The following is a 1,078,916-nucleotide window of genomic DNA, read 5'->3' as shown; positions in this document are numbered from 1 at the left end:
ATAAGAGGGAGTGTACATACTTTTAATAGATAGTGTGTGTGTGTGTCTCTGTATGTATGAAAAAGAGAGAGGGAGGGTGGGAGAGAGAGAGACTGAGGGATAGAAATTGAGGGAGAGGGACAGGGAATATTTGGGGAAGGATATATAGATAACATTGGAGAAGGCAATGGCACCCCACTCCAGCACTCTTGCCTGGAAAATCCCATGGATGGAGGAGCCTGGTGGGCTGCAGTCCACGGGGTCGCTAAGAGTGGGACAAGACTCAGCGACTTCACTTTCACTGTTCACTTTCATGCATTGGAGAAGGAAATGGCAACCCACTCCAGTGTTCTTGCCTGGAGAGTCCCAGGGACGGGGGAGCCTGGTGGGCTGCCGTCTATGGGGTCGCACAGAGTCGGACACGACTGAAGCGACTTAGCAGCAGCAGTAGCAGCAGCATATAGATAACATAGTTAAAAATGTAGTATGAAAGTGGTGGCACTTCCCTGATGGCACACTGGTAAAGAATCCACCTGCCAATGTAGGATATGCAGGTTCGATCAATGGATTAGGAAGATTCCCTGGAGCAGAAAATGGCAACCACTCCAGTATTCTTGCTGGGAGAATCCCACGGACCAAGGAGCTTGGTGGGATACAGTTCATGCAGATGCCAGAGTTGAACACGACTTAGTGACTAAACAACAAACGCCAACAAACACGAATGTGATAGTTATTTGCCAATACTAATTTACTTGTTAAGCAAGTACTTTCAGTTTTGAAGATATTGGAATAAAGAAGGAATGGAATGTCGGGAGGTGTTTGGAGATTTCTGTGACTTTGAGAGAGTCACTTGTCTCCTGTACACAGGACAAAGCAGGAAGTTGAAATCACTTCTCACTTCCTGCTCCCTCTTCTGTTCTCATGTCAGTACTCAGCCCTTCCCCTGGCACTTCTACGCACTCGAGGTCAGAGGTTATAGTTTGAACAAGACTCAGCTATCTACTAAGTAAAATAGTTGAAAAGCCACCAGGCCATTACAATGTCACTGCAAATAATTTAGAAGTATATTCATATTATTATGGGAGGAAAGCCTAATTTTATATGAAAAAAAAAGTTAATTTTCCTAAGGAAGAAGAGTTGGGGAAGGAGTGAAAGAAAGATTTTGAGGTGGGCAAGGCCTTTCCTTGCTTTTCAGATGAACTGGTGAGGCCATTCCTGTTTTAATCTGTAGAATTAGGCTATTTGGAAGAAATGTATTCAGCAATATGATGGATTAATCTTGCCATTATTAATTTAATAAGTTCCAATGCTTAAGGCTTATTTCTATAACAGGAAAAAATACTATTCAGCTTAGCTTTGTTGCTGTTTAGTCACTAAGTCATATCCAACTCTTTTGTGACCCCACGGACTGTAGCCCACCAGACTCCTCTGTCCAGAGGATTTCCCAGGCAAGAATACTAGAGTGGGAGGCCATTTCCTTCTCCAGGGGATCTTCCCAACCCAGGGATCAAGCCTGTGTCTTCTGCATTGGCAGGTGGATTCTTTACCACTAAGCCACACTAAGGAAGCCCTCTGCTTAGCTACATATGTAAAAAATAAATAGGGTATCAGTGGCCAATTTCTAGGTTTAAAAAAAATAGACTTTTAATTTTACCTTAATACAGGTCTGTTCAAATGCAATTCTGTTAACACCCTTCAAATAACCTTTTAAAATATTACCTATGAATCTATGCACCTTGATAAAATGTTTCCTGTTTTTCTTTTCCCCAAGGCTAAAGTGACACAATTATTAGCTTTTGATAGGGTTAAACAATAACTACCCATGCTTACCTTTGTGAAAGAATGGAAAATAAATATGCCTTGAAGCACTATAACAGTTGAAAAGATTCCCATACTTTAGTTCCTTTTTACTTTTCTTTTTCCTAGAAGAACCCAGGGAAATTTAAAATGAATCTTCTAAATAATTTTTTCTCTACTTCTCATGCTAAGTAAAACTCCTGTCTCTAAATGTTAACAACACAGTACTTTTTAATGGGGACCCTCTTTAATCCTGTGTAGTAGTAGATATAATGTGCCTAGATGCTGGGGATATACCAGTAAACAAAACAGATAAAAATCCCTTCTATCACACAGTCTACGATCTAGTGGAGGCAGACAGAAAATAAACTAAGTATCAAATGTGGTAATAAATGAGAGACAGTGAAGGCAGAAGGGAATAGGAATAGTCAGTGGGGTCAGGTGGGGGTTGTGCTTTCAGATAGAGTGATCAGAGAAAGGCTCTTGAGAAGAGGACATTTAAGAAACAATGTGAAGAAAGCAGAGAAGGATGCTGTGTTTTAAAGAACGGTTGGCAGCCAAGTCCTCAGTAAGGGCAGAATAGTGAGAAATGAGAATTGAGAGAGGTCAGGTCTGCTAGTCTATTGTAAGGACATTTGGCTTTTATTACATGTCATTACAAGTAGGAAATGGGAGGCCATTACAGGTAAGTCTTCATCTTCTGCCTCTCAAGATTCATGCTTCACCCTTCTCTATCCTATTCTCTGGCTCAGGGAAGCTGAGTTGTATTTTCCTCTTTTTCCTCATGACCAATCACATTTTTCCCTTTTGGTTACTTTCCTCCTCTTTCAATTATCCAAGTGTTCCCTCTGTCAGAGAAGCAGAGTCCCCAGTTGCCTGTATTTCTCAACAGTAGCCCTAAGCTCACTGGTGCCAGTGCTGGGAACTAAAATACATATCTCCTGACCTCCTTCAAGACATTCAGTCAGTAACTCTTGGGGGTGGATGGGGGGTGGGGTGGGTGGAGTGGGAGGGGTGAGTGGGGTAGGAAGGGAATCCCTCCCCACCCTAGCAGAAGATGAGATCAGCTCTTTCTTCAGTTCAGTTCAGTTCAGTCACTCAGTCGTGTCTGACTCTTTGCAACCCCATGAATCACAGCATGCCAGGCCTCCCTGTCCATCACCAACTCCCAGAGTTCACTCAGACTCATGCCCATCGAGTCAGTGATGCCATCCAGCCATCTCATCCTCTGTCGTCCCTTCTCCTCCTGCCCCAATCCCTCCCAGCATCAGAGTCTTTTCCAATGAGTCAACTCTTCACATGAGGTGGCCAAAGTATTGGAGTTTCAGCTTCACCATCAGTCCTTCCAATGAACACCCAGGACTGATCTCCTTTACAATGGATTGGTTGGATCTCCTTGCATACTGGAGGCTTAAAAACTAGAATCCTAGATTATAGAAACATTACCTTTCTGACAGACATTTGGTTAGTCTCTCATACTCGTTTTTTTCTCAGCTCCAAAAATGAGGACTCAGAAATATTTGACTTGATTGACTATAAACTGCTAAACTTTTATTTCTGTTTTTAGTCAATGCTTACAAAATACTTCATTTTGTAAAATATTTCACCATTAAATACTGTCTATAAAAATTATTTTGCATAGTCATCAGCTTGTGTCATATGAGATTTGGTGCCCTGTTTGCAAATTTATAAGCTGTAGAAGGGTTATGTGAATTCTATATTTTTTCTATAAGAGCCTTGAGTTTATTTTTATTTGAATTGTGGGCTTCCCTGGTGGGTCAGTCAGTAAAGAATCTGCCTTCAATGTGGGAGACCTGGGTTCGATCCTTTGGTTGGGAAGATCCCTGGAGGAAGGCATGACAATGCACTCCAGTATTCTTGCCTGGAGAATCCCCAGGGACAGAGGGGCCTGATGGGCTGTAGTCCATGGGGTTGCAAAGAGTAAGACATGACTGAGTGATTAAGCACAGAAGAATTATGTGACTTCTATATTTTTTGTGTAAGAGCATTGATTTTATTTTTATTTAAATTGTAATATTTCCCATGAATCATTTTTCAATATTATATTTAATTAGAAATAAAGGTATTCAAAAGTTATTACTAAATGCTGTATAGCATGCTACATTTTATGGTCTTTGGGTTTGGAGCACTGAACTTTGAGGACTTTCTGAGTATCAGTTCAGTTTGGTTCAGTCGCTCACTTGTCTCCGACTCTTTGAGACGCCATGAATCTCAGCAAGCCAGGCCTCCTGGTCCATCACCAACTCCCAGAGTTTACCCAAACTCATGTCCATTGAGTCGGTGATTCCATCCAGCCGTTTCATCCTCTGCCGTCCCCTTCTCCTCCTGCCCCTAATCCCTCCCAGCATTAGGGTCTTTTCCAATAAGTCAACTATTCACCTGAGGTGGCCAAAGTATTGGAGTTTCAGCTTCACCATCAGTCCTTCCAATGAACACCCAGGACTGATCTCCTTTAGGATGGACTGGTTGGATCTCCTTGCAGTCCAAGGAACCCTCAAGAGTCTTCTCCAACACCACAGTTCAAAAGCATCAATTCTTTGGCGCTCAGCTTTCTTCACAGTCCAACTCTCACATCCATACATGACTACTGGAAAAACCATAGCCTTGACTAGATGGACCTTTGTTGGCAAAGTAATGTCTTTGCTTTTTAATATGCTATCTAGGTTGGTCATAACTTTCCTTCCAAGGAGTAAGTGTCTTTGAATTCCATAGCTGCAATCACCATCTGCAGTGATTTTGGAGCTGAGAAAAATAAAGTCAGCCACTGTTTCCACTGTTTCCCCATCTATTTCCCATGAAGTGATGGGACCAGATGCCATGATCTTCGTTTCTGAATGTTGAGCTTTAAGCCAACTTCTTCACTCTCCTCTTTCACCTTCATCAAGGGGCTTTTTAGTTCCTCTTCACTTTCTGCCATAAGGGTGGTGTCATCTCATATCTGAGGTTATTGATATTTCTCCCGGCAATCTTGATTCCAGCTTGTGCTTCTTCCAGCCCAGCGTTTCTCATGATGTACTCTGCATAGAAGTTAAATAAGCAGGGTGACAATATGCAGCCTTGACATACTCCTTCTCCTATTTGAAACCAGTCTGTTGTTCCATGTCCAGTTCTAACTGTTGCTTCCTGACCTGCATATAGGTTTCTCAAGAGGCAGGTCAGGTGCTCTGGTATTCCCATCTCTTGAAGAAGTTTCCACAGTTTATTGTGATCCACACAGTCAAAGGCTTGGCATAGTCAATAAAGCAGAAATAGATGCTTTTCTGGAACTCTCTTGCTTTTTCCATAATCCAGTGGATCTTGGCAATTTGATCTCTGGTTCCTCTGCCTTTTCTAAAACCAGCTCGAACATTTGGAAGTTCACGGTTCACGTACTGCTGAAGCCTGGCTTGGAGAATTTTGAGCATTGCTTTACTAGCGTGTGAGATGAGTGCAATTGTGCGGTAGTTTGAACATTCTTTGGCATTGCCTTTCTTTAGGATTGGAATGAAAACTGACCTTTTCCAGTCCTGTGACCACTGCTGAGTTTTCCATATTTGATGGCATATTGAGTGCAGCACTTTCACAGCATCGTTTTTCAGGATTTGAAATTGCTCAACTGGAATTCCATCACCTCCACTAGCTTTGTTCATAGTAATGCTTTCTAAGGCCCACTTGACTTCACATTCCAGGATGTCTGGCTCTAGGTGAGTGATCACACCATCGTGATTATCTGGGGTCATGAAGATCTTTTTTGTATAGTTCTTCTGTGTATTCTTGCCACCTCTTCTTAATATCTTCTGCTTCTGTTAGGTCCATACCATTTCTGTCCTTTATTGAGCCCATCTTTGCATGAAATATTCCCTTGATATCTCTGAATTTCTTGAAGAGATCTCTAGTCTTTCCCATTCTATTGCTTCCCTCTGCTTCTTTGCACTGATCTCTGAGGAAGGCTTTCTTATCTCTCCTTGCTATTGTTTGGAACTCTGCATTCAGATGCTTGTATCTTTCCTTTTCTCCTTTGTTTTTCGCTTCTCTTCTTTTCACTGCTATTTGTAAGGCCTCCCCAGGCAGCCATTTTGCTTTTTTGCATTTCTTTTCCATCAGGATGGTCTTGATCCCTGTCTGCTGTGCAATGTCACAAACCTTCATCCATAGTTCATCAGGCATTCTATCAGATCTAGTCCCTTAAATCTATTTCTCACTTCCACTGTATAATCATAAGGGATTTGATTTAGGTCATACCTGAATGGTCTAGTGGTTTTCCCTACTTTCTTCAATTTCAGTCTGAATTTGGCAATAAGGAGCTCATGATCTGAGCCACAGTCAGCTCCTGGTCTTGTTTTTGCTGACTGTATAGAGCCTCTCCATCTCTAGCTACAAAGAATATAATCAATCTGATTTTGGTGTTGACCATCTGGTGATGTCCATGTGTAGAGTCTTCTCTTGTGTTGTTGGAAGAGGGTTTTTGCTATGACCAGTGTGTTCTCTTGGCACAACTCTATTAGCCTTTGCCCTGCTTCTTTCCGTACTCCAAGGCCAAATTTGCCTGTTACTCCAGGTGTTTCTTGACTTCCTACTTTTGCATTCCAGTCCCCTATAATGAAAAGGACATCTTTTGGGGGTGTTAGTTCTAAAAGGTCTTGTAGGTCTTCATAGAACTGTTTAACTTCAGCTTCTTCAGCGTTACTGGTTGGGGCATAGGCTTGGATTACTGTGATATTGAATGGTTTGCCTTGGAAATGAACAAAGATTGTTCTGTTGTTTTTGAGATTGCATCCAAGTACTCCATTTGACCATGATGGCTACTCCATTTCTTCTAAGGGATTCCTGCCCACAGTAGTAGACATAATGGTCATCTGAGTTAAATTCACCCATTCCAGTCCATCTTAGTTTGCTGAGTCCTAGAATGTCAATGTTCACTCTTGCCATCTCCTGTTTGACCACTTCCAATATGCCTTGATTCACGGACCTAACATTCCAGGCTCCTATGCAATATTGCTCTTTATAGCGTCAGACCTTGCTTCTATCACCAGTCACATCTACAACTGGGTATTGTTTTTGCTTTGGCTCCATCCCTTCATTCTTTCTGGAGTTATTTCTCCACTGATCTCCAGTAGCATTTTGGGCACCTACTGACCTGGGGAGTTCCTCTTTCAGTATCCTATCATTTTGCCTTTTCATACTGTCCATGGGGTTCTCAAGGCAAGAATACTGAAGTGGTTTGCCATTCCCTTCTCCAGTGGATCACATTCTGTCAGACCTCTCCACCATGACCCGCCCATCTTGGGTGGCCCCACACGGCATGGCTTGGTTTCATTGAGTTAGACAAGGCTGTGGTCCTAGTGTGATTAGATTGACTAGTTTTCTGTGATTATGGTTTCAGTGTGTCTGCCCTCTGATGCCCTCTCACAACACCTACTGTCTTACTTGGGTTTCTCTTACCTTGGACGTGGGGTATCTCTTCACGGCTGCTCCAGCAAAGCGCTGAGGTTGCCCCTCCTGACTTTGAACGTGGAGTAGCTCCTCTCAGCTCTCTTGTGCCCCCGCAGCCGCTGCTCCTTGGACATGGGTTTGCTCCTCTCAGCCTCCACCCCTGAAATGGCCATGGGGTAGCTCCTCTCGTCCGCCACCATTGACCTCAGATGTGGGGTAGCTCCTCTCGGCTGCTGCCCCTGACCTCAGGCTTGGGAGAGCTCCTCTCAGAGTATAGGAGGGAAATAACTCTGAGACTTAGGCTATTACAGAATTTCTGATGAGGAATTCACATTACCCAGTAGCTTATGCAGCACTGTTTTCACATTACACCCAATCTTCTGTAAAGAGAGACATCGGATTGAAATTTTCCAGAGTATTTCTGTTAAAATCTCCAGAGTTCAGTACTTTTAAACAAATATTGTCCTTTCAGTTTTTTTGCACATTTCATAGGTAATTTCCCCTGTTCCAGAATTTGTTATTTCAAGATACTGAGGCAAATAAGACTGCTAGAAATAAAGAACAAGGGAGGCATTGTTATGTACCAAGTATATGATAATTAATATCTACTTAGTAGCTGAATCCAATCTTTCCAAAGAAGGCTAGTTTATTTGGTCTCTCAAAATAATTTTGAATTTTCTCCTAGCAGAGTGATGGCATTGTATTTGATTGAGGAAGCTTCACAATGCATTTAGCCAAGACCTAGGGTTAAACCTGCCTTTTAAGCTGGAGAGGATCAGATGGAGTCTTTATGGCCTACTCTGGCTGGACTGTTTTTACAGCAAATATTCACAAGCATGCATTACCTCTCAAATATTTGGATCTGCAGCTGCTGGTTAACTTCTAAATGGATGCTAAAAACTGAAGTAAGGTCCATACATTTTAAGAATATAAGAAGAAAAGCTAGTGATTTTTCAAATAATTGTATTGCATGTGATAAAATGTCTTATGAGAAAAGATTCTTGCAGAATTTCCGCTTCTCTCTGCATTTGGTTAAATGAAGTGAATCTGTTTAACAAGAATGCATTTTTCAGAAAGAAAAAGACATTTTTCACTTTTCAAAACAATTGTCATTTTTCTCTGTTAGTGAAAGGGCATATAAAAGCTCTAAATATTAAACATATTATGTGATGAATGAGGATTTATCTATAAAAAAAAGGAAGGAGAGTCATTTTATATATCTCAAAAGCCTTTGTTTACATAACTTTAGATTTTTATATCAGGATTATATAGGATTTGGGGAATCTGAAAAGGACCTTGAAAGTTACTCAGTTCAGAAACGCAAACAACCACAACAATGTTAACAATATAGCTAACCTTTGAGCACATAGCATTTGCTGGGCCCTGTTTTAAGCTTTACATATGCAATCTTAATCAATCCTCAAAATAACCCTATGATGTAAATATTATTAACTTCATTTGACAGATAAGGGAACTGAGACACAAAATGTTTAACAAATCTACCTGAGGTCATGGAGCAAACAAGTGCAAGAGTCAGTACAAAGGTTGAAGAAACACTTATAAAATTATCCAGGCCAGTTCTATCCATGGAAAGTGTATACAGCTGTTGAGAATGTGATTTGAAGGTGCCAGAAGGTCTACCTAAACACATCACCTTCAACAGTATGCAACACTGCCTCAAATTCCCACCCGCAGAGAAAGTGCTTTGTGTGAAGACAATCCCTCCAAAAAGTTATATTTTTAAAAAATATTACCTAAGAAGAATTGCCCATTAATGATAGCACAACAAAAATGACACACATTTTAGAGAGATCTGGATGGTAAAAGGAAAAAAGAAAACAAAAGAGCTGTTGACAGTAAACACCATGACAACATATGCTCTTGGTCAACCTTGGCAAAATGGGAGGGGGGTTGTGTGAAGATAATATTTATCCCATTTGACATTGGTTGAATATGGAGATAATCTATCTTAAAATGTCTTCTCACTTTGGAGATACAAACATACTTGATAGTTAAAGCTTTACCATTTGCAATGGTAAAATTTGATTAGCAACAAAAATTATCTATACATAACGTATTTTCCTCACCACTTGCCTTTTGGAATAGAAATTCTTAAGTAAGGGTCCCACATATGGACCCCAATAAATACATTAAATTTCAAATATGTACGGGAGAATGCAAAGCACCCAAAGAGTTCATCAAATTCTCACAAGTACGGTTGGTTCTCCATATCTGTAGGTTCTACATTCACAGATCAACCATGGATCAAAAATATTTGAAGAAAAAAATTTTAGAAAGTTCCAAAAAGGCAAAACTTGACTTTGTTACCATAGTAAAAACTATTTCCATAGTATTTATAGTGTATTAGGTATTAGAAGTAATCTAGAGAAGATTTAAAGTACAGGGGAAGATGTGCACAGGTTATGTGTAAATACTATTCCATTTTACATAGAGTATTTAAGCATCCATGGAGTTTGTTACTCTCGGTGGGGGTTAGGGAGCTGGAACCAATCTCCCCAAGGATAATTATGTATTCATATATGATTCATATCCCCCCAGATAGTTAAATCAACACAAATCAACCTAGCCCAGCTACACTTCCTACATATCACCTGAAATTAGTGCCTGCTGGAGGTGGTCTTTAAGAATGAAAAGAATAGAAGATACAACTGTTTTGAATTATGTGAGCACTCAGGGCTACATTCAAGCTGATGATTTAGAAAGCAAAATATAGTGTGCAAATAGTATGCAAGATAACATTACACACCCCTGATTTGTTAGAATTATCTTTCAGCTTTTCACTGTTTTTGCAACAACGAATCCAACTCTTTAGGACTGAGGTTTTAAGTAAATAATATGCAACAGGGAAGTGAAACAGGTAGGTCAATAAAAATTCTTAGGAAAGGGTTAGGCGCATCGAATGGGCAGTCAATTAATTAAAAATGCTTTTCAAAATGAACAAACTGCCCTGACTTTCTTGGTGAGCTATTACCAAGGTTCTTTTGAGTTCTTAGAGCATTTTCTTTACTCTGTTTAACAACAAACGTGGGCCAATTGCTCTGAGTTAATTGAAAAGGATTGTTTCCTAGTTGCCAAGAAACGGCGCTTTCTTACATTGTGCAGGCCATTATGTGCACAGATCAAGCTTCCTGATTTTTCTTTCAGGGTTTAAGAATATTGGCTGCTGTGATTTAGTCGTCCCTTGAGGAGAGGAGGCAAGTCAAGAAGGATTTCAGGGTGTTGTTCCATTTCAATTTACCAGGTAAGATTTGGATTTATTTGAAAGTGCTATCCTCTCCCTCATGCTTAACTTTTCCTAAATCACTTAAATGCTTTTATGAGTGAATGAGTGAATATGAAATGATGATTTTACTTGGGATCGTTTTCAAGTAAAAGCATGCTAAAATGATTTTTCTTCCAGATGAAGGTTCTGAGGAAAAAGATTTTTTTTAAGAGGTAGCCCTAATAATAGAGGTCTGTGAGACAGGCTCTAGAGTTCATTTCTCATTGATTTCCAAATAGTGGATACATGTAAATGGAGAAGTGAGTGTATTTAGGGTCGAAATTTCTAAAATAATTGTTATGAAAGCAAATATCATTATTTCTATTTGGAGAAAAGATTTCAAATCTGACTGTTTCCAGCTGAGACATGGACTTTATATTTGTGAACTTCAAAAGGAACACTTGTTGATCTTATGTATCAAGTACATAACAAGTAACTTGGTTACTTGTCTCTCTTTTTAAAAAAATCTCTATCTTATCTGTTTTCTGTTGGCTATTTTCCTTATGAGTATGTCGACAAAATAGGGGTCCTTGTACTCATTGTGAGTACATGGACCAAATGTGATACAAACAAAAAATTCACTCTTATTTCTCAGGAAGGAAAATAGCATTTCTTGATTTAAAGTTAGCTGCTCCCAGGCAATGTAACGCTTACCTTGGGTAATAATTTGGGGTAAGTGCTTGACAAGGACTCTGTATTGAGTTTGTTAGGCCAAATTACCTTCTCACTCTTAAAGAGTTCATACTTTCACAAGCCTGCAGGTTGAACTCTGCAACCCTGTGAACTTAAACTTACAGCATCACACAGTTTACATAGACTATATGTTGAAAACAAGCTTTGTCAAATTTGCAGAGGATCCTAGCTGAGTGCTGTTATTGATTCTCTCTTTCAAAGTCATGCTTTGCCTCCTCTTCTCCATGGCTCTGGGTTTCCTAGGGATATATTTCTTTTACAAGGAAGATCATCATCATGGATACAAGTCAGGTCAAATGTTTGTTGTCTCATTAAGTAAGTTTCCATTTGTTCAGAGTTTGAAGACACCTGAGTATAAAGATGACCTGTGCAATAAGGACCCTCACTGATGCTGGAAAGAAAGCAATGCAGCATGCCTTTACCTGATAATATGATTTGGGTTTTCCAGCAGTGAACCAATACTCTGGTTAGGAAACTATTATGTGAAATAATATGAATCATTATCATGAAGTGATGATTGAATATGACATGCAAACCATCCATTTATTTTTAGCTTGTCAAATTGGAATCTCCTTTCTAGAATTTCTATACTTTTTAAAGTAAAGCAATAAATCACAGTATTATCAGTTATCACAAATTCATTACACTGTATATTTTAATTTATGTAGTTGTAAAATTAAGCAGCCCATTTAGATAAGTGCATGGCTATAGTTATGTACACTTGGTGTGACTTAGTACCATTTTTGAAACAGTGTACTTCTTCCCAGGTAAGATGTAAATTTAAAATTTTCATTCTAGCTTACATTTCTTTTTTCATCTTGTTAAAAAGCTCTCTTTGGCCTGAAAATATACTTTTGATATTATTAGTACTATGGTGCTTAATGTACTTCCCCAGTGGCTCAGCGGTGAAGAGCCTGCCTGCAATGCAGGAGACAAGGTTTGATCCCTGGGTCAAGAAGATCTCCTGGAGGAAGGCATAGCAACCCACTCCACTATTCTTGCCTGAAAAATCACATGGACAGCGGAGCTTTGTGGTCTAAAGTACATGGGATCACAAAGAGTTGAACACGACTGAAGCAGCTAAGACATGGTGCTTAAAATATCTATGCTAGTAAAGTTTTTGCCTAGTCATTTTGTATTTATTGGAGCAAGGTGACAGGTGAACATGTGGAATGGGTGGAGTAGAGCAGAACTCAGACTGATACAATATCTGATAGGCAGATTTTTTTTCTCATCTAGCACACCATTTCTTCTCTGTCAGTATAACCAAATGATTGTGACATTAGTAAACTATTAAATATACTTAATAGTGTAACAATAAATCCTGTTTTTATTTGAGTGTTATTTTTTAAACTAAACAAATACTAACTGATACTGATTTGCTTCTTTGTGGATTAAGAATTTTACAAAAAGTATTCTCGAGATTAGTTGTTTGTCAGTTGCTTCATTTGCTATTATCTTCTCCCATTCTGAAGGCTGTCTTTTCACCTTGCTAATAGTTTCCTTTGATGTGCAGAAGCTTTTAAGGTTAATTAGGTCCCATTTGTTTATTTTTGCTTTTATTTCCAATATTCTGGGAGGTGGGTCATAGAGGATCCTGCTGTGATGTATGTCAGAGAGTGTTTTGCCTATGTTCTCCTCTAGGAGTTTTATGGTTTCTGGTCTTACGTTTAGATCTTTAATCCATTTTGAGTTTATTTTTGTGTATGGTGTTAGAAAGTGTTCTAGTTTCATTCTTTTACAAGTGGTTGACCAGAGTTCCCAGCACCACTTGTTAAAGAGATTGTCTTTAATCCATTGTATATTCTTGCCTCCTTTGTCAAAGATAAGGTGTCCATATGTGCGTGGATTTATCTCTGGGCTTTCTATTTTGTTCCATTGATCTATATTTCTGTCTTTGTGCCAGTACCATACTGTCTTGATAACTGTGGCTTTGTAGTAGAGCCTGAAGTCAGGTAGGTTGATTCCTCCAGTTCCATTCTTCTTTCTCAAGATCGCTTTTGCTATTCGAGGTTTTTTGTTTTTCCATACAAATTGTGAAATTATTTGTTCTAGCTCTGTGAAGAATGCTGTTGGTAGCTTGATAGGGATTGCATTGAATCTATAGATTGCTTTGGGTAGTATACTCATTTTCACTATATTGATTCTTCCAATCCACGAACATGGTATATTTCTCCATCTGTTAGTGTCCTCTTTGATTTCTTTCACCAGTGTTTTATAGTTTTCTATATATAGGTCTTTAGTTTCTTTAGGTAGATATATTCCTAAGTATTTTATTCTTTCCGTTGCAATGGTGAATGGAATTGTTTCCTTAATTTCTCTTTCTGTTTTCTCATTATTAGTGTATAGGAATGCAAGGGATTTCTGTGTGTTGATTTTATATCCTGCAACTTTACTATAGTCATTGATTAGTTCTAGTAATTTTCTGGTGGAGTCTTTAGGGTTTTCTATGTAGAGGATCATGTCATCTGCAATATACAAGCAACTCCTACAGCTCAACTCCAGAAAAATAAATGACCCAATCAAAAAATGGGCCAAAGAACTAAATAGACATTTCTCCAAAGAAGACATACAGATGGCTAACAAACACATGAAAAGATGCTCAACATCACTCATTATCAGAGAAATGCAAATCAAAACCACTATGAGGTACCATTTCACACCAGTCAGAATGGCTGTGATCCAAAAGTCTACAAGTAATAAATGCTGGAGAGGGTGTGGAGAAAAGGGAACCCTCTTACACTGTTGGTGGGAATGCAAACTAGTACAGCCACTATGGAGAACAGTGTGGAGATTCCTTAAAAAACTGGAAATAGACCTGCCTTATGATCCAGCAATTCCACTGCTGGGCATACACACTGAGGAAACCAGAAGGGAAAGAGACACGAGTACCCCAATGTTCATCGCAGCACTGTTTATAATAGCCAGGACATGGAAGCAACCTAGATGTCCATCAGCAGATGAATGGACAAGAAAGCAGTGGTACATATACACAATGGAGTATTACTCAGCCATTAAAAAGAATACATTTGAATCAGTTCTAATGAGGTGGATGAAACTGGAGCCTATTATACAGAGTGAAGTAAGCCAGAAAGAAAAACACCAATACAGTATACTAATGCATATATATGGAATTTAGAAAGATGGTAACAATAACCCTGTGTACGAGACAGCAAAAGAGACACTGATGTATAGAACAGTCTTATGGACTTGGTGGGAGAGGGAGAGGGTAGGAAGATTTGGGAGAATGGCATTGAAACATGTAAAATATCATGTATGAAATGAGTTGCCAGTCCAGGTTTGATGCACGATACTGGATGCTTGGGGCTGGTGCACTGGGACGACCCAGAGGGAGGGAATGGGGAGGGAGGAGGGAGGAGGGTTCAGAATGGGGAACACGTGTATACCTGTGGTGGATTCATTTTGATATTTGGCAAAACTAATACAGTTATGTAGTCTAAAAATAAAATTAAATTAAAAAAAAATAAAATAAAATCAAAAAAAAAAAATAAAAAAAAATAAAACTAGAAAAAAAAAAAAAAAAGAATTTTACAAAAAGTATGATGTCCTCCTAAGATGGGATGGGAATAAATCTATAAGATTTTTGTTCAACCTTAATTAAAGACAGACTGAATGGCACTGACAGTTTGCAGATCACAGTGGTTGAAATACCATAAGATGATAGACTTTGAAGGCCACTTATTGATTATTGAGTCTAATGACTTTGAACATTCATTTTGAGGAGTCCTGCTGCTGCTGCTGCTGCTAAGTCGTTTCAGTCGTGTTCGACTCTGTGCGACCCCATAGACGGCAGCCCACCAGGCTCCTAGAGATTCCCAAAAAGCATTATAACAAGGAGCCTTCTGAAGGTAGGGGGAATACTCATCTGGTGGAGTAGGGAAAACAAACTGAACTCTCAATCTGCCCATGCTTTTCAAGTCTGTCTGCAAGAACATAGATAGCCTAAGAATATTTCACAAACCCTTTGTGGAAATCAAAATTCACTGTATTTTTAGTATCACACTGATCTACAATTCAAGAAACCCAGTCAAGTAGGAGAGTAATTTGACATATACAGTGCAATCAAGGTTTTTGACAGTCAATTCTTCTATTACAGGCACTCAGTATGTCTTTGATCGTTCTAGAATCATTTCAGGGATCCTTACTAAGTAGCTTAGCAATTTTTTTACACCACCTATTTTAAATTATTTTTATAAAAATCTGGATTGTTTACTTTATGGTACAACTTTTAAAACAATTTCAAATGTTTCTAAAAACATTATTGTGCCTTTGATAATTTCCCCTACTCTTGTGATATGAAATTTACCAAATTTTAGAAATCACAATAATGTATAAAGGAATAAAGTACTTTCTTTCTCTCTTACCTAAAAATGGTCTGTAATATTAGAAGATTATTTGTCTGAATGGAGAAGACTATGCAAAATATTTTCATAATGTTAATGGTCCTATTGTTTATCTATACACAATGAGCACCAAAGTTTATCTTGCTGTGATAAGCCACAGGAGATGTTCCTTTCTTTTATTCTTAGTATAGTTTTTTAAACTGGCATTTTAAATTTCTCAGCTGCAGTGATGTGATTTTTGAATCACTCTTATAAATTCCTTTTTCCATGTTTGCTTATAAATATAAGTATTTCTAAAACCTGAGAATATTGTCTCTCTTCTTTCCTTCAGAGCAGTTGTTCTCAATTTGGCAATATCTGAAGATATTTTTTGGTTTCCCAAGAAAGGAGGTGTGGCATTCCCTACATTTAGTGGGTAGAGATCAGGGAAGCTGCTAAACATCTCATTACATACAGGACAATCCCTACTGCAAAGAAGTATCAGATTCCAAATGTCAATAATGCTGAGACTGAGAAACGTGGCTTTTCAGGCTTCACAAATCTTATCCTGGCTAAATATATGATTATGGGTTAGAGTTGTTTTCTAAAATCTGAAATCTCATGTGCCTTCATTCCTTTTATTTATAATATTGGCCTCTAGGATCATACCTAATTTTTAATTGAACTTTTTGGAAACTGCTTATTATCTGCTAATCTGCTTTTTGGAATCTGATTATTACAAAATAAATATGACAATGGTCACATTATCTTTAAACTCATGTCATGTCATATTACTAAATAGTGCTGTGTCCAAGTGACTTGTACAATATTTCCCTCGTTGTGAATGAGGGAATAAAGAATAAAGAAGACTCATTAAAGCAAGACAATAATATAATATCATCTGCTTAATTGTTGTGCTCCTGATTTCATGTCTGAAGTTACTTTTCAATAGCCATTCATTCATTCTGTAGATATTTACTGAGCACCTATCATGTTCCAAAAACACTTTTTGTTGAAAATTCAGTGGTAAGTAAGATAAAAATCATATTTTTGCTGTGATTACATTCTAGTGGAAATCAGAAGATCGAAAATCTCCCTTTCTTCAACCACGTTGCAAAAGTCTGTTCATACATTTTTTTCATGTAAACCCTCTGTTTCTTTGGAATTGCCAAGAACCTTTTTACTAATTTTTGAATTTCACTTTCTGGCAGATGTCTCTTGATGTGCATTCTAGAGAAGACTGACTTTTGAAGTAAATTTTGAATGAAGGAAAATATAGTTTGATGAGTTGAAATAATGTTAGTAAGAGAAGTCAATATGGCATTTAGGAAAAAAAGACATAAAAGTAAGGATGGAAAGTTGTGAGTGGAAAGAAGCCAACTGTGCCTGAAATTTATTTTATTCGCTATGCCAAGAAAAAAGGGAAAGGGAAATAAAAGAAAGGGAAAAGAAAAGAAGAAAAAAGTTCCAGGGTAACTGTATCCCAGAGTAATTCATTTCCTTGTGAGGATATTTTTATCCCTGAGGAATTCTTCAGAATTTCTTACCAATGTCATAGTTTATTCCTTAGTAGCCACTGATGAAATTATTGGTTTCTTCTTTAGAGAGGGAATGAGAAGTATAAATGAAGAAAGGTATTAATAATTTTAATAATCTAATCTAGATATTTCTTTTGATTTTACTTTGTAGCTTCTTTCCTTTTCAAATGCTTTTTTTCTCAGTGTATGCATAATTGTTTTCCTAGTACATATAGGAGTTAAAAGTTCTGCTAATATATTAATAAGTGAAAAAAGAGATTTGATACTCTAAAATTCTCACTTTTTAAACCTATCAATCAGTTTCAAGTAATCATTTAGCTTGTGAAGTTTCTGTTTACCAAAAGCTATGATTCTCATTTTCTTCCACTCGTCTGTTTAAAAATAAATTGAGATCATACCCAAGTCAGAGATTATTAGTGTAAAAATTCCAAAGAAACCATATAAATGCGGCTACAAAAATGTTTAACAATTATGTGAGTATGTTTTCTAGAGTTTACTGAAAATGAGAGCAATTCTAATACTATGCCTTTATCATTGGTTTTCTAGCAATGAATTTGAAAAGAATATATTTTTTAAATTTTTATGTTAAAAGTCGTAGTGGTACTGACAGATTACAGTGAAATTGCCTATGTTGTGTGAGCGAAAAAAGGAGGAATCTTTTCATCTTTGTTCAGGACCCAACTTTGTCATCGATTAAGGCACTGAATTGGGCAAGAATCTAGACTGTCTCAATATAAACTCAGTAAAAACACTTATCTTATAGTGTCATTCAGAGAAGGCAATGGCACCCCACTCCAGTACTCTTGCCTGGAAAATCCCATGGGCGGAGGAGTCTGGTAGGCTGCAGTCCATGGGGTCGCGAAGAGTCAGACACGACTGAGCGACTTCATTTTCACTTTTCACTTTCATGCATTGGAGAAGGAAATGGCAACCCACTCCAGTGTTCTTGCCTGGAGAATCCCAGGGACGGGGAAGCCTGATGGGCTGCCGTCTATGGGGTCACACAGAGTCGGATACTACTGATGCGACTTAGCAGCAGCAGCAGCATAGTGTCATTATGGAAACTAAATGAGATATTACAATTTAGTACTTATCAAAGAGAAATTAAGTGGTAATATGATGTTCCCCTTTCTTTATAACTCCTAGACTATCATAATTCATTTCATAGAAAAGATTGTAAAGGGAACTTAATGATCATCTAGTTTGTTACACATCTGATTCTTAAATTGTTTATGTTTCCCTGGTCACTAGTCTATGTTTTATTACTCTAATAAAGTAAGAGTTACCCTCTGAGACAACAGACATTTATAAATATTAATATTGAAACATTTTCACTTTTATAGGTCAAGCAGCCCAATCAAAATTGGCAAATTTCATATGTTCCAACCTAATACATATAATATAAAAAGCAAATCTTTTTTCCCAAAATACAGTTTTCTATGATAAAGTCTGACTTAAAAATGCTAGAATGTAAATATAGTTTTATAAACTGCTTTTTAAAAAAATTATTAAAAGACACTACTAAAAATATAATTCAATCCTTAAGAACTTTGAGCCAGGACTGACAGGCTAGTCCATGGGCCAAATTCAGCCTGTCCTGTGGTTTTGTGCAGCCCATGCGGTAAGAATTGTTTTTACATTTTTAAACAGTTGAAAAAAAATTCAAAGAAAGATAATACTTTGTGACATATGAAAATTAAATGAAATTCAAATGTCAGGGTCCATAAATAAAGTTTTCTTGGAACAACCCATGCTCACTCATTTACATATTGTCTTAGGCTGCTATTGTTCTGCAAAGACACAGTCGAATATTTGCAATATAGGTGTTATGGCTTAAAAAGCATCCAATATTTATTATCTGGCCCTTTACAGAAAAAAGTTAGACTATCCCTGTCTTAGAGTCCAGCTGTCTACATTCAAATTCAATTTTCACTCCTTGGCTCTGTGATTTAGATAAGTTATTTAATCTTTGTGAGCCTTGGTTTCCACATTTTAAAATAGCCATCCTTACAGCACTTACGTCATAGGATAATTACTAGTACTTAGTACATCATAAGTATTCTCAAAATGTTAGTACATTATTAATATTCTTCCAGGTGAAAAACTATAAATGATTGAGGGGAAAAAAAAAACAAACAATCTATAGAAACTTGAAAAGCACAGATAGATGACAATTGTTGCATCACTGTATCAGATATAGCTAATGTAGCCACAGAAATGATTTTAATATTTACATCTCACTCATACCACATGGACCATTTCAAGTTAAAAATATTTTAAGTTTCTAAATTTGCAAATGCTAAGCTGCAAAGTAGGGGCTGTTTTCTCCCTGGGACAATGAACATCTGCTGAAACAATTTGTCCAACAGAACATTTGCCTCTGCTGGCCTTTTTTTTTTTTTTTTTTTAAGAAATGGAAAAAGGATCATTGTTTAACTTAAATCCTTCTCAGCTTCTAGACCAAGAAACAATTTCTCTCAGGACTAGATGTTTCTAGGATTTGGAAAAGTAAAGGGGCCTCAGTTTCCCCATCCCCTCATTTTCAAATAAGGGTAAGCAGAATTTTACTTCAAGTACTATATTCATGCTTCCTTCTTGTTTAAAAGACCACAGGCTTTTCTAGATGATTTAAGATTTCTGTAGTGGATTGAGCTCCACAGCACTTTCTAGTCTGAGAGAGACTCGGGGGTGGGGTAGTGGTTATCACACAGCAGAAAAGAGGTCAAGCTTTAAATGAGAAAGGTTTTTAAGAAGTAGCTCAGATCTATTACTTTCCGTATGCACAGTTAGAGAGGTCTGAGAGAAAGATGATCCAAAATCTTGGAAATAAATAAAATGCTCCTAAAGCTAAAATCCAATAGCATCCCAGAGATAATGGATGGTTAGGTAGAACTGCTGATAAACTTCAGGTCTAAGGTGTAACAGTCAGCTTACCTCTCCAGCTTCTCTGCATTTGTTCTCCCAGGGAAGGCGGAAGAGCGGAAGCTTCAAGCACTCAGCTTTATAACGCATACTTAAGCAGGCAGTGAACAATAACTATTAGAGTTCTCTAGGTAAACCAGGTTGAATTAAAGATGCTTCTTTTGTTACTCACTTTTAAGTAGAGCTTCTGGTCCTTGGAGATTACACCAAGAGTAATGAGTCATATCTGAAATGAGGAAGGGAAAGTGTCAAATTTCACATTGATTCATAAGAGTAAGCATGAAAAGTTGTTCACAGTATTTCAATGGGGGCAGGGAGACACAGAGGGAGTCCAGAGAATCAAATATTTGAGCACTGGAGAGTTTCTATTTGCTATAAAAGATTGAGGAGCCTCGCTGTTTTCAAATAGAGGACTCTATCACATATAAATTAGTCCTGAATTTTTAAAAATTTATTGTGATATAGTTGATTTACAATGTTCTGTTAATTTTTGCTACACAGCAAAGTAATTCAGTTTTATATATATGTGTGTGTGTGTGTGTGTGCATGCGTATGTGCGTGTGAATGCGTGCTCAGTCACTTCAGTCATGTCCAAGTCTTTGTCGCCCTATGGACCGTAGCCCACCAAGCTGCTCTGTCCTTGGGATTCTCCAGGCACGGATACTAGCGTGGGTTGCCAGGCCCTCCTCCAGGGGATCTTCCTGGTCCAGGGATTGAACCTGTGTCTCCTGACTTGGTAGGCAGGTTCTTTACCTCTAGTGCCACCTGGAAAGCCTACGTATACATGTATGTATATGTATGTTCTCCGTCATATTCTTCTCCATTATAGTTTATTGTAGGATATTGAATATAGTTTCCTACTCCTGATTTTTTGTTTCCTAATTATTATGTTTGTTTATAAAATGGTCAAGTAAGTAATGAAAAAGAAAATTTTTTAGCTACCACGTCAAAAATATTTTGTCACCTGCTATATATTTTGCCAACCAGTTAAAATCTGCAGCAGTCTTTAGTACAAAGCCTTAAGATGACTGTGGGATGGGGGGAAATTTTCCTCTGTTAGAATCTTTTGGATGATAGTCAAACACTTCTGTAATTTCCTTCACCATTTTTAGCTCCTTTTGTCATCAATTTATTTCAAGCATGCCTCTGGAATGTCAAGAAAATGCCAGATATTATTTTGAATGTTGGATTTTCATATCATATTAGGCTAAACTTGTTCCTAGAGACTTCAGAAATAAAGGTAGAGTGCTTCTTTCTTACCTTTTAGCAAAATGGAAAACTTAAATTAAGACCCCATGGAGCTTTTGGTCAGTCTCCTACCCGTGAAAGTAGATTAGAAAGGAATTTTTAATCCTCTGGCAGTAACAGACATACTTTGTGGGGGGGGAGGAGGAGGAATTGAGTAGAAGGAAAACCAGAAGCTAGGCTTGTCGCTTAAGTTATCAAATGATCCAAATATTTGGTCCAAAGCCAATGACTTCACTGGAGTTACTTTACTCTGAATATTGGCATTTGAGTACTCCTCAATTAAACCTTTTAGAATAATGATTCGGCAATACTTCGGAAATGGTTGTCAGTCGAGTAAGTCTACAATTAGAAATGCTATCATTTTTGGATGCTCTGACTCCCTGATACAAGTACGTGAGGTTTGCTGTGCAGGCACCAATAGGGAAAGAATGGTAGAGCATCTACTCCATACTAAAATCATTCAAAATAGATGGTCCTTCAATCGAAGGTTTCTGAGGGATTTGTTATGTATGACTAGGCTCCTAACAGTAAAAACGGCTTGCTTGTCTTTCTGATCAAGACTTGCTTGCCTTTCTTGATTCTGATCAAGAATCACTGCAATATCAAATGAATGGTGAATTCTTTCCTAAGAGGCTTATGAGTAATTCAGGTCCCTACCAGCATTCCAAGAACAAGATTCTTTTTGGTTACCAAGATTTTAAGTGTGATTTTGACCCAAAGCCTTAAAATCAAAGCACATATGCTGTGTCTCACTTAATCTGTGGACCACTTCCCTTTTCATTCCTCTGGATTTTTTTCCCCATCTTTATTATATCAAGAAACAATAAGTATTTTTAGTAGGCTCACCTGAATTAACATTTTATAGGGCTAACATATTTGAACTAACAACCACACACACAAAAATAATTTACAGGGAAAACTCTTCCTGCTAGGTATTTTCTAGCTCTTATCCCATTATTTTTAGCTTTGTGATCTTGGGCAAGTCATTTAAATTCTCTGGATCTTAGTTTCCTCTTCTGTGTAAAATAAGAACATGAACCTAGATGACTGAAAGAGTCTGTTTTAGCTACAACAGTCTATAAGCCAATCTTTAAGCAAAACTGTGACCTTTATCATGAAGAAAGGACAGTGGGAGGGAAACGCGAGAGGAATTTTCTCTCATTTCTCCCACTCCCACAAATGCTGCAAATGGCTGATGATGGAGACTCAAAACTTTACTAGGTATGTTAATCATCTGGGTAAAGTGTGTACAAATCTTTTGAAGCTGAAGGGGTGAGAGAGTTTAAGCTACAATCTTTTATTATTCTCATTTTTGACTGACTTCAAGACTTGAAACCTGTTGTATTTTAGAATACGGAATAACATAGCAGGTGTTAATTTCTTGGGAAATAATGGCTAATTGAAAATAATAGTTAACATTAATATTGACATCTTCTTTCTAATTAGTAAAATAAAACTTTTCATTATCCTCCCATTTTTCTTTGTGATAAACGTGGTTACTCCTACAAATGCCCAATATTTCTTTTATTAGAAAGAAGGGATTTCCTTTGCTGAAATTTTCCCAAAAATTATACTCTAGGGAAAAAATATTGCTAAAAATTTACTTTTAATGATTTCATTCCATACATGCAAATAGACTCTTATAGAGTCTAACTCTTTATCTACAGCATTAAGGGTCTGAGAGGAGGAGAATATGTTATTAGTGAACCATCTATTACTCTTCTTGAGATTTCTTCAAATGGCAGAGAGAACTAAAACTATGAGAAAACTACTGGAGAGGTCTAATTATAATAATAAAACATCCAATTTTGGTTAGACAATGTAATTAACAGACTGGGGAAAGGAGCCAAAATAAAAGGACTAGTTATGTTTCATTTCCTGAATTGTTATTTCCAAAAACAGAGACATTTTGTTCACTTCCCATTTTGTGGAGCTATTGCAAAAATGTTCTGCCACCATACATCTTAGAGATAGTGACTCTTACTTAAAAGTTGTATGTGGAAAGTCTATGGTTTCATGTGAAAGATCTAGGAACATATCTTTTCTATAAGATGATGTTAGGAACCAGCCTTGGTGACAAGCTAAACCTTTCAAAGATAAAAAAACTAACTTCATTTTAACTATCACTGGTTAGTATGTCAGGCTAATTAAGGTTAGGCTAGCTCGGTGATACACTGACCATTACTAACCACTGCACATAACTGCCTGGACAGATAACAGATAACAGTGGCCAACTACAATGCTTCTGTTTGTACTTTTCTTTCACTGCTGAAAAAGTAAATAAATTTAATTTAAAATTTTCCACAGAATCTAAAAAACTTGATGTACTAAAAGTTTTTAAATTGATCCATTATCATAGAACCAAAATAGTGTAGTTTTATACCTTTTATTGGTACAATATACAACTCAGAAGAACAAACACGTGCAACTTACAACTTTAAAAAACCTTCATTTTACAGTTTTTTTTCCTGGTGTATTCTATTAGATCCTTTTTAAAAATTAAAAGTACTGTGCTACACATTGCGGTGATCTCAACAGGAGGAGAAAACAATTATTTTTCATCAGAGTTCCTGGTGGTAACAACAGAGACCGCCAGTAATTTGCTAGTATACTCATGTCTCCATGAAAATCATGAATGAAGGACATGATTTTTAAAAAATAACTCCTGAGGATAATTTGCAGGTACATAATTTAACTTCTAAATTGCTCTGTTTCAAGGATGCCTCTGCAGAGAATAGTTGAAACAATAAGAAAATAAACTTTAAAATGTTATATAAGACATTCAATGTATTTTCCTTCAAAATATATTTCACTGACTTAATAGATATTCCAGGTAGGAAAGCACTGGTTTTATACTGGAATTTAGACATTTTCATTAGTTCAGAAGTCTTCATTAAGAAAAACCTGTCTTGTTGAAGCACTGAGTCATAAGATTAAAAATGGTCCTATATTATTTTCTATTCCAGACAATATTATCTTTTGTGTTCCCAACGCTCAACTCATCCACCTAACTGGTACATCACACATGTGAAATAGCTTCTTTAGTACTCTGAACCATTAGCCGTGCGTCCAAGATAACCTATGTTCACAAATAGAGAAATACTCACATTTTTGCATAGAAACGAAGAATGAGGAAATTCAGCAGTTAGATTTATGAATAGATGATTTAAAAGATTCTCATTTAGCTATTTATACATGTACCAGCAGCATGGAGGTCCTGGTCACCCCCTTCACTCAGAGTAGCCTACAATAGTTGACTGGAAATGGCACTGCTTCTGCCCCTACCCTGGGTCTCACATATAGTGTGAAACATAATTTTCTTGGGGTTTTTCTGCTGCCACCCCGCCTGCTACCCTACTTCCCAATAGATGTGGTAAAGGTCAGGGGGTTCATCCTCCCCACTTTACTCTTTCAGTTCCTACTACTGCTGAATTATCTCTTTCACATCCTTCCTCTTCTATCCATTCTGCATCAGTTCAGTTCAGTTTAGTCGCTCAGTCATGTCCAACAATTTGCAACCCCATGGACTGCAGCACACCAGGCCTCCCTGTCCAACACCAACTCCCGGAGTTTACTCAAACTCATGTCCATTGAGTCGGTGATGCTATCCAACCATCTCATCCTCTGTCATCCCCTTCTCCTCTCATCTTCAACTGTTCCCAGCATCAGGGTCTTTTCCAATGAGTCAGCTCTTCGTATCAGGTGGCCAGGTATTGGAGTTTCAGCTTCAACATCAGTCCTTCGAATGAACACGCAGGACTGATCTCCTTTAGGATGGACGGGTTGGATCTCCTTGCAGTCCAAGGGACTCTCAAGAATCTTCTCCAACAGCACAGTTCAAAAGCATCAATTCTTTGGTGCTCAGCTTTCTTTATAGTCCAACTCTCATATCCATACATGACTACTGGAAAAACCATAGCCTTGACTAGATGGACCTTTGTTGGCAAAGTAATGTCTCTGCTTTTGAATATGCTGTCTAAGTTGGTCATAACTTCTTTCCAAGGAGTAAGCATCTTTTTATTTTATGGCTGCAATCACCATCTGCAGTGATTTTGGAGCCCAGAAAAAAAATTAGCCACTGTTTCCACCGTTTCTCCATCTATTTAACATGAAGTGATGGGACCAGATGCCATGATTTTAGTTTTCTGAATGTTGAGCTTTAAGCCAACTTTTTCACTCTCCACTTTCACTTTCATCAAGAGGCTCTTTAGTTCTTCTTCACTTTCTGCCATAAGGGTGGTGTCATCTGCATATCTGAGGTTATTGATATTTCTCCCAGCAATCTTGATTCCAGTTCGTGCTTCATTCAGCCCAGCGTTTCTCATAATGTACTCTGCATATAAGTTAAATATTAGCAGGGTGACAATATACAGCCTTGATGTACTTCTTGTCCTATTTGGAACCAGTCTGTTGTTCCATGTCCAGTTCTAACTGTCGCTTCCTGACCATCCATTCTGCACAAATGCAAATATAAAACACAAGTGTACTCATGTATTTCCCTGAAACACAATCACACCAGGCAGTTGGGTTAAATATTTGGGTGTGTATCTTGGGATGCAAGAGCACTGTATCACAGCACAGCATGGCACATACTATGAAAGTGAATATCAGATGTCTCTGTCCATTGGCAGTACTTGCTACTAGGCAGGACCTGTGTTCAGGATCTAGCCCCTGATGTCTTGCAGGGCCATCTCCCCTACCTCCTGTTATTCTTCACTGCTTTTCCTGGTCTTGGAACACTTGATTCATCCACCTCTGGCTGAAGCAAAACATTCTTCTTCATTATGCAGGCAATGTCTTCTTTGTCCACTTTTTAGCTCATTTAGACAAGCTCCAAATGCAGATCAAAGATGGTTCACTAAAATGTTTTTGCTAAATAAGACATTTTTTTTTTCCATGAGAAATTCTGTTATCTGCTCTTGAGCTGCCCACCTGTCCCCCCACCCACACACACAGACAGGTTTTTTTTTTAGCATACTCACATCTTGAAGGCCATTCAAGGCCATTCACCCTGCTTAATACCAGCAGGGTATTAAGTTTTTGAAGAGTCCTGGGAAGAGACCTAGGATACATTCCCATGTTCTCCCTATTCCCTCCCGACCATAACCAAACCCCAAGCCCTGTTAATTCTGCTGGAAACATCTCTCTTCCTTCTCGGTGTGTTAGTCACTAAGTCATGTCCAACTCTTTGTAACCCCACAGACTGTAGCCCCCCAGGTTCCTCTATCCATACGATTTCCCAGGCAACAATACTGGAGTGGGTTGCCATTTCCTTCCCCAGGGGTCTTACCAACCCAGGGATTGAACTTGGGTCTCCTGCAATAAAGGTAGATTCTTTACCATCTGAGCCACCAGGGAACCCCTCTCTTCCTTCTATTGTTACCCTAAGACAAACCACCACTGTCTTTTCACCAGCATTAGTTAAACAGCCTCCTAACCTATTGTTGGAAGGAAAAAACGTGCTCTACCAACTTATGTCCAAGTGGTTAGGGGCCTGAAAATTAATTGATGACAGACAGATTGACAGAAGAAAAGTTAATTTTCACATGCAAATGAGAATACCTCATAAGAAGTGACTCCCCAAACATCTAGGAGTAAGGGTTTGTATACAGTTTTAATGAAGAGGGGTGGGGGAGATAAGGGATTCAAAAGATGGAAGGTTCTGATGAGGCTCGTGTATAAAATTTTCTGGAATGCCCCAGCGCCCAAGGCCAGCCACCTGTCTGACTAGAGACTTCCCCAGAGACTGGGTTTGTGGCAGCTGGTTCCCATAAGGCACTGCTTTAGTCAGATAAGGGAAGTTCTGATAAGATTACTTTCTGCAGATGTTTTCAGTTTGAAGTAATCGACATTCCCTCTTGGTGGGTTGATGATCCCTATACTATCTCCCCACAATCAGTCTTGTTTCCACAAATCTGTTCACATTGCAGACAGAATGATATTTCTAAAACACCTGATCACGACACTTGCTTTCTTAAAAACATTTCTGTAAATTTTCACTGCCAAGGATTATGATTTATAATCCTAGATTTCCCACTTGCCTGCTAAAGCTTAAAGAACCAAAGAATAAAATTGTATAAATCTAGCCTACATTTTGATTTACATAGCAAGAAAGGTAAGGCAAGGTAAATTAAGATATGCAAAAAAAAAGAGTCTTTCGTGCCATGCCACATTTTGAATCTATGTTTTTCAGATTTTACTTCTAAAATTCATACTTGGGGCAGTGTTCCAGGTACCAGATTTTTTCTCTTCAATTTTAATTAACATTTCATTCCTTTAGGACCTTACTGAAACGCATGGCTAAGTAAGTTCATAATAAGCTTATTCTTATTAGTGTTAATGTTAATGTACTATGCATTTCCACATACAGCATTTCTATTTTAATAAAGTTATTCATGACTTATTCCAGAGGATGACCTATAAAAAGGCATTTCAGACCTTGAAGCAATAAACTGAGGAGAAAATGTAAGCAAATGGGCTTTGAACACCTCTTAAACCCAAGGTTCTTGCCCTGCCTGTGAATAGAACTGACCCTGAAGGGAAGAATTCTATTGCCTTTGTATAATCTGCATTCCTCAGGACAGGGTTTCATGCTGCTGTATATTCCTCTATTATGTAGCACAACCTCGGTGTACCAACAGGGATATTTTGCCATCCAGCTGTGATTCCCACATGCTTGAACTGTCCATATGCTTTTTAAATAGCTTTATTCAGATATAATTTACATGCTACAAAATTCACCCTTATTTAAAGGGTAGAGTTGAGTGAGTTTTAGTATATTTTCAGAACTGTGCAACTGTTACCACTATCTAATTTTCAAACATTCTCATCATCCTCAAAAGAACCCCCAGAAGAACTATCAGTAGTCATTCCCTGTACCCACTCCCTCTACCCCAACCCAGCACTAAGTAACAAATCATCTATTTTCTGATTCTATAGATTTGCTTATTCGGACCTTTTTGTACAAATAGAATCATACAATATGTGACCTTTTGTGAGTGGTATCCTTCATCTAAGCATAATGTTTCCAAGCTTCCTTCATGTTGTAGCATGTATCAGTACTTCATTCCTTTTTGTTGCCAAATAATATTCCATTGCACGAATGTGCCACCATTGTTTATCCATAAATGAGTTGATGGATATTTGGGTTGTTTCCACTTTGCGTCTATTGTGGATATTGCTGCTATGAACATTAGTACACATGTTGATGCGAACATATGTTTTCAATTCTCTTGCTTGTGTACCTTGTTGTAGAATTATTGGTATGGTAATTCTACATTTAACTTTTTGAGAAAAGGCCAAACTGTTTCCACAGTGGCTACACCAGTTTATATTCCCATCAGCAAGGTATGAGTATTCCGATTTCTCCACACCTTTGAAAGTGAAAGTGAAGTCGCTCAGCCATGTCCGACTCTTTGCGACCCCATGGACTGTAGCCTACCAGGCTCCTCCATCCATGGAATTTTCCAGGCAAGAGTACTGGAGTGGGGTGCCATTGCCTTCTCCAGGAGATCTTCCCAACCCAGGGACTGAACCCAGGTCTCCCACGTTGCAGGCAGACGCTTTACCGTCTGAGCCACAGGGGAAGCCTCCACACCTTTGCCAACCCTCATTACCGCCATCCTAGTGGGGGTGAAGCAGCATCTCATGATGGCTTTGACTTGCCTTTCCCTAACAACTAATGATGTTGATCATCTTTACATCTGCTTACTGGCCATTTGTATATCTTCCTTGGAAAAATGTCTATTCACATCCATTGCCCATTTTTATTGTTGTTTTTTCTAATTATTAAGTTATAAGATTTATTTATAACCCTAACCCTAACTTTCAGATCCATGATTTACAATATAGTCTCCCATTCTGTGAGTTATCTCTTCCTTTTTTTTTTTTTGGTCAATTTCTTTTGAAGTACAAAATTTTTTAATTTTGAGAAAGTCTGGTTTTTCTGTTTTTCTTTTCTTGCTTATTCCTTTGGAGTCATATCCAAGAAAATATTGCCTAAGCTACGGTCACAAAGGTTTGCTTTCATTTTTTTTCCCCTAAGAGTTTAATAATTTTAGCTCTTAAGGTCTAAGATTAAATTAACTTTTGTTTTGTATATGGTGTAAAGCAGGTATCTAACTTTATTCTGTTTCATGTGGGTATCCAGTTATCCCAACACACTTTTTTGAAACTGCATATGCTTTTAAACCATACACTGGGAAGCTGTTAAGTTAGCAGTTATGTTAGCTATCTGTTACTGAGTAACCTAGTAAGCAAATTCAACTCTGAGAGACTTTAGGTATCAGAGCTTGGTTCTGTAGATTTGTATATACTGTGTCTCTCCTCGCTTTTGAATATTTTATGACTTTTGTTCTGTTGAGTACCTCAGATGTTTGGATGCATTTCTCTTCCCCAAAGTAAATGTATAATTTAATGTATATAAGGTTATTATGGGTGGGAGCTGCTACAAGTAATTATTCTTGACCTACATTATGTCAGCAATTCATCCATTTATTTCCTCCAGAAAAATTTATTGAGTGTCTACTATATGGTTATGGATATAATGCTGAGCTTACAGTAATAAACAAAAAATACATTCTAGAGAGAAGCAGCAATAACAAAAACAAAATGCCCAGAAGTAAATGTATAATATGTGAAGTATTAATGTTGATACATATTAAGAAAAAAAAAATGAAAGCCAGAGGAAAAGAGTAGAGAGTAAGGCAGAAAGACTGAGCAATCTCTTTGGTTAAGGCAATATTTAGCCAGAAACTGGAAGTCTCCAGGGAACTATCACTGCAGATGTGCTAAGGTAGAGTGTTCCATGCAGCAGGAGAAGCAAGTGAGTGACCTGAGATGGGATATGCTTGAAGTGAAGTGACTCAGTGTCCGACTCTGTGCGACCCCAGAGACAGCAGCCCACCAGGCTCCCCTGTCCCTGAGATTCTCCAGGCAAGAACGCTGGAGTGGGTTTGCCATTACCTTCTCCAATGCATGAAAGTGAAAAGTGAAAGTGAAGTCGCTCAGTCGTGTCCGACTCTTAGCGACCCCATGGACTGAAGCCTACCAGGCTCCTCCATCCATGGGATTTTCCAGGCAAGAGTACTGGAGTGGGTTGCCACTGCCTTCTCCAGAAGTGAAGTGAATTGAAGTGAAATTCACTCAGTCATGTTTGACTCTGAGACCCCATGGACTAAATAGTCCGTAGAATTCTCAAGGCCATAATACTGGAGTGGGTAGCCTTTCCCTTCTCCAGGGGATCTTCCCAACCCAGGGATCAAACCCAGGTCTCCCACATTGCAGGTGGATTCTTTACTAGCTGAGAAGCCTGGAACTGAGTTCAAATTTTCTCCCCTCCCTCTGTAATTCTAATGCCAAGAGCATAATTTCTGTATACACCCCTATTTCAATACAGTTTCTTTTCTAAAAACATTTTTCCATAATTGATTATATATTGTACCATATCTAAGAAGATTCTGTTTGGATGTTTCAAAACTAGATAAATTTAAAACTAAGACAAAAACAACAAAACACTCCCAAACTTTTCCTATATTACATTTCACATCCGATGAAGCCCAGTTTCTAATATTGCAACTTCAATCCAGTTGAGCAAACATAAGTGAATGCCTTGGTGATGTTTCCTAAATTGTAATTTATGGACCATATTTATGGCTCAGAACTTCCAACAGGGACTTGGCAATGGTTTGAGTGATTAAAGATAGTTAGTCAGGCCTCAGTAGTTTATAACTATGCTTGTATGCTTGTGTTCTGACAATATGGAATGTAGTGAATGTCACCAGGGTGACTGAATTCCAAGGAGCTGTATGTTGAGGAAAATGGGTGGCTTATGAACAGCCTACGTTGAGCATCATAGGCTATGCCACACCGGGTGTGTATCATGGGCTCAATTTGTCATCTATGCCACATATGGCTGTGCTAATTTAATGACTCACTGGAGTTAATGTTAGCAAATCATTGTTGCCTATATGCTATGTTCCCACTGAATAACAATAACCAAAGAGAACTTATATTTGCTATGAAATTTTCAATGCAAAATTTCAATGTCTATAAAGTTATAGACATTGTTAATACTTTTCTTTAAAAGTCATCTTTTTGACAGTAATGCCCTGAAAATCAATGGCCCAACATTTCTCTATTCCCTTTTACAATGTTTGTGATTTCTGTTTTGGGTTACTTGAGGCAGTTGGCAAATCTTAAGTGGCCTGGATATGTGAAAGTAAGGTGTTTTGATATTTTCAATATTTAAACTTGGAACATTCCAGAATGCCCTAAATTAAAATGCAATTATGAGATGCCCTTTTGCCTTTTCACCAAATATATTCATTCCTACAGTGTTAGCCACTCGTCATGTCCAACTCTTTGTGATCCCATGAACTGTAGCCCACCAGGCTCCTCTATCTATGGGATTTCCCAGGCAAAAATACTGGAGTGGGTTGCCATTCCCTTCTCCAGGAGATATTCCCTACCCAGGATCAAACCCAGGAGACCTGCACTGCAGGTGGATTCTTTACCGTCTGAACCACCAGGGAAGCCCTTATTCATTCCTACCCACCACCTAAAATAATCCTTCCTTCCCTCAAACTCACATTAAAACACTTTCTTTTTGCCTAGCACTTCTTTTGCCTTATTTTCCGCACTGGGTTATACATCTGCTGAATGCCAACACCTAAGAGCATATCCTTGGGCTGGAGCGTTCTCAGAAAATATTTACTGATGAATTATTATTATGGCCTGGAAGTACAAAGGAGATAAATATCAGAATGATCCCATGGGGTTCAGTTTTGTTTGGCTTCTTAGTTTTGTTTCTTTAATTCAAAAAGCTTTGGTTAAAAAAAAAAAAGGAGAAAATAAGTGGGAAGAAAAGTTTAAAGTATGTTATCCCTTTAGGGATTTCTTTCTTCCTTTGGTTTTACCTGCCCTATGGTTAGAAACAGAATTCACCTTAAAAACAAAACAAATATTGTATTGAGACCTAATGGTTATTTCCTTTGAATGTGGCTGGAATGGTAGTCTTGAAAGGGTGTTACCAGATTACATATTTGCCAAGAAAGGAAGGTGGAGCTGTGTGGGAATGAAGCTTTGTTTAGTCAGGCTGTATAATGTTTTGCTGAGACATGTTGGGAAAATCAATCCAAAGTAATGTGGACTCACTATGAAATCAGTCTGAAGCATACCTTATAAAACTTAGAGATTTTTTTGTCATCCTCTTGGAAATTCACATACCAGAAATGTTAAGGAAAATTAACTCATACACACACACACACACACACACACACACTCACAAACAGTCCCTTTGTGTGGGACTTGAAACATTTGTGGGACTTGTAAAACAGTACACATAAAGGCCACATATAAAAACATTAATATAAAACATGGTTCAATTCAGTTCAGTTCAGTTGCTCAGTCGTGTCCAACTCTTTGCAACCCCATGAATTGCAGCACGCTAGGCCTCTGGGTCCATCACCAACTCCTGGAGTTCACTCAAACTCACGTCCATCGAGTCGGTGATGCCATCCAGCCATCTCATCTTCTGTCGTCCTCTTCTCCTCCTGCCCCCAATCCCTCCCAGCATCAGAGTCTTTTCCAATGAGTCAGTTCTTCGCATGAGGTGGCCAAAGTACTGGAGTTTCAGCTTTAGCATCATTCCTTCCAAAGAACACCTAGGACTGATCTCCTTCAGAATGGACTGGTTGGATCTCCTTGCAGTCCAAGGGACTCTCAAGAGTCTTCTCCAACACCACAGTTCAACAGCATCAATTCTTTGGCACTCAGCTTTCTTCACAGTCCAACTCTCACATCCATACATGACTACTGGAAAAACCATAGCCTTGACTAGACGGACCTTTGTTGGCAAAGTAATGTCTCTGGTTTTTAATATGCTGTCTAGGTTGGTCATAACTTTCCTTCCAAGGAGTAAGTGTCTTTTAATTTCATGGCTGCAATCACATCTGCAGTGATTTTGGAGCCTCAAAAAATAAAGTCAGCCACTGTTTCCACTGCTTCCCCATCTATTTGCCATGAAGTGATGGGACTAGATGCCATGATCTTAGTTTTCTGAATGTTGAGCTTTAAGCCAACTTTTCACTCTCCTCTTTCACTTTCATCTGCCATAAGGGTGGTGTCATCTGCATATATAAGGTTATTGGTATTTCTCCCGGCAATCTTGATTCCAGTTTGTGCTTCTTCCAGTCCAGCATTTCTCATGATGTACTCTGCATATAAGTTAAATAAGCAGTGTGACAATATACAGCCTTGACGTACTCCTTTTCCTATTTGGAACCAGTCTGTTGTTCCATGTCCAGTTATAACTGTTGCTTCCTGACTTGCATATAGGTTTCTCAAGAGGCAGGTCAGGTGGTCTGGTATGCCATCTCTTTCAGAATTTTCCACAGTGTGTTGTGATCCACACAGTCAAATGCTTTGGCATAGTCAATAAAGCAGAAATAGATGTTTTTCTGGAACTCTCTTGCTTTTTTGGATGATCCAGAGGATGTTGGCAATTTGATCTCTGGTTCCTCTGCCTTTTCTAAAACCAGCTCGAACATCTGGAAGTTCACGGTTCACATACTGCTTAAGCCTGGCTTGGAGAATTTTGAGCATTACTTTACTAGCGTGTGAGATGAGTGCAATTGTGCAGTAGTTTGAGCATTCTTTGGCATTGACTTTCTTTGGGATTGGAATGAAAACTGACCTTTTCCAGTCCTGTGGCCACTGCTGAGTGGCCATAGTTAGTATCTTCAAATAAAGTATGCTGTTTCCTCCTACCTTAAAAATAAATCTTTGCTGTGCCATGTTCACATGGACTGTAGCCCGTCAGGCTCCTCTGTCCATAGGATTCTCCTGGCAAGAATACTGGAGTGGGTTGCCATTTCCTTCACCAGGGGATCTTCCCCACCCAGGAATTGAACCCAAGTCTCCTCCATCTCCTGCACTGAAGGCAGATTCTTTATTGCTAAACACCAGGGAAGCCCCAAGTTAAAATTTAAAATTCTTTGAAGGGGCTTCCCTGGTGGTCCAGTGGCTAAGACTCCATACTTCCAATGCCGGGGGCCCGGTTCAATCTCTGTCAGGGAAGTAGATCTCACATGTCACAACTAAAAGTTCATACGTTGCACCTAAAAAGGTCCCACCTGCTGCAACTAAGACCTGGTGCAGTCAAATAAATAAATAGTTTTTAAAAACTTTCTAAAATTCTTTGATAACCTTGGAGCTTCATGTTTAAAGAGTGGAGATCCTGGAAGAGCCTGCCTAACAGCCCACAGCCCAGGGCCCCCAGCCTTCTCTTCCCATCCCCAGCTCCACCTTATAAGATGAGAGGTCTCAAGAGTAGCAGGTGGCCACATCTACTCACATATGCATATCATAGCCCCTGTAGACAGCTGCCTCTTGGGCCTCCCTCAGGCTTAGGGATGTTTCATGCAAATGGAACAACCCATGCCTGGGGACTGGGGAAGAAACTAAGCAGGCTGGGGCCTTTTGGGTGGGGTAGTCTGGAATTCCAGTAACCAGAGAAGGCCGAGAGACGTGGTTCAGTCTTTACAGGGTAGGCACCATCCCCTTTAGTTCCTGATTCTTTGTCTTGTGCCAAGGGCGGTAGTCAGAGGAAGGGCAGAGAGATTTTCTGAAATAGAAGGCCCAGAACAGATGCCCTTCTTGCTGAATCAAAGAGCAATACTGTGTGTATATATATGTGTGTGCCTGCATGCCAAGCTCTGGTGCCTATGTATCTTTTAAAATATTAAAAAAAATATTTTTATTTTTTTAAATATTTGAAAATAAATATCTGAAAACATATGTGAAATATACTCATGTATCAAGGGAGGGTATAACCGTATGGATGATCTGAAAGGATGAGCAATACAACAGATTTGTCATTAGGTGCACTCAACAATTAACTGACTGTGGACATCGAAAGACTCCGAATAATGATCTATTATAAAAGAATGAGATTGAAGCCCTTTTAGAAAGGCCTAGAAAGCTTTCTCTCATCCACCTACAGAAGGATCAATTTCATCTCACTTCTTAATGCACTGCTCTGTCTGAGGGAAAATGAGGAGGATTATTTTCTGCAGAGTCCAGCAGGAACCTCCTCTAGGCGTGGAGCCTCCTTTAGCGAGGTTCCCTGCAGCTAGGTTTTGGTATCTTCACAATCTCTTACCTTGAATGCCCTTGCTGTCTTGCATGCACTCTGGAAGAGATTTTCTTAAAATTTCACAGCCTTTAATCTCATGAGCTGCCGAATATTTTAACCAATAGAGAGAACAAAAGTGCAATCTTTAGTCTTTTGAAGGAAAAAGGCCCTAACTATATTTACTTTAGTGGAATGGTAACATGAAAGGAGATGATCAATAAAACGAAGCATGTGAATAAGATCATTTTTGTGTGTGTGAACGCGGTGTTTTACTTTTCTGAGAGATGATGTTTCAGCTAGAGTCTATTTCAGAAGTGGAAAAGTCAAAGACTTGTGTCTAGATAATAGGAGAAGCCACTAAGTTATATAAGATGCAGTTAAGTAATCCTTAGTAAAATGAATCAGATGTTTGAGCAGATATTGCAAATACACATATGTGAACCACTCAGGTTAACACTGTATTTAATCTTGGACAACTTGAACTACTGAATTTAATCTGCTATGATCTGATTTGCCAGAATTTGAAATGAGACAAGGTATTTTCCTGATATTTTAAGTGATCCACACCCTGGATCATGATCATTATGACTATCTGTAGGTTTCTTTATACATAATCATGTTCTCAAATATGTTGTTACTATGTGAAGAAGAAAGTGGGTAACTGGCCTACGTGAATAAACAGAGGAAGTGAGCAGGTGTATACGCTGCCTGAGAACAAGGACATCTCACTGGCCTGACCACCCTCTTTCCAGAATCTAGAATCTAGAGCGGCCCACGGTAGGGTCCTTAGAAGCATTTGATGGCTAACAAAAGAATAAGTGAATTAATGGAAGTAATTTAATCAAGTACTCACTATGGCCCAGAGATGAGTGTTTTATTTGATTAGTGTTTGGTATACTATATGGAATTAAGTCTTCAAAGTGAAGAAAATGAGAATCAACATGGTTATATAACCTGCCCAAGAGAATACAATTTGTGAAATGATGGACCCACCTACCAACTACACTATCATTTTATTGATATTTTTATTTCCTCATATTTATATATATATATCACAGATTTAAATATTAGCTGTGATTGGCATATAAAGAATGTAATAGTTATACATAGTAACTTCCTTTCAAGGCTACCAGTATATTTGAAAGAGGGAAGCCAGTAACCTGTGATCTAAAATGGAAAAATTATATGCACTTGTAATCCTGGCTCCTCTGCTTTAGGGAGAGGCACAATTGCTGAACAGACTTCTAACCTCCTTCTGGTGGTGATCAGTAATCAGGGACCTGTAATGGCCACACACAGCAGAAAGAACAAAGTGTCACGTGTTCTCCAGAACCTTTCTTTTCAACATGCTCTGACTTCCTGGGCTCTGGGCCTTGATTACCTGGAACCACAGCTCTAGTCAGCTGTGCCTGCCCTCATCTGGCTTCCCTGGATGCCAGCCTAAAGTACAACAATCTCGTGCCCCTCCCAGCCTTGCGTCTACCTCCCCTGGCCTTCCCGAGGCTCTCAAAGGATGGTTTCTGCCAGAACCTATCCGGCTCATTACACTCCTCTGCATGTTCACTTAGCCTACGTAACCTCACGACCACCTAAGCAGTGAACTGCGGAAAACCTTAGGAGTCCTAAAAAAACAACTGGAAAATAAGTTAGCTCTTACTTTAAACTGTCTTTTATGTTACTATATTATAGTACTTCTGTGGGTCTTCCCTTTGTTCAGATAGGCTCTAGAGGTGAATCTTTAAGAATATGAGTATCAGGTTTTCTCTCACTGCAGGTATCGCAGGTATCTGACATTTGCAAAAGGACTGTAGAGTGTCTGTGTGTGTATACTGGATCGACTTTGGGTTGTTTTGCTAAGGTACTGTTAAATGTTAGTTTGAACTGAAATGAGGGGGTCTTGTGAAAAATAAAATTAAATATAAACTGTAAATACTGATGAAAACCAAACAAGCCCACATCAGATAGTGTTCCTGCCACTGGCAATAAGCATTTTTGCCTGGGATGATGTGGTGCCTTCCACAGGCACTTTAGAAAGTGAAAGTGTTAGTTGCTCAGTTGTTTCTGAGTCTTTGTGACCCTATGGACTATATAGCCTGCCAGGCTTCTCTGTCCATGGAATCCTCCAAGCAAAAATACTGGAGTGGGTCGCCATTCCTTTCTCTTGGGGTTCTTCCAACCCAGGGATCGAACCTTTGTCTCCTGTGGCTCCTGCATTGCAGGCAGATTCTTTACCGTCTAAGCCACCAGGGAAGCCCCACTTTCATTTTCACACGTAGTTTAGAGAGCACAGTTTTAAAAAAAAAAAAAATCACACGTTATTAATGTCTTTAGGGAATTGTTTTCCTTGTCAAGGACAAAGATCAAGAGGGTGAGAGAGAGAGAGAAAATGGTAACTGGATTTCTCTAACAGGAACTTGAGCTAATGTTACCTCACTGCAAAATGACATGTATTAAAAAGATATTCATTCTTAAATATGAATTGTATTAATCATTAAAGCCATTTCAAAGTCCTCATGGAAAAGATAAAGTGTTTTCTAGTTTCTAACCTGTGAAACCTAACAACAGGCAGATAAAATATGGGAAGTGGTTCAACTGAACTAATTTGTTTTAAACACCTGATATTAAATATTTGGTTAAAATTTTCCCTACCAAGACTCAGTTTGGAATAGTAGATGTTAATTTCAGAGTGTCTCAGACACTAAAGGTACTTGCTTGCGTTGTAACTAGATTGCTTTATACAGAAAAAAAGGTATTTTTAGACTATGTCAGAGCTAAAACTGTTGGCAACAGAGAGTTTGTGAATTTACATGAAGGCAGCACGGCTTATAAAATGAGCAGAGCCCTGGGAACAAGAACTACATTTGACTTTGGTCCTAACTTTGCCAATAACCAGTCTGCTGAACTTGGACAGGCCATTCGACCTCCTTTGGCATTCAGTGTTTCTCACTGTAAATGAAGGGCTGGGCTCTGACTTATAAAGTCAATTAAAATGATGAAATCATGTGATTTTTTTTCTAGAAGTTTCTTTCAAAATACACACTGCTTTTTTAATTTATGTCTGGGCCTATCCTAAAGGTATTGGACCTTATCCAATCATAGCTTTGGCAAATAATACAGCCACTGAAAAGCTACTTGCGTCACTTGGTTTTATTTTTTCACGCTCAAACAATACCTGGCAAATAAAGAAAAGATCCTGAATTGTGATTGGCACAATGATACATGGTCAGCTGCACTGAGCATTTCAGCAAACTCTCTCTCTCTCTCTCTCTCTCTCTCTATATATATATATATATATACACATACATATGTAATCATCAGGGTGCAGAATGAAGGTGAGCACTCATCTGTAATTACCTGCATTTGCGAACCAAACCAATGTTGTAAATTGTGGGTGTGGGACAAATGCCAAAAGCCTGACTGTGTAATGCAGTTTCTTTACGTCGATATCCAGTGTTGTTATTGCAGCATAATTTCCATGCTCTCCTACTCACTGGCTTCTCCACAGGAATGCACACACAACAACTTTTTCTAGCCCTCCCCCTCCTAGATCTTCAATTGCATTTATCACCAGAGTCCATCCTTTATTCTGTGTACCCTCTCATTTCTGTGACCCTACTCAACCTTCTGGCTTGGCTCTCACTCTTCTCTCTATATCTCAAATTTGGCTTTAATACAAGATATATTCCTATACCCTGTGCCTTTTTCTCACTGGCTCTCACTCCCTTAGAGTTGTCTTGACTAACTGTCACTGCTTTAGGGATAGCTCCAAACTGACAGCTTTATTTTTGATCTCCTTTATACAGCAGCCTGGTATGCTGCAGTCCATGGGGTTGCAAAGAGTCGGACATGACTTAACGACTGAACAACAACATACAGTTTAAAAATAACTCCCTACTGGTTATATACTCTTATTCATTCATTCATTCATTCACTGGGCAGAGAACATACTATGAAAGGACTATTTTAGGTCAGTGGAATATTTGAGAAATCATTTTTAAAACATGTCATTTCTAGAAAGAAGTATTATGTGAAGTGTCTCAATATTTGCTGGACACTCAGAAAGCATTGTCAGTTTTTTATATGTCTAAATTAAATGTCCTATTTTTTTAATTAATGACATGTTTTTAATGATTTAGAAATTACTTAAGAGAAAAAGAATTTAAGAAGAAGTCTTTGGGGTTCTTAGAATATATTCATTTCAGCGCAAAGAATCTTGCATGTGACATGTAAGATGCATTTGTACTGCCTTTCATGAAACAGCCTGTAGCTGAATTACTCATCCCTCTTCTTGTCTCCTGTCTACCACCCTAAACAACTTCCTACACCTGCTGCCAGAATCAGCTTTCTCCATCTCTGTTTACAGCATCCTTTGTTTGGTCACCCAGTTTTATTAATACAACAGAGAAACCCCTTGCTCTTCCTGTTCCCTCTTTTCCTGCATTCCTTTCTCCTCTCAGATAGTACGTGGATTCTTGCCTCACATTCTTTTTCAAAAGTAACCCTCTGACTTTTCTCTGCCCCTCCCCAAGTGAAAACATCCTGCATTTGCAATATTGCAACTATCTGTTCACTTACAGTCTCAATTCTCTAACAAGTTCCCCCTGAAACCTGCCAGCTGAATCTCCGTAAAGCATTTTATACCATGCTTCTGTATCATAAGTAGTTTTTCAAGGAATACAGGATGAAGTCTAAACCCTGCACATTCAAGACCCACCACAACTCTCTGATCCCATCAATAAAAGTTAAATTGCTGTGTTTTGAAATAGAAAAGGGACAGTTTAGAACTGAGAATTTTAATGTAAGGAGAGTTTTGATTCTTAACAGGGTTTGTTTAATCTCATATCTATAGATCTGTTGGGAGATCATCTTTTTCTGCAAACAGGAATAAGAATAAACAACTGTGGAAACAGATTTTTAGAAAAAATACATTAACAAAGGGAATAAAAAGGGCAGAAAGCAGAGGGATTTGGCCTCCTGTCTGAGTGAGGCTGGGGCCTCCCAGACACACTAGGATACTCTGGAAGCCTAAGGAGGTAATATCTCACAGGAGAGCATTTAATATCAAGGTCAGATAGAAATGAAGCAAGAATTTGATGTGTTTATGTATTAAAGCCTATGAGAAAAGACTTAGAGTTAACGCAAGAAACTGTAAATATTCAATATTTGATACTGCTCCTTAAATTGGAATAACATACCTTAAAAACGTGTTTTAAGAAGGACTTGTCCTTATTACAATCTTTTTTCAATCTATACAATTTACTTTAAGTATACTTTAAATAGAAAGCCTTGTGAGATGTGTGCATGCCAAGTTGCTTCAGTAGTATCCAACTCTTTGCAACCCTGTAGAGCGTTGCCTGCCAGGATCCTCTGTCCTGAGATCCTTCAGGCAAGAATACTGGAGTGGGTTGCTGTGCCCTTCTGCACAGGATCTTCCCAACCCAGGGATCGAATCTGTGGCTCCTGCATTGCAGGATTCTTTACTGCTGAGCCACCGGGGATGCTCTGTGGGATGTCTGAGACTTCCTAAAAGCTGAAAATACATGAAGATAAAGATCCTCAAATACAATATCTGTATGATATCCAGTAGAAGTGGCAACTCAAACCAATTAACTGAACCACACTGTAGAATTTTAATGTAAAGGGAAATACAGTACAGAACTTATAAGTGCTCCGGAGTCAGACCGCCCAGGTTCAAATCCTGGTTATGCCTTTATTAGCCAGGTATTTGTGGGTAAGTTACTTAATTTTTCTATGTTTCAGTTTTGTTAACTATAGAAGATAAATAATAAAACTACGTCCCTCACAGAGTTGTGCTGGGGAATAAATGGGATAAGGCAAGCAAAGTGCTTAAAAAAATGGCAGCAAGTATGTATTTGAAAGCTTATTAAGAATGCTGCAAAGTAGACAGTATTATATCTGTTTTACAGATTATGAAATCAAGCCATAGAGAGATTGCAATTTGCCTAAAGTAACACTAAGATCCACAGCCTCAACAAACTCCAAAATCTTAGCTCTTTCTCCATGCTGCCTCCTTGCTTTTGTGTTACTAGAGACAAGCTAATGGAGCAGACATTGTCATCAGGGTTAACTATTAAAAGAGAGACAAACACACAATGAATGGACAGTTCTGCACAGTGCTGCAGGAGCACGGGTAAAAGGATGCTGAACTCATCTGGAAGGACTGGGGATGGCATCTACAGCAGTTGACAGCTAAATCGGGCCTTGACGTGTGGACAGGAATTAGATCGCGGGCTTCGGGGGGTTGGAGAGCGTCCTAAGCAGAGGCAACGGCAGACAACGGAGCGGAGAGGATGCTCGGCACGAGAAGGTACCACAAGGCTATGAGAGAAGACACAAACATTCAGGATTTACAACAGATCAGCTCATCTGGAATGTGGAGTTTGGGGTAGGGTTGGGGCATGGTTTTAAGGGGAAGAAGTTGAAGTGGTTCTTTTCTACTAGTCACGAAAATACGAAAATACGTGTCACGAAGAGGCAGCGCAAATGCTTGTATGCGATGCACAGGCCCCATTCAGTACCCTTAGATGGACAGGTTAGTACTCATTCATTTTGAGGCGTAAGTCAAAATACTTTTAAATATAATGTATGCCTCGGGCCTGGGGAGGGCAGATCTGTCTACAGGTAGTGTATATTTTACAGGGAAAATGACCTCATGAATGACTGAGAGAAATTGCCACTTCCCTCTTCTAGGTATTCTTCCCTGAGGAAACTTATCTGCATTAGAATTATATGTTACAATTTCTTTGTTTCTAAAGGAAAAACATCTTCCTGATTTCTTGTGTGAAGCAAATATACTAATTTTGGTGTTTCAATCTAACCATTCTTAAAGCAGTACATCATCTCTAGAGCATCTTTGTTCCTACAGATGGGCTACAGAGAAGTGTTGGCTTAGGGCCTCTTTAATCTTTACTCCTAACAGTCTTTGTTGTTTAATCACTAGGTCAGGTCCACCTCTTTTACAACCCCATGGACTTTAGCCAGAGGACAGGCTCCTCTGTCCATGGGATTTCCCAGGCAAGAATCCTGGAGTGAGTTGCCATTTTCTTCTCTGTTACTCCCAACAGTAGACTATCTCAAAATAATAGTGGGTCCTAATAGCGCAAGTTTACTATTGAAACCATTTATTAAGAAGTGATTAAAATCTAAGGTACTTGGGCACTTTAGGAAATTTTAACACAGTACCTTCCTTGCTCTGAAAGACAACTTTGTCCATCTAATGACTCCCCGGATAGTCTGTAGAAAAGTGATTTGCATGGTGCCAGCAAATTGAGAAATCATCCATCTTCACATTGTTAATATTGTTAATATCAGTGACAGCAGAACTCCTGTGGTGTAGTCTTGAATTCAATTTAAGCAATAAAATGTGACTGAGTGCCCAACTCTGTGTTAAGCACTAGGAATGTCTATGTGCACAAATATAAAATATCTATGATGTAATATGATAAGTACTAATATAGAAGTATGCATCAAATTCATATCTGCTTGAGAATCTAAAGAGAACATTCCCAAACCTGGAGCAAACAATTAAATAATTCATTAATTTTTCACTAGTAACTAGATGTGGGAGAGCTGAATCATTTTATATAGGTCAGAAAAACATCTGATTAGCACTAACTTGTCTAGTGTTTGATCTTAATTCAAATGAGTGATGATGTTACTGGAATTGTTAGTTCCCTTATCTTTTGAAACACTCTTGTCTCCCCTTATACGCTCTAAAAATGCAAATTATGTAATATCCACCTGCTTAACTGGAAATGTTTCCTTAGATTATGTAATATTATTACAAGATATTTTTACAGTCATAACTCTCTAAATTGTGATAGTTATTCCTAAGAACACTTAATGTGGTATCATAATTTATGCAATTAAGATTCTTTTGAGACTCTGAAAACACCGAAACATGTTTCTCTAAAACTCTGAAGCAATTTTTTGGTTGTCTTTGAAGCAGAAACATTTTAATGTAATAAATCTGTGAGTCATCTGTCACTGCAATCTGGATATTTCAGTGTATTGAATGTGTGTTAGTCGCTCAATTGTGTCTGACTCTTGTGACTATAGCCCACCAGGCTCCTCTGTCCATGGAATTCTCCAGGCAAGAATACTTAAGTGGGCTGCCATTTCCTTTTCTAGGGAATCTTCCTGACCCAGGGGTTGAACTGGGTCTTCTAGCATTGCAGGCAGAGTCTACCATGTGAGTCACCAGGGGACCCCTCTTCAATCCATAATAAATTGTCCTCAATCTATTATGGATAATTTATTATGGATAAATCACAATTTTTAATCTAAACATTCTTTACATTAAAATAATTTAAAGGAGTATCTTTGTCTAGCTAGGTCAGAATTTATATTTCCCACTTTACATGGAGAACTTCAGATTCAATATTTTCTCTACTTTTCCATATGACAGTGACATCAGCTTCCCTTGGCAACAGTGCTGATACTGTAACTTCTTTAGCTCATTTCTTTTTTTCCTAATTTCGTCATACCGAATAATCATATGTCAATGATACTAATTTTATATTATATTAATGAGACTGCTGCTGCTGCTACTGCTGCTAAGTCGCTTCAATCGTGTCCGACTCTGTGCGACCCCATAAACGGCAGCCCACCAGGCTTCCCCATCCCTGGAATTCTCCAGGCAAGAACACTGGAGTGGGTTGCCATTTCCTTCTCCAATGCATGAAAGTGAAAAGTGAAAGTGAAGACGCTCAGTCGTATCCGACTCTTAGCGACCCCATGGACTGCAGCCCACCAGGCTCCTCCGTCCATGGGATTTTCCAGGCAAGAGTACTGGAGTGGGGTGCCATTGCCTTCTCCAATTAATGAGACTATATTTCATTAAAAAAAATCAGTACCTTAGTTTTTAGGTGTAGAAAAAAAGAAATACTGCTGGTTCCATGTATTTGAAATACAAAGTCCAAAAATGCCAAATTAGTTTCAAATATAATTCCTATTTATAATAGAATTAACCATAATAGAGGATCATAAATAATACATATTTCCAAATCTTCCCAAGTGTTAGAAACATGAAATAATTCTCGCTGACTATACTATTAGAAAAGGTGTCCTGATATGTTTACAGCTAGATGGGCTTTCCTGGTGGTTCATACCTCTAGCATATCACATAATTACCATTTATGTGGTAAGTACATTTAGTTCAGTTCAGTTCAGTTGCTCAGTTGTGTCAGACTCTTTGCGACCCCATGAATTGCAGCACGCCAGGCCTCCCTGTCCATCACCAACTCCCAGAGTTCACTCAAACTCACGTCCATTGAGTCAGTGATGCCATCCAGCCATCTCATCCTCTGTCATCCCCTTCTCCTTCTGCCCCCAATCCCTCCCAGCATCAGAGTCTTTTTCAATGAGTCAACTCTTCACATGAGGTGGTCAAAATACTGGAGTTTCAACTTTAGCATTATTCCTTCCAAAGAAATCCCAGGGCTCATCTCCTTCAGAATGGACTGGTTGGATCTCCTTGCAGTCCAAGGGACTCCCAAGAGTCTTCTCCAACACCACAGTACATTTAAGATCTACTCAATTAGCAAGTATATAAAACAGTATTATTAACTATAATTACCATATTATACATTAGGTCCCCAGGACTTACTTATCTTAAACTAGACATTTGTACACTTTGATCAATACTTTTAGTGTTTAAAGTCCTTCCCCATGGGTTTGTTTGATCCTCACAAATTTCAATATATTTAATAATATATAATACATATTAAATATAGGGGGGTTCAATCATCTTTGTTAAACAGAGAAAATATAAAATGTTTATATGTCCTATAACAGTGGTCAGTGGACTATGGCCCAAAGGCCAAATCTGACCCACCACTTGCTTTTGAAAATATGGTTTTATTGGAAGGCAGCCCTGCTCAGTCACTTACATACTGCGTATGGCTCCTTTTGTGGTGCAGTGGCAGGACTGACTAGTGACAAGAGACCATTAGGCTCATAAATTTCTAAAACATTTACTATCTGGCCTCTCAATGAAAAAAAATTTTTTTTTCAGATCCTGTTCTATAGCAATTTTTCCTTAAGAGCCATATTTAAATAGCCAAATTAAAACTTTTGATTATTGTCAAAATTAATAATGTCTGAACATTATATGTACATTTTCTGTGAGGAATTTGCATACCACAAGAAGTAAAATATGGAATTTCACAGCACTTAATGCTATTACTTTATAATATAGGAAGCAGCATACCGAGATAGGCATGTTGACAATAAAATAACTATGGGAATTTTGATTTACTGATATTGCTGTGGCTAGCCTGAACCAGAGAAGTTCAAAAAATGTTTCCTCTTAAAGTGAAACTAATACAGTTGTAATTTAGTATGACACGTAAGTCCTTTCCTATCAATATTTTAGGTTAGCTGGCATGTAACTAGCTCTTAACAGAAGCAATTATCAAATAATTTTTATTTTTAAAATATGCACTAAGGCTGATTTACTTTTGGTCATCATTTCCTACCAGAGAGTTTTATACTTGAGCACAAATATCTGGCTTTTTTCTTAGAAACTTTGTCTTCAGACAAGATGCACTCTAATTCTATGATATGTGATGTAAAAATGTACCAATGATAATAGATTCTCACTAGTTAAATATAAAAATGAACTAAGTATAGAGTCTCTGGAAGGCATACATAACTTCAAATTATTGCCTGTCTTTCTACTCTTAAGATATTTAACTTTGGAGAAATAGGAAGAACCAGATTCCCATTTACTGTTGCTAGAAATTTGAGGGAAATTTATTTGGAACATAAAATAAAGAACTGATGTAGATAAATGAAACACAAATGTATAGTTAGAGATTGCTTTTAAATAAAAATGAAACTACAACATTTTAACTGTCAGAATGCTTTGCTTTGGGATTTTATTTTGATGTATTTCAGCTATTGAAAAATAATGGGATCTTTCCCTTAAAGACCCCAAACTCAACATCTTTTTACTTTCAAGTGTCTTTTCATGGTTATATTACACTTCTTATGGGCCTTATCAGTAGCAGTTATATTCACGGGTAGCATCTATTCCAAAAACGCATTTCATAATATCTCTTCTGAGCATTACCTTTATTTACCATTTCCCTTGTAACTTATAGCTTAATTAAACCAAATAAAAACATTGATGATCACTAAATTCAAGGCATGAATACATGAAAGAAAATCTTATTTAACATTTTCTATTAGTTTCTATTCTTCCCTCAAGGACTGGCCAATTGGGACAGAGTTAAATAGAGCAAGATAAGAAATCCTATTTGCTCATCTTCTATTCCTACCTCAGTGGTTTCAGTAGCTTTCTAACTGGTTCCCCTTAAGCAGAAACAAGTGTCTTAAAAGACTCAAAAGTTCAATTGCTAAGTAAGTACTCAGTGTATATTAGTTCCATTTCTTTCTTGTATCTTTACTCTTCCCTTCTCCATCGGGCTTTCCCAAGTCAAAATCATTCTCCTCACCCTCACCAGAAACTTTGTTTGTTTGTTTATAACCTATAGCTTTTAAAGCTGGTTAATATTGGTTCTACAGGAAAAGGGAAAGAAAGTATGACCAGGAATCCCTCACTGCTTCTCCAGGCAAAAATGTTCCCCTTTGATTCATTTTCAGAACTTACTTGCTTTTCAACATTTTTTTAAAGTGATAATTTAAAGTATTCGCCTATACAATTAAGCGGAGAAGGCAATGGCACCCCACTCCAGTACTCTTGCCCGGAAAATCCCATGGAAGGAGGAGCCTGGTGGGCTGCAGTCCATGGGGTCGCAAAGAGTCGGACATGACTGAGCGACTTCACTTTCACTTTTCACTTTCATGCACTGGAGTAGGAAATGGCAACCCACTCCAGTGTTCTTGCCTGGAGAATCCCAGGGACAGGGGAGCCTGGTAGGCTGCTGTTTATGGGGTCGCACAGAGTTGGACTCGACTGAAGGGACGCAGCAGCAGCAGCAGCAGCATACAATTAAGATGATAATTACCTGATACTGACGTTCCTCATTATGATTCTCAGTAGTTTGCAAGTTTCTGGGTATCAGAAACAAAATCTTAGTACTCAGTTCCTATCTGGGTGTATCTCCTTGTACAAAAAGCATGATATGACTACTTACTGAATGAATAAAAATGTACATAGACTGATTAATTTAAGTGTTTTTAAATTTTCATTTAACCTGTCAGTAATAAGGGTTATATGGTAAAAAATTAAATTTTCAGTAAGTTTTATAATTGTATTTTATTTGCAAAGTTTAACTCATTAGAAATAACTATATTTAGCAATAAATATTTCTAAAATTATATATATATATTCATATATATCAGAGAAGGCAATGGCACCCTACTCCAGTACTCTTGCCTGGAAAATCCCATGGACGGAGGAGCCTGGTGGGCTGCAGTCCATGGGGTCGCTAAGAGTCGGACACGACTGAGCGACTTCACTTTCACTTTTAACTTCCATGCATTGGAGAAGGAAATGGCAACCCACTCCAGTGTTCTAGCCTGGAGAATCCCAGGGACGGGGGAGCCTGGTGGGCTGCCGTCTATGGGGTCACACAGAGTTGGACACGACTGAAGCGACTTAGCAGCAGCAGCAGCATTCTTATATATACACACTTGGATGAGTTGGGTTTTTCATTTAGATTTTCACATTATAAATCTATTTTGTAAAATGAAAAGTTTTGGTAAAAAGATTTAGTAGTCTCAAAAGTTGTTTTGATCAAGCCAAACTGACAGCTAAAGGACTTTTATGTTGATAGTTGAATCAAGTTTATCTGATGGGGAAACCAGGAATTCTAAAAAAAAAATTACAGACATTGGCAGGCACATTTAAGTACTCTGCAGTTAAAAGCAGAGATGGTTTATTTAACAGGTTGCTCGGAATCAAATGGAACTTACTGTTTTGGTATTTTGCCTGACTTTTTTTCCATTACAAATGAATCAGTGCCCTGTAGAGACAGTTTTTTAAATACAGCCAAAATGAAATGGCCTAATTTCACCAATATATTTTATTAACTGGAATGATAGTGCTCTTCAATGGCATTTGCCTGACACTAGGTTTGTGTATTTCTTCACACATTCTGTTAAGGGAAAACACCCGCCAAAGCAAATATCTGACTGATATTTATACCAGATTGTTTCTATGTAGGAACACTGTGTTACACTGCTTGCTTCCTTGAAGGAATACAGACCATTAGACGTTGTGAATGTTGAATACACACTTTGGTTTCTTTTTTGAAATGCTACCTCAAAGTAGAATTTTCAAAATTTACTGATAATGAAAGGTATGTACAAACCAGAATCTAAATACCCCCTGAATGGTTCAAATCTTTAATCAATCCTTGATACTAACTTTTATCAAATATCAACCAATTTTTTTATAATAAAGTATCTAAAAATGTTGACTGAAAACAATAATAGAATACAAAATAGACTAGGCTTGAATCTTTCATTTGTTTTGAGTACTGCTGGCATTGTGAGACTTTGCAGTTCATAGGAATGGTCTCTGAAGATCAAGTTCATTGCTTTTAAGGTTGAGGAGACTTGCACAAGCCTGAACAAAGAAAAGAGAGCAGAGCCAAGACAAAGGTTTCTGATGTTTCTACACGGTGCCTCCAGAATTCCAAGGAGCCTCAGGAGCCACTGTGGAAGGGTCAAGCAGGCAGGACTTCACTTTCCCTCTCACACACTACATTCTTAAATAAAAATTATTCTGCTGAAACTCTTTCACATATTTGAAATTCCGGGTAAGAATGAGTGTGACAAAAAACTCTTCCTAAAAAACAAATTTGAAGACCACTGTATTACCTGTGCACCATAAGGAAGAAAGAGGGGGAATAGCAGATCCAAACTTGAAATGATATTCCTGTTAGTAGCCAGCAGGAGAAAGATTTAGAAACTACATTCCAAAATAAGGGAAAGGGATCCTGAATGTAGTTTTTCGTACAAGTAAACCCCCTCTTTTTTTTTTTTCTTTTACTTGTTGACTTAGCATTTCTAGAAATTTGATTTGTACAAAAACGAACAATGAATAAACAAAGTTTGGTACAGAAACTTCCAGTGTGTTTCAGAATGCAAGAAGGGGTGGAGCTTACAAAAAAGCATAAGAATAAACTAGCTAACAGGAATCAGAACAATCGAATATTAAATGACAGCAAGAGCAGCATATGGACTAAAACACTAAGGAAGAGTTTTTTTGAAAAGATGCACTCGAGTAAGAGTAGAAGGTAAAGGAGAATGCATTTCTGGTGGCAAGAACAAGGAAATGAAGTTGGGGGTGGGGGTGGTGGTGAGTGGGGGACCACATTTACTGAAGAGAAAGAAGATACAACCAAATGGAGAAGACTGTTTGTGTCAGTGGGATACGAGCTTGAATTGGTAAAACAGGATTGTATTGAGGAAGCACGCTGAAGGCAATTGAGGAGCATTTAAAGTAGGCATACTCCACTACTCTTACCTGGAAAATTCCATGGACGGAGGAGCCTGGTGGGCTGCAGTCCATGGGGTCACTAGGAGTCGGACACGACTGAAGCGACTTAGCAGCAGCAGCAAGGATAATAAAATGGTACTACCTTTGGTACTCAACAAAAGAAGTACTAGAGGCTTGCAGGCAGTGTGTTCTGAATATTCAAGGACATTTCTATTACTGTGTTAAATTACTGGTGGTAGAAAATATGTACATGGTTCTTTCAAAGATGCTAGATTGTTTTTAGAGATTTAAAATCACATATGCAGTAAAGAAGAGAAGCTAAAGGCAAAGAAGGAAAGGAAAGACATATCCATCTGAATGCAGAGTTCCAAAGAATAGCAAGGAGAAGTGAGAGAGCCTTCCTAAGTGATCAGTGCAAAGAAATAGAGGAAAACAACAGAATGGGAAAGACTAGAGATCTCTTGAAGAAAATTAGAGACACCAACAGAATATTTCATGCAAAGATGGGCACAATAAAGGACAGAAATGGTATGGACCTAACAGAAGCAGAAGATAATAAAAATAGGTGGCAAGAATACACAGACGCACTATACAAAAAAGATCTTCATGACCCAGATAACCACAATGGTGTGATCACTCACCTAGAGCCAGACATTCTGGAGACCAAAGTCAAGTGGGCCTTAGGAAGCATCACTAAGCTAGTGGAGGTGATGGAATTCCAGCTGAGCTATTTCAAATCCTGGAAGATGATACAGCTGTGAAAGTGTTGCACTCAATATGCCGGCAAATTTGGAAAACTCAGCAGTGACCACAGGACTGGAAAAGGTCAGTTTTCATTCTAGTCGGAAAAGGTCAGTTCTCATTCTAGTCCCAAAGAAAGGCAATGCCAAAGAATGTTCAAACTATTGCACAATTGTACACATCTCAGACGCTAGCAAAGTAATGCTCAAAATTCTCCAAGCCAGGCTTCAACAGTATGTGAACCAAGAACTTCCAGACGTTCACACTGGGTTTAGAAAAGATAGAGGAGCCAGACATAATATTGCCAGTATCTGCTGGATCATAGAAAAAGCAAGAGAGCTCCATAAAAACATCTATTTCTGCTTCATTGACTACGCTAAAGCCTTTGACTGTGGATCACAACAAACTGTGGAAAATTCTTAAAGACCACCTTACCTGCCTCCTGAGAAACCTGTATGCAGGTCAAGAAGCAATAGCTAGAACTGGACATGGAACAATAAACTGGTTGCAAATCAGGAAAGGAGTACATCAAGGCTGTATATTGTCACCCTGCTTATTTAACTTAGATGCAGAGTACAATATGCAAAATGCCAGACTGGATGAAGCACAAGCTGGAATCAAGATTGCTGGGAGAAATATCAATTACCTCAGATACACAGATAACACCACCCTTATGGCAGAAAGTGAAGAAGTACTAAAGAGCCTCTTGATGAAAGTAAAAGAAGAGAGTGAAAAAGCTGGCTTAAAGCTCAACATTCAAAAAAGGAAGGTCATGGCATCTGGTCCCATCACTTCATGACAAATAGATGGGGAAACAATGGAAATAGTGACAGACTTTATTTTCTTGGTCTCCAAAATCACTGCAGATGGTGACTGCAGCCATGAAATTAAAGCTTACTCCTTGGAAGAAAAGCTATGACCAACCTAGACAGCATCTTAAAAAGCAGAGACATTACTTTGCCAACAAAGGTCCATATAGTCAAAAATATGGTTTTTCCAGTGGCCATGTATGGATGTGAGAGTTGGACTATAAAGAAAGCTGAGCACCGAAGAATTGATGCCTTTGAACTGTGGAATTGGACAAGACTCTTGAGAGTCCCTTGGACTGCAAGGAGATCCAACCAGTCTACCCTAAAGTAAATCAGTTCTGAATATTCATTGGAAGGACTGATGCTGAAGCTGAAACTTCAATACTTTGGCCACCTGATGTGAAGAGCTGACTCATTTGAAAAGACTCTGATGCTGGGAAAGATTGAGGGCAGGAGGAGAAGGGGACAACAGAGGATGAGATGGTTGGATGGCATCACTGACTCGATGGACATGGGTTTGAGCAAGCTCCAGGAGCTGGTAATGGACAGGGAGGCCTAGCATGCTGCAGTCCATGGGGTCACAAAGAGTTGGACACAACTGAGTAACTGAACTGAACTGTACTGATGCATGAAGACGACCTGAGAAAATAGCACTGACATATATACACTATCATGTGTAAAACAGATAGCTGGTGAGAAGCTGCTATATAACACGGAGAGCCCAGCCTGGCACTCTGTGATGACCTGGAGGGGTGGGATGGGATGGAGGAAGGAGACTCATGAGAGAGGGGAGATATATATATATATATATATATATATATAAAAATAGTTGTATCTTACTTGTATTGTTGTACAGCAGAAATCAACACATTTGTAAAGCAATTATCCTCCAATTAAAAAAATTTTTAAATAAAATCACATATGCAATAGTAGACCCAAATGAATACTCTATATGGCTATTTAGGAAGCATACACCATGACCTAACCCATATCTTTCATGTCATATTTATGCAATAGTTTTAAATTTTTATCATCTTTTAAAAATAATTTGGAAAATAAATTAAGAAATTTTATTTAATGGTTAGCACTATTTATCTGAGAAATGATATTTGAATTCAACTTGTACCTCTGAGAGTAGCAATACTTGGATACAGTAGAAAACTAAAGGCTATTACTAGATAATTAAAATTGAGGAAGGAAATTCCCTTAAAAATATTTCAAATAAATGACCCTGGAGAAGTGTTCTTTTCCATTGATAGTTTATATTTCTGTTTCTTCTTTATGTGAGACATGGAGACAAAATTTTACCTAGTATAAATAAATAATATAAAGAAGGAAACAGTAAGCTAGAAATATCCTTCCAAGGTCAATTCAATGAATGGTCCCTGTATTGTATGATTATTAACTTTTAGGGGGAAGCAGCGAAGCAACACATCCTGTTATATAGGTTAAAATCAATCTCAAATGAAAATTATTTTATGAAAATATTTTTAACTTCTAAATATATTTCTTCAATCTCCAGTGTTTTTGAACCAACCCACTGAATGCTAAATGTTTCTATTCTTTCTTTTTCTCCCCTCAAGTCTGTTGCAGAGGTGTGTGGCTATGCATGCATGTACCACAGTTCTTCTTTCTAAAATCCAAAATGGATAAAATTATTTTTCTAAGGAGAAAGAAAAATTCTTTCTTAGAAATTACTCGGTTTTGCTGGATATTTTGATATACTTGTTGAGGGGTGTGCATGGGAAGTCCATCCAAATGTGTGCATGAGTGGCAGCAGTGGTAAGTGGACAGTTTTCTAAAATAAATGGTGTCTGTAACTGCATTGTTTTAGTTTTTCTTAGAAGGCAAGCTTGGAAAGACAGCAGAATTACATTTAAATAGAACTGTGTAAAGAAAGGGAGGGGAGAGAGATGAGATGACTAGTTTCAGATAAGAGCATAATTTTGAAGAGTACTACTGTGCCAGATAAAAGTGTTGATTACAATCTCCTTGGTAGCCCCCCTCCATTCCCCAGGCCTGTAGATCTTGGGAAAACCGACTTCACCTGCTCTGGTATTGTGCAGCTGGATCTGCCTTGAGGATGAACATGGGGGCTAGAGCAGAGGCTTCTTGATGTAATAACCTCTGGACGGCTCACAAGCATAATTAGTGCACATATACACTCACAGACATACACACACACAGCTCTGTGTATAGGCACACATATATCACCACATAAAAAGCACCTGTCAGCTTAAGCCATCTCCAAACTGACTGAAGGAGGTCAGTTAAAGCAAAACTTTTACTGTTTATAAAACACTGTGGTTGTACTCATGGTAGAAAATAGAACTTGAAGGGCATTTACAAACTGATTTGGCCCTTTGGTAAATCTTTGGAAATGGATAGAAAATTCAGAATTTTTGGTGCTTTCAGGGTCACTTAGCCTGTGATTATAATAATTTAGAAATCTTTCGTTATTTATCTTGTTTTATTTTGCCACAAGTTATATTGTACTCTGGGATATTAAGAATCAAAACTATGTAATTACATAAAGGACTTCATTCTAATCTCTTTTCATAACTCAAGAAACTCCATGTCAGAGTTGTTGAATTACTGCTTTTCATCAAATGTTATAAATATAGCCCTGTTAACTCTTAAAATAAGTGACTACTGTCAAAAGAAGCCCTTTGTTATATAATTCCTTTTAACACTGAATACAGAGAAGGCAATGGCACCCCATTCCAGTACTCTTGCCTGGAAAATCCCATGGATGGAGGAGCCTGGTAGGCTGCAGTCCATGGGGTCACTAAGAGTCGGACACGACTGAGTGACTCAACTTTCACTTTTCACTTTCATGCATTGGAGAAGGAAATGGCAACCCACTCCAGTACTCTTGCCTGGAGAATCCCAGGGATGAGGGAGCCTTGTGGGCTGCTGTCTATGGGGTCGTACAGAGTCGGACACAACTGAAGCAACTTAGCAACAGCAGCAGCAACACTGAATAATCTTTATTGTTAGGTGCTTTACCAAGTAAGAAAATATCTGCCCATGTTTCTTTCATTTGTCCCATAATAATTAACATTTTCTGAACTAGAATAGATCTTAGAGAACATCTAATCCAGCTAAACTGTGCAGAGGGAAACGTTACATGTTATGCATTACACATAAATAATTTTTATGGAGAACTACACAAAGATGTAAAACTATACATTCAGAAAATATACCTGGGCTTCATAATGAAGAACTTTCACAAAGAACCCTTTTGACACTATTAATTAGAATTTGTAAGTTGATACTTAAGGATGAATGATATGTATTACTGACTTGCTAAATGAGAGGGCTGATAAAACTGCATTAGTTAGGATGCTTTGGGCTGTGAGTAACAGAAAATGCAACAAGAATTGGCTTAACAGTAAGGAAGATATGCCCAATATGAAAATATTCTTCCCAGGTGGTGCTAGTGGTAATGAACTCAGCTGCCAATGCAGGAGACACGGGTTCGATCCCTGTTTGGGACGTGGCAACCCACTCCAATATTCTTGCCTGGAGAATCCCATGGACAAGAGGAGGAGCTTGGTGGGCTATAGTCCATAGGGTCGCAAAGAGTTGGACACAACTGAAGCGGCTTAGCATTCATGCAGAGTTGGCTATTCAGCCACTCAATTACTTCATCCATGACTTAGGATCTATCCAACTTTCCATGTTTTCATCCTGAGAATCAACAAGTTGTCAGAATCAACAAGTTGAATTTTAGTTAAATAATGTATAGCCCATGAGATATTGTTAACTGAAATTTCAAATTTAATGGAGACCTTGCATTATTATTTCCTAAATCTGGGAAACTTATCAGAATCTTGGTTTTTCTTTGCAAGCTCTCTACTCATGGTATAAGATGGTTAATGTACCATTTAGTATTATATGTAGAAGCCAATATCCAGTGGAATAAAAAGGATTCTGTTGGTAAGGAAGAAAGTGGAGCAGTGATGGTTTGGCAGGTCACCAAGGCAAATCTGAATTTTTGTTGACTGAAACACAATTTCTTCTAATATTAGGTAGTTCGTTCTGTAACTATGTAATTTAGCCTGCCTTCTAATTCAGGGGTGGGATCTTTTTCTATAAAAATTTATTTTTTGTTTTCTGAGGCTTTTAACTTCATTAGAACAGGGAAAGCCCATATTACTGTATGTAAAATGAGTAAAAAAGTTCTAATGAGTATTCTGAAGTAATGAGAAGGAAATGGCTCATTTGCATACTTCCCCTTTTCTACATCATTCCTAGGGCATGTGTTAGAGGTTTTCCATGTACATGGTTGCTGGCTCTTTCTTCTTCCTTTATATTAGTTCACATTACCCATGGCCAAAACCTCAATTTCCTGTGTTCTCTTCCTCCTTCCACTCTCCCACCTTTTAAAACATATCCATATCCTTAGGGCCCTATTTGTACTTACATGATAATGGTTTTATATGGGCTAGATTAACTGTGCTAATATTTACTTTGTTAATGTGTTGAGCCTCTGAGGTAATTTAAGGCTTTAATCATTTCAAAAGTTCAACTCCTTTAAAAAGCTCTTCAGGAATGCTGCCAGTTTACACATCTTGGGGTAATGGCCGTTTTGGCTTTCCTGTCATACTCACAGAGGCAGGTGGCTACAAGAAAGTTTGGTTGGCCTGTATGACTCCACCGTCTGGAGTTTGTTTGTGTCGTCAGACTGCTCTCTCATCCTAGGCCACTTCTCATTCCTTCATCAAACTCACATTGTCATCTGCTGGTTTCTGCAGCCATTTTCTCCGCCCTGTTTCCTGTCTCATCTGGAGTGATTCATACGTGACTTCAGTATTTACAGAGATGCCCCACCCAACACCCTGGACTCATCATTTCTTGCCTCTATTGCCCAGGCCTTTAACTCCTTTGGACTTCAGTGATCTACTGCCAATGCTACCCCGTCTTTCCTGGAAACTCCTCACCTCTCTTTATTACATTTCACAATCATAGTATCTTAATAGTGTTCCTGCTCCTTTCAACTATCCCTCTTCTTTACTTCTAGCAAACTAACAGTTAGGCTTCATAAATAATTCAAAACCTTAAGAAAATAGCAAAGATTCACATCTTTAAATCCTTCTATGACCCTGCTTCTTCATCCCCTGCCCTACCTCTTCTATCCAATCTTCTTTCTGTGGTTTATCTCATCACCTAATCTCTCTATTGTCATCACACTTAAGCACTGAAATCCTCTCCTGGAGGAATCCAAAATTTTGTCTCTTGAAATCCCACTCCAGTGCACCTAAGCCTGCTAAAGGAAGTTACATCACTGTTACCAGCATTGTAAAGTGGTTAAAAGCACGGACTCTGGAGCCTGACCACCAAAGCTGAGTTCTTGGCTCCTCCACTTACCAGCTGGGTACCCATAGCAAAATAGCACGATCTCTGTGTGACTCCTTTTTTTCATCTGTAAGAAGGAAATAATAACTGAACACATCTCATAGAGATACTATGATGAATAAATGAGGCAGTATTTATAAGGTGCTTATAGAAGTTTCTACTTCTCTTGTAGTTTTATTCCATTGTTAATAGCAACTATTCCAAACCTTTACTCTCTTATGGCTCACACTCCATCACTTCAGCAGATGATCTGGCCATATTCTCAGAGTACACATAGGAGAGTAGGTGTGAATTCCTTTAAATTATCTTACTCTGGAAATTTAACTACACTGGTGCATTTATATCTCCTTCCCATTTAAAAGAAAGAAATCACCTTCTAAAATTAATTTTTATCCTCAAGATCTTATCCCTTCAAATACCTAACATTTTCTGTGTATAGTTAACCTTTCTGTCTACTTGTTCCTGTTTCTCACCAGTAAACATGTTTTAATTCCCATGCAGTCCTATAAAAACATAACCAAAAATCCTTCAACATTTCCTTTTAGCTATTTTCCTATCTTCATCCTTCTCTTCATCAGATGTCTGTATTTCTGTTCCTACCTTTACTTTTCTCATGACTACGCTACTGGGAAATGATAGTATAATAATTATAAGAATGTCTAATATTAAAATCAAGTGGGAATAAACTCCAAGGGATCAAAACTTTAGAACTGGCTTTTCTCCAACCTTAGCAGACATAGATATTCATGATTTGAATGCTTGTATATTTATATGTAATGGCTTTCCTGCTCTTTTGTTCTGGCATAACCAATTAATTGTTATCATTTGACTACCCCAGCTATTTCCTGTTTCCCTCTTTTAAAAGGAATTAGCCCTAGAGACTCCCACTACAATCAAGACTTCATTCTTCACCATCCCACCACAATTATTTGTCAAGGTCAGCAATAACATCTCAATTTCCAAATCCAGAGGTCAATTCTCAGTTTTCATCTTAATCAACTTCTCAGGAAGTTGGTAGAGTTTACTATTTCCTCTTCTTTAAAACCTTTTTTCTCCCAGTTGCCTTCTGAATACCACTTTCAGTTCCCTTCCTACCTTGCTAGCTGATCTTTCTTAGCCTTCTTTGATGGATGCTTCTCATTTATCTGCCTTGAAAATGTGAAGCACCCCTAGACAGTATCCTTAAATACCTCATCTTAACATTCTCCACCAATTCCCTTCTGGTGGCCCCAACTAAATTTGTAGCTTCAGATACCATTTATATGCTGATGACTCCAAAACTGAGGTTCTAGTCCAGATTTTCCCCTTGAACTCTATACTCATTTACCCAAGTGTTAAGTTAGTTGCTCGGTCATGTCCAATTCTATGACCCCACGGACTGTAGCCCACCAGGCTCCTCTGTCCATGGAATTCTCCAGGTAAGAATACTGAAGTGGGTTGCCATTCCCTTCTCCAGGGGATCTTCCCGACCCAAGGATTGAACCCGAGTCTCCTGAACTACAGGTGGATTCTCTACCATCTGGGCCACCAGGTAAACCCTCATAATACCCAAATACCTACTCAATATATCCACTTGGATGTCTAATGGGTTTTCAAACTTAACACACTGAACAAACTTTTATTTCTCCCAGAACTCCTCCATCTTTAGTCTTCTCCATTTCAGTCAGAGAGAGTATAAGAACTTAATAGTTTATACTAGTAAAAGGATGAAAGTTAGTAAAGGAGACTGGGAAGTAATAAAGTATGCAAATGTAAGATCAGGAAAGAAATGTGAGGAATAGTCAATCCTGACAAAAGCTATAAAGAAATCTAGAAAATGAGGGCTGAAAGGATCCACTAGATTTGATATGTCAGAATTCATTGATGACTACTGCCTCAGTAGGCTTGGAGTTGCTTACCCAGGAAATAGGAAGAAGGCTGATCAGAATGATATGGAAAAAAAAAAAAAAATGGCTGTCTGATATAATGATTCCAAACACACATAGACACACGTATACATAGACACACATTACACCTTTACAATCTTTTCATCCATAGTTCCAACTTTGTACTATGTTTCTAACCTTGCATCCAATATGTCCAATAATGAACTCATTTCCTTTCTTCTCTGTTCTCTTTATTCTCAAACAAATTAATTCCACAAGACTAATCATTCTAAATTCTCTGTCATGTTAAATGACACCAATACTTATCCGTTTACCTAAAGTAGAAAGCAAACTTGGAGGTCATTCTATTTCTTCCTCCCCACCCATCAGTTCAGTTCAGTCGTTCAGTTGTGGCCGACTCTTTGCGACCCCATGAATCACAGCACGTCAGGCCCCCCTGTCCATCACCAACTCCCGGAGTTCACTCAAACTCACGTCCATCGAGTCAGTGATGCCATCCAGCCATCTCATCCTCTGTCGTCCCCTTCTTCTCCTGCCCCCAATCCCTCCCAGCATCAGGGTCTTTTCCAATGAGTCAACTCTTCACATCAGGTGGCCAAAGTATTGGAGTTTCAGCTTTAGTATCAATCCTTCCAATGAACACCCAGGCCTGATCTCTTTCAAAATGGACTGGTTGGATCTCCTTGCAGTCCAAGGGACTCTCAAGAGTCTTCTCCAACACCACAGTTCAAAAGCATCAATTCTTTGGTGCTCAGCTTTCTTCATAGTCCACCTTTCACATCCATACATGACCACTGGAAAAGCTATAGCCTTAACTAGATGGACCTTTGTTGGCAAAGTAATGTCTCTGCTTTTCAATATGCTATCTAGGTTGGTCATAACTTTCCTTCTGATTCTAATATGTCAAATCTGATTGCAGCCCCATCTCCACTGTCTAACTCTAGTCTTTATAAACCTCCATCCTGCAACCCCTGCCACTAATTAGCCTCCTAACTGGTTCTCTTGCCTGAGGCTTTCTCATGCCCTATTCTTCCAACTATATAGTTATAGTTATATAGCTTTCAGTAAAACACTTCAGTTAAAAACTGAAAGCTGCTTCTAACTTCACACTGGCATTTATACACTCCCTTGGAATAGCACATCAGGGCCCTTAAAATTTAGCTCTCATCTAGCATTTCAACCTTAGTTGATGACAGTTTCCCACTTGCCTTAACATAATCAAGCTGAAGTACACTGCATGGGGTCAGGCACATACTTCCCACATTTGTATCTCTGGACTACTTAGAGCTTTTAAAGTTCAAATAAGTTTTTATCCTTAAATTGTAAACACAATTTCTAAAAGGCTGGAAAAATATTAGCCATAATATTGTCCTTTAACAGAATATCTTTGTTTACATGCCTCCTAATGTCCCTCTAAGAATGTAAATATTTGTGTAGGAAACAAACAATTTTGCATAATATTTCCTCACATATTTTCCTTAGCTAGTCCTTGTCATGTTGCAGAAAAGAAATAACAAAAATTATACAATTTATTATAAGGAAAAGAAAGAAAGATGAAAGAGAAAAAAAAGGGTGGGGACAGAATAGATCCATGAATAAGGTTTAAGATGCATACCATGATGACCTACTCATCTACCATGAGTGAGCCACACATTTGGCTTTCAATTTTCTAGCTGCCAGTGTGAAAACAGACACTTTGTCAGTTATCCAACTCCCAGTGCCTGTGAGATTAAACAAAAATGTCCTGGTAATTTTAACTCTTCTTGGAATAAATATTGTAAAAGGATATTTATCCTGAGGTTCTCCTATAAAGAATACAGGGCGATATACTTAACAAGATTCTTATTAGAGATGGCACATTTCATTCCATGTCACTGTTCAAACTGAGAATCAATATAGGCAGATGCCATTGCACAAATCATAGAGTGATTTTGTAAAAACCATCTTCTTGAAAATAATTTGATACTAGCAAGGCACCCAGCTCTTTGCTGGTCTGCTTAAGTGGCACTAGTGGTAAAGAACCTGCCTACCAATTCAAGAGAAGCGGGTTCGATCCTTGGGTTGGGAAGATCCCCTGGAGGAGGGCATGGCAACCCACTCCACTTCCTTCCTGGAAAATCCCATGGACAGAGGAGCCTGGCGGGCTACACAGTTCATAGGATCACAAAGAATTGGACACGGCTGAAGTGACTTAGCACGCATGCATGTATTTAAATCATGAGTAAATGTATTAAAATGCCCACATATCATAGGTTAGATAGTCACAGTAGTGACTGAAGTTTCTTTAGAAAATCTTTCTGAAAGTTGTTTCTCTTCATAAAAGAGTTTAAAATAGTTCTTAGGTGAAGACTTCCCTTATGGCTCAGCTGGTAAAGAATCCACCTGCAATGCAGGAGACCTGGGTTCAATCCCTGGGTTGGGAAGATCCCCTGGAGAAAGGAATGGCTACCCACTCCAATATTCTGGCCTGGAGAATTCCATGGACTGTATAGTCTATGGGGTTGCAAAGAGTCAGATATGACTGAGCGACTGTCATTAGGCGAAGTCTTAAAATGTCATGTCCTATACTGGGCAACCAAAGCTTGCTTGGAAGACCAGATTTTAGGTTGAGAAGAAAAAACCCCCTCGTTTTGATGATGAACATTGTTCCCTTTGAGAAAGTCCTCTGAGAGCAAGAAAGCGGCTAGGCCAAGGTTATTACAGTCTTGGGCTAGTCTTGGGTTAGTCTTGCATCTAATAGAGAACAGGATGTTATCCTAGAAGAAAGGACTCAAACATAAGCTGAAGAACATACTTGTTTGCAGAGATTCTCACTGTCTCCAACCTGCAGTCCTCTCCAGAAATATGGCTAGGTGGAGCTACAGATTTGGGGCCTAAAGTATCAATTTCTGTAATGTTACATGCTGCTAAGGAGCCTGGATACTCACATCTTTGTTTTTACATTCTCTGAGTTTTTCAGAAGATTGATGAGATAAAAACAATTTTTTTTTAATGTCTGCCTTTATGTTTGTAGGACTGCTAAGATACGGGTTTTTATCCGTAATTAATTCTGTCACTAAGATGGCTGACCTTAGGCAGGCAAATTTCTCAGCTCAGTTTCCTCCTTTGTAAAATTAAGGAGTGGTAGCAGGTTACTGATTTCCTCTGCCCATCAACTGTGAGTGCAAAGTGCCTTCAGTTGGATGAGAATAAATGGTTGCCGAGGTTTCTCTAACTAGACTTGGAGAATCTAAGACATCCACACACCTTGTGTAGGAACACTGGCTCTGCAGGGGGCAAGTCCTGGTTCCGCTCTGCCCCTTACTAGTATGTGGCCTGGGGCAAGCACTAACCCCTCTGAAGCTCGGTTTCCGTATCTGTAAAGTCAAAGTATTACAAACTCGCCTGTGTGCGTTAGTCGCTTAGTCATGTCCAACTCTTTGTGACCTCATGGACTGTAGCCTGCCAGGCCCCTCTGTGCAAGGAATTCTTCAGGCCAGAATACTGGAGTGGGTTGCCATTTTCTTCTCCAGGGACAAACTCGTATAGAGTTGTATTAAACCAGACACTAAATCCAGGTATAAATACAGTGTCTGAAACAAGGCAAGTGCTCAATCAAAAGTACCCATTTTTAACACTGTTATTTCCTTGGGTCTACTGAAATAAATGCTCTCTAACAGCATTTCTTCAAGTTGGTTATCCACTAGTGTAGTTACAGTGTTTAAAGGTTTTAAGGTGCCAACTTGGCCTGAGTTGTTTTTAAAAAATTGGAAAGACATAGGCTCAGGGGAATTTTAAAAAATTAAGCAAAACAACCTGTGTGTTGACCTTTACCCTGTAGTTCTTTCATTTAATAACAATCTATTAACAAACACAACTTTAAACTGTTTGATTAATACTAATGGAATCCAGGCCAAATATGCCACTGAAACAGCAGTAATGAACTTTCTTGCCTCAAAGAAATTTTAGTGGAGGTTTGCTTTATTTTTCTGTTTTGAAATAAGACTGTGAAGAAGTTCTTAGTTTGAGGTTCCCACCAATAGATATTTGGTCCTTTAACCTTTGATCATATGTAGATCATACTTCAATACAATTAAATACAATAAACTCATTCTTAGATAGGAGAGATAAGCTTTGAAGGTCATGTAAGTACTTATTTTATAACTTTAAAGCAACTGTTTAATCACAAAAGGAAAAAAATGTGGGAAACCAGAGTTCTTCACTGTATTTTAACTACAGCAGGAAATATGTGTTTGTTTATTATGACCCTCATGCTTCCATAGCCAGATTAACTTTCAAACACAGAGTTTTCATTCTGCCTAACCAATAATTGTCACCTTGACTGTGGAAACTGATAATTTGCAGGGAGTTCAAGAATACTTGCATAATTATATCCACTGCTGCTGCTGCTGCTAAGTCGCTTCAGTCGTGTCAGACTCTGTGCGACCCCATAGACGGCAGCCCACCAGGCTCCACCGTCCCTGGGATTCTCCAGGCAAGAACACTGGAGTGGGTTGCCATTTCCTTCTCCAATGTATGAAAGTGAAAAGTGAAAGTGAAGTCCCTCAGTCGTGTCCGACTCTTAGCGACCCCATGGACTGCAGCCTACCAGGCTCTTCTGCCCATGGGACTTTCCAGGCACTAGAGCCTGGCTTGTCCCCACCACTTGGGGATAGACTCTTTGTGAACAGGGACCCCTTTTAAGAGTAGGATCCTCTACAGGATGTACTAATTAGCACACAGTAATGTGCTGGGTCAACCTTTGTCAAACATGATTTTCAGGAACTATCAAATTTTACAGTGAAAGAGTTCTAAATTACCATTTTATGTTAAGGATGTCTCCTTGTGGATTCTAGGTTTTTCTTCATTTATGAGATGTGAGCTTCAGCTGATCTGTAATAGGTTGTAGAAGAGTAATCACTTGTATTTCAGCTAGAAAGCACTCTGCAGGATAAAAGGTGAGTGACATGTTTTATAGATAGATAAATAAATAAGACCTTACATTGTTGCATGAATCTTGAATACCTGCATATTAAAACCCCCAAATTTATCAAGCCATTGTATAGACTTATATTAATTCAATTTTAAAAGTTCTTAGGAACTAGATTATTATTTTCTGTCTCTATAGCTCTATTTCCTTTAATATCTTACTGTTGGATTAACTCTCATAAAACTTCTCTTACTTTAAAAGATTGCATACTGAATTTATACACAACTTTCTAAAAATTGCCTATAATCATTATTTGTCAAAATAATTTAATCAGAGAAAAGAAATTATTAAGTAAGTATGTAACTTCTGAATTCACGGGGACAAAAGGGGGTATTTAAAACTGTCACTAAATTCTCAAGGATCTACTGACCCTACCTACCAGTGCAGAGCTGGTTGAAACTGAATGTCCTAGTTTTGATGGCTTACCTGCTCGATCTTGTACATTTTGGTTAGTGATGGTAAGGAAAGTTGGTGCAACTGAATGTAAAGAATAGCCAAAAATGGTTGAGCAGAATCCTGGCTGAGTCTGGCAGAAACCCCGCTCTCTCCCCATTTTGTCCTCAAACTTGCCAAGCCTTGTTCTCTTTGGCTTTATTTTAAAAATGCATTTCTGGTGAGTGAGGAAAGGTTTTGTACTGTGTTTTCAATGACTCACCCAAAATAACTCCATTCAACTTGTAAACGGTCCTGTTCTGAATGCAGATTGTTTGTTCTGAGATGGGCATGAAGGGGCTGCAAAAGGGAGATTAGAGAGGGGAAATGTGGTAGGAGAGGCCAGTGCAGTTTATAGTTTATTCAGGTTCAGGAACACATCAGAATTACTTCTTAAAAGGACTGTATGTGTGTGTTGGGGGGGGGGGGGGGGTGTATATTTTAAAGAAGCATTTGTGAGGTCTGTACCATTTAAAGCTTTTATAGATTATCAGTATTATATAGATACATGGCTCATCTAGTTACCAACCTGTTTTTCTGATCCTCATAAAATGTGGTGGAAGGAGAGGTTACAATTATAATAAACATAATTCCAAATATATGCATAGTGAAATAATTTTTTTTAAAGTTTTAAATGCCTTTAAATAGGAAGAATCATATAGGTAATATAAGAGCTAGGAATTAATCTTAAATTAGGAAGAAAATACGTATCAGTACATTGATCACATAAAAGAACTGTGAAAACTGCAAAATGCAATAATGACGTCCTCCTGTTTTGTTGTGTACCATAGACAAATGTTTAATTCAAGTGGCAAAGACTGAGCATTTGATATCAATAAATGTACCTTTTCCAAAGCTTTCATGATTCAAAACATCTGAGTCCTTTAAAAGCAATATTTTAAGGCAGGACTGAAAAGAAAATGAAGAAAAGGACTGATCTTAAAGCTTCACAAATGAATTAAATACATTTTGGCGTTCCCATGTGTTACTATGTCCAGTTATGAGGATTTTCAAAACCTTCTTTGAGTTCCTTAATGAATTTAACAAATAAAACTTATTCTGTTATATAATCTTGCTTCATGTCATTGTTGATGAAGAATAGATGAGCCATTTTTACCTGTTGCTCAGAAACACCAGTAAATTGAGCCACTGAAAGGAAAACACGAAGACTAAAAGGTTTTACCATGGAGAGGGTAAATTTAGCACTGTGTGGCAAACTGAAGACCTTGTAACCTAGGAATGGTGAAATGAATGATAAATGACAAGTTTTTAATTTGCACAAAATTAGAAAGTATATAAATTTACTCAGATTATATAAATAATTTGTAAGGCAAAGTTCCAGTGGTATTAACACCTGTATCTTCTGATATATACTTGGGAAAATGAGGCAAATCAAAATAGAAGGTTATTTTGCTATGTTAATACTTATTTATAAGGACAGTGAACTAGTATAGTAAGAGTTTTTGCTAATGTGGAAAAAACCAGACAATAGGTAATAGGTTTAAATTATAGACCTTAAATATTCAATTTTATTACTTTAAAATATATACAATAAACAGAAATACTTTAATGGCATAATGACTTTAAAATATATAAAAAAAAAAAGTCTAAGGCAAACTAACCACCTTTCTGCATAGTTTAATTATATGATTTGTAAACAAATCTTTGAAAGTTTTTGAAGAATTCACTGGTTCAGAAACATTTTCCTTTCATCCTCTTTTATCCTATTATAAATCATTAAACTAGTATCCCTGGAAATGTTAACAGTTATATTGAGGGGGCTCAAAAGATTACATGTTGAAATGAACTTTAGAAATGCTGGGTTAAGCAAAGTTAAACAGTTTTATTAAAAAAAAAAAAAAAAACTTGAGGACTTCTCAGGTCTTTAATATTCATTGTGACTGGGTTGGGATTGGGGGAGACAAGAATAAGCAGAGTTTACCAAACTTACTTTATACAGAATTCTTTCCTCCAGATAATTCTATTATTATGACAAAGGGATCTGGAAGGTGTTAAGTAAATAGAATGGCAGATTAAATAAAAAGTGTAGCATTTTATATTTCAATTTTGTAAACTGCAACACTATACCATGTTCTGATCAGATTCTGAATTATTAGGATTTTGATGCACAAAATCAAATTTTTAATTATGTAAATACTGAAGAAACAATACCTTAACTAGAACCAAACTGCCTTAGTATGGTGCCTGATGGCTTAGTCGCTAAGTCGTGTCTGAGTCTTATGACCCCAAGGACTGTGGCTAGCTATTACATTCCTCATCTGTGAAATAGTGGTCATGATAACTGCCTGCCCAAAGGTGAAGTGAGGATTACAGGAAACAAAGTAGATGTTCAGTGAAAGTGGAAGAAAGTGAAATCGCTTAGTCGTGTCCGACTCTTTACAACCCCATGGACTGTAGCCCACCAGACTCCTCCAATCATGGGATTCTCCAGGCAAGAATACTGGAGTGTGTGGCCATTTCCTTCTCCAGGGGGATCTTCCCAACCCAGGAATTGAAGCCAGGTCTCCTGCATTGCAGGCGGATTCTTTACCAACTGAGCTACGAGCCAGTTTTCTTACTAGTAAATCTTGTTTTGTAATTTGGAGGAATATGTTAAGGCCTTGTTGTTGTTCAGTCGCTAAATCATATCTGACTGTATGCAACCCCATGAACTACAGCACACCAGGATTCCCTGTCCTTCACTATCTCCAGGAGTTTGCTCAGACTCATGTTCATTGAGTTGATGAGGCCATCCAACCATCTCATCCTCTGTCATCCCCTTCTCCTTCTGCCCTCAATCTTTCCCAGCATTAGGGTCTTTTGCAATGAGTCAGCTCTTCCCATCGGGTGGCCAAAATATTGGAGCTTCAGCTTCAGCATCAGTCCTTTCAATGAGTATTCAGGGTTGATTTCCTTTAGGATTGACTGGTTTGATCTCCTTGCAGTCCAAGGGACTCTCAAGAGTCTTCTGCAGCACCACAATTCAAAAGCATCAATTCTTAGGCACTCAGCCTTCTTTATCAGTAATGAATTATACTGAGCATAATGTTTCACTTTTGATATATGCTTTTCCATTTAAAATTGGCTAAATTAACTGGAGTTGGTTTTCTGTCCTAGCCTGACTTTATAATGTTTAAAAATTTCAGCTGCAAAAGCACGTAGATGTCATTTACTATAAGAATAAATCCCCACGTGAGATTGATTTTTGTCTTGTGCAATATGCCAATTTCAGTAGTGATACTGAACATCTGTGGGCTTCCCTGGTGGCTCAGAGGTTAAAGCATCTGCCTGTAATGGGGGAGACCTGGGTTTGATCCCTGGGTCGGAAAGATTCCCTGGAGAAGGAAATGGCAACCCACTCCAGTATTCTTGCCTGGAGAATCCCATGGATGGAGGAGCCTGGTGGGCTACAGTCCACTGGGTGGTAAAGAGTCAGACATGACTAAGCGATTTCACTTTCTTTCACTTTCACTGAACATCTACTTTGCTTCCTGTAATCCTCACTTCACCTTTGGGCAGGCAGCCTGGTGGGCTGCCGTCTGTGGGGTCGCACAGAGTCAGACACAACTGAAGCAACTTAGCAGCAGCAGCAAGCTTAGAATAACATCAGATAATAGCTTTAGTGCAACAATTCTTGAATTTCTAATCGCACAATCATGTTTTCTTCTACATGATGATTTTTAACCTAAAACACTGAGGGTACAGAAGTAATAGAGAAGGAAATCCTTGTAACAGGAGCTATTTTGAAAAGTAATGACTTTTAATTGTATTCTCAACTTTGAGATTTTACAGAATTTACCGTGTTTCATTTATGAGGAGAGTCCATCTGTTTGCTTGCTTCTTCAAGGATTTTTCTTTTTTCCAAACAACTACTATATTGTAGACCAACTGCCACTACACTTTGCAGAAGTTTTACATAAAGAATAATGTTTGAGTTACTAATCCCCATGGACTTCCCAAGTGGCACTAGTGATAAGTCCGTTCAGTCATTCAAGTGACCTCATGGACTGCATGGACCTCATGGACTGCAGCACACCAGGCCTCCCTGTCCATCACCAACTCCCAGAGTTTACTCAAACTCATATCCATTGAGTTAGTGATGCTATCCAACCATCTCATCCTCTGTCGTCCCCTTCTCCTCCCACCCTCAATCTGGGTCTTTTCAAATGAGTCAGTTCTTCCCATTGGGTGGCCAAAGTATTGGAGTTTCAGCTTCAACGTCAGTGCTTCCGATGGATATTCAGAACTGATTTCCTTTAGGATTGACTGGTTGGATCTTCTTGCAGTCCAAGGGACTCTCAAGAGTCATCTCCAACACCACAGTTCAAAAGCATCAATTCTTCGGTGCTCAGCTTTCTTCACAGTCCACCTCTCACATTCATACATGACCACTGGAAAAACCATAGCTTTGACTAGATGGACCTTTGTTGGCATAGTAATATCTCTGGTTTTTAATACGCTATCTAGGTTGGTCATAACTTTTCTTCCAAGGAACAAGCATCTTTTAACTTCATGGCTGCAATCACCATCTACAATGATTTTGGAGCCCCCCCAAATAAAATCTGTCACTGTTTCCCCATCTATTTCCCATGAAGTGATGGGACTGGATGCCATGATCTTAGTTTTCTGAATGTTGAGTCTTAAGCCAACTGTTTCACTCTCCTCTTTCACTTTCATCAAGAGGCTCTTTAGTTCTTTTTCACTTTCTACCATAAGGGTGGTGTCATCTGCATATCTGAGGTTATTGATATTTTTCCCGGCAATCTTGATTCCAGCTATGCTTCATCCAGCCCAGCGTTTCTCATGATATACTCTGCATCTAAGTTAAATAAGCAGGGTGACAATACACAGCCTTGACGTACTCCTTTCCCTATTTGGTGGTAAAGAAACTGCCTGCCAGTATGGGAGACTTAAGAGACAACAGGTTCAATCCCTAGATCAGGAAGATGCCCTGGAGGATGAAGTAGTAACCCACTCCAGTATTCTTGCCTGGAGAATCCCATGGACAGAGGAGCCTGACAGGCTACAGTCCATAGGGTCACACACAGTTGGACACAACTGAAGTGACTACTAATTCCTACAAGGTGGAGGAAGAAAAATATTTATACTAGTTGCAGATAATCCCATCCAGCATGCTATAGTGGAAACAGTAGAGTTTTTGGTGTCAGACTGAAGTTTGAAATCTGTTCCTATCTCCTTCTGTCTCTTGTATGGCCCGGGGGTAAAGCAGCTGATATCTCTAGCTATTACATTCCTCATCTGTGAAATAGTGGTCATGATAACGGCTCCCCCATCCCTGGGATTCTCCAGGCAAGAACACTGGAGTGGGCTGCCATTTCCTTCTCCAATGCATGAAGGTGAAAAGTGAAAGTGAAGTCGCTCAGTCGTGTCCAATCTGCTGGCATTTTCCCCCCTTTATTATTTGACTTGGTTGGGTTTTTTTTTTTTTTTTTTTTCTTTTTGGCCATGCCATGCATCATGTTGGATCTTAGCTCCTCAGTCAGAGGTGGAACTAGTGCCCCCTGCTTTGGAAGCGCAGAGTCTTAATCATTGGACTGCCAGGGAGGTCCTGGTGGCTGGGTTTTTAAATATAAAATGTGGTTCATTACCCTCAAAAATTCTTCGTTGTTTAAAAGTATTTAAACAACAAAACTAAAGATAATAGGCCAAAGAGATACAATATACAGTCAAGTATTTTATCCATTTGACTATCCATTCTGAGGAATGTGAAGCATAGAAAATTTACCTTTAGAATTCAATATTCCTCATGGGATAGGCACTGTGCTAAAAGTGTAAAGGATGCAAGAAGAATATAGAATAGTGTTCTTTGGTCTCTCCCTTTATAGGCTGCCTAGGAAGCCAGGCATACCCTTAGAAGCCAGTCATATTATTTACTGCACAAGTTTAGTCCCAAAATAAATGAGACAGACATTCAGTTACATACCAGAGAACTGTGGAAAAGATGTGACCAGAGGTGGTGCAAAGATGTAGTCCAGGAAAATTTCTGACTTGGCTGGATCTTGAAGATCATGGAGGTACTGGACAGAAAGAAAACGAATGAACTGAGAGGCTAGGATACAGTTAACAATAGCATGTGGCAATGACAGAGCTAAGTAAGTTGGGGTCCCTCTGGGCCCCGAATGAAACTGAAGACAGCAAGGTTTGCTCTCTGGGACTTCTGAACCAGCCCTTTCAATGCCTTCTCTCCAGGTACCATCCACACTGGCTCTCCTACTTACCTTTCCTACAGGCGCTAGACTCTGGCCTATTTTGCAGGGCAATTCAACTGTTAGATGTAGTTTGCTATAGGGCCCTTGGAAACGAAAGTTTTTGAGATTCAAAAAAAAAGATTAATAGTGAAATTTCAAGGCAGTGACGTACCAGTACCCCTGTTCTAGTTCCCCCTCATACTTTACAGTAGAAGGCCCCGAATTATACCATGATGACTCTGGAAAGCTATTCTGGATCTTGGATATGATGCTGATTAGTATTTTATAGTCTTTCTGCTAGTAGGAGTTTAAAAACAACAAAAGAAAATGCTCAAACTCATTTTTAAAATAATTCCAAACCTTGACATCATTTGTATCTGGTAGCACCCAAATTCAAATATTTCTACTTTCCCCAGCTGTTTCTCACTCTATTTTCCTTCACCTCTTTATGTCCAATTTCAACGTGGAACTTCCTGCTTAAATCATTCTTAATTCAATCTCATACATAACACAGCACGTTAAATAACGTTCTTAAGCATAAAGTAGCACTCCACGAAGTCTAGTCTTTTCCTGTTTAGACATTTTGACAAATACCAATTATGCGCCTCTTTTTCCTAGCTTTCTTCACAATTCCTTGTACACAAATCTTTGGACTCCTCTAAGAGTAACTTTCAGGGAGCCCAAGCAGACGCTTGTTTTGAGGTGAAGAAGGGCGTTCAAGGAAACTTGGCCATTCTACATTCCTTCTCTTTTAGGGTGCGAGGAGAACTTGAGAGAAAGCAAAGATTATTAACCTACAAACAGGCGCAAAAGCCGCGGCGTGGGGCGGAGGGCGGGGGTTCGGGGGCGGGTCTCCCCGCTCCAGGCTCGTCGCGCCCGCCCCGCGCGCCCCCGGCCGGAAGGGGGCGTGGAATGCCGCCGAGGGAGGGGCGCGCTGACGCGCGGCTGCCGGCCAGGCCCCTGGGCGTCAGGCGGAGGCGGGGGCGGGGGAGCCGGGAAGGGGGCTGGCAGGCGCTCGGCTCCCAGCCGCGCTCGCTCGGGCCACTCGCGCTCCCGCGCCGCGCCCGGCCGGCTTCATGTGAAGCGCTGGCCCTCCGCCCCCTCCCTCCCCTTCCTTCCCTCCCTCCCTCCCGTCCCCTCCTCCTCCTCCTCCTCCTCCCGCGCCCGCTCCCGCTCCCCGGGGCCCCCAGCCCGGCGGGGCGCTGACAGCTAGGGGCGGGGGTCCCTGCCGCCGCCGTGTCTCTCACAGGCTCCGGCCGGGGCTGCGGAGCCCCCAGTGTGGCCATGGACCGGCCCCTGGTGGCGTCGGCGGAGGCGGAGGAGGAACTCGAGTGGCAAGTGGCGAGTCGCAGGAGGAAGGCCTGGGCCAAGTGCCGCGGCTCCTGGCAGGCGTCGGAGACAGAGGACCTGTCCACAGAAGCGACGACGCAGGACGAGGACGAGGACGAGGACGAGGACGACCTCTCCGGAACGAAGCTGCCGGCGGCCGCGGGGAGAGGTCCGTGCGCCCGGCCGGGCAGCGGCGGGCGGGGAGCTCGGGGGAGTGCGGGCTGGCGGAGGAAAGTCTCGTGCGCCTTGGGCGACTGCTCTGAGTTCTGGAAGACCTCCTGGGCTCCAGGCAGGGGGAGAGGGGACACTTTCGACCTTTAAACGCGCGCGCTTGGCAAGGCGTCTCCAGCGTCAACACAGACAGCCCGGTGCCATCATTTCCCTTCAGGTGGTCACTGCGACGTGTGGCTTGGGCTACATTTTGTCCCCTGTAAGATTCTCCCTGGGAGTATCCAGGGTGACCCCGTGGACAGAGCTCCCCTGGGGTCGGTAACGAGCTGTCCCCTCGCTCTGTCCTGCAGGAAACGTGCCCAACGAGAAGATCGCGATATGGCTCAAGGACTGCCGGTGAGTCCTCGCTCATGTCCGGGGGGAGATCCGCTCAGTTGGGACGCCCGGGCGAAGTGACTCGGGCCGCCGTCCCTGTGGGTCCCGTGAACCTCATAAGCTCTGAACCGGAAAGTAAGCCGGCGGATAGCTTCCTCCTTTAAACGATTAGAAATGGAAGTGCTGTGACCGATTATTTGGTGACCATGTTGACTTTACAGTTGTTAGGACTTCAGTTCCGGAGCGTGATGTTAGCATCAGAGATCAGAAATCTAAAACAGATAATCATGCCATATTATTATGCTGGCCCGTTTTTATTTGAAAGGCATGTCACATTTCACACAGTATTTTATTTTGCATTTGTTTTGACATCTGTACATCTGGCATAGAGTCGTTTCCCTTTCAAATGTGTTTTAAATGAGTTTCATTTACTTAAGTACATTAACTGGGCTTTAACTTTATGCTGGTGCCTTAATTCTGTTTGGAGAGCTATTAAAACTAGCTAATTTCGTTCTAGTTTACACCTTGGACGTGGATTTGTCAGATGGCCCTGGAATTCACAGAAGGGAAATAGAGCTTTGAAGACATTCAGGCTACATAAATCAGTTTAATTACATGCTTTGATAGCTGGCACAGAAATGTTTGATAAAGTACAGAAGAGATTGATCATATCTTACTACAGTAAAATGTGCCTGTTTCATATTTTAATTATTTTTTCCAACTTATTTGCTACTTATAAAATCTCCTGTGAAGAATGTAGGCTTTTTAACTTTTGTTAAGGTGTTTGCTTCTGTATATATTTTTTGCCATCTCAATTTGGGCTTTTCTTCACCTTTTTGTCCAAGTACCAGAGTTTGGGAAGTCTCTTTTGGGAGAGGAGAGAGAACTGATTCTTATATATGCCAGTTTGTTTTTCTTTGCTAAAGACCCAAAATACTGGCCACTGCTCTGTTGGTATCCTGTTTTGGTGAATTGCTTGGAGCCTTGCTGAACACTCCATCATTGAACTCCTTTTATTCTGGATATCACAGATCCTTCTGAAATATGAGATATATGGACCCTCTTTGTAAAAATACACAAAAAATGTTTAAGAGCAAGAGAAGAATCATGTTTTTATGACGTGTAGGAATTAAGATTGTATAAGAGATCCCATCAAGCAGACAATAAATAAGTGCATCTTTACAGATAAATGCAATGGGCAAATGTTAACATTCACCAGGACATGTGATCTCTGAAAATTCCTGAAGTGTTGTTGCTAATCTTGATTTATATAGGCAGATTCTAAATTCTCTTGCTTCTTCCCTCATGGATTTCTTTCATCAATTTCTTTCTTGTTCCCTACTGTTGTACCTATTCTGTACAAAAGGGACATTCATTTGTACTCTGGAAAGCTAGAACAGTCTTTTACTTTGAGTTTTAATCATCACAGATTTGACTGTAGGGTATATGTGACTGTATTTTTTTTTTTTTTTTCCTATAACAATTTAGGATCCTTCCTAGAATTAGTCTACTTTGTATATTATGTACAGGTGATTTAAAGACAGCATATTCCCGCATGATAGGTTCTCAGATAATCTTTGTTTTCTTATTGCTTTCTATATCCTGAATAAAGATACCTTGCTGTTTTTTCTTAAAGGGAGTCTTTATTTTAAAAATCCACCTCCCCCCACCACAGGCTAAGTGGAAACACATTGCTTGAATATAGTAGCCTCTAAGAAGAGATAGAGTTTTTGATAAGATTTGTAAGACAGCAATTATGAGAGACTTGTTTGTGAAGGAGAATGCCAGTTATAGTCTGCTCATTTGCCATCTTCTGTTGGTGCCCAGGCCAGTAGAGATATCTGCAGGAGTAAGGCGGTGTTTTGTCCTACGCAAGAAGCCATCGTGGGAGAGGAATGACTTTTTTTGAAGGCATAAAGTTTAGCTTTTTAAAATATGTGCAAAAACTTAGAGATTTTATGGTCACTGCTTATTCTTTTAGATTTCAAAAACACTAATTTTTAAAGAATTGCCATTGCTTGTATATTTGTTTGTAGAAACTTTTAACATTGGCGTTTCAGTAATATTTTTTTTAAACTGATATTTTTATGATTGATTCCATGTCTGGTGTGAATCTATAACAGGTACAAATTGTTACTGACAAAAGACTTTTGACACAAAGTAGAACTTTTATAATAAAATAATCTGTTTCTTTAGCTTAGTTTTGAGAAAGAGATAAATATTTTGCATTTAAAAGACTTGTTTGAACAATAAGAATGTGAAAGAATTTTAGTAAAGGCTAATTCTTAAGATATATTCTCAATCCAACTTTTTAGTAATCTTTTCAGAGTTAAATGAAGAATATATGTATTTTTTCAGTTTAAAAGCATAAGATGAATTCCAAACTTCTCTACTGTATCAGAAAAGATAATAGTTGGTATAAGGGAGTTGCTGAGTGGCGCTCTAAAATGCTAGATGAGATTTAAGAAAACTGTTGAGCCTTATTTCTAACTAGACTCTGACTCTTTAATTTTATTGAGATAAGGACTTGTTTTCTTTTAATTCTGTTTCCTGTTTCTAGAGAAGAAATTGAGAGGAGCAGACATTTTCTAAATGCCTACTGTCATTCTCTTTTTTCTGTTTTTGTAAAGAAAATGCCAATTCATATCATTTGTAATTGCCATTCTTGCTCTTAATTGCTGGCAGATCAGACATGTGATTAAATCATTCCTGTTGAGCTGACTTGATGATAGGTATTTGCTTGGTAGCATATTACTTATGTAATCCACTTGCATTCCCTGTGTGTTTGGGAGAAATGTTACACTGTGATTAGAAGCTCGCTTAGCTGTAACCCTTTAAAGTGTCGGGCAGGGCAATGGCCGCTCTCCAGACAGCTTTTCAAGACTAAGGCTGATATGTTTCTGTGATTTCAGTACCCCTTTGGGAGCCTCACTGGATGAACAGAGCAGTAGTACGCTCAAGGGTAAGAGAAAGCTGCCTTTCTAAATCTGTTCTCTATGAGGGTCCTACTTTATTGTCCTGGGAGTGAAAGTGAATGTGTGTGTGTGTGTATATAAATAATAAAAGTGATGTTCATGTTTATAACATATGCAGTTCTAAGATAAAAGCCAAAAGGGAGAAACCTTGTCATGAACCATAAAAACTGTGGTGAGTTTAAACAAATTACTAAGCCTTTGCACAATGTGAAACTCGTTTTTTTTATTGTTCAGTTAGATATTGTAGAGACTAATTAAATACAGAAATGTGATATGTAAACATAGGGAAAATATATATTGAGTGAATTAGGTCATTTCTTTGCTTACATGAACTGAAATTGCCACACCTGAAATTTTACCACCTGTGCAAGGTGGAATTCTAAAGTTCAAAGTACAATAAGAATGTGCAGGTAGTGGCAAGGTATATAAAAACTATTTACAGTATCAGGAAAATCTAGCTTGAGCTCCCAACTTAATATAAGGGGGTAAAAGAAGTGACTGTACCGGAATCTGGTTTTCTGTGAAACTGTTGGGTAAGATACATTATCTAATTCAACGTCTTAAAGGCTTATTGAGTATAAAGTAGCCAGTAGATTCTAGCTTCTAGCAATTTTACCTGGTTGCAAATGATGGTTTCCTTCACAATGAAGTGAAAACGTGTGTCTTCTTCCTGAAATTATAAGGAGAGTAACTTATGAGGACATTCATGTCTGAAATCCTTTACTCTGTCTTATATTTTGCTTGGTCAGTTTGTTTAAATTAAAACAATGATTTTAACGTGTGTCTTCTTCCTGAAATTATAAGGAGAGTAACTTATGAGGACATTCATGTCTGAAATCCTTAACTCTATCTTATATTTTGCTTGGTCAGTTTGTTTAAATTAAAACAATGATTTTATGTGGGGGTCAGGAAGAACAGATGACTGGGATGAATCTTCTGATGTTTCTTTCAGGTGTGCTTGTGAGAAATGGGGGAAGTTTTGAAGATGATTTGTCATTGGGAGCTGAAGGTATGTTTGGAAGAACTGTATTTTCATATAGTTTTAAAATTTAAAAAAAAAAGAGAAAGTGACATGTTTTCAGGTTTCTGACCCTCAGAATTAAAGTTCTTGAAAGTGGCTCATACACATTTTACAGAAACTTTTATGTGTTAATCTAGTGAGAGCCTTTTGGAGACCTGTAGAAATGGCTCTGGAAAACCATTGTGAAATACTAGGTTTTCATTGGCCTTTAATGCTTTAAAGGAACTGTTTGGGGGCAAATAATGGTGATATAACTGAGGGAAGACTTGTCCCGCAAAAGGAAGCTTAACTATTTATATGTGAGAAAATTGCAGTGAAACTTATTTTAGTGTAAGATATACAACTGCAGCTTGTCTTTTTTTTTTTTGCATTCAAGTGCCGCCTGTCTTTCCTCGCTTCCTCTTTTTCCAGATTTTTAGAAGATTAAAGGAAAAGACAAATTAGAGTTACTAGAAGTTAATTAGAAATCATTATACGGATGTCTGTTCAAAGCTGCATTAGGATTTTAAAAGTGTATTGTGCTATGTTTAAATTTTCGCAGATTATCTTTTCCTGCGGATTCATAATAAAGCTTTCCACAATGTAAAGTTAAGAATTTTTTATTGTTTTATTGGTATTTTGAAATTATTGGTTGCTGTATAGCTGGGTTATTAATGAGTGCTTTTTATAAAAAAAGAATTAAGGATTTTATTAAATCTTCTTGAATTGTAAGTTGATGTATAGTGAATTTACCCACTGAATCTAATATTCTTGATCTCTTGCTGTTTGAAGCCAATCTGTGTGATAGATTACTTATTAAGAGCCCTCTAACACTGAAAACTCTATAGAATATGTGAATATGTTAGTTTTTATATTTGTTAATATCTTTTCCAGGAATAAACTCTATAAAATAAACTGTAAAGCTTAAACTTACTGCTCCCCAATCAGTATTAAAATGCATTTCCAATGTTATTGTAAATAGCACTTTTAATAACTACCTTAGTAGCCTCACAATGTGGAATTTCTTTTTAAGACTTCATTTTTATTTTTTTTTAAACAGTTCTTTTCAGAAAAAAATTGAGGGGAAAGTACAGAGGTTTCCCATATGCTTTCTGCCCTATATATGCATAGCTTCTCTGTTGTCAACATCCCCCCACTAGACTAGCACATTTGTTACAGTTGATGAACCTAGAATAAGGCATCATAATTACCCAAATCCATAGCTTACACTAAGGTTCACTCTTGGTCTTGTGCATTCTGTGGGTTTAGACAAAAGTGTAATGACATTTATCCATCACTGTGATATCATATAATGTGTTTTTCACTACCCTACAACTCTGTGCTCTGCCTGTTTATCCATACTGAATGACTTTATTGGAAGCCAGACCCAAAAAGGATGTCTCAGAGAAAAATGGAGCTATTATGCTGTTCTACTGAAAATTGCTTCAAGATTATAGTCATTCATTCAGTAAATATTTATTGAATACTATGTGTTAGACACATTTCTGTTGGATAAGAAATTGCCATGGCTCTGCAGATCAGAAATGAAAAAAGTAAAAAGTCTGGTGTGCTGAAAATAGATATACTTTTAATAATTTCATTCTTTATATTTGTCCATAAAATTTAAATACAGTAAATTTAACTTACTCTAGACTTAAACATTAATAGCATTTATTTGTTCAGAACTTGTAAGTCTAGGATAAACTTGAAAAACAACTTTTATAGGAAAACATATGTTGAAATGAGTAGAAATTTTCAAGGTAGATGCAAGAAAAATTGGCTGGAACTGGAGTGAATTATTAGCCTTAAAAAAGCCATGTTAGGAATAGATATTGCTATTAAACACTTAAATAATGCTAATTCATGTTCTTACTTATTAGGTATTCTTTATTAACAGTTTTAAAATTTACTAATTAGAACCACATACCTTCTTTCTACTTATTTCAAACTATTAAATTTAATTGGTTATTTATATGTCTTTTAATCTTAAACATTCAGTGGAAGTAGTTTGATGTTGCTAACAAACAAAACCAAAAACACCCTTCATGAGCCACTGATTCTTTTCTTACCTATCTGTATATTATCTTTAATGACAGATTTAATGTGCCAGGACAAGAGTTTGGTATATTAGACATTTAGCAATAATTGGCTAATTTGCTTTTTAAATGATTGTATCACAGTAGTTATTGTCTTGCTAATAGTTGTGCTTTCCACTTACTCTTTTTACCTTTAGCGAACCACCTTCATGAAATTGATGCTCAAATTGATAATTGGTATGTAGCTGTTTGTTTTTTTCTCCTTTCTAAACATTAGGAATATTTATGGAGGTAAAATTTATATAATATACTTTTGTTTATAGCAGTAATATTTTGGCCAAAGAGAGAAGACTACAGTTTCATCAGAAGGGGAGAAGTATGAATTCCACTGGATCTGGGAAAAGTAGTGGGACAGTCTCAAGGTACCTTATTCTGAGCTTATACTGCAATTACATTGTGTTGTAGATGACCTAATCTGATCACTTTTTTAGCCTTGGATTTAGCTTGACAGTATGAAGTCAAAAGGAATCCAGAGTGTTTCATAGATCAGCATAACTGACAGAAGTGTCTTTTTTTTTAAATTAAGTAAAAGTTAACAAATATGTTAATAATGTTGCTGGAATCCATAATGAGTATTTTGAGCCCTATGAGAGAGGAACTCCATAGTGGAATAATTTCTGCTTCCAAAATTTTCCATTCTGCTAGAGTCTTGAGTTACTCTGATATAAATATCAGAATAAATCTTTCTAATTTAAAGCTTGATATTGAAACATAGATTTATCTTCATATAAAACCAAATATCTTTAAAATATAAAAATAAGCAAATACGAATGCATAAGCAACCAGCTTATTGTCCAGATTATTGTTTTGAAATTTGAACATTTTCTCTGAAACAAATTGAAATTTCCTTCTGCTCACCTTCTGTCTCTAACATTCCTGGTTTCCCCAGTGAGTCTCAGCTTGGATTATCACCGGCATGAGAGATAAGGGTTACAGAATGTTTAATTCTCAATAGAATTAGAGCAGGAATTGACCCCTGTGTAATCCAAACTCTCCTTACTTTACTCCTCCTGCTTCCTGGGTGCAAGTGGTTAGAAAAAAGTTGAAAGTAAGCTCCTCCCTCACCTTTCTGAGATCAGTTGTTACCTGTATTGCCTCTTCTAGGACAGCGAAAGATAGCAGAAAAACTCAAGTTCTGCAGAGTGTCCCTTGATACCAAAGTTGTACCAACTTCCTAGTCCATTTTCCACTTTCATTTTTTCTTTAATCTGTTTACTCTTTATTCTCCCTCATCTGTCCTCTAATTGTTTAGCTGCTTTACTGGACATCTCTTAAAATGACAAAAAAAATAAGGTGAGGAATCAGATAGTTTCTTTTTTTTTTTTTTTTTCAGATAGTTTCTTTACTGAGGGTGTTCTTGGTGTTTTTAGGGCTTAGCTCTTTTTCTCAAAACTAACAGCTTGAAAGAACAGACTCCTTTTAAGGGTTATTTATCGCATTTGGTGCAAAATGTATAAAGATGCTGAAATAAATAATGGTTTAAAGAGTAGAAGGGGTAGAGGATCTTTTCACAAGAAAGTAGGGATGTGAATTCATTTATAATGTGATGTGGACTATAAACTTACTTTACATCTTGATTTCTTTTTTTCTTTTTTAGTGTTTCAGAATTGTTGGAACTTTATGAGGAAGACCCTGAAGAAATCCTTTATAATCTTGGATTTGGACGAGATGAACCAGATATTGCTTCCAAAATTCCTTCCAGATTTTTTAATTCATCATCATTTGCCAGAGGAATAGATATTAAAGTATTTCTGAGTGCACAAATGCAACGGATGGAAGTAGAAAATCCAAATTACGCTTTAACAAGTAAGGTTTTTAAATGTTAGCATATTATTTTCAAAATTTTTTCATCTACACAGCAAGATGGTCTTGTTTTTAAGGCCTTACTAATTTCTAAGAATAATTGTGGAAATTTAATTATTAAGGTTAATACAATAGCTGTTTGCTTATTCTAAATTTTTATTATTCTATTTATAGAAGTTAATTTACCTATCCTCCCACCCCATTCTCCGCCTAAGTGTTACATTGGAGAATGTAACTTACCTGTGGAACCTTACACATATCTCCAGATTGCTTTTGTTCCAAAAGAAAATAAATAAAGGAGAGGCCTTTTACTATTAGTTGAGGTCAGTCACTTTCAGATGCTTTTCCTATAAATCTATAAAGGTATGGCTAATTTGATGATTTTTCATGTTAAATCTTCTGCTTATTTATTTTTTTTTTTTTCTGTTGACCAGAAATTCCCAACAGTGGGAACCTCGGTGGTCCTTGGATTAGTTTTAAGAGATCTGTAAATCCAAGCCCCCTCCCATTAGGTATAAAATATAATTATATATACTTAACATTTGGAAGAGTTCAAGACCTAAAAAGAGAGTCACAGCTATAGATCAATAGCAGTCCTGTCTATTTTATTCTATGTTGTCATTATGCTTTGTCCTTCCTTGTGATTTTTTAAAACATAAATTCTAGTACTTAAGAGTGAAAAATCTTTCTCCCTCTCCACAGTAAATATAGAGGTTTTAAGTGTTAGATAAAGAAAAGAATCTGGTTTCATAATCTTTGTGATCTAAGTAGTTTAGTTATTGAAATTCTGAACCATAATAATGGTTTAATTAATAATACGTGTATATATACATATACAAACATAAATATATAAATATATATATATATAATTTATTTATCTTTTTACTTTTGTAGGCCGTTTTCGTCAAATTGAAGTGCTTACTACTGTGGCCAACGCATTTTCTTCTTTATATTCCCAAGTCTCTGGGACTCCCCTGCAGAGAATTGGAAGTATGTCCTCAGTGACCTCTAACAAGGAGACAGACTCACCTCCACCTTTAACCCGGAGTAACACTGCAAATCGCTTAATGAAAACACTATCAAAACTAAACTTATGTGTTGAAAAAACAGAGAAAGGAGAAGGCAGTACTCCTTCCCTGGCAGTTGACAAAGGAAAGATCGTAAACGTTTCAGTGATGGAAGAAAGTGGCAATAAAAATGATCAGAAGTCTCAAAAAGTTATGAAGAAGAAAGAGTCGTCTTCTATGTTGGCTACAGTTAAAGAAGAAGTATCAGGCAGTTCAGCAGCTCTTATGGAGAATTCTGACATTGATGGACTTTCTGATGAAGCAAATAGTAATTTTAACCATGAAGCTGAAAGTGGACAAAGTCAAGAAACTCAACGTCATGAGAATAAACTGGATGAGGAATCTGGTATTCTAGAAACTGATTTAGGTGGTGATTTCAACATGTCCAGTCATAGTGAGCTGGAAAATAGCGGGGAGCTGAAAAATGTCCCTTTGTGCACACCTGAAAAAGAGCCATGTGCACCACTGATGATCCCATCCATAAGAAATATAATGGCACAGCAGAAGGACTCCTTTGAAATGGAAGAGGTAGGTGGAAAATTACTGAGGACTGTTTCAACCAGTGAGTTAGGGAAAAAAGTGCCCCCACATGTCTTTAAAATGAAAGTTGGTGAATGGATGTCTACTAGAAAAAATCATCTTGATTTTGACTTTTCAGGTTTTTTGTTTCACAGACCAAGATGTCACTGGACTGTGTGGTGTCAGTATAATGGCTCCTTTGGATCTTCTGTCACCATTGTTTTTCTTTCTCAGTTTTAACAGTTTGATGCTGTGAGAATGCCCCGAGAGAGTATATTCAAACTCAGATCAATATTGCATAGTAGTTAGAGATAACAGGCTTTGAAGTCAGATGGGTGTGAGTTCTGTTTGGGCCACTGAACTGCTGTGTGCCTTTGGGCAAGCTTTTCTGAATGTTATCTCAGTGGAAGGGTAAGTGTGAAGGTTTTGAGGCTAGGTCTGGGTATGGGACTAGAAAGAACATGAAGCTATAGGGAACCTTGAGGAAGAAGGTTTGAAAGAATTTCTGCAGCCCAGGAAGACCACCAGTGAGTGTTTGGTTACTTTTTTTTAAAACATGATATTCTTTGTTGGTGGTGGTGTTCAGTCGCTAAGTCGTGTCGGACTCTGGGACCCCATGGACTGTAGCCTGCCAGGCTCCCCAGTCCTCCGCTATCTCCCAGAGTTTGCTCAAATTTATATCCATTGAGCCGGAGCCAGTGGTGGTATCTAGCCATCTGATCCTCTGTCACCTCTCTCTCCTTTTGCCTTCAATCTTTCACAGCATCAGTGACTTTTCCAGTGAGTCTGCTCTTCCCATCAGACGGCCAAAGCATTGGAGCTTCAGCTTCAGCAAAACAGTCCTTCCAGTGAATATTCAGGGTTGATTTTCTTTAGGATTGACTGACATTCTTACTAGTTTACATAAATTTCAAATTGCACGATTTGTGGCTATAAATTTTTCTTTTTAAATTTTATTACAGAATAGTGATAGTTCACAGCTGTTTTAGAATCGCTTGCCATTGTTTTAGGGAACTAGGAAGCGATAATTGATTCTGCCCATAAAATGTCCTCTTAGGTGATTGTGTATCCCTCATTCAGTTAAGACTTTTCATTTATTGCAAAATTTCAGTTGTTCATATCTTTTTTGTGGTCTTTGAATGCATCTTTTAGTACTTTAATTCCAATAAAAAGGAGGCAAGAGCAGGCCTTTGAAATATGTTACATTTTTTGGTAAGCTGCTTTATTTCTCATTATAATGAATTCAGAAGATGACAACTTTAATAGAACCTTTTTGTTCCATTTTGTTGTTCAGTTGCTCTTTTGTCTTTGTTTTGGTCTAAACTTGTCCTGGCATTCATAAAGCGTACCTTCTTGCCTTCCTTTAGGGCCCCTCTTCTATGACAGTCGAATACAGTGCAAATACTTGTTGGTTACTTGTAGACCTGATTTAGTGACTCAGATGAAAAAACACTCTTACATGTTGCTTTTTAATTTCTAGAATTCTTGAGTTCTAAGCCAAAGTTTTGTTACTGGTACCATACACAAAAGTTCTTTACAATGTTTATTAAGTGCTAGATAGACGTACTTTGGTGGCAAATGAACATTAAAACTGGGTTGTTTTTTATGGGCAGGGTTTTTTTTTTTTTTGGCTCCCTCTGCTGGCAAGAGCAGTTACTGAAGAAAGTAACTTGACATGGAAGTGTATTTTTTTGAAATCCAAGATTACAGGCATGGATGGTTTAAGAATAACTGAAGATTTCTGTTTTCCAAAAATAATACATAGTCAACCATAGCTATGTTGTAAATACAGGGAATTTTAAGGATAATCCTTATTCTTCAGATATATTTCAAATATGGATAAAAACCTCTTAGAATTGTGTTTTTAATCCCTTTGGGAACTGTAAAGAAAGCTTGTAGAACAATGGATAAAGAAAGGAAATAGTGTGTTTCTTTAATTTCCTTTTCTCCCAAGCTTGTTGAATCATACCAACAAATGAAGAGAACAATCTTATTAAAGCAAACTTTTAGATCCCATTCAAAGTAGGTTGTTACTTTTTTCTTTTGCACTCTTTTCCCTTGAGGCTTGATTCCTCTTGGGAACTTTCTTCCTTTTGTAAAAACAGCGAATAAATATAAGCTAGAGCACACACACTGTCTCTCAGTAAGCCAGTTTTCAGGTTCCTTGAATGCCAACTGCTTTAGGTAACTAGGTGGGAGAAAAAATTGCAGACATGGCTCTGTGTATGAAGCTGCGTGGGTCCCCCTGAGGCAGAAGGTAAGATCTGACAGTCACCGGGAACAGAGAGAAGAACTATTTAAATGTAAAAAGAGTTAAATAGATGACAAGACTGAGCCAGGCCTTGGAGAGTGAAAATGACTATCTCTTAAGATAAAAAAAAAAAGGGTCAGACACTATTTTCAATTAAAAATCAATTTTCCTTATAAAAACTATCTTGCAGGCTAGTTTCAGTGTATCTGAAAGTTTTAAAGACCTACTCCTGAGTTTTCTAATTCTTAATGACTTGCTTGGATTATTCTTGTGTTCTCGAAATAATTTATTTTGAATAGATACATCATGGTAACTGTCTAGAGCCACAGATTAGTAGTATGAATGATTCACAGTTAAACCAGAATGATTTTACTCTATAAGCAATTGTTCATCTTTTAGGTGTAAAGGAAAAATTTCTTATACTTTGAACGTTAAAGGAAGGAGAGTTTTTATCTCTGTATTTCTGTAAATAAGTTACCTTGTGTCTCTATAAATAAGTTTATATTTAAATTAAGATACCATCGGCTGCATATGCAATTTTTTAACCTACTGACGTTTTAGTAAATGTTTCTAATCCTGTCTTCACACTGATTACTGATTTAACTTATGCACTTCATTACCTATTTTTAGCCATTAAATTTCAGGATTCTTCTTATTACATTTACTGGCCTGAGTTAAAGTAATCCCAAACCAGTCAAATACCTGCAGTTAAGTTGTTCCATTGGTCTTTCAGAATAAGACTTGAATTTGGGTCTTTGTACAAACCTACTCCTTTTAATTATGCCATGCAATTTGTACAGTCCGCCTGGTTAATAGGGTCAGACACTGGCAAGAACTCAAGTCGTGCAATGCACAGCTTCATGCCACTTCTTTGGAAAAATAATGCTTTCCTTTGAATTTTTTGAAGCATCATTAAAAATTAGGATTGTGATTTTTGAAGCTTCAGTTTTAGTTTTTTGCTATACTAAGTTGGTTTTTGTTTTTTTTGCCTCCTAAGGCACTGTAATCATGTCCAGCTCTGTGTAACCCTATGGACTATAGTCTGCCAGGCTCCTCTGTCCATGGGATTCTCCTAGCAAAAATACTGGAGTGGGTTGCTGTGCCCTCCTCCAGGGGATCTTCCTGACCTAGGGGTTGAACCCATGTCCCTTATGTCTCCTGCGTTGGCAGGCAGGTTCTTTACCATTAGCACCACCTGGGAAGACCTTTTTGCTGTATACGTTTTTTTAAATCTTAGAGGAAGGGTTGAGTTAGAACATTCTATGTGTTTGCTGCTCTGTAAAACACAGTACAACAGTGTTGTGCCTAAGAAGATGTGTTTTAGTCAAGATAAATGTGACAGGTTTTGAAAAACCAAACTAGGTATCCGCATGGTAACAGGACATTGATTCAAAAAGAGAAATCTTTGTTTGATTAAAACATTTTTAAAATGTAGTAACTCAAATGTGTGGATTATTCTAAAGCTGTTTTCCTACAGCTTTAAATCCCCAAACACTGAGACCCAGTGATTTTTATCATTTTGAGTGTTTTTTTTTTTTAATTTTTATTATGAGAAGCTTCAAACTTACCCAGAGATTAAATAGTAGAGGGAACACCCATTATCCATCACTTAATTCAGTTATCAATATTTAGCAGTAGTTGATAAAAGATCAACTTATAGCAAAGGACCAGAATTTCACTGAGGATTTAAAACCATGAAATAGGAAAAATCTTGCCAAGTAAATCTGAAGATCTGTCTGGGTTGTAATTTCCTGTGGGGCATCGCATCTTGAATTTGAATGCTGGCCTCTGCACCACTATGACTGCTGCTGCTGCTGCTAAGTCGCTTCCGTCGTGTCCAACTCTGTGCGACCCCATAGACTAGAACTAATAATGAAACATAATAAGCTGTGAAATTCAACCATTATCGCTAGCAAGTCTTTTTCTGTCTTCCAAGTGATTGATGATTTTAAGTAAGTGGGAGGAAGGATCCTAACTGTAGTGGCTTTATTAGTAAAATATGACACTGTCGGCTCATTTTTAAGGGCCCTGTTCTTTTTTTCTTTGTTAATTATGGAATTTGTAGTGGAGGGAGAGAGGGAGGTTTTGTTTTTTTTTTTTGACAGTGGAGTAGCATCTTGAAGGATAGTTCACTGAGGATACGTATACATTAAAGTCATGTTATCTTGTGACTAATTTTATAAATCTAAAGAATAGAATGGGGAATTCCTATGGCATAGTGGTAAAGAATCTGCTTGTAATGCAAGAGACACAGTTTGATCTCTGGGTCGGAAAGACCTCCTGGAGAAGGAAATGGCTACCCTCTCTAGTATTCTTGCCTGGACAATTTCATGGACAGAGGAGCCTGGAGGGCTACAGTCCATGTGGTTGCAAAGAGTTGAACATGACTGAGCACACACACGAAGAATAGAATATGTGATAATTCTGCATTTAAAAACGAGAGATCATAATCTTTTGCCTAAGCTGAGATTCTTAGAATAAAATTAAGGAGACATTTGGGTTTTTGTTATACTTTTTCGGTCTGTTTGATATTTGGTTTACAGAAAACTCTTTGAAGTAGGCTAGGCCTGAATAGAGGCTAATAATAGACCTTCTGTTGACTATAAAAAGAAAATGTATTTTGTTTCTTTGCACACAAAACAATGGTTTTCCTGTTGAACTTATGTCTGCTGCTTTGAAGAGTATAATTTTTTGATAATAACAAAGAATAGTAGAAACTACTTTATATGTAATTTATAGGTGATGGTTTTAAATGACCAGTATGCTTTCAGTTTTCAAAAGATAGACAAACATGGATTCATGTTCAGCTATGTAGCTGCTGCTACTGCTAAGAGCAAAGCACAGATCAGAGCAGTTTTAAAACTGGATAATAAGATCTTTAACCTTTTAAGTTTTTCATGTTGGCTTTTCCACTCTCATTCCTATGGAATATTTCTTACTCTGGAATGGGATTCATAGCTCAAAAGCAGGGTTCTATCTAAAACTTGTTTGCTATTTACTTTCCAGTTTGTTCAAGGCCAAAAGCCCAAATGTTTGGCGGGTTTTCCCACTTTACTAGGATGTTATTTAGTATTTTAAGTACAAATCATTACAGAGTAAACGGTTGGGCATTAGTATTATACTCCCGCAAGTATTTGATTTTAGGATAGAGGTAAGTTGTTAGGATAGATAGAATATTGGAGGAGTGGGTATGATGAGTAAAGAATCAGGCAGTTCCTAAATTACGTAGTTGTTCAGGTAGGAAAACAAAAAGACAGCATAAAAGGACAGCTTCTGTGGGTTTGGTATCTTTTTGAACGTAATTTTCATGGAGAATTTATGGCTAAGATCTTTCACAGTTTAATCCTGTAATGAAACCTGCTTGTCCACGTACAACTTCCAAGTTGTCTTAAAAGAATATTTATGTTAAGACAAAGCCGTCTTATACATGAGTGGTTATGTGAAACCTGAAAATTTGTGGACTTTTTGTAAGATTTTGCAATGGGAGCATGATGTGCTGGTTTTCAAGATGCAAGACTTGTAATCACCTTAAGTGTGTGCCAGTGTGCTGCATTGAGTGTATTAGTGTTTCTCTGGGATTGACCTTACACTTCTAAGTTTAACATTTAGAGAAGAACTTTTTCTTATGGCTCTGTTTTTCATTTAATAGCAACTTATTTTTAATGAGGAGAAGGCAATGGCACCCCACTCCAGTACCCTAGCCTGGAAAATCCCATGGACGGAGGAGCCTGGTGGGCTGCAATCCATGGGGTCGTGAAGAGTCGGGCACGACTGAGCAACTTCATGTTCACTTTATTTTTAATGAAGTGTTATACTTTATGCATGTAGTTAGTTTTCTTTGTTAGCTATAAACTTAAAGTCCTGTTGTTAACTGAAAAATAGATCATAAAATTGAGATGTGGGACATTATAACAATTTTGAGATAGGTGGCACTTTTTAGATATATAAAGCATTGATACCTTCTTAGTTAGATTGGTTGTTAGTAAATGATTATTAAGAAGTATTCTTCTTTGCCACCGATTCTTCAGGTTTTAACTACCTAAAACTCTTCTGTAGGTCCAAAGTACAGAGGGAGAAGCTCCTCATGTTCCAACCACTTACCAGCTAGGTCTTAACAAGTCAAAAAGAGGTAAGTAAGCCTGTACTCACTGGTATCTAAGCACATTATCGAAATGTCTTTGGGTGATGTGGGAAAGGGGTTTTTTTTTATCGGTCAGTGTTTGCAGTGCTTATAAATATAAAAAGCAAATGAAGAACACAGGTGTGCATGCTTCATTATGGTTTGATTGTAGAATCTTTGGTATCTTTCTGAAGACTTTTGTGCTCATAAAGTAATTTTAATTCACTTATCTTGTAATGACCTCCTTGCACAGTTATGTGTATTCTAAATAATGTTTTAGTTCTGCACAAGGGCTAGATGGGAAGTGATAGAGCAACAAAGTCAGGCCTACTTTTTACATGCTTATGTTTGAGATATAGACTTGTATAAGCCACCTCTGGGTTTTCATTACTTAAATCTAGCTCCTAGGTACAATACATGAATGTGCCTCTGGCAGAAAACACCAGTTTCTCAGCGGTAGTTAAAGCTAGTTAAATTCAAACTAGATCAAAGATGAGTTGCTGTAGGTGCTGTTCTTCTCTTGAGTTATTAATTATTGACCAAAGACCCTTTGAATCAATTTCTTTCACTTTTAACTTGAAACAAGAAAATCATCTTCAAAGTTGTACAGCTTTGGAGATTTAGGGAGAAAGGAAAGGAGAAGAGCAGTTAAATGGCCACTGAAGGTAGGAGTATTTATTTTTAAAACTTCACACATGCTGAACCACCCTGTTTTTTTGTGTGTTTTTTTAAAGCAAAGATTCATATGTATGTTCCTAGAATAGGAAATTACATGTTCTCTTCTGATCTCTGGAGTGACTCCGTATGAAACAATCTGCATATAGTTTCTTTTTCTCTTGCAGTACAGTACTGACAAACAAGATCCCCACTCTCCCTAGGTCACCACAGTTCTGGTCAGACACAAAATGAACTTTACTGCTTAATTTTTTTCCCTTTGTGAGTCCATAAATATATGTGTTCCTGAGCTGTAAGGCAGAGTTCATAGCCATCCAGGAATCTTTGCTTTAGATAGGTAAAGGGATGCATTGGATAAAGCAGCTTGCCCTGTGTCAAAAGGGGGATGAAAACAGTATAATTACCTTAAGATCCTTGAGGAGTAAGCTTCCTGTAGCGGGAAAGATGGAATGTGGTTTGTATTCACATCTGAGTTTCTTCCTCTTGTCTTCTGTAGGAGCTCTTATTTCTGGTGTCATGACTAAAAATGGTAACTTTTTTTTGAATCACATCTTTGTAAATTAACAGTAAAATAGTTTTGTGTATATGCATGAAAGAGGGAGAAAGAACAATAGTGTGTTTTAGTCATTTTTTTGAAAGTAGCCTTCTAAATTTTGATGTGATATGCAAGTATGTTAATCCTAGTGGCAGAATTTGAATCACTGGTAATATATTCATCTCACAAGGTTAGTAAAAATGCACAGAGCGCATGTATAAAAATGCTTCCCACTTTGGTAATAGAATTTCTGAAGCTACAGTAATCTAAATCTCAGATCCAGTCCGAGGATTTACAATAGAGGTTTAGTGACGCAACTCATGTCACAAGTTAACATTCAGTAGGTATGTTAAGAACAGTCCAACAGTGTCCTTATTGCCAAAGATGTTCAATATTTTCTTTGGCCTAGCAGGGTATACAGGTGCACTGTTTCTCTGCGATACTGGATAAATAGAATTGGCACCTTTTGTTTTGTTCTCACTGTAATGTTTGCTTTAACTTCCTAGTTTTTAATTAGAAATAATGTCTTACCTCTTCAGTTAGGACAAAAGTCTGTTTCTTTTTAATTCTGCCTTTTTCTTTGGTAAACTATGCTTTTTGTGAAACTGAAATGTCTGACTAAAGAGTCTCAATCGTGATTTATAGCTTAGAAAAACGGTTTCCCCTACATTCTACTTAGTTTCTGAAGTAACACGGTAAGGTAGGAGAACTATTGTCTCATTTTCTGAGGAGAGGAGTTACTGCTTACGATGATAAAGCCAGGACTTGACCCAGGTCTCCTTGTTCTTTCCGCTGCCTGACATCTGCTCTGAAGCCTAAGCAGTCTACACTTGACCTGATGTGTGTGTGAATTCAGCCTGGGCTGACTGTGGAGGAGTGCGCTTGGCACGGGCTGTGCTGCACGGTGGCCAAACAGACTCAGGGGAGAGAACCGGAGGGAAGCTGGTCAGGGCTTCCTGGGCTCTTTGGCAGCTGCCCTTTGCCCAAGCAGATCGGGCAGTTTCACCTCTAAATCCTCTAAGCAACTCTTTAAGTCTGTTGTTGCTTTATGGAGATAACTTTATGGAGATTGATTAATTCAGCAAATACGTTTTTATTGTTGGCTTGCTCTAGTTACTTGGGATACAAACAGGAATAAATAAGGTTCCTGTTTTCAGAACACTGACAGTCTGGTTTTTCTTTTTAAAAAGATATGCATCCGAGATCAGACAAGATCGGGCGCCTTCAGGCCGATACGGCCGGAGACTACCCTGTGTACGAGACAGCAAAAGAGACACTGATGTATAGAACAGTCTTATGGACTCTGTGAGAGAGGGAGAGGGTGGGAAGATTTGGGAGAATGGCATTGAAACATGTACAATATCATGTATGAAACGAGTTGCCAGTCCAGGTTCGATGCACGATACTGGATGCTTGGGGCTGGTGCACTGGGACGACCCAGAGGGATGGAATGGGGAGGGAGGAGGGAGGAGGGTTCAGGATGGGGAAAACATGTATACCTGTGGCGGATTCATTTTGATATTTGGCAAAACTAATACAGTTATGTAAACTTTAAAAATAAAATTAAAAAAAAAAAAAAAGATATGCAAACATACAATTATGGTGATGACTCCTGTGGCATGTGAATCATTTTCTCAGATAATATACTGCATAATTAGTACCTGTGGTAACAGCTTACTCTAATTCAGTTTCACAATTATTACAATTTACCTAAACTTATCAAGATACGGATCAGTTCCTTATATTTAATTATGCAGTTTTTTTTACTTCAAAACATTACAGAATTATTTTACATTTTTAATGGGAAAAGTATTATTCCATTTCATGTTGCTCCAGGTTGAACCTAAGGTAATTAGAATATTTTTCAAAGTCAGGCAACCAATAATTAATTTTGGATTTTATTCAAACATATTGTGGAATACTTCCTGTCATTCAAATCTTAAATGAATGTGGACTTGGTAAACACAGAGTATTTAGCCTATTGCTTCTGCAGAACTTGACTGTATCATGAAATGTCATCCTCAGTAAATGTAACAGCTGTAAAGTCTCCCCCACTGTGGTGCTCACAGTGTAACTGGGCATGTGATCATGCCTACTGTGCTTAGTTGGTTTTTTTAATTACTTAAAAAAATTTTTTTTAGGTTATACTAACCAGGAATGATAAAAATTAGCAATTTTACCTTCTAGTTGAACCTATGTGATTTTCATTCAGCCAAGAAATAATTGTTCCATAACTTACAAATGTTTGCATCATTTGAAACATCAGAGACATTTAAGTTTTCTTGTATATAAATTATTAATTTCTTGGCCTTAATTGTATTTTTATTTTCTTACTGGGAAGGTAATAGGTGTTTTTTAAATACACAGAATTTTATTTATTTATTTTTGGTCATGCTGGGTCTTTGTGGCCACACACAGGCTTTCTCTAGGTGTGGCGAGCAGGGGCTGCTTTATAGCTATGATGCGTGGGCCTCTCACCCCAGTGGCCTCTCTTGTTGTGGAGCACAGGTGGTAGATGTGCAGGCTCCGGGGGTTGTGGCCCATGGGCTCTAGATCACAGACTCAGTAGTTGTGGCCCATGGGCCAAGCTGCTCCGTGGCGTGTGGGGCCCTTGTGGACCAGGTCTCACACTGTCTCCTGCATTAGCAGGTGGATTCTTTACCACTGAGCACCAGGGAAGCCCATACGTGTGTTTATACACTGCATTTAAACTTCTGATTGCACCTAAGTGTCTTTACATATTTTACATAATGAAAATGGTTTATTTGGGACTTTAATTTTTATTAGAGCCATTTTTCATTTCAGCAGGTTGTTCTCCAAGGATAAGACCAAAATACAAGATAATTAGAGCTTAATTTGCAACACTGAGAATTTCTGATGTGATTCAGTTTTATTTGAATTCAGGTCACTTCCTATGCTTTGAAGCCACAATTTGGCATAAGTAATGCATAGTTTTCTCAGAAAGAGTCACTGTTGTGTACCGTGTGTCTTTTGGAAATCATGTGATAAAGGTACTCACCAAAGTCCTATATAGCAGTTTTGTATAACTGCATTTCTTTTTTGGTAGATCAACTATTACGTACTGCAAGTCAGCACTCTGATAGCAGTGGTTTTGCTGAAGATTCGACAGACTGCCTCTCGCTTAATCATCTTCAGGTAATACTTCCTAATCTAGTAGGCGTGATCATTAACTTCTTTATATTTAGGTGATTTTTCACTGTCTATATATTTAAGATAATCTGTGCAATATTTATTTTTCAAATGATAACATCTGTATCCTAGAATTTTAGTCTTATTATCTGAACATTTGTCTATAAATGTTGTTACACTAATTATTCATCTTTCTCTGGCTGAATATTTAAAAACAACAACCAAAAAAGCTTCTTCATTTTTGAACCGCCAATAAACAGAGTATTTTAATCCTTAACCTATATTATTTTTTTTTTAAATTTTCTATCATCATTGTATTTCAGTGAAAGAAAATGAAAGTGTTAGTCACTCAGTCTTGTCTAACTCTTTGCTACCCCATGGATTTGCCAGGCTCCTCTGTCCATGGAATCTTCCAGGCAGGAATAGTTAAGTGGGTAGCCATTCTCTTTTCCAGGGGATCTTCCCTACCCAGGGCTCGAACCCAGGTGTCCAGAATTGCAGGCAGATTCTTTACAATTTGTGCCTGTATTTCAGTATTTTATAATAATTAATAACTAAAACTGTGGTTTCATAGCTTGCTCAGTATTACTTGACTTTTATGCTATAGTGTGTTAGATAATCCAGAAGACAGGCATGTCTTAAACTGTCCTCAAGAAACTTATAGTTTATGTGTGCAGTACATAATGTACATGAAAAGTGTTTAAAACATCTGTAAGGAAATTTAAAAAAAAACTGGAATAAGAGAAAAAAAGAACCTAAAAAGTACCTTAGAAACAGCATTGAAGGAGTAGACAGTGAGGAGAAGTTTCTAAGGAGACTCAGAATAATCCAGCAGGCATAAAAATTGAGAGATGGAGGACAAACTTTTATAAGGAGAGCTGTAGCCATTGGAGTGAAAAGATGAAAATTTGTTTAATTCTGAAATTGAGTACTTGAGTGAGTAGTTCTGATGCATTGAATGAGAAGTGTGATTGGAGAGTAAATCAGTGACAGAGAAGATATGAATTTTGTTCTTTTTTCAAATAAGGATGATAGCTAAGGATTACAGGTCTTTTTGTCTTTTTTATACAATAATGATTTAAGAAAGTTGTTTGGCTAAGAGAAAGAGAGCTTGATGCAGAAAAGTCTGGGATGAACCTGGAGAAATACCCTAACCTTTGAGAGGAGGTGGTCAGAGGTATAGATTGGAGGGATTCGCTTTGCAAAGAGACACAGTTTTCCTTCAGAATGGAGAGGAGGGAATGATGGGATAAGGTACAGGGAAGTTTGTAGGTATTGAGGAAGAAGTTAAGATATTTTTGTCCATTTTCTCTGAGTCAGTGTCATATGTTGGAAGGAATGGAGTGCTTATTTGCCCCGTCATGTCCGACTCTTTGCAACCTCGTGGAATGTAGTCCGCTAGGTTCCTCTGTCCGTGGAATTTTTCAGGCAAGATTACTGGAGTGGGTTTCCATTTCCTCTTCCAGGAAGGAAAGGAGATGGGTGTTGAAAGGGGGTATTTAAGGAAATTAGTAAAGATCTGGAATAATTTTTGTGAGAAAGAGTTGTTGTTGATTAAGGACACTGAGAGCAGTTTAGAGCAGTACCAGGGCCAAAACCAAGGTGGGAGACCCCGAAAGGGAAGAAGCTTCACAGCAGTTTGGTATTTTGTTAATGCTACTACTTATTTGAGTTCCCCATCCTTCTACCTGTTTTCCTTTCACAGGTTCATGAGTCCTTGCAGGCCATGGGGAGTAGCGCAGATAGCTGCGACAGTGAGACCACAGTCACATCATTTGGTGAAGACCTTGTCACACCAACAGCGCAAGACCAGCCTTATTTTAATGAATCAGAGGAGGAGTCTCTTACGTGTCCTCAGATGGAAAGAGAAAAGGCAGCAACAGTTGCTGAGAAAAGGTCAGATGGCCAGGATTCCCTCCCGTGCCAGACTGTTGAGAACATAGGACATCAGCAGTCCACCTGGAGTGCAGGGGATCACGCTACTGAAATTACTGAAAGGAAAGAGGATGTGTGTCCAGCACGGTCTGTGGAATTACTAAGGGAAGCAAGTGCTGAAAGTGATGTGGATAAAAGCAGCGAATGTGAATTTGTCCAGTATACCACCCACCATATTCTTAAATCCTTGGCTTCTATTGAAGCTAAATGTGGTGAGAAAGGGGCTGAAAATACAACGGGGTCTCCCTCTTCTGTGGACAGAGTTAATACAGCTTTACAAAGAGCGCAAATGAAGGTTTGTAGTCTGTCTAATCAAAGAGTGGGGCGTAGTTTGATAAAGTCAAAAGATCTGTTAAAACAGAGGTACCTGTTTGCAAAAGCTGGCTATCCTCTAAGGAGGTCTCAGTCTTTACCAACCACCTTGCTGAGCCCAGTAAGGGTTGTGTCATCTGTCAATGTCCGGTTGTCCCCTGGAAAAGAGACCAGATGCAGTCCACCATCCTTCACCTACAAGTATACACAGGAGGAGGAACAGAGATTAGAGAAAGAAGTGACTGAGCACGATGGTCAGTCTTCGGTCAGATCCACTATTTTCATCTCTCCGACGTCTGGGAAGAAAGAAGCCGCCACCCCGAGCGAGGTGACACGGCTGGAGGAATGCCATCAGCGGAGGACTCCGGCCTGCTTGCTGTCTGCTCCAGAGCCTGTATCTCAGTCCACCTGCTCCCTTCACTCTCTGCACTCGGAGTGGCAGGAAAGGCCCCTGTGTGAACACATGAGAACTCTGAGCACTCACAGTGTTCCCAGCGTAGCAGGCGCCGCCTGCGGTGCCTTCCCGTGCCCTCTCGGATGTCCTTACTCACACAGACATGCTGCCTCCCCTTACCGAGCGTGCTCTGTGAACCCCCCTTCTGCCATCGAGATGCAGTTGCGAAGAGTGTTGCATGATATTAGAAACTCACTGCAGAATCTTTCCCAGGTATGAAACCAAGTTTATCTTTCTTACTCTTGTTTTCTTTTATTGGTCTGAGTACCTCGTAATTCACTGGAAAGCTAGGAGCCATCAGACATGAATCACCTCAGCCTCATTTTCCTACATCCTTAAATTTATCTGTACCTGCCCCCCACCCCCCGGCCCCCCACCCCAACCTCTTCCTTCCTAGCTCAAGGGAAAAGCTGTAACTAATTCTGAACAAGGTGAATGTCTCAAGGGAAAAGCTGTAACTAATTCTGAACAAGGTGAATGTCTCTGTTCACAGTCTCCTTCCCTTCTGGAGAGGAGATTTTGTTTTTTAGGTGTCCTCCTTTCTTTAGCCTCTATCCTCCATTGTCTCCGTCTTAGTCAAGTTGTCTTTGTCATTAAAAAAGAAAACTTCTCAAGCGCTGTCTGTCCTTTTCTCTTCCATCTGACAGTGTTCACCACTTCTTTCTAAGTTTTCCTCCCTTGGCTTGTGTGGCCGTGTATTCTCCTGGTTCCACTCGTTGCTCTCTGACTAAGCTTTTCCTTCATCTGCTGACTCCTGATGCTGGTCTCCTGGTACAGAATTAGTCTGCTTCCACTGGGTTAAAAGAAGAGAAAAAAATCAGGTAAACGTGTGGATCTAGTCTATGTGTCTTGTCACTTTTAAAGTCACTGCTCTCAGATTTGTTAGTGGGATGGGAATAATTTCCAAAATAAGTTTTGAGAAAGAAGTAAATTGTCTCTTGGTTTGCCTTTCACATTTCCTTTCTAAATCTCTTCCTGAGCTACTTAGATGAGGCAGTTGAGGAATGAAGAAAATGACAGTGTAACGTAATGAACGGGGTGTTCAGCTAAGAGTCGAGAAGCCTAGAGTGTATATGATATGTTCCTTTTCATGATGATGTAGTAGACAGGAAGCCCCTTTGACAGTAAAAATGAAAGTTGGAAACCTTTCAAGTTATGTAGTAAAAAACACTTTGAAGTAGCGATTTTATCCTCATGATGATTGTCTTCTACTAATGATTTTCAGTCTAACCAGAAATTGGGTGTCTCTCTTTCCTCCTTACAAAATGTAGTTCTGTCTACAAATGAGAAATTAACCTTTCAGCTGCAGTTACAGGAAGCTGGGGATTCCCAGGGTCCTGTCCACCTACACCTTCATGTTCCACCTGCCTAGACCAGCTTGTTCTGCTCGAGATGTGGTTTTCTCTTCAGTGTTCATGAGTAACTCAGCTGATTTCCCCATCCTCACTCCACCCCACCTCAGGAGACAGGTGCTGTGTGTCTCCTGGCCTCTGCCTGTGTCTCCAGGCCCATTCCCTGTGAGCATGCTCCACATAACATGCAGGCTCCTGCCTAGGTGTGTGTCCCTAGCTGTCTGTTTTTTTTTTTTACATATGCCACATTTTTTTTTTTAATCTGGGATGGGCTGCCCTTGCCTTTCTTCACCTGACCAAGTCCTGTTTACTGTTAAGATACAGCTCACGTGTCACCACTGTCGAGAACACTTAACCTAATCTGCATTTTTCATTGTTTTCATCATAACAGTCCCCACACCAACCCCAACCAATATTATGTATATATTTCTACTTCTGTTTTCTCCTTGTTTCTTCCCCTGTGAGAATGCTTGAAGGCTGGGAATGCCTGCTCTCTTCCTTGTATCTTTTTCACTACCTAAGTGATGCATAGTAGATACTCAGATATCTGAGAGTGAGTGTGGTGATTGCTTGCTACTTTTTCAGCCAAGTCAGTCGTTTCTGTCATCTCAGAATGACATTTGCTATTGCTTCTGTATTTCTGAGTTTTGTTTTTATTTTTCTACTTTCTCAAGGCAAGAAGGAAGTCCTGTAAGACATATTAATACATTTAAACTATATGTGTTCCTTTGCCTCTTTCCTGTTCCAAATACACTGACTTATAACTAAAACAGATAGGAGTAGTAGGTGGTACTGGTGACTTATTTATCTGATTTCGGCTTATAATGTGAAGTGGTTTTAGGTTTTGTTTTATGCCCCAAAGAGAAACATATGTACTCCCCAAATTCTGCCTTTTTAACACCTTAGATGATGTGGAAGTAGTCACTTTAACATTGTTTTCTAATAAGACTTTCACTCTTTTAAAGTACCCTATGATGAGAGGACCTGATCTTGCTGCTGCTCCGTATAGTACTCAGAAATCATCTGTTCTACCTCTTTATGAAGTAAGTTGTTACTTAAATCCTTGTGTTACAGAATAATTTGTGTGATTTAGAAGTTAATGCTGTTATATTGCATTTTAGAATACTTTTCAGGAGCTCCAAGTAATGAGGCGGAGTCTGAATTTGTTTAGAACGCAAATGATGGATTTAGAATTGGCAATGCTGCGTCAGCAAACCATGGTTTATCATCATATGACTGAGGAGGAAAGGTAACAGTTCATATGTCTTAACGTTGACTTAAAATATTTTTCATTCTAAAAAGCATTTTAACTTTTTTTTTTTTGGAAGCTGAATTTTATTTACACTGCTTTGTACCCTTTATCTAGTTTGTGAACCAGTGTAAATAAAATTGGGCACAGTGTTTTGCTAAGTACACTTCTCTGTCTTCGCTGAACTGAGGAAGACAGTGGTTGGAATCTGTTTCTTATTGTCTGGAATGTTTGTGATGGAAGCTAGAGGAAGAAAAAGCAGTTATAATGGTTATACTCACTGCAGACGCTGTTGCGCTAATCTGTAGAACTTGGGGTTTCAGTAACTTCTGAAAGCTTGTGAGAGTTGTGACACTGAGTTTCCTACTAATAGGTATGAAGTTGATCAACTGCAGAGTTTGAGAAATTCAGTCCGAATGGAACTCCAGGACCTGGAACTGCAGCTGGAGGAGCGCCTGCTGGGGCTGGAGGAGCAGCTCCGCCCTGTGCACTTGCCGTCAGCCTTCCGCCCCTCGGCACTCATGGTATGCTTCCTCGGGTTGTCACGGTTTTTTCACTCAGAACTTGTTAATAGCGTTCCACACAATTTAGGACAAATGCCTTAATTTAAAAACAACGTATTTTAAAAATGGCATTAGAGACATGCCGTGTTTAAAGATCCAAATACTGTTCCCTTTACATTTTTCCTTTATTTTGGATCTTTTCCATTCTGTATGTTTTTTGAGGAATCAAATAAGATCTTTGTAAAAGCAGAAAAACATGTATACAAATGAAAATAGAGACAAACACACTCTCTCTCTATTTTGTACCACTATTCTTACTCCTAATGTTCCTTTTCATGCAATTTGAACTTCAACAATTGTATTCTTATTTTTGCCAAAATCTTTAAGTTGTAGAATATATTGTTTTGAAATGTTGAAACAGTGAACTCTTCTCTTTGTTAATTGAACATAACTGATTTTGTTAAAAACAATTGCATGAACACACACGTATATATGCACACATAGCAAGTAGAGTAAGAATGTGTGTGTGTGTGTATATGTATATGATAGCACAGACTACGCATATCTTGTCAATGAATATCTCATCAGCAGTTTTGATCTATTTGATCTCATCAACAGTTTTGATCTATTATTCTGAGAAATGTGCGTTGGTGAGATCAGAGAATCAGAACATCTTCTATGCAACCTTCAGTCACAGTAACACATTTTATAGGATCCTGTGACAGCTGAGGCTGACTTTTGTGACATAAAGGACTGCTTTAGAGCAAAAATAATTAGCTCATTTTATTATAAAGCACTTGCAATTTGAAAAAACTACACACACAAACACACACATATATCACATATATATATATATATATATATTGTTTTGCTTTTTCAGGGAATGTGTGGCAGTAGAAGCGCTGATAACTTGTCATGCCCTTCTCCATTGAATGTAATGGAACCAGTAAGCCTCTTTCCTTTTAAATCACTGGGGAAGGGAATGATATCATATTTCATAAACACACAGTTTTCCTAATGTAGATGAAAAAAAATTTAAATACACAATTTGATAAGGTAGTTAATTTGATTAGAAGTGAGTCTGGCACTTCTTGAAGTCTGTTGCCATCTTTGGCCAGTAGAAAGCCAGTTAATTGCAATAATGATTTATCTTCATGGCATAAAGGAAATAATGCATCATAAAAAGTAATTTATATTTCAGGAAATGTGCTTTCACAGTCTGATTCCAGGTTCTTTAGGTAATTGGATCTTTAAGATGACTACATTTTGAACAAAGATTAATTTTTATTGTATTTTAAATGAATTAGTTCATTTGAGGGCATTATGAGTTTTTTTTACTGGTTACTTCTCTTTGTAAGTAATTTGGACACCCATGTGGAACCAAGTAAAATTTCATCCAGCTATAGCCTAGTTAAATATTTAATGGCTTGATCTCACTGTGAATTTGAATTTTTCTTGCTGTTTTTGCAAATGAAATTGAGTAGTAACTAAATGAGTGCATTCGAATCATGTCTCTACAAGTTAAATGATTTGGGGCAGCATCGAGGATATTAATCTTCTTTTAACTACCAATATTAATTTAAAGAGAGAAGAATTACAGTTTTTCTGATCTCTAGGTCACTGAACTGATGCGGGAACAGTCATACCTAAAGTCTGAATTGGGCCTGGGCCATGGAGAAATGGGATTTGAAATTCCTCCTGGAGAAAGCTCAGAATCTGTTTTTTCCCAAGCAACATCAGAGTCATCGTCTGTGTGTTCTGGTCCCTCTCATGCCAGTAGAAGAACTGGAGTACCTCCTATTGACTCAGTGGGCAAACCCAAAGCCCATCTGGTACCAAGCAAGAAATTATTCCGAGCGTCAGTGGCCCTAACACCAACTGCTCCTTCTAGAACAGGCTCTGTACAGACACCTCCAGATGTGGAAAGTTCTGAGGAAGCTGGAGCAACTGAAGAAACCTCAGAAGCTGTAGGACGTAAATCTGAAGTGGAGGAAGAACAGGGAAAAGTCTCATTATTGCCAGCTGCTGAGGAAGTGCATAAAAATGTGGAGCAAGATGAGTTACAGCAAGTCATAAGGGAGGTGAGTAAAATCTATGCTTAATTAATTTATTTTGAATAGGTTTTATTTTAACATTATTTATAAGGTACTCCTTTGATTCGCTTGTATTCAGTAATTTTCCCATTGATCTAGCTCATGTCTATTATGTTTGTAATGCTGTTTCTGCAAATTTCATACTCCCATGTGAAATAATTGCGATTCTCTATAGTCACTCTGGTGAAGAAGATATGTGTGGGTTTCAAAATAGGTGAACATGTGACGAGGACTTTAGACCTCTGTTTCCACCTTTGTAAAATTAAGGATTATAATTTAGATCTCTTCCAAGATTAAAATCTGCCATTTTATAATGTCAGTTGAGATTTTAAGAAGTATGAAGCATTTAGTGAGTAGAGACCTATAGAAATTATGTAAGGCATTCAAAGATAGAAATATAGAATTAAAGTTTACCCTGTGTGATTAGCAGTATGCAGACCTGAAACATTTAGCAATAGTTCTAGGTTACCAAAAGGACTGCAGAAACTTAGGAAGACTAGTAATCAAAGGCAAAATATTTGAGAAATTAGTAAAATAGTTGCTTTTGACACCAGGATCAGATGGTAAGGAACAGTATGGATATCATTTAAAAAAGGAAACTGCTATAGATACATATTTATGTATGACTTTTTTTTTCCTTTTCTCAAATCACATTGTGTCTTTGGATGCAAAGTTCAGTAGAATGCATAAGATAAAAATTACATGTGTTGAATTTATTTTTTTCATTCTGTCCCTGTCTTAAGAGTAACTCTGAGGAAGAACTGTAATTATTTTTAGTTCTTTCCATAGTTCTTTCCATAGTTCTTGATCATGGATACTAAAATCCATGATAAAGAGGATCGTTCATTCTTTCCATTAGTAAAAAGAATAGCCTACTGTGTTTTTAAAAACATGGTTTACAAGTGTACCTGCTCTGTAAAGGAGAAAAGAAAAATGGATGTAAGATCATGAAATCCTTAAGCCTAAAGTCTAGTAGGAAGGTAAATAGAACTGACTCAGGGAATAGTTGAAAAATCATACAGAAAAGCATTTAGTATAGTGTATTGAGAAGTAAGGATTTAGAAATGGAAAATACTGAAATGAACCAGAGAAATAAGAGTCAGTGGCTCCTTTTTAATCTTTGTACTTCCAATAAATTCAGTAATGTGAATGTAACACATTTTTAGAATTAATTTGTGAGTAACATTGAACAAATTTTTAGTGGTTATAGGTCAAGAATGGTGGCAGCAATTTGCAGCAACATGCATGGACCTAGAGATTGTCATACTGAGTTATTATGTCAGAGAAGGAGAAATACAGGATGACATCCCTTGTATGTGGAATCTGTAAAGAAATGATACAATTGAACTTACTTACAAACAGAAAGAGACTTGCAGACTTAGAGAACTGAACTTACTGTTGGCAGGGGGAAGGGAGAGGGGGATAGTTAGGAAGTTTAGGATGGACATGGACACCTTGCTATATTTAAAATGGTAACATTGTAGCACATGGAACTCTGCTCAATGTTATGTGGCAGCCTGGATAAGAGGGGAGTTTGGTGGAAAGTGGATACGTGTATATATATGGCTGAGTCCTTTCACTCTTCATCTGAAATTATCACAACATTGCTAATGGGCTATACCCAGAACAAAATCAATTTTTTTTTTTTTTTAAAGAATGGTGGCAACATACCAAAATGTTTTTTTCCAATGAGCCATTGTTCCTCTGGGTCCAAAGATTAGTTTATGTATGAGGTGCCATCATTTACAGCTGCATGACAGTAACTTGAGAAGTACCTTGAAAATAAAGTCAGTTTTGCTTTATATGACATTAATATATGCATTCCTAAAAATCATGCTATGCAGATTTGTGTAGTAAAAACTACAGAGCTCATGGGGAAAATAGTATTAGAAGCATAACATTCAAAACTTGTCAGTGACAGATTTTTGAAAAGATGAAAACCTAATAAAAAACAGTTACACTGTTCTGTTAAGAAATAAATGCTACAATAGTGTGACACTGCCTTGAAAAAGACCTGAAATTTGCTTCTGGAATTGGATTTTGGAAGGGCTGCAAAATAAGTTACTTGTGAGTTACTGTGACGTGGTAGAGGGGGGTGATAATGAAATCCAACAGAAATTGTAATGCCAGATGCAGACAGGTGTGCTTCACAACACAGTGAATTAAGAAATCTGGTAGCTGTTTAATGTTTGTGCATGTTGGGTGCTCTGTTCCTAGGTTCAGCTGACATTCAGACAAATTAACACTTATAAAACAAGCATTCTGTCAATAGCAGAAGACACTGCATGTATGTAATTTCTTTTCATGACGTGAATTACCAACTTGAAATTTAAAAGATCTTAATTCTATAAATTTATTTGTCCTATAAATGTAATTATTTTGTAGGTTGGTTGTGTCTGGCTACTATTTAGCAGGCTCTATACATCCACCTTGCTCAGTTAGTTAGGTGTGACTGATGGTGTTTCACGTCAAAGATCAATTTTTGAGTAGAACTAAGTAATTATTTTTCTTCATAATGTATTTGTTAACTGAGGAAATCAGTTTTAAAGGTACTCCCTTGACACAAAATATGGTATTTTTGTTCCCTTTAGCTTGCTTTGGTTTGAAAAACTTCCTTGGAAACTGGACTTTATATACTCATTTGGCACAAATACTCTCTTAATGCACACTTGAGTCCTCATTTTTAATGTTTCCTTGGAAACTGGACTTTATATACTCATTTGGCACAAATACTCTCTTAATGCACACTTGAGTCCTCATTTTTAATGTTGCTAATGGATGGCCTGATATGTGCTGTAAGTGATTTCCTGATAGCTCAGTTGATAAAGAATCCACCTGCAATGCAGGAGACCCTGGTTCGATCCCTGGGTCAGGAAGATCTGCTGGAGAAGGGAATGGCTACCCACTCTAATTAATATTCTGGCCTGGAGAATTCCATGGATAGTCTGTGGGATCACAAAGAGTCAGACAAGACTGAGCGACTTTCACTTTCACTTTCAAAGCATCCCTAAACCAGAACATTGATTTTTTGGGGCTGGTAGAACTTAGCATATATAGAAAACTTGGTTGTTCCCATCATACTGTGGTGGTGCTAGAGAATTACTTAATCATTTATAAGAACCTCCCTATTAAATATGGGAGATTTTATAATTTGAAGGACTGACATGTGAGACAAATGTTTGAAGAATTTTTCAGAATTTGTTACTGTTAATTAGAAACTTCCTGATTCAGAATTTGACATAGTTTGGAGGAACTTTAGCTTAACACTGACCCTTTTAACTGTCTCCAAAGAAGAGCTTACCAAGCAAATTGTATAGTAGATGAAACAGGGCATAAGAGGAACATTGATGTCCTTAAAAAAAAAAAAAAAAACTGTTTTGAAGCACTTTAAAAGCATATGTTAATGGATAAATTAGTCTAATGTCATCTATAATTTTAAAAATCATTTGGGTTATTATCATTTTAGCTCAGTTACAATGGTGTTCTGTTAAACTTTGCAAAATATTTAAAATTCAGATTAGTCTTGATTCTGTTCATTTAAAATGGGTAATCTTTTCCCTAATGTTACTGAATTCCAGATTTTTTAAACTCTTATTGTATCAGCTACCAAGAAAAACAGAATTGTCTTCCCAGCAAATTCTGGGTCCCTAACCCCATAAACAAAGCCATTATTCAGGAAGGGAAGATTTAAGCTTGGGTTGAACAGTTTTGCAGGTGAGGATTAAGCATGTTTGGCAAACACTTTTAGGGAAGTTTTCTTATTGCTCTCATGGGTGCATGAAAACAACGATGTCTGTTAGGCCTTTGTTTCCATTATTTCACCATATGTGAAGTTTTTTAAAAGAATGCTTTCATTACTTATAATACTGATACAGTAGAATTCTTTTGAAAGAGAACACCGAAAGAAAAAGTAAGTAAAAAAGATTACTTAATAGAATAAATGAGCATGTGTCCACAGAAGCAAATTGAACAGAATTAAATGTCAGAGTATAAAGATAGATTGCTCTGTGTAGAGTTTTCTTCTTTGTTCATTGACGTTCCTAGGCTTGGTCCATGCCTCTGAGTAACTGTATTTCATCTGGCACACTTTTGTATGTATTTTGGTAACTACACAGCTTGCCTGTGTTCTTACTACAATTCTGTTAGTGATCTCTGTAATAATGGCTGCCGCACAGGAGGCACTCAGTAGAGACTAATAAATGGATGTGTTGTCCCACACTTTAGGCTTGCTGTCATCTTGTTAATATGCCAATGTGCGTTCCTTCCTTGATCTCAAGGAGTCTGTCTTCAGTGGGTATTACTTTTTGGAAGTTATAAAATGGACTTCACCATCCATTCCACTGATTTTCTCACTACTTATCCTTCCCCACCTCTGTAATGTGGGAGACTTTGGAACTAATTTCTGTGTTCATACATTTGTTACTTCAATAAATAATCAAAGGCATTTTGTCATTTTCCAGTGCTTATATGTAGTCCTTTTTTTTTCACTTTCTCTTCTTTTTTGCGTGTGATACTCTTTCACTCTCTCATTGATGGCATTTATTCAGACATTCATTGAGCACTTACTGTGTGCCAGAACACACTGATAAACTTCCATTTGAGTGCACCCCTTCCATTCTGATTCCCTTCTGCTCTCTGACTAGTGGGGACTGTCTTACCAGCTAGGCTTCTTTCTGCTCCCTCTCTTAAGGTGCTCTTGCTACTGCTTTCATCCTCACTGTTGTCTGCAGTTGGCCTTACTTTTTCATCACTATGTTAAAATTCACTATTCTCTGACAACTTTTTCCTCTTCTATCCCATACTAGTCTCTCATTTTTTATTCTGTTCTTACGTCATTAATGAGTTAACAGTTTTTCCTTTTTAATATTTTATGAAATGTTTGTTCTGAGCCCACGTAGATAATGACATCCTTGGTAGAGACTTTTTATGTTTTACTGCAGTGATGTCTGTACCCATCCCTACCCTCCAAATGTTGGCATACTTTTTTGGTTTGTAGATAATACTTTTGGGCTAGTTTGTTTTTGAATGATGAAGAATGAAAAAAAATTTTTGAGTGAAGTGTGATGAGATGTGCATTGGACAACAGGACTGAAAGACTCTGCTAAGTCATTGTCTTTTGTAAATATGGATTTACAGAGGATCTAATTTAACACACTACATTTGTACTTGTATGCTGTGGCAAAGAAATTCTGGTATCATATTTGTGTCCAATATATATTTGTTTAAAAAACGAATCTGAAGGACTATGAACTTAACAGACCTTTGATGTTTAAAGTTTAGAGACACTGGTAGAAGGTACAATGAGAAGATTTTATTTATTTAAAATATATTTCAGTATAGATAGTTGGTAGTTAAGGAGCATTTGTCTCTCTGAATATTTATGTATCAGTTCAGTTCAGTCACTCAGTCGTGTCCGACTCTTTGTGACTCCATGAATCGCAGCACGCCAGGCCTCCCTGTCCATCACCAACTCCCGGAATTCACTGAGACTCACATCCATCGAGTCAGTGATGCCATCCAGCCATCTCATCCTCTGTCGTGCCCTTCTCCTCCTGCCCCCAAATCCCTCCCAGCATCAGAGTCTTTTCCAATGAGTCAACTCTTCACATGAGGTGGCCAAAGTACTGGAGTTTCAGCTTTAGCATCATTCCTTCCAAAGAAATCCCAGGGCTGATCTCCTTCAGAATGGACTGGTTGGATCTCCTTGCAGTCCAAGGGACTCTCAAGAGTCTTCTCCAACACCACAATATATATAGTCTGTAACGTATATATTGCATGACATTATTACAGAGCCATTTTTGGAAAGACTTCCATTGAGATGTGTTCAGGATGTACTTAGGAACATTTTAGGAGAGAGATCAGGCTGGCAGGAAACTGAAAATGTAGAATTTTTAAAAGCTGGTTGAGTGCGTCTTGAGTGCTGATTCGGGAAGGCATTATCAGTTTATTTGAGGAAACACACATGTAAAGCCTTCACAAAGGGCTACTCAGAGGTAATGCACTGGGCTTCCCAGGTGGCTCAGTTAGTAAAGAATCTGTGGCCAATGCAGGACATGCAGGAGCTGTGGGTTTGATCCCTGGGTCCAGAGGATCCCTTGGAGGAGGAAATGGTAACCCACCCAAGTATTCTTGCCTGGAAAATCCCATAGATAGAAGAGATTTGTGGGCTGCATTCCATGGGGTCACAAATCAGAGAGAAAAAGATGTAGGTGTGCATGTGTAGTGTTTGGGCATCTGGAGAAGAAAATCTTGAGGGAATTGTCATTGCCTCTAGATCTGTTTGCGTTTTCTAACAATAAAATGACATGTAAATCCTCATCCAAAGCAAAATTTTCAGTCAGGTGACAAATGTACCATACAACTAAATATTGACTTATTTAGAGTTTATGGTTGTTTTGGTGGTGGTGTTCAGTCACTCAGTCGTGTCCGACTCTTTCCTACCACATGCACTGCAGCATGCCAGGCTTCCCTGTCCTTCACCATCTCCTGGAGCTTGCTCAAATTCATGTCCATTGAGTCAGTGATGCCATCCAACCGTCTCATCCTCTGTCTTCCCCTTCTCCTCCTACCTCAATCTTTCCCAGCATCAGGGTCTTTTCTAATGAGTCAGCTCTTTGCATCAGGTGGCCAAAGTATTGGAGCTTCAGCTTCAGCATCAGTCCTTCCAATGAATATTTAGGGTTGATTTCCTTTAGGATTGACTTGTTTGATCTCCTTTCTGTCCATGGGACTCCCAAGAGTCTTCTCCAACACCACAGTTCAAAAGCATCAATTCTTCCATGCTCAGCCTCCTTTATGGTCCAACTCTCACATCCATACATGACTACTGGAAAAACCATGGACCTTTGTTGGCAAAGTGATATCTCTTCTTTTTAATATGCTGTCTTAAGTTTGTTATAGCTTTTCTTCCAAGGAGCAAGCACCTTTTAATTTCATGACTACATTTACCATCTGCAGTGATTTTGGAGCCCAAGAAAATAAAGTCTGTCACTGTTTCCAATGTTTCCCCATCTATTTGCCTTGAAGTGATGGGACCAGATGCCATGATCTTAGTTTTTTGAATGTTGAGTTTTAAGCCAGCTTTTTCACTCTTTTCTTTCACTTTCATCAAGTGGCTCTTTAGTCCCTCTTTGCTTTCTGCCATTAGGTAGATAGACATTAATTTAAAAGAAAAACAACATAAAAGTGAACATAATATTTCATCAGTTCTTTCAGGTTATTTTGTGTCATAGGGTAAATTATCTATGAAGCTTTAACATTTGTTAATGCTCTCAACTTGAGAATTGTGTTATTTTGTAATGGAGTTATTTGTATTATGCTAGACAAGATCTCAGAACATGATCTGAGTTTGAGGATAGATGGATGTGATTCCCTGCTCTCTGTCTCTGTATTTCATGAAGGATTTAGACGAAGATTTAGTTTTCTCTGTAGTTTGGCTGACTGTAGAAATTAAATGTTATTTACTTGTTTTTTCTGATAACAGAATAAAATGGATTATAGTGATGCTGTTAAGTTCTCATTTTCTTCTTTTTTCCATTCTAGATTAAAGAGTCTATTGTTGGGGAAATCAGACGGGAAATTGTAAGTGGACTTCTGGCAGCAGTATCTTCAAGTAAAGCATCCAATTCTAAGCAAGATAGTCACTAATGGAATTTATAGGTAAATTTTTCTGAATTTCTTTGTTTAGCTAAATGTAACTTAGTACTTAGTTTTTAATGCTTTTTCTTAGTATATAGGTCTGTTTCCCTAGCTAAATTTTTATTTTTAGGAAGTATGTAATATGTTATTTTACAGTGTGAAAACCTTTTATAACCTCATTTGAAGTGTAAGTGATTCAAATCTCATAATCTCAAACCTCCAAGTTATATTGATATTTTATCATTTTATTGAAATTTCATTATAGTAAATAAATTCTGGAATTGGGGAAATTGGGACCTTCAAACCTGAATTTTGATAGCACTGCCCTGATTATAATATTTTCAAATGGATGAAGATTTCAAGCATGCGTGCATACCAAGATTTCAAGATTTAATCATAAATTTTTAGTGTCTTTTGTTTTTTAAAGAAACATCCCATAGGTCTCATTGTATATAGTACATTAGGTCTCATATCTAATCATGTCATAATAAATAATGGAGAATCTTTATTCTCATCCTTCCTTTTGAAGACTTTTCAGTAATAATTGAAAAATGCTTAATTTTTACTTTTCTTCCTTTTTTTAAGATTTGCGTGGGTCCTGTTAGCTGCGTGATACTGGAGTTATCAAGGATATACACTGGTGGGGGTGTCATTTGTGCTTCAGAAGATACTTGCTGCTGAGCTGGGCTACTGTATACAATGTTTATTTCTTCTGTGCATATCTTTTCAAAAAACATAGAAATATAGGCACTTTGCTGACTTTATTTCTTTTCTAAACTATCAAAACCATAGCCATTTGAAAAGCCTAATATTTATTTGTATGTCAGTATTTTCCAGTTGATTGCCTAGGTAGAATTAATTTTAAAACTTGAAAACTTCCATAATTAAGCAACTTATAAATAACATATTTCTTCAGACTAGCTTCTTAAAACACTGACCTCTATGAGGTATTTACTGTGCAATAACTGATTCATTTTTTGAGAGCTTGAAACAACCAATGATACTCCCTCCACTGCTGTTAATTAGTGTCACTTCCAAGAAGAAAAATTATCCTGTTGTAAAAACTGCTTTTAATTCTTGAGGAGGTTACTAATAGCAGTAGGATAGAATTTATGTTACCTAAAACTACTTAATGTTCTTACACTGTAAGCATTGTTATTTTACCCAAGACAATTGTAATTTTATTGTAGTTAATGTAGTTTGGGGATTTTTGTTTGTTTGTTTATTTGGAAACATGTCTTATGTTAAACACTATGTACTTTTTGCATTGTCCAGACTTCTTTATTATAAGGACATGTTTCTTCTTTTAGATTAAACAGTAGATTATTGCCAAAATAATGGGGCCTGTGACTTGAATGGATAGAAATGAATAAGCTGGTTTTGTTTTTTCATAATGGAAGTAATTTAGATTTTTGTTTTCTCATAAACAAATTTTAATTCATTCTTAACCAGTGAGAACTGTTTGTTTTATGGGGCGGGGGGGAAGGAAGGTAGTTTCCTATTTGGTTTTATATATGTTAAATAAATGTGTAAAGTAACAACCAGATGTTATTAGAATTATTCTTTAGCATTTATAATTTTCAACTCCTATTATATTTCTTTGTGTGAAATTTTAATCAAAAGTGGTTGAGAGGTTAACAGTATACTTTGAAAGAATATCTAAAAGGTTTTTTAAATGTTTGAATTATCACATCACACAAAGGCTGATTTCTAAAAAAAAATTAATAAAGTATTTATTTTGCCTAACATGTTTTTAGTGATTTATTTTCTTGAACCATAACATGAAGAATTTGGATTAGATTTGATAAGTAACAAGACCCAAAAGAATTGGAGCATATAATCTATTAGGCTAAAATTCTCTTTTCCTGAAAAGGCGTCTATGATGCTTTCAAAAATGTGGTTAATACTAGACCACCATGGAGAAAGAATGCACACTGATGCCTCTTGGTCTCATCTAGTTCTGTCGTCTTAATTATTACCATCTGAGTCAAAAATTTTCTTTAAACTGTACTGTTAAGCTACAAAGAACAGACATTAAAATATTACTTTATTCTCTGGCCAAATTCAGCAATTTGACTACCCGATTCTAATAATAGTAATGATACATATAAACCAAGCACTGATATTAATACTAATATTAATACAGATATCAATGATTTTTAACTAATCAGCTTTGTAGCCACTTACAGTTCTTTTCTGACTATGTAAGAACCCAAAATTTGATAATCAGTATTAAATAGCTTGATTCAATGGGCAAATCCCTTACAAAGTTTGCATGTAAGATAAAATGAACTTAAGCACTATCAGAGTTTCATGTTTACTCCCATGTTAAAGCTTGTGTACTCAAACATTTGAAAGCTACTGTATTCAAGCCACCCTGCTAGCTGCTGAAATGAATGAGAGGGGGTCTAAATGGAAGAACAGGGCACCTTTTTTTCCTGAATGGGTAAGTTTAGAAGTACCAAATAAAAAATATGAAAATCAAAAAGAATTTGCAGGAGGGAGCCTGGGATGGTTGGAGATGTAAGTCTTTACCAAGAAGACTTAGTTTCAGTAAAGACTTAATGGGAAATGGAAAGGATGGAGTTTAAGTAATTAAGAATATTTTAGTTCTTGTTGTTCAGTTGCTTAGTCATGTCTGACTGACTGTGACCTTATGGACTGCAACAGGCCAGGCTCACCTGTCCTTCACTATCTCCCAGAGTTTGCTCAAATTCATGTCTATTGAGTTGGTGATGCTATCCTAACCATCTCATCCTCTGCTGTCCCCTTCTCCTCCTGCCTTCAATCTTTCCCAGATCAGGGTCTTTTCTAATGAGTCAGCTCTTCCTATGAGGTAGCCAAAATATTGGAGCTTCAGCTTCAGCATCAGTCCTTGCAATGAAATATTCAGCGTTGATTTCTTTTAGGATTGACTGGTTTGATCTTGCTGTCCAAGGGATTCTTCAACGGTCCCAAAATTCGGAAGCATCAATTTTTTGGTGTTCAGTCTTCTTTATGGTTCAACTCTCACATCTGTACAGGACTACTGGAAAATCCACAACTTTGACTCTACGGACCTTTGTTGCCAAAGTGAAGTCTCTGCTTTTTAATACACTATCTAGGTTTGTTATAGCTTTCCTACCAAGGAGCAAGCATCTTCTAATTTCGTGGCTGCAGTCACTGTTCACAGTGATTTTGGACCCCAAGAAAACAAAATCTGTCACTGCTTCTACTTTTCCCCTTCTATTTGCCATAAAGTGATGGGACAAGATGCCATGATCTTAGTTTTCTGAATGTTGAGTTTTAAACCAGCTTTTTCACTCTCCTCTTTGATCCTCATCCAGAGGCTCTTTAGTTCCTCTTCACTTTCTGCCATTAGAGTGGTGTCATTGGCATATCTAAGGCTGTTATATTTCTCCTGCCAATCTTGATTCCAGCTTTTGATTCATCCAGCCAAGCATTTTGCATGATATACTCTGCATACAAGTTAAACAGAGTGACAATATACAGCCTTGACATACTCCTTTCCCAATTTTGAACCAGTCCATTGTTCCATGCTTGTTTCTAACTGTTGCTTCTTGACCTGCATACAGGTTTCTTAGGAGACAGGTAAGGTGGTCTGGTGTTCCCATCTCTAAGAATTTAACACAGTTTGTTGTGATCCACACAGTCAAAGCCTTTAGCATAGCCAATGAAGCAGAAATAGATGTTTTTCTAGAATTCCTTTCTTTTTTCTATGATCCAATGGATGTTGGCAATTTGATCTCTGGTTCCTCTGCCTTTTTCTAAACCCAGCTTGTACATCTAAAAGTTCTTGGTTCATGTACTGTTCAAGCCTAGCTTGAAGGATTTTGAGCATAACCTTGCTACTAACAGCATGTGAAATAAGCACAGTCATAAGGTAATTTGAATAGTCTTTGGTATTGCCCTTCTTTGAGACTGAAATGAAAACAGACCTTTTCCAGTCCTGTGGCCATTGCTGAGTTTTCCAAATTTGCTGGCATGAGTGCAGCACTTTAACAGCATCATCTTTTAGGATTTGAAATAGCTCATCTGGAATTCCATCACCTCCACTGGCTTTGTTCATAGTAGAGTTTCCAAAGGCCCATTTGACTTTGAAGTCCAAGATGTCTAGTTCTAGGTGACTGACTACACCTCATTGTTACCTGGGTCATTAAGACCATTTTTGTATACTTCTGTGTACTGTTGCCACCTCTTCCTAATCTCTTCTGCTTCTGTTAAGTCATGGTAGTGACTTCTGTCCTTTATCATGCCCATCCTTGTATAAAATGTTCCCTTGGTATCTCCAGTTTTCTTGAAGAGATCTCTGGTCTTTCCCATTCTATTGTTTTTCTCTATTTGCACTGTTCATTTAAGAAGGCTTTCTTATCTCTCCTTGCTATTTGAAATTCTGTATTCAGTTGGTTATATCTTTCACCTTTTTTAAATGGAAGGTGGACATTACTGAATTTCAATTTTCAACAAAGAAATTTTTTTCATCTTGAACAAAAAAAAAAAAATTTGTCATGAAATACCACTTAGAGTAATACTTCTATATTTCTCCACACATGGAAATCAAATTACCTGAGATTTTGTGGAAATGAAGATTCTGATTGTGTAGGTCCAGGTCCTACTTTCTTGGCTCCACATTCCTGCATTACTAGAAGCACTCAGGTGAAACTGATGCTTTCATTAACTGTACTTTAGTAGCAAGGATTTATATTAGTAAGTCTTACTACCTATCTGCTAGTTACTTTGGAGAGAGAAAGTTGGTAAGCAGGAAAAGGAATTTTTATATCCAAAGATATGTCAGCTTAGAGGCCATCTTCAGGGAGCTTTTCATTATAGCCCAAAGGTAGTAACTGGAAACAAATGTATACCAAAATGAAATAAGGATACTAAAGAAAATTACAGCCCATATCTTTGATGAATATAGAAAATTCATTTTGTATATTTTTGCCCTTCATTTTGCCCTTCTTTGAGACTGAAATGAAAACAGACCATTCCCAGTTCTGTGGCCAGTGTTGAATTTTCCAAATTTGCTGGCATAATGAGTGCAGCACTTTAACAACATGAAAGAAGGGCAAAAATATACAAAAATTCTCAAGAAAATATTAGCAAACCAAATCCAACAACACATCAAAGACCATGACCAGACTAGATTCATCCCAGGGCCACAAGGATGGTTTAAAATACACAAATGAATATGATACACCATATCAACAAAAGAAAAAACCCACATAATCATCCCAATAGATAGAGGAAAAGCATTGGATAAATATCAACACCATTCATGATAAAAACCTCTTACCAAATTGCATACAGAGGGAACATAGCTCAACAGAATGGAAGCTACTTATGACAGACTCTCAGCTGATACGATACTTAATGGTGTGAAAAGCTGCTGCTGCTGCTGCTGCTGCTAAGTCGCTTCAGTCATGTCCGACTCTGCGACCCCATAGACGGCAGCCCACCAGGCTCCCCCGTCCTCGGGATTCTCCAGGCAAGAACACTGGAGTGGGTTGCCATTTTCTTCTCCAGTGCATGAAAGTGAAGTCGCTCAGTTGTGTCCAACCCTCAGCGACCCCATGGACTGCAGCCTTCCAGGCTCCTCCATCCATGGGATTTTCCAGGCAAGAGTACTGGAGTGGGGTGCCATTGCCTTCTCCGGAAAAGCTGATAGTCTTCCTGATAAAATGTGGAACAAGGCAAAGATGCCCCAGTCTCACCACTGCTATTCAATAGTACAGTATTGGAAGTTCCAAAGTAATCAAGCAAGAAAAAGAAAGACAAAGTATCCAAATTGGAAGGGAAGACATAAAACTCATTATATGCTGACAGTCAAAGCTATGGTTTTTCCAGTAGTCAGGTACAGATGTGAGGGTTGGACCATAAAGAAGGCTGAGCAGCAAAAAACAATGCTTTCAAACTGTGATGTTGGAGAAGACTCTTAAGAATCCCATGGACAGCAAGGAGATCAAACCAGTCAATTCTAAAGGAAATCAATGCTGAATACATATTGGAAGGACTGATGTTGAAGCTGAAACTCCAATACTGTGGCCACCTGATGAGAAGAGCTGACTCACTGGAAAAGACCCTGATGCTGGGAAAGACAGAAAGCAGGAGAAGAAGGGAGAGACGGAAGATGAGATGGTTGGATGACATCACCAACTCAATGGACATGAATTTGAGCAAACTCCAGGAGATATTGAAGGTCAGGGAAGCCTGGTGTGCAGCAGTTCATGGGATCACAAAAAGTCAGATACGACTGAGCAACTGAACAACAACAACAATATGCAGAAAATATTACATTCTATGTAGAAAACCCTAAAGACTCTACACACAAAGTACTAGAATGGATAAAAAGATTAATCACAGTAGCACAGGATACAACATTAACATACAGAAATCTGTTGCATTTCTTTATACTAACAATGAACTATCAAAAGGATATAATAAAATAACTGCTTTTGAAATCACATCCAAAAATAACAAAAAAACAGCTTAGGAATAAACCTGACAAAAAAGGTGAAAGACAATGCTAGAAATAACCATAAAACATTAATAAAAGAAACTGAAGATGATTCAAAGAAATGGAGAGAATTCCAAGCTCTTGGATTGGAAGAATTAATGTTGTTAAAATGGCTTTAATACACAAAATGATCTATATATTTAATATGATCCCTATCAAATTATCCATGACACTTTTCACAGAACTATAATAATCCTAAATTTCATATGGAACCCATTAAAAGACCAAGAATTGCCAAAGCAATCCTGAGGAAAGAGAACAAAGTAGGTCACGTACTCCAGACAATCCTACAAAGCTACAGTAATCAAAACATCATGATACTGGCACAAAAACACACATATGGATCAATGGAACAGCATAGAACCCAGAAATAAACTTAACGCATTTATGGTCAATTAACCTTTGACAAAGGAAGCAAGAATATACAATGGGAAAAAGAGGCTCTTCATCAAGGGGGGTTGGGAAAGTTGGACAGTTCAGTTCAGTCACTAAGTCATGTCTGACTCTTTGAGATCCCACGGACTACAGCACTCCAGGCTTCCCTGTCCATATTCAAATCCTGGAGCCTGCTCAAATTCATGTCCATCGAGTCAATGATGACATCCAACCATCTCATCCTCTTCTGTCCCCTTCTCCTGCCTTCAACGTTTTCCAGCATCAGGGTCTTTTCCAATGAGTCAGTTCTTCACATTAGGTGGCCAAAATATTGCAGCTTCAGCTTCATTGTCAGTTCTTCCAACGAATATTCAGGACCGATTTCCTTTACAATTGACTGGTTTGATCTCCTGGCAGTCTAAGGGACTCAAGAGTTTTCTCCAAAACCACAGTTCAAAAGAATCAATTCTTTAGCATTGAGCTTTTTTTATGGTCCAACTTTCACATCCATACATGACCACAGAAAAAACCATAGCTTTGACCATGGTGACGTTTGTCAGCAAAGTAATGTTTCTGCTTTTTAATATGTTGTCTAGGTTGCTCATAGCTTTTCTTCCAAGGAGCAAGTGTCTTACTTTCATGGCTGCATTCACCATCTGCAGTGATTTTGCAGCCCAAGAAAATAAAGTCTGTCACTGTTTCCCCATCTATTTGCCATGAAGTGATGGGACCAGATACCATGATCTTAGTTTTCTGAATGTTGAGTTTTAAGCCAGCTTTTTCACTCTCTTCTTTCACTTCCATCAAGAGGCTCTTTAGTTCTTCTTCACTTTCTGCCATAAGGGTGGTGTCATCTTCATATGCAAGATTATTGATATTTCTCCAAGCAAACTTGTTTCCAGCTTGTGCTTCATCCAACCCAGCATTTCTCATGATGTACTTGGCATCAAGTACATCAAGACCATCCCCAAGAAAAAGAAATGCAAAAAAGCAAAATGGCTGTATGAGGAGGCCTTAAAAATAGCTGTGAAATGAAGAGAAGCAAAAAGCAAAGGAGAAAAGGAAAGATAGGCCCATCTGAATGCAGAGTGCCAAAGAATAGCAAGGAGAGATAAGAAAGCCTTCCTTAGTGATCAATGCAAAGAAATAGAGGGAAACAGTAGAATGGGAAAGACTAGACATCTCTTCAAGAAAATCAGAGATACTAAGGGAACATATCATGCAAAGAGGGGCACAATAAAGGACAGAAATGGTATGGACCTAACAGAAGCCGAAAATATTAAGAAGAGGTGGCAAGAATGTACAGAAGAACTATCCAAAAAAGATCTTAATGACCCAGGTGACCGTGATGATGTGATCACTCACCTAGAGCTAGACATCCTGGAATGTGAAGTCAAGAGGGCCTTAGGAAGCAGCACTACAAACAAAGCTAGTTGAGGTGATGGAATTCCAGTTGAGCTATTTCAGATCCTAAAAGATGATGCTGTGGAAGTGCTGCACTCAATATGCCAGCAAATTTGGAAAACTCAGCAGTGACCAAAGGACTAGAAAAGGTCAATTTTCATTCCAATCCCAAAGAAAGGCAATGCCAAAGAGTGAATATTCAAACTACTGCACAATTGCACTCATCTCACAGGCTAGCCAACTAATGCTCAAAATTCTCCAAGCCAGGCTCCAACAGTACATGAACCATGAACTTCCAGATGTTCAAGCTGGATTTAGAAAAGGCAGAGGAACCAGAGATCAAATTGCCAGCATACATTGGATCAGCAAAAAAAGCAAGAGAGTACCAGAAAAACATCTATTTCTGCTTTATTGACTATGCCAAAGCTTTTGACTGTGTGGATCACAGCAAACTGTGGAAAATTCTGAAAGAGATGGGAGTACCAGACCACCTGACCTGCCTCTTGAGAAATCTGTATGCAGATCAGGAAGCAACAGTTAGAACAGGACATGGAACAACAGACTGGTTCCAAATAGGAAAAGGAGTATATCAAGGCTGTATATAGTCACCCTGCTTATTTAACTTATATGCAGAGTACATCATGAGAAACGCTGGGCTGGAAGAAGCACAAGCTGGAATCAAGATTGCCGGGAGAAATATCAATAACCTCAGATATGTAGATGACACCACCCTTATGGCAGAAAGTGAAGAGGAACTGAAGAGCCTTTTGATGAAAGTGAAAGAGGAGAGTGAAAAAGTTGGCTTAAAACTCAACATTCAGAAAATGAAGATCATGGCATCTGGTCCCATCACTTCGAGGCAAATAGATGGGGAAACAGTGGAAACAGTGACAGACTTTATTTTGTTGGCATCCAAAATTAGTGCAAATGGTGACTGCAGCCATGAAATTAAAGATGCTTACTCCTTGTAAGAAAAGTTATGACCAACCTAGACAGCATATATTTTTAAAAATTTATTTATTTTAATTGGAGGCTAATTACTTTCCAATATTGTAGTGGCTTTGCCATACATTAACATGAATCAGCCATGGGTGTACATGTGTTCCCCATCCTGAACCCCCTTCCCACCTCCCTCCCCATCCCATACCTCTGGGTTATCCCAGTGCACCAGCCCTGAGCACCCTGTCTCATGCATCGAACCTGGACTGGTGATCTGTTTCACCTATGATAATATACATGTTTCAATGCTATTCTCTCAAATCATCCCACCCTCGCCTTCTCCCACAGAGTCCAAAAGACTGTTCTATACATCTGTGTCTCTTTTGCTATCTTGCATATAAGATTATTGTTACCATCTTTCTAAATTCCATATATATGTGTTAGTATGCTGCTAAGTCACTTCAGTCGTGTCCGACTCTGTGCCACCCCATAGACAGCAGCCCACCAGGCTTCCCCATCCCTGGGATTCTCCAGGCAAAAACACTGGAGTGGGTTGCCATTTCCTTCTCCAATGCATCAAAGTGAAAAGTGAAAGTGAAGTTGCTCAGTCGTGTCCAACTCCTAGCGACCCCATGGACTGCAGCCTTCCAGGCTCCTCCATCCATGGGATTTTCCAGGCAAGAGTACTGGAGTGGGTTGCCATTGCCTTCTCCGTGTGTTAGTATACTGTATTGGTATTTTTCTTTCTGGCTTACTTCACTTTGTATAATAGGCTCCAGTTTCATCCACCTCATTAGAACTGATTCAAATGTGTTCTTTTTAATGGCTGAGTAATACTCCATTGTGTATATGTACCACAGCTTTCTTATCCATTCATCTGCTGATGGACATCTAGCTTGCTTCCATGTCCTGGCTATTATAAACAGTGCTGGGATGAACATTGGGGTACATGTGTCTCTTTCAATTCTGGTTTCCTTGGTATGTATGCCCAGCAGTGGGATTGCTGGGTCATATAGCATTTCTATTTCCAGTTTTTTAAGAAATCTCCACACTGTTCTTCATAGTGGCTGTACTCTGCATTCCCACCAACAGTGTAAGAGGGTTCCCTTTACTCCACACCCTCTCGATCATTTATTGTTTCTAGACTTTTGGATAGCAGCCATTCTGACTGCATGAGATGGTACCTCATTGTGGTTTTGATTTGCATTTCTCTAGTAATGAGTGATGTTGAGCGTTTTTTCATGTGTTTGTTAGCCATTTGTATGTCTTCTTTGGATAAAAGTCTGTTTAGTTCTTTGGCCCATGTTTTGATTGGGTCGTTTATTTTTCTGGAATTGAGCTGCAGGAATTGCTGTATATTTTTGAGATTAATTGTCAGTTGCTTTGTTCACTATTATTTTCTCCCATTCTGAAGGTTGTCTTTTTACCTTGTTTATAGTTTCCTTCATTGTATAAAAGCTTTTAAATTTAATTAGGTCCCATTTGTTCATTTTTGCTTTTATTTCCATTACTCTGGGAGGTGGGTCATAGAGGATCCTGCTGTGATTTATGTCGGAGAGTGTTTTGCCTACATTTTCCTTTAGCAGTTTTATAGTTTCTGGTCTTCCATTTAGATCTTTAATCCATTTTGAGTTTATTTTTGTGTATGGTGTTAGAAAGTGTTCTAGTTTCATCCTTTTACAAGTGGTTAACCAATTTTCCCAGCACCACGTGTTAAAGAAATAATCTTTTCTCCATTGTATATTCTTGCCTCCTTTGTCAAAGATAAGGTGTCCATAGGTGTGTGGATTTATCTCTGGGCTTTCTATTTTGTTCTATTTATCTATATTTCTGTCTTTGTGCCAGTACCATACTGTCTTGATGACTCTGGCTTTATAATATAGCCTAAAGTCAGGCAGGTTGACTCCTCCAGTTCCATTCTTCTTTCTCAAGATTGCTTTGGGTATTCAAAGTTTTTTGTATTTCCATACAAATCGTGAAATTATTTGTTCTAGTTCTGAGAAAAATACCATTGGTAGCTTGATAGGGACTGCATTGAATCTATAGATTGCTTTGGGTAGTACACTCATTTTCACTATATTGATTCTTTCAATCCACGAACATGATATATTTCTCCATCTTTTGTGTCCTCTTTGATTTCTTTCATCAGTGTTTTATAGTTTTCTATATATAGGTCCTTAGTTTCTTTAGGTAGATACATTCCTAAGTATTTTATTCTTTTTGTTGAAATGGTGAATGGAATTGTTTCTTTAATTTCTCTTTCTGTTTTCTCATGGTTAGTGTATAGGAATGCAAGGGACTTCTGTGTGTTAATTTTATATCTTGGAACTTTACTATATTCATTGATTAGCTCTAGTAATTTTCTGGTGGAGTCTTTAGGGTTTTCTATGTAGAGGATCATGTCATCTGCAAACAGTAAGAGTTTTACTTCTTCTTTTCCAATCTGGATTCCTTTTATTTCTTTTTCTGCTCTGACTGCTGTGGCCAAAACTTCCAAAACTATGTTGAATAATAATGGTGAAAGTGGGCACCCTTGTCTTGTTCCTGACTTTAGGGGAAATGCTTTCAATTTTTCACCATTGAGGATAATGACCAAGTGAGCTTTATCCCAGGGATGCAAGGATTCTTCAGTATTTGCAAATCAATCAATGTAATACATCACATTAACAAATTGAAAGATAAATACTGTATGATTAGCTCAATAGATGCAGAGAAAGCCTTTGACAAAATACAACATCCATTTATGATAAAAACCCTCCAGAAAGCAGGAATAGAAGGAACATACCTCAACATAATAAAAGCTATATATGAAAAACCCATAGACAGCATATTTTTTAAAGCAGAGACATTACTTTGCCAACAAAGGTCCATCTAGTCAAAGCTATGGTTTTTCCAGTAGTCAGGTATGGATGTGAGAGTTGGACTATAAGGAAAGCTGAGCACAGAAGAATTGACGCTTTTGAGCTGTGGTGTTAGAGGAGACTCTTGACAGTCCCTTGGACTGTAAGGAGATCCAACCAGTCCATCCTAAACGAAATCAGTTCTGAATATTCATTGGAAGGACTGATGCTGAAGCTGAAACCAATACTTTGGCCACCTCATGCAAAAACTGACTCATTTAAAAAGGCTCTGATGCTGAGAAAGATTGAAGGCGGGAGAAGGGGACAACAGAGGATGAGATGGTTGGATGGCATCACCGAGTCAATGGACATGAGTTTGAGTAAACTCCGGGAGTTGGTGATGGACACGGAGGCCTGGAGTGCTGCGGTCCATGGGGTCACAAAGAGTCAGACACAACAGCAACTGAACTGAACTGAACTAAACTCTGCATATAAGTTAAATAAGAAGGGTGACAATATATAGACTTAATGTACTCCTTTTCCAATTTGGAAAAGTCTGTTGTTCCATGTCCAGTTCTAACTGTTGCTTCTTGACCTGCACACAGATTTCTCAAGAGACAGATAAGGTGGTCTGGTATTTCCATCTCTTTCAGAATTTTCCTCAGTTTGTTGTGATCCACACATCAAAGGCTTTGGTGTAGTCAATAAAGAAGAAGTAGATGTTATTATGGAATTCTTTTGCTTTTTCTATGATCCTATGGATGTTGGCAATTTGATTCAGCTAAATCCAGCTTGAACATCTGGGGGTTCATGGTTCATGAACTGTTGGAGCCTGGCTTGGAGAATTTTGAGCATTACTTTACTAGCATGTGAAAGAAAGTGAAGTTGCTCAGTCATGGTCCGACTCTTTGCGACTCCATGGTCTGTAGCCCATCAGGCTCCTTTGTCCATGGAATTTTCCAGGCAAGAATACTGGAGCGGGTTGCCATTTCCTTCTCCAGGGGATCTTCTTGACCCAGGGATTGAACCCAGATCTCCCACACTGCAGGCAGATGCTTTACCGTCTGAGCCACGGGGAATGACTAGCATGTGAGATGAGTGCAATTGTGCTGTTTGAATACTCTTTGGCATTGCCTTTCTTTGGGATTGGAGTGAAACTGATCTTTTCCGGTCCTGTGGCCACTGCTGAGTTTTCCAAATTTGCTGGCATATTGAGTGCAGCACTTTCACAGCATCATCTTTTAGGATTTGAAATAGCTCAATTGGAATTCCATCACCTCAACTAGCTTTGTTTGTAGTGATGCTTCCTACAGTACACTTGACTTCATATTCTAGGATGTCTGGCTCTGGGTGAGTGATCACACCATCATGGTCACCTGGGTCATTAAGATCTTTTTTGTATAGTTCTTCTGTGCATTCTTGCCACGTCTTCTTAATATCTTCGGCTTCTGTTAGGTCCATACTATTTCTGTCCTTTATTGTGCCCCTCTTTGCATGAAATGTTCCCTTGGTATCTCTGATTTTCTTGAAGAGATGTCTAGTCTTTCCCATTCTACTGTTTTCCTCTATTTCTTTGCATTGATCACCGAGGAAGGCTTTCTTATCTCTCCTTGCTATTCTTTGGCACTCTGCATTCAGATGGGTATATCTTTCCTTTTCTCCTTTGCCTTTCACTTCTCTTCTTTTCTCAGCTATTTGTAAGGCTTCCTCAGACAGCCATTTTGCCTTTTTGCGTCTCCTTTTCTTGGGGATGGTCTTGATCACTGCCTCCTGTACAATGTCATGAACCTCCATCCATAGTTATTTAAGCACTCTGTCTATAAAATTTTATCCCTTGAATCTGTTTGTCACTTCCATGTATAACTGTAAGGGATTTGATTTAGGTCATACCTGAATGGTCTAGTGGTGGTTTCCCCTACTTTCTTCAATTTAAGTCTGAATTTGGCAATAAGGAGTTCATGATCTGAGCCACAGTCAGCTCCTGGTCTTGTTTTTGTTGACTGTATAGAGCCTCTCCATCTCTAGCTACAAAGAATATAATCAATCTGATTTCGGTGTTGACCATCTGGTGATGTCCATGTGTAGAGTATTCTCTTGTGTTTTTGGAAGAGGGTGTTTGCTATGACCAGTGCGTTCTCTTGGCAAAAATCTATTAGCCTTTGCCCTGCTTTATTCCGTACTCCAAGGCCAAATTTGCCTGTTACTCCAGGTGTTTCTTGACTTCCTACTTTTGCATTCCAGTCCCCTATAATGAAAAGGACATATTTTTGGGGGTGCTAGTTCTAGAAGGTCTTGTAGGTCTTCATAGAACTGTTCAACTTCAGCTTTCTTCATAGAACTGTTCAACTTCAGCTTCTTCAGCGTTACTGATTGGGGCATAGGCTTGGATTACTGTGATATTAAATGGTTTGCCTTGGAAACAAACAGAGATCATTCTGTCGTTTTTGAGATTGCATCCAAGTACTGCATTCTGAACTCTTTTGTTGACCATGATGGCTACTCCATTTCTTCTAAGGGATTCCTGCCCACAGTAGTAGATATAATGGTCATCTGAGTTAAATTCACCCATTCCAGTCCATTGGAGTTCTCTGATTCCTAGAATGTCAATGTTCACTCTTGCCATCTCCGGTTTGACCACTTCCAATTTGCCTTGATTCATGGACCTAACATTCCAGGTTCCTATGCAATATTGCTCTTTACAGCATTGGACTTTTCTTCTATCACCAGTCACATCCACAACTGCGTGTTGTTTTTGCTCTGTCTCTTCATTCTTTCTTGAGTTATTTCTCTACTGATCTCCCGTAGCATATTGGGCACCTACCTACCTGGGGAGTTCATCTTTCAGTGTACCTTTTTACCTTTTCATACTGTTCATGGGGTTCTCAAGGCAAGAATACTAAAGTGGTTTGCCATTCCCTTCTCCAGTGGACCACATTCTGTCAGACCTCTCCACCATGACCCGTCTGTCTTGGGTGGCCCCACATGGCATGGCTTGGTTTCACTGAGTTAGATAAGGCTGTGGTCCATGTGATCAGATTGGCTAGTTTTCTGTGATTATGTCTTCAGTGTGTCTGCCCTCTGATGCCCTCTCGCAACACCTACCATCTTACCTGGTTTGCTCTTACTTTGGATGTGGGGTATCTCTTCATGGCTGTTCCAGCAAAGTGCAGCCACTGCTCCTTACCTTGGACGAGTCACCCCTCCTGACCTTGAACATGGAGTAGCTCTCCTCAGCCCTCTTGCCCCCGCGCAGCTGCTGCTCCTTGGACGTGGGGTTGCTCCACTCTGCTGCTGCCTCTGACCTCAGACATGGGGTAGCTCCTCTCAGCCATGCTTCTGAGTGGTCTGTCACGGCCTCAGGGCTTTGATTTTATTTTCAGTTCAATTCAGTTCAGTTCAGTAGCTCAGTTGTGTCTTCTCTTTGCGACCCCATGAATCGCAGCACGCCATGCCTCCCTGTCCATCACCAACTCCAGGGGTTCACCCAAACCCATGTCCATAGAGTCGGTGATGCCATCCAGCCATCTCATCCTCTGTCATCCCCTTCTCCTCCTGCCCCCAATCTTTCCCAGAATCAGGGTCTTTTCCAATGAGTCAACTCTTTGCATGAGGTGGCCAAAGTATTGGAGTTTCAGCCTCAGCATCAGTCCTTCCAATGAACACCCAGGACTGATCTCCTTTAGGATGGACTGGTTGGATCTCCTTGCAGTCCAAGGGACTCTCAAGAGTCTTCTCCAGCACCACAGTTCAAAAGCATCACTTCTTCGGAGCTCAGCTTTCTTCACAGTCCAACTCTCACATCCACACATTGGCTAAATTACCAAATTTGCCAGCATTTGGATCAACTTTCTCAAGATTCACAAAAGAGAAATTTTATTTTGGCGCATCTTCTAGTTGTTGTTGTTGTCTTTCAATTGCTGTCCAAGAAGTGAAAACCAGAACACAAATAACATCACAGATTCTGTCAGGTATAATCCTAAACTAGTTTTTGGAGTAAATGTTAATTTCCTAGGAGAGTCTTTTCTTGGTCTGTTTTGCCTGTAATGCACGTAACTGGAGAAAGCAATGGCAAGCCACTCTAGTACTCTTGCCTGGAAAATCCCATGGATGGAGGAGCCTGGTAGGCTGCAGTCCATGGGGTCGCAGAGCAGGACACGACTGAGCGGCTTCACTTTCACTTTTCACTTTCATGCGTTGGAGAAGGAAATGGCAACCCACTCCAGTGGTCTTGCCTGGAGAATCTCAGCGACGGGGGCACCTGGTGGGTGACCATCTATGGGGTTGCCCAGAGTCAGACACAACTGAAGCAACTTAGCAGCAGCATCAGGAATGCCTATAATGGCAAAGGTAAAAGAGTGAAACACCCCATCTTTTTTAAGATGTTCTACTTCTTTAGACTTTAGATATATATTTGACAGAAATTATTTATAAAAAGACATGGTTGCTGTTGCTAAGTCGCTTCAGTTGTGTCTGACTCTGTGCAATCCCATAGACAGTAGCAGTGAACAAAACTGTATCCATGATCAGAAATTATGTGATATACAGAATACAGTTGTAATTATCACTCATGGTTTTGGGGACAGTTTCCCAAAACAGGCTTAACCTTCAAAGATTTTGAATTGTGTCTATTTTATAAATAAACTAATTTTTAGAAATCCAAGTGACAGAATGCTTGGCTTCATCAGTAAAACCTGGAACCCAACATGGACCACCAATGAAACAGATAACCATTCATTTACAACATGTCTTGGTTTATGGATTAAATGAATTGTACCAAAACTGGCAGTAAACCAGGTTCTTCAAAGTGTGCTATACCTTCCAATTAGTAACAAAAATAAAAGGAACACAGGAGCCAGTTAGGACAATCAGTAATAGTATGAACTTAAACTGTTAGATAAGGAAATACTTCTATGACTGAAAAACCCAGGTACTCTAGAGCAATGAGTATTTCTTTTATAGTTTGTTCTCAATTTCAACACTTCCTTTCTCCTCTTCTTTTCTTACCTCTTGCCCTTCAAGGCCTACAAATTATTTCCTCACCAAGAGATTTCTTGAATCCTACTTTTCTGCTCTAAGAACATTGCTTCCTTTTTCAAATCTGTGCATTACCATATCTGATTATGGATTAAAATATCATAAGTGGCTTAGAATATAACATTTTATCAATAAATGTTCCTTTCAATGTCACTCTTCCTTGAACAATGAGTTTGAGACTTCAGGTATGTAAAACAAACTAGTTCTTCCTGTGACCTGGGCTACATGTTTGAATCTGTACTGAGTGTGCTAAAATAACAAGACATCTGTGTTCACATTTATTTTTACAGTATTTACAATATTTTAGTTAACGAGAAAATATTGTTAACTGAAGGGAGTGGATGAATGTAAGCATTAAGAGTCCCAATCTAGAGGCAGACAAACCTCATTTCCAGGCTTAGCTCTGCCACTTTTTTACTCAGTCTCCTGAAAATAACAATAGCACCTTCCTCTTTGGTTTACTAGAGGAGATTAATAAGGTATAATAATATAAGGGTATTTAGGATATCATCTAGCATATGACAAGAGCTCAATTAATATTAGCTATTAGCAAAACTTAGGAATAATAACAATAGAATAGAAAGCAAAAATAGACAGTACTGTATTAAATATCAAGATGATGTATTGATTATCTGAGTCAAATATGAGTGAAAATACAATTGACTTTATTCCAACTTTATGTTAAATGAACCATAATCAAAATTCTTTGATTTGTTTTGCTAAAGCTTTATTTAATTCAGGAAAAGCTCAACATTAGGTACATTTGTCAGAAGTTTATCTTTTCTATTAGTTATAATACACTTAATTGGCACCACAATAAATTATTAATTAGGGTAATTGTCAATGATGAGATGCTTTATCCTGTATCAAACCCTATTTGAAGGCTTTGGGGTTTCAGAAAACTCGAATCCTTAGTTTTGGCTATCTGCAATCATTCACCTTTTTTTTTTTTTATAAGAATGTCCTTGACAACATTCTCTTAGCATGTATGTATGTGTTAGCTGCTCAATTGTGTCCAACTCTTTGCAAGCCCACAGACTTGTAACCCACCAGGCTCCTTTGTCCATGGAGTTCTCCAGGCAAGAATACTGGAGTGGGTTGCCATTCCCTTCTCCAGAGGATCCTTCCAACTCAGGGATTGAACCCTTGTCTCTTGCATAGCAGGCAGATTCTTTACCATCTGAGCTACAGGGAAGCTCCTGTTCCTCTTAGCCTAATACTCCTGTTTCTTTTCTGTTTCTCAGTTTTAAAAAATGAATTAATGAACCACTGAGTTGAGCTTTTAAAAATCCTCTAAGCAGAGATTCTCAGTTGGCCAAAGGCAATTATGAGAATATATGCTGTATGTGTGAATATGCATGTTGTTGTTTAGTCACTAAGTTGTGCCCAACTTTTTGCAACCTCATGGACTGCAGCACACCAAGCTTTTATATCTATGTGTTTGAATTTATGCATATATGCATAGGTATGTTGTTTTTATTCAGTTTTATAATTTTATATTTGAAGAAATAATTCTTTGGCATGTAAGTCTTTTAAAACACAACCTTTCAAAATCTTCTGAACTGGTGAGGTGTGGGTTTTTTTTTTTTTTTTTTTTGAGGTGTGGGTTTTAAAAAGTTGAGAACATTGGGGTACACGTGTCTCTTTCCATTCTGGTTTCTTCAGTGTGTATGCCCAGCAGTGGGATTGCTGGATCATAAGGCAGTTCTATTTCCAGTTTTTTAAGGAATCTCCACACTGTTCTCCATAGTGGCTGTACTAGTTTGCATTCCCACCAACATGGAAGCAACCTAGATGCCCATCAGCAGATGAATGGATAAGAAAGCTGTGGTACATATACACAATGGAGTATTACTCAGCCATTAAAAAGAATACATTTGAATCAGTTCTAATGAGGTGGATGAAACTGGAGCCTATTATACAGAGTGAAGTAAGCCAGAAAGAAAAACACCAATACAGTATACTAACGCATATATATGGAATTTAGAAAGATGGTAACAATAACCCTGTGTATGAGACAGCAAAAGAGACACTGATGTATAGATCAGTCTTATGGACTCTGTGGGAGAGGGAGAGGGTCGGATGATTTGGGAGAATGGCATTGAAACATATATAATATCATGTATGAAATGAGTTGCCAGTCCAGGTTCGATGTACGATGCTGGATGCTTGGGGCTGGTGCACTGGGATGACCCAGAGGGAGTGTATGGGGAGGGAGGAGGGAGGAGGGTTCAGGATGGGGAGCACGGGTATAACTGTGGCGGATTCGTTTCGATGTTTGGCAAAACTAATACAATATTGTAAAGTTTAAAAATAAAATAAAATTAAAAACAAAAACAAACAAAAAAAAGAGACAGAAATCTCTGGTTGAAAAGTAAAAAAATAAATAAATAAAAAGTTGAGAAAAACTAATATATCAAGCCAATTTATTATCAACACTAAAATATTAGAAATAAAATATACTATAGCTGGACTATTTATTTACTTTTGAGAGGTTCTACTATTAGAATATTAGAGCTGTAATGGATATGTAACGGTCAAATTATTTTCAAGCTAATATAATTCTGAAAGACATACAACCTAAAGTTGAATATTCAACTGGCAGAAATTTCACATAATTTCAACAACAAACTTTTAAGTCAGTACCATGGAGCAGTTAGCATCTTCTCTCTAGAAGGGGGAGTTTACAGCTCTGGGTGATGAGGATTGCTAAGGGAGTGATACTTAGCTAATCATGACTTGTATATCTCAAAGACTGAAAATAAGGAAGTGTGGACATCAGTGTTTCATGACCTAATATCTAATTAGAAGCAAAAAAGAATAAGCACTTTTGAGAAGTGATGTTCACTGCCAACTTCCTGGTTTCTTCTTCAAACAAGGAAAATTTAGACCTCTCTGAAGTTTTCTGGCACGATACTAAAAAACATCCCATATGCAGCAGGTGCTGCTGCCCTGTCCATCTATTTTTACAGTTGCTGGTACAAAATGTCAGAGTTATTTCTCAAACATTATGGGACTCCTAATTAATAGTGACACTAATTCGCAAAAATAACTCTAAAAAAAACTTCCAAATATCTAAAATAAGCCCCTGGTTTAGTAGTTATGTAGTTGTTAATATATACATCAGTTTAGTTCAGTCGCTCAGTCATGTCCGACTCTTTGTGACCCCATGAATCGCAGCACGCCAGGCCTCCCTGTCCATCACCAACTCCTGGAGTTTACCTCAACTCATGTGCATTGAGTCAGTGATGCCTTCCAGCCATCTCATCCTCTGTCATCCCCTTCTCCTCCTGCCCCCAATCCCTCCCAGCATCAAAGTCTTTTCCAATGAGTCAACTCTTTGCATGAGGTGGCCAAAATACTGGAATTTCAGCTTTAGCATCATTCCTTCTGAAGAACATCCAGGGCTGATCTCCTTTAAAAAGGACTGGTTGGATCTCCTTGCAGTCCAAGGAACTCTCAAGAGTCTTCTCCAACACCATAGTTCAAAAGCATCAATTCTTGGCTTCTCTTTGAAGAGTTTGTATAAACAATTTTATATACTTGAGCCCACTTTTATAGATTATAATTATATAAATATAAATTTCTAGACTGTGCCATATGTCATGTCTTTCCATTCAAGGGAATATTACATAAAAATTATATAAAAAATATTACATAAAAATTATGTCATTTGAGGCATTAGCCATTTCACATAATTTTTTACATCTTTCCCTTGTTGAAATAGCAGAGTAAATGCCCCCAAGTTCTGGGTTTTGCTTAGCAAATATTGCCTTTTTTTTTTTTTTTTGCTAGGTATTTTGCTTCTTTACAAGTCCTGAGAGTCTAGCTCCTTCATATCTAATCATCTCCATTGCTAATATCTCAGTTAAGACCTCTTGCCTGAGTTATGGCACTATATCTCACCTAGGCCATTCTGCATTTAGTAATTCATCTACAGTCCATATTCTTCCATATTGTTTGAATATTATTCTGAATGCAAACATGATGCCATTACTTTCACACATTTGCTCAAAGCCTTACAATGACTTCCCATTGTTTTGCAGTTAAAAGTCCAAATGCATCCCTTTTTACATCTCCAAGTCTCATTTCTGGAAAGCTCTCAATGTGCAACTGTGCTTCAACCACACTCAACCATGCCACTCCATCGTTCCCTGTATTTGTACATTTCTGTTCTCTCTGCTTGGAAGTCCTTTCCTTTTTCTCCAGTACCACCCACTAGGCATATCTTTCTCCTAGAAGCCCTCTGGGATCCACCAAGTAGAGATAACTACTGTACCTCCACTTTACCTAGTGCATATCTTTATATGAGTATATAAGCTTTGCTGCTAAATCGCGTCAGTCGTGTCCGACTCTTGCGACCCAATAGACGGCAGCCCACAAGGCTCCGCCATCCCTGAGATTCTCCAGGCAAGAACACTGGAGTGGGTTGCCATTTCCTTCTCCAATATAAGCTTTATTAAAGCATAATTCACATATCATACATTTTACCTATTTAATGTGTACAAAACTACAGTTTTCAGTATATTCACAGAGTTGGGAAACCATCATCACAATTAACTTTAGAACATTTTCATTACCTCCCCAAATATCCAGTTCCCCTTAGCAGTCACTCCATTTTTTCCCATCCCACCTCCTTCCTATACAACTACTAGTCTACTTTCTGTCTCTAAAGATTTGCCTATTCTGGACATTTCAGATAAACAGAATAATACAATATGTTAACTTGTGTGACTGGCTTCTTTCATTTAACATAATGTTTCTAAAGTTCATCCATGTATATATTATGTATCAATTATTCATCCCTTTTTATTTCTGAATAATATTTCATTGTATGGATATACCACATTTTGTTTATCCATCATTTGATGGACATTTGGAGTATTTTCATTTTTTGCCTATTAATAATAACATTGTTAAGAACTTTCTTGTGCAAGTTTTTGTATAGATATATACTTTTATTTCTCTTGGATAAATATTGAGAAGTGGATTTTATTGGGAATATGGAAACTCTATGTTTAACCTTTTAAAGAACTGCCAGACTGTTTTCCAAAGTGACTAGTTAGAGTTGAAAGTGAAAGGTGCTCAGTTGTGTCTGACTCTTTGCGACCCCATGGACTATATAGCCCATGGAATTCTCCAGGCCAGAATACTGGAGTGGGTAGACTTTTCCTTCTCCATGTGATCTTCCCAACCCAGGGACTGAACCCAGGTCTCCTGCATTGCAGGTGGATTCTTTACCAGCTGAGCCACAAGGGAAGCCCATAGTTACAATTATTAAAGCTTAGACAGAGTTACCCTGCAAACCATTTTACAATTCTACTAGGAGTGTATGAAGATTACAGTTTCTCCACATTTTTGACAAAATTGTGTTTTTGTTTTTGTTTTTTAATCTCTAGCCATCCTAATAGGTGAGTGGTCATATCTCATTGTGGTTTCTATGGGTATTCCCCAGGTTCAAGCCCTGGGTCAGGAAGATCCCTTAGAGGAGGAAATGGCACTCACTCCAGTATTCTTGCCTGGAAAATTCCATGGACAGAGGAGCCTGGCAGGAGTTGTAGAGAGTCAGACACAACTGAGAGACTAACACTTTCCCTGAATGACACTGAGTCTCTTTTCACGTGCTTATCATCCATTTGTATATCTTCTTCGGAAAAATGTCTATTCTAATCTATTTACCATTAAAAAAAATCAAACTATTTCTCTTTTATTTATGTATCCTAGATATGAGTCCCTTATCATATGTATGATTTGAAAACCTTTCCTCCTATTCTGTGTGCTGTCTTTTCACTTTCTTGATAGTGTTCTTGAAGCACAAAAGTTTTTAATTTGAATGACATCCAACTGATCTATTTTTTTTTTCCATTGCTTGTGTTCTGGTGTCATAGCAAAGAAACCACTGCCTAACCCAAAGTCATGAAGATTTACTCTTATGTTGTCTCCCAAGAGTTTTATGGTTTAAGCTATTACATTTAGATCTGTATGGATACTGAAAGTTTTAATTTTTAATATATAATGTGAGGTAGGGGTCCAACTTCATTGATTTTCATGTGGATACAGTATATACTTTTAATATTTTTTTCAAGAGTATATGCCTTTAGAACTATGCAAAGAGAACAGGCCTTATTTACCACAGTATACTTGGCTCAATGCTTGGCATCTAACAGATACTCAAAATATACTTGATGGAACTTGTATTTAGTCACTCAGTCATGTCTGACTCTTTGCAACCCCATGAACTGTAGCCTGCCAGGCTCCTCTGTCCATGGGGATTCCCCAGGCAAGAATACTGGAGTGGGTTGCCATGCCCTCTTTCAGGGGATCTTCCCAACCCAGGGATTGAACCCAGGTCTCCCACATTGCAGGCAGATTCCTTACAGTCTGAGCCACCAGAAAAGCCCAAGAATACTGGAGTAGGTAGCCTATCCCTTCTCCAGGGGATCTTCCAGACCCAGGAATCAAACTGGGGTCTCCTGCATTACAGGCGGATTCTTTACCAGCTGAGCTACCAGGGAAGCCCAAATGGAACTAAACTGGATGGTAAATATAGACATTTTTTCTTATTAAAAAACAATGAATTATTTTGATCGAAGCATGCACTATTACTTGATAGCTATATTTTATGAGGATATGCCCATTTTTTAAAAAACTCAGGTCAAATTATTTATTGTATTCTGCAAGCCATGCATTTAATAAAAAAGCATATGTTATTGGTGGATGAGAAAAGGACATTAAACACTTGATAAAGGTTGTGAGTCAGAACAGGATCAAAAGTTGTTCAGGAACTTGCTACAGATGATTCCAAAGGATGCTACTGCATCAGACATGTTAATTTTACAGTCAGAACCATAGTACTTTTTACTGGGGAGGCTGAATAGTTTTGGAGGCAAGAGTGATTATTTAGATTAACATTTGGAAACTAACTTGTATTTTATTGTGTGCAAGCATGTGCGTGCTCATGACCAACTCTTCGTGACCCCTTGGACTTTAGTTTGCCAAGCTGCTCTGTCCATGGAATTTTCCAGGCAAGAATACTGGAGTGGGTTGCCATGTCCTACTTTACGGGATGTTCCTGGCCCAGGCATTGAACTCACATCTCCTGCGACTCCTGAATTGGAAACCAGAATCTTTACTACTGAGCCACCTGGGAAGCCCTCACCATTTGCTAATTGGAAGTATTCACGTATTGAAGGAACTTGTAAATATACTGTATTGAACATTATAAAAACAGCATAACTCTTCTTATTATTACCTAAACAACTCAATGCTCTTAGAAAACAATTGTATACATGTACTTCATGTGCAAAGATATGTCCATTTTAGATGGGCATAAAAAGATTCCCAAACTGGGTTAGATCTATAATCCATCTAGACAAATTTCATTTACTTTCAAAGGAACAAGAGCTATGCTATAAAGTGTTTAATTCTTCTTCATAGTTTTGGTATCAGTGATAAGAAATATACTGCCAAAATATTAACTTTTATATAATTTTTAACTTAATGTAGCAGATTCTATTTCCTAAAGATGGGCCCAAGAATATCTCCTTTCCCATGCACTCTTCTAAAACCTTGCTACCTCCCCATTAAGAGATGCAATATATATTGTTTCCCCTTGCAATTGGTTGGAACTTTATGACTACTTCAAACACTAGAGTATAGTAGAAATGTTGTTACTTTCCAGGTTAGAACACAAAAATGTTATGCATGTCATTCTGGTTCTTTCAGGATGTTTGGTTTTGGCAGCCAGCCACCACCCTGTAAGGAAGGCCAAAACATCTTGGAAGAAGAGATCTATGAGAAAAACAGAAGCTTCTGGCTGAACTGCCAGCCAATGAACAGCACCAAAGTGCCAAGTATGTGAACAAGTTATCATGAATTTGGATTCTCCAGTTGCCAGGAAAGTCATCCCAGATGATGCCATGTAGAGTTGAGACAGTTGTCCCTGCTAAATCATGCCCAAATTTCAGATTAATGAACAAAATAAATGATGGTTTTTACTTTAAGCCACTAAATTTAGGGGATAATCTGTATATCGACAGGAAACGACTACTAATTTGGGTATCTAAAAAAGGGATGTTGCCATAACAAAACCTTCTACATGTGACACTGGCTTTGGAACTGGACTGTGTGGAGAAGTTGGAATGGTGTTGAGGAGACTGTTAGTGAAACCAAAGGGGTCTTAGGGAAGCAGGTTGTGGAAGACCTACAAGGCCCTGAGGAGACTGTCAGCAAAGTCATTAAAAAGGAGAGGAAAATATTATTGGAAGGTGAAGGAATGGAAACTTCTGTGATGTCAGAGTCTGCCAACCTAGTTGTCTGTAATAATGTGGCAAAGAGAAGAATGTACCTAATAAACTAAATGACCTAGCTAAGGAGAGTTCTAGGAATAATATTCAAAATGCCACCTGGTTTTTTTTTTTATTTTCAATGTCTAAGATAAAATGTGAGGACAGAGAAGTTATCTAAAGAATAAACTACTAAATATAAAAAAGCCCAAACTTGCTGAGTTTGAAATAAAAGTATTTTTCATACCCCAAATCTGTAAAATAATTACTAAGTTTTAAAAAATGGCGCTGGGAAAGACTGAATCGAAGATGAGTCTATAAGATCTTTGTTAATACCTTAGAAGAATTTAAGACAGTTGTTCATAAAACATTTCAACAAAAGAAAGGTCCTTAAGAAACCTTAATATCTTCCTGGCCACATCATTTCTGTTAGTCAGACTTCTAAGATTCTCAAGTGTATTTTCCCACAGGAGTCTCAAAAGAAGCCTTACTATATAAGGGTTTATCTTAAGAGTTTTGTGGATATGAATTTTGTCTAATGGAGCTGGTTATAAACTGATACATAAGAAACTCGCAAATTTTAAAAAAAAATTGTATCTGCTTAGACTGAAAGAAAGATATATAATATAAAATGAAGAGGGCCTTGGATCCCCAAATCCTCCAAAAAAGAGGCAGCGCTTGTCAGTTCACACTGCCTTTGTGCTGGATCAGATTATTTATTGCCTCACTTGAGCAAAGTATTTTCTTTCATGTGTCTTAAATTTTCATGTTTCTGGTTTTGAAGGGCATTTTCTTATTTTTAATATTACTGGAATTGTAAAAACCAGAAGTCTCTAATCCATTAATTTGGTAAGTTGTGAAAGTGTTAGTTGCTCAGTCGTGTCCAACTCTTTGCGTCCCCGTGGACTGTAACCTGCCAGGCTCCTCTGTCCATGTAATTCTCCAGGCAAAAATACTGGAGTGGGTACCCATTCTCTTCTCCAGGGATCTTCCCAACCCAAGGATCAAACCCAGGCCTTCTACATTGCAGGCAGATTCTTTACCATCTGGGTAAAGATGAGCCACCAAGGAAGCCCTTAGTAAGTTTTAAAAGGTTTCAAATAAATGATCACACTGACTTTCAGATTGCAAAACACTAGATATTTTTTACTCTCAAAAATGAGATCTCCTCCTACCCACTACCCACCATCTACTTTGCTTCAATAGTTTATGAGTTCCTTTTTCTATTTTCTGAATTTGCTCTGTCTTTCTTCAAGTCTATTGGCCAGAACTACACTAAATGTTTCAGAGCAGACATATGCAGTCTTTGTCAAAGATCAGGACAAGATTTTATCTTCTATTTACTGCAATACTTTTCTTGATGATCATGGAGATGATACTTGTCTTACTAGATTTGGTGTGACTGAAAAATTTACTTAAATATCTTTAGCCATAAATCCCAGAGCAAGGAGATTACATTGCCTCCAATAGAAATGTTTCATGGATTGTGGGGAAAAAAGTAGGACAAAAATATCATATCAAATGTTGTCAGTAGAAATAGTAAATACTGGCAGAATCCCATTTGAAAAGCAACAGAGAATTATCCCACGTTTCCTTTTATTCATTCAATAATGTTAAGCTTAAGGGGGTGAACTGAAGTTACATATATGAAAAATACTTTCATTTGCATTTAGTATTTGGCGACTGGAAGTCAGTGTTACAGCATGTACATATTTGGGATTGTCTCAGATCCTGTGTGAAGTATGTCTCTCCCTGTGCAGCATGTACTGGCATTGTCAACAGTAACTAAGTAAGTACCATTTGGGCTGCATTCCTTGTAAAACAGTCCAATTATGGTGAGCCCAAAGACCTTAGCCCTGGTGCTAATTCCCAGAATGAAATGTTCACAGGATGAAATGGAAAAACATCAGCAGCTCATCCTTTTCTCTGTCATCTTTGTTTATGGAAAGCTAAAAATGTGAAGGAGCTTCCCTTGTTTGTGTTTCCCAAGTTTCGTAGAGACGTATACAGAATTTGGGCCCATGAGTTAGCATTTCTAGACAAGTTCTATACAAATGATTTTCTATTATTTGAACAACTAGTCACTTGTTCTGGATTCAAAATCATTTACTTAGAAAGAAACAAACCAACTTAGTCAAGTCATTATCTCAAGACCTAATGTTGAGCAATGGTGGAATTTCACATTTAGTTGTTTATCAGTCTAGTTTTGTATAGTTTAACAGAATCAGTGTCTGTCAGGCCTTTATTCCTGATTGTTCTGGTGGGATAATTTTTTTATATTAACATGATTATTTCCTTAGTATTCTTCTCTCTGCAATTAGAAGATACTAATCAAGGTTTATAATCCCTTATTTCAGGATTGTGAGGCAGGGCTCATTCTTCAACACTAAAAAAGAAGCAGCTACTCTCCTGGACTCCACACTTGAGAGGGCTCCACTATGGCCCTCGTCTTTTAAAAAAAATTATTTATTTTTAATTGAAGCATAATTGCTTTACAATAGTGTGTTGGTTTCTGCCATCCATCAACATGGCCCTCACCTTTTGACTGTATTGTGAGCAAATTCATCACCAGCACAAGCCAGCAACTACGATCTTTCCATGGCAGAGCATCAAGAGAAATGAAAACCAGGCACCCACAGTTCAGCTCTGATGACTTACATAGAACATGGGCTAAGAAGAAGGACTTCTGTAGAAAGAAGCCCACATACTCTTTCTTTAGGATTATTTTCAAGAACAAGAGGGACAAACTTTGTGAACTTTAAAGTTCATGTAAAACAATTTAATAGGGTTTCCTATCACTGAGTCAAAAGGAAATTAGGGACTGTATGCAACGGATGATGACTAAAAGAATTTGGAGGGTCTTAAATGTAGTTATCACTTCATGGGAAATAGATGGGGAAACAGTGGAAACAGTGTCAGATTTATTTTGGGGGGCTCCAAAATCACTGCAGATGGTGATTGCAGCCATGACATTAAAAGACGTTTACTCCTTGGAAGGAAAGTTATGACCAACCTAGATAGCATATTCAAAAGCAGAGACATTATTTTGCCAACAAGGTCCGTCTAGTCAAGGCTATGGTTTTTCCAATGGTCATGTATAGATGTGAGAGTTGGACTGTGAAGAAAGCTGAGCGCTGAAGAATTGATGCTAATGAACTGTGGTGTTGGAGAAGACTCTTGAGAGTCCCTTGGACTGCAAGGAGATCCAACCAGTCCATTCTGAAGGAGACCAGTCCTGGGTATTCATTGGAAGGACTGATGCTGAGGCTGAAACTCCAATACTTTGGCCACCTCATGCGAAGAGTTGACTCATTGGAAAAGACCCTGATGCTGGGAGGAATTGGGGGCAGGAGGAGAAGGGGATGACAGAGGATGAGATGGCTGGATGGCATCACTGACTCGATGCACAAGAGTTTGGGTGAACTCCGGGAGTTGGTGATGGACAGAGAGGCCTGGCGTGCTGCGATTCATGGGATCACAAAGAGTCAGGCACGACTGAGTGACTGACCTGAACTGAACTGAACTGAAATGTAGTTATGGCTGAATAGTATTTTGTAGTTTTCCCAATATTTTTATTATTTTTCATGTCCATTTGTTTTCGAAAAATAAACATTAGTGAAACATAAAAGTACAGATCTGTGTACTTATCTTGAGGGTCAGCTAGTAAGACTGTGTATGCCTAGTGCTTTGACATTTTTTCTTGGGAGATCAACCTAAGGAATAGTATGGGAAAAGGCTGATCTCTTTAAAATAAAAATTCCCATGCAGATAGCCAATCCTATGACTCAACTGAAGTGTTTTTAATTCATGCATTGTGAATTAAATGTTTATAAATGTAGGTTTTTATTTTAAAACTGAGCTTGCTCACCATTTGCATTTGATGCTCATCAAAACATAATATTCAAAAAAATTAAACATACAATTCTGACAAATACAAAATTAGCAAGTGTCAAAGATTAATTTAGTTAATTGCTAAAGGCTCCAGAAGAATAAACAAAACTAATTTTAAAATGTTCTGATCTGTATATTTAATGTGATCCCTGTCAAGTTACCCATGACATTTTTCATAGAACTTGGAGCTTCCCAGATGGTGCAGGTTGGTAAAGAATCCGCCGGACAATGTGGGAGATGCAAGAGTCTGTTTTGATCCCTGGGTCAGAGAGATCCCCTGGAGCAGGAAATGGTAACCCACTGCAGTACTTTTGTTTGGAAAATGCCATCAAAAGAGGAGCCTGGTGGGCTACAGTCTATGGGGTCATAAAGAATCAGACACAACTGAGCACACGTGCATGCACTGAACAAATAATCCTAAAATTCACATGGAGCCGTTAAAGACCCAGAATTGCCAAAACAATCCTGAGGAAAAATAACAAAGCAGGGGGCATATTCCAGACACTACCACAAAGCTACAGTAATCAAAACAGCATGGTGCTGGCATAAGAACAGACATATGGATTAATGGAACAGAAGAGAGAACCCGGAAATAAACCTACACAGTTATGGTCAATTAACCTTTGACAAAGGAGGCAAGAATATGCCTTACCTCCTTTGGGCAAGGGAAAAAGACAGTCTGTTTTTTTACAGGCTCTGATTTACAGCTGCATGTAAATCAATAAAGTTAGACCCTTTCACTGTACACAAAAATAAGCTCAAAATGGCTTAAAGACTTAAACGTAAGACAGCATAAAACTCATAGAGGAAAAAAATGGGCAAAATATTTTCTGACATAAATCATACCAGTGTTTCCTTAGGTCAGCCTCCCAAGGCAATAGAAATAAAGACAAACAAAAAAAACCAGAATTCTAATCAAACATATAAATTTTTTTATAGTAAAGGAAACCATAAACAAAATGAAAAGACAACCTACAGAATGGGAGAAAATATTTACAAATGAGATCAATGAGGGATTAATTTTCAAAACATAAAAACAGCTCATACAACTTAACACACACACACATACACACACACACACACCACAATTGAAAAATGGGCAGAAGACCTAAATAGACTTTTCTGCAAAGAATACAGATGGGCAACAGGCACATGAAAAGATGCTCAACATCACTAATTATTATAGAAATGCAAATCAAAATTACAATGAGGTGCCCTACCCCCTCACACCAGTCTGAATGGTCATCATTAAAAGTCTACAGAAAACAAATACTGGAGAGGTGTGAGAAAAAGGAATCCTCTGTTGTTGATGGGAATGTAAATTAGTGCAGCCACTAAAGAACACAGTGACTAGAAAACTAGAACACTGGTTTTCTTAGTCCCTCAGAAAACTAAAAGTAGAATTACCATATGATCCAGCAATCCCACTCCTAGGCAAATATCCAGACCAAACTATAATGCAAAACTTCTATGTTTATAGCAGCACTATTCACAATAGCCAAGACATAGAGATAATCCAAATATCTTCAACAGATGAATGGATAAAGAAGAGGCAGTATATATATATATATATATATATATATATATATATATACACATACATACACACACACATATACATATACATACAATGGAATACTACTTAGCCATAAAAACAAATGAAATAATGCCATTTGTATGTAGCAACATGGATGGACTTAGGGATCATCATACTAATTGAATTAAGCCAGACAAAGGAAATATCATTTGATATCACTCATATGTGGAATCTATTAAAAAAATGATACAAATGAACTTACTTGCAAAACAGAGATTCTCAGACTAGGAAATCAAACTCATGGTTGCCAAAGAGGAAAAGGGGGTGAGGAGGGATATATTTAGAGGTTGGGATCAACATATACACACTGATATATATAAAACAGATAACCACAACAACCTACTATATAGCACTGGGAACTATACACATATTGTATAATAAGGGAAAAGAATCTTAAAAGGAATATAAATATATATATTATTGGATTACTAGGGCTTCCCTGAAGGCTCAGCAGGTAAAGAATCCACCTGCAATGCAGGAGACACAGGTTCGATCCCTGAGTTGGGAAGATCCCCTAGAGAAGGGATTGGCAACCCACTCCAGTATTCTTGCCTGAAAAATCCCACAGACAGAGGAGCCTGGTGGGCTACAGTCCAAAAGGGTTCAAAAGGTCAGACACGACTGAGGAATTAAGCACAGGCACATAGAATCACTCTGCTATACACCTGAAACTAACATAATAGGCATCATAAATCAACTATACTTAAAAAAAAGAAAAAAAAAAAACACAGAAAAAAAGCTGATCTGATAAAGTTAGCATATTTATAAGGAGACACCCATATTCTCATTCTCTCTCTCTGCCACACGAGGACACAAAGAGAACTGACCACCTGCAAGCCAGGAGGAAAGTCCTCACCAGGAACTAAATTAACAGGCTTGGTAATTTAGAACTAAATTAACCTTGGACTTCCTAGCTCAGAACTATGAGAAATAAATCCCTGTTGTTTAGCTACCAAGTCTGTGGTATTTTGTTACAGCAACCCAAGCAGTCTAAGATACCACACCTAAGGAGGAGTTTTGTTACTTTTTTGTTTCTCTTTTTTGGACCCGAAAACTCCCTCCTGTCATCTCTTATATGCTTCATATTTAGAAAAATACTTTCCTCAGATTTCTGTGCTTTGTTTCTTGACATATAAAGGAGAGGTTATGAAGTTAAAAACAAAGACAAAAACTTACTCTTGCCAGCTCTGGAAATTGAAGGGGGAGGACACGTTTTCTCCAGAAATCACCAGATAACCTCTACTTTGATGTCCTCAGCCTGATCAGTCCTCCCGGAACAAATAACTGTGACTAGGGAGAGGGATTATGTTCATTAGTTGGGCTTCAGCCACTTGCTCCACTGCTAGTGTGAGATGCCCAGGGGAGGTGAAGATATCTGAATGAAAACTGGGGCAGTGACTAAGGAAAGGGAGAGTAATTTGGAGAGCTAACCACAGTATCTGCTCTATCTAAGTCCTCAGAAGACAATAAATGTCTTAAAAAGGCAGAAGAACATGCTAAGCATCTATTTATGCCAGACCCTGTGGCAGGCAATATGTTTATTTCTGACACTGTTGGGGGAATATCTGCTGCTACAGCTTTTTAGTCAGTTAAGTTGTGTCCTACTCTTTGTGATCTCATGGACTGCAAAATGCCAGGCTCCTCTGTCCATGGGATTTCCCAGGCAAAAATACTAGAATGAGTTGCCATTTCCATCTCCGGAGGATCTTTCTGAACCAGGGATCAAACTCGGGTACCCAGCTTGGCAGGTAGATTCTTTACCACTGAGTCATGTAGGCAGCCCTGGAGAGTATTGATCTAACCTATTACCTCCTTTCTTTAAGAATTTCCCTGTCCTTAGGGATGGGGTCAGATAGCCTGTTTGTTGAACAAGGATCAGTGGATCAGGAATAGATATTTAGTCTGGACCAGGCCAATTGTATTTTCTCTCTAGGAATTTTGAAGTGAGTGAGATTCAAGCTAGTCAGTTTCTGCGGCTTCTGGGAGCAAATATATAACATTGGAAGCTGTGGGATAGCTGTTTTGTTTTTTTTTTTTTGTATGTATTGATACAGAGAGAAACAAACAAAGAAAATTTGGGCAGAAAGAGGAGAATGAAATGGATTATGAACAGGAAGAAGCAGAGTTACAGTAGGTGTTTCACAACAGAGAGGGAAAGACAGAAAAGTTTCCTTGGTTCTTGACAACTTTCACATTCACTGTTCAATTACCCCTTAAACCCTTTATCTGTGGAACAGGTTGTTAAATGGAGCCCAAAGACAAAGATCAATATAATAGATTCCAAAGAATAATTTCCTTCCCTCACCCAATGATCCAGATAATGAAGTTGAAACAGGAATCTGAGTTCTTGTTCTCAGAGCTGAAGAATGAACTTAGCAAACATGCAAACACTCAAATGGCAAGCAAACAGCAAGCAAACAGGATTTACTTCAAAGCTCTCATCATAGACACTGAGAGGGGGTGACATGCCTGAAAAGGCGGGACTTAGAGCAGTTTAAACAGTTATACTAGTATTGATTTGTACCTTTTTGATTGGTTCTTACTTTTAACATATGTCATTTCTAACCAATCAGCTTAAAGGTCACAATGTTTAACTTGACATCTTTGTGGCTTCTTCTGATCTTCAGATTCTTATTTTTCTTAGACATTAAGTCAGTCATCCTGTGACCTTATCTCATGACCTCTGGCCATTTTACAATAGATCAGATGTAAGGGCTAAAGATTAATGATCACCAGTTGTTTTTCCTTCAGACATATGGAACAATTACTACCCTCTCCTGGATCTGAGTGCTGATAGTTTATCAGACCAAGGACACATTTCTCCAAGAGTCAAGAATTCGGGACAAAGGGATATAGTTTTAGGTTAATGGAGTGGGACGTTTATTGAAACAGGCCAAGGTCCCAGAGTCCCCACACTTTGAGTTCCCAACTGCCTAACAATTTCTACCTCAAAGTGAAGTGCTGTGCATGATGTTAAGGGATAACAGGATTGTTATCAGGTAGCTTGCCAGCTTGATCAGGCATCCCTGGTATAAGGACGAGGTTTGCAGAGTAGAGAGATTTCTTCGTGTGAGCCTTGTATTCTCTTCTCCATTCTCACAGAAATAGAAAGATACTTTATTTTCATCTCATGCCAATGAGCAAAGACAATGGGGAGATTCTGATATTTCTGTCCTGGAGATTGAAGGAGACAGATAATGGTGTTCAAGTTTCAGAAGTCTAAAGTCAAGGGGTGTAAGGAGACACCATTGTGATGGTATGCACTTCCACTCCAATTGGCTTGTGGGAACAAAATGAGACCGCTTCCAAAAGTGAGTTGACATGGGTCATCTTCAAAAGGAATCTCCTCCAAAAAGACAGCCTTGGTGGGTTATGATACATTAAGAAATGGTGGATTTCTAGGTGCTCAAAACAGTTATTCAGAGGAGAGCATGCAGCCATGGCCTCTTCCCTCTAGTCCCTCTTTTCCCAGGCTGACTTGAGAGAGGCCAGAATAGTGGCTTAACTGACAGAGAGGAGGCAGAAGATGAGTTTCTTCCAAAGCTAATTTTGAAGGGCACCCCTCCCCTCCTTTCCCAGACCTCCATCAATGGTTAAAGCTTGATATCATATAAAAGTTTAGATCATTTATTTCTTTATTGAACTAGCCTCCATCTTTGCAATTGTTAGACTAGATCAGAACTTTTAATGCCAAAACATGACCTAAGAGCAAGTATAAAAGCTATGGATCTACTAAAATTTGATCTTTAACAGTGAGAAAAAAACATATTTATTTTCTTTTTACCTTTTATCACTGATGGAAGTATCAGTCATCATTTAAATGACTCTGCCAGGTAGATATGATTATCTCAGTCGGAATTCTTTTCTCTGTGATTGAGAAAACTGAGGTTCAAAGAGCCTCATGAGAGGGGAGTGACTCATGACATGGACTTTGCAGGATGAGCAGGCTTCAGTAAGCAGAGCAGAAAGGACAGGCATTGTAAGAGAGAAAAGAGTGAAGACACTGAGGCTAGATAAGGTGTATTCCAGGAACTGTGGAAATCCAATTGGGGTACAATATAAGGTCTGTGTAGGGTTAGTGTAAGGTAAGTTTGGAAACATTTTGGAGTAATAGAGTGGCAGTTCTTTAACACCACTCCCCCCCCTCCCCATCCCTTCTTTACAATTGCCTCCCTCTCATTCTCTGAAGAAAAATGGAGATATCCTTTCCATTTGATCTATGTGAGAATGTACAATTCTCAAAGCAAAGATTATGTGCTGGAATCTCATAAGATATAGGGGGAAATTGCAAGAGCTTTTGAGAGGGGTACACCTAGTTTTGAATTCATTACTATTTTAAGAACACGTTTTCTCTGAAACTCTTATTTTCTTGTCTGTAGAGCAGGGAAGTAACCCTAAAGGACTACTGTGAGAGATAAATAAAATGCATTAAGACGATAATGAGGCAGAAATAGAAAATAATTGTGTGACTTTAAGTAAATCACAGGTGTTGCAGGTCTCAGTTCCTCAGTTTGCCCATCCCATTGTGTTATCAATAACATTTCCCTGAAGTACCCAATAGTCGAGACTGTTTTTTAAGGCAAAGTAAGATATTAATTTCTTGCAAAGGTCAAGTATAACTTTTTCTGTCCAAAATTAAATCTTTTGTTTTAGTTACATAAGAAAGGTCCTTTGGGGGATGGTAATAAGGACATTTAAATGGAAAGTTATGTATATTGGGCCTGAGATTTTTTTTTTAATGGACTTACGTAAAATGAATAGAAAGGTACTTAAGGAAGGTAGGAGCTGTAGGCTTTCTTTCTTAGGAAATCAATACTCATAAAATTCAAGGTTAGAATTGAGAATTGAAAACCACAGTGAGTTTATTTTAAAACATGTAGCCTGTCATCTTTCTTTTCCCTTTGGATAACACAGTGTTTATACCCTGAGGTCTATTTATGCTGCTGTAACTCTTTCCCTGACTTTGAAGTGAACTTCGTTCAGTCCTAGAATCAGAATTTTAGGGCTTAGAGATCATGTATTCCAACCCCCTCATTTAAAAAGAGTAAACTGAAGTCAGAGAGGAACATGAACTGCCCAGACATCTCCTCTGACTCCTCTGAGTTGTAAAATGGAGCCTCCTGTTGTTCTTAACAATGGGGCCCAACCCTGAAAGGGAAGGACTTGTCCTCACGCTGCTCATCTTTCACTTCAGGCCTTGATATTCCATAAATTCAGACAGTGCCTGGTGCTTAGCAGGCACTCTATCTACATTTCTTAAAAAGAAGAATTGTGTTTAACTGTGAACAGAGCATTTCATTCTCAACAGAGCCTGTCTCTGGCATTCTTGGAGTGACAGGAGAATCACCAATTGCTGGCTAAAACAAACAAAAATCCCTGCATTCTCCCAAATACATGCTCATGGAGTTTCCTGTGTGACAGTCAGTTCCAGAGCCAATCAACGCCTGCAGTTGAAAGCCTCCTACTCTTGAAACTTCTCATCTGCAGGTTCACTTAAAACCACCATTTCCTCTGCCCAGGGCACTTTGAAACATCCAGTTCCTCTCATCCAACTGGTGAGCACACAGATGTGTTTTATCACACTTCATTGTCAGATCCACAAACTGCCTAGTTCTTTGGGCTACCCCATCAGGGCTCTCCAAAGCAAATTTCATTTATGCTTATATTTTAAATCTGGCTGCCCCAAACAAAGCTCAGTATTTACGAGTAGTCTATTTCTTTTGGTGTGATTCAGATACAAACAGAGGCCTATTTTATTTAAAATAGTTATCCTTGAGGTTATGTAGATTGTAGAATGAGTCATAGACAATGAAAAGGTGAAATGAATACAACAATAGAAACCAGTGTAGAGGGTTGGTAATAGTGCAGGTTTTGTCTAAAGAGGAGACTGCGAAATCTGCACTAGATGAAGGCTTCCTGTGAGTTCTATATGCGAGACCCGCTGTTCCCCTCTTTCCTAGGGTGAGCATTATACTCATTAGTCTTAAAGGGTAGTAATAGGCACTTTTACCTGGAGTTGTAATGAAAGATACCTCCCTCCATGGAATCCCTTTCCCTTGTCTCAGGTTCCTCCGAGACCAGTTCTGCCACTCACTCCACCTCATGCATAGATGATCTAAAGCTGTTCTTCACAAGCTGAGCTGAGTTGCCCAAGAGCCCCCGGCAGTGAACTCATAGAAGCGGATGAGGGAGAACGTTAATTGTGAGGAAAGCACAACGCCGTCTGTTGGACATCACACCAACATTTTATTAGTTGTTCCGACCAAACTATTTAATAAATGAAACTCTTAGGTATTTCCTTTGCCTTAGGGGCATGGTGAAAAATATGCTGAGACATTAGGGAATCACAAACCAAGAAAACATGAGAACCTCTGAACAAACATTAAGAGACTTCAGAAAGGTCACATCTGACAAAGGAGTCAGGGGAAAAAAATCCTAAGCACTCCACCTTTCTATTTACCGTATATAGACTCCTCCATTTGGTTCTACTGCTATTAATATTTCATTGGTTATGAACCCTTTATATGTATATCTTATTGTTGTTCCGTATCTACGTGGTGTCCGACTCTTTGTGAACTCATGGACTGCAGCACTTGAGGCTTCTCTGTCCTTCACCATCTCCCAGAGTTTGCTCAAACTCATGTCCATTGAGTCAGTGATAGCATACAATCATCTCATCCTCTGTTGCCCTCTTCTCCTCTTGCCCACAATTTTTCCCATCATCAAGCTCATTTCCAATGAGTCTGATCTTCAAATTGGGTGGCCAAAGTATTGGAACTTCAACATCAGTCCTTCCAATGAATATTCAGGGTTGATTCCTTTAGGACTGATTGGTTTGATCTCCCTGTAGTCCAGCAGACTCTCAAGAGTCTGTTGTACCTGTTGCACTTCTCCAACACCACAATCTGAAAGGATCAATTCTTTGGCGCTCAGCCTTCTCTGCTCCCCTGGTGGCTCAGATGGTAAATAATCTGCCTGCAATGAGGGAGATCCAGACTCGATCCCTGGGTAGGGATGATCCTCTGGAGAAAGAAAAGGTAACCCACTCCAGTATTCTTGCCTGGAGAATTCCATGGACAGAGGTGCCTGTCGGGCTATAGTTCATGGGGTCTCAAAGAGTCAGACACGACTGAGCAACTAACACAGCCTATTTTATGGCCGAACTCTCACATCCATACATGACTACTAGAAAAACCATAGCTTTGACTATACGGACCTTTGTCAGAGAAGTGTTGTCTCTGCTTTTAATATGCAGTTTAGGTTTGTCGTAGTTTTCCTTCCAAGAAAGCAAGCATCTTTTAACTTCATGGCTGCAGTCACTGTCTGCAGTGATTTGAGAGCCCAAGAAAATAGTCTGTCACTGTTTCTACTTTTTACCCTTCTATTTGGCATGAAGTGATGGGACCAGATGCCATGATCTTAGTTTTCTGAATGCTGAGTTTTAAGCCAGCTTTTTCATTCTCCTCTTTCACCCTCATCAAGAGGCTCTTTAGTTCCTCTTCACTTTCTGCCATTAGAGCAGTATCATCTGTATATCTGAGGTCACTGACATTTCTTCCAGCAGTCTTGATTCCAACTTGTGATTTATTTAGCTCAGCATTTTGCATAATGTCCTCTGCAAAGAAGTTAAACAAGCTGGGTGATAATATACAGCCTTGACTTATTCCTTTTCTAATTTTGAACCAGTCTGCTCTATCATCCAGTTCTAACTGTTCCTTCTTGACCTGCATACAGGTTTCTCAGAAGACATGTAAGGTGGGCTGGTATTGCCATCTCTTTAAGAATTTTCCACAGATTTTTGTGATCCACACAGTTAAAGGCTTTAGTGTAGTCGATGAAGCAGAAGTAGATATTTTCTGGAATTCCTTTGCTTTCTCTATGACCCAATGAATGTTGGCAATTTGATTTCTGGTTCCTCTGCCTTTTCTAAACCAAGTTGTACATCTGTAAGTTCTTGGTTCATGTATTGCTGAAGCGTAGCTTGAAGGATTTTGAGCATTACACCTTGCTAGCATGTGAAATGAGCACAATTGTATGGTAGTTTGAACATTTTTTGGCACATATCGTCTTCGAGATTGAAATGAAAACAGATTTTCTGTAGTCCTGTGGTCACTGCTGAGTTATCCAAAGTTGCTGGCATATTGGGTACAGCACTTTAACAGCATCATCTTTTAGGATTTGAAATACCTCAGCTGTAATTCCATCACCTCCACTAGCTTTGTTCTTAGTAAGGCTTCCTAAGGTTCACTTAACTTCACACTCCACAATGTCTATCTCTAGGTGAGTGACATCATCATGGTTATCTGGGTCATTAAGACTTTTCTAGGATAGTTTTTCTGTGTATTTTTGCCACTTCTTAATCTCTCCTGCCTTTGTTAGGTCCTTGCTGTTTCTGATCTTTACCATCCCCATCCTTGCATGAAATGTTCCCTTGATATCTCCAGTTTTCTTGAAGAGATCTATAGTCTTTCCTACTCTGTTGTTTTCCTCTATTTCTTTGTATTGTTCACTTAAGAAGGCTTTTTTATCTATCCTTGCTATTCTCTCGAACTCTGCATTCAGTTGGATATATCTTTCCCTTTCTCCTGTGCCTTTCATTTGTCTTCTTTTCTCAGCTCTTTGTAAAGCCTCATCAGACAACCACTTTGTCTCCTTGTATGTCTTTTTCTTTGGGATGATTTTGGTCACTGCCTCATATACAGTTTTACAAACCTCCATCCATAGTTCTTCAGGCACTGTCTACCAAATCTAATCCTTTGAATCTATTCATCACCTCCACTGTATAATCATAAGGAATACATTCTTAGGTAGATTATATTTAACTGTATGTGTTCATGTATAGATTTTTTTTCCCTAGAGACAGCTCCTTAAAAATTACCTCTAAAAGTTAAAGATATGAGTCTCATGTTGTAGAATGTTCTAGAATTGAAGTTGTAGATTTCTTAAATCCTAATTGAAGGCCATAGGGGAGGGGTGTGTTATGGAATCAATCTCATTCTAGGTGACCTCTGTTGACTTTACAAGTTCTTTGATGACTTATCATAAAACAAAACAACAATAGATATTATAGAGGTTTTGTGTTTAAAAAATATTCTAAGATGCTCAGATAAATGGTATTACTCACAGGAAATGCCAAGTATTAAATAAATGATCCCAAGGGTTCACATCTGATCCCATTCAATGTAATGAAAACTTGTTAATTAAAACCTCTTGGTAAGAAGTTTGTTCTCATCAGCTATACCTTTTCTTTGAAATTCATTCCTTTTTACATTTTTTTTTCTTTTTTTTGCCATGCCTTATAATTTACTGGCTTTTATAAACTGCAAGGGAGTCATTGAGCAGTTACTAAGGGAGACGTGCACAAATATAATTTATTTCCCATCAGGTAAAGGTTGTGTATGGGGGGGGGATGTTTACATGTGCCTATCCACTCCCTTTCAGTATCTGTCCATCAAGGAAATAGATGTTAGGAAAATGGCTGATGGTTTAATCTTACCACTATCAACAAAACCAGTTCCATTTTGGTCTGTAATGCTCCCTTATGTTGGCATATTCTCTAAGCAATATAGGATAATTCAAAGAAATCAAAGTAAATCTCTCTACCCAATTCACACAAGCCTTCATAATTATGTGTTTCACAGCATGCCCATGCCTAGGTGACAGTCACCCACTAAGTCTCTATTTGAGGTCACTATGAATTGGAGAGAGGCTCTTACACAGCATGTTTTTCATAAACTACCCTTTTCCTGATGAAGAAAATAAAACGATCCTCAATCCTAGCAAACAGAGATAAACACAACTGAAATGTTGGCATGCTTCAGTATAGCCTTTGTTGATGCAGAGTTTCTTTTGTACACTTTTTGTTTTGATCATCTCCTTTTGTCACAGGCTCTTTTGGTAACCTTAATTACCATTCACTCCGGTTCAATCACTTAACACTTTTAGCACAAACTGTTTAAAAGGCCAATTTAAAATAATTTTAGATATAAATAAACTGAAATTATGAGGTATAGGTTTAAAATATTTTTGAAATTTCCATCTAGTATGTTAGATATTTTTATGATTATTGACTCACTAGGTAATTAACTCTAAAGCTCATACCACTCGCTGTTAATATCGGTAATCTTAACATGGATTTTGGGCCAAAATTTTTTGATCACCTATTTGAGTTGGAGTAATTAGTTCTGATCTGCTTTTCTATTGGATAACTGTGCTCTTATCCAACATGCTCTTGAAATCTCATTCAATCATGAAAGCTTATGGTTTCATCTGGGACAGGTAGTTATTGCAATGTGGGACAAGGAGTTATTTTCCCATTCTCAATCACTTCAAAATATTAAGCCCCCTAATTTATTAAATCACAACATGCATTCACACACAGAGTTAATAAATATTAGTTCAAGGCTAGTCCTAGATAAAATTCACGAAGTTAGACTGTCTTCTGCTCAAAATAGTTTCTTTTTTTGTGTCTTTTTTCTTTCTTTCCTGTGTCCAGGTGATGAAAATCTAACACTGCTCCTTGCAGCTCAAAGAAAGTTTCCCACGCCCCACTCAGGCCTCCTTTCCAGGCAAGGCTCGTGCTTTGGACCTTTTCTAAACATCATTGCTGCTGCTGCTGCTAAGTCGCTTCAGTCATGTCCGACTCTGTGCGACCCTAGACGGCAGCCCACCAGCCTCCCCCGTCCCTGGGATTCTCCAGGCAAGAACACTGGAGTGGGTTGCCATTTCCTTCTCCAATGCATGCAAGTGAAAAGTGAAAGTGAAGTCGCTCAGTCGTGTCCGACTCCTAGCGACCCCATGGACTGCAGCCCTCCAGGCTCCTCCATCCATGGGATTTTCCAGGCAAGAGTACTGGAGTGGGGTGCCATTGCCTTCTCCACTAAACATCATTCCTTGAGCCCAATCATGAGCCAGCAGTGGGTCTCCTGCTGGCTGAGGGTCCTGTCAGATGACTGCATTGCTAATCTTTTTGCATTTTGCCAAAATGTAAATCACTGATAAATATTTCACAAGATGTTGGCAGGCCAGGATGGCATAGAAAGACCCTGAGCTTATCCCCTCTCACTGACGCGCCAAAATCCGTTATATGCAAAATAATCATCAATGGAAAAGACTAGATTTTACCAGAAAATATCTTTTTCTACTAAATACATAAAGAAAAAAAATCGGTGAGATGAGTAGATGGATAAACCCACATATAATCAAATCCCAAATCCCGTTACCCCCGACCAGTGCGTAGCCCACAAACTGGAGAATAATTATATCACAGAGTTTCTTCCACCTCATGTCAGGTTCCTCAGCCTGGGATCCAGCACTGGGAAGATGAGCCCCCAGAGCATTTGGCCTTGAAGGCCAGTGGGGCTTGACTGCAGGAGCCCCACAAGATGAGTGGAAATAAGGACTTCACTCTTAAAGGGGGCACACAAAATCTCACATGCACGACGACCCAGGGCAAAAGCAGTAATTTGATAGGTGCCTGGACCAGACCTACCTGCTGGTCTTGGAGAGTCTCTTGGAGAGGTTGGGGGAGGGGCAAGACTGTGGCTCACCCTGGGGACATAAACACCAGACAGTCAGCTGCTGGAACACTCCAGGTAGCTCTTCAATGCCAAGACCATTCAAAAGTCTGCAGGCACCAGTGCTGAGGTGCCTCAGGCCAAACAACTAACTGGGCTGGGGCACAGCCCCACCAACAGAAGACAGGTTTCCTAAAGACTTCCTCAAGAGCCACAGCTGTCTCTGGACATGCCCCTAGACACGGCCAAGCCCACCACAGGGTCAAGACCTAGCTCTGCCCACCAGAGGGCAGACACCAGAAGTAGGGCCCTGCAATGTAGGCTAGATCCTCCCCTGAGACCAGCTGGGTCTTCCTCCTGCCTGTAGCAGGCCAATTCAAGCTTCAGGACACCTGGGACCCTGAATCCAACTATACCAGGAACCACACCCCCTACCAAAGATATGAACTGAGCTCTGGGATCCACAGGCTCTGCAGTCAGAGACTCCAGGAACCATCTAACCATCTCTCTCTGCAAGTGTATGTGTGTGTATGTGTGTGTGTTCAGTCATATCCAACTGTTTTGTGACTCCATGGACTGTAGCCCACTAGGCCACTCTGTCCATGTAATTTCCCAGGCAAGAATACAGAAGTGGGTTGCCATTTCCTCCTCCAGGGGATCTAGGGGATCCCAACCAGGGACCGAACCCACATCTGTTGCATCTCTTGCATTGGCAGATGGATTCTTCACCACTGTGCCACCAACTCCAGGATCTGCTTCACCTGCCAGTGGAGGCAGGGGTGGGCAACAGCCCCCGAGTCTTCGGGACCCTGACTCCATGCACCAGTGAGCCAACATTAGCCCTGGGCCCCCGAGGGCTCTGTAGGCCCATCTCCTGACCAGAACTGCTAAACAGCAACCAACAGCATCCTCACAGGCAGGGCCTGGGGATCAGCCAGGCTAGACAGGAACCAAGCTTATCAGACTGCCCACATAGCCTGCCACAACAGAAGGACCCATACAGCCCCCTTAGGAGGACTCTCTAGAGCACACAGCTCTGGCAATGAGAGAGCAATGCGCTGCTGGGGCACATGTGATGCCTCTTATTGAAGGCTTACTTCTCCAAGGTCAAGAAACACAACTTACCTACCACATACACAAAAATACAAACAGCATCTAAAACAAAATTAGGCAGCAGAGGAACAGGTTTCAATCAAAGGAACAAGATAAAACCCCAGAAAAAGAACTAAGTTAAGAGGAGATAGACAATCTACTGAGAAAGAATTTAGAGCAGTGATCGTAAAAGATGATCCAAGAACTCAGGATGAGAATGAATGCTTCATGAGTCATGCCTCCTGGATTAGTCTCCAGTTAATTAATAGAAGCCTTTTAGGACCTCAACTCCTGAAACAGACTGTGTGGGTATAATAAGGAAGGCAGTGTTAGGTATTTCGAAGCGGTATGGGGGAGAGAAAGCCACATCCGTATGATATTGGTTTTCTAATATGGTTGTTTGAGATCCAGTTCTTAGTGGATGGCCTTGACATGAGATTCTGTGGGCAAGAGATTTGTTAAGAGGCCAGTAGAGGAGTAGGAGAAACTAGATAGGCAAGGGGAAGAAGCTAAGCAATGGAGCAGTTTTAGTTCAAGTCACAGCTCTAGTCTAATCCTATAGGTAGTTGTGCAGAGAGTTTGTCTTGTCCTGGGGGAAAGGAGATGGGCTTTCACTCTCCCACACCAGTCAGCCATTAGCCACAGGCTGCCCTGTGCGGGATACAAGTGCTTCCAGCTCCATGCAGGTATAGCCGAAGGAGCTCCAGTAACCAAAGGAGAGTCTTCTGGAAATTGCAGCTGTGAGCTGCTAAAGTACAACAGAGAGAACTTGAGGGGGCTCCATAAGAAGACCCAAGGGGATGTGGGTGGAGCACCATCTGTATCCACTGTAATGACATAACCTTGAGAGGGTGCATGGTCTATGAGGCCAGGTCTTGGCAGGCTTGTAGCCTTCTTCCCAGGGGTAATCACAACACCACATCAAGATATGAAATAATACACACACCCTAGAAGTACTCCTTGTACCTCCTCCCAGTCAATAGTTCCTTTAAAAAGATAACTTGTTCTCTGATTATAGTTTTGCTTGCTTTTAGCCTCATTTAAATGATCTGTACAGTATATATTCTTCTGTGTCATACATTGTTATTGAACTTATTGTGAGATTCATCCATGTCGTATCATCTAAATGTAGTTGATTCTTTTCCATTGCTTTGTTGTTCAGTCACTAAGTCATGTCTGACTCTTTGCAACCCCATGGACTGCAGCACTTCCCTGTCCTTCACTATCTCCCAGAGTTTGCTCAAACTCACATCCAGTGAGTCAGTGAGGCCATCCAACCATCTCATCCTCTGTCGTCCCCTTCTCCTGCCCTCAATCTTTCCCAGCATCAGGGTCTTTTCCGATGAGTCAGCTCTTTGCATCAGGTGGCCAAAGTATTGGAGCTCTCATTGCTTTGGAGTATTCCATTATACAGCTGTTTCACAATTCATTTTAGCACTGATGGACAACAAATTCTTTCCAGTTTGGGGCTGTTATAAGTAACGCTGTTAAAAATTTCTTGTCAGTGTATTTTGCGACCCAAATATTTGCATTTCTGGGATACATGTTGGACAGACACCTGAGAGTAGAGTTGACTGCACAGACTATGCATGCATTAAGCTTTTGTAGACATTGCCATGTTTAGTTTCCCAGTGATTGTGCCATTTTAGCTCTCATTAGTGTGTAAGGGGCTTCCCAAGTGGTGCCGTGGTAAAGTATCCATCCATCTGCCAATGGAGGAGACGCAAGAGATGCAACTTAGATCCTTAGGTCAGATAGATCCCCTGGAGAAGGAAATGGCAACATGCTCCCTTATTTTGCTTGGAAAATTCAATGGACAGGGGAGCCTGGCAGGTTGCAGGTTGCGACCATGTGGTCGCAAAGAGTCAGACATGACTGAGCACACACCCAACCGTGTAAGAGAATGTCAGTTGCTCTATATCCTAAAAAATGCTTGGTAGCTCACTCTAACTTTTAGTGATTCTGGGCATGTAGGTTGTTTTCTAAACTTTCATTACATTGAAAATTCACAATTAAAAATTTTGCAGAAACTCTCCTTGAATCTAGTAACAACATTTTGAGAATTGCTTATATTGGTGAATAACTACTTTTTTCACACATAAAATAAGTGCTAAATATTATTATTTATTTATTCAACTGATAAACTTGTATTTTAATTTTTAAGTCATATGTATCTGAATCAAGATTTCTCTTATATTGTTCATTCCTATGTCTGTTTGAATTCTGCTCTAGATAGAGCAAATTTAACTCTATCAACTACTGAATGCACATCTTTTATAAAAAATATTTTATTTTGGCTGGTCTTCAGCCTAAAATTTTCTAGCTCCAATTTAAAATAGATGCACAAAAAGAAAAAAAAGAAAGAAAGAAAAAAAAATAGATGCACCTCGTAGAAGTATGTGGAAATATTTTGACATCTGCGTGAATTTAAAGAATTAGAAATGAGTTATTTTAGTGTCAACTGGAAAAAATACAACATATTATCAGTGAAGACACATAAGACTGTAAAAAAAGTTATATTTTCCTGTAAGCTGAAACCTTATAGCAAGCAAGAGGGAGGTGACTGTTTGACCCTAGACTATAATTTGAGAAGGTTTCAAGTAATGTGCCCTTCCTCAAATATCAGTGTCACTGTGTATCATTTTACTAGTATGACTTTATCTTTTTAAGTGTTTAGAACTTCTACAGTAGCCAATTAATTGCTCTTAATTTAGGTAATCATGCTATAGAATCAGATGCCATCATAGGTGGCGTCCCTAACCCCCATGTTGTTCACCCACGTGATCTGTATGTAGTTTTTCTCCTTACAGTTGAAGAAAAGATAATATTTTTTATTAAATGCTGCCTCAGAAAACTGTATATAATTCTATAAAGCATCTTCCCTCAGTCCTTATCACCTATTGCTTCTCTTATCAGTTAATGCCTTATCAGAAATTAGTAGAATCAGCTAGAGTATATCATTGAGAACAGGTGGTTGAAAGGGGAAAAACCAAGCATAACAGTGGAGAATTGTTTGAAGGGAAAAGAGTGCTGCTCATAAATCATAGAAAAAAGAATAATGAAAGAATAATTTCCTCACTATTTTAGGATGAGTGTAAACCACATTGTTTCTATCTGTACGATGCTATGAGATCAGTGATCTTGGTAAGGCCTATAGATTCCTGGAAGCAAATTCATGGACCCAAACAGTGATTAAACAAGAAAAGTATCTTGGCCATCCTGTAGCCATGTTTCCCAAATGGGAGAACTGGAGTTCAGAAAGGGGTCAAGAGCAACCTCAGTATCACACAAAAAATTTCTCTCTCTATCCCCTCACCAGTTTCTTTCCTTTTTTTTTTTTTCCTTCCCAGGAACAGAATAATCAGAATTCTCTCTTCCATAAGCTTTTGTGTTTTTAGATTTCTATGCCCTTGTTCATCCAGCCTCCCCACTTACAGACATCTGGGCTCACAATAGGGGATTGCCAAGACCTTAGTGCTGCAGCTGGGGGTCATGTTCCAGGGGGGAGACTTATGTAAGCAGAGAATAATTACTGCAGTGTAGAATCAATACATTCACGAAAAGTATGAACCAAAACATGCTCCAGCTCCCCTTCTGTGCCTACTGGAATTGCAGACACACGTATACATAGAAATGATAGAAAATATTTTAGTAGATAATAAATTCACTTTACCCTCTAGGTAAAGAAGATGAACTCAGAAATCAGCAATTTTGAAGGAAGTTTTGATGGTAAAGAGCAGGTATGATGATCTTGCTGGAGAAATCAGAAAAGAGAGAGTAGTAATGTAAGGGCTGCTGCTGGAGAAGGAAGGCTCTATATTGCCTTAGCATTTCCTGAAGAGGCTGGGAGAACCATTGTGCGCAGACTGAACAAGTCAAAGACAGGGAGCAGCCCCTGGGAGCAGTAAGAGCAATTAATTAAAGACTTCATTTAGATAACCTGGGCCAGCTGTCTTGCTCCTCACCCCCATCCTCCCCCTTCTGTACAAAAGCAGTTGGCAACAGCAGTACTTGCCCCAGGATGAAGCCTGAAAGACTGTTTCATATACAAAGTGAGTCACCTCCCTAGGAGAGTCCTCTGTATGAAGGATGGTACTAGAGATGAAGGGAAGCAGAACCTGAAATAACTTGGAACTTACAAATCCACAGCAAAGACAGAGAAGGAAGGAGAACCACTGATTTCCATCATTTACAGGATAAATCTGGGGCAGGGCACTCAAATGGGAGTTCTGACACAGTACTCCCAAGGTGGACAGTGAACCAGGTAACATATTCAGACCCTAAATAAAATTTATTTGTATACCTTTCAAATGTTCCCTGCCCAACCCTCCTGTCAAACATCTAAGGCATCTTCTATTTTCAGAATTTCACTTCAGTTCAGTCACTCAGTCCTGTCTGACTCTTTGTGACCCCATGGACCATAGCATGCCAGGCCTCCCTGTCCATCACCAACTCCTGGAGTTTGCCCAAACTCATGTCCATTGAAAACATGGACCACTGGAAACATCCAAGGGACTTGCAAGATTCTTCTCCAACACCACAGCTCAAAAGCATCAATGCTTTGGCACTCAGATTTCTTTATAGTCCAACTCTCACATCCATACATGACTACTGGAAAAACCATAGCTTTGACTAGATGGACCTTTGTTGGTAAAGTAATATCTCTGCTTTTTAATATGCTGTTTAGGTTGGTCATAGCTTTTCTTCCAAGGAGCAAGTGTCCCAGTTTCATGGCTGCAGTCACAATCTGCAGTGATTTTGGAGCCCCCCAAAATAAAGTCTGTCACTGTTTCCATTGTTTCCCCATCTATTGGCCATGAAGTGATGGACTCAGATGCCATGATCTTGGTTTTCTGAATGTTTTTAGTAGGATAGAAAATAATGTCTGAATAAAACCTCTGAAAGCCCAGTGGATTCTGAGGAGACATTTCAAAGGAGAGATCATTTGAACTCAGTCCTAAAGGAATAGGTATTTGTCAAGTAACAAAGGTGGGGCAGAAGGACGTTCTGAGCAAGTGTCCTCATGCACAAAGGATGCAGTGTTGGACAAAGGCTGAGTTATTCAATATAGAAGAAGAAGTTCAGTGGTGGTGGAGGGGGTGTGGCCTGAGATGTGCTTAGAAAATAAGGTTTTTAACTTTCTTCTCTAAGAGAAGAAAGGTGATGAACTATGCTGACTTTCTTATCATGCTTTCTTAATTGCCTACTCCTAATCACCTCCAATATAGAAAAGGCAGAGGAAACAGAGATCAAATGGCCCACATCTGCTGGATCATCGAAAAAGCAATAGAGTTCCAGAAAAACATCTACTTTTGCTTTATTGACTATGCCAAAACCTTTGACTGTGTGGATCACAACAAACTGTGGAAAATTCTGAAGGAGATGGGAATACCAGACCATCTGACCTGCCTCCTGAGAAATCTGCATGCAGGTCAAGAAGCAACAGTTAGAACTGGACATGGAACAACAGACTGGTTCCAAATTGGGAAAGGAGTACATCAGGGCTGTATATTGTCATCCTACTTATTTAATGTATATGCACAGTACATCATGCAATATGCCAGGCTGTAAGCTCAAGCTGGAATAAAGATTACCAGGAGAAATATCGATAACCTCAGATACACAGATGACACTGCCCATATGGCAAAAAGCAAAGAACTTAAGAACCTCTTGATGAAAATGAAAGAGGAGAGTGAAAAAGTTGGCTTGAAGTTCAACATTCAGAAAACTAAGATCATGGTATCTGGTTCTATCACTTCATGGCAAATAGATGGGGAAACAATGGAAACAGTGACAGACTTTATTTTTTTGGGCTCCAATATCACTGCAGATGGTGATTGCAGTCATGAAATTAAAAGACGCTTGCTCCTTGGATGAAAAGCTATGACCAACCTAGACAGCATATTCAAAAGCAGAGACATTACTTTGCCAACAAAGGTCTGTCTAGTCCAGGTTATGGTTTTTCCAGTGGTCATGTATGGATGTGAGAGTTGGACTATAAGGAAAGCTGAGCACTGAAGAATTGATGCTTTTAAACTGTGGTGTTGGAGAAGACTCTTGAAAGCCCCTTGGACTTCAAAGAGATCCAACCAGTCCATCCTAAAGGAGATCAACCCTGAATATTCATTGGAAGTCCTGATACTAAAGTTGATGCACCAATACTGTGGCCACTCGATGCAAAGAACTGACTCACTGGAAAAGACCCTGATGCTGGGAAAGATTGAAGGCGGGAGGAGAAGGGGACTGTAGAGGATGAGATGGTAGGATGGCATCACCGATGCGATGGACATGAGTTTGAGCAGGCTCCAGGAGTTGGTAATGAACAGGGAATCCTGCATCCTGAAGTCCATGGGGTCACAAAGGGTCAGACATGACTGAGTGACTAAACTGAACTGAACTGAATCACCTCCGAAATGGGTGCTTCCATTGTGGCGCTAGTGGTAAAAAACCTGCCTGCTAATGCAAGAGACATAAGAGATAAAGTTTCTATCCCTTGGTTGGGAAGATCCCCTAGAAGAGGGCAGAGCAACCCAGTCCAGTGTTCTTGCCTAGAGAATCCCAATGATAGAGGAATTTGTCTGGCTACAGTCCATAGGATCACACAGAGTCGGATGCGACTTAGCATGCACACAATCATCCATTTTGCTGCATGACTCATCATTTGAACTGGTAAATAGTGCTCAGAACAAGACAACCTGATGAAATTTCATCTTCTTTCTGAATTAAGAATGATTTATTTTCTTCCAAAATCATTCTGCCTCTCTTACACAAGCTGACTTTCATGTGACTTACATGTGGTGAGTCACATACCTTTACAACTAGGGGGCCAGGGAATCGCAGACCAAAAAAAAAAAAGAGTGTATAATATTTTAAACTCTCAAGAAAAACAGACTGTGGGATAGTACTGATGATCCTCATAACAGATTGCTGTGAAATAAATGTGATCAATAGGCAACTCAGACTTACAGACTAGATCAGAGTCACTACGGACCAACATGATCAAGAAACCGTGGCATACGCCCTGAGACATTCAATACAGGTTTCATGGTCTTATGAAGAGGTTTGCTTTTACTGGAAATGACTCATCTTAAGCAGCAAATTATTTTAGTTTTTAATGTTCTGTTATTTACAATTATTTGTGGATATGAATAAGCCTAAGTTGCACACAGAAACTTGGGCAAACACTCAAGAATAGATCATGCTGTTTTTCAGAGTCTACTCAGAACCAAAAGATCGCTAATTGCAACAACATGACGCTGAAAGTTGCAATCATCTCATAAAGAATCTATTTTTGCTTAAATGGAAGTTGGAACAACAAAAAATACATATAAATTACTAAATATGTAAAAACATTTTACATAGTAAGTATGCAGGTGAGCAGGAGATGAGCAGAAAAGATAAAGAGGAGTATTTGTTAAGTTCTACAATGACGATAAAAAAGGCAAAATCATGAGTGTTAAAGTGCCAACTTTAAGCATATCTTGTGGTATAAGTCAGAAGAAAAGGGATTTCTGGCAAAGCAGATCTTTTTCTGACACTGAGAGCACAGAAAATAATTGGCTTCCTTCTGGAGATGTTCTAATCAAATATATTTCTTGAAAAAGTAAAATTACATTCAATATGAATAGAGTATTCATTCATATACTATCATAGCCTCACTGACATCTATATTATAGAAAGTTTACAAATCACATGCATACCTCACTTAAAATTATATTCTGTTGGTTTTTTTAAAAAAAGATTTTGAGAAGCTTGCCAAATCACTGTGAGCACCAGCTTTCTGTTTCTGGGGACTGATGTAGACATTTGCCTCCAGTCTTCCCCGTATTTTGCCTTTTATGCAATCTCCTAAATATCAGCAGTTTACCAAAGGCAGGAAGATCTAGGGAGAAGAGATAAAACTTAAGTCAGTCTATTATGCCACCTTGGAGTATTTCTAATACAAGGTTTATACAAGTGTGCATAGAGAGAGTTTTAAGTAAAAAAAGAAAAAAATCTTTTTTTATGTAAAAAAAAGGGAAAAAATCCTTTTTTTAGGTAAGAAAAAAATCTTTTTTATAGGTTAAAAAAAACTTTTTTAAAAGGTAACCAATATCTAGAGTTGATTTATATGGTAATGTATGTCACCCTTTCCCAAGAAATCCAAGAGACAGCTGCCTAATGTTAATTAAAGTAAGATACATAATATTTCACTTGATACAACTCAGTGGTACACAGGTTTCCCCCACTACCTGAAAGATTGCTTTGATACCACTTTGCTTTTCTTCAAGACCTACATTAGTATCTGTTTTCAACAACTGAAAGAAATCAAAGAGGATCTTTCATTTTTACAAAAATAGATGAAAAGTAAAAACAGAGTTCAGCCTTCATTTTGCAGGGTAACATCACAGAAGCAGTGCACACCCTGAGCCAAGAGAATGACACCAAGCTCCTTCCATGGAACTACACTCAGCATCTCTGCCTCAAGCCTCTATAGTTTTGAACTGTGTTTGAGCATCTGTGCTTTATCTTGATTTGTTTTGTGAAACTGTTAGCAAAATATGACCCACGATGTCAGAAAAACCTAAGAGAGTTTGTATGGACGTTACGCTTAGCATAAAACTGGATGTAACAGGCATTTCAATCGTAGCGAATGATATAATGTTTTCATATGTTTCTTGGTATGATTTAGTAGGTTAGCTGGGTGGGTCAGGGAATGCTTAAAAACATTCTCATATAATTTGATGGTAACTGCTTCTTTAGGTCATTTCAGCTTACAAAGGCTTTCACAGGAACACTCTACTTTCCAATAACAGGGGAAGCAAGTATACATTTCAAATTGGATTCCATCGAGAATATTTGCAGGTAAGTAAGTTGAGCAGAAGATGCTTTTAAAACATTTCCCAAAACAACCAAACATCAAATGAAAAATCTTATCTGCTTTTTTTTACATTATTACAGAACTTAAAGTTCATTTTTGTCACAAATTGTAATTGGAAAAGACTGATCATACTCCTTGCATAAAGATTTGCTGTTCACTCTAAGATAGGATTCTTCCAGAATTAAGATAAACCTTAAGCATCTCAATCACAACCTTACACACAGTGGGGCCCTTCCTGGAACTTTTCTGGGGAACTCACATTTTCTCTTTGTGCCCCCAGGTTGTTTAGATACTATTTAAGACAGCCCAAGCATGAAGGCAATGGCACCCCACTCCAGTACTCTTGCCTGGAAAATCCCATGGACGGAGGAGCCTGGTAGGCTGCAGTCCATGGGGTCGCTAGGAGTCGGACACGACTGAGCAACTTCACTTTCACTTTTTACTTTCATGCATTGGAGAAGGAAATGGCAGCCCACTCCAGTGTTCTTGCCTGGAGAATCCCAGGGACGGGGGAGCCTTGTGGGCTGCCATCTATGGGGTCTCACAGAGTCGGACACCACTGAAGCAACTTAGCAGCAGCAGCAGCAAGCATGAAGGAGTGAGGGGGAAACAGACCAAAGCACCAGCAGAAGGTCAATGTTAGGTTGGTAGAAGCCCCTAATCTGAGAACCATGAATTAGAGTTCTCACTGTTCCCCAGGGGTCAGAATTAGGGTGAAGCTGGCTGGGATTTACCTAATAACCATCCACTAGCCATGCCTGAGTACCCTTTAAAAGGTTATACGTGTTTTAAAATAAAGTGCTTCATCATTATCATGAGTGTAGCCCTTTCTTGTCTTCTTTAATCATTTAAAACAGTCTCTCCATAAAGATAGTACACAAAAGGCTTTCCTTGATATCTGTATTATGGATGGAAGGGTTTAGGAGTCTACTGAAAAAAATTTTGACTATCACATTGTGTCTGACATCAATTATATGAGGTCACAAGGAACCAGCCTTAGGTGATTCACAAAACCCTGCTTTGAAAAATTAATCTAAAAAAAAAGGAAGTTGATTGCTCTCTATCTAGCATTTAATGACAGATTTTAAAAAAGCTAAACTACAGATGGCATATTAGCTGGAGAGTATTTGTTGCCTATTTTGTTTTCTTCAAAATGTGTTGCCTATTCAAGTTTCTTTTTTGAAAAACGTCTAAAAAAGTAAGACTGGGAGGGACTTGTTAAGAACTTGTTCCTTCAAGTATTATCTAACTGAGAAGCATCACTACAACCTACTTCACACTTTGCCTGATCACATTTTGTAGAACGTAATATCATTTATATTTCAAACCTTTCTTCGGATTAAAAGATTTTGAGATTCCTTAGAGTTTAAGAAGCTTAATTTTCTGCCCTGTTAATTCCCTCTCTTTCTCTCACGCTATTTTAATTATGTAAAAGTAAGGATATATTCTATTTGTCATCAAAGCTTAGAGAATCAATAAGTCAACCAAAAAAATAGAAATATTAAAAAGATAGAAAGAATAAAAAAATAGAAAGAATTCTTTGTTTTTCAAAGAAATTCCAAGAGAACAGATTTTCCTGATTTTTTCCAATTATTATTGTAGCATCTATGCATTATATTACATATATCAGCAAGTATATTGAAAAAATCTTTGTGTATCTGTAATCTTTCCTGTAATAGGTAAATATGAATGTTACACAGTGGTTTTTTGGCATTTAATTTAGCATTCTTATGAAAATAATGATCTCATTCAAAGAAAACTGTCTTTAATTAAAAGATAAAGCATGTTTTTTTTTTTTTTAAAAAAAAAAGCTATTTCATTTCAATTTCTCTGACTTAAGGGAGTGAAAACAATATTTGTATGTGTGAAAATTAAGACCATTTAAAAATATTACTTAGAAATTATATTGTTATTCTGGAAGATACATTTTGTTTTAATAAACTGAATACCTGCCTATTGCATAAAATAGAAAAATACAAAGATTGAAGATGTGACATATTTCCCGGAGAATATTCCTAGCAACATCTCAGGACATCTTCTTTCAAACATTTTTCTCACATTACACACAAAAATATAAGCATCGACCAGAGTGCTTACATGTACCCTCCCTGTGGCTCTGGTTTCTTGACAGGGTGGTAGCCCGTGTCTACTGGATGCATTCCCAGATGGAGGCGCAAGACAGTCCAACATCTTGTGGTCTAGACTCTACAGTCATGTATCATCATGTCCTCTGTATTCTATTGGCTACAGACTCTAGACAGTAAGAAATAACGTTTTTTGTTGTAAGACACCCAATCCCTGGTATTTGTTGTAGCAATCTGAATGGACTAAGACAAGTGACAATTTAAAAAAATGACTGTCCATAATCATTAGGTAAAAGCATTTAAACAGCTATAAAAACTATGTATCTATGGAATTTTCAGCCAATTAAGATGGTAAAGAAATATCAATAGCTTCAGATGACATCTTTCTAGATCAGAGAGTACAATAACTGTTGTTTACAGGAAGGCCACAAAGGAAAAAGAACAACTTATGATTAATATATACTCCTTTAAAAAGGTGTAAACATATGGAATATATTTTTAAGTGTCCATTAAAATACTCAAATAAAAACAAGATATAGTGCAAAGGAGTAAGTCAAAGCTGTATATTGTCTCCCTGCTTATTTAACTTATATGCAGGGTACATCATGCGAAATGCTAGGCTGGATGAAGCACAAGGTGGAATCAAGATTGCAGGGAGAAATATCAATAACCTCAGATATACAGATGACATCACTCTTAGAATAGGAACTAAAGAGCCTCTTGATGAAAGTGAAAGAGGAAAGAGAAAAAGTTGGCTTAAAACTCAACATTCAGAAAACTAAGATCATGACATTTGGTCCCATCATTTCATGGCAAATAGATGGGGAGACAGTGGAAACGGTGGCAGACTTTATTTTCTTGGGCTCCAAAATCACTGCGGATGGTGACTGCAGCCATGAAATTAAAAGATACTTGCTCCTTGGAAGAAAAGCTGTGACCAACTTGGATAGTGTATTAAAAAGCAGTGACAATACTTTGCTGACAAAGATCCGCATAGTCAAAGCTATGGTTTTTCCAGTAGTCATGTTATGAACATGAGAGTTGAACCATAAAGAAAGCTGAGCACCGAAGAATTGATGCTTTTGAACAGTGGTGTTAGAGAAGACTCTTGAGAGTCCCTTGGACTGCAAGGAGACCAAACCAGTCAATCCTATAGGAAATCAGGCCTGATGCTGAAGCTGAAGCTCCAATACTTTGGTCACCTGATGGGAAGAACTGACTCATTGGGAAGACCCTGATGCTGGGAAAGACTGAACGCAAGAGAAGAGCCCAATAGAGGATGAGATGGTTGGATGGCATCATCGACTTGATAGACATGAGTTTGAGCAAGCTCCAGGAGTTGGTGATGGACAGGGAAGTCTGGGGTGCTGCAGTCCATGGGGTCACAAAGAGTTGGACATGACTGAGTGACTGAACTGGACTGAATAGTGCTTAAAAGAATGAGCTACAGACTAGGGCAAATTCAAGTATACTGCAACACCTTGTTTCCTGACAACATGACAGACGAAGCCTAAGTAGGGTTATTTAGAAGCTAGATCCCCAACATCTTGTTGGTGGGGATTTATATTATATTCTGTTTATATTAAGAATATAATAAGACAAGATAGAAAAGGATTAGGTGTTGAGGACGGGAGTCCAAAGGAACACAAAGGAAAGTCGTGGAGAGTAACATAAAACCACATATAATTAAATACCACAAGAGGAAAAAAGGGAATGATTTCTCTTGTTTGGAGAATTTGAAGGTGACTTTTTAAGGAAGTAGAATTAGAGGATGAACCAATTTGGATAAGTGGAAAGCTTCCCAGGAAGGAAGAGGAGGCCAGAGAAAGGCTGGCTATGGGGTAAAGTGTAACTAAATGGGGGTCTTGAGGAGCTGTGAAAAATAAAGTCAGACAGATATTACAGAGTAAAATTAGGAAGGCCTAATGGTCTGTTGGCCTGATGTTTTGCCTTCTCTAATCATAGAATCTCTTATCTTGAAGAGAGACTATAGGTACTGCTTATTCTAGAAGCTTTTTAAATCTTTAATGATAGCAGCCATTACTTGAAGGAAAAGAAAAACTAACTGCCTTCTTTCAAGTCAGCTTGGTGACATAATATCAAACTCTAAATTCTCCATAATGCCACCCCACTCCAGTACTCTTGCCTGGAAAATCCCATGGATGGAGGAGCCTGGTGGGCTGCAGTCCATGGGGTCGCTAAGAGTCGGACATGACTGAGCGACTTCCCTTTCAGTTTTCACTTTCATGCATTGGAGAAGGAAATGGCAACCCACTCCAGTGTTCTTGCCTGGAGAATCCCAGGGACAGGGGAGCCTGGTGGGCTGCCGTCTATGGGGTTGCACAGAGTTGGACATGACTGAAGCGACTTAGCAGCAGCAGCATGTTGATTTATAATTTGAAATGTAAGATCATGATTACTTGTATCCTTTAATCATACTACTTTCTTTCCTTTTATTCATATGCCATGTCACCTTATGGTCTTTTACCACTGGACTCTTGTGGTTGGAACATCTAACCCCTGCAGCGATTCTGGTGCCTACTCTGGACTTCTCTGCATGCATGCTAAGTTGCTTCAATTGTGACCCTATGGACTATAGCCCGCTAGGCTCCTCTGTCCATGAGATTTCCCAGGCAAGAATACTGGAGTAGGTTGCCATTTCCTCCTCCAGGGGATCTTCAGACCCAAGGATCAAACCTTATGTCTCTTATGTCTCCTGCATTGGCAGATGGGTTCTTTATAAGCCCTTATATGAAAGTAGCCATTGTGATTAAAGCCCAGGCTTGATGCAGAATTGTCTGCATTTGAATGCTCTCTCTGCCACATATTAGCTGGATGACATTGGGCAAATTACCTAAACTCTTTGATTCTCGGTTTCTTCATTTCAAATTAGAGATGGCAAAAGTACCTAGCTCAAAGAGTTGTTATGAATAAGTTAATAATATTCAATAAGTTAATGCAGATAAAGCACTTAGAATTGTGCCTGGCACATGGTAAGTATCACTATTACTATTATCTCTAACAGGAAGAAAAAAATGTTCACCTAATATTTACCATAACTATTTAAATTTAAATTAAAAAAGTCGGACTCTTTGTGACCCCATGGAGTGTACAGTCCATGGAATTCTCTAGGCCAGAATACTGGAGTGGGTAGGCTTTCCTTTCTCCAGGGGATCTTCCCAACCCAGGGACTGAACCCAAGTCTCCCGCATTGCAGGCGGATTCCTTACCAGCTGAGCCAGCAGGGAACTATACTCCCCATATAAACATACTAAAATTTTTAGATTATTTAAAATTTAAGTTGCATTTTAAGTGGTTCTTGGAATAATAATTTAGCTTTAAAAGGACTTCAAACACCGTTAACACAATGTCTCCTTTAATGCCACAGCAAAACGCCTGGCATGGAGTAGGTTGCAGTATCTTCTCAACAAACACTTGCTGTGTGAATGAGCGGCTCTGAAAATGCTAAACAGTTAAAAGACAGACCAGCAGTTATTGTACTAAGTAGAGATATTGTGAGTGCTTTGGGAACACAGAAGAGGTGGCTCTAAAGGCAATGTGGGTAGGAGGAGGTCTATGAAAGCTACCTAGAAGCAGTAACACTCAGCTGAGGCCTGAAATGCACGGGAGTTGGCCTGATGAAGAAGCAGCTTAAAGGGCCTGCTGCTGCTGCTAAGTCACTTCAGTTGTGTCTGACTCTGTGCGACCCCATAGACAGCAGCCCTTCAGGCTCCCCCATCCCTGGGATTCTCCAGGCAAGAACACTGGAGTGGGTTGCCATTTCCTTCTCCAGTGCATGAAAGTGAAAAGTGAAAGTGAAGTCGCTCAGTCGTGTCCGACTCTTAGCGACCCCATGGACTGCAGCCTAGCAGGCTCCTCCGTCCATGGGATTTTCCAGGCAAGAGTACTGGAGTGGGGTGCCATTGCCTTCTCCCTAAAAGGGTCTAGATAGTCAATACTATTTACGGTATTATTTCTGGCCGAACTATTCAAAACAGAGAATTAGTTATTGAGAATTGTTTAGTGATGTTTATGCTGTAATGCACATGTGGTATTTCACTTTACCACCTATTGTTCTAACTGATATTAAATTATTCTAAATAGGTAGAGATCCATTGTAATCCAGATTAAAATTGTATTTTCACCTTTGAAAAATCTAGCTATTTTACTCAGTGGTTATGGTGTGCTGGCCTTGTAATGAGCTCTTGCAAATAACTCATTTTAAATAAATTCACATAATCCATCTAAACTTCACTAAAAGGAAGTTCTCTTACTGCTGAACCTTGATAAACTAAGTAGCAGAAACAGGATTTGAACTCAAGGCTACCAAATGCATCCTCTTAATTATTACACTAAATGAAGTTTTGGATTAACTACTCACTAGAAATGGTCCTATTTTCCTTACATGTAATTTGAAGAAATACACAGGAGAAATAACTCCTTTAATGATATCAATTCATATTTTAATTTGTAAACTGTTACACAAAATGTAATTTGTAAGTTTCTTCTTGAAACTATAAAGATGAACCCATCACAAGATTTCTTGCTGGTCAGCAGTGTTCTCCACCTGAAAGTGCTTACACATCCACATTTTCATTTGCTTTTTCCCCTAGAGGGTATAGAAAACTACTTGAGTAACGTGTATATCACTTTCTATCATCTTTCCACAGAACGCTGCATACTTAAATCATTAAAATGGATTCTGGGTATGGACTCAAATTTTTTTTAAAAAAGAGAAAAAACTTCATTTGTAAATATCTGGAATAATAACAAATGTCTAAATGGTGATGGACAGGGAGCCCTGGCGTGCTGTGATTCATGGGGTCACGAAGAGTCGGACACGACTGAGCGACTGAACTGAACTGAACTGAAATGTGAAAGTGAAAGTGAAGTGGCTCAGTCGTGTCCGATTCTTCACGACCCCGTGGACTGTAGCCTATCAGGGTCCTCCATCCATGGGATTTTCCAGGCAAGAGTGCTGGAGTGGATTGCCATTTCAAGTCCAAAACATATTGAAAAATCTGTGTTAAAAAATCTAGCATTCATCAAACACTATCTTTCAATAAGGAAGTAGAGAACTCAAGTTCTCTCTTCTATTAAAGCAGCATCATTTTAAGGCTTCCTTTGCAAAAGGAGTTGAATGCATGAAGACCATCTGGCTATGCTATTGTTTCCCCTTATATATTAACAGATGTGAAGAGCAGACCATTTGACCCCCTCTACCTTCACCACTAGCTAATATGACCGTAATCCTTATTATATGACTGTTATCATTCTGAAGATTTCCCCCTTTACACTTTTTTCTCCTAAGACGTTTTGTTTGCATATATCCCCATTATTAACAATGAATCACAGTGTTGGATCCCATCAGGTTTCCACTGATGTCTAGTCACTTCTGTATTCTTCCAAATCAGAGGCTATAACTGGCGCCATCGGGAAATAGAGGTCATTGAAGCAGCAGTAACTTTCAAGCAATTTGCTAAATTTAGCACTCTAATACTTTTCACTCTAATGAAAATTGTGGACTATAATTATAGAATGCTGGAACAGAACAGGAGCTTAAAGGTCATCAAGTCCAAACCCCTTGTTTTTCTGAGGAAGGTGTGGGGGCCAAGACACTGCCTCTGATTTGCTTGAGGCCACAGAACTTGTTAGAAGTAGAAATGGAACTTGAACTGAGATTTGCTCAGCCAGGAGGGTAATGTTCTCACTACACAACAGATGCTCTGTCTCTTGTGATCAGTCTTACCTAAGGAGATCTCACAGCATAAATACAGCTGATATTATTGGTTGTGGCTTACCCTCCATGGCCATTCATCAGTTTGGTAGCTGGATCTGAAATAACTAAGGTGTCTGACTGATAAGGTACTCCAAGAGAAATGAAATGACTCTATACCCAAACCCTGCCCCCAACTCTAAAAACTTCCTGCTTTATGTTCATCAATAATGAATGGCCCATCCCTGCAATACTCAGAGGGAGCTTACAATGCACTTTTGAGCAGCCGCTTAGTAATGTACAGTGGATAGAGCCTTTCTTTCAAATCCCAGGGCAGCAGGTCCTTCAAGGCTAGCATTGCATTTTTCAATTAGCTGCTGAGTGAATGCTTGGCATGTGTATATTAGTGAAGAGCCACACAATTAGCTTGTTCCTTTCTGTATTGTGCTGAGAGGATCTAAGGGATTGGTGGGGAACAGGCAAGCCAGGCATCACTGTGGATGTTGAAGAAGAGAGTTATTCAGACCTCGGCATCTTCACTTGCTCGCTCTGGAATTACAGCTATTTATTACAAAGCACTCTGTGTGGCTGGGTGGAGTGCTCCTGAGGAAACACATCCCAAACACCACCTGGGGTTCGTCTTCCTGAGTCCTTCACATCTCTGACTAATTCTCATCATTATTATGGAGCCAAACAGTCCCAAAAAGATACAATTTGCTGTGCCTTTATTCCAGAGTCAGATTGCACCCGAAGCAGCTGAGCAGGTAAGTGCAACTGGGTGGGGACCAGTTCCTATACATAAGTAATACAGACATACATTCTTGTTATTAATTAAAAGCTTCTCTACCTCTTGAATTTGCCTAACTTTGTGACTTCCCAGAATATGTGAATGAGAAATAAGTTTGCTTTCATATGCACTTGTATTTGAGTTTCAGTGAAGGAACTATTGGCTAAATGCAATATTTCATGTGATACAAAATTAGCACCCCTTAAGGAAAAATGATCACATTACCAATATAGATTTGGATCCAAAAATCTGTTTGCTTTTGCTTATTGAAATAACAGCTTCAATATTAAGAGAAACTTATACTATTTTTCAGAATTAGAAGGCTTTTATTTTTTTATTTATACAAATCAAAATATTCACCTAACAATGAAAGCATTAAATCTCAATAATTTCAGATCATGGGCTTAATATTTTATGTTTTCATTGTGTATCAAAAGCAGCAACTATAAATATATGTAATACAGGATCATAGGTATGTGTATAATTTAAAAAACATTTTATTCAGATATTAAAAATAGTATTTTAACACAACCTGGATATTTTTCCAAGTTAAATATATCTATATATTTTTATTTCTATCTCTTTCTGTCTTCATGGGAGGCTGGTTTACTGTATCACCTTTCATATTCAGATTTACTTAGACTCTTGATTCAATGCAACTAGTAAAAAGATCATTTGTAATAAAATTTTTGCCTACATAATTATTAACTTCTTAAAACTTAACTTATTCCTGAATCCTTTTACAAATATTATATACAAAGTCTTGAAAATAATTATTGAATCTGAGACTTTTATCTTCCTAGGATGTTTTGATAATCTGAAGTAGATTCACCCAAACTCAAGACAGATAGATGCAACCTTGAATCTGTATCTATGTTAAATGAACATTGGTTCTATCCTGGACAAGATATTGTTAGTAAAATTTATCCACTATTCTACTAATTTGGGAATTTACTTGCATATTTAAATAATCAAGGATACATTAGAAATTCTAATAATATGTTCCTGTAACTCTTAAAATAAGGGGAAAAAACCACCACAAACCAAATCTATTAGTTTTAAATGAATTACATACTTCTGTAAGAGCCATGTTCATTCTTTGTTAATTTGTTCTAAACAATAATCTAGAAAATAAGAAAAGTTTAAAATATTAATTGAAGTTAAGTATGTATGCTGTTAAATTTAACCTGCCGGAAATTTGAGTTTTCTAAGCTGCTCTTGGGAGAAGGCAATGGCAACCCACTTCAGTACTCTTGCCTGGAAAATCCCATGGACAGAGGTGCCTGGTGGGCTGCAGTCCATGGGGTAGCTAAGGGTCAGACATGACTGAGCGACTTCACTTTCACTTTTCACTTTCATACATTGGAGAGGGAAATGGCAACACACTCCAGTGTTCTTGCCTGGAAAATCCCAGGGATGGGGGAGCCTGGTGGGTGTCATCTGTGGGGTCGCACAGAGTTGGACACAACTGAAGGGACTTAGCAGCAGCAAGCTGCTCTTACCCTGTTTAGAAATAAGGGTAATGGATCTTGAAAGCATCATCAATGTATGAGGCTCCAAGAGAGCCACTGAAATTAGCAAGTCATCCTTGTACCTTCACTGCACTTCAGCCTTAATATTTGGTGGCATCATTTGATTACATACAACTATTTCTGTTCTGTGAAAATGTAGTTTTTGATTAAAGAAGGTGATACTAGCATCTGCCAGTTCTACTGTCTAACTTTTTTTTATTGAAAATAAAATTAGTGAGCAACCTACTGTGTGCCTCCCAGAAATTTACTCTCTATATTGGGGAAAGATGAGGATGGGATAGGCTTGCAAGCTATAGAGCAGCCTGGAGCAGCAACTGACTCTGACCTTAGCTGGTTCTTTATTGTTCCCAGATCAGGAAAAGAAGACCTACACCAGCATCACTTGTGATTCTCAATGAACATAACCCTCCAGGTAAAGACGCATGATATCTTATGTACCAAAGCAATAGAATAGAATTGTTTGAAGAACATCAAAGAGCATGCCATTGTCAAAAGATTTCAGTTCTGTTTTTCAGTTAGAAATAATCTAACAAGCTAATATAATCAAAATCAGATAGTATGAAAACTGTCTCATCTAACTGCTTTTCCTCTAGAATAACTTATTGGTGGTGATATACTATGAAATGTTTTGTTAGCATTCACATTCATGTGTTCAGGTGTTTGTATAGAACCTGGTTTAGTGCTTATTAATGAGCCTGGTGGAAAGTTGCTTAATTAGGTTTCATAGCTCAAATTACAACCCTGGAGATGCTTATATCTTTATGGAGTAGGTTTTTTAATTTATCAAAGGTTGTCACGGGGTGGGCAATGAGCCACAATTGGATACAGCTTTGATGCTGATGTCATCTCTGAATAATGCAACTGACAAGTAACCAGATCAATTTTCAGCACTGCCCATTTGAGAGCCATTCTGAAGAGTTGCATCCATTTGTTGAGGTTTTATTCTCCATTTCCCATAAAAAGTAAAGCTGCATTATTATTCCTGATAAAGGACTATGATCTGCAATACACAAACAAGCACTTATTGAATGGGGGTGATTTTAATCTCACATTTAAGGGCTGTTTCTAGAAACAAAAGACAGCAAAGCTCGCAGCATTAATTTGTAACCAATAGGACTTGTTGTTGGATATTTTGCAAGTATAAACAGTAAGGGTAGATAAAATGAGTTTGCATGAATTGTAGTGAATGATTTGTTTTAAATTATTTCACTCAGGTGAAAGTCTTTGATTTTTTTCAGATCCCTTTCTAATTAGAGAAACATATTTAAGATAAGAAAGTAAAATTTTAATAGAATATTAGCCATGGAGCTCAAATACAGAAAGCTGTTCATTTAATGGGAAATAAATTAGCAAATTTATTCCTGCTGAAAACAAAGAATTGTAATTTGATCCTGTATCTTTGAAGTGCTAAGCATTTTAAAATCATTTTTCAGCATGTTATCTCAGTAAATATTAACTTATATTTGGTTGAATAAAAGGTGCAAATGATATGTACCTATAGTTTACAGATAAATGAATAGGTAATTTTAGAGCAATTTTCTGTCACTGCCTTTGCTCTAGTGGCTGACTTCTCCTAGAACCTCTCTATGCTAACCTTGAAAAGATGGCTGGCTTCTCTACAGTGTCCTAGAACTTCTCGATGCTAACCTTGAAAAGACATAACAAGAAGAACAGAATCTTCATAATTTCATCTGTTCTAAATGTTTCTTCCCTATCGAACAGTTCTTTGTTTCAAATATTATATGAACACTCTATCAAACAAATGATAACAGCAAAAACAAAAAAAAAGTTAATTGTTAAATGAGCTTTTAAAAGCAGTTGCTGCTTGTTGTCCTCAAAAGCAATGTGTTCTTTGACAATTAAAAATCAGGTGCAGCTTTAAATTCTGGCAAATAAACAAGTCTCTTCAATGTATTGAAATTGCCCAGGACCCATATGAGTATTTTGGAATCACCTATCATTAATGCTGTTTAAAATTCAAATCTCTGAAAATATTTATTGTCAATTAATGAAGCAAAGGAAATTAAATTTTCCATTTTAGAGACTTGATTAACAGATCTTTCCAATTCATATGATAAGACTGATATATTATAATCATTATTAAATGAATTAGATATAGCTTACTTTAAGGAGTTTGCAGAAATAGTCTGTTATAAAAGAATATTTGAAAGAATGATTTAATTTTAGATTAGAAATACATATACATTCTGTTTACATTTGATAGAAAGATATTTCAACATGTAAATCCAGATTGTTTCCAAGTTCATCTTTGCTTGTGTAAACACATAGATGAGGAGAGCACCTGATTAAGATTCCAGGGGCAACAAAAAGGCACATCAGTCTCTTTCTTACCAATGGCCTAGAATTCTCAGCAGTAGAAGCACCACAGAAACAGTTGTATAACCTGTTAAGGATGTATCACCCTGGAGCATAGATTAGTTAATTTAATTCAAAGTAATGGGACACAAGACAAAAAATATTAAATTGAAGGCATCATACTTAAACAATTTAAAAGTGAAGGGTGTGTCTTTATGGTGGAGAGGGTTGGAATGACTCTGAACAGCCAATGGTAACAGAAAGATACTAGAAGCCAGAGATGTGGGGGTAGAGGCACACCATAGACAAACTTCATCTTTTTCAAATGTTTTCTAGGGTTGCCCGTTTGAGTAACCTTGTAGCCGACTGCTTATCTTTCTGAATTTTTAGTTCATTTTCTGATTAAGTGCCTATTTATGAAAACCACTCTGAGATGATAGAGTAAGTCTCATTGTCTGTTGTACTTCTTGCTATTTCTTTTTTACTCTTGTACAATATGTAGTTAACTGGCTTGATTCCTATATTTTTATTTAAATAAATATAAATCTCTATTTAGAAATAAATGGCAATGTCACTTTTTGCAATTTATTTCATCACATTTCTAGATTTAAACATCACTTGTATTTAGTAGGCTTATGAGAAGACTATATTTATTTGGCTACCAGTATCAGAAAACTGGGCTTCCCTGGCAGCTCACATGGTAAAGAATCTGCCTGCAATGCAGGAGACTCGGGTTTGATTCTTGGATTGGCAAGATCCCCTGGAGAAGGGAATGGCAACCCACTCCAGCATTCCTGCCTGGAGAATCCTGTGGACAGAGGAACTCTGTGAGGTAGCAAAGAGTCTGACAAGACTGAGTGACTAAGCACATACAATCAGAAAACTAGAAAACTATTAGGAAAGAATTTCAGAAAATATCTAATCTCACCACATATCTTTATGAAAGATATAGAAATCAACCCAAGTCCCTGACACTTGCTCCATTTTATATGTATCAGAGAAGAGTTCATAGAAACAACTAGTTTTCAATACCAAATAGTTTTAGGAATTAATATAGTTTTTTATAAAAAATTATTTATTCTAAAATAACTCATTTACTCTTATCAATAGAAATGCATTTACTCACTGTTTAAGAATTTATTTATTTATTTGGCTATGCTTCTGTGACTTGTGGGATTCTTAGTTCCCCAGGGATTTGAACTCATGGCAGTGAAGCCCAGAATCCTAACCACTAGGTCACCATGGAACTCCCTCCTCACCTTTTTAAATACACAATTCTTTATTATTTTCTTTTCTGGATTGAATATTCTCAGTACCCAATAATGATTTATATCCAAATTCTCCTTGTCCCTAGCCCTTTGGAGCCAGAGCTGGACACAGGCTTCCAGTAAAGAGCCCGATTAGAATAGGGCTTCTGAATATTAAAGTTTGTGGCATCCATTCTTTTCCAACTTACTGTTAAACAGAGACAGTACGGCTACAATTAAGTTTAATGGAACTAATGCCTATTAAACATGAGTAAGCTGTAGGAGGCCAGGAGCTTAGTAAAGATATGGGTAAGCATCCAGTAGTTTTGGCATCATTTAGAAGTTTGTTGTAGATCTCTAATAGGTGGAACTAGACATGTAATGTAAAATGGGAGATGTTTATTGAACTCCCTCTACCACAGCCAAATTTGGGGGAGACTGATTTTCTCTTCCACACTTATTGCTCCACATAGTCTTAGAAATGAGGAATAAATACAAAAGTATTTTCTCATATGCATCATGTTCCTAAAAATTACTTAATATAAGACATATGAATTCAATAGCTTAGTATCTCCTTTCAACCTTGAGGGTAAGTCTATTCGTAAAGACAACTGGGATTTCCAATTGACTGGGATGTTTGTCTCCACACACTGAAAAAAGAAGCCATAGTTCATTGTGGAAATAGCGTGTGACTTTCTAAATGAAGCTTTCATTTTAGGAATCTGACAGTAAGTTAATTAATAAGATTTTCAAGGCTCTCAATTTAAAATCCTGAGACACAGGATGACAGAGAATATTGCCGGACTTATTAGACTGAGTTGTTCAGAGAGGCTCCAAGGATTTTTGATGATGGGAGGTTTTGCAGGTCATCAAGTTAGAGTGAAGGTTTATTTGTAGTGTTAGGGCATTCATATGCTCATAATCTCTCTTCATGGAGACTCTCTGTTTAACAAAATGAATGATTTATCATCAAAAGGCAATGGGCACTTTGAGTGCAAGTTCCAGAAATCACACTGAGGACTTTCCTGGGAATATTAAGGATGAGGAAGACATCTCAGCCCCAGACCTGGGGGGTCTTGTCATTCCCAGGGACCTCCGATCAAATGTATTCAAGTAAAAGCTGTGCTGAACCCAGAGTCCATACAGTTTTGTTTCATTCTTTTTTCTCATCTTCTTTGAGAATAAGGTTGTAATACCTTCTGATCCACAATTATTGTTTATTTTCCAGCATTTATTTTGTCTTATGAATATTAATGACAGTACAGAAGAAAGAAAGGTCCAACGTTTGTAGACTATTCAAGGTTTAACTGGTATTACTTTCTAATGACTGTCAGAAAAGCCTATTTTTTTTTCTCCTCAGCAGTTATTTTTATGAGTTATTGAATGTCAAACCATGCTCAATGATTTAAACATAAGTGATGCATGTGGCTTTCAGAGGTTCATACACTGTACAATTGATTGATTTACTTTCCCATAACTGTTCGGTCTGTGCAGCCAAATGGCCCAATCAATAGGAATAATTGTGAGCCAAAGATGAGGTTCCAGTCCTTGCTGCTGCTGCTGCTGCTAAGTCGCTTCAGTTGTGTCCGACTCTGTGCAACCCCATAGACGGCATGGCCCCACCATCCCTGGGATTCTCCAGGCAAGAACACTGGAGTGGGTTGCCATTTCCTCCTCCAATGCATGAAAGTGAAAAGTGAAAGTGAATCTGCTCAGTCGTGTCCGACTCTTAGCGACCCCATGGACTGCAGCCTACCAGGCTCCTCCATCCATGGGATTTTCCAGGCAAGAGTGCTGGAGTGGGTTGCCATTGCCTTCTCCGTCCAGTCCTTAGTCATGTCAAAGTCTGCTATACTTTGTATTCAAAGGACTGGTATAATCTTTAAACTAAATGAAAGCAAAATGAAAGGAGCAAGTTATAAAACTATGAAGTAGTGCTGCTTTATATCAGCAGGATTACTACTTTTGCCCACTTTAAATAATAGTATGGGCTTCCCTGGTAGCTCACATGGTAAAGAATCCACCTGCAATGCAAGAGACACAGGTTTGATCCCTGGGTTGGGAAGATCTCCTGGAGAAGGGAATGGCTACTCCAATATTCTTGCCTAGAGAATTCCCTGGACAAAGGAGGCTGGCAGGCTACAATCCATGGGGTCACAAAGAGTTGGAGACACCTGAGCGAGTAACACTTCCACTTTCATACACTGCTGACCTATTATGTTGATTTTGATTAGAAATACCTTAGTGAAATATGACAGAATGATGATAAGTTCAATTCACTTTCTTTTTCTTGGCCTCTGTTTTCCTACCCATGGGTAATACAGAAAGTAAAATAACCCTAAGGTACTTTTGCACAATGCAGAAAGGCAGTATTCGTAGTGGGTAAAGCAATGTCTTTGGAGTAAGACTTGGGTTTGAATTCCAGCTTTGCCAGTTCTTGGTAGTGAGACATTAGGTGTGCAGCTGACCTCTGTGGGCTCAGTTTCCTCCTTTTAAAAATAGGACATTGAAGTGTAAGAAAATGCAGAGCACAGTGTCTGCAACCAAATAGATAATGAAGACATGCGATCCCCCTGCATCATCATATCCACACTGAGAAAAGCTAAGTTCTCCTAAAACCTTCATTTCTTATCAGAACATGGCCCAGCTCTTTTCCAGTCCTGACTGCATTAGGGAGTATCAGTGTTCCCATGAGGCAGTGATTCTTGATAAGAGAAAAAATGTACCATAACTCCTAATTCCTCATCAGGATAAGATACACAATTGTGAAATTGTTATGGGTCTTATACTGTGGTATTTATTCAACTGACCATGTCTGATTTACAAATATAATTTACATGAAATAGGAGTTCTTGGGAATTAAAAAAAAAACAAGAACACTACTGATGTCTATAAAGTTATGGAAATATATACTGCAAGCAAAATATCTTTGTGAAAGATTGTATCCAATCAAAAATGCAATTCATGGCAATTTCCTGGTGGTCCAGTGGTTAAGATTCCACACTTTTACTACCAAGGGTCCAGGTTTAATCTCTGGTCTGGGAGCTGAGATCCTGCAAACCACTTGGCCCCACCAAAAAAAAAAAAAAAAAAGTGCAATTCATATTTCTAATAGTGTGTGGAAAGAAATATGGAGTATAAAAAACCTTGAGCCATATTAAACTCTCATTTGATTGCTCACATTTGCTTCTACTCCATGTGTTCTCATCTCCTTCCAAACACTGTCCTTGTGCCGTATTCCGCCCAAGATTGCTTCCTTTGCTTCCTTCTTTTGGTTCCTTTGCCAACTCTTAAGACTTAGTCTAGACTGACTCATTTGTGCAAATCAGTCTCCATATTTTCCAAATAATCTTAATTAAATTGCAGCCCAAGACTTATTTAAATCTCAAAACTTTCCCATCTAATCTGATTCACTGCTTGGCTTTGTCAGTCTAATACACTCCTCTCACCTGCAACTCTTAAAGCTATTTATTGATTTATACATTCGATTCAATTAACTATTCACTGAGTCCTTATTCTGAATCCTTAAAGAACATGTAGACTAGGTAACAGAGAATAATACACCTGGGTGAACCAGGATACAACTGTAATAACAAATTCCAACTGCTCAGACCACAGTACAATTAATTCTGACCAAGACACAGAGGCATTTATCATGCTCAGTTCTCTAGGAAACAACTGTAGATTTTTTTCCATCTTTTGGCTTTAAGCTTTTAAGAACTGGCATTAGAGTAAAATTTTACTATTTATTCCAAACTAGTAGATATAGCTACTAAAATTAGTAGTGTATCCAGTAGATATTAGATGCTCATGGGCTATTAAATTTAAATGGATAAAAAACAGATTTTTCAAATCCAGTGGCAACCCATCAAACTTTTGGGGCACCTATTCTGGCTAAGGCACAGTGTTAACTGCTTTAGGGGATAAAATAGTAAGTCACCATCCCTTACCTCATCAGAAACCTACTTGAGGCATAATCTGACACATGTATATTGGTGGTAAGATCAACAGTATGTGGCAAAATTTAAGATAGATTTCAATTCAGTACAGAAATGTTTACCATAGGATATTTGGGAGAATTAGGTTATAGTGTTGTAAGATACAGTACAAATATTAGATGCTTGATAAATGGCAACTATTATTTTGGAGAGGCAGGCATGTGCCACTTAAAAGTAGAGATGCTGGGATCACTCAGGCCTGGATCTGGCTCTCAGATGGCTACTTACTGCCTGCGTTATGCCAAGAAAGTGGCTCGCCCTTTTAAAACTTGTTTTTTTCCAACACTACCAAATTTCATTAAATATAAAATATATTCATTAGAAATAAGGCTAATCTACATCCACTGAATAAACAGATGTTCATTTTTTGTTTCTACACAATAGTACACATGGAGGACATTGTAATCAGCCATTCCTGGAGCTTAAGGGGACATTTGGTATCAAACTTAAGATAGGAAAAGTTTCTAACAGCTTTCTAATTGCTCTATTTCATAGTCGCATTCAAGGAGAACAGTAAATTATCAAACCTCTAACAACAACAACAAATCTAACTAAGCTATGTAGTTAATGGAGAAAACTATTTCTGTATTTATTTTAGACTTGCTAAGGAGCAAGCTTCAAACTTTGAATATTCTATCCTTTCTCTCACCATTTTCTACTCATGACTTTGACCAAGTAGTGATCTGTTGCTGTTCCAGCAATACAAGACATAATTTGGTAGCAGAATTTACCTGGGGCTTAAGCTGACATACCCACACAGGGTCCAGACAGATGCATGCCCGGGCTCCATGTAGGATACTGTGGGTACTGTGGTCTACTTGGAGAATGCAAGCTCCATTCAAGGCTGTCAAACTACACAGATAAAACTACAAAGAAAGAAAAAAAGCACTGTAAGGGATGGAAGCACCTATGTGGTTAAGATTTTAGAGATGTTGGAAAATATCTTCCTAAATCAGTTTCCATACTACCTGAAATTTTACCTTTTGAAGTTGTTACGACGTACTGTTACTATATTCTATCTTCTGAGAAAACACCAGGACTCTGACCAGATGTAACACATTGTCTTGGCACTTGAGAAAATAGTCCACCTGGAGATCAAAAAGCCTGAGGTGGAGAGAAAGGAAGGTCCTGGTGCAAACATCCCAGCTGCCAAGACTAGGGACCTCCAAATTCATCTCTTCCCTCCCAGTCTGTTTGTTCATGTTGCCTTCTCCGTGCTTGGCCCTTCATATCTTCCTTAGTGTTTCAGAGGCCCTTAGAAAGTGTTGGGAGATGAGTCTTAAATCTATGTTAAGTTAAATAACTTAACTTATTTATTTATAATATTATATTATTATATTATAAATATATAAATATAAATATTATAAATAATTTAACTTATTTATTAACTTAACTTAACTTATAATAAGTTAACTTAAATCTAAGTTAAATCTATGAGTCTTTTCTATATTATGGACAGACGTATATCTATGAATTTAATTCAATGACTTTGTATCACTTTTAGTAATTCGATATAGTGATAATTATAGTGCTTATTAAGGCTGTTTGTGAAATAAGTTACTAAAACCTGCATTATCAAAGAGATATATCTTGACAGTCTGATTAGAATATAATGACAGTTTGACCTTGGCAAGAAAGCTGAAGAAAATGTAATGTGTGAACTAAGAAAAGCTAGGAAATTTGTAACCTTTCTGGGTTTTTGTTGTTTCATTCTCTGGATGGAGCAATTTTCCATCATTTTGGGAAACAATTTCATAATCACACTCTTTACATATAAATAAATATCTACCTGCTCATAAAAACAACTGAATACACAAAATGGAAGAATGAGAACAATAGTTATTTTGGAATTCAAGTTTTAGAATAATTTGCCTCAATGATATAACATCACTTTATGCTATTTTCCCCTGTTGAAGAATAAACTATTAGGACACACACACACACACACACAAATATTCCAATACACAAACACACGTACGTATGCACATATAAGCCAAATACCTAACTATGTGTAAAAACATCACAGGCTATTTACTCATATAGTAAACTCTACCTCCACCATAAGTGATCTGACTTTAAATAGGCTAGGAACCAAAGTATCTAGAAAAGCTTTGTGAATTCTGGTTACAAATGGAATAAAGCTAATAGTTATTAAATTTCTAACCCTTTGAAATAAATCAAAAACTAACCACATTGTTTGAAAACTCATGAATAAAAAACATTGAAATTACTAGATTACTAGATTCAAATAGTGAGATTTGTTAAAAAAATTTTTTTTAATCAGAAGAGTATCTTTTAAAATAAGTTACATTTATTAAATATTAGTTACTCTGACTATTTTCTCATTTTGGAGGTTTCTTGTGTCCATTTTCATAATTCACGAATACAGGGAGAATTATTATAATTAGATACAGAAGTGTTATAATTAGATACAGAAAGTGAGCTCCTCCTCTACCTCCTGAAAATCAATGTCTAGCTGAAATGTGTCCCCCCACATTAACATCAACATTTAAACTGTTGAACTCGACATATCTGTTAATGGTATCTTCATTCCTCCAATTGCTGAACCATACAAACTTGGAATCATCTCCAACTCCTCTCTTTCTCCCTTGCTTCTTGAAGAGCAGTGGCTCTTCTGCTGATTCTTCTGTACAGGTTGAATCGAACTCACTTCCAAAATAATATGGTAACTTCCAAACTGCTTTTCCATGGCTTTAACACTGAGAGGTGGTTTTGTGTAGAGTTAAGAGCCCTAATTTAAGTATCAATGAACATATTATGCTGTTGCTGCTGCTGCTAAGTCGCTTCAGTCGTGTCCGACTCTGTGCGACCCCATAGACGGCAGCCCACCAGGCTCCTCTGTCCCTGGGATTCTCCAGGCAAGAATACTAGAGTGGGTTGCCATTTCCTTCTCCAATGCATGCATGCATGCTAAGTCGCTTCAGTCGTGTCCAACTCTGTGCGACCGCATGGACAGAAGCCCCCCACCAGGCTCCTCTGTCCACAGGATTCTCTAGGCAAGAACACTGGAGAGGGTTGCCATTGCCTTCTCCAGAACATATTATGACTTAGAATCAAATAATGGAATGACTGAATATCTGTGTCTTAGATTCCAAGTCTATGAAGCACATCATGGCAACTCCAACACTGGTTGTGTTGCTGGAATTAAGCAAGATGATGCGAGAGCACAACTGACGGGAGATTCATTCTTTCCCCATTCTGGTTTGTGTGAAAGGGTTTTGGCAGACTTAAATGCATAATGGGTCACTTTTCAAAAGGAACTCATTATGAGCTCTAATATGTATACTATAATTTACCTGTCCTAGCTTTTTATTAGCCATGGCTAACGTGGTGCCTGGTGGGCTGCCGTCTATGGGGTTGCACAGAGTTGGACACGACTGAAGCTACTTAGTGTATATATATATATATATATATTATAGTAAATGAGAATTCACAAATGAAAGGTGATGGGGTTTGTGGTAGCAGAAATATAGGATACTTTAGAAGCACACAGCACACATAGCCCAGTCAGTAATGGCTTAACGGAGGAAGGAGATTTGTGCTGAACCTGGTGGAAAAAGCAGGAGTACTACTATTTAAGACAGAGAGGAAAACAGGGACAAAGTTTCAGAAGTAGAGCAGGGCAATGCAGATTCAAGGAAGTGAGAGGAGTCCAGAATGACACAGCTTGGAGTGGCATCAGGTAGGGGTGGCAATTAGGCAGGCACCATGTGGTGGGGGCATTGTAAGCATTTTAAAAGGAGTTATGACTAGGAGCCACTAAATGGCTTTAAGCAGGAGAGCTTACATGCTCAAATTTTATTCTAAAACGATCCCTGTGGCTGCAGATAAAGAATGGATAAGAGGGAGAAGGTCTCAGGGGGAAGTCAGTGGACTTGATTAATTGGATGGCCCAGGGGTGGGGAGGGGAATAGTAATAAAAAAGAAGTCTGAGTTAAGGCTATCGATACTGGACCCTTTCCTAAAATGGCAGTGCACATTTGGAGAGGAGTGGGGAAAGGTGATGAATTCAGAATGGAATGCATTACTTTGGATACCTTAGATAAAAAAGACAGCTCTCATTCAAATTCCAAATGAAATATTCATAACATTCCTGGAAGTAATGCCTGAATAATGGAACCACTGGTATTAAAAACCAATTTTCTAGAGCCTTTTAAGAGTAAGCACAATGTGCTTATAAAAATGAAATATTTACCGAGCAATTATTACCTTAATAATGTTTGCAATATATCTGCTCTAGGTTCAATATAATACTTGAAAAACAGTAATTGCTCTTAATCATTATAGATATCCAATTAAACACACACATCATTAGCCAAGCAATTATGATTAGGCACTTATCTGCTGAGTCAAAACTGCTGCCAGACAATCTGGGGCATGAGTGTTATCCTAGGTCTGACCACTGTTCCATACGCATGCGCTCCAAGGAATGGCTAATCCTAAACTGTATACCCTCAGTTCAACACATCTATTTAAATTCCAAGTCCAGTTGAAGCAAAATTTAAATTCTTCTTTGATGAATTGTATGTATTTCTCATTTTCGATGTTTAGCAGAATGAGCATGTGTGGCTGAATAGGTTACCTAAGTATAAATCTTGGAAGCTTTTAAGATTTATAAAGTTAAAAGCAGCAAATTGTTTCAATCTATAACTAAGTGTATTTGTTATTCACCATATAACTACATGTGTTTTCTGCCATTTCTGTTATTTATGTCATTTTTTTCAAGTCTCAAATAAATGCCTGACTACGCTATCTACTTTGTCATTCTCTTATCCTCAGTCTTTTCCACCTCAATCTTAGAAAAACTGTATTCTAGAAGTATGGTATAATCAAAAGATATAATCTTTAGAACTAGAAAGACCCAGGCCTGAATCCCAACTCTGCTATTTAGTAGTTCTGTGACTTTAAGCAAGTCACCCATCATCTATGAGCTTCAGTTTGCTCACACACAAAATGTAATTAATAGTATCAACCTCATTGAGTTGTTTTAAGGATGAAAATAATGAATGAAAATGCTTGATATTATAGCATCTCAGTATTACAGCCAATAGCAGTAATAGTTTTTCTAATAATCTGCATATGTGCATGCTAAATCGCTTCAGTCATGTCTGCCTCTTTGCGACCCTATGGACCATAGCCCGCCAGGCTCCTCTGTCCATGGAATTCTCCAGGCAAGAATACTGGAGTGGGTAGTCTTTCCCTTCTCCAGGGAATCTTCCCAAACCGGGGATCTAACCAGCATCTCTTATGTCTCCTGCATTGCCATTGGGTTCTTTACCACTAGCACCACCTGGGAAGCCCAATAATCTGCCTCGTATTTATTTATTCCCCCACAGAACACTCTCAACCTCACATACACCCTGAGGGTGTTATTTAGAGTGGGTTACAACATGGGGCCTATAGTCTCAAATCTGAGGTACCCTCTTCTGTCATTTTGTTTCTTGGGTGGGGGCACTGTCCACGCAGAACTGATGTCTGTCTGGATACTGCAGAAGGCGGGCCTAGGCACACCCATAATGGTAGACATACCCAGGAGCATTGATTGGCAGGCTAGAAGACAAATTCTTATGATAAAGGCACTTTTACCTCAGTAGGAGCCTGGGAGTTGACTGGGAATGTTGTAAGAATGGGGAGGAGTTATTTCAAGGTTTATTTGCAGGTTGCTGAGAGAAATGAAGACAGTTCACCTATATCCAGCCATCTGCAGGGTCAGTAGGGGCTGCTATATGTCTTTGCTGCAACAAGTGAAAGTGAAATTTGCTCAGTCCTGTCTGACTCTTTGCAACCCCATGGACTATACAGCCCATGGAATTCTCCAGGCCAGAATACTGGAGTGGGTAGCCTTTCTCTTCTCCAGGGATATTCCCAACCCAGGTATCAAACCCAGGTCTCCTGCACTGCAGGCAGATTCTTTACCAGCTGAGCCACAAGGGAAGCCCAAGAATACTGGAGTGGGTAGCCTATCCCTTCTCCAGGGGATCTTCCCTACCCAGGAATCGAAGCGGGGTCTCCTGCATTGCAGGCAGATTCTTTACCAACTGAGCTATCAGGGAAGGGGAAGGTAATGTAGGTATCATAATCAAAGAGTTATGCAGCGCATAAGGACAATACCCCCGCTGTGATTTTGGAGTTGTTTTGCTCTCTCGACAAGCACCACAATCCACAATGGAGGTGATCAGGTAAAGGATGATCGCTACAAGGGTTCAGAAGAAATCACTCCAAGGCTGGTTGATGATCTGTATCTTGGTGTGCAGGTCACACATGTAGACAACAAAGATAGCGGCAAAAATCATCTCTATCACCGACAAGGAGTACCCTGATGTCGAGGCACGAAAGCAGATCAGAATCACCAGGCACAATATATTCTCAGCAAACAGGAGAAATCTTTCTGGTGAGGGAGAAGTCAGTCAGCAGCCGGGGACCCAGAGGCACCCAGAGTCTGCCATGGTGTGGACCAGAGGCCCAAGAGGCACAGAGGACCTGCTCTCTTGCTTGTGGATTTGAGGACGGTGCATACTCAGCAGTCTTGCCCACCTGCCATCTAGCCAGGAAGCACATTTTGATTGACAGCATTTTTAAGGAGATACTTGTACATGTATGATACATGTACAAGTATTTATGTAGATACATGTACAAGTATTTATGTAGATACTTCTACATACATAGTTGAAGGAGACATATATATGTAGTTGAAGGAGATACTGATGACTACGTTTATAGCTAAAACATATTAACATCTTAGTTTCTTTAAACCACAGGCATCATTGAGTCAGACTAAATATTTAATTTTGTCATTGTCTCTGATAATTAACTGTAAGAATCTGAGTTTCTGATTATATGTTCAATTGTACTTCTTTTATTAACTACTTAAAAGCAGTTAGACAGCCCTTTAACTTTAATGTTGGTTAATAGGCTGGGCCCTAAAATATTAAGTTTGTGTGATTCACAGCCAAATTTCCAATTATAAAACTAAAACGTTTTAATCTCACTTTCATCCATGATCTAAAAGGAATCTTTCTTTGTCATCACAAAGAATACATGATAGTATATATAGTTTACCAATCTTTAAAGAGGTTTAGCATTCATTGAAGTCTTTGCCAAATACTTGATAGGCTAACAGATTTCATATTTTCCACTAAAGATTGATGTTCAAAGTGGACTAAGTACATCCTTAGGTTACTTATTTATTTATTCATTTAGTATGAATTTAGCCATTAATTACTTAACTGGTTAAGAAAGTTCCATTTCTGGGAGCCATTTATATATGAGTAGATATAAACATGGAGAAGGCGATGGCACCCCACTCCAGTACTCTTGCCTGGAAAATCCCATGGACGGAGGAGCCTGGTGGGCTGCAGTCCATGGGGTTGCTAAGAGTCGGACACGACTGAGTGACTTCACTTTCACTTTTCACTTTCATGCATTGGAGAAGGAAATGGCAACCCACTCCAGTGTTCCCAGGGACGGGGGAGCCTGGTGGGCTGCCATCTATGGGGTCGCACAGAGTCAGACATGACTGAAGTGACTTAGCAGCAGCAGATATAAACATACAAATATATATTTATATATACATATATAAGGGCTTCCCTGGTGGCTCAGATGGTAAAGAATCTGCCTGCAATGTGGGAGACCTGGGTTCGATACCTGGGTGAGGAAGATCCCCTGGAGGAGGGCACGGCAACCCACTCAAGTATTCTTGCCTGGAGAATCCCCATGGACAGAGGAACCTGGAAGAAGACATGGGGTTGCAAAGAGCTGGACACGACTGAGCAACTAAACATATAGCACACACATACAGATGTAAATATATGTAACCAAGATACGTCAATATACTTTAGAGTTAATATTTTATGCTTCCTGAATTAACAGAATTCCAGTCTAGGTTTGTTTCCAACTTGCTGTGGTACTTAACAGATTGATAAACTTTTCTAGGCATTTGGTTTGAAAAAATATAAAATGCTGCTGCTGCTGCTGCTAAGTCGCTTCAGTTGTGTCCGACTCTGTGCGACCCCAGAGATGGCAGCCCACCAGGCTCCCCTGTCCCTGGGATTCTCCAGGCAAGAACACTGGAGTGGGTTGCCATTTCCTTCTCCAATGCATGAAAGTGAAAAGTGAAAGTGAAGTCGGCCAGTCGTGTCCGACTCCTAGCGACCCCATGGACCACAGCCCACTAGGCTCCTCCATCCATGGGATTTTCCAGGCAAGAGTACTGGAGTGGGGTGCCATTGCCTTCTCCGATAAAATGAAGAAGTGTCATATCAATTCTTGAGGAGATGAGGCCAGTGTGGCTTTCAGAGTCAAGGCTAAGTACAAATCACAGTCTGCCAAGGGTTTTGATGCTAGGTGAGTACAAGGATGATACTGGAAGTTTGTTCAACAGAGCAGATTTGAGGTATGATCAATGTCAGAAGAGAAAGCAAAACCTTCGTGCATGTTTGGAATCAAGGATAAAACATTCATATCTGTTGTGTGCATGTAGACTTCATCACTCAATTTTAGGGGAAGTGAAGATGGAAGTGAATAAATTTTATTTGTCACTATAATAAAGCTGGGAGGAAAAAGAGAAAATAAGGAGCTTAAAAAAAAAGAAAGAAAGCTCGGGGCCTGGGTGGAGGTTTTCATAAGATTAAGGTAACCCCTAGAGTAGAAATTGCTCACTGCTTCATTGGAGCACTTCTTAATGTTGTATTTGGCAAAATACATTCATTCATCTCCATGCCTTTAACAGTAGTTTACTAAGAACACATTGTTTTCCTTGAAATTATCATACTGCAACCCCCTTTATAGTCTCAAAACAGATATGCGATACTAAAATTCTAAATTTCTGGGATGTCAACAGAGAAAGAAAAAAATGTACTCTTTGCTTTTGCAGTGTAAAACAATGGGCAACTTATGTTAATGAGTGGTCATTATTTGAAATCAATGTCAGTAAAAGAACATGGCTATAGTTTTGTGGGTTTTTTTTTTGAGAATTTATGTCCATTCAGACTAATCAATTTATTTCCATTTTATCTCTGTGATCCTATCTTTTTAAATAAAGAAAAATTGGTAACAATGTGAAAAAATGACTTAACACTATACCTTTTGGTTATAATGATCTATCCAAAAGCAAAATAAAAATACTGAGAATGTAATTACTGAGCCCAGTTTTTGTATTATGTGTGCTGAATAATGAAGACTGCAAGGATTTGATTTGTGAGCTTATAATCTAGTTTTATGAAACAAGACAAGGGAATGAGAACAGTTAAAAGACGCAAGAAAAAACAGAAAGGAATTACAGTGAAACAAGATGATTCTTTACTGAATGAATGATGTTAACAGTAAATGCTCTAAGAGTTCAGAGGAGTGAGAACTCTCAGAAGACTGATGTTTGTAGAACTGACTTTATAAAGGAGGTGGAGTTTCATTCCAGGCATAACCTGCAGAAAATCAGAAAGGGAGAAATGCGAAGATGATAGCTCAGGTCAATCGGACATGAGCTGATGGTCAACGCGTACAAGACCAGTAAGAATTCAAGTACGTGGAAGCCAGTATGTGGAGGGGCTAGGATGAGTAATTTTGAATTTATTTTGCATAAAGTGGAAATTGCTGGCATTGTATGCTCAAATAAAGTTCATGATCAAATAAAGCTCAGTCCTGCAGCATGTGGGGGTAGAATGAGGATTGGCAGGAAGGTCAGTTGGGAGACCAATCGAAGAGCCCAGAAATGAGTGAGAAGGATATAAACTGCAGGATGGCAAAGTAATGGATTACAAAAGACAAATGTAAGACATTGAGAAAAATGAATCGATTGACTGCCAAAACTGATTGCCTGAATGGATGTGAGATGATGAAGCTGAGAAATTAAAGCAGGACTTCAGGTGTGGGTAGTATAGGACTGGGAAATCTGGAGGAAGGAACTAAATTCTGTGGTCAAAATGAAGTTAGTTATAAATGTAAAAATAATGGTTATGTAGCTAGTTTATAACATGTTATACAAATTTACATAGTGCATGATGGCTCAGTGGTAAAAAATCCACCTGCCAACACAGGAGAGGCAAGAAATGTGGGTTCCATCTTTGGGTCAGGAAGATCCCCTGGAGGAAGAAATGTCAATCTACTCCCATATTCTTGCCTGGAAAAATCCCATGGACAGAGGAGCCTGTTGGGCTACAGTCCATGGGGTTGCAAAGAGTTGGACATGACTGAGCAACTGAGCACATGCAATACATACATTCAGTTCAGTTCAGTCTCTCAGTCATGTCTGACTCTTTGCAACCCCATGAATCGCAGCACACCAGGCCTCTCTGTCCAACACCAACTCCCAGAGCCCACCCAAACTCATGTCCATTGAGTCGGTGATGCCATCCAACCATCTCATCCTCTGTCATCCCCTTCTGCTCCTGCCCTCAATTTTACCCAGCATCAGGGTCTTTTCAAGTGAGTCAGCTCTTCTCATTAGGTGGCCACAGTATTGGAGTTTCAGCTTCAACATCAGACCTTCCAATGAACACCCAGGACTGATCTCCTTTAGGATGGACTGGTTAGATCTTCTTGCAGTCCAAGGGACTCTCAAGAGTCTTCTCCAATGGTACACTATTATTATATATTATAACCATATTTATGCCAGGATGGATGTGAGAGTTGGACCATAAAAAGTCTGAGCACTGAATAATTGATGCTTTCGAACTGTGGTGCTGGAGAAGACTCTTGAGAGTCCCCTGGACAGCAAGGAGATCAAAGCCATCAATCCTAAAGGAAATCAACCCTGAATATTCATTGAAAGGATGGATGTTAAAGCTGAAGCTCCAGTACTTTGGTCACCTGATACGAAGAGACAACTCAATGGAAAAGACCCCAGTGGTGGGAAAGATTGAAGGCAGGATAAGAAGAGGGGGTGACAGAGGATGAGATGGTTGGATGGCATCACCGACTCAACGGACATGAGTTTGAGCAAACTCTGGGAGATAATGAAGTAAGGGAAGCCTGGAGTGCTGCAGTCCATGGGGTCACAAAGAGTTGGGCATGACTTACCAACTGAACAACAAGATGCTTATACACAAAAGCCCAGCTTCAAAAAAAACCCCACAAATGATAGACTCTATTTAAAAATGAGGTTCCAGATTTCCCTGGTGGTACAGTGAATAAGAATCTGCCTGCCAGTGCAGGGGACCTGGATTTGATCCCGGATCCAGGAAGACTACACATGCCTCTGAGCAACTAAGCCCGTGCGTCACAATTACTGAGCCTGAGTGCCACAAAGAGTCAGACACGACTGAGTGACTTTCATGTCACATTATATCTTCATAGATGCAACTTGAATTTTCCTAGGTATTGTCAGCCTATGGGCTATAGATATGATCTCATTTATAACAATTCTTAAGTTCCCTTGTGTGGTAGCCATTACCTATTAATGTGGGTCCTCGAACCCCATGCAAAATGCTTTCCCCAATAAAATATTTTCTTGGGTTCCTTGGGTGAGGTATAACATGTGTAGCACTTCTCATTATTTTTACTGCTCCACTAGGCACAGCTGCTACTACTTTGAGTGTTTTAAACATCAGGTACATCTTTTTGCAGTCCGTAGCCACCTTCAGTCCTGATTCAATGCACCACGCTTTGTTTAGTCAACAATGTCTCTTTCTTTCCTTGATATTAACCTAATAGTGGGCCTCTAAAATACTTGGGCGGAGAAGGCAATGGCACCCCACTCCAGTACTCTTGCCTGGAAAATCCCATGGATGGAGGAGCCTGGAAGGCTGCAGTCTTTGGGGTCACTGAGGGTCGGACACGACTAAGCGACTTCACTTTCATTTTTCACTTTCATGCGTTGGAGAAGGAAAGGGCAACCGGCTCCAGTGTTCTTGCCTGGAGAATCCCAGGGACGGGGGAGCCTGGTGGGCTGCCATCTATGGGGTCGCACAGAGTTGGACACGACTGAAGTGACTTAGCAGCAAAATACTTGGGAGCAAAGTCATTATAAAGTTTGGTAATGTATCTCTTTCAGGTTTTAGGTACAGTTCCTTTCTCCATTTTTGGATGAGGAGATGCGTTCAGTGAGATTAAGCAATGGCAGATACCATATGACAAATTAAAGGCAGAACTGGGATTCAAACTCAGATCTGTCTACACACCCTGTACTCCTAATTATAACCAATCTGATTTTGGTATTGACTTGGTGATGTCCATGTATAGAGTCATCTCATATGTTATTGGAAGAGGGTGTTTGCTAAGACCACTGCATTCTCATGGCAAAACTCTGTTCACCTTTGTGCTGCTTCATTTTGTACTGCAAGGCCAAACTTGCCCATTACTCCAAGTATCTCTTGACTTCCTACTTAGCATTCCTATCCCCTGTGATGAAAACGACATCTTTTATTGGCATTAGTCCTAGAAGGTCTTGTAGGTCTGCAAATCCATTATGATTATACAGTGGAAGTGCCAAATAGATTCAAGAGATTAGATCTGATAGACAGAGTCCTGAAGAACTATGGATGGAGGGATGTAAAATAGTACAGAAGGCAGTGATCAAAACCATCCCCAAGAAAAAGAAATGCCAAAAGGCAAAATGGTTTTCTGAGAAAGTATTACAAATTGCTGAGAAAAGAATAGAAGTGAAATGCCAGTCCAGGTTCGAAGCACGATACTGGATGCTTGGGGCTGGTGCACTGGGACGACCCAGAGGGATGGAATGGGGAGGGAGGAGGGAGGAGGGTTCAGGATGGGGAACACATGTATACCTGTGGTAGATTCATTTTGATATTTGGCAAAACTAATACAGTTATGTAAAGTTTAAAAATAAAATAAAATTAAAAAAAAAAAAGAAAAAAAAAAGAAAGGCAATGGAGAAAAGGAAAGATATACCCATCTGAGTGCAGAGTTCCAAAGAATAGCAAGGAGAGATAAGAAAGGCTTCCTCAGTGATCAGTACAAAGAAGTAGAGGAAAACAATAGAATGGGAAAGACTAGAGATTTCTTCAGGAAAATTAGAGATACCAATGTAACATTTCAAGCAAAGATAGGTACAATAAAGGACAGAAACCTAACAGAAGTAGAAGCTATTAAGAAGAGGTGGCAAGAATACACAGAAGAACTATACAAAAAAGTTCTTAATCCAGATGCTGTGCTCACTCATGAAGAGCTAGACATCCTGGGTTGTGAAGTCAAGTAGGCCTTAGGAAACATTACTAAGAACAAAGCTAGTGGAGGTGATGGAATTCCAGCTGAGTTATTTCAAGTCCTAAAAGAAGATGCTGTGAAAGTGCTGCATTTAATATGCCAGCAAATTTGGGAAACTCAGCAGTGGCCACAGGACTGGAAAGGTCAGTTTTCATTTCAATCCCAAAGAAGGGCAATATCAAAGAATATTCAAACTACTGCACAATTACATTCATGTCACATGATGATAAGATAATGCTCAAAATCCTTCAAGCTAGGCTTCAACAGTATATGCAAGAACCAATAACTTCCAGATGTACAAGCTGGATTTAGAAAAGGCAGAGGAACCAGAGATCAAATTGCCAACATTTGTTGGATCACAGAAAAAGTAAGGGAATTCCAGAAAACCATCTACTTCTACTTCACTGACTACGCTAAAGCCTTTGACTGTGTGGATCATAAAACTGTGGAAACTTAAACAGATGGGAATACTAGACCACCCTATCTGTCTCCTGAGAAAGTGTAGGCAGGTCAAGAAGCAACATTTAGAATTGCACATGTAACAATGGACTGGTTCAAAATTGGGAAAGGAGTATGTCGAGGTTGCATACAGTCACCCTGCTTATTTAACTTCTATGAAGTTTCAGCTTCAACATCAGTCCTTCTAATGAACACCCAGGACTGATCTCCTTTAGGATGGACTGGTTGGATCTTCTTGCAGTCCAAGGGACTCTCAAGAATCATCTCCAGCACCACAGTTCAAAAGCATCAATTCTTCAGCACTCAGCTTTCTTTATAGTCCAACTCTCACATCCATACATGAATGACCACTGGAAAAACCATAGCCTTGACTAGACGGAACTTTGTTGGCAAAGTAATGTCTCTGCTTTTGAATATGCTATCTAGGTTGGTCATAACTTTCCTTCCAAGGAGTAAGCATCTTTTAATTTCATGACTGCAATCACCATCTGCAGTGATTTTGGAGCCCAGAAAAATAAAGTCAGCCACTGTTTCCATTGTTTCCCCATCTATTTGCCATGAAGTTATAGGACCGGGTGCCATGATCTTAGTTTTCTGAATGTTGAGCTTTACGCCAAATTTTTCACTCTCCTCTTTCATCAAGAGGCTCTTAATTCTTCTTCGCTTTCTGCCACAAAGGTGATGTCATCTGCATATCTGAGGTTATTGGTTTTTCTCCCAGCAATCTTGATTCCAGCTGGTGCTTCATCCAGCCCAGCATTTCTCATGATGTACTCTGCATAGAAGTTAAATAAGCAGGGTGACAATATATAGCCTTGACATACTCCTTTTCCTATTTGGAATCAGTCTGTTGTTCCATGTCCAGTTCTAACTGTTGCTTCCTGACCTGCATACAGGTTTCTCTAGAGGCAGGTCAGGTGGTCTGGTATTTCTATCTCTTTCAGAATTTCCCACAGTTTATTGTGATCCACACAGTCAAAGGCTTTGGCATAGTCGATAAAGTAGAAATAGATTTTTTTTGGAACTCTCTTGCTTTTTTGATGATCCAGCAGATGTTAACTTAATACTAAACATTCAAGAAACTAAGATCATGGCATCCAGCCCCATCACTTCATGGCAAATAGATGGGGGATAAATGGAAACAGTGAGAGACTTTATTTTCCTGGACTCCAAAATCATTGCAGACAGTGACTGCAGCAATGAAATTAAAAGAAGCTTGCACCTTGGAAGGAAAGTTATGACAAACCTAGACAGTGTATTAAAAAGCAGAGACATCACTTTGCCAACAAAGGTCTGTCTAGTCAAAACTATGGTTTTTCCAGTACTCATGTATGGATATGAGAACTGGACCATAAAGAAGGCTGAGCACCAAAGAATTGATGCTTTGGAACTGTAGTGCTGGGGAAGATTCTTGAGAGTCCCTTGGACAGCAAGGAAATCCAACCAGTCAATTCTAAAGTAAATCAGTCCTGAATATTCATTTGAAGGACTGATGCTGAAGCTGAAGCTCCAATATTTTGGCCGCCTGATTTGAAGAGATGACCCACTGGAAAAGACCCTGATGCTGGGAGAGATTGAAAGTATAAGGAGAAAAGGCAGCAGAGGATGAGATGGTTAGATAGCATCATCAACTCAATGGATGTGAATTTGAGCAAACTCCAGTAGATAGTGGAGGACAGGGGAGTCTGGCGTGCTGCAGTCCAAGCGTCAGACATGACTTAGTGGCTGAACAACAGCAACAACAATAAGAACATGGGTGCTTAACATGTATCTCTTCAAGGATTAAATCATATGATGCTGATGCTGACCTTTATACCCCCTGAAGGAGTTCAGGGAGGATAGAAGAAACGTGGAACTTTGTGCTCTGGAAAAAATGGTAGGACGGCTCTTCAGATAGTTAAATATTTCAGGAGCTGATTTTACAAGCCCTACTCTTGTATCTCTTCATATCTACTAAAATACTAAAACCCTTCATGCTGCTGCTGCTGCTGCTAAATCGCTTCAGTCGTGTCGGACTCTGTGTGACCCCATAGATGGCAGCCCACCAGGCTCCCCCATCCCTGGGATTCTCCAGGCAAGAACACTGGAGTGGGTTGCCATTTCCTTCTCCAATGCATGGAAGTGAAAAGTGAAAGTGAAGTCGCCCAGTTGTGTCCGACTCTTCTCGACCCCATGAACTGCAGCCCACCAGGCTCCTCCGCCCATGAGATTTTCCAGGCAAGAGTACTGGAGTTGGGTGCCATTGCCTTCTTCAATACCCTTCATGGTGAGGACTATTTCTCATGACTAGCAGAAGCTTCACAAGACTAGCAGAAACTTTCTGAAAAAAACATGCGTGATTGCATGTACTCCCCATTCATCAAAATCACTTATCCTTCCCTCCATTCTCTTTGGAGCAATTTCTCAGAGCTATCTGAGGTGCTGTCTCCCGGGCTGCAGTACTCATTTTGCCCCTAATAAAACTTAACTTGCAACTCTCACATTGTACATTTTTTAAAGTGGACATAGGTTATCAATAAGATTGTTGCTACTGCTGCTACTGCTAAGTCGCTTCAGTTGTGTCTGACTCTGTGTGACCCCATAGAAGGCAGCCCACCAGGCTCCGCCGTCCCTGGGATTCTCCAGGCAAGAACACTGGGGTGGGTTGCCATTTCCTTCTCCAATGCATGAAAGTGAAAAGTGAAAGTGAAGTTGCTCAGTCGTGTCTGACTTAGCGACCCCATGGACTGCAGCCCACCAGGCTCCTCCGTCCATGTGATTTTCCAGGCAAGAGTACTGGAGTGGGGTGCCATTGCCTTCTCCCAATAAGACTAAGGTGGCACAAAAAATATATGGTATCATTCACTAGTTACTGTACTGTACATAGATCCCCAGATCTTATTCATCTTACAACCCTGTTTGTATTCTTTGGCAACATCTTCCCTTTTCCCTACCTCTAGCCCCTGACAACCTCTCTGTTTCTTTGAGTTTTAATTTTTAAAATTTCATAGATAACTGAGATCATACAGTATTTGTCATTCTCTGATTCATTTCATTTAAACATAATCCCTAAAGTTCCATCTTTGCTGTCACAAATGGCAGAATTTCTTTCTTTTTATGGCTGAATAATAGTCCATTATATCAGATGGTCCCTAGCTTATCATAGTTCAACTTATATAATTTTTCAACATTATGATGGTGCTGCAGCAAAACTCATTTAGTAGAAACAAACTGAATTTTGATCTTTTCCTGGTCTAGTGATATTTGTCACCATACTCTGCTGATGCTGGGCAGCAGCAGCTAGCCGAACCTCCCAGTTAGCCATGTGATCAAAGCAGTAAATACAACCATTCTGGTTTTCACTTTCAGTACAGTATTTAATAAATTACAGGAGATATTCAATACTTTATTATAAAACAGTCTTTGTGTTAGATGATTATGCCCAACTCTAGGTTAATGCAAATGTTCTGAACATGTTTAAGGCAGGCGAGGCTAAACTTGATGATCAGTAGGTAGGTGTATTAAATGCATTTTCAACTTACAATATTTTCAATGTATGATGGAGTTATCAGGACATAATCCCATCATAAGTTAAGGAAGATCTGTATGTATACCACATTTTCCTAATTCAGTCATCCATTAATGGACAATTGGTTGTTTCCATATCTTGGCTGTTGTAAATAATGCTTTAATGAATATAGGTGTTTTCTTTTTCTTTGGGTAATTACCCAGATGTGGAACTTGTGGATCACAGGGTAGTTCTCTGGGTCAGGACTATCCTCTGGAGAAGGAAATGGCTACTCACTCCAATATTCTTACCTGGGAAATCCCATGGACAGAGGAACCTGGCTGGCTGCAGTCCATGGAGCTGCAAGGGCTGGACACAACTTATCAACGAAACCACCAGAGTAGCTCTATTTTTAATTTTTTTAGGAACCTCCACACTATTTTCTGTAGTGACTATTTTTTCCTTCAAACACTTTGAATATATTCTACTCTCTCCTGGACAGCAAGGTTTCTGCTGCAAAACCCATCATAGTCTCATGGGAGTTCTCCTATATGTGAGGATTTTTCTCTTGCCTCTCTAAAAATTCTCCCTTGTCCTTAATTTTAGACAGTTTTATTATATTGTGTCTTGGTAGAACATATTTTTGAGTTGAAATTTTTTGGAGATCTATAAGCTTCATGTCAGAGAAGGCAATGGCACCCCACTCCAGTACTCTTGCCTGGAAAATCCCATGGATGGAGGAGCCTGGTAGGTTGCAGTCCATGGGGTCGCTAGGAGTCAGACACGACTGGCCGACTTCACTTCCACTTTTCACTTTCATGCATTGGAGAAGGAAATGGCAACCCACTCCAGTGTTCTGGCCTGGAGAATCCCAGGGACGGGGGAGCCTGGTGGGCTGCCATCTCTGGGGTTGCACAGAGTCGGGCATGACTGAAGCGACTTAGCAGCAGCAGCAGCAGTATCTAGGAAATTATGTGGTGTGCCATGTCTTTGATGACTTGCATCGCTCTCTTCACATATGAAGAAGCATTTGCCTACTTCAATCTCTATTGACTGGCTTCAGGAGAGAAATACCTCTGTCAGCCCTGTTATGGATCCTGAGGCTAAGACTGTATACCTCCTCTAGATCCGGCAAAACCAGGCTGAATGCTGACAGTCGCCCATTCACTTTCCCTAGGGCGATGCTGAATGCCCAGGTTTGTGTGCTTTCTTTCAGTCCCATGGAGTTGAGCCAGCTTTTGTGCTTGCTCACTAGTCTACTGAAAAAGCTTGCCCCTGCTGCCCTTGAAGGCAAGTGCATGACCTAGCACAAAGTGGGAGTGTGTGTGGGTGATGTGAATGGAGTGCTGGGGGCCAGCTGGAAGGACCGATAGGCAGGTTACCCCTAGTAGCTTGTGGTGGGCTTCCTGATGGAGTCTGCAACACAGTTAGTAGGATCCACATCTCTTTAGTGCCCACTGAGAGCCTGATTGCTAGTTTGCCAGCTGCTCCCCACCTCTTAGTTATACAGCACACTTCAGTATTCTGGATAGGTTGAGACAGAAGTGGGTCTCTTTAGCAGCAACCCACACAACTGGGAAAGCTGGCTACACACTCACAGACTCTCTCTGTTCCCTGTAGGAGAAACTGTGGTCAAAGAAGATCTCTCTTGGCACTGAGTTATGCTGCCTTGGGGGAGGAGTAGTGTGGGTAAAGTGAAACTCTTCCTTTTATGCTTTTCAATGTGTACATTCTCAGATTTTCTTTTTCTGCTCCAACAGTGTGCTGGAACTGCTACACTAGACTTCTGACTTGTGAGAGTCTCAATACCAGGGTTCTTTAGGAACAGGATGATGGAAAATTTCTATTTCACCATTTTGATGTTGTAACTTTCTTTGAGTAAAAATTTACAGTAGATATTAAGTTCCTCCAATTCTAAATTTCTATGTTTTTCATTTGTCTATAATACTGAAAATTTTACTTTTCTACTTATACAAGTATTGGTCTACTTTTCTATTGTTCCTATTGAGCAGAATAAATTACTATTAGGACTGGAAACATGAGCCAGTTACTAGCCTACTTTGAAATCCTTTCTTATGTTGGTATCTTACATTATTTCATCATAATTTTCATAGTGTTTCAGAAGTGATCATCAAATTGTCCTGCTCAAATAGCCCTCTATTAGAGATTTCTCATTTCTCTTGGATTGGCTACTTCAGTCTTTCAGCAAATTAGAAGTCTTTGTCATATTTTGAAAAATTTTAGGCACATGTGCAATATTTAAGCAGTAGTATAGCAATACACTACAGATTTTTAAAAAGAAAATAGCTACTCTTTAAAGTTTTCTAAAATTTCTAAAAATAGAATATCAATCATCAACATTAGAAAAAACTTTATACAAAGCTCTTATCTTATTAAAAGATTTTCCAAATGTAGCTACCTGTAGTAAATAAAGTGGAGGAGCCAAGAAAATGTAATAAAAGTTAAAAAAAAGAAAAAAATTATAAGTAGACCAAATTATTCATATAACGTATGTTTATTCATGTGTTAATATAATTACTTTTCACCCTACAAAATTTGTTTTAATATTTGCTTCTTCCCTTTGATTGAGAACATATGATTATGTTTATTTCCATCTTTGACAGCTTCAAAGTGCTTATCATTGAATTTACAGAATATTTATCTGCATTCATTTGATATGATGTTTAATTATTTCATAGTGTTCATTTTTACAATTACTTTGTAAACTTCTGGTAGTCAAGATTAGTACCTACATTTTTCTTTTCTATACATATAATTCTCTTCATGTCAGCATACACTGTAGTTAACACAAAATATTACTTATGGTCAATTAGACTAAGTAATTATACTCACTGAAAAGGAACTGCTGAACCAGAATAACAAGCTATGACTTACTTTTTTTCCCTATAAATTTAGTTAGACCTCAATGAGAAATAGAAATGAATGTTTCTTGATCTTTGTCCTATTAAGTCCAAGTACTATTCCACATCATAGGTAAAATGCCAAATATAAGTGACTTAGTTTAGATTCTTTGGAATGAAGAATCTGAGAAAAGGGTCGGGATGGAAGTACGTTAACTAGAATGTAGTCTCAGAAAACAAGAATGAGTGAGATAAGGATGAAGGAAAAAGGAAAAGGCTCATAATCAAAGTCATTCTTGTAGAATGGAGGCTCAACTGTGTTGGGGTCTCCTGAGAGGCACCCAGACAGCCTTTCTAGTGCTGCTCACCTGAAGAATAGAAGCTGGAACTCATATACTGTCCCTTGGCAACAATAACTCCACCTGTGGTTAGTTCTCCTAGAGCTAGAGAATGGCTAGGGAGAAAGAGGAAAGATAAATGTGGCATTTCTCTTTTGAGGTGGTGACAAGAATTTCCAGACCCAGTTCCAACAGGGGTGTGTTCCTCATACCAACAAGCCAATTCTTCCCCACACCAACAAGCAATTCTCAGGACACCAGCATGGTGTCTGAGAATTCAACTCTATTCTAATTCTAAATAAAAGATAGCACCATGTTTCACAGGTTAAGGACTCGCTCCTACAAGACCATTCTCCACTTCAGATGTTAGTTCTTAGCCCAGGAAGGTACTTATGCTACTTACAAACTGGAGGTTCCAATGACTTCCTTTTTGGGTTTGATTAATTTGCTAGAATGGCTCACAGAACTCAGGAAAACTCATTTACCCATTAGATTACCAGTTTATTATAAAAGGATATTAGAGGATTTGAATCAACAGCCACATGAAGAGATATATAGGGTAATGTCCTATTCAACCTCAAGTCACTCTCCTCTTCCCTGGAAATTAGGACGTGAGACAAAGTTCCAACCCTCTAATCGCATAGTTGGCAACCAGCCCCTACCTTAAGTGGGATCCAAAGTCACCTTCCTTGAAGAACTGAGGACAAGAGTTTTTTTTAAGAACTGAGGACAAGAGTCCAAGTATTATCTCACTGCTCTTAACTCAGGAAATTCCAAATGTTTGGGAAGCTCTTATCTAGGAATTGTGGCTGAAGGCCAAATTCAGATAACCAAACATATATATTTTCCCTATAAATTACAATATCGCAGGTGGGATGCAGAGAACAAACAAATTATATTCATCGACTACAATAACACAATTATAATTTCTTGTGCCTTGACCTGGGGTCTTGTCTGGGTTTTGCACACCAGCTTTTAAGAGGGGGCACTCATAGGATGAGAAAAAACAAGATAACACGAGTTATGGAAACCAAGTCACATGGATAAGCACTGAAGGAACTGAAGGTGTTAGCTTAAAGAAAAGATAGGACAAAAAGATAGGTTTGGTCAGCTGCAGGGAAAGCTGAGCTTTTCTGCAGCTTTTTACTGCAGCTATGACTGAAGTCATGGACAGGCTGATGGGATGAGACACGGGCTATATGAAGCATCCTCTATGAGAAGTAATATTTAAGAAAATTTTAACAAGAATATTTTAAAACTTTCCTCTCAACCTTTGGAAATGCAACTCCAGTGAGGCCCCCAAAAATCAAAGAAAAACTGACTAGTAAATGGTGATGGCTAAATATTAGAAGAGCAAGAGAACACACAGATCAGCATTTTTTTTTTTCAATTCACTATTCAGAGTTATATTTAGATGAGTGCAAAATGCATTTGGTCAACCACTTCACATTCAAATTCATATGTGTGGAAATAAATTTGATCCATCTGTGTCTGAATTTTTATTTTTTAAACCACCAACATTTTCTTTTACAAGAACTGATTTCCAAGGAGTCTTATGATATCCCCAACTTACTGCCAAACCTCTCAAAAAGTCTGAAATGTGGAAGATGTACTGAACCTCCTCAAATATACTGGTTTTTAAATAAAAATAAGCAATAAACAAGTAAAATAATATCTGATTTATCTGTTACAATGGCATCTGTGTTGAAATGAAGCATAAAAGAGGAAACGAGAAAGTTCTATATAGTATCTATTTTTAGTACATATATGCTTCAGTTCAGTTCAGTTCAGTCACTCAGTTGTGTCCGATTCTTTGCGACCCCATGAATCACAGCACGCCAGGCCTCCCTGTCCATCACCAACTCCCGGAGTTAACTCAAACTCATGTCCATCAAGTCGGTGATGCCATCCAGCCATCTCATCCTCTCGTCCCCTTCTCCTCCTGCCCCCAATCCCTCCCAGCATCAGAGTCTTTTCCAATGAGTCAACTCTTCCCATGAGGTGGCCAAAATATTGGAGTTTCCACTTCAGCATCAGTCCTTCCAATGAACACCTAGGACTGATCTCCTTTAGGATGGACTGGTTGGATCTCCTTGCAGTCCAAGGGACTCTCAAGAGTCTTCTCCAACACCACAGTTCAAAAGCATCAATTCTTCAGCATTCAGATTTCTTCACAGTCCAACTCTCACATCCATACATGACTACTGGAAAAACGATAGCCTTGACTAGACAAACCTTTGTTGGCAAAGTAATGTCTCTGCTTTTCAATAAGCTATCTAGGTTGGTCATAACTTTCCTTCCAAGGAGTAAATGTCTTTTAATTTCATGGTTGTAATCACCATCTGCAGTGATTTTGGAGCCCCCAAAAATAAAGTCAGCCACTGTTTCCACTATTCCTCCATCTATTTCCCATGAAGTGATGGGACCAGATGCCATGATCTTCATTTTCTGAATGTTGAGCTTTAAGCCAACTTTTTCACTCTCCTCTTTCACTTTCATCAAGAGGCTTTTTAGCTCCTCTTCACTTTCTGCCATAAGGGTGGTGTCATCTGCATATCTGAGGTTATTGATATTTCTCCCAGAAATCTTGATTCCAGCTGGTGCTTCATCCAGCCCAGCATTTCTCATGATGTACTCTGCATAGAAGTTAAATAAGCAGGGTGACAATATACAGCCTTGACGTACTCCTTTTCCTATTTGGAATCAGTCTGTTGTTCCATGTCCAGTTCTAACTGTTGCTTCCTCACCTGCAAACAGGTTTCTTAAGAGGCAGGTCAGGTGGTCTGATATTCCCATCTCTTTCAGAATTTTCCACAGTTTATTGTGATCCACACAGTCAAAGGCTTTGGCATAGTCAAGAAAGCAGAAATAGATGTTTTTCTGGAACTCTCTCGCTTTTTCGATGATCCAGCAGATGTTGGCAATTTGATCTCTGGTTCCTCTGCCTTTTCTAAAACCAGCTTGAACTTCTGGAAGCTCATGGTTTGTGTACCACTGAAGCCTGGCTTGGAGAGTTTTGAGCATTACTTTACTAGCGTGTGAGATGAGTGCAATTGTGCGGTAGTCTGAGCATTCTTTGGCATTGCCTTTCTTTGGGATTGGAATGAAAAGTGACCTTTTCCAGTCCTGTGGCCACGGCTGAGTTTTCCAAATTTGCTGGCATATTGAGTGCAGCATTTTCACAGCATCATCTTCCAGAATTTGAAATAGCTCAACTGGAATTCCATCACCTCCACTAGCTTTGTTCATAATGATGCTTTCTAAGGCTTACTTGACTTCACATTCCAGGATGTCTGGCTCTAGGTGAGTGATCACACCATTGTGATTATCTTGGTCATGAAGCTCTTTTTTGTACAGTTCTTCTGTGTATTCCTGCCACCTCTTCTTAATATCTTCTGCTTCTGTTAGGTCCATACCATTTCTGTCCTGTATCGAGCCCATCTTTGCCTGAAATATTCCCTTGTTATCTCTAATTTTTTTTGAAGTGATCTCTAGTCTTTCCCATTCTGTTGTTTTCCTCTATTTCTTTGCATTGATCTCTGAGGAAGGCTTTCTTATCTCTTCTTGCTATTCTTTGGAACTCTGCATTCAGATGCTTATATCTTTTCTTTTCTCCTTTGCTTTTTGCTTCTCTTCTTTTCACAGCTATTTGTAAGGCCTCCCCAGACAGCCATTTTGCTTTTTTGCATTTTTTTTCCCCATGGGGAATGATCTTGATCTCTGTCTCCTGTACAATGTCACGAACCTCCATCCATAGTTCATCAGGCACTCTACCTATCAGATCTAGGCCCTTAAATCTATTTCTCACTTCCACTGTATAATCATAATGGATTTGATTAGGTCATACCTGAATGGTCTAGTGGTTTTCCCCACTTTCTTCAATTTAAGTCTGAATTTGGCAATAAGAAGTTCATGATCTGAGCCACAGTCAGCTCCTGGTCTTGTTTTGCTGACTGTATAGAGCTTCTCCTTCTTTGGCTGCAAAGAATATAATCAATCTGATTTCGGTGTTGACCATCTGGTGATGTCCATGTGTAGAGTCTTCTCTTGTGTTGTTGGAAGAGGGTGTTTGCTATGACCAGTGCGTTCTCTTGGCAAAACTCTATTAGTCTTTGCCCTGCTTCATTTCATATTCCAAGGCCAAATTTGCCTGTTACTCCAGGTGTTTCTTGACTTCCTACTTTTGCATCCCAGTCCCCTATATAACAAATAACCTACACAACAAGTCATGTATAAGCAGTTTGCATATGAACCTCTAGTTTAAATGTGGAATGGATGACCCAGGACAAATTTATGCTTACTTCTGAAGAATGACTTGAGTCATATAGGTTACCAACGAAGTTTCCCCATCTACCTCCAGGCTACTCCCTTGTCTCCTTACAGACTTCTCTGCCTCAGTCTATCCCATAACTATTGCTATTACTCAGGGGGGTTCCACCTAGATCCTTTGTTTCTTTAGTTCACCATGCTCCTGTAGGCTAATTTAATCCTATAGAATGGCATCACTGACCACTTAGATGTCAGTGACTTTCAGGCCTGTATCTTCAGCTTGGCTTTCACTTTTGAAAGACTATTCCCGACTCTTCCACTTAGTCAATAAGTATTTCAGCATTTCCATAAGTACCCATTTTATGACCCAGAAACTTTTTTTGACTTCTTTTTCCTTCTTTGTCACTCCCTTCCTACCTGCAGTGAGCCCCCAAGTCAAAACCCTTCTTTCTCTTAAGCATCTCTCTAATCTAGTTCAAATCATCATTTTCTACCACCTTAATTTCTGCAACACCTCCCTAATTGAACTAACCATACTCAGGATAGCTTCCTCCAAACCACTCTATGCATAACTGTTAAAGGCTCTTTCTACAACAGAAATCTGATCATACCTCTTTCTGGTTAAAACCACTTTTCATCACTTTTAGAATGAAGTCCAAGTTTCTCAATGTAGTTACAAAGCCCTAAATTATCTAGCTTATTAGGTTTTCAAACTCTTCTCTGAATTCACCCCTGGCATTCTACTGTCCAAATATCTGAGTTGTTTGTGTGTGTGTGTGTGTGTGTGTTATTTCTAAAAAATAGTCATGTTTTCTCACATATCCAGTGATAGATACTCCCGCACTTTCTTCTGATTAAAATTTATTCTCCTCCCCAGTCCTCTCCCATCCAACTTCCTTGTCTCATCAATTTTTCCTGTTCCACTGACAGGACCATGCCAGCTTAAACGTCCTTTCTTCCACACTGGTTCTGCCAAGGCTGTTTGATGCCCCACCCACCTTGTGCTTCCTCTCTTACAGCCCTTATTTATCACAATGTGCTATAGCTGTTTCTTTGTCACGCTCTTTCAATACAGTTTAAACTCTCTATGAGGATTAAACCCCACTTCCTAGCAGGAGTCCCAACACATATTACACATGCAATAAATTACTGTTAAATATATTTAAATACTAATATACCATTTTAGATCCATAGTAACAGCCTTACATCAGAGAAGGAAATGGCACCCCACTCCAGTACTCTTGCCTGGAAAATCCCATGGACAGAGGAGCCTGGTGGGCTGCAGTCCATGGGGTCGCTAAGAGTCGGACACAACTGAGTGACTTCACTTTCACTTTTCACTTTTATGCATTGGAGAAGGAAATGGCAACCCACTCCAGTGTTCTTGCCTGGAGAATCCCGGGGACAGGGGAACCTGGTGGGCTGCCATCTATGGGGTCACACAGAGTTGGACACGACTGAAGCGACTTAGCAGCAACAGCAGCAGCAGCAGCAATAGCCTTATATACAAAACAGACTATCATAGGTGCTAACTTCCAAACTGCATTTAAGAATGTGTTTTCATTTTCTTCTTGTATCATCATTCATAGGAAAAATGTTTTAAGACCTATACAAATATAATGCTATTTTCCCTTTTGATGTGTAACACACACATAATTTTTTTTCTGTTTTATCTGAACTTGGTGCTAAATGTATTGAGTATCTAATTACAGTACTTTGTCTTTTAATAGTTCTTTTATATACCTACTATAAATAAAGATGGAGAAGCTCTATACAGTCAGCAAAACAAGACCAGGAGCTGACTGTGGCTCAGACCATGAACTCCTTATTGCCAGATTCAGACTTAAATTGAAGAAAGTAGGGAAAACCACTAGACCATTCAGGTATGACCTAAATCAAATCCCTTATGATTATACAGTGGAAGTGAGAAATAGATTTAAGGGCCTAGATCTGATAGATAGAGTGTCTGATGAACTATGGAATGAGGTTCATGACATTGTATAGGAGACAGGGATCAAGACCATCCCCATGGAAAAGAAATGCAAAAAAGCAAAATGGCTGTCTGGGGAGGCCTTACAAATAGCTGTGAAAAGAACAGAAGCGAAAAGCAAAGGAGAAAAGGAAAGATATAAACATCTGAATGCAGAGTTCCAAAGAATAGCAAGAAGAGATAAGAAAGCCTTCCTCAGCGATCAAGGCAAAGAAATAGAGGAAAACAACAGAATGGGAAAGACTAGAGATCTCTTCAAGAAAATCAGAGATACCAAAGGAACATTTCATGCAAAGATGGGCTCAATAAAGGACAGAAATGGTATGGACCTAACAGAAGCAGAAGATATTAAGAAGATATGGCAAGAATACACAGAAGAACTATACAAAAAAGATCTTCATGACCCAGATAATCACGATGGTGTAATCACTGACCTAGAGCCAGACATTCTGGAATGTGAAGTCAAGTGGGCCTTAGAAAGCACAACTACGAACAAAGCTAGTGGAGGTGATGGAATTCCAGTTGAGCTATTTCAAATCCTGAAAGATGATGCTGTGAGAGTGCTGCACTCAACATGCCAGCAAATTTGGAAAACTCAGCAGTGGCCACAGGACTGGAAAAGGTCCATTTTCATTCCAGTCCCAAAGAAAGGCAATGCCAAAGAGTGCTCAAACTACCGCACAATTGCACTCATCTCACACGCTAGTAAAGTAATGCTCAAAATTCTCCAAGCCAGGCTTCAACAATATGTGAACCGTGAACTTCCTGATGTTCAAGCTGGTTTTAGAAAAGGCAGAGGAACCAGAGATCAAATTGCCAACATCTGCTGGATCATGGAAAAAGCAAGAGAGTTCCAGAAAAACATCTATTTCTGCTTTATTGACTATGCCAAAGCCTTTGACTGTGTGGATCACAATAAACTGTGGAAAATTCTGAAAGAGATGGGAATACCAGTCCACCTGACCTGCCTCTTGAGAAATCTGTATGCAGGTCAGGAAGCAACAGTTAGAACTGGACATGGAACAACAGACTGGTTCCAAATAGGAAAAGGAGTACGTCAAGGCTGTATATTGTCACCCTGCTTATTTAACTTCTATGCAGAGTACATCATGAGAAACGCTGGACTGGAAGAAACACAAGCTGGAATCAAGATTGCCGGGAGAAATATCAATAACCTCAGATATGCAGATGACACCACCCTTATGGCAGAAAGTGAAGAGGAACTAAAAAGCCTCTTGATGAAAGTGAAAGTGTAGAGTGAAAAAGTTGGCTTAAAGCTCAACATTCAGAAAATGAAGATCATGGCATCTGGTCCCATCACTTCATGGGAAATAGATGGGGAAACAGTGGAAACAGTGTCAGACTTTATTTTTCTGGGCTCCAAAATCATTGCAGATGGTGACTGTAGGCATGAAATTAAAAGACGCTTACTCCTTGGAAGGAAAGTTATGACCAACCTAGATAGCATATTCAAAAGCAGAGACATTACTTTGCCAACAAAGATCCATCTAGTCAAGGCTATGGTTTTTCCTGTGGTCATGTACGGATGTGAGAGTTGGACTGTGAAGAAGGCTGAGCGCTGAAGAATTGATGCTTTTGAACTGTGGTGTTGGAGAAGACTCCCGAGAGTCCCTTGGACTGCAAGGAGATCCAACTAGTCCATTCTGAAGGAGATCAGCCCTGGGATTTCTTTGGAAGGAATGATGCTAAAGCTGAAACTCCAATACTTTGGCCACCTCATGCAAAGAGTTGACTCATTGGAAAAGACTCTGATACTGGGAGGCATTGGGGGCAGGAGGAGAAGGGGACGACAGAGGATGAGATGGCTGGATGGCATCACTGACTCTATGGACGTGAGTCTGAGTGAACTCCAGGAGTTGGTGATGGACAGGGAGGCCTGGCATGCTGTGATTCATGGGGTCGCAAAGAGTCGGACACGGCTGAGCGACTGATCTGATTTGATAAATAATCATTGCTTTTTAGAGCATACTGAAAATCCTCAAGTAAATTACATTTGAGACAAGAAAACAGAGAGTGTATGAAGGTTAAGATTTTTAGGACAGATAAAATACTAAAAGTTGAATTAGAACTAGATTACAGAGATGTTTAATCTTCCATGCTTTAAAACTGAATAAAGCATCTTTTTATGGAGAAATATTGCCTAGGACATCAAAAAAATGTTTATAGATGTTCTAAGACAAAAGCTAACTTCTGTATTTTTCAAGTCTACAGTCATATGAAGTGGGATAGGATTGTAAAGATATACTTCCACTGACCTTCCTTACTGTTCCTAACAGAAACACATTTACTATTGATGACCGAATGCCTATAGTGGATTAAGCTATTAAAGTATTACCACATGTTTATAGGGACATATATTTTTAATATGGAGATACTTTGTGACTTTTAGGAATATATCTTTCATCTATAGCTAAAAAAGAGAATTTTACTTCTTATAGAGAAATCTGCTGCTGCTGCTGCTAAGTCACTTCAGTCGTGTCCGACTCTGTGCGACCCCATAGATGGCAGCCCACCAGGCTCCCCTGTCCCTGGGATTCTCCAGGCAAGAACACTGGAGTAGGTTGCCATTTCCTTCTCCAATGCATGAAAGTGAAAAGTGAAAGTGAAGTCGCTCAGTCGTGTCCGACTCTCAGCAACCCCATGGACTGCAGCCCACCAGGCTCCTCTGTCCATGAGTCTCTCCAGGCAAGAGTACTGGAGTGGGGTACCATTAGGAAACTGTTACTTTATGTCATTTTATAATAGTCTGTTCATGATAGATCTACTTAGATAAAATTATTTTGAAATTCACAGTGGTACATCTACACAATTAAAAATGCAAAAAATTTGGGAAAAAATTAAATTGTTTTTCAGTGGAGGATCTCAAATAGGAAATAAGAATTTGACTTAAGCAAGAAATCCTTTAGTTTAGCAGTTTGATTAAGTTACAGAAGCTTCAAAATTATCAAATGTCCACTTCTATTGGCTTCATAATATGTTTAAACCTAATTTTAAGTGTAGTGTTGCTTTCCAGTTTTTCTTAATGAATTGTGGCCCCCAAAACTGGTCTTCAAAAATTATGAGCTGACAATTTAAATTAGAAATACACTGATATCATATTTTCAGGTTGAACAATTATGTCAAGTATTTAAATTTATGAGCTATAAAGAAACATTAAGAAATTTACCTTTATATTCCATTACCTTTTTTAAAAATGGAAATTATTCCATTTTTTTCTGAGGAACTGGTACAAGTTGCAAATCAGATTTTAAAAAGTCCCTGTTTTAACAGCTAGTGGAAAAAAAAAAAATAGAAGGTATTCTATGAAGTGGAAAGAGTATTAAATATTCCAAATTTTAGTAAGAAGCTAAATCTGTTCTCATACCAATGCCTCTTAGACCTATCTCTAAAGTAGATTTTCTTGAAATTCCCTATCATCACCATTCAAATGATTAACCTTTTAATAATTTTCTTGCGTTCACCTTGTTTTCCTACTCTTAGTTATGGGTGATTTGGGGACTCTGCTATGAATACCTCTGTGGTATTCTATGTGATAGAATAGTGAGATTTTAGTGTTTTAAATTGGATAAAACCATGATTAATCATACTCTGTTAAAGGTATTAAGTTTATTAGGTCAAAATGACAGAGCACACTGCTGAGAAGACAATAAGTTCTTGTTAAATAATTACTTGATAGTCCAATTATCTGAAATATCTGATATTTTTTTAAATCTATAAAGTTGATATAAAAATATGACTTGCAATCAGCTTTCTAGGTAATTCGATGAAAACGAGATAGACTTTTTAAAAATCAGAATTACTGGAATGAGTGTAACTGTTTAAACAGATGTCATCCCCACCGCACCCCCCCCCCACCCCCAAAAAAAAACCCCATGCATTAAGTGAATCAATTTATTTTCTTGGAGCAAATGTGGGAAATCCAAATGCCAAACAAGAAGAAAAACTTTACCAAAGACTAAAAATTACAATTGATAAGATGATGCAACAGTTCTTTAACCCCCACATAAGCTGGTTCTGTGGTAGGATAAAAAATGTTTTGTAAGAGAAACCAAGTTTATAAAAATCAAGACTACTAATGAAAAACAGACTTCTGAGGTTTTAAACGATCTGATTTTTCTGTTCTTCTTTTACTGTGTTTGGAAATGACAGCAGAAATCATGAAATATAAGCATAAAAGTAGTTTGGAATATTTCTAACCTCTATCACAAGACAATTACTTGTTGAGAGTTCTTTCTTAATAAACCAACATGATTCATCTTGCGTTTTCCTTGTCATCTCCTTCACGATTGCAACATAGAATACTTTGTACCTGGTTCTTTTCTGCTGCCACAAAAATGAACCGTTTCGTGGGGAGCTCTGAGAGATAAAAGTCTATTTGATAATGAGGCTATATGCCTAATTTTGTCAATTAAAAGTGGAAAGCTATAAATAATATATGAAGAAAAACACAGCTGTGTGAATCTTGGCACAACAGCGTGAAGCTATCCCTACTGTTTTCTGCTTTTTCCCACATCCCCCTTTCCAATGCATATAAATTCATTGCTCTGGCGGCTTCAGTTTGGGCCCCAGTTTTGACTAAATCTAACAGCCCAAAGAAAAACACAGCTGAAACCACTGCCTGGTGGTTTAACTCACAGCCCCAAATGATAGGCCTCCAACAGAGCCCAGCAGGTTTTCAGCAAGAAGGCTCATGAATAGAGTTCATTTTGGAAAGTGAAGAGTTTGATAAAAAGTCAGAAACAGAGGCTTTACCATAGCTGTCTTAGGAGATTTTGCATAGCCCTACTAGAAAGAAACAAGGCAATATTCTAGTCCCCTACTGTAAGAAATACCTGATAGATTTCTCTGGTGCTTTAACACTGACTTATTCTATGTTAAAACGCTAAAACCACAAGGAAATGACAAATTCACATGCAAAACGAAGAGCTGAACTTTGCACAGCTATTTCATTTGTATTTGATTTATTCTCATTCAGTTCTGAAGACCTGTGGGTCAGTGATCATTCCTGAACTAGCAAACCTAAAGCCTTTATGGTAATTTTGTCCTTGAGTCTGCCCTTGTCTATGGGGTTCAACTACAGATTATCTCCTCATCAGCTGTGATCCAAGGATCTCCAAAAAATACATATATATTCAAAGGTATATAAACCGAAGATAATCAGCTGAAATGTGGTTTTATTTAGAAACACTGCTGTTTTCAGAGATCTGATGGTAAATTCCTTCTGAGACTGTCAAAGATGGCACCAATGTCATGATTAAGTCTCTAGGACACCTCAAAAAGAGGACTAAACTGTTTTTCTCTGTTGCTACTCCTCTGTGCAACAGAATTAATTTCTTCCTACAAAGTGGGGCTAGAAAAAATTAAAAAGAATGCTGAGTGAAAATATAAATATACTTAGGATAATATCTCAGTTTTCTGCCAAAGTATATAAGCCCATTTATTAAATGGAGCAGAACATATAACTAAAACATACGCTGAGCATTCTTAATGGTGTTTACGAATAAAAATACAACAAGCTTTTATCAGAAATATTATTTCAGGAACCATACTGCCATAATTACACTCAAAAGGAAATTAGAAAAATTGTAAATTTTCAATATCTTAAAATTAGAAATTGGACAAGGAGCTTTACTACTTCAGTTTTGACCAAAAGAAAGATATATATTACCAAAAAAAAAAAAAGCAAAAACTGTGTCTTAGTGTAGGCAGGATTTAATATCTCATCTTCATTGTGGAAGGGTAATTTCACTACATATAACATTCTGGGTTGATTACTTTAAATGTTTACCATCTGATTCCATCATTTTATTGTTTTGGTCTACCTTAGTGCTTTTTGAAGACTTTTTTTCTCAATTGGCTGCTTTTAAGAGTTTCTCTTTTATATTTGGCCATCGGAAGTATTGCTATCGTTAAGTCTAAACACACTTTTCCTTTTTCTCCTTTTGGTTTTCTTGTTTCTGTCTAGGGGTTTGTTAAGTGTCTTTTATCAGTGTCATCTGTTTTTTAATCCTTGATTATTATCTCTTCCAGTCTCTCCTTTTTCTACTTTTGGGACTCCAATTATCCTTATTTTACACATTTTTGACTGTATCTCAATTGTCGGTTATTCTCTGTTCTGTTTTTTCCATTCTTTTTTTTCCCCTTTGTGTACTGAGTTGTCTCCTGTTTCATTAACATATCTGTATCTTCTGCTAGATTCAACATGCCCTTAATCCATTGGATTTTAAATTGAGATCTTATCTGTTGAAATTCTGAAGCTGCTTCTTTTCATGGATTCTATTTCTATGTTAAAATTATTTATCTTTAAATCTATTTTGTCCCCTTCTATTTTCATTGAATGTATTAATCATAGTCTTAGATTGTGAACTTCAATATGTGAATCACCTATGAGTTGGCTTCTACATTTTCATATTCTCTTAGTTATTATTCTTTTTTTATCTAGTAATTTTTATTGAATAATGGACATTTGTATTTAAGAAACTTTAGAGACTCCAAGATGTTTAAAAATATTTTTGAAGTTGCCCTAGCTGTGTCATAAGAAATATTTCGGACAAAGTTACTGATTCTTTCCAGGAGCATATAGAAAAGAGAGGGCTGCCTCTCTTAGAGTCAGGATTGGGCTCAGTGGGAAAGTAGGTTTGTTCTGCTTATAGGTAAACAGGGAAAACTGACAGAGGCTACAGTCAATACATAGTACTGCAAAATCCATGAGGAGAGGTTATTTGTGCCTTAACACTGTGAGGTTCATGATGCCAACAGTTGGTCTGAGGCATTTCCCTGGTCCTCCTTCTGGATTGCTGGTGGGCAATTTGGGATTTCAGGGTAATTTTTTTATTACCTTTTTAAACCTTTGGGAGAGGGTTATCTCAGAAGGCAACTGTTTCTTTCTGTGTCTCACTTCCATCTCAGCCACTAGACTAAGTCATGGATATTGTATAAGCATTAGAAAATGATTAATTCATTCTGTTCCATGTTATTGAAATTTTAATGTGAATATTATAAGAAAACATATCTAAATTGCACCTACTTCTCTTGCAGAAATAGATGACAAGAGGGTGACTAACACACAAGCAGAAGTAAGTTTTCTTCTATTTTGTGTTAAATATATGTCCAATCCAATCAGCTAAAAACACAACCAGCTCAATTTGATTGTGATACAAAATATGATATCAATACAACTGTGCTGTATAAACCATTTAATGTGCTTTTCCTGACTGGATAAACAGTAGAATGGTGTCATTAAATTGTGACCTCTACCTTTGATTCTCCACCTACGAAATACCTGGGAAAGACCTCTAAAATAAACTACTGATTTTAGAGTCAAGATATGGTATTGATAATTTCACTTTGGTGACTGATGGTGTGTGACCATCACAGGTTGGGGCAGCCAGTGTTGGAATCCTGGAACAAGAAGGTGGAGGACAGACACCTCTTAAAGGTTCTCTGATGTGTGGAACCGAGAGCAGATCCTGAGGCCAGATGCTCCACACACACATGCAGGAGTTCAGGTTGAAAATGTGAACCAGGGGAGGCTAGGGTAGCTGCTAACAAAGGATATACAAAATACAAGAAAATGAGCAAATGTGTCCATAAATGGAATAAGTATTGAATTGGATTCATGCAGACTTAGTAATCAATGGCCACATGAGTAGGCATATAGCAATGTAGAAAGAACAAAATGCCAGAACGTGTCTCTCAAAACATTTCTAAAAATTTATTGAAATTGTAAACATGAAATGGTTTGAAAACTAAATTCCTACATAAAAATAGTTTTTATTACTTAGCAGCTGCTGCTGCTGCTAAGTCATGTCAGTCGTGTCCGACTCTGTGTGACCCCATAGACGGAAGCCCATCAGGCTCCTCCGTCCCTGGGATTCTCCAGGCAAGAACACTGGAGTGGGTTTATTACTTAGTAAACTTTACTAAACAAACCAACTTTTATGTAGAATTAATTTTCTACTTCATCTTTGAATATGCATATATGGGAATAAATAAATAATAAAACTGGAAGTGAATGCTTCTTAAAATCAACCAGATGTAACAGAATACAGTAGAGGTACAACAGCAGTCTCAGTCGTCCACACATTTATACTAATATAGAGCTGCCCTACTTGCCTCTGTGCATAATAGACGTATCAAAACACTGTATTCTGGGGAAATTTGCTTGTACCATTTGCTTTGGTTGATATGGATTCAGAAACTATTTGGTTGAATTTTTTTAGTTTTTAATAGATTGTTTTTGCATCCTCTAAATACCAACATCTTGGTGACTCCTTTGAGGGCAAGTAAGCTTCAGTACCAGAGAAGTCAATGGGACCCCACTCCAGTACTCTTGCCTAGAAAATCCCATGGATGGAGGAGCCTGGTAGGCTGCAGTCCATGGGGTCGCTAGAGTCGGACACGACTGAGCGACTTCACTTTCACTTTTCACTTTCATACATTGGAGAAGGAAATGGCAACCCACTCCAGTGTTCTTGCCTGGAGAATCCCAGGAATGGCGGAGCCTGGTGGGCTGCCATCTATGGGGTCGCACAGAGTCGGACACGACTGAAGCAACTTAGCAGCAGCAGCAGCAGCAAGCTTCAGTACATGTGAGTAAAGATACCTGGAGCTCTATTTACTGTGAAACAGTTTCTAGTATTTTTCAGCCTCTGTACATTATGTTCTTTCTAATATGGATGGAAAGCCTAGAACAGTCCTCAGAAAGTATCTTGCAATTATTTATACTCGAACTTTTCGAAGCAAAAATAAATGCTCCAGACATGAAAACTCCAGCCTTTGCCATACTGAAATATAAGTAGATACACTATTAAAAAGGAGTTTTTGATATAATCTGATTGAGGTATAGAACACATATATATAATTTATTATAATGAATAATGGTTTATACATATATACATACCTATATCTATCTATATGTCTATCTCCATCTAAACTTTAAAACTTTGACCCTGAAAAGTGTTCCAATTTGTATCATTTTTAGTGCAAAAAATTCTTCCCCAATAAATTAATTCTGACCCAAAGTGCTTAAGTAAGAGTATTAAGTATCAGTTTTGTTATGAAAGATCTTTTGAACATATGAAGGAAAAGTACCTCAACACTAATTTCAAGTAAATGGAGCTATTAGATTGAACATCTCAATTCCATAGGGTTATAGATTGGTATTACTTAACAAAGACTCTCATTAACCCTCCAGAACCATTAACAATTCTACAAACAGATATAATTATACCTTAGTCATAGTTTAGGAGTGTATTTTGTCCTGGCATTTATGTTTTTCTTTAAAATGCAAAGGATTAGTAGTAGTTTCTTTTCTCTACTTAAAATAAACTGTTAGTAGGTGTTTATTTCTCTCAAAGGGCTAATGACATTGTACTTTTTATCCAAATGTAAGACTTTTCCTTTTTTTCTTTATCCAGGCACAGAATGCAACCCCTAAGCAAAGGAAGCAGAGCGTGTACACAGCACCCACCATGAAAGGTACTGTTCAGGTACTGTTTCGGGTTCTTGTGAGTGCTGAGTTCATGACTGACAGGCATTCTGCTCTCAGGCACCTTATACCTGCTTAAAAGCTACATCTAGTCTCCCCTCTACAACTTGGTAATGTGACTTTCAGTAAGGCAATGTTATTTGAAACCTTGTTTAACCAAGAGTGAAACAGTTGAGGAAGGAATAACTAGATATGTCTCAAAATCATAGTCTGGACGTTCAGGTTTTCCAGAATAATGACCAAAGTTTCCTTTTACCCTTTCTCAAATGTTTTCCTTGCAGAGATTTTTCTAGAACCCCTAATTACTCTTGCCGATGTTTGCAGTTAATTATCTTTTTTTCTCCCTCTAGGCTTAAGCAAAGTAGTTCTTGAATTTTGGACAGATACAGTGTAAAGTGTTGCTTCACTGTCCTGTGTCAGAAGCAGCTCTAAGAAACCCAATCAGACAGCTATTAGCTGTACATATAACAGCTGCTGAAATGACAACTAAGAAGGCTAGCTCAGGTTCCAGCATTCTCCCAGAGTTTCTACCCTTCCCCTCCAAATTAGAACTGCTAAAAGCACATCTAAGTGCATCCGAATTTTGACCAACATCAATTTCAGGGAAGGCTTCTTTCATTTCTCACACAAGAGTATCCCTGACATGAGGGAGAGTCCAGCAGCTCATGTTCCAGCCTGGCTCTTGGGCTGCTGGCCCAGGGGCTCATCATGCAGTCATCCAGCTTTGTTTCAACTGCAAGAGAAGCCAGCTGAGCAGCTTACTCTGGAGTCTAGAGAGATGTCTAAATTGGGAGTGAAATTTTCCACTCTGTATTCTCTCTAGATTTGGGGCCTTTACAGAGAGGTGGGATATAAATGGACACATTAATAGCTACTTTCCATGAACTTCCTTCCTGCGCAGCTATAAAATATCATGCTTGCTTGTTCATGAGACTACAGTAAATAATGCAATCAGCATTGTAGTTCATTTCAGGGTAATTATTGAGGCTATCAGGCTTCCTTCTCTCAAGACCAGTGTAATCATTTTTGAAGATACTTTGCCTATTGTAAGCCATCTTCTACTTTTAAGACACGACAGTTTTGGCATGAATGGGCCTCAACGAAAGATATATGTTCACTCATTTAATGATTTCCTCTGTTCTATTTTGGGTTAGTTTAACTAAATAAAGACTGTTCTCATGTCCTTAGAGAATAATAGCATTAGTTTTAAAGGAAAATCTTAAAATCAAATCCCAAGGGCTCATAGTTTTCATTATATTTAGCTCTCTAATATCATAAGAATGTGGGACCCTAACATTTAAGGACATTAGTCATATTGTACATATTTTACACATATGATAATCATTTTTTTTCATGAGTTAAAGACTTGAGAAAGCACAGAAATGCCTTCATGAGGCTTTTGGGGGACAAGCCACTTAGGTCCTCATTTATTACCTGTAAATACTTAGGAGAGTCTCCTGCTTCTGATAAAAGAGAAATCAGTCCATTTGTCCCTTTAGAGACAGAAATGAATATTTCAGGACAGAATTAAGCAATAGTAACATATGGTGCATTGTGAGCACATTAAGAAACTTCAATCTTAAGAAAGATGAATTAGTAAAGGAAATGTTACTGAAATGCAAAATCAATAATACAATTGCTCTGAAATGTATAATTCTTCAAATTGCAGTGGAATATGCAATTATTGAGTGTATAAATATTTGCTGGGAGAGCAAAGTAGTACCAGGAGTGATTTATAGTTATGAAAAAAATCACTCTGACCAAATGGCCAACTAGGGTTTCGTAAATGACCCAGTGAGTAGCTAGTTAGTAAAACAAAACAAACTAGCCAGATTCCTTTCTTCTCTCATATTAGGTTCTGAGGAGTTACTGGACACAGGGGCCAAAGTGACAGGAAAGAGATGCTACATCTACCAAATGTCATTGCAATTAATGCCCAGATAGACTCATCTCCCAGCTCCTATATTCATTTATTTTTCCCTCTTTCAATTACTATGGTATTTACGGCCCCACCAGATTTCTGGAAATAGAGACATGTCCAGGTTACCTCTTATGATGAAAGTTCTATATGAAAGTTCAGAGGTGGGCAGAGGGTAAGAAATAGAGCAGAGAAAACCATTTTAAACAGGTACACTGTCAGGAATGATAGACTAATGACCTCCAAATTCATATCTGTAGGCCTAATGTATCTCCTGAACCTCAGACTTTCTAACTAGCTACCATTTTTTTTCACTTGAATGAATGACACTTATTGAAACTTCTCAAATTTAACACGTCCAAAACCAAACTCATTGGCTCTTTTTTGGATTTTCCCCATCTCAAAAAATCTTATGCAGCCATCGAAAACAAAAATCTTTGCATAATCCTTGACTACTCCCCATTACCAAACCATCATCTGCTCATGTTAGTGCTTATTTCAAAAATGACCCCTACTCTATTTTCTGTATCTTCCATTGCTATTGCCTTGTGTGACCACCATTCTTTCTTGCCTTGGCTGCTGAAGTAGCCTACCTACTACTCTCCTGTTTTTGCTCCTGACCCTATACAATCTAATCTCTACACACAAACCAGAGTAATTCCTCTAACTCACAGATGTGATCATGCGATCCCCTTGATCAAATCCTCAGAAACTTCCTGTCACATTCAGAATACAATGAAAAATCCAATCATAGCTTACAACTCCCTGAATGAGCTGCAGTGGTCTTTCTCCTTGATCTTATCTCCTTTCATACTGCCCCTGTTCACATTAGGGTTCAATGTCATGGACTTTTTCATTATTTATAAACGTCTCAAACACACTTTCATATCAGAGCATTTGTGCTTTCCACATTTTTTGCTTGAGAAACTCTTTACCCAGTGGCCTCACAGTTAGCTCAGCTACTGTTCCCTCCTCAGAAAGGTCTTTCTCTCTTGATAACTGCCCCTCCTACCATTGCTGTCTACATCCTTACAGTGCTACCTCAATTTTTTCCATGGCCCTAATCATTAGGTACCAATAATGAGGTGTCCATGATAACAGTCTTGTTCATTTGATATTCCCAGCATCTAGTACAGTTCCTGGCACAAAACAGGTGCTCAATAAAAACTTGTTGAATAACCATAATGAATTAGGGAATTCAGCCACATTGTCATCTGCTCAGGAGAGGATGTCCCTTAAACCTTGTTCTACTAATTGTCATACTTCTGACTCTGTTTCTGCTTCTCTTTGCTTTTTACTCTCTGGTTGATCCTCTTCATCCCCTTGGTAAGTTCTCCATATGCTTCTGTTTTTCTATTTTTGCTTTTCCCCACTTCCCTTCCCTCTGATCAAAGAGAAAATCTGATTTGGAAAATTAGTTACCATCAAGAATGATGCATCAATTTTCCTGGATTCTTAACAAAGGTTATCTCATGGACCACTGGAATGATTAAGTGATTGCCTCTGACTAAAACCTGATTCTTCCAATAATTAGCTTGCGGCCAAGATGGTAGCATCATATGAAACAAACTTGGCAATGTAAATAGAAGAATCTGCGCATGGTTTTCTTCCTTTAGAGATGTTTCATGATTAGATCGGAATATTGACTCTAAGAAAATAATAGCAGATTTAGCTCTTGGTCTTGCCACCTTTATAGCCACAACATTATACTCATTCTAAGTTGTCAAGCTTAAAGAGTAATTAGTACAATTATCAAATGATGTATAAAATATCACTTCCATTTTTTTCCACTGCATCTAACCTCAGAGTATTAGATTGGCTATGTTCTTTTGAAGGTTCTATTAACAATATATTAGGCTTGGGTTATAGCCAGATAATCTAAAGTTCCAGGTGATTTTGCTGTAGCAAATCTAAAAACTGACCAGACTCCAGATATTCAATCACCTATGTAACATATCTTTCTTATGTCATAGGAAGAAATCTCATGGAGATCAAATACCACGAGATCAAAATTAGCTTGTTAAAAACTACATTTTGATCTCCACAGCAAATCAATTTGTCCTTCAATATTCCCCTTCTCAGGGAGGTGCTTATTCCTGAGTTCTGGGATTCTCTACTGACTCTCCCTCTCCTTCACTCTCTTCATTAGTGGAGCACCAGGTCTCGTGAAGTGCACCCCATGAGTATCTCTCCCACCTCCCCCTCCTCTATTTTATCTCCAATGCCACAATAACAATTCAAATCACATTCATTTCTTATATATAAAAGGTTACTCTCCATACAGTCTCTTATCTCTACTTCCCAATTGTTTTCTACACTGTAACCAAAGTAAAAGATGCTTGCTTCTTAGAAGAAAAGCAATGACAAACCCAGACAGTTTATTAAAAAGCAGAGACATTACTTTGCCAACAAAGGCCTGTACAGTCAAAGCTATGGTTTTTCCAGTAGTCATGTATGGATATGAGAGCTGGATAATAAAAAAGGTTGAGTGCCGAAGAACTGATGCCTTTGAACTGTGGTGCCGGAGAAGACTCTTGAGAATCCCTTGGACTACAAGGAGATCCAACCAGTTAATCCTAAAGGAAATCAGTTCTGAATATTCATTGGAAGGACTGATGCTGAAGCTTAAGCTCCTGGCCACCTGATGCAAAAAGCCAACTCATTGGAAAGGACGCTGATGCTGGGAAAGACCAAAGGCAGGAGAAGCGGATGACAGAGGATGAGATGGTTGGATGGCATCACTGACTCAATGCACATGGATTTGAGCAAATTCTGGGAGATGATGAATAGCTTTTTCTGGCAGCCATACACGTTGGTGACAGACAGTGAACTTATCATGAATTCAAAACTTCAAAGCCTTTTTTTCATGTACTGCTTTAAAGCCATATTATTTATAATGCTTTCCTCATGTTACATCTTTTCTTAGCCAAAAAGCAAGACAGTGCTATCATATGAACTGAATTTCATTTTCTCAGAATCGGTTGTCACAGGAACATGTCATAATTCATATCATGATTCCATCACCTATTCTACTCTATTTTCTATTATCTCAATTGTTTTGTCACCCTCAGATTATATATTTTATTTTTGGTCTTTTTATCTACATCTGTAATAGACATATCAAACAGATCTGGGCAAAGAAAAGTCTGTAGCACACTTATCTCTCTCTAGTTGACACTGATCCCCCTGAAGGCCACCATTCAACAAGTTATCAAATAGACTTCTTATGTCAAGATTACATCCCTTAAAACCAGAGGATATTATGAACACTCTCATTAGATTGATATATTTCAGATATGGTGTGTTGACCATGTAAGTCATAAATTTGTAATGTATATTATGCATAAAACGACAAGCTTAAGTTTGCATAGGAAACAGACTTACTTTTCCAGTACCCTGTGTGATATAGTGCTTTATAATTGTGTAAGTAGAAAGTTCTGAAGATTATCAGAAAAATGATAGCTGACTACTGAATACCCACATGACTTCTCTGGTGTTTACATGGTGGTCAGCCCTGTAATTTACAGAACAGTCAATTAAATTATTTTTGGATAGCTTGAATCATGTTTTCAGAAAAGCAAAGTAGGTTTGAATCTTGAGGCAGGAAATGGCTGACACATTTCCACCCCCATTGTTCGTGTGTGTGTGTGTGTGTTTTACTGGAAGGCAAATGCCTTCAACTAAAGACAGCAAAGCAAGCACCATTGATTTAAAAGGAAATCTGAACATGAAACAAATCAACCGACTGAAAAACTGCTTTGTATAGTAGGTTTATTAGTATCATGTTCAGTTCAGTCACTCAGTCGTGTCCGACTCTTTGAGACCCCCCTGGGCTGCAGCACACCAGGCCTCCCTGTCCATCACCAACTTTCGGAGTTTACTCAAACTCATCTCCATTCAGTTGGTGATACCATCCAACCATCTCATCCTCTGTCGTCCCCTTCTCCTCCTGTCTTCAATCTTTCCCAGCATCAAGGTCTTTTCCAATGAGTCAGCTCTTGGCATCAGGTGGCCAAAATATTGGAGTTTCAGCTTCAGCATCAGTCCTTGCAATGAACACTCAGGACTGATTTCCTTTAGGATTCACTGGTTGGATCTCCTTGCAGTTCAAGGGACTCTCAAGAGTCTTCTCCAACACCACAGTTCAAAACCATCAATTCTTCAGTGCTCAGCCTTCTTTATAGTCCAACTCTCACATCCATATACATGACTACTGGAAAAACCATAGCCTTGACTAGACGGGCCTTTGTTGGCAAAGTAATGTCTCTGCTTTTGAATATGCTGTTTAGGTTGGTCAGGTTGATCTAGGTTGCCTAGGTTCATGAAGAGTATGAAAAGACCATTAGTAGCATAAGATTGGTGCAAATGTAATTGTAGTTTTGCATTGTTGAAATTTGCCTTTTGATACTGAACACATTCTTAAATGTGATTATGTTATACATAATTTTAATGTGTATTTCTTAATTATGTTTTTCGCTAGTGACTTGTATTACTTGCTGTTTATTTTATGTTTATTTTAGACTATAGAAATGATGTTAGACAAAAAGCAAATTTGAAAGATTTTCTTATTTGAGTTCAAAATGGGTTGTAAAGCACCAGAGACAACTCGCAACATCAATAACACATTTGGCCCAGAAACTGCTAACAAGTGTACAGTGGTGGTTCAAGAAGTTTTCCAAAGGAGATGAGAGCCTTGAAGATGAGTGTAGTGGCTGGCCATTCAGAAGGTGACAACGATCTATTGAGAGCAGTCATCAAAGCTAATCCTCTTAAAACTGTATGAGAAATTGCTGAAAAACAGAATGTTAATCATTCTATGGTCATTCTGCATTTGAAGCAAATTGGAAACGTGAAAAAGTTTGTAAGTGTGTGCCTCATGAGATGACTGCAAACCCAAAACATTTGTCATTTTAAAGTGTCTTCTCTTATTCTACGCAACAACAAGCCATTTCTCAACTGGATTGTGATGTGCAATGAAAAGTGAATTTTATACAACAACCAGCAACAACCAACTTCAGTGGTTGGACCAAGAAAAAGCTCCAAGGCACTTCCCAAAGACACACTTGCACCAAAAAGAGGTCATGGTAACTGTTTGGTGGTCTGCTGCTGATCTGATCCACTACAGCTTTCTGAATCCTAGTGAAACCATTACATCTGAGAAGTATGCTCAGTAAATTGATGAGATGCACTAAAAACTGCAATGCCTGAAACTGGCATTAGTCAACAGAAAGGGCCCACTTCTTTTCCATGACAACCCCTGACCACAAGTCACACAACCATAGCTTCAAAAGTTGGATGAATTGGGCTACGAAATTTTGCCGCATATTCACCTGACCTCTCGCCTACCTACTACCACTTCTTCAAGCATCTTGACAACTTTTTACAGGGAAAGCACTTCCACAACCAGCAGGAGGAAGAAAATGCTTTCGAAGAATTTGTCAAATCCTAAAGCATGGATTTTTATGCTACAGGAATAATCAAACTTATTTCTCATTGGCAAAAATGTGTTGAGTGTAATGACTCCTATTTTGATTAATAAAGATGTGTTATGAGCCTAGTTATAATAATTTAAAATCACGATCTAAAATTGCAATTATTTTTGTACCAACCTAACACATTACCATTTTTAACACATAAGTAAGATTTTTCATGAACTTCTGAAAGCATCTTCTTCTTCTCATTCTTCATAATTTCTTTAACGGAAAAGTTTAGCTAAAAGTTCAGTGTCCAGAGATTGTTCTTCTAATATGTCCAGTAGATCTTCTCCGAATGCTTATGGCATTGGAACTCCTTCATTTTTTTCCTCCAAGGATGGCTGTGATCTTGATACATTATCTCAATTTGATCACTGTCTTTCATAATAGAGCAATAGATGCAAATAAGGAATAGCCCATGGAAGGAAACAGATCAAACTGGCTGGAGAAAAAGGCTAACACAGTTTTGGAGGATGACAGTGACAAGGATTTTGGAGGATGTTATGTACAGTGGCAAAGATGTGCCATGTAATATTCAGTTCAGTTCTAGTTCAGTTGCTCAGTCATGTCTGACACTCTGCAACCCCATGGACTGCAGCACACCAGGCTTCCCTGTCCATCACCAACTCCCAGAGCTTGCTCAAATTCATGTCCATAGAGTCAGTGATGCCATCCAACCATCTCATCCTCTTCATTCCCTTCTCTTCCTGCCTTCAATCTTTCCCAGAATCAGGGTCTTTTCAAATGAGTCAGGTCTTTCCATCATATGGCCAATGTATTACAGTTTCAGCTTTAGCATCAGTCCTTCCAATGAATATTCAGGACTGATTTCCTCTAGGGTTGACTGGTTGGATCTCCTTGAAGTCTAAGGGGCTCTCAAGAGTCTTCTCCAACACCACAATGCAAAAGCATCAATTCTTTGCCACTCAGCTTTCTTTACAGTCCACCTCTCACATCTATACATGACTACTGGAAAAACCATAGTTTTGACTAGACTGACCTTTGTTGGCAAAGTAATGTTTCTGCTTTTTAATATGCTGTCTAGGTTGGTCATAGCTTTTCTTCCAAGGAACAAGTGTCTTAATTTCATGGCTACAGTCACCATCTGCAGTGATTTTGGAGTCCAAGAAAATAAAGTCTGTCACTGTTTCCATTGTTTCCCCATCTATTTGCCATGAAGTGATGGGACTGGAGGCCATGATCTTAGTTTTCTGAATGCTGAGTTTTAAGACAACTTTTTCACTCTCCTCTTTCACTTTCATTAAGAGGCTCTTTAGTTCTTTGCTTTCTGCCACAAGGGTGGTGTTATCTGCATATCTGAAGTTACTGATATTTCTCCTGGCATTCTTGATCCCAGCTTGGGCTTCATCCATTCGGCATTTTGTATTATGTACTCAGCATATAAGTTAAATAAGCAGGGTGACCATATACAGACTTGATATACTCCTTTCCCAATTTGGAACCAGTCTGTTGTTCCATGTCCAGTTCTAACTGTTGCTTCTTGACCTGCATACAGATTTCTCAGAAGGCAGGTCAGATGGTCTTATATTTCCATCTCTTGAAGAATTTTCCACATTTTGTTGTGTGATCCACACAGACAAAGGCTTTGGAGTAGTCAATAAAGCAGAAGTAGATTTTTGAGAACTCTCTTGTTTTTTCTATGATCCAACACATGTTGGAAATTTGATCTCTGGTCCTCTGCCTTTTCTAAATCTAGCTTGAACATCTGGGAAGTTTACAGTTCACGTACTGTTGAAGCCTTGAAGAATTCTGAGCATTATTTTGCTAGCATGTGAGATGAGTGTAATTGTGCGATAGTTTGAGGATTCTTTGGCATTACCTTTCTTTAGGATTGGAATGAAAACAGACCTTTTCCAGTCCTGTGGCCACTGCTGAGTTTTCCAAATTTGCTGGCATATTGAGTGCAGCACTTTCACAGCATCATCTTTCAGGATTTGAAATAGCTCAACTGGAATTCTATCACCTGCACTAGCTTTTTTCATAGTGTTGCTTCCTAAGGCCCATTTGACTTTGCATTCCAGGATGTCTGGATCTAGGTGAGTGATCTTACCATTGTGGTTATCTGGGTCATTAAGATTTTTTTTGTATAGTTCTTCTGTGTGTATTCTTGCCACGTCTTCTTAATATCTTCTGCTTCTATCAGGTCTATACCATTTCTGTCCTTTATTGTGCCCATCTTTGCATGAAGTGTTCCCTTGGTATCTTTAATTTTATTGAAGAAATCTCTAATCTTTCCCATTCTATTGTTTTCCTCTTTTTCTTTGCATTGTTCATTGAGGAAGGCTTTCTTCTCTCTCCTTGCTATTCTTTGGAACTCTGCATTCAAATGGGTATATCTTTCCTTTTCTCCTTTGCGTTTAGCTTCTCTTCTCAGCTGTTTGTAAGGCCTCCTCAGACAATCATTTTGCCTTTCTGCATTTCTTTTTCTTGGAAATGGTCTTGATCCCCACCTCCTGTACAATGTCACGAACCTCTGTCCATAGTTCTTCAAGCACTCTATCAGATCTAATCCCTTCAATCTATTTGTCATTTCCACTGTATAATTGTAAGGGATTCGATTTAGGTCATACCTGAATGGTCTACTGGTTTTCCTTATTTTCTTCAATTTCAGTCTGAATTTTGCAATAAGGAGTTCATGATTGGAGCCACAGTCAGCTCCTTGTCTTGTTTTTGCTGACTGTATAGAGCCATGTAATATTAAGTGCCAGTTAACCTTCAAATTGGGGATTCCTGGGTGGTTCAGTGGTAAAGGATCTGCCTGTCAATGCAAAAGATGCAAGTTTGATCCTTTGGTCAGGAAGATCCCCTGGAGAAGGAAATGGTAACCCACTCCAGTATTCTTGCTTGGGAAATCTCATGGACTCAGGGGCCTAGGGGGCTACAGTTCCTGGGGTCACAAAAGTGTTGGTCATGACTTAGTGACTAAAAAACAACAGTGTTAAGATCTATTTTGAGTAATTATTTGAGTCTTGAATTTAGAGTCAGGCGCACCCCTCCTTGTTCCCCGATTCTGCAGAATGGCAGAATGAAGCCCAGTGGTGAGACTAAGGAGGGACGAAAGGTCCTGGAGATGAATAAAACATTGCCAGAGCTGTGCTCTCTTCCCAGTAGGAACTGAAGAGTCAGGGTTAGGGGTGCCTGATCCTAGTAAGCATGTGGACAACCAAACCTTGCAACATTCACTCCACTTATATTTGTACCAATCTCAGGTAGACTTGTGGAGCTGGTCTTAGGCCTTTTACTTTGTAACAGAATTCTCCTTTGCTTCTTTTCACCAGCCTCCTCCTCTCAGACACCACATCCCTCTTTTTCCCAGCTAACTTAACAGTCCTCTCAGAGGTACTAATGTTTAAATTAAATAAATACTATATTTCAAAAAAGCATAAGAACAAAGTGATGGTTAATGGTTAATTTGGAGTGCTAAACAAGATCATGCAATAAACATTTCTAGCCAGATGGATGAGCAGAAAATTGTATAAATGCAGCCTATAATTTGGCAATGTAGGTAGGCTAACAATGATTATATAGAATTATGATCAATTCACTCTTCCTGAATTGACATCCTCTTCTAAGTGTGCTGAAAAACAAAAATTCTCAAGAGGAATAGACCAGCCATAATATCCTATTTTCATCACCCCCTTCATGTTGAAAAGTCAGGCAGAGAAGATAACAAGATCTTTTAGCTTCTCATCAGAGTATCTTCACCACATTACATTCCTTTTTTGAAACATTTCTTTTCCTCTGCAGTTGTTCTCCAGGTGTTCATCACATTTGCCTTTCTAAATCTTGGCTTTTTTGTCCACGCTGGCTCAGTTTATTTACTGCATAGGGTGGGGTTTATTTATGCAACTCAAGAAACATTTTAACAGATTTCCAGATAACACAGAACATTCTAAATATACACAAATTTTGTTTTTTTAAAAAAACCAAATCTGCTTCTATTTCTAGATCTACTTCCTTCACTTCTCTTCAGTTTATTTCACTAAGTTCTATGTTAATCTTTTCCTCATTTCTTTGAATTCAGAAGGTTGGGTCAGATTGGAGAACTGATCTGAGAATGTATCTTTCTTGGAAGTCACTAAGATGTCTTCTTTTCTGACATCAGCACCGAGAGAGAGTGAAACGAGAGGAAAATATCAGCAAGTATGAGTGCATTTAATATTTTATAGCATTGTCATAGATTATTAGGTTGAAAGACTGAAAGATTCTTGAGATAAATTAAACTGCCAGTTCGAAATTTGAGACAGGAAACTTAATCTCATGTGGTGCCAATTAAACTTTGATAAGGAAACCACTATTCATCAATATTCTTCCATTCGTGTGTCTGTATATATTTACACCTATTTTAATCTTAATCTTTTACATTTATATTCTTCTATTTAAATAACGTGCAACTTTTAAAATGGCTTCCTATCTTAGAAGTAGGGGAAGAGATGAACTTTTATATTTAGTTGGAACAGATAAACCAAGACCCAGTATCTCTACATTTTCCCCAAGTCTGAAAATGGTAAAATTCAGTTGTATAAGCAAGTAGAAATGTACTGCCACACATCACATCTGAGCCCCCAGGCATGGCCTTAAAGCTATGTGGCTGCAGAGATTCGAGGCAAAATCCACAGCTCTGAGAGACCAGTCTGGAAAAGCAACACAAATGGCCAGGTAGAGCACACCATGGTAAATCCTTGTACAGGGATTTGAGCAGTTATCAGTGGATGTGAGGAGACTCACACTAGGTCTGGGGGAACCAGAGGGGGAGGCCCTTTAGATTATAGAAGAAGAGTCTTGTTTACAAATGTCTGTGAGTTAAATGGACTGTGTCATGGAAATGTAGAACACACTGCTCCCTATTTTCATTCCTTCTGTTCACATAAACTCACAAAACATTTAAGATGATACCATAATGTAGACAGTTAAATCCTATATGGATTATCACAAATTACTTTGCTGTCATGCGGAGTCTAAAAAGGCTCCACTAATGGACTAAATAGACATCACTTTTCAATGCATTTGGAAATCCTTGTGCATTTGATTCCATCTTTAAAAGTCTGGTTCATATCTTTCCTCTCAATAACATTACTTTTAAAACACAGTAAATTCCAACTCAAATTATACTATTTTAAAAATAAACTCTGTATTTTAGAACAGTGTTAGATTTACAGGAAAACTGATAATACAGAGAGTTCCCATATATGCTATATCCAGTTTTTCCTATGATGTACATATCATATTAATATGGTACTTTTTTACAATTACCAAACCAATATTGATTTGTTATTATTAACTAAGGTCCATATTTTATTTACATTTGTTTAGCTTTTGCCTAATGTCCTTTTTCTGATATAGGAACCCATCCAGGATACCACCTTAATTTATTATCATGTTTCCTTAGGCTTTTCTTGGTTGTGACAGTGTCTCAGAATTTCCTTGTTTCTAATGACCTTGACAGTTTTGAGGAGTACTGATTAGGTATGTTCTGGAATATCCCTCTAAAGGGATTTGTCTGATGTTTTTCTCATAACCAGACTGGGGTTGTGGGTTTTGAGGAGAAAGACTGTAGATATAAAGTGACCATTTCATCACAGGATATCAAGGGTACATGCTATGAACCAGACTTATCACATCCCACTCCAGTACTCTTGCCTGGAAAAGCCCATGGATGGAGGAGCCTGGTAGGCTGCAGTCCTTGGGGTCGCGAACAGTCGGACACGATTGAGCGACTTCACTTTCACTTTTCACTTTCCTTCATTGGAGAAGGAAATGGCAACCCACTCCAGTGTTCTTGCTTGGAGAATCCCGGGGGCGGGGGAGCCTGGTGCTGTGTATGGGGTCGCACAGAGTTGGACACGACTGAAGTGACTTAGCATAGCATATCTCTGTTGATGCTGACCTTGATCAACTTGGCGGAGGTGGTTGCCCGGTGTCTCCCCACTACACCGTACTGTTTTGTTTTTGTTTTCTAATCTCTTTTCCATATTTTTTACTTTGGAAGGAAGTCACTATGTGTAGTTCACACTCAAGGAGTGGGAAGTTTTACGCCACCTCCTTGGAAAAAAGTATCTACATAAAATTATTTTGTAAATATAATTTTTAGACTAAATTACAAATAAATAACTATTTGGAATCCATTTTGCATGGAACATTTGTCACCTCCTCCATTTATTTACTTATTCAATCATTTATTTTCATCAGCATGAACTCACGGGTATTTATTTAATACTCTGGGTTACAACTCAGTACTACTTTATTTTGTTGCTCACACCATTATTACAGGGCTTCTTGTTTGTTTGTTTGTTTTAGCATATTCTTACTTTCTGATACTACAAGACACTCTAGGCTCATTTGTATATTTTCTGCCCCACTCTTAGAGAATCAGCTATTTCTTCAAGGAGCTCTCAATTTACAATTTTTATTTTTATTTGAATCACTATACTGTAAAATATATGTTTGTATCAGTACATAGTTACTAAAAATAGAGAAATCTATCTCCTGCTCTGCTGAAGTGTATGTGCATTATATCCAGTAGTGTTTTGGAGGGTTAATGCCACACTATCAGCATGCTAAGATAAACACACTCCACTGTTATCAACCCTAGTGGGGGTTCCAGGAAGAAAAAAAAAACAATGCCTATTAGTAGTGCAGGCAGATGTTGTCTGTAGGGCTTGTCTTCCTTCATTTAATACCTAATACAGTGTTGTCCCCTGATGTTTTCGGGGATGAGATTTGTACTGCTTCTTCATAGATGCAGAATTGGTAACAGGTTTGCAGCCTTCTTGGAGACTAGCTGTTTGCTTTACTTAAAGATCTTAAAGAGCAATGTATAAATACCCTATATTTTTGCAGTGCTTCAGTATACACAATGTATTTTTGTATAGTTTATTTTTTATAGGAAACCAAGTAGGATCTTTTATTTTAGAGGAAAGAGAGGCTCACAGAAGAGCAGGGTTCCCATGTTTAATGTCACTCTCCTTTACAAGGTCAATTAGTGACTCGAGCACTTTTGCTTTTCTGTTGGGTCAGTATTTTTCCCATTGACCAATAGATCCTATATGCCCTAATTAAAATCCAAAGATCCTTCAGCCTTATAACTTAATGAAGTTTTTACAGAATCTTTTATACAAAAGTTCCTACATAATTTTTATATTTAAGCTCACATTATAGACCTATATGTAATAACAATGTACTCAAACTAAATTTGCCTTAATATTCTCTCTCTCCAATCTGCCTATCCCCACCCCTGAGAGCTGACAACACAAATCTGACCCTGTGAATTTTTGTTTACAACCCTTCAAATGCGCACCCATCCCTTTAGGACAAGGCACTGGAAATAATTTGCAGGGCTGTTTATGATCTGGCCCCTTCCTGTGTAGGCCCACCTCCCACCACATCTCCTTTAATCTCAAAACGCAGCAATGCTGAGCTACATTTAATTTCCTCGAAAACAACAGTGGTTTCTGGCCTCCACGTTTGTTCTGTAGCTTCATTTGCATTAACGTTCTCTCTCTCAGCCCCCTACTTCTAAATCTTTTAATTTTTAACTTTGAGATTCAGAATGCACTATACCTACTTTTTGTGTGCATGGTACAGTAATACATTCTAGCTAGACTGAATTCCTTGGAAACAGGGCCAATGTCTTTTTGTTTTTAAGAAGTATTCTTATGGCAACCCACTCCAGTATTCTTGCCTGGAGAATCCCATGGACGGAGGAGCCTGGTAGGCTACACTCCACGGGGTCGCAAAGAGTTGGACACGACTGAGCGACTTCACTTTCACTTTATGTTTTCCATTTGCATTTCTGAGGACTCTTCAGTTCAGTTCAGTCTCTCAGTCCTGTCCGACTCTTTGTGAACCCATGAATCGCAGCACACCAGGCCTCCCTGTCCATCACCAACTCCCGGAGTTCACTCAAACTCACGTCCATTGAGTCGGTGATGCCATCCAGCCATCTCATCTTCTGTCGTCCCCTTCTCTTCCTGCCCCCCATCCCTCCCAGCATCAGGGTCTTTTCCAATGAGTCAACTCTTTGCATCAGGTGGCCAAAGTACTGGAGTTTCAGCTTTAGCATCAGTCCTTCCAAAGAACATCCAGGACTGATCTCCCTTAGATTGGAGTGGTTGGCTCTCCTTGCAGTCCAAGGGACTCTCAAGAGTCTTCTCCAACACCACAGTTCAAAAGCATCAATTCTTGGGCACTCAGCTTTCTTCACAGTCCAACTCTCACATCTATACATGACCACTGGAAAAACCATAGCCTTGACTAGATGGACCTTTGTTGGCAAAGTAATATCTCTGCTTTTTAACATGCTATCTAGGTTGGTCATAACTTTCCTTCCAAGGAGTCAGTGTCTTTTAATTTCATGGCTGCAGTCACCATCTGCATGATTTTGGAGCCCAAAAAAATAAAGTCTGACACTGTTTCCACTGTTTCCCCATCTATTTCCCATGAAGTGATGGGACCAGATGCCATGATCTTAGTTTTCTGAATGTTGAGCTTTAAGCCAACTTTTTCACTCTCCTCTTTCACTTTCATCAAGAGGCTTTTTAGTTCTTCTTCACTTTCTGCCATCAGGGTGGTGTAATCTGCATATCTGAGGTTATTGATATTTCTCCCAGCAATCTTGATTCCAGCTTGTGCTCTTCCAGCCCAGCGTTTCTCATGATGTACTCTGCATATAAATTAATTAGCAAATGCTGAATCAGTGACTGAATAATCTTTCTGGTTTAAAAGTGTCAGTTTAACAGTTTCATTTTACCTGTATTTTAAAAATTATACATTTCTGATTTGTGTTTCAGTCACTCATTTATTTACTCACTCACTCACCCTCACTCATTCTACAAACATTAATAAGATGCTTAGTATTGGTTAGGCAGGTAATGTATTGAAGTTCTTTTGGTTGCGTCTGAGCTAAACACAGTCCTTACCACAGAAAAAACATCATCAAATGGAAAAGCAAGCTATGTAAAAACAGCAATGATAATTTCTGTAAGATTGATGTGGACAATGCTATTTGAGTATGGAAGAGGAAACCACAGGAAACCCTGTCACAGATAGCAAAGACTTTGCAGAAAAAATGTACCTTCTCTGTCAGTTGAGGGATGAGTAAGATTTTCACAGAGAAGAGAAGCCCTTGGGGTGGATTCCAGGCAAAGGGTTGAGCAGTTTCAGAGGCACAGAACTTGAGAGGGCAGGTGAGCCTGGAACACTGTGACCTTGGGGATGAAGCCTGTGGAGGAGGGAACATGGAGAGATGCTGGGGACTTGGTCAAAGGTCCTGTGTGCCAGGTGCTTAGGAGCTGGGATTTTATCCTGAGAAAACAGAGTGCTTTTGGACAATTTTTAAGAGTACCTAATATGTTATCTTGTAGAGTGCTTTGAAAATATCAGGAAGAGGGAAAAGGATTAAGAAGCTGATTCACACAGTTAACTTTTAAAAATCAGTCTACACCAGATTTTATTTGCCTGAGTTCATCTGCCTGTTTCCACTGCTCTTATTTACGTAAGATGGCTAATCACTAGCACCAATCTCTTTTTCTCTTGCTTTAATGCATTTTGACTTTCTAAATAATATTTGAGCTGTGAGAAATTGAAATACTCATCAGAGTATCTTCCAAAATAAATTAATGGAAATCCAAATAGAAATGTGTTATAAAATAAAAATGTCAAAATAAATTGAAGAATTGGTTCTTAGTGGGATGAATTTAAGATAGGGTTACATTCTTACAAACTTGTGCTGGGCTATGAAACTTTTCTAAACAATCTCCCTTTTAAAACAACATATTCTTATCTGAACCTCAAAAAAAAATCTGATCACAAGATAACTTTAAGAATAGTTTCATTAATTCCTTTCTCAGTGGGTCCTCATGAGAAAGTACCCCACATTTCAGTTGTCAGAATAGGTTGCATTCTTTCTATGGAGTGTGTATTATGGGACAGTAAAGATATCAGCATTGCTGCCAATCAATATACAAATAATTATTAAACTTGAACTCTATGCAAAACTCTGAGTGGTGTGTTAAACAAATGAACTATAAAATTCTAAAACATTCTAGGTCAAATTCTGAAGAATGTTAGTTTTTTCATTAAGAGATAAAAACACCAAACAGAAGTACGAGTGTCCAAAGATTAGTTTCAGGAAATCAGTAAGCCCACACATAAAATTACAAGATAAGCACTGCATTTATGATCTGTGTTGTTCTACATCTCTTTATTTCTGGTATAATTGCCAATAGGGGCCAAGATGTTATCCTTGATAGGTAAGCCAAAGTTATCTTTCTTTTTCCTTGACAGAAACTTTATTCACTGCATTCTTGCATAACTTTGTAAGATTTATTCTCAAAACCAACCTTAAGGTGATCTTAATGACTTCCAACAGGCTATCTTATAGAAAAGTTCTTATATGCTTACCTTGATATAACAAGGCAATCTCAGCTTTAAATACAAATAGACTACAATTGATAAAGGACTCTGGGGGCTGGAATAGGCATCATTTTTTTCCCTCTGACTCCAAGGCTACTGCTTAGTCTATTATTAACTATTTAATTTTTAAAAGGATATTGGTCCTCCTAGACCCCAGCAGTCTAGAAGCAAATTAAAAAAAAAAAAAAAAAAGAAGTAAGCTATAGAAGTAATAATTAAAATGACTGCAAGAGACGTGAGCACCGGCTGTCTGAGGAGGGAAGAAGCAGAAACACTACAAATTTACACAGTTACATCACAGTGCAGGAAAAGATGACCAAAACAATGACCTGGAATCACTCAGAAAAAAATGCTGTACTATTTTTAATGTAATATGCACTTTAAAAGACAGGAAAGTGAAAGTATGTGATGCAAAATTTTAAGTCTCACTTTTTTTTTTTTTTAAGAGCTCCTACTCAGTGTGGTATGTACATACTCCACAGTGCACAAAAATACAAGTGCGAATGAATACTCTCTCATTCTCTTTCTGAAGCCTTGATGCTCACTCTTAAAATATTTTACAGTGTCTGCAGAGTTAGGGAGGGTGTGAATGACAGGTAATGGGTCTCAAGCTCAGTGGCTCATAAACGGGTGCTCTAGTCATTCAAGAACACTAGGAAGGATGTGCAAACAAACTTGGCCTATTTAACCATTTTGCCTCAGTCAACACCTTACCTTCTAACACGTAGTGGAGATTTCTTTAAAAATCTTTCTAGAGGGCTTCCCTGGTGACTCAGTGGTAAGGAATCTGCCTGCCAATGCACAAGACATGGGTTCGATCTCTGGTCTGGAAAGATCCCACATGCTGCAGAGCTACAACTTGTGCCACTCTTGTGCCACATCTTTTGAGCCTGTGCCCTAGGATGCAGAAGCTGCAACTATTGAGCTGAAACTGCTGAAGCCTGTATATGCTCCACAACAAGAGAAGCAGCTGCAGTAAGTCCACACACTGCAACTAGAGAGTAGCCCCCTGTCAACTAAAAAGATGCACAACTTGGGAGTTGTGAGTTAAGTTTCATTTGGGGCAAAATGAGGACTGCAGCCAGGGAGACAGCACCTTAGATAGCTCTGAGAGACTGCTCCAAAGAGGCGGTAGGGGAAGGAAGGTCAATATATAAGATTTTGGTGAAGGGGGAGTCCAATGCAATCAGGCACTTACGTTACAAAGTTTCTGTTAGTCAGGAGGAGCTGATGTCACCAGAAAGGGATTTTAGTGATTTTCTAGATATGAAGAGATGCAAGGATTGGGATCATGAAATCAGTTCCTGAAAATATCTAGTATCTAAAGACCTGTTCCACCAGATTGCCTGGAACACAGAGTGCCTCGCTCCACTCTGAAATCCCTCAGGGCGTGTTGAACGTCAACAGCTGCAGCAGAACAGGGTTTAATCTCTACAGAGGCAGATGGCAAATGAAATTGTTGTTGTTCAGTCGCTGGCAAATGCTCTTGAAAAGAAAGTTGAAAGTTTAGCCGCTCAGTTGTGTCCTACTCTTTGCGACCCCACGGACTATAGTCCACCAGGCTCCTCTGTCCATGGAATTCTCCAGATAAGAATACTGGAGTGGATTGCCATTTCCTTCTCCAGGGGATCTTCCTGACTCAGGGATTGAATCTGGGTCTCCTGCATTGCAAGTGGACTGTCTACCATCTAAGCCAATTTGTAGCTGACACTCTGCTCACTGCAACTAGAGAAAAGCCCACATAGCAGTGAAGACCCAGCACAGCCAAAAATAAATTTTAAAAATTATTTTTAAAAATCTTTCTCAGAAATCTAAAGACTGGCTTCTGATTTCTTCCTGTCCCTACAAAGCATTAACATTTTGTTTGGAAAATTGAAAGTATTATGCTAAAACATGAAAAAATATTGTGATTTTTCATTTTGGAGTAGTGAATCCCTGAACCAAATTGCCAAGGCCATAGTGATACCCTGTCACAAACAACCACTGTTAACTTAAAAATTTAGTCACAACTCCAGTATGCTTGCCTGGAAAATTCAATGCACAGAGGAGCCTGGTGGGCTACAGTCCATGGGGTTGCAAAGAGTGGGACACGACCGAGCAACTGAGTGCACTCACAGACACACAGAGTGCCTTCAGTTCAGTTCAGTCACTCAGTCGTGTCTGACTCTCTGTGACCCCATAAACCTCAGCACGCCCGGCCTCCCCGTCCATCATCAACTCCTAGAGTCCACCCAAACTCATGTCCATTGAGTTGGTGATGCCATCCAACGACCTTATCCTCTGTCGTCCCCTTCTCCTCCTGCCCTCAATCTTTCCCAGCATCAGGGTCTTTTCAAATGAGTCCTTTAGAATGGACTAGTTGGATCTCCTTGCAGTCCAGGCAAGCATACTGGAGTCGGTTGCTAAGGGATCCTCCCAAACCAGGGATCAAATCCAAGTCTCTTGATCCTCCTGCACTGACAGGCAGATTCTTTACCACTGTGCCACCTGGGAAGCCTGTACTAAATCTTACGCATCTTGAAAATGAAAGTGTTAGTTGCTCAGTCATGACCGACTCTTTGCAACCCCGGGAACTGTAGCCCATCAGGCTCCTCTGTCCATGGGATTCTCCAGGCCAGAATACTGGAGGGGGTTGCCATCCCCTTCTCCAGATCTTCCCCACCCAGGGATTGAACTCAGATCTTCTGGGTTGCAGGCAGATTCTTTACTGTCTGAGCCACAGGGGAAGGTCATCTTCAACACTGTGAAAAACAATAATATAATGAATTTTACTTTGGGCTTTCTTAAACAATAGTTGGCAAAGTGTCATTTGATTATTTAATTAACTTTCTATAATTACTTGGACATGCAGATGCATTCTAGAATTAATGAAAACACACAAATAAATCTAGTCTACTTTCAAAGATTCAAAGACATAAAATACGAATACATGCTTAATAAAACAAAACTAAAACTCTCCTTATATCAAAGAACCCCAAAGCATGACAAAATACACTTTAAGTTTCATATAACTTAAACACTGCTATAATAAACTATTTGTTTATTAACACTTTAAAGGTCATAAACAAATTTAAATGATTTTTTGAGGGGGTTAAGATACATTTTCTAAGAGCTGAACTAAGATAAACTGGAGAAACACCTGCATAATTGTAATGTTAATGCAAATTAATTTTAAATAACATAGGAACTCACGGAAATTACTGATGAAAAATACTCTGAAAGTCAATACCACAGGTTCCAGCTGTCAATGCCAAAGCTTTCTTTCATCTTATTGTGTTTAATTGTTGAATCACCACAGGTCCCCTGTTTTACCTGTAAGGTCAAATCAAAGAATTCTTTGCATTTATATTAGCATCCTTCATTTTCCAGACAGGCATTTTAATCCCTTCTGATCTCTAAGACAAATATATTTTTTCATGTAATTATATAATTACTTGGCAGACCAGAACAGATCCCACGGAGCCACTCCAGTTGTGTGCCGTGTGTGTGCGTGTAAATACTGTTCTGTTCTACCCATGGTAATTGGCCAATAGATCCCCCTAGGACGTTTTGATTCCTTAAATAAACACTATGTGGGCGAAGGGGGTTGTATTTTCTCATTGGCAGTGAAACCAGAAAGAAGAGCTTCACATTAGGTGCTCATTACATCCTTTTAAAAAGAACGAAGTGCTTATGACACTAGGGCTCCCTCTGCTGGTTTATGAAGTTAAAAAAGCACAAGTAGTAATAGTTTTCCCGAACTAGATGGCAACCCACTCCAGAATTCTTGCCTGGAAAATCCCACGGATGGAGGAGCCTGGTGGGCTGCAGTCCATGGGGTCGCCAAGAGTCGGACACGACCGGGCGACTTCACTTTCACTTTTCACTTTCATGCACTGGAGGAGGAAATGGCAACCCACTCCAGTGTTCTTGCCTGGAGAATCCCAGGGACGGGGGAGGCTGGTGGGCTGCCGTCTATGGGTTCGCACAGGGTCGGACACGACTGAAGCAACTTAGCAGCAGCAGCAGCAGACCCTCTTAGGAGAAAGAAGTGTAATTTTAGATACCCAATGGTGTTAAGCTAAAGAAATAAGCAAGAGAGAGAGACTTCTAATTTTTATTTTTCTTAAATTGTAAGCCACCTTCCTCACCATCTGTCTTTAATTATTTTACCATTATGTGTGTCTATACTGTTACTTTTTGCAATAAAAAAGCTTTGGAACAATGGTAATTTTTCTTAACTACAATCAAAGAAAGCTTTACGAGTCTATCAGCTCCACTTAAGTAGTTCCATCTATCCATTAGGCAGGGGGTTATTCATAACAGCCTTAGGTTACCTTTACTCCATCTATGGGAGTATAAAATAAAAGATGTAAAGAAATGAACACCTTTTTCAAACTGACCAATTAAACCCCTGTGCATCTCATCTTTATGGGATTGGTGGCCATCTTTATATGGTCTAGGCAAAAAGTAGCTGAAATAGAGGATGATAATCAAAGAAATATAGGCTTAAATCCCAGATCTGATGATTAAAAATCTGTGTGGCATTCTTCAAGTTATTTGTCCTCTCTGTTCTCTCTTGTTCACATCAGTAATTTGGTGATAAAATTCTCAGAGTCTTAGTGAGGGTTAAATAAAGAAATGTATGTATGTATAGTGTCTGGCATGTAGCAGATGCATATTAATCATAGTTAACATATTCCTGAGAAATATAGGTTTTCTGCCCCTGTGACTGAATGAATATGGAAGAAAAGTAACTTCCCTTCTAAAAATTCTGAAACTGTGGCCACAAAACATGTGTTCAATCATATAAAACATAAGTTTTATTGAAAGAAATCAATACTTATAGAATCTATGATACAAACCTACTCATTTTTTAATATAAAGATAAGAAATGTAGTTGACTACAGAATTGTGGTTCCAGAAACCTATTACATCGGCTATAAAAGAAGCTAGGTAAACAGCGTATTCTGCTGAAGAGGATTTAGATAATGAGTTATAGATGCTGTCACAGATTATTACAAATAAATGCATGTCTTTGATAGGTCTCTTTTACTCTATATACAGTAAATGTGTTTATTTTAGTATATTAGGTTTTGACAAGACAGTAAACAATGGTTTTATAATCAAATAGCTAGATAGGAAAAAGTGGTTTAAGCCTAACATGTATGTATTCTGAGCGACTGTCTGCCTCCAGGGAATACTGTGCTATCTCTAGTTCTATGTACATAGGCTAGGTTACTCTTTATTATCAGGTAATAAAAAATAATAGAGGAGTACAGGTGGTGGTTGAGTGCAAATATCTAAAGCCAGAACATCTGCGTTTGAATTCTAGCTCTACTTAGCTGTCTGAACTTGAGAGAGTACATGGGACCCCTCATCTGTGCTTCACTTTCTTCACTTATAAAACTGTGGTATAAAAGTGTACCCTTAGTGTGTTTTGTTCACTTCATTTCAGTTGAGTCGCCCAGTCGTGTCTGACTCTTTGCAACCCCATGGACTACAGCACGTCAGGCTTCCCTGTCTATCACCAACTCCCGAAGTTGGCTCACTCTTTTCCTTTAGGTTGGTGATGCCGTCCAACCATCTCATCATCCTCTGTTGTCCCCTTCTCCTCCTGCCTTCAATCTTTCCCAGCATCAGGGTCTTTTCAGATGAGTCAGTTATTTGCATCAGGTGGCCAAAGTATTGGAGTTTCAGCTTCAGCATCAGTCCTTTCAGTGAATATTCAGAACTGATTTCCTCTAGGATTGACTAGTTTGATCTCCTTGCTGTCCAAGGGACTCTCAAGAGTCTTCTCCAACACCACAGTTCAAAAGCATCAATTCTTCGGCACTCAGCTTTCTTTATAGTCCAACTCTCACATCCATACATGACTATTGGAAAAATCATAGCTTTGAATAGGCAGACCTTTTTTGGCAAAGGTCTTTAGTAGCTTTTTAATATGCTGTCTAGGTTTGTCATAGCTTTCCTTGCAAACAGCAAATGTCTTTTAATTTCATGGCTACAGTCACCATCTGCAATGATTTTGGAGCCTAAGAAAATAACTGTTTCCATTGTTTCCCTATCTACTTGCCATGAAGTGATGGGACCAGATGCCATAAGGTTAGTTTTTTGAATCTTGAGTTTTAAGCCACCTTTTTCACTCTCTTCTTTCACTTTCATCAAGAAGCTCTTTAGATTCTCTTTGCTTTCCACCATAAGGGTGGTGTCATCTGCATATCTGAGGTTATTGATATTTCTCCCTGCAACCTTGATTCCAGCTTCTGCTCCATGCAGTCTGGCATTTTGCATGATGTACTCTGCATATAAGTTAAATAAGCAGGGTGACAGTAAACAGCCTTGACATCTTCCTTTTCCAATTTGGAACCAGTCTGTTGTTCCATGACTGGTTCTAACTGATGCTTTTTGACCTGCATACAGGTTTATCAGGAGGTAGGTCAGGTGGTCTGGTATTCCCATCTCTTTCAGAATTTTCCACATTTTGTTGTGATCCACCCAGTCAAAGGCTTTAGAAAAGTCAGTGAAGCAGAAGCAGATGTTTTTCTGGAACTCTCTTGCTTTTTCTATGATTCAATGGATGTTGGCAATTTGATCTCTAGTTCCTCTGGCTTTTCTAAATACAGCTTGAACATCTGGAATTTCTCAATTCACATACTGTTGAAGCCTAGCTTGGAGGATTTTAAGCATTACTTTGCTAGCCTGTGATATAAATGCAATTGTGCGGTAGTTTGAGCATCCTTTGGCATTGCCTTTCTTTAGGACTGGAATGAAAACGGACCTTTTCCAGTTCTGTGGCCACTGTTCAGTTTTCCAAATTTGCTGGCATATTGAGTGCAGCACTTTCACAGTTATCATCTCTGAGAATTTGAAGTAGCTCAGTTGGAATTCCATCACCTCCACTAGCTTTGTTCATAGTGATGCTTCCTAAGGCCCACTTGACTTCACATTTCAGGATGTCTGGCTCTAGGTGAGTGATCACACCATCGTGGTTATCTGGGTCACAAAAATTGTTTTTGTATAGTTCTTCTGTGTGTATTCTTGCCACTTCTTAATATCGTCTGCTTCTGTTAAGTCCATACCATTTCTGCCCTTTATTGTGCCCATCTTTGCATGAAATGTTCCCTTGTTATCTCTAATTTTCTTGAAGAGATCTCTAATCTTTCCCATTCTATTGTTTTCCTCTATTTCTTTTCATTGATCCCTTAGGAAGCCTTTCTTTTTTTTCTTCTATTATGTGGGTTTATTTTATTTTTTTTCTTTTTTTTTTAATTTTATTTTATTTTTAAACTTTACAATATTGTATTAGTTTTGCCAAATATCAAAATGAATCCGCCACAGGTATACATGTGTTCCCCATCCCGAACCCTCCTCCCTCCTCCCTCCCCATTCCATCCCTCTGGGTCGTCCCAGTGCACCAGCCCCAAGCATCCAGCATCGTGCATTGAACCTGGACTGGCAACTCGTTTCATACATGATATTTTACATGTTTCAATGCCATTCTCCCAAATCTTCCCACCCTCTCCCTCTCCCACAGGGTCCATAAGACTGTTCTATACATCAGGGTCTCTTTTGCTGTCTCGTACACAGGGTTATTGTTACCATCTTTCTAAATTCCATATATATGCGTTAGTATACTGTATTGGTGTTTTTCTTTCTGGCTTACTTCACTCTGTATAATAGGCTCCAGTTTCATCCACCTCATTAGAACTGATTCAAATGTATTCTTTTTAATGGCTGAGTAATACTCCATTGTGTATATGTACCACTGCTTTCTTATCCATTCATCTGCTGATGGACATCTAGGTTGCTTCCATGTCCTGGCTATTATAAACAGTGCTGCGATGAACATTGGGGTACACGAGTCTCTTTCCCTTCTGGTTTCCTCAGTGTGTATGCCCAGCAGTGGGATTGTGGATCATAAGGCAGTTCTATTTCCAGTTTTTTCAGGAATCTCCACACTGTTCTCCATAGTGGCTGTACTAGTTTGCATTCCCACCAACAGTGTAAGAGGGTTCCCTTTTCTCCACACCCTCTCCAGCATTTATTACTTGTAGACTTTTGGATCGCAGCCATTCTGACTGGTGTGAAATGGTACCTCATAGTGGTTTTGATTTGCATTTCTCTGATAATGAGTGATGTTGAGCATCTTTTCATGTGTTTGTTAGCCATCTGTATGTCTTCTTTAGAGAAATGTCTATTTAGTTCTTTGGCCCATTTTTTGATTGGGTCATTTATTTTTCTGGAGTTGAGCTGTAGGAGTTGCTTGTATATTCTCGAGATTAGTTGTTTGTCAGTTGCTTCGTTTGCTATTATCTTCTCCCATTCTGAAGGCTGTCTTTTCACCTTGCTAATAGTTTCCTTTGATGTGCAGAAGCTTTTAAGGTTAATTAGGTCCCATTTGTTTATTTTTGCTTTTATTTCCAATATTCTGGGAGGTGGGTCATAGAGGATCCTGCTGTGATGTATGTCGGAGAGTGTTTTGCCTATGTTCTCCTCTAGGAGTTTTATAGTTTCTGGTCTTACATTGAGATCTTTAATCCATTTTGAGTTTATTTTTGTGTATGGTGTTAGAAAGTGTTCTAGTTTCATTCTTTTACAAGTGGTTGACCAGATTTCCCAGCACCACTTGTTAAAGAGATTGTCTTTAATCCATTGTATATTCTTGCCTCCTTTGTCAAAGATAAGGTGTCCATATGTGCGTGGATTTATCTCTGGGCTTTGGAAGGCTTTCTTATCTCTCCTTGCTATTCTTTGGAACTCTGCATTCAGATGGATATATTTTTCCTATTCTCCTTTGCCTTTTGCTTCTCTTCTTTTCTCAGCAATCTGTAAGGCCTCCTCAGATAACCATTTGGCCTTTTTTCATTTCTTTTTCTTGAAGATGGTTTTGATCACCACCTCCTGTACAATGTTATGAACCTCCATCCAAATTTCTTCATGTACGCTATCAGATCTAATCCCTTGAATCCTTTTGTCATTTTCACTGTATAATCATAAGGGATATGATCTGTAGGGCTGCCTTAACAAATTACCACATACTTGGAGGCTTAAAAGAGCAGAAATTTATTTTGTCATAGTTCAAAAGGCTAGAAGTCTGAAATCAAATTATCAGCAAGGCCATGTTCTCACTAAGAGCCATAGGGAAGAATCCCTCCTTTTTCTTCCTGCTTCTGGCAGCCCCAGCTGTCCCTTGGCATATGGCAGCACAACTCCAATCCCTGCCTTTGTCTTCACATGGCCTCCCTTCTGTGGCTCTGAATGTCCTCTCCTCTTCTTATGAGGACATCAGTCACTGAATTGAGAATACCTGCTACCTAATCAAGTATGATCTCATCTTAAATACATCTACAAAGACCCTGTTTTCAAATAAAGTCACATTCTGAGGTTCCAAAAGGACATGAATTTCAGGGCAACACTATTCAATCCACCACATATCATATGGGGATCATTTTGAGGGTTAAACAAGTTACTGTAATTAAACCTCTAGAATAATGCCTCTCAAGGATGTTTTAATTAGATGTCTTCTAAAATCTTATCTGTAGTTTAGGTAGTTTCACCCAAGTTGCAAATACCCAATTGTATACGCTAGATGGCTTTCCTCAATGGCCCACCATGTAAACTCAAGCTATCTAAAACTGCCTTCATTTTCACTCTCAAATGAGAATCAATGGATTCCCCCATTCTTGTAAGTGGTATCACCAACCCATTTGCCCATCTCTTGTTTCCAAAGAATCATAGCTTCAGCAACGTTTATCAGTTCAGTTCAGTTCAGTTCATTTCAGTCGCTCAGTCGCGTCTGACTCTTTGCGACCCCATGAATCACAGCACGCCAGGCCTCCCTGTCCATCACCAACTCCTGGAGTTCACTCAGACTCATGTCCATCGAGTCAGTGATGCCATCCAGCCATCTCATTTTCTGTCGTCCCCTTCTCCTCCTGCCCCCAATCCCTCCCAGCATCAGAGTCTTTTCCAATGAGTCAACTCTTCCTCCTTTTTTGTTATCTTGTCTAATCAACCACTTGGTCTTGTAGAGTTTACCCTGAGAGCAACCTGCTTGTTATATTCTCCCTTCTCCTTTTTCAGAGTTGGCCTTTTTAAACATTCACCCAGATGAGAACTAGCATAACACGGTCACACAGAAAATCGCAGTGAACACACACACACACACCTGCACATATATGAAGGCACACATACATTTCAGAGAGGCAAAAAACTTACTTTTTCTTTAATTCAGACAATAGGTTCAAATGATTTAATGAAAAGGAGGGAGTATGGTATACAATAAGGGCTTCCCAGGGTGGCACAGTAGTAAAGGATCCACCTGTCAATTAAAGAGACACAAGAGACACAGGTTCGATGCCTGGGTCTGGGAAGATCCCCTGGAGAAGGGAATGGCAACCTGCTCCAGTATTCTTGCCAGGAAAATTCCATGGACAGAGGAGCCTGGAGGGCTATGGTCCATGAAGTCACCAAGAGTCAGGCACAATTGAGCACAAATAATGAGAAACGATGAAGGTAACCTTATTTAGTAACTCTGCATATAAACTGACTATTACAGAGAAAAGAGAAGCTTTGGGGGAAAAGAGATTTTTACTATGCTTCTAATCTAGAAAAGATAAACAGATGTGGAGATATATCATGGATTCTGTCAGAGAGTTCACAACTCTGGCATTGGTTACCTTATTAGTAAAATATGACTTTAAGAATGTTATTTAAATTCTTGAATCCTCCTGATGATGCATTATCATCTGTAAATTGAGGTTATACCTACCCATAAGGTGGTCGTAAAAATTAAATAAGGAAACAATATATAAGATGCCAGTATAGCACTACATGTTCAATAAATATTAGCTATCAGATATAATTTGAGGATTGTATAGACATAAATTCTCTGCAATTCTTGCATCTATTTGTTTGAAGCCTCATTGGATAGCTTGTTTCATTTTAAATGTATGTTCCATTCTGTCGCATTTAGCAAGGCTGTGTGGTTTGGGCAGCTGCTCGGAAGAGCATGGCTTCTGAGTCCTGAGCTGCCGTCCTTAGGCAAGGGGTGTGGTCTTTCAGAGTTTAGTGCCCTCGTGTCACCTATAAGAGCTTCCCAGGTGGTGCTAGCCCTAAAGAACTATCTGCCAATGAAGAAGACACAAGAGATACAGGTTTGATCCCTGATTTGGGAAGATCCCCCAGAAGAGGAAACTGCAACCCAGTCCAGTATTCTTGCCTGGAGAACCCAATGGACAGAGAAGCCTGGCCAGCTACAGTTCCTAGGATCGCAAAGAGCTGGACATGACTGAAGTGACCTGGCATGCATACACACACATCATCTATAAAAAGGGGGTAAAATGTGTTGAGAATAGATAAATGCTGGGTATAGAATTATGTAAGTGTCTCCCACCCACACCACCTCACCCAGGTCTTAGTTTCCAGATGAGTATCAATGGGTGTTGTTAACTTCTTCTCATTCTTGTTTCAAAAAGATGATGCATTCCATTATGGTGCAGAGATTATACGAGGTATCTGGAAAGTAAGCATCAGAGCACTGTGATAGAAACTTTTGAAATTCTTACACTTCTAATGCTAGAATAATCAGCATATATTCAGCAACTATTCAACGTTGAGATTCTGAAGAGCGTTGGATCAGATAAAAGTGGTCACTCAGTAAAGCCTGAATTCTGAGACAAACTTGGAGGGTTAAAATAGAGGTGAGCTCTCATAACTTCTGAATGGCTTTCTTTAAATATATTGTGCTGTCAATAAAAATAGCACTTAGCAGCAATTATATTAACAGAGTACAATGTGTGTGGTTGAAAAGCCACTCAGAAAACTCTTTAAATATGCTTCATATCCTGTGTAAGGTCATAGCCATTTCATTATGGCTATATATCTTATTCTGCACATTACCAATATTCGCCATATTAAGTCATAGATGTCTGGGAGAGAAGCCTCATGTGCAGAAACTTTACAGATAATGGGAAAATAAATACCCCAAAGTTCTAAGTATATACACATTCTTTTAAACAAAATGTCTCCCCTCCCCAGTAGCTATTTGACAAAATAGATCTCAACATATTGAAACTTACTCAGGGTTATATATTGCCCTTTTACCTACCATTCTGTTTCCTATAAAGAGATACATACATGTTTTGTTTATAAGAAGCTTATGAGCTTGTTAGGAATTTCATATACAGGACAGATAAATGCTAAAGATACATAAATTTACAGATAAATGCATGCATGTGATGCTCGAATAATTTGCCTTTATAGTGACAGAACTTAGAAATGTGATCAGAGGTGGTACAGTTATAAAAATATTTTATAGCAAAAAATCACACCTGGTTTTTAAGGACTCAGATTATGTCTGGAAAAATAATGAAACATTGTCTCTACAGCATCTTTTTGTGTGTCTGGCATAGAAATCACTGTGGGAAAGTTGCTCTGAAGGACAAAGGCCAGATTCTGAGTTTCAGCTTGATTTGCGAAAAGTGTGAGTGAGGGTTGACTCTGGGCATACGGTCCATTCTATCACTCACATGGATTTCCTCATCTGTCTTTATTGGCCTGTATCTAAGTCTTAGAAGAATATGGGCTCAAGAAGTACTGAATATATTTGACTATACTAGCAATAGAAACATTAAAAAGACCAAGAGAAATACAAGAGAAACTAAGAGACTGAAAGAATTGTTTCAGTAAAGGCTCTGTTGGACACTGAAGACCTAATCAACTGCAACAGGAAGGGAGAAAGCACATTCTGCCCTACAAACATTTTTCTCCACTTCCTTCCATTTTGGTGTCAGGCGGACCCTAGTTGACAGCAGGTTATGGACCAAAGTTGTACCACATTGGAAGGAAACTGAAGCACCGAGTGGAATCTGGTGACACCCAGTGGGAGACTGTGGTACCTAGAGGGACAGAAGCAAGACAGCCCGACATTCCTTTGTGAACACTGCTATACATTACACCCTGACAAAGTCTTGAACACCTTGGGATGGGCCCAGGGCAGAGTGGGTTTTTAGAGGCCTTAAGTGGGTCCAAGAGTTAAAAAAGAGACTTGAAATATTACTGATTTTAAACTCTCATTAATTCCTCAGATTGCTAACTGCTGCTAAGTTACTTCAGTCGTGTCCGACTCTGTGCAATGCCATAGACGGCAGCCCACCAGGCTCCTCTGTTCCTGGGATTCTCCAGGCAAGAATACTGGAGTGGGTTGCCATTTCTTTCTCCAGTGCATGCATGCATGCTAAGTCACTTCAGTCGTGTCTGACTCTGTGTGACCCTATGGACAGCAGCCCATCAGGCTCCTCCGTCCACAGGACTCTCCAGGGAAGAATACTGGAGTGGGTTGCCATTTTCTTAGTCTAGGAAAAATCAAATTACAAAAGCAAGATGGAATTTTCATATTTTCAATTGTTTGTTTTGAGCCTTCTAATTGCAAGAGACAAGTTAGAGATAAAAATTAACTTTTTCTTATCTATTTTATTTTGCAAGCTTTCTCTTATACACACTTTCATCTCCATGCACACAAACACACACATCTCTTTTCAATAAAAATAACATACTCTTAATATTTATCCTTTAATTATAAGAAATGGGTAGCCACTAAATTGTTTCCTAAAACGTTCATTACTATTTTATGTAGCTTTACCCTCCAGCCCTACTGGAATATAAACATGAATATAGGTACCAAAGACAATACTTCTAAGAGATAATTAAATTCTGGTTTAATTCTCTTTTGAGAAAATGGGAAATGCCTTGTATTTTATTGCCTCTAGCTTCTTACATTAAAAACAATCCCTAAAGAATTTGATGTGTGGAATGTTTTTGCTGCCTAAGGCAACTGTCTGCTTTGACTGTATGACAGAATTGAGCTCAGTTATATTTGTTGAAGTTCAAATATTTGGTGTTCCTTCAATGAAAAACTACACTGCAACTTGCCTGAAGGGAAACTGTTTTAAAACAGAGAAGGTACAGATAATAAAGCTGATCACATAACATGCACATTTGGACTATTTTGCCCTCCAGTATATTTTAGTGTTTTGGTCAAATGAAGGTGTACTGATAAATACATTAAAAATAAACTCTAGGTAGATCATAGAATAAAATTCTTAAATGATAGTATAAAATAACAAGGAAACAATGTTGATACATGAATTCAATGCATACATATGAAATATTGAGTCTGGAAATATATTTACAAAACTCATCTAAGACATAAATGAAAAGTGCTCAGTCGTGTCCGACTCTTTGCGACCCCGTGGACTGTAGCCTACCAGGCTCCTCTGTCCATGGGATTCTCCAGGCAAGAGTACTGGATTGGGTTGCTATTTCATTCTCCAGGGATTGAATCCAGGTCTCCCACATTGCAGGCAGATGCTTTATTGTCTGAGCTACCAGGGAAGCTCAAATGAAAAGTTGAAAAGTTACAAAGAAAAAAAGTGATAGAACTATAGAAATAAATAAAAATATTCTGAGAGCCAAGACATTATTGAAATATAAACTGCAGACTGTAAAACATGACAGACAGAATGTTACCATCGTTATATCAAGAGCTCTCTTAATCAAGGAAAAATCATGCTGATACTTTAAAAGGAAAATAAAGATGTGAATACTTTATTTAAAAAAATTAGTTCCCCAAGCAAAGAAAAAAAAAAGCTATCTTTCATAATTGAAGAAAAATAAAACAACCTATATATTTTAAATTCCCTTTAAAATTTAATATTTGCATTTTGTGAGAGTGTGGGGAAAGAAACATTTCTACATATCACTAAAACAGTCCATTAAAAATGGTCTTTCATGATTTTACTCGTATTTTTAATGATTTTTTTGTCTTTCCCTTGGTATGCTAAATCTTGTGGTGGAGTCTCGCCATAAGATATGACACAGGATATGACACAGTTGAACACTTTCTCCTCCGCGGTGCACTTTCTCTCCTTGGTTCCTATGCACCACACCTACCAAGGTTTCCATCTACCTCAATGGTTGTTCCTTCTCTGTTTCTTTTGTTCTTTCATCCTCCTCACTCAGACCTCTCAATGGTGGTGTGACCCAGGGATTAGTCTGGGTCCTCATCTCTATTCATATATCTGCCCTCTTAGAAATTGCATCCAGCCTAACAGTTCCATATACCTTTATGTACAAATGATTTCCACATTTATAGCCTCTAAATTCCATATTCGCATTTCAAACTATCTTGGAAATATAAAGAATATTCCTTTGGGTATGAACAGACATCAATACATCCCCTACAAAAACCATGATCATCTCCTGTCCCCTACTAACTTCCTCCCAGTGAAAGATATCTCCATTCTTCTAGCTGCTTAGACCAAAAACTCCTTCTTTGACTTCAACTCTCATATTTGATGTCCAATCTCTCAGGGAATCCCTTGGTTCTACTCTCAGAAAATATTTAGCCGCCTCTCACAATCCCTCCTGTTTTGTTTGAGTCATCAGTATTCTTCACCTGGATTACTGCAATTCCCTCTTAATGGGTCTGTTTTTACTTTTGTATGCCACAGTATATTATTACATCATCATTCTGTACACTACAGTGTATATTAATACATCAACAAGAGTGATTCTTATTGTCCTGATAAGGACGTCAAGGCTCAGAATTTGGATCCCTGTTACCTCTCTGACCTTTCTACCTGCTACTCTTCCACTAGCTCATTCTGCTTGAAGCACGATGGCTTCTTATTTTGTTCCCTGCAAATGTCAGTCATCTCTCTGCCCTAGGGCCTTTGTACTTTCTGTTCCTCCTGCCTGAATACTTTCTTTCTCTAGATGTCTGCATGGCCAACTCCCTAGTTCTTTCAAGTTTTTTCTCAAAAGTGTCGGCCCCTTAAGAGGACCACTGTATTTAAATTGGAAATACCAATGGCTCAGTTGGGTATCCGCCTACAATGTCGGAAACACAGGAGATGCAGGTTCGATCCCTGGGTCAGGAAGATCCCCTGGAGAAGGAAATGGCAACCCACTCCGGTATTCTTGCCTGGGAAATCCCATGGACAGAGGAGCCTGGCAGGTTACAGTCCATGGGTTCTCAGAGTCCAACATGATTGAGCACGCATGCAATGTCAACGTATTTAAATTACAATCACTCAAACTCAACTCCTGCTCCTTTCCTCTGCTCTATATTTTCAAAAGATACTTTTATCTTCTAGAATATTTTATCACTTATTCATCAGGTTTAGTGCTATTATCTGACTTTCTCACTGAGAAGAAGCTAAAATAAGGGCAGGATTTATTTCTATTTACTTGCATATTTCATTACAGAAGAATGCCTGGCATGTGGTAGCTCTCAAGAAATATCTGTTGAATAAATTCAGTTCAGTCACTTAGTCAGATCCAATTCTTTGTGACCCCATGGACTGCAGCTCACCAGGCCTCCCTGCTGCTGCTGCTGCTAAGTCACTTCAGTCATGTCCGACTCTGTGAGACCCCATAGATGGCAGCCCACCAGGCTCCCCCGTCCCTGGGATTCTCCAGGCAAGAATACTGGAGTGGGTTGCCATTTCCTTCTCCAATGCATGAAAGTGAAAAGGCCTCCCTATCTATCACAACTCCCAGAGCTTGCTCAAACTCATGTCCATTGAGTCAGTGATGCCATCCAACCATCTCATCCTCTGTTGTCCCCTTCTCCTCCTGCCTTCAATCTTTCCTAGCATCAGGGTCTTTTCCAATGATTCAGTTCTTTGCATCATGGTCAAAGTATTGGAGTTTCAGCTTCAGCATCAGTCCTTCCAGTGAATATTCAGGACTTATTTCCTTTAGGATTGACTGGTTTGATCTCCTTGCAGTCCAAGGGACTCTCAAGAGTCTTCTCCAACACCACAGTTCAAAAGCATCAATTCTTCAGCACTCAGACTTCTTTAGAGTCCAACTCTTACATCCATACATGACTACAAGAGAAACCATAGCTTTAACTAGACAGACCTTTGTTGGCAAAGTAATATCTCTGCTTTTTAATATGCTGTCTAGGTTGGTCACAACTTTTCTTCCAAGGAGCAAGCGTCTTTTAATTTCATGGTTGCAGTCACCATCTGCAGTGATTTTGGAGCCCAAGAAAATAAAGTCTGATACTGTTTCCACTGTTTCCCCATCTATTTCCCATGAAGAGATGGGGCCAGATGCCATGATCTTAGTTTTCTGAATGTTGAGTTTTAAGCCAGCTTTTTCACTCTCCTCTTTCACCTTCATCAAGAGGCTCTTTAGTTCTTCTTTGCTTTCTGCCATAAGGGTGGTGTCATCTGCATATCTGAGGTTATTGATATTTCTCCCTGAAGTCTTGATTCCAGCTTGTGCTTCATCCAGTCCAGTGTTTCTCACGATGTACTCTGCATGTAAGTTAAATAAGCAGGGTGACAATATACAGCCTTGATGTACTCCTTTCCCAATTTGGAATCAGTCTGTTGTTTCATGTCCAGTTCTAACTGTTGCTTCTTGACCTGCATTACAGCTATAAAAAGGAACACATTTGAGTCAGTTCTAATGAGGTGGATGAAACTAGAGCCTATCATACAGAGTGAAGTAAGTCAGAAAGAGAAACACCAGTACAGTATATTAATACATATATATGGAATTTAGAAAGATGGTAACATCAACCCTATATGCAAGGCAGCAAGAGAGACACAGATGTAAAGAACAGACTTTTGGACTACGTGGGAGAAGGCAAGGGTGAGATGATTTGAGAGAATAGCACTGAAACGTGTATATTACCACATGTAAAACAGATGACCAGTACAAGTTCAGTGTATGAAGCAGGGCACTCAAAGCCGATGCTCTGGAAAACCCAGAGGGATGGGGTGGGGAGGGATGGGGAGAGGGTTCAGGATGGGGGGCCACTTGTGCACCCGTGGCTGCTTCATGTCAGTGTATGGCAAAAACCATCACAATATTGTAAAGTACTTATCCTCCAATTAAAATAAATAAATTAAAAAAAAAATACCTGTTAAGTAAATTAATGAACTCAGTAACTTTAAACTCCATGAAGCAGTGATCATGTCTATGTTGGTCACTACTGGATCCCCAGAGCCTAGTAGGCTATTTAGCACTTAGCATACTACTTGCCGAATGAATGAACGAGAATGAGAAATGGATTTATGGAATGAGAAATGCATTTATCAATCATGGCACAACCTTTGGTCACAAGCCTGTACTTTATAATAGCATATATTTTTCTTTTCTGCTCAAAATTAGAAATCCAATTTATGTGCTACACAAAGGTGATAAGTAGTCAGTGAGCATAACTATATTATGCTCACTATATCGTTATCCATAGGGCATAATGATACACTCGGAAATGGACTGATGGTAATGACCTGCTGCAGCAAAGTCTGTCATTAAAATGAACTGCTCCAAATGCCAGCACCATACTTGGGGAGCAGAGTGATCACCTGTTGGCTATCTTTTAAGTAATAACATTCTTTCTGGTAGTTCTCAGCAGTTATTTTTAACTTTTGTGCAGGTTTCCCTGCAACTTGAATGTTGAAAATTTAAAAACCAACATGCATTCTCTGATTGTGAACTGACAATGCACAGAAGATATAAAACTTTATGAACAGATCTCTCAGGCAACTGCCTTGAGCATGTTCTCCATGTAGTTTATGGGGATAACAAGTAAAGTCGCACCAACAACTTCTCACTTTCTACTTTGGGATTTTACTATGGGTAGATTCTAACATGCTTTAGACTATTAAGTACAGATCCTTCACACATGTTTGGGACTCATATACAAATTTTCTAGTCCACATGTTTCAACAGATTTCTAAACTGGAAACCAGTTTGTGAAGTTTGGAGGAGGGTTGTTGATGCTCATCCATAGCAGCCCTGGGGTGGTGTTCATCTGACTGCTTAATCAGCAGAGTTCACAGTTAGCAGTCCAGGTGATAGGAACACAGAACGAGGCTGTAACCAAGGAGCCTGTGATTTCCCTTGATTACATAGAGACTCAAAACCAGGCAAGGCTGACTCAGTGTTTGGCAGTTTTCTTATCGCTTGATTCCTCTTGTCCCAAAAGTTTCACGGATATTTCAACTACATTGATTATTTCTTTGTCTCTGCCCCTCAGTAATGTGTTCTTTCCTTAGCTCTACAAGTTTGGTTTAATGTAATCAAGACGAAGACAATTTCACTAACAGATTTTCTAGTAGCAATAAGGCGATAAACTTGTTTGACCTAAATGAGTCAGAATCATTCCTTAGAGTACACAACATTTCTTATTTAAATTCATTTACACTACTTAACAAAATCCCACTAGCACCCAGACCTCTAGGCCTTTTTAATAGAGTGAGACAATCTCAAATGCTAGAGGAAAGGAAAAATATAAGCAGTTGGAGTTTCTTCTCTCTAGACAACCTAGCCAAACCAGCCCCATGAAGGAAGAAATACCATTTATGTCTTGGTTTTGTAAACTAAATTCTGTGATTATAGTGAAAACCTAGCTCTGAACAAGAGGGTTTTTTTTTTTTTTTTTTTTTTTTTCTGAAGCATGTCCAGCTGGAGCCAGACAATTATGAAGTAGATTCCAGCTGTTTAGATTATTTCAACACAAGAACAACTAAATACTTCCACAGAAAGGACTATCAGCAGTAAATTCTGGTTTAAAGTTGTAGGTATATAGAAAGCCAAATCCTTCAAAACCACTCCCACTCATCTTAGAAAGGGTAGTAAAATGAAGAGATTAATTCTCATTTGCAATTTTAGCTGACCCTACTACTGTAAGTCCCCAGGTGTCTCAAATTGTTCCAAGTATCAGTGTCAGCATTTGCTATAAGCACATAATTGCAAGTTGGAAAAGCTAGCCCTTTTCTAAGAAATTTTTAAAAATGCCAGCTTTGGGACAAATGCTTCATGTATTTCTTCAATAACCATACTTGTGGACTGTGCGTTTTGTCTCACATTTAGCTTTTTACCTTTTTATAAATGTGTAGATATTTATTTACAGGTGTAGATATTTCTATAAAGTCTCATTTTTATCACAGAGCACAAAGCTAGTGTTTAAAGTATAAAAAGGTAGCCAAAGAGTAACATGATAACCATATGGCAATTTTCTTAAACCACAATAATCATCAGTATACTGCTAATAAATTTGGTAATATTCTTAATTATATACTCTGTAACCAGTAAAATGAATAATAGTCCATAGCAATCCTTAAAAATCAGACTGTATAACTTTATGTTTTAAGTAAATAAATCTTCTCAGTTTTACTCTATGCCCAGCATTATCTTCCAAGAGCACACATATTTTTAAGCAATTTATATAATATTCCATTTTACATGCTTATAGTATATTCTCTCTTCATACTCACACATTTGAATTATACAGTTGAATCTGGTTTTAATTTCAAAACCTGACCAAAAGCAAAACATTTCAAGTATAAATATTTAGTCTCTCAAGATGAAATGGATTCATTTTCCTTTAGTATACGTTCGTAGTATGTATGTTTTGTTTGGACATTCTTGTCTGTGGAGACTTAACAAAACTATCCAATGATATTTTGTATAAAGATAAATGCTAATTCTGATTGGGTAGCAGTTTGGGACCAAAGTGAAAATTCATTTTCTCACCTGATGCTATGTCAATTTACTGTTAAACAGGTCTCCTAAACTACAAATTTGTCTTGTGTGTGTATATATGTGTGTGTGAATCTATGTAGTTGAGTATACTTTCTGAAAATAAGGCTGCAGGAGTTAATAGGTGAAGAATGTCTTCAACCTTACACAAGTAATAAATTGAGTGACATTTGGTATTTATAACAGATGAAAAACAGATGAGAATTTTTTTCTGCCCTAACCTCTGATGAACAGATAAGCTTAGTTTCTTTAAATGCTGTGCTTAATATTTAACTGAATCTTATTTTAAAAGATAGTCCAAGATGAATTGATAAAATCATTCCAGATGCAATCTTCCAGAAATGACAATATAAACTTAGTTCTTGAAGGATAAATTTAGGCAATATGCCAGATTCTGAAAGTCAAATGCTTTCAGATGATAACTAGTAAATTTCTCATAACACCTAATGTTCAATTTTTCACACCCTAGTTCTCTATTTACACATGCCAATATTCACAGTTACATAAGAATATAAACCATTATTTTACAAAATAAAAACTTTAAAATTTGAAAATAAAAATAAGCAACCTGTTGTTTCCCAGGGCTGATTAAATAATCTAAAAGTTTTACCTTTCTTTCATAGAAACAAATACTGAAAGCAGTTAACCAAGTCCAGGGTTAAAAGAGGAAAAAAATGAGTATTTAGTTTTGGATATGTTGAGTTTCTGATGACTACTGGTGAAGGACTATTTTTCTAGCCTTAAAGAAGTAATAATTAATTTGGAGGAACACTAACATTTATCAAGGAGGTAGTAAATGCAACAAAACAGAACATGAAGGAGACGGAGAAGGAAGAGTAAACAAATGCAGCAAGGAGGTCACTGGTCAAATATCCCAGAAGCCAAGAGAAGTTGAATCCTCAAGAAAGAGTAAACATTTAACAGTGGCAAAGACTGAGGGATGGTGAAATACGATTAAAGTTTAAAAAAAAAAAAAAAAAAAGAAACACCAGTTGGATTAGGCCAATCCAAGTTGCTCTATAAGCAGTTTTGGTAAAGAAACTGAAGTGGAAGTCATATCTGAGTAAGTGGTTGAGTGGATAGGATATGAGAAAGTGGGACCAGCAGGGTAGCCAGCTCCTTTCGCAAAGAATGAGATAGAAGCAAGAAAAATAGGGATGGTTAAAGGAGCTTTTTGCTCTATTTATTTTTAGGATAGAAGATACTTGACTACATTTGAGTACATTAATAAACTGAGGGGAGGAACACAATAGAGAGAAGATAAAATGAGGTACTAGACAGAGCAGAGGCAGATCCTAATGATTCTGGAGTTGGAGATGTGCACAGAAATCCTTCCAAGACCATCAGTACAACTAACCCTACATACCCTGCTCTATTTGTCTTGTCTCTACAGCATCAACTGATTGTTTTCTATAATACTAATTCACACATTTGTTACTTTTACCATTTGTCTACTTCTCCTCAGTCTCCTTTGTGACCTCTTCATTTCCTGCTATTCCCACTTATCCATTTAAATATAAGTGTTCTCCCAGGACTTTTTAAAGTTCACAGGGGCAGAAATTTTAATCTTTTGTTCATTCATACATTTCAAGCACCTACAACATGGTGGGCCCTCAATAAATGCTTGTTCAATGAAAAGATTTTAAGAGTGTAGAATTTAAAAGGTGTTGGGGTTAGCTTGAAAAATTTTATTCTTTTATCTGCAAAGTAGGAATGATTAAGTTGCAATTTAAAAGGAAAGTAAGGTCAAGAGAGATTTCATATGTACTGAAAGCTAAACATTCCCTATATAGATCAGAGGTTATTTGTGGGAGTATGTAAGCCCCATATAAGTTCATGATTTGTCTATCCCACATAATGATTTAATTTTCTTTTTAATCAGCCACCATCATTTAAACAGACTTCCCTGTAGCTCAAATGGTAAAGAACCTACCTGCAATGCAGGAGACCAGGGTTCAATCCCTGGGTTGGGAAGTTCCTCTGGAGAAGGGAATGGCAATCCACTCCAGTATTGTTGCCTAGAGAATTCCATGGACAGAGAAGCCTGGTAGGCTACAGTCCGTGGAGTTGCAAAGAGTCAGACACCACTGAGCAACTAATACACACACATCATTTAAACATTTGATTTAATGCAGTGATTCAGAAAACTTGTCTTGGAAAACAGGAGGATGTGGCGGAGGGACATGACTCACATCTCAGCATGACTACCATCACCTGAATCTGATTTGAGGCTGTCTCCTCATCACCACCACCCAGGACATAGGTTCATAAGATGAAGTATGTGATCTTCATTTGCCGAGGTCCTCACCACTCTCTATGGTATCCTTAACCTCTAAGTCCACTGTCAATTCCAATTAATGATAAATAGCATGGTTCAATAACAGAACTTGAGCTAATGTTTTGTATAGTATGGCTGTTTCATCTTGCCTGGACTTTTCAGGCAAATGTATCTGCAATCCAAGACATTGATAATATTCAACTAACAAGTAATTTGTGTTTCAGTGGGGTTTCTCTTGTCCTTAGAAACAGATTAAACTCTTCACCATGGCTAATTAGATCCCCCAGGAGCTAGCTGCTTCAATCCTCTGGCCTCCCTTCACAACTCTCCACTTGGCTTCAAATGTACTCCTATTTTCTGTCCTCAATGGCCCTCTTCCATTTTCAAGCTGCCTCCAGCCTCTATGCCATTATATTTGCAGTTTTCTTTAGAATTTCTTTCCTTCAGATAATCAGCATGGCTGGCTCCTGATTCTGTTACACATGTAAATATTTGTTAACAAGAAGATCCTACCTTCAAAACCATACAAGTTGTTCTGAAATAATGCATCTTAGCACTCTGCTCTTTCAGGATCTTCAACAAGCAACTTGTGAGAAAGGTTTAACTCAAGGCAAAGGGGGAAATTTTCTAAGGGCAAGATTAATTCAAACTTTTAGTCTGAATCAAGTGACAAAGACCACACACAGAACAGACTGGAATTCCAAAACTTGATTCCACTTTGAAGAATGTGTACTATTAGGTTTACTCGATTCTTAAATTCTGTTCATGAAAATACAACGGTGCCCATTCAACATAGCTAGTCAGTAAACGTATCTTGAACACTACTTATATCCCTGAAGAAACATTTCTAGCATATTATATGCTAATTAAAACATTTTGGCATTGACTGGAGTTATAAATGGTGGTCTTATGTCAGTTTTCCATTCAGTTTGGCTCAGTTCAGTCCCTCAGTCATGGCCGACTCTTTGCAACTCCATGAATTGCAGCACACCAGGCCTCCCTGTCCATCACCAACTCCCCCAGTTCACTCAGACTCACATCCTTCGAGTCAGTGATGCCATCCAGCCATCTCATCCTCTGTCGTTCCCTTCTCCTCCTGCCCCCAATCCCTCCCAGCATCAGAGTCTTTTCCAATGAGTCAGCTCTTTGCATGAGGTGGCCAAAGTATTGGAGTTTCAGCTTTAGCATCAGTCCTTCCAAATAACACCCAGAACTGATTTCCTTTAGAATGGTTGGATCTTCTTGCAGCCGGTTTTCCATTAGGGTCCTTCAAATACTAACTCCCTGGAGTATTAGTCCTGATTAGCTTACTTGATATTATTAATAAACCCTCCCTAAGGGGGTGATAAAATTACCACAGATTCATTCCTGTACATGCACACACATATCACATACTCCATGAGGTGTTTTAAAGTACATCATAGGAAATATCACAAACTGGAATTTATCACTAATACATAGAACAGATAATGAGAATCCTTTCCTCTCTTCCCCCCTGCCCCCTCACCTTAAACCAATTTTGAGTGGACCAACAAGAAAATTAAACACTGGCTTACTGTGGGACTGAGGGACTGGTTCGCTGCTATATTCTTTTGGTGGAATTGATGGGAATTGAAGAAATGGCTTCTGGAACCTCCCATCGTAACTTGAAAAGTATTTGATCACAAGCGACTCCAGTCTGGATCTGGCTTAAAATGGAACTATGGCTGTAGCCCTCCTCGCCGCATACGCGGTGAATGCGGCGCACGTGACACGTGGCATGGCACGTGGCACTGTGCGGAGCTTGGAGCATGTGCCCTGCATGCTGTGCCCTGCATGCTGTACTCTGCACGCCTGCACTGACGTCTACACCTGTGTGCTCAGTCCGACCTAGAGGCTGCAGGCGGGAGGCGAGCGCTCTCTCGATATCTTCGCTGCCAAATGGCTTTGGGAGCGTGAATTCTCACAATGCTCTTTAATGGAGAATAACAGAAAACGGTGTTGGAGTAATGGGAAATGGCAGTTTTGCCCAGGAAGCTTTGGGAGTTGTGCTTTACTGTAGTTTGTCTTAAGTTAGAACAAAATTGAACAAAAAATGAGGAATTTGGTGCTTTGGAAAGTGTGAAAACTGCTAGTGAACTCTAGACTCCTCTATCAGAAGTAACTGAAATGAATGAAATTAACAGAAAGTCCAGGACTTATCAATAAATCTTGTTATGAAGACCATTGGCTGATCAAGATGACACTCAGTAACCCTGCACAACTAGATAAGTGAAGAAGCATATGAAAAAAATACATAAGATCTATTGAGGAGTGAAGACAGAACCCCTAAAATAGTTTGAAACAACTTAATCTAAGATCGTTGTCTTAAATTAATGGTGGGTAAATTTTTTAAAAGCAACTTTTAGCAAAAGAAATTACTTGCTACATATGTTACTTGTAGAAAATACCCTGTAAATTGCTAATTATTTCAGATAAACTCTATGCATCTTTTTCACAGCACTTTATAACCTTTAGGTCAGTTGGTAAAGAATTTGCCTGCAATGCAGGAGACCCTGGTTTGGTTCCTGGGTCGGGAAGATCCACTGGCGAAGGGATAGGCTACTCTCTCCAGTATTGTTGGGCTTCTCTTATGGCTCAGTTGGTAAAGAATCCTCCCATGATGTGGGAGATCTGGGTTAGATCCCTGGGTTGGGAAGATCCCTGGAGAAGGGAAAGGCTACCCACTCCAGTATTCTGTCCTGGAGAATTCCATGGACTGTAAAGAGTCAGACACGACTGAGACACTTTCTGTTAATTTATAACTTTTAGGTTAGGCTCCAATCATAATGGGCTTCCCAGGTGGCGCTGTACTGTACTTAGTCGCTCAGTCACATCTGACTCTTTGAGACCCCTTAGACTGTAGCCCACCAGGCTCCTCTGTCCATGGATTTTCTCCAGGCAAGAATACTAGAGTGGGTTGCCCTGCCCTCCTCCAGGGGATCTTCTCAACCCAGGGATAGAACCCACATCTCCAGCATTGCAGGCAGATTCTTTACCATCCTAGCCATTAGGGAAGCCTATGTAGGAGACATAAGAGACATGAGTTCAATCCCTGGGTCAGGAAGATCCCCTGGAGGAGGGCACTGGCAACCCACACCAGTGTTCTTATGTGGAGAATCCCATGGACACAGAGGAGCTTGGTGGGCTCCTGTCCATAGGGTTGCAGAGTTCAACATGACTGAAGCAACTTAACAGGCACGCACCAGTTATAATATTCAAAATTCCTGAAGTTATCTGTGGTTAAAAACTAGTTATAAAAATTCTGTAATTCAAGGATGACATTGTTTTCTTATGTCTTATATAATATTGTAACTTGCTTACAGCCACCCCTGGATTTGGGGTAAAATACCTAATGATCTTCCCATTGAAAATAACTGGCGGTGGAGAAGAGCTTTTGTTAGTTGTACAGTGTCAGATGAAGAACAATATTCTTAAATGTGCAATATACTGTGTTTACTGGTGCTGTTTTTACACAGTGAAGCATCAGCCTTGAGGCAGAATAAGGAACAGTTCAATAATAAAACATTTAAAAAAGGAACTGTTGTTTCTGGATCTTTATGGGGTAAATAGGCACTGCAGGCTTTCCTGAATAACTGTCATGAATCTCAAACTATGCTCCTCCCAATTTTCTCTTCCCACTTCTTGAACATATTTATTGCACACAGGTGTAAATAGAAATGTAGAATTTACTGGCAATTTCATCGGATAAAGAGAGGAGAGGTTTAATATCAAATACTCCACGATAAACTCTCTTAAAATCTTACCGAGTGACCTCTTTTCTTTCAAGTCTGTATTCCAGGTCCCTCCTGCCTGTCGTGGGATCCAGCATCTATCCTCCCTTCACTCCTCTCCCCTCAGGTGCTGCCTAGCTCCTCCAGATCTCAACCCTTCTTCTCTTCCAAAAGCAAACGTGTTTCTCTTCTTTATCACATGCATAATAACCAATCTTTTTTTTTTTCCTGAATCATTGATGCCAGTGATAGCACAAACCCTAGAGCCCCAGCATCCAGTATGAATGAGTTTAGCAAAATAGCTAATGTAGGTCTTCTGGAGGATTTGTATGTCTGCAGTCCTGAAAAATAAAATTTCTTGTATTTTATATCTCTCCTTATAGAAAAATATAAACATCTTACAAGCATATTTTTGAAACACAATCACTTCTCAATTTGGAGACTTCATACAAGAAATAGAAAAAAATGCTCATTAAGTTTGGTTTTTCTTCAAATATGATGGTTGTAGCTTCCTGTAATATGGTATTTGGTATGTAGCAAAAAGGTACAAGCTGTTCTGTCTCAACACGTACTAATCTACACTTATTTGTGTACAGAGTATTAACCTAAGAACAAATATCTAAAAATAACTAGGCTATCATAATAAATACCCTAAAATAACTTTGTTTATAAAAAACCTGAAAATTTTGATTCCAGTAATTGACTCTTCAACAGATGTAATCTGTCACTCTACATTCTTTTGGCAATTATGTTTTCTAGGGAAAAAAAATCAGAACTAAGGTCATTTGCAATTTTGCAATAATATTGGTCCAAGACTCAGAAGAAGTTGGAATTCCTAGGACATTTCCATAATTTATGGGAAAAGTACTTTAGAATATTTGAAATCAGTACAGTCATAGAAAAATATCTGCCTTATTCCTAAGTAGCATCAGCTCTCCAAATAGGCAGAGAACAGGCAGCTGTCTAAATATTATGATGTAAGAAGCGGTACCAAGTCCTAATTTTCTGAATCATCTCCATCTATCATTGTGTTTTTTGACACCTGGATTAAAATTGTTATTGCTTGAAGCTTTCCTGAGACTATGAGAAAAGAAGCCATATTCTTTAGGGGAATTTTTTTTGGTTAAAATGTTTATCAAAATATATTGCAAGGGAATGGAAGTAAATCTTGGGAATGAAGATAACTTCAATTAGGAATACATTATGACTAGAAGAATGAGATGTTGGCCCAACAAGAATGAGAAATTGTGTGTCATAGTGGGAAAAAAAAACCAAAGTTGACGCTTGAATAAAGAGAGTTTGAAATGCTTAGTTCCATTTACACATGGATTTTTTTTTCTAAATATGTACTACTGTTGTCAAACTCAAATTTGTGTGCCCAACACACAAAAAGGTCAAACAAACCCAAACCCTTTTGGAGTGGAGAAAGGATTATTTATTGCAGGGCCTTGCAAGGAGAAAGGGATTGCTCATGCTCAAAAGATCCAAACTCCCCATTGGGCTTCAGGGAAGAAGCTTTTACAGGCAAGATTTGGAGAGAGGTCCGCAGGCTGTGTGACTTTCTTCTGGGTTGACTGCTGGTGAGGTAACAGGGTGGTGTTTCAGGAATCGCAACCATCAGCCTTCTGGTTCCAAAGTGGGGTCCACATGATTTGCTCAGGCTGAATTTACCATCCTCCACCTGGGTGGGAGCCTTAATTCCTGTAGAAGAACTCAGAGATGTGTATCAAATAGATACACACATCCTCCCAGGAGAAACCAGGTTCAGGCCCCATGGCTGCACTGGTGTTTCTGCATTCCCTCACTCCCCTCGTGGCTCAGATAGTAAAGATGGGCCTGCAGTGCAGGATACCTGGGTTCAAACCCCTGGAGACGGGAATGGCTAACCCTCTCCAGTATTCTTGCCTGGAGAATTCCATGGACAGAGGAGGCTGGCGGGCTACAGTCTGTGGGGTTGCAGAGTTGGACATACACGACTAAGCGACTAACACTCCTAATTAGTAACTGTTTAAATCTGCCCTTTGGGGCCCAGGGAAGGTCGAGCAGGCTGAAAGCCTTTTCCTACAAACAATAAATGAGGAACATGGAAAGGCTTTTCTGGTTGGGAGATCTCACAGGGTCCAGCTCGTTTCACTAATGTACTACTCGATCTGTGGTTGGTTGAATCCACAGGTGCAGAAACACAAATATAGAGGGCTGTAAAGTCACATGAGGATTTTCCAGTGTGTGTGTGTATGTGTGTGTGTGTGTTGGGGGTGAGGTGGGAGCTGGTGCCCTTAACTTCTGTGTTGTTCAAGGGTCAACTGTAAATTCCAAACCAGGAATTTTGGGTTTTGATATTGACTTGCCAAGGCATCTTGGGCAACTCATTTAATTTTCAGCAGACACAAATTTCCAACTATGAAATGGGAATAATAGCAGAAGCCCTTTCCATGTTCCAGTGTAATGTTGAGGATAGAACGATATGATTTTTGCCCTGATAAATTAAGATATGTTGTAATTGTCGAAACCAGCTCAACAAGCAGGGTTTCCGAAAGCACGATGCGGTGAGCGAATGAGAAACGAGATGCAAGAATTCAGAGAAAAGCTAGGACCAGGGGACCAACACTGCTCCAAAGTGAAGGTGCCAAAACTGAATCCAAGCCAGCTTTATTATACTTTCAGTTGTGAATGAAAGAACATGCGGGGAGTTAAACTATAACTCATGTGGCCTTCAGGGCCAAAGAACAAAATGATCATTAACTATTGAGTAATTAGGAAACAGTAATCAATAACAAATCAGTAACTAAGACTAATATTCTTATCTATAGATTTTCCACCAGATACGTAAAACATGTGACTCTGAGACGCCAGTTAAGAAACAATCTGGGGTCGGTTTTCCAACCCCAGGATCATATCTTGTTTTCAAGACTATGAACTGTTCCCTCTGGACTTGTTCCAAGAGTCTCATGCCTTATAGCATCCAGTTTATCAATAATTATAAATTTCTTTTGCGGCCCTTGCCAGAACCTGCTTTTCTTTTATTCTTCCTGTCTCCTACAGTAATAATATTATTACTTTATTAAACAACATGATAGAATCAGGAGAATAATGGGGGCAACCAAAGAGAGTCTTACTGTAGGTTACTGTTAATTATAAATATTGGTAAGATAGAATAAAGGTGCAAAGGAAAGAAAGAGAATGAAACTTCCAAAGTGATCCTTCAGTCTGAGACAGATTGGATGCCGCATTAAGAGGTTGGGGTTAGTCATGCTTAAACTGAACCTCACTTTTATCTAGAATTAACTGTGATAATAATACAAGGATAAATTAGGTGAGAGGGGACATATAGATGAACAAGAACAACAAAATAAGAAGCATCAAGAATTACAGATTCTGCTTACTTGTACTTTCAAAACCAAATTGAAATAATGATGAGGAGGAACTCAAAAGCTAAATTGTTGGGGGAATTTTTAAAAAGGTTTTCTTTGTTATATTTTCCTAGAATCTTTAGGAAATTGCTTTTAATATGTTCTGATATCATGTGTATCAATATCTGGCATGTCTTCTCCACAATTTACTGAATAAATGTTTAATCTGAGAAAACTGACAAATTTTAAGCTCTTTAAAAGTGAGTTATGACAATTCTGGGCTGAACACTTGTTTTATAATCACTCAAATACTGTCATCTGATTATTTACAAATCCACATAGTGAAGTTGATCATAAGTGCTCAGGGCTTTATAGTAACAAAATTATCGTCTCAGGAACAAAAGAAAGTGTGAAACCAGTGTGATGATTTTTACCCCTGACCTGAAAGTCTGCTACACATTCTTCAAACAATGCCTTGCCCATGGGGAGACAATTACTGACTTTGCAAAAAATGTCCTAAATTTTCTCTATTGCTTTAGTTCCAGTCATTAGTGTAAAGTTCAGATTTAACTTGAAGTTCACTCCTGAGACATGGTGGAATATTTCCCATCTTTGTCTAGTTCTCAGCTCATCAAAAGTTGCATTCAAAGATGGAGGTATAGGGGAGAAAAAGGGAATATCCCAGTTGCCTTTCATTTTCCCTGTCTTCTTCCATCCCAGAAGGAGACTAGAGCGAAAACATTAACAAGGGAGAATAGATTATTCAGGACACTTTGGGCTTCACATTTCAAACTCCAAATCTAATTTGCTTTAGTTCCAGTCATGAGTGTAAAGTTCAAATTATACTTCAGAAGAAGAACTAAAGAGCCTCTTGATGAAACTGAAAGAGGAGAGTGAAAAAGTTGTCTTAAAACTCAACATTCATAAAACTAAGATCATGGACTCCGATCCCATCACTTCATGGCAAATAGATGGGGAAACAATGTAAACAGTGACAGATTTTATTTTCTTGGGCTCCAAAATCACTGCAGATGGTGACTGTAGCCATGAAATTAAAAGATGCTTGTTCCTTGGAAGAAAAGCTATGACCAACCTAGACAGCATATTAAAAAGCAGAAACATTACTTTGCCAACAAATGTCCATCTAGTCAAAGCTACGGTTTTTCCAGTAGTCATGTGTGGACATAAGCATTGTACTATAAAGAAATCTGAGTGCCAAAGAATTGATGCTTTTGAACTGTGGTGTTGGAGAAGACTCTTGAGAGTCCCCTGGACTGCAAGGAGATCCAACCAGTCAATCCTGAAGGAAATCAGTCTGACTATTAATTGGAAGGACTGATCTGAAGCTGAAACTTCAATACTTTGGCCACCTGATGTGAAGAACCAACTCATTGGAAAAAACCCTGATGCTGGGAGAGATTGAAGGTGGGAGGAGAAGGGGTCGACAGAGGATGAGATGGTTGGATGGCATCACCAGCTCAATTAACATGAGTTTGAGTAAGCTCTGGGAGTTGGTGATGGATAGGGAAGCCTGGCATGCTGCAGTCCATGGGGGTGGCAAAGAGTCAGACATGACTGAGGGACTGAACTGACTGAAGAGAAATTTACTGAAAGACTATTTGGCTACTTTATGAGGGAAAACAAATCACTAGGCAAGAAAGGAAAGGAAGCAGCTGAGACTCAGGAAATAAAGAGAATCAAAGGCTGCCATCTCATCCATTTTCTTTATTATAACTTCATCCTCCCTACAGTCCCCTGAAGACCAGCTGTCGCCTTAAGCAGGAAACATGAGCATCAAGAGCAAACAAGTTTAACACCATGTATCATCCATAAATTAAAGTCTCTCTTATAATGACTTGGTTTCAAACAACAAGATCATGGGAGAGGGATTATACTAGGAGCGGCATGGGTCACATATCCCTGTCCTTGGCGGAGCAGTCAGAGGATAAGATAAGAACCAGGCAGTGTTGAGTGGGGAGAAGCGTGCTTCTGAAGGAAAGTGAGTGGCAAGGATAGTCATTCCCTATAAGAAGGGAGGGTAGAGAAAAGACTAAACAATAGACACTCATTATAAAGAACAAATCAGGAGTATCTGGGGGATAATGTTACTTGTTGAGAAATAAATTTTTCTTAAAAACTTACAAAAGTATACCTCTGATTTCTATCCACTTCTAACTATATTCTGGTACTACTGTTGGCGAATTTCCAGAACAAGCAGACTCTCATTATAAAAAGGGATTGTTCTCACAAATTTGATTTGATTTCAGATCCAAATTTGCTCGCACAAATTGGATCTGAAAATACATAGAATCAATGCTATTTTTTTCAGGCCAATTTATAGAAACAGGGCCCATAATATTGCCTAAATTATCATAGTAACAGCCCATTTCAATCTAACAAAGCATCCATTACAGTATCTAACTAGAAAGTCCAGTTGCCCCATACCATGGGAGACATTTTGCCTTCTAGTGGTTTTACATGGTTATCAGGCAGCCAGGTTGTGGCTGGGTAAGAGAAGGCGGGAAGGGAACTCTGCTGGGACTCCCAGGCACCAGCTGGTTTGTCCTTTTCTGGATCTGGTTTGTCATTTTCTGGGTCTGGTTTGGTACAAAGCAGAGAATACAGAATAAAGTCTTGAAAACCTGTGTTCTAGATTCAGTGATTGCTGTCCGCTGTGGGACTTCAGAAAATAGGCATTGGTTCACATCTTAATATGATGGTGGTGGTGGTAACAGTATGTGTCTATGTGTATGAGTGTGTGTGTGTGTGTGTGTGTGTGTGTGTGTGTGTGTTAAGAGGCAGTCGGACTGCCGTTTGAACTCAAATCTACTTTTAAAGTTCTTCTGATCCTAAAAGGTCATGCTTCTGTGATTGAGAAAAAGCTCTTTTCCACAACTCTATATAGCTGCTTAAGGGAAGGCAGCTCTGTAGCCTAATAGTTTGTGGGGAGAAGACTAGAAGGGATTAGAACAGGGATGTAGGCTGCTCTTCCATGTCCATCCGTCTATATGGCTCGCTTACTAAAGAGCTTCTGGAGGTTGTCAATAAATATATCTGTTATCAATATGAGTTCATTTGGAGATAATATCAAAAGTCTAATTCGTGGCCAGCTTTGAGTAAGAAGCCCTAGCCAAATGGCCCTTCTGGTATCTTCTCTGAGAGGCCCAGCTACCTTATATTAGCAAATTGGAGACTTTCTAGTTAGTATATCAAGCCAGAAATAATAGTGCTGTTCATTCTCAACAATTTCATTTTATCCCTAAAAATCTGATAGTTACCCCATATATGTGTGTGTGTAGCTCATTCGTGTCTGACTCTTTGCGACTCCATGGACTGTAGGCCACCAGGCTTCTCTGTCCATGGACTTCTCCAGGCAAGGATATTGGAGTGGGTTGCCATTCCCTTCTCCAGAGGAACTTCCCAACCCAGGGATCGAACTCTGGTCTCCTGCATCGCAGGCAGTTTCTTTACCATTTGAGCTACAGGGAAGCCTATATATATATATATATGTTTTCTCTCTTAGTAGTGTCTATTATTTGAGTAAGAAATGAAATAAATATCTAAGGAAAGGTAAGTAGACTATAGATGCACAATAAGTTTAGGGAAAAAATTGAAATAATTTCAAGTCATTTTGGTTGTGAGAAGCCATAAACATACTTCAAGTGAATTCTCCCTCTTAATCTGTAGGTTTAAATGAAATTCAACATGAGTTTTTTCAAAAGACTTACATTAAATTTTGTTAATAATTTTAGAATTTTTCTAATACAAAGGTGATTGTAAATTAAATGCAGTGTATATATACTGAAAGTAAGATTGTTTTCCTTTTCTAGAGAAGAATTTGAAAATTCAAAAGTCATGGTTTTAGGGCAATTAATTTATAATGTCAAAGGTGAGTTTCACAGTTCTAAGTCTGGTATTGAAAAGAATTTCCCAGGTAAGAGATAATCCTGTGTTGAGAAACTGAATAAATTTGGTAGGCAAATACTTGTTTTTCCTAGTTATTACATTTTTATATCATAGGGTAGAAATAACAGAAAATTACAATTTTAAGCAAAAAAAAATTTTACTATTTTTCCTTTGTCATATAAACAATATAAATTTGCTTCTCACTAGGCCTTTTGCATCAGGTATTAATAAATCAAGATTTGAAAAGAATAAATGGTATCAGCTCATCCAAGGAGAGTTTATTAAAGATCTATGTAAAAAGAAGAGAGAGTGTGACTTTACACATGGACGACAAGTAAAACAGACCAACTGTAGGGCAGAAAATCAAAAATGAAAGTGGGTCAGTGAGTCCGATGGTGGTACGATAAACTGCTGTTATTTAAATGGATGGTCAGAGAGTACAACTGAGAACAAGAATGCCTGGGAGAACAATGGTAAATCTGAACAGAAGAAGCAGGGTCACAGCAAAAGAGTTGCAAAGCTCAGAGTGTGAACTGCAAGTCCTTGGGTCAGGCAGAGGATGAAACAGAACAATCTCATCATTCAGAAACTTCCTGGCCGCCAGCAAGCTGCATAATGAAAAGCAAACAGAGCTGAGGCCCTCCACAGAAACAGGGGAGCAAAACAGCCTCAGGACATGGAGAGAGCTGAGCTGATTTTGAAACTACAGGTAACTATCAACTCATCAGGATTAGCGCTTTCCCACAAAGAAAAAAATTAAGTAACAGGAGAATCACTGAGGAGACCAAAATATTTTATCAAGTCCATTTACATTACATATATTATGAAAGCCATGTACCCAATAGGATTCATTAACTGTGTTTGGTGATCAAAACAACTTTATATACTGAGGAAAGTACCATTTCTCCTTTTCATCTTTGAGATTTCCTGCATATTTTCTTGGATAGGTGGAATTTCAGAAACATAATTACTAAATGAGTCAAGATTGGTAATCTGAAATAGTATGGGAGACCAAGAAGAACAAAGATGTGCTTAAATGGATTGGGCAGAAGTTCATCTATCTGAAAAAAAATTGGCTAGGTTGAAAATTCTTTATACGTTGAATAGGAAATTTTTTTAAAGTGAGATAATATTAAAGTTTGTTAAATGATCAAAAATTAGTTAGATCAAAAGTTAGTCATTTCCTTATTTAAAATGCACTGAGCATCTGTAATGTTCAGGCATTGTTCTGGGCTCTGCTGATCAGTCAAGAAATAAAACCATGTTGGCTCCAATTTCATGGTGCTGATATTCTAGCGGAGGCCCACCACAAGTCCATAAACAAAGAAATATGCAACCAAGAAGTGATTAGTGCTCTAAAGGAAGGAAAAAATAAGCTAAATCACATTGAAAGTAAAAGATACATGAAATGTTTTAAATGGGACAGTCAGTGGTCTTCTCTGAAGTGACAACATCTCAACAAAGGCCTAATGAGATGAAGAAAAAAGGCATATGAGCCCCTCAGAAGAAAAGGAATCCAGTAAAGAGAATGAGGTGAACAAGCTCTGAGGTTGTGCAAGGCCTGTGTGTAAAATCCAATGTAGCCAAGCGAGTGAGGGAACGGTTGGAAGGAGGCAAGTCCAGAACGAGACAGAACTTAATCATGTAGCATCTTAATGATTATGAATTTATGGTGAGTCATTTGAATTTCATTCTTAGGATAAGGATAATGAGAAGTCATCAAAGATTTTCATTGGAGGAACGATGCAATGTTTTGAGAGATTATTCTGTAAATTGTTTGGGGAATTAACTATAGGGTGCAAGAAGAGAAAGTAGGGAAACCAGTTAGAAGGCTGTCTGAGATCCTCCAAGTAGAGATTAATGATGGATGGAACTAAGGTGGTAGTGCTGGAACTGATGAAAGCTGATTGGATTTGGAATACAATTTTGCATGTAGAGGCTTCACAATTCGCTCATGCATTGGAAAAGGAGTGTGAAAGGAACAAGATGATGCAAGGAATACACTAGACCTGAGAATATTCTGTTGACAAAGATGGGAAAGATTTGGAAAAGAGAAGGTTGGTAGGGGCTGGGTGCTTGTTTCTATTTGAAGATTCAGGATAGAATCTAGACCATGTTTTAGATATACTAAATTTGGGATGCCTATTAAACATCTAAAAGTCAGAATACAGTTAGGCTGTTGGTTATATGAATCTGAACTCAGACGTGGGACTGGGCCTGACAATATACAGTTGGAAATCATCAATTTACATATCATATTTAAAGCAGTAGTATTGGATGAGAAGTGAGTACAAATAGAGAAAACATTCAATAACCAAGTCCTGAAAGTGGCTGGCATGTAGGGTGAGAATGAAAAGGATTGTCTAGCTGGCTAGAAAGACCAAGAAGGAGTGGCAAGTGAGCTAAGTGGAAAAACAGATGTGTTTGATCATTTTGAGATTAAATTAACAGACCAATTATGTTAAATGCTGTCAAGATTTTATCTAAAATGGGTGTGAAACTGACCACTGGATTTCCCCAGATGGAGTTTGTTGGGGAAATTTGACAAGAACTATTTTAAAGGAGTGATGGATATAGAAGTCTGATTAGAGTATGTTAAGGAAAGGTTATAAAGTGAGTAACCTTTTATTATACTATAGGAGTTTTGTTCTAAAGAGAAGGGGCAGTGACTAGAGGTAGAATGGAGTCAAGAAACAGTTTCTTGAAATGGAATAAATGAAAATATGTTTTTGTGGTTATGGAAATATTTTAGTAGAATGGGAGAAATTGATGATGCCAGAGAGAGACAGTTTATAATTTTTGGAGAATTCTTTGAAAGGGTGAGATATACTGTGAAAAAGAGGGGTGGATAAAAATGAAGGGTGAGGCTTATGAGAGGAGGCAGAGATATGGGTATAGATTCAAATATATTGGTAGATTTGGCCATGCTGATGTCAATTCATTAATGGCTATTTCAGTTATTTCTGTAAAATCAACTGAGTGTGAAGAGAGTACGGGTTGTTAGAGATTTGAGGAGAGAAAAATCAGACAATCTAACAATCTCCGGTGCATTTAGACGACTGATGTTCAGTGATTATTGACACAGATGGATAAATACCATAAGGCTGACTGTCCACCTGACAATCAGTGAGCAAGAGCTTTAATCCGTGGAGGGAGGGAGCTACGTGCAGAAACAGCACAGTCAGCTCCAACAGTCATCCTGAAACTAACCATGCAGTGGTCTGATCAGTGTCATCTTGATTGTTTTAAGTACAATTAATCTTCGTTCCCATGGTTTGTTCCCATTTCTTTGAGGCCTGTTCTCAGGATTTGGGCAGTTTAAGTCATGGCTACAGTCTGGTCATCACGTAGTTAACTTCTTTCACCTTGTGGGGGTTTTCACCATCTCCAGTACAGCTCAAAAGAAGCTCAAAGGGGGTTTCAATAGCGAAAAGACGGTTCAGAATATTATCTACAACCCTTGAGGAGAAACTAGAAGTCATTGACTTTGCTTAATGACCAAATGATTATCATTTGGTCTCCTTTGTTTTCTTTTGTTTCTGCATTTTTAAACTTTTTTGATGAAATTTATTTTTTGACTAAAGTTTTTCTACAGACAAAAGGAAGGCTGAGGACTTGGGAGCCCAGGGAAAGGGCCATAGGGCCCTGCTTCGATTCAAGGGTATGGTAGCCTAGAGTGACCATTGCTTCAGTAGAAAGGCACTCTCCTTGGAAGGCAGAAACTTTGAAAATGCCAGGACAGGACATCCTTCTGTGGACACACTTAAACAAAAAATAAGCATCATTTGTTCTGTGGCTTTAAACACAACTCTCCATTCATTATTTTATTTTTAGCGCTTTCAAGGCTAACCACCGACTCCTGCTGATTGATGCATCCTTTATTTTAGATATGCTATTGTGTTCAATCAATGACAGCCAAGCCTTGCAAGAGAAGGAGTCATTCTGTCTCTTGCTATAAGTGAAATTGCCCAACACTGTTTAGCTCTATTATGTGTAGGCTTAAAAATGTAACTTTACTTCTGAGTTCATGGAATGCTTTTGCTTTGAAGAAAAAGGGAGAGCACTTGGCTGTAGAGGGCAAAAGAGACATTTGGTCTATCAAAGTGATTCTCAACCTTGGCTAAACAGCAGTATCCTTGCAAAATTAAAAAAATCATATTCTTGCCTGAATCCAACCTTAGACTTACTGATAAAGATATGAACACTTTGCATTTTGAAAAATGAGACTAGATTACTCTTCAAAGATACTCTTTGAATTCATACTTCTAATGATAGCAGGTAAGTGTACCTTGTCTCCTATCCTCTCCTCAGAATTTACTGCTAAATCTTTCATCCAGGTTTTACTCTTGGGCAACAGCTTTGGTAAAATACATGATAAGCAAAATGTACATAAATATGTAATACTTCTGAATATTTATGAGTATCAGACAAACATGCTGCCTCTATTCCTATGTATGATTAAGAAATTAGCATATTACACATTTATTCTTCTGCAGAGAAATGCTTCTCTAAGTAATGTGTAGTTAAGTGAAATGATTATGTGTGGATTTGCAATTTACATTAACTGAACAGTCATAGTATGGGAGCAGAGAACAACTGTGCTGTGTATATGAAATTACTTTAAATAACATAGAAAGGGATAGATCTAGGGTGAGTTCAGGACATATTTAGACTTTCCTGGTGGCTCAGATGGTAAAGCATCTTGCTTACAATGCGGGAGACCTGGGTTCGATCCCTGGGTCAGGAAGATACTCTGGAGAAGGAAATGGCAACCCACTCCAGTACTTTTGCCTGGAAAATTCCAATGAACGGAGGAGCCTGGTAGGCTACAGTCCATGGGGTCGCAAAGAGTCGGACACGACTGAAAGACTTCACTTTCACTTTTCAGGACATATTTGGTGTTTACCTTTGGAATGAAATGGATAGGTCATTTGATCTCTGTGACCCTAAGCATTAAATTAATAGATAGCTATTTATTATAGCTATATTATATTTAATTTATTATGTATGAATGCATTTATTATAAATGATTTATATTTATTTTAAATGAATGACAAGAAGATTAGACAAAATACATGTGAAAGCGTTTTGGGAAATGCAAAGCACATTTTCAACCTGACAAATGGTGGGCCTTTACTTCTTAGCCTTGATGTACCATATTATGGCTTAAATTATATTCCTTGAGTAAATTAACATGATTATTTTGATAAAATTTGAAGGATTGATATACAAGCAATCATCTTTTTAGAGCCATTAAACTCACTCTTTTGTGTATAGTAAGCCTTCAGAAAACTGATTGTTAAATGTATTTTTCAAATAGTTTTCTCATAAAGAAATTAGACTTGCTATTTTGCTTAAGCTAACCAGCATATTGCTTCATCAATGGCTGTCCAAATTATTATCTCTGAGTTGGACCTCTTCTTCCCCACATCAGAACTCTCCAAATGCTTTATTTCTGCAACATGCTTTCATTGAATTAATTTCTTTTATATGCACACCATCACCTCTGACCTACATTCCCATCTGATTTGTAGTTGTGTCTCTCCCCTGTTCAACACACAGAAGAACATTATTATATTGAACTCATATTGCTTCTTTTCCGATAACCCAAACATTATTTGTAACTTGGTTCTATTCTGAGAATTTTGCCAGGTTAAATTTAAATTCTACATCTTCCTGATTACAAATTCTATTAAAAAACATTAACAGCAATGATGAAAAAAAGACTGAGAAGTTAGATTTATATCTGTTATGAGTTGAAAGAATTTGATAATGAAAAGGGCCTCATGATCTTAAGTTACTACATTTTCCTTCAGGTTTTATTTGGAAAAGATCAATGACAATGGAAGATTGAGAGCTTAGTGGTCCACATGAAAAGCCCCCAGTAGAAATTAGGGGCCCAGATTTGTGTCCTAGCCCAGCGCATGATTGCTATGTGAATTTAAACAAGTCCCTTTGCCAACCGAAATTGTCCTTTCATCTTTAAAGCGAAGAGATTAGACTTGAATTCATATTCACAACTATTTGTGAGTCAGAGACCCCTCTGAGATTCTGCTGAAAACTATGAACCTTCTTCCCTGAAGAGGCACAGATATAAGTATAAATAGAATTCCAAGAGGGTCAGAGGCTCTCAAAATACACCCACAAATTCCCTAGAGGACTTTAGAATGAGTTCAAGTAACTGAAATATGTGGTTGAAAAAAAATGAATTCATTTACATTTGCTACTCCCAATGTGAATTAGTTTTAAAATGTGGATTTGGGCCATTTATGTCATTTAAAGTTAGAATTACTTTCTTGTACCTTATAGTACTCACAGCAGAGCAGATTCTGCAGTAGAAAAGAAGCTCTGCTTTGTGTATGAATAGCATATCAGGGTCCTGGAGTTTTTTTAGTCTGTCCTGCTACTCAGTGCAGGATTCCTTAACTCTCCTCTGAAACGGAAATTTCGCTTTGACTTGAACACACACAGTGATGGGGAGCTCATTCACATGCTTACTGCTGGGCAAACGTGAAGAACTTAGAAATTTTCTTCTTTATATTAAACCATGCAGATGTCCCCAACTTAATGATGGTTCAACTTGCAATAGTTCAAAAGCAATATACATTCAGAAGAAACTGTATTTCAAATTTTGAATTTTAATCTTTTTCTGGGCTAACAGTGCTGGGCAAGGCAGTGAGCACAGCTCCAGTCACCCACACCATGATGAATGGAAACAACCAATACACTCGCAACCATCCTGTACTCAGACTGCTATTTTGTTTTACACTTCCAGTATGGTATTCAATAAATTGCACGAGAGGTGCCACACTTTATTATAAAGTAGGCTTTGTGTTAGGTGATTTTGCCCAACTGTAGGCTAATATATGGGAGAAGGCAATGGCACCCCAATCCAGTACTCTTGCCTGGAAAATCCCATGGACGGAGGAGCCTGGTAGGCTGCAGTCCATGGGGTCGCTAAGAGTCGGACACGACTGAGCGACTTCACTTTCACTTTTCACTTTCATGCATTGGAGAAGGAAATGGCAACCCACTCCAGTGTTCTTGCCTGGAGAATCTCAGGGACAGGGGAGCCTGGTGGGCTGCCATCTATGGGGTCGCACAGGGTCGGACACGATTGCTGCGACTTAGCAGCAGCAGCAGCAGGCTAATATATGTGTTCTGAGCACATTTAAAGTAGTCTAGGCTAAGCTGTGATGTTCAGTAGGGTGTATTAAATGCATTTTCCACTTATGATATTTTCAGTGGTTTACCCTTTTGCAAATCAAGGACCATCTGTAATTTGCCTTTACTACATGAATGTCAGCTCTCAGTAGCTACTTAGATAAATTTTATTTCTTTTTCCAGGCTTTGAAGAAATCAATGGCAACCTCTTTTGTCCTCTTAATTTTCTTTATGCTTAACAGTCCAGTTTCATATCCAGTTCTGGAAGAGATTTCATAAAACTGCTTTCAATCCCAGTTATTTCCTTCAATGGAACTCTTGAAATGCCAAGTCCAGAACTGGGCAGCATAATCCAGAAAAGGTCTGACCAGCACACAGTTCAAGAAAAGTCTCCTCTCTTAAATTGCTGCCTCTGCTGTTAGAAGAGCTCAGTTCCTACACACAGGTGACTCTGCTGGGTCACCATGAAATTGTGGTCACTTGAACCCCTAACCATCAATCTGGGTTGTCCTCATTCTCTTTAAGTACCAAAATAACCTTCCTACAGAAAGAGCTCCCTTTGACCTATACCTTAATCACTTAGGCCATCCTTCCAGCTCTTTGGAATACTAATTTTGTCATTCATCATGTCATCTTTTCTTTGGAGTTTCATGTCATCTACCTGCCCTTTTTTTCCCCTCTGAATTAATTGATAAACATATTGGCCTGTGGTTTGCCAAATGTAAGCCTCCTTTTATGGATGAATTCTTCGTAATTCTTCACTCAGTCACTTTACAACTTCACCCACCTCACATCTGACCTCCTGATCTACAGAATGGAGAAGGGCATGAGTATAATGTTCTGGGTGGGGGTAACGTTTCTTTTCTTTTTCTTTTTACTCCATCTGCTTTCTTTTCCTCAAACTATTTTCTTCATCCCTTCATGTATTCATGTTGCACCCTTGTCTTGTCTATGGTTTCTTCTCTTGTGTGTTCATTCTTGCTATGGAGAAAAGTACCTCTGTGCATTTGGGAATCCCTCTGCTTTCCGCCCACGTGAAGCCTGGCTGTGTTTCTCTTGCTTCTGGAGGCCCTTTGCCACATGTTGGGAATCAGCACCTGTGCAGGTGAGGTGTTTTCCTATGTGCTCATTAGCATCTGGCAGAAGAGGAAGCTTTGAGAATTTCATCAACACCTCCAGACCAAGTTGCTTTCCTTCACCTCTAGAATTACTCAAATATTGAATGCGGGTTCAAAGAAAATTTAAGTATAAAGCATATGTGTGTCTGGAGATAGGAGGAGGAGCACGGGGAGAAACATTTTAGACAGTCCTCACAGACTTCACACTTCAATCTCAGCATTTATTGCATCTAAAACCAACCAAACATTGCTGGCAATGAAAAAGAGTCAAAACACAAATTAACTAACATGTTACTCAATGGAAAGATGATATTGGTGATAAATGCTTTGGGAACCAAAGAATCTGAGGTTCTGTAGAACAGTTCTGTGTTGTCACCAACTTCTGCCTCATCAACATCTTTCACCTGGAAATGGTTAATGCCACACTCGACTAAGACTGAGAAGGCACGTTTCAAGGTTTGCTGGAATCATTTTACTTTAAAGAAGGCTTTCTCATATAACTTTGTGGCCGTTACAAAATAAATAAGTAAATAGACCTATAGTCAAATATGGGGAATTGTTGATTAATGGTTTAATAAATTGGAAATTCTAATTACCATTTTTTAAGTGTTTGACCCCCTCATACAGACAAATCAATGTTGGCATTGAATTAACCCTGATTTAAAGAAAATTGTCTGAACACAACTTCATTACTCTGTAATTACCTCAAGGATAAAAGGGATGAACTCTGGAGACAGTAAAACCTTTGGGAACCTGGAGAGATGCAGACAATTTTAGCTCAGGAAAGAGTGGAAGGCAGCTGAATGATTACTGTGCTTTAATATTTCAGAGGGAATGACAAGATGGTTTGAACCAGATTAGTAGGTAATCCTACAATAAATCCTAGAGATTGATAGATTAATTTAGGTTCGCATCCAAAAAGTTAAAGGTGAAAGTGAGTTGGGTGTCTCTTGACAATGGAACTTTATACTTCATTCACTCATTCATCATTCAGTCAGTCTATACTGAGGAACTTTGATGTGTCAGAACTTCTCTTGGAACACATTATCATTGTTGTTGTTGTTCAGTCACCCAGTCATGTCCAACTCTTTGCAACCCCATGGACTGCAGCATGCCAGGCCTCCCTGTCCCTCACCATCTCCCGGAGTTAGACCAAGCTCATGTTCATTTCATCAGTGGTGCCATCCAGCCATCTCATCCTCTGACACCTTCTTTTCCTTATGCCCTCAATCTTTCCCAGCATCAGGGACTTTTCCAATGAGTCATCTGTTTGCATCAGATGACCAAAATACTGGAGCTTCAGCTTCAGCATCAGTTCTTCCAGTGAGTACTCAGGGTTGATCTCCCTTAAGACTGACTAGTTTGATCTCCTTGCTGTCCAAGGGACTTTCAGGAGTCTTCTCCAACACCACAGTTTGAAGGCATCAGTTCTTTGGTGTTCTGCCTTCTATACGGTCCAGCTCTAACAACTGTATGTGACCACTGGGAAGACCATAGCCTTGACTATACAGACCTTTGTCAGCAAAGTAATGTCTCTGCTTTTCAACACACTGTCTGGGTTTGTAATTGCTTTTCTGCCAAGAAGCAATCTTCTGATTTCATGGCTGTAGTCACCCTCCACACTGATTTTGTAGCCCAAGAAAAGGAAACCTGTCATTGCTCCCACCTTTTCCCCTTCTATTTGCCATGTAGTAATAGGGCCGGATGCCATGATCTTAATTTTTTTTTAATATTTAATCTTAAACCAGCTCTTTCTCTCTCTTCCTTCACCCTCATCAAGAGGCTCTTTAGTTCCTCTTCTCTTTCTGCCATTAGAGTGGTATCATCAGCATAACTGAGGTTATTGATGTCACTGAGGTTACTATCCTTGTAATCTTAAACAAACCATTTATCTTCCTGGAATCTAAATTTCACCATCCAGGTATTTTTCTCGTGTAGTTGTTGTGAGGTTTAGTAACTCAGGTATGTAAGACTCTAGCAGAGTGACTGATTGAATGCTCGTTAAACTCCCTTTCCTTCTCCTTAGGATTTAGACCTCTTTTTCTCCTATGTAATCTATACCAAGATGAAATAAGTTCCATTTGTTAACAACAAAGTTCTCTCTATGGTGACTGTGAGTGATCTGTGCTTGCAGATGAAATTTAAGTATTTAAATATTATTACAACCAATCAAATATATTTTGAAGATAATCCCCCAAGCCCAGGGATGTCATTCCTTGTCAAATGGTTCTCTGAGGCTTGCTGACTACAGTATATGCAAATCCACTCTCTCTCTCTCTCTTTTTTAGTTTCTTCATTTCATAGTAAACAAGAGCAGTGACATCCTTTCATTTATTAATTCTAACTATAATGTTTTCCAGTAATATTTAGAAAAATCTCATAAACCACTTTTCTGAAAAATATAATATCTATAAACTTTTCAATGTTAAGCACTATAAGCAGAGTGTCAGCTAGCATGATGTTTTAGCAGAACAGACCCAAGTGAAATGAAAGATAATTTTGTAGAGTATGGTGGTAGTAATTGCCTTCTGATTTATACCCCAAATTTGAATTAACTTTGAAAAAAACCTGAACATACATCGGTATGGAATTCCAAAGACATATATTTAAGTGTCACATCATTAGTCCCATCAGTCATTTATACAATCAGTATTAATGAACACCTCCTATTTGCCAGGCTGTGTGCCTGGGACTCCAAAGTGAAACTCCGTAATCCTGACCTCAGCAAGTTTGTTCTAGTGAGAAAGACATGTCAACAAATATAGTTCTATAAAGTAATTGATACAAAAGAAAGTGATCCCAGAGCAGAGGGAAATACTTGAAAGACCAAGGAGGTCCACTTGGAGAACTTGGGGAGCCTTCACAGAGGAGGCCAGCTGAGATCAGGATGAGTGAGAGGTTATCAGGTGGGTAGTAGGAAGAAGCTATCTGGCAGGGAGAATAGAACGAGAAAAAGATGGAGGTTTGAGGGAGCCTAGAGTGACCCGTGGGCAGCCTGGTGGCTCAGATGGTAAAGAATTCGTCTGCAATGCAGGAGACCCAGCTTCGATCCCTGGGTTGGTAAGCTCCCCTGGAGAAGAGAATGGCTGGTATGGCTAGAACACTCCAGTATTCTTGCCTGGAGAATTCCATGGACAGAGGAGCCCAGCAGTCCATGGGGTTGAAAAGAATCAGACAACTGAGCAATTAACACACATAGAGTGATCTGTAATGTTTAAGAGCAGGTTAGTATTGTTAGGGCATAAATTACTATTAGAAGGGGATGCAGGAAAGGCTGGTGGAAATGAGGCCAGATAGGTAGGGAGAAGCCAGATCATATAAGCTCACATAGCAGGCAAAGATGTGATAATGGTTTTCCTCTGTGTAGATTGTGGAGGAAGTGACTGAAGCATTTTTAATACAGAAGTTTCAGAATCGCATCCATATGTTTTTATTCCTAAAGAAGACTAACAATATTCTGATTCTTTTTTTGTTTGCAAGTTACAGAAATGGTACACACAGACCTCTTTGTTCCTGAGGTTCTAATGGTTCTCATTGTAACAGAGTTCATGGATGCCAAAAGAAATATTTGAACTAAGTGATATGTCAGAATTACAATAAGAGCCTGGGAGCAGATTTTTAGTTAACAGGTTTTTAATAGGCAGTGATGCAATTCTTAATGAAGAAGGTTTAATGACTATAAAAGATGCCTGTCTCTAATGGAAATTGGGCTGGGTGTGTTTTTATCACTCGGTGAATTAATTAAAAGGTTTATATAGGATTGATTGTTTAGATTCTTGGAGAAAACACATATATACCAATGAAAACATTCCTGTCATTTTCTTTATCTCTTGGAGCAAAGCAGTCAATCTGCCAGAAATAAATTGAGCATAATTTTTATAATTTCAGGGGTTAAGCATATGAAAGGCCAGAATGAATCAGCATTCCCTGAAGAGGAAGAAGGCGTGAACGAGAGAGTGCAGCAATGGGACCATTAATTACGGGTCTGCAATAAGAAGGCTTCTTGGGAATAACTGAACTATTAACCTTTCTGAATATCCCATGGAATGCCACTGCTTGACTTCCACCTCTGCTCTCCACACTCATACAATAGTAATACACCTCCTGGGAAGTGCCCCTTGATGGAACTTTAGAACTACCTACAGATTGTTTCATATTACGATACTTACAATTAAAGAATAAGTATTTATTTTACAGTGATTTTTCTTTTTAACAACATAGAAAATCTGCAAACATGTGCGTGTTCTAACTTTAATACTGCCCAGCTTAATCCCTGATGTCCTACTGATACAATTTACCTTCTAAGGTCAAATGTAAATAGCATCACTTTAAAGGAAAAAAATAAATATTAAATATCTTTAGACATGAATCCGTGTCTGGGTTTAATTTACAGAGGAATTTAATTAAACTTTTAAGTTAAGCTCTGCATTTATCATGTTTCTGTATACTTAATGGTACATGGTATTTATTTCAAAATGATTAAGAAATGCCAGATTTTTTGATTCAAAATATCAAAAGGTATTCATCTTTAGATATTATACATCTTTTTCTCTCCAACAACACATTAATGGTTAAAGGACCACAGAAGTCTCTCCATTTTCTAAGTTGTGAGAGATGTATTTTTTTTTTTATCATTTCCACTAGTTATTCAGAAAGAAAAATTATAACTCTAAAATAAAACATGCCAAATCTCCCCTGTTGCTCATTTTTGGCTATTACTTGAAATATGAGGTGTTTTCTATTGCATTTTAATGAATAATTAGATTTTATAAATCTATTATCATAAGAAATTTCATTAATTCATGCTTTTATTAATTCAACAACTATTTTTTATGAGTTTATCTCTAAGAAGGTACTTTGCCGGGTGTTATGAAAATAGAGGAAAGATTATTTCTCCACTACAGAACTGGCAGAGAAACATCAGTGCAAAGCAAGATTTTCCAAGACAGTATGTATTTACTGAATATCACTTTTGATAATTCGAAGTCCTGGCATCCTGAACAATATTAATTATTTATTGGATTATAATGTAAAGTATCTGTACCACATAATTTAATGGACTATAGCCCTCCAGGCTCCTCTGTCCATGGAATTCTCCAGGCAAGAATGCTGGAGTGGGTTGCCATGCCCTCTTCCTGGGGATCTTCCCAACCCAGGGATCGAATCCCCATCTCTTAAGTCTCAGTGGCATTGACAGGTAAGTTCTTTACCACTAGACCCACCTGGGAAGCCTAATGGAAGTGAAGGAATGCCCAATTTGGTTTCCACACTAATAATATTAGTGAAGTTCAAATGCTTCATTGATTACAAAAAAATGAGTTGAAAAGATTTCTCAAAAGTCAGTAAAGAGGTAAATTAAGATAGGAAGAAAAAACAAATGTGAAATCCACTGTAGGATCTTAGTATCAAGGTGCAAAGGAGTAAAACTACTGTTTTTAATTTTGACTGTGAGTTTTATAATGTACAGATTAAAAGAAATGGGAGAATCTATAAGCCAGTGCAATAGAGACAACAATCATTTTTCCTTTGGATATTTTCCCCAAGAAAATAAATGCAAAACTCATTGACAAGTAGTATCTCAAGTATGTATGAACACTTATTCCAAGTTTCCTTCTTTTTTCCTTTCTTCTTTCCTTCTTTCCTGCCTCTCATCCTTCCTTTCTTTTTTTCTCTTCTCCCTCCTTCCCCCAGCTTGTTTTGTTTTTGTGAAGCCGGTTTCACCCCAAATTTCTGGAGTTTCTAGACCACCTGCTGTGACTGTTTATTTGATTTTCTAAGTTTCTCCCTGATTAAAAGCTGATTAAGGCACATATTTAGGGGATTTTGAATTATTTGTGTTTGGAAAACATCCCGATACCCCTTGAGATTATTTGAGGTACCCTGAGGTGCTAAAAAATAAAACTGCCCTTCCCTTCTTATGAACAGACATTTTTATAAATGTTTTTTCAAAAGGATTCAGACAAACAAAAGAAACCAAAGCTTTTGCTGATTTTGTAACATCGTGGGGAAATAAACAGCATGGCTTCTGGATTCTTCTGTTTTCCATTTTTAAAAATAAAAGGACATCAAAATTAAAAGAATAAGTTTCCTTCAGAATCATTGGTTTCTTCTATTTTATTCTCTACCCCCAAAACATGGAGATCACAATTAAAAGCCCAAGTTTTCCTTTGGAAAAGTGTTGACTTTCTCAGAAATTTCAAGGTAACCAGCTGTGATAATGGTTTTTCAGGTTCCTTTTCACACAGTTACAGGTTACAGCAAAATTTTTTCACAATGACAACTTGGCTTCAGTTTGGCTGAAAGATTTTCTGACCAAAACAAAACACAGCAAAACAAAACAAAAACTTTTTCTTTCCCAGACAACATTTATAATGTGATATAATGGTTAGTAGGTGGGCTTTGAGTCAACTGACTTGGGTTCAAATTCAACCTCTACCAAGTTTTAGACTCAGTATCTCCATTTGTAAAATGAGTACAATCATACTTACTTACCCTTATTGGGTAATTGCGAAAATTAAAAGAGACGGATCTATAAAAATGTTTAGCCCAGCATAATGAGTATTTAATAACTGGTGTCTATTAGTACTGCTAGAATGAGAAAGGGCCTGAGACTGTCTATCTAAATCTTCTCTAATACATCCTCCACGATAGCACAGACAAGTGATTGCTTCTCTTACTCTTGCATAGCTCCTGCTGAATCCCAACCCAGCCAAGGAACTTTATTCTTTTGTGTGTTAATCTCTCTCTTTCTCCTGTACTTTACCTCCTTTCCTATATCACATCTGTTCAGATACCGAAGAACACTCTGGTGTCATGTCCTAAATGGTCTCCTTTCTGAGATAACACTTCATCAGTTGCTCCCAGTCCTTTCTTATCATGCTGGCCACTTGTTCTTTGATACTCTTCCACTGCATACTCTGAATCTGGGAAAGATTAAGTCAGATGGATTAGCTGAGTATTTTTTAAATTTCTCTAAACATGAGGAACAGAAGCAGAGAGTATAGAGGGGTAGAGCAGAATTCTAGGCAAGATTTACTTCTATTAAACAATAATTTTGTAACCCCCCTTTCTTCCCAGAGTTGTGCAGGGTAAGCATCTTTATAAAAAACAAAATTCTCAGACAATTTTCTGTTCTTAAAAAAGTTTTACCATTCTTTTAAATTTTAATTCAAAACAATCCATTTTAAATTGTATTTCAATTATACCAGTGCTGTCTATATTGTGGAAATGGATGATTTTAGGTTAGCCATGGACAAGTTATTTTTATATTTATAGATACTATTATATATTAGAAAAGATACTTAATCACAAATCCTTAAGCTATTGTTGCTTAGGGTGAGACAAGCTTAAAGTGTGAGTATATTTTAAATCAATATTTTTAAAAGGTGTTAAATAATCATAGTAGAAGTCATACCTCAAAATCACGAAAGTGACATACAATTGAGTGAAATTTTAGAAATACTATTATGGGGTATTGTCACAGCAAATAGCTTACGTGCAAGTATCGCAGAGTTTTCTTAGTAGCAATATGGATTTATGAATTCATAAATAAACTACTTACATTGTATTGCTTTAAAAATTGTTTATTTACCCATATCTAAAAGCAAGCGATGCAAAGTGCAAACTGATAATGGAAAAGCATGTCTAACTACACTGAAGTGTTTATGGTTACATGGAATTTTGAGTATTTGACTTTTCTGAAGGAAGATGGGAAAGAAATAGCCTTCGTTTTCTAAGTCCTTGATTCTAAAAACCAGGCTTCAAAGCTGGTAGGTATGCATGCCTGCATGTGTGCTAAGTTACTTCGGTCATGTCCGACTCTTTGCAACCCCACGGACTGTAGCCCGCCAGGCTCCTCTGTCCATGGCATTTCCCAGGCAAGAATACTGGAGTGGGTTACCATGCCCTCCTCCAGGAGATCTTCCTGACCCAGGGATCAGGATCTTCCTGACCGAGGGATTGAACCCATGTCTCCAATGTCTCCTGCATTAAAAATGTGTATGTTACTGAAATGTGAAATCTGTTGAAGAAATTAAATTATTAGTCTTCTTAACATTCTGAAGAACTAAATTTCAGAGTAAGAAGAGCTTTTGGAAAATGATGGTGAGCATCTTTGGTTTTGCAAATTGTAAATAATTATGGTGAAAAACTTTGCAAATATCCCATAGAATTCACATAGCAATGGAGGTAAAAGCGTCTACTTTACAAGGTTGTGTGAGTTAAGTGAAATAATCTACACGGATGCACAGGTGCCTGATTGCATTTTGTAGAGTCTACCATTCAACCATAAAACGGTCCATAGTGTGAAGCTCCCTTGTTCTGTGGATACAGATATTGGTGCAGGCCACTTCTCTCACTGCATTTCATACTTAATTTATGCAGATAATGGAGACTTGGTCTGTAGAGAGAAGATGAACATGAGAGTAGATTAGAGAGAAAAGGAGGTGAAGAAAGGAACTCAAAGAAGCCTGGTAACTTGAAGAAAACAATTGGAGAAAGTAGACTAAAATGGTATTGGATTTATTTTCACTTTTCTTCTCAATCTACAACTATGACTTACCAAATTTTTTCCTTTCCTCTGACTTTTTGTAAACAAGAGTATAATTTGAGGGAATGAGTACAGTGAGCCCGAGGAGAATATGGCATTATCATGCTGCTGCTAAGCTGCTAAGTCACTTCAGTCGTGTCCGACTCTGTGCGACCCCAGAGATGGCAGCCCACCAGCCTCCCCCGTCCCTGGGATTCTCCAGGCAAGAACACTGGAGTGGGTTGCCATTTCCTTCTCCAATGCATGAAAGTGAAACATGAAAGTGAAGTTGCTCAGTCGTGTCCGACTCTTAGCGACCCCATGGACTGCAGCCTACCAGGCTCCTCCATCCATGGGATTTTCCAGGCAAGAGTACTGGAGTGCTAGAATCCTAAAAATAACAGAATTCTAGAGTATGTTCAGCAAATGATTCTTCGTTATTTTTAGAACAAGCATTTGACAGCAAATAATAGAAAACCAGCAAACAATGGATAGAGGTTTATTTATATCATGCAGGAAAATATTCAGAACTGGAATTGTGGTTCTAGACACCAATGGGCATCTAGGTACTTTTCATTGTCCTTAAGATCTCAAAGAATTGATGCTTTTGAACTGTGGTGCTGGAGAAGACTTTTGAGAGTCCCTTGGACTGCAAGGAGATTCAATCAGTCAATCTTAAAGGAAATCAGTCCTGAATATTCATTGGAAGGACTGATCCTGAAGCCGAAACTCCAATACTTTGGCCACCTGATGTGAAGAACTGACTTCTTTGAAAAGACCCTGATGCTGGGACAGAATGAAGGCAGGAGAAGGGGACGACAGAGGATGAGATGGTTGGATGGCAGCCCTGACTCTTTGGAATGAGTTTGAGCAAGCTCCAGGAGTTGGTGACAGACAGGGAAGCCTGGCGTGCTGCAGTCCATGGGGTTGCAAAGAGTTGGATGTGACTGAGCAACTGAACTGGACTGAACATCTCAAAATTATAACTTTGTGGCCCTAAGAGAGAGGCTGTTTCAAGTATCTGGTCTGTCTCAAGCAGAAAGAACAGTGGGAAGAGAAAGGAAAAGGCTCTAGGTACCTTGTCACTTTTCAATTAAATTAAAATTCTCTTTGTAGGGTATGAAGTGAGTATGAGTATCTGTTGAGTGGTCAGCAGTATCTGTTTACCAAATGAACACAATTCATGGACTTTCTTCCTCCTTGGAACATGTAAAAGAAGCATAAGCTACTTATACATGTCAAAGAGTTGAAAACATTAACACTCAACAGAAATTTTTGCTGCTTAAAACGCATAAATTGGGCTAATGTTTATGACAGACCTGTAGCTAGAACAGGTCTGATATGCTTAGTTATCCTATACCATTTTTCATAGGATAATTTGGTAGTTTATAGTTTATAAAATTATACATTGGAAACAAGAAACCAATATTCTAGTTTATTATTCAATGAATGCCTATGATGTACTGGACATTAAGCATTGAGGACACAAGAATAGTTCAGGTCCTTAAATTCTTGGGTGTATATTCTAGTATTTGAAGACTGTCAATATGTATGTAAATTAATTAGTGAATTAGGTCATTTCGGACAGTGATAAATTCTGGAAGGAAATAGAAGGAGGTGATGTAGCACAGGGTGGCAATTTTTCTTTGTCTTAACTGTGTGACATTGGAAAAGTTCTTGAATTTCTCTGGGACCCAGTTTCCTAATCAGTGCAATGTGGAGAATGATGTGGGGGAGGGGTAACCAGATGAGCGTGTGAGGCTCCTTCCAACCCTAAGACCTTTGTTTCCCGCTCTGGCTCTTCCAGGCCCTCTGGCTCTTCCAGGAACTGCAGACAAGCAGCAAAGGACAGAAGAGATGGGAACAGATGGAAAGTAGCAGCGCTAAGGCAAGATGGGATCAGAAGAGAAAAGGGGTATCTTTGAATGCTTGTCTGACAGCCACCAGAACAAAATCGTTTAAGTTAGAAATACACACATACTACATGTATGTATAGTATGCATGTGTGTTAACAGCATTAGCATTGTAGCCAATTGTTTTCTCTTTTGACTTCTTAGAAAATGGTCTAAAAACTGGTGGTAAATTTTTATCTTTTAAAATTTAAAAGGAAATCTTTCCAGGAAAAATTTCCTCCCACAAATCACCAGTTGGATAATTTATCTAAGCATACAAGTTTCTTTAAATGATACATAGCAGATTTTTCCCTCTACAGAGATTTACATGACATAGTACTAAATTCTCTGGAATATTCCCCCTATGTTCTGAAGTAATAGTTATTTTCTTTTTGTCCTCCAGGTGCAAAATGGGTTGATAACAAACAGAAGCTGACTTAGTGCTGTGTTCCTACCTGTGCTTGGAAAAATACCAACGCAAAACAAATACCCATCACCACCATTACCTCCAACTCCATCATCATGTATTATTTTCTTTCTCAAGGATTGCTCTCTGAAGTACTTTCGATATTTTATACACAAACATTGACATGCTTTTCATAAATTGTTCCTCCATATATATATATATATATATATATATTTTTTTTTTTTTTTTGGCTAATCACTGATGCTCCACTATTTGCCAAGTTCTTTTTCATTTCAATTTATTTCTCTCTATAGCCAAAAGTGACATCTTGAATTTCAGTAAATTTTAAGTGATTCATTTTTAGTTTTTCTATTTCTGGAATAGGGGCTTCCCTGATAGGTCAGTTGGTAGAAAATCTGCCTGAAATGCACGAGACCCCCATTTGATTCTTGGGTCTGGAAGATCCACTGGAGAAGGGATAGGCTACCCACTCCAGTATTCTTGGGCTTCCCTTGTATCTCAGCTGATAAAGAATCCACCCGCAATTAGGGAGACCTGTGTTTGAGCCCTTGGGTTGGGATGATCCCCTGGAGAAGGAAAAGGCCCCACTCCAGTATTCTGACTTGGAGAATTCCATGGACAATATAGTCCATGGGGTCACAATAAACTTTCTCTTACAATAAGGAGGCTTTTAAATATATTTTCTTTCTTGTTTTTCAAATTCCATTATATTTATTTATTCCTTTGTTTCTTTTTCAAATGCTATTGGTTTTGATTCCATTTATTTCCACAAATATATATATACACACACACACACACACACACACACACACACACATATATATTGATAGTCTACTACATACAAACTACTGATTCAAATGTCAGAGTTATAAAAATGAGAAGGCTCCTATTTTTGCCATCCTGCTAGCAAATATATGCTCAGTTCTTTACAATTAATAAAGAGGCCTCACCTCTTTTCAGTTAATAATCACATTAAATATGTATGTATAGGATTCATTTTATAGAACAGGAAACTAGAGTCCAAAGAAAGTGGCCCTAAATGAACCAATGGTCCAACAAACTCTTCCACTATCCTATGATCTGTTTGAGAAGTTGTAATAGTTTTTAGGATGAAAAAGCCTATCCTCCTTAGGAACCATAGGTTTTTATGTTTTCTTATAGTGCTTTATAGATTGACTTAGAAGTAAGTTTTCTACATTTCCTACACAAAGCACGTGGGGATAATTTTGCTGAGACTGGCGTGGGAAGAAGAACCTGAGTTTTACTTTGATGCTTTGACATTGACTTCAAACTAAAATGACCTATGGCCAATAAAAAAGAAAATTTGAAACTCTTTTTGAAGTATTTGGCACATTTAGAAATCTTTTCTGTTTGCATGTGCACTTAGTCCCTCAGTCAGGTTGGGCTCTTTGAAACCCTTTGGACTGTAGCTCACCAGGCTCCTTTGTCCATGGAATTCTTCAAGCAAGAATACAGGAGGGGGTTGCTATTTCCTTCTCCAGGGGATCTTCCGGACCCAGGAATTGAACCTGTGTCTCCTGCACCGCAGGCAAATCTCTACCGATTGAGCCATCAGGAAAGCCCTTTCTAGGTTTGTGGTTGTTGTTCAGCCACTCAGTTGTGTCGACTCTTTGAGACCCTATGGACTGTAGCACACCAAGCTTCCCTTAAAAAATAGCCTTTAATATCTTACAAAAAAAAGGATTTGCAAAGTTTATGACAATCCTAAGTACAATCTATTCTTAGAGAAAAAAAGACATCAATCTTTCAAAGTTGTTCCTTTTTCTTAATTTCTAAGAAATTGTAAAATAAAAGTAAATTGCACAAGTTGTTATTTTTTTATTATCAAATTATTTTTCCCCATCTCTCTTCCAGGATTTGAGGAATGATAATTTTTCACATACCATCTCCCAGATTATATATTGCAGAAAACGTAAAAATAATGTCAATAATCATAATTACCTCAGACTTAAATGAGTAATTATAGAGAATATACTATAGATATTATAGTATTGAAAAAGCAACATGCTGCTTAAGGAGGAACTGAAAAGAGCATTCTAACTGCTACTCCCCTCAAACTAATTGAGGAAGGAGTTTCGCTGGAATTTAAAAATCCATTTTTCTCAAAAGTAGTGATGGGATTCAGGACACACTACTCCCAAATATGGCACCTGGGCATGCTGAACATTTTAAGTTGGAGGATTTTGAGAAAACGGACACAGGAGCCTCACTCTGACCTTCTCGCTGTCCCTCTCCACTGAAACAGGCCTAAAACCCTCACATGAACAGTGTCCTCCCTGTACCTGGGGAGGAGGATCCTTGTTTCTGAAGACAAAGGAACTCTCAGAAGAATCCAAACACACAGGCGTTAGAGGCTTCCCCGTTTCCTCTATTCACCTCACACTTCTTAACCTGTCATACTCTTCCATGGCTGTCCATTCTTCATCAATCCTAGCAAAAAAAAAACACTCAGATCTGTTTCTTTGGATCTTCATTTCCTTATAAAAATTCCTGTGTCATGCAAAATTTATATTAAATGTACATGTATACTCATTTCCTATTAATCTGTCTTTCCTCTGCAATGGTATAACTATGAATCAAAGCAGTGGACAATAAGAACTTTGCAAAAATTACTCGCAGATGCTTAAAGATCTCTTCAAGAATCATAGGAGAATATCTTCTCTCCTTTATTTACAAGAGACTAAGGACATGGCAACCCACTCCAGTGTTCTTGCCTGGAGAATCCCAGGGACGGGGGAGCCTGGTGGGCTGCCGTCTATGGGGTTGCACAGAGTCGGACACGACTGAAGCGACTTAGCAGCGGCAGCGGCAGCAGCACTTGTCAAGGCATTGCAGTAAATGGGTATTTCCCATTACATTTCCCCTGCAGCATAAATTCTGTGGATGTTTCCCTAATCGTACTGATTACATTACCAGATGTTGCTCTCATCTTTCTTCTTTTGCCCTAATGGGACATAGATTTCCTATTTGAGATTGTCACTTATTTGTTATATTTGTCTGGTGTTTTAAACATTACTGTTGCTGTTGTTTAGTCACTAAGTCATGTCTGCCTTTTTGCAACCCCATGGACTGTAGCTTGCCAGGCTCCTCTGTCCATGGGATTTTCCAGAAAAGTATACTGGAGTGGATTGCCATTTCCTTCTCCAAGGGATCTTCCCAACCCAGGGACCTAACCCGTGTCTCCTGCACTGGCAGGCAGATTCTTTACCACTGATCTGCCTGGGAAGCCCATAAAAATATGTATATGTGTACAACTGTATATGTACATAATGTAAACACACTGAAATAAAAATGGAGCTTTTTTTAAAGGGCAAAAAGAGATTTAACCCATATGCTATTAAATTAAGCACACAGAATTAAAACTTTTTTTAAAACAAATATTTCCCCAAGTTATCATTTTCAAATTATTTTCTTTTTTTTTAATTTTATTTTATTTTTAAACTTTACATAATCAAATTATTTTCTGTTAAGAGAAAGCTAGGTGGGAATGGAGAGAGAGACCCAGAATAAGCTAGACAAAACAAAGAAAGGTGCAGGACTGCGGCGCAGTGGGAGGTGGAAAGAGAAAGGAGCCAGGAAGAGAGAGAGAGCCCAAGGCAGAGGCAAGACCAGCTCCTTTTCTCTCCCCTCCCTGACCACACAACTTGATCTTAATAAGTTCCTGGCCACACCTGCCAAGTCATTTCCTTCTGATGTGTCTTCTGCACCATGGCTATTTCTAGTGGCCCTCTTGTCTCCCATGTATTGTAAGATTATGGTTTCACTGTTGACCCACTTGGCTCTTAGAAGGCATCTGACTTACCACATTTAGTGGACACAGCTGCTTTTCTCACACAATTTCCACATTATCAAAGTTCTCCTCCCTTTTTTGTTTCCACCAAAGAGAGATTTTTTAAAAAATTTTGTTAATGAGAAGTTTGCCTGCAGGGTTATTGTTTTTTTTGAGAAACTGCTATTGTTGCTTCTAAGTACACTTGGATTGTCTAATCGTGTTTTATTTAAAACTCCATTCAGAAAGTCTAAAGGTTATTGATATTTTATCTTTATGCTGATGTTTTTCAATATTTGCATTTTACAAAGTCCCTAAAATTGAATATCCACATGACATATATCAATATCGTTATCTGTCTATATAGGTCAAACTGTATTTCCATATATCTATATGTGATTTTGCTTTTCTAAAAAGCCAAGGACCTAAATGCTGACCTCTATTTTAAAACAGCTGGCCTACTCTTCACATGGAACAACCTCTCCATCATGTGGACTTTTAGGATATTGCTACTAAAGTCAAAACCATGCAACTATAAGCAATAATTAATTTTAAAGGATTGAGGTGGATCTCCTGATATTCTTATTTTTATAGTTCATACTATTTCAGCTTTGGGATATTCTCAGCACCTTAAATGGGCCATTTCATTTAATCATTCCAGTAATTCTATAAAATAGGTACTCTTACTATCTCCCATTTCATAGATGAGAAAATTGAGGCCAAGATCACAGAAACTGCAATCAACAAAGTCTGACATTGAACAAAGGGCCAAATTCAGTCTTTGGATGAGATATTTCTTGCCTCAGGTCTTCCACATACAATTCAACAAGAAATAACAACACCTAGATAAAAACAAAATAATATTAACTTCTGTTAATTTAGAACCAACAATGTGTCAAGTACAGTCTAGGTCCTTTAAATGTTCTTCACTGTTATTTTACCATTCTACCAAAGTCTCTGTGGTGAGAAGTTAGGGAATGAAAAGCTTGACAGCTACCAACTACCAAAGACATATAATGAATTGAGGCCAATGTTGCTCTGAAGCTTGTATTGTGTCCTGGATGAATCATCCAGGAAATGTGACCTTTCTCCTTGTCAAGTTGGTAAGATTAGCTATAATTCATATGTCTCTGCACCAGCGGACCCATCTCCCCAGTGGTAGACAAGAGACAGATGGGGAGACTTAAATGTTTTTCTTGTATAATCCAGGTTTACTGTTAGCAAGCTATTAAGAATTAATGCACACCGCCTCCTCTGCCATTTGTCTGTTCTGAGGTGGGGGAGGGAACACAAATGTATTCTTGGAATTATGTAGATATAAAAAGCCTGAAAAGTGAGTCTCATTTTGATTGAATTAACTAGAGATGTTATCTGAAAAAGATTAACTCAATCATATATCAGAACAAACAAAAATAAACTTTTCCTTCTTACCTTCATTTACTTATTCATATTCATTCATTTAATGAATATTTACTGAATATCTACTATGTTCAGTAAGGTTCAGTGCTTCTTTATCTTAAAATCTGGCAGCAAACACATGAAATGGAGAACTGCAAGTTCCCTGCACAGAGGGATATGAGATGTGTTCATCCAGAAAAGAAGGTCTAAGAGCTCTGACCAGAGTGATGAGAAGAGGCTTTCTGGGAGAAGAAGCTTTCTGTTCTCAGGTCCTTAGAGGAAGGAGGGACAGTGAAGGTAAAGGTGGCAAAGGGAGTAGCAAGATCCATGCAGAGGAGGCGTCATGTCTGAGGCATAGCTGAGGTCCAGGAGCAGTGAGTGGTGTAGTAAAGGCTACGGCTAAAATTACAGGCTGGGGTTAGACTGCAAAGGACTTTGAATACTATGCTAAAGTGTTTAAGCCTTGCTTATTTGTAAACCAGTGGTTCTTTAGGTGAGATCTCTAGTCCAATGGCATCAGCATCACTACCCCGGACTCATTGTATCAGACTCTCTGGGAGGTCAGTTCAGTTAAGTCCCTCATTGTTGTCCAAATCTCTGTGACCCCATGGACTGCAGCATGCCAGGCTTCCCGTCCATCACCAACTCCTGAAGTTTGCTCCAACTCATATTCACTGAGTCTGTGATGCCATCCAACCATCTCATCTTCTGTCGACACCTTTTCCTCCTGCTTTCAATCTTTCCCAGCATCAGGGTCTTTTCCAATGAGTCAGTTCTTCTCATCAGGTGGCCAAAGTATTGGAGTTTCAGCTTTAGCATCAGTCCTTCCAATGAGTATTCAGGACTGACTTCCTTTAGGATTGACTGGTTTCATCTCCTAACAGTGTGAGGGACTCTTAAGTGTTCTCCAGCACCACAGTTCAAAAGAATCAAAGCTTCGGTGCTCAGCTTTGTTTATAGTTGAACTCTCACATCCATACATGACTACTGGAAAAACCATAGCTTTGACTAGACAGACCTTTGTCGGCCAAGTAATGTCTCTGCTTTTTAATATGCTGTCTAGGTTGGTCATAGCTTTTCTTCCAAGGAGCAAGCATATTTTAATTTCATGGCTGCAGTCACCATCTGCAGTGATTTGGGAGCACAAAAAATAATGTCACTGTTTCTCCATCTATTTGCCATGAAGTGATGGGACTGGATGCAATGATCTTAGTTTTCTGAACGTTGAATTTTAAGCCAACATTTTTACTCTCCTCATTCATTTTCATCAAGATGCTCTTTAGTTCTTCTTTGCTTTCTGCCATAAGGGTGGTGTCATCTGCATATCTGAGGTTATTGATATTTTTTCCAGCAATCTTGATTCCAGCTTGTGCTTCATAACCCAGCATTTCTCATGATGTACTCTGCATATAAGTTAAATATGCAGGGTGACAATATAGAGCCTTGACGTACTTCTTTGCCGATTTGGAACCAGTCTGTTGTTCCATGTCCAGTTCTACCTGTTGCTTCTTGATGTGCATACAGATTTCTCAGGAGACAGGTAAGGTGGTCTGATATTCCCATCTCTTTCAGAATTTTCCACAGTATGTTGTGATCCACATAGTGAAAGGCTTCAGTGTAGTTAATAAAACAGAAGTAGATGTTTTTCTGGAACTCTCTTGCCTTTTCGATGATCCAACGGATGTTGGCAATTTGATCTCTGGTTCCTCTGCCTTTTTAAATCCAGCTTGAATATCTGGAAGTTCTCAGTTCACATACTGTTGAAGCCTGGCTTGGAGAATTTTGAGCATTTTTTTGCTAGTGTGTGAGATGAGTGCAATTGTGCAGTAGTTTGAGCATTCTTTGGCATTGCCTTTCTGTGGGATTGGAATGAAAACTGACCTTTTCCAGTCCTGTGGCCACTGCAGAGTTTTCCAAATTTGCTGGCATATTGAGTGCAGTACTTTCAAAGCATCATCTTTTAGGATTTGAAATAGCTCAACTGGAATTCCATCACCTCCACTAGCTTTGTTCATAGTGATACTTCCTAAGGCATACTTGAGTTCACATTCCAGGATTTCTGGCTCTAGGTGAGTGATCACACCATCGTGATTATCTGGGTCATGAAGATCTTTTTTGTATAGTTCTTCTGCGTATTCTTGCCACCTCTTAATATCTTCTGCTTCTGTTAGGTCCCTACCATTTCTGTCCTTTATTGTGCCTATCTTTGCATGAAATGTTCCCTTGGTATCTCTAATTTTCTTGAAATGTCTAGTCTTTCCCATTTTGTTGTTTTCCTCTGTTTCTTTGCACTGATCGCTGAGGAAGCCTTTCTTATCTCTCCTTGCTATTCTTTGGAACTCTGCATTCAAATGGGTACATCTGTCCTTTTCTCCTTTGCCTTTAGCTTGTCTTCTTTTCTCAGCCATTTGTAAGGCCTCTTCAGATATCCATTTTACCTTTTTGCATTTCTTTTTCTCATGGATAGTCTTGATCACTGCCTCCTGTACAATGTCACAAACCTCAGTCCATAGTTCTTCAGGCCCTCTGGGAGGTTGGGCTTAGGAATCTGCAGTTTAACAGACCTCCAGGTGATGCTGAAGCCTTCTAAGTGTTGGGAACCAGCGGTGGAGCCAGCCCTGCTAAACCACTCCCTGGGCTGTGAATGGGTAACAGGGGAAACTGGAAATAATCACCTCCCTCTTCCTTAGGGTAGTTGTGCAGGCCCTGGGGAAGCTACGTCTCTTGGGGATGACAACACTGGCATCAGCAGTATGCTGCTCTTTCTTGCTAGGGTACAAACTCTTCATCTGAAAAAGAAGCAAGTGTCAGAGGCCCACGGGCTAAATTGGCCAGGGGGCCTATTTTGATGTACCACTCCCGTCCCCCAAGTTAAGAATGGTTTTTACTTTGTTTTTATACTAGCCTTTTACATTTTTAAAGGCTTGTAAAGATATACAAGGAAGAGAAGAAAGAAAAGAGGAAGAAGAGGAAGAAAGAGGGGAGGAAAAACAGTGTTATGGGATGTGGCCTGCAAAACCTAAAATATCTACTTCCTGATTCTTAACAGAAAGGGCTTACTGACCCCTGGTATAAACAGGGATAAACTGTTTTTGAGAAGAAGAGTAGCAATTCCAAAGAATGAACTAAGGAGATTTAATATAATAATGGGCTTCCCTGGTGGCTCAGACAGTAAAGTGTCTGCCTTTAATGTGGGAGACCCAGGTTCAATCCCTGGGTTGGGAAGATCTGCTGGAGAAGGAAATGGCAACCCACTTCAGTACTGTTGCCTGGAAAAATTCCATGGACTGAGGAGCCTGGTAGGCTATGGTCCATGGGGTTGCAAAGAGTCGGATACAAATGAGCAACTTCACGCAGGTACATACGTAAGATACAAAAATCAATATAACAACAGTGTGCATTAGTATCCTGTATTGGTGTTTTTCTTTCTGGCTTACTTCACTCTGTATAATAGGCTCCAGTTTCATCCACTTCATTAGAACTGATTCAAATGTATTCTTTTTAATGGCTGAGTAATTACGGGGAGGGAGGTGGGAGGGGGGTTCAGGATGGGGAACACGTGTACACCCGTGGCGGGTTCATGTTGATGTATGGCAAAACTGATACAATATTGTAAAGTAAAAAATAAATAAATAAAATACAGGAGAAAAAAAAATCCCACATGCTACAACTAAAAAAAAAATAAAATAAAATAACAGTGTGCAGAAAAGAAAAAGTGAAAAGAGCTGGAAGTAGAGAAGCCAAATATGGAACACATGTGAGAAGGTAAAACTCTAAACCATGCAATGCTCTCTTCAGTCACTCAGTCATGTCCAACTCTTTGCGACCCCATGAATTGCAGCACGCCAGGCCTCCCTGTCCATCACCAATTCCTGGAGTTCACCCAAACTCATGTCCATTGAGTCGGTGATGCCATTCAGCCATCTCATCCTCTGTCATCCCCTTTTCCTCCTGCCCCCAATCCCTCCCAGCATCAGAGTCTTTTCCAATCAGTCAACTCTTCGCATGAAGTGGCCAAAGTACTGGAGTTTCAGCTTTAGCATCAGTCCTTCCATTAATGCTTATAGAAACAATATAACTTAACTTTTAATCAACCCAAGTGCTATGTCATAGCAAGCTTCTCAACAACTGAAGAAATCGTAACTGTGTCCAGTTTAGGAGTTTGTAGGGGTTTGGTTTGCTTTAGTTTTGAGGGAGTAGAACAGTGTTGAAAGTGTGAACTCCGGAGCTCTTTTCTAGTGTGGTGGAAAAACTGCACATCTAAATGCTTGGTAGGTATTTAGAATTATCTCCATAATATTTGATTAACATATAGAACAATGATATGTATAGAAATCAACCAGGTATCTTCTTGAAAGGCCAATTAGAGTTTAAAAGTTTTGGATGGGCCCTGAGATTCTTCGTCTCTAAGAAGTTCCCAAGTAGGGACACACTTTCAGTAGCAAAGGTCTGGACTGAATACCACTGGTTATCTGAAAAGGAAAAATTTAAGGTCACATATTAAGCATGGGAAATAATTCCTCCATCCAGAGAAATCAAAGGCACCTTTTCTGCTGTTATACATGATTTCATTGGTCACCCAACCATCCTTGCCCCTGCTGTTGGACAGTAGAAATTCTGCCCTCTCGGAGTGGTAGCTTTTAGGGACAAATACCTGGAGAGAATAAAGAGTAGGATGGAGTAAAGGTTAGAAAAGGAAGGTAATGGATAATGTGGGTGGAAAAGATAGGACTGATCCTCTCACATTGGCCAGAGACAGTCTGCCTAGTGGTTTAGGGAGTCACACCCAGACTTCAAATCCAGGGTCCTCAACTTAATAGCTGTGTGAGCTTACATAAATGATTTACCTTCTTCTGTTGTGGTTCCTCATCCAAAGATGGGGATAACACATCCTCAAAGAGCAGTTATAGGGGATAAAAGAGATAATGTAAGAGATAATATAATGCAGCAGTAAGACTATAACAAGAACTAAATAATTAACTCTTTAATTATTAGAGATAAAAAACCTATCAGCCTGAGAGGCAAAGGAAGTTCTCCAACCATCACAATTAGTAAGGAAATAACCTAGAAAATTTAATGCTACCAAAGGACAAATAGTTCCCCAAAGAGCTTTAAATATGCATGTTGGTCCATACATAGAATTTGTGTCTTAAATATTTGGAATTACCTCTGAAGAAAGGACAGGGATGTAACGTGGGGTATCATTAGGTGTTTGTTTTTTTACTCTAAAGTATATATTTTCATTACTGTTTAAAGCTTGTGCTAAATGCAGGATAAATTTTGTGATATTTAAGGAAAGCAATTAGAGGACTCAAGGCTTAATGTATCTTCCAAAGGAAAGATTTGTTTTATATTCACATTAAACAAAATTAAATTATTTTCAAAATTAAAATGTGACCTTCAAAAACTTTTTGATAGTAGGTGGAAATTTATCATGGAATCATATTTAAAGTAGAAAGTTAAGCATCATGTATCTGATGATTAGATGAATTTTTACATTTTTTCATAGAGAATGCTTTAGCATCATGAAGACACAGCCTAAGAAGTGACACATACTGAGTCAGTTCCTCTTAACTGAGTTAATTAAAACTCTCCAGGTCTTCACCTTGACACTCTTTACTTCTTTTTTTTTTTCTCTAGTGTTATTCTCTTATTCACATTATTCTTCTTCACAGAACTGTCTTTCCCTCTGTGCTTCTTCCACATCCTATATAGATGCAGTGTAAAGAAAAAGAGGTCTCTGGTGCCAGAGAGCTCTAGAACAAATTCCAGTCTGGAGACCCACATGGCCTTAGACAAGGCTCTTTCTCTGAGACATGATTTCCTTACTCATATTTATACCCACTTTACTGGATGATTGAGGATTAGAGGATAACATTTGTTAACTGCTTACCTGGAGCTTGTATATAGAAAATAGGCTGTGAATATCAGCTTTTGTTTATTATTTATTGAAATGTCAACTCATGTGCCATCCATTTTTGGAAGCCCTGAAAATAAGGGTGGTGTTTACCTCCTTTAATATCCAGAGGGGGCATTTTATTTGTACCTGATTACTTTATATGTGGCATTTCAGTTATTTATGTGTATAGATTTGCTCCTCTATAAAACAGGAAATTTCTAGAGTACTGATTCAGTTTTCCAGAATCCTATATGCACATGCATCTAGCCAGGAGCATGCAAATAACAGGTGCAATAATCCATGTTCAATGAACATTTCTTTCATAGAGTAAAAATCACTTTCTGATAGAACTCATATCAATTTTTAGGATGATGTACTTCTGGTTTTCCCTGATTTCATCAACTTTATAATGCTCTACCAAATCGAATTACATCAGGCACCAAATGGTTCACAATATTTTCCCTCCAGTAAGATTTATTTAACAATCATATATAATAGGAAAGATGGAAAATTACAGCAGAATAAAAACACAAGAATTGTAGCTTGTCATGTTAAAAATTAAATAAAAGAGATACTGCTTAAATAAAAAGGCCTATGAAATTGTTAGATATATGTTGGGTAGCTGAAGGTACAATGCTAAGCAAAACATTTAAGGCTCAGGAGTCAGATTTATCCATCCTTCTCTTCAGGATGGATTCAGCACTATGTTGGCAAGAAGGGATGGGCATCACTACCCTCCCTCTGCTGCTGCTGCTGCTGAGTCACTTCAGTTGTGTCCCACTCTGTGCGACCCCATAGACGGCAGCCCACCAGGCTCCCCCGTCCCTGGGATTCTCCAGGCAAGAACACTGGAGTGGGTTGCCATTTCCTCCTCCAATGCATGGAAGTGAAAACTGAAAGTGAAGTCGCTCAGTCGTGCCTGACTCTTAGCGACCCCATGGACTGCAGCCCACCAGGCTCCTCCGTCCATGGGATTCTCCAGGCAAGAGTACTGGAGTGGGGTGCCATCACCTTCTCCGACCCTCCCTCTACCTTCCTGCTAATTAACACAAGTCAGTGGCTGTCTTAAAGGGAGAGATGAGGGAATAAGGAAGATACAGAAGAGAGAAGTAAAGACACGAAATGGAAGGAGGGAAAGAGGAAGTGAGACAGGGAGATGAGTTTAAAAGGAATAAGTGCATCAACAGCGTGACAAGTCTTCTGAAGGGATGGAGCATGTTTTCTCGGATCCCCTGGAAGTTCTGTCACAGTGCTTTATAAGTTACATAACCTGGAAAATTAGGTTAAAACCCATATACAGAAAATAATGACTTCATTATACTCTTCTATTGTTTTAGTTACAAAGTCTACATATCTTAAAGCATTAATAGGAACAAAGCGGACATGTTTCCTATGACAGTTCAGAAGCAGTGTTTCAATTTATTTCTCTGTTGAGAGATTCTATACCTTTAATGAAAGACAACTGGCTCAAATAGGAACAATAGTAATTAGACTTCCCAGACAGTCAGGTTCTATTTTAAATGCAGAATATTTTCTAGTTTGTAAATAGCTACCTTAAAAAAGACATTAAAAGCAGTAATTGCAGTTTCTCCATAAATAGAAATAAGAAATCCATTGTTAAAGGACAAAAAGTCACCATGTTGTACATATCTATAAATTTTCCCTGCAACACATCATTATAGATCAATCTTTACTGCTTGCATTTAAAATATCAATTGCATTATAATATCTACGATACAATTCAATTATTTATCTGTGTTCTACATATGCTTCAGGTGAAACAAAAGCTAAGGACCTTATTCACACAACATTTAAAAGCATCTTATACACAGTCTATGCACAAATATATCTTAAATTAGAATAATGCATACCTAATATGCATATAGAATATGGCTTACACATGAAAAGATATCTAAGTTGTGAGTTATAAAATCCCACTACTTAGACTTAAAAGCTTCTGATTGCATCCATTTCTAAAATATTGCTTAGCATTGTGGAACCCAGGGAAGAAGCAAGTGCAACAGAAAACTCATTAGGATGGACATATCCACCTTCACTTTCTTCTTTAATTGATGACTACTCTTGATCTTTTCCATCTAATTTCTACCTTTCACAAAAACAAATTCATTTAGTCTCACAATCATTGAAGAGTTTGTACAGTGAAAATTACAACACCTACTTGGACTTGACCTTTCTTGGCAGCTAATAACAAATAAAGGTAGTTCTTCAATTTGGAACAAAGGCAAGGCTCTGCACATGCTCAGGCAAAACATGACAAGGAAGCAGTCTCCAATGGCTGCAGTTTGTTTGTTTGTAGTAGAATTATAAATCACATCAAATAATGCTCTCTGTGCAGAAGAGTGTGGGCTTCCATTTTCACAGACATTTTTGAGCACACACACACACACACACACCTTGTCCCTTATCCCTTGACCTGTAATATATTTTGTTAAATCCTGATGGGATTAACACCCCAGAAGGCAAATCCCACTCTCAGTTCTAGTGTGTGTCTCCAACAAGGGCTGGAGGTTCTTGTCATCTTGGCCATAGGTCTTGTGTGACTTGCATTGTGATGACCCCCACGTGGGTGATGCTTTCGTGCTTTGCAATAACAGTGGTGGATGCAGGCTGGTTCACTGCTTTCGGGAACAGGATTCGCTGTGGTTTCCCAGCTTGAGAGTTACAACGAAGAGTTCATCAGGTCACAGAGTCAGGGCTCTGATGCTTCATTGTTGTCTTAGGACTTCAACTACAACTTCTGAGCAGCCCCTCTTCTCACTTGGTTCCCATGTATTTAAAACAACAAGGACAATCTAAATAGCCTCAGAGCTGCAAAAATATTTTTCTGTAATTTTGTTTTTGCTTTCCTTTTACTTAGAAGCTTGAAAGTTTCGTAGTTACAGCACTCTGTGTAAAAGAAAGCAAGAAAGTAAAATTTTAAAATGCCTCATGTTCTGTACATATATTGCATAGTCACTATGTAATAATTGGGTTCAAAGTGATAAAAATGTCCAACTTTTGCCTTAAAATTTCTCTGGTTTGATTGGAGAAGGCCAAATTGTGGAGACAGAGCAATGACGGAAGCACTGGCCAAAATCTGTGATAGCAACTTTGAATGTATTTATGTGGCTAGAATTATTAGCTCAAAATTATGTTCGTCTCTTATATGAGTTCATAAAATGGCCTGTTCTGAGTGTGTGTTGAAAGAGGAGAAAAAGATTTGTGAAAAATTGAGGATTTAGAATATTTTAGTGCTGTTTTCATTATCCTGAAATAAAATCCAAATGAAAAGGAAGATCATGTTTTAGTCAAAAATAGGCATCAATTATTGTGTGGCAATTTCCTGTTGGACTTTATTGACCTCACAAAAATAAGAGATTTATCAGAAAATGATAGATATTATTTTTATATCAGTTGGAATTTCTCTTCCTATCTCTTTTGTGTGTATGTGTGTGTGTGTGTCTAAAGTTTGGATGGAGGTTATGGAGAGAAATTGTCATTAACTCATACAAGTTCAGTTCAGCTCAGTTCAGTCACTCAGTCGTGTCCGACTCTTTGCGACCCCATGAACTGCAGCATGCCAGGCCTCCCTGTCCATCACCAACTCCCGGAGCCTACCCAAATTCATGTCCATTGAGTCGGTGATGCCAACCATCTCATCCTCTGCTGTCCCCTTCTCCTCCTGCCCTCAATCTTTCCCAGCATCAGGGACTTTTCAAATGAGTCAGCTTTTCGCATCAGGTGGCCAAAGTAGTGGAGTTTCAATACAAGACAATATTTAAAAACATTTTAATATAGAGCTGGGTTTTAAAATTTCTATCCAGTTTGTGATTTGATTTCTACCCAGAATTCATACGTAAACTGTTAAGCACAGTCCCCACCTCTGGAACTGTTGCTAGGCCTAAGTATGAGATTCCATCACAGTGCCTGACACTGAGAGCGGCTATTAGTGAAACTATTCGTCTCGATTAAAGAATCTTACAACTGACTCAAGAATGCTGGGAAATGCTTCATCTTAAGAGCCAGCCACATTTTTTTCTTTTTTTTTCATAGTGCAAGCTTCTCTTTTTTGTGATGCTCAGTGGAAAACGTCTGTACAGCAGCTCACTGTAGTGAGAGCTGCAGCCACGCTAAGGCTCTTTCATTACATTAAAAAAGGAGGGGTTGGGAGTTCTGTTCATTCATTTCTGACAGCAGTGGGGACCTGAATGCAGAGCTTTTTATACATATGTAGCTTTTATGTATCTTCACGATTTCTTGTGGATTTGTTTCCTTAAAAAAAAATGCCTTCTTTGCCATAAGTAAGTCTAAATGCAGCATATATAAAACAGTTATGGCTAATCACATTTTAACTTCATCGATTTAAAGCAACATTTGAGGTGCTACTAATAACATCTCAAAGACTTGATATGGTACCTGCAGCATTTTTTCCTGCCTCTACCATCAAGCCAATAGCAAAACTCATTTTTATACTTTTTCAACAGGCATTAGCATCACTCCCAGAGCTGGTAATCTGGTAGATCAAAGGTGAGCCCTAGAAGCTGAATTTTTAAAAAGATAATCATTGATGCAATGTCCATGGATTTTAGCAAATACTGATGTTGTTTTATAATATGTACTTGCTTTGTTATTATCACCCAATGTGAGCATTCATATTTCCTACATGAAGTAGAAAAGGAAACTGGTATAAAACATTCATATTTCTTGTATGAAGTAGTAGAAGAAAACAGAATTAAACCTCCCCATAGGATATAGCTTATTATTTTTAAAGGACTAAAAGGTGTCGGTAAATATAATTTTTATTGCTGAGTAAGTCAAGAATCCTTTGAAAAGGTAAACTTAAACAGTAAATATTTAGAGCTTAGCTGTTAAAAGTTTGCCTCAGAAAATAGAGAATTAAAAGAAAAGAATCCAAAAGGACATTTAAATAAGATAACTTTGTTTCTAATGATACTCTCCAAACCATCCAATTCAGAAATAAAATTTTCATTCAAAAAATAAAATTACCTCCCATCTTTAGAATGAAAGATGTCTTTAAGGTATTTCAGACCTATGAATGTGTTTCAGCATGTTTTTCTTCGGCATTTACTAGATCTGAATTCTTATGGGGATCAGGTTCACCTGAAAAATAAGCACGCAAACAGCAAATAAACAAAAGCAAAATAGACCTGAGAGGAGAAAACCTAATTAGGTCAGGAAACTGAAGCAATCAGTAAAACTCTGAAGACTAGATTTTATAGTGGATCTGTGGCACATTTCTTCAAAAACACCAAATATTTTCTTTTCAGCCTGTGGATTGATAGAGTATACAAGTCATCTTCTGGTGGTTATACAAGTTTGTGAAGTTGAAATTTAATCTGGGGATACAGAAATGAAACAGATGAGACACGTTCAAGCATCTATTAAATCAAACATAAAAATTATGCATGTTTTTCCCAAATATTTTAAATTGAAATATATTCTTTCAAACAAACCCTCTAATGTTCATTGTCTTATATCACACATTGCTTAGTGGCTATGAATTTAAAAAAATGAGTATAAGAGAATGTAATGTTTAAGATACATCATCTGCCAAAACAAACTAATGGAATTTATAATCTTAGGATCACTCAGCTTCTATATAAACTTTGAAAAAAAAGTAGCATGGAAAATGTTCCAACATTTCTAGAGAGGCTGCAGAGAATCCATAAAAAAATAGAAACATAGAGCAAAATATACAGGTAAAAGAGAATTATTATGTGAGAAAGTTAAAAATTAGCAGAAGTTAGTTTTTGAGTCAGTTACTCAAAATACTTTGATATTTCGGAAAATAGTCATAGTCACATATGATAAAATGTTCTTTCCTTCTAAAATTTGATTGAAAATATGTTGACAATTAAACTTTGCACCAACTGATTTTGAGATTGTTTTTCCAAGATATATTGTAAGACTGCATTGTCTCAACTGCAATAGATTTTTATTGAGTTCATAAAATTAGTGAACATACAGAACTTGAGGAGTATTATCACAAAGCAGAAGTATTCTGTCCTTTACTCTCTTTATTTTTTTTTTAAATTTTATTTTATTTTTAACCTTTACATAATTGTATTAGTTTTGCCAAATATCAAAATGAATCCACTGCAGGTATACATGTGTTCCCCATCCTGAACCCTCCTCCCTCCTCCCTCCCCATTCCATCCCTCTGGGTCGTCCCAGTGCACCAGCCCCAAGCATCCAGCATCGTGCATCGAACCTGGACTGGCAACTCGTTTCATACATGATATTTTACATGTTTCAATGCCATTCTTCCAAATCTTCCCACCCCTTCCCTCTCCCACAGAGTCCATAAGACTGTTCTATACATCAGTGTCTCTTTTGCTGTCTCGTACACAGGGTTATTGTTACCATCTTTCTAAATTCCATATATATGCGTTAGTATACTGTATTGGTGTTTTTCTTTCTGGCTTACTTCACTCTGTATAATAGGCTCCAGTTTCATCCACCTCATTAGAACTGATTCAAATGTATACTTTTTAATGGCTGAGTAATAATCCATTGTGTATATGTACCACTGCTTTCTTATCCATTCATCTGCTGATGGACATCTAGGTTGCTTCCATGTCCTGGCTATTATAAACAGTGCTGCGATGAACATTGGGGTACACGTGTCTCTTTCCCTTCTGGTTTCCTCAGTGTGTATGCCCAGCAGTGGGATTGCTGGATCATAGGGCAGTTCTATTTCCAGTTTTTTAAGGAATCTCCACACTGTTCTCCATAGTGGCTGTACTAGTTTGCATTCCCACCAACAGTGTAAGTGGGTTTCCTTTTCTCCACACCCTCTCCAGCATTTATTATTTGTAGACTTTTGGATCGCAGCCATTCTGACTGGTGTGAAATGGTACCTCATAGTGGTTTTGATTTGCATTTCTCTGATAATGAGTGATGTTGAGCATCTTTTCATGTGTTTGTTAGCCATCTGGATGTCTTCTTTGGAGAAATGTCTATTTAGTTCTTTGGCCCATTTTTTGATTGGGTCATTTATTTTTCTGGAGTTGAGCTGTAGGAGTTGCTTGTATATTTTTGAGATTAGTTGTTTGTCAGTTGCTTCATTTGCTATTATTTTCTCCCATTCTGAAGGCTGTCTTTTCACGTTGCTAATAGTTTCCTTTGATGTGCAGAAGCTTTTAAGGTTAATTAGGTCCCATTTGTTTATTTTTGCTTTTATTTCCAATATTCTGGGAGGTGGGTCATAGAGGATCCTGCTGTGATGCATGTCAGAGAGGGTTTTGCCTATGTTCTCCTCTAGGAGTTTTATAGTTTCTGGTCTTACGTTTAGATCTTTAATCCATTTTGAGTTTATTTTTGTGTATGGTGTTAGAAAGTGTTATACTTAGCAGGGGAAACTTATCTTGTGTCCCAGGTTCAATCTTTTAGGTAGTATCAGGACTTTTCCAGTCATTCTTAGATAATAAAAACATCATGTGATCACATTAAATTGCCAGTGTCTTAGGTCTGCTGCTGCTGCTGCTAAGTCTCTTCAGTCGTGTCCGACTCTGTGTGACCCCATAGATGGCAGCCCAACAGGCTCCCCTGTCCCTGGGATTCTCCAGGCAAGAACACTGGAGTGGGTTGCCATTTCCTTCTCCAGTCTTAGGTCTAGTCACATACAATATACATCAACCTTAAAATAAAGAAAACTTCTTCCCAACCTTGGATTTGTTGCAGAGCCTAGAAATTGTGGTAATGGGGGGTGGGGGAGGAGAGCTTGATTGATGTTTCTTTCTTTATTCTTTTAAGCTCAAGCAGGCAGGATTTATTAAGCAAGCAACAAGCAGTGTTGTTTGTCCTCTGTCAACCTTGGACCCCTGAGCTGGGGCAAGAGAGGGAAGACTAAGACTACCACTGTAGGATGGCTTTGGATTCACTAGACCTGGCCAGTGTATAGAGCTGACTACTCTGTGAGCACATTCATGGGCTCTCCAGGGACTTCTTGCCAAGGACCATGGTTGGAGACTTCTCACAACCTTGGCATGGACACATGTTCCTTTACAATGTCCACAGCCCCTTGAAATGTATTAGTACATCTCCACATTCTGTCTCCTGAGGCCCTATCATGCTTCCAAATACAGATATGCTACATTCGGTTCACATGAAACATTCTTTAGGCCTTTATTCCTATAAATTAGTTGAGGAAAGGCTGAAATCTACATAGCTTCCTCTCCTTCAGCTTATCTGTCACCTAACCTTTTATGTCTCTCACATAAGATACAGGTTCCATTTCCAATATCCCCTTTACTTCTAGCTCTCCAAGGGTGAAACTATCTTCCTTCGATTTGAGGTGAAGAGGGAAGAATTTCTATACCTTTCCCAATATCCGAGAATGCATTAAAGAACGCTTCCTCACAAATCCTATTCTAACCATCAACAACCTGACCTTTTCAATTATTTGAATTGGGTGATGGTTATAGGCACCTTATAATTGACTTTTGGATCTTCTTTGAAATTTCTGCTTCCCAAGTTAATGTGTTTCTGACATTTATCATCTAGTCTTGTCTTAAACTATTGATTTAAATCTTGCTACTTATGACTAGATTAGAACAGAACAAAATAGAATAGAACATAAAAAATAGAACAGAACAGAGTGGAAAAAAATGTATTGAATTAAAAGAAAGAAATATAAGTAATTAAGTAATCCTCTCAAAATTTTTGAGAACCTTTTACAGTGGATAAAAGACACTGAGATTTACCAATAATCAAATGCTCTTATTTCTAGTGGATAAAGAGCTCACCAGTAATAAAAGAATGGAAGAGGAGTAAAATAACAAATGGTTAAAAACACAGCATTACAAAAATGTTACATAGACTACACCCAAAAGTAATTCCATACAAACAATTAGGAAAGTAGCAATTTAAAACTGTGACCAACCCAAGACAAGACTTTTGTAGCCCTGGGGGAAAAAATGTGTTCCTTGAAACTGTAAAATTCCAGATGTTTCCACGGGCACATACATAACATTACCAGTCAATTGAATGTCAGCCAGAATGCTTAGGAAAATACTGAATTCAGGTCTTCAGCATATTCAAATCATATTACTTTTAGTTAATAAATCTTTAGTTATAGAAGGCTTTACAACTAACTTGGATAATGCTCCTTGAAAGTGACTCTTAGGCTTTCATAAAAAGAGAAAGCCATATCATTCTGAGATATGAGATATCATTCTGTCAGAAAAGAAGAAATTATTTGCATTTTTCAATTCATCGCATTCATCAATTTTAGATAAATTCATCACATTTTAGATCATCTTCATGACCAAAGAGTGGTCTGTGTAAAAGACCTTCTAAGAAACATCCTTATAATGCAAGGTCCCACACCTTGCATTATAAGGACCTGAATCGTCCTCTCTTTTAATTTGGTGAAACCTGTGATTTCCTTAAAATAAAATTCATAAATAAATGAAATACAAAAGATTTCATTTATATTAAATATAATTATCAACATCTTCAAGTAATCCTTAAGATATGACACAGTAACATATGTGTTTCTTCACTAATTCATTAAATAACAGGGTCTAGCTGCAGGTTTATCATCTATATAATTCTGAAATAATAAGATCAAAGGATATATAAGGTTTCTTCATGAATTTAAATGCTATGAAAATATTGATGATTCTCTTGGTGACAGGCTTCACCAATGGCTCAGAAGGTAAAGAATCTTCCTGCAATACAGGAGACACGGGTTTGATCCCTGGGTCAGGAAGATCCCCTGGAGAAGGAACTGTCAACCTACTCCAGTTTACTTGCATGAAAAATCCCAAGGACAGAGGAGCCTGGGACAGTCCATGGGATTGAAAAGAATCGGATATGACTAAGTGACTAAGTACATTGGTGATAAACACAAATATCACAAATGTTACTCTGTGTATTGTTGCTTACAAATGAAGAAAATCCTAAATTTTAGTTACAGGTTAGTAAAAAAATCACTCTCCAAATGTATAGACTCCATCTATATAACCTGGGTTAAAATCTTTGACCTAGTCTAACTTCATTTCATGGGTAAGAATCAGTCCCAGAAATCAAGTGATTTCCTTCAGTGCAGACCACAAATATTAATAGATAAACTGAAGTCAAAATTATTTACTTTCAAGTCACTATTATTTCAACAAAACCCATAAAGTGATCTTGGAACTTCATTTTAGTAAAGAGATTTGCAAGTTAACATACATAGAAAGCTACACCTTAGGAATGAATGCAATGGGTTTGCTCAAAACAAGTGCATAGAAGCTCTTTTGATAGCCAGGAAAAAGTAGCGCAAGTAAGGAAACAGATAATTCTGTTCATCTCAAAGATGTCATCTAAATGTTGAAATTTGTGTCATCTAAATGTTGAAATTTGAAGAAAGTAATTTGTAAAAGGATGGAAATACGGTTTTTGCTTTATAAACATAGTCTAAAATCAATGGGGTGTAGGGAGAGGATAGTGCTCATAGGAGGGACAGACCTACCTAAATAAACAGAAATCCTCTAAATTTAGCTAATCTAAACTCAGCCTGCAATCTGAGCTCACTATTATATTAGTAACTCTAATACAATACATTAGCCTCATAGATGATAAAAACAATACTTGCAGGGAATAATGTAAGGCACATGATCAGCTGGGTATGAGAGACTCCAGCCATCCAGTTATGGTCTTGTTGAACTCTTATTTAAAAAACAATCTGCTGGGATAAATTATTATACAGTTGAAAATAGAACAATAACAACATTTTGTGAACAACTGCTAGGTGGTAGGCACTATTTTAAGTGCTTCACTCATCTTAATTCCCTGAATCTTCATGGCAAACTATAGAAAGAGATGTAGGTCAAGTCATCTGCCTCAGGTGTCAAGGCTACCTACTGGCTGAATCTCTCTGACCAAGTCAAACCAGAATCTTGCCCTCTAGCTTCACCATTTCCCAAACTACAATCATTAGCATACCACCATCACCATTCTTGCCGCATCTGTCGTTTATTCTTAGTTACTAATATGTTTTTACACACAGACTTTAAACCTACTCTCTTTTCAAAGACTGTGCTAAGTCGCTTCAGTCGTGTCTGACTCTGTGTGACCCCATAGACGGCAGCCCACCAGGCTCCCTCGTTCCTGGGATTCTCCAGGCAAGAACACTGGAGTGGGTTGCCATTTCCTTCTCCAATGCATAAAAGTGAAAAGTGAAAGTGAAGTCACTCAGTCGTGTCCGACTCTTAGTGACCCCATGGACTGCGGCCCACCAGGGTCCTCCGTCCATGGGATTTTCCAGGCAAGAGTACTGGAGTGGGGTGCCATTGCCTTCTCAGTTTTGTCCTAAATAATAATACCCAAAGAAATAACAGATTTCATGTGCTTGTTGTGTTTTCCTAATATGTAGAATCCATAATTAACAAGAAGGTAATTCCTTCTGTAGATATAAAAAACACAATAATTGATTTAATTTAATGTTTTATATCAATACTTGCTTTCACATATTTCTCTCTTGTCTGATTCAACAATCCCTACACATAGTAGTAAAACTATCAGCATAATTTCCATCTTAGAAATGAGAAAAACACAGTGGGAAGTGATAACTGACTACTCTAAGGCACCATGGCCTAGAAGGGTTTGGGAGACAATCCCCCATATTATCCCTTAAAAATACTCCAGTTAATTTTCCATATTTAGCAGCAACAACAAACAGTGCTTAAAAAATATGTGGCCAGAAATCAGTTTGTGCAATCTTTTCAACAGAAACACTAGTTCTGAGTTATACTGCATTCTCATTTTTTCATAAGAAAAATACTACCTTGGGACTTCGTGGTGGTTCACCTGGCTAAGAATCTGCCTTGCAATGCAAGGGATGTGGGTTCAACCCCTGGTCAGGGAGCTAGGATCTCACATGCTTCAGAGCAACTAAGCCCAAGCACTAAAACTAGAGAGTCTGTGTCCCCAGTGAAAGATGCCATGTAACACAACATAACACATAACACAACATCCCACTTGCTACAACTAACTCCTGACACAACCAAATAAATAAATATATTTTTAAAAAGGAAAAATACTACTTTTGCTCACATAGCAGTGTTTGCTTATGCAGGTAGACCTGTCTAGGTTGATTCAGTTCTATTTTTGGTCCATTTATATAGCTTATGTTGCCAATCACTAGAAAGGATACATGATCTAGGATTTGAAAGCTACATTCACTGGAGAAATGTAATGTGAGATAAATCAGTGCTTCTGATTCTAATCAGTGTTTCAGCATTTGTATGATACAATTTTCTTTATAGATTGGGAATAAGAAATCTTCACACCAAGAGAAACTACTCTTCATTTAAATGCCTCTTGAGAGTAAATAGTTGTATATTTTCTGCCTAAGGATAAATTTTGCTTCATGCATGAAGGTAATAGTAAACAAAGGAAGGAGTGAATGCTAAACACCAAGAGAGATGAGAAGAAAAAAAAAAGGTGAGGCTGCTGAAGAAAAATTCCACCCATTTCCAAATGTGCTAGTTACAACCCTGTAAAGTTAGAGGAAGTAACGCCTTATTTCATAAGGTGTTACGTAAGATACAAATCAAGAAATGGCTAATTATTTTTTGGTTTACTAAAGCAATACAAAACACACTGATTCACACTGGCAAATGCCAGAATGAATCCCTGTATACATGTATTAGGCACCTAAAGATGTGGTGAGTTCTACACAGAGCTGATTAGACGTGATCTGTGGAAAGTAAAGACTTCTTTCTATAATCGACTGCCTTTCAATAACATTTCACTCAACTTAGAGAGCCCAGTACCACATCAAATAGCCAGAAATCTGAAAGTTCCACTGAAACTAGAGTTAAAACAATGTAGAGAAGTAATGAACTGGCTCCTTAAAAGCGTTCAGTCTAAAACTGGGTCTACAGGATACATGTGTTTTGGTGGCATGAGAGTAGGAATATTCTCCTAACAACGGGAGTAGGGAGGTGAGATGCACAAGCCAAACACGAAAAAAGGCAGGAGACTGGAAAGAAAGAGATGTGCCAAGGAAGAAGTGAAGCCCAGTTGAGAAAACTTGACTTAGTGTTCCTACCCAATATAACTAAAGTAGTAATTTCTCCTTCAGCACCATTCTTTTAGGAGAATGCTCTAATATCTGTTGAAATACTTACTGCCAGATGGGATTTGTCTGATTGCATCACAGATCATTTTTTAAAATTTATTTATTAGAGTATAATTGCTTTACAATGTTGTGTTAGTTTCTGCTGTACAACAATGTGAATCACCTGTTGTTCAGTAGCTAAGTCGTGTCCAGCTCTTTGCTACCCCACCAACTGCAGTGCCAGGCTTCCCTGTCCATCGTCATCTTCCACAGACTTTCCTCTTGAGCCACCCCCACCATCCCACCCATCTAGGTCATCACAGATTACCAAGTTGAGCTCTCTGTATCACACAGCAGCTTCTCACTAGATATCTATTTTATACATGGTGTTAGTTGTTCAGTTGTATCTGACTCTTTGAAACCCCATGGACTGTAGCCCGTCAGGCTCCCCTGTCCATGGAATCTTCCAGGCAAGAATCCTGAAGTGGGTTGCCACTTCCTACTCCAGGGAATCTTCTGGACCCAGGGGTCGAACCTGTGTGTCTTGCATCTCCTGCATTGGTAGGTGGATTCTTTACCACTACCTCCATCTGGGAAGCCCTTTACACATAGTAGTGTATTAATATAAATGTCAGTGCAACTCTCTCAATTTGTTCCACCCTCTTCTTCCCTCCCTGTGTCAAGTCAGTTCTCTATGTCTGGGTCGCTATTTCTGCCCTGCAAAAGGTTAATCAGTACCATTTTTCTAGATTCCATATATATGTGTTTTTGTTATTCAGCCACTAAGTCATGTCCTGCTGCTGCTGCTGCTGAGTCGCTTCAGTCGTGTCCGACTCTGTGCGACCCCATAGACGGCAGCCCACCAGGCTCCTCTGTCCCTGGGATTCTCCAGGCAAGAATACTGGAGTGGGTTGCCATTTCCTTCTCCAGTGCATGAAAGTGAAAAATGAAAGTGAAATCGCTCAGTCGTGCCCGACTCTTAGCGACCCCGTGGACTGCAGCCTACCAGGCTCCTCCGTCCATGGGATTTTCCAGGCAAGAGTACTGGAGTGGGTTGCCGTTGCCTTCTCCAAGTCATGTCCAACTCTTTGCAATTCCGTGGACTGCAGCATGCCAGGCTTCCCTGTCCTTCACTATCTCCTAGAGTCTGTTCAAACTCATGTCCATTGCATCAATGATGCATTTCAACTATCTCATTAATATATGATATTTTGTTTTTCTTTTTCTGACATATTTCTACTCTGTATTACAGACTCTAGGTTCATCCACATAACCCAATTTCATTCTTTTTTATGGCTAATATTCCATGGTATATATGTATCACATCGTCTTTATCCATTCATCTATGGATGGACATCGAAATTGCTTCCATGTCCTAGTTATTATAAATAGTGCTGCAATGAACATTGGGATGGGTGTGTCTTTTTGAATTATGGTTTTGGCAGCACACTCCAGTGTTCTTGCCTGGAGAATCCCAGGGACGGCGGAGCCTGGTGGGCTGCGGTCTATGAGGTCACACAGAGTCGGACACGACTGAAGCGACTTAGCAGCAGCAGCAGCAGCAGGGTACATGTCCAGTGGTGGGAGTGCTGGTTCATATGGTAGATGTTTCCCCAGTAGTTCAGTGGTAAATAATCTGCCTGCAATGCCAGAGACGTGGCTTTGATCCCTGGGTCTGATCCCTGGGTTGGGGAGATCCCCTGGAGGAGGGCATGGCAACCCACCCCGGTAGTCCTGCCTGGAGAATCCCATGGACAGAGGAGCCTGTGGTGGGATAAAATCCATTGAGTCACAAAGAGTCAGACATGACTGTGCTAAGCACGCATGCACATGGTAGCTCTATTTTTAGAAAACAGGTTCTGGTGGCAGAGAGGTGGTGAAAGTGTAAGGGCATTTATTATCTTCGAAGGTAGGAAAGATGGAGAAAGAAGATTCAGGGTAGTGAAATGAAAATCACTCAAATCATACTTTGCTGTAAAGAGTGATGTGAACTAGTTGTGGGTATTTTAAGATTTGGCTCTTAGAACCAATTTAATGTGAAAGGCAATATGGGCCTTCTCTACTTTCTCAATCAGGGAAAATATAGGTTGAAAACTGAGTCTGAGAAGTGTGCCAAAAATTCACATTTTCTTTATTTTTTACAGATGAAGAGAGAAAAAATACATAAAAAATACTAATTTGGGGTATTCATCTGAACTAGTTTCAAAAGTTAAAAGTTGGGAAAAATTGTAAATTGATTAAAACATTTTGGCTTTGCTTTTAGTATTCTAGTTAATTGGGTTTTCTATTTGAACCTGGATTAAGGAAAAAAGAGATTTCAACTGCCTTCAGTAAAAATGTTTAATGCAAATCTACTTTTGTGCCTAAATGGAGAATACTGAACATAATTGAACTTGTTTTAATAATAGATAACCCTGCTAAAAACCCTGAGGATTATTGTTCTAAGCATAAGTCATTAATTCTCACTCCCCTATATATGCAGAATAGAGTATTATCCATGTTTACTGGCTCTAGGGAACTATTAAAAGATCAATTCTTTATTTTACTGCTTTGTCATCAATTCTACTCAATTTGAAAGTTAAACAAAAATTGGTTTAAGTTTTTACTTTCAGTGTAAGATTTTATAACATTATACTACTATAATCAGAAATTTATTTCTTAAATTATTCAATAATGTTAGAAAAACCAATGAAGCAAGCACATTGTATAATCTTCCCACTTATCCACAATCTCTGGCCTACAATATTCCATAAGGCTCTGAGCTTTGGTATTTTAAAAGGGCCCAAACATGAACAAGAGGAAGATATGATCAGATTTTAAACTCTAGGTCTTTATGTGAGTGTGTGCATTAGTTGCTCAGTCCTGTCCGACTCTTTGCAACCCCATGGACTGCAGCCTGCCAGGCTCTTAGGTCCATGGAATTCTCCAGGCAAAAATATTGCAGTTGGCTGCCATTTCCTTCTCCACTAGGTTTATACTAAACCTTTAAAAAGTATAAAATATTAATACATAAACAACTTTAAATTTCAAATCCTTATTAAAATCTATCAGAGAACTAAAATGGACTGGAATGGGTGAATTTAACTCCAATGACCATTATATCTACTACGGCGGGCAGGAATCCCTCAGAAGAAGTGGAATAGCCATCATGGTCAACAAAAGAGTCCGAAATGCAGTACTTGGATGCAATCTCAAAAACAATAGAATGATCTCTGTTCATTTCCAAGGCAAACCATTCAATATCACAGTAATCCGAGTCTATGCCCCAACCAGTAATGCTGAAGAAGCTGAAGTTGAACGGTTCTATGAAGACCTACAAGACCTTTTAGAACTAACACCCAAAAAAGATGTCCTTTTCATTATAGGGGACTGGAATGCAAAAGTAGGAAGTCAAGAAACACCTGGAGTAACAGGCAAATTTGGCCTTGGAATATGGAATGAAGCAGGGCAAAGACTAATAGAGTTTTGCCAAGAAAATGCGCTGGTCATAACAAACACCCTCTTCCAACAACACAAGAGAAGACTCTACATATGGACATCACCAGATGGTCAACACCGAAATCAGATTGATTCTATTCTTTGCAGCCAAAGATGGAGAAGCTCTATACAGTCAGCAAAAACAAGACCAGGAGCTGACTGTGGCTCAGATCATGAACTGCTTGTTACCAAATTCAGACTGAAATTGAAGAAAGTAGGGAAAACCACTAGACCATTCAGGTATGACCTAAATCAAATCCCTTATGATTATACAGTGGAAGTGAGAAATAGATTTAAGGGCCTAGATCTGATAGATAGAGTGCCTGATGAACTATGGACTGAGGTTCGTGACATTGTACAGGAGACAGGGATCAAGACCATCCCCATGGAAAAGAAATGCAAAAAAGCAAAATGGCTGTCTGGGGAGGCCTTACAAATAGCTGTGAAGAGAAGAGAAGTGAAAAGCAAAGGAGAAAAGGAAAGATATAAGCATCTGAATGCAGAGTTCCAAAGAATAGCAAGGAGCAATAAGAAAGTCTTCCTCAGTGATCAATGCAAAGAAATAGAGGAAAACAACAGAATGGGAAGGACTAGAGATGTCTTCAAGAAAATTAGAGATACCAAGGGGACATTTCATGCAAAGATGGGCTCGATAAAGGACAGAAATGGTATGGACCTAACAGAAGCAGAAGATATTAAGGAGGGATGGCAAGAATACACAGAAGAACTGTACAAAAAAGATCTTCATGACCCAGATAATCACGATGGTGTGATCACTGACCTAGAGCCAGACATCCTGGAATGTGAAGTCAAGTGTGCCTTAAAAGCATCACTACGAACAAAGGTAGTGGAGGTGATGGATTCCAGTTGAGCTATTTCAAATCCTGAAAGATGATGCCGTGAAAGTGCTGCACTCCCTATGCCAGCAAATTTGGAAAACTCAGCAGTGGCCACAGGACTGGAAAATGTCAGTTTTCATTCCAATGCCAAAGAAACGCAGTGGCAAAGAATGCTCAAACTACTGCACAATTGCACTCATCTCACGTGCTAGTAAAGTAATGCTCAAAATTCTCCAAGCCAGGCTTCAGCAATATGTGAACCATGAACTTCCTGATGTTCAAGCTGGTTTTAGAAAAGGCAGAGGAACCAGAGATCAAATTGCCAACATCCTCTGGATCATGGAAAAAGCAAGAGAGTTCCAGAAAAACATCTATTTCTGCTTTCTTGACTATGCCAAAGCCTTTGACTGTGTGGATCACAATAAACTGTGGAAAATTCTGAAAGAGATGGGAATACCAGAGCACCTGACTTGCCTCTTGAGAAACCTATATGCAGGTCAGGAAGCAACAGTTAGAACTGGACATGGAGCAACAGACTCGTTTCAAATAGGAAAAGGAGTATGTCAAGGCTGTATATTATCACCCTGCTTATTTAACTTATATGCTGAGTACATCATGAGAAACGCTGGGCTGGAAGAAACACAAGTTGGAATCAAGATTGCTGGGAGAAATATCAATCACCTCAGATATGCAGATGACACCACCCTTATGGCAGAAAGTGAAGAGGAACTAAAAAGCCTCTTGATGAAAGTGAAAGAGGAGAGTGAAGAAGCTGGCTTAAAGCTCAACATTCAGAAAACGAAGATCATGGCATCTGGTCCCATCCCTTCATGGCAAATAGATGGGGAAACAGTGGAAACAGTGTCAGACTTTATTTTTCTGGGCTCCAAAATCACTACAGATGGTGACTGAAGCCATGAAATTAAAAGACGCTTACTCCTTGGAAGGAAAGTTATGACTAACCTAGACAGCATATTCAAAAGCAGAGACATTTCTTTGCCAACAAATGTCCGTCTAGTCAAGGCTACGGTTTTTCCAGTGGTCATGTATGGATGTGAGAGTTGGACTGTGAAGAAGGCTGAGTGCCGAAGAATTGATGCTTTTGAACTGTGGTGTTGGAGAAGACTCTTGAGAGTCCCTTGGACTGCAAGGAGATCCAATCAGTCCATCCTAAAGGAGATCAGCCCTGGGATTTCTTTGGAAGGAATGATGCTGAAGCTGAAACTCCAGTACTTTGGCCAACACATGCGAAGAGTTGACTCATTGGAAAAGACTCTGATGCTGGGAGGGATTGGGGGCAGGAGGAGAAGGGGACGACGGAGGATGAGATGGCTGGATGGCATCACTGACTTGATGGACGTGAGTCTGACTGAACTCTGGGAGTTGGTGATGGACAAGGAGGCCTGGCGTGCTGTGATTCATGGGGTCGCAAAGAGTCGGACTCGACTGAACTGAACTGAACTGAACTGAAAATGTTTTTTTAACATTAATGTGCTGTTACATATTTATTTATTAAATCATAAGTGATCTGTTAGAATATAGGTTAATAAGTAACAATTGCAAAGTTTAATGCTGTTAATAATATTATTACCAGCAACAGCAAAAACTAGTTAATATTCAAAGAATAGTTACCATGTACCAACCACTATGCCCAATGCTCCTTATATTGTACCCTTTAATCCTCCCCAAAATTTCTATTGCCCAAAGTCACATACCATCTAAGGACCAAACTAAGCCTTCAATCTCAGAGTCACGTATTAAATCAAATAGTTTGGTCACACAGTAGTAACTCTCTGACCCAAAGGGGCAGGTTTCTGTTGTATCTTAAAGAGCAATAGCATTCTGTGTTGCCTGGAGAAATACAATGCAAAGACTGAAGTTGAAAAAACATGCCATTTTTAATCTTCCTGTTCTGACAAACTACTAAGATTCAAGATTCAGTTCTTCAGAGAAGAATGAGTAGTTTGATAGTAAGAAAGGTGAGCAGCATTCCCTACAAAACAAAACTTTCCTTTTACTGTTACTTCCTATAGTAACACCTGCAGGCCAGACAGGCTAAGACTCAGATCCCAAGACCTACACAAGGCCTATGCTGCTGTTGCTGCTAAGTCGCTTCAGTCGTGTCCAACTCTGTGCGACCCCATAGACGGCAGCCCACCAGGCTCCCCTGTCCCTGGGATTCTCCAGGCAAGAATACTGGAGTGGGTTGCCATTTCTTTCTCCAATGCATGAAAGTGAAAAGTGAAAGTGAAGTTGCTCAGTCGTGTCCGACTCTTAGCGACCCCATGGACTGCAGCCTAGTAGGCTCCTCCATCCATGGGATTTTCGTGGGGTGCCATTGCCTTCTCCAACACAAGGCCTATACTCAGGGGTATTTCAAAATGAAGTGCAAGAAGGACCCAAATATTGTCTTGCCATGTTCTCATACCATGGAGAAGAAATAATAGAGATTCCCTTTTTCCGGGAGTAATGAGAAGTTATTCTATTTAAAATCTAGCATAAATATATGACTAAGGTAAGTACACTGAAAAAGTCAAAAGGTATGAATGTGAAAACTCCACCATCATTTCTGTCTCAATGATTTCTGACTTCCATCCTGCAACACCATCAACTGCAGGCCTTAGCGATCACAAACTGCATATACTATTTCCCATGCATATTCATACATAGCAAGAACAATGAATAGTTTCTAAGACTGCAAACATCACAAATTATTAATTTTTTAGTGTTTATGATCCAATTCTTCAGTGGAAAGAGCACTTTTTTTGGTATGATTTTCCATCTATAGAAGACAAGAAAAGAAAGAGTTATGAATTGATTTTGTTTGTCATTTTCCCCTTGGAGACAAAAACCGCTTACAATCTTCATCAAGCTGAACACATAATTTTCAGCAAGTAGGTACTTACTACAGAAAAAAAGATTCAGAAAATATTGGGAGCCTTCTCCAAAATTCAAGGAGGCTTTAGATATACCTGATGATATTTTATTCATATTTTTTGACAAACATACACCCAAACAATTATTTTTTTCTGTCTTGTTTAGTTTTAATCACCAAATCTTAGAGGGCTTAGTTGATAAGTACATTGATTAAGGTCGAAGAGTCACCCAAAGTAGAAACCAGTCTTGAGAATCCAGCTATCTAGTCTGGAATGAGAAAGACTAATGTTCTCACAAACTGCCTTCCATGCTACTTTTTCTCTCCTACGTACATGTTCCTCCTAACTTAGGCTGGCTCTGATGAGGGGCTATTTTGAAGAAAAGTATGTAGAGTACCTTGTCTACTTAATAGTTAGTTGAAATTAGTAGTGGAATAAATCACTTCTCCTGGTCATGTATGCAATTTGTTCATATTGCATGCAGTACATTTATAATTTGTAGATCCATGCTTTAAAATAAAAGTACTTTAAGCAATTAGTCACAGAGCACTTTATTGATCTGTGACATTTAGCCAGGATTGTGGGATCTCTAAACCACAATGGCTAATGTAACAGAATTACTTTCATGATGGATGTGTATTAGCTGCTTAGATGTGTCCAACTCCTTGCGATCCCATTGACTGTAGCCAGTTAGTTTCTCTGTCCATAGAATTTTCCAATCTAGGATATTGGAATGGGTTGCCATTCCCTTCTCTAGGGGATCTTCTGGACCCAGGGATTGAACCCAGGTCTTCTGCATTGTTGGCAGATTCTTTACCACCTGAGCCACCAGGAAAGTCCAAGGAAAGTTCAGCTTTTTTTTTTTTTTTTTTTGAGAAAAAATTGTTCTTTATTTCCAGTCCCTTTGAAATATTTCCAAACCTGAATTGAACCCAGGTCTTCTGCATTGCAGGCAGAGTCTTTACTGTCTGAGCCACTAGGGAGGTTTAAAGATGGAGGTGAACTTATTTTAAGTTGTTGCTGTTGTTGTTCAGTCACTAAGTTGTGTCCGACTCTGCCACCCCATGGACTACAACACACCAGGCTTCCCTGCCCTTCACTATCATCTGGAGTTTATAGATACTCTCTTATCTCTACACTGAAGAAAACACCAAAACTATTACCTTATTTTTGTTGAACTTTTTATTTGATGAGATTTCTATTTCTTATGGATGACTCTGGGTTTTCTGTAACCAGCAGCTGTATACACGCTTAGTCCAGATAGAAGGGTGATATGGGAACACAGAACACTTCTGAAAGAATTCTATGTCCAGAGTAATGAGATATTTTTATTGTGTGGGTTCTTGTGCTGAATTTCTGTCTTCAACTTTCACAAAAGTTTCCTGATACAAATCACAAGTAGTCCAACTCTTCAAAGGTCACTCACTATAAGTTATCTTGCTACAAAATGAGCCTAGGTTGGGTTTTGAAGATGATACGGAAATAAAGTTTAAGCATCAGATTCTTGAAGGTTTTCAACATCTTCCCTAGAAGGCTTAGGTATTAAACCTCACCTGAAGATATTTATTGGATCATTTTTCTTTTCCCCTACACTTTTCATAATTTCTTCAGAGAAATTAAATATATCTGCCTCTTGAGAAACCTATATGCAGGTCAGGAAGCAACAGTTAGAACTGGACATGGAACAACGACTGGTTCCAAATAGGAAAAGGAGTACATCAAGGCTGCATATTGTCACCCTGCTTATTTAACTTATATGCCAAGTACATCATGAGAAATGCTGGGCTGGAAGAAGCACAAGCTGGAATCAAGATTGCCAGGAGAAATATCAATAACCTCAGATATGCAGATGACACCACCCTTATGGCAGAAAGTGAAGAGGAACTCAAAAGCCTCTTGATGAAAGTGAAAGAGGAGAGTGAAAAAGTTGGCTTAAAGCTCAACATTCAGAAAACTAAGATCATGGCATCTGGTCCCATCACTTCATGGGAAATAGATGGGGAAACAGTGGAAACAGTGTCAGACTTTATTTTTGGGGGCTCCAAAATCACGGCAGATGTTGATTGCAGCCATGAAATTAAAAGACGCTTACTCATAGGAAGGAAAGTTATGACCAACCTAGACAGCATATTAAAAAGCAGAGACATTACTTTGCCAACAAGGTCCATCTAGTCAAGGCTATGGTTTTTCCAGTGATCATGTATGGATGTGAGAGTTGGACTGTGAAGAAAGCTGAGCACCAAAAAGTTGATGCTTTTGAACTGTGGTGTTGGAGAAGACTCTTGAGAGGCCCTTGGACTGCAAGGAGATCCAACTAGTCCATCCTAAAGGAGATCAGTCCTGGGTGTTCATTGGAAGGACTGATGCTGAAGCTGAAACTCCAATACTTTGGCCACCTCATGAGAAGTGTTGACTGATTAGAAAAGACTCTGATGCTGGGAGGGATTGGGGGCAGGAGGAGAAGGGGACGACGGAGGATGAGATGGCTGGATGGCATCACCAACTCGATGGACATGAGTTTGGGTGAACTCCGGGAGTTGGTGATGGACAGGGAGGCCTGGTGTGCTGTGATTCATGGGGTTGCAAAGAGTCGGACATGACTGAGCGACTGAACTGACCTGAACTGAACTGAAGAAAGGTTATGCGAAATGACAGGCTGGATGAAGCACAAGCTGGAATCAAGATTGCTGGGAGAAATATCAGCAAACTCAGATATGTAGATGATATCACTCTTATGGCAGAAAGTGAAGAGGAACTAAAGAGCCTCTTGATGAAAGTGAAATAGGAGAGTGAAAAAGCTGGCTTAAAACTCAACATTCAAAAAATGAAGTTCATGGCATCCACTCCCATCACTAATGGCAAATAGATGGGGAAACAATGGAAACAGTGACAGCCTATTTTCTTGGGATACAAAATCACTGCAGAAGATGACTGCAGCCATGAAATTAAAAGATGTTTCTCCTTGGAAGAAAAGCTGTGACAAACCTAGACAGAATATTAAAAAGCAGAGATATTACTTTGCCAATAAAGGTCCATCTAGTCAAAGCTATGGTTTTTCCAGTAGTCATGTATGGATGTGAAAATTGGACCATAAAGAAAGCTGAGCACTGAAGAATTGATGCTTTTGAACTGTGGTGTTGGAGAAAACTCTTGAGTCCCTTGGACTGCAAAATTAAACCAGTCAATCTTAAAGGAATTCAGTCCTGAATATTTATTGGAAGGATTGATGCTGAAGCTGAAGCTGAAGCTGCAATAGTTTGGCCACCTGATGTGAAGAACTGACTCCCTGGAAAAGCCCCTGATGCTGGGAAAGATTGGAGGCAGTAGGAGAAGGGGATGACAGAGGATGAGATGGTTGGATGGCATCACCGACTTGATGGACATGAGTTTGAGTAAGCTCCAGGAGTTGGTGTTGGACAAGGAAACCTGGCATGCTGCAGTCCATAGGGTCACAAAGAGTTGGATACAACTGAGTGACTGAACTGACTGAAGAAAGGTAAAGACTTCAGCAATAAATCTTTTTTTTTTTTTTTGCATGACTTATGGGAATTTCCTAGATTCCCACAGTTAACAAGGCAACATTATGTTAGTCAAAGTCTGAACAACATTCCTAGAGGAAATAAACTCAGAATTGAAAAGTTTGGGCTATATATAAGGTCTAACTCTAGGCACACTTTAAGGGATAATAATTACAATGGTGAAATATTCTTTTTGGGAAAAAATGAATTGCCACAAGCCAAGTTTCCTGGATTAGCTAAAATGTCTTCTTTTTGAGAGCATTTAGGTCTGGAGAATAAATACTCTTTTTTAGAAATGTTTTCTTTTCCTAAAGGATTCTGTGCCAAGAAAAAGTAAAAGCCAGTATGTTAAGTGGCAGAATCCTGAACAGAAAGTATTTAGATAAAGGTGGAACATTTCAGCTCTACAAATTGAGTAACTTGAATAAGTCAATTCCATTCCTTCTTCACTCATGCAGAGAACTGGATGGATCTGAGAGAGATTTGCGGGATGTACTTTATGGGCTATCTTGATGGATTAACTTAAGAATCAAAGTTGATAGAAGAGTCAAGATCAATTCACTCTACAGTAATTCACTCAATTGATTAATGGAATTGATCTGTGGCACATTTTCTCGTAAGTTAACCAGAAACTCTGGAGAAGGCAATGGCACCCCACTCCAGTACTTTTGCCTGGAAAATCCCATGGATGGAGGAGCCTGGAGGGCTGTAGTCCATGGGGTCGCTAAGAGTCGGACACGACTGAGCGACTTCACTTTCACCTTTCACTTTCATGCATTGGAAAAGGAAATGGCAACCCACTCCAGTGTTCTTGCCTGGAGAATCCCAGGGATGGAGGAGCCTGGTGGGCTGCTGTCTATGGGGTTGCACAGAGTTGGACACGACTGAAGTGACTTAGCAGCAGCAGCAGTATGATTATATGCCTTATCTTTGAAATTACATCTGATGGGTAAATGATAGCTTCCCTCACTTTTTATTTTTATGAAGGTGAATCCAGAGAGTAAGAATAAATAACTTCTTTGTGAAAATACATTCTTCAGTATTAGACACCAGCCAGTCTCAGCTAATTAATTATTGGGGTGTTCCTACTAATCTAGTACCATAACCATGAAGTCAGCTGTTAGGGGATCACAGTGAAAAAGGAGTAGAAGAGTAATTTCAAAAAAAAATAAACTTTTCAGGAGGAAAGTACTTTGGCTAATCTTAAACCCAGTTATATATTGCACAAGTCATTCTCAAATCTCAAAAAATAATTAGGCTATTTTACCCCTGTCATTCACATCTACTAAAGTATAAACATTTTTTCAATGATAACTGTCCCTTAAAATTTTTATAAATCATTTATAATGGCAGAAAATTATTAAGGCATTTGGTCAGCAGAACAGAGGTTAAAATTAATATAAAATATAAATTAAGTTTATGAAAAACACATTACCTTTTTGGTGTCTTGGAAGGAAGAAATATAAGGATAAGCTTTATTGCAGAAATAACAAAATTAGTGATTAGCTGCTCAAAGAATATTTACTAACATGCTATATTATCTCAGTAAAGAAAAATGCTACAAAATGCCACTTAAGCAAATATTTGAGAACATAAAGATGCTGATATAGTCATAGCAGCTGAGCTAGGTGAACTAAGGGATTTTTAGCTGTTATTTATGTGGTTGGCAACACTAATTAAGCAATCTGCAGAAATGGATCCCCTTCCTCTCCACAGATTTCCAGGAAGTAGACTGAAACCTTCAAGTCCTTTGGTCAAATGAGAGCTGCCACCATGCATGAGGTTTTACTTAAAGATGTCTACTGACCAGGAAAGCATAACACTTCTGTGAACTAGTTTTTGCTTCTGAAAAAAAAAGGACCTTATTTTAACAATCTATAGAAATGATATAAAAAAGTTGTGAAAAGCTAAACTGTAATTAGCATTTATGACCAGTTACGTTTGTAAGAATTATTGTGGTAAAATTATCAAGATAAATATAATTGATATATTTTTTATTTTTAACATTTTTACTTTGATCCTAAAAACTTTCATGATTTTTTTTTATTTATCAGTGGTGATCCTGAAATTATTCCTTTTTTTCTAATTCAGTTTATTTTGTTCTGCATTTGAATTATTGCCTAAAATGTCTAGATTCCCAGGGCTCAATTCGAATTGATTTCAACTAAAGTAGATACTCTATGAATCTAATAAGCTGTGCTGTCATTTTTCTAAAGTGAGGTATAATTTACATATACATTTATTAGTTTATATGCTAGTTTTGGGTATGTAGCATAATAATTCAATATTTATATACATTGTAAAATAATCTCCAAAATAAGATGGATGGAGAGTTATTGCCACAAGATACATCAGCTTCAAAGACCACCTCCACTTCCAAATTGAGTAAGGACCACATCTTCCTTCTACTCATCTTCCTGCCAGCCCAGATCTCTGCTTGTTGTACTCCTACCACCCTCGGGGAAACCATTTTTTCATTATTCCTGAACCAACCAATAATCACCAGGAGAAACAAGCCTGTGACTCCTACATTCTTTCCAAGCTTTATTACCCATGCAAATACAGGTGAGGAGTTCACACACACTAGAGCAATCATGTAAGTGAAAGTTGCTCAGTCGTGTCCTATTCTTTGAGACCCCATTAACTATAGAGTTCATGGAATTCTCCAGTCCAGAATACTGGAGTGGGTAGCCTTTTTCTTCTCCAGGGGATCTTCCCAACCCAGGGATCGAACCTAGGTCTCCTGCCCTGCAGGTAGATTCTTTGTTAGCTGAGCCACAAGGCAAACCCCTAAATTCTGCAGTTGTTATAGTTCCTCCATCAATGAACAGTTCCAGTAAGCCTTCTGCTATGTAGTAGTTTGGGGCTTCCCTGATTGCTCAGTTGGTAAAGAATTTGCCTGCAATTCAGGAGACCTGGGTTTGATCCCTGGGTTGGGAAGATCCCCTGGAGAAGGGAAAGATTAGTCCATGGAGTTGCAAAGAGTTGAACACAACTGAGCAACTTTCCCTTTCACATGTAGCAGTTTGGAAAATGCAAATAAACCAACAAACAACTTTTCGAAGATGATCTAGAAACTACTCAGATCACTGGCTTTGAATGTAGACAAACTAGGCACAAATCCCAGCCTTTTCAAAGACTCTGTGAATTTAGACAAATAATTTAGGTTCACTGAGCCTCGGTTTTATTAGACTACAATTCTTCCCTTGTAGAGTTGCTATAATAAATGTTTATATAAATGACCAATGGGCAAATCAATAAATGATGCAACATTTCATATTTTTCAACATTTTAAATAAAAAATGTCTTTAAGCTATAACTTGGCCTGTTTTTTGAAAGCTCATAGGATCAGGTATGTTGGGATTGGACAGAAATAGGTTTGATAAAGCAAGTATGCGAGTCTTAAATAAGGCTTCAAAGAATTTTTTTTCCTTTTTCTGGGTTTACTCCTACCATGCTGCTATTCTCAGTGTATTATATGAAACTGTGAAAAGAAATGAAGCTTGATTCATTTATAACACATGTGCAAATCTATGGCTTATGTGGCTTAATTTACCTCCTTTAGACCTCAGTTTTCACAGTGATAAATGGTGATAATACCTAAGTCATAAGGTTGTTTGGCTGTTTAACGGATAATGACTGTGAAAGAACTCAGTATATTGCCTGGCCAGTAAATATGTACTTAGTGGAGTATAAATTTGTATTCTGTTTAGCACTAATAATAATATAATAACAAAAATCACTTATTATATATAATATACACTATTGCAATTTAAGATATTTCAAATCCAAATAACAATATGTAAGATTTAATTAGTGAACCTATTACAGTCTACTAAAATGTCATGCTAATTATAATGTAAATTTGATCTTTTAAAATTGTAATGCTCTTTCATCAAGTTTAAATGTTTCCTTTACTACTGGTGGGAAAGACTTCCAGTTTTGTTTAATTTTTCAAGCAATTATATAAGAGCTATTTTAGAAAACTTTGTTTCCTTTTGAGAAAAATCTATGAGTTTTTCTAAAATAAATGGTTTTAAGTAAACATGTTTGTCTATAATGTTATTATATATTCAATACATTTCAAATAAATTATGTTAAAAATAAGAAAGCATCCAACTTATCAGTAACTCATATGATGATTTCTAATTACAGACGTAGGTTGTAGGTATAGGGATGAAGTTTTTTTTAATGTCCTAATAAAAGTAGAAAATTAAAGCTTTTATAAGGATTTAATGAAGTTGAAAATAATAAACTAACCATGATCACACTAGAGACTTTCGAGCATGCTTAAAGAACTATAGATACTTTAGGCCAATTGTCAGGCTTTTGTTTTGTTCAATGGGTTAAATATGAGAGGCCAGAACTACATTGCTCTGTGCAACTAGGGGTTTTAGAGGCAGAGAGAAGAAAGAGAAGAGGAGAACTCTTAAGTGAAGAGAAATGAAAGATTAGAGGTTTTGGAGAGAGAACAGAGGTGAGTGGTGACAAATGATGATTTAAATTTTTGCTTTAAAGCATAATGTTAAGACAATAAAGCTTCCAATGTACTTGGAACTGAGTTAATTAGCGGAGGAGCTGAAAAAGGTCTTGAGTAAAGGACTCAGTCAAATTCTGACTATAAATTCTGATTACACTTGCTGGAAGAGAGTAGGACCTGAAAAGGAGAACTGTCTAAAGAGCTGTTCCCTACTTAATGCCCCTCCTCTTTAGACCCCTCTGCCCTCCATAATCTCTGCTCAACAGCACAGCATCTAGCCCGCACAAACTTCCCCATCACCACCTTCTCCATTCCCAAAATATCTACTGTCACTCTTCTTACCCCAGAGTTTTCAGAGGCGACAAAACTCCTGGGAACTCTTACACTTATTTATTGCAGTTCATTGTAAAGTAGAATTACAGCAAGGGACTAGGTATTGGGTGTCTGAAAATAAAAGTATAGACATTGAGCAATGGGAGAAGTTCAGGGGGAATATTCCCACATTTACTTTTTCCTTTTGCCATTTATCTGTGGATTTTAGATCTTTAAGCTAACAAAGAAAAATATGGTACCACATAATGGATAACATCATTTCATTTATATGAATTCACCAGTAAAATGAGACTTTACTAGAAAAGAGTCAACTCACCTCTACTCACACTAACAGAGCTCTTACACAGCCCTGAGCAGTAACCACTGAAGATCCAAAACTGAACATCACATGAGTTCTGCTCTCAAAAAAAACCTATAGGTATTTGTTTTCAACTTAGTAGGCCTTTGTAAATATTTTCGGAATGACCTCATCAGCAATTGTCAATATTTTATCAAGCTCTGTAGTTTTGACATGCGTAACACATTCTGACTCTAATAGCTTATAATACACAGTGGTTCTCATTGGGTGGAGGACGGCGCACACCTCCAAAGGGGAATATCAGAATTTTAAGGCATGTGTAATTGACATCATATTCTGAATCTCCTCCACTCCCACTCCTATTCCAGCACTGATACTGGTATACTCCTTTTGAATATATTTTTCTCCTCCCATTCTGGGACTTGGAAGGCAGAACATAAATATTCTAACTGCAGTAGAAATAAGTTTCAGTCCAGTTCAGTTCAGTTGCTCAGTTGTGTCTGACTCTTTGCGACCCCATGGACTGCAGCATGCCAGGCCTCTCTGTCCATCACTGACTCCCGGAGTTTACTCCCAGAGTTTACTCATGTCCATTGAGTCGGTGCCGCCATCCAACCATCTCATCCTCTGTCGTTCCCTTCTTCTACCACTTTCAAATTTTCCAGCATCAGGGTCTTCAAATGAGTCGGTTGTTTGCATCAGGTGGCCAAAATATTGGAGTTTAGCTTCAACATCAGGCCTTCCAATGAATATTCAGGGCTGATCTCCTTTAGGATGGACTGGTTGGATCTCCTTGAAGTTCAAGGGACTCTCAAGGGTCTTCTCCAACATCACAGTTCAAAAGCATCAATTCTTCAGCACTCTTCTTTCTTTATAGTCCAATTTTCACATCAATACATGACCACCAGAAAAAACATAGCCTTGACTAGATGGACCATTGTAGCAAAGTAATATCTCTGCTTTTTAATATGTTGTCTAGGTTGATAATAACTTTTCTTCCAAGAAGTAAGCATCTTTTAATTTCATGGCTGCAGTCACCATCTGCCCTGATTTTAGAGCCCAAAAAAATAAAGTCTGACACTGTTTCCCCATCTATTTGCCATGAAATGATGGGACCAGATGCCATGATCTTTCTTTTCTGAATGTTGAGCTTTAAACCAACTTTCTCACTCTCCTCTTTCACTTTCATCAAGAGGCGCTTTAGTTCTTCTTTGTTTTCTGCCATAAGGGTGGTGTCATCTGCATATCTGAGGTTATTGATAGTTCTCCCGGCAATCTTGATTCCAGCTTGTGCTTCAACAACCTCAGCATTTCTCATGATGTACTTGGCATAAAAGTTAGAAGCAGGGTGACAATATACAGCCTTGACATACTCCTTTTCCTATTTGGAACCAGTCTGTTGTTCCATGTCCAGTTCTAACTGTTGCTTCTTGACCTGCATACAGACTTCTCAAGAGGCAGGTCAGGTGTTCTGATATTTCCATCTCTTTCAGAATTTTCTACAGTTTGTGGTGATCCACACAGTCAAAGGCTTTGGCAAAGTCAATAAAGCAGAAATAGATGTTTTTCTGGAACTCTCTTGCTTTTTCGATGATCCAGCAGATGTTGACAATTTGATCCTGGTTCCTCTGTCTTTTCTAAATCCAGCTTGAACATGTGGAAGTTTACAGTTCACATACTATTGAAGCCTGGCTTGGAGAATTTTGAGCATTACTTTACTAGTGTGTGAGATTAATGCAATTGTATGGTAGATTCAGAATTCTTTGGCATTGTTTTCCTTTGGGACTGAATGAAAACTGACCTTTTCCAGTCCACTGTGACCACTGCTGAGTTTTCCAAATTTGCTGGCATATTGAGTGCAGCACTTTCATAGCATCATCTTTTAGGATTTCAAATAGCTCAACTGGAATTCCATCACCTCCACTAGCTTTGTTCGTAGTGATGCTTCCTAAGGCACACTTGACTTCCCATTCCAGGATGTCTAGCTCTAGGTGAGTACTCACTCCATCATGATTATCTGGGTCATGAAGATCTTTTTTGTATAGCTCTTCTGTGTATTCTTGCCACCTTTTCTTAGTATCTTCTGCTTCTGTTAGGTCCATACCATTTCTGTCCTTTATTGAGCCCATCTTTGCATGAAATGTTCCCCTGGTATCTTTAATTTTCTTGAAGAGATCTCTAGTCTTTCTCATTCTATTGTTTTCATTTATTTCTTTGCACTGATCACTGAGGAAGGCTTTCTTATCTCTCCATGCTATTCTTTAGAACCCTGCATTCAAATTGGTATATCTTTCCTTTTCTCCTTTCCTTTCTACTTCTCTTCTTTTCACAGCTATTTGTAAGGCCTCCTCATACAGCCATTTTGCTTTTTTGCATTTCTTTTCCATGGGGATGGTCTTAACCCCTGTCTCCTGTACAATGTCATGAACCTCCATCCATAGTTCATCAGGCACTCTGTTGATCTAATCAGATCTAATCCCTCCCTTGAATCTATTTTTCACTTCCACTGTATAAAGAATTTGATTTATGTCATACATGAATGGTCTAGTAGTTTTCCCTACTTTCTTCAATTTAAGTCTGAATTTGGCAGTAAGGAGTTCATGATCTGAGCCACGGTCAGCTCCCAGTCTTGTTTTTGCTGACTGTATAGAGCTTCTCCATCTTTGGCTGCAAAGAATATAATCAATCTGATTTCGGTATTGACCATCTGGTGATGTCCATGTGTAAAGTCTTCTCCTGTGTTGTTGAAATGACAAGTGCATTCTCTTGGCAAAACCTTGTTAGCCTTTGCCCTGCTTCATTCTGTACTCCTTGGCCAAATTTGCCTGTTACTCCAGGTGTTTCTTGACTTCCTACTTTTGCATTCCAGTCCCCTATAATGAAAAGGACATTTTTTTTTGGATGTTTGCTCTAGAAGGTCTTGTAGGTTTTCATAGAACCATTCAACTTCAGCTTTCAGCATTACTGGTCAGGACATAGGCTTGGATTACCGTGATATTGAATGGTTTGCCTTGGAAACAAACAGAGATCATTCTGTCGTTTTGAGATTCCATCCAAGTACTGCATTTTGATGGAGAAGGCAATGGCAACCCACTCCAGTACTCTTGCCTTGAAAATCCCATGGATGGAGGAGCCTGGTAGGTTGCAGTCCATGGGGTTGCAAAGAGTTGGACATAACTGAACGACTTCACTTTCACTTTTCACTTTCATGAACTGGAGAAGGAAATGGCAACCCACTCCAGTGTTCTTGTCTGGAGAAACCCAGGGACGGTGGAGCCTGGTGGGCTGCCATCTAGGGGGTCACACGGAGTCGGACACGACTGAAGCAACTTAGCAGCAGCAGCAGAACTGCATTTCGGACCCTTTTGTTGACTATGATGACTACTCCATTTCTCCTAAGGGATTCTTGCCCACAGTAGTAGACAAAATGGTCATGAATTAAATTCACCCATTTTCGTCCATCTTAGTTTGCTGATTCATAGAATATCAACATTCACTCAGGCCATCTCCTGTTTGACCACTTCCAATTTGCCTCGATTCATGGACCTAACATTCCAGGTTCCTATGCAATATTGCTCTTTACAGCATCAGACTTTTCTTCTATCATCAGTCACATCCACAACTGCATGTTATTTTTGCTTTTGCTCCATCTCTTCATTCTTTCTTATTTCTCTACTGATCTCTCGTAGCATATTGGGCACCTTACCTACCTGGGGAGTTCATCTTTCAGTGTCCTATCTTTTTGCCTTTTCATACTGTTCATGGGGTTCTCAAGGCAAGAATACTGAAGTGGTTTGCCATTCCCTTCTCCAGAGGATCACATTTTGTCAGAACTCTCCACCATGACCCATCCGTCTTCAGTGGCCCCACATGGCATGGCTCATAGTTTTATTGAGTTAGACAAGGCTGTGGTCCATGTGATCAGATTGCTTAGTTTTCTGTGATTGTGTTTTTCATCTGTCTGCCCTCTGATGGAAAAGGATAAGAGGTTTATGAAAGCTTCCTTATGGGAGAGATGGGCAGGGCCATGCTCAGTAAATCTTTAATCTAATTTTCTGTTGCTGGGTGGAGCTGTGTTCCCTCCCTGCTATTTACCTGGGGTCAAACTAGGGTGGAGGTAATGACGATAATGGCAACCTCCTTCAAAAGGTGCCATGCATGTGCTTCCTGCTACACTCAGTGCTCCCAGCCCCGCAGCAGGCCACCACTGACCCACGCCTCTCCACTAGAGACTCCTGGACACTCCTGGGAAAGTCTGGGTCAGTCTCTTGTGGGATCACTGTTCCTTTCTGCTGGGTCCTGGTGCACACAAGGTTTGTTTGAGCCCTCTGAGCATCTCTGGCAGGAATAGGGTTTGATTCTAAACATGAATGAGGTGGTTATACTTATTATGTAACAGGCTTCTTGGAGAAGGCATTTTCATGGGGTTTTGGTTGATAGGTAAGATTTTATTAAGCAAAGTGAATGAGGGGGTCCACAAAGTGCATTACATGAGGAGGAAAGAACAGGATAAAGTACAGAGAGAGTCCACTGACTTTTTCAGAGGAGAAGGCAAACGTTCCAGGATAGAGACATGTCATCCAAGGTGATATTTTACAGGACAGAATTATCAAGGTACGCACTGCTACTCCCTGGTCCAGTTTGCCCATGTGAAGCTGGCTCAGATCCTAATCAGTTCTTGGCTTGCCTTGACCATGAGCTGATCAAGTTTTCCACACTCCCCTTCATGTCCTCCATATTAATTTAAAAACACAGAAGTGTTCTATTTTTGAACTACCTCTACACTGGAGAGCCAATTGAACTTTTAAAAAACAAAGTAGTCCTGATGATGCTAATATGCTGCCAGGGTTGAAAACAACTGAGTCATGTCTTGACAATAAATGAGTGAGTGAGTGAATGAGTAACAATAAAGCACATACTCACTGTGTGAACTGTTCCTTAAGCTTTTCGAGGGTTAAGTAAGTGGCTTTTGTGAATGCCACCTCTTAGAACTTTATAATTCTGGTCTTCCAAAGGTTCCATTCTACCAAATGCATACTCTTGTTCTATTGCACTAATAATATAATGTAGAATGCTAGCTGAAGAGATTAAATTAGAAATAAGAACAATACAATAAATATATAATAGAATACATAATTTAATTTACTCACTATTTAAAATATGACTTAAAAATTACTAGCAAGATCTCATTTAGACTGGCAATTACACTTTTGAACCATAATTAGAGAGAAAATGAGAGTGAGCTCTAGTTTTTATCTCTGAAAGACTTTGCTTCTCTCTGCTTGTTTACTTGTCCCTTCTGACATATAAAAAGTATGCAATATTTTCTCAAAAATAGTTTGGAGATTCACAGTTCTGGGGGTTTAGGAGTTATAAAATATATTATGTTTTATAAAAAGATAATGGAAAGAGTAACTGAAATATTTTGTGAACAAATATTTATAAACAACCTTTTGTAAGGTTGTAATTATAAAGTATTGACTTATAAAGTAATTCAATGCAAAGTAACAAGGACATGTTTTTGTTCTTTTCAAAAAAACCTATTTTTATTCTCTCTAGGGAACAGATGTAAGCATGAGGTGCACTATTAGGGACTAATAGGGATTGCTGGCAAATAAAAAAAAAATCTAACAAAGTTTTATGAGATGTGAGTGCAGAGTGATATAGGCGTTTGGGAGTTTAAGTACTGCTGTGTCAATGGTTTGACTGAATTCAACTTCCTAAATATGTCTTAAGATTGCACTGGACCTTACTAGCAAGGAGATGATTCTCTCTCTCTTTTTCTAATTGATTTTTCTATGACCAAAAATGTCAGTTTCCCTCCAAAACAATTTTTAAAACTATTAACCCCACTGAAAAACCTCAAAGGACTTAAGCTTAATTTCATTTTGTATTACATGATTCAGTTCATCTAAAACCATTCAAATTAAAATAAAAATGAAACTTTGATATTTTTTCTTGCAAAGTAGTGCAAAACACTTGATAAATGTTAATTGAGTAATATTGTTTTAAATGAAGTCACTTTAACAATCACTTTATTTTTAATTTTGCTTCTGAAACAACTACACAAGCTGTTTGCCTTGTTGCACTGATGCTGTGAACTATTAAGTTATCTGGTTTTGTTCCCATTTACTGGTCACCAAGGTCCTTGCTAATTCAGACAAGCAGACATAGGTATTATTACTGAAGTACCCAGAAACAAGGCATATATAATCTTAGCCTTCAGACTCAAAAGCCATATCCGTGTATGGGACAAAGTTTCTTGAAAAATACTTAGTCAAGTCCTTTACTTCTCCACTCATACCTCCAGAAGATCCAGGTTTCTCATTTCATGGACATGGACTGAGGTTTTTACCAAGAATAACAAGAAAGTTAAGGGTAGCCTTCAGATTAGAGGTGGGAAAGGTTTGAGTCATTGTTCCAGTGGCAATTTTTCCCATTCCTATGGGACTGAAGGAAAAATGGGAGAGGGAAGAGAATTGAAAGATACAAGAAAGCTAGAAACTTACAGCCTCTGAGACAGGACCCTGGGTTTAGCCAGGCCTGTCACATTTGGGGTTATTTCTAAGCGGGAAAGTATGAAAGATTTAAGAAATAAAATCAGGGATCTACAAGTAAAGGAGAACTTTGTCTCCTCAGAGTGCCCATATCTGGAATTTTGCGAGGTGGAAGCAAGGTAGGTGCTCTCAGGTACAAGGCTTAGGTAGAGCTGGCTATATGCAAGTGAGAGAAAACGTCCAGAAAAGCAGTTTTCAGTCATATGTGAGGAAGAGCAGCCTGTCCTCTAGGCCTGAGAAGCATCAAAAGTAAAGAAGAAAGAGAGTGAGCCGACTGCGGACAGCAAAGTGTTGCTGGCCCATAGTGATAGAAATGAGGGATTCACGGTCAGAAGCAGGAGCTAATAGCCTGAAACAGATGGGAGGATATCGGTCAAGGATGAGAGGGAGAGTGTCCAGAAGTCAAACAAGGACTGTGCTTATCCCAAACCCATAACACTTCATTAGTCTCTGGGGACTTTGATGCCAGCTAAAGAAGAAGAAAAAGGAGGTAAAAAAAATCTTAATTTTTCCTCCCCAATATCCTACATTTACTAAGCTTGTGTGTGTGTCTGTATTAGTCGCTCAGTCGTGTCCAGCTCTTTGTGACTCCATGGTCTGTAGACCGCCAGGCTCCTCTGTTCATGGAACTCTCTGGGCAAGAATACTGGAGTGAGTTGCCATTCCCTTCTCAAGGGGATCTTCCCAACCCAGGGATCGAACCCGGACCTCCCACATTGTGGGTAGATTCTTTACACCCGAGCCACTAGGGAAGTGCTTGCCAAGCTTACTCTGATTCAATTAAAACATTTACATAAGTTTATGCACACAAGCTTTCTATAATCATGCAACAAAGGGACTTAAGCTAGAAACTATGCTTGGTCACAGAAAAAGAATGGAAGTTACATTATTTGTGCACCCACTTTGTGGACTAAGAAATAGTATAGTTGTATACTATTTATTAAATAAAAACTTAAACACTTATAGTTTTAAAAATCTGTACAGTATTTGGATATATTTTTTTTCTGCCTCATGTTGCCTGTCAGGATCCAAAAATCTTTGCTGAAATAGACAACAGCTATTTGGGTCATCTTGGGTAATTCTCACAAAATATGGCATTGAGTGGAAAACTATACATAAATGAATATAAATGACATGATTCCATTTTCACCAGGTTTTAAAATAAGCAAAACTAAGCTATGCATTGTTTAAGGTTACACAAATAGGAGTAACAGCTTTAAAAAAAAAAAAAGAGAAAAGATATAATTATCACAAATTCAGGGTAGTGATTAGATAATGGGAGGGAGAGAAGGAAAGAAATGATCAGAGCAGGACTTATAGAACTACTAATCCATGGAAATATTCTATTTCTTGGCCTAGATGGTAGGTTTTCCCTCTCCTTCCCATCTTTTTTCTTTTGCTCCTCCTTCTTCCCCTCGTTGTCCCCCTCTCTTCTGCCTCCTGTTTTTCTTTCACCATATAATTGCTTGAGTTTCAAACTTATGACAGCTACCGTTCTCACATCTTGGGATACATGAGTGATCAAGGCAAACATCCCTGTCCTCACCAACCTTATTTTTATTGGGAAAAAGACACCTGATGCAAGTACTGACTCATTGGAAAAGACCCTGATGCTGGGAAAGATTGAAGGTGGGAGGAGAGGGGGACAACAGAGGATGAGATGGTTGGATGGCATCACCAACTCAATGGACATGAGTTTGAGTAAGCTCTGGGAACTGGTGATGGTCAGACAAGCCTGGTGTGCTACAGTCCATGGGGTTGCAAAGAGTCAGACACAGCTGAGCAACTGAACTGAACTGAACTGAAAACACCCTGATAACAGCAATGATTGAGAGCAGGAGGAGAAGGGGCAACAGAGGATGAGATTGCTGGATGGCATCACTGACTCAGTAGACATGAGTTTGAGCAAACTCTGGGTGTACAAGACAGGGAAGCCTGGTGTGCTGCAGTCCATGGGGTCACAAGGAGTTGGACATGACTGAACAACAGTGACAACAAGAGAGACAATAAAAATTAAAGCTGATAAGTCAGTTATTTATAGGCTGGAGAATGATGTGTTATGGGAAAATAGTTGGTGGGGATTATCAGGGGGCAAGGGAGGAACATGGGTGGAATTTGAAGATTTTTTCCAGGGGAGGAGTAATTCATTGAGAAGATGACAACTGAAGCTGGACTTGAAAGCAGAGAGGGAGAAGGAGGGAGGGACATTTTTAACAAAGATTCTGGTGAAAGCTCTTAAAGCCGAAGGGTATCTGACAGGTAAGAAAGGAAACAAAAGAACAGTGTGGAGGTTAGCATGGCTGGAGTAAGGAAGCAAGTGAGAAGAGACGTGGAAACCGAATCAGCAAGATGAAGGAGGTGAAGGCAGATCATATAAAGCATACTGCATTAAAACCCAATTGTTACATTTTAGAAAAATTTACAAGCTATTTGTTAAACCGACTTATTCTTAAAAGTAAAATTATATAAACTTACAATTAAATAAATTGTATTCTAAACAAAGGTCTAAATAAATTGTATTCTAAACAAACCATCATGTGATAATTGTTTTGATATTATCTATATCATGAGCTTAATTATTTCTGCCATTTCTCAACTCCAAGTTTAGAGAAATTATATAGACAGCTTGAAACAGGCCATGGTGGGAATATTCACACCATGGATATCATCAAACCTTCCAGACTGGGGCTTGATTTCTTGTTTTATTCCTGTCTAAAATGGTGCAGATAATGATAAAAATAAAGATTGACTTTAAAAGCGTGTCATGTCTATAGTTGCTACATTATAAATAATACAAAATATTGAGGGAATTTCCCCCCACTCTTCAAATACTATTATCCAATTAAACAACAAAGAAGTCATTTGCATCTCTGATGAACAAGTGAAGCTGAATATGTCTTTCCTGTTTTTTTAAATTCAGACATGTATTTCTGTACATTCATCTTCCTTCTTGACATAAATAAAAAATCAGTCTGAATGACACCCATTTGTCAGTTGCAACCATAAGCTGACAACAGACACAAGAGTTTGTCAAAAATTGGTGAAAGTATTCTGAGAGAATCAATTAGCTATACAGAATTTATAAGACTATTGTATATTAGTACTTATAAATTACATGTTATACATTCTTTATAGTAATAAACTTATATAATAATAATAAACATATATGTATACATGTACATATGTGTGTATGTGTGTGTATACATACATTTTTGAGCTAATTGTTAAATTTTGCTAGCATACTATTTCATGTATGTGTATGCATGCTAAGTCACTTCAATCATATCTGACTCTTTGTGACCTTATCAACTGTAGCCTGCCAGGGTCCTCTGTCCATGGGATTCTCCAGATAAGAATACTGGAGAAGATTGCCATGACCTCCTCCAGGGGATCTTCCCCACCCAGGGATTGAATCTGGGTCTCTTGTCTCTTGCATTGGCAGGTGGGTTCTTTAGCACCACCTGGGAAGCCCACTATTGCTTATAGGCCACTATAATGATTGTCTAACCGTGAACTTCCTGATGTTCAAGCTGGTTTTAGAAAAGACAGAGGAACCAGAGATCAAATTGCCAATATCCGCTGGATCATGGAAAAAGCAAGAGAGTTCCAGAAAAACATCTATTTCTGCTTTATTGACTATGTCAAAGCCTTTGACTGTGTGGATCACAATAAATTGTGGAAAATTCTGAAAGAGATGGGAATACCAGACCACCTGACCTGCCTCTTGAGAAATATGCATGCAGGTCAGGAAGCAACAGTTAGAACTGGACATGGAACAACAGACTGGTTCCAAATAGGAAAAGGAGTACGTCAAGGCTGTATATTGTCACCCTGTTTATTTAACTTATATGCAGAGTACATCATGAGAAACGCTGGACTGGAAGAAACACAAGCTGGAATCAAGATTGCCGGGAGAAATATCAATCACCACCCTTATGGCAGAAAGTGAAGAGGAACTAAAAAGCCTCTTGATGAAGGTGAAAGTGGAGACTGAAAAAGTTGGCTTAAAGCTCAACATTCAGAAAACGAAGATCATGGCATCCGGTCCCACCACTTCATGGGAAATAGATGGGGAAACAGTGGAAAGAGTGCCAGACTTTATTTTTCTGGGCTCCAAAATCACTGCAGATGGTGACTGCAGCCATGAAATTAAAAAACGCTTACTCCTTGGAAGGAAAGTTATGACCAACCTAGATAGCATATTCAAAAGCAGAGACATTACTTTGCCAACAAAGGTTCATCTAGTCAAGGCTATGGTTTTTCCTGTGGTCATGTATGGATGTGAGAGTTGGACTGTGAAGAAGGCTGAGCGCCGAAGAATTGATGCTTTTGAACTGTGGTGTTGGAGAAGACTCTTGAGAGTCCCTTGGACTGCAAGGAGATCCAAGCAGTCCATTCTGAAGGAGATCAGCCCTGGGATTTCTTTGGAAGGAATGATACTAAAGCTGAAACTCCAGTACTTTGGCCATCTGATGCGAAGAGTTGACTCATTGGAAAAGACTCTGACGCTGGGAGGGATTGGGGACAGGAGGAGAAGGGGACGACAGAGGATGAGATGGCTGGATGGCATCACTGACTCGATGGACGTTGAGTCTGAGTGAACTCCGGGAGTTGGTGATTGACAGGGAGGACTGGCGTGCTGTGATTCATGGGGTCGCAAAGAGTCGGACATGACTGAGCGACTGATCTGATCTGATCTGATCTGATTAAAATAATGTATACTTTCTTATTAACTTATAAATACTACATATATGTTTTTATATATTCTTTTGCAATATGCTGTATCTCACAAAATCTTAAAAACCCTGAACACTAAATAACTTAAAAAATTATATGTAAACATTAAGGAAACTGAATCAGCAGATAAAAACTAACCCACAAATAAAACACTGAGCTTAATGGTATTTTAAAGGTAGTCCTACCAATTTCACTTAAAGTCAAGAATTTTCAAACTCCAACTCATAAGGCTACTGTAATCTCAGTACTAAAACTGGACAAGGTCAGTATGAGAAAGGGAAACAACAGCTAATCTCGTCCACAAATATAAATTTTATAATGCAAGCCAAAGTAACATATATATATATATATGTATCTTACAAAGGTAATACATACCAATTAAGTTGAGTTTATCCAAGAAATATAAGGTAGTTCAACATTTAAAAATCTATGAATATAATTCATTGCATGAACTAATTAAAAAGAAAAATCATGTGAATTATTTTAAAAAGCTACAGAAAAGACATTTGTTAAAACTAAATGTTTTATTTCAAATTTATTTTCTTAATATTGATGGGAATATAATTAACCTCATAAAGAGCAGATCAAAGAAATTAAGGTATATCCCACCATGCTGAAACATTAAACATCTTCCTTTAAATTCAGAGACAAGCTGAGTGCCATCATTCCTTCCATTTCAGATCATTCTAGATAAACTTGCTAGTGTAGTTGTCTCAAAAGAAACAATCATAAAAGGTATACATTTGGAGAAGAAAAAACTGTCCTTTGTAGAAGTGCCTGTGTGTGCCTGCTAAGTCGCTTCAGTCATGCCTGACTCTTTGCAACTCTATGGACTCCTCTGTCCATGGGATTCTTCAGGCAAGAACACTGGAGTGGGTTGCCATGCCCTCCTCCAGGGATTTGTAGAAGAAAAGTATTCAAAGGCAAATTGTATTTCTATACACCTGCAAGAAATACTCATTCACAAAGCAATAAAAATATAAAGTACTGATGGCAAGTCCAACAAACTATATTCAGGAATTTTAAACATAGTATTATTAATCATAAATATTAAGTGACTACATAATATATTACATGCTTAGTAGGGTACCTAACATGTAATATCACTAACAAGTATTTTCTGTCATCATTACTATTGTTATTATTACCAAAGAAAAATAAGTTTTCTGATAAACATGAAAGAAGACATAAGAATGATAAGATAGATATGAATAGGATGAATTAATATTATAAAGATGACAATTCCCCCAAATTTATATCAAAGAGAATCTAATAAAAACTCCATTATTTTCCCTTTTTTTGGTGGAGCATATGAACTACTAAGCCAAAGTAGGTTTCAAAAGTTTCAGATGAATGATATTATACTGAACACATTCTATGCCTCTAGAGCAACTATGTAGGGACTATGTCACAAAAAGAAACTAGAAAGCACTGGTACGTTTGACATTTTTAATAGATATTCTAAAATGTCACGCTTGCCTTAAGCTAGTTCTAGGTTTCCTTCTGGTTCTAAACAGCTGTGATTTGCGCACAATGCGACTCCAGGAGCGTCTCAGTTCTCACGGTGCCTCCTTTTCCACTTCTTAATCTTCTTTGTGCCTAGTGTTTTGGAGTTTGAATCAATATCAAATAAATCATAAAATTACTCAGTACCGTAAGAAACACAGTGCATTCCATTCCAGACTGACCACCCAGATTTCACCCTGGGACATAACTAGTTTTTCTCAAGTACACATTCTCTTTGAGAAGATAGGAAAGAAAACAGATCTGGGATTCATTTATGGTTTTAGTTTTAGTGGACCTAGGTCAGTTTGGAATTCTTATGTCTAAAGAGAATGACTCTCAGGTGACTTAAAAAAGCAACGCTTTTGCTTTGAGGGAGAACAGATATTTGTGTTTGCCACTTGGGGCTGTTCTAAACAAAATCTAATCTACTCCTCCATCTCAGCTTCAGACACAGGCATTGTTCATGACATAGGAAGGCAGGTCACCAGTGAAAATGAGTTACTCTTATGTGGCACTTTATAAACTATACATTTCTTTTCTGTAAAGCATTTTCTTGGTGGTTAATTGGGAGTATCTCTCACCCACTGGCCATCAAATGTACTCTTTTTTTTCTCATTTCCTTGATGCCTTGTTCTCAATGCTGCACTATAGACATTTAGAACTCTGGGGCATAAATGGAGACTGGTCAGAATTTATGGGAATGTCTGCTCCTTCATTAGGAAAGATATGATTTTCCCAATAATAATATTTATGGAGGGTAAGAAAAGTTATGTGATTTGTCTGAAAATCCATAGGTAGAAATAGAAAAGTGACTCTCTCCACCATTTCCTTCCACATGCCTCGGTAGAAAGACAGCCACATACTCTCTTAAAATCTCCTGTCTGCTCTTGAGTAGTACAGAAGAAGGCAGAGACTTCTTCTAAGATGCTTAGCATCTTCCTAAGATGCTAAGGAAGGCTGAATAGATAATGAAGGCATTTACTCACTCTAAATGGATACCTTTAACCAAAACGAGTTTGGGATGGAAGAAAGCATTTTTTTCCTTTTTGTGTTTGCCATTTAAGGACTTTACTTTTTGAAAATACCCTGTATCAAAAAAGGAATGTATAAAAATATAAAAATAGAACTACCATATGACTCTGCGAGCTCCTGGGCCTATATTCGGAGAAAAACATGATCCAAAAGGATACATGCACCCCAATGCTCACTGCAGCGCTGTTGACAATAGCGAAGACATGGGAGCAACCTGAATGTTCCCGAGGAATGGCTAAAGACGATGTGGCACATGTATGCAATGGAATACTACTCAACCATTAAAAAGAATGAAATAATGTCATTTGCCCCAACATCGATGGACCTAGAGATTGTCATACAGAGTGAAGTCAGAGAAGAAATATTGTACAACATCCCTTATATGTGGAATCTAAAAATAAATAATACAGATGCACTTACAAAAGAGAAAGAGATGCACAGACCTAGAGAATGAACTTATAGTTGCCAGAGGAAAGGACGAGGGAAGGGATAGTTAGAGAGTTTGGGATGGACATGTACACACTGTTACATTTAAAATGGATGACTAACAAGGATCTACTGATTAGCACATGGAACTCTGCTCAATGTTATGTGGCAGCCTGGATGGGAGAGGTATTGGGGGGAAATGAATACACGTATATGTATGGCTGAGTCCCTTCACTCTTCACCTGAGGCTATCACATTGTTAATCAGCTATACCTCAATACAAAATAAAAAGTCTAAAGTTTAAAATAGCTTTAAAAAAGGAATGAATTTTCATACAACATTCTTTAACAGACATTCTCAGATCCTGAATTGAAGACTTATTGAATGAAATTATTATTTTTAAAAGTGTTTTATTGATGACCCAGGAGCTACCTACCATGGAACCTAGTCATCCATACCACCCACGGCTCTAGGATTAGTGGGATGTTTTTGAGATAAGTATGAAATATAGTTTCAGAGGTAGCATGAAAGTGAAAGTGAAGTCTCTCTCATGTCCGACTCTTTGCAACCCCATGGACTGTAGCCTACCAGTCTCCTCCATCCGTCCATGGGATTTGCCAGGCAAGAGTTCCGGAATGGGTTGCCATTTCCTTCTCAAGGGGGATCTTCCTGACCCAGGGATTTAACCTGGGTCTCTCGCATTGTAGGCAGACACTTTTACCGTTTGAGCCACCAGGGAAGTCCAGAGGTAGCATAACGATTAAACATTTTCTCAGAACCCTGATGTTTAATTAATATTCCAAAGTTCTCAGCATCATATAACCTGCTTATTTTCATCTTAATGTAATTATAATAAGGAAACCTTCATCTTCAGTATATTTTAGACTAGAGATGATGGCAATGGGAAATTATAATGGCAGTATCTGATACACACTGACTTCAAAACAGATATCTGTTTTGGTTGCTGTGTTTTTGCAGCAGGTCACATTTAAAAATCTTTTATTATGAAATATTCTATTCATAAAAATGGATTATATTACATATATAAAGCATGTATGTTAGGCATAACCATAATCATCAAATGAACATCGGTGTTCATTTAGAACTCAACTAAAGAAATAAAATATTACTAACTCCTAAATAAATTCTCCATCCTTTCCCTAGAACAATGATGAATATTTTCCCCTATCATTGTTTAGTGTGTATTCTAAAATCTATTATTCAGTTTTCAGTTTTTTAAACTTTCTATAAATGGTGTCTTGCTATATTACACAGCAGCTGCATATTTTGCTTAATATTATTTGTGTCTTTCATCCCTGTTAATATTCACAATGAAGGTTTATATTAACAGCTGTGTGAACATGAATAAGAATCACAGTTTATGAATCCGTTTTGCCACTGTTTTTAGGTTTTTTGCACTCATGAACAATGCTGCCATGAATGTTTTATGTCTTCTGATGCACATGAGCAAAAGTCTCTCTAAGGTAAAAACATACAAGTGAGATTTGGGGGAAATATAGCATTGCCTCCTCAGCTTTGCTAGAGAATGCCAAAGTGTTCTGCAAAATGATTATAGAAATTTACTCATACATGGTTAACATTTAAGAAAACCGAAAACTGGCATTATTCTCGACTCTTCTCTGGATTTCAGATGGCACATCTAACCTATTAACAAATTCTCCCAGTTCTACTTTCAGAATATACCCAGAATCCAATCTCTGTGCTGCCCCTCCCCACTCATGCCTACTGGATCAGGTGGCCACAGTTTAAACATTGTCCCTCCACCGCTATTACCCGTAACGAGCCCACATCTTTGTTCTGGGTCGTGAACAGCAGCTTCTTGCCTCCTTCTCACCACTCTCATTTTTACTTAACAAACATAATAGTTTCCATTCTGTAGTCAGAGCAATCCTTTTAAAATTTCAGTTCGTATCATTTTAGTTTTCTTCTTTAAAATATATTGGGTTTCCTTTCTCGGACCCAAACCAATGATGCAGCGTCACGTTACCCACCTACCACATGCCTACATTATTCCCACTTGCCTAATTTCCCTGTTTCATTCGCCTCCTGTTATTTCTTGCATGTCAGCCAAGCTCCACCTCCCAGTGCTGGTCATTTCCTCTGTCTGAAAACTTATTTCCCAACCCCTTACACCAGACCTCCTCATGGGTCTTTCTAACCTCCTTCATGTATTTTGACATTATTACCTTCTCAGTAAAATCTTTCCTATGCACCTTATTTAAAATTGTAATCTTGCTCCTAACTTGAATTCTTTCATGAAGGTAAGTGTTTCTAGTTTTTTTGTTTTGTTTTGTTTGTTTTTTACTGTACTCCTAGTTCCTAGAACACATAGCAGAAGCACAGTAAGGAATAATTACAATAATAAAAGCCAATTCATGTAATGGCTACTATTTCAGGTACCTGTAAGAAAATTATATAAATCAACTTATTTAATTTTCCCAAAACCCATGTGGAGAGAGAGGACTTCAGTTGGCCTGCACAGAAAAGAAGCACAGCATTGGAAAACATGAACAAAAACAATTATTCCATCACACTGGAAATCAATCAAGGCAACACGACACTTTGAGAAGCATTTATTCTTGAAAAATTCCTGGAGATTCTGGTACAAACGGCAGGAATCTGGACCTTCTTGCCTGGAGCTGCTCTCAACCTCCCCCGCCAACACCAGCTTGAGAATGGAAACCAGCTTTGCTGCCACAGGTAGACGCAATTTGTGTTGGGATAAGACAGGGAAAAAAAAAAAAAAAAAAACAGTTTCTCCAATATAAAGTGGAGGATTTAGTTTAGAGCAAATCTGGAAACCCCACAGCTTTGCAAGCTTGAGATTGTGGTCCAAGTTTGGAGTAACTGCTAGACCATCAGGATTTAACAAAAAAAATTCCCAGCAATCAAATAGACCTGGAAGGTCTGATATAGCTCTCCTATGGTTATCTGAGGAACGTATCTGGCTGGCAGAGGAAGAACCTTGGAGGGGTCTTCCTGCACGAGCTTGATTTTTCAAAACAATGTTGAAAAGACGTTGTCCTCTTGAATTTCAAGATGTTTTAAATTTTAATTACTAAATATAAAGTCTATTTCTAAAACTTTTAAAAATAAAATATCAGTTAAAAATTGTTTTAAGGTTTTTCTGTTGTTTGGTGGAAAGGTAAACTTACTGGTTAACTTTTCTGTTATTTATTATTGATTATTGATTACTATTATTATTAGACTTAACATTTTCTAATTAATTATGAAAATAATAGGAATAGAGTACAAATATTTCAAACCATAAAGAAATATATTGGGATAAAAAAGAAACCTCAAGCAGTAAGAATGAAGGCCACACAAGTGGGAAAACAAAAATAGTAGATTAGGAATGTTCCTCTGAATTTAAAAAGTGGATGGATACTGAATTTTCTTGAATGTTCTTTCTGCGTCTCTTGAGGTCTTATATGTTTCTCCTTTTATCATTAATATGATGAGTGCAGTAATAGAATTTTTAAATGTAAAACCAAATTTGCACTTCTGGCATAAACCCAATGTGGTAGTAAACTCAGTCTGCAAACCCATGGCTTCAGCAAACAGATGCCCTCAGGAGAGATCCTGGCTCCAGAGTCTCTTTATTTCTCTGAATTTCTGTTTTATCTTTATTTGAACAGGTCCTATGGGTGCCAGGGCTTCCCTGGTGGCTCAGATGGTAAGGCATCTGCCTGCAGTGCTGGAGACCTGGGTTCGATTTCTGAGTCAGGAAGATCCCCTGGAGAAGGAAATGGCTACCCACTCCAGTACTCTTGCCTGGAGAATTCCACAGACAGAGGAGCCTGGTGGGCTACAGTCCATGGGTTCGCAGAGTCAGATACAGCTAACACTTTCACTTTCACCACGGGTGCCAATTTCTTTTCAGCAATATTTCATCCAGCATTGCTAGTTGTTTTTCACCATATTTCTTTAAGTTTATCTAGTTTACCATTGCATTGGAAATAGAAACCAAGTATGTAATTTTATAAATAAAATTTAACGTAAGTTTCTTCATTCAAACGAATGCTCTACATAAGTACCCTTGGAAATTATATTATTAAAATGCTCTATGATTTTAATTTGCTTAAAGCCAGACTTCCTATGTTCAAATCTTGGTTCTACATTTTATACCTGCAGGACTGAGTTATTATTACTCAATTTCAGAAATGTAAGTTGAGAACTTCATGCAAATCTAAAATTTACCTCTGTGTGCAACACAATAAAGTTTATTAGAAAGAGAGCAATTGTAGTACTTAATCCAATTCTGACACAGAGCTTCCTTTATTACAAATAGATTCTAAGTGATGGATTGATGTTTGGGGTTCACTGTTGCTTATTTTAGTTAAAACTTTCTTAGAGAAGAGTGCATTTTGGTCAATTGGATTCTTGGATTTGTTGAATATAAATATTTCAACTCATTATTTCAACTCATATTCAACTCAAATATTTCATACTTTCTTGAAAGATACGGGACAGTATAATAGCATGCAGTGGGAAAAACCTTGGGTAGAGAATCAGTTTTGACTCTAGCGCTTAGAAGCTGTATGATCTTCTATCTCCAGACTGTAAAATGAGCATAATATTTTCCACTTCAAAAGACAGTTGTAAAAGGAAATAGGATAATACATGTAAAATGCCTGGTACATAGGAGGTGTTTCAGAAATCTTGTTTCCCTCCTGTCTTCTTTCTATTTCTGAGAATATGTTCATTTGTTTTGCTTTCTGAATAAATAGACTCAAAGCGAAGTTTATTTATTCATTCTTTGATTCAAAAACACATTCAATAAATAACTTTAAAGCACCTATGATATGCCAGGGACATATTTCTTCAGTAGCAGATTACAAATGACCTTTCCAACTCATGAGTGAAATTGTCAGCCAAAGAAATAACTTAGTAAAACTGAAAAAAAAAAAAAAAAATCTCTGACACAAAGTCTTGCTTTCCTAGTGCAACACAAAATCTATTTGGAAAGCCTGAAACACAGGATTAAAAGCACCTCTAGAAATGAACAGGAGGATGCTATGCCATGTAAAACTTTATCACTCTTTCATTGTCCCAGCCTTCCTTCACATCCACTTTACTCTCACTCACGTCAATATCTCTACAGCCTACATGGCACACACAGAGCAGAATTTCTTTTTATTTAACAGACAAACCAATTTTCTTATGAATAGTCAAAGTCTTATGGATAATCAATTTTCTTATGAATAGCCAAATTATAAATACCTCTAAGAGCCTGCATATTTTGTAAAAGAGGAAATCTAGGGAGAAACCCAATCCAGCATCTCAGAGGAGGCATTAGGACAGGGAGGGATGGCAAGAAGGCCTCATAAACTGTACCTTGAGCAGCTAACTCTTTCCACCTCTCTTTGTTCTGCTGGATGATGTCCACCAGGCTGTTTTTGAAGCTCTTCAGGTCCACACTGGCAAGGGAGTAGTCGGGGGAGTAGGTTCCATCATTGGTGGTGCCTTTCATATTTGATCGTCTAAAGGAATCAGCAACGTGAGATAACATATAGGTTATTGAGCTAATAGTAACACCAAAGAAACCAGAAAATGCCAAGGGCAGAATATGGGACAAGGAAGCAAAGCCTGAAACACTTTACAAAACCAGCTGGAGAAGCAGGAAGGCAGCAGCTCAGGCCCAGTGCTGCTCACCTTCCTCCCCGCGTGGACAGGGCCAGAGCAGCAGGTCATAATCCCATAGCATGTGTTATGGGGTGGGGATGGCAGTGGGTGAGGCCTAAAGAGAGGAGCAGAATCTTGAGACAAGCTGACTTAGTGGTGAGTCCACTGGTGAACATCACAAAAGAGATACCAGCATTCTGGAGCTCAAAGTCAGATAACCATCCCTGCCCCTCCTTCCATCATTTAATCACCAGGCTAACCCGGCTCTTTCTCAGGTAGAACATTCCCTCTGTTTCTTCACTAGGGCAACACTTAAGGACCCTGTTGGTATGTTATTAGGAACAGCTATGTGTTCATATGGGCAAGAATTTAGCATAATTTTTCTGCAACTGGACGTTTTAAATAATATCTTTTAACACATTTATCAATTAAAAAAATCTAGATTGAAATGTTTTAAATTGTATATAAATGGACTTTACTATTACACATTATCCAGATCCATTGTATTCATGTCGTCTAAAAGGCTAACTTTGAAGTAGGCATCTTTCTAGATATACAAGTGGGCTGTGATTGATTTGTTAGCAACACAACACAATTCCCCTCTCCCAACTGCCTACCACGATTGGATATGTTAATATATCCAGAATATAATTCATACATATCAATAAAAATTCAAATAATATTTATTATCCTGAGTACTGAATATGATTCTGTAATACTCCTATTAAACTTGGATATTTTTTCTAGTGGACATCAAGTTCCTAATTTCAAAGGCAGATGCAATATATTATAGAGCCATTAGGTGGCAATACTACCTAGTAATTCTTCTAAGAACTTCCTGCTTAATGTAAGGAATAATAAAGATAATTATAAGTAAAAGAGAAAAGACACACAAAAAGAAAACAATCAAACCTGCTTGCTCCATAGGAAGGAGTTTTGGTTTTCGAGTCTTCCTCTATAAGAGGAATAATAATTTTCTCTGTTGAGTCTGTCAGAAGAGAAAATGTTGGTTCTACTATGAAATCAATGAAACCTACAAAAGCAAAAACATAAATATCAATAAAGTCAAGTGTTATAATTTCTTAAATTCTAAATCATAATAATTCAGATTCTAATGCTCCTGATAGCAACTTTCAACTACAATGTTGGCTTAGTTTACCCCTTGCAATTAATTTTAATCCAATAACACAATCTTTAGGAGAGTTTAACTGCTCTACAAAATCCTCTCTCAAGCAGTGAGAATGGGATACAATTTAAACTTGCTAGCTCAAGTATGTTGAGTTTCTTGTTAATATTCAGCCTCATATTATTGTTAACAATAATTTCAGACTAACCAGAGTCTATTTGTTTTTCGATGTTAATGAGAGGGATCACTCTCCTTTCTAAAAAATCTTCACTTGTTTGTTGAATTTTGTTATTGACTAACAAGAAATAATATCCAAGCTCCAAAGAAACTAAATAGTTGAACTGTTTTTTCAAGCCACAGAAAGGCAACCACTTTTTTTTTTTCCTCATACTATATTAGTCAGAGCTTTCTGCCAGTGAGATAATATTTCACATAGCTGTTTATTATTCTCAGGATATAAAATGTTAGTTCACAGAGCGTGGGTGTATTCTGTTGAATCTGTCAGGGAACAGTAACATCTCTGGGAGACAGCATTAATCCCACCACTTTGAGTTGTCAGGACTGCATAAAGACTTTTCCATTTAAAGTACTCATCGAACTAGAAAAGGACACACACAGAGAATGGGGCATGGTCCTCTAGGGAGCATTTACTACCTGTGTTTAGGTGGAGAAGAAGACAAGCTCTGTGTACATTCAACACCTGAGGGCCCAGGAGAAGTGTGGTGTTGGAAATCAAATGTTTGTTGCCTTAAACACAACTGGGAGCAAGAGACCATCATCTGAATATAAGAGAACACTGTGGGGATGCTTTTTAAATGACAGTGTCCTGGGAAATATCTACATTTCAAAAATATCCTATTCATCAGAAACTTGGATAAAGTAATGCCCATTTCAAATAACTGGATTCACCATAGTGTATATTAAGGTACATTTTTAATTCAAAAAACCTCAGTAGTTTTGTGTTTTAATTGATGACTCCAAGTTAAGTCAATGTTAATTGACCACCAGGGTGTTCTTTCAAGTTTTGCCTATGGTTTTAAATGCTTGGGATCTAGAGACTGTCGAATGAGTCACCTTTACTAACATGGCAGCAATTGCAGTACAGCAACAAGCCTCAGAAACTTGATTTTTCTCAGTCTGACCACAGAGGCCCTTAACCTGCCATGTTCACACCTTGTAAAGGATGAGAGGCACCTGTGTGATGGCAGCTAGGAAAACAGCTATTGGAACTCGGGTAGGAAGGGGGAAAGGTGAGAGCAAGAAGCTTTCTGACAGGTGATCACCACTTTGGAGGAGCTGGTGCAGGACCAACTACAGCGCTAAGGCGGTGAGTCTTTCATTTATTGGTCGTATATGCCAGAAATGAAGGTGCTAGCCCAGGGAATACCATTTTAATATATTAACAATAGCAATAATACATTTTAATCATGGGCTGGATTTGAAGTTCCCAACATAAACACAAATGAAAAGAATAAATAAGGTTGGGAGCAATATCATTTTACAAACTTCCTGTTGTTGGTTTCCCTAACATATTCATATCCTAAGAATTTTTTTCCCAAAAGACTATGAGCTAGTACATTAGGCATATTATTCAAATTTAGTGATAACAGAACGGATACATTAATATTTTCATTGGATTATTCCATATATAAAGAATTAAATTACAGAAAATAATCAGCAACAAAACAACAAAAAATGCTGTCTCTTGCACAGAAAGAAAAGAAAGCTCTGTATTTTATAAAAGGATTACAAAGAGAATAATAATTATTTATCAACCCTGCTCTGTTGATTCATTTTGTGAGAACGTTTCAAAATTCTTACCATTCACCCCCATATAGATCAGTCTAAAGATTAAATCTATCATGCATATGGAGTAGATTTTCATGAGTGAACAACATTGTGTGTCCATTTGAAAACTAACAGGCTCACACTCGCTCTCCACGACCACCAGTTGTCAGTATTACCTATTTGGGACTGGGCCACCATCGTTGACTTCCGATCGCAAAGCGGGGAAAATGGAAGCCCTAATTCAGCTTCTTTATCTCCCTACAGAAAGAAACACCCATTAGTACAGACTTGGTGTGGAGAAACTAAGATAAGAGCAGCTTAGATAAAAAGCCTTAAAAGGTTGCATATTTTATTTCTTAATTGGCTTTGTGTATTTATTATAAAACCAAAAGCTGTTATTCAAGTTCATATAACTTTACTGAGTTGGTGTCCTTTGGGGGATGTGTTGTATAAGGCACACATTGCAGAAGTAAAATAACATGAACATTTTCAGCACTTGGAGACTCTGCATTGGTATTCTAGAGAGATAAACCTTTGTTCTTTGGAATTTTCTAAAGTCACCATAAACTAGTCATCTTGGTATGTTATTTGCCATTTGACAATCCAGCTCATGAATTTTCTGCTTTTTCCCCCCAATGCCAAATAACATCAGCAGATCTTCAGTATCAATAATTCATGATTGGACTGCTTTTTAAACTAAAGAGGGACCTCCTTGGCTCAGCAGTAAAGAATCCGCCTGCAATATGCGAGACCCAGGTTCAATCCCTGGGTCAGGAAGATCCCCTGGAGTGGGGCATGAAAACCCACTCTAGTACTCTTGCCTAGAGAATCCCATGGACAGAGGAGCCTGGCAGGCTGCAGTCCATAGGGTCGCACAGAGTAGGGCGTGACTAAAGCAACTAAACAGCAGCAGCTTGGTGGTCTAGTGGCTAAGGCACCACATGCCCAAAGCAGAGGGCCTGTGTTTGATTCCTGCTCAGGGAACTGGATCCCAATACCGCATCTAAGAACTCATATGCTGCAACTAAGACCCAGTACAGTCAAATAAATAAACACTTTTTTTTTTAAAGTGTATGAGCATTTTGAAAGATCTTTCTACCTATAAACCAAGTTTTACTAAAACTACCACAGCAAGTAATGAGGAACATATTCAATATTCTTGCATTCTGTTTGCATGTGAGTAAAAATTGCTCAGTCGTGTCTGACTCTTTGTGACCCCATGGACTATACAGTCTATGGAATTCTCCAGGCCAGAATACTGTAGTGTGTAGCCTCTCCCTTCTCCAGGGGATTTTCAAAACCAAGGGATCGAACCCAGTCTCCTACATTGCAGGCAGATTCTTTACTAGCTGAGCCACAAGGGAAGCCCCAGAATACTGGAGTGGGTAGCCTATCTCCTCTCCAGCACATCTTCCTGACACAGGAATTGAACCGGGGTCTCCTGCATTGCAGGCAGATTCTTTATGAACTGAGCTACTGTTTGCATAAATCTTATTTTAATGTAGTCTTTCAGATAAAATTGAAATATCAATGATTTTTTACTATGTGATCTTATCAATTGTAAATTAATTGAGCACAAATATTGAAGAACTCCATTTTTGTTTGGGCTAAATATCACAAGAGATAATAGATTTAAAGGTGGCTACTATGGGCAAAACTTTTTTACTATGATAGCATGACCGCATGCTCAGTTGCTTAGTCATGTCAGACTCTTCATGACCCCATGGACAGTAGCCTGCCAAGCTCCTCTGGCCTTGACATTCTCCAGGCAAGAATACTGGAGTGGGTTGCTATTTCCTCTTCCAGGAGATCTTCCCAACCCAGGGACAGAACCTGCATTTCTTGTGTCTCCTGCATTGGCAGGTGGATACTTTACAACTAGTACCACCTGAAAAGCCATTAATTATGATAAGGTTTATCAAACATTGGCTCTTTGCATTCAAGGAGATTTGAAAGAGGAGAGAGGATACTCTTGAAGTGGAGGATACTCTTGAAGGGGAGAGGACAGATGGAATTCTCCAGTCAAGAATACTGGAGTAGGTTGCCATGCCCTCCTCCAGGAGATCTTCCTGACCCAAGGATTGAACCTGGGTCTCTGACATTGCAGGTGGATTCCTTATCATCTGAGCCACCAGGGAAGCCCCATAAGACCACTGTTAGGACATATGATCTAGTCCCAAGATCAGGGGACAAAAGGGAGTGGCCTACATTTAGTGGCAGAGCCCATGTTACAAGGCAACACCTGTCTGAGAACTTCAGTTTCCTTTGTCTGCTTTCTCTAACATCTCTTCATCATGATCTTTACAGTATGTCAATGTGTGGCTTTAAAGTTTTTACTGATATATTTTCTGCTGCAATTCCTCTGAACCATGCCTCTGATTATGAGGGGCAGAAAGTTTGAAATCAGACTTGCTTGGGAAGATCTAGATATGGTCACCAAAGAATTAGTAGGCCAAGTAGCTACAAACAGGAATGTTTCACTATGTCACAACTTACAGAAAATAGAGAATTTCTGTGACCTCTCCCAGCAAACTTCGTCTAATAGAGTTATCCTGAGGTTGTCTAAGATAATTTATATGAAGTTTAAGGACACTACCTAATATATAGTCAGTAGTCAGTAATATTAACTAATAAAAATCAGAGATGGTTAGATAGCATCACTGACTCAATGGTCATGAATTTAAGGAAACTTCATTAAGATACTGGAGGGCAAGGGAACCTGGGTGCTGCAGTCCATGGGGTCACAACGAGTTGGACATGACACAGCAACTGAACAACAACAACAAAAATCATAGTTGATAATAGCAAAAGCACCTGCAAATTAGAGGTATGTATGGTGTGTGATGCATATGCAGGTCAGGAAGCAACAGTTAGAAATGGACATGGAACAACAGACTGGTTCCAAATAGGAAAAGGAGTACGTCAAGACTGTATATTGTCACCCTGCTTATTTAACTTCTATGCAGAGTACATCATGAGAAACCCTGGGCTGGAAGAAGCACAAGCTGGAATCAAGATTGTTAGGAGAAATATCAATAACCTCAGATATGCAGATGACACCACTCTTATGGCAGAAAGTGAAGAAGAACTAAAAAGCCTCTTGATGAAAGTGAAAGAGGAGAGTGAAAAAGTTGGCTTAAAGCTCAACATTCAGAAAACTAAGATCATGGCATCTGGTCCCATCCCTTCATGGCAAATAGATGGGGAAACAGTGGAAACAGTGTCAGACTTTATTTTTCTGGGCTCCAAAATCATTGCAGATGGTGATTGCAGCCATGAAATTAAAAGACGGTTACTCCTTGGAAGGAAAGTTATGACCAACCTAGACAGCATATTCAAAAGCAGAGACATTACTTTGCCAACAAAGGTCTGTCTAGTCAAGGCTATGGTTTTTCCAGTGGTCATGTATGGATGCAAGAGTTGGACTATAAAGAAAGCTGAGAGCCAAAGAATTGATGGTTTTGAACTGTGGTGTTGGAGAAGACTCTTGAGAGTCCCTTGGACTGCAAGGAGATCCAATCAGTCCATCCTAAAGGAGATCAGTCCTGGGTGTTCATTGGAAGGACTGATGCTGAATCTTGAAACTCCAATATTTTGGCCACCTGATGCGAAGAGCTGACTCATTGGAAAAGACTCTGATGTTGGGAAAGATTGAGGGCAGGAGGTGAAAGGGACGACAGAGGATGAGATGGTTGGATGGCATCACCGACTCGATGGACACGAGTTTGGGTGAACTCTGGGAGTTGGTGATGGACAGGGAGGCCTGGCTGCTGTGGTTCATGGGGTCGCAAAGAATCGGACACAACTGAGCGACTGAACTGAACTGAACTGATGCATATCTTGGATGATGTTAAACTGCAAGAGAAAGGATTAGCACTTAATTTACTTCTAATGGACTGGGGCATTGGCTTTCCCTTTCTATTTCCTAGATGGAATTAACGTAACAGGAATTCTGTTTCTGAAACATTAATTTGTAGGCAGCATGGGGTGGCTTGGGATAAGTTAAAGATGAGGCTTGTGCTTCAAACCTGAATGAAAGGGAGACTTTGGGACTACAAATAGAAATAAGACAATCTGTATGAGGGCTTGATTGAAAGACTCTTATGAATTTTATTTTAACATGTTGAGAATAAAGTAAAAGAATAATATCATTAATAGCTTTTTAAATAAAATGACATTGCTACTGCTAAGTCACTTCAGTCGTGTCTGACTCTGTGCGACCCCACAGACAGCAGCCCACCAGGCTTCCCCATCCCTGGGATTCTCCAGGCAAGAACACTGGAGTGGGTTGCCATTTCCTTCTCCAAAATGACATTACTATTATTAAAATAGAAATAAAGCTACTTATACGCTTCATGGGAAATGTAATACTGTAAATTCCTAATTGACATATACACAGATGATTAATTGTTTTTATTAGTTACAGTGTTGGTGATATTTTAAAAGATGTAGATTTATACCATTTAAATTCCTTGACCTGAAAATGATCATTTGGGCCTTAAAAAAGCATTGTGATGATTTATTTTCCATGAACTAAATTTCATAAAATGCTGGATGCTAAAATTTTCATATGGGACTTAGGCATTTGACAGACATATGCAGGGTTGATCTTCCTACAGATGAAGTAGGAGATTTTATATTATACTTGCTTCTTGTACTGCACAATTGATTTAGAATATTAAACTTCCACTGCTAAGCACATTGAATGCTAAGGTGAGTTAATTATTTATTTATAAATATTTCAAAGCGTTATTTATTCTTTAGGGTGAATACAGGCCATAAGCACAAGATTGGTAGGGGGCCCTGCAGCCAGACTCTGAGGGAACCAGGAACCCTAGAGGACAAGGGAGACTCCTAAGGGAAAGAGAAAGATACGTAAAGAGAGAATCAGGATCCCTGAAGATGAGTTTGACAAACAACAATTTTCTTATTCTGTCCCTGAATAGGGAACATTTACTTTTCATTAAAGTGAATCCAGGGTCAAAAGCAAAAGACACTGTATAAATCAACTGATTTATATATTTCTGGAGGTTGTGCTTTTATTTGAGGATGCTAACCATAGAAGGCCAAAAAAATACTTTTAAAAATAAAAAAACTTACTGAATACATGTATATTCTGATGCATTGAATCAGACAAGTGACTGATGCAAAATTTTAGGTCCCTAGGCCATTAAAATCCTAAAAGATAATGCTGTTAAAGTGTTGCACTCACTATATCAGCAAATTTGGAAATATCAGCAGTGGCCAAAAGGCTGGAAAAAGTCAATTTTCATTCCAGTCCCAAAGAAGGGCAATGCTAAAGGATGTTCAAACTACTGCACAGTCGCATTCGTTTCACATGCTAGCAAGGTTATGTGCAAAATCATTCAAGCTAGGCTTCTGCAGTCCATGAACTGAGAACTTCCAGATGTACAAGCTGGGTTTAGAAAAGGCAGAAGAACTAGAGGTCGAATTGTCAACATTCGTCGGATCATGGTGAAGGCAGGGGAATTCCAGAAAAACATCTACTTCTGCTTCATTGGCTACACTAAAGTCTTTGACTGTGTGGATCACAACTGTGAAATATTCTTAAAGCGATGGGAATATGAGTCCACCTTACTTGCTTTCTGAGAAACCTGTATGTAGACCAAGAAGCAACAGTTAGAACTCGACATGGAACAATGGAGAGGCTCAAAATTGGGAAAGGAGTACAACAAGGCTGTATGTTGTCACCTTGTATATTTAACTTACATGCAGAGTGTATATGTAAGTGATCAGTCATGTCCGACTTTTTGTGACGCTATGGACTGTAGCCTGCCAGATTCCTCTGTCCATGGAATTTTCCAGCAGGAGTACTGGAGTGGGTTTCCAAGCCCTCCCCCAGGGGATCTTTCTGACAGGCAGGCAGATTCTTTACCCCGTGCTACCTGGGAAGCCCTAGGTGTGCAGAGCATATCATGCAAAATGCCAAGCTGAATGAATCACAAGCTGGAATCAAGATTTCTGGGATAAATATCAATGACCTCAGATATTCATATTATACCACCCTAATGGCAGAAAATGAAGAGGAATTAAAGAACCTCCTGATAAGGGTGAAAGAGGAGAGTGAAAAAGCTGGCTTAAAACTCAACATTCAAAAAACTAAGATCATAGCATCTGGTCCCATCACTTCATGGCAAATAGAAGGGGGAAAAGTGGAAATAGTGACCGATTTTATTTTCTTGGGCTCCAAAATTACTGCAAACAGTGACTGGAGCCATGAAATTAAAAGATGCTTCCTCCTTGGAAAGAAAATTATCACAAACCTAAGCAGCATCTTAAAAAACAGAGATATCACTTTACTGGCAAAGGTCTATATAGTCAAAGTTATCGTTTTTCTAGTAGACATGTACTGATGTAGAATTGGACCATAAAGAAGGCTGAGCACCAAAGAACTGATGCTTTTGTGTTATGGTGCTGGAGAAAACTCCTGAGAGTCCCTTGGACAGCAAGGAGATCAAACCAAACTTTCCAAAGGAAATCAGTCCCAAATATTCATTGGAAGGACTAATGCTGAAACTCCAAATTTTGGCTACCTGATGTGAAGAGCTGACTCATTGGAAAAGACCCTCATGCTGGGAAGGATGAAGGGCTGGAGGAGAAGAGGGCAGAAGAGGATGAGATGGTTAAATAGCATCACAGACTCAATGGATGTGAATTTGATCAAACTCTAGGAGCTAGTGAGGACAGGGAAGCCTGGCATGCTGTAGTCCCTGGGGTTGCAAAGAGTTGGACTTGACTTAGCGACTGAATAGAGAACAGAGACCACTAAACTCAATTATTTAGCCAACAACTTAGTTATGCCCCTGAATCAATGCATCTTTTCTTGGAGATGAGCCTGTAGGTAGAGGTTGAGAAAGTGGTTCCATCAACTTGGAAACTCAAGTAGCCCGATGTGCTCAGGCCTGATAGTTTATGTCTGTCTTAGCAATTCCCTTGGGGGTTGTTGGAATTTCTTATTTGAAAGGCATAACAAAGAACTAATACACGTACCTTGGAGATATTCTAGGTTGGGTTTCAGACCACCAAAACAAAGCAAGCACTGTAATAAAGTGAGCTATATGAGTTTTTATGTTTCCTAGCACAAAGCAAGCATTGTAATAAAGTGAGCTACGAGTTTTTTTGTTTCCTAGGGTGTATAAAAGTTATGTTTATATCATACTGTAGCCTAATGTAGTCTAATAATTGTGTACTTACATTATGCCTAAAAAAGCAATATACATAGCTTAATTTAAAAATACTTTATTGATAGAAATTTTAGCCATCATCTGAGTCTTCAGTGAATTGTAATCTTTTTGCTAGTGGAGAGTTTTGAGTACTGATGGCTGCTTACTGATCAGGGTGGTAGTTGCTAAAGGTTGGGGGTGGCTGTGCCATTTCTTAAAATAAGAACACAATGAATGTGGCACATCAGTTGACTCTTCCTTCCATGAATGGTCCCTCTGTAACATGTGGTGGTGTTTGACAGCATTTTACCCATAGCAGAATTCTTTCAAAATTGAAGTCAACCCTCTCAAACTCTGCCACTGCTTTATCAACTATTATAAACTTAATATAATATTCTAAATCCTCTGTTGTCATTTCAACAATTTTCACAGCATCTTCGCCATGAATAGTTTCCATATCAAGAAATCACTTTTTTTGCTCATCCTTCAGAAGTAACTCATGAATTAAAGTCTTATTATGATATTGCAGCAATTCAGTCACATTTTCAGGCTTCACTTCTAATTCTAACTTTCCTGTTATTTCCACATCTACAGTTACTTCCTCCACTGAAGTCTTGAACTCCTCCAAATCATCCCTGAGGGTTAGAATCAACTTTTATTAAGCTCCTGTTAATATCAATATCTTGACTTTTTATATGAATAACAAATGTTCTTAATGACATCTGGAATAGCGAATTATTTCCAGAAGGTTTTCAATTGCTTTGCTCAGATCCATCAGAGGAATCACTATCTATGGCAGATATAGTTTTATGAAATATAATTCTTACATAATAAGACTTGAAAGTGGAAATTATTCCTTGATCCATGGCTGCAGAATGGATGTTGTGTTAACAGGCACGAAAGCAACATTATCTTGTACATCTCCATCAAAGCTCTCAGATAACCGGTGCATTGCCAACAAACAGTAATAATTTAAAAGGAATCTTTTCCTGAGCAATGGGTCTCAGCAATGGCCTTAAAATATTCAGTAAAGCATATTGTCAACAGATGTGCTGTCATTCAGGCTTTATTGTTCCATTTATAGAGTACAGGTAGGACAAACTTAGCATAATTCTTAAGGGCTTCTCTGGTGGCTCAGATGGTAAAGAGTCTGCCTGCAATGTGGGAGACCCAGGTTTGATACCTAGGTTGAGAAGATCCCCTGGAAAAGGAAATGACTACCCACTCCAGTATTCTTGCCTGGAAAAATCCCATGGATGAAGGAGCCTGGCAGGTTATAGTCCATGGGGTTGCAAAGAGATAGATACGACTGAGCGACTAACACTAAGGGCCCTATGGATTTTCAGAACAGTAAGTGAGCCATGGCTTCAACTTTAAGTCACCGATTGCATTAGCCCCTAACAAGTAAGTCAGCCTTTGAAGCTTTGAAGCCAGTCATGTACTTCCTCTTTAGCTATGAAAGTCCCAGATGTCATCTTCTTCCCATAGAAAGCTGTTTCCTTACATTGAAAATCTGTTGTTTAGTGAAGCAACCTTCCTAATTGTCTTACTTAGATCTTCTGGGTGTCTTAAAGCACTTACTGCTTCACTTTACACTTTCATGTTATAGAGATGGCTTCTTTCCTTTAACCTCAGGAACCAGCCTCTGCTAGCTTCAGGCGTTTCTTCTGTAGCTTCCTCCCCTCTCTCAGGCTTCATCGATTTGAAGAGAGTTAGAGCCTTACTCTGGATTAGGCTTTGGCTTGAGGGAATGTTGTGGCTTTTTTGATCTAATTAGACCACTAAAACTTTCTCCATATCAACAATATATCATCTCCATATCAGTACTATTTTGCTTTCTCATCATTCATGTGTTCACGGCAGTAGCACTTTTAATTCTCTTCAAGAACTTTTTATTTGCATCCAGAACTTGGCTAATCTGCAAAAGAGGCCCAGCTTTCAGCTCATCTCAGCTTCTGATGTGCCTTTTCTATTAAGCTGGGCTTCCCAGATGGCTCAGATGGTAAAGAATCTTCCTGTAGTACGGGAGACCTGGGTTCAATCCCTGGGTTGGGAAGATCCCCTGGAGAAGGGAATCTCTAGTATTCTTGCCTGGAGAATTCCATGGACAAGGGAGCCTGGCAGGCTATAGTCCATGGGGGTCGCAAAGAGTCAGACACGACTGAGTGACTAACACATATATTCTATTAAGCTTAATCATTTCTAGCTTTTGATTTAAAGTGAGAGATCTGCAACTCTTCCTTTCCTGTGAACACTTTGAGGCCATTATAAGATTGTTAATTTGTCTAATTCCAATATTGTCCTGTCTCAGGGAATAGGGAAGCCCAATGAGAAGGAGAGAGACAGGGGAATGGCCAGCTAGTCAGTGAGTGGTCAGAACACAAACAACATTTATCAATTAATATCACCTTCTTACATAGAAGTGGTTTGTGGCACCCCAAAATGATTACAATAGTAACATCAAAGGTCACTGATCATATAATACATATAACAAATACATATAATAATAACACATATAGTAATAGTGAAAAATATATAACAAATACATTGTTATATTTAGCCACTGAGTTATTGTTTAGTCGCTGAGTCGTTTCTGACTCTTTTGCGACCCCATGGACTGTAGCCTGGCAGGTTCCTTCTGTCCATGAGATTTCCCAGGCAAGAATCTTGGAGTGGGTTGCCATTTCCTTCTCCAGGGGATCTTTCCAACCCAGGGATCGAGACTATCTCCTGCATTGGCAGGTGAGTTTTTTACCACTGAGCCACCAAAGAAACTTCAAAAATATATATAACAATAAAAAAATAAAAACATGAAAAACTGTGAGAATTACCAAAACCTGACACAGAGACATGAGGTAAACAAATGCTGTCAGAAAAATGTCACTGATGACTTATGCAGGATTGCCACAAACTTTCAATTTGTAAAACCTAACCAAAAAAGTAGTATCTGCAAAGCCCAATAAAATGAGGCACAATAAGTGAATTATATCTGTAATTATTTTAACTCTTCCTTAACAGAGTGAAATGGTCTGACAGCTGTCAACAAGATGTCAAACCCAGTGATTTGATGGCACATTTTTCTTGTTTCACGTCTGCATTTTCTCTGGAGCCAAAACAATTTCTATAGTTTTAAAGTAATGAAGAAGATTAAAAAAGGGTGAAGTACAGGTATCTTGAGAAACCTCTTTCACCGAAGTGCTTTTAATCTCAGAAGTGACATCCGCGGCAAGCACATAGCAAGCCCCTGACCACAGGCATGAAGGGCACTCTAAGACTGAGAGTAGAATTTGAGGGATCACCAGTTCTCTAGGGAAATTTAATTGTGAAAGGAGGGGAAGATGCACCAGTTTGGCCTTCTTAAGGGAGTTAGCTCATCTAATTACCCTCCTTTATTCCTTCGAAAAAATGGGCCCTTCTACATGCATCACAACTAGAGCCCGCACACCACTACAAAAGATTCCACACGACACAAGGGAGATCCCACATGCTGCAACGAAGACTTGGCCCAGTCAAATAAATAAATAAAAATAAAGCAATTGTGTGAGTCATGGCCAAGACCCCATAGATTGCTTCAGGATGGAGCTGGTCACCAGAGAGAATAACCACAGGATTAGAGGCCTGGAATACTGGGGCAGCCTGTTCTCCTGGTATGAAAGGAGGGCTGGAGATTGACTTCCTTTATATTGGCCAATGATTTAATCAATCATGCCTATGAAATGAACCCCCCATAAAAACTCCTGATCCCAAAGCACATGTTGGCTGGTGATCATACTATACTGGGAAGGTGGCATACCCTGTCTCTATGGGGAGAGAGCATGGAAGCTCCATGTCTGGGGCTCTCCCAAACCTTGCCCTTTATACATCTTTATTTGCTTCTGAGTTGTATTCTTTATAATAAAATTATAATTGTAAGTGTACCAAGTTCCTGAGTTACTTGACACACTATACTCTAGAACCCCAAGTGGGAGTAGAGACAGAAGAGGGACACCATAGAGGAAAAAACACGTATGCATGTTGCAGAGAACGCTGGTCATTCTCCATGTTGATGAAGTGAAAATTCACATTTCAAGGCAATACAAGGAAAAGTTAAACATAATTTCTTGCTGCCCATTTGGGCCTTTTCCCTCCCCTCAAGTGTCCATTGTACACGTGCATTATGCATTAACCAAACCTCGCCAGGGGCAGAAATACCTGCTTAATCATAAAGATGAATTTTTCTCCTTCTGGCACCAGCCATGTCCCTCCTTAGAAAATAACATAACTTTTTCAACGTCACAAGGAGTCAAGATGACCCACGGCTTGCTTTGTATGTGCAGCCGTCTTTGATGAACTTTATGTACAATGCCAATACATCATTTCCCTTAAAGGTAGTGATTGTTGCACAACAGACTGCTCAGGTGACCTGGGGAGATATGGACCATGCCTAACGGGAGTTCTTAAGTACTCACATAAACTTATTAATGTTACTAGCTCTATCATTTGTATTCTGCTGATTTTTCATGATTATTGTTTCTTGTGTTACCAAATGTGTGGCTGAGACTCAAATAAAATTAATGATTAGGCAGCTTCAAATACACAGTTCTATAGGATCAATGATTATAAAAGTGTAACTCTAGGTATTGGAAGAAGCAACAAGATGAAACCCTTTCCTGAACTATAACAGAATAGTATGACAAGTGTTCCAGAAGTGTTTGGCCACTGTTAATGAGTACAGTCCAGGAATAGTATATTGAGTGGGTTATCAATGAAACACTTGCCTGACATGGGAATGAGCATTCCTAGCTCCATGGGACAAACTGGGCATGAAGTGTCTCCTAAATCTTGGTCAAAATTAGGACCTAAAGGGAAGGGTGGAGAAGGCAATGGCACCCCACTCCAGTACTCTTGCCTGGAAAATCCCATGGATGGAGGAGCCTGGTAGGCTGCAGTCCATGGGGTCGCTGAGGGTCAGACACGACTGAGCGACTTCATTTTCACTTTTCACTTTTCATGCATTGGAGAAGGAAATGGCAACCCACTCCAGGGTTCTTGCCTGGAGAATCCCAGGGATGGGGGAGCCTGGCGGGCTGCCGTCTATGCGGTCCCACAGAGTTGGACATGACTGAAGCGACTTAGCAGCAGCAGCAGCAACAAAGGGAAGAGATTGTAAAATAAAGAATACTGCCCACCATCCAGTTCTACAAGAAGTCATTAGCCACTGCGGTTGCTGATTTATAACACACGCTGAAAGGAATTCAGAGTGAAGAGTAGAATGAGGCACTTTGTTCTAGGGAAATGGACAGAACTGGCCCTTAGACAGTTAAATATTTTCAGCAGAAATTTCTTATGAACCTGGATTCTTGTATCTTTCCATACTTAGAAAAGCATAACTAAGATGTCTGTTCCTAGTGACTAGCAGCAACTTTCTGTGGAAACGTGTACCTGATTACACGCACCCCTCTTGCCAAAATCACATATATTCTGTCCTCCCCCTTTACCTCTTCAGAACAGTTCTCAGAACTCTTTGAGAGACTTTCCTAGATTATAATTCTGTTTGACTCAAATAAAATTTTCCATCTCTTTCTTATATTGGCTATTGATTAATTTTTTGTTGACAATATCCAGGCTTGGTTTTTCACATAACAATAGCTTCTTGCAGTTAGGTACATGTTCATCCAGCTAAAAACTATATTTCTCAGCCACCCTTGCAGCTATGCATGTGTAAATAAATTCCAAACAAAAAGATGTATGCAGAAGTGTTACCCATCCTCCCTTTCCCTTTTTATGATGAAAGCTATTTTCTGTCTTTGAAAACTCTAACCCTAGCATTTTACCTTTTGATAACAACTCTAATCTGTTCATTTCCTTCTCTCTTAGCTTGGCAACTAAAATCCAAGACTTGACCCTCTTTAAAACATGTATAATACTACATAGGATTATTTAATATGTTTATCTGAGAGATTAATAAATTCTGCCTGAAGTCCCAAGAATGTGGTGTGGCCAGTTGGTAATGTCACAAGGTCTGGATTCTGTACAGATAAGATGCATGTTAATATGCACAGCCACTATTTCCAAAAGCATTTGCCCAGACAATGTGAAAGAGGCACCTGTAGGAAAAACTCCTCCATTAGGGCCATGGTCCATCGGTGGTGCAGCTTCCAGGATTTGGCTGGGTGACTGATGTCTGCTGCATGGAGAATCAGGGACATGGTTTTGGCTTTGTCAAGCCTGTCAAAACAAGGGCATACTCTAATCATCAGAACAAAATAACCAACCACAGTCTTTTCCAAGTCCAAGCCCACAGATCTTTAATATGAAAACAAAATATAACCTACCCTTCAGGTTGCTGCAAACTATTTCTTATATTTTTAATTTGCTGGAAGTGACCCGACATGTCTGTAGACAACACCATTTCAATCACTAGGTTCCGAAGATCCCTGTGGAGTCATCAAAAGCAGAAAAGTTTGGCCTTTTTTCTTTGTTCTCAAGTGAAACATTTAATATTAAGAGTCTTATGGACTCTGTTGGAGAGGGAGAGGGTGGGAAAATTTGGGAGAATGGCATTGAAATGTATAATATCATGTATGAAACAAGTTGCCAGTCCAGGTTCGATGCACGATACTGGATGCCTGGGGCTGGTGCACTGGGACGACCCAGAGGGATGGTATGGGGAGGGAGGAGGGAGGAGGGTTCAGGATGCGGAACACATGTATACCTGTGGTGGATTCATTTCGATATTTGGCAAAACTAATACAATATTGTTAAGTTTAAAAATAAAATAAAATTTAAAAAAAAGAAAAAAAAGAATTACATTTTATTTTTTCTAATGCTATGAGCAGAAAAGATGCTATATTTTTAAATATCAAAGAGCTTATAGAAGTTTGGCTTTAGGACGTTGCCAGGAGAGCAATCTGTGAATGATGCTGTGTAACATCTCCTTTTAAAGAACTGCATGCTTTCCCTCCCATATACACAACCCTTCCCCACTCATACTTTCTAAATATTACTTTTAGAAATAATTAATATCAGAAAGGATCCTAACCAATTTTAGAGAAAAACCACTCTGAAGGAAGAATTTACTATTAGTAAAGCTACCACCATTATTCAATATTTATTCAATCCAGACAGTGTTTTAAGTGCTTTCTATGTGAGGGGCACTATTATTTCCAATCCAAGAGGACTGAGTTGTTTGCCCAGTCACACAGCTAGTATACAGCAGAGATAAGACTCAACTGCAAGAGTAGTACTACCAAAGCTGGCAGTTGGACCACTGCATTGTACCAAGTTTCCATCATAAGAAGTCCAGGAAATCAAGACTATCAGTGACTGGGAATTCTCCGTTTAAGCTCTGGGGACCTTGAGCCTACATATCATAGACAGAGCTCTTGGTACTGTTGAAATTGTAACCAAGACACTGTAAATGTGGTGACCATATCACAAAGCCTATGCATGAATAAATCATTCTCACACTAAGCAGGAGATGAGTAACCCCAGCAAAGCCTTGCATGTTCTACAACTCATTGCTTGCTCAGTACAGATAGGTAAACAAGTCACTTATGCTGGAAATCATATTTTATTTTTATTCTGTGGCCAGTAGAGTTAGCTAAATTATAAGTGTATGGCAAACTTGAATTATGATCTTGTGTCAAAGATGTTTTACCTAAAGTTGGTATGATTGAATGATTTGTTTGAAAAACAACACAGATTGGAGATTCTTGCTGCAAATTACGGGTGCTCAATTCATCTGGGTTTTTAGGATGGCAGCAATGAGAAAACAATACTCTGATTACTTACTGTTCATGATATTGGATAGCCTGCTTAGAATATACTTTTACCCAAATATTAAGGGAATGGCAGATATCAAAGAAGTTAATACAGTTATTCTCAATTACATTTTTTCTTCTAAATTATGAGATATCCATGCTACAATACCAACTGTACCTAAACATTCATGTTAAGTAGGAAAAATGAGAGAAAAGTTTTGTGAAATCTGTAAGATTTAATAAATACTTTGTAGTTTGCAGATAATGTGAAAAAAGAAACAACAGACCCAAAATGCATTATTTGTGCTAAACCCACATCAAACCAAGATTTAATACCTAATTTATAGTTTTAACCTCCCCCAGGAGTGAAAACTTAAACCAATCAATTATCTGGTCAGCACTAGGGAGGAAATCTGCCTGATAGACCCCTATTATCCCCCCCAAAAGGTGATTTTGCCTGAAACAATCAGATCCTTGCTAGAATAACTTTCTTGTCTTGCCTGTTTCTACTTATAAAATTCGGCCATTTTGTACAGTTATTAGGAGCTCCTTTTTATCTGCTGGATGGGATTTTGCCCAATTCACGAATTGTTGGGTAAAGTCAGTAAGATCTTTAAAATTTACTCAGTTGAATTCTGTTTTGTAATAGTAATCAGTAAATGCTAGGTGTTATCAATAATCAACTAATAATATATCAATAAACTAGTACACAAAGGAAATGTATTCTTTATAAATTTTTCTTGCCAAAATTTAAAAATCGCTGCATTTATGGTTACTAAAGTTACTTGAAGAAATAGATATGCAAACAGAAAACCTACAAGTCTTTAAAAAGCTATCAATATTTTAATTCTTGGTGAAATAGGAGTAAGGTTATACTAGCAAATGCATTTTTATAGCTTTTGGAAACAGTGTTGGATTTATTAAATTCTACCGTATCATAAATCATATGTAAGTCAACTCATAAATCATGTGATATTGCTTCAGGGAGGAAGCCAATTCTGACTCCATGTTGGAACTGTCTCTTTGATTTGCTTTTTGTTGCTTTTGTTATTATATTCATACAGAATGGTTTGCCGCAGAGAATCTTGCTCCTCTGCCTGACAAACTAAATTGCCTTTGTTCACAACCCTGTCCACCTGTGGATGGCAGGAAGGAAGAAATGAACACATTCCCTGCCTGGGGTTTGGCATTCTAGGAGATGTTTGCAACATTAATAGCCTTTTCACTTTGATTTCTCACCTCCCCTAACCTCTAATCTATAAAAAAACCCCTGGCATCCAGACACCAATAAGATGGCTATTTTGAGGTGCTAGCCTGCCATCTTCGCTGTCTGCCTGCTCCCCGATTAAAGTCTCTTCCTTGCCTCAACACCTCGTCTCTAGGATTCACTGGCCTGTTGTGCAGCAAACAGAGCAAGCTTGGACCCAGTAACAATATTATGGTATTTGTTAAACAATTTGGGAATTTCCTGGCAGTCCAGTTGTTAGGACTTGATACGCTTATTGCCAGGGTCACAGGTTCAATCCCTTGTGGGGAATTATGATCCCATAAACTGTGTGGCGTGGCCAAGAAAAAAAAAAATGATAAAACCATTCAATTAGGATGTTTTGTACAGTAAGCTACTTGTTGTGTACAGTAAGCTACTGTACAAAAATATAAAATATTACAGGACCAAACTATTAGAATAAATAATAAAGACATGAAAGAAAAGAGTGTAATAGAAAACTATCACACTGAAACAACAACAGAATCAACTTAGAGAAGAAGAGGGTTAATTCAAAGGAATAACAAAAATTAATAATGCAAATATAACCCCTGGGAAGGATAATCACTGATGAAGAAATACATTAATATTCTAGATGGAAACAGTCAATCTCTGGGACCTTAGGAACCAACTCGGCACCTGATTCTACCCTTGCCCTTCTATTTTCCACAAACCCAACAGTGCTGCCTTTTATGATTAGATCCTTCCTAGGTTGGTGACCCAACTGGGCTATGTTTCCTGTGGAATGAAATGTAAGCCCTGAACTGGGTTCCCAAAACAAAATGCCTCTTTCTTCCCACGTTACAGTTTTTCTATGTCTGTAAAAGTGAGCCCATATTTTTTCTGGCCTTGAAAATCCAGGAAGTTTGAATATTTGAAAAAAATAACCATGGGAAATTAGGGCCTCTTTTAAACTCTAAATTAACCTCTTATTTCTTTATTTTAAGGCAGATCTTAATCCCAGGTTACTTCTTTGGACATTTCCTTTTAGCTTGATTTAAATTATAAAACAAACAAACCTTTGATGTTTGCATCTGAATTGGATTGTTTTCAGCGTGTTAACTGATTTAATGAGAGCTTTGTTAAAGATAAAGCTTTTTAAAAAATATAAGTAGGTCACAGAATACTAGGGATGTCAGTTCAGTTCAATCACTCAGTCGTGGCCAACTTTTTGCGACTCCATGGACTGCAGGAAGCCAGGCCTCCCTGTCCATCACCAACTCCCGGAGTTTACTCAAACTCATGTCCATTGAGCCGGTGATGCCATCCAACCATCTCATCCTCTGTTGTCTCCTTCTCCTTCTGCCTTCAATCTTTCCCAGCATTAGGGTCTTTTCCAATGAGTTAGCTCTTCTCATCAGGTGGCCAAAGTATTGGAGTTTCAGCTTCAGCATCAGTCCTTCCAATGAATATTCAGGACTGATCGCCTTTAGGATGGACTGGTTGGATCTCCTTGCAGTCCAAGGGACTCTCAAGAGTCTTCTCCAACACAACAGTTCAAAAGTATCAATTTTTCGGTGCTCAGCTTTCTTTATAGCCCAACTCTTACATCCATACATGACCACTGGAAAAACCATAGCCTTGACTAGACAGACCTTTGTTGGCAAAGTAGTGTCTCTGCTTTTTAATATGCTGTCTAGGTTGGTCATAACTTTTCTTCCAAGGAGCAAGCATCTTCTAATTTCATGGCTACAATCACCATTTGCAGTGATTCTGTAGCCCCTCTAATATTGTTGGAACCCAAAAAAACCAAGGTGAAGGAACAGATCAAGAGCATGGTGGAGGATCTGGAATTAGTCCTTGGCAACCTGAAGGATGTAGCCAAGGAACTTAATGAGCATGTTTACAGTCTATTGATCACAGTTTTGTGTGGAGAGGAGATAACCCATGTCCAAGATCAGGAGCGGTGGCTGCATTTCGCTGAACCAGTCATGAGGAGATACCCCACGTCCAAGGTCAGAGAAACCCCAATAAGATGGTAGGTGCTGGAGCGGCTATGAGGAGATACCCCACGTCCAAGGACAAAGGAGAAGCCCCAGCAAGACGTTAGGAAGGGGAATTCAAGTTTAGAATCAAACCCCATTCCTGCCAGAGACGCTCAGAGGGCTCAAACAAACCTTGTGTGCACCAGAACCCAGGGACCCCACAAAGACTGAGACAGAACTGTGTTTGATCATCTCCTGTGGAAACGGGTCAGCAGTGGACGCCGCAGGGACAGGGGCTCTGGGTGCAGTAGGCCTGGGTATGGCATAAGCCCTCTTAGAGGAGGTCGCCATTAGCCCCACCATAGAGCTAACTAGGGATGTACTTACACTAAAAAACCTCTATGTTTATCTGAAATGTACACTTAATTGTATGTCCTTTATTTTTATTTGATGTATCTGGCAATCCTACAGTAAATGAAGGGGACAATGATGACCAGAGGATCAAGAGGAAAAGAGGAAATGTATACTAAGTGGGAGGGGTATATCTTATTATTTTCTCCTGCATGGCAATAAGCAATACCTTTTCATGTAAATTTTTTTTTAAGAATACAGATGGTTTGGAGAAATATTTAAGATTACCCTCTGCATCTAGGTCATTGTAGCATATTTGTAGTTTTTTCCCCAAATGGTGAGTTTTTGTTTTTTAGAAAAGCTCATATCCATGTACAAAAAAGTAATATATGAAGGAATCAGACACAAAAATTCTGAATAAATGTAAGACCACATATCGGTACAATTGAGCAGAACTCCATTCCAAGGAGGGCTTTCCTGGTGGCTTAGATGGTAAAGAATCAGCCTGCAATGCAGGAGATGCAGGAGACGCAGGTTCAATCCCTGGATCAGAAAGATCCACTAAAGAAGGGAATGGCTACCCACTCCACAATTCTTGCCTGGAGAAGTCCATGGACAGAGGAGCCTGGAGGCCTATAGTTCATGTGGTCACAAAGAGTTGGACATGATTGAGTGACTAAGCACTTTAGCACCATTTCAAGGAGTATGTAATTATGTATCTTAAGGTGTTATGTGATACATGGTCTTATGGATTGGTTATGATGCATATAGACGTTAAATTGGCCTTGAAATAGTTCAGCTCCGTCTACAGAGCTTTGTTCCTGAATAGTCTTCCAGTACTAATCTTCCAGTCAAGGGGAATTTAGTTTGTTTTGTGATTAAAGGATTGCCTTTCATCTGTTTTCTTCATGTTAAATTACATAACATTTTCCCTGAAATTAAATTTCCTCTATATTTCCTCTGAAACTCACCTCCAGTCATCTTTGGATAAATTTATCAGGACATTCATTTCTTCTTCTTGCATAAGGCGATAAGCTGCACTCACATGATGATTTTCAAGGACAGAGCGATCATTATACAAAATGGCAACATCTGACCTAAGAAATAAAAACAAAATGCCTACTAGAGGATTTCTTCAGACCTCATGAGTATCTATTAACAATACTCAAGGCATAAGGCATAATAATATCAGTAAAAATCCAATAAGTGAACACCTAAATTTACAGAAGTACTTACTTTCATTTTTTTTTCCACTGTATAATAATTTTAAAAAACAGACTTTATCTTTTAGAGCAATTTTAGGTTTACAACAAAATTGAGCAGAATGTACAGAGATTTGCCATATACCCCTTGGTCCCACACATGCATAGCCTCCCCCATTATTAACATTCCCAACCACAGAGGTACATTTATTAGAACTGATGAACCTACATTAAACATTGTTATCAGAGACCATAGTTTACATTAAGGGTTTACTCTTAGTGGTGTAAATTTTATGGAATTGGACTAATGTAAAATGACATGTATCTACCATTAATGTATTATACTATTTTCACTGCCCTAGAAATCCTTTGTGATCTGCCAATTCAGACTTCCCTTCCCATCACCCTAATACCTGGCAACCACTGGTCTTTTTATTGTCTTCACCGTTTTCCCTTTTCTAGAATGTCATATGACTCTATGTAGCCTTTTCAGATTGGATTCTTGAACCTTTTAGTATGCATGTAAGTTACCTTCATATCTTTTCATGGCTTGATAGCTCAATTCTTCTGAGCACTAAATAATATTACATTATTTAGGTGTATCACAGTTTATTTATCCACTCACCTGCTAAATGGCATGTTAGTAGCTTTCAAGTTTTGGCAATTATGAATAAAGCTGCTATAAATATCCATGTGCAGGTTTTCATGTGTACATAAGTTTTCAGCTCCTTTGGGTAAATACCAAGGAGAGTAATTATCAGCTCATATGGTGAGAATATATTTAGTTTCATAAGAAACTACCAAACTGTCTTCCAGTATGGTTGTACCATTTTGCATTCCCATCAGTGACACCTGAGAGTTCCTGTTGATTCACATCTTCACTAGTGTTTGGTGCTGTCAATGTTCTGGATTTTAGCCTTTCTAATAGATGCATAGTGATATCGCATTGTTTAATTTGCATATCCCTGATGACATATAATATGGAGAATCTTTTCATACTCTAATTTGTCATCTGTGTGTCTTCTTTGGTGAAGTGTCTGTTAAGGAGCAGTTTTAAAACCAGGCTGTTTGTTTTCTTATTGTTGAGTTTTAAGTGTTTTTTATATGTTTTGTACAATAGTCTTTTTTCATATGTACCTTTTGAAAACATTTTCTCCTACTCTTTGGCTAATCTTGTAACTCTCTTGCTATACCTAAGATCGTCTAGATTTTCTCCTATGTTATTTTCTAGGAGTTTTTCATTTTACATTTAGGTCTATTATTCATCTTAAATTAATTTCTGTGAACAGTATAAGGTTTGGGTCTGGATTTTTTTTTTTTTTTTAATGTGGCTCTCTAGTTGTTCCAGCACCATTTGTTGAAGAGACTGTCTTCGCTCCATTGTATTGTATTTGTGTCTTTGTTAAAGATCAAATTTAAAAGGAAATCTATTGCGGGGAGGTAATATATGCCCTTAGCTATCTGCATATGTTATTCCACTTTTATAACAGTTCTGGAAACAAAAGAGGAAGTAACTATTCTAGTGCCTAATAGGTCATTTCCTTTTAAATTTTATTATCAATAATCATAGCTCAATATACAGAAAACTGAACTAGGAACACATATATGCAATCCTTTTGAGAGAAAATTAAATATATTTTGTGCAAGTATCTTCAGACATATTTTGTATCATACAACCTCAGATTTATCCATGGTCATTTTGTCAAGTTTATTGTATAATAGGGATCTAAGCATCACTATTTCTTCCTTTCAGCAACAAACAAAGATGTGTTTTTTAATCAGATTTAATTACAACAAAGTCTATGTGATTTTGTCTCATAAATCCAACAAGATGCTGAGAATACAGAATGGTTTTAATGTTTGAGATAATCTATGACTGCTATGGAAAGAACAAAATTCTAAGCAATACTCAGTGTCCATGGTAACATGTCGCTTAGCATTTGCTTTTCACAAAGAGGAAATTATCTCTATTTATTTACACTTTCAAGGATTTCTATGGCTTATAATGTCTGTGTTGAACTCAAATCTAACCTTGCACCATGTTTTAAATTATTTTTCAGACATTTTGCATTATCTAGTAAATAGGTTTCCATATTAAACAAGCAACTCTAAATACAAATAACAAAGAATAATACAAAATAGAAATTATTAATATCAGTAACATAAGACCAATATTGGACAATATTTGGACAAAATGTGAAGCCAACAGAGCTTCTAAAAGCACATCATATTGTTGCATCTGTGATCACTGCAACCTTTTTGTTCATAAAATGCTCAAGTTCTTGTAGAATTAATCCATTAAATAATTGATCCTAATAGAAAATTTATAAGAAAATAAATAAAATACTAGCAGACCTTTCCCTCACTTTTTATACAAAGCTTCTTAATATAAAATGGTAAAAAGTGTATTCATCTTCCTCCTCTCTCTCCTCTTTCTCCTTCTCTTCTTCCTCCTCCTTCTTTTTCACCATCTACTTTTCTTCTCTGCTGTCTAAAGTAAGTTGTGAATCTTCATCCAGTTGTAAATCAGTGATAAAAGGAGAAAGCTAGGAATGATAATTTATACTGCTGCTGGAGGCCAGTCCATTGCCTTTACTTTGCAAAGTACAAAGAGAAAGAAATGTTTTTTTGGAAGCAAATCACTTGCTCCCTTCTCTAATTCCCAAAACTGTGACCCTACTCAGGGCCCAGCTCAATAATGAGCTGTCTTTAAAATCCCACTTATGAATTTAGTGGATGTAGAAGAGCCTTTGCTAAGCAAAAATGATCTGCATAGTTTCCCTTTCCTTTGATGTTTAACACAAACGAAAACAAGACATCTCTATATGCTATAAATGTGTGGTTAGTAATATTCTTGCTGCACAAGGTCTTCCTGGTCACTTATGCTCTTTTAATCTGGGAGACTGTAGGGATAGACAGAATGCTTTCTCCAACATTTCATTGTCTGAATTCCAACCCTTCTGTCTCTGTCAAGGGGCCATAATTTTCAAGTCCATCCATTGAAGGCTATAAAAGATTATGACTGTTATATGTCTGTCTTTGGCCATGGGAGCAGAGTTACATTAAGTAGACTGGATTGAGAGCAAGTGTCCCTCATCTCAGTTTCTCAACCCTGCTACTGGCATCAAGTGACTATGTGCATATTCTTAGTTAATTTCCTCTATTGAGATCTTTGTTTTCTCTTCTTAGACTGTGAGGATTAGACCAGAGGTTATAGAATGTGGATCTCAGTCACTGTAGGATCCCTTGAAGCTATAAAATGCCAAGTATTTTAATGTTTCTATATTCCCCACATAAAAACAACAAACTCCTATAGCTAGGAAGTCAGTTTTTAAAATATTGCTGTTAAAAAACTGCACAAAAAAAGACCACACAAAAATCTGCACATGAACATTTACACAAACTCTAAAATTTAGAGGAAACCAAGATATCCTTCAGTAGTTGAATAAGTGAACTCTGGGACATCCACACACTGGAATATTATTCAGTAATAAAAAGAAATGAGCTATCAACTCATGAAAAGACATAGAGGAACCTTAAATGCATATTGTTAAGTAGAAGAAACCAGTTTGAAAAGGCTTTATACTGTATTATTTCAACTATATGACATTTTGGAGAAGGCAAAACTGGAGACCTTAACAAGATCAGGGATTGCAGTGGTTAAAGCAGGAAGGAGGGAGGCTGGAATGAAAAGATGAAGCACAGAGGACTTTTAGGGCAGTGAAACTCTTATGGATGATACTGTAATAGTATATACTTGGCATTATACATGTGTAAAGCTCATAAAATGGATAACACAAGCAGTAAACTGTAATGTAGGCTATGCATGCATGCTAAGTCACTTCAGTCGTGTCCGACTCTGTGCGACTCCATGGACAGCAGCCCATCAAGGCTCTTCTGTCCACGGGATTCTCCAGGCAAGAATACTGGAGTGAGTTGCCATTTCCTTCTCCAAATGTAGGCTATAGATTTTAGATAATAATAACGTATCAATATTGGTTCATCAGTTGTAACAACTGTACCACACCTGAGGTAGGATGTTAAAAACAGGTGAAACTGTGGGATTGGGGAAGGAGTACTTGGGAGCTCTGTACTTTCTGTTAAATTTTTATGTAAATCTAAATCTACTCTAGGAGCTAAAAATAAACAACAAAAAATAATTCAACTTAGTTTTCCCTCAACAAGAAGAGAGATCTACAGTAGTTCCAGAGTGAAATCAGTCTCTTAACTTACATCTCCATCTTAACCATCTCTGACCAGTGGAAGACATAGAAATTCAGGATCCCGTGTATACACGTGAATCAGATCCTGATGATCCTGGACCAAATTCTGCCTCTCGAGCAATGAGATCTCTTTGCAACCAGAAAGAGCTTAAAGCCCCTTTCTATTAAGGACTGAATGAGTTCCCCCAAATTATGTTTATAATCCTAACCCCAGTACCTTAGAATGTGACTGCATTTGAAGCTAAGGCCTTTAAAGACACAACGAATGTTAAAAAAGGTCATAAGGGTGGGGCCCTAATCCAACACGACTGATGTCCTTGTAAGACCAGGAAGAGACCCCAAGGTATGCTCAAGCAAGGAAAAAGGTCACTGAGGACACAGCAAGAAGTCAGCCATCTGGAAGCCTAGGGGAGAGGCCTCAGAAGAAACCAAACTTGCTTACACTTTGATTTTGCATGTTGAGTCTTTAGGACTTTGAGAAAATGTCTGTTATTTAAACCACCCAAACTGTAGTATTGTGTGACAGCCTTAACCAACTAATGCACCTCTACTCTGATATTTTGATTTGAATAACTACCATTATTACCACAATTAAAAATCCAATTTTCTAATTGTTTTAACATTGCTTATTAACCTGGAAATAAGATTTGTTTTATTTTTAGATTTTTTTTCAAAAATAAATTTTCATTCTTTCAAATACATAATGACACTGAACTGATGCCTTGACATAAAACTGACAAACTGATATCAAACAAATGATGCCAGATTTGTTCCAGTGAATAAATGTCTGCCTTGCGTGACAGTTTAACATAAGTTCTGGGCACAGAAAAACTATCTTATACATTTTTATGTTCTTTAAATTGCTAAATATGCCACAAAAAGATAAAAGATTCTTGATAAATAGAATCTTTTATCTTTTTGTGGCATATTTAGCAATTTAAAGAACATAAATAGGAACTGACTGAAGTGTTTGCAGCTGAAGGCACTTTGCTAAAATCTATTAAATTCATTTTTTTAGACATCTTCATTATTATTTTGAAATCCTCTTAAAGAATAAGTAATACTCAGAAAAACAAATGTCAAATTTTAACTTAGAAAAGTTAATCCGTTACCTTACCTTGTCTGAATGTGAAAATTGTTTGTAGTCCCTGTATGCTCATAGTCATGAATGGCAGCGGCAAAGACCATTGCTAAAATTTCCAGTTCAGTCAGCCAGTGCTATTAAATCAAGGAAAGATTCCATCACATCCAAAGTAGAGTCAATGTTGTCTTTCTATAGAAAGCTTCATTGCACACAGTATAAATCATTATATAAAATTCTTTTTATGAAGTTTAAATAATTTTCCCTTTTTCATCTCCATTAACTGTACATAGTGGATGCTTCACAAGGTTGATGATTGTTTAATGACTTGTAAGTTAAAAATCTAGACATTATAATTTTCCTTGTTGATTGGAAAAAATGATAATTTTCTATTATTTAAAAGGTGAGCTCTAAATGAATTTTGAATTTACAGCCTTACCAATTTGGGTAAAGCTAACCTCACCCAAACTCTAAATGAAATCATTTAGAGTTCAGTAATTTTTAACATATGACTCATATAATATTAAAATGTCTTTTAGCTCAACTTTTGTAGAAGAATTTACTATGAGAAACGAGTTGAAAATGTTTACTTTGGTCATTAGAGAAACTGAACTTTAAGTTTTATATTTAGAAATTTAGAAGAGTTTCCAAGAGTTTATCGTTTGCTCTTCATAATACATCTATTTTATGATGATACAGTTAAACTTAATAGCGATGAAAGAGTAAATGTTTTCACATAAAATCCAGAGCACTGCTTCAAATACATTGATATTTTGTTGTTATCAATTAGATGGTTTAACAAATTTTCTCTACTGTTATAAGTTCATTTAGGTAATTCAATAGTTTGTTCACCACTCACATGTTGTGTAACACTTTAACTGCATGGATCAATATGACAATCACACGTGACTATTTAAATTAAAAATAAGTAAAATTAAGTTCCCTGTTTCAGTCACAGTAGTCACATGTCAACTGCTCAATAGTGGCAAGTGGCTGTCTTACGGAACAGTGCAGACAGAAAACGTCTCATCACCACGGAAGTTCTATTGGAGAGCACTGTAAGTGGGTAGCACTTGATGGCAGGAATGGAAGACCCAAAATGACATGGAACTTGCTCTTAATGGTCTTATTCCATATACATGGAAAAGGCTTTGCACAAAGTAGCAGAAAAATACAATGTAAAGTACATGCATACTTGATGAAAACTCACAGAATAAAGGTGTAGATAGGACATCTATTTGGTGGCTGTGGATCTTGGACGAAGGATGGACAAATATTGGTAGTTAAATGCAAGGTTGAGAACAGAGAGATTCTGAATAGAAAGAGTAAATATGGAATGGTACTGTAGAGGCCTATATGGAAATTGCACTGCTGAGAGTACAATTGTGTTGGACAGTCAAGTGAAGGGAGACTGAAAAGAGAAGGTGGAGTATGGGAAAGAGTCGATAGATTACCTTGATGAGAGCTGATGAATTAGGACTTTGAATAAAAGTCAAGGAGAAGCCACTGTAAGGCTATGAATCAAACAGTGGAGGTGACACTGTTGAGTTTCATGGTTGCCAAAAGGCACAGTCTTATTCATCTTTGCTGCTTTCATATAACACATCATGGTATTTGGCACATAGTAGGAACTTAACATTTGTCTGCTGAATTGAATTTCACCAGTTTTAATATTAGGAGGAAGTAATAGGGAATGGTGGAAAGAGACTGCAATCAGAGAATTCTGGTCTTAAACCCGGCAAATAAGTTATTTACTCTCTCAGGCACAGTTTCCATGAAAAGAGAATTAGTGACCATCCCCCTGTGGATTTTAAAAGAAATTTAAAGTTGATATAGGTGTGGCACCTATCACAAGTCTTATCATATAGTAAATACAGAATAAATGGCATTTTACTGAACTTATTACCTTAAATGGACTTCCCCTGTGGCTCAGCTGGTAAAGACTCCGCCTGCAATGGGGGAGACCTGTGTTCAATCCCTGGGTTGGGAAGATCCTCTGGAGAAGGGAAAGGCTACCCATTCCAGTATTCTGGACTAGAGAATTCCATGGACTGTATAGACCATGGGGTCGCAAAGAGTTGGACACAACTGAGTGACTTTCATTTCCTTAAATACACTGTTTAAGGTATTGGATCTGGAAAATAATAGTGAACTAACATATCTTTACTGATTGCAATTCAAAAATAAATGCCTCACAGTTGGATAACTGAAGCAGAAATGATATTCAGAACCAAGGAGAGTTAATATAACTAGCTGCACTGTGTTTATAGGTTCATTTAATTGTGAGTCATTAAAAGGAAATGACGTAAAGGCTTATATTACAGGCTGAACTGGGACTGAGCCTCCAATGTCCCCATTGAGACTATGGAATTAAATACCATGAAATGAATAGCAATTTAAGTTAAACCAGATTTTGTAACCCCCAGAAATCCATTGCTTCATTAGAGAAAATTGTTAGAAAAAAAATCACCCATCTTCTTAAATATTTCCTATTGGTTATATTTAAGATTTACAGACTTATCTGTGATTTTTAAAAGCAACATTTTGTATCTACTATGATAACAGAGACTATAAAGCTGCAATTGTAAAAAAATTAAATTGGGAAATCAGAGATAAATTTTAATTATAGATTATCTCAAAGTATTTAAAATTGTTATCTTCCTAGCTGTCAAAATTGATTATATATATGCTTCCTGTTGTTGGTCTTATTAATCTCTGCCTCCCATAAACAGTACTTCCTTCATGAATTCATCTTGTTTATTGTCACACTATCATCTTAACAATTAAATTTAACTAGTTTGGGAAGAGAGAAACATTGAACATTCACATTTAATTGAAAAATACATCTATTTCATATTAGTGAAAGTAGAGCTGGGGGCTAATTTTTATCTCCTTGGTTGACAATTTATTTTATACTGGTGTCAAATGAGAATTCTAACTCAGAAAATGGTTGCTTAAATTCAAGGATTTTGTAAATGACTCATGAGGACAAGTCACAGAGAATAAACCTGAATCATATCACTCTTCCCAACCAGAACAGTGGTCAGTACATAACCTAAGTTCTTCTTATTCCTAATGGACAGAAATAAAGAGTTAAACTGAAGAGTCATGAGGAGTGTAGGTATTGTGCTTCATCTACACTGCATTTTGCCTAGAGAAGTGCCCAGGGAGACTTACTTGTAAAGCCCTCAAATTATACCAGAGAAAGGTACTAACTGCCATTAACACCATGTACAGTGTTGATGGAAAGAAAAGAGAAAGAGAAGGAACTAACATTAATTGGACATTTTAGGCAGACGGTTTCATTTAATTTTTATAATCACCCTATTTACCATTTACAAGGTAAATGTTTTAAATCTCATTTGGCAGATAACACAGCCAAATCCTAAAGAAGTGAATCAATCTGCAGTAGGTCACATAGCTTTCAAATGGCAGGGCAGGAATTCAAACTGAAATCTGTCTGATTCCAAAATTTCTGTTCTTTCAACAGTTCCTTCTGTGGATGACAATAGCCTTCATTATTTAAGGGAGGCAATATGTTAAATACATTCTTCTAAGGTTTCAAAAGCAGAATTTCTAGATAATTTAACTGGATACACTGATGGGTAGAGAAGCTAACAAAGCTTTAAGACTTATGATGTAATTTTCATATCTGAATTATTTTGTGTGTGTGTGTGTATACAATAGAGAATGTATGTGTGTGTGTGTGTATGTGTGTATAAGGCTGGGAGAATTTTAGGTTAGAAAGTCACATTAACCTGTTAGTTCCTGGTGTATCTAAAAAAGCATAATTAATAACCCCTTACATTACAGGTAGTTTTGAACCTTTTCTCTCTATCCCTTTGAATAGACTGAGTTAGTTTGCTATAACTAACCCAATGTGTAAAGTGAGTATATTATAATAGTATTAATACATAATACATATAAGTTAATATATAGTATAATAAATATAATATTTCTTACTAATTGCTGCTATGTTTCAGGAACTAGGTTAGGTTTCCACATATGATATCATTACTCCTCACTGTCATACTGCAAGGTGGTTGGCATTATTAAACCACATTTTAGTGACCAGGGAACAGAAGTAGACGGCAAGGAAGCTAGGTAGTGGGGAAGTTAGGTTTGAAATCAATATCTGCTTGCCTTGAAAGCCCACACTGTGTCCACTCTTCCAAACACTGTTGTATTGGAAGTCATTTATAAGAACAGAATTTCCATGTAGTTTGTAGAATAGAGACATAGTAGCATATTTTTGTAGATTGGAGAAAAACTGAGTAGTTTCAAAGTATGAGGGGCTATTTCTGGGTATCATCAGAGGACTACAAGTTCCAAAGGAATAGTTTTCAAGTACTTCTCTTCAACTCAGTATCAGAGAGAATACAATGCCAGGAGCCCTCAAATATAAGTGTTCTCTTGCCAAGGCTCTCAGATGGTTTCATATTCAAAGAGTCATTTGGAAGCGGGTTGGCAGTACATGGTGAAGCATTTGATCTCTAGCAAATAGCTCAAGCTACCACACGCCCCTGTCACCTTGCACAGAGCAACAAGTGACAAAAGGAGAGAGAGGGAAACAGAGGGTCAGCTGTCTCATCAGCTCTGCACTGCCTACTCCAGGCCTGAGAGTATCCCAATATGATGCCAACAAACTGAAGGACAACGGCTCCATCGCAATCCCGTTCAGGCAATGGTCCTGTGAACATTTTGCAGCTAACAGGCTGCACTGGTCACCTGATAGTGTTAGGGTGCTACTGGAGTGCTCCGTAAACGCCATGCTGATAAGACCATTCTGAAACAGCAGGACATTGACTAAAACACTAAGGTAAGTGACCCTGTCTTCTCCATATCAAATCTTTGGGTCTTCAGCTAAATGCATATTTCTATAAGGCTTTTTTGTTTGTTTGTTTCAAAGAACCAATACATTCATATGTGTGAAAATTAATACTCAACTTCTACCACTTTTTTTTTAATCTAAAAAGCTTATTAAAATAGCTTGCAAAAAACTGTCGAGCTGGTAGTATAACCTAGTTTTGACAAAATAGTCAATACACTGAAAATTCATTTTGCTTTTCCTCTCATCATCAATCATAAAATTTCACATTAGTTTAAATGTATTTTCCTGATCCTAGACAACACTGACAGTCTCCAACTCAACTATTTTTGTAATGGCCAAGCTAAGGGATAAGAATTGAGTCCACCAACACTTTTCTTGTTAAAGGATGAATTTAGAAATAAGTTTCTAAACCAAACCTGCTGTAGTATAGTGAAGTTATATTTATCGGTTAGTATCTCAAAAAGTGACTATGTCATCTTTACTAACAATTTAAACTTTCTAGGAGTCATGCCAGGCTGGGCCAGATTTCCCATCTCCCAGAGAAGTTGGAATAGCTTGTTAGATTCTGGAACAAGCCTTCCTTGCAAGTCTGAGGGTAAACTCACATTGTGGGTTTGATTTTCTCTATTTGCCCGCTAACATAGCATCCCTCATCTGTTTAATGTCATCGTCAGCACCGAGATTGCAAAGCTGAACTAGGAGACTTTTATTTGGTTGCCTTTACATTTGCAGTACTTAAGCAAACAACATCCTGGTTACCTACCACCCTGAAATGGCATATATCTTCTCCTCATACTTCATAATTAAAGCAGATAGTTTTATACCAAAGCAGGCAGAGCTTTTCCATTCTATTTTGTTCTGAGTTTCCATTTCAGACTAACACTTAAATATTTCATTTAACTTTTCAATGCCACAGAATTCAGAAAACAGGAAATGATAAACATGTAAAATGAAAACCACCTCGCTATCAGATTCAAGACCAAGACCTTAGAAAGGAAAAAGCAAGCAGATCTAACCAGGAAGATGTTACAGCATTTATTCCCCATGTAACAGCATGTGCAGGAGTCAGGAGGCACTCTGTTTTTCACACTGCTACTGCTAAGTCCCTTCAGTCGTGTCCGACTGTACGACCCCATAGACGGCAGCCCACCAGGCTCCCCGGTCCCTGGGATTCTCCAGGCAAGAATGGTGGAGTGGGTTGCCATTTCCTTCTCCAATGCATGAAAGTAAAACGTGAAAGTGAAGTTGCTCAGTCGTGTCCGACTCTTAGCGACCCCATGGACTGCAGCTTACCAGGCTCCTCTGTCCATGGATTCTCCAGGCAAGAACACTGGAGTGGGTTGCCATTTCCTTCTCCATTTTCACATTAATTGCCATGCATATAAAACCCAGGGAAACCAGAGTCCAAGGAACAGCTGTGACAAGGAAGTCTGATTAAACCAATGGGAGCTTTAAAAGAATCTGTGTGCATGTGTGTATGCATATGCACATATGCTGGGAAGAGAAACATATAAAGAAAGTCATACATACTACTTTTTAAAATTGTACAATATTTTAAAGCTATATCTTTGAATGTTTGTTTCTACTTATTATTGCTAACTTCTCTTTCCTCCCTTTAAGTGTCAAATGAATTATGAGTAAACTTCAACCAAGGACCAAGTCCAACCATGACTACATTTGATTTGGCTCATTGGGCACATTTATGCCTTAACTGAGTGATATCTATATTTACAACTTAAAAAGAGAATACAAAGGTATGATTACATATAATTCAGCCTTCTAGAAGGTTACAAGAGAATCTTGCTACTGCATCAGTAAAGGTTTTTGGTTTTTGCCTCCCCCAAAGCAGGCCTTAACTCCAAAGCAGTTATATTACTTGCTGATCCTGTCAATATAATGTGAATTTCTATTGAATTGGCAGTGATATTCCAAAAAATTTCTTCATTAAAAGCCCAGCTGAGCTCTCAGCTACTAGCCATCGTCAACTGCCAGCCATATGACTGAACCACTGTGGATGCCTGCCCAGTGATGTCTTCAGATATCTGTCTCCATAGTTGCTAGCTGGTCACAATCACATGAGAGACCCCAAGGGAGAACTTTCTGTTTGGGACCTTCTAACCAACAACCCTTGAGAAATACGATAAATTATTGTTATAAGCCATTGAGGTTTAGAGTAGTTTGTTTTGAAGAAACAGATAATTGAAATACCAGGCAGGAGTGGAATCTGAGCCCAAAGCATTGATAGATCTGCAATATTTAGGAGGCAAAAAAAAAAAAAAAAAGATGCAGAAGTAAAATAGATAATTTCTTTAGTCATTGTATAAGACACCTTTCGACAAATCATAGAAAAGGGATCTTATGTAGTAAATAAAACACTAGATTCTTGAGGGGAAATGTATATAACACACAGGTATACAATAAACTTGGAGAATCGTGTACCTGTTATAAGTTTTCAAGATCTTCAGGGCTCCATATTGTGTCTGTAAGGGCTTTGTGTGGCACTAGGTAAGGAATACAGTCTCTGGGGAAGAATGATGAAATATGGAGGAGTACTAGTCATGTAGCTCTGAATGCCAATGACCCACACCAATAAAAAGGACGTGATGTCTGAAATCCAAACAGGTAGGCAATGTATATTATAGAGTTTGCTAGACCATTCTACTTACATGGGTTTTATGGTACTGCTTCACGTAGGTCAACACATGAGAATTCAAAAATGTACTTAGATTTTGGGGATCTCAACAATGACTCATACCTTGGGATGAACCCCTCCCAGTTTGGAACCTTCAGAAGGAAGGACTGCCCTTCCCTTTTTATCTCTTGGAAGTCATCCTATGCTCTGAGACATTACAGGAATTCCAGGCTGTCTCAGACTTCCCATTATCTACTCATTGTTGTTCCAGGATTTGCACTGCTGAACCATTTATCCAGTCATCAACTGATCCATTCAGATGCAAAGAGGAAGACGAAGAATTTGGAAAAATCCACATGAATAATTTACAAAAATATCTATTAGGATTTGATTGTAATTAGTGATACAAGCATATAAAAGAGAAAAAGCTAGTGAGGTCAGCCTGGTTAATGAAATGAGGGAAGAGCACTACAACTAACTTTTATTCCAAAGGCTTTTTTTCTAGGTCACTTTTCTGGAGGTTGATTCCTATGGGGAAAGTGAGTGAGTGAATGTTAGTCACTCAGTCATGTCTGACCCTTTGCAACAGCATAGACAGTAGGTAGCCTGCCAGGATCCTCTGTCCATGGAATTCTCCAGGCAAGAACATTGGGGTGGGTTGTGATTCCCTTCTCCAGGGGATCTTCCCGACCCACAGATTGAATCCTGGTCTCCTGTATTGCAGGTGGATTCTTTACCATCTATCTGAGCCACAGGAATTTACAAATGAAAATGTCATATGGTCCAAATTTTGAAAAAAATTGCAGTATGTTTTCACTTGCTTCTGGAAATCTTTTTTCACTGAGTTAAAATATTTAAAAAAAATGTATATTATAGATAACTTGTTAACCCTCAAAAATCCAGAAGATACTTATAATACTTTTATGAGTATTAAAGAAACAATGAGAAGGGAATGGGATTAGAAGTTGCAAACTAACAAGCTTCAATCACAAAGACTTTCTTACCATGATACCTGTATGAAGCATTATGTAATGCACAGTTTGAGTGACATCAGCTGCATGAATCAAATTGTGGTATGGATTTTTGTACTTGCTGTAACCAACTTCTAGAGCTTCTGCAAAGGCAATTAGGCAAGAAACAGGAATCTGCAGAAAGTAATAATTAGGATTATATTTTGACCAAAAGAGTGGCACTAAGTTAACATGAGCACAAAGATGTTTGGGATGGGACACATTAGTGAGTCAGAGGTGGGCAGTAGTTTCTTAAAGTTAAATGCGGATTGTTCCAAGAAAACAGTTCATTAATCTGTCAGTTTTCAAAGCTGATGAAAATTATAACCCCCAAATGTTTAATTAAGATGGATGAAATAACAGTCTTAACCATATAGCAGTCTTTAAATTTTTATATATTCTAGAGTCAAATAAGAAGGCTAGTTTTTAAAGGTGTAAAATTTTCCAATTACAACTGGTAAAATCTAGTTTTTCTATTAGTAATTCAAGGAGTTTAAAATAAATGACCTCCAAGTAACTTCTAACTCTAAAAATATCATGACTCCATAGATACACACTGAGAAATCTTAATCAAATTTGTTGCTGAGATAGCTCTAAGTGAAGTTAATTAGAAGCCCTTTCATTTTAAGAAAAGCTGCCAGAAATAGTTCATTTCGCATTTTAGGAAACTCATATTTCTTTAAGACACAGATTCCAATGTTTACGTGAGCGTTCCATGAATAATTCAAGGTGACATTCGTATCGTGTTGCAATGATGCTATCATGACTTTATGATACCACAGTGGAAATAAAGAAATGTCAATGATTTGTGGAGAACAGCCATATCATGCTGTGAACTCATCCCCACAGTTCTGTGATCTGCCAACCCAGAAACATTTTTAGATGAATTGATTAATGAATCAACATTTTGCATTTTCACTTTCACACAGATAACTCATTCTAAGAGCATTTTACTTTTGTTCATGTTTCTGACCTTGAAACGGTTGATAAGATCATATCTGGTGAATAGTTCATAAATCATAAACTTCAGACTATGTTCTCCACTTGCTTCATTCAAGGCAAATACATCAAAAGACCATTTATCAACATCCTGTAGGAAAAAAAGTAAATATTTTATATGGCAACATCACATGGCTTTGTTTCTTTCTATGAAAAATTCTTAGAAAGATGAAGAATTACACATCCAGCAGGTCTGATTTCAATTCAGCACGTCAGACTTTACTTTCACCAGCATCTGATATGACAGGGACACAGTGTCTATGGATCTACAACAGTGAAGTCAATAATACTTAAGTTCTTCCCCTTAATCCCAAGGTTATCCAATTTGATACAATGAACTATGACTCCCTTATCCTTAGTCTCTCTCCAAATGAAAGCCATAAATCATTTTCCCAAAGTGGGCCTAATTTTATGGTAGAATTCCAGGTTATGTGGGTGATTTAACTGAGGGATAGAGGGAAGATAACCCCAATTTATCTTCCCCACCCACACACCTACAATACTGCTTGAACGTCCACCTTTTAAGACCTACTAATTTGGTTTAGACCTTTGATATTTTGAATCTTTATTTTTTTTCAAGATGGAGATACTTCCTTGGTGGCTCAGTGGTAAAGAATTTGCCTGGCAATGTGGGAGACACAGGTTCAATCCCTGGTCTGAGAAGATCCCACACGCTGCAGACCAATTAAGCCTGTGCACCGCAACTACCGAGCCTGTGCTCTAGAGGCCGGAAGCGGCAACTACGGGGCCCACGTGCCTCAACTCCTGAAGCCCGCGTGCTCAGGAGTCCGTGCTCCGCAGCGAGAGAAGACACTGCAGTAAGCCTGTGCACCACAACGGGAGAATAGACCCGGTTCTCCACAGCTAGAGAAACACCTGCTCAGCAAGGAGTAACCAGCACAGCCAAAATAAGTAAATAAATATATTTTTTTTAAATATGCAGGTGCTCTAGAGAGATAGAGTACTGTTTCTACGTACAGTAATAGTACCTTATTCCTCACTCTAACCTTGGCTGATTCATCTTTACTTTTTTACCAGGGACAGATGGTGAGATAAAGGAAGTGGGCCTCTTCACTGGGGAGGAGAATAGTGTTTTTGGCATTTCAAGCAATTCCCCAGGAAAGTGACCAGGCCTGTAGTGAAACAGATACCCTATGAAAGTGCCCCCTAATTGTGGGAAAGAGGGCAATGAGCAGGTATATCAAACCACTCCAGCCACCTAACGATATTGATTCAGGTAATTCCAGGTCAAAAACTTGCAGAGAAGTCCACAAATGGATTTGCAGCAAGTGTTATCAGTACATTAAAGATGTATTAAGATAAAGTTTGACTTTGCAATCATAAATAAATCACTGAAACTTAGAAATCTACAGAAATACAGCAGAATCAGTACTAATGATTATCAGAAATTATTAGCAAAGAAGGTCTAGTGTTTGCACACACAGAATGGATTTAGTATTGAATAGTAAGTAAGTAGATAACCTTAAAGCTGTATATTAATTTCAAATTTAAGCAGGCCCTGTATTAGAACTTTTCATTTAGTGTATTTCACAGAGACAACAATACATAATGTAATAAGCTGAAAGTCTGATAAGCAGTATTCAAGCCATCTTTTAAAACTCTTTCTTTTGACAAACAGTAACAATAACACCAAATGTAGTTTTAATCATTTGGGAACACCAAGGAAATATTTTTTGGCTTGCTTGTGTACCTTTGTTAAATTCTTTGCATTTGGCCTTAATTTGATCCCAAAATACTTGCTTGATCTGTTTGTAAATTTAAAATCTCTCAGAGTTCTGTTAGAAGTCATTTTGCCATTAATAAAGCTCAAAGGAGACAAACAAATCTCTTACTAAATTCCAAAGCTAACACAGAGGAATCAGTTCAGATGGTTACAAAGCTGCTGTTTACAGTTCCTGCCAGGGGTTTCCAACTGAGAAAAAGGTTAACTCTCCATTTGGGGGCATTTTTTTTTTTTTAATCAACAATGATAATTTATATCTGTAAACTTCTGCAGATGCGTGGCTTTTACTTTGTCAGCCTGAGAACAAACAAGGCAAGGAGGTATCTCAGGAACTGAGAATTATTAAAACAGTCTTAGTGATGATTCTCCTCAACCCGTTAGTTCATGTTTCCTGTACACTACATTTTTGAAATCTGCTTGCATTCTCTCGTACCAAAATATTCTGTTAGTTGGTTTCTATAAAAATAAAATTAAGTGACTTTCTTGCCCACAGTTGAGGAAATAATGAGGAAATAAAAATCTTTTTAAAGCTAAGGAATAATTCATATCCAATAATATGACATTTCAGTTATATACTTGCCTCTATTATAGTTTTAGAAACATGAATATAAAAAAGCTTCTGAGAAAAACAAATTGTTTTTTTAAATGAATAAGATTAAAATCTAATATGCAGCAGAGAAAAAACAAATGCAGAAAAAAAAAAACAAAGGGGATGCAAAAGGGATGCTTAAAAGTGAATAGAGGAACAAAAGAAATCAATAGAAACGTAAACTAGGAAAGGGGTTTAATATATCAAAAATAAAGTAACTTGGTATATCCTGTTGCCAGTATTCTTTAAATTTTTGGTTAATACAGGAAACCACCATAAAGCTATTAGAGGAGACAAAGTTGAATTTCCTACCCCAATTAAGCAACAGAATGAAATAGGGAATGTAGAGCGACAAGCTTACAAAATGCCTCTTTAGTAATATCGTCTAGGAACAGTGTTCACATACACACACACACACAAAGTGGGCATAAGTGAGTCCAAAACTTTTACCACATCAGATTTTCAACTCTAGTTATTTCTAACACGTGTAATACTGCAACTGGGCCTCAGACTAGGGCAACCACAGGGAAAGCCAGAGATAAAAGAGATAAATTTCTTTTTTGTTTACTTTTTAATTTTATCTTCATTTTTATACTTTCTCAGACCTAAAATTCTAAACAATTTTCTTTGATATAAGTTTTGTCCTTTAATTATATTTGACTGAAATCTTTTCATTGATAATGCATTCGTTTCATAATATATAGTAACAAAATATGTGTATTCTGACAAATGCTGGTGCCATCTCAAAGTTGAATACAAGATCCACCTAAATAAAGCATAATAAATAATTAATTAATTAATAAAGCATAAAGCATAAAAAAGACATCACACATGTATGTGTATTTATACATGTATATTACTGTTGTTAGTGATAAACATCTATATGTATTGATACACTTTGTTAGTGTAAACATTAACAAACTGATCCTCATTTAAATCAACAAGTTATGACTTGAAACACATGACATTTGTAAATGGTTAAAAAAAAATTTTTTGTATTCTGATATGTAAGCTACATCAAAGACCTATTCTCATTTTCTTCCCATCATTTTAAAGAGACTAGAAAAAGTGACTATTTGATCAACTAAGATAATTGAAATGTTTTACCTTTAATGTTACTATGACAGCTTCTGGATATGCCAAGCCAACCATGTGATAGGACTTTCTGTACATTCTGAAAAAGAAAAATAAGCGTATATATAAAAATCATTTACTCAAAGTTTTTAGCTATTTCTTAAAAACAAAGAAATAATTACCTTTGACCTGTTGACCTTGTATCATTAGATACAGATTCTCTTTCTGGCAACAATGATAATTATTGCCATCATCTATTACATGTTTACAGTGTAATAGATGCAAATAGTATTTTGTTTACTCAAAACCACATACAAAGTCAATATGGTTTTAATTTCTATGTAAAGAGATCTTTTCCTAAACTTCATCTTATTAAAGAAAAGATCGTTATTTGCATGTACAGCAACAATGCTTTTTAGCACCATCACATTCAAGACCGCAGAGCAGCCTTGCTTTGTGTCCTTTTGTATTACAAAATTTTCAGTCTGGAAGCTGAATGTCACTGAAATAGTCCTTTATAGGTTTTCTTTCTTTTTTCACAAAATGAAAATTGTAGAAGGGAATATGTAGCATCATCAGAATTTACACAGCTTACTTGTTTTGTTTTAGTTAAGAATATTGGGAGAAACCATATTGAAAAAAATTGCTTAAGTTTGTTCAAACTGTCTTTTAATATTATCCAATACAGATTATCCAGAAAGGATACTTTTTATTTTTATAATAGCAACAATAAAAATATTTTTATTAATCAGTAATTTGTTGGTCCCATTTTCCAACAGAAAACCAAGATGACTTAAATAAATATAAGAAACTCTTCCACTGATTTGTGCAAAAAATAGAATCAACATGATACCCTAATGTGTAGAAATAGCAATAGGTTTCTAACCAGGACTGAAAGAAACATGGTTCCTCCACAGAGTCCTGTGAAAAGCATGGGATAATCATGTCCCTTAATTTTTACATTGTTAGTTCACAAGCAAGTTTCATTCCTAGATTATACTGTAGTAACTTCTCCCCACAAGATGCCTGAACAAAGCCATAATTTAATGACTATATCATTATATTGGGGGTCAATATAAGAAATATAAGAATATAAGAAAATATTCTGCATCTTTTATAAAATCACTAAGGGAAATACTAACCCTTTTGACTCAATGTGTCTTATGTTAAAAATCCATAAGCCATTACTCAGTTCCTATGTAAATGCTATCTTTTTTTTAAGATAATAAAAGCCAAATAATTTTTCATGTTTTCCTTGTTAATCTTCACTTTTCAGATGCTCAGAATTAAAATATTGTATTTACTTACATAGAGATTAGGCTTTCTTGATAAAGTATCTTCCCATTTTCTGACACAGACTTTGTTAATTTATTTCCATGTTCCCATTTTAAAATTCACATTCAAAAAACTAAGATCATGGCATCTGGTTTCACAACTTCATGGCAAATAGATGGGGAAACAATGGAAACAGTGACAGACTTTATTTTCTTGGGCTCCAAAATCACTGCAGATGGCAACTGCAGCCATGAAATTAAAAAACACTTGCTCCTTGAAAGAAAAGCTATAAAAAAACCTAGACAGCATATTAAAAAGCAGAGACATTACTTTGCCAACAAAGGTCCCTACAGACAAAGCTATGGTTTTTCCAGTAGTTATGTACAGATCTGAGAGTTGGATCATGAAGAAGGCGCCAAAGAATTGATGCTTTTGAACTGTGGTTTTGGAGAAGACTCTTGAGAGTCCCTTGGACAGCAAGGAGATCAAACCAGTCAATCTTAAAGGAAATCAGTCCTGAATATTCATTGGAAGGACTGATGCTGAAACTGAAGCTCCAATACTTTGGCCACCCGATGCAACTCCTTGGAAAAGACCCTGATGCTGGGAAAGATTGAAGGCAGGAGGAGAAGGGGATGACAAAGGATGAGATGGTTGCTTGGCATCACTGACTCAATGGACATGAGTTTGAGCAAGTTCTGGGAGATGATGAAGAATAGGAAAGCCTGGCGTGCTATAGTCCATGGGGTCACAAAGAATCAGACACTACTGAGCCACTGAAAACAACAATTTAGTTTTTGTCTTAAATGACCTTAAATAATTTTTATTATAAAATAAATTTTATTATACCTGTGGCAAACAGTTATAATAAAAAATTATCCTTATCCTCTACATCAGTTGAAAGATTTCAGAGCAGCCTATCAGAAAAACACTAACATTACTTGCTCCACTAAGATAGGTATAATTATTTTAATCTTGCAGAACAAGGAAACAATTTAATCACAATATAAAAGGCCCAGGCAAAGAGGAACTAAAGAGCTTTTTGATGAAAGTGAAAGAGGAGAGTGAAAAAGCTGGCTTAAAACTCAGCATTCAAAAAAACTAAAATCATGGCATCCGGTCCCACCTCTTCATGGCAAATAGATGGGGAAACAATGGAAATAGTGAGTGACTTTTTCTTTTCTTGGGCTCCAAAATCAGTGCAGATGGCGTCTGCAATCATGCAATTAAAAGACACTTTCTCCTTGGAAAAAAAGCTCTGACCAAACTAGACAGCATGTTAAAAAGCAGAGACAATACTTTGCCAACAAATGTCCCTCTAGTCAAAGCTATGCTTTTTCCATTAGCCATACTGGACCATAAAGAAAGCTGAGTGCTGAAGAATTGATGCTTTTTTTACTGTGGTGTTGGAGAAGACTCTTAAGAGTCCCTTGGACTGCAAGGAGATCAAACCTGTCCATCCTAAAGGAAACCAGGCCTAAATATTCATTGGAAGGACTGATACTGAAGCCGAAGCTCCAATATTTCAGCCACCTGATGCAAAGAACTGACTAACTGGAAAAGACCCTGATGCTGGAAAGATTGAAGGCAGGAGAAGGGGACAACATAGGATGAGATGGTTGGATGGCATCACCAACTTGATGGACATGAGTTTGAGCAAGCTCCGGGAATTGGTGATAGACAGGGAAGACTGGTGTACTGCAGTCTATGGGGTGGCAAAGAGTCAGACACAACTGAGCTACCGAACTGAACTGAAAAGGCCCAGAAAATAATTACTTTCAGTAATGATATTTAGTTGTTGTTTTTTTTTTTTTAAGAAACAGTTTTTTCTATCTATTTTTTGAATCATTACTAAAAATTGGAGGTACAGGGATAATGGAAGTTGGATGGGCAAGGAGATAAGTGGTCAGGAATAAGAAACTTTAAAAATTAAGTAACTTTAAATCTGTGTAACTTCATGGCACAAAAGGCAGTATTATGTAGCAAAGAGAACACACAATTTGGATCTTAGATCACAGCTTAACCAATCACTAGCTGTGTGACCTCTGGAAAGCTAATGTCAATTATCTGTAGAATAAGGATAATCATACACTTTTTACAAAGAAAAATGATATAAACACCTAGTGTAACATTATTGTAAGTACTCAATATAAGAAAGCTGTTATTATTTTTTAAATGCTTGTTTATTTATTTTTGGCTGTTCTGAGTCTTCATTGCTGTGCCCAGGATTTCTCTAGTTGCAGTGACCAGGAACTACTCTTTAGCAGCTCCCGATCACTGCAACTAAAAAAGTTGCAGTGTGCCGGCTTCTCATCGTGGTGGCTTCTCTTGTTAGGGGGAATTGACTCGAGGGTGCATGGGCTCAGTAATTCTGGCCCATGGCCTTAGTTGCCACAAGGCATGTGGGATCTTTCCAGAGCAGGGATCATACCAGTGTCTTTTGCATTGCAGAAGGAGTCTCAAACACTGGAGTAGCAGGGAAGTCCCAGAAAGTCATTATCCTTAATATTAACATTACTGTTCTCATTATTCTGCAGCCAATACCATTTGCTCCAATTCTGACATTCTTCAAGGTTCTTTGGGTTCAGTGAGAACTCTAATGTTTCTTAGACTTGGAGCAGGTTTGAGAAATGAATATCCCTGTATATTTTCATTATATATAAAGAAAGAGAAGGAAGAGGATTACTCTTCTAAGGAGAAGGAGAAACCACTTCATTATCATTTTCTAACTCTATACTTGGGAATAGGGTATTAGGATGAAAACTTAGAAAATTAGTGTGGAAAAGTAGGATGGATGTGGGAGAAACCATAATATAGTGGTCTCACATATGAGTCAATAGTCAATATATTACAAGTTGCTGAAAAAGAACAATGGATTTCCTGTTCTCCTGTAAGTGGTAAAAGTTCAGCTGGAAATAGGGAAGATTATTTTTGGAAGGTTTTATATTACAGTTGCAAAATATAATTCAAAAACTTAAAAAAAAAAACTATCATATGCCAGACATTGTGGTGGACAAGAGACTATTCAGTGGAGAATAAGAAAACTATGTGCTGCTTTCACAGGGTTTATTTAGTGGTGAAGAGGGACAATAAATAAGAAATAATACATGAGTAAAAACAGCACTAAATGCTATGAGGTAAATCACTCACTGGTTGAGATAGAGAAAGTGATGAACAGTATATAGAGCAACCAGGAAAGGCCTTTGGAAAGATAGAAATGGCTAGTCAGAGTTAAGTTTGGGGAAAATCATTTCTGATAGAGGAAAGAGCAGAATTACTGGTCCCAAGGGAAGAAAGTTCAGTTCAGTCACTCAGTCATGTCTGACTTTTTGTGACCCCATGCACTGCAGCACACCAGGCTTCCCTGCCCATCACCAACTCCTGAAGCTTGCTCAAACTCATATCCATCAAGTTGGTCATGCCATCAAACCATCTCATCCTCTGTTGTCCCCTTCTCCTGCCTTCGATCTTTCCGAACATCAGGTCTTTTCCAATGAGTCAGTTCTTTGCATCAGGTGGCCAAAGTATCGGATATTCATGGAGTTGAAATCACACTAGTATGGATATTCAGTAAAGGGTGATAGTAGCATTAGATGAGTCTAGAAGGTAGGGGGCCTAGTCATGCAGGCCATGATACAGAAGCCGCCTTTAATACCAGGTGAAGTGGTACATCCAGTGAAATGGTAAAGGCAATCAGATAATTTTAAGCTTAAGAATGACAGGACTGAATTTACATTTTAAAAGTCACTGTGGAAAGTGACTTGCTTAGAGAAGGCAAGTGAGGAAGAGGGGAACCTAGTTGACAGTTATTGTCACGTTTCAGATGGCAGGTGACCAAGGCTTAGATTGCGGTTTCTGGAGAGGAGATGAGAAAGTGAATAGTTTTGGGGTACACTGGTGTAAGCAAATTACTTGGACTTCCGGAGGGGTTGATTCTTGGAAGGGGCTACTTGAAAGAAGACTCAAGAAGCCTTTCTAACTTTCAAGATTGAAGATGATCATTTTTGAAAATTCTAGATAAACATGTCCTTTTGTTTACATATTTACTAATGGAAATTCAAAAGTAATAGAAATTATTTCATTTCTGTATGTTTTAGTACTTTGATTTCTTTAAGACTACTTACTAATTTAGTTACCTTAAGTACATTTTGATATTTCTGTGTAGCAAATAAAAAAAATGAAAGTTAAACCTATCAATATATTTCATAGAAATTGTTTTGATTTTCTACTTAATGAGAATGGAAGTTTAGTTTGTTTATTTTTATAATTTTAATTTATTTTTCAGTTTGCCAAATTCTATATTTTCTTAAACAAAAAGGCAAAATATACATTTCTTCATTAAAGCAAACATATACTCTCTTATCTCTGATTCTTTCACTGAGTTTCTGAACTACTATTTAGATGTTTTCAAACTGATATTAAGCAAAATCAACTGTCATACACTTACCTAACTTGTTTTAAAAAATAGGACTATTATTATAAAAATTATTTCTCTCCAGCCCTACTTGTCTGTTTCAGATTTCAGGTCCCACTTGGGAGAGTTGGGAGCAGTTTACGCAGCAGGTGTTGGAGGTCTCATCTCACCTAACTAATCATGCTCCTTAGGCTTATTATGAAGGTTCTTCATCAAAGGCAATTAGATATGCTTAAAAAATACACAAGGTCATTTGAATAATAATAATTTGGGTAATAAACGCATAAACCAAGATCCTTGATGCTTTATTTCTTATGGTTGTAATACATCTTTAAATCACATCGAATCCTTCTTGCAATGCTTGTCATTTAGATTTTTAGAAACCCAAGAGGGCTTCTCATTGTTCCTTTAGCAGAAGATGAAAGTTTAGGAAGTTTATTAGAGGTAATGACTAGAGATGTCTGAAGATAAAAAATAATGTGGTCTCCTTTAAATTTAATTTTAAATACATTGATAAAAAATTTTTCTGTTCCTTAATTTTGCTTTGATAACATTAAAATAAACTTTTTTATTTATAACTTAATGTATAATTGTTTTTAGGTCTAAGTAAGTATAAGTCTAAGTAACTTTTAAGAACTAGTTCTCAACATTGTCAGATTCAGTTCAGTTCAGTTCAGTTCAGTCGCTCAGTTGTGTCTGACTCTTTGCAACCCCATGAATTGCAGCACGCCAGGCCTCCCTGTCCATCACCAACTCCTGGAGTTCACCCAAACTCGTCCATTGAGTCAGTGATGCCATCCAGCCATCTCATCCTCTGTCATCCCCTTTTCCACCTGCCCCCAATCCCTCCCAGCATCAGAGTCTTTTCCAATGAGTCAACTCTTCGCATGAGGTGGCCAAAGTACTGGCTATAAGATGTTTATTTCAAGTCTTTTTATAGTTTTTGTTCTGAAACATCTTATTTCCAGACAGAAAAATAAGCTATGTTATTAAGGGCTAAATAATATAAAATCTTGTCATATTAACATGTATTTCACATTAGAAACTCTAGTGATTTGACTTGCTACTTCTAAGGGCCATCAAATGACAGAAATGCTTCAGTGACAGAAAAGTTAAAAGCTCTTCAAGGAGATTGGACATGAGGGAGCTTTACTCCAAGGTCATAAGAGGATGACCTTTTCACTTAAGTGTGGAGAAAGGCCTGATTGATTTTGTTATGTAGTATAGAACTTATTTTATCAGGCGCTACATATTATTTGGGTGATGTTAGGTTTATAGCATATGAATGTATTATAATTATTTTTAACCAGTTATTCATAAAGATTCATTTAAGAATGGCCATTCAAAAGTCTATACTGTAAGTCTTTATATTAATTTAAAATAAATAAAAATAAATCCAGAACAAGATATTTTTGTTGTAGGGTAAATTCCCTCATAAAGTCCTAAATCTGCTTATTCCAGGTATACTTATGATTATAGTTTTCCTCAATAAGTAAACTATAGGACTCTCATAATATTGATTATTAAGTATATTTGCTGCCTTTTAAATTTTGTCTTAATATACCAACAAGTTCACTTACCTTTCCACAAAAATTCCAGCTTGAACAACATGCACAATGCTCCGAAATCTTGGTTTTTCCTCAGATTTCTTTTTCATCATCCCCATTTTCCGTGTAAAGGTAGAAGCCAACCAGTCCCGGACTTCTGATGGGACGGAATCCGACTGAATGTCACTGAGCTCATCATCGGTATCCAGCAGTCTCCTACAAAAAATTTATAGTGATTAAACCCATTTATGATAAAACTCCCCAGAAAGCAGGCATAGAAGAAACATACCTCAACATAATAAAAGTCATATATGACAAATCCACAGCAAACATTATCCTTAATGGTGAAAAATTTAAAGCATTTTCTCTAAAATCAGGACAAGACGAGGGTGCCCACTCTCATCACTACTATTCAACATAGTTTTGGAAGCCCTAGCCACAGCAATCAGAAGAAAAAGAAATAAGAGGAATCCAGATTGGAAAAGAAGAAGTAAAACTCTCACTGTTTGCAAATGACATGATCCTCTACATAGAAAACCCTAAAGATACCACCAGAAAATTACTAGAGCTAATCAATGAATATAGTAAAGTTGCAGGATATAAAATTAATACACAGAAATCCCTTGCATTCCTATACACTAACAATGAAAAACAGAAAGAGAAATTGAGGAAACAATCCCATTCACCATTGCAATGAAAATAATAAAATACTTAGGAATAAATTTACCTAAAAAAATACCTATATATGGAAAACTATAAAACACTGAGGAAAGAAATCAAAGATGACACAAATAGATGGAGAAATATACCATGTTCATGGATTAGAAGACTCAATATTGTGGAAATGAGTATACTACCCAAAGCAATCTATAGATTGAATGCAATCCCCATCAAGCTACCAACGGTATTTTTCACAGAACCAGAACAAATAATTTCAAAATTTGTATGGAAACACAAGAGAAACCTCAAAGAGCCAAAGCAATCTTGAGAAAGAAGAATGGAACTGGAGGAATCAACCTTCTTGACTTCAGACTATACTATAAAGCTACAGTCATCAAGACAGTATGGTACTGACACAAAGACAGAAATATAGATCAATGAAACAAAATAGAAAGTTCAGAGATAAATCCATGCACCTATGGACACCTTATCTTTGACAAAAGAAGCAAAAATATACAATGAAGAAAAGACAATCTCTGTAACAAGTGGTGCTGGGAAAACTGGTCTACCACATGTAGAAGAATGAAACTAGAACATTTTCTAATACCATACACAAAAATAAACTCAAAATTGATTAAAGATCTAAATTTAACACCAGGAACTATAACACTCTTAGAGGAAAACATAGGCAGAACACTCTCTGACATAAATCACAGAAACATCCTCTATGACCCACCTCCCAAAGTAATGGAAATAAAAACAAAAATAAACAAATGGGATCTAATTAAACTTAAAAGCTTTTGCACAATGAAGGAAAATATAAGAAAGGTGAAAAGGCATTCTGAAGAGAATGGAAGAAAATAATAGCAAATGAAACAACTGACAAATAATTAAATTCCAAAATATACAAGCAGCTCATGGACTTCAATACCAGAAAAAAGAACAACCCAATATAAAAGTGGGCCAAAGAACAAAACAGACATTTCTCCAAGAAGACATACCAATGGCTAATGAACACATGAAAAGATGCTCAACATCACTTATTATTAGAGAAATGCAAATCAAAGTCACAATGAGATATTATCTCACTCAGGTCAGAATGACTGCCCTCAAAAAGTCTTCAAACAGTAAATGCTGGAGAGGGTGTGGAGAAAAGGGAACTCTCTGACACTGTTGGTGGGAATACAAACAGTATACAGCCACTATGGAGAACAGTGTGGAGATTCCGTAAAAAACTGGAAATACAGCTGCCATATGACCCAGCAATCCCACTGCCTGGCATACACACCGAAGAAACCAGAACTGAAAGAGACACATGTACCCCAATGTTCATTGCAGCAATGTTTACAATAGCCAGGACCTGGAAGCAACCTAGACATCCATCGGCAGATGAATGGATAAGAAGAAAGCAGTGGTACATTTACACAATGGAATATTACTCAGTTATAAAAAGGAATGCATTTGAGTCAGTTCTAATGAGGTGGATGAAACTGGAGACTATTATACAAAGTGAAGTAAGTCAGAAAGAGAAACACAAAGACAGTATATTAACACATATGTATGGAATTTAGAAAGGCAGTAACGATGACCCTATACATAAGGCAACAAAAGAGAGACAGATGTAAAGAACAGAATTTTGGACTCTGTGGGAGAAGGCGAGGATGGGATGATTTGACAGAATAGCATTGAAACATGTATATTACCATATGTAAAATAGATAACCAGTGCAAGTTTGATGCATGAAACAGGGCACTCAAAGCCAATGGTCTGGGAAAACCCAGAGGATGGGTTGGGGAGGGAGGTGGGAGGGGGGTTTAGAATGGGGAGACACATGTGTACCTGTGGCTGATTCATGTCGCTGTAAGTCAAAAACAATCACAATATTGTAAAGTAATTGTCCTCCAATTAAAATTAATTAACATAAAAATGTATAGTGATTAAACTTTAGGAAAAAGTGAAAAAAAAACTAATAACAAAGCAAGCAGAGAAATAGGATTTGAAGTATAGCAAATCACTCTCTGATCATCTTTTAATATGAGCTATATCAAAAAATCACTAGGTTAATATTTGCAAAGCTCTGAGTTTCTCAAATAGGTCTTCTTTTGAGGGCAAAGACTAATGGACTTGAACAGTTGAGAAGCTTCCCAAACATTTAAGTACAGTGACATCAGTCTGGAGATACTGATTATTAATATCATCAATACATTATTCCAATAATGAACAAAACTAAGATAAAATAGGGAAGGGGCTTCCCTGGTGGCTCAGCAGCAAAGAATCTGCCTGCCAATGCAGAAAACATGGGTTTGATCCCTGATCTAGGAAGATACCCTGGAGAAGGAAATGGAACCCATTCCAGTACTCTTGTCTGGGAAATCCCATGGACAGAGGAGCCTGGCGGGCTACAATCCATAGGGTCACAAAGAGTCTGACAGTACTTAGTGACTAAACAACAAAATAAGATAGGGAAGAGAGATCATAAGCAGATGTCTATTAAAGGATATATTGGATGGAAAGAAAAAGGGGAATTGAAGTTATAAAAATTGTCTTCTATTTAATAAGTTTGTGTATACTGAGCACAGAAAGTACACACTATTTGTATAGTTCTTGAAGTTCACAGAAGTCATTCACATGTGTTATTTTATTTTATGTGTATCCCTAAATTTTAGGAAAATAATAACTTACTCTATGGATATTCATTCTGTTATCAACAGCACTGATGAGAAAGTGAAAAAAAGAAAGATGAAAACAAATGGAAAAGCTCATTTTAGGTGACCTAGCCAGTGCCAAGTGGAAAAGTTAGAGCAAATGCTGTCTTGAGGGTACAGATCTGATGGGCTTAGAACTGCTGGCTGAGAAAATCAGCTGTGCGAGGGGGAAATGACCAGGAGCTGAAAGTACTGCCCTGCCACTCTCCAGTATAAGCCCCAGATAGACAACATTGACGGCACTGGCCAGTAATAATAACTGCATTAAGGCTGGGCAGCTCCAGTGATCCAGAACTTCCTAAGAGTCTGAACTGGCAAAATAGTGTGAAAGGCTTAACACAAAATACGCAGAGACTTTAGAGAGCAATTGAACTTTGCCTCCAGGAAGAATGCAAGCTAGCTCTGTCCATTGTTTGACTGTTGTTTCCTTGTGGGTGCACCAATTTAATAACTCAGAGCTATTTTTGGCACACTTCAGCTTTGACCTTTGGGTTCCATTCGCTTTGGTAGATTTCTTTTTTTATAGAATGAGGCCTAAGGATTATGAGCCGATAGAGGGAAGGTAGCCAGAGCTGACAGCGTGTGCGAAAGCCTCCAGAACAAGCCACATATCATCTCTAGAGAGCAGGGATCAAGGAAAGGGCACAAAAGCAGGAAGTTCATCGAAAGCACCCGAAACTACCAAAAAGAGGCTCAAAAGATAATATGACTTCCTCTATGTTCCAGTGGATTTTATAAATGTTTGGATGACACTCCTTTGCCAATATTTATTCTTCAAAGTATTAAAAAAGTATGACTTCATTTATGAAATACCTTATGAAAAAATATACACAACTTCAGTGCAGGAGGTACAAAATTACATGTACACACATGAAGATAAAAAAGACATAGAAGTTAATATTAATACTTACTCTAAATCATATTTAATTCTCATTTGGCTCTTACATTTGGATGATTTTGATTTATACCTAACACATGGACATTGTAATTCAAAGCAAATTGTTTTTTTCCTCTTTTTGTTCATTTAAAATTAGATTCTTCAGTTAATCACAGCAAGACATTCCACTACATAGTTTGAAAATTTCAGGGCTTATGCCATTTCTATTATTATTGATGCCATTTCTATTATTCCTTATGCAATGATCAAATAAAGCCAAAGAACAGGACAGGTGGAATGGGAATCATTGTGTGTAATCCTATGATGTCGCCACGCTCCGAGAATTCTACTGCTACCTTGATTTTCAACTACACTGAGTAGAATGACAGACGCACAGTAATGGTTGTCAATTGGTCCTTTGCAAATCTGATGTGGAGGACTTTAGGACTATATGTCCTAAAATCATAAATTATCCATGACAGTTCATCGAACATGATCAAATCAGCTTATGAGAGTTCAAATACAGATGTGGTACCCAGGAGTCTAGCAATTCATAGTCATCATGCATGATGTCATTTATTGAGAGGGAAAAACATACAACTTCAGGGGGAAAAAGAGTAATATAGATTAATTAATTAATAGAAAAATAAAGGAACAGAGTGCATAAGGAGAAAAGCATAAAATATTCTAAAGTATAAAAAAGCAAATCTCAAAAAAGCAACAAACAGCTCTGTGACGGTTAATTTTTGATGTTCACACACCTAGCTTATGATGCTCTGTTGTTTGGTCAAACACCAGTCCAGATCTTGGAGTGAAGGTATGTTTTAGATGTGCTTTCCATTGAAATCAGTGGACTTTGAGGAAAGCAGACTACCCTCCATAATGTGAGTGGACCTGATCCAATCAAAAGCTTTAAACAATAAAAAGGAATCTTGCTTCCAACTACTGTCAGACTCAACATTTACATCTGCCAGAATTTCCAGCTAGTCTGCCTCCTTTAAAGTATAAGTCAGACCATGTGCTTATGTGCTTAGTCATGTTCTACTCTTTGTGACTCTATGGACCATAGCCATGCTCCTCTGTCCATGGAATTCTCCATACAAGAATACTGGAGTGGATTGCCATTTCCTCCTCCAGGGGATCCTCCCAACCCAGGGATCAAACCCACATCTCCTGAGTCTCCAGAGTTGAAAGGCAGATTCTTTACCACTGATTCTTTACCTGGGAAACCCAACCCAGACCATGCCAATTCATACAGCCCTATGAAGCACACCACAAGCTACATCTCTGCCTGTATCTCTTGACAATTTCTACCTTATTCATTTTGACTCGGCGGTGCTGGCCTCCTTGCTATAATCCTATCTGCCAAGCTGCATCTGCTCAGAATCTTTGCACTTGCTGTTTCCCCTGCTTAGAATCTCTTTCTCAAAATGTGTGGATCATTTCCTCACTGCATTGAGGTAGAAAGTGTTTCCTTGACCACCCACCTACTCAAATAGTAAACATCTTGATTCTCTTTATCCTGTTATAGACTTCTTAGCACTTACCACTGTTAACGTCATGCCATACTTTTACTAGTTTTTTTATTCAAAATGTTTTATCCAGTAGACTATAAAGACAGAGCAGAGAGTTGGTCTGTTCTTATGCACTGTTGTATCACTGGCATCTACAGCAGTGTATGACACAGACTGGGGGAGTCAACATCCAGAAATATCTACACGAAACTATTACAAGTGATTACCTTTAGGGAGTGGAGTGAGGATGGAGATAGTATACGAAGTTTTAGTCTTTTAAAGAGTCCCATATTCTTTGATTGATAAGCACAAAAGCAGCCTGAGGGTAGTTCACTATTATCCATCATCTCTTTATTACCTTTATGTTAATTTGCTCTTGAATGATCTCTTTACAATTTTTGAAGCAAATTATGGGGAAATATTTATTTGACTTGGGAAAAATAAGACATTTTTCTGGATTAAAGACAAGTGTAAGACTGGATACTATAAAAACTCGTAGGGAAAATTCAGGCAGAACACTTTTTGACATAAATCACAGCCATATCTTTTGGGATCCATCTACCAGAGTAGTGGAAACAAGAATAAAAATAAACTAATGGGACCTACTTAAACTTAAAAGCTTTGGCACCGCAAACGGAACCATAAATGAAATGAAGAGACAACCTACAGAATGGGAGAAGGTATTTGCAAATGATGTAACTGACAAGGGAATAGTCTCTACTATATGCAAACAGCACATTCAGCTCAATAACCTAAAGACAATCCAGTCAAAAAATGTGTAGAAGATCTAAAAAGGCATTTCTACAAAGACATACAGATGTCCAAAACACACATGAAAAGATGCTCCATATTGCTAATTATTAGAAAAATGCAAATCAAAATTACAATGAGGTATTACTTCACTCTGGTCAGCATGGCCATAATTACAAAGACTAAAAATAAATGCTGAAGAAAATGTGGAGAAAAGGGAATCCTCCTACACTGTTGGTGGGAATGTAAATTGGTGTAGCCACTTAGGATAACAGTATGGAAGTTCCTTAAAAAACTGAAAATAGAACTACAATACGATCCTTCAATCCCACTCCTGGAAGCGTATGTGGATAAATCCGTAATTTGAAAAGATACTGAGACATGCGCCCCCGTGCTCACTGTAGCACTACTGACAATGGCCGAGACATGGAAGCAATCTAAACGCCCATCAGCAGAAGAAAGGATACACAAGATGCGGTACATTTATACAATGCAGTACTACTCAACATAAGAATGAAATACTGCCATTTGCAGCAACATGCATGGACCTAGAGATTATCATACTAAGTAAGCCAGAAAGAGAAAGACAAATAGCATATGATATCACTTATATGTGGAATCTTTAAAAATGATACAAATAAATTTACATCAAAACAGAAATAGATCCACAGACATAGGGGGAAAAAAAAAAAAAAAACAACTATCATTACCAAAGGGGAAAAAATTGGCGGGAGATAAATTAGGAGTCTGGAATTAACAGATACACATTCAAGCTCATGCTCAGCCGCTCAGTTGTGTCAACCCTTTGCAATCCTCTGGAGCCGGCCAGGCTCCTCTGTTCATGGGATTTCCCAGGCAAGAATACTGAAGTGTGTTACCACGCCCTCCTCCAGAGGATCTTCTCAACCCAGGGATCAAACCACATCTCCTGCATTGGCAGACAATTCTTTACTGTGCCACCTGGGAAGCCCAGAGCATGGTAAGAAATTCCTAATAAAAACACAAATAAGTTGTGAAAGAAAGTGAAAGTGAAATCGCTCAGTCACGTCTGACTCTTCACAACCCCATGGACTGCAGCCTACCAGGCTCCTCTATCCATGGGATTTTCTAGGCAAGTACTGGAGTGGGTGAAGATAATTAAGTTTGGATAGAAGAAAGTTTAAAGGCAGGGGGATGAAACTTAAATGAATTTTAAAAATAAACAGATACACCTAATGGTGCATATTTCTCCTCTCCTCCCTTATTCATTTTTCCTTTCCCTGGCACCTGCCCTGAACACTCTTTCTTCTGAGCACAACAGCAAGACCTTCAGATTTCATTTGACCATGCTAGATAGAAGAAGAAGAAGGCAATGGCACCCCACTCCAGTACTCCTGCCTGGCAAATCTCATGTATGGAGGAGCCTGGTAGGCTACAGTCCATGGGGTCACGAAGAGTCAGACACGACTGAGCGACTTCACTTTCACTTTCCACTTTCCTGCATTGGAGAAGGAAATGGCAACCCACTCCAGTGTTCTTGCCTGGAAAATCCCAGGGACAGGGGAGCCTGCTGGGCTGCCATCTATGGGGTCTCACAAAGTTGGACATGACTGAAGACTTAGCAGCAGCAGTAGCAGCATGCTAGATAGGGCATGAATGGAAACTCCAGTATAATATCAAATAGTAATCCTGTAATCCTGGGCTGCTAGAGAGTTATCAGAAATAATTTTTTTATACATTTATCTAAGATGTGAAGATATCTAAATAAGACTATCACAGGTCAAACATTTTAGAGTAGTTTGTCCTCATTTCATTTTTGACATACATTTGTTCAAGTAGCTTGTTAAAAGAGATCTCAAATACTATAATGAGTCTTGCTTCCAAAACATCCAACCACTTGACTGCTCTTTATCCTAGGGTTGGATGGCAGGGTGAGCATAAATGTTTATTCCATGAGTGCTCTTAAAAAATGAAAACTTTGTGTTTAAGAAACTTACAACATGAAAACAAAAATCGTTGGTACATTTCCCTTAGGAATTCTTAAAATGCACTATACAGAAAAGAAGGGCCAGGAGTATACGTCCAACATGTTAGCACTGTTGACCTCTGAAAAGTGCTTCAGCTGGTGTTTGATGCAACTTTTTTTAGTCCCAGTGGGGTCAATAAAATAGAAAGTGAGGGGTCCCTAAACATAAGCTGGGGGCCAGTGAGCTGTGAAAACTGACCCTGCCTCCAATCAGCACTCTACTGATCCTTGGGAGCTATTTATACTCCAAATTTTCTCTTGAAATCTGATGACACAATTCCCCAAGGGCTTATATTTTGAACTAGAGAGTTTGTAGGAAAAGGGAATAAAGAAAGAGGCGGCCACGGAAGGAGAGGTCATGGGATTCTGACTCTTAGAATTATATCAGTGAAAACATTTCTGTCCACAGTAGACTCTTGGAAAATAGTTACACTCATGTACCCAAACAGTTATTTCCAGGCATTCAGTGCCCACGCGTATACCTATTAAGTATCAAAATTCAAGCGCCAAATGCAATTAGGGGAAACTGATTTAAATTATTCTTATAAAGGACACACTTCAACAAAAAACTAACTCATTCACCTCTTCCTCTAATATTTGCTGGGCCCACAGTAGGAGCACATATCTCTGAATATTTCACCACTAAATATTTAAAGCTATATATCAAGAGAACAAACAGTTACACTTGTTCTATTCTTCTGCCTTTTAATAAGTTTCATAAAAATCTGACAAGTTGGGTTGGAAACAAGAATTTTCAACTCCTTGTGTGACAAGGCTGCACCTGCCTGCCCGCAGCTCAGGCCCTTGCTGTATGAACAGGTAGATACTGTGGTCCCAGTACAATCTCCGTCAATCCACCCAAGCTTGAAAGCAGCTGCTTCTTGGCCTTTCTTTAAGGGTGGAGAGGTGTACACACCAGCAGTATCCTGGGCCCCCTCAGGAGAAAAGACCTAAGGAGGAAGCCCATTAAGACTTCGGAGACAGGCTAATAGACATTTGGGTAGAGAACTCTGGGGTCTCAGGGTCAGAATACAGTAGAGGGGCACACTGCACTGGGCAGGGAATTCCAAGATGTGAGTATCCAGCAGGGGAAAAGTCATGAGCTCAGTTTCTTCTTGGCCTTGGAGACCTACTAACCCATGGGAAGGAGCAGACCAAAAGATGGCCATCTGTGAACATCCTAATGTGGGGGACAGTGTCCAGGGAAGCAGTTCCACTGGCACTGAGCTAAGGGTGGTACTGGCCTCATATTTGGTGAACACCTTCCAAGTGACCCCTTCTGGGATAACTGGGAGAATTAGAAGTTGATCTTTCTACAGTATGGTTATTCTTTGGAGGTAAGTGGTTCCCTCATAAGCAAGTCTATTAGAATAATTTCTTTAGTTAACACATGCATATGTTCTGAGGTACCTGCAGCCTCTCCACACACCCCTTCTCCACCAAAAAACCCCAAGAGTAATTGTCAAGCTTCACTCAGACTTCAGAACCATCTGAGGATGGATTTAATGACAATGTCAGCTAACTTTATTGCTTACTTACTATGAACCAGGCAAGGAGCCACGCTTTACTTCATTTAATTCTCAAAACACCACCATAAGGAAGATATTACTATCAGCACTTTACTGATGAATAAATTGAGGTACAGACACCTTAAGTGATTTGCTCAAATCATACAACTAGAGGCATCCATGCCATTTTTTGAGCTCAAGTCTCTCTGATTTCAGGATCTGAGTTTTTTAACTGATGAGCTATTCTTTACCTCAAATGTGTGTTTTGTTTACTAAGTGTCCAGACTCCCTTTAAATTCAGACAAAAATATCAGCAATCATTATTCTCTATCCCATCTCTATGTTGAAATTCCAGTTTAAAAATAATTGATCTTAAAAAAATCTTAAAGGACTTTGGTTCCCGAGAATTATGATTAAAGGAAGCTTAAATTTGTTTTCCATGACTGGTGTGTTGAATAATTTTCTTAGAGAGAAATATATCTGGATGGTATTATTTCAGGGTACTTTGAAGCGTGATAAATAAATTGAATGTCAGGATGGAAAGAGGTAATACATTTGAAAAGCCTTGTTGACTTGTTAGGAACCTGTTTCCTGAGCACTAAATACATTTGAATTAATTTTTCCAGGGCACCACCCATATACATTTATTTATTTATTATTTGCCTTGTTTCAAAAGACTTAAAATGGCAGGCTCACAAATTTATTTCAACAGCTTTTTTTTTTATTTGTTTGGTTTTGGTGTTTTGGCAATTTTCTTTTTCTGTCTACCTGACTAGGCCTCTGTGCAAGTTAAGGCCCAAGGCTCTGCACCTCCTCTATACCCACCAAAGGAAGCAGAGTTCCAGGAATGGGAGGGTCATCTCCTGGGACAGGAAAGAAGAGCCAGGAAATGTTGGGGGAGGCTCTGAGAAGGGGTTAGGCTCTCAGAGAGTTAGGATCAAGACTGTATTTAGGGAATCAGTTGGGAGATGGAAATGAAGGGAACGGGTAAAGCAGAAAACTGCCCTAGGCCTCACTGATGACTCTTGGCTTCCTACCAGGAAGTCCTTTTGGCTCAAAACATCTTCAAAAATATTCCTCTAGGCTCAAAGCCTGACATTCCACTAATTACCATTTTTTTTGATTAGTAAGCATCCTCTGCAGTTAAGAGAAAGTGCCTCAGGAGTTGGAATCCTGGCTTCATCACCTATTAGCTGTGTGGTCTTAGAAACCAACAGTCCATCTTTTGAATCTCAGTTTCTTTGTCAATAAAAGAGAGATAATAATAGTGATAAGTAGTGAATTGAGAGTCACTCAGTCATGTCTGACTTTTTGTGACCCCATGACTATAGGCTGCCACACGCCTCTGTCCATGGAATTCTCCAGGCAAGAATACGGAGTGGGTAGTCGTTTCCTTCTCCAGGGGATCTTCCCAACCCCAGGGATCGAATTCAAGTTTCCCTCATTGCAGGCAGATTCTTTACCATCTGATAATAGAGCTGATAATAATAGTATGTCTAGTGGTGGGGTTGGAGGATGAAATAAGTAAACACACAGAAAGCACTTCGAATAGTGTCTGATACAAAGCAAGCCCTCAGTAACCTCCCAGCCATTTATATACCTGCATGAATTAGTCTAAGCAGATCAATTTATGATGTGCAGTAAAAGGAAGGTATCTTGTGATGGAAGTGTTTCAGACAGTAAAGGAAGAAGTTGGTCAAAGTGGACTTGCAGGAACCAAAGAAAAACTTATGCATTCTGTGGGTTGTAAGGAGGCAGTGGGAGGGATCTCCAAAAATGTTTTTTACCTACTTTAAAATTTTAATGAGTACAATAGGCAAATTAACAGAGACAGAAAGTAGAATAGAGGTTACCAGGGGCTGAGGGGAGAGGGGGACTGGGAGTTATTGTTTAATGGTACAGAATTTCTGTTTGGGATCATGAAAAGGTTTTGGAAATGGATAGTGATAATAGTTGTACAATATTGCAAATGTACTTAACTCCGCTGAATTGTACACTGAAAATGGTACATTTTACATTTTATGACAATTCTACAATATCTACCTAGCATTGATCTTCCTGTCCCACTTTTCAGAGAATGATATGTTGCCTCTTCTAATCAAGGTAATGAGACAGAGAGGAGGGTATTCCAAGGTCGCTTTGAGTAAGTGTCCTTCCATGGCTCACCAAGTTGCAGGCTGAAGAAAAAAGTTGAGGTTGTGGCCCAGAGATGAAGCCTAAGGCCACGGTTTGCCAGATCTGGGAGAGGTGATTACACTATAGACCAAAGAACAGGCCTCCTCTATGCCCCAAGAGCTGTTGCTCAAAGCACTACTTGTCTCCAATTCAGCGCCCTTTGCCTACTGCTCCTAGTGCATGATGAAATTTCCTGGTTTGGGGAGGCATTTTAGCCCCCAAGCTTCATATACAACTTGGGGCAATATTTGGGCCACACTCCTTTGATAAGGCCTCAAAATTCTAGGCATTAGATTTCTAACATTCTCTATGTCTGCACGTCTATTCAGTTGTGTCCAACTCTTTGTGATCATATGGACTGTAGCTGCCAGGTTCCTCTGTCTGTGGAATTTTCCAGCTAAGAATACTGGAGTGGGTTGCCATTTCTTCCTCCAGGGGATGTTCCTGACCAAGCGATTAAACCCATGTCTTCTGAGTCTACTGCATTGGCAGGTGGATTTTTTACCTCTGAAGCCACAAGGGAAGCCCAACATTCTCTGTATATCTTTCCTATTGTAGCCTAATTCGACATTCTCTATAAGTGTGGTCTCTGGACTGGCAGAACTGGCAGCAACTGGGAACTTGTTAAACCTGGAACTTCAAGGGCTCTAGTCCAGACTTGTTGACTTAACAAGCCCTCCAGGTGATTCTGATGAATACTTTGAGAACTGCTCTCACCCATTCATGGTGCGCCAATTAATGGAAGATCGTGGCCAAGGAAGTAAGATTTAATCTTTTTCTGCAACGTGGACTTAGCAGTACTGATTATTTCTATGCTCATTATTCCACTATGAGAGAAGTGAGTGAACAATATAGGAAGGAACTAGCAGAAGAATCTCAGTAAAAGTATCTTAATTAATAAATCTTTAAGCTCATTTTATGAACAAGAATAATCTGTATGTTACTTAACTGAAAAATAGAAGAGTCAATTTCTCAAGTTTTAGGATCTATTCTCTTAGAAACTCTTAAAATGCACTGCAGTATTATTAACTATAGTCACCATGCTATACAGAGGCACCAAATTCTCGGGGAGCAGAGAATGGATACTAAGAAGAGCTGGGATATATTTGAAGGACAGGGGTGTGAAGGAAGACAAGGAATATATTTCTTTCTAAACCTATGAAGCTGAAAGACTAAGGGCAAAGACAAGAAGGAGTTAACAATAGCCAAACAGAATAGCAAAATAATTATCAATGTATATAGTGTCCTTCATAGATAGTTGTTGAGTAAGTGAATAAATGTATAAAAATATAGGCAGAGAGTCTTTGGTCTTAGAGGCTATAGAATATTGAGATACTTACAGTAGTTAGGTGAGGAATAAAATCATTTTCAGTCAGGTTTTGCTCCATGTGTGAAAAGATATTTGTATCAAAAAAAAAAAAAAAAGATAATCTCACAATTAAATTTTTTTCTGTTACCCTGGCCATATATTTAGCCATGTCTTCATTCACTGACTTTTTATATGCAACACAGAATAACCTGGGGAGGAAAAACTCCTGTTCTTGGATTTCAAAAATCTAGTTCCCAGAGGAGGAAAGGCCCAAAGATGATGGAAGAATATGTGATGACTCAGAGTAGAGTTTCCATTCCTGTTATCATCCAAAGATGCCCTACGTTAATCAGGAAGACAGAAGAGATCTTGAGAAAGGACACTTGCGTCCAACCTGAAATTCTCCAAGTCAAACACTGAGTGGGGAAATAGCACATCCCAGTACATTTCTAGGATCCTGGAGCAGAAGGATGCTAGATGCCCTGCCCACCCACTAACTGCACCTTTTTATTTTAATAAGAAAAAACAAGTCTCTGACGTTCAGTACCTGGTACTTACCCAAGAACCACCCATGCTATTTAACTGTATCATGGGGTCAATATATTTCATCATTTGCCTTGGAAACTCAATCAACCTCTTGCCTTGTTTCATGGGAAAATATGTTCTAAATAGTTATCTTAGATATCTTAGATAACACATTTGTGTTAGGACTTATTATTAGGATAAGGTGACTGTCTACAAGGTTTGACGATTAAGAACATGGGCTTTGGAGCAAGGGAGATCTTTAAGGCTATAAGGATGCTCTCACTAGCAAGTGACATCCAACCTAACCCTAAGTGGCTTAAATAATTGGGGGACTTATTATTTTTCTTAACAGGAAAGTTGAAGATAGGAGACTCCAGTAGGGATTTTTAAAAAAATCAGTAGTCAACAGTATCATCAAGGACTCAGGTTTCCTCCATCTTTCTGTGCTGCCAACTTTAGTGTTAGGTTGAGCTCTAAGCTTGCAGCCAGATGGTTGTATCGTTTTCAGTCATCATACCCAGATACAATACCCAGAAGCAAAGGACTCCTTTTCCATGGGAGGAAATCTTTTGATGAACCCCCATTTGTCTCATTGGCCAAAATTATATCAGATGTCCATGTCCAAACTTGCTGGTTAGGGAGCTGAGGACTAATTTCTGATTTGGATCAATTAGGATATACCCATCCTAAGCCTGGGGCTAAGACTGGTCTCCCATGAATCACTGGCTTTCCAGAGAAGAGTGAATAATTGAAAAAAGAAAAAAAGAGTTCTATTACCAAGGAAGAAAAGAATAGATGTTCGTAATCTCCATCTCAGTTTGAACTTATCTCTGACACATAATACTTATATGATTCTAAGCAATTTAATTACTTTTTTATGTCTCACATTTTTAACTTTATAGTGAAAATAATATACGTATTATAGAATTTTTGAGACATGAAATCATATATGCAAATTGCATAATGCATTGCCTTGGATATAATTATCTGTCAAATAATCTTGTTATTAATATCATCATTAGAAAAGAATAACATTAAAAAGTTTATCTTTTTCAAACTCAGGAAATATTCATTTATATTTTATTGACCCAAAATATCACAACAGTAAGCTCATACCTAATACGTGGAGCTTTTTATGTCAGCCATCTCTCAAAAGATCTGGTCAGATTTTTTTCCCCCTTTCACTAGTCAGGCTGTTTTTGAAAGTTTGCAGAAAGTAACACATCACAGATGGCAAAAAACATGAAAATCAACCAAAAGTTATTGCAACTTTTTCTAAGCCTGGTTTTCACACTCCATCTACAGGGTGAGAACAGCCTACAACACAGCACTCCAAACAGCCACCCCTCCCTACAGCTCACACCATAAAAATGGAATTCATAAAAATCATAATTTGCTTTTTAATGGTTCACTGAACTCCAGCAATGTCTTAGCACATACCCTTCAAACTGATTTCCTTAGGGACACCTCCAAATGGAATGAGGATGTACAGCTTGGAAATATCACCTCTGTCTTGTTTTGCTACCCTCAAAGCATCAGAGAGAGGTCATTCCAGAGTAATCAAAACAGAAAGATTTGTCTCTTGATATCGTTTTGTTCTGATTCACCAATTCTTATAGTCAGCGCTAGTCATCAGTGTTTTGGCAACGAGAGTTTGTTTAAGGTAATTTTGTTGGCTTTTCTTTTATCTGTAATTGAAATGTTAAAGAAAGGTGTTTATTAGTCCAGCTCTTTTCTTTTCTCCATCTTCCCTATTCTGCCTCTAAATGTCTGAGGATTACACAAGAGTCAGTGCCATCATGACATGTAGGTTGTAGTGATTAATCACTCAGGGTTTGCTCTCTACTTCATATTGATCTCTGAGTTTTAGAGTCCATGGTCTGTAATTTTTGTCAAAATTATTACCACACTGTTACTCTTGCTGAGCAACTGAGTTTAAAACCAATGCTTACTAGCCTTTTTGATTTTATTGTGCTATGCATGTTTTGCTTATTTGAAGATCCTTAGATATGTGCTATAGTTAGCTCCATTTCACCTTCATTTTCTACCTATGCTTGGCTATTTGTCTCCTTTCCAAGATAACTTAAGGCTAACTTCTTTTTTACTAAAGTATAGTTGATTTACAATGTTGTGTTAATTACTACTATACACTGACTCAATGGACATGAGTTTGAGCAAGCTCTGGGAGATGGTAAAGGCCAGGGAGATGGTGAAGGACAGGGAAGACTGGCATGCTGCAGTCCATTGGGTCGCAAAGAGTCAGACACAACTGAGCAACTGGACAACAACAACAAATACAGCAGTGATTCAGTACATTTTTCTGGAGGCTTCTTTGGTGGTTCAGCAGTAAAGAATCCGCCTGCCAATGTAGGAGACATGGGTTTGATCCTTGGGTCAGGAAAATCCCCTAGAGAAAGGCATGGCAAACCACTCCAGTATTCTTTCTTGGGAAATGCTATGGATAGAGGAGACTGGTGGGCAAGAGTCCACGGGGTCGCAAAAGAGTTGGACATGACTTAGTGACTAAACAACAACAGCACACTTTTAAAATATTCTTTTTCATCATAGTTTATCATAGAATAATGAATATAGTTCTCCATGCTATGCAGTAGGACCTTCATTCTACATATAAACACTTATATCTGCTAACACAAGGGTGCCTATATCTTTTTGAATTATAGTTTTATCTGGATATATGCCCAGGGTGGGGTTACTGGATCATATAGTTATTCTATTTTTGGTTTTCTGAGGAATCTCCATTCTGTTTTTCACTGTGGCTACACCAACTTACAAAGAATAACTTCTTGACCTAATCTTTCCATAGTTACTATTTCTCTTTAATCTGAATCTCTTTTTTATCTTAAGGTTCACGGAAGGTTTCTGTTCTAAAAAAAAGCATGTAAAAAAATTCATTCCTAATAAATAGACTGTTATATAGCTGCTTTTTCCTATGGGCTAGGAAATACTTGAAAAATAATCTAAGCTTATTTCTTCTAGAGACATTCCACTTCAATTCCTCGTATTAATATAATATGACTGGTGGCTTTTTCTCTTCATGAAACTCCATTTCAGAGGCATCAGGACTCTCCTAACTGCATTCAATGGTTCTTCTGTGGCATTTTGATTTACCCTTTTTAGCAACCCTGTCTTTGCTACTCCAGATTCTCCAGATATGCTTTCTTCAGTCTGTAATTCCTGAGTGTCCTCTGAAGTTGCTCCATTCCTAACTTTAAATGGTGTGTTCCCACACAACATATTGAATTATCATAGGCATTCTGATTATAAAAAAAAAAAACAAAAAAAAAACAAAAAAAAACAAAACAAAACCTGAGACTCCTGGATTATAATCCCTAAATTCACATCTCTAACTGGCACCATATTTCTGAGCTCTAGAGTCCATATATCTAGCACATTCCAGACCCCCCCTTTTTTAAACCTTAATTCCTTCCATTAGAAGCCATGTCTTTGAGAATAGGCATAGGGAGTTTTGCTGGGGAACTGAATTTATTAATATTAAGTAATTCTAACCATACCTGGTTTGGAATCTTAACTCTACAATTTCTATCCGATTTTATATCCATGTTCGTGTTATGATTTACTGCTGCTAATTAGTGTTTCCTGTTGTAATCTTTCAGTGTGCTTGGGTTTTTCTCTCACTTCAAACATCCCTGTTTCTTGTTTATGGTATTAGTCCTCATTCCTCTATTTATCTTCCCAGTTCTTGACTCATTTTTAATGACCAGCTATCTGCACAGTTGTACTCTGGATTCTGATGAGCGATGTGTTTGGTATTCACTTCACATACTCAGTAGATATTTGTGTTATGAGTGAACATTCCTTAGTAAATTCTAGTACATGATGATTTCAAGGGACTTAGACTTGAAGGTGCCCTGGATTTCAGTCGATTTCAGAAGACTAACTTCTTCAATTACTGATTGATATCCATGCAGTCTTACTCAGATAATCTCTCAAAATTAAGGACATTTAGATGTAGTAAGACATAGGAGTCAATTAAAGATTTTTTTTAAAAAATCAAGATGGGTATCCTATTAAGGTTTGTTTCCCATCAGTTTGTACTCCATTCTCTTTTCCTGGTAACTTAAGCCCACCTGACTTCATTTCTCGGGATAAAAAATTGCTGTCAATAAATTATTTGATTTTTTAAAATAAATTACATATCTTATTGTGTTGTGTACCCAGAAGTCTCTGCACTTATTAGTACAACAAAGAGTCATTATTATTTAACTTTTAGTAGTGTAAGTCACTCAGGGGTGTCAGACTCTTTGTGACCCCATGGACTGCAGCCCGCCAGGTTCCTCTGTCCATGGGATTCTTTAGGCAAGAATACTGGAGTGGATTGCCATTCCCTTCTCCAGAGGATCTTCCCAACCCAGGGATTGAACTTGGATCTCCTGCCTTTAAGGCAGATTGTTTACCGTGTGAGCTACAGGGAAGTCCCAATTTAACTTTTATGAAGTCCCAATTTAAACTTTATAATTTAACTTTTATTCTGTCAGATATGGTGTTACACTTAATCCTCAAGGCAAAACTGTGCAATTAGCACTGTCATTATTGTTAATCTACAAACATAAAGCTAAGAAATATAGAAGTTAAGTCACTTGCTTAACTCTTAAGAAGAGAGTATTAAGTGTAGCATCCCGACTTTGAACAACCCACTCTTTCTGAATTTGGAGTCTGTAATCAAACAGTGGTAATTGTAAGACTTAGATTGATTCACATTAAGAAAATAAAGTTATAAATTGTGTTGTGTGTGTGTGCTAAGTCACTTCAGTCATGCCCGACTCTTTGCAACCATGGACGGTAACCTGCTAGGCTCCTCTGTCCATGGGATTCTCCAGGCAAGAATACTGGACTGGGTTGCCATGTCCTCCTCAAATTGTATTGCAGGGCAGTATTAATAAGCATAATTTCCATCATTTAAAGTGTATCTCCCAGCCAGCTGCCTACCCTCATGAATAGCAATTTATAAGGTCAAGGATGGTACTTTTCCTGGCAATATCCAAATCTAAATAAGGACAATCAAACAGAAGCTTTTTGTAGGTCACATGTTTCTGGATTTTAACTGTGCAGCTTTGAAAAATAAAAGCCTCTAGTGATACATCTGAAAGCAGGATCATAAAATGCTGGTATTTGCATTTGAAAGTGTTTTGTCAAAAAACCAACAGTCATATTCATTAAGGAATTGTGCTATAATTCCTGAAAGAAAGTCAGAATTTTAATTCTATAAGAAATTGTTTTTTACTCTCACTGTTTGCAGATGACATGATCCTCTACATAGAAAACCCTAAAGACTCCACCAGAAAATTACTAGAACTAATCAATGACTATAGTAAAGTTGCAGGATATAAAATCAACACACAGAAATCCCTTGCATTCCTATACACTAATAATGAGAAAACAGAAAGAAAAATTAAGGAAACAATTCCATTCACCATTGCAACGGAAAGAATAAAATACTTAGGAATATATCTACCTAAAGAAACTAAAGACCTATATATAGAAAACTATAAAACACTGGTGAAAGAAATCTAAAAGGACACTAATAGATGGAGAAATATACCATGTTCGTGGATTGGAAGAATCAATATAGTGAAAATGAATATACTACCCAAAGCAATTTATAGATTCAATGCAATCCCTATCAAGCTACCAACGGTATTCTTCACAGAGCTAGAACAAATAATTTCACAATTTGTATGGAAATACAAAAAACCTCGAATAGCCAAAGCGATCTTGAGAAAGAAGAATGGAACTGGAGGAATCAACCTGCCTGACTTCAGGCTCTACTACAAAGCCACAGTCATCAAGACAGTATGGTACTGGCACAAAGACAGAAATATAGATCAATGGAACAAAATAGAAAGCCCAGAGATAAATCCACACACCTATGGACTCCTTATCTTTGACAAAGGAGGCAAGAATATACAATGGAGAAAAGACAATCTCTTTAACAAGTGGTGCTGGGAAAACTGGTCAACCGCTTGTAAAAGAATGAAACTAGAACACTTTCTAACACCATACACAAAAATAAACTCAAAATGGATTAAAGATCTCAACGTAAGACCAGAAACTATAAAACTCCTAGAGGAGAACATAGGCAAAACACTCTCCGACATACATCACAGCAGGATCCTCTATGACCCACCTCCCAGAATATTGGAAATAAAAGCAAAAATAAACAAATGGGACCTAATTAAACTTAAAAGCTTCTGCACAACAAAGGAAACTATAAGCAAGGTGAAAAGACAGCCTTCAGAATGGGAGAAAATAATAGCAAATGAAGCAACTGACAAACAACTAATCTCAAAAATATACAAGCAACTCCTACAGCTCAACTCCAGAAAAATAAATGACCCAATCAAAAAATGAGCCAAAGAACTAAATAGGCATTTCTCCAAAGAAGACATACAGATGGCTAACAAACACATGAAAAGATGCTCAACATCACTCATTATCAGAGAAATGCAAATCAAAACCACTATGAGGTATCATTTCATGCCAGTCAGAATGGCTGCCATCCAAAAGTCTACAAGCAATAAATGCTGGAGAGGGTGTGGAGAAAAGGGAACCCTCTTACACTGTTGGTGGGAATGCAAACTAGTACAGCCACTATGGAGAACAGTGTGGAGATTCCTGAAAAAACTGGAAATAGAACTGCCTTATGATCCAGCAATCCCACTGCTGGGCATACACACTGAGGAAACCAGAAGGGAAAGAGACACGTGTACCCCAATGTTCATCGCAGCACTGTTTATAATAGCCAGGACATGGAAGCAACCTAGATGTCCATCAGCAGATGAATGGATAAGAAAGCAGTGGTACATATACACAATGGAGTATTACTCAGCCATTAAAAAGAATACATTTGAATCAGTTCTAATGAGGTGGATGAAACTGGAGCCTATTATACAGAGTGAAGTAAGCCAGAAAGAAAAACACCAATAGAGTATACTAACACATGTATATGGAATTTAGAAAGATGGTAACGATAACCCTGTATACGAGACAGCAAAAGAGACACTGATGTATAGAACAGTCTTTTGGACTCTGTGGGAGAGGGAGAGGGTGGGAAGATTTGGGAGAATGGCATTGAAACATGTAAAATATCATGTATGAAACGAGTTGTCAGTCCAGGTTCGATGCACGATACTGGATGCTTGAGGCTGGTGCACTGGGAGGACCCAGAGGGATGGTATGGGGAGGGAGGAGGGAGGAGGGTTCAGGATGGGGAACACATGTATACCTGTGGCAGATTCATTTCAATATTTGGCAAAACCAATACAATATTGTAAAGTTTAAAAATAAAATAAAATTTAAAAAAAAAGAAGTTGTTTTTTATTTTTTCTACTCATATCATATTTCAAGAGAGATTTTTGTGCTTTGATTTATCTTCTTAATTGAAATCCTGCAGTTGTTAAAGCTTAGTGGGAAAAAGTAATGTATGTATGTATGCATGTGTGTATAGGGGGGATTTAAACCAATTTATAATTTCTGTTCTATTCTGCTTTATCATGTTTTAATCTTTTCTTGTGGTTCAGCCACCTCCAAATGCCTCTCTTGAATACTTACTGAAACATTTTTTTTCTAAAAAAAGAATTTTCTAATAAAAAAATCTCAGAAGTTATCAGCATTTTTAAAGTTTAAAAGAAACTAAATGCTTATTCAATTATCTCTGTTTTACTAATATCCCTAAGGCAAATGCAGTTTTAAAAATTATATACACATGGCAACAAAAAGTATCCTCAGCTTGCTGCTGTGTCTTACTAAGTGAAAGTGAAAGTTACTCAGTTGTGTCTGACACTTTGAGACCCCATGGACTATAAGCATATGGAATTCTCCAGGCAAGAATACTGGAGTGGTTAGTCATTTTCTTCTCCAGGGGACCTTCCTAACCCAGGGATTGAACCCAGGTCTCCAACACTGCAGGAAGATTCTTTACCAGCTGCAGGTGGATTCTTTACAAGGGAAGCCCCAAAATACTGGATTGGTTAGCCTATCCTTTCTCCAGGGCATCTTCCCAACCAGGAATCAAACCAGGGTCTCCTGCAGAGCAGGCGGATTCTTTACCAACTGAGCTATCAGGGAAGGCCTGTATCTTACTAAGTCTATAGGAAATCAAGCCATATCAAGTATTTTTCCTCTAAAATTTCTTGAGCTGATATTTTAATCATCAAACTAGTCTTAGAAGATACATACAAAATAATGTTGGGTATAAGCAGTAGCATGATGACAAATAGTTAACCACATATTCACCAGGAAAAAAAAAATCCTGATTTGTATCATTTGCCAATTTTTATAGTATAAACACTCTACCTATAGGCAATTTCAAGCAAATGATGTTGAAGGCAGAGTTGAGAAAAGATGTAACCATAGTCAACAAATCAATGGGCCTGACAATCCTGACAGCTTGTGAGCTTTCATCAAAACCTCCAGGAAGTCTCTAAAATCACCCTTTTGTCAGATGTGAATAAAAGGATGCAGATGAGAATTGTGCTTAAAGCCAGTCTTTAGAGTCAGCCTGCCAAGACCTAACTCCACTCTTTAAAGTATCCTCTGTGTTATCTTGCATAAGCCATCTAACTTTCCTGCGCCTCTCTTTGCTCATATGTAAAATGGTAATAATATAAGTTTTAATCTCTATGATTATTAAATGAAATAGTGCATTAAAGTGCTTAGAAGAGTTCTTGGCATATAGCTATAATAATAGGCTATTAGTAATAAATGTTAGGGACTATTTTTATAGAATTTACAATCTAACTATCAGAATATTTTACACATTGTCATCTAAATCTTTCACAGTTCATTGAAAACCATCCTGCTTGATAACAACACTCTGAGAGGAGCCAGTTATAGAGGGAAGAGTACTAAGAAAGATGTCATACCTTACTCACTAGTCCCAGTTTTGCCGAAGTCTAGGTTTGTGGCCTTTGGCAAACCAGTTTTCTTCAGGAGCTTTGGTTCTTTCATTAGTAAAATACAGAAAGTAATGGTCACCCTGCCAACTACACAGGACTGTGGTGAGACTGCTATAAGTTAATGAAACTATGAACTCTTCTTGGAAGATGGTACATACGTGGGGTGTTATTATTAATCCAATTTAAAATTCATGATGCCATTGAGGATTAAAATAAAAGAGTGAGAAGTTTTGTGTCATTTGAGTAAACATTTGGAAATAATGTATTGTTAAGATCTAGGATGTTTTGTTGTATTGTAAAGATGAAAAACCCCACATTTGTATCCTGAAGCAGTGAACCATTTTTTTCTTCCCACAAAAGAGCAAGTTTCAAATGTTTAAATGAATTAAGGATCCTGGGGAACTAAGTTAAAAATATCTATGTGATCATAATTTTCTAGGAAAGGAAATATAAAGGAAAAATTAATAAATAAAGCACATAATATTCTGTCAAATTGGATAGTATTACATCATTACAAGATGAATACTGTAAATTTCCAAATAATTATTAAAGGCAAAATTTCATAAGTTTTATAAATAAGTATAAAAAATGAAATGTCCACGACAGATTGAAGAAATTTTAAATTAAGTTCAGTCAACTTGTAAACAAGAAAAATCACACACAAAAATGAAGGCAAGGAAATTATAGGAAAAATACTTGATTTTTTAAAAAAGTTACACATTGAATCTCTGTTCATGTATAAGAATCATATACATTTATGTACACTTAGTGAAAGTTAACTAAAAATCATTCTAAAAGTGTGCCTATGATTTTTTCTCTTAATTTATGGCTTCACACTGTGCTTTAACAGAGTTCTGTTCTAGAGAATAAGAATCTCTGTGCAGCCTGGTCTTCACCACACCCTTTTCTATCAGTTACCAGTAAAAATTCTTACGGCCTAAAATGTAAATATTGGTATATGATATGGGAAGATCAAGCTTCCTTGTTGAAGGGAAAAATCAAAATGAAAGTTATGAATAGTATGTTATCTTCTATGAAAGTCAGAGGGAAAATATGAAATAAAAATTTGTAAGAAATCACTGAAAATATTCATAAGAAATTTATGAGTTAGGGAACTTGAGTAGACTAAGAAACAGGTGGATAAAGACTTTAACAAGGTACCATTTTATATTGTTTTGAGTTGTGATTTGTGAATTTATTACCTACTAAATAGCATTATTGTGTGTGTGTGTGTGTGTGTGTGTGTGTGTAAGTCCAGTACACCTCAGTCTCACATCTGATTTAACACTTCTCACCTGCCCCGCGCTCAGGCCTGACAGGCAGAGACGCCGGCAGAGGAGACAAGTGTGATGGACTCCTCCTCCATGTCTGGTCCCCTGTCCCACTCACTACGCAGCTTCTTCTTGTTCAGCAATGTGGTGGGGAAGACAGGGGTCAAAGGGTCTTACAAGACTGGTGGGTTTGTTGTCATCTGTGTGACAAATACGCAAATGCTGGTTACCTTTTCTCTCCTGAGGAGCTTTTGTGCTTCCTTCAGAGACAACACCCTACACCAACTGGGTATCTTGTTCTTTGATATTTATGCTGAATTTTCGATTCCTACTCTGTCTTCTGTTTCAACAATCACCCCACAAAGTCTGGTTTTCACCCTCTGAAATCTGTATCTGTTGGACAATGCCTTCAAAAGACCTCTCCTCCACCTGCCTCTCGACTTTGAAAAACTCAGTACCTCTTCTGTACTAACATCTGGAAGTACATGTCTCTCTCTCAACAGGATCCCTCTACAGTTGTCCTTTAGGCCAAGGTTTCTTAACCTCTATGGTATTAACATTTGGGGCTAGAGAATTCTTTGTTGTGGGGGATTTTCCTGTGCATATTATGATGTTTAGTGGCACCCTTGGCTTCTACCTGTTATAACACTAGCTAGCCCCCATCAGCCAAACCAGGAGTCTCCAAAAATTGCCCTATGACACCTTGAAAGCAAATGGCCTGATTGAGAGCCACAGGACTAAGGTAACAATCCTCTTCAAATGAATTCCCATTTCCGAATCTCCTTTTACCACTCTGGTATTAATAATTATCAGGCTGGATGATGGAAATTATCAAATACACATGGGGAACTGCCACTCGGCAAGCCCTTATACAGTGTCTGATAGACGCCTCTCATGATAATATATGGACATGTGACACCCATTTTCTCAGAAGGAACTCAAATCTTGAGATAAGAGGGAAATTCTTACATCAGTGAAAATCACTGTAAGCCTACATCTATCTCTGACATTTAAAACTCTGGGCCTAAGGACTGTGAGAGCAGGGGGAGAGGAGACTTTAATTTGTTTATTACTTTATTGATCGACTGTTTTGTATTATTCAAGCATTTAGATTAAAATCTGTATTTTTTAAAAGAAAGAATTATAGTTCTTAACATAGCTATATCAAGAAGAACATTTTAATTTTTAATAAGATTTTGATTTGGGTTTCTTAGCCAAGATATGAAAGCAGGGTCAAGAAAGAGGGGGGAAAAGGAGACAAGCAAAAAAGTTAAAAGGGCAAGGAGGTTAAAACTTACCTTGTTTCATCAATATAAACTGCTTCCAACACAGATGCTGCATATTCAATATTCTTCTTTAAGTCGATGACGTTAACATCACCTTTTTCCAGCTGCTTCACTAAGCATCTTAGTCTATTTCAAAAAGTAGCCAAAAAAAGAAAGAGAAAGAGATTTATTATGACTATAAGGAAAAGAGTCAATACTAAATATACAAATTGGGTTAAACTTTCAACTTCTCTTTCCAGGTTATTAAATAGCAATATTTCCAGGTATATTTGAGGTATAACTAAGACCAATCTTTATCACTATACAACTATCAGAAATTATATTCACCTCTCAATAATATTCAGAGAAGGCAATGGCACCCCACTCCAGTGTTCTTGCCTGGAGAATCCCAGGGATGGGGGAGCCTGGCGGGCTGCTGTCTATGGGGTCGCACAGAGTTGGACATGACTGAAGCAACTTAGCAGTAGCAGCAGCAGTCAATAATATTAGGGCTATAGGTTGCAGGTTTATGTACCATATTTCAAGCATAGTTTTTCTGAAAATTCAAACAATATAGGTATTTTCATACAAGAATTCCTAATCCTAGAATTTATTCTATGGTTGTTGTGCTTCTTCAGAGTTGGCACTAAGAAATACTTAACAGGTACTCTTTTGACCAATATTGTATCAATTATTCACTGTTTATAGCAGTAGAAATAAAAATAAAAGGCAAAAGATTCAAGAAAATATAATTAAGAAGAGAAAAAAATATATGTATACAAGCTTAGTGTTTTTATTGCAATGATTTTTCAGTTGAGGCAAAACTACAAAATATTTTCTCATGTTTTTGCCCATAGAATCATGTATCACAACTGTTTGAGAAATTTTAAAGCATTTCTGGATTTCTGACTCAGAAATTGTGATGTAATTAATACTGTTGTTTTAAGCCACTACATTTTGTAATAATTTTTTAGGCAGAAATAGATATCTCAGGGAGTGAAATAGTACAAATTACCTCAATAATTTTCTAATACTTTTAGAAATTTCTATGCATTAACTATAAACCAAGTGTTTCTAAAGATACTTCCCTTTACTAACAACAGAAAACATGTTCTTTAGCCACTATACACTATAAATAAGAATTGCGAATACAATTCACCCATTTTCCTGTCAGCAGGCAGAATTTAATTCCTTGAGAAAAGGTATTTCAGAGAGAATGGAATACATTTACTTTTAGGCACAGCCTTAAAGATAGTGTAAGAGATTCTCTGAAAACTTACTTGAGTGATTTCCAATACCAAGGTTTAGGGTATCAAGACAAGTTAAAAATTTCAGCAATGGTATTTTACATTTCTTCATCCATAAGAAACTTTATTTCTCCACAGAAAAGAGCCACACCTAGCTTAAAACTTCTTATCCAGGCAGCTACAATTACTTTTTGTATCACATACTTTTGTATGATGAAATATTAGCAGACAACAACACTGCAAAATAAATTCCATGAGTTGATAAGTGTCTTATTTGTCCAGAGTCAGCAAAGCAGAACAAAATAAATATCAATGACTAAAACAGGTTACTGTGAAAGGGAAAATTACACCTGGCTCTGAGGTTTGTGTAAAATACTGAATATGATAATAATGGAGCAACACATAGAGTTTTAGGGGATTTTTGTAATTCTATAATCCAAACACATTACTTAGTATAATTTCCTTTTATGTAGAAAGTAAAAGTTTCATACTTTGAAACAGCTTAAAAATACAGCACTCATATATCCTTAGCACTTTAGGGATAAGAGGGAGATGCCTCACCTGCAAAAGTCTAAAAAATCTAGCTAATGTCATAAATAATGCTAAATGACTGAATGCTTTCCTTCCAAAACCAGGACCAAGGCTCTACTCTCACCACAGACATTCATAACTGCACTGGATCTTTCAGACAAAGCTACAAGGCAAGAAGAAAAGGTATTCATATTGGAAAGAAAGAAATAAAACTGTCTTTGTTCACAGAAAATGTGATTGTCTAAGTAGCAAATCTGATGAAATATACCAAAGAGTTACTAGAAGTGATAAAATAAATGATTTTAACAAGTTTACAATATAAAAAGATGCAAAAATCAATATCATGCTATACAATAATAATGAACAATCTGAAATTAAAATATAAAGCAATACTATTTACAATAGTTCTGAAAATGTAAAATCCCTAGCCATAAATGTGACAAAGTATGTGCAAGCCCTATACACCGAAAACTACAGAACATTGTTGAAAGGAAAAACCGTAGATCTAAATAAATGGAAAGATACACCATGCTTACGGATTGACTCAATATTGCTTTCATGTCATTTCTCCAAAAATTTATTTATAGATTCATTGTAACCCCAGTAAATATCCCAGCAGGCTCTCTTGTTATTGTATATATTGACAGGCTGATTCTGAAATTCACATCGAATCAAGGAGCTATTTGACTATGCTATAGTCAAATTTAACAAAAAGAACAAAGTTGGGGAATTTACAGTACTTCAAGAGATTCTAAAGCTACAGTAGTCAGTACAGTATAAAAGGCACAATACACCGCATTATTAGCACCAAGATAATACAACAGATAAATCAATAGATTTATAAAGTTTAAAATAGACCCACAGATAAATAGTTAATTTATTTTGGGTAAAGATGAAAATATAATTTAGAGGAAAAAGGATAACCTTCACAAGTTATGCTGGATAATTAGAAATATCCATGTGCAAAAGGAACTTTGTTCCATACCTGCATCACAGATCTAAATGCATATCCTAAAACTATAAACGTAGAAGAAAACATGTGAGAAAATCTTTGTGATCTTGGGTAAGCCAAATATGTCTTACATACAACTGCTGCTGCTAAGTCACTTCAGTCGTGTCCGACTCTGTGCGACCCCATAGACGGCAGCCCACCAGGCTCCCCCGTCCCTGGGATTCTCCAGGCAAGAACACTGGAGTGGGTTGCCATTTCCTTCTCCAATGCATGAAAGTGAAAAGTGAAAGTGAAGTCGCTCAGTCGCGTCCGACCCTCAGCGACCCCATGGACTGCAGCCTTCCAGGCTCCTCCGTCCATGGGATTTTCTAGGCCAGAGTACTGGAGTGGGGTGCCATTGCCTTCTCCACTTACATACAACACCTGCGATGAAATAATAAGTTGAATTTCACCAATATTAAGAACTTCCAGCCACAGACTGGGAGAAAATATTTGTACATCATATATCTGATAAAGGATTTTCAGAAAACATGTTAAGAACTTGCAAACCTCAATAATAAGATAAATGATCCAATACAAAATCTGCTAATGATTTTTTTGTACCACCAAAAATGGTATATTCATGGCAAACATGAACACATGCTCAAAATCAGTAGTCACCAGAAAAATTCAAATTAAAACAATAATGAAATATAATCAAATACTTATTAGAATGACTAAAATTAAAATAACTGATCATACCAAATACTGGCAAAGATGTGAACAATTTAAACTACCACACACAGCTTCCGGGAATGTAAATAAGTACAATCAATTTGGAAAACAATTGCCCAAAAAGTTAACATGTATCTGTCATATGACTCAACTGTTCTATTCTTTGGTGGAGAGAAGAATAAATATATGTCCTTACAAATACTTGGACATAAATGTTCATAGCAGTTTTATTTGTAATAGACCCAAACTGGAAGCAGCCCAAATGTTCATCCACAAGTAAATGGAAAACAAATTGGGCCATATCCATCCAAAGAAGCTCTGCTTAGCAATATAACGAATGAACTGTTGATACACACAATGACGTGACCAAACAAGGACTACGCTGAGTGAGATAGGATATACGCATACTGTATGATTCAATTTGTATAAAATTTTTAAATGCAATCTATTCTTATTGAGACAGGAAGCAGATCAGAGGTTGCCTGGGAATTAGGAAGTAGAGATCAAGGAAGAGAGGAAGGGAAAGATTACAAAGGAGCTGGAGGAAATTTTGATGGTAATGGAAATGTTAATTTTCTTGATTGTGGTGATGGTTTCATAGGTGCATACATATGTTCATACTTATCAAATTATAAATTATAAAATGAAATATGTAATTTGAGATAGAAGATGGATATATGCAAAATAGATGCTTCTGTTACATATCTTTACTTTTAATCATTTCCATTAAAATACTTAAAATTTTAATATATAATATCAAAGACATGGAAAAACTCTAAAGCAGCATTAAACTGTTAATGATTTTTCTTCAAAAAGAAAGGCACTGATCTTTGACAATTCATGAGACTTTTGAAATCAGCCTGAATATTATGTACTGAACAGGTTTTGATGTTCTTAGCTTTTTGGTGGGACTACTTCCTCACCTTATAAGGATCAGAACACTTAAAAAGAAGACAGCAATGAAAATAGAAACCATCTTTGAAAATAATTGATTAGATCTGTGATCCAATCAAGCAGTCACAGAAGAAAAGCAATTTCTACTTTTGAACAAAGAGTACTGAGCTGTAGAAAATGATTGAGTATTTTTATTCAAATATAGAACTGCCACTTTTCAAATGAAAAAATACACAATGTAAAATGATGTAGTTTTCAGAATCAGGTACTTCATATACTCTAAACTTAGCTTCTAAGATATTGCTATGAAACCTTATCTTGCAAAAGAACCACTTACATAATAAGGATATTATACTGAAAAATCCCATGTGTCTATGCATGTCTTCATTAATTCTAGGATAAAAATGCCCAGGATATCTCTAATGCTGTAAAGCATGAGTGATGTGTATGTTAATAATTTTAACTTAAAAGAGAATTGAAAATAATCATCCTTCTATCAATCTCCCTATATTTTACATAATTGAAATACAAAAGAGAGAAGGATACGGTTGCGAGAATGCCATACTAAGAAGCAGAAGAGGTAATGCTAAAGGAATAGCTATAGTGATATTAACATTAACATTGAAATACGGCCACACACAGGAGTGCACAAAGACATACAAATTGGGGCTGTCAGAACTAGAAGCTGCTATGTCATTTTCAGTTGCCTCTAATTCTAACATGATTAAAAAGTGATGATAAGAAGCCGTTAAATAATGAAGTTTTCTTGTCTATTCTGCAGGTCAATGCTTAGGAAATTAAATTCTAACCTTAGTCGAGAAAGCAAGGCTTATAAATTGAAAGTCTTTTTAAGATACTTTTTTTCCCACAAAGGCCAATGTTATAGTTGTAAAATCCCTTGATATCTTTATTTTATAGAATAAATAATTCCCAAAATAATTGGTATCATTGAAAAATGAGAACAATTGTGTGGCAAACATTATTGGCCTTTAAAATATATTTACATTATACATTTAAAGAAGCAAAATGACCCGACTAAAGTGGAGAACATAGAATGGAAAAATGAATTTTTAAAGGCAAAGAAAAATATAATTATTCTTCCTTTTCTTCCAAATCACATTTTGGGTTAACTATTTATCACTTTACTTCAAAAGAGTACTTTTTATTACAGAAATGGGCACTGCATAGTTCTCAACATTTTGAAGTATTCTTTTTAAGTACAGTGATACAAACACTTGAATAGTTAGAAATGCTTTCAAGATCAATTTTGTTCCTCCTTAGAGGCAAGGAACAATAAGACCATATTAACTTTAAAGGGAGAACCAATCATTTATACCTGGTTACTGTCACACCTCTGAAATACTACAGGCTATATCAACTCAAGGATTTTCTTTAAAAAAATACATACTTAAATAACTATGTATAGTAGAGACATATGCAAATAAACACATATTTAAAATATATTTAAATATTCGACTATATAAACATTTTAAATATACATTTGTAAAAATATAAAATATTTTTAAACTCCATTTTTTATAGAGTTCAGTTCAGTTCAGTTCATTCACTCAGTCGTGTCCGACTGTTTGCGACCCCATGAATCACAGCACACCAGGCCTCCAGGTCCATCACCAACTCCTGGAGTTCACTCAAACTCATGTCCATCGAGTTGGTGATGCCATCCAGCCATCTCATCCTCTGTCGTCCCCTTCTCCTCCTGCCCACAATCCCTCCCAGCATCAGGGTCTTTTAAATGAGTCAACTCTTCGCATCAGGTGGCCAAAGTATTGGAGTTTCAGCTTTAGCATCAGTCCTTCCAAAGAACACCCAGGACTGATATCCTTTAGAGTGGACTGGTTGGATCTCCTTGCAGTCCAAGGGACTCTCAAGAGTCTTCTCCAACACCACAGTTCAAAAGCATCAATTCTTCAGTGCTCAGCTTTCTTCACAGTCCAACTCTCACATCCATACACGACCACTGGAAAAACCATAGCCTTAACTAGACGGACCTTTGTTGGCAAGTAATGTCTCTGCTTTTCAATATGCTATCGGTTGGTCATAACTTTCCTTTCAAGGAGTAAACGTCTTTTAATTTCATGGCTGCAATCACCATCTGTGGTGATTTTGGAGCCCCCAAAAATAAAGTCTGACACTGTTTCCCCTGTTTCCCCATCTATTTCCCATGAAGTGATGGGACCGGATGCCATGATCTTCGTTTTCTGTGTGTTGAGCTTTAAGCCAACTTTTTCACTCTCCTCTTTCGCTTTCATCAAGAGGCTTTTTAGTTCCTCTTCACTTTCTGCCATAAGGGTGGTGTTATCTGCATATCTGAGGTTTTTGATATTTCTCCCGGCAATCTTGATTCCAGCTTGTGCTTCTTCCAGTCCAGTGTTTCTTATGATGTACTCTGCATAGAAATTAAATAAGCAGGGTGACAACATACAGCCTTGACATGCTCCTTTTTCCTATTTGGAACCAGTCTGTTGTTCCATGTCCAGTTCTAACTGTTGCTTCCTGACCTGCATATAGGTTTCTCAAGAGGCAGGTCAGGTGCTCTGGTATTCCCATCTCTTTCAGAATTTTCTGGTATTCCCATCTCTTTCAGAATTTTCCACAGTTTATTGTGATCCACACAGTAAAAGGATTTGGCATAGTCAATAAAGCAGAAATAGATGTTTTTCTGGAACTCTCTTGCTTTTTCCATGATCCAGTGGATGTTGGCAATTTGATCGCTGGTTCCTGTGTCTTTTCTAAAACCAGCTTGAACATCTGGAAGTTCACGGTTCACGTATTGCTGAAGCCTGGCTTGGAGAATTTTGAGCATTACTTTACTAGCGTATGAGATGAGTACAATTGTGTGATAGTTTGAGCATTCTTTGGCTTTGCCTTTCTTTGGGACTGGAATGAAAACTGACCTTTTCCAGTCCTGTGGCCACTGCTGAGTTTTCCAAATTTGCTGGCATATTGAGTGCAGCACTTTCACAGCATCATCTTTCATGATATGAAATAGTTCAACTGGAATTCCATCACCTCCACTATCTTTGTTCGTTGTGATGATTTCTAAGGCCCTCTTGACTTCACATTCCAGGATGTTTGGCTCTAGGTGAGTGATCACACCATCATGATTATCTTGGTCATGAAGATCTTTTTTGTACAGTTCTTCTATGTATTCTTGCCACCTCTTCTTAATATCTTCTGCTTCTGTTAGGTCCATACCATTTCTGTCCTTTATCGAGCTCATCTTTGCATGAAATGGTCCCTTGGTATCCCTAATTTTCTTGTAGAGATCTCTAGTCTTTCCCATTCTATTTCTTTGCATTGATCGCTGAGGAAGGCTTTCTTATCTCTCCTTGCTATTCTTTGGAACTCTGCATTCAAATGGGCATATCTTTCCTTTTCTCTTTTGCTTTTTGCTTCTCTTCTTTTCACAGCTATTTGTAAGGCCTCCTCAGACAGCCATTTTGCTTTTTTGCATTTCTTTTCCATGGGGATGGTCTTGATCCCTGTCTCCTGTACAATGTCATGAACCTCCATCCATAGTTCATCAGGCACTCTATCTATCAGATCTAGTCCCTTAAATCTATTTCTTACTTCTACTGTATAATCATAAGGGATTTGATTTAGGTCATACCTGAATAGTCTAGTGGTTTTCCCTACTTTCTTCAATTTCAGTCTGAATTTGGCAATAAGGAGTTCACGATCTGAGCCACAGTCAGCTCCCAGTCTTGTTTTCGCTGACTGTATAGAGCTTCTCCATCTTTGGCTGCAAAGAATAGAATCAATCTGATTTCGGTGTTGACCATCTGGTGATGTCCATGTGTAGAGTCTTCTCTTGTGTTGTTGGAAGAGGGTGTTTGCTATGACCAGTGCGTTCTCTTGGCAAAACTCTATTAGTCTTTGCCCTGCTTCATTCCGTACTCCAAGGCCAAATTTGCCTGTTAACTCCAGGTATTTCCTGACTTCCTACTTTTGCATTCCAGTCCCCTATAATGAAAAGGACATCTTTTTTGGGTGTTAGTTCTAAAAGGTCTTGTAGGTCTTCATAGAACCTTTCAACTTCAGCTTCTTCATCATTACTGGTTGGGGCATAGACTTGGATTACTGTGATATTGAATGGTTTGCCTTGGAAACGAACAGAGATCATTCTGTCGTTTTTGAGATTGCATCCAAGTACTGCATTTCGGACTCTTTTGTTGACCATGATTGGCTACTCCATTTCTTCTAAGGGATTCCTGCCTTAGAAGTTTTATACAGTAGATATATTTATATATTAAGTAGATAAATATAAGTATGTTTATATTTTATATATATATATTTAAATCTATTTGTTCTGATAAAGATAAAGTAGTTACTCTCACCTACTGATAAGAATTTATTTAAACCAGGGAAGAAAGTTTAGGGATAGGGTCCACACATACCAGACCCACTGAAGGGCAGTTTAACATTTTATGTCATTCTCTTGGACCTTGGAAAACACATGTTTAGCACTGAGCTCAGGTGGCCTCTCTGTGTTAAATGTCTTTCACTTGTCCCTGCAGATCCATCTACTGGGCTCTGCCCTGCTCCTTGCCCTGAGGGCAAGAATGCAGAGACCTCATCAGACTTTGGATCTGGTTTCAGGAAACAGGAGGAAGGGAGGCGTGAAGGCCCTGTTATTCTTCTCTCCTCCCTGGAGAGGCACCCACCAGAAAAGGTCATTTGTCAAACAACCCTCTCGAGAGTCCCCTCTCAATCTCTCTCTCTTTCTCTTTCCAAGTATAACACATCCTTGGAGCCTAATGTTATCAGCCCAGAGGCATTGCGTTATCCTGGTAGTTCCCTACATGGGTATAACAACTTTAAATATTTTCTTTATTAGTTACTCCTCAAATTACCTGTTTTTACCATGTCAATCTTTTTACCTAACTTCTACCACACTCCCTACAGCACCATCCTCTCATACCAGAGACTTTCAATATAGTCCTACTGTAGTGCTGGAAAGACTATAGGGCTTTAAAGTCAGTGCGGGCTCACTCAACTAACATTCACTTTTTCCTGGTATTTCTGGAGAGAAGCAACACCCTAAACAGAGGGCTACTTCCAGTTTTCTGTAGTGATCAGCTTTAGAATGAGCTCTGCCAGTGGAAACTGCACATAACGCTGAGGACCAGATGCTTCATAGAGGATGTAGGAGAACCGTGGGACTAAATTGCCACCCTCACACAGGAGGAGCCTGATTCTGGAAAGGAGTGTTTATGGCTGTTGGCTGATGCTAGCTGGGTCAGAGAATGTGTGATATCATTTTTTTTTTTAATTTAAAGGAAAGAAATAGACAAAAGAAGAATTGTGGTTTGCAGTGGAGCCTGATGGACTAAAAAAATGCCTTTATTACTGTTCACCCCTGAACCATCACTAACAACATAAACAGACTGAAAACATAAAAGAGGTACAAGGAGAAAGAACAGAAGATAATACAGCAAAGAAAAGCTTACAATACGGTTTCTGGAAAAATAGTGAAATATGGTAACTGACTGAGCAGATACCAAGAAAGACAAACAAAGCGAAGAGCTTTTGATGGGTGATCACTGAAGAAGCAAGATGATTAATGTCCACAAAAGCTCAGAATAGCTGAGGAAATAGGGACAGCAAAGATCTTATAATCCAAGGATCTGTCTTTATGCTCAAAATAAAATGGTGAAAATCTTTTTACAGCTTCGATTCCTTTCTTCACCCCAAGTAGCATGAGATTATCCTTACCTACTCCTGTAGCAAACCTGGAAAAGAGACAAGATTGCCAGATTGGAAACAGAGAAATTAAACAAAAATCAGCATATTGAGTGCTGATACCTCAGGTTTCTTTCTCCCACCTATTTACAGAGTGAAGATTGTGGGATTAACCACAAGAGAGACCAAAAAGCCCCAGACAAATAAAATTTTGGAAACAAAAGTTTGCCCTTGTTCTCCCTACACCTTTCAGTGAAGCCCAGAAGGTGACAAGCACCACCTATGACAAAGAAATTCTAATCACTTTTCAGACACATTCTTCAATATTAATGGCCTGTCATCAATGAGCAAGCCTTGAAGAAAAACCTCAAACATTAAAGACATTGATATATCTAAATAAAATAAAGAAAGTTAGAGGAAATGGAAATAATACTGAGATGAAAGGAAAACAAAAAAAACCACCATCAAAAACTGGCCATGTGAGATATTACTTCATACCTGTTAGAATGGCTGTTATAAAAAAGATAACAAATAATAAACATTGGCAAGAATGTGGAGAAAGAGAACCCTAGTTCACTGATGATGGGAATATAATTGGTACAGCCACTATGGAAAAGAGTATGGAGTTTTCTGGCTATTTATCTGAATAAAATGAAAACACAAATTTGAAAACATATATACACACCAATGTTTATTGTAGCATTATTTATAATAGCCAAGATATGAAATTAAGTTAAGTATCCATTAACAGATGAATGGATAAAGAAAATGTGGCTTCACACGCATACACACACGCACACACACATATATATATAATGGAATATTACTCAGCCATAGAAAGAGTGGCATTTTGTCATTTGCAACAACATGAATGAAACTGTAGGGTATTATGTTTAGTGAAATAAGTTGAACAGAGAATGACAAACACTGTTTCACTTATATGTGGAATCTAAAAAATAAATGAGTGAATATAACACAACACAAACAGACTTGTCAATAGAGAGAACTAACTATTTTATAATAACTTTAGATGGTGTATAATATATAAAATTACTGAATCACTGTGTGGTATATCTGGAACTAATATAACATTGTAAATCAACTATACTTCATTTTACAAAAACTGAGAAAAGTAAGTGAAGAGATTCATCCATGAGCGAATATGCTGTAACTTTTTAAAAATAGAATAAATAGTGATGAAAAAGCTCTTAGAATTGAAACTGATGATTTATATAAAAATGTCAACAGAAGAGGTAGAGGATCATGTCTAATAACCCATGAAGTAGACATAAAGACAGCAAAATGAATAATAGAATAATAAAGATAAAATTACAATGTTGGTTTTGAAGGTCTAATATCTAGTTAGAAAATTCTAGACACCAGGAATGGAAGAAATTCTCAAAAAAAAAAAAAGGACAATTTTCTTTTTTTTTTTTAAATGATATTCTTTATTTATTTATTTAATTTTATTTTACTTTTAAACTTTACAAAATTGTATTAGTTTTGCCAAATATCATAATGAATCCGCCACAGGTATACATGTGTTCCCCATCCTGAACCCTCCTCCCTCCTCCCTCCCCATACCATCTCTCTGGGTCGTCCCAGTGCACTAGCCCCAAGCATCCAGTATCGTGCATTGAACCTGGACTGGCAACACGTTTCATACATGATATTTTACGTGTTTCAATGCCATTCTCCCAAATCTTCCCACCCTCTCCCTCTCCCACAGAGTATACAGAGTGAAGTAAGCCAGAAAGAAAAACACCAATACAGTATACTAACGCATATATATGGAATTTAGAAAGATGGTAACAATAACCCTGTGTACGAGACAGCAAAAGAGACACTGATGTATAGGACAATTTTCTAGAACTAAAAATCTCCATTTTGTAAGGGCCCAACTAACCACTAGGGTCAGTGTCATGAGTATCCAACCTCAGAGCCATAGAGGACCTTGCAATTAGGAGAATCTCCCCCCGACCCTTGGTTTCCACTTTACTGTCACTATTCTGAAATTCTTAATCATTTTTTAACAAGAAGTCCTACATTTTCAACTTGCACTGGGCCCTATATATTATGTAGCTGGTCCTGGGGTCAACCTACAATTTTATACTCAGTAAAACTATCAATCAAGTTTGAAGAAAGAATAAAGGCATTTTCAGACATTCAATGACTGTAAAAATTTGACTTTCTATGCATTCTATTTCAGGAAGCAACTGGGTGATGCATTTGACCAAAACAAGAACACATCAAGAACTTTAATACAGTGAAGTGAAAAAGAGAAGCCTCCAAAGGAGATATGTGTGCATCCTAGGAATTAACTAGTCCAGATTGAAGTAGGAGTACAGAAGACAGGAAGTAGGAGGGACGTCTCTGGGGGTAAAAATGGAACTGATGAACAAAGAAACTGATGGGATGTTTGGAACTTTGTTCCGACAGATCAGTTGGGCATAAAATTATAAAAATACACTGCTTATGAAATCAAGGAGAAAGAAAAAAATTATACAAGATATGTCATTTGATTGACTCTATTTGATTGAGAGGTGAATAATATTTACAAACCACACTACTATAAACAGCAGTGATTTTAAAACAAAATAAGATATAATAAAAGTCTTTTGAGAAGATGAGGCTGGGGAAGTTGAAATTAATATACTATAGAAATTTCCTCTATTAACATTACAGATGTCAGTTGGTAAAGACTAAAATTGATAAATCAAAAAATAATAAAGGCATATTATTTGGAAATGTGCTAAAGGAAAAATAGCTAAAATGAACTAAATCATTGAGATTATTTAATTCTGGGAAATTGACTGCTGTTTTTTGATAATAAAAAGAGTTTTAATGAAATAATCCCCTATTAAAGTATAACATCTGATATATCATTCACAAAACAATAATTGCTCACATTTAACTTAGAAATCAAGTTCATTACTCAGTACTTTTGGAATCACTGACCATGACATATTTAAATGACTGAAAAATAGCAAGATGTCAAAATTCATCCTGAATTGCAAGCAAAGACTTTAAAAGGGTATAAAATAACAAAATAACTCAATCATGATTTGATGATTATGTTGAAGTGCAGTTGTTCTAGCCTCTTTTAGACACACAGTGAAGCCAAAGGAAAGAAAATAATACATAATAATTAAATATACACCTGTTCATCACATGTTCTAGGCTCATGGACTAAACTGACTGAAAACAGGCACATATATTTCAGATTTGAGATAGACACAGAAAAGGATATATGTGAAAAACAGAAAGGGAAATATGAGGAAATAGTATAAAATATGAGAGTAGAGTGAACTGTGATGGCTGAATTTATTACATATTTTTTGCAAAATCAGAGAAACGGGAAAAGCATAGTAAGCAGTGCTACAAAAGTCAAATGAGGATGTGGTTTAGAAAGAATTAAAGTTAGTACAACCTGATCCTGGGAAAGTTCAAGGGGAAGAGGAGAAGCAGCAAAAAAAGATGAAGTGGTTGGATGGCATCACTGACTCAATGGACATGAGTTTGAGCAAATTCTGGGAGCTAGTGAAAGGCAGGGAAGCCTCGTGTGCTGCAGTCCATGGGATCACAAAGATCTGGACACAAATTAGTAACTGAACAACAAAAAGTTAGTAGACAAGAGGTTGAGCATGGAAAGAACACGATGAATCAGCGGTGCTCCTAAAGCAATAAGAGACTGGAAACCAGCAAAGTCTACGACTATACTGGCTGTGCAAAGCAACTTTAGCATCAGTTCCACCAAAAATAACAAAGGAATGTTTAAAAGTGTGCTTAGCACTGAGGACACCAGAATTGAAAGAGACACGTGTACCCCAATGTTCATCGCAGCTGTTTATAATAGCCAGGACATGGAAGCAACCTAGATGTCCATCAGCAGATGAATGGATAAGAAAGCTGTGGTACATATACACAATGGAGTATTACTCAGCCATTAAAAAGAATACATTTGAATCAGTTCTAATGAGGTGGATGAAACTGGAGCCTATTATACAGAGTGAAGTAAGCCAGAAAGAAAAACACCAATACAGTATACTAACGCATATATATGGAATTTAGAAAGATGGTAACGATAACCCTGTAATCGAGACAGCAAAAGAGACACTGATGTATAGAACAGTCTTTTGGACTCTGTGGGACAGGGAGAGGGTGGGATGATTTGGGAGAATGGCATTGAAATATGTATAATATCATATATGAAACGAGTTGCCAGTCCAGATTTGATGCACGATACTGGATGCTTGGGGCTGGTGCACTGGGACGACCCAGAAGGATGGTACAGGGAGGGAGGAGGGAGGAGGGTTCAGGATGGGGAACACATATATGCCTGTGGCAGATTCATTTCGATATATGGCAGAACCAATACAATATTGTAAAATTTAAAAATAAAATAAAATTTAAAAAAAAAGAAAAAAAGAAAGAAAAAAAATAAGAGTGTGCTTAAGACATTTATTCCTAATTAATGCAGTACTTGTACCAAAATGCTTCAAAAATACACTACCAGAGAAGGAAAATCATATTAAAATAGATCTTTAAAGAAATATGCCTGTGAAAATGTGAAACTATAGAAAGAAAAGTCAACATGGAATTTTTCCAATTACAGTAAATCATAAACATAAGAAAACCTAAGAAGTAGAAATATTTCCATGGCAAATACAGTTAAAATCCTATCAGCAAGCAGAGAAATAGAGAAACCCTCTTGTTAATTTTATCACCCAGAGATAGGAAAATTGGGGTCAATTAAAACAGAGTGTCTTGAAAGAGCAATCCTTCATTGGGATGAAATTGGTGACATATTAATAATAAGTGACCAAACTGACTTCCAACAAACTGATTGAGAAGATGGTTTTTACTGCAAAGGTTGCTGTATGCATTAGATAAAATCATTTTATACTAATTTGAATGATTTTCTCTCCCTATCCCTCCCCAAATCCCTCCCTCTTTTCCTGTCCCTAATACTCTCACTTACTACTCTCCTTCCCTTCTCCCTGCCGATCTCACCCACCACCATATTGTATATGAACACTCTGGATTTCAAGACACTACTAAAATTGGAGGACAAGTATTCCTGTTTGATTTTGCAGAATCTTCCTTGCCTCCATAGAAATGTAACTTTCATATACACAATCTCTCAGGATCATTGGAAATAATTCTTTCCTTCTGAGATCTCAGGAACACTACATTGACATTGACAGAATCTGTTTTGAGAATGCATCATCACTAGTTTAAACTACTGAGTCCCAAATGTAGTACAGCTTAACAATAGGAACATGACCTGGTGGCCTCAGTGGTAAAGAATCTGCCTCAAATACAAGATAAGGGTTTTATCCCACAGTCGGGAAGGTCCCCTGGAGTAGGAAATGGCAACCCACTTGACTATTCTTGCTAGGAATAGAGGTTGGACAGGAAGTGATGATCAAGCCATCCCCCAAAAAAGAAATGCAAAAAGACAAGATGATTGTCTGAGGAGGCCTTACAAATATCTGAGAAAAGAAGAGAAGCGAAAGGTAGAGAAAAGGAAAAATACATCCATCTGAATGCGAAGTTCCAAACAACAGCAAGGAGAGATAAGAAAGCTTTCCTAAGTGATCAATTCAAAGAAATAGAGGAAAACAATAGGATGGGAAAGACTAGAGATCTCTTCATTAAAACGAGAGATACCAAGGGAACATTTCATGCAAAGATGGGCACAATAAAGGACAGAAACGGTATGGACCAAACAGAAGCAGCAGATATTAAGAAGAGGTGGCAAGAATGCACAGAAGAACTATACAAAAAATGACTCAGATCGCCACAGTGGTGTGATCACTCACCTAGAGCTAGATATCCTGGAGTGCAAAGTCAAGTGCGCCTTAGGAAGCATCACTACACACAAAGCTAATGGAGGTGATGGAATTCCAGTTGAACTATTTCAGATCCTAAAAGATGATGCTGTGAAAGTTCTCCATTCAATATGCCAGCAAATTTGGAAAATTCAGCAATGACCACAGGATTGGAAAAGGTCAGTTTTCATTCCAGTCCCAAAGAAAGGCAATGCCAAAGAATGCTCAAATTACTGCACAATTTCACTCATCTCACATGCTAGCAAAGTAATGCTCAAAATTCTCCCAAGCCAGGATTCAACAGCATGTGAACCGAGAACTTCCAGATGTTCAAGCTGAATTTAGAAAAGGCAGAGGAACCAGAGATCAAATTGCCAAATTTCGTTGGATCATAGAAAAAGGAAGAAAATTCCACAAAAACATCTAGTTCTGCTTCATTGAGTATACTAAAGCCTTTGACTGTGGATGAAAAGAAACTGGATACCAAACCAGCTTACCTGCCTCCTGAGAAATTGGTATATAGATTATGCTATGCTAAGTCACTTCAGTCGTGTCTGACTCTGTGTGACCCCATAGACAGCAGCCACCAGGCTCCCCCGTCCCTGGGATTCTCCAGGCAAGAACACTGGAGTGGGTTGCCATTTCCTCCAATGCATGAAAGTGAAAAGTGAAAGTGAAGTTGCTCAGTCGTGTCCGACTCTTAGCGACCCCATGGACTGCAGCCTACCAGGCTCCTCCATCCATGGGATTTTCCAGGCAAAAGTACCGGAGTGGGGTGCCATTGCCTTCTCCGGCATACAGATTAAGAAGCAACAATTCAAACTGGACATAGAACAGTGGACTGGTTCCAAATTGTAAAGAAGTACATGAAGGCTGTATATTGCACCTTGTTTATTTAACTTATATGCAGAGAACAGCATATGAACTGTAAGACTGGATGAAGCACAAACTGGAATCAAGATTGCAGGGAGAAATATCAATAACCTCAGATATGCAGATGAAACCATCCTTATGGCAGAAAGTGAAGAGGAGCTAAAGAGCCTCTTGATGAAAGTGAAAAATGAGATGAAAAAGTTGGCTTAAAATTCAACATTCAAAAAATGAAGATTATAACATCTGGTCCCATCACTTCATGTGAATAGTTGGGGAAACAATGGAAACAGTGACAGACTTTATTTTCCTGGGCTCCAAAATCACTGCAGATGGTGACTGCAACCATGAAATTAAAAGACACTTGCTCCTTGGAAGAAAAGCTAAGACACATCTAGACAGCCAGTCAAAAACAGAGACATTACCGACAAATGTCCATCTAGTCAAAGCTATGGTTTTTCCAGTAGTCATGTAGGATGTGAGAGTTGGATCATAAGAGTGTTGAGCACCAAAGAACTGATGATTTTGAACTGTGGTGTGGAGAAGACTCTTAACAGTCCCTTGGACTGCAAGGAGTCAAACCAGTCAATCCTGAAGGAAATCAGTCCTGAATATTCATTGGAAGGACTGATGCTGAAGATGAAACTCCAATACTTTGGCCACCCGATGTGAAGAACTACTCATTTGAAAAGACCATGATGCTGGGAAAGATTGAAGGCAGGAGGATAAGGGGATGACAGAGGATGAGATGGTTGGATGTCATCACCGACTTGATGGACATGAGTTTGAGCAAGCTCAGGGACATGGTGATGGACAGGGAAGCCTGGTGTGCTGCAGTCCATGGGGTCGTAAAGAGTTGGAGACAACTGAGTGACTGAACTGAACAACAGGAATAAAAGTAAAATACTCTAGAATGAATTAGTCATGTTCTACTCAGGAAACATAACAGCTGTGAACATTTAAAACTGAAAATTTAATTCTGAAAATTGATTACTGGGATGTTGGAAGATGGTAAGGCAACCAGGAAAGTAGTGTAGATCCCTCTAAATAAGCAACTACTGGAGACTTTGGAAATCAAGGGAGAGACAGTGTTTCCAGATCCCTGCTGTTTGGGGAGCTCCTGTAGAAAAAAGGAGCACAGGAGGGGGCATCTAGAATCACAGAAGATGCAACTGATGCACAGAAAACTTCCTTAAGGGCAGAAAAGGAAGGAGAAATACACGGGCTTCTCTCTTCTTCCTCAATTATCCTTCAATCTCCTCACAGTGTCTGCCTTTGGCTAAATTCAGCCAGTTACCGGTTGACAAAGGAAGTTGGGAAATTCAGCTGTGATAATACAGAGCAGAGCAGGGATAGAACAAGGAATAGATCCAAAGGCCAACAAGTCATGCATCTGAATACACAGTAACCAGAAAGTGTCAAAAATCTTTTCTGAGATTTGGAAAGAAGGCAGAAAGGTGGGTAACATGTCTTCTCTCTCAATTTGGACAAATCCAATCAAGAGTTATCTAGAAGAATGTATGTAGTTTAGCTTGCTATTGATTAAAGGATTCAGATCTAATGAAGCTATTTGTTCATTGTACTTGTAGATTTCTACTTTGTAGAAATCTATTGTAGAAGTGAACAATAGTTTTGTCCAGTGGAACAAACAACTTTACAGGTTTAAGACCTGTGTGTAGGCATTAGCCAGTTCTGCATCTACCTCAGCAATCTTATCAGAACATTGTCTATGCACACCTTATTAAATGTCTTTTGAACAAATCATAACATCTTACTGATCTCTTCATTATTGATTTAAGCAAAAATTCGGTACATATTTAATTTGTATTTGCATGACTCATGATTTTACCTTTTTGAAAAGTATATTTTAACAAAAGTATTACAAATTTTTGTACAGTTTATACCAACACCCTCAACACATAAAACAACGAAAAATGCAACTAAATCTAGACTGGAAGAAGGAACATAAAACCAGAAAATATTTCCTGTCTCCCTTCCCTTCCTTTCTCTCTGTTTCCTTTCTCTCTTTCTTTCTTAATTTCTTTCAGAACTAATAAAGACATGACTCTCATGAATTCCTATAATATAGGTGAAAAAAAAAATTTTAATGGCCCGATAAGAGATGCTCCAAAGAGCAACTATTTGGGGAAACTGCACCTTCCTGGCAGATACATACAACAGCCTTGCTACCCTCAGTTCAGTTTAGTTGCTCCATCGTGTCTGACTCTGTGACCCCATGGACTGCAGCATGCAGCCCTCCCTGTCCATCACCAAGTCCCAAAGCTTGTTCAAGCTCATGTCCATTGAGTCGGTGATGCCATCCAACCATCTCATCCTCTGTCATCCCCTTCTCCTCTTGCCTTCAATCTGAAAACCACAAGCACAGAAAACTAACCAAACTGATCACATGGATCAGTTTGTCTAACTGAATGAAACTAGGAGCCATTGTCTAGAGCCTTCCAAGATGGGCAGGTCATGGTGGAGAGGTCTGACAGAATGTGGTCCACTGGAGAAGGGAATGGCAAACCACTTCAGTATTATTGCCTTGAGAACCCCATAAACAGTTTCTATCCTCACCTGGATGCATTTTTTTGTTATTCAAAATACAGACCAAGCATTGATCCTGTTCCATACTCTTACCACACAGTCATAGACAGAATTCTCCACATATTTTTGTTTCTAAGTCCATTGCTCCTAATTGAGGCAAACAAGGCAAGTAATTCAGTAAGACAGATTTCTGATTTCAAACATGAAGTGACATGCTAAACAATAAGAAAACTGCCCTAGGCCAATTTTCCCCATGACTAATTTATAGGGAATTCTCAGTGGTCTAGATTTTCCGGCTAGAGAATTGTTAGATACTTGAGTGACACCTCACATTAGGTGCTTTTCTGCAAATTCTTCCAATTCGATTGAGGGCAGTGCACCCCCATGTGTATTAAGATGCACTCCTACAGAGTTTAAGCAAGTATTTCAGATAAAATTAAATGGTCTTCTGAGACAATAATGTGCTGTTAAGCACTATCAGAAAGCTCTTCATCTGGAATGATTCACAAAATCAATAAAGGTCTTTGTCTAACTCTTTTGAATCCCTGCCATAACTAGGTTACGGTGAGTGCCTGGCAAGTACCAGCCTTTGTTTTTGTTGTTGTTCAGTCGCTATGTTGTGTCTGACTGTTTGCAACCCAAAGGACTGTAGCCCATCAGGCTCCTCTGAATGCCACTATCTTCCCGAGTTTGCTCAAATTCAGGTCCACTGAGTCCATAATATTGTCTAACCATCTCATCCTCTGCTGCCCCCTTCTCCTTTGCCTTCAATCTTTACCAGACTCAGGTTTTTTTTCCAATGAGTGGGCCCTTTGCATCAGGTGGCCAAGTATTGGAGCTTCAGCTTCAGCAACAGTCCTTCCAATGAATATTCAGGGTTGATTTCCTTTAGGATTCATTGGTTCTTTCTCCCTGCAGGCCAAAGGAACTCTCAAGAGTCTTCTCCAGAGCCACCCCTGGAAAGTATCAATTCTTTTGTGCTCAGTCTTCTTTATGGTCCAACTCTCACACCTATACATGACTACTGGAAAAACCATAGCTTTGACCATACGGACCTTTGTTGACAAAGTGATGTCTCTGCTTCTTAATATGCTATCTAGGTTTGTCATAGCTCTCCAAGGAGCAAGTGTCTTTTAATTTCATGGCTGCAGTCACTGTCAGCAGTGATTTTGGAGCCCAAGAAAATGAAGTCTGTCACTGTTTCCATTTTTTCCCCATCTATTTGCCATGAGATAATGGGACCAGATGCAATGATCTTAGTGTTTTGAATGTTGAATTTTCAACCCTTAGTTAGTCTATTTAATGTCAATCAATCCACAGCACTAGACCTATGTCAAATCTATATTCTCTGTGTCTGAACAAGAGGACATGATGACTTCTAGATCTTGGTCTTTCTGGAAGATCAAAATTTCTTCACAAAGCATCTCTAATATGGTGATTAAACAGGTCAATTTCTTGAGAAAATATAATTCTTAGTTCTTTCCTTCAACCCCACAAAGATTCCAATTTACATCAAAACAAAGGCTAATCTGGAAATGAGCATGGTTAAAAATGTGATTAACATGCTTAAATAATTGAGTCAAGTCTCCCAGAATCCCATGATGCAGCACCCAGATTGCACCCGTGTCCTCAGAAATGAAGCGCTGCCCATCTGGAACCCTGGCCAGAAACAGCTCCTTTTCCAGCAGCAGTTTGCCCACCAGGGGAATCATGCAGCATATAGTATGGTGCATATGAATGGCAGCAGTGGTTCCAATGGGCAGATAAACATGAACTCCATGCTCATAACTGGCATGCCCATGGGTCCTGATAAGAAATATTTCTGACATCTCTATACCAGGACCTCCAAGGAAAACACTGTACAAATAACCCTGCATTAGGATTATTGGGAGTAAAGACTCATTCCTCTAGGCACCCAGCTTTGAAGAAGGGACCAATTCTGAGCTCCATCAAGGACATTTCAAGTGACGTCATTTGAGCAGGACTGGATTTTAAGCTGAAGTGTGATATCTACCTGGTTTTTTTTCCTCCTTCTCCTAAGGACCACGTGTTTAAAACAAATATTTTGGGCATTCTGCCTTCTTGGGATATGATTATGGAAATAAGATGTATTACTGATCACAAAAGTGTCTTGTGTCACTTTTTTTCTGTTTGGTGATCCACAGTCTTTGGAAAAAATGCAGATGGGCCAGAGAACATTGGAGAAATCCAGAGATTAGAACACCTGATTTCTTGATAGTTGTGGTATTGGGTGAAGACCGTGGTCCTACCCTTAAGGGTTTTTGTTATAGGTTCCGTCTTGTGGAGTTGGCATTTCCAAGTTCTCCTCTAAGGACAGTGTTGAGTTGCTACTCTTGGTTGTCCTAGATTTTTCCTAAATAGGATTTTTATCTGCCCCTAATGTTCTGCATTGCATTTCCCTGATGCTCAGTGGTAAAATATCCACCTGCCAATGCAGGGGATGTAAGAGATGCAGGCTCCATCCCTGGGTCAACAAGATCCTCTGGAAGAGGGCTTGACAACCCACTCCAGTATTCTTGCTTGGGGAATTCCATGGATAGAGGAGCCAGGAAGGCTACAATCCATAGGGCAGCAAAAAGTCGGACATGACTGAGAGACTGAACATACACATCATATCAGATTCTTGTCAAAGCTCAGAAAAAAAAAATGGACAGTATTTCATGCAGATTGAAATGTAAGAGCAGGCTTAGAAGTCAATATCTGCTTGGTTTTCCAGAGACAGTCCTCACCCTGGTAAGCTCTATCTCATTCTCTATAGTAGCTCAGCAGTGGTTAATTTGAAGGAGGGTGCATGGAGAAAAATCTGATAGAACCGACCAGCCCAAGAAGGCGTTAAGATTTTTATTTTATTTTTAATTTCAGAATATAAGGCTTAAATTCCAAGGTTCAACTTCACTTCTCTCTCCCTTTTTTTTTCCCCCAGACCCCTTATCATGGCAAATAATACACTTTCATAGTTTCTTAGAGACGTTTCATAAATTATCTTCTACTAAACAATAACTGGGGTTTAATGAAAATAAGGTATCTAGGTAGGATTCTTAAAAAGTAGACTTTCATTTTTTAACCTTGGATTTATTACATATATTATTATATAGGCAATGAATATTTATGGTTAATAGGCAGAGGATGAGCAGATTGTCAATAGCTTGTAGTAGGAGGAAAATAGCATCATCCTATAATACTTAGCAAGCACAACTGAAATCATCATAATATACAGAACCTCACAAACCACCCACCACAACAGAATCAGAAGGCTCTCTATGATATGTAATAAGCTAAAAAGGTTATTCTCTCTTTGCTTCTTTATTTATTTAAGGTCCATGCCCCTTAGGGCTTAACAGCTATACCTGTTTTTCAACTTCCAGATAATCTCATACTATATAGTAAGTGGCCTGTCTTGTGTTCTCAGAGTTAGAAAGCAGTAGCCAAATAACAAAGATCAAAGACCAATTGGCTCTCATTCTTTTTTAGGGTTGGTTTCCTGAGTAGCTGATGACCAAACAAAGCAAAGTATTGATAGTTTTGGTGGCTGGGAAGAGTAATTCTCCTTATGGATAGTACATTCATGGCCCCAACTTCTAGAATCCTGCTTTCATTTTCTTTCTATAGTGAATCAATCTTGGTTTCCTAACCTGTAGTCTTTGGGGTTTCAAATTTCTAGCATCAACTTATTATAAGGAGATTTTTGTAAGATTAAAATATGAAGGTTTTTCTTTTTTTCTTGTTTGTTGGCCTTTACTCTTAAAATATTTTTATCAAAGTAAATCGTGGTGGTTTAGTCACTAAGTTGTGTCCAACTCTTTGTGACCCCAAGGACAATAGCCTAGCAGGCTCTTCTCTCTGGGATTTTCCAGACAAGAATACTGGAGTGAGTGGCCATGCCCTTCTCCAGAGCATCCTCCCAACCCAGGGATCGAACCCAGGTCTCCTGCGTTGTGGGTGGAATCTTTACCAACTGAGCCACCAGAGAAGCCAGAGTAAATCATGCCCCAAATTAAATACATACATTTAACTTTTAAATATATAAACTAATATATTTTAAATTATTTATTGAGGGATATAATTCAATCTATATTTGAAAATTTTTCTAAAAAAATTAGCAGTTTCTTCACCCACCCAGTCTCATGCTCTGTTCACTGAAGACATCTACTTTAAAATACTATCTTGCTGTTTTTTGTGGGACTTTTCTCCTTATTTTTTAATGGTATACTTATTTTTCTATTTCTCGATTTCAATATTTGATAATCATCAACTTCCTGTTATGATAGTTGAAGACTTATGTGTTCCACATTTCTGAGTGACCATTTTTCAGTTCAGTTCAGATCAGTCACTCAGTCGTGTCCGACTGCGACCCCATGAATCGCAGCACATCAGGCCTCCCTGTCCATTACCAACTCTTGCATTTCACTCAGACTCACATCCATCAAGTCAGTGATGCCATCCAGCCATCTCATCCTCTGTCGTCCCCTTCTCCTCCTGCCCCCAATCCCTCCCAGCATCAGAGTCTTTTCCAATGAGTCAACTCTTTGCATGAGGTGGCCAAAGTACTGGAGTTTCAGCTTTAGCATCATTCATTCCAAAGAAATCCCAGGGCTGATCTCCTTCAGATGGACTGGGGCTGGATCTCCTTGCAGTCCAAGGGACTCTCTAGAGTCTTCTCCAACACCACAGTACAAAAGCATCAATTCTTCGGTGCTCAGCTTTCTTCACAGTCCAACTCTCACATCCATACATGACCACTGGAAAACCATAGCCTTGACTAGATGGACCTTTGTTGACAAAGTAATGTCTCTGCTTTTCAATATGCTATCTAGGTTGGTCATAACTTTTCTTCCAAACTTTACTCTAAATTCCTATTACTGCTCAATACAACTCATAACTTAGTCAGTGTCTACATTTTATGATTATGTATATAATGCTTGGGTTTCCCTTGTGTCTGCAATGAAGGAGACCTGGGTTTGATCCCTGGGTTGGGAAGATCCCCTGGAGGGGAGTATGGCAACCACTCAGTGTTTTTGCTTGGAGAATACCCATGACAGAGGAATCTGGTGGGCTATTGTCCATGGGGTTGCAAAGAGTCAGACATGACTGAGCAACAAAGCACAGCACATATAATGCTTGTTACATGGCCAAATAGTGTATATTGACTACATATCCATCCTTGGAATTTAAAAAAATTTCCTGAAATTATTCAGTTCAGTTCAGTTCAGTTCAGTCACTCAGTTGTGTTCGACTCTTTGCAACCCCATGAACTGCAGCATGCCAGGCCTCCCTGTCCATCAACAACACCCAGGGTCCACCCAAACCCATGTCCATTGAGTGGCTGATGCCATCCAACCATCTCATCCTCTGTCGTCCCCTTCCCCTCCTGCCCTGAATCTTTCCCAGCATCAGGGTCTTTTCAAATGAGTCAGCTCTTCATGTAAGATGGCCAAAGTACTGGAGTTTCAGCTTCAGCATCAGTCCTTTAAGTGAACACCCAGGACTGATCTCCTTTAGCATGGACTGCTTGGATCTCCTTGCAGTCCAAGGGATTCTCAAGAGTCTTCTCCAACACCACAGTTCAAAAGCATCAATTCTTCGGCACTCAGCTTTCTTTATAGTCCAACTCTCACATCCATATATGACCACTGGAAAAACTATAGCCTTGACTAGATGGACTTTGTTGACAAAGTAATGCCTTTGTTTTTTAATATACTGTCTAGTTTGGTCAAAACTTTCCTTCCAAGGAGTAACTGTCTTTTAATTTCATGGCTGCAATCACCATCTGCAGTAATTTTGGAGCCCAGAAAAATAAAGTTAGCCACTGTTTCCACTGTTTTCCCATCTATTTGCCATGAAGTGATGGGACCAGATAACATGATCTTAGTTTTTTTTTCTGAATGTTGAGCTCTAAGCCAACTTTTTCACTCTCCTCTTTCACTTTCATCAAGAGGCTCTTTAGTTCTTCTTCACTTTCTGCCATAAGGGTGGTGTCATCTGCATATCTGAGGTTATTGATATTTCTCCCAGCAATCTTGATTCCAGCTTGTGCTTCATCCAGCCCAGTGTTTCTCATGATGTACTCTGCATAGAAGTTAAATAAGCAGGGTGACAATATACAGCCTTGACATACTCCTTTTCCTATTTGGAACCAGTCTGTTGTTCCACGTCCAGTTCTAACTGTTGCTTCCTGACCTACATACAGACTTCTCAAGAGGCAGGTCAGGTGGTCTGGTATTCCCATCTCTTTCAGAATTTTCCACAGTTTATTGTGATCCACATGGTCAAAGGCTTTGGCATAGTCAATAAAGCAAAAATATATGTTTTTCTGGAACTCTCTTGCTTTTTCAATGACCCAGCAGATGTTGAGAATTTGATCTCTGATTCGTCTGCCTTTTCTAAAACCAGAAATATGGTCCAATTTGACAGAATGTGGTCCACTGAAGAAGGGAATGGCAAAGCACTTCTGTATTCTTGCCTTGAGAACCCCATGAACAGTATGAAAGGGCAAAAAGATAGGACACTGAAAGATGAACTCCCCAGGTCAGTAGATGCCCAATATGCTACTGGAGATCAGTGGAGAAATAAGTCCAGAGAAATGAAGGGATGGAGCCAAAGCAAAAACAACACCCAGTTGTGGATGGGACTGATAGAAGCAAGTCCAAGTGTGGGTGATAAAAGCAAGGTTCGATGCTGTAAAGAGCAATATTGCATAGAAACCTGAAATGTTAGATCCATGAATCAAGGCAAACTGGAAGTGGTCAAACAGGAGACGGCAAGAGTTAACGTCGACATTCTAGGAATCAGCGAACTAAGATGGACTGGAATGGGTGAATTTAACTCAGATGACCATTATATCTACTACTGTGGGCAGGAATCCTTTAAAAGAAATGGAGTAGCCATCATAGTCAACAAAAGAGTCTGAAATGCAGTACTTGGATGCAATCTCAAAAACGACAGAATGATCTTTGTCAAGGCAAACCATTCACTATCACGGTAATCCAAGCCTATGCCCCGATCAGTAATGCTGAAGAAGCTGAAGTTGAATAGTTCTATGAAGACCAAGACCTTCTAGAACTAACACCCAAAAAAGATATCCTTTTCATTATAGGGGACTGGAATGCAATAGTAGGAAGTCAAGAAACACCTGGGGTAACAGGCAAATTTGGCCTTGGAATACAGAATGAAGCAGGGCAAAGGCTAATAGAGTTCTGCCAAGTGAACGCACTGGTCATAGCAAACACCCTCTTCCAACAACACAAGAGAAGACTCTACACATGGACATCACAGGATGGTCAACACTGAAATCAGACTGATTCTATTCTTTGCAGCCAAAGATGGAGAAGCTCTATACAGTCAGCAAAAACAAGACCAGGAGCTGATTGTGGCTCAGACCATGAATTCCTTATTGCCAAATTCAGACTGAAATTGAAGAAAGTAGGGAAAACCACTAGACTATTCAGGTATGACCTAAATCAAATTCCTTATGATTATACAGTAGAAGTAAGAAATAGATTTAAGGGACTAGATCTGATAGAGTGCCTGATGAACTATGGATGGAGGTTTGTGACATTGTACAGGAGACAAGAATCAAGACCATCCCCAAGAAAAAGAAATGCAAAAAAGCAAAATGGCTGTCTGAGGAGGCCTTACAAATAGTTTTAAAAAGGAGAGAAGCAAAAAGCAAAGGAGAAAAGGAAAGATATAAGCATCTGAATGCAGAGTTCCAAAGAATAGCAAGAAGAGATAAGAAAGCCTTCCTCGGTGATCAATGCAAAGAAATAGAGGAAAACAATAGAATGGGAAAGACTAGAGATCTCTTCAAGAAAATTAGAGATACCAAGGGAACATTTCATGCAAAGATGGGCACAATAAAGGACAGAGATGGTATGGACCTAATAGAAGCAGAAGATATTAGAAGAGGTGGCAAGAATACACAGAAGAACTGTACAAAAAAGATCTTCATGATCCAGATAATCACGATGGTGTGATCACTCACATTCAGCTAGAGCCAGACATCCTGGAATGTGAAGTCAAGTGGGCCTTAGGAAGCATCACTACAAACAAAGCTAGTGGAGGTGATGGAATTCCAGTTGAGGTATTTCAAATCCTGAAAGATGATGCTGTGAAAATGCTGCACTCAATATGCCAGCAAATTTGGAAAACTCGGCAGTGGCCACAGGACTGGAAAAGGTCAGTTTTCATTCCAATCCCAAAGAAAGGCAATGCCAAAGAATGTTCAAACTACTTGAAGTAATTAAGTGCTTCATTTTTTACTATCATTGTTTTTTTATGTCTATTCTAAATTCCCCCCTAAAATCTCATTTGCATGTGCCAAATACCAGTCAGCAATTCCCCCTTTGTTTCTTGAGAACTCTGTCTTGGAGTTCTTCATCTCTTGGTTGAAATCTCCATGAGTTATTTTCCAGACCCGAACACAGCTTTCATCCTGAGGCTTCCTTTAGCCACACTGCCTAGTAGCGTAGAGCCCCTTGTTCTGGATTCTACTGTCTTTCTCGTTTCTAAATTCTCCCCAGTTTTGCAGAAAAGTGCACATTTTGCTGGTAGTTACCAAGAAAATATGCAAGTGACATAAATCTCTGAATCTCTGCTAAAAATCATTGTTCTTTCTTCTCATTTGATTGACAGCTTGACAGAGTATTCTGGATTGTTAAATATTTTCTCTCAAAATTTGAAAATTTTGCTTTGTTTTTCTGTTAAAGGGAGTAATGCCCTTGGTTACTCTGTTCTGTTCTGACAGGCCTTCTGTTTTTCATGTTTCAAAAATTCATTAAAATATCCTACTCTTTAATACCTCCTTTTTTCTTCTTTTTGGTTTTGTACATTTATGAAATTTTACTCCTGTAGTATCATTTTAGAGGAGGTCTCAAGTGGAAAAAAGATACATGTAACAAGCCACTATCTTTATTCAAAAGTAAGCATTTTCTTTTCTTGCTGCCTAACTAAATTAACAAAAATAAGATAGTAAGGTGTGGCTAAGATGAAAACTCATTTTTGATGAAGTACCTCAATAATTAAACAAAACATTAATAATGAGGTGGGAAACAGAGGGCTGGTACAAATGGACATAACCATTTGGTGTGAAAAGATTACAGAGTGGTTTTTATAAGCAGAAGAAAAACTGTCTTTTTTTCTGGGGCTGAAAAAATGACTGGAGAAACAAGAAATAAAGAATTATAGCTGAAAATTCACTTGGATAGTAGGGAGAATCAGGTTTGATATATTGATAGAAACAATATCTTGATTGGCATGCAATTCAATGGTTTTCCACTTCATTACTTCCATCCACCCCCATGGCTACGACTATAAAGGCTCAGGGAGACATATTCTGAAGGAGTCCGTGTACTCTAAAATGCATGAGTCATTTTCTTTTGTTGAATTTAGCATTAATTTTCTGTCTTCATCAGTTACTTTAGAATTTTTGCCTAAAGGTGAGATATTCTCTTAAATTCTGTAACAGAGATGCTGGTTTTCTACTGCCATTTGGTTTTAAAATGTCCCATGGAAAAAAATCATGCTGAAGAATGTTATAATGAGTGTTTTATCTTAGTGGTATTTAAAAGAACATTACTTTTCAAAGCAATTACTTAAACCAAATTTGCAAAACAGTCATGCAAGTTTAAAATGATACTGACAAAATAGAAAGCAATGTCAAGAAACCTATCTGAATGCTAACCATATGGACTAGAAGACTTGATCTGAACTCCAGTAAACAGTTGCCCATGAAAGAGCCAGATGTTGAGAAAATGCACTGCTGCTAAGGAAGGGAAACTAGCTATTCACACTCAACGTACGTTACATCCACCAAGTGCTTTTATAGCAGCAGAAAGCAGTGGTGTGTGACAAATGTCAGTATATTCAAAGAAATGAGGTTGTAAACATGTTCTTCTTTTTTTTAAACTACCTCTCTCAGTGGCTGCTCAGATTGAGGGCAGGAAGAGAAGGGGGCCACAGAGGATGAGATGGTTGGATGGCATCACAGACTTAATGGACATGAGTCTGAGCAAACTCCGGGAGACAGTGAAGGACAGGAAAGCCTGGTGTGCTCCAGTCCATGGGTTCGAAAAGAGTCGGACATGACAGTGACTGAACTACAACAAAAGACGTTTTAAAGAAATAAACCTTGAATTAAAATGTTGGAAATAAGAAACCAATACATTATCAATAAAGTTTTGTATCTTTTTTATTGACCATCTTGATTGTTCCCCCAGTACCTATGGCTTTCCATCATCGGAAACTATGTCACCCTCAATACAGTGATGTTATTTCAGACAGAATGTTAGAACTATCCAGCTTAATCTTGAAGTTGGAGTAGATCCATCCAGTTAACTCTGGTGACTCAACTCAGTAACCTCACAGAGAAGATTTTTAACCATAACCTTAACCTCTCTACTGCTCTTCACCTCACTTGTCCTCATTATCTTCTTGCTCTTGAGCTTTATCCTTTAATCATTTCCTGTTGTATATAGTAAGTCTTCCTCCATTACCAATGCTCAGCTAAGTCTTGGCTATTCCTCTCCTCTCAGAGGCAATGTTCATTGTCAAGGGAACTCACTGCATCCTTTTTCTTTTTTTTAAAAAAAAGAACACCATTACTGAGATATATTAAACATATAAATATTGTATATATGTAAAGTATGCAACTTGTTTCGATATCAATATGCACTGTGAAAAGATCAAAATTAAGCTAAATAACTTATCCATCACATGTATATAGTTATTTGTGTATGGGGGGTGAGATTTACTTTAAGATCCATCTTTTTATCAAGTTTTAAGTATACAATACAGTATTGCTGTTTACTTAATACGCATATATTTTTCATGTTGTGACCTTTCTTCTAATCTCCAAGCTTGACTTGAATTATCAATCATTTCCCTAAGAAAAATGTTCTATGTGGATGAAACTCACCCCTTTGAACTAATTAGGTTCATAGGTGTCTCTGTTACAATGATATACTATTTGCAGCAACCTTAACTCAACCATACAAAAAACTCAGCACAAAAGCATCGCTTCCATTGAAGTCCAACTCTCAGTTCCATTGCACACAGCATACCCTGGGATCCAACTACGGACATCTTCTTTTACCCATATCATATCTCATATGCTAACACTGAAGTTTTGTGTTAGTCGTGTATGTATGTGTATTAACACGAGCTTCAAAATTGGCACTATTTCCCTACATATACCAAGAATTTAATTGAATATTTTGTAATTTATAAATGATTAGTCCAATATATGAATAGTCTTCATGTAGTCTTGTTCATAATAAATCTTCTAGTCCTAAATTACCATTGGCAGTCCTGTTTATTCAAAAAACTATTTAAAATCTATCTGAAGATCATAAAATGTATTTAATTCTCACTAAAACAAGAGATGGCAAGAGTGAATGTCAACATTCTAGGAATCAGCGAACTCAAATGGACTGGAATGGGTGAATTTAACTTAGAAGACCATTATATCTACTACTGTGGGCAGGAATCCCTCAAAAGAAATGGAGTAGCCATCATGGTCAACATAAGAGTCCAAAATGCAGTACTTGGATGCAATCTCAAAAACGACAGAATGACCTCTGTTCGTTTCCAAGGCAAACCATTCAATATCACAGTAATCCAAGACTATGCCCCAACCAGTAATGCTGAAGAAGCTGAAGTTGAATGGTTCTATGAAGACCTGCAAGACCTTTTAGAACTAACACCCAAAAAAGATGTCCTTTTCATTATAGGGGACTGGAATGCAAAAGTAGGAAGTCAAGAAACACCTGGAGTAACAGGCAAATTTGGCCTTGGAATACGGAATGAAGCAGGGAAAAGTCTAATAGAGTTTTGCCAAGAAAATGCACTGGTCATAACAAACACTTTCTTCCAACAACACAAGAGAAGACTCTACACATGGACATCACCAGATGGTCAACACCGAAATCACATTGATTATATTCTTTGCAGCCAAAGATGGAGAAGCTGTATACAGTCAGCAAAAAGAAGACCAGGAGCTGACTGTGGCTCAGATCATGGACTCCTTATTGCCAAATTCAGACTGAAATTGAAGAAAGTGGGGAAAACCACTAGACCATTCAGGTATGACCTAAATCAAATCCCTTATGCTTATACAGTGGAAGTGAGAAATAGATTTAAGGGACTAGATCTGATAGATAGAGTACCTGATGAACTATGAACTGAGGTTCATGACATTGTACAGGAGACAGGGATCAAGACCATCCCCATGGAAAAGAAATGCAAAAAAGCAAAATGGCAGTCTGGGGAGGCCTTACAAATAGCTATGAAAAGAAGAGAAGCGAAAAGCAAAGGAGAAAAGGAAAGATATAAACATCTGAATGAAGAGTTCCAAAGAATAGCAAGAAGAGATAAGAAACCTTCTTCAGTGATCAATGCAAAGAAATAGAGGAAAACAACAGAACAGGAAAGACTAGAGATCTCTTGAAGAAAATTAGAGATACCAAGGGAACATTTCATGCAAAGATGGGCTTGATAAAGGACAGAAATGGTATGGACCTAACAGAAGCAGAAGATATTAAGAAGAGATGGCAAGAATACACAGAAGAACTGTACAAAAAATACCTTCACGACCCAGATAATCACAATGGTGTGATCACTGACCTAGAGCCAGACATCCTGGAATGTGAAGTCAAGTGGGCCTTAGAAAGCATCACTACGAACAAAGCTAGTGGAGGTGATGGAACTCCAGTTGAGCTATTCCAAATCCTGAAAGATGATGCTGTGAAAATGCTGCACTCAATATGCCAGCAAATTTGGAACACTCAGCAGTGGCCACAGGACTGGAAAATGTCGGTTTTCATTCCAATCCCAAAGAAAAGCAATGCCAAAGAATGCTCAAACTACCACACAATTGCACTCATCTCACACGCTAGTAAAGTAATGCTCAAAATTCTCCAAGCCAGGCTTCAGCAGTACACGAACCATGAACTTCCAGATGTTCAAGCTGGTTTTAGAAAAGGCAGAGGAACCAGAGATCAAATTGCCAACATCCGCTGGATCACGGAAAAAGCAAGAGAGTTCCAGAAAAACATCTATTTCTGCTTAATTGACTATGCCAAAACCTTTGACTGTGTGGATCACAATAAACTGGAAAATTCTGAAAGAGATGGGAATACCAGACCACCTGACCTGCCTCTTGAGAAATTTGTATGCAGGTCAGGAAGCAACAGTTAGAAGTGGACATGGAACAACAGACTGGTTCCAAATAGGAAAAGGAGTACATCAAGGCTGTATATTGTCACCCTGCTTATTTAACTTCTATGCAGAGTACATCATAAGAAACGCTGGACTGGAAGAAACACAAGCTGGAATCAAGATTGCTAGGAGAAATATCAATAACCTCAGATATACAGATGACACCACCCTTATGGCAGGAAGTGAAGAGGAACTCAAAAGCCTCTTGATGAAAGTGAAAGTGGAGAGTGAAAAAGTTGGCTTAAAGCTCAACATTCAGAAAACGAAGATCATGGCAACCGGTCCCATCACTTCATGGGAAATAGATGGGAAAACAGTGGAAACAGTGTCAGACTTTATGTTTTTGGGTTCCAAAATCACTGCAGATGGTGACTGAAGCCATGAAATTAAAAGATGCTTACTCCTTGGAAGGAAAGTTAGGACCAACCTAGATAGCATATTCAAAAGCAGAGACATTACTTTGCCAACAAAGGTCCATCTAGTCAAGGCTATGGTTTTTCCTGTGGTCATATATGGATGTGAGAGTTGGACTGTGAAGAAGGCTGAGCGCCAAAAATTGATGCTTTTGAACTGTGGTGTTGGAGAAGACTCTTGAGAGTCCCTTGGACTGCAAGGAGATCCAACCAGCCCATTCTGAAGGAGATCAGCCCTGGGATTTCTTTGGAAGGAATGATGCTAAAGCTGAAACTCCAGTACTTTGGCCACCTCATGCGAAGAGTTGACTCATTGGAAAAGACTCTGATGCTGTGAGGGATTGGGGGCAGGAGGAGAAGTGGACGACAGAGGATGAGATGGCTGGATGGCATCACTGACTCGATGGACGTGAGTCTGGGTGAACTCTGGGAGTTGGTGATGGACAGGGAGGCCTGGCGTGCTTTGATTCATGGGGTCGCAAAGAGTCGGGCACGACTGAGCGACTGAACTGAACTGAAAACCTTAATGAATTATTCTCAATTTCAAAGTTGGGACACTGAGGCTCAGAGTTTTAACTAAACTGTCCACATCTACACAATTAAACAGTGGAAGAGGCATATCTAAAACTAGCTCATTTTTCTCAAAAATTCATGCCTTTTCCTTATGTATCAAGCTAAATAAAAGACTGATTATGTTTGGCAAATACCTGAAATGTTGCCAATGTTAATAAGCAATATGAAAGAATATTTTCTTTCCAAATCTTTGCATTTTAAACTGTCTGCTTTTGATGTACTCATTCCCAAAGATTAGTAAAAGTGATAGCAAAGTAAACAGTTCTGGACATCTGCTGATTGTCCACATACATACACACAGGTAAGTCCTATACTTAGTAGTACATGGTCATGGGTATGGCATAATTACAGTGATTCTTATGGAATTTTTCAACCGCCAAATCTTTCTCAGAATAACACAACACATTGCTCAAAATAAAAGACAACACATTGCCCTTTCAGGAGTCTACCTTATCTTTAAGGAAACTTGGTTTTGGTTTGAAGGGTACCTGAGTTTCACACACACACACACACAAACACACACACATTTTATAACTCAAGTGGCAACTTTCATTAATGCTATATAATACAAACAGATTTGAGAAAATGATAAAACAATATGGGGCTCTGTGTGGGCTTTTGATTTTATTTCTGAAGCTGTGTTTTTTTTTAATCTTTTCAACTGTTAACTCAGAACAAATCATGAGTGACCATTAGTTTAACAAAGAAAGACACATATCTGAAGTTTTTCTGAAAGGAAACAAAAAACACTTCCTTGCAAAAGAAAATAAATCATTCTTAGGAACTACCGTCCTAACCCAAAACAAAAGACACAAAGGAGCATCATTATAACTTGGCATTTTTTGACACACATTTAAAAATTATAAAGTGAAAGCCAGACAAGGGAAAACGCTTTTGATTAAATTAGTGGTTAGCTAGAACTCCATGGCAACAAACCCACGCTTGTGAAAAGCATCCTGTCTTAAAAAATTGTATATGATCAAACTCCATTTTAACATCTTGTTCTAAGGATAGTGTAAAATGTCAATGATACCCGACACCTAATAGCACTTAGGATAACTGGGGCATTAGAAGCTCAAGGAGGTGGTTTTCTAAGAGTAAAAGTTGTAAAACATGAAAGTGAAAGTCACTGAGTCGTGTCCGACTCTTTGCAACCCCATGGACTGTAGCCCACCAGGCTCCTCTGTCCACAGAATCACCAGGCAAGAATACTGGAGTGGGTTGCCATTTCCTTCTCCAACTGAATTAGGTCTCAACTTTCAAGCAACTAGTGACCCGATAGCCTTAACCTGTCCTACTGCAGGAAAGCATATATGAATTTGGGAATTCAATAGGCAGTAAGGTAAGGAGATGGCTTATATAGGGATGTGCTGATGGCAAGAAGGGGTAAGGCCTCACTGAAGACCCATTATCTATGATTTTAAATTCTAGTAAGATGTCTAGACCTTACACTACATGAGTGATTTTAGGAAATGGTCATGATAAAAGCAGTTTTGATAGGACTATCTGGCTTAATTTTTAGCTGGAAAGAATCTTAAATCCAAAGTAATATTTATACTTATAGGTGACTAGCTGCATTAGAGGATTTTATCAACTGATGTATCACTAAGAGTTTAATTAGATGACTGAGAATTATAATACAAAACTAGCACATAAAATCAAATTGAATAAACTTATGAACTTTAAGAATCATTGGCTATTTTTTTATTTTCAGAAATCTTTGCTACAGAGTAATAAAAATATATTTGGAAAGGAAATGAATATAAATGGAATTTCATTATAGTGTTATTAACTATCAGATATGCAACAAACTGTTGTTGCTTTAAGGGAAGTGTTGGCTAAATTAATCAAAAGAAAATAAAAAATTTCAGATTTTCTCATTTAGGTCAACAGAAAATATAGATGAGTGGTGATTTTTCAAATAAAAACAACAGTAAATCCTCTTTTCCCTAGGTTTTTAATCACTTCTTTGTACAAGCTTTCTGTCATCAACATATAAACATGCTAAATATTTTCCCATAAAAATAATTGCTAAAACTTATTAAACATTTACATTGTGTCAGAGACTCTTTAAAGTGCTTTACACTTATCAACTCATTTGATCTTACATTAATCCTGTTAGATACTTTCATATTTATTTGATTTTATATGAGCATTCTGAGATAGTGGGAGATTAAGTAGCCTACCCAAGATCACACAAGTAGCAAGTGGTCTCTTAGATAGGTAGCCAGGCAGGCTTCGATACTGTACTAATTACCATGCTGGACCTCCATGGTGCTACAGTGGATAAGAATCCACTGCCAATGCAGGGCACAGCGGTTTAATCCCTGGCCTGGGAAGATGCCACAGGCCCCGGAGCACTGGAGCCCTCATGCTACAGCTACTGAAGCCCGCCTATTCTAGAGCTGGGGAGCCACGACTGCTGAGGCTGCGTGCTGCAACTGTTGAAGCCGTGGGCCTCTGGCCTGTGCTCCACAACAACGAGAAGTTACTGCGCACCGCAACTAGAGAGAAGCCTCCACTTGCTGCGACTAGAGAAAGCCCACAATCCGCAATGAAGACCCAGGGCAACCCAAAAAAATTACCATGCTATCCTTAGTCCTTTCTAGCTACTATTCTTATACTCTTTTGCCATCCCTTCATTACCAAACTTCCCCACAGTCACATTCTTCCTTCTGATTCACTGTTCCCTCCTCAGGGCCCACCTTTCACCTATGCCATGGCATAGTCTTGCCTATCATGATTTTTTCATGGCTACATCCAAGGATGCTCCTTGGTTCTTATGCTTCTCACACTCTACAGCACGCTTCATTTCTGAATGCTTTCTGGAATGTTCTCCTTTCTTGTTGACTCTGGCATCATCTTTATTTGATGTGCTAAAGTTTCTTCCTCAATTTTTCCTTTCTAAGAGCCTGTGCAGTACAATAGACTAAGTATAACCCTCCCCTCCTAAACATATGCTGCAATGATATTTACCTTGACCATGTTCTTTAACCAATGCAATGTGTTTCTTGAAACAAGTGGCAGTCTTGAATGTATTTGCAGTTTGCCTGCTTCTCTTGGGTTCCTGTGATCCAACAGGAGAAGAACATACCCCAAGTTGTAGCTGGCTAATGACAATGAGGAACCATGTGGAACAGACTAGAATCTAACCTACAGCCTGGAGGCCTGCTGAGCTGATCCCAGATGAGTTCAGCAGAGAAACAGCAGATATGCAGATCCATGAATAAGAAATCAAAGGTTTAAAAATCAAATGTTGTAAACGACTAGGAAGTTAAAGTTCAGCTTCACTATCAAAGTGTGAGACTGTGATAAATGGCAAATAAATTACCATAACACAATTCTAAGTGCTTTCAATTGTAAAGTCAGAGGAAAATGGTGTCTACTTTGCTTGGGTTGTTGAGGAAATGAAGCACATGAGATAATACATGTGAAGTACTTGGCACAGTGATGGAAAAACTAACATATAATACGAACCGAATTAATGCCTGCTATTATTATTCCACCAAAGAATGTTCTCCTCATCTCCAGACTCAAATATGCTACTGCAAACTACTCTGTGAGGCCACTTAAAGACCTTAAAATCTACAGGTGCTATCGTGAGCTCATTATATTGCCTCCTCCTTGGTATCTAACACTGAAAATGGCGATCCATTTTACACAGTTCACAAGCGATCAAACCAAGTGTCTCCTCTGATTTCTCCTTCATTAACCCTTTTGTCCAATCCTCAATCAATTTGTTTTTCAATTTTGCCTCCAATATATGTCATTTATTCATCTCCTTCTCTCCTTACAGCTATTACCTTAATTTACTTACTATACTGCATTAGTCCCAATTTTAAACTTCTCACTATTATAAAAGATAAAACTATAGCCTAGTAGCTTACTTCAATCACAGTTTATTTCTCATAAAGAATTCAAGCTATGAGTTTCTGTTTAGTAAATGATTTAGGACCTAAGTCCCTTCCTTCATAGGGTGCCACTATTTTCAATACTGGCTTCCCTGATCTCTGGACTCTTATGTATCAAGCCAATGGAGTGGAAAAAAAGCATAGATTGTTGCATATGGAAGGCATTAGGGTTGAGAAATCAAAGTGGTGCTCATAATTCCACTCATCTAACACCAAGCAGAAATCAGTCACATCTCACTTTAAAGGAGACTGAGAAGGGCTATCCAGTTGTGTGCCAAGGAAAGAGAGGTAAAGGGTGTGATGGATGGCCAGCCATACATTGCCCTACTTTCCTTGCTGGCCTCTGTCCTACTAGAACTGGTTCTCCTACCATTCAATTCCAGGCAGGAGCCAGAATTTTTGTTGGTTAAACAAAAATTGGATCATCTGACTCCCATGTTTAAATTTTCCAATGTCTCCCAGGAGTGCATTGACTAAAACCCAGACTCCTTACCTTGGCTTACACAGTGCTTTGTAATCTTGTCCTTGCTTTACCTTTCTGAACCTGTCTCGTGTCTATCTCTTCATCATGCACTAGGGGATACTCACACTGATTTTAGTTTGTTTCCTTGACTATCCAAACAAATTCCTTCCTGGAGTGTTCATACTGACCCTTCTCTCTTCCTAGAACACTCTTCTATAATCTTCACACGGCTGGCACCCTTCCTCCCACTAAGACTTCAGCTTAAATGATGCCTCTTCAAACAAGTCCTCACTGACAATCCCATCTACAATAGTCACCCAGTCACTTTCTAAACATCCTTCTTTGTTAATGTTCTGTATAGATCTTATGACAATTTGATATGTTGCTTTCTATCAGGAATCTACTTAGTAAGTCTATCTATCTATCTGCCTATCTATCCATGTAACTATTCACTTATCTATCTATCCTTCCCATAGTATAAGAAGGCAAAGATCATTTCATGTTTTATTCACCACTCTAGAATGCTAGCACTGTTTACTTTATGGTTGCTGCTGCTGCTGCTGCTAAGTCACTTCAGTCGTGTCCAACTCTGTGCTACACCAGAGACGGCAGCCCACCAGGCTCCCCCGTCCCTGGGATTCTCCAGGCAAGAACACTGGAGTGGGTTGCCATTTCCTTCTCCAATGCATGAAAGTGAAAAGTGAAAGTGAAGTCACTCAGTCATGTCGCACTCTTAGCAACCCCATGGACTGCAGCCTACCAGGCTCCCCTGTCCATGGGATTTTTCAAGGAAAGAGTAATGGAGTGGGGTGCCATCACTTTCTCCGTACATTATGGTTCAGTTCGATTTAGTTCAGTCACTCAGTCATGTCTGACTCTTTGCCACCCCATAAATCGCAGCACGCTAGGCCTCCCTGTCCATCACCTATGCCCGGAGTTTACACAAAGTCATGTCCATCAAGTCGGTGATGCCATCCAGCCATCTCATCCTCTGTCTTCCCCTTCTCCTCCTGCCCCCAATCCCTCCCATATCTTGGTCTTTTCCAATGAGTCAACTCTTTGTATGAGGTGGCCAAAGTATTGGAGTTTCAACTTCAACATAAGTCCTTCCAATGAACACACAGGACTGGTTGGATATCCTTGCAGTCCAAGGGACTCGTGAGAGTCTTCTCCAACAACACAATTCAAAAGCATCAATTCTTTGGTGCTCAGCTTTCTCTATAGTCCAACTCTCACATCCATACATGACTACTGGAAAAACCATAGCCTTGACTAAATGGACCTTTGTTGGCAAAGTAATGTCCCTGCTTTTTAATATGCTATCTAGGTTGGTCATAACTTTCTTTCCAAGGAGTAAGCGTCTTTTAATTTCATGGCTGCGGTCACCATCTGCAGTGATTTGGGAGCCCCCAAAAATAAAGTCTGACACTGTTTCCACGGTTTCCTCATCTATTTGCCATGAAGTGATGGGACCAGATGCCATGATCTTCATTTTCTGTGTGTTGAGCTTTAAGCCAACTTTTTCACTCTCCTCTTTCACTTTCATCAAGAGGCTTTTTAGTTCTTCTTCACTTTCTTCCATAAGGGTGATGTCATCTGCATATCTGAGGTTATTGATATTTCTCCCAGCAATCTTGATTCCAGCTTGTGCTTCTTCCAGCCCAGCGTTTCTCATGATGTACTCTGCATAGAAGTTAAATAAGCAGGGTGACAATATACAGCCTTGACGTACTCCTTTTCCTATTTGGAACCAGGCTGTTGTACCATGTCCAGTTCTAACTGTTGCTTCCTGACCTGCATACAGGTTTCTCAAGAGGCAGGTCAGGTGGTCTGGTATTCCCATCTCTTTCAGAATTTTACAGAGTTTGTGATCCACACAGAGACTTTGGCATAGTCAATAAAGCAGAAATAGATATTTTTCTGTAATTTTCTTGCTTTTTCGATGATCCAGCGGATGTTGGCAATTTGATCTGTGGTTCTTCTGCCTTTTCTAAAACCAGATTGAACATCTGGAAGTTCACAGTATACATATTGCTGAAGCCTGGCTTGGAGAATCTTGAGCATTACTTTACTAGCGTGTGAGATGAGTGCAATTGTGCAGTAGTTTGAGCATTCTTTGGCATTGCCTTTCTTTGGGATTGGAATGAAAACTGACCTTTTCCAGTCCTGAGGCCACTGCTGAGTTTCCCAAATTTGCTGACATATTGAGTGCAGCACTTTCACAGCATCATCTTCCAGGATTTGAAAGAGCTCAACTGGAATTCCATCACCTCCACTAGCTTTGTTCATAGTGATGCTTCTAAGGCCCACTTGACTTCACATTCCAGGATGTCTGGCTCTAGGTCAGTGATCACACCATCATGATTATCTGGGTTGTGAAGATCTTTTTTGTACAGTTCTTCTGTGTATTCTTGCCACCTCTTCTCAATATCTTCTGCTTCTGTTAGGTCCATACCATTTCTGTCCTTTATCGAGCCCATCTTTGCATGAAATGTTCCCTTGGTATCTCTAATTTTCTTGAAGAGATCTCTAGTCTTTCCCGTTCTGTTGTTTTCCTCTATTTCTTTGCATTGGTCACTGAGGAAGGCTTTCTAATCTCTTCTTGCAATTCTTTGGAACTCTGCATTCAGATGCTTGTATCTTTCCTTTTCTCCTTTGCTTTTCGCTTCCCTTCTTTTCACAGCTATTTGTAAGGCCTCCTCAGACAGCCATTTTGCTTTTTTGCATTTCTTTTCCATGGGGATGGTCTTGATCCCTGTCTCCTGTACAATGTCACAAACCTCCATCCATAGTTCATCAGGCACTCTATTTATCAGATCTAGTCCCTTAAATCTATTTCTCACTTCCACTGTATAATCATAAGGGATTTGATTTAGGTTATACCTGAATGGTCTAGTGGTTTTCCCTACTTTCTTCAATTTCAGTCTGAATTTGGCAATAAGGAGTTCATGATCTGAGCCACAGTCAGCTCCTGGTCTTCTTTTTGCTGACTGTATAGAGCTTCTCCATTTTTGTGTTCAGCAAATTTGACTCATTAATGAAGTTTGTTAACATTTCTATGCACTGAGCAGGCAAACTTTCATGCCCTAACCAACTCCACTGAGCTGAAAAAGGCAAAGCAGGTTTGCTTCTTAAATTAACATTACAAAAGATAGCTGTAGCTGAAAGTTAAATTTACTAGGAAACCTACTGGTCAAATTATGCAAAAGGCTTAGCTGACCAACTTTTGTCCTCTTTACTTCCCACTGTAGCTAAAAATCTGAGTGGAATGTCTGGGGATAGAAAATATAATATACTTTTCTCTATTGACTCAGGAATTTCGCCCCCTAAATAAAAATTTTACATGAAGTGAAACTATTAAATTTTAAAGTCTGGGACAAAATAGCTCAGAGAAGGCAATAGCACCCCACTCCAGTGCTTTTGCCTAGAAAATCCCATGGATGGAGGAGCCTGGTAGGCTGCAGTCCATGGGGTCCACTAGAGTCTGACACAACTGGGTGACCTCACTTTCAGTTTTCACTTTCATGCATTGGAGAAGGAAATGGCAACCCACTCCAGTGTTCTTGCCTGGAGAATCCCAGGGATGGGGAAGCCTGGTGGGCTGCCATCTATGGGGTCGCACAGAGTCCGACACAACTGAAGCAACTTAGCAGCAGCAGCAGCACAAAATAGCTTCTTCAGTTTAATGAATTAAATTATTCTTCCAGTTTACATTAGAAATCTTAGTGCAAAAGTAGAAGAAACTTATAATGTGTATTAGAAGTTAAAAAGCAGAAGAAAGTAAATTCTTGATACTTAAACCATGAAAGACATTTTTAATATTTAATAATTTTAATAATGTAATTTAGTTTGATTAAATGTGGAATTAAGATTTTTAAATTTTGTTTCCTCTCCAATAGAAAGTTTGAAGTAATAAATTTATGGCAGTTAATAATTGCTGAGAACTTCTGATGTGCCAGTCGTGTACGTGCATACTTTATAAGAACTGTATGAGTTTTCAAAACTGAAGCAAAAGAGTTTGTTACTTTCCTGAAATCAGAAAGCTATCAAGAGTGACCACTATACACAGTGCAAATATGATTTGCAAACCACAATGTTATATCCATGTCCTGAAGTGCTAAAAAAAACTGCAAACTGTGTTCTTTGCCTATCAACAATCACACTATCTAAATTTTGAATACTAGCATTTTACTAAAACATCCCTTTTATTTTGGACACTATCATTCAATACTTCCTGCCTAGATATGAGGCATAATAGATTCTGACAAATCTACTCAGAATTACTTCATGGCCAACAAGTCAATAAAAGCTACCTGTAGTGTTAGTTTCTGCATGTAAGAGACAAAAAGGGTAGGTATACCTAGCTTGCAGCAAACTTGAAATCTTGAACAAAAGCACTGATGCATTGCCAGACCCGTTATCTACAAAGGGGTTCCTACATTTTGCTTCTACAACTGCTATGAACCTTGATGCTTGCTTCCCTTTCTGACTTGACTACTTCACCACTCTCCCAAACTCATTCTGGCTTAAACAGTAGATTATTAGATCTGGAGAAGGAAATGGCTACCCACTCCAGTATTCTTGCCTAGAGAATCCTGTGGACACCGGAGCCTGGTGGGCTGACGTCTATGGAGTCGCACAGAGTCGGACACGACTGAAGCGACTTAGCATGCATGCATGCATTAGAACTGGATGCTATTAAGAGTTAAAACATCATCGTTTCAGAATTTCATATGTTGAAGGATGTTTTTACATTAATTGGGCTTAAGATCTTTCTTTTGTCAATGAAACAAATTAGCTCAGAGAGGTCTGTCATTAGGGACAGCGAGGACTGGAACTCCAGCTTCTGTTCCTGGATTGATGGTCTTTGTTACAGCACAATTTCCTCCTGTTATTGCTTCTGGTTGCTTGTAACTCCTTAGGGTTCCTGGGATCTATGTAACTTCCAAAGACATTATTTTCCTAGGTAATTCCCCAAGACCACTATGCTTGCTTCCTTCTCTGATTCTGCTACTTTATTCCTCTCCCACTACCATTACAATACCAATATTTTTCTATCCTATTACCCTTATTTTCTGTGTTCTCTATCTGCTTAGATATTAGAAAAAAGAACAAAGGCTAAAGCCTGAAATACTTCTCTTTCTTGGCAAAAATTTTATTTAAAAACATACCTTCTGAAGTCTCCAGTGATTGGGATTTGGGGAAATTAAGCAGAACAAAAAGATATTTTAGGCAGTTACTTGTCAGAGTCCCTCAAGTCACTTGGGGCATAGTGCCAGCTTCATATAGAAGGATACAGAGGCAAAAGAGCAATGGTAACATAACAGCCAGAACAAATGAAATAAACATGTGTATAAATATTTAAACTAGAGATAGCCATTGCTCCCTGTGTTTAGGTATGTCTATGTCTTCTCTAATCACAAACTATTCTTTGTTTAGTTTTCATTTCTAGTTTCAAGAGAAAGCAGATTTCAAAAGGGACCATTTTAACATTTAACAATAAGGACATACAGATGGCTAACAAACACATGAAAAGATGCTCAACATCACTCATTATCAGAGAAATGCAAATCAAAACCACTATGAGGTACCATTTCATGCCAGTCAGAATGGCTGCGATCCAAAAGTCTACAAACAATAAATGCTGAAGAGGGTGTGGAGAAAAGGGAACCCTCTTACACTGTTGGTGGGAATGCAAACTAGTACAGCCACTATGGAGAACAGTGTGGAGATTCCTTAAAAAACTGGAAATAGAACTGCCATACGACCCAGCAATCCCACTGCTGGGCACACACAGGAAGGAAACCAGAAGGGAAAGAGACACATGTACCCCAATGTTCATCGCAGCACTGTTTATAATAGCCAGGACATGGAAGCAACCTAGATGTCCATCAGCAGACAAATGGATAAGAAAGCAGTGGTACATATACACAATGGAGTATTACTCAGCCATTAAAAAGAATACATTTGTATCAGTTTTAATGAGGTGGATGAATCTGGAGCCTATTATAGAGAGTGAAGTAAGCCAGAAAGAAAAACACCAATACAGTATACTAATGCATATATATGGAATTTAGAAAGATGGTAACGACAACCCTGTATGTGAGACAGCAAAAGAGACACAGATGTACAGAACAGTCTTTCGGACTCTGTGGTGGGGGGGTATGATTTGGGAGAATGGCATTAAAACATGTATAATATCATATAAGAAATGAATCTCCAGTCCAGATTCGATGCAGGATGCAGGAAGCTTGGGGCTGGTGCACTGGGATGCCCCAGAGGGATGGTATGGGGAGGGAGGTGGGACGGGGGTTCAGGATGGGGAAGATGTGTACACCCGTGGCAGATTCATGTTGATGTCTGGCAAAACCAATACAATATTGTAAAGTAAAAATAATAATAAAAAAAACCAATAAGGACATTTTATACAGCTACTTTTTCAAATGTAACAGTTCATTCAATTTATTTTACTGGATTTCCAGACCTGAAATTTATTATTGCCTTTTGTCTACTAAAGGAAAATGTACTTAATTCTAAAATTCTCCCCTTCACCTTGAGTCTATTGTTACTTTTAATCTACATTAATGATAAAACTCTAGAGGAAAAAAGCATATAGAATATATACGTACTTGCATATTTGTGTGCATCCTATGGGTAATGTTTGTGGTTTTGTTTTTTGTTTTTTTTTTTTTTAAATAAAACAACAACAAAGTGAGTATCCAGCACATGCCACATTCAAAACAAAATAAAGTGTTTTATAATCTCTAAATCCCTAGGCGAAAAGATTAGTTTAAAGTCCACAATTAATAGAGTTCAACTGAATATTTACTTATTTCTCCAAAGCTTAAGACTGTTGCCTAGCCAGCACTAACCAGGGTTAAAATGAGAGAAACAAGGGTAGAGTGAGTAGCAACTTTGGTTTAATTTTAAAATATGGAAGAACTAATGGCAGATGCGTTTCTACCTCACATATAAAGAATAAACAGTCCAGTCTCCTGGCCTCCTTGACCCTTGTCATGCTGTCCTCTTTGAAACCCTGTATTCCCATGGCCCCTGTGACACTCCCTGACTTCTCGTTTTGCTTCATGTGGTCCTACTTTATAGCCTCTTACTAGTTCTGTGCCCATGATTCAGCTTAAATGTTAATATTGCTCAGCATCATCTACTTGCTTCTCTTCTCATTTTAGTCTACATGTCCCCAAATTCTACTGTCACCTATACGCTGGCAGCATAAATCTACATTCCCTGCCCCTCCTCAAGGTTCCAACTTACAGCACTTCCTACCTGTGTTCCTTATGTAGATGCCCCCAGTGACCTCAAGCTCCATAACTCCAGACTGAACTTAGTAACCCCAAACCTGCTCTTTCCTCTCTATACTGTATTTTATTTATTTATTTTTACACTGTATTTTAAATCATGGCACCACCACCCATCCAGTCCTGCAGGTTAGAACTGTGGTTATCAGCCTTATCTCAGACTTCACATTTAACACCAATCCATGATATTCAGTTAGCCAGCTGAAGGCCACTAAGTTTCCTTCATACCTCATGTATTTAACTATCTACAGTCGTAACTTTACTTCAAATCCTGATCATCTCCTGCTTGGACTGTCAGTTTGGTCTACTAATTGTTCTGCCCTTCTATATGCCCCCAGCCACTTGCTTTAAACAACCCTTCATTATGTTACCACCGAGATAATCTTAATAAACCACATTTTCAAGTAAGGTAAAAACTCCTTTTTTTTTTTAATTTTATTTTATTTTTAAACTTTACATAATTGTATTAGTTTTGCCAAACATCAAAATGAATCCGTCACAGGTATACATGTGTTCCCCATCCTGAACCCTCCTGCCTTCTCCCTCCCCATACCATCCCTCTGGGTTGTCCCAGTGCACCAGCCCCAAGCATCCAGTATCGTGCATCGAACCTGGACTGGCAACTCGTTTCATACATGATATTTTACATGTTTCATTGCCATTCTCCCAAATCTTCCCACCCTCTCCCTCTCCCACAGAGTCCATAAGACTGTTCTATACATCAGTGTCTCTTTTGCTGTCTCGTACACAGGGTTATTGTTACCATCTTTCTAAATTCCATATATATGCATTAGTATACTGTATTGGTGTTTTTCTTTCTGGCTTACTTCACTCTGTATAATAGGCTCCAGATTCATCCACCTCATTAGAACTGATTCAAATGTATTCTTTTTAATGGCTGAGTAACACTCCATTGTGTATATGTACCATAGCTTTCTTATCCATTCATCTGCTGATGGACATCTAGGTTGCTTCCATGTCCTGGCTATTATAAACAGTGCTGCGATGAACATTGGGGTACATGTGTCTCTTTCCCTTCTGGTTTCCTCAGTGTGTATGCCCAGCAGTGGGATTGCTGGATCATAAGGCAGTTCTATTTCCAGTTTTTTCAGGAATCTCCACACTGTTCTCCATAGTGGCTGTACTAGTTTGCATTCCCACCAACAGTGTAAGAGGGTTCCCTTTTCTCCACACCCTCTCCAGCATTTATTACTTATAGACTTTTGGATCACAGCCATTCTGACTGGCGTGAAATGGTACCTCATAGTGGTTTTGATTTGCATTTCTCTGATAATGAGTGATGTTGAGCATCTTTTCATGTGTTTGTTAGCCATCTGTATGTCTTCTTTGGAGAAATGTCTATTTAGTTCTTTGGCCCATTTTTTGATTGGGTCATTTTTTTTCTGGAGTTGAGCTGTAGGAGTTGCTTGTATATTCTCGAGATTAGTTGTTTGTCAGTTGCTTCATTTGCTATTATCTTCTCCCATTCTGAAGGCTGTCTTTTCACCTTGCTAATAGTTTCCTTTGATGTGCAGAAGCTTTTAAGGTTAATTAGGTCCCATTTGTTTATTTTTGCTTTTATTTCCAATATTCTGGGAGGTGGGTCATAGAGGATCCTGCTGTGATGTATGTCAGAGAGTGTTTTGCCTATGTTCTCCTCTAGGAGTTTTATAGTTTCTGGTCTTACGTTTAGATCTTTAATCCATTTTGAGTTTATTTTTGTGTATGGTGTTAGAAAGTGTTCTAGTTTCATTCTTTTACAAGTGGTTGACCAGATTTCCCAGCACCACTTGTTAAAGAGATTGTCTTTTCTCCACTGTATATTCTTGCCTCCTTTGTCAAAGATAAGGTGTCCATATGTGCGTGGATTTATCTCTGGGCTTTCTATTTTGTTCCATTGATCTATATTTCTGTCTTTGTGCCAGTACCATACTGTCTTGATGACTGTGGCTTTGTAGTAGAGCCTGAAGTCAGGTAGGTTGATTCCTCCAGTTCCATTCTTCTTTCTCAAGATCGCTTTGGCAATTCGAAGTTTTTTGTATTTCCATACGAATTGTGAAATTATTTGTTCTAGCTCTGTGAAGAATACTGTTGGTAGCTTGATAGGGATTGCATTGAATCTATAAATTGCTTTGGGTAGTATACTCATTTTCACTATATTGATTCTTCCAATCCATGAACATGGTATATTTCTCCATCTATTAGTGTCCTCTTTGATTTCTTTCACCAGTGTTTTATAGTTTTCTATATATAGGTCTTTAGTTTCTTTAGGTAGATATATTCCTAAGTATTTTATTCTTTCCGTTGCAATGGTGAATGGAATTGTTTCCTTAATTTCTCTTTCTGTTTTCTCATTATTAGTGTATAGGAATGCAAGGGATTTCTGGGTGTTGATTTTATATCCTGCAACTTTACTATAGTCATTGATTAGTTCTAGTAATTTTCTGGTGGAGTCTTTAGGGTTTTCTATGTAGAGGATCATGTCATCTGCAAACAGTGAGAGCTTTACTTCTTCTTTTCCAATTTGGATTCCTTTTATTTCTTTTTCTGCTCTGATTGCTGTGGCCAAAACTTCCAAAACTATGTTGAATAGGAATGGTGAAAGTGGGCACCCTTGTCTTGTTCCTGACTTTAGAGGAAATGCTTTCAATTTTTCACCATTGAGGATAATGTTTGCTGTGGGTTTGTCATATATAGCTTTTATTATGTTGAGGTATGCTACTTCTATTCCTGCTTTCTGGAGAATTTTTATCATAAATGGATGTTGAATTTTATCAAAGGCTTTCTCTGCATCTAAAACTCTTAAGGATCCCTGTTGCCTTTGGACTTCTGAAAGGAAATTCCTTAGCATATCCTGGAAGATGATATACTGCTAGTCAGCCTTCAAGAATCAGATAAAAAGCTTTCTCCTTTGTGAGATTCTTCTTGACATACTGAAACAGAATTAAATAACTCCTTCTGCTAATGTGATTGTATATGCTACATATCTCTGACTTTGTATTTACTACACTGTTGTAATGATTATATGTCTACGTGACTATCCTGGATTGTAAGCTCTTTGAGGCTTTGCATTGTGGCTATTTATCTTTGAGGAGAGTGAACAGAATTTTTAAGCATAAAAATACACCAATTTCCTCTGAGAACACTGGGAAACAAAAGAATTTTTTTAAATTGGATTATAAACCCCACAGTAACTTAGAGCATAAATTGGAATACGGAAAATATTCCAGAAAACAAGTAGAAGACTGGTTGCAACAGTAAGAGAACAGAAGAAATGAACAATTCCTAAAAAAAAAAAAACTATCCTGGGGGTCTGCAGGAAGGGTTCTGTTAAATATGGGGGAAAACTATTGTTTGTCTATTTATATAATTTAAATTCTGACATTCAGAAGATTTTTCTTAAAATTTCTTTAATCATGTTTTTGTATGAAACCTGAAGGACAAATATATTTATTATGTTCTCCCTTCTTTTCTTTCAGAAGAAAATATTCTTTTGAATTACTGCTGTCTAAAACATGTTTGGGAAACCTATGTTACTTATAAAAAGTCTGTGTTACTTCAAAAATGGCATATTTCTTGATTATTAAAAATGAGGATCACAGTGCAGTATGATCTATGAAAATGCATCATTAATTTGGAAATAAATATCTGTCCAGAAAAAGTGGGAAGTATTCTCTCTCTCTTTTTTAATTCTTAAGTTTCTGGACATACTTTGTGAAGTGACTTCACAAATGTTATCTGTATAAATTTCTGAATGACCAGAAGCTCTTTCTCTAATAATATTATCATGAAGTAATATTGCAGATATTTAGGAGAGCTCTTTCCTGGGTTATGTGTATTGACTGTACTCTATGCCTAACTTTTCAACAAATGAACATGAGGCTGTAGTGTCTATAGATCTGATAGATTTCTATGACATTTACAAAGAATTATACTACTAGTGCCTTACATTTTTTGTAAAATTTATATATTTATTATTTGTAATTAAAACAAAATTTAACATTTTTAGCCCTGATTTTTGTTTAGGTAATCTGTGCCATAATTTTTATAAGGATTTCATTTTAGAATATATATTCTTCAAAAGTAAGAATATTCAACATTCATAGTATAGCCCCATCATATTATATTCAGAGTATATTTTCATCAACAACTCTGTATTACTGAATAATAATATAAAATGTGGCATTTTATTTTTAATTTTCTTAATGCAGAAAACACAAAAAAGAAAGTAGAAATCACACATACTATGTAATTTAGAGGAATATAAAGTAAGGTAAAATTCTCTGTCTTTTTAAATTAAAAACCTGATGCTTCTCATTCCAAAATTTTCCCCATGGCTATAACAATATGTCTACCTACAAATATCAATATATATAGCAAAACTTTTTGTTATAAAAGTGAGATATAGTCTACACACTATTCTGAAATATTTTTTAAAAATTGTATTCATATTTCAGTGCCAGGTTTTCAATTCAGTATGGTATAAATATAGTTACAAATCTTTTAACATTTTGAAAAAATAAAGTACAATTTACTTACAGTGAAACACATACATGTTAAGTGTACAGTTTAACAAATTTCAACAAATGTAAGCACTAGTGTAAATGGATACTCCTCTCAAGATTTAAAACATTTCCATCACTCCAGAAAGATCTCTTGCATCACTTCCCATAGAACACTGCATCACCCACCCTCACCTCAAGCAACTACTCTTTTTATTTCTTTCATTCCAGATTGTTTTTTTTTTTTAATTTTATTTTTAAACTTTACATAACTGTATTAGTTTTAGCTTATAGAAATTTATATAAATATAATCATACAATGCCATCATTTCTCATTTCAAAAATATTAATTATTCTCATGTTAATAGAATTGATAGGTTGTTTCAAATTTTTTGTTTAAAATTACTCTCGTAAGTGTATTTAGTCTTTAGATCTTTAGTTCCTCTGAAATTTAAAATGTTATGAAATATGGCATAAATTAATTCTATTGGACACTGATTACTGGTATTTCCAAATCATCTACATTAAGTCTATATTTCCCACACTAGTTTCAAATTTCACATGTATGATATATTACAATCTCAACACACTACTTAGATACACTTTCAACCTATTTTTTCTATTATTATAATATAACATTGTCTCTTTGTTATGGTAATATTATATACATTTTATTTTCTAACAGAGCAACTATCTCTTCATTTTACCTGTCTCTAAAAAAACAAAAAGACTTCATTTATATTCCATTTACATAAATGTATAGAGTGGTGTCTGACATGTTAAACATCCAGTAAATATTGTCTACTATCATTTTATCTAAGAAATGTTCATCTTCTCTTTAAAAAAGCAGTATGTAAAAGAATATGTTCAAGAATATTTTTAGTAGAATTCAGTTAGAAATTTTTTTTTAAATCACCAATTTTTTTACTTCAATTCATATTACTAACTTTGCCCCCTTTATTTTTGTATGATTTTCAGGTTCTGCTTGTAAAATGTCATAGTAATAAATACTTCTTCTCCATAATATGAATTATGAGTGGAAACAAGTTTTCGGAACAGAATGAAGAAATTTAGGCATTCTTTAGCAAACAGAAAAGCACAAGAATGGGTATGTGGTTATTTACATCCTTAGATGTCTGTTTCCTATTTGATTTTGAAGGAATCCTTTAGAATATAAAGTAAATCTGTGCTCTCAGCAGAATATCTACCTATCCTAGTGTTTCACCATTTGACTTTCATTTAGAAAGTTACATGGATTGCTACTGAGGTATTTCAGAGCTTATGGGCTAGTCATCACATTACCCGTCCTGTTCCACTATTCATTATGTGCTGTGTGTGCGCATAGTCACTTAGTCATGCCCAACTCTTTGTGACCCCATGGACTATAGCCCACCAGGCTCCTCTGTCCATGGAATTATCCAGGCAAGAATACTGGAGTGGGTTACCATGCCCTCTTCCAGGGGATCTTCCCAATTCAGGGATCAAACCCAGGTCTTCTGCATTGCAGGTGGATTCTTTACCCTCTGAGCCACCAGGGAAGTCCTCTATTCACTATATTAATCACATATTACTTGAGAATCATCTTGGCAAATGTCACTGTGTAGGTATTCAGGGGATTATGAAGAAGTGTAAGAACTTCCCATGTACTTAAGAAATGTGCTATTTATTTGGAACAATCACACTTTTTTTGAATAGGCAAAGAATGATTATGTATTTATTCATCTACCTACCTATGTACCTACCTATCATCCTTCTATATAAATAGCTAGCTAAAGAACAAATAAGTAATGACTCAAAAGAGTGTGCACTTCTAATTATGAAATCTTAAACATATGCTTTTTCATCCTAAATCCATCCTGTGTAGCAGCCTTAATCCTCAACCTGGCCATTTGCCCCAGCTTACTCACCTCAGTGTCCATGCTGGGAAGGCAGATGGGATGCTTAATGGAAAATATGGAGAGGGTATTCCAGGCTGAGAGCACAGGTTACTCAGTTTATAAGAGTTCTTAAAATGTCAGTCTTTATCCAATATATACCACGTTTCCCCTAAATTTCAAATACTGTATTAATAATATTAATTCTAAATAGGTGGTGATTTAAAAAATGGGATAAATAAAAAGATGAGCCATACTGAGTCCCTTCCCTGTTTACCTAAAACTATTACAACATTATCCATTAGTTGGCTATACCACAATACAAAATAAAAAGTTTTTTAAAACAGATGAGCCATAGAAGATGGATACATTGGGGAATCATGTATGTAGATGTCAGCTATTAAGGACATGTAACCAGTTTCCCTGACTTGCAAGCTTCCACCATCCTCAAGGCACCTGATTACAACTTAGTCTATCATGAATGTAGAGTGTGCTGGGACACAGCGCACTAATGAATAACACAAGGCTCCACACCTCTTGATAATTATACTTGTTGGAGAGTAATAATCTACATACCTGTTATTTTTAAGTTAGCTACTCATTTGGCTTAGTGGTAAAGAATCCACCTGCAAATGCAAGAGACACAAAAGACACAAGTTCAATCCCTGGACCAGGAAGATCCCCTGGAGGAGGAAATGACAACCCACTCCAGTATTCTTGCGTGGAAAATCCCAAGGACAGAGGAGCCTGTCAGGATACAGTCCATGGAGTCACAAAGGGTCGAACATGACTGAGCTACTGAGCATCCACATACAGCTACTTTTTTTTTCTTTAAGAATTACTAATAGACATTTCTCCAAAGAAGACATACAGATGGCTAACAAACACATGAAAAGATGCTCAACATCACTCATTATCAGAGAAATGCAAATCAAAACCACTATGAGGTACCATTTCACACCAGTCAGAATGGCTGCGATCCAAAAGTCTACAAGCAATAAATGCTGGAGAGGGTGTGGAGAAAAGGGAACCCTCTTACACTCTTGGTGGGAATGCAAACTAGTACAGCCACTATGGAGAACAGTGTGGAGACTCCTTAAAAAACTGGAAATAGGACTGCCATACGACCCAGCAATCCCACTGCTGGGCACACACACTGAGGAAACCAGAATTGAAAGAGACACGTGTACCCCAATGTTCATCGCAGCACTGTTTATAATAGCCAGGACATGGAAGCAACCTAGATGTCCATCAGCAGATGAATGGATAAGAAAGCTGTGGTACATATACACAATGGAGTATTACTCAGCCATTAAAAAGAATACATTTGAATCAGTTCTAATGAGGTGGATGAAACTGGAACCTATTATACAGAATGAAGTAAGTCAGAAAGAAAAACACCAATACAGTATACTAACGCATATATATGGAATTTAGAAAGATGGTAACAATAACCCTGTGTACGAGACAGCAAAAGAGACACTGATGTATAGATCAGTCTTATGGACTCTGTGGGAGAGGGAGAGGGTGGGGAGATTTGGGAGAATGGCATTGAAACATGTATAATATCATGTATGAAACGAGTCGCCAGTCCAGGATCGATGCACGATACTGGATGCTTGGGGCTGGTGCACTGGGACGACCCAGAGGGAGGGTATGGGGAGGGAGGAGGGTTCAGGATGGGGAACACAGATATACCTGTGGCGGATTCATTTCGATATTTGGCAAAACTAATACAATATTGTAAAGTTTACAAATAAAATAAAATTAAAAAAAAAGAATTACTAATGAAGAATTAAACACTCTAGATCCTCTACAAAGCCAGTTGCATCAGATCCTTCCTCAGAGATTCAGATTTGAATGTAGGATAGAATTTGCAGGCAACAAAAAAATCTAGAGCTCTTGCATCATTAATAAATGCCTCCAAGAAAACTTTCAGGATTTATTTTGGATAAAGGAATATAAAATAAATTAGAAGAAAACAGCAGCATTTAGATTTTTTAAACATTATCAAAAGATAGTGGTTTAACAACATTAGTACTTCAAACATTTTAGTTACTTAAATATTAATGCCTTTAAAGTTTCAACCATAATACTGATGAAATATATATCAATAGCAAGCTGAAGTAAAAGTATATATGATGCACTGGAATCCATGAAATGAAGCAGAAACTACTAACTGAAAGTAAATTGCCTACGTTTGAGCTTTGGGATTGGTTCAGAATGCATGTACAGGCTCTCTGGCTGCTGTGCTCCAGTCTTCCCACTATGAAGATTTTCACTGCCTTTCTCTTAGTCTTGTTACTTCCCCTCACTATCAGATATATATAGGAAGATGATAGAGAGGTTAGGCAAACACTGTGTTAGTCACTCAGTCGTGTCCGACTCTTTGTGACCCCAGGGACTATAGCCTGCCAGGCTCCTCTGTCCATGGAGTTCTCCAGGCAAGAACACTGAAGTGGGTTGCCATTTCCTTCTGCAAGGCACACAAGTGCTCGCCTAACAACAAAGGTACACTGAAGAAAAAAGCACCTTTGGTTTTGCAAGCATGCGGATGTGTCAGTGTATGCATGGCTGCTTCTAGAACCCCCCCTGTATCTCTCTATTCTTCCCTTAAGGGTGTACAGTGGGTGGCCCAAGACCTCTTTCCCAAGAGAAATAATGCCAATGAATGAAGAGGACACTCATCTTCAAGTAAGGAATACCCGGAAAAATTGCCTTTATAGGCTCTAAAATCTAACCTGTGAGGCAGTGGGTGTGTTAAGATGTATATTCTGCTCCTGCCTTGGTTAACTATAAAGTAAAATTTGTCTATCCCTGGGTTACAAAACGGAGAAGGCAATGGCACCCCACTCCAGTACTTTGCCTGGAAAATCCCATGGACGGAGGAGCCTGGTGGGCTGCAGTCCATCGGGTCGCTAAGAGTCGGACACGGCTGTTCGACTTCACTTTCACTTTTCACTTTCATACATTGGAGAAGGAAATGGCAACCTACTCCAGTGTTCTTGCCTTGAGAATCCCAGGGACTGGGGAGCCTGGTGGGCGGCCGTCTATGGGGTCACACAGAGTCGGACACGACTGAAGCGACTTAGCAGCAGCAGCAGCAGGATTACAAAAACTATTACCTATTGCCTCAAGCTTCCACTGTCTCTTTTTGTTTGTTTTGCTCTTTTCTATTAGTGGAAAAAATCCTTACCCTCTTTTCCACTCTCCTCCTCCCACTGGCAGGAAGATATTGTCCTTGCTAATTGTCCTGAGTTCCATTTTCTGAGCTCAGAAGGGGAAAAAAACAAGAGCTGTTTTTCTTTTATCCTTGAGCTGATAACAGAGAGAAGATTTTTCTCATTAAATTTGATTGGGAGTCATTTTTACATATGCCATTCTCAAGTACAAACTAGACAATATTCTTGGAATTTTGAAATGAATGTGAAAGAAATGGCTTAGTGTAGGTTCACCACAATAGGAGTCTGAAAGCCCGTGTTCTTGTTTCCATTCTACTACATATAGACTTTGAGATGTTAGGCCAGTCACTCACACCAGGTGCTATTTATTTAGGCTTTATTCCTCTCATCCAGGCTTCCTACACTCCCAACACCAGCACCCACACATCTTTACCTGAGACTCCCTCCGGATGCCGCTGCCCACTCTGTCATGCCTGATTCTGGAAGTAGCCTTGAGGAGTGCCTGACAACCACAATGGCTGTTATAATAACTACCCACTTCCCTCATCCTTTGCATGGCATCATTCCAAGGCACATGTTCCACACTGCTTCCTAGAATTTCCCTGTAAATCCCAGTTGCTCACACTCATAACTTGCTTGCTAACACATCTTTCCATGTATCTCTTCCCTACCACTGTTTCCAGAGATCAGCTGATCAGCTTTTGGGAGGGCATAAACAAAGACAGTGTTTTTCTGTATTAAAAGAGCAGATACACAGGTTAGCGGAATTGGATAACTTGCTAGCCAGATGGCAAGAAGAATCCCACTGCTGGTTATAATTGCAATGGTGATAATCCTTGGTGTACTCCAGCATCACAGTTGCTTGCTCACTTGTGAAGAACGGGGATAAAAGGCAGACAGAAGGAGGCACTTATGCATAGCATTCAAGAGCTATGGCATCAACAGTAATTAAAGGAACTATGGAATTGAATGTTTACTAATAAGTGTCAACCAGTGCTTAAAGAAAGAAAATGACAGAGTCTACTGAGTCCATTCTCAACTCAGACAAAGGTGTGAGGGCCATAACGTACTTATGGTAGCATTTAGACACTTATCTTCCATAATGAGAGGAATATGTTGTAGATCAGCCCCAAGACCCTTTTGTGAGAAAGACTGAACACAAACTGGACAGTCCCTTACACTGCAATAAGGCCCTGTTAAGAAAGGACTGTGACCAAAAGATGTGGAGTGGATGTACTTGGTAAACAATTCTCAAATTCCCTTGAGCCCTAAGAGAGGTGTATCACTCCTTTGTTAAAGGATAACAGGCTTTTCTTCTCTGGAGTCTATGCCAATGATTCAGAAGTTGATCTTCCCTCACTTTACTTCCATACTTCCAAGCCAATCACTAGAGTCAAGTCTTAGCTTGAACTGGCTTGAGTAGTACAGTTCATTTTATAAGAGGAAAGAAATAATTCACAAAGAGCTGTATAAACTTGATATTATTAATAGCAAAAACTGAGAGCACATGCCTGAGAATTGATCTTGAGGATACTGAAATATAAGGGCTGGAATACAAGAAGTGGACTCTAAGCTTGGTATGCATGCATGCCCACACACGGACACACACACTAAGTAAGAGATCAGGTGAAGAGAAGCTTGGTTTTTGCTGCTGTAATAGAAATTTAAAATCTTTCAGCCAGTTTCCAGAACGGAACTAGTTCTAGACTCAAAACCATCAATTAGGGAAACAGGGTCCCCTCGGGGAAGTACCCTGCAAAAGCACAACAAATATAATTAGTAGAAATTCCCCAACATTCCCCCAAGTTCCCCCAAATACAGCATTGCTATGCACTGGAAAAAATGCTCATGTTTTTGAGGGGTGTTGGATATCAGGGGACCGTAAATACCATCATGGACTGACTTTTTTAGAGTTCATATATAGATGACAGGAGATAAATAGAGTCCTAGCTCATATGTATCTCATGGTGGATCCATTGTGTCCATGGATCCATCCTATGATTATTTCTTCTGAACGCAGAATCTGGACAGATGTAAACTGACAAAATCTTTGAACTGATTTCTAAATCTTTGCAGTAAGAAGCATTATGGCAGGAAAGACCATGTACAAGTCCTTAAAACCTCTTCTTTCCCTCTGGTGAGGAATGTAAATCAAATGCAATGGAGCATTCTGGGTGTAGTGGCAGATATTAGTACACCATGGAAAACAAAGATACACAGACTGTCATTTCCATCATCTCCACAATTAATTTATCTTTCTGGCTCTGCAGAAATAGGCTAGATCATGACAGATGTTGGTCAACTAACCGCAAACAATTTAAGTAATATTAATAGCTCCATTTGCAGTTTCGTGCTAAATTGTGTTATCTTTTCTGAGCAGATTAACAAAGCTTCTGACACATGATATGCAATTACTGAAGTGGTAAATGTTTTCTTTTCAATACTCCCCAGAAAGGAGGATCAGAAGGAATTTAGATTCATGGGTTAGATAGCACTACATGTTCATGATTATGCCCAGGATTGTTAGTTCTCCTGCTTTCTGACACAATACAGGGACCTTCACCATTTGGACAATCTGCAGAACATCACACTAATCTACTCTATTAATGATAGCATGTTACTCAAACTTGAGCAGCAGCAAGTGATAAGGAAACTTACACTGTGACATCTGTCTGACAGAGTGTAAGAAACAAATCCTCTAATGATCCAAGTGAAGGTTTAGGAGCCCATTTGTGGGGAACATGCCAGAACACATGCTACAAGATAAAGAGCATGTTATTGTACTTCGCACCTCCAGCAGTAAGAAAGGAACACATTTTGATGCCATTTACCTCATAACACATTTGGAAATGTTACTTATGGGATGAAGCCTAATATACTTAGTATACTGAGAAAGTAACTTTCAGGAACAGGCGGACTAGACTTCTGTGTTGCAATGACACCTGTCTCAGCTCATTCCTATGACTTCACGGGGAGTTCTGTTTGGCAAGCTGATGGAGCTAGAGAAAAATCTGTGCTTGGTTCTTTGATAACCCATTGCAGTAAATTGTTGGGAGCTGAAAACGCCACAGTACATCTCATTGACAGCCCTGAAAGACAATAGTAAGGGCAAATCCTCCCAGTAGGCAGGACTTTGAGTAGTGCATCTGGTAACCAACTGTGTGGACAAATTGGCCATGGAATTCTCCAAGCCAGGCTTCAACAGTACACGAACCATGAACTTCCAGATGTTCAAGCTGGATTTAGAAAAGGCAGAGGAACCAGAGATTAAATTGCCAACATCTGTTGGATCATTGAAAAAGTGAAAGAGTTCCAGAAATGCATCTACTTCTGCTTTATTGACTATGCTAAAGCCTTTGACTGTGTGGATCACAACAAAATGTGGAAAATTCTGAAAGAGATGGGAATACCAGACCACCTGACCTGCCTCCTGAGAAATCTGTACGCAGGTCAAGAAGCAAGTTAGAACTATACATGGAACAACAGACTGGTTCCAAATCAGGAAAGGAGTATGTCAAGGCTATATATTGTCACCTTGTGTATTTAACTTATGCAGAGTACATCATGAGAAATGCCAAACTGGACAAAGCACAAGATGGAATCAAGATTGCTGGGAGAAATATCGATAACCTCAGATATGCAGATGACATCACCCTTATGGCAGAAAGCAAAGAAGAACTAAAGAGCCTCTTGATAAAAGTGAAAGAAAGTGAAAAAGTTGACTTAAAATTCAACATTGAGAAAACTAAGATCATGGCCTCCAGTCCCATCACTTCATGGCAAATAGATGGGGAAACAATGGGAACAGTGACAGACTTTATTTTCTTGGGCTCCAAAATCACTGCACATGGTGACTGCAGCCATGAAATTAAAAGACGCTTGGTCTTTGGAAGAAAAGCTATGAAAAACCTAGACAGCATATTCAAAAGCAGAGACATTACTTTGCCAACAAAGGTCCATCTAGTTAAAGCTATAGTTTTTCCAGTATGTGAGATGATGTGAGAGTTGGACTATAAGGAAAGCTGAGTGCCAAAGAATTGATGCTTATGAACTGTGGTGTTGGAGAAGGCTCTTGAGAGTCCCTTGGACTGCAAGGAGATCCAAGCAGTCCATTCTGAAGGAGATCAGCCCTGGGTGTTCTTTGGAAGGAATGAAGCTGAAGCTTAAACTCCAATACTTTGGCCACATGATGCTAAGAACTGACTCATTGGGAAAAATCCCTGATGCTGGGAAAGATTGAAGGTGGTAGGAGAAGGGGATGGCAGAGGATGAGATGGTTGGATGGCATCACCGACTTGATGGACAGGCATTTGAGTAAGCTCTGGGAGTTAGTGATGGACAGGGAAGCCTGGTGTGCTGCAGTCCATGGGGTTGCAAAGAATCGGACATGACTGAGCAACTGAACTGAACCGAAGGCTATGTATGGAATACCGAACAGTGGTAAATGATCTGACTGCATGGTTGAGGGCTTTGGAAAGATGGATTGGGAGATTAGAGATAATAGTGTCTAGAGAAGAAATAGTGGAAGGAATTATTGGAGGCAGTCACAAAGTCTGTAGAGCTTCGCTTCTTGTACAAATGCTTTCTTGCCATATAAACACTGAATAACCAATGGATAGAATTACCTGTCTAGTGGAATAAGTTTTCCCCCTGTGGGTGCTACACTTATTGTGTAATGGCCCACGGGAGAAATAGTTATTGTGTTACAGATGTAGACTATGCATGGTCTTTCTCTTTGAAGGCTAATCTAGCTATTAATATTACCTCTGTTGAATGACCAATGTCATAATCAAATACCAACAGTGATGACTTGGTATGACACAGTCCCTTGAGGAAACCAACCAGTCATTTGGTTGCAAGTTGGTAATATTTGACCATTTCCTTTATGGAAAGGGCAATTAATTGTCATTGCTGGGATTGATAAATATTTTGTTTGGATTTGCCTTTTCTTCCTAAGTGTCTCATCCAGCAATACTATCCAAGAGCTCAAAGAATGGGAGATTTACTGTCACGGGATCCTGTATAACTTCTTTTTGATCGAAAGTATAAAAGGGCCTGTATTACGGTGAAGGAAAGGTGACAAAAAGTGCATGGCTATGAGATATCACTCATTTTACTATATATTGCATTACCCCAAATCTGCTGGCCTGATACAATGTTGGATTTTATCTTGTGTTTCTTCGAGGCACAAGAAAACCACTAGTTTATGAATGACACTTTTACTCTGTGGGCTTGGGGTCTATCCTTTAAGAGACAATGGCTCTTGTGTGATGCCATGTCTCTAAAGGGCTTCCCTGGTAGCTCAGACGGTAAAGAATCCACCTGCAATGCAGGAGACCTGGGTTGGATCCCTGGGTTGGGAAGATCCCCTAGAGGAGGGCATGGCAAGCCACTCCAGTATTCTTGCCTGGAGAATCCCCATGGACAGGGGACCTTGGTGGGTTTACAGTCCATGGGGTTGCAAAGAGCTGGACGTGACTGAGCAACTAAGCCCATCACAGCACATGTCTCTAAATAGCTAGAACACATGGATCTGAGAACCAAGAGTCAAACTAGAAGTGGTCCCTTGTACTGTCTCTACCAGTGACCCACTTGGGTGATTGGTGCTTTCCATACTCAACTTTCAATTCTGCTATAGAAGAGATATTGTTCCCCAGGGTGTTGAGCAGGGGGAGGTTTTACAAGGGAGTAGCTGTGTTCCAATAAAACTTTGCTTACAGAAAGAGAATACAGCCAGATTTAGTCCCTGGGTTATAGTTTGTTTATCCTTGTCCTAAATTATTTCCAAGTTTCATTCATGGTCTAAAGTTCTGTATTATTTGCCTCTATATTCAAGAAACACTTTAGAGAGTTCTCTAAGTGATAAGAAATTATGAATATCTCTATGAAGAGATTATAAAGTTTATAAAAATCATACATAATCTATGTATTTTGAAATTAGCATTCTATAGTCAAAACAATGAATTTGTAATAGGCTATCTTTAAAAGTGAACTTTTTGAACATTTAGCATTAAGGCATTGACAGTTTTATTGAAAACATAATTTGAAAAATAATATACACTGAGGAAATTATTTTTTTTTCAGATGACAGGACTTGCTGACAATATTATTCTGCACAAGTTTAATAGCTATAGCACAAATCAGAAAAGAATAATTTTCAGCTTGGAGCACTTAGGAAGACAAGTCACATGTAACATATGTAATAACTTAGAAGCATGAAAAAGTCATTGTTTAAAGCATACTGTTATAATGAATTCAATTATGTAGTAATATAAATGTCTTGACTCCAATAAAAATGAATGTAGATTATGTAAATCATCACTTTTTAATTGCTAAAAAAATTAGAGATTGAAGTGCTAAATAAAATACAATGAAATTTTTAATAAAGAAACTGAAAGATAAGCTCAAGTCACTGAAAACTTTAAAAACCAAATTTCTGCATACTAAACGATTGTAAATTAGCTAAATGCTTATGTTTATCATTATTCCTCCTCTTTCATTTTTAAACAAGCAAAATGAATAAAATGATTAAATAGAACAATTTAGAAATTAACAGAAATAGCTATTTATATTATAAATAGTTATAATATTTGCCAGTCCAGGTTCGATGCACGATACTGGATGCTTGGGGCTAGTGCACTGGGACGACCCAGAGGGATGGTATGGGGAGGGAAGAGGGAGGAGGGTTCAGGGTGGGGCACACGTGTATACCTGTGGCGGATTCATTTTGATATTTGGCAAAACTGATACAATTATGTAAAGTTTAAAAATAAAATAAAATTTATAAAGTACAAAAAAAAAATAAAAGTAAAATTTGGCCAAACACAGTTTTTAAAATTTTAAACAACACTGATAATATAAATGTGTTTCATTGGTAGAAAGAAAAATTATGGTATTTGGAATTACTGCCTCATTCTTATTTATATCCATAAATTGTTCAACTGAACCTTTTCATTTTCATCCAATTATGCATCCATGCTAAGTCACTTCAGTCATGTACAACTCTGTGCAACCCTATGGAATGCAGCCCATTGTACATTTATGTATTTTTCCAGATACAACATGAGTTACATTATAAAGAATTAAAAGCATAATAAACAATTCAACTAATTTCTTTTATTCAGTCGAAGGCAAAATGTATTGACATTTTTCTCTATAGTTAAAAAGCACAGTCTGTATCCCATAAAAGGATATTAGAATTTATTAAAAAACCAGCTTAATGCTATTACTTATCCAGATCTGCCATGTTTGTTTTTATTTTTAAAATTTAAATAGTATTTCCTTTGTCCCTACTTCTTAGTTCTACTATTTTTCATAAAGGCCACATAAACATCTATTTGCTTCCCTGGTGGCTCCGTGGTAAAGAATCCACCTGCCAATGCAGGAGATGCAGGACATGGATTTGATCCCTGGACCGGGAAGATTCCCTGGAAGAGGAAATGGCAACCCACTCCATTATTCTTGCCTGGATAATCCCCTGGACAGAGGAGTCTGGCAGTCTACAGTCAACAGGGTCGCAACAAGTTGGCCTCAACTGAGAACACACGCACTTCTGCACTTAGCAGGTTTGTAAGGTAGGCCTTAATCTTGTTTTTATTAAAAAAGAAAAATGACAAAGAGCGCTTGCAACTTGCTCTCCAAGAATTTCATGAAACCTAGGTTTTCCTTTCAGGTGAAAAGTTGGATATGTTTTTATGTTTATTTGTGAGACTCAATTTACTATTAATTCTGAAAAGAGAAAACTGATAAACTATATCTTTATTTGATATAAATATATATATTTTTACTTCAAATGGTATCAAGTTAGATATAGAAAAATTAGCATTTTATATTTATATTGAGATTTTGTTGTGTACAATACAGAATAATATTGAACATAATACGATTACTATAATTTCATAATTATGGGTAAACACAATGAAAGATCACTTATTGCTTCTATGCCTAACCAAAACATTTCCATTTCTAGTAATGAAATGCAGAGCCTAGAAAACAGAAAAACAAATAGGTAACCAAAGTGATAGGAGAAAGACTGACGACCAGCTTCCCAGTAATGGAATCACAATTATCTTCTAAGGTTATAAAATATTTGCCACATTCATGTTTGGTGGACTCTGATAAAACATCAAACATGAGAAAGGATAAATTATTCAATCTGAATATCAAGCCAGTCATTTCAGTTAAAATCTCATTCAAAAAATGAACTGTTATTCAAAAGCTGAAAAGAGTGAATTGATAAGGAAACATTTACTTTGCAGATATATGCAGCCAGATAAAAATATGCATGAAAATACAGTTGGGCAAAATATCAAAAGGACAATTTTAAGAGTGTTTCTCACATAAAGATACAGAGAGGTGAAACAACTACAGTGATGGATGTGACTAGCTCAGGAATGGTGTGAAAATTGTTCTGTAATTCAATATAATAGTTAAAATTGGATTCAAAGTTATTGAGAAGGTAATTTAAAAAGAAAGAGAGAGAATGCCAATGTAACAAAGAAAATTGGTTTAGAAGTGATCAGCTGGCAGACAACCCTAAGGAGAGAAGCAGAGTTCTCTGGGTAATTGAGGCAGGACACAATGAACATACTAAAGATAAAAGAAAAATACAAACAGGCAAAAATGACATCTGCAGAAAGAAACAAAATAAGACTTAATTTCATTTTTTGAAATAATGCTTCATCATTCTACATTTCAACATTATTTGTGCACATTATTGTTATTTTTATTAGCACAGATGGTAATACTATATGCTTAGCCTCAACACATTAGGACTGCAAAGAACAGAAGTGTAAGAAATCTTGTGGTTTCATTTACTTTATAGTTCATAAGTTATTATTTTTTCTTCAGAGAGGAATAAGACAAGCAAAGGGAGTAACTATCCTTTGGAGAGTATGAAGGGAATTATTAGTGAAGTTCAAAAGTTCCTGAAAAAATTTGAGCCTTCCAGGGAAAGTCATTGAATATAACAATTGTTTTGCAACTGTAGAAACTTAAAATTAATGCAAAACTTGTGATACGTTCATTTGTGTGTGTATATGTGTGTGCACTCAGTCACTCAGTCGTGTCCAGCTCTTTGCAACCCCATGGACTGTAGCCCACCAGACTCCTCTGTACCTGGGATTCTTCAGGCAAGAACACTGGAGTGGGTTGTCATTTCCTTCTCCAGGGGATCTTCCTGATCCAGGGATCGAATCCATATTTCTTATGTCTTCTGCATTGGCAGGCAGATTCTTTACTGCTGCACCACCTGGGAAGCTCCCATATGCTCACTTAGCGCTTTATAAACCATGAAAGACAGCCTCAGTCTACTACTGTATTCATTCCTCAGCATACCTTTGAGTAATAGGCAAGTATCATCCTACTTTACAAGGACATCTTTGGCCAGTTACTGCCCCGAAGACAATATAAACTTCTCGGCATTCAGTGTACTCCTCTATCTAGTTCCTCCCACATTCTCTTACATATGTTACTAGCTTCCTACACATAAACGGGCTCCTCAGTACTCTAGGACTGCACGTCTCACCTTCACAGAGCCATACCTATGGCAGAGACACTACTATGTATTCACAAAACCTGTATCCTTTTCCTCCTAGGAACCCAGCTTACACTATATTTCCCAATGTTTTTTCAGATAAACAAGACCATTTTGCTCTAATTGGCAAGAAATTTGTCTTTCTCTCTTTGGCTTCTCTCTGTACACTTTCATATCCCACCATCATCTTCATTAATGAGCATATTGAGAATTAATAGAAAGCAGGAGGCTTCCGCTGCTATGAGTATCTAATAGGGAATACTGTTCTGTTATCAGTTGACTGGTATTATAGATCTATTTTAGGTACAAGATAAAAGATCAGTAGATTTGTGAAGAAAAGATATTACAAAACAGTCTCCTTAAGAAATCATTTTAATAATTACATAAATATTGAATTAATCAAATGTTAAAGTCTAACATCTAAAAGGACTGAAGAAACCTAGAGATGGAGCAACTTGAAACTCATATGTCACAGGAATACAAAATGGTGGACTTAGTGCAGAAAACAGTTCAGTGCTTTCTTATGAACTGATTCTCTCCATGCCCCACTTAAAAGACTGATTCCATTAGAGAGAAAAAGTACACAGCTGGGTGGTCTGGGAATATTTTCATGAGGGTTTTTAAGGGATGGACTCTGGGGCACGAACAGAATTCTATATTGTTCAGGCAGTTGAGTACAGCACGGTAGAAAAGAGATGTTTATTCCCACAGGTTCAAGGACTACCAACTGGGTTTAGCAGAGAGGATTCTGGGAAATGAAGTGTTAGAAGAGCCAGAAGAAGCACCTCAAAGCAAACACATCATCATTTCCACTGTGGACACTGGCAGCAGGGGCTTGGCAAAGCTCTGCTCATAAGGAACTTCACAAGCAATGAAAACTGAGCAAGGCATCAGTTTTTCAGAACCAGAGGAATCCGCGTGGTGTTTGTGAATTCAGAGGGAACATCCCAACGTTTCCCAGCACTGATTGAGTAAGGCTGTAAATGTGACTAGTGGACCTATGCTTGGAAGATGCATCTAGAGTCAATATTATACACAGGTTATTAAGAAATAAATGTGCAATCTTTGAATATCCTCATTCATCCTTGTGAATAATAACAGATTACCTCTATAAAAATGAGGTAATATATGTCGTCAACTTTGAAAAAAAATGCATTATTTTTTTCAGCTTGCAATGCATTACTTATGTTGACATGTTAGTTTATTTACATACATTTAAAGTTTTACAAAGAGCATTCATATATTTTTACCATTTGAATAACTTTTTTGTTGTTCAGTTGCTCTGACTTGTCTGACTCTTTGTGACCCCATGGACTGCAGCATGCCAGGCTTCCCTGCCCTTTACCAACTCCCAGAGCTTGTTCATACTCATGTCCATGGAGTCAGTGATGCCATCCAACCATCTCATCCTCTGTCATCCCCTTTTCCTCCTGCCTTCAATCTTTCCCAGCATCAGGGTCTTTTTAAATGAGTCCATTCTTTGCATCAGGTGGCCAAAGTATTGGAGCCTCAGCTTCAGTATCAGTCCTTCCAATGAATATTCAGGACTGATTTCCTTTAGAATGGACTAGTTTGAACTCCTTGCTGTCCAAGGGACTCTCAACAGTCTTCTCCAACACCACACTCCAAAGCATCAATTCTTCAGCACTCAGATTTCTTTATGGTACAACCCTCACATCCATATATGAGTACTGGAAAAACCATAGCTTTGACTAGATGTACCTTTGTCAGCAAATAAATGTCTCTGCTTTTTTAACTGTGGTGTTGGAGAAGACTCTTGAGAGTCCCTTGGATGTTTCTTTCATTTCTGATATATGTCAGCTTAATATTAAGTGAAGAAAATCTGCCAAATTCCTGTTTGATTGCAGCACTCATTAACAAAAATGAAAAGTTACTTATCTCCTTTTGTAAGACATTAAGAATGGACATGTTTTCACTGTTCTTCCTCTGGTTAGGCTGTGTTTAGATTTAAAAGGCTTGTATTTTGGTTTCATCTTGCTTCCAAATAATAAATTTCTGGTTTGAAGTTTAGACTCATTCAGTTATGCAACACATCTTAATACCCACACTTAAACATAGTTCCAGACTAACCAGATGTTAATACTCTCACGCATTTATGCCTTATAACGCTTGTGGCTCCAGAGTTAGATTTTAAATATTTATGATTAATTTTTTTAAGAAAACAGATGATCTTTGAACATTTTTCACAAACTTAAAAAAATATATAAACTAGTAAGCCATGGGTTGTAATGTGTAACACAGGAAATACAATCAGTAATATAATAATTGTGTGGTGACAGCTGGTAATTAGACTCATTATGGTGATCAGTTCATAATGCATAAAAATGTTGAATCACTATGTCATATGCCTGAAATTAACATGATATTGAAAGTCAACTATACTTCAATTAAAAAAACAACAAAAAAAGTGTTGTTTGATAAAACCATGACTGGCTGAGCTAAGACATTCCAAAGAGTGTCTTTTTTTCCACTCACAACACTGTCATCATCCACCTAAAAAGTAATTAGCTCACAAATCAGTACATTAACAAACTTGTATCAGCTGAATACCTACTCTGTGCTAGGTACTGTGCATGGTGTGGCAGAGTTTTAATTGAAAGGTGCTCTTCTCATTCCCCCAGACTAGACGTGAACACAGACAAGGGCTCTGATAGTCACCATAAAAGATGAATACTGCTGTGATAAAGGAAAACTTAGATTATTATGAAACAAAGAAAGAAACCAAGCATGTGTATCTTTCACTCCAGATGATGTAGAGAGCTTCCTGAGGGGATCTTTAGGGATTACCCTTGCAGTGAGTACTGAAGCTATAGTAGGAAGTTAGTCACGTGAAGGAAGAAACCCAGGCATAAAGAATGGCATGTCCAAAGGCTTGAAGGCAGGTAAGAGTAGGATGGCTGCAAAAACTGCAAAGCATTAAACACAAGGGATCTTAGGGCCCCTCTGTGAGGTGTGGCAGCTGGTGATACTGGAAGGCAGGTAGGGGCTATATGCACCATGAAGAGGTTTGGAGTCTATTCAGAGGCTTGTGGGGGAGCCAGCAACCAAATAAAGTAGTGAATACCACTCCTGACATATTACAGTACGCTGAAGGACAAATCTAAGAGAGACAGGGAAACCCAGGCTATTTTGTTACCCAAGCACAAAACACAAGAAGGCAGTGAGAGTGGAGAGGAGGAGCTTGAGGACTGACGGGATGTGATGACGAAACAGAGGGAGATGCTAGAATTTAGACACTGAGGGAGATTAGTGAGCATCACCCTGAGAGTGGCCATGGCAGGTTGGACTCAGAGGAATGACCAGTTCAGTTCTGAGCACCTCAAGCAAGTGGCACTCATGAGACACCCAAGCAAAAATACTGAGAAGGAGCAGGGTACTTGGCCTATCATCCAGGAGAGAGATCTGGAGTGGTGACATGTACTTGAAATATATTAGAATGTGAGCAGAAGAGGGTCTGGTGGAGCCTCAGACTGGCACTTCTACAAAGGGTTCTTAAGTGACTCTAAAGCACATTGTTCAGAGACCACATACTCAGTCATGAAGAGTAGTGGAAGCTGTTGATGTGAATAAACATCTCCAGAAGACTCTGTAAACAGAAAGAAAGGACATTAAAGCTGGAATCACGAAAATGACATTATTTACAAGATGGCCAAGAAAAGATGGACAATGTAAGGAGAGGGAAAGGAACTGGCAATGAGGAGCCTGGGGGAGAAAAGCTCAAGGTAGCATGTATCAGAAGAGTTAGAATGTTGGTACTCCTGAAGATGAGGTCCAGAAAGAAAATCCTGAAAACTACTGGTTAAATTTGGCAACTGAGGGAACCGGGGACATTAATAGGGCCGGTTACACTGGAATGATGGAGAACAAAGCCAGTTGCAAAGGGTGGAGGCTTGACCAGACGATGAGAAGGTGGAGTCGGTGAATGTGAACCAAGAAGCTGTACTGTGAAGAGAAGAGAGCCAGAGTGGTAACAAGGTGAGGAACCTAAGAACAAAGGAGGTGGTACTCTTTTTAGTTTTTGATTAGTTCTTGTGTATAGTTATATGCTAGGTGAGAAAAAATAGAGATCAGAAAGCCAGGAAGACGGCAAGAACAAACATTCGAGAGAAAGGAAAACAGGCAGAGAAGGGGAGAGCCTGAATTATTATTTGGTTAGTTCATGTGCCAGGCACCTTAACGACTATAACTTTAAAGAATACATAGATAAGCGTGTGTAACTGTGTAAGAATATGGTCATCTCCACTTTAAAGATCAATGCAAAGAGACTCAGAGACTAGAATTCAGTTGCTTTAGGCCACACAAGCAGAGCTGGGAATCAAGTACTGGATTTTCTGGCTACAATATGCATTTTCTTTTAATTACACCAGTTTCTCCAAGTTTTAAAACCTCCTTCTGCCTTTCACAAACATGAAAATCTCAGCCCACACTTACAGTTAATATAAATCACTGTAATTTTCACTAGCAAAGGTTTTCAATCCCGCTAGTTTGAAATATAAATCAAGTAATACATATTTATTTCCAAATATAAAATTACAATGCCAACTATGTACTTTTCAACCTACATGCACTCTCCTACCCCAGTTAAAAATTACTAAACTACATCAAACTATCCCCTAGCCTAACACATTCTAATGCTGTGTCACATGAAGAAATGAGTCCTGATGTTTGCTGTTTTTGGTACCCTCCACATTTCAAAAGATTGACTATATTTATAAATCTATATAATCAAGAAACAAGTTTTCACTGAAAGCATTGATGAGAGGTAGGAAGGCTCTTCCCCTGAAAATTCAGCGCTACAGTGATAGCATACTGAGTTCACACTCTCTCTGGCACTCTCACCTTGATGCCCCTGTGACAACCATGTGAATGAAAAGATCTTCACCCACAGGATATAAAGTGAAAGTGTTATTTGGTCAATCGTGTCTATTTGCAACCCCATGGGCTGTGTAGCCCACCTGGCTCCTCTGTCCATGAAATTCTCCAGGCAAGAACACTGAAGTGGGTTGCCATTCCCTTCTCCAGGGGATCCTCGTAACCCCGGGATCAAACCCAGATCTCCTGCATTGCAGGCTGATTCTTTACCATCTGAGCCACCAGAGAAGCCCACAGCATGGAGACTGCTGCCAAATATTTCAATGTCACACAGACTCCAAGGGGAAAGTAACATCTTTGTAACAACATGATAATTCCGGGCTTCTAAAATTTTGTAGGACATCAGTGATCCTAATTTCCTCTGAAGTTACATGTGATTCATTCTATGTGATATGGGCTCTTTATTCTGTTCATTTTTATAAACGAAGAAGATTCTGCTAAGCCCAAATTTATTTCAGTGTCTTAGCATTCTCAACATGAATTACTCATTATCCTATTTTCTTAGTCATCCTTCCCATGTATATGTAAATGTATTCAGAACTGCCTTTGAGAATGAATATTTTCTTTTCACTCCATCGCCCCCTCTCTCATTTTACCCTTCATGCTTTTATGTCTTGAAAGGGCAAGGTTATTTCTCATCGTGTTTTGATTTTCTTGCTTTTGTAATTTCTGGTTTTGCAAAAAAAAAAAAAAAAATCATGCAATATGCCTCTTCTACAAGGATAAATTGATTCTTTTTAATTTTTATAAGGAGTTTGCTGGCTCAATGCTCAGCAGACTGGAGAAGGAAATGGCAACCAACTTCAGTATTCTTACCTGGAAAATCCCATGGACAGAGGAGCCTGGTGAGCTACATACGGTCCATGGGGTCACAGAGAATTTGACATGACTTAACAACTAAACCACACAGGAGAAAAACCAACACCTAATCTTTACAAAACCTAAACATATTCTTGGAGAAGGAAATGGCAACCCACTAGAGTATTCTTGCCTGGAGAATCCCGTGGTCAGAGGAGGCTGGAGGGCTACAGTCCATGGGGTCACAAAGGGTCGGACATGACTGAGAGACTTCACTCACTCACTCAAACATATTCTATCAAGTTTAATTGATATTATTAAAACACACAGTGTTATCTACAACATTGATGACGGAAGTCTTAGTTATTAAAGGAGATTATTTTTAAAGATTCTATAATAAATTAATCCTAAAATTCTAGTTTAACTTTTCTGCCTTTAATCAACAAACTTTAAAATGCTCAGGATGGTTTTGCCCTCAATTTTGCATTTTAAATCTGTTCATATTTAGTAGTACTTGTATTTTTATTTACTCTCATACTTTTGTATGAGAACTCCTTTGCTTAAACAATTAGAATAAATGTATTAAAATGGGGTTATCATTACATGGACTTAATTTACTTCTGTGGTAACCAGCCTAAGAGATAATTTTCCCTAGATAGAGTTTCTGATGGTTCAAAGAGAAGCTTTGAGAAGTGGGAAGTATACTTAAGCCCTCTTCCTTTTTCTCTTGGCTGAGTCATCCTTATCTGTACAGCTGTTCCTAAGAAGCTGCCAGAATGACTTTAGTCCCCGCTGACAAGCACAGAAATTCATCAAGGAACAACAAAAAGTTGCAGTTCCTCTGAAAATTGGCATGATAAAGCTAATAAATATGATACACATTGTTTAACTGTCATACATGGGATTATTTTCTTGTGTTTAGACCATAAAATTATGAAAATTTATTCAGTCTCTACTGGATTCTGTGTGTGTGTGTTAATCGTTCAGTCATGTCTGACTCTTTGTGACCCAGTGAACTGTAGCCCACCAGCCTCCTCTGTCCATGGGATTCTCCAGGCAAGAATACTGGAGTGGGTTGCCATTCCCTTCTCCAGGGGATCCTCCAGACCCAAGAATCAAGCCCAGGTTTACTGAATTGCAGGCAGATTCTTTACCGTCTGAGCCACTGAGGCCATGTTAAATCAGAAAGCAGCTTTCCACTTTGAAGTTTCTTCTACAGAAGAATATATACTATATCTGTGGTCTGCATCTCTTGGACTGGACACTGGTAGGTTCTGTATAGCCTATGTCAGTGACTATCATCCATTAAGGTCTATAAAATAAGGGCCAGCTGGAAGGTACACAAGTTGTCTTGATTCATAGTGAATACTGGAAAAAATACAGTAATTGTTTAATTAATCAATATTCAAAGTCATGAATGACACTTGGTATGACCCTGAAATTAATGACATACAATCTAAGTATGGGAGACTCCTGACCATTTTCTTCATTATTATGTCCAGAGAGCTAAGAATGTGCCAGGTTGCTTTAGTAGGTTGTCTGAGTGGACAAAGGTGTGCAAGCCGTGGCATCTATGTATCCATGCAGCATATATCTACTGTAATGTACCAGAGCCTCTATGAGGTGCAGGATGCAAGGTTTCTGTTTGGCCACATTGACCAGGCAGAAATTGGTAGAAGGAAACTTGAGAGAAAAGTATGGCTTTCCACAGGCTTAAGAAATATTTTAATTATTATGTTGTAAAGCTATATTATAAATCAACTAAGAGAACAATATTCTCTAGAACAAAAGAAATATGTTTTTAAAAATTTATATTTATCTTTATTACCTCAATAAGTAGATATCATTACCTACAAGTAGGAATTTATTTTGAATTTACTTTTTTGAGGACTAAATAAAACTAGCTTTTTAAAATTAACTGTTATTTTTGGTATTGAATCACCTTTCCTTTGCTCTTAGCTAACTTCAATTGAACAATTTGCAAATGGGTAACTTTTTACAAAAGCCTCTGTTAAACATAAAGTTACACATATTATTTGACAGATTATCTTGAGGGTTTAGAATACTGGATTCACCATTTCTGATTTTGTGACTCCTTAATTTCCATGGGATGATCTCCAAGTTGCTACCCTAAACCAGAAATACCTTGCAAGTAAATGATTACATATCTGCAAAATATTTTGTCCTATACCACTAGCAGGAATATAATTAATTAAATATCAATTTATCTTAATATTTACATATTCAGTCTCTTTCAATAGGTGATGATAAAGTGCTTTGAGGAAAATAAATCTGTTTTCAATGAGAAGCAAAAAAACTATTTAGGGCTAATGACAGCTAATGACTTCTGTGTGGCTATAAAGTAGATAGATGTTTTGCATACTGAGCAAGATATAAAACTAAAAGGATCATTAAAAACAGCAGTAACGGCATTTTCCACTAAGAACATTTACTGATGCCCTCTGCCCGGATTCCAATTCATGAAATCACAGCCAAAATTTCTGAGCTCTCCTGGAGTTCCAATTGGCACATTTCTCCACTTCTTGCTTATTTCTCTGTGAAGGGACATTGTGTCCCATTTTTAATAGTTCACAAGCTCTCCCCAAGGCAATGTGTTGGAGCAAGCCTGAAGATTTTAGTTACAGATATACATGTGACTATAAAAATTACTTTCCCCAAAAAATCTTAGCATACACACACACACACACACACACACATTTTAAAGAAAGTTATCTTGTGCATTTATTCTTTAATTTATTCACACAAAAACGTTGAGTTCCTAATAGGTGCCAGGCATCTGGTAATGAGTTTCAGTAATTAAAAGAAGAAGAAAAAAAATGTGGTCAGTGTCCAGCCATATGGATCTGCAATGAGAGAGATAAAGCATAAACAGGGGAGACTTTATCACTTGGACAGCATTTCTTTCATTTTAACTACATTGCTAAAAATCTGTTGTTGTTGTTGTTGTTGTTGGTTTTCATTTCTGGAATGAATATAACTGGACCTTAACAGTGGTTTTCCAAATTACTCCCCAAGGACTTGATTCTAGCAAGATTCTTTGGGACTCCCTGAGAAAGCACCTCAAACTGAGAATTGCACAAGGCCACCTTCTGCCCTTACTCTTTGTGATAGAGCTCTCTGAACTGGCACAGTGACTCCAAATACATATTTGAGCTGCCAGTTAATTTTTTAGTTACAGGTAGAGTTTCAAGGCTAAGAACCAGTTTACAAACGGCTAGGTAATCTTTTAAGATCTCTTCCAGCTTCACCAAAGGTTCTAGGATGTTGTCTTCCTCTGTTTTTATAACTTCAAAGTAGCTGTTTTTAGAATAAAAGTTATTGGTCTGTCACTAATCATTGGAAATGGGAGCTGTCAAGTTATACTGGACTTTAAGTCCTTCCCTGCCACTTACCAGTTAGGTTATCTTGGACAAGTTAGGTTTTTTCCCTAGACTTCTTTCATAAAAGGAGATGAGAGTACATTGAATCCCTAGGATTAAATTCAGTGTTGTATGGAAATTTCTTACTACGGTGTTGGACAACTAATAAGCCATAGAATCAATCCCAGACTTCACAGTTTCTTGGATTATTAGAAGCTGAATTCATTTCTCATGATGTAAAATCTGCTACACAAATTGTATATGATTCACCAATATTTTTCATTTTCAACTTGGAATTTTTACTTGAGACATTTCAAATACTTCATGAATTTTAGTAAAAACATTTGTAGAACACGCCAGTGGAATAAATAGGTGAAGCTATATTCTTTTTTTATTATTCTTTCTATTTTATGAAATAATAGAAGAGAGAAATTAAGTGGCTTCTCAGAAATGAATAAGTAAATAGGCTTTAGACCCAGAAATCAAATCAGAGATGGTGTTCCATGAAAGTAATACTGTAACTACCTGAGTTAATAAAACTTTAAACACATTTAGTTTCCACAAAATGAATTTTAGTTGAATGCCCAAGAGTGCTCAGTATTCTGAGTGTTATGTATAATACAACTGTTTACAAAATTTTTTGTTTTTCTAATTTCTAATGGTGAAGCTGGAAGCTGTAAAATAAGGAAATATTATTTTACTCTGATGAGTTTTAACAAACAGATCTAAAATAAATGGCTTTGTAAAGGCTTTTGGTATTGTAAACAAGTTAAAGCAGTATGGGAAGAAAAGGATATTTCAAGAAGATATATACAAGTAAAGAACAGGAAAACACATTCAGTTTCTTTCCTCTTTGTCTAATAATTAAAAATATTCATTTATTGTCAATGCTGGTTAATACATTTTATGATATTAATAAGAAAAAAAACTCACACTTTTCCTCCCGAAATAAGAAACTAGTTTTTGTTTTTGTTTTTTTGGTAGGGATTTAGTCACAAAAGTTATACAGAGAAGTTCTCTATTAAGGAAGTAATAACTAAAATAATGAATATTTTTCTAAGAAGAAATACAGGGACAGTTAGGAAATTGAATACAGACTGAAACCAGACCAAATAAAGTTTTTTTTGGAAAACATTTCAACTGCTGCCCTAATGTCTAGCAATTGGAGCTAAAAATTTCTTTCAGGCTTATGGAGAGAAAGGGGAGTTCTTTGGAAAGACACAAGTGTCTGTCAGAGGAGAACTGGATAAATCTATCTCCTTTGTAAGCCCTGCTTGTAGATCCTGCCTGGGGAAGTACATCCAACTGTCACCAATGAACAAGGCCAGGATGTCCCCAAGGACCACAAGGAGAATGGTGTTGGAAAGTACAGGACCTCTGAGAGCAGCCATCCGCGGGCCCTACTTCAGGCAGTGAGAGGCTGCATCAGTTTCAAGGGGCTTCTGGCAGGAGCCCTATATCCTGGCAGGCTAGGCCAGGGTATAGCCCTACCTTCCTACACAAAGCTACAGAGCCTGGCAATGAAGTTCTGCTCTGCAGGTTTCTAGAGTAATAAATAATTTTTTCAGGTACAGATTTTCTTAGTGAGCTGGGGAATCAATCAGAGACTCGGTACAGCTCGGAGAGGAGACATCCCAGTTTTGAAATACTGTAGGAGAGTGGAAGACAGAGCCATAAATATTAGTGGCTCTATTAATTTTTACTGTCCATTTTTAAGACTAGTACCTGGGAAAAAATACTCATTACAAGTTTATATGCTTCATTTCATTTAAACCTCATGATAGTACTGTGAGGGAGATAAGGTAAAAAACATTATTTCAGTTTTATTGAGGAGAGACTATGACACAAAGTTTTATGTCTCAGTAGTTAAGTATCAGGGAACAGAATCTATCCAATTTTAATTTCCTCACTAGATATTCACTCCCTTACATTAATCCATTTTTAAAACTCCATTTTGGGATCATGCATTTTCAGGTCAATGTATACAACTTTAGGAGTATTTTAAAATTATAATTATGCTAATTATAAAAATTATATGCATAAAATATTTTAATGCATAATTTAGGGGATTTAAAAACATAAAAACTTACTTTTAATAATTACCTGTATGTGAGAAAATTTAAAAGAGATGGAAATCAGAGATCTCTTATGTAATCTTAAAACTTCAGACTTTCTCCCCAATCCAAGCTCTGTACTTTCTACCTAAGGCCAAGAAGTTTTTTATTTAGAGATCAAATTTGTTATGGCCGTTACTTTTTGCTTGAAGTTTTATATTTTGGCCCTAATCTATAAGACAACAAAACCACTGCTCTGCAGGTGCCTACAGAAGTAAGCATGCTCACTCCACACCTACACTCCTCTATGATACCCCTCGGTACCCATGCTTTATAATTCCAGCGTGGGTGGTGTGCCCTCTCCACCCTCTGTCTACTGCATTGTTGACTGCCCTCAACACAAGACTAGTCAGCTGAAATTAGTCATTCAGAAAAAATTAGAGGTTCAGTGTTGGGCAATAGATTCAACAAACATTAATGTGTTTACTATGTGCCAGTTGCTTTAACAGAAGTTATCACAACAAACTCTGAGGTAGGCACAATTACTCCTGCAGCTCAGAAATGTTTAATGACTTGCTCAGGGTCATGGAACTAGTTATTGCTAGGATTTAATCCACACTTTGGACTTTGAACTCATTGCTTTTTTTTTTTTTTCTATACCAACAACACATCTTGGTTAACATCTTAGGCTATGAATAAATATTTATTAAGTTCAGTTCAGTTCAGTCACTCAGTCATGTCCGATTCTTTGTGACCCCATGGACTGCAGCACGCCAGGCTTCCGTGTCCATCACCAACTCCCGGAGCTTACTCAAACTCATTTCTATTGAGTCGGTGATGCCATTGTCAAGTGAACAGGAGCAAAAAAGTGTAATAAAGGATGACCATGTTGAGAAATTAGAAGAGGAGGATTTAAGTTTCAATATTATAATTATTGGCAAATATAGACTCTTTGATTAATAATTTAGTGACATATAGGTATTGTGCCAACACATGACAACCATATATGACTGAAAAATATGCATGTATTCTTACCTTATACTCTATACAAATGCTAACTCAACAAGGATCACGGATCTAACACAAGAGCTTAAACTACAAAACTCTTAGAAGAAATGGGAAAAACTTCATAACATTGGATTTGTCAATGATTTCTTGGACATGACATCAAAAGCTTGGGCAACAAGAGAAAAATTCGATTTTCTCAAAATTAAAAACCTAAAGGAAATCAACCCTGAATATTCATCAGAAGGACTGATGCTGAAGGTGAAGCTCTAATACTTTGGCCACCTGATGCAAAGAGCTGACTCATTAGGAAAGATTCTGATGCTGGGAAAGATTGAAAGCAGGAAGATAAAGGGACAACAGAGGAAGAGATGGTTGGATGGTATCACCAACTCAATGGACATGAGTTTGAGCAAGCTCTGGGAGATGGTGAAGGACAGGGAGGCCTGGTGTGCTGCAGACCATGTGGTTGTGAAGAGTCGGACACGACTGAGAGATTGAAGAACAACAAAGTACATCAGAGGACACTATCAAAAAAAAAAAAAGAAAGAAAGAAAAGGCAACATACAGAATGGGAGGAAAAGTTCACAAACCATATTTCTGATAAGGAAGTCACATACAGAATATACTAAGAACTTTTATAACTCAACTACAAAAACTCAAACCACCCAAATAAAAAATGGGCAAAGGACTTGAATAATAATCTTTTCAAAGAAGATATACAAATGGTCAATAAACACTCAGCATCACTAATAATTAGAAAAGATACTCAGCATCACTAATAATTAGAAAATGCAAATCAAATTTACAATGAGATTACAATTCACACTCATTAGGATGGCTAGTATAAAAAAAAAAAAAAAAAAAACAAGGCAACAGAAAATAAGCAGCCTTGGCAAGGATGTGGAAAAATTGAAACCCTTGTGCATTGCTCATAGGAATATAACATGATGCAGCCACTGTGGAAGATATTATGACAACTCCTCAAAAAAATTAAACACAGAGTTATCATATGAACCAGTAATTCTACTTCTAGGAATATACCCCCAAAGAACTGAAAGCAGGAACTCAAACAGATATTTGTACATCAATGTTTATAGAATCATTATTTATAATAACAAAAGGATAGAAACAAACCAGATGTCCATTGATGAATGGCTGGATAAACAAACTATGACATACACATACAATAGAATATAATTTACCCTTAAAAAGGGAGAAATTCTAGTATATGCTACAGCATGGATGAAATTTGAAAATGTTATGCTAAGTAATGTAAACCAGAGGCAAAAAGACAAATGCACTATGATTTCACTTACATGAAATTCCTAGAGTAGTCAGACTCATAGAAACAAACCAGAATAAGTAGTTACCAGGAATGAGTTGTTTAATGGGTATAATGTTTCAGTTTGGGAAGATGATCCAAAAGTTCTGGAATAATAGTGATAATTGCATAGCAGTATGAATGTAATTAATGCCATGGAACTGTAGACTTAAAAAGTATTAAAATAGTAAATTTTATGTTATGTATACTTTATCACAATTTAAAAATATATACGCCTGCATTTACTTAAGAAGGTGCACTCACAACCCTTGAGCTTACAACCCTTTTAAAAAATGTGCTTGTGTGGATTGGGGTCAAAGTTTGAGGGCAGGAACACACTACTTTAAATATTGGCAATGCAGCTGCTTTTTTGTTCATTTATTCAACATTTTATAGTTATGTATTAAGGTTTTTGTTCACTATTTATAACATAAGGAAGTCACGGCTCCTGTTTCTCTCATTCATTTAACAAATAATTATTGAATGTCTAGCACACACCAAGAATTAGTCTAGGCTTTGGGGACACTATGGTGTATAAAGCAAAGTTCCTGTCCTAATACAGCTGACACATTTGAGGAGAGACGGACAATGAACAACTGAGTAAATATGTACTGTTAGATGGTGATCAACGCTGGAGGAAAATAAAGCAGTGTAAGGGGGAGAAGGGACTGCCTTGGTGAGAGCAGGGTGAGGGATATTTTACGAAGTGGCCAGTGACCTGTCTGAAAAAAACAAAAGTGATAACATGGTATTAAAGATCTGAATGAAAGGAAAAGTAAGCAATGTGGATTTCTGCAGGAAGAGGATCCCAGGCAGAGGAAAATTGAATTGCTGAAGCCCTGAGATAAGGAAACACAGGCATTCAAGAAAGTGTGGAAGTCAGTATGAATGCAGCAGAGGGTTTTTAAAAATGCTCCAAATTTTAAGGATGAGAGAGAATCAATAAAAGTCACTAAGACAGAGTCACCAATGAGATGAGGGTGGAACTAAGTGAAGAAACCATCTCAAGGGGCTTCCTTGGTGGCTCGGTAGTAAAGAATCCGCCTGTCAATGTAGGAGACACAGGTCTGGTCCCTGATCTTGGAAGATCCCACATGCCGTGAGCAACTAAGTTAGTGAGCAACAACCCATAAGCCTGTGCTCTAGAGTCCGGGAACTGCGACTACAGAGCCCACGTGTTGCAACTTCTGAAACCGGTGCGCCCTAGAGCCACAGAGGGAGGTCCCGCAGCCACGCGAAACCTGCGCACGGCCAGCCAGAAAGTAGACCCTGCTCACTGCACCTGCAGAAAAGCGCATGCAGCAGTGAAGACCTGGCATGGCCAAACATAAATAACTAAAGAGTGTTGTTTAAAAAAAAAAAAGAAAAGAAAAGAAATCATGTCAATTAGGAGAGGGAATTTAGTTATTATAAGTGCTGCTGATAATGAGTGACTAGAGCCATTTTAGCGGAGAGGTGGGAATAAAGCCTGATCCAAGAGGGGATGAGAAATACGGGAGAAAATGGGAAGTAGAGAAATCATATACAGATAACACATTCAGTTCAGTTCAGTCAGTTCAGTCGCTCAGTCGTGTCCGACTCTTTGCGACCCCATGAATCGCAGCACTCCAGGCCTCCCTGTCCATCACCAACTCCCGGAGTTCACTCAAGCTCATGTCCATTGAGTTGGTGATGCCATCCAGCCATCTCATCCTCTGTCATCCCCTTCTCCTCCTGCCCCCAATCCTTCCAAGCATCAGAGTCTTTTCCAATGAGTCAACTCTTCGCATGAGGTGACCAAAGTATAGGAGTTTCAGCCTCAGCATCATTCCTTCCAAAGAAATCCCAGGGCTGATCTCCTTCAGAATGGACTGCTTGGATCTCCTTGCAGTCCAAGGGACTCTCAAGAGTCTTCTCCAACACCACAGTTCAAAAGCATCAATTCTTTGGCGCTCAGCTTTCTTCACAGTCCAACTCTCACATCCATACATGACCACAGGAAAAACCATAGCCTTGACTAGACGAAACTTTGTTGGCAAAGTAATGTCTCTGCTTTTCAATATGCTATCCAGATTGGTCATAACACATTAGGATTTTGCTATTATAAATGGTAAAGAAGAATGGAGAGAAAGCTAGAGAAAAATGTGGTTTGAGGACAGTTTTTTCTAAATGGAAAATATAAAAGTATATTTTTATGATGAAAGCACTGGTCCAAAAGGACAAATGATGTGGGGAAAAGAGGGAGTGACGAATAAAATCTTTGAGGAGAGAAGGAATACAATTAAGGTATAAGTAGAAGTGATGGGTCTCATGGGTACGCTTACCTACATTTACAGGATTTAAGGCAGAATATATAAACATGGGTGTAATTAGGAGCGTTAGGGCGTGCTGTGATTCATGCGGTCGCAAAGAGTCGGACACAACTGAGCGATTGAACTGAACTGAATTAGGAGGGTGGGTATGTTATCAATCTTGCAAGTTCTTGCCTGAATTATTTTTTCATTGAAATAGGAAATAAAGTCACAAAGACTCCATTTGAGAATGAGGGACAGGTAACATGAAGGAAAGACTAGGAAAATGGAAAATATTTTCTAGGAGAGTGTTGGAGCCTGAAGCAGTAGGGAAACAGTATGATTGCCAGGCAGGCTTAAGCAATTATTTGAGGTTTGTGATTATGAATTTGAACATAGAATATTAATCATGACTGTTTTTATTCAGCCACATTTGCCAAGTACTGGTACAAATAGTTTGAAAGTGGAATTTAACAGTGTCAGGGTTTTGCCAGAAGAATAATATAGAAAGTAATGGTAACAAGGGCATTGAGCACATAAGGAAGGTCATGAATGCAATTAAGGACCATTGAGTATGAGTTGTGTGAGGAGAGAAATAAGGACACAGTTCAGGGACAGGGGCAAAATAAAAAGGTGGTAGGATTAATGGATGAAATATAGAAGCAACCTAGATATCCATCAGCAGATGAATGGATAAGAAAGCTGTGGTACATATACACAATGGAGTATTACTCAGCCATTAAAAAGAATACATTTGAATCAGTTCTAATGAGGTGGATGAAACTGGAGCCTATTATACAGAGTGAAGTAAGCCAGAAAGAAAAATACCAATACAGTATACTAATGCATATATATGGAATTTAGAAAGATGGTAACGATAACCCTGTATGCGAGACAGCAAAAAAGACACAGATGTATAGAACAGTCTTTTGGACTCTGTGGGAGAGGGGAGGGGGGATGATTTGGGAGAATGGCATTGAAACATGTATAATATCATATAAGAAACAAATCACCAGTCCAGGTTCGATGCAGGATACAGGATGCTCGGGGTTGGTGCATGGGATGACCCAGAGGGATGGTACGGAGAGGGAGGTAGGAGGGGTGTTCAGGATGGGGAGCACGTGTACACCCGAGGCAGATGCATGTTGATGTATGGCAAAACCAATACAATATTGTAAAGTAATTAGCCTCTAATTAAAATAAATAAATTTAAATTAAAAAAAAAAAAGAAAGTGAAACTATTAGTTGCTCAGTCGTGACCACATAGACTGTAGCCGAGCAGGCTTCTCCGCCCATGGGATTGTCCAGGCAAGAATGCTGGAGTGGGTTGCCATTTCCTTCTCCAAGGGATCTTCCCAACCCAGGGATCAGCCTGGAATCTCCTGCACTGTGGGCAGACTCTTTACTGTCTGAGCCACCAGGGAAGCCCATGGATTAATGGATAGTAGGTTTCATTTGGTTCAAGGTTTTTGCAACTGGGACACTGGAGGGAGTGAACTGGAAAAACAGGAAGTTGTTTTTAGGAACTGGGAGGCTAGAAGCTGAGAATGTGGAAGGGCCACAGTCATTAAGTCCAGAGTATGATCATAGCAGCAGGTGGTTGAGAATGGCTGATGGGATCAAGGAATTGAGATGCCAGGATTCTATGTGGAGAAACAGTGAGGTGGATGATGAACTCTTCAAGGATAAGTGAGCGAGGGTCTCTGCATTTTTTAAATCAAAGTGATGTTGAAGAACAGTGTTAGAAACCGTTTCTCCAATTCTTCCTCTAAAGCAAGAATTCTTAACCTAGAGTCTTGGAAAGGATTTTAGAAATCCCAGAATCTTCTGAAATTGTAAGCAACTTCTTTTCTTTGGGTACCTATTTCCTTTTTTTGTGTGTTGTTTTTCTTTAAGAATCTACTGCTTTCATTAGGTTCTCACAATGGGCTTATATCCTCAAATACATAAACTACTACCAAGGGATAAGAAAATATAACAAAAGTAAAATAATCATTCAAATGCAATGCATTCCTAAGGCTGTCTTTCCCTATAGGCATAGGGACTTCTGTTTATACAATTTAAATTTGCCAAGTTCCCACTGGCATCTTTGCCCACTTCACTTTAGCCACAGGGGCTTTGTAGCTATTCCTTGAATCTGACAAAATCTTTGCACTTATAGCCTGCTGCACTCATGTTCATCTATCTGAAATATTTTCTCACCATATATTTATAAAAGTCAGATTCTCATTGCTTTAAATTTCCACTCAAACATCTCCCTGTCAAATAAGCCTTCCTCCTGCTCATCAACAACAGCAATCCCAACCCCTGGGGGTCACTTCTACCCCCTCACTCCAATTTGGTTTTCTTCATACTACTTATTTCCACTGGACATCCTAACACTTTCTATCCATTCATTTTCATGTTTCTTGTTTATTTTAAACGGTCTCTATAATGCAAGTGTCCTAAGAGCAGGAATTTTGTTTATATTGTTTTTGCTATCATTTTTGGATTTCCAGCACTTAAAGTGGTATCAGATATGTAGTGACGACTTAATAAAAATTAGTTGTTGAATGAATCTCAAATTTTCATCAGTTATTTCTTGAGCAATAGCACTGAAAAACTGGTAAAATGCAAATGTTTTCAGAAGGGCTATAAGCATATTTGTTTCACCTAAAGTGTACTTTATTGCTCTCCCTCTTCTCAGTCTCTCCCTGTTCTTCTTCCTCTGATCCTTAAATGTTGTACAGAAACACACACAGATGGGCCCTCTCCACAAGCCCTTCTCTCAACACTGCATTCTCTCTGTCTGCAGCCCGCCCTCTACACCAAACTGCTTGGACAGTCGTTCCCCACCCTGCCTATGCCTCCTCTCCCTCCTCAGAATCTACTGCCAGCCCACGTCCACCATGCAGCTCTAGGAAGGCATCTCTCAAAAGGTCAGTAATGACCTCATCACCAAACACAATGACATGGCTTTAAATATAAAAAGTTATGTTTGACCTTATTGGTCAGGTCCATTGCTTCAAAAGCATCACTCAGTGCTGCTCCAGCCTCTCTAATCTCCCTCCCACACTCTGCTTTTCATCTTTCAGTACCCAGATCATACTTCTTCTTCCCCCTACCCCACAGAGTCCTGCTTTGGTAATCTTCTCACTCACTCAGTGAGCTCTTCCTGAAGGTCTCATTTACCCTCAGGGCTTCCCTGGTGCTCTCTGTGGCTCGTCTCCAGACTTGAGCTCTACCTTGCCTCTTCAATTCCAGAGGCACAACTTAACTTGTTCATTAAACATCTCTACCAAGAAGCTTATCTATTTACTTTGTATTTCTACTACCTCCATAACAGATGAGCAGAGGGAGGCACAGAGAGGCTCTTAGTTCAATCCCTAGGTTGGGAAGATCCCCCAGAGAAGGGCAGGGCAACCCACTCCAGTATTCTTGCCTGGAGAATTCCATGGACAGAGGAGCCTGGCGGGCTATAGTCCATGGGGTCATAAAGATTCGGCCATGACTTAGTGGCTAAACAACAACAACAATGAGAAATCACACAGTTGTAGAGAAGCTGATCAGAAGTTACTTTAGTAACTGTGTAAGTTACTTAAATTTTCTGTGTCTTAGTTCCCACATCTATAAAAATGGATTAAAAAAATAGCCCCTATGCCATAAGTTGACTATGAGAATTAAAATGCAATAAAACTATAAAGTTTTTAGAATAGTACCTGCTACATTGTAAACGGTAGGTACATGTTAGGCATTATTTTCCTTACCTAGGGTTTGAATCTCTTCCCTTCGCATTATATGTTACAGTGTAAAGCGCAAATTCTCAAATGTGGGGAAAGGATTTGAGCAGGGAAAGACAGACATAAAGAAAGATTGTGAACTTTTACATGAAAGATATACAAAAGAAAAACCAGTAGTAAACTAAATGGGAAGAAAAAAAAAATCTCCTGTATAATAAAGGAGTTTCACAGTTAATTTCATTTAACATTATTTGGAATATATTTGGGTTATCACATCATAAGACTAAGTTACATTGACTTTACCATGTAAATGGAAAGTGTGTGTGGAATCTTTGACAGAATAATGAATAACTCTGTCATTTCAAAGTCATAAAATTATTAATTACCTGAAGTTTTTGGTAAATAATATGTCACTTTATCTTCTCAACTGTGAAAATTAACCTCTGCAATCTGGAAATTAGCTTTCACCAGTGTTTCCACTGTTAAAAATATGACAACAGACTCAGAATGGAGTCATATATGCTAAGCCCCATATCACCAAACTGAGACAAGTTAATTAACTTTGGCCTCTCCCAGAAATGGAATCTTAAACCCAACAATCAGGAATCCCTAGATCAGGATTATTGAGGTGGTTTGATGGACCCCTGCCATCCCTTAAAGGAACATAACCTTGCCATAACCAATCAACTTTTTATTAGTACTTCCTTATTTCTGCTCCCTGGAGTTTGCTTGTAAAGTCTTTCATTTTGTACGAGTCCTCAGAGTTCCTTTCTGTCGCTAGACTGACTGCTGCTTGATTCATGAACTGTTGAATAAAGCCAATAAGATCTTCAAATTTTATTCAGATTAATAGTTTTAATTCCTGCGTATAATGAGGAATGACCTAAATCAAATCCTTTATGATCATATAGTGGAGGTAATGAATAGATTTAATGGATTGGATCTGGCAGACGAGTGCCTGAAGAATAATGGATGGAGGTTTGTAATACTGCACAGGAGGTGATGGCCAAAACCATCCCCAAGAAAAAGAAATGCAAGAAAACAAAGTGGTTGTCTGAGGAAGCTTTACAAATAGCTGAGAAAAGAAGAGAAGCAAATGGCAATGGAAAAAGGGAAAGACATACCCAACTGATTCCAGAGGTCAAGAAAATAGCAAGGATAAGGATAAAAAAGCCTTCCTAAGTTAACAATGCAAAGAAATAGAGGAAAAGAATAGAATGGGAAAGACTAGAGATCTCCTCAAGAAAATTGGAGATACCAAAGAAACATTTCAGGCAAGGATACGCACAGTACAGGACAGAAACATCAGGGACCTAACTGAAGTAGAAGATATGAAGAAGAGGTGGCAAGAATATAGAGAAGAACTATACAAAAAGGCCTTAATGATCTGGATAACCACAGTGGTATGGTCACTCCCCTATAGCCAGAGTCTGGAGTGTAAAGTCAAGTGGGCCTTAGAAAATATTACTATGAACAAAGCTAGTGGAGATGATGAAATTCCAGCTGATCTATTTCAAATCCTAAAAGATGATGCTGTGAAAGTGCTGTACTCAATATGTCAGCAAATTTGGAAAACTCAGCAGTGGCCACAGGACTGGAAAAGGTCAGCTTTCATTCCAATCCCAAAGAAAGGCAATGCCAAAGAATGCTCAAACCACCATACAATTGTATTCATTTCACATGCTTGCAAGGTAATGCTCAAAATTCTTCAAGCTAAGCTTCAGCAGTACTAAATAACTTGCAGATGTTCAAGCTGGGTTTAGAAAAGGCAGAGGAACCAGAGATCAAATTGCCAACATCCGCTGGATCATCAAAAAAGCAAGAGAGTTCCAGAAAAACATCTATTTCTGCTGTATTGACTATGCCAAAGCCTTTGACTGTGTGGATCAGAATAAACTGTGGAAAATTCTGAAAGAGATGGGAATGCCAGACCTTCTGACTTGCCTCTTGAGAAATCTGTATGCAGGTCAGGAAGCAACAGTAGGAACTGGACATGGAACAACAGACTCATTCCAAATAGGAAAAGGAGTACGTCAAGGCTGTATATTGTTACCCTGCTTATTTAACTTACATGCAGAGTACATCATGAGAAGCAATGGGCTGGAAGAAGCACAAGCTGGAATCAAGATTGACGGGAGAAATATCAATAACCTCAGATATGCAGATGACACCACCCTTATGGCAGAAAGTGAAGAAGAACTAAAGAGCCTCTTGATGAAGGTGAAAGAGGAGAGTGAAAAAGTTGGCTTAAAGTTCAACATTCAGAATATTAAGATCATGGCATCTGGTCCCATCACTTCATGGGAAATAGATGGGGAAACAGTGGAAACAGAGGCTGACTTTATTTTTCTGGGCTCCAAAATCATTGCAGATGGTAATTGCAGCCATGAAATTAAAAGACGCTTACTCCTTGGAAGGAAAGTTATGATCAACCTAGAAAGCATATTAAAAAACAGAGACATTACTTTGCAAACAAAGGTCTGACTAGTCAAGGCTATGGTTTTTCCAGAAGTCATGTATGGATGTGATAATTGGACTATAGAGAAAGCTGAGTGCTGAAGAATTGATGCTTTTGAACTGTGGTGTTGAAGAAGACTCTTGAGAGTCCCTTGGACTGCAAGGAGCTCCAACCAGCCCATCCTAAAGGAGATCAGTCCTGGGTGTTGGAAGGACTGATGTTGAAGCTGAAACTCCAATACTTTGGCTACCTGATGCGAAGAACTGACTCATTTGAAAAGATCCTGATGCTGGGAAAGATTGAAGGCAGGAGGAGAAGGGGACAACAGAGGATGAGATGGTTGGATGGCATCACCGACTCAATGGACACGTGTTTGGGTGAACTCCAGGAGTTGGTGATGGACAGGCAGGCCTGGCATGTTGTGGCTCATGGGATTTCAGGGAGTCGGAAACAACTGAGTGACTGAACTGAACTGAACTGAAGGAAATGTTTAGTATAAACTAGATTTTATGGTTATGAAATACCCATAAGTTTCCATTTTATAAATGAAAATATGGTAATAAAATCTAGTCCTTGAAAATCACTTTAAAGGGAGCTATAAACTTGAAACATGATCTAGATGCAACAAAATTAAATTTATTTAATTTGTATAAAATTTTTTCATTAACAATATGTAGTCTTGAATAATCATCAGAATGTAATTCCTTTGAAAAGCGACTCAATCCAATTCTCTGGGTAAAAATATTAACATAAAAGTGCCCCAAGTTCTAAGTATTCTGTTCAATCTTGGAGAAACATATGCATTTTTTAATCTTGAATGAGTAGGAATTATAAGGCAAGGGCAGATCCCATTTTCAGGGAAAAGTAAACATTCCACTTCTATCTATGACAAAAGTTCACAAAACTGCTGAATCATAAATACCTGCAGAACTTTTTTAAAAATAATAACACTCCATGAGATTTTGAGCAGGTCTGCTTTGTATGAATTTCTTTTTTTAAATTTATTTATTTTAATTGGAGGCTAATTACTTAACAATATTGTATTGGTTTTGCCATTCATTGACATGAATCTGCCACGAGTGTACGTGTGTTTCCCATCTTGAACGCCCCTCCCACCTCTCTCCCCATCCCATCCCTCTGGGTCATCCCAGTGCACCCACCCCGAGCATCCTGTATCATGCATCGAACCTGGACTGGCAATTCGTTTCACAAATGATAATATACATGTTTCAATGCCATTCTCCCAAATCATCCCACCCTCACCCTCTCCCACAGAGTCCAAAAAAACTGTTCTATACATCTGTTTCTCTTTTGCTGTCTTGTATACAGGGTTATTGTTACCATCTTTCTAAATTCCATATATATGCATTAGTATACTGTATTGGTGTTTTTCTTTCTGGCTTACTTCACTCTGTATAATAGGCTCCAGTTTCATCCACCTCATTAGAACTGATTCAAATGTATTCTTTTTAATGGCTGAGAAATATTCCATTGTGTATATGTACCACAGCTTTCCTATCCATTCATCTGCTGACGGACATCTAGGTTGCTTCCATGTCCTAGCTGTTATAAACAGTGCTGCGATGAACACTAGGGTACACATGTCTCTTTCAATTCTGGTTTCCTCAGTGTGTATGCCTATAAGTGGGATTGTTGGGTCATATGAAAGTTCTATTTCCAGTTTTCATAAGGTGAATCATAACACAATTATATTTATGTTTTGTGAAAGAAGGAAAGTAATGTTTATTTTCTAAAGGTCTTAACTCAGTTTACTTGGGGTAGAGGGAGTGATAACCATATAGTCATTATCCTATCATTGTAAAGATATAAAACTGCCTCCAAGTGATAAAAGAATCTCCTGTTTCATAGCTTGGGCATGGATCACTGAGATTATACTATAAAATGCAGCTTTTATTGAAGAATAGTTTATGGGGATTGTTGAAATATGATAAAGCCAAGATAAATAGTAAAATGAAGTATATTCAGTCTGCAGGATTTATGAACTGTCAAAGGTATAAATAGTTTCAAAATAACCAAATAGATGCTTTTAAGGCCATTTGTGAAAAATACAACATGTGTATTTTCATTTGCTTTCAGGGATATTACATCAAATTTAAATATTTTTCTTCAAAAAGCTTGTCTAAAAAAAATGCACAACCATAACTTCTGTATGGCTAATGTTTGCTCTAATCATTGAAGACTAACTTGCTGTCAAATACTCAGAGAGCTTCCCAGCAGAATAAATTCTGAAGAACAAAATTTCTGAAGCCTATTTTGGTCCCCAAATCCTCCTTTTACTTTTGGCCATTAATCTAAGCCCAAAGAACCTTGTCTCATAAAACTCACTTCATAAAATACCCCTTGTAAAACAGGAGAAAATGAAAACTTTGAAACTAGAAACAGAATACCAAGAAAAAAAAAAAAAAGCTAGATATTAAGCAGATATAGCATCTTCAGATTTTCATGTAGGAGAAGTTTTTAAGGAAGATTTTTACCCTAAAAATTGTATGATTATGCCATGGCATTAAAATAGCTAGAATGACAGGGAAAATAGCCCTGATATTAAAACAGGGACAAATAAACTGAAATATGGGAACTGAATATAGTTTAATAATTTATTAATGGGGATGAATATTTTCACACATCAAATGGGTTAACTGTAGATAATTTCTTTTAACATTTATTTAGAAACCTTTTGGACTTGCATAAAATATTTCCTTGAATTCAGAAAAAGACATGGCAGAAAGTTGTCTTCCCATTAGAAAAGGAATATGAATACATTCTTACTCTGTAGGCTTTTTTATAAGAAACAAAAGAGAAAATATTTAAAACTAAAAATTTTTTAAGATATACTTTCTCTCTATTGACACCCTAAAATACTGTTAAATGGATGGAAATTACCGGAAAGGTTAAAGAGGCTCCAAAATGTGATAACTTCCTTTTCAACAAGAGCAGGCTCATCCCACAGTGCTTGGCACACAAGTTACTACATTTTTAAAATATAAATATGTTATTTGATGAACCCATGCTCAATTTTATGTAATCCAATTCAAATTCTAAATAAGCATTTCATTACATATTTACATATATTAGACAACATAAATGTTCAACTTTAACATGAATGTTTAGAAATGTCACACAAAGAACAAGATGTAATTGATGGCACACTTTCCCCTCCTTACTAGCCAATGTAAGGGTGCGGTAGGACCATCTTAGAGTAATGAAGCCTGGTTTTGCCAGGCTTACTCGTTGTGGAACCATGAACAAGTGAAACAGATCTTTCTAGGTCTTAGAATTTGCATTTGTAAAATGGAGAGTTTGGATATATAATTTAAATTTCTAATGTCTCTTTGAGAATAATGCTTTCCTCCTAGAACTTTTCAAAGCACACACTTTTTTTTTCAGGTCAGTGACTATGTTTCTCTGGCATCCTCTGGTACTGCTTAATGTGGTGTTGAGCCTCCACAGGGTCCACCCTAGGCTATCCATTAATAATAAAATCTAAAATTTTAATAATACTTTACAGTCTAACATGTCTTTTTCAAACACCATAACTTTTGATTCCCAATTCTCACAATCTCTTGAGCGGAGGGGCAGTAATAATTCTTTTCATTTCATTAAGGAGAGACCAAAATTCAAGGGGATTAGAGTCCTACCTAAATTGTAAATGCAGGGAGTAGCTAATCTGGTGCCAAACTCCAGTTTTCTGATCCCCCAACCAGTGCGCTCTGTTAATGAAGTCATTTCTGAGTCATGGTTATTGTAGAGGTAGGTTACTTTTCTAAGTTTCTAACTATGAAAGAAATAGAATTATCTGTGGCTCTAACTCCTGCATGTCTTTTAATGACGTGTTTATAGATGTCACATTTCTATCGTCAGTATGTACCCATATGGTGATCTCAGATGGGACCTCTACAGTCTACCTTCTGGTAACCCTCCCTGAGATTCAGCATCCCCAGAAACTCCATCCTGACCTGGTCAGATATTTCAATATAGAGTGTGAGATGCAGTTTTGTTCTTGCTATTACCCAGACATAGCATAAGCTGTTACCTATAAAATTTTCTTTGTAACTTCACAGGAAGAAAATTGTTCTTATTCTAGTGTTTTATTGTGTTTATCTGGTACAATTTCTTTGAAAAAACTTTTAAATTTGGTACATTCTTTTCTTTAGTTACCTGCTCTATAGTAGCAGAATTTGCTCACATTTTGCTACTGAGAATCTGGATTATAAAGCAAATCTCAAAGACTTGGAAACAGAGTGTGTTTGCAGTTCACTGACAGAAATCAACAACAAAATAATAAGTAGAAAATCCCCTATATGCTTGGAAATTAAATACCTTTGTAATTAATCTATGGGTCAGATACAATCTTATACAAGCTATTTTTGAGCTGAATTATTAACAAAAATGCAATTTTATATGCAGAAAATGCAAAATAGAGGAAAATGCACACACTAAATGTAGATATTAGAAATGAAGAAAGGCTAACAATGAGTATAGTACTCATTTCAAGAAATTTGAAAAAGTTGCAAAGTATATATTGCTTTTCTCATATGGTCTACGGTTTGAAATTGAAAATTTTAATACAATAAACATCTTTATATAATGATGTCATGACAAACAAAAATCAGAAAATATGGGCTGATTTATAAATTAAATTCAATTATCATATTTAATGCCTATTGTACAAGCATATGGTATTCATTTGGTAATATTATTGGATGGATATACAATGCAATATGAAATCAGCCACTTTATAGTATAATACATCCTTTAAATACAAAAGGGGTTTGAGGGTGTTCAGTATAATTTAATAAGCAGTAGACCACACTAGGTCATCTTCTTTTGAATTTTGTTCTCATAGAAACCATAGACTACTATGTTTCCTTTAAGATAAAAAGCTAGAAAATCTGTCACTAAAATTGCCCCATGTTTAAAAATTACTACTCTTAAAAGTTTTTTGCAGCCTAATTGACAAGGCTGGATTTTTATACAGATCTACATCTTCAGACTATTAAAGTGTTTTGGGATATAGTTATCAAAATCATCATGATTAAATTGAGTACCAAAGTGGGAGAATTATTATATTATAACTATGATTTCTCATTTTTAGGAATTAAGTAGTAAATGTCATCTTTGACAAGATTATCCATAGTCTATATTTAATATTTCTTCTGAATTATATAACAACATGTAAGACAGTATTCACAATGTTTTTGATACCATCATTAATATCTATTGAAAAATACTATTTACATCTTGAATTATGCTATAAAATGTATGAATATGAGAAAGCTTTCAAATATGCAATGAAATATTTACAAAGAAAAAGGAACAAAACTTAAACTCTACCCCTACTCCCCAGTTTTAAAAAAAATATATATCAGCATATACAAATTTACTGCATGGTTACTTTTACTATTCTTAGTAATGACTGCAAATTGGCTTCAATCCTCTAAGCTATTATTACTTAGTTATATGTAATTTGTCTCCAGACTTAACCACGCTAAGTGTATGAATAAAATCACATTCACATGTATGCCAAGATTCTGCTAGCTTCGACCTCCACCTAAGGCGCTTCCTTTTGGGGCTTCCTCTATCCTCAGGTGTATCTGGAAGTCCAAGCTGTGAGTGTATTACTTCCCGGTTTTGATGAGCACTGCATTACTGCCTCCCTCAGCACACCCTTGCAGGTCACTTACAACTGCTCTGGGCCCTCGACGCTTGCCTGGGGGCCCGCTGCTCTCGTTTAGTGACCGAAATGGCCAAAATGCGGACAGCAAACTTTCCCTTCTAAATCCTACAGCACAATTAAGTTCAGGCTTTAATGTGAAACCATTCCCTGTTAAAGACCAAAAATTACTAATACAACTTAATGATTACAACTAGATCTTTTACAAAGGAAACGTAGTCTGTAAGAATCCCCAAGTCCTCACCATTGTGTACACAAGCCCTCAGCGCATTCATCATTGTTGCCGTGGCTTTTTAAACACCTCCACTTCCAGCCATGGTTTCTGCTTCACAGTGATGTCATTACTTTTGTGCTTTCCTCTGGACAAAGAAATATTTTGCACTAAAGGTATCTTTATCTTTGCAAGGCAGAAAGCTGCTCGCATCTTTAAAGTGATAGTGTGGTGTGTCTTGGGTTTTCTTTGCCTGTTTTTCTCGTTTCTTCCCTCTCTCTCTCTCTCACACACACAAGGATTCAAAGATTTCAGAAGGGTATTTTTATCCAGAGGTCTGGTTCAAAGTGCCAGTTATGGTTATTTGTCTTCCCTGAAAGAAACCTTTGCAGAAAAAAAATGAGCTGGTCCCAAACACAGTATATAGAAACGGGCACTTTATTCTTAAGCAACCACAGAGACAGCTGTGTGTTCTGCATCCTGATACAGTGACCACTGCCCTTTCCCTTGGCTTCCTACGAGGTCTGTACTCTCTGCTTTAAGATCACAAGGATCTCCTTTACAGGTAGATAGATCCCTGAACTTGTCTTGGGGGAGCTGGAAGGAGGTGACTAGCTTCAGAGTCTTTATTTAGACTGATGACTACCACTTTTATATTTTTAGCCTGAACCTCTCTGCCTCATCGTCATCTTCACTTAGATAGTTAATAAATATCTCATAATTAATATGAACCCCCAATATCACCCCCTTCCATCTTCAATTGTTTCTCAATTATCCCCATTTGAGTTAATGAAGAAGCCATTCTTCCAGGTGTTCCACTTACATATTTTCAAGTTATTTTGGGCTTTGCCTGTCAATCATATCCCCTATCAATTCCAATGCCTCCACTCTGGACACAATTCCTTGCCTATCATACACTGATAAATACTAGCTCTTGCTTCCTTTCTTGCCTTCATACAGTCTATTCTGAACAGAGCAGCCAACCTCTCCCCAAGTTCTTTGTGCCCCCCAGTCTCACTCAGAGTAAAAACTGATTTCTTTTTAATACATCTTACAAGACTCTACATGATCTTCACCCATTTGCTCCCAAACCTCCTCTCCCATCTCAGCTCCTTTTGCTCATTCCTCCTGCATCATTAGTTTGCTATTCCTTGAACACTCAGGCATGCTTCTGTTTAGAATCTAAAATGGTTGTTCTCTCTATCTTCCTTCAGGGATCTGTGTGGTTTGATTCTCTCGTCTCCTGCAAGTCTTGGCTCAAGTCTCTCTCAATATGACCACACTGACTACTGTAGTGAATGTCCTCACAAATCCTGGCACCCTCATTTTTCCTTATCTTGATCTTCTTTGTCTTATTTCCATGGCAAATTCTACCTCCTAACATACTAAATAATTTGCTTATTCATCATGTTTATTGTTTATTTTCTGTATCGTATAATATAAACTCAGCAAGGAGAAGGACAGTTATCTTTTTTGTTCAAGAGTCTAGAATAGACAGCCACAGCAAAAATAGACACCCACACATATAAATTTCTTAGAGGAATGAATGTGCTATTATCAGACTTTTTTATATATATATATATATATATGTTCATTACACAGAATTATGACAAGCTAAGCATCTAGAGCCAGACATCCTGGAATGTGAAGTCAAGTGGGCCTTAAAAAACATCACTATGAACAAAGCTAGTGGAGGTGATGGAATTCCAGTTGAGCTATTCCAAATCCTGAAAGATGATGCTGTCAAAGTGCTGCACTCAATATGCCAGCAAATTTGGAAAACTCAGCAGTAGCCACAGGACTGGAAAAGGTCAGTTTTCATTCCAATCCCAAAAAAAGGCAATGCCAAAGAATGCTCAAACTACCACACAATTGTACTCATCTCACATGCTGGTAAAGTAATGCTCAAAATTCTCCAAGCCAGGCTTCAGCAATACGTGAACCATGAACTTCCTGATGTTCAAGCTGGTTTTAGAAAAGGCAGAGGAACCAGAGATCAAATTGCCAACATCCACTGGATCATGGAAAAAGCAAGAGAGTTCCAGAAAAACATCTATTTCTGCTTTATTGACTATGCCAAAGCCTTTATTGACTGTGTGGATCACAATAAACTGTGGAAAATTCTTCAAGAGATGGGAATACCAGAGCACCTGACCTGCCTCTTGAGAAATCTGTATGCAGGTCAGGAAGCAACAGTTAGAACTGGACATGGAACAACAGCCTGGTTCCAAATAGGAAAAGGAGTACATCAAGGCTGTATATTGTCACCCTACTTATTTAACTTCTATGCAGAGTACATCATGAGAAACGCTGGGCTGGAAGAAGCAGAAGCTGGAATCAAGATTGCTGGGAGAAATATCAATAACCTCAGACATGCAGATGACACCACCCTTATGGCAGAAAGTGAAGAGGAACTCAAAAGCCTCTTGATGAAAGTGAAAGTGGAGAGTTAAAAAGTTGGCTTAAAGCTCAACATTCCGAAAACGAAGATCATGGCATCTGGTCCCATCACTTCATGGGAAATAGATGGAGAAACAGTGGAAATAGTGTCAGACTTTATTTTTTGGGGGCTCCAAAATCACTGCAGATGGTGACTGCAGCCATGAAATTAAAAGACGCTTACTCCTTGGAAGGAAAGTTATGACCAACCTAGATAGCATATTCAAAAGCAGAGACATTACTTTGCCAACAAAGGTCCATCTAGTCAAGGCTATGGTTTTTCCTGTGGTCATGTATGGATGTGAGAGTTGGACTGTGAAGAAGGCTGAGCGCCGAAGAATTGATGCTTTTGAACTGTGGTGTTGGAAAAGACTCTTGAAAGTCCCTTGGACTGCAAGGAGATCCAACCAGTCCATTCTGACGGAGATCAGCCCTGGGATTTCTTTGGAAGGACTGATCCTAAAGCTGAAACTCCAGTACTTTGGCCACCTCATGCGAAGAGTTGACTCATTGGAAAAGACTCTGATGTTGGGGGGGATTGGGGGCAGTAGGAGAAGGGGACGACAGAGGATGAGATGGCTGGATGGCATCACTGACTCGATGGACGTGAGTTTGAGTGAACTCCGGGAGTAGGTGATGGACAGGGAGGCCTGGCGTGCTGTGGTTCATGGGGTCGCAAAGAGTCACACACGAATGAGTGACTGAACTGAACTGAAGTAGTCAAAATTTGCATTTCCTAAAACATCAATATCTTTAACATTTATCCATTTTAGCTGAAATAGCCTAAAAGATTTAACTTTCTAATAATAAGCAAAAACAAAAAACCTTGAAATTTTTCAAATTAGTGTTGAATTTTAACTTACTTTATGGTCACAAAGATGCTTGCTCCCTGGAAGAAAAGTTATGACCAACCTAGACAGCATATTAAAAAGAAGAGATATTACTTTGCCAACAAAGATCCGTCTAGTCAAAGCTATGATTTTTCCAGTAGTCATTTATGGATGTGAGAGTTGGACTATAAAGAAAGCTGAGTGCTGAAGAATTGATGCTTTTGAACTGTGGTGTTGGAGAAGATTCTTAAGAGTCCCTTGGACTGCAAGGAAATCCAACCAGTCCATCCTAAAGGAAATCAGTCCTGACTATTCATTTGAGGACTGATGCTGAAGCTGAAACTCCAATAATTAGCCACCTGATGCGAAGAACTGATTCATTTGAAAAGACCCTGATGCTAGGAAAGATTGAAGGCAGGAGGAGAAGGGGACGACAGAGGATGAGATGGCTGGATGGCATCACTGACTCGATGGAAGTGAGTCTGAGTGAACTCCGAGAGTTGGTGATGGACAGGGAGGCCTGGCGTGCTGTGGTTCATGGGGTCGCAAAGAGTCACACACGAATGAGGGACTGAACTGAACTGAATGTCACAAACTCTAGAAAAATTAAAATCTAAAACTTGCTTTGGTGAAACCGAGAGATGAATTGAGATAAAATATAATAGAATTAAAATTTCCATAGAAGAGTGTGTATGTTTTCCATGGATATCAGTTCAGTGAGGGTAAGTTAGAGGATGAAATAGAAAAGGTGTAAACAATAATATTTTTTAAAAAATAATATTTTTTGAATACTAGGTCGGAAAAGTAAAAATTGCTCAGTTGTATCCAACTCTTTGTGACCCCATGGACTATACAGTCCATGGAATTCTCCAGGCCAAAATACTGGAGTCGGTAGCCTTTCCCTTCTCCAGGGGATCTTCCCAACCCAGGGATCAAACCCAGATCTCCCACACTGCAGGCAGACTCTTTACCAGCTGAGCCACAAAGAAAGCCCAAGAATACTGGAGTGGGTAGCCTATCCCTTCCCCAGCCAGGTCAGAAACTGGGTTCAAATTTTTATTTTATATTTTATTGTGTTTGATTTTTTTAATGAAGAAACTTACTTTGGAAAGGATAATACATGTAATGAAACAATGTTCTAAATGTGCAGAAGGATATACCATAAGAAATACATCTGTCCTGCATTCCTGACACCCAGAAGGCACCTGTTTCTTTCCTGGAGGGAAAGACTATAACTATTTCTTTGAAAACCTTCTAGAAGTGATTCACACACACATACAAATGTATGCATATTGACATGTTTTTACACCGTTGATAGTTGAGTCCTGTTTTAAAAATAAGAAAATTACTTCAGTCTGAATAACAATCCCACAATCACTCAGAAAATAAATGGATGAACTGGCGTCTGAGCTACTGCCTGTCTGATTTTAAAGCTCATACCAAGAAAAAATCCAGGTATTTCACCCAGAAAGTGAAAGTGAAAGTGTTAGTTGCTCAGTCCTGTCCAACTCATTGCAACCCCATGGACTACAGTCCGCCAGGCTCCTCTATCCATGGAATTCTCCAGGCAAGAATACTGGAGTGGGTAACCATTCCCTTCTTCAGATCTTCCCAACCCAGGGATTGAACCTGGTTCTCCATTGCAGGCAGATTCTTTATCATCTGAGCCAACAGGGAAGCCTGAAGAGAGCTGAAAAGAAATTGACTTTTCCTCCATAGAAGCACTTTTCCTTCATTTGACAGCTAGTTAAGAAGTAAGCAGTTAGACCTTCTGTTTGTTTTTTCCAATAAATTTCTTCAAAATAAGGTCTGAGATAAAGGTCTATAAAGGCAGATCTGAATGTTAAGGGTTAAATCCTCATCCATGTGAGAAAGAAGAATACAACAATAAACTGAGTTTTGTTTTTCCCTGTGGCCTAAATGTAAAAGCTATTTTGTCATAAAAATGTTTAATTTAAGTCCTGATATGAAATTTTTTTAATTGTAATTTTATTTAAAGCTCCAGATATCCCTTTAATAGATAACTGGCCCTATCTCTCATTAATAACCCAAGGGGAAGGGAGTGTACACAGACTCTGCTACAAAGAAAGCAATTTGCTAATTTCAACTATTAATATAATTTAAAGTTGTAAACTCTGAAATTAATACTAAAGCCTTTGGAGACTGCAATGTTATAACTAATTTGGGCTATCCTACTCTATAACTCATCTATTTAGTATAAATATTAATGCACTTGGATATCTATTTCATTTTGTTAAAATTATGTTTCTCTTATGATCTTAATAACTTATTACTTCCTTTGCCTCTGATACAATTACAGATTGAAATTTTTTTTAATTGTAGCATGAATTTTCCCTAATATACATCAAATGCCTAATTTAAGACAGGTGCCATACTATATACTGTACAATAGGAATGAAAAGGTCATGTTCTCCATTCTCAAAGAGATTTCCATCTGGTGGGAAATGTATAAACAATCATAATGTAAAAACATTAGCAAAGAGATAAAAACAAAGTACAATGAGAGCACTTAAGAGAAAGCATTGATTTTGACAGAGAGGATCATAAATAGCATCATGAAGGAGGGACTTCAAAGTTGAAAATTTTTAAATATTTATGCTAGATGAGAGAAAAAGCATAAGAAAAAGGCAGAGTGTTATGGTGGTACGAGATCATTTTTAAAGGAAGCAACAAGTGCTAGCCACAAATGAAATAAATCCACTCCTGGAAATTTGAAGACATTATTAAACTCAATAATGCTATGATGATCTAAAGCCAACAGTATGTTTGCTATTTGTTTCGGACATACTTCTTCTCTGCAAACCTAAATCTTTAAATTATATACTGATTTTACATCAATAACCTGAAGAAATCAGAATGGGCAAACAAAAGAATACAAAAGGCAGAAAAGGGTCACTTTCCTATGCTGTGTATATTGATAAGAATCTTTAGGAATTCAGGGAGATTGTTAGATCCTTCTAGTAAGAAAGAGTGGAGAAGGCAATGGCATCCCACTCCAGTACTCTTGCCTGGAAAATCCCACGGACAGAGGAACCTGGTGGGCTGCAGTCCATGGGGTCGCTAAGAGTCGGACACGACTGAGCGACTTCACTTTCACTTTTCACTTTCCTGCATTGGAGAAGGAAATGGCAACCCACTCCAGTGTTCTTGCCTGGAGAATCCCAGGGATGGGGGAGCCTGGTGGGCTGCCGTCTATGGGGTCGCATAGAGTCAGACACGACTGAAGTGACTTAACAACAGCAGCAGCAGTAAGAAAATGATCAGAGTTAAGAGGAAAGGAGTATATAGAAAAGGTGAATGAGGCCAAGAACATGCATAGAACACCAGTATTCTGGTGGTCACTGGCCTTTCAGTTCAGTTCAGTTCAGTCGGTCAATCGTGTCTGACTCTTTGCGACCCCATGAACCGCAGCACACCAGGCCTCCCTGTCCGTCACCAACTCCTGGAGTCCATGCAAACCCATGTCCATTGTGTCAGTGATGCCATCCAACCATCTCATCCTCTGTCGTCCCCTTCTCCTCCTGCTCTCCATCTTTCCCAGCATCAGGGTCTTTTCAAATGAGTCAGCTCTCCGCATCAGGTGGCCAAAGTATTGGAGTTTCAGCTTCAACATCAGTCCCTCCAATGAACACCCAGGACTGATCTCCTTCAGGATGGACTGGTTGGATCTCCTTGCAGTCCAAAGGATTCTCAAGAGTCTTCTCCAACACCACAGCTCAAAAGCATTGATTCTTCTGTGTTCAGCTTTCTTTATAGTCCAACTCTCACATCCATACATGACTTCTGGAAAAACCATAGCCTTGACTAGACAGACCTCTGTTGGCAAAGTAATGTCTCTGCTTTTTAATATGCTGTGTAGGTTGGTCATAACTTTCCTTCTAAGGAGCAAGCATCTTTTAATTTCATGGATGCAGTCACCACTTGCAGTGATTTTGGAGCCCAGAATAAAGTCTGGCATTTGGACATATTTATTTCCCATAGAAATCAGCTCAGACCACCTAGCAGTGGACCACAGATTCCCCAGAAAAGCTTCCTCCTGTGTTCTCACATGGCTTAGGGGATTTCTCCTCATTCCTCACACATGTATTTCCTCTCTTTGGTACATTTTCCTGAACTGTGTGGATCACATCTAGCCATCTGCCTCTCTGGACTGCACATCCTGTTCCTTCAGTACACAGAGTAGTCTGTTACCTTCAGCTCTGTGTCCAGTTACACTGTAAGTTCTAGCCCTGCCTCTCAAAGTCTTACCTTGTGCAAGAGCTTTGGGCTCCTATACACCTGGGACAGTAATTGTATCTTACTCTAAACATGGGGTTCAAATTGCTCTATACTTTTCCATAGTGAAACAGATTGATTTTCGTCTGTGACCAGAGGAAAGAATTCAAGACAGAAAAGGCTATGCAAAAGAGGAGGGATAGTTTGAATTCCTGTACAAAGTGTTATTGGAGTACCAAAATAAACTAATCTGTTCTGATAAATGGTATATTAATAGGCATCTCCAATAAGGAGGTAGGTAGAATAAAATGTCATTGCTATGGTGATTTTAGTCTCAGGAGAATTGAAAATAACCCAAGTGAGTGTACAGACCAGACCTTTGACTGCTAAATTTATTTAGTCAGAAAGCTCTTGGCTGTGGATGCCAGGAGCAGGATTTTGATATACTCAAGTCCAGATTACAAAATGGAGCTCAGTGGGGGAAAAGGGAAGCACCCGTGGGTGAACAATATAATTTTTTAAAATATTATAAGTAAATAGGACAAACATAGAATCTGTCTGAAAAAGACACACTTTCCATTTCTCTTTGCCAAAATCATGTACTGACCTCCAGTGGAGCCACTGCAGGCCAGTAAAATAATATGGCCATTGAGTCCTTGGGATCTTAACTGCAACAACAAATTGAATGGAAAAGCTTTCCAGTGACAGGCATTTATGTTTAGATTTTTCTGTCCTGTTTTTTGTTGTACTTGGTCAGAGATCAGGTTGCTGGAATTTTTAGTAGTATTTCTGACGTTGAAAGGCACTTGAAATTTCTGTGACCCATCGATTTTCTGATTAGGAAGATTAAGATTTGTCAAACCACATTCCTTTCCAAAGCCATAGGCTGCTAGATATGATACTTAGTCTGAAAACTAAAACACCAACACAAACACACACACATATGTTCAAAAGGAAAGATATTTAAAGTCTCTGGAGGGTAACAGTAGGAGACTATTTTGCCATGCTGTGGTTATATAGTAGAAGCAGATTGGAATTTCAAAGTATTGCCTCTTCTCAAAGGAACAGTTTGTGAACAGGTTAGTAACAAGCTGCGAAAAAGCACTGTAGACTAGATTAAGTAAACTGGATCTTATTCAAAAGGTAATAGGAAGTCAAACTTGTAACTACAAAATCAATATTATCAGATTTGGTTTTGAAGAAACTAACTTGTGATAGAAAGGAAGCTGAGCTGTCTAAAGAGACCATTGGCAGAAAAATCTTATACTGCTGCTGCTGTTTCCTTGCTCTTTGGGACCCTATGGGCTGTGGCCTGCCAGGCTCCTCTGTCCATGGGATTTCCCAGGCAAGAATACTGGAGTGGGTTGCCATTTCCTTCTCCAGGGGATCTTCCTGACCCAGAAATCAAACCCACATCGCCTGCATTAGCAGGAGGATACTTTACCACTGACCCACCTAGGAAGCCCCAGAGAAACGCTATAGGAATCTGCAAATATGACAGGAACAGATAATAATAAGTTAGCTAAATCTTCTACCATCAGACATTTATTTTTCTATTATAGTTCAACCTTCATGGATTTGAAACTATTTGACAATAATAAATGTCAAATATTGGAAAGTAGAGATTAATTATTTTAAATATTCTATAAATTAATGTTTTAGTAAGAATTTGTATTTTTCTAATCCTCTCCAATATGCCAAAATCTATTAATATACAAAGTTTTCACTGCTCCTATGAGAAAACTGTCTAAGGATATTTGAAAACTGCCCGAATTAATTGCTTGTAAATCAATATTGACAATAAACAAAAGAGAGAAAATATATAATTAGACTAAACCAACAGGAGTACATTCCTCTTATACACCCATTTTTAGTTTAATTACAAAACCACATTGCTTTAACCTCACCAAGGATGGTTCTAATTCATGAACTATACTCGATAGGTGGAGAAGGCAATGGCACCCCACACCAGTACTCTTGCCTGAAAAATCCCATGGGCGGAGGAGCCTGGTAGGCTGCAGTCCATGGGGTCGCTAAGAGTTGGGCAGGACTGAGCGACTTCACTTTCACTTTTCGCTTTCATGCATTGGAGAAGGAAATGGCAGCCCACTCCAATGTTCTTGCCTGGAGAATCCCAGGGACGGGGGAGCCTAGTGGGCTTCCGTCTATGGGGTCACACAGAGTCGGACACAACTGAAGCGACTTAGCAGCATACTCGATAGGACATCTCTTATAATGTCACCCCTTCCAAGTCGTTGCCAATTGCAGTCTAGAGGGAGTTTTGTGATAGAAATATATTTTCCCTCTTGTTATTCTTTATACTTTTACAAAGTTTTAATCAAAAACAAAGGTTTCTTCTTTATTTACAAGCCGTATAGTAACTTGAGCATAAACAAGAAAATAAACTGATTTTACTATATTATTTCTTCCACTGAACTTCACATGAACAGAATCAAGTCATACTCTATAGTAGCAGAGAAGAGAAGAAAGGAGGCTGTTTCATGCTACATTTTTTCAACTTTTTATTGAACTATAACACATGTACAGAAAGTGCACAAATGTTAAGTTACAACTTGATAATTTTTCACAGATGAACATATGATTTACATCAGGATCAAGATCAAGAAAGAAAATATTATCAGTACCTCAAAATTTCCACTTATGCCTTCCTTTTATACTTACCCAACCCCTCAAAATAGTATTATCCTGACTTCTAAAACCATAGATTAGTCGTGCCTGTTTTTGATTTGATATAAGTGGAATTATATTGCATGCACTTTTCCGTATTTGGATTCTTTCATTCATCACGATCTTTGTGGATTCCTTAGCATATTGTTCTTTTTAGATATGATTTTTCCCCACAATTATTGGGCTTTTGGATAGCTTTCAGGTTAGTGCCATAAGAGATAGTGCATCTATGACTATTCTTGTGCATGTCTTTAGATAAATATATTATGTATTTCTATTAGGTATTTCCCTATGAGTTGAATTGCTGGATTTTACCAGCATGTTCTGTTCAGCATTAGTGTGCTGACTGTTGCATCCTTATTTGAGCATAAGCAGAAGTGTTTTCTCACAAAGAATGTCTACATATGGGCTGGCTGCAAAATTTGCAGGGCACAGTACAAAATAAAAATACAATGTTCCCTTTTTAAAAGCAGGAAAAGTGCAGTTAGAGCTGTAATTTTTTCCACTTTCTTATGGTCTTCCTCTTGACTTGGTGTATAACTAGATTTCCAGTAAAGAAAAATTTAAAAGTTAAAATTATTAGCAGGAATTTTGCCCTCTATATCTATGTTGTAGAATATCAGTTTTAAATCTGACTATATTAGCATTCAGGCTTCCCTGGTAGTTCAGACTGTAAAGAATCCTCCTGCAAAGCAGGAGATCTGGGTTCAATCCCTGGGGTTGGGAAGATCCTCTGGAGGAGGGCATGGCAACCCACTCCAGTGTTCTTGCCTAGAGAATCCCCATTGACAGAGTAGCCTAGAGGGTCATATAGTCGATGGGGTTGCAAAGAGTCAGACACAACTGAGCGACTAAGCTCACACACATAATAGCATTCAGTTTATATGTGGAATCACCATAGTTGCATAGTTCCCTCAGACTGGCCAGACAATCACAATCCAGACTCAACAAGGCTAGAAGAAGGAAGAGCAGGGTCCCTAGGCACATATTTGGCCAAAAAACTCTCTCAGTGGGGCATGGGATTCTCAGTTGCCTGCAGACCCTCACAAGAAACAAGGAGCCCACCTGTGAATAGGTCAGTTCTGAGGAATGCCAGTTTCCTCCTTCCACCAGTCGCTTGAGCAACATGCCAGGTCCCAGGGTGGGCTTTAGGGAAATTGAGGCAGGCATCTCCCCTTTCCATGAGCCCACCTGCCCCAATCTACAGTAAAACTATCCCTTCAGTTCAGTTCAGTTCAGTCACTCAGTCGTGTCCAACTCTTTGCGACCCCATGAACCACAGCATGCCAGGCCTCCCTGTCCATCACCAACTCCTGGAGTTTACACAAACCCATGTCCATTGAGTCAGTGATGCCATCCAGCCATCTCATCCTCTGTCGTCCCCTTCTCCTTCTGCCCCCAATTCCTCCCAGCATCAGGGTCTTTTCCAATGAGTCAACTCTTCGCATGAGGTGGCCAAAGTATTGGAGTTTCAGCTTTAATATCAGTTCTTCCGATGAACACCCAGGACTGATCTCCTTTAGGATGGACTGGTTGGATCTCCTTGCAGTCCAAGGGACTGTCAAGAGTCTTCTCCAACACCACAGTTCAAAACCATCAATCCCTAGGCATGTACAAAAACTGGCCATTCATCATAAAGGGACTTATATAAAAGAAAGGCTTGTGGTAAATCCCTTCTACCCCCTTATCCCTTTCTGCAATATTTGCAATTATATTTGAAATACTAAAATCAGGAACAAAAGCATCTTTAAGGTGAAAAAGGAGAAAATTATGTAAAAGACAATATCCAGAGAAAATTAAATGATAGTGAAAAGAAAGGGAAAATACCATGGTCTGATCAAAGAGAGACCAGGACAAGAACCTTTCTGAAAAGAAGAGAGCTGAAGAGTAGCAAAAACAAGGAAAGAGTCAAGTTCAGGAGGTCAGCTAAGGTAAAAAGGAAAAGAAAATTCCAGAGCTCTTGGAAGTCAAGCATGTCCTAAGAGAAAAATCACACAATACATGTTTGTAGATTAAAGTTCTACAAATTAGATCCAGCCAAGAGAAATAACCACAGCAAGAGTGGCGAGCTCTCAATGGAGGCCACTTGCAATCTAATTATTTATAGTGTTTAATGACTGAAGGAAAGGAAAGTTAGATCTATAGATATTAGTGACAGAATTTTAAGACATTTAGGTGAAATCTGCCTTTTCCTGAGGGAGAAGTTCTGAAACCACATGAGACTCAACTGAGGCAAAATATATGTGAAGGAAACCATATCACAGGAGAGGAAGTAAATGGTATTATTACTGAGGTGGATCAGTCCACCCTCAGGAAGATAGACTTGGGGAAGAAGCTCTTGCAGGGCCTAGAATCAGATTCTAATTCACATGGGTATGGAATTCTGGCATTCCGAGCTCCTCAAATGTGGTCAAGAAGAGAGGCTTGTGGACTTCCCTGGTGTTCCAGTGGTTCAGAGTCTGGCAGCCAGTCCTGCAGACATGGGTTTCAACCCCTGGTATAGGAAGATCCCAAATGCCATGGGGTGACTAAGCCCATGCACCACAAGTACTGAGCCTGGGTGCCGAGAGCCTGTGCTCCACAACAACATAAGCCACGGTGATGAGAAGCCCACACACTGTAACTAGAGAGAAGCCCCCACTCATTACAACCAGAGAAAGCCCATGCACAGTGATGACCAGTGCAGCCAAAAGTACATAAATAAAATTATAAAAAAAGAACTGAGGTGTGTACAGGCGCTAGGAGGACATTTCCAGTTGCTTCTGTGGACTCCTCTATCTGTGAGGTGGGCATGGTCAGAGAAGGCTAGAGCAGAACCAGGGTAGGGGCCCCCAGCACTCAACTGTAAGGATGGTTGACTCCCCCTGGCACAACCACCGCTGTTACCACCTCACCAGTCAACTCACCCATCTGTCTTTACTTCCTAACCTACAATATTCTGATCTCTGATTTTCCTTACTCCCCGAGAATGGCTCTGGTTGTTACAACTTGTACAGCTTTTTATTTTTATGAATTATGACAAATTAAAGGCCGACATAGCAAAGGATGGCCATTTTGCCTTTTTATTGTTTCAGCAATGTTAACAAAAAGCACACTGAGCAACAGAACATGTTCTTCTCAGGATAATTGGAAGACAAAAATGCATTTGAAATAGACAGGTTCTGACTTCTAGGGATTTTAAAAATAATTTCATTAAACTCTAATATCTAGCACCACTTGAGCAGCATAAATGATTTTGCCCGCTTCAATCACTGCTTCTACAATTTAATCTGCTGTTTATCAAAGTAGTTATCAAGTTTTCCATTTTTTCAATACCCATAAATGTAGATAAGTGCTTAAATTTTCTAATACATTAATAATGGTGACAGTTAGGGGAAGTTTCTAGATGTTTATTTTTCTCTAAATGTCTCAAACCAATGAAAGTCGACTTCTCATAGAATAACTGAAAGTCAGGTGATTGCCCACATCTGGAAGATTTATTTTAGGATATGATTATCAATAGAAGCTTGGAATGTAAAAACTAAACAGTGGATCTGATGAAATCTATTAGTCGCTTGGTCCTGTCTGACTCTATGCAATGCCATGGACTGTACCCCATTCTCCAGGCAAGAATACTGGAGTGGGTTGCCATTTCCTTCTCCAGGGCATCTTCCTGACCCAGAGATTGAACCTGGGTCTCCTGCATTGCAAGCGGATTCTTTATCATCTGAGCCACCAAGGAAGCCCAAACAGTGGATATTAAGTGAAACTATTCAACAGGATCATATCAGAGAATAAGTCATTTTTCTTCCAAAATTTGGAATGCTTTTCTGCACATGTCACAAACTAATCATTTCATTTGAAGTATTTCAGGTGTCAGCATGGGCTCCTTACATAGACATTTTATGACCAGTCACAGCGGTCTACTCTAGCTTCCAAATGTAAAACCACACTCGAGACCCTGCTCTGTTCTGCTGTGTGCATATAAACTTTACTGAACCTATAAGTTGATTTTTTAAGGCAATGAACCTGAACTATAACTAATTAATGTTGATAAGTTACTTGATGCTAATATTCTAGGACATAACCTGGACTAATAAGGTGAACTGGTAAATATATAATTTGTCATATATACATTCAGTTAGTCACATGCCAAAAAAAATGTGAATAATATGCACACATACCTCCCTAAAATACGGTTATGCATGTCAAAGCATTTATAATATCCACACATAAGGTGTTATGTGATGGAGGCCTCCATGGGTCTCTAGCCCTCCTGCATGTCCTGCTGGGTATGCTGAGATTTCAGAACAATGGCTGCTTTTCATCCAAGCCATTTCTTGGGTTGTGTCTGCAGTAAACAACTTTGAGGGACGAAGTAATAATGTCTCTCTTTAGGACAAAGCGAAGGCTTGGCTACTATTTGCTATAAAAAGGTGGGTTCCTCTAGCACAGTGTTCCTTAGCTATGACATAAAGTCACTACATGGGCAGTGTCCATCTGAATCCATATTAAGTTGGCCTGTGGGATTTGGGGTCATGGGTAGCAAATACACATGCTGATACTCATGCTACTTGCCATGCCTTGAGTAATAAAGCTTTGCTTCTGACCTAGAAGTCTCATGTCTTCTGCCAGCATCTATGAAGCAGTAATAGGCTACTTTATTTGCTTGTAACTCACTTCATGGGAAATAGATAGGGAAACAGTGGAAACAGTGGCAGACTTTATTTTTTTGGGCTCCAAAATCACTGCAGATGGTGACTGCAGCCATGAAATTAAAAGATGCTTACTCCTTGGAAGGAAAGTTATGACCAATCTAGAGAGCATATTGAAAAGCAGAGACATTACTTTGCTAACAAAGGTCTGTTTAGTCAAGGCTATGGTTTTTTCAGTGGTCATGTATGGATGTGAGAGTTGGACTGTGAAGAAAGCTGAGTGCCAAAGAATTGATGCTTTTGAAGTGTGATGTTGGAGAAGACTCTTGAGAGTCCCTTGGACTGCAAGGAGATCCAACCAGTCCATTCTAAAGGAGATCAGTCCTGGGTGTTCTTTGGAAGGAATGGTGCTAAAGCTGAAACTCCATACTTTGGCCACCTCATGAGAAGAGTTGACTCATTGGAAAAGAGTCTGATGCTGGGAGGGACTGGGGGCAGGAGGAGAAGGGGATGACAGAGGATGAAATGGCTGGATGGCATCACCAACTCAATGGACATGAGCTTGAGTGAACTCCGGGAGTTGGTGATGGACAGAGAGGCCTGGCGTGCTGCAATTCATGGGGTTGCAAAGAGTCGGACACGACTGAGTGATTGAACTGAACTGAACTGAGCTAGGGTTAAATCTGGAATTTCCCAGATGGCTCGGTGGTAAAGAATCTTCCTGCAATGCAAGAGACACAGAAGACGAGGGTTTGATCCCTGAGTGGGAAAGATCCCCTGGTGGAGGAAATGGCAACCCACTCCAGTATTCTTGCCTGGGAAATGGACAGAGGAGCCCAGCAGGCTATAGTCCACAGGGTCACAAAGAGTCAGACATGACTGAGCGACTGAGCACAGGGTTAATATATTCCAAAACAAAGGGATACAAATATAAAATACTGAAACAAAATTAACATTACATTTCATTTCCAAGGAAAATGGAAAGAAGGAAATAAACTAAGGAATAAAGAAAAGAAACTATATCATAGATATCAAGACTAGGACATTTAACTTACTGTAAACTAATGCTCATCTCTTTAAAAAGTGTTAATTTTCCTTTTAATTGTATGGGTGTTCTGCCCAATTGCCAGCTGGACTAAAGGAGTTGCCCTCAAGCGTTGACTTGATACATGGCAGAAAGCATTTATTTTAAATAAGATTTTATAAACAAAACACAGCTGCTGCATTTATTTAAGCAGTAAACACATTTCATCTTGAGTCAAGAAAACCATTAGTCAATATTCTTTTAAAGTGAGAACTTTAAAATCATAAAAAAAATTAAGCCAGCAACTTAACATAGTGTATCTCAAATATATGACGCATATAAATCAAAATTCAGTACTTGAATAACACATTTCATTTGGGCTGCGCCTTAGAGTTCCAATGAAACACTGTAACTACAAAGTAATAGTAGTTAAATTAGACCATCTGGATAGGCAAACATGTGCCTTGACAACTAGTATCACAATTACACATGGAAAATTCACATCTATTTTACAGGTGGAAACTTATATAACAAACAAAAAAACAAACCAGAAAACTTCTTACTAATGGCCATAGTAGACAGGCACGTTGAGTTCAATTATGCTTCTATTTTACCTGTATTCTAAAAAATAATCAGTTAATTAACTGTTTAGATAGCCAACATTTATCAAAGATAGTAGCCTAATAGCATTTGCTAAGTCCAGACTTCTTTGGTGTGAAATGCATATTATGAAAATCAAGTATACTGATGGAATGCAAATACAGGTTTACTTTCTGATCACTCCACATCTGAATATATATGCTTTAACTCTTGCCATTCTGAACTTAAGTATAAATAAAATATACAGTTTACTAATTTGTCAATGAATTTGAAATACACAAACAGAAGATATGCAAAGGTCTCATATTTTAACTCACATGAATATTTACTATTAGCCAATCTTTTCATACACCCCCCAAAATGTAATTAAATGCAAATGAAATGTATATATGTGAATACTGACAGTTCTATCAATAGCTCAATTACACTAAAATAAATATGGGTATTCCTATCTTTAAAGCATAGTACCATATTCCCATAAATATGTAAATTAATCAATTTCAGAATTTGTGTCGGTATTCATAGTACAGGAAGATGATAAGAGTATGGAAGTATTATAAAATAAAAGGCCAAAATTACTGTCATTTTAAACAGGAAATTTTTTTTGCAATTTTTCTTGTTCTTATAAAATGTTTGCAATTTTATTTGTTCTTATAAAATGAGTCTAGCTTTGAAAATAAAATTGTAAAGCTAAGAAATATTCAAAAGAAGGTTTCAGTCATTTCTAAATGACTGGATTTCACATCTACATGGTTTATGTGGCTTTTATTATAATCATATATTATCTTCATCTGAATTTTACATGTATCCATTAATACTAAAATCATTGCTATCAAATTAAAACTGCCTATGGCAGTTTATTTTCTAAAAATAATTTCATGGCACATATTTTTAAATGATTTTAATTAAGGTAGAGTTTTGGTAGCAATGCTATTTCTATGACAACTCATTATTTCAGTGTAGTTCATTCAATGTAATGTTCAAAGTGAACAATTCTAACTGAGCACACATTTAATGAAATTTTAGGCTTTTAATTTCGAATGATTCTCCCCCTTAAAATGATTTGTTTGCAATACTTTCAAGTCACATTGAGTTATAAGGATTTGGAAAGAAACAAAGCTTACCAACAATTTTATGAGTTGTTTATATTCCAGGATAGGGAAGTTGGATAACATCTCATATGTAAAGTTGCACAATTTGAAAACAGCTAAAGGTCAGTTTGATTGTAATAAAAGCTTTTAATCTACCCTGCTGAGTGTTGATATTAAGAAACAATTGAACCACACAAAAAATGCAAGGATATTTTACTAAATTGCTGAATTCCAGAGACAGAAGACTTTAATAATAACTAAGAAATGCTTTGATAGTGTAATAAGCTACAGAGCAAAAAACCAAAGAAATAAGAGATTACATGACCTTGGGGATATGCCTATGTTAAATACCTTTTTGGATCCATTTTAAAATAAAAAATAGTAATCTGGAGAATTGTATTATACTAATTAATAATTTATTAATTAATAACTTATTAACCCCAATAGAAATTTATCCTTGACTTCTTATGATCTAGTTATCTTATGATAAATATTATGATAAACATTTTATGAGAAAGAGAACAAGGGAGAAATTTTTTTAAAGAGGGAAATTACAAAAGGAAGACCAAAGAGAAGAGAGCTAGCTGTCTAAACACCTGTGGCGGATTCATTTTGATATTTGGCAAATCTAATACAGTTATGTAAAGTTTAAAAATAAAAAAAAAAAAAAAATAAAAAAAAAAACACATAAAATCAAAAAAAAAAAAAAAAAAAAAAAAAAAAAAAAAAAAAAAAACACTTAGATGACATCAATATTTTCATCATCCCTGAAGTCAGTTTATTGCTTTCAATTATCTTAGTGTAATGAAGAAAAGTTATGACCAACCTAGACTGGATATTACTTATAGAACTGTCAGTAAAAGCAGAGACATTACTTTGCCAACAAAGGTCTGTCTAGTTAAAGCTATGGTTTTTCCAGTAGCTGTGTATGGATATGAGAGTTGGACGATAAAGAAACCTGAGTGCTGAAGAATTGATGCTTTTGAACTGTGGTGTTGGAGAAGACTCTTAAGAGTCCCTTGGGCAGCAAGGAGATCCAAACAGTCCATTCTAAAGGAAATCAACCCTGAATATTAATTGGGAGGACTGATGGTGAAGCTGAAACTCCAATACTTTGGCCACCTGATGCAAAGAACTGACTTATTTGAAAAGACCCTGATGCTGGGAAAGATTGAAGGCAGGAGGAGAAGGGGATAACAGAGGATGAGATGGCTGAATAGAATCACCAACTCAATGGACATGAGTTTGAGTAAACTCCAGAAGTTGGTAATGGACAGGGAGGCCTGGCATGCTGCAGTCCATGGGGTCATAGAGTCAGACACAACTGAGTGACTGAACTGAACTGAACTGATGTGAAATAAAATTTATATTTTATGGCAAGACAAGGAAAATTTAACGAAAAATTTTCTCTGTCCTTCGGCCTCCTCTCTCCATACACTGTGCATTGTGTATCTACATTATACATCAACCAAGCCTCCTGCATCAACAGAAATACTTGCTCAACCATAAAGACCAATATTCTCCTAGGAGCAACAAGACAAGTCCTTAAAAAGATAATATATCTTCTCCATCATATAAAGGGCCATGATGACATTTAGATCTGGATTTTAAGCTGTCAGTAACACATCATTTAATGTACAGTCCTGTCTCAAAAAACTTACACAATTGTGCTTTGACTGGTGGAATAGCTCTCAGAGTTTTCTGAGATGCTCTTTCTGTGTTATAATCTTCAAATATGGCTCAAATAAAATTTTCCATTTCTTTCTTAGATTAATTAATTAACTGATTAATAATTTGTTGACATGTGTATGGGGGAAAATCTGAAACAACATTAATTATCACAAATTCATTAGCCTTTCTTTAAAATAAGAAGTCAACCTACAGTATTAAAAGGCTAAGTTTTACTGAATTATACTACCAACAAGCTTCTGAGAGTTGCAGAAAATTTAATTATTTCTTTGGCTATTAGGATCATTATGATTTATATAAGAATATCACTACTTTATTAATATCAAATCTCAACAGAAAAAAACTATTAATATTGCCCTCCTGAAAAGAATTACAAGGAATTTAAGTGTTTACACAAAATACCTCTCAATGATTTTGAAATTGACATAACTCAACTTTAAAAGACAAAAGTACAAAATAATAATTCTTTCAAATTCACATTAAACATCCAATAACTACTCAGGACACTTTTTCCAAAGAAAAGTTGTAAGAGTCTTTAACTTGTTTCTATATTATCTGTGAGCTTTTCAAAAACACTTGGCATATAAAGAGATAACAAATACTTAGACCACAAAGTTTACTCTTTTCCATAGAGCCTCATAATACTGCTTTATTAAAAATCTAACCAATAATATAACCCATAAGAGTAAGAATACAATATCACTGTGTCCATATTTTATTTTAGTTATCAAATTGCTTTAGAGGTAATGTAAGTTTCCATGTTACTCTTTTCCATATATCTTACCCTCTCCTCATGACAAAAAAAAAATTTTTTTTAATTGCTTTGGAGGGAGCCTGGAAAAAATTAGCCTTATAACTAAATCTGTTTTGCATAAATAATGGAAGGTTCCAGACTTGAACTAAAACACAAAATTTAATAAAGCATTATTATGATGCTCTATGGAAAAGAACAAACTTTGTGGTCTAAGTATTTATTATCTCTTTATATGCCAAGTGTTTTGAAAAGTTCACAGATAATACAGAAAAATGTTTAAGACTCTTAGAGCTTTTCTTTTGAGAAAGTGTCTTGAATGGTTATTGGATGTTTAATGTGGATTTGAAAGATGCCACCCTGTTTATTTAACTTAAATACAGAGTACATCATGCGAAATGCTGGGCTGGAAGAAGCACAAGCTGGAATCAAGATTTCTTGATCTGTCATCTGCTTATACACAGATGACACCACCTTATGGCAGAAAGTGAAGAAGATTTAAAGACACTCTTAATGAAGGTGAAAGAGGGAGAGTGAAAAAGCTGGCTTAAAACTCAACATTCAAAGCTAAGATCATGGCATCGGGTCCCATCACTTCATGGAAAATAGATGGGGAAACAATGGTAACAGTGACAGACTTTATTTTCTTAGCCTCCAAATCACTGCAGATGGTGATTGCAACCATGAATTAAAAGACACTTGGTCCTTGGAAGAAAAGCTATGACAAACCTAGATAGCATATTAAAAAGCAGAGACATTACTTTGCCAAAACAGGTCCATATAGCCAAAGCTATGGTTTTTACAATAGTCATGTATGGATGTGAGAGTTGGACCAGAAAGAAGGCTGAGTACTGAGGAATTGATGCTTTTGAACTATGGTGAAAGAGTCTTTGAGAATCCCTTGGACTGAAAGGAGATCAAACCAGTCAATCCTAAAGGAAACCAACCCTGAATATTCATTGGAAGGACTCATGTTGAAGCTGAAGCTCCAACCCTTGGCCACCTGATGCGAAGAGCCAACTCATTTGAAAAGACCCTGATGATGGGAAAGATTGAAGGCGGGAGGAGAAGGGGGCAACAGAGGATGAGATGGTTGGATGGCATCACCAACTCAATGGACATGAGTTTGAGCAAGCTCCAGGAGTTGGTGATGGACAGGTAAGCCTGGTGTGCTGCAGTCCATGGGGTCACAAGAGTTGGACATGGTTAAGCAACTAAATAACAACAATGCATTTCAAACGTAGCTCCACTGAGTTAAATACATTCCTCAAAAAATAAACTATTATCAGTAGATCATGAAAGAATTAGATTTCTAAGCATTTTGCTCCAAGGTAGCATTTGGTGCCACTGATGCCTAAACTCTAGAACTCTAGAGGAAAGTGGGATGGGCAGTGGGCACCTCTTTCACTCTGATGAGCAGTGTTGCAGTTCTTACCTCTAGTGGATGGACACTGGGTGGTTGCCTTTCAACCATTTCTTAGCCACCTTCTATTTTCTTCATAATTACTCTAGTTTCCAAGCTCCATTTAGACTGTGCATAACTCCACTCTTCTACACTCTTTTTTTTTCAAGGACAGATCCAGTGGTATCACCTTTTTAGGTAATTCCCTTAATGGCTTCATAGTCCTCATATGTTAATCAGAAGCCCCAGACTGCCTGATTCTAACTTTCCTTTCCAGACTCATCTCCCTCTACTCAGCCACTCCCTCCCTCGAGGGACACCTTACAGTTTGACATTTCTTGAGTCAACCTACATTTTTATTTTGTCTGACTCTCTAATCAGAACTGATCTCTCCTCCTTTGTGTTATCCAGTTATTTAGTCCCTAAGTCATGTCTGACTCTTCGCATTCCCACGGACTGCAGCATGCCAGGTTCCTCTGTCCTCCACCATCTCCTGGAGTTTGCTCACATTTACGTGCATTGAGTTGATGATGCTGTCTAACCCTCTTATCTTCTGCTGCTCCCTTCTCCTTTTGCCTTCCATTGTTCCCAGGTTCAGGGTCTTTTCCAATGAGTTGGCTCTTTGCATCAGGTGGCCAGTGTATTGGAGTTTCAACAGCAGTTCTTAAAATGAACATTCAAGGTTTATTTCCTTTAGGATTGACTGGTTTGATATCCTTGCTGTCCAAGGGACTCTCAAAAGTCTTCTCTAACACCACAATTCAAAAGCATTAATTCTTCAGGACACAACTTTCTTTATGGTTCAACTCTCACATCTGTACATGACTACTGGAAGAACTGTAGCTTTGACTATACAGACCTTTGTCAGCAAAGTGATGCCTCTGCTTTTTAATACACTGTCTAGGTTTATCAAAGCTCTCCTTCCAAGGAGTAAGTGTCTTTTAATTTTATGGCTGCAGTCAGCATCCACAGTGATTTTGGAGCCCAAGAAAATAAAATCTGTCAGTTGTCACCTCCATTGCCTATTACTATATTTTTTTCCCTCTAGAATCATCTCTGTGCCTCCCGTAGCACTTTGTTCAGATTTATATCACAGTATTTATAGTATTGTATTATATGGTATATCTACAGCTAACACCAAAAAAAGATGTCCTTTTCATTATAGGGAACTGGAATGCAAAAGTAGGAAGTCAAGAAACACCTGGGGTAACAGGCAAATTTGGCCTTGGAGTACAGAATGAAGCAGGGCAAAGGCTAATAAAGTTCTGCCAAGAGAATGCACTGGTCATAGCAAACACCCCCTTCCAACAACACAAGAGAAGACTCTACACATGGACATCACCGCAGGTCAACACCGAAATCAGATTGATTATATTCTTTGCAGCCAAAGATGGAGAAGCTCTATACAGTCAGCAAAAGCAAGACTTGGAGCTGACTGTGGCTCAGATCATGAACTCCTTATTGCCGAATTCAGACTTAAATTGAAAAAACCACTAGACCATTCAGGTATGACCTAAATCAAATCCCTATGATTATACAGTGAAAGTGAGAAATAGATTTAAGGGACTATATCTGATAGACAGAGTGCCTGATGTACTATGGATGAGGTTCATGACATTGTACAGGAGACAGGAATCAAGACCATTCCCAAGAAAAAGAAATGCAAAAAAGCAAAATGGCTGTCTGAGGAGGCCTTACAAATAGTTGAGAAAAGAAAAGAAGTGAAAAGCAAAGGAGAAAAGGAAAGATATAAGCATTTGAATGCAGAGTTCCAAAGAATAGCAAGGAGAGATAAGAAACATTCCTCAGTGATCAATGCAAAGAAATAGAGGAAAACAACAGAATGGGAAAGACTAGAGATCTCTTCAGGAAAATTAGAGATACCAAGGGAATATTTCATGCAAAGATGGGCATAATAAAGGACAAAAATGGTATGGACCTAACAGAAGCAGAAGATATTAAGAAGAGGTGGCAAGAATACACAGAAGAACTGTACAAAAAAGATCTTCACGATCCAGATAATAGCAATGGTGTGATCACTCATCTAGAGCCAGATATCCTGGAATGTGACTGAAGTGGGCCTTAGGAAGCATCACTATCAACAAAGCTTGTGGAGGTGATGGAATTCCAGTTGAGCTATTTCAAATTCTAAAAGATGATGCTGTGAAAGTGCTGCACTCAATACACCAGCAAATTTGGAAAACTCAGCAGTGGCCACAGGACTGGAAAAGGTCAGTTTTCATTCCAATCCCAAAGAAAGGCAATGCCAAAGAATGCTCAAACTACTGCACAATTGCACTCATCTCACACACTAGTAAAGTAATGCTTAAAATACTCCAAGCCAGGCTTCAGCAATATGTGAACCATGAACTTCCAGATGTTCAAGCTGGTTTTAGAAAAGGCAGAGGAACCAGAGATTAAATTGCCAACATCTGCTGGATCATCAAAAAAGCAAGAGAGGTCCAGAAAAACATCTATTTCTGCTTTATTGACCATGCCAAAGCCTTTGACTGTGTGGATCACAATAAACTGTGGAAAATTCTGAAAGAGATGGGAATACCAGACCACCTGACCTGTCTCTTGAGAAACCTGTATGCAGGTCAGGAAGCAACAGTTAGAACAGGACATGGAACAACAGACTGGTTCCAAATAGGAAAAGGAGTCAAGGCTGTATATTGTCACCCTGCATATTTAACTTACATGCAGAGTACATCATGAGAAATGATGGGCTGGAAGAAGCACAAGCTGGAATCAAGATTGCTGGGAGAAATATCAATAACCTCAGATATGCAGATGACACCACCCTTATGGCAGAAAGTGAAGAAGAACTAAAGAGCCTCTTGATGAAAGTGAAAGAGGAGAGTGAAAAAGTTGGCTTAAAGCTCAACATTCAGAAAACTAAGATCATGGCATCTGGTCCCATCACTTCATGGCAAATAGATGGGAAAACAGTGGAAACAGTGGCTGACTTTATTTTTCTGGGCTCCAAAATCACTGCAGATGGTGACCGCAGCCATGAAATTAAAAGACGCTTACTCCTTGGAAGGAAAGTTATGACCAACCTAGACAGCATATTCAAAAGCAGAGACATTACTTTGCCAACAAAGGTCTGTCTAGTCAAGGCTATAGTTTGAAAAGTGAATGTTTCTTGAACAAATTAAGTAACAAATTGTGTAAATTAAGTAACATCGTTTGAACACACATGAGTGGATCTTAGGTAAAGGTACGCACTGTGTCTTCCCAAACAAACATTTAAAAAGTATGATAGATCTAAGTAAATTATATATAAACAGATTTGTTTCCTTAGTTTGTAATTGATGAAAACCAGAAACCACTTGAAGCAAAATTCAAGTATATTCTTTCAGAGCACAGTAACTCATTTAATTGATTTTTTTAAAGGGAAAAACAAAAATGATTATATTGGAACTTGTAATAAACAATGGCAATAAACCCCTTCATTTCATACTTGAAGGGTTTCATTTTAGTGACTTTATCACATAAAACCTCTTTTAGAGATGACAAATTTATAACCTTTCAGCCAACACCTCAATGATTAATGTAAACAACTTTTTCCGTTTGAGATCAGTTGCTGGGTGTAACAATTCAGATGCCTAAGTTTATATCTGAACTAATACATTTCCTCCAATTTGAAGCAACATTTTGTGTTGCTTCAGAAAGATTATTGATGTCACTTTAATAAATATTTTTTTTGCTGTTTGATGTCCATGTCAGCATAATAATTGAGTAGTTAAAATCTGTATAGGATTGTGTGTCGTAGACATACTTCATGCTGCTGAGGATAAAGCTCCCAGCAGTCAAGAAAAGTAACTGGGAAAAGGTTACAGAAGGCATTTTCCCATGAGCTTCTATTCCCTGCATTCATAAACCTTCTTGTCTGGGGAGTCACGCCACACCAAAAAATACCCAGCAAAGAAGGGTAGGTTTAGGTTTATCCTGAGATTACACAGCAATGCCTTGTTTATTTATCTCTGTTTCTTGAAGATAGTCCAATCATCGTATACAGCTCAAGTCCTCAGTCTCTAAACTCTATAGGCTTCAAAGTGGAACCCAAATGCTGTAGTGCTCCTCTTCCTCATAGAAATTAGCATAGGACATCTACAGGTTTAAAATGCATGACTCCAGGCTCCTTTTCTTTCCTGATTACACTGACTCCAGACACTAACTCTGACACTGTTTGGGAACTTTCAACACACATACCACTTCTGGAGAACAGATGATGAGTTACTCCATTTCCTAGTGAGCATGTGTTTGTGATTAATCTTAGATTACATTATCTGACATAGGTAAGAAATGTTGAATTTTATGTTTTAAAATATTAACTTCCTTATCATGATCCTTTAAATTTGTATAATCCTGTCCATCATCCTCAGAGAGTGAGGGAATAGGATTTGGCTGATGTCCCAGTTTTGTCTAACTTAGTTTTGAAGCTAATCATAGCATATTTTGCAAGGCACTGTGGGGACAGCTGAAAGACCTCATTAGAACACTCTGAATTGCAAGATCAAACATTAGGAGAGAAGAACGCATTATTTTATTGCTTGTCTCAGTATAAAGCAAGTTTTTCTAACTTAAGGTTCATTTAACCATTAGGTACAGTGAGTGCAGTGCCTAGAGTCCATGATATATTTACAGACCCATGGATGTGCTCTAATTTTAATTTCCTTAAAATATGAACAAATGTAAATATAATAGTAATGCATATATTGCAATGAATCTCACCTGGACTTTTTTCTAAGGTGGAAGAAGCCCATGAAAGCAAAGTGTCCACAGCCCAAGAAAGACAGAACACAGCCTTGAACTTAGGTAAACTTTTGTTGAGTTGATTCTTGACAAGCTTCAAATTATTACTGTGGCTGTCAGAGAAAACACCCTAGACTAGAATCCTGGTTCCACAAGTTAGGAGTTTTGTGAATTGGAAAAGTCACTTAACCTCTCTACTCTCAATTTCTTTCTCTATAAACAGCAGTAATAATAACAGTGGCTATGTATTTAACACTGTCCTAGGTACAAGTGTTAATTTATTTAGTCCTACAACAACTTGGAAAAAGGTTAAACTGAAGGAGGAAGGCATTGCAATCACCATGATACACCTGCCCATACTGAAGATCAGAGAGCTGACTTGATTCCCCAATTACCCACAGTAGTGAGTGGTAGAGCGCCGAAGAATTGATGCTTTTGAACTGTGGTGTTGGAGAAGACTCTTGAGAGTCCCTTGGACTGAAAGGAGATCCAACCAGTTCATTCTGAAGGAGATCAGCCCTGGGTGTTCTTTGGAAGAACTAATGCTGAGGCTGAAACTCCAATACTTTGGCCACCTCATGCAAAGAGTTGACTCATTGGAAAAGACCCTGATGCTGGGAGAGATCGGGGGCAGGAGGAGAAGGGGACAACAGACGATGAGATGGCTGGATGGCATCACCGACTTGATGCACATGAGTTTGGGTGAACTCCGGGAGTTGGTGATGGACAGGGAGGCCTGGCATGCTTCAGTTCATGGGGTCACAAAGAGTCGGACACAACAGCGACTGAACTGAACTGAACTGAGAGCAAACATGTGAACCCAGTCTCATTTGAATATCTTTTCTCTTTCCAGAGTCATTATGAGGATCCATAGATGAAGGAAGAGATTTCCTAATACCTAAGCATCATTTAAATGTAAAGTATTTAATTGCAAATTATGACATTTGCTTTTGTTAACATTTTTGATCCAAATATGAGAGCTGTATGTAAATGAAACTAATTGTTTGTCATCCAGGTTTTAGTCAAAGTCGTAAAACTGTAGTATAAACCTAAACGAGGAAAATACAGGAACTGTCAGGTTTCCTTTACTCTATACACACACGCAAACACAGTTCAGTCTCAGAGGTGTGTGTTTTATTTCAGTCATGCACATGTGTATTTTATGAGGAACTTGCTGGTAAATTATGAAATTCAAATTAAGTTTTAAATTGTTCAAAAGACAGTTGGGTCCTTTAAAAATCAAATTAATCCAGCAGGAAACAAAGCCACTTTAGAAGGAAATGTTTTTGAGTCATACCAGTTTTTCATGTGGAAATCTTAGTTGAAAAGGGTAGGTAAGGCTGTAACATAGAGAAGATAAGAAAAATAGTTTTTTCAACATTTTGTGGCCCAAGAAGGCCCCGGCTCTTTCCCAAGTGCCCAGTTTTCTAGCTGAGGGGGTAAAGTGGCTAAGCCATCTCCTGGGCAAAACAAACAGTTACAATTGCAGGTCAGAAGAAACCCACAGACTAGAACCCTAGGATGTTAGTGATGAAAAGGATGCGGTTTAACATCTGTTCTCTGAACTTAAAGGAAGAAAAAAGCCAAGGCTAGAGTAGTGAGATGATTTGAGCAGGTTAGTGGCAGAATTTGTTTACTCGTCTGTCATTCCTTCATAATAACAGAAGTATTAGTGAGAGGACCATGCATCCATCCTGCAATGCGAGTCAGAAGACAAAGAAATGACAACTTAGAAATTCATCAGTTAAAGGAGGAAGCCCCTCAGGCCACTGAGGGGGTAAGCATACACAATGTTATTAAGAATTATTAGAAACATGGAGGTCAGCAGTGGCATAGCCATCTCACACCAAGACAGAAATGGGTGATAAAAACATTAAACAATAACAGGCAATTACAAGAATAAAAGGTGACCTACTGCCCTGGTTTGCTAAAGGTTAAGAGGCTTCCCAGGACACAAGATTTTTAGTGCTAAAAACTATGTCCCAGGCAAACCATAATAAGATGCCAAAGATGTTTGTCTAATTTTCAATTTTCTTTTTTATCTTCCTTTTATTTTCAAATTTATTTATTGAGAGTGCAGTTGCTGATATTTAATAACCATACAGATACATGCACATATATCCATATACAGAACAGAAGGAAGAAAACCAGAAATCCCTACCTCAATGACATTTTGTCCTAATGGAGGAAGAGAGATAGAAAATAAACACAATAAATAAATGAAACTTGAAACATATTATGGAATTCTAAGTATCATTGAAAAACTAGAACAGAGGAAAGGGATTGATCCAAGGAAGCAACTTTAAGTTAAGATGTTCAGGGAAGATTACTAAAACGAAGACATTTGAACACAGACTTGAATGAGGTATTATTAAAAATAAGTCAGCAACGTGGATCACTGGGGAGTAGTGTGTTCCTGGCAAAAGGGACAACACAGACAGAGACTCTAATCAGGGAGCAAGCTTTGTATATCTGAGGGAAAGTGAAGTCCAGTGTGGGGCTGGGGACAGAGCAGTAAGAGATGAAGTCAGAAAGGAAATGCAAATACCCCTAGACTGCTTAGCTGCAGCATTTAACACTGACTAGAAAGACAAAATTAGTCATGGAGTGGTTTCATCAGGAGGAATTAGAAACTAATGCCTTCAGAGACTAACAGGCTATGGTCTCACTAAGGGATGTTTACCACAAATTATACACACAAGGTTTGAAAGACTTAGAGCTCTGATGAGTAAGAGGTTTATAGATTGAGGAGAGAGACAGTCAGTACCTACAGTGTTTAAAAATGAACATAAATAACTTTAGAAAATAACTTCTATATAACACAAACAACATCATTTTATGTTTATAGTAATTTGCTTTGTATCAATAAGAGGCAATAGTGATATTAACTACGGTGATATTAATAAAGAAAACTAATTGCATTTCACAAATATATGTGAACTTCAACAGTTTGTTTTAAATTTCATTACAGGGAGCTAAGCTTAGAAAAAACATTTGTTTTCTGATGCAACATGTGAAATGACTAAAAAGTCAACACACATCTTCTAAATTGAAGTGCAAGCCAAAAAATATTTTACAGATGTGTATGGTATTAGCCAGTATTTGGTCTGTAATGGTGCTGGTATGAAGAGCTAGAAATAGTACTGGGCTAATTAGAAGTCAGGAGATGTGATCTAATCCTCAGTAGCTCTCTAAATGTACATCCCAGGAGGCTCAGCTGTAAAGAATCTGTCTGCCAATGCAGGAAATGTAGCTTCGATCCCTGGGTCATGAAGATCCTCTGGAGAAGGCAATGGCAACCCACTCCAGTATTCTTGCCTGGAAAATCCCAAGGACAGAGGACCCTGGTGGGCTACAGTAGTCCATGGGATCGGACATGACTTCTCAACTAAACAACAAGCTCTCTAAATAACCTGAGAATCTTCTCCACCCCTTGCTTTCTGTTTGGATTGTTATCATGGATTATTAATCAATTGAGTCTTACTTCTTTTCATTCTTCTCTCCCATAGTTATCTTTCCAATTGTAAATATATTCACATGATAATACTATTCTCTTAAAATTCTTCAGATACTCTTTTTCAGCTTTAGAGTGAGTTCTAATCATTATTTCATAGCATAAAAGTTATTCATAACCAGATATGTCTTGGTCTCATATCCTGATAATTCTATATCTGGAATCTACATCTGTTTTCCTTTTATGCCCTCAATAATGCCATTTCCTCTGTCTACTAGTGTTTCTCCTATCCTTATTCTAACTATTTTCTCATCTCCTTCAATCCTTGTTCAATATTCAATTCTACGAAACTTTTCTTTACATTTCCCCCCACTCCACTCCTCCTCTGTCTCTAAAACAGACCCCTTAAACGTGCTATCATACTGGATTTTAATAGATTCTTTACTTCTCTAGGTTGTCACAGAGCACCAGATTGAGCTCCCTGTATTATGCAGCGACTTCCCACTAGCTATCGATTTTACACATGGTAATGCATGTGTTTCAATGTCACTCTCTCCTTCCACTCTCTCCTTTCCCTGCCATCTCCACAAATCTGTTCTCTGTGTCTGCATCTCTGCTCCAACCCGGCAGATAGGTTCATCAGTACCATTTTTCTAGGTTCCATATATATGTGTTAATATACAATATTTGTTTTTCTCTTTCTGACTTACTTGCAATCATGCATTTTAAAATTTCATTTATAATTATGAAATAACCAATCAAATCTAAATATTAAATAATGAAGTAGATAACCTTCTGTAGCACTGGTTTTCAGATTCTTTTATTAGCACCACTAAGCTGCCCAAGATCTCATACAAAATATACAAACTAGTAAAAGTACAAATTATAGCTACTCAGGTTGAAGCTGAAATAGAGATGTCCAGCCTTTCACGCTTATTTTCCTTGCTTTCCTCTTGTGGGACTGCAATATATATTTGCCATATTATTTAAGAATATTCAATTCTGCTTTGTAGAAAACAAAATGAAATGAATGAAATTCACAAGAAGTATTAAGATGAGATAGTGAGCAAGCAAGTAGTTTTAGAGACTTAGGTAAAATTCATGTGTTATATATAGATAAAAAGTAACTTAGTAACTTGTAAGGTAAGGATATCTCTATTATAGACAGAGAGTAAATGGAATATATGATTTAAAGTGAATGGAATAAACAAGAGTATCATTTATAGATGGAAAGAGAAGGACCAAGTCACAGGCATAAATCATGACACCTTCAGATTGAAAGGAACATCATCCCTAAGCTAGCCACCCATCTGTGACACACATCACGGCTCATGCTGGCTCCATACGTGTTCTGCCCACATGTACAGAGAAAAGGCAAAGCTGTTCACCAGGTCATATGAAAGTGACAGCAAATGACTAGGTCCTCCTCCTACAGAACAAGAGTGTGCTGGTATCAAGCACCTACCTTCCCTAAGCCCCCTTGCTCAATGTAACGTTTGATCACATCTTCAGTAAGAAAGTCTGATGTAGCAGAGAGAGAGGCAGAACAAATACAAATTCTGCAATACAGGATTCGGATAGTATTCTATCCCAAGTATGTTAACCTATCTTCTACTCTTTCCCTTGCTTCTTGCTGCGTGTTTTCTTTTGGTTCAATAAACCGTTTGATTCAAGTATCTTTGTTTGGGTCTGTGAGCCTTTCTGGCCTTTCATTCCTGAGAATATTCTGTCAGTTACTAAGCTTACAGGCAACCATTGCCTCAATACAATTTCCCAGATAACAGGGGCCCTGGAGACTGTTATCTGTTTGGAAAACACAATTATAATGCAGTCTTACAAATCAATAAATATTCATCTGCTTTTTAAGCCTTTCACTAATCTTAACTGTTATCAATCATGATTTGATTTAACATGGCTTTTATAGCATTCCCAGACTACATTAGAACACTTTGTTTTTAAAAAATGTACTCTGAATTCCTTTCTAGGAATCTTATCCCTTACAGGAAGCGCTAGTATAGTGCTCTGACATTTCATGACAGCTTGGCATCAAAATACTTTCAACATTTCTCTTAAGCTTTCAGGACTGTCCCTCTGACTCATACATTTTATTATTCCATTAAAGGCATAGCACATAAAGGAATGGTTTAATTTTTATTATTTCTGATGAAGTTTTCATCAGAAAACTTATTACTTCTGATAAGATTTGAAAATTAAACAATTTGTAGATTACTTTTCAAATAGACATAGATAATCTGGCTACATCTTTTCAGAGACTATAAACATAATACAGACTCCTAGAGTTTGACAGTCATTATATTAGGTTGAACCATATGAAAATAACATTTTTTCAAATTTAATAAATATTGGCACCTTTGTGTAATTCAAGTTAATAAATCTGCTGCTCTAACCATTATCTGGTTTGTGCTTAGCTGCTCAGTCGTATCTGACTGTTTGTGATCCCATGGACTGTAACCCACCAGGCTCCTCTGTCCATGGGGATTTGCCAGGCAAGAGTACTGCAGAGGGTTGCCATGCCTTCCTCAGGGGATCTTCCCAACCCAAGGATCAAACCCAGGTCTCCCATATTACAGGCAGATTCTTTACTGTCTGAGACACCAGGGAAGCCCATTATCTCGTTTAGGCACCTTGATTAATCAATTTTCTGCATCTGATTGAGAACTCCAAGCATTTCAACTGGCTCTGAAAGCAATTCCTTCCATTATTGAACAATTTTTACTTATGGAAAGTTCTTTCTAAATTTGAATTAATAAATCTGTATCACTATAATTTCAGTACATGAAACGGTGTTTATATTCTTTATCATGCATGCCAGAACACTTCTGAGAATGAAATAGGACACCCTTAGTAAACATGGGGAGATAGCAAGTATAAACTGAGATAATGCCAGGCAAATAAGTAAATAGCATCCTACATATGGGTCATAATGAATTTATATGATTCCCCCTTTACAAACTATTCTTTCAAATAACTGATGATTTCCAAATATTATCGCTGTTTTCTCCTGTCTTCATGAAATTAAATACAACCATGTTGTTTTAGATCATCCCTCTTCTGGCATGACTTTGAGCATTACTCATTTAACTCAGCTGAGTATAAATATATTAACTATGTATTACAAAGCAAGGAGAATCAAATTAAACTAAACCTTCTAAACCAAAGCCTCTCAATCACAAAATGAACATAAAACTAATGGAAAAGCACCTTCCTAAGTTAATTCTTGCCTGTGAATCACTGACTCCACATGTGCCCTATCTTTCCTTCTTCCTGTTTATACTATATTCTTCTTAACTCCCCCGCCTCCTTACCAGTTTCTAGGGCCTGTAATAACAGAATTAATATTGTTTAGATTTGTGCTTTTTTCTCAATATTAAAAATGTGCTGACTCATCCTAGAATCTTGATTGAATATAATACAAAAATCGTCTTGCTAGTTCCCTTGCATAGAAAGGTATTCCTCATTTTTTATTGCCCTCAAGGAAACTGAACTCAAAGTAGGAGATGAAGAGAGTGCATGGAACTTATTAACAGGGCTTTGCACCCGGTAAACACTCAAAAAACCAGTGGTTCTCACCTCTGCTGTTTACCACATTCTTCCTAGGTGTGTAGCCAAATGTTGAAAGATGCTAAAGTGTGTGCAACGTGCAGGAATTTGCCTCCTAAGTACTAAAAGAGGTTCACGTGGCAATAAACAGTTATATTCAATGACACACTGGTGAAAGGTGATGACATGAATTCTGTGCAGTTGTGATTACTTTTATAGGAGTAGACTCTGTGAGAAGTATCTCTACTGGAGTAGTTTTGAAATCTTAATTATTCCTTCTGTGTTTAGCAGTATTCTTTTTAAAATATTCTTTCAAGGGAGACTTCAAAACTTCTAGTGTTAAAGAGTTTGCTTCAAACATGTAAAGTATGAAATCCACTGTAATAAACATTTGTAGAGAGGTGATTGACCAAAATATTAAAGAGAAAAAAGAAATAGAATGAGGGGTGTGCTCCTATGAGCCTTTACAGGTGAAGTGACATTTCTGTGAATGCTGAATCTAAAATCACAGTAATCTATCACCTATGACTTGCCTATTTTTTTAATCAGACAACTTTAAAAACTCTAAACTACCTCTATATAACATAATAGTATCTTCTCCCCCCAATTAATTTAATAATCTATCGTTCTTAAATTTTAAAAATGAACCAAGTGTTAACAGAATTTTTGAAGTACTATGATGATAGTGAGAAATACAGTGTGAAATTGGAAGTTCATTTCACATTAAGAGATATTTCAAATATGAGAAGTCAATCTGTTTATGTAAAGCTTAATTTTTGGACATTATCTGTCCCTTTAGTAGAACATCATTTCCTCAGACTCCATGGGTTACTATGGCATCCTGCTTATGTTTGCTCCTGCTAATGTTCTTGAGTCCATTAATGTTCGATTGTAAAATTGTTTTGACTAGTAGACTTGGCAGTCGTGGCTAATGTGGGATGAAGAGAGCAGCTCCTTCAGCAATCAGAGTGGTACAGAAATAAACAGACTAAGGCGTCATGGTCACAAGCCCATGTTAAGTCATCACAGGCTTTTTTATTATGACAAGATAGCTGTAAACCTGACAAAACACTACAAACTATAAAAGCAAGATTCAAGTACTTGTTGACCATCTTTCTTCAAATTACTGTTGGCTACTATGGCAAAAAACAGAGTACTACTTTTGGTCAAGAATATTTAATAGTTCATAAAATTGGCAATTTAGAAAAATTAACAAGCCTGTTTTATGGATTCTTTTGATTCAGAAAACAGATGAAAAGATGAAAAAAAAGTATATGCCAAATGAGTGTGATAGTAAGGATCCTTGAGATAAAAGCCATCTCTTATTGATTTGTTATTAAACCTTTTAACTATTTTGACTCCTATGACAACAGTCAGGTATAAAATAATTTGCTCCTTTGTTCTCAGGGCATGATACAATCAGCAAATTTGCTCACCATGGTTTCTAGAATCCTTTTATCTTCCTCTATTTCAAATATATATATATATATATATTTTTTAAACTTTAAAATATTGTATTAGTTTTGCCAAATATCGAAATGAATCCACCACAGGTATACCTGTGTTCCCCATCCTGAACCCTCCTCCCTCCTCCCTCCCCATACCCTCCCTCTGGGTCCTCCCAGTGCACTAGCCCCAAGCATCCAGTATCGTGCATCGATCCTGGACTGGTAACTTGTTTCATACATGACATTATACATGTTTCAATGCCATTCTCCCAAATCTCCCCACCCTCTCCCTCTCCCACAGAGTCCATAAGACTGATCTATACATCAGTGTCTTTTTTGCTGTCTCGTACACAGGGTTATTGTTACCATCTTTCTAAATTCCATATATATGCATTAGTATACTGTATTGGTGTTTTTCTTTCTGGCTTACTTCACTCTGTATAATAGGCTCCAGATTCATCCACCTCATTAGAACTGATTCAAATGTATTCTTTTTAATGGCTGAGTAATACTCCATTGTGTATATGTACCACTGCTTTCTTATCCATTCATCTGCTGATGGACATCTAGGTTGCTTCCATGTCCTGGCTATTATAAACAGTGCTGCGATGAACACTGGGGTACACGTGTCTCTTTCCCTTCTGGTTTCCTCAGTGTGTATGCCCAGCAGTGGGATTGCTGGATCATAAGGCAGTTCTAGTTCCAGTTTTTTCAGGAATCTCCACACTGTTCTCCATAATGGCTGTACTAGTTTGCATTCCCATCAACAGTGTAAGAGGGTTCCCTTTTCTCCACACCCTCTCCAGCATTTATTGCTTGTAGACTTTTGGATCGCAGCCATTCTGACTGGCATGAAATGGTACCTCATAGTGGTTTTGATTTGCATTTCTCTGATAATGAGTGATGTTGAGCATCTTTTCATGTGTTTGTTAGCCATCTGTATGTCTTCTTTGGAGAAATGTCTATTTAGTTCTTTGGCCCATTTTTTGATTGGGTCATTTATTTTTCTGGAGTTGAGCTGTAGGAGTTGCTTGTATATTCTTGAGATTAGTTGTTTGTCAGTTGCTTCATTTGCTATTATGTTCTCCCATTCTGAAGGCTGCCTTTTCACCTTGCTAATAGTTTCCTTTGTTGTGCAGAAGCTTTTAAGGTTAATTAGGTCCCATTTGTTTATTTTTGCTTTTATTTCCAATATTCTGGGAGGTGGGTCATAGAGGATCCTGCTGTGATGTATGTTGGAGAGTGTTTTGCCTATGTTCTCCTCTAGGAGTTTTATAGTTTCTGGTCTTATGTTTAGATCTTTAATCCATTTTGAGTTTATTTTTGTGTATGGTGTTAGACAGTGCTCTAGTTTCATTCTTTTACAAGTGGTTGACCAGTTTTCCCAGCACCACTTGTTAAAGAGATTGTCTTTAATCCATTGTATATTCTTGCCTCCTTTGTCAAAGATAAGGTGTCCATAGGTGCGTGGATTTATCTCTGGGCTTTCTATTTTGTTCCATTGATCTATATTTCTGTCTTTGTGCCAGTACCATACTGTCTTGATAACTGTGGCTTTGTAATAGAGCCTGAAGTCAGGAAGGTTGATTCCTCCAGTTCTATTCTTCTTTGTCAAGATTGCTTTGGCTATTCGAGGTTTTTTGTATTTCCATACAAATTGTGAAATTATTTGTTCTAGCTCTGTGAAGAATACCGTTGGTAGCTTGATAGGGATTGCATTGAATCTATAAATTGCTTTGGGTAGTATACTCATTTTCACTATATTGTTTCTTCCAATCCATGAACATGGTATATTTCTCCATCTGTTAGTGTCCTCTTTGATTTCTTTCACCAGTGTTTTATAGTTCTCTATATATAGGTCTTTAGTTTCTTTAGGTAGATATATTCCTAAGTATTTTATTCTTTTCATTGCAATGGTGAATGGAATTGTTTCCTTAATTTCTCTTTCTGTTTTCTCATTATTAGTGTATAGGAATGCAAGGGATTTCTGTGTGTTGATTTTATATCCTGCAACTTTACTATAATCATTGATTAGTTCTAGTAATATTCTGGTGGAGTCTTTAGGGTTTTCTATGTAGAGGATCATGTCATCTGCAAATAGTGAGAGTTTTACTTCTTCTTTTCCAATTTGGATTCCTTTTATTTCTTTTTCTGCTCTGATTGCAGTGGCCAAAACTTCCAAAACTATGTTGAATAGTAGTGGTGAAAGTGGGCACCCTTGTCTTGTTCCTGACTTTAGAGGAAATGCTTTCAATTTTTCACCATTGAGGATAATGTTTGCTGTGGGTTTGTCATATATAGCTTATTATGTTGAGGTATGTTCCTTCTATTCCTGCTTTCTGGAGAGTTTTTATCATAAATGGAAGTTGAATTTTGTCAAAGGCTTTCTCTGCATCTATTGAGATAATCATATGGTTTTTATTTTTCAATTTGTTAATGTGGTGTATTACATTGATTGATTTGTGGATATTGAAGAATCCTTGCATCCCTGGGATAAAGCCCACCTGGTCATGGTGTATGATCTTTTTAATGTGTTGTTGGATTCTGATTGCTAGAATTTTGTTAAGGATTTTTGCATCTATGTTCATCAGTGATATTGGCCTGTAGTTTTCTTTTTTTGTAGGATCTTTGTCAGGTTTTGGTATTAGGGTGATGGTGGCCTCATAGAATGAGTTTGGAAGTTTACCTTCCTCTGCAATTTTCTGGAAGAGTTTGAGCAGGATAGGTGTTAGCTCTTCTCTAAATTTTTGGTAGAATTCAGCTGTGAAGCCGTCTGGACCTGGGCTTTTGTTTGCTGGAAGATTTTTTATTACAGTTTCAATTTCCGTGCTTGTGATGGGTCTGTTAAGATTTTCTATTTCTTCCTGGTCGAGTTTTGGAAAATTGTACTTTTCTAAGAATTTGTCCATTTCTTCCACATTGTCCATTTTATTGGCATATAATTCTTGATAGTAGTCTCTTATGATCCTTTGTATTTCTGTGTTGTCTGTTGTGATATCTCCGTTTTCATTTCTAATTTTATTGATTTGATTTTTCTCCCTTTGTTTCTTGATGAGTCTGGCTAATGGTTTGTCAATTTTATTTATCCTTTCAAAGAACCAGCTTTTGGCTTTGTTGATTTTTGCTATGGTCTCTTTTGTTTCTTTTGCATTTATTTCTGCCCTAATTTTTAAGATTTCTTTCCTTCTACTAACCCTGGGGTTCTTCATTTCTTCCTTTTCTAGTTGCTTTAGGTGTAGGGTTAGGTTATTTATTTGTCTTTTTTCTTGTTTCTTAAGGTATGCCTGTATTGCTATGAACTTTCCCCTTAGGACTGCTTTTAAAGTGTCCCATAGGTTTTGGGTTGTTGTGTTTTTATTTTCATTCGTTTCTATGCAAATTTTGATTTCTTTTTTGATTTCTTCTGTGATTTGTTGGTTATTCAGCAGTGTGTTGTTCAGCCTCCATATGTTGGAATTTTTAGTAGTTTTTCTCCTGTAATTGAGATCTAATCTTACTGCATTGTGGTCAGAAAAGATGCTTGGAATGATTTCTATTTTTTTGAATTTACCAAGGCTAGATTTATGGCCCAGGGTGTGATCTATCCTGGAGAAGGTTCCATGTGCGCTTGAGAAAAAGGTGAAGTTCATTGTTTTGGGATGAAATGTCCTATAGATATAAATTAGGTCTAACTGGTCTATTGTATTATTTAAAGTTTGTGTTTCCTTATTAATTTTCTGTTTAGTTGATCTATCCATAGGTGTGAGTGGGGTATTCAAGTCTCCCACTATTATTGTGTTATTGTTAATTTCTCCTTTCATACTTGTTAGCGTTTGTCTTACATATTGTGGTGCTATGTTGGGTGCATATATACTTATAATTGTTATATCTTCTTCTTGGATTGATCCTTTGATCATTATATAGTGACCTTCTTTGTCTCTTTTCACAGCCTTTGTTTTAAAGTCTATTTTATCTGATATGAGTATTGCTACTCCTGCTTTCTTTTGGTCCGTATTTGCATGGAAAATCTTTTTCCAGCCCTTCACTTTCAGTCTGTATCCTGTTTTGAGGTGGGTCTCTTGTAGACAACATATGTAGGGGTCTTGTTTTTGGATCCATTCAGCCAGTCTTTGTCTTTTGGTTGGGGCATTCAACCCATTTACGTTTAAGGTAATTACTGATAAGTATGATTCCCATTGCCATTTACTTTATTGTTTTGGGTTCGAATTTATACACCGTTTTTGTGTTTCCTGTCTAGAGAATATCCTTTAGTATTTGTTGGAGAACTGGTTTGGAATCTGTATTAAACATTGGAAACAACACAATAAATTTTAAATTTTTGTGATGAGAAATTGTTTTCCCATCAAAATCAGTGAGGTAGAATTTAAGAATGTTCCTGCATTTCAGGTACTTAATTTCTTGATAGAACAGTCCTGACAAATATATTTAGCAAAATCAATTGAGGTGTGAATTGCATGTGGTAGAAACAGTGACATTTATACATTAGGGTAAGTTTTAAAAATCCAACTATTCTTTAATATCTTAAAAATAATAGAATAAAACTATACTTTGCCTTACACAAATGATGTAAGAGACAATAATAATAAAATATCATATCTGACTTCATGATTCACTCTTACATCTGAAAGTAAACTTTGAAATATCTGTCTAGCATTCTTATTTCTTGTCTTTTTTTTTTTAACTTTTATTATGGAAAATTTTAAACACATACAAAAGAAGAGCAATTAGTATAATGAACTCCCATGCACACACAACTCAGCTTTAACAATTATCAGCATATGCTGATCTTTTCTCATCTGTCTCCACCTCACTTATATTTAAAACAAATCTCACACTTAGTATCACTTCCAGTATTTACCCTTTTGTATGTATCATTAGTAGGTAACACTTTGTGCATAACATTTCCTAATTTCATTATCACATTTTACAGTATTACTAATGATTCCTCAATACCATCAAACAGTTAATGTTCAAATTTTATGATTTTCTCACACATTTTTTTCCTTCAGTTTGTTATTTAAATCAGGAACAGTCCCATCCCCCACCCACAATATGTCTGGTCTCTTTTAATCTCCCCATGCCTTTTTATTCCTGCCAAGTATTTGTTGGGAAAAAAAGTCATGTCATTTGTCCAGTAAAATTCCCATACTTAGGATTTCATGAATTATCTCCTTCTTATCACCTCTTTTTTTTTTTTAAACAGAAGATTGTACTGGGGCTGAAGAGATTAAAGGACTCATTGGTTGTTCCACAATTAAATTACAGAAGCATAGGACTAGAATTCAGATTCTCTGCTGTTGAATCTACAGCCTTATACAAGTGAGGAACAGAAAGGGCAAAAGTCTGTAGATTGACACTTGGGGCTAGGTGCCCTGTTCTAATGACCTTAGACCTATTGCCTAAACTCTCTGAGTCTCGTTTTCCACATTTAAAAAATAAGAATAATAAATTCCTTCTTTGCCCATAAAGTGTTCATTGAATGGTAGCTGCTTTTAAATCAATATTTCAAGTTATATTATTTGCATCTGGAAAATACTATGTTGGTTTTAATCTAAAATATCAGCATATTTTGGTTTCTCTACAGGCTTAGTGGGAAAAGTCACTAAATTTTTTGAATATCAAAGTAAACAGTGGTCATTGCTTCCTAGTGACTTCCCTGGTGGTCCAGTGACTAAGACTCCATTGTTCCAATGCAAACCTACACGCAGGACAAGAAGAAACACTTAGAACTGGACATGAAACAATGGGCTGGTTCAAAATTGGGAAAGCAATACATCAAGGCTGTATATCGTTACCCTGCTTATTTAATTTATATGCAGAGTACATTATGTGAAATGCTGAGCTGAATGAAGCACAAGCTGGGATCAAGATGGCGGGAGAAATATCAACACCCTCAGGTATGCAGATGACACCACGTTAATGGCAGAAAGCAAAGAGGAATTAAACAGCTTCTTGAAGAAGGTGAAAGAGGAGAGTGAAAAAATTGGCTTAAAGCTCAACATTAAAAAAACTAAAATCATGGCATCTGGTCCCATCACTTCATGGCAAATAAGTAGGGGAAAAATGGAAGCAGTGACAGATTTTATTTTCTTGGGCTCCAAAATCACTGGCAACAGTGACTACAACCACAAAATTAAAAGACATTTGCTCCTTGGAAGAAAAGTTATGACAAACCTAGACAGTAAAGCAGAGACATCGCTTTGTCAACAAAGATCCGTCTAGCCAAAGCTATGGTTTTCCAGTAGTCAGGTACAGATGTGAGAGTTGGACCATAAAGAAGACTGAGTGCTGAAGAATTGATGCTTTTGGACTCAAGTGTTGGAGAAGACCCTTGAGAGTCTCTAGGACAGCAAGAAAATCAAACCAGTCAATCCTAAAGGAAATCAACCCTGAATATTCATTGGAAGGACTGATGCTAAAGCTGAAGCTCCAATATTTTGACCATCTGATGCAAAGAACCAACTAGTTGGAAAAGATCCTGATGCTGGGAAAGATTGAGGGGAAGAGGAGAAGGGGGCAAGAGATGACAAAATGGTTGGATGACATCACTGACTCAATGGACATGAGTTTGAGCAAACTCTAGGAGATAGTGAAGGAGAGGGAAGCCTGGCATGCTGCAGTTCATGGGGTCGCAGAGTTGGATATGTCTTTGTGACTGAACAACAACAATTGTCTACTAACTTTGGTTCATCTTTCTAACCCAGATTTTACCCAGTTTAGCAAGCCTGATTTGGTAGGATGTTTGTTATTCTTCCTTAGCTCTCCATTCCATCTGTCTCTACACTAATCTATACCCTAAAAGGCACCTAGCAGGTGTCCTGAACTCAGTGACTCCATTTTCTCCTTTCACCACCTAGAACAATATATCATTACTAAGTTAATCTTCTTGACACACTCTTTTAATATAATAACTTCTCATCACACATGTTTTGTAATTGTTTAATTTTGCCAAAATCTATTTACATTTGCATGACATAAAATTAAGGTCAGCCTACTTACAATAAAATTGTTTAATTGCTAAAAATGTAGCTGCAATAATAAGTAAAGTGATCCTTTTCCAGTTTAATAAAGGTTTTATTGGAAAAAGGGAGGGATGCCTTGATATAGATACATCCTTACCAAGATTAGCTAAAGTGGATTTCAGGTCTCTGGAGTGTTATAAAAATGAAGGAAGCAGAATATTTGGTTGGAAAAGTGATAAACAAGGATAAATCCTGCAGCATGGTCAAGGAAAGTGAGAAGAAAAGAAGACTCAGAAACTGAAAATGGGCCATCAGGTGATAACCTCAAGACCTTGGAGCAGTTTCATTGATATAAGAACTAAAGGCTTCCCTGGTGGCTCAGACAGTAAAGAACTCATCTGCAATGTGGGCAACCTGGGTTCGATCCATGGGTTGGAAAGATCCACTGGAGGAGGTCATGGCAACCCACTCCAGTATTCTTGCCTGGAGAATCCCCATGGACCGAGGAGCCTGGTGGGCTACAGTCCATAGGATAGCAAAGGAGAGACTAAGCACAGCACAAACAGAAAACTAAACTGCAGTGGCATAAGGAATAAATTAGAAACTATGTTTGTTTCTTTTCTTTTTTAAAAATTAATTTATTTATTTTAATTGGAGGATAATTACTTTACAATATTGTTGTGGTTTTTGCCATACATTGACATGAATCAGCCACGGGTGTACACGTGTCCCCCATTCCGAAGCTCTCCTCCCACCTCCCTTCTCATCCCATCGCTCTGGGTTGTCCCAGTGCACCGGCTTTGAGTGCCCTTTTTCAGGCATCAAACTTGGACTGGTCATCTATTTTACATATGGTAATATACATGAGAGACTATGAATTTAAATTAAGTTCGTTGGCAGCAGAAAGACTACAGATGAATTCACAACTTCAAATGAAGGTAAGTATGAAGAAAGTCTTGAAAAGAAATTTCAGATTTTCCTTTTCAGATAAGAGGAGAAAGAGTGGCTGATTAATTACACAAACTTTGAGATGAAGATGGATGAAATTAATATGGACTATACATACAAAGATGAGCTCGATAAAGGACAGAAATGGTATGGACCTAACAGAAGCAGAAGATATTAAGAAGAGATGGCAAGAATACACAGAAGAACTGTACAAAAAAAGATCTTCATGACCCAGATAATCACAATGGTGTGATCACTGACCTAGAGCCAGACATCCTGGAATGTGAAGTCAAGTGGGCCTTAGAAAGCATCACTATGAACAAAGCTAGTGGAGGTGATGGAATTCCAGTTAAGCTATTCCATATCCTGAAAGATGATGCTGTGAAAGTGCTGCACTCAATATGCCAGCAAATTTGGAAAACTCAGCAGTGGCCACAGGACTGGAAAAGTCAGTTTTCATTCCAATCCCAAAGAAAGGCAATACCAGAGAATGCTCAAACTACCACACAATTGCACTCATCTCACATGCTAGTAAAGTAATGCTCAAAATTCTCCAAGCCAGGCTTCAGCAATATGTGAACCATGAACTTCCTGATGTTCAAGCTGGTTTTAGAAAAGGCAGAGGAACCAGAGATCAAATTGCCAACATCTGCTGGATCATGGAAAAAGCAAGAGAGTTCCAGAAAAACATCAATTTCTGCTTTATTGACTATGCCAAAACCTTTGACTGTGTGGATCACAATAAACTGTGGACAATTCTGAAAGAGATGGGAATACCAGACCACCTGATCTGCCTCTTGAGAAATTTGTATGCAGGTCAGGAAGCAACAGTTAGAACTGGACATGGAACAACAGACTGGTTCCACATAGGAGAAGGAGTTTGTCAAGGCTGTATATTGTCACCCTGTTTATTTAACTTCTATGCAGAGTACATCATGAGAAACGCTGGACTGGAAGAAACACAAGCTGGAATCAAGATTTCCGGGACAAATATCAATAACCTCAGATATGCAGATGACCCCACCCTTATGGCAGAAAGTGAAGAGGAACTAAAAAGCCTCATGATGAAAGTGAAAGTGGAGAGTTAAAAAGTTGGCTTAAAGCTCAACATTCTGAAAACGAAGATCATGGCATCCGGTCCCACCACTTCATGGGAAATCGATAGGGAAACAGGGGAAACAATGTCAGACTTTATTTTTCTGGGCTCCAAAATCACTGCAGATGGTGACTGCAGCCATGAAATTAAAAGACGCTTACTCCTTGGAAGGAAAGTTATGACCAACCTAGATAGCGTATTCAAAAGCAGAGACATTATTTTGCCAACAAAGGTTCGTCTAGTCAAGGCTATGGTTTTCCCAGTGGTCATGTATGGATGTGAGAGTTGGACCATGAAGAAGGCTGAGCACCGAAGAATTGATGCTTTGGAACTGTGGTGTTGGAGAAGACTCTTGAGAGTCCCTTGGACTGGAAGGAGATCCAACCAGTCCATTCTGAAGGAGATCAGCCCTGGGATTTCTTTGGAAGGAATGATGCTAAAGCTGAAACTCCAGTACTTTGGCCACCTCATGGGAAGAGTTGACTCATTGGGAAAGACTCTGATGCTGGGAGGGATTGGAGACAGAAGGAGAAGGGGACGACAGAGGATGAGATGGCTGGATGGCATCACTGACTCGATGGATGTGAGTCTGAGTGAACTCTGGGAGTTGGTGATGGACAGGGAGGCCAGACATGCTGCAATTCATGGGGTTGCAAAGAGTCGTACACGACTGAGTGACTGATCTGGTCTGATCTGATACCTAATGGATTCCAGTTTTTTTAAATCTGGATATTCAAATGAACGGATAGCTTGTTGAGTGTTGGGTTTTTGAGAAAAGTTGTAAAGATTTCTATGAGTTAATAACTATGAATGACATCAATTAGAAATCAAGAAGGACTGACTGTGACTGGAAGCTTTCCTAAGAATGACCTGCAGTGATGTCAGGCAGTCTATTCTGAGCACCATTTGGACCAGAAGCAGGCTGAGAGGAAGCTGATGACTGACTCTAGAAGGCAGGACCCAAAGAATGTGAGGAGACTGTTGTTACTGGTGAGACTGCTGTTAAAGAGATTAAAACACTCTCTGATCAGGGCAGGGAGAGAAAGAAGGCCAAGAGTAGGCAACAAACTGGAAGGAAGAATTATGAACAGCTAGAGGATTTCAGAGGAGAAGGCAACGGCAACCCACTCCGGTGCTCTTGCCTGGAAAATCCCATGGACGGAGGAGCCTGGTAGGCTGCAGTCCTGCAGTCCATGGGGTATCTAGGAGTCGGACACGACTGAGCGACTTCACTTTCACTTTCCACTTTCATGCATTGGAGAAGGAAATGGCAACCCACTCCAGTGTTTTTGCCTGGAGAAACCCAAGGACGGCGGAGCCTGGTGGGCTGCCGTCTATGGGGTTGCCCAGAGTCGCGCACGACTGAAGCGACGTAGCAGCAGCAGCAGCAGCAGAGGTTTCAGGCAAGGATAGGAAGAAAACTGTGGCCAGAAAAGAACTTTCAAAACTCAAGATCTCAAAAATAGGACTATGGGAGTGTGATGCTGAAATCATTTCCCCATTGGTGGGGAAATCATTGGTTTAGAGAATTTATTAAGAGTTTGTTAAATGGACTATTACTGAGGATACTGAAACTATGATCTTTTAGAAGCGTTCACGGACCTTCCAACAAAGACCAAATAAAGAGGAAAGGAAAAAAACTTCAGCGAGAAGCTTTATAATGTTAACCGTGAGATGGAAAAGAAGAAAGGGAGAATGAATCAAATGGGATACATTAACATGTCTGAGAATTACAAAGAGAAAAAACTTTCCCAGAGGTACAGGCTAAGCACACAGTCTCTGCCTATCCAAAGTAGCAGCTGGGTAGAATCACAACTTAATGTCACACAATTCTAACATCACTGAAACACACTAGAACAACCGTCCCAGAAAAGATCATGGAAAAAGTGGTTATAAAATATGTATTATAAACATTTATTAAATATAGATTTCTTCCATATTAAATTACTCTTTTAATACCTACAGGCATCAGTTTCTATTTAAGATCAAGATCCTGCCAACTTTTGTTTTGTTAAGGAAAGAAAATCAGAAGAAACTTCCAAGCAATATCTTATTTGAAATGTTATTTTTAAATATGACTATATCAGGTCTCCTGAGATGAAAACTTATTCTGATAAACGTTTACTATTAACAGGATTGAGGGAGCTGAGTGAAGGGAAAAGACTGTACTGAGATAAGATACCAACAATTGCAAATAAAATAAGAGCAAACTCTCCCGCTTTATCTCAGCAGACACTGTGAATTGTTTGAAAATGTGAAAATAGTAATGACAAAGAATTAAGCAGATAGCACTGTTAAACACCACTATCATAGCAGTTCCTTAAGTACAAAGGAAGCGGAGCATTCTGAATTAGTGAGGAACCCAGGACCAGGAAGGGTAGAGACGCGAGACACAAACTTCAGCCCAGGCCTGGCTCTTCAGGGTGAGAATGCACAATGTCTAAGAAGGTGCAATGCCACAACCTCTGCTTCAGATTCAAAATCCTTTCATTCTAGATAACCAATCTGAGAATACTGGAGAACCACAGGGAATTTCAGAAGCATGTTGAATGCTCAAGAGTAAGGCAGACAAGTGGCTATCACCTGGGGAGCATTCCCATAAGCAGAAAATGCTCAAACAGCAACCTGAAGCATAAGGCAAGACTATTTCCTGGATAGAGGAAAGACTGGACATAACAACTCAGAAGCAGGGATGGCATAAGGACAGAGACTGAGGTTGGCAATATGTACAGGTGAGGCATCTGCTCATTACCTGTGGAAGGGGACTAAGACAAAAGTCCAGCTGTCAAATTTCATTGGAATAAACACATAATCTGTGTTTTACTGTATGTCAATTATGCCTCAATAAATTAAACAGAATTGAAATTAAACCACATGATTTCTAGGAGTCCCTTTCTATTCTAAAATTTTCATCAAAACTGTAACGATATTCCAAGTATTAGCTTCTATGAAAATAATTATTGAAGGGACTCCATAGATTATACTTGGAGCTATTTGCATGTTATTATTTTAGAAGTTTAACATCACATAGCTCTTTAATGAGTTTCAAATTGCAACTAATGAGCTGTGACTCAGATGTCTTTCACTGTATTATTCAAAGGCTCTCAGTCTTCCCAACTTCTCATTTCATCTCCAGTCAGAACTATATTACTATTAAAATCCCACTTTTTATTACAAATCTTTGCGATGACATCTTTTTATTATCCAATATTATCTTATTTTTAAGAGCCAATACTATTTTCGCATAACTTATCTGCAACAAAATTGGGTGGTTTCTAATCTGATCATGGCATTTGCTTAGACTTCCAACATGACTGACAAAATTACACGTAATAAGTGGGAATTTATTTACCTATTTTAAAATTTATTTTTAAATTTCATTTTCACAAATATTAAGCTATCAAAAATGAGAACAGAAAAAACATTTTGGTTAAATCTCATTTATAACAACTATCAGAATTTAAAATAAACTCTATCCTTTTTTAATAGTACAAAGAATATTTTTCAAAACTTACTTTGTCTTTGAGATAAATCTCACACGCTACAGCAACACCAATTTTTCATAATTATCTTCCACTTCCTGATCTAAGTTGAACATAGTGAATCTCAACCCCTTTCAAAGAAATTATCCTAGAGCCACTTTAATACACACTTCACGCCAAGTGACTTCACAAGATAGAATAATGGTATCATTACAATTTTCTAAAGTGAGTTTAATAAAGCAATCACAAGTGGCCTGAAATGTTAAAAGTCAGATATTAGATGCAATTTCTTTTCACTTTCTCGATCTTGGCACAAATTAAGATGTTAGTCGTTTTTAAGTGAAACTGTGTGACTATAAAACTACTGAGAGAGATCATGAGAGCTCATGCCCTGCTGGCACAGGCTCTCCAGATTCTTTCCCTCAAACTCAGAAACGACACAATCCCAGCTGCTCAAATGTCTGACCAAAACGAGGGCTTGGAAGAGTTCCATCTGGCTGAACTTTAACAGCACAAACAGGAATAAAGCAATGCTCACAAGCAAGGATTTTGTAGGAGTAAATAATCCTGCAAATGGAGGAAATAAAAATGTATCATTCTGTAAAGTTTAGGTAGAAAGAAATGTACAGTAACATAATATCAAATAAATATTTAAGCATAAAGTGTTAACAGGGCTGTTCTTACTTCAAAGATAAACATGCATTGTTTATAAAATATCTTTTCTTTTCAAAAGTGGATATTTGTCAGGATCATCTTTCTTTGGCCTAAAGAAGTCAGTGTGGATTCTGTCAAGATGAAATATTTTCTATTCATTTGTGATGGTCCAAGGACTTGAATGAACACCTGACTTTGCAGCAAACCATAGGCTAACCTGAAGAATCTGGAACACCATCAATATGATACACTTCTAAGCATTATAGATCAGATCCACCAAAATCTTATTCTCTTTTTTTCTTTTGTCTTCTCTTCCTATACCTTCTCTTTAGGCTCTCCATTATAGTCCCCTGCTCTATCACATACCTCTGCCTTTATTCCTGCTTGCCCTGATCCCCTCTCCAAAACTAGTTCATATTAGAAACCCAGCTGTTCTTTAAACTTTTCAAGTTTTCTTTCTCTCCTGTCTTGGTAGAACAGACTATTGCCTCTACCCATTCATGCCCCCATGATACATCTCCTTATTTATTTTGAGAACAATAGCATGTCTGCTAATTTTTTTTTACCAAATTAACAAGCTATTTACAAGTTATCTCACACAGAACAAGTCTCAATAAATTCCAGAAGGTTTAAACTGTATCAAGCATCTTTTCCCAAAACAATGGTATGACACTAGAAAAGAATCACAAGAATAAAAAAGCATGAAAAACCAAAAAATATAGACATGAAACATGCTGCTAAACAACAAATGAGCCATCAAAGAAATCAAAGCTAAAAGCTTTTCTTCTAAGACTGGGAACAAGATAAGGATGCTCAATTTTGTCACTTTTATTCAACAGAGTATTGAAAGTTCTAGCCACAGCAATTAATCAAGAAATAGAAATAAAAGGGATGCAAATTGAAAGGAAATAGTAAAACTGTCACCATTTGCAGATGACATAATTCTACATACAGAAAATCCTAAAGACTCCACCAAAAGAGTGGTAAAGTTATTAAATGAATTCAGCAAAGTCACAGGATAGAAAATAAATATACAGAAATCAGTGGCATTTCTAATAACAAACTAGAAGGAAAAAAATTAAGAAAATCTCACTTACAATTTCATCAAAAAGAATAAAATACCTAGGAACTATTCTAACCAGAAGGTAAAAGACTTGCACTCAGAAAACTTTAAGACACAGATGAGAGAAATTGAAGAGTACACACCAAAAAATGGAAAGATATTCAATATTCATGGATTGGAAGAATCAATACTGTTAAAGTATCTATATGCCCCAAAACAGTCTATAATTTGATGTAATCTCAATCAAATCCCAATGGCATGTTTCATAGGACAAAAACAAATCACTCTAAAATTTGTAACAGAACCACAAAAGATCGAATAGCCAAAACAACCTTGAGAAAGAAGAACAAAGATGAAGGTATCATGCTCCCTGATTTCATACTACAAAGCTAAAGTAATCAAAACAGTAAGGTACAGGCATGAAAAACAGCAGATAAACCAGTGGAACAGAATAAAGATCTGAGAAATAAACCCACACATATGTAGTCAACTGATCTTTGATACCAAGAATACACAATGAGAGATAGTCTTCTTAACAAATGGTGTTAGGAAAACTGAATATCTACATGCAAAACAAAGAAATTGGATCATTATTTCACAACATACACAAAAACTGATATGAAAAGGCAATCTAATAATTTATTTGCAAATATTTGCAAACCATATATCCATCAGATAAATAAAGGGTTAACATCCAAACCCTATAAAGAATCCATATACCTCAACAGCAAAAAAGTAAATAATCCTATCTAAAATAGGTAAAGGACCTAAACAAATGTTTTGCCACCCATCTTTCAAGACACAAAATCCCTCCTGAAATTCTTCTCCCACTCTCAAGATCATCTCCTTTTATGAATTCCTAAGCACTTGTTGTCTGCGCCAGTTGTTTTGCCATAATATTTATTCTATCATCTCTAATGTCATCTTGAACTATTACTTAACTCATTTCTATATATGGATTATAGATTCATTAAGGACAGAGATCATATCCTAAATATAGGGAATGATTACTATATGAATTATTTGAAATTTCATAGTTATAAAGAAACCTTATGTCTAATATAACACAACCATCTATTTGCCATGAAGTGATGGGACCAGATGCCATGATCTTCGTTTTCTGAATGTTGAGTTTTAAGCCAACTTTTTCACTCTCCTCTTTCACTTTCATCAAGAGGCTTTTAGTTCTTCTTCACTTTCTGCCATAAGGGTGGTGTCATCTACATATCTGAGGTTATTGATATTTCTCCTAGCAATCTTCATTCCAGCTTGTGCTTCCTTCAGCCCAGTGTTTCTCATGATGTACTCTGCATGTAAGTTAAATAAGCAGGGTGACAATATACAGCCTTGACGTACTCCTTTTCCTATTTGGAACAAGTCTGCTGTTCAATGTCCAGTTCTAACTGTTGCTTCCTGACCCGCATACAGATTTCTCAAGAGGCAGGTCAGGTGGTCTGGTATTCCCATCTCTTTCAGAATTGTCCACAGTTTATTGTGATTCACACAGTCAAAGGCTTTGGCATAGTCAATAAAGCAGACATAGATGTTTTTCTGGAACTCTCTTGCTTTTTCTATGATCCAAGAGATGTTGGCAATTTAATCTCTTGTTCCTCTGCCTTTTCTAAAACCAGATTGAACATCTAAAAGTTCACGGTTCATGTTCTGTTGAAGCCTGGTCTGGAGAATTTTGAGCATTACATCTACCTGTGTTTCTCACCTCTGAAATGTCTTCAAGCCTTTGGTTATTGATTTGCAAGAAAATGGATAATTGAGGTCATTTACCCCATAGTGAATGCATGCATACTCAGTCGCTAAGTTGTGTCTGACTCTTTGCCACCCCATGGACTGTAGTCCACCAGGCTCCTCTGTCCATGGGATTTCCCAGGCAAGAATACTGGAGTGGGTTGCCATTTCCTTCTCCAGGGTAGCTCCCTAATCCAGGGATCAAACCCACGTCACCTGCATTGGCAGGAGGGTTCTTACCACAGAGCCACCTGGGGAGCCACAGTGAATATTTTGCTACAGTGTCAAATATAGGGCCCACTGCTCGGTTTTCATGCCTTTTTTCACAGACAATTAATAACTCATCCTGAGTTGATGAGAAGATGAATGGGGAAAATAACAAAAATTTACAAATGGGCTGGCAATTATATCATATAAAATTGCTGCTTTTGTAGGCCAAAAAATGTTAATATCAGTTTCAAATTGTTTAACCTAATATGTCATGATTGTCATCTTCTCAAATTTGTTAAAAGACACAACCTAATTTTAGGTATATTGTAATCCAGGGGATTATACATCATTGCAATGAATGGGGGTGGGGGGAAATGATATTTTTCAGCAAGTTCTTTCCCAGAAAAAAAAGTTACACATAATTTTTATTGTCAGTGTCAGATATAAGGGAAAATTTCTGGGATAATAAACCAGACTAGGATAGAAATTTCATTAAATGTTTCAAACATCAGAAAAAATACCCTCCACCAATTGTACCAATACTCCAGTGTCTTTTTTATCTCTTTTTTCATCACTTTGTACCACATAATGGAGTAACATGAACAGCAAGTTCTAACTCTTCTCCTGAATGATAAATTCTTTAAAGCATGAGTCTCTAGACTCGGGGTCAGAGAATGGTACCGCCTGTCAGACCAGGGTCAGCATTAGTTTAGAAATAAAAGGCACAATAAATGTAATGCATTTGAATCATCCCTGAATCATCCTCCCACCCCATCCGTGGAAAATCTGTCTTCCACGAAACTGATTTCTGGTGCCAAAAAGGTTGGGGATCGCTGCTTTAAAATCAAGACAAGTTCTAGATCACCTTTGTATCTCCTTCCCCAGCTAATATGGTACCCTGAGGGGAGAAGGTGATCAGTACATATTAACTATTGAATGAATGGATGCTAGGGAACTGTCAAAGGATGATATAGTCTCTGCACTTAAATTACTCACATCTGTTTGGAGAGATGAAATTAACATACTATACTAAGTATGGTAAGATTTTAGAAAATAAAAAGTGTTATTTCCAAAGAGGTTTGCATAAAATTTTTCAACTGAGCACAGAAAGGATGAACACAATTTAGACAGATGAGGCAAAAATGACAAGCAGTGTTTGACAATGAAAAAGAAAAGTAAAAGGAAAATTTTTAAAAATAAATAAATAATCTTGACTCGGATGAAGTCAGTGAGGAAATTCCTGTTTTACTCTTGTAAAACAGTTTATATTTACAATGTGCTATCTTGATTATAGGGGCTTCCCAGGTGGATGAGTGGTAAAGAATTCACCTGCCAATGCAGGAGAAGACAAGAAAGGTGGGGATCCCCTGAAGGAGGAAATGGCAACCCATTCCAGTATTCTTGCTTGAGAAATTCCATGGACAGAAGAGACTGGTGGGATACAGTCCATGGGGTTGCAAAGAGTCAGACACAACTGAGTAACTGAGCATGATTGACCGTCTTAAATTATGATCACTTAAAAGAAAGACAGATATTTAATATTCACTATTAGTACTGGAAATGTACATATCTATGAATTACGATGAAAACTGTCAACGCTGACTGTGTAACTCTGATCTCTTTTGCCACTTAACTCCTATTGATATGAAAACGCAGGGTTCAACATTGTCATAAGATGTTAATGTAGCACTACCAAACAGACTTCAAATTTATTATCCTCCTCTTCTTACTGCAGTGACCCCAGGTTAAATCATTTACCATTGACTCTCTACCCTCCACTATTTCACTTTTTAATGGATTCTTGCAAGTGTGTAGGTCAAGTTCTTTGGCAGAATAGAATTAAGATTCTTTATAAAAATATTATATTGCTTTATTTTCAGCATCATGGAACTATACACTTGGATAATTCCAATAATTTGTGATCATCTATCCATAGTGCCTACAAGAGTGCCTGGGGAGATGGGTAACTACTTATGTTTAAGGTCATTGTATTACTCTTATTGTAAAGGAGTATATTGCTATCTCAAATCTTGCTAGCTTTTTTGTTGCTGACATTATAGTTAAATCATACAGTTTGTATCCCATGTATTTTTCACTTTTAGAAATCTTGACCTCCTTTTTTTCCTGAAGTTTGGCTTTCAACTTGAAGTCCTATTAACTATGTAGCTCTGGGTAAATGACTAAAGTGTCCTAAGCTTTAGTTTAGCTATTTATACAACTGGGTGAATAATACCTATTGACCTATTCTATCAGTTAACTGACTTAACTGTCCTGACCAACAATGACTAAGTGGGCTCAAACTGGAAAATAATATTAAAGCTTTCAACACAATAGCACAGGTTTCTCTCGGAAAAAAATTGTCTTTTAGTCCAGTCTATAATTAGTAGATTTGGGGAGACTATTTTTTATTATCCCGTTCTCAACTTAAAAAACATTCAATTTTTCCTTCACTGATTTTTATAGTTTCTTAATACAAACTCATATACAATAAAATGTGCTTTTTTTGATGTAAAACTGTATGAATTTTGGCACATGCACAGATTCATGTGTCAACCTTTACCATCACACTAACAATACAAAACAGTTCCATCAGCCAAAAAACACCCTCGTGTTGCTCTTTTGAGTCAAACCCTCCCCCAGCACTTCATCCCCAGAAATTACAGATACGTTCCTCAACTTTATGCATATTAACAATAAAATTAATATATGCTTACTCTAAAGAGTTAAAAATATATACATTAGTACATAAATTTAAAAGCCAGTGTGTTCCCATTCTTTTCACCAATTCCGTTCATTCTAAGCTAATCAACATTATAGTATGATATGTACCCTTCTACAACTTTATCCACGATCAATTTATAAATCATTTATATATATATATTTATAGAGTCCTATACTTTTTTTTAGTGAAACCATTTGAATGTACCATTTACAAGCTTACTTTTTCAATATTAATATATTTGGGGAATATTTCTAGATTATTTTGGGGCTTCCCAGGTGGCACAGTGGTGAATCTGCCTGCCAGTGCAGGAGACATGGGTTTGATCCCTGGGTCAGGCAGATAGATCTGCTGGAGGAGGAAATGGCAATCCACTCCAGTATTCTCGCCTGGAAAATTCCATGGACAGAGAAGCCTGGTGGGCTATAGTCCACGGAGTTGCAAGGAATAAGACATGATTGAGTGACTGAAGACACACACTAGATTAATATAGAACTCTATTTCATTCTTTTCAGGAGCTGGGGAGAAGCTTGATCATAACATGACTCACAATAATTAGTAGTAATTGATTTTAATCTTTAGTTTCTTGTTCATGTCATTGAACACATTTTTATCAAACTATGAGTTTTCACATGACTAAATGAAAAAGTAAGTTTCCTTGATATAAAGCACATACTGAGCAAACTACATTAAAATATCCCATTTTCTTTTCCCAAGCATTGTCTCAAGCTAGCAACCTCTCTGACATGGTAGCAGTAGATTTTTACGTTTTAAAATAGACTTCTACAAAGTAAGAAATGCTTGCTTCATCTGTTTTATAGTAACTTTAGATAAACCCTTTAGGAATAATGCTCCCAGACAATGTACCTTTGTTTATGGCTGCAGGAAGAGCTTTCCAGCATGCATATCATAACTGTCCTAATGGCAACCCACTTCAGTACTCTTGCTTAGAAAATTCCATGGATGGAGGAGCCTGGTGGGCTACAGTCCATGGGGTCACAAAGAGTCAGACACGACTGAGCAACTTCATGATGACCTCTTTACAGCTTGACTTGCAGGAGTCTGAATGTCTCCTTAGATGCTGTAGCCCTAATTATCTTTCCAGATTACTGAAGCACAAGCCTGAGGGGAGAGATTCAAATTAAGCCACAAAAGGACTAAGCATAGCAGTGTTTTTATTCAGAGGAATCATTCTCTTATGTCCAGAAGAGAAGGCGAAATTATATATTTTGAGTTTAATACAATGAAGGGAAGGACAGGTTGGGGAAAAAGTTAGGAAAATGAAACCAAAACATCAGGCAAGAGAAGGACCACTTGCTGGGATGAATAATGGGAGGCACTATCTTGGTTGACCTGCTCTAAACTTGCTCTAAATCTGTGGAGATTTTTTCCACATAGTAGAAAATACCACCTTTGTCAAAAATATCCACACTTTAGGCCTTCAAGTCCAGTGCAAAACATAAACAACTCCTACTAAAGGGGATTTTTTATTATTCCACTGTGTTCACATGTTGCTATAAGTCCTTATTTATGAATCATAAGTGCACATGAAAAAACTATCTCCAAGGCTTTTCTTCAAAGGCTTATTTTATCTGGGGTATCACATATCAATAAAAATAAAATTTTTTTTAATTTATATTCTATTAGAAGAAAAGTATGCTTTGAAAATGGCTTCACTGAATATGGAATAAGCCAAGAAGTTCCACGCTACAGACAGACTAGAAGTTCATACAAGCCCCAAACCTGGTAGCTCCATCTTTTTCTCTCTTGGATATCTTTTGACTAATGGCCCAAGAGAAGAGCAGAAGGAAATTACTATGAGAAGTATGTAAAATTCTTTACATCCTATAGACCATGTTTCAAGAGAGATGACTCATACTTTGGCACACAAAAGAACATCCCAAGAAGACCCTTCTATACCAAAAAGTCCAACTTTTTCTTTCACCTGACAGTTGTAATTTTTACTAACAGTTCACTTTTAGTCAATTTTTCAAGTCCCCCATATCTGGAAAAAAATGGTCAAATACAGAATGGAATACATCCATTTTATTGCTGTTTTTCAACTTTATTAACTAGAAGTCATTAGCCTTTTGAGAGAATCTTAATTAAATCATATTTTGATTAACTAATACTTAAAATTGTAATTAATAGTTAAATAATATATTAGACAAAAACTGGTATCTTTATCCTTTTCACCTTATATCTGATAATTTCAGACAAGAGACATGGATGGGGATGTGGATGGAGAGACCAGAGATAGAGCACAGATTAGGAGATTCAAGTCGAGGCGCTAAACAAAAGGTGAGTGCGTGTTCAGTCACTAAATCAGGTCTAACTCTTGGTGATCCCACGGACTGTAGCCCACCAGGCTCCTGTGTCCATGGGATTTTCCAGGCAAAAATGCCAGTGGCTTGCCACTGCCTCCTCTAGGGGATCTTTCCAACCTAGGGATTGAATTTGGGACTCCTGTATCTCCCAAATTAGCGGGCAGATACTTTACCACTGAGCCACCTGGGAAGCCTCCTAAACAAAAGCTAAGAGTTAGCTAATCTAGAAGATGTCAGAAGACAGAAGCAGAGCATTGAAAGGTGGATAATCCCATAGGAGTCAAAGAATAACCCAGCAGAACTGATCTAAAAAAAGTAATGAGGAAGAAACCTCAGGAGTGAGATGATAAAAAGCAAGCCTAACAGATGTCAGAAACTACATGAAGAGCCAGAAAGACTGAACGTAGAATCAGAACATCTTGACACAATGGCAGTGTCAAGCCTTATCTGTGCATAAGTCCCAGTTAACTTTACCAAGTGCAAATGAAAAGCTAAGGATTAGAGATAAAACCTAACACTCAACTGGTTAAGTGTGGTCCAGGAGGAACAGAAACAAAACCATCACTGGATTGATCAGCATCTAAGTGAACCACTAGAAAGCCACAGCCAGACAGAATGAAAACCACAATCACAGAACTAATCAAACGGATCACAGCCTTGTCTAACTCAATGAAACTATGAGCCATGCTGTGTAGGGCCACCCAAGATGGATGAGTCATGGTGGAATTCTGACAAAATGTGGTCCACTGGAGAAGGGAATGGCAAACCACTTCAGTATTCTTACCTTGAGAACCCCATGAACAGTATGAAAAGGCAAAAAGATATGACACTGAAAGATGAACTTACCAAGTCAATAGGTGCCCAATATGCTACTGAGGAAGAGCAGAGAAATAGCTCCAGAAGGAATGAAGAATCTGAGCCAACCCAAAAACAACAGCACATGCTAGTAAAGTACTGCTGAAAATTCTCCAAGCCAGGCTTCAGCAATACGTGAACCGTGAACTTCCAGATGTTCAAGCTGGTTTTAGAAAAGGCAGAGGAACCAGAGATTAAATTGCCAACATCCACTGGATCATCAAAAAAGCAAAAGAGTTCCAGAAAAACATCTATTTCTGCTTTATTGACTATGCCAAAGTCTTTGATTGTGTGGATCACAACAAACTGTGGAAAATTCTGAAAGAGATGGGAATACCAGACCACCTGACCTGCCTCTTGAGAAATCTGTATGCGGGTCAGGAAGCAACAGTTAGAACTGGACATGGAACCACAGACTGGTTCCAAATAGGAAAAGGAGTACGTCAAGGCTGTATATTGTCACCCTGTTTATTTAAATTACATGCCGAGTACATCATGAGACACGCTGGACTGAAGGAAGCACAAGCTGGAATGAAGATTGCTAGGAGAAATATCAATAACCTCAGATATGTAGATGACACCACCCTTATGGCAGAAAGTGAAGAAGAACTAAAAGCCTCTTGATGAAAGTGAAAGTGGAGAGTGAAAAAGTTGACTTAAAACTCAACATTCCAAAAACGAAGATCATGGCATCTGGTCCCATCACTTCATGGGAAACAGATGGGGAAACAGTGGAAACAGTGGCTGACTTTATTTTGGGGGGCTCCAAAATCAGGGCAGATGGTGACTGCAGCCATGAAATTAAAAGACGCTTACCCCTTGGAAAAAAAGTTATGACCAAACTAGATAGCATATTTAAAAGCAGAGACATTACTTTGCCAACAAAGGTCCGTCTAGTCAAGGCTATGGTTTTTCCAGTGGTCATGTATGGATGTGAGAGTTGACTGCGAAGAAAGCTGAGCGCTGAAGAATTGATGCTTTTCAACTGTGGTGTTGGAGAAGACTCTTGAGAGTCCCTTGGACTGCAAGGATATCCAACCAGTCCATTCTAAAGGAGATCAGTCCTGGGTGTTCATTGGAAGGACTGATGCTGAAGCTGAAACTCCAATACTTTGGCCACCTCATGTGAAGAGTTGACTCATTGGAAAAGACTCTGATGCTGGGAGGGATTGGGGGCAGGAGGAGAAGGGGACGGCAGAGGATGAGATGGCTGGATGGCATCACTGACTCGATGGACGTGAGTCTGAGTGAACTCCGGGAGTTGGTGATGGACAGGGAGGCCTGGCGTGGTGTGATTCATGGGGTCACAAAGAGTCAGACATGACTGAGCGATTAAACTGAACTGTGGATGTGTCTGGTGGTGGAAGTAAAGTCAGGTGCTGTAAAGAACAATATTGCATAGGAACCTGGAATGTTAGGTCCATGAATCAAAGTAAGTTGGAAGTGGTCAAACAGGAGATGGCAAGAGTGAACATCTACATTTTAGTGAACTAAAATGGACCAGAATGGCCAAATTTAATTCAGATGATCACTGCCTGCCATACAATGTTATGAACCTCCATCCACAGATCTTCAGGCACTCTGTCTATAAGATCTAATTCCTTGAGTCTATTTATCTATTTGTATAATCATAAGAGTGTAATCACATCTACTACTATGGGCAAGAATCCCTTAGAAAAATGGAGTAGCCCTCATAGTCAACAAAAGAGTCCCAAATGCAGTACTTATGTGCAGTCTCAAAAACAACAGAATGATATCAGTTTGCTTCCAAGGTGAACCATTCAACATCACAGTAATCCAAGTCTATGCCCCAACAACTAATGCCAAAGACGCTGAAGTTGAAAGGTTCTATGAATACCTACAAGATCATATAGAACTAACACCAAAAAGAGATGTCCTTTTCATCACAGTGGACTGGAATGCAAACGTAGGAAGTCATGAGATACCTGGAGTAACAGGCAAGTTTGGTTTTGAAGTACAAAATGAAGCAGAGAAAAGCCTAACAGAGCTTTGCCAAGAGAACACACTGGTCATAGCAAACACTCTCTTCCAGCAACACAAGAGATGACTCTACACATGGACAACAACAGATGGTCAATACCAAAATCAAAACAATTATATTCTTGCAGATGAAGATGGAGAAGGTCTATACAGTCAGCAAAAACAAGACTGGGAGCTACCTGTGGTTCAGATGATGAACTCCATATTGTAAAATTCAGACTTAAATTGAAGAAAGTAGGGAAAACCATTAGGCCCTTGAGGTGGGTCAAATCCCTTATGATTATACAAATAGATAAATAGATTCAAGAAATTAGATCTGATAGACAGAGTGCCTGAAGATCTACAGACTGAGGTTCATAACACTGTATGGCAGGTGGTGATCAAAACCATCCCCAAGAAAAAGAAATGCAAAAAGTCAAACTGGTTGTCTGAGGAGGCCTTACCACTAGCTGAGAAAAGAAGAGAAATGAAAGGTAAAGAAGAAAAAGAAAGATATATTCATCTGAATGCAGAGTTTCAGAGAATAGCAAGGAGAGATAAGAAAGTCTTCCTAAGTGAACAATACAAAGAATAGAGGAATACAGTACATTGGGAAAGACTAGAGACCTCTTCAAGAAAATTAGTGATACCAAGGGAACATTTCATGCAAAGATGGGAACAATAAAAGACAGAAAGAGTATGGACGTAACAGAAGCAGAAGATATTAAGAAAAGGTGGCAAGAATACACAAAACTATACCATAAAAAGATCTTAATGACCCAGATAACCACAATGGTGTGATCACTCACCTAGAGCCAGACATCTTGGAATACAAAGTCAAGTGGGCCTTAGGAAGCATCACTAAGAACAAGGTAGTGGAGGTGATGGAATTCCAGCTGAGCTATTTCAAATCCTGAAAGATAATGCTGTGAAAGTGCTGCACTCAATATGCCAGCAAATTTGGAAAATTCAGCACTGGCCACAGAAATGGAAAAAGTCAGTTTTCATTCCAATCTCAAAGAAAGGCAATGCCAAAGAATGTTCCAGCTACTGCACAGTTGCACTCATTTCACAAAGTAATACTCAAAATTCTCCAAGCAAGGCTCCAAGAGTACATGAACAGAGAACTTCCAGATATTCAAGCTGAATTTAGAAAAAGCAGAGGACCAGAGATCAAACTGCCAACGTCTACTGGATCATTGAAAAAGCACGAGAGTTCCAGAAAAACATCTACTTCTGCTTCATTGACTATACTAAAGCCTTTGACTGTATGGATCACAGAGATGGAAATACCAGACTACCTTATTTGCCTCCTGAGAAATCTGTATGCAGGTCAAGAAGCAACAGTTAGAACTAGATGATGCAACCAGTTAGAACCAGTTAGAACAAAGGACTGGTTGCAAATTGGGAAAGGAATACGTCAAGGCTGTATACTGTCACCCTGCTTATTTAATTTATATGCAGAGTACATCATGAGAAATGCTGGGCTGAATGAAGCACAAGCTGGAATCAAGATTTCCAGGAGAAATATCAGTAACCTCAGCTATGCAGATGACACCATCCTTAGGGCAGAAAGTGAAGACGAACTAAAGAGATTCTTGATGCAAGTGAAAGAGGAGAGTGAAAAACCTAGCTTGAAACTCAGCATTCAAAAATCAAAGATCGTGGCATCCAGTCCCATCACTTCATGGCAACTAGGTGAGGAAACAGTGACAGACATTATTTTTTTGACTTCCAAAATCACTGCAGATGGTTTCTGCAGCCATGAAATAAAAGCAGTTGGTCCTTAGAAGAAATGCTTTGACCAACATAGACAGCATATTAAAAAGCAGAGACATTACTTTGCCAACAAAGATCCATCTAGTCAAAGATATGTTTTTTTTTCCAGTAGTCATGTATGAATGTAAGAGTTGAACCATAAAGAAAGCTGAGCACCAAAAATTGATGCTTTTGAACTGTGGTATTGGAGAAGAGTCTTGAGAGTCCGTTGGACTTCAAGTAGATAAAACCAGTCAATCTTAAAGGAAATCAGTTCTGAAAATTCATTGGAAGGACTGATGCTGAAGCTGCAATACTTTGGCCACCTGATAGGAAGAGTTGACTCATTAGAAAAGACCCTGATGCTGGGAAAGATTGAAGGCGGGAGGAGAAGGGGATGACAGAGGATGAGATGGTTGGATGGCATCACCAATTCAATGGACATGAGTTTGAGCAAGGTCTGGGAGATGGTGAAGGATAGGGAAACCTCGTGTGCTAAAATCCATGAGATTGCAAAGAGTCAGACATACTGGGCTACCTACCGAACAACAAGAAAGTCACTCTGTGACTTAGCCAATCAATGAGATAGAAATATACAAACCTGTAACAGATTTCTTAAAGCTACAGATATCTCTTGAGACATTTCTGGAGGTTCAGTTGTTAAGAATCTGCCTTGCAATGCAGGGAACACAGCTTCAATCCTGGTCGAGGAACTAAGATCCCCCATACCACAGAGCAAATAAGCTCGCCCGCCACAACTACTGAGCCTGCGCACCACAACTAGAGAGTCCAGGCTCCACAATGAAAGATCCCACATGCCACAACCAAGACCTGACACAACCAAATAATAAATATTTAAAAATAAAGCTACAGATATCTCTCCAATATCATAGAGCATCAGCGCTCCCAGCCTCAGTCCAATGCTCAATGATTTTTAATTTGTCAATCTAATTGTTTGGTTACAGAATAACATTTATAGGTAAGAAGAGCGTTTTTCTGTCATCAGCTCTTTTGGCTTCTGGCTGTCAATGCATTTTAGCTTTATTTCATCTCCCATGCTCGTGCTCAGTTGCCAAGTCATGTCCAGCTCTTTGCACTCCCACAGACTGTAGCCTGTCAGACTCCTCTGCGCACGGGATTTCCCAGGCAAGATACCTGAGTGGGTTGCCGTTTCCTTCTCTCCAGGCGATCTTCCCGACTCAGGGATTGAACTCACATCTCGTGTCTCCTGCACCGGCAGGCAGAGTCTTTACCACTGATCCACCATATATACTTTATAGAGTAAAATCCTGCCCTCTAGTTACCTCTACCTCCTCTTTGGGATAAATGGCTCAGCCCTCAGGTAGTTTATGGTAAATTACTAAATTATGTACCCACAGTTGGGGAGAAAACAGAGAAATGTGAGTATTCACTTTTGCTTTGGTTTCAGTTTCTTCCTCTGTGACTTATGAGGTCAGAGTGGGGTGGTCTCTGATCCCCTTCCCAGTCCTGGGCTGGAGCCAGCCCCTCCAGCTCTTGAGAGCTCACTGCGCTATGTCTTCCCAATTTGAAGTCCATGAATGAAATATTTACGCCATGGAAACTGGCTAATGCTACAAATAAAGGCTTTTATATTTCTTTTTTTTTTTTTTTCCCACTGCTTTCAATTTTATTTTATTTTTTTTTTAATTTTATTTTATTTTTAAACTTTATATAACTGTATTAGTTTTGCCAAATATCAAAATGAATCCGCCACAGGTATACATGTGTTCCCCATCCTGAACCCTCTTCCCTCCTCCCTCCCCATTCCATCCCTCTGGGTCGTCCCAGTGCACCAGCCCCAAGCATCGAGGTAATTTACCAGTACATCACTATTTCTAGCTCTATTTAAGAAAAACATGAAGCTTAATAAGCTGCAAGCATGGGGATATTTAATATCAGTGCACCACATAAGAAAGGGGTAAAATAATAAGTGTAGGTTAGTAGGCAGGACCTGAAGTCAAGAGAAAATAAACTGCTTAGTCTCACAATGATTATAAGTGAAAATAACAGAAGACTGCTTGTCAAGAATTAGATTTGGGCATAAATCTCTATCGATTGCTGCTTTACTGGTGGCCAACAAGTCCCCTATTCTCAAAATTACTGAAATACAACAATGATGAAAAATGAGTCACACAAAATTTTTCTCTCGGAGTTGCTTGAGAGACTTGCTTAAGAGACTTCCACACTTGTGGAATTATTACTATATCAGTAATAACAATACAATCACTCCCTTAACATGATTATTTGTTCAACAGAAATTTTGAACTTGGTTTCAAAATAAAATTCAAATTCCTAGTTAGTTTTTATCATCTTATATTGTACCTTCTCAATCCAATATTGTTTTGCTACGAACTGTATTTTCGCCACGAATTTCTATCATAAACTCTAAGGTGATCCTGATGGGAATTCACTGCTTACTAAACATGTTACTCCTGACTCTGCACTTATGGTCTCCAACCCATAACCATCTCTTTTCTGATATATGTAGGAAGAATAATAAGTGCTGCCTCTTCCTCTGGGATTTGCATCAGCTTTAAATCTAAAACAATAGAAGAAGAATGTATATGAACTATAAAAATAGACTAGTTAACTTTATTGTTTCTTTACTGGCCTAAAGAAAAAAAAAAAATGTGAGCGAGGACTATTGCTTTTCCCAAAATAAGCAGGCAATAAAGAGAGTCTGCTATGGGTCAATAACATCCAAATGACAACAGAAGGAGTCACACGAAGTGGTGTATGTACCCTTAGAGGCAGTGAAGGCGCATCACAGCTACGCTGGTGGACGGCATAACTGCGAACAGAGTTTCAATAGTACAGAAATATATAAAATTCAGTGGCACAGTCCTATCTCAGGATAAAATGAGAAGTACACAGGAAATTAAATGTATAAATGAACTGTTACTCTTCTACATTTCCAGTGTTATTTATACAAAGAAAAATAAGAAGACAGAGCTGATAGTGAAAGGGAGCCTACCGCTGCTCTACACTGCAAGATGCCACCAGGGCCGGGGGAAACTTGCGTCTCACAAGCCTAAGTTCCAGGATTTTGTTGAATGGTCTGACATAATGTTAGTTTGCAGGCAACTATAAATATGTCTGTCTCTCGCAAAAGATTTTAAGTACTTTGTCTACTTTATGTTTTTATTCCTTCCCATTTTCATCATTTTCTGGCTTTCACTTAATTCTGATAAGAACTATAGTCACCAAGTCCTAGTGTTAAGATGTGTTAAGGAAAAAAACATTGACTTACAAATATTTTCATCTCAAATGGAAAGGATTATGGACTCATTTTAGGTCAGAGTAAATTAACCCAAAAAATTAAGTTTCTATGTGATCATGATAGCTATAATCTATCAAGTGCTTAGACTATTTCGAGCACTGTTAAATCCTGTCTCTGTATTATCTCATTTTACTCTCATTTCAACCTTATATGGCACTACTAATATTATTCTCAGTTCACCCGATGAAGAAAACAAAAGGTCAAGCCAGGACTGAAATTCCAAAATCCTTTACAGATTATTTTTAAGGGATCAGGCACAAATTCTAAAGTTTACTGAATTTATTTAGTGCTTTTCATCTTCAGCCATAAACCTAAAGAAGTAGTTTTGATAAGCAGTCAAATTATTTTTAGGATCTTGGCTTACAGTAAAAATGTAGATTTCCAGTAATGTTAGCAGACCAAACATGGCTTATTTTAAGCATTTGTTTATTATTCATTCATCATTTTTCTTTTCATTCAATAAGTATGTATGATCAACTGCTATGCTCAGATCTCTGGTGGAAGCAAAGCAATAAAAAGCTGTTTTCCATAGCCATTTAAGATTTTAAAAACCAACTGTTTTAGCCAGTGGCACACCTAGCACATTGGATACCCAAAGTAGGTGATTTTTAATCCTCTTCTTATATATATGAAAAAGTTGTTCTCAGAAATAATCATGAAATGAGACCAATAATAAAAATGGCCAGAAAGGAAATATACAGAGTAAACATTTTCTCTGGATGAATTGTGCCCATATACCCATATACAGATACAAAAAAAATTTTTTTAATGTATTAGAGATATTGCAGAAAAAATGTAAAAGAAATGGATTGATTTTTTAATTATGAAAGGTAGCAAAAGTATATCTACATAGGATTTTATTAAAGACATCAATAATATTACAGTTTTTCCTTTAAGCCTTAACTTCTGGATATTTTTCAACAATGTTGTCAAAATTGATCTTTTTTATATAGTCATCTTCAGCAGAGACAGGGTAACCAGATTAATTGATCTATCTTTGCTCAGAGTAATTCAAAAAGCACTTTATCTGAATTTTACTCTAAAAATATCTCCTTCACATGAAGTAACCGATATCAAATTATAGGAAAAGTATTAAAGTTAAGTTTGGCAGAGATTTATGAAATTCAATCTCAACAATAAAATGTTGCTCATGTCTTTGTTTCTTCAGAATTGATTCTGATAGCTTTCAAATACCTCTTTGGTCAAAATATTTCCACTAAAATATCTTTACTGGAAAAGTTTGCATTAATTTGTATTACACTTGGTAAACTTTTCCAAAGTTTATAATTGCTCAGGATTGTTTGTGTCTGATTTAAGTACAGTTTTTACTTTCTTCAACACATTTTAAACAGTGCGTTTGAAATAAATGATAGTCCAGTTGAAACAGAGCAGGACTCTATGGTCCCCACCACCAGCATGTCCTCAGGCTGCCTTCTGTCTGTAGAAAGACTTTAGCTGACAAATAAGATTAATCAGAGAAGTGGGAAAATGTAGACGCAAAAAGAGTCAAAGGAGACCAAATAATTATAGTCTAGTTATTAAGCACAGTCAAGGACTTTTAGTCCTTCTCAAGGATTATAGATATTATTCTGAGCCACATCCTGTGAGCTATCTTATAGACACTGAAACCCCCACCATGTGGAAGAAGTTAACAACAGGATGACCAGACTGTAGCCAGGATAAAAACTTCAACAACTTAGAGAACTGGCCTCTGGAAATGGAAACAAGCCGACCTTGAAACTAAATATTAACTGTACTTAAGACAATCAAGATGACATTGATCAGACCACTGATGATCAATTTCAAGATGACTTTAAGAGCTGACTGTGCTATTTCTGCATGTAGCCCCCTTCCTCAACCTATAAAAGCTCTTTCCCACTGATTGTCAGTGGGCGGGGGATGTGGCCTTTGGACAGGCATCTGCCCTACCCCCTCCCCACCCTGGTTGCCGGTATCCAACATAGAGCAAACTTTCCTTTCCACCAACCTTGCCTCTTTAATGACTTTTGAGTGGCGAGCAGCCAGACCCCAATTTCAGTTGCACTTTTTGGCAACCACTATGGGGCTGCTGCGGCTCCTGTGCTCTTGTGACATCTCACTCCCCTGGGCTTCCCAGAGTACAGTCACAGCCATGACATGCCAAGATGGTTGTAATGAGCTAGCTTCTTATGGCTAGCTAGCCCAGAGAAGGGGATTTGGGGGACGTTCCTAGCAGCTGCCAAAACCCTTTGTTTTGGGGATCCTCCCTATTTCTCCCCTGCTCGTCACTAGCCGCCAGCTTCTGCTCTCCCTTGGTGGGATGGAAACATGCATCTGGCTGAGCTGACAAGCACCAAGACTGTGTAAGTTCACCAGTGGGCACCCAGGCAAAGTTCTCTTTTGAGAACAAAGTGCTATGTGGGCCTTGTTTTTCACTTGGTTCTGATGTGTGTCTAATACTGAGAACCATTTTTGAGCACGGAGGGTCACTGGGGCATTTTGCCAATTGGTTCTGATGTTTGTCTACCATTAAGGACCATTTGCATTGGAGAAGGAAAGAACACTCCAGTGTTCTTGCCTGGAGAATCCCAGGGACGGGGGAGCCTGGTGGGCTGCCGTCTATGGGGTCGCACAGAGTCGGACACGACTGAAGCGGCTTAGAAGCAGCAGCAGCAGCAAGGACCATTTGTGTCAGAGAAGTGTTTGGGCCTCGTATCAGTCATCCTCCTGCAGAATTGTGACAGTTGTGTCTTCTGGTGTGTGGATGTGTATTCTATTTATGTGATTGGTGTTCTTGTTGCCTGTATAAAATGAGAAATTCAGGTTCAATTCATTAAGCTATTAAACTCTGAACAAAGAAAAAAGATTTTTCTTTAGACTCTGGAAAAAATTTCTTAAGATGAAACTATTGAAAATGCCAAAAGTTCTTTTTTGCACATGCAGTTAGAGAAAACTAGCTTGATGAAATACTTTTTTCAGAATTCTCATCCTGAGATAACAAAAACACCCTAGGAGAAAACCTGAAGTTAACTCTAATCATGTCCTTGAAATACAAACAGCCCACTTTGCCTGGGACCTCAGCTTTTGGTTAATTAGCAAAACTTGAAGCCAAGGGGGGAAAAAGGAAGGAAGAAAAAGAAGCCTTTTACAATTGAATGTATAAATTTGATAATTCTGACTGTTATTCACAAACTAATAAGTTTAACTGCAATGCCTAATTCATGAAATGTAAAAAAATGAAATAATGAGATCTCTGTTTGGATGGATGTATGTCTCAATATGTGTCTTTGGATAATATTGATGAGGTTAATTTATCAAGAGCTGTATTTAATTGTCTTTAAAAAGTAAGTGCTTTATAAGTCAAATTTAAATTTACTTACTTTTGTCTTCTTACAAGACCAAGAGGGAAACTAAAGATGTTTGGGTTTATTAAATACACATTGTACCACATTAAAGAGAAATTGTGCTATGAAGGAATATGTTCTTAAGTCTGCCAAAAAGAAAATGCTGGCATAATATTCCAATCACTTGTTTCTTGGTTTTGTTGAAGTTTTCAAGGGTTAAAAATCATAATAAGTACAAATGGTACGGGAGACATTTTGGTGTGTGAAGCAAGTAGGATGTATATTGTCAGAGAGAGAAATTATAAAGAATGGAGATATTTTTGTTGAGGAAAAATGATGATTAACTTTGTCCTACAATTGGTTGTTTCTGGATGGGAAAAAGGGAAAACTTTGTATGGATCCAGAAAATGATAAAAAAAAAAAAAAAGTTTGTGAAAAAGGAACTTTGAGAAAGGAATTTTTACATTTCAGGATTAAGATTATACTGAATTTAGTTAGGTAAAGAATTTTTTTAACAGTAAATTGATGCAAGGCTGAATTTGCTCTTTTTCCTCTCTGTTTAGAAAACAAAGTTTTCCTGGAATATTGATCCGCTTTTGATAACAGAGAATTCTAATGGGAAGGTATTATTTTGCTTCTAACCATAATTTTGACTCCAATGTTCAGGATGGAAAAAATTGTTTAATTAAGTTGTCACAGAGTATAACTACTCATGATGTATATCACTGCTGGCTTTAAGTTTACTGCTAAAAGCACATGTACAATGTTTGTGTGACAATTGGGTATAAATGATAAAGCAGCCAGTCCACACTTTTGGTTACACAGTGACCAAAAAAACAAAAGTTGGCTGACTGCTTACTTTTGAAACAAATGGATATAGCTGAGTCTTCATGTGCTGGGAGACTAAGTGGAATTTCCCTCAAAGTATCTCCCATGTAGAACATGTTGATTAAAGAATGAGTAATATATCTATGTATGTATAAAATATATGTATAAACACAAACACATACTCTCTCTCTATATATATATATACACACAAATACACATGATATATACATGTATACATGTATAATATGTATAGATATGTAAATAATTAAAACTCATCAGTACTATAGCAATTCTTTAGGAGTTAAACCAATTATTTAGGAGTTAGGAGGTGTTAGGACTGATATTGCTTAGCATTGCTGGAACATGGTAATAATTAAAAGCAAGCTGACTTTTAGCACGTTATTATTGTTTTTAAATTCTCTATGGAAAATGTCAATCATAGTGCCTGACTGCCCCTAAGGACAACTGCCCTGTCCCACACTTGCCAATTTCCACTGGTTTGAGCCAAAGGGATTCAGTCAGTTAATTTATTAAAAAAAAATAATATTTAAAGTACTATTCAATTAAAAAACAGAGGCTACCTAATCTTTCAACCATATTGTATTCCCCACACTATTACTCCCAGCTGTTTGAGACAATACAATGTGTTTAGACTTTGCATGGATTGTATAGTCCGGCAGACTGAGTTTGAGTTCTGGCTCTGCTACTTTCTAGCTTTCTAACTGTGAGATTGTAAGCAACTTAGCTACCCCTTCAATTTTAATTTTTCAGCTTAAAAAAATAGTTGCCAGAGTGACAAAACTTACACACATAACAAATGAAAAGGCACTTTCACTCTTTAGGTGCTCATTCAACATAACTATCATGATTATCCCTTAGTCGTGGCCATGCACCGGCCATCTCCTACCAACTCTTAAATACTTCAAATTCCTTGGGCAGCAATTACTTGTGATAAGTAATGGAATAAACATAGGGTTTATTTTATTTTCCTAAAGTGAAAGAAAGTGAAGTCGCTCAGTCGTGTCCGACTCTTTGCAACCCCATGGACTGTAGCCTACCAGCCTCCTCTGTCCATGGGATTTTCCAGGCAAGAATACTGGAGTGGGGTGCCATTTCCTTTTCCAAGAGATCTTCTCAACCCAGGGACTGAACTCGGGTCTCCCGCGTTGTAGGCAGACGCTTTACCATCTGACCCACCAGGGAAGTTGTTAAGGAAGAAGTTATTTTCCTAAGATACATTTAAAATTAATCATGATATCTTTCTTGCTAAAAATGTAGTTTCTTATAAACTATTTATATAAATGACCTACACTCATTGCCCCTTCTTTAGTACCACAGAGTTTCATGCTTTCTTCCATTCTTCTAAAGGTCTCACTTATCAACAAAGATCAACTTTACAGCCTTTGGTTGTTCTCTCAGAAAGGGTTCAACAAATTCAGGGGCTGCAAAATCTGCCTGAGGCCTTCATTCACCCTTCAAAAGAAAACTGGAGCTTGGACTAGTGAAGCAATTTGTCTCACTAACTAGAGGATGGCCAGAGACACAGATCTGTTCCAAAGCAAGCCTTTTTTGCTCCATTTTCATTACCAGTCAGTCGCTGCTCTGTGGCACTCTGGTGACTTCCTCCATTGCTAATTCTCCTCTCTCCCCCAACACTGGGCATTTCTCATGCTTCCACATGATATCTCCTAATGAATCATTTCTAAACTTATACTTAATAAGAATAAACATGTGAAAAAATTCAAAAGTTGTATAATAAAAGATCAATGAATTTATCATTTTAAAATATACCCACAGTTTGAAACTAAACATTTATGAAAGTATAATTTATCTTTTATATAAAGCCTGTACCTTGATATGAATTGTTCCCAACTGTAAAATAATGACTGGTAATCTAAATATGAATGTGGGAATATCTGGCTAATGAACATATAAAAATCACAATACAATTAATATATAGCTGTGTAATAGAATAATATAGCTAGGATCACATGACCTGTGTCATTATGTGTAAACCATTTCCATTTCTAAAATTCTACTTCATGAGACTAGTTTAATCACTTTCATTAATGACATAAAATAATAAAGCTTGCAAGATGTGTGGATAAACATAGATAATTTAAAAATTAGATGTATTTCCATCAACTTCTAATTTATCCTCAACATTTATTAATAATTTCTCTGATAGGTTTCCATTAACAAGGCATAGAAGAGAAGTACTGTTCATTCTTTTCATGCCCACCCACACAATCTAGAGTCATTTGCAAAATGTATCCCCATCAAAACTTCTCCAGCACCACAATCCAATTTTCCCTGAAGCTTCATCTGCAGTCAGTTAATACAGAGTGTTTGGTTCTTTCCACAGAAAATGCTCTAGTTTTCTTCTAACTTCTTACTAAATTATATCATTCATACTGAAAAACCATACAAAACATGTGTTAGGTTTATGAATTTTTGAAAATAAAATACACTATATAAACAGAACAGTATGAAAAGTATGAAAAGGCACAGTTTTAACAATATGAAAAGGAAAAGAGATATAACACTGAAAGATGAACTCCTCAGATGGGTAGGTGCCTAATATGCTACTGGAGAAGAGCAGAGAAATACCTCAGGAAAGAATGAAGAGGCTGAGCCAAAGCAAAAACAAACCGATTTATGGATGTGACTGGTGATGAAAGCAAAGTCCAGTGCTCTAAAGAACAATATTGCAAAGGAACCTGGAATGTTAGGTTCATGGATCAAGGTAAATTCACATCAGTTCAGTTCAGTCTCTCAGTCGTGTCCGACTCTTTGCAACCCCAGGAATCGCAGCACGCCAGGCCTCCCTGTCCATCACCAACTCCCAGAGTTCACTCAAACTCATGTCCATTGAGTCGGTGATGCCATCTAGCCATCTCATCCTCTGTTGTCCCCTTCTCCTCCTACCCCCAATCCGTCCCAGCATCAGAGTCTTTTCCAATGAGTCAACTCTTCGCATGAGGTGGCCAAAGTACTGGAGTTTCAGCTTCAGCATGATTCCTTCCAAAGAACGCCCAGGACTGATCTCCTTTAGAATGGACTGGTTGGATCTCCTTGCAGTCCAAGGGACTCTCAAGAGTCTTCTCCAACACCACAGTTCAAAAGCATCAATTCTTTGGTGCTCAGCTTTCTTCGCAGTCCAACTCTCACATCCATACATGACTACTGGAAAAACCATAGCCTTGACTAGGCAGACCTTTGTTGGCAAATATCTAGGTTGGTCATAACCTTTCTTCCAAGGAGTAAGCGTCTTTTAATTTCATGGCTGCAATCACCATCTGCAGTGATTTTTGAGCCCAAAAATTAAAGTCTGACACTGTTTCCACATCTATTTCCCATGAAGTGATGAGACCAGATGCCATGATCTTAGTTTTTTTCTGAATGGTGAGCTTTAAGCCAACTTTTTTACTCTCCTCTTTCACTTTCATCAAGACGCTTTCAAGTTCCTCTTCACTTTCTGCCATAAGGGTGGTGTCATCTGAATATCTGAGGTTATTGATATTTCTCCCAGCAATCTTGATTCCAGCTTCTGCTTCTTCCAGCCCAGCATTTCTCATGATGTACTCTGCATAGAAGTTAAATAAGCAGGATGACAATATACAGCCTTGATGTACTCCTTTGCCTATTTGGAACCAGGCTGTTGTTCCATGTCCAGTTCTAACTGTTGCTTCCTGACCTGCATATAGGTTTCTCAAGAGGCAGGTCAGGTGGTCTGGTATTCCCATCTCTTTCAGAATTTTCCACAGTTTCTTGTGATCCACACAGTCAAAGGCTTTGGCATAGTCAATAAAGCAGAAATAGATGTTTTTCTGGAACTCTCTTGCTTTTTCCATGATCCAGCGGATGTTGGCAATTTGATCTCTGGTTCCTCTGCCTTTTCGAAAATCCAAGGTAAAATGGAAGTGGTCAAACAGGAGATGGCAAGAGTGAACATTGACATTTTTAGGAATCAGTGAACTAAAATGTACCGGAATGGCCAAATTTAATTCAGATGACCATTACATCCACTACTGTGGGCAAGAATCCCTTAAAAGAAATGGAGCAGCCATCACAGTCAACAAAAGAGTCTGAAATGCAGTACTTGGGTGCAATCTCAAAAATAACAGAATGAAAACCACTAGACATTCAGGTATGACCTAAATCAAATCAATTACACAGTGGAAGTGACAAACAGATTGAAGGGATTAGATCTGATAGAGTGCCTGAAGAACTATGGATGAGATTTGTAACATTGTACAGGATGCTGTGATCAAAACCATCACCAAGAAAAAGAAATTCAAAAAGGCAAAATGGTTGTCTGAGGAGGCCTTAGAAATAGCTTAGGAAGGAAAAAAAAGCAAAAGGTAAAGGAGAAAAGGAAAGATACATCCATCTGAATGCAGAGTTCCAAAGAATAGCAAGGAGAGATAAGACAGCTTTTCTCAGTGATCAGTGCAAAGAAATAGGGGGAAACAATAGAATGGGAAAGACTAGAGATCTCTTCAACAAAATTAGAGATACCAAGGGAACATTTCATGCAAAGATGGGCTCAATAAAGAACAGAAATGGTATGGACCTAATAGAAGCAGAAGATATTAAGAAGAGGTGGCAACAATACGCAGAAGAACTATGCAGAAAAAACTTAATGACACAGATAACCACAATGGTGTGATCACTCACCTGGAGCCAGACATCCTGGAGTGTGAGTCAAGTGGGCCTTAGGAAGTATCACTACCAACAAAACTAGTGGAGATGATGGAATTCCAGCTGAGCTATTTCAAATCCTCAAAGATGATGCTGTGAAAGTGTTGCACTCAATATACCAGCAAATTTGGAAAACTCAGCAGTGGCCACAGGACTGGAAAAGGTCAGTTTTCATTCCAATCCCAAAGAAAGGCAATGCCAAAGAATGTTCAAACTACCCACACAGTTGCACTCATTTCACATGCTAGCAAAGTAATGCTAAAAATCCTTCAAGCTAGTCTTCAACAGTATGTGAACAGAGAGCTTCCAGATGTTACAGCTGGATTTAGAAAAGGCAGAGGAACCAGAGATCAAATTGCCAACATCCATTGGATCATAGAAAAAACAAGAAAATTCCAGAAAACATCTACTTCTACTTCATTGACTATGCTAAAACCCTTGACTGTGTGGATCACAATAAACTGTGGAAAATTCTTCAAGAGATGGGAATACCAGACCACCTTATTTGCCTCCTGAGAAATCTGTATGCAGGTCAAGATGCAACAGTTAGAACTGGACATGGAACAGCAGACTGGTTTCAAGTTGGGAAAAGAGAACATCAAAGCTGTATATTGTCACCCTGCTTATTTAACTTATTTGCAGAGTATATCATGCCAAATGCTGGGCTGGATGTAACATAACCTGGAGTCAAGATTGTCAGGGGAAATATATATAACTTCAGATATGAAGACAATACCACGTTAATGGTGGAAAGCAAAGAGGAACTAAAGAGCCTCTGGATGAAAGTGAAAAAGGAGAGTGAAAATGCTGGCTTACTTAAAACTCAGCATTCAAAAACCGAAGATCATGACATCTGGTCCCATCATTTCATGACAAGTAGATGGCAGGTCAATGGAAACAGTGACAGATTTTATTTTCTTGTGCTCCAAAATCACTGCAGATGGTGACTGCAGCCATATTAAGATGCTTGGTCCTTGGAAGAATAGCTATGACAAACCTAGATAGCATATTAAAAAGCAGAGACATTACTTTGCCAACAAAGGTCCATCTAGTCAAAGCTATTGTTTTTCCAGTAGTCATGTATGGATGTGAGAGTTGGACCATAAAGAAAGCTGAGTGCCAAAGAATTGATGCTTTTGAACTGTGGTGTTGGAGAAGACTCTTGAGAGTCCCTTGGACTGCAAGGAGATCCAACCAGTCAATCCTAAAGGAAATTAGTCCTGAATAATCATTGGAAGGACTGATGCTGAAGCAGAAACCACTCCTTTGGCCCCTTCATGCAAAGAACTGACTAATTGGAAAAGACCCTGATGCTGGGGAAGATTGAAGGCAGGAGAAGAAGGGGACGACAGAGGATGAGATGGTTGGATGGCATCACCAACTCGATGGATACGAGTTTGAGCAAGCTCCGGAAGTTGGTGATTGACAGGGAACTCTGGTGTGCTGCAATCCATGTGGTTGCAAAGAGTCAGACATTACTGAGCAACTGAACTGAACTGATGTAACAAGAAGCCACATAAAAATATGTTGCCATGCCTAGAATCTCCTCTCATGCTTCTTTTCCAAAGATAACCACTTTTTTTACTTTTAATACCTAATTTAGTTTTTCCTGTATCTAAACCTTAAATGAAATTGTATAATATGTACTCTTTTGTGTCTGGATTCTTTCCTTCAACAGATCTTTGTGATATTTAGCCATATTATTGCATGTATTTTTGGTTCATTATTTATCATTGCTTAATAGCATTGGTAGGACTGATTTTCAAGCTGCAACTCCAATACTTTGGCCACCTGATGTGAAAAGCTGACTCATTTGAAAAGACCCTGATGCTGGGAAAGATTGAGGGCAGGAGGAGAAGGGGACGACAGGGGATGAGATGGTTGGATGGCATCACCAACTCAATGGACATGGGTTTGGGTAGACTCCAGGAGCTGATGATGGACAGGGAGGCCTGGCATGCTGCGGTTCATGGGGTCGCAAAGAGTCGGACATGACTGAGCGACTGAACTAAACTGAATAGCATTCCACACAATGTATTTATGCTTTCTTCTTTTGAAGAACATTTGGTGATAGTTTGGTTTATTACAAAGCTTTTAAGAACATCCTTGTACTTTGATATATTATATGTATGTACCTGTCTTTGATGAATATATGATATGTATAAATTGGTCAAGAAATTTAGTGTCTTAAAGTTTCTTTGTTTATCATCTATGAAAAAAGAGTTTCACAAGATATAAAGTATTCAACCTAATCATTTTATAATTCTATAAAGATGACAAAGCTTCAGTCATCAACAAATTCATAGTAAGGGAAGATAGGATATATACTAAATAATAAATAATCATACCAATTTCTTGCAAATATACTCAGAAATACAGAGCTACAAGAAAAAATGGTGTACTACCATTAGAGTTCAAGAGAAAAAAACCTTATTTTTGCTGGAAAAATCAGGGAACACTTCATGAATACAGTAGCATTTGAAATACAACTTGAAGAGGATAAAGTTCAGACGGGAGATGGAGGAGAAACACCGAAGCAGAGTGGACACAATAAGCTCAAGAAGGGAAATATAAGACAGTCTTATGGGAAAATGAGTCATCAAACATTATTGTAGCTTGGGATTTGTGAATGGAGGAAGGAGAAAAAGTAATGGAGAGTAAGTAGAAGGTGCTTGGAATGCCAGAAGAATCAATAGTTATCTTAATTGAAAATGAAATGTCATTGCAAATTATGGAAGAAAGTAGTGGCATAACTATGGCAGAGATCTAAAGACTAACCTGATAACTCTAGAAACAAGGAATTGTGAAAAGGGAGGGGCGTGGATGAAAAAATAAGTTTGGAAATATCATAACATTTTAGATGGGGAGAAAGGGTTTTGAAGTAAAAAGTCACAAAGAAAAGAGGAGAGAAATATGTAATTTTCTAAGGACATAACTGAAAGAACATGATATTTGTTTTGTTATGGAAGATAAGAAGTAGGGAGGCGTCAAAAATAACTGCGATTTCAAGTCTAAATGGCAAGAGAAGTAAAAGGACAGGGAAAAAATTTATGCTTTCCTTAATAGCTATCAACACAGGATCTAGGCTTAAGCTGTTCATCTAAACAATATTTCTCAAAAAATATTATTGGAGACTTTAAATCTTTGTAGTTATTTGACACAAAGATTTCCACTATCAATTTAAGAAACACTAAATAGCATATCATCCTCCTAAATATTTACATTTTACATAAACATGATAAAGTTCTAGGAAATAGTGTAATAATACATGTGTGTGTATAAAATTATTAATTATCATGGGCACTTATGTTGCAAGAGACAAAGTTTGGAGAGACAGGCACACGTATGCTCCTGAACTTACTCTTACAAAGTAAGTTCATGGTGTAATAAATCTCTTTTGGGTAGATTAGTATCAGGTATTGGGAGGTCAGGGCTTCTCTGGTAGCTCAGTTGGTAAAGAATCTGTCTGCAATGTGGGAGACCTGTTTTTAATCCCTGGGTTGGGAAGATCCCCTGCAGGAGGGCATGGCAACCCACTCCAGTAATCTTGTCTGGAGAATCCCCAAGGACAGACGAGTCTAGCAGACTACAGACCATGGAGTCACAAAGTGTCAGACATGACTGAGTGACTAAGCACAGCACAAATCAGGAGGTCATTCAGGTGAACATGTCTGAGGCGGGAAGATATCATCACTTTGCATAGAGCTGAGATCTATAAATGTAAATTAGGAATCTCCTAACAGAGTAGATCATTGAGATTATAAAAGGAGATGGTTTTCAAGGGACTGGAGAAGTTAATAAGAGGATGTGGAAACAATAGAAGTCTACATTTTAAAGACTAATGCATAGAAGGAAGAGAGATAGAACTATAACTTGACAGAGTAGAAAACCTAAGGGAAAACTGCTTCAGAATGAGGTTTTCAAGTTACTCAGTGAGTTATGGAGATGTCACCTAAACATTTTAGCATAAGACAAGTCTTTTTTTTAATATAAATTTATTAATTTTAATTGGAGGCTAATTACTTCACAATATTGTATTGGTTTTGCCATATATCAACATGAATCCACCACGGGTGTACATGTGTTCCCCATCCTGAACCCCCCTCCCACCCCCCTCCCCATACCATCCCTCTGAGTCATCCCAGTGCACCAGCCCCAAGCATCCTGTATCATGCATCGAACCTGGACTGGCGATTCGTTTCACATATGATATTATACATGTTTCAATGCCATTCTCCCAAATCATTCCACCCTTGCTCTCTCCCACAGAGTCCAAAAGACTGTTCTATACATCTGTGTCTCTTTTGCTGTCTCAGATACAGGGTTATCATTACCATCTTTCTAAATTCCATATATATGTGTTAGTATACTGTATTGGTGTTTTTCTTTCTGGCTTACTTCACTCTGTATAATAGGCTCCAGTTTTATCCACCTCATTAGAACTGATTCAAATGTATTCTTTTTAATGGCTGAGTAATACTCCATTGTGTATATGTACCACACCTTTCTTATCCATTCATCTACTGATGGACATATGGAATTCCAGATTCTTCTCTTGACATCTCAATATTTAAGGGGAAATTGAGATCTGATACTCTACTTGGAAGTCCTAAGGCCACTGTCTCAGATTTAAACTCACAGCTCTAAAGTGGCCTTAAATGTTCTAATGTTTATACTTGGCAGCAGAACACCTCAGGATAACACAGTAATTGGCATAACTATTAGTTTTCTTGGTATATAGTAAATTCTTCTCACACAGGAAATGCCAGGCATTCTGGGGTCTGGCAGGAGTGGAGGAGAAAAGAGTGGCAGGTAAGAAGGAGCAACATTAATTTTTATCTAGACAAGTTGGGTAACTGCAGCTGAATTCCCAACTGGGCTAAAAAGAGACAGAATAATGTGTTGGAAGGAAAGAAGGGTTAATCAGAACAAATTATCCCGATTATACACACTAATCAAAATTATTCAGCTTTAGCAATTTAAATTCCACATGAGTTTGTCTAAAAAGTTCATATACAGAATTAATAGGAATTTTTATATAAAGTTTAGGTCAATGGTTATTTAGTAACAACAGCTGTTTAGATACTCAGAATGTACTCAAGAAGTGTTTTCCATTGTTTAAATAAGCAAATATCAAGAAATAATAAATCCACTCTGGAAACAGAATATATTTTAAACAACTTGCATCTTTATCACCCTGTACCTCAAAACAAATACCCTTTATTAAACTTTCCTAAATATTTGATTCTTAAGACAGAGAAAATATTATGTTGAGGTATGTTACTTCTGGTCCTGCTTTCTGGAGAGTTTTTATCATAAATTGGATGTTGAATAAACTATATATGACAAACCCACAGCAAACATTATCCTCAATGGTGAAAAATTGAAAGCATTTCCCCTAAAGGCAAGAACAAGACAAGGGTGCCCACTCTCACCACTACTATTCAACATAGTTTTGGAAGTTTTAGCCACAGCAATCAGAGCAGAAAAAGAAATAAAAGGAATCCAAATTGGAAAAGAAGAAGTAAAACTCTCACTGTTTGCAGATGACATGATCCTCTACATAGAAAACCCTAAAGACTCCACCAGAAAATTACTAGAGCTAATCAATGACTATAGTAAAGTTGCAGGATACAAAATCAACACACAGAAATCCCTTGCATTCCTATACACTAATAATGAGAAAATAGAAAGGGAAATTAAGGAAACAATTCCATTCACCACTGCAATGAAAAAAATAAAATACTTAGGGATATATCTACCTAAAGAAACTAAAGACCTATATATAGAAAACTATAAAACACTGGTGAAAGAAATCAAAGAGGACACTAATAGATGGAGAAATATACCATGTTCATGGATCGGAAGAATCAATATAGAGAAAATGAGTATACTACCCAAAGCAATCTATGGCTTCAATGCAATCCCTATCAAGCTACCAATGGTATTTTCCACTTAGCTAGAACAAATAATTTCACAATTTGTATGGAAATACAAAAAACCTTGAATAGCCAAAGCAATCTTGAGAAAGAAGAATGGAACTGGAGGAATCAACTTGCCTGACTTCAGGCTCTACTACAAAGCCACAGTCATCAAGACAGTATGGTACTGGCACAAAGACAGAAACATAGATCAATGGAACAAAACAGAAAGCCCAGAGATAAACCCACGCACCTATGGACACCTTATCTTTGACAAAGGAGGCAAGAATATACAATGGATTAAAGACAATCTCTTTAACAAGTGGTGCTGGGAAAACTGGTCAACCACTTGTAAAAGAATGAAACTAGAACACCTTCTAACACCATACACAAAAATAAACTCAAAATGGATTAAAGATCTAAACATAAGACCAGAAACTATAAAACTGCTAGACGAGAACATAGGCAAAACCCTCTCCGACATAAATCATAGCAGGATCCTCTATGACCCACCTCCCAGAATATTGGAAAGAAAAGCAAAAATAAACAAATGGACCTAATTAAACTTCAAATCTTTTGCAAAGCAAAGGAAACTATAAGCAAGGTGAAAAGACAGCCTTCAGAATGGGAAAAAATAATAGCAAATGAAGCAACTGACAAACAACTAATCTCAAAAATATACAAGCAACTCCTGAAGCTCAATTCCAGAAAAATAAACAACCCAATCAAAAAATGGGCCAAAGAACTAAGTAGACATTTCTCCAAAGAAGACATCCAGATGGCTAACAAACAAATGAAAAGATGCTCAACATCACTCATTATCAGAGAAATGCAAATCAAAACCACAATGAGGTACCATTTCACGCCAGTCAGAATGGCTGCGATCCAAAAGTCTACAAGAAATAAATTCTGGAGAGGGTGTGGCAAAAAGGGAACCCTCTTACACTGTTGGTGGGAATGCAAACTAGTACAGCCATTATGGAGAACAGTGTGGAGATTCCTTAAAAAACTGGAAATAGAACTGCCTTATGATCCAGCAATCCCACTGCTGGGCATACACACCAAGGAAATCAGAATTGAAAGAGACATGTGTACCCCAGTGTTCATCCCAGCACTGTTTATAATAGCCAGGACATGGAAGCAACCTAGATGTCCGTCAGCAGATGAATGGATAAGAAAGCAGTGGTACATATACACAATGGAGTATTACTCAGCCATTAAAAAGAATACATTTGAATCAGTTCTAATGAGATGGATGAAACTGGAGCCTATTATACAGAGTGAAGTAAGCCAGAAAGAAAAACACCAATACAGTATACTAATGCATATATATGGAATTTAGAAAGATGGTAACGATAACCCTGTATGCAAGACAGCAAAAGAGACACGGATGTATAGAATAGTCTTTTGGACTCTGTGGGGGGGGGGGGATGATTTGGGAGAGTGGCATTAAAACATGTATAATATCATATAAGAAATTAATTGCCAGTCCAGGTTTGATGCAGGATACAGGAAGCTTTGGGCTGGTGCACTGGAATGACCCAGAGGGATGACATGGGGAGGGAGGTGGGAGGGGCGTTCAGGATGGGGAACACTTGTACACCCATGGTGGATGCATGTTGATGTATGGCAAAACCAATACAATATTGTAAAGTAAAAAAAAAAATTTTTTTTTAAAGACAGAGAAAATGGCCTTATAAGTGCACTGTATTGTATGCTTAATAGAATGTAGCATTTATTATGTTGGTGCAAAAGTAATTGTGGCTTTTGGACTTTTCGTGGTTGTGAATTTTAAATGATTATAACTAGGCTCAAACACATCTTTATTAATCAAAATAGGAACTATGACAATCAACACATTTTTGGCAATAAGAAATAAATTTGCTCATTCCTGTAGCATAAAAAGCCATACTTCAAGATTCAACAAACTCTTGGAAAGCATTTTCTGCCTCCTGCTGGTTGTGGAAGTGCTTTCCCTGCAAGAAGTTGTCAAAATGCTTGAAGAAGTGGTCGTTGGTTGACGAGAGGTCAGATGAATAGGGAAGATGAGGCAAAACTTTGTAGCCCAATCTGTTCAACTTTTGAAGCATTGGTTGTGTGATGTGTGGTCGGCCACTGTCGTGGAGAAGAACTGAGCCCGTTCTGTTGAGTTGCCTGCTGCAAGTGTTGCAGTTTTCAGAGCATCTCATCGATTTGCTGAGCATAATTCTCAGATATAATGGTTTCACTGGGATTCAGAAAGTTGTAGGGAATCAGATCATCAGCAGACCACCAAACTGTGACCATGACCTCTTTTTTTGGTGCAAATTTGGCTTTGGGAAGTGCCTTGGAGCTTCTTTGTTCAGCTACTGAGCTGGTCATTGCTGGCTGTCATATACAAACCACTTTTCATCACACCTCACAATCCAATTGAGAAATGGTTCATGTTGTTGCAAAGAATAAGAAAAGATGACATGTCATAATGACAATTATTTTGATTTGTGGTCAGCTCATGAGGCACCCAGTTATTGAGCTTTTTCACCTTTTCAATTTGTTTCAAATGCCGTATGACCCTAGAATGATCAGCTGCTGAGTTCTTCAGTAACCTCTCATATAGTTATAAGAGGATTAGTGTTGATGATGGCTCTCAGTCTGCTGTTGTCACCATTCAATGGCCTCCCATCATGCTCCTCATCTTCAAGGCTCTCACCCCTTTTGCAAAACCTCTTGAACCACCACTGCACTATGCATTTGTTAGCAGTTCCTGGGCCAAATGGTGGTGTTGATGCTGTGAGTTGTCTCTTCTGCTTTATAACCCATTTTGAACTCAAATTTTAAAATTTGCTTGAATTTGCTTTTTGTCTACTAATAATGACATTACCATAGTCTAAAATAAATATAAAATAAACAGCAAGTTATAATAAGTCATTAGAAAAAACATAAAGCAAGAAAGGGGCCTGAAAATGATGTATAACATAACCACATTTATTAAGAATGTATTCCAATATCAAATGGCAAATTTCAACAATGCAAAAACTGCAATTACATTTGCACCAACCCAATATTCTTCCCTCCAAAAAATAGATTTTTAGCACGGTTTAGAAAAGCTATCACAATAAAGTAAAATATATTAAAATAACAAAACATGGAATATTTATGGCACTCAAGAATGATCTTTTTTCCCCTTTATTATACAGTAGATTTTCATTAGTTGTCTATTTTATATATATCAATCCCAATTTCCCAGTTCTTTCCACCCTCCTCCCTGCCTTGATTTCCACGTTTGCTATGTCTGTCTCTATTTCTGTCTTAGAAATAGGCTCCTCTGTACTATTTTTTCTAGATTCCACATATATGCATTAATATATCAATATGATATTTGTTTTTCTCTTTCTGATTGTCTTTGTCCTGTAGGACACTGTCTAGGTCCATCCCCATCTCTGCAAGTGGCACCATTGTACAATCTGTACTACATTAAAATTAATCTTAAAAATGCATTCCAAAATACAGTAGGTACAGACAAATAATGTTTGATTCCACTTATACAAGGTACTGCTGCTGCTGCTGCTAAGTTGCTTCAGTTGTGTCCGACTCTGTGCGACCCATAGACGGTAGCCCACCAGGCTCCTGCGTCCCTGGGATTCTCCAGGCAAGAACACTGGAGTGGGTTGTCATTTCCTTCTCCGATGCATGAAGTAAAAAGTGAAAGTGAAGTCGCTCAGTAGTGTCTGACTCTTCGTGACCCCATGGACTGCAGACTACCAAACTCCTCCGTCTATGGGATTTTCCAGGCAAGAGTACTGGAGTGGGGTGCCATCACCTTCTCTGATACAAGGTACTTAAAATAGTCAAATTCATGGAGTCAGAAAGTATATTGGTAGATGCCAGGGATGAGGTGGGTGGGAGAAATTGGGACTTACGTGTTTCTTTGAACAGAGTTTCAGTTTAGGAAAGTGAAAAATTCAGGACATGGATGATGGTAAGAATTGTACAACAATGTGAATGTACTTAGTGCCAGCAAAATGCTTAAAAAAAGCATTGCCCTTAAATTCATGTTTAGTGAAATGTAGACTGTTTAATCTACAAATAACACCATTTTGAATAATAATGGCTTATGCTTGTGCGGAATCTCATGTCAAGACCTTAAAAAAATTTTTTGTATATCCATTATACCACCCTTTCACACAATATCCTTATGAAATAGAATGAAAACTATTTCATAGGTGAAGAAAAAAATTGACATTCAAGGGGTCACAATAAGTCAAAGGAAGAAACAGTGAGCAAGCATTTAAGTGTGGCTTCCATTATAGCTTGCATCTTCATAACAAACAACGTTAGGAGAACTTAATGTGGATGTCAAGGCAGTTATACAATCATTCCTTGAGGTATAACTTATTCTCACTTAACAGTGTAGTCATCCAAATCATTTTTAAAAATTAGCTACTCACAATTATTTAATACACATGATACACATGAACATTTTCCTTTCTTGAGGTGAAGCAAGGGAAAGACAGAGCAAAAGTAAATGACTATGTGTTTTCTGAGCCACATGATTTACTGTGAGAACTATACACCTTTGACATGTCACATGTAAAGCCCTTACTAGGAATTTTAGGATATAAAATACTGTCTTTAGAAGAATTAAACAGGAGGGAATAGAAAGGTAAAGTTCAGATGGTTACTTTGAAAATGTTTCTAAACTGAAGAGATTTGTTTCTACCATAATATAAACTTCATTTTGCTAGGTAGCAGAAAGAACCTTGCAGATAATGAAGCACAAGATGTGGGTAAAATGCAGCCAGATTTGTGTGTATAGTGATACCTGGGTGTGATAATTCACACATAGTTCCCATCTGTTATTCCTTAATTTGCTCTCAGCTGTTTCAATAATGTGACATTGTTCATCACTTCTCAACCTTTTCAAAATATTTCTTTTCCTTTTTTTAAACTCACACCATCACAGTTATGTAATAGAACATTAACTATTCACTCAACAAGGCAACATTTTTTGCCTAAGTTTCCCTAAGAGTAGATAAAATGTTAACTATGAAGATATTTCTTGGGGTCAGACTCTATTCTAAGTAACATGAATAAGAAAAGAAATAATTTAAGGAAGAAAACAACACTACCTGAAAAATAAAACGAATTTCAGAAAAATAAAAGGGCCATTTTTTGAAAAAAATTTAGGGGAATAAAAATGTATAATTTGAAGCATTAATTTCTGAAGATTATTAATAAGCATCATATAGAAACAATACAATTTGGGTAATACTGGAGTAAAAAACTTATTTTACTGCAAGAATTCTAATATTCCTTATAAATCTCTAAGAGGAGAATAAGTATGACAGGCAGTATTTTCCAAACTTATTCAATGGTTTTGTTCAGAGTATCTCTGGGGAATAGTGCTCTACAGCAAAATAGCATTTAGGAAATACTGAGCTCAGGAGTTTTATTCATCAGTTTTGTCAGTTTTAACAACAGACCAGGGGAGTGACAGAACATCTTTACAAAATAAATGTAGTATGGACTTTGACTCACTAGGCCTAACCAAGCTCTCAGCTACAAGCCTTTTCCACATACAGAAGCTCAGTTCTATGCCACTGCTGCTGCTGCTAAGTTGCTTCAGTCGTGTCCGACTCTGTGCGACCCCATAGACGGCAGCCCACCAGGCTCCTCCATCCCTGGGATTCTCCAGGCAAGAACACTGGAGTGGGTTGCCATTTCCTTCTCCAATTCATGAAAGTGAAAAGTCAAAGTGAAGTCGCTCAGTCATGTCCAATTCTTCGTGACCCCATGGACTGCAGCCTACCAGGTTCCTCCGTCCATGGGATTTTCCAGGCAAGAGTACTGGAGTGGGGTGCCATTGCCTTCTCCGCAGTTCTATGCTAGCCTTTCAGAAATTCTCCCTACTGGCAAAATACTCTGCAACACTTCATGTGCCTTTGTATGCCCATGCCTTTGCTTATGCTGTGCCATCTTTTTTATGTCCTTTCTTTCTTCCACTTGCCTGCCAAAAAGCTAGTACTGCTCAGTGTTCAATTGTTTCTGCCTCTCCTGTCACCGTCCTTCATGTATGCTTCTCTTAAAGGCAGAGGTTCTCAAATGTGACTGTATTCCTAATGCATTAGGAATAATTACAGAGTTTTTAAAACACTTGTTCCTAAGTCTCATCCAGCAATTTTGATATAATAGGTGGGGATTTTTAATTCCCAAGTGACTGTAAAACAGCCAAAGCTGAGAACCACTGCTTTGGAGTTCATGGTAATTTGTCTCTGTATTTTAGAGACCTATATCCTAAAAAAGGATGTAAGGTTTTTTAGAGGAGAAACAGCCCTCTTCATATTCATAGGTCCCCTGTACTCACAGAAATTTTTGAATGAAAAAATAAAATACCATATGCCCTCGCCTATTCATTTCTAGAACAAAACAAAACAAGCTCATAGATACAGAGCACAGATTGGTGGTTGCCAGAGGTGGGGAGGGGAAGAAATATATTGTTTTAAATAAAATTAATTGCCAGTTTATTTAATTAACAACATTCATTTCACCTGAAAAAAAATTATTTGGCTTATATTTCCAATGTTGATGCTAATCTTATTAAAAGGTTTTCCAAATTACTCTGCTTTTCCATTCCTATTGTATGTAAATTATATCATCAAGGAAAGTGGCTCCCAATCTAGCTATGAATCAGCAATAGACTGGGGAGCACGTAAAAATAATCAAAGCTTTCTACTTCCAAACCTACAGAAGCAGAATCTGAGGTTAGGACTTCAGAAGTTTGTTTTATTTTAGTTTAGTTCAGTTCAGTTTAGTTTAGTTTAGTTTAGTTTTGTAAACAGTAATTCTAGTATCAATAGCAAACATTCATTCTATGAATCACTGATTTAAAAGAGGAATTTTATAATGTGTTGCTTTTATGAAAACATTTACTTATTATTGTACTGGTTTGGAGGGTCCAGTAATAGAAAACAATATAAATCTATCTCATAAAAAATAGATCCTTTTTAAAAGAATATAATCATAAATCCCTAGAGAAGACACATTATTGATGATACTCTATTATCCAAATGCAAAAGGGAGTATTATTTTATTTTACTATTTACAAGGCCTTTTTTCTAAGTCATAGTTTTAGTAGAACTGGAATAGAATTGCCCAAAATCATGTAATAAATTTTATTCAGCTTTTATTAAGATAACTAATTTTCTCAAGTCTGTTTTCATGACACAGTAAAAATCAATTCTCCAAAAGGAATTAGGAAAGTATAGGCCATCATTATGGGTTTAACAGCTCATGTTTTAGGCAATTAAGTGAAACGCTTTAAAGTTGTTTTTTTTTTTTAACTTTTTAAACCAGTAATTTCAGGCATGCTATAATCTGAAGTCAGGTGAGCCACATTTGGCCTATTAGCCACCTAATGGACAACTGGACTTCACTATTCTGTTAATATATACATATATATATCCTATTCTCCCTGGTCACTCAGATAACTTTAATAGAATGAAAGGAAATTCAAATTATTGTTGTCTCTTCAATGGTTGAACTATAGATGGACTAAAGGAAAGAAGAATCAGAAAGAGTATACGTGCTTTCAGAGAGCATTAATTATATTAATCGACCCAGGCTTATGTGTTTCTTTTTATTAATGCCATCCACCCAATTCTGGGGTTGTCATGTAACTTTCTGATTTTTCCAATGGGAAGTAGAAAGGTGACTGAATCAGAGCCTTGAAAAGGGTGAGTTTATGCTTCTTCTCATAGATTCCTGTTAGTACCATGAGAACGTGTCCAGGTTAATCTACTGAAGGGATAAAAGGGACACATGGAGGAAACCCAAGTTGTATGGATATAACCAAGGTCCTCCTAGACCAGCCAACTCACAGGAAACTCATCATCTGGCCATAGATGCATGAGAAAGCTCCATTGAAATCTATCAAGTTTGACACAAATTTCCAAACCTCTTGGCTTAATCTGTAGACTCATGTCATTTTAAGTCGCTATGCTTTGTGTGTGTGCTTAGTCGAGTCTGACGCTGTGTGACTCTGGATTACAGCCCACTAGGCTCCTCTGTCCATGGAATTTTCCAGACAAGAATACTGGAGTGGGTTGCCATTTCCTGCTCCAGGGGATCTTCCCAACTCAGGGATTGAATCTGCATCTCCTGCATTGACAGGCAAATTCTTTACCACTGTGCCACTTGAGAAGTCCATTAGGGAGATTTATAAACATTAAAAGCAGACACAATTGTCTTCAGTGTTTGAAAAGTTGTGCTGTTATAGACAGCATTTGGATCCTTCGAGTGCCGGTTCTACTAAGAGAGAAAAAAAGATTGTATTGATAGAAAGACAGATTTCCATTTGACAAAGTGCTTTCTAACAAGTCATAGATTTTCAAGGATAGGGCTATAGACATTGAATTCCCTGATTCTAGGATGATTCAAGATGGGGCTAAAATGAATCTATTTTATTCATTTAATCATTATATGTTTCTTCATCTATCCCTTTAGTGCTACAGAATTATGTACATATTATCAGTACAAGTGTGTTGTAGATTATAGTGGCTTTCTCATTCTTTAACTGGCATTAGAAACAAGAGCCATGTGCCCATTCCTCTAGTCATGCTCTTGGATATAGTTGCCAGAATTCTCAGTCAAGATTTACCCCCATAATTCACCCTGAAAATGGAGACATAACCACTATGTGGACCTAAGGAAACAAATTATTCTTTGTGCTATCATTCATTCGTTTTAAAAGTCATCAGCTAACAGACTGCAGTTGGATTTTGTCTAGTCTATCAGTGTTTTTTAAAAATGTGAGACCAAATGCTTTTTGCTTTTCATCTATCACAGTTCCCAACACTTTCTATTTCAAACATTTATAATACTGACCTGGTTCGTTTAGGTATTTAAGTTTAAAGACTGGGTAAGTTCTTACTTTTCATACTGTTCATTGGGGTCTCAAGGCAAGAATGCTGAAGTGGTTTGTCACTCCCTTCTCCAGTGGACCATGTTTTGTCAGAACTCTCCACCATGACCCATCTGCTTTGGGTGGCCCTACATAGGCAGGGTCATAGTTTCATTGAGTTAGGAAAGGCTGTGGTCCATGTGATTAGTTTGGTTAATTTTCTGTGATTGTGGTTTTCATTCTGTTGGCCCTCTGATGGATAAGGATAAGAAGCTTATGGAGGCTTTCTGATGGGAGAGACTGACTGAGGGGAAACTGGGTCTTGTTCTGACAGGCAGGGCCATTCTCAGTAAATCTTTAATCCAATTTTCTGTTGATGGGCAGGGTTGTGCTCACTCCTTGTTGTTTGAAGTGAGGCCAAACTATGGTGGAGGTAATGAAGATAATGGCCACCTCCTTCAAAAGGTCCCATGCATGCACTGCTGCACTGAGTGCTCCTGACCCTGCAGCAGGCCACCACTGGCGCACACTTCTGCCAGAGACTCCTGAACACTCACAGGAAAGTCTGGGTCAGTCTCTTTTGGGGTCACTGCTCCCTTCTCCTGGGTCCTGGTATATACAAGCTTTTTGTTTGTGCCTTCCAAGAGTCTGTTTCCCCAGTTCTGTGTAAGTTCTGGCAGCTCTATGGTGAAGTAATGGTGACCTCCTTCAAGAGGGCTTATGCCATAACCCACGTCTGCTGCACCCGGAGCCCCTGCCCCTGTGGCAGGCCACTGCTGGCCCATACCTCTGCGGGAGACACTCAAATACAGTTCTGGCTCAGTCTCTGAACAGTATGAAAAGGAAAAAAGATAGAACACTGAAACATGAACTCCCCAGGTCAGTAGGTGCCTAATATGCTACTGGAGATCAGTGGAGAAATAAGAAAGAATGAAGAGACAGAGCCAAAACAAAAACAACACCCAGTTGTGGATGTGACTGGTGATGAAAGTAAAGTCCCATGATGTAAAGAGCAACACTGCATAGGAACCTGTACTGTTTGGTCCATGAACCAAGACAAACTGAAAGTGGTCAAACAGGAGATGGCAAGAGTGAACATTGACATTCTAGGAATCAGCGAACTAAGATGAACTAGAATGGGTGAATTTAACTCAGATGACCATTCTATCTGCTACTGTGGGCAAGAATCCCTTAGAAGAAATGGAGTAGCCATCATAGTCAACAAGAGAGTCTGAAATGCAGTACTTGGATGTAATCTCAAAAACAACAGAATGATCTCTGTTCATTTCCAAGGCAAACCATTCAAAATCACAGTAGTCCAAGTCTATACCCCAACCAGTAATGCTGAAAAAGCTGAAGTTGAATGGTTCTATGAAGAACTACAAGACCTTCTAGAACTAACACCCAAAAAGATGTCCTTTTCATTATGGGGGACTGGAATGAAAAAGTAGGAAGTTAAGAAACACCTGGAATAACAGACAAGTTTGGCCTTGGAATACAAAATGAAGCAGGGCAAATACTAACAGAGTTTTGCCAAGAGAATGCACTGGTCATAGCAAACACCCTCTTCCAACAAAACAAGAGGAAACTCTACACATGGACATCACCAGATGGTCAATACCAAACTCAGACTGATTATATTCTTTGCAGCCAAAGATGGAGAAGCTCTATACAATCAGCAAAAATAAGATCAGGAGCTGACTGTGGCTTGAACTCCTTATTGCCAAATTAAGACTGAAATTGAATAAAGTAGGGAAAACAACTAGACCATTCAGGTATGACCTAAATCAAATCCCATTCCATTATACAGTGGAAGTGACAAATAGATTCAAGGCATTAGACCTGATAGAAAGCCTGAAGAAATATGGATGGAAGTTTATGACCCTGTACAACAGGCAGTGATTAAGACCATCTCCAAGAAAAATAAATGCAAAAAGGCAAACGGCTGTCTGAGGAGGCCTTACAAATAGCTGAGAAAAGAAGAGAAGTTTAAGGCAAAGGAGAAAAGGAAAGATATACCCATTTGAATGCAGAGTTCCAAAGAATAGCAAGGAGAGATACGAAAGCCTTCCTCAGTGATCAGTGCAAAGAAATAGAGGAAAACAATAGAATGGGAAAGACTAGAGATCTCTTCAAGAAAATTAGAGATACCAAGGGAATATTTCATGCAAAGATGGGAACAATAAGAGACAGAAACAGTATGGGCCTAACAGAAGCAGAAGATATTTAGAAGAGGTAGCAAGAATATACAGAAGAACTCTACAAAAAAAATCTTCATGACCCAGATAACCACAATGCTGTGATCACTCACCTAGAGCCAGACATCCAGGAATGCAAAGTCAAGTGGGCCTTAGGAAGCATTACCAAGAACAAAACTAGTGGAGGTGATGGAATTCCAATTGAGCTATTTCAAATCCTAAAAGACAATGCTGTGAAAGAGATGCACTCAATATGCCAGCAAATTTGGAAAACTCAGCAGTGGCCACGGGACTGGAAAAGGTCAGTTTTCATTCCAATCCCAAAGAAAGGCAATGCTAAAGAATGTTCAAACTACTGAAAAATTGTACTCATCTCACACGCTAGCAAAGTAAGTAATGTTCAAAATTCTCCAAGCCATGCTTCAACAGTACATGAACCGTGAACTTCCAGATGTTAAAACTGGATTTAGAAAAGGCAGAGGAACCAGAGATCAAATTTCCAACATCTATTGGATCATTGAAAAAGCAAGAGAGTTCCAAAAAAAATCTACTTCTGCTTTTTTTCACTATGCCAAATCCTTTGACTGTGTGGATCATTCTTCAGGAGATGGGAATACCAGCCCATCTGACTTGCCTCATGAGAAATCTGTATATAGGTCAGGAAGCAACAGTTAGAACTGTACATGGAACAATATGGTTCCAAATCAGGAAAGGAGTATGTCAAGGCTGTATATTTTCACCTGTTTATTTAACTTACATGCAGAGTACATTATGAGAAATGTTGGGCTGATTGAAGCACAGCTGGAATCAAGATTTCCAGGAGAAATATCAATAACCTCAGATATGCAGATGACACCACCTTATGGCAGAAAGTGAATAAGAACCAAAGAGCCTCTTGATGAAAGTAAAAGAGGAGAGTGAAAAAGTTGGCTAAAACTCAACATTCAGAAAATTAAGATCATGGCATCTGGTCCCATCACTTCATGGAAACCAGATGGGGAAACAGGGGGCTCCAAAATCAGTGCAGATGGTGACTGTAGCCATGTAATTAAAAGACGCTTGCTCCTTGGAAGATAAACTATGACCATCCTAGACAGCATATTAAAAAGCAGAGACATTACTTTGCCAACAAAAGTCCATCTAGTCAAAGGTATGGTTTTTCCCATAGTCATGTGTGGATGTGAGAGTTCAACTATAAAGAAAGCTGAGCACCGAAGAATTGATGCTTTTGAAGAGTCCCTTGGACTGCAAGGAGATCCAACCAGTCCATCCTAAAGGAAATCAGTCCTGAATATTCATTGGAAGGACTGATGCTGAAGCTGAAACTCCAATACTTTGGCGACCTGATAGGAAGAATCAAGTCATTAGAAAAGACCCTGATGCTGGGAAAGATTGAAGGGAGGAGGAGAAGGGGATGACAGAGGAGTGGGTGGATGGCATCACCGACTCAATAGACATGAGTTTGAGCAAGCTTCAGGAGTTGCTGATGGACAAGGAAGCCTGACATGCTGCAGTCTGTGTGCTCTCAGAGTCGGACACAACTACGCGATTGAACTGAACTGAAGTTCTTACTTATGACTCACATTGTATCAAAAGTTATAGGAAATACAGAGATTCAATACGGATCCTAGCCTCAGGAATCCTACAGTTCTGGAGAAGAGGTGATCTCCTTAGGTAACTATAATAGGTTGAAGTAAAACACACAGTGAAAGAGACACAGAGAAAATGAGATGGGTCACAGAATTAGAAACAATTGGATGCAGCTGGATTGTGAAGCCAACGCGTAATTAGTGGGCAGAGAAATTACAGACTTCCTTTTATGTTGTTTCTCAAAGACATCACCACTGGAATTATTATAAGCATTTGAAATCTTCATTAGAGATTCCTGACAAACAGGTGGTCCAGATTGTCACATGTCCCTGCTTTCATCCAAATTTTAATTTAATGATACAATTTAAAAAGTTACTTGACCTATGAGAATTTTCTTTTCATTCCTTAATTAGGACTCAGAAAATCACCACATTTGTATGTTGAAGATACATTCCTACTGTTTTTTATTACCAGTGGTCTCTAAACAATTTATTGTAAGCTCTTTGATCCTTAATGTCAAATTAAATATTCATATTTTTAAAGCTGAAGTGATGATTTTCATAATAAAAGTCCATGACTTTCAATGCCTACCAAACACTTGGTTAATGAATATATAATTAATATTTAAATATCTGTTTTGATTTAATAAACAATATGTCTAAAAATATCATCTTAAGATCCTAAAAGGTAGAGTCACCAAAATAGCAAAAATAGACACAAATTCGACTCAGAATTAACACTCTTTGTAACAAAAATATGACTCTAACAAAGCACACTTGGGATGTTTCAAAGATAACTCTGGAAGCTTTATCATCTTTTCCTTCAAATGCACTGTAGACTTGCCCCTATACTTACAGCAGCTCCAATTCAGGAAATGTTGGATTTTGCTCAATTAAAGATCATGTCCAAGTGGACTTAATCAAATATATAAATGAACTGAAGTTTTCCCATGAGAACTATCAAAATTATGTCATGTTGAGTCACAGAACCAGAGACTAGGTTTATAACTAATGCAGACTTCTTTAACCTTGTTCTCTATAAACCAACAGGTCATTTTTAAGCTTAGTATTATTTTTTAATTGCTATTATTATTATTTTTCATTGCTTTTTACCTGAACACCATAGGTAATAGGTGGATTATTTCAAATAAAAATTTTCAAAATGATATATAAACCATAAAATTATCCCCACTAGACCATTTTACCTGCATAATCTTGATTTTCCTCATTTCAAACATTACAAACATTTGAATAGCAGTTTCTAAACAATACCAATATCCAAGATAAATGCAAACAGCACCAAGCATCTCTAGCTTAGAAAATAGGACTTGCATAGCTCCCTAGTGAGAAGTGCTTTCTTATGTTTTATTTATTCCTTGTTCCTGGATCCATGTGTGTGTGTATGCTAGTCACTCATTCATGTCTAACTTTTTGCAACCCCATGGACTATAGCCCTCCAGGCTCCTTTGTCCATGGAATTTTCCAGGCAAGAATACTGGAGTGGATTGCCATTCCCTTCTCCAGGGGATCTTCCCAACCCAGGGATTGAACCTGGGTATCCTCTACTGCAGGCAGATTCTTTACCATCTAAGCCACCAGGGAAGTCCTATATCCAAAATTATTATTTATGAATTTAATACTTCCTCATGAAGTTGCCCTGAAGATTATATGCTTGTATCTTGTCTAAAAATATGCTAAGATTCTGATGAATGGTAGCTCTTGGTATTAATTTTAATATCTACTGCTGCTGTTGCCACTAGTTATAAGTTTATTGGAAATAATTCAAATTTTTGTAAATTGTGGATGAAGTAATACTATGGGAGTAGATTACTCATTGCCTGACTTCAAAATGTTTACCAAATTACAGTTTATTTGTGATGATCACTTAAAAATTAGAGCTACTTTTATCACAACTGGAAAAAAAAAAGGCTCAACAATGTCTAAGATGTTTTCTTGATAAATATTTCCTGCCTTACATTCAAATGTATTTGTTGTTTTACTCTGACCTTCGTAATTTATTTTGAAGATCAATTTGTAATTATTTCTTCCTTAAAAGTCACACAATGACTTCTGACTAGCAGCAACAGTATCTTGACAACAAAAATATTAATAAATGTCTGTTATAAAATATTTTTGTTCTATTAATTAGCATTGTGTCTGATAATGTCATAAACTTTAAATTCATATCACTATGTCTATTTTCCAAAAGTATTTTTCACTTTCATAGCAAGTAGAAATAAATGCAATTATTTTGTTCTATCAATTAATTGTCACTTACTTTAAAATTATCATTTATTAAAGAAAACCCTTGAACCTAAATTTCCAGTATATGACTATATAACCATTGCAAGTCAATTCAGTTTCCTTTTTCTCTCTTAAATAAATGAATTCACAATCACTTATCTTAGAAACAAAAACTGGCAAAATATGTTCATAAACATTAAGTTGTGGGAGAAGGCAATGGCACCCCACTCCAGTACTCTTGCCTGGAAAATCCCATGGACAGAGGAGCCTGGTGGGCAGCAGTCCATGGGGTCTCTTAAGAGTCTGACACGGCTGAAGCGACTTAGCAGCAGTAGCAGCAGCATATAAAGTTGTATTAAGTTTTGGATTTGATTTACATAGAACTTTTTCTTAGGAGGAAATACACTTCATAAAAGAAAAGGTATTTAACATACTCTACTACTGCCATAGTTAATAAATTTTTTCTATGTAATTTTCACTCTGATAACTTTTTACTATATACATTTCTATCTAAATCACACATTTTTGGGTGGGTGTGTATGTGTGTGCATTCAGTCATGTTTGACTCTTCTCGACCCCATGGACTGTAGCCCGCTAGGCTCCTCTGTCCATAGGATTTCCCAGGCAAGAATACTGGAGTGGGTTGCCATTTCCTCCTCCAGGGGATCTTCCCAACCCAGGATTTGAACCTGCATCTCCTGAGTCTCCTGCATTGGCAGGCAGATTCTTTACCACTGAGCCACCTGGGAAGCCCCAATATATTATATTACTTCACCAGTTAATTTTTTAATGTAATTTTCACTCTGATGACTTTGTACTAAAATTTCTGGCTAAAGTACACATTTTTTGTTGAGGAAGTGTTAAAAAGAAATTAAAGCACAGAATATCAAAAACACATATTTATGAGATGAAAATGCCAATATCAATAATGTATAAGCAATACAATTTCTTTAAATTTTGAAGTGAGTTTACCTTTTATATTACTTGTTCCCATTTTCTATTATTCCCAAAACACTGAAGTAAATGGCTCTGAAACACTGAGTAGAAAACTGTCTAGAAAACTATTGTAAATCGGCAGAGTGGTCAGGTGTTCTACCTTATTACTGTTTAAAAAATTTTTTAGAAAATCAGTAATATTACTGATTACTTATTCCTATCTGAAAGTCAGGAATGTGGTGTCACCTCTGCAACTTCTGAACTAGCTTTGACACCGATATTAACACACTGAGCTTAAATGTGGGCTAAATACAAATGATTATACTCCAAAAGGTATACAATTTTAAATATGTAATAGATATTTTATGCTATTTCTCTATAAAGCATAGATCACAACCTTGAAACAAGAATTCAGACCCAGCAATAGGGTACTAATCATCCCCATTCAGTACACAAACAAAATTAGGACTGCCTTTCTTTTCCTAGGCATCTCACTGCTTTCTACATCTCCATGTGAAGAGAATATGCCTGCCAAAAACACACTCAGAATTCCTCTGCTAACAGCCACTTGTAAAAATAAAACTCTGAAAAGGCATAAAGAGAAGAAACAGCATGTTCTAAATGCTGTGAAGAACCCAACATGATTTTCATTGGTCTTGGGCCCTGGCAGCCATTCGACCCACACTTTACTGTCTCAGCTCCTGGATGCATGGACCGGTTCTCAGTACTACGGCTGAGCAAGAACCATTTGCATGATTTCATTTGTGGCTTTTTCATGCTACTTTTAATGAAAAGTCACCACAAAAATAACATCCACTTTTGAACCCTGAAAGAGGTTCAAAAGCTTGTTGGTTCCAAAGAACACTAAATAAGGCTTAACATGTAAGAAAAAAGTTTCAATTTATTTTTTTAATTCATTTTTCCTACATACTTCCAGAAAGACTTTGAAGCAACAAACAGGAAAAAAAGATGCATATATAATAGAATTTGATAAAAAATAAAATATCAAATTAAGTGGGGGAAGATAATTATAACAAAAACCCAGACTTGTATATTTCATAGCTGTGTAATTCAGGTAAGAATTATTTTCACTGATGCAGTTTTATTAGGAGAAATAGATTTTTCTTGGTATCAAAATTTAAGATTGAATAATATTCTGGGAATATAGAAAGTTCACTAAGCCATATGAGCATGCAATAAGATGAAAGTATCTTCAGCAATTGTTTTACTGAAGTTAGACAAAGGTACTTCATCTGAAATGTGCTATAAATTGATGAATCTTTTTATATAAAGAGATTAATTGTAATTACTAGAGATCAAACTCTGTGGTAACAGAAAAAGAAGTTTTTAAACGTCTAAAGAATGTGTGTATCAGAGAGCTCTAATATCAAGTGCTGATTCAAATCTTAGATTTTTAAAGATCTATACAAATTCATTTTCTAAGTGCTGAGGAACAAACAGTGTTGTTGACGGAAAACACATTAATACATGTTTTGTAATAGTGTTTCCTTCCTGGAAAATTATAAAGCCTAAAGTGTTTCTCTTGAATAAAGGGAGAGTGATTTCTCTGTACAAGTCTGAGCTGCAAGAACATCTGCAGAGTGACCCACAAAATGTGTCTGAGATGCATCATTTCTATATGCTCCAGGCTGAACAGTCTCATTTATCCCAAAGCAACATGCAAAATGTATGAAACATGTGCGTACAGACTCCAGCCTTGGCCAGAAAAGAAGCCTTGCCTTTGTTCCTCGCTTCACAGATCAGACATGAAAATGTGTATCTAAATTTTCCATGGAAGACTTTTAAAACATGGATTTGATAACCTAACTGTGTGAAATGATTTGGGAATCGGCATTGTGGGAGACCAAGACATTCTTAGAGACAGTTTCTAAATAGCATATAAGGCTCCTCCCAGCCTTCCCAATAGCATACCAGCCATGGAATTTCAATATTCATCATCTCCTCTAAAACCTCTCAACTAATTTTTTGCACTTGATGGATGATTTTTATTATTTGAAATTTAGGGAGATCATGCTGATGAAAAATTGATATTAATTCTGTCTCAAAAATGAAATTTAAAAGAAAATCTTTCTCTTAGCAGAAACTAAGACAACATTGTAAAACAACTGCCCTCCAATGAAAACTAATTAAAAAATTAGAAAATGAAGGAAATATAACATTAAAAAATAATAATAATATTTAAAATATTGCTCTTATCATTCTCAGTTCACTTAGGGGCCAGAATTAGTTTTCACTGAAATTTGTCTTTTCCATTATAATTTCCCAGGATGTTGTTATCTTCTTTTTGGTACCCATCACCTGCCTGTGTCATGGTTACCTAGATATACACTAGATGATATGCTTTGTAAGGGTAAGGTTGTTTTTTTGTTATTGTGTCTGGCCTCTCCAATGGTGCATGCATACGTTGTGTCTGACTCTTTGTGACCCCACTGACTGTGACCCACTCTGTCCTTGGATTTTCCAGGCAAGAATACTGGAGCGGGTTGCTGTCTCCTACTCCAGGGGATATTCCTCACCCAAGGATCAAACCCGCATCTCTTGCATTTCCTGAATTGGCAGGTGGATTCTTTACCACTGGCGGCCTCCCCAATGCCTTCCCCTAGATATGGTCATGTCTAATCGAGCAGAGAATGACAGGTGAATTGAATTAAAGCTGTGGGTTCAATTGCAGAAGAAAGTAGCCTGTATATAGAAATTTGAATGGTGTCAATATGTCAGATGTTTCTTAAAAAAAAAAAAAATTCTAGGCTGATTTCTTAAAGACTAAAATTTTAAATGAGTTTTTAATAAAAAACAGCAAAGATATATCACAAAATTTCTATTAAACTTGTAACTAGCACATATGAAACAATCTAGCACAGATTTGCTTACAGATTGAGAACAGGTGTGCAAATCTCTTAGGAAGTGGGGTGCACACATACTGTACATACTGAGAAGGAAAAGTCTGACCAGAAAAGGAAGCCTAGAAAGATGTCTCAGTGTGAAAGGCTGGACAGCTCAGGGGAAGGCCAAGGGAACAGGGCAGCTGGGAAAGGAGGCTAACAAAGAAAATAAAGTGGGACATGGGATAAGAGCCAAGGTGCCAAGAGAGAGAGTATCAGTCGTTCAGTCATGTCCAGCTCTTTGCGACCGCATGGACTGGGTCTGTAGCCCACCAAGCTCTCTATCCATGGGATTCTCCAGGCAAGAATACTGGAGTGGGTTGCCATGCCTTTCTCCAGAGGATCTTCCTGACCCAGGGATAGAATCCAGGCCTCCTGCATTGCCGGCAGATTTTTTACTGCCACCAGAGTAAAAAATGGTGGCTCTCTAGTCTGAACCACCAGAGAAGCCCAAAGATGCCAAAGTAAAGCTTAACCCATTTCTCAGCTTGCCCAAAAGCACAATTAGCTATTAGAAAGCCCATGCTGCATTTCACTAAAGAACAGCCTAAAACTTTCTCTGAGAAAGTATGTCTAGTCATTTGGATCTTTTAAGATACTCTCCACCCTCCTTTCCTTCATAACAGTCATATCTTGATAAAAGCAAAGCCAGCTGTCAATATGCCAGTAGACCCATGATCCCACATCTGGCCTTAATCTGTTTTCATTCGGGAACCCATTTCAGCACTTGCTTGAAATAATTGCCTGGTAAACGTACATCCTCTTTGGTAGCTGTTTTCTCTTCTAGATCATCAGTATCATGAAACAATCATTTGAATTTACCAAACTGTATTCTAATCATCTGGACAAAGAATCCCACTTCCAAAGAGAAGCACCCTTGAATTGCAATTCCCATGAGAGTGGCACCTGAACATATAATTCGTCAGGAGCGGACAATGATTTGGCATTAAAGCAGTGAGCAACCACCTGCAGGAACAGTTCCACCATGGAGTAACACACTTAAGTGGATGGCTGAGTGGATCTGATTTTATCCAATATGGCCCTGCCTTCCTGAACTTCTGTAGGTACCCTCTTTAAGTGATGTCTCAGTTTGGAATTGTCTGTGCAACCTTCATGCCTCCTTGAAGTCACACATGCACTTGGACAGAAAATAGTTGTGAACTGCACAGGAACTGAAAGAATGTTTCCAGCTCCTGCCACAGGAAACAAGGGAGGTGAATACACATTTTGGATTTTTGGTTAAATTTACAAATGCATATTCAAATAGACACATAATATTAAATTTGTAATGTAGATTTGAAAATATCTTCAAAAGATTTTAAAACAGATTTGAGCCAACATTTTAAGCATTATGAAAGTATATTGATATTACTAGCAATATTGTAGTAATAATTAATTAATACATAAGAATGGAAACATTTTATATATAATTCTATTCCTTGAAGGCCCACTCTTATTATTTAACAACCACACAATGTCAGGAATTTCATCCATAAACTTCTACAATCCTGTAGTTAATTCAAGATCAACAGCCAGTGACTACAACTTAACCTTAATTTAGTATTGTTAACATGTGATATCTTTGCTATATTTAAGATATTATTTGGGGGGAGGCCCAAATTTGATACATGGTTAACTTTACTTCCAAATCCTGGATTCTAAATTACATAACAGGTAACTAAAAAATCAAGACAGACGAAATTGCAGTCTCTTAGTGAAAGAGTCTCTCCCCCCTCAAAATAAAACCTTAGCCCAATCTGTTATGCGAGATCTACATTCTGCCTGGCCAAAGATTCCACCCCAGTGCAAAATATCTCCTATTGCCCTGCTGTTTCCTTAACTGCTATACAGATACTTCTAAATTAGAGTAAAATGTACATAGAATAGTACAATAGCCATCAAGTTCAAATTTGTCTCCCCATACATTACTGCAAAGAAGCGTAGCATTCACAGCACTAAAATACTACTTTTGAGAGAAATCAGTTGAAAGAACCACACATTTCCCATTTACAGGGCTATGCAACCACTAGAAACAGCGAGGGATTGCATAATGTTTCAGAAGTTTTTCTAGTGCTATGTCACTGAACTACATGAGAAGCTAATATGTTTTTAAAATACATTTTGAAAAACTGATAAAAGCTTGTGCATAGGGTTTCAGAAAATAAAAAATAAAAGAACTCCTTCAGTATGCATGAAGTTACACTTTTGGCACAGTCTTTATTGCTTTGTTATAACTCCGTGCCAGAATTCACAAGTTAAGGATGAAAAAGAAATTATTTTTCCTGATAGCCCTGGAGCCATCTAGGATACATCATGACTTACCTAAAGATGGGTCTTTGGAGATGTTTCCTCCTGATTGTGACATGGTCATCCATTTAAAGGTGAAAGTTTAGCTTGTTCCTGGAAACCACTCCAGAAATCCAGGGAGAGAATGTGGAAGCTTATCCTGATCTATTGTCCTGCAAGGAGCCCAGAAGGCAAAAGTAGTTTCCTCTTTCTCTTTTTGGGTGCTGGGAGAAAACTTCCCTGCTCTCTGCCAGCTGAGCAATGTGTCCATAGAGGCCACATAAGACAGGCACGATGGGGCACTCCCCCACAGAGCAGGGTGTGCAAAAACACCAAGAGTCACGTTGACATGGGCAAGAGAAGTGCACAGGACCCTCGGAAACGGAACAAAACAAACAGAAACCTTCCTACCCCTGTGGCACCCAGGTAGGAGCTCCCTAAGTTATCGCAGCCATGAGAGCACTCCTTCCACATGCTGGTCAAGCTCGGAAAAGCTAAGTCCCTCCCTGTCTTTAAAACAGCCCGTCCAGAGGCTCAACTTTTTTTCTTCAAAATAAAAGTTGTACAGCTGGTTCAGCAGTCCCATGTGAGTACCCTCAGAAAGTTTGCTCTGTTAAAATAAGAACTGTATACAAATTAATGAAGAAAGATGGGCTGAAGCTGCATGGCTGACTTTGCTCTGAGAGATTATATTTTACAATCTTGCTTTTATTCATGCTGGATGAAGTGTGGAGATAACTCATCATTTTTGGCACTCATAACCTAATAACCTACACTTGGCTAAAGTCAAAGATGCCATTTCAACTGATAGAAACCTTGTGAAGCTGGCCAGAGCTACAAAAGTTAGAAAAACAAAAATTGCTCAATTCCATCAGTGACACTGTACCCAAATGCAGCTTTTCAACTAAGAAAGGACACTGCAAAAAGATATGAAAACACACACACACATCACATTTTTTTTAGTTCCCAAAACTTCCTAGGAACCTAAGGTTTTTATATTCTAGAATAAAATTTTAATTTATGAAAATAAAAAGGAAGAAAAGCAAGTTTAAGAGAGAAGTTGTAAACAACTGAAAATAAACATTAAAAATTGTTTTACTTGGAAGACAGACTCACACTGCAGGGACTTTTGTTCAAGTTACAAATAAGGTGAATCCTCATATTTTAATATAACATTCTGGAAACATTCTTGTATCTAAATCACTAACAAATTTCTTCTCAATCAGTAATGTCATGAGATTCCAGGCTAGAGGTTTGTTATGAAAAAAAAAATTCTCAAGTCATGATTAAATGTTTTAAAAGTACACGTGTTAAAAGGAGGATAAACTGAGAAACACACACGCTTTCACTGAATGATCCATAAAAATAAGATTTAAATGTCACAGAGGGTGATATTCTCTATATGATAGCAGTGTGTAGCTCTTAGCAGCCTCCAGATATGTCCACAGAAGCAAGAACACCTTTTTATTTTCCTTCCACAGGAGAGACAAAGAAAAAGAGAATTAAAAATAAATCACTGATTACATTGAGCAGTTCTAATCCATGCTAGGAAATGGAATCAGTCTGAGAAAGCACTGAACTAAAAATAAAATAAATGGCTCTAGTCCTAGTTTTGTTATGAATATGCTGGGCCATTGTGAGAAAATTTCTTGACTTATCTGAGCTCCAGTTTCTGTTTGTAAAATAAAGTTAAAATATTAGTTGAATTCTTTGTTCCCGTTCAGCTTTAGTCATTCCCACAGACTCTTTCTAAGTATGATTAGTCTGCTTCTTGCAGAGATACTAGCATAGGCCTTATGGTACATGATACTCAAAAAAATACATTTTCATTATGTGAAGTTATAAATAAAAAGGAAGATAATTTTATATTATATATTTATGTCGCTATTATGTATTAATATAATTATGTATAAATCAAGGTTTTCTTCACCATCAATAAGCATTCAATCATAATTTGACATGTGTGCAATACTGCAGTTATATCCAGAGACCATCTACATGCAAACTGATACGCAGACCTTAGGGTAGTGGCTTCATTACAACCATATGCTTTTGCTTTCTTTGTATATGTAATAGCACATTACACAGATCTTCTGGAAAGATTTCTGCATTTATGGATGGCATTCGATTTCTGTACTCATGGTTTATCTATATCACTATTAATTTAGCATAAATACCCCTGAGGAACACCTCAAGAGAAAAGTAAGCCTCTCAACTTTTAAAAAATAACTTTCACTTGGTCTACTTTTGATTTAGAAAAGTGTGATGACTTCTTCATTAACATGTTGGAAGGAACTCAACAAAATACTAATAAACATCTAGCCAAGGTACAATTCAAATAACAAGCAAGCATACAATCTTACTTGAGGCTCAAGCCTTGATTATTAACCACAGAATCTGAAAGCTATTAAACTAATTACAGAAAATCCATAATATCATTCTTTGCATTAGGTTCATATTCTTTTTGCTCTGAAGTTAAAATAGAAAACTTAGATTCTCACTTACATCAAGCACTAAATTTATTTTAAAATCCAATCTTAAAACTTAAGGAGCATTAAGAAGATAATAGGAAGTTAAATAGTCACTTGACACAAAGAAAAATAACTATTTCTTAAAAGTTTTTATTAACATTTTTTCAAACAGCATTTAAACTTAATATTGGAAGGAAAAGTTTGCTTTATTAATTTAATTTAATGTAGTATTCAATAAGATGAAATAACCTCACTGTTGTTGCTTATACTGCATAAATATAGTCTTTAACACAACTATACTGTGAAAAATGCTAAAACTTATCATACAGGCTAGACAGGGAGGCCTGGTGTGCTGCAATTCATGGGGTCGCAAAGAGTCAGACTCGACTGAGCGACTGATCTGATCTGATCTGATCTCCTATTAAAATATGCTAAGTATAGTATATTTTGAATAGTTTTTCCAAGGGTTGGCTGTCAGAAATTGTTTTTATATTTTTTCTATTAAGGTGAACTCTCAGTGTGACTTAGCCTAACACTTTTACCACTACTCTCTGCACACACACACACACCCATACATATACAGGCACACTTTCCCCAACTCAGCACCATTAGACTGTTATAATAGGTGCTCAATAAATATTTCTTAATTTATTAGAATTCTTAGCACAAAACACAGAACATATCCATCATAACCAACTCATTTTATATGATGAAAAACATGGGTTAACTTGCATGATTTTTCCAACCAAGTGGATACTAAGTATGATCATGGCATTTTGTGTGAAGCCTCATAGAAAATTATAAACTTTACTTTTTCTTGTTTTTTTTTTTTATTGTAATAATCTATTCTTTGGCCCTGTTTGTAATATACAAGAGCTAAACAACATGCAATAGTAGAAAAATCATATAGTACTGTGAATATGTCAGTCCAAGAACTGGAAAAATGAATGCAGCTACTGGTTATTACTTTACCACAGAACTCTAGTCAAATATCAGTCTGAGACAAAGTATGTGTGCTTTTTTTCCAATACAATTCAATTAAACACAATGATACAAGGTATATGTTTAAGTGAGTTTTTAAATTAAGTGGAGAAAGAGGAAGGAAGTGCAAGAAAGAAATGATCAGATGGGATTCTAGATTTTCTAGTTGTATACATACGATATGATTTAAAATTTTTTACAGGTTTCACACTGATGATGAAGCTAGTTGATGGATGGTAGAGCTGGGATATGAACTCGGATGCCTTGTTCCTGAGCCCCTGCTTATACCCCTACTGAGTAGGGGTAAAATGTAGGCACTGGGTCTTTTCCTGGCTATCACTCACATTCTAAAGAGAAACAAAAGAAACTAACCCCTCTGATGAGTGCCTATTCTTCTTCTAATCCTCATCCATACTTAAACATCACTGCATGACCTGTTATGTTTCCAATACTTACAAGAGCCAGCCCAAGAAATTGTCTATTGATATCGAGGTGAAATAATTATTCATTTTGATATTTTGCAAAACTAATACAATTATGTAAAATTTAAAAATAAAATAAAATTTAAAAAAAATAATCAATGAATATGTTCTACAAAGATCTGAATGGAAACTCTTTTCCATTATAAACAGCCTTGAACTAATGTCAAGGAACACATATTTAAATCCCAACTTTAGCAGTGATTTCCTCTTCAATTCTATGAATATCTGTTTCCTTACCAGCCAAACTAAGATGTCAGGCTAGATGACCACTAAGATCCTTTCCAGTCCTAACTTTTTGTGACTCTATGACTGACATATGTCAAGTTATTTCAACTCAGTGTCCAAGCAAGAATAAACTCTGTAATCATTTTTAGCTTTTCTTGACCACAACAAGGTCATGCAGACCACCAGAATACTTTTCATTACTACTATTGTGAAATTAAAGCTAACATACTACTATTGAATGTGCAACCACATATTCATTTTTCTAATTAGGCAGTTTTCTTTCTTCCTATAGCTTCAACTGGGAACTAGTCTCACTTGAATGTGAGTTCCAGGAAGACAAAGGTTAGTGTCTGTTGTATTCCCTGTGCGAATACCTAAGAGGCATGAATGTGTGCTCAGTCACTTTAGTCAGGTCTGACTCTTTGCAACTCTATGGACGGTAGCCCAACAGGCTCCTCTGTCCATGGGATTCTCCAGGCAAGAGTACTGGAGTGGGTTACCATGTCCTCCTCTAAGGATCATCCCAACCCAAGAATCAAACCTCTCTCTGTCTCCTGCATTACAGGCAGATTCTTTACCACTGAGCTACTAGGGAAGCCCATGTAAAAGACAGTCATGGTTATTTACTGAATGAATGAACACAAACAAAGTGTAATTAGTGCTACCTCATTATATTCTTGTATACTCTTTTTCTAAAAACTTGATCATATCTGGTAAATGTTCAGTTTTATGTATTTCCTCCAACCCACTATTTTTCTTCAAAGAGGTATCTGACTTTATAGACAAGTGGGCTTCTTTGACCTTTTAGCGGCAGAAAAAAGGTAGCCTCAAAACCCAAACCAATAGGTTCCTGCTCCCCTTTGTGTTCTCTGGAATCTGCAACAACGTCCTTTAACTGTCTGGTCACTTCACTCCCTGCTGGCATCTCCTGCTGAAATCTGTAGCTGGTCTGTTCGATTGGCTCAGCTTGGGAACAGTGGTCATCTCCTTCTCATTGTGCCCAATCTCAGCCTTTACTGCAAGACTCTCTGTCTCAGTCTTTCAACTTGGCTAACATTAACCCCTCTCACCACACTGCATGAGGCAAATGGATGCCTGACAGACTGGGAAAAAGGAAAGATCACACACATCAAAAAGTAAGAAAGAAAATGACATTGTTCTCATTATGTTATGAAGCTTTCTTATTCATTCATTCCAGTGGGTACATAGTGAGGAATTATACCGCGATATTAACCATCTGCTGTATCTAGCCCTCACCCACATATACTTCCATCTCGAAACCCTAGCACTTAGGTTAATTCTTCCCTAGCCATATTGACATTTTGTTCCTCAAACACTCCACACTCTTCCCTGCCTTTTCCCCATATACTGTTCCCTCTGCCTAAAATGTTCTTTCTCCTGCTCACTGCTCATATGTAGCTGCAATCTCCCCACCTCACAGAGGTGTCTCCTCTGGCAAGCCCATATGAATTTTATATACCTTCAGTACTCTGTTTCCCTCAAAGCAAGTATCATAGTTTGCATTATATTCGTTTATAAATCCATCTGTTCAATGAATGAATATGTTCTTTCTGCAGCATGCAATAAACTGAGGAAAAGATCAGAACATCTAACTGTTTCTGACTATCTTAAAGATAAATCCAGTCAAGTTACTCTGAAAATGTGTTTGTCCTCATGTGTGTCTGTAATAACCTAAAAATAAACTCACTGATCTCTTGCAATGCTTCAAAACATTTTCTGATAATTACATATGTGTTTCATCTTAAAATATTTGTCATTATACTTCTTCAAATCAGAAACTCTACTTATCTGAGAATAAATACAATAGGAATATTAAAATTGACAAGGCAACTAAAAATCACTTCGGAAATGGTTCTCAATTTGACTGAGAAATGTTTTTTGCCTTAGGGGCAAAAAGCACCTACCTAGCTAAGAGATTTAAATTAGATTTTCTTATCTTGTGTGTCAAACTTAACACTTTTTGGTCATTTAGTTATATAAAAAATATATCAGAATTATTTTCTAAAATTAATTAATAAAGAAGACCAGGTTTATAGCTTCAAGTGGCAAGGAAAAACTGTTCTTCAAATTGGCTAACCCTTTAGCCTGGTATAAGAACTGAGCCTTTTCACTTCAAATAGTAGGACAAATTCCTCTTTGTCACTGAAGTATACAAACAGGTCAACTAAAGTTTGATTGGTTCCACTTAGTACTCACACAAGTTCTGACAGCCTTTAGTGCTGGCAGTCATTCAACTTCCTTTGAATGAATGTGACATTCTGTGAAAATATCATCATCATCAACAACAACAACAACAAAGAGAATCATTTAAAAAATATTCTCACAGCCAAACACCAACACACCAATGTGTATCAAGCAACATCAAATCTACTATAAAAGGAAATGGCTTTTGCATAGTGAGTAAACATAGTGAATAAACATTACAAAAAGAGATCTCCTTAATATAAAATGCTCTTGGAGTCAGAGGACTAATAAAGAGATGGTGGGACAGAGTCTTGAAGGTTGAATAGATATTCAACAAGCAGGCTAAGAGGAAAGGCAAGCAGGGTATTTTCATCCCTAGGCATGAGGCAGCAACACAGAATTTGGAGGGCACACGATGACTGCAGCAGTGTGGAGTAATTCCTATCACATTAGCCTGTAGAACCACAGACTCCACCATCACAAAACAAGAGTGGTCTCAATTAGGAAAATAAGGTGATATCACGGTTTAAAGGCATTTGAGTCAAAGGATTCCTTTACTCTCCAAATACATCAAAAATGTTATCTGCAATTTTTCAGTCAGTGGAAGTTGTCCAAAGGTAGTTAAACACAGAGGCTGGCTGAGTTTCCTTGTAGATCTGAAATTCATCACTAAATCATTAACTTAGCATCAGTACTGAGTCATCATTACCAGCTTTCCTCCATATTTTAAGCTTGGTTTCAACATGACTTTAAATCCAATTAGCAGTTTTTAAAAAATCTGTCTCAAGCTTCCAGTAATGCCTATGAATAAATGTGTGGAGTTACCACCAAGAAATGAATTGAATCAATGTCAGTAAGTGGAAAATTCCTAAATGCTAACCTATTGACTCTCCAAGATTTTAGAATTAGACAGAAGTAGAGATAATCGTGACTTTGAATAGAAACAGCCACTCTGTTTGCCAAGCTTATAATAAGTTTGTGTGGTGGGTTCTATATTTTGATAAATAACTCAAATGTATTTGCTTACACCTTTTTAAAATAAAAACTCTTATTTTATAATAAGTCCTGGGTGTTCATTGGAAGGACTGATGCTAAAGCTGAAACTCCAATGCTTGGCCACTTCATGCGAAGAGTTGACTCATTGGAAAAGACTCTGATGCTGGGAGGGATTGGGGGCAGGAGAAGAAGGGGACGACAGAGGATGAAATGGTTGGATGGCATCACCGACTCAATGGACATGGTTTGGGTGAACTCCAGGAGTTGGTGATGGACAGGGAAGCCTGGCGTGCTGCGATTCATAGGGTTGCAAAGAGTCAGACACGACTGAGCAACTGAACCGAACTGAACTGATAGGCCATACATACTTTGTACCTTTACATCCATTCATTTCTCAAAAACCTCAGTCCAGCTTCAGCTTTTCTTTATACTTCTGCTGAGTTTCTTCTACTCCACATCCACTGAAATGATCTGTCCTTACCAATCTCATCTCTGGCTTAAATATCTTATTTTTCATATCAATACATCACTTTTATCAATTATTCCATGACATATTATACTTATCATAATTTATTTTTACATTCATTTAATTAAAATCTAAATTTAAATTCATAGAGGATTTAAACTGATCATTGAATATTTTCCCAAGCCCAACACCAAACACACTTTCTACTGTATCACCTGACACAAGGTCTAATACCTTATCAAAATATTGGAAATGATATCTGTCTTAGAAATTCTGCATCTTTTCTAAAAATTATTAAATTCTATCAAGCTGTATAGTCATAAAATGACAGTCTTCCCCCATCTATTCTTTTCTCCATCTAGCCCAGTGGAAAGTATAGAAGCAAGGGGGTTGATATGTGTTTATCAATCATTTACTGTATGTTAGACAGAATACCTTACATGCACTATTTCAGTTAATTCTACACAGCACACCTAGAAAGCAGATTCTCTTACTTTCAAGGCACACTCAAGAAACTAGAGTTGAGAAAAACTATATATTTTTTCAGCCAAAGGCTGTCTATCTTATATTTTACAGTAACAGGGTTTAAATCCAGTTCTGTCTGATGCTGATATTTTAATTCTTACTAACACTGCCTCCTCATGATCACATTAGAATGTGTTTTAATAGCAGCCTTAAAGAAAAGGCATTTTAGTTTACTACCACAGTTTGAAAAACATAATACACTGACCATTTGAATTAGGTACAGCCCTAGAGAGAACACAGGCTTAATTTCAGAGACACATTAGCTTGCTTTGGGTCATTCTCACAATAGAGGCCTCACACATACATAGATAAGTGAACCCCAAAAAGCAGAAGAAAAATAGAAAATTAAACATCAAGATCTTAAAGCTTAAGTTTTACTATTCTTTGCTGTATAATATGTACTGAAGAAGAATGGATAAATAAAACTGGTCAAAATATCACGAGAAACTAGGAGGGGAAAAAAAGCCAGATTAAATATATAAATGAAGTTGTGGTTCTATCCCCAATATACAGAATGGCTCTACAATACTGAGATGTATGTATATAATGCAATCCTCTCTTTAAAATCATGTTCACAAGAAATCCAAATCATTAAAAAACTAATCCATTAATTAGCATTCCCTACCCTCTTTCAAAACCGCATTATTAGAAACTTAACTTTCACCAGAAAGTTGCATGGGTCACAGGCTTGTAAAGTTCAGAGTTGCATTACCTACCCTCTATATTCTACTACAAGGATAATATTGACAACTGCTGCTTCACTAAGTACATCCCATGAGCCAGGCACTTCTGAAGACTCTACAAAACTTACTACATTGAATTCTCCTGACAGCAACTTGGGATAGGAGTTGGATCTCTATTTTAGAGAAAGCTAATGTTGCGCAACTGGGACTGGTCAAGCAAAGATTTAAGCCCAGGACTGCTCTCCTCCATTGCCCGTGCATTTAATGACTCCCTTGATCGGGGCTAACTAATATGATTCACTGTGATTTCCTTTTCTCTGTTTCTCAGGGTCACTTTGTATTTTTTAATCTTCTCCCTCTCCTTTTGTTCCTGCTTCATGAACAATTCCCTTTTCCAATGATGAGCTCCAAGATCATCAGTTCTAACCTTCTTAAAATTGTGGCTTCACTCTCCTTAGTTGTGAATTCACTCCTTAGAGAGTGAATTGTGAATTCACTCTCCTTAGTTGTTCGACAAATACAGAACACTGTTATTGTTTTAAATGTACACATTGTCTCAGTATAAGAGCTCATGGACTTTTATTTTTGGCCTTGAGGTAATGAGTTACTTGTTATAAATAGAATCATAGACTCCTGGAATCCGAAGAAACTTTTGCCATTAAGTTTTTCACCTTCCAAACCTTTGCAGAATCCCTCTTGCTTTTCCTCTCAGAAAGGGCTTACAATGCCTCTGAGCTGGAAGAAGTGAATCTGCTGTTTCTTTGATCTCCATCTCCTAATATGAGAGTTTCATCTTGTTGAATGCTATTTCTGTTTCAAGATAGAGACTTTTGTATACTAACCTCTATACCTGGTACACAATCAAACAACAGTCTCTTCCAGCAACAAAGGAAAACTGGCTGTGTTGGGAGTACAGAAAAGTAGTATTTAGTCTCAATGTAGTTATTGTTTATGCACATTGAAAATTTTTATTTTAGGTAAATTTTTTGCCTTTTATACACTACCTTTAAAGATAGCACAGCTTCATTTCACTAGCCAATGTGACAAAGGATGTACTAAAGGTTAAGAGAACAATGATTATTAAAACAGAGGCTCTTTCCTCAGGGAGCTCAAGTTTAAAATGAAAGAAATAAAAAAAAAAAAAATAAAATAAAATGAAAGAAATAACCCACTTTTAAAAGCAACTTCAATCCAATTCAATAAGTGATTTAATAAAATAAAAGGGACAGAAGAAACTCAGAAGGGAGAGAAATAAAGACTCGCAGAGGAATTTATTATATTTTAGCCAAGTTTTATCCAGTAAGTAGAAGTTCAGCAAGGGAGAATTGTTTACTAGCAAGATGAAGTGAAGAAAGTCTAGGCAAAGGAAGATGAAAAACAATACAGAAGCATGAAATACCATAGTTTCACGAACTGGTAGGTATCTTGCTATGACTGAGGATATAGGTGTGAGGGAGAGTAGCTGGAAATAAAGCTGGAAAATCAACAAATGCCAAATTGTATGTGCCATATAGGGAGCTTAGACTATATCCAACAAGCAATGGGTAGTCACTGGTGGACTATAGTCAGGGAAATGGCACCTTCAGCTTTACAGTCTTGGAAAATCTTACTGATAAAAATGTGGGAGACATTTTGAGAAGAGTAAGTCCAGGTATAGTGGTATCAGTAAAAGGTCTGTGAGAGTAATCTTGGTAAGAGATGATAATGACCTAAAGTAAGGCAAAGACATAATTGGAAAAGAAAGAGCCTCTTCCAGATACTAACAGGTATAAAGCATTAAGTGAAGTGAAAGTGCCAGTCACTCAGTCATGTTTGACTCTTTGTGACCCCATGGACTGTGGCCCAACAGGCTCCTCTGTCCATGGAATTCTCCAGGCAAGAATACTGGAATGGGTTGCCATTCTCTTCTCCAGATGATATTGCCGACCCAGGGATCAAACCCAGTCTCCTGCATAGCAGGCAGATTCTTTACCATCTGAGCCACCAGGGAAGCCCATAAAGCATAGGGCTTAGTGAATGATTTGGTATACTAAATGAGAAAAGAGAGGATTTAAAGACAATATTTTCATTTCTGGCTTATTATCTGAGTGGATGGTAACACCACTATCTGGGAAGAACCAAATAGTAAAAAGAGCAATAATGAATGTATAAAAAAGTATAATGAAAGTATAAAAAAGGAAAATAATAGATAATGAAAGTACAAAATAATATAAATAATGAAAGTATAAAAAAGAAAAAAGTATAATCAAAAGTTCATTGATGGGGCATAATGAATTTGCAATACCAAAGGATGGCCTAAATGGAGATGTTTCACGGACAAGTAGATATTTAAATTACAGGGAGAGAGTAAAGAAATCAGTTATAGAGATAAAATATGCATGTGGAAGGTGGAGGTGTTGCTACCTAAGTATAAAACTATGACTGTGGATAATATTGCTCAGAGAGAACATGTAAGTTAGAGGAGTGAAGACTCAAGAATAAAACCTGACATACAGAGAGAAGCATATCCAGTGAAGATCTCAGAGACACTAGAAAGTTGGAGGGGAAGTTCGTCCTACAACAAAAGAGGAGGGAAGGTCAAGGAAGAGAAAGGTGTCACTAGTACCAAATGTGCAGAGCAATTAAAAAGAGAAAAAATTAAAACTTTAAAGAGAAGTGAAAAAAAATCAGAAATGCCTCTATCAAAGTTATCAATGTAAAAGTGACTGGTGGCCTTAACAAAAGCAGTTTCTATGCTGGAACAATCATATGTTCAGTAGACAAAATTTCTTTAGTTTATTTTCTCTTTTTTAGCTTAAAACACCACTTTTAACAGACATTCCATTTTCATGTTTATTTGGCCCAGAGTCTCTTCTCTTCTGCAGATTTTTGTGCCCCGGTATCACACGGGCTTATTTAACAAAGTTTTCAGTATGCTTGAACACTGACTGGGTAGTACCAGTCCTCCTTCAGTCTTTCCCCCTTCCCACAAAATTTTTTTCAGTACATATACAAGTTATTCTCCTGCAAAAATGTATTCTTCCATATCATTTTTTCTTCTTTTATCAAATATAAAAAATTAAAGAGCCAGGAGCCAGTTTTTCATGATTGGAGAAGGGAACTCCACATATGGGAAAGTGAAAGACTAGAATATATTCTGTGATGTTGCAAAGAAGTTAGACATAGTGGTATGAACTATAGGTAGTAAATATAAGTCTAGCTTTGTTCATTGAGGAGGCTGAGAAGCAATGAGACACCATTAACAATTAACATAACAATCACCTACATTTTGTTTCCTATATACCACTCACTACTAAAAGAAATCAGAATTCCTTAAGAAATAGGCTGAATCTAGGGCTGGGGTAGGAAAGTATAAGATAAACCTATAAGGAAACATTCAAAGAATGAAGAGGACACAAAAAAATAGGAAACAGCTTAAAGAGGCTACATTGATTAAATATGGGAAATTTGAGCACCAAAATATATAATGATTATAATCTATTGTTACCCATTGAATAAAATAATAATTATATATATATATATATTTTTTTTAGAGAGAGAGAAAATGATAAAAGGAGCAAAATATAAACAATTTCTCCTGGAGTTCTTTGTACTATTCCTGCAATTTTTCTTAAACTTTAAAATCTTATGAAATGAAAAAAAAATGTTTAACATTGTTACAATTTTAATTTTTAAATCTGGATTGAAATCTTAGACTTTGAAAAATCAAAGTACAATTAACTTTTCATTGTAATTTATAATTCAGCATTACCTTTAAATTTTGTATCTTACAATAAAATTTGCAGATCAAAACATAATATCATTTTTCAGAAGCAAGGTTAACTTTAGGAGAATGACACCTGTGTGTTATTTATGTTCATAATTATTTTGTAAAGGCAAATGATCATTAATAAATGAGTAATCTACTACCCTGGCTGAGTCGTAAGCCCAACCAAATGTTCTCCCTTCATAAAGGTTTCCTTTAGCTCTTCAAGTAGGAAAAATCTTCTAACTCTTAGCTTATATATCACTGTTTCTTTAACTTTTCTGGAATATATAAAAACTTCTGTCTTGGATAATAGTTACTTATGTACATATTATCTCTGACAATGAGCTAAATAAAGCTCTTTAAATTTAGGTAGAATTCCAATTTGCTTAAAATCTTTCAGTGATACCCAGATGCCCAAAAGGTGTAAACTCTTTAACATCATATTATATAAAATGATACATTACATGGTATTATATGTTTCATATATAATACATATTATATATTCCAGCTATATCTTTCAAAATCTGCCACTCGCTACTCATTACATAGATATACAACCATACTGAATTACTTTAATTTCACTTAGATCATTATATTCTCTATAGAAATTTACAGTTTCTGAGTTCTTCAGTCTAGAATACACTTCCTTCAAATTCTTCCCCCAGCCATTTCTTGCTTACTGGTCAACTCTCAATGTGGATATCCCTTGCTTCTGAGAGCCTTCCCTGAGAACCAACTCTGATATGGATGTCCCTTCTCTGCTCACTGAGCATCCTAACTTCCATTTCTTACTTCTAAGGAATCTACAACATAACTACAACATCTTTTTTTTTTTACTTCTTTTGGTCCACCATTAACTGTAACTTTCCTTTCTGATGTTGAAGAAATAACAAACATCTTTCACTGCCTTGCATAAAATACATCAGCAATGACTAAATGCCTATCTGTACTGTACTTTTGCAAAATGCTACCTGTGAATTTTGAGTTTGGGGAGAAATCTCTCTCTCTTATTTCCTTGTTCTGTCCACTTGCAGGTCTGCAAGCAGTGACAGTTCAGTAGAAATGGGCACATCCAGCACCCAGATCTTGGCTTCTATATACCGTCCTCTAATAAAATAAACGTATCTATCTACCTATATATCTATCATCTACTCACACATACATGGATGCATATATAATTATATTTTCCTAGAGATTGGCTTCTGGAGAAGGCAATGGCACCCCACTCCAGTACTCTTCCCTGGAAAATCCCATGGACGGAGGAGCCTGGTAGGCTGCAGTCCACAGGGTCGCTAGGAGTCAGACACGACTGAGCGACTTCACTTTCACTTTTCATTTTCATGCATTGGAGAAGGAAATGGCAACCCACTCCAGTATTCTTGCCTGGAGAATCCCAGGGACGGGGGAGCCTGGTGGGCTGCCGTCTATGGGGTAGCACAGAGTCGGACACAACTGAAGTGACTTAGCAGCAGCAGAGATTGGCTTCAGTGTTTAATTTAGTACTCATTCTTCTTTAGAAGAACAAGGGGGAAAGAGTGGAAAAGATAGCTAACCCTTTGGGGTTTAATATGCTAAATCAGTCCTGTGATACAAAAGTTAAACTTGGCATACCTTGGACCTGATCCAAAAACTTGTTTTTATTGGCTGTGGAAAATGGAATTTTAGACTACATTGGGTCATACTATAATTGTGTTTGGAAATGTATAACATGATGTGCGAGCATTCAGTGCAACTAAATAATTTAAGTATATGCTGAAAAGTGAATGATTGTATATTTCTCAACACTTGAGGCTAATGCAGATAAAAGGCAATGGAGTTTAACTTAAGACTATTTACTGAAAACATAGAAATACAAATATCTGCAAAAGACAATGAGGAAATATAAAGGAATTTCTTTCTAAATATAAAGACTTCAACAGAGTTGATAGAATGGTCTGAAGTCAACGTTTTATTGGCATAAAAACAACAGTAAAACAAATCAGAGTAAATAGTTTATGCCTTGAGCTATCTCCTCAAAATAAACATTCCATTTCCCATCTGACAGAGAATCAAATGACACTGTTTTGCTTCTAAACAAGGTTATTTTCCCTAGGGTCCATGAATGTTGGCGATTCCCTTCAGGAGAATTGAAACCTATAAATATTGTTTTAGCTGATCTGGGAGTTTAAAGGAAAATATCTTATGCCAATAAAAATCAAATTAGCTTCAATATGAAAGCTATACAAAAGAGGAAAGTCTATATTCTGGCAATATTAAGAGACAAAATACTGTATTTTAATACCATTACTTACATCAGTTTCTGCTAAGGGCAATAAGAGTTTAAACATTTCCTGTTTCATTCCTGCCCAATATTGTTGTTTTTTCCATTATTGCAGCTCAAAAATACTTGGGCTGTTTTAAAGATTAGCATGCTGGCATAAAATCACTCATGCCTCTTAAGAGTATTTTCTTTAACCCTCATCATGACTTAATATTTTAAAATGTTTCATATGGTCAAAGGCCTTTACCATCAAAACAAAATTTCATCAAACCTTATTAGGCAATTAGTTATGATAGAAATGATAGCATGCTGGGACATGAATATTCAATATTTATCACTAATTCAAATGCTAATATCCAGGATAAAAGTACAAGTGTCATCCTAATTAAAATGCTAATATGCAAGATAAAAGTACAAATAAGTTTTTTTTTCCATTCATTTCAGCTTAAATGATAATCTTGGGATCATGTTTATATCATCTCAACTTTTATTATTAATTTAGTAGAATAAACTAATTAAAAAGTAAAATGGTTAGCAATGGTTTCTCAGGAATATTTTATGCATCTTAAAAAGCTTACTAGATGAAAAGCATGCACTGATACCAAACCTCCTACCTGGAAAAGATTGTGGACCACTCCACTCTGTTAGAACAGCAAAGCGGTGACGTGAATATTCTCACAAGGTTCAGTTAACATAGGACAAAGATAAATTTATCTTAGCCACTGATCACATAAAGGCATGTTGTTTACTACAAATAAAATCAGGTCAAAGGGTGGAAAGAAATATTATTGACATTAAACATTTGTTAAATTAAGTACAGTCTCCCGTTTTGGTTGAGAGTGCTTACTACAACATACCTTGTCTGAGACCAACAATTCTGTTTGAAATGTCAGATTTAAGAACTGACAATCAATGTCCATCTACTGCAAAGCAAAGAGTAATTATTCAGGCAAACTGCTTTATGCATGGAAATGGAAGAATAAAAGTATAATTAACAAGTTCAGTGGTTTTGTTGTTTGCTAACTGACCCACATAACACATGTGACATGTTAAGTTCAAATAATTAAATGTTTGCACAAATACTCTTCAGTTCAGTTCAGTTCAGTTCAGTCACTCAGTCGTGTCGGACTCTTTGCAATCCCATGAATTGCAGCATGCCAGGCCTCCCTGTCCATCACCAACTCCCAGAGTTCACCCAAACCCATGTCCATTGAGTCAGTGATGCCATCCAGCCATCTCATCCTCTGTCGTCCCCTTCTCCTCCTGCCCCCCATCCCTCCCAGCATCAGAGTCTTTCCCAATGAGTCAACTCTTCACATGAGGTGGCCAAAGTACTGGAGTTTCAGCTTTAGCATCATTCCTTCCAAAGAAATCCCAGGGCTGATCTCCTTCAGAATGGACTGGTTGGATCTCCTTGCAGTCCAAGGGACTCTCAAGAGTCTTCTCCAACACCACAGTTCCAAAGCATCAATTCTTCAGTGCTCAGCTTTCTTCACAGTCCAACTCTCACATCTATACATGACTACTGGAAAAACCATAGCCTTGACTAGATGGACCTTTGTTGGCAAAGTAATGTCTCTGCTTTTCAGTATGCTATCTAGTTTGGTCATAACTTTTCTTCCAAGGAGTACTATTATGTACCTTTAAATGATACCTTCTTTGATATAAAGAGCATCAAATCTTTGAAAAGACCTACACTGGTTAAAATTCCAACCCCTTCTCTAACAAGGTGTGTGGTGTTTGGAAAGTTATTTTTTAAATTTGAGTTTTAATTTCCTCATCTGCAAAGAAGGAGGAATAGTTGTGACCACCTACATGAGAGTTGTTGTGTGTTTTAAATGAGACAATATACATACCTGGTAAACGCACATGCTTTTTCATCTTAATCTATATACAGAAATCTAGAATTACAATTTGATTAGATTCAGAAGGACAACCATGAAAAAATATTTAGCTTGAGGATTTTTTTCTTTGCATCACAGTTCTTAAATGCTGAATGAACCACAATTTTCACATATTTGTGTGTGTGTGTGTCCCTATCAAGACAGTATATAAGATCTCAACTCTTAATGCTTTTTTGAATTTCAGCTCTTTTTTCCTGTAAGTAATATTAAAAATTAATAAATTTACATATATTTTCTCCTATTAATCTACCTGTTGTCCAGCTATCAAAACTAGGAAAGTAGCTAATTAAACTCAAAAGCTTTTGCACAACAAAGGAAACTACAAGCAAGGTGAAAAGACAGCTTCAGAATGGGAGAAAAATAGCAAACAAAGCAACTGACAATGAATTATCTCCAAAATATATAAGCAGCTCATGCAGCTCAATACCATAAAAATGAACAACCAAACCAAAAAGTGGGTCAAATAACTAAACAGACATTTCTCCAAAGAAGACATACAGATGGCTAATGAACACATGAAAAGATATTCAATATCACTCTTATTAGAGAAATCCAAATCAAAACCACAATGAGGTACTACTGTCACAGGCCGGTTAGAATGGCTGCCATCAAAAAGTCTACAAACAACAATAAATGCTGGAGAGGGTATGGAGAAAAGAGAACCCTCTTACACTGTTGGTGGGAATGCAAACTGGTACAGCCACTATGGAGAACAGTGTGGAGATTCCTTAAAAAACTGGAAATAGAACTACTATATGACCCAGCAATCCCACTGCTGGGCATACACACCGAGGAAACCAGAATTGAAAGAGACATGTGTGCCCCCAATGCTCATCACAGCACTATTTACAAAAGCTAGGACACGGAAGCAACCTAAATGTCCATCAGCAGATGAATGGATAAGGAAGTTATGGTACATATACACAATGGAATATTACTCGGCTATAAAAAGAATGCATTTGAGTCAGTTCTCATGAGGTGGATAAAACTGGAGCCTATTATACAGAGTGAAGTAAGCCAGAAAGAGAAACAACAATACAGTATATTAACGCATATATATGGAATTTAAAAAGACAGTAACAACGATTCTATAAGCAAGGCAGCAAGAGACACAGATGTAAAGAACATACTATTGGACTATGTGGGAGAAGGTGAGGGTGGGATGATACAAGAGAATAGCACTGAAAAGGTATATTACCATATGTAAAACAGATGACAAGTTCGATGCATGAAGCAGGGCACTCAAAGCCAGTGCTCTGGGACAACCCAGAGGGATGTGATGGGAAGGGAGGTGGGAGGGGGGGTTCAGGATGGCGGACACATGTGCACCTGTGGCTGATTCATGTCAGTGTCTGGCAAAAACCACCACAATATTGTAAAGAAATTATCCTCCAATTAAAATAAATAAATATATTTTTTTAAAAAAAGAAAAAGCTAGGAAGGTGGAAGGAAAGTCTCTCCACCCCTATGATACATATACATGTATACTCTGTTCTTATTTTACATTACTCTCTTTATTACAAGGAACCCCTCCCCATAAATTTTAGCATCTCTCAATTACCAAATATTCCTAGATAAAGTTGCATTTAGTTTCGATATCCTAATATCTCATGTCATCTATGAGTAATAATTTCCAAGTAGGTGAAAGAGAGATGGCCATCCAAAGAAACCATAAAAGGATCAGCTAGGGTCTTTATAGATTACAGATATACCCTGACCCCCTCCCCCAACTTCTCCCCCTTACAACCAAATTCTAACCTCCCTCACCAGCCCTCCCTACTTCAGTTCATAAAGATACCTCTTTGCTGATGGGAGTGAATATCACAAGTAGGAAAAGAAGATACATGCTGGAGATCCACCACCAAATCAGTCTTTACACTTCCCACCTGGCTTCCCAGGTGGTGCTAGTGGTATAGAACCCACCTACTAATGTAGGAGACATAAGACACGGGTTCTACCCCTGGGTCCGGAAGATCCCCTGCAGGAGGAAATGGCAACCCACTCCAGTATTCTTGCCTGGAGAATCCCACGGACAGAGGAGCCTGGCAGACTACAGTACATGGGGTCGCAGAGAGTCAGACACGACTGAAGCAATTTGGCACGCACGCACACTTCCCAGTAAGGATCCTAACTTAGGAAGCCTTGGATACTAAAGAAACCTCTCTATGAGACATCCATCCCTACCCTGTGAGGTTCAGCTCAAAGCCTATCTGTTCAGTGATGTTTTCCCTGGTGCCCCCCACTCTGTGGAAAGTCACAAAACTGACGTATACCTTTTAATGACATGAATCACTTTCTACTCCTTATGGCCATGACATCTTCTGTCCTAGGCTTCTGTGCACTGTAGATAGTAACTTGATGAATGGATGGATGGGTGAATGAATAAATAAATACCAACTAGCCCCCTTTGAACTTTTTCTAAGTTTGGACAGTCTTGTGCTTCATAGCTCTGTCCATATTCTGTTACAAGGATGTTTCTGATGAGTATTGACACTGGAAAACTTTTTTCACATTATGAAGCTAGAACACAAGCTTTTCTTGGAGCCCTGGCGTTATCTCCTTGGAAGCTCTTATTCCACGTCCCTGAATGTCACGGCTGTTCTCACAGATTCCAGGCACTCCATATGACCTGAAGCTGCATTTTAGCATTTTAGCACTCCATTATGAAGTCGATGACTCTTCTAATTATGCAAATCCTTGGCTTTCCTAACATTTCAAGCTCCTGACACTCATGCTTGGCACATTGGGTATGCTCAGTAACTTTTGATTTTCTTCCTTCCTTTCTTATTTTAAACCATTTGAACCATGTTGGAGCATGTGTTTCAAGTTAAAAAAAAAAAAAAAAACAACTTAAAACCATGTGATTTGCTTAATTTCATCAGTTTGATTGTTTTCACTTTTTCATATTAAAAGCAGCCTTTAAAGACATGGAATTTAGAGTTACCTTTGAATTACTCTTTTCAACTTACAAGTATTTCTTATTGAAGTCTGATTTACAAGTACCCTGAAATTCCATGACTATAAAGCATATGTGACTTTTTAAGACCCAGGAAAAATTATAGAGCATTCTGCTGTGAAAAATGTAAAGAATCTCAAATATTTAAAACTGAAAGAAAAACTTCAATGGCATTCCAAAATTGCTCCCTGTTCTTTCCACATTACATTCAAAAAAATTATCACCCACTGCTAATGATTGTGCATGCCAACCAGTGTTCATCTATAAATAAATGTATTCATTTACAGTTCTTTTCCACAGAGTTTTAAATTAATTTAGCGTGGCTTAATGGCTGAAGTCTAAATGATATTTTTAAAGGTTGTATGTATTACAGAAGTTGTCATAATCTATTATGATTCCATTCAATGGCAGGTGCAAACATGTATTATGGTTCCAATGTGAAGAAGTACTATAGAGAACATCTATCAATACTTCAGACCCTGTATTTTCCTCTGGGGAAAACTGAGGCCATAAGACACCCTAAAACAGTTTCCTTTCCCTCTATTTCACAAATTTGAAGTTAATTCTTCTCTATGTTTTCAAATGCAATTTTAAATTTAAATAATTATTGGAGATTGATAGAATTATACAATCTACAAGAACACACACACATATACACACACAGATCAGAAACCCCTTAAGATCTTAGATACTAATCTTGTCAGTTCTTGTAACAAGCCTATAAAGAAAAGGTATCACAAAATGACAACACACCCAGATGTGGAAGTGCCCCTGCCAAATATCCAGACTGACCCAGGAAATATACCCACCCCAAAAAAAAGCAAATGAAAAGATCATCAACTTAGCTTTAAAAAAAAGTGAAACCTCAATGAAAAATTCATTCAATGTCATTAACAATAAAAAAGGAAAAGAAAAATAACTCCTTCCCCTCATTACCTCTACCCTACTCCTTTAGCAAGAAAAAGGGTATTTGAGGTCTAAATATTGGCAAGAGCAATTCAAGTTGAAAGGAGAAAGTATATCTATCTAATTTTTATTTCATTCAGGTTTGTTTTCCACGGTCACTGAGAGGGACTCAACACTTTTTGGCATGTTCATCTGGATTTCTATTACTGAGAAGCATCAGAAAGTATGCTGCCGCTGCTACTAAGTCGCTTCAGTCGTGTCCGACTCTGTGCGACCCCATAGACAGCAGCCCACCAGGCTCCTACGTCCCTGGGATTCTCCAGGCAAGAACACTGGAGTGGGTTGCCATTTCCTTCTCCAATGCATGAAAGTGAAAAGTGAAAGTGAACTCGCTCAGTCATGTCCGACTCTGTGAGACCCCATGGACTGCAGCCCACCAGGCTCCTCCGTCCATGGGATTTTCCAGGCAAGAGTACTGGAGTGGGGTGCCATTGCCTTCTCCGAATAAATATTCATAAAAAAACAATATGAAAAAGACCTGGGTTTGAATACTGGCCTTCACCACCTACTAGTTATTTGAACTTGGATAACTTTCTCATCTCTTTGCCTCAGTTTCCATATTTGTAAAGTAGACTTGAGAATAATAAATCCTATATAGGACTGCCCTAATAGTTAAATGTAATCACAATAGATTTTTATACTTCTATAATATGTATAGCACTTAAATTTTTGAAAATGTTTAGACTTCAGCCTAAATGTTTATAACACATCAAATTAAATCAACTTAGATAATTCATTTAAAACCTTTATAATACTGATTATCACATAAAACATGTTAGTTAAAATTATTGTTACCTCATAAGGTTGTTGTCAGGATTAAATAAGATAGTATACAAACATACATTTCTGAGTGCAGTGCCTGGTACACAGCAAGAGCTCAATAAGTATTGGCTTTTTCATTATCATCATCATTACTCTCATTGGTATTTTTCTTAATTGTTCCTATGCCAACTGCCTGGGCTTCCCAGGTGGCACTAGTGGTAAAGAACTCTCCTGCCAGTGAAGATGCGGGTTCGATCCCTGGGTTGGGAAGATGCCCTGGAGGAGGGCATGGCAACCTACTCCAGTTTTCTTGCCAGGAGAATCCCATGGACAGAGGACCCTGGTGGGCTACAGTCTGTGGGGTCATGAAGAGTCGACACGACTGAAGTGACTTAGCACGCAAGTATGCGTGCCGACTGCCTTCTCTCTTTTTTTCCCCATCAAAGGAAATAAAAGGATCCTCAGGCAGATATTATGTCTTCAAAAGACTATGGCACCCATAAAAATTTACTAACTAGAGAGAATGATGGAATGGATGAAAGAAAAATAGAAGAAATGGGGACATAAAGTGCCAAATTGAGCCAGATAGTTTCCAGTTGGAGAAAAAAACTATAAAATCCTCCTTAAGCAGAATTCAGGACTCGCCAGTTTACGACTCCACCTCAGTTCATGTGCCTAGTGGCCAAAAACTAAGTATTTACCCATGAAAGTGAATTTATTGCCTTATGGAAGGAAACAATATACTAATGACATCAAGCCAGCTCTCAAAAATATTTTCTTAATAAAATAAACAACATTACTAAGGAAATGAAAATCCCCTGTAGTTTGATTAAATCAAGAACTGGTTAAGATCAAATCAGGCTCATTCCTTTTAATGCTTTTGTTTTGTTTTTCAAATTTCCAAGGAGTCATGCTTCGGAAATTATAATTTATTCATCAGAGATGTTACATTAGCAGTACAGTATGTGAACTGCTGGCTTTTCACTATGTGTAAAAAAGATGAGAAGCACACAAAAAAATAAGAATTGCTTACATTTGTAATAGTTAATGTATCTTGACTACAAAGTGGGGAAAATAGATAACTACAGCTGGCGGTATTTGGTGTACCAGTTTCTAAAAACAATAGAGAAAGGCAAAAATACATGAATCACCATAAGGAAGCGCCTTCCTCCAACAAATTCGATTTACAAAGAATGCATGCCTGTATTCTGTAACTGCCATTGAACTCAGAGGCTGGGTTCCTAATTATATTTCAATGACCAATACTATAGAAATATGTACTTGAAAGGTATTTTTCTTCTTGTGAAAATATTTTAAATGTATCGTAATATACTTGCATATATAAAAAGAGAAATGCAGAAATACACACTGCTTCCAAATGTATTTTTGTTGGCAATTGTTACCATCAGAACATACCATATTGTTTAGGTAACTGAAGCTGGATTTTTTCAGCCTTTTTTAAATGTTTAACCATTTTTTCTAAAAATCTCTGCAATGTATTAAACACTCCTCCCCTTATATAAGAAATCATGAATTAGAGGGGATCCTGCTCCTCTTTCAAGCCAGGGCCTGAGACTTGGGGCCACAGGGACTTGGGGTCAGTGTGAAGCCACACAGGGCACAGCTTATCTTCTGGCTGCTTAAAATCCTGATGGTACAAGAAATGTGGAAAGAGAACAAGAGCAACCTGGGGGAGCTCAGAGCTGTGCAGGGCCGCTGTCTCCCATGCCAGTGCAGAGCTGCCTTTGCACTAAGAATATTTACTCTCTTCTGCCCTCTTTACTGCTTTGCTTCCTTACTGCTTCCAGTCTGTACTGCTTTTTTCAAGCATCTCTCCTTCCTCAAATCAGTGCCAACTCGGAGCTAGAATTTCTGTTGCACACTGGTTATACAGCAGTAGCAAGACAGACACATGCTACCCTTACAAAGATTCAATTCCTGCTTCTCACTTATGCCCTTGAAGTCTTTTTTCCCTGAGAGTGTCCTGTTTCATTTACAGCAACTTTGATTCTAAAAATGTACTAACTTCTATATAAAAATTTATTTATGACGTGTTGGGCAAAGTAAAGTTTTGGCTCTGTCATGTTTGAGCCAAAATTCCCATATATTTCTCTACCAATAAAGGAAACAGTCACGTATAAGGTACCAATATTAGCAAATAAAAACAATATAAAGATATTGAGATATTTCCCTAAAAATAAAAAACAGTAGCTATAGCAAATAATTTGCATAAAAACTTCAGGAAGATGAAGTCGATCTCATATTGACATAATGTGGGAAAATAGTAGTACAATGGAAAACAAACAGACAAGATCATTCATCAAATATGAAAAAAACTTCCTTGAATCAAAGATTTTGGGCCTAACCCCAATCCAAAACAAAGTTTCCAAGAAAGGCTTTCATAGCTTAGAATAGCAATATTTGTTTTCACTTGTTAGCCAACCAAATTTTATTCAGAACCTGCTCTGTGTCAGGAACCACTCTATTCTTTTGGAATAAAGCAGTGAACAAAACTCATAAAGTCCCTGTGCTCATGGAGTTTCCATTCTAGCTCAGGTAGAGAATAATTTGGTAAGCAAACATAGCAGGGATAGGAGGAATTGTAAGAATAACAATCAGTGTGTGGGGATGGAGAGTGATGGGGTGATATTCTCTATCTGTCATTACTTTAATCTTCACAAAAGCACTCTGAAGGAAATAAAGTGGGTTCAGTTGAATCTTATATTAAGATGAGAAAACTATGGCCCAGAGAGAACAACAGGAAGAAGCAGACCCAGGACTAAGTCTTAGGTTCCCAGCTCAGCCTTGTACTCATATTATTATACCATCTAAATTTGATCAGGAGAAATTATTCTGGTTTGAAGAGATTTCCTTAACAGAGAAAAAGGAGAGAGAAGCCAGGACTGATGTGTAGGCAACTACTTTTTAAAAACACTAGGGAGCAAAAACAACATTATAAATTTACACTAATTAAAATGATGCTAAGTGCTTTCATTGCACAGATAACTATGCCAGATAGTTATCTGTGCCAGATAAACAGAAGATCACAGATATTCTGTTTATTAGTGGTCCAAATTTTGAGTTATCATATTCTAAAGATGACTCTTTAAGCTTAATATCTTTCCTCTTTTCCATTTTTATTTTTATACAATATAGTTAAAAAACATATAAACATAATAAATTCATTTGAAATCTGTTTGCAAATGAACTCATAAACTCTTTTTTAAATGCATTTGATTTATAACAATTTTCATTCATCCCTTAAATGTAAAATACATACACTTATTATTTGCTATTAAATTATTTTTTCAGCTTTACTGAGGTATAATTGATAAAGTTGTAAGATATTTTAATGTACAATGTGATGATTTGACAGATGTATACACTGTGAACAGAGAAGGCAATGGCACCCCACTCCAGTACTCTTGCCTGGAAAATCCCATGGATGGAGGAGCCTAGTGGGCTGCAGTCCATGGGGTCGTGAAGAGTCAGACATGACTGAGCAACTTCACTCTCACTTTTCACTTTCAGGCATTGGAGAAGGAAATGGCAACCCACTCCAGTGTTCTTGCCTGGAGAATCCCAGGGACGGGGGAGCCTGGTGGGCTGCCGTCTATGGGGTTGCACAGAGTCGGACACGACTGAAGCGACTTAGCAGCAGCATACACTGTGAAAGAATTCCTCTCATTAAATTAATTATCTGTCTATCACCTCACACATATACCTTTTTTTGTGTGAGAATGTTTAAGTTCTCCTCTCTTAGAAAGCTTCAGTTATACGGAATTCACTGTAGTAACCACAATATACAGTAGACTCTCAGACCTTATTCATCATATAACTGATAGTTTGAATCCTTTTACCAATCTCTCCTATTTCCTCCACCCCTTAGCCATTTTTCTACCCAGTTTCTATGAATTATTTTTTCTAAGATTCTGCATTTAGGTGATACCATGTGGCATTTGCTTTTTGCTGTCTGGCTTATTCCATTTATATCTGCCATTAAACTAACCCTAACAAACGTGTAGATGTTCCCAATGTAAGCTGTGAATATGCAGTTAATGAAAGCTTGATATACCAATGCCAAAGACAGAAGTCCTTATACAATTCTAAAATCTTAATATCTTAAGAAAAGAGTTCAGGGCTCCTCTACAAGCTAAGCTTTCATAGGAGGGAATGTTATTATCAACATCCCCCTTGAGAAGGGTCTTCCTAATGCATATTAGAAGGAAGCTGGGCCAAGAGAATTTCCTTCAGTACTGATGGCATGCTTTAACGGTCTCTCCCTTTCCTAGTCTATGAAATCATGTTTTGTGTTCTATCCTGTAGTGCCTGTGTTTATATCTTTCTGACCAAACTTGGCCACAAAAGGAATTTACTGGAAGGCCATTATGTAGCTGGACTCTCACCCTAACTATCTCTAACCACCCAATGTCTTTGTATCAATAACTCCAAATTCTGAGCTTGGGCAAGAACATCCCTTTGGCTGATCTTGGGTCCCCTGAAGGAATGATAAATTTCAGAGAGAAGGGAGAGGAAATGTCTGGCCACCTTTGGCCTCCGTAATGGGAGATAAACAACCCTTTTGCTAACATCCCATGGGGAATTCTACAAAAAGGGTTGAATGTGAGCAAACAAAAATAAATAATTTTAAACCCTAGAAAACATCCACTGTAGCATGTTTTCTCAAAACTTTCGAGCTTCTAGAGAATAGTAATCTTCCCTATTGTGCCCAGCACCATATCTAGCACCAAAAGGGCCCAATAAATATTTCGTTCATCTCAGCACACTGTTCAACTTTAAACTTTTTCAGGTCAAAGAGTCTATTTATTGGGCACCTCATTCTCCATTCACTGACAACTGCCAAGCCAACCTTTGTCCCTGCTTTTTCCTCACTCTTGTTATTTAGTTGGTGACCACATCCATTGACACAATCCTCCTTTAATATATTTCCTGCTCATTCCAATTCATCTTCCTACGTACCACCAGGGTGATTTTTCTACAATGTAAATCTGCCTAAAAATCCATCAGTAATTAGCTGCTGACTACAAGGGTTACCTGTGTCAAAGGCAAAAGGGAGAATATCTCACACCTTGATGCCCTAATTAACAGCTTCTCCTCATCACAGTGCCTCCAGCCTCTCCTGTAACAGGTGCACATTCATTTCCTGGGACAGTTTGAGCCTCGCTTCATCAATGAGACTTTCTCATCCCTGGTTCCTCCTTCCAATCAAGAGCAGTAAAAATCCCTGATTGCATAGAATTTGGAAACCTGTAGTTGTCAACCAAAGTGTTAGTTAAAGCAGGAAAGCATTAAACTATGATTAACAACTTTTAATTTAACTTGAAATTTGTGAAAATGCTTTTATTTGCCAATCATCTGCTTAGAAGCAAAGCTTTATCTTTGCATGAGTCTGTTAATCAGAGTATCAACTCAATTTTTAGTATAAACTGCAATCAAATTGCCTCTCTGTGAATCTTAGTTTCAGGGTTTTTTTTTTTAAGTGAAATGAGAATTTAAGATATCTGCAAAGCAAACTAAGGTCAAGATCATACTAGTTTTGTTTAATTCTTCTTCCAAACACTTGTTCTTATCTTTTTCATTTTAAATTAGATACATTTTTAGTATGACTTAATTTGCATGAGTCTTTTCAAAATATTCAACTTAGTTTTGATATAACAATAACTTTCTTTTCATACTTACATTTTATTAATTTAACATTTAACTAATTTGTATAATTACTATGTAAAGCACAACGGGCTTTAATGAGTTTGGAAAGAAACATAGATTCTTAGCAAGCATATTGCTCAGCTGGGAGACTCAGAGGGCATTACATGTATCAGAGATTAGCCTACTTGCTCTGAGGGCTCAGAGGCATCCTTATTTTCCAAGTAACAAAAACTGAACTCAATTGATTTAAAGAAAAATAGGAAATATGCAGACCTATAAAAGGATGATTCAGTGCTAGTGCTTCCTTCAGCTGTGATTTGACCCAGAGTGTGAAATAATGTCATCACGATTCGTTTCTCTGTGTGTCTCAGCTCTGCTTTCCCCTGTGAGTCAGCTTCATCCTCGCAGTAAATCCCTTTTGGTAGCAAAAAGGCCACACAGTTCTAATCCTTGTGTCTTCACACTCCCACATTTAGTAGAAGGAAGACCCTAGCTATTTTTTCTCAGAAGCTACCAAAATATTCTCTTGTATCTTATAGTTCTGACAGGGTTACATGCCCATCTGTGAACCAGTCTCAGGACCAGGGAGGTAGCCCATCCTTATTGGATGAAGCCAATCAGGGCTCCTCCTGCCCTCCTGTCCATCGTGTGTTGGGAATGAGGTCAATTCCATCAACCGATAATAATGGAGAAGGGCTGGCTTTCAAAAGCAGTTTGGATCTGTTATTGAAAGAAAAAGAGTCTAGGTTCTGATCAGTCGGTCAGTTCAGTCCCTCAGTTGTGTCTGACTCTTTGCGACCCCATGGACTGCAGCACACCAGGCCTCCCTGTTCATCACCAACTCCGAGAGTTTACTCAAACTCATGTCCATTGAGTTGGTGATGCCATCCAATCATCTCTTCCTCTGTCATCCCCTTCTCCTCCCACCTTCAATCTTTCCCAGAATCATGGTCTTTTCAAATGAGTCAATTCTTTGCATCAGGTGGCCAAAGTATTGGAGTTTCAGCTTCAGCATCAGTCCTTCCAATGAATATTCAGGGCTGATTTCCTTTAGGATGGACTGGTTGGATCTCCTTGCAGTCCAAGGGACTCTCAAGAGTCTTCTTCAACATCACAGTTCAAAAGCATCAGTTCTTCAATGCTAAGCTTTCTTTATGGTCCAACTCTCACATCCATACATGACTCCTGGAAAAACCATAGCCTTGACTAGACAGACCTTAGTTGGCAAAGTAATGTCTTTGCTTTTTAATATGCTGTCTAGGTTGGTCATAACCTTCCTTCCAAGGAGTAAGCATCTTTTAATTTCATGGCTGCAATCACCATCTGCAGTGATTGCAGAGCCCAAAAAAATAAAGTCTGACACTGTTTCCCCATCTATTTGCCATGAAGTGGTGGGACTAGTTGCCATGATCTTAGTTTTCTGAATGTTGAGCTTTAAGCCAACTTTTTCACTCTCCTGTTTCACTTTCATCAAGAGGCTCTTTAGTTCCTCTTCATTTTCTGCCATAAAGTGGTATTATCTGCATATCTGAGGTTATTGATATTTCTCCTGGCAATCTTGATTCCAGCTTGTGCTTCATCCAGCCCAGCATTTCTCATGATGTACTCTGCATATAAGTTAAATAAGCAGGGTGACAATATACAGCCTTGAGGTACTTCTTTCCCTATTCAGCAATTTCATATTCAAAATCTTGGGACTGAGAACTCAAGTGGGCTTAGGCCTGACTGTAGAAAGTGACAGTTGACAGGGACTGCCCGCAGTAGGCTTCATCTGCTCAAGGTGTGCATTAGGAAGTAGGAGGGGGGAACTGCGCATGGCCTCTGCCTTTTAGCTTGCAATACTTCTGCCCAGTTCTCCCAGACACTGACTAGTCACATTACCAGTATCTCCACCTTTGAGGGGAGCAGAAGAAAAAGAAATAGGTAAGGAGCTGGCAAGGCAGTAGTGGAGTGGAGAGTGGGGGCAAACATCCCACCCACCACCCTCAATAATAAATTCTTGTATTATTTTTCTCTGCTTATTTTTAACTTAAAAATAAAATATCAACACTGAATTATTTTTCTTTGTTGAAATTTTAAAGAGAAAATAAGAGATTATGGGTTTTTTTAATGAAGACATTATTTTTTAGATCAATTTAAGGTTCAAAGCAAAATTGAGAAGGCACAAAGATTTCCGATATACTCCCTTCCTGACACGTGCATAGCCTCCCCCATTACCAGTATTCCCCACCATAGTGGGTCATGTGTTACAACCGATGAACCTACATTGGCACATCATAATCACCCAAAGTCCATAGTTCACATTATGGTTCACTCTTGATGTTGTCCACCCTACAGGTTTGGGAAAATGTTAATGACCTGTATCCAACATTATGGTTTCATACAGAGTATTTTCACTGCCCTAAAAATCCTCTGCGCTTGACCTACTCATCCTTCCTCCTCCTCCTCAACCCCTGGTAACCACTAATCTTACTGTTACTATAGTTTTGTGTTTTCCAGAATGTCATACAGTTGGAATCATACAGTATATATCTTTTTCAGATAAGGTTCTTTCACTTGGTAATATGCATTTACGTTTCCTCCATGTCTTCTCATTTTTTTTTAGCATTGAATAATACTCTATTGTCTGGACTTGCTACAGTTTATCAACCCAACGATTGTGTTTTTTCACAATATGTTTTATGAGCTTCAAATCAAATGTAAATATATTTTTCTACAACTAATCTTCTTCATTTTAATAAAATGACCCCAAATCTAAGGATCTCAATGTATCTAAAAATATTAGTTTACTAAAAAAAATAAATTATTACAAAGCTAACCTATGTCTCATCCCCAGGAATCTTACAGCATCCACATCACAAAGAATATACTGTGCTCAGTTTATCCCTTAGCCTTTAACCTTTAGATATAGGAATTAAATTCACTCTGATTCAGCTGCTTTATGCAAAAGAAGAGAATATTTATATTGCACTGGATTGGACTAGAAAGGGGGCCACTTGCTGGCATTTTAATAGCCTCAAATAACGCTGGCTACCATAAGAAAATGGTTATGGAAGATATACATTTATTTTCTTCTGGCAGAGATAAGTAGCAACAATTCAAGAATCTTCCCTCACACATACTGCTCTATATAAGGAAGAAAAAGTACATTTCAAGAGGCAAAAATTTTGTCTTGTTAAAATTAACAAATACATAAAAGATAATGTCCAAGTCCCTATAGAGTTCAGATAATATGCAAAATATGAACAAATAATTAAAAATTCATAGTTTTTCAAAAATCACAGGCAACACAAGCAGAAGAAAAGCATAAGCATGAAATCACACTCTAGATTCACTCAGAGCTGCCAAGGAACACTTCTGGGAGCCCTTAGTCATTGAGTTATCTCATGGCAGGGAAACTCCTGCAACGGGACTAAGCTGGCAATAATGTAGACAGAATTGTTTCCATGTCAACCCCATCTCTCACTTGATCTGTTTGAGACGTGAACAGGAGTTGAGAGCCATGGCGATGACCATGCTGCCTCTACCACATCTCTCTCCTGCATCCTGTTCCGCTCATTTACATCACCCAACACCAAGGATCCAGAACTCAAAAAAAAAAAAAACTCCTTGTGTTTTCTTTGGGCTACTGGTATCATGGAGGCTAGAAGAATTTCTCACCCCTTAAAACTCTGAGTGGATATTCCAAAGCCATCAGTTTTATATTTGATTCTACAGAGAAAGGCTCTCATGCCAGAAATGGGCTGTTAAAGGAGAACATAACATTTTCTTCTTAAAAGATTTTTTTTTAATAGAAGAGAATGTACATCTATCTAGAACAATTTAAGAACTATTCTACCTAAGACTGAAAATCAGTCTTCTGACTAAAGACTGAAAATCGCCCTTCTTTAAACACAGTGAATCTAAGAAATCCTGGGGAGAAAGAGAAAGAGAAATAATATTTGTGTGTTGGGGACTGAAGAGAGAGTTATTGATAAATAATTTGGGTATTATAAAAACCACTTCAGTTTTGTCAACCCATTAAGCATTTCAGGATGCTTTTTGAGTACATTCAACTTTGCTTTTAATTAAATAACAAAAATGCTTATCAAAGTGATTATTCTTATTTTCAACTGATATAACTTCTCTCTAGTCATAGTAAGTTACCATAGAAACAGCAAATTTCCACTCAATTCAAAAGATGTACTATCGTCAGAACAACTGGGTGGTATAGAAAACAAAAGGAGTCAATTATTTTTAAATCCCAGTCAATTATTTTTAAAGCCCCAAATCAAAAAATTTAATGATACATAGATACCGTATTCAGAATCATTCTTCAAATGCAGAGGATAAGTTTTTAGTCGTAAAAATAGCACTTTTGAAAGGAAAACAATGTAAAGACCAAACTTTATCATTACTTCCAGAAACACTGTCCTCCCTTTGCCTTGTTCTTATCGTCTTTTGAAAGTCTGTCATACGGGTAGGGAAGGTGTCAAAACCGAAATGTCATCCTGGATGCAGAGGCAAAGGTACTTCCTTTTAGAACCTAATCTATTATGTGGGGCTCATTTATTTTGGGGACATTACAAAGCTAAGTCCATTCTCCTGCATCCAATTTTGTGAATCTAGTAAATTCTAATTCTTCCACAGGTCAGCTCAAGTAATACATCTCAATAGGACTTTTTTTGGCCACCCTCTTATAAAGTAGACCCAACAGCTTCTGATTTTCTATTCCATAGCTTATTTCTTTCAAGTCACTTGTTATTTTCTGAAAGTATCCTGTTTACTTATTTGCTAACTCTTTCATACCTGTCTTCACTATCTAGTTGCCAGTCCAGGTTCGATGCACGATACTGGATGCTTGGGGCTGGTGCACTGGGACGACCCAGAGGGATGGTATGGGGAGGGAGGAGGGAGGAGGGTTCAGGATGGGGAACACATGTATACCTGTGGTGGATTCATTTTGATATTTGGCAAAACTAATACAATTATGTAAAGTTTAAAAATAAAATAAAATTAAAAAAAAATAGAAGAAAGCACATGGATGGACCCCTCTGCCTTCTTCACCTCCATATCTCTCCTTCAAAGTGCAAAGGCTGACATATGATGAGCCCTCAACAATATGTTGACTGAATGACAAAGAGTGAGACTTAAAGACTACTAAACAGAAATAGTCCGAATGTGTACTTTTCACTGCCTTTTATTTTTGTTTCATTTTTCTTGGGGTATCATTTTGGGTTGGTTACCTCGATATTACCTCATTTTCTTTGGCTTCATTCTAAGACATGAGAGTCAGAGAAAGAGACAATGCTTTTAGTTCATAAAGATTCTACCAATAATAATGTAATTGGAATTTGGGCCCATCATATATTTCAAATTTAACCTAAAGTTTGCTGGTCAACTCAGAGTGACCAGTTTTGCATTTTGTCAAAAATCCTGTAAATGTATCTGAAGATTTTACACTTTTCCTTTCCAAATATACATATAATAGAGTTGGGATTTGAGAAACTAAAGTATATTTTGATAAAAAAATTTAAAGCAGTGTCTCAAAAAATTTTAATTGCATATATAATATTGATATACTGAGGGGCTATGTACTTCCAACAAACCACAGGAATTACAAGTATTAGAGGGATGGAATGGGGAGGGAGGAGGGAGGAGGGTTCAGGATGGGGAACACATGTATACCTGTGGTGGATTCATTTTGATATTTGGCAAAACTAATACAGTTATGTAAAGTTTAAAAATAAAATAAAATAAAAATAAATAAAAATAAAGAGGATAAAAAATTCTCTTCAGTTTAGAAAGCATTTTCTTTTTTCTATTCTTCGTCAAGTATGGTATTTGAGAATAGCAAACACCAATACAGTATACTAAAAGAAATATATATGGAATTTAGAAAGATGGTAACAATAACCCTGTATACGAGAAGCAAAAGAGACACTGATGTATAGAACAGTCTTTTGGACTCTGTGGGACAGGGAGAGGGTGGGATGATTTGGGAGAATGGCATTGAAATATGTATAATATCATATATGAAACGAGTTGCCAGTCCAGGTTTGATGCACGATACTGGATGCTTGGGGCTGGTGCACTGGGACGACCCAGAGGGATGGTATGGGGAGGGAGGAGGGAGGAGGGTTCAGGATGGGGAACACATGTATACCTGTGGCGGATTCATTTTGATATATGGCAAAACCAATACAATATTGTAAAGTTAAATAAAATTAAATTTAAAAAAATTATTCTAATAACATTAAATTTAAATTGCACCTGTTTGGTGCAAGTTAAAACAATAATTTTTGTCCTCATTAAACAAAAACACATATATTCTGTTTTCATGCCTACTTGAATGGTGTTATCCACAAACTTGGAATGTATTTCTAAGTATTTCCAGATTCAGGATTAAGACTTCCTCTCTTCAAAACTAACTGCAGAATCAACACGTTTTTTCAACAATCTTAGTAAAACTCTGGCATATGTATTTTGATGGTGACAGCATCACTAAATAAATGATCCAGGCTTGTGTCCCCAGTGTCTAGAATAAGTCCGGAAACATGAAGTAGTAAAAATAGCTTATATAAATAGATAAAATACATTAATATTATACCAGACATAACATGATAAGGTATGCTAATCTAGAGCAAGAATTTTAAGGTGGGCCCAATCCTATTTCTTTTGTATCCAGCCAGTTCTTACTTCCCAAGGTCTTATATGTGTTGTCACATGTTTTCTTTGCAATATCTTTAGATTCATACCTTTCTATTTGACCCACAATCTAACCTGACCTGCATCCTCAGGGATACCTCAAGCCTCTTGGCTCTTGTGCCTGTCATAGTTTTATCTTGCTCCCTGCTATTTAAAGATATCATCTTTATCTTGCTTGGATCACATTTTCTTCCCATGAGTTATCTTCCTAGGAACCTAAAAAGGCTCCCTATTTCTCACCACATAAAATCTATTAGACTAAGAAAGAAAAATTAGACTAAGAGAGAAAAATTCTAGAACTGAATTCTTATTCCAATTCTCTCAAGTGTTTGACAATGATCAATTTTTGCCACCTCTCTGGACTTCAGTTCTCCTAGAAAACTCAGAAAAATTAAAGAGCAGGTCAGTCCTACAATAGCGAAGGCACAGAAGCAAAAACCCACTGGGTCATAGGTACTAATCATGGCCTCCTCTAAAACCCCAAAGTTGTAATTAGACAACTACAAAAATAATGAAAATTTTAGGTTCTGCTAAAATTGCAAAAAGTTCATCTCTCAGAGTCTATGGATTTTACCTAATACGTCTAGTCAAGGCTATGGTTTTTCCTGTGGTCGTGTATGGATGTGAGAGTTGGACTGTGAAGAAAGCTGAGCGCCGAAGAATTGATGCTTTTGAACTGTGGTGTTGGAGAAGACTCTTGAGAGTCCCTTGGACTGCAAGGAGATCCAACCAGTCCATTCTGAAGGAGATCAGCCCTGGGATTTCTTTGGAAGGAATGATGCTAAGGCTGAAACTCCAGTACTTTGGCCACCTCATGCAAAGAGTTGACTCACTGGAAAAGACTCTGATGCTGGGAGGGATTGGGGGCAGGAGGAGAAGGGGATGCCAGAGGATGAGATGGCTGGATGGCATCACTGACTCGATGGACGTGAGTCTGAGTGAACTCCGGGAGTTGGTGATGGACAGGGAGGCCTGGCGTGCTGCGATTCATGGGGTCGCAAAGAGTCAGACACTACTGAGTGACTGAACTGAACTGAACTGAAATAATTTTCTCTAAGAATCTTGGCCAATGAGACCAATGAATCATTTACTTTCATACCTAAAACAATGTTTAGCCCAGTTCCTTGAAAATAGTAGATTCCCAGGAAAAATTTTATCAACTTTTCTTTAACATGATAGTTTTAGAACCTGAGCTTCAATAGGAAAAGAAAGTACAGTATGTTTGTTATTTCTAAATCTCAGAAAAAGCATAAATTCAAATTGTCTGTTTTCAAATGCTGCTGTGGATTTAGAAACATGTTCAACAACCACAGAGCTTCCCAGGTGACTCAACTGTAAAGAAACTATCTGCCAATGCAGGAGATACAGGAGACGTGGGTTAAATCTTTGAGTTGGGAAGATCCCCTGGAGAAGGAAATGGCATCCTACTCCTATATTCTTGCCTGGGAAATCCCATGGACAGAGGAGCCTGGTAGGCTACAGTCCATGGAGTCACAAAGAGTCAGACATGGCTGAGTACACATCACTCACTCACTCAACAACCACAGAGCTACTGGTCTACATAGCCTATGTGAAATAGGATGACGCATAAAAAACTTTTAGTGGACTGGGCTAGTCTTATTTATATGTAAAGTGCAGGCAGCAGTACTGTAATCAATCTAGTGATGCAGACTTAGACATTTTAGGTAGTTTCATGCTATTGCCTGTAATTCCCATCATGAACTGTGTCAGGGTAATAAATTTCTGAATATAAAATTCTAAATGTTCTGTTAAACGCAACTCTCTCTGCTCAATATTAATCGAGCAGTTACCATCGATTAGCAATTATTATAGGAATAAATATTTAACAATTAACAAGAAGATAGCCTCTCTCTTTGAGAACTTTATTTAGTGAAAGAGGAAAAGCAGAAATTTCTATAAAAACATGACTAACATTGTGATGTTGGCAAATGCAGGGTGCTGTGAAGTCAAAATTGAGGTGCTCCTAACCCAGTCTTGTAGTCCAGGAAAGCTTCAGAGAGTGGATTGATGTCAAGTGAGACCCTAGGATGAGGAGCTGACCTGCAGGAGTGTAGTTGCAAGAGAGAATACACACTGCTCATGGAAATACAAGTAGGAAAGATAAATAGATATATTCACAGAGTGAAGAGAGACTCTATTGTGTTACAGAACACTTAGAATAAAAGGTTTTGCACATGGCACATTAAGCTCGATCCAGTGGGAGATGACATTTGACTTCATATTTTACAGTGATACTATGACTATTTTGATAAAGTGATTTGTTTTTCATGAATTACCTTGTCTGTGTTCTAAGTGATTTTTGTACTTGAGTGCTGCATGTAGGTGGAATAACATTTCAAACAGTTAAAATTATATACACTTATCTAGAATACAGAGGGTAGGGAAATGACAATCTTCACAACTGAGTGAACTAAATTTTCTAAATAGTTTCAGGGAAATCAACTCTCTTTACAGATCGATACATTTAGATCCAGAGGGAAAATATTCTCTAAAACCACCAGTATAATACATAATCATATGGCTTTAGAACACACAAATTATAATGGAGATAAATTTCAGTAATTATTCATTGAATTAAAGGCATATCACAAAGATAATACTTACTAAGCAGATGAAATAATACGAACAGGAAACTTTCCCTATGCCCACTAAAGAACTGACCTCATCCAATCCCACAACTACTAGAAGTCCCCAGGATTCTTCTGTACAATTATTGGCTAAATAGTACAATTATTGGCTATTGTCATAGGAAGCCCAATTGAAATAAAGCAAAATAAAGAGATCCCTTTAATCTGAATTTTGACTTCTGAAATCTGGGTTAAAGTGAGAATCGCCTTTGAGTGAAGGGTGGAAAGTAAAGTAAAAGTTTCTTAAGTGTTTCTTCTTCAAGATATGCCAACTCAATTCTTTATACACATTCAGAGGCTATGCACGGCTCACGACTAGGTTATACTGAACTCTGAGAAGAGAATTTTTTAAGTTGGCATTTTCTTATTTCTAAAAAACACTCTTTTGCTGAAAGTTGTTTCAACAGGAAAGAAATTATCACACTCTTTAGTGTTCCAACACTTTAGTGAATATCAATAGGAAAGTCAGTGGCTCAGGAACGTGATTGCAAAGAGAGTTTCATGAGACTCTCTTCCTCTCAAACTTTATTTTAAAATCCATTTAAGACTTAAAGAGATACTTCTTTAATATAATGATCTACCTTTAGTATCCAGATTCATAAGCTTCCCTCAATATAACCAATTAATTGATGCTTATATATTGTATAACTATTTTGTGGAAAGTGATAAGTAAACATAGAGATACATATTTACTTGGATCTAGGTATTTTACTATCATGAAAATTTTACTTTTTACTTAAGACAGACTCACTTCTGAGTGGAGAAATATGTCTTTGTAAACACTTTTATCAAAGGAAAGAACCAATAGGAATGTATTCACATAACATATGACAGCAAGGCAGGCTATTCAATTCTCTAAAAGTCTGAGGAGTAAATCTGCAATCTACTCAACTCTGAATCTTGGTTTCTTTATCCATTAAATGTACATTTCTATTTTCGTGAATTTTGTGAAAATTCAAGGAGATTATTGTGAAGCACATACTAGTTGCTTAACTGGGTTATTTATTTTGGTGACACAAAGGAGACCTCTAAAGTTGATGCTTTTCCTCAATAAGATGGAAAAAGGACACTACAGAATATGAAAACAATTTCATATATATATATATACACATATATATATATATATATATATGTACCTTGATGGGATGCCTTAGTTTGCTCTTTAAAAAAAGAGAGAGAGAGAAGGACCAGAAACTTTCCATTGTCTAAGTTGATCCTGAAGAGTCCTATTTTCAGAAGACCACAAGGAATTCTAAGAGAAGAATATAGTAATGTGGACAACTGGGTTCAGATGTACAGAAATTAAGACTCCCTTGAAAAGTGAAGACAAATGCCTCTGCAGTCTCTCCCATGTCCAGTGGAAAACGGACAGTCTCTGAGAGAGAAGAGTCAGTATGGCTGGAACTTGGGTATCATCCTAAGGGACCTCTTAGAACAGCATTTTTAATGCTGTTCTAAGCAACAGTTCTTTGTTGCCCCTGGATGGCTTCTTCTCTAGCCTTAAGGATTGACTACAGCTTCTTAAAAAAAAAGAAGATGAAAGAAAGTTAAACCCTTTTAGAAGCCTAATGAGGAAACAGAACCTTCTCTTACTCCAAGGTGTGTGGCAACAATGGGGAGACTTTCATATCAACAGTGTCAAGGTGAGACCCCAGATAAAAGACCAAGATCAGTGCTGCTTGGGCTAAGGAAAAAATGCAGCTGGAGACCATCAGGTGATGGAGTATTGGTTAGTTGACTAACACCACTGATAGAAGCTAGACCAGGAAAGAGATGTGCATGCATGTGTGTGTGCATGCTCTATCATGCCCAGCCCTTTACAACCCCATGTAGCCTACCAGGCTCCTTTGCCCATGGGATTTTCCAGGCAAGAATACTGGAACAGGTTGCCATTTCCTCCTACAGGGGATCTTTTAGACCCAGGGATCGAACCCACGTCTCCTGCATTGGCAGGCGGATTCTTTACCACTGTGCCATATGGAAGCCCGAAAGAGATATGAGCTAACGCTAAGTGAATCTCCCTGCTTCCTCTGCCCAGACTCCAACCCCAAACAGGCCTGATGATTTACAAAGGGAGCTGACTGAGGAGAATAAATATGAAAGATGAGAAGGGATTTGCACCCCAAGCAACTCCAAGGGGTTGGAACTGGGAGTCGGGCTACATTGTTTTACCATTTCCATTACTGCTTTGATATATTACTAATATTGTACATTCTAGAAAAGCTAGGTTTACATTTCTTTGTGACCAAAATTATTTTACATCCTTTCGAAAAAATACTCTCATCACTCTTTCTTCCCTCATTAAACAAGTACCACAAAATGTTTCTCGGATACAACAGATCTTTTTTTTCAACTCTCTTACCTTTAATGAAAATAAGGAACAGCTCCTATTTTATTTCACTTATCAAAAGTGTTTTCTCAGTTTCCTCAGGCTATCTACTTAGTAAAAAGTACTATGAGTGAAATTAGAGCTTTTTTTTTTTAATCCTTAAATGTTTACTTCCTAAAATGTTATATAATAATATTTCAGTTATTTCAGTTTTGCCCTTAAAATAACATAGTAAAACTAATGAGAAGGTAGGATACCGATAAAGAACTTTGTGCATTTAAGGTGTGAGTGAAGAGTGAAAGTGTTAGTCGCTCATTTGTATCGGACTCTTTGTGACCCCATGGACTGTAGCCCACCAGGTTCCTCTGTCCATGGCATTCTCCAGGCAAGAATACTGGAATGGATTGCCATTTCCTTCTCTAGGGGATCTTCCTGACCCAGGGTTTGTACCTGGATCTCCTGCATTGCAGGCAGATTCTTTACCATCTGAGCCACCAGGGAAGCCCTGGAGAAGAAAACAAATTTTCTTATTTTCTCACCAAGAGAAAACTAAAAGTTAAATTTCATCCATGTGCTCATAAAATCATAATATTACTGAAAAGGCTGTTTAATATTGTGACTAATTTTCCTTTAAAGGAAACATTGGGACAAAAAAATATGTATTTTCTATATCTACAGGTTAACTATCAATTAGAATAAAATATATTTATCATAATCAGTGTTACCTATTTTAAGGCTAAATTCATATGCACTCATTTTGTCATAATATACAACACATTGCTTTGCTTACTGGATCAGTTCATTTAATTAAGTCTCAAAATTAACCCTGATTTAATAAAATTAAATCCAAATGTTACAAGATAGCAAAGGGAGAATCAAAGTTTATCAGAACTTAGTAATTTATAGTCTTCTAATTTTCAGTGATCCATCTACTTAAAAAGAGACTTGTGCCTGTTTACCAAAAAAATTAAGCTATAGGATTGGAACATTTTAACATGAAAATGTAATGATCAATAGTATAAGTGATCAGGGAGCAATAATTATATAAGGAAATTTCAATTCTTAATATGGCTAAAGCTTTTGTGAATTAAGCATTGTTCTAAAATTCTTTGCAGCTGAGGTAAAAAGTGAAATGCATTTTATACAACTTATTTCACCTCATAAATCAGAAGAAATTTTTTAATATTTAAATTCTATTAAGGGTTTATTACATGAGTTGTTATATAAGGAAACCAAAAAACAAAATAAGCAGCATAAAAATTCTAAGGCATTCATGTATTTTCATCATTTTAAAAGAGCCTCAATACAAAGCCAGTCAAAGAATGTTGATGTTCTGTAGTGATAATTGTAGCGCAGGATAATACATAGCAATTCATATATGTAGCTTTTTGATTATCTGACACATGCTACACTAAAAAATGTGTGAAAGTGAAAGTGAAGTCATTCAGTCATGTCTGACTCTACGGTCCCATGGACTGGAGCCTGGTGGGCAAGAGTACTGCAGTGGGTTGCCATTTCCTTCTCCAGGGGATCTTCCTGACCCAGGGAATGAACCTGGGTCTCCAGCATTGCAGGCAGATGCTTTTACTGTCTGAGCCACTAGGGAAGCATCCCCCCAACCCCCGCCCAAAAAAAGTATAGTGGGTAGCATTTCTCTGATTATAATTTTAATTACATCAACTAGTATGTTTCTATTATATTAGCTGTTGTTAGACATAAAGAACAGACTTGTGTTTCCAAGGGAGAAGGTAAGGTGAAGAAGGATGGAGTGGGAGTTTGAGATTAGCAGATGCAAACTATTACATACAAAATGGACAAACAAGGTCCTACTGTATAGCACAGGGAACTATATTCAATATCTTTGAAAATCCATAATGAAAAAGAGTAAGATAAAAAATATATGCATGTATATATATATTTATATTTTATGTGTATGTGTAAACCAAATCACTTTGCTGTACAGCAGAAACTAACACAACATTGTAAATCAAGTAGACTTCAATAAAATAAATTTTTAAATAAAATAGTAAAAAAAATAATAGCTGTTGTTAATTGGCTATTTACTTGACATCAGCAAGGAGCCAAGTGCTTTAAACATGGGGCAATTTAACCCTCATATCAGTTGGCTTTCTTCTAGACAAATGGAGAAAGTGAGACTCAGAGTAGTCAAGAAATCCACGTTGAGTCACAGAGTTAGTAAAGGCTGAAACTGACACATGAACCCTAAAGTGTTTGGTTTCAAAGACAGTGCTTTTGACTCTCACATTATCCTGCCTCCCCATTTGTTAAGTGCCATGTTCTAAAAGACATAGTGCACAGCCTGAATATTAACTGATACTTCTTTACAACTTTATAAGCATTTTCACATAGGTAATTTCATTTCATAAAAACCACTCCTAACAGTAGATAGCACTATTATTAGCAATGTCCATTTTACAAATAAGAAAACTGAAGTCATATAAAGCCCAAGATTGCATAGTTAGCTCAAACTGGGTAGATGTCAAAACTGGAAAACCCAACCCTTCCATGCTTTTGACAGAAGCTGTATGGCATAGTTCAAAACACAGTCACGAAAGGTCATTCAGTCGGTGTCGTCGGTGGAGGCCTGGAGGATCTCTGCTCTCTAGATGTCAGATACATAGGAGAAAAGGGGAGGTTTTGTTGCGCAGAAGTCATGGAACCTGCCTCAATATTCTTGCCATGATAAAGGACAGATTCCCTTCCATGTGAGGGGAGCAAAAGAACATCTGCAAGTTGGGTTGAAATTAATCTTGGAAGGAAGCTGTTCAAACCAATATAAACAAACATAAGGGATCCATCACTAAATTTTGCTGTGTGTTTTTCTTGACAAGTATTTCTTTTGACTGGAAGTTTGAAATTATTCCAAAGATAAATTTCTTTGTTGGGCTGTATTTGCCACAACTCACAAAACACCAAGAAAATTCTATGAATTCTGGATAATCTTGTTCAGTTCATTTATGAAGCAAATATCCATTAGGCACTAATGAGTACTCAGTTGGTTATTCCTGTTACACACACACACAAACACACACAAGTTCTTCCTAATTCTGGCAAACTAGCAGTAGACCTGGAGCCCTGTGTTGAGGGACTTGTCCAGACTCACTGGGAAGGGTGATGGATGAACAATGTCTGACCTTGGCAGGGAAATTCATGCATGCCACATGTACACAATTTCCATTTTAGGAGCATTCTCTTTTTTGATGTTATCTATTTCGCTGTGTCAAGTCTTAGTTCTGGCCCATGGGATCTTCATGGCATTATGTGGGATCTTTCACTGTGGGGGATGCCTCTGTTCTTGCCATTGATGACTTGACTATTAAAACACTTTCTTGTCCAAACTAAAAATATAATGTCACGATGTCTGATAAATGACTCCTTTCCTGTTGTATTATTTTATAACAGAAAATATATGCCATTTTATGCCAAAACACACTGGATTTGATTGATGATGCTTCCTTTAACTTGAAGTTACTGAAACCACACATATATGTCACTTCCTATTGATCCCATTTAGTTAGAAATGAGGATAAAAGATGAAAGCCTCAAGTACTTCAAAAAGACATCAGTGTTAATTCTAGCAAAAGATAATCCTTTCAGAACATGTTTATAGGACAACCTATAAAGGCAGTGTTCGAATTTTCTTAGACAAACCCAAAGCATGGAAAGCAAACTTCACTTTTCTAAAAATCAGCAGTTGTAGGCAACCTCAAGAATAAACGAAAGCAATATGCCTGTCTTTACATTTACTCCCACTTGAAAGTTCATCCAAAAAATAGTTAAGTTGACAGCTTACCACATTCACACTTACAATAATTCTTAGATAAACTTGGATTTTACACATTTTAATGAAATGTGAAAGCTCTAATTGAACCTCTAATTTACAAAATCATTAGTTTCAAGTGTGCAGATGTAATTTTGTCCTTTTCTTCATGAAAAAAAAAAAACAGGAAAAGAAATAAAGAAGAAAGACAGGCAAGCTTAGGACCTATAACTGGTTTAGATCTAGTCTCAAAAGATGAAAATGCATAAAGTACAACTGGCACAACACTAAATACTATAAAAGAGTTTAAAGAAAATAAAATATATGATGCATCTCAGTTTTTATTGTACTCTGCATTTATTAAATAAATATTGAACACATAATAAAGTATACATAGTATCTTAGAAATGTTATAGAAATATATATATATCATGAAAGTGAAAGTGGAAGTCACTCAGTCATGTCCAACTCTTTGTGACCCCATGAACTCCATGTGACCCCATGTGACCCCATGTGATCCCATACAGTCCAAGGAATTCTCCAGGCCAGAATACTGGAGTGGGTAGCCATTCCCTTCTCCAGGGGATCTTAATCCACGGATTGAACCCAGGTCTCCCAAATCAGAAGCGCATTCTTTACCAGCTGATCCACCAGGGAAACCCTTTTTCTTCTGACAGAACAAAATTTCACTTTCACTTTTTTCCATATATATCATACCTTGCATCACAATTTCTTGTTTTTATTTATGACATTATCATAACATCCTTGTAAAAGGCTTTTCTTGCAAAATCATTTGGTTCCGTTACATATACAGGGAAGACAGGCAACGTAAACTTCTACAGGACATTAACCGAGTTAGTAGATATAAATTCTGTCCTATTGTCATTGGTAACCTGGTAAAAATGATTCTACCACATCTGCTTCATATGAAAAGAACTTCTTAAAAATCATGGTGTAAATTATCTTCTCCTTTTAATTACAAAAAATTTTGCAATTACATATTCAGCACCATTATGTTCAAGAATAACAACAACAAAAAATTAGACTATTACCAGTTAGATCATCAATAGTATTTACATATATGAAAGCTAAGAAAAAGAAAAGTTAGTTTATTTAAAAAAATCATGATTTTTCTATAAAAGAGAATCCAATACCATGTTCCCTCCCAATGGCAAAAATCTACTACCAACATGTGTACTGTATGGTCAAGTAACATTTATTTTATTTAATAGCTAGGAAGAGAGTGGTGCCACATGCTGAAAGCTGTACATGGTGATTAAAGTCTATGCTGCTGCTGCTGCTGCTGCTACTGCTAAGTCGCTTCAGTCATGTCCGACCCAGTGCAATCCCATAGATGGCAGCCCACCAGGCTCCCCCGTCCCTGGGATTCTCCAGGCAAGAACAATAGAGTGGGTTGCCATTTCCTTCTCCAATGCATGAAACGATCGCATGGACTGTAGCCTACCAGGCTCCTCCGTCCATGGGATTCTCCAGGCAAGAGTACTGGAGTGGGTTGCCATTGCCTTCTCCGATTAAAGTCTATAGCTAAGAGCAAAAGCACCAACTACAAGGACCATTTTCAAAGGTCAGAGAGCTTCACCTGTTACAGATGACCACCTACCTGAAGGGCTTTCCTAAAAAGGACTGGTTAACAGAACTAGAAATACTGATATACACACACAGATGTCCCCTAATATAGAAGAATGGTACAAAGGAATAATTGACGGGAAGGAGGTCACTTTTGATGAAAGGCTGCTGCATTCGTGGAAAGGATATTCCCTCCCCCCCTTCTCTGTCAGAGCCTTCACCTGTACTTTACAGTAACTTGGGGACCCTGGGCCTGTCCTGCTCTTTCCCCAGGTTCAATCTCAGAGCATCTGGTGCCAAGGAGGAACGTGGGGCAAGCAAGATGTCTGAATAGAAAAAGCCATTCCTTCTACTCTTGCACTTAGGGTTAAGGAAGGGATGAGAAGAGTTTTAAATTGAATGTAAGACTGATAGTTTAAAATGAACAGGACCAAGTCTTAATGAAACAAAAGGCATTAATTTAATAACCAAAGGAGATTGAGAAGTTTTCTAATGCCACTGATATTTTATTAAGGGGGCCACTACTTTGTGTGGAAGAAAGATGTTTAATAATATAACCAGGTACAATTATAGAAAAAACTTATGTTTAGACCTCAAGAAATATTGTACATATCCCTTATTATTAAAAGTATATAGCACTAATGGCCTTTCATATATTTATATATTTATGTGCATATCTATCTATCTAGAATTTTCCAGTAGTCTATAAGCTCCATGAAAGCCAAAATGTATGTTGTTTACTGCTTTCAATAGCTTTTTGTTCCCAACAAATATTATTGTTTATAATCCCAACATTTTTAGTGCAGTATTTGGCATATAGTAGGTACTCACTGTGGAGAAGGCAATGGCAACCCACTCCAGTACTCTTGCCTGGAAAATCCCATGGACGGAGGAGCCTGGTGGGCTGCAGTCCATGGGGTCGTTAGGAGTCAGACACGACTGAGTGACTTCACTTTCACTTTTCACTTTCTTGCATTAGAGAAGGAAATGGCAACCCACTCCAGTGTTCTTGCCTGGAGAATCCCAGGGATGGGGGAGCCTGGTGGGCTGTCGTCTCTGGGGTTGCACAGAGTTGGACATGACTGAAGCGACTTAGCAGCAGCAGCAGCAGGTACTAAATATCTGTTGAATTAACTTAAAAATCAATAAATAATAACCAGCATTTATCAAAAGTTTGCTAATTTTCAAGTGCTGTTTTAAGTGCTTAAAATATGTTATTGTATATATTATTTATGAAAACCCTGTGATTAGTAACCGAACTGACAAACAAAGAAACTAAGACTAGGGATAAATTATTCTTGCTTGGTCACCCAACCCTACTAACGGGCAGAGCAGATCCATGTCTGCCTGATTCTAAAATTAATGCTCTTACCCACCAAAGAGATATCTCCTATTAGTCATATGAGACAGTTTCCTTCTGATCAACCCTAGGTACCAAAGCACACACCGGAGGCCCTGAGCTGTCTGCTCTGCAGGGACAAAAATCTAAAAGAATAGACAAGAGATTTAACTAAAAGCCAGTGTGAAGAGTCTCTGCCTTTTCCTTGCTTTTGTTATGTATTAGTAACAAAGTAGAATTTTTACATAATCACTTCACTTTGTTATTAACACTGTATAATTACAGTTTAGAATCTGACAAAACCAAAAATATAAGCACACTAACAAAATAAACTCTCCCTGTAATAACTGTAGGAAGTATGGATTTAAAAAATAAATTTTAGGCTTTATAAAATTTATACAGCTTTTAGGTCATCAGCTTTTCTTTAGACTGCTATAAGACCAAACAACATATCAATATTGAGGGTAAATTTTACTTCCCAAGACCTTTATCTTAACTTTAACAATCTAATCAATTATAAGAGACAAGAATATAAATAAAGGATTTTAAAGTTACTGTATTGTATTTGCTGGAAAAAATAAAGCCCACATATTTCATCAAAATGTTTCATGAAATCTAAAATGTTGGGGAATTCTGGTTATGGAGGAGTGAAAGAATAAAAATACTCTCCATAAAAACAAAAGTTATGCAACTGGTGAAATATTGTCAAAAACAATCTACTGTCAGGACTGTAGAAATCAACCAAAGGCAAAAAATTACCCAAATATAAAAGCATACATTCACCAAAAACTCTGACCCTCAGTTAAAGCTGAGAGTCTATGGCATTCTAACCTAGAGCTACTCTCCATCTACCACTTTAGCTGGATCAACATTAATAGTTTTACCACAGCAATGCTGGCCTTCAAAGCCAGGAACTTCATTGCTGGAGGTACCTAACTTGATCTGGAGCAGAACATGGAGGGCAAAGAAGGGCAGTGCCAAAGAATGTTCAAACTACCATGCAATTGTGCTCATTTCACATGCTAGCAAGGTTATGCTTAAAATCCATCAAGTGAGGCTTCAGCAGTACATGAACTAAGAATGTCCAGATATACAACCTGAGTGTAGAAAAGGCAGAAGAACCAGAGATCAAAATGCAAACACTAGGTGTATCATAGAGCAAGCCAAAAAATATCTACTTCTGCTTCACTGACTATGCTGAAGTCTTTGACTGTGTGGATCACGAAAACCTGTGGAAAATTCTTAAACAGATGGGAGTACCAGATCACCTTATCTGTCTCCTGAGAAATTTGTATGCAGGTCAAGAAGCAACAGTTAGAACCAGTCATGGAACAGCGGACTGGTTCCAAATTGGGAAAGGAGTACATCAAGGCTGTTTATTGTCAACCTGTTTATTTGACTTATGAGCAGAGTACATCATGCAAAGTGCTGGGCTGGATGAATCACAAGGTGGAATCAAGATTTCTGGGAGAAATATCAACAAAGTCAGATACACAGATGATACCACTATAATGGCAGAAAGTGAAGAGGAACTAGAGAGCCTCTTGATGAAGGTGAAAGAGGAGAGTGAAAAAGTTGGCTTAAAACTCAACATTCAGAAAATTAAGATCATGGCAACTGGTCCCATCACTTCGTGGCAAACAGAAGAATAAAAAGTGGAAACAGTGACAGATTGTATTTTCTTGGGCTCCAAGATCACTGTGCATATCTACCGCAGTCATGAAATCAAAAGATGCTTGCTCCTTGGAAGGAAAGCTATGACAAACCTACTGCTAAGTCGCTTCAGTCGTGTCCGATTCTGTGCAATCCCATAGACGGCAGCCCACCAGGCTCCCCCATCCTTGGGATTCTCCAGGCAAGAACACTGGAGTGGGTTGCCATTTCCTTCTCCAATGCAGGAAAGTGAAAAGTGAAAGTGAAGTCACTCAGTCGTATCCGACTCTTAGCGACCCCATGGACTACAGCCTATCAGGCTTCTCCGTCCAAACCTAGGCAGCATATAAAAAAACAGAGACATCACTTTGCCAAAAGAGGTCTACATAATCAAAGCTATGGTTTTTCCAGTAGTCATGTATGGATGTGAGAGTGGACCATAAAGAAGACTGAGCACCAAAGAATTAATGATTTTGAACTGTGGTGCTGGTGAAGACTCTTGAGAGCCTTTTGGACTGAAAGATAATCAAATTAGTCAATCCCAAAGGAAATCAATCCTGAATATTCATTGGAAGTACTGATGTTGAAACTGAAACTCAATACTTTGACCGATGCAAAGAACTGACTCATTGGAATCTGATCCAGGGAAAGACTGAAGGCAAAAGGAGAAGGGGAGGCAGAGGATGAAATGGTTAGATAGCATCAGCAACTCAATGAACATGAATCTGAGCAAACTCCAGGAGACAGTGGAAGACAGAGGAGCCTGGTGTGCTGCAGTCCATAGGGTCACAAAGAGTTGGACATGACTTGGAGACTGAACAGCAACAAAAACATGGAGAGCAAAAGGAATATGACATAGAGAAAATAAACTGCAAAATAAGAGACATTAATCCAACAATATTAATTCCATTAAATGTGATTTGATTAAAAATTCCAAAGGTAGAGATTGTCAGACTTATGTCAGTCTTATGCTATCCATAAGAGACATGCTTTAGACACAAAAGATATAAATTGAAAATGCACGTGTGCATGCACGCTTAGTCTCTCAGTCACGTCCAACTCTTTGCAAGTCCATGAACTGTAGCCTTCCAGGCTTCTCTGTTCATGGTATTTTCCAGGCAAAGATACTGAAGTGGGTTGCCATTTCCTATTCCAGGGGATCTTCCCCACCCAGGGATGGAACCTGCATTTCTTGCATCTCCTGCATTGGCAGGTGGATTGTTTACCACTGGAAAAAGATATGCCATGCAATCATAAGAGCAGTAACCTGGCTCTATTATATCATACAACACAAATTTGAGACAAGAAATGTAACCACAGACAAAGAGGACCATTCATAATGCATCAGGAAAATAAAGTACATAGAAATGTATACCAAAGAGAGGTGCCAAATACCTGAAGCAAAATTGACCACATTAAAAAGAAAATGGAAAATCAAACAAATAGAGTTGTATATTTCAATACTGCACTTTCAATAGTTGATAGAAAACTAAACAGAAAATACACAGGGATATAGAAGACTTGAAAAACACAATCAATAGATTAGACCTGACAGTTAAAGAACATGCTACCCCAAAACAACAGAATATACTTTCCTTTCTAGTACACAAATATTCTCCAGAATTGACCATATGCTAGCCTGTAAAATATGTCTCAATAAATTTTAAATAATTGGAATCACTCAAGTATGGTTTCCTACCAACTACATCTATACTAAATTATAAATCAACAACAGAAAAAAATTTGAGAAAATTCACAAATATATAAAAAATAACATACTCTAAGTAACTCATGGATAGATGTGATTGCAATGGAAATTAGGACATATTTGGAACCTAACAAATGAAAATACAGCATATCAAGTTGTATGGGACACATCTAAATCAGTGTTAAAAAGGAAATATATATCTCTAAATGTTTATATTAGAAAAAAAATTAAGGTTTCAAAAAATAATCCAAGTTTCCACTTTAATAGCCTAAAAAAAGAAAACCAAATTACATCCTAAGCAAGCAAAAGGCAAAATAATAACAATTCAGAAATGCATTATATAAATAACATAAAACAATAGAGAAAAACCAATGAAATCAAAAGTTCGCTCTTTGAAAAGATGAACAAAATTGTTTTTTGTATAGCTGGACTACCCAGGAAGAGACGAGACACAAATCACTAAAAATAAGGATAAAAAGCTAAACATCACTATCAACCCTTCAGAAATTAAAGGACAATGGGGGAATAATTTGAACAACTCTACAATAAAAATTAGACAACTTAGATAAAATGGACAATTCTTAGCATGATATAAATCATCAGAACTGACTAATGAAGAAACAAGAATGTTAAATAAATCTGTAACAAGTAAAGACATTGAATGAAGTGAAATGAAGTGAAAGTCGCTCAGCCATGTCCAACTCTTTGCGACCCCAGTCCATGGAATTCTCCAGGCCAGAATACTGGAGTAGGTAGCCTTACCCTTCTCCAGGGTATCTTCCCAACCCAGGGATTGAACCCAGGGTCTTCCACATTGTGGGCAGATTCTTTAACAGCTGAGCCACAAGGGAAACCCAAGACAGTGAATAGGTAACTAAAAATCTTCCCAAAAAGGAAAACTCAGGACCAGATGGCTTCTCCAGTAAATTCTAGAATTTAAAAAAAAATAAATACTATTCTTTCATCTGATAGCATTTGGAAGAACATTTCCCAACTTATTCTATAAATCCAAAGTTAGATAAAACATCACAAGAAAAGAAAATTGCAAAGCAATATCCCTCAGGAACACTTATAAAAAAGTTCTTAACAAAATAAGAACAAACCAACAATATATAAAAGGATTATACCTAATATCCAAGTGGAATTCATTCTAGAAATGAAGGATTGGTTTAAAATGTGGAAATTAATTAATATTATATACCATATTAATAGAATAAAGGACAAAAGCATATTATCGTTCCAACAGATGCAAGAAAAGTTTCACAAAATGTAATACATATTCATTATAAAATATTCACAAACAAGACATAAAAAGGAACATCAACTTAAAAGGCATCTTTAGTTGAAAAGAGAAACGCTGAATGCTCTCCACCTAAGATAGGCAAGGATATCGGTGCTCATCACTCTATTCATTATCATTCTGGAAGACTGACCCAGGGCAATAAGGCAACTAAAAGCAATTATAAGCATACAAATTAGAAAGAAATAAAACTGTCTTTATTCACAGCCTACATGTTCCTGTATGTAGAAAATTCTAAAGAACTATTGAAATTAACCTACTAGAGGCTAATAAATAAGTTTAGCAAGTTTGGGGCATACATGATCAATATAAAAATTAAACTGCATTTTTAAAATAATTTATATTTTTTATTATAATATTCCATTTTTTATTGTTCTGCTTATAAATTTTTTTTCAGTTTTAGTGAGATACAGTTGATATACAGCACTGTGTAAGTTTAAGGTATACAGTATAACAGTTTAACTTACATAATTTAATGTGAAATGATTACCACATGAAGTTTAACTAACATTCAATTATAGGGAATGGCTACCCACTCCAGCATTCTTGCCTGGAGGATTCCATGGACAGAGGAGCCTGGAGGGCTACAGTCCATGGTGTCACAAAGAGTCGGACATGGGTATTTATAATAACAATTCAAATGGGGAGGGAGGAGGGAGGAGGGTTCAGGATGGGGAACACATGTATACCTGTGGCGGATTCATTTTGATATTTGGCAAATCTAATACAGTTATGTTAAGTTTAAAAATAAAATAAAATTTTAAAAAAAATAAAATAAAATAAAAAAAAAAACAAACAAAAAAAATGTAAATCAAACAAAAAAAAAAAAAAAGAAATAAATTTCATTCAAAATATCATCAAAAAGAATAAAATACTAAGGGATAAATTTAATAAAAGAAGCATAGATTTGTACAATAATAACTACAAAAATATTATTGAGAGAAATTAAAGAAAATAAAAATTAATGAACTTTTCATGTTTATTAGCTGATGACTTTATGTTATTAATATGGTAATTCCCTAGGATGGATTTATAAATGCAATAAAATCCCTATCAAAATCCCACCAGGCATTTTTGTAGCAATTGGAAAGCTGATTCTAAAACTGATATGAAATTACAAAGGACATAGAATAGCCAAAATAATTTTTTAAAAGAACAAAGTGGAAAGGTTTATATGTGTGATTTCAAACACTATACAGCTACAATAATTAAGACAATCGGTTCAGTGTAAATTGGCACATCGATAAATAGAACAGGATTAAGAGACCTGAACTATATTCTTACATTTTTATCAATTGATTCTGAATAAAGGTACCAGTGGGAAACAGATGGTCTTTTCAACAAATGTTGACAGGTCAGTTGGTTATCCATATGCAAATATATGCACAAAGACACTTACTTCAACCCATACATAACAATTAAATAGGATAACAGACTTAAATGTAAGACCTAAAACTACAAAGTCATCTAATAGAAAATAGGAGAAAAATACTATAACCTTGGATTAGGCAAATATTTTTTTAGATATAATACTTAAACCACAATCTATATGAGAAAAAAATAATGAATTGGGCTTCACTAAATTTAAAAAGTTTTGCTCTTCAAAAGATACCATTAAGAAAATGAAAGACAAGCAATAGAGAAAAATATATGTATTTGTAGGTTGTATATCAGATACGATAAAAGACTTGCAACAAAAGTATATAAAGAACTCTTAAAATTCAAAATAAGTTACACAATTTTTAAAATGGGCCAAAAACTTGAATAGATATTCTATGCAACAAACTGTACAAGTAAGTAATGAGCACATGAAAAGGTGTTCACACTTATGACTTTAGAGAAATATCAATTAAAGTCAAAATGAGATACAATTACTATTATACTCCCACTAGGAATTGTTGTTGTTGCTGTTGTTCAGTTGCTCTGCTGCTGCTGCTAAGTCATATCAGTCGTGTCCGACTCTGTGCGACTCCATAGACGGCAGCCCAACAGGCTCCTCTGTCCCTGGGATTCTCCAGGCAAGAATACTGGAGTGGGTTGCCATTTCCTTCTCCAATGCATGAAAGTGAAAAGTGAAAGTGAAGTCGCTCAGTCGTGTCCGACTCTTAGCAAATCCATGGACAGTAGCCTACCAGGCTCCTCCGTCCATGGGATTTTCCAGGCAAGAGTACTGGAGTGGGGTGCCATTGCCTTCTCCAGTTCAGCTGCTCAGTCATGTCCAACTCTTTGCGACCTCGTGGACTGCAGCATGCCAGGCTTCCATATTGTTCACTATCTCCCGGAGTTTGCTCAAACTCATATCCATTGAGTCAGTGACTGACCATATCATTCTCTGTTGCCCCTCTTCTTCTCCTCCCCTCAATATTTCCCAGAATTGGGGTCTTTTCCAATGAGTTGGCTCTTCACATCAGGTGGTCAAAGTATTGGAGTTTCAGCTTCAGCATCAGTCCTTCCAATTCGGGGTTGATTTCCATCAGGATTGACTGGTTTGATCCTCCTGCTGTCCAAGGGACTCTCAAGAGTCTTCTCAGAACCACAGTTTGAAAGCATCAATTTTTTGGCCCTCAGCCTTCTTTATGGTTCAACTCTCACATCTGTACATGACTACTGAAAAAAACCATAGCTTTGACTATATGGAATTTGTCAGCAAAATGATACCTCAGTTTTTTAAAACACCATCTGGGTTTGTCATAGCTTTTCTTCGAAGGAGCAAGTGTCTTTTAATTTCATGGCCACAGTCACTGTCCACAGTGATTCTGGAGCCCAAGAAAATAAAGTCTGTCACTGTTTCCACTGCTTCCCCATCTATTTGCCATGAAGTAATGGGACCAGATGCCAAGATCTTAGTATTCTGAATGTTGAGTTTTAAGCCAGCATTTTCACTCTCCTCTTTCACCTTCATCAAAAGGCTCTTTAGTTCCTCTTCACTTTCTGCTCTTAGGGTGGTGTCATCTGCACATCTGAGGTTACTGATATTTCTCCCAGCAATCTTGATTCCAGCTTGTGCTTCATGCAACCCAGCACTTCCCATGATATACTATGCATAGAGTTAAATAAGCAGGGTGCTCTTAGGGTGGTGTCATCTGCACATCTGAGGTTACTGATATTTCTCCCGGCAATCTCGATTCCAGCTTGTGCTTCATGCAACCCAGCACTTCCCATGATATACTATGCATACAGTTAAATAAGCAGGGTGATAATATACAGCCTTTCATACTCCTTCCCAATTTTAAACTAGTCCGTTGTTCCGTGTCGGTTTTAACTGTTGCTTCTTGAGCTGCATATAGGTTTCTCAGGAGGCAGGGAAGGTGGTCTGGAATTCCCATCTCTTTAAACATTTTCTACAATTTGTTGTGATTCACACAGTCAGAGGTTTAGCCTAGTCAATGAAGCAGAAGGAGATGTTTTTCTGGAATTCCCTTCCTTTTGTATGATCCAGCAGATGTTAGCAATTTGATCTCTGATTCTTCTGCCTTTTCTAAACCCAGCTGGTACCTCTGGAAGTTCTCAGTTCACATGCTATTAAAGCCTAGCTGGAAGAGTTTTGAGCATGACCTTGCTAACATGTGAAATGAGTGAAATTGTATGATAGTTTGAACATTCTTTGGTATTGTCCTTCGTTGGGATTTGAATGAAAACTGACCTTTTCCAGTCCTGTGGCCACTGCTGAGTTTTCCAAATTTGCTGGCATATTGAGTGCAGCACTTTAACAGCATCATCTTTCAGGATTTGAAATATAGCTCAGCTGGAATTCCATCACCTCCACTAGCTTTGTGAAAATAAAAGGTGGAATGTATAAGTAATCAAAAACATGTAATTTTATTTTTCTAAACTAGCAAGAATTAAAAATACCTGTAGGTGTGCAGTGAAAATAGCCCTCACAGAAATTATGTAATATAAAATTTGATAATATGATTCAACAATTTGAATATAAAAATGCTATTGATTCATCCATTCAACAAAAAAAAGTGGTAGATGTCAAGTAAGAATGATCAAATTAAAAAAAAAGTGACTGCTTTTATGAAGTTTCCATTCTAATGGGAGAAAAATAATTTAGCAAATAAATAATATGTAAAATTATTAAGGTGGATTCATGAACAAATGGAAAGAGAGTGGGTAGAAACAGTATTTGCAGACAACTCTTTTGAAAGGTTTTACTGTAAAGAGGAAATCTAACTTGGATGGAAAGTAACACAACTTGGAATTATTACCATATACTTATATGCTGATATAATTATATGGTAGAAAACGGGGGAAAGCAATCTAAAGCAGGTATAATTATAGGAATGTTGTCTTTGAGTTACAATCACACTTCAGTACCCAAATAGGGGGTGGTCTTAGATAGGAGAGTTCATTCATTGTAACAGATGGGAAGGCAGAATATGGGTGGGGAGAGACACATGGGGTTATAGACATGATTGGGGAGGGTTCTGGTTAGTAATACATTTGCTCAGAGAAGTAGGAAGGAAGCATCTAAGGTTTCAGGAGGTAAGGAGATGACTCAGAACAGCCATTCTTGGTTACAGGGAACACAATGTGTTTGTGGACAATTAGGGTACATTTGAGGTTCCAAGGCAATGACACCCCCCTCCAGTACTCTTGCTTGGAAAATCCCATGGACGGAGGAGCCTATTAGGCTGCAATCCATGGGGTCGCTAAGAGTCGGACACGACTGAGCGACTTCACTTTCACTTTTCACTTTCATGCATTGGAGAAGGAAATGGCAGCCCACTCCAGTGTTCTTGCCTGGAGAATCCCAGGGACGGGGGAGCCTGGTGGGCTGCCATCTATTGGGTCACACAGAGTGGGAGACGACTGAAGTGACTTAGCTTATCATAGCATAGCCCTGCATTTAAAGTAAGAGCAGTCAGCATAGAAGTGTGTTTTTGTCTAGCCAGACTCACCTACATAGTGTAGGCATGAATGATCAAAAAAGTGTAACTAACCAGAAATAGGATTTTTCTGGAATTGTATCTATGAGAGGAAGAAGGGAGTCAGTGAGTACACAAGCAAGAAATATGAGAATGGACTAATGAATCTAAAGATTGTTGGGGAAACATGAGCACATGAGAGGAGCAAAGAGAAGGTTATGTAAAAGGATAATGAATTGGAGGTCCCAGTAGGGTGAAAACCTCCTGGATTTGAGGTGCTAGGAGGAGTAGGCTTAAAAATAAGAGGAGGTTTGGCCACTTTAGATTTAGATTTCACCCAGCATACCTACTGCTGGAAATGTGTTGGAAAGAAAAATATAATCTATGGAAAAGATGTTTCCTAGTGTTATCTATACAGCAGCCCTAATTTAGCAACAACACGGTTGTCTAGCAACAAAGAAACAGTAAACACCACGTTACCAAGTAAAACATAATATATAAAGAAAATGAAGCAACAGTGAATAAGACATAACAAAAACAAGTCAGACACCAAGTTGTATGCATATCACATTGTATGTGTTCATACGTATATAAATATGTGCTTACATAAACATATATTACAAATATATAAATATATGTCATCTGATTATCTGTGCTAATGTCAAGTTCTTATTAGATTTTAAGCGCCCCACTTCCTAAGGTTTCAGATTCTTTTTATTTACCTAAAAAGCAGGCTTCTCCTGGTAGAAGTTCAGTACATTTTACTGAATGAGTGCGTGATTGAGTGGACTCAGGGAGTTAATTAATGGATGATGCACGGATAAATGAAGATCTATGTATACTTTCCAAATTTCAACTCTAAACCTTACATAAAATTTCTAGGAGCAAGATTCTATCAAACTCTGGAATTGAATTTAACTGCCTGACCTACTGATTTAAATGTTTTAGGGTTATAAAATCATCACATAAATTAGAACCTTTGCCTATATAACCTTAAAACAGACTGTGCATCAAAAGAAAAATACTCATCGTGTGAATTAGTTTCACTTAGGGGAGAATCAATTTTCCTATCATGTGCTTGTGTGAAACACAAACTTCTGTTTATTGTAACACTTCAAAACAATGCTAAATGAATTTTATTTTTAATCCAGTGAAACATGGTTTTAAATAACGCCTGATTCTCAAAGAGATTTCTGTGACAAGGGATATCCACATGCCAAAAAGTCATTAGTGCTGCCTTTGTTACTCACATACTTAATTGTGTGGGGAAACACAATTTCCAGGCTAAGAATGAGTGTCAGGCAGTGCAATGCTCGTGTGTTCTACTGGCATGACAGCAAATGGGCAAGGGACCAGCAGGCTTTTCAACCACACTGTCCTTATTGTGTAAAACATCTACTCTGTGCTAACCTCAGTCATAATCATTGCAGAAGCTACACAGTCCAAGACAACAAAGCACTAACAGGAATTCAAAGCAAAAATGTTAACAATTAGTCACAGCATTCTTTGCCATACATAACACAAATTCCCCCTTCACTTACACAAACTTGCAATCAGCAAGAGGTCTTTTCAGATGATCTTTTGCAATGCATTGTATACCACTATTTGAACAAATTTCAGATGATCGCACTTCAAAAGTTATGTAATCAGAAAACAATATTGCTCTTCAATTTGATATTGTTAAAACTTTGAAAAATGTTTTAACATCATAAAAATGTACATCTTAAAAATCAACTGCAGTGGACTCCAAAGGAGCTACAAAATCATTCACTGAGTCGTCAGTGAGTAATATGTTATCATTTGAAGGAAAGTTGAATGATCTTTATTGCGCTATCTCCTAAGCTAAGATAAATGTTAACCATCTACCTGTCTAAAAGCAGTAGCACTCTCAATTTTGTTCACTCATCTAAATGTGAAGTAAGGACCTTACAAGGTCATTTGGATTCTACATTTAAAAAAAAAAGGCAAAATAGAATGCTGAATCTTTATGCAGAAAGCTTTACAAGCTTTTATTACTTAGTGTTATTGATTATACATTCTCATCCCATGCTTGCTCCCTGTCCCCAAAACAACTGTCTTTCTCATTCCCAGAGGTTGCAAATGAAGACACAAATCTTCGCTTGCAGACACATGTCTTACAGTCATATGTTGAAGAAACATGCTAGAATCAGTAAGGAAACTTTTATACTTTTCCCACATTGTCCCTTCACACCCACCCTCTGAATTTCTTTGTTTCCATTACCAGATGAAAGCCAGTTCCCACAGATTTTCTGGTCCCTTTCAGTTACAAGATGAATTTCACTGTAGAAGTCAAAATGTCCAACATCCAGTGTAATAATCAGAAATACATGTTTTTTTCCAAATGAAGCATTTTCTAGCCTCATCTTCCCACCCCAAACTCAGCCCTGCTCCAGGTTAGAGTTTCCTTGCTGCCCAACTCTCTAAGTCACTAGGACAGAGGAGAAAGGGAATTAGGAGGAATAGCACAGTTTTATTCAGCAGATACAACTGATTTCCTAAGTCGGTTCCTTCTAGATGTTGACTTTTACTCTGGTGTGATCCCAACACACACAGGATTTTTGGAAATTTTCCCTCTGCGTCGTCTATCTGCAGTTCCTAGGGCACGTAATGTTTTGTCCTCTACCTGACCACTCAGGACTCCCTCTTTCATCCCCAACTCTACCAGTTCACTCTGCACTTTCACAGCATCATCTTTTAGGGTTTGAAGTAGCTCAGCTGGAATTCCATCACTTTCACTAGCTTTGTTCATAGTGATGCTTCCTAAGGTCCACTTGACTTCACATTCCAGGATGTCTGGCTCTAAGCGAGTGATCACACCTTCATGGTTATCCAGGTAATTCATTAAGATATTTTTTGTATAGTTTCTTCTGTGTATTCTTGCCACCTCTTCTTCGTATCTTTTGCTTCTGTTAGGTCCATACTGTTTCTGTCCTTTATTGTGCCCCGCTTTGCATGAAATGTTCCCTTAGTATCTCTAATTTTCTTAAAGAGCTCTCAAGTCTTTCCACTTGAAAGAAGTATTTTCCACTATTTCTTTGCAATGTTCAGTTAGGAAGGATTTCTCATTCTTGCTCTTCACTGGAACTCTGCATTCAAATGGGTATATCTTTCCTTTCCTCCTGTGACTTGTGTTTCTCTTTCTTTTCTCAGCTATTTATAAGGCTACCAGTGGTGCAACAAATAAATAGAAGCTGAGCTAAGAGGCTGAGACTAAAGAGGCAACAGGTATCCTCTGAGTTGCCATAGTCACCATCCAACCCACCTTCCTCAACAATGGCCTATGTGGGACTTGACTCAACCCTGACCTACTCCTCTCTCCAACCAAATCCAATTATATCCTCCAGTTCAGTTCAGTTCAGTTGCTCAGTCATTTCTGATTCTTTGTGATGCCATGGACTGCAGCACACCAGGCTACCCTATCCATTAACTCCTGGAGCTTCCTCAAACTCATATCCATCAAGTCGGTGATGCCATCCAACCATCTCATCCTCTGTCATTCCCTTCTCCTGCCTTCAATCTTTTCCAGTATCAGGGTATTTTCGAAGGAGTCAGTACTTTGCATCCGCTGGCCAAAAAATTGGAACTTTGGCTTCAGCATCAGTCCTTCCAATGAGTATTTAGGACTAATTTCCTTTTGGATTGACTAGTTTGATCTCCTTGCAGTCCAAGGGACTCGCAAGAGTCTTTCCAACATGACAGTTCAAAAGCATCGATTCTTTGGTGCTCAGCTTTCTTTATAGTCCAACTCTCACATCCATACATGACTACTGGAAAAACCATAGCTTTGACTAGACAGACCTTTCTTGGCAAAGTAATGTCTCTACTTTTTAATATGCTATCTAGGTTGGTCATAACTTTTCTTCCAAGAAGCAAGCATCTTTGATTTCATGGCTACAGTCACTATCTGCACTGATCTTGGAGCTCAAAAAAAAAAAATAAATAAAGTCAGCCACTGTTTCCACTGTTTCCCCATCTATTTCCCATGAAGTGATGGGACCAGATGCCATGATCTTTGTTTTCTGAATGTAGAGCATGAAGCCAACTTTATCACTCTTCTCTTTCACTTTCATCAAGAGGCTTTTTAGTTCTTCTTCACTTTCTGCCATAAGGGTGGTGTCATCTGCATATCTGAGGTTATTGATATTTCTCCCGGCAATCTTGATTCCAGCTTGTGCTTCTTCCAACCCAGCGTTTCTCATGATGTACTCTGCATATAAGTTAAATAAGCAGGGTGACAATATACAGCCTTGACGTACTCCTTTTCCTATTTGGAACCAGTCTGTTGTTCCATGTCCAGTTCTAACTGTTGCTTCTTGACCTACATACAGGTTTCTCAAAAGGCAGGTCAGGTGGTCTGTTATTCACATCTTTTTCAGAATTTCCCACAGTTTATTGTGATCCACAGAGTCAAAGGCTTTGGCATAGTCAATAAAGCAGAAATAGATGTTTTTTCTGGAACTCTCTTGCTTTTTCAATGATCCAGCAGATGTTGACAATTTGATCTCTGGTTCCTCTGCCTTTTCTAAAGCCAGCTTGAACAAAATGTTGATGTTCAGATCCTCCAGGTTCATATTAAATCTCAAGAGGGATACTGGTATAAAAGAAAGAGTCTAATATATTAAATCTTACTCTACAGTACAATGTCAGCATGATTTGGTGAGTTCTCTAAACTTCTTGAGTGGCAATTTACTGCTCTCTAAATTAGGGATGGCAACTTTAACTTACAAATTTTGTGTGAAGATTTAAAAAGATTAAAATACAGTTCCTGACATACAACAGTCTTTTTCTCATCCACAAAGAAAATATTTATCTTCCATATTTTATCATGCACCACCAATTAATACAAGTTAGTTTTATCTACCCATTTAAAGACTAAGACTTTTACTTCTGTATTCTTCAAGTGGCCTACTATAATGTTCAGCATGTAATATAAGTACATGTGCTCTGTGCAATGAAAATCAAAATAAAATCTTTCATTTCAATATTACCAAATACTGCTGGGATCAAAAGCCTTAAAAGAAAACTTGCCAATTACACTGTTATTGTATTTTAGATACTCATTGCATTTGGGCAAAAATTGAATGTGATTTTTATTCTTTTATAATTAAAGGTTTAAATTTTAGGAGAAGCTATGTTCCTGCCACTGTTTTTGGCTGACAAACAAGGCCGTGAGACCATTCTACTGGCTGGTCCCCATCTTTCCTCACCAGCCACTGGCTCTGCAGGTGAATAGAGGCAGTGGGGTGGTAGCACGGGTTATGGAGGCCCAGCTGTAGAATCTTCCTGCCTCTGAATCACACTGTTTGCCAGTCCAGTGGTGGCTCCTGACTTCCAGCCTCTGCAAACATTCCTATGATTTTGTAAACATCTATTTCCTATATTCAGAGAAGGCAATGGCACCCCACTCCAGTACTCTTGCCTGGAAAATCCCATGGATGGAGGACCCTGGAGGGCTGCAGTCCATGGGGTCGCTGAGGGTTGGACATGACTAAGTGACTTCCCTTTCACTTTTCACTTTCATGCATTGGAGAAGGAAATGGCAACCCACTCCAGTGTTCTTGCCTGGAGAATCCCAGGGACGGGGGAGCCTGGTGGGCTGCCGTCTATGGGGTCACACCGAGTCGGACACGAATGAAGCGACTTAGCAGCAGCAGCAGCATTTCCTATATTGAGTCCCCTTCTATTCCAAATGCCAGCATGGTTTCTGTCTCCTGCACTGAACCCTGTGTAATTTAATTACTTCTTTGAGAAGATCATCTCTAAGATCACCTCTTTTTGTTACCTTACATGTTAAAAGGACTTATGGTCTTACCTCACAGGTTTTTCAAGAGAATTAAAGAAAAAAAGAAAATCTGGACTAATTTTAAAAATATTGAAAAACTTTAATACATCTCTCTTTCCTGTGGTTAATGATGTTACACATTTCTTTATTAGGATTCTTATTAGGTAAATATGTACATATTCAAAAGTGAAGAGTTATGTTTATTTCCTAGAGAAATTTATACAACTCAAAGGCTTTTTCTTTGGTGTCATTTAATTAGCCTTTTCAGCCTTACTTCCATTTAGATTCATTTATTTAGAGACATTGAAATAAGAAATATTTAGAAAATGAAATATGAACATACACATTTTTAAGTAAGATTTAGTTACTAAACAGAAAATTTATCATTTTTTTAACAAGTATATACATACTTCATAAGTTGTTAATACTCATATATAGTAAGTACTTTATTGATAATGCTCATCTTTAATAATGTAAAACAGATGCTAACCTCCAGTTTGGGAATGGTTTACTGAATAACTTGATTAAATTGGCATTTAACTGGATTGTTATCGAGAGTCATAAAGAATAGATATCCTTAATTTATCCTAAATAATCTTAAAATTATGAAATAGTTTTTTTAAACTTTTTATTTTGTATTTGCTTAACAATGTTGTGATAGTTTCAGGTGAACAGCAAAGGGACCCAGTCAAACATATATATCTCTTTTTCAGATCAGATCAGTCACTCAGTCGTGTCCGACTCTTTGCAACCCCAGGAATCGCAGCACGCCAGGCCTCTCTGTCCATCACCAACTCCCGGAGTTCACTCAGACTCACGTCCATCGAGTCAGTGATGCCATCCAGCCATCTCATCCTCTGTCGTCCCCTTCTCCTCCTGCCCCCAATGCCTCCCAGCATCAGAGTCTTTTCCAATGAGTCAACTCTTCACATGAGGTGGCCAAAGTACTGGAGTTTCAGCTTTAGCTTCATTCCTTCCAAAGAAATCCCAGGGCTGATCTCCTTGCAGTCCAAGGGACTCTCAAGAGTCTTCTCCAACACCACAGTTCAAAAGCATCAATTCTTCGGTGCTCAGCCTTCTTCACAGTCCAACTCTCACATCCATACATGACCACTGGAAAAACCATAGCCTTGACTAGACGAACCTTTGTTGGCAAAGGAATGTCTCTGCTTTTGAATATGCTATCTAGGTTGGTCATAACTTTCCTTCCAAGGAGTAAGCGTCTTTTAATTTCATGGCTGCAGTCACCATCTGCAGTGATTTTGGAGCCCAGAAAAATAAAGTCTGACACTGTTTCCCCATCTATTTCCTATGAAGTGGTGGGCCCAGATGCCATGATCTTCATTTTCTGAATGTTGAGCTTTAAGCCAACTTTTTCACTCTCCACTTTCACTTTCATCATGAGGCTTTTGAGTTCCTCTTCACTTTCTGCCATAAGGGTGGTGTCATCTGCATATCTGAGGTTATTGATATTTCTCCCAGCAATCTTGATTCCAGCTTGTGTTTCTTCCAGTCCAGTGTTTCTCATGATGTACTCTGCATATAAGTTAAATAAACACGGTGACAATATACAGCCTTGACGAACTCCTCTTCCTATTTGGAACCAGTCTGTTGTTCCATGTCCAGTTCTAACTGTTGCTTCCTGACCTGCATACAAATTTCTCAAGAGGCAGATCAGGTGGTCTGGTATTCCCATCTCTTTCAGAATTTTCCACAGTTTATTGTGATCCACACAGTCAAAGGCTTTGGCATAGTCAATAAAGCAGAAATAGATGTTTTTCTGGAACTCTCTTGCTTTTTCCATGATCCAGCGGATGTTGGCAATTTGGTCTCTGGTTCCTCTGCCTTTTCTAAAACCAGCTTGAACATCAGGAAGTTCATGGTTCACATATTGCTGAAGCCTGGCTTGGAGAATTTTGAGCATTACTTTACTAGCGTGTGAGATGAGTGCAATTGTGTGGTAGTTTGAGCATTCTTTGGCATTGCCTTTCTTTGGGATTGGAATGAAAACTGACCTTTTCCAGTCCTGTGGCCATTGCTGAGTTTTCCAAATTTGCTGGCATATTGAGTGCAGCACTTTGACAGCATCATCTTTCAGGATTTGGAATAGCTCAACTGGAATTCCATCACCTCCACTAGCTTTGTTCGTAGTGATGCTTTCTAAGGCCCACTTGACTTCACATTCCATGCTAACTGAACATGCATTTATCATTGCTAACTCTTAAAACTCCACTATCATGACTATAAAGACATAAGGACACTGCAAATTTCCCATAACTACAAAGTGGGAAAAAAACAAGCAGAACACAAGAGAATCAACTCATTTTTTGGAAACGTGGAAAGGAAACAGGAGAGTGGAAATCATAGCAAAGAACATCAGCTAGAAACAAATGTTTCATGCTAAGAACCATGAAAAGATGCAGGAATTGAAGGCACCAGATTGCAAAAGTCAGAGAATTAGAGTAGGACTGAAAATAGGGTTTTCCTCATTTTCCTACTTAATATCTGGCAACTACCTGCCCCCTTGACATCACTATGGATCACTATAGAAGACAGATGTTTATCTAGTTAGATGTTTATCTTCTAGTGATGTTAAGCCACCAAGATGAGAGAAGTAAGCTTCTATATTGTAAAAAAGGAAACTAAGTTTAAAACTACATAATGAAATTTATGACCCCAACTCTTAGTCCTAGAATAAGGACAACAAGGTTTTAACATCTTAAGACTGGTGATTAGACTATCTTCCATATAGAAAATAAGTAGCTCCAAAGAAAAGACCTTTGATTACAGGCATTTTGTAATCATCTAAGTAGCTGAGCGCTTCACATCCTATTATGAAGCCCACACATCAACAAACAGTATCCATTCACATGAAGTGAGCATCAATTAGCTTTTCAGTGTCTCCCTTTTACAAGTGAGCAGACAGTCAAGAATCACCAGACCTTTAAGAAGAGTCTTTAACATTTAAGAAATTGAAACAAACACACAGAAAACAGCAACTCAGTGGAATCTATTCAAATAGAAGAAGAAAAACATTAATCAACAAAAATGAATTTCAGAGCCATAAGAAGTGTTATTAAATGTATTAATATTTAAAAATGGAATGCTACAGATAGAAATCCATTAAAATAAGAATGAGATCAGGTCTTGGAAAGTATCGGAAATATTAAAAGATAAGCATTAAAGTTTTAATTTTTTTAAAAAAAGTAAAAATGACTATATGGTCTAAATAACTGTGGTGGTGAACATGCTGTTAGTATATATAGAAGTCGAAATATAATGTGCACATACATGAAAGTTGTTATCAACCGATGTTGCCTCAATAAATAAAAAGTAAAAAGCAAAAATGGATAAGAAGAGAATAAACTTAAGAAAATTTGGGGCTTAATGCAGAAGGAAAAACATATAAATCCCAGAAAGATTAAATGAAGGAAATAGCAAGAAGAAAATAATCAGATTTTTTTAAAAATGAAGAAATTTTCCCCAAACTGAAGGGCATTTCCAGACTGAGGAGGGTTCAGGATGGGGAACATGTCTATACCTGTGGCAGATTCATGTTGATATATGGCAAAACCAATACAATATTGTAAAGTTAAAAATAAAATAACAATAAAAAAATTTTTTTCCATTATAAAATTCTCACACCAATGTTATTATCATGGAATTTCTGAAGAAAAGGGAATAAAAACAAAGTCCTGGCTTATGGAGGTTGGGCAGAATATCACAGAAAAAATATCAGGGCTAAATGGCATCAGACTTCTTAGTAGCAATACTAAAAGTTAAAATACAATGAAGCAATCCTTTCAAAATTCTGAGAAAGAATTATTTTAACTTATTGTTTCAGAGCCAATCAAGCTGTAGCAAAATAAAAGAAAAAAGTATATTTTCATATATGAATGTACTTTAAGAGTGTGTGTTTCTCAAGTGCCCTATTGCAGGAAGCTCATACCCTAAATGAATAAACCAAGAAAGAATGAGACCCAGGAAATAACAGACCCAACTCCTGAGGGTGTTGATGGTATTTCCCAGAATGAAGGCAATGGGAAGTCTCAGGGGAGAGCTGTGCCTTGGGCATGGAGAGCTCCAGAAGGAGCTGGGACAAAGACTCAAAGGGCAATGTCTCCAAGGAAAAGAGTGGGACAGGAAAAGCACATGGTGCGCTTGGAAATGTGGGAAATATATTGAAGAGTGTCTTACAACTTTTTGTGATGACTCTGGAAAGAAATAGTGATAGGTGTATACTAATCAAGGTCAGTGAAAAGTGAAAATGAAAGTTGCTCAGTCGTGTCCGACTCTTTGCGACCCCATGAACTATACAGTCCGTGGAATTCTCCAGGCCAGAATACTGGAGTGGGTAGCCTTTCCTTTCTCCAAGGGATCTTCCCAACCCAGGGATTGAACCCAGGTCTCCCACATTGCAGGCGGATTTTTTACCAGCTGAGCCAGAAGGGAAGCCCAAGGTCAATAAACTAGCAATTAAAATGAAATAGTTACTAATTGCAGGAAAAAAACTAAGGGCTATTTCTACAGAAAATATATCCATATTTCATTTCTTGGCTTGAAAGTGAAGACAATTCAGTCATATACTATAAGCACCAAATAATGATTCATTGGAATGGTAATAGAACTGCAGTAGAAAAATGAGGGGCAAGTAAGTCAAGCGGGGAGTGGTTAGAACTTGGTCTAAGAGTGCTACATTTTCATCCATTGCTATATGAAGTCAAATAATGTTCAAAATAGATAAATCAAGGAACAACTATGTAAAATTGGTATTTTAAACTATAGACAACTTAATAGGAAGAAAGAATTAAAAGATGAAAGTTGATGTCTTAGGAAGACGACACAGGTAGAATCAAGGGGTGGGGAATTAAACTTGTTTCCTTGTCTTACAGTACTACTTTAATACTTTAATAAAAATGATAATTAATTTCTGAAAGTAAAAGTGCTATACAATGTACAGGATTAGTACCAAGGAGCCAAGTTTACATTTCTCTAAAGACCCAGCCAAAACACGTGACTGGCATTTTCAGACATTCAAGTACAGCTTTGATGGCAAATAAACAAGGAGTCATGTAGTTTCAGATCATATTCATGCCAATCCTCAAAGGGAGGAAAATCAGGAGGGAAGATCTCCATGAACTGGAGAAAGAAATAGCATTACCTATGGGGACATCTCAACAAAGGTCTAAGAATTATAAGAATTATTTTGGGGTAAGCAACCTGGTACCAAATTTCAAATAAGATCAACCGTCAAATGCCAAACAGAAAATACAGCAACCATTTTAGAAGAATAATTTTCAAATATTCACAGAACTCACATATGATTATCATCAAATTAATTTATTTCACAAAAACCGAAGATTCAATTTACTGGGAAGAGTAAACATAAAGTCTATCTACAAGTGATCTTTACCTTTAAGTCTTATAACTGTTTAATGTCATGATCTACCAAATTCTATATATAATGACATCATAACAAAAATTAAGCCAGTGGGTAGGATTCAGTGCTTTCACTGCTAGGACCTGAACCCATCAATCCCTAGTCAGGAAACTAAGATCCCTCAAGCTGCACGGTGTGGTCAAAAATAAATAAATAAATATCAAAAGAAACTACAACATTTAATTCACTTTACACTTGATCAGCTTAATATTAAATATAGTTACTAAATGGAAGTTGCATTTATACCAGAGTACATAATTAAATATCATTATTTTGTGTGAATATGTGTGTATTTATGTTTGTGACTGTTTTATTACAAAATTTCAACCAAGCAAATTTCACTCTTGCTAATAAAATCATTAAAAGAAGAGACAAGCAGTTGCTTAGCATGTACAGACTCACAACTTGATTTGGTTCTCAAGCAGGAACTTAAAGGCTGAATTATTTAGGTTACCTAAGCCACCATCAACATAAAGAGGAACAACAACCCTTATGTAGTGAAACAACCTCCATGTCCTATGGTTAAAACCATACTTCACAGCAGTCCTTCATTTCATGTTCAGCCTGTTTTACTGATACATATATTAAAATTCACCATCTACCACCAAGAACACCATAAACAGTAAAACGTCAGTCACTGGAGCAAGGTAAAGGGAAAACCCTATTATGTGTTCTCATGACACGGTGAAAAGCTCAAGTGTAAAAGGGAATTGAACCTCCTTGACAAAATGCACTCTCATTAACTTCTGGAGCCAATTTATATTGTATAAGCAATATTTAAAAGGCTGTTGTCAAGGAAAAGCATCCTAAAATTAGATCTGACAGCTTTGTTTTCTTTGCAGGAATGGTCACACTTCTAACCGCCCCTTCTGTTTTGAAGAGAAAGCCTAGTAACAAAATGTAAAGGAGCTCAGAGCAGAATTTTATAAAGGGGAAAATAAAATCACCTACCATAGATTCATTTCACAAATTGTATTTCTTGTATAGGCTTGTCTGCGCATAATATGTGTTTATTATATCAGTTTGTGTCTTTGAGAAGAGAGAAAGGTCACTGATTCTAGCATCTCATTCCAGAAATTCATTATTTCTGTCTCTACAGCCAATCTCCTGACCTTATCCACTTTTCCACTGGCCACCACTCTGCCCACGCTCTCACGCTTCCCCTTACCTTTAACCTTAAAGAGGCCCTCAGCCCCAGTTTCCCCTTCTTCATCCATTGCATTTACATCTTCTGACAAAATAGTGACTCTGCAAACCCCGTTCTACATCTGCTCTGACCCTCCATAGAAGCAGGAAAGAAAGGAAACAGGGATGTAGACTGTCACTTTAAATAGACCCTTGAAGTGGATGCGCAGCTCTGCCCATCAATTCCACCTCAGTCACACTCCTTCTTTCTGAGGTGATTGTCTCACATGTTCTCCACAAATCTCCACTCCTTTCTCCCCTTCTCAGTCTCTGCAAATAGCCTCTTATTTCACTTCCATGAGGAAATAAAAGTAACCAGAAGGGACCATCACCATGTTTATATTTACCTACTTGCAAGTGTTCCCAAACATTCCGTCTTCCTTCCTGTTGCCATGGATGATCAACCTTGCTCTTAGATCCAGTCTCTCTGCTTAAGCAGTCCTTACCTCTCACCTACTCAAGGAGCTGTAGATCTCTCTCTCTCTCCTTCTCTGCACTGATTTGTCACTCTCTACAAAATCATTTCTATCATCATTCCCATCAGAATCCTCTAATAGCATCTCTATATTTTATAAACTTCTTTACCCTTAACCACCCCCAGTATCACCCTACCTTTATTCTCTCCTTTACAGAAAATTCTTTGAAATGTTAGCTGTTCATGCTGCCCCCACTTCTTTACCTCATCTTCCCTTCTACCCAGTCCTATTAGAATTTTGTCCATTCACGTCATTGACAGGGTTTTGCCAAAGTAGCCAAAGACCTTAAAACACAAAAGCCAATAGTCAAGGCACAGTTCATGCTGCATGACCCCTCAGCAATGTTTGACAAAACACTGACTTTCTTAAAAGTCTTCTCTTGGCTTCCAAGATGCCACGGCACAATGGCTACTCCTTGGTGTCTTTTACTGTCTCCTTCCCAACCTTTAATTATTGGGGTGGCTGAGGGCTCAACCTTTGATTCTCTTCTCACTTATACCAATTTTAACTCCGCAGATGATCTCATTTAGCTCCATGACTTTATATCCATATATTGATGTCTCCCGAATTTATATCTTTATCCCTGACCTCTAATTTTCCCAGCTGTCTATTTATTTGCAAGACTACTTGAATGTCTGCTAGACATCTGAAAATTTATGGTACCAAAAGAACTTTTTGTCTTCACCACCATCTTCCTCATTTGGGGAAATGTAACAGGTTAATAATAATCCCTTATCCATAGCTATGAAAAATCCTAAAACCAGGCATTTTTATTTGGCAGTAAAATCTGATCTGACCTGAACTTATGTGGCAGCAAAATCTGAACTGATCACAGATGATTTTTGTCTTTTTTAAGTGAATATTTACATGTTTTGTTGCAGAAGTATTCATCGGCAGGTACCCTGGATTCCACTGGGAATATTCAGTAATTTTTGGAATAGGCATCTTATTACCATTTTAAAATCTGAAAAGTTATAAATTCAGATCACATTTTGGTCCAAGGATTTCAGACAAGGGACCACAGACCCAGTTGATCAGGATCGCATACACATGCACACATACAAAATAAGGACTTACATCTCATTCTTTTCAAACCTTACATTCCCAATCCAAATCGCCGTGAGTCCTACCAGCTTGAAACTTAAACATGTCCTAAATCTGAATATTTCTTACCAATTCTATAAGTACCAGTGTTACCAAAGCTACCAACTGAACAATTGCCATAACCTCTTAACATATCCTATTTCTAATCTTGTTCTTCCCTGCCTTCCCCCTCTTCAGTGTTAGTTTCCACAAAATGACCAGAGAAGTCTTCTTAAAACCTAAGTCAAACACTCCACTCCACTGCTTCAAAGCTCCAAAGTCTCTCTACCAAGCTCAGAATAAAATTCTAATTTATTATCATGACCTGTTGGGTTTTAGATGATCTGGCGTCTCCCTTTCTCTCCATACACAATTCTTCCTCTCTTTTCCTCACACTGTGATCCAAGATCCTCTTGGTCCTGTTTTTCCTCAGCATGCCACATGCACCCTGTCATGGGGACTATGCCCTCAGTTCCCTCTTTCTAGGACCCCATCACTTCAGGTCTTGGCATCGCTCACTCCTCACTTTACTAAGGGCCCTCTTCACAAGTCAGTGTCATGGAAGCCCTTCCATGAGCACTCTTCTGAAATTGCCACATTTGAACCTCCCAGATACACTGCCATTTTATTCTATTTGCTTTTATTAAAATTACATTGCATGTTTTTTGTTTGCTTGTCTATCATCCATCCTCACCATCAAAATATAATTAATTCCATGTAGGTACAGATCATGACTGTATGGTTTATCATTGTATCCCTGGTGCCTAGAATGATGCTGGAGCTCTCTGTGTGCCCAATGATGAATAGTCATTGAATGAACAAATAATTAAATTTTATTAACAAGTCATCTGAATTGGGCAAATTGAATAATACTAGTTCTACTTTACAAAGTACCTCAATATCTTTACAAATGTCAGTATAGTCCTGATGAACTTCTGCTACAACTTTATTTCTTACTCTCATTCTTAAGATAGTTCTAATCGGTGACTAAGATCACCATAGTTTGACTCACACTGTGTAAATTAGTGTTTACTTTGATACCCATAAGACATATACTTAACAAAACAATTTGAGTTTATCAAGGAGAGTTTTTTTCTTAATTCCCTGTTTCTAAACTTAAACATTCCCTCTTTCTAGTGAACTAAAATTACTTGGCAAGCTGTTTCTAATTCCAAAGTGCTCTAAAGTAATTTCATGTTATTTCTTATTTTCCATGTGCTGTAACTATCAATGGATCAACCAACTTATCTAATAAGAGAATGTGATGTTACGCTAATTTATTATAGATACAAATTAAAGAACTATTAGAATAATGGTAAACAAAATAATTTTTAGCATTTTATTTAATCATTTTTTTATTTCGAAAATGAAAACCATTTTGGTAACAAATCAAAAATGTTATAATACCTTAGGTAAAACAGAGGGAAAGTATATATAATAAAGTCATTTGGGGTCTAATACCAGTTATAGTTTAATTCTTTAAACTGTATACTACTATTTTGGTTGTGAATTTCATTTTGGGACATTCTCACTCAGTAAGTATAGATCTTTCTTTAATTCATGGTAGAAGGGTTTGCTCTCAGAGGCATCTTTTGATATACATTTTGCAAATATTTATCCTGAATTGAAATATGATTCACATCACAGCATGAAGCCAGAGGACACAAATATTAAATGACAGCTTGAAAATTATGACTTTAGTTGAAGCCTTGTCACACACCTTGGACTTGAATGTCTGGTAAAAATAAACCTCAAGCACTGTTAAAATTGTTCAGTCAAATTGTGACATTTTAAGACTTCTTTTGCAAAGTCTCTCTTTGAGGAACTGTGCAAAGAGGATTAGTTTGTCTTCTCCAACTCAGTAGCAGACAAACAGCTACAGCCCAGAAGCCAATATAAAGTATTTAGGCTGATCTCCTCCAAATTCGGTTAGCTTATCACCTTTTGTCTGACTCATTAGTTTGGAAATTCTGGCAGGAAACTAACTCTCATGGGATACACAGTAGTCTTCACTCGCCAAGAATTCTCTGGGCTACAGGGCCATGTCAACTCAGAATATTCCCTAATCACTGAAAGATATTCTCAGTACAATCCCAACAGTTCAACTACATAATGAACAGAAATTTGAGTTTTCCAAGGATATGAGTTGTATAGAACTTAGGAAATCAGAATTTTGGAGTAGGAAGCTCACTCAATGTTTAATCTGCTCTGCCTCTACCCATCATACAATTCTTAGGGTCAATTTTTATCTCAATCTATATTTGGCAGAGGAATGGGCAAAAACAAACCCACTGTCTCATACATAGGTGTGCCACAAAGGCGATTTACAACTGCAGATTCTTATTTTGTGCCACACACAGGTTATGGGCACTTTAACTGCATAATTTTATCCCTCATGACCATCTCACTGGCCCTCAAAGTCAAATTCCTTGGGGGATCTCAGTCCCTCTGCTGGATCCTTGGGTTGGAAAATCTATTGTGGGCCCTAGGACTTTCGCAACAGTGTGAGAACTTCTATGGTATTTCTTCAGTTTGTAGGTCATCTGCAGTCTGTGGGTCAGCTTTATGGTGGGGCTGATGGCAACCTCCTCCAAAAGGACTATGCCACATGCTGTACCTCCCAGGTCTGCTGCAGCCAGAGCCCCTGTCCCTGTGGCAGGCCACTGCTAACCCTGCCTCTGCAGGAGACACACAAACACTCAAAAGCAGATCTGGCTCAGTCTCTTATGGGGGTCAGTACTCCTTTCCCTGGGCCCCAGGGTGCTCAAGCTTTTGTTTATGCCCTCCCAGCATCTCTGGCGAGTATGAAGTTTGAGTCCAAACACAATTTTGCCTCTCCTATCATCTTTAATAACCTGTTGATGGTTGTTCTGCAGCTAGCTGCGATTTTGGTGTCCTTGCAGAAGATGAGCACACATCCTTCTACTCCACCATTTTAGCAGAAATTTGATTTTGAAGGCTAGTGGGAATTGACTACAGAACTCCCATAGGACTGGGGAAACAGACTTTTGAAGGGCACAAGAGTGTGTTTCAGAGGTCTGGAGGAAGCGTGGGTCTACAGTGGCCTGCTGCTGCGTCAGAAGCACTGACTGTAACAGTCCAGGGAAACAAGACCATAGTGTGGCCTCAGGCCAAATTACAGGGAGTGAACACAGCCCCACCCACCAGCAGAAAGCGGATTAAATATTTACTGAGCATCACCCGCCCACCATAGCAAGACGCAGGACCCAGTTTCCCCCACAGTTAGTGACCCCATCAGGAAGCTTGCACAAGCATGTTATACTCATCCATCAAAGGGATGACAGTATGAAAACCACAATCATGGAAAACTAACCAAACTGGACGATATGGACTACAGCCTTGCATAACTCAATGAAACTATGAGCCATGCTGTGTAGGGCCACCCAAGATGGATGGGTCATGGTGGAGAGTTCTAACAAAACGTGGTCCACTGGAGAAGAGAATGGCAAACCACTTTGGCATTCTTGCCTTGAGATTCCCACAAACAGTACAAAAAGGCAAAAAGATATGACACTGAAAGATGAACGCCCCAGGTCGGCAGGTGCCCAATATGCTATTGGAGAAGACCAGAGAAATAGCTCAAGAAGGAATGAAGAGCCTGAGCCAAGGTAGAAACAATGCCCAGTTGTGGCTGGGTCAGGTGGTGAAAGTAAAGTCTAAAGCTATAAAGAATGATATTGCATAGGAGCCTGGAATGTTAGGTTCATGAATCAAGGTAATTCAGAAGTGGTCTAATTACCATGGCAAGAGTGAACAATGACATTTAGAAATAAGTGAACTAAATGGACTGGAATGGGCGAATTTAATTCAGATGACCATTATATCTAGTACTGTGGGCAAGAATCCCTTAGAAAAAATGGAGTAGCCATCACAGTCAACAAAAGAGTCCAAAATTCAGTACTTGAGTACAATCTCAAAAATGACAAAATGATCCCTGATTGTTTCCAAGGCAAATCATTTAATCCAAGTCTATACCCCAACCACTAATGTAGAAGAAGCTGAAGTTGAACAGTTCTATGAAGACCTACAAGACCTTCTAGAACTAACACCAAAAATAGATGTCCTTTTCATCATAGAGGACTGGAATGAAAAAGCAGGAAGTCAAGAGATAACTGGAGTAACAAGCAAATTTGACCTTGGAGTACAAAACGAAGCAGGGCAGAGGCTAGCAGAGTTTTACCAAGAAAACGTACTAGTCATGGAAAACACTCTCTTCCAACAACACAAAAGACGATTCTACACATTGACATCACCCAGATGGTCAATATCAAAATCAGATTGATTATATTATTTGCAGCGGAAGATGGAGAAGCACTATACAGTCAGCAAAAACAAGACCAGGAGCTGACTGTGGCTCAGATCATGAACTCCTTATTGCCAAATTCAGATCTAAACTGAAGAAAGTAGGGAAAACCACTAGGCCATTCAGGTGTGACCTAAATCAAACCCCTTATGATTATACAGTGGAAGTGACAATAGATTCAAGTGATTAGATCTGATAGAGTGCCTGAAGAACTATGGATAGAGGATCACAACATTGAACAGTAGGTGCTGATCAAAATCATCCCCAAGAAAAAGAAGAGCAAAGAGGCAAAATAGTTGTCTGAGGAGGCCTTACAAATAGTTGAGAAAAGAAGAGAAATGAAAGGAAAAGGAGAAAAGGAAAGATATATCCATCGGAATGCAGAGTTTCAAAGAATAGCAAGGAGAGATAAGAAAGCCTTCCTAAGTGATCAACACAAAGAAACAGAGGGAAACAACGGAATGGGAAAGACTAGAGACCTCTTCAAGAAAATTAGACATATCAAGGGAACATTTCACGCAAAGATGGGCACAATAAAGGGCAGAAACAGTATAGATCTAACAGAAGCAGAAGATATGAAAAAGAGGTGGCAAGAATACACAGAAGAACTATACAAAAAGGCCCTAAGGATGCAGATATCCACGATGGTGTAATCCCTCACCTAGAGCCAGACATCCTGGACTGCAAAGTCAAGTGGGCCTTAGGAAGCATCACTATGAACAAAGCTAGTGGAAGTGATGGAATTCCAGCTGGTTATTTCAAATCGTAAATGATGAAGTGGTTAAAGTGCTGCACTCAATATTCAGCAAATTTGGGAAATTCAGCAATGGCCACATGACTGGAAAAGGTCAGTTTTCATTCCAATTCCAAAGAAAGGCAATGCCAAAGAATGTTCAAATTACCACACAATGGCACCCATTTCACACGCCAGCGAAGTAATGCTCAAAATTCTTCAACCTAGGCTTCAAGAGTACGTGAACCGAGAATTTCCAGATGTTCAAGCTGGATTTAGAAAAAGCAGAGGAAGCAGAGATCAAATTGCCAACATTTGTTGGATCATAGAAAAAACAAGGAAATATCAGAAGAAAATCTACTTCTGCTTCATGGACTACATTAAAGCCTTTTTGACTGCATGGATCACTACAAACTGTGGAAAATTCTTAAAGATTTGAGAATACCAGACTACCTTACTTGACTCCTGAGAAAACTGTATGCAGGTCAAGAAGCAATAATTAGAACTGGATATGGAATAATGGACTGGTTCCAAATTGGGAAAGGAGTACGTCAAGGCTGTATATTGTCACCCTGTTTATTTAACTTATATGCAGAGTACATCATATGAAAAACCAGGCTGGATAAAGCACAAGCTATAATCAAGATTGTAAGGAGAAATACCAATAAACTCAGATATGAAGATGATAGCACCCTCATGGCAGAAAGCAAAGATTAACTAAAGAGCCTCTTGATGAAAGTGAAAGAGGAGAGTAAAAAAGCTGGCTTAAAACTCAACATTTAAAAAAAAAAAAAAAAAAGATCATGGCATCTAGTCCCATCACTTCATGGCAAATAGATGGGGAGGTCTGAAACAGTGTCAGACTTTATTTTTGGGGGCTCCAAAATCACTGCAGATGGTGACTGCAGCCATGAAATTAAAAGATGCTTGCTCCTTGGAAGACAAGCTATGATCAACCTAGACAGCATGTTAAAAAGCAAAGACATTACATTGCCAACAAAGGTCCATATGGTCAAAGCTACAGTTTTTCCAGTAGTCATCTATGGATGTAAGAGGTGGACCATAAAGAAGACTGAGCATCAAAGAACTGACGTTTTGAACTGTGGTGTTGGAGAAGACTCTTGAAAGTCCCTTGGACTGCAAGGAGATTAAACCAGTAATCCTATAGGAAATCAATGTTGAATATTTATTGGAAGAATTGAAGCTGAAGTTGAAGTTCCAATACTTTGGTCACCTAATGCAAAGAGCCGACTTATTAGAAAAGACCCTGATGCTGGGAAAGATTGAAATCAGGAGGAGAAGGGGACAACAGAGGACGAGATTGTTGGAGGGCTTCATTGACTCAAGGGACTTTAGTTTGAGCAAACTCCGGGAGAGAGTGAAGGACAAGGAAGCCTGGTCTGCTGTAGTCCATGAGGTCGCAAAGAGTCGGACATTACTGAGAGACTGAACAGCCACAATATGACCACCCTCTGAGATTCTAAATACTGTATTATAAGGCTTATCTTTTGGTTTTGGTTTTGGTTTTCATGTAATCTCATCCGCAATAATCTCTACCAATCCATCAAACCTTCTTGACCTTCCAGCCTGAATTAATGTTGCTGCTAAACAATACAGTCCTACCAATGAACACCCAGGACTGCTCTCCTTTAGGATGGACTGGCTGGATACCCTTGCTGTCCAAGGGACTCTCAAGAGTCTTCTCCAACACCACAGTTCAAAAGCATCAATTCTTTGGCACTCAGCTTTCTTTATAGTCCAACTCTCACATCCATACATGTTCATTGGTAGGACTGATTTTGAAGCTGCAACTCCAATACTTTGGCCACCTGATGAGAAGAGCTGACTCTTCGGAGGGACAAGGGAGGATAAGATGGTTGGATGGCATCACTGACTCACAGACATAGGTATGGATGGACTCCCAGAGTTGGTGATGGACAGGGAGGCCTGGCGTGCTGCAGTTCATGAGGTCACAGAGTCGGACACGACTGAGGGACTGAACTGAACTGAACTGAAACAATACAGCTTTACTAGCTGAAGTTGTTACAAATTGCCCAATTATTGGTTTTTGTTATTGTGAAAACAGCTTTTTAAGTTCTTACTTTATGTAATATACTATTCTAATGTACCGAGAATACAATACTAAACAAATGCCAAATGGATACTATCTCTCCCCTCTTGTTACCTCTTGGGAAGTTGGAGGGGTTACCAGGAAGGCAGAAAATCCTTCTGAGCCACAAGGGAAGCCCCCAGTAATAATGCATGAAGTACAATTAGAGTACCTAGATGGGTCATCTTATCTAGTCTCACATAGTCTTGAATGTTTTTTCATGGATTTTAGTGATATTCTGATTAGGCTTCAGTTTTCTCACCTGGTCTTTCAGAAATCCAGCTTTAACTTAGCTACAGTCTCCCAAAGATACCTCCTCTTTACAGCCTATAGTTCCTTTTCACTCCATTTAAATTTAGTCTTTTCTCCACAAATCCCTTTTCCTATTTTTTGAGTGAAAGATTTAGCTTCTTCTCTTCAACAGTAAGACTCTGGTTTATAGAAGTTCAAGATTTCTGTTTTATAGAAATTTAAGCTTGCTACTCTACCTAGAAATTCTAGGTATTCAGTTTTTCTACTTTTAAAATTAAAGGAATCAACTAAGATTTTAATTCATGGGAAAATTGGTGGAGACTAGTACTCTTGCTGGAGAAGGCGATGGCACCGCACTCCAGTACTCTTACCTGGAAAATCCAATGGATGGAGGAACCTGGTGGGCTGTAGTCCATGGGGTTGTGAAGAGTCAGACACGACTGAGCGATTTCACTCTCACTTTTCCCTTTCAGGCATTGGAGAAGGAAATGGCAACCCACTCCAGTGTTCTTGCCTGGAGAGTCCCAGGGATGGGGGAGTCTGGTGGGCTGCCGTCTATGGGGTTGCACAGAGTTGGACAGTACTGAAGCGACTTAGCAGCAGCAGCAGCAGTAATAGCATAACTGATGTTATTTGTCATGGGCTTGCTTCCCTGGTAGCTCAGTGGTAAAAAATCCACCTGCCTGTGCAAGAGACACAGGTTCGACCCCTTGTTGGGAAGATCCCTTAGAGCAGGATATGGCAACCCACTCCAGTATTCTTGTCTGGGAAATCTCATGGACAGAGGAACCTGGGGGGCTATAGTCTATGGAGTCGCAAAAGAGTCAAACACGACTTAGTAACTCAACAACAACAACACATGTTTTTGTCAGTTTTAAACAGACAACTAGTTTATACAAAACTAAAAATTATAAAGACAAAATAACTTCCAGCCCCCAAAATAAAGTGTATTTCTTTTACATAATCAAACCAATTGCTTAAGTAACAAAGAGAGAGGAAAGGAAAATAAGAATTCAATCAGCTTGCTTTCTTATCAACTCTATATTGTAAGAAAAGATAAGTGATGAAAGACAATAAAAGTTGAATAAGAATAAAAAAAAGGGGAAAAGTTGTACAGAACTGAAAATTAATTGGGCAAAAAAACTTAGAATGTCATTTTATGGTGTTTGGCTATGCACTGCCTGTTCACAAAATACAGGAACCAAATAAGCAACCATTTCACAGATTTGACTTTCTCAGATGAACTCATTAAAAATTAGCTAAGCCTAGCCAATGTAGCTAAGTGACACAGACTCCAAATCAGCTCTTGGCTGCTGTATTATTTGTACACTACTGATCTGGTTTCCACAATTTACTACCTCTACTGCTTTATTCCCTCCCTCTCCTTTTTTCCTATCATTTTCAGCTCAGTCAAAAATTAGCAAATGTTTCAGAGATTATGAATATAAAAATTCAGGTCACTATTTTCTTACCCTCTCCTACATCTGGAAAGATAATCTTATAATGGAATGATTCAGATAATAGAAGAAATATTCTGGTAGGGAAGAACAAAATGCAAAATCACTTTCTCCTTTTTCTTTGTGGTTGCAAGGAAAAGGACTAGAAGAGTGGGAACTGGGCCTTCCCATGCCCTGCCTGACCTGTTGTCAGGGCAACAGGATGTGTGGGGAGCCCTGGCTTTCCCAGTGCCTGTTGCCAGGGTAACAGGATATGAACCATCTTCTCTTATGAAACTATTCAGTTTCTCTGCCATATTCTATGTTTCTCTTTTATTTGGTGGAAAATTATATTTGTTCAAAGAAATCTAAGAGCAATACAACTTGAATGCACAGGCTACTGAGTGATCATGTATTGGAAGAAACACTGTGTGTGTGAGTATCATGGATGTTGTTACTGGTGAAAATAACATGGAAGAGAATTTTATTGGAATGACTTTCTGAAAATAGGGACTTCCATTTTTATAATCTCTGAAATATTTCCCAATTTTTGCTTGGGTAAAAGAAATGAATGATAGGAGATGATGAAAGAGAAAAAAGTTAGCAGGAAAAAACTAGAAGCCAGAGAAGTATATAAAAAAATTAGAGGCTAAGAGTTTGATTTTAGTTGTATATCAGTTGATGCCTATATACATCAACTGGGGTGGGGCGGTCTATGTTTGTGTATGACAAACCATCTTGCAACTTAGTAGCCAAAAATAAACATTTACTATTTTGTCATGATTTTGAGGAAGCTGGATAATCTGGGAAGATCTCACTCACACATCTGATCGCTGATGGTCTGTTCGGTCTAGAGGAGCCTCAGCTGGAAATGGCTCATATCTGTGCACATGCTCATTCTCCGATAGGCTTAACCAGGCTTCTTCCAGCACTGATAGAGTTCCAAAGAGCAACATGACAGAGTAAACCCCAAAACATAAGCCCTTCCCAAGCCTTGGTTTGTATCTCATTTGCTAACATCCCATTGGCCAAAGCAAGTCAGCCAATACACAAGCTCAGGGTCAGTATGGGAGGGATAATCCTAGAGTGGATGCAGGAAGTAATGAACAAACTAGACCATATTGTAATAGTAAATAACAGCATGAAAGAATTTCTGGAAAATAGAGAGCTCTTTGGAAAACTTGAGATGTTAAAGCAGAGATGTGCTGGGGGACGAAATATCAAGAGGGTCACGCAAATAAAGATACTTTTGCATATTGGAACCACCAGGAGGTACCAAAGATTTAGAGAATTTTTAGATTTCAAAAGAGCTCCTTAACCCACCTAGTAACCATTTCCAAATACGCTCTAAGAAACAATGAGGAAAATACTTATATGCCTTTATCTATGGGCAATAAAGAAGAATAAACTCCACTTAGGTGATTTTTCTAAAATAAACAAAGGAGAAATGGTCACTTTAAAAAAGAACCGTATCATGTGCTTAAAATCCTTTATAATATGGAAAGAAGAGAAAGCATAGCAAAAATAAAATATTTAGTGTTAATCATTAGAACTCCTGGCTTTATTATCATTGGTAAATAAAAATCTTCTGAGACAGACCTCCTGATGTTTCTACTGTGGATAGGTTATCTTTCTCTGTTGTTTGGCTTGCTAAAGGCCAAATAAATTAGAATAATTTTGTAAGAGTCCAAGCTAGAAAAGGGCAATAGAGTTTAGGAAAGGTCAAATTCCTTTTGAAATTCTAGCTAGGATCATCGTTTAAATAATTTAATTAAAGGGATAATGGTGGTACATACCCTAGAAAAGGAGAGAAATAGAACTGGGGAGTTTCCAACATCTAAAGCATATGCCAAGTGATAACTCCCCTTAGTATTCATCTTTGAGTATTCAGAATTAGGCAAACAGATGGCAGGATTGTGGAAAAATCAAAATAAGAGAGCAGTTTTTAACTCCTGAAATGTCAGGTTTTATAGTGAGTCTCAAATGTTAAATGGAATTATCTAAGTCAGTATTAAATGAAATAGGTATGGGCCTAGGTAGCTTGTTCACCTCCTACTAATACAGGAATGTTAGTCAGGTTATTTAATGTCTTTGAGGCTCACTCTTCTCATCAGAAAAACAGGATAATTTGAACCATGTAAATCTGAACTATATAGATCAAAAGAAAAATATTTTACAAGGAATAAAGCACAAAAGAATTATAAAGTGTGATTGTTACTATGATTCACTTATAAGGTGATTTTTAGGTAGTTTTTTCTTGGCTTGCTCCAAATGAAGTTTATTTTTAACCAAGTCTTAGAAAGTCCAATTTTAAATGAATTAAAGCCATCATACTGTTGCTTTTCTAATAAGGAGTCTATTGTGATTTTCTCCCAATTTATCAAGGACCTGATTCATATACAAAATTCCAAGAAACTTCTAATGCTCCATGATTATGTCGAGTTTAATTAAGGCAGATTTCTGTTTTGCTGCCCTGTAGACAATGGCACTTAGAGATTTTACTACTTTTTCATGACTCATTATGAACTTTCTTTGAATAGCTATAAATATGAAAATTTTACCCATAAGAAACTATTTGCTTTGAGCATTTTGGGGGTCTATTTAATAAAAATTTGTTTTTAAATATTTTGCAAATTATAAAATAAAATATAATCTCTTTGAACATCTTCAAGAAAGTGTAAAGGAGAAACCAAGAGTCAAAATGTCTCACAAATATGCCTCTTACAACTTGTTAACATTTTTATGACCTTTCTTAACAATAAATTGTTATTTCTCAGATCAAGTATGAGGAATACCAGGATTTTCATAAGCCTTTAGCACTCTCATCTGTTTAATAATGCTAATGAACAGTTCCTTTCAAATCCAAATGGCTTATAGCACAGTCCTTTCGGATGGGAATCAGACTTGCTCAAATATTTAAATTTGATTAGCTGACTGAAATATGTTAGAATAAAGGACAAAATCTAATAACATAATGGTAGTTTGGTATATTCTAAGATGAACTGACAAAAAGAATGACCATGGGACATGACAATAATTACTTGCAAATAAACTCTCTTAAGAATCAGACCTAGACAGGGATAAGAAAAGACCTAATGAGTGGTTTTCAAGCCTCAGTGACTCAGGAAACCAGATTAGCCCTAGGTCATACCTGATTATGGAGACCTAAAATCTATTCTAAGACCACTACAAAATGTTGAACAAAAGATAGTGAATCCATCAAGGCAATTGTCTATCAGTGAAACTCTCAAGACCAGTTTGCTTCTCTTCCTCAGCATTTTATTCTGACATAACAGGCTCTTGTCCCAGAGAAATGTAAATCCTTGAGAGCAATTGTTCTGGTAAAGAGAAACCTGGCGTAACCTGGCGTTCTCCGTGAGACCACGTCCACTGAGCTAAAAGAAAGCTTTCTTTTCTCATCTTGACAATCCTGCTCTATCTACTGATTCTGATAAGAAAATTACCTTAAAAAATAGTATTCTGCTTCTGCATATATCATTAGTACTAATGTTGATACACTTAGGGTTTCTTGAATTCTAGACACTGTGCTAAGCAGTTTATAAGCATTAATGCATTTAATTTTCCCAACAACTATAAAAGGGACTTCCCTGGTGGCTCAGATGGTAAAGCGTCTGTCTACAATGCAGGAGACCCGGGTTCAATCCCTGGGTTGGGAAGGTCCCCTGGAGAAGGAAATGGCAATCCACTCCAGTACTATTGCCTGGAAAATCCCATGGACAGAGGAGCCTGGTAGGCTACAGTCCATGGGGTAGCAAAGAGTTGGACATGACTGAGCGACTGAACTGAACTGAACAACTATAAAATTGATAAGGATATTATTCCCATTTTCAGTTATGCATTTTTTATAATTTTCACTATCTTGATTCTGGCAACATCTAGATTCCCAGACCCTAAAACTTCCTTCTAGGTGGAAAGACCTTTTATTGGAAAAGCCTTCCAGACCTCTCTTTGCTGCTTTTCACACTCTTTCACAAAGAAAGAGAAGCAACATTTGGTTGGTGAATTGTGCAGAAGGAATTAGACTTAGGTATATTAAGCTGTCCTTTTCAGGAGGTGTGGAAGGGATATTCTACTTGTAAGAAAGCATATCTCATATGTTAAAGATCATAAGGTAAATTTAGGAGAAGTGATTTTGTTTCTGTTTGGGAAAGTCTACAGTTTGGGGAAGTAAGTTGAATTTAGAAGCATTTTGGCTTCTTTTGCTACAAACCAAAAACCCTACCCTCCATGAAAAGTTTAGTTTTTCAATAAAGCTGTCATTTCTAGGGTTTTCCTGGTAGCTCATATAGTAAATGATCTGCTTACAATGCAAGAAACCTGGTTTCGATTCCTGGGTCAGGAAGATCCCCTGGAGAAGGGAATGGCAAGCCACTCCAGTATTCTTGCCTGGAGAATCTCATGGACACAAGAGCCTGGTGGGCTACAGTCCATGGGGTCGCACAGAGTCAGACAAAACTAAGCAACTAACACTTTCATACTTTCACTTTCACTGTCATTTCTATCTCCATCTACGGACTCCTATATCTGTCCCTCACTTAATTCTGAACTTGGGCAGAGATTATATGTGTCATTCATTAGCCTCTCTCTTGTCCCAATATCTAATGGGATACATATCAATTTTTGTCCATCTTAGCTGAAGGATCACCTCGTGAGAGAAGTCATCCCTGACTATCCAAAATACCTTCTCCAAGTAACTCTTGATCACATGACCTGGTGCATTTTCTTCAGGTCATTTCTTACTCCATTTTAGCTTACTTTTCTGTAATTTACTTTTTTGTCATTTGTTTCCTCATCAAGAATGTAAGTGCCTGTGCCTGACACACTGCACAATCAGTAGGTATTTATTGAATGACTCAATGAATTAATAAATAAAGAATTCAATTTTACAAATAAGTGAAGTTTGAAAAGCTAAGAATCTTTCCACGGTCACTCAGTTAAATGATGGATAGCGTTAGAAAATTGACTGTTTCCAGAGTTAAACTTCTTAATCTCTAAGGTATTTCACCTCAACAATGCCCATTAGAAAAACTATAACATAATGTTATGTACAACATAATGTTATGCAAGGAGATTAATTAATATTTTATCTACACACCAATATAAGTTTCATGAGATGGTTTTCTTCAAATTAGTTTTATGACTAAAGAACTGATTTTCTTAACTGATTTGCCTAGCTAAGCCATCAAAAGAGTCACATACTCATCCACATGAGAATAGAGACTGGGATTTATCAGCAATTTTATCATGACACACAAAAAGATTATTTTTAAATTGAAAAAACTACTATCTATAAATGAAAAAAATATAAAATCTTCCACTTTATGCATAGAAAATAAGAAACTCAACAACTTTGCAAAGACAATGTTAGAAACCTATTCTCAGTGTGTAAGAAGTAATAATATAGGTCCCAGAGTCACAGGAAACTTCTGAACCAGAAATTTCGTCAGATGTAAAGGTGGCAAAAGTATTAGGAAGTGTTTTCCAAATCCTAAACAGCTGGTAATTAATGGACAAGTATATGATTCTTTTAAAGGTGGTTTATGAAGAACATGATGCCATAGTCATTTGCTAACATTTCTACCATCAGAGACGGTGAGTCATTGTGTAGAACCTAAATTGTCATACTGAGTGACAAATTCGTAGTAGAAGATGGATTGAAGAAAGCTGAAGAAAAGAGCCGCAACTATAAAAAGAAAATTAATAGAACAAAGCATACAAGTCTACATCAGAAACAGGAAAGGAAAACTGTTTCACCTTTGTTCCCACAAAGGAATAAGAGATTTCCTAGCACATCACTGAATTTGCTGTTTCAATTAATATTGTATGAGGAGATTTAAAAGTTCAATGAAAGAAATCAACAAAATGATAGAGAAGAATTGAAATTTTAACTCAGTTTACCAACATTTTCACATGTGCTACAAAACATAAAACTTACTTCTATGGATGGAAAAAAAAAGTGTTCTAAAATATAATGTTATATAAAAACACTTATCAAATACTTTCTGTAAATATCTACCTGTAGTGATTCTTGTTTTCCATTTTTAAGGTATACTGGAATTACCTTATTTTACTTTAACCTTTGTCTCTATTTTTGTTTAACCTCAGAAATGTACTTATTGTAAACCCACTTAAGAGTAGAGTATACTGTTGAAGAAAATAAACGCATTTGTAAAGTTTGCATTTTGCAGTGGAAAACTTTTTTTAAAAATTACTTTCCAAACAAACATCCAAAGGATTGAGTCTTTTTTTGCCAAACTAAGAAAATTATTGTAAAATTATTTGATAGCATTCATGAGTAACATAATTTTAATTGTCAATACTTAAAACTGGAATTCTAATACTAGACATTTCAATAAGCTAAAATTCTGTTCGAGTCAATATAACATTTTAAATAGGCAAGACAATCTCAGCAATGGAATAGGGAGTCCCTCACATCATGCCTTTGAATGCAGACTACACAAAGACCATAATTAAACAATTCGGTTGTCATTAGTCATGCAGATTTTAGATGTAGAGCTTTTTGTTTTGACAATTCTAAACCTGGAATACTGGAAATGTATTAAGTCAAACTACAAGTTAAAATAGTATCAAAATGAAATTCTCTCTTGCTTTGGGATGTAAAAGCGTTCAGTTATTTCCATCAGGTTAGCAATAATTAAAAAAAAAAAAACTGGTAAGTAATTTGGTCATTCAGTGTTCTATATGGTCATTCAGTGCCTCCACGTAGACACAATTCAAAATTTATATAGGTACATATATAATAATATCCAACATCCAGGTTGAATATCAAGTCATGAAGCTCTACTGCTAAATGATTCTATCACCTTCTTCTGAAAACAAAAAAGAGAAGTTGATCTTTGAGAACAAGTGTTAAAGTGAAAGTCGGATAACTTTGTCCTAAAATGTTAGGTAGACACACATTCACTTTTTAAAAATTTTAAAGACATATGCATAAACTACCATACATCTTCATGCATTCAAATAACTGCAGAAAAATAGAACAAACTAAAAACCAAAACCATCCTGTCCTGCTAAAGGGAAGAAAATCTAAACTAGGTTGAAATATGAAATATAATTTTTCCAGTGCAGATGTTCAACCACTCATTAGGTTAGGATGCAAATCACCTGATGACTGCCAATGCCAATGTCTAATTTTCATCTATGCTGATTAATTTTGTAAGCTGTTGTCTGCTTTTTAGGGTTATTTGTTTCACTAGAGAACCACCTCTACAAAAAAAAAAAAAAAAAACCTGTGATTTCTAAACCTTCAATGAGTCTTGGAAACATATTTCTCTAATTCATTCAAATGAGGTAAAGATGGCTTCCTTTTTAAAAGTGATTCTCTGTTAAACATCATTTGCATTATTAGTGAGGGTGGTCTTATACCAGTGCACTGTAACACAATGTATTACTTCAAGTGTAAGAAAATACACAGTGAACACTAATATATAAACATCATTAAATACACCCAAATAGAGGAAAGTAGAATTTTTACCTAACATAGTTTGATATATTTTTTCTTTAAAAAAAATCATATATATCAAGACAGCAACATTAAATTTAGTCAAATGTTGCATTTTATACAACAATATGTATACATAACATTAGAAATAAGAATCCTGAAAAACCTCTGTATCTCACAGTATAGGATTCCTTCAGCTATTATTATAGAAAAGCAAATATACTTTCATCTGAAGTTTGCAAATATGCTAAGGAATTGCAATGGCCTGTAAATATTCATATTTCATATTTTTATCCAAATATTAAATATGATTTTACAATTATGACATAATTAAAATAAAGCATATAAACATACTGTACTGGAACACTAAGCAGGAATAATTTACATACATTTGGAAAAAAGCCTAGATGCTGTTTAAATAGCAAGGTAAGTAGCACTGCAATTAAAGTTTGACTCTGGTACTTACATTTCAAGCAGACATAAGCACACTTCTTGACCCATCTTACAAAAGTCTACTTTATACCATGAGCTATTCTGTACTCTCAGAAGTGAGTTGGTTGACGTAAGCCAAAATTCTCAAGCAAGTTTGATGTGCTGCTAGTAATTTTACAACATAAACTTTTTCTCCTTAAAATGTATTATTAAGTCATAATGAATAAGCACAGTCAAATATAATGATCTATTATCATATTAATCCTGTCCTTTTTCTTCAAAATCTAACCACAAAGAAATAAGTGCTAATAGCAATCTCTCTATTTATCTGAGAGATATTTTATTTCTGCAAGTACCCCGGCAAGCAGCTTTTCTAATTACTTTTCTGCATATCTAAGCCACGTATCTAAGTAACACATACAGAATGTATAAAAGAAGCCATGCAGTCTAACAATGAAGTGAATTCTCAGGGAGTTACCTTACTTTACATAAAATATACCTGCACAAAAAACTATTCACCCTTCAAGCAAGTTGTTAGCTGAGACTGACATATTAAAAAAAAAAAAAAATCTTTCTAAAGGAGCCACTAATCCACAGTCAGAACGTGCCAATAATTCAACATGTTAATACTCAAAAAAAAATTTTTTTTTATCAGAGAGGTGGATAAAAACACAGAACCAAGCAAAGAGCTTACTCACATTCCTTTCAGGCGTTGCCACATTTTTTCAGTCTGTTCTCCTATGAGATACTTAAAAGTAGTGTTTTCCAGTTCTTCAGTTTCTGTAGCAGTAGACCCCATGATGATACTCCTAAGGCAATACATTTACAGTCAGTTTCAGCAGCTAGAACAAGCATTCCTCAGTCCACTACAAATCTTAAACAGTTATACAGTAGCATCTCTTATCTATCAAAACACTGCAGATTTACTGAGCTGACGGCAGCTTCTGCCAGAATTGCTATTGACTTTGACAGGCATATCCACTGTTCACCACATCACCTACCGCCCCTTCAAGCAGACAGCAGTATAAACAGATCCTCTGACCTCACAGAAACAATCGGCACATGTGAGCCTGCTACTGTACTACTGACCGACTGAGCGATCCAGCTCTCCCCAAAGCAGCTCATCTGTTACTGTTCCATGCACTGAAGCACATCAGAATTCCTACAGTTTCTGAGATCTATTATTCAAAACAGAAACATGAATGACTTTTAGCGCACCAGAAGAAGCTGAATTCCTCTCTACCAACGGAAGGAGGGCTGGATGTAATAAGAAAACAGATGGTAGGAACCAGTATCTGCAGCACCACCCTGAGAAAAAAGTGGCTGGTTTAAATGCCAAGGTTTTTGTCTCTCAGTTGATCTGGAATGTAAAGAGTTAAAAATATACAAGGCTCTAATGATAAATTCAACAAATATTAATGACAACAATGAGGAAAATAACATAAGAGCCATACAGAAGACAGACCACAGAGCTCCACAGGTTGTTATTGAAAAAAATATGTACACCGATGATGCTCCAATCATGCTTATTCACCTTCTCCTAGCAACTCTACACAGTAGGTAACTGCCAATTTAACAAGTGGAAAACACAGCAGCTGCACACAGACTGTTCCATGCGTCCCTTGGGGATTAAAAAACTAAATAAATAAGAGAAAACTAATGTGTATGCTTGTGTGCATGTGTTGAAGGGAAGGAAGGGTAGGGGGAGTAGAGGGGGAAGAGACGATGGAGAAGAAGTGAGAAAACGATGCTGTGCTGCTTGTGCATTTCAGAAGAAAAACGAGAGAAAGTGGACATAAAATAATCAGAACTGAGTCATCTGCCAAATTCCCAACACATGGTGAGCTTTCTTTGAAACAAGCACAGACCTTGAGTATGTGCTTCAAAACAGCTATTGCTATATGCAAGCTGCTAAGAAAAATATACTTAAAAGCAATACCTCTTTTTGTTTGTTTAGAGACACAAATGTAGTTTTATTCCTCCCTGCAAGAAAGCTTGTCTGTTATCCTAAGGTTTAAGGTAGCGATATTCACAGGCAGTAGATAAGTAACAGTATCTAATATTTATTGAGTACTTACTATGTGTCACACACTGTTCCCAGTACCTAATAGTACTACTTTTTCAAATTCTTATAAAAAGTCTATGAGGTAGGTAATATTTCCATTAAATAGTTGAGAAAACTGAGAAATAAAGACAGTCCTCAGATTTAAACGACTGAGCGACTTCACTTTCACTTTCAGATTTAAATCCAATCCTTTAAATAAGCGCTATGATTTTACTGTCAAAGAAACCTCCCACTATAAAGCTACTACGTCTAAGACACTGACCACAACTAGTAGTTAAAGTTGTAATATGAACAGTAGTATGTGCGTGCTGATCACTTCAGTCGTGTCCGATTCTTTGCGACCCCATGGACTGTAGCCTACCAGGCTTCTCGGTCCATGGGATTCTCCAGACAAGAATACTGGAGTGGGTTGCCATTTCCTTCTCCTATGAACAGTAGACCCTTGAACAACTCAGGGGCTAGGGGCGCCAACCCAGCCCTCAGTGGAAAATCTGCATCTAAATTGCAATCAGCCCGCCATACGCATTGTTCCCCACATCTGTATTCACTATTCTTCAGTATCCACAGTTCCCCATCAGCAGATTGTGTTGAAGGAGGAAACAGAACAGGCTAATCTTGGGCCAGACTGTGGACTTTGAGCTATATGCCCAGTATCTATGGAAATGACACAACCAACTGGAAAACCAGGCCCCCAGAAGGAAGAGCCCCAGGGCTCTCCATAGCCTAAAAGAATACCCTAATTATCTGTGTAACCGAATACAATCATACATTATATTATGCTTATTGGGGTATGACCCCAGGCCTATTGATAATTGCCCACTGTTAACTACCTAGGCTTAAAGCATAAGAATCACGGGTTAACTTTGAATGTCATGGAATTTGGAGAGGTGGGTTTGTGCGCATACACTTAAGAGTATATAACGTTTTCACAAAAACTAGTGCAGGTCCTTGGCTAAGAGGAGACTCTGCCTTGGGCCCGCCGGTGTAATAAAGTTCACTCCACTATCTGCATTGTCCTTCTGAGTAGGTTTGTTTCCCAGAACACATGGCTACTATAGTATTAAGTGTTGAAAAACATCCATGTATAAGCACACCCACACAGGTTCAAACGTGTGTTGTTCAAGGGTCAGCTGTAGAAAAAAAAAAAAAAGGATCTTTGAATTTCCCTCTGATTAACAACTTAGAAGAGATGGTTTTTCAATGCTACTCAGAGAACAGTCCACATATCTTGTCTGAGTTCCTGTGGTAACTCAAAGGGTAATTTTCACCATGTCCTGAGCCCCTGACATACTGCATATGAAGAAAGAGAATGTCCTCAAATTATCTCACAGAGAATGTCCTCAGGAACCTACTGAGGTGGCACTAACCTTGATTTCCAAGTGCAATCATCTACAAAATAAAAAGTGAGGGCATCTCCCTCAGAAATCTGAGGAGAACAGGAGATGCTTCCTCAAACAGCTCCACTGTTAAAATGGACTGATGCCAGTATCATATCTTCCAGGGATACTGGCCAGCGAGCTGTGCTGAAGTTTGCTGCTGCCACCGAGGCCACTCCTATTACTGGCCGCCTTTCCACAGCCACGGCTTCAGGAGGCTACCAATCCCAGGGCTGACCACCAGCCTCTGAGGTTCTTATGTGAACTCGCCCATCTCGCCCTGGATGACACAGACTCTCCTCTGCACCATGTGGACATGGCCAGCACCTCCAGAGGGCAATGGGGAGCCCGCTTGGGGGTCTGACGAGACAGACTCTGGCCCGGAAAGTTCTGCGCATGTGCGGAAGGCTCATTTGTCAACAATCCTGAGAGGTCAGCCGGGCCTCCACGTCCACAGAGACCCGGAAGAGACGGAAAGGAAGACCAGGCCGGTCTGGAAAGTCTGTGACCGATGGGGACTTTCAGCACCCCGACTCACTGCTACTGCATCCGAGGTCACAGACGCGTCTGAAGGCGTTGGTGTCCTCTGTGCCCACCCAGCAGCTCCCCACTGCAGACGAGCCTCAGTGCCAGCAATGACGGTGTGCGCCCCGCCACTCTGACTACTGGACGGGTAGGAACAATCACTGAGTGAGTGGGCTTACGCTGTTCTCCCCCAGACTCTTAAACTCGGGATAGAAATAACGTTGACGGAATAAACGGTTTCTAGGGAAGAAAAAAAAAAGGTTAAATCAAGTGAAACCTCAGTTTTCCTCTCTCTGAAAAGCTATTTCCTGAACTTGACCTGAATTTAATGTCTTTAGCTAGCAGACAGCTTTACACAATCACAGCCTCACTTTTATGAGCAGTTACCAGAGTTGTCAGAAGTAAGTTAGTCTTTTCTCTGAAAGCAGTGATTTTACCTTCATTGTGCCTTCATTTATAATTGTTGCTACATTCACGTAATAATCTCTTACCTGATTTTGTTGTAATGAGGTAGTCAACAAACATCTGAAATCAGCTCTCAAAGATGAATCACAGTGAAAATATCCATAAAAAGCAAGTACTCCACCACTATTATTTTATGAGCCAAGATAAAGTCCTTGACGCTACAAGTGATTTTTCGAATCATGCCTTGAAATTTCAAGCCCTCACGTTGGTCAGCTCACCAAAAATATTGCAATGTAAAGAGTGAGGTCTATTCTAGTCAAGTACTTGGTGAATGCTATCTCCTCAGTAAAATTAGCAGCAGCAGCAGCCCTTTGCTCTCAGTAAGTCACTTCTATCATATGTTGAATTGATGTTTAAGAACTCACACTATATTGATTACATACTTAAAACACAAAAATGCTTAATTATTGCCTAAAATTTTCATAAAATAAAATTTTGAATAAGCTACATAAAATAGCTTATTATTTAAATACTTGGCCAAAATAATCTTCAGCCTTAAGCATCATCAAAAGCTATTTCTGTCAATATACATAATTCAAAACAGTTTTATTTTCTAATTTGTAACTATTGTCTGCAAGTTATACTAATGAAATAAAAAAAATAAATCACATTGAAGAGAACAGAGCAGAATATAGGGAATAGTACACAACTTTTTTCTAATTAATATGTTGAGAAAATTTTGAAATATTCCATTTGTAAAATTCAGTTCAGTTCAGTTCAGTTCAGTCGCTCAGTTGTGTCTGACTATTTGTGATCCCATGAATCGCAGCACGCCAGGCCTCCCTGTCCATCACCAACTCCCGGAGTTCACTCAGACTCACGTCCATCGAGTCAGTGATGCCATCCAGCCATCTCATCCTCTGTCGTCCCCTTCTCCTCCTGTCCCCAATCCCTCCCACATCAGAGTCTTTTCCAATGAGTCAACTCTTCGCATGAGGTGGCCAAAGTACTGGAGTTTCAGCTTTAGCATCATTCCTTCCAAAGAAATCCCAGGGCTGATCCCCTTCTGAATGGACTGGTTGGATCTCCTTGCAGTCCAGTTAAACTAAATCAAAAAATTTGACTTGAGAAAAAGAAATAAGACAACAAGAATGGATTCTAAGAAATTAAAATATGCTTACCAAAACAAAACATTCAATGTTAGTTCTGAAAGGAATTTAGAAAATTGTCCTGAATATAAGACAAAAATTGATCTAATGTGTCTCTTATTTCAGGTGTTTCATCTCTTACTTTAACACTATATTCACATAAATTATCTCTATTATAAGAAGAAGTTCCTTTATTCTTATTACCTAATATTTAATACTTTGGCCACCTCATGCAAAGAGTTGACTCATTGGAAAAGACCCTGATGCTGGGAGGGATTGGGGGGCAGGAGGAGAAGGGGACGACAGAGGATGAGATGGCTGGATGGCATCACCAACTTGATGGACATGAGTTTGGGTAAACTCCGGGAGTTGGTGATGGACAGGGAGGCCTGGCGTGCTGCGATTCATGGGGTCACATTGAGTCGGACATGACTGAGCGACTGAACTGAACTGAACTGAATACTTAATTGGAATGCTGACAGAATTTATAGAATGATTTTTCAGTATCTTTTGATGTCAAAATATAATACAGCATAAACTGTGGATCCTATTTTAAACTTACAATTCAACATCCAGCAAACTATAATGACAAAGATAAATGATGACATTCAGAAGCACCAAATTCAAAAACCATATCACTCAAATACTTTTCTAAAATAATTGCATGAGTCAGTATACTTGAAAATCAAAAAAGTGATTAGTGACAAAAATCAGAGTCATGTACCTAACCTAGCCATGGAGAGTAAAAACAAAATCCCAGGTTTACATCTGTGAAGAATGGTTAAGAAGAAATTCATTCAAATTAAAACAAGAAACCAAAGGGATAGCTTCAAGGAAAAAAAAAATGAATTAAATTTATCAAGAATTGCAACAAACTAAAAACATTAATTATTTTATTGATTAAATGAAAGCACATTATTTTTAATTGACAAGAGAAAATCCAGAAAAGATATAAATTTTAATAATATGGCAGAAAATTTCCAGGCTAAAAAACATTTTCAAATCTTGGAAAATAATAATAAATATAATTTTGAATGCAGAGGTGGCCCTATATAAAATGAAGGTGTCAAAATGAAGGTACACATATTAATAATAACAGAGTTTCAAATACATGAAGCAAAAATAATGCTATTTCAAAGAGAACTAGACAAATTTACAGTTACACACAAATAGATATTTGACATTACTCACTTTAAAAAAACTGATAGAGAGAAACCCATTAAGGATATAAAATATCTGAACAACACTATCAATAGTCTTGCATAATTGACATTTATAGTATACTCCACTCAACAACAGGAAAATACACATTTTAAAGTGCACACATTGAATATTTACCAAAAGAATCTCCATTCTGGGCCATAAAACAAGTCTCAATAATATTAAAAAGACTCAGATCATACCAAGTAGGTTCTCTCACCCCAGTGGTACTAAATTAGATGTCACTAACAGAAAGTTCTCTGGAAAAATCCCCAAATACTTGGAAATTAAATAATATATTTTTAAATAATCCACAAGTCAAAGAAGAAAATGACAGGGACACAAAAAAGTATTTTGAACTGAATGAAGGTGAAAACACAACATGTTAAAATCTATGAGATGATGTAGCTAAAGCAGTACTTATGGGAAACTTTACAGCATTATGTCAGTATATTAGAAATAAACAGAGCTCCCCTATTAGTGACTTCTGGATCTACATTAAAAAATTTGAAGAGAAAGAGAAACTTAAACACAAAATAAGTTTAAAAAAATAAAATGAATATCAGAGCAGACATCAATAAAATAGACAAAAAACAATAGAGACAACAATGAAATAAAAAGTTGGCTCTTTGAGAAGATCAATAAAATTGCTATATCTTATTAATAAATAAAATGGGAAGAGCTGTTATGGTTCTGAGATGTCACCATTTATACAAGCTGTCATGTAAGCCTACAACAGTTTGCTGGATGCTGATAGAAGACTTTCTTGGGTCAGGGACAAAGAGTGTTTATAGTGGCAAAAAAAAAATGTTAATTTCCAATTAACTGAAAAATGGGTAGATGTTGGCATAGTCACAAAATGGGATACAATATGGCAATGAAAATGTATGATTTTCAGCTAAAAAAAACTATCCACATGGATACATCTCAAATAAATGTTGAGAAAAAAATCAAGTCCAGTTAGAATTTGCTGCTGCTGCTGCTGCTAAGTTGCTTCAGTCGTGTCCGACTCTGTGCAACCCCATAGACGGCAGCCCACCAGGCTCCCCCGTCCCGGGGATTCTCCAGGCAAGAATACTGGAGTGGGTTGCCATTTCCTTCTCCAATGCATGAAAATGACTGACTCTGTGCAACCCCATAGATGGCAGCCCACCAGGCTCCCCCGTCCCTGGGATTCTCCAGGCAAGAATACTGGAGTGGGTTGCCATTTCCTTCTCCAATGCATGAAAGTGAAAAGTGAAAGAAGTCGCTCAGTCGTGTCCGACTCCTAGCAACCCCATGGACTGCAGCCTACCAGGCTCCTCCGTCCATGGGATTTTCCAGGCAAGAGTACTGCAGTGGGGTGCCATTGCCTTCTCCGAGTTAGATTTTAAACTACATAAATATTTGTTTTTAACTTATTGAGAAATACTTATGTACTTAGTAAAAGTTTTTAAAACTGCATAAAGATGATAAACTTAGATAATGGTAATCTCTAAAAAGAAGAGAGGGGATGCTAATGAGGTAAAATCCATAAGGTCAACTGTTCTGGAAGTATTTTATTTCTTAAGCAGGTGTAAATATGAAGGTTTATGGATAATATCTTTATACTTTCAGCATTTATGCAATATTAATTTTAAAATTGTTTTAAATCTCTAAGGGAAAATATCTGAATGAAAAACCATGATTAGATAATAAAATATGAAATGATTCAAAGTTAATTAATGGCATATAAGAAAAAAAACCTCCAGAGGCTCTTAATAACTGAGATATTTTCCTTTGGATAGTCATCAGTCATTCAGTCGCTAAATTCTGTCTGACTCTTTTTACCCCATGGACTAAGCATACCAGGCTTCCCTGTCCACCATCTCCTGGAGTTTGCTTAAACTCACGCACATTGGGTGAGTGATGCCATCCAGCCATCTTATCCTCTCCTTCTCCTCCTCTGCTCAATCTTTACCAGCATCAGGGTCTTTTCCAGTGAGTCAGCTCTTTGCATCAGGTGGCCAAAGTATTGGAGCTTCAGCTTCAGCATCAGTCCTTCCAATGAATATCCAGGATTTCCTTTAGGATTGACTAGTTTGATCTCCTTGCTGTTCAAGGAACTCTCAAAAGTCTTCTCCAGCACAGTTTGAAAGCATCAGTTCTTCGGTGCTCAACCTTCTTTAAGGTCCAGCTCTCAAAGCTGTACATGACTACTGGAAAAGCCATAGCTCTGACTGTACAGACCTTTGTCAGCAAAGTGATATCTCTGCTTTTTAATATGCTGTCTAGGTTGGTAATAGCTTTTCTTCCAAGGAGCAAGTGTTTTAATTTGATGGCTGCAGTCATTGCTACAGTGATACTGAAACCTAAGAAAATAAAACCTGTCACTGTTTCTACTTTTTCCCCAGCTATTTGCCATTAAGTGATGGGACCAGATGCCATGATCTTAGTCTTTTGAATGTTGAATTTTAAGCCAGCTTTTTCACTCTCCTCTTTAGCCCTCATCAAGGAGCTCTTTAGTTCCTCTTCACTTTCTGAAATTAGACTGGTATTATCTGCATATATGAGGATGTTAATATTTCTTCTGGCAATCTTGATTCCAGCCTGTGATTCATCCAGCCAGGCATTTGCCATGATGTACTCTACCTCTAAGTTAAATAAGCAAGTTGACAATATATGCCTTGACATATTCCTTTCCCAATTTGGAACCAGTCCATTGTTCCATGTCTGGATCTAACTGTTGTTTCTTTGACCCACATACAGGTTTCTCAGGAGACAGGTAAGATGGCCTGGTATTCTCATATCTTTAAATTTTCCACAGCTTGTTGTGATCCACAAAGTCAAAGCCTTTAGCATAGTCAATGAAGCAGAAGTAGATGTTTTTTGGAATTCCCTTGCTTTCTCCATGATCCAACAGATGCTGGCAATCTGGTTCCTCTGCCTTTTCTAAATCCAGCTTGTAAATCTGGAAATTCTCAGTTCACATACTTCTGAAGCCTAACTTGGAAGATTTTGAGCATTAGCTTGCTGGCCTGTGAAATGAGTGCAACTGTATGGTAGTTTGAATATTCTTTGACATTCTTTTCTTTGGGATTGGAATGAAAACTGGCCTTTTCCAGTCCTGTGAACACTGCTGAATTTTCCAAATTTGCTGGCATATTGAGTGCACACTTTAAGAGCAATATCTTTTAGGATTTTAACTAGCTCAGCTGAAATTCCATCACCTACACTATCTGTGTTCATAGTAATGCTTCCAAAGGTTCACTTGACATCACACTCCACAGTGTCTGGCTCTACGTGAGAGACCACACCATCATGGTTATCTAGGTCATTAAGACCTTTTTTGTATAGTTCTATGCATTCCTACGGCCTCTTCTTAATCTCTTCTGCTTCTGCTAGGTCCATACCATTTCTGTCCTTTATTGTGCCCATCCTTACATGAAATGTTCATTTAGTATCTCCAGTTTTCTTAAAGAGATCTCTAGTCTTTTGCATTCTATTTTTTTTTTTTTCTATTTCTTTGCATTGTTCATGTAATAAGACTTTCTTATTTCTCCTTGCTCTTCTCTGGAACTCTGCATTCAGTATCTTTCCCTTTCTCCTTTGCCTTTTACTTATTTTCTCAGCTTTTTGTAAGTCCTCCTCAGACAACCATTTTGCCTTCTTGCATTGCATTTTCTTTGGGATGGTTTTGGTCACCCACCGCCTGTTGAATATTACAGGAGTAGACTGGTATAGAAAAATACAAAGTTAGATTCCCTAGGTATCAATCAAAGAGAAATAAAAAAAACAAGTTCACACAAATACCTGCACACAAATGTTTATAGTAGAGTTCTTCATAATATTCAAAAAGTGGAAAAACCTCATATGTCCATCAACTGGTGTTATGATAAACCAAAATAAAGTAACACTATTTAACAATAAAGGGAACAAAATACTGGTACATGCTGCAAATCTATAAATCTTAAAACCGTTTTTCTTAGAGAAAAAAAATCTGACAAGGCAAATCTATAGAGTCAGAAAGTAGATTAATGTTTACCTAAGGCTGGGGGTAGGAAAGGGGATTATTTGTAAATGGACATGAGGGACATTATTGGAGTGATGAAAATGTTCCAAAGCTGGGTTACAATGAAGATGGCACTACTTGGTAAGTTCACTAAATATCTTGAAATGTATACTTAAAAGGGGTGAATTTTATAGTGTGCAAGTTGTTTAAAAAGAAAAGAAAAAAATTTCTATTTCTTTCTCAATGGGTCCTGAATATTTTCTACATCAATAATGTTTACATAATTATACAATTATTAAATTCTATTTATCAGTTTTACTTTTTAGAATTCAACCTCTGGGCAAAATATAAATTATTTTATTATAGTTACAGGATAAAATATAAATGTTTTAAACCTTACTAAAATTGATAGTTTAGCTGGTAGATACAGGGGAAAAACCAGAAGGATGAGAGGTGGAAGAAAGTTGATAATCACAGATACACTCAGTTTATATTGAGGGATTTCAACAATATTGTCTGAAGCTGATCAACTGAAACATAAAAGTTTAAGTGTAAACTTTTTACAGAAGTGTACATATAATATCCTACAATTCTTACCAATAATATCTGAAAGTAATTATTAACATAAGATTAAGAAGAGAGGACAGTTTCAAGGTCTCTCAGAGTATGAAGAAAATAAGTAACATTTGATATTGAGATATCAAAATATCTAGATTTGAGTTCCATAAATATGGAATTGATCACCAGAGGGAAGTAAATGAAAATTGAAGGTGGTTACTAATGAAGAGTAGAACTTGTAGTATAGGAAAGTCAGTGGAAAATTCGATATTAATGTGTAATTTTATCTATTTGATTTTTGTTACTATGCTCAGATATTACATAATAAAAACTAAAGGAGATAATTGAATATATCTTTAGTACCCTATTGGCACACACTCCACTCAAGTTTAAAAATTAACCTATCGTCTATTGCAAACCAGCTTTTCCTCCAAATTTCCATGTAAACTGGCACTTTATTTTTAAATATTTACTGCTATTTTTATTTTGTATTTTTAGTATAACTTCAGTTTTATACAATAGTTATATATATTTTTAATATTCAGGAAATTTTGTTCTTGGTTCCTACGTATCCTTCATGTCCCACTCCCACTCTCCAAGTACTTTCAGTTCTATGCCTGACATTGAGTAACAACTCAATATTAACCCCTTCTTGCCATTCTCTCTACCACAACTTGATCTGAGTCATCTTTACCCAACAGCCATTCAATTCAGTTCAGTTCAGTTCAGTTCAGTCACTCAGTCGCGTCCAACTCTTTGCGACCCCATGAATCGCAGCACGCCAGCCTTCCTGTCCATCACCAACTCCCAGAGTTTACCCAAACTCATGTGCATCGAGTCAGTGATGCCATCCAGCCATCTCATCCTCTGCCATCCCCTTCTAGATCCCTCCTAAGTGATTCATCTTAACTGCTGCTTTGATCGCATGATGCCCTGCCCACAAACTTTCTCAGGTTGTCCATTGGTTGCCAATAGACTTAAAATTCTTCTCAGGCCCTTTCCTTTTTATATTTTCTTTAAAATGATTTTAAAATGGATAGTTTCATTTATATAGTTAAGACCATCTGCACGTACATTTCATAGTTTCAGTTACTTACTATGAAGAGCAGCATTTTGCACATTTCCTAAATATAAAACTACATATAAAGTCACCAGGGAAGCACCAAATATAAAACTACATATCAATATTAAAGACAATTTTTACACAATACTAAAAAATGCAAAGCAAAAAATGAAAGTTATCCATAACCCTTAGAGAAAATAACCACTAAAAATTAGATTATGATATAGAAGTTTAGAAGATTGTGTACTCCTTTATACTTTTAAAATTTTACCATAAACATTTTCCTATTACCTTAACTTTACTTCAAAATTGTCCATCTAACTGCTGCATAGTATACCATCATTAGATTGTACCATAATTTAGGCCATTCCCATTTATTTTTTACAATTTTCCTTTGTTTAAATAATCCACTAATGAACATTTTGGCATATCAGTTCTTGGTTACATCTCTATTTCTTAAGATAAATTTGTAGAAAAAATTTATGTTGAGTTATAAATCTAGTATAATTTCCTTAACATTTATTCAAATTTATTCTCTCATCTGCAATCTGTGAATGCTCCAGTTTCAGAGTACCCTGACTAATAATGATAATAATTATCTACTTTTCTTTTAAATTATTACCAATATGATAAGCAAAAAATGTCTTTAATTTAAATTTGCTGTTGAGATTTTTTTTGTACTGTTTTGGGGTATTTTTTGGCTCTTTGTACCACTTTACCAAAATACTTGCTCTACTTTTTGTTCGTTTTTCTCTTAGAGGGTTTACAATGTTTATTATTGATTTGTAAACATTCCTTATTTACATTTCTAGGGAAAACCACTAGACCATTCAGATATGATCTAAATCAAATCCCCTATGATTATATAGTGGAAGTGACGAATAGATTCAAGGGATTAGATCTGATAGACAGAGTGCCTGAAGAACTATGGGTGGAGGTTCATAACATTGTACAGGAGGCAGTGATCAAGATCATCCCCAAGAAAAAGAAATACAAAAAGGCAAAATAGTTGTCTGAGGGGCCTTAAAAATAGCTGAGAAAAGAAGAGAATCAAAAAACAAAGGAGAAAAGGAAATATATACCGATTTGAATGCAGAGTTCCAAAGAATAGCAAAGGAGAGATAAGAAAGCCTTCCCAAGTGATTAATGCAAAGAAATAGAGGAAAACAATAGAATGGGAAAGACTAGAGATCTCTTCAAGAAAATTAGAGATACGAAGGGAACATTTCATGCAAGGATGGGCACAATAAAGGACAAAAACAGTATGGACCTAACAAAAGCAGAAGATACTAAGAAGAGGTGAAAACAATACACAGAAGAACTGTACTAAAAAGATCTTAATGACCCAGATAACCACGATGGAGTGATCACTCACCTAGAACCAGACATCCTGGAATGCGAAGTCAAGTGGGCCTTAGAAAGCATCACTATGAACAAAGCTTATGAATGTGATGGAATTCCAGTGGAGCTATTTCAAATCCTGAAAGATGATGCTGTGAAAGTGTTGCACTCAATATGCCAGCAAATTTGGAGAACTCAGCAGTGGACACAGGACTGGAAAAGGTCAGTTTTCATTCCAATCCCAAAGAAAGGCAATGCCAAAAAATGCTCAAACTACTGCACAATTGTACTCATCTCACATGCTAGCAAACTAATGCTTAAAATTCTCCAAGCCAGGCTTCAACAGTACATGAACTGTGAACTTCCAGGTGTTCAAGCTGGATTTAGAAAAGGCAGAGGAACCAGAGGTCGAATTGCCAACATCTATTGGATCCTCAAAAAAGCAAGAGAATTCCATAAGAACATCTACTTCTGCTTTATTGACAACACCAAAGCCTTTGACTGTGTGGATCACAACAAACTGTGGAAAATTCTTAAAGAGATGGGAATACCAGACCACCTTACCTGCCTCCTGAGAAATGTCTATGCAGATCAAGAAGCAACAATTAGAACTGGACATGGAACAACAGACTGGTTCCAAATCGGGAATGGAGTACGTCAAGGCTGTATATTGTCACCCTGCTTTTTAAACTTATATTCAGAATACATCATGCGAAATGCTGGGCTGGATGAAGCACAAGCTGGAATCAAGATTGCTGGTAGAAGTATCAATAACCTCAGATACACAGATGACACCACCCTTATGGCAGAAAGTGAAGATTAACTAAAGAGCCTCTTGATGAAAGTGAAAGAGGAGAATGAAAAAGTTGGCTTAAAACTAACCATTCAGAAAGCTAAGATCATGGCAACTGGTCCCACCATTTCATGGCAGATAGTTGGGGAAACAGTGGAAACAGTGACAGACTTTATTTTTTGGGCTCCAAAATCACTACAGATGGTGACTTCAGCCATGAAATTAAAAGACACTTCCTCCTTGGAAGAAAAGCTATGGCCAACATAGACAGCATATTAAAAAGCAGAAACATTACTTTGGCAACAAAGCTCCCTCTATGTCAAGGCTATGGCTTTTCCAGTAGTCATGTATGTATGTGAGAGTTGGACTATAAAGAAAACTGAGTGCTGAGGAATTCATGCTTTTGAACTGTGGTGTTGGATAAGAGTCTTGAGAGCCCCTTGGTCTGCAAGGATATCCCACCAGTCAATCCTAAAGGAAACCAGCCCTGAATATTCATTGGAAGGACTGATGCTAAAGCTGAAGCTTCAATACTTTGGCCACCTGATGCGAAGAACTGACTCACTGGAAAAGACCCTGATGCTGGTGAGAGGGTAACAGGCAGGAAGGCCAGGGGTCTCCAAATGGAGGAAATAGGCTGCAAGAATCAGACATTTTTAATCTCTCTCTTAAGCAGCAGGAAGAAACAAACTAGTGTTACATTTTTTTCCCCTTCTCTATACAAACTTAAAAAAAGTTTTATCTTAAAATTCTTTGTTTCCATAATGACACCTGGTTCCACCTGAACTTAACTTTTCTCATACTTCGAGCTAACCAATGCATTTTTCATATGGAAATGTTTGTCTTAAGCTATGTTGATGTACTTTGCATTTACCCCACACTCTGTCTTCAAGTCAGTTCTGCATAAAGGCTCAGAACCGACTTGACAAACCAGTATGTTATACTCATACATTGTTCTCGTCATCTATGTTGATGAAACTATATATTTGTATGGGAATCTACCTCTCTTCAAGATCCATGTCAATCGTTTTATGGCCCGGGATGACTCACCTGGTGCCAAGATTATCTCAAAATGCATCTTGTCGGTGAGGGACCTAGTGCCATTCTCTGAGTTTTGAAACATTTGCTTTCTTTAATTAGCAGACTGCTAGTAGCTATATAACATCCAGCTAAAGACCAGCAGTGGGGTATTCTTTCTGCCCCCTTCTGATGTCGGGACTTCCCTGGTGGCTAAGACGGTAAAAGCATCTGCCTACAATGCAGTAGACCTGGGTTCGATTCCTGGGTTGTGAAGATCCCCTGGAGAAGGAAATGGCAACCCATTCCAGTATTTTTGCCTGGAAAATCCCATGGATGGAGGAGCCTGTCAGGCTACAGTCCATGGGGTCCAAAGAGTTGGACACGACTGAGTGACTTCTCTTCACTTCTTCTGATGTCTATGTCAGAAGCTTTCTCTATCTCTTTTATACTTCAATAAAACTTTATTACACAAAAGCTCTGATCAATCAAGCCTTGTCTCTGGCCCTGGATTGAATTCTTCTCCTCCGGAGGCCAAGAAACCCAGCATCTTTCATGGTTCAGCAACAACCTTTCACTGGGAAAGACTGAGGAGAGGAGGAGAAGGGGATGCCAGAGGATGAAGTTGTTGGATGGCATTTCCGACTTGATGGACTTGAGTTTGAGTAAGCTCCAGGAGCTGACAATGGACAGGGAAGCCTGGTGTGCTGCAGTCCATGGGGTCGCAAAGAGTCAGACATGACTGAGCAGCTGAACTGAACTGACATGTTCTTTAGGTATTTATATTAACCTCTGGTCTATCGTGAATGTTTAGTACATTTAGTGCATGCAAGTATTATTTTAGTTTACCTTGTGTAGTTTTCATTATATTCTTTGGTGTGGTCAGTTTTCTATGTAGTCAAATCTGTCTGTCTCTTCTTTGTGTTTCTCCCATTGTTCTTTTGCCTTGGAGGTTTTCCCCCATATCAGTAGCAAATACTTAATGACTTCAATTTTATTCTAATTGATTGATAGTTTTATTTTATTTATTTAATAATCTAATTTTTATGGAATTTATGTGTGTTTACATGAAAAGCACACATCTAGCTATTTTTTCCCAAAGATTTTACCCAAAGTCCAAAACCATTTTTTGAATATTTTCTTCAGCTCTCACTGATTTGTATTGTGGCTTTTATCAAACACTTTATTTTTTAATACACACTAGTATTTTGTCTCTGAAGCATCTGTACTATTTTATTGTTCCATCTGCCTGATATATAAGTCTCACAGATAGTTACTAATAAGATATTGATGCATTTTAAACTATATTTAATAGATATTATTTTCAAGTGCCTTTTCCAGGTATACGTCTCTATCAATGTTGCATCAGTATTTCAATAATTATGCTCATTTTATCAATAAGGAAACAGGTAGAAGAGATTGAACCCTATGGCTAGTACATGACAGAGTCAGAATTTAAATCTAGTGTGTAATTCCAAAACTGTGTGTGTGTGTTCAGTTACTCAATTGTGTCTGACTCTTTGCAACCCCATGGACTGTATCCCACCAGACTCTCTGTCCATTCATTTTTCAGGCAAAAATACTGGAGTGGGTTGCCATTTCCTACTCTAGGGAATCTTCCAGACCCAAGGATCAAGCCCAAACTCATATCTCTTGTGTCTCCTGCACAATTGACAGGCAGATTCTTTACCACTGGGCTACTTGGGAAATTTTTAATTCCAAAACTAGTACTCTTAAGTTCTTTTTTTTTTTTTTTTTTTAATGAAAGGGAAGCTTTCTTTCTTTATTTATTTTTTTTTTACTGAAAAAAAGTTGATCTACAATGTTGTGTTAGTTTCAGGTGTATAGTAAGGTAAGTCAGTTTTACATACATATAAATATATATATTCCTTTTTTACATTTTCTTCCATTATAGGTTATTACAACACATTGAGTATAAAATAGTTCCTTGTGCTATACAGTAGGTCCTTGTTTGTTACCTATTTTATATATAGTAGTGTGTATATTTTAATCCCCAACTCCTAATTTATCCCCCACCTGCCCCTTTTCCCTTTGATAACCATGAGTTTGTTTTCTATGTCTGAGTCTATTTCTGTTTTATAAATAAGTTCATTTATATCATTTTAGATTCCACATATTAATGGTATCATGCAATATTTTCTTTCTCTATCTGGCTTACTCACTATGCTAATCTCTAGGTCCATCTTCTTTACTCTTCTTTTTAAAGCAATGTAGTTTAAAAACAAGTTGAGGTCAAGAGAGAAGAACATGAAATCTTCTAAGAGAACCAGACAGACAGACAGGAGGGAGAGGTGGACATTGGTCAGAAACTTCTACATCAGACCTTATACATGTGATAGATAACAGATTCTGGTCAATTCATCATTTTCTTTAGTTTACTGTTGAGTGTCCTCCAGTGAGCAAATGCTTCTTCCTCAGGATCACTTGGCAGTCCAAGGCCTCCACTTGGGCCTTGCTCCAGACTTGGGCAGTCTCCTCATATGTGAGCTTGAGTTTCTCTCCTGAATGGGCCTGCAGTGTCTGGTATCTCTAGCCTTCCTTTTCAGTTTTTTATGTGTAATCCTCAACACACTATGCCAGGTATCTTCAGTGAGGAAAGCATTTTTCTGGTGGCATCATCAGAGAAGATGCCTAGAGGCCTAGAGAAGATGCACAGAGGCTAGAAATTCTAGCCTCATGTGCCACACCTGGAAGGGTTGACTTTTTGGCTTTGGGCCTTTCCCTTCTGAGTCCTTCCAAAGGACAGCAGCCACATTCACAGAAGCAGAAGTGTCGAGCAGGGAAGGGGTCAAGCTGGGTAGGTCTGCTTGGGGCCCTACCTCTCTACTGGCCTCTGAGGACCCTCCAGTTCTGTCTTGGGACAGCATCCCTGAAGGGTCTTCTAGGAATTAGAAGGTGGGTGTTATGTGTTTATGGAAGGTGTATCTGAAGAATAGGAACCAGATGTTGGTCCTTGGAGGTTCCATTTGTTTAGAAAACACCCTGGACCTGTGAGAGCTTGAGGTGTCCAGGCCACGCAGGGCAGCCCAGTCGGACTGCAGGAAGCCTGTCTTCAAAGGCTGGTTTCATGTACCCTGGAGGGGGTTGCCCCACTGCTGTTTCTGGAGAATTCCTTTGGTCATTTTGGTGTCTACTTGATTCTTTCTGGGTCCAGATTTGAGGGGAGTTTTCTAACCCAGTGGTGTCTTCAAAGCAAAACAAGCCTGAGGCTCACTTCTCATTCTAGGACATTAAATCCTGGCCATCTGTACCCTGCAAAGGAAATTGAAAAGTCCTCTAGCTTTGCCTGCATTCTTGGATGGCAAACTCTGCATCAGAAAAAGAATAGATGCTCTTACGGTAAGTGCTGGTGGTGAAAACAGAAAATTGCAATTTTTCATATTTCTGTCACCAGGGACAGTTTTGTCATTTAAGGTCTGCAGACCCATTCTGCACTTGCTGAGGGGCTGAGTATCGAGCAGGGCTGAGCTCCTTAAATTTATTGCATTGTCTCTGGTCCGTCTCAGCTTGTTGCTAGTTCTGTTTTATATTTCATTGCTTTTATGCTTTCTTACTTTCCCATTATTCAATCTTTGCTGTTTATCAGAAAACTATCCATTTTTTATAATTCATATTATCCAAATAACAATGAATTTTATATTAGTTCTGATTTTTTAGTTAATTATCTTGGAGCTTTAGGTAGTTTAGTTTAGGTAATCCTGCCAGCTATGGAAAATTATCTTTTGCCTTCTCTTTTGCAATATGTTTTTAAGTTCCTGTATGTTAACCTGTGGTACATAATTAATTTCTCAACTATTCTTGGTGAGCATTTAGGTTGTTTTAAATTTAAATGAAAAAAAAAATCACCCATTTTTCTTGTTCATGTAGTGATTCTCATGTCCTTGAGATTTATCCTCAAAATGTCAACCTTAAGTCACATTCCTATGGCTGTGCTACAAATCACTAACTGACCCTTATGAAGAATGAATTTCAAATGAATATTTCTTGGATTTGGAAAAATTACACTTTGTTTTTCTGTAAAGATCAAAGAAATACTTTCCTTCTGGATGTCAACAATCTGCCTTTAAAAAAAAAAAAAAGCAGAAATTAACACAACCTTGTAAACCAAATATACGTCAATTTTAAAAAAAAAAAAAAAAAAAAGCAGAAATTTAGGCCCACTGAAAATGGTCAAGTGAACAGTCAAAAATAGAGATTAAAGGACCCTGCTCATCTTCATTGATATTAGAATGAGCTGAATAATGGCATTTGTACAGCTGTGACTGCAAGATTAATTTGCTATTTGCAATATTGTAATCTGCACACATAAGCAGATTACATCCTAAATTTACACTTCTTTTACTATTGTGATTTGTATCAACTAAGAACTTGGTGAGTATAATGTCATTAAAAAGTCTTAATTTTTCCAAAATATCATAAAAGAGGCATTTATTTTTCTGTTTAGGCACATATCATGTGCCTACTCACTTTTAGCATAATTTTAGTGTATTCTTTTACTACATTTCTCTAACAGTTTACAGAATATTATAAAAAATTTTTCCATCTCTAAAACACTAGTGCTTGATAGATCTTTGGTTCAAGAAATATTTATTTATTTAATAATAGAAAATATTACAACCCACTCCAGTACTCTTGCCTGGAGAATCCCAGGGATGGGGGAGCCTGGTGGGCTGCTGTCTATGGGATCACACAGAGTTGGACATGACTGAAACAACTTAGCAGCAGCAGCAGCAGAAAATATTAAGTGCCTACTATATGCTAATCATTGATTTGGGTGGTAAAAAAGATTGCCCAGCAGCAAAGAACCATCAAGAGTTGTAAGAAACAGGCAATAAACACAGTGAAAACTGCTTTGGAGAAAGAATAAAGTAATGTGACAGATTTTATATTCCAAATATTGGAAAATATATATCTCTCATCCCACATGTTCTTCTTACAATTAATATATTGACACTTGTCCATAAGGATACAAGGCCTATACCCTTCTCTCCCTTGAAGCTGGGTAAAATTTTGTAACTGCCCCAACTAACAGAAAACAGCAGAAGTGATATTGCCTGATTTCCCAAGGCTAGGTCATAAATGGTGATATGGCTTATGCCTCTCTTTACCTCTCTCTCTCTGTCTCTCTCTCTCTCTCTCAGAGTAATTGTTCTGACTGTCCTGAAGCCACCATGCAGGAGAGACCTTATAGAGAGAGAGAAAAGTAACTTAGGAAACCCAGCTGTTCCAGTTCCCAGTCTTTTGACCAGACCAGATGCCAGTCATGTGAATGAAGGCTGAGAGGTGACCCCAGAGACAACTGTTTGACTGCAACTTCATAAGAGACCCCAAGCCAGAACTGCATAGCTAAGCTACTCTCAAATTCCTCACCTGTAGACACTGTGGGAGATAACAATGATTATTGTTGTTTTAAGCAGCTAACTTTTGATACAATTTCTGACGCAGCCATAGACACTGGGAGAAGCAGAGTAAAGGAAAAGACAGTGATAGGAGGGCATTAGATTTTATTGATAATCAGGAAGGGCTTTTCCAATGATGTAACACTTGAGCAGAGAATGAAAATGAAGTGAATGAAACCATGAAAAAGCCATGTTGCTGTTGTTTTTGGTCATATGCAACTCTTTTGCAACCCATGGACTGTAGCCCGCCAGGCTCCTCCATCCATGGGATTTCCCAAGGAAGAATACTGTAGTGGATTGCCATTTCCTTCTCCAGGGAATCTTCCTGACCCAAGGATCAAACCAATGTCTCCTGCATTACAGGCAGATTCTTTACTATATTCCTTATCACTGAGTCACTTGGGAAGCTTAAAGAAGCCATGTTCATATTCATAGAAAGAGAAATCCAAGCAGAGGTAACAGCAAATAAAAGCATCCTAAGAAAAACAAAGTGAACAAATGGGACCGGATTAAACTTAAAAGCTTTTGCACAGCAAAGGAAACTATAAGCAAGGTGAAAAGACAACCCTCAGAATGGGAGAAAATAATAGCAAATGAAACAACTGACAAAGGATTAATTTCTAAAATGTACAAGCAGCTCATACAACTCAATACCAGAAAAACAAACAACCCAATCAAAAAGTGGGGGAAAAAAACCTAAACAGACATTTCTCCAAAGAAGACGTACAGATGGCTAACAAATACATGAAAAAATGCTCAAAAATCACTCATTATTAGAGAAATGCAAATCAAAACTACAATGAGCCATCACCTCACACTGGTCAGAATGGCCCTCATCAAAAAGTCTATAAACAATAAATGCTGGAGAGGGTGTGGAGAAAAGGGAACGCTCTTGTACTGTTGGTGGGAATGTAAATTGATACAGCCACTATGGAAGACAGTATGAAGATTCCTTAAAAAATGAGGAATAAAACCACCATATGACCCAGCAATCCCACTCCTAGGCATATACCCTGAGGAAACCAAAATTGAAAGAGATATATGTATCCCATTGTTCGCTGCAGCGCTATTTACAATAGCTAGACCATGGAAGCAACCTAGATGTCCATTGACAGATGAATGGATAAAGAAGTTGTGGTAAATCTGCACTGTGGAATATTACTCTGCCATAAAAAGGAAAACGTTTGGGTCAGTTCTAATGAGGTGGATGAACCTAGAACCTATTAAACAGAGTGAAGTAAGTCAGAAAGAGAAAGATAAATACCGTATTCTAACACATATATATGGAATCTAGAAAAATGGTCCTGAGGATTTTATTTGCAGGGCAGTAATGGAGAAACAAACATGGAGAATAGACTTATGGACATGGGGAGAAGAGAGGAGAAGGTGAGATGTATGGAAAAAGTAACAGGGAAACTTATCCTACCATGTGTAAAGTGGATAGCGAACAGGAATTTGCTGTGTGGCTTGGGTAGCTGGAGCAGGGGCTCTGTGTCAGCCTGGAGGGGTGGGATGGGGAGGAAGGTGGGAAGGAATATGTGTATACCTATGGCTGATTCATGTTGAGGTTTGACAGAGGGCGGCAGGATTTCTTGGAGCAATTATCCTTAATAGAAAATAATTTTTTTTTTTAAAGCATCCTGAGGCTAGGGATACTTGGCACACAGGACAACCAGCAAGGGGCTAGGTTGCTGGTGGAAACAAACTAGAGGATGAGTGAGTGGATTGATGCCAGGAGTTATATCCATATAGAACCTTAGAGGCCTTTGAAAATTGGAAGGATTGTGTTCATGTGTGGGTGTGGTGGTTCAGTCACTCAGTCATGTCTGACTCTTTTGAGATCCCATGGACTGTAGCCCACCAGGCTCCTCTGTTCATGGGATTTCCCAGGCAAGAATATACTAGAGTAGGTTGCTATTTCCTTCTCCAGGGAATCTTCCTGACCCAAGGATCCATCCTGCCTCTGTGTCTTCTGTATCGCAGGCAGATATTCTTTACTGACTTAGCCACCAGGGTGTAAATGGGACACTTTTGAAGAATTTTGAGTGAGAGAGTCAAGGCTTCTGATTTATGTACTAAAAGCACCCTCTGGTTGACTTACCCTGATATTGTCTCTCACTGACTTTGCTCCAACTATGCTAGCCTTTTTTCTGCTGATTAAACACGTATGTATGTGTGTTCAGTCACTCAGTCATGTCTGACTCTTTGAAACCTCATGGACTGTAATCCACCAGGCTCCTCTGTCCATGGGATTTCCCAAACAAGAATACTAGAGTGGGTTGCCATTTCCGACTCGGAGGGATCTTTCAGAGATTGAACTCAAGTCTCTTCATCCCCTGCATTGGCTGGCAGATTCTTTGCCACTGTACCATCTGGGAAGCCCCATTGATTAAACAAACATACAAAGCTCTTGCCTCACTTAGGGCTTTTGAGATTCCTCTCCCTTTCACCAGCGCCTGTCTCATACCTTCAAATGTGTGCTTCTGTTGGTATCCTTGGTCTCTCTGTCCAACCAAAAATACCAGTCTGCTTCTGGTGATACTTTCAGTCACATCATCCTGTATTTTACTTTTTTGTGGCCTGTTGTTCTTTCTCCCATGTAAGCTCCATGAAAACAGGGACCATATCTTTCTTGCTTGTTGATATGCCTACAACACTTAGAACAGTGCTTGAAATAAAGTAAGTGCTCCACCAATATTAGTTAAGTAAATGTCATGAACAACCATATCTTCCATAGATATTGTGAAGATTAAGTGATATAATGTATGAAAAGATATTGACCTACAGTTAATTTAGAGAATTTAGATTTTATTTCTTCTTCCCCAGTTTAACATTTTTTTAATTTTTTAAAAATTAAAAAAAATTTTTTTTAATTATTTTTAAAATAGAGCAGGAACTTCATCCCTAATTTTATTTGCTTTGTGCAGTATAAGCAATATAGCTTAAATATTTTGCTTCTTTCAAATGTTCTGCTTTGAATTCCAAAATTAATCTAGTAATTATTCATACCTTACAAATGGACTCTAGACAACAGAAACACTTCAATACATGTGAATAGAGATTTTTAAATCTAAATATTCATTGGAAATACTTTAGAACTAATACTGAGTTCAGCTTCTAACCCTACACCTTGTTGGTAATCTAATTTTGCTAGTCATCTTATGAATTTTTTATATTTGAATTTCTTAGTCTATAAATAAGAAGCCAAAGAGGTAAAGATAAACTCATATCTATTTCTAGCCTCACCATTTACCCATTCAGTAATCTTAGAGGAAATTATTATACTTAACATTTCTGGTTTCATCAACTATAATGCACCACTAATAATAGAACTTGCTTCATTAGGTTGTCATGAAGTCACAGAGAGATAATGCATGTAACATAGTCACCATGGTCCTTCACTGAAGAAAAGAGTCAACAAATGAGAACTATCATTACAAAATAAGGAGATTCAAGAAAAGCCACCCTGCCAACCTTGGACTGTTCTTGTGAGGCTCAGCCTCTAATGTTTATGAAAAATTATTACACATCTAAATTACTTTTAAAGCCATTCCTTTCTAATGGATTTACCATTAGGCCTATATTTGTTCATACTTAATTAATTTAACTGATAATAGAGTATTAATGCAATGAACATAGGAGAAACTCTAGAAGTATTTAGTTAGTTATGAATATTTATAGGCAAATCTGCTCTGACTTAATTACCTCCAAATGTTAGAAAAGGAAATATTAATTAAGTTTTAAAATCCCAAACTAACTAATGTAAATGAAGCTTTATGTGAATAAAGCAGGAAATGACTGCCTTAAGGCTGTGCCTGGACATTAAAACTCCTTTTCCAACTAATAAATCTATCAATTCTAAGTCCAAAGCTTCAACATTAAAATCAATTTGAGGGTCATACATTGGGTATTTATAAATATTTACTGAAAATATTTTAAAACCTACTGTAATTTATATAATTATAAAATACATTGCTTTTATTAGATAATTTTTAAATTAGGTATTGTCTTTTCAAATTAGTTTGTCATTTTATAATATCTCAACATATAATTTCAGGAAAATATATAGAGTTAAAAACTCAACCTTAAATACTTCAATATATGTTAACATATATTCTGTGATTATTTTTAACTATGCCCAATTTAACAAAAAATAGATACATCTTTAGCCTTTATTTGACAGATGTATCTATGTATGTGCTTTAAGAGAAAATTACTTTATAACCCTAGAGAAAATTCCAATTTTTTTTAACTGCTACCAAGTAGTTTTATCAAGCAAATTTGGGATTAAAAAAATCACTAGGAATGTATGAAAATATTTAACATTATGTATAAATTAAAATTTTTTGTAAGGTCAGTGTAAGTGCTACATATTCTATATAATACGTTAGTCATTCATGCTCTCAAGCAGAATCAGGTTACCATCTGCTTCCAGATATTTATTCTTCTATAAATTTTTACTGAGTACCATGCTAGTACTTCACTTTCCCTTTTCACTTTCATGCATTGGAGGAGGAAATGGCAACCCACTCCAGTGTTCTTGCCTGGAGAATCCCAGGGACGGGGGAGCCTGGTGGGCTGCCGTCTATGGGGTCGCACACAGTCGGACACGACTGAAGCGACGTAGCAGCAGCAGCAGCATGCTAGTTAGTTGCTATATGAAACTAATTTATGATCCAAATAATAAGCCTGACATAATTTTGGAATCAGGAAAGAAAAACTAAGTAATTTATGCATACATTAAATGTAATTTTTTTCAAATTTTGTAAGTGACTGTATATGAAATGTTGATGGTGTAAATAGCTCAGATATAAAAATATCAATATTTTAATTATATTTATTTATGTTTTCTAAAATTTGTCCTAAAAAAGAAACTTACAGGTTGGTATGACTAACTCCAAGCAGCACACTGTCAACTGTAAGATCAGTCCTTAAGAAGTTACTGACTATTGTGAGCCACTACAAGTTGCTCTTATAGCTGTATCTAATCAGACAGACTACATGACAAGACTCTAAAGGTCAAGGACTGTGATTTCTCTGGGTACTTCATCTCCAGTGTTCAAAATTACGATTTACATCTTTATACATCAGGCTACAAAAGGAACGGAGCATGACTCCGTGATGGACAATAGAGTGTGGAGAATTTTTTGGGGGGATGGGGGTTATTTGTTATGTCTTGTTTTGTTTTATTTTGTTCATGACATTAAAATTGCACTTAACCTTATTTTAATCAAAGACATGTAATTTTTAAATCGTGGAAACACCTTTCAGAAATGAGTATATTTTTTCATGAAAAAAGTAAATGTCTTCTCTTTCAAGGTTAGTCTATATTAAACTCAAAACACTCTTACTTAAAAATTCTTGTAGATTATGAGATTTATAATTTATCTGAAATGTTCTTCCTATTAGAGTTTATTTTTAATAAGATTTAGACTAAAACTATAAGGCAATTGAGCAAAGCATTATGAAGCACCATATGGGCTTCTAAACTAAGAAGATGATACACATAGGTCCTGCCAACTACTCCTCTCTGTCTCCTTCCCCACCTGCCAGTCTCCCACCACATCCTGAATTCTGTCATGATATTGGGTGCCTTTGGTATAATTTACTTAACAGGGGTCTCTGTGTTCTTCAATAAGGATCTCTTAATCATAAAAGGCAGAAAATAAAAAGAACCCTAACCTTATTAAAAATTGGTGACCTGCTTAAAGTTATAGGGCTATCAACATATAAACATTTCCAAATGGAGATTAGAGGTGAGAAGCAATTACTTGACCATAACTAGAGCCCAAGGCTAGGTGATTAATAGAAACTGACAAAATTAAAGCAGAGCAAATTGCTCAGAGTGGCAGCTAGGCTACCCCTGACAGGAGTAAACAAAAAAGAACTGAAGCACAACACAGTCGTCTTATTTCTCTCTCCTGTTTATAGTCCACTTTTAAGGATTTTCTCTTCTATAGGAAGAGAGATGCTTCCTTTTATTGTTTATGCTTCCTTCTACTGTCCAAACGTAGATCCTTGAATATAGATGATTCTTTAAGTCATAAGAAAAAATGTTGTGTACAATATTCATTAAAACATGAGCTTGGGGACATACTGCTAGCTCAGAAAATTAAACATCTGTGGAACCTGCTCTGGTGGCAAGAAATCAAGGTCAGCCTAAGGGGAAAAAAATTCACTAGAGGTGGATTTGTTTGGTATATATTCTTTCTCATTCCCAGTCCCTTCTCCTTCTTCTCATTTCAGTTGGGAGAATCTCTCTTAAAATGCTGTGTATGTAATATTGTTTCAACACTTTATAATTGCAGCTACTAGCTTTGCCTTTCTGTATATATCATCTGGGCCTTCTTGATTCTCTCTCTGTTTGTCTCTCTGAGAAGAACCAGAAAGGAAAGCCAAGCCGACTTTACCAACAGCCCCAGAAAGGGCTAACTAATACACGTAATTCATCGAGACACTTGTCAAACTCTTTAGATTCCATAGGAAGTATGCATGGACAAACATCCTAAAAAATATAGGTCTACATTCATTCATATGTAAGAGATCAAGGCTGTTGTTGCCTATGTAATGTGATTTGGCAGCTACTGAAAGACCCACTCTGACCTTTGACCCTCAGAAATTACCTATTACAGATCTGAAAATTTCTATGATTAGGATAAAGTGCATCAGTGCTGCTTACTTAAAATTAAAAGCCAATGCATTTAAGAGTTACTTTCAACACTTTGCATTAATTAATTGATCAGTTAATGAATTCCAATTCTCTGAGAGGTTAGTACATACTATAAGTACGTTTTGAAGAAGGACCTTCTAGAAAGTTAAATAACAATGCTTATCATAGCGGTATCTGAGGGTCAGTTCAGTTCAGTTCAGTCACTCAGTCGTGTCCGACTCTTTGCAACCTCATAAACTGCTGTTGCTGCTGCTGCTGCTAATCGCTTCAGTCGTGTCCGACTCTGTGCGACCTCAGAGAAGGCAGCCCATCAGGCTCCCCCGTCACTGGGATTCTCCAGGCAAGAACACTGGAGCGGGTTGCCATTTCCTTCTCCAGTGCATGAAAGTGAAAGTAAAGTCGCTCAGTCGTGTCTGACTCTTAGCAACCCCACGGACTGCAGCCTACCAGGCTCTTCCGTCCATGAGATTTTCCAGGCAAAAGTACTGGAGTGGGGTGCCATTGCCTTCTCTGAACCTCATGAACTGCAGCATGCCAAATCTCCCTGTCTATCACCAACTCCTGGAGTCCACCCAAACCCATTTCCATTGAGTCAGTGATGCCATCCAACCGGTTCATCCTCTGTCGTCCCCTTCTCCACCTGCCCTCAATCTTTCCCAGCATCAGGGTACTTTCAAATGAGTCAGCCCTTTGCATTAGGTGGCCAAAGTATTGGAGTTTCAGCTTCAACATCAGTCCCTCCAATGAACACCCAGGACTGATCTCCTTTAGGAGGCACTGGTTGGATCTCGTTGCAGCCCAAGGGACTCTCAAGAGTCTTCTCCAGCACCACAGTTCAAAACCATCAATTCTTCGGTGCTCAGCTTTCTTTATAGTCCAACTCTCACATCCATACATGACCACAGGAAAAACCATAGCCTTGACTAGATGGACCTTTGTTGACAAAGTAATGTCTCTGCTTTTTAATATGCTGTCTAGGTTGGTCATAACTTTCCTTCAAAGGAATAAGTGTCTTTTAATTTCATGGCTGCAGTCACCATCTGCCCTGATTTTGGAGCCCAAAAAAATAAAGTCTGACACTGTTTCCCCATCTATTTGCCATGAAATGATGGGATCAGATGCCATGATCTTAGTTTTCTGAATGTTGAAAACAGCCAACTTTTCACTCTCCTCTTTCACTTTCATCAACAGGCTTTTTAGTTCTACTTCACTTTCTGCCATAAGGGTGGTGTCTTCTGCATTTCTGAGGTTATTGATATTTCTCCCAGCAATCTTGATTCCAGCTTGTGCTTCTTCCAGCCCAGAGTTTCTCATGATGTACTCTGAATATAAGTTAAATAAACAGGGTGACAATATACAACCTTGTATACAGCCTTGTATAAGGAGAAGATGGAGAAGCTCTATACAGTCAGCAAAAACAAACCGGGAGCTGACTGTGGCTCAGATCATGAACTCCTTATTGCCAAATTAAGACTTAAATTGAAGAAATTGGGGAAACCACTAGACCATTCAGGTATGACCTAAATCAAATCCCTTATGACTATACAGTGGAAGTGAGAAATAGATTTAAGGAACTAGATCTCATAGACAGAGTGCCTGATGAACTATGGATGGAGGTTCATGACATTGTACAGGAGACAGGAATCAGGACCATCCCCAAGAAAAAGAAATGCAAGAAAGCAAAATGGCTGTCTGAGGAAGCCCTACAAATAGCTGTGAAAAGAAGAGAAGCAAAAAGCAAAGGAGAAAAGGAAAAATATAACCATTTGAATGCAGAGTTCCAAAGAATAGCAAGGAGAGATAAGAAAGCTCCTCAGTGATTAATGCAAAGAAATAGAGGAAAACAATAGAATGGGAAAGACTAGAGATCTCTTCAAGAAAATTAGAGATATCAAGGGAACATTTCATGCAAAGATGGGCTCAATAAAGGACAGAAATGGTAGAGACCTAACAGAAACAGAAGATATTAAGAAGAGGTGGCAACAATACGCAGAAGAACTGTACAAAAAAGATCTTCACGACCCAGATAATCATGATGGTGCGATCACTCACAGTCACCTAGAGCCAGACATCCTGGAATGTGAAGTCAAATGGGCCTTAGGAAGCATCACTACAAATCTAGTGGAGGTGATGGAATTCCAGTTGAGCTATTTGAAATCCTAAAAGATGATGCTGTGAAAGTGCTGCACTCAATATGCCAGCAAATTTGGAAAACTCAGCAATGTCCACAGGACTGGAAAAGGTCAGTTTTCATTCCAATCTCAAAGAAAGGCAATGCCAAAGAATGCTCGAACTACCACACAATTGCACTCATCTCACACACTAGTGAAGTAATGCTCAAAATTCTGCAAGCCAGGCTTCAGCAATACGTGAACCATGAACTTCCAGATATTCAAGCTGGTTTTAGAAAAGGTAGATGAACCCGAGATCAAATTGCCAATATCTGGATCATGGAAAAAGCAAGAGAGCGCCAGAGAAACATCTATTTCTGCTTTATTGATTATGCCAAAGCCTTTGACTGTGTGGATCACAATAAACTGGAAAATTCTGAAAGAGATGGGAATACCAGACCACCTGACCTGCCTCTTGAGAAACCTGTATGCAGATCAGGAAGCAACAGTTAGAACTAGACATGGAACAACAGACTGGTTCCAAATTGGGAAAGGAGTACATCAAGGCTGTAGATTGTCACCCTGCTTATCTGATGATCAGGGAAGTGGAGACTAAGAGTTGTTGCTGTTCAGTCACCAAGTTATGTCCAATTCTTTGTGACCCATAGAATGAAGCACACCACACCTCCCTGGAAATGGAAATAGCTTACCCTAAAGCAAATATCACAGTTTCTCCAAGATCAGACTTCTCTTCCATTTAATTCTTATCTCAAATTTAAAATAAACATAACTCCTTTCATAACCTTGTGTTTTTCCCAAAGAACTTCCCTGAAATTTGGAAAGGGAAGTTGCTTTTATTCTCATCTTAGCTCAGTTGATATGATATTTTCTTAGACATCAGAGGCGAAATAGTGGACAGAAAATGAGACCAGAGCATGAAGAAATCCTGTGTTACACATTCAACTCTTACTAACAGGAAATAGCTGTTGGCCTGCCTTCTTTCCCAAGACCTCCTAAATAGTTGGTTGCTTTTCAATTTTTGTTTTTAAAGTACCTGAGCCAAAACAACGGCAAGCTAGATTTTTAAAATAGGATCAGTAACAAATGCTGAAATGCCAAGTTGAAGTGCACAGGATACAACCAAGTAAAATGCAAGAAGGAATTTGGAAGGCAGATTAGGAAAATGTGGGCCCAAATCTGTGCCTGCCAACTGCTCTTAATAAACTGTGCTAGGTCAAAGATACACTGGGGAGTTTATTCAAAAGCACACACAGAACAAAGAGGCAAATGCAGCTTCTCTTTGCATTTTTAGGGAATTTTTTAAAATAAGGGTGCTAGGGCACTTTCCCCCAAATTAAAGATTTCTGCCTTTGTGGATGAAATTCTTGCTCTCAATGACTAAACTTCCATCTGGGGTAGCTTAGGACTCTTTGGTAGGTTCCTAGTTCATGCACACTACTATAAGATATTTTTCCCACTTGGAATCAGATTCCAGTTGTGGTTCTGGGTTCCCTCAGATAAGTCACGCTAAGGTCAAATAGCAACTCCACAATGGAAAAACTGACCAGTATATGTTCTCTAAATGTTTGGAGACTTCTACTGAAATGGAGGAATGTTCCATGGGATAGCCAAACTAAAAAACATTTCCTAAAATCACAATTTACAAGACTAACAAGAGACATATTAAATATTTTTAAGTCCAGCTTATAATACAGAGTGAAGATAATTGTATACTAGTGCACATTATAAAACAAGTTAACATTTACAAGCTACTTTGAAGTTCTCAAATGTAATACACTTTGGATTATAGAACTTTTGAATCCTTAAGTCATCAGTGTTTCATAATACCTTGAGAAACATATTCTTTTGGAAGGGAAAATGTTTCAAAAAGCATTAGAAATATATTTGAATAGCCTTTTCAAGAAAAATCTTGAAAAAACTGTAACACCAGACACAGTCAATTCCTGTTGAAGGTTTTTATGAGATGCTATGCTATGCTGCTGCTGGTAAGTCACTTCCATCGTGTCCGACTCTGTGCGACCCTAGAGACGGCAGCCCACCAGGCTCCCCCGTCCCTGGGATTCTCCAGGCAAGAACACTGGAGTGGGTTGCCATTTCCTTCTCCAATGCATGAAAGTGAAAAGTGAAAGTGAAGTCACTCAGTCGTGTCCGACTCTCAGCGACCCCATGGACTGCAGCCCACCAGGCTCCTCCATCCATGGGATTTTCCAGGCAAGTGTACTGGAGTGGGGTGCCATTGCCTTCTCCATTTTATGAGATAGTCTACTTTAACTTACAAACCAGAGCTATGTTTCTATTAATTTATATTTTGCTTCTTTAAATTACAAGCATTACTAATAATCTAATAATAATAATTACAAAGCAGAGACATTACTTTGCCAACAAAGGTCTGTATAGTCAAAGCTATGGTTTTTCCAGTAGTCATGTATGGATGTGAGAGTTGGACCATAAAGAAAGCTGAGCATGGAAGAATTGATGCTTTTGAACTGCGGTGTTGGAGAAGACTCTTGAGAGTCCCTTGGACTGCAAAGAGATCAAACCAGTCAATCCTAAAGGAAATCAGTCCTAAATATTCATTGGAAGGCCTGATGCTGAAGCTGAAGCTCCAGTACTTTGGCCACCTGATGCGAAGAACTGACTCATTGGAAAAGACTTTGATGCTGGGAAAGATTGAAGGCAGGAGGAAAAAGGGATGACAGAGGATGAGATGGATGAATGACATCATCAACTCGATGGACATGAGTTTGAGTAAGCTACAGGAGCTGGTGATGGACAGGGAAGCCTGGCGTGCTGCAGTCCATTGGGTTGCAAAGAGTCAGACACGACTGAGTGACAAACTGGCTAATAATCTAAAAAGACATAAACCCAATACTTTTGAAAGAACACAGGCTATTTAAAAGTCATATGTTAAGTCATGAATTAACGGTAATGTAATCAGCAACAGAGGATTGTATTATACATGAATATATAGCATGTGACAGAATAAAAGAGTGGATTAGGAAATCAAAATATGATTTGCAGATCTCTGGCAAATGTCTGTAAATATGATCAAATTGTGTACTTAAATATAAAAACAAATGCCTTTTCAGTCTAGATTTTATTATTGCTTCAAGTCACTCACTATAGGTAAGGGCAAAACTGAGAAACTCTATTAATATTTGAAATTAAATAGATATAATGCAGAAAAAAGAAGCAGCAATAGTATTCCTACATATATTACTTTCCTTTAATTTCCAAGTTATTAGGGTTCTTTCAGTGAGATGTTTCTTGGTTTGTTTGTGTGTGTGTCTTCATGCCACTTATGGGCAGAGTTATTAAACGGTTTGTGTTGTCTGTGATACATAATTTTGTTTGTGCAAATAATAACATTTGATTAAGGTAAGTTGATATACACATGAAATCAGGTCGAAAGCCTTATTATTCTGAATTTAGGTATTACCTTTATATAGTAGTTAGCTTTTCCCTGGCAACTTTTTTACTTATATATTCATTGTCATTCAAAGTCATCAAATTTTTTATCCATTTATGCATAAAAAGAGAAATATTTTTGGTAAATGTTTGGCAAATCTTGGAGATTCCTAGAAAAGAAGCAGTATATTTCTAAGCTCAGATATCTAAGAAAATCATAAGATTGGCATTAAAATAGGGCTTCAACTATGTTTGGCATACTAGAAAACTATTACTATAAATAAAGTAAATGTAAGAATGGTAGATAATCAGTTGAATTGGTCTTTCCAAGTACACCAAAAACGCCCTGAGCACTAAACAAAGGTATTAAACACTAAGAAAAAAGAAAGAAATAACTTAGTCTGGAATAGATTAATTCACAAGAGTATTTCACTGGCATTTCTATTCTATTTTGTTACAGCTGGAGTAAAACCTGATTTTCCAGGGATATCATGTCCTGGGCTACTACTTTCTTGGCATAGTTCATCAAAATTCAGGGCAATTGAGCCAAGCTATACTAGCCTTAGTATATAACTAGTTTTGAAATTCTAGCTAAGCAAGAGCTAGCTATTTTATGATCTTTAATTCCATCATATTGAAGTATAAAGGAAAAATGAATCTGTTATGAACAATTATCATGCTTCAGTCACAATCCAGGTGCTTGAGATATAACACTGTATGATTCAGGATAGCTAACTGCCATGACAAACAACTCAATAATTCTCAAGGCTTAACCCAGTAGAACTCTACCTCTGTGTCGGGTAAAAAGATGAGTGAGTATGTTTGCTGAGCTGCCATCAGGAGGTGATTCAGGAACCCAGGTTACTCCTGTCTTGTGGCTTCACTCCATATAGAGAGCATCAGTCATAGATTGCATTCTCTGTATTCATAGAGCAGATGGAGGAAGAGCGAGAACGTGGAGGTCAGGCCTCCAAATGGTGCATATCACTTTATTCACATTTCCTTAGCCGAAACATATAACCAGGGTAAATGGAAAATACAGTCTACCTGTGTGCCCAGGAAGAAATAACGAGCCAATACTTCCTGCAATCAGTTAAAAAAAGAAAAAAAAATCTCTGGTCTTGCAGTATTTACATTCTATATGGGGGAAAACAAAAACAGAATAAAACAATTAAATTGTATAGTCTTTTATAAGGTAAAAAATAACACAGTTGCAGCTGGGGATGGAGCGGAGACAAGGAAAGAAAACACAAAGTATGGTAAGAGGGAGAAGGGTCTTTAGACAATGGCTGTTGGTGACTGAACTCGTATGGACAATAGATCATTGGAGAAGAGAAGATCAAAGAAGTAGGATGCCAATTATATTGATCTTCCTCTTTACCGATAATGTCACAATGTTAAGGAAAGTGGATTTTGAGCCATAAACCAAAATCATAGAAAATACAAGATTGGGGGTATCCTGTGAATTAGTTAATAACAGCAACAAGAAGAAGCTTTAGGCAATTTGGTGTGGAATTCAGAGCTTTAGAGAGGATGGGGAAAGAATGATGAGAAAATAGCAGCTAGGGACAAAGAGAATGTCCGGCCCCTTCTTCAGGTGAACCTGTGTAAGAACTGTAGAATACAAAGGAGCCATAACCTAAGAAGCCTACAGGGAAGCACTGCTCTTGCGGGAAAGGCCAATTTCCACGGGAGCAAGAAGGTAAAGGGACCCTTCAAGGAGTCAATAATATCAGGATTTTGCTGAAGACGGATTGACCAGGAAATCTGCGACTCTCTGTGGTGATTGACATGAATGAAGTAAATGGTACATTGAAATAAGTCTCAGGCAGGGAGACCAGTGGAGAAGGAACTTCAATATTTAGATGAGATACAAGGGCCTGAAACAAGGCATCTTTCAAAGGCATTGCACCATTTTTCTTTGACTAAATTTAACTCACAATTTGAAGGGAACATTTGTTTTGGAACCAAATTTTCTAAACTATTTCATATTCCTTTTTAGTGTTTCAAATTAAAACTGATTTTAAATCCATCTTTGATGAAACTCTAGTCACGATTCTTCTTCTGAAGTTTAAAGGTACATAAAAATACATTTCTTAGTGATATAAACATAGAATCACAGATTCTCAGGGTTTGAAAGTTTTAATTCACTTGGTTCAACCATCCAGCTGATATTGGAAGCCTTTCTAGCATATCCTTGCCAAGCCATCTTCTGGTCTAGGCTTGCATCTCCAAGAATGATATATCTAGATAGGTGGTTAAGAGCGTGGGCTCTGGAATTAAGCAGACCTACATTTAAATTCCTATTCCATCACTTCCACTCATGTGAACTTTGGCAAATTATTTAACTTTTTTCTCAGAGTTCCAGAATCTTAATCTATAAAATGGAAATAATATTACCGCTTACCTCATAGTGTTACACTAAAGAATTAAGGCATGTACAGCATTCAGCACAGTGCCCAACCAGAGTAATTCCTCAATAAATGATTGATAATATTATCATTATTTTTGTTCATGCCATTATTGTTATTATTATTAACTTCCAAGGCATCATCTTTCAGTATTGGATAGCTGCATCAGAAATTTCTTCTTTCTACCATCCCATAGCAAAATTTGGTTTCAGGATGAAATTTGCCAAAATAAATGTTCTGCCCACTAGTCATATTTCATCATAAAATCTGAAAGGAATTCATTGCAAAGAATGTGCATAATGTCATAGATACCCTGTTAGGATTTCAAGATTTCAAAAGTATAAATAGAGAAAGACCTGAAATATTAAATAATCCATAAAACCTTATCAATGCTATCTGTTTTGTAACACTCATATAAAGTAAAGAAATGTGAACAAACATAGTCTATTACCTGACGTCACAACTGGGCAATGACTTGTATGACAAATTGAATTTCAATAGATTCAGTAATTGCTTCCCTGACTTCAGAGCTTTTAATTGATTCAAAACCCTCTAGACAATAAACAGAACCTTAACCAAAAAAAAAGAGAGAGAGAGAGATAGGTTTTTGTGAAGTTTCTTTCTAATTCACAGGAAACAAATTGCATGCTGTCTGATCAGGTTCATTACATTTTTCACACACACTGCTGGGAAATGTTTTGTCAAGATGCTCAGAGCATTTGATAATAGAAGTAAGAAAATAGAATCAAGATTTCGAGAACAACAATAAAATAAATTATTTATAATCCATGTAGATGCCACTTACCATAACTAGTAAATTCTTGTATATGTAAATTAACTTCTTTTTTCATGCAAATTATCCAGTTCTTTTAAAAACATGTCTTATAGTGCAGTGGGGGAAAAAATGACTGTCTTAAAAATCATAAAATCCTTTCTTCACCATTTAAAAACATGCATGTATTGAGAATGAATATACTTTGCACTGAGAAAATGTTTGCCAAAATATGTTTAGAACAAAGGAAATGTTTGAAATGTCATTATTAGTTACCAGGAATTTTTTAAAGGTAATATTCTTTGAGTGTAGCATTGTTTTGACTTAAAAATAAGGCAGTCTATAATTAGCTAGAAAGCTTAAAGACAGAAGAATTGGAAAGTTAAAGAGGGAAAAAAATTAAAACTAACTCATTATTAATAGAAGGAAATCAAAGACTAAAATGAGAGAGTTGATATACATTAGATCTAAAATCCTTGCCAACAATGAAATTGTTGACTTAGAAAAAGTCAGATATGACTACATTAAAATTATTTGAAATACTATCCACAAACATGGAGCAAGAGGAACCTTAAGAAATAAGTATCTATTTAAATCATCTTAAAGGTTCCTACCAAAGACCATAACCAAAAGAAAGTATGGTGATGAGGCTGAGTTCTAAAGACAATTTGGTTGTCAGGGCAGTGAGAGAGCAACAGAGTTTCAAGCCACCAGAATATTTAAGTCTTCATGGTTTACCTATAAATGGTTAAATTGACTTATAGATTATTCTATACTGTTAACTGAATCATTCTCAGGACATGCAGAAATGGTTTAAAAATATTCCTGTAAATAAATTAAAGATTAATTATATAATAATACTGCAAGTAACAGCAAACAGTAAGAAATGGAGGAAGTTAACACTTCTCCTGTTAGGAAGTGCTCTTCAATAGCCACAGTAGAATTTAAAATAATGACAACCTAATCATCCCTTTAAAGATCTAAAATTGTGAAGACTATAAGATAGATTTACATTAACTTTTACTTATGACAAATACATTTTCCTAATTTTCTTAAAATATAACTTAATGATATTAGGAAATCATGATAATTAGCTGACATTTAAAAATACTGTTTATGTCATTTTTAACTCAGTCTTTTTCATTTCAGCCTTTATTTCCATTTTTCTGTCCATTTTGTAATACATGTAATTTACTGTGTACTTAATATAGTAGGTTTTGAACTTAAAATCTTCAGACTATTAGTATATGCATATCATTAATGAATATATAAAACCAGTGGTGCCATAAATATGTGTTTCCACAAAGCTTTGTTAGAATTAATATTCTCTCAAAGCCAATAGGGCTTCCCCTGTAAGCTCAGCTGGTAAAGAATCTGCCTCCAATGCAGGAGACTCCAGTTCATTTCCCGGGTTGGGAAGATCTGCTGGAGAAGGAATAGGCTACCCACTCCAATATTCTTGGGCTTTCCTAGTGGCTCAGATGGTAACAAATCTGCCTGCAATGTGGGAGACCTGGGTTTGATCCCTGGGTTGGGAAGGTCCCCTGGAGAAGGGAATGGCTACTGACTCTAGTATTCTGGCCTGGACAATTCCATGGACTATACAGTCCATGGGGTCACTAAGAGTAGGATACAACAGAGCAACTTTCACTTTTCACTTTCAAAACCAAATATCATCACCATGGAAAAAGCATCTTCAGCTCAGTTCAGTTCAGTTGCTCAGTCGTGTCCGACTCTTTGCGACCCCATGAATCGCAGCACGCCAGGCCTCCCTGTCCATCACCAACGCCCAGAGTTCACTCAGACTCACGTCCATCGAGTCAGTGATGCCATCCAGCCATCTCATCCTCTGTCGTCCCCTTCTCCTCCTGCCCCCAATCCCTCCCAGCATCAGAGTCTTTTCCAATGAGTCAACTCTACGCATGAGGTGGCCAAAGGACTGGAGTTTCAGCTTTAGCATCATTCCTTCCAAAGAAATCCCAGGGCTGATCTCCTTCAGAATGGACTGGTTGGATCTCCTTGCAGTCCAAGGGACTCTCAAGAGTCTTCTCCAACACCACAGTTCAAAAGCATCAATTCTTCGGCACTCAGCCTTCTTCACAGTCCAACTCTCACATCCATACATGACCACAGGAAAAACCATAGCCTTGACTAGACGGACCTTTGTTGGCAAAGTAATGTCTCCGCTTTTGAATATGCTATCTAGGTTGGTCATAACTTTTCTTCCAAGGAGTAAGCGTCTTTTAATTTCATGGCTGCAGTCACCATCTGCAGTGATTTTAGAGCCCCCAAAAATAAAGTCTGACACTGTTTCCACTGTTTCCCCATCTATTTCCCATGAAGTGATGGGACCAGATGCCATGATCTTCGTTTTCTGAATGTTGAGCTTTAAGCCAACTTTTTCACTCTCCACTTTCACTTTCATCAAGAGGCTTTTGAGTTCCTCTTCACTTTCTGCCATAAGGGTGGTGTCATCTGCATATCTGAGGTTATTGATATTTCTCCCGGCAATCTTGATTCCAGCTTGTGCTTCTTCCAGCCCAGCATTTCTCATGATGTACTCTGCATAGAAGTTAAATAAGCAGGGTGACAATATACAGCCTTGACATACTCCTTTTCCTATTTGGAACCAGTCTGTTGTTCCATGTCCAGTTGTGTATGCTTCCTGACCTGCATACATATTTAAATAAAATGTTATAAAAAATACTTATTACTTCAGGTTATTTTAAAACCTAGTCCTCAGTTTTCTAAATTTTTATATCATTGTCTCTGAATAAGTTCTCAGCCCTATCATCTCTAGATTGTTCTTGCAGTCAGTATACAATAGATTCCTACTTCAATTGGTCCACTTAATAATGTATTTAACTTTTCTATGCTCTGAAGAATATAATTCAGGATACAGTTTTTAGCAGTATATTTCCTAGAGAGAATTTTATGCTAACATTTCATTACTTAAGCAAATCTTTAAAAGGCTTCATTATCAACTATTGAAAATGGCTAGCAGTCTGTAGCAATCATTTCAACATGATTTCTGTTGAAATTCTTAACTGCCATAGCCACAAAACTTTGAGCTCTTCTTTTTAAGAAGTTGTTATAAAAATCTGTTGTTTTGAATATTTTGTACTAAATACTAAGTACAAAATGTGTTTTGGATGCCCTATTTTTCTCTAACACCCTTCTTTATATTTTCATGTTCTTTTCTATGTTTGAGTTGAATATTAGTTATTACTGATGGTTTATATAATTTTGTAGGATTTTTCTTCCTTGTAAATTTAGAAGGGACAAGGTCAGTATCTTTTTGTTAATTTGTTCTCATTAGATGTGAAGAATTTTCAAAGAAATATGAAACAGTTTGACAACTAATTTTTATAAGGCAAGCACAACAAGTGAGTCTACAAATATTAGAATTAGAATTGGAATCTAATATCTATTATTGTTTTATGTTTAGATTTTATTAATATTTGTTGATTCAAAAATAATATATTGGATCTTTCCAAACTTACACATCTCATATGCTTACTTAATATTTGTATTCACTGCCACTGTATTTCCCTATTTAACTCTTTACCAGTTCTTAATAATACAAAAACACAAACATTGAAGCTTTAATAATCATGAATTATTTTAGCACATAAATACTGTGACAGTCATAATTGTTTCAATCCCCATAAAACCAGTACTGTTACCAGAAGTAAAAGATACAAGATCTTGTCAATCTTTTCTGTTCAACAAATATATAACCAACTAAAATTTCAGAACACTGACAAAGAATATAGTAACAATGAAATGGCCAATGGTTCTTTCATAGTGCATGACAAGAATGATTTATAAGAGCCATGCTGAAGAGAAAAGATTTCCAAAAATGATAGATGTTCTTTCCATTTCTCCATAAATCAGTGTACAATATTTAAACTGTCAGTGCTCATACCGTGTAGTATTTCACAAGAAAAAAAAAAAATGCACTCTCCTTCCTGTCTCCATTTGGAAAAGAAATTTATGCAGGTCAGGAAGTGGGTTTGAGTCAATATCAACACTTCTACTCTGGTGACTCCAAAAGGCTATTGAAGAGTTTTCTCTTCTCCCTCATGGCTCATATGGTAAAGAAGTTGCCTGCAATGCTGAAGACCTGGGTTTGATCCCTGGATTGGGAAGATCCCCTGGAGAAGGAAATAGCAACCCACTCCGGTATTCTTGCTTGGAGAATTCCATGCACAGAGAAGCATGACAGGCTACAGTCCATGGGATCCTAGAGTGTCTAACAGAACTGAGCTACTAACACTACTTGAGCAACACATTCTGATGATCCTCACTATCAACAAAGGCTAAACCTAAATCCAGAGGGAAAACAAAATGGAGGTTTTAAGTCTCACTGTTTTCAAACTTTGATACAATACCCCAATCAAAGTGAACTTTCAAATCATGTTTGTTCTCCTTATTTCTGGCTAAATAATCAACTTTTTAGAATTAAAATAGCAAATTGGATAAGTAAAGATCTGAGGTTAAAACCTTGAGTAAAATTTTAAGTGAGACAGAGTTTGTAATTTTCAAAAGACAGAAATAAAGTCTGTGAGTCCAGAATCCTGAGAATAAGGGAAATTGTGACAGAAAGTAAAATCAGAGATGGGCAGAACTAGATCATTTCAGTTCAGTTCAGTTCAGCTGATCAGTCGTGTCCGACTTTTTGCGACCCCATGAATTGCAGCACGCCAGGCCTCCCTGTCCGTCACAAACACCTGGAGTTCACTCAAACTCACATCCATTGAGTCAGTGATGCCATCCAGCCATCTCATCCTCTGTTGTCCCCTTCTCCTCCTGCCCCCAATCCCTCCCAGCATCAGAGTCTTTTCCAATGAGTCAACTCTTCGCATGAGGTGGCCAAAGGACTGGAGTTTCAGCTTTAGCATCATTCCTTCCAAAGAACACCCAAGACCGATTTCCTTTAATATGGACTGTTTGGATCTCCTTGCAGTCCAAGGGACTCTCAAGAGTCTTCTCCAACACCACAGTTCAAAAGCATCAATTCTTTGGCACTCAGCTTTCTTCACAGTCCAAATCTCACATCCATATATGACTACTGGAAAAACCACAGCCTTGACTAGATGGACCTTTGTTGGCAAAGTAATGTCTCTGCTTTTCAATATGCTATCTAGGTTGGTCATAACTTTCTTTCCAAGGAGTAAGCGTCTTTTAATTTCATGGCTGCAGTCACCATCTGCAGTGATTTTAGAGCCCCAAAAAATAAAGTCTGACACTGTTTCCACTGTTTCCCCATCTATTTCCCATGAAGTGGTGGGACCGGATGCCATGATCTTCGTTTTCTGAATGTTGAGCTTTAAGCCAACTTTTTCATTCTCCACTTTCACTTTCATTACGAGGCTTTTGAGTTCCTCTTCACTTTCTGCCATAAGGGTGGTGTCATCTGCATATCTGAGGTTATTGATATGTCTCCCAGCCATCTTGATTCCAGCTTGTGCTTCTTCCAGCCCAGCGTTTCTCATGATGTACTCTGCATGTAGTTAAATAAGCAGGGTGACAATATACAGCCTTGACGTACTCCTTTTCCTATTTGGAACCAGTCTGTTGTTCCATGTCCAGTTCTAACTGTTGCTTCCTGACCTGCATACAGATTTCTCAAGAGGCAGGTCAGGTGGTCTGGTATTCCCATCTCTTTCAGAATTTTCCACAGTTTGTTGTGATCCACACAGTCAAAGGCTTTGGCATAGTCAATAAAGCAGAAATAGATGTTTTTTCTGGAACCCTCTTGCTTTTTCGATGATCCAGCGGATGTTGGCAATTTGATCTCTGGTTCCTCAGCATTAAGGATGGTTAAAATTAGCTTCCAGATCCTCTACTTGACATTCTTACTTTAAACTTCAAGTTTAAAAACACTGACTTGTTTTTACACAGGCCATCCACAAACTTTCCTTTATATCTCACTTCTACATTCTCCCTTTTTGAAATATAACCAGTCTGGGTCAGAACCTTTTGTTAAATATCTCCCATTTTTCATCGATTCATCCTCCATTCATTCCCTATCTGCCACAGTTTCGTCCCTACTCCTCCTAATAATGTGATTTTTAAAGTTATATTTCATGTAACTCTGGGAAACTTCCTAATGATCAATATTTCTACACATAAAGATTAAAAGGAAAAAAAAGAAGCAAGATAGTAAATAAGAGAGGGAGAGAGGACAAAGATTTCTGTTTATTTTATATTCCAAATATATATTACTTTGTATAATAACATATGCTAAGTATAAAGGCTATGATACAGGAATAAGAGGTGAGTTTGGGGTGTTTTATTTTAAATATTTCTTTCCAGTTATTCAAGGTATGACCTCTAGCATGAAACTGGATAAAGCATCAATTTTAGGTGTTTATTTTGATAGTATGCCTTTAAAGTTTTGAAGTTTGTATTTGAGCAAAACTTCTATAAATATGGAAAACCAATTCATGGTGATTTTGCCTAGTCTTTCTTTCTTTGTTAACAGTCTAAGGCCATCTACCAGTTATGAGTTTGCTTTACACCTTCTCTAAATTGCAGCACTGCTATGCAAATATTTTTTATAAACTTAGCCTTTGCATAACAAGTTCAAGCAATCAAATTTTAAATATGCTTTTCTGAACACCTAGACTTGGCTTAGTATTTATCCTTGCTTTGCAACATAGAAATAAATCCATAATAACCTTATAAATTTTGCTTCCTATTTGATCATAATTTAGAGTGAATAATTTTGAAGAGTGAAAAGCCCTGGAAGTGTCTAGCTTGGCAATTAATTAATTAGGCAATTAGTTAATTATAACACTCAAATAAAGAAACATTCTTTTCTGCTGTAACCAATTTTGTTACATGATATTCTTAATCACTCCCACTGATGCCATTTGACAGCAGTTTGCTGAGGTCAAAAATTAGGAAATAAGTAAGAAAATTACCTAATTACCACAAAAGTCTCAGTTCCAATGTTGATCATTGAGTCCAATGACTAAGAAACTGTTTTCTTGGCAGCTGATTCATAATCATCTTGGTATCTTTGCCAGCTAGTAACCAGATACTCACAGGTAATTTTCAGCAAGAGGAAGGAGTTTTATAACAGAGGTACTATTAATTTATTTTGAGGGTACCTACATAAGAAACCTGGAATGTGATACACCTGGCTAACAAATTAAGGGTCAATCAGCTGTGAAAAATAAAGTCATTACTCATTTAGATATAAAATACCTCCAAATTGGGAGATTAGAAAAGCATATATATATATCTTCTCATCTTCCTTGCATTTCTTTAATAGAGTTTCAAAGAAAATACAATTCCTTAAATTTACATAAGTGTGAAGATGCAAAGACCAAGAAAAATGTTTTAAAGGGTTAGCTGTAAATCTCAGCTTGCAAAACTAGATAGTGAAAAAAATAATATTCAAATTGATATTGTTTACATTCTTAGTTAAGAGAAAATCTAAGTCCTCTTTAATAATAAGTTTTCAAGGTCTTTTACATAATAAATTTTTATAAAGCTTAAGTTTTGTAAACAACTTTTTTGTACAGCAATTTTATGTAGTTCTAGTTAGATTTTCAATTTAAGTTAATACTACTGTTCAATTTTTATTGTCCATAAAATGAGTTATTAAACTGAAGATAGTGTTTATAAACTTAAGAAAGGATATATTTTTCATTGAACTCGTATTCCTGATTTCCTTAGCTGCTATTAAAGACATTTAAAAATTATTCCAAATGTGTCTTCTGTCCTCTTATAAAATGTTTTTATAGTAACAGTAAACGCAGACTAGGTATGTATTTCTATATTTCTCACTGGTATAAAACATGTAATTTCACTTGAAAAAATTGGTTTATACAAGTTTAACTGAATAAAACAACTTAGAACCTTTTCCGTGAAAGTCCACCTACAGTTTTCTTCAGTAATAAAGTCCGTATTTGTTTGCCCAATATTAGCTCTGACCCTCAATATTTCATTATGCTCTATACAAATTCTCTACTCTAGCTAATGGTTTTATCAGGGAAGAACTGCATTTAGCATGAGTCAGAGCAACTTAGAAAAGATCCCTCTTAAATTCACGAGGCTTTAGTCTTTCACAGAAAACAGTCTAGAAGTGGGCAGTCTGGTGCTGTCTGGCCACTGCTAGAAGGCATCAGGGGCCCAAGCTGCTCTCAGCTCTCAGCTCCATGGCTATGTGTGGCCCTTATCCTGAAGGTCTAAGATACCCACTTGAGCTCCAACTGTTCTTTGGCCTAAGGCTTTCTGTGTCTTTCAGCATAGAAGGAGGATGTCCTCCTTCTCTCCTTCTATCACCCTTCTTTTAAAGGAGACCTTCCAAAAGTCCCATGCAGTGATGTAACACTTGTGCTTACATGTCACTACCAAAAGCCTAGCACTTAGCTGAACTTAGTTTCAAAGTGAAGCTGGAAAACATTTTTTTTTAAATGTGGTTGCATGTTGGCTTTGAAATAAAATTGTTTTTCAGTCACTGAGTCATGGCCAACTCTTTGTGACCCCATAGACTGCAACACACCAGGCTCCTCTGTCTTTCAGTATCTCCCAAGTTCATTCAAATTCATGTCCACTAAGTCAGTGATACTATCTAACCATCTCATCCTCTGTCGCCCTCTTCTCCTCCTGCCTTCAATCTTTCACAGCATGTGGGTCTTTTCCAATGAATCAGCTTTTCACATCAGGTGGCCAAAGTATTAGAGCTCCAGCTTCAGCATCAGTCCTTCCAATGAATATTCAGAGTTGATTTCCTTTAGGATTGACTGGTTTGATCTCCTTGCAGTCCAAGGAACCCTCAAGAGTCTTCTCCAGCACCACAATTTGAAAGCATCAGTTCTTCAGCATTCAGTCTTCTTTATGGACCAACTCTCACATCCATACGTGTCTACTGGAAATAAAACTAAGATTCAGCAATTGAGGAAAAACAGTAGAATGAATGTCCAAGCAAGGAACTAACACTCTTCTGCCATATTTATATATCCAGTTTTATTCAAATAAAACATATTTCCATTTCTGGATCTCTGTTCAGCAAAATTTCCTTTCCTAAAATGTCTTCCTCCATTCCCATATTATTCTTATTGTAGTTCTAGCTTTTCTTCAGTGTCCAACTTAGTTTCTATTTCTTTCTATTTTTTCCAACTTCCTTGGACTTCACTCAAGATTCAGATAAAATTTTTTATCTATACCACTCATTTGGAACTCATGGCATGTTCAATCTCATTAATAATTTATTTTAGTGACTATGTGCTATGTCTCCAATGATGTAATGTCTGAGCTTCATAAGATCAGACACCATGCCTTTTGCTTCTCTGCATCCCTGGGACATGAAATTGCACCTGTCTTATTCCATGAGACATTTGAGATAACTTACAGAGAATGTTCAAAAGTAATAATATGTGCACTAAAAACTGGAGCAGGAGAAATATAAGCTAAAATAGGAAGCCAAGACATAAAGAGGACAGAAGTACAAAGTATGAAATATAAAAACGAAGGTTATAAGAACTAACTGTTAAAATTTTTAACATTGGCTACATACATTTTCAACAAAAAACATATTTGACTAAGCTACATATGCTATTCCTGGGAGCTAAATAGAAAATGGAAATATGACCAATTATAAATTAGTATTGAAAAATGAAGGAGGGGGAATTATCAGTGAAAGTAAATCCCTTTCCTATCACTACATTTTAAAAGGAATTTCTCACTCAGTGCTTTATAATGCAGGACTCAGTAATACAGTAGAGAATGTCCTTAGTAGCATTCCTATGTCAGATACAGTGATGGGCTTATGAGGCCAGTCTTATAGCATTCATCAGTAAAAGGCATGACATCAAACACAGCAGTGAAAGTTGTTTTACAGAGAGTCATTTTAATATTCTTTTTTCTTATTATTTGAAATAAAGAACAATCATATTAATAGATACAATAAAAATTATTGGAACATATCCTTCAGTCATCAATATGTAACACTCTCTTAACCTCATCTCTGAGGTAGGTCAGACGGTGGAGAGTTTAAGGTGAATGTTTCCAAAGATTTGACATGTGACACTGTGTGGGGAAGTGGCACAGGATAGAGATAAACGCACAGGCTCTACCACATAATTGGCTGTAGTGCATTGGTTAAGTTACTTTAGATTTCTTTGCTTTAATTTCCTTATCTACAAAATGAAAATAATAATAGTACCCATATCATAGAATTGATATGAGCATTATAACAGTAATGTTGATAAAGTTTGAACAAGAGTTGGCATATGATACCTGCTATGTAAAATAGTTACTTATATATGTTAAACAGATAGTAATGTTGAAATACTTACAGAAAATTGAGAAGGCAGGCCAAGGATTTTATCTCAATGGATGCCCACAAGTTATTCACTCAGTTCTTTCTGATTATGAAAAGAATGGCAAGAACCATTATCATGAAATAAACTGAAGGTTTTACTCTACAATTCAAATTTTTAGAATTTTTTTCATGTGCTTTGATTTAAAATTTGAGTCATTGCAAAGAAAACAGAAAGAGAAATTAAGGAAACAATTCCATTCACCATTGTAACAAAAAGAATAAGATACTTAGGAATAAATCTACTTAAAGAAACAAAAGACCTATATATAGAAAACTATAAAACACTGATGAAAGAAATCAAAGATGACACAAATAGGTGGAGAAATATACCATGTTCATGGATTGGGAGAATCAATATAGTGAAAATGAATATACTACCCAAAGCAATCTATAGATTCAGTGCAATCCCTATCAAGCTACCAACAGTAATTTTCATAGAATTAGAACAAGTAATTTCACAATTTATATGGAAATACAAAAAAAAAAAAAAAAAAAAAAAAAAAAAACCTCAAATAGCCAAAGCAATCTTGAGAAAGAAGAATGGAACTGGAGGAATCAACCTGCCTGACTTCAGACTATACTACAAAGCTACAGTCATCAAGACAGTATGGTACTGGCACAAAGACAGAAATATAGATCAATGGAACAAAATAGAAAGCTCAGAGATAAATCCATGCACCTATAGACACCTTATCTTTGACAAAGGAGGCAAGAATATGCAATGGAGAAAAGACAATCTCTTTAACAAGTAGTGCTGGGAAAACTGGTCAACCACTTGTAAAAGAACGAAACTAGAACACTTTGGAAATGGCAACCCACTCCAGTATTCTTGCCTGGAGAATCCCAGGGATGGGGGAGCCTGGTGGGCTACCGTCTAAGGGGTCGCACAGAGTCGGACACGACTGAAGTGACTTAGCAGCAGCAGCAGCAGAACACTTTCTAACACCATACACCAAAATAAGCTCAAAATGGATTAAAGATCTAAACATAAGACCAGAAACTATAAAACTCCTAGAGGAAAACATAGGCAAAACACTCTCTGACATAAATCATGCAGGATCCTCTATGACCCACCTCCCAGAGTAATGGAAATAAAAGCAAAAAAAAAAACAAATGGGACTAATTAAACTTAAAAGCTTTTGCACAACGAAGGAAACTATAAGCAAGGTGAAAAGACAGCCTTCAGAATGGGAGAAAATAATAGCAAATGAAGCAACTGACAAAGAATTCATCTCAAAAATATACAAGCAGCTCCTACACCTCAATTCCAGAAAAATAAACGACCCAGTCAAAAAATGGACCAAAGAACTAAACAGACATTTCTCCAAAGAAGACATACAGATGGCTAACAAACACATGAAAAGATGCTCAACATCACTCATTATCAGAGAAATGCAAATCAAACCACAATGAGGTACCATCTCACACTGGTCAGAATGGCCGCTATCCAAAAGTCTACAAGCAATAAATGCTGGACAGGGTGTGGAGAAAAGGGAACCCTCTTACACTGTTGGTGGGAATGCAAACTAGTACAGCCACTATGGAGAACAGTTTGGAGATTCCTGGAAAAACTGGAAATAGAACTGCCATATGACCCAGCAATACCACTACTGGGCATACACACCAAGGAAACCAGAATTGAAAGAGACATGTGTACCCCAGTGTTCATTGCAGCACTGTTTACAATAGCCAGGACATGGAAGCAACCTAGATGTCCATCAGCAGATGAATGGATAAGAAAGCTGTGGTACATATACACAATGGAATATTATTCAGCCATTAAAAAGAATGCATTTGAATCTGTTCTAATGAGGTGGATGAAACTGGAGCCTATTATACAGAGTGAAGTAAGTCAGAAAGAAAAACACCAATACAGTATACTAACGCATATATATGTAATTTAGTAAGATGGTAATGATGACCCTATATGCGAGACAGCAAAAGAGACACAGATGTAAAGAACAGACTTTTGGACTCTGTGGGAGAAGGCGAGGGTAGGATAATTTGAGAAAATAGCATTGAAACATGTATATGATCATATGTGAAATGGACTGCCAGTCCAGGTTCAATGCATGATACAGGGTGCTCAGGGCTGGTGTACCAGGATGACCCTGAAGGATGGGATGGAGAGGAAGGTAGGATGGGGGTTCAGGATGGGGAACACATGTACACCCATGGCTGATTCATGTCAATGAATGGCAAAAACCACTACAATATTGTAAAGTAATTAGCCTCCAATTAAAATAAATTAATTAATTTAAAAGACAAAATAAAATTAGAGTCATTGTAGTCTTACGAAGCAGAAAAGAATGGAAAAGGAAAATGCAAATATACTAGTATTATTCTCTGAATAAAATGATAGAATAGTTGGTATGGCCAAACTAAAAGAAGTATAAGAAAATGGAATGAGATGGTCATCTATGAATTGTGAGATTTTGGAGATTTATTTAGTCAATTATTTTAATTTCTTTATCTAAAGTGAGTATGGAATGGTGAAAACAATTGTCATGAGTTATAAGGAAGATAATCTCTTTCTGTCATTGTTAAAATGAAAATCTTGGTAAAATGCAAGAACTACTTTTTACTGGATTAAAGGTAACATGAATTGGTACTGTCCTGGTACATTAGGAAAAAATAATGTGCTAACTACTAAATAGACCATAAATTTGAATTAAAAAAACAAAAATAATATCAATCGTTTAAAGTTTACATGCCAGTAAACTTGATTTTTGAGAGTGGCATCAAAGGTTGAACAATGTTTAAATCTCCAACATAGTAGCAACTTTTTGGAAAAGAGATTATGATGCATTATGCCAGCAGAATTTTAAATCTTCAACCAAGCAACAGCTTAACCCTGTCTCATTATCCAGATAATGTTCTTTTTAAAATTGACCTTTTTCTATGTTCACTTCCTACGAATAGCTAGCTGTCATCTTTGTAATGACCTCCTGATTGGTCATAGCTTATTTCTCTTATACCTGAAGCATCAGCTTACTACTCTTCAAAAGATAGTTTCAAAATGAATCATAAGCTCCTGAAAGACAAGGGCAGTGCCTTTTATCTCTATGTAGATCCAGAAACTGAGTCTATGCCTTTCCTTAAGCAACTGTTCAAAATGGTTTGCTGTTGAAAGAAGTCAGCAGAAGGTATTCCTAGGAGTCGGTTTTATGTGCTTGTAAGGAGCCTTTAGTGTATGAACAGAAGGGGCAGAAGGAAAAGGAATAAAGAGTATTACTAAAGAAGAGTGAGGAAGAGATTCATACAATAATCTCTCCTCTCAACCAAGGGAAATAATTTGATGTAACTCTGGAGGGATCTGGTAAAGGAGAAAGGCAAGAGAAGGTTGTCTAATCCTCTGTTGGTATAAACAGGCTCCTCCTCTTCTTAGATCTGAGTTTGTTACCTTAAATCATGATCACTATAACCCAATTTAGAAAATTATGGCAAGATATCAGCTGTGCATTTGTTAAGAATTGCTATATATTTATATGACCTACTGGAGAAGGCAATGGCACCCCACTCCAGTACTCTTGCCTAGAAAATCCCATGGACGGAGGAGCCTGATAGGCTGCAGTCCATGGGGTCGCTAAGAGTCGGACACGACTGAGCAACTTCACTTTCTCTTTTCACTTTCATGCATTGGAGAAGGAAATGGCAACCCACTCACAATGTTTGAAAGTGAAAGACAAATCTCATTTACCACCACTGGAAGAGACAGCTATTTCCCAATTTTAACCCTGAAAATTGATAATTAAAGAGGAAGAATACAATATCTAACTTGCTCTTTTATTTTGGAGGAATTCTAATTCATCACTATTTTAAAACTCCCAATGAAATATTGATCTAACCAAAGAATGCTAAAGGCACATGCGGTAAGGGCTTCCCTGGTGGTTCAGATGTTAAAGAGTCTGCCTGTAATCAGGAGACCCAATTCAATCCCTGGGTTCCTGAAGATCCCCTGGAGAAGGGAATGGCTACCCACTCCAGTGTTATTGCATGGAGAATTCCATGGACAGAGGAGCCTGGCAGGCTACACAGTCCATGGATCTCATAGAGTCGGACATGAGTGAGCAACTAACACTTTTCACTTCACTTTCATGTGCAGTAAGGCTGGTAGATCCAGGCTTCACACATGTTTTTATCAGATTGCTTGGCAATCACATTATATCCTTTATAGAATAAAGATTTGACAACCCTCTCTTACCCCATTGATCTATCTTAGCAAACTCATGGAAGCAAAACCTGCTTTTATGTGCCTCTTGGGAGCTAATGTAAAGACATTACTGGTGAGGTGGCTCCTGCCAAAATGTTTTATCTTATATACTTGAAATTTTCTAAGAGAATAGATCTTAAATTTTCTCACCACACACACACATACACACATGGTAACTATGTAGAGGTGAAGAATAAGATATTTAGCTTGACTTTGGTGATCTTTCCACAAGGTACACATATATTAAAACATTAAATTGCACACCTTAAATATATATAGGTTTTATATGTCAAAGATGTCTCAATAAAGTTATTTTTTAAAATACTTTATATGAATATCATCAAGGTTTTAGACCTAACTTCCAGCTTTAGAGAAATAGAAGACATAGAAGAACAAGCTGAACCATGCTTTAAGGATATAATTTTTTTTTTTAGTCTAGAATGTGTAATATTTCTTAAAGCAGCTAGACTGGTCTCTTCAAAAAACAAGTGTCACAGGAAAAAACATACATGGGGCTGAACTAGAATAGAGTCTAAAGAGATAGAATAACCAAGTGTAATGCATAAATCTTAAAAGGATCCTGGTTTGAAAAAATCTGTTAAAAACATTTTGGAGATAACTAGATATAATATTTGTGTATGAATGAGTGATACATAATTTTCTTAGTTATTACAATAGTCTTATGATTATGTAGAAGTTTATTCTTATTCCTAAGAAATGTATGCTAAAATATTTAGTACAGTGTGATGATTTCTTCAATTTATTTTAAATAAATAGCTTAAACAGTTCAGTAAAAATATATTTCATATAATATATGATTCCAATAATTTATCAGTCAAATAGATGCAAATATATGTATGCTGCTGCCGCTGCTAAGTCGCTTCAGTCATGTCCAACTCTGTGCGACCCCATAGACGGCAGCCCACCAGGCTCCCCCATCCCTGGGATTCTCCAGGCAAGAACACTGGAGTGGGTTGCCATTTCCTTCTCCAATGCATGAAAGTGAAAAGTGAAAATGAAGTCGCTCAGTCGTGTCGGACTCCTAGCGACCCCATGGACTGCAGCCCACCAGGCTCCTCCATCCATGGGATTTTCCAGGCAAAAGTACTGGAGTGGGGTGCCATTACAAACATACAAAAACACATAAATATATGGATAGGTAGATATAAAACATGACAAAAAGTTAATTCTGCCGCATCTTGGCTAAGGATCTATAGTTGTTTACTTAGCTATTTCACCTTTTCTGTATGTTTTAAAACTTACATATATAAAAAGATGTTTTTAGTTAAAAATAAAACATCAGAGAAAAGTAGTAACCCAATGAGATTAAATATTATCACTGTTGTTAGTAAAAAAACTATATACTAATCATCTGCTGTAATATAACTAGAAGCCATACCAATTGCAATACATACATTGCCTGATTCACTTTCTTCAAAATTGTGTTAAAAGTTACATAAAATAGAATTTACCGTCTTAATCATTAGTAAGTATGAGGGTTAGTAGGCATTAAGTGTATTCACATTGTTGTGCCACCATCACCACCACCCATCTTCAGAATTCTTTCCAGCTTGAAAACTGAAACTCTGTACCCATTAGACAATAACCTTCCTGCAGCCTCTAACAATCACCATTGTACTTTCTTTCTCTATTAATTTTTTTATTATTAGTCATTTTTTCTTTTAAAAATTTATTTATTTTTAACTGCAGGATAATTGCTTTACAATGCTGTGTTGGTTCTGCCATACAACAAAGCAATTCAGCCATAATTATACATATATCACCTCCCTCCTGAGCTTCTCTCCCCTCCCCCCACCCCATTCCTCTAGGTCCACTACTGGGCATATACCCTGAGGAGACCATAACTGAAAAAGACATATACCCCAATATTTATAGTAGCACTATTTATAATAGCTAGGACATGGAAGCAGCCTAGATGTCCATCGACAGATGAATGGATAAAGAAAATGTGGTACATACATACAATGGGATATTGTATATAAACTATACAATAAAAAGAATGAATTGGAGTCAGCTCTAATGAGGTGGATGAACCTAGAACCTGTTATACAGAGTGTAGTAAAGTCAGAAAGAGAAAAACACACATCATATATTAACACACATTTATGTCTCTATTAATTTGACTATCCTACATACCTCATGTAAGTGAAATTATATAGCATCTGACTTATTTTGACCAGTTTATTTCACTTAGCAAAACATCCTCAAAATTCCCCCATGATAAAGCATGTGTCAAAATCTCATTCCTTTCTAAGGCTGAATAGTTTTCCTCTGTATGTATATACCAAATTTTATTTATCCATTTATGGATACTCATATTACTTCTACCTTTTGGATATTGTGAATGTGCTTCTATATACATGGGTGTACAAATATCTCTTAAAGGTCAAGCTTTCAAATCTTTTGGGTATATACTCAGAAGTGTAATTGCTGAATTATATGGAAATACTAATTTAGAATTTTTGAGGATAGTGGGTACACCATTTTACATCCCCACAAATAGTGCCTAAGGATTCCAATTTCTCCATATCCTTGCCAACATTTTTTACATTATAAGTTTTCGACAGTAGCCATCCTAATGAGTATATGGTTGTATCAGTGGCTTTGTGGCTTTGATTTGCTTTTCTCTAATGATGAGTGATGATTTTCAACATCTTTTCATGTGCCTATTGGCCATTTGTGTATCTTCTTCAGAGAAATGTCTATTCAAGTTTTTTCCTCATTTTTTTTAAATTGGGGTATCTTTATTGTGGTTAAGTTGTAGGAGTTCTTTATATATTCTGGATGTTAACCCCTTATCAGGGTTATGATTTGCAGATATTTTTCTCCTATTCTATGGGTTGGTTTTCACACTATTGATTATGCCAGTTGATGCACAAAAGTCCTTAATTTTGATGTAGTTTAATTTATCTAATTTTGTTTTTGTTACTATCTGGTTTCCTTTTATACTACCCTGAGAGACTGGTGTTATAACCCAGTTTTATACCTGAGCAAACTGTAGCTTGGACAATATGATTAACTTGGCCAAGTCCACATGGCTACTACAAAGTGAAGCTGAGTTTCAAATTCAGTTACGTTGTTCCACTAAACTATGCTGCAGTACTGATATAAATATTTATATTTTACATAATTAAGAATTAATTAGAATAAACTTTCTGTCCCATCTTGAATGTGCATATTTCTCAGCTCTACAACATACAGTCTGATTACACTGATTAAGAGATACTCTTGCCCAGATGACAGAGCTTGGACAGCCAAATGTCTTACATAATAATCTTCATTGACATGTGAAGTACTTAGACTCAGGGAAAGATAAACAGCCACAACTTCTGGCAGACTGCCACTTTTTGGAATAACTAAGCAAAGAGTTGAAGGGTTTGAACACTATGATAGTCAGGGAATGTTTGAATAATGGCAGCAGGTTCATTGTTTGAGATAGTCTCTAAAATTACACTCAGCAGTTTATGGAATTGCCAAAGACAATTGGATGCACAACCTTTTCAATAAATAAGAGTGAGGAAGAATTTAGTTAAAATAAAAAGTATCTTTCCACAGGGACCATAAAGAAAGCTTTTTCTCCTGTTTTCTGAATCGTGCGCTTTGGTCTAGAAGGAACCCAAGGTCATGTTCAGTTCAGTTCAGTTGCTCAGTCATGTCTGACTCTTTGCAACCCCATGGACTGCAGCACACCAGGCTTCCCTGTCCATGACCAACTCCCGGAGCCTACTCAAACTCATGTCCATTGCATTGGTGATGCCATCCAACCAGCTCATCCTCTGTCATCCCCTTCTCCTCCAACCTTCAATCATGAGACAACCTAAATCTCGCCAAGATCATGAGACAACCTAAATCATGGAACCCTCATAATAAAATATAACCTGGATCTATTTTCTTCCAAACTCCTTTCTACCCTTTGGAAGGAATCATGAAGCAAGATTATGGGTCTTCTTTTAGATTTATATATCTACTGAACATATGACCTGAGTTTCTTATGAATTTTATTCTGGATATAACAGACAAGTAAAAGATTGCAATAGAGACTTTAAAACTTCCAACATATATAAAAGGCGATAGTGTCTGATTTAAAAAAGAAAGTCTACATTATAAAGGGTTAAAGACATAAATTAGGATAATCTGTTAACATCTGTCTTTAAATCTACATATACTTTGACCAACAAACTCACTTTTTAACAACAAAGGGGACAGGTGACCTGAAAACCATTCACCAAGGAAATGGTTGAATCAGTGCATTTATACAATGGAAAATTATACTGATGTTTTAAAAATAAATCTTTACATATGAACTTAAGGGGATGAAATTTCTGCTCAATAAAAACAGCAAGTTGTAGAAATGTATATACTTTGTTCCTACTTGGAATGGAGTGTAGGAGGGCAGACAGTAGGATATAAATATTAATTAGTTTAGGACCAGAGGAAGAGTTGAAGGAAATGATCAGGCTCTTTAAAGACACATAGTTCAATCTTTTGCAATAGTTAAGGACTGCTCTGTAATTTTTTAACCTAGTAAAGAAAAAATGTAGAGTTCTGCACAGACCTCAAAACAGTCCAATCTCTAAAATTAAATTCTAGGCAGTGAAATTGTTTACCTGTCCTTTTCCTAAAGGACATTTAATAGTAATCTAATCACTTGAAAGGGATTTTTTTTTTTTTTTTTTTTTTTTTTACTTTGAGTGAAATCAGTAACTTGAAAACAGTTTTTGAGGTCATGGACAGTTAACTTTAACTTTATTATTAGAGGGAATCCCCATATAAACACCCTACCATGAATTTAAGAAATGTATTTATTGGTTGTGCTGTGCTTAGTCTCCCAGTTGTGTCCAACTAGCCTGTCAGGCTCCTGTGTCTATGGGGATTCTCCAGGCAAGAATACTGGAGTGGGTTGCCATGCCCTCCTCCAGGGGATCTTCCCAACCCAAGGATCGAACCCAAGTCTCCCTCATTGCAGGCAGATTCTTTACTGTCTGAGCCAACAGTGTTGTTAGTTGCTTAGTCGTGTCCGATTCTTTGTGACCCCATGGACTGTAGCCCACCAGGCTCTTCTGTCCATGGAATTCTCCAGACAAGAATACTGGAGTGGGTTGCCATTTCCTTCTCCAGAAGGGAAGCCTATTTATTGGTTAGCCGTCTATTATATGTAAGAAGGCAGAATGACTAAATGGAGCTAGCCCCAAGCCCTGCAGTCCTACTTCTGAATTCAAATTCTGCCTGACACTCTCTTGGAGTAGAGTATTTAACTCATTATTTAACCTCTCTTTAGGCCTCCATATGCTTTTCTACAAAATAAAGGCTAATTCCCTTAAAATAGTGCCAGGCACATAAGTTTTCAATAAATGAATTAGGTGCTGTGCTGTAGGATTGTTTTGTTTCAAGTAGCTCCTAGTGAAACAGAGACATAAACTTCTAAAAAATTAGCAATTAGCCTAGCTAATGAAGATTTCTTCTGCAAAGAATAACAAGTATCTTTAATTTCTCCCAAGTGATATGTTCTGTAGCAGCTTGGAGGTCAGCCAAGGGTATATATAGCCACTTAGACTATCATTATTGGCATAAGTCTGAAAAGAGGGAAAGTTTTAGAAGAGGAAGATGTCTGTTTTCCCTTATGCCTGGAAGCAAATATATGGTATGTTCAGAAAAGGAGAATATAAACATATGATTTTAGCAAAAGAATAATGACTCTGGGACTAGAATGAATATAGAGGGTATTCATTCCACAAAAAGAGCAATTAATAAAAAAATGTCGGGAAAACCTTCATATTCCTCATGATGCCATCAGCACATACTTCGCTAGTGGCTAACTATGCAATATGAAGTAATTAAAGGCAGGTAAATATCCAGACTATTCCAGATGCTAATGGCATCTGTGAAACAAACTATATATAACTACTCTTTCGATTACTAACAATAAATAAACAACCATTTGAATTTCCTGAATTTGCCCTTCCAGTAGCAAGGAATTCACAATATCCTAAAGCAGGGGTCCCCAACCTCGGGGATCTAATGCCTGATGACCTGATGACCTGAGGTGGAGCTAATGTAATGATAATAGAAATAAAGTACACCATAAATGTAATGCATTTGAGTCATTTAGAAACCATCCCCACCACCCCAATCTGTGGAAGAATTGTCTTCCGTGAATCCAGTCCCTGGTGTCAAAAGTCGGGGACAGCTGTCCTAAAGGCTGTGTTATGGGTTGGATTGTGTCACACTAAAAGATATGCTGACATCTTAAGCCCCTGTACCTCAGAATGTGACCTTATTTTGAAATAAAGTCATAGCAGATGCAATTAATAAAGTTGAGGTCACATTGGAGTAGGATAGACCCTTAGTCCAATATGCCTGAGCATTGTAAGAGGAGAAGTGACACAGATAGACACAGGAAGGACAGCCCACAGTAATGGAGGCAGAGATTGGAGTTACATAGCTGCTGCAAGCCAAGGAACATCAAAGACAGCCAGACAACTGCTAGAAGCTAGGAAGAGGCAGAGAGGGTTTTCTTTCCTTCCTAGAGTTTCAGAGGGAGCATGACCCTGCTAACACTTGGCTTTGGGGATTTCAGAGTCCAAAACTGTGAAATAATATATTTCTGTTTTAAGTCACCGGTTTGTTACTTGTTACAGCAACTCTAAGAGATGTATATACTACATTTTCATTATGGACGTAATCCTTTACCAGGCCAGTTGTAGTGAATTGCCCTGGTGGCTCAGCTGGTAAAGAATCTGCCTGCAATGCGGGAGACCTGAGTTTGATCCCTGGGTTGGGAAGATCCCCTGGAGAAGGGAAAGGCTACCCACTCCAGTATTCTGGCCTAGAGAATTCCATGGACTGTATACAGTCCATGGCGTCACAAAGAGTCAGACGTGACTGACTTTCACTTTACTAAAATGCTTAGGAGCCTCTAGTTTTAAACTTGATATTACATCTTAATTTCTTATAAATGACTTAAAATTATTAATAAACTCATTTTCCTTTCATAGAATCCAAGCAAATCATTCAGAAACTACTGAATTCTAGTCTCAAGGATTATATGAGTTTCCTAGAGATGCCATAACAAAGTACCACAGACTGGGTGGGTGGCTTAAACAATAGAATTTATTTTCAGCCTGGAGGCTAGTATCTGAGATAAAGGTTGATAGGGTTGGTTTCTTCTGAGGCCTCTCTCCTTGGCTTATAGGTATCCATCTTCACCTTGTGTCTTCATATCATCTTCCCTCTATGCCTGTCTGTGTCCAGATTTCCTCATTTTATAAGGGTGTCAGTTGTTTGGATTAGGACCCGTCCTGTTGTTTCATTTTAATTTAATCACTTCTTTAAAAACCTTATCTCCAAACATAGCCACATGCTGAGGGGTTTAGGACTTTAATATATGAATGTGGGAGGACATAATTCGGCTCACAACCAGGTCAAAGAAAAGATTTTACTACTACTTTAGTGAAAAACTGTGCTCTCAACCAACTTACTCAATGTATTTAGTGTCATTCTAACTACCAGATATAATGTATAGTGAAGTTTTTAATAAAAGAGCATTACTAAAATCCGAGAGTTCTTTAACAAAGGGGGAACTTCTTTAAAACAGCTTTTATAAACATTCTTTGCCTAACACCTGCTCAACAAAAGCTTTAGTTTTGTATAGCTTCATTGTTTATCTTTTTTTAGAGTAATTATTCACTGAACTTAGAGAATATTTAAGCTTTTCTTTTTTCCCATTGTTCCATGTAAATTGTATGCCTTGTAAAAATGATCTCCAATTGTAAAATTAAATGTGCCTTTTCTGTATCATGCCAATCTTATTCTCCCAGTCTAAAGTGTGTTATCCCATTTCTACTGCTTTCAGTTTGGGTTACGATATTAGATAATACCCAATAAGATAATCACACAAGCAGTCATAATTTCCTTCACAAATTGAGTTTTATGGCAATAAAAAATGATGAGAGAAAATTTAGTAACTTAAAATTGTACCCACTAGCTGGTTTTAATTATACCAAAGCAAATTTTAGTCCCTGGGCAAAATACTTGTTTTCATAGGTGTTACACAAATTCAGTGAATAAGGACTCCCCCAGAAATAACTAGTAAAGGAAAAATAAAGGTTGTTGAAGTATTCTCATAGTTTTATTATTAGAGAGTAGACTCAGAAAAGGACAGAATGGGAAAAAAATACAAATGACTTCATGGAGATTCTCTCATCCCAAGGGAAGAGTCTACAGACTCAGTCAGCATTCAGCAGCATTCTGTAGATTTGAAAAATGGGCAGCACCAGCTAAGCAAATTGTGCAATTGAAGAGACTTTGTATGAGAATTCCATTATCTGTGAATACTGACAGAAATCTGTTTGTTTGTTTGTTTCTAAACTAGTGTTTGAATTATGCACCAGAGTGAACAATAGTTTTCTTATGTAATAGAATTTAAAGTGGTCTAGTCTACGATTAAAGAAAGGCAAATTACTTGCCTGCCCCCTTCACTCTCACATTCCAAGATTTCACATTATAGGCTGTCCTGGCCTTAAATGCAAAGGTGGAAAGGATCAAAATGTCCATTTAGATGGACCGTTCCACAGAGTTGGAAATATAAAGCAAGAAATTGGACAGGAATCTTTAAACTTATGTCAGTTGGCATGATGATGTGGGTATTCTCTCCAAAGAGACATAAAAATTGATCGATGTAATTTAACAAAAAGCTATTGAGTGCCTCTTGCCTGGAGAATCCCAGGGAAGGGGGAGCCTGGTGGGCTGCCGTCTATGGGGTCGCACAGAGTCAGACACGACTGACGCGACTTAGCAGCAGCAGCAGCATTGAGTGCCTACTACATACTTGTCACTATGCTACATGGATGGAGGTCTGGTTGTTTATCCAAAATATCTGGGTTTTTCTTCCTTAGTCTGCAGACTTCAAAGCAATATGATTATTCAGAACCCATAGGTCTTTGGGAAATAAGTAACACCAGCTCCCAAATATTCATTGTAATGTATAACAAATATAGCACTAATTTTAGGCTTCAGTAAAGCCTTATTGTTAATGACCAAGATGACCTCAACCTTCCCCTCAGCTTGACTAAACTTTAAATAAGTTTCTTCCAAACTACAGTCCCTTTTCTTAGAGCATTTACCTTACAAAACTTACAATCACAAATTCTTTCTCTGCTCTCTTTGAAATATATACAGATCTCATTAGAAGCATCTTGCTGGTTTTATGACCCAGTCTTTGGGAATGTCTTTCCCAAAGACTTGACAGTCATCATTTTGAATCACATGCATTAAGGAAGATAGTGCCCCCATCTCTCAGAGTTTGTGCAAGGATTAGAGCCTACTTTCAGTGGATACCTTGCTACAAGACTTCCTTCTGTCATGAAGATGTGAGGAAGTTTACTTTTTCTTGGGTTAGGACAATTGGGAGGTACAGATGGTTTATGATTCTCCTCATCCCAACTCTTAACAACTCTACAGCCCTTTGTTTCAGTGAAATTGAGTTCAGTCTCTCTCATCGGTTGCAGTAGTCTTGAGGAAAAGCCTTCCCTACTTGTTACTCTTTGTCCAGTGCAATTTTTCTTTGAGATTAATGATATCAAAAGCTATGGATATATTCCTGCTATTCTGTGTTCCCAATCAGTGATGACACTTTGCCTTCCTCGTGTGATGTCTCATGGCAGAAACTTGAAGATCATCCATTCAGTTTTCCACAGAACTGCTGTATGAGATAACACACTGGAGTGATGAATTTTTTGAAAAAGTCAAAATTATTCAAAGTTAACAATATAATTGAGTCAAGATTTTAATTAAGAGATTCTAGAGTATTATAAAATCCTTTAACCTCTGATTGCCAGACTAGAAAACAAAATTTCTTTGTGATCTGACTGGGAAATATGACCCATGCTACTTCCTCATTTAATTGGAAAGACAACTCTGGAGTACTTGCAAGGAGCCACAAGGAGTTGTTGAGAGAAAACACAGCAGTGTTGGGGTTAGACAGACCTCATTTTGAAATGTAACTCTACCACTGATTATATGTGTGACTCTGAGCAAATTATTTCCTTGTCTTTACGAAACAAGATACAACTACTCACCTACTCCCTTGGCCAGGGAGTTGTGTGGGTTATATGTGAGGAAATGTGTGTGAGGAAAATGGTGGCCTTTAGTACCATCTCAGTCCACTAGAGTGTTAGATGGCTGTGCAGAGCTGCAGTGTTTACCAAGGACATTGACAAGATGTGCTAAGGCAAAGAAAGACTCCTCCAGGGGAAACTGCCCTCACCACCTCCCCTCCTTCTTAAAGTGATGGGAGCCTCTTACCAGGGTCCTGTCAGCATTTTCAGTTGTGACTTACCTCTTAGCAGGACATCTAGATGGAGCACCTGTCTGGATCCATGAGGTAACTGGCTCTCCTTTCCCTTAACCCAGGAGAACAGTGCTTCGGACTTTCTAGAGCATAAGAAAAGAACCAAGCCCCATCATTAACAATGCAGACAGAATACATTCAATCCACCATGAAAAGCAATATGAGAAAAACTTCATTTTTCAACTGATTCTACTCCCTTCCCTGCATAAAACCCACAAAACAAAATCAAACAAAAAGCCTGATATAAACAAATAGGGTTTTTCAATTCCCTGATTTTTAAAAAGCTATATTGATTATAAAACCTTTAGCCAAAATAGAGGAACACGTCAATCTTTTAACTTCTTTAGAGAGATAAAAGATGGACGATGAACGTGAGGTGGCATAAATTGCATTTCAGCCCTAATTCTCACATGAATGCCTGCGAGCAAAGTTGCTTCAGTCATGTCCGACTGCACTGTAGCCCTCCAGGCTCCTCTATCCATGGAATTCTCCAGGCAAGAATACTGGAGTGGGTTACCGTGCCCTTCCTCGGGGGAATCTTCCCGACCCAGGGATCAAACGGGCGTCTTTTATATCTCCTGCATGAGCAGACAGGTTCTTTACCATTAGTCTTACCTGGGAAGCCCAATTCTCATACAAATTCTATTTATTCTTTAATATCTGGTGAGAATCTGTATGCAGGTCAGGAAGCAACAGTTAGAACTGGACTTGGAACAACAGACTAGTTCAAAATAGGAGAAGGAGTACGTCAAGGCTGTATATTGTCACCCTACTTATTTAACTTATATGCAGAGCACATCATGAGAAACTCTGGGCTGGAGAAAGCACAAACTGGAATCGAGATTGCCGGGAGAAATATCAGTAACCTCAGATATGCAGAGGACACCACCCTTATGGCAGAAAGTGAAGAGCTAGCTAAAGAGCCTCTTGATGAAAGTGAAAGAGGAGAGTGGAAAAGTTGGCTTAAAGCTCAACATTCAGAAAACTAAGATCATGGCATCCGGTCCCATCACTTCATGGCAAATAGATGGGGAAACAGTGGAAACAGTGTCAGACTTTATTTTTCTGGGCTCCAAAATCACTGCAGATGGTGATTGCAGCCATGAAATTAAAAGACGCTTACTCCTTGGAAGGAAAGTTATGACCAACCTAGACAGCATATTAAAAAGCAGAGACATCACTTTGTCAACAAAGGTCCATCTAGTCAAGGCTATGGTTTTTCCAGTAGTCATGTATGGATGTGAGAGTTGGACTATAAAGAAAGCTGAGTGCTGAAGAATTGATGCTTTTGAACTGTGGTGTTGGAGAAGACTCTTGAGAGTCCCTTGGACTGCAAGGAGATCCAACTAGTCCATCCTAAAGGAGATCAGTCCTGGGTATTCATTGGAAGGACTGATGTTGAAGCTGAAACTCCAATACTTTGGCCACCTCATGTGAAGAGCTGACTCATTTGAAAAGACCCTGATGCTGGGAAAGATTGAGAGCAGGAGGAGAAGGAGACAACAGAGGATGAGATGGTTGGATGGTATCACCGACTCAATGGACATGGGTTTGGCTGGACTCCAGGAGTTGGTGATGGACAGGGAGGCCTGGTGTGCTGCGGTTCATGGGGTCACAAAGAGTTAGATACGACTGAGCGACTGAACTGAACTGATCTGGTGAGAATACTTGGAAAGTATTGATATCTTTCAGGAAATCTCATCAAACTATAGATCCTAATGAAAACCAGATTCATGATGTCAGCATGGTTCATAGGACATCTCATTTAAAAATTAATGGAATATTATTTTTATGAAATATATTTTGGGTTCCCACTTTGGCTAATTTTTATTCTTTCATGTTCTTTTTTTTCTGTGTTCTTAATCTTAAAGATTTGCTATAAAATTTTCTCTTAAAAGTATACAGAAAATGGTCATATTTATAAGTCAAGTCACAGACTTGATTTAGAAACCATCTAGATTTGGACATTTTTTATTTCCTCAGTTAACAGATAGTATACAATTTTCATAAAGTCATCTTCAATACGTTTTATTAATCTTACATCTTTTGATCTCCACCCACATGACTTTGCTCTTTTTGTGATAAAACAGGTAATAACACAAGGTTAACAAAGAGGGCAACATCTGTGCTAGTTATTTAGAGAAGCAAAATAATTTTCATCTTTGTACATTTGTTGGAAGCAGAAGTAATTTTCCCTTCGTTTCCATAGATACAGTAAGTCTGATTATTAATCAGAATGATAGACCATAAATTACAAAGCCAGTTAAATGTCATTTGTCCTTATTTAATATTCCAAACATTTTCTTGTTTACAAATTGGTTTTAAATCAATTTAAATCATTTTACAAATATGATTTTAAAGGCCTATTTTATTTAACATTAGATGCATTTCAACTGTATACATAGAAAACATAGTCTTATTATGTTTAACTTTAGACAAAACATGATCAAAGAAAAATGCAATATAGACCATAAAGCATAATATATCCCTGTTTTCTAAGAAGACAGACCAGAAAGACAATGTTTTCTCTATTCTTATATAGGAAACACTTGAGGTTCTATTGAGAAGGTAACATGCAGGAAGGCCAGGGGTCTCCAAAAGGAGGAAATAGGTTTCAAGTGTCAGACGTTTTTTATCTCTCCCTTAAATGGCAGGAGGAAATAGGCTGCAAGTGCCTCTTAAAATTCTGTGTTGCCATGACGACACCTGGTTCCACCTGAACTTAACTTTTTTCAAACGTTGGACTGATAATAGCTCAACAAACCAGTATTCATATCAGTTGTTTTATGGCTGAGGGATGACACACCTCGTGCCATCCTATCTCAAAAATGCACATTGTGGGAGAGGGGCCTGGGGAAAACCCTTCAGCCTTGAGGTATCTCTCTTATCTGATTCATAGCTTTCTAACAGACATAAAACAGCTTGCTAAAACCAGCACAGGGGGCGCTCTCTGTCCCCCTTCTGATGTCTATGTCAGAAGCTTTCTCTGTTGCTTTTCATACTGTAATAAAATTCTCCTACACAAAAGCTCTTGAGTGATCAAGCCTGGTCCCCTGGTCCTGAAGCTAAATCTTCTTTGGCGATCACAAATCTTACACCGTTCACCATAAGCTATCACTATCTCCTTCTATTTTTTTCTTACAAATTATGGGGAATTCATTTTCAGTTTTCCTCCTCAGTATACAGTCTGAAATATTCAAAAAGAATATTTTTTAAGCTTTAGAATTGAGTGACAAATATTTAATGGACAGCAGGGAGCAATTCGGAGAAAGCGATGGCACCCCACTCCAGTACTCTTGCCTGGAAAGTCCCATGGATGGGGGAGCCTGGTAGGCTGCAGTCCATGGGGTCACTAGGAGTCAGACACAACTGAGCCACTTCACTTTGACTTTTCACTTTCATGCATTGGAGAAGGAAATGGCAACCCACTCCAGTGTTCTTGCCTAGAGAATCCTAGGGACAGGGGAGCCTGGTGGGCTGCCATCTATGGGGTCGCACAGAGTCAGACACGACTGAAGCGATGCAGCAGCAGCAGGGAGCAATTAAGACAAAACAAAAAATCAGTAACTAGAAGGAATAGGAACAGAATAACAAATACATTAGAGAGCACATCTAAGCGTGAAACTTTGGAACTTCGCTACTTAATCCACAAGTACCACTTGTGATCGTGGATAGTACCACTATCACAGGAAGATTGGTTCCCATTGCTTTCTATGACCTTGGTTTTGAACAATTCTCCTTGTATCTCAGTTCAAATGGCTTTCAAACATGCCAATTAGTTACTTTTGCTACCCGTTTTTTTCTATTACTTACTCCTGAATACACTTTTGTATTATCTGTTACAATAAACATGTATTATTCACTCCAGAGTTCCTCAGTCTTGACACTACTGATGTTTTGGTTCAGATAATGGTTTATTATGGGAGGCTGACCTGTGCATTATAGGATTTTTAGCAGCATACCTGGCCTCTACCCACTGAATGATATAGTACCACCCCCCGCCCCACATCTTAATTAAAATGTTTCTGAAATTGCCAAATGTTCCCTGGTAAGCAAGATCAAGCACCGCAGTTGAAAACCACTGGTTTACATTAACATTTGTTTATTTATGCATCAGTTTACTCAGTAAATGTCTACCAGATGCATGCTGTGTATCAAGCACTGGAATACAAAAGTAAGAAAGATATAGTGTTTATCCTTTCCTAACCTGAAGTCTAGTTATAGATGTGGACGAGAAAACTCCATTACAATTTAGTATGTAAAATGTTACCACAGAGGTGCTAGAGCATAATTATAGGACAGCTAACCCAGTTTGGGGTATCAAGGCTTTCACAAAGGCAGAGGCACTTAAGTGGACATCAAAAAGATGAGTGGTAATCAGCTCAGTGAAAAATGAAAGAGGGACAGAGTGTTCTAGACAAAGAGGACAATGAAGCAAAAACCTGTAGGTGAGAAAGCAGTTCAGCATTACTGGGGCACTGAAAACTACAAGCAAAGACCAGATTACATGAGGTTTTGTTGTTGCTGTTGTTCAGTCATGTCCGACTCTTTGCAACCCTGTGAACTGCAGCATGCAGGCTTCCCTGTCCTTTACTATCTCCTGGAGTTTGCTCAAATTCATGTCCATGTCCATTGAGTCAGTGATGCCATTCAACCATCTCATCCACTGTTGCCCCCTTCTCCTCATGACCTCAATTTTTCCCAGCATCAGGGTCTTTTGCAGTGAGTCAGCTCTTCACATCAGGTGGCCAAAGTGTTGAAACTTCAGCTTCAGCATCAGGCCTTCCAATAAATATTCAGGGCTGATTTCCTTTAGGATTGACTGATTTGATCTCACAGTCCAAGGGACTCTCAAGAGTCTTCTCAAGCACCACAATTTGAAAGCATCGATTCTTCAGGACTCAACCTTCTTTATGGTCCAACTGTCACATCTGTACATGACTGTTGGAAAAACTTTGACTATATGGACCTTTGTTGGCAAAGTGATGTCTCTGCTTTTTAATATGCTCTCTGGGATTGCCATAGCTTTTCTTCTAAGGAGAAAGCATCTTTTAATTTTGTGGCTGCAATCACTGTCCACAGTGATTTTGGAACCCAAGAAAATAAAATCTATCACTTTTTCTGACAGCTGTTGGCAGTTTGATCTGTGGTTCCTCTGCCTTTTCTAAATCCAACTTGAATATCTGGAAGTTCTCAGTTCATGTGCTATTGAAGCCTAGCTTGAATGATTTTGAGCATTTTACCATGCTAGCATGAGAAATGAGCACAATTGTATGGTAGTTTGAGGTCTTATGTTTCATATTCAAAGAGTTTTGACTTTATTCTAGTGTTGGTGGTGAGTTATGGTCTTGCCCTTCAAGATGATGACTCTGGACAAGGGACCTGCGACTTTTGTAATTTCAGATAACTGTCCTTTGGCTGTAGGTTAGTCCTTAAATGTGTCTATGCCAGCCCAAAACATCTCCAGTTTCTCACTCTTTAACCAGGTACAGACAGCAGCCGTCAATGTTTCAGGTCTGTCCATAATAGAATGAAAATTATCTCTGTAATTAAAGCTAAAACTATTCTATATTTTTTCACTGTTACATAAGTAACTCTAAAGATATTTTATGTGGTTATAATCAAATCAAGTTTTTGTATACTAATTCAAGTAATGCTCCAAGAAGTTCTTTAATAAAATAAGGCAAGTATATCATTAATTTGCCACTTATAGATGAAACCTGGAAAGTCCCATGGACGGCGGAGCCTGGTAGGCTGCAGTCCATGGGGTCGCTGGGAGTCGGACACGACTGAACAACTTCACTTTAACTTTTCACTTTCATGCATTGGAGAAGGCAATGGCAACCCACTCCGGTGTTCTTGCCTGGAGAATCCCAGGGACGGGGGAGCCTGGTGGGCTGCCGTCTATGGGGTCGCACAGAGTCGGACATGACTGAAGCGACTTAGCAGCAGCAGCAGCAGATGAAACCAAGATGGAAGCAAATCAAAAGCAAGTTTGGAAAAAGCCTACTGACTTCCCCTCTCCAAGAGTTGATGCTATATCTTGTTATTTTTGTCTAAAATTCAATTGGGCGGTTCTGAATCATAAGAACATAATTTTTAAAAAATTAAGTGTCTAATACATCCATTATGTAAGCATTGAATTTTGTTCTTTGTGTGAATTAAAAACATTAACTATGCAGGTGATGTTTATTCAGTATACCACACAACTAAAGAAGACATTTGGTATGAGAGAGAAAACAACTTGATGTGACTTTGAGTAATATCTGAATCACTGACAAGAAAGTCAAATGAAAGCTCAACATATTAAGAGAACGTTTTGGCCGAGGGGTTGCTGTGTCTTAGCAGAATGTGTTTTTGATGGAATCAGTTTGGAATTTGAAGAATGAAGAACTGGTAGCACTGCTTTGCTATTAACTGTCCTTAAAGCAAAACTTTGTAGAATGTCTATTTGAAAGTAATAAATTTGAAAGCATTTCTGCCTTATCATCTGTTCCTTATAGAATGAAACAAGGGAAAAGAACTCTGGGGAAAATAGAGCAAAGATTAACTTTTCCCTCCAGCTCTATTAAGAGTCATATTTACATCTCAAGAAGTGGGCCAGGGGCCCTTATCTTTGACCCTTAGCACACTTCAAAGCAATTCTTGTCTGCTGAATTTTCTGTTAAGTAAAAAAATTCCTGAAATATTAAATTTCCATAAATTCTTTCTCTTATTCTGAATGTTTAGAAGACCTTTTAAGTACTAGAAACTTAATCTTCCCCTGAAGCTCTTAACTTCTGTCAAATTTTCTCTTCAGAAATAAATTTAAATATCACTGCAAGATTCTTAAAAATGAACACCTGTGTGACAATTTTATCATATCTATTGTCTAGATTTTAGAAGATATCTCAGCCTGTCTAAGTGGTCATATTTGAATGTCTAATTAAGATTATAAATCTACCAGAGGAGGATTGAGGTTTAATTCTTTGCTCCTAATATTATTTAAATTTGCAGTGGCACTCAATAAAAGTAATAATTTAAAAGAGTAAATTTTTATGATCTTTTGTCACAATTATATTATTATAATTTTGTAATTTAACAAGAGTAGATATGATTCTGAAAGAGAGTGAAAAAAGGATATGAAAGAAAGGAAGGAAGGAAGGAAGAAGGAGGGAGTAAGAAAGGGAAGAAGAGAGAGAGGGAGACAGAAGACTAAAGTAAAGAAAAGAGGATGGGTGGGAAGGAGGGAAGAAGGAAGGGAAACAGTCAATGTTGTAATTCATCGATGGTATATGTGACAGTCTTCATTGAGATTTTAAATCAATAACTAATTCATGAGTACACAGATTCCTGGCCAAAAGGACAAAATTCAATCTGAATGAATGACATCAGTAAAGAAAGAATGTGTCCATCATAAATTGGTGGGGTACATGGAAAAGTAAGAGTGTTCTCTCATGAAATTATCAAAACTGAAAATTCAAGGAGTAAAAACAAGGAGTGCCCAGACAAACTTTATTCAAGAGAGGAAACATCTTAGCCGATTACATTTAGAGTACTACATTCTCATGAAAAATGTTCTTCCTTTCAGGGAGATAGATACATCACACTAAAGAAATTTGTGTCCAAATCTCAGTGCCCTGATTCTGATTCCAAATAGATGTGCCTGAAGGTCAAGAATACCCTGATTATGCCAACACTCATAAATATTCGTAATTAACGTGTATTCTGTTCATCAGCCTCATGAGTCTGCCTCCTGGGAGTTCATCACATCAGTGATTAGCACATGCACTCTCAGAGTGACCTCACAAGATTTATGATTACACACTTAGCAAGATAATAACACCTAATAATCAGGCAGCCTTTCTCAAGTAGACACCTTGACCATGATATTGACTATTTGTTCTTTCCATCCAAACATATATTAGCAAGCAGGCACAAAAATAGTGATGTCTCAGTTCTCTAACCTGTTATGAACTCCAAGTAGCACCTTGCACAAAAGATTTACTTGAGGGAATTGTAGGAGTATTCTGGCAGCCAATGTCAGCTAAACTTCTAATTAAAAGCAGAAGACAAAATCCTCAGTTATTAGTGATGCATAGAGACAAATAAATCCCTAGACCTAGGGCACCATCCTGAAGAGTCCTGGCAAGGGTTTCTCAACCTTAACACTACCAGTATTTTGATCTGGATAATTCTTTGTTGTGAAAAAGTTGGCTAAAAAACTCAACATTCAGAAAACTAAGACCATGGCATCCAGTCCCATCGATTCATGGCAAATAGATGAGGAAACAATGGAAAGAATGAGAGACTTTATTGGGGGGGGGCCTCCAAATTCACTGCAGATGGTGACTGCAGCCATGAAATTAAAGGATGCTTGTTCCTTGGAAGAAAAACTATGACCAACCCAGACAGCATATTAAAAAGCAGAGACATTACTTTGCCAACAAAGGTCTGAATAGTCAAAGTTATGGTTTTTTCCAGTACTCATGTATGGATGTGAGAGTTGGACCATAAAGAAAGCTGAGTACTGAAGAATTGATGCTTTTGAACTATGGAGAAGTTCAAAAGTTGGAGAAGACCCTTGAGAGTCCCTTGGACAGCAAGGAGATCCAACCAGTCCATCCTAAAGGAAATCAGTCCTGAATATTCATTGGAAGGACTTATGCTGAAGCTGAAACTCCAATACTTTGGCCTCTTGATGGAAAGAACTGACTCATTTGAAAAGACCCTAATGCTGGGAAGAGATCTCTAGTCTTTCCCATTCTGTTGTTTTCCTCTATTTCTTAGCATGGATCACTGAGAAAGGCTTTCTTATCTCTCCTTGCTATTCATTGGTGCTCTGCATTCAGATGCTTATATCTTTCCTTTTCTCCTTTGCTTTTCACTTCTCTTCTTTTCACAGCTATTTGTAAGGCCTCCTCAGACAGCCATTTTGCTTTTCTTTTCCATGGGGATGGTCTTGATCCCTGTCTCCTGTACAATGTCACGAACCTCCATCCATAGTTCATCAGACACTATATCAGATCTAGGCCCTTAAATCTATTTCTCACTTCCACTGTATAATCATAAGGAATTTGATTTACGTCAAGGTTGTCTATTGTCACCCTGCTTATTTAACTTATATGCAGAGTACATCATGAGAAACACTGGGCTGGAAGAAGCACAAGCTGGAATCAAGATTGCCAAGAAATATCAATAACCTCAGATATGCAGATGACACCACCCTTATGGCAGAAAGTGAAGAGGAACTAAAGAGCCTCTTGATGAAAGTGAAAGAGGAGAGTGAAAAAGTTGGCTTAAAGCTCAACATTTAGAAAACTAAGATCATGGCATCTGGCCCCATCACTTCATTGCAAATAGATGGGAAAAGTGTGGGAACAGTGTCAGACTTTATTTTTTGGGGCTCCAAAATCACTGCAGATGGTGACTGCAGCCATGAAATTAAAAGATGCTTACTCCTTGGAAGGAAAGTTATGACCAACCTAGATAGCATATTGAAAAGCAGAGACATTACTTTGCCAACAAAGGTCCGTCTAGTCAAGGCTATGGTTTTTCCAGTGGTCATGTATGATTGTGAAAGTTGGACTGTGAAGAAAGCTGAGCGCTGAAGAATTGATGCTTTTGAACTGTGGTGTTGGAGAAGACTCTCGAGAGTCCCTTGGACTGCAAGGAGATCCAACCAGTCCATTCTAAAGGAGATCAGTCCTGGGTGTTCATTGGAAGGACTGATGCTGAGGCTGAAACTCCGATACTTTGGCCACCTCATGCAAAGAGTTGATTCATTGGAAAAGTCTCTGATGCTGGGAGGGATTGGGAGCAGGAGGAGAAGGAGATGACAGAGGATGAGATGGCTGGATGGCATCATTGACTCGATGGACATGAGTTTGGGTGAACTCCAGGAGTTGGTGATGGACAGGGAGGCCTGACGTGCTGCGATTCATGGGGTTGCAAAGAGTCAGCCACAACTGAGGGACTGAACTGAAGTGAACTGAATGCTGGGAAAGTTTGAAGGTGGGAGGAGAAGGGGATAACAGAGGATGAGATGGTGGATGGCATCACCAACTCAAGGGATATGAGTTTGAGTAAGCTCTGGGAGTTGGTGATAGACAAGGAAGGCTGGTGTGCTACAGTCTATGGGGTCGCAATGAGTGGGACACTACTGAGTGACTGAACTGAACTGAATTCTTTGTTGGGAAGATGTTGGTAGGGCGGAAGTTGTGTACATTATAGCATTGTAAGTAACATGCCTGGCATTTACCCACAAGATTCATTAGCAGCCCCTCCTTTCAAGTGAGACAACCAAAACTATAAACATCACCAAACTGAAAAATTACCCCCTAGTCAAGAACCCCCAGTCTAGGCTGCTTGGATCACGGGCCATCTCGGCTCTTTTAATGTATGTCTCTTTTTATGTATGTCTTTGCAGTAGTTCTAACCAACGCATATACCTTAAACAATCATTTCACCAATGAAAAATCATTTCAACCTCCCACATGCTGTTATTAGGGCATCTACTGGTATTGATCTAGGTGCAGAAAGGGAAAGTGTTAGTAGCAGGTGCCTCTGGAGAGCGCTGTCCTGATTAGATTCTTTCAAATGCTAACTAACTGCATGTTGAGAGAGTGTGCCTGATTAAAGTATTTCAAATGCTAACTAACCATCCTTCTGGTTTCAAATAAAATTAACATTTGTCTAATTTAGACTCCAGGTTGGCAGAACCTGCAGGTACTTCATGGAGACAGACACTGGGAAACCTAAAGGCTGAACTCTCAGGGCAAAAGTAGTGAACCTGATAGCAATAATGCAAACTCATTGAACAATAAAAGCACACATACTGTGTTTCTATCAGGAGAACAGCTGAGATGCAGAATATTTTACATCTTCTCCCCCTGAGTCCTGCTCAGTTAAACTGATTTTGCTGGTGCACAAACACATTTATTATAGCAGGTTTTCCATTCAAGGAATTATGAGGAAACATTTTTGCAAATATGTGAAGTAAATATTTGGACAATGAGATGTGAATAGTGAAGAATATCTGCATACAGGCTCTCTTTAACCTGAGGACTGATGTAAATCTTCCCATCACTACCTAAATGAAAATTGAGAGATGGTTTTAGATTATTCTGATTTCAATTTTAGTTATGCCAGACCTGTGTAAAATAATGATTATGCTGATAAAAACTGGCTAGTCCCCATCCATGATTGGATATGCTACAGCTACTTTCCTGTGTAAAACACAAGCAAAAATAGGACAGGCCAAATCAAGTGAATCCAGTTAAATAATCACAGCCCCATGAAGATGTTTTAGATAAATTATACCCCTGGGCAGAGTGGCGGAGATTTTATGACTGACATGCTGAGAAAAAGAAAGAGGGAATCAGGAAGTAAAACAGGGAGGGAATAAAGTACAGTTGATATATTTATCAAGACAGATATCTCTTCCACACATACTGTTCTCCTTCCCTGGACAGTGTACTGAGACCTTCTAATCTACCCACCAAAGAACGGTAAGTGTAAAAGATTTAGATGACCCAGAGGCCTTATCCGGGAAGGCGTGCTAGTGTGTGAATACCCCACCCAGTAACAGATGCAACTGAAATCTCAGGAGACACTGGAACAAATTCTACCCAACAGCTAAGCTCATCTACACAAAACACCATTCATATATACTAACTGCTTAGGATACGAGGAGAGTTATTATGCCCCCAGGGAAAAGACCATAGTATTATTTCTCCCAAGAAAAAATTCTTCAGTGAGAGTGGACATCTGTGCAGGAACTACAAAGAATCTGCTCAGAGGAAATTGTAGCAAGGGAACTAGAGGTGTGGTATCTATGACATGTGGAATAGGGTAATCCCTCCCATATACTCCTAATACCATTTTTCTTGACTTGCATGGGAGAAAGAACCTCTTGTCCATGATTAGAAATAACACATCCCTATAAACTGGTGATGGGGAGAAGAGGGGATGTTACTCCTCATCTTATATTTTCCTGATGTCTCTCAATTCCCTCATTACTCAACTCCCTCTAAAAGAAAAGAAATGAATTAATGCATCTGGGAAAAGAAATGAGTTTGCTTGACTTAACATGTTTTGGGTTTCACATTTGGATCCTCCTACCAACAGAGAAAGAGGGAACACTCTAAGCTGTTCTCCACCCATTGGGAAAACCATAGTGCTATGTTGCCATTGTCTAAATATGTCACCTCTGGGTGACAAAGTCAGGAGTGATGTGCTAAGAAACACCTTTTGCAAGTACAGACTCCAGTTTTCACCTGCTCTGAAGAGAAGGGCATCCCCCCTCTCAGGTGACCCCTAGAAAGTAGGGACCTCAGTCCTACAACTGCATGGAACTGAATTCTGCCTACAACACAAACAGCCTAGGAGCAGATTCTCCCCCAGAGCCTACAGGAGGGATCACAGAACAGCTGGCACTTTGAGTCCAGCCTTGTGGGGTTGGAAGCAAAGGAAATATTCAAGCCACTCCATGCCCAAACGTTTGATTGACAGACTGTTAGATAATAAATTTGGGTTGTTTTAAGCTTCTAAATTTGTGATAATGTATTACAGCAACAATACAAAATATTATAATATTCCTTGAAGATTGTTATAAACATACAAGGTAAACAGACAATTTGGTGATTTGACAAGGAACATCAGGGAAAAACACTCGAACTTAATGATTTAATGCCAAAGAATCATTTATTTTATGTAGAAACACAGATATTTTCCTGTGCTTTGAGGAAAATCTCTAAGATTTTGTGGATTTGAGTCTTGGGGAAGCACAGATAAAGTAAGACATAACTGAAAGGCAGCCAAACACCACTTCCATTTCTAGTCAAGAAGGCGATTCAGGTATAGAACTTAACCTTCCTGCCTCAAACATCCAGTAAACAGGCAAAATATCTGAAGTAATTGCTTTCAAGATACCTAACAGATTTGTCACATTTAGACTTTTACGTACTTCTATTTAATCACATACAAGTTTGATCATTCAAACAAGAGGTATGCAATTGTCAGTTTCCATGTAATGTTCAATTAGAAAATATAGAAGTTCTTCCTTCAATAATTTCATTACTATATGTCTTGGTGGTGGTCGCTTGGGTCAGTATCCTCAGGTTCATTGTATGCTGTTTCAAAAATATAGTTTCAGATACATATTCTATAAATTCAGGAGATTTTTCTTAAATTTCATATTATGATATTTATTTCATTGCTTTAGTTTTTCTTCTTAAATGACTTCCATTATGCTTATATTAGATTCTCTGTTTGTTTTCAGTATCTATAATTTATTCTCAAATCCTTATATTTTTCTTTTTGATTTAAAACTTTTTTCTCTTCTTCGTTTCATATTTCTCTTAAAGTATTATTTGTTGTACTTTTTCACTCTTGTATTTCGTTATCTTTCTAATTTTCACATTCCACAAGTTACTTTCTTAGAGTTTCTAATTCTAGCTATATTATTTTCATAATTTGCCTCATTTTCTTATTGTCAACTCATTTTGAAGTAGTATAATAGATTTTACCACTTTTAATTGCTTTAGGAACATGTCTTTTTAACAGAGTTGTGTTATCTATAAAAATGTTATTCTCATTTTTATTCTCTTTTATTCTTATAACAATTTTTTTAGATTTGGCATCAATAGTTTCTGGGCTTTTTATGTAAAATTGGTTTTCATTAATTTTTAGGACCTTAAATTCAGATTTTTTTTTAACTTTAGAGCTCCCTGTTCTGGGGAGTGGTTTTTAGAAAGGTAAGTAATAAGACAACTTGCTGAGATTTCCCGTGTCTTATCTCCTTCCCCAATTTTACCTAAACAATTCTGTTTGGTCCTCTACTCGTCCCTCTACTGGCCTATTTTTTATTCTTTCCAATCAATTTCTCACTGGAGTGGGATCCTGTCTTGAAAAGAAACCATAACTGGTCAGTTTTAAAAGTAGACAGACCCTAGGTTTTGTGCCCTTTAAAAATAATTTCTTTTCAGAATACATTCATGGAGATATTTGGTACAAAGTATACATAAAATGCAACCTTATAGACTCTCAGATTTTTTTATTCTAAAAAGAGAACTTTACTAGATATTGTACTTACACATATGAATTACATTTTCAGATTTTAAAATGGCATTCTTCTTGAATATAAAGACTATGGCTGCTTTGTGTGTGTGTGTGTGTGTGAGTCACTCAGTCGTGTCTAACTCTTTGTGATCTCATGGACAGTAGCCCACCAGGCTCTTCTGTCCATGGAATTCCCCAGGCAAGAATACTGAAGTGAGTTGCCATTCCCTTCTCCAAGGGATCTTCCTGACCCAGGGATCGAACCCAGGTCTCCTGCATTGCAGGCAGATTCTTTACCAACTGAGCCACCAGGGACTCACTTTATTTTTTTTAATTTTATTTTATTTTTAAACTTTACAATATTGTATTAGTTTTGCCAAATATCGAAATGAATCTGCCACAGGTATACATGTGTTCCCCATCCTGAACCCTCCTCCCTCCTCCCTCCCCATACCCTCCCTCTGGGTCGTCCCAGTGCACCAGCCCCAAGCATCCAGTATCGTGCATCGAACCTGGACTGGCGACTCGTTTCATACATGATATTATACATGTTTCAATGTCATTCTCCCAAATCTCCCCACCCTCTCCCTCTCCCACAGAGTCCATAAGACTGATCTATACATCAGTGCCTCTTTAGGGACTCTCTTTAAATGAGCTTTAAATAGCCAAACAAAAATACACTCACATAGCATTCTTTAACAATAATAATAATGCTAATGCTTGAAATTCTAAGAGACTAAAAATGTAATTCAAAAAAAAAAATACACCAATTTTAGGAGCCAAATAAAGTAATCAAGAACAATATCTACAAGTGTTATTATAAACATAGAAGATGTTATTTACCCAGAAGTGTCAAAATCATTACTGTACTGTGGTCTCAGCCCAAAACAATTATAAACAGACTTACTCTGTTTGACTTCCCTACCACCTGCTGGTGGAATTTGGGATTCAAACTGGGGATTAAACTGAGCAAGTATGCACTTGAATCCAATTATGGCTAAGTTTTCTTTCATTATGAAAGAAGCAGAGAACAGATAGTATTTGTCTCAGAAATATGGGCAGAAGAGCAGGACAGATGGACCAGAAAAATGGGAGAGATTGGCGAGATCAAATGGAATCCCCATTGCTGCACTGTTGTACCGGTTAAGTACTCAGGGAATCTGGACTCCAAGCATAATGTGGTTCCATTTAACAAGGACAGAATAATCTCTCCTGATGAGTCATACTCGTGGGAGAGAATCCGTGCTGGGTTTGAAAACTCCTCTGGAATTTCTGCCAAGCATCACCCTATACTAAAAAGATATATAATTATATAGATCACTAGTTCATTTCTACAAACCATTTACATGTTATATTGAATGGAACTTTCTACTTACCTGTTTGTCTCTACCACTGAAAATGTGCCCTTTAGGACAGGGATTGTCATCTTCATCCTTTTGTATGTGTAGTTTAATGCAATACCTAGACTATATTACACACTCAATAAAGGGTATTTTTTCAATCTTGAATGAATAGGCAGATTTTTACTCAGAAAATCTATTGGCATCTGTAAATTTGAGTATGCCCTTGAGTGATTTGGGGCCATTTGTGAAACTTCAAATGAACCTTCCTTGAAAAAGTATTTATGTTATGATTTTCTATCCAAAAATATCTTTTACCTGTCCCCTTTGTTGCTTATTTTTATCTGTTTATTAATAATTATATTACCAAAGGGTTTTTTTGTGACTGAACCCATGAAATAAAAAGATGCTTGCTCCTTGGAAAGAAAGCTATGAGAAACCTAGATAGCATATTAAAAAGCAGAGACATCACTTTGCCAGTAAAGGTCCATATGGTCAAATTTATGATTTTTCCCGTAGTCATGTACAGATGTGAGAGTTGAACCATAAAGAAGGCTGAGCACCAAAGAACTGATGCTGAATCTGAAGCTCCAATACTTTGGCCACTTGATGAGAAGAGCCAACTCATTGGAAAAGACCCTGATGCTGGGAAAGACTGAAGGCAGGAGAAGGGGATGACAGAGAATGAGATGGTTGGATGGCATCAGCGATTCAATGGACATGAATTTGAACAAATTCCAGGAGACAGTGAAGGACAAGGAAGCCTGGCAGTCCATGGAATCACAGAGTCAGACATGACTTAGTGGCTGAACAACAACAAACAAGGGTTTTTAAATCTATACAGAGTAACTATGAGGAAGGAAATGGCAACCCACTCCAGTATTCTTGCCTGGGAAATCCCATGGACAGAGGAGCCTGGCGAGTGTAGTCATAGGGTTGCAAAGAGTCAGACACAACTTAGTGACTAAACAACAGAACACCAATAGTATAACCAAAGATTCTTTTCAGTTTACAATTAAAATATCTGTGAAAATGATAATGTGAGGTTATTCTTTTCAAAGGTTATGCTATGATTTATGTTCTAAAGTGAGCTTACATGTTTTAAACAACTTAGTCTTAATTTTTCATTTACTTTCAACATTCATGTGCATTAAATCTGGTCCAAATGATGTATTAACTCTTCAGTTCAGTTCAGTTGCTCAGTCGTGTCCGACTCTTTGCAACCCCATGAATTGTGGCACGCCAGGCCTCCCTGTCCATCACCAACTCCCAGAGTTCACTCAGACTCACGTCCATCCAGTCGGTGATGCCCTCCAGCCATCTCATTCTCTGTCGTCCCCTTCTCCTCCTGCCCCCCAATCCCTCCCAGCATCAGAGTCTTTTCTAATGAGTCAACTCTTGGCATGAGGTGGCCAAAGTACTGGAGTTTCAGCTTTAGCATCATTCCTTCCAAAGAAATCCCAGGGCTGATCTCCTTCAGAATGGACTGGTTGGATCTCCTTGCAGTCCAAGGGACTCTCAAGAGTCTTCTCCAACACCACAGTTCAAAAGCATCAATTCTTCAGTGCTCAGCTTTCTTCATAGTCCAACTCTCACATCCATACATGACCACAGGAAAAGACCATAGCCTTGACTAGACGGACCTTTGTTGGCAAAGTAATGTCTCTGCTTTTCAAAATGCTATCTAGGTTGGTCATAACTTTCCTTCCAAGGAGTAAGCATCTTTTAATTTCATGTCTTCAGTATTAAATCTTAGGTTGCCAAATTATGCATAGAATGCCCTGAGCTCATAACTCTCTCAACCTAAAATGTGGATCAGCTCTAAATAGAGTTTAAGTAAAGCACCTTCCCAAATGTATTTCTTAGTAAAGATTTAAGCAATTGTTGAATATCTGTGCTGTCTCCTTTCTAGCCCTCACAGCAACTCCTACACAATGTCTATTGAGTTGTGAATTCCTTTGTGTTAGCAGTTGGCTTCCTTCTTTCAGTATATTTTAAGAAACATCCTAGTTGTAAATTAAAGGTCTATTAAGGTATTCCTCAAATCCTTTTTGACTGAGATGAGATCTGGTTTCTATATGACATTAATTTTCTTAGTCATATATAAGCCAAATATTGAATGGGCCCAAAAGAGATCTCCAAAAATAATTTCTAAAAGAGATTGTTTTTTTATAGTGTCACTTATTATATAAAAATATTTTATTAAACATTTAATCTTCTATCTATGATACATAACTGCAGAATACTGAAGTTGTTTTTAAGCAAGGATAATAATCGACGTATTTAATAATTCATTTAGCACAGGTATTGACCAATCCAGATTGGATGCTGGTGGCCATAGCACTGAATCAGAGTTCTGAAGAGCTCCCTGGTATGCTGAATGTTGCCTTGTTAGGGGTTGGATCATGGGAGGCATCAGTCAGCTTCACAGGAACAACCAGTAAGATGGAATGGTAGTACAGGGGGATACTTGGGGGCTTGAGGCATGGCTTTTTTACCAAAAGGTAGAGTGGTACTTCATTTAACAACTGTACATGGTTAGTGGCACATATTGGCTTAAATTAAGCCTATGTTGTCTTTCTTGCTACTCTTGCTAGTAGAAAAGAAAATGAAAGATAAAGACATTAAAATAAGAACTATTTCACCTTGACACAACTTTCAAGGTTTCCACATAACCAAGTTGAGGGAGGGCTGAAGCTTTTGCAGTTTGGGGAAGAAAATCCTTCTTAACATAAAAAAAGCCTTCTTATACAAATTTTACAAAGGTATGATTATAGGGAGACATTTCTAGGTCCCAACATTTCTAGGTCCCAACTTCATTATCATCACTAAACCCACTTTGCAGATTAATCAGAGAAAATTACACAATTGATTGACTTTTCAAATGATTTCCTGTGCTCAGTCTAAATTGTGACCCTGGGGAACTGAGAAACCTATCAAAATCCAGAATTAATATTATATGTGACATTAACTGTGTTCCTATACATTTAATAGAAAAATCAGATAGGTTAAAGGTGAAAATGAGGTAGTACATGCTTTTTTTTTGTCAATCTTTTTCAAAACTGGACGAAGAATTTTTCTGATAGCTTAGAATGGGGAAGCCTCCAGTACCAGTAAGGCTTTTTCTCCCACAGGAAGTCTGTGTTTGGAATTTTTTCTTATAAAAACTACTGTGGACTCTTACTTTAAGCACCAAACTGAAATTCAGACTTCTCTCACCATCAAGTAGGTGCTTTGACAAGATTTGCTGAAGTTTGAAGACTGTTCTGATCCAAAGGAGGAGAAACACTATTTTAAAGGCACCTGGAAGAAAGATTGGTAGGAGATAAGCACCATGTCAGCCTCCTGTCAGTGCCTGTAAACCAAAGATTCTCACTACTCACAGCACAGTAGAATCACCTAATGTTGGTCTCACCCAGATGTATTAAATCAGAATCTCTAGGGGGTGGGGCATCAGTATTTTTAAATGGTTGGTTTAACTAGGTGATTCTAATGCACATTCGAGGTTGAAAACCACTGCTAAAAGCCTACAACACAAGAAAATTAAATCAAAAGCTGTAAAAACCATTTGTTTCATGAAGGAACATCTGAGATAAAACAGGCCTAGTGAAGTTGATGAGTCAACAAGACAAAAGCATAACTGAATAGGTTGCATTCTTTCCTACCTTAAGATCTGGAAACCTTGGAAATTCAAAAATAATGAACACATGGCATGAGCATGGGTGTTTTCACAGAAGATAGCTGCAGGTACCTTTAAAGTTGGCTTAAAACTCAACATTCAGAAAACTAAGATCATGGTACCTGGTCCCATCACTTCATGGCAAATAGATGGGGAAACAGTGATAGACTTTATTTTGGGGGGCTCCAAAATCACTGCAGCCATGAAATTAAAAGACACTACTTGGAAGAAAAGTTATGACCAACATAGACAGCATATTAAAAAGCAGAGACATTACTTTACCAACAAAGGTCCGTCTAGTCAAGGCTATGGTTTTTCCTGTGGTCATGTATGGATTTGAGAATTGGACTCTAAAAAAAGCTGAGCGCCGAAGAATTGATGCTTTTGAACTGTGGTGTTGGAGAAGACTCTTGAGAGTCCCTTGGACTGCAAGGAGATCCAACCAGTCCATCCTAAAAGAGATCAGTCCTGAATATTCATTGGAAGGACTGATGCTGAAGCTGAAACTCCAATACTTTAGCCACCTGATGTGAAGAGCTGGCTCATTTGAAAAGACCCTGATGCTGGGAAGGATTGAGGGCAGGAGAAGAAGGGGATGACAGAGGATGAGATGGTTGGATGGCATCACCGACTCAATGGACATGAGTTTGAGTGACCTCCAGGGGTTGGTGATGGACAGGGAGGCCTCATGTGCTGCAGTCCATGGGGTTGCAAAGGGTCGGACATGACTGAGCGACTGAACTGAACTGAACCTGCAGGTAGAGCACTGACAAGCATCCCCTCAGGCAAAGGAGATTGAGAAGCTCATGGAGTGACAGAGGAAAGCCAGGAGAGGCAATGTACAGCGACTGAACCTGACACTCTGTTGAGGCACATTGACGACATCACCACGACCCTCACATTCAGGGAGATTGAAGTCTTAATTGGATGAAATTTTGCAGGGCTTGGAGGAGATGCTGGTTCAATTTCTGGGTCAGGAAGATTTCCTGGAAAAGGAAATGGCAGCCCACTCCACTATTCTTGTCTGGAATATCTCCATGGACGCAGGAGCCTGGCGGGCTACAATGCATGGAGTTGCAAAGAGTTGGACATGGTTTGGCAACTAAACAACAACAATAAAATTACCACATCCTTAGAGAGAGTGAGGGTGAGTGAAATTTGTGCTATCAGTACCTGATGATTCCATGTGTTACAAAAATCTGCGGATGCTTATATTTTAAGTATTTTTATTTCCTTAACATAATGTTCACTATGTGCCAGATAACTAAAAATGAAAAAGAAATAAAGGTATCAAAGTTAAGAACTACAAGTAACTATGAAGCTATGGTATAATATGAGGTGTCCACATGAATAGAAAACTAGACAGATGGATGGATGGGTGGGTAGATGAAAAAATACCATAACTTGGGCAAGGACAAGAAGAGTAAACAAGAAGAGCCAATGTCTCCAGTGAAAGCTGTAGAGTAACCACAAAACTGATTTTTAAAAAGATAGAGTAATGAGGTACGGAGGACAAGAATTTTTAACACAAGGAATCTAAGCTCATGATCTAAAGGGATTTGGGGTCCCTCTTCAATCTGAGTGAAGTTCTGAGATATACAGTTTAATATCAAAATGTTGGGATTTCTGAGGAATTTCAGTATAAGGAGATAATGGGATTACTTGTATACTACCTATCCTGGAAAGCCCAGTCCATGTCATCGCCACATCTCACCATGGAAAGACACATCTATTTGGATGGGCACACGTGAAGGACCCACCAATAGCCTCAAAGCATAGCTTGGAGGAAACTCGGAGAAATGAGTGTGGTAAAGTGTAATAGAGAAAGGGAGGGATTGATAGGCCAGACAGCGTGAGAACTGAGGGGTTCTGGGAAGGTCCAGAGAGGTGTGAGGGAACAGGAGTATGGAGAGTGAGAATACAGTAAGAGGAAGGAAGCTGTTTCAGCAACACCTACCTCAACATTTTGCTCAAAGTCCACTCCTAAAACACAAAGTATACTACTATCTTTGTACATAGCAATCTCTAGGTTTTAGCTTTGAGACGTGTACCAACATTCTTCACATTATAAACATCTCCTGACATTATAAAGTTTTCAAAGAAAAGGACTCAACCTTCAGTATCTTTTGCCACACTATCTGCACATGATATCTCTCCAAAAAATCTTTCCACAAATAAAGGCAGGCAAAATAATCTTTTTTGCCTTTATCGTTCATCATCCTGCAGTTTGGAAACTTCCTCAAAGGCATTAAATCATGAAGAAAAGTCTCTTTCCAGCGGATTGCTTTGCTCGCCCATGAAACTCTTCTGTTCTTTTAAAAGAACGCTTAAGAACACTTCTGAACCCTTGTTTCAGAATTTTAAAGAAATGTGAAATTTAAGTGACTGAGTCAGCCTAGTGGGTCATCAAACCAAAATTACAGCAATCTCTTTCTCAGTTATCAGTCTGCCTAAAGATTATTAAGTCCTATACGCAGTCATAATAGCTTCATCTTTAAACACTCAGAAGCACAGTCCCCAAATGAAGATGAGAGTTTAACTTATTCCTTCTCCATTCAACCTTTAATCTTTTTTCCCACTGCTTTAGAAGCTGATTTATTTTAAATTCCAATTACTCTGAGAAGAATTTTAAAGGAAAAAGAACAAAGATCTTTGCCCTTAAACCTGCTTTCACACTTTCCCTTTCTCATTGTCCATGTCTTGCTCTTCCTTTCAAGTGTGGGAAGCCAAGCAGGGGAGCCTCATCCCCACACAAGCTTTTGGTGACTTCTCCCTCCATTAAACTGAATCACAGGTTATGTTGACCATTCACTTTGTGCTTAATATGTGTATCACAATCAGTATTACTGCATAACAAATTACCCCAAAATTCAGTGACTTAAAACAACCTCTTTATTATGCTCTCAGATGATGTAGGTCAGGAATTCAGATGGGACACAACAGGAATAGCTTATCTCTGTTCCACAATATCTGGGTTTCAGCTGGGAATTACTCAGTGGCTAGGGTCTGGAACCATCTGGAGATGACTTCACTCACAGGCCTAGTGATTGATGTTGGCTCTAAGCTGTGACCTCACTGGGACTTAAGAAGCCACTTGACCCTGTCCGTGTGGCCTAGGCTTCCAGACAGCATGGAGGCCCCAGGGTAATTAGTCTTAGCTGGTAGCTCAGCGCTTTAATAGTGAGTGTCTGCACACATTGCCTTTATGACCCAGGCTTGGTAGCCATGGAGTGGCATCTCCTCTGCATTCTCTTGGTTCCTAGGAAATTCCTAAATTCAAACCAGATTCAAAGAAAGAGACATATTTTCCATCTCTCAATGAAGGAGTGCCCAAGAATTTGTAGATATATGTGTTTAAACCACCACAAGGTATTTCCTTGTGTTTCTACTTACACTTTTTATGTACATGTCCTGACTCTTAAGCTTCATATTGTTCTAAGCTGACAAGGTTGTCAGAAAAGCAAATAAAAATACAGAATTCCCCATTAAATTTGAATTTCAGATCAATCATTTTTAGCATAAATAGATATCTCCAATGCAATATTTAGGGCATACTTATACACAAAAAAAATAGTTGTTTATCTGAAATTCAAATTTAATTGAATGTCCCACATTTTATCAGATCACCCTACTCAAGCATATATCCTAGTGATATAGGTACCAGAGAGGTTCAGTTATGGCTGTTAAAGATTCAAATATGATATCTGATTATATTTCTGAATAACTACATATGTCAGAGTACTAAACTCAACTCCTTCTATAGGAATCAAAAAGTGAAAGCATATATTCTACACCCAGATCTTCAGATTGGATGTTGAAACTAATTATATTAAATCTAAGAGTATAAGATAACCCAGTAGAATTTCTGAGCATCTAAGGAGTGAACACTGGATTGTACTTTTAAAAAGAAAGAAAATAATGCCATGGTAGGGGAGGTTGAAATATTCCCTATATCTTTCATCTGTGATATTAATTTGAAAGGCAATATGGTCAGGTCTAGGCAATGGCAATCCACTCCAATACTCTTGCCTGGAAAACCCCATGGACAGAGGAGCCTGGTAGGCTGCAGTTCATGGGGTCGCTAAGAGTCAGGCACGACTGAGTGACTTTACTTTCACTTTTCACTTGCATGCATTGGAGAAGGAAATGGCAACCCACTCCAGTGTTCTTTCCTGGAGAATCCCAGGGACAGAGGAGCCTAGTGGGCTGCCGTCTATGGGGTCTCACAGAGTCGGATATGACTGAAGCGACTTAGCAGCAGTAGCAGCAGCAGCATTGTCAGGTCTAAAGATAGGCCAGATCAATGGAAAGAATAAGTTCATGGTCATAACTGAGGTGTACTATGTCTTTCCTTGCTTCTAGAAGTTCTCTCATGTTTCCTATCAGTAAATAGTGGTTAAGGAATATGTAATTGGATTTGCTGATATTCACTCCATGAAAATGGTATCAACTATAATTATGAAAAAGTCAAAGTGTTAGTTGCCCAGTCGTGTCCAACTCTTTGCAACCCCATAAGCTGTAGCCCACCAGGCTCTGCTGTCCATGGAATTCTCCAGGCAAGAATACTGGGGTGGCTAGCCATTCCTTTCTCCATGAGATCTTCCTGATCTGGAGATCAGACCCAGGTCTCTTGCATTGCAGGCAGATTCTCTACCATCTGAGCCACCAGGGAAGCCCAACTATAACTATACTGGTCACCAGAGAATGAAAAAGGAGGGATGAGTAAAGCTTATTAACAGTTGCAGAGTGTAGGTAAGGTATTCAAGTAAAATGCAAACTGTGAAAATAACAAAATAGAAAAATAATTTGTCTAAATTAAGTCACAGAAGTTTTCTTTTATTCTACAAGATGTTGCTTTAACTTAAATTCATTTTTAAAGATAAACCTCGTGCCAATTAGAAATATCATCCAAAAATGTGAATTCCATACCAAGAAAGAGTCAAAGTATTAATAAGATTTAAAATTGCAGCAAATTAAACTCCTAATTTCATAGAGTAATGTCTGCAATCTTATTTTACTCTGAAATATCTCAAACTACTAATATTTCATTGAATTAAAATAGATATTTTATTAAATAACTTACATATTATTTCTAAAAATGTGAGGCTTTCCTGGTAGCTCAGACATAAAAAATCTGCCTGCAGTGTAGGAGACCCAGATTCGATCCCTGGGTTGGGAAGATCCCCTGGAGAAGGAAATGACAAACAACTCCAGTATTCTTGCCTGAAGAATTCCATGGACAGAGGAGTCTAGTCAGCTGCAGTTTATGGAATCACAAAGAGTCAGACACAACTGAGCAACTAACACTCTCAAAATGTAGCTTTTAGCAAAAATAAAATTTTTTAATTATACACTGTTCCTAAACTATAAATTATGGAGAAATTGAAATATAGAATAAGAATTTAAAATTCATATTTGAAAGTGATTCTAATTAAATATTATAATCAAATGTTATCTTAATTTTTTATTTGGAATAATTTTGGTTAACTTGTTTCTGTGCTTTAAAATAGATATTTCATTTATATGTAGAAGTGTTTGGATAACCAGTCTAACAATTTCAAAGTGTTATCATATTTTTGAGCCATGATTAAACTAGCAATAGAAAATTGAAGACATTACACAATTAATTTCAAGGGGAAGTTTGCTAATTTTTGGAAATTGATCAGAACAGCAACTGAATGATGTTTATTTTAAACATGTCAATCATTTCATTATCACAGAAGATAGTCATATTCAGGGAAGAGGAAAAAAGGCATTTCCTATGAAGACCCATTTAAAATGACAAAAGTAATCATTTGTTCAGTTCAAGAATATGGAGAACATGAGGAAGTTGAGGGGGAAAAGACATTACATCTTTGTAACTTATCTATTTTATACCCAGCAGTTTGTTTCTCCTAATTCACTTCACCCTTTTTGCACCTACCCCTACCCTTCTCAGGCTTCCTTGGTGGCTCAGAGGGTAAAGCATCTGCCTGCAGTGTGGGAGACCCGGGTTCAATCCCTGGGTCAGGAAGATCCCCTGGAGAAGGAAATGGCAACCCAATCCAATAATCTTGCCTGGAAAATCCCATGGACTGAGAAGCGTGGTAGGCTACTGTCCATGGGGTCGCAAAGAGTCGGACACAGCTAAGCGACTTCACTTTCACTTTCTTTCTACCCTTTTCCCCTCTGGCAACCTGCAGTCTGTTCTCTGTATCTGTGAGTTTCTGCTTTGTTATACTTGTTCAGTTGCTATATTTTTTACAGTCCACATATAAGTGAAAACATATCTGTCTTTCTCTGCCTGACTCATTTCTCTAAGCATATTACCCTCCAGGTCCATCCAAGTTGTTGCAAATAGCAAACTTTCATTCTTTTTTATGGCTTAGTAATATCCATTATATATACCACAATACCACATCTTCTTTATCCATTCATATGTTGATGGACACTTAGGTTCCTTCCATACCTTAGCTATTGTTAGTAATTCTTCTCTGAACATTGCGATGGATATACACCTTTTCAAATTAATGTTTTCATTTTTTTCTAGTAAATACCTGGGTGTGGAATTGCTGGATTAATCTCTAACATAAGAGGCAATAACATAAGTGGGGGCGGGGGAAGTCTTTTCAAAACTGGTGCTGGGAAAATTAGACAGCTACATGTAAAAGAATACAATTAAAACACTTTCTCACATCAAATAAAAAATAAACTCAAAGTGGATTAAAGACCTACATTTAAGACTGGAAACCACAGAAATGGAAGAAAACATAGGCAGTGTTCTCTTTGACATCAGTCTTAGAAGTACTTTTTCAGATCTGTCTCTCAGGCAAGGGAAATAAACACAAAAATTAACAAAAGGGACCTAATAAAACTTAAAAGCTTTTGTACAGTAAAAATAAAAAACAATAAAATTAAAAGACTACCTACTGAATGGGAAAGGATATTTATTTGCAAATGATGTATCTGATTAGGGGTTAATATCCAAAATATACAAAGATTCATACAAACCAATATCAAAACCAACAAAGAAGCCAATTAAAAAGTGGATAGAGAAGGGGAGAATAAGATGGCAGAGGAGTAGATGGACGTGGAGTACATCTCTCTCCACAGATACATACACCTTCAGACATAGAAATGCCTGCTGAACACCAGCTGAGAACAGACAGGAGTAGCTGACCAATTGAGAAGAATCTATCAGTTCAGTTCAGTCGCTCAGTCATGTCCAACTCTTTGTGACCCCATGAATCGCACCAACTCCTGGAGTTTACTCAAACTCATGTTCATCGAGTCAGTGATGCCATCCAGCCATCTCATCCTCGGTCGTCCCCTTCTCCTCCTGCCCCCAATCCCTCCCAGCATCAGAGTCTTTTCCAATGAGTCAACTCTTCGCATGAGGTGGCCAAAGTATTGGAGTTTCAGCTTTAGCATCAGTCCTTCCAAAGAACACCCAGGACTGACCTCCTTTAGAATGGACTGGTTGGATCTCCTTGCAGTCCAAGGGACTCTCAAGAGTCTTCTCCAACACCACAGTTCAAAAGCATCAATTCTTCAGTGCTCAGCTTTCTTCACAGGCCAACTCTCACATCCATACGTGACCACTGGGAAAACCATAGCCTTGACTAGACTGACCTTTGTTGGCAAAGTAATGTCTCTGCTTTTGAATATGCTATCTAGGTTGGTCATAACTTTCCTTCCAAGGAGTAAGCATCTTTTAATTTCATGGCTGCAGTCACCATCTGCAGTGATTTTGGAGCCCCAAAAAATAAAGTCTGACACTGTTTCCACTGTCCCCCTCTATTTCCCATTAAGTAATGGGACCAAATACTATGATCTTAGTTTTCTGAATGTTGAGCTTTAAGCCAACTTCTTCACTCTCTTCTTTCACTTTCATCAAGAGGCTTTTTAGTTCCTCTTCACTTTCTGCCATAAGGGTGGTGTCATCTGCATATCTAAGGTTATTGATATGTCTCCCAGCAGTCTTGATTCCAGCTTGTGCTTCTTCCAGCCCAGCGTTTCTCATGATGTACTCTGCATAGAAGTTAAATAAGCAGGGTGACAATATACAGCCTTGACATACTCCTTTTCCTATTTGGAACCAGTCTGTTGTTCCATATCCAGTACTAACTGTTGCTTCCTGATCTTCATATGTTTCTCAAGAGGGAGGTCAGGTGGTCTGGTATTCCCATCTCTTTCAAAATTATCCACAGTTTATTGTGATCCACACAGTCAAAGGCTTTGGCATAGTCACAAAACTTGGTAATACTACAGAGCTAGGGGGAAAAACAGGAGTGTTAGTAGGACTGGACCTGCCCTCGGCACGTGGTGCAACTGAAGCAGGGAACCAGTCTCCACATCTGGGCAATTGTCTGAGGCAGAGGAGAAACATTTAAGGCTGAGAGTGAAACAGCTGATCTAGGCAGCCTAAGTGAAATGAGCATCAGACAGTCCTTGCCGCAGCCATACATACCCCAGACAGAAACGCTAGTCCTTGGAATGTGCAGTGGCTGGGAGCTAGAGATTAGGAATTGTGGAGCAATCCCTGGGTGAGGGCTACTGTTGACTGTGGAGAGACAGATTGAGGGGATGTGAGGGAGGAAGTTGTGGGGGGAAATGCCAGAGAAGGAAAGCCAGGCAGCCACGGTAGCAAGGCAGTACTGCTGAGTCACACGTAGTGGGTGGAGCCGTCACCATAGCCTCTCTCTCCCCAAACGCCAGCATGGACAGCTGAACAATAAATTAGAGAGGCTGGCCGGTCAAACACCTGACACACTGAGCCCGGGGGGCCCCTCTGTGTGCCTGACATGCCAAACAACAGAGAAGGACCCCACCCAGGGTGCCCCTTTAAGTGCCTGACGTGCCAATCTATAGGGTAGGACCCCAGCCGGGGGCGGGGCGGGGGGCCTTCTATGTGCCTGATGCATGGAACAACAGAGAAGAACCCTAGGCAAGGGAGCCCTCTAAGTGCCTGAACAGGCGGAACTATGGAGAAAGACTGGTCAAAGAGGCCTTCTGATTGCCAGCTACCAGAGGCTTGAAAAAAGACACTAATAGGGCCATAACTCCTGTGATGGAGGCAGTCTATGTCCCTGCACATTTGATGCCACCAGTGTCCCCACAAACCAAGCAGCTGCGCCACCTTCACATCCAATTCTCACTGGGACAGAGCTGCCACAGTCAAAAAAATTCTTGCGTCTATGCGGGGGTTGCTTTGGTCATGTCCGACTCTTCACGACCCTGTAGACTGTGGCCTGCCAGGCTTCTCTGTCAGGGAGGGGGGTTCTCCAGGCAAGAATACTGGAGTATGTTGGCCAATACTGGTTGCCATACCCTTCTAGAGCTATATTTCCTGCTGCCCTGGCCACCACCCCCCAGGAGTCCCTGGTGCTGCCAGAACCCCTGTGACCCAAGCAGCTGCACCACCTCCACACCTGGCCCTCAATGGGGCAAACCCAAGTCCTCCAGGGCAGCCCCAGGAGCAAACCCCAGTGGACAACCCACATGCAGAGGTGGAAATAAAACCACAGTTGAAACCCAAGTGCAGTGTGGCTAAGGAAAAAGACCCAAATCCCTCCCACCAGCTGTACAAGCTGCAGATTAAATCCACACGATCAACTAGGCAGACTCTGTGTCTATGGAATATATAAAAGGCCATTGAGAGCCCCCACAAAAGAAAATGCACTAGTCCTGATACCTGTGGACATTGGAGGCAAGAACACAAAGGAGTAAAACCAGATTAGAATCAGAGCTGCCCCCACAGCATGTCCAGAGATCAGCACAGTGTGGGAGGGCATCCTACGGAGGTGAGGTGGACTGTGACTCCCAGCGAGAGAAAGGACTCTGATAGCAGTGACTCAAGAAACGTTTATTATTCTTATGTTTTGACTTGTTCTGTAGATTCTTCTGGATTTTTTTCTTTTTTTTTTTTTTTTCTTTTTTCTCCCCACTGTTGTAGTTGTCAGTTTTATTGGCACTAAGAAATCCAATTAAGCTTTTCAGCTTTTTTTTTCCTCAGTCACATTTTTTATTGTTGTTATAAACCTCTGCCTCTACGTTGGACTTTTGCAGTTCTGTGGAATTTTCCTTTTTTTTTCTCTTTCTTTTTTAATTTTAATTTTTAATCTTTCAAACCCATTATTTTTTTTTATATTAATTCCTTTGTTTTCTTTTCCTACTGTTCTTTTCTCCTTGCAGTTAGTCTTTTACATATATAAATTTTGTTTCAGATCAGATCAGTCGCTCAGTCGTGTCCGACTCTTTGCGACCCCATGAACCGCAGCACGCCAGGCCTCCCTGTCCATCACCAACTCCCGGAGTTCACTCAGACTCACGTCCATCGAGTCAGTGATGCCATCCAGCCATCTCATCCTCTGGCATCCCCTTCTCCTCTTGCCCCCAATCCCTCCCAGCATCAGAGTCTTTTCCAATGAGTCAACTCTTCGCATGAGGTGGCCAAAGTACTGGAGTTTCAGCTTTAGCATCATTCCTTCCAAAGAAATTCCAGGGCTGATCTCCTTCAGAATGGACTGGTTGGCTCTCCTTACAGTCCAAGGGACTCTCGAGAGTCTTCTCCAGCACCACAGTTCAAAAGCATCAATTCTTTGGTGCTCAGCCTTCTTCACAGTCCAACTCTCACATCCATACATGACCACTGGAAAAACCATAGCCTTGACTAGATGGATCTTTGTTGGCAAAGTAATGTCTCTGCTTTTCAATATGCTATCTAGGTTGGTCATAACTTTCCTTCCAAGGAGTAAGCGTCTTTTAATTTCACGGCTGCAGTCACCATCTGCAGTGATTTTGGAGCCCAAAAAATAAAGTCTGACACTGTTTCCACTGTTTCCCCATCTATTTCCCATGAAGTGATGGGGCCGGATGCCATGATCTTCGTTTTCTGAATGTTGAGCTTTAAGCCAACTTTTTCACTCTCTTCTTTCACTTTCATCAAGAGGCTTTTGAGTTCCACTTCACTTTCTTCCATAAGGGTGGTGTCATCTGCATATCTGAGGTTATTGATATTTCTCCCGGCAATCTTGATTCCAGCTTGTGTTTCTTCCAGCCCAGCATTTCTCATGATCTACTCTGCATATAAGTTAAATAAGCAGGGTGACAATATACAGCCTTGATGTACTCCTTTTCCTATTTGGAACCAGTCTGTTGTTCCATGCCCAGTTCTAACTGTTGCTTCCTGACCTGCATACAAATTTCTCAAGAGGCAGATCAGGTGGTCTGGTATTCCCATCTTTTTCAGAATTTTCCACAGGTTATTGTGATCCACACAGTCAATAAAGGCTTTGGCATAGTCAATAAAGCAGAAATAGATGTTTTTCTGGAACACTCTTGCTTGTTCGATGATCCAGCGGATGTTGGCAATTTGATCTCTGGTTTCTCTGCCTTTTCTAAAACCAGCTTGAACATCAGGAAGTTCACGCTTCACATCTATTTCACTCTGAATATCCATTTTCTTTTTCTTTCTCTTCTTTCCTCTCAATATATTTGTAAGTTTTATTTTCATTGCTTTATCCACCAATTGGCACCTTGCTTTAGTTTTGTTTTCCAGTTTGTGCTTTTGTTAGCTTTGTTCTGGTAGATGTAATTTTTGGTTTTCTTTGTTTGCCAGGTCAATCTATTGTACTTTATTTCTGTTGGACTGTTCTGATTTTGATTATGGGTGTTTATGTATATGTGTATATTCAGTCACACTTTATATTGTTGTTATAAACCTCTGTCTCTATGTTGCGCTTTTGCAATTCTGTGGAACTTTCCTATTTTTTTCCTTCTTTCTTTCTTCTTTTTTTTTTCTTTCTTTTTTACGATTTTACTTTTTAATTTTTTTAAACCTACTACATTTTTCTTATATTTATTCTTTTGTTTGCCTCTCCTACTGTTTTTTTCCCCTTGCAGTCACTCTTAACGTATATAAATCTTCTTCATCTACCGCTATTTAAATTTGCATATCTATTCTTCCTTTCTTTCCTTTCTTTCCTTTCCTCTCAACATATTTGTTAGTTTTGTTTCCATTGCTTTATTCCCCACTTGGCACCTTGCTTTAGTTTTGTTTTCCAGTTTGTGTTTTACTTAATTTTGTTCTTAGTTTTTATTTCCTTTGTTCATCAGGTCAATCTACTCATTTTTGTTGGACTGTTTTGACTTTGCTCATGGGTGTGTATGTATATGTGTATATTCCATTATTTTAATTGTTATTTGCCTGATTTTGTAACTGCCATTTGTCTGGGTTCACCTTTTGTTTCTCATTTTTGGATATTTGTTTTAATCTCAATGCCATAACAAACCACTTGTGAAATCTTCATTCCTGACCAGAGATCAAACTCTGAGCCTTTAGAGTGGGAGCACTGACTCCAAGACCCTAGACTACCAGAGAACTAACCCTAGGGAGTATTGAGGGTGGGAGGAAAAGGGGACGACAGAGGATGAGATGGCTGGATGGCATCACTGACTCGATGGAGGTGAGTTTGAGTGAACTCCGGAAGTTGGTGATGATCAGGGAGGCCTGGCATGCTGCAATTCATAGGGTCGCAAAGAGTCGGACACAACTGAGTGAACTGAACTGAACTGATGGCTGTTTCATGTTCAAGTTTGACTGAAAACAACAAAATTCTGTAAAGCAATTATCCTTCAATAAAAAATAAATAAATTTTTAAAAAATTAGACAGAGGATCTGAATAGACATATTTCCAAAGAAGACATACAGATGGCCAATAGGCACATGGTAAGATGCTCAACGCCACTAATCATCAGGGAAATGCACATCAGAACCGCAATGAGATATAACCTCCCGATAGTCAAAATGGCTATAATTGGAAAAGACAAGAAATAACAAGTGTTGGCTAGGATGTGGAGGAACGAGAAGCCTATTCCACTGTGGGTGGACCTGTAAATTGGTACAGCCACTATGTTAAACAGTATGAAGATTCCTCAAAAAATTAAAAATATAACTGTCATATGATCTGAGGAAAGTTTTTAAGCCTAAAAGCAGAGTCTGAGGTTATCAACGCCTTTAGAAACAGCCTTTGTCACCTCTGTCCCTCATTGCCCTCACTTATCCCTCCTGGACATACCAACATTCTGGCAGTGAATGTGTGCTCTGCCCCTATAGTGCCCAATTTTCTTTGTGTCTCCCTGGCCCTCCAGTCCCCTGACCTCCATACCTAAAGTGTGCAAAACTGATTCAGCCCATTGCTAATTTCACGTACTGACATTTTAAGGCACTATATAACATAGAAATACTCAGCATCTAAGTCACACAGAATTTCAAACTATTTACCATCTACAGTGTGGGTATGTGGGGAGCTTAGAATTAGGGAAAATCAAGGAAAAATAAACTTCAATAAAAAACTAGGTGAAAGTGATTTCAAAGAATGGAAACATCCCCTCACAAAAATGTGTCTAAATGTAAATGAAAAAGATTCACCATAAAGTAATGCCATGGCACAGGTGAGTTCAGTTCAGTTCATTTCAGTCGCTCAGTCGTGTCCGACTCTTTGCGACCCCATGAATCACAGCACGCCAGGCCTCCCTGACCATCACCAACTCCTGGAGTTCACTCAGACTCACGTCCATCGAGTCAGTGATGCCATCCAGCCATCTCATCCTCTGTCGTCCCCTTCTCCTCCTGCTCCCAATCCCTCCCAGCATCAGAGTCTTTTCCAATGAGTCAACTCTACGCATGAGGTGGCCAAAGTACTGGAGTTTCAGCTTTAGCATCATTCCTTCCAAAGAAATCCCAGGGCTGATCTCCTTCAGAATGGACTGGTTGGATCTCCTTGCAGTCCAAGGGACTCTCAAGAGTCTTCTCCAACACCACAGTTCCAAAGCATCAATTCTTCGGCGCTCAGCATTCTTCACAGTCCAACTCTCACATCCATACATGACTACTGGAAAAACCATAGCCTTAACTAGACGGACCTTTGTTGGCAAAGTAATGTCTGTGCTTTTCAATATGCTATCTAGGTTGGTCATAACTTTCCTTCCAAGGAGTAAGCGTCTTTTAATTTCACGGCCGCAGTCACCATCTGTAGTGATTTTGGAGCCCCCAAAAATAAAGTCTGACACTGTTTCCATTGTTTCCCCATCTATCCCATGAATGATGGGACCGGATGCCATGATCTTCATTTTCTGAATGTTGATCTTTAAGCCAACTTTTTCACTCTCCTCTTTCACCTTCATCAAGAGACTTTTTAGTTCCTCTTCACTTTCTGCCATAAGCGTGGTGTCATCTGCATATCTGAGGTTATTGATATTTCTCCCGGCAATCTTGATTCCAGCTTGTGCTTCTTCCAGCCCAGCGTTTCTCATGATGTGCTCTGCATATAAGTTAAATAAGCAGGGTGACAATATACAGCCTTGACATACTCCTTTTCCTTTTTGGAACCAGTCTGCCGTTCCATGTCCAGTTCTAACTGTTGCTTCCTGACCTGCATATAGATTTCTCAAGAGGCAGGTCAGGTGGTCTGGTATTCCCATGTCTTTCAGAATTTTCCACAGTTTATTGTGATCCACACAGTCAAAGGCTTTGGCATAGTCAATGAAGCAGAAATAGATGTTTTTCTGGAACTCTCTTGCTTTTTCCATGATCCAGTGGATGTTGGCAATTTGGTCTCTGGTTCCTCTGCCTTTTCTAAAACCAGCTTGAACATCTGGAAGTTCACGGTTCACTTATTGCTGAAGCCTGGCTTGGAGAATTTTGAGCATTACTTTACTAGCGTGTGAGATGAGTCAATTGTGCAGTAGTTTGAGCATTCTTTGGCATTGCCTTTCTTTGGGATTGGAATGAAAACTGACCTTTTCCAGTCTTGTGGCCACTGCTGAGTTTTCCAAATGTGCTGGCATATTGAGTGCAGCACTTTCACGGCATCATCTTTCAGGATTTGAAATAGCTCCACTGGAATTCCATCACCTTCACCAGCTTTGTTCATAGTGATGCTTTCTAAGGCCCATTTGACTTAGTAGTCCCCTTTTGCTACACTTTTCATTGATCTAATCTTCTCAACCAGTACCAGTGAAGTTGCTCAGTCATGTCCGACTTTGTGATCCCATGGACTATAGCCTACCAGGCTCCTCCATCCATAGAACTTTCCAGGCAAGAGTACTGGAGTGGATTGCCATTTCCTTCTCCAGGGGATATTCCTAACCAAGAGATTGAACCCAGGTTGCAGGCTGATGCTTTACCGTCTGAGCCACCAGGGAAGCCCTTGGAGAATTCCCTGGACTGTACTGTCCATGGGGTCTCAAAGAGTTGGACATGACTGAGAGACTTTCACTTTCAACCAATACCGGCAGTCAGTAAATTTAAATCTCAATTCATCTTTCATTTTGCTTGATATAGCATTGATTCCAGAACCCTAAGGCTAGTAGACTCTGAAAATTACATAAATTTATTTTTCTATCTTAACCTATGGCCTAAAATAACCCTAAAAAATCTGTCTTATTGTTAAAGATTTCCCCTCCCAAAAAAGTGAGTAGTTCAGTCATGTCCAACTCTTTGCTACCCCATGGACTGTAGCCGCCCCCCACCCAAGCTCCTCTTTCCATGGGATTCTCCAGGCAAGAATACATTCCCTTCTCCAAGGGATCTTCCCAGGGATCAATCCCAGGTCTGCTGCATTGCAGGCAGAGTCTCTCCTCTACCTTAACCTATGGCCCAAAATAACACTAGAAAATCTATCCTGTTATTAAAGACTTCCAAAGATGTTGATTTTATAACTTCCCGTAGTCATTGTTTTTAAATTTAACAATTTACACTGCCATGAGATATGTATTGGGGGAGAATGAGAAAAAAAGAAAAAATCAGATTTATTTGAAAGCAAAAGAATTGTAAAAGTATAAAAGTATGCAAATATTAAGAATTGTAATACCTGAAACTGATCATTGACTTCAGGCAGCAAAGTTAAATATAAATGAATGATACTGTTTGGCCAAATAATGACTTTACTAAAACAAGATTGGCTAGGCCTGCTTCTCAGACACTGTCTGTGTCCCACTGACAAAGTCTGAGTCTCAACACCAAACTGTATCAAAGCAACAGCTTGTAATAGGACAACAAAGAGTCAACCCACATATACTTTGCTTCACAAAGGACATGAGCCCAATACTAATTTCAACCAAAATAGCTATGTATGTACAGTATTTCCGTATTCAGAGAAAACTACAGACTAGTTAGTCAGTTTCATCCATAAGAATTCTATGTTCTGAATGAACATGGTTAATATATAAGAATTTAGTCCTTGTGAATTGTATATTATCAGGTTGCTTAGACAGAGACATCAATTTCACATGTATTCAAGATAGGAAAATATTAACAGAAAGGAGGAGTTTGCTATTTCATGTAAAAGTATCTAAAATAATGATCATATAAACTCTATAAATGTTAGTTCTCTCTCTTCCTGATTAACTTATTTTTCCATTTTTGCAGTAGTATTATATGAAAAATTTTTCTTTGCTATTTTTATAAAGTTACTTTATTATATAGTATTTAAAGTAATTTAGTCTGTTCAGTCTTACCTGAGTGATATTCCTGTGGTCTTAAACCACAGCAACAAACCTTTATGACTTATCAAACATAAGTATGATATGTGTTGGATAGTTTTCATATAATGGGATTTTTTTTAATGTATAATTCCTATATGACATGTATAGAAAGTCTTCATTAACCAGAATATTTGGTTAACTAGAATACTCTATTTTCCTGAAAATTCATTTGTAACTGCGTTCAGAATTATGTCATTTTCACTATTTCCAAAACCATGTAGCTATGGCAGATGGTTTGAGAAGGTGTGCAATTGTTACATAAATTTCTTTCCTGTTTCCATGAGAATGAGGTCCAGTGAAAAATCTCCAGAATAAAAGCCAGTAGACCGAGGTTCTACTTCCCCTTCAGTGAGTAACTTCAAATCATTTGACCTCCCTAGGTATCAGTTTGGTTCTCTTTAACATAACAGGATCATTCTCCTCCTGCTCCAAGAGCAGCAAGGGATACAAACAAAATATAAAAGTTGATTACTTGTATATTATATCTTATTGGAAAGTTAAATCTTATGGGGAGTATAAAATTTATAATTTCTTTGGAAAGACAAAACTACAACACTTGGAAAAATTCAAAACCAATAAAAACCATATATCATCAGATGCTAAATAAGAAACTTATTTATTACTAGATGTTGTTGTTCAGTTGCCAAGTCATGCCCAACTCTTCATGACCCCATGGACTGTGGCACGCCAGGCTTCCCTGTCTCTCACCATCTCCCGGAGTTTGCCCAGGTTCATGTCCATTGCATCAGTGATGTCATCCAGCCATCTGTCACCCTCTTCTCTTTCTGCCCTCAATTTTCCCAGCATCGGGGTCTTTTCCAATGAGTTGGCTCTTCCCATCAGGTAGCCAAAGTATTGGAGCTTCAGCTTCAGCATCACTCTTTCCAATGAATATTTAGAGTTGATTTCCTTTACTGATAGGTTTGATCTCCTTGCTGTCCAAGGGATTGTCAAGAGCCTTCTCCAGCACAACAGTTTGAAAGTATCAATTCTTCAGCGATCTACCCTCTTTACAGTCCAGCTCTCACAATTGTATGTGACTACTGATAAGATCACTTCATGGGAAATAGATGGGGAAACAATGGAAAGAGTGTCTGACTTTATTTGGGGGGGGGGGCTCCAAAAATCACTGCAGATGATGACTGCAGCCATAAAATTAAAAGACGCTTACTCCTTGGAAGAAGAGTTATGAGCAACCTAGATAGCATATTGAAAAGCAGAGACATTACTTTGCCAACAAAGATCCGTCTAGTCAAGGCTATGGCTTTTCCAGTGGTCATGTATGGATGTGAGAGTTGGACTGTGAAGAAAGCTGAGCACCAAAGAACTGATGCTTTTGACCTGTGGTGTTGGAGAAGACTCTTGGGAGTCCCTTGGACTGCAAGGAGATCCAACCAGTCCATTCTGAAGGAGATCAGCCCTGGGATTTCTTTGGAAGGAATGATGCTAAAGCTGATACTCCAGTACTTTGGCCACCTCATGCGAAGAGTTGACTCATTGGAAAAGACTCTGATGCTGGGAGAGATTGGGGACAGGAGGAGAAGGGGACGACACAGGATGAGATGGCTGGATGGCATCACTGACTTGATGGACGTGAGTCTGGGTGAACTCCGGGACTTGGTGATGGACAGGGAGGCCTGGCGTGCTGCGATTCATGGGGTCGCAAAGAGTCGGACATGACTGAGCGACTGAACTGAACTGAACTGAACTGATAAGATCACAGTCTTGATTATACGGATCTTTGTCAACAAAGTGATGTCTTTGCTTTTTAACACACTGTCTAGGTTTGTCATAGCTTTCCTGCCAAGAAACAATTGTCTTCTAATTTCATGGCGGCAGTCAACATCCACAGTGATTTTACAGCCCAAGAAGAGGAAATCTGTCACAGCTTCCTCCTTTTCCCCTTCTATTTGCCATCAAGTGATGGGGCCAGATGCCATGATCTTAGTTTTTTTAAATATTTAGTTTTAAGCCAACTTTTTCACCCTCCTCCTTCACCCTCATCAAGAGGTTCTTTAGTTCTTCTTTGCTTTCTGCCATTAGAGTGGTATCATCTGCATATCTGAGTTGTTGATATTTCTCCCGGTAATCTTGATTTCAGCTGGTAACTCATCCAGCCCAGCATTTTTCATGATGTGCTCTGTGTATAAGTTAAATAAACATGGTGACAATAATATACTTAGTAGATTAAGAATATCAAATAAATTAACTTCATCAGTAGCCTTATTAATGAAATAAGCCATGAACAATATTGAACAAATTATTGAATTTTAAGAAGTCCTAGTTTCTCAGCCATTAAATGAAAGTTAAAATGGCATTTATTTCATTGGGACATTACAAAAATTAAATAAATCTTGTATTAAGTTAAACAATTTGGCACAGCAGCTATGTTTTGGTTATTTAATCTTAGAATATCTTATGGGGTATCTACTCATTTATCAATGAGATAACTGGAGCTTAAAGGATTAACTAAGGTAAGAGGCAGCAGCCAGAGGATTAGGTAAACTCAATCAAATTGCATAGCACAAACACAGGTGACCTCTGATAGTTAATGACCTCTAATAGACCACTCTAAGGATAAAGAAACATACAGAAAACCAGCTTAGCAATAGTAGAGTAACACCTCATGAGAACTGGCATGTCTCTTTGGATATCTCAGCAACTCCAGTAGAAAAGCATTCTCTTGACTCAGCATCTCTGTTTACGATTCTTCTCCTGGGACTGCACCTTTGTCTACACCCACTACAAGAGGCAACTTTTTCTTTTATTCTGACACTTCAGCAGAGAGCATCATGTTCCTGAGAGTTTCTTTACCACACAGAATTCTCCCAGTTACTTCCAGTAGTGAGTGGTTCCCAATCTTGACCACAAATTGGAATCACCAGGAGTACTTTAAAATCATACAAATTCTTGACCTGCAACAAACAAATTAAATCAAAATCTCTAGATCAGAGGATATAGACTTAAACATCATCAATGTTAAGTACTCCTTAGTAAGCCCAATGTGTAGCCAGAGTTGAAATCCAGCAAATCTCAATGGATATGAACCCTGATCCAGTGAGAGACACCTTATGTCAGACTTACCCTGAAGGAAATATGGCTGGAATTTTAGCTTTCTGGTGTACAATAAGGGATTAACCTTGCCCAAATTGGTAGGTAACTTCAATGTCTTTGAAATGTCCTCTCTGGGTTGGGAAGATCCTCTGGAGAAGGAAATGACAACCCACTCCAGTATTCTCACCTACAGAATCCCATGGACAGAGGAGCCTGGAAGACTACAGTCCATAGGGTTACAAAGTGTCAGAAACAACTGAAGTGACTTGGCAAGCATGTATGAGTATCAACAATAAACATGAATATAATGGCTTTGATGAGTTTTATGTCTTTATAGTGAGTTATTAAACCTGAGAGTGGCATCAATTTGCAATTGACATCAGAAATGAGAGTGATCTTGGAATTTCATGTACTTTTCATGTGGCTATTCAGTCAGTAAACCCAGCTCAGATCATCTCCTCTGTGAAGAACCAAATGGTCCCCATCCTGAGTAATTCTCTTTTTGAGTTGCAGCAGCATCCTTTCTCACATCTCCATGTCTTTACATCAGCTTTTCCTTTTCTGGAAATGTCTTTACTTATATTCATCATCAACTCAATCCTTCTCATTTTTTAAATTGTCTCAAGTGTCATTTGCTTTCAGAAACCTACACACTTCATCTATATTATATGTTTGCCCTTCATATTCTCATAGGACTTTGTACTTACATCTAAAGTACATTTGCCAGATTGCAAACTCACATCTGAAGCTTGTTATTTTCAGTTTCTTTCAACCTCAAATATCCTTGATAGGAAGTTGACCAAGATCCAATATTAGCAGCAGAGAAACTTCAATATTTTACACTCATCTTGCTTGCTTTGCTTTCTCATTTCTCCTGTTCTCCCTCTCTAAGGTCATGGATATTGTGTTATTATGTTTCACTTTAGGATAGGGGAAAAACAGGGGAAAGACCACAAAATAACAAACTGATTCCAAGTAAAAGTTGAAAGAGTGGTGAGGAAGGCAAGCAGTATACAATAAGAGTCTAAGAGAAATGGTCAAAAAATTATAGTAAGAATTATTATAAAAATTAGGATTCTGTTTGCAAAAAAAAATGAGTAGATATAAATGAGAATTTAATAAAGATAGAAATAATTGAAAGTTTTCTCTGCATGTTGACAATAGGTTAACTGCTTTAAAAGGTGGTATGTATTATATTTCTCTTCCATGTTTTTCTATATATACAGCTATTTCCAGGAACATGAGTCAGTAACAGTAGGATTCAAGTGAAAAATTATCTGTTTACAGATTTTGAGTTTGAGGAGGCAGGGACTTTTATCTCTATGTCCCTGGCACAAAGCACAGGCCTGGATTGTGTCTGTTAAACAAATGAATGCCCTACAAAAAGAAGATAAACCTTAGAGAAAGACAATCCCTCTTCTGACACCATCTTAGAATTACGGCACCATTGAAATTGGCCAGAACAAGGAGGCATTATCTAGGGCAGTGACTCCCAAATTCCAGGCATTGGTCCAGTGCCACTCAGTACTTACGTTGTCACTGATTTCTCTGCAATTCAAATACAAAAAGATACTATAACAAGTTTATCCAAATCTAAATTAATTCTACATTCTTAATTTCTGTAGTTATGTTTTCCTTATTTATTACCTCTAATGGAAATATGCATTTATTCAATATGATAAAAATGGATGGTAATCAGTTTGTTTTATTAACATGCTTACTTGGCCAGATAGAAAATTATAACACTATGATAATTCCCCCAAATTAAGGGGGAAATATTACTGATGTGTGAAATTCTAAAGTGTGGGCATGTCCAGAAAGTGTTACAGATGCCTCAGAAAATAAGAGGGCAAGTTCTGAGAATACACTGTGTGATTCACACAAGCAGAGGAATGTACAAACACACAAACCCCTCAGTAACCAGAAGAACAGAGTCACATGTTCAAGCCAAAGTGACAAAGGGAAATGGTGCAGATTTTTTCAGAACTGCACATAGAATGGATACCTGCATTAAAAAAGCAAATTATTTTCAAAGAAGTTTTTGACATTGGGAAATACTCTTTGTAAAACACTGAGATCTAAGATTTTACATTATTGTAAATCACCTTTTACAAAAAATATTTTTATTTGTTTTATTGAAATTTCATTCTGATACAGTACATTTATATGATACTTCAGAAGAAATTCATACCACTGGGCTTTCACACAAGAAGATCTGCTGGGATTTTTAATTAGAATTAAGCCAAGTGCAGGATCTCATAAAATAAAAGATTGATAATTTATTAAATGTATTTATTTATTCAATAAATAGGAATTGAATGAGTCTGCACCTCTAAGAATGTAATTACTGATACATTTCTGTATTAATTTGAGTTTTAATTATTTGATCTTTTAATGATTTCTCAATAGTCATTCAATCTTTGTTTATTGCTTTAGACATATGATCTTGGAGAGACACAAGCATTCTTAGTGACATAAGCATTCTTAGTGATGCAAGAATCATCTGCTCAGGGCTCTACATGCCCTGTCTACCCAGATGCATCAAGCAGCCATTCCTTCTCTGAAATTTTGCAATGTCTGAAGACTCTATGTCTGAAAATTGGATGCCGATCCCTTCCTGTCTTTTATAAACCTCTCATACATTTTGACCTCTTCAGGATTCTATCTCAGAAGCAGGGCCACACATTCCTCTGTCTGTGGTCCCAAATCCATCAGCTCCTTAAAACCTGGGGGAACATTTGTTTACCCCTAGTTGAACCCCATCCTCCAATCGCTTTCTCTGTCAAATGCTTTTGTTTCAAAGAGCACTTAATATAATTTCTTTAGTGGGACTGAGCTTTTTAAAACACAAAAAGCAGAGACAAAAGTTCTGCTTGTTTGTTTGTTTTACTTTCCAACCTATCATTCTCTCCTAAGGGGAAATATCCATTTTTAAAAATTATACTTGGTGATTATCTATGTGCATCAAGTATTTTTCAAATATTTAAAACAACTTTTCTTTCAATTGTTGTTTCTCTCTCCCTTTGAGGGTGTTGTGATAATTTTGGTCTCCAACAGGAATTTTAAAAGCTTGACTTTTGTGTGAATACAGCAAGATGTTTGCTGTTTTTTATCAACATTATAAGATTCCTAAGGATTTCAAAGAATTTAACTTCTACATAATTAAGTTATGATAGGTAGATAAGCATACAGCAATATATCCTGAAGAAAAACGAGATTTCTGATTTAGTCTGAAATTTACAGAATATGAATTATAATTCATACATAGTCTTATGGTTTCCTAATTTATAATTCATTTACTTAATAATGGAAATAGCCTCAGGAGATAATTATCATGACTTTGGAGAATGAGATTTGAAAATCTAATTATGGTTTCATTTATAGACTATTGAATATCATAGCCTAGTTAGCCCATTTCCAGATATGCAAATGCTCTATCTTAGATAAAAAACTGAGGAATAATTATGTTTTAAATATTTTTACTTGTAAAGAGAATATATTGAAAATAAAAGAGGTTTTTGGTATGAGACAGAATTACTATCTAAAATTATAAAGCAAGCAATTATTTTGAAACGTTTTAATCCCAGTGATTCTCAATCCTAGATACATCTTAGAAACATCTAGAAAGATTATTTTTAAACTCTCATGTCTTGAATCTACCTGTAGAGATTATGATTCAATTGATCTAGAATAAAACATTTTTTCAAAACCACTTGAGATTATTTAAAATGTGAAGCTCGGGTTGAGTGTGCTGGATCTAATTAGGTCAAGGAGCAAATAAACACAAGAAGGAAAACTGTGCAATGATAATTTCCCATATAAACAAGATAAACTATCCTGAACTAAGTTCTTACCAAGAGAACCAGTCTTTCACAATTTAAAAATAAACAAATATTCTGCAAAGCTCTATAGAAATGACAGAAATGACTGCATATTATTTTTAGGAATCAGTTCATACCATCCCACATCCAAGCCACCAATATCCCTTCCCTGGTGAGTAGAAAGCAAAGGCATTGACTAGGGCTTGGGGGTCTTGGAAGGCTGAGCTAGACTTAATGGAATACAAGGCTGGCCCAGAGACTAGGGACTCTGAGAGTCTGGTAAAGCCAGATGTAAGACTAGGTCCAATATGAGAAGAAAACTGGGACCAGAAACAAAGGATCAACAACAAAATATAGACAAATTGAAGGAAATTATTCAAAATGGAGTTTCAAACAGCAATATTCAGTGGAAGAAAGTGTTTTAGTAACAGCAGAGACTCTGTGAGTGTGGAGCACAGTTAGAACAACAATCAAAACATGATGTGACTTTATAATAAATGGTCCTCAATGAGATCAATATTAGTATAATGAAGTGTTATGCTTAAATCTACACTGACCTACTGTTTGCAGAAATTGGACAGCAAGTCTGGCATTTTCTAGCGCATGAATTGATATCCATGACAGTTCTGGGATCTGAGGAGAAGGAGGAGGACAAGACTTAAATATGTAGGCATATGCATGCATGGAACTGGGAATTTAGTGAGAGCAGAAATGAGGAGTTGATAGCATAGCAACTATCCAGCACGCGCAGACATTTGGGAGCAGACAGACCTAGTACACTTCTCTAGCAACGCCTAAGTTGCATTTCAGGCACAAGAAGTCTCAAGGAGACTAGTATCAGGCCTAAGAGACAGAAAACAACCCCAAATTAAAGTAGGCAACGTCTTACCTGGTCTTCCACAGACTAGGGTTAAGCCCTCGGGTTTAGGATTATCACCAGCAACTTGACTTCTATTACATAGAATAGATATAAGCAAGAGGCCACAGAGGCTCCCTGAACACCTGTGAGACAATCTTCAGGAGATAGGTGAATATACATGGAAAGTCTTGGGGATTGAGAGTCTTGCATGAGCAGGCTGTAGCTTAAAAAACCCTTTTTATTTGGATATCAATACCAATGATTTTATTTGTGCCTGCAGGCTGCAGCCTGAGCTATTTGAATTACATTATTATTCAGAAAAACACTGTTTTATATAATTTCTATAAAATCATCTCACTTGGATCTCATACAAACCCTGTAAGTGATGACACAGGTTTTATTGCCCTTTTAGAGTGAAGTTCAAAAGAGATGAAAATGTACTCAATCTCACCCATCATGAAATTAGCTTTAGGTTTCCCGATTTTAAATAATAATAAGCTTGCTACATGCTCAAGGCCCATGTGAAGGCCTCTACTCATGAATGCAGCAATTTATTGAAGAGATCTCTACTCAAAAGAAAAAACAGAAGCCACAGTATTTGTTACCCAATAATTAAATGCTCTGTACCAATGCATTGGGAAACATTTGTCAATAACACTAAATCCTAAGAATTTATAAAATGACTCTTCATATTGATATCATGGATACCAATGGGCACTATTTTCAGTAGAACTTTTTAAAGGTCACAGAAAACTTTCCCTTGTTGCTAGTCCTCACACCAGCCTCAAATGAAAACTGAGAGAATGATAGGAAATCATGTTCCTAACAACCATGTATAATATAATTTTTTTCTGCTGCCTTAACCCAGTTTTAAAACCTTGTCTAAAGGTGGTCAGTTTCTCTTCTTCAGCAGCTGATTGAGTCCCCACCAAAGCCATGTCCCTTATCAGGCTCTCTCAGACTCTGGGTCTCTATGCTCCTGACCTATTTGCCCCAAGGCCAAGTGTCAAACATCTAAGGACAGCCTCTGTGCCCCAGAACCTGCAAAATTATTCAAACAAGCCAATCCACAGGAGGCCCACACAACTTAGCTAAACTCATCCTTCTTGCCATTCATACACTGCCTCCTGTTACACCACTACCAACCGCCCCCACTACTACTACACAGCTTGTAGTCACCCTTCTCTGGGTGCAACCCTCTGCCTAGTCCTGAGTGATAGTCTTCTCTCATTTGGAGCTGTAAGTAACCAAGAGCTGTACCTTTCAACTACTTCATCTATCCCAGTATCATTGTGTTGTGTTCTACAAGAAAATAAAAATAAACTTTACATCTGTTATAGACTGAATATTTGTGTCCCCCTCCCAAATTCATATGCTGAAGCACTAACCCTCAATATGATGGTATTAAGAGAGGAGATCTTTAGAAGGTAATTAGTTGTAAGTGAGGTTATAATCCCCCTCCATGGCGGGATTAGTGCCCTTAGGAGAAGAGGAAGAAAAAGAGCTTCCTCTCTTCACCTTTCGAGGGTGCAGCAAGAAGGTGGCCATCAGCAAGCAAGGAAAACAGTCTTCACCAGAACCCAGTCATACTGGCACCCTGATCTCAAACATCCAGCCTCCAAAACTATGAGAAATAAACGTCTGTAGTTTAAGTCACCCAGTCAAAGCTATATTATTAAAGCAACTCGAGTGGGATTAAAGAAAAACCTTATAAAAACACTACAGAAGAAAAGGCAAGATGAGATAGTCCTCCTGGAATACAAGATGCTCTAGTGCTCTGACTTGATGCAGGTAAAGTTGATTAGAGAGTTAGGTAGCTGGCTTGCCTCATTTTTGTTAATGTGCTTAGTCACTCAGTCATGTCTGGTTCTTTGCCATCCCATGGACTGTAGCCCATCAGGCTCCTCTGTCCATGGGATTCTCCAGGCAAGAGTACTGGAATAGGTTGCTATTCCTTTCTCCAGGGGATCTTTCCGACCTAGGGATCAAACCTGGGTCTCCTGCATTGCAGGCAGATTCTTTACCATCTGAGCCACCAGGGAAGCCTTAATATTTTTTCCAAATATCTGTTGCCTCCTATGGACTTTTTTAAAAACTTTTTGTTTTACATTGTAGTATAGCCCTCTGGATTTTTGATAGGTGAGATTGAGTTTGGGGCAGCTGCCTAAGTGTAAGAGAGCTATTGTGAAAAGTGCTGTCTCTATTTTAAGGTGCAAGATACAGGTGAGCCCAATTTTCATTAGGTTGGGGAAATAATCCTTAGCTGATATAGGTCCATCTCACCAGTTCTGCTGCTGCTGCTGCTTCTGCTACTAAGTCACTTCAGTCATGTCCAACCCTGTGCAACCCCATAGACTGCAGCTCACCAGGCTCCTCTGTCCCTGGGATTCTCCAGGCAAGAATACTAGATGGGTTGCCATTTCCTTCTCCAATGCATGAATGCATGCTAAATCACTTCAGTCGTGTCTGACTCTGTGCGACCCTGTGGACAGCAGCCCACCAGGCTCCTCTGTCCATGGGATTCTCTAGGCAAGACTACTGGAGTGGATTGCCATTTCCTTCTCCACTCACCAGTTCTGGGTGAGGCTAAATCTTTCAGCTTATTTTCATAAAAACTTGAAAATGTAAGATCAATTTATGTTGCTTTCAACTTGTCAATATCATATAATAATATCATAAAGCCAAGGTGTATTTCTGAGGGCCCCAGGGCCAAATGGTCAAGGCATCATACACTCTAACCCAGAAGAAAAGAAACCCAAGCATTTATGTTTACTAATAAGGAAACCCTTCCTCAGAGACCACAATGTGTGCCATAGCACCAGCATCTATTACTGCCTGTGTGTGAGAAAATCAAAAACGGAAACGGAATTAAGGAGATTTATAAGGGTAAAATTCCAGCAGTTCTTAAGATCAGAGACAAAGGCAGAGAGAAAGAAAAGGTACTCCCACAATAGTAAATATAACACTGACAAAGCACAAATGGGTAACTGATCCTGCTGGTCTCATCTCTGCCCTTGACATCTGTAGGGCATCTGCATAAGGGAGGTGTGTAAAGTGACTGAAAAGTAGACTCCAGCTTGAAGCTATATCTGACATGCTGTCACTGATTTCTGCAGAGAAAAAGAAAACTTAGACACCAGCTTGCTTCAGGTCACTTTGAAACAGGAAATATATATAAATTCTTAGAGTTTTAGTTAAAGTGTTTTATTGATGAAAACTAGATTAGCACCATAAAATTCAACTTCAGAAAAAGGTTAGAGAAAAGTGTTCAGATCTACAAACTAACAATGGAAGCAAAAGACACCTAAATTTGCTTTTAATACTAAGGTGTGAAAAAACATAGTAACTGACTTTATCTGGAGAATGCTAATAGATATCATATAAAAATTTAGCAGCAACCTATAGATCCCATAAGAAAAATGTTTCCAGTAAACGAAAGACTTTGAGCAAAGAAATAGTCAAGTAAAAGAGGAAATTACCTTCATTTTTAAAAATACTATCTCGTTAAAGAAATTAAGTCACTTTCAGTGCATTTGAATTTGCCATAACAGGTAGTTCATTTAAATTGCTTTACAAGTTAGATTAGCATTCATTTTATCTAAGGTAAAACATTGCTAACACAGAGTATTATAATTACATCTATTTTCTGTGCTTAGCTAAAAAAAGTTTCCCAAGCAGTTACAGCTGACAATTACAATTAATTCAAAATTTTGTTATACTATTTTCACCTTATGCTTTGCTACAAAAAAATAAAAGTAAAATATATGTTTAGAGGAGTTTGCTTAGTTAACCTGAAAATGGAACCCTGGTACCATAAAACCACTGAGGAAATTGCTCTCAGAAACTGTCTAACTTATCCTTGTTGTTCATTCACTAACTTGTGTCCAACTCATTGCGACCCCATGAACTACAGCACACCAGGCTTCTCTGTCCTTCACTCTCTCCCAGAGTTTGCTCAAATTCATATGCATTGAGTTGGTGATGCCATCCAACCATCTCATCCTCCATCACCCCTTTCTCCTCCTGCCCTCAATCTTTCCCAGCAGGGTCTTTTCCAGTGAATAGGTTCTTCCCATCAGGTGGTCAAAGCATTGGAGCTTCAGTTTCAGCATCAGTCCTTCCAATGAATATTCAGGGTTGACTTCCTTTAGGACTGACTGGCTTGATCTCCTTGTACTCCATGGAACACTCAAGAGTCTTCTCCAGCACCACAGTTTGAAAGCATCTCTTCTTCAGCACTCAGCTTTCTTTATGGTTCAACTCACACATCCATACATGACTACTGGAAAAACCATAGCTTTGAAAATATTTACATTTGTCTGCAAAGTGATGTTTCTGCTTTTTAATATGCTGTCTAGGTTTGTCATAGCTTTTCTTCCAGGAGCAAGCATCTTTTAATTTCATGGCTGCAGTCACCATCTGCAGTGATTTTGGAGCCCAAGAAAATAAAATCTGCCACTGTTTCCAATGAAGTGATGGGACTGGATGCCATGATCTTAGCTTTTTGAATGTCGAGTTTTAAGCCAGCTTTTTCACTCTGCTCTATAACCCTCATCAAGAAGCTCTTTAGTTCCTTGTCACTTTCTGCCATTAGTGTGGTATCATCTGCATATCTGAGGTTGCTGATATTTCTCCTGGCAATCTTGATTCATGCTTGTGATTCATTCAGTCTGGCATTTTGCATGATGTACTCAGCATATAAATTAAATAAGCAGGGTGACAATATACAGCCTTGACATACTCCTTTCCCAATTTTGAAGCAGTCTGTTGTTCATGTCCAGTTCTAACTATTGCTTCTGGACCTGCATACAGGTTTCTCAGGAGGCAGGTCAGGAGGTCTGGTATTTCCATCACTTTATGAATTTTCCACAGTTTATTGTGATCCACACAGTCAAAGGTTTGGTGTAATAAATGAAGCAGAAGTACATGTTTTTATAGAATTGTATCACTTTTTCTATGATCCAATGGATATTGGCAATTTGATCTCTGGTTCCTCTGCCTTTTCTAAATCCGGCTTGTACATCTGGAAGTTCTCGGTTCACATACTATTGAAACCTGTCTTCAAGGACTTTGAGCATTACCTTGCTAGTATGTGAAATGAGTGAAATTTTATGATACTTTGAACATTCTTTGGCATTGCCCTTCTTTGGGATTGGAATGAAAACTGACTTTTTCCAGTCATGTGGTCACTGCTGTGTTTTCAAAATTTGCTGGCTTTATTTAGTGCAGCATTTTCACAGCATCATCTTTTAGGATATGAAATAGCTCATCTGGAATTCCATCATCTCCACTAGCTTTGTTCATAGAAATTATTCCTAAGGCCCACTTGACTTCACACTCCAGGACGTCTGGCTCTAGCTGAGTGAACACATCATCATGGTTATCCGGATCATTAAGAACTTTTTGGTATAGTTCTGTATGTTCTTGCCACTTCTTAATCTCTTCTGCTTCTGTTAGGTCCTTGTCATTTCTGTCCTTTATTGTGCCCATCTTTGCATGAAATGTTCCCTTGATATCTCTAATTTTCTTGACAAACTCTCCAGTCTTTCCCATTCTCCTGTATTTCCTTGCATTGATCACTTAGGAAGGCTTTCTTATCTCTCCTTGCTATTTTTCTCTGGAACTCAGCATTCAGTTAGGCGTATCTTTACCTTTCACTTCTCTTCTTTACTCAGCTATTTGTAAGAATTCCTCAGCCAACGATTTTGCCTTCTTGTATTTCTTTTTCTTTCAGGTGGTTTTGGTCACTGCCTCCTATACAATGTTATGAACCTCTGTCCATAGTTCTTCAGATACTCTGTCCACCAGATCTAATCTTTTCAACCTATTCATCATCTCTACTGTATAATCATAAGGAATTTGATTTAGGTCATACCTGACTGGCTTAGTGGTTTTCCCTACTTTCTTCAATTTAATTCTGAATTTTGCAATAAGAAACTCATGATCTGAACCACAGTCACCTCCAGATCTTGTTTTTCCTGACTGTTTAGAGCTTCTCCATTTTTGGCTGCAGAGAACATGGTCAATCTGATTTCACCATCAACCATCTGGTGATGTTTATGTGTAGAGTTGTCTCTTGGGCTGTTGGAAAACAGTGTTTGCTATGACCAGTGTGTTCTCTTGGCAAAACTCTGTTAGCCTTTGCCCTGCTTCATTTTGTACTCGAAGGTCAAACTTGCATGTTACTCCAGGTATCTCTTGACTTTCTACTTTTGTATTTCAATCCCTTAGAAGGTCTTGTATGTCTTCTCAGCACCATTCAACTTTAGCTTCTTCAGCATTAGTGGTTAGGGTATAGACTTGGATTACTGTGATGTTGAATGGTTCGCCTTGGAAGCAACCGAGATCATTCTGTTGTTTTTGAGACTGCATCCAAGTGCTGCATTTTGGACTCTTGTTGACTATGAGGGCTACTCCACTTCTTCCAAGGGATTCTTGCCCACAGTAGTCGTTATAATGGTTGTCTGAATTAAATTCACCCATTCCCTTCTATTTTAGTTCACTGATTTCTAAGATGTTGATGTTCACTCTCGCCATCTCCTGCTTGACCACATCCAATTTACCTTGATTCATGGATCTAACATTCCAGGTTCCTATGCAATATTGTTCTTTACAGCATTGGACTTTACTTTCACAACCAGACATGTCCACTACTGAGCATCATTTCTGCTTTGGCCTAACCTCTTCTAAGTCTGACTAGGAAATAGAAGAATGTGATGCTAGCAAAAGCTTTCAGCAGGCAATGTCCAAGAGGGAGGAGGTAACCCATTGCATTTTAAGGGCCTCCAGCAGGAAGCTCGAGAGTCTTCCCAAGGAGAAAATTTCCCCTAGAAATTTTCATCAAATCTTAGTTGAATATATTTTCACATTTTCAAGTTTTTGATATTGGCATATGTCTCATAATTGATGGTGTTTGAAAATCTCAGCTTAACTAAAATTCCCTTTTCTTTCATTGTTATATATAAAATAATGGGTCTCTGAAAATTGAGAATTTTTGAATGGATGAAATTTATACTGGATTGAAACATGAAAGAAAACAGTAAGGCACATTCTTCATGAAGAAGCCAAAGAAGCACATGTTACCATATGTCATATTAATGGTCTGCAAAGAACGCAAGGAAATGTATAACACTAATGATCTGACACATGGCAATCATTTTTTTTAAGGTCTTTGTTTTCACAGTTTATTTCTTATATATATGTATGGTCACATGAATCTTGGTAGTTTCTGTTCTCTATTAGTTTTTTGGTCTTTTTGAAATATTGTTTCTTTTCATTATTTGCTGGGCTTTCTATAACAAAACACACTCATAATCTTCATCTCCCCACTGCCCCCAGTGATCTGTGACCTTGTAATAATCTGTGTTAGAATGTTAGTGAAACTTATGTCTTTCTTCTAACCAGTAGAATATGGCAAAAGTGATTGCATGGGTTGTTTCTCATGATTATATTCCATTTTATAAAACATCTTAGCTGATTTAGCAACAGGAGGCTCTCCTACGGGCCTTGAAGGATCAAACAGCTGTGTTTTGAACTGTCTATGAAAAAGGATGTGATGAGGAATTGCAGGTGGCCTCAAGGACATCAAGGTGGCCTCCAGACAACAGCCACAGAGAAGCCAAGGCCTGCAATTATGCAGTTGCAAGGAAGTGAATTCTGTCAGCAATCGTGTGAGCTTAGAAAATCATCATGAGCTCCAGAAATGACATCAGTCCTGCCAACACCTTGCTTGCAGCCCTATAAGACACTGAGCAGAGTTTTCAGCTTAGCAGATGTGACTCCTGACACACAAAAACTGTGAGAAAATAGTTGTATGATGTTTTAAGTTTCTATGTTCGACTCTTTTGTGGCCCCATGGACTATAACCCTCCAGGCTCCTCTCCATGGAATTTCCCAGGCAAGAATACTTAACTGGGTTGCCATTTCTTTCTCCAGGGGATCTTCCGTATCCAGGGATCAAATCCACCTCTCCTGTGTCTCCTGCATTGGCAGGCAGATTCTTTACTGCTGAGCCACAAGGGAAGTTAATTTGTTACACAACAACAAAAAGCTAATACATTACCTTTCTCCTTTCTCTACTCCTCTTACCGCAACATCACCAGCACCATCACCACCTGGGTAACCCAGGTGACAAAGTTTCTCAGATTATAAAACTATAAGTATTTCCAAAATGCATATATATGTTTATAGTGAGGGATTTTACTTATATTTCAAAGTTAGAATATTATGCAGTATCATCAGTATTCTGCTTTTCTCACTCAACAATACCTCATGGAAATCCTTCCAAGTATCCTGCTGCTGCTGCTGCTAAGTCGCTTCAGTCGTGTCTGACTCTGTGCGACCCCAGAGACGGCAGCCCACCAGGCTCCCCCGTCCCTGGGATTCTCCAGGCAAGAACACTGGAGTGGGTGGCTATTTCCTTCTCCAGTGTCCTAGAATGATTCTAATACAGTCTTTTTAATGACTACAAAATACTTCATGGTGTTAATGTGCTATGATGAGTGTTCATTTTTCTTTCCAGTTCTTTGCCACTATGAATAATGTTACAACCAATATTCTGTACACAGAATACTCTGTATACAGAATCTTCGTGAGTGCTATTATTTCTACCAGCTAGATTCCTAACAGAAGGACTGCAAGATCAAAGTCGACTATGCATTTGTTTCTTTAAATAGACTACCACATTTCTTTCCAAAAAGGATGCAGTAATTTACGTTTTTGTTAGTAACATCTGGAAATACTCTCACATCTCCATTTCTGGACAGAAAGTGGTGTTTTTCTTCTTTTTAATTTTGGCCAGTGTGACAGGTATACAGATATTAGTTTACTTAACTTTTGTTTGTCTAAAAGGAGGTTGAGATTTTTGTATTAGTTACTTTCTGATTTGTCTAGTTATTATCCTTTGCCCATTTTCTCTTGGAATATCTCCTTGTCAATTCTAAGAACTCTTTATATATTATAAATATTAATCTTCTATCTGCATTCTACATGCAAATATCTTTTCAAAATATATTACTTTTTCTATGTACTTTTTAAAAATTTAAAGCTCTCCTTCACCCCCCTCACTCAGTTTATACCCATGGTCTTCTAGATTTTCTTATATGTGTTTGTTACTGTGTTTTTGTTAAATTTAATTTTTAATCCATCCAAATTTGTCTATATGGTGTGAGGTACTGGTAAAATTTTATGTACTTCCTGATGGGTAGCCAATCAGGAAGTAAATCATGTTAGCATTTTATGCTGCAAAAAACACTTTCCCAATGAGCTAAAATATCACCTTTGCCATATGTTAAATTCTCATTCTCACCAAATCTATTTTCAGGTTTTGGATTCTTTTCCACTGGTCTATTCTGATGCCAATGCCATATTGATTCAAATACAGTAAATTGCTGCATGTTCTCATCTAGCAGAGCAAGTTTTCCTTCTCTAGTCCTCTTTTCCAAAAATACCTTACCTTACCACATGCATTTTTACCTTCATAAAAATGTTTAAAACACTTCAACAGACTGAAAAAAATAGTGTGTGAGTTCTGATTAAAAATTAATTTTGCTTCTATATTAGCATTTAGAAGGTTCACATTTTAATGTTATTTTTTTAATCCAAACTTTCATTTCTCCTTTTCCTCTCCATTTTCTCCTTTATTTTTAATGTTTTTTTCATTAGTGAGAATTTGAGTTCCCACAATTGTAAAGCACTTAAACATGTTGAGGTCCTATGTATTCGGGGATTTGCTTTAACAGAAGTTATGTTAGTAAAAGTTAATTTTATATGAAAGCAAACAAAAACTTTGTTACAATTCACTTTCTTCCTCTTTGGCAAAGTTTTCACATGAAAAGTATTTCTCTACATTTCTGTCAAATACAATGTCATAAAATTATAAAAATTTGTATTTACTATTCTCAAAAATGTAGGTTGAACTCAAAGTCCAGCATAAAGGGCAGTAATTACCATTTGCTCTGATAATTTCCACAAATTGGAAGCATTCTTAATCAAATCAGTGGAGTCAGATACATTGATACTAAATTATAGTCAGTGCTTTCTTTCCCCCTTTTTTATGCTAATTGTAAACAACTTTAGGAGGGTTTTATTCACATCCAGACTGAATATAGAATGTGAGAGAAAATTGGTTCGGACTGTGAGGAGATGAATGGAAAAGGTAGAAAGCCTTCGGATGATAACACGTAAGCAATTGCATGCATTTACACACAGACATACACACAAAATCAAGTGTATTTTTCTTCCAGATGAATATTTCATCAGATTTAACATCACACAAAAACACAGTATGCTTTCTTTAACTGTACTACCACTAAAAATAAACATTTTAATTGCCAGTCTATTTTAACCAGATTACTTTTACCCTCAAAGCCAAGTATGTAAAATCCTAGGTTTTTGCTATCAACTGTGCAAGATTTTATTATTCCCTTGAGTAAATGGAAGAAAAACTGCAAATGTTCTAAACATTTGACAATAAATTTAATTATATTTCCCTTTTTGCTCGTAATTATGTTCCCTGCTTCTCTAGCTACAGTTTTTCTCACTCTAGCAGTATGATAGCTCTGTAAGACAATGCAAGAGGCAATATTCTTCTACCTTGAAAATTATGTCTTCTTCCCTTCACAGCTTCTGTGCCCAAATGGGTCCTAGATTTACTATAAGTAATTTTCTGTTTTTTTTTTATTTTATTTTATTTTTAAACTTTACATAATTGTATTAGTTTTGCCAAATAAGTAATTTTCTAGTTTTACAGAGTTAAATTATTTTTCAAGTATCTCTATAACTGAAAGAAGATGAAATTCAACAGAGAATTATTTGTAATAATTCAAATTTTATTTTAAAAGATTATTATTCTTATAAACACACAATTTACATAGTACCTGTCAATTTTATGTAAAGAGATCAAGTTTATGATATTATAAGATGATATCAAATTATGAGTACTATCAGGTGCCAATATTGCTTTGTTTCTCTCTGAATTTCTTAGTTCATTAAATAAAAAGCATAATTTTTCCCCAGGACCTAAGAAAAAGGAGAATGATTTCATGACATGATAAACTCAAAGCACATAATTTGTAGCACTCAGGTTATGTTGTATCCATTTAGGTCTTAGAGACTTACTTTCCAATCCTTCTAGATTACAAATAAAGATGAATTTCATATTGGCTCCAATTGCTACAATCAAAAGAAAGTAAAATAAAATGGCTTGATGAATAGACTTACTCAAATACAATTAATACACCTTGTTACAGTGCTAGCAGGTCAGCATGAAATGGGCAAAAGAGCACAACATCAATAAGATTTCAGTTGCTCAGATCAACAATGTGGCACTGATTGCGTGGAAAATTTTGAAAACAGCTTTATCCATGTAGACAAAGAGATTTTCTTTATATAATACTACTTTAAGAAGGTACATCCTGTCTCGCCCTGGTCTAGCCTGGTGTTTGTACTTTTCTTCCTGTTTCTTGTTCACATTACCTTCCAGAAACCTCACCAGTCCTGGTCATTTACACAAAGTCTAAAAACAAATTCACACTAAAATGGAAGTGGCTAGTGTTATGTACAGTTACCTGTACTTGGAATAGCTTTACTATTAGCTTGAAAGTCTTTGTCTCTTATTAAAAGAAACCAGGAGAGGAAGAGAAGAGATGTTAACTTATGATTTTTAAGTCATAGATTTCTTCCAGCAGGATTAGGAAGAATGACTTCTAGGTCCACAGTTTTCTCATTTTGCTCCCACTTCTATTTTATCCTGCCCTTATTTCAGATAATCTCATAAATCTTTCTACTCACTTCGCCTACGTGCTAAAAGAACATTTATTCTTCCACAAACAAACTTCTACCTGTCTCAAAAAGCTTAAGTCCACATCAAAAATTTAAAAGGACACCATTCAAATTCAAGTTCAGTACAAACTGTCTTATCTGACACATCAGCATTTGTAACTGGTCAGTTAATCAAAATCAGTTGGTATAAACAGTTGAATCATTTAAAAGTGTAACACACATACTTTAAATATGTTGCCTGAATTTAAAATATACAAATATACATTCATTTTCCATTATTTTTCACGGAGAGCAAAACTTCTGTGTGTGCTTACAACTTGGGAGTCTACTGACTGGAGTTTTGTGTGTTACCTTTCATGAACCAAACTCACAATGTTGTCTAGGATTTCTAGACTGCATTTTAGTTTTTCAATATAAAGAGAAATTGCAGGTATGTCTTTCAGAACAATCTGAATAGAAAATTTCTTTCACAGTGTATCATTTCTCTACTGGTGTTTCACAAATACTTAATCTGACAGAGCTTTTTTTTTAATGCTTTTTTAATATTCCTTTTTTTCAAGTTTTTAAATTTATTTTTATTGAAGTATAGTTGAACTACAATGTACCATTTACTGCTGTACAGCAAAGTGACTCGTTTATACATACATATACATTCTTTTTCATATTCTTTGTTTTCTTTTTTTATTTAAATTTATTTATTTTAATTGGAGGCTAATTACTTTTTTCATTATAGTTTATCACAGGATGCTGGATATAGTCCCCTGTATTGTATAGTAGGACCTTGTTGTTTATCTGTTCTATATACACCAACTTGCATCTGATCATCCCAAACTCCCACTCCTACGCCCCACCTTGGCAACCACCAGTATATTCTCTGTCCCTGATTTTGTTTCTGTTTCATAGATCAATTCATTTGGGTCGTATTTTAGATTCCATGTATAAGTGATATCATATGGCATTTGCCTTTGTCTTTCTGACTTACTCTGTTTAGTATGATAATCTCTAGATTCATCCACATTGCTGCAAATAATATAATTTTGTTCTTTTTTATGGCTGAGTAATACACTGGAAAAGATTGAGGGCAGGAGAAGGGATCAACAGAGGATGAGATGGCTGGATGGCATCACCGACTCGATGGACATGAGTTTGAGTAAGCTCCAGGAGTTGATGATGGGCAGGGAAGCCTGGCTGCAGTCCATGGGGTCACAAAGAGCTGGACACGACTAAGTGATTAAACTGACTGAATACTCTGTTGTATATATGTGCTATATCTTCTTTGTCCATTTATCTGTTGATGGACATTTATGTTGTTTTCACATCTTGGCTATTGTGAATAGTGCTACCATAAACATAGAGGGTGCATGTATCTTTTTGAATTATAATTTTGTCTGGATTTGTGCCCAGGAATGGGATTGTTGGATCATAAGGTAATTCTATTTTTAGTTTTCTAAGAAACCTCCATCCTATTTTCTATATTGGCTGCACCAATTTACATTCCCACCAAGAGTTTAGGAGGGTTCCCCTTTCTCCACACCCTCTCCAACATTTGATATTTGTAGACCTTTTGTGATGGCCATTCTGACTTGTGTGAGGTCGTACTTCATCATAGTTTTGACTTGCACTTCTCCAATAATTAGTAATGTTGAGCATCTTTTCATGTGCCTATTGACCAGAGAAATGTCTGACAGAATTTTTTAAGTGAATTTTATGGTTGAGTTTTTCCAAAGCATTCAGTTTAGTTATTATGCAAACAGTAACACTTTCTTTTCATTCTATATATTTATCAGTTTATAGAATATTTAATTAAAATTATTTTGTTGTGATTACAGTAAAACTGACAATTTAAAAAGTGTGGGAACAAGCTTCTTTATTTGTCGCCATGCTTCACAATCTGTGGGATCTCAGTTTCCTGACCAGGGATCAAACCTGCATCCCCTACAGTGGACGCACAGTCTTAACCTCTGTGCCACCAGGGAAGTCCCCAAGTGTCTTGATTTACGTAAGTATGCAACTGTCCAAGGAGGAGCAGAGTGCTTGAGAAAGCAGGTCTCAGTCATCTGCCTTCAGCTTGCTCTGGTGTGGCTATGTTGTACAGAGGGAATGTAGAGCTCCAGTTTAGTGGGCAAGTTGGATAAATCAAGGTGTGCTTAGAGAGCCTCTACTCAGTAAAATGTGACCTCATAGACCAGTATAACTCAGTAAAGCTTGAGCCAGACATAGGAAAATCCAGTTGTCCCAGGGTACTGTCTCTGCAGAAGAGATCAAAAAAGGAGGATGTATTATAACCATCCATTTCCAATATGTTTATGATACTAAGATAGCAAGTATTGAAAGAAATGAACATAACTTCAGGAACAGGGTAGAAAAAGAACACAAACAAGTGAAACAAACCAAGCAGTAGCAAGAGAACTGCTTTGCCAAAGGAGGGTTTCAACTGTCATTTTTGTCTCACAAAGCTGATCAAATTACCATTTTCTGTGATAGTAAGGATTGCAGGTGTCACTATTATTCAGGAAACAATGTTACCCTTGCCTTGAATGCAAAATTCTCCTCTCACATTGGTAGCATTTTGTGATCCTCAAAGAGAAAAACAACTTTCTAATGTCAGGTCTAAAAGAAAAATAAGTCTGAAAGAATACTTGATGAAATGAGAATGAATTATAATAGCAGTGGCAGATATTAGAGCGATCAAAATTCACACAGCATTTATGGATGATTCATCTTTAGTAGGCCCTTAATTGCTACATTCATCCTAGTGATTGGAACCTGTTCCAGAAATATTGAAAACAGGTGCAAAATAAAAGAGAGTATAAAATGTCAGTCTGTGTGAAAATAAACTGCAGATGCAATTATTGTAAGTAATATCATGCAACTTATAGGATCTCAATAGCATAATTTGAATTTTAAAATCTAGAACAATAAATCAATTGGATACCCTTTGTTATCAAAACCTCTAATTTTCAGCGAAGTTGACTACCTTTTTACATTTTTAAATTATTCGTATTTTGGTATTTGTGAGCTATCTGTATTTTTTGCTCTCATATTTTAGGCTGTCGGTTTTTGGTTGAGCTCTAGGAGTTCTCTGTATAATGGTAAGAGTCATTCTTTGCCTGTGATATGGATTGCAAAATTTTTGCAGGTTTGCAATTTGTCTTTTTACTTACCATGTAGCATTTTTGTCATGAAGAAATGTTTTCTTTTCTGTAGTTCCAAATTCACTAATATTTTTTTTTACAGATTTTGTTTTTTGATTCATAGTTAGAAAAGTCTTCCTACTGAAAAATAAAATTTCACCTAGTATTTTAATGGCTTCTTTTTTATATGTAAATTATTGATGCAGCTGAAATTCATCACAGTCAATAATTGGGTCCAATGTGGATCCAGTTTTAGTTTTTCCAGAGAGCCACCCATCATCCCAGAACCATTTGTTTAATAATCCATTTTTACCCTCTAGTTTTGAGATATACTAGATTTGTAATATACTAGATTTCCATGTCATTTCTTTCTGGCCATTTGTTTATTTATTTACTAGTTCTGTGTTGAATTATTGAGACATGAAATGTTTTAATACCAGGAAATCTGGCCCCTACCACTATTTCTCCTTTTCTCAGAGTTCTTTTCAATGTTTGTGTTGGTAAGTTTTTTCTGTATAAACTTTATAATCAATTTATCTAGCTTAAAAACAATTAGTACTCTTATTGGATCACTTTAAAATTTATAAGTTATGAAGAATTGGTAACTTAATGATTTTGAATCATCCTGTCAAAATCTTGGTATATCTTACCATGATTTCAATTCTTCTTTTGTGCACTTCAGGAGTATTCTAAAATTTTATAGATATATTTTTGTATATTACTTGATGTGTTTATTCCCAGGTATTTTATGGAGTCATTTGTTGTATTATTTTATAGTTGTTCCTTATATAGCAAAAGCTACTGATTTCTCTAAATTAATTCTGTGTCCCTCAACTTTACTGAATGCTATTGCAGGTTTTCAACTGATTACCTGGGGAGGGAGGAGGGTTAATATACAATCATAGTATCTTCAAATAATACAAATATCTTCAAATGTTTATTTCCTAATAGTATATTAAAAAGTAGATACAAATGGATGACTTTATCGAAACAAGGTCTGGAAAACTGCAGGAAGAAGACTGGAATGAGGACTTAAATACATGCAACTGTAGAAATGACACTGCCTATAAGTGAAGATAAGGGCAAGAAATCAGAATGTAAATTGTGTATGCTCTGAAAATGCATAAAAGATAAACTAATAAAAACAGGTATCGAGTAAAGGAAAGGTAAAGAGTAAGTAAATAAATTTTCTGATTGTCTTGTATGTAAGAGCTGAGAGTCAAAAATGTTATTTGAAACTGACAAATCAATTAATAGAAATATATGAATATTTAGCAATATAAGGGTAAATACTGAAAATGATAATTTTATTCTATACTATCAGATGGTGAAATAAAAAGGAGAGACTAGGAAGGGAGAAGAAACATGTTTATTTCTTAGTAGGATTACTACTGTAGTCTTTACAGAGATATAAAGACAACCAAAAGGCGGGGAAGAGGGGAGGGGGGGAACCTGCTTAATTGTCAGAAGACATATAAAGAATAAGAAGCGAAGACAGCAGATTTCATAGTAAACGTTTTCAAACACATATAAGAAAACACAAGAATATAGAAGTTTCCATACATATGTTTCCTTGTACATATATGAAGAAACTTTGGAAGGATATACAGGAATCTCAGTTCTGGAGATGTTAAGAGACTTGGCTTCAATCCCTGAGTTGGGAGGATCCCGTGGAGGAGGGCATGGAAACCCACTCCAGTATTCTTGCCTGGAGAATCCCATGGACAGAGGAGCCAGGCGGGTTACAGTCCATGGGGTCGCAGACAGTCGGACACGACTGAAACAATTTAGCATACACACACGAAAGTAAGGGATTGCCTGCACAAGGAAGGGGTGGGAAGAAGAATATAGAGTAGGCACTAGGCATATTGGGCAAAAAGATGGTTTAGATTTTCTGCTTAATTTAATTAATTTTACTCTTACCTAATCAAAACATGAATTTAAATATAATGTTAAAAATATATTCAGTCATTAACGATTAGGCCCACTTTCTAGCTGTTGTCATATCACAGTTAAGTTATGCCCAATATTTTATACCTAATAGAAAATTAAAGTGATTATTAAATATTTCCCAATATCTTGGATAAATTAACATTCCTCACCCAAAAAAGCAGACACAAATGGAAATATTTTAACCAAGAGCAAGCCTCTAATCAAAATGAGCCAATTGGGCTTATTCGTCCAAGATTTTAAAAATTAATCATTATTATGAACAAGGAAAAGGAAATGAATTTATAATTAATGATTTATTATAGTTTTGTATTCCAGGAGTACCAGTAGTCTTCTTTTACATCTTCATATAATGAGCTAATTTTACAACTATAATTGAAGAACTTTGCAAAGTTTTTCCAAGGTAAGAAAACTATATTATTGTTTGCAAGTAACATTTTTATTGTTACTCTTCTTAGACATGATAATCACTTGAAAAGTTTAGCACTTCAGTATAGCTCCTATTCATGGTATATGAGACAACATATGTCTTCACAGTTAACAGTTTAAATAATCTTCAGTTGTCAAAAGACACATAAAAGAAAGAATATCTGTACGTTTTCCTAATTTACTCTGGCATACTTGAAGTCACTGTAGAAACTTTCTTTACTGAGTGATTGCATTTAACCCAATTAATAAATTACAAACACCTGTATGAGAAAAAATATTCGTTATACGCTTCATGGGACAAATTTGTCTGTCTGTTATTTCTAAAACTATAGCAAATATCTCAGCAGGGTCTACATATGATAAGGAATCCTAGAATATTAAATTATTTTTAGAGAAAAAATATTTCTTTTATTTTTGTTCAGCTAGATTACAAACTATATAATACAGTGAGAAATCTTTGGAGCTTAACACCAGGGAACTGTTCCAGCCAAAACATTTTCAGTATCAAGTGACAGAAAAAATATAATCAAGAAGACCAAATAGTGTATCTCCTGCTGAATCCAGGGGTTTAAACAATTTCAGCAGAACTTTGTTTTCTTGCATCTTTGAGTTTGATTCTGTTTGCCTCTGCTTTGCTTCAAATCACATGGGATTTATCTGTGTATCAGCAAAAGCGTTTCAGATATCCCTAAAACCATATGGATTATAGAAGTTAGAAACCTGGCGGTCTCTGAATCACCCATGTTGAGTTACATGCTCATCCCTGTATCAAGCACTGAAGTCAGGGGAACACAGTGCCCTGAATGGTCAGACCTGAATCATAGGCCAAGTGGTACTGATAGTGAGAGGGTTACAGGCAGGAAGGCCAGAGGTCTCCAAACGGAGGAAATAGCCTGCAAGTGTCAGACATCTTTATCTCTCTTAAGCGGCAGGAGGAAACAAACTAGCGATATTTTTTCCTTCTCTATACAAATTTAAAAGGAGGTTTCTCTTAAAATACTGTGTTGCCATAATGACACCTGGTTTCACCTGAAGTTAACTATTCTCAAACCTAGAGGTAACCAATGCATTTCTCTTATGGAAATGTTTATCTTAAGCTATGCTAATGTACTGTGCATTTACCCCAAACTCTGTCTTCAAGTCGGTTCCACCTCTTGGCTCAGAACCTGCTTGACAAACCAGTATGTTATATTCAGATATTGTCCCCCTAATCTATGTAAACAAAACTATTTGTATGGTGATCTGCCCTTCTTCAAGATTCAAGTTAATCATTTTATGGTCCAGGATGAACAATTAGGTGCCAAGATTATCCCAAAATGCATCTTATGGGTGAGGGGCCTGGTGCCATTCAGTTTTAAGATATTCCTTTCTTTCATTAACAGACTGCTAGTGACTATATAACATCCAGCTAAAGACTAGCAGGGGGGTACTCTTTCTGCCCCCTTCTGATGCCTATGTCAGAAGCTTTCTCTATCTCCTTTATACTTTAATAAAATTTTATTATACAAAAGCTCTGAGCGATCAAGCTTCATCTCTGGCCCCGGATTGAATTCTTCCCCTCCAGGGGCCAAGAAACCCGGAGTCTTTGCATGATTCAACAACAACCTTTCAATAGCATACGGACTGGCAAAGCCTACCTAACTGTTATGAAATGAGAAAAGGATGGGTCCCTGAAAGAGTGATGCTAAAGAGGTTTCTATATTTTTCTCTTCTCTTATACCTGATGCTAATAAGACTTTGTCGTGGTTGTCACTAAGTCATGTCTGACTCTTTGCAACCTCAGGGACTGCAGTACACCAGGCTCCTCTATCCTTCACCATTTCCCAGAGTTTGCTCAAATTCATGTCAAGTGGGTTGGTGATACTATCTAACCATCTCAGACTCTCCTACTCTGTTCTTCTTTGGCTTTCAATCTTTCTCAGCATCAGTCTTTTCCAATGAGTAGGCTTTTTGCATCAGGTGGCCAAAGTATTGGAGCTTCAGCTTCAGCATCAGTCCTTCCAATGAATATTCAGGGTTGATTTCCTTAAGGATTGACTGGTTTGATATCCCAGGAGTCCAAGGGACTCTCAAGACTCTTCTCTAGCACCTCAATTCAAAAGCATCAATTCTTCAGCACTCGGTCTTCTTTATGGTGTAACTCTAACATTTGTATATGACTACTAGAAAAACCATAGCTTTGACTATATGGACCTTTGTCAGAAAAGTGACATCTATGTTTTTAATACGCTGTCTAGGATGCTAAGATATCAAAACTAGTTAAATAAGCTTTAAAAGTTCTAAAAAGGGTTTCTTTGAAGGCTTTCACACTCACTTTAGAATCCTGAGTTATTTCAGGGAACATGTCTGGTTTCCTCTTCTTTCTCAGTCCTATTTAAGACATAAGCAAGGCCAGTGAAACTCGCCAAAATGTTTGAACATAAGTGGATTCTAAAATAAGGAAAATTATGTGAGCACATATATTTGAAAGATAAATAATGCTATTAAATTATTTCGATTTTCAAAAGCATAGCAATTTGAAATAGCATAAATCGATTCCTACGTCCTCAGGCACACCCATATGTACCACATTTTTAGCAACTGCTTTCTGTTATGGGTTGTTGTTTTAATGTAAATATTCCTTTTTGCCTGATGAAATATTATTTCTTTGGGGTAGTCTTCCTAATAAAATTGTCACTTATCATAAAATTATCACTGCCAATTTATTTCTTTTCATTTTCCTCATCTGTACAAAGCCACAGAAAGCATGGCTGACATTTCTTATTCAAAAACACATCAATAATGTTGAGGGCCAGGCTAACTTACTGTTTTTTTTCTGTCAGATTGAAGTCCACTGTAGTAATACTTGGAATATTAATGGAAAGCATTCCAGATATTCAAATAATAGTAGAACACTGTTAATCAATATCCTTATGCTCAGGGGAAAAAATTGGCCCAAAAATGGATATCTAAAGTAAATAAAACATGATCCTTTTTTAGACTACCTTGTTTGTCTTCAATTCCTAATGAAAATAAATGTGGTCAATACTGAACAAAATATGCTAAATCCAAGAACAATTTAATTGGAATTATTAAAATGACAGATTGAAACAGTAGAAGTTATAATAGCTTCTTGTTCTATTGTTAAGAGAAATCCATGTTTCAAATTCTCTCTCCTAGTAAGGTAAATTATTATTCATCTTAGTGTCATCCAAAAGTAAAGAATTTTCTAAAATAAATTTTCTCTTTTTCTAAATAGCTGAATTAGCGATCCACAGCTTTTCTATTATTTTTCCGTTTAAAATAACTTATGAGAGTCTACTTAAGGATATAAAAGATACATAAATGAAAGTGTTAGCAGTGTTAGTCACTCAGGCACCTCTGACTCTTTGTGACCGTATGGACTGTAGCCCACCAGTCTACTCTGTCCATGGAATCCTCCAGGCAAGAAGACTAGAGTGGATTGCCATTTCCTTCTCCAATAAATGAAAGGGTATAGTGTAAAAAGAAAAAGAAAAAAAGGTCTTTAGTCACTCTTCTGTATAATTAGGTCAATAAGAATACAGATCAGATTGGTCATGGATAATTACAGTAATAGTTAAACATTGGATACTGGAGTGGGTTGCCATGCCCTCCTCTAGTGGATCTTCCCAACCCAAGTGTTGAACCCAGGTCTCCCACATTGCAGGCAGATTCTTTACCATCTGAGCCACTAGGAGAGCCCCAATAGTCAAACAAAGTCACCCCAAAAGGTATGAACTTCTAAGTCAATGAAATATAAATGTAATTCAATTAAAGATTAAAATATAGCTGAATAAATGTCTTAATTAGAAAGGTTAATACTACAAAATCACAGTTGTTTACAAACATTGATAGTGCCTCCCCAAATTGTGTCAAGAAAAAAAATAGGAAATTTAGCTGCACAAATAGCCACACTACATTCATTGTCATTTTTCTTGTGGGAATCTTTAGATATGTGATTTGTCTTTATAATGTGTCAGTGGTCTCTAGAATTTAACTTAAGCATCATTGAGATAGCCTGGCAGCTTCTGCAAGGATGGAATAGGGTCATTTAAGGAAAAGCATGTCACCTTGTTCCGAGAAGAAGAGGAAAGAATGTAAGTCCAACACCAAATGGTTCCAAAACTCATTCATTAATATGAGGCTTTTAGAAATGCTGTGGCACAAATTATCTTAAATGGGTACATTTTCAGAATCACTTATTCCAATTCAATTCAGGACAAGGACATCTGTAGATCAAATAACTCTCCAGATTCAAATTAAACAGTGGGCTGATAAGCTAACAATGAATTCTGTCATTGGCAGTAGGAGCTAGGCAGAGGAGGAGGGAAAAAGAAAGATACTCAAATTCATCTAGTGAGGAAAATAGTCATAGCAAATGAAAGGAGAATGAACAGATTCATTTCACACCCTTCTAAGAGGCTCTGCTCTAAGAAGTTGATTTTCAAATTTGCTTAAGGATAACTGTCTACAACACTTGTTTTAAATTTCTCAGACCTCAGCCCAGACCTGCTAAGCTACACCATGCCCAGGGAAGAAACCCAGTAACCTGGCAATCTCCACATATAACAAGGCCACAGAGATTCTTCTCAGGTAACGTTGGAACACACTGTTTGAAAGAAAAATGTCAAGTTATTAGCAGAGAAGATGCCTTTATGGGCTTATTGTGAAATGCTGTGCCTTGGGAATAGTAGACCTAATTCTTAACAAGATCATAATCCAATTGTAGGAGTCAGAATAAGAAATCTGATTCTGATGAACAGAACAAAAATATCAAGGTCTCACAATGTGGGATGAGAGCTTAAGCCTACTCTAGTTATTAAGTAACCCTAGTTATTAAGAAGTTCAGATAAGTTACAGTCTATTACCAGATGCAATTACTTTAAACAAACAACCAAAGCAACCTGATATCTGTGATATGAAGACGTGGATGAAAATTTTGACTTTTTCAGCCACATTTTTTATCATCTATACAAAGAAGTGATGATATCCAATTTGTAACGCTTATTATTAGAGCTGATACAGTTAATAAGTTAAATAATATGTTTTGAAAGTGCTACATAAATGTAACGGATGATGACTACCAAGTAAAGAATATGAGGGCAAGTGTTGGTGTCAGGGGAATCCAACAAGGTATGTCCTTAATGGTGCATGAGGAAGTACCACAATAGGAATATAGATCAGAAGAACCGAACATGCAGTTAAGTGGCAACAGTTAAGATCACAGTAATCGAAGATGGCAGAGGAATAGGACAGGAAGACCACTTTCTCCCCCACAAATTCATCAAAAGAACATTTAAACGCTAAGTAAATTCCACAAAACAACTTCTGAATGCCGGCAGAGGGCATCAGGCACCCAGAAAAGCAGCCCATTGTCTTCGAAAGGAGATGGAGAAGTCTTGAGACTACTGTAAAAATAAGACTGAAAACCAGAAGCAGGAGGTTTAAGTCCAAATCCTGAGAACACCAGAGAACTCCTGACTCCAGGGAACATTAATCCACAGGAGCTCATCAAACACCTCCATACCTACACTGAAACCAAGCACCACCCAAGGGCCAACAAGTTCCAGAGCAAGACATACCAAGCAAATTCTCTAGTAACACAGGAACACAGCCCTGAGCTTCAATATAACGGCTGCCCAAAGTTACTCCAAACCCACTGACATCTCATAACTCATTACTGGACACTTCATTGCACTCCAGAGAGAAGAAATCCAGCTCCACCTACCAGAACACTGACGCAAGCTTCCCTAACCAAGAAACCTTGACAAGCCTCCCGTACAACCTCACCCACAGCGAGAAAACTCCACAATAAAGAAAACTCCACAAACTGCCAGAATACAGAAAGGACACCCCAAACTCAGCAATATAAACAAGATGAAGAGACAGAGAAATACTCAGCACGTAAAGAAACAGGATAAATGCCCACCAAACCAAACAAAAGAGGAAGAGATAGGGAATATAACTGATAAAGAATTCCGAATAATGATAGTGAAAATGATCCAAAATCTTGAAATAAAAATGGAATCACAAACAGCCTGGAGACAAGGATTGAGAAAATGCAAGAAAGGTTTAACAAGGACCTAGAAGAAATAAAAAAAGAGTCAATATATAATGAATAATGCAATAAATGAGATCAAAAACACTCTGGAGGCAACAAATAGTAGAATAACAGAGGTAGAAGATAGGATTAGTGAATTAGAAGATAGAATGGTAGAAATAAATGAATCAGAGAGGAGAAAAGAAAAACGAATTAAAAGAAATGAGGACAATCTTAGAGACCTCCAGGACAATATTAAACGCCCCAACATTCAAATCATAGGAGTCCAGAAGAAGACTACAAAAAGAAAGACCATGAGAAGATACTTGAGGAGATAGTAGTTGAAAACTTCCCTAAAATGGGGAAGGAAATAATCACCCAACTCCAAGAAACCCAGAGAGTCCCAAACAGGATAAACCCAAGGCAAAACACCCCAAGACACATATTAATCAAATTAACAAAGATCAAACACAAAGAACAAATATTAAAAGCAGCAAGGGAAAAACAACAAATAACACACACGGGGATTCCCATAAGGATAACAGCTGATCTTTCAATAGAAACTCTTCAGGCCAGGAGGGAACGGCAAGACATACTTAAAGTGATGAAAGAAAATAACCTACAGCCCAGATTACTGTACCCAGCAAGGATCTCATTCAAATATGAAGGAGAAATCAAAAGCTTTACAGACAAGCAAAAGCTGAGAGAATTCAGCACCACCAAACCAGCTCTCCAACAAATGCTAAAGGATTTCTCTAGACAGGAAACACAAAAAGGGTGTATAAACTCAAACCCAAAACAATAAAGTAAATGGCAAAGGGATCATACTTATCAGTAATTACCTTAAACATAAATGGGTTGAATGCCCCAACCAAAAGACAAAGACTGGCTGAATGGATATGAAAACAAGACCCCTATATATGTTGTCTACAAGAGACCCACCTCAAAACAGGGGACACATACAGACTGAAAGTGAAGGGCTGGGAAAAGATATTCCATGCAAATAGGGACCAAAAGAAAGCTGGAGTAGCAATACTCATATCAGATAAAATAGACTTTAAAACAAAGGCTGTGAAAAGAGACAAAGAAGGACACTACATAATGATCAAAGGATCAATCCAAAAAGAGGATATAACAATTATAAGTATATATGCACCCAACACAGGAGCACCACAATGTGTAAGACAAATGCTAACAAGTATGAAAGGGAAAATTAACAATAACACAATAATAGTGGGAGACTTTAATACCCCACTCACACCTATGGATAGATCAACTAAACAGAAAATTAACAAAGAAACACAAACTTTAAATGATACAATAGACCAGTTAGACCTAATTGATATCTATAGGACATTTCACCCCAAAACAATGAATTTCACCTTTTTCTCAAGCGCACACAGAACCTTCTCCAAGATAGATCACACCCTTGGCCATAAAACTAGCCTTGGTAAATTCAAAAAAATTGAAATCATTCCAAGCATCTTTTCTGACCACAATGCAGTAAGATTAGATCTCAATTACAAGAGAAAAACTATTAAAAACGCCAACATATGAGGCTGAACAACATGCTGCTGAATAACCAACAAATCACAGAAGAAATAAAAAAAGAAATCAAAATTTGCATAGAAACTAATGAAAATGAAAACACAACAACCCAAAACCTGTGGGACACTGTAAAAGAAGTGCTAAGGGGAAAGTTCATAGCAATACAGGCACACCTCAAGAAACAAAAAAAAAAAAAAAAGTCAAATAAATAACCTAACTCTACACCTAAAGCAACTAGAAAAGGAAGAAATGAAGAACCCCAGGGTTAGTAGAAGGAAAGAAATCTTAAAAATTAGGGCAGAAATAAATGCAAAAGAAACAAAAGAGACCATAGCAAAAATCAACAAAGCCAAAAGCTGGTTCTTTGAAAGGATAAATAAAATTGACAAACCATTAGCCAGACTCATCAAGAAACAAAGGGAGAAAAATCAAATCAATAAAATTAGAAATGAAAATGGAGAGATCACAACAGACAACACAGAAATACAAAGGATCATAAGAGACTACTACCAGCAGTTACATGCCAATAAAATGAACAACGTGGAAGAAATGGACAAATTCTTAGAAAAGTACAACTTTCCAAAACTGAACCAGGAAGAAATAGAAAATCTTAACAGACCCATCACAAGCATGGAAATTGAAACTGTAATCAGAAATCTTCCAGCAAACAAAAGCCCAGGTCCAGACGGCTTCACAGCTGAATTCTACCAAAAATTTAGAGAAGAGCTATCACCTATCCTAATCAAACTCTTCCAGAAAATTGCAGAGGAAGATAAACTTCCAAACTCATTCTATGAGGCCACCATCACCCTAATACCAAAACCTGACAAAGATGCCAAACAAAAAAGAAAACTACAGGCCAATATCACTGATGAACATAGATGCAAAAATCCTTAACAAAATTCTAGCAATCAGAATCCAACAACACATTAGAAAGATCATACACCATGACCAAGTGGGCTTTATCCCAGGGATGCAAGGATTCTTCAATACCACAAATCAATCAATGTAATACACCACATTAACAAATTGAAAAATAAAAGCCTTATGATTATCTCAATAGATGCAGAGAAAGCCTTTGACAAAATTCAATATCCATTTATGATAAAAACTCTCCAGAAAGCAGCAATAGAAGGAACATACCTCAACATAATAAAAGCTATATATGACAAACCCACAGCAAACATTATCCTCAATGGTGAAAAATTGATAGTATTTCCCCTAAAGTCAGGAACAAGACAAGGGTGCCAACTCTCACCACTACTATTCAACATAGTTTTGGAAGTTTTGGCCACAGCAATCAGAGCAGAAAAAGAAACAAAAGGAATCCAAAATGGAAAAGAAGAAGTAAAACTCTCACTGTTTGCAGATGACATGATCCTCTACATAGAAAACCCTAAAGACTCCACCAGAAAATTACTAGAGCTAATCAATGACTATAGTAAAGTTGCAGGATATAAAATCAACACACAAAAATCCCTTGCATTCCTATACACTAATGATGAGAAAACAGAAAGAGAAATTAAGGAAACAATTCCATTCACCATTGAAACGGAAAGAATAAAATACTTAGGAATATATCTACCTAAAGAAACTAAAGACCTATATATAGAAAACTATAAAACACTGGTGAAAGAAATCAAAGAGGACACTAATAGATGGAGAAATATACCATGTTCATGGATTGGAAGAATCAATATAGTGAAAATGAGTATACTACCCAAAGCAATTTATAGATTCAATGCAATCCCTATCAAGCTAGCAACGGTATTCTTCACAGAGCTAGAACAAATAATTTCACAATTTGTATGGAAATACAAAAAACCTTGAATAGCCAAAGAAAGAAGAATGGAACTGGAGGAATCAACCTGCCTGACTTCAGGCTCTACTACAAAGCCACAGTCATCAAGACAGTATGATATTGGCACAAAGACAGAAATATAGATCAACGGAACAAAATAGAAAGCCCAAAGATAAATCCACACACCTATGGACACCTTATCTTTGACAAAGGAGGCAAGAATATACAATGCAGAAAAGACAATCTCTTTAACAAGTGGTGATGGGAAAACTGGTCAACCACTTGTAAAAGAATGAAACTACAGCACTTTCTAACACCATACACAAAAATAAACTCAAAATGGATTAAAGATCTAAACGTAAGACCAGAAACTATAAAACTCCTAGAGGAGAACATAGGCAAAACACTCTCTGACATACATCACAGCAGGATCCTCTATGACCCACCTCCCAGAATATTGGAAATAAAAGCAAAAATAAACAAATGGGACCTACTTAAAATTAAAAGCTTTTGCACAACAAAGGAAACTATCAGCAAGATGAAAAGACAGCCTTCAGAATGGGAGAAAATAATAGCAAATGAAGCAACTGACAAACAACTAATCTCGAGAATATACAAGCAACTCCTGCAGCTCAATTCCAGAAAAATAAACGACCCAACCAAAAAATGGGCCAAAGAACTAAATAGACATTTCTCCAAAGAAGACATACAGGTGGCTAACAAACACATGAAAAGATGCTCAACATCACTCATTATCAGAGAAATGCAAATCAAAACCACTATGAGGTACCATTTCACACCAGTCAGAATGGCTGTGATCCAAAAGCCTACAAGCAATAAATGCTGGAGAGGATGTGGAAAAAAGGGAACCCTTACACTGTTGGTGGGAATGCAAACTATTACAGCTACTACTGGTGTGGAGAACAGTGTGGAGATTCCTTTAAAAACTGGAAATAGAACTGCCTTATGACCCAGCAATCCTACTGCTGGGCATACACACCAAGGAAACCAGAATTGAAAGAGACACGTGTACCCCAGTGTTCATCGCAGCACTGTTTATAATAGCCAGGACATGGAAGCAACCTAGATGTCCATCATCAGATGAATGGATAAGAAAGCTGTGGTACATATACACAATGGAGTATTACTCAGCCATTAAAAAGAATACATTTGAATCAGTTCTAATGAAGTGGATGAAATGGGAGCCTATTATACAGAGTGAAGTAAGCCAGAAAGAAAAACACCAAAACAGTATACTAATGCATATATATGGAATATTGTAAAGTTTAAAATAAAATAAAATTAAAAAAAAATAAAATAAAAAAATAAAAAGATGGTAACAATAAGCCTGTATGCGAGACAGCAAAAGAGACAGAGATGTATAGAACAGTCTTTTGGAGTCTGTGGGAGAGGGAGAAGGTGGGATGATTTGGGAGAATGGCATTGAAACATGTATAATATCATATAAGAAACGAATCACCAGTCCAGGTTTGATGCAGGATACAGGAAGCTTGGGGCTGGTGCACTGGGATGACCCAGAGAGATGGTATGGGGAGGGAGGTGGGAGGGGGCTTCAGGATGGGGAACACTTGTACACCTGTGGCAGATTCATGTTGATGTATGGCAAAACCAATACAGTATTGTAAAGTAATTAGCCTCCAATTAAAATAAACAAATTTAAATTAAAAAAAAAATCACAGTAATCTAAGTCTATGCCCCAAGCACTGATGCTGAAGAAGCTGAAGTTAGCTAGTTCTATGAAGACCTACCACACCTTCTAGAACTAACACCAAAAAAAAAAAAAAAGATGTCCTCTTCATCATAGGGAACTGGAATGCATAAGTCAGAAGTCAAGAGATACCCAGAATAACAGAAGGTTTGGCCTTGGAGTACAAAATGAAGAAGGGCAAAGGCTAACAGAGTATTTACTGTCAAGAGAACATTCTGGTCATAGCAAACACTCTTCCAATGACCCGACAGGTGACTCCACACATAGACATATCCAGATGGTCAATACCAAAATCAAATTGATTATGTTCTTTGCAGCCAAATATTAAGACGTTCTACACAGTCAGTAAAAACAAGACCTGAAGCTGACTGTGGGTCAGATAATGAGCTTCTTACAGCAAAATTCAGGCTTAAACTGAAGAAAGTAGGAAAAACCACTAGGCCATTCAGGTATGTCCTAAATCAGATCCCTTATGATTATTCAGCTGAGGTGATAAATAGATTCAAGGGATTAGATCTGGCAGACAAAGTGCCTGAAGAACTATGGATTGAGGTTCACAACCTTGTACAGGAAGTGGTGACCAAAACCGCCCCAAAGAAAAAGAAATGCAAGAAGGCAAAGTAATTGTCTGAGGAGGCTTTACAAATAACTAAGGAAAGAAGAGAAGGGAAAGGCAAGGGATAAAAGGAAAGATATACCCAAATAAATGCAGATTTCCAGAGAATAGCAAGGAGAGATAAGAAGTCCTTCTTAAATGAATACTGCAAAGAAACAGAGGAAAACAATAGAAGGGAAAGATTAGAGATCGCTTCAAAAAAATTGGAGATATCAAGGGAATATTTCATGCAAGGATGTGCACAATAAAGGAGAGAAATAATGAAGACTTAACAGAAGCAGAAGAGATTAAGAAGAGCTGGCAAGAATCCACAAAGAACTATACAAAAAGGTCTTTATCACCTGGATAACCATATTGGTGTGGACACTCACTTAGAGCCAGATATCCTGAAGTGTGAAGTCAAGTTCAGCCATAGGAAGCATTACTAAAAACAAAGCAAGTGGAGGTGACAGAATTCTAGCTGAGCTATGTAAAACCCTAAAAAATGATGCTGTGCAAGTGCTGCACTCAATATGCCAGCAAATTTGGAAAACTCAGCAGTAGGCATAGGACTAAAAAAGCTCAGTTTTCATTCTAAGCCCAAAGAAAGACAATGTAAAGAAAGCTCAAACTACTGTACAATTGTGCTCATTTCACCGGTTAGCAAAGTTCTGCTCGAAATCCTTCAAGCTAGGCTTCAGCCATACATGAACAGAGAACTTTCAGATACACAAGCTGAGTTTCAAAGATGCAGAGGAGCCAGAGATCAAATGGCCAACATTTATTGGATCATGAAGAAATAAAGGAGTTCCTGAAAAGCATCTACTTCTGCTTCATTGACTATGCTAAAGCTTTGGACTGTGTAGATCACAACAAACTGGAAAATTCTTAAAGAGATGGGAATACCAGACTACCTTACCTGTCCTGAGAAACCTGTGTGCAAAGCAATAGTTGGAACCAGACATGGAACAATGAACTGGTTCTAAATTGGGAAAAGAATATGTCAAGACTGTATATTGTCACCCTGCTTATTTATCTTCTATACAGAATGCAGCATGCAAAATACAAGTTTGGATGAGTCACAGGCTAGAACCAAGGTAACTGGGGGGAATATCAACAATCTCAGACATGCAGATGATACCACTTTAATGGCAGAAAGTAAAAAAGAACTAAAGAGCCTCTTGATGAGAATGAAAGAAGAGTGAGAAAAATCTGGCTTGAAACTCACATTTAAAAAAAACTAATATCATTGCATGCATCCAGTCCCATCACTTACAGCAAATAGAAGGAAGGAAAATGGAAACAGTGACAGACTTTTTTTTCTTGGACTCCAAAATCACTGCAGACAGTGACTGCAGCCATGAAATGTAAAAGACACTTGCTCCTTGGAAGAAAAGCTATGACCAACCTAGACAGCATATTAAAAAGCAGAAATACTGTTTTGCTGACAAAGGTCCATATAGTCAAAGCTACAGTTTTTCCAGTACTTATGAACGGATGTGAGAGCTGGACCATAAAGAGGTCTGAGTGCCGAAGAACTGCTGCTTTCGAACTGTGGTGTTGGAGAAGACTCTTCAGATTCCCTGGGACTTCAGGGAGATCAAACCAGTCAATCCTAAAAGAAATCAATCCTGAATATTAATTGGGAGGAATGCTGATGAAACTGAAGCTCCAATACTTTGGCCACTTGATGCAAAGAGCCAACTCATTGAAAAAGACCCTGATGCTGGGAAAGATTGAAGGCAGGAGGAGAAGGGAGCGGCAGAAGATGAGATGGTTGGATGACATCACTGACTCGGTGGACATGAATTTGAGCAAACTCCAGGAGATAGTGGAAGATAGAGAAGCCTAAGGTGCTACAATCCATGAGGTTGCAAAGATTCAGACATTACTTAGGGACAAAATGAGATAATGTACCCCCCTCTAGTGGCCTGTAATTTACCGGCAACTACCATCTCCAGGTGCCGTACTGTTTGTATAAAGAGTGAAGCAAGATTCCAGTTACTTGGGGATGAATTGGGTAGCTGATAATTTACTAAGACAAGATTCAGAAATATGGCAGGGGGGGTGAAATATTCAGAAATATGGGGGGGGGGGTGCCCACGGGTCAGCATGAGGGCACAACAAAAGGCATAATAAGGAATAGGTTTATAAATAACATGTGAAGGCTGAAGCTGCCCACTTTCTGGAAATGGATGGAACTCATGATGGGAGCTTTGTGCAACGCAAGATGTTAGCCCTGAAAGCAAAGTCAGAATAGGAAAAACAAAAGTGAGTTATTCCTAAAACTTCAGTTCTCCTTGGTCAAGTCTGGCAAAGCTAAGGGCACAAATGTAAATAAGGTCTCAGCTTAAAAAGTGGAGGGATTCAGGAAGCCAGAGATTTATACACAGGAGTCAATAGACCAAACAACGGAGGCAACACTTACTCACACAAAATAATGTTTAACAGAGACATCTGCTACCAGCAAAAGATTCTGGATGTATCCAGAGGTTTTTAGAACACAGAACTGTTTAGGTAGCAGGAAGGTAAGGTACAACAGCAAGGGAATGTGACTAGAATTTAGAATTTAGAATGCAATGGCTTAAATGCAATCAACTTCAGAGTTTTTATAACTGTGTGCTCAGTCGCTCAGTATCTGACTCTTTGTCACCCGTTGTGGATTGTAGCCTGCCAGGCTCCTCTGCCTGTGGAATTTTCCAGGCAAGAATTCTGGAGTGGGTGACATTTCCTACTCCAGTGAGCTAAAGTAAACCCTGAGTGACGAGGTTCTTACCATCACCAAACCCATGAATGGCCGTTGGAAGGGGGCACAGACATAAATATCTTAATATTGAAAGATTTTTTAAACTTCTGATTCAGATTTAAGGAACATTCATTTAACACATAGTGTAGTCCAGGCACCAAATGAGCCCTTTCCATATATATTTAATGTGCATGTAATTAGGAAAGAAACAAATGAGCGCTTTCCATATACGTTTAGACCTCACTGCCAGAAAAATCCCAAAACCCTGACAAAAGAGTTTTAATAATAACAGTAACAATAGTATGTTATTACTAGTAATAACAATTAAGTAAAAATATTAAACATAAGTAAGCAATGCAGAGAAAACAATTAGACCTATGCATGTTAAAATATTTAACTTTTAAAATATTCTCATGAGAACATCCTAGGCATTAAAGAACATAAACTATCCCAAGTGAAAGCACGTAAAATAAGACACAAAAGTTTAACTAACACATACTAATTTCAAGATCTTGCATAAGAATTCTAACCTTCTTTGGAAGTATTCACAATGAATTTTAGACGTACATTCACTGCTGCATTTGAAAGGAATTGTACTTCTTGAAAAGCAACAGGAGTAGAGTGCCCTCTAGAGTCTTGCTTGTATTTTTAATGCCAAATCAAGGGGAAATTGTTTTGACCATTTCTGGCTATGTTCGTTAAAATTTAGAAATGTGGCAAATTTGTTTATTGCTTCTACAAAAAAAAAATTATGTATCTATAAAAATTAGTATAATTATTTCCCCCAACAGATATCTTTTAATATTACTTATTTACATAGAATCAAAAAACTAAAATTTTTTTTAATGTATGCCTTTTTATTTTACTTTTGCTATGGTCTACACATACAACTTTATTTGAAGCAAATCTAATGCCAGTAAACTAGTTTCATCTTTTATGTAGACATGTTATTTGTTTATGCTGAGGCTGTCAAAAGGAATGTTGGGAAAGAATTTCCAGACACAGCATAGTGCAGAGAGGAGTAGGTTTATTAAGAACAAAGAGCACAGGTAATGTCAGCACTGTGAGCGCAGTAGGCCGACAACTTCTGACGGGCCAGGGAGGGCCAACAGTTTTCGTGTGGTAGTAGCCAATTTTTATAGCCTCATGACAAAGAAAATTCCTGCTGGGAGGTTAGCATTAGATGATTGGTTAGAGTGCTAAACAGTGACTTACCGGAGTGGATAGCTTTGCCTAATTTGGGTTCAGGGACCCTGTTAGTAATGACAGGGGAGCTTTTGACAACAGTTACAAAGGGGCTCAGTCAGCTTCAGAGGTGACCTTTGTTCTGGGCTCTTCTGTGGCTTTGGTACAAGGCCTCGCACCCATGGCCTTGGGGCAGGACTCAACAGTTTATATTAATATTAAGTCCATTTCAATCTGTAAGCTCCCAAACTACTCTGTTAATGTAACATCTGAAGCCTCTACTTTATACTGTAACAATGCAGGAGAATAACTAATAAATACTTTTACAAATAAATGAATCAACCTACACTGATTAAAATAGAGTTGTGACTACAAATGGCCTGTTTAAGACACACAGGTCAGGATGAGGGCACAAAAAAAGGCATGATAGGAGCAGGTTTATAAACAACATGTGAAGGCTGGAGCTGCAGACTTTAAACCAGAAACTAAAATTCAGTCTAAAAGGATGAACAGTTTATTTCCTACAGTCTTAAAAGAGGTAGGCTTTGCTTTAACATCCAGCTATTCACTTTTCATCAATAACGTCAGGGATCCAATTTTCTTATCTCTAAAATGGGGATAATTTTGAAATCTGAGCTTGTTTAATATATTTTTATGGATCAAATGTGAAAATGTATAGAAGGACTTCATAAACTATAAAGAACTCTGTGTGTATATATGTGTGCGTATTATTTCTGTTCTGTATATAAAATTGAGAAGATTAGTGAGTTTGGCTAAGTAAGACCATGCTTAAAAGAAAACATCAAGCATTCTTCTGGTATAATCACAAGCCACTTTTCAAGATTTTTGCCAGTTTTCCCTCTTTGCACACAAAGTAACTGTTCCTCAATTATAAATGTTTTACATATTCTTTGGGACATTTCCCCATGATCTTACTCTTTTCACTTGAAATTCTTCCTAAGGAAGCTCCTTCCCTCCAATGTCTTCAAATACTTTCTACAGTCTGACAATACCTTTAATTTACCTCTACAAACCTACTTCCTAGAATCTGGATCCAAACTCCAGCTTCCAATTTCATACCTCCTTTACCCATAACATAAAGGACATCACCAGATGGTCATCACCAGATGGTCAACACCGAAATTAGATTGATTATATTCTTGCAGCCAAAGATGGAGAAGCTGTATACAGTCAGAAAAAACAAGACCAGGAGCTGACTGTGGCTCAGATCATGAACTCCTTATTGCCAAATTCAGACTTAAAATGAAGAAAGTAGGGAAGACCACTAGACCATTCAGGTATGACCTAAATCAAATCCCTTATGATTATACAGTGGAAGTGAGAAATAGATTTAAGGGACTAGATCTGATAGACAGAGTGCCTGATGAACTATGGATGGAGGTTTGTGACATTGTACGGGAGACAGGAATCAAGACCATCCCCATGGAAAAGAAATGCAAAAAAGCAAAATGGCTGTCTGAGGAGGCCTTACAAATAGCTGTGAAAAGAAGAGAAGCAAAAAGGAAAGGAGAAAAGGAAAGATATAAGCATCTGAATGCAGAGCTCCAAAGAAGAATAGGAGAGATAAGAAAGCCTTCCTCAGTGATCAGTGCAAAGAAATAGAGGAAAACAACAGAATGGGAAAGACTAGAGATCTCTTCAAGAAAAATAGAGATACCAAGGGAACATATCATGCAAAGATGGGCTCGATAAAGGACAGAAATGGTATGGACCTAACAGAAGCAGAAGATATTAAGAAAAGGTGGCAGGAATACACAGAAGAACTGTACAAAAAAGATCTTCACAACCAAGATAATCACAGTGGTGTGATCACTCACCTAGAGCCAGACATCTTGGAATATGACCTCAAGTGGGCCTTAGAAAGCATCACTACGAACAAAGCTAGTGGAGGTGACGGAATTCCATTTGAGCTATTTCAAATCCTGAAAGATGATGCTGTGAAAGTGCTGCACTCAATATGCCAGTAAATTTGGAAAACTCAGCAGTGGTCACAGGGCTGGAAAAGGTCAGTTTTCATTCCAATCCCAAAGAAAGGCAATGCCAAAGAATGCTCAAACTACCGCACAATTGCACATCTCACATGCTAGCAAAGTAATGCTCAAAATTCTCCAAGCCAGGCTTCAGCAATACGTGAGCCATGAAATTCCAGATGTTCAAGCTGGATTTAGAAAAGGCAGAGGAACCAGAGATCAAATTGCCAACATCCACTGGATCATGGAAAAAGCAAGAGAGTTCCAGAAAAACATCTATTTCTGCTTTATTGACTATGCCAAAGCCTTTGACTGTATGGATCACAATAAACTGTGGAAAATTCTAAAAGAGATGAGAATACCAGATCACCTGACTTGCCTCTTGAGAAATCTGTGTGCAGGTCAGGAAGCAACAGTTAGAACTGGACATGGAACAACAGACTGGTTGCAAATAGGAAAAGGAGTACATCGAGGCTGTATATTGTCACCCTGTTAATTTAACTTACATGCAGAGTACATCATGAGAAACGCTGGGCTGGAAGAAGCACAAACTGGAATCAAGACTGCCAGGAGAAATATCAATAACCTCAGATATGCAGATGACACCACCCTTATGGCAGAAAGTGAAGAGGAACTAAAAAGCCTCTTGATGAAGGTAAAAGAGGAGAGTGAAAAAGTTGGCTTAAACTCAACATTCAGAAAAGAAAGATCATGGCATCTGGTCCCATCACTCCATGGGAAATAGATGGGGAAACAGCGGAAACAGTGTCAGACTTTATGTTTTGGGGCTCCAAAATCACTGCAGATGGTGACTGCAGCCATGAAATTTAAAGACGCTTACTCCTTGGAAGAAAAGTTATGACCAACCTAGATAGCATATTGAAAAGCAGAGACATTACTTTGCCAACAAAGGTCCATCTAGTCAAGGCTATGGTTTTTCCAGTGGTCATGTATGGATGTGAGAGTTGGACTGTGAAGAAAGCTGAGCACTGAAGAATTGATGCTTTTGAACTGTGGTGTTGGAGAAGACTCTTGAGAGTCCCTTGGACTGCAAGGAGATCCAACCAGTCCATTCTGAAGGAGATCAGCCCTGGGATTTCTTTGGAAGAAATGATGCTAAAGCTGAAACTCCGATACTTTGGCCATCTCATGCGAAGAGTTGACTCATTGGAAAAGATTCTGGGAGGGATTGGGGGCAGGAGGAGAAGGGGACGACAGAGGATGAGATGGCTGGATGGCATCACTGACTCGATGGACGTGAGTCTGAGTGAACTCCGGGAGTTGGTGATGGACAGGGTGGCCTGGCGTGCTGCGATTCATGGGGTTGCAAAGAGTCAGACAAGACTGAGTGACTGAACTGAACTGAACTGAAGGGAGATCAACCCTGAATATTCACTGGAAGGACTCATGCTGAAGCTGAATCTCCAGTATTTTGGTCATCTGATGTGAACAGACAGCTCATTGGAAAAGTCTCTGATGCTGGGAAAGATTGAGGGCAGAAGAAGAAGAGGGCATCAGAGGATGAGATGGCTGGACGGCATCACTGATGCAATGAACATGAACTTGGGCAAATTCCAGGCGATCGTGAGGGACAGGGAGGCCTGGTGTGCTGCAGTCCATGGGGTCCCAAAGAGTCGGACAGGACTGGGTGACTGAACAACAACAACAACATATGCCATCATTAAGCTTCCCAGGTGACCATAGTGGTAAAGAACCTGCCTGCCCATGCAGGATATGTAAGAGACTCTGATTCGATCCCTGGGTCAGGAAGATTCCCCTGAAGAAGGAAATGGTAACCCACTCCAGTATTCTTGCCTGGAGAATCTCATGGACAGAAGACCCCGGCAGGCTATAGTCCATAGGGTGGCAAAAAGTTGGACACAACTGAAGTGACTTAGCACATACGCCGTCATCTGGCTTCAGGTAGTCTGGAATCCTGTCATTCCCATTTTCTTTAGGCAGCCACAGATGGCAATGTCCAACTGTCAACCGCAGCTTGAAAGAGCAGCCATGACAACCTCTCAAAGATATCGATGCCTCCCTCAACAGCACATTCCATATTGCTTCAGTGAATGGCATGCTTCCTGGGCTCTCCAGGAAACAGAGGCAGGGATGGGTTCTCTAGTCTCTCATAATAAATCTGTTCTAACATGCCAACCTGCATGAACTTCTGACTCCATTCCTCAATATTCTGTCAAGGAAGTTTTGGTTTCTACACCTAGCTTCAAAGAGCTATCACAAAGACCATCGGGGTGGGCCCCAGGTGTCTTGGAAAGTTTGTTAAACGTTGAGTCATGAGAAAATAAAGACAAGTCAGTAAACTCTCCACTTTCCAGCCTTATATTCTGCACAAGCCTGAGACCAAGCCCCTTAAGGGCTACAGCCACACATGTTCCCATTTCCAGCTGGTACATCATATCCAGATCCTACATTTCTTTGAAAAGTAAACTATTCCCCCAGGCCTTCCATCTTAGTTATGCTTAGATTTGACACTTGACTCTCATCTCTAGGCAATAAAGGAGAGGAATACATCTTAAGGAGGAAAAGCATCATTTTTCAAGGCATTTGGCTCTGTTGAGGTCTCTCGTGTAGGTAAAGAGATTCTGCTCTTTTCTAGCACATGGATAGGTGGCACTTCTGCTGGCCCAAGAGAATTAAGAGTTTAAAAATCTCTGGCACATCCAACCAGTTTCCTCATCCTATTTCTCAAGTCCTCTCTCTCAGGGCCCTGACTCCAACTTAGACCTGTCTTGGCTATTCTCTCCACCTCTTTTGCATCTTGTCTACCGTCACAATTCAGTTCCAGTCTCAGTCGGGTCTCTGGCCCTAAGAGATGAGAGTCACTTTAAACACTGCTGTGAAGGCCTTCTGGCTCTCAGTGGCCTGAGTTGGTAGTTGGCTGATCTGAGCCTGTGATCCTCCTTCTTCGAGACTCCCAAAGCAGTTAACATAGTCCAGACAATATACAGTCCTCATCAGCCCCACGTCACTTAATGACTAGAACTAGCCAGTATTCTGCCTCTACCTGTTGCACACCCAGTCCACCACAGGTGAGCTTCTTAGCCACAGTGACACCACATCATGCCACGGGTTATCCTCATTGCACTTAGCACCAATACATCACTTTTCTCCTAAAAAAAAATAAATAAATAAATAAAACTTAGACACCTGAAGTACATATTTATGTAGCAAAACAACATTGGTTATAATTAAAATCTCTGAAAATCTAAATGATTTGGCTTGATCTTACTTTTATCAGCCAGCCAGCTTGAGGTTTATTTATAGTGCACATTCTATAACTTCATTTTCAAACCATTTTAATGTGTTTGAACTGAGAAAAAAATACAAGAAAATCATCATTTATCTATTTGGGGTGAGCCTGTGTCAGAGTTATAAACTGACAGCAAATGAAGTGAATCAGGCTCCTCTCTTCTCGTGCCCTAGTATGAGATGTTAACTTTTACACAAAATGAAAATGATCCTTTAAAATGTCCTTTCTCTTAGTCTTCAAAGAGTATCTGCACCTAAAATATAGACATAACTAACAGAAATTCAAATAATCTTTTAACTACAGTAGGCATGCCAAATAAAATTTTCTGCATCTATTCCTAAATTAAATACTTTCATTATATTTAAAAACTTTCATTATATTTAAAAAATGTATATATAATTTAAAATTATATATACATTAAAAATATATATAAAAAATATATATTAAAAACTTTAAGCTTAAAAACACATGTTAGTTTCATCCTATTTAATGCTTTTAAGTATTTACACAGTAAGTCTTGGAAATGTATATCAAAATATAGTATTGCTAGACCTAGAATGGGATGACTACAGCTAATGGTCATTTTCTTCTTTCATCTTATCTATGGTTTCTAAATATTTTGCAATGAAAATGTATTATGTGTAGTAAAAAAAAAAAAAAAAGTTACTTTGCAACCAGATTTAGAATGCCAAACAGTTGCTTGAGACAAGTGATGTGTCATTTATATTCTACTACCCTTTCAGTTCAGTTCAGTCGCTCAGTCGTGTCTGACTCTTTGAGACCCCATGAACCGCAGCACGCCAGGCCTCCCTGTCCATCACCAGCTCCCAGAGTTTACCCAAACCCATGTCCATTGAGTCGGTGATGACATCCAACCATCTCATCCTCTGTCATCCCCTTCTCCTCCTGCCTTCAATCTTTCCCAGCATTAGGGTCTTTTTCAAATGAGTCAGCTCTTCGCATCAGGTGGCCAAAGTATTGGAGTTTCAGCTTCAACATCAGTCCTTCCAATGAACACCCAGGATTGATCTCCTTTAGGATGGACTGGTTGGATCTACTGCCCTTTACCTAACAAATATTCTCATTTAGTCCTCCTATTTCACACTATTACAGATATAAATCTCCAGTGATGACAGTGTCAGCTCTAACAACAAAACCGATTTGGACAAAAGATATGTAAGAAATATTACCAAAACTCAGCAAAATTTTGAAGCGAAAGAATTTATTTTATGCTGCTACCCTCTTTCTTCATTCTGTGTATCTTTTACTATCCCACTCTAATATTTATCACTAAATAAAATGTTCTTGAGCTCAAAGATCTCCTATGATATCAGAAAAGAAAAAACTCTATGAAAAATTTATATTTTCATAGGCATAATATCCTTCTAGGATAATCACATTTTTAAAACAAATATTAATTATGAAAAGAGTGAAATTTCAAGCATTAGTAGGAGACATAACTTTTGCTCCTAATGCTTCTGTAATCAGACCATGTAGTGGGGGGCCCAGATGATAAAACCATTTTTAAGTTTAGCTGTCTTTTTGTAAATGGATGATCATCAATAATAGTGTGGTGCGATGGCTTCCTTATCAGAGAATATATACTGTGTGACCTTGGAAAGATTAGTCAAGACTTATGAGCCTGAGTTTTTGCCTCTGTAAACAGGGATAATATTTATCTTGCAAGGCTATTATGAAAGGAACAGTAATGAGATAATGCATGTATTATAGTGCCTAGCATATAAGTAATATCTTAGTGGGGAAAAAAGTTTTATATGCCTTTCTTCCTAGTTAATTTTGTAGAGCTGCCATAACAAAATACCACAAATTTTGTAGCTTAAAACAACAGAAATTTATTCTCTTATATTTCTGGAACCAGAAGTCCAAAATCAATGTGGCAACAAGATTGATTACTCCTAGAGGTTCTGAAGGAGACTCTGCTCAATGCTTCCCTCCTAGATTCTGATGATCACCAGCAATCATTGCCATTCCTTAGCTTGAAGCTGCATTACTCCATTTTTTAACTCCATCATCATATGGCTTTCTCCCTGTGTGTGGCTGTCTCTGCATGTTGCCTTCTAATAAGGACACTGGTCAGTGGGTTTAGAGCCTACCCTAATCCAGTATAATATCATCTTAACTTGATTATATCTGCAAAGACTTTATTTCCAAATATGACCACATCCCCCAGGTACCAGAGGTTATCTTTTTTTGAGGTATACAATCCAACACATGACACCTCCTGGTTTCATAATGACATAAGATTCTTCCCTACCATAACTAAGAGATTAGTTCAAGTGAAAATAACTGAAGGAATGGGACTCTGTTAAAAAAGTGAGCAAGAACACTGTAGAAGCAGTTCAATACAGTGATAAATGTTTGCTGTTGTTGTTCAGTCAGTAAGTCATGTGTAACTCTTTATGACGCCACAGACTGCAGCACGCCAGGCTCCTCTGTCCTCCACTATCTCCCGGAGTTTGCTCAGATTCAAGTCCATTGAGTTGGTGATGCTCTCTAATCATCTCATCCCCTGCTGCCCTTTCTCCTTTCGCCTTCAGTCTTTCCCAGCATCAGAGTCTTTTCCAATGAGGCAGCTCTTCGCATCAGGTGGCCAAAGTATTGGAGCTTCAGCTTCTGCATCAGTCATTCCAATGAATATTCAGGGTTGATTTCCTTTAGGATTGACTGGTTTGATCTCCCAGCAGTCCAGGACCACAATTCAAAGCACCAATTCTTTGGTGCTCAGCCTTCTTTATGGTTCAACTCTCACATCCATATATAACTACTGGAAAGACCATAGCTTTAACTATATAGACTTCTGTTGGCAAAGTGATGTCTCTGCTTTTAATACGCTGTCTAGGTTTGTCATAGCTTTCCTTCCAAGGAGCAATTGTCTTTTAATTTCCTGGCTCAGTCATCATCCACAGTGATATTGGAGCCCAAGAAAGTAAAGCCTGTCGCTGCTTCCACTTTTCCCCCTCTTATTTGCTATGAAGTGATGGGACCAGATGCCATGATCTTAGTTTTCTGCATGTTGAGTTTCAAGCCAGTTTTTTCATTCCCCTTTTTCACCCTCATGAAGAAGTTCTTTAGTCACACTTCAATTTCTGCCATTAGAGTGGTATCATCTGCATTTCTGAGGCTGTTGATATTTCTCCTGGCAATCTTGATTCCAGCTTGTGATTCATCCAACCTGGCATTTCACATGATGTGCTCTGCATAGAAGTTAAGTAAACAGGGAGACAATATACAGACTTGTCATACTTCTTTCTCAGTTTGGAACCAGTCAGTTGTTTCTTGTCCAGTTCTAACTGTTGCTTCTTGGCCTGCATACAGGTATCTCTGGAGACAGGTAAGGTGGTCTGATACTCCTATCTCTTTAAGAATTTTTCACAGTCTGTTGTGATCCACACAGTCAAAAACTTCCCAGGGGGCACTAGTGTTAAAGAACCTGCCTGAAAATGCAGGAGACATAAGAGAGGCAGTTCCGATCCCTGGGTCGGGAAGATTCCCTGGAGGAGGGCATGGCAACCCACTCCAGTATTCTTGCCTGGAGAATCCCATGGACAGAGGAGCCTGGCAGGCTACAGTCCAGAGGGTCACAAAGAGTCAGACAGGAATGAAGTGACTTAGCAGGCATGCAAGCAGGGTGACAATATACAGCATTGTACTCCTTTCCCAGTTTGGAAACAGTCATTTGTTCCTTCTCCGGTTCTAACTATTGCTTCTTGACCTGCATACAAGTTTCTCTTCGGACAGCTAAGGTGGTCTGATACTGCCAGCTCTTTAAGAATTTTCCGCAGTTTGGTGTGTCCACATAGTCAAAGGCTTTGGCATAGTCAGTGAAGAAGTGGATGTTTTTCTGGAATTCCCTTGCTTTCTCCATGTTTGCTATGTTGTGCTAAATCCAAGAATGCACAAACAGTGGCATGTTCTCTTAGTCATTCAGCTTTGTTTCAGGTTTAAGGGCAATATTGTTTTGGACATTGTATACCCAGAAGTTTTCTCTTTTTACTGCCATTTCCCTCTCATTCTTAACTCCTGCTAGGCTATACTTTCAAACATTAGCAAATCCCTTTTCCCATTTTGAATAAGGACTAAACCTCTCCAACTACTCACTGCAAGCCTCTAAACTACTGACAGGGTCTGGAACATGGGATCAGGAAAAGAGCTCACTTCTCACTACTCATTCTTTTCATTTATTTGAATTTATCATGTATCTGGCCTTCCTGGTGGCTCAGTGGTAAAGAATCCACCTGCTAAAGCAGGAGACATGGGTTTGATCCCTGGGTCAGGAAGATCCCCTGCAAAAGGAAATAACTACCCACTCCAGTTTTCTTGCCTGGAGAATCCCATGGACCATTGGAGCCTGGTGGGCTACAGTCCATGGGGGTCACTAAAGAGTTGGACACAACTAAGCAACTAAACAATGACAACAATCATCTGTCTATATTACTTATACAAAATAATTTTATTTTAAAAATCACCTGATATCTACCAGTTTATACCATCTGTTATTATATTTGTAAGTTCCATATACCTAGAAGAAGCTATTTGCATAGTATAATAGCCTCATAAATTTCCAGACCTCATGAATATTTCCTTTGTGGTTACTATTATCCTTCTTTTGTTAGAAAATTTGTCATTAGTCAATGAAATGTGGATATAGGAATAGAGTCAGTGTGAAAGACTGTGAAATCCTTGAGTAAATCTATTAACTGGCATGTTTTCCATTTGTTCCCTCTTTTAACTGAGAAGATACACAGCTTCATAGAAATATAAGGACAGCCTGAAGCAGACAAGAAACATATGCCAGATTATAAATGATAGTTCATAATATAAAATAAAACTAATTCAAAAACAATTTAATTTGCACATAAATTGTAGGAAAATGACAGATTCATCCTCTGAAATCAGTTCAGAATTGCACAAAATAAGACTATATAAAAGGGCATCCCTTCAATTCCAGAAAGCTGTATTATTTAATGCAAATATAAGAGGTATGTTTATAAACTCTTTCTACTCATGTGGTAGTGAAGCAGCTATATGAAAAACTTTATCTGAAGGCAAAAGTTCTGGGTTGAATTTTTAGTTCTGCCTAATCCCAATGTAGGCCTTACTTCCTACCCTACAACAGTGTTGCTAAGCATAAACACATGGTGTGACGCCTTGTAAACTATAAAATGCTAATAAAATGTAGGTACTGCTAATAATCTCTCTACCATGACCCGCCCATCTTGGGTTGCCCCACGGGCATAGCTTAGTTTCATTGAGTTAGACAAGGCTGTGGTCCTAGTGTGATTAAATTGACTAGTTTTCTGTGAGTATGGTTTCAGTGTGTTTGCCCTCTGATGCCCTCTTGCAACACCTACTGTCTTACTTGGGTTTCTCTTACCTTGGGCGTGGGGTATCTCTTCATGGCTGCTCCAGCAAAGCGCTGCCATTGCTCCTTACCTTGGACAAAGGGTATCTCCTCACTGTCGCCCTTCCTGACCTTCAACATGGGATAGCTCCTCTAGGCCCTCCTGCGCTTGCGCAGCCACGGCTCCTTGGATGTGCGGTTGCTCCTCCCGGCCGCCACCCCTGGCCTCGGGCGTAGGGGCGTGGGGTAGCTCCTCCCAGGCACCGTCCCTGACCTCGGACGCGGGGTATCTCCTCTCGGCTGCCCGCCCTGACCTCGGGACATTCAATATCACAGTAATCCAAGTCTATGCCCTAACCAGTAACGCTGAAGAAGCTGAAGTTGAACGGTTCTATGAAGACCTACAAGACCTTTTAGAACTAACACCCAAAAAAGATGTCCTATTCATTATAGGGGACTGGAATGCAGAAGTAGGAAGTCAAGAAACACCTGGCTGCTGCTGCTAAGTCGCTTCAGTCGTGTCCGACTCTGTGCAACCCCATAGACGGCAGCCCACCAGACTCCCCCGTCCCTGGGAATCCCCAGGCAAGAACACTGGAGTGGGTTGCCATTTCCTTCTCCAATGCATGAAAGTGAAAAGTGAAAGTGAAGTCGCTCAGTCGTGTCCGACTCTTAGCGACCCCATGGACTGTAGCCCTCCAGGCTCCTCCGTCCATGGGATTTTCCAGGCAAGATTACTGGAGTGGGATGCCATTGCCTTCTCCGAGAAACACCAGGAGTAACAGGCAAATTTGGCCTTGGAATACGGAATGAAGCAGGGCAAAGACTAACAGAGTTTTGCCAGGAAAATGCACTGGTCATAACAAACACCCTCTTCCAACAACACAAGAGAAGACTCTATACATGGACATCACCAGATGGTCAACACCGAAATCAGATTGATTATATTCTTTGCAGCCAAAGATGGAGAAGCTCTATACAGTCAGCAAAAACAAGACCAGGAGCTGACTGTGGCTCAAACCATGAACTCCTTATTGCCAAATTCAGACTTAAATTGAAGAAAGTAGGGAAGACCACTAGACCATTCAGGTATGACCTAAATCAAATCCCTTATGATTATACAGTGGAAGTGAGAAATAGATTTAAGGGTCTAGATCTGATAGAATGCCTGATGAACTATGGAATGAGGTTCGTGACATTGTACAGGAGACAGGGATCAAGACCATCCCCATGGAAAAGAAATGCAAAAAAGCAAAATGGCTGTCTGGGGAGGCCTTACAAATAGCCGTGAAAAGAAGAGAAGTGAAAAGCAAAGGAGAAAAGGAAAGATATAAACATCTGAATGCAGAGTTCCAAAGAATAGCAAGAAGAGACAAGAAAGCCATCTTCAGCGATCAATGCCAAGAAATAGAGGAAAACAACAGAATGGGAAAGACTAGAGATCTCTTCAAGAAAATCAGAGATATCAAAGGAACATTTCATGCAAAGATGGGCTCGATAAAGGACAGAAATGGTATGGACCTAACAGAAGCATAAGATATTAAGAAGAGATGGCAAGAATACACAGAAGAACTGTACAAAAAAGATCTTCACGACCCAGATAATCACAATGGTGTGATCATCCTGGAATGTGAAGTCAAGTGTGCCTTAGAAAGCATCATATGAACAAACCTAGTGGAGGTGATGGAATTCCAGTTGAGCTATTCCAAATCCTGAAAGATGATGCTGTGAAAGTGCTGCACTCAATATGCCAGCGAATTTGGAAAACTCAGCAGTGGCCACAGGACTGGAAAAGGTCAGTTTTCATTCCAATCCCAAAGAAAGGCAATGCCAAAGAATGCTCAAACTACCACACAATTGCACTCATCTCACACACTAGTAGAGTAATGCTCAAAATTCTCCAAGCCAGGCTTCAGCAATACGTGAACTGTGAACTTTCTGATGTTCAAGCTGGTTTTAGAAAAGGCAGAGGAACCAGAGATCAAATTGCCAACATCAAAAAACATCTATTTCTGCTTTATTGACCAAGCCAAAGCCTTTGACTGTGTGGATCACAATAAACTGTGGAAAATTCTGAAAGAGATGGGAATACCAGACCACCTGACCTGCCTCTTGAGAAATTTGTATGCAGGTCAGGAAGCAACAGTTAGAACTGGACATAGAACAACAGACTGGTTCCAAATAGGAAAAGGAGTACATCAAGACTGTATATTGTCACTCTGTTTATTTAACTTATATGCAGGGTACATCATGAGAAACGCTGGACTAGAAGAAACACAAGCTGGAATCAAGATTGCCAGGAGAAATATCAATAACCTCAGATATGCAGATGACACCCCCTTATGGCAGAAAGTGAAGAGGAACTCAAAAGCCTCTTGATGAAGGTGAAAGTGGAGAGTGAAAAAGTTGGCTTAAAGCTCAACATTCAGAAAACGAAGATCATGGCATCCGGCCCCATCACTTCATGGGAAATAGATGGGGAAACAGTGTCAGACTTTATTTTTCTGGGCTCCAAAATCACTGCAGATGGTGACTGCAGCCATGAAATTAAAAGATGCTTACTCCTCGGAAGGAAAGTTATGACCAACCTAGATAGCATATTCAAAAGCAGAGACATTACTTTGCCAACAAAGGTCCATCTAGTCAAGGCTATGGTTTTTCCAGTGGTCATGTATGGATGTGAAAATTGGACTGTGAAGAAGGCTGAGCGCCAAAGGATTGATGCTTTTGAACTGTGGTGTTGGAGAAGACTCTTGAGAGTCCCTTGGACTGCAAGGAGATCCAACCAGTCCATTCTGAAGGAGAGCAGCCCTGAGATTTCTTTGGAAGGAATGATGCTAAAGCTGAAACTCCAGTCCTTTGGCCACCTCATGCGAAGAGTTGACTCATTGGAAAAGACTCTGATGCTGGGAGGGATTGGGGGCAAGAGGAGAAGGGGACGACAGAGGATGAGATGGCTGGATGGCATCACTGACTCGATGGACGTGAGTCTGGGTGAACTCCGGGGGTTGGTGATGGACAGGGAGGCCTGGTGTGCTGCGATTCATGGGGTTGCAAAGAGTTGGACATGACTGAGCGACTGATCTGATCTGATCTGACTGCTAATAATGTGCACATCTCCCAAAGGTAAGATAAAATACCTTTAAAATGATTTTTTCTGTCATTTTAGGGTTTTCTAAGCCGCTCATCATTTTTTAATATATTTATTTATTTTTGGCTGTGCTGGGTCTTCATTGCTGCATGATTTTTTCTCTAGTTGCAGCAAGTGGGGGCTACTCTCTAGTTGAAGTGTGTGAACGTCCCATCGTGGTGGCTTCTCTTGCTGTGGAGCACAGGCTCCAGGGTGCTTGGGCTAAGTAGCTGTGTCTCTCCGGCTCTAGAGCACAGGCTCAGTAGTCGTGGTGCGTGGGCTTAGTTGCCCTGCAACATGAGGGATCTTCCTTCACCAAAGGCGGAACCCATGTCTCCTACACTGGCAGACAGATTCCTTACCACTGAGCCCCCAGGGCAGCCCTGTCATAATTTTTTAAAACATTCTATGTATTCAACCTAGAAGAGAAAAAAATTATGCCAGGGATCTATTCCTGACTAACAGCAAGACAATATCAAAACTCTGGGACAAGTCACCAGAAATATTATGAATATGGTTATGTATGTGATGTGAATGTGTGTGTCCATATGGCTTTGAATATAGCTGGAAAGCTTAAAACCAGTGAAACCCAGAAATTCTTGGGTTAAAATTCATCAGTTATCCAAATACTATGCTGCTGCTGCTGCTGCTAAGTCGCTGCAGTCGTGTCTGACTCTGTGCGACCCCATAGACGGCAGCCCACCAGCCTCCCCCCTCCCTGGGATTCTCCAGGCAAGAACACTGGAGTGGGTTGCCATTTCCTTCTCCAATCCAAATACTATGAGGCACATGGAAAAGATAGTCTGGAGCTTACCCAAGAAATAAGGCTAAAATCAAACTATCAAGTTAAGGTACATGGAAGCTTTAAGGTATGTGCAAATATTTGGAAAAGAGGAAGATTTGTTCACACTCATAAAATGATGTTATAAAGCCAGCAAAAAAAAAAAAAAGTTTTTCTGAGACAATGGAAAAAGGAAAGTGATGCTTTACATATGATTATGTAGTAGCTGTGATATAATCCTAAAATGATCCCCAATGACCCCTTACTCTTGATTACTCCTCTCCCTTAAGTGTGTATAGAACCTGTGACTATGATGAGATATTATTCCAGTGATTACAGTACATTATCTGGCAAAAAGAGTTTTTAATATGTAATCAAGGTTCCAAATCAGAACATGAAGATTACTTTGGGTGGTTCTAACCTTCCCATGGACGGAGGAGCCTGGTGGGCTGCAGTCCATGGGGTCGCTAGGAGTCGGACATGACTGAGAGACTTCACTTTCACTTTTCACTTTCATGCATTGGAGAAGGAAATGGCAACCCACTCCAGTGTTCTTGCCTGGAGAATCCCAGGGATGGGGGAGCCTGGTGGGCTGCCGTCTATGGGGTCACACAGAGTCAGACACGACTGAAGTGACTTAGCAGCAGCAGCAGCAACCTAATTAGGTGATCCTTTAAAAGCAAAAATTTTCTCTGGTTGATTTAGAGTAAAAGAAGCCATGTTGTGAATTGCCTACAGAAAAGAATGACTTTCAATTGTTTAGCGTTGTCCTCGGCCAACAGCTAGCAAAAATATGAGGACCTCAATCCTGAAGCTGCAAGGAACTGAATTCTGTCAATAACCTCAATGAGAACTGTGGCATAGCCGATACCTTCATTGCAGCCCTTTGAGTTCTGAGTGGAAAATCCAGCTAACCTGTGCCAGACTCCTGACCTACAGAAATTCTAAGATAATAAATTACTGTTGTTATAAGCTGCTAAATTTATGAAAACTTTTTGCAAAGCAATTGAAAACTAATACAGAAGCGAAACTGCAGAATTTGCCTTCCCTCTCTTAATGCCTAGTTTGAAGAACCATGGTTTATGAAGAAGGCAAGCACAAAAACATAACATCTGAATGAAATGTTTACCATTTGAATGCTTATGCCTGGTGGATTGGTATTAACAGCTGTTTAAAAATAGCAATTTTGTTATAAATCTATTCTCCTCAGTCATGGGGTAATTCCCTCATGTTTAACAAAGAGATTAGAAAGATTCTTTATTGTTTAAAAGAGATTCTTAAATATCAAGTTGACACCCACTCTGGATAATTTAAGATGTTACCATGCAAGCTGTAATCACTTTACACTTAAGCATATAATTTTCTAAGATGTTCTTATGCTTAACAGAAATGCTCTTACCCAATGCATGTCCATATACCAGACAGAATAATGAAAATTAAATCAGCAATTATTTAACGAATACCTTCTATATACCAGATACAAGGTTAAGTTCTAGAATCGGACATTCCCAATCATTGTTTATATTTAGGAACATCACAGTTAATGGTAAATCATTAAAAACATTACCATTAAAATCAGAGACAAAATACTGCCTATCACTACACTATTTGACATAGTACTAAACATTATCCTTACTCATAAAGATAAGAAGAAATAAAAGATGGAAGTATTGGAAAGGAGAGGGGGGAAAGTGGCATTATTATGAAACAATATTGCTGTCTACATGAAAGTCCTCTAAGAGATTGATAAATCATTACAATTAATTAAATATAAGGTACCAAATGCATTCCTAAACACTGCCAATAATTAGCTGAAACATAGAATTTTAAGTGATATTATTTTTAATGTCACAAAAAATATCTAAGGTACCTAGAAACAAATCTGGCAGAGGATATGTAAGACATTATAAAGATTGTGGAAAGAAAGCTAAATAACACAAGGACAGAGACTCTTCCCAAATTAATCAATAAAACTGTTATAATACCAACCAAAAATTCAGAGAATTTTTTATGAATTTGACAAGCTGGTTCTAAAAAGAATTTATATGAAAAGCCAAAGATCATTTTGAAAACAAAATTGAACATGGGGAGGGCTTACTCTATCTAGTATCAAGGTTTACTATATAGTTTTAGATGGTGTGATATGCCCTCAGTTCAGTTCAATTCAGTCGCTCAGTTGTGTCTGACTCTTTGCGACCCCATGAATCGCAGCACACCAGGCCTCCCTGTCCCTCACCAACTCCCGGAGTTCACTCAGACTCATGTCCATCAAGTCAGTGATGCCATCCAGCCATCTCATCCTCTGTTGTCTCCTTCTCTTCCTGCCCCCAATCCCTCCCAGCATCAGAGTCTTTTCCAATGAGTCAACTCTTCACATGAGGTGGCCAAAGTACTGGAGTTTCAGCTTTAGCATCAGTCCTTCCAAAGAACACCCAGGACTGATTTCCCTTAGAATGGACTGGTTGGATCTCCTTGCAGTCCAAGGGACTCTCAAGAGTCTTCTCCAACACCACAGTTCAAAAGCATCAATTCTTCAGTGCTCAGCTTTCTTCACAGTCCAACTCTCACATCCATACATGACCACTGGAAAAACCATAGCCTTGACTAGATGGACCTTCGTAAGAAGTACAAATAGAACAGAATAGAGAATCAAGGAACATATATGTTTGGGAAACAATGTTGCACAGTGAAGAAAAGTTAAAGTAGGAAAAAAATGCTGAAATAGAAAAATAAATCCAAGATAATTAAAAGCCTGCATATTAAAAGTAAAGCTTTAAACTTTTTGAGGAAAAACACAGAAGACTTCAAGAAATTTTAAAACTTTTTACAAATTATCCATGAAATTTTTTACAGAACTAGAACAAATTATCCTAAAACTTATATGGAACCAGCAAAGACCCAGAATTGCCCAGTCAGTTATGAGGGAGGAAAACAAAGCATAAAGATCACCCTCTTGGGCTTTAGACAATACTACAAAGCTACAATAATCAAAATAGTGTGGTATTGGCACAAAAACAGACTTATAGACCAATGGAACAAAATAGATAGCCCAGAAGTAAGCCCACACACCTACAGTCAATTAATGTTCAACAAAGGAGGCAAAAACACACAATGGGGAAAAGACATTCTCCTCAACAAGTGGTGTCAGGAAAGTTGGACAGTCACATGCAAATCAGTGAAGTTAGAGCACACCCTCACACTATACACAGAAATAAATTCAAAATAATTTAAAGACTTAAATATATATGACATGACACCATAAAACTCCTATAAGAGAACAAAGGCAAAGCATTCTCTGACATAAATCATAGCAATGTTTTCTTAAGCCAGTCTCCCTAGCCAATAGAAATAAAAGCAAAAGTAAGCAAATAGGACATAATCAGATGCATAAATTTTTGCACAGTAAAAAATAAATAAATAAAATTTTTATAAAATAGAGAAAGAAAATTAAAAAGACAACCTACAGACTGGAAGAAAATATGTACAAGTGCTATGACCAACAAGGGTTTAATTTCCAAACAGCTCATACAATTCAATAATGAAAAAGAACACAATTGGAAAATGGGGAGAAGACTTAAACAGACACTTTTCCAAAGAAGACATACAAATGGTCAATAATCACATGAAAAGATGCTCATCAGTGCTAATTATTAGAGAAATGCAAATCAAAACCACAGTGAGATACCACCTTATACCAGTCAGAATGGCCATCATCAAAAAGTCTGTAAGTAATAAATGTTGGAGAGGGTTTGGAGGAAACGGGACCCTCTTACACTGTTGGGAGGAATATAAATTGGTGCAGCCATTATGGAAAACAGTTTGGAGGTTCCTCAAAAAACTAAAGTTGCCATATGATCCTGGCATGCTGTAGTCCCTGGGGCCACAAAGAGTTGGCCATAACTGAGCAACTGAAGAACAACAGCAACATGCTCGAGAAATCTCTCTCCTAGGCACATATCCAGACAAAACTATCATTTGGAAAGATACATACATGCCTTTGTTCATAGCAGCACTATCTACAATAGCCAAGACATGGAAACACGCTAAATGTCCATTAGTAATGAATGAAGACAATGTGGTATGTATGTAATGGAATATTACTCAGCCATAAAAAAAGAATGAAATCGTGTCATTTGCAGCAACATGGATAGACTTAGAAGTTATCATATTTAGCTAGGTAAATCAGAAAGAGAAAGACAAATACCACATATCATTTATATGTGGAATCTAAAATACAATCAGATCAGATCAGATCAGTCGCTCAGTCATGTGCGACTCTTTGCGACCCCATGAATCGCAGCATGCCAGGCCTCTCTGTCCATCACCAACTCCCGGAGTTCACTGAGACTCATGTCCATCGAGTCAGTGATTCCAATATAGACAAACATATCTACAGTACAGAAATGGACTCAAGGACATAGAAAACAGATTTAGAGACATAGAGAACAGATTTGTGGTTGCCAAGGGGGGAAGGATGGAGAAGGAAGGATTTAGAAGTTTGGGATTAGCAGATGCAAACTATTATATGTGGGATGGATAAACAAGGTAACTATTCTATATAGCATGGGGAACTATATTCACTATCCTGTGATGAACCATGATGAGAAAAATATATATATATGCATAAATGAATCACTTCAGTGTACAACAGAAATTAACACAACATTGTAAATCAACTATACTTCAATAAAATTAAGAAAAAAAAGAAATTTGAACTCTAAATTAATTGACAATTTCCCCCAAAGAAGCTGTTCTAGACCAAAGAGACTAAGTGATCTTTAATATGCAAAATCCTCCCACCCCAGCCCCACCATTTACAAAATCACAAAGAAAGATCAGTTCTCAAAACGAGAAGTTATTCTTTCTCAGTTGTGTTTTTAAGGCATAGTTTTTGTTATCATACTATGGCCCCGTGGTCTCAGGTGCTCCTGTGCCATGGATTAAAATGATGAGTTGTTTTGACAACATCTGAAGCATTTTTCAAACCCACAGCACCTTTTGAAAATATTCCCATCAGCCAACCAATATGTGTTGAATTTTTTCCATAGTTTTAATGTTCAAGAAGAAAATTAAATGATTGTTTTGGTTTGCTTTCTATTTTCAGTCTTTTCTCTAACTTCACTTTACATGTTAATTTCACACTTTAAAACAACAACAACCTCCACTGGACTATTTTTCCTTTATAGAAGCATGCTATTTCACTCTTTTTTTCTTGGTTAAGGATTTTAAATGAAGTCACCCCACAACCATATTTTCTTTATCATTAATTCTCTCTACAGTCCTTACATTTTTAGTTTTGTTCCCACCCCCTCATTGAAATAATACTCTAAAAAATCTTCATGATTTCCTCACCATCCAATCCAATAGTAATTTCTCAACACTCAGTTTTCTTGACCTCTCTACAGACTCTCTTGTTGTTAAACTTACTTTTTACTAAGACTTTGTTTCAAAGACCTGATAATTCTTCCTTCTAAATATTTCTTCTCTCAAAATCTTCCTTTCCATTTTTACTGTTAGTGCCTCAGTAGAACAGTTCTCCATTGCACTATTATGAGTGGTTTTCACCCTGCTTATCTCTCTCTTTTTAAACTATTTTTTAATGCCACCATGAAGATAATCTCCCACTTAGGTCCATCTCATAGGTAACTCTTCTGTTTTGAAAAAATCCAAGGTTCCTTTCATTTGTTCCCATTAGGTGGGAACCAAATTATAAGAAATAGTATTCTTAAATCCAGAGGATGAGATGGTTGGATGGCATCACTGACTCAATGAACATGAGTTTGAGCAAACTTTGGGAGATGATAAAGGACAGGGAAGTCTGGCATGCTGCAGTCCATGAGGTCGCAAAGAGTTGGACACAACTGAGCAACTGAACAACAACAAATTTCTCAATCCTAGGTGCACAAGAAAGTCCCTGAGGAGCTTTAAAAATATATGGATTCCTCAGTCCCACAGCAGCACGGGTAAATCAGACTTTCAGACTGGAGCTCAGTGATCAGTATTTTTAAAGAGGGTGCCAAGTGACTGCAATGTGCTGCCAAGGTTGAGAATCAGTGGACTGGAACTAGATTAAGTCAAAGTTAGAAGATACTGTCCTAGGCCTAGGCCAGTGGGGCACCATAATTACCTAGGGAAGCCTGTTAACATTCCTGAATTACAGGTTAGTGAATTATAACTTTTCGGTGGAGGTTTCTGAGGACTTCTATTTTAGCAAGCTTTCTAGGCAATATTATTTAGCCAAAACGGTCCTGGTTTAGTGACAAGCACTGGAAACCAATCACCTAGCAATGTTTCTCAGTCTTTAATGTGTGTATAAATCACATGAGATATCTTGTAAAAATTGTTGGTTTAATTCATTAAATGTAGGATACAATCTGAAATTCTGTATTTCTAATAAGCTCTCAGTTAATGGCTATACTGCTGGTCTATGATTCACACTTTTGAGTACTGTTAAAGAAAAAAAATATATTCAATGACATTTGTTAAAACACAATAAGGGAGACTTTATTCAAGGGTGGCAGGAGGAAATCATCAAGATGTGTACAGAGACCACCAATATAGAATATTGAAGTGGGGGAGAGAGACAGGCTCAACTCTGTGTACAGCTTGGGCAAGAGGGTATTTATGGCCAAAGAGTTGGGTGGGAATCAGTGGATGGAATATTACTGAAAGGAAACATTAGAAATTATGGAAACTCTCATTAAACCAACTTAAGGATTCTTGTTTAAGACAGGCTAAGGTAAAATCCTGAAAGATGATGCTGTGAAAGTGCTGCACTCAATATGCCAGCAAATTTGGAAAACTCAGCAGTGGCCACAGGACTGGAAAAGGTCAGTTTTCATTCCAATCCCAAAGAAAGGCAATGCCAAAGAATGCTCAAACTACCACACAACTGTACTCATCTCACATGCTGGTAAAGTAATGCTCAAAATTCTCCAAGCCAGGCTTCAGCAATACGTGAACCGTGAACTTCCTGATGTTCAAGCTGGTTTTAGAAAAGGCAGAGGAACCAGAGATCAAATTGCCAACATCCACTGGATCATGGAAAAAGCAAGAGAGTTCCAGAAAAACATCTATTTCTGCTTTATTGACTATGCCAAAGCCTTTATTGACTGTGTGGATCACAATAACCTGTGGAAAATTCTGAAAGAGATGGGAATACCAGACCACCTGACCTGCCTCTTGAGAAACCTATATGCAGGTCAGGAAGCAACAGTTAGAACTGGATATGGAACAACAGACTGGTTCCAAATAGGAAAAGGAGTACGTCAAGACTGTATATTGTCACCCTGCTTACTTAACTTATATGCAGGGTACATCATGAGAAATGCTGGACTGGAAGAAACACAAGCTGGAATCAAGATTGCCAGGAGAAATATCAATAACCTCAGATATGCAGATGACACCCCCTTATGGCAGAAAGTGAAGAGGAACTCAAAAGCCTCTTGATGAAGGTGAAAGTGGAGAGTGAAAAAGTTGGCTTAAAGCTCAACATTCAGAAAACGAAGATCATGGCATCTGGTCCCATCACTTCATGGGAAATAGATGGGGAAACATTGGAAACACTGTCAGACTTTATTTTTCTGGGCTCCAAAATCAGGGCAGATGGTGACTGCAGCCATGAAATTAAAAGACGCTTACTCCTCGGAAGGAAAGTTATGACCAACCTAGATAGCATATTGAAAAGCAGAGACATTACTTTGTCAACAAAGGTCCGTCTAGTCAAGGCTATGGTTTTTCCTGTGGTTATGTATGGATGTGAGAATTGGACTGTGAAGAAGGCTGAGTGCCGAAGAATTGATGATTTTGAACTGTGGTGTTAGAGAAGACTTGAGAGTCCCTTGGACTGCAAGGAGATCCAACCAGTCCATTCTGAAGGAGATCAGCCCTGGGATTTCTTTGGAAGGAATGATGCTAAAGCTGAAATTCCAATACTTTGGCCACCTCATGCAAAGAGTTGACTCATTGGAAAAGACTCTGATGCTGGGAGGAATTGGGGGCAGGAGGAGAAGGGGACGACAGAGGATGAGATGGCTGGATGGCATCACTAACTCGATGGACGTGAGTCTGAGTGAACTCTGGGAGTTGGTGATGGACAGGGAGGCCAGACATGCTGCGATTCACGGGGTTGCAAAGAGTCGGACACGATTGAGCGACTGAACTAACTAACTAACTAACTAAGGTGATCAGATATCATTTGAGGGATGGTAGCAGAGAAGGCAACAGCACCCCACTCCAGTACTCCTGTCTGGACAATCCGATGGATGGAGGAGCCTGGTGGGCTGCAGTCCATGGGGTCGCTGAGAGTTGGACATGACTGAGCAACTTCATTTTCCCTTTTCACTTTCATGCATTGGAGAAGGAAATGGCAACCCACTCCAGTGTTCTTGCCTGGAGAATCCCAGGGACGGGGGAGCCTGGTGGGCTGCTGTCTATGGGGTCGCACAGAGTCAGACACAACTGAAGTGACTTAGCAGCAGAGGATGAGAAACCCAGTCAGATATCCAGGGAGAGGAATACTGATTAAAATTTGACTCCACAGGAGGGACTTCCCTGGTGGTCCAGTGGCTAAGACTGCACATCCAATGCAAGGAGCCTGAGTTCAATCCCTGGTCAGGGAACTAGATCCCACATGCCACAACTAAGACCTAGCACAGCCAAATATATAAATGGTTTTTTTTAATTGACTTAGCAGGATACTTGCTAAAATTGGACAATGAAGAGAACATGGAAGTCCAAAAGTCAGGCCTAGATGGAAAGGAGTTCAGAGGAGTCTGAGTAGAGTTTGGCCAATGAGAGAATCTTTGTCAATAGAAAGCACTCAGGCTATACAAACTCCATGTTTCCTGTACATGTATTTCTTCCATCTTCCTTACTAGCATCATTTGTCTCTTTGCTTTGGTTATTGTAACTTTACAAAATGTTCTTTACTTTCTTCATGACCACAACTCCACAATCCCTCCACCTCTGCCTGCCAAACCTCTCCTCTGAACTGCTAGAATATTTGTCTAAACTGATCATTTTCATACTTAATAGAATAATTAGCAATTGCTTAAACATTCTGTGTTACTGGTATCCCTGTCTTCAGAGACCATGCTAAGTAAATAAAAGTCATTTTTAAAATACTAGCTCATTGATTAATGGTTATGATAAGAACCATTGTTTTCATTATTATCAGTTAATTGAGAAAATATACAATTAAAATATCTGTAAATTTACTAATGTTTATATAAACTGTTATTTAATAAAACAGCACATATACACTTTATTTTTTTTACTTTTTTTATTATTATGAATTAATATTTTATTAACACATATACACTTTAAAATAGTTTAAACACAGGAAATATTATGAATTCAGACTGTGAACAAATAACTCAGAAACATTTAGTTAATATTCACACAAAAGATTTCTTTTATGAGTAAGTCATTAAACACTTTTGAACAATAGCAGAAACAGAATCTGTAAAACAAAGAGCAGATGAAGTATTTAAAAACACACAGATTGTCTGAGACTAATGTGTTTGTTTTACTTTCTTTGGGTAAGTTTATTGGCTGGAAACCATAAAAAAAATAAGTCTGGGCAGTCTGCCCTGGAACAGGTTGGCTAGTCATTAGTAAAAACTATTTTAGTTACTTCTGGATTCTCTGAGAAACCTTAAGAGTTTAGCTGAGCAGAGTTCATGACAGGCTGCCTCTGTGTAAGGCCTGCCAGAACTCTTGTTAACACATCCACTTTAATTAAACTAAACTTACACCACTTGCCCCCTGATAATTTCTCAATTCTCTAGACAATTCCTGATCTTCACTCTAACTTGTAATAATGATTTTATGGACTCCAGATTGGGAATCCCCATTCTAAAGCATTGTCCATTTCTTCTTCATCCTCCTGGGTGCATACTCAGTCATGTCTGACTGTGAGCCCATGGACTATAGCCCACTAAGCTCCTCTGTCCATGGAATTTTCCAGTTAAGAATACTGGAGCGGGTTGCCGTTTCCTTCTCCAGGGAATATTCCCACCCGGGGACTGACCCCCTGTCCCCTGCATGGACAGGCAAGTTCTTTACCAGCTGAGCCATACGGGAAGGCTTTATGTGCATGTACTGTATTCAGTGGTTATTAACCCATCCAATAGACTTGTCATTCGGATACTGACATAGCCCCAGGACTGAATTTTAGAAAACATCAGAGTAACTTTTCCAGAGTGAAAAGAATGATAATAGGTCAGAAAAAGAAACATAACAACTTCCATATTATTATCAGAATACAGTTGCTACCAAATATTAGTGAAGATATACTATTTAATAATCAGCCACATACCATTTCAGTCATTATGGAAACTTCTATAATTCTGATTATTCCAGATTAGGGATCAAAATATGACAACATCTTCTGTTGGTAAGGTTTTGAAGAAATTTGTGATAAGAATGCAATATACTATAATATCTTTTTAAAATTATGTATAAATGACACAACCAAACTATTTCTAAAACTTCATGACAAAGATAAAGTGGCAAAATATTAAGATAATTTGCTTGAATATACTCATATACAAAAATACATAATATAATTTTATATACTATATGTATTTTGTATTTTTATTTTCTAACTAATGTAGACTGCTAATTAAATATGTGAGAAAAATAAGCTCCACACGCATTTAAGCTAAACAATTCTAACCAAGAAAAACTGACTAATTTATTTCCTTATCTGCTTTAAAGACAAAAACTCAACCTGCAAACCCTTATGTAGGTAATCATTTCAAGGACAGACATTCTTGAAAAACCAATGTTTTTTAAATTATTTTTGAAACTCACAACATTTAGTTTTTAATTGCCCAGATAAATGTTAAAATCCTGATATATTAAATTATATATCAGAGAGGCTATATATATGAATTATATATATATATAGATACAGATATACATATATACATATATTTGCACACACATATACATATGTATCTGGAGAAGAGCATGGCAACCCACTCCAGTATTCTTGCCTGGAGAACCCCCATGGACAGAGGAGCCTGGCGGGCTACAGTCCATGAGGTCACAGAGTCGGACACCACTGAGCAACTAAACACAGCACAGCACATACATGGCATAGTGGTAAAGAATCTGCCTGGCAAGGCAGGAGATTCAAGAAACACCGGTTCAATCCCTAAGTTAGGAAGATCTCCTGGAGTAGGAAATGGCCAACCCACTCCTGTATTCTTGCCTGGAAAATTCCATGGACAGAGAAGCCTGGCGGGCTACAGTCCACTGGATCACAGAGTCAGACAGGAGTAAGCATGCACGATACATATGTAACATACATACATATATACATGTATCTACTGTTCAGAGAGAGGGAGAGGAAGAAAAAGATATACCTATCCCGAAAATAATTTTGTAAAACCTTGACTATCAAAAAGAGACAGTTGGCTTGACTGGTTTTCATGTCTAATTAATAGCAATAACCTCAGATATGCAGACGACACCACCCTTATGGCAGAAAGTGAAGAGGAACTAAAAAGCCTCTTGATGAAAGTGAAAGAGGAGAGTGAAAAAATTGGCTTAAAGCTCAACATTCAGAAAACTAAGATCATGGCATCTGGTCCCATCACTTCATGGGAAATAGATAGGGAAACAGTGAAGACAGTGTCAGACTTTATTTTGGGGGGCTCCAAAATCATTGCAGATGGTGATTGCAGCCATGAAATTAAAAGACACTTACTCCTTGGAAGGAAAGTTATGACCAACCTAGATAGCATATTAAAAAGCAGAGACATTACTTTGTCAACAAAGGTCCATCTAGTCAAGGCTATGGTTTTTCCAGTAGTCATGTATGGATGTGAGAGTTGGACTGTGAAGAAAGCTGAGCACTGAAGAATTGATGCTTTTGAACTGTGGTGTTGGAGAAGACTCTTGAGAGTCCCTTGGACTGCAAGGAGATTCAACCAGTCCATTCTAAAGGAGATCAGTCCTGGGTGTTCTTTGGAAGGAATGATGCTAAAGCTGAAACTCCAATACTTCAGCCACCTCATGCGAAGAGTTGACTCATTGGAAAAGACTCTGATGCTGGGAGGGATTGGGGGCAGGAGGAGAAGGGGACAACAGAGGATGAGATGGTAGGATGGCATCACCGACTCGTTGGACGTGAGTTTGAGTGAACTCCGGGAGTTGGTGATGGTCAGGGAGGCCTGGCGTGCTGCAATTCATGGGGTTGCAAAGAGTCGGACACGACTGAGTGACTGAAGTGAACTGAACATTAAATTAAATTTAATGCCTAAAGAAACAAAATAATTCTTGCTAGATGTTCTCTTATTATTTAACAAAAAAAAGGACATTTTCTACTTCTAAATCTCACTAAAGTCTTAAATGAATCAGTTAATGAAATATTTGCATACTTTGCATAATATGTATATGTACTACTCATCTCATATTCTCATTATTGAAGAAAATTATATAGTTGAATATTCTTTACTTTATGTCAGTGGAGAAGGAATAATGACTTTGATGTCACACAAACTTGAATTTAAATTTTGCTTAGCATTTTAAGATATTAACCTTCCTAAAATTGTCTCCTCATTTAAAAATTGTGATCATAGTACCTGCATTATTAAATACCTGTCAAAAGCTGGCACCATGGAAAGTATTAATATTTTGTGAATGCTAATCCCCTTCCTGTCTGCCCTCCCTCTGAATCTGCCCTTCTCTTTCCTGATGAGGCTTCTGTGATTAGAGCATAGACAGTCAGGGTTCACACTAAGCCAAAGTGTTAGGTCAGTAAAATTGCTCTCCTGAACTACTTTTGCCTTCTTGATGCTGCACCCTTCTCCCCATCTTAAGTGTCCAATATCTTTGTCCTCCTTTCCACTTTCCTAATGAAGTCTCCTTTGTTGTAATTGGCAAGTGGAGCTGAATACATTATCCCTGCTGAGATCATTTGCATTTTAATTAGACACAAAATCTATTCCATTAGTCATTAGAGCAATCTTAATCATCATATATCATATAATGATTCTATACTACATACAACAGTTTGGTTTAAACCAATTTGAACTTATTTGGATGGCCTTAGCAACCTGCTCTTCCAGGGGAACTGAAAAAGATTTTCTATACACTTCCTTTCCTGACTGCACTACACAAGTTTATTGACTGGAAAATGTTCTGGTTGCTCCAGAAGCTATCTGAAAACTGGAGTGAGAACTGAACTAAAATATACCTTCCAAATATGCCGGCAATACTGAAAAGAAAAATATCAATTAACACAATTACATGGCTTTTCTTATCTAATCTGCTAAGGTAATGTCTTATATTAATAGATTTCATGATATTTAATTATCTTTCAACCCTGAAAACTAAAAAAAACATGCCGAAGAATTGATGCTTTTGAACTGTGGTGTTAGAGAAGACTCTTGAGAGTCCCTTGGACTGCAAGGAGATCCAACCAGTCCATTCTGAAGGAGATCAGCCCTGGGATTTCTTTGGAAGGAATGATGCTAAAGCTGAAATTCCAGTACTCTGCCCACCTCATGCGAAGAGCTGACTCATTGGAAAAGACTCTGATGCTGGGAGGGATTGGGGGCAGGAGGAAAAGGGGACGACAGAGGATGAGATGGCTGGATGGCATCACTGACTCGATGGACGTGAGTCTGAGTGAACTCCGGGAGTTGGTGATGGACAGAGAGGCCTTGGTGTGCTGTGATTCATGGGATCGCAAAGCGTTGGACACGACTGAGCGACTGAACTGAACTGAAATGAATACATTGCTGAATCTAACTCACTAATTTTTATGATATTTGTGTTTGTATTCACAAATTTATTTGAACAGTTCTTACTAGTATTCATAAATAAGGTTATCTTTGAAAAACTAAATATAGTCCTTTTCTATGGTCTGAAATAGTAAATAATAGAGGAGTTATTTGTTCTTTGAAAGTTAGATTGAACTCAGGTATAAAACAATCGGGACCTGGTAACTTTTTATTATTACCATAAAAACATTTTCCATTTCATACATAGTAATCAATGCAGAGTATTTTTTTAGGATAATACTTCCTTCTTTGATCATTATAAGAAATTTATATTTTTAAATATCTGTGATTATATCCAATTTAATCATTGATTACCTAGTTATTTTTTTAATCCATTTTCCATTTTGATTTCCCTAAATACCTGGCAAATTTTCAGTCTTTATAATACTTCCCTGGAGTCCTGTTAAACTTTGCTTCAGATTTCAAATATAAAAATCACTGAAATGTCTGGTGAACTCCATTTATCATCACCAACTTCAAAAGCTAACAGTTTTCATCAATATAGTCATTTACCCTACCCTGTATTATTTTGAAGCAAGTAAGAAATACAGTATCATGTCATCGTAAATACTTGTATTATTTATCTACATGTAAGGAAATGTTTGCTGTTGTTCAGTTACTAAGACGTATCCTACTGTTTGCGACCCCATGGACTACAGCACGCCAGGCTCCCCTATCCCCTACTATCACCCAGAGTTTGCTCAGATTCATGTCCATTGAGTAGGTGACATTATATAACCAACCCATCTGCTCATATCCGCTTATCCTTTGACCTTCAGTCTTTCACAGCATCAGGGTCTTTTCCAATGAGTTGGCTCTCTGCATCAGGTAGACAAAGTATTGGAGCTTCAGCTTCAGCATCAGTCCTTCCAATGAATATTCAGGGTTGATTTCCTTTAGGATTGGCTGGTTTGATCTCTTTGTGGTCCAAGGGACACTCAAGGGTCTTCTCCAGCACCGCAGTTCAAAAGCAACAGTTCTTCGGTGCTTAGCCTTCTTTGCAGTCCAACTTTCATATCCATACTTGACCACTGGAAAACCATAGCTTTGACTATTCGGACCTTTGTCAGCAAAGTGATGTCTCCACTTTTTAATATGCTGTCTAGATTTGTCATAGCTTTTCTTCCAAGGAGCAATCATCTTTTCATTTCATGGCTATAGTCACTGACCACAGTGATTTTGAAGCCCCAAAATATAAAATCTGTCACTGTTTCCTTTGTTTCCCTATCTATTTGCCATGAAGTGATGGGACCAGATGCCATGATCTTAGTTTTCTCAATGTTGAATTTTAAGCCAACATTTTCACTCTCCTCTTTCATCAAGAGACTCTTTAGTTCTTTGCTTTCTGCCATAAGAATGGGGTCATCTGCATATCTGAGGTTATGGATATTTCTCCTGGCATTCTTATTCCAGGTTGTGCTTCATCCAGCCCAGTGTTTCTCATGATGTATTCTGCATATAAGTTAAATAAGCAGGGTGACAATATACAGCCTTGACATACTCCTTTCCCAAATGTGAACCAGTCTGTTATTCCATGTCCAGTTCTAATTGTTGCTTCTTGACCTGCATACAGGTTTCTCAGAAGGCAGGTAAGGTGGTCTGGTATTCCCATCTCAAAGAATTTTCCACAGTTTGTTGTGATCCACATACTCAAAGGCTTTAGCATAGTCAATGAAGCAGATGTTTTTCTGGAATTCTCTTGGTTTTTCAATGACCCAACGGATATTAGCAATTTGATTTCTGCTTCCTCTGCCTTTTCTAAGTCCATCTTGAACATCTGGAAGTTTTCAGTTCACTGTTAAAGCCTAGCTTGGAGAATTTTGAGCATTACTTTGCTAGCGTGTGAAATGGGTGCCATTGTGCGGTAGTTTGAACATTCTTTGACATTGCCTTTCTTTAGGATTGGAATAAAAACTGACCTTTTCCAGTCCTGTAGCCACTGCTGAGTTTTCCAAATTTGCAGGCATATTGAGTGCAGCACTTTCAGAGCATCACCTTTTAGGATTTGAAATAGCTCAACTGGAATTCCATCACCTCCACTAGCTCTGTTCGTAGTGATGCTTTCTAAGGCCCGCTTGACTTCACATTCCAGGATGTCTGGCTCTAGGTCAGTGATCACACCATGTATTTCTAAAAATACATTTAGAAATGTTTAAAAAACTATACATAAATATTGTTGAGTTCTATGTGAAAGTGAAAGTCGCTCAGGTGTGTCCTACTCTTTGTCATCCCACAGACTGTAGCCCACTAGGCTCCTCTGTCTGTGGAATTCATCAGGCAAGGATACTGGAGTGGGTTGCCATTTCTTTCTCCAGGGGATCTTTGTGACCCAGGGATTGAACCCAAGTCTCCTGCACTGCAGGAAGATTCTTTCCTGTCTGACTTCTATGACTTAAATCATGACTATAGAAATGACCTATAAGAAATAGTATTGTTTCATGCTACATATATGTCAGAAGATATGCTTGGTCTTTAAATCATATGAGGAATGAAATTCTAAAAGATACCTTTCAAAGAAAGAAATCCTTCATTAGTTACAGCTATTAAGTTCTTAAATCTTATAGTATGAATGTTTTATTCAGATTTTAAAATGTTTCCATAACAGTGATTGTTTTCTACATTAGAAAAATAATCTGCTTTCAAAAATGGAAAAGTAAATGAAGTAAAGCAAGTCAATAATCCCATAATTGTACACAATCACTTTTTCAATTTCTTTTGTATTTTTTGTCTTAAAATTTTTTTGCCCATTTTTTTTCTCTACATAAAATCAATAGTCTTTCATTTTCTCCTACTAGAGCTCCAGGTACCATAATTTATCTTCTCAAGAGTTTCTTCCGTTAGTTACTCCTCTTATTCCTGAATCATTACGCTTTCTTCTCTCTGGGTTATTTTTAAGCATATGAACAGGCTGTATTAGTTAAAGGTATGTTTCCTTTATGTCAGCATTTGTCCTAATACAGACCCATCAGCCGTTTCCCACTCTAAGCAGCCCTCCCCTTGTCAGGAAAGACAGTCCTTCATGGATCTCTGGTCTACTGCGTGTGCCAAAACTGCAATGTCCTGACTGTTCTTTCACCTGGGTCATTTCTCAGGGTTGTTTGTTTATCTATTAACAATACTTTAAGACATGAGGTACATCATCCTTTAGACAAAGAGTAGGCTTAATTACTGTTTGCTGTAAAAGCAGTGAATTCCGCAAGCCCAGTGTTCCTCAACACAAACACTCTATTTTTTTTTAATTTATTTATTTTTTATTGAAGGATAATTGCTTTATAGAATTTTGCTGTTTTCTGTCAAACCTCAACATGAATCAGCCATAGGTATACATATATCCCCTCCCTTTTGAACCTCCCTCCCATCTCCCTCCCCATCCCACCCTTCTAGTTGATACAAAGCCCCTGTTTGAGTTTCCTGAGCCATACAGCAAATTCCTGTTGGCTATCTATTTTACATATGGTAATGTAAGTTTCCATGTTACTCTTTCGATACATTTCACCCTCTCCTCCCCTCTCCCCATGTCCATAAGTCTATTCTGTGTCTGCTTCTCTATTGTTGCCCTGTAAATAAATTCTTCAGTACCATTTTTCTAGATTCCATATATATGTTAGAATACTGTATTTATCTTTCTCTTTCTGACTCACTTCACTCTGTTTAACAGGTTCTAGGTTCATCCAGCTCATCAGAACTGACTCAAATGCATTCCTTTTTATGGCTGAGTAATATTCCATTGTGTATATGTGCCACAACTTCTTTATCCATTCATCTTCGATGGACATCTAGGTTGCTTCCATGTTCTAGATATTGTAAATAGTGCTGCAGTGAACCGTGGGATACGTGTGTCTCTTTCAGTTTTGTTTTCCTTGGGGTACATGCCTAGGAGTTGGATTGCTGGGTCATATGGTGGTTTTATTCCTAGTTTTTTAAGCAATCTCCGTAACGTCTTCCATAGTGGCTGTATCAGTTTACATTCCCACCAACAGTGCAAGAGCGTTCCCTTTTCTCCACACCCTTTCCAGCATTATTGTTTGTAGACTCTTTGATGAGGGCCATTCTGACCGGTATGAGGTGATTTCTCATTGTGGATTTGATTTGCATTTCTGTAATAGTGAGCGATGTTCAGTATCTTCTCATGTGTTTGTTAGCCATCTGTATGTCTTCTTTGGAGAAACGTCTGTTTAGGTCTTTTCCCCACTTTTTGATTGGGTTGTTAACACAAACACTCTAAAAGCATGGTGTTCATCTAAGCTCATTGTATCATCTACATTGCATGGTATTGACATAAAAATCAACATATATATCATTGGAATGGAATTGAGAGTCCAGAAATAAATCTATACATTTGTGACCAATTGAATTTCTACAAAGGTGCCAAAACATTTAATCAGGAAGGGGGTAGTCTAACCAACAAATGAGGCTAGGACAGCTGAATATCCACATGCAAAAGTATGAGTGGATTCCTACCTCACACCATATGCAACAATTTATTCAGAATGGAACATGGACCTAAATGTAAAAGCTAAGATTATATAATATATAATCATATATATATAATATATATACATATAAAAATATATATAGTATGTCTTCCCTGGTGGCTCAGCAGTAAAGAATCCACCTGTGATGCCACAGCCACAGGAGACGCGGGTTTGATCCCTGGGTCAGGAAGAGCTCCTGGAGAAGTGAATGGCAACCCACTCCAGTATTCTTGCCTGGAGAATCTCATGGACAGAGGAGCCTGGCTGGCTACAGTCCATAGCGTTGCAGAGATGGACACAAATAAAGTTACTTGGCACTTATATAATATACATGTAAATCATCATTACCTTGTATTAACCAGTATTTTAGAGATTTATATATAACACCCAAATCAGAAGCAAGCCCCCCCCACCAAATAGACTTCACCAAAATTAAAGTTTTATGCTTAAGAGAACACTATTTTTAAAGTGAACACACAACAAACAGAATGGGATAAATATTTGAAAACGTATGTCTGATAAGGGTCTAGTATTCAGAATATATAAAGAATTCACCAACTCAACAATGAAATGACAAATAACCGAGTTATCAAATGAGCAAACATACTTCTCCAAAGAAGAGGTACAAATGAACTATGAGTACATTGAAGCTGAGGTTATGTTCAACATTATTAGATAAAATCAAAGAGATATCACTTCTCACCCACTAGAATGGTTAGAATAAAAAAGACATAAAAAGTGTTAGCAAGGGTGTAGAGAAATCAGAAACCTCATACATTGCTGGTGGGAATGTAAAATAATGCAGCTACTTTGTAATGATTTCTTAAAAGGTTAAACAGAGTTACCATGTACTCCCATAATTCCACTCTTAGATATGTACCCCAAAGTGATGAAAATATATGTACGTACAAAAATTCATACACAAATGTTCATAGCAGTATTAATCATAGTAGCCAAAAAGTATTAACAACCCCAAAGTATATTAATTGATGACTGGGTACACAAAATAAGATGTGTCCATATTATTGAATATTATTTGGCCATATAAAGTTCTGATATATGATACAACATTGATGTACTTTGAAAACTTTATGTTAAATGAAAGAAACAGACACAAAAGAGCATATATTGTACAATTTCATTTTTTGAAATGTCTAGTACAGGCAAATCTATAGATTCAGAAATAAGTTAGGAATTGCTATGGGGTAGTAGGGGGGGTTGGGGGGGTTGGGGGCTGGTGGAGAGTGACTGCTAATGAGATTTTGAGCTGATGAAAATGTCCTGAAATTATATAGTGATGATGGCTACATTTATCTTTGTGAATTTATTGTCCCATCACTTCATGGCAAATAGATGGGGAAACAATGGAAATAGTGACAGACTTTATTTTCTTGGGTTCCAAAATCACTGCAGATGGTGACTGCAGCCATGAAATTAAAATACATTTGCTTCTTGGAAGAAAAGCTATGACAAACCTAGACAGTGTATCAAAAAGCAGAGACATCACTTTGCAAACAAAGGTCTGTATAGTCAAAGCTATGATTTTTCCAGTAGTCATATATGGATGTGAGAATTGGACCATAAAGAAGGCTGAGTGCTGAAGAATTGATGCTTTTGAACTGTGACGTTAGCAAAGACTCTTGAGAGTTCCTTGGACTGCAAGGAGATCAAACCAGTGAATCCTAACAGAAATCAGTCCTGAATATTCACTGGAAGGACTGATGCTGAAGCTGAAATTCCGATACTCTGGCCACCTGATGCAAAGACCCAACTCATTGGAAAAGACCCTGATTCTGGGAAAGATTGAAGGCAGGAGGAGAAGTGGGTGACAAAGAATGAGACTGTTAGATGGCATCACTGACTCAATGGACATGAGTTTGAGCGAACTCTGGGAGATATTGAAGGACAGGGAAGCCTGTCATGCTGCAGTCCATGGGGTCACGCAGAGTCAAACACAACTGAGCAACTGAACAACATGCATCAGAAGAGCAGCAAAGACAGTCAGCATCTTCCTCTGGTAACAGTGCTGCTAAATGGTTATTATCAGTGACAGAATGCAACGCCATATAAAGTCTCATACACTCTGTTATTATTCCCAAAGTACAGCTAGCTCCTCAGGACGACTTTCAAGCACTGCATTTTAGAAAGCTGATTAGGTTTTTACTAGGAAAAAGTGGGTCCTTGCCCTCTACTCTAATGTCTTGTGGGAATATACCTTGCTGCTGCTGCTAAGTCGCTTCAGTTGTGTCCGACTCTGTGCAACCCCAGAGACAGCAGCCCACCCGTCCCTAGGATTCTCCAGGCAAGAACACTGGAGTGGGTTGCCATTTCCTTCTCCAATGCATGAAAGTGAAAAGTGAAAGTGAAGTCGCTCAGTCGTGTCTGACTCTTAGCGACCCCATGGACTGCAGCCTACCAGGCTCCTCCGTCTATGGGATTTTCCAGGCAGGAGTACTGGAGTGGGGTGCCAGTAGACCCTAAATATACTTTTGAATTCTAAAATTCAACTCTTGAGATTCTAAGGGTACGAAATAGAAAATGGAAAAGGTTTCATCCAGAATGATACTTATATCAGCATTGTTTATATTAGCAAAGGGAAATTTGGAAGCAGCTTTAAAAACTGGAAATAACCATGGGGTGACTGTTTAAATAAATTATGCTAAATCCATTCAGTGAAATATTATAAACTACAGTATCATTAAATACATTTATAAAGATCATGTTGTAATATTGAAAATATTTGTTATGAATTTGAATAGAAAGAACAGAATAAATACTTTAACAGATCTGTAAAAACAGAACGAGACATAAAAAGTGCTAATAGTACAATAGTACTTTTATTTGAGTGGTGGAAGATGAGCATCATCTTCTTTTTCTACTTCTTTTCATGCCTATTCTTATTATAAATAAATAAATATATATATATATGTATGTATGTTTCTTTTTAAAGCCCAGAGACATTAGATACAGTGAGTACCTAACATATCCTATCACCAAGGCAAAGGGATAAAACAACATGGCTATGAATTCATTTCCTCTTTAAGGCTGTTCTTAATGTTCATTTCAATCTGATTTCATCTCTAAATATACTCATGTGGGAGAACCTGAGAACACAGTGTATTTGGCCCTGAGACATCTGGTTCCCAAGAAATGTCTACAGACAGTTGGCAGCATTTGTCAACTAACAGGTGGATCAGGCAATAATGTATTTCAGTTATTCTTGAGTTTTAAAGACTGCATGACTTCCCCTGACATAGCCCTTATCAGTAATAATGTTGATGTTTTGATTTGTGTTTGACTCAAATCTCGGTGATTATTCTCTTTTGATCGTAACTCAAGGAGAAGGGATAAGTGGTAATACTAAGGCCTCAGTCCACACCCCGAATCTTCACAAAGGAAATCAGGCTAGAAATTACACTCACCAACATAACTCATGCTTCTAGACAAAGCTCTGTATGAAATAGCTGACTATCCACTCTCAGGAGGCAATTTACTTAATTTATTCCCAGTAAAGAAATGAACATGACCTGCTGATTATTTCAGGTTCACAGGTGTTGCATTTGGGTTAATATACCAAATTTCAGGATCAAATTTTTCTTAATTTTCAGTTTCTAAAAACTGATATTATCACTTCACTGAGGAGATAATAAAGCACCATAATTTTGATATACATAATATATTTTACAAGAAACATTTAAAGTCAAGAATGCAGATATATGATTTTATACTGCAAGATAATTATCTCACTTAATTCATTTTCAAAAATATAGGAGGTTACTTAGAGTATATGGAATTTTAGATGACAGTTACAAACTTTTAAGAAATATTTCCAGTAAGCTTAAACAGCCTGATGAAATACTATTTTCTGCTGTAAGGCTATTCCTGTACAAAGAACAAGTTTGTTTGCTTTTTCCTTGTACATTACCATTTGTGAATGCTTATCACATACCAGGCTTTTTAAAGACATGGTCTATTATAATTCTCAAAACAATCTTGTGAGATCATCATTATGACTACTTTACAGAAAAGGATAAAAGAGGTTAACTGATTTGTCCAAGGCTGAAACAGCATAGCTGGGATTCAAACCCAGGTCTTTCTCATCATCCTGTGATCTTTGCTCTTGATCATAGTCCTGAGGCTGCTGTCAGTGCTACTAGTCATCAAGCCCTGTTTCTCTCCCAAAGAAAACTGACCAAGACCTTATTCCCCAGGGAAAGGTACACTAGGTTGTATGGGATGCTCATCATAAAGTATGTGCACTGAATTTTCAGATGGAGTCAGAGAAAATAGAGACTCATCCTATTTTTCGTAATTATAAAAGCTATAAAAATCATTTCTGAATAAGGAAATTTATGTCATTAATATTAAATGAGAGCAATACTTTAAAAACTATTTTCTTAATTATTTAGGTTACTCTATTTATCAGAGGCCACATTAAATATTTTTGCTTTCCGTTAATCTAAACTTACTAGCAAAGTAACTGGTGGCGCACCCTCACCACGCTATGGACGTGACTAGTGTAAATTCTAGTCTTTTCCTGTTAGAAACAAAATGAGTAAATAGGTGGCAATCAATGGATTTTTGTGGACTTTTCATTTACTTCCTTGTGATCTTTCAGACAGGTAAATCACACAAAGTACTTTCTAAAAGTAGCCATTACTTTTTAAGATTTCAAGTCATAACAACAGTGATGAAAGTTAATGATATGAAAGTGTATTTTCAGTTGATTGTTAAAGAGGCACTGCTGCTGCTGCTGCTAAGTCCCATCAGTCGTGTCCGATTCTGTGCGACCCCATAGACGGCAGCCCACCAGACTCCCCCGTCCCTAGGATTCTCCAAGCAAGAACACTGGAGTGGGTTGCCATTTCCTTCTCCAATGCATGAAAGTGAAAACTGAAAGTAAAGTCGCTCAGTCGTGTCCAACTCTTTGCGACCCCATGGACTGCAGCCTACAGGCTCCTCTGTCCATGGGATTTTCCAGGCAAAAGTACAGGAGTGCTCGCCAGTGCCTTCTCCAGTTGATTGTTAAAGTGTCACAGAACCAACCAAATTGTTCAAAAGACTAATAAAAGCTAGATAAAATTTCTTTTCCGTAGGCAGTATGGGAAAGCATTTCAATATACATATATTTCATGTTATATAAAAAATCCTACCTGGGATTTGATTTTACTTCTAATAACCCTTCAGTCCCCAGTGGCAATTTATTTTTCAGTTTCTCTTAGACTAACTCTAATTTACATTCTGGAAGAAACAGGCCTATCTTCCACTCATTAATTTTCACAGCCCTTGAAAAGTTAGTGACTTCCCCTGCTAAAAGGTCTCTGGTTAAAATGCTTTTCTGAGCAGAGGAAACAGTTGGAAGTTCTGATTCTGACCAGGGGGCTGGAATGATCTGAAAGAAACCAGAAAGAATTTTAACAAGGTTAAGCAGGACTCATCTCTTCAGTTGGGTCAAATGTATGCCTCCATTCTGCAAAAATTGTTTTATTAAATATCTATATGGTCCAGACCTCCCACAATATAATACCTAAAGAAGAAGAAAGACTATACAATAAATTGAAATACACCTCTTGCACACGTGGCCTGGGAGGCTAACCAGGCCAGGCTGGGAATTCCAACTCTACCAATTAACTGTGTTGTCTTGAACAAATCATTTCACTTTCCTGAATTAGGTCTCCTCATCCATGAAATGAGTCAATTATGAATACCTCTAAAGAAACCTGAGGACCAAAAATAATGAAAGACATTAAGTAGCTAGTAGAATGCCATATTACAAACTATTTATAAGTATCTAGCTCTGGTCCAGTACTCTTGCCTGGAAAATCCCATGGATGGAGGAGCCTGGAAAGTTGCAGTCCATGGGGTCGCTGAGGGTCGGACACGACTGAGCAACTTCACTTTCACTTTTCACTTTCATGCATTGGAGAAGGTAATGGCAACCCACTCCAGTGTTTTTGCCTGGAGAATCCCAGGGACGGGGGAGCCTGGGGGGTTGCCGTCTATGGGGTTGCACAGAGTCGGACACAATTGGAGTGACTTAGCAGCAGCAGCTGTGGTCAAGTTTCATTACCTTGGTTACATGAATGTAGGAATTATAGGAGAAATATTAGTACCACCACTCATAAAACTTCAGTTCTTTGATGCTCACCATTCCTACTCTTACATCTTCATACCTCTCCAATCAATTTTACCTTTCAGTCATCAAGTTGCTTCAAGTATTCAGACTTCTATAAAATTTAAGAATTTTACACTGGGGACTGAAGAGTTATTAGAAGTAAAATCAAATCCCAGGTAGGATTTTGTATATAACATGAAATATATATATATATATATTGAAACGCTTTCCCATACTGCCTCCTGAAAAGAAATTTCATCTTCCTTTTATTAGTCTTTTGAACAATTTGGTTAGTTCTGTGCCACTTTAACAATCAACTGAAAATACACTTTCAAACTTTCATCACTCTTGTTATGACTTGAAATCTTACAAAGTAATGGCTACTTTTAGAAAGTACTTTGTGTGATTTACCTGTCTGAAAGATCACACGGTAATTGATCTAGCAGTAAATCTAGAGATGGAGCGAGAGGTGGGAGAACGTAAGATACATGAACTAAAAACAGAGTTCAGGTCATTCAGATGAATAAGGTTGTTAGGTAAATATTTAAAGGTAAATATTCAAGTACACAATTCTCGAGATAAAGTGGGAAAATTAGGAAGTCTTCTTGGCACTCAGGTTATCAGTGATTTGCAAACTCTTGCCTCAGGATCCTTTCACACGTTAAGAATTGAGAACTTCAAAGAGCTTTTGTTTGTCTGTTGTGTGTATTGATATTTACCATATTAGAAGTTAAACTGAGGAATTTAAAATCTTTTGTTAATTCAGTTTAAAAATAGCAAATCTTTACATATTAAAATACATGTTTATGAAAAATCCCCCCCAAATTAATGATGACAGTATGTTAAGTTTCTATAAATCTCTTTAATGTCTAGCTTTACAAAAGAGGACTAGATTTTCATGTATGTCTCAGTATTCAATCTACTGCAATATGACATATCATATAGACTGTAGAAAATTTCACTCTATATTTGTGACAGAATGAGAATGAGCAAAACACAGTTAATATCTCATTATTATGAAAATGACTTTGACCTCATGAATAGCTGGAAAGATGCTGGAGTCTGGAATCGCCAAGAGTCCCTAGATCATACTTCCTGTCCTAATGATTGATTGAAGCATTCAAAGATTTTTTTTTCCCCATATATGTCCAGGAGAATGTGGCAAACCATAGCCTGTGGCTTTCTTTCTTTTTTTTTTTTTTTTTTGCAGCTGACAAATTGATCAAGTAGAGACAAAATCAAATAAAACTTTTAGTGTTTACCTTTAAGAATATAGAAAACCTCCAGGTATCCTGAAGGACCAGATATCATGTACAATAATTTCTCTAGCAAAAATTCTATATAAAGGGAAGTTTTGCTGAATAGAAAGACACTTTCTTCCCCAATATACTTTGGCAGTTCATCTTACCTAATTAATAGTGAGTGGCACTTGGCTGCCTTGGTGGTGTTTTTATGAATTGAACAAAAACAATAGTAATGGAGATAGGAGATAGCATATGACAATATGTTTGCTGCCATCAACTTGGTGACCATCTGCCCCTTAGTTTTGTAAAGTAAAAAATTATTCAGCTAATTAACATTGCTAATGAATAAAGGAAAAGCCACTGAAGAGCACATTTTTACAAGAAGTAGATTAGATCTTTGGGATATAAATTGACCTTGATAAAGACTAACTCTTCAAATGAAAAATTTATGACAACAGAATTAAACAATACTATTTAACTGCAGAATATTGTTCATTTCACTATAATGCTCTAAAATTTTCTTATAAATGGAATAACTGCATTAAAGTATCCACTGCTATTGAGAGGAAATTTAACAGATTTTCATGGTCAGCTTTGCTAAACAAGTTGTTCTAACACTAAAGTTCTGTTGAAAAGTGTGACTATTGTAGAAACTAAAACCTTTCCACGAGGAACAGGATAGAAGCCTGTTTCAATATGTGAGAGGCCGCTGTTATGTGATATTGCTGTTATGCACCATGTGAAAGGTAGAGTCCAAAAGGTGTCATCAACCAGGTCAGGCCCTTGTATCTAGACAGATAGGAACAGTGGTTCAGTGTTTAAAAATTTCAGAGCCTTTCACTGTCTACTCCCTTCCCTGAAATCCTATTCCCTCATTTAGAGATAGAGAATGCTTGTCCTTTTTATTTAGCAACTCCACTCAACAGCAAGGAGGAGTCTCTCTGTATTAGTATGCAACTGAAATGTTAACAGTTTTATTTAATCTCAGTTCTGAGTATATTAATTTGGGGGAAAGGCACACTCAGTTTTATCTGATGTTTTAAAATGTTAAGGAAGGGAACATGAATAACCCCTGGAAACAACATTCAGTAAAGAAATTCCTTTAGAAATAAATTTACCAAGAAGCAAAGAGTCATATAACTTGAAGCTGGTTACAATGAGTAATATATTCCAACACTGCCAAAGTAAACTTTTCTGATTGAAAAAGGCTATCAAAGAAGTAACAAGGTTTCTTTTTAAAACACCACACCCATATTCTTTTGTTTGTTTTCTTGTTCTGACCTCAAAATTTTAAAGGGCACATGGCTGCTAAAGCAAGCAGAAGTTGCACAAAACAAATAATGGTTTTCTCTTACCCGCAAAACATCTGGTTAATTAGAGATCAACTATATGTTAGCAATGTAAGAAAGACTGGGCCCTCAAAGCATTTTGATTTTGCACTGGTAGCAACAAATGAGTATCTAAAGGTCAGGTTGGTTTAATTCTCTTCCTCCTTTGTTGTCTCTGCAACAAAAGTTTGAAACATTGGACAACAGACAAGTTACAGCTCAGTTCAGCTCAAGCAGGTAGATCTACAGCAGACACTTTCAAGACATGGGAGCAGGCTGACCCTAAAGGAGTTGTCCTCCTCATCCCTCTTGGCTCTCCCCTTTTTAAACTTCCTGTCTCCTCCTTTTGGTTGTCCCCTGTGCAAAATAGGGCTTGTACCCACCACCAATCAATGAAAAGGAATGCAAATGTTCTCAAAGCCAATTGCAATTGCAAGTTATATAACAGAAGGCTCTGTTGTGTATGTCTTCCCATAATTCAATCTGTTATTATCAGATATATATGTGTATACAATATTTATGAACCCTTAATGGGCTTCTGGCTGCCTAAAGTTACTTGGAGAAGCCCCTGTGGTTAGTCTGTATCCACTGTGTGCCTAGGGTACATGTGCAACGTTGGAAAAGTGCCTGTGGTTATTTTTGTAGCATATCTGTGGGTTCTCCTCATATGTCTGGGATAGGGTTTAGAGATCAGCTTGCATCCTTTTCAGCTAGGCCACCCCTCATTGCTCATCCCTGACTTCCTACCTAACATAAATAATCCAAGGGCCAAATAAGAATTATAAGGGAAATTAAAAATATTTTTAACTGAAGAATAAAACACACATGCCCCTAAATTGGTACTTAGAATTTGATAGCAGAGGAGGGACCACAATGGGGACACAGGAGTCTCCTGAACTTCCCTCCTTCCACAGATGCACCGAATGATAGCTGGAATTCACAGACTCTTTCCTCGCTCCCAGAATGAATCAGCTCCCAAATACAGTCCTTCAACTGAGATAGATGCCTGCAACAGGACAACAGAAATACACTGTGATTTTTCCCCTTGGGCCTTCCCCAGGGGATTCAGAGCCCTTTTCCCAGACTGACACTGCCCTTGTGAAAGGGAAGTAGCCATATATTCTGAGAGTTTTCAGATACTAGTTCTGAGTTTTTGCTGATTCCTGGAAACTCAACATATCACCATGACCTGCGGAGCAACGTACAACGCATGGAGTTTTGAGCTGAGTCTAATAGTAAGCCCAAGAGAATGTGAACCCATTCTGTGGTTATTTTCCCAGTCCCTGAACGTATAGTATAAACTGATATGCTCAGTAACTGGCACAATCCCAAGAACTGGTTCCTTGAGGGGAGGTGGGGATTTTACAATAGAAAGGGCCAAATGGAAGCATCTGAGCTGTTGCACACAGGCACACAGTAAGCAAGCCAAAAGCAGGATCACATCTCTGGGTGAATTTCAAACATTAACATCACCATTAAAGGCCTGAGACAGGCTGGGTTAGTAGTTCCTAATATATCCTCGTTTAACTTGCCTTTTTAACTGGGTCAAAAGTCATTGACTCTTGGAGAATAAAATGGTGATGCCAAAGGAAGTTACATTTGCAAATATGTTTTCTTAGCTGAAAAAACCTAGCAGTCTTTGGCACATGGTGTGTAGCTGTTTAACTGCTTTTTTTTTTCACTTGGATAAGAGAAAGCAGAAGCAATTTGCGTGTACCTGGCACCAGCAACAATATCAGTTCAGTTCAGGTCAATTCAGTCTCTCAGTCATGTTCGACTCTTTCCAATCCCATGAATTGCAGCACCCCAGGCCTCCCTGTCCATCACCAGCTCCCGGAGCTTGCTCAAACTCATGTCCATCAAGTTCTTGATGCCATCCAACCATCTCATCCTCTGTCATCCCCTTCTCCTCCTGCCTTCAATCTTTCCCAGCATCAAGATCTTTTCCAATGAGTCAGTTCTTCACATTAGGTGGCCAAAGTATTGGAGTTCCAGCTTCAGCATCAGTATAGTTTCAGTTTCAGCAACAATATAGTTTTACCTTATTTCAGAACTATGGCAAACCTCTTATTGTCATATTGTGGTTTGGAGGGTCCTTAATCATCCTGATATCCTAATGTCTATCATATTGACCCACTTTATTAATGTGAAACAGAGAAGTAGAATGTACCAAGCCTTACTAAGTCATAAATATGCCAGAGAATAGGAGATAGATTTCAGGCTCTGCTACACTTGTAAAATTTCTAGAGGTCCAGTGGGCTAGGACATGGTGAAATATTTCTTTTAAAGTAGTATAACAGTATGAATTGATATAAATTATAATGGCATAAGTGGTATAATGATGTGAGTTGCTGCACCTATTGTGAAAAAAGAAGTTAAATGTTTGGTGGCTTCTTGAATTTTGAAGGAAACGTTAATAACATTTGGATGTGTTACTCCAACTCATTTACCAATTAATTTATGAGACTGGACAATTTCAGACGGACCTGGATTAAGAAAGGATCTCAAATATTGGATTGGCCAAAAGCTTTGTTCAGGTTTTTCTATAGGATGTAATGAATATTTTGGCCAACCCGACAGATCTAAACTGTGATGCAAATGGTCCTGTCACTTAGAACTTATGACCAGCAGATTAACAAAATTGAAAGTACCTTTGGCAGACAGAGATACTATAAAGTTTTGATATGTCCCAATAGAAGACTCACAGCCTAGGCCTTTAGAGTTTTGTTATATGGCAATGATATCCTCTTGTAATAAATATTATCAATGTGAAGTTAGCTCTCAGTTTTCTCCTAGACCCTAGTACCAAATGCCTGACCCTAGCCTATCAAGTAAACTGAATCATAAACTGAGTGTTATCTGATCTGTCAAAACATAAATCAATTTCTCCGAGATCTAGAACTTCCCCTGTTGCCACCACACTCTCCCACCTTTTATACAGCTAAGAATGAGTGCATGTGTAACAAGAACGATAAGTGTAGCATCCTCACAGCAGTGTCTCTGCCCAGAAGTGCAGTGTTATAAGGGTCAATGTAAAGGATGATCATGGCGCTGGGTGAGTGGCTACAGCAGCGGGCCAGGAGAAGGCAGTGCCTCCAGGTTGGTGTTCATCCACCCACTGGCACAGGATGCAGTCTACGATTCCTAACTGATTGATCAAGTCAGGGAGGAGGGAAAGGAGAGATTGTGGGAAGTCATATCCAAGCTTGGGTCTTGCCTTGTATTTGTTCTACTCCAGAGGCTTCCATGCCCCCTTCTGGATCACTAGACAATAACTGAAAAACGCAAGTGTTGGTTGCTCAGTCATGTCCGACGCTTTACAACCCCATGGACTATAACACCCTCCAGGCTCCTCTGTCCACGGAATTCTCCAGGCGGGAATACTGGAGTGGGTAGCCATTCCCTTCTCCAGAGGATCTTCCCAACCCAGGGATTGAACCTGGGTCTCCTGCATTGCAGGCAGATTCTTTACCATCTGAGCCACCAGGGAAGCCCAGAAGATAGCTAAAAACAGATAAACTCTTGGAGAGATGAACCTAAAGGAGATACAGCATTAGGCATGTGACCCATCCAGTCTATCAGTGGGATTATGAACAGCAGACTGATGAAATTTGTCCTTTTCAGAGACCTGTTCCAGCATTTCACTTCCGCACAGTCTGCAGGTGATATATGCATGGAATAGCCTATGCTCGGATGCCCAACTTAATATTTTCTGGGCCATGAAGTATAATCTAGCATCTGATTGGAGGGTCTCTGGACAGCTCAAGAGTCGACAGCATCAATGTTCCAACCATGTGTATGAGCATCTGCAACTGGACAGCCAGTGCTTCTGCTTTACTCTGGGGTCATGATGGGTTAGCAACTACCTAGAGGATACATACCTTATCAGAAAAACTATTGTATTATTTAAATGTCATGTGAAGTGAAAGTTGCTTAATCACATCTGACTCTTTGCAACCCCATATACAGTCCATGGAATTCTCCAGGCCGGAATACTGGAGTGGGTAGCCGTTCCCTTCTCCAGAGGATCTTGCCAACCCATGGATCGAACCCAGGTCTCCCGCATTGCGCGCAGATTCTTTACCAGCTGAGCCATGAGAGAAGCCCAAATGTCATATGATGGGATATAATTTTTGGTTCCTCCTTGTTCTCATCTTCTGGATGGTATGGGCCCTCCCCTGATATTCCTTGTCTCACATACTAAGCATTCAGTCTGGTTTTAATAAGAGAGGGTCCCTAAACCCTAATTTCTCTCATAGAAATAGTTGGGGACACGTTCTGTGTTATTCTATTTGGACCCTTTACTTAGATGCCATAACTACCTAGCCCTCCAAGAGGCACCCTCAGAGTGGAGGTCCACCCAGCAGTTCTGCCAGTTCATGTGGTCAGGTTTAAAGTTATCTCTTCCATGGAAGCAGGCGGTGTGGATGGCCATAAGGGTCACACACTTTATACACCGCCCCCCTTTTCTAGCTCCACATACTGCCCTAACAGCATTCTCTGTCTCATACGACCTAATCTTAACAGAACACATGGCCCCTAATCTTGACTTGGTTTCATGACAACCTACATTGCTTTAATTACAGGAAGTGGATTAGGGAAATAATTCATTTATTTCTTCTTACATTATCTGAAATTCTTTGCCCGTTCCACCCATCGGAATATTCAGCTAGTGGTTTCACCTCCAGTCCCAGTCCACCCTTCCTCTTCTGTGTCACCTCCTGTATAACTCCTGCTCAGGCCTTAATAACAGCCATGGAATATGAAAATATCTGTTTCTGTATCTCCCCAGGTCTTGACATTCTTAGCAAATTTAATTGTTTAAGAAACTTGGGACTTCAAAGGACCATTCCCTGCAATGAGTTGGTAATTACACATCACAGCCCTTGAAGCAAGTCATGCTGCCCTGTTTGGGGTTTTCCCACTTCCAGAGTAAGGTCTTTGATCTGTGGTGCCTCAGTATGTTGGGCAGATGCCCTACTTTTGGGGCCAATTGTTAGTTACCAAACAACATCAAACACTCCAGGCCTGTATAAAATTCCTACGAAAGAAGCAGTAGGTGGGCAGCTCCTTCACTGCCTAGCTCATCCTGGGCTGGGACCCCAGGCATCTGGAAGGGCAGACTCTAGACTCAAGAGCATCCTGGCCTGGGTGCTGTGGGGATTTGACTGGGAAAACACTAGCCCCTCTCTGTCACAATCAGGGTTCTGGATTTAAACCTTGTAGTTACAAATGTTGGACCAGTTGCTTCATCTATCACCAGAGAATTCTACCAGCACTGAGATCCTTAAACATTCAGCTATGGCTTATTCCTGTGGAAATCATGGAAAAGCAAAAAGTTAAATCTTTTCTGAGAAGAGAGTCTGCGAGAAATAAGTCTCAAACAAATTTATTCTAACTTTTCATCCTGCTTTATTCTTTTGTGTATTTTCAACCTGCATAAAGCCTTTTTTGTAATGCTTAGATTTCCCATTTCCTCTTGTGTAAGATCTTCTACCTTTTTTTAATCTAACTGGCTCTTTCATAGAAAAAAGTATCGGACTGCAACAAAATGTATAAGGTTACTTCTGTCACAACAGGGTAAGTATATCATATTATGATGCAGAACAGTGTTGGTTCCTTTCATTTACCATATTGCCACCTTTTATTTTAAATTATGATTTTTAGAAGAAGAAACAAACCCGCTTCTCATATGTCTCTTGTGGCTGATGTCTTTACTATACAAGCACCAGGTTTACAATTCTTGATCAGAGCTCATCTTTCTTGGAAGTTTTCTCCCTCGTTTGCCCCTTCTTCTAGTACTATTTCAAATCTGTATGTGCCCCAGAACTTGCTCTCCATTGGTAGATCAGTGTCTCCCAGGGCTCCTGTCCTGTATGGGTGGTACAATTCTGAGTCCTACTCCAGAAATGTGGCATCTTTCCCTTCTCAGTCTTATCCACTTAGCTCTGCTGACATTGCCACCAGAAATTAGGAAGCTTATTAATCACTGTATATCCGAGGAAGGAATGCAAATCCATTTGTTCCTGAGCAGGTAATGCAGTCCCATCTCTTGGTTTTGTGATGAGAGGTTCAGCAACAGAAAATCTCAGTAATTGCTGGTGGAAATGCATATTGGTACAGCCACTTTGAAAAACTGTTTGCTAGTTTCTTTAAAAAATAAACATGCATTTACCATACAACCCAGCAATCACATTCCTGGGAATTTATTCTAGAGAAATTAAATTTTATATTCATGCATACACACAAAAACTACACACAAATATTCATGGCAGCTAGAAACAACCAAAATGTTCTACAATAGATGGATGATTAAGCATATCATAGAATACCATTCAGAAATAAAATCAGTGGAACAAACTATTAACACAACAACTTGAATAAATGTCAAGGGTTTAAGGCTAAGAGTAAATCAAATCTCAAAATGTCACACGCTAGTTTCTGTCACATTCTCAAAATGGCAAAATCATAAAGATGGAAATATGTTGTTAGGGGTTAGAGGTGATGGGATGTTGGGGCGGGGTGCAGTGCTGGTAATCTTGTGGCTAAATGGGTAGCATAAAGGGGACCTCTGTGAGATGGAATAGTTCTATGTCTTGAGTGATAACAATGGTACAGAACTGTGCAAATGTTATATCAATGTCAACTTACTTGTTTTGATATTGTACTAAAATTACATAAAATATAACCATTGAAGAAAATTGAAAGAAGGCTTCACAGGACATCTTTGTATTTTCTTTTTTAATTTCTTGTTAATCTATCATGAGTTTAAAATAAAAAGTTAAACAAAAAATAACTAAATAAACTTAAGAGCTCTATATCTATTTTTTAATTGAGTTAAAAGTTAAATACCTTTCCACAGATAAAATGGACTTCCCCAGTGGTTCAGATAATAGAGAATCTGCCTGTAATATGAGAGACCCAGGTTCAATCCCTGGGTTGGAAAGATCCCCTGGACAAGGGAATGGCAATCTACTCCAGTATTCTTGCCTGGAGAATTCCATGGACAGAGGAGGCTGGCAGTCTATAGTTCATGGGATCACAAAGAGTTGGTCACGACTGAGCTATGTTCACTCACACAGATAAAGTCCTAGACTCAGATGGCTTCTTTGGTAAATTATACCAAATATTTAAGGAAGAAATACCAATTGTACACAAACTCTTCCAGAAAATTGAAAAGGAGTGAATACATATGTCCTAGTGCATTCTATCCGCCCAACATTATATTGATGCCAAAACCAAACTAAGACGTTACAAGAACAGAAAACTGCAAACTAATATTTCTCATAGAAAGAGAAGCAAAAATCCTAAGCAAATTTCAGAAAATCAAGCCCAATATTATATTAAGAGGAACTGTATTATGACCAAGTGTATTTATCCAAGGAATGCAAGGACAGTTTAGCATTCAAAAATCGGTCAGCTTAATTCACTATGCTAACAAACTGGAGAGAAAGAAAAGGTGATCCTCTTAATAAATATAAACAATTCATTTGAGAAAATACAACTTCCTTCCTAATAAAGGGTAAGTGAAAGTCGTTCAATCGTGTCCAACTCTTTGCAACCCGGTGGACTACAGAGTCCATGGAATTTTCCAGGCCAGAATACTGGAGTGGGTAGCCTTTCCCTTCTCCAGGGGCTCTTCCCAACCCAGGGATCGAACACAGGTCTCCCACATCTCACGCGGATTCTCTACCAGCTGAACCACCAGAGAAGCCCATTTCTAATAAAGCCTCTCATCAAATTAGGAAGAGAAAGGAATTTTCTCAACTTGGTAAAAGTCATCTACCAAAAAAACTACAGCTAACATCATGCCTAACTGTGAAACACTGAATGCTTTCCCCCTAAGGTTAAAAAAATCTGTTCAACACTTCTACTCAGCTTGTACTGAAGTTCTAGTCAGTACAATAAAGCAAAAAAAAAAATGCATAAAAAGCATTTGTTGGAAAGAATAAATAAAATTGTCTTAATGCATAAGCAACATATTTTTTAAAGAAAATTCAATAACCTACAAAAAAAAGCTACCAAATTTCATTAATTTAGTGATGGTGTAGAATTCAAGTAAAAATAATTGTGTTACTGTATACTCACAATGAACAAAATATACTGAAAATGTAAATTATAAAATTTATAATAGCATCAAAAAATAAAGCTCAGCATCATTTTCCCTTAGAATTTTGAGAAAATGTCTTCTTGTATTTAGTTTGCCTTTAATCTGAAAATCATGTGTGCTTTTCTTCTTTGGAAGCATTTAACACTTTATTCCTTCCATTGAGGCTCTGGTTTTATCACAAAATATGTTTTTCATTCATCCTGTTCAGTTCAGTGTGTCCTATTAATCTGAAAAGTTGAGACTCCCACTGTAGGAAACATGTCTTTGAAACTTCTTACACTGCATTTGTGCTCTTACCTCTTCTTAAAAGTGGAACTTGCTCAATCATGTCCAACTCTGAATTCTTCAGGCCAGAATATTGGAGTGGGTAGCTTTTCCCTTTTCCAGGGGATCTTCCAACCCAGGGATTAAACCCAGGTCTCCCACATTGCAGGTGGATTCTTTACCAGCTGAGCCACAAGGGAAGCCCAAGAATACTGGAGTGGGTAGCCTATCCTTTCTCCAGTGGATCTTCCCTACCCAGGAATTGAACTGGAGTCTCCTGCATTGCAGGCAGATTCTTTACCAACTAAGCTATCAGGGAAGCCCTTCTTGGAATCTCTATTGAGTTCCCAACTTCTCAAACCAATGGATCCATCTTTGTGTCCTACAGTCCTAGAGAATTCCCCATCTGATCTTCTAGCTTGCTGGTTTTGTGTGACCATCACTCTACTCAGTCCATTTTTGAGATTTTTATTTTAATAATTATACTTTTCATTTGTATTTGCAATGAATTCACTTCTTTTTATAACAACCTGTCCTGGTCTCCAGTTTTTTTCTTTTTTTTTAAGGGGCAGGGCAGACAAGGATGAGGGTTGTACTTTTATCAGTATGCTGCTGCTAAGTCGCTTCAGTCGTGTCTGACTCTGTGCAACCCCATAGATGGCAGCCCACCAGGCTCCCCCATCCCTGGGATTCTCCAGGCAAGAACACTGGAGTGGGTTGCCATTTTCTTCTCCATGTGCATGAAAGTGAAAAGTGAAAGTGAAGTCGCTTAGTCGTATCTGACTCTTAGCAACCCCATGGACTGCAGCCTACCAGGCTCCTTCATCCATGGGATTTTCCAGGCAAGAGTACTGGAGCGGGTTGCCATTGCCTTCTCTGAGTTTATCAGTATATTTCTTTATAAATGCTACAATATTGCTGCTCTTAGTTCACATATTAAATTTATCCATCTATCCCTTCAACAAATACTAAAATCTACTCTTTAACAGACACCTCTTAAATATATAGGGAATGCAGACAATATTCCTTGACTCTGCTTAGCTGACATTTTAGTAATATAAGTCAAGTTGAAATTTTTATAATTATTTTTTAAAAATAAAGAGTTAAAAAGTTTCCTCCCTACCCCCAAAAGATTACCTGTGTGTCTCCTGGGGTACATGTAGCTCTCTCTATGCACTATTAACTCTTGCTGGTTCTATTTTTATTTGTTTTGTTTTTTTGTTTCTTAGTTTCGTGCCCTTTTTTGTTGAGTTGATCCTCAACTTTTGGTGATTCCTAGGTATGCTATCTTTGTTTTTGCAACTCTTTTGGAGATATAGATATAGATATAGATATAGATATAGATATGCTGTTCTTCTGCACAACAGGATCTCCTCTGTGTTCATAAAGAAAGAGAAAATGTGCTAAGATGAGCGTGCCATTTGTTCATTTTCTGAGTAGGTCATCTTTCCCCCTCCTAGCAAAGCCAGGACCTTTCCTTGACACCTTGAAAAATATCACATCCTCGCTGTACGTGTCTGACAGCAGATGCCTCCACAGTGTGCCGCGGGACTGGTTGGAGGAGAATAATTAGAGGACACTGTGCAAAAAATAGTTAACATAGCAAACCTGAAACTGCTATCCTTGGAAATTCTTGCTGGGAAGCTGGTCTTTGTCTGAGGTCTGGAAACTTGGCAGGTAAGCAATTTCCTGATACAAAACTTTCCTTAAATGACAGAATTACTCACTGTACCTAAACTCTAAAACAAAGTGGGTTGTGCTGAACATTTATTTTCCTTCTGAGTGCTAATTTGCTTCAGTCGTGTCTGACTGTTTGCGACCCTATGGACTGAAGTCTGCCAGGCTCCTCTGTCCACGTGATTCTCTAGGCAAGAATATTGGAGTGGGTTGCCATGCCTTTCTCCAAAGGATCTTCCCAAGCCAGGAATCAAACCCACGTCTCTTATGTCTCCTGCATTGACAGGCAAGTTCTTTACCACTAGCACCACCTGGGAAGCCCAGTGCCACCTGGTTGTGCACCAGCCCGCTGCCATTCCCTTCTGCAGGGGATCTTCCTGACCCAGGGACTGAACCCCGGTCTCCTGTATTCTAGGCAGATTCTTTACCATCTGAGCCACCAGGGAAGCCCAATTTTCCTTCTGCTGCTGCTGCTATTGCTGCTGCTGCTGCTGCGTCGCTTCAGTCCTATCTGACTCTGTGCGACCCCATAGACGGCAGCCCACCAGGCTCCCCCGTCCCTGGGATTCTCCAGGCAAGAACACTGGAGTGGGTTGCCATTTCCTTCTCCAATGCATGAAAGTGAAAAGTGAAAGTGAAGTCGCTCAGTTGAGTCCGACTCTTAGCAACCCCATGGACTGCAGCCCACCAGGCTCCTCTGTCCATGGGATTTTCCAGGCAAGAGTACTGCAGTGGGGTGCCATTGCCTTCTCCGCATTTTCCTTCTAGGGGTGTACAATTGTGGCACCTACTAAGCAGAGGATGGCTACATGCCTGGTTCCCAATAAAAACCTTAGCCAGTCTCTAATGAACTTCCTGGAAAAGGTCAGTTTTCATTCCAATCCCACAGAGAGGCAATGCCAAAGAACGCTCAAACTACTGCACAATTGCACTCATCTCACACACTAGTAGAGTAATGCTCAAAATTCTTCAAGCCAGGCTTCAGCAATACGTGAACCATGAACTTCCAGATGTTCAACCTGGTTTTAGAAAAGGCAGAGGAACCAGAGATCAAATTGCCAACATCTGCTGGATCATAGAAAAAGCAAGAGAGTTCCAAAAAAACATCTATTTCTGCTTTATTGACTATGCCAAAGCCTTTGACTGTGTGGATCACAAGAAACTGTGGAAAATTCTTCAAGAGATGGGAATACCAGACCACCTGACCTGACTCTTGAGAAACCTATATGCAGGTCAGGAAGCAACAGTTAGAACTGGACATGGAACAACAGACTGGTTCCAAATAAGAAAAGGAGTACATCAAGGCTGTATATTGTCACCCTGCTTATTTAACTTACATGCAGAGTACATCATGAGAAACGCTGGGCTGGAAGAAGCACAAGCTGGAATCAAGATTGCCAGGAGAAATATCAATAACCTCAGATATGCAGATGACCCCACCCTTATGGCAGAAAGTGAAGAGGAACTCAAAAGCCTCTTGATGAAAGTGAAAGTGGAGAGTGGAAAAAGTAGGCTTAAAGCTCAACATTCAGAAAACTACAATCATGAAATCTGGTCCCATCACTTCATGGCAAATAGATGGGGAAACAGTGGAAACAGTGTCAGACTTTATTTTTTTGGGCTCCAAAATCACTGCAGATGGTGACTGCAGCCATGAAATTAAAAGACGCTTACTCCTTGGAAGGAAAGTTATGACCAACCTAGATAGCATGTTGAAAAGCAGAGACATTACTTTGCCAGCAAAGGTCCATCTAGTCAAGGCTATGATTTTTTTCAGTGGTCATGTATGGATGTGAGAGTTGGACTGTGTAGAAAGCTGAGTACAGAAGAATTGATGCTTTTGAACTGTGGTGTTGGAGAAGACTCTTGAGAGTCTGGACTGCAAGGAGATCCAACCAGTCCATTCTAAAGGAGATCAGTCCTGGGTGTTCATTGGAAGGACTGATGCTAAAGCTGAAACTCCAATACTCTGGCCACCTCATGCGAAGAGTTGACTCATTGGAAAAGACTCTGATGCTGGGAGAGATTAGGGGCAGGAGGAGAAGGGGACGACAGAGGATGAGATGGCTGGATGGCATCACTGACTCGATGGACGTGAGTCTAGGTGAACTCCGGGAGTTGGTGATGGACAGGGAAGCCTGGTGTGCTGCGATTCATGGGGTCACAAAGAGTCGGACACGACTGAGCAACTGAACTGCACGCACACAGCCCTTTGCACATGTTATCACAACTCATTGCTGAAGCTGTGCAGACTGTGTGACTACTGGGAGAGAATTCTTGGAAGCTTCCACTGGTTTCCTCCAAACTCTACTCATGCATTTTTCCCCTTCACTATTTCTGCTTTGTAATTTTTCCCTGTAGTAAATCTTGGCCATGAGTGCAATTATATTCTTAGTCAGATGGGTCATTCTAATGAATCATCAAACTTGGGGATTGTCTTGAAGATGCCCAATACAGGGGCCCGCCTACACAGCCACCCTAAATTCAATGCCTCAACCAACTAATATCTCCAAATTCCTTCATTCTAACATGGTTCTCTTCTTAATAACATCCAGAGCCATTCTCAGATTTTGTAACATTCTTCTCCTTTGTGCTTTGCTCAGTGATTTCTTCTGTCAATTCAGCACCTCAAAATTTCTGGTCCAGAGAACAAGATGGCAGAGGAGTAGGTGGGCGTGGAGTGCATCTCTCTCCGTGGATACATCAGGAATACACCTTCAGACACAGGGGTGCAGGCAGAGCACCAGCTGAGAGCAGACAGGAGTACCTGACCAGCAAAAAAGAACACATAGAACCACTCAAAACTCAGTAGGACAAAGGAACTAGGGGAAAACAGGAGTGTTACTAGGACTGAACCTGCCCTTGGCAGGTGGGGGAAGCAGGGGTCCAATCCCCACGTCTGGGCAACTGCCTGAGTCAGAGGAGAAACATTTAAGGCTGAGAGTGAAACAGCTGATTTATGGCAGCCTAAATGGAATGAGCATCAGATAGTCCTTGCTGCAGCCATACATACCCCCAGACAGGGAGGCAGGTCCCCTAGAAGGTGCAGTGGGTGGGAACTGGAGCTTAGGAATCATGGAGCAATCCCAGGGTAAGGGCTTCTATTGACTGTGAAGAGACAGACCAAGGGGATGTGAGGGAGGAGATTGTGGTGGGATATTCCTGTGGAGGAAAGCCAGGCAGCTACAGAAGCAAGGTGATACTAGCGAGTCACAGCTGGTGGGTGGAGCCATCACCATACCTCTCTCCCCAAACAGCAGCAGCAGCAGCTGAACAATACAGAGGCTGGTCCATCAAGTGACTGACTCACCGAACTACAGAGCAGGGCCCCAGGGTGCTCCTTTAAGTGACTGCTGCACCGATCTACAGAGCAGGACCCCAGGCAGGAGGGCCCCTCTAGGTGCCTGACACACCGAACAACAGAGGACCCCAGGCAAGGGAGCACCCTAAGTGCCCGAACGGCAGAGCTATAGAGAAAGACCAGCCAGAGACTTCCGATCGCCAGCTACCAGAGGCTTGAAAAAAGGCTCTTATAGGGCCATAACTCCTGAGGCCGAGGCACTCCATGTCCCTGTACACTTGGTACTGCCAAGGTCCCCTCAACCCAAGCAACTGTGCCACCTTCAAGCTCAACCCTCACTGGGGCAGAGCTGCCACAGGCAAAAAAAAAAGTCTTGCATCTATGCACATGGAGTAGCCTCAGTTGTGTCCAACTCTTTGCAACCCTGTGGACTGTGGCCTGCCAGGCTTCTCTGTCAGAGGGGTTCTCCATGCAAGAATACTGGAGTGTATTGGCCAATGCTGGTTGTCATACCCTTCTGGAGCACAATATTTCCTGCTGCCCTGGCCACCAACTCCCCTGAGTACCTGGTGCTGCCAAAACGCCTTCAGCCCAAGCAGCTGCACCACCTCCACACCTGCCCTCACTGGGGCAGACCCAAGTCCTCCAGAGCAGCCCCAGCAGCAAACCCCAGTGGACGACCCACACGCAGAGGTGGAAATAAAACCACAATTGAAACCCAGGGGCAGTGTTGCCAAGGAAGAAGACCCAAAACCTTCCCACCAGCTATACAAGCTGCAGATTAAATCCACACAATCAACTAAGCAGACTCTGTGTCTACAAAATATATAAAAGACATTGACAGCTCCCACAAATGAAAACGCACTAGTTCTGATAGCTGTGGACATTGGAGGCAAGAACACACAAGAGTAGGAGCAGATTAGAATCTGAGCTGCCCCCACAGCAGATCCAGAGACAAACACAGTGTTAGAGGGCATCCTAGGGAAGTGAGGTGGACTGTGTCTCCCAGCGAGGGAAAGGACCCAGACCACAGTGACTCAAGAAAAATATTTATTATTCTTAGGTTTTGACTTGTTTTGTAGTTTCTTTTGGATTTTTTTCTTTCTTTTTTTCTTTTTTTCATTGTTCCCCCCTCTGTTGTAGTTGTTGATTTTATTGGCACTATGAAATCTAATTAAGCTTTGGAGTTTTTTTTAATCACACTTTTTTATTGTTGTTATAAACCTCTGATTCTGTGGAGTTCTCCTTTTTTTCTTTCTTTTTCTCTACCCTCTTCCTTTTATTTTTTCTCTTTTCTCTTTTTAATTTTTTAAAACCTATTATTATTTTTTCTACGTTTATTCCTTTGTTTGCTTTCCTTACTGTTCTCTTCCCCTTGCAGTTAATCTTTAATGTATATAAAACTTCTTTATCTACCCCTATTTGACTTTGCATATCTATTCTTTCTTTCTTTTCACTCTTTTTTTCCCTCTCAACATATGTGTTAGTTTAGTTTTCATTGCTTTATTCCCCACTTGGCAGCTTGCTGGAGTTTTGTTTTCCAGTTTGTGCTTTAGTTAGTTTTGTTCTTAACTGGTAGATATAATTTTTGGTTTCCTTTGTTCACCGGGTCAATATACTGTATATTATTTTTGTTGGACTGTTTTGATTTTGATTATGGATGTATATGTATATATGCCATTATTTTAATTATTATTTGCCTGATTTTTTGACTGCCATTTGTCTGGGGTCCACCTTTGGTTTCTCGATTTTGGATATGTGTTTTAATCTCACTTAACACCAAAACAAACCACCTGTGGAGTCTTTGTTCCTGACAAGAGATCAAGCCCTGAGCCTTTGGAGTGGGAGCACTGACTCCAAGACCCTAGACTACCAGAGAGTTAACCCTAAGGAGTATCAAACAGTGAGAACTCCCATGAAGGAAATCACTTGCATACAAGACCAGGCATCACCCAACCACCAGTAGCACCATTTGCAGGACACCTCATCCAAACAACAGACAACAAAAATACAAACCCAATCATCAACAGACAGGACTACCACCTCACTCAGCCTTGCCCATCAGAGGAAAAACAAACAAAAAAAACTCAGCATAAATCTCACAAACCACTGCACCAGCCTTGGGGGACAGAAATGAAAAGAAAGAAAGAATTCAGCCTTGGAGCCTTGGAAAAGGAGACCTCAAACACAATAAGTTTAAAAACAAATAATGAAAAGGCAGAGAAACACTGCACAAATAAAGGAACAAACTAGAAACACAAAAGTCCAAGTAAATGAAGAGGAAATAAGTAAACTACCTGTAAAAGAATTCAGAATAATGATAGTAAAGATGATCAAAAATCTTGGAAAAAAATGGAGAAAATGCAAGATTCAATTAACAAAGACCTAGAAGAATTAAAGAATAAACATACAGAGACAAACGACACAATTACTGAAATTAAAAATACTCTAGAAGGACTCAATAGTAGAATCTCTGAAGAAGAAGAATGAATCAGTGAGCTGGAAGATAAAATGGTGGAAATAAATTCAGAAGAGCAGAATAAGGTAAAAAGAAAGAAAATAACTAAGGATAGTCTCAGAGACCTCTGGGAAAATATTAAATGCACCAACATTTGAATTATAGGAGTCCCTAGATTCATGGGGTTGCAAAGAGTTGGACACAACTGAGCAACTGATCTGATCAAAATTTCCCCAACATGGAAAAGGAAATAAGTCAATCAAGTCCAAGAGGCAGAAAGAGTCCCACACCAGATAAACCCAAGGAGAAACACACCAAGACACATACTAATCAAACTAACAAAGATTAAATACAAAGAAAGAATATTCAAAGCAGCAAGGGAAAAGCAATAAGTGACATACCAGGGAAACCCCATATGTTTAACAACTAATCTTTCAGCAGAAACTCTGCAGGCCAGAAGGGAGTAGCAGGATATAAAGACCTGAAAGGGAAAAATCTACAACCAATATCGCTCTACCCAGCAAGGGTTTCATTCAGAATTGATGGAGAAATCAAAAGCTTTTCAAGACAAGCAAAAGTTAAGAGAATTCAGTACCACCAAACCAGCTTTACACAAAAGTTAAAGGGAATTACATAGGCAAGAAATACAAGAGAAGAAAAAGATCTACAAAGTCAACCCCAAACAATTAAGAAAATGGCAATAGAAACATAAATATCAATAATTACTCTAAATGTAAGTGCATTAAATGCTCCAACCAAAAGACACAGATTGGATTAATGGATACAAAAAACAAGACCCATATATAAGCTGTCTACAAGAAACTCACTTCAGACCTAAAGACACATATAGACTGAAAGCAAGAAAATGGAAAAATATATTCCATGCAAATGGAAAGCAAAAGGAAGCTGGAGTAGCAATCCTCATATCAGACAAAATAGACCTGAAAGAATGTTACAAGAGATAAGGAAGGACACTACATAGTGATCAAGGGATCAATCCAAGAGGAAGACATAACAATAACAATCTTTGCATCCAACATAGGAGCACCTCAATACATAAGACAAACACTAACAAACATAAAAGGAGAAATTGACAGTAACACAATAATAGTAGGAGACTTTAACACCTCACTCACACCGATGGACAGATCATCACAACAGAAAATTAATAAGGAAACACAAGTGTTAAATGATATATTAAATGAAATGGATCTCATTGATATCTTCAGGACATTCCATCCATATGCAGAAGAATACACCTTGTCAAGTGCACATGGAACATTCTCCAGGATAGACCCCATCTGGGATCACAAATCAAACCACAGTAAAGTTAAGAAAATTTAAATAATATCAAGTATCTTTCCTGACCATAATGCTATGAGACTTGATATCAATTACAAGAAAAAAACCTGTAAAAAACACAAACACATGGAGATTAAACAGTACATTTCTAAATAACCAACAGGTGACTGAAGAAATCAAAAGGGAAATAAAAAAATTTCTAGAAACAAATGATAATGAAAAAAATAACAACTCAAAACCTATGGGATAAAGCAAAAGCAGTTCTAAGAAGGAAGTTTATAACAATACAATCCTACCTCTAGAAATAAGAAAAACATCGAATGGACAACCTAACTTTACACCTAAAACAACTGGAAAGAAAAGAACAAAAAAAATAGCAGAATAAAATAAATCATAAAGATCTGAGCAGAAATAAATGAAAAAGAAATGAAAGAAACAATAGTGAAGATTAGTAAAACTAAAATCTGGTTCTTTGAGAAGATAAACAAAATTGACAAGCCTTTAGCCAGACTCCTCAAGAAAAAAAGAGAAAAGAATCAATTCAAAAAAATTAGAAATGAAAAAGGAGAAGTTACAACAGACACTGCAGAAATACAAAGGATTATAAGAGACTATTATGAACAACTACATAACTACATGACAATAAAATGGATAGCCTGGAAGAAATGGACGGATTCTTAGAAAAGTTCAATCTTCCAAGACTGAACCAGGAAGAATTAGAAATTATGAACAACACAATTACAAGTATTGAAATTGAAGCTGTGATCAAAAAGCACCAAAAAACAAAAGCCCAGGACCAGATGCTTCACAGAAGAATCCTATCAAACATTTAGAGAAGAGCTAATCCTTATCTTCTAAAACTCCTTCAAAAAATTGCAGAGGAAGGGACACTTCAAAACTCATTCTATGAGGCCACCATCACCCTGATACCAAAACTGGACAAAGACAACACAAAAAAAGAAAACTACAGGCCAATATCACTGATGAACATAAATGCAAAAATCTTCAACAAAATTTTAGCAAACAAAATTGAACAACACATTAAAAAGCTCATACACCATCATCAAGTTGGGTTTATTCCAGGGATACAAGGATTCTTTAATATATGCAAATAAATCAATGTGATACATCATATTAACAAATTGAAAGATAAAAACCATGTGATAATCTCAATAAATGCAGAAAAAGTCTGTGACAAAATTCAGCAGCCATTTATGATTAAAACTCTTCAAAAAATGGGCATAGAAGGAACCTATCTCAACATAGTAAAGGCCATATATGATAAGCCTACAGCAAACATTATTCTTGATGGTGAAAAACTGAAAGTTTTCCCTCTAAGATCAGGAACAAGACAAAGGTGCCCACTTTCACCACTATTATTCAACATAGTTCTGGAAGTCCTAGCTACAGCAGTTGCAGTAGGAAAAGAAATAAAAGGAATCCAGATTGGAAAAGAAGTAAAGCTCTCACTGTTTGCAGATGACATGATCCTGTACATAGAAATCCCTAAAGATACTATCAGAAAATTACTAGAGCTAATCCATGAATTTAGCAAAGTTACAGGATCCAAAATCAATAAACAGAAATCATTTACATTTCTATATACAATGAATGCATTTCTATAACAATGAAAAATCAGAAAGAGAAATTAAAGAAGTAATTGCTTTCAACATTCCAACAAAAAGAATAAAATATCTATGAATAAACTTTCCAAAGGAGAAAAAAGAACTGTACAGATAAAATTATAATACACTGATGAAAGAAATCAAAGATGACATAAACAGATGGAGAGATATTCCATGTTCCTAGGTAGGAAGAGTCAATATTGTGAAAATGACTATACTACCAAATGCAATCTACAGATTCAATGAGATCCCTATCAAATTACCAATGGCATTTTGCACAGGGCTAGAACAAAAAATTTCACAATTCATACGGAAACACAAAAGACCTCAAATAGCCAAAACAGTCTTGAGAAAGAAGATGGAGCTTGAGGAATCAAGCTCCTGACCTCAGATTATACTACAAAGTTACATTCATCAAGACAGTATGGTACAGGCACAAAAACAGAAATATAGACCAAAGGAACAAGACAGAAAACCCAGAAATAAACCCATGTACTTATGGGTACCTTATTTTTGACAAAGGAGGCAAGAATATACAATGGGGCAAAGACAGCCTCTTCAGTAAATGGTGCTGGGAAAACTGACAGCTATGTGTAAAAGAATGAAATTAGAACCCTTTATAACACCATACACAAAGATAAACTCAAAATGGATTAAAGATCTAAATATAAGACCAGAAACTATAAAACTCTTAGAAGAAAACATAGGCAGAACACTCAATGACATAAATCAAAGCAAGATCCTCTATGACCCATCTCCTAGAGTAACGGAAATAAAAACAAAAGTAAACAAGTGGGACCTGATTAAACTTAAAAGCTTTTGCACAGCAAAGGAAACTATAAGCTAGATGAAAAGACAATCCTCAGAATGGGAGAAAATAATAGCAAATGAAACAACTGACAAAGGATTAATTCCAAAATATACAAGCAGCTCATACAGCTCAATACCAGAAAAACAAACAACCCAATCAAAAAGTGAGGGAAAGACCTAAACAGACATTTCCCCAAAGAAGACATACAGATGGCTAACAAACACATGAAAACATGCTCAACATCACTTATTATCAGAGAAATGCAAATCAAAACTACAATGAGATATCACCTCACGCTGGTCAGAATGGCCATCATCAAAAAGTCTACAAACAATAAATGCTGGAGAGGATGTGGAGAAAAGGGAACACTCTTGCACTGTTGGTGGGAATGTAAATTGATACAGCCACTATGGAAGATGGTATGGAGATTCCTTAAAAATCTAGGAATATAATCACCATATGACCCAGCAATCCCACTCATAGTCGTGTACCCCAAGGAAACCAAAATTGAAAAAGACACATGTATCCCATTGTTCAAAACAGCACTATTTACAACAGCTAGAACATGGAAGCAACCTAGATGTCCATCAACAGATGAATGGATAAAGAAGTTGTGGTATATATACACCATGGAATATTACTCAGCCATAAAAAGGAATGCATTCAAGTCAGTTCTGATGAGGTGGATGAACCTAGAGCCTATTATACAGAGTGAAGTAAGTCAAAAAGAGAAAGATAAGTATTGAATTCTAATGCATATATACAGAATCTAGAAAAATGGCACAGAAGAGTTTATTTACAGGGCATCAGCGGAGAAACAGACATAGAGAACAGACTTATGGACATGGGGAGAGGGGAGGAGAGAGGTGAGATGCATGGAGAGAGTAACATAGAAACTTACATTGCCATATGTAAAATTGATAGCCAACTGGCATTTGCTGCATGGCTCAGGAAACTCAAACACAGGCTCCATATTAATCTAGAGGGTGGGATGGGGCAGGAGATGGGAGGGAGTTTCAAAAGGGGGGGATATATGTATACCTATGGCTGATTCATGCTGAGGTTTGACAGAAAACAACAAAATTCTCTAAAGCAAGTATCCTTCAATTAAAAAATAAATAAATTTTAAAATAAAGACAGAAAAAAATCAATTATCAAAAAAAAAGTTAAGAAAAATAAAAAATTTCTAAGTGTAAAACAGAAAAAAAAAAAAAGGAAAAACCTTCTGGTCCAAAGAGAGCACTTGTTGTTTTGCAACAATGATTTGGATTTAAAAAAAAAAATTCTCTATCATCTCTAAATATTTGGGATGTGCTTCAATTCATCTTAGCAATTATGTATATAGGAATTAGTGCCAAGAAATATTAATACAAAAAATATATATACAGTAATTGTATATACACACATGTATATTTATGTATTATACATTTTATGTATGTTTTATTGTGACTTTTTTATTTCATTACCACATAACTTTTTAAACACTAGTGTTAGTCACTCAGTCATGTTTGACTCTTTCTGACCCATGGCCCATGGACTGTAACCCACCAGGCTTCGCTGTCAATAGAATTCTCCAGAAGAGAATACTGGAGTGAGTAACTACTCCTTTCTCCAGGGGATCTTCCAAAACCAGGGATCAAACCTGCATCTCCTGCATTACAGGTAGAATCTTTACCACTAAAAACTGTAAAAAAAAAAAAAAAAATGGGATATAGGAAAATAAGTATTAAAAAAAGATCAGTTATAGCTAAAAGTACACCTGTTTATTGGAGATTAAATGTGAAATTATAATTACTATAGAAATATAAGCAGCTGCAAATTCAAATGAATTCAACACATATAATGAACTGCCTCTTGAGAAGCCTGTATGCAGGTAAGGAAGCAACAGTTGGAACTGGACATGGAACAACAGATTGGTTCCAAATAGGAAAAGGAGTACGTCAAGGCTGTGTATTGTCACCCTGCTTATTTAACTTATAGGCAGAGTACATCATGAGAAACGCTGGACTGGAGGAAGCACAAGCTGGAATCAAGATTGCCAGGAGAAATATCAATAACCTCAGATATGCAAATGACACCACCCTTATGGCAGAAAGTGAAGAAGAACTAAAGAGCCTCTTGATGAAAGTGAAAAAGGAGAGTGAAAAAGTTGGCTTAAAGCTCAACATTCAGAAAACTAAGATCATGGCATCCAGTCCCATCACTTCATGGCAAATAGATATGGAAACAGTGACTGACTTTATTTTTTGAAGCTCCAAAATCACGGCAGATGGTGATCGCAGCAATGAAATTAAAAGACGCTTACTTCTTGGAAGGAAAGTTATGACCAACCTAGACAGCATATTAAAAAGCAGAGACATTACTTTGCCAACAAAGGTCCATCTAGTCAAGGCTATGGTTTTTCCTGTGGTCATGAATGGATGCAAGAGTTGGCTATAAAAAAGCTGAGCGCCAAAGAATTGATGCTTTTGAACTGTGGTGTTGGAGAAGACTCTTGAGAGTCCCTTGGACTGCAAGGAGATCCAACCAGTCCATCCTAAAGGAGATCAGTCCTGGGTGTTCATTGGAGGGACTGATGTTGAAGCTGAAACTCCAATACTTTGGCCACCTGATGCGAAGAACTGACTCATTTGAAAAGGCCCTGATGCTGGGAAAGATTGAGGGCAGGAGGTGAAGAGGATGACAGAGGATGAGATGGTTGGATGGCATCACCAACTCGATGGACATGGGTTTGGGTGAACTCCGGGAGTTGGTGATGGACAGGGAGGCCTGGCGTGCTGTGGTTCATGGGGTCACAATGAGTCGGACACGACTGAGTGACTGAACTGAACTGAACTGAATGAATGTCAATTCTATCAGTAGGTTCTATAAGTGATTTTAAGATGTCAACCAATTGGCCTTTACAAATTAAATCTGATCTAATAGAGTATTACAATACCCCAAAAGTCAACCACTTATGATAGGTTATTATGGAAAGAAATGAGAGAAAATAACACCTTATTAAATAAATGCTATCAAAAATATTTCAATTAATTAACTGATTATGGACTCCAAATCAAGTCTGCCCAAGTTGGAATCCAACATCTATCACTCACTGGACAACACTGGGCAGGGTTTCAGCACTCTGTGCAACACTGGGCAAGCAGCTTAACCTCTTTTAGCCTCAGTGTGCTTATCTATAAAACTGACATAACGATTGCATTTACCTCTGAGAGTTATTAGGACAATTAAATGTGTTACTGTAAGTAAAGTGCTTGATATAGTGCCTGGGACATAAGATGCATATTAAGTTTCAGTTATTATGATTATCATTTCATACTGGCTAGGAAATCAGGAAACACAGATTATAGTCCTATTTCATTCATTCATGCTTGAATAATGGGTCTTTTGACTCATTTGAGTTTTTATACAAGTCACTCATCAACTTTCCTGGGCCTCTGTTTCCTCCCCTATGAATTTGAGGAATAAACTTCACAACTTCAAAGATTCTACCTGGTTCTAAAATTCCAAATTTATTAAAGAATTTTTCTTTTTAATTTGGAAACACCTATACTGTCCCCTCATTCTACTCTGTACATGTATGTGTGTTCTAAGTCACTTCAGTCGTGTTGGATTCTTTGTGACCCTGCAGACTGTATCCCTCCAGGCTCCTCTGTCCATGGGGTTCTCCAGGTAAGAATACTGGAGTGGGTTGCCATGTCCTCCTCCAGGGGATCTTCCCGACTGAGGGATTGAACTTGAGTCTCTTATGTCCCCTGCATTGGCAGGCAGGTTCTTTACCACTAGCGCCACCTGGGAAGCCTGGGAATGTCCTCTTATTCTACTCTGTTCACTTCAGCCCCAGCCTGAGTTCCTATGGAATACATTGTTTATATCAGTCGTCCAACCTTTACTATATTTCTACAAGTGAGTGTTTGTTCTTCATACTGTCCTCCCAGGACAGACAATAATGACTAGAGACAAAGGGCCATTCTTTCCTCTTTGCACATGATAAATATTGATTCTTCATTCCATCGTAATGCATGTATTGAGTAAGTGCCAAGAACTGTTTCAGCTAGACATTGAGGAAAAAAGTAAATATTATCTGATTCTTGATCTCAAAGAATTCATTATGGTAGACCAACCAATGAAATGTAACTACAATATGGTGTAATAAATGGAATAGAGGATGGAGTGATCAAATATGCTCAAATGGCTCACAGAAAATTAATGTCTAAAAGACACGTGAACTGGATCTTAAAAGATGAATAGCAGTTCCTTAGATGGAACTTAAAATTAAATAAAACAGTCCCTTCATTATAATATATCTCATGCATATATGATAGAGCTATTGTATCAAATTTTGATGTAATATTATACTGAAGCTGACAAAGCTTTGGTTTCCCTGAAGCAAGTGGGCATCAATTATCTGAAGTAGAGATCTGTCTTCAGATATCTTTTTCTTTCCCATCATGACCAATTCATCAGAAGCATGTATCATGATTAGCACTAAGATCTTGCTATCTGATTACCACTCTCCTAAAGAATCAGGACTTTGTAGAAATGACTGGTATCAGGGCTGAGGTAGGAAAAGTACTGGATAAGTCTAGAATGTCTTACTGTGCACTAAAATAAGCAAACTCAAAAATAATGGGGATTAATAAAGAAACATGAAAGTCAGCTTGAAAGAATTCCAAATAGTCAAATCCAGAACAACTTAAGCATCTAAATAATTTATCAGGCATTAAAATCCATAGTAATATATTTTAACCCTTTAAACAAAATATGAATCCATAACATAAATTAATGAATAAACTGAAAGTTTGATGAGGAATAGGGGCATTGAACCATAAAGAAAGCTGAACGCCAAAGAATTGATGCTTTCAAATTTTGGTGCTGGAGAAGACTCTTGAGAGCCCCTTGGACTGCAGGGAGATCAAACCAGTCAATCCTAAAGGAAATCAACCCTGAATATTCACTGGAAGGACTGATGCTGAAGCTGAAGCTCCAGTACTTTGGCCACCTGATGTGAAGAGCCAACTCATGGGAGAAGACCCTGATGCTGGGAAAGATTGAGAGCAGGAGGAGATGGATGAGATGGTGGGTGGCATCGCCAACTCAATGGGCATGAGTTTGAGCAAACTCTAGGAGATAGTGAAGGACAGGGAAGCCTGGCATGCTGCAGTCCATGGGGGTCACAGAGTCAGACATGACTTAGTGACTGAAAAAAAAAAAAAAGGGTATTCAGAGAGTGGCACAACTTAATTACAAAAAGGAAAAACGTAACTTTACAGTGGAAAGGAAAGTCTTCACAGACACCTCTTTTATCAAATGGTCCAGTTTAACCTACAAGCAATGGAACAAATTAAGTTTTGGGACCAAATGATAGCATGCAATGAAAACACCATAATGTTACTTCTATTGTATTCCCAACAAAGATGTATAACCTAAAGCTAGTCATGAGGAAACATCAGAGAAGCCAAAAAAGGGAGACATCTATAAAATAACTGGCTTGTATTCTTCACATGTATCAAAGTATTGAAAGTCAAGGAAAAAACTGAAGAACTATTCCCAACCGAAGGAGTCTAAAGAATTATGACAACTCAGTTAAACAAGCGGTTCTGTGCTGGATCCTGCAAAGTCACTATTGGAACAACTGGCAAAGCCTACAAGGCTATGAGGATTAGGCAGCAGATTAGATGGGGATAACCAGTGCCATGTTAGTTCTCCAACTTTGATGACTGTATTGTGGGTAATATAGGACATTGCCCTTGTGTGTAAAAAATACATACCACAGTTTTGGGAAATAACGGGAAAACATCAGCAACTTACTCTCAAATGGTTGAAGAAAACAAAACTATTTGCTTTATATTTTTACTTCCCTGGTGGCTCAGATCGTAAAGCGTCTGTTTACAATGCAGGAGACCGGGGTTCAATCCCTGGGTTGGGAAGATCTCCTGGAGAAGGAAATGGCAACCTGCTCCAGTATTCTTGCCTGGAAAATCCCATAGACGGAGGAGACTGGTAGGCTGCAGTCCATGCGGTCGCAAAGAGTTGGACACGACTGAGCGACTTCACTTTCACTTTGAATTGTTTTGGAAATTTGAGCTTGTTCAAAAATTTAAACAATTCCATTCACCATTGCAATGGAAAGAATAAAATACTTAGGAATATATCTACCTAAAGAAACTAAAGACCTATATATAGAAAACTATAAAACACTGGTGAAAGAAATCAAAGAGGACACTAACAGATGGAGAAATATACCATGTTCATGGATTGGAAGAATCAATATAGTGAAAATGAGTTTACTACCCAAAGCAATCTATAGATTCAATGCAATCCCTATCAAACTACCAACGGTAGTCTTCACAGAGCTAGAACAAATAATTTCACAATTTGTATGGAAATACAAAAAACCTCGAATAGCCAAAGCTATCTTGAGAAAGAAGAATGGAACTGGAGGAATCAACCGACCTGACTTCAGGCTCTACTACAAAGCCACAGTTATCAAGACAGTATGGTACTGGCACAAAGACAGAAATATAGATCAATGGAACAAAATAGAAAGCCCAGAGATAAATCCACACACATATGGACACCTTATCTTTGACAAAGGAGGCAAGAATATACAATGGATTAAAGACAATCTCTTTAACAAGTGGTGCTGGGAAAACTGGTCAACCATTTGTAAAAGAATGAAACTAGAGCACTTTCTAACACCATACACAAAAATAAACTCAAAATGGATTAAAGATCTAAACGTAAGACCAGAAACTATAAAACTCCTACAGGAGAACATAGGCAAAACACTCTTCGACATACATCACAGCAGGATCCTCTATGACCCACCTCCCAGAATATTGGAAATAAAAGCAAAAATAAACAAATGGGACCTAATTAACCTTAAAAGCTTCTGCACAACAAAAGAAACTATAAGCAAGGTGAAAAGACAGCCTTCAGAATGGGAGAAAATAATAGCAAATGAAGCAACTGACAAACAACTAATATCAAAAATATACAACCAACTCCTACAGCTCTACTCCAGAAAAATAAATGACCCAATCAAAAAATGGGCCAAAGAACTAAACAGACATTTCTCCAAAGAAGACATACAGATGGCTAACAAACACATGAAAAGATGCTCAACATCACTCATTATCAGAGAAATGCAAATCAAAACTGCTATGAGGTACCATTTCACACCAGTCAGAATGGCTGCAATCCAAAAGTCTACAAGCAATAAATGCTGGAGAGGGTGTGGAGAAAAGGGAACCCTCTTACACTGTTGGTGGGAATGCAAACTAGTACAGCCACTATGGAGAACAGTGTGGAAATACCTGAAAAAACTGGAAATAGAACTGCCTTATGATCCAGCAATCCCACTGCTAGGCATACACACTGAGGAAACCAGAAGGGAAAGAGACACGTGTACCCCAGTGTTCATTGCAGCACTGTTTATAATAGCCAGGACATGGAAGCAACCTAGATGTCCATCAGCAGACGAATGGATAAGAAAGCTGGGGTACATATACACAATGGAGTATTACTCAGCCATTAAAAAGAATCCATTTGAATCAGTTCTCATGAGGTGGATGAAACTGGAGCCTATTATACAGAGTGAAGTAAGCCAGAAAGAAAAACACCAATACAGTACACTAATGCATATGTATGGAATTTAGAAAGATGGTAACAATAACCCTGTATACGAGACAGCAAAAGAGACACTGATGTATAGAACAATCTTATGGACTCTGTGGGAGAGGGAGAGGGTGAGATGATTTGGGAGAATGGCATTGAAATACGTATAATATCATATATGAAACGAGTCGCCAGTCCAGGTTCGATGCACGATGCTGGTTGCTTGGGGCTGGTGCACTGGGACAACCCAGAGGGATGGAATGGGGAGGGAGGAGGGAGGAGGGTTCAGGATGGGGAACACATGTATACCTGTGGCAGATTCATTTCAATATTTGGCAAAATCAATACAATATTGTAAAGTTTAAAAATAAAATAAAATTTAAAAAAAAAAAAGCAAAACAATAACAATGATGATGATTCTGGTATTCTACAGTCTAAAACTTATCTGACTTTTTATTGCTTATCTGACTTTTAGGAAAAAAGATAAGAATCCTTAAAGTGAACGATAAGACTTTGCATGATCATCCTGTCGCCTGTTGACTCTTCATTAGGCTCACTGCATTATCTTCTTCCTGTTCCTCAAACAAACCATAGACTTTTGAGGTACAAGTTCATGCTCTTGTCTTCCCTCTGCCTAAAACATTCTCTAATTCATTGCCCATATACATTAAATTTCTTTTTTATCGTCTTTATTTTGGTAATACCCTTACAAAACTTTTGCCTCTCCAAGGTCAGTTTTCCATTATTTATTCTCACACAGTGCTGTGTATTTTCCCTTCATAATTACAGATTTCCTTGAATAAAAGATTAATGTGTCCTCCATTATCCTACCTCTCTGGGGTAGAGTTATACCTTTGCTCATCATGTTATCCCAAGGACCTAGCCCAGAGGACAATAAACAATACTAGTGAATAAATGAACTGTTTAAGATCAATCTATTCATTTGGGCCCTTGAATCTCTCCTATGTCTCCTTCTCATTTCTCTTTTTTGGCTTCCTCTCTTTTTGGGCTCCTAACCAAATTTAAACATGTTCAAGTCTTTTCAAACCTACAGCATTTTCTCTCTTGAATCCACATCCTCCTTGAATTGCAGTAAGTCTACCTGTTTCTGTCTTCACTCAAACTTTCAGATTTCTGTAGATTTACAATTTCCATTTCTTCAGCTCCCATCCAATCTCCAGCCCACTGCAACCTGAATTCCACCCTATCACCCACTAAAATTGTGCTTTCTGTAGTGGCTATACGGAGAAGGGGATGGCACCCCACTCCAGTACTCTTGCCTGGAAAATCCCATGGATGGAGGAGCCTGGTGGGCTGCAGTCCATGGGATCGCGAAGAGTCAGACACAACTGAGCGACTTCACTTTCACTTTTCACTTTCATGCATTGGAGAAGGAAATGGCAACCCACTCCAGTGTTCTTGCCTGGAGAATCCCAGGGACGGGGGAGCCTGGTGGGCTGCCATCTATGGGGTTGCACAGAGTCAGACACGACTGAAGCGACTTAGCAGCAGCAGCAGCAGCGGTGGCTATAACCTCCAAACTACTAGACCCAATAACAAGTTTTAGTCACTATCTTACCTTAATTTTTCTCACTAACTTCCTTGATGTTTAGTTCATTTTGAATACCTCTATCTCATTTTTGACTCTTTAATGAGCTCTTCTTTTTCAGATTACTCCACAAATTAATTTGTTTATTCAAAAATATATTTATTTAGTACCTACCATAGGCCAGGAACAACTGGAGATACAATAGTAATTAAACAAAAATCCCTTTCTTTGTGGAACTACATTCTTCTATTTTTTTAATTAAGGTAAAATTCACTTGCAGTATTATATTAGTTTCAGGTGTACAACATAGGGACTTCCCAGATGTCACAGTGGTTAAAAAAAAAAACCCACCTGCTCATGCAGGAGACACAGGAGATGTGGGTTCGTTCCCTGGGTCAAGGATATCTCCTGGAGGAGAAAATGGCAACCCGCTCCAGTATTCTTGCCAGAAAAATCCCATGGACAGAGGAGCCTGGTGGGCTACAGACCATGGGGTTACAAAGCATCAGGAGCAGCTGAGCACACACACCTGGGCAACATAACATTTGATATTTGTAAATACTGTGAAATTATCACCATAATAAGAATTTCATAAAATTTGACCCTTGTGATAAGAGCTTTAGCAACTTTCAAATATGCAAAACAGTGTTACTCACTATAGCCACCCTGCTGTACTTCACATCCCTAGAACTTATTTCATAACTGGAGGTTTGTAACCTTTTGCCCCTTTCCCCCATTTCACCCTCCTCCCCTCAGCCTCAGCCAACCATAAATTTATTCTCTTTATCTATGAGCTTGGTCTTTTGTTTTGCGGTTTTTTTAGAATGCACATATAAGTGAAATCACACTCTGCAAGCTCATTACTCTTAACATAATACCCTCAAAGATCATTCATTTGTCTCAAGTGGCAATATCTCATTCTTTTTATGGTTGAATAATACTCCACTGCATATATATATATATATATATTCTTACCTATTCACCCTTCAGGGAACATTTAGGCTGTCTCCACATCTTTGCTATGGTAAATAATGTTCCAGTGAACATATTGATGCATATTTTATTTATAATTAGTGTTTTCATCTTCTTCTGATAAATACCCAGAGGTAGACTTGCTAGATTTGTGATAGTTCTATTTTTAGCTTTTTGAGGCACCTCCATACTGATTTCCACAGTGGCTACACCAATCTAGATTCTCACCAACAGTGCACAAGGGCTCCCTTTTCTCCACGTCCACTCCAGCATTTATCTCTATAACAAAAGCCATTCTAACAGGTGTGAAGTGGTATTTCATTGTGGTTTTGATTTGCATTTCCCTGATGATTATGACCTAAATCAAATCCCTTATGATTATACAGTGCAAGTGAGAAATAGATTTAAGGGCCTAGATCTGATAGATAGAGTGCCTGATGAACTATGGAATAAGCTTCAAGACATTGTACAGGAGACAGGGATCAAGACCATCCCCGTGGAAAAGAAATGCAAAAACGCAAAATGGCTGTCTGAGGAGGCCTTACAAATAGCTGTGAAAAGAAGAGAAATGAAAAGCAAAGGAGAAAAGGAAAGATAAAAGCATCTGAATGCAGAGTTCCAAAGAATAGCAAGAAGAGATAAGAAAGCGTTCTTCAGCGATCAATGCCAAGAAATAGAGGAAAACAACAGAATGGGAAAGACTAGAGATCTCTTCAAGAAAATTGGAGATACCAAGGGAACATTTCGTGCAAAGATGGGCTCAATAAAGGACAGAAATGGTATGGACCTAACAGAAGCAGAAGATATTAAGAAGAGATGGCAAGAATACACAGAAGAACTGTACAAAAAAGATCTTCACGACCCAGATAATCACGATGGTGTTATCACTCACCTAGAGCCAGACATCCTGGAATGTGAAGTCAAGTGTGCCTTAGGAAGCATCATATGAACAAAGCTAGTGGAGGTGATGGAATTCCAATTGAGCTATTCCAAATCCTGAAAGATGATGCTGTGAAAGTGCTGCACTCAATATGCCAGCAAATTTGGAAAACTCAGCAGTGGCCACAGGACTGGAAAAGGTCGGTTTTCATTCCAATCCCAAAGAAAGGCAATGCCAAAGAATGCTCAAACTACCACATAATTGCACTCATCTCACATGCTAGTAAAGTAATGCTCAAAATTCTCCAAGCCAGGCTTCAGCAATATGTGAACCATGAACTTCCTGATGTTCAAGCTGGTTTTAGAAAAGGCAGAGGAACCAGAGATCAAATTGCCAACATCCACTGGATCATGGAAAAAGCAAGAGAGTTTCATAAAAACATCTATTTCTGTTTTATTGACTATGCCAAAGCCTTTGACTGTGTGGATCACAATAAACTGTGGAAAATTCTGAAAGAGATGGGAATACCAGACCACCTGATCTGCCTATTGAGAAATTTGTATGCAGGTCAGGAAGCAACAGTTAGAACTGGACATGGAACAACAGACTGGTTCCAAATAGGAAAAGGAGTACTTCAAGGCTGTGTATTGTCACCCTGCTTATTTAACTTACATGCAGAGTACATCATGAGAAACACTGGACTGGAAGAAACACAAGCTGGAATCAAGATTGCCGGGAGAAATATCAATAACCTCAGATATGCAGATGACACTACCCTTATGACAGAAAGTGAAGAGGAACTAAAAAGCCTCTTGATGAAAGTGAAAGTGGAGAGTGAAAAAGTTGGCTTAAAGCTCAACATTCAGAAAACGAAGCTCATGGCATCCGGTCCCATCACTTCATGGGAAATAGATGGGGAAACAGTGGAAACAGTGTCAGACTTTATTTTGAGGGCTCCAAAATCACTGCAGATGGTGACTGCAGCCATGAAATTAAAAGACGCTTACTCCTTGGAAGGAAAGTTATGATCAACCTAGATAGCTTATTCAAAAGCAGAGACATTACTTTGCCAACAAAGGTTCGTCTAGTCAAGGCTATGGTTTTTCCTGTGGTCATGTATGGATGTGAGAGTTGGACTGTGATGAAGGCTGAGCGCCGAAGAATTGATGCTTTTGAACTGTGGTGTTGGAGAAGACTCTTGCGAGTCCCTTGGACTGCAAGGAGATCCAGCCGGTCCATTCTGAAGGAGATCAGCCCTGGGATTTCTTTGGAAGGAATGATGTTAAAGCTGAAACTCCAGTACTTAAGCCATCTCATGGGAAGAGTTGACTCATTGGAAAAGACTCTGATGCTGGGAGGAATTGGGGGCAGGAGGAGAAGGGGACGACAGAGGATGAGATGGCTGGATGGCATCACTGACTCGATGGACGTGAGTCTGAGTGAACTCCAGGAGTTGGTGATGGACAGGGAGGCCTGGTGTGCTGTGATTCATAGGGTTGCAAAGCGTCGGACACGACTGAGCGACTGAACTGAACTGAACTGATGATTATGTAATAGGGAAGAAACTTTGTATTCTATTACAAGTTAATCACTAAAGGGATGGTGCCTATAAACTTAAATTATTCATAATATCCATCTCTGGGAACCCTGCCTCCCAAGTAATGAGCATTAAGCTACAATTCCTTTGTATAGCTCACAGGAAACATCCTGATCAGGCCCACCTGTGAATGTCTACAGGCAGGACAAGATTAACACAACCCCTCTGGAGGTTGACCTGAACCAGGAAACATTTGACTTTACTCCTTCCGCTTTTAGTATAAAAGAAGTTAAATTCTAACTCAGGTAAAATGGATTTTTAGGACACAAATCTGCCACCTTCTCAGTCTGATGGTTTTCTGAATAAAGTTGCTAAAAAGCTGGTCTCTAAATTTATTGGCATGCTGTGCAGGAAGCAGTAAGTATGACCCTGGACTCAATGACAATTAATGAGTCTGAGCATCTTTTCATGTACCTATTGGACATCTGTACTTAGAAAAAAATGTCTATTCAGATCCTCTGCCCATCTTTTAATTGGATATTTTTAAAATTTGTTTTGTGAGTTTTTTTTTATTATTCAGTTGTATAAGTGTTTCATATATTTTTGAATATAAATGTTTTATCAAATACATGATTTTCAAACATTTTCTCTCATTCCATGGATTGCCTTATAATTTTGTTGATGTTTCATTGACTGTAAGACATTCTTGATGTTAGAGTTTCCCAAGATTTTATCCTTGGTCCACAACTTTGTTTATTCTGCATACTTTTTCTGAGTAATCTTATTCATGCTCATGGGTCCAACTACCACAGATTAGTTGATAATCTCCTGTTTTCTTCTCTAGTCTAGACACTTTACATGAATTTTATACTCTGTGTCTTTATTTGGACATGATCTAGGAAACGTGAAATAGATATATCCAAATCAGAAACCTTTATCTTTTCCCTAAATAGATCTTCATTCAGTGAGTGGTACTCATCCATCTAAAGCAGAAGTTACCCTTAGATCCTTTTTTTATCTCCCACATCCAACTATTACCATTCTTGCCAAATTTACTTTTCTGTTTTCCATTTCTCCAGTCATGGCCCCTTTGTATTCACTCTCCAGTAGCTACCAGAACGATCTAAAATACAGTTCCTTACTTAAAAGCTTTAAGTAGCTTTTTTATTACCTGAAAGGTAGTCTATGTCTTCATCATGGCATAAAACCCACTGTAATGTAGTCCCTGCTTGATTCTCCAGGTTTCCTTTTTGCTTTTCAATTTACTCTAAAGATTTTGGTGGCTCACAGTGTGGCATAATGATTAACATTACCGTCTCTGGAGCAAGGCTGCTCAGGTATGAACCCCTGCTCTATCAGATATTTACCTTGTTTTCCTCAACTGTGAACTGGATATAATAATAGTCCCTATCATATCAGAGAACTTGGAGGACTGAATTCCATGTGTTCTTAGACCAGTTCACGGCACTCATTAGCTACTATTGCATGAGGCTACTTCTAATATTTCTGCCTTTGCTCTGGCTACTTTCTCTTCTTTCCGGTCAGGTATTAGTTTAGCTATGGATCCTACATGCTCATCATTTTTTAACAAGCTGACATTTGATTTACTACACATGAAATTATTACCACTCATATTAAGGTTGCTGTCATAAGTAGGCATTCTTTTCATTAGGATGTTTTTTCTTTTGATGGTTGCAAATGCATCTACTTCAACTGTTCTTGTTATATTGTGTGTGCGCTCAGTGTTCTCAGTTCAGTTCAGTTCAGTTCAGTAGCTCAGTCGTGTCCGACTCTTTGCGACCCCATGAATCGCAGCACGCCCGGCCTCCCTGTCCATCACCAACTCCGGGAGTTCACCCAGACTCACGTCCGTCCATCGAGTCAGTGATGCCATCCAGCCATACTTCAACTGTTCTAGTTATATTGTGTGTGCTCTCAGTGTTCTCAGTCATGTCCAATTCTTTGTGACCCCATGGACTGTAGCTCGCCAGGCTCCCCCGTCCATGGTATTCACCACTCAAGAATACTGGAGTGGGCCGCCATTTTTACTCCATGGGATCTTCCCCACCCAGGGATTGAACGTGTGTCTGTTACCTCTTCTGCACTAGCAGGCTGATTTACCACTCCGGGAAGCCTAGTTATAATGCTGTAGATCAAAATGCAGTTTATACACCATATCATTTAGATGTAAATGTGGGAGACAGGAGTATGCACAACTCCCCAGTTTCCAGCTTGAAGGACCAGGAAGTCGGACAAAACAGTAGAACACTCACGTTTGTCGCCTACACACACACTCATAACTATTTTTATTGCTTCCAAATTTCCTACTGCCTCTTCACTCTAGACTGACACTGCTATCAATGTCACTTCAGTTTAGTTTCCCTTTTCCTTCAAAATTTCCCCTTTCTGGCCCACTCACCCACCAAACAGAAAAGTACTGTAATGGGTCTGCCTTTCCCTTTAAGAACAGGGTCAGCAAGAAACCGCACGCGTAAACCAGCCCTCCGAATAGTTGCCGTAACCACAGCAACGGGAGCAGGAAGGGGCGGGCTACGTCGTCCTGCGTCCGGCCCGCGGCGCGCGCCCGCTGCAATGGTGCGGGTGCGCGGGCTTCGTGGTTACAGCGTGTTCTTCAGCTCCGGGTTGAAGCCGGAGCCGGAGCCGGATTCCGCGCCGAGAGCCACGTCAACCTAAACCTACACCGCCCTCCCCACCCTGTTCGGCCCGCAGGTCCTTAGGCGAATCCTCCCAAGCAGCGGCCTCCACGCCTTTCCCACAATGCACCGCGCCAGTCCCCGCCCCGCCTCGCCTAGGAGACCGCCGCGCGACGAGCAGACCGGAGCCGGCCGCGCTGGTAGCTGCCGGTGTGGCTGGTCCAACCCCATCACAGGCGCGGCGGCCCAGCGGTCAGAGTACGTGCTTCCCTCCGGAACGCATAGGTTGTGTTTGGCGGTGTGGGGTCCAACCCCGGGGATTGAGGATGGGGAAGTAGCTGCAGGAGACGACCCCGCAACACCGAGGTGGGCTTGGATCCGGGGCCGGGGCTTTGCTGGAGCTGGTGGCGGCCTGGGCTCTCCGGGAGAGGCGAAATGGCCTGTACGCTGGAATTATGCCCCCCACCCCCCGCTCTTCGCTCTTGTGGCTGGATTTTTGTGTTCTCTCTCCCAGTCGTCTTTCCCCCTGCTAGCTACACCATCCTTTCTTCAGCGGTTCCTGCTCAGCGGTTGCCGGCTTTTTGCTCCAGTTTCTCCCTTTAGCCTCAGTTATCCAGGTTTCTGTCTCACTAACCCTGTCTGAGGTCTCACACACCAGCAACCCTTGACTCCCAGTGACTCCCATCTTTTCCCACTCGCCGCAACCCATTCTGGAGTGGTGGCAGCAAGGAGTCCGTGTTGAATTTACCTGCAGCTTCCACCTGTCCGCGCACCTCGGCGCGTAGCAAGTCAGGCACGCCCACGCCTACTTTGAGCACCACCGCTGGGCAGGGAACAAATAGCGCTTGTCAAGTGGTGTTTGCTAATATGATCTCTTTTATTCTAAATGCTTTCTAGTCTGGATGTTTATTAATCTACATCGCTCTATTTTACAAAGGTTTTTTTGGTGACGTGAGAAGGAAGGATTAGAAATGAATCGAAAACCGTTCACAGGTGAGAAAAAAGTTAAAATAGGCATTTAGGATTAAATGACGAAAAGGAGGAACTGAGAATGCTTAGAAAAGTTAGGTTTTTCGAAACATTATGAGATCTTTGGAACTAAAGTATATACAAATTTGCATGTGATTTGATTTTATTTTTATCCTGCCCAGGTTAGCGTGTCTGAATGACTGATTGCTTCTCTTCTTTTTTTTCTATTTTTATTTATGCCAAATGTAAACTTTGTAGTGAAATTACACATAACTTGCAGTTATTATTCTGATGGCTATATAAAATAGTAACTGCTTAGATAGAAGAAAAGCACCTTCTGAGAAAATTCAGAAGAAAAAACGGGCAACTTTCTACGTTGTCTGTTACAGTAATAGAAATTCACTGCCGTTTTTGCTTCGGTTTTATGAAAAATAACAGACTCTTTGGAAGGATCTGGTGCTTCTCTCTTGTACCCCCAAAGGATATTTCCTACAAGTGAAATTTGATTGAAATGAAAACTGGATAGGCTGATTGAAATGAAAACTGGATAGGCGTAAATGGGTGGAGAAATAACCAAAAAGGAAACAGATCAAAAGGGCCAGTCTTAAACTGGGTAGAAGAAGGAAGGAAGTAGCTCCTCACCTCCTGTTCACCACCCCCCTCCCCTGTTGTGATGCTGAGAATTGCTGCATTTGTTTGTAAAACGTTCTAGACAGCTGCAGCCACACTAGCTCCCTTTTTTTTTTTTTTAACCTTTATCTAGTGCTGTCTTGACGCGAATGATCGCATAAATCTGGCTACCTAGATAATGGAAGGAAGGAAGCGGGCCCCCAAAGAACAGAGCCTGAGGCACTCACCCTGATTTGCCATTTACTGGAGATTATATTACTGGTCATGTTATTTAGTAAATAGTGCTGTTGATGGGTTGGGGTTTTTTTTGTTTGTTTTTAATGTAATTTACCTGATTTTTTCTCTTTAGATTAAAATTTGGGGAGACAATTTATGATGCCTGTTTCACTTTTGGAGTAATGTGGACAGAAGTTCTCAAATTCGCATATTACATCAACTGGAACCAGTGGCATTATCTTAATGTTTATTTAAATCAGAACTTGTACAAGAAAAACAATGGGAGTCTGGTTAAATAAAGATGACTATGTCAGAGACTTGAAAAGGGTCATGCTGTTTTTTCTAATAATGTATATGGCCATTTTAGTGGGTACAGATCAGGATTTTTACAGTTTACTTGGAGTATCCAAAACTGCAAGCAGTAGAGAAATAAGACAAGCTTTCAAGAAATTGGCATTGAAGCTACATCCTGATAAAAACCCGGTAGGTAAAAATTTCTTTTTAACCATCTGATTAATGTGTTTTAAATTAGTGCTCAGAATTCTTAAGAGCAACCACTACTAGTCAAAAATCATAATTCAAATCTGTACTAAAAACAGGAAGCTAAATATTCTAAGTTTAGAGGAGTTAAAGGAATGTCAGTATCAAAATGCAGTTCTCTCGATTTGAAAACTAATTTCCAGCAGTTCTATTACAGATGTTAATCATAAAGCAGAAGTAGTTTTCTTTGTAAAGCAGGTTAAAATCAAGTATTTTAGAACAGTAAGAAAAAGTATTTGCTTAGAGCATATAGATGGTATGTCTTGCTAAAAACAGCAGCAATAGCTATTAATAGCATGCTTCCACTTTTTTCTCCTATGTACTTTAAATCTAACACCAGAGTCAGAAAGTATTACAAAGTAAAACTTGGCAGCCAAGTCCAGTTAATGCCAATCATAAATATTTGGTTATGTATTCCATAATGTAATCTTTCAAAACTTTTAATTCTTAAGATATTTTTATAATTTATCTCATTTTGTTTTTTTCTTAATGAGATTTGATAATCATCAAGAAGAAAGATTTAATTATAATTTTCTAGATAAAGTTTTTATTGTTAACTTCAGTAACTATTTTTAAAATTATTTTTACTTATTTTTGGCCACACCACTCTGCTTGCAGGATCTTCCCTGACCAGGGATTGAACCCAGGCCACCACAATGAAAGGAATCCTAACCGCTAGGCCACCGGGGAAGTTCCTAGATAGAATTTAAGTAGGATTATTTTATTTCCATCACATAAAGCCAAGCAATAGAATTGGTATTGCTCTAAAACTTTTGTTATTTCCTGAGATCAACATTCTGTTGTGTATAGGATTTTCATTTTTTCAAATTTTTCTTTAGATTTTCAAATGTCATTACCTGGAAATTTAAAGTGGAGCTGGTGTAATAATAATAGAAGTAAATACACAATAAATGCAATGTGCATAAGTCATAGCGAAACCGCACCCCATGCCCCACCCCTTCCGTGGAAAAATTATCTTCCTTGGGAAGGGTCCCTGGTGCCAGAATGGTTGGGGCTTGCTGATTTAAATGAAAGCATTCTTCGAAAAGCAGTTCTATGAGAAACACTGACAAATGAAACATATCGGTCCAGTTTTGAGTTATTACTCTGGTATTAGTTCTTATGTCATTATATGATAGATTGGGTTACATACTTTTTTTTAGATTTTGCCTCAAACAGGTAACCTAAAATTTTCTTTATGATTGTTTTAGAGGTCACACATGATATTTACAATATTGTTTCCAAGGATTCATTAGTCTGTTTTTTCTGTTGCATCTTTTAGAGGTCATAATTCTATGACCACCTCTGTCAACCTCTTGAGGCATTAATTCTCATTTCTCTGTTCTTAATTTTTAAGATTGTAGTTTTTTAAAAATACTTTTTTTACTTTTTTATTTCAATGTGTGATGCCCATTTCATATTAAACTACTCCTCATCTTGGTATCTACTCTCAAAGAATTCTCAGAATTAAATCAGTTGATTGTGTATCTGAAACAAATATTATATCTAATATTTTTAATAGAATAACCCAAATGCACATAGTGATTTTTTGAAAATAAATAGAGCATATGAAGTACTCAAAGATGAAGATCTGCGGAAAAAATACGACAAATATGGAGAAAAGGGACTTGCAGATAATCAAGGAGGCCAGTATGAAAGCTGGAATTACTACCGTTATGATTTTGGTAAGATAATAGATATTCCTTATGAAGTTATTGTTTATTCAAGTAAATTAGAAATTAATTTTGTTTCACCAGTTAGCTTATTTATGTAATTAATGTGCATCCCCTAGACCCTCTTTTTAATGGAACATGGGAGTGGAATTCAAGAGGAAAGTCAAGTAGTATGTAGATACCTGAGTAAATATGGAGGTGTTTTGGTCATAATATTTTTAAATACTTAGTGATTGTATTTAATTTTTTAAAATATTTGTATTAGAAGTTAACTATTGAAGCCACCTTCTAGTATTTTTAGAGCATCATATTTTCCAGAAAAGATTGAAGTTTCCTTTAATAGTGGTCACGTCAGTAGAAATACCATCCTTCTTGGTGATGAATCCTAATTGGTGATGAATAATGGCTTGAGATGTGACAGGAATGAGAGGGCAAGAGCAGGGAGAGTGAACAAGTAAAAGGGATGGAGGGCGGGGAAAGTAAACACAGGTGTCATGCGAAGAGGGAGCCTTCTGATACCTGGTGGTCATTTACTGGCCTCAAATGCAGGCTGAGAACTGAAGTATGCTTTTATCTTAGACTCAATAAAATATTTCAGTTTACATCTGGAGTATTTATTTCTCGAGACTGACTTTTTAATATAGTATTTTCAGGTATATTCACTATCGTTTGATAGTTTATAACAAGTGTCAGTAGTCCGTATTTCACAGGCTAAGTCTGGCCTGCCACCTGGTTTTGTAAAGTTTTATTGGAATGCAGTTTTGCTCATCTGTGTACATATTATTTTTCAGGGCAGAGTTGCAGAGTTGTGACAAATCATATGTCTCAGAAAATCAAATACTAACCTCTGTATATATCCATCACTTAATATTTATTCATTGATATGTTATATAGTAATGAGAAACTTACATTGGTGTTATTATAATAAATAAATTTTATATTTAAGTTTGCTTCTACCTCTGCAAATACTCTAATTATATAAGACATTTAGTGATACAAAACATTTTTAAATAGTAGCACATTAAAAAGAAAAACATGCAATCTGTAAGTGAATGAGATCTGAAAGTAATGTACTATTGCCAATTTCCTGGTTTGGATATTGTACTAAAATTACATGGTATGTCACCATTAGGGGAAGCTGGGTAAATGGGAGTCTGAACTATTTTTACAACTTAATAAAAGTCTATAATTATTTTCAAATAAAAGCTTTTTCAAAAAAATAAAAATTTTCTGTGGAGATGAACTTGTGTGACTATTAGGAGCCACACCCCCAACACACGCACCTGTGACAGTACATATCAGGAAATGTCTTTTGATCACTCTTTAATAAATGTATCACCGCTGTTACTATTTATTCTTTGCTTTACTCCTAGAAAAATAGATTCTTAGTGTTGCATATTCTTCAACTTGAGATTTAGAATAATCTTGATTTTTGATGATTAAAAGAAAATGACTTTTAATGTGCTTATTTTTATGATGAAGTTTTAATTTTATAATTCTTTTTACTTCTAAAATTAGGTATTTATGATGATGATCCTGAAATCATAACATTGGATAGAAGAGAATTTGGTAAGTTTGTGCATTTATGATTTTCCCAAACTAGTTTAAGACCAGTCTCTTTAACTAAAATTCCCTCAAAGACAAATGTATTTAGAATTTAGAAGTTTTTCTAATTTTAGCAAGGTAAATGGTATATGCTGCTGCTAAGTCGCGTCAGTCGTGTCCGACTCTGTGTGACCCCATAGATGGCAGCCCACCAGGCTCCCCCGTCCCTGGGATTCTCCAGGCAAGAACACTGGAGTGGGTTGCCATTTCCTTCTCCAGTGCATGAAAGTGAAAAGTGAAAGTGAAGTCGCTCAGTCGTGTCAGATTCTTCACGACCCCATGGACTGTAGCCTACCAGGCTCCTCCATCCATGGGATTTTCCAGGCAAGAGTACTGGAGTGGGTTGCCATTGCCTTCTCCAAAATAGTATATATTGTATTTTAAATAATGTTTTATATTCATCATCGAGATTTTAACATAGTTTCTTTTATTGTAGATTTTAGCATATCATCAACTTTCCTTCTATTGTGTTAATGAATGTTTCGAACATTCCTGTGTATTAGCTACTATTATTCCTCTTATTTGGTAGTTGAAACCATAGAAATGCTAGCAGCATCCTCAACATTCTATACTTGTGTTTGTGTATAATTGACGTATTTGAGATAATGAACCAGTATCCTATTTTTCTATATTTTTTCACATTATTAAAAAAAACTTGCAGAAATACTTCTGGTTTTGTGTTTCAGAGTTTTAAATAAGTATGTGGCCATTTTTGCAAGTAGATTTACTTTGATCTGTGATTTGTATGAAAATGGATATAAAAATATACTTCTGTACTTTGCAGTGTACTTTAGAAAATGTTCAGTATTCTTAATACTTTCAAACTAGTACACTTTTAATAAAATATTCTACTTTAAAACTATATTTTACCTTAAATCATATTTCAGTTTTATTTTGCTTTGTTACAGTTTCATTTAATTAACTAAAATGACTTACTAGGTGCAAAATGTATATATAATTTCTCTTTTTAATAATGTGTTAAAACCAGTGAGTTTTGTACAGTTCCTTCTAAGCAAAAGTTGCATCATATTCGTATTTTCTACAACATAGTGAGTTCAGGTCTACGAGGTAGCTATTCAGTACATTATTTTGTTTAAAGTCTTGTAGTGAATACCTGAATAAATTCTAAGGAACATTAATTAATATCTTCTCTATTAAAAAAAGGGAAGAAAATTTTATTTGTTTGTATTATTGGTAGACAGAATTGATACTCATATCACAGGCTGGCAGAATCATAACTTACTGGCAGGTAGTTGTATGAACCTATTGCTTTTTATGTCGTTATTGTCTCATCTGCTAGTCTATCAGTAAGTATTTTGTGGTCCTATGGGACAGAAAATTTGGAATTAGAGATAGAGGAACTGAACAAAACCTGCAAGCTGATTAATCCATGAATTTACCCAGAATGAAAGACTTTCCTGATGGCTGTATCGTACATGGGTTCAGACTTTTTCAGATTATTCATTACAGAGAAAAGGTTAAGAACTGCTAGTAGTTCATGTAGAACTCCAAATAGTAGTTAAAAATAGATTACAGTCACAAAATCTTAGAGACAGTTATTCAGAAATAGTTAAATGACTTCGACAGGTTCGGTGCAAAGTGGCCAATATTCCGTTTGAACTCTAATACTACCCTGTGTGTGTCTAGACTAAGACAGGGTGATCCCAGAGTTTCAGTTGAAGAAGCCAAGGGAGGAGGAAAAGGATGGGTAGTCCTTATCAGTTTGTGCTTATGTAAATATCACATTAGCCTACTTGGTGTGGGTCTCTTCCTATTACCAGTAGTTTCTATTGGTTTGGGTTACTTAATTTGTCTTTTGTGTAACTAATAATTATGAGGTTATTTTTAAGGTATTTTGTGTTCTTTTGCTCTAGAGAGAAATTATGTTTTCTTTTGACTAGAGTCACTAACAAACTTAGATCAGTTTTTTCCAGGGATTGAAATGATTGGAAAGCTGAGCTTTGGACTTATACAAGACCAGTCTCTTTTCAGTTCACCTTTATATATATAGAACCGTTTCTACGTGTGCCCTGAACTTCATTTTTCTGTCTCTTGTCTCATGAATCTATTGAAAGCTCTGCGTAGTTTCTTGCCTATCAAGAGGTGGCAAACATTAACCCCCTGATTTCTACCTCCTCCTGTTCCTAGGGGTCCCGTAATTCTTCAACTGCATTGGTAACTCTGATGCTTTCAACAGAAGTCTTCTGTATTTTGTCCAATTCTGCAATTGTGGTGGGAGAGTTAATCCAAATTACATCGGTTCAGTTCAGTTGCTCAGTCGTGTCTGACTCTTTGCGACCCCATGGACTGCAGCACACCAGGCCTCCCTGTCCATCACCAACTCCTGGAGTTTATTCAAACTCATGTCCATTGAGTTGGTAATGCCATCCAACCATCTCATCCTCTGTTGTCCCCTTCTCCCACCTTCCATCTTTCCCAGCCTCAGGGTCTTCAAATGAGTCAGTTCTTCACATCAGGTGGCCAAAGTATTGGAGTTTCAAGCTTCAGTCCTTTCAATGAATATCAGGACTGATTTCCTTTAGGATGGACTGGTTTGATCTCCTTGCAGTCCAAGGGACTCGCAAGAGTCTTCTCCAAGACCACAGTTCAAAAGCATCAGTTCTTCGAATTACATAGTTCACTTTTATCAGGAGTAGAATTCAACTATAATACAGAAAAGAAAATGTGATTAATACACTTCACTTTGAAGTTCTTATCCTTCCCATTAAACATGATTTGTATTATCTTTTTATAAGTCACAGAAAAGTATTACATTGTTACTAAAAACAAGTTCTAGATAGTATCTGCAAAAACAGAGAACATCCTGCACTTAACACCAGTCATTTGGAGTAGTTACCCACACAATACATGCATTCTTTTGAAGACAAACTCAAGAAATGAAAGAGGAACTCAAAGCACTTTCAGCTTTTTTTTTAAACATTTTTCTGGGGCTAACAGAAGCTGTTAGCTATAATTGTATAAATGTTAACAAACATTAGCTGTATAGTTTAGAAATTGAAAATCACATTTTGAAATATACTTCTTCTTTTCTGGGTCACTGAGTTGTACAAAAACATCTCATTGAGCTTTGATAATAGAATTTTACAAATATTGTCAACAATAGTGGGAACTGGGCAAATTAGAAGTACTCTATGAAAACAAAGTACCAAGGTGGAAAACAATTTTCTTGTAATGAGAACTCTCAGGATTTCTTTTAACAACTTTTATATATAATATACAGCATTGTTGATTATATTGTACATTACATCCCTAGTAGTTATTTGTCTTATAACTCAAAGTTTGTTTCTTTTGACCACCTTCATCCAGTTACCCCTTTCCCCCACCTCTGCCTCTGCTAACCACAAATCTGATCTCTTTTTCTGTGAGGTTGTTTTTGAAGTGTAATGACCTACAACACTATATTAGCTCTTGTTACACAGCGTAGAGATTTGTCATTTCTATGCATTTCAAAATGATTGCTACAGTAAGTCTAATTACAATATGTCACCATACACAGAAACTGTAGAGTTACTGTGGATACTCCTCACACTACATAGCAGTCTGTATATGTGTGTATGATTATTTTAATTTTCTGATCTCATAGGCTCAAACTCATTATAACAACCCTGCATTTTACTCCTCCCACCATCACATTCACAGATTTTAACATCATATTTTACATATTTTTGTGTGTTTCTTAATTACTTATTTTGGATATAGATGATTTTTCTATTTTGTCTTTTAACCTTCCTACTAGCTTTATACATAACAGATTTACTACCTTTATTGTATATTTGGCTTTAACAGTGAGATTCTTTCCTTCCATAATTTTCATGTCTGTAGTTGTAGCCTTTTCTTTTTTCACTTAGATAAATCCCCTGTGGCTAACTCATGTTAGTATATGGCAGAGGCCAACACCATATTGTAAAGCAATTATCCTCCAATAAAAGAAAAGTTTAAAAAAATAATAAAATTTTTAAAAAAGAAGTCCCTATTTAAAAAAAAGAACTCCCATATTTCTTGGAAGTATGGTTTCATGGTGATGAACTCTTAGCTTTTGCTTCTCTGTAAAACTTTCAATCTGTCCTTCAAATCTTAATGACAGCCTTGCTGGGTATTCTTAGCTGTAGGTTTTCCTTCTCATCACTTTAAAGATGTTCAAAGAACTTAGGAGAAGATTGAATGAACAGAGTGAGAAGTTAGAAGTTTTTGAATAAAGAGTTAGAAAACATAAAGAGCAACTAAACAGCGGTGAAGAATGCAATAACTTAACTACAAAATACACTGGAAGAAGTCAACAAGTAGATTATATGATACAGAGGAAGACAGTGGAAATCACTGAAACTGAACAGGAAAATGAACACAGGATAGAAATGAGGACCGTGTAAGAAACCTCTGGGATGTCATTGTCCATACTAACACTTGCATTATAGAGATCCCAGAAGAATGGGGCTGAGAACATGTACGATTTTACCTCCATTCCTACCAGTTGGTGGTCCAAGGCAGCATGGCAGTTATTTTGACAACCTAGATAGAGTGGTCTATTCATCAGACTTTCTAAACTTTGCCAAAGAACAGCCAATAAAATCCTAATGTACACACTTTGCCTGTAATTTTTCCCACAGATCCATGTGTCTTGGCATTGAAATGTAGGTGAACATTACTGCGCACACTACTAATTAAACTGAATCAGTTATATATATTTCGAATAGTGTGCGTGTTTTGATGTCTTAGTATAATTTATTATGACTTTTGGAATTTTTCTTTTAAAATTGCTGATTTTAGTGCGGAGTTATATAGAAACTCTTTAGCCAAAAGCAAATTGTCTTAAACTTTTTGTCTTGAATGCTAGAGCACATCCTTACAATCATAAAATTTTTAAATGAATGGATTTTGTTTGTATCAGGTCCTTTATAGGTTAGATTATAACGTGTAATGTAATTGTGGAGTAGATATTATGTAGTGTTTGGTCTATTATTTTAGCAAATATGTATTCATGTTTTAAATTGTTAAAAGCCTTGATCTAATACTTCAGATAACGCAGTTTTCCAAGGAAAATGTCTTATTAAGAGCAAAAAGTGAAAGTGAAGGTCGCTGAGTCATGTCTGACTCTTTGCAACCCCATGGACTATACAGTCCGTGGAATTCTCCAGGCCAGAATACTGGAGTGGGTAGCCTTTCACTTTTCCAGGGGATCTTCCCAACCCAGGGATGGAACCCAGCTCTCCTGCATTGCAGGCTGATTCTTTATCAGCTGAGTCACAAGGGAAGCCCCTATTAAGAGCAAAGGTTAGATTTAATCTCCGCAGTCCTTACTGTCACGTAGGGCCCTTACCACATTCTTGTGTAATTGGAGTAGCTGTCAGAATTTGACTGTATGCTTAACCAGTGCTGCAGATACAAGAGCCTTAAACCCCTCTCTGTGGTCCTTTCTCCATTTCTGTCATCCACACCTCTCATGTGCGGTTTGACTGTTGCTTCCTTATGTTGCTTCCTTTATTTTTACAGCTTCTTGGTAACATAGATCATGCAGTTCAAGACTGCATCTTATTGAAGTAGAGCTTGGAAAAGGTTTTTTGTTGTTTTTTTGTTTAAAAGTGTTGTTTGACAGTTGAAATAGTATGTTTTCTTCTTTAAAAAATGTATAGAAAATGATAAAGGCAATTTGAGAGATATGACTTATTTTTTTCATTTTGATCTCAAGGAAAATTTTGAACTAAAACATGTACAAACCTTTAGTAAATAATTATAAGTTGTTCGGTTTATGTATTTTTAGATGCCGCTGTTAATTCTGGAGAACTGTGGTTTGTGAACTTTTACTCCCCAGGGTGTTCACACTGCCATGATTTAGCTCCCACAGTAAGTATTTTTTACATCCTGATTATTAAAATTTTACTATTTACAGTGTATCTATTATTTGAGTGTTTTTAAAAATATGTTAGGATTTAACAATCGGAAATAGCTATCATATTTTTTCACATGTTTATGGTTTTATTTCATGAATATATTCTCCTTTAAGGAAGTATAGTTTGAAGAATGTTCAAGGAAACGTAAATTATTTTATCAGAGAACTACTTTTTTTTCCCTCATAGTGGAGAGACTTTGCAAAAGAAGTAGATGGATTGCTTCGAATTGGAGCAGTTAACTGTGGTGATGATAGAATGCTTTGCCGAATGAAAGGAGTCAACAGTTATCCCAGCCTTTTCATTTTTAGGTCTGGAATGGTAAGATATAAAATTGGCTTTTTTTTTTTATTTGATGGAACATTATAACAAGAGGAATACTAGAGAAAACACAGTATGTGAATTTGTCGACTCTTTTGGTTTTTCTTATTTTAGGTGCTAACTATGCTCTAGTCATAATAAACATTTTTGATTATACTGTAAATACTTTGAGGTGCCATTACTTTAACGAAATGAATTGTTTGCCAATTTCAGGTTCCATCTTAAGAAATATAATGATAACCAATATGCATGTTGTACTTTATAATTTACAAAGTATTTTACAGGTGTTTTCTCTCATTGAATATAAAGTTCTAATTTCCCTTTCTTTCCCCAGTGTTAAGTGATAAATCTGAAACTAAAACAATTATAAATATTATTACTCACATATCTGATAGGGAATCTGTGCAGTCAAGATTCTTAGCATGTCATTTAGAAAAACACTTTACCATTGAAAGACATATCTTACTTATTCAGAATAATGGAGAATCAAGGTATTTGTTTGAGTCTTAAAAAGTAAAAGATGTTTCTCTTTTTATAAATGAAAATATAGGCTGCAGTGAAATACCATGGTGACAGATCAAAGCAAAGTTTAATGAATTTCGCCATGCAGCATGTTAGAAGCACAGTGACAGAATTATGGACAGGTAATTTTGTCTTCATAATTTGCTTCATTTTCAAGGATACTTTGAATTGGTATTTCAGATTTTTCAGTAGTAATATCAGTGTTCTGATCATATTATCTTTTCCATGCTTCTTAGAAAGGAATTATGTCATTTGTTCTGAACTCTGCTAAATAATAGGCCTTTCATAAATTTAACTTATACAGAAATGAAAACAAGTTTGATGTAGGATATGGATTATGAGAAGGGGCTAGGTGAAAAGGCAACTTTGAAAGTGCAACTGAATATTTAGTAAAACAAGTGTTTTATTGATTTCATACATGTACTATATCAGGTGTGAATTTATGCCTATTCAATTTAATTTTGAAGTTTAAGAACTCTTCTAATCTCAGGCATTTAATTCATCAAGTGGCTTTAGAGGAATTATGTAATTACTCTGTACTACCCATGAAATGATAGTATTCACTTCTAAAGTGAAAGTGAAGTTGCTCAGTTGTGTCCGACTCTTTGTGACCCCATGGACTGCAGCCTACCAGGCTCCTCCGTCCATGGGATTTTCCAGGCAAGAACACTGGAGTGGGTTGCCATTTCCTCTCCAGGGATCTTCCCAACCCAGGGATCGAACCCGGGTCTCCCACATTATAGGCAGACGCTTTACCATCTGAGCCACCAGGGAAGCCCTAAAGGGATGCTCATATCATTCAATGAACCCAGTTATGTCTCCAAAGCTGTTAAGTACTAGGGCTGTAGCCATAAACTGTATTATCTTTGCCTTCTGGGACCCCATTATTAAACCATTAAAATACAGAGTAGTGACTACTATGATAGAGGTAAGCTTAGGGAAGCATGAAGGATATGAAAGAATTCAGGTGGGGAAAGGAGGAAGGGTTAGGAAATTCTTCCTGAATGAAATCAGATCCAATCTGTCTTGAAAATGAAGAGGAATCCTTAAAAGGTCACTGTATTTGGAAGCTGGCAGTATTTCATGAATCTGACAAAAGATGGGTAAGGAGTAGAGTGGTTTGGGGAAGGAATGACCAACTGAATGGGTAGACAAAGCTCAGATCACAAGGGGCCTAACTTGCCAATTTGAGTTTCTTTCTCAATAATGAATTTAGATTTTATATGATTGGAAAAAAAAAGTCAGGGTAGGAATTTGACATGCTCAAGAGGATTTTTAGGAATCCTGAAAACTACTCTAGTAGATTGGAAATGGGTGAGATTAGATGGGAAATCCCATTTAGAAAATGGTTTCCATTGTGGAGTAGTAAGTGATCAGAAATTTTCTTTATTTTCTCTTAAGGAAATTTTGTTAACTCCATACAAACTGCATTTGCTGCTGGTATTGGCTGGCTGATCACTTTTTGTTCCGAAGGAAGCGGTAATATTATTTGTTGTTTTGTTACGATGAAGAGACCATGACATTTGGTTTTTAGGTGACAGCCTCTTTTTCCATAGCTTTATTGAGAGATAATTGACATAGAGCATTGTGTGACTTTAAGGTGTACAATTTGTTGGTCTGAAACACTTACATGTTAGAAGATGATGGCCACCATAACACTAGCTAACACCTCTATCTTGTCACATAATTACCACTTCCTTCTTGTCATGAGAACATTTACAATCTGCTCTTTGAACACATTTCAAGGATTTAATACAGTATTATTAGATATAATCACTATATGCTGTATATTAGGTCCTCAGAAGCTACTAGTCTTATAACTGGAAGTATGTACTCTTAGACTAGGGAAAATCTTAAGTATGCTACTATAATTGATTATTGTCTATTTTCAAAGTACAATTTATACTTTTTAATTTAATGTTACAATTTTTATTTAATGAATATCTTTTTATTACTTGACACATAAGGCTATACAGCTATTGCTTTTTTTAAGTTGAAGTATGTATTTACAATGTTGTGTTGGTTTCAGGTGTACAGCATTCAGTTTGATTTTTTGTGGGATACCTTCCATTATAGGTTATTACAAGATATTGGGTAAAATTCCCTGTAGTTATACAGTAAATCCTTCATATCAATTTTATGTATAGTAGTTTGTATCTGTTCATCCCACATCCCAAATTTGTCCCTTCCCTTGTCTCTCTCCCTTCTGGTGACCGTTAGTTTGTTTTCTGTGTCCAAGTTTGGTTTTGTTTTGTATATAGATTGATTTGTATTATTTTTTAGATTTCACATATAAATATCGTATATTTGTCTGACTTCACAAAGTATAATATTCTCTAGGTCCATTCATGTTTCTGCAGATGGCACCATTTCATTCTTTTTTTTTTTTTTTAATTTTATTTTATTTTTAAACTTTACATAATTGTATTAGTTTTCATTTCATTCTTTTTATGGCCAAGTACTACTCCTTGTATCCATACCACATCTTCTTAAGCTAGTTGTCTGTTGATGGACGCTTGGTTTATTTCCGTGTCTTGGCTATTGTAAATAGTTCTGCTTGAACACACAGGTGCATATATCTTTTCAAATTAAGAGTTTTTGTCATTTCTGGATATACTTGAGTGGAATTGCTGGATTATACAGTAGATCTATTTTTAGTTTTTTTGAGGAACTGCCATACTATTTTCCATTGTGGCTGTACCAGTTTATATTCCAACCAACAGTTTGATGGGGTTCCTTTTCTCCACACTTTCCAGCATTTATTTGTAAACTTTTTGATAATAGTCATACTTACTGGTGTCAGATGAACCTCATTGTGGTTTTGATTTGCATTTCTGTAATAAGTAGCCATGTTGAGCATCTTTTCATGTGCTGGCTGTCTGTGTATATGTCTTCTTTGGAGAAATGTTTGTTTAGGTCTTATGCCTTTTTTCTTTTTTTTGGCTGCACCACACAGCATGTGGGATCTTAGTTCCCCAGCCAGGGATCGAACTCGTGACCCCTGCATTGTAAGTGTGGATTCTTAACCACTAGACAGTCAGGGAAGTCCCTGCCAATTCTTTGATTGGGTCGTTTGTTTTTTCATTATTTCTGTCATGTGAGCTATTTACTATTTTAGTTATTAACCCCTTTCGGTCACATCATTTGCAAATATTTTCTCCTGTTTCTTAAGTTGTCTTTTCATTTTATTGATGACTTCTTTGCTGTGCATACTTAGAAAACCAAGCTTGTAAGTTTGATTAGGTCCCAGTTCTTTACTTCTGCTTGTTTATTGTGTTTGCCCTGGGAGACTGATCTAAGAAAATATTGCTACAATTTATGTCTGAGAATGTTTTGCCTGTGTTTTCTTCTAAGAGTTTTATGATGTCATGTCTTATATTTAGGTCTTTAAAGCTTTTTTTTTTTTTAATTGAAGTATAGTTGTTTTACAGTGTTGTGTTAACTACTGCCGTAATTAAGTGATTGAGTTATCCATGTGTATGCATCCTTTTTCTCTTTTCCTTTCCATTATGGTTTATCATAGGATACTTAATACAGTGCTCTGAGCTGTACAGTAGCACCTTGCTGTTCATTCATTCTGTATATCCCCAACCTCCTACTCTGTCCCTCTTCCCAAACTCTCTCCTCCTTGGCAACCACCAGTATGTTCTCTATATCCATGACCCTGTTGCATAGATAGATTCATTTGTGTCATATTTTAGATTTCACATAAAAGCCATATTGTATGCTGTCTTCCTCTTTCCTCTGACTTCACTTGGTATGATGATCTCTGTTTGCATCCATGTTACTGCACATGGCATTATGTCGTTCTTTTTTATGGCTGAATGGTATTCCATTGTGTATACGTACCACATCTTTATCCATTCATCTGCTAATGGACGTTTCGGTTGATTCCATATCTTGGCTGTTGTGAATATGAACATAGGGCTGCATGCATCTTTTGGAATTGAAGTTTTGTCTGGATATATGCCTAGGGATGGGATTACTGGTCATATGGTAATACTAGTTTTCGTTTTTTGAGGAAGCTCCATAATGTTCTCTATAATGGCAGTGCCACCTGACATTCCACCAGTAATGGCAGAGGTCCCCTTTAATCCACACCCTTTCCAGCATTTGCTGTTTGTAGACTTTTTAATGATGGTCATTCTGACTGGAAGTGGTACCTCACTGCAGTTATCATTTCCATTTCTCTAATAGTTAACAATATTGAGCATCTTTTCATGTGTCTATTGGCCATCGGTATTTCTTCTTTGAAGAAATGTCTATTTTATGTCTTCTGGTCGTTTCTTGATTGGATTGACTTTTTGCTGTTGGGTTTTATGAACTATTTGTACATTTTGGAAATTAAGCCCTGGTTGGCTGCGCTGTTTGTGGATATTTTCTCCCATTCTGTAGGTTGTCTTTTTGTTTTGTTTGTTTCTTTTGCTATGCAAAAGCTTTTAAGTTTCATTAGGTCCCATTTGTTTACTTTTGTTTTTTTTTCTTATTGTCTCGGGAGACTGACCTAAGAAAACATTGGTATGATTTATGTCAGAGAATGTTTTGCCTGTGATTTCTTCTAGGAGTTTTATGGTGTTACATCTTCTATTTAAGTCTTGAAGCTATTTTGAGTTTATTTCCATATATGGTGACAGGGTGTGTTCCAGCTTCATTGATTTACCTGTGGCTCTCCAGCATTTCCAACACCACTTGCTGAAGAGATCATCTTTTCCCCATTGTATATTCTTGCCTCCTTTGTTGAAAGTTAATTGACCGTAGGTGTGTGAGTTTATTTCTGGGCTCTCTATTCTGTCCCATTGATCCATATATCTGTTTTTGTGCCAATACCACACTCTTGATTACTGTAGCTTTGTAGCATTGTCTGAAGTTTGGTAGGATGATGCCTCCTGCTTTATTTTTCTTTAGGATTGGTCTGAAGAGTTTCTTGTCTGATTGCTGTGGCTAGGACCTCCAATACTTGAATAGAAGTGATGAGTTCTATTGTGTTATGTATTTATATTAATAATCCGCATCTTGTTCCCGAATTTAGAGGGAAGGCTTTCAGTTTTTCACCGTTGAGTATTATGTTTTTGCCTGTGGCTTTGTTGTAAATGACCTTTATTTTGTTGTAATACGTTCCCTGTACATACACTTTTATGAAAGTTTTTATCATGAATGGCTGTTGAATTTTGTGAAATGATTTTTCTGCATCTATTGAGATGATCATGTGATCATATGGCTTTTGTCTTTTTTGTTAATATCACATTGATTGCTTTGCATATGTGAAAACATTCTTGTGACCCCAAAATGAATCCAACTTGATCATGGTATATGATGCTTTTTCAGTGTTGTTGGATTCAGTTTGCTAATCTTTTGTTGAGGATTTTTGCGCCTATATTCAGCAAAGATTAGTTCAGTTTAGTTCAGTTACTCAGTCGTGTCCAACATCTTTGCAACCCCATGAACCACAGCATGCCAGGCCTCCCTGTCCATCACCAGCTCCCGGAGTTTACCCAAACTCACGTCCATTGAGTCGGTGATGCCATCCAACCATCTCATATTCTGTCATCTCCTTCTCCTCCTGCCCTCAATCTTTCCCAGCATCAGGGTCTTTTCAAAAGAGTCAGCTCTTCGCATCGTAGTCAAAGTGTTGGAGTTTCAGCTTCAACATCAGTCCTTCCAAAGAAAACCCAGGACTGATCTCCTTTGGGATGGACTGGTTGGATCTCCTTGCAGTCCAAGGGACTCTCAAGAGTCTTCTCCAACACCACAGTTCAGAAGCATCAATTCTTTGGCACTCAGCTTTCTTTATAGCCCAACTCTCACATCCATTAATGACTACTGGAAAAACCATAGCTTTGACTAGACAGACCTTTGTTGGCAAAGTAATGTCTCTGCTTTTTAATATACTATCTAGGTTGGTCATAGCTTTTCTTCCAAGGAGCAAGCATCTTTTAATTTTGGAGCACTGTTGCAATTGTTTCCCCATCTGTTTGCCATGAAGTGATGAGGCTGGATGCCATGATCTTAGTTTTCTCAATGTTGAGTTTTAAGCCAGCTTTTTTACTCTCCTCTTTCACTTTTATCAAGAAGGCTCTTCAGTTCCTCTTGGCTTTCTGCCATAAGGGTGAAGAGAGAGTGAAGAAGCTATTTAAGATTGTACTGTATTTTAAGAATTTGCCATATATGTTAATCAGATAGGTCCATTACATTTTATTACCCCAAATTACGAGATTCCTTGGCTCAAAGGGGCTGTTGATAGGAGGAGCTATTTTAGAATAAGATCTTAAAGAGGTGCTTAAGAAGAAATGCCTTCTTTTTTCCTTGCCTAGAAATCCTGAGACACTAAGGGGAGAAAAGAGTAGAGGTAGGAAAGGGAGGGGAAGGGAAGGGAGGGAGAAGAGGTCAGGAGGAGGGAGAAGAATGAGACATTGACCTCTGTGTCTACCTAGTTAATAAAAGTCTCAGTATTTACCAGCACAGCCCAGTTAATTGCCTTAGAATCAACATCATGGTTTGCAGCAAATGAAAGTATAGATTTAATACTTAATAGCTGAAATTTCCTCATAAGTTTCTTTTCCCCCTCCAGATTGTTTGACCTCACAGACACGTCTCAGGTTAAGTGGTATGTTGGTAAGCATCAATTATTTTGCAAAACTGTATCACCATGTTAAGCAACACATTTAAAAACTGATTCCAGGTATTTTCTTTGCTGATTTCTTGAACATTGAACTCCCTTGTTTGCAATCTTCCTTGTTTTCTGATCAATATATTCATAGTTATAAGCGTCTTTCTGATTGGCTGTGTTCAGTATATTTTAACATGTAGTGCTTTCATTCACTCCTAAATATTCCATAATTATGAGTTCCTCTTTGACCAGAGAGTTAGTGTTTTTGTCATTTCCAAACCTTAATTTTTTGTTGTTTTGTTATTTTACTTACTTAGCTCTCATTATGGTCAGGGAGTACAGTCTTGTGTTGATACTTTAACACTATTAAAACTGTCCTTGTGGGTTGGGAGTTTGCCAAGATTTTGTTTGTTTGTTTTACAAAGATTGTTAGTGTTCTATGTATGCTTTAAAATGTTTCCTATGTGAGGTGTAATTTTTATATCTATTAGATCAAATTTATTAATCACGTTATTCAAATCTGCATCATTTTTTGTGCTCTTTTTAAAAGTTTAATTTTTATGGTAGTGCAGTTGTATTTTTGCAAACTATAAATCATTTTTAACTTTTTTTTTCAACTTACAATATTATTTTTTCTTTTCATTTTAGGATGGTCTTGTTAATGTGGGATGGGTGGACTGTGCCACCCAGGACAACCTTTGTAAAAGTTTGGATATTACAACAAGTACGACTGCCTATTTTCCTCCTGGAGCCACTTTAAATAACAAAGAGAAAAGCGGTATTTTGGTATGAATCCCTTTAATTTCCTTACATATAAATACATAACACATGTATTCAAATATATCATTTTGTACACAATGAGCAAAAAAAAAAAATGAACCAGTTTATATCATCCGATTATGGAACGCTTAATTTATTTAGAACAAATACTTAATATTTGGGATTCTGTTTAATACTTCAGTTTAAAAAGTTAAACTGTAAGGATTATTTTTAAACTGCACTTTTAACAATCCCAAAGGTAAGGAATACATTCTTGGGTTAAATGAATATTTATTGGTTTCCATTTATTTCTATATTTTCTAATGTTAAAATATAGATTATTGGTAGGTTTAGGTGGAATCGGGTATCTGGTTTTTTTTAAAGCCTCCTGTTTGACTCTGATATAAACTTAGTTTGATGATCTACTGGTCTGGTTCACCTTCCTAATTTTATGAATGAAGAAGCTGAGGTTCAAGATAGCTGTCAAGGAGCTGAAACAAATACTGGGATATCAGATAGGTCTCTAGATTACCCACCCACAAAAAAAGATTCTAATATAAGACAAACTACCTGTAGTTTTCTGTTTTTATTTTTCTTTTTTTTGATATTGATATAGATTACATGTATTCATTATAGAAATTCATATTTGATATATAAATGTGTAAAGAAAGATTTGAAATTCATTAAAACTAAATCACCCGTAGGCAAGCACCATCAAGTCTTGGTACATACCCTTCCAGCTCTCTGCTTATATGTGTATGAAATTATGACTTCATGTAGGCAACTCACCAGTTTTGCCTTTGGCCCAGGCCTCTGCCCTCTACTACAGACGTGGTTATTCTCCAGCCTGTTCAGTGTCTCCCCTGGGATATTAATTAATGTTTCAAACTTAGATGTCTGTAACTATATTTCTGATATTTCCCCATACATCTGTTCTCCCTAGTTTTTTCCCCATCTCAGTTAATGAAAGCTTCATCTTTTATGATTAAGGCCAAATACCTTAGAGTCATTCTTGACCCCTCTTTTTCTCATACCTTATAACCTATACCCTATTCATCAGGAGAATAGTTGGATCTGTTTAAAATCTTTAATAATCCACCTCATTGTACTTATCACCTTATGTATTTATTCTTTCATTCTTTTTCTCTTGCAGTACATTTTAAGTTTGAATTTTTCACTGACATATCCTAAGGGCCTAGAAGAGTATCTGGCACATAAGTACTACATATAGTGCCAGAACCCTGGAGTGGGCAGCCTTTCCATTCTCCCGGGGATCTTCCCAATCCAGGGACCGAACCCAGGTCTCCCACATTGCAGGCGGATTCTTTACCAGCTGAGCCACAAGGGAAGCCCATTTAGTGCCTGCTTAAGTGCTTTATACTGTGTGTGTGTGTGTCCCTGAATAGTAGTATATATGATAATTCCTGTGAATGTGTACATCAACAATTCCTAGAAACTAATTCATTGACTAAATGTAACATAATGAGTTTAACCAGTCCTCTCTGGATAGATACTTAAATTTCTACTTTTTCATGATTACAGGCAGTGTTACAATGTACTGTCTTGCTCACCTTTGTGCAGTTCTTCCATTATCTGTTTAGAATGAGATGGCTGTAGCAATTACAAAGTCAATTCATGTTGCCAGATTTCCCAGAAAACCTGGATTTATTTTACACTGTGCCATTAGCTCATGAGGATTACGTGTACTCTGGTTAACACTAAACATAGGCTCTTGCCTTCAGTACAACAATCTTATTTTTCATTGAGATCTTGGGACTTTTAGGTTAAAACAGCAAGCTCAGATATGATCTCAGGAAACATAAATAAGTGATATTAGAAGTGTGATAACACAGGGTGATGAATTACAGTCCTTGTCCCTCCTGAAAGCATTCAAGTTTTTAAAAAATGTAAAACACTATGCTAGCTAAAAACGTTTGGCAGGTGGAATTTAGAGGCTGCACAATACCCTTGTAAATAAAACTACCAAATTTTACTCTAAAACAGGTTTATAATGAAGTTCTAGTGAATTTATAAATTACATAAAATTTTTGATGAATGTGAGTAAAGTGAATGAGCTTTATAGTGCTGAAACATGAAAGTTTTCTGTTTTGACCTTTTAAGCCCTTTGGTAACAAATTATTTCATATATTTTTGAGAGTATGTTACAGATTTTTTTTTTTAAGCAGAAAAACCGAGTTTTCTATTCTTACAGACACTGTTTCTATACATTTGACTGTGTTCTTATATTGAACATAATGAAATGGAATACAGTAATAGTTTCTACAGGTTTTTAATAGAGTTTTATATCTTTGAGGTAATATTTGAATATCAAGAAAATAGTTTAAAGATAGACAGTAAACTGATCAACCCCTGTATACATTTTCTTGGTGTAACTATTGCTGCACTTATGGTAATAGCAGCTGCTTCCATGGAATTAGACTGGCAGAGAGAGTTCCATGAAAAAATATGCTGAGGATAAAATATGGATGGAAATAGACAGTTGTTAGAATTGAGATGTGTCTATTTCAGTTGTTTGTGTTTTAAATAAGAGACCTAGATCTAAAGTGTATTTAATTTTAAAATACATATTTTACATATATACATTTTACCCTGCAAAACTCCTCAGTGGTTTGGTTCAGGGACTTTATTTCTAAAAACCTCTATAATAAACAAGGTCCATTCCAGTTTTCCTGTAAGTTTTTCTTAAGTCCTTCAATTCAGTTCAGTTCAGTTGTTGCCAGTCGTGTCCGAATCTTTGCGACCCCATGAACCGCAGCACACCAGGCCTCCCTGTCCATCACCAGCTCCTGGAGTCCACCCAAACTCATGTCCATTAAGTTGATGATGCCATCCAGCCATCTCGTCCTCTGTTGTCCCCTTCTCCTCCTGCCCTCAATCTTTTCCAACATAAGGGTCTTTTCTAATGAGTCAGCTCTTCACATCATGTGGCCAAAGTATTGGAGTTTCAGCTTCAACATCAGTCCTTCCAGTGAACACCCAGCACTGATCTCCTTTAGGATGGACTGGTTGGATCTCCTTGCAGTCCAAGGGACTCTAAAGAGTCTTCTCCAACACCACAGTTCAAAAGCATGAATTCTTCTATGCTCAGCTTTCTTTATAGTCCAACTCTCACATCCATACATGACTACTGGAAAAACCATAGCCTTGACTAGACAGACCTTTGTTGGCAAAGTAATGTCTCTGCTTTTTAATATGCTGTCTAGGTTGGTCATAACTTTCTTTCCAATGAGTAAGCGTCTTTTAATTTCATGGCTACAGTCACCATCTGCAGTGATTTCAGAGCCCTCCCAAAAAAGTGAGCCACTGTTGCCCCATCTATTTGCCATGAAGTGATGGAACTGGATGCCATGATCTGAATGTTGAGCTTTAAGCCAGCTTTTTCACTCTCCTCTTTCACTTTTATCAAGGGGCTCTTAATTCTTCTGCACTTTCTGCCATTATTAATTGGGATACGAAGCATCTTGCTGTTACTGCTGCTGCTTACTTGCTTCAGTCATGTCCAACTCTGTGCAACCCTATAGACTGTAGCCTGCCAGGCTCCTCTGTCCATGGAATTCTCCAGGCAAGAGTACTAGAGTGGGTTGCTTTGCCCTCCTCCAGGGGATCTTCCCAGCCCAGGGATCGAACCCTGGTCTCCTGTATTGCAGGCAGATTCTTTACCACTGAGCCACCAGGGAAGCCCATAAAGCATCTTATTAGATTGTCAAATATTCTATTATTTTTAACAATTTTTAGAAAATTTGTAAAGCACTGGCATTCTGTAAAACATGGTTAGCATTAAAATTAGATTGACTATGATACAGCTTTTCCTGCCAGTGAGCCAGAGGTCACTCAAGGTTATTTTGAGGATCATCATAGAATACCCAGCACAGTCAACAGAAAATTCCAGATAATAAAACACCTAATAATGAAATTTATTTTGCATCACTATTTTTAAATAACAACCTAGTTATATAACTCTTTAATAATTGCCAAAATATGATATACTGTCTTTTTGAAAAGGAAAATATTTAGGATAAATAGCTTGAAAACTATATTACTTCTATGGTTTTTTTTCTTAAAAGTTCTTTCTCTGAAAACTGAAAAACTAAGACACTGAGATACTCAAATGTTGATTTAAAAAAATAACAATATGATTCTCTTATTTTAGTTTCTTAATTCATTGGATGCTAAAGAAATTTATTTGGAAATAATGCATAATCTTCCAGATTTTGAACTCCTTTCTGCAAATTCACTACAGGTAATTTTTTTTTAATAATAAATAGTAACAAATATTGATAAATTTTATCAGTTGATTCCAGGTTTGCTGGGATTGCAGCTTGAGAGTGGAGCTGTAGCTTTGTGTAACTAGTCCTGAAGGCGAGTTCAGGAGGAGCACCAGAAAAGACAAGATACTGCTCACAAAGCAGCTTTGAATCTGTACGGGGGCTCTGTGTTCCTCTCTACAGAACAGTTTGTGTTGTTCACTGAGAATTACAGAGCAGCTTTAGAAACATTCAGTTTGTAGTAGAATCAATTAGTTTCTTCTACTTATTGATCCCAGAGTTTTCTAAGTCTATATTCCTTTGAAACTTGATGTTAAACCTGAAAGCAATCTGGCTTCCCCACCTTTCAGCTTTTGAGCTCTGTGTCGTTAAAACTGTGTTTTTCTTAGCACAGTCATCTACCTTAAGATTTTATGATTTAGTGGCTCTTTTCTTTCTGTAATACTGTATAATTGGTTTATATAGCATTATTCCAAATAAACCACAAAATAAGAATGTGACTGGGTCTGAATTTTAGACAGTATTTTAAAGTAATGGGTAGGATAGTTAAAATTAAAGAAATAAAGATTGGAACTCTTAGGATTTTTCATCTCTGATGTTTCTTTCCCTTTATCACTTTCTTTTTTAATCACTTTTAAGGATCGTTTAGCTCATCATCGGTGGCTCTTATTTTTTCAATTTGGACAAAATGAAAATTCAAATGATCCTGAGTTGAAGAAACTAAAAACTCTACTTAAAAATGAACATATTCAAGTAAGAAAAATTTATTCTGCCTACCCTTCTCCTTTTCTGCTGTCTTCTTAAGTTAGTACATAAAGTTATGTTTTAAATAACATTAAAGATGTTTACTTGAATTCTAAATTTAGAAATCCCTAAATGCTTTTGTTCTTCTATTTTGTTTTTTTCTACTGAAAAGTAAAATGATATCTGAAAAAGTTTAACCTTCCTTACTCTTGAGCAGTTGGTATGTGATAAATCTCTATGATATAGTTTTTCTGGAATGCAGAAAACTATAGCTTTTTTTAAGTACTTGTTTCTTTATATAAGTAATTCATGTTCATTATTTTACATTATGATATTATGAATAATTACAAAAATGAGTTAGAGGTTTCTAAAAATTATATGTATTTTCACCACTGTTAAGAATTTACTGTTAAAACTGTTGAGGCTTTTTAAACGTGGGTATGTGTTAGCACATATGTATACATGTGCACCTCTGTGCATATTGTACTGGCCATGGTAATAGACATACACATGTAAATTTATATGTATGCTTTTATTCTCTTCTGTAAAATTTTCCATTTAGTGATTAAAAACTTTTCTACATACCAGTGTAATATATATTGATATGTATATTTTTGTGTATGTATATGTATCAGCATCCAAAGACTAAGCAGCCTCTCACTGTATGGCTACACTATGGTTGTTTAACCTATTCTCTCTTACTGGTGACTTGAAGTTGTTTCCATTTTTATATCAAAAAAGATACACTGGAAAATGCAGTATGAGGAATTTTTTGAACCAAGGTTATATTTTCTTAAAAGTTTTTTATCCTCATTATCAGAGCCTTCCTTCTTACTGACAGCATGGGAGTGACCCATTTCTTCTCTACACCAGGGCCAGCCCCGGTATTACCATTCTTTATAATCAGCACTGTTTGGATAGGCCAAAAGTGATATGTTAATAATACTCATTTATTTGCTTTCTATTTTATTTTCTGTGTATGTCTCTGCCCGTTTTCTTTCTCCTGATGGGATGTTTATCTTTTATTTCTTAATAGAAACCCTCTATCTTAAATGCTGAAGATATTTTTTCTTGGTTTATCATCTGCCTACTAGGTTTGTTCCCACACTGTATGAAATCTCTCTGCTTCTGCAGCCTTAAGACGTTCTTTCTCTCCCCCTTGTCAAGATAATATAAATATCCTCTAAGTTTTTAGAAGGTTGGGCTTCATAAACAACTTAATATTTTCCTGGTGATTTCCTCTCAGGTTTTTGAGATCTCCAAGAGGCATTATTTATACTAAATGTAGTTTCAGTGTTAAATGTATATTAATGATAACTGTTTCTTATTTTCGTGGTCCATTAACTTGTTTAGAAGCTGTGTTGTTTTTATAGAAATGTCATTTTTGGATTATCCTTATGAATATTTAATTGAATGGATAAGATTCTATTTTCAACATATTGAACTTTCTCTTTCCTTTAGATTGGCAAGTTTGACTGTTCCTCTGCACCAGATGTCTGTAGTAACTTCTATGTTTTTCAGCCATGTCTAGCAGTATTTAAAGGACAGGGAACCAAAGAATTTGAAATTCATCATGGTAAGAAGGGGGGGAAATGATTAAAAAATTTCTTCGTTTTTTAATTTTACTTTTTACCTTGTTTTATATGGACATGATTATTATAAAATAACTTTGCTTTCATTTATTAGTAAATGTTTCTTAAAGGGAAAGATATTTTGAATTATATATAGTTATTTTATCTTCTTTATTCTTTTTAAGATAAATCCCTTTCTTCTACCTAATATTTTGATCAGTGTTTCAGTAAGAACTCTAGTGACTTGTCAGGCTAGTAAAGAATTTAAGGGTCTTGCTGGTTGACAAAAATAAGCAACACCTATTGTTTCCATTTCAGTGTACCTAATGTAGCATCTCAACCATTATGGGCAATTTCTAGATAGTCTATTAGATGTTTTTCCAACATTTGATGACCAAACATCTCCATTAACTCCTTTGTTAGCTTTCTTGAATTTTGAATTTGTATTTCTGCATTTCAGCTTGTTCAGGACATTAGCCCTGCATCATGTAGATGCAGTTCCAATTCCTGAAGTTTGGTATACATCATTGTCTCTGTCCTGAAAAAGGTCAAGTGTAGCAAAAGATAGACACAAACTACCAACATTAACAGTTAGTAAGTAACAGATACTGATACTATGCCTGTAGGGTGACAAGCATTCTTATAGGTGTTAGGAATGCAAAATTGTAAGATATGGGCTCTGCTCTCAGGAAGTTTAAAATATCATCTAGTGCGGGGGCTGCTGAGAAAAGGGAGATTTTTAGGGAAATATGAAGGACATTGTAATAGTCATTATAAATTATGAGATCAAATAAAGAGACTTTGCATCAGGAGGTGATATTTGAATTAAGGTGACATTTGAACACTCAGTTTCCCCAGGCAAATACAAGAAAACAAGTGAGGTCCCCTAGACTGAAGGAACTATGTGAGCAAGACGACAAGATAAATTTAACAGTAACTACTGTTTATTCAGTGTTTTTTATAAATATGGTTTCCTAAAGGTATTTGCATACTGTGCATATCCATGTATATCTTCACAGCAAGGCAGAAAACTTAGGCTCAGAAAGATAAAATAAACTGGTGCAGGTAGATGTTGTATCCAAATATGTCTTGACTCCAAAGCCTAGACTTATAGCTGCACTAAACTTTGCCATCTCGTAAAAGTGCTGGAAATGACCTAAGGTTTCATAGTGTTCTGTTCTTTTCTGCCTCTGAAATATTTCTGATTCCTTCTCTAGTCTATGCTTGCTGCCTTATTTCAGGTCCATCATCTCCATCTTGTCTAATATCCTCCAGTATAATTATCTGCCTCATAGCATGTTTTGTTTACAATTAATTCTTTGTTTTCTTTGCAGATTTATTACCATAGAATACCTGGAACCTTCATATGCCACTTTTCTGCCTTGAGTCTTCTGATCTCGTTAGGAATAAACTTCAGATTCCCTAGCATAGGAACAATGACTTTGTCTTGGTCACCACTGTATTTCCAGCACCTAGAATGGCGGTGCATAACAGGAATTCAGTAAATAGTTGTTAAGTTAAAAGTTAACCTGCCTCTGCCTGGTTTTCCAGCCTCATCTCCCACCTCTGCCCCTGCAAATAATTCCAGCTCTAGCTACTTGTGAATCATTGAAAATACCATGTTCTTTCACTCCTGTGCCTTACACAGATTTTTCTTCCTCCTGCAATGTAATCATTACTTCTTGGCCCTCAAAATATTTAGCAAACTCCAAGTCACCCTTCAAAACTTCACTTAACGCATTTTCTCCCTTGGAATACACCATGAATACCCAAGTACTTCCTTTTGTGTGTTGTCACTAACTTTACAGCATAACTTGTATTATTTCTTTGGATTTAAATAGATATTTATGTGCCAGGTGCAATATTAGAGAGTAGGCAAAGAATAGGTACTATCCTTATCTGTATCTTAAAGGACATTATGAAGTAGAGAAAACAGACAAGTAGATGGGCAACTTTTTAAATGTCTGACATGAGGAGTATTAATCTATTTCCGAGTAGTAAATTACCCCCAAAACTTAGCAGTTGATTTATTTTTTTGTTCATACTAGAACATGCAAAACATTTTTTCTTTTTTTTTAATTTATTAATTTTAATTGGAGGCTAAATTACTTTACAATATCCTAGTGGTTTTTGCCATACATCAACATGAATCAGCCACAGGCTCACATGTATTCCCATCCAGAACCCACCTCCCACCTCCCTCCCCATCCCATCCCCCAGGGTCATCCCTGTGCACCAGCCCTGAGCACCTTGTCTCATGCCTCAAACCTGGACCAGCGATCCACTTCATGTATGATAATATACACATTTCAGCGCTACCCTCTCAAATCATCCCACCCTCACCTTCTGCCACAGAGTCCAAAAGACTGTTCTTTACATCTGTGTCTCTTTTTCTGTCTCACATATAGGGTCATTGTTAACCATCTTTCTAAATTCCATATATATGTGTTAGTATACTGTATTGATGTTTTTCTTTCTGACTTACTTCACTCTGTATAATAGGCTCCAGTTTCATCCACCTCACGAGAACAGATTCAAATGCATTCTTTTTAATGGCTGAGTAATATTGCATTGTGTATATGTACCACAGCTTTCTTATCCATTCATCTGCTGATGGACATCTAGGTTGCTTCCATGTCCTGGCTATTATAAACAGTGCTGCGATGAACATTGGGGTACACGTGTCTCTTTCAATTCTTGTTTCCTCAGTGTGTATGCCCAGCAGTGGGATTGCTGGGTCGTATGGCAGTTCTATTTCCAGTTTTTTAAGGAATCTCCACACTGTTCTCCGTAGTGGCTGTACTAGTTTGCGTTCCCACCAACAGTGGAAGAGGGTTCCCTTTTCTCCACACCCTCTCCAGCATTTATTGCTTGTAGACGTTTGGATAGCAGCCATTCTTACTGGCGTGAGATGGTACCTCATTGTGGTTTTGATTTGCATTTCTCTGATAATGAGTGATGTTGAGCATCTTTTCATGTGTTTGTTAGCCATCTGTATGTCTTCTTTGGAGAAATGTCTGTTTAGTTCTTTGGCCCATTTTTTGATTGGGTCATTTTTCTGGAATTGAGCTGCAGGAGCTGCTTTTGTATATTTTTGAGATTAATTCTTTGTCAGTTACTTCGTTTGCTATTATCTTCTCCCATTCTGAAGGCTGTCTTTTCACCTTGCTGATAGTTTCCTTTGTTGTGCATAAGCTTTTAAGTAGGTCTCATTTATTTATTTTTGCTTTTATTTCCATTACTCTGGGAGGTGGGCCATAGAGGATCCTGCTGTGATTTATGTCAGAAAGTATTTTGCCTATGTTTTCCTCTAGGAGTTTTATAGTTTCTGGTCTTACGTTTAGATCTTTAATCCATTTTGAGTTTATTTTTGTATATGGTGTTAGAAAGTGTTCTAGTTTCATTATTTTACAAGTGAAAAGTTTTCCCAACACCACTTGTTAAAGAGATTGTCTTTTCTCCATTGTATAAACTAAGCAGTTTAAAACAATGAACATTTATTAACTCAACACCGTTTCTAGTGTTCAGGAAGCTGAGAACAGCTTAGCTGAGTGGTTCTGGCTTGGGTTTTCTCATGAGGTTGCAGCCCCAGTGGGTAAGGACTATAGTCATCTGAAGATTGGACTGTGGCTGGCAGATTTGGCTCCAGACTGACTCATGGCATAGCCAGGAGGCCTCAGTTCCTCACCAGGTGACCTTTCTGTGGGGCTGCTTACTTATCCCAGAATGAATGATCAGAGAGAGACACATACACAGAAGCAGTGATATCTTTTATAATCTGATCTCAGACAGTATAAACCAGCACACTCACCATATTCTATTGATAATACACCAACCCTGGTACAACAGTCGTATGGGTCATTGAAGGCAATCTTGGAGATATCTACCCTAATATGAGTATGGGTTTCACTTAGGAAGAATACATAGATGGAGTAATTTTCTGAGGTTAGAGAAAGCAGTCTCTTCGTTGAGATCTAAATAGAAATAATGGTTATACAAATAAAGAGGTGTTAAATATGTTCCAAGCACAGGAACCGTTAAGTGTATTCTGGAACTCTGAAATAAGAGAGAGCCTTATTCATTCTTAGAAGGCAAGAATTTTAGGATAATTGGAATGTGGAGTGTGGAAAGGAATGAGACTTAAGGCTGGAAATGGCACTGGGGTCCCAATAGTGTGTTTCATCTGTCAGGTAATAAAGTAGTTTGGACTCTATCCTGGCGACAGAGCAAAGGCTTTCATGGATTTAAGCAGAGATGTGACTTAACTAGTTCTACATTTTAGAAAGTTAACTGGCTGCCTAGAATTGGAGGGAGGGAAAGCAAGTAGAAGTCTGATGTAGTCATTTATGTAAGACAAGATTGCTGAAGTAGATGAGAAGTAGACAGTTTTTAAATGAATGCAAAATCAGTATAACTTGATTGTGTTTAAATGTAGGGAGATAAGAAAAGGAAACTCAAGTTTCTGACTTGGCAACTGAGTGACTTACTGCACCATTCTGTAAGAAAGAGAGCACTGGGGGAGGAGGTGACATGAAGTACACACCCCTGGTTCACAGTTGAATATAGGCCTGGTCTCAGAAGAGTTTGGGCTAAAACTCTTTCATTGGTAATTGAAGCCTTAGGTAAGGATGACCTTGTCCAAAAGTGAATACAGAGACAAGATTGGGGTCCTGTGAATCATTTTTAAGACTGTCAAAGATAGAAGAATTTATGAAGCAATTCTAGCAGCAGTAGCTAAAGAGGAAAAAACAGGACAATGTGGTATCATTTATCACTGTTTAAATATTTATGAAATGTTTTTTTTCTATTGGCCTATGAACTCCTTAAAGAGAAAGTGTGTATCTTTTATTTTGCATGTGCTATGGCATTTAAAACAGGACCTGACACATAATAGGTGCTTTACTTAATATTAAGTATTGAGTGAATAAATCAGAGGGCACATGGGAAAATGGATTATGTTGTGGTCCTAAGAAAGCTAGTATTTGCGAAGCCAAGGAGTATATTCTTTAAGCAGTGGCCTTTAAGCAAGGGGACCACATGATCAGATTAATGTTTTTGTAACTTGCCTCTGGTAGCAGTGTAGAAAATGAATTAGTTAAGGAAGGCAGAATAGAAAGACCAGCTTGGTTATTTCAGTAGGCTAGACTACATTTAGGCAGTAGCCTAAATCGGGGTTGGAGATGGTAAGAGATAGAATGGTTGGAGCTGTGATATACACGCAGAGAGAGAAAGCAAGAATCACTCTAGGAAATCTTATTTAGCACCTAGTGGATGATTACACTATTGTCAAGGTAGGAAAGGTGAGAAAAGGAGCAAGTTTAGGGAAGAATAACTCAACTTTGATTTGTGTATATTTTGTTTGAAATGTCCATATGACATCCAGGTAACTGGATAACTCCAGACTGGGTAACTCAGGTCTTGAATTCATAAGAGAAGTCTAGGTTGAAGAAACCGACTTCAGAGTTAGGCCATAACAGTAGTTCAGGCAAGCAAAAAGAACTCCAAGAACGTTGGGAGGAAATAATTCTCCTACTGAGGATGAAGGAAATTTTCAAAGAGGTCTTGACGTTTTATCTGATCCTGCAAGAAGCAGAGTGTAAAGCAAAGGTTTCTCTGGCAGAGCAAACTTAATGTAGTATACAGAATACTAAAACCTCCACCAAATCAATTTGTTCATAAGTTTATCTTCTCTTCAATATTTCAAGTATAAAAGCTTTGAAATGTTTCTATGGATAAAAAGACAAAATGTAGATTTTAATTTTTCTCTTTTTTCTCTGTTTCAAAGGAAAGAAGATTCTGTATGACATACTTGCCTTTGCCAAGGAAAGTGTCAATTCTCATGTTACCACACTTGGACCTCAAAATTTTCCTGCCAATGAAAAAGAACCATGGCTAGTTGATTTTTTTGCCCCTGTAAGTTATATTTATCTGTCATATTTAAACATTTTCAGGTTTTCTCTTGTTATGACAAAAAAAAAACAAAAAAACATTTTCTAGGTAACCTTGAACAATGAATATTAGAATCATGTTACTCAGTTTGGCTGCTGTTACATACTGTTTTTAAGAAAGGCTGACATACTTGCCCTTCCAAGGACTGAGTATATAAATGCTTAAGATTTGTAACTGTAATAAATATTGTTTATCTTAGCATATTGCTTGTTGCAAAAAAATGTGGTTTTTTGGTTTCATTTGGCTTGGTGCTTATGAATATTTTTTCTTCAATAGTGGTGTCCACCATGTCGAGCTTTATTGCCAGAGCTGCGAAAAGCATCAAAGCATCTTTATGGTCAGCTTAAGTTTGGTACATTAGACTGTACAGTTCATGAAGGACTCTGTAACATGGTAAGGCAAAGTATAAATATTTATTCTAATGTTTTTGTGAAATGTTTCAGCAACCTCACACTAAAGCAATAAAATAACTTTCAAAAGTACATCTAACATTTAGAGTAGTAACATATTACTTAAATAATTTCATCAAAATGATATAAAATTATGATTGGATTAAACATAAATATTTAAGGTTTTTTTTTTAATTTAACATTACCTTTTTCAATCTATGGGCATGTCTGGTCACTCAGATGGTAAAGAATCGGCCTGCAATGCAGGAGACCCGGGTTTGAACCCTGTGTCAGGAAGATGCCCTAGAGAAGGGAGTGGCTACCCACTCCAGTATTCTTGTCTGTGGACGGAGGAGCCTGGCGGACTACAGTCCATGGGGTTGCAAAGAGTCGGATAGGACTGAGCAACTAACACTTTGACTATGCTTTCTTTTTGGCAACCTATAGTTTTTATTCTTTGTCTTCTAAATGTAGTTAATAGAAATTAAGCAGGCTTTTTTAAACCTTTATTTACATAACATACTTTCTTAGGTTAATAAATATTTACTCTTCAGTTTAGGAAGAAATAGAAATTATAAAATATTCTTGGGGGGGAATCCTAAATCAGATCAAGCCTACAGATATTAGTGTATAGGAAATCCAGTTACAGGACATAGTAAGTGATATGCGGGTATGCATACAATCTTCAAATCCCAGCATGTAGAGAACTTTTTAGGACAAATAGCAGTTTACTGGACATACACATTGAAAGAAGGAAAAAAGATATTAAAAGGACTGATAAGACTGTCATTCAAATACAGTGTTCAGGCCTTGTATTCAAACAAACCAACTCAAAAAAAGATAATTGGAGAAACTTTAACACTGAATTTCTGATGATTTTCAGTAATTATTATTATGAAGGTATACAGATAGCCAATAGGCGTATGGAAAGTTGTTCAACTCTGGTTATTAGAGAAATATAAATTACGACAGTATCACCTCACATTAGTTAGAATGGCTGTCACCCAAACGTCTACAAACAGTAAACCCTGAAGACGGTATAGAGAAAAATGAGCCCTCCTACACTGTTGATGGGAATATAAATTAGTACAGCCACTATGGAGAATATGAAGGTTCCTTAAAAAACTAAAAATAGAGCTACCATATGATCCAGCAATCCTAACCCTGGGTATATGTCCAAAAAAAACAAACTCTAATTTGAAGAGATACAGTTCATAGAAGCACTATTTACAATAGCCATGATATGGAAACAACCCAAGTGGCTATCAGCAGACAGTTGGCTTAAGATGTGTATGTGGGGGGGGAGGGGGGTGGTTGTTGTGTGTACACAAAGGATATTACTTGGCCAGAGAATGTTATACTTAGTGAAGTAAGTCAGACAGAGAAAGCCAAATATTATACCATATCACTTATATGTGGAATCTTAAAAATGACACAAATCAGCCTGTATACAAAACAGAGACATGCTCACAAACATTGTTAGCAAAGCCTGAGGTGATGAGTTACAAGTATGAGATTAACAGACACACACTACTACACATAAAATAAGCAACAAAGACAGTGTACAGCACAGGGAATTATATTCAATATGTGGTAATAACCTATAGTGGAAAATAATCTGAAATATATATATATATAACTAAATCATTTTGCTGTAGAACTGAAGCCTACCCAATGTTGTAAATCAACTATATTTCAATTTTTTTAGGAAGTAATGTGTTTTAAAACCATAATAGAAGTAAATGTAGGGTGAAATCTTTATGCATCTATGTGAGGAATAATTTCATTCCACAGAGATGCTCACGCCTGCCAGTGCACACATCCACTGAGGATAAAAGTTATGAATGATTTTAGCTTCATTGAATGTTAAAACTATTGCCAAAGAAAGAGACATTATAAAGTCGAAACAAACAACAGACTGAGGAAATATTTGCAGCACATACAACTAACAAAGCCTTACTGTCCAGAATGTTTCAAGACTACAGATCAGTTTTTTAAAATAGCAAAAGAATGAGGAGGTTTAGACATTTTATAAAGGCAGAAAATCGATAAATGTGAAAAACGTCCTCAAGAAAGTACAAATTATTACGGTGGTCATATACCCTCCCTCAGTCAAATTAAAAAAATTTAGCTGACCAGTGGAGTAGCAAGTACATGAATGAATAAATTATCCAGTTGTACAGTAGAATAATCATAGAGGATTTAAAACTAGATCTGTCTTTACCAGCATGTTTGGTAAATCTCAAGACTATAATGAAAAAAATCAGATTATAGAATAGTATACAGAGTGTGATAAAATTATAGGAAGTTTATAAGTGCTCGGACATTACAGTATACTGTTTAGGAATACACGTGCATGTAGCAAAAGTGTAAAACATCAGTGGATTGGATACGTGCTTATTTCAGGATATTGGTTACTCCTAGCATCAGGAAGGGAAGGAAATGGGATCAAAAAGGAGAGCCTCCAAAAATCTGCCAGAACGGCAGAAAAGTTAATCGTCCTTAAATGTAGCGGTAGAGATATGTATTTGTTAGATGAGTCTCTCTTTATATCATGTTTGAAATTTCATTAAAATAAGTTTAAAAAATGAAATAAGTAGGGCCTTTGGTTTTAAATGTCTTGTATGGGACTTTGAAAAGTTGCTAAGCAAAAATGAAGAATTGTGTTCAACAGTAATTTGAATTCCTGTAGTTTTTCTACTTTTCATCTCAGTTTTTAATTTTCTATAGATAATTAAGCAGAGTGTAGATATTTAAACCTGGAAATATCAGATATCAAGGTATCAAATTCACCTGGAATAGAGGCCAGGATTCCTTACTCACTAACTGGTTAACCTTCACCAAGTCCCTGAGCCTCTCAGTTCCTCAGTTTCCTCATCTATAAAGTTGATTCAGTAATTTTAGCTTCCAAATAGAATTGTTGTGAGGAACAGATGAGAAACTACATTTCAGTGCTAAAAAGGTGCTCAATACATAGTAAGGACTTGTCAAATGTTAGATAAATGTTTTTTCCATCTAATGGGTTATTTGTGCTCATTTACAAAAGTTTGATAAATATTTCCGTTGCTTTTTCTAAAATTATTTTTGAAGTTCAGTTTGCTAATGAGTGTTTGTCAGCATTGAGGATGCATAGTTCAGCTACAGCAAATTTAGAGATAGGGATCTGTTTATAACCTTTAAAAAAATAAAAAGCTTGAGAAGTGCTTCCTGAATTAGTGCTCATGTTAATTCTGAGGAAGGAAATTATAGTGGTTTATGTATGTGTGTGTATATATATATACACACACACATGCCATAAAAGCTGTTTTGAGCAAAGAATAAAAAGTGACCTCATTTTTAGCACATGATTCATAATTCTCTAATCTAAAAATGGCTGTGTGCACGTGGGTTATTAATTTATTTCCTTATTCTTGCTATTTTTATGTCCTTGATTTTCTTCTACTTCTGAACAAATTGGACTGTTTATTATGGTTTAAAAAAATAATAATAAAACACTCAAACTAGACCCCAGTCTGCTCTTATCCCCATCCACCCTGGTTCAGGCGAGTAGGAGAGGACTGCACTCATAAATGCCCATGCTCACTTCTCAGTGTTTCGGTGCCTGTGGATTTTATGGCAAATGGAGTAACTATACATAAGAATCAGCTGCTGAGGATACAGCAGTAAATCTATTTCCTTTGTTAAATTTGGCTAGGCTAAAATTTTTCAGTCATCAGTTAAGCATTGAGTCTTTTAAAATCTTGTTGCTGTTACTTAAGGCAAGCTGGTTATAAATTTGAAGCAAATAGGTAAAATATGTAGAATCTTATGTTTAATTTGTATTTTCATTCCTAACAGTATAACATTCAGGCTTATCCAACAACAGTGGTATTCAACCAGTCCAACATTCATGAATATGAAGGACATCACTCTGCTGAACAGATCTTGGAGTTCGTAGAGGTATTTTAAGTTATAGCCTATATAGCTATAAATCCTTCCATGTATGTATATACTTCATATGAGTATTTAGTTATGTTTAATAATAGGATTTGTTATTTTTATGCCAAAAACAATCTTCTGACAAAATTATTTTTTAACTTTTCTACTCTTTTATTAATAGACTTACTCTCAGAGTTCATAGCTAGTGTGTGTTTTGTTTGTTACCTAGTATGGAGCCTTGTACTTGGTGGACACAATTAAATACGTGAAATTAAAACTTCTACATAAAGCCGTCACCCCTCTCCCCGCCCCCGTTTTCTCTAATCTACCACAGATTATTTCTTTTTGGTCCCATATAGATTAGATAGCAGTGAATCCCATTCTTGGATAGTTCCAAGAAATATGTGGCTAAGGACAGTCTTACCTCAGCCACCAATGGAAGGATTCTGCACGCCTCAACAGCTTATGCCAAGCCTGCTGTGTTATTAGCCCAGAAGTGCTCTACTAGAGCATCTACCCCCCTTTTTTTTTAATCACTACAAATCTTAATTAAAATTGACTAAAATAGTGAACAGGGGACTCCTAAAAAAATGAACAATCGTAGCTTATTATCTGTGCAGTTGCCCTCCCAGCCTCTGTCCTACTCTTCTCTTCCTCCTCCTGAAAAATAATAGCTTTTTGTTTTATGTTGTTTGTCTCCCCAGGGAAGCTAACATAATTAGTATTACCCAGTCATGATAGACTGAAGCTCGTTATTAACAAAACAGCATTTGAAACAAGTGATCTGAGGTTGTGCAGTATCTCAAGTGGGAATGTCAGAAAAATAGGATAGTAGGCTTTCCGTTAATAATTAAAGGATCCTTTCCAAACCAATTATTGGTTCCAAAAAGAACTATGTGGCCTATGTAGACATCTGGGCAGCTCTTGAAACTCTTGCCTCATCTACCCATAGCCTAAAAGTTGCCACTTTTCTCTGCCTAAGATGGTTTTAGTAATACATGGAGATAAGAAAATATTCCTTGATTTAATAAGACTGATGAGCAGAATCCAAACTTAAAAAGTAAATTAAGGATCATTTCTTCCTTTTTTAAAATAATCCACTATAGATTCTCTTTAAATATCCTAATGTATCCTTTGATCATTCAAAAGCAGAAACTTTTCCAAGTGACATATACCAACAATTTGCCCAAGACTGTGTGAACTACTCTTTTTTATATCTGTTACAATGAATGATATATTCTCTTTAGGATCTTATGAATCCTTCAGTGATCTCTTTGACACCTACTACTTTCAACGAACTGGTTAAACAAAGAAAGCATGATGAAGTCTGGATGGTTGATTTCTATTCTCCATGGTGTCATCCATGTCAAGTCTTAATGCCAGAATGGAAAAGAATGGCCCGGGTATAGTAAAAGAATTTATTGTCCAAGTCTTAACATTTACTAAGAATGTTTATTTAACAATTACTTTGAGATGAATGAACCTACCTCCAGATTGTCACTTAATAAGAGTTTTGATCATTTTTTATATAACGATTAGATTTCAACTCTACTTCTGTCTGGTACTGAATAGTATACAATAATGACCCTTTTTTCTGTGTCACTTGGTTTGACCAAATTTCTGCCAACATCAACACAAAGATCCTCTTTGTTTCATATTAATATTTTTTCTACTTCTTCATTGTTAGAGCTTAGAAATAGTTTCTCCACAGTATTATAAGATAATAAAGAAAAAAATGGCCTTGATCAATGAAATAGTTAGATTTTTAAATTTCCTACAGAGCATTATAAATCATGAAAGATTGGAAACAAATTATTTAAATACCAGAATGGAAAACACAATTACTGTTTTATTTATAAGGTAAAAAATGAATAAACCTAAGAGTTTCATCCACCTCATTAGAACTGATTCAAATGTATTCTTTTTAATCCAGAAAGAAAAACATGAATACAGTATATTAACGCATATATATGGAATTTAGAAAGATGGTAACAATAACCCTGTGTACGAGACAGCAAAAGAGACACTGATGTATAGAACAGTCTTATGGACTCTGTGAGAGAGGGAGAGGATGGGAAGATTTGGGAGAATGGCATTGAAACATGTAAAATATCATGCATGAAACGAGTTGCCAGTCCAGGTTCGATGCACGATACTGGATGCTTGGGGCTGGTGCACTGGGACGACCCAGAGGGATGGAATGGGGAGGGAAGAGGGAGGAGGGTTCAGGATGGGGAACACATGTATACCTGTGGTGGATTCATTTTGATATTTGGCAAAACTAATACAATTATGTAAAGTTTAAAAATAAAATAAAATTAAAATAAATAAAACCTCTTTTAAAATTTCAAAAAAAAAAAAATAAACCTAAGAGTTAACATTCTTTCTAGTATTTAAATTCATAATAATATAATTTTCCATTCTTTTCAATAAAATTTTTAAATTCGGGCATGACTCAGTATGCTATCTGCAATCCACATTTCCATTTTAAAAAGTAATTTTAAAGTACTATTGCAAAGAAATTCATTAGTTCTTGGTTTTTGACATCAAATTTTAGATATATGTAATTTTCCCCATGTAATAGATGAATAAAATCAGTTATTTAGTTTACAGTAATTTTAGTAAGTTTTTGACTACAAAATTAGATTTCCAATTCATTACTGTAAATGTTCTATCATGTTTTAAGCCCTTAACCATTTGTATTTGGCAAAAATCACTGGTAGATAATATAATAACCATCTAATGGTAACTACTTCTCTATTGTAAACATAAAAAATTTTTATGGAGGTAATTTAATTCTAATTACTTTGATCTATTCATGTTTTTTTTTCTTTTATAGACATTAATTGGACTGATCAATGTGGGCAGTATAGACTGCCAACAGTATCATTCTTTTTGTGCCCAAGAAAATGTTCGGAGATACCCTGAGATAAGATTTTTTCCCCAAAAATCAAATAAAGCTTATGAATATCAGTAAGTATTCTGTAAAATTTGAAGGCATTTATATAATCATTTATTTTTATACAGTTAAAATTTTAAAGTTATGCTAACTAAATAAAAGTTAAACCACCCAGTATTTTGGGAGAACCCACACCTTATTGAAAATAGTGTGGGAATAAGGAATTTACAAAGCGAAAAGTGAACTGCATGGGCACACCGATTGTGAAGCTGACAGTCTAGTAGAGAAGGAAATGAGAGGAGGAACATTTATTAAGCCCCTCTTTGGTTTCAGGTACTGTACTAGAGACTTTTTGCTCACATTATTTCCACTTGTCTTCACACATACTCTTGAGAAGTAAGAATTATTACCCTTCCTACTATTATAGATAAATAAACTTTCACAGACCTTGGATAACTTTCCCAAGTTGCACATCTGCGAAGGTTTGAGGTTGGGCTTTGAGCTCAGATCGGTGTCACCCGTGCTGTTTCAACAACACTATATGGCATTTCAAGTAGGAAACTCAAATACAAGACAGAATATGGTAAATATTATTAAAAACTAAAAATGAACCATGGATTTCAGAGAAAAGGATCACAACCATGAGAGGAAATCATGAGGCAGCGTTTATGCTGTCCCTTTTGACATGTGTCTTAAAAAGTGGATAGGAATTTGACGGACTGTAATAACCAGGGTAAAGGTTTCAGAACCAAAGCCTTGGATATTTTGAGTTTTGCCATTACCGTAGGTCTGTGGGAGATGTCCAGCAGACATCTAAACATTTAGGTCTGTTTTGAGCATACGCACACACACAAAAACGTCGAGACTAGAGAAAAATATGTTTGGAAAGCCATGTAAGCCTTGTAAGCTTAGTATTTGTGGCTAAGGTATATCTGAGAAAAGAGGTGCCAGATAAAGTCAGTCAACTAAACTTTTAAATTGCTACAAAGGAATTGTTTTCTGAACATACCCAATAATAGAAATAACTGTTTACAACTTACATATTTTTCTTCTTTCAGTAGTTACAATGGTTGGAATAGAGATGCTTATTCCCTAAGAATCTGGGGTCTAGGGTGAGTAATTAAATTATGTATAATTGTATAAATTATATTCAATGCTCTTTACCTTCCTCTTATGTCTGTGGCTAAATTTACTCAGTTAAGGTTCTAGCACTTTAAAGTAACACTTAGGAAAGTTCTAGCACTTAGGAAAGACTATAATTTACCAAGATAAGGTTATGCTTTATTATATTGTCATTCTTTGAAGTCTACTTTTAACTTATAAAGATTTGCGATAGTCTATTCTAGATGTTTGCTTTGACTTGTATAATAAATAATTTTGATCCCTTGTCACAGATTTTTACCTCAAGCATCTATAGATCTAACACCTCAGACTTTCAATGAAAAGGTTTTACAAGGGAAAAACCACTGGGTGGTTGATTTCTATGCTCCTTGGTGTGGACCTTGCCAGAACTTTGCTCCAGAGTTTGAGCTCTTGGCTAGGGTAAGTCTTATCTATCTACTTAAATAAGTTGTAGTCACACTCATGTTTTAATAATTAGATAAGATTTTGTAAATAATAATTTTTTCCTTAAAAGTTGCCTCTGAATTTAAAAACTCTGTTCCATTTCTGTGATTTTGATCTTTGCCGTAGGTTCTTGCTTCTTCACTAAAGCTTGTAACTACCTACCTATCTTGATTGAAAACATCTACTTAACCAAAATAGCCAGAAACCTCGCTTCTTCCCTTGTTCTTTATTTTCTTCCTGCTGCCCTGCAGGCAGTCACTAGGTCCTGTCACTAGATCTGTCAGTTCAGTCTCCTAAACTTCTTTGAAATCTGTCATCCCTCTGCTAGCCTTTTGGTCACGCCTTCATCGTCTAGACTTAGTTATATGTGCCTCTTAACTAGTCTCATACTGCCAGTCTTCCTTCTTCAGTTCCACCCTAATGATCTTTCTGAAATATTGCCTTCTCTAGCTTTCTGTTAACCACATTTCTTGACATGCGTTCTTGATTACAACTGTCTAATCTGACCCTCCTGACCTCTTTAGCTTTTTCCTTCTCCCTGACAGTATACTCCAGGCACGACAACATACTCCAGGTTCTCTGAACAAGTGCTCTTACGTACATGCTGTTCCCTCTCTAAAATGCGTTTTCCTTACTTTGGCCATCTGGATTGTTTTTTTTGCCCCTGATCTACAAAACCTAGCTCCATTGGAATTTCTGTATTCTCTCCCCTTCCCAGTACCCCTTCAGGATACTTACACGTTGTATATTAACTATATCTGTCTCCTCCAGAAACTGTGAGCTTCTTGAAAGCAGTATATGTCTTACCTATCTGTATATCTCCGGTGTCTTAACTCGATGAACACTTACAAAATGAAAGTAAACGCAGTTTATTTTGGTGTTTCTGTCATAAGTCCTAAATTGTTAGCTTCCCCACCTCTGTACTCAAGGAATTTTGCCTTTGGCTACAGAAGGTTCATTAGAATGAGAAAGCCAGCTCTAGTTCCACCAGCCTGAAACAAAAGCTGAGCATCCAGAGAGATTTCAAACTCCTGTGGAGCCATAAGAGATCGTTTTAGTTATTGACTGGTTTTTGAAATAAAAGGTTATTCTTTTTTTTTCCCTACATATCTTTTTTCCTCTTATGCCTTTTTTTCTCCAGTAATCCTAAGAAAAATGTTTTATTCCCTTAAGTACTGAAAAACTTAATTTAGCTATTTTGTAACGCAGCTGTATCTTGAATATAGCAGAAAATTATTTAAAAGGTCATTCAGCAAATCCTGAGCACCAAACACTAAAAAACACTATGCCAAACATTAGGGCTGAAAAAATGGAAAGATGAATATTGCATGTTTTTTAAATGAGATTTTAATCTATTGGGAAGGTAAAATGCAAATATATATAAATCAGTAGGATCTTTACTATAGTGAAATTAGAGCAAAACAAGAGTATGGGGAGCAGATCAGAGTCATACCAGGAGACAAAAGGCTCCACGGAAAAGGTAGTATTTGAGATGAGAATTGCAATATGGCTAGGACGGTGGCACTTGGAAGGGTTGACTCAGGGGTACTCTAAACGGAGAAGACAGAATTTGCAGAGATGCAGGACGCACGGACAGCGGAGCAAGTTCAGGCTTTTCCTCTGGTGCCAGTGTCACCAGAGGATAAAGCTAAAAGGGGCATGGCCAAAACTGAGGCTCTTAGCCAGGCAAGGACGAGATGGTTTGGTCAGCTTGCCTGCACTCACACTGTACACTTTTCCTCGCTGCTCATACTGCTCAGAATGTATTCTATAGAAGCATGGGAGGAGAGCTGTTGGATATGTCAGGATCCACTTTATATTGTAGAAGGATCACACTGAACGGACTGAACCTGGCCTCAAGACGAGAGAAAGATCAGAGCACCAAAACCAGTATAGTGTCCTTCTGTAACTGAGAGTACAAGCCAGCTAGATTTCTCTGACCTTCACTATGAGAGCGAGAGAGAGAGAGAGAGAATGTGTGTGTGTGTGTGTGTGTGTGTGTACGCGCACACGTGCTTCTGCATGCAGCCTTGCTGATGCCCTAGCACAAGTTAGTCTGCCTTTAGTACCCCAACCTTGGGGGCAAAATTACAGGTAGTCGGGATATTTTAATTGTCCTGAAGTGAGAGGTGATAACCTGAACCAGGATTATGGCAGTGGTCATACAAAGAATGAAACAAATATGAGAGATAAGAATGACTAGGATTTAGTTAGTGTTTATTTGTGATAAGTGTAGGAGAAAAAGGAGTCTAGCGTGGCTCTAGTTTCTGGCCTGAATTAAGTGAACAGTAAGACAGAAGGGCTGGTAGGTTAAGGGGGAAAGGAGTCATTTTAGAAATGGTATCTTTAAGGTGCTTTAGCTGAGACAGGCCAGTACATAGTTGACTGCAATCAAGGAAATGTTGGGGTTTAGCAGCATATAGGTGTATAAAATCTCCCTGGGAGATTGTTCACAGTGGGAAAAAATGCTGATGAAATACGGAACTGTGGTTGGACATTTCGAGGGGCAGGTGTAGGAGGAGTGCCCCTTGCTGGAAATGAAGAACAGTAACCAGAGGAATCGGGTAGCCAAGAGACTAGTGATAAGTACCAGGAAAGAAGAGAGGAGAGAAAGGAGTGATCAATCATGTCAGACACTCACTAAGAAGACTGAAAAGTGTTCATTGAGTTTGGTCAAATAGAAGTCATTGGTGAACTTACAGCAGTTTCAGCAGAGGGAGCAGTGAGAACAGAAGCTAGCTAAAATGTGTTGATAGTAAGTAGATGATGGGGAAGTGGTCAAGGAATAAATTCGAAAAAAAAGCAGGGTGGCAGTTAGAGGAATCAGTGCCATTAAGGAAGGGATTCTTTTTTGGTCATATGTATATATGCTAAACAACAGCAACAGTATATGCTCACGAGTGAATAAGAGCTCTGATGGGGAGGGACCAGAGAATGTTGAGATAGTCAGCCTTCCATGGGAGGAGGTTGCTCACCTCAGCAGATGAGACTGGAGATAGGAGGAACAGAAAGACAGAATCTCAGACATTTGTGGGTGACAGATGCATTGTGGGTGACAGGAAGAAGGTGAGGTCCTTCAGGGTAAAGCTTCTCAATTTTCTTGATAAGGCAAAGGAGGGTTTATTTGCTATTGGAGGGGCCGTGCTAGGTAAATAAGAGTTCAGAGCTAGTAAGAATTTGGAAGCAGTCTTGCTTAAATGGAAAAGATTAAAACTATGTTGTTTTGGTTTGGGGGTTTTTAAGTAACAAATCCTTGCATTTATAAATATTTAAAATTTTTAGTATCATATTGCTCTGTGGTTGCCAGAGTAGTAGATAGCAAAGAGAATAACAACAAAGCATATGATTCTTTTTTCAGACACTTAAAGGAAAAGTAAAAGCTGGAAAAGTAGACTGTCAGGCTTATGCTCAAACCTGCCAGAAGGCAGGTATCAGAGCCTATCCGACTGTGAGATTGTATCCTTACGAGAGGGCAAAGGTATGTACACGCCTTCCTCTGTGTCCCTTTTCTTTAGCAGGTAAAGCTTTTCTAGTTTCTTGCCTTTTGTCGTTTCTCACTGTGTTGCATGCCACTGAAACAGCTGCTTTTCACATACACATGAAGTGATTTTAAAATTTTGTTCTGCCTCACAGTTGATATGATGGTCTCCAGTGCCTTAAAATTTCTGAACTCATGAATAGGGAACTACTAAATACACATACCAAAACACTAACAGTGGTTTTGTGTGGGTGGTAGAATTCAAGGTAATTCTGTGACGTTTTGTGTTTCCTATTTTTACAGAATTAACATATATTACCTTTATGATTAGTTCTTCCAGGAAAGAAAGAGAATGCTGTCATAACTGAAATAGCCTTAGTATCTGAAAATTTATCTTGAGGAATATGCATTAATGGTTTAGACTATTAAAGTTAGGGTGTTGTGATTCATTCATAATTTCTTTGTTTGGGCCACTGACACTGCGGTTTTTTTTAACTTTCTTTTTAAAAAGACAGTTTAACCCATTAGACCTGGGTCTTGATGGTCACTCATACAAAAGTATATACCTTTCAGCCAGTATAACTGCTAACCGAAAGGATTCATGACCTTTGCCATCTTCCTAAGTAAAAGACTAAGACATTTTTGACAATAAAGCTGTGATAGACAAGTACTTGTTATGCATACATTTTCTGGTAAAACATTGAGATAAATAATTTCAAATGTTTTGCTACATACCTTTTGAGAAAGTATATCAGATTAAGATCTTGTGCAATTTATTTGCGATTATAATGCATTTTGAAATAGAGCTAAAGAAACTAGATGATGAATTTCAGAATTCTAGATTTGTCAGACACCTACATTTTTCAGTGAAAGATTCTTATTTGTGGTGAAGGTATCTCTCTCTCAACAACAGTCTGGGGTAAGCAGAACTCAGAGTAAAGGAACTTTATACCAAAGCCTGAATCTTCATTCCTCTGGCTTCCAAGTTCTCAGAACACCTTGAGAATTAGATATATAAATAGGTGTCTTATTCAGGTAGAATGATGTTAGGGAAATATCAGTGTAATGAGCAGTCACAGAATTAATCAGGCCATACAGGGAACTGTTTGAAAACATGATGTCACCATATGTCCGAATGGAAAGGCAGGGGTAGAATCCAGAAGTCCAGCAGACAAGGCCACAGCAGAATAAAGATCGAAGTGAGAAGTACCAACCAGGTGAACAGCTATTCACAGAAACAGAATCCTAGCATAGTTTGAAGTTCCACCAGGAAGAAGGAAACTGGTGGCTCCAGATCCAAAATAAACAGACCTGGATGTATTGACCTGACCTTCCCCCTGCTTTTCAGCCACCTTCCTGCCATAGGCAGATGAGAACCAGGAAGTACATTGCTTTGCATTGTTGTAATTGGTCAAAGTTTTGTCTGTGCCAACCAGTGACTTTAGAATGTTTTGAGTCCTCTGGGGACATCTTTTCTTATACAGTTTAGATGTTTTGAGACATTTGGAGTTAGCAATGCATTTTAACCAATTAATTAATTTACATGTTTCCATAACAGTATTGTTAGTATTTATTTCTGGTAAGTTATTGGTTGATTGCTTTTGCCAGCAGCATTTCCTTGAAGAAGTTTTAAGTTTTAAACATTTAATCAAGTTTCTTAGGTGGAAATATCAGTTTTGTTTAGATACTTAAAAGGTTATAAGAAGAGTATTTTCAATTTTAGAGAAATACTTGGGGAGAGCAAATAGACTCCAGAGATGCAAAAGAGATTGCTACCTTAATATATGAAAAATTGGAAAAGCTCCAAAATCATGAAAAAAGAGATAAGGTAAGGACTAAATCTAGAACTGACTTTGACAGACATTATTTAAATGTGTTCTTAATGTACAGTATATGTATCAAACAGTAAAGCAAAGCTTCAAAAAACAGTAAGGTGGTTGGAAACTTTTTCTTTGGAAACTATGAAAATCAGAATGTAGCTTCTGAAATGCTTAGAAATTTGGACAAGCCATTTAACAGAAAAATAGTAACTATGGTCATAAATTTTGGTCAAATGTAAAAGCATTGATTTGAGCCTTAAAACACCTTTTGGAGAGCAAGTTTTCTTTTGTTCTTGGTATCGTCAGGATATATTAGAAGCCGTATTCATCTTGACCTGCCCCACCCCCTTGAATTACTAATCTGTCAAGAAGCGGTACAACCTCTTTCTTGCTCTTCTAAAGAGGGCTATCCATGTTTTCCTTTTTTAAAATCAGTATCATTGTAAGACACTTAGAAACCGACCAGCAAGTTTACAAATGGTAGAATCCTTTCTGAATGGAATTTAATACATTCACGTATAAGGTTTCTTGGATTCTTTCCCCTGTAAGGTGAAAGGACAAAGAAGAATACAGCTGCTAGAGGGCCAGAGAATCTGGCTTTATAGAGCCATGTTAGAATGATACCCTCACCTATGAAGCTTTACAGCCTACTTCAAGAATTCTATTTTATCCAAATCTAAAAGATAGAAATGAAAGTGTTTTGTGTTTTTTTTTTTTTTTTTTTTTTTTATTTTTTGTGAACAGGTTTTTCTGACATTTTGGATATGTTAGTTTTCTCACAATGTTTTATCTTTAGAATTCTGACTTTTGGCTTATTAGACATTTGAAATCAAGCATTATTAGTCAAAAGTAGAATAACTGAAATTAGGTTAAAGAGCATGCCAAAGGATGACTTTGAAAGTGTGATAAGTTACAATTGTATTACATGCCATGGGCAAGTGAGATTTGTGAGATATCCTTTTCCCACTGTTAGACAAGGTATACTTCCATGTGATCTATAAAATAAGAATATTAAGTATTTTTGAAAAAGTAAAACTTAGGTCAGTTAATTATTTTTACCTTTTAACATTAGATGTTTAAAAGAATTCAATCACTTTTACATTATTATTGTAGGATGAACTTTAATGACGTTGAAAATGAAGAAAAAATTGAAAAGAAATCAACAGATGACATCAGAAGATACCTTTTCAGAAAGTTACTTATATTCCTGATGGGAATAAATGAACCTTATCTTGGACTTAAAATTGCACTGCCTGAATCTGTACAACATTGATATAAATGAAAGGTCTGCAGACTTTTCTATAAACGGCCAGATCATAAATATTTTAGGCTCTGTAGACCGTGTATGGTTTTTTGTTACATATTCTCTGGTTTGGTTTTGGTTACAACCCCTTAAAAAATGTAAAAACCATTCTCGACTCAGGGCTGTGTACAAATAGGCCACAAGCCACATTCAGCCTGTGGGCCACAGATTGCTGACTCCCAGAAAGGTGTTTAGGCTGGCTGGCCTAAGAGATAAAAGTGTATTTTATCACTTAGCGTTTTGGAGCTGGCCTGTAAGGAGAACTTGGTTTTCAGTCACCTGTTCTAAAAAATCTCTGAGATTGATGCTCTGACCATGTATTATTTCATTTAAAAAAACATTCAAAATGTGGGAAAACCATCTTTCTAAGGGTTGAAGAATTGGTTGTAATTTTTCACATATGAGAAAAAAATTTTCTAACAGTAAACAAATCCTATTGACTTATACAGTATTCATAAATATCTGAGTGGGTGGAATATATATAGTAATTAACTGGGCATTGTAAACTATCTCAAGTATTTCTATGTTTTAAAGATAAGTGTTCATTTATTTTTTGAGCTGCTTTCATAATAGTTTTTCCCTGTGATGGTAATTGATTTTTTGAAGCATCTTTCTAATAATTCATTTTTAGCTCCTGGGCTTTGATGCGTGTCCTCCATTTACATTTGCCTTTTTTCCTTCATAGTTGTGGTTTTTCATTCTTCAAAACTTTATTGGTCAAGAAGGAAAAATTTTGTTTGTTTCACTATAGCTCCTTATGATTCTGTGGTTATTTCAATTATTTACTGTTGGAGGCTGCCATTTTCAGGTAAATATTGGCATAATAACTGAAGTTATTTCTGTAAGAAAATCAAATATAAAAATCTAAGAATGGGATCTTTTCATTTCTTAGTTGTTCAGAGTCAAAGAATCTGATTACTTTTTCCTTACACGTTAACAAAACATTGTAACGTAGTTATTTAGTTATATTGCAGAGTATATGGAATGGTAAAAATCCCAGTTAATCAAGAGGTCAACAAATTATTTAAAAAACTTAAAATTTCCCCAAAACCTATTTGAATTATGCTTTATTATATTGGGAGTTTTGGGTGTTTTTTTTTTTTAATACCACTTTACCCCATTGCCCAAAATGCCCTCATAAAGGTTTAATTTACAAGTGCAACTTATCCAAAAAGTGATCAGGGTTTTTTTTTTCCATCGTCAAGTCTAACCTTATTCTTCATATTTTCTCCCATATAATTTCTCGTGTATCTTTTAACTTCTCTTGAATTCCACTTTATACATGTAAGCACATACAGGACAGACACCACTTCTAACCTTACTCTTACATCGGCTTTTTTTTTTTTAAACTTATGATTAGTAATGGCAAGTGTATTTCATTTATTAAATTTACAAACACTAGAAGATTTTCCAAAATTGACTTGTTTCTACAAGAATTCCAAAATGGAATACCTAGAGAAGTTTTGTTAATATTTACTGAACTTGTACAAGTACCATGCTGGACACTGAGGAGTGTGCAAAAGTAAACTAAACACAAGACTTAGCCCTGTCTCCTTAGTGTCTGTCCATTCACAGTTCTGACACAGAATCCATAAACAAGCTTATAGGTACCTGTAGTATTATCTATATAAAGAATTCCAGACTCACTTGTTGAGAAACATCTTTTAGGCAGTAAATGAAATAGTAAATATTATCTATCCCATAATTAGGCCTAAGTGCATGCCTGTGGAATTAGCTGAAAAGCCAGGGCTACCTGGGAGACATATTAAGTAATATGTATCATAAAAGTAGCATACATCAGAATTTTCTGCAATCATATCAGTATCATTTGGTATTTAAAGACAGCTGGCAGACTTAAAGGTTTTAATGGCAAGTACACAATGATGACATTCAAATTCATGAAGTGTTCCATATTTTGGGGCTTCCCGGGTGGCACTAGTGGTAAAGAACCCACCTGCCAGTGCAGGAGATGTAAGAGACACAGGTTCGATCCCTGGGTTGGGAAGGTCCCCTGGAGAAGGAAATGATAACCCACTCCAGTATTCTTGCTTGGAGAATCCCATGGAAGAGGAACCTGGCGGGCTGTTATAGTCTGTAGGGTCACACAGAGTCAAGCACCACTGAAGTGACTTAGCACAAAGTAGTATAGGTCAGCCACCATGCGGAGTATAAATTATTGATCATATGTAAAAATGTTAGTGATTTACTGACTTGAGTCTTTTTTATATATATATTTAACATTGGATTTGCATTTAGGTTGCGAAGAGTCAGACACGACTGGGTGACTCAACAACTGACCTTTCAATAACACAGGTTCAGTCACATGCAGATCTTTTTTAATAAATAGGTTCTACAGTACATAATCCATGGTTGGCTAAATCCACAAATGCAGAATTTCAGATACATAGTGCCGTCTCTGAAGTTTTATACATGGGTTTTTGACTCTGCTGGAGGTTGGCACCCCTCACCGCCACATCATTCAAGGATGATAGTAGGTAGCTCTACTATCATCCAGTCTCCTTGATGGGTATATCTTGTGAGCAGTAACTCACCAGAATAATGGATGGAAGCTGATGTCAAACAGGGCCATATCAATAATAAATCCCAAAATGTGGTGTCTTGATCATTTGGTTGCATTATCTTGTCACTGGGGTGGATGATTTAGCAGCCTGCTCTGAAAATTTGTAATCATATTTAAAACAGTCTGTTCTGCTCTAAATTAATTTGTTTACCTAAGATTCAAAAGTGGATGAGTAAAATAGCTCAGTAGAAAAAATAAGTCCAACAGAAGGATCCTGGTATGTCAAGAAACGTGTTCCATCAAGGGCTCCTGAGACAACTGCACGTTTAACAGTACCTAAGGACTAGTGGGCTGCCGTCTCAGGGGTCGCACAGAGTCGGACACGACTGAAGCGACTTAGCAGCAGCAGCAGCAAGGACTAGTCATCATGACCAGACACAGTAGGAAAGAGGAAAACCCAGAAACGTGCTCTTCATCAATCCACCCTTGGGCCAACAAGTCTGTTAAGTCTGTGCTAACATTCACCAAAAATATTATTATATGTTATTTAACTACTGATGAACAATTCATTAAAGAACTGCTATTCCAAACATTTTGAGGAGGGAAAGGATTTTTTTTTTTTTTTAATCAGCAGGTCCCAGTACAAGATGACTCCCAAATTCACCTCCTCCCATGGACAAATTAAATAACAGTTACATACAGAACAGTTCTCTCTGAAAGAAATCCAGAGTCTAGTTGAGTAACTTTTTACACATCAGGTGGATGAGCAAAAAGCCCACATTGGAATGGGTAGGAGAGGCTGAAGACACGGTCAGACCCAACCAGGGGGATCTCAGGATTACAAGTTTCTCCTAAGGATCAAAAGGTTTGGACCCCACAGCTGGTGCTGCAGCTTTTAAGACTTGGAGAGATGGGCCCCTAAAACATGTAGCTTTGAAAGCCAGCAAGGGTTTCTCTCAGACCCGCGAGCTAGTGCAATCTGAGAAGCAGTTCCTCACAGGCTTGTATGGACTCACTGAGGCTAATCCCCCAAGGCTTAGCCCAAAGGAAATATCCTGAAGCTGCCCAGTCTTAATGTAAAACAGGCCTGTTTGCTTATCTTAAATGCTTTAGCCTGAAGAACAGGCTTCTTAGGGCTCACTTCGTTACTCTCCAGAGACCGTGGAGGGTGCAGGCATGTGCTGTCCCTCTACCTCGCACCAGATCACCAGAACTTCCCAGGAAGGAGCTTGTGCAAACACCTGGCGCCCCAGCTATTGTGGCTGCCACCCATGGGACTGATGACCTGGCTCTGGGGGCAGCAGTGCTTGTGGATCCTGTAGGGCTAGCAAACAGTGCATAATGCGCTGTCCCTTCAAGCCTCAGCCAAGAGCAAAGACCGTCTCCCAGTCTTCCCATAAAAGTGTCTGTGTACTCTACAATCCGCTGCCTGAGAATACAGTTTCCAATCAGCCTGCATCCAAGTGCTGAATAAGACCCTCCCCTTTGGGACACTGACAGGTCTTGGTACACCTCCACGAGCACTGAGAAAAAAAATCTGCTTCAATGATCACAAAGGTATTAGAGCCAAGGGCTACGGCATGGTTAAACGATAATTGTTATCTACATGAAAGTACTCCTTTAAAACTAGGAGAGGTTGTTTTACCTAATGCAGAGAAACCAACACAGAGTCAAGGAAAATGAGGAAACGAAGGATCATGTTCCAAACAAAAGGACACAGGAAAACTTCAGAAAGAGATCTTAATGAAGTAAATGCTATTATCATAAAGCTACTCCCTGACACATGAACAAAGGGAGAATGTCAGCACAGAAATAGAAAATGTAGCAAATAAAAACTACATAATTGAGGAATAAAATAACTGAAAAATTCAACAGAGGAATCAACAGTAGACTAAGAAAAATCGTTATGTGAAGTCAAAGACCAGATGGTGGAATTCAATCAGAGCAGCAAAAAGTAAAAGAATTAAGAGTGAAGATAGCTTATAGGACACCGTCAAGCAACCCAGAGGTTGCACTACAGGGGTCCCAAAAAGGAAAGGGAGAAGGGGACAGAAATTTTGAAGAAATAATGGTTGTAAGCTCTACTAACCTGGGAAAAGAAAGACACCCAGATCCAGGAAGCTCCAGGTTCTAAATACGATCTAAAGAGACCCATACTAAGACAAGTTATTAAATTGCAAAAGACAGAATCTTAAAAACAGCAAGAGGAAAAAAAAAATTGTTCCATACAAAGGAACCCCACTAAAACTATAAATGAATTTTTCAGTAGAAACTTTGCAGGCCAGCTGGGAGTGACATGGTGTATTCAACATGCTGAAAGGAAAAAAAACTGGCAAAAGTTGTGCTTCAGAATTGAAGAGTTTTCTTGAAAAGCAAAAGCTAAGGACATCATCACCACTAGATACGCCTCATAACAAATGTTAAAGGAGCTCTTGAGGCCGAACTGAAATGGCAGTAGAGCTTCCTAGGTGGCACAGTGGAAAGAATCTGCCTGCTAATGCAAGAGACGCAGGATTGATACCTGGGTCAGGAAGATCCCCTGGAAAAGGAAATGGCAACCCACTATAGTATTCTCACCTGGAAAATCCTATGAACAGAGGAGCCTGGTGGGCTATAATCCATGGGGTCACAAAGAGTCAGACATGACTGAATATGCACAAAATGGCATTGATTAATAAGAGGAAAACATGAAAATATAAATCTCACTGGTAAAGGTAAATATATAGTTAATTTGGAATACTCTAACACTGGTGAATTTATCATTTACAAATCTAGTTGTGAAGGTTAAAAGTAACCATGATAAACTAGAATAATTTCCTAATGGATATACAAGATAAAAAGATGTAAATTGTAACAAGACCCAACTATATGCTACTGATGAGACTCATTTCAGCCTTAAGGACACAGGTAGTCTCAAACTTCAGTCGCTGAGTTGTGTCCGACTCTTTGCGACCCCATGAATCGCAGCACGCCAGGCCTCCCTGTCCATCACCAACTCCCGGAGTTCACCCAAACTCATGTCCATCAAGTCAGTGATGTCATCCAGCCGTCTCATCCTCTGTCGTTCCCTTCTCCTCCTGCCCCCAATCCCTCCCAGCATCAGGGTCTTTTCCAATGAGTCAACTCTTTGCATGAGGTGGCCAAAGTATTGGAGTTTCAGCCTCGGCATCAGTCCTTCCAATGAACACCCAGGACTGGTCTCCTTTAGGATGGACTGATTCTGGTTGGATCTCCTTGCAGTCCAAGGGATTCTCAAGAGTCTTTTCCAACACCACAGTTCAAAAGCATCAATTCTTTGGCGCTCAGCTTTCTTCACAGTCCAACTCTCACATCCATACATGACCACTGGAAAAACCATAGCCTTGACTAGACGGACCTTTGCTGGCAAAGTAATGTCTCTGCTTTTTAATATGTTGTCTAGGTTGGTCATAACTTTCCTTCCAAGGAGTCTTTTAATTTCATGGCTGCAATCACCATCTGCAGAGATTTTGGAGCCCCAAAAAATAAAAAAAGTCTGACACTGTTTCCCCATCTATTTCCCATGAAGTGATGGGACCAGATGCCATGATCTTCTTTTTCTGAATGTTGAGCTTTAAGCCAACGTTTTCACTCTCCTCTTTCACTTTCATCAAGAGGCTTTTGAGTTCCTCTTCATTTTCTGCCATAAAGTGGTATCATCTGCATATCTGAGGTTATTGATATTTCTCCCAGCAATCTTGATTCCAGCTTGTGCTTCTTCCAGCCCAGTGTTTCTCATGAGGTACTCGGCATAGAAGTTAAATAAGCAGGGTGACAATATACAGACTTGACGTACTCCTCCTATTTGGAACCAGTCTTGTTCCATGTTCAGTTCTAACTTGCTTCCTGACCTGCATACAGGTTCCTCAAGAGGTGGGTCAGGTGGTCTGGGATTCCCATCTCTTTCAGAATTTTCCAGAGTTTATTGTGATCCACACAATCAAAGGCTTTGGCATAGTTAATAAAGCAGAAAGATGTTTTTCTGGAACTCTTTTGCTTTTTTGATGATCCAGCAGATGTTGGCAATTTGATCTCTGGTTCCTCTGCTTTTTCTAAAACCAGCTTGAACATCTGGAAGTTCACAGTTCATGTATTGCTGAAGCCTGGCTTGGAGGATTTTGAGCATTACTTTACAAACCTAAGGGATAGGAAAACATTTCATGTGATCATTGGGCTTTTAAACAACACGTTAGGGTAGATGGAGTTAACGTTTCATCCAAAAGCAGAAAAATACATTCTTTTTAAATGCACATAGAACATTATCCAGGGTAGATCATATGTTAGGCCATGAAAACAAGGTTTCGTAAATTTAAGAAGTTTGAAATCATATCAAGCATTTTCTCTGACCAAAATGGTAGGAAACTATAGCCCAAGTATAAAAGGAAGACTGGAAAATTCTCAAATGTGTGGAGATTAAACATTTTCCTGAACAGCAAATGGGTCAAAGAAGAAATCAAAAGGAAAATTAAAACTTGAGACAAATGAAAATGGAAATGCAAAATACCGAAAGTCATGGGATGCTGCAAAAGCAGTTCTAAGAAGCAAACAGTGATAAAAAGCCTCCAGGAAAAGAAAACAGGAAACAAAATTCTCAAACACCCTAATTTACATATAAAGGAACTAGAAAAACAAGAACAAAGTCCAAGAGTAGTAGAAAGAAAATAATAAATATCAGAGCAGAAATAAATGAAATGGAGACTAAAAAGACAACAGAAACTGAGATGGTTTGTTGGAAAGACAAAATTAATAAAACTTTGAATAAATGAGAAAAAAGGATAATTCCTAGAACATACAATTAAGTAAGATACAGGAAATCTGAACAGACCCATTACACGTTAGGAGGTTGAATCAGTAATCTGAAACTTTTCAGCAAACAAAAGTCCAAGACCAGATGACAACCTTTCTCAAACTCCTCCAAAAAATAGAAGAGGGAAACTTCCAAACTAAGTTTAGGAGTTTAGTGTTACCCCGATACAAAAACCAGTCAAGGAAAGGAAGGTTACAAGCCAATATAAGAAAAGAAAATTACAGGCCAATATCCCTAATGAAGAGAAATGCAAAAATCCTCAAAAGATTATCAAACCTAATTCAAAAATACAGTAAAATGAGCAAATACCATGATCAAGTGGGATATATTCCAGAGATGCAAGGATGGCTCAACATCTGCAAATCATCTACAAATCACATTTTAAAACATGAAATATAAAAATGATCATCTGAATAGATGCAGAAAAGGCATTTGATCAAATTCAATACCTATTCTTAATAAAAAAAACTCAAGAAAGTAGGTATCAAAGGAATAGTACCTCAACATGACAAAGGCTATGTATGACAAGCTAACAGCATACTCAATGGTGAAAAGTTTAAAGGTTTTTCTCTAAGATCAAGATCATGATAAATATGCTCACCCTTGCCATTTTTATTTAGCACAGCACTGGAAGCTCTAGACAAAGCCATTAGGCAAGAATGTTATATATAGAAAACCCTGACGACTCTACCAAAAAAAAACTGTTAGAACTAATAAATTAGTAAAACTGAAGGATACAAAATTAATACACAAAGGTCAGTTCCATTTCTACACAGTAATAAACTGTCAGAGAAGTTAAGAAAACAATCCCATTTACAACTGCATCAAAAAAGGGTTTCTAGGAATAAATTTAACCAAGAAGGTGAAAGACCTGTACACTAACAACTATATTGAAAAAAATTGAAAAGTCTCAGATAAATGGGAAGACATTTCATGCTCATGGATGGTAGAATATTGTTAAGATGTCCATACTATGCAGAGCAATCTGTAGACTCTGCAATATCAAAATTCCAATGACATTTTCCAGAGCAATACAACCAGTCTTAAAATTTGTTCACTTCAGTTTAGTCACTCAGTTGTGTCTGACTCTTTGCCACCGCATGGACTGAAGCATGCCAGGCCTCCCTGTCCATCACCAACTCCCGGAGTTCACCCAAACTCATGTCGATTGAGTTGGTGATGCCATCCAACCATCTCATCCTCTGTCATCCCCTTCTCCTGCCCTCAATCTTTCCCAGCATCAGGGTCTTTTCAGATGAGTCAGCTCTTTGCATCAGAAGGCCAAAGTATTGGAGTTTCAGCTTCAACATCAGTCCTTCCAATGAACACCCAGGACTGATCTCCTTTAGGATGGACTGGTTGGATCTCCTTGCAGTCCAAGGGACTCTCAAGAGTCTTCTCCAACACCACAGTTCAAATGCATCAATTCTTCAGTGCTCAGCTTTCTTTACACTCCAACTCTCACATTCATACATGACCACTGGAAAAACCACAGCCTTGATTAGACAGACCTGTGTTGGCAAAGTAATGTCTCTACTTTTTAATATGCTGTCTAGGTTGGTCATAATTTTCCTTCCAAGGAACAACTGTCTTTTAATTTCATGGCTGCAGTCACCATCTGCAGTGATTTTGGAGCCCCCAAAAAATAAAGTCAGCCACTGTTTACACTGTTTCTCCATCTAGTTGCCATGAAGTGATGGGACCAGATGCCATGATCTTAGTTTTCTGAATGTTGAGCTTTAAGCCAACCTTTTCACTCTCACCTTCATCAAGAGGCTTTTGAGTTCCTCTTCACTTTCTGCCATAAGGGTGGTGTCATCTGCATATCTGAGGTTATTGATATTTCTCCTGGCAATCTTGATTCCAGCTTGTGCTTCCATCAGCCCAGTGTTTCTCACAATGTACTTTGCATATAAGTTAAATAACCAGGATGACAACATACAGCCTTGACGTACTCCTTTTCCTATTTGGAACCAGTCTGTTGTTCCATGTCCAGTTCTAACTGTTGCTTCCTGACATGCATACAGATTTCTCAAGAGGCAGGTCAGGTGGTCTGGTATTCCCATCTCTTTCAGAATTTTCCAGAGTTTATTGTGATCCACACAATCAAAGGCTTTGGAATAGTCAGTAAAGCAGAAATAGATGTTTTTCTGGAACTCTCTTGCTTTTTTGATGATCCAGCAGATGTTGGCAATTTGATCTCTGGTTCCTCTGCCTTTGCTAAAACCAGCTTGAACATCTGGAGGTTCACGGTTCACTTATTCCTGAAGCCTGGCTTGGAGGATTTTGAGCATTACTTTACTAGCATGTGAGATGAGTGCAACTGTGCAGTAGTTTGAGCATTCTTTGGCATTGCCTTTCTTTGGGATTGGAATGAAAACTGACCCTTTCCAGTCCTGTGGCCACTGCTGAGTTTTCCAAATTTGCTGGCATGTTGAATGCAGCACTTTCAGAGCATCATCTTTTAGGATTTGAAATAGCTCAACTGGAATTCCATCACATCCACTAGCTTTGTTCATAGTGATGCTTTCTAAGGCCCACTTGACTTCACATTCCAGGGTGTGTGGCTCTAGGTGAGTGACCATGCTATCGTGATTATCTGGGTTGTGAAGATCTATTTTGTATAGTTCTTCTGTGTATTCATGCTACCTCTTCTTAATATCTTCTGATTCCGTTAGGTCCATACCATTTCTGTCCTTTATTGAGCCCATCTTTGTATGAAATGTTCCCTTGGTATCTCTAATTTTCTTGAAGAGATCTCTAGTCTTTCCCATTCTATTGTTTTCTTCTATTTCTTTGCATTGATTGCTGAGGAAGTCTTTCTTACCTCTCCTTGCTATTCTTTGGAACTCTGCATTCAAATGGATATATCTTTTCTTTTCTCCTTTGCTTTTTGCTTCTCTTTTCAGAGCTATTTGTAAGGCCTCCTCAGACAGCTATTTTGCTTTTTTGCATTTCTTTTTCTTGGGGATGGTCTTGATTCCTGTCTCCTGTACAGTGTCACGAACCTCCATCCACAGTTCATCAGGCACTCTATCAGATCTAGTCCCTTAAATCTTATTTCTCACTTCCACTGTATAATCATAAGGGATTTGATTTAGGTCATACCTGAATGGTCTAGTGGTTTTCCCCACTTTCTTCAATTTAAGTCTGAATTTGGCAGTAAGGAGTTCATGATCTGAGCCACAGTCAGCTCCTGGTCTTGTTTTTGCTGACTGTATAGAGCTTCTCCATCTTTGGCTGCTAAGAATATAATCAGTCTTGATTTCAGTGTTGACCATCTGGTGATGTCCATGTGTAGAGTCTTCATATGTTGTTGGAAGAGGATGTTTGCTATGACCAGTGCATTCTCTTGGCAAAATTCTATTAGCCTTTGCCCTGCTTCATTCTGTCCTCCAAGGCCAAATATGCCTGTTACTCCAGGTGTTTCTTGACTTCCTACTTTTGCATTCCAGTCTCCTATAATGAAAAGGACATCTTTTTCGGGTGTTAGTTCTAAAAGGTCATGTAGGTCTTCATAGAACCGTTCAGCTTCTTCAGCGTTACTGGTCGGGGCACAGACTTGGATTACTGTGATATTGAATGGTTTACCTTGGAAACGAACAGAGATCATTCTGTCATTTTTGAGATTGCATCCAAGTACTGCATTTTGGACTCTCTTGTTGACTGTGATGGCTTCTCCATGTCTTCTAAGGGATTCCTGCCCGCAGTGGTAGATATAATGGTCATCTGAGTTAAATTCACCCATTCCAGTCCATTTGAGTTCACTGATTCCTAGAATGTCGACGTTCACTCTTGGCATCTCCTGTTTGACCACTTCCAATTTGCCTTGATTCATGGACCTAACATTCCAGGTTCCTATGCAATATTGCTCTTTACAGCCTCGGACCTTGCTTCTATCACCAGTCACGTCCACAACTGGGTGTTGTTTTTGCTTTGGCTCCATCCCTTCATTATGGAGTTACTTCTCCACTGATCTCCAGTAGCATATTGGGTACCTACTGACCTGGGGAGTTCATCTTTCAGTGTCCTATCTTTTTGCCTTTTCATACTGTTCATGGGGTTCTCAAGGCAGGAATACTGAAGTGGTTTGCCATTCCCTTCTCCAGTGGACCACATTTTGTCAGAACTCTCCACCATGACCTGTCCGTCTTGGGTGGCCCTACATGGCGTGGTGTAGTTTCATTGAGTTAGACAAGGCTGTGGTCCATGTAATCAGATTGGTTAGTTTTCTGTGATTGTGGTTTCAGTCTGTCTGCCCTCTGATGCCCTCTCTCAGCACCTACTGTCTTACTTGGGTTTCTCTTACCTTGGACGTGGGGTCTCTCTTCACGGCTGCTCCTTACCTTGGACGTGGGGTATTTCCTCCCTTTTGCCACTCCTGATTTTGGACATGGGGTTGCTCCTCTTGGCCGCTCCCTGCTCCAGCATCTATGGAATGCTATAAAATGTCAAGCAATCATATTATCTGATAAGGGGTTAATATTCAAAATATAGCAATAACTCATAAAATTCAAGAGCCAAAAAAAAAAATTTTTTTTAAATGAGCAAAGAATCTGAATAGACATAGTTCCAAAGAAAATATAAAACTGACTTAACAAGTACATAAAAAGGTGCTCAGCATCACTAACATGAGGGAAATACAAATCAAAACCGCAGTGAGATAATAGCCATTCTAATAGGTGTGAGGTGATATCAAAGACAAAAAAATAACAAGTGCTGATGAGGGGGTAGTAAAAAGGGAAGTCTCATCCACTGATGGTAGAAATGAACACTGGCACAGGCACTATGGAAAATGGTATGGAGATTCCTAAAACTTAAAAACAGAATTACTCTACGATTCAGAATCCTACCTCTGTGTATTTATCTGAAGGAAATAAAAACACTTAGCTCAAAAAGATATCTGCACCTCCATATTCATTGCAGCATGCATTATTTATATTAGATATAAAATGGAAGTATCATTCTATATTGTTAAATTTGCTAAAATTCCTTTACCAGTAATTCAACTGTGGTAAGAATTGTTGGCTAGAAGTTGTATTCATTTTATACCTCAAAAGTATTAGCAGATGATAAATTTATTTAGCAACTTTTATTTATTATTTTTCCTTTTTTTTTAATTTTATTTAATTTTTAAACTTCAAACACTGTATTAGTTTTGCCAAACATCAAAACGAATCCGCCACAGGTATACATGTGCTCCCCATCCTGAACCCTCCTCCCTCCCCACACCATCCCTCTGGTTCGTCCCAGCGCACCAGCCCCAAGCATCCAGTATCGTGCATCGAACCTGGACTGGCAACTCGTTTCATACATGATATTACACATGTTTCAATGCCATTCTCCCAAATCTTCCCACCCTCTCCCTCTCCAACAGAGTCCATAAGACTGTTTATACATCAGTGTCTCTTTTGCTGTCTTGTACACAGGGTTATTGTTACCATCTTTCTAAGTTCCATATATATGCGTTAGTATACTGTATTGGTGTTTTTCTTTCTGGCTTACTTCACTCTGTATAATAGGCTCCAGTTTCATCCACCTCATTAGAACTGATTCAAATGTGTTCTTTTTAATGGCTGAGTAATACTCCATTGTGTATATGTACCACTGCTTTCTTATCCATTCATCTGCTGATGGACATCTAGGTTGCTTCCATGTCCTGGCTATTATAAACAGTGCTGCGATGAACATTGGGGTACACGTGTCTCTTTCCCTTCTGGTTTCCTCAGTGTGTATGCCCAGCAGTGGGGTTGCTGGATCATAAGGCAGTTCTATTTCCAGTTTTTTAAGGAATCTCCACACTGTTCTCCATAGTGGCTGTACTAGTTTGCGTTCCCACCAACAATGTAAGAGGGTTCCTTTTTCTCCACACCCTCTCCAGCATTTATTGCTTGTAGACTTTTGGATCACAGCCATTCTGACTGGTGTGAAATGGTACCTCATAGTGGTTTTGATTTGCATTTCTCTGATAATGAGTGATGTTGAGCATCTTTTCATGTGTTTGTTAGCCATCTGTATGTCTTCTTTGGAGAAATGTCTATTTAGTTCTTTGGCCCATTTTTTGATTGGCTCATTTATTTTTCTGGAGTAGAGCTGTAGGAGTTGCTTGTATATTTTTGAGATTAGTTGTTTGTCAGTTGCTTCATTTGCTATTTTCTCCTCCCATTCTGAAGGCTGCCTTTTCACCTTGCTAATAGTTTCCTTTGATGTGCAGAAGCTTTTAAATTTAATTAGGCCCCATTTGTTTATTTTTGCTTTTATTTCCAATATTCTGGGAGGTGGGTCATAGAGCATCCTGCTGTGATGTATGTCGGAGAGTGTTTTGCCTATGTTCTCTAGGAGTTTTATAATGCTTAGAGGGTGTCATAGATATTATGGAAATTTTTAGAAGGTAGTCATTTTTATTTTACACGTAAGATAGCTTTACTTATCAAGAAAACACCTTTTCATTTGAAAGGTGCCTTCTCAAAGAATTTTTAGGACTTCATAATCAAATCCCTTATGATTATATAGTAGAGGTAATAAATAGATTCAAGGGACTAGATCTGGTAGACAGAGTGCCTGAAGAACTATGGACGGAGGTTCGTAACATTGTACTGGAAGTAGTGACCAAAACCATCCCCAAGAAGAAGAAATGCAAGAAGGCAAAGTGGTTGTCTGAGCTGGCCTTACAAATATCTGAGAAGAGAAGAGAAAGGCAGAGGAGAAAGGGAAAGATATACCAAACTGAATGAAGAGTTCCAGAGAATAGCAAGGAGAAGTAAGAAGGCCTTCTTAAATGAACAATGCAAAGAAATAGAGGGCAACAATAGAATGGGAAAGACTAGAGATCTCTTTAAGAAAACTGAAGTTATCAAGGAAACATTTCATGCAAAGATGAGCACAATAAATAAAGGACAAAAATAGCAAGGACCTCACAGAAGCAGAAGAGATTAAGAAGAGGTGGCAAGAATACTCAGAACTGTACAAAAAAGTTCTTAATGACCCAGATAACTATTGATGGTGTGATCACTCACCTGGAGCCTAAAATCCTGGAGTGTGAATTCAAGTGGGCCTTAGGAAGCATTACTATGAACAAAGCTAGTGGAGGTGATAGAATTCTACCTGAGCAATTTTAAATCCTAAAAGGTGATGCTGTTAAAGTGCCGCACACAATATGCCAGCAAATTTGGAAAACAGCAGTGGCCACAGGTCTGGAAAAGCCAGTTTTCATTCCAATCCCAAAGAAAGGCAGTGCCAAAGAATGTTCAAATTACCATACAACTGTACTCATTTTACATGCTAGCGGGCTTCCCTGGTAACTCAGCTGGTGAAGAATCCGCCTGCAATGCAGGAGACCCAGGTTTGATTCCTGGGTCAGGAAGATCCCATGGAGAAGGGATAGGCTACCCACTCCAGTATTCTTGGGCTTCCCTGGTGGTTCAGTCAGTAGAGAATCCATCTGCAACGGGGGAGACCTGGGTTTGATCCCTGGGTTGGAAGATCCCCTGGAGGAGGGCATCACAAACCACTCCAGTATTCTTGCCTGGAGGAGTCGGGTGGGCTATAGTCCATGATGTCACAAAGAGTCAGACATGACTGAGTGACTAAGCACAGCATAGCACTTGCTAGAAAGAATATGCTCAAAATCCTTCAAGCTAGGCTTCAGCAGTACGTGAACCGAGAACTTTCAGATGTACAAACTGGAGTTAGAAAAGGCAGAGGAACCAGAGATCAAATTGCCAACATCCATTGGATCATATAAAAAGCAAGGGAATTTAAAAAAAAAAATCTACTTCTGCTTCATTGATTATGCTAAAGACTTTGTGTGGATCACAACAAACTGGGAAATTCTTAAAGAGATGGGAATACCAGACCACCTTACCTGCCTCCTGAGAAACCTATGTACAGGACAAGAAGCAACAGAACTGGACTTGGGACAACGGATTGGTGCAAAACTGGGAAAGGAGTACATCAAAGCTGTATATTGTCACTATGTTTATTTTACTTATATACAGAGTACATCATAGGAAATGCTGGGTTGGATGATTCACAAGCTGAAGTCTAGATTGCCAGGAGAAATATCAACAACCTCAAATATGCAGATGACACCACTTTAATGACAGAAAGTGAAGAGGAACTAAAGAGCCTCTCAATGAAAGTGAAAGAGGAGAGTGAAAAGCTGGCTTAAAACTCAGCATTCAAAAAATGAAGAGCATGGCATCAGATCCCATCATTTCATGGCACATAGATGGGGAAAAAGTAGACAGTGTCAGATTTCATTTTGGGGGGCTGCAAAATCACTGTAGACAGTGACTGCAGCCACAAAATTAAAAGACACTTGCTCCTTGGAAGAGAAGCTATGACAAACTTAGTGTATTAAAAAGCAGAGACATCACTTTACCAACAAAGATCCATTTGGTCAAAGCTATAGTTTTTCCAGTGGTCATGTATGGATGTGAGAGTTGGACCATAAAGAAAGCTGAGTGCTGAAAAAGTGATGCTTTCAAACTATGGTACTGAAAAACACTCTTGAGAGTCCCTTGGACAGCAGGGAGATCAAACCAGTCAACCCTAAAGGAGTCAACCCTAAATATTCATTGGAAGTACTGGTGCTGAAGCTGAAGTTCTGATACTTTGGCCACCTGACACAAAGAACTGACTCACTGGAAAAGATCCTGAAAGGGTTCAGAAAGGCTGGGAAAGGTTGAGAGCAAGAGGAGAAGGGGGTGGCAGAGAATGAGATGGTTGGATAGCATCACTGACTCAATGGACATAAGTTTGAGCAAACTCCAGGAGATATTGAAGGACAGGGAAGCCAGGAGTGCTGAAGTTCATGGGGTCGCAAAGAGTCTGACACAACTTAGCGACCGAACAACAACTTCTTTTTCTCCATTACATCCCTATGATAGACTTCCCTGAAAGAGCTTAATCAGAAATAACATCAGGCACCAGTAGATGGCAGTGAGAAATAAGCAGAGACATTCTGAATAGTTCATTACTCAGAAAATTCTGTTCTACTCCAGTATGGAAGGAGAATTCACACAGTCTATTTTATGTTTGTTTTACACCAAAAATCCTGAATATAAGTCACATACATTTGACTGAGAAATTGCAAAGAAACTTACACTACTTTGCATCTAGAAGTTTATAATCTAGTATAGAAAAATACTCAAACATGTGTATGATATGAAAGCATAAGTTTTAAGATGGTCATACAGGCACATATACTATAGACAAGTAAACATATATACATATATTGAGGCTCAGTGATTCTCATTCATGAAATACGGTGCCTAAATAACAGTGTACATGGATTACTTTTAAGAAATCACAAAACATTAAAATTAGACTAATACCTTAATTTTTAAAATATTAATTAGTTTTCTGGCCACACCTTGCAGCATGTAGGATCTCAGTTCCCCAACCGAGGGTCGAACCTGCTCCCCTTGTCTTGGAAATGCAGAGTCTTACCCACTGGACCACCAGGGAGGTCCAATACCTTACTTTTTTTTAATTCAAAGCCTCTTCAGGATTTTTGGTGTTTTAATACTGCTTTAATTCATGAAATAAGAGGCTCAATGTTTGGATAAAAACAGCTGCTCTCTGGTCTAAGAAATGTGTTTCCTGGATTCTACTTTTGGTTTAACTACTTACTACAAGTTTGGACAAACTGCTTTCTCTCTCTGCACCCTGATCAACTCCTTTGCTAAATGGTAAAACTATCTCTTCTATCTACCTCATCAGGTAGTTGTGTAGACAAAATGAGATAACATGTTTTTTAAAAAACTATGCAGGCAACAGAAATTAAGAATGTGAGAAATTTTGTAGAACAAATGACATGGTTTCTTTTAAAAGGATAGCAAGAAATATACAGAAGGAAGAGTAATCTGTAGATTAAAAGAGATGTTAAAGAGAGGGGCTTTTGAGTCATTAGCCAAAGGCAATGTGTGGACTTTATTTAGATTCTGATTTGAAAAAAGAGGCTGCAAAATAATTTATGAAACAGTGGGGGATATCTAGAACATTGAGTGGATATTTGATATTAACTAAGTATTCTTCCATGAGAGAGAATTATTGTTTTCAGGTATGCTAATGGTATCTACAAACTGATAAGTCCAGGATTTTCTTGAAAATAATTCAGTGACTAGGATGTGGGGGAAAACAAAACTAAAGGCAAGGGGATTAATAATCCAGAGGCTGAAAGTGGTTTTCAAATAAAACAAGATTGGGATATAGTATTAAGTATTGGAGCAGAATAATATATAAATAGAAATTGAATTAAACAATATTTAATTAAAAATTAAATTTGTAAAGTTCTATAATAAAGTTTTTAAATAACTAAGTTTAATTTTGCAAAAAAGCAAAATACTGTCTTTATAACTAAGATATTATTGAAATCTTATGCAGAACCCCAAGTGACAAATTTATAATCATTTGTTTGCCAGATATAAATCAGTTTGCTGTATTAGGGAAAGTAGGAAAATTACTATAGGATAAAGATGGAGTTGGTTGGCACCAAGTAGGACTATTTTGAAAGAGAGTATGTGCATTTCATTTTCCTTTCATTATTCCCTCCCAGCTTAGAACCTACAAGCCATTTCACTATTTAGAGCCTATGTCATGGGCCCAAGCTGTCAGAGTGCCTGAAAATTATGGTGCTGTTTCCTTGCCCAGGTCATAAGACTGAATTCTCAAACAGAAAGAATTGACTAGAGATTGTCTAGTCAAACCAGACTAATGATACACAGAAGTCTCACCATCTTCTGCAAGGGTGACCTGAAGGGGCAGGGTACATCATTTCCCTAAACAAGCCATCTCTGCTGTTCCCAAGGGTCATTTCCATGCCTGGCAGCACCTAGCCTTTGCCCTTGATGGATACCACAGCTTTGAATTGCCAACCATTAGTGGCTCATCCTCTCAGGGGTGATCTTTCCTGAACTGAATCTCTCTTTCCTGCCCTGGATCAATTGATCTTTTTCTCTCTCTGCAGCCCACCAGTTCCCTGCTATTCTGTCAGTACTGCTTCTATGCAAAAACTTGTGTTTATGAGAAACTAGACTTTTTCCTTGTAAGAGAGTTTTGTGTGTTGTGCAGCATCTACTCAAATGGTTCTCATACCTTTGAATATTATTCATCTAAGAAACATGGTATATCAAAGGCAATAAGCAATAAACTACTGTATAATTAACATGTGAAATGGACTCACATGGATTCTCTTCTGGAATATACAAGCGGTAATTGGATAATGATCACCTGTCTCCTCTTGCAATACAAAACTTTAAACTGGAGTGGTACTTAATAGGTGGTACGAACATGATCAATTTCAAACAAAATTATCTCAAAAAACTCATCATTGAAAAAAACACTGGCCGGGACAAGCTAAGGAGCAGATTCACCTTAAGCGTAGCCTTAGTGTTTCCTACACCCGCAGTCCTACATCCAAATCTGCGGCAGCCCCACCAGCTATGTGGACACCGTGGGGGATGATCCATAGTCACAGTGTTACCGCTTTTGTATTCAGTCCAGCTCCAGCCAGGGACACATCACCCACTGGTTTGGGGGGTGGGGGGCTCTGCTTCTTAAGGCTCTAGAAATTGGGGAAGGAAATATCTACTTTATCTACTGTTTGACCTGGTGTTTTGATTTCCAAATAGTTTTCGAGTTCTGCTGTTCAAGAAGTTCAGACAAACCCATGGTGTACTACCAAACAGTCCATGAGTTAGAACAAAAATTTCCCTGTGAATGCAACAGACTCTAGATTTAGGCCTTCTCCCTGGTGGCTCAGGGGTAGAGAATCTACCTGCAATGTAGAAGACCCAGGTTCAATCCCTGGGTTGGGACGACCCCCTGGAGAAGGAAATGGCAACCCTCTCCAGTATTCTTGCCTGGGAAATCCCATGGACAGAGGAGCCTGGTGGGCTACAGTCCATGGGGCTGCAAAGAGTCGCACATGACTGAGCAACTAACACTTTCACTTTTCATTTTCATGCAAGACCACTACTGAAGGCTTACATGCTTGGTCTCGCCAATTGAAAAGTCAAAGAGATCTAATGTAGTCCAAATGGGTATAGGAATGATGGTAGTCATATAAGATTTAATAGTCAAAGAGTGCCTAGGAGTTAGATGCCTCTATGTTGAAGTTAGATTAATAGAAAAATAAGACACAATCTTTCACTATAATCTCAGATCTAAGTATTTTAAATATTTTCAAGGGCCATTATTTGGGGAAAATGAAAGAAAACTAGATAAAATTAAGAAAAGATAAATAAGAAGTGTTTAAAGTTGCAATATCTAGAAAGGATGGAGAGTTAAAATATTATCTCAGAAGGAAAAATGTTAACAATGGATAGTATAAGTCCTTCTGCAAGTAATGGTTTGGGGCTTCCCAGGCAATGTTAGTGGTAAAGAACCTGACTGCCAATGCAGGAGATGTAAGAGATGTGGGTTACATCCCTGGGTGAGGAAGATCCCCTGAAAGAGGGCATGGCAACCCACTCCAGTATTCTTGCCTGGAGAATCCCATGGACAGAGGAGCCTGGCGGGCTACAGTCCATAGGGTCGTGAAGTGTCAGACACGACTGAGAACCACAGCACATACACATGCAAGTTATGGTTAGGAATAGAGTCAGTCCTGTGTTCTTTAGTCCTAAAGGAGAAGGAAAAGAAAGAAAGTGAAATCACTCAGTCGTGTCCAACTCTTTGCGACCCCATGGACTGTACACTACCAAGCTCCTCTGTCCATGGAATTTTCCAGGCAAGAGTACTGGAGTGGGGTGCCATTTCCTTCTCCAAGGAGAAGGAAGGTAAGCCATTAATAGTTCCTGCAGCACAAGGGACTTTGATTTATCTTAGGAGAAAACTAGATAACTTTCTTCTTGGGAAAATGCAAGAATAGAATATTTAGAAGTCCTCTAAAATGCCCTTGCATTCTGGGACTTTGTGATCACTTACATTTAGTGACTATTTTTCACTAGAACACAGAGATGAGAAGTACTGTCAACTATTTTTTATTTAAAGAGGTACCTACTAACTATGGCAAGAATATCAAGTATGTCTAGGTTTTATCTGTGGAGAGAAAGAGGTTTCAAATTACTAAAAGTCATTTTGTGTCATCCTTACAACTCTTGATTCCTTTAGATTTTTAAATGGTTAAATACATGTAACATGAAATTTACCACTCAATCATTTTAAGTGTACAGTTCAACAGTATTAAGTACATTCATATGGTTGACAACATGTGAAATTTGAGAAGTCTGCAAAATGTTCGTATATATTTTGGCCTTATAGAATTGAACAATACTTAGATGTGTTTAAATATACTATGCAAAATATTGAATGTATAAACAAGGTCCTATTATATAACACAGGGAACTATATTCAGTATCCTGTAATAAACCATAATGGAAAAGAATATGAAAAAGAATAAACACACGTATATATATTTGAACCACTTTGCTGTATACCAGAAACACATCTTTGTATTATCAACTATACATCAGTAAAAAAATAAAGTGTCAATTATAAAAGTATTATCTAATAAAGCATGTTTTCTCTTTTCTTAAATTACAACAGTAACAATTATGCCCTCCAGCACTAAAATCAAATAAGTTTACTTGCTCAATACATCAATTACAAAATAACTTCAGTTGCTTAATATCTCAATTACATTGCCAGCTAAGCTGACTTGCTTTTTGACATTGTCTTTGCTTTATTCTCTATCTTACTTCTTCCAAGTTAACTGTATCCCTCCTCCCCTTCTGTCTAACTATCTTTAATCTTTGTCCCTTGTTCACTATTTAACTTTTATGACTCATTTTCAAGTAAGTATTTTTACTGTTCCTCATTTGGGATAAAATGTACAGTCTAAATGTAGTGGATAAGTACCCACACACAGATCTATCCTACAAGAAATGTGTTCCCTCAGAAGTAGGCCAATGCATCCATTACAGAATCAAGCCATAAAAACTGAATCCAAGCAGTAGTTCTCCAATTTAAATTAAAAAAAAAAACAAACTCTAGGGCCTAGTTTTTAGTCCTCCTGAATAACTAGTTGGCAACAAAATTTGGCATTTCTTGGTGTGAATAAGGCTTAACATAAGAACTCCTCACCAAGTCTCAAGAGTTAGAGTTTGAGAGAGAAATGTATTCAGGTGGCCATGTATACACAGTATTTTTAAAAACCATTTTGGCCAAATTAGTATCAAGTGAGTTGCTGCCAAGTGAAATTTTAAAAGCACATAAACTCTTCAACTGTAAAAGTTCAGCCTGGCTAAAAGTCATTGTGTATTGTGACATCATGCAGGGGGAAATAGACTTGAGCATGATGATCAAATAGCTGTTAACAGAATATTGGCCCAAACTGCTCCAATTCCATGTCTCATCCTGAAGATTCTCTTCAAACTGGCCTCTTCCATGAGATTTCCCTTGAGCATGGGACCTGGCTCCATCTATGACTACTATAATCTCCTCTCTCCTCTTTTCTGCTTAATAAATCCAGCATCCAGGCATACATATTATACACAGAGTTTTGAGACACTCAAGTATAATTTGGATAAGACCCTTCAAAAACAGGAATATAATCATTATAAGATGCATTAAGGCTTCTAGTTAGAGTTCATAGAGTCATGTTTTAATTAATTGCAACATGGGTATAAAGTAAATGTTCAACAGTCAGAAGTGCCTCTCATATTTCAACAGTGGATACTTGAAGTTTTTGTAAATTGTATTTTGTATTTGACTAATTTGAAATTCACATCATCAATACTTAAACTCTAAACAGTATTCTGGAGAATCAGAAAACTGGACTCTAACACTCGCTGTGTAAATTTAAGTCTCATAGCTTGTCTGTTTCCTGGCCTTAGGCTGCATGAACCCTGAAGCTAGGACTGTACCTTGTTTACTTTTGATCCCATGGATTCAGCGTTCAACACATTTTTGGAGAATAAATGAAGGAAAGAAAAAATAGGTACACAAGTCCACTTTTAAGCAATTCTCACAAATGTATATAAACCACCAATGAACAATTGTTCTTTAAATGCTATGCTGTGATCTTTCAGTTTTCATTAGAATTAAATGCATCATCTGAAGTATATGCTTTTGAAGGAGGTTATCTATGGGTAGAGCACATCAGAAGTGAGAAGAGCTAAAGCAGAGGCTCTAACACATGCTAGAAAAGTTCAAGCAACAACAGGGAGTCTACTGTGGCTGCAGTGGAGTGAGGTACTGGAGAGCAGTTAGGTTTGGGGACGAACTGAGAATGGGGAGCCAGACCATAGAGGGCCTTTCATACTTCGTGCTCAGTCATGTCCGACTCTGCAACACTTTGGACTGTAGCCCACCAGGCTCCCATGAGGGAGAGAGAGATGGGCTGGCTCTTATAGTAGCATCTGAACTGATAAATGTAGGAGTGCTTAAATCATAAAAATCAACACCTTGCAACAATACTAGTTAAGATTGGTTCAGGAAGTCATCAAGTGATACTAAAAATCAGAGGGAAATTTCATGAGGAACAGGAGTATTTCCATGGTCTCAAAGTCTCTCTCCACAAATTATTAGTTGCAAGTATGGGGTAGGAAGACCAGGCCACACACTGACCTGGTGATTATATTAACAACACAGAGCGGAGAGAGAAAGTGCCAGCAGGTAAGATGCTCTAAGAAGGAAATATTACGTTTATGTTATTCCAGCTGGGTATGCACAGTCTGAGTAATGGGGGAAACATTAGCGAAACCCAACCTGAGAAACACTCACAAGTCTCAATATCAGACTTACCTGGTGGTCTAGTGGTTAATAATCCACCTACCAATGCAGGGGACACGTGTTCGAGTCCCAGTTCAGGAGGGTCCCACATGCTGCAGGGCAACTAAGCCCACACGCCACATCTACTGCAGCCTGCCAGCCCTTGAGTCTGAGCTCCGGAACAGGAGAAAACACCGCGGTGTGAAGCCCACTTACGGCAAGTAAAGAGTAGCCCTCTCCGCTGCAACTAGAGAAGACGCACGTGCAGCAGTGAAGACCCAGCACAGTTCAAAGTAAATAATTAAACAGTATTTCTAAGTCTCAATATCAAGCGAAATTTTTGAAAACACACTTCACCAAAGAAGATATACATGTAACAAATGCACCAAACATGCTCAGCATCGTTAGTCATTAGGGAAATGCCTAAAACAACAATGAGATACTTCTACACACTTAATGAGAATCACTAAAATTAAAAAGACTGACCATTCTAAGTGTTCACTAGAAATTGTAGAATCTGATCCACTGCTGTAGGAAGAGAAAATGGTACAATCACTGGAAAATTGAGCACTTTCTTAAGAAATCAAACAAGCACCTACTGTATAATTCACATATTTCCTTATAGGTCTTTATCTTTATGTCCCTATGTCCATATGGACATAAAAATATGTCCATAGAAGACCTGTACATGAATGTTCATAGTTTCATATATGTAATTTCCAAAAACTGGAAACAATCCAAATGTCCACCAACAGGTAAATGGATAAACAATCTGCAGCATATCCATGCAAAGGAACACTTCAACAATAAAAAGAATGGAATATTGATGTACACACCAACATGGATGAATCTCACAAAGTTATGCTGAAAGAAATAGTACACACTTTATACTTCCACTTACATGACTCTAAAATATAAACTAATCTGGTTCAGTTCAGTTCAGTCGCTCAGTCGTGTCCGACTCTCTGTGACCCCATGAATTGCAGCACGCCAGGCCTCCCTGTCTATCCCCAACTCCCGGAGTAGAAAGCAAATCAGTGGTTGTGTGGGGAATGGAGGAGATGGATGGCTGGAGAGAGAAATTCCAATGGGACATGTGGAAATTCATATATGTATTTCAAAACCTATCAAATTGTACAACTTATGTACAGTTTACTGACTGGCAATTTTCTCGCTAATAAAATTTTTTAAAATGTAAAAATGTGTTTACGTTGTAAAAGAGAAAGGCTGAGGAATCATTTCAGAATGGAGGAGATTAAGAGGAGTAATAAGTCAGTACTTGATCTTGAACTGAATCTTGCACTTAAAGAGAACAAATGCTCTAAATCAGGGGTCCCCAACCTCTGGGATCTAATGCCCGATGGTCTGTGGTGGAGCTGCTGTGATAATAACAGATATAAAGTGCACGGTAGGTGTAATGTCCTTGAATCATCCTGAAACCAGCCCCCCTCCCTGTCCATGGAAAATTTGTCTCCCACAAAACCCATTCCTGGTCCCAAAAAGTTTGGGGACTGCTGCTCTAAGGAACATTATTGGGACAATTGATGAAGTTGTAATATGAACTATAGATAAGATAAAATATTGAGCAGATGTTAAATTCCCTGAATTTGCGAGTTATACTGTGGTTTTGTAAAAGAATATTCAGCTTGTATTTAGGAAATACACACAAGTTTCTAAGGGTAAAGTGCCATGATGTATTGAAAGTACTCTCAAATGGTCAAAAAAGTTAATCATATGTCTATATCTATATCTATCTGTGTATATAAAGTGAGCTGATGATAAAGCAAATGTGGCAGAATATTTTTTTAAATTATAAATCTGAGTAAAGGTAAAAACAACAGAAAATTTAAGTGGTAACTTTTGGTGAGTGAAACAGGAGAGGAGAGGGCTGCTATAAATGATGATTGGTTTTCTGGTTAAGTTTCTTTATACTATTTTATTTCTAAAATTACATTTATATTTTTATTTCTTCAGTTTTAAGTTTAAATTTTTTAGGAGTCCTTTACTGAGATTTTTTTTAAATCACTAAGGTATGCATTTGGTTATACCTGCTGTAAGAGATCCATATTGAGATTCCCTGTGGCGACCAAAAAGTTCCCCACAGAGTGTCTTGGCTCCATGTATTTTGGGGGTGAGCAAGGCCCCAGATTCTATCTCATTGAATACGGTGCTATACAGACTGAAAGAAAAAAAAGAGAAGTCGCTCAGTCATTTCCAACTCTTCTGTGATCCCATGGACTGTAGCCTACCAGGCTCCTCCATCCATGGAATTTTCCAGGCAGGAGTACTGGAGTGGGTTGCCATTTCCTTCTCCAGGGGATCTTCCCAACCCAGGGCTGGAACCTGGGTCTCCTGCATTGAGGGCAGATGCTTTACCATCTGAGCCACCAGGGATAAGCTATATATACAGACTGGGTGGCCTATATTCAAAGAGTCGCCTTGCATTCCCTCAGCTTTTACAAGCAAAGCTATCCTTTGCCCAGCTCAGTTGGCCACTAAAGTTAAAGCTCTGTACTTAACCAACAGCACAGAAAAGCTGCACTCCAGGTACCGGTCAGGAAATAACCTCAAACTTGCTACCACTCAAAGTTTTACAAAAGCTCAATTGAAAGGAATAATAATTATGGACAGTGGTCTGCAGAATCTACAGTCCATTCTTCCCTCTAAATAGCCTAAAATATTTTCCTAAATTAAGCCAGACCAGCAGAGATCCACAAACCTGGCCACATCTTCAGAAATCCCCCACCCTTGCAGAATTACCTTTTACTTAACTTGGCTTTGGGGTTGATTATACATTATGACATAGTGAAGGATGTTGTAAAAAACAGACCTATGAAAACCTGACGGCCTAACTGGAGAATAGTGTCCACTTCATCACATAGTGACTTCTTTGTGAGCGTTTACAAGAGAATTTTCTTCCTGGTCTCCCAACCAGAAATAATTATGCTACTCTTTGAGTAACTAGCTTGTTTTTTATCTCCTAAACACTGTGAATCATGTACTGATCGTTTTTTCTTCTCGATTTTGTCTGCCAAAAATCTTAGAGGTAAATTTGTGGTCAGCCTCTAGCAGGATGGTGGGACCTTACAATTTCTACTTTGTGCATTAATCTTATTTCCAGCTTTATTGTTGAATCAGTAAGGCATGATGGAACCAGAGTACCCAGCTTTAAGCCCCAGAGTTCTACCCCTTACTATTTGTATGGTGTCAATCACTTCTCCATGCCTCAGTTACCTCATTGGTAAAATACTGAGAATAACAGCACTGATCTTGTGAGGATGTAGTCAGGATGAAGTGGGCCCATATATGCAAAGTGCTTAAAACAGTGCCTACCTTCCCCCCAGAAAATGGTATACGTTTGTGCATATGTGTGTGTGTGTGTGTTAGTCACTCAGTCACGTCTGACTCTTTACGCGTTTAGACATTATTATTTTTATATCATCTGACCTGTTCTCACTTTTCCATTGTATTGATTTCCTCTCCCACCAATTTTTAATGTAATCTTTTTTCTTAGTGTAGATGTATGTATGTGTGTGTGTCGGAGAAGGCAATGGCACCCCACTCCAGTACTCTTGCCTGGAAAATCCCATGGACGGAGGAGCCTGGTAGGCTGCAGTCCATGGGATCACAGAAGAGTCGGACATGACTGAATGACTTCACTTTCACTTTTCACTTCCATGCATTGGAGAAGGAAATGGCAACCCACTCCAGTGTTCTTGCCTGGAGAATCCCAGGGACGGGGGAGCCTGGTGGGCTGCCGTCTATGGGGTCACACAAAGTCAGACACGACTAAAGTGACTTAGCAGCAGCAGCAGCATGTATGTGTGTGTGTGTGTGTATGCAAACCACTTTAAATGTTTCCTGGACCAAGACTGGGTGTAAAAAAATACAAATGCATAAAACAATTGAGAATAAATTAGAAATAACCAATTTGAAAATATTGATTTTTATAAAAATAAACTCACACAATAGCTACAATATGGATTATCATCTAGATAGACTTTAACCTGACCCTCAAACCTTTTGGAAGCCACCAGAAATCTGATTACACTCTGATTTGCTCCTAATTACAGTTTGTCCTGATGATGGGTTTCTATGAGAAAAGGCTCACCTTTCATACCACATAACTGTTCAAAGTTTGTCACTGGGAAGCTACACGAACTCAATCAATGGACAAACCTGTAGGAAAGGGATTTCTCTGCCTTATCCTTGATTTGATAAGGGTTTGGGACTCTAAAGAAGCATCTCTCCGATGCTCTGCTAACAAGGCAAGGCCTCTTTTCCCATGTGTGTGTGGAGATCATTTATTCAGATAAAATGAAAGCCAGATACCTGACATAGATGGGGAACACATGTACACCCGTGGCAGATTCATGTCAATGTGTGCCAAAACCAATACAGTATTGTAAAGCAATTAGCCTCCAATTAAAATAAATTTATATTAAAAAAAAAAAGATACCTGACATAAAGAAAGATGTGGGACAGAAAAGGATGTTTAAAAGCCCTGAAAGGTTTTACTTCTGCACTTGAATATACTTCAGTTAAAATAAAATGCTGTTTTATTTCTCCACAATTTAAATTGCACAACTGATGTACATTATACAAAATCTGTTTCTCATCCACTTTTCTCACTCTCCGTCTCTGATGACAGTTGTTGGGAAAACTGGGCTTGGGCATAGGTCAGGGACCATCAAAAAGGATCCCTTGCTGGGCAAAAATACTTTCTACAAACTTTTAGTTGCAATGACTTACAGCTTTGTTCCTTTGGCTAAATCACAGTAAGGTTTCTCCTTTTGTAATGAAAGTAACCCCTAGGGGATATATTAAGCTGTCTGGACCACCTTGAGATAACACTATTGAATTTTTAACTAAAAGCAAGTTTTAATAAAGGAAGGGACTTAGTCAACAAATATTTACTCAGCACCCACTTTGGGCTCAACAGGCATGGGAGGCACACTTCTGCAGTATCCCCTCATGGAACATGGTAATGAAGGGAGGCCAGGAATGACCAATATGCCAGGTAATAAGGTCAAGAAGAAACCATATTGCTAGAGAAGGACACTGTTTGATGGGGGTTGGGAGAAGCGACACTACTCAGACAGGGTGGTCCAGGAAGGCCTCACTGATGAGAGAAGAGAGAACACACAAGTTCTGTGGTCAGCAGATGCGTGCTTGTTCATGTGCTTAGTCACTCAGTCGTGTCTGATTTTTTGCAGCCCCATGGATTGTGCCTGCCAGGCTCCTCTGTCCATGGGGATTCTCCAGGCAAGAATACTGGAGTGGGTTGCCATGCCCTCCTCCAGGGGATCTTCCCAATCCAGGGATTGAACCCAGTTGTTCCACATTGTAGGTGGATTCTTTGCCATCTGAGCCATCAGGGAAACATATGGTCAGCAGATGGATTACAACTCAGGTGAGAAAGAAAAACCACTCAGAAAAAGGAACGGGGAGTCCTGGAGTCACTTTGCTGGTTGTTGAACAGCAGTCAGGTTCTGAGTCCTTATCTTAGCTCTGTGGACCCTGCCCTGCCTAATCTCATCTTTCAGAAGAGGGTAATAATGTTTGCCCTGTCTGTACCTTGGAGCTACTGGTGTTTGAGTTAATATTTAGAGGCTATTTTGAGCCCTACAGGCAAGAAACATTAGGAAAACACAAGGTACAATTATGTTGTTTTCCTTGTATTTTTCTCCTATTTCTTTCAGTTCTGATTGGTTTTTTGGCTGGTTTTTGTTGTTGTTGTTGTTTGGCCTATTCCTCCCTCTCTGTGAGCCAACATCATAGAACATCATACATTCTTCATCTTTCAAGAGCAGTCCTGAGATCATCCTCTATATTCTAGAGTCAAGGTAAACAAGAAACCAGAAAAGAACCTGTTCTTCCCTTTAAGACAAACAAACTCGCTCAGCCAATCATTGCTAGACATGGTTATAGGGGTTAATGCTTACAGGAAAGCTCTCTTGAAGAATTTATTTATAGAGAAAAGCAAAAAAGCAAAGGATGCCCCCAAGTCCTTGAGGTAGGAAGAGAGCTGTGCAAATAAAATCCCTGGCAGCAGCTTGCTTGTTTAATGTGTCAACTGTTCTGGAGAAGTGAACAGAACCCTGTAAGACATTATTTACTTTTTCTGGGTCTGTAAAATTCAACTGAACTCTTTTCGAAGCCCTCAGATTGAATTCTAACTTTCTTCCATTTTCTCTTACCCAAAACAGTAGAATGAGGTAAACCTGGAAGAAACAGAATGATAGAGGAAGGGGGAAATTAGGAAAATTTTGAGTCGAGTACTGAAATTGGGGACAGCGAACATCCATAAAAAATATTTGGAGTTTAAGTCTTTAAATACTTAGAATGGGACTTTAGAAACAAGTTTTTATTACAGAAAAGCCAAGCGTGTATGAAAATAGAGAAAGCCATCTAATGAGCAGCTAATTGCAACTTCACCAATTTTTAGCTCATCACTGTGTTCCATCTAGGCCCCAACTCAACTCCCTGTGCCTCCGTGAATTATTTGTAAGCAAACCCCAGATTGTTGCCTCACTTCATTAGTAAATTCTGTCAAATCTCATTTTTCTGGTTGGTTATTTTCTATAAATTCATCACAAACACTGAATTAGCAAATACTAATCCACTACTCATGGGCGAGAGAAAGGGTTAGTTTCCTACGAGCCGCTGGTCACATTGTGAGCAACTAGTCAATACACAGCTTTTCTTATGTGTGTCAGTGTAAAGACACTTGAAGTATAACACTGACTTATTAACACCGAACTCAAGGTCAACAACATCATAACTCATAACTGTAAGTGGTCTACCTGATGCGTGTTTTTTTTTCTCTGTAACATATTGCATCACAGTCTTCTTATATTGATAGCTAGAAACGTTACACAGCACTTCAGCTCTACACTCAGAGGCCAAAATAACCAGCAGGAAGCACAAAAATGTGAAAAACACGGCACTAAGTACACGGTGAGGTCACTTGTTTACAAGTGAGAACCGAAACCAGGAGGCTGAAGGCCACTTTGTTCAGCCTCATCTGCAACGTGTGCGTTGGGCAACCCCAGTTGCGTGCTGCTCTACACGTGTCTGCAAATGGCCGCAGAAGCATCATGACTACTGACTCAGGGGTTGCAAATACATTTTCATGTATCCACAAAAAATGAGAATCAATTATATTTTGACATGTATCTGAGGTACAGGTTTGTTTTTATTAACATAACCACAGTAGCATTTTTTACTTCACATGAGCAATATAAATAAGTATTTTAAAATGATATTTCTCATTCATTAGTGACATTCAATAATGCCACTCATTCAATCATGACAGTTAAATAATATCACTCATTCAAATATTTATTAAGTGTCTACTGCATGTTTTATAATTGGATGAGATGAAGATAAAATTAGAGCAATAATTATAAAATGTCCCATCTCAAATATGATAGTAATTTCAAATATTTCATATCATTTTTTAAATTTTCTAATGTGTTTTTGAGGGCAAGATTTCCTGTCATCATGTGATTCCATCCAGTATCATAATATAATATTACTAGGGAAACATACTTTAATTCCTCACATCCTTAGCAAACCAGCCACTATGCTTTTCACTTGTATATTTCTGTCTTTTGTATTGCTATATAAAAACTACACTAATGAGATGTTTTAGTTTTTTAATGTCTCATCAGTAAATGTCCGCTTTTACTGAGATCCTGACTTACAAAAGCAATTATAGTTTTCAAAGGTGGCAAATAAAAGACTTGCAGCAATATGATTCATCCAGGATAATTACGTAAGATATGCCAGTAAAGCACTTCAATATGACAAAACAGGGGTGGGGCTGAATGGACTGGGAATTTGAGGTTAGCGGATGCAAATCATTACATATAAACAGGGTAAGAAAAAGATCCTACTGTATAGCACAGGGAGCTATATTTAATATCCTGGGATAAACCATAATGGAAAAGAACCTAAAAAATAATGTGTACATGTGTATAACTGAGTCACCTTGCTGTACAGCAGAAATTAACATAACACTGTGAATAAACTATACTTCAGTTTTAAAATAAATTAAAAATAAAATATGAGGAGAGAAAGGTTTCTGTTGATGATCTTTATGGCACTCCTCATAAAGCACCCTGGATCCAGTTTTAAGGTTATCAGTGTATGAGTGGCTAGATCTGTACAAAGACACTGGGAAACATGGTAAGTGGTACATATACCAAGACTGTTTCTTTTTTCCATTTTCAAATTTCCCTTAAGTCTAGTGCCAGAAACACTTCAGTGTCATGAAACAGTCACCCTTTTTTGATGTTTCAAGTATTGGAAACAAAAACGATATTCTTTTTTAAACAGTGAAAATTACAGTCCTCAATCTAAACTCTCAATTTCAAACAACAATGACTATTGTGATGAAAACTATATAATTTCAAGTAAGCTCATTTAGCCTATTGTTCCTATTTAGTCACAGGAAAACTACACTATGGGACTGCCATTTGGGGGCATGTTAGTGGTTTTGTGTTCTAGATTCAAAAGAACTACAGATTTGAAAATTAAGCAAGCCAGGAAATTAAAGTTCAGATGTGAATAATTCTAAGCTAAAACAATAGTTATGAGGTTGATAACAGAAGTTTAATAATATTTCCCCAGTATCAGCAGATTTTTCTTTGTGTTGTTAGCTGCAATACATATTTCAGAAGAATCATTTCAACTGGCTTAAGATACAATAAAACCTTGATTAAGCTCCAAATTGACTCAAAGTTCTTATTAAATAGAAAGTTCTTGCTCTTAACCTTTATTTTAAAAAATTAAATAAGGTTAAGAGTTTTCCAGTCTGATATATAAAAAGTTTAGAAGTTACTACCCTAACAACAAAGAAAAAACTGAGCAAACTGAAAAATCTGGGTGGAGCACAGAGGATTTTTATGCAGCAAAAATACTCAGTATGATATTGTAATAATAGATACATGACATTATATATTTGTTCAAAGTCAAAAATATACAACACCAAGAGTAAACCCTCATGTAAATTACGGTCTTTGGAGAGTTATGATGTGTCAATGCAGGTCACCATTTGTAACAAATGTTTCACTTTGATGGGGAACGTTGACAATGGGGAGAGTCTATGCACCTGCAGGGGTAGAGTATACAGGAATCTCTATAACCTCCTCTCAATTTTGCTATGAACCTCAAACTGCTCTTTAAAAAAATCAACTCTTCTTAGATCCATAAGGAAGTGTTGATCACAGGGACAATCACTGTCCCCCAAATTCAAGAGACCAACAAGTGAGTACAGGGAATCAACAACTTACCAGGCCAGAAACCTACAAACAAAGCCCCCATGAGGACCCATGCAGGGGCAGCAGAACCTGAACTATAACTGATGAACTGCTAGATGCTGCTGCTGCTGCTGCTAAGTCGCTTCAGTCGTGTCCAACTCTTAGCGACCCCATAGACAGCAGCCCACCAGGCCCCGCCGTCCCTGGGATTCTCCAGGCAAGAACACTGGAGTGGGTTGCCATTTCCTCCCCAATGCATGAAAGTGAAAAGTGAAAGAGAAGTCGCTCGGTCGTGTCCGACTCTTAGCGACCCCATGGACTGCAGCCTACCAGGCTCCTCCCTCCATGGGATTTTCCAGGCAAGAGTCAAAGAGAAAATCTCCACTCCAAGGGGATCCCATCTTTAAAGGGCCTCACACTTTTGTGTTTTATGTCCTGAAACTCTACTAAGTTCTCACAGTGAGTATCAGAGAAAAATCTTTTCATGCTTCCAGCAGGGGGAGGAAAAAGCAATCATTTTGAAATACAGTAGAACATCCTGTTCTTAACAAGACCCGCCCTCAGGAGAAACAATTTAAACGGAGCCTAACCTGCTAAAGTTTTGTCAGAATTTAACTGACTTGGGGGAAGGGAAACAGCCAACTCCAGCCACAAAAGGCAGAAAAAGAACAGAAGACAAATATATATACATATAATATTATACATATACATATGTTATATCATATATGTATATACACATACACATATATATAGTGAAACGATTACAATGTCCTGGAGACACTGAGCGCTTTCCAGGTAGTAAAGAATTCAGTGGTAAAGAATCCACCTGCCAATGTAGAAGACATGAATTCAATCCCTAGGTCAGGAAGACCCCCCCTGTAGGAGGAAATGGCAAATCACTCCAGTATTCTCGCCTGGGAAAACTCCATGCACAGAGGAGCCTGGTGGGCTACAGTTCATGGGGTCGCAAAGAGTTGGACACTACTGAGCGATTAAGGACACATGCACAGAGACCTTGAAAGGATAATAAAAGAGTACTGTGAACAACTGTATGCCCACAAATTTGATAACCTATATGAGGGGAACCATTCCTTGAAAGATACAATCAAGTAGGAAGCGCCAGGTCTGGGTAGGTTCACTGGTGAATTCTATCAAACATTTAACAAAGAAATTATACCAATTCTCTACAGTCTCTCTCAGAAGACAGAAGCAGAGAAAATACTAACTCATTCTATGCAGCCAGCATTACCATAATACCAAAACCAGACAAAAATGTTATATGAAAACTACAAACCAACATTTCTCATGAACATAAATATAAAAATCCTCAATAAAATATTAGAAAATCAAATTCAACAATTTAGAAAAAGAATCACATAACCAAGTGTGATTTATTCCAGGTAGGTTCATTTAACATTCAAAATCAAATAAGTAAAGTTAAAGAGTATAAGAGTGAGGAGTAAAAGGGAAAACTAAAAAGTGAAAGTACAATGTAGGCACAAGAGGTGAAAGTAAAAGATGAAAGTGAAGAGAATAAAAATTAAAAGTAAAAGTTTAAAGTAAAAGTAGAAATAAAAAGAAAAAGTGAAGTAGAAGCAAGGTGAAAAGGAAAACTAAGCATGATAGGTTAAAAATAAAAGTGAAAAGCAGGAGTGAAAGTAAAATGTGAAAGTGGTTGTTTAAAAGGAAAGTAGAAAGTGCGAGTGAAAAAGTGAAAGCAAAAAGTGAAAGCTCCTTAAAAGTAAAAAGCTACCTAGAAGTTAAAAGTTAGAAAAAATGCAATCCATCACATCAATTTGTTGTTAAGCTAAAGAAAAATTACATGATCATATCAATGTAAAAATTTAGCCAACACCCATAATAATGAAAATTCTCAGTAAGCTAGGAATCGTGGTGAACTTCCTCAGTCTGATAGTATACATACACACACACCCCTACACAAAAAGCCCTATGGCTAACATTACATGTAACGATGAGAAACTTGATGCTTTCCTATTAAGGTCAGGACCAAGAAAAGGATGCTCCCTCTCAAGACTGCTTTTAGTGGAAATCCCAGCTAATGGAATATGAAAAGGGTACTGGGAAGGGAGAAATAAAACTTTGTAGGTAACATTCTTCAGAATAATCCCAAAGAGTCAACAGCATCAGAAAACCTTTGTCAGGAAACTCTTATAAGCAATTATCATAAAGTTACAGGATACGAAGTTAATATACAAAAGTCCATCACTTTCCTATACAGATTATACTTCGTTTTATTGCATTTTGCAGAAATCACATTTTTAATTGAAAGTTTGCGGTTTTTAAAAATACTCTATTACTAAAGAAATGTCAGTTTCTGGAGAATATTATATAAATTTGGTTGATAAAACAGCAACAGGGTTTGAGAGGACTGATTTCAATTTCAAAAGTTCTGCTGTTTGTAGGTAAACAGCTAATCAAAAGCAGTGAAGGCTGCAGAGAAACCATTTGTGAAAAGAAAAGCTTCATCAATCGATACAGCAGACTTTACTGTTCTTTTAAGAAATTTTCACAGCCACTCCAGCCTTTAGCAATCACGACCCTAGTCAGTCAGCATCCATCAACTTGGAGCCAAGACCTTCCATCAGCAAAAAGCTTACAACTCACTACAGAGCTCAGCATTTTTAAACTAAGGTATGTACATTTTTTTAGATATAATGCTATGTTACACAGTTAATAGACTACAGTACAGTATGCACATAGCCTTTATAAGCACTTGGAAACCAAAAACTTACGTAACTCTATTGCATATTCAGTTGATTGCAGTGGTTTGGAATTGAACCTGCAGTGTCTCTGAGATATGTCTGTATGTCAGCAATGAACAAGTGGAATTTGAATTAAAAAATGCAACACCATTTATATTAGCACCCCTCCAAATGAAATACTTAGGTAGAAATCTAACAAAATACATACAAGATCTCTAAGAAGAAAATGACAAAACTCTGAAAAACTACCAAACTGTAAAATTCCACTCTTTTGTGTCCTGTCTACCTGTCCAACTTAACCTTCACTCTGTTTGATCCTTTCCACCTTCATTCTCACCCACATACTATACATTCTGGCCTGTGCAACTAATGCCCCGCCCTGAAAGCGTGTATCATGTTTTATGTGTCTAAGCCTTTGCACACACTATTCTAATAAGCTCTCACCAATAATGACTATTACGACCTAAGTATGCTAGTTGCTCAGTCGTGTCCAACTCTTTGTGACACCATGGACTGGAGCCTACCAGGCTCTTTTGTCTCTGGAATTCTCCAGCAAGAATAGTGGAGTGGATTGCCATTCTCTTCTCCAGGGGATCTTCCTGACCCAGGAATCAAACCTGGATCTTCTGCATTGCAGGCAGATTCTTTACTGTCTGAGCCACCAGGGAAGCCCGTCATAAAGGACTGTAGAAATATTAATACATCCACTTAATGAAGAATAAAAATATAGAAGCTTAATGAAAAATAATACAAGAAATAAAGTATATCAGGTCAGTGTGAAGTGGTCACTCTCAAAGGCAGGGTACCCTGCATTGCGAAACTGCTCTCGTCAGAGTCATCGACAGACTCCATCCTAACATGCTTTTCTGCCCTCCATTTGCTTGATCTCTCAGTAACACTGATCACCGTCCAGTAAAGCAAACTCCTCTCTTAGCTTCAACGACACTACATTCTCCTGGTCCCCTTCCTCACTCATCTGCTCAACTAATCCGCTTGTTTCTCTTCTGCTTGACCTCTGAACGCTAGTGTATTAGTGTAACCCAGGACTCCATCCTCAGTCCCCCTGCCCTCTGCTTTTCTTCACCCACATTCACTTGTTGGACAATCTTATGTGTTCCCATGGCATTAGAGACCATCTATCTGTCAGAGACTCCCACATTTAGGTCACCAGCTCTGACTTCTCTTCTAGACTCCAGTTTCCTTTATCCACCTTGACATTTTCTTTTCAGATTTTAAAGGCATCTCAAACTACATAATCAAAACAAAGCTTTCTATTGACCTTCCCCCCAAATTTCTGTCCCTTCCCTATCTTTTCATCTCAGTGAAATGGCTCCACAGTTGCTCATACCAAAAATCTAGAAATAGTCTTTAATGCCTTTGTTTGCCTTCCCTTTTATACCCAATTCATCAGGAAGTCTACTGATGCTACTTCCAAAATACATCCTGACTTTTCCTCCTCTACCTCCCCTGGAACTGCTTTATTTCTAGGTTTTAGCATCTCCTGCCTAGATAGCCTAACAGCCTCCTAGCTGGACGCTGTGTCTGTATTCTTGCTCTTCCAAAATTTATTTATAGAGTAGTAGAACCCACTCCAGTGTTCTTGCCTGGAGAATCCCAGGGACGAGGGAGCCTGGTGGGCTGCTGTCTATGGGGTCGCACAGAGTCGGACACGACTGAAGTGACTTAGCAGCAGAAGTGATCTTTACAAAGTATAAATTAAAAGTCACTCTCTGGCTGCAGAATCCCTCAATGGCACCCCATTTTACTTAGAATAAAATGAAACCTTTCCCATGATCTACATCAGTGTTGGTGATGACACTCCTGCTAATTTCTCAAGCTCGTCTGGCACTGCCCCCCTCTTGTCTCATACCCTCCAGCCACACTGGTCTTTGTTCGGTTCTATGAACTCCTCAATCATTTTCCACATTTGCACGTTCTGTTTCCTCTGCCTAGAATACTCTGTCCTCCAGACTCCTCAATCATTTTCCACATTTGCACGTTCTGTTTCCTCTGCCTAGAACACTCTGTCCTCCAGATATCTGTGTGATTGGCTCCCTAAAGTTATTTAGATCTCAATTTGAATATTGTCTAAAAAAGCCAGTCTTGAAAATCTTGCTGCTCTTATTTACAAGAGTAAGTCTTGTTTAGGTGATTGTGTGTATGGTGATTCTCTAAAATAGGGAACACACAAGGAGGATACAGTTTTGAGAAAAAAAAAAAAAGAGTTCAATTCAGAACCTTTTGAGTTTGAGATGGGTTGCCACCTGACATTCGACTGGATAGGAAAGAGATACGATTGAACATGTGGTTACCAGTGCATAGGGGGGCAACAGAAGGCATGAGAGTAGGAGGGTTTGTCTCAGGAAATTAGAATGTCATAAAGGGACTGGTTGGAGAACATTATGAAATGACACCCATTTATAGGAAAGGGTACCAAAGGGCCTAGGGGATAAGAAGGAACAAGAAAACCAGTGAAAAAGGAGAATAGAAGGCGAAGGAGAAAGATGTTTCCAGAAGAATTAAGTGATAAACTCCTATAAGAAATGGAAAGTGTAAATAAAAGGAAAAGGAGTCTATTGTCTGGAACTGATTGGTGATTGAAGGCCTGGGCTGGAGCTTCAAGCTGAATTGCAATAGTTGGAGATGAAGAGGACAGGTGATGAAACTCGCCTGCTGCTTTACCAAATGTCTGTCTCCTTCACCAGATTTAAAGCTCTAACCCTACCCTCAAAAGCACTTCCCCAGTGGGTGAATGAAAGGGAGAGGCTGGAGGAGGAGGACAGGGAAAGACAGTTCAGTTCAGTCACTCAGTCACGTCCGACTCTCTGTGACCCCATAGACTGTAGTTCGCCAGGCTTTCCTGTCCATCGCCAACTCCTGGAGCTTGTTCAAACTCATGTCCCTTTAGGCGGTGATGCCATTCAACCATCTCATCCTCTGTCGCCCTCTTCTCCTCCTGCCCCCAATCCCTCCCAGCATCAGGGTCTTTTCCAATGAGTCAGTTCTTCACATCAGGTGGCCAAGGTATTGGAGTTTCAGCTTCAGCATTAGTTCTTCCAGTGAATATTCAGGATTGATTTCCTTTACGATGCACTAGTTGGGTCTCCTTGCAGTCCAAGGGCCTCTCAAGAGTCTTCAACACACAGTTCAAAAGCATCAATTCTTCAGTGCTCAGCTTTCTTTATAGTCCAACTCTGACATGTCATGTATGGACATGACTACTGGAAAAACCATACCTTAGACTAGATGGACCTTTGTTGGCAAAGTAATGTCTCTGCTTTTTAATAAGCTGTCTAGGTAGATCATAGCTTTTCTTCCAAGGAGCAAGCATTTCTTAATTTCATGACTGCAGTCACCATCTGCAGTGATTTTGGGGCCCAAGAAAATAAAGTCTGTCACTGTTTCTCCATCTATTTGCCATGGAGTGATGGGACCATATGCCATGATCTTCGTTTTCTGAATGTTGTTTTAAGCCAACTTTTTCACTCTCCTCTTTCACTTTCATCAAGAGGCTCTTTAGTTCTTCGCTTTCTGCCGTAACGGTGGTGTCCTCTGCATATCTGAGGTTATTGATATTTCTCCTGGCAATCTTGATTCCAGCTTGTGCTTCATCCAGCCCAGCATTTCTCATGATGTACTCTCAGTTCAGTTCAGTCGCTCAGTCATGTCCGACTCTTTGCGTCACCATGAATCATAGCACACCAGGCCTCCCTGTCCATCACCAACTCCTGGAGTTCACTCAAACTCACGTCCATAAAGTTGGTGATGCCATCCAGCCATCTCATCCTCCGTCATCCCCTTTTCCTCCTGCCCCCAATCCCTCCCCGTATCAGAGTCTTTTCCAGTAAGTCAACTCTTCGCATGATTGGCCAAAGTACTGGAGTTTCAGCTTTAGCATCATTCCTTCCAAAGAACACCCAGAGCTGATCTCCTTTAGAATGGACTGGTTGGATCTCCTTGCAGTCCAAGGGACTCTCAAGAGTCTTCTCCAACACCACAGTTCTCTGCATATAAGTTAAATAAGCAAGGTGACAATATACAGCCTTGACGTACTCCTTTTCCTATTTGGAACCAGCCCGTTTTTCCGTGTCTAGGTCTAACTGTTGCTTCTTGACCTGCATACAGATTTCTCAGGAGGCAGGTCAGGTGGTCTGGTATTCCCATCTCTTTCAGAATTTTCCACAGTTTGTTGTGATCCACACAGTCAAAGGCTTTGGCATAGTCAATAAAGCAGAAGTAGGTGTTTTTCTGGAATTCTCTTGCTTTTTCTATGATCCAACGGATGTTGGCAATTTGATCTCTGGTTGCTCCGCCTTCTCTAAAGCCAGCTTGAACATCTGGAAGTTCACGGTTCACGTACTGTTGAAGCCTGGCTTGGAGAATTTTGAACATTACTTTACTAGCGTATGAGATGAGTGCAATTGTGCGGTAGTTTGAACATTCTTTGGCATTGCCCTTCTTTGAGATTGGAATGAAAACTGACTTATTCCAGTTCTGTGGCTACTGCTGTGTTTTCCAGATTAGCTGGCATATTGAATGCAGTACTTTCACAGCATCATCTTTTAGGCTTTGAAATAGTTCAACTGGAATGCCATCACCTCCACTAGCTTTGTTCATAGTGATGCTTCCTAAGGCCCACTTGACTTCACATTCCAGGATGTCTGGCTCTAGGTGAGTGATCAAACCATTGTGGTTATCTGGGTCTTAAAGACTTTTTTTTTTAATAGCTCTTTTGTGTATTCTTGACACCTCTTCTTAATATCTTCTGCTTCTGTTAGGTCCATACCATTTCTGTCCTTTATTGTGCCCATCTTTGCATGAAATGCTCCCTTGATATCTCTAAATTTTCTTGAAGAGATCTCTAGTCTTTTCCATTCTATTTCTTTGCATTGATCACTGAGGAAGGCTTTTTTCTCTCTCCTTGCTATTCTGTGGAACTCTGCATTCAGGCAGGTATATCTTTCCTTTTCTCCTTTGCCTTTAGTTTCTTTTCTTTTCTCAGCTATTTGTAAGGTCTCCTTAGACAACCATTTGCCTGTTTGCATTTCTTTTTCTTGGAGATGTTCTAGGTCACTGCCTCCTGTACAATACCACAAACCTCTGTCCGTAGTTCTTCGGGCACTCTATCAGATCAAATTGCTTGAATCTATTTGTCACTTCCACTGTATAATCATAAGGGATTTGATTTAGGTCATACCTAAATGGTCTAGTGGTTTTCCCCACTTTCTTCAAAAAGGAGATAAATGGATAGATAAGGAGAAAAAGAGAAAGTAGAGAAAGGAAGGGACAGAAGAGAAAGCCAAACAAGGAAAGATGCAGCAGTGGGTTCAGTTCAGTCGCTGAGTCATGTCCAACTCCTTGCGACCACATGAATCGCAGCACGCCAGGCCTCCTTGTCCATCACCAACTCCCAGAGTTTACTCAAACTCATGTCCATCCAACCATCTCATCCTCTGTTGTCCCCTTCTTTTCCTGTCTTCAATCTTTTCCAGCATCAGTCTTCTCAAATGAGTCAGCTCTTCGAATCAGGTGGCCAAAGTATCGGAGCCTCAACTTCAGCATCAGTTCTTCCAATGAATATTCAGGACTGATTTCTTTTAGGATGGACTGATTGGATCTCCTTGCAGTCCAAGGGACTCTCAAGAGTCTTCTCCAACACCACAGTTCAAAAGCATTAATTCTTCAGCCCTCAGCTTTTTTATAGTCCAACTCTCATATCCGTACATGACTACTGGAAAAACCATAGCCTTGACTAGATGGTGGGTAGATGGGATCTAATTGGTTAAGATTAGAACTTACTGAGCACATTTATATGTGGAGGCAAAAATAATCCAATTGGGAGAGCTTTGGGACACTGGAAGGAGAAACCACAGTGAGAGGGTAGAAGGGCTCAGAAACTAGCGAAAGGATGAATCCTATATCGATAATACAATGAAAATTAAGTGTTTGTAAGACTGGCAGAATATCATTGATAAGCCACAGATAATCTGTAAAGGGTGATTTTTTAATTATTTTATAATACTAGTTTCTTACTGATTTAATCACACAGTTATGAGAAATAGCTAATATTTATCAATATACCTGATTTTAAATTCCTGATGAAATTCTTAATAACTCAGTTGTCACTTGTACTTATTCCATCAGAATTTTAATTTTTAGAAAAACTTTCTACTTTATCTATAAAATATATTACCTTTGAAAGTGAGACAAATAAATCCAGGAATAAAGAAGAAATATGCTTAATTTTCACATAAAATAAATGTCTGAATATTAAACCCTCTTAAAAGAAATCGTTCTGCTGTGCAGTTTCAAAACTAACAGAGGGCAACAGAAGAAACTAGGAAATTAGGTTCATTGTTTGTTACAAAAAAAACTTCCAGTCTAAGTCTTCCTCTATTTTAGTGCATGTCCTCTGAGGAATGTAAACTTCTCCCCACCTCCAGAAAAAAAAGAAAAAGAAACAGTTACTAAACTCTACTCCAGCATTGTGCTAATGTAGCCAAATTTCTTGTTTACTGAAACTGAACTGCCCTAACATTTGTCCTGTATGTTCCTACCTACAGGACAAGGCTGTACTGATATCTTTGTGCTTTATAAAATCTTATTTTGGCCTCACCCGTAACCCAAGGAAAAGAAATCTGAATTTTACCTAATTTCAATCTTAGTTAGGACTGGCAAAAAATACAAATTTGTTTTACACTTCAAGAACTAGGTGCCTAACTAAGCCCTAACATAGAATTCTTCATCTCTTTCATAGGGTATTTTCTCAGGGCCTCAGAGATCTCCGATTTGTAAGAAAACAGTGAGACTCACGAAGTCAGTGACTTGACCTCCTGCCACTAGTTATCAACGAAGTTAGAGCTAGATCTCAGGTGTTCTGAGTCTAAGCACACTTTCTTTCCCACTGCTTGTGGGTGCCCTTTTAAAGTACTTGTAAATATATGTGGCTAAAACATTGTGTTTCCAAGGGACAGTGTATCCCAGCTGATTCTTCTAAAATAAATTCTGAATTTCACTTTTTCTTCATTTCAATCTTAGCTACTTTCACTAATCCAGAAGATGGCATCCTGTTTGTTGATAACCAGAGCCCACGCTCCCATTTTGCTTTAGGGTCTTTTTATTGCTCCTTAATGTCTCCTGCAGTGAGCATGGACTCTATGAATGAAGGGGAGTCTGCCTTGGTCTGCTAAATTTACAGAGCTAGTAAATCTAAAAGAAAACTTTTAGAAACAAATGGCTTATTAGTATTTGCGGCTGGTTTTTGTTTTGTGTGTAGATTACCGTCACATGAGCAATTAAGAGTTCTGTGTGGGCATCATCACCCACTCCACCAGCATCCAAAGCACACACCTCTTCCACCACCCTCAGGATTTCTCAGGCCTAATACATCTTGTCCCAGAGCTGTGTCCACCCTCACAGCTCCCCAGGGGCAGCCTGCCTCTGCTTTGGACACTTGCCTCCACCAAAGCACCCTGCCAATAGGGGCCCTCCTGGGTACCTTGTCAATCCCACTCCCGCCCCACCCCCAGAAACACACACAGCTGAAGTGCAGAGGCTTTCACACTCTAGAATCTCTCTTTCCCGGTGGGAGCCATGTACACTTTTCCACCTTCTGCTCCACATCCATTTTATAGCCCTGAACATAGTCTCTCCTGGACTCAGGCAAATGCCTTTTTCCTTAAGCCCCCAAAACACAGTTTTTTGGGTCTTTAAGCCCCAATTGCTTCTAATTCTTGTTTCTTTACAGAGTTGAAGTTAGGTTGCTATGGTTCTCCTAAAGAGGAGAATGAAGGGGAAAAAATAGGGGATGTAATGCTTACAGGCTTCCCAGGCAGCACTAGTAGTAAAGAACCCACCTGCCAATGAGGAGACCGAGGAAATGTGGGCTTGATCCCTGGGTTCAGAAGATCCCCTGGAGAAGGGCATGGTAACCCACTCCAGTGTTCTTGCCTGGAGAATCCCATGGACAGAGGAGCCTGGAGGGCTACAGTCCACAGGGTCGAAAAGAGTTGGACACAACTGAAGTGACTTAGCACACATGCACGCACACAATGTTTATAAAAGCCTGACACACATGGCTCATCGCAGAGAGATGCGGCACTGGCGAGATGTGACACAACCAAAAACCGTCCTTTGCTTACATTTCTCATCATACGGAGGGAAAAATAGAGACTTGGACAACGCTTCTTTAAAATTTCCTTTCAATCTTCTTAAATGCATTAAGGCTTCCCTAGTCTGCTCTCCTCAAACTTCTTGGGCAAAACTTCTCTGCCTAGCCCAGACTTTAAAAATTCAAACCTTCCCATCTCAGTTTTGGTAACACTCATCTTAACCTTTTTCTTAAAGTCCCTTCCCTCCACTTCCTGCCCTTTGGCACCAACTCTGCGCTCCTCCTCCAAATCTTGCCCCTCAACAACAGAAACACTGCCGAAAGCTTTCCAGGAGTGAAAGTACCTTAGGATATGCAGGATCTCCTTGAGGGCTGTAGTTCTCAAAGTGTTGTCCTTGGGGCGGCATCAACGAGCACCGGAACTTGAGGGAGCCAGAAACGCTCAGATCCCACCGAGACCTACTTAAAAACTCTGGGGGTTAAGGCCCAGTGAGTGGGTTTCACGAGCCCTCCAGGTGTTTCTAATGTGAGCTAAGCGTTCAGGGTCTAATAGCAACCATAGTCAGGTGGCTCATTCAACACAGTGCGTGTAGATCAGAACTCCAGGGGAGCGTTCAAGTCCAACCCCCAGAGACCAGTTTCAATTGGACTACGATGTGGTTCAGAGTTTCTAGGCGATTTTACTGTTTGGCCAGGATGCTGTAACATTGCAGCATCCTCAAATAAGAACCAACTAAGGAAAGAATTTTTTTTTTTAATACTTTGGAGAGTTTCCGGGGTGGGGGAGAAAAGGGTTGGTGGTGGTTTCCTGGTTTAAGTTCAAAATACTTAACTGTCTTTATAACCTCAACTCTAAAGTAGTTGCTGAGTATGGAGCAAGACTGCATGTCCAATTTTTTAAATTTTACTTCAATAAAAAAAAACATAAACGATCGTTAGAGTTTCTGAGCCCATGTGGTAGAACTGCTTAAAATAAGCAGAACTATTCTGAGCATCATGGGCACCTAGGCTGGCAACAGAGCACTTGTGTTTCCTTGATGGCTGGCTGGGTGCCCTCCCCCTTAACAAATTTAGCAATCCTTCAGGTCGGTGCCCTGGGCAGCTGGCCTTCTCCCTCCCTCTTGTCAGCCCCCCCGATCCTTTGGAACACAACTACAATTCTGCTAATGTCTTCAGACAAAGGCATCATTTTATTCAGCTTTTATTAATAGCAGCAAGTGTTAGAGACTTTGTAGACTGAACCCCGTGGGGGAAAAAGTTAGAGACTGGGTGTGGATTTAAGCATTATGCCACCTCATCAGGCCATTTTTCCACTTTCTTTTCATAAGGACCAAAATAGACAATGGAAAAAAATGCCAATTGCGATTTTCAAATGGGAATGAGACATTGCTTTGGGAGTTCACTAGTGAAGTTTATGTTTCGATAAAATAACACAATCACACAAATCCTACCTTTTCTGGTTTCATCTGCCTCTATTGCTGTCAACTGATTTGACGTGGGGTCTTTTTTCTTTCAATTTAAGTAATCACCTGGCATTGTAGTTAGTAGTAGTATAACCTTTTTGTTGCAAGGAACATAAAAGTTGACCAACATATTCAAGTTTTAGTATTTTCATTTTGGTTGCATGAATTACCCTGATTAGAATATCAATTACAACACATCCCAAAATCCTGTGTGTTATCTGGTTACCCCACAAAAAATGATCGAGCTGCAGTTCAGGGAGAATCACTAAAAGCACATGTTATTTACAGGGAACTTGACTGCCAGCCTCGCTCTGTGCCCGATGACAATAAAACATGTACAATATCTATTCTGTGCGTGCAGCAGAGGCTCAATGAGCATAAAGGAAACTCATAAGAGGAGCACTGTGGTTATCCTCCGAGGAAAAGCACATCTGTTCTTTTGCTCACAATATTCTAAACAGTGCTGGGAATGGATACTCACTGCAAAAACTACCTGCTGAGAATTCCATAAAGCCTTGGACCTTGTCTTTGAAATCATTTGCAAAACTCCGGGAAAACAAAAGTTGGAAGAAACGCTGTAGGGAGATAGAACTTGAACTCCGAGCTCACCCTCCTGACGAGACAGATTATACTGCCATATCGTTACGACCTCCTCCAAAGATAACCAGTGTATTAAGATCCCCAAGGATGTTTATCACCAAAACACATGTAGTACGAGAATGAATTTCTTGGCACAAGTTGTAAAAGTGAAAGGTGAAGGGTGCTGGGCTTTCAGATCCCCCTTTTTTTCACTATTTTCTGGGTACTTTACAATTTTTGATGCTTTAAATGTATCTTTTTTTCCCTCTGCATCTTTCTCAAATCATATGCAGACTGCCAACTATACTTTCTAAATTAGTTGTTGTCATTCAGTTGCTAAGTTGTATCAGACTCTTAAAGACCCCAGGGACCGCAGCATGCCAGGCCTCCCTGTCCTTCGCTACCTCCTGGAGTTTACTCAAACTCATGTTTTCAATCAATACATTTGGCTTAATACAAATGGAAACAGAAAAAAGATATTTTGATGTTCTAGCATTTCTTTAACCTCAGATTTTTTTTTAAGCAATTATAATCATCTATGGTAACTTTGAGTCCTGCTTTACTCATTTAAATTATATCATAAGAATTTACTGCATTATTAAACACTCTTGCAAAAATGTTTGAATAATTGGTAGTATTCTCTCAGGCAAGCAAATCTTTTAACCAATCCTCTGTCATGTGACAGACATAAAGCTAAATTAAAGTTACCATAACTCTTACCTTAGCTCTAGACATCTAGAAGCTAATCAGCAGGTACTGGTCTCAGAGTTGGTACCTAAAAGGGTATTGCAATCAGTAAATTATATAGCCTGTCACACTTGATCAATTTTTACCATATTAACAGTGATTACATGTTTCTCGTCTTTCACTGGGAAATCAAATAATTGACCACAGCTGGCAGTATTTTATTTTACATGGAACACCACAGCTGGAGGAATGCCAGCCTGGCCTTGAACAGGGCTTTAATTGATGCAAACCTTTATGGGCAGTGTCTTGTGTTGGCTGAATTTTTTTTCTTTGCTAACCTTCTACATTGGTTTCTGAATATTTTCAAAAGTACACACTGGAGTTACGCAGCCTTCACCGAGGCCTAAGGAGAACCCAGGAGCCCAACAAGCTTTACCCCCAAAATGCAAAACAGCCCTCTGACCATGCCAGATATGTCATGCTGCTGCTGCTAAGTCGCTTCAGTCGTGTCCGACTCTGTGCAGCCCCATAGAAGGCAGCCCACCAGGCTCTGCTGTCCCTGAAATTTTCCAGGCAAGAACATTGGAGTGGGTTGCCATTTCCTTCTCCAATGCATGAAAGTGAAAAGTGAAAGTGAAGTCGCTCAGTCATGTCCGACTCTAGCGACCCCATGGACTGCAGCCCACCAGGCTCCTCTGTCCATGGGATTTTCTAGGCAAAAGTACTGGAGTGGGGTGCCATTGCCTTCTCCAAGATATGTCTTAGGTACTTCTAAATAGCAGTGTTTGGAAACTCATGGGATTCCCTCAGGTTTTACAGCTGCTTCATGTCGGTAAGTAAGAATAGTAACTTCAGAGGATATATTCTGGATACCAGTAAGTCTTGCCACAGGATTTTTATAAGCAAGAATGAAATAAAAACTTTTCCTACCATTTAGGTTTATAAACTCTTCCTAATATGCACCATGTTTTACCTGAAACAATTCATTAAACAAAGAAAGGTTCTATGAGTGAGATGGTGAGAGAGATGCAGATTATCAGTATCATATTTATTCATTCATCAGAATATTATATGTAGTTGCAGTCATTTTGTTATTAGAAAGAAATACCAAATTTATTCTGCCCACATAATCCACAGAATTTGGATCAACATGTTATATAATTTAGACTTTAATTTTCCTAAAGTTGATTTGAAGGAGGAAACAGACAGAACAGGCTCCATCTTGAAAGCAGGACTCCATCTTGGGCAGGACTTGGGTGGACTTTGAGCTAGATGCCCAGTATCTATGGAAACGACATACCAACTGGAAAACCAGGCCCCCTGGATGGAAGAGCCCCAGGGCTCATACCTAGACTCTCTGTTGCCTAAAAGAATACTCTAATTATCTGTGTAACCAAATAGAATCATAAATTCTATTATGCTTATTGGGGGTATGACCACAGGCCTATTGATAATTGTCCCCTGTTAACTACCTAGGCTTAAAGCATATGAATCACAGGTTAACTTTGATTGTATCTTTCTTTTCCTTTGTTCAGACTAGTTTCAGGGAATTTGGGGAGGTGGGTTTGGGCACGTACACTTAGGGTATATAAGTTTTCAGAAAAACTGATCAGGGTCCTTGGCTAAGAAGAGACTCTGCCTTGGGCCCGCGGATGCAATAAACTGCACTCCACTCTCTGCGTTGTCCTTCTGAGTGAGTTTGTTTCCCAGAAGGCGTGGCTACAACAGATTCACTGGACACCATAAGAAAAAAACAGATCATAGGAAACATTCTCTAGGACATATCCTTGATTTACTAAAAATAGAGACAGAAGCAAAGAACCCAATCTTTTTACAGCTGTTTTTTACTACACAGAACAAAGAATGCTGGTGTCTACAGTAAAGGCACAGTTGAGGAAACAAAAATAACCCTTAAAAAATTAAATTACTATAATATATCATCCTCGAATCTTTAAAACATAATTAAGGATAAGTTTGAATGAGCCGATGAAACTATTTTTACTTCTAATAAATAGCTATACACACACATTTACACTCCCACAGACTCTAGCCTTGTATGTTAATTTTAAAACTTTGATAAGTCAGCATTTTAAAGCTTGTATATATTTTCATTGTGTATACATTAACATTAGAATGATTGTAAAATATTTACTTTTACTTTTTTTTTTTTTACTTTTAATTTTAAATGTAGGGTTAAAATGTTTTTTCATGGGGTAACAATTTTGCAGCTTGTCTACTTTTAGCAGCTTTCAAGTTTTTACTTCAGTATTTTCAAAATCTTACATTTAAGAAAATTGTTGACTGGTATCTTGAAATATTTCTCCAGGTCCTGTGGGCCAGTTTTCACGGCCTCTCCTGGGTTAACAAGGTTGCGTGGTTCTCTCTCACTGTAACGCACACTCTACCACCAGGGAACAGCTTGAGAGGCCAAATATAAGTCTTATAGGTGTTCTAGTCCAGGGATTATATCGATAACACCTCAAACCAAGATACCTTAGGAGTTTAGAACAGTTTATAAATAACTTTCAGTAGTAACACACATGTCAAAATTGTAACCGGTTAGTAACAAGAGAATGACTTCACAAGATTTTAGAAACTAGTAACTTAAATTTGGAGAAGGAAATGGTAACCCACTCCAATGTTCTTGCCTGGAGAATCCCAGGGACGGGGGAGCCTGTTGGGCTGCCGTCTCTGGGGTCGCACAGAGTCGGACACGACTAAAGCGACTTAGCAGCAGCAGCAGCAACTTAAATTTACATAACCATGGCACATCTACTTGCCAACAAATGTAAAGTTTATTTTATTTTATTTTTATCTCAGCCTAGGAGTCTGCAGTCCCTGCTTCCACTGGTGTCAAATGGAGCTGTTGTGTTCATAAAGTGTCTTTTGTATCATCACGTGTGGGAACTTAGTAACCTTTTCACCACCACAATTAGAAATAACAAAGAAGCACGCATGCATTCAGTATAAATTCTGAGCATTAACAGTTGGCCCAGGACTGGGAGAGTTATTAGACTGGTTCATATCTGGTTCACTGTGTCTCCATCTTGGTAAAATAAGCATTCAGCGAGGGTTCCCATGCTTGAGGCTAGACACCAGTTTATGGGGCAAAAGGCAACGGGACAATTTAACTTTTAGTTCAGTGTTTTCCCATTAATTGGGCCACACATTCTTACAAGCACCATTGCACACAGTTTGGTTCTGAGAAGATTTGCAGGCGTTTTGTGTGTCTTTTGTTAGTCCCAATATACAGTTTATCCTTGATTTAGCAGACTACAGTTACACAAGAGTTTTCTTAATTGCTTTTCATGCACAGTTGGGAGAAACAGCAGGCAGCCTCTAAGCGAAAGTTTCGTGGCCCTGAAATGGCAGCTTGAAGTGCCTCTTTTCCTGTGTTTATTATTGACAATTCAATTAGCATGCCAAAGCAGCTGCAGCCTGCAGAAGGCAGGGTCAACTGAACTGCACAACGACTAATTTTATTAATACACAAAACAGAGGGGCAAACCTGGCTGCTGTGTATTTTTGTCATGTACTTACTGAAGAACACAACAGACAGGGGCAAGTCTAGCTAGTTTTCCAAAATTTTAATCTTATGGAAAGTCACATATTTAAGCTTATTTTTCCCCATTAGTGGCTGATTACAGTCATCCATTTTCTTACTCTTCAAGCTTTAACAAAAACCATACCATACTTGGCAACAATGAGATAAAGACCTCATATTCACTCAGGGTTTTCTTTTAATAAAAAGTGATTTTTTTTTTTTTTAACCAAAGGCAAACAGAGTAAGTATCATATAAGGGCTTCCCAGGTGGCTCAGTGGTAAAGAATCTGCCTGCAATGCAGGAGAAGTGGGAGACATGGGTTCAATTCCTGGGTAGGGAAGATCTTCTGGAGAAGGAAATGGCAACCCACTCCAGTTTTCTTCCCTGCAAAATCCCATGGACAGAGGAGCCTGGGGGACTACAGTCCTTGGGGTTGCAAAAGAGTCGGACATGACTTAGCGACAAAACTAGGGTATTTTATGAACAACACATCCAGCGATGATATTTTGGGGTATCCAGTGAAAATGAAAGTCGCTCAGTTGTGTTCTACTCTTTTCGACCCCATGGACTGTAGCCTGCCAGACTCCTCTGTCCATGGAATTCTCCAGGCCAGAATACTGGAGTGGGTAGCCATCCCCTTCTCCAAGGGATCTTCCCAAACGAGGGACTGAACCCAGGTCTCCCGCATTGCAGGTGGATTCTTTATCATCTGAGCCACCAAGGAAGCCCAAGAATACAGGAGTGGGTGGCCTATCCCTTCTCCAGCAGATCTTCCCAACCCAGGGGTAGCCAGAAGCACACTGAATTGTTTGCTTGTAGTAGAAGTCCAGTGTAACTGGTGAGACAACCCAAACAGTGCCAACAGCTATGTGTAGGCAGGTCAGCTGAGAGGACTCCAGGGGCAGAGTGGGGATGCTCCTGGGTGGAATCTGGCTCTGGGAGTGGATCTAGGACAGTTTCCAGATGCTTCATGTTCTACTGGTGCAGCCACTCTCCAGAAGCCATGTAACACTGGTTCCCCGGGATGCCTGGCAGGGCTCGGAGGTGATGGCTGCATCTCCAGGAGTCGGTGCTGAGATTGGCTCCAGCAGCAGGAATGACCCTCAGGTCCTTGACATGTCACAGCCAGAAGGTGGGAAGGGTTACTTTTCAGAGTTCACACATGGTGGCATCGGCTCTCCACATACTAACACTCATGTTTTTTAAGCTAACACTTCAGTTATCTTATTTTTTGACTGTGGTGCACAGCTTGTAGTATCTTTGTTCCCCAACCAGGGATTGAACCTGTGCCCCCTACAATAGAAGTTTGGAGTCCTCCCCACGGGACTGCCAGGGAATTCCTGCTAACACTTAATTCTGATGCCTTAGTTTGACTTTGGACATAACTCTTGGCTGATGGCTAACAGAGAGTCTGAGCTGGAGGCAGAGACCTCACAAGGAAACAGCATAGGCTGTTCTACTTGCTGTTTACATACCAAAAATTCTGCAATGGGCAGAATTTCAGCCTACATTACTTTTCTTTCCAGCACCATCAGCAAGGTCTCCTGAATCATTCCATTCTAATTCTTGCATCGTTTTGCCTCTTTTCCTACCTTTATCGGAAATGTTTTTATCATACCTACTTTGAACTTCTTCAGGGTTTAACACTCCAATGTAAGCAATCCCGAGAGTATTAATTTCACCCCTACTGGTCTTACGTTGGCTTTCCTGTCAGGCTCATTTGTCTTCTGCTACCTTCTCATGCCTTCCTTTTTTCCCCCCGTAGATTAGACTTCTTATCAAATTAGGCTTCTCTGAAGCCTAGACACTAGGCTTCAAAATAAGTATTTCAGAAATTGTGTGTGTGAGGATAGTGAAGGGCAGAAGTCCCATAATGACAAGATATAAAAACTCCTAGATCACCAACTCTCATCAAAAAACAGAGAAGAATCTAAAGAAAGGGGCTCTGAAATAAGATAGAAACTTATTTATACAGAATCCATCTTGGAAGATTTCATATAGAGTTGAATGCTACGTTGACTGCCATTCTTCACATTACGTAGTTAGAGATGTCAGTCCTTAAGAAACTTATTTTGCAGCCTAATGATCTCCTTCCTGAATTCCAAGGTTATTTCAATACCTCTATTTTCTAAAAGCCTAATTAATGAATATAAGAATACTTATAATTTAAGAATTATATGACTATTTAAGAATAATATGACTTTCATTGCATTTGCAACTACCCAGTTATGTTTATTGCTTTATATTCCCTAAGGAAAGGGTAAGAATTTTCTTAAGGCCAGCACAGCAATTACTCTCTCCTTACAGTGTTTTCTTTTCCCAGCTCTTTGGAATTGTCTCTCATGCCGTATATACCACACAGAAATATGGATTTTTGAGGATCCTAAACCCTCAGATTGTGTTAATTACAGTTAACCTTGGAACTTTCAGTTATACTTGGAAGAAATTAGAGAACCAGATTAGCCAATACTTCTCTTCACTGCTTTTTTTTTTTTTTTTTTGCAAGAATGTGTTTCTAACTCTAGGAAAACATCTCCTAATGAAACCTCCTAAAGTCAAGGTCTTAAGCCATAGGCAAACACCATGTTGGCCACATTTCATGTGAGCTCTCAAAGGCTGGTCTGTTCGTTGATTGGAATGATTCAGTAGCGGTCATGTAATTGTTTCCCACAGGCCACTAAGAAATGTAAACAAACTCCGATAACAAAGTTAAAGTCTGATTTATGAAGATGGTATACATGTTTCACATACCTAATTCATTCCTGGGCACTCGAGTGGAATTAAGGAACGCAGAATCATGTCTAACTCCGTAATCCTGCTCTTACATCACCTTCAAAGAGATGTCAGCGTTGCCATATTCACATATATAAAGCCCTAGCCATTGTATTAATAGGTGCCTTCCTAGATATTCCTAACACAGCTTGGGATTATTGCAGCCTTCTGGCAATATTTCTGCCCCACCTCCAATATCTATTAGGTCATCTCTTCTCTTTTATCTTCCCAGCTCCCTACAATCCAACCCATCAGCTATGATTTCAAAATTTGATATGTATCCTAAATCTTTCCACTTCCCTCCATAACCACTACAATCACCAGTCTAATCTAAGCCACCGTCTCACCTGGAATACTGCCACAGTCTCCTTTCTTTAATCATGCTCCCAACCTTATATCAATTCTGAGAAATCTTTTACAAATATAAATCTGATTGTGTCATTTGCCTGCCCAGAACACTCCAGTGGTTTTCCGTATCACTTTGACATAAACCAGACTCCCTCCTGTGACCCCTGTGACCCCCCCAGGGTTTGCCCCGGTTACCTTCTCCACATTTGCCTCCTCCCTCTCTCTCCATTCTCCTTTCTGCTCCCTCCACACTTCCTCCAAGTGGTTGGGCAATATCCAGCTTCAGGATTTTCAAATGGCCCTTCAACCCAACAGAACCGCTACCCTCACATCAAGCACAGCAGACTCTTATCCTAATGGAATCAACCAAAATGTCTGTTTTTCAGAGAAACCTTCCCCAACCACCAGGCATGAATTCAGATGTTGCAAGCTCTGAAGCTTATGTAATTTGGGAGAAATTTTTTTAAGGAAAAATTGTGAATCTTATTAAAAAACACATGATCATAGGGCTCCATGGCTGGAACAAGTGAAGGACTCTAAAACTTAAGATCATTACCTTCACCATGATTCTTACTCCATGACTACCCTGTTAAGTAGGTCCTCTCCACCCTACCCTCACCTCCAGCCCATGGCCTGTATTAGCGAATCCTCTATACCCTTCTTACCACTTCTCACAATTTGTCAGATGTCTTGTCTGCCCCCAGCATCAGACTGTGCATTCCAGCAGGGCGGGTACCTAGCAAAAACTCCTACAGCAAACGTTGCATCAACGTGCCATTGAATGAGTGGGTGATAAAATGTCCTTTAACAATTAACAATTCTAGCTAAATGTAGGAGAAGGCAATGGAAACCCACTCCAGTACTCTTGCCTGGAAAATCCCATGGACGGAGGACCCTGGTGGGCTGCCATCTATGGGGTCGCTAGAGTCGGACACGACTGAGCGACTTCACTTTCACTTTTCACTTTCATGCATTGGAGAAGGCAATGGCAACCCACTCCAGTGTTCTTGCCTGGAGAATCCCAGGGATGAGGAAACCTGATGCGCTGCCGTTTATGGGGTCGCACAGAGTTGGACACGACTGAAGCAACTTAGCAGCAGCAGCAGCAGCAGCTAAATGTAAAGAACTAATTTAAATCTGCACCTGATCAAAGCAGGCTTGTTTTCTGTCCCTCTCTCCCATGACAAGAAGAACCTTACAATATGTCATAATTCCTGGTGTGGAGGAAACAATTGCTATGTCCTCTCTGTCTACTTCAAGCCTCAAGAATTTTTTTTTTGTTTAATATTCTTTTTTAATTTATTTTTTATTGAAGGATAATTGTTTTATAGAATTTTGTTGTTTTCTGTCAAACCTCAACATGAATCAGCCATAGGTATATATATATATATATATATATATATATATATCCCCTCCTTTTGAACCTCCCTCCCATCTTCCGCCCGATCCCAACCCTCTAGATTGCCTCAGAGCCTCTGTTTGAGTTTCCTGAGCCATACAGCAAAGTCCCGTTGGCTATCTATTTTACATACGGTAATGTAAGTTTCCATGTTACTCTTTCCATACATCTCACCCTCTCCTCCCCTCTCCCCATGTCCATAAGTCTATTATCTATGTCTGTTTCTCCATTGCTGACCTGTAAATAAATTCTTCAGTACCATTTTTCTAGATTCCATATATATGCATTAGAATACGATATTTAGCTTTCTCTTTCTGACTCACTTCACTCTGTATAATAGGTTCTAAGTTCATCCACCTCATCAGAACTGACTTAAACACGTTCCTTTTTATGGCTGAGTAATATTCCACTGTGTATATGTGCCACAACTTTATCCATTCATCTGTTAATGGACATCTAGGTTGCTTCCATGTTCTAGCTGTTATAAATAGTGCTGCAATGAACAATGGGATATATGTGTCTTTTTCAACCCTGGTTTCTGCAGATGCATGCCTAGGAGTGGTATTGCTGGATCATATGGTGGTTTTATTCCTAGTTTTTTAAGGAATTTCCATCTTAAAAAAACCGTCTTCCATATGGCTGTATCAATTTACATTCCCACCAACAGTGCAAGAGTGTTCCCTTTTCTCCACATCCTCTCCAGCATTTATTGTTTGTAGACTTTTTGATGCTGGCCATTCTGACCAGTGTAAGGTGATATCTCATTGTAGTTTTGATTTGCATTTGTCTAATAATGAGCGATTTTGAGCATCTTTTCATGTGTTTGTTAGCCATCTGTATATCTTTTTTGGAGAAATGTCTGTTTAGGTCTTTTCCCCACTTTTTAATTGAGTGTTTGTTTTTCTGGCGTTGAGCTGTATGAGCTGTTTATATATTTTGGAAATTAATTCTTTTCCAGTTGTTTGATTTGCTATTATTTGCTCCCATTCTGAGGGTTGTCTTTTCACCTTGCGTATAGTTTCCTTTATTGTGCAAAAGCATTTAAGTTTAATCAGGTCCCACTTGTTTATTTTTGCTTTTATTTCCATTACTCTAGGAGGTGGGTCATAGAGGATCTTGCTTTGATTTATGTCATCGAGTGTTCTGCCTATGTTTTCCTCTAAGAGTTTTACAGTTTCTGGTCTTACATTTAGGTCTTTAATCCATTTTGAGTTTATTTTTGTAAACAGTGTTAGGAAGTTTCTAATTTCATTCTTATACTGTCCAGTTTTTCCAGCTGTCTATTGTCACCCTGCTTATTTAACTTATATGCAGAGTACATCATGAGAAACGCTGGGCTGGATGAAGCACAAACTGGAATCAAGATTGCTGGGAGAAATATCAATAACCTCAGATATGCAGATGACACCACCCTTATGACAGAAAGTGAAGAGGAACTAACAAGCCTCTTGATGAAAGTGAAACAGGAGAGTGAAAAAGTTGGCTTAAAGCTCAACATTCAGAAAAGGAAGATCATGGCATCTGGTCCCATCACTTCATGGCAAATAGATGGGGAAACAGTGGAAACAGTGTCAGACTTTATTTTTTGGGTTCTAAAATCACTGCAGATGGTGACTGCAGCCATGAAATTAAAAGACTCTTAATCCTTGGAAGGAAGGTTATGACCAACCTAGATAGCATATTCAAAAGCAGAGATATTACTTTTGCCTAATTTTGGTTTTTTTTTGTTGTTGTTGTTGTTCTTCTTCTTTTCTAGTTATTTTAGGTGTAAAGTTAGGTTGTCTATTTGATGTTTCTCTTGTTTCTTGAGGTAGGATTGTATTGCTATAAACTTCCCTCTTAGAACTGCTTTTGCTGCATCCCATAGGTTTTGAGTTGTCATTTTTTTCATTGTCATTTGTTTCTAGAAATTTTTTTTGATTTCCCTTTTAATTTCTTCAGTCACCTGTTGGCTATTTAGAAATGTGTTGTTTAATCTCCATGTGTGTGTGTTTCTTACAGTTTTTTTTTTCTTGTAATTGATATCTAGTCTCATAGCGTTGATGGACTTCCCTGGTGGCTCAGAAGGTAAAGCATCTGTCTACAATGCGGGAGACCTGGGTTCCATCACTGGGTTAAGACGATCTGCTGGAGAAGGAAATGGCAATCCACTCCAGTACTATTGCCTGGAAAATCCCATGGACAGAGGAGCCTAGTAGGCTACACAGTCCATGGGGTCGCAAAGAATCGGACACGACTGAGCGACTTCACTCTCACTTTCACTCATAGCAGAGAAGTCAGAGAAGATGCTTGATATGATTTCAATTTTCTTAAATTTATTGAGGTTTGATTTGTAACCCAAGATGGGGTCTATCCTGGAGAATATTCCATGTACACTTGAGAAGAAAGTGTATTCTTCTGCATTTGAATGGAATGTCCTGAAGCTATGGATGAAATCCATCTCATCTAATGTATCATTTAACATTTGTGTTTCCTTATGAATTTTCTATTTTGATGATCTGTCCATTGGTGTGAGTGGGGTGGTAAAGTCTCCTACTACTATTGTGTTACTGTCAATTTCTCCTTTTACGTCTGTTAGTGTTTGTCTTATGTATGGAGTTGCTCCTATGTTGGGTGCATAGATATTTACAATTGTTATGTCTTCCTCTTGGATTGATCCCTTGATCATTATGTAGTGTCCTTCCTTATCTCTTGTAATATTCTTTAAAAATATGGAATGCTTCATGAACTTGCATGTTATCCTTGCCCAGGGGCCATGCTAATCTTCTCTGTATTGTTCCAATTTTAGTATATATGCTGCCCATCCCAGCACAAGCCTGAGGAATTTTTAAGGCCACCTAATTTCCAGAGATAAAAAATCAATTGTCCAAGAGGGTGGGCCTGTTTACCCGGATCAGAATCACCATCCTCTGTGTTTTAGGGGGAGGATCTGCATCAACATGGCTGTGGTGATGCTAGTCAGGGGCCAGGGCTGCAGCCTCTGTGGAGCCCTGGGTTCTCAGCAGTCTAGGCCTCTCCTCTCTGGACACTTTGTGCACCCGTTGCCTCATTATATTCCCATTTTTGTTTGCGAGCCTGTCCATATCACTGGAAGAATCATTAAATGACTTCCAGCATACTCTTTTTGAATAGCAGAAATGATAAACCACTTTTTTAAAATGGTTTAAGTTTGGTTTTATCTGGACTAGACAAGGATGATTGCTCTCAAGTTTAGAATGCTACAAAAATCTTGTCTGCCTTCTATTGAATATTCTTTAAAAAAGCATAAGTTGCACAAATCCAGAAATGAACTTGGGGTTCTTCTATATGTATATGAACAAACTGTATTTCAGTTGTCAAGTGGCTCAGGATCTTTGCTATTCATTTATTTGTGGCAGATTAAACAGTCGCCGGAGTATATATTCTATGGTTAAATTAACCTGAACTAGGTTAATTATGGTAGCAATTGAACCTCCATCCGATACCTTGCAGATTGGACCTTGGTGTGACCATATTCCACTGTAAGCTACGGCTTACCAAACACAAACTTCTGACTGGGAGCAGTTTCAGAATCAATTTAAATTCAAATAAAAAGGCACTCCAGTGAGAGGCACATTAAGATGTTTAAATTATGGGGCATGTGGGATTCATCAAGCAAGGGAAGCTGTTGTAAATCAAGCTTATGGTGAATGGGTTAAACACACAAGGGGGTTTTAATGCATGAGCAACACTTCCTAGTATCTTTTTCTAGTTTGAGCAACTTTAATGGAAATGTTAAGGAAATAGCAAGGAGTAAGTAAGGTTTATACCAACTACCAACCATCATATTTATAGTTTTTCACTATTACTGTCACACCAGCTTTAAAAATAAGGAATAATTAGCCCTAGGAACACATTTCAATACATGGAACTAGAATGAACTGGAGGGAGGGCCGGAGAGAAATGAGACCGGCAGTTTGAGGGTCTTTTTATTTAAAAAGAATTGCCCTTTGTTCTTGCTTCTTTTGTAGATTCTGCCATTTTGTATTATATGTGGATTTTTCCCTGCTGGATTATCCTATTCCACTTCTTACCTTCATTTCCTAGCCCTGAGCCTTGCAACAAAATCTGTGTTTGTTGAATGGGTGTGCAGTGAACGAAGTGGCACCCTCGGTCTGGATATCTGAGCACTCATTCATGCAGGACTTTATTCCTAAAGAATGTGGCTTTGCAGGAACAACAACAAAAAAAATATTATTGGATGGTCAAATGGATCCTATGAATAACTGTTTAAAGCCAGGAGACAGACACCTCCCTATCATGGCTCTCCCCTTTCAATCCTCTTTTCTTTATGCTAGGTACTATGTATTCTCTGGCAGCTTCTAGGGCCTCTTTCAGCCCTAGCTACTTAATTAATACTAAGGATATATTAGTTAGTACTTAATTAATATTAGTTATTAGTACTAATTAATATATTAGTTAGTATTTAATTAATACTAAGGATATATTTCCTAAGCCCTTGCATTTTAAGCAGATTCCTAAAGAGAATAATGTTCAACACATAAACTGAACTTCTAATGGTAAAATTTTAAGCAAAGTTCTCCTTAAGCACAAATCTAACTTTTCTTAGTAGTTAATTTCTCTATGCTACCAAAACCATCTATTTAATTAAATCCAACAAATGATGAAATAATTCACACTAGGTGGGGAGCATTTGATTAGATCCACGAAGACAGGCAAACTATAGCCCAAAGGCTAAATCCAGCCTACCTCCTGTCTTTGTAAATAAAGTTTTATTGGAACAGAACTCACTCATGTATGTAATGTTAGTGTTTGCTTTTGAACCTCAGTAGCAGAGCTTGCAACAGAGACTACATGACCCACAAAGTCTTAAGTATTTACCATGAAACTCCTGGGTTAGCTTGTTCCCTTTTTAGCTGGCTCTTGGGTTATCTTCTATTTTTCCAGTATGTACTAGTCCAAGTCCTTGTGAGTTATCCTTATTTCCAAGTTTCAATAAAAGCTGCCTCTGTTTTGAGAACCCTCAGTGTGTAGCCTGGAATGCAGAGCCTGCACTTTTGAAACATAAACACTTTGTCTTGATATAATTTTAGTATTTCTGGAACTCCCCAGGAAACAAAAAACACCAAGAAGCTCCTCTGACAGAATTCAGCTCATATTGAGAACACGTATCTTTGCCAGAGGTCTCTCCTTGCTCACCTAAACCATGAACAATAACTTTTTTGGAGAGACAAACTTTTACCAATAATTAAGAGAAAACTGTTTGACCTGCTTTGTCCCTTGATGTGAAGTAACTTCTTACTTCATGCTTATAATGGATAATAGTAAAGTATAAAAGCCCAATTCCACTTTAGCATTGAAAGATTAAGTGAATTAGTTTAGAAGCTGACATCTCCATTGAGATAACCAGCACAAAGATAGAAGTTTTCTATAGGTTTACTGTCCTCTGTATTTAAAAGTGATTGAAAAAGCATTTTGGTTGGTTTCCAAAATTAATCATGTTTGAAATACCAGTGATACATTTGTAGAATTGAGTACTATGTTATTTTTACAAAATCTTATCTTTTAAAAAACTGAGTAAGTATTCATCTTGTCTCCTGATCATGTTACTTTCTAAGCACATCTGCCTGGCTGGAGGAGGAAAAAGAAAACCATTTCAATTCTCTTCAACTTGAGGATGAGTTGCAGGGGTGGGGGCAAGGTTTGAGTCTGGCATCTTAAAGATGGAGGAGAGAGCAGGGCAGGGGATAGGATCTCTTGGAAGCCACTTTTCTTCTCTGGTTAAGCACTCGGGAGAGCCCTGTTTGAGGACTGAGCACCTCACAGAGAGTATTCAGAAGTAAAAGGTGAAACAGTTCTGACACCTCCCATGCTCTAGGCACTGCCCAACAGGCTCCAGCCAGCTCAGCTCACCTGATCTTAGAACGTGGAGTGTGCACTAAACAGCCAGTCCGTTACAAAGAGAGAATTTGAATCCAGGTGCCCTAGCAAACCTCTTTTCAAGGTATGGTAAGGGGGCCATTTTGAATGACGCAATGTCTCTAAGGAGAAAGCAGTGTGGGCAGCTCTAGCTCCAGGCTGATGGCTCTGGGTGTTTACAGCATCAGGAAGCACGGTTCTTTTTGTTTCTAATTGAAGGGTAATTGCTTTACAGCATTGTGTCAGTCTCTGCCATGCGTGCGTGCTCAGCCACTTCAGTCGTGTCTGACTCTCTGTGATCCTATGGATCACAGTCTGCCAGGCTCCTCTGTCTGTGGGACTCTCCAGGCTAGAAGACTGGGGTGTGTTGCCATGCCCTCCTCCAGGGGATCTTCCTAACCCAGGGATCAAACCTGCATATCTCATGTCTCCTTCATTAGCAGGTGGGTTCTTTACCACTGGGCCACCTGGCAAGCCCCAGTTTCTCCCATACACCAACATAAATCAGCCATAGGTATACACGGTTCCCCTACCGCCATCCCACCCACCTAGGTTGTCACAGAGCACAGGATCTGAGCTCCCTCCATCACACAGCTAATTCCCACTGGCTATCACTTTTACATATGGTAATGAGTATGTTTCAGTGCTACTCTTTATTTTTTTTTATTAGCAATTGCAATGGTGAAAAACATATAACTGGGGAATAAGAATAAGATGGTCTGAGGCCCAGCTCTGCTACTTACATAACTCTGAAGTTCTAAATTCTTGATTTCTTTCTCTGTAAAATGGAAATAACAATTCCTCTTTCACAGATTTGCAAGGATTACGTGAGGTAATATACATGCCAGTGTTGTGTAGAGTGCTTGAGCCACTACCAGGCATTATTACCCTAAAGAGGAAAATTATCAAAGGTAAAACTATACTGTTTTTGGTAATATTAGTACAGCTGGTAACCATATTTTAAAATCCTATCGGTTGGATTTCAATAACAGTATTAGAAATCTCTGCTTTACCTCATTTTCACCCAGGTTCCTGAAAGTTTGTATGGTTAAAATATTAAAATTCTGTCTAAATAAATACCACTCTTGAAATACTTTTCAGTAATTTTACTTGTTGAAAGATAATAGCAAATAATGTCTTGCATAAGACAGTAAGTAGTGCTATTTACTCGCAGTGATTATAATTTTTGTATTTGCTTTCTTAATCTATAGCAGATGTGGAATGACATGGCTTTGTCCCACCCCACCCCCAAATGCTCAGCGCAACATATGGCACTGAATCAGATTACACTCTGGTTGAGACACAGTGAAACACTCACATATCCGTGAAGAGAATCCAAGTTTGCTGTTATCTTAATTTTTGTTAGTTTATTCAGCCTGCATCTAAAACATCATTTTGATATTGTTATTTGGCTAGGAAAACCAAAATCCTAAAGGTGAACAAGATTTTCCAAAGAAATATAATATTAAATTTGTAAATCTCAAGGTTACTGACAAGGAAACGTGTGTATTAAAATTTTAGTGGCTTTGAAAGTTAATACCTGTCAGAAAAGCCCATGGAGGGGCATTAATTAAATGTATTTCTGATACGGCAATTAGAGAGTAGAAATGATTTTGCAATCTGATTAGAAATGTGACCATTAAGATAAAAAATCATGACACCTTCAAAGAGGCCTATCCATAATTTATTAATGGAGACATTGCAACTACCAAACTGCGAAAGCAAATGTGTTTTATTCTTGGACCTTATACCATTAAAAACCGTAACTGGCAGAGCCCCACACTGATGAGCCAAATGGAAAGTGGAAAAAAAAACACTGCCGAATCTTAAATTCTGGTCCTCTTTTGCTTATAAATATCATACTTGTATATGTATTGAGCATAAATTGTATCAAATCTCTACACAAATATTATTTCCTTCTCCCCAGAAAAAGAAAACTGGAGGAGCTGGAAACATCTGTGGCTTTCACTGAACATCAAAAGATTTTGCTACTTAAATTCCTCTTCCTAAGGTTTGGAAGAGCTGATGACATTCTGCGGATCTGAGAAACCAGTTCCTTTGAATCTCCTGCAGTGATTGCTTGCCCTTCTCCCCATCGGTAACATGAAAAAGGCAGGAGACAAACAGCAGAATGCAGAAGTGTTGTTTTCCAGTCCTCAGTCCCTGAAGCTCAAGTTGAAGTCAGAATGAACACTGAGGTGCAGTACTTCCTCGGCAGGACTTCACTACCACCCCATGACACCCAAACTCCCCTTTCTGGGCTACAACATCAGCATCTGGAAACAGATGACCTGTCTTAGCCACCTGAGAATAAAGCCCAACAGGCAGGTGGTGACAATACCTCAAAGCGACCATAGGGCAGCTCAAAGACTAGGTGGCCCTGCTGTAGCGAAGGTGAGAACTCCTTCTGGGATCAGGGAGAGTGTTGGGGCCTGGGAGTTAGTCAGAAGGCAGGGCGCGTTCTCTTCCTTTCCAAAGAGAGAATGTGGATGCATTATCTACTATTTTAGGAAACTTGTTCAGGAATGAATTGCATTCTTGCAGGTTTGTTTTTATGGAAGGAAACAAAACCATTTGCTTCATAAGTGTTTCCAGCACCCCACAACTTAGAAATTTGGTTCTACTAATATCAACTATATAAATTTAAGAGAATGAGACTTTCAGATTTTGGGCACAGGCTTTAAAGAACCCTACTGGAGGAAGAAGTAAGAGCATCATTTGTTCCCCATGGTCCCTAGGGGATCCCACTGCACCTTGGGTAATGAAAGTGAGCATTTGTTTCAAAAGTCAGAATCACCTCTCTCCTGACAACCATAATTCCTTTTATTAAGCATATTTTACTGAGCATTAAACAGCACAAATCCAAATGATAAAGTGCAGGCCAGTGCACAGGCCTGTCGTTCAGTTCAGCTTGAGTGTGAGTGTATGGGGACACACACACATGAATACACACACCCAGAATCTTGTACATTTTACCATCTTTTGACTATAGCATTTTATAGAGCTACATATCTTAAAAATAACAGCCTGGTGCACATGCATATATGCTTTCTTTTCCTGGTCAAATGCAGCAAGGGAGATTTATTTTAAAAGAAGAAAAAAAAAGACACCAATGCGTTCATCTAAAAGGAAGCAAATTAAACAGAGCTATGCTGATAACACCTGATGTCTGGTCACAATCCACTGCTCTAATGCTGATCAATATATTCACAAACAAATCAAATGTATTGTCAAAAGAAAAATGCTGCTCTTAACACTCCAACAGGTACTAGCTTCAGTTGTGCTTCTCAGTCAGGCAAAATGCTGTATCCCCAGCTCCTAATGCTATTTATTTTGCTTCCTGCCAATCTTGCAAATAATTCATCTCATGTGTCATTTCCTCATAAATGCTTCCTGGTGCTTGATTGCTCTGCCTGTTGGCATTTGATTTCAAACTGTTATTTTACCTTTATAAACATTTAGAACTTTCTAAGCGTGAGGAGAATGCCAAAAGGCATGCAAGAATGAGGCTGTAATTAGATCAGCAAAGTATGCTTTACAGCCTATCTAGCTTTCTCTGTATACCAGAAATCTCTCTTTGCATCCAATATTGCATTCCCAATCTGGGTGCAGAACAGCAAATTAACATTTACTCCAGCAAAGAGGCCCTGGTATCAACATGTTTAATTTATTATTATTGCAAAGAACAGTTTTCCCATGATTAGTGAAATAGAATACATATAATATATTTAAGGATCTGTACTCAGACCACAAAAAAGGGAATGGGGGAAGGAGAAAAGCAGAAAACAAAAGAAAAAATAGAAGTAATATCAGTTACCACCTGATTTTTGTGGCTAAAAAATAGACTATGACGTGCAATAGTGCAATTTTCCTTTGCTAGTCCAGCAATGCAAGTCTTAATAGGAAGTCCACTGAGGATTTTCTGCATTTCAGGATTTAGTTGCGTGCTTGCCGGGAGTTAGAATTCCTGCCAGGCTTCTGACTCTGAGTGGAATCACTATGGCTAGAATCACTTGTATTCAGTCCAAGATGACGGAGCTTCATATCCCACCGCTGTGAAATTTAAAACAGAGAACAGTCACAAGCACATATTACCAGGGCCATCATTTCTATTATTCTAACAACTAGGACTGCAAAATCAGATCTCAAAAGCATTTTACTACTTTTCCAAAAGTATAATCTATGTCCCAGGGGTAGCAATGAGGTGGAAGCTATGTAAATGTCATACTTTAATTTGAAAAACTGGCCACCTATAACATATCAGTAATGGTTTCATATCAAATTTTAAACTTAAAATCTCCATGTCAGTAAATGGTGACAGAAATAAACACTGATATCTGTGGGTATTTCCTGAGGTAACGTACACAAGTCTGGTACTTCATGGGTGATCAACAAATATGAGATTTCCATAGAGAATTTGAAGAAAGTGCTATTTTTTATTTTCTTCTCTTGTGACACATAAGAGCACAGCCTTTTAAACCTAAGTGATTTGAGCAGTGAAAAAACTGAAAGTGGGAAGAGAGGACGGGGTACTTTAAAAATATCTTTCCAAGTTACATCTACCAAGTACAACAAAACAGAACACATTTCTGTCCTCATTCTAAGTTTTATAAAGGACCACATCACAAATGGTTTTAATAACTACAATCAAGTTTAGTAATATTTCATATTGACAACTTCAATAATGTTCACATGTAATATAATAAATTAAAAGGAAGTTATATTATGGATATTATAGGTAGTAAATAAGAATAAGAGTTATATATGAAATTCCTAGTACATAACAAATTCTCAATTTTCAATTACTTTCAGTAATTCTTCATTTTAGCACATTTTTACTCCACAATCTTATCGGGTTTCCATATTTAAAAAAAAAAAGTCTGATTTTCAACTCCCCAAGGCAAGTGAAACATCTTGATTGGAACAACATAACAGAGACTTAGGTTAATTTTTTTTTTTTTGCATGGCAAGACCATAAAAAAAAATTTTTATTGCTCTTGATCTATCCCAGAGAGCAAAAAAAAAAAAAAAATCAGCTGAGAAGGACAATTCTTATTTGAAAAAAAAAAAACAATATCCTTCATAAAATTCTTCTTTACATCCTCAAAATTGACTGGAAAACCACAGTAAGAATTAAAAATTACTCCAGTTATTTCTTCCCATCAGCAACCAGATGAAACTATAAGTGATTTCACAATAATAACTGAGAGCTCCCTGTAGAAAGCCATGAAAAAAAAATGCTTGCCCAACTAAGGAACAGGACCAACAAGCCATGATGTCCTGTATCTTTACATGATGATAATTGTTTTGGTACCAAAAGAGAAGCAGCAAGCCATGGTACATGCTTTGCAGCAATGATGCTGAAAGCTTTTCCAACTGGTACAGGAATTTAGGACAAATTCCTACCTGCATTAGCAAGCAGAAAACCGAATTAAAAGGACAGTAAGAGATTCCCACATACTAAAGAAGAGCCACTTTTTAACAGACACCAAACAAATTGAAAAGAGACACAAATAGAGAATTCTCGTAAGTAAACTTGAAATACATCACACTTTTGACATAATACTCAGGGGAATAAAAGAGCGTATTAGAGGGTTTTTTCTCCCTGCAAAATAATGCCCTCTGTATTTTTGTAGGTCACTTAAACTGAAATGTGTCTGCTATGTCAAGTGCCAGATGTATAAGATAAACTGCCCAGGGGTGTTTAACTTACCCCATAAATGTTTCCCAAGCCTTCAAACTCACAGAAGGAAGAGGATGTATTATGTCTAGTACAATTCCTACTCTCCCCTCCCCATCCTGCCAATGCATGTGTGCGTGCACATGTGCACACACACACACCCGTGCACACACACCCTTTTTGATTCTTTATCCCTCTGAATACTTCCCCCACATTCCTTTTGTTGAAACAGATTTACTTAGTAAAAGGAAACGATACCTTCTATAATAAGGTGGTTTACTGTATTTTTTTTTAAATGCATCACTTGCAGAATCTAAGAGTCATTGGTTTTAAAATAAAGCTACATTACTGCTCTAAGAACCTAATTTGGTCAGATCTCTTATATACAGATGACCGTGGCTGCACTTTGTACATAGGAACTGGTGTCTATACATTGGGACAATACCCACAGTTTTCTACTCATGCTTTATTCTTTCCATCTTCTCTGACTCACAGAACTGCAATTGTTCAAGGAATCAACATATCCAGCTAAAAAATAAAACAAAACCCTATATTTTCCAGCTTCTCTTGCAGCTAGGGATGGACCCAGTCCTAAGTAATATGTGGTTGGGTAGGACGCTTGGAATCTCTTTTTACCTCCTTTTCTTTTTCCCTGAAATGTAGGTATGATGTAGAGGTGGGGCAGCCATGCTATGACCTCCAGCTAAACTTGATTGTGGAAGCAATATCTTTAAAAATGACAATATCTTCTAGCTTATTTAAAAATAAGCTAGAAGGAGCCTGGAGCTCTACTGAGAATATGAAGCCACAAGAACAAGGCTGGACTAACTACAGCTAGATTTCCCACTGTGAGAAGTCAGGTATCTGAAGCTAGATCTCTGATACACATACAGAGAATGTGCTCCTTAAATGAAACAGACATTACAAAGTTGGGTTTTTAAATAAAAAAAAAATATATATATATATTTAATATTCCAAAACCTGACTTTGTAATGTCTGTAATACACACACACACACACACACACACACACACATCAGGGTTTAATATTTTTCATGTAGTTGAAGGTAGTTATTTTGTTTAAATGACAAATGGCTGGCTTTCTACTTTAATTTTCTGCATATCACTTTTAATATAAAATTCAGGCTGGAACTTCCCTGGTGATCCACTGGATAAGAATCTACCTTCCAATGCAGGTTTGAGCCCTACTCAAGCAACTAAGATCCCCATTGGGCGACTAAGACCCAATGCAGCCAAATAAATAAATAAATTACAATTAAATAAATAAATAATAAAATAAAATTTAGGCTTACCTTAACTTTTTTACCAAGTCGATCCTTCCATTTCTCAGCAATAGAACCTTCCACCAACAGTAATCTGTATTTTAAAGAAGCAGCCATTTTTGAAAAATTAAAACATATTACTGAAAAATACAAGGAATCATTGTCAAGAAACACATACTGTTTATACTAGAAAGGGACAGCCATGTTTTAGAACAGTAATTCTCAACTACTTGGGAGTCATGGACCAGTTTAAGAACAAACAAAATTATGATCCCTCTCCCCAGAAAAATGCACACCTAGAAATTTCCCACATATACTTTCCTATCTAATACATGAATTGAAGGCTCCAACTAAAACTGATCTTTAATTCCCCAGAAGGTAGACAGATCCCAAAGAGCAACCCCCAGAGTCAGATCTCTAAAGAAATGCAATAAGAATAGGATGTGCATAGAAATTATTCTGAATTCTTAAGGAGGGAATTACCTGGAGCGCTCTTCATCTTCATAGCCCATGATGAGATACTCCTCATTAACGTTAAGTGGAGGACACAGGCAGCCAGAGCTGGTATAAAGGTTCACAGTCTCCCTTGGAATGTTTACCAGAGAAGCCTTTAAAATCTCCTTCACCTCCACGACTGCAGTCACATCATGACACTTGGTCTTTATTTCTTTAACTTTAGCCCGAATGACTGGATAAAAGACAATAAAGCCGATATGGCAATATGATACACAATAGGTGCCCCAGTCAAAAAAGACAAGTAGACTTCTTTCTAGTCAATTCATATCCACTTGATGTTCAATGAATGGAGAGAAAAAATAAAGCAGATATAGCCTCCTTAGACAGTAGTGAGTAACACACTCTACAGAACACCTGCCCCCATAATATTCACCCCTGACCCCTGCAAATTTGCATGAACGTTTATATTTGTGTGTGTATATGCATACATGTGTGCGTGTATTTCATGATGAGAACTGTTTAGATATGTACAGTTTCAACTGTGCCAAGAGGAATTTAAACCATGTCAGTTTCACTATATGTAAAGACCTACCACCTAAATATGCTTTGTTTCACTGTCAGCATTTTTTCCATCAGGTCTATTAATAGATTTTCTAACCAGTTAGGGTTTTCTTTAATGTCGTAAAGCTGTCCTATTCTATGATGTTCTCAGGCTAGTTCTGCAATCTTTCCACCCTCTTCATCTTAGCTCACTGTTCAGACATCAGCTCCTTTCTTCAGTACAGACTATCTTTCATACTCTGGTTTAGGTATACTGCATTTTCTGCTTGAATAAAAACTGTCCCACTCATGTGCTATGAAATGCGGTCTAACACGTCAATTGCATTAATCTACTGTCTCAGTGGGTATTCTGGCAGCCAGTTTATCTCATAAGGTTGGGCTTGACTTCTCAAAATAAAGACAAAACTGCTTTAAAAAGAATAAATTCAGTTGCAAATTCAAAACATTTGACTCAGAATATAGAAAGCACTGTTCTGCTTCTTTTCTGTATTTCTCTCCTTTGGAAGAGCCAAATTCTTTAGATTCCTACTTCGGGTAAATGAGCTTTTTACTTTTTTTCCTAAGGGGATTTTGAAAAGGCCTAGGAAGAAGCAAAAAATGTCAATTAGTAAGAAGCCAACAGCTTTTGCCCAGGCAGCCTCATTGCTCTAGTTCAATATCCATGGACTTTATACAGAAGCAAACACAACATATCCAAATGAATGTACTTTTTAAAAGCCTCTTAGGCACATATCTGCCAACCACTTTCATCTGAGTTCCTTCCCACATATTTTAGGGGTTTTGGACTACAAAGGAAAAAGTAATCCATGAAAATATAAAGCCAGCTAATAAACCATTGCCCTCCATCAATGCCTCAATTCCATACAGAAATTTATTCAATAACATTCCACCAGTACAACACACATACAATAAGAATTAAGCTACTAATTCTAAAAACTTTAGAACAAAACCTCAATTTTGCTTCACAGGTATTTCAATCTTCAGAGAATTAGTTGTCTCAAGTATGAGGGCTTATAGCAAGCAAAATGTAACTGCCAGCCTCTCTGCTTGGTGTGATTTCTGAGTGAAGGGGTCTTTTTTTATGAGTGTTCTATTCTTATTTTTACAAAAGATAAGGTTGCCCTTTTTGAAATGTCATTTGGGAGAACCAGATGATAGATTCACAGCCCCGGCTAGCACACATTTTTGTGTGTCCTGGCTTATGTGACTGTGCTTCATAGCATTCATCAGCTATTAGAGATTAGTGAGCTGTGCAAACGTTCTCAAACTAATGATTTATTTACCCAGTGCGTCTACTATTTTCATTAGAAATTTTTAGCACATGTACCCACTCCAAAGTAAATACCTCTCTACAAGGCTTACTTTATTATTCAAGTAATTTTGTCAAAGCTCAAGAGCTTTTACCTGAATTAATCTGAATGAAGCAGAGGTTTCATCTGAATTATCAATTTGCTCCCACCTCCAGTTTGTTTTCTCAATAGACACACGTAGATATTTAAGAAAGATAAAAATCAACATATTTTAAAATTTAAAATATATTTTCAGGAGTTTTCCTTCTCTTTTATAATTTCAGTGTCTGTCTTTGTCAAAGAAGCTCTGAGTAAGACTTAGAGAAGTGAAAATTCGTAAACTATGGGAAATCTAGTTATTGTTTAACTATGAGAAAGAAATTATCTTTTTTCCACTACCTGTGATCTGTATCCTATTTCTGTTATAATACTCACTGGGCTACCTTGTTGGAAGATTTTCTCTTCCTATGACTTGTAACCATTAGTAACCATTTTATCTTTTAACAAAAATAGTAACACTAACCATTGCAGCACTAAGACTGGATAAAGTAAAAATTAATAATAAGTAAAACAAATACAAACTAAGTAGAATTTCCCAATATAAAATTTTTTATGTTTTTGTCTTTAACACAACTCTTCATTAACTTAAAAGTTCATATAGCATTTTTCAATCTTACAAAGTTAATCTCCTAAAAATTAAAAGTTTCCTTTCCTTGTGATATTTCACATCAATTTATAGAGGATAGTGTCCTCAGATCAGCAGCCAGGCATCTGATTTCTTACATTTCCACCTTAGAAAGTGTGTCTACCATTGGCTAAGAGAAACTATAGATTCCTCTAAAGATAATTAGTAAACAAAAAATAAAAATTGAATCCATTGAAGAAAAATTTGAGGAACTAGGTATATTTATTTTAAAGAGATTTAACTACACTGAATTTTTTACTTGATATCTTTCAATATACAGTATTTTCAAAGATATCAAAGGTTACTCTTACAGAGATTTATCCATTTCTCTCCTTCCAATTCCCAAATAATAGAAAAGGAGGAATAATTCTGTTGTGTGTGTGCTATATTCTCTGAAGTAAACTGAATAATAAAGCCTTCATTTTAGTAATGAAGGCACTTTATAAATCCATTTAATTGCCGTGTTTATTCACTTACTCAACACTGACAGTCTTTGGCAGAGATAGTAACATGAACTTTATTAATCTCATAAATGCCAGAGTGGAAGAATCATAATAAAATGCCAACAGAATACAGCAAATACTGATTTGTTGCTTATTTTATCAACTAGAAAACTCTATTAATTGACCCTTCTAAGTATAACCGTGATTGATATTTGTGACTCTGAAGCATTCGAATATCCAAGAGTACATTCTGAATAATTAAAGGAAGGATAACTTAGGTTCAATAATCACTGATAAAATAGGGATAATATAACATTTCATGGTGCAGTTGAGAAAATCACCTAAGACAGTGTATGGAAACCACCTAACACATTACCTGGCACAGAGACAGAAGCTTTTCCTCCTCCAGTTAAATTTGTCAGCTACATTTAGATTGGTAGCTCTTCAGTTAATACTTTGCTTATCAGAACAGCACATGTCTAGGTCAGGCTAGATAACAAAACATTTCCTTGAATACTTTTTCAAAGAACACAACATTTCATTGAATACTAACAAACTCCGTGTTACTTTCCAACTCTGTCAATGTTTTCCATGAGACAGAATGTTTGGAAAAATCCAGTTTGACTCTTTTAACCACTCCTTATGCATTGAAGTGCTCGGTTTACAGCCCCTGACTGTTGACCCCAATGAATCACAACCAATGACCATGCAGCTCCATATCCTTGCCGGCCTATCAGAGAGGGGAGAGCCCCTCTCAACTGCTGTGTGAGTCACTGCATGGTTCTAAGATGCCAGCCGTGCTGCCTGAAATGCATCCCCCAAATCAAGCATTTGTCAAGAATAGTGCCCACGAGACATTTCAATTGTTTAGAACAGAGAGATTATGCTCTTAAAAGCTGTCCTTGTGTGTTTTTAAGCCTTATCCGTAAGTTGTTCTATCAATCTACACATGCACACGAACCCCTTTCTGAACCTAGCAGTTCGTAAATCGATCACCGAGTTATCCTTACCGTAGTTGTAATTGTTTCGGAAATAGGTCTTCTGTGTAGCTCTGACTGGTTTACATTTGCAGCGTTCTAGAAAACATAACATTTTATCTATTATGAGCAAAAGTTCAACATTAGCTCTCTTTTGTTTATGCAGTTTTTGGTAAGATCAGACCCAAATCTAGTAGCAAAGGAAGCTCATATTCTCTGTGCCTGGTCCTTTTCTCCTACAACTACATTCACATTTGTTCTGTCTACAGAGCTGCCTATTCAATGTCAAAGGTCCCAATCCTGAGGAAACCCTGTTCCCCACCATGCATGAAGAGAGCATGCCCCCAGAACCCTGAAAGAGACACGCTCAGTGCTTCAGGCAGCTGAATGAGTGCCACCCGAGAGGCAAGTCATGCTTAAGCTCAGTAACTAGTTACCCCTGCTCCAGGCCACCTGCCCTCACAGACATTTGACAGACTATGCAACGCACCTCCAAATATTAGCTTTTGGATCTAAAATCAACACAATAAGATAAGCACATATTATTATAACCCAGTGGACTTTTTGAAGTTCTTAAGAGGCATGACCTCCTTCTTTTTTGGATCTAATTTTTTAAAATTTTAATTGAAGTATACATGATCTACATTATAATAATACTTTCAGGTGTACAACAGAGTGATTCTCATGAGCACTTTCTATAGGCAGAATAACTGGTATTAAACTCAATGGTAGTTTTATGTTTACAGGAGGAAGTTACTATATACATATTTTGAAATAAGATGCTCTGTGTTTTTTAAATATCTAGTGAGTAGTGACCAGAACATTTTCTGTCTAATATAATACAAGCATATGTAATAAAAGTTTTAATTATCTCAAAGTGTTTCATATATAGGATAAATCATTTAACATCTTAGAGAGTAGATTACTATATTGTTTATGATAGATTACTTGGCTAAGAAATACACCTCATGTGTACATCATAACCATAATAAAATCTTAGTCATTAGAGTGAACATAAAAATTGAGAATAATACACAATTACCTGAGAAAGCATTTGTTTAGGTAAAGATTTCTGGGCACGTGAATCACAGAAAAGAAGCCAACAAAAATTTTTTTGTTTAAAAGTGTTTCATGTTAGCATGGAGACCAGCAAACAGCAAAAGTTTTTGTTGACACTTTGACATTATGTTTTCTAAGTGTGTGTGTGTCTGTGTGTGTGTTAGTGACTCAGTCACATCCAACTTTTTGTGACCCTAGGACTGTAGCCCCACCAGGCTCCTCTGTCCATGGGATTCTTCAGGCAAGAATACTGGAGTGGGTGGCCATTCCCTTCTCCAGGGGATCTTCCTGATTCAGGGATCGGACCCAGGTCTCCTACACTGCAGGCAGATTCTTTACCATCTGAACCACCAGGGAAGCCCTTCCTTATCATAATAAATGTTATTTCCAGCTAAACTCGCGGATAATGTGTTTGAAGTAGCAGTCCTTCGGAGAACAGCACCTCACTACCCTCTTTTCAGCTCTGCTGCTATTGCTGCTAAGTCGCTTCAGTCGTGTCCGACTCTATGCGACCCCATAGATGGCAGCCCACCAGGCTCCCCCGTCCCTGGGATTCTCCAGGCAAGAACACTGGAGTGGGTTGCCATTTCCTTCTCCAATGCATGAAAGTGAAAAGTGAAAGTGAAGTCGCTCAGTCATGTCCGACTCTTCTCAACCCCATGGACTGCAGCCTACCAGGCTCCTCCGTCCATGGGATTTTCCAGGCAAGAGTACTGGAGTGGGGTGCCATCACCTTCTCCACTTTTCAGCTCTAGAGATAAGCATGTCTCCTGGGGACAAGCACGGGTCTCCAAAGCAGGAGCAGCAGCTCCGCTGTTCTCACCCAGGAGAGAGCCGAGGGTGTCCTCAGAGCTACACACAGCAGCGCTCTGATTCTGCAGATAATTTTTAACACCGTTTATGTGGAATAACGATCTCAATAGACAATAGGTCATATCAGTGCTGGTTGCTATTTGAAGAAGATTCCTCAAAAAATGACGTTTTTATTAGCAAAGCGTTTGTATTCCCATTTAAAACAAACTGAAAAGTTATCTAGTTCTACCGTACAGCTGCTTTCTTTTGTACCAAAATGTTACACATTTTTAAAAGAGAGATTCTTGAGATGAGACTATTTCCGAAGAAATAAATGCTGTAGTCTTTGACTTACAAATTATCCTCACCTACATATAGATATGGATTTGTGCTTTTCTATCTCTTTAAAAATAGATACTACTCACTAAAAATAGTGAGAAGGAGAAGATTGGAGAAGGCAATGACACCCCACTCCAGTACTCTTGCCTGGAAAATCCCATGGACGGAGGACCCTGGTGGGCTGCAGTCCATGGGGTCGCTAAGAGTCAGACACGAGTGAGCGACTTCACTTTCACTTTTCACTTTCATGCATTGGAGAAGGAAATGGCAACCCACTCCAGTGTTCTTGCCTGGAGAATCCCAGGGATGGGGGAGCCTGGTAGGCTGCCATCTATGGGGTCACACAGAGTCGGACATGACTGAAGCAACTTAGCAGTAGCAGCACTAAAAATAATACATGAAGATAAATTATCTACATATTTGTAATTCTTCAGAAATCTGCACATGTTCTAATAAAAAATTCTTGGCAAAAATACACCAACTGCCAATTAAATAGATTTAGAAAAATACACCAACTATTACTGGATTGATTCTAATATGATTACTTGAAGCATAAACAATGGATTCCACAAAACTTCCAGGTAGAGATTTTTTCCAAAATATTATATCGTAAAATAACTTAGGAAGTTTTCAAGTAGATATTTGCACAACCATATGTACAACTACATATACTAGCTAGACTCCTAATAGCTAATGACCTAATATATCCATTATATTCTTTGGACTGAATTCTGTTCCTCCCAATGCACTTGTTTCTCCTGCTGGCCTCAGAGGTAGAAATGCCATACTGTGTACTTAAGGCCTTTCCTGTGTGCCTATCCCTAGCTCTTGCTAGAAGCAAATATCTGTCTAGTTGAAGTATTTAGTAGCTCAATAAAACAGCAGAGTAAAAAGGAGGATGGAATTTTATATCCACAAGGCTCAAATACAGACGAACCTTCTTCCACTTATTTATGCTGACTCAACCCAAACATATTCATATCTGAGGGTATTCATGAAAAGTATATCTTAGATCAACAGTTCTGGAGGATTATCTTTCTTGTAAAATATTTCTATTCATATCTAAATATATATCCCTGAAAGCCCAAGAATTGGGAAATGGCAAAAAAAAAAAATCATGGAGGCATATGCTGCATGTATTAGCCACCCTAAATCAGACTGCAACAGTTTCTTTTTGTTTACTAACAATAGCTGATATCTGATTTGTATTGGGCCAGCAGCATCACCATCATATGTACTTTAATTCACCAATAATCTTGCCAGTAGTCTTCCTCCCCCAGCTTCCAAATGGTACAACGTCTAAGTTTTGTTCCGCTGTCGTGGCAAAGTAAAATCCATTCTTTTACTGAGCTTTGCACAAAGACCAATAGGTATCGATTTGCTTGCATTTCACTGTTGAGAAGAAAAACATATAAAGGAACTGCTTTGGTGCTCTTATCTGAGGAAAAATACGGAAAATTTAAAGAGGCTGGCTGCGACAAAATAAAGTGGCAAGAGTTCTTCAAGTGTGGGGAAGGTTTTAATATTAGCAATTCATTGCCTCCAGTCTAGGATTAAATCCAACCCCCTTGAGTCACATAACAGCATGTGGTCCTATATCCCACAGCATCCTTGGAGCAGGACCAGGAAACTCTCGTGGGCAACTCTCAGTCCTCTAGCTGGGTTCTCTCAGCTTCTCTTCTAGAATCAATGATCTCCTACTTCTCTGCTAGTGAAACTGAAAGCTGTTCATTATCCTAGTATGAACATGAGTTTACCCCAGTAGAATGCATGTGAGTCTGTAAAATGAATATGCCCAGCGCTGCATACAATCTGGTCTGCAATTCTGGGGGGCTGCCCTACTGTGTACTGCAGTGTTTGAGCTGGAACAGCCTCACTCTCTCAACACTGGGGCTTCTTAGAGACAGTTCTAAGTAGAAGTCACCACATCCTTCTTTATTCATTTGTTTACACATAAAAATCAGCTCATCTACTGAAAACACACAAGGACAACAGTCTTTTTTTAAAGGGTTCTATAATTTTACAAGATCTAAAAGTTATAAGTATCTGACAATTTTGAAATTTGATGCTCACTGAACCTCCACTATTTAGGGCAACCTTGTTTGAGTTCAAGCTTAAGTGTGATACAACTTTCTAACTAATCCTGACCTTTGTTTGAAACTGACTTCTCTTGGGTCTCCTCCAGAGCTGTAAGACTATAATTAACTTTGGCAGATTCCAAAACCCCTATAACTTTTCATGTCCCATGACTTCGGAATACTACTGTTAGTGAATATTTTTCTGCTTTTTTTGGAAAAGGTCTTAGATCTGTGCTCAAGATTTATTTTTAAAAAGTAGGGGAAAAAAAGAAAATATGATTCTATTTGTGTTACAATTTCTACTATAACTCTTAATATTGGTTCTTTCTAATTGGGTCAGAGTTTAAATAATTTTAATTTGTACGAAATGAAATATATGTTTTGTATTTGATCCTGGAAGTCCACTTCGCTCCATTTTAAGACACATAGGAGCAGACCAAAACAATTTTTAAAAACAGATGTAAAAAATTAAATATTATGATCGTTAACTCTGAGTTCTTTACTGAGATCCAGATCTATACTTCCCGTTGCCTATAAATGGTGTCTATGAGCATGGCTTAAATAATTTAAACATATGTCAATATCTATCACATAATAGAACTGCCTTTCTTCTACAGAAAGAGTGTTTTCTGACTCTACAACCCTGGGATAACTATGTTTCTCTAAATATGAGATGGGAAAGGAAAAGAGAATTAACATTTGTTGAATGTTTTGAGTCACTTACATAATTCATTCATTCTACAAATATTTACTGAATGTCTCTTACATGCCAAGCTCTGTGCCAGGCATATAGGACACCTGATGAGCAACACAGACAATTCAGAACAGGATACGGACATTGAGCAAATAATCACACACAAAATAATCTATGTTCACGTATAATACATGTTATGAAAGAAAAGTACAATGTGTCATCAGAACATACAACTTGATGACCTACACTAGTCTGGTCTTCAAAGTCCTCTAAGGAAATGGCATTAAAGCTTGAAACCTGAAAGATCAGCTGTTATCCTGGTAGGAACTGCATCTTTATGTATAAGATAGTGAAGAAGTCACTATCTGGGAAGGAGCATCCAAAAATGAGGAAGAAACACAGGAGAGTATAGTAAGAAAACCTGAAAGAAGATGGTGTTGCAAGAAAAAAGGTGAGCTCTCTTTGAGGAGAACACCCTCAAAGTTCAAATGACTTAAGAGAAAAGGAGGTCTATCAATTTCGGTTGGCAAGGGGACTTCCCCGACAGTCCAGTGGTTAAGACTCTGCACTTTCACTGCAGGAGGCATGAGTTTGATCCTTGGTCAAGAAACTAAGATCATTTAGCATGACATGGCCAAAAATAAAATTAGGTGGCAAGGAAAAGATGGGTGAAAATCAGAGGAACACTCCATCCACTGCATAAGAATAAAAAGGAGAAAGGGGTACTGATGTTGACAGCTTATAAATCTGTTGGTAAGGTGATAAGAATTCCTTCTGATAGCTTTTACTTTCTCATTAAAGAATGAAATTATCCGCTGCAGGAAATGAGGGGCTAAAAGAAGCAGGGTATGGAAGAGTAAGGAGAGAAGTGAAAGTATAAAACAGTTATTGAGTGGAAGGCAAACTTTCTAGAGATACAAGGTAGTACTGCTAGGCAATGCTGATTATGTATTCGAATTTTATCTTGAATTTAAAGTAAAACCAGTCACCCCAGCTAAGTAATTTTCTCCAGCAACAAGAGTTGAGAATTTGTCAGATGACTATGGCAGAAGAAAAGATTGGCAAATGAACTGAAGGTATTTTCAAGGGAATGGGTATTACAATAGCTCATGAAATCTCAGGTAGGCAAGGAGGTTAGGGTTGAACAATAATAGTAAGTGGTATATGATGAACAGGCAGTCCCAGGGGAGTAAAATTATAGCAATGATGAAACTAGAGCAAATCTGCTGGGATGAAAAGAGATGGTAGGCAAAGAAGGGTATACTTGAAATTAGGATTACAGAGCTGGCACTATAGATCAGAATGTGCCCCTGGAACTAGATGGCTGGGGCAGAACAAACAGCTTAGTGAAGTAAAGAAGTCAGTGCACTAAATGAATGATCTTTATCATCAAAGTCATCAAAATGGCAACAGAGATGGGGGCCATTATGGAACATGTACAGATAGAGCTTAATGGAGGATAGGCAATTTATCACTAGACCTTCCATAAATCAGTTTCACTACCCTTCTAAAAACAAAGAGATAGTGAAACATGCCTGGATTCCAGCCCTAGGACTACATTCTCTCTTCCCAAAATCATAAGTCATGAAATGGACACTTTATTGAAAATCTAAAGGATATTATTATTCCTGGTGCATTAAAAAAAAAACAAAAACAGACAAGAAAACAGAACCCTCGTGTCCTGATTTCAATGATGAAAAAACACTTTTATTTTTAAATATTTGTTTACTTTATTTATTTATTTGGCTGCACCAGGTCTTAGCTGTGGAACAAGGGGTCTTCAGTCTTTGTGGAAGCATACAGGATCTTTAGTTGTGGTATGTGAACTCTTAGCTGGTGCATGTGGGATTCAGTTCCCTGATCAGGGATCGAACCCGGGAATCTCAGCCACTGAACCACCAAGGAAGTCCAGAAAAATTTTTAAAAGAACAACAATGCATCTCTTACAGAATCAGGAACCATGCTGATCTATACCATTAAGTAGGTCTATACCATTGAGGCAGAGTTCAGAAAATGCCTTGATTAAAAGGATAGACTTTTATGATCAGACACAGCTGGATGTGAATGTAGGCTCCATGCCTTACTATTTATGTAACTTCTAATATCTAAAAAGTGGTATCTTTTTAGATACCAGATCAGCAGAATTACTGAGAGAACTAAATAATAAACATAAAATACCTTTCACAGTACCTAGCACACAATGGGGAGAAGGCAATGGCACCCTACTTCAGTACTCTTGCCTGGAGAATCCATGGATGGAGGAGCCTGGTGGGCTACAGTCCAAGGGGTCGTGAAGAGTCAGACACGACTGAGCGACTTCACTTTCACTTTTCACTTTCATGCATTGGAGAAGGAAATGGCAACCCACTCCAGTAGTCTTGCCTGGAGAATCCCAGGGACAGGAGAGCCTGGTGGGCTGTCGTCTATGGAGTCGCACAGAGTCGGACACAACTGAAGCGGCTTAGCAGCAGCAGCAGCAGCACACAATGGCCCATAAACGTCGGATTTAATTTTGCCTAAGATTCACTGGGAATCCCAATCCTTCATTTGTAAAGACCATTTAATGAGTAAGAGAAGCAATATTTTCCCAAGGCTGCTTGCCACCTGCAAGAACTGTGGTACCTACCATAAGTAAGCAAAGTAATGGGATTTTTTTCAATAGTGCCTGACTCTGCTATTTTGAGTCAAGTTCACAAAGCTAATTTCTGTCCTGATGTAGGAAGTCCATTTGAACTATTATGTACATTTTTGAAATTTGAAGAATCAAAGTTAGCAAGCCAGAATGATCATGTATGTGGCCATTATATTAATAATAAGCATTAGCACAAGAGAGTATGGCAAATTGATTAAGGACACATGAGTTTAAATCCCAGCTCTGTCCCTCTTTGCTTATGTTGCCTTGGGCAAGTTACAATACCCATTCCTAAACTAACACTGGCTACCCCTTCAGGTTATTATAAGAATTTAAACAGTAATTCACATAAAGAATTTGGCACACTGCCTGGTATTTAATCACTCATTGGATGCTAGCTGGTAGTACTAGTTATATATAAACAAGCAAAAAGATCAGTAAATACTTTATGCAAATTTAAGAGCAGTTTATGAAACAGAAGAGAAAATTTTCCAACAAAAAAAAAATCTGTAAGTTTGAGGATAAAAATCTGCCAAATTTTTCCTGGAGCTAGAAAGTTAATTTAGATTATTATATTTAGTTTGGGGAGAACTGCATAAAAAATAGAATTTAGAAATCATATTGGTATTATGCTCACACAAAGGCAAACTATTCCACAATAAAATGATGCACATAACTAAATGGGTAAATCTCAAAAGCATTATACAAAAACAAGAGCAGCCAGTCACAAAGAGTATGTGCTGTATGATTCCACCTGCATGAAGCTGAAGAACAAACAACATTAATCCATGGTAATAAAAATCAGACCTGTGCTCAACTCATGGTGGGGTGGGTGATTGAGTTGGCACAAGGGAATTCTCAAGGGAGATGGAAATGTTCTTTATCTTGGTCTGGGTGATACAGACACAGGTATATATATTTGTGAAAGTTCAATATGCCATACACTTAAGAATTCTGCATTTTACTGTAAGTAAATTAACATACGAATTCATAATTATATGAATTCCTTTCATTTTTCCAAAATAAAGTGTGTCATGACTTAGTGGCTGTTCATTATGTGTTTAATATTTATTTCCTAAACATATACATTAGGCAAAGAATATCATATTAGATTTTATTCTGGATTAGAGCCGTATATGGAAAATGCAATTAAGTCAATTGGTGAACTCAGGTAATATAATAAAGCTTTAAAAAGCAAAACTAACATCTGCTCAATTTAGCTGAAAAAACAAACCTCAAATATTGCAATAAAGGTCTCAATTCATAGTAATTTGCACTTTGTAAAAGGGAATTGCTTAAGATTGAGGGAACTAACGTTATATTAAAAAGAAAAGGAAATTTAGTTTTATTTCTTTAGGATTTCTATCTTTGGAAAATTTTAAATAAACTGCCTTTCAGAAGGTTTCTGGATCCAAGAGTCATTTGGGATACACAAAATGTAGAGAACCAATGCAGCATGCCTGTTTTCTCCTGTGAGATCTGAAATGCTAGCTTTGTGCTGTACAGGTACTCTAAAGTAGTCAATTAAGAAGGAATTCCCTGGTGGTCCAGTGGTTAGGACATCAAGTTTTCACTACTGAGGCCCGGGTTCAATCTCTGGTCAGGGAACTAAGATCCCTGCAAGTCATACGGCATGGCCAAAAACCACAGAGGTCAATTAAGAGAAAAGCAAAGTAGGTCTTACAGGACATCATGCATCTACCCGATGCCAACCACACAGAAAAGAGGTGGGAGAAAAGTGCAATCAACTGTTCACTCCTTCACTCCCTCCCTGCTCTTGGCATCGAGTATGCCAGTACAAGGGGTGGTCATCACATTTGTGATGAATGGTTGGAGCGGATGGACTAAAGAGTTTATTGGTAGATGGACGATGAGGTTTAAGTGTTGAGGATCTGGAAAAACAATGGTGCCACATATTAAAACAAAAGTTGCAAGGGGTAAAATTTTAATGAAAAGAAAATTATTGAATACATACCCTTTGAAGTACAAACAGATTGCCCAGGTAGAAATGTTTATTGGAGGTGAAACATGTAGCATCCAGCCTATGTAGCTGGATGGCTTCCAAGAGGAAGAACTCATTGTAAGGAGGAGCAGAGGCCAAGTCTAGAAACTTGGGGAACACCCACAGCTAGGGGACAGGAAGAGAAGAACTAGGACAATTTGGGTAATAGCCCAGGGAGAAGAATTCTTCGGAATGAGTATTCATCCAAAGTGTCCAATACTGAAAACAGTGAAAAAAGCATATATTTGTAAGTAAGTAAGTAAGTGTTAGTCGCTCAGTCATGCCCGACTCTTTGCGACCCAAGGGCTGCAGCCCACCAAGCTCCTCTCTCCATGAGATTTTCCAGGCATACTGAATGGGTTGCCATTTCCTTCTCCAGGGGATCTTCCTAACCCAGGGATCGAACCCAGGTCTCCTGCACTGCAGGCAGATTCTTTACCAACTGAGCTACAGGTAAGCTACTATGTAATTACAAAATATTGTTTTTATCTATCCTAATTTTATTTTCAAATAAAGGGTCGAAGTTACCACAAATTAATTCAGACTTTATAGTGAACAAACATTGCACCAAAGGAAAAAAAATTGGAATCCTTCCCCAGATTAGTAGGAAATAAATTGAAAAATACCCTGATGCTGGGAAAGACTGAGGGTAGGAGGAGAAGTGGGCAACAGAGGATGAGATGGTTAGATGGCATCACTGACTCAATAAACATGGGTTTGAGCAAACTCAGGGAGATAGTGAAGGACAGGGAAGTCTGGCGTGCTGTAGTCCATGGGGTCACAAAGAGTCAGACACTTAGCAACTGAACAACAACAAATTTGGAGACGGAAAGAGAGAGAATGGGTCCATACTCCCCAAGCTAGGCATTGGTTAGCTCAGTAAGAGGAGGTTGGCTGTTGCAGGGCAGAGGGTGGGAGGTCAGGGCGGGGTGATGGCCAGGGCACCCCAAGAAGGTCCAGGCAGTCAGGTATCGCTAGTTAAGGCATTAGCTAAATCTGCAAGAGTATCCAACTTGTGTGTGTGTGTGCGTGTGTGCGTGTGTGTGTGTGTGTTAGTCGCTCAGTCATGTCCAACTCTTCGCGACCCCATGCACTGTAGCCCGCCAGGATCCTCTGTCCACGGAATTCTCTAGGCAAGAATACTGGAGTGAGTTTTCATTCCCTTCTCCAGAGGATCTTCCCAACTCAGGGATCGAATCTAGGTCTCCTGCATTGCAGGCAGATTCTATACTGTCTGAGCCACTAGGAAAGCCCAGCAGATATTACTCATGTTTCCCTAATTTGAAAATATACCAGAAATAAGTATCAGAACTCAGCAATCAATATTATCTGATTTTATATTTAAACACAGACCCAGAATAACAGGTTAAGTAATTTGGTCATGCTCATACACTTAATTAGTGTCAAAATTTACTAATTATTATCAGCTCATTGGGAAAATGTAGTTTGCAAATACAAAAGTCCATAAATTGGTCACCATCACCAAGTCGAAAACTGGGGCAAGGGAGGGGGATTCTTTTTCAGAACTGTTTTAATAAACAATTTATCTTTTCATTGCACCATCTGAATACCTGCCTTAATTTTCTGGGTTGATTTGACCAGACCAAGTGACTCAGCAGAATAGAACTAAAATTGTTTTTCTCCATGTTCCATGTTATGAAAACTAGAGAGAATGCACCCCTTATTATGATAGTGGATTTACAACAGCAAAATACACTCATAAACTGGAAGCTGCTCAGACAGGTCATTATCTCCAAAAAAAAGAAGACTGCTAGGCTTTGAGGCAAAGGATAAATTAACTGGAGTGAAAGAATTTCTTTTCCAAATTCCAGATGTAAACAGCTTGACACTTTTGAAAGAGGGGTTATGAGGGTTACAGCGTTTTTGTGTCTTCCTCATGTCTTTTATCATAATCAACTTCAGCTGTTATATGACTCCAAAGTATGACACTTTGAGTGTGAACAAATTTTATTTTCTTCCCGGAGCATGTGACTATGCCAGTGTGTTTCTCCACAAGCAAGTGAGCTTGGTTTTGCCTGTCTCCTTGTCTTTATCACTCCCGTTATACCAGGGAACAGGAAAGCATTCCTCTTTATAAAGAGGAACATACACACTGAACACAGGAACAACATATTCACTCTCGCTTTTACACATTGAAATATGCTATGCTAAGTCACTTCAGTTGTGTCCGACTCTGTGCGACCCCACAGACGGCAGCCCACCAGGCTCCCCCGTCCCTGGGATTCTCCAGGCAAGAACACTGGAGTGGGGTGCCATTGCCTTCTCCAATGCATGAAAGTGAAAAGTGAAAGCGAAGTCGCTCAGTCGTGTCCGACTCTTAGCGACCCCATGGACTGCAGCCCACCAGGCTCCTCTGTCCATGGGATTTTCCAGGCAAGAGTACTGGAGTGGGGTGCCATTGAGAGTGTCATTAATGTCTTCTCTCTGTCACACATTGAAGTGCTATACTATTCTAACCATAAGTTCTAGACAAATTGATAGAGCATGCATGTACTTGGCCTGAAATGTTGCCTCACTGAGTGCTCTATATACAATACAAATGAGCTTCTCAGTTTGTTTTGAGCAACCATAACAGGAGTAATCCTTAAAATAGCACCACGGTTGGACACCAGTGATTTCCAGCTGATTTTACGACACTGTAAACACTCTCAGTTGCATTCAAAAGCAACATAATTCTAAATAAATCATTTTAATTCACTTTTGTTTTTAAAAGCTGTTTGAGGTACCTTTGATGCACACTGCCTTATGTCAAATACTTGTCACTCTGATAAGATACAGTGGAAATCAACAGTGAAACTGTTTCAGTCTAATGAAAATTGATGCTTCAAACTTATTTACAACTTAATAAAGATTCCACTTCCATATATGACAACTTACAGACCAAATCAGTACAAATTAGTATTTCAAGAAAGTAAAAAAGAACTGGTTGTAGTTACAATGCTTTTGCAGAAACAAATGCAACATTAGTCATACTTTTTTTTTAAAAAAGGAGAAGAAAAAAACCTAGAAATAATGCAAATTTCCAGGACCCTTAGAATGAATAAATGAAGAGTGGTATATTTGTATGATAGAATACTATACAGTAATTAAAAACTTCTGCTATAGACAGCATAATGAGTATTATGAGGAAGGCACACACAGACACACTGTCTATATGTACATAATGATGCCTCTCATCAAAGTTGAAATCAGACAAAATTATTCTTGCTGCTAGAACTTCTGCCAGAGGTTGCCTCTGGGAAGAAAGGTGGGATCAGTGACTTGGAGGTGGCACAAGGAAGTGTTTCTGGTGATGGTACCCATCTTGATCTGTGCAGTGGCCACATAAGAGTGTTTACTTTGTGAAAATACACTGGGCTGTATGCTTAGGATTTGTTCCTCTTCTGCACATATGCTATATTCCATTTAAGGGTTTATTTTATGGAAAGATGGAGTAAGTAGACTCCATCCCATCTCTCCCACTGAACGCAGTTATAAAACAGAATTTGAGAAGTAGCTCCTCAAGGACTCTGAAAAGTACACAGGAGTAGAAAGTTTGAGAAAGAAGCCCAGCACCATCAAACCGATGGTGCATTTGCCGTTCTTTCCACTTCTAGTACCTTCCCGCCTGGTTTCAACACAGCCTGGAAGAAGATATCATGCAGACAGGCCTCTAGAAAAAGCCCTCCGGTTCTAACTCAGGAAGTGGGAAGGGGTCTCCTAACACTCCAGTGCTTCCATCCCATCTGTGAAGCAATCCTGGGTCAGCAGTGGCAGCAGCAGCAGCTGCAAGGGAGGTCCTCAGACGCCTAGAACACTGCCGGAGGAGAGCCCTCCTTTCCGACTGGGGCGAGCCCCAGCGCTCTGTCCTCACTGGGCCCCCAATACGCAAGAAGTCACAGGAAGTACATCACAGAGTGGGATACACAAAGCCCCAGCCTTCTGGCCAAAGATCCAAAAGGGGGAGCCCCCCAAAATTGAAGAGTACTGAGACAATTATGGAGAGGGAAGGGCTTGGGAAATGATCCCATGGCAATATTTATGAACTGCTGGGCTCACTCCTGGGTATGCTCTGACACTAAGAAGTATACAATGGACTTTGAAAACTGATCTATGGTACAAATCACTGCCCTGATCTCACACTGGCCACTAAATAGTCCGCACACATGGGATAGGCCTGAAAGGCACTGCAAATGCCTTTGGAAACCAGTCTTCAGAAGACTAGTCAGAATTTGCAGCCTAAATTGAGTTAGGTTGACTGCTGCCAGAACAAAAAAATTGCATCATTCTCCATACGATCTTAAAGACCCAAAGTCTTAGGACATAATATTCAAAATGTCCAGGATATAAGAAAAAACTATTCTGCATATGAAGAACCAGGAAAATCTCAGTTTGTATGGGAAAAAAAATCAGATGACACAAATGTTGAAATTATCCAACAATGACTTTAGGCAGTTTTCTAAAAATTCTCCAAAAAGTAAATGGTGAACACCCTTGCAATGAAACAGATGATAGAAAGACTCAAAGAAACTCAAGATATCATAAAGAATCAAGAGAAAAATCTTAATTTAAAAAATTATAATAACTGACAATTTAAAATACACTGGATGAGTTCAGCAACAAAATGGAGATAACAAGGAAGAAGTCAATAAACCTGAAGGAATACAAACAGAAATTATCCAACCTAAAGAATAGAGGAAGACTGGAGGAAAATGAACAGAACCTCTGGGACCTATGGGAAATACCAAAAGATCTAAAATTCATATAACCATATACTCACAAGTAAAGAGAATGTGTTATAAAAGTAAATATTTGAAAAAATAACTGCTGGAAGTTTCCCAAATTTGAGAAAAGGTATAAACGTACAGATACAAGAAGGTAGGTTAACCCTGAATAGTATAAACCCAAAGAAATCAACGTCTAAATATACTGTAATCAAACTGCTGAAAACTAAAGACAAAGAAAAAATTATTGAAAGCAGCCAGAAATCTGATGCATTACTTACAGGAGAACAATGATTTCAATGACAACCAATTTCCCATGAGAAACAGTGAGGACAGAAATAATTGAAATAGTATAAATGAATTCTATATCCAGTGAAAATATCCTTTAGGAATGCATATGAGATAAAGACATTTTTATATGAAAGAAAACTGATAGAACTGGCTGTCAGCAGAACTGCTGTAAGTATAAAGGAAGTTCTTCAGACACAAGGAAAATGATACCAGAATGAAGCCTAGGACATAAGGGAAGAAGGTGGAACAATAGAAATTATAAACATCTGTATAAATACAGTAGGCCATTTTTCTCCTCTTGAGCTATTTAGACATATTTAATGTTTGAAACAGACATTAATGGTTGAAAGAGAAAGCATAACATTGTCTTATGGAAAGACATATATCACACAGACACATACGTGGGTGTGTTTGTGTGTGTGTGTATACACTCACGTTCACAAGGGTGAGAGAGAAAGATGGAGAGATGCATTCTAATAACCCAAGAGAAAGCCAGGAAATAGGAAACAGGAATGAAAAAGAGAGGGAGTGAACATAAAACGAATAAAATAAAGGCGCTAAATGCAAACATATAAGTAATTACAGCAGATGTAAATAATCTAAACATACTAATCAAAAGGCAAAGATTGACAGAACGGATAGAAAACCAACACCAACCTAAAAACCAATTATATTACATCTAGAGGAAATCTATTTAAAACAGAATGATACAGATATGTTAGAAGAAAAAGAATAGAAAAAGATATACCTTGCAAACATTGACCAAAAGAAAAGTGGAGTAGCTATATTAACACAAAACAAAATAGATTTAGAAAAGAGAAAAATTATCAAAGATAAAGAGGAACAGTACATCATTGGGTCAATTCACCAATAAGACATAAAAATATTAAATGTATACACACAAAATAGTATCCCATTTGACTTCATGGAACAAAACTGACAGACTGAAAAGAGAAATAGAAAAATTTACAATATTTGGAAACGTAAACACTTCTCTCACAGTGATCAATAGACGTAGTAGACAAAAAACTAACGAGAATCAAATAATCTACTTGACATTTAAAGAACATTCCATCCAACAATACCAGAATACATACTTCCCAAGTACACATGAAGCATTCACCAAGATAGATCATATCCTGGGTCATATGATAAATCTTAACAAATTAAAAAAACTAAAATCATACAAATTATATTCTTTGACTATAATGGAATTTAGAATAAAAATTAATAACATAAGAACAGAAAAAACTCCAAACAGCACCAGATTTAACAATGCAATCCTAAATAATGCATGAGTCACAGAGGTAGTCTAAATGGAAATTATAAAACGTTTTGAACTGAAGAAAAACCAAAATAAAACCTTTCAAAACCTGTGAAATGCAGCTAGAGTCATCCTTAGATGCAGAGCAACTGGAACTTAAGTGTTGCTAGTGCAAGAGTGAAGAGTCATTTTGGAAACAGTTTGGCAGTTTTTTTATAAAGTTCAGCACACCCTTACCATTTAACCCAATAATCCTATTCATCGATATTTACCCTAAAGAAGTGAAAACTTATATTTACACAAAAACCTATACACAAATGTTTATAATAGCTCTATCTATGATTGCCAAAAGCTAGAAACAAGCCAAATATCCTTTAAGACAAGCAAATGGTAATATATCCAAGTAATAAAACATTTAGCAGCAAAATGGAATGGACTACTGATATATGCAAAAACTTAGATAAATCTCAAAGATATTTTGCTGTGTGAAAGAGGCCAATGTCCAAAAGTTACATACTTTATCATTCCATGCACACTACAATCTCAAAAAAACAAAAGCATAGCAATGAAAAACAGATTAGTGATCGCCAGAGGTTAAGGGTGGGAGAAGCTTATAATCATAAAGGAATAGGATGAGCTGAATTGAGTTTTTTGTTCGTTTTGAAGTTATGGAACTGTTCTGTATCCTGATTGTGCTGGTGGTTACACAAATTTAAATATGTGTTAAAATTCAAAGAACTGTATACCGAAATAAAGGATCAAATTTTATCATTAATTTAAAAAATAAAATTAACACAAACAAAGGAACATTTTTATAAGTTTACATTTAATATGTGGGGCACTATACAGTCCATGGAATTCTCCAGGCCAGAATACTGGAGTGGGTATCCCTTCCCTTCTCCAGCAGATCTTCCCAATCCAGGAATAGAACCAGGGTCTCCTGCATCGCAGATGGATTCTTTACCAACTGAGCTAACAGGGAAGCCCAAGCAGGGCACAAACGTCCCCAAATGAGGCTTAAATATCTAGGTAACATCAAGACTAGTCTGCTGACCACAGGCGAAAACCAGAAAGATAGTGGTATACTCACCACTGCTTGCTCCTCTACAGTTTCCATTACTGGAATCCATAGGAAAATCTGAAAGGAGATGACAGAGTACAGTAAGAGTCATACCATTCATTATTATTTCAAGAATTCTCATACTAAAATCTAATTCAGTCACAAGCTGATTTGGATAACAACCCAGGTGTCTCAAGGAAATGGATTCCTATTCGCGTCGTGACACTATCTTTTGTAGGTCAAGTAAGAACAAGACGCATTCTTTCATGTGATTGAAAGCTGATATACTCTTGAATCCCTGTCAACTGTGGATACATTTCTGGATTTAATAAACAAAGTTTTTGAGTTTCATGAAAATTTCCAACAATTAAGCATATACTAGGTACTCACCCAACACTTTTCGAGATGGCTACAATAACTAAATACACCTTTTCCATAATAGATGTATTACACTTTACTGGCATCCATTTTAATTCTTAGTGCTTAAGGAAAATGTGCAGAAAGTGTTCCTGTGCTCCTGGTTAAGCGCACACTAAATGGGTGTTTAGCAGAAAGGAAGTCTACCATCAAGGGACTACTCAAGCCAGTGCAATTAATAGACATAATAATAATTGGAAATTTGCCATTGACTCTTTTTAAGATCCCCAAATCCCAGAAAATGGTAACATGATTAATGGTAATGAAAACGGTGATTATGTTAAGTTCTTCTTTGTTCTAGTTAAGAAAGCAGCCTCTAATGAATAATACTGACTGCCCCAACAAAGCATTATGCTGTACATAATTACATGTTCTTACTGACACTTCAGTTCAGTACACTTACACCAGCATTTTCCATTTGCATTAAGACCTTGTGTTAAATGAGTTTAATGCCTCTGTTTATCCTAGTAGAAAATAATGTTCTTCCTCTGTCCCTTTTTCATAGGTTATATCATGAATAAATGAAACCAGAAGGTATAACACCATTTTAGAGCAATAACACTCAAAACTACAATTAATGGATTACTTTCCCAGGCTTAGTAATCATCAGCTGGTATTTTAAAATCTATAGGAAATCCTAGGAAGTTCCCTGGTGACCTAGTGGTTAGGATTCTGGGCTTTCATTCCTGTAGTCAGAGTTCAACCCCTGGTCGGAGAACTGGTATCCTGCAAGCTGTGCAGTATGGCTAAAAACGAAAAAGAAAAAAATAAGAAAAGGACATCCCTGGTGGTCCAGTGGTTGAGAGTCCGCCTGCCAATGCAGAGGACAAGGGTTCAGTCCCTGGTTCAGAAGATTCCACGCGCTGAGGGGCAACTAAATCCGTGCACCACAGCTCCTGGTGTGGACATGCTCAAGACCACACGCTGCACCTATTGAGCTGGGGCGCCCAGAGCCCACGCTCCAAAATGAGAGAGACCACCGCAGTGAGAGGCCCACGCACGGCAACCAGAGCGCAGCCTCCCTGGACACAACTCAAGAAAGCCCACATGCAGCAGCAGAGGCCTAGTTCAGCCAAAAATTAACAATAAATAAAAAATAAGGAAAAAGCTATATCCTAGGAAAATATGCACATGATTTATACAAAGATGATCTCTCTGTGAATTACAAAAGTATACTGACCACATGTAAAGTGATTGTTTAATGTCAACAGGTTCAAATAAAGCTGAAAAAATTCTTCTCTTGGAAAATGAAAACCCCTTTAAAGCAGCTGATCCTAGGAGTTTGGTTTTCTTCTTTCATTCTTATTCATAGGAAAATGTTTCTACATTTTTTTAAAGTGCTTAGACATCAGCTCTTAGAATTATAAGAGAGAAAGCCAAAGTTTTCTGATTCTAAGTAATCCCAAAAAAGCCTGTTTTCAGAAAGTTAAACTTAGGATTCTAACAAATTATCCTAAATTAGTAGATATTACTAGCAGGTTTTAATGCCCCACAGATTTCAAGTATGTGTCATAGAGGTTTCCAGAAGAAGAGTTCTAAGAAGGAGCTGGGAAAAAAAGAGAGGGTTTTCCAAATAGAAAATAGCACATGCCGGAGTCTGGGGTGAGAAACCAAAGACCTCGTGGAATGGAGGGACTTACAAGTCTTCCAGTGGGGCTAATAGAGCAAAGTAGACAGAAAGGAAACTAGAGGGGTAAGAAGGCATGAAATCATGAAAGCTAGCGGCAGACACCAGAAAATTTTAAACAGATTTGTATTTCAGAATAATCACCCTATTGGAACATGGAGGGGCCATACTGGAGGTGAGCAGGCCAATTATCATTCTAGCTCCACAATCCATGGAAGAAATGGTGAGGTCCAAACAAAGAAAGTAGCATTAGAGAAGACGGGGAAGGAATTGTATTCAGAGTTGACCTAAAGCACCTGATATCAACTGAATGTGGGGGATAAAGAACAGGTGGAAGCAAGGCTGCCTTCAGACCTGGAATATGGGTGGGTGTGCCCTTAACAATATAGAAAATACTAGAAGAGAACAGACCTATGAAGGTAAGGAAATGAGAAGTTCACTCTGGGACCTGCCTGCAGAGACCAAGGAGCTCAGGGATAGACAGGAGAGTACAGAATGTATGTTCTCTCCTGTCTCAGAAGTGCAGAGAAATACTTATCTCTCATCCCTTGGAATTCATTGTCCAGAGTTGCCTTCTATTCTCTAAAGCCACATATAAATCAAAATACAATAAAAATAAAAGGGTTACTGTAACTGAAATCTGATGGTCAAAGTGAAAGTCGTTCAGTTGTGTCCACCTCTTTGCAACTCCATGGACTATACAGTCCATGGAATTCTCCAGGCCAAAATACTGGAGTGGGTAGGGTTTCCCTTTTCTAGGGGATCTTCCCAACCCAGGGATTGAACCCAGGTCTCCTGCCTTGCAGGTGGATTCTTTACCAGCTGAGCTACAAGGGAAGCCCAAGAATACTGGAGTGGGTAGCCTATCCCTTCTCCAGCAGATCTTCGTGACCCATGAATTGAACCAGGGTCTCCTGCTTCACAGGTAGATTCTTTACCAACTAAGCTATCAGGGAAGCCCTTCTGATGGTCAGAAGACACCGATTCTCTGTACAGTTAACATCACCTGTTTCTTCGTAAGACAGGAAGTATAACTTAGAACAGGTCCTGGTTTGAATCTTCTATTAATAGTTTTATGGACTTGGATCACTTAGCTTCTCTATATCCCTCAGCTTCCCTTTCTGCAGATAGGAGTAATAGTACCTACCATGTAGTTATTACAAGAATTAAAGAAATTAATATGCATCACATACTAAGCAGCACATCCACATACTAAGTGTTGTTAGTTCTTTTTCTCTGGCCAGTAATGATTCCTGGTCTGAGAATGACATCTTCCCAATCACACTGCTGTTGTCTTACCCTTTATCATTCACTTCATATAGCTACTTCTTTTGCTCTTCACAGTCTCTATGTTAATGCCACACGACTTGCTCAAGGTATAACTTTTTTTTTTTTTTTTTGCTGCACCATGCAGCATATGGGATCTTCGTTCCCTGACCAGGGATCGAACCCACACCCTCTGCAGTGGAAGCACATAGTCTTAACCACTGGACCACCAGGGGAAGTCCCTCAAAGTATACCATTAATGGCAAATCTGGGATTCCAACTAAGGCCCAAAACTCTAAAACTGGTTTTCTTTAAACTGAAGACATACGGCCAATTTTTAATCATTCAAAACTCTCTATCTATATGGTGGTAATTGGTCTCCTCTTTCCATACACCTAGTAGGAGAAAGGACAAATATAACTTAGTCAATTTTGCTATATGTAGCAAGCAACTATTTAGAATTTTGTGGAAACAAGATAGAAAAGAATTATTAATATACAATTTGGAGACTACCTAAGATCCCATTACCACTGATAACTGTGTTAGCTATAAACATAATTTAATATCATTGTATTCTAAGGTACTCCTTCCTAGCCCCATCCAGAGTGCCTTTCAAAACTTCACACAATGAAGTCTTACCCTAAAATTTCCATTTCCCCTTTCCATTCCATTTTCCTCCTCATATCACACTAAATAATTCTCCCTTCTTGCTATTTGGCCCCTCAAATATTTGTAGACCAGGGCTAAAGAAAAGGCTGCCTGTTCCCCAGAAAGTGGAGAAATGATTAAACAGCAGTGCACGCATGTGAAAGCTGGCGCAGCTCTGCCAGGCGAGAGAGGGCTGGGAGAAATGTGCTGCTCAAGAGCTGGGTGACAAAAAGCAGCAGAGACTGAGGAGCGATTATAAAGCCCTTGGCATGGCAACCCAGGGGGCAGTATAACTGCTGTGAAATATCATACCATACATTTTCTTAAACACTCAATGTCTTCATTTCTGAGATAAACTGTTTGTAATTAACAGACATCCGTCAAGCTCATTCTTTATTCCTATTGCTCCCAAAGGGATTTGTTCTTGAGCCCGAGGTCCAGGTCAATTCGTGTAAAATGAAATACTAAGTTTATATTCAGAAGAAATAAGACTGGCCTACCCAGGGTGTTCTCAGTATGAAGCTTGTTTCCCAGAGTTGAACTGACAAAAGCTCTAAGCTCTATCTGCATTTACCAACAGACTAGGTTTGTCCAAATAAACAAAAAAATAAAATTTAATACCAATGATAATAATGGTAAAATAGCAATAGCAACAGCAGCAATTTGTTGAAGACTAACTATGCATGAGATACTACAGATGCTGTTTAACTCCATCTTTACCATCTCCATGGGATGTAGGCAGTATGTCCTCATGTCACAGATTAGAAAACTCCGCATTGGAGAGGCTATACAACTGCCCTATAGTAATAGCTGATATGAGGCAGAGTCAAGATTGAACATCTGGTCTTTCCCACTCCACGCCCATACCCTTTATTCATCATATGATATTAAATATTTGACTATTAACTGGGTGAATGACTAAACTGAACTGAAATCACAGATAAAGCAGGTGTACATGCAGTCACAGGTCTACAATAAACACAAAATGTAGAAAAAGAATAAATTTAATGTGAATTTATTAGTAATCATCAAGAGGATAGGATATTTTCTGTATAAAAATCTGCTTGCCCTTAGTACTTCAAAACAAAAAGTAGACTGAAGCAATATCCCATTCAATAAAATTCTGCTTTGTAAAATGTTCTTAAACTTGTTGGTGGAGTCATAATACCCTACAAGGGAACAGATTTGTGTAAATGGTAGGATTTGAAAATCCTCTTGACATTGAAGGTATGTAAAAGGTGGTTCTATTTTATTCAGGGAGACCTCATTTTTATATTCTGCTAGATTCTAGGCATAAGACATAGGAACTCTGTTTATACTTAGAGGAAGGAAAAAAAAAAACCCTGCTTCATGAACTATCATATCCCACTGAAGCAAGGCGCATATTGCATCGTAAATTAAACTGGCCACATGTGGTAGTTCTTAAGTAATTCCAGGTGCCTGATAGTTTGACCCAGCATAGGGAATGTAATTTTCAGCAAGCTGCAGCCTTGGAAGCCAGGGGACCCTTCAGGCTAGAATCCACCACTCCATTCCCTGCCCCCTCCCCTTCAGCTCCCTCCTGCCACCACAGTCTCTGATTCACACTGGGGGACAGGGGAAGGGGAAGGGAGAACATCACCAACAAATGGTTCCAACTGCCACCTACCCCTACTTCTTTTTCTAGCAAGGGCAACTGTCAGCAAAGCACATTACAGCCTTTTAAAGCAGCTTAGTAATCAGGTCCCATGGACTGACAAATTGTTTCCATGCATGTCTTATTTGAGTGCTTCAATGAGTCAATTGTTCTACATTTGGTCCACGATGATAGGTAATTCAGGGACACTTGAGGAAACTGCTCCCTATCCATACTGACCATGGCTTTTGAGAGCCACTAACTTTGCCAAACCTCTCTCAGTTGAGGTCCATCTCTAGGAGAGGTTTCAGAGCAGGAGGAGGAATGCATTTCAGTGTGAACCGTGGCCACCACATTCCTAGCCCTTGGCCTGAGAGGAGTGTCTGCATTTAACTGATCTAAGTGCCTGACAGACCAGGGCAGCTCTTTCCCAGCATCTGTACAGCCTATAACATTAATGAGTATAAAAGCTCAAGTGCTCTTTTAGCCCAAAGATAAATAAGAAATACATTTCTTTGTGATTTGTTTAATCAGTTGTTGATTATTAAAAGCAAGACAACACTAGGTATAGTCAAAGGTGATAAATTGAGGTGACCATCAAAAAAATCTGGAAATCTTTCTTTTCAGTTTGGTTTTGCAGCTATTTGTACTAGTACTTTTCCCCTCCCTAGTCCTCTATGTTAAGTGGGTCACTGTACACAGAAAGCATTTTTTCCAAATCAATTCCTTGACCAAGAACTGTTCACCTAGGAATGGACTAAGGACATGAGCTTAGGCTCAACAAGTTGAGAGGCAAAAGAAGAAAAAGTTGATGCCCAAGAAATGAACAGAGAAGGAGGTATAAAGTCATCACACCTAAGGGCAGAGTTGATCTGGGGAGGGTGTGAAAGAGGACCAGTCATAAAAGATTGGGTTTATTTAAAGTATATGAAGGGTGAAGTTTTCGAGTTTTGGGTAATTGGTAGGAATGACATTGAGTTAGAATTAAATGGACCATAATGAACTAGGTTTAGCTGGACTCTTAAGAGTTATGACTGTCCTAATTAGATCAAACACTAGTGAGAAAACAACTCGTGATTGATTTCATTTAACACAGAACTGTAATAAAGTTTTACAGTAGGGGAAGATTGAAATGAATCTGTGGTTGATGCACACACAGAAAGGTACTGAAGACAAATTATTTGCAGAGCATAAGAGTGGGATAAGGGGTGAGATTAAAAATAACATTACATGAGTGTATGATGATAACATGCCTTAAATATAACTCCTTTCATCCATATGTCATTTACAAAATGACTTGAAGGCATGTGGGAATGTGAAAAGAGCCCAGCAATTTCACTTCACCAGCTCTGTGGCTGGAGCAAGTCTCAGAAGCTAATTAGCAGTGCATAGCAATGTTTCACAGCTATTTCAGTCTGGAATGGAAGAACAATTTATCTCATTGAAAGGAGGGGGAAATTTAAGGTGAAGGTAATTGCTCAAATTGGATGTTGAGCAAACACATACCACTAACATCTGTGGGTTGGGGTAAGGTTACTGAAATTATCTTGGCATTTTTAATGATAAGAAGAAAACGGTGCTTCAGTTTTCTGTTTTCACCATACAGTCTTTACAAGTAGCTAAACATGAGGGATAGAGAAAACTGATGGCTGAGAACGCACAAACGTTCAGTGATTATAAACAAATAGCACCCTATACGTGGTTACTAGGACATGTAAAAAGCGGAAGTGAAGGGGCAGTGTTGAGCAGAAGTGTGATGGGAGTGGAATGAACTTGAGTGTTTTAGAAAGACAGATCGCCTGTACGAATAGACTGCATCGGTTTAGAAGGGAGGTGAGAAGAGAGAAAAAAAGGCACCGTGTTCGATAGAAGCGTAATTAAGACAGAGATTAAGCGAAGTGATCCGAATCCACAGAACCAGAGTAAATGGGAGTAACAAGGACTCCAAGAAGTGAGCGGTTGGAAGGCAGGGGAGTGGGGGCAGGCTGGGCAGTGTCGGACTCACCGGCTCCGTCGGCAGTGACGATGGCCTCCGGAGAGATGCACACGCCGCGGTCATAAACTGGCAGCTCCTCGCAGGCCAGGCTTTCCGGCCACGAGTGGCGGTACTTGATGAGGATGGGCTCACAGCCCTGCCGGGCCCGCTCGCACACAGACTTGCAGGGCTTGATGGGCTCGTGCTGGAAGTCAATGGTGCAGATGGGCGCGTACATAGCACAGAGGAAGAAGAGCAGATCCGGGCTGCAGTGGGTGCCCAGCAGACCTTCGAACTGCTCGATGGCCAGGATGGCGTTGGCCTGGGTGCTGTGGTGCAGGTGGTTAGGCATCTTAGTCATGTTCCAGGGCAGGGACTTGCACAGGGGAATGCGAACGGGCTCACAGGCGGCCGCCCGCGCTCCGGGCACGCGGAGCAGGCAGAGCGCAGCCAGGGCGAGTAGCCCGGCCGGCAGCAGCAGCATCCCTCCTCGGCTCCCGCAGACCATGATCTCGGCAGGATGGGGCAGGTTGCAGCAGTGCGGAGAACGCCGAGAGGCCCGCTCCGCCGTTTCCTCCTCCCCGCCCTGGAAGTGGACACAATGATATGGGAGCTTCTCCTCCCCCGGCAATCTCACAGCTTCCTTGGATCAAATTCCCCCAATGGGGTCCCCAAAGCTGCGCCGAGCGCCAGCCGCCGCCGCCCCTGCCGCTCTTGCCTCTCCGGCTGCTCTTTCCCGACGTCTAAGACTTCTGGGGCCGCGGCATCTATTTAATTCCTCGCTCCCTCTGGCAGAAGTGTCCGACTTCGCAGATGAGACAAAAACAAGAGGAACCGAGGGAGGAAAAAAAAAAAACAAAAACAAAAGTAGAATTCAGCTGAGGTAGCTGGAGCTCTGGGGTGTCACGTCCCCTGGATTACAAAAAGGTGCTAAAAGAAGCATGAAGGTCTCCCAAGTGAGGAGGAGGACGGGGCGGGGGGGTGCAGGAGGGGGGAACGAGAGGGCAAAGCCTCCTAAGGGAGGACTAGGGTGCAATAAGAGTTTGCAAGTCTGGTAGGCTGAGCAAAAAGACCCAGCTGCGGGTCTTTGGTGTGAGCTGCGGCTGCTGCAGCGACCGCCGCTGGCAGGAGGGGACCCGTCCGAGGAGCCGCGACGGGAGGTCTGCGCCTCGGATCCGCTGCTCTTCTCTTTCCAGCCTCCAGGAGCGAGAGGCAGCCCCGCCCCCGTGTGGTCCCAGACCTCCAAGCGCGCGCTCCCCTTCCCGGGAAGGGGTCTGTGGTTTTGAGGCGGAGGAAGGAGAAACCTGCAAAAGCAGAGAGGATGCGATAACCCGAGACAGAGCGGACTGGAGACGACCCACACAAGGGAGCACCGCACCCCGCTATCCCCGGCTCCAAAGGAAAGCCCCCAGCCTCTCACTGAAGAGCCCACCCCAAATCTCCACGAAGGAGTGCCCCCAGTTCCCTACTTGGGACCCACCCTAGCCCCACGCTCCCTGGAGGTATTCCCTTTAAGCAACCTCTAGCCTCGCCTCTGTGATTACCGGCTCTGCAGAAAGACCTGAGGGGGAAGACTTAAGCAACGTCTCTTGAAAAATGTCCAAGTCGCAGAAAACAGGGACCCCCTGCAGCGATGATGGAGCCTTATCAATCCAGAACTCCTGACTGCAGAGGTCTGCATTTTCAATAACTAGGTGGTGGCGGGGTGTGGGGGACCGGGGTAGGGGGGTGTGGGCGGAAATCGCCTTTCATAAAAAGAGAAGAAACGCTGTACATAATTACAAATAGGCCACGAGAAGCAAGTAACAGGTCTTTTTTTCTTTTAATTTTTTTCTTTTGCACTGCAGAATTAAAACTTATGCATTTTAAGCTTCAAAGTGAAAACTGCTTTAAAGTACTTGGGCTTCCCTCACCCACCCACCCCTGATTTTACTAAAATAAAATGGCACTTATTAACTCTTCTACCAATAAATTCACCTCACACTTGAGACAAACGTGTAGGAAAATTAGACCACACTGGTAATGATAATGACGATAAGGATAACAGTAAAATCCTTTCCATCCAAATGAGCTCAATCCAGAAAAGAAAATGGAAAACAGATCCCCTCCTGGTCTGCTCCTTCCACTAATGAGCTTCCTCTTTCCCTCCCTCTCCCCCCTTCCTCCGTTTTCAGGGCATATTGTAAATAGAATGACCTGCAGAGGCCCTCCTACCCTGCCCTTTCAATGGGAAATCACTGAGCAAAAAGATTGCAGAATGTCAGAAAACACAGCCTTCATTGAGAAGAGAAGGAAACAAACCCTAAAACAAAACAGGAAGTCACCTTTGCTCTGCATCACTGAAACATTTGGAGGCTTTAATCCGGCCATTTCTCACAGTCAGTAATAAGCAGACAAAAGATGCTTCCACTTTAGAGAACCCAGTGAGATGGTTTCCATTCCCCAGCCTTGACACGACAGCACGTATAAAATGTCAGTGCTAACTTGAATTTATGGAATTTTATCTCTAAAATGACCATAAACAGCCATTTGGGACTGCAGTAAATTATTTCAGAGGGAAGTTTCTTCCATTTAGGAGAAGGAAAAAAAAGAAAAAGATGTTAGATAGGGAGTCATTTAAGTGAGTATACAAACTTTGCCTGGTCTACAATTATTTTGTATCATTTAACAAAAGTAAGCCAAAAATTATATAAATAAATTAGATGAAAAAAGATTTAGCAAGTAACGTTTAGGGGAAGAAACAAAAACAGTCAATATTAGAGCATTTGTGGGCTCTGTAAAGAAAATGTAGGTGGGATTTTCAATAGTTTAGAAGGGAGAAGTAGATATAATAGATGGCTTGATAAATATATTTTTCTATTCATCTTATATCTTAACTGCATGAGAAAAAGAATGAGCCAGTTGTTTAATGGTTCTACAATTATCTGAAATAAAGTGTGTTTTCCTTCTCTTGCACAAAAGTCAAATATCTCCTTTGTCTAACATGTACCCTCACAACAGTTTTCTAATCCAAATTTGTCTTTGTCAAAATCTAAAATAAATTTCACTGCTTCCTAGAAGCCTTTAAAAAAAATTTAAGTATAGTTGATTTACAATGTTGTGTTACTTTCTGCTATACAGCAAAGAGATTCATATATATGTATATCTTCTTTCCTATTTTTTTTCTTTATGGTTTGTTATAGGATATTGAATGTGGTTCCCTGTGCTATTCAGTAGGACCTTGTTGTTTACACATTCTGTATACATTTGTTTACATCTGCTAATCCCAATCCATTCCTCCCCAACTCCGTCCCCTTGACAACTACACGTCTGTTCTCTATGGTTTTGAGTCTGTTTCATAAGTAAGTTCATCTGTGTCATATTTTAGTTTCTATGTATGTGATATCATGTAGTATTTGTCTTTCTCTTTCTGATTTACTTCACTTAGTAAGATAATCTCTAAGTCCATCCATGTTGCTGCAAATGGCAATATTTCGGGCAATATTGCATTCTTTGTTATGGCTAAGTAGTATTCCATTATATATGTATATATATATCTCTATTATATGTATTATATATAAAAAACACATCTTTTTAATTTGTTCGTCCGTCTGTGGACATTTAGGTTGCTTTCATGTCTTGGCTACTGTAAATAGTGCATGTATCTTTTTGAAGATGAGTTTTTAGTTGTTGTTGTCAGTTTTTTTCTGGATGTATGCTCAAGAGAGGGATTGCTGGATCAAATGGTAGTTCTATTTTTAGTTTTTTAAGTTACCTCCATACTGTTTTCCTAGGGCTCGCACCAACTTACACTTTCACCAACAGTGTAGGAGGGTTCCCTTTTCTCCACACCTTCTCCAGCGTTTTTTATTTTCAGACTTCTTAATGGTGGCCATTCTGACCTGTATGAGATGGTACCTAATAGTAGTTTTGATTTGTGTTTCTAATCCCTCCCAGCATCAGAGTCTTTTCCAATGAGTCAACTCTTCGCATGAGGTGGCCAAAGTACTGGAGTTTCAGCTTCAGCATCATTCCTTCCAAAGAAATCCCAGGGCTGATCTCCTTCAGAATGTAGGCATTCTGAAGGAGATCAGAAGGAGATCAGCCCTGGGATTTCTTTGGAAGGAATGATGCTGAAGCTGAAACTCCAGTACTTTGGCCACCTCATGCGAAGAGTTGACTCATTGGAAAAGACTCTGATGCTGGGAGGGATTGGGGGCAGGAGGAGAAGGGGATAACAGAGGATGAGATGGCTGGATGGCATCACTGACTTGATGGACGTGAGTCTGAGTGAACTCTGGGAGTTGGTGATGGACAGGGAGGCCTGGCGTGCTGCGATTCATGGGGTCGCAAAGAGTCGGACACGACTGAGCGACTGAACTGAATTGACTGGCCTTCAAAAGCTTTTTTGAGTACCCTGCCTGGTTCTGTTCATTTTTCTAGTTAGTTCTCCTTGAACGTCATTCTTTATTTTGTTTTTTGTTTTTTGTAAATTATTCTTTAGCACTTGCCGATTTACTGCTTCAAAGAATTTTATTCATTATTCCATCTGGGTGTGCTCTGTCTTCCTAAATAATAGGTATTTCTTTTTTAAGAAGAGATTTCATCTTCCATTTCTTTAGAAATAGTCATTTAAGAAATATTGGATGATGGAACTTAGAATGCAATATTTTAAATATTAACTTCTCTTATAGAGAAGTACAGTACAAACTGAGTAAATTACAATAGCCAAGTTTGAAAAGTAGGCAGTGGGAACATGAAAGAAACAAGTGAGACATGGCATAATTTCCACTAGTGGATGAGCTGACCCCCCAAAGCTGAGTGCCTTCAAATTGGCCCACACGGAGAAGGCAATGGCACCCCACTCCAGTACTCTTGCCTGGAAAATCCCATGGACGGAGGAGCCTGGTGGGCTGCAGTCCATGGGGTCACTAAGAGTCGGACACAACTGAGTGACTTCACTTTCACTCTTCACTTTCATGCATTGGAGAAGGAAATGGCAACTCACTCCAGTGTTCTTGCCTGGAGAATCCCAGGGACGGGGGAGCCTGGTGGGCTGCCGTCTCTGGGGTTGCACAGAGTCAGTCGGGCATGACTGAAGCGACTTAGCAGCAGCAGCAGCAGCAGCAGCAGAGCCAACTCATTGGAAAAGACCCTGACGCTGGAAAAGACTGAGGATAGGAGGAGAAGGGGGTGACAGAGGATGAGGTGGTTGGATGGCATCATCGACTCAATGGACGTGAGTTTGAGCAAACTCTAGGAGACAGTGAAGGACAGGGAAGCCTGGCATGCTGCAGTTCATGGGATCACAAAGAGTCGGACACGACTGAGTGACCGAACAACAACAACAAGAGAAAATTAAAGGAAGGCTGAAACCTGGTGCCCCGGAGGAAACAGGTCTTAGGTAATTTGTTTCTCTCAGATTCTATTTTACACTGTTTTATTTAACCAGCGTTTAACTGACAGAACACTGATCTTTGTGTAAAACTGCTCCTGGGCTTGTACATGAAAGACAGCTTGAGGTATTTCTCCCTATCTCGTGAAGAAATTTCAAGGTAGATAATCTGTAGGCCACACAGAAGGGGCTGGAGAATTGTAACTTTTAAATGATATTTTGATGGGCATAGCTATAGGGATCTTTAACAACTCACATTTTAAAACTAAGGATGAAAATCGGTTTTATGCAGTGAATTTTATATTTGAGGAAGTCATTAAGATGGTAAATGCAACTTGTTGATACCAATACCTTGCTGAAAAAGATCTTATGAAAACCAGATTCTAGGACTTCGAAGGACTCCCCAAGACTCATCCAGGGGTCTCTTCCAGGGATGAGGGCACTTCAGAGTAACCTCGTGGCACCTGGCTCTTGCAGCCTCCTCGAACCTAGTTCAGCCTGTGGATCAATTCAGGGCTCAATGACTGCTTAGAAACTATATTCAGGCACAGTTACAGCCAATCATTCTTAAAATGCCTCCGGCACCACGGTAAGTGCCATTCCATTTAACTTCCTGACAAGGGTTCCTGTGGAGACATCAGAAAAAGATCTTGTTAGAGGTTATCACTGTGAAATAGTCATTTTTCAAAAATTTAAGTTTGACCAATTAAAACAATTTTTGCAATATCTTGTTTTGTCAGTCATTTAAATTTTAACATTATTTTCATCTGTTAAATACACCTTAAACTTATCCCAGGAGCAGTCTGCAAGGCTGTCCACAGCTGTCCTGTTAAGGAAAAGTATGGGGCTGACGTGTGGAGTAACTAACAACTAGGGCGGCTCAGACCCTGAGCAGTCAGAATGACTGCAACCATTCTCATTCTGTGCGAGCTGAGCAAGGGGACTAGTCTTTATTAAGTACTTACTATGAGTGAGGCATGTAAACCACACCATGCTTTGCTGGAGGTGTAGTTTCCATAGATGAAGAAACTGAGGCTCAGAGGAATGAAGGAATTTCCCAAAGCTTCCACAGCTGGCTAAGGGCCTGTTGGAAGCGGGACTTGAGTCCATGCTCTTCACAAGTTCAACAATCCCGCTTCTTCCTGGGCAGAAAGGAGCTGGGAAATGGGAAGGATAGACAGGACTCTCTGTGAGCCTGGGTCTCTGTCTGAACCCAGCCATATTGGTTGTCCACCTCCGGCTCTGCTGCCCAGGAATAGAATGCAAAGCCTTGAGCTCCAAACAGGGAGAACTTCCTGCTTTATGGCCTCTACCTGAGATATTCTGCAGACCTCGTAATTCCTTTTTGGGAAGATTTGACCTTTCCAGTCTCCAAGCAACCCAATAAAACCCCCCACCTGTTAGCTATATCAACATCAGGGCAGAGACTCTCAAACTGTAATGTGCAACAGAATCCCCTACAGGGCTTCTGAACACACAGACTGCTGAGCCCCATTCAGAGTTTCTCACCTGGTAGTTCTGGGGTAAGGCTTGAGAATTTGCATTTCTAACGAGTTCCCAAGTGATACCGATACTGCTGTCCAGGAACAGTGAATATCATCGTTTTTAATTAGGTATTAGCTCTGATTTACCTTTAGCAAACTTGACATGCTAAAGAGATTTCATGATTTTTATCTCCTGGTTGTCTTCTGTCACAAAGACTTTGAAACAAAATTTCTATAAAGCAGCCTAACAGCTAATGACACTCTGAAGAGAGGTAGAGGGTAGAGAGGACTCGGTGCCTCAGTTAGTTATTCAAAGGCTGTCCTCAGAGCCCCAGTGAGGCCTGACAATGAAATCAGCTGGCTTTCTGACCCCAGTGTACTTTTCTAAAGGAAAATAGCACCACTCCATTCCGATTGCAACAAAAGAACCATAGATTCAGCTTCAAAGAAGTTCCAGAAGGAACCATAGTATCTCAGTAAATGAAAGGAGCTCAGCAACATCACCCATCCACCTGTTCCTCCTCCTTAACCTCCCAGCCCTTCCTATCTCACTTGAAGGGAAAACTCAGAGATAAAATCATTTATGTAAAGTCATGAACTCAGTTACTGGTGGTTAAATGTGCCTGGTTCAATATTCTTTCTCTTTACACCATCTTCTTCTCTGTTGAAAGTGTGTATGTGTTTCATTCATTTAAAAACACCAAGTGCCTGTATAAAGTATATCAGTTTACACAATCCCTTAAAATCTTACACATCTTTCAAACAGCTTAAAAGGATTTGGGAATCCAGAAGAGACAGTATGGGACAACTCCAAGGAAACCTCCTTGCCCTTCCTGTGCCTACTGTCAGTTGAAATCCAAATGATCCTGGATTTCTTTCTAATTTCCCTTTGACGAGATCTAACTGCAGATGATTTCTAGAATACCTTTTCTATCATTTTACTCTAGAATAGACATACATGTTTTGCTACATCTTTCATCTTATTCTCTAGAATACCTTTTCTATCATTTTACTCTAGAATAGACATACATGTTTTGCTACGTCTTTCATCTTATTCTATCTGTAGACGTCTTGAATTACTCCTCAGCTCCCTCTCTTACGGTGATGGAGAAGTCAAGTAGCACACACGTATAAACAACTGAGCAACTGACTGTATCCATCAAGGCCACATTAGAAAATGGCATTAAAATGATCCCCACAAGATTAGAAATCCTGCGGGGGAGGGGGGGGATCAATAAGAAGCAATAACCCAGGAATTCCTTCACGGTCCAGTGGTTAGGACTCCACTTTCACTGCTGAGGGCAAAGGTTCAAATCCTGGTCAGATAATCCTGCTAGTCCTCTGTCATCTATGATTTGTTCAATGTGAGCTGTACATATCATATTTAAGCTGGAAGATGACTCAGTTTCTTCCATAGTTATATAGATAATGAGAACATGATTCTGCCAACTTGGCAACTGTATCAATTAACTAAAGCCAGATAATTTTTTTAAAAATATTTTTTTAGTTTTGAAGAATAAATGCTCATCAGAATTTCAGAAATAGGTGCTGAAAGATTTCTACAGAGATAGGGACAGAAAATCAGCCATTCTTTCCCTTGGCCTGATAAAGGTAAAAACCTGACGATCGAGTCAGATCATCTGGATACTTCTAAGCTTAGACATTTGGTAAATCCTTCATCTCTCTTGATAGACATTCAGAGTTTAACTAGTTTTTACTAGTAATTGTCAAACAAAAACAATTTAATTCTTTAAATATTTTGTAAGACTGAGAAATAGCGTCCCTTTTCTTAGATTTCCTTTCTTCTCAATTTTGAAACTAAAACCATTTAAATTTGTAAGCTTTGAATGAAAACAAATTCTAGGTGTTTAAGAGGATCTTGTAGTAGAGTGCCCACTGGAGTCCATTTATACTGTTTTATAAACAACATAAATGTTCTGATGGTTTTGACTATGATGATAGTGATGGTGATTAACAATGACAACATAGCTATCAAAGTCTAGAATATTGTGTCTAATTGGGCCAAAGTAAACAGGATAAAGAGGAAACAATGAAACTTCTATTTGGCAGTGATGAGGAGGTAGAATATAATCTCTAAAGTTTAAAAGAATATTGTTAGTTATCCTGGAAAAGGTCATTCATCCATTCATTCATTGAATACGTATTGCTGCCTTCTAAGTGCTGGTTTTAAGCTGTAGAGATGACATGATAAACAAAGCAAAGTCTGGGCCATCATAAAATGTACAGGGTTACAAGTTTTCTCTACAAAATGGAAAGAACTATATAATGGTTGGTCCTATATCATAACTGAGGAAAGACTAAGATAACATTATAACTTATAACATTATAAAGAAGATTTATACTAGATCTGAAGGATATTCTGGGTTGAGGTTGATAAAGTCCTGAAATTGGTCCCTTAGTGCAGAAAGAGAGAACACCTTCTTCTTCCAGGGGTTTAGATGACACCACCTGATAAGCACAACCACAAACATCACTGTTTTCTTCAGATGGGCCCCAAGCTTGAAGAGGAAGGAGGAGGCCTGGGAGGTGAGGCTTGGATACAAACGGCAGGTGGAAAATGAGTTAAGTTGGCATTTTTGATAGTACCTGTAAGCTTCTCTTGAAAAACTGCTTACATTTCCCTAACATATTTTCTGCTTGGTATATGATCATGGGTGACCTCGGCCTGCAATGGCTTGGAGTGGTGCTTGAGTTCCCAAAGACTGAAGCTGAGTGGTGGTGGTGAGAGCACCAGATCCCAGCCACTAGACCAGTGGTCGGTGACCAGAGCGCTGGCCCTTTGGTTTTGCAGAAAAGAATTCCCATAAGATGGAAAGTAGTGAAACAAGTAAAGTGTTTATTAAGAGGAAAAAGAGTACAATATGTGCAGGTAGACAGGCAGACTCAGAGGGAGAGTCCCTAGGTTGCACCCTCGTGGAAGTCTGAATTACTTTTAGGAGGTATTTCTTCCAAGTCTCCTTTGGACAATCATTTTGATTTGCCTGTTTTACAGTCCATAGTTGGTATATCTCAGGGTCTTCCCATGTATGTGCACACAACTCTTAGTCAACATGGATTTTACTGAAAAGGTTTATGGGTAGAACATCCCTTGACATCAACCCACTTTGGCCTCCAAGGAGCCTTTCTGTGCATGTGTGGTCGGGAAGGTCTCCTGACTTGGAGAATGAGAACTATATGGTCTGGGCAGGGCCCAGCCTCCTCTTAATTGTCCTGCTATTCTTGTCTTCTAGTTTCAGTCTACAGGGAATATCCAATCGCTTTATCCTGAGGGGGTGGGGCATCTACCTCCTACCTCAGTATATATTTATTTAGTCACTTTTTATATAATAAGAGCCTAAGTTGTGTACATTCGAAATGATTCTTTGTCATATAGGTAACATGTTTCATTTTACCAAATTATAGGTCTGTGTTGTTTTCGCTTCTTTCCCCACATCATCCATGGATATTCTTTTTACAGAAGATCGCATTTCCTCTTCTTGGTATAAAAAATTTTAACTGGAAGTATCTGTAAGACCATAATTGCCAGGGTGGTACACGCCTCAAGGAACTCTGTCACGCAGCACCACATCAGTCACTCAGCGGGTGCTGCTTAGTGTTAAAAATATCATTTATGGTGAAAGGTTAGGTGGGGAACTTTGCATGCTTTACATCTGCTATGCATTTTGTTTGAGAGATCATTTTTTCTCTGAAGAATGTGGTCAAGCCAACAACAGGCTAAGATTTTCCCTAAAGTATTTGCTGCTGCTGCTAAGTCACTTCAGTCGTGTCCAACTTGAAGAACCAAGAAAACCATAAACTTGTAACACTTGATTTATAGTAAGACTATGACTAAGGCAATCAAAAAACTACTTTACATAGAAAAGTTCAATCACATTTAGAAAGAGAAAAGTATCCAAATAGACAGTCAGTCCATTGTTTCTATCTAGCTATTGCTGCCTCCAGGGAAATAACAATGTGTAAGTTTTCTTTATGAATGAACTTATTCTAAACATTTTAGGATGTAGGTATTCACACATTCCATGTTTTCAACTTTCCTGACTATAGAGAACTAAGATTTGTGTCATTTCATATATAGATCTCAAAATATACAAAGTATATGTTTCCATTGTTGCATTTATAAATGGGGCTTTCCTGGTGGCTCAGTGGTAAAGAATCCACCTGCCAATGCAGGAGACATGGGTTAGGAAGATTCCCTGGAGAAGGAAATGGCAACCTGGTCCAGCCTGGGAAATCCCATGGACAGAGGAGCCTGGAGGGGTTCAGTTCATGGGACCACAAAGAGCTGGACATGACTTAGTGACTAAAGAACAACATAACAAATAGTATATATCCCTAAGGCCATGCTACATTATTGAAATAAATTATTAAGACAAAAAAATATTTGATAGCTGCCCCTGGAGCCCCCCTCCACCCCAGGCAGGGAAGAAGAACAAAGGAAATGAAAAGAGGTGCAGCAAAGACAGGCTGGAAAGATACTAGGGATCAACTTCATGCTAGTGGGGAAACAAGAAGATAATTCCTCAAAGAGGGGGAACTGTCCTCCCCCCCAGGACTGAAAACAGGAGGAATCTGACCAGAAGAGCCACTTTCCTGGTGACCTTGAGTGCAGAAAGCTTCTGGGCTTTTCCTTCTCCTTTGGAAATCTTCAAACCCTCTGATGACCAATCTGGTCACTTCTAGAGTGGTACAGCCACTGCAGGGAAGGCCTACAATGGCCCAGCACTCCTATGACTGAGAATTTAATTCTTATTAGTCCTGCAATCAAAAGTTATATATAAAGTCATGTTCTCCAATCAACTTTGTTGGTAATCATATCCATCAGTTTCTCTTCTGATGCTCTGTAAGTTTTTTTTTTTTTCTAATTGAAATCCTAATTTGGATTGGTAAGAGAGGGCTTTGTGTACTAAACCCCTTCAAGATTTCCCCGGTGTCTAGTTTCATCCCGCTAGTTCCTCTATAGTAGGGACAGGAATGACACCTCTGTGCAGTGCCCCAGCGGTACATCCCCACAAGGGATACAACCCCAAAAAGATGATTCCACATCAAAGTCCTACTCTTATTAATAACATTGTTTATTTTTATAAAAATTATTACAAAGAACAAATAGGTCACAGATGGTAAGTATAAAGTACTATTTACCAGAACTTCAACTCTCACCATTTAAATTTTTCTCATGTGTGCCATGACCCTCAACCAATTTTCCTCTTATATTGCCTGTTCTTTGCCTATCTATAAACAAAAATGCCCTGGAGATTAAGTACTACAGAAATATAAGATGGAATAGATGGTGTGCTAAGTAACCCTTTCCCTACCCCTGGAAAAAGCCTAGGACTAAAAGTGCTTTTGATATACTGTATGTTTTTACAAGGCCAAAATTGTGTTACACCTTTTTTATGATATGAGTACTATTTAGGAATCCGATCTATACTGTGGCTAAAGCCATAAAATATTATAAGATTCTGGGGTAAGATCCATGAAAACCGCTGAGCTTCTGTGTAAATCTGCTTGTAATTCAGCATATATCCCACCAGGTTTATCATTTACTGTCACTAAGACTCTCCTGCTTCTTTTATTTGCCACTCCCCACTAATAAAAGTAATGAATTCCAAGCATGATCATATGGGCCTGTGAACTAAGGCTCAACTCAAGACATAATGGTTACAAGATATTAATGCCTGAGAGGTAACAGTTCCTATACATTTTCACTATTAATTAGTTTATAAATTGTTTATAAAAAAATGCACATCTGTTGAATCCTTAGCTCCCCCAAATCTTTTGTTTTAGAGAATGTCCACCCATAGATACTTATTTACTAGTTAACAATAGAGTGTAATTCCAAAGGAAAGGGTAAGCAGTGCTAAGATATTACAAAATCCTTTATCATGTGGACTGATACTTTGGTTGTCTAATCATTAATATTAGATTGTGTTAGGTTAAATGTATCCTTTAAAAAAATTTCAGGTGACCACTACAAAAACAGCAGAACATATAACTTTCAAACTAAGGGAGGAGAAAATACAAGAGAAGCAGAGATGAAAAGGAAACTAAAAACTTCAAAATGTATCTCTGTACTTGAAAGCAGACATGGTCTGAAATTATTTACATTTGCAAATATTCCAGAGGACACATAACTCTTCCAAATTGTGACCCTCAAGCCCCACTTTCTTGCCAGACCCAGGGTTCTTCTCTCTCTCTCCCCTTCTCTTTTTTCTCTCACCAAGTGTATGTAAGTAAACATACACAAATATAGGTATATCTTTATATTTCTTTTTATATTCTCTATTTATTTTAGATCAATTTTATGTATACATTTTAAGCCCTTAGATTGAATCTACATGTTAATAAACAAATTTGACTAATGAAGATAAAAATAATATATTTGAATTTTTACTTATCTGGCTGTCTAGGGGTAGTGTTGCTGCTGCTGCTGCTGCTGCTAAGTCCCTTCAGTCGTGTCCGACTCTGTGCGACCCCATAGACGGCAGCTCACCAGGCTCCCTCGTCCCACGGATTCTCCAGGCAAGAACGCTGGAGTGGGTTGCCATTTCCTTCTCCAATGCGTGAAAGTGAAAAGTGAAAGGGAAGTCGCTCAGTCGTGTCCAACTCTTAGCGACCCCATGGACTGCAGCCTACCAGGCTCCTCCACCCATGGGATTTTCCAGGCAAGAGAACTAGAGTGGGGTGCCATTGCCTTCTCTGAGGGGTGGTGTTAGGGCTTTTTAAATCAATTTTTCAATGATAAACCGACTCTCAACTAAATTTATATAGCTCAAATCGTTCCAGTAGCTCCAAAGTATATATTAATTTTTTCACTGACAATGATAATTTAGGGGAGAAGGAAGAAGTGGAAAAAACATGTCATTGAGACCTGCAGATAAACTATCCAGGGTTGCAATCAGTTGCACTAACAGAGTGTAAGAAACTTCCATGCCAACTTCATCAGCCATTTATCAACACCACCTCTTTCCCTCTTTCTAGTCCTGATGCGATGTCTCTGATTTGACAAGTAAAGCACCATAACAATGGAAGTAGATTCTGTGCCTCATTAGTGTGGCCTCTAAAGAAGACGAGATGGTGTCTACTTGTGAATAATGCCATCAACTGTGGCTAAGAGCTGCCTAGAGCCTTTATCTTGGCAGCAAGACAGGAGGCTTGCAATTGGATTAAAAATGAACAAAATACAACTCTTTAGAAAGGCATTCCATTCTGTTTTTAAAAACAGGATTTTTAACATGTAATTTATACAGCTCTTCAAATCAACAACAAATTTTAAGTCCATTTGGTTTAAAGTAAACTAATTAGAAAAATTTTAAAGAGTTAGACTTTCCAGTACAGTTTGATTAATATGCCAACCTAAAATTGAAGCCTTTAAAATAACTTATTCACATTAAACATTTTATAGAAACCCATAAAATGTTACACTGACGTGAGAATTCTCCTGGACTGACATTTTTTGTTTTAAGATGGCATACTGAACTACAAATTTAAGTTACTTTGTGTATTTGATGATATTTGGTAGACCCATATTAGGGAGTCTTTTTCAGACAGACATGAACTAGTCGCTATCAAATGACTAAGCTTAAACAAAACACTTATATTGCTACCATTTAAAGGTTCCTTAGTGTAATGTTTTGAAAATGACCCAGAAATCTCAATTTAAAAAAAAAAAAAAAGAATGAGCTTTTGCTAAAGTCAGTGTGGCTGCACTTCCCTAGTCCTAAATGGACAATACAGGAAATATGGTCCTAAGTGTTAAGAAAGCAAACAAAAAACATTTTAGATGAAGTATGCCAAAAGTTCTGGAGCTCATTTATTTCCTTTTGGCTTTGTTGGGTGGCAAAGAAATAACGTGAACACTGAAACTTGTGAAATGGTCACAGTGTTTATCTTTTTTTATTAGAGCAGTTACAGCACTTAAAATACATTCTGAAGTTCAACATGCTTTTCCCAAAATAAGGCTTTCAGAAGAAAATCTGATGTTGCTAATCATGGAATCAAAATGCTTTGACTAGAAAAGTCTTAAAACCACCTATCCCACCAAATAAATGTCTTATGCCTCTTTCCCACTCAATGGAAAATATCCCTTGTTATGGGAATAAAATTATAAAACTAAGCAAGTTTAGCACTAGATTTTTATGCAGGCTGGTAACTTTCAGCGTGAGCACAAGGGCGGTTTCAGCCCTGAGACTGACTGCAACAAAAAGAACAACTTGGCTTTATTCAACAGAATATCTGCTCATTACTTTCTCTGAGGCACACAGGTGCGGGGAGTGGCTGAATTAAACTGAACCCCTGTTTAAGGTTATGAGAGTGGATGTGATGGGGCACACACTCAAGTGAGGTTTTTTCCTACAAGAAAATATTTCAACTATAAGATAAATGATGTGAGCACAAGACAGGGGCCTACAGAGAAGTAAGGCAATTATGCTCCTTCTATCGTGTGTCCTCAGCTCGCTATCTCCCAGAATAGATGTTCAATAAATGTAGGTTGTGAGGGTGAGTACATAAAATAAATAAGTAAAACAAAGAATATGTGTCATTTTATCTAGTTTAACAACTTTTTTTTTTCTTTTTCTTCAAAACTGTTTCAATATAAAAAAGAAAGCTTTTTTTTTTTTTTTTTTTAATTAAGAACACATTTTCCTACTGAGGTTAAACTTAACACTAGTAGGGAGTGAGGGGATGAAATAAAACAGTCCTTCAACATCACCTTCTGTGCCTCTCATCCTGAACTTAAGGGAAGACCCAGGAGTTCAGTGGTGCTACTCAGCTTCCACATCCACCATCAGAAGCTTCCCAGAGTCCTGATGTCCAGTTTCCCCCAAATCCCTCTTTAGAGTGGCATAGGTCCATCTAGTCAAGGCTATGGTTTTTCCTGTTGTCATGTATGGATGTGAGAGGTGGACCGTGAAGAAAGCTGAGCGCCGAAGAATTGATGCTTTTGAACTGTGGTGCTGGAGAAGACTCTTCAGAGTCCCTTGGACTGCAAGGAGATCCAACCAGCCCATTCTGAAGGAGATCAGTCCTGGGATTTCTTTGGAAGGACTGATGCTGAAGCTGAAACTCCAATACTTTGGCCACCTCATGCGAAGAGTTGACTCATTGGAAAAGACCCTGATGCTGGGAGGGATTGGGGGCAGGAGGAGAAGGGGACGACAGATGGCTGGATGGCATCACCGACTCAATGGACATGAGTTTGGGTGAACTCCAGGAGTTTGTGATGGACAGGGAGGCCTGGCATACTGCAGTTCATGGGGTCGCAAAGAGTCGGACATGACTGAGCAACTGAACTGAACTGAAGAAGTGGGCTGGAGCTGAAGCTTACCCTTGAAAGTTTTTGTCAAAACACTTTCAGTCCAGGATAGCCAGACCCTTGACATTCTCCCATCAGTCAAGCCGTGCTCCCATCGCCAACCACTACCACCCCAAGACTCCCTTGATCCTGGTCTTTTCATGTCCCTTACACAGACCTTTTCCCACTCCTTCATCCAAGCCAACACACAGCTCTTTCTCAATACATATTCTCTGCTCCAGGAAGGCAGTTGGATAAGGATGACCTTCATGAACTTTTCCCCAATCTTGGCAACCAGTGACTATACTTACGTATAGTCTCCATCACTTAATCAGATTATCCCTTGTTACAGAGGCATGTAATAATTCGTGATGCTTCAAGGTTGAGGGCCATACAGTATCTCTTCATGTACCCCATTATACCCACATTGTACCCCATTATACCTTGTATTGTGCTGGCCCCATAGTAGATGATTAGTATTCATAATCTAAATAAGAATAGAATGTTTTTCTACTAGCTTCTCTATTTGAGGCATGCTAATCCAGAGCAAAGCCCTTTCTGGACCAACGTGTGATAGTAGTACAATCAGAGGTGTTCCTTGTTATGTGAATGTCAGTTAAGAAATTTCTCCACTCAGCAAATTTACCGCTCTCCTGGACAGGCAAAGAGGTGAGACATTAACCTGCTCTGCACAGCACTGCGATGGCAGATCCAGTTCACGTGATTGACATCATAGAAGAGGTATACGGTCATGGAAGTGATGATAGTGGTAGGAGTGAGGTGATGGCAACAGACTGTTTGGACACCCAGGAGAGTCTCGGTGTATTTTCTATTTGACAGATGATCCTTGAAATCCTCATCTCCTTCATTTCCTAATGTCGGAGGACCTCAGGACTCAGTCCTTGACTCCCGTATTTCCTCTGTATTTAACTCCCTTGGCAGTTTCATGCAATCTCACAACTTCTGTGTTCCATCTAGAAACTGATGACTCTCAGATTTATGTCTCTTAGCTCAGACTTTGACCCTGAAATGTACTCAACATTTCTACTTCGATATCTAGTAAACACCTCAAATTTGGCATGCCCCAAATTGTGCTCTGATGTTTCGCCACTACCATGCCAAAAAAGAAAGGAAAGAATAAAAAAAGTTTAAAACCTGGCCTATTTGCAATCTTTTCAATTTCAGTTAATGATAGCTCCATCCTACCATGGGTTCAAGACAAAATCCTAGGGGTCATTTTACCTTGTGTCTCTACCGTCAAAATAATATATAAAGAACCAGACCACGTCTCATCACCTCAACTGTTAGAACAGCGGAAGAAGTCTATGATCACAACAGCCTTGTGACCAGTCCCACTGCTTCCACTCTGTCCCTTCCAGTCTAATCACAACACAGCAGTGAAAGCAACCCTTTATAAATATAAGTTGGATTATGTTACACTTCCTTCATTTGTACTTAAAGTAAACATCAAAATCTTTCCAGCAGTCCACAAGACCAGCTGAATCTACTTTCCCCTTTCCTCTCTGACTTCATCTCCTACTGTTTTTTCTCTCCTTCACTCCACTCCACCACATACATTCCCTTAAACATTCTCCTGAACTTACTGGGAACGGAAATGCTCCTGACTCATGGATTTTGCCCTTGCTGATTCCTTGGTCTGGAGTACTCTTTCTCCAGATGTCTATATGACTCAGTCCTGTACCTCCTTCAAGTTTTTGCTTACATGTGAACTCCTCAAGGAAGACTTCCCTGATGACCCTATTTAAAAAGATAAATGCCCAATCCTGTGTCTCTCTTTATCCCCCCTTTTCCACTGCTTTCTTTTTCTCCCTAACTCAGCACCTTGTTAATATTCTCTCTATATATTTACATTATTATCTATCTTCTTCCCCTAGAAGGTAAGCTCAACACAGGTAGTGATCTGACTATTTGTTGTAGGACCTACAATGGGCACCTAGAAGGCACTCAAAAATATTTGTTGCGTGAATTAGTGAATGAGTGACTGTGAAGAAGTCTTTACTGATTGTTATAGAAAGGAATGGTAACAGTGAGAAGGTATTCACTATGGTACCCTCACCAAATATGAACAATAGCAAGGCACACTGGTTTGAGTTCCATCTCATACCAACATAATGACCTTGTGTGAGTCATTCACCTTCTCTAAGCCTGAATATCCTGATCTGTAAAATGGTCATAATAGTTCCTTCTCATCTGACATCAAAAGGCAGTTTTAGGATAAAATAACATCTACAAAAACATCCAAGTCTCTGTAGGAACAAGTTGGAAAGGATAAAATGAGGATAAAAGGATAAAATGGAAAGGATAAAATATTTTCCCCTGGAGAGCAGAATTAAATGTGTGTGCAAGCAGGAGGAGGAATTTAGCTGCTTACCTTATACCATGATGATACGAAGATGGGATAATGGTGTTTACATACTATTCCCATCATTTTTCAAATAAAATTTTTAATAAGCAAAGTACTTGTTTCTACAGCTCTTTAAGCACTCTTAGCAATGCTTCATAAATGAGTCTAGGGGAAGCAGTATCCTATGTCTGAGTAGTTGGAGTGGGTGTGGGGACAGAATATTTCAGATGCTGTGGCCAGGACACATGAAACCACATGTCCTTTTTACTGATAATATAAAGACAGAGCTCCAGGAAATAAGCCCCAAGTCTAAACACCTTCAGAAAAGAGTATTCCACAACCTCTCTCAAAGATGCCTGAGTCTGCGTCCACAATTTACATAATCTCATATCCTGGAATTATATGCTCATCTCCACGGCCTCTTTACATGCTGTGCCTGTGATTTCCTTTTCCCAACAGACTCCAGGGACCCAGCCACCATCCCTAACCTGTCTCTTGGTCCCAAGCTCAATTTTCCTTACTGCTTCTAGATATAAGCCATTCAGTTCATTTCATTTAAAATTGTAAAGTGAACATTGGACAGGGATTAAGAGGAATAACAAAAATAGCCAACATCAGAGGTTACAAAGTTGGCAACTGCTAAGAGTCATGCTCCCAGGTTTATGCTTACCAACTTACTTCTGGAATAGAAGCCTAAGTGCCTAAAATCTTAGCCTTTCATTTTAATATTTCTGGGGTTGGAGCTTACCAAATTGCCTATTTCCCCCATTCATCAATAGAGGAAGCCAGCAATACACTGTAACCTTGAGTAAGTGTGTCAATCCTTCTCAGCCTCATTCTCCCTCTTATCAACAGGAATGTTAACAGTATTTGGCTTCATGAGGTTGCTGTGAGGTTTAAATGAGATAATATGTGTAAACAATTAGAACAGTGCCTGGTCTGATCAACGTTAGCCATTATCATGATCACTAATTTTGTCTGAAAAAGTATCTCTCCTCATCCTAAAAATGCCCCGCCCCTTTGTTAGGTGGGCACATTACCTGTCCAAATATCTCTCTTTTAATGATACCTGCTCTTCCCACATATAACATGGACATTTCCCCCACCTGCCCCATTCTGAACTCAATACTGGTATTTTCTTATCAAAGGAAATAAGTCATTAATAACTGCCCATTCTTCTCTGTGTAAGAGATAATCTTCATAGAAACTTATGGAACTAACAATAGATTTTTCTGTGTAATAATAGTTCTAGTGCTTGTCAATGAGGTGATTTCTGGCTTTGGATGAGTCACCTCGGCCAGCAGTACCTTCATGACCAAGGAGATCACCTTCATGGTTCCTATAAAGGGTGTGTGGAGGGATTGGCTCAGCTAAATTGGAAATTCTCTCTCCGAGACTTTCTGCTGTTTGTTTCTCCTGGACTGGAAAGGGTAAACGGGTCTGTGATCTGTGCCTTGTCTAGGTGGAGCCCAGGGATTCCTGTTACCCTCCCTGGTTTGGGATTCCTGAAAAGTGAGGTCAGCTCAGCCCTTTCTGTGAGTCTTTCAGCCACAAGTTAGTATGCTGGGTGAAGAGAACTGTTTATTTTAAATATGGGAAACAAAGATAAAATGATGTCTTTATGAAAAAACTGAATTTGTTCATTCGACAAATATTCATAAAGTATCTACTCTATTCTAGGCACTGCTCTAGTCCAGGAGTTTACAGAGATGAACAGATCAGACAGGACAGCTGGATTCTGTGGCCCTTGGAAACCAATAAGGTAATGCCATAATTAGAAAGTGTCCGGCAAAAATACAAACTTTAAGTTACAAATTGAGTAAATCATAGGGCTATAATGTACAACACGGTACTACAGTTAATGACAATGTATCACATATTTGAAAGTTGCTAGGAGAACGTTTCTCATTACAAGAAAAAGAATCTTGACTATATTTGGTGACAGATGTTAACTACATATTGTGGTGATCACTGTGCAATACATACAAATATCAAATCACTATGTTGTACACCTGAAACTAATATGTTATATGTCAATTACATCTCAAAAAACAAAAGAAAGTAACCAGATATTTGATCCCCTTCCATTCCCAGACCCTACTCCCACCACAGTGAATACTGAGTAAATTCATAGCAGGCTCCAGAATCCCACTCCCCCACAACATACCTCTTTCTCTTCCTTCTTCCTTGTTTCCCTCCTTTTCTTTCTTCCCATCTTTCCTTCCTTCCATATTTTCTCCTTGACTTTCCTCCCCACCAGTGCCATTTGTTATTCTATCATACGAAACACCACACAAATAACTCACTCCTCATTCTACACTTTTTTTTCCCAGTTCAGTCGCTCAGTCATGTCTGACTCTTTGCGACCCCATGGACTGCAGCATGCCAGGCTTCCCTGTCCATCACCAACTCCCGGAGTTTACTCAAACTCATGTCCATTTAGTCGGTGATGCCATCCAACCATATCATCCTCTGTCCTTCTCCTCCTGCCTTCAACTTTTCCCAGCATCAGGGTCTTTTCCAATGAGTCAGTTTTTCACATTAGGTGGCCAAAGTATTGGAGTTTGAGCTTCAGCATCAGTCCTTCCACTGAATATTCAGGACTGATTTCCTTTAAGATTGACTGGTTTGATCTCCTTGCAGTCCAAGGGACGCTCAAGAGTCTTCTCCAACACCACAGTTCAAAAGCATCAATTCTTTGGCACTCAGCTTTCTTTTTGATCCAATTCTCACATCCCTACATGACTACTGGAAAAACCAGTAGTCAAAGTAGTCAGCTTTGACTAGATGGATGTTTGTTGCCAAAGTAACGTCTCTGCTTTTTAATATGCTGTCTAGGTTGGTCATAGCTTTTCTTCCAAGGAGCAAGTCTCTTTTAATTTCATGGCTAAAGTCACCATCTTTAGTGATGGTGAGTCACTGCAGTGATTTTGGAGGCCAAGAAAATAAAGTCTGTCACTGTTTCAATTATTTCCCCATCTATTTGCCATGAAGTGATGGGACTGGTTGCCATGATCTTAGTTTTTTGAATGCTGAGTTTTAAGCCAGTTTTTCCACTCTCCTCTTTCACCTTCATCAAGAGGCTCTTTATTTCTTCTTCACTTTCTGCCATAAGGGCGGTGTCATCTACGTGTCTGGGGTTATTGATATTTATCCTGGAAATCTTGATTCCAGCTTGTGCTTCATCCAGCCTAGCATTTCATATGATGTACTCTGCATATAAAATTAAATAAGCAGGGTGATAGCATACAACGTTGACATACTCTTCCCAATTTTGAACCAGTCTGTTGTTCCATGTCCAGTTCTAACTATTGCTTCTTGACCTGCATACAGGTTTCTCAGGAGAAAGGTAATGTGGTCTGGTATTCCCGTCTCTCCAAGAATTTTCCAGTTTGTTGTCCACATAGTCAAAGGCTTTTGCGTAGTCAATGAAGCAGATGTTTTTCTGGAATTCTCTTGGTTTTTCAATGATCCAACGGATGTTAGCAATTTGATCTCTGCTTCCTCTGCCTTTTCTAAATCCAGCTTGAACATCTGGAAGTTCTCAGTTCATGTATTGTTGAAGCCTAGCTTGGAGAATTTTGAGCATTACTTTGCTAGCATGTGAGATGAGTGCAACTGTGCGGTAATTTGAACATTCTTTGGCAATATCTCAGTCAATATCATGGATATCTCAGGAAATGTCAGGAAAAGCAGAATACGTGTTAAATCCCTGGTTTTTGCAGATGATAAAGATTAATCCTTGGATTCTAAGAATTATGTAAATGTCCTCTTTCAAATAAAATGCTCTAAACTGTATTAGGCCTGAGCCTGGTAGGAGACTTAAAAGGTTTTTAAAATGCCAAATGCATCCAAAGCTGTCCAAAGGAGGCTCAGCTAGACACAAGGATGAAAAGAGTACCACCCTCACCCTGCCTCCTCAACACCCACCCACCCCCTGCTGCTGCACATCGCATATAGACATGCTCATCCACACAGACTCGTGCCACCAGACATGCACACACACTGCAAACCTTGCAGACCACTTGCTCCCATGCAGGTCTCTTCAGCTCCTGTACAGCCGGGAGTTGAGCTGCAGCAAGGCATCTGCAGAACGCCCTCTGCAGATGGGCTCAGCTGGTGCAGACGGGTGGTCTCTCTGCATCATCATCATAACCTCTTCCTCTCCTTCTATGAGAGAACCATTAAATTAAAACCTCCATGCTACCTTAAAAAAAATTGCTGGCTCTTCTTAAAAATACTTTTCTTCCTTGAAATTGAATATATTCAATATTGTTCCATCTATTCATATTTTTTTATACAAAAGGTCTCACATATTTATTGCTGAACCAACCTATTAGAGCAGAAGCATAAATTAAAAAAAATATTTTCCCAATAAAATATGTCCAACCGTACTGGTAGTGGCATTTTTTTAGCTTGATAGGGTAAAATGTTAGTGACCTTGATACAGCATAAATGTGAGTCTCGGATGTACAATTCCTTATAGATGCAGCCTGGTTCTTCATCGGTGTCTCCTCTTGGGGATATACCTGATTGTGTTACGAATTTTCATATAAAGTTTGAGAAGAATGAAATGATTCTGCTTTTGTTTCTTGGCCAGAAATCACCTGCCTCTGAAAGTTTTGTAAAAGAGACAGCGAGGAAGAGAGTCAATCACGATGGTGGAAAAAGGAGTCAATCAGTCGATATTTATTACATCCACTACATGAAAGTCTCTGTGTCAGATCAGAACGTGTCAGACACAATCTTGCCATCAAAGAGTGTACACTCTCGTACAAAGATAGGAAACACACTATTGGGTCAACAAATATACTGAGTACTTAGTAGGTATAAGAAACAGGGATGAATTTGACCTTGATATACAATATATCTGGAGCCCACCTTCTTAAACAAACTTATTCTATATGCTTAAAATATATAAGCTGTAGGAGAAAAAACTGCCAATGCATTTATCTTAACAGCTAGCTGCAGAATTCTCCTTAGAAAGGAAACTCTCTCAGTTTAGGAAATGTTTTCAAAGCCACCTCGGATGAATGCCAGAGCTAAAGGTCAGCAGCTGCCAAGACAACAAACATAAATGGGGGTGCAGAAGAAAGAGAGAAGATAAAGAAGGGCGCGGAGGGCCAGGCCACATGGCAGCTGGGCAGATAACAGTAACCGTGGTAACAATAGTAAGAGTAGCAGCAGTAGCTCACCACTTCCCGCCAGGCATTGTTCTAAGTGTTTTTCATGGTTAATCTCATTCGGCCCTCACCACAATCCTATGATTTAGATATTACTATTTATCATCATTTTACAGAAACTAGAGCCGATTTTTCAAAAACGACCAAGGAACTTTCAAAATGAAGAGTATCCAACAATTCATTTGTAAGTTAACTTGTCTATAATATAAATCCCTTTACCAGAAACCTCAGTCAAGCTTTCCACATATAAATAAATATCTTTTGTGAGTAATTGTTGTGTATGCATGCAAAGTAAAAAAAAAAAAAATCACTGGGTGACAGGATGAAAGTGTCACAAAACATGGACGCTTTCATGGGATGGTGAGTCCGTAAAACATAATTTGATAGAAGCTTGAGACTGGAGCCATAGGGCACCATGACCATAAGCTCCTTGGTAATGTGTGGGGAAACACTGGATTTTCTGCAGTCAGTGGAATGGTGTTTAACTGTAAGAGGGCAAAGTAACTCCCAGTAACACCTAGTGGAGTCAACATACTTAATAGAGTCCCAAATGATTGTTTATCTCACCTCCTAAAAAATGTTTTTCTGTATGCCAAAGTCTGTGCTAAATGCTCAAGCTACATTATCTTACTTAATTCTAAGACACTGAGTTTTAAGTCAGTCCCCTGGCAAGGACCTGGTGAATAGTAGGTTTGGATTTGGATGCGGGGCTTTCAGACCCCTGACCCAGTCCATTTAATATCACTAATTCTAGGACAGTATTCTCTTTTTACACCTACAGCTGAAGGATGATGCTGCAGGCAAAAGGGTACTAAGGATTCCTTCCATTATACACTTTGTTGTTGTTCAGTTGCTAAGTTGTGTCTGACTGTTTATGATCCCACGGGCTGCAGCATGCCAGGCTTCTCTGTCCTTCACTGTCTCTGAGTTTGCTCAGACTCATGTCCATTGAGTTAGTGATGCTGTCTATTCATTTATTATATTTATTATACTTTTACCTGTTTGAGTGGAGAAGGAAATGGCAACCCACTCCAGTATTCTTGCCTGGAGAATCCCATGGATGGAGGAGCCCGGTGGGCTACAGTCCACAGGGTCGCAAAGAGTCGGACACGACTGAGTGACTTCACTCACTCACTACCTGTTCGAGAGAAACACACAGGAATGTTCCATTGGAGATAAGTGAGTTAGTATAAGGAATCACAATTAGAAACATCTTCCCTCTTTCTCCTCCACTGGAAAAGACTATGGAAAGCTCAATAACCTAAAATAAAGAATGACATGAAAAAAGCAAGAAAAGATTAAAATATATAGAAAAGGGGAAATAGAAGAAGGAAGTCAGAGATGAGTATCAAAGAAGACAAACTGAATAGAGGTAAGTGCATACAAAAAAATGGCAGGTCTTCACCAGGGGACACCTACCTCCACCCAGATTGTGCCTACCCCTATCGTTAAATGCTTCCTTCCCATATTGAATTTTTATGTGTTTTTGTTGAGATTCTATATCATCAATCAAATGCAGATTATTCCATTTTACAGTAACTCGTAGAGTAAATCTATCTTTCAGTACACAGCATTTATACTATATATTTTATATAGCAGCCCTTTAGAGAAAGTTCTTCTCGGTTTGTGAAGATACTCTTAAATACCAAAAGTTAATGTTTGAAAATGCAACAAAATTAGGATTGAGTAAATTCTGATATATTGTAGACTTCGCAAAACTTTCAAGCTATTTTCCAAATATTTTGTGTTCAGTACAATGCATTTTCTAACCAGTATAATTTACTTAACTCAATGGGTATTGCCAGAAATTTAATTAATTTATACTCACCAATTTGACTTATGGGGTATTTTGATATCTAGGAATTTATTTCAGTTTCTTTTTACAGGTCTCTTAAAAGCCTATTTTGTCCTGAAGTTGCCCTGAACTAAATTATAATCCATTTTGAATCCATTTTGAAACTCTGAACTGAAAAAATGTATTACTATTACAAAATGAACCATGACACTCAACTAAAATAACAGTTCTTTGAATATACAGTTAACTGAAATTCTGGCAATATAGCTAAAATGAAAGAAATATAACTGGGAAGTCAGCTGATCAGGAGTCAATTCATGGTCTTCGCTTGACCTACCCTTAGTTCCTACTTCAGTCAAATATTGAATGTTTTTCACTAAAATAAGTATAACAACCCTTTTCACTCCCTTGCCTAAGTAGAAGACATTGTTAAGTGGATGTCTGTGATACTTTGAGCTGTTCAGACAAGAACACCTTGTAAGGGTTTTAGAGCAATGTTCAGTAATAAGGCGTGGAAGCAGGCCCTTTCAAATCCTGCAGGTGGAAGTAGAAATAGGAAGAGACCATTTGCCGACAGTGTTGCTGAAAGCCTTACAATGTTGGCTCATGATTCCACTTCTGCAGATGGGCC

The 1,078,916-nt window shown here is 38.1% G+C and overlaps 5 protein-coding genes, 1 long non-coding RNA gene and 1 other non-coding gene across 16 annotated transcripts; 3 read left to right on the top strand and 4 right to left on the bottom strand.

The window, feature by feature from the left end:
* Nucleotides 1–10,374: 10,374 nt before the first annotated feature.
* On the top strand, nucleotides 10,375–109,559 carry ITPRID2 (ITPR interacting domain containing 2). 6 transcript variants are annotated; one of them, XM_006071943.4, is made up of 19 exons: nucleotides 10,375–10,471; nucleotides 71,461–71,709; nucleotides 72,062–72,107; nucleotides 74,999–75,048; nucleotides 76,014–76,070; nucleotides 78,295–78,334; nucleotides 78,421–78,519; nucleotides 79,755–79,963; nucleotides 80,855–81,555; nucleotides 87,854–87,926; nucleotides 92,195–92,283; nucleotides 93,983–95,191; nucleotides 97,296–97,373; nucleotides 97,452–97,579; nucleotides 97,953–98,103; nucleotides 98,963–99,028; nucleotides 99,699–100,163; nucleotides 107,718–107,834; nucleotides 108,399–109,559. In XM_006071943.4, the coding sequence occupies exons 2-18, from the start codon at nucleotides 71,496–71,498 to the stop codon at nucleotides 107,820–107,822; spliced, it is 3,780 nt and encodes a 1,259-aa protein (XP_006072005.4). In that variant the 5' UTR covers nucleotides 10,375–10,471; nucleotides 71,461–71,495; the 3' UTR covers nucleotides 107,823–107,834; nucleotides 108,399–109,559. The 6 variants fall into 6 exon arrangements, with proteins under 6 accessions (XP_006072005.4, XP_044788702.2, XP_044788685.2 ...); XM_044932750.2 differs by lacking the exon at nucleotides 10,375–10,471 and adding an exon at nucleotides 63,437–63,538; XM_025273849.3 differs by lacking the exon at nucleotides 10,375–10,471 and having other exon boundaries at nucleotides 71,353–71,709; nucleotides 78,424–78,519.
* Nucleotides 41,468–63,827, bottom strand: LOC102403302. Its single transcript, XR_003106102.2, has 3 exons — nucleotides 63,401–63,827; nucleotides 56,728–56,782; nucleotides 41,468–41,709 (listed from the first exon to the last, which is right to left on the bottom strand). It is a non-coding gene; the product is annotated as an uncharacterized LOC102403302 (long non-coding RNA).
* Nucleotides 109,560–168,133: 58,574 nt separating the features above from the next.
* Nucleotides 168,134–277,898, top strand: PPP1R1C (protein phosphatase 1 regulatory inhibitor subunit 1C). 2 transcript variants are annotated; one of them, XM_025273826.3, is made up of 5 exons: nucleotides 168,134–168,724; nucleotides 170,631–170,691; nucleotides 211,483–211,520; nucleotides 213,864–213,924; nucleotides 277,767–277,898. In XM_025273826.3, the coding sequence occupies exons 1-5, from the start codon at nucleotides 168,644–168,646 to the stop codon at nucleotides 277,853–277,855; spliced, it is 330 nt and encodes a 109-aa protein (XP_025129611.1). In that variant the 5' UTR covers nucleotides 168,134–168,643; the 3' UTR covers nucleotides 277,856–277,898. The 2 variants fall into 2 exon arrangements, with proteins under 2 accessions (XP_025129611.1, XP_044788674.1); XM_044932739.2 differs by having other exon boundaries at nucleotides 213,864–213,935; nucleotides 277,767–277,878.
* A 19,312-nt stretch (nucleotides 277,899–297,210) lies between these two features.
* Nucleotides 297,211–696,896, bottom strand: PDE1A (phosphodiesterase 1A). Of its 3 annotated transcripts, none has more exons than XM_025273780.3 (16): nucleotides 696,770–696,896; nucleotides 696,379–696,489; nucleotides 418,143–418,256; nucleotides 392,643–392,825; nucleotides 385,407–385,473; nucleotides 381,941–382,057; nucleotides 380,962–381,102; nucleotides 372,531–372,631; nucleotides 366,960–367,085; nucleotides 361,021–361,122; nucleotides 360,793–360,913; nucleotides 347,699–347,780; nucleotides 345,521–345,641; nucleotides 344,321–344,466; nucleotides 300,819–300,932; nucleotides 297,211–298,718 (listed from the first exon to the last, which is right to left on the bottom strand). In XM_025273780.3, exons 2-15 carry the CDS (start codon nucleotides 696,477–696,479, stop codon nucleotides 300,862–300,864), a joined length of 1,593 nt encoding a protein of 530 aa, XP_025129565.1. In that variant the 5' UTR covers nucleotides 696,480–696,489; nucleotides 696,770–696,896; the 3' UTR covers nucleotides 297,211–298,718; nucleotides 300,819–300,861. The 3 variants fall into 3 exon arrangements, with proteins under 3 accessions (XP_025129565.1, XP_025129546.1, XP_025129569.1); XM_025273761.3 differs by having other exon boundaries at nucleotides 696,723–696,841; XM_025273784.3 differs by lacking the exons at nucleotides 696,379–696,489; nucleotides 696,770–696,896 and adding an exon at nucleotides 609,760–610,384.
* Nucleotides 696,897–909,276: 212,380 nt separating this feature from the next.
* On the top strand, nucleotides 909,277–957,936 carry DNAJC10 (DnaJ heat shock protein family (Hsp40) member C10). Of its 2 annotated transcripts, XM_045163669.1 has the most exons (25): nucleotides 909,277–909,650; nucleotides 910,122–910,123; nucleotides 910,330–910,385; nucleotides 911,341–911,690; nucleotides 913,270–913,432; nucleotides 914,939–914,989; nucleotides 920,802–920,884; nucleotides 921,118–921,249; nucleotides 921,800–921,893; nucleotides 923,173–923,250; nucleotides 928,340–928,383; nucleotides 929,027–929,164; nucleotides 933,309–933,398; nucleotides 934,063–934,176; nucleotides 935,629–935,743; nucleotides 941,524–941,651; nucleotides 941,964–942,080; nucleotides 945,914–946,015; nucleotides 947,242–947,397; nucleotides 948,834–948,967; nucleotides 949,952–950,005; nucleotides 950,288–950,435; nucleotides 953,818–953,937; nucleotides 955,661–955,765; nucleotides 956,871–957,936. In XM_045163669.1, exons 4-25 carry the CDS (start codon nucleotides 911,487–911,489, stop codon nucleotides 956,880–956,882), a joined length of 2,382 nt encoding a protein of 793 aa, XP_045019604.1. In that variant the 5' UTR covers nucleotides 909,277–909,650; nucleotides 910,122–910,123; nucleotides 910,330–910,385; nucleotides 911,341–911,486; the 3' UTR covers nucleotides 956,883–957,936. The 2 variants fall into 2 exon arrangements, with proteins under 2 accessions (XP_045019604.1, XP_044788671.1); XM_044932736.2 differs by lacking the exon at nucleotides 910,122–910,123 and having other exon boundaries at nucleotides 909,277–909,758.
* A 55,787-nt stretch (nucleotides 957,937–1,013,723) lies between these two features.
* LOC112583003 lies at nucleotides 1,013,724–1,013,830 on the bottom strand. Its single transcript, XR_003107369.2, has one exon. It is a non-coding gene; the product is annotated as a U6 spliceosomal RNA (small nuclear RNA).
* Nucleotides 1,013,831–1,019,718: 5,888 nt separating this feature from the next.
* Nucleotides 1,019,719–1,053,950, bottom strand: FRZB (frizzled related protein). Its single transcript, XM_006071781.4, has 6 exons — nucleotides 1,052,802–1,053,950; nucleotides 1,045,254–1,045,301; nucleotides 1,028,322–1,028,387; nucleotides 1,024,361–1,024,565; nucleotides 1,023,908–1,023,971; nucleotides 1,019,719–1,020,969 (listed from the first exon to the last, which is right to left on the bottom strand). The coding sequence occupies exons 1-6, from the start codon at nucleotides 1,053,277–1,053,279 to the stop codon at nucleotides 1,020,853–1,020,855; spliced, it is 978 nt and encodes a 325-aa protein (XP_006071843.1). The 5' UTR covers nucleotides 1,053,280–1,053,950; the 3' UTR covers nucleotides 1,019,719–1,020,852.
* Nucleotides 1,053,951–1,078,916: the final 24,966 nt, after the last annotated feature.

Source organism: Bubalus bubalis, chromosome 2, assembly GCF_019923935.1.
Source record: "Bubalus bubalis isolate 160015118507 breed Murrah chromosome 2, NDDB_SH_1, whole genome shotgun sequence".
Classification (NCBI taxonomy): Eukaryota; Metazoa; Chordata; class Mammalia; order Artiodactyla; family Bovidae; genus Bubalus; species Bubalus bubalis.
The sequence above is the reverse complement of the archived record's forward strand: the minus strand, read 5'-3'. Positions and strand labels throughout refer to the sequence as shown.

What these genes read in the sequence shown, in the direction of transcription:
- ITPRID2 (XM_006071943.4), top strand. Translation starts at nt 71,496, where the DNA reads ATGGACCGGCCCCTGGTGGCGTCGGCGGAGGCGGAGGAGGAACTCGAG. An exon ending in TCCAAATTACGCTTTAACAA is followed by an intron (nt 79,964 to 80,854) that starts GTAAGGTTTTTA and finishes TTACTTTTGTAG; the next exon opens with GCCGTTTTCGTCAAATTGAA. An exon ending in CATATGACTGAGGAGGAAAG is followed by an intron (nt 97,580 to 97,952) that starts GTAACAGTTCAT and finishes TCCTACTAATAG; the next exon opens with GTATGAAGTTGATCAACTGC.
- PPP1R1C (XM_025273826.3), top strand. Translation starts at nt 168,644, where the DNA reads ATGGAGCCAAACAGTCCCAAAAAGATACAATTTGCTGTGCCTTTATTC. An exon ending in CAATGAACATAACCCTCCAG is followed by an intron (nt 170,692 to 211,482) that starts GTAAAGACGCAT and finishes CTTCTCTTGCAG; the next exon opens with AAATAGATGACAAGAGGGTG. An exon ending in CACAGCACCCACCATGAAAG is followed by an intron (nt 213,925 to 277,766) that starts GTACTGTTCAGG and finishes TTATAATTTCAG; the next exon opens with GGGTTAAGCATATGAAAGGC.
- PDE1A (XM_025273761.3), bottom strand. Translation starts at nt 696,805, where the DNA reads ATGAGCTGCTTTGGGGAGAGCTGGATCGCTCAGTCGGTCAGTAGTACA. An exon ending in TGGCAACGCCTGAAAGGAAT is followed by an intron (nt 418,257 to 696,378) that starts GTGAGTAAGCTC and finishes TTTTTGAAATAG; the next exon opens with ACTAAGATGCTTAGTGAAGC. An exon ending in TTATCCAAAGATGACTGGAG is followed by an intron (nt 361,123 to 366,959) that starts GTGAGTTTCAGA and finishes ATGACTCCACAG; the next exon opens with GGATCTTCGGAACCTAGTGA.
- DNAJC10 (XM_045163669.1), top strand. Translation starts at nt 911,487, where the DNA reads ATGGGAGTCTGGTTAAATAAAGATGACTATGTCAGAGACTTGAAAAGG. An exon ending in GCCATGATTTAGCTCCCACA is followed by an intron (nt 920,885 to 921,117) that starts GTAAGTATTTTT and finishes TTTCCCTCATAG; the next exon opens with TGGAGAGACTTTGCAAAAGA. An exon ending in TTTCTGCAAATTCACTACAG is followed by an intron (nt 933,399 to 934,062) that starts GTAATTTTTTTT and finishes ATCACTTTTAAG; the next exon opens with GATCGTTTAGCTCATCATCG.
- FRZB (XM_006071781.4), bottom strand. Translation starts at nt 1,053,279, where the DNA reads ATGGTCTGCGGGAGCCGAGGAGGGATGCTGCTGCTGCCGGCCGGGCTA. An exon ending in CCGAAACAATTACAACTACG is followed by an intron (nt 1,024,566 to 1,028,321) that starts GTAAGGATAACT and finishes TCTTTTATCCAG; the next exon opens with TCATTCGGGCTAAAGTTAAA. An exon ending in GAAGATGAAGAGCGCTCCAG is followed by an intron (nt 1,023,972 to 1,024,360) that starts GTAATTCCCTCC and finishes TTTAAAATACAG; the next exon opens with ATTACTGTTGGTGGAAGGTT.